This window comes from Asterias amurensis, chromosome 20, assembly GCF_032118995.1.
Source record: "Asterias amurensis chromosome 20, ASM3211899v1".
NCBI lineage: Eukaryota > Metazoa > Echinodermata > Asteroidea > Forcipulatida > Asteriidae > Asterias > Asterias amurensis.
This window is the reverse complement of record NC_092667.1, coordinates 1,817,140-2,794,456: the sequence shown is the minus strand read 5'-3', so window position 1 is coordinate 2,794,456 and position 977,317 is coordinate 1,817,140. Positions and strand designations below refer to the sequence as shown.

Sequence of the window (977,317 nt, the reverse complement as noted above, 5' to 3'; positions counted from 1 at the left end):
GTATAGGCTCAGTTAACACTGTGCATTGATCATCCTTAATTAGGTTGAAATTTTGAAGATGATTTTCTGGAAGGAAACACTACCCATCAGAGACTCTGTCCCCTCCTATGGAGAACTGTGTACAAACTTCTTCTGATAGCGCCCTCTTCTGATTCATCCTCCTTAGAGGCAGTGGACACTATTGAAAATTGTCAAAGATCAGTCTTCTCACTTGGTGTACATTTATCTCAACATTATGCATAAAATGTCAAACCTGTGAAAATTTGAGCTCAATCGGTTGTCGAAGTTGCGTGATAATAATGAAAGAAAAAACCACCCTTGTCACACAAAGTTGTGCGTTCAGATGCTTGATTTCGAGACCTCGAGTTCTAAATCTGAGGTCTCGAAATCAACTTCGTGGAAAATTACTTCTTTCTCGAAAACTATGGCACTTCAGAGGGAGCCAGTACTCGTTAACAAGTAAGATTTTATGCTAATAATTATTTTGGGTAATTACCAATAGTGTCCACTGCTTTTAAAGACAGTGGACACTATTGGTAATTACTCAAAATAATTATTAGCATAAAACCTTATTTTCCACGAATTTCATTTCGAGATCTTGAGGTTTAGAATTTGAGGTCTCGAAATCAAGCATCTGAAAGCACACAACTTCGTGTGACAAGGGTGTTTTTTTCTTTCATTATTATCTCGCAAATTCGACAACCAATTGAGCTAAAATTTTCACAGGTTTGTTATTTTATGCATATGTTGAGATACACCAAGTGAGAAGACTTGTCTTTGACATTTACCAATAGTGTCCAGCATCTTTAAGCCCATGTAAATCTCACATAAGGGGACAGAATCTCTATATGGCACCTGCATCTCGTGATGATGTGCGGCACAAAAAAATAATAAAGGCTGAAGTTTTGTGTTCAGCCTGAAATCAATAGTTAAAGATGCTATGTCAGATTTTTGGCCGATTTGACCCCAAAATTTTGATTTAAAATTCAATAGGTAATTTGATGGGGGTCGAGAAAGTTACAAGCTTTCATTTGAGCCATTGCTCGAAAAAGTCCGCCAATTATTAGTAGCAGTGAAATAAAGTGCTCAAAATCGGGACCCCGACAATATATCACGAGACCAATTCTTATGTGTTTATAAGAAATGTTTTAAAATTTTGCCATGGTTCCTGACCATTAAAAGTAAAAGTTAAACTATTTTTCGTTAGAGCGGGTGATACTCTTTGAAATACCATTCACTCAAAAAAAATATATTTTTTAATGTTTGGGGCCAAAAATCTGTCATAGCATCTTTAAGTTTCGATTGTTGAATGGTGATTTTGTTTTTTGACAAATGTTTGTTTTTGTAGACTGCGTTTTTTAGTTTATCTTTTGATCTCAAAACCCAACAGCGCCATCATGTGTCAATATTCTGGAACGTGACTTCACTTGTGCATAATAGGGCCTCCTGCAAGTCCCTGTCACAAAATATTCCAACGCGGCCGTGTGTGCAATGACGGTCGTAATAACTATATTTATTTTGTCTATAATAATGAGCAACATTACACATCATTATTTCGGGTATCATTTATTAATTTGTATGCAAAGCAGTTTAAATATAATCGTCTTGTTGTAATTTGACAAGCCTTTAGTACATATGGTTAACAATAATATCAAAATGGTTTCTGACGATGATCTAAAGTCTGCGGATCGTCCATTATGCCCGCGGTGTCGGCATTCAATGCACGCTTCTCGGATATTCAACAACAACGAAATCATTCATTCTTTCGGAAAAGTAAAAGAGCCACTTTATAATGGGCTCTTAATGTTGTTGCTGCCATTTTCAAATTAAGATCAACTGCTGAGAGTGGACGGATTTGACAAACCGTTGCTTCGTGAAACTTCAATAGTCTGGCAGTTTAAAATGCACCGTGCATGACGCCATTTTGGGTATAGCATTGCAAAATGGCTGACGGTTTTGCAGTAATTGGAAATGTTTAATTCAAATGCAGCATTCACTTTCTTTTTAATGACGATTAACAAACAATTCTCAACATAGAGACATTAAAAAACTCGACACCCGAACAGTCATAAATAATTTCCGTACGTTCGGACTCGATGCACCAAAGGTGCTCTGCGATGTTATACTAGTTAACAAATTTGCATATACTGCAGTCAGGGTACCACTCAAAGCCACATTTCATGCATTTTGCTTCATACTAGGTTGAGTGACTATTCTCATCCTATTTTTGTTCACCCCGAGAAAAGGTCGGCATTGAAAGTGTGAAACCCAACCCTTGATACTCCTACACCTCAAAACACAATGTCTATTTTCAGACCCGCCTCTGAACGGGGTTATGAACGGGGTTATGGTGTTAAACTTTCCGCGTGGCTGACAAATTATTCGAATTTTGCGACGTGACATTGACGGTTCATTTGTGATTCGCTAACCGTGTCCCAAGGGGTTAGGATTTGCGTCTATTATGTTTTATCCTTGAACGAGTACGTGAAACTTCGTGAAAAGGATTAGCACAATGCTTCAAACAAAATGGGCGGAAAATGTTAAGCGATACATTCACCCATTAATATGTGCAAATTGCTTACACAGATTGCGTATAGGCCTATCAGACTGGTACATTATGTAGCATGCGCATGCCTGTAGGCCTATGCTTCGATTTTGAAAGGGCAAGGGCACCAAGGCATTTGCTCTTTGGTAAATAAGGGCAACCTTATGAGGAAATTGGAAATTTATACAGTAGCTTTTCAAGGGAACAAAGGCAATGACCAGGGGCATGGAGGCAATCGCCTTCGTTGCCTCCGTGAAGTATCACTGCCTGCATGCGTTTTACGTACGTCATGATTATGCAAATCTGGTCATTTGCATAAGGTAAGAAGACATTCCCCTTCAACATTAGACAACAATACTTAAACTTATCTACTCACCTAATTTATGTGAATTCCAGCATAGCACGTTGACTCTATATTTACATCCGTGGTACAAATTGTTACAATAATTTACCCGGCTAAGCATTGCCGGTGTGTTTTTGCACGCATGATTTTACGTACACAATGGGTGTTAGCACCTACTGTAGTCGTCTGCCAAATGAAGAAACCGTCTCGTAGAGTCAGATTAGTCTTAGACTATGTTGTCTGTAATCGGTTGGTGAATGTGTTATTCCATGTGCGACAGGACACCCCTACTGTTATTCAGTTGCTCTTTACTTCAAGATGACTCAGATCGTCCAACCATACATAATCTATAAGCATAGGTTGTCCCACATGTCTGCCGCACTAGACTTGAACACGCGGGTTTAAAATAGCCTTTGGCACTCTCATTTCCATTCACTGGCTGTGGATGCGGGGGCGGATCCAAGCTAGGTCAGGATGCGTTCATTACAATCTCTACTGCGGGCGGAAACTTTCATCACACGATGCGTCTTCTGTTTTTTCCTTAGACCCATTAGTTGTTTACTTCATCATAGAGCTTCGAGAATTAAGTACAGCAAAAAAAAATCAACGTCATAGCTCTACGGTCATAATGTCTTAGTTTCAACACCACCAATTGCAATTAAAGGCACAAGACACTATGGTTATTACCCAAAATAATTGTTAGTATAACAACGTACTTGAAACGAGCAATGGAGAGCTGTTGATAGATATAAAACATTGTCGGAAACGGCTCTGAAGTAACGTAGTTTTTGAGGTAATTTTTCATTCAAATATTAAAAGACCCCATCAGGCCTGAAGCCGAAAGCACACTCTTGTGCAACAATGGTGTTTTTCTTTCATTATTCTCTTGCAACTTCGATGACCAAGTGAGTCCAAATTTTCACAGATTTGTTATTTTACGCATGTGGATACTTCAAGTGAGAGCACAAGTCTCTGACAATACCAAAGGTGTCCAGCGTCTTTAAGTTTCAACGATCCGTGAGAATATATAAGCGAATGTTTCCCCACACACCTCAAGCGAAACAATTCCACAAAAGGACCCCTGAATGGTGTAAGCATATAGGACTATAAGTATGTATTATCCCTTTCTTGTTATGTTTCCTTTTGAAGACAAAAAAAACACACAAACAAAAACGTCCTTCGGGTGTGTCAGACCAATCCATTCTTTGACGTAAATGACGTAAATTTTAAAGGAATTTTCTGACACCTAGTAACTACCAAAATCTTGTTACAAATCTAGGAATTTGAGTTGAGATCTGCTAAACACAACAATTTGCCTAGCATGAAATTTCTTCCTTGATAAAAACAGGATTACCAACCAAATTTCCATTTGTTGCGTATTGCTTGTTACTGGTATTCAGCTGTTGTTTGCTTATCCTGAAAATCACGTGGAAATTTGGTTGGTATTCCTGTTTTTATCAAGAAAGGAATTTCATGCTAAGCAAATTGTGCTTAGCAGCTCTATGAAGTTGGGCCCTGGTTTCAGGCTTTACAAGTGGTTTTTCTTGCAAAGATTTCAAGATACTTTTTGTTTGTCAACTTAAGGCTCCCTTGAAATTTGTTTTCAAATTAAAGACCCTGGACACTAGTGGTAATTGTCAAAGACAAGTCTTCTCACTTGATGTATCTCAACATTATGCATAAAATAACAAACCTGTGAAAATTTGAGCTCAATTGGTCGTCGAAGTTGCGAGATATGAGTGAAATAAAAAACGTCCTTGTCACACGAAGTTGTGTGATTTCAGATGCTTGATTTCGAGACCTCAAATCTAATTCTGAGGTCTCAAAATCAAATTTGTGGAAAATTACTTCTTTCTCGAAAACTACGTTACTTTAGAGGGAGCCGGTTCTCACAATGTTTTATACTATCAACAGCTCTCCATTACTCGTTTCCAAGTAAGTCTTTATGCTAAAAATTATTTTGAGTAATTACCAATAGTGTCCACTGCCTTAAAAAAGAAAATTGTCTGTATGCGAAAGACCTGATCAATCAACCAAATGTAAACCAAGTTCAAATGTAGCTTGAATCATTGCTTGTTCACCAACCTCCCACGCACCAAAAAAATAGCAATAAAAACTCCCACACACAAAAATAATAACAATACAAATAAACAAATTACTTAAAATGTGGTGAATACCATTAAAAGTGTAGTGATACTTATGAGTGTTATTGTGAAAAGAAGAGTGCTAGGGGAAAAAGTCGGTTACCGGTATTAGGGTTTTGAAAGAGAAGGAATAATGTGATGCAACTTTCACTTTAAATCTAATAAGTGGAGCAAGGAGACAGGTGCATTGACACAGCATTACTAATAAAGGAATGGTACATTACAAGACTATTTCACATTCTGATCATGTAGGTTTTTGATACACATGACATTATATATTTATGTTTCTAATTTTATTTCTGGAGGATTTAATCCGACTTGTTTTCAACCATACTTTTAAAGGCAGTGGACACTATTGGTAATTACTAAAAATAATTATTAGCCTTAAACCTTTCTTGGTGACGAGTAATGGGGAGAGGTTGGTGGTATAAAACATTGTGAGAAACAGCTCCCTCTGAAGTGCCATAGTTTTGGAGAAAGAAGTAATTTTCCACGAATTTGATTTCGAGACCTCAAGTTTAGAACTTGAGGTCTCGAAATCAACCATCTAAACGCACACAACTTCGTGTGACAAGGGTGTTTTCTTCTTTCATTATTATCTCGCAACTTTGATGACCGATTGAGCTCAAATTTTCACAGGTTTGTTATTTTATGCATATGTTGAGATACACCAACTGTGAAGGCTAGTCTTTGACAATTACCAATAATGTCCACTGCCTTTAAGGGATGCCGTACAATTTGCTTTGGTCAGCAATTTTCAAGAAACATGTCTTTCAAGATTATAAACTGATTTTGCAAGAGTTTGTTGTGGTTGGGTAAATGTCTTTCAAGAAAACTATCGTAAAGGAAAAGTGCATAATTTTAAACTGATTTTTGCAAGAGTTTGTTGTGGTTGGGTAAAGGCTTGCGTTTCAACAACTATATTTAAAAACAACAATCAGATTATGTCGCTTTCCAATTTGACACTGTATCAGGGATAATATTCAGTCCTTGGAGAAAAAGTAGGAATATTTTATTATTATTATTTTTTTTACCGATGTGTGTTAGCACTGTATACTCAGTACTTTAGGAATATTTAGGAATATAGTACCATAGGAATATTTTATCGCGTACAAGGGCTGACCTTCGAGTTCACATGGTGTAGGCTTTATAGACTTTTCAGACTGTTTAATTACAATTTCTGATTAATTCAGGAACAAAAAAATCTCACAATCAGACTGAAGTAGGAAGAATAGCAGGCCTGCCTGCCTGCACATACATTTTCAATTTTTAAAAAAATTTTTTTTACCAATGTATTTTTGCCAATGTATATAATAATAATTTCTTATATGATGTCCTTTTCTTTGTTAACTTCTACTGGATGTAATTTTTTTAACATATTATGATGTTGACATGTGCAATTCAGTTTTTTAACTGCGAGTCATTTTTTAATAAACCATTTTTGAATTGAATTGAATTGAAATATTTCATTCATGTCCTATCTATGCATGTTTATATCTTACCACACAACACTATGCATAAAATGACAGTTCCACACAATTTATACCATTCTACAACCTTTTTGTCAAAGTTGTTTTATTCAGATATTCAACTTAGCTAAAGTTAACTTTTAAAACATGAAACAGCAGTAGAGTAAAAACCATTTCCTAAACCATTATCATTTTGGTTTTATCCATACAACATTGTGTATAAAGGACTGTATACTCAGAACATTCTCGAATCCTGTGAAGAAAAAAAATCCATTCTTGAACAATAAAAAGAAAGAATGAATCAAATAGCATGTAGCCACAAGCAGGTAACTATGACAAATCAGCCACAGGGAAGTGGAAAAAAACCTTTCCTACACAAAGGCCGAGACTAACACTTCACAATACAAGGTCTAGTCGACATGCTGCGACTCAAAATAGATTGATTGAGGAACAATCACAAAAACATACCGATGTTTTTTACTTGAAAAAGAATAGTTGCATGGTTGAGTAAACATGTACAATGACTTTGCACTTTTCAATTGATGATTTTGGATGTCATTGGCATTAGCATTGCTTAATCAGCCAAATCTTGACTCTCGTTAGCAAAAATCCATGTAAAATATGATGTTAAAAATGTGTACATATTTTGTTGGGCTGCCCAAAACATGGCAGTTTTAGAGGCAACTTCTCTAATGGCATTTTCAAATGGAGGTGGACATGAAATACTTCTGCACATGGATTATAATCAGGATTATCATTAATTTTCGCTTTAAAGGTGTTTGATTATTACGCCAAAGTTTCACTACAAACCTTCCAATATTAAGTCTACAATAGGGGTACATTTTTGCATTTCTCAACACAATGCATGTTGGTGAATGCATGTTATCTATGGTATGGTGAATGTGTGTTATATATGGTGTGTAAATCTATGACCCACATATCCAGTATAGAAACACAAACTAAAGCCTGTTTCTGCGAATGGGAAGCAAATTTTACATCACATGGCTGTTTCACTGGAGTTGAACACAGCTCAACTGTTGCGAATCATTTCTGAACCAAGCTTTACTCGAATAACCTTCAAACACAGCAAGCATACCATATGAACCTCTGCGGGTTTTGCCGTCGATGTCACCAAACTCTTCCTAACTTAGGATTAATCTTAGGACTTAGGACGAGTTCAGTTCCGTATTCGAAGAAGTTAGGTCGCATTGAACCCATCCTTAGTTAGGACGGGTTACTCATCCTAACTCGATTAATCCTAGCGTTTTGTGAAATCGGCTAAAGTTTCTATATAAAGTAGATTATCATTGTAAACAAGAATGAAACAAGATTAACCCTCCTACTATATGACCATTTAACACCATCCACTATAGTTTTTAATAATAATCTACACCAGTCTGCAGCATATGTGGTGAACACATTTTACAAGGCCTGGAAGTTCATATTTGAGAGGGCGAGGCTATTTTTATTTTGCAAAGGGAACTTTGAAACTTTGACTCAAACATTTTCAACATTTACCAAGGCAGTACTCAAGAGTGCTTCTTTAATAAATGCCAAAAGAAAAGAAAACAAATTGCCTGTATGATGATATCAAGTCTTCAGCCGTTTCATGTTTGAAAAAGGATTTCACATCTTGGAGCAGTAGGGAACAGTCGTTGACGATAATTCTTGGTGGATCCATACTACACTTGCTGATTGGAGAGTAAGTTGTTAAAAATCCACTCCCCACATCGAATTTGACTGAGTTTGCTGCTGTTGCTGTAAATAAAATAACATAACATTTAATTATTTCAAGAAAAGAAATACATTATTTTTAAATTTTAAATGCACACTACCCATCGAAAATAAATAAATCGGAAAACGGACTTAAAGCCATTGGACACTTTTGGAACAGAAAAGACAAAAAAAGTTCACAGATATACAAATAACTTACAGGGTTTACAGAAGGTTATGGTGAAGACTTTACTTTTTGAGAAAACATTAAAAAAATTATCAATTCTCGATATCGAGAATTATGGATTTATTTTAAACACATGTCATGACATGGCGAAAATGCAGAAACAAGGGTGGGTTTTTCCCGTAATTTTTTTCCGACTCCGATGACCGATTGAGCCTAAATTTTCACAGGTTTGTTATTTTATATATTAGTTGTGATACACGAAGTGTGGGCCTTTGGACAATACTGTTTACCGAAAGTGTCCAATGGCTTTAAGTAGGAAGAATATCATGCCTGTAGGTGTCAACTTGCCCCTAGTGGCGGTTGATTTGGGTTGATAGCCCAAATCAGTAAAATGGATAGCCCTCACCTTGAAGCAGCCATCATGCCTTGTGGTGTAAGGCAATCTCATAATCTTAAAAAACCAAAAACGCTGCTGCATTGTATTAGACCCGTAAGCCAGGTTCATACTTCCTGCGAAGGTGAATCGTTTTTTTGACATCCGTGGCTGCCTTGGCAGCGAATGTTTCGCAGGAGTTGAGCACATTTCAACTGATGCGAATTATTCATTGCAAATTTGTGACGTCAAAATTCATATCGCAATTGCCTACGCAGGAAGTATGAGCCAGGCTTTACCCGACATTTGCAAACACCTAATCAAGTATATATACTAAGCATGATACAGTTTCCAAGTATCAGCCATAGAGTAGTAAGAACTCACCCCTTGGCCTTTAGAGGAAGACGTATTCTTCGACTGTTCCCTCTTATCGATGTTACCAGCCAGAGCCTGGCTCCTGTAGATCAAGTTCTTAGTCTTCTCAATCACCTGCTGATAGGGAGACACGTTCTGGGAGCCCATCACCACATGACCCTGTAAGATATCAAAATGACAGATTAGTAAATAAGGGAACAAAAGAGTGAGGATGAGTTCTTAAACGGCCGTTATAAACCGGCAGGGTCAATGCTGTGAAATAAAGGCCCGAGCCATAAAATTCTGTTTTGTACGCATGGGGTTGTGTACATGCGCGTGACAAAAAAGAATATGTGTGAATTGGTGCAGTGAAGATGAGCTTGAGCGCCAAACACGCTAAAAGATAAAGATAGAAAGCTTCCCTTAAAATATTACTTGCTGACGTGCGTTGTGTGGGTTCGAATCCCGGTCGTGACACTCGTGTCCCTGAGCAAGACACTTAACTATACTTGCTTCTCTCCACCCAGGGGTAAATGGGTACCTGTGAGGGCAGAGATGGTTCTTGTGATTGGTTTAGCCGAGTAGCGCATATATTGCGCACAGGCTGTATACTCCCCGGGGAGCTGAGATGGTTTAAGGAATGATTTAAGACCCAGTGACCAGGGGTACTAATGTTGGAAGCGCTTCGAGACAACCCTCGGGCGTGAAAAGCGTTATATAAAAACAGGTTGTTATTATTATCACCATTATTGCAATGGTTTTTAAGAAATGAGTAAAACAATTTCACACACAAAAAATTGGTGTCATTAAGGCAAACATTATTTTAAGCACCTACATTGGATTTACGCGACTTTCCTGATAACATTGCTCTGAATTATTTTACACACATCTTCATTCACAGTGAGCAGGGATTCATGTCATGGCCAAAAACTTGACCTACAAAAGGCATCAAGACCCTTTAAAGAATCTGAGTGCTGGATCAGCCTCATGAATGACTGACAAGCTCCCAATGTAATGTCACGAATCATGCCATGTTTATCTTGTATATTTGTCTTACCAATTTGGAATCAATCTTGGCGTCTAGTTTAGCATTCCTAATGAGGTTGACAATCCAGCGCTCAGCATCTTCTGGATTCATATTCAGCTTGTCTGCAAGCATGCTGGTGATACAAAACAAAAACAAGTTTAAAATAACAATACATCTCCCAAATTATCCCAAAGTTTGCAATTCCTAAAAGAGTTTGTTCATTATCTAATAATAAATGAATTAAAAATCACTCCAAGTCTAATTCTTATCTTGATATATATAAAACTGCCATCATTAAATTCTCTATTGTTACTTCCATTTGTAAAATATATTCAATTTCAAATAAATGGATTATTTAAGAATGGATGGGAGTCTGACTGTACATGACTGCACACTGCTCAAGAATCACAAATGTCGTGGGTGAGAATCCCACCCGAGTAATGTGACTGTGATTTTTTTTTTCAAAGAGCTCAGGAAAGTACCGAGTTCACAGTACTAACACACTGAGGGTAAAACCAAAATTAATATTCGTTATCCCTGATGGAAATTTAAGATCTATTAAAGCCATTGGACACTTTCGAAACAGAAAAAAATTTAAAAGTTCACAGATTTACAATTACTTTACAGGGTTTACAGAAGGTAATGGTGAAAGACTTCTCTTGAAATATTATTCCATGAAATGCTTTACTTTTTGAGAAAACATTGAAACAACATAAATTCTCGATATCGAGACACATGTCATGACACGGCGAAACGCGCGGAAACAAGGGTGGGTTTACCCGTTATTTTCTCCCGACTCCGATGACCAATTGAGCCTAAATTTCCACAGATTTGTTATTTTATATAATTAGAAGTTGTGATACCAGGGGTCGAAATTGCCACTAGCCCGCTAGCCCAGGACTACCAGATTTACATCCGGGCTACTGATTTTTCCAGTTTGATAGCCCGACGGGCTAGTGGAAAAACAATGCAAAAATCATCATTACAAACAACAAAGAACTGTGCTATGGTGTATTGTAAAGTTTGAGCCGTGACGCGAGACATAATGTGTCTTTCGGGCTACCAAAATCTCATCAGGGCTACTAAAAATTATTGGTTACTAGCCCTGCTGACTACCATGAAAATACACTTAATTTCGACCCCTGGATACACGAAGTGTGGGCCTTGGACAATACTGTTTACCTAAAGTGTCCAGTGGCTTTAAATGTCAAGTATTCACAATGGTTTCTTGGGACAGTTGATGTTAGAACTCACTTGATGCTGATGCAGTTGTGGATGCGGCAGAAAGTCTCAAATATAAACATTCTTGCATTTTCTATAAAGTCTTCTAAACAAGCAACCAAGAAGAAGTCGTTGATCAAGACCTGAATAAATAAACAAAATTAAATTAGCAAATCATCAAATTCATTCCTTTAGTTAAAAATATGACCTGGAATTGTTTTCTTAAAAATTCCATTCTCTAGTTTTCAAAATAAGGGATGGGACATAGTTGTTTATTGGAAGAGTACATTCACTGTAATTGAGCTTATCAAACAGGGGATGAGAGAACAATCAAATGGTCCTCATTGGGATTTGGACCTAAGACCCCCGACACTCTGGGCAGATGCTCTAGGGGTAACTGGGCAAAGTAACAAAGACAATATTTGGTGCCTAATCGAGCTTGAAATAAAGTCAACTCACTGTTTCACACTCCCTCAACTTCTTTTGCGCTCCATCAAAGTTGAAGTTGACATAGAGGCATTCCACAAACTCTGTAATGGGGTCTCTGTAGGTGTAAGACTCCTGCAACCAATAATACAAGCATTGTTACAACATGAGGTAAAACGAAACTTCATCTTTCATGCTCCTTCGCTGCGCTCATACGCATGAAAAACAGTTTCACCCTAATGACTGACAATAACACAAAGTACAATACAATTCATTGTTTTGTTTCATCAGGTTTATAAAAAGCATGGGAATGTGCCGGTGGTAGGCCGATTATTGCTGCTCGTCTGTCTTCTCGATCTTAGCGATGTCGTTGAAATAGTCTTTGAATTTATCAGTTAATAGTGTTTCAGTGTTGAAATTCTGTTGGTCATCCTTGGATGACATTTTGATAAAACAAACATAATTACAACATGAGGTAAAAAGAAACTTCATCTTTTCGTAATAACAACAATAGTGGCTTCTTATATAGCGTTCTTGTACATTATTGCCCATGGGCCATTTATTTAATTCCTGCAACCATCTCAGCTCCATTGGGAGTATGCTGTCAAAGATGCAAGCTAAATCAATCACAAGAACCATAACTGCCCTCACAGGTAACCATTTATACCCATGGGAGAAGAGAAGCAATTACAGTAAAGCATCTTGCTCAAGGACAAAAGTGTCACAACGGAGACCCCAACCCATACTCAAATGACTTAACCATCAGAACTTGAATTCTATGCTCTAAACCACTCGGCCATGACACTCCAGGAAACTGGAATGCCAGACCACGACCCAATTTCATAACTGCTTAAGCAGAAAAAGTAGCTAATCGCAACAAAATTTTGCTTACCGGGATAAGGTTACCAGCCAAACTACCATGTCACATGCACAATATGTGACTGGTATCCTGCTCATTTCTGCTTAGCAGAAACCTGTTAAGCAATTTTTTTTCTGCTTTGAAAAAGTAGCTAATCGCAACAAACATTTTGCTTACCGGGATAAGGTTACCAGCCAAACTACCATGTCACATGCACAATATGTCAATGGTATCCTGCTCATTTCTGCTTAGCAGAAACCTGTTAAGCAATTTTTTCTGCTTGAAAGCAGCTCCCTGACATTGGGCCCAGTTCACACTGAACGAAGGTATTGATGGCTTTACCTGTTGTATGACCTTAACTAGGTCTTTCAGTACTTGTCTTCTACGATTCTTATTGGTGATGACAGCTGTTGTGAGATAGCGTAATATATGCGGACATGTTGTCTGAATTGCATTCAAGTACCTGTAGGGGAAAGAACCACACAATTAATGACTCAAGATTTAAGCTTTTAAAAACAATATGCTAATCTGCAGGAAACAGTTATATTACAGTTTTTAAAATCTCTTTTAAAGGCAGTGGACACTATTGGCAGTTACTCAAAAAATTGTAAGCATAAAAATTTACTTTTTAAAAAGCAACAGAGAGCTGTTAATAGTATAAACACTAAGAGAAACAGCTCCCTCTGAAGTAACGTAGATTTTGAGACCTCTGGATTAGATTTTGAGGTCCTGAAATCAAGCATCTGAAATCACACAAATTTGTGTGACAAGGGTGTTTTTTTCTTCCATTATTATCTCGCAATATTGACAACCAATTGAGTTCAAATTTGGACAGGTTTATTATTTTATGCATATGTTGAGATACACCAAGTGAGAAGACTGGTCTTTGACAATAGTGTCCAGTGTCTTTAAGGAGAAGTACAGAACCTAGGCCCAATTTGATAGAGCTGCTTAACCACAAAAAGGCATGGAGGCCATTGCAACTAAAATGTGTAATTTCTTTTTCATTTGTGAGACATATCTACGTCTCTGCGGTATGTAAACAAATGTTACCCCAACTTCTCCATAGTTTTAAGGTGAAAAAAAAAACAGTAAGTGAAAACCCTTCACGGAACTTATCCGCTGGTTTTCCTGGACAAACTTTGAAAAGGTCCTTAAGAACTGAATGTGAGAAAATAATCTCCTTACGCTGGCTGGTAGAGGAATTTATCAATGATGAAATCCCGGCCTTGAGGGTGGTTGAAGTACACAAATAAACTCCAGTGAATTAACCACGTCCTCTGTTGCAACGACTGCAGCGGGGTGACAAATGTCTGCAAAAAAATATATATGTATGTATATATACATTTGTCTATTAATCAAAAGTCCATAGAATGATTGTAAAGGCCTGATACTTCACAGAGGCAACAAAGGCAATTGCCTTGGTGCCCTTGAAATGCTCCAGTAGAAATTTACAATTTCCTCATAGGGTGCCCTTTACCAAAGAGAAAATGCCTTGGTGCCCTTGCCCTTTCAAAAACAAAGCATACAGGCCTGGTGGTATATAAAAGTAAGACATTTTACTGTAAATGTAAATCCTTCTCATTTACTTTTGAATGAAGTAGTTGAAAAAGTTTTTGTGACTTATGAGCCAACTTTCTGCTCATAATTTTCGCCTCAGAGTGCGGCGAAACTTATGTTAGCAACGGTTTTACGATACTTTCCAGAAAACATTGCTGTGTGATTTTCACTTTATTTCTTAAAAACTTGATGACTAATGAAGCTGAAACTTGTACAGGTAAATTATATTGCAGACATCTTCATGCACATTGAGTAGGGGATTCAAACAAACACTCAAACAAACAAACGTCATGGCCAAAAAACTTGATCGACAAAAGGTATCAATACTTACATTGGAATCGATAACCTCCTGTAGTTGGTTAAGATCCTCCAGTGCTTGATCCCAGTCTTGCTTTAAGATCTCCGAGGCAAGCTTTCCCCACAGCGCTGGCATTGCATTCTTGTCATTCTGGGGAATCTATACACAAAATATAGTTCACAAAATCAGGCATGGTACTTGGTCATTGGAAAAAAAGAAAGTAGAAATACTTTGTTGGGTTCAAGGGCTGATTTACAAGTTCACATGGCTAGGCTTTAATCAGGCAAGATATTTGGTCCTTGTCAAGTAATAGACTTTTTAGGCCTTATCAAAAGGAATTCCAAGGGCAAACAAAACCGGATAATAGACTTAGGCATGAAGAATATCAGGCCTGTTTAATAGACATTTTGGGATATTTAATCACAAATTTTCTAGATTTGTTCACGCGCAACTAAATTGGATATCAGACCAAAGTAGGAGGAATATTATGCTTGCAAACTGTTGACAGTGATCACAGCTTGAATTGAACTGTTCAGTATCATAATTGTAACATTTGAAGAAACATTTATGAAAAAAAAACCTGAAATAAACTTGTAATGATATTTTATGTCACATTAATTTATGTTGATCATGACAACTGAATTTAAGTGAGGCAGGTACTCTCACATGTATACCATCACCTTTGTCTTGTTTCCTGTCTGCAGGAGTAATAATGAATACTAGTGGTCATTACACCAAAACGAGGTCAGACTACTTTGTGTTCCATCCTCGATCTAGGGTGTGTTTTGGCGGCCGGTAACCAACTGTTTCAATTGAACTTGCCATTGGTTGATCACTGGCCATTGACTGAAACAGTTATTGGTTACAACCGCCTAAACGCACACCTTGATATATTAATAATAATAATTTGGGGGCTAATCATCCTTACTCGCAGCTAGGAGCTGAATTGCGAAGGACGCTGCTACAACGTGTTCGAGAAGCAGGCATGCAAGGGCGCATTCAACTGCCAGCCACATCAACCCATTATGACCACGGAGCACAGCCAAGATCGAAAGCGTTTGATTTTTTTCCTGAGGGAGGAAAACCGAATAGTCTGGAAAACCCTCGTGGCACAGCAGAGAACCAATGCACAACTCAACTCACATACGGCCCCGACCGGGAATCAAACCGGGGTCACCTTGGTGAGAGGCGAGCGCCTTACGCACAAGCCAACCGTGCCACTAGGAAAACAGTTTGCTAGGAAAAAGCATAAAAGCATGACATGGCCGCCCTGCAATACAGTGTAGGGAGCTAGGCTACAGGGAAGGGCTGGGGTCCTGACTGGAGACTCACCAACACTCTGAAGAAGTACAGGTACTGCGCAGCTGTACTGTAGTCCCCACATTCATACTTGAACTTGGCGAATGTGTACAATATATCCAACATCTCATGACGAAACTGAGGAGAAAATTAACAAAACATATGTCACTCAAAAGCTCATATGATGGCTACTTTTGTTTAAAAAGGTATAGTTTATTGTTGATTTATTGTGATAGGTGTATTTATGGAAAGTAGGAGAAGTTAATAGAGTAGAGCTGAGCTGGAATAAACATATGAACTGACAAACATCCCACATCAGGTTAGGTTTGCGCCAGCAGCCTAATCTCTTTCAAGAAGTATTGGTTCTCAAAAGAACCGGTTGTTGACAGCTCAACGTTTCAAACAGTATGCTCTGATAATTCTTCCTCCCGAGGACGATCAGAGCATACTGATAGAAATGTTGAGTTGTCAACAACTGGTTCGGAAACTTCCAATTACAAGCGTGGAATTTCACCTTTGAAAGGGCAAGCCCATTTTCATTTGGCTAAAAACACTTCCATTGGAAAATCTAACAGTCAATAGGGAACTTTTCAAGGGGCACCAAGGCCAATACCAGGGGTAACGGAGCCATGGCCTCCTTGGCTTGCCTGTATTTCCAGACCTGCAAAAATCCAAAGTTTCAAATCCTACAAACATACCCCATGATTTGTCTCCATGTATTCGAAGAGAACTCGTCCGTCTCGTGTACTCTGGATTTGTTCGTTGACCTCATCCAATGAGAAGATCTCTAAGATTGGTTTAGTCTGAGCCATCAGCTTCTTCATCTCCTCAACGACCACCCCACGCTTTTCATACATTTCTGAAGAAAAGATGAAAAAGATGACAGTTAACTTAGCTTATATTGGAAAGTTAATTTATACCTCAACCCCAACCCCTTCAAAATCCAAATACATTGTTTGAATCTTGGGACTGCAGTATCAGGCATACCACCATAAATCAGAGTCCCAAAGTTTGGGTGTTGATGGTGTTGGACTGAGGGCTGTACTAGTGGACGCATTTTCCTTTACATGGGACCAGCCGTCAATTTCACCAAACTCTTCCTAACTTCAGATCGATTTTAGGACTAAGGACAAGTTCAGTTCCGTATTAACGATTTCTTTGGTCCACACCACACCACACCGAGCAAACAAATTTCTATGTCTTTCAGTGTAGTTAGGCCAATGATTCAGAACAATTTGACCTACTGTCTGTAGGGAATCCGTTACCTCATTACAGTTACACCTTCTTTCATGTTTTTTGCTTTCGAGTGCGCTATGATCTTGATGGAATAGCGCCTTATAAGTTTAAATGGTTCTGTTTATGTTATGATATAACTCACCTGGAGGAACCTCTTTATCGGGATGGAGTCCTCTAAACACATCCATAATGTAGTCCACCTGTTTGCGAATAATTAAGTAATCAATCAATTATAAGATCAATTTACACAGTCAGGGTTGTAGCTATGCACCAATTTTAGTGGTGGGCTCTAAATCCCAAATTGTTTAAGTCAATCAACAAAATTATTCATGTTTAAATATGGGGTCATCTTGCTGAAATGCAAGCTTCAAGTACGCACAAAGCTATGTATCCAAACTGTTTATGTTATGGGGTCATGTAGTAAGTCAAATGGCCTTTTGACTGTGTTCTTTCCCTGTGATATTTGAATATATCATCAGCAGTGTCTGAGATCAATGCACAGTGGACAATGTTTTGACTTGATCTGGGGGATATCTGTGCAGGGTGGCTCAGTGTATGGCTTAGAGTGCTGGGCAAAATGTTTAAGTTCACTACAGGCAGCCTGCCACCACTCATTGTGGCTACAACACTGTTCACAGTCAAATCAAGGAGTCCAGCAATTCATTCAAACAAACCAAATAAAACGAAAAAGAACCTTTCAATTGACCATGAAATCAGTCCTTTAAAAGCATTTTTCTTAAATTAAAAACCAAATCCACAACAAAATACTTTACATGTTTTGATTTCTATTTTAAGAAGCAGCAATGCCAAAACCTTTGCAATGGGGAAAAAACAAAATATGTAATTGCAAAGGGGTCTGCCATTGGAAAATCTTAGTCAATTTGACACTTTTGAAGGAGCACCTTTTGACAGGCAACTGATGCCATGTACAAGTAACCAAGTGTAAAACCCTACAAGTTTACCATTTTTGTGTTGCTTAGCAACTGAAGTTTTCCATCCAACATATCCCTTTCATTGTAGATCTGTAAAGAAAAAAGATAATATCAAAGGTTTAAACTTAAAGCCATTGGACACTTTCGGTAAACAGTATTGTACAAGGCCCACACTTTGTGTATCACAACTTATATATAAAATAACAAACCTGTGAAAATTTAGTCTCAATCGGTCATCGGAAGAAGAGTCAGGAGAAAATAGCGGGACAAACCCACCCTTGTTTCCGCCCGTGTCATGACATGTGTTTAAAATAAATCCGTAATTCTCGATATCGAGAATTGATATTGTTTTAATGTTTTCTCAAGAAGTAAAGCATTTCATGGAATAATATTTCAAGAGAAGTCTTTCACCATTACCTTCTGTAAACCCTGTAAATTATTTGTAAATCTGTGAACTTTTCTGTACCGAAAGTGTGCATTCTTGGTTTCATTTTCTCTATGGAAATTCAAATGTGAAAATAAGAGGTGTTCTATGTGTAGAATCGAGGGGATAAACAACTTTATGATTATGTTTTTAGAGAGTGGGTTACACTACACTCGTCACTAGGGTTGCTTCTCAAGGCAACTTGTTCCGTCTTTTCAAAGTAATGACATTTTGCCAGTTAAGCAGCAAGTGCAGTAGAGCTATTTTTTATTTATTTTTAATTTAATGACCTCCCAACACTATAGAGATATCTTTTACTCCCAACTATAGTCAGTGTTACACAGTTGATTTATACTATTTTGATGTATGGTTCATGAATTAAATAATATAAATAAGGATCAGCCTACTGACTTAACTATAGTAAACAAAGTCAATAATACCAATGTTTATGTTGGGCAAGATTGGTCGATCTTGCTGTGATACTGGAATATCTATTGTTCGCCCAGCTGTCGACCGATCGCGCAATAAATATGTCTGAGCAATCGATAGACAGCTCCTGCAGGAATGCTTTTGTGCGATCGCCTGATTGCCCAGGAATGGTTTTGCGCGATCAACCGGTCATGCAGGAAAAGTTTTGCGCGATGGAACGCTAACGCAATAATTTTAATTGGGCAATCAGATAACTTTCCGTATGGCGCCACCACTTTTTCACTCATTTTTACAAAAAGGGATATCTCATTGAGGTAAATTAGATACTATATTATTTCGTATCGAATGAAAAAGTGGTGGCACCATACGGAAACTTTTCCGGGCAATCCATCGATCAGGGGAAAAACCATTCCAGCTTGCGACTGACCGCGCAATATCATTTCTGCGCAATTGGTCGATCGCACAAAACCATTCCAGCATGATCAATCAATCGTGCAAATTGCCCAATATACTCTTTGCGTGATCGGTCGACAGCTAGCTGCAGGATATCTAGACCGATCGCGCCCAACTTTTACAAAGAAACAGAGAAACATTATTTCAGTTAGGCCTTGGGGGTAGGGCTTATCGCTTGATTACAGAAAACAAACCAAACTGAAACTGTCAAGTAAAAATTGTCACTTTCCCGGGCATTGATTTGTCGGGTCAAATTCTTGTCATGCTTTTTCAAAAACAGCTGAAAACAATGAAAACACAGTCGATCATGTTTTGACAGGGATTCTTTTGCCCATTTATAATCTGAGTCTGTCTGACTTAACATCAGATTATAAAATATGAACTGGATTCCGCTCAATCTACATTGCTGAAAAATTGCATTTGCAATGGCCAATGCAACATGACTGTCCGGAAAATGGGCAAACTCCCTTTCAATTTGTAGTCAACTTTAAAACACACTTTGACAGAAATCTATCTTGTCAAAAATTTCACATTATCAAAAGTACATTATAAGGATCATTACCTCTTTCACTGACAGGAACTCCAGCAGTGGAAAGACCAGATGTCGGTCTAAATATTGTCCAATTCTCGTTGTAAGGTCGAATTCCGCCATGATTATTTCCCGCATGTACCTTTTTCCCTCACCGGAAGTTCAAAGTCCCAGAATGCATTGCAAACTTGTTGGCGTATTAACTTATTTATTTATGTTATTTTCTAAGTATCTTGAATTGTTACATTTATATATTTAAAGTGTGAATGAAGTTTTAATTGAAATGTGTAACTTTTCTGAGGTTTTCTTTGTGTTATTCTCCATTTTAACCAAATAGTTTTGGGTCTATCAAACGAAAATATTCGATTCTGAACAAAGTATCGATTCCTTTATTAACCGACAACATTTTCTTCTGCGAGCCTAATGGGATTTTGTTTCTTCCCAAAAATAACGTGGAGCATTAACGGGAATTTTAAAAATAGGCGTTCTTGAAACCAAGAATCGATTATTTGGTTTATGTACCTAAGTAATCGGATAGTCGTCGGAGAATATGTGGTCCTATAAACCAATTCGCCCCATTTAGTCATTGAAGAAAGTAATAGGGGAAATTACTTTGGGGCGTTTTTCAACTATTTTAGAGAGCGCTCTGTGTGACACTGTGACGATTGTACTGCTGCCTAGCCTGTGATCGACTTCACTTGGGATTTTGGTGTTTGTGTGTGCAGTGTGGTTGACATCGTACCAAAGATGTGTTCATAAATTCCCCTTTATTCGACAAAAGCTTTCTGGTATTTTAGGGGGAAAATGGCTGACAATTTAGTAAAAAGAAGTTCGTCTGTCCCAGCAACAAAGAAGGAAACTCTACCGGACGGTAAGTGTTCAATATTTATTGTCATAATTGTTGTTTTGTTGTTGAAAAAGAAATCTACTTTTGCTCTTTTCTGTTGTTGCATGATAAAGGCGAGATAAAAGTTCATTTGCTGGTGAAATTCTTTTTGTTTTTTACTACTGCTGTGTTTCGATCAAATTGATAAATGTAATAAAGTAAACAATGAATGAATGACTGAGTTGAAATGAATTGAATATTAATTTAAATTTAAATTAAACAAATATAATAAAACTTCAAAGTCATGAAAGTTCATTGTCACATTTGAAATTGTGCTTCTCAAAAAATAAAAACAAGCGTGTAAAGTTTTTGTTAATAATTGTGATACTGATTTGATTAATATTAATCAATCAGCATGATAAATTAAAAATGTGTTCCTTTGTCTTTGATTCTCAGATTCATAATAAACCCAAGTTTAACTCCATTTAAAAAGTAAACTATTATTAAACAATGTAACACTTAAACTACATAAAACAACGAAATTTAATGTTTGAATTTGTTTGTTCCCCAGATACTAAGATGTCAGACCATTCACCAGACGTCCCAGAGTGTGCAGTCTGCCTCCAGACATGTATCCATCCAGTCAAACTTCCATGCACCCACATCTTCTGTTTCCTCTGCGTCAAAGGAGCTGCGAACCAGAGTCGACGGTGCGCCCTCTGTAGGCAGGCTATCCCTGTTGAATACTTCAACAATCCGACACTTGTTGGTAAGGACGTCAAGGAGACAAAAGAAGTGGACTTGGAAACGGAAACCGATCATTACGCATGGTTTTACGAAGGGAGGAATGGCTGGTGGCAGTATGATGAACGGACAAATGTTGAACTAGAGGAAAGCTACAACGCCAAGAAAAGATCCTTTGAGCTGTTGATCGCTGGGTATATGTATATTGTTGATTTGGACAATATGCTTCAGATGAGAAGACATGACCAGTCGCGTCGTCGACGCATCAAAAGGGATTTGATCAGTGCCCCAAAGAAAGGAATAGCAGGATTGAAAATCGCTGCACATCAAGACAGTTCAGCAACAACGGAGGATCAGACATCAGAGCCTGAGAAAAGTGAGACAGCAGCTGCTGGTGGTTGTGTCCCCTCACAGGAAAGTGTCCCCTCACAGGAGAATGGTATTGACCATAACAGTGTGAGTGAGCATAGCCTGGATGAGACCAAGAGGAGAACAGCAGGGGTGGGGAGGGATGCATTTGCAGCTGTTGATCAGTATGATGCAGATGATGATGGTAGTGATGATGATGACGACGATGATGTCCAGCGGCCGGAATCACAATGTGATGACCAAAGGTCACGACCTCTGCAGCGAGGTCACTCAAACCATCCGGTTGGGACTACACAGCACCCAACAGCAACGTCGCAAAACATAAACTCAAACAGCAGAAGAAATCCACAAGGACTACCCACACTTATGAGACCTCAACGAGTCAGCTCAGCACCCGAGACAAACCCAGGAAGACGCAATCAACAGACATCAATTGGTCATCCACAACAAGATAGTGTGGATGCAACCAGTGTGGATGACTCCATGCATTCACTTCAGATCTCCACACCAGACGACGTTGTGTATGAGCTGACAACAGTGCCAGTTCAGCCTACTGAAAGAGCGGTACGCCAGCGTCGAACACGCCAACGACAGAACGATGATGTTGCATTATAATGCCTTAGCAAATGCCACGAGAAAAAATGTTTCTTTGAGTCATATTGAACGCTGAACTAATATTTTATCACTTCCTATAAATAAAGGTTGACTCTGTACCAAAATTGCAAACTAATGATTATCCCTAACCATATTGGATCGGTCATACCACCATATAACAGAGTCCAACAGTTTCCATTTTGGGTGTTGAGTTACTGAATGGTGTTGGATTGAGGACTGCACTAGTAAACTGATTATGCTTTAGGCCCCCATCACTACGAACTCGTTCTCACTACGCTCTGAAAATAAGTAGCTTAACAGGCTTAAACTGTGTGCAAACATAGTGGACGTACATTGTAGTAGCAACTTGTTACGGTCTGTTGTGATGCTCCAGAACTTTAAGCCTGTTCAAAAATTTTGGGCACCCATCCAGTCCTGCACATTAAGGACATTTCAGGCCAAAGCTACACGTTCTAACTAGACCAAACCTGTTACACTACATTTTCAGGATGAGTTCGGACGTTTTGAGAAATAGTTTGGTGCGACACGGCCTTTACATGGGTGGGATCAGGTGAGGCACACATGTACCACCTTAGTCAGATCAGAGTCCAACAAAACAGTTTCGGTGTTGAGTCGCCATGTTTAGTGTTTGATTTCGTCAATGTGGAGAATGATCTTAGTAAATGATAAAAATATGATATATTCCCCGCTCCTCCAAGCAAAATGCTTCTGCCAACATGTAATAACAATATGATTATGTACTGTGATTTGTTAGTGTAATTAATTTGGTAATGGGATATTCAAACACGATTTGAATATCAAAAACCTGCTGATTAAGATTTAGGGCTTCAGGCCTGGAATTTCATCTTTGAGAGGGCAAGGCCATTTTCATTTTGCAAAATCAGTGAAAAATCTTGGTCTATGGGAACATTAATTTTAAAGGCAGTGGACACTATTGGTAATTACTCAAAATAATTATTGGCATAAAACCTTTCTAGGTGACGAGTAATGGGGAGAGGTTAATGGTATAAAACATTGCGAGAAACGGCTCCCTCTGAAGTGTGATAGTTTTCGAGAAAGAAGTAAGACAAGGGTTATTTTTCTGTCATTATTATCTCGCAAATTCGATGACCGATTGAGCTCAAATTTTCACAGGTTTGTTATTTTATGCACATGTTGAGATACACCAACTGAGTGTGAATGCTAGTATTTGACAATTACCAATAGTGTCCACTGCCTTTAAGGTACAATGGTTCTGAATGATATTAAGGCCAAAGAATTGACAAGCTAAGTTTTCTTAAATTTCAGCACAACAGTGTCACATACTGCTACAGCATAGTGGCTGACAACCCTTTTTTCTGGTAAACAAAATTGTTTTGTGATTAACTTATCCATAAAATTGGCCTTTGGTCTTTGTGAAATTTTAAACACATACTGCAAATAATAAGTAAACTCGACTGTGCTTTTCAACAATAGAATTCAAATGAAGTTTTATTATAAAGGAATATAATACCAAAACATACACATGTGATTTAGTGATAAATGCAAGAAACTCCCTGAGTTGAAAAAAGCTATTATACATGAAAATTTGTCATTTAACACGTTGATGCATGTTGTGAGTTGGCTGCAAACAGGGCCCAATTTGCATTTAGCGCTGCTCAACGGTAAGAAAACAAATCTGCTTACTGTAATAGAAAAATTTGCTAAGGTGTAAAGGTATTTCACAAGTGAGCAAGAAAATTAGGCAGCTGTCTTGTGCGTTCACAATGGATTTACATTGTGACGTCATTCATTTTCTTGCAGTAAGCACCGGAAGGTTAGCATGCACTTTCATGTGCTTATGATTTAGCAGCGCTTCGGTCGTTACTCAGCTCTATGAAAATGGGTCTAGGTGACCTTCTGATTGGATGCTTTGGGCTTTAAAAAGCCTTTGTTATGAAACTAAGATGGTTGGAAAGATGTTTAAAAGTAGAATATAATGATTGAAACAAATACCCCTTGAAATTGTGTGGTTTTCCTCTTAACTTTGTGAACTAAACAGTCCGCTAACAGTGTCATGAATGATACACTGCTATACTGTAAGCAAACATGTTTTGTGATTAGCTACTCTATAAAATTGGGCTATGGGTCCAATCTGAAGCCAACGTGTACCAAAAGTAACAAGACATATTGAATCATCTTTATATGGGTGATTGGTTCAATTATTCACCAAGATGCATCAAGCATTTCTGACAATTAAAGTGTTCATTTTACACATTTCTTTACAATTTTAAATCTTTGTGTTGTTGACTTTGGAAGATAAATAAATTCTTTTGAAAATCAAGTAAATATATATACATTTTATCGTTAAATATTTATAAAGTCTTTGTGAAAGTTGGTGATATTTAATAGTGAGTTATTGTTAAACCATGAAATGAGTGAAAAAACAATAAGAAATTAAAACAAATTGGTGATATTTGCATTACAAAATTAACAGCAATGACACTACTTTATAACCCTCTCTGCAGTGCAGGATAAGTTCGTGAAGTGTAATAGTGAGTTATCGTTAAACCATGAAATGAGTGAAAGACAAATAATAAATTAAAACGAATTGGTGATATTGGTATAACAAAATTACTAACAATAATACATCTCTTCGAAGTACATAAAAACAAATTGCAAATGCATGCAAGATAAACCCAGTAGAGATCCTGCTTTCCTGTGTGAAGCCTGGGTCATCCTTCCATCACAAATTATCAGTGAATAATTTGAAACAGTTGAACTGTGTTCAACTCCTGTGAAACATTTGCTGCAAAAACAGCCCTGCGACGTTAAAATTTGCTTCGCAATTGCATTCGCAGGAATTTTGAACAGGGCTTTATCCCGCTCTACATTTGTTTTGTTTTTAAGGAAATAATCTGAAGTACACTAAAATATTAAATGATCAAGTCCAGACATGATCAATTTTGTGACTTTTGGTTGATTGGAAATAGAAAAAAAAAAACTCACTGCCTTTTGCTGCTGATTTGGGCATTGCTGCTAAACTGTTCACACAGGCGAATGTTCTCTATCAAAGGATAACTGTGTTAAAGGAACACGTTGCCTTGGATCGGACGAGTTGGTCAAAACAAAAGCGTTTGTAACCGTTTTTTATAAAATGCATATGGTTGGAAAGATGTTTTAAAAGTAGAATACAATGATCCACACAAGTTTGCCTCGAAATTGCGTGGTTTTCCTTCTACTGTGCGAACTAACATGGTCGGCCATTTATGGGAGTCAAAATTTTGACCCCCATAAATGGCCGACGTGTTAGTCGACGAGGTAAAAGGAAAACCACGCAATTTCGAGGCGTGTTTGTGTGAATCATTGTATTCTACTTTTACAACATCTTTCTACCCATATGCATTTTATAAAAAACGGTTACAAACGCTTTTCAAAGACCAACTCGACCGATCCAAGGCAACGTGTTCCTTTAAATGTCTGAACGTAAAAACAAATGTAAGTAACATTGTTGACGCTAAATAAAGTTTTCATCTCCAACTTAAATACTGTGTTAAAATGAGTGAATGTTCTTGTGGACTGATTACTTGATAGAAAAGTCAATAAATAAAACAATTGTGCCAATGTCGTTAATCTTAAAACAACTTGTTATTGTTCAGTTCAAAATGAGCTGATATGTGAAGTATTGCATATTGGCCACATTGGTCTTATTCCCTACATGCAATAATACTAATGCACACTTTATCAATATTGTATGAAAAGGGGGCCAGACTATTTGCCCTCACAGCTTCAATGTGATTGCTATAATATCATTGGAAGAAAAACCAAGATGGTCGAACCAAGATAAACATCCCAGGCCTGGAATTCCGTTCAAAGGGCAAGACCATTTTCATTTTACAAAGGGCACTTCCATTGGAAAATCTTAAAGTCAATGGGAACATTTGAAGGGGCACCAAGGCCAATACCAGGGGCACTGGTGGCCATGGCTTGCGTTTAATTCTAGGCCTGACATTGAGTATCCTCAATAGATATTTTTGAAAGACAAAACGAGAAACATGAATGAATTTCTGCTCTTAGCTTTTGACCGATTTCGGTGTCTTTGACCGTGACGACTTAGCTGATCCTTTCGACAGCTCACTCCCGAGTGACTTCTTCTTCCCATCTGCAACGCCACTTTTGATGCTGGCAGTTTTATTCTTCGGAGGTACACGAGGCGGGGACTTGGTTCGTGGAGGTGGGCCGAGGGCTGCAGGACGTGGTAGGGCGGTTTTCTCAAAGTAATAATCCAGATCTTCCTGAACCTCTTCCACCTGGGCTTGAAGAAGCCGCTCTGTGTAGTTTCCTTGAAGGTTCACTGCCTCCTTAATCACTTGGGAAAGATTCTGGGAAAGAAATGTACAAGTTTTGTAATATTAAAGTTGGAATTTACTAGTATGATAAACCATAAGGGAAACTGACTGGGTAAATTTTAAATGATTTGGGGTTGAACAAAGAAATATTGACTAGAGTGGGACTTGACTTACAGATTAATGTGCCAGCGCTCTACCAACTGAGCTACCTATCTTCTATGTTACTGCGCCTTGAACACCCAGCAGGGTGGATATGTGTGCATTACAAGTCTTTCTTTCTTCTTCTTATTATTAGAGCACGATTTGAACTTACAACCTCCAGATTAACGTGCCAGCGCTCTCCCAACTCAGCAATCTAGATCAAGTTGGAGCAAGGGACTAAAGTTGACTATTGTCAACCATTTAGCGATTTTGCCTGGTACCCATAGGTAACCATGGAACACTGACAAGTGGTTGACAAATGGTCGATGCTCAAACTTGGCCCTTGCACTAGCCCTTTATTGTCAATATCTAAATTAAATGATATTTTTTTCCCCAATGCAAATTTAACCTCTTGTTAAACAATGCAATACCTGCTGCAAAGAACAGGTTTAATACTGACTCTAGCTACCAGGCAAGCTCATCAGTTTAGTGATAACACATCTGCTCTGGACTGGGAAAGGTCTTGGGTTCAAATCCCACCAAGTTATATAAAGGCATCAAAAGAACCCACAGCAATTGCAGTGGTGCTCTGTGCTTTTGCTGTGGTACCCTTTGTAAAGGGTTTACATTTTCCACATAGAAGTGCCCCTTTACCAGAGGGAAATTGCTGTGCCCCTTTTAAGAGCAAAGTTCAAAGCCTGAATATACCTGTGGAATTTTTTTCAAAAGGACTCGGGCAAGTACCGAACATCAGATTAAGGGAGATAATGCTTTGGATCGATCGAGTTGAATGAAAAGTGTTTGTAACCACGCAATTTTGAGGCACATTTGTGTGGATCATTATACTTTAAAAACAGCTTTCTATAAAACCATATGCAATTTATTACAAATGGTTATGCTGTTCATAGACCAACTTGCCCGATCCAAGGCAACGTGTCCCTTTTGGGGTAGAAAATAGATAAAAACACTTACCTCTCGTTCAATTGGTACCTCAGAGTTATTTAGAAGAGAGAGAGGTTTTTCTGAGCCAGGTTCTTGTTGGAGTAAGTTTTCTTTCTCAGTCTGAAGGACCTCCATCCTTGCCTGCTCTTCAGTCTCTATAGAAGCCAGCTTCTGGTTGTACTCCCAGATGTGGTTAGGCTTACTGTCCTGTCAATGCCAAAATGAAAGTTATTAATACACATGAAAATTTGAACCAAATTTGGTTTAAGAGCTAAGGTGACTAATATCAGTGGGAAGCTACGGCAGTGAAAGTTGTTAATACATTACAGGTGAACATTTTTTCTGAATCTGGTTTAAGAACTAATGTTACTAACATCAGTGGAATGCTACTGCAATATAATACAGACTTCGATCCTTTACTGCTAATTGGGGTGTCATGGCCGAGTGGAATAAGAGCATCGATTCACAGTTCTGGTGGTTGAGTCATCAGAGTGAGGATACAAATCCCAGTCGTGACACTTGTGTCCTTAAAGGCAGTGGACACTATTGGTAGTTACTCAAAATAATTATTAGCATAAAACCTTTCTTGGTGACAAGTAATGGGGAGAGGTTGGTGGTATAAAACATTGTGAGAAACAGCTCCCTCCGAAGTGCCATAGTTTTTGAGAAAGAAGTAATTTTCCACGAATTTGATTTCGAGACCTCAGGTTTAGAACTTGAGGTCTCGAAATCAACCATCTAAACGCACACAACTTCGTGTGAAAGGGTGTTTTCATCTTTCATTATTATCTCGTAACTTTAATGACTGATTGAGCTCAAATTTTCACAGGTTAGTTATTTTGTGCATATGTTGAGATGCACCAACTGTGAAGGCTAGTCTTTGACAATAACCAATAGTGTCCACTGCCTTTAAGCAAGATGCTTTACTATAATTACTTCTCTTCACCCAGTGGTATAAATGGGTAGAGGTTGATATTGTGTATGAAAAGCCACAAGCGCATTACAGGCAGCTCAGGGCTGTAAACTCCCAAGGGAGCTGAGAAAGATTAAAAAGGATTGTTATTGCCTTGTTGGTTATTGGCCCAATGACCAGGGCACTAATTTAAAACGCATTGATACGGTTATTGTAAAATGCGCTATATAAGAACTAGTAATTAATATTATTTGCCCTGATATTAAGAACCCTTACCTTGAGCGAAAATACATCTGGTGGAGTTTCCACACACAGCTCATGTTGAGTTACCATTGGTAAACGTGGCTTAGTAAAGACAAACTGATACAGTTTGTAGTGCCTCATGAATGTTGCAAAGAAATGACTAGTGAAGATCTTTAGATTCTTATCTGAGATACGACCTTCGTGGGCATACTCTAGTGATTTCTGTCGGTATAGCTGGATGGCAAAACTAAGCGGTTGACCTGAAGAGAAAAAATAATAAGGAAATTACAAATTCAGCAAAATAGAAAACTTCAGACTTTGAAAACGGTCCCAGGGTCCTACAGAGATGCCAAGTCCAGAGGCCATCTATGCGGAGATTTTTCAAAGCTCACCACCACCCCCAACCTATGGAAAAGCCTATCGACAAGTTTTTGAGCTATTAAAGCAATCCCTCAGGCCCGCATCATTTTTTCAGTGGTGTGTCTGCGTTCGTCTTTTTGTTCATCTGTCTTATTTCCAGGTTCTCATGTTGTCTGTTGTCTTGTCGGTCTTGTTGATGTAGTTTGTTTGTTTGTTCGTTTATTTGTAGGGGTAAAGAACTTTTTGGGGGATAAACAAACAGCCTTAGTTGGCATGGACGGCCGAATGTTAGTAAACACTCAATCGTAATAACAGTTTTTTTAAAAACCAAATTCAATATTTTGGGCAAACTTTTAATCAAATAAAATGCCACTCATAATTAGTTGTTTTGTTTTAAACAAAATCAACACAATCTTTGAATATTTGTGTAAATTGTTACGAACAGTATTGATCTGTTTTTGATTTGAATTTATTGCTTTCCATAGTTTTCCAACCTGGGTTGGCAAAAACTTGGGCTGTGACGTTGCAAAAGAAAGGTCTATTGGGGTGTTTTGTTTGTTTGTTGTTGTTGTTGTTGTTGTTGTTGTTGTTGTTGTTGTTGTTGTTGTTGTTGTTGTTGTTGTGGTTTTGGGTGGTTTTTTTTAGTAGGCATTATGTTATGTATTTTTATATAAACTGTATTGCCTAGTGTATTTTATAAATTTTTATAAATAAAACATACTCACCGATAGTTTGTTGCTGTATCTCCCTAGCCAAGTCCACAATGCTGCAAACCTGTAGCCATGGGAATCCATGGTCCACAGCAAACATGAGTGTGTCATGAAGGTAATCTAATAGAATAGATTCTCTCATATTGGCGTCATCATTCAGATCAATGTCCCAGTGGAGATATTGAGCTAGCATTAAACATCCTTGCTGTTTCTATGGATTGAGACGGAGGACAGGCAGGGGGGTGGATATGAAGTTAATGTGGGTGGCATGAATAACAGAAGTCTATTTGATACAAAATATGTGTTTTCTAGATCAACCATACCTAGCTGTGGTAAACTGCAACCTGCAACTACTTTTTACTTTTTTAAAACATTCTGTCAGACAGTTTGGTTGGTTAAACAGTATGGACGTTTGGGTATCTGCGCAGAATAAGAACAATGATTTATACAATTCAAAGAGGAAACTGCCAAGCACTCTCAATACTTTGTGTTCATATGTACTTTTCGTTTTTTAAATTTATTATATTATTATTATTAAATAAAAATTATTATGGCTATTTCTTGGCACTGTAATTAACACCAACAAAATTTAACAAACAGTCGAAATTCAAAAGAAGTTTATTGCTTCAAAATCGACTGTCTGTTTGCTTGTTTGTTTGTTCATGGAGGTAGAAACCTCCATCATCATGGCTTGTTTGAATGAATGATCTTCCAAATCCAATCCATCATTCAAAGAAACTCTTGTTTAGCCACACGTTCCTTGCTCTATCCCCTATGGCCACACATTGTGTGGCCACGCTTGACCACATATGCGGCTATGTGATGTGTGCCGTGTGTCCACACTAGTACAGTATGGTACTGCACTGGCACAACCACTGCCTGTGTCAGTCAGTTGTTGACATCACAGTCACCCGTCAGCAGAAAAGTTCAGTTCAGTTGCATCCTTAAAAAATCCTCTCGTAATTAGTGTTTGAGTAATAATTTCCTGCCAAGTCACATGTGAAATTAATCTGCTATATCTACATTTACAATAAATTTATCAAAGTACTTTCAAACAAGTTCACAAGTGTATTAAATTTACCGGTAAAGAGGCCACTCGTTGTGCTTCTGTTTGTGTCATGGACGTCGCCATCTTGAATTTGTTGCTAAGGTCATGAAGGTCATGTAGCAACTGTGCGGCCACCTCGGTCTCACGGGTAGTGCGCTGTTCAGAGAACGTAGTTTGAACAGCGTGACGGAAAGTCGAACAGTCACCAATGGGAACGAGGTGGTGCATGTCGGCACTTCTCTGTATATGGATTTGTGTGTTCATGCGACAGCCGAAAAATAGTAGGTGCGCCCCCGTGTAAACTTCCACCTCATGGCTATAATGTGATTTGTTTTCTCAAATCAAATTTGCAAGAAAATGTCAACCCTTTCAAATGATAACTAAGAACAAATTTTCTTCAAAGTTTTATTTGTTATACTTTGAAAATAATAGCATATAGTCCAACTCTTGGGTTTAAAACTTTTTACAACTTTTGCATTTTTAGACATAGGCCTGCTCTGGGTGTGGGATTGAAGCCCACCCAAGTAATATGCTTGTGATTTTTTCACAGAACTTTGGAAAGGTGCTAGCACACATCGGTGTGAGGGTATAACAAAAATTAACATTTTTAAACAGTGAAACCACGTCAAAACAACAGTAAAATGAAACACAGTGCACACATAAATTACAATCAGTAAGAATCTAGTCTGTATTTTATTAATTTTCTTTATCAAAAATGTAATAAGGACAACAAATTAAGACACTCAAGAGTTATAACTAGACATTATGATTTTAAAGTTACATGCAACAACATCATTAGAAGATTTTTCAGAGAATATAAGTAGAAAGATTTCTCTCCATTTCAGTCTTTGTTTTCCTTTCTCTCTGTCATGTTTCCAGTGTGCATACAGTAGACACGACTACTGACATTTATTTTACCATCCAGCCTCAATTTGGCTATAATGATTTGAATAATTTGAATCAAATGACTGCACCATGGCACACCTGTTTCTTACTTCCATTCTCATTTATGACCCTTAACACACCAAGGTGTATACTTAACACATGGTCAATCATGTCAATCACTGCCCTTTAACTGAAACCTTCAACAAAAACAAAATATACATCCAACAGTTTCAACATTTTTTTGTTTCAAACTTACTTTGATTGTTTAGACAGAAATCAAACTGCAGATTATAAATCAAGCCCCAAACGTCGTACCTGATCTTTGCAAGTCTCATATGAACTTTAATTTCCATGAACATTTAGGAATCAAGTGTTTGTATTATAGTTAAAATAGTTACAAAAAAACAAGATAATGGCCTGCCATTTCGACCCTAGCAGAGTCTTTCTGGAAGGTTTAATGGCAACCGACAAAAAAACTGTCGTAATTTAGCTTTTGAGCAAATCTCTCCTAAGGTTGAACCATCAGGCAATTGACTATCTTCTTTTTCCATTTATACCATTAGTCCTTGAGGTTGGTAAGCAGTTTTGAAACAACTAATTATATTTTTCTCAGTATTTTTTTTTTTGGGGGGTGCGGCTAATCATCCTCACTCGCAGCTGTACAGCTGAATCCAAAAGGACCGTCAGGTCTATTTAGAAGAGAATTGAGGTTCATAAAAACATTTACTTACCGAGCAATGAGAAAACAATGCATAACAGTTTTACAGACTAAAGTTCAAAGTTAACCAGGAAAAGAAAAATATACATTAACTATAAATTGGTTTCCCAAACAAACATTTAACAACCAAATTGTTTCATAGATGCCGACAGCTTTCAGATAATGGTTATTTCCCAATTGATTCTGTGCCACTTAACATAAATTCCTAAAATGCGTTATTTCCTCGTTGCACTATCAAAATTCTCTAAAATGTATAAAAAACTAGTTACTGCAAACTATTCCGAGTACCGTATTTAAAGACACTGGACACTGTTGGTCATTGTCAAAGACCAGTCTTCTTACTTGGTGTATCTCAACATATGCATAAAATAACAAACCTGTGAACATTTGAGCCCAAATTACGATACAACCTGGGAAGCGGCAGCCAGGGGATCACCTTAAGGGGGTGCGACTTTTTGTTTCAGATATCAATATAAACCACAAGGGAAACTTACTGGGTAAATTTTGAAATGATTTTTGGGGTTGAACAAAGAACTGACTAGAGTGGGATTCGAACCAACGACCTCCGGATTAACGTGCCGGCGCTTTAAAAAAAGGTGTACTATAAAAGTAGTTTACAAAAGAGGTTAACATTTTCTTTTTGCTATGTGCTACTTTGATCTCTTTCTGTCTTGGGAGTTTACTGGACGTACTTGAGAAGGTTTTGTTCAAACCATTCCTGGGTGAACTGCAGATGATCAAAAGGAGCCTTCAAGAACACAAGTTTTCCAGCCTGGTCCATCGCTTTCAGACCCAGTTTATCCTGTGTATATAAAACAAAACCAGATATACATCACTTCAGTTCAGTTCAGTTTATTTCTACTCAATCAGTTAGCTTACAAAATGAGACATAATGGTACTTTATACACAATGTAATGATTAAGTGGTGGGAGTCTCCTATAAAAGCAAGCTTGTTTGGTGGAGACCCCAACGATCGAAAGAAGACAAATTGTCTTACCTCTGTGTAAAGTGGACTCTCCTGTAGTGTGTACAACTCCTTAGTTTGTCCAGGTTTGTAGAAGCCAAACCACTGTTATATGGGGGGGGAATAAAGAAGAATTGGTGTTGAACAAGGAGAGAGTGCCAACTGTAGGCCTGAGTGACAATTGAAATTTACTTCTCGACTATTCGAGTCTCAAATAGTCAAGACTGATTTTTAATTCCCAAGATGCACTGAGGCATATTGTTTGCCGCAGGCGCAATATAGTAAATATCACACTGAAAGGATCAAAGTATTGTGTCATTGATGTCTGATTGTGTCTCGTAAGTAACTATGTTGTCATGTGTAGTTATAAGTGACATAGTTGGTTCACTAAACAGGTAGTCGCGACTATTTTTGTAGTAGTCATGGTGGCACGAATAACCAAGTTGTTGAAAAACGGTAGTCACGACTCGACTAGGCAATCAATAGTCGCCACTACAATACTAGTCGCACAGGCTTAGCTAACTGCATGAGAATTTATGACACAATCACACACCATGACTCACTCTGCTGAAACAAGACAAAATGGCACAAAGAGATCCTACCTCGCTTTCCTTGGGTTGTACCATGGTGTCTTCTGTGAACATCACCATCACAAACTTCTTCAACTTCTGAAGATTTACCTTGTAGGTCGTGTTGACTTTCTAAAGGAAAATTAGGATGTAATTCATCCATTTCATTTTCATTTCAAGACATTTACTTCCATTCCAACCGAAATCAAAATAACAATGACATAGAACAGTAAGAGGAGAATTGGAAATGGGGGCATTACCAGAAAAACATTTTTTTCTGCTTTAAGAAGCTCTATGAAATTTGGGCCAAGCCATTTGCATTTGAACCACAGGTTCTTTTGGTCGGTAAGCAGTTTGCATAATCAGCTAGTTCTATTTTCTGAATGACTGGTCAATGGATGCCGAATAAATTACTACAGCCACAGTAATAACTACCTCTTCTTGATTTGTCACAGCGAGATAAACGCTTTTGTTTCTATACTCAGCCTCATTCAAGGGGTCATGCCAATACTCAGCCTGGACAAGCCTGTAAACCAATCAAAAGAGTCAACAAATTAACATCTCATACATATTCATGTATAAGTAAAACAGGTTTTACGATTGGTCATTTATAGCAACGCAAGAAGCTTGCTTCTTTGTGTTGATCTTCAAGGTGATTGATAAAAATGGCTTTGGTGTAAATCTCACACTATAAATATTTCACTACCACAAGTATAGTTCAGGCCTGGTCCTTCGCTGAGGTCTTGGCCTTGCTGCCCTTTCAAAATTTTCCCGTATACTTCAAGATTTTCCAATGGAAGTGTCCTTTTCATCTTAAAATTGAAGTGCCCTTTTCAAAAATGAAAATAGCCTTCCTCTCTCAAAGATGAAATTTCATGACTGGTAGTTTAGTGTTATATTCTGTTACACAATCACTATGTATTATTTTAGTAACTAATTGCAATGAAAATTTGAAAACTTACATGTCCTGGACAAACCTGAGACGATTGACGATCATGAAAGAAAAGAAGAAAGATACATTAAGACAAATTCTTTTATGGTTTATTCTATACAGAGAATACAAAATTTAAAAGAAGATAAAATTACACATACAAAATTGAGACATCAAAGTTGGTTTAAGGAGGGAAAAGATTTATTCAAAAAATATAACAAATTGAAAAAAAAAAAGGTAAAGTAGCCTGGATAAAAATGCTGTAGAACAGCCCGGTGAAACCTTGAGGCCATCTTAAGAAAGTAAGAAATCAAACTTAACAATCGCATGAAGACACGGCCCCTTTAACCCCCAAACTCTTGCTCATATCTTCTGGCCCCATGGTCTGAACAGTACCTCTGCTTCTGTAGCCTTTTATCCATCTAACTTAAGCTCAGATATATTTCTCAGGAACTTGCTTTTGGGTGTCAGAAAGTTTTTAAAGAATCATTTCTACTCACTCGACATATGCTCCAAGATTCAGAAGTTTCCTGACCATATCACAGATGGAACTGGAGTTCCCAGGACAGTGGGGGAGACCAAAAACACCTAGAAAGACAAACATCATAGATTTCTGTTTCTTTGTTTTAAACAAATTGTTTTATCATTCTGTCTGAATAATCTGCCCATCAAGGCAACTCGGCAAACTCCCACAAGGGGAAATAAACGCCAAGCTGGCAACATGCATAAAATAACAAATCTGTGAAAACTTTGACTCAATTGGTCGTCGAAGTTGCGAGATAACAATGGAAGAAAAAACACCCTTGTCATACGAAGTTGTGTGCTTTGTTCATATGCTTGTTTTCGAGACCTCAAAATCAAATTCTGAGGTCTCAAAATCTCATATTTTAGTGGATAATTTCTTAATCGAAAACTAAGTTACTTCAGAGGGAGCCGTTTCTCACAATGTTTTATACTAACAATATCTCCATTGCTCGTAACCAAGTAAGTTTTCATGCTAACCGTGGTTACCAATACAGTGTCCAGTGCCTTTAACACGGTACATACCTTGATGCTGTCCACCTACTGAGATGAGATTCAGCATCGGTGGGTACGGGCATTCTTGAGCAACAGATCTCCTAAAATAAAAGATAAATAGAGTAAAGGGCGAGTCATACTGCAGCGATAATGAAAACGATAACGAAAACGATAACGAATAGATGCATTCTATTGGTTGAATGAGTGTGTACGTATTCTGCTTGGAGCAATTCAACCAATGGAAGAATGCATTCTATTTGCGTCGTGATCGTTATCATTTTCATTAACGCTGCAGTGTGACTCGGCCTTTAGTCAAGATTATCCATCATTCAATATCTAATAATAATAACAATAATAGTGGCTTATAGCGCCCATGTCTGTCACTCAGTGACGCTCATGGCACTGAAACATTATTACCCCCTGGTCACTGGGCTAATTTATTTCATTCCTTGAACCATCTCAGCTTCTTTGGGGGTATAGCATGTGCTGCCAAATATGTAGCACACCAAGCTAAATCAACCAGAAGAACCATCTCTGCCCTCATTGATACCCATTTATACCCATGGGTGAAGAGAAACAGTTATAGTAAAGCATCTTGCTCAAGGACCCACAACATGCGACATTCACAAGCATGAATTACTTACAGGAATTGACCACCTTGAGAGAAACCAATAGAGTTGTATCCTTTAGCCAGTTTGGGATCAGCTTTTATCTTTTGACACGCCATGGCAATCTGGTCATTCACATTCATAAAGAATCCATTGGTAGTGTCCTGTTAATAAAAACATTCAAGAAACTTGTGAAATCATCAATGTGAAGTTCAGTCATATTAGGCTAAAAATATTACGTTTTAAAGGCAGTGGACACTATTGGTAATTACTCAAAATAATTACTAGCATAAAACCTTACTTGGTGGCGAGTAATAGGGAGAGGTTCATGGTATGAAACATTGTGAGAAACGGCTCCCTCTGAAGTGCCACGGCTTTCGAGAAAGAAGTAATTTTCCACGAATTTGATTTCGAGACCTCAGATTTAGAACTTGAGGTCTCGAAATCAACCATCTAAACGCACATACCTTCGTGTGACAAGGGTGTTTTTTTCTTTCATTATTATCTCGCAAGTTCGATGACCGATTGAGGTCAAATTTTCACAGGTTCATTATTTTATGCATATGTTGGGATACACCAACTGTGGAGGCTAGTCTTTGACAATTACCAATAGTGTCCACGGCCTTTAAAGACACTGGACACTATTGGTAATTGTCAAAGACCAGTCTTCTCACCACTTGGTGTATCTCAACGTATGCATAAAATAACAAACCTGTGAAAATTTGAGCTCATTTGGTCATTAAAGTTGCGAGAAAATAATGAAAGAAAAAAACACCCTTGTAACACGAAGTTGTGTGCTTTCAGATGCTTGATTTCAAGACCTCATATTCTAAATTTGAGGTCTCAAAATCAAATTCGTGGAAGATTACTTCTTTCTCGACAACTACACCACTTCAGAGGAGCCGTTTCTCACAATGTTTTATCATATCATGATCAACCTCTCCCCATTGCTTGTTACCAAGTAAGGTTTTATGCTTATAATTATTTTGAGTAATTACCGATAGTGTCCACTGCCTTTAACAGACAGAAGCACATTACAGTAGGTTGTTACTTCACCATGGCAAAATCATCTTTACTGTTCAAAACATTGCGAGTTGTGGATAGGGTTGTTGCTAGACCAATGTTAGTGGTGGGCAATAAATCAATTGTTTTCAAATCCCACAAAGGGCGTTCAAATCAACAAAATTATTCACGTTTAACTATGGGTCCATTGGTGGGCTTTAAAAGCAGTGGACACAAGCCAGTGGACACTATTGGTAATTGTCAAAGACTAGTCTTCACAGTTGGTGTATCTCAACATATGCACAAAATAACAAACCTGTGAAAATTTGAGCTCAATCGGGCGTCGACTTTGCGAGATAATAATGAAAGAAAAAAAAACCCTTGTGTCACAAAATTGTGTGCTTTCTGATGGTTGATTTCGAGACCTCAAATTCTAAATTTGAGGTCTCAAAATCAAATTCGTGGAAAATTACTCCTTTCTCGAAAACTACGTCACTTCAGAAGGAGCTGTTTCTCACAATGCTTTATACCATCAACCTCTCCCCATTACTCGCAATCAAGTAAGGTTTTATGATGATAATTATTTTGAGTAATTACCAACAGTGTCCACTGCCTTTAAAAACAACATTAACTGAGGCAATTTAGGATTGATCGACACAAACTCTGAAAAGATTCCCGTATCCTGCCACCACTTCTTCACTAAGTTTTACCAAAAGGAATATCTCATTTGAGTACATTAGATAGATACTAATTTATTTCATAACGAATGAAAAAGTGGTGGCAGGATCATAGAGCTATATATATTGACTAGAGCGCTAACTTGCTCCGCGTTTTGAAGCCACCCTGAGCGCAGACATGTTTGACGTGTTGCGTTACAACGAAACGATTTTAATTTTAAGAGAACACACATTGCCGCGATTTTTTTAATTCGGCATGTGCGCTTACGTACGCGACTGCCTATTTGCATACGTTCGCGCAACGAAAACCGTAAGTTCGACTTGATTGACGTACTAAAAAAAGTATACGTGCCTTTTAAACATGACGCACATGACGCTCGCAGTTTTGTACGCTCATCAGCAGATTGTGCGTTCACATTTGCTGCATTTTTTGGTTCGATGACACATAGAAAAGAACAAACGCACTATCATGCAAATAGCCGTACAATTGCCGTACAAAATTTCAAGCTTTTGTATTGGTTTGTACATAAACATGGATGCGCCCACACGGCTTCAAAACCTTAGTGCGTGTAGAACGGGGTGTTAGCGCTCTAGTCAATATAGCTCTATGGGCAGGATACAGACATTGTTTCCATAACTCTTTGCACATACCTCAACGATTCCACTTCCGATCTCAAGAGAGTGAACATAAATGCCAGGTACAAGTTTCTCAATCATTTTTTGGATTGACCCAAGACTTAGGGGGTTGCAACAACTGTCACCTGAAACAGACAGATAAATTCGTAAAAACTTTATGTAAATAAAACAAAGCAAGTTGGTTCAGAATATTCAATAGGGGAAGGCATAAATTTTAAGGTTGTAGTAAGAGAATGTATAATAACATATAAAATAGGGTTTGTGTTGTGGGTTTGCATTATTGGGTCGCTGGATTTAGACTTATCAGAGTTTTGGATGGTTATTATTATTAAATATTATTCCTAGAACTAAGAGGTTCGTGGAGACGAAAGCGGTTTTGAAAAAAGGAGTACAGCGCCCCAGTCACTGGGTCTAACTTTATACTAACTTGTGTGGAGTAACTTCAAACTTGAATTTTGACTTCTGAACCTTAGTTTGTTTGTTTGTTTTTATTTCCATTCATACAACAAATATTTTCAATTAATAATAATAGAAGACGATAGGCTAAACAAAATAGACAAAACAAAGTTATACCCATGTTGAGTCCAAAATTGAACAAATAGCTATGAATGGGGGTTTCAGCCTAGAGAAGGACAAGGTATTATGTCTGTATAGTGGAGCACCCGTAAAAAAAAGCGTAAGTAAGAAAAGACTCACAACACAGATGAGATAGGTAAATTAAACTCGTCGTCACTTTCTACACTCAATCACTTAATGAGCCAGTTGTTTTCTTACCCATTCCATGCCACATTACTAAGGGTGTGGTTGCCAAAACTGGCGAAATTGCGGCCAGAAGAACCAGAAAATACGTGAAATCCATCTTGATTTTTGTGTAAACCCCTACAGCAACGACGACGACACTACACAAGTGACTTTCTTTTTTACACAACACCAAACTACACAACAACACCCGAGCAAGATCCCTTTATTTGTAAAGCATATGACACTACGGGAAGAAGTCTATGTTCCAGATCAGTTTTATTTATAGTCATGTGATTTAAATCACGTGGTTCGTGGATAAAGTTTAAATGGCTCACGCGGAGCCAGAGGTGAGAAAAGTCAGAACTTGGGGACTTCGGCCGCAAATTTTCCCAAATAAGGGCAACTTGTTGTCAAAGTCCATTGTATGGGTTTTTGTTTGGAAATGCTGTTTGTCGGTCTGCAATTTTGCGTAACAGCAAAATTTGACTGCTGATGAGGGTTGAAATTTAGTGGTTTGTTTCGATTCTGGGTGAATTACTGCACAATCTCCACATATCAGGATGTACACGTGCAGAGGTGGATTTCACAAAGGTAGTCCTAACTTAAGACTAGTCCTAGGCAATGCTAAGAGATAGGACCAGTCCTAAGTTAGGACGAGTTACTGGTCGTAACTTAGGACTAGTCCTATCTCTTAGCATTGCCTAGGACTAGTCCTAAGTTAGGACTACATTTGTGAAATCCACGGTGGTTTATATAAACACTTATATGGGATAAGGGTTGATGGACGGGCTTGATGGATGGGACATGAAGGAAGGAAATGGACGGGGTAAGGGTTGCTGGGGTAATGGTTGTTGGGGCAAGGGTTGATGGGGTCAGGGGGGGGGGAAGGATTAATTTCAGAATTGATACCATTGAACTGTTCGGTAATTAAAAAATATTATCTCATGGCACATAACTCATTTCAATGAAATCATTTATTTGAAATTAATCACAAATTCTTAGAACATCCATTTTAAACTCCCAAGTCTAATGACAATATCTCTGTTATATTATTTTTTATGAAAATATGATAACATATTGCTCTTCATAAATTTGTATGTACCCTTTATCAGCATTGTATGCAAATACTCAGACAGAAAAACCTGCATTTAATGCAACTTTAAGCATTATAAATACTTTGATTCAACATTTTGCGTGTTATTTTATTAAATATTGAAAATATTATTCTCAAGTTTGAACTTTCTTTAAAGTATCAAATACTTAAAGTACCAAATACTTAAATGTGAAAAACAAAGTCCATAAGTGACTTCAGTGGGAATCGAACCCACAACCTTTCTTTCTGTCAAGACCCAGTTTGTTTAATTAGCCCTGTGATAAATGGCTAGTTATAAAGCTTGACTATTACAATAAAAGGTTATGGGTTCAGTTCCGACCCGAGTCACTGTGGATTTTGTTCTCCAAATACTTATGTGAAAAACAAAATTCATATGTAACTTCAGTGGGAATCAAACCCATAGCCTTTCTGTCAAGACAGATTTGTTTATAAGCCCTGCAATAGATGACTAGTTATAAAGCTGAACTATTACAATAAAAGGTTATGGGTTCAGTTCCGACCCGAGTCACTGTGGATTTTGTTCTCCAAATACTTATGTGAAAAACAAAATCCATAAGTGACTTCAGTGGGAATAGAACCCACAACCTTTCTGTCAAGACAGATTTGTTTTATAGCACAGTCATACATGGGTCGTTATAAAGTCTGACTATTGCAACAGAAGGTTATGGGTTCAGCTCCGACCTAAGTCGCTGTGGATTTTGTTTTCTTTAAAGGAGTTGGCGATGGGTATGGAGTGCATTTAAACTAAATAGACGAATATTAACATTGAACTAATCGTTACATATTCAAGAAAACATAAAATTATTTGAATTCAAAAGACGATTAAACAAAAACATAAAATTGACAAAAGTTGGTGACTACTCACACAAAACACTCATTTAACTATAACCGCCAAAAATCCATCAAATTCAAAGGAATATTTTTCTTGATTTACGCCCAACCAAACCAAGCATGCTTGATAAGTGACCAGAGGTCGATTTCACAAAGATAGTCCTAACGTAGGAGTCCTAGGAGTTATAAAAACTTCAGGCTATAGTCCTAAGTTAGGACTGGTAACTCGTCCTAACTCGAGATAAGACTAGTCTTAACTCTTTGTAAAATCCACCTCTGGTAAAATTAGCCGATCAGAGTACGAAAAAACAAAATGTTTTTCTACCAAGTGTGATGGATTCAGTACTGCAGAACAAAACCAATCATGAGTGGTACAGCGGCCAAAAAAATCAATCTTATCTGGCAAAATTAGGTCCACATATTGCCCGAGTTTGATGGATTCATTGCTGCATAGCTAACCCAAGCGTTAACTATCCATGTCACAGGTTAGAAGGTAGAGTACAACAGATATGATATTTGGTCCTTGGACAAAAATTAGGGAAATATTTTGGAGCACAAGGGCTGACCTGTTTGTTCATATATGGTGTAGACTTTAATAGAAGTTTCAGGTAATTTAATAACAGTTATTCTGTTTTCCCCCAGAAAATCAGACAAAAGAAGGAAGAATATCTTGTCTGGTACAACTGGGTTTTGACATTTGTGTAAGAGCAATGATAACATTTTGTGAATATAAATATAAAGAAAAAGAAAAAGATTCCCACACCAAAACAAAAAGGGGTCAGAGAAGGAAAAAAAAAAGCCAAATATTGCATGATGAATAAAAACAAAGCAATCATTTGTTGGTGATGCTTCATTCTACTTTGTTCTTTGGCCACTACATATAATTACTGTTTTCTATAGACGATAATGTGACCTATGTTTACATTCAAACCGCCGGGCAAAAAGAGATTGCATACACTTTCTAGCTGGCTGCAAAAACACAAAGGTTTTGCCCGGCGGTATGAGCGTGAATCATGTTATGGTTTTCGAGTGACGTCAGAGGTCACATCGTCTATACAATCTCATGTTTTTCCAGCAATAATTGGAAATTACTAGTAATAATATTGGTACAACCCTTGAGAGAACTTGGCAGCCGCAAGTGGCTTGTAACCAAATGCCCGTAGCGGCCCAAACAGCCATAAAATTGACCTACTATTCACAGAAAGAGGTCATACTAAAATGTCCAATCTTAACATTACTATGGGGGTGCGTTCGTTTAGCTTCCCTGGGTCGACCCCGGTCTGCCCCGGTACGTTCGAATAGCTTTGACGGGGCCCCCAGTGCCCTGCTTGTGGAGTGGGTCACTTGGGGGTGACCTGAGGTGCATGCTGTCACCATAAGAGGGCAAGTGTAATCGTTCGATTAGCTCTTGTAAGGGGCTCGCCCGAGTGAGCACTGCGGGGTTTAAAGATTTTTTTACTGAAAAAATAAGTAAAGATCAAAAATAGAAGCATTGTGATGATTTTTACAGAAATGAATGCTCTTTAAAGGGTTAATGAAAGCCGATAGGATAAGAGGGTACGTTTGACATCTCAACTAGTTTTTAGTCCGACAACTTCATTTCTATAGCGTTGGAATTTGTTCCAATCATCTAGAAAGAAGAGAGTTTTAATCCAGATTTATTTAAATTAGTTATGAACCAATGCTCAAAGACTTGACAAAACCATCCTGTCATGTTTTTTTCTTTTGGGCTTCCGTTTCACAGGGCAGTGTTAATTACATTTCTTGATGAAGACAAGATAAATTGATGTACCCATACACAAAAATAACGCGTAACTATTCCCTTATGTTTCATGGAAACTAGAGGGTTAGAACTGCTATATGCCTTTAAGCAAAATGCCGATATATAAGTTTTTGGTTTTTTTTACATTATTTGGCTAGAACAAAATATTAAAGCAAAACAAAAAGATGAAAAACAGCTGAGAAATTGCCTCAAAATGATGTGATGAAAATTTCACTAAGCAGAAGTGGGTTACCGGCAAAAGCAGTATGTACATGTGTACATCATTCATGACTGGTTCTCTGCTAATCTTTGCTCAGCAAATAAATTTGTCCAGTAATATATTTTCTGCTAAACAGCTTCATGAATCTGCTTACGAAACATGGATACATGTATAGCTTTAGAACAAAACAAAAACAATAATTAAGAGCTTAAGTTGAACAGAGCTTTTTAATAGTGGTACAACATTTGAAAATGAATCATCAAAGTATGTACAAAAGCAAAAGCAAAATAGAAACAATAAACATGTATCGCAAGTTGATAAGAAGTAAATATTTTGCATTGATATGTAAACAACGATAATCAAAAAGGGGCAAGCATGAGTACATGAAGTACATCGTGCACTCCTATCCTCCCACAAAAAAAACAGCAACAGCAACCCCTCCCCCCCCCCCGCAAAAAACAAAACAAAAAAAATACCAAGCAGTGAATGCGTTTTTGTAGCATTCCTTTCGATGTGAATTTGTAACGTTCCATACATCAAGGAACTTCCAATCAAAATAGTTGTACAATAAGTTTTCTTTTCAGCCCAAATTTTGTTTTACCTTAAAAACCTAGGTCCAATTTCATTGAGCTGCTTAAGCACAAAAAAAGTAGCTAAGCACAACAAAATTGTACTTAACAGATTATGGTTACCAGCCATAATGCCATTTCTCATGTACAATCTTTGAGTGGTATCCTGCTCATTTTTGCTCAGCAGAAAATGAACAAGCAAAATTTCCTGCTTTTAAACAGCTTTATGAAATTGGGCCCTGTTCCTATAGACTTTTATCACGGTGCGGCCATCTTGAATTTCTCCCATTGAAATCAATGTTACCAAACCGAGGCTGGAAGAACAAACTAGTCTGGTTCCTAATCGCAAGATGATTATTAGCATGCATTATTGTTATTCGATACGAGGAACATGACCAAGATTGAGGCAGCATGGTCAAGGTCTATATTTACGCAAGAAAATCATTTATATCTTGTACCGGGTGCTACGAACAATAACTTTATTAATTGTGACCTCAACTTAAGGAATGTCTTCTTCTCATTCGATTGATCTTTCATTTACTACGATGTGCTGTAAAAAAGAAAAGAAAGAAAAATACAAATTTAAACATGGTGTACTTCAACAAAGGTGAAAACGAATTTAAAACAGTTATTAATGTGTTTTTTTTTCCCTTTATCAAGATTTGTTTTCCAAAACCTACACAATTGTAAAAATATTACCATGTGTTTTCCAACACTGTTTAGAGACTTGTCTTGCTATCAATTATACTACCGTGGAGTAGATGTTACGAAATTTAGGAGACTTCTCTACTACGGCAGAGCAGGTTTTCAGAATTCGGGCGACTTTTCAGTTCTGAAAAGAACTGTCCTGCTTGTTTACTACCATCTGGGCAGAAGGTAGGAAATCGGCCCGGACTGCCACTTTAGCTTTTGTGGATCGATGGGACTTCTTTTTATTAAGGTCCTTCGCACATACTGGACCTTTTTGGAATCAGTTGCCCTCACACATTCGGGGTAGTAGCACCGTGGACACATTTAAAGACAGATTGAAATTTCATTTGTTTCAAACAGCTTTTCAGTAGTCTTTTCTCTCTGTTATTTCCCATCATCTTACTGTTCCCTCTGTCTTCTTGTCTGTTTCTCCGTTCCATATTGACACTTTTTTTGTTCTTTTTATGCGCTTTGAGTACCTTATCAGGTAAATATTGTCCAGTATAAATATTTATTATTATTATTTTTGTGGACACTTACTTAACCAGCTGTTGTAGCCATTTGTAGACTGCTCTGAGGTATGGCAGGGCAGCAGTCCAGATTAAGACGGAATAGTGAAGGATCCCATCCCATAGCTGCTCCAGGTATGGAGAGATGGTCGTCCAAAAGGCAATGAGGTGTGGTGAAACGAAGTCCCACGCTGCTACCAGGTAACTCCAGATTACATCCAGTATGATAGGAATTTGGGCTTTGATCTGTGAACATGAGGGAAGTAAGCGTTTATAAATCAATAATGGTTGTCCAAAAGGCAATGAGGTGTGGTGAAACGAAGTCCCACGCTGCTACCAGGTAACTCCAGATTACATCCAGTATGATATCCAGTATGATTGGGATTTGGGCTTTGATCTCTTTACACAAAATCAGTAGTAGTTGATTCGCAATTTTTTGCCCAGCACTCTGAGCAAAATACTTTGTGCTGTCCAGCACAGATTTCAAAATAGTGTCCACTGTGCAAAGATCTGAGACACAGCTAATGATGAGGAGTATCAAATGCAGAGAGAAAGAACACGGTCAAAAGGCCATTCAACTTATTGCATGGCCCCCTTAACACAAACAGTTTAGAAACCTAGCCCCACTTCAGCAATAATGTGCCAATAATTAAACATGAATAATTTTGTTGATCAGCTTGCCCTTGGTGGACTTTGATTTTTTAAATTTATTGCCCATCACTTGACTTGGTCTAGCTTCCATCTTCATGTATATCTATTAAGTTTAAAATAAAATACAAAAACAAAACAGTCTATAAGTTTAAAAACCAAAAGAAACCGTTCAGAGTTAGACAAAAACTAATCCATTCATTACCCATTCAATAGCAATAGGGATGTTCTGTCCGAGCCACACCCAAACGGGCGCGGTCACTTCTCCAAGGAAGATACACAAAGTGTAAAGTTTCTCCTTCAGTAGAATGAGGTAGGGCCCACAGAACTCTGCTGCCTGTACGTAGTAGATCGGTATATTTATAGATGCCCATCTGAATTGAAAACAAAACAAAATCGTAAAGCACAAGGAGAGGTTGCTTGGAAAATATTCAAAAGCAAAATAATTTACTTTATTTTATAGACGATGTGACCTATGTTTACATTCAAACCGCCCTCTGTTGAAAAAACACTGTATACGTCATGTTTCGCCGGGCAAAAAGACACGTAGTCATGGTAAGATTGCATACACTTTCTAGCTGGCTGCCAAAACACAAAGGTTTTGCCCGGCGGTATGCGCGCGAATCATGTTATGGTTTTCGTGTGACGTCAGAGGTCACATCGTCTATACAGCAGGGCAATTATTTGTAACACTGCAGCAAGTTTGTGGCTCAAATTTGGAAATGCATTCACAGTACACATGTTAACAGTAAGTTCTGTGCAGTTGTGCTGCCATACAAAACCCATGCAGTTGAATGGCTTAGGTACTGGACACCTTTGGTAGTTGTCAAAGACCAGTCTTTTCACTTGATGTATCTCAACATATATAAAATAAATGTAACAAACCAGCAAAAATTTAAACTGATTGGTCGTCGAAGTTGCGAGAGAATGAATTAAATTAAATAGAAATACTTACTCATAGGCAAGACCAAGGTAAAAGCTAATTTTAGTGTAAGCTTGCTTGCAAACTGCTGCGATTCCTGATCGCTCAAAAAATGTCTGAGTCAGGGAACCTGTACACAACGGAGTAAACAAAAGACATTCACTAAATAACTTCCCCATGAAAGTGTATACTTTGTTCTAATTTACCAGCATAACTTGTGTTTCGAGCTGGTGAATTTCTTTTTTGAAAACCAGACTAAAGTAGAAAGAATACCACGCCTGTGTTTGTAGAGCGAAGGCGTCAGGAAGTGGATCACACTGGGGGCCTGATGTGGATTGGGTTTTCAGTCCTTAACTGACTGCGTTGGTTTTCCTTGGAATATTTATATGGGGTTTTCCTCCCACATCTAATAACTGAATTCTCTCCAATGGGTTCTTGACAAGTACAGTGATTAAGTTCACTTTTATGAGAGTCCATGGCTTCACAACCAGAATAAATCAATGGAATGAAATTGGATAACTTACCATTGAAACCTTTATGACTATAAATATCGAAGGCAATAAGGGTGATGATAGCCAGAGCTACTGTTGTGAGTACACCCCTCCAGGGGAACTCAAAGCCACTCATTCGCTCCAGCAACTCCTGACAACAGCAAAATAAAAAGACACAAATCAATCAGTGATAGAGATAAAGCCACTTGAATTCCAGAAAAAACAAACCCCAAAACATGTTTAACACTCATATGGTTTGTTTGTTCTCTCTTTAATTGTGTGTTCATTTCAAGACAAAGAAGTAAAAAACCAAAAAAAAAAACCAACAAAAATAAAAAAAGGAAATCAAGACAAATCCTGAGATTTTTCTTAGTCAATCCCACTGACTACTAGTAAGATGGTCTACCAAGTAAACAAAATCACAGCACTAACAGTTAACACCAAGTAAAGAAAATAAATAACACCCCTTACAAATATTCTGCCTTTTCATTGGTTTAGAGAGCGTCACATGATATGTCTTAGTTTTACTAGAAACGGCGCCCGTGTGATAGTGCATCGTTTGCTGTGTCCGTGTGATAGTCCGCTACTATCACACAGCGTGCAGTACCCAGACGTCTTTTTACCCACCTCGAACCCAATCAGTTGTGCATCTGTGTATCTGAAACGCGCGTACGAACGTTATGTGTACGAGGATGATAAATAGTCTGTTAGGGTGTTGCAAAACAAATATTGACTGCTTTGAGTGCTATGGTTAAAACTACGACTCCCGAGGTGATCCCCGGAGCGTTCTATTTTCGGGAGTCGTAGTTTTAACCATAGCACTCGAAGCAGTCAATATTTGTATAATAATTGATAGTCACATCTACTACAATTAGTGGATTAAAAGTTGATAGAAATATATTTCAATTATCTTCTTGAATTGGTCGGTTCATTTCAAATTTGAGATGAAAAATGGTAGACTGTTCCACTCTCTTGCTTCAGTGACTGTGAAGGTTCTGTGACCAGCTCTGCGGGTGCGTATGGAAGGTCGGATGCAAAGGGTTAGAACTAGACTGGTTTGGTCTTGGAGAAATGTAACACGTAACGCAGGATTGCATATAATCTGTGATCTAGAACCATACCTTGCATGCTACTTTACACTGTTCATGCTCTGTTTTGCCGTTCCTTGTGCTCGCCATGTCCTCATTGGTCAGATGGAATGCACGGATGGTCTCTTTCAACAGTTGCCATGGTAACTACAAGGAGAAAACATAACAGACTCATTATTGGCAAAGTTATAAAACAAAATGACAAACAAACAAACCAGTGTCTTTAAATTGAATTTTCAATTGATACACGTACATTTTATTCATAAAAATCAAGATAATAGGCAAGAGTAGATTTTAGGTTAAGGTTTTTTGAGGGGGTGTTATTGGCTAGTACAGTGATTCAGTTTTCTATTCTGAGAGTCCTTGGCTTCACATTAGACTATAAATATTGTACCTTTTTCTGTACTTTATCCCACGATGACAACATGTGATTCATAAGCACACTAGACTGTGATAGGTGACCATCGTACATCTGACGCCATTTACTGAAGCAGTGATGATCAGTACTCAAACACATCACTAAGGTAGTCAACAGCTGAAAACAAATAAAACAAGAATTAAATGATGTAAATATAATGTTTGTTTGTTTGTTAATTTCCACTCAAGTATTAAAGGGAAGGTACACGTTTGGTAATTACTCAAAACAAATATTAACTTAAAAACCGACTTGGTAGCGAGCATTGGAGAGCTGGATATATATTCTCAATGCTCTTATAAGAACCAAACGAGAAGAGAACAGACAATGAAGACATTTCAGTTCAAGATGTGGGAAGAAAAACCTCAGAGAATTATTCAAGGGAAAACCAACGCAGTCAGGTAGGGATTTGAAACCCAACCCACATAGTGCCCCCGGTGGGATTTGAACCAGCAGCTGATTTCACTAATTAGGACGAGTAACCCATCCTAACTTAGGATGGGTTCAATGCGTCCTAACATCTTCGGATACGGAATTTAACTTGTCCCAAGTCCTAAGATTAATCCTCACTTAGGAAGAGTTTGGTGAAATCGACGGCAGGGTCCCAGAGGTGGAAAGCGAGGCAACCTGACCGCCTGTTTTATCAACTTACCTCTGTTTTCATTGGTTCCGGACAGTTTGTAGTGGCCCTCGCTAATAACGATGGAAAGAAATGGCGTAGGCTTGTCTCAGGGTGAGACCCGAAGGCCATGCTCTAAAAATAAACACAGGATAAAACGATAATTAATTGAATTTTTTTTTAATGAAAATAAGAGTAAGTACAAACATAAATGTATTTGAGTATCCAAAAAATAACTTCCCCCCTAAAAGGTAAAGCCTCCACATAATTTGTCACAAACAAATTGCTTAAGCACGAAAATAGCTCGCTTATTTTACACACATTACTGGACAAAATTTCATGCCATATACATTGCTTGTGACTGGTATTTAGCTGTTGTTTACTTAGCATAACAATTGAGTGGAGTCTTGGCCTGTAATCTGATTTTACTAAGCAAGGATTTTTTGCTTAAAGGCAGTGGACACTATTGGTAACTACTCAAAATAATTATTAGCACAAAACCTCACTTGGTAACGAGTAATGGGGAGAGGTTGGTAGTATAAAACATTGTGACAAACGGCTCCCTCTGAAGTGACGTACTTTTCGAGAAAGAAGTAATTTTCCACGAATTTGATTTCGAGACCTCAAGTTTAGAATTTGAGGTCTCGAGATCAAGCATCTGAAAGCACACAACTTCGCGTAACAAGGGTGTTTTTTCTTTCATTATTATCTCGCAACTTCGATGACCGATTTAGCTCAAATTTTCACAGGTTAGTTATTTTATGCATATGTTGAGATACACCAACTGTGAAGGCTAGTCTTTGACAATTACCAATAGTGTCCACTGCCTTTTAAGCAGCTCTATAAAATTGGGCCCAGAGCTTTAAGAAATTATATATACAAATATGAAATCAATTACCTTTAACTTAGAGTAGTGCCTCATGAGTTGCTTTTGTAGTCTGCAGAAAAAAATCATAAGTGGAAAGTTAAAAACTGCACTGATCAATAATAATAACGAAGTTTTATAGAGCGCACATATCCACAAAAGTGCTCATGGCGCTATTACAAAGAAACTTGAACAAAAATGAAAAAGAACAGATTAAACACAAAAGAACGGATCAGTCGCCATGAGGTGTGTTTTGAGAGATGTTTTGAAAGAGTGAATAGCAGTAGATGTTTTGATGTGAAGAGGTAGTTGATTCCAGAGATGTGGTGCTGCAACAGATAAAGATCTGTCCCCCCAAGTGCGATTAGACTTGGTTTCTTGAAGAAGATATCTAGCAGAGTGTAACATCTAGAGCGTTTGCAACCAACTAAGATTTACAAAACACTACGGTTTTATTTTTTCTTCATTTGATGGAGAATTTATCGTTTAGAGATCTGCACAAAAATTACTTACTGAGCTGACAACGAGATTCCAGGTGTGAAGACGAAGTCCAGGATGGGAAAGAACTGATTGGGTCCAAGGACTGCATGAGCCTTTTCTTTATCCAACTTCTGTCTGCATAGGTAGAGGAGAAAAATAATGAATACTACTTTAATAACAAATTCTTATATAGCGCATTTCACAATAACCGTATCAATGCTCTTTACATTAGTCCCCTGGTCATGGGGCCAATAACATCCCTGTAATGTTTCTCAGCTCCTGTGGGAGTATACAACCCTGAGCTGCCTGTAAGGCGCTTGTGGCTTTTTCATACACAATATCAACCTCTACCCTCGCAGGTACCCATTTATACCCCTGGGTGAAGAGAAGCAATTATGGTAAAGTATCTTGCTCAAGGACACAAGTGTCACGACCGGGATTCAAACCCACATTCCGGTGAATCAGCACCAGAACTTGAATTCGATGCTCTTAAAGGAACACGTTGCCTTGGATCGGACGAGTTGGTCAAAACAAAAGCGTTTGTAACCGTTTTTTATAAAATGCATATGGTTGGAAAGATGTTTTAAAAGTAGAATACAATGATCCACACAAGTTTGCCTCGAAATTGCGTGGTTTTCCTTCTACTGTGCGAACTAACATGGTCGGCCATTTATGGGAGTCAAAATTTTGACCCCCATAAATGGCCGACGTGTTAGTCGACGAGGTAAAAGGAAAACCACGCAATTTCGAGGCATGTTTGTGTGGATCATTGTATTCTACTTTTACAACATCTTTCTACCCATATGCATTTTATAAAAAACGGTTACAAACGCTTTTCAAAGACCAACTCGACCGATCCAAGGCAACATGTTCCTTTAACCACTCGGCCATGACACTCTATACTATTACTACTTAGAACACTACTTATTTTGTTTTTTGAATCCCAGAAGAAGAAAAAAAAAGAACGGTCATACTGAAGTACTTAATTGCACAAAATTATTGCAAGGGAGTCAGAATAAGGAAAGCATTCTCTGTAGGCTGGTGGCTTTCAAAATGTGTAGATAAAATCAGACTGGGAAGTTGTTTTTGATTGGTTCTGGGCTTAATAAATATTTTTCTTACTTGAGGATTCTGTCCAGGTTTGCCATTGCGTAGGAAGATGCAGGTTTGACTCCCAATAGAGGCAACATCAATCCACACCACACTGTAAGGAAAATACAAGAGATATTTCACACAATACAAGAACCCCTACACCAACCCTATATGTGGCGTGTCGTGGCCACGTGTGGCGTGTCGTGGCCGAGCAGATAAGAGCATCCACTTGAAGCTCTGGTGCTTATGATCAGCAGAGTGTGGGTTCGAGTCCTAGTTGTGACAATTGTGTCCTTAAGCAAAACACTTAACCACAGCTTCACTATTCGGATGGGACGTAAAGCCACATATCCCGTGTGTTGTGATTGCACATAAACGAACCCAGTGCACTGATCATTATTAAGAGAAGAGGTTCGCCCAAGTGTTCCTGGTATGTTTGGCTGCATTTTGTGCCACAGCACCTTGTAAATTTCTCACATAGTAAAAGACTTCAGGCCTTAAGAATTTTTGTAGGCATCTGAGAGCACACAATGTTGTGCGACACAGGCGTTTTTTCTTTCACTATTCTCTTGCAACTTTGATGACCAATTGGGCCCAAATTTTAACAGATTTGTTATTTTATGCATATGTTCGGATACACTTAGTGAAAATACTGGTAACGTGTCCTTAAGCAAGACACCATGATTGTCGTAAAGTTGGGAGGTAGTGCTTTTCGGCTCTACCAGCCAGGCTTCTGATGGATGATACCCAAGCCAACATCTCTATGGACTATAAAGGGTGTAACCCTGTTTCAGCCCCAGGAGTAGGCGGCAACAGCCCCTAGAAAAAAAAAAAGATTCTAGCCCACACCTTGAAGTGGCCTTCAGGTTTTGTGTGTCTGGTGACTTGCATAACAAACAACATTGTTTTGCAGTAACTTTGGCTACATACCTTTCAGTCCGACTACAGGGTTACTGTACCCTGCCTGAGCACATGACCAAAGTACGGACAAGCAGTGAGCTTTGTCATTCTGTTTCCGTTTCACCATGTTGAGGTACTATGGACAAACAAAAATAGGAGAACAACATTGTTTCAAAAATGAATTGGAAGGTACGTTGACCATATGATTTTCTGAGAACTGGATGCGGTGTGAGAAGATCTTTGTTGCTGGAGCGAAGAGTCATTGATGGATGAAATTTGCTGATTTATACTTGGAGTTGAATCGGGGACAATTCATGCGTGCATGTTTAGATCAAAACCGATTATTTGGGATTAAAAGTACAACTAAAACTCACAAGTTCCATGGAGTCTGTGACAAAATCTGGATTTTTGGAAGCGATGAGCTGGATGAAGACACGGTAACCGTTAACAGACGATGGATCTAATCAATGTGAAATACAACAAACATTTAGGTATTATCAAGGGTAACAAATGACTTTAATAATAACTAGGTATTGGCCCAATGAACAGGGCACAAATGTAAAGCGCATTGATACGGTTGTTGTAAAATGCGCTATAAGAACATTTCTTTAATGAATCTTTCTCAGCTCCCTGGGGTGAATATACAGCCCGAGCTGCTGTGCACTCAGAAGGCTTTTTAAAAAATAATATCAACCTCTACCCTCACAGGTACCCACTTACACCCCTGGTTGGAGAGAAGTAACTTAGGGAGAAGCAATTATAGTAAAGCCTGGGCAACTAGTGAAATTCACTACCTGACTAGTCGCGCTTTAATAAGTCGTGACTTCGAAACTAGTCACAACAATCATTTCAGTAGTCATTGCGTCGCAGTAAGGCAGGGGCCGATTTCACAAAGAGCCAAGTTTGATCGTAACGGCAAATCAATCAGAGTAGCTAAATAAAGTTTTATGTCACAACACAAATCTCTATTGTAGTACTTAAAGGCAGTGGACACTATTGGTAATTACTCAAAATAATTGTTACCATAAACAAGTAACGGGAAGCTGTTGATAGTATAAAACATTGTGAGAAAAAGGAAATTTTCCACGAATTTGATTTTGAGACCTCAGATTTAGATTTTGAGGCCTTGAAATCAAGCATCTGAAAGCACAAAACTTTGTGTGACAAGGGTGTTTTTTCTTTCATTAATATCTCGCAACTTCGACGACCAATTGAGTTCAAATTTTCACAGGTTTGTTATTTTGTGCATATTTTGAGATCCACCAAGTGAGAAGACTGGTCTTTGACAATTACAATTGTGTCCAGTTTCTTTAATAGTAGTACTTACAATTTGTTTTGTGAAATCCACCCAGGTAGTTGAAAAGTGGAAGTCTCAACTGGACATAACAATCAATAGTTGCAAATTCAAAATTACTTTCAGCGGTCGCCCAGGTCCAGTGTAAAACACTAAATACTATACCTTTGCCAGCTTCATTAGCCAGTTCCCTGATGCAGTAATCAAAGAAAGCCTTGAGCATATCTTTATTGTAGCTCTTTAAGGTAGCATTGAGACAATCCGACAGGTGTTTACTCATCTTTCCCAGTGGATAATCTATCAAAATAATAATAATAATCAATCTTATAAAGCGCTGGTATCTAAAAAAACTATACACTGCTATATAAAAAAATCAAGTCGAAGTTAAGTGTACTTTGATGGTAGCCAGCAGGGCTCGTAACCCAGATTTTTTGGTAGCCCGAAAAACACATTACGACTTGAGTCAAAGCACGAATTGATCACCAAAAGTATTGTATTCTACATTTCATTTTGCAATAACATAAGCACAGTTCATTGTTGTTTGTGATATTGATTTTTGCAGTGTTTTTCCACTAACCCACTAGGCTATCAAACTGGAAAAATGAGTAGCCCGGCTGTAAATCTGGTAGTCCCGGGCTACCGGGCTAGTGGCACTTTCGACCCCTGAAATGGTGATATTTGAGTAGCAACTGATAAACTGATTTGCACTACAAATTAAAAGAGAATGAGAAGTTTTGAAAAAAAAAACTTACTTGGTGCTTGATCACTAAAAACCAGATCAGATTCCTTTGTTAGTAACTTTCTATTCATGAAGCTTACGATGTCACCGAGCCACAACTACAAAAAGGGGAAAACAGTCAGTTTGAATTAGTTGCGATAATAATCTGGTAAAAATTTTGTAAAGTCATTGTCAAATTTGATATTTTAACCATGGCCACTTCAAGGTGTGGGCTACAATTTATTTTTGCCAGGGGCCGTTGCCACCTACTCCTTGGGCTGAAACAGGGTTACCCCCTTTACTGTCAACATACGGATGTAGGCTTGGGTATCATCCATCAGAAGTTAGCCTGGCTGGTAGAGCAACCTCCCCAACTTTACGAAACAATCATGGTTAAGTATCTTGCCTAAGGACACAAGTGTCACGACTGGGTTTCGAACCCACACTCTGCTGATCAAACACCAGAGCTTGAATCCGGTGCTCTTAACAGCAAGGCCACGACACGCCACAAAACATTTACATAACCAGGGTTTCTAACCAGGAATTTTCAAAACTCTGGGGCATTCTGAGTTGGCCCTGAACTGAATTGAAACCAGCTCTATGAAAAGAAATCTCCCCACCCTCTTCTGTCTCTCTTTCAAAGACCCTCTACACATGCAGTTCCTTTTATTTGGGTCACGTCAACAGTTAACTAAGGTTTCAGTGCCATACATCTCCATCGGTGATGCTCGGATAGCTCCCTCGCTGAAAGCTCGGAACTTAGGGGTTATTTTTGCTTCATCGATGACACTTCAGCCACACATCAACAACATTGTTCGTTTATCATCATATCACATCAGGAATATAGGTAAGATTCGCAAGTACTTGGACAAAAGTGCCACTGAAAAGGTCATTCACGCATTTGTTACTTCTCGTCTTGACAACGGCAATGCTCTTCTCTACAGTCTTCCTAACAACCAGATTTCCCGACTTCAACGGCTCCAAAATACTGCTGCCCGCATTGTGACACTGTCTAGAAAATCCTGTGCCATCACCCCCATTCTGAAACAACTACACTGGCTCCCTATCTCTCAACGAATCATCTTCAAGCTGATGCTCATTGTCCACAAAGCTCTTAATGGCAAGGCTCCCCACTATATTTCTGAACTGCTTCAAGTTTACACTCCATCAAGGAATCTTCGATCAAGTTCCATGCTTCTCCTCATTGAACCCAAGTCTCGACACTCATGGGGTGACAGGTCTTTTTCTTCAGCCGCGCCACGCATCTGGAACTCTCTACCACTTAATCTTCGATCTTGTGTTTGTACCGCAAAATTCAAGTCTCTTCTCAAAACTTATCTTATGTCACAGGTTTTCAATTTTGTTGTTTCTGTTTTTTTCTTTGTGTTGTGTTTTGTTTTTGGTTTTACTGCGCCTTGAACACCCAGCAGGGTGGATATGTGCGCATTGTAAGTCTTATTATTATTATTATTATTTATTATTATAAGCCACCTACCGAGGGAGCATCTGGACACCTGTTCTGGACATCACTGAGCTCCGCTTTAACCTCCTTAGGATCAAGCGCCTTCAACGCGTCCACCAAGCTCTCAAATCCCTTCTCATTCTTCTTAGCTGTCTCCTTCTTCTTCTTCTGTTGCCCGCTGACCTTCTTAGGGGCGTCTCCACCTGCTTTCTTCTTTGGAGGGCTGTCCGTTGGTGAGGAGTTTGATGGCTGTGCATTATTATGCTTGCCGCTACTAAAGGCATCGAAGACGGTCTCCGATTCCTTCACAGGGCCTTAGGGGAAAGATGGTCAACGAGAAATTAATAGTCAGTAATGAAGGAAAAAATTGTTAACAAAGCAATTCTTCCTATAAGAAAAATCATAAAGTACACCAAAAGTCACAAGCTGTCCATTTAGAAAATTGGACCAGTTTAATAAGTAGGAAATTGTCTCCCTTAAGCTTTTCTGAGACAATCAAGCCACCATTTTACCTGGCATTATCTCCTGCATACCTCAGGTGAGTCTTAAGTATTCAATTGCCTTTGATGGATTTTGGAGCAGTTGTTTTGTCACTCACTGTTTTTTAAATATTTATTTATAATTGTTTACAGTTGTGGTACCTACAATTAAACACACAAGCGCTCTTCTTTGTCGAATCGTTAAAAAGCATAGATGGGAACATTAACTCTGACTTTTGAAACTCGATGAGTAAACGATTGTTAAAGAATGATCAATAATGGATAAATGATGAAATGAAGTTTTGTGTCTTCACTCTTCTTGTTTTTGTGTTGTCCTCTACTTCATTCAATATCAAGTTCAGAATAGCTGGCATGTATGTAAAACAAACAAACGGCGGAAAAGTTTCCATATGGCGCCACCACTTTTTCATTCGAAATAAAATAATATAGTATCTAATTTACCTGATTGACATATCCCTTTTTGTAAAAATGAGTGAAAAAGTGGTGGCGCCATACGGAAAGTTATCCCAAACGGCAAAATAAGTCATAGAGGCTTATCCATATTTTACTATTTTAAATGATACAAAACATACATGTGGACAAATCAGAAACTTTCCGTATACATCCTGCCACAACTTTTTACTCAATTTACAACAAACACTGACTGAAGGTTTATTGAAAGTTATGAAACAGGAATATATCTCACTTGAGTTTGACTGACTGCTCGACAGATTGAGTAAATTATATACGATTGATAGAAAACGTGTCGGTTGGGGATACGGACAATTTCCCGAAAAACCATAAAGATTACACCGCCAAAATAATCACATCAGAACATATGAGTAAAAATTAACACGCCTGACCGGCACCGGTAATTAAATGGGCCACTCAACAGAAACATATGGCTGGAAAAATTCGGTGCCGTCAGCAGTTTGAAAGAAAGTTGAAATATCTCCTAAACGGTCCTGAATTAATTCACGCAAACTTACTCGCTATATCCACAGTTTGAGCTACATTTGCGAAGTTTTTTCTTGCCGCTTTTTTGTCAGAGGAAGTCGCTTTCTTCTTCTTTGAAACTGTCTCCCATTTATTGTTCACGTTGTCAGTGGTCATGGACGCCATGTTGAATTGAAGTCAGAGACGTGACGGAAATGAAACTGGTACCCAGCGACAAAGATTAGCTGTGCAATGTGATAGAGTGTCGGTCGGTTACCGAGTCGTGGACAAAAAGTATTCAACACTAGACTAGCCAAAAGAGTCAAACGCCGACCAATTGGGCTTCACAATTTTGTTCAGCAGCCTATCTGCAGCTGCTACTGCTGTTACCTAATGCCCCACAAACCCACAAACAAAGTTTGTTTTTCTTTTTTGAAACTTGCAGCACATTTCCAAAATGAAGTACACATACTGTTCCTTCTGCTGTGCATTATAAAGTGAAAGGGAAGAACACACCGAGGGGAAGGGGGGGGGACACGCCCGGAATGGGCCGTCCATAATGGGCGGTGCCCTACTTACTTCACCACCGTACAACTAACAATTGCCAATGCAGACTTGAGTAAATGGAACCCGAGAAGAACCCGAGAATGACGAGAATCGTCGTCTATAGTTACTGAATCACAGTTGGTTGATTTGTGCAACCAATGCTGTGAGCCAATGTTTGTTCAGATTAACTGTTGCCCGCTTGGCGTTTTGCCCTCTTGAAGCTTTGCCGAGTTTCCTTGATGGGATGGGAAGACCATCTTAACAAACATAGAAACAAACACCCCAAGAAACAAATTAAGAAAAAACACCCCAAGAAAAAAACAAAGAAACGAACCAAGAAAAGACACCCAAAGAAACGAACAAACAAGCAACCCAAGAAGCAAACAAAATAAACAAACCAACAAACAAACAGACAAGAAAAAACACACACAAAAAAAACCGGCATACAAACAACCCAACATCACCCCCAAAACAAACAAACGTTATGAGTTTGTTTAGATCCCTTATTGACGTCAGCATGCATTGCTATGTAGGGCAAAATGCTTCATAATGATCCAATAAGGCTTGATAGACTTCCCCTCATCTGATAGACTTCCCCTCATCATTAAATCTTATATAGTGCCCAGAACAATAATTATTTGTGTTTGTAAAATACATTTTTCTAGATTCGGGTTTCCATTGTGATCAGCAGTGAGCACTGTTCTATTTTAGGGACGTTGTTTTGTTCGTTATTTTTACGAACACCGTGGAAGAAGCGCTAGTATAACTGAAGTCATTTCCAGGTATGCTTTTATTACCTGTAAGCCCCTATATGTTATTCTTGTCATGTGTTGTCTGTTTGTGCAAGTTGTTCGAAGACGATTTAAAAGTGGAAAATGTATAAGCATGACACTGTTGGTTTACTGTTTCCATCCGAATATCAAAATTTGCAAAAATAGAAGATGGCGTATCGACCCCGCAGCTACTTGTTAAAAGAATTTTTAAAAAAGTGAAAGTGGTACCAATCTCCCTAGACGCATTTTTTCACCAAAGATTATTTCAACAATTCGTAGTACAAACATACATCATAAAAGTATGGAACTTTAATCTACACATGAGAAGAAAATGTATGCTTTTGTACAATTCGTTTTTTACGACAATACATAGCAGTACAACATTGTCCATGTCCAACTTGTATAATCTAGAAGAAATTGCACATTATTTTAATATATAAAGGTTCATGTAAATGATACTACGGAAACTGCTTTAAAAACAACCAAGCTTCTTTAACTGTTCCCTTTTTCCACAAATAGAAATCATAATACCACACAAAATTGTCTTGAGCCATTAATGAAAGCTGCACTTTGACGCGTTGGAAGGATGAAATCATCTGCTCTGCAACTTGGCCTTCTATCTTGAACACCCATCTGTTTGTATCCAATGGAACAGGCTAATGAAAGAATACAAAAAGGAAATACATACTTAGTTGAAATTAATAAAATCATGTAGAAATTATGAGATGAGTGGCTGTGGCAAATTTGTTTTGTTTCAAGGCAGGGTAACACACAAGTACATGTCAGAAGACTACACATTCATTTCTCATGTGTTTATTTTGAATAAAGACAAAAACAACTGTTAGAAAATGATTGTTGGTGTATGCAAAAGCTTTCCTTCGGCTTTACATTGTCTGTAAACTTGCCTCAAAGTTTATAGTTGTAATTCTCTTGTTAAGCTATTTTATGATACAAACCTACTTTTTTATGAATGTATATATACAGGTTTTTAATTGAATTGTGTAGAATTCCCATTGCATTGTATATGGTTGTGTAGTTTCCCGTTGACTGGTGGTTGTGTAGTTTCCCGTTGACTTGTGTATGGTTGTGTAGTTTCCCATTGACTTGTGTATGGTTGTGTAGTTTCCCATTGACTCGTGTATGGTTGTGTAGTTTCCCATTGACTTGTGTATGGTTGTGTAGTTTCCCATTGACTTGTGTATGGTTGTGTAGTTTCCTTTTGACTTGTGTATGGTTGTGCAGTTTCCCATTGACATGTGTATGGTTGTGAAGTGTCCCATTGACTTGTGTATGGTTGTGTAGTTTCCTGTTGACTTGTGTATGGTTGTGTAGTTTCCCATTGACTTGTGTATGGTTGCGTAGTTTCCCATTGACTTGTGTATGGTTGTGTAGTTTCCCATTGACTTGTGAATGGTTGTGTAGTTTCCCATTAACTTGTGTATGGTTGTGTAGTTTCCCATTGACTTGTGTATGGTTGTGTAATTTCCCGTTGACTTGTGTATGTTTGTGTAATTTCCCATTGACTTGTGTATGATTGTGTAGTTTCCCGTTGACTTGTGTATGGTTGTGTAGTTTCCCATTGACTTGTGTATGGTTATGTAGTTTCCCATTGACTTGTGTATGGTTGTGTAGTTCCCCATTGACATGTGTATGGTTGCGTAGTTTCCTATTAACTTGTGTATGGTTGTGTAGTTTCCCTTTGACTTGTGTATGGTTGTGTAATTTCCCATTGACTTGTGTATGGTTGTGTAGTTTCCCAATGACTTGTGTATGGTTGTGTAGTTTCCCATTGACATGTGTATGGTTGTGTAGTTTCCCATTGACTTGTGTATGGTTGTGTAGTTTCCCGTTGACTTGTGTATGGTTGTGTAGTTTCCCATTGACTTGTGTATGGTTGTGTAGTTTCCCATTGACTTGTGTATGGTTGTGTAGTTCCCCATTGACTTGTGTATGGTTGTGTAGTTTCCCATTGACTTGTGTATGGTTGTGTAGTTCCCCATTTACATGTGTATGGTTGTGAAGTGTCCCATTGACTTGTGTATGGTTGTGTAGTTTCCCATTGCATTGTGTATGGTTGTGTAGTTTACCATTGACTTGTGTATGGTTGTGTAGTTTCTCATTGATTTGTGTATGGTTGTGTAGTTTCCCATTGACTTGTGTATGGTTGTGTAGTTCCCCATTTACATGACACACCCACCAGTCAACGGGAAACTACACAACCATATACAATGCAATGGGAATTCTACACAATTCAATTAAAAACCTGTATACATACATTCATAAAAAAGTAGGTTTGTATCATAAAATAGCTTAACAAGAGAATTACAACTATAAACTTTGAGGCAAGTTTACAGACAATGTAAAGCCGAAGGAAAGCTTTGGCATACACCAACAATCATTTTCTAACAGTTGTTTTTGTCTTTATTCAAAATAAACACATGAGAAATGAATGTGTAGTCTTCTGACATGTACTTGTGTGTTGGTTGTGAAGTGTCCCATTGACTTGTGTATGGTTGTGTAGTTTCCCATTGCATTGTGTATGGTTGTGTAGTTTACCATTGACTTGTGTATGGTTGTGTAGTTTCCCATTGATTTGTGTATGGTTGTGTAGTTTCCCATTGACTTGTGTATGGTTGTGTAGTTCCCCATTTACATGACACACCCACCAGTCAACGGGAAACTACACAACCATATACGATGCAATGGGAATTCTACACAATTCAATTAAAAACCTGTATACATACATTCATAAAAAAGTAGGTTTGTATCATAAAATAGCTTAACAAGAGAATTACAACTATAAACTTTGAGGCAAGTTTACAGACAATGTAAAGCCGAAGGAAAGCTTTGGCATACACCAACAATCATTTTCTAACAGCTGTTTTTGTCTTTATTCAAAATAAACACATGAGAAATGAATGTGTAGTCTTCTGACATGTACTTGTGTGTTGGTTGTGAAGTGTCCCATTGACTTGTGTATGGTTGTGTAGTTTCCCATTGCATTGTGTATGGTTGGGTAGTTTACTATTGACTTGTGTATGGTTGTGTAGTTTCCCATTGACTTGTGTATGGTTGTGTAGTTTCCCATTGACTTGTGTATGGTTGTGTAGTTCCCCATTGACATGTGTATGGTTGTGAAGTGTCCCATTGACTTGTGTATGGTTGTGTAGTTTCCCATTGCATTGTGTATGGTTGTGTAGTTTACCATTGACTTGTGTGTGGTTGTGTAGTGTCCTTTTGACTTGTGTATGGTTGTGTAGTTTCCCATTGACATGTGTATGGTTGTGAAGTGTCCCATTGACTTGTGTATGGTTGTGTAGTTTCCCGTTGACTTGTGTATGGTTGTGTAGTTTCCCATTGACTTGTGTATGGTTGTGTAGTTTCCCATTGACTTGTGTATGGTTGTGTAGTTTCCCATTGACTTGTTTATGGTTGTGTTGTTTCCCATTGACTTATAAATTGGTTTATTGGTTTATTTATTTAAAAATGCCATCGCAGCATACCGCTGAATTGCGGCATAATTTACAATAATTAAAAAAATATTACATTATTTATTAAAAAGCTTTACAATAGAAAATACATAGTGAACATTTGATAAAAAAAAAAAAAAATCACAAAAGCAATGGCCTGCCAGATAATTATGTACAAACAGGTTCACTACATTTGTATACATTTAAGACCAGAAAATTAAGCAATTATATTAACATGGTTCTAGGAGTTCAGGAGCTTGGTGAGGTAGGGCAAGGGGCTGTTTTGGAATCTTTTGGTGTTGCAGTGAAACATACCAAACCGTGCTCGTTGGCGGAGTTGCATAGATGAGTTGTTTACAGAAGCAGGGAACCACCTCGAAAATCTCACAGAAGCGCTTGCCTTCTCTGCAAATTGGTGGCAGAGTTTGTTTCTTCGAGACTGGAGGGAGTCCAATTGAAGAATAGACAAAGCATCGTGGTATGTCGTGTAGTCCTTAGAGAGGATGTAGTGACATACACGCTTCTGGATCTTCTCGAGGTGGTTCACCTGCTTCTGGGTAAGGCCAGCATTCCAAACAGGGGCTGCGTATTCAAGGACTGGGCGAATACAGCCTTTGTATACTGTGAGGAGTTCTTCGGCGTCTAGTCCAGCATCCTTCAACTTCCTTAGCATGAACAGCTTTCTGTTGGCCTTACTATACATCGAGTCTACTTGGCCCTCCCATTTTAGATTTTGTTCAATGATTACCCACAGTAGTTTGACCTTGTCCACGATGGCGAGTTTCTGGTCAGAGATACGGACATCCACGTCGGGGATGGGTTTTCGTCAGAAGTACACCTGCATGACCTGACATTTTGATGGGTTGAGTTTCAGTTTGGTATCAATGGTCCATTGATACAAGGAGTCCAAACTATCTTGGATGGTACCTGGACTGCCGTAACTTCTACTCTCACTCAATGTCAGGTCATCGACATACTTCTATGCATGGACGTCCGTATCCCTGACTTCCTCCTGGGCACTGTTGATGATACAAAGAAAAATAATTGGAGCTAAAATTGTTCCCTGTGGGACACCACCCATTAAAGTAATGCAATCGGAGAGGGTTTGTTTATATTTGACTCTTTGTTGTTTACCAGAAATGAAGTCAACCACCCACTGCACAATATTGGGCGCCACACCCATGCTCAAAAGACTAGAAAAAGCAATGTTGTGATCAATAACATCGAAAGCTTTGGAGAAATCAGTTAGTACAAGAGTACTGATGTTGCCAGGTTTCTCAGCTTTTGACACCAATTGGTGGTAGACATCAATTAGGCAATGTGTGGTTGACATACCCTTACGGTTACCATACTGTCTGTCATCAACATGAGGTTGGATTGACTTTAGCACATGTTGGGCTACACGACCTTCAGCAATTTTTGCTAGAGTTGATGTCAATGAAATTGGCCTAAGTTTTTCGATTGAAGGGGGTGTCTGTTTGGGTACAGGGATGACATTTGCAATTTTCCATTGATTAGGAACACTGCCCTGTACGAGAGAGGTGTTAATGATGTCACTCACAGGGGAACTGAGCTCGTATGCGAATTCCTTTAACAAAATGGATGCAAACATCGATATCAAAAAAGGCGTAAAACAGCTAAAACTGTACAAGTTCACTGAGCACAAAATGCCATGTTGCTGCCTCTCGAAGGGCGCCCTCACTCACTTGTGTATGGTTGTGTAGTTCCCCATTTACATGTGTATGGTTGTGAAGTGTCCCATTGACTTGTGTATGGTTGTGTAGTTTCCCATTGCATTGTGTATGGTTGTGTAGTTTACCATTGACTTGTGTATGGTTGTGTAGTTTCCTATTGACTTGTGTATGGTTGTGTAGTTTCCCATTGACATGTGTATGGTTGTGAAGTGTCCCATTGACTTGTGTATGGTTGTGTAGTTTCCCATTGACTTGTGTATGGTTGTGTAATTTCCCTTTGACTTGTGTATGGTTGTGTAGTTTCCCATTGACTTGTGTATGGTTGTGTAGTTTCCCATTGACTTGTGTATGGTTGTGTAGTTTCCCATTGACTTGTGTATGGTTGTGTAGTTTCCCATTGACTTGTGTATGGTTGTGTAGTTTCCCATTGACTTGTGTATGGTTGTGTAGTTTCCCATTGACTTGTGTATGGTTGTGTAGTTTCCCATTGACTTGTGTATGGTTGTGTAGTTTCCCATTGACTTGTGTATGGTTGTGTAATTTCCCATTGACTTGTGTATGGTTGTGTAATTTCCCATTGACTTGTGTATGGTTGTCTAGTCTCCCATTGACTTGTGTATGGTTGTGTAGTTTACCATTAACTTGTGTATGGTTGTGAGGTTTCCCATTGAGTTGCGTACGGTTGTGTAGTTAATTTGAGTTGGAAACTTAGTATAATTGTATAGTAACGTCTGTTCCGTTATATATCTCCAATTTTCCCAGTCAGACGCGTTTAGCCAACTTTCAGAAGTTAGCCGTGTGGTTCAAAAAAAGGTGGACACTTTCGAAGTATGGTGGTATGCGGCTGCTGATGAAGATATCATGGAAAGACAAGAAAACAAACGAATGGGTTTCGCCAAAAGATGTGCAAAGAGATGGAATTAGTCAGAAAGGGAATTGCATATGAGGAAGATGAGATTTTTTGGACATTAGCAAAGATTGTTTGGAGAACACGAAAGTAAAAGAATGGCAACTCCGCCGCATGAGGGGTGCCCATACACAAATCATTCATTGTGTATTGCGCACGCAACCTACTGTGTGGAGATGGTTGTAATATTTGACAGACACGGATAAAAACGGATACAAAGTTTACTATCACTACCGCGAACTTTCTTCGCAGACGACCTTTGTAGTCGGTGTTTTGTTGATTAGAAGAATCTTATTCGATATATTAAAGAAGCTTCGCTTCGGGCTTAGTCATGGTTTTGACATCACCTTGGGCATATAATTTTACTGTGCCCCTCATATAGCAGTCAATGTATCCATAATATATGAAGCGTATTGCCGCCACATGAATAAAAAACATCCCTATCTTATCGTGTACGGTAACTTATACTGTACGTAGGTACGTACAAGTATAAATGTATCGTGTACGTACACGGTAAGTTATCGTGTATGGACCTACATAATAATACATGTTTTTTTTTTATTCATGTGGCGGCAATTTGCTTCAGTATTTTAATAACTAACATAATTGAATCTCACATCAAGATGTGTGCAAAAGCCTGCACAGTCAGCGCTTTTATTTTTTGTCGACCGTACGAACATACAACATGTACACCTTAAAAAGATCACCCCCGTTTATGAGGCAGATATGCACAAAAATGGCTACTCGCTAAGAATCCAAGTTTAATATAATAATATTTTTTTCTTCACAGATTGTGTTCTGAACAATAATTATGTATATCTACGTACCTCGGTGATTTTGGTGGAAAAAGGGTTATATAATACAAAGTTTTTGTTGACATGTCATACAAGCGTTCACGTATAATTATAAAACATGTTGTTATAGAAAAATCTCACTTAACGCCACATTGAATGGACTGTTATTGGTAAAATAATTAATATTATTTGTTGTTGTTCTTTAAACTTTACACATCATTCTCCAAATGAACAAAGAGTCCAAATTCAAATCGTAAAATCATAAAAACAAAAAACAGCGGCGTATCCGATTTCTATACAAAATAATTTTGAGCGGATTTGATATAACAATAACAACAATATCATAAGCCATTTTACAAATATATTTTATGTAGGCTTATATACCTTGGTGTAGATTGGGATTGGAGTGGGTGGGGTTAGAGATTTTTTAAAAATTCATATTGAACTACAACATCCATATCATTGGTTTTCAACATTTCTCCATTAGAAACAGTTTGACATTAAGTAAACAATATTGAGTTATCCAATGAAAAGACGGTTTGTCATATTAAGAGTTCAGACTATTTTCTGTCCTGCTTCAACCTATATGGTACATCAGCTTTATGACTGTAACCAAGATGGCTTATAATCACAAACACTAGCTAAGCACAACGAAATTATGCTTACCAGCCAAACTACAATGTCACATGTACAACTTGTGTGTGTTATCCTGCTCATATCTGCAATATTTTCTGCTTAAAGCAACTCTATGAAATTGGGCCCAGCTAATCTGACCACGTTTGGGGGCGTGGCAGATCAAATAGGGGGTGCCAAAATTAAATGACGGAGCTTGACGGTTAGTAAATGCCAAATTTACAAGACACACCATGTAGGAAATAAAACTGAACCACAATGTGTAACGCTAAACATGATAATGGATGCCTTTAGGACTTCGAAATGGTTTCTTCCTCTTATACCGATAATGTGTAACTTGATATGAGATTTAAAACTGGCGGGAAAATTTCTTGTGAAATTTTTGATCTGTAAATTATGTTTACTTTTAAATAAAATTATATACCTATGAAAATTTTCTTAAACACAAATTGTTAACATTGTATTAAATTATGTTCTCTCTGTATATTATATATTATATAATAAATTATATATCAATTTGACATAACAAATAAAATGTCAACTAAAAGTTTAGCTAAATGTATCTACAATTATTACGCTATTTCTTCAATACACTATGTACACACTTTGCAGTGCTAAAATTTGCAGCAAGTTAGTAAACATATTACTTTGATCAAATTTCTGAAGAAAAATAATATTTTATATGCTAACACAGTTTCCTGTAAGAATTAAAGATGTTACTTGGTCCCTTTGTTTAGCATATAGTTTGGTTACGTAACACAAGTACATGGAACATGGTATCACTCACATTCACAAAAAGTGTGTTCAAAAGAGATGGAAAAAGCTGATGTAGTTCTATGGCTAAAAGACCAAGTGATTCGGAAAAAAAAAATACATCTTTGGTTCTGGAAAACTCCAAGGCCAAACCTTATTGGATCTTGATCAAGAACTGTTTGTGCGTAGCTTTTAATAGTGCTAAAATAAACCAAACCATAGATGTTTGCAACCAAGCTCAAAACGTATATAGCCTCATACACATACGCACCTCCCATGCACACGGGTTGGAGGAAGCATAAAGCAAGGAACAGATTGGACCACGTTTTTTGTTGGACCCAGAATTCCCACATTCTGCGCGTGGTCTGCTGTTAAAGGCACTGGACACTATCGGTAATTACTCAAAATAATTGTTAGCATAAAAAGTTACTTGGAAACGAGCAATGGAGAGCTGTTCTGAGTATAAAACATTGTGAGAAACGACTCCCTCTGAAGTAATGCAGTTTTCAAGAAAGAAGTAATTTTCCACTAAATTATTTGAATTAGGTTTCGAGACCTCAAATTTAGATTTTGAGGTCCCGAAATCAAGCATCTGAAAGCACACAGCTTCGTTTGACAAGGATGTTTTTTTCTTCCATTATTATCTTGCAACTTCGACGACCAATTGAGTTCAAATGTTCACAGGTTTGTTATTTTGTGCATATGTTGAGATACACCAAGTGAGAAGACTGGTCTTTGACAATTACCTAAGGTGTCCAGTGTCTTTAAGTTGAAGTATTTATAGCAAAATTAGCACATTAAGAAGTCAAAAGCAGTGAATACAGTACAAAAAGACAAAGAGAAACAACAAACATCACATCATACAAAAGTGCCAATGAATTATTAACATCTGCACATTCATTTTGGTTTTTCTTTCAGTACATGTCAAAAAAAAAAAAACATTTGTCAGACAAAACCCATGTACGACAATAATTTGACCACTGGAGCACTGTGTTGAGGAATCTGTGCCAGAACAAAACATGTGGTGTGGGTGCACTCATATTAATAGTGCAACCAATTCTTGTCATTGGATATTGTATACAAAAACTATAACTGAACATTATTAATGCCCATAAGATACGCAACACCATCAAATAAATGTTTATTTACGGTGGCCATGTTAGTTTTCCAAATGAACGCATTTTGTCGGCAACATTATGAAAGTCTTCCATTTCAAATTCAATAGAGAAGTTGAAAACTCTTCCGAGTGCAAAGGTTGATGACTTCTCTTAATAAACTTGCCTTTTGGTATGGATACAGATTACATGTATTGTGTTAATAAGTTTAACAAACCCATCAATACCCCTTACATTGGCCGCCATCTTTGAAATCAACACGCACGCGCCACGCACAACTCTTAGCCAATGACGTCATTTGCAAAGGTACATTAAGCCATGAACACTACCCAAGTGTGAAATGTTGTGGATGGTGTTTGACATCACAGAAGAATGGATACACCGTACATTTTGTAATTGGGTTGCCAAAAAGTGTGCAAGGGCCACCATACACCAGGTAAGATCTTTGACGTACATTAGTGTCAGAGTGTTGGATTGAATCTTCTAACAACACATTCATCAGTATATTGCTCCCCTCCACCCAGGAGTGCTTATATAGGGTATGTGAGGATTGACAGTGAAATCTGCGTAGATGAATAAGACATAGCTGTACGGAAGATTTTATAGTGCTTCTACATAGAATACTGTGGTGCTGTCAGCATGCAGTGATGAACATCGATGCAAATGACTTATTGTTGTGTACATCATCGGGAACTATTTCAACATTTCCAAACGTATAGCCAGAAGCCTTTGCCAAGCCTCGGCTAAGGCTTCGGACTGTTGGAAACACAATTCAAAATGTACACCGCAGTAAAGATGCAACGGTAACACTGTTGATATGATTACGATGAATATTATTTTGTCTTTGGTTTAAAATGTGTTCTCCGCTGCGTCTTATTGTGCAGCAATGTTACTCTGTTTTACATAGTTCTTTTTGGAGCTTGTTCTTCTCAGACGAACATTGTGTTTGGATTACTGAAGTTGTTTTAGTCATGTTCGGCCAGCTGTTAAAGGCACCGGACACTATTGGTAATTACTCAAAAAAATTGTTGCCACACAAACTTCTTTGGTAACAAGCAATGTAGAGCTGTTGATAGTATAAAACTTTGTGAGATACGGTCTCTTCTGAAGTAACATAGTTCTCGAGAAATAAATACTTTTCCACTAAAATATCTGAATTTGATTTCGAGACCTCAGAATTAGATTTTGAGGTCCCGAAATCAAACATCTGAAACCACACAACTTCGTGCGACAAGGGTGTTTTTTCTTCCATTATTATCTCGCAACTTCGATGACCAATTGAGTTCAAATTTTCACACAGGTTTGTTATTCTGTGCATTATGTTGAGATACACCAAGTGAGAAGACTTGTATTTAACAATTATCAATAGTGTCCAGTGTCTTTAAGGTGTTAAATGAATTTGGCTGATATCTATTCGTAGTAAGTTTGCAAATCAGCCATCTTATTCACTGACAAACTGCAATGCCCGTTATAAAAAGCAGCAGAATATGTTTGCAGAAGCAAGCTCGCGTTTAAATAGTGGAGTAAAGTAACATAGCTGCACCTGATTACTAATGTTTGTGAACCAACGATAATCAACGATATCACGTTACCAAACACCATTATAATCACTGACATAGAGTGGATACTTTCACAAAATTAGTTGATATCAACCAATACATGTGGACAATTTTCATAAGGATAAGGCGAATAAAGTCAGCCTGCATCACATACAGTGTTGAATGTGTTTTACATTGCATCTACATCACACTAACAATATTGCATTATCAAAACACCATTATAATCATTGGCATGAGTGGATACTTTCACAAAATCAGTTGATACCAACCAATAGATGTGGACAATAATTATCAAAGTTAGGCACAAAGCACGATAAATGGGTTGTTCACAAACAAATCTTGCTGAAAACGAGAGATTGCCCAGAAAATTGCACTGCAATGGAATCATTTATAAAAAAATAATAATAAAGAAAGCATATTTGAAAAACGGTTTGGGTCAAGCTTAACACTCATTCTATTTCTTTTGTATTCAACTAATATTGATACTCCCTATATACATAATATCTGTTGAATAAACCAGGAAATATAAGTGTATTAAAATTAGAAGGGTTGATCAACACGACAATGTGTGGATCCACAAACTAACACCAGAATGAGGTAAACAACTTGCTCTGAAGATTTTCACACTGTGATAGCTCCACCAATATGAATAAAAAATTGCACTGCTAATTTATACTTACAAATTAAAAATGTACTCGCTTTTCAAAAAAGCACCTATAATGTAGAACGATACACGTGTATACACAATGTTGTGTGTGACAGTAAAAATGTACGAATACAAATCACGGTTCTGACAAAAAGCAATATAACAACTTCCAAAATTTAAAATCTAAATACTCACTAAATAGTCACCCATCACATACTTTCACATTTCAGACAATATTTTTTTTTTCAATATTACGTTACTGTCACCGAAAAAACAGTACAAATCAATACAAATTAGACCGTCCGTTGGTTAAAATCGTTAAGCAATAAACATCAAAATTTGTGAGTAGAAAACAAAAACAAAAAGACATCAATATGTTTTGTTACGAATATTAGTTCTTTGGCAGAGGCGCGTTTTTCGATCATTAGGTGTTTATTGTATCACAAGAAATCAAAAGTCACTCATCATTTTACTTGTATTTTAGTTATTTGTTTTACAAAAGCTCACTACTTGAGCCAATGGCGAGGAAACATTGTAGGCTGTGACGTCATTATGACGAAACTACTTTGGTCAAGGGTGTAGAAAAGTCGCTTGCACCGGCACGCAGTCTCAACCTCGCGCGTACACACGTTGATAAAAAGGCCACAAATTATAACTTTATTAATAACATTTTTTTTCCAAACCTCTTGTTTTTATGCCTTTCTGCTCCTTCGACGTCATTAATAAAAATGGCGATGCCGTCTGGATGTGTTTGCTTCAAAGTCTCTTCACAGCAATAGCTTGGATTAGGTAATCCACAATGGTTTAATTCCACATGATCGGATTAAGGTATCCCTCATCAATTACCGTTGACGTCATCAATCTATAAATAGGCTCTTCAGAGTCGCTCGTGGGGATGATGAGAAAACAGTTAACCATCAGACAAAAATACACTACACAGCAAGGTTATGTAACTTGTAATCCCGATTTGGCTTTGCATGATTGCCACAAAATAATTTACAACGAATGACCTTTGTTTTTAAGACCCTTTGCGTAGACAAGTAATTGCAAATTTGGATGAAAATGAAAACTAACGTTTTTGGAAACAAGTCTTGTTTTGGGCGAGACATACATGCTTTGGAATTGGTTTCTCATCGACCCCAGCGAACCTACAGCTAGCCTTGCAAGATTGTATCTCGATCACCCGAAGCCAAAACCGGTGGAGAAACTTTGAAGTTCTTTCACTAATTGCATCCATAACGGGGCAAGCGACATGTCACCCTTGGTATCACACACGTTCTCGATCTGCCATAATACAGGTAAACACCAACTTGTGGATATCGAGTATTACAGCATGCAGCCCTTGTATAATGAAAAGCTCTGGGTTTCAATTTAAGATTCCCTTCCTGTTCTTTATCATTCCATCATTTTCTTGTATAACTTCATCACGCCGATGATGTGTAAATTTGTGAATAATCCCTGAGGAAAATGTTGGCCACATTGCCATCTTTTTCACGTTTAATCTTCTTCATATACAGCAGAATGATCCTTCATCGTTAACGATGTACAGCCGGTCGGCAACTCTGTGGTTCTCTGAACTTCTTAAATGGACCCCATTATTATTAGAGCCCTTTCCAGCATGACCGCCATTTTGTTTAAACACCTTTCCTGAAGGGGAGAAGAGGTCACGCCAAACCTCTGCAAGTGGTACGCCCTCTAACGGTTAGATGCCGCCCATTTTATTGCAGCCAATTTTCAACGGTGCACGTCATCACGGCGCGGTACCGCTTCGCTGTCGTCATCTCGTTCGTCTAGTGGTCACGTGGTCTGATCAGTGACGTCATGTTTTCTAACACGGTGGAGTCAACGAGCCCCATGGTGTATTTTTAAAATCGTCCACAGCGATGCTCGTCTGCATGCGTGATGTTGTCACTTTAGCAGGGCACCAGTCTTTTGAAGACCCACGCTGGACAATCGCTGAAGCCCGTCTTGTCGTCCATTTTAAAAAGTCTACACAATGTTAACCAGTATCACTGCTCCGTTCAACGTCCATAAGGTCATCATTAGTGTTTCGAATTTTTGTTTTCACACCAAAAGTCATGAGGAGAAGGTTGGACCTGAGGTACCCCAGGCCTACCCGGTTAGTTGGGGCCCCTCACTTCTTCTCCCGGCTCGCATTCTCCACCATTCTCCGGAACATTTTGGAGTTGAGAAAGCGTGGAAAGGAGTCTCGGTGCATGAGGATGTAGATTTGTTGCTGGGCTTCGTCGAACGTGTGAATGGTCGGGTCGGCCATGTTCCGATTGACGGTCTCTCGAACGCGAGAATCCAGACTTACCTGGGGAGGCAATCGCATAAAAAACATGGTTTAACACCAAATTTATTTCTGCCAGACTAACCGGGTAGGCCTGGGGTACCTGTAAAATATTGTTTAAACTGGAGGCATTTTTCCCTTTAAAGGCAGTGGACACTATTGGTAATTACTTAAAATAATTATTAGCATAAAACCTTACTTGGTAACGAGTAATGGGGAGAGGTTGGTTGTATAAAACATTGTGAGAAACGGCTCTCTCGGAAGTGGAGTAGTTTCGAGAAAGAAGTAATTTTCCACGAATTTGATTTCGAGACCTCAGATTTAGAAATTAAGGTCTCGAAATCAAGCATCTGAAAGCACACAACTTCACAAGGGTTTTTTTTTCTTTCATTATTATCTCGCAACTTCGATAACCGATTGAACTCAAATTTTCACAGGTTTGTTATTTAATGAATATGTTGAGATACACTAAGTGAGAAGACTGGTCTTTGACAATTACCAATAGTGTCCAGTGTCTTTACAGACTCTTGTGGACACTAGGTGACAGCAGGCAGAATCCAAAGTTCTCAAAATTGTGGGAATGATCAGAACTACACAAACAATTGAAATTTACCTGTTATGTCCTGTTAACCAAATGTCCTTTGACAAAAAGAGGACTACACTAACAGTTTCTTTGACACAGAGGGCAAGACCAACTTTTTTGAAAAAGAGGAGTAGACAAAGGTTTCTTCCACAAAGAGGGCTAGACTAAACACACTTTCTTCGAGAAAGAGGGCTGAACTATACCTTCGTCCTTTTAATTTATGCTCGGTAACTGTCATTGGCTATAACTTAAAAACACGAAGTCATACCAAGACTAGAGTCCAAGTGTCTTAAAATATTGCAAAAAGTTTTAATATTGAGCAAAATTTTCTTACCTCTTTTGGTGAAAGAATCGATATATAGTCCTCATAAATTAGCCTGGCCTTTTCCTCTACAGCAGCTGAGTTGGATTCCTTCGCCAGCTCTTCACAGGCTAGCCAGAATAGTAAATTCTCTTCGCTATATTCTGACCGTAAATAGTCTCGAAATCTCCTGCGACCTCCTAAACAAAATTTAAAAATGAAGATTTGTATGAATTTGTTTTAAGACAGGATAATTTGTTTTCTTCCTCACAGCTTCCGAAAATTGCTATCGAAACAGGATTTTAAAGCAACACATTTTCTATTACCATTTTATCCTCCACATTGTGAAAAGCATGCTCTAGATTTAACGAATCAATGTATATTTTCTAGGCTAACATTTTCAAAAATGGATAAACTTCCTATTTTGTCAGCAACATATCCTACAATTTGTCATGTTTGAGTTTCAAGGAATAAAACAAATCTATCCTCTCCACATCATCCTTCTGAGTTGGTTCAATTTTTTCGACCATGTTTTTTTTCTTCTTTTTCCAAACCAGTTTAAGGGGACCAACCATAGGATTCTCACTACATTTTCACTTGACATAAAATGAATATTACTACATGTATAGTTGAATCTACTTACTTGCACTTTTCATCATTGCATCGAATGAATGTGACCAGACTCGTATCTCTTCAACTGTTGGACTATTAAGGAAAAACACACAAAACAGTCAACATTTGATGTAATTTGGTTTCTACACTGTAAAAATTGTTGTCTGTTCCTCTTATCGCTGCGGTGTTTTGTTGTGGGTGCAGTTTTTGTTTTCAATAGTCTGGTTTTGCTTGTGTTTTAATGTTTTCTTTTGCGTGATTTTAAATGTTCCAGTGCAATCACCTTTTTATATTGTATGATTATATTTTTATCGTTGGCAGGGGTCTGGTTTTACACATCTGACAGTTTTTATACCTTTTTTTAAAAACCTTGACAGCCCCTGTACAACTTGTAACTATTGTGCATGTCTAAAGATTTAAAATAAATAAATAAATAAAAATAAAATAGTGTTAGAATGTCAACACTTGTCTAAACATATATAGGTTTTGTGCCCGATTCTTTTTCACCTGTGTAACCTAAAACATGCTAAGATTATTGTGTGTGTCTGAATGCTCCAAACACTTTGACCAGCTGTCAAAATTATAAGCATGTTTATCATTTAAACGTGTTTAAAAAATGGGTACAGCATTTGTGTTTGTACTCTTAACACTTTTGTTAGAGTGTAAAAGTTGGGCTTTCTAACTCTGGGATAGTAAATATCACTATACGATAAGTTCACCCATTCCATTTGTCTACTCCGTTGCAGTTGCAGGACAATGTCTTTCAGAATTAAGGATGATAAGGGCCAAATTTCATAAAGCTACAAATCACAAAACGTAGCTAAGCACAACAAAATTATGATAACCAGACTGAGGTTACCAACCAAACTATGTTAGCATCTCAGTGACTGGTATCATGCTCAATTCTGGTAAGCAGAAATTTGTTAAGCAATATTTCCTGCTCAAGCAGTTCTATTCAACCTGGCGAAAGTATAGATAATGCATGGTGTGACGGCAAATTGAAAACCATAAGATTTGATTATGCGCTTAATAACGCTGTGTTTCTGAAAATGTCAGGTATTATTTTGATAAGGTTTTGTTCCACAATCCAATACTGATGTATACAACCCGACATCTTGAATAAGTTCTTACGAATCTCCACTTTTTGATTGACATGACACAAATCTTGCCAAGGTGTCAAAAAGATAAGCATGTTTATCATTTAAACAAATCATAGACACAAATCTTGTTAAACAAAACACCTCATCATTAATTTGCTATAAATAAAGGCTTGAGTAGTGTGACGTCAAGTTTACAGTAATGAATTATTCATTTATTTAAATTTGAAATCCCCATTGCATATATGCTTCATGAATACTTACTTGTCATTTGTATCCCCATTTGCCAACTCCATGGAGCCGCCTCCTGATTCCTCTTTGCCGGTGTTCTTCATACTTAGACTGTCCAAGAAAAAACAAAGAACACGGAAATGAAGAATGATTACTTCGTCTCAAAAACCTATAGCCTCGCCCCTCAAATGGGCAAGATCTGATATTGGTCCACGTCTAAAAATGATAACAGCTGTGGAAGTTTTATGCTTATACCACAAAGTTCAGTTTTTCCACTGGACCTAAAGGCCCTGGACACTATTGGTAATTATTAAAAAAAACAATTGTAAGCATAAAACTTACTTGGTAACGAGCAACGGAGAGCTATTGATAGTATAAAACATTGTGAGAAACAGCTCCCTCTGAAGTAACGTAGTTTTTTAGAAAGAAGTATTTTGTCACTCTATTATTTAAATCTGTTAAAAGACTTTAGGCATCTGAATGCACACCAATTTGTGCAACAATGGTGTTTTTCTTTCATTATTCTCTCGCAACTTGCGATGACCGATTGAGTCAAAATGTTCACAGATTTCTTATTGTATGCATATGTTGGGATACACCAAGTGAGAATACTGGTCTCTGACAATTACCAAACTTGTCCAGTGCCCTTAACAGCTGGCCTAACATGACGAAAACAACTTCAGTAATCCAAACAGAATGTTCGTCTGAGAAGAACAAGCTCCCAAAAGATCCTTGTAAAACAGGGGTAACATTGCTGCACAATAAGACGCAGTGGAGAAAATAGTTTCTTGTAAAACCGACGACAAAATAGTATTCCTCATGTAATCCTATCATCAATGTTACCGTTGTATCTTTACTGCATTCGTGAGACCATTACGAAGCACGATGAATTTGTCATTTGTATTATACTTAATACTTGATGGTTAACTTCTGAATTTAATGTGGCTGTTTTTGGATTTGTGTGTACTTTGAGCTCTGAAGATAAGACAAGGTTTATAAACTTTTTTTTAAAGACACTACTGTGGACACTATTGTTAATTGTCAAAGACCAGTCTTCTCACTTGGTGTATCTCAACACATGCATTATATAACAAACCTGTGAAAATTTGAGCTCAATCGGTCATCGAAGTTGCGCGATAATAATGAAAGAAAAAACACTCCTGTTACAAGAAGTTGTGTGCTTTCAGATGCTTGCCTTCTTGACCTCAAATTCTTAACTTGAGGTCTCGAAATAAAATTCGTGGAAAATTACTTCTTTCTCGAAAACTACATTACTTCAGAGGGAGCCGTTTCTCACAGGGTTTATTCTATCAGCCTCTCCCCATTACTCGTGACCAAGTAAGTTTTTATGTTAATAATTATTTTGAGTAATTACCAATAGTGTCCACTGCCTTTAAACGAGACAATTGTTGTTCTACAATTACGATAAGAGAACAGTTTATCAAATCAAGTAAGGTAAGCTATACGAATAGGTCCAATTTGTCAGGAAGGTTATAATATTATGAACTTGAACCCTTGAGCCTTGGCGCAGGTTTTTTTGTGAAACATACATAGTATTGAAGGCAAGTAGAAAACTAAGTTTATAGCTGATACCCATGTAATAATCTCTATTAGAAAAAGTGCTTCTGAAAAGAACTATTGGCGACGGCCCGAACAGTGTGTTCAGTCCGTCTACATAACACGAGGGACAGGGAAAAATTTCAGAAAGCCTGTAGGAACTTTCTAAGCACAAACAAATCTTGCTTAAAGGATTTGGGTACTTTTTAAAAATGTCCACAGATTTACATTAAACTTACAGGGTTTGAAGATAATGATAGTGGAAAGCTTCCCTTAGAATATTACTAACTATGGTTGTGTAGTTTTTGAGAAATGAGTAAAACAAGTCACAAAATCATTTTGGTCTCATGAGACCAAAATGATTTTAGCATGTAAAATCCCCTTAACCAGTTATGATAATATACCAAAACCATATCATAACTGGTTAATACGTTTTTACATGCTAAAACTGAGACGAAAATTATTACTTTTACTCATTTCTCAAAAACTACAACACCTCAATAAGTAAAATTTCAAGAGAAGATAACATTTGTTTCAAAGAAGAGACCCAAAGATGGGTTCATCATGATAAAGGTTAAAATCGAAGTGATCCTACCACGAGCAACTGCAACAGCAGCACCAGCAGAAGCAGCAGGCCCTGGAGCCCTTCGCACCACCCCCTCCCCTCTCCTGTGCCTCGGGCACCTGGTGTGTGGAGGATACGGACGGGGGGTCCCTCGTCGTCGGTTGGTGGGCCGACTCTCTCATGATCTGATCCGGTGCCTTAACAAGCATGGAACGAAATTCGGGTGCTGTGGAAAGAAACACAAAAGAGATTTAGTATGGTTGAAAACAGATTACCAAAAGTAATATACAATCTGCATCATTTTAATAGATGGAAATTTGCATCGGGTCCCTCATGTACCTGTCTACCCGTAATACTTTACCATACCATCCTCAATTAATAGCATATTCACCATAATCATGAGATTCACTCACACTTTACTCGTCAAGCCTCCAACCTCCATTTACCACCTCGTTTTTCTCTTGCCTATAAAACAGTCAACTTGAGAGACCCAAGCTCTGGAACTCGCTCAACTCTCAACTTAAACCCCCTAAAAGTCTTTCTGTATTTAAGCGTAAATTTAAGGGTACTTTGTTGAATTCATATTGTTGATAGATGTTTTCTTTCCTACAAGGCTGCCCTGTCTCTGTTTTGTCTTTGTTCGTTTTTTCTTCCATTGTTCGTGTGTCCAGTTAACTATTTTCATTGTTAGCAGCTTGTGCATTGAGCCTTCTTGAATACATCTGTCCTTTCAGGAACATTTTCTTCAACAAAACATCAAAATAATTATCGGCTCAATGCACAAGCTTGCTCAGGGAACCAAACCTTACAAGCTTTGCTTCTTTATGGGTCCCTCCACAGCTTCATGAATGTCCATGCTTATTATTCATTTAATTAATCTTATCCAAAAAGTATTTATTTCTTCCAATTTACATTGCCTTTGATTTCATTTTGATTGTGATTTTGATACTGTGGAAATAAACTGATTGAAGCAGTTTGCAAAGCTAATAATATTTGTCTTAAATATTTAGATGATATATTGTGTGTAAATGCTTTTGAGTTTTACATCGTAGTTCACAATTCTCTTATATAAAATGTAACTATTTGATTAATCTGATGGTTGATGAAGAATTGACAAAGGTAAAGATCATTATCACCACTGATGGTTTCAATGACCTCCTGATGCTGTGCATTGATACATCGTACAAGTTAAGGTAGTGAACCACGCTGGTGATTATGGGCTTGCGTAACCAAGGGTTCGGTGTCTTAAAGAAGATGAAGAGAAAACAAGAGATGGAGTGAGGGACCTACGCTTGAGATCAAGTACATGATGTACTTTTGCTAGTCACGAATTACTTACGTGCGATGGTTTGTTACTACACGCTTACGCTTCACCCAACATTGCTTTATTATGAAAGGAATTTTGATAAGAAAACAGAAAAAAGGCCTGGAATTACACGCAGGCCATGGCCTCCGTTGCCCCTTGTCTTGGTGTTGGCCTTGGTGCCCCTTCAAAAGTGGTCCATTGACCCTCAGAAAATAATGGATGATTTGTAGATATTACAAGCCTCACAAAGAAAAACGCTTCAAGAATGTGCTATGTTCGTCGTCTACAATAGCAATCGCTTCTAATTTTCATTTTACCAATAGAGAACAGACTATTTAACCTATTTTAGCACCGGTTTTGTTACAATGGGTGCGTTCGTTTAGCTTCCCTGGGGTCGACCCCGGTGTGTGGCGGTTTTTACTTCCAGGACGAATGTGGGTAATTATCTGCACACGTTAGACCTGGGGAAAAAAAACCGCCACACACCGGGGTCGACCCACGGAAGCTAAACGAACGCACCCATTGATTCGAATGGGAGATACCGCAACATGGCTGCACCATGGTAATCTGTGCGTCTATAGGGGAACCAGTTATCTCAGTGTAAAGAACACTTCACTGCCGGAGACCATTGAAAACGAAGCGCGCATGTGATTGGCATACGTCAGCAGCGAGAACGATCTATTGCCTTTGTAATAAGAAGACCAACGACACGATGAGATTACGTTTACTTTGGCGGTCATTTTAGTCAGGTGTCCCTTGAGTATTAACGAGGACAATACATTTGATGCACAGAGGAACAAGACTGTACTCCTTTCAAGGCATCCGTTGTGAACACATTTTTTGTATAGAACACAAAGATAGTCGTATAATTTCATTCGCGAAACTTGACGTCGTGTTTCAATTTTCAAGTACATTTACAGCACATTTTCTGTATGCTCCCTTGCAGTGTGAAACGCAATCTAAATATGAATGTTTTACTATGTGACACGTTGCCGTGGATCGGGCGAGAGTTGGCGAAAAGCGTTTGAAACAGTTTGTTATAAAATATATATGGTTAGAAAGATCTGTTAGAAGAAAATTATAATGATCCACACGGATTACTTTGCGAACCAGCACAGTCGGCCATTTTGTGCAGTCAATGTGAGACTTTTGGGATGCCTGGTGGCAGCAGACTTACCAGGCAAAATCCATTGTTCTCGGTGTAATGTGCGCATGCTCAGAACTACGTAAACATTGGAAATTTACCTGGTAAGTCTGCTGCCACCTAGCGTACCAAAGTCTCTCATTGGCGTGCGTGTTAGTTCACGACGTGTAAGGGAAATCGTGCACTTTCGAGGCATATCTGTGTGGATCGTTGTTATCTACTTTTAAAACATCTCTCTAACCATTCGTTTTTTATATTTAACAAACGGTTACGCTTTTCATAGACCAACTCGCCCAATCCAAGGGAACGTGTCGGCGAAACAGACATTTTAAAGGGCGGGTGAACTTAACTCCACACGTAATTTCCGTTCCTTCGAAAGTAACATTTTCTACTGTACAGTCATTCCGCATCCTACCACTTCACTCCCAGTTCATACTCCTTCTGGCAATTTTAAAGACACTGGACACTATTGGTTATTGTCAAAGACCAGTCTTCTCACTTGGTGTATATGTCAACATATGCATAAAATAACAAACCTGTGAAAATTTAAGCTCAAATTGGTCATCGAAGTTGCGAGATAATAATGAAAAGAAAAAAAAAACCCTTGTCACACGAAGTTGTGTGCTTTCCGATGCTTGGTTTCGAGACCTCAAATTCTCATTCTGAGGTCTCGAAATCAAATTCGTGGAAAACTACTTCTTTCTCGAAAACTACATAACTTCAGAGGGAGCCGTTTCTCACAATGTTTTATACTATCAACAGCTATCCGTTACTCGTTACCAAGTAAGGTTTTATGCTAACAAATATTTTGAGTAATTACCAATAGTGTCCACTTCCTTTAAAGACACCTTGTCATTCTGAAATTCTGACTGCGCCCAAAGTATTTTCCGTTAACATGTTCACATTGTGCATGGTCGACACACCATCACGAAGCTATACATGCGGACGGATCGACCGGCCGAGCAGAAACATTATAAGCCTCTGGAAATATTCGTAAAATTGTACTTTTTGTACACTGCACCATGGAGTACTACAAAACAAACAGTAAACCATGGAAACTTGCATGGGGGATAAAGCATATTAATTTTGGTTACATCATACGATTTGTGTTAGCACTCTATACTCAGTACTTTTCCGAGCTCTGTGCAAAAAATAAAATAATCCAATGTCATCGTTGTATAAATAGCTGTTCACCTCTGACGAAGGTTCGAGTTGGATCAACAGCTAAGGCCATCTCCCCTACTAATGTTATATAGGCCCCTAAGCTGTAATTTTATACAAGCATATAAACGAACCGAGGTTATGATGTGTCTGAAACAAGGGGAAAAATGACGACCAGGGAAATAACAAGTTTATAGAGCTACAACAGAAAACAAAATGGTGAGGAAAACGGGGAAAAAGTGACCGACAGCAGAGTAAAGAATAGTGGGAAGCAACTTGAAATATTGAGCAACATCGGAAAATACTTTTCATATACACAGAGGAACCAGACTGTATCAGAAGAAAAATGAACCGTGGTTGTTGGTGTTTTTGAAACCATATAGGGGCAATAGTGACGACCAGGGAAATAAAATGTTTAGTGATAGGCTTCAAAAGAAAAAAATGAGTAGAGAGCAAAACGGGAAAAAGTGACAGACAACATGTAAAGAATAGTGAGCAAAAACCGAAACTTGAAATAGTGAAAACAGACAAGTGGGTGACAATGAATCGTTTTAGGAACACAACAAGGAAATCTAAAAGTCATATATAGAGGCAAAGGGAATATCAAAAGGAGCATCGGAGTATTAAACAATAGTGAGCAACAATCGAAACTTGAAATATTGAGCAACAACGGAAAATGACAACGGAAAACAGACAACTTAGTGACAATGAAGCGTTTATAAAACACGAAAAAAGGGAATATAAAAGTCAGACCTGTATGCTTCGTTTTTGAAAGGGCAAGGGCACCAAGGCATTTTCTCCTTGGTAAAGGGCACCCTATGAGGAAATTGTAAATATCTACTGTAGCATTTTAAGGGCACCAAGGCAATCAGGGGTCAGGGAGGCAATCGCCTCCGTGAAGTATAAGGTCTCATAAAGTTATAAGGTCAAAGGGAATATCAGAAGGAGCATTAGAGGGGCGGTGTGAGATAGAAGGACGTCATCAGCGGAAATGAATTCTAGATGTCTTGTCATGGTGAACCATTGACATTCCAATCAAGTTCACAGTGCTTATTATATTTCCAATGTGCTTGGCAAGTCACACGACGAGCTTATCACGCAGTGCAGCCATCAGCCACTTGGTTTCTCACAATGTGTTATTATCAACAGCTCCCCATTGCTCGTTACCAAGTTAGTTTTTATGCTAACAATTATTTTGAATGCACTGGACACCTTTGGTAATTGTAAAAGACCAGTATTCTCACTTAGTGTATCCCAACATATGCATACATTAACCAATCTGTGAAAATTTTGACTCAGTTGGTCATCGAAGTTGCAAGATAATAATGAAAGAATAAACACCCTTGTTGCAAAAATGTGTGTGCTTTCAGATGCCAAAAAGGCTTTCAGGCTCCCAAGTCTTTTAATAATTGATTTCAAATTACCTCATCTCAAAAATTACTTCAGAGGGAGCCGTTCCACACAATGTTTAATACTATCAACAGCTCTCCATTGCTTGATTGCTTGTCATCAAGTAAGTTTTTATTTACAATCATTTTCAGTTATACCAATAGTGTTAAGTGCCGTTAATCGCTTGCAAACGCGGTTACATAAAGTTTACAAAACTCAACCCCCAAAACGTCCAAAAGCCCACGGCTTTCCCAGTCTTCGTTTTGTGTGTGACGAAATCAAAGCGATCTAGAAAAGGACCTGTGTGGCGAAGATAATGGACTTTAGATGGAGCCGTTTCTCAAAGGGTGCGATCGTTTAGCTTCCCTGGGTCGACCCCGGTGTGTGGCGTTTTTTTTCCAGGACGAACGTGGGTAATTATCCGCACACGTTCGTCCTGGAAAAAAAAAAAGTTTTATACTATCAACAGCTCTCCATTGCTCGTTACCAAATACAATTATTACGGGTATTTACCAATAGTGTCCAGGCCTTTAATCGCTTGCAAACAAACGCGGTTACATACAAAGTGTACAACTCATTCAACCCCCAAAAGGTTCAAAAGCCCATGGCTTTCCCAGTCTAGTTTTGTGTGTGACGACATCAAAGAGATCTGTAGAGAAAAGGTCAAGGGAGAAAGGCAACCTCTGTGGCGAATTTAACGCAGATAGCAGTTCAAGCGACGGACGAAACAACGGGGGCGCATTACGGCCAAGCGCCTTCAGGTTTTGCGCTGCTCGATTCCTGCAAACAAATCGCTAGCTGACCTTGGGCATGAAAAGAAGAGGATCAGGCAGATTAGAGCACAATTTGAAATAAGAACTTGAAGAAAAACATCCCTCTCTCAGGAGTTACAAGAATACATTAAAGCGTCGGCCCTTTTCAGCTTTAAAGGCACTGGACACTATTGGTAAATGCTCAAAATAATTGTTGATAGCATAAATAATGTGATGAGCTAAGCAAGGAAACCATTAAAAAGGAACAATAATTTTAAAGGAAGAATCTGTATTCATATACCCCACCGTGTCTCTTGAGGCACTGGACACTTTTTTTTAGTAATACTCAAAATAATGGTTAGCACACAAAAACTTACTTTGTAACGAGCAATGTAGAGCTGTGGATAGTTTAGGATTAAACATTGTGAGAAACGGCTCCCTCTTAAAGCCATTGGACACTTTCGGTACAGGAAAAAAAAAAGTTCACAGATTTACAAATAATTTACCGGGTTTACAGAAGGTAATGGTGAAAGACTTCTCTTGAAATGTTATTCCATGAAATGCTTTACTTTTTGAGAAAACATTAAAACAATATCAATTCTCGATAGCGAGAATTACGGATTTATTTTAAACACATGTCATGACACGGCGACACGTGCGGAAACCAAGGGTGGGTTTTCTCGTTATTTTCTCCCGACTCCGATGACCGATTGAGCCTAATTTTTCACAGGTTTGTTATTTTATATATAAGTTGTGATACGCGAAGTGTGGGACTTGGACAATACTGTTTACCGAAAGTGTCCAATGGCTTTAAGTAATGTAATAAGTTGAGAACGAGGTATTTCCATTCAAATATTTAAAGAAGTCTTTTTGAGGCATCTGAAAGCACACAAATTTTCACAACAAGGGTGTTTTTTCTTTCATTATTCTCTTGCAATTTCGATGACTGGAAAAATGAGTACAAATGTTCAGAGCTTTGTTATTTTATGCATGTTTGGATACACGAAGTGAGAATACCCGTCTTCAACAATTACCAAATGCATCCAGTACATTCAAAGCATCGGCTTCTTCGCTTTAAGGCCTATCTATTTGAGTTGTTCATCAATCAGCCTGTGTGTTCAATTTGAAGTCAGCAACAATGCCGTTATTTAATTCCCATATCGAATTATATTTGAAAGTATACAGTGTCATTCCCCTAAAGGGCAAAAAGTTGCCTCATGAAAGGTCCATGGCTACAACGACTAGCAAGTGAAAACTTACACTCATGCACATGTAATTTGTTACTACATTTTTATTTAAAGACAGTGGACACTATTGGTAACTGTCAAAGACTAGCCTTCACAGTTGGTGTGTCTCAACATATGCATAAAATAACAAACCTGTGAAAATTTGAGCTTAATCGGTCATCAAAATTGCGAGATAATAATGAAAGAAGAAAACACCCTTGTCGCACGAAGTTGTGTGCGTTTAGATGGTTGATTTCGAGACCTCAAGTTCTAAATCTGAGGTCTCAAAATCAAATTCGTGGAAAATTACTTCTTTCTCGAAAACTATGTTACTTCAGAGGGAGCTGTTTCTCACAATGTTTTATACCATCCACTCTCCCCATTACTCGTCACCAAGAAAGGTTTTATGCTAATAATTATTTTGAGTAATTACCAATAGTGTTCACTGCCTTTAATTGTTAAGCCTACCCTTAACACAAAAGCATCACTATTTAGTGTCTTGCCCTGGTTGTCCGTTTTTACATTGTACACAAACTTTGCTTAGCCCTTTTCCTACATGTTGAAATCATATAAATGTAAGCATCTTTATTGATAACTTTGCATCAACACTGTACACTTGATGTTAAAGGATTCGGGTACTTTTTCAAAATGTCCACAGATTTACATTAAACTTACAGGGTTTGAAGATAATGATAGTGGAAAGCTTCCCTTCAAAAATTACTAACTGAGGGTTGTGTAGTTTTTGAGAAATGAGTAAAACAAGTCACAAAATAATGTTCGTCTCGAAAAATATGTTAGCATGTAAAATTCTATTTATGATATTATACCAAAACCATAGCATAACTGGTTAATACTTTTTTACATGCTAAAACTGAGACGAAATTATTTGTTTTACTCATTTCTCAAAATCTACAGCACCTCTTGAGTCAAAATGTTCACAGATGTGTTATTTTATTTATATGTTTGGATACAACACGTGAAAACACTGGTCTTTGACAATAATTATTACCAAAGGTGTCCATGCCTTTAACGAACATTCGGTGGGAATGTTAAGACGCAACATCAACCAAATAATAAACTAATAGCGGGCAAAATCAGCATATTATGTGGACAATTAACAAATACGTCATTTAAATCAACCATCCCATATACTTTAAGACAGTGGACACTATTGGTAATTGTCAAAGACCAGTCTTCTCACTTGGTGTATCTAAACATATGCATAAAATAACAAACCTGTGAAAATTTGAGCTCAATTGGTCGTCGAAGTTGCGAGATATGAATGAAATAAAAAACACCCTTGTCACACCAAGTTGTGTGCATTCAGATGCTTGATTTCGAGACCTCAAATTCTAAACTTGAGGTCTCGAAATCAAATTCATGGGAAAATTACTTCTTTCTCGAACACTACGTCACTTCAGAGGGAGCCGTTTCTCACAATGTTTTATACTATCAACCTCTCCCCATTACTCGTATACCAAGTGAGGTTTTATGCTGATTATTATTTTGAGTAATTACCAATAGTGTCCACTGCCTTTAAAGACCTTGTTCTTGATATTATGTTCAGCAACCCACAATTGAAGGCTTATATATTTCAGTGGAGTACATTATTTAAGCCAATGATCACTTTACCAATTCCAGAGGTACCACTATATCCTCCCGATACAATTTACTTCTCAGAAAACGGCATCTCTAAGACATGTTTGACATTTACAAAACATCTTCCTTTCAAACACGGGACCTTGAGATCATTTATAACCTACATTTTATCATCTCCCTCTTTCTCTTCTCCCTTTCTAGATTTATGAACAAGGTCGGGTATTTCTTATAATGAATTAACTCTTCTTGCGCAGCCTTTAATATTTGGAAGGACACTTTGCCTATACAAAATATATCCATTTGAATCCCTATAATGCCGCGCGCTTATAAATTGTTTCATAATTGGAGTAGAATGTAAAAGACAACTAGAAAATAGGCCTAAATATTATAACTTCTTTTTACACGAATTTAATATTTAAAACAAGAATTTGTAAGATAAATAGTTTTTAAAACTGCCCTTTTCTAAGGCATGTTTCATGAGTTGAACACATAACATGACAATTTAGCAAAACATAAGGTGATCTGTATTGAACGTTCAGACATTTTGTTCAGCTATGACTAGATTTGACAGTGATCAAATCATAATGTTATTCACGGAAGAAGTAAGAGCATTCACAAGATGAAAGGTACGTATTCCTGCATTAAAAGCTCAACTCATGATGAGGATACTTGTGTGAAAGTGCGATTGCTTTTAAATTATTCAAATTCTTACAATTGGCATTGTTGGATAGGTTAACATTTCGTTGGGATTAACAATGTTTCTGATTCGAATTGTTCTTATTTATTTTAGAAACGAAATAATTATAAGCATTTCATCTCGTCAAGGTTGGACCTTTATAATTAAGGGATAGTAACGAGATCTTGAATTGTGATGCAATGCGGTGTTATAAAGACTTTCACAAGTTTGTACAAATCAAGTACGCAGTATTAACATCTCCTTGATGATATTTTCTAAAAAAATTCCTTGAGGAAAAAACAAGTTATCAAAGAAATTTATGTTGAGTATACACTAAATTAACAAATACATTCTCATATTCAACTAGATTTGTCAACTTTTTTGAGGAGGACGCAAGCTGCAGACCCACAGCCACTTCTTTGGCAGCCTCATCCCCGAACTGGACAGTGTTCAATATGCAGCGACTGCAATGAACAATCCAAAGGTGGAAGGCCACCAAAGTCAAATCATCCAGGTCGTCCCAAGAGTCAACCCATCACTATTGACAGCCACTTTGAGCAACTTCATTCATCTATAAGCAATGCCTCAATTCTGAATACTGCCAATTTGAGCAATTTTGCAGCTATACCTGCTGTACATTTCTGTGTCAACTTTGTAAAAAGTTACTACGCTTCCCTGTTGCTACAGCATGTGAACATGTCTTCTGCACAGCTTGTATAAGGGCCAAAGGAGAACAAAGTCAAGTGTCCTTGTCCCATTTGTGACTCACTCACCCACTACAAACAGATAAACAATGTAAAAAGAGCTTACTTTTGGGACCACCCCGACTCATTAGAGAAAGTCATTACATGGTGTTACCGCAAACCTTTCCATGCTTCTTATAAATAGCGCACATATCCGTCCCTCAGTGAGACTCAAGGTTTCGACATTTATTATTTTTCTGCGAGGTATAAGTGTGACTACTCTTTTACATAACAGCATGAAATGGTTTACAAGGTGCTGTGGCGAAATATGCTGCCAATCAAAACAAAAACACTGGGCGAGCCCCTTCTCTTTTCGATAAGTGCATTGGGTTCTTTTACAAAACACACGGGACCAACGGATTGACGTCCAATCCCACAATTCTTAATTTTGTTTGTGTACATTATGTAACATTTCATAATGTACTTAAACCACTGACATTATGTCTGTGATTTAAACCCCAAAGTGACAATTCTATTGCGCCCTCTTTCGTCCGTGAAAAGGAGGTATATTCGCAAGTGACATTTTCTCCAAGGTAGACGCGTGGGGCATGCGTGGGAGGGGTGGATGATGACTAGAGACAAGTATGAACAATGCATTATAACCGCTCATCATCAAAGGGCAATGACGAAAAGCACTGAAGATAACCTTTCTATTAGAATGACCGTTTGTTCCATTTTCATTTGAAAATCATGCGGTATGTATTATAGTTAAAGGCAGTGGACACTTTTGGTAATTACTCAAAATAATTATTAGCATTAAACCCCACTTGGTAACGAATAATGGGGAGAGGTTGATAGTATAAAACATTGTGAGAAACAGCTCTCTCTGAAGTGATGCAGTTTTCGAGACAGAAGTAATTTTTCACGAGTTTGATTTCGAGACCTCAAGTTTAGAATTTGAGGTCTCGAAATCAAGCATCAGAAAGCACACAACTTCGTGTGACAAGGGTGTTTTTTCTTTCATTATTATCTCGCAACTTCGATGACCGATTGAGCACAAATTTTCACAGGTTTGTTATTTTATGCGTATGTTGAGATACACTTACTGTGAAAACTAGTCTTTGTCAATTACCAACAGTGTCCACTGTCTTTAATGTGCATGAAACTGAACGACCAACCAAACTGTCCTACATGCTAATGTTGAAAGCTTTAACTTAGGCCTAAGGGGTGGAATAAATATCAAATAAAAATCATGATAGTTCTTTTAAACTCCTTAAAATCCAAACCTATTTTCCCCCACAAAGCCACCTCTGAGAATATTTATTATCGAATTGCATTACCCTTCAAGGGTCTGGGTACTTTTTACACAATCTTCATTATCTTCAAACCGAGTACGTATATCTCTGGACATTATGTTTTGTGTAAAAGAAAAAGTACCAAAATCCTTTAAAATGGTTGCAATCTGATTGTGCAAACATCACAACTTTGACGAGCCAAACTTTGACCCACTTATTTCATTTAAAATAGTTGATTCGGACACTGCGTAACTTCGATTACAGAGAGTAAGTCTTTTTCAAAATCTGCCATAGCCTTTCTCATAATTATAAATGTCTATATTTAAATAGAATAACATGGCTGCTGACGAGGTCAAGCGATTAATGTGTGAGCGTCTTTTCCAAAAAGTGTGTTTGTTTCTACAAATAACGATTTTAAATTATCTCCTAATGAGAACCATAAGGGAAGAAGGTAGATTCATATATTGGATCATCGTTTTAATCAATTATTATTCAACACCATTCTTAGTAGGGGAGTTGGCCTAAGCTTTCGGTCCAAACCGGAACTTCCACAGAAGGTTTAAATGCACTGTACACGTTTGGTAATTGTCAAAGACCAGTGTTCTCACTTGGTGTATCCCATCATAAGCATAAAATAACCAGCCTGTGACAATTTGGGCACAATTGGTAATCAAAGTTGCGAGGAAATTTATGAAAGAAAAAGCACCCTTGTTGGACGAATTTGTGTGCTCTCACATCAGATAGGAACAAAAGACTTCTAGCTAGAAGTCTTATAATATTTTAGTGAGAAATTACCTCGTTCTCAAAAACTATTTTACTTCATAGGGAGTCGTTTCCCACAATGTTTTATACTATCAACAGCTCTCCAATGCTCATTACCAAGTGAGTTTTTAAGTTAATATTTGTTTTGAGTAACTGCCAAACATGTACCTTCGCTTTAAATAAGAACAAAAATAAACATATCCATTTATAGCAAAACAGGAGCACCATTCTAAAAGATACAAAACGGTATAACATCAGTTACGTTCAAACTATTTTGTTTACAAAAAATATTTAAAAAAAATCAAACGAATTCATCAGCACTAATTATTGATGAATGACGAGACACAACACGAATCGTCACTAGACTAGTCTTTGTACGTTTATATTAATGAGTGTACACAAAAATACCTTTCTTGTATTGTTTATTTTGTGCACTTTCATGCAAAAAATTGACTCCCATAAATGGCCGACCGTGTTAGTCGACGAGGTAAAAGGAAAACCACGCAATTTCGAGTGATACTTGTGTGGATCATTATATTCTACTTTTAAAATATCTTTCTAATCATATGCATTTCATAACAAACGGTTTCAAATACTTTTCAAATATCACCTCGTCCGATCCAAGGCAACGTGTTCCTTTAAGATATTGCCGAAAATACGGAGCGGTTATTTCCACGCAGGAAGAATAACCCACAACAGGAAAACCCAATCAGAGAAGCATTACCCCCAGTTACAAATCTTGCGGCATAAAAACTTATATCTTTTACATAACCACATTCTCAAAGTGCTTTGGGGCTAAACTATCATAAGCTGCTAAGGGCTTCCAACCAAAAGTTTGCATTGCCACTAATTCTTAGAGTGATTACATTCCCTTTAAGATGCCGTTTGGTTAATTACAACCCAACTATCTATAATCCCTTACATGGTCGGCATGTTTATTCTACATGTCTTTCATAATTACCCATAATTACAACACATTATTTACATAAATGACAAGGTCAGGCCCTCTACCGACAAGATGAAGTGAAGGGGGGGGGGGTCGCTTGGTCCCTGCGCCTAATCCAAAGGCGACGGGATGTGGGATGGGCTGACGTAAAACACATGCGCATTAGACCTTAAAATAACCCCGGGTTACCTCTCCCTGCTAACGGAATATTAGATTTTTAATAATAATGTGGCTTTATTGTATGAGTCCGTTGCAAATAATTATTTTCATTTGTTTTTTACTTGCACTAAAAATAGGGCTCGATCGCAACATACTACTTGCAACTTTGGTTCATCTGTACGTTATGTACACCACGCACATCATGTATGGGGGAAAATGTACATGTACATGAAGGCCCTACATAGACCTTTCATTTCAAACTTCACAGCCCAAGTTCTTGCCAACCTGGGCTGAAAAACTATGGAATGCTATAAATGCAAAGCAAGACAGGTATAGCTATAGTTCGCAACAATGACTATTACAAAATTGTGTTGCATTTGTTGGAGACAAAGCGACCTTTAATGTGAGGTATTAAATTTAATGGACAGATTGCAGAAAATGTCGATCGCAAAGTACTCAACCGAAAGGGTTGACAGAACTAACAACAGATTATGAAAAATGCAATTTAAAAGCAACTTGTAATGTCACATAGTTCAGCTATGTGCTGTCAGCTGGTTTTTTTTAATAACAATTAATGAATTAATTAATGAATGTCAACAAAACTGAATGTTTGCCGTCTATGCCAACAAGGGCGGTTTGTTTATCAACATGTTGTGATTGTGCGAATTGCGCTGATCAGCTGTATAAACCGTTTCCCATCCAATCATGCAGAACAAGACAAATCAGCCCTTTCCATTGGTATTGGATGAGACCAGTGGGCCGATTGATGTAACTATACAGACTGGTCCCCTGCCTTCATCCCAAACCTAAAAACAGGCACTGGTCTAAGGTATCAGTGTTTAGGCCGTGTCCGAATTGGTGGCTACGGCTGCGGCTACGACCGTTGCCAGGGGTGTTGCTAAGGGCGTCCTATACTTCAATGCATGATGACGCGGCGATCCGGCCGTAGCCGTGGCCGTAGCCGCCAATTCGGATCCGGCCTTACATTGGATGTAACTCATAGTGATACCCATTGAAGACTAGTTAGGCCGTGTCCGATGGCAGCTACGGCTACGGCTACGGCTCGATTTCCGCGTCATCGTGCGTTGTAGTATAGGACGTCCTTAGCAACACCTTAGCGACAGTCGTAGCCGCCAATTCGGATACGGCCCTAGTAAATATACATGGTTTGGAAGGTCGGTATAACGTCACGATCTTCAAACTGATGACGTAAGATGGACAAGCTCTGGGGGTAAATGACCACCAATTAGATGCCTCATTCACGACGGATAATAATTATGACAGAGTTGTTGCCGTTTCCTCAATTAACATGAGACCATTGGTCAGAGAGTATAAATAGCGTCATTTAATTCCTGGAAAATTAAATAAATATGTGCCATTTCGTTTGGAACAACAACGGGCAGTGATATTTTGAAAGCGAGGTGGTACATGCAAACTAACAAATTAGTCTGGTTAGCTTCATGAGAATTCATGGTGACAAAATCGTAGTAGTCAGGGAATCTCACATGTGCTGAGTCTATGGCGTTTACCATCATGTTGTGATGTGGTTTATTTTGTTTGTGGTTTCATTCCCTGCATGCATGGGCCCGGCCGGTCCCATCTCGGGCTAGGATTATGGTATTAAGTCCCCGGTTGCTTGGGTTTCCCCACTGTGGTTTTCCTCCCACATCTACAACTGAAAATGTCTTCTCGTTTCCTATTCTAATTTGGACATCAGGTTGGCTCAGTGGTTTCTTTCCCTGAATAAATTCCAGTTCCACCACAGGCTTAAGACTATACATGGATTGTAGGCTGTGGTTTCAGACCCCAATTGCGTGGGTTTTCCCCATGGTGGTTTTCCCTCCCACTTCTTAAACTTACAGTTTCTTCTCATTTCCTACCCTATCAGCGCTAATTGTACTGTTGGATGGTAACAAAATAAATAAATGAACTAAAGGAACACGTTGTCTTGGATCGGTCGAATAGGTCTTTTGAAACCGTTTGTAACCGTTTGTTATAAAATGCATATGATTAGAAAGATGTTTCAAAAGTAGAGTATAACGCTCCACACAAGTATCACTCGAAATTGCGTGGTTTTCATTTTACCTCGTCTATCACGGTCGGCCATTTATGGGAGTCAAATTTTTGACTCCCATAAATGGCCGACCGTGTTAGTTCGCAAAGTAAAAGGAAAACCACGCAATTTCGAGGCAAATTTGTGTGGATCATTGTATTCTACTTTTAAAATATCTTTCTAACCATATGCATTTTAAAACAAACGGTTTCAAACACTTTTCAAAGACCAACTCGACCGATCCAAGGCAACGTGTTCCTTTAAGTAATTGAATCACATACTCGGTAAACAAAACTATTTGATGACGATAGACATGGTTAGCATACCATGTTTTGTTCTGGTTCACAACTGATGGTGCCATACAAAATTGCATACAACAGATCCAGAAAAAAAGAATTCCTTCCACTACTTAATACTCACTACTATTATAAAACTCTATGCTCCTGAAACACCAAATCCCTCTAGTAAAGAGAAAGACTAACCATTGAGTAATGATTTGTTGAGACAACAAAATCCATGCATTATTATTACTAATAAAAAAGAGCGTGTGTCCATATTATGTTAACATGCATTCAAAAAACCCTCAATGGAAGTGCAGTGACGTAGCGGTGGTTTGACCCTCGATAAATATGCGGGAATTTATCGCATAAATTATACAAATATTTTGCTCCATCGAAAATTGTCAGCTTAAATAAAAATGACCTGTAGGAAAAATATCGACTAGTAGGTCATGACCCATGGTTCAGCCAGTACTATATGAGATTCATATTTTCGCCCAGATATCGCGAGAACTGAGAGCTGAAAGCGAGAGAAAGTGAGAATTTCACGCATGTTCACAGAATATCACTGGTGTGGAGTTGCCGGTGTATTTATTAACAGCCAAACATATCAATGCACAGGCATGGGATTATATTAAATAGTTAACCGACCAGTATATTCATTTACATATTGTCATTTTAATAGCAGTGTTGTAGACTCGTGTTAAAGGTAAATATTGGGACACGAGAAATAAGTTTATCGCGTACTATACTATATATACTTCATTGCGTTAGGTCTGGTATTAGTTTATGATGAACATTTTACATAGTGTAATTTTTTTGAAATATATACATCCACGCCTTTGGTTTTTTAAGTACAGGTGTGGTTTTAGTTCCCGTGTTAATTATATGATATGAAATGTGTGATATAAACAGTTCGTTTGGTTAATTAAATATCTACAATATGAAATACATTATTTAGAGTGGAAATAATTTGTTTAGATAGTGTTTATATTGGTATGTCCTAGTATTATGTAGTATTTTAACATGGATTTCATTAACTTGTATACATGGATTTCAATAACTTGTATGTTATTATCTATACATTTTTCTAATATTGTAATTAAAAAACACTCCCGGCATTTGGAATTCAAAGAAAATATGACAATGTCAAACAATTAACACCGTCTTATTGATAAACAACCATTAAAATAACGACCGCATATTATAATTAGATTTTTCTTCTTTTATACTGGATTGTATGTAATGAGTACAAACGTACCACGCTGCTTTTAATTATACATGTCAACAACCCATCAATTATTTTCTATGCTTGATGTTGATGATACTATAATACACACCTTGCGAATTGAACAAAATTTGAAAATTAAACGATTTGGTTTGGTGTGTAAACACACAGACAGATCGAAATCTTTAGTTGTCATTGCGCTTCAATGACAATATAAGTTCAGCTTATTCGTTTGTATTTAATTACAGTGGCTTATATAATAATAAGTAGATGTTTATCTATGCATTCAAAACAAACACGATCCGTATAACAACATATACATCTGAACTCGTACAGTGTGCTTCAAATAAATGTGTTGTTTTAATCCCAGGTATTCGTTCCAAATGAATATGCAAATTACGATTGCATTTATTTGTGTAGCCCTATATTTGGGTTTTAGAAATCAGTATTTTATGTTTATTTTATTTTAATAACCTCTGCTTGTGTTTTAAAATTATCTTTATCATCATGGTTTTGACAAAAACACGATGTTTGTCTTGGTTAGCAAAAAACGGGGACTAAATATACGTTCTAACGTTCCCGAGAACGAATGATACGTGCTCGGATAATAAACTAAAGCATCTGAAAACGCAGAAATATGAAGGTATATTTTGTATGCACAATGTACAGGAATACATGTAGAATGTAAAAACTTAAGTATGTATTATCATAGCTTGTTGATAAATATTCCCACAAGGAATTTGATTAATGATACACTTATAACAATCACCATTTTGATAACAAACCATGCACAAATATTGATTGTTGTTCTATGCAGTCCTATATTTTGTTAACAAAATTTATTATGTCATTTCTCAATTTGTTAGGCCTACATCTTAAAGGAGCTGTTAATTCACAGAAGTGGTTCAATAGACGAAATGTTCGGTTACGTTTTGTAAACTAACATCTCATTGAAGTATGGATATTAAAGCATCTGTAGAGTTTTTTTTTTTTGTAAGTTACAACTATTGTTTAAAAAAATACATAGTAGTAAGTAAATACAAAAAGTATGTTGACAGCAGTTGCGTTTCTCCAATAACGGTGTAATCTCTACTGCCTTATGGCTATGGTATCCATTTTGTAAATTTTATGACTTGTTTGTGAATATTGATGTAAATATAAAGAAATATATCTTTTAAAATTGTATATATATTGATGTATATTCCTCTCTGAAGAAAGTCCGGTTTGGATCGAAAGCTAAGGCCATCTATACGGCCGTTATTTATTATCAATAAAGAAGATATCCATAGAGAACATGAAAATTTGTAAAATTGGTTATTCATGTTATTTAGCATTATGAAGCTAATTAAGACCAGACTTTTAGTAAAAATTACATAATTACATAATTAGCATAGAAGTACTGAAATACGGTATGAGAGCATGCCACAATATAGCCACCATAGTAACAAATAATGGTCAGAACAAAACAATACTCACTGAACAATACACACAAAATGCGTAGGAGAGACGGCAGACATTATCAAGTAGGTACTGTAGGATTTCAATGTACATTACACAGTGTAAAAATACATGCATATCTCATTTGGAGAGAATCCTGTGACAGCGGGTCTATTTTCCCACGGCTGATTTGCCGAATGAAGGACGACGCGCTAACAGCCTCACAACACGAAACAATTAATAAAGCAGGTGCTTAAATTAGACTGAAACAAATGTATTTAGAATAAACGTTGATTTAAAAGGCGAGTGGGGCGATAGTGTGGTTAATAGATGATGCTGTTGTCGTGACAGTGCGAGATGGTTTTAATAGGAGAGATAGCATGCAATGACAACTGAGGGATCCCTGTTGTATTGAAAAAAGACTGAGTCGACCTGATGTCAGGGCCGGCAAACGACCGGCGAAGCGGAGAGACAAACTACACACCATAAAATGACATCAATCTACGGGTTATCAAGAACAATTCGCGGTACGTACCCAATGGCAAACGAACTGAAGTCCTTCGGTAAGGCCCTGTTACCTTCATGCGATCATTTTATCCCTGTAAAAACGCCCGCCCGAGAAAAGCGTTGGCCGACTGCCTACACAATGCACCTTCTTCCTAGCTCAAATGGCCGCCAGATTAAGCCAACATCTCGTGCGAAAGGACGGCAAGTATAGACTTAACGTAGCGAGATATATAAATTATAATAGCGATTGTGTGGTACGAGAAGCTTTTGCTGTGATGTACGTGTACTGATGCAGGGAGGTTTCTACGTTCACGGAGAAGCGCTAACGCTGAGCTAGCGACCGCGATGGAGAACCCATCGCAATTATGATAATTGCGTGCCGGGAATTCTGGGTAAATGTACGGGAGCTAAATCTCCCGGCAACGTCGCCAGCTGATTTGTACAATGTCGTAGCTCCGTCTCATCCCTACGTAGTATAGAGTGTGGGCAATACGCAGGGGTTCAGACTGCTGAAATTTCCTCAATGTATTTTTTTTTTTAGACGAACAGAACTCGGTGTACATATATAGGATGTATGGGCTTGGTAATACCACCGTATGTGTGCTGCTTGCGTGCTAGCGACGACGACGAAAGGTCGTGTGCGTTCACCACACGTATATAATGCAAACGTTCTTGGACAGTGGGATTCGCAAAGAGTGGAACACATAGATAATTATGCATGCATGCTTTAGAAACATCTACCCTTTCTTCCTCATGATCATAAACCGTTTGTTAACCTAGTAATAAAACCCAAGATGTCGCGTTCTTAGAAAAATGGCACAAGCCAGAAAAGTGCGTCTGAAAACTGCATAATCGTTAATTGTTTGCACGCAGGGAACGTAAGGACAGATGAAGACCAAACCCTACATCAATACATGCTGATGTTCATCAGACGAATTTCATTCTTAATTGTTCCTAATCATTCAATACATATCTGCCTTTTACAGTTAACATTTGGATTCCAGAGCAACAACACCATTCAAATCGATCGTGACCGTAATTACATTTCTTTATCACTATAAACACATTTATTACTGACATCATTAAATTCAATGTCTCCATCATCGTCATTAAGCTAAACATATAATCATCACTCGTCTCAAATTCGTTTTCATTTCCATTATTTTGTATGAACGTTGTTTCCATTGCCGTCACAAATCCGTCATCATCGTCATTCCCATACTTGGTAATTGGTTAGTTTCCTTCTGAAAACATCCTCTTGGGATCTTGGCTATATGAGGGAAGGTGAAGACATCCTATTTCCTTCCCTAATCATCATCCAAACATCCCCCATCTTGCAAATCATCCTGCTCACCATCCCCATCTTAGAAATCATCATCCTTACCATCCCCATCTTACAAATCATCCTCCTCACCATCACATCTTAAAAATCATCATCCCCATCTTCCCATCTATCATCGTCCTCACCATCACCATCTTACAAATCATCCTGCTCACCATCACATCTTAAAAATCATCATCCCCATCTTCCCATCTATCATCGTCCTCACCATCCCCATCTTACAAATCATCCTCCTCACCATCACATCTTAAAAATCATCATCCCCATCTTCCCATCTATCATCGTCCTCACCATCACCATCTTACAAATCATCCTGCTCACCATCACCATCTTACAAATCATCCCTCACCACCTTCACCATCTTACAAATCAACATCCTCGCCATCACCATCTTACAAATCACCATCCCCACCTTCACCATCTTAGAAATCAACATCCTCGCCATCACCATCTTACAAATCATCATCCTCACCGTCACCATCTTACAAATCATCACCTTGACCATCACAACTTTATAAATCATCATCCTCACCATCACCATCTTACAAATCATCACCCTGACCATCACAACTTTATAAATCATCATCCTCACCATCACCATCTCATAAACCATCATCCTCACATCCCATCTTAAAAATCATCACCCACACCATCACCATCTTATAAATCATCATCTTCACCATCCCATCTTACAAATTATCCCCTCACCATCACCATCTAACAAATCATCATCCTCACCATCACCATCTTACAAATCATCACCCTCACCATCACCATCTTATAAATCATCATCCTCACCATCACCATCTTAAAAAATCCTCCTCCTCACCATCACAATCTTACAAATCCTCCTCCTCACCATCACGATCTTAAAAATCATCCTTCTCACCACCCCACCTTAAAAATCATCATCTTTACCATTTCCATCTATCAAATCATCACCATCGCACCATTCCCATTTATTGTTGTGCTTATAACTGGAAAATAATGAATTTGTTCGCAAAATTACGGAGTTCAGGTCTGGATGCAAACTTGAGCTAAAAATACTCTCTGGTTGCCAAACTCCCATGCTAACAAAACTTCTTTAAATCTAGAACTTAAATTCATGAAAAAAAAAATCCCAAGTTAAAATAGCCAACAAACGACCCAAATATAGCCGTGTCTTGCATAAACCAACCTATTAGAACCGCAGACGCCTTCCAATACACACGCCCAGTTATTTATACAGTTTGTTTGTTTGCCCATATAAATGTTGCAACCGTTCTCCCCAAGTTCCTATATTGCTGGTCGGGCTGTGCCTTTTCCCGGATTTTATATTCCTTATCAATACCGGAAAGCATAATCTTTTAAGACGTTGTGAATGATACAAAAGAGCTTACAAATATGACTTATAGAATTATGATAATGACACTCGTAGAAACATTAGGTGAGAGTTTCACAGCTGCGCTGGTTATTAAATAGGATTACAATTAATGAAAGATGAACTATTTCACAATCCAGTCATTTAACGTGAAATAATTACATGAAACATTTAAAAACACGAGTAGGCCTATCAATATACATATTTCCCACAGATTATTATTGTTATTTATAAGCCAGGGAATTGCAACACAAATTCAAAGGTTTCAAAAGCTTGATTCTTCAAGTCTTCAAAATATTATTTGGTTATTTTTAGTCATTATCTACAGAATGACATGTTTCCCGAAGCCAAATAGTTCCTCATACAAAGTCTTGCGAAGGGACAGACTATTTTTGCCACCCAGCCTCGGTATGAGTACACTGTGAAACGGACAGTTATCCAATTTAGAATTCACTGCTCATTTTATGAGGCTCAGGACACCTTTGGTAATTTGTCACAGATCAGTATTCTCACTTGGAGCGATCCAACATAGGCCTATATGCATAACATAAAATGGAGAATCTGTTGGACACAATTGTTTCTTCGAAGTTGCAAGAAAAGAATAAAAGAAGAAACACACCCCTTTTTAACAATTTTGTATGCCTTCCTGCCTGAAGTCTCCTAATATGTGCTTGAAAGTGAAAGCATATTCTCAGACTGAAGAAAAGTAGCTGTAAGTGTGTTTTCATCTATCTTTAGCTTCTTTAGGGAGCCACTTTGTGCATCATGGCCCCCGGGGATGGGTGGTTGTTATATTGCTTAGAGAATGCTTAACATGGTTGAAATTTGGCAAAGTGGTATTTTAGATACGTACTTGAAGTCATGGTGTGCAAGTTGTTTGCAGAAATCGGTCGTGAAGCAAACGTTTTACAATAATTATTCACTTTATGCAGATCTTAGTCTCACGTGACTTTACTAAAGATTTGCATAAAGTGAATAATTATTCTAAAACGTTTACTTCACATCCGATTTCTGCAAACTACTTGCACACCATGACTTCAACTACGTCCCCAAAATACCACCATGCCAAATTTCAAGATAGGTTAAATATAATTAACAAAATAGGGATAAGCACCACCCATCCCGGGGGCCATGAAACACAAAGTGGTTCCCTAAAGAAGCTAAAGACAGATGAAAACACACTAACGGCAACTAATACTAATTTCTATTATAAAATTAAAATATTTCATTATAAGTAAAACTTATACAACTAAAGTCTATAAAGAAAAGCGGTATATAACTTTACCGATTTTTGAAGTAGAGATTTACAAAATATTCATGAAAATAATTTAGCCTGTAAAACTTTACCAAACTATAAGGAGGTTCGTGCAATTTTACTCAACCAGTGTTATTTTTTTCCAGTGTGTACATCAACGGAATTTATCGCCTCACGTATGAACTAAGACCATGTTTGGTTTGTTATTTTACAAGCCAGCAGTGAAATTTGTCTCTCATATTAATTTTTGGGTTCGACTTGGTCGCATTAAACACTTCAACTTTAATTATTTATTGTACAATAATGCCGTTATAATGAGTTATAATCGCTGGCTACATTCCATAAATTTCAGTACACACAACATTATTACTCCATTTTACAACTTTGGTGTTAACATTAATGAGTTATATGTCTTTCAAAAAATGGAATTTAACCTAATTTATGCAAGGCCCAATATTTCACGAAGGCGATTGCCTACATGCCCCTTGGTCGCCGCCTTGGTGCCCTTGAAATGCTCCGGTGTAAATTTACATTGGAGAAAATGCCTTGGTGCCCTTGCCCTTTCAAAACCGGAGCACACAGGCCTGTAATATGCAGATGCTTGAAAGATGTATATACATTAAAGCAATCGCCCAATCGGTCATCGGAGTGGGGAGAAAATAACGGGAAAACCCACCCTTGTTTCCGCACGTTTCGCCGTGTCATAAATAAATCCGTTATTCTCGATATCGAGAATTGATAATTGTTTTAATGTTTTCTCAAAAAGTAAAGCATTTCATGGAATAAAATTTCAAGGGAATCTTTTACCATAACCTTCTGTAAACCCTGTAAGTTATTTGTAAATCTGTGAACTTTTAATTTGTGCTCTGTTCAGAAAGTGTTCAATGGCTTTAAGACTTTAACAAATATCGGGAACAACAAACCAGATAAGACATTTGATGATGTCATAGAGTGGGTGACGTCAATAAATTATTTTAGAGAAAGGTTGATTTATTGACTGATAACGTATTCCATATAAAAAAAGGTTTCTGACTGTACTTCTACCATTTAAGCACTTATCGATAAAAGGTCTCATTAATAGGGACTTAGTGTTGTAAAAGAAATCATCATCGCTTTCCAGTTCCGGCTGTTAAGTAACCTATCCACATAAATATTTCATTCTAAGATGGTTAGAGTTTTAGCGCTGATTCGACACAAGAGAGAATCATGCCATTAAAAATGTCTTAAGATCAAGAAGAACCACTGCACTACCAGGAACCACGATTTCATGGACCTGCTAAGCGCAACAACTTGCTTAGCATTGATAAAGACATGATTAACACACACATTTCGACGTGATTTTCGGGATAAACAATCAACAGCTGAATACCAGTGACAAGCAGTATGCAACGAATGGAAATTTGGTTGGTAATATCCTGAAGGAAGAAATTCACGCTAAGCAAATTGTTGTGCTTAGCAGCTCTACGAAATTGGGCCAAGGAGGATTGGAGTGTATGAAGCAATTAGCAAGATGCTTTTATAATCATTACATTACAGAGTCGGCTAATTATAAACAGCCGCATTCTACGTTTGTATCTGTACATTGTTAAAACTTCCTCTATATGTGTCGTTTTGACACAGACTCCGGGTTTCCAGGAGGCCAGACCCCTTTCTGGGTTAGGCTACTGACCCGTCAGTTTGACCCATTTCTGGGTCATTTTGACACAGATTCCGTGTCATAATGGATCACAGGATCAACTTTGTCTAAAGTAATAAAGAATAGGGAAATGACAACAAAACGATGCTTAAAGGCTTAGTATCTGGACAACGATGTCGTCCCTTAACAATTTTCGAGTTATTTTTGCAGCAATTATTCTTGACATTATTCTCAAAACGTTAAAATCTTGCTGTTTTGCTTCTTCTGAAACATTGCTGCAGGATAACAAGCAAGAAATCGGTGCACTTTAAAAAATATGATAACAATCGTTTAATTTAACCCCTTTTTAGCAAAACAATTTGTTATACTCCAAGATATTGTTGCATCAATAAAATACGTACACATAAATAAGCTGACAAAAATAGTATGTTTGTGGATCGAGTGGTAATTAATAATTGAGTAAGGGGATGATCGATTTTGCTTTATCCTTTGTTCCTCAAAACCAGGCGGCGATGGGGGGGGGGGGGGGGGATAGACTGCGTTATCCAACCCGGTAGCAAATCTCGAAAAACTGACGACGACGACTAATTATCCTACGGAACAATAGAGGACCGGGGGGGGGGGGTCACGTAAGTTTGAACAAAAAGTCCACCACATATCGGACCAAACTTCGCTCTTGACGAGGCACAGCAATGTACCCCCTATAAGGGCGCTTCTATGAGGAAAATGTCAGTTTGTATTGGAACTTTGCAAAGGGCACCACATCAAAAGCAAAGAGCACCGGCAATTGCTGACGTTGGGAGCTTGAAGACATTGAACACTATTGGTAATTGTCAAAGACCAGTCTTCTCACTTAGTGTATCTGAAAATTTGCGCAAAATAACAAACCTGTGAAAAATTGAGCTCAATTGGTCGTCGAAGTTGCGAGATAGTAATGAAAGAAAAAACACTTTTGTCACACGAAGATGTGTGCTTTCAGATGCTTGATTTCAAGACCTCAATTTCTAAATCTGAGGTCTCGAAATCAAATTCGTGGAAAATTACTTTTTTATCGACAACTATACGTCACTTCAGAGGGAGCCGTTTCTCACAATGCTTTATACCACCAACCTCTCCCCATTACTCGTCACCAAGAAAGGTTTTATGCTAATAATTATTTTGAGTAACTACCAATAGTGTCCACTGGCTTTAAGGCCTAATTATACCAACTTCTATAAATGGGAACTCAAATCAGGTTAAAAACAAACCACTCATATATTTGAGTTTCAATTATCCGCCATTTCAACTAAATAACAATCACTTCTGACTGTTGTTAGCGAATTTTCTGACTTTGATTTTAAAGTTACACCGCACAATTTGTTCAACGTTCAATAGGCTTTTGGACTTTGTACTCAGTACGGTGGCAGCTGGCCACTGTACGTATGTGTCCATACAGTCACATGGGACTCGGTTTACAATTATACCTCTATGATAATACCAATACTATTGTATGTTCTGCCCTATAAACGTATTCTACAAAATTCCAGAAAACTCTGAATATTATTATTTATGAAAGAAATGCTTAAGTTGTTCAGGAATTCCAAAAAAGGAATTCCATAACTTTTAAAAAGGATTACATATGTTACGTTGTTACTGAAATGTTTCGTTATTGTTTTAATTAGGCGCTGACATTCCCAACAACCGCCTACCAACCAACATTATGGTGGTATAAATGCAAAAGTTAGTTATGGCCCCATGTTCCGGTGTCAGATGCAGTTGTGTCCGCCATGCAATACGGTCCGCTCCAGACTCCCCTGTATATGCAATCGTGTCCGGGGCTATGCAAAAACTGTCCGGCGGACATGTACATGACTGTACAATGTATGTGTACGCGTAAGAGCGAGCGTGCATGCACTGAACCTACGTATATATGCAGCATGAATATTCACGTATTGTCATTCATGACATGCACTTAGCTTGTGAAAAAGGCGAATGTGTTCCGTCGACCAAGGGCGTTTAATTTACTGCAAGGACGGTTTTGCACGGGGGCGGACACAACTGCATAATGCAAATGTGTCCGGGCGGACAAAATTGCATTATGCAGCAGCGTCCGGGCGGACACGTTGCATATGCAAAACCGTCCGGCGGACACTATTGCATATGCAATAATGTCCTCCGGATAGTATTTCATAGAGGACATAATTGCATCTGATACCGGTCCTTTCACTAAACCTTTCACACAAACTGACAACTTTGGTTACCGTTGTTCCTTCTGAAGTCCTTACTCTGTAGGCCTATTCTAATCTAGCATTTTTTTAGACTGACTCTGGGATAGACACGTCAGTCAATTAAACATTGTTCAATCCAATTGAGATTTTAATTAACACAATGATCAGGGTCTTGTACCTATGCTACCGACCGTAAACAAATGGGATATCTACGTTGATATATGAGAGAAGTGTCTACTTACCAAAATAATGTGACTGTTGGTGCAGAAATTGAAAACTACAGAGGGGTCCACTATTAGTAAAGACACATCATGCGAATTTGTAGGCATACACGCTGTGAAATACACTGTTTACTATAAACCATAGCGGTAGCAATCTCCCATATAAAACGTTGAGGTTGACGATATGTAACGTGTTGACAATCAAAACCAAAACAACTTTGATTCTATAGTCTTTCCACTGTGTCCATCACTACAGGCGATTGTCCCACCATCCCATCATAGAGGAAGGACAGATCCCATATAGGCCCAGCCACTTCACCAGCTTGGCATTGAGTACACAATAGAGATCAACCATGCACTTGATACCAACGTTCAAAATGATAAAGTTTATCGCATTTCTGAGTGTTATCTAAGCACTATATCGTGTAAATAAACAAAGACCTCCAGCTAAAGAGACTAACGCCATTTAGATATCACAGTAAAGGTGTTGAATTCAATTGCAAAGCTCTTCTTCAAAGCTAGCTTACGCATGGGTGAGCTTTATCAATTGAATTAGGATCGTGATTTGGAAGAAGAGGATTGGGCTCAAAATTGAAGCGGAACTTCCTGGTTTTACGAAAGAACAAACGAATATCGAAATACAGTTGTCCTCAAAAGGGTTATTACAGGTCAATATTGAAGTATTCAAATTTGTTTTCTAATGCTAGCTCGGCTTCTTTACAATTGCAGGCCTTTGCATGTTGAATATTTTCATCATTTGCAAAGGGCACTTCTATTTGAAAATCTTAAAGTCAATGGGAAACTTTTGAAGGGTACAGGCCAAGACCAGGGGCAACGGAGGTCCTGGCCACCATGGCCTGCGTGTTATTCAAGCCTGTAGTTGACAGTGAATTAAAATCATAAATGTGGCCGGACTTGTTGACACGGTTCATACCAGTTACTCATCGAGTAGACCTACAGGACTAATCAAACTTGAGAAAACATTTATTTTTCATTACATTGCCCTTCTATTTTATCAGTCAATATACAAAGTTGTGTTTGTGTATTCATTTATTCCAGTTAAAATAGTTCCAAGTGCCGTGACTGTCGCGCGAAACAGCACCGTTAAAGTTGCAGGGCGCCGCCAACGTCGCCGTGAAAAACTGCATCGTAGTTACATGTACACGTTTGTATTTTACACAATTTGACAACCAGATTTAATCCTGGAGCTATATGATATAAATAAGATTAAACTAGCAACGAATTCGCCCAGGTTAATAGATGAGATTGACGGGTGGATAATTATACGGACCCCTAATCACGGTTAGAAGTTTTTTTAAGAATTGTGTGTGTGTTTCTTCATGCAGTGTGGTTGGGAAAATAGAACTTAGAAATTCAACCTAACATAGCCCATAATTTGGTCCAATCCACTCCGTATCCTAGTTCAGTTTTGAATAGCATTCATTATGAAATATGGACTTCTGAAAAAGCCGAGACGAACACAGTGAAACAACAAACTATGGACAAGCCCTCATTGCAACCCCGACAATCAAAATTATTCAATTTGGAAACATAACTCAATTAGTGATACGGATTGGACCAATTAATCGGGCTATACACACTGTTACTGTACATTCTTATCCCGATTCGATTCACAACACTCAAACACTCATAAGAAAGACATTCATAAAATCTTAACAGCAAAATGTTCACTTACCAATCTAAATCCACATCAATTCCCACCAATTGATAAAGTCATGGGTTCCCAGAAAAGAGTAATTCCAAAAGCAATTCCTCGCAGTTCAAGCACAGTTTCTTCACTGTTTTCACCATGTGCGTTCTCTTCGCTGACCAAAACATACATTGACCTTTTACAGCCAGTTTACTTTCAGTCGAAGGTAAAAATCTGGAGGGGCAGATTTACAACAGCACTCACTAAAATCCTGAAATTATTGTTTGTTTGTAACATTCTTGAATAAACCGTTAGAGAGTAAAGTCTATAACTATTTATTTGATGCAAAGAGTTTGTTTTAAAAGACATACAAAGATAGTTATGAAATATTACTTACCAGTTTGGTAAGTGCCATACCCACTAATGATAATGGTTTAGTCCAGCGCGCAAGGCCAGTGTGATTTGCATAACAAAAGAAAACCAGGCGTTGCACGCCCAGCAGCAAAAGTGAAAAGTAAATGTCGTCTGCTCACAGATATGAAGGGATGCATGGGGCGTTTTCCAAACTTCGGTTTGTGAATGCTCCGGACTCTGTTTGATTTTTAAATACCGTGTAATATGTATATACTGCTGATGACTGACGACAGAACCACAGCTGTAGTTTGAAAAAGGCCCAGGGGTTTCAATGCACATTCATTGGAGATCAATCGGCAGCCTGAGTTGGGGCTGCTTTTAACACCCAAGCAGATCCTTGTCATTTGATTGGAGGATATTTTTGTCATGTGATAGCTAGGAGGTTATATAAAACAAACAATAAATGATTTTCATTCATGAAAGCTGGAATGTTCCATTCGACTCGGCTCTTTGAAAAGAACATTTCACCTTTCAACTCATGATAATATTCGCACCATTGCACTCATAAACATTCATTATATGTATAATATTTCCATGTTCTTTGAAACAAAATAAGAAAACATTTTCAGTGACATTGTTTTAAATCTATTTTTTATTTGTTTAATGTTACATCATCTGTAGTATAATCTTGTTAAATTTTAAATTTCACAATTAGTTTATCAGTACAAGTTCCAGCATAGTCCTGTTTCCTTCGTGTGTTATAGTCTAGTAGGGTTAGTGGTACATGGCAGGACTTTATACGAGCTGTTTTAACTCTCAAAAGGGGGGCCCAATTCATACAATCGCTTTAAGACATCGGACATGCGTAATTGTCAAAGAACAGTCTTCTCACTTGGTGTATTTCAACATGCATAAAATAACAAACCTGTGGAAATTTGAGCTCAATTGGTCGTCAAAGTCGTGAGATAATAATGAAAGAAAAAAAAACACCCTTGTCACCAAGATGTACGCTTTCAGATACTTGATTTCGAGACCTCAAAATCTAATTTTGGGGTCTCGAAATCAAATTCGTGGAAAATTACTTCTTTCTCAAAAACTTTGTAACTTCAGAGGGAGCTGTTTCTCACAATAATTGCTTGTTACCAAGTAAAGTTTTGTGCTAATAATTATTTTGAGTAATTACCAACAGTGTCCACTGCCTTTAAGCTGAAAACATTGCTTAACAATTGTCTGCTAAGCAAAAATGAGCAGGTTACCAGTCACAAACTGTACAAATGGTATGATAGTCGGGCTGGTAACCTTTGTCTGGTAAGCACATTTTTGTTGTACTCGGCTACTTTTAGCGCTTAAGCAGTTCTATGAAACTGAGCCCAGTTGTGTAGCATCTCTCTAGACTATTAGATAAAATCTACATTATCAAAAAATTAAAAATCTATTTTGTTATATTGATTAATGTGACATGACATCCTTCATTGATATCTATAACCTTTGAGGAATACATTACAATGGTCAAAACGTGTAACCATTACAACATATTTGTGTACACTGGAACCCATTTAATGGCACTGTTTACAGCAAAAGTTTTACTCGTAGTCAATATAACCAATCAGTGCTATGGTCCTGTTCTTAACACTACAGCTGTGAAACTACTTATTCTATTTAAAAACAGACTCCCTTTTTTATACTTAATGGCAAATAATTTCAAAAAGGCAATTTATGGCCTAAAGAACACTGGTTATACCTTGGCCCATATAGAAAAATGGTGCCTAGTTCCTGTGGAATACTACTACTACTAATAATAATAATAATAACCCATTTTTATATAGCGCTTTTCACACCCGGAGGGCATCCCAAAGCGCTTCACATTATTACCCCAGCCGTCGATTTCACCAAACTCTTCCTAACTTAGGATTAATCTTAGGACTTAGGACGAGTAAAGTTCCGTATACAAATACGTAGGACGCATTGAACCCATCCTAAGTTAGGACGGGTTACTCATCCTAACTCGAGTTAGGATTCATCCTAGCGTTTCATGAAATCCGCTGCTGGTCACTGGGCCTTAAATCACTCCTTAAACCATCTCAGCTCCCTGGTGGGGAGTATGCAGCCTGTGCAACATTAATATGCGCTACTCGGCTAAATCAATCACAAGAACCACCTCTGCCCTCACAGGTACCCATTTACCCCTGGGTGGAGAGAAGCAATTATAGTTAAGTGTCTTGCTCAGGGACACAAGTGTCACGACCGGGATTCGAACCCACACTCTACTGAACCGAAGCACCAGAGCTTGAGTTCGGTGCTCTTATCCACTCGGCCACGACACCCTAGTGCCAAGGATAGGGGCTGCTACGTAACACTGGTTCTTAGGGGCTATGGAACACTTGTGCCTAGGTGCTACGGAACACTTGTGCCTGGCCCTGTGGAACCTATGCAACCTGCCTGGCCCTGGGAGCTATGGAACACTAGTGCTTAGGGGCTATATGGAGCACTGGTTGTCAAAGGGCTACAAAACACTTAATCGGGAACTGGATCTACTCCCGATATGATTTAAATTGTCATTTTAACAGAATAACCATGATAGATAATTGCTGACTGATCATGCGCAACATAAGTCTGATCAATGTAAGAAAACTACCACCTCTCAAAAGAGATTTGCAGCAATATCGATCATTGATTTCTTTCTCTGTTTCAGTAAAACAAGAATTACACTATTATTATTATTGACAGCCAAAAGCATAAAACCTAACAACAAATAAAGCAGCAATCTTCAGGATGCAAAAGTCCCTAAAAGTTGAAAATTAATGTTCCAAAAATCAATGCATATAAATAAAAATCCTGTTAATGCTTTAACTTTTTAAGATTATTAGTAATCACTACTCAGCAGCAACTTCTATGAAAAACATTCAACATGAAACATAGCAGCTACAATCATTGTGATAATTTCAGAGTGTTGTAGGCCCAAAGTAGCATACAGTTTAATAGGCAACCTGTTTACAAACGACCATGTAAAGTTTGCAGCAACACCATGTGTGTATCTACTTGCCAGGTAGATTATGTTCTTTTAAGAACCCTTTCTTGCTTTATATTCTACTACCCGCAGAGGAGATTTTTTGAATTCTTTGCAACAGCTTCATAAAATGTTCATAAAATCTTGGTATCTTCAATACCTCTGCACAGCATTGTCACCTCAAAAATAAATCATCATTGAGCGAAGAACAAGGCCTGCTTTATACAAAAGCACAGTATGCTTTATGTGTACACTCAGAACAGTCACGATGCTTTGTCCTTCAAATGGGACGTAAAGCCGTTGGTCCAATGTGTTGTGTAATGCACATAAAATAACCCAGAGCACTTATCAAAAAAGAGAAGGGATTGGCTTTGGTGTTCCTGGTTTAATTGGCCGCATATTGCATACAGCACCTTGTAAACCATAATTACATAACGCTATGTAAAAGGAGTAGATCTCATAATTCAAACGTAGTCCCACATACCTTGCAGGGGAATATTGAACTTAAAGCGCCTTGAGCGTCACTTAGTGACGGATATATGCGCTACGTAATAAGCCATAAACACCTGAATAAAATCTTCAATACCTCAACACGGCATCGTCACCTCGCTTTCATAACATCTTTAAGCAGTCTTTATTGAAACCATCTCCTTTGATTTGATTGACCATTCCTAGTAATGCCTGTTTCTTTTGCGTACTACGAGACGAGTCCAGTTCATAGAGTGTGCACAGATTGAAGAGAAGACCTTCATCTAGGTATTTACTGGGGTTACCGTGAACCAACTTCTCCAAAAGAGATAGAGCTTCTTTTAGTTTTCCCATGTACAGCAGACAGACGGACTGGTTGTTTATTGCCTGTCCAAACAAAAGTCCAAACAAAACTTTATCAATAAGCAAATTGTTGTGTTAGATTTAGATATTGACATGCTTGATCCAAAGTTCCCACATGAATTTCTCAGACTATTAAGACAATGGGTGCATTCGATTAGCTTCCCTGTGTCGACCCCGCAGTGCTCACTTGAGTGAGCCCCTGACAAGAGCTAATTGAATGATCACTCATTCTCGTGGTGATGTCATGAACCTGGGACCAGCCCCAAGTCACCCACTCCACAAGCAGGGCACTCGGAGGCCGACCCGGGTGAGCCCCTGGAATGCGTCACAGCATTTGGAATGTACCGGGGGCAAACAGAGGTCACATGATTAGGGGGCAAGCTTTTGCGTAGTTATGTAAGAGACGGTGAACGCCCATACACAATTCTGAAAGGATGTGTATGGCACAATGGTACCAGTGTTTGGCTCATCTGGAAGTTGATATGCAAAGGCTTGCCCTGAAACTGTCTCTGTAGTCTGAGGACTTCCAATGTAAGCAGTACATTGTGACTAAGCAAGTCATTGTACCAGACATTATTCAAATGGAGAGTATTTTTTTTTAGTATTGGTACAATTCAGGGTTTGTCCTTAACTTTTTCAAATACTAGCCAGCATGAACAGCTAGCTTGTCACTTTACTAGTCCATCGGTTCTGTCCTAGTCCATATTTCAACACTGAACTTGCCAGGCGGACCACTCGGAGAGAATACTGACTGGTCCTCAGATCAGGGCCCAATTTCATAGTGCTGCTAAGCACAAAAATGTGCTTAGCATGAAATTTCTCCCTCGATAAAAACAGGAAGGCCAACCAAATTTCCATGTGATTTCCAGGACAAGCAAACAACAGCTGAATACCATGTAAGAAAGCAACATGCAACAAATGGAAATTTAGTTGGTAATCCTGTTTCCATCAAGGAAACATTTTGATGCTAAGCAAACTTTTGTGCTTAGCAGCTCTAGGAACTAGGGCCCTGGTGTTTTAACTGGCATTTGGCCAGTAGACCACTGTTAAGGGAGTGTGGCTGCACCATGTTTATGACTTTACTCACCTTAAAGTTTTCAGGATCAATCTTCAATACTTCATCAAAATACTTTCTTGCTTCAGGGTACTGGTTCTGTGCCATTTGCATGAAGGCTCTGTGAAAAAGTAAAGGAAATATTGCTTATTGTCAATAATCAGTGCACTTTTAAATCCACTAGTACCTTAGATAATATTCGAACCCAAGAACTACCAAGGAATGTAGTTATCTATACAATGCTTCTTTATCAAACTTGATATAGTCATAAATCTACCAGCACCTTCGATGGAATTTGAACCAAAGAATCTTTAAGGTAGATATCTTGACACAAGACATTAACCTTCCACTCAACCAATCAAAGCATTGATTGACTTACACTGGATCCTGTGAACCCCTATAAATAAGCCCACTTATCTCTTACCTCTTCAGTCTCCTGACGATGACTAGAGCAAGCTAGTCGAAACATTGAGACCAACCCAAGAACTGACTCCGCGGTAGTACAGTTAACTACGATCCTATAAGCTAAAGTAGTAGTCCCAGCCTATATCTATACCATCTGCCCAGGTAATAGTTATAAGCAGGACAGTTCTTTTCAGAACTGAGAAGTCTCCTGAACACCCGAAAAATCTACTCCGCGGTAGTAGAATTAAGCAAGACAGTTCTCTAAGAACAAACTCTACCTGGCAAGTAGATACACACATGGTGTTTACCGCAAACCAAATATATATTGATACCTCACCATGCAATGCCTCAAATCCTAAATAAGAACTCAGTGGTTATAAATTCAAAGGGTCTACAGGGATTCGTGAAATATACCAGTGATTTCATCACTAAACTATCAAGCTTGTGAAATTAAATAGGATTTACAGACTCTCATCAGCAACCCCCCCCCCACACCCCCCCCCCCCCCCCACGCCCACAAAAACAGGCACCATATGATAACATGGATCAGTGTCTTTCTTGCCTTTGATGGTCAATTCATTCATGAAAGTATAAAAGCAAACGGGGTCTATGACAAAATCTTGAAGCACGGACAAAATACAGTAGGATGATCGTAAGGCAAAATGCCACTTACTTATTCATGAGGATGATTGCTTTTGATGAGATGCTATCATTTCCGTGGTAGCTTTTCTCTGCCCTTGTGAATGCTTCCTGTGCAGATTTCAGATCACCCAGCTATGTCAAAAAAAATGATAACGGAATCCAAATTCAAAAGTCAGGAACAATGTAGTAATGGAAAACCACATGCAATCTATATCATAATTCTATAAGGCACTGGACCCTATTGGTAACTATTCAATTGTTAGCAAAAAAACTTAAAGACCTTGACACTATTGGTAAAAGTCAAAGACTAGTCATCTCACACGTGCGCGCCATTCTGTACACGCGTTGAATATGAAACACACCTTAGAGTTTGTGTTTATTGAACGCTACGCAATGCTGTCTTGTCAACTTACGAAATGGTCGCACAAACACACGCTGAGCGATGCCAGTTTTGTCAACATAGAAAATGGCCGCCTGCGCGCATGCCGGGTCGCGTATATAGGCCAGTGCGCCCTCTAGTTCTTATATATAACTCTATGGGGCTGTGTCCTCATGATCAAAGCAGGCCTGTGTCTGTGCATAAAACTATGAACTCTCACTATAAGCCTTCACGGTACCACGGTATTCAACAATCCATTACCTCCCGCCTTCTCACTTTAGTGTCACTGGTTCCCTTCTGCGCACTACATATGTTAACATGGAACAGGCTATTGGGACCATAGGCTGGTTCCAAATGGTCGAATACAGTGGTCAACCATTGGTCGACCAGCCTGGGTTCCAGTTAAAAGAGTCAACATTTAGTTAACCATGGTGCACACTCGAACTTTGCTGTAGAAATGTGACATCAGTGAGAAGACACTCACCTGTAGAAATATTCGTCCGATACCAGACAATAAACTGCTCTCATTCTTAGCATCTTTGATCAAAAGCTTCTCATACACAGCGACTGACTGTTTGAAGTCCTGGACGCGAAAGTAAGAAAAGACAAACTCATTAAATATAAATGGAAATGCTTAGTTTTTTTTTAAAGCAACAAATGCATATAGATGGGTTGGACTAAGCGTCATCGACCACCATATTTGATGAAATGTGCACGCGGCAAGACTATCATTGGTTGAAAGTTGTGCGCAGCGGGTAAACGCATGCACTTTTTCCACATGGCGGTCGATGACGCTTAGTGCAATCCATTTGTACGGCATCTCCGTTTTGATGGTAGAACATTTCTTAAGCCGCATCTGTGATACACGAAGTGTGGGCCTTGGACAATACTGTTTACCGAAAGGGTCCAATGGCTTTAATGTCAGAGCAATTCTTACCTTCATTGAAAGCAGGCAGTTTCCGATTGAATACATCACCCGGACTTCTCTAGACTTCCACAAGTCAACAGATGCTGAAAATAAAAGTCAAATCATAAATGTTTTTTATTTCTTTTTCCAGAGAAAGAAAGACATTCTTGGTTCCGCTTTGATCAGAATTCTGCGCTTACAAATATCGTTTACAGAATAAGGTCAAAATCTCTATCCTAGTTGTGCAAGTGAAGAGTGCTAAGCAACAAATCCTTGCTAACCTGTGAAAAAAACCTATGTTAAGTGCAATGCAGGGGCCAATTTCATAGACCTGCTTAAGCAAAAAATTTGTTGAGCACGAAAATAGCTTGCTTATTTTACACGTTACTGGCAAAAAATTCATGCCATATTCATTGCTTGTGACTGGTATTTAGTAGCTGTTTACTTAGCATAACAATTGAGTGGAGTCTTGGCCAGTAATCTGATTTTACTAAGCATGGATTATTTTGCTTACGCAGAAGTTTGTGCTTAAGCAACTCTATGAAATTGGCCCCTGGTCTGAGCCAAATTCCCAAAAGCCTGTAAGCACAGACAAATCTTGCTTCATAAAATGAGAACTTAGTTATTCTTGTGCTTTTCAAGCAGTCTCACCTTGTCTGTTTTCTTCTGTGAGTTCAATCTCCGTTCCATACTCACTCAAACCACACTCCAAATGGTACAGGATCTGAACGGAAATCAAAATGGAACAAGTTTAAACTCAAGCTATCATTTTACTCTGGTTGTGAAGCCAATGGTTCTCTGGCAAAGCAAACTTAATCCTTTCACTAAACCAAGAACTCAATGGAGAGAAAACATGGAAGAAAGTTTCAGTTTTAGATGTGGGAGGAAAACCAATACAATTATTCCAGAGAAAACCCACACAATCAAGTAGAGATTGAAAACCCAATCCCAAAAGTGTCCCTGGCAGGTTTTGAACAGGGGTCCTACAGGTGGAAGGTGAGGAAAAAAACACTATGCCAACACGGTATAAGATCTGAAAGTAAACCAATATGTCATCATGTATTCAGTGGTTGGGTTTCTTGTCTCTAGGCGGTAGTGGGTTTTTTTCAGCCTCTATATCTCTACTGATCACGTCGAAGTAGTTGAGTGGTCGAGGTCCTCTATTAGGGCACGGCAGTCTCCAATATAACACGTCAGGAATGACCTGGTCTTTGGCACCAAAGCAGTGACCTGCAAAGTGGACTCTGCTTTGAGCAACAGTAGCAGAGATTGGTGGAATGTCTCTGTAGATCTGTTCTTTGGTCTCGTGCTCACGCCATGTTTTTTTTTTCCGTCTACTTAAACTCAGAAGCAATGAGTAGGAACGGGAATCATCAAAGCTTAATCATCCCTTCATCATCCAACAAGTTGCCGATTAAATTTGATGAAGAGAGACAAAAGTTTGGAGTGCTGTCTCTAATGTCACTCACAGCTACTGTTTATGCAAAAAAAATATGTTACTTCAGAGAGTGTCGTTTCTCACAATTTTTGTTTTACTATGTTGTCTCAAGTTCTGGTCACACCACTTGTGTCCTTAATTAAGAAAATCAAATTAAAATTGCTTTTCAATGGGATCAAAAAGGTACCTCTGTGGGTATTGACCCCATTTTTTGTAGATGCCACAGTAAAGCCTGGTTCATACTTCCTGCGAATCGATACAAATTTTGACTTTAGAAATTCGCAATGAATTATTCGCATTAGTTCTAATGTGCTAAACTCCTGCGAAACTTTCGCAGCTAAAACAGGGCTGTGACGTCAAAATTTGTATCGCATTCGCAGGAAGTATGGACCGGGCTTTAGCTTCAATGTGACAAAGGAATCTTCCATTACCTTGGAGGTGATATCCAGTACGTGATACAGTCTATTGAGTGAATCCTGGTGCTTTCCAAGGTACAGCGGCAGCTCAGCGTGAAGCACACGTAACGAAAAGGGTACCATACTACCTGAAGTGGATAACAGTACAAATATTTATATTTGGTTTGCGGAAACACCATTCAATAACATCTACTTTACATTGTTTAAGTGTTTTTATAGACCCCTTGCACTGATGTCACTCACAGCTACTGCTTATGCAAAAAGGTACGTTACTTCAGAGGGAGCCGTTTCTCACAAAGTTTTACTCTATCAACAGCTCTCCATTGCTCGTTATCAAGTACGTTTTATGCCAATAATTATTTCTAGTAACTACCAACAGTGCCTAGTGCATAGAGTTATACACAAGAACTAGAGGGCGCACTGGCCTATCTACTCGATCCGGCATGCGCGCAGGCGGCCATTTTCTAAGTTGACAAGACAGGCATCCCACAGCGTGTGTTTGTGCGGCCATTTTGTTAGTTGTCAAAACAGCACCGCATAGCGTTCAGTAAACACAAACTCCAACATGTGTTTCATATTCAATGCGCGAACATAATGGCGCGCGCGTGTCTCCTTGCGGTCATGTCGCGCTCATGCAAGAAGCATCACCAGTGCGCCCTCTAGTTCTTATATATAACTCTATGGTCTAGTGCCTCTATGAAATTTAGCCCAGTTCTTAGGAAGGCTAGCAACCTTACCTTTGCGGCCAGGAAAAAGGTCCGGATAATACTCAAAATAAATATCTGGCCTGTCGAGATTGCCGAATGCCTCACACTCTACTTCTGCCATGCTGTACTGCTGTAACTTGATCAATAAAGCTATACGAGTCAGCCATATCTACAAGGAGAAAGATCAGTTAGACAAGTTGTTAAACTTCATAGATAAATGGGATTTGAGGCATTGCATGGTCAGGTATATTTGGTTTGCGGTAACACCATGTGTGTATCGTACTAGCTGGGTAAATTATGTTCTTTTTAGAACTTGTCTTGCTTTATATTCTACTACCGCGGAGTAGATTTTTGGAATTCGGGAGACTTCTCAGTTGTGAAAAGAACTGTCCTGATTATTAACTACTACCTGGAAGGTAGAAAATCGGCCAGGACCACTACTTTAGCTTTATAGGATTGAGGGGAGTTGTCGTTTTAATTGGTCTCAACGTTTCAACTAGCTTGTTCTAGTCATCGTAAGGAGATGGACTTCATGATGTTACGCTTTCTTAAAGGCAGTGGACACTATTGGTAATTACTCAAACTTTAGTAGTCTCAACAAAAATCACGCATCAAACAAAATAAGTTTATGGTCTCTACAAACTACACATTTAAAAAAATGTTCTCCACAAAGATACCTAACTATTTCAAAAATACAATTTTAATGATCTTGAAAAAGTTACCTAACTATTTCAAAAACACAATTTTCATAGTCTCCACAAAAAAAAACTAATTATTCAAAAAGTACAATTTTAGAGGTCCCAACAAAATAAACTAACTAAAAATCATTTTATGGTCTCTACTACGTTGCAGATGAACATTTAGTGGTCTCCACAAAGTTACCAAATGAATATTTAACGGTTTCCAAAAAGTCACCAAATGAACATTTATTGGTCTCCAAAAAGTTGTCAAATGAAAAATTAAAGGTCTCCACAAAGTTGCAAAATGAACATTTAGTGGTCTCCACAAAGTTGCAAATGAACATTTAATGGTCTAAAAGAAACTGCAAAAAAAGTTGAAAATGAATATTTAATGGTCTCCAAAAAGTTGCCAAATGAACATTTAATGGTCTCCAAAAAGTTGCAAATGAACATTTAATGGTCTCCAAAAAGTTGCAAATGAACATTTAATGGTCTCCAAAAAGTTGCAAATGAACATTTAATGGTCTCCAAAAAGTTGCAAATGAACATTTAATGGTCTCCAAAAAGTTGCAGATGGACATTTAATGGTCTCCAAAAAGTTGTCAAATGAATATTTAATGGTCTCCAAAAAGTTGTCAAATGAATATTTAATGGTCTCCACTAAGTTGCAAATGAACATTTAATGGTCTCCAAAAAGTTGCAAATGAACATTTAATGGTCTCCAAAAAGTTGCAAATGAACATTTAATGGTCTCCAAAAAGTTGTCAAATGAACATTTAATGGTCTCCAAAAAGTTGCCAAACGAACATTTAATGGTCTCCAAAAAGTTGCAAATGAACATTTAATGGTCTCCCAAAAGTTGCAGATGGACATTTAATGGTCTCCAAAAAGTTGTCAAATGAATATTTAATGGTCTCGAATAAGTTGCAAATGAACATTTAATGGTCTCCAAAAAGTTGCAAATGAACATTTAATGGTCTCCAAAAAGTTGCAAATGAACATTTAATGGTCTCCAAAAAGTTGCAAATGAACATTTAATGGTCTCCAAAAAGTTGCCAAACGAACATTTAATGGTCTCCAAAAAGTTGCAGATGAACATTTAATGGTCTCCAAAAAGTTGCAGATGGACATTTAATGGTCTCCAAAAAGTTGTCAAATGAATATTTAATGGTCTCCAAAAAGTTGTCAAATGAATATTTAATGGTCTCAAATAAGTTGCAAATGAACATTTAATGGTCTCCAAAAAGTTGCAAATGAACATTTAATGGTCTCCAAAAAGTTGCAAAAAGAACATTTAATGGTCTCCAAAAAGTTGCAAATGAACATTTAATGGTCTCCAAAAAGTTGCAATTGAAAATTTAATGGTCTCCAAAAAGTTGCAGATGGACATTTAATGGTCTCCAAAAAGTTGTCAAATGAACATTTAATGGTCTCCAAAAAGTTGCCAAACGAACATTTAATGGTCTCCAAAAAGTTGCAAATGAACATTTAATGGTCTCCCAAAAGTTGCAGATGGACATTTAATGGTCTCCAAAAAGTTGTCAAATGAATATTTAATGGTCTCGAATAAGTTGCAAATGAACATTTAATGGTCTCCAAAAAGTTGCAAATGAACATTTAATGGTCTCCAAAAAGTTGCAAATGAACATTTAATGGTCTCCAAAAAGTTGCAAATGAACATTTAATGGTCTCCAAAAAGTTGCCAAACGAACATTTAATGGTCTCCAAAAAGTTGCAGATGAACATTTAATGGTCTCCAAAAAGTTGCAGATGGACATTTAATGGTCTCCAAAAAGTTGTCAAATGAATATTTAATGGTCTCCAAAAAGTTGTCAAATGAATATTTAATGGTCTCAAATAAGTTGCAAATGAACATTTAATGGTCTCCAAAAAGTTGCAAATGAACATTTAATGGTCTCCAAAAAGTTGCAAAAAGAACATTTAATGGTCTCCAAAAAGTTGCAGATGGACATTTAATGGTCTCCAAAAAGTTGTCGAATGAACATTTAATGGTCTCCAATAAGTTGCAAATGAACATTTAATGGTCTCCAAAAGGTTGTCAAATGAACATTTAATGGTCTCCAAAAAGTTGTCAAATGAACATTTAATAGTCTCCAAAAAGTTGCAATTGAAAATTTAATGGTCTCTAAAAAGTTGGAAATGAACATTTAATGGTCTCCAAAAAGTTGTCAAATGAAAAATTAATGGTCTCAAATAAGTTGCAATTGAAAATTTAATGGTCTCCAAAAAGTTGCAATTGAAAATTTAATGGTCTCCAAAAAGTTGCAAATGAACATTTAATGGTCTCCAATAAGTTGCCAAATGAAAAATTAATGGTCTCCATTTGGAAATCTTTTGAAGACCATTAAATGTTAATTTGGCATGTTTATGGAGACCATTAAATAATCATTTCCAACTTATTGGAGACCATTAAATAATCATTTCCAACTTATTGGAGACCATTAAATGTCCATTTAAAAACTTTGTGGAGACCATTAAATCTTCACTTTAAACTTTTTGGAGACCATTAAAAGTTCATTTGCAACTTTTTGGAGACCATTAAATGTTCATTTGCAACTTTTTGGAGACCATTAAATGTTCATTTGGCAACTTTTTGGAGACCATTAAATGTTCATTTGCAACTTTTTGGAGACTATTAAAATGTTCTTTTGAGAACTTTTTGGAGACCATTAAATGTTCATTTCCAACTTTTTGGAGACCATTAAATGTTCATTTACAACTTTTTGGAGACCATTACATGTTCATTTGGCAACTTTTTGGAGACCATTAAATGTTCATTTGCAACTTTTTTGAGACCATCAAATTTTCGTTTGGCAACTTATTGGGGACCATTAAATGTTCATTTTGGCAAATTTTTGAGACCATTAAATGTTCATTTGGCAACTTTTTGGAGACCATTAAATGTTCGTTTGGCAACTTAGTGGAGACCATTAAATATTTATTTGAAACTTTTTGGAGACCATTAAATGTTCATTTGGCAACTTAGTGGAGACCATTAAATGTTCATTTCCAACTTTTTGGAGACCATTAAATGTTCATTTGGCAACTTTTTGGAGACCATTAAATGTTCATTTGACAACTTAGTGGAGACCATTAAATGTTCATTTGCAACTTTTTTTGAGACCATTAAATGTTCATTTGCAACTTAGTGGAGACCATTAAATGTTCATTTGCAACTTTTTGGAGACCATTAAATGTTCATTTGCCACTTTTTTGGAGACCATTAATGTTCATTTGGCAACTTAGTGGAGACCATTAAATGTTCATTTGCAACTTTTTGGAGACCATTAAATGTTCATTTGCCACTTTTTTGGAGACCATTAAATGTTCATTTGGCAACTTAGTGGAGACCATTAAATGTTCATTTGCAACTTTTTGGAGACCATTAAATGTCCATTTAGCAACTTTGTGGAGACCATTAAATGTTCATTTGGCAACTTATTGGAGACAATTAAATGTTCATTTGCAACTTTTTGGAGACCATTAAATGTTCATTTGCAACTTTTTGGAGACCATTAAATGTTCATTTGGCAACTTAGTGGAGACCATTAAATGTTCATTTGACAACTTTTTGGAGACCATTAAATGTTCATTTGCAACTTTTTGGAGACCATTAAATGTTCTTTTTGCAACTTTTTGGAGACCATTAAATGTTCATTTGCAACTTAGTGGACACCATTAAATGTTCATTTGCAACTTAGTGGACACCATTAAATGTTCATTTGCAACTTTTTGGAGACCATTAAATGTTTATTTGGAACTTTTTGGAGACCATTAAATGTTCATTTGGCAACTTTTTGGAGACCATTAAATGTTCATTTGCAACTTTTTGGAGACCATTAAATGTTCATTTGGCAACTTAGTGGAGACCATTAAATGTTCATTTGGCAACTTATTGGAGACCATTAAATGTTCATTTGCAACTTTTTGGAGTCCATTAAATGTTCATTTTCGTCAAGTTTTAAACTAATTGGATACCAAAGATTAAACGAACCAATCCAAAATAAACCAAAATTTATTCTTGGGATTGGGGTGGGGGGAGGGGATGGACAAACCCTTTCTCTCGTTCGATGACCAACCTGAAATGAGCGAGGGGTATGCTTAGATGGCAATCCAGCTTGACCTTTGCCCTGGTTAAGAGAAGTCAACAACATTCCCGTCAACTCCAGGGCTGCTCTTAAACAACCTGTATCCTGTTGATCAGTAGCAATATTAAAAACAAGATGTAAATAAAAAAACAAAATTATTTTGTCTCTAAATTAAATTGTCGAAAATAGAATTAGCTGTTGCAAACTGTTTACCAATCAAAAGGGCCTATGGTATAAATGCAAAAAACAGTTAACAGTCTGGTGTCTCGACCCTAGCACTCGATGTCTTGGAGGCTAAATGACAACACAACAAACATGAACAGGTAACTCAGTTAGTTACACTTAGTTACCTGTTCATGTTTGTTAGAAATTAGACTTGCCAGTAATTTCTTGAGTCCCTCGTCATCACGAGTAACTTGGTTGACAGTCAGAGCTACTCGTTTACTGGCCTCGGCATCACCCATGTATCGATAGACTAGCTCCTTCACTGGGTCACCCTGGTTTAGAATAAATGAATAATGTATGACTAGTTTATGAATTATTCACTTACGATACATTAGCTCCTTCACTGGGTCACCCTGATAATAAATAATGTATATAGTTAATTAATTATTCATGAGATAAAATGCAATATGTCTGTTAGGGTTTGATTGGTCTCGCAGTATAGTGAATCATGATTTTAATTGTTTTGCAATGGTTTCTGGAATATCGTTAAAATAATCAGTACTTTGCAACGTAACAAAAAGTGTTAAGTCTCAGTTTTATTAATATAAACTGCATATCTTGCACAAAATATAGGCCCAGTAGCTGTGTACACAAATGTATCTGTGTGTCATTGGTTTTGGTGTACCACAGGAGATCAATTTTTAGTTCTCCTCGCAATGACACCACCAGGTTGTTTTCAGTGTGAACGTTTCGCAGCTGTTGCAAATTGTTCGTTGCGAATTTGTGATGTCAAAATTCACTTCGCTTCGCATTCGCAGGAAGAAAGAACCGGGCTTAAGGGAAATATTTAGCACTGACATTGCGTTATACAAACTCATCCCAAGTTTTAGAGCGAAATTTTCATCTTACTTGCTGCTCCTCCAGAATAATTCCAGGCATTGTGAGTTGAGCTCTGTCGACATACTCGGTCCCCTGGAGAGCGGACATTCTATTGTTGAGGATGTTCTGCGTCGCAATGGATGGAAGCCAAGCATCGTGTCTGCGATCACTCTGACTTGTTGTTAACGCTGTCGTGAAGCTATCATCGATGGAATGACTTGGAGAAAAGAGCCGTGGCAGTTGGGATGGAGGGGGGTATGGTTGAGCTGGTGGCTGCTTGGGAGCTCCTACAGGAGCTTGGGGTACGGGTTGTGGGGTTTCTGATACAGGAGGGGCTTCCGGGGTTTTTGGTGAAGAAGATGTGGAGTGATTCTTGGCGAATGCCACCTCGAAGGAGTTTCCTTCACCTTGGTTCTGGACACTGCAAACATGTGGACTTGTTACCTCTGGAAGAGGGGAATGTGGGGATAGAGTTTGTTCTTGGGTATCGGAGTTGGCTGCTGGACCCTCTTGAGACAGTTCTAGAAGGGTCTGCTTAGTTGACGTGACATCTTGGGATGATGCCTTATTCTCAAATGATAACTCTTCTGTAAAACCCGCACTGGGTGACTTTGACAAGTCTATGGAGGGGTCAGAGGGCAAATCCTGACCCAGAAGGTTCTCTTCTGGAACTGTTTTATTGTCTTCGTCCAATCGTGGGGATTCCATCGAGCCTTGGAATCCATCTCCACCGCTTGTGAAAGAATCAAAGAAGTTTTTGTCTTCAGTACCAGAGTCTGACGCAACCTCCTCCTCCTTGAAGAAACTACTGATGGCAGGCTGATCACCGGCTGTGGTTGTCTCTGTTCCCAAGCTCTGTTTGAAACTTTCTTCCCCAAATATCTCTGAATCCGTAAATTGAAACTGGGCTCCAGGGCTTCCAATCGGCTGTGACTCAAATCCATCCACGGATGATTGTCTCTTAACTTCCACCTTTAGACTTTCCAAGTTGGTGACATCTTCTTTGAGCGATTCGTCGACTGCCGGGTGAACAGATTCCGTGGTTGCAGCTTGGGTTTTAATTGGAAATCCATCTGAAGAAGCTGTCGAGACAATATCAGTCGCTTCCCCGAAGAGGCTGGCATCAAATGGTTTGGGAGAACCGACCTTAGTCTCTTGCGCCTCACCCGTCGTTTCTGTCTGCCCAGTCTCCTCCTCTCGGCCAAGCCCAGTTGCCTCCTGGCTCGTGTCCGTTCCTTGGCTTATGGTGTCGTCAAGAGGAACTGAATCTTGGGAGACACTGTCTAGGTTGATCACATCTCCAACGGTGGCAGAGACTGGTTTATCTGGTGCGTCTAAGAACAATTCATTCTCAGAATCAGGATCCATCTTGGATGGCTCGACCTACTACACAAACACAAATATCTGAAAATAAAATTGTGTCTTCAAGAAATTTATGTTTGGTTTTGTGGAAAAATTGTGATACTCTACTTGAATGTTATTCCTAGAACACAGCAGGCCTTGGGAATTAATCCCCAGCACCCACAGCAATTACCGTGGTGCCCTGTGCTTTTGCTGTGGTTCCCTGTGCAGAGTCTCTTACAAATCATTGTTGTACGTTTACCTCAAAGTAGTGCCCTCATTACCAGGAAAAATCATGTGCCCCTTCAAGAGCGAAGTTTGAGGCCTGACACAGAACGATACAGTGTCCAACTCCAATGACAGTTTTATATGGTTTTATACGGAAGTCGTGAATAGAATTTGGACTTGGTTATACTTATGGTACTTGAAACCATAGTCTTACATTGGACAGTTGAAACTGTGTATGATCACCACACACAAGTGATAAGAAATAAGTCTATATAAAATAAGCTGTGTTGGACACCTCCATTGCACTGACCCTAGAGCAAGGAACTGACAACGTTCTACACCAACCCAGGGGGCAGATTCACAGTCCGCACATCGTGTCTCGTCAGTACATGACCTATGCATTGAAGGAATCGGCTGCCTAAATTAGTGCTAAATTGCAATGCCTTGCAGTGGTGCACTGCAAAAGCGCCGCCTCTACATTCATACAGTAACACAGTACACAGAACGGCGGCCAAAATGCGAGTATTACTTTTGCATTTTATGAGCGTTTTTAATTAGGGGATCGCCAAAAATGAGTATCAATATTATGAATTGACTCTACTGATAGTACATTTAAGTTAAGAGATATTAAAATTGTGGGCGTTTTACCTGTTTTTATGCAGCTACTTTGAACCGTGAGTTACGCCTATTCCGACGTATGTTTTGTTGATAAGTGATCGTGTCAAGTTTTGGCAAGAGAGGGCGCACTACAGGTTGACCGCTAGCAGCAGATGAGTAGCCCAACCATTGATCTTTATTTCATCGCATCACCCGACTAAATAAACTCCCATAGCATTTAGTGCTTAATATTAAAAAATACACGAAAAATACTTAAAAGTCTCGCAGCTTTATATAGCAAAAAGACAATGATTAATTGACCATTGAACTTTAATCCTGTGCCCAATGCCCTTGAGTTATTCCCCCTCAAAATAAAAAATACCAGTGTATTTTTGCCAAAGGTCCAAGCATCAATCTTGAAAAATGTTCCACATCTCCCAGCAAAATATGCTCATTTTATTTCAGGGCCTATGTCATCCAAAACACCTCAAGTTGGAAGTCAACAACCCCATGTCATAATTGGGCAAAATCTGTACACTGCACCCCATTTTCTTGGGGTCTCAAAATCAGTCTAGAAAAAAAGATCTAAACTGTTCTCTGACAATATTACCACTCACGTTTTTATCTGTTTTAGAAAATTTTGCCAATGTCTTTTGGCTGGGTTTTTACTTTTCATATTTAATATTTCATATTTAATTCACAAACAGTCAACCAACAATAATATTTCAACTTCCATTCAAGTCTTTGATTTATTTTTAATCTATCTTTGTACAAACAAGCATGAATTACAATATTGGCCATCCAATTTCTATAAAAGGTTGCAATGATAAATTATATTAATTTTCTATAACAATTGGGACAAAAACAGTTCGCCACATTTTACAAAGCAATACTCCAATGTGTGTAAGCACTGTATACTCAGTACTTTCCCGAGTCCTCTGAAAAAATATCACAGGCATGTTACTCGGGTGGGATTCAAACCCACAACCCTTGCAATTCTAGAGCAGTGTCTTACCAACTAGACTACTGAGGTTGCCCGATGGCTAAAGGAAGTTTGAATCCTATATGTTTTAGCTTCCTCTAGCCATCGGGCAACCTCAGTAGTCTAGTTGGTAAGACACTGCTCTAGAATTGCAAGGGTCTTGGGTTCGAATCCCACCCAAGTAACATGCCTGTGATATTTTTTCACAGGACTCGGGGGAAGTACTGAGTATACAGTGCTAACACACATAGATGTATGGGTAAAAACCAATTAATATTCTTTATCCCCGATGCAAATTTAACATCTCTTATAAAGCAATACTCATTATAAACTGTGTACCTCAGAATATTTGGCTTGGAAGAATCCAACTCTATTCATTTGGGATTCCAGATTTTAATTCTGATTTGCCCTTTATAATTCTTATTATTAAGAACTTTTATTGTATGACACAAAATACAAAATAACCCTCGTCTCAGTGAGACAAAAATTATTGTATCATGCACAAAACGTATTTACTTGTACTGGATAATACGTTTGTACATGCTAAAATAATTTTCGTCTCACTGAGACAAAACAAATTTTGTGACATTATTTTACTAATTTCTCAAGTAAAATATACAGAGAAACTTTCTACTACCATTATCTTAAAACCGTGTAAGTTTAATGTAAATAATGTGGACATTGTGCTACCAAAAAAAACAAAAATTTTTTTTTTTTTAAAAGGACAAAAAAGTCAATACACATAGCTTTGTGATGATTTAGCCAATTCTTTTCAAGAAGTTTATGAAAACTTTATAGTTTTTCAGAAATAAATTACAAAATAACAATAGGGCTAGATGATTCAGTCTGTAGAGCGCTGACACATTATTCCGGAGGTTACAATTATTTTAAAGATTATCAGTTTTACTTATAAATCTCTTCACTCGTTGGCTTCATTCTCACTCATTGCCTGGCTGTCCATGGTTCCAATCCCGTTAGGTGCACTCTCCTTCTCCCATGCCGACCACTCATTCTCCATACTGGCTTGCATACCGCCCTCCACTGTCTGATGTACGCCAGGTGAATCCTCAAACGCAGAATCAAAAGCTTCAAGATTGACTTGACTGCTTGATGTAGGAACTGCCGGGCCACCAGACTGGCTCATTGTTTCCGTGGCAAGAACCTCCTTGGAAGTTTCATGGATTGTTTCTAATTTGGATCTCTGGTCTTTCGGCTGTGGGGTCTCCGTTAGTAGTGTGGTGCTTTTCTTTCCACGTCGCTTACCCAGGATCTTGATGTAGTTTGCAGGAACCAGACCTGTGCTTTGACCGTTGACACTTGCTAGAACCCATCCTCGTACTTTAGGTTGGAGTTCTGGTGGGCAAAAGCAATTGTTTATCTTTAACTAGCGCCACAGTATATTAAAAGAGCTTGAATATTTTGCCTTATATGGGGCAGAGGGTCCCCCCTAATGTTCCCATTTTTCTTACTTTAAAACACGATATTCCATTCGTACATAAGTAGGCCGACCCCCCTTCCCCCAACAAAAATCCTATAAAGAATTCATGACATTCCCAGAACGCAATGAAGTCACACTGGAGTGGACAATATTTGCAGGTAGTCAGTAAGTTCATGAGAACACTCGAGTCAGTGAGTTATGTGAACAATTGGTAGTCTGTGAGTTTTTTTGTGAACAATTGAACAAAAAATCCAGGGTTTTTAAACAGGACCAACATTATCACAAATGTACACAATTTGAGTCAAAGAAGAGAATACCATTTCAGCAGGCCTGGAATTACCCTGAAGACATGGCCTCCGTTGCCCCTGGGCCCAATTTCATAGAGCTGCTAAGCACACAAATTTGCTTAGCATGAAATTTTTGCCTCAATAAAAACATGATTACCAACCAAATTTCCCAGGATTTTCAGGATAAGCAAACAACAGCTGAATACCAGTAACAAGCAATATGTAGCAAATGGAAATTTGGTTGGTAAACCTGTTTTTATCAAGGCAGAGACTTCATGCTGAGCAAATTTGTGTGCTTAGCAGCTCTATGAAATTGGGCCCTGGTCTTGGCCTTGTGTTGAGTGGGAGGATGTCATCAGCCCACGCCTTCTGGCGCCCGTTTAAAAGTATCCCATTGACTTTACGAGTTGGTTGACGAGTTGGTGTACAAAAAGCGTTTGTAACCGTTTGTTATAAAATGCATATGATTGGAAAGATGTTTTAAAAGTAGAACACAATGATCCACTCAAATTTGCCTCGAAATTGCGTGGTTTTCCTTTTACTTTGCTAACATGGTCGGCCATTTATGGGGGTCAAACATTTGACTCCCATAAATGGCCGACCGTGCTTGTGGACGAGGTAAAAGGAAAACCGTGCACTTTCAAGGCATGTTTTTGTGGATCATTGTACTCTACTTTTACAACATCTTTCTAACCATATGCATTTTATAACAAACGGTTTCAAACGCTTTTTATAGACCAACTCGACCGATCCAAGGCAACGTGTTTCTTTAAGATCTTCCAATGGAAGTGCCCTTTGCAAAATGAAAATGGCCTTGCCCTTTCAAAGATAAAATTTCAGGCCTGGCATTTCCAATAAGTAGACACTAGACTTTTAAGTACCTTTGGGCGCCAGGTTGAGCATAGCACCAGCCTTGAATGATAACTCATTGTTTCCTTCTGCTTCAAGATCAAACTCTGTTCTAGCTACGACATGATCCTCCTCGCCACTGGCCCATCCTGCTTGCTCTGAAAAGTAGATTACACAAACAAAAACATATTTGTTTTAAGTTGTCAGTAGATTTATTCACCCTAACCATGCTAAATGCAACAAAATGCACCAAATGGTAATAGTTGTTGTAACCTGTTGCATTTGGCAATCAACTCATATGTCATTCTTTGACTGAATTTGTTGCATTTAAAGGGAAGGTACACGATTGATAAATACTCAAAACAAATATAAACTTAAAAACTGACTTGAATGAGCATTGGAGAGCTGTTGATAGTATAAAACATTGTGGGAAACGGCTCCCTCTGAAGTAGCATAGATTTTGAGAAAGAGGTAATTTCTCACTAAAATAATAAAAGACTTCTAGCCAGAAGTCTTTTATTCCTATCTGAAAGCACACCAATTTGTCCCATAAGGGTGTTTTTCTCTCATAATTTTCTCGCAAATTCGATGACCAATTTAGCTCAAATTTTTACAGGCTTGTTATTTTATGCTTATGTTGGAATACACCAAGCGAGAAGACTGGTCTTTGACAATTACCAAATGTGTACCTTCCCTTCAAAGTTGTCAGGGAGTATAGCTTGTCAAGGCGTAGCGGTTGAGAGCAACGACTCAAGCTGTGGTGTTTCTAATCAGCACAGTGTGGGTTCGAGTCCCAGTCGTGACACCTGTGTCCTTAAGCAAGACACTTAAACAATGCTTAATACAACAATATGCACCAAATGGTAATAGTTGTTGTAATTTGCTGCATCTTTGACTGAATTTGTTGCAGTTAGGTCAAGTGGCTTCATACTGGTGTTGCATTTGGTTGTATTTGCTGGTAGTCAACTTATTTGTTCCACATAAATAGTCAAATCACCACTACACTTATGTGCATACTGTTGCATTTAGCAGGGCAAATACCCTTGATCAGTCCTTAACACAAACAACATGCCTGCACAAATGCAACAAAATCCCTTGTTGCTTTTTGTCGCATTTAAGCTTGGGCGATATCGATTTATTTTATTCACGATATATCGCCGACAATATATCGCGATATTCGATATAAATTTGACATCGTCAGTCTTCAAACTCCCAGTGAAAGTTGTAGAAGAGACAGTCATAGCATAAGAGAGGTGTTCTAATGACCTATTCTTCTGGTTTTACTCCAAACCTATGGGGTGCAAGATGTCTCAGCTAGGAACTACATCGCGGTATTGTGATACTTAATCGATATCGCGATATATCGTGATATATCGATATTCCGATTAAAACCAAATCAATCCGATATCGAAATCGTTTCCAAATTAGTATCGCGATTTTCGATAATATTGTGGTATCGCCCAAGCTTAGTTGCATTTGGTATGGTTCTCATTTCAACTGTGTTGTACATGTATTCTGTTGTATTTGGAAGGGTATGTAGATGGGATCCTAATGGGGGGTTAGGGTTTTAAGCTCCACTCTTTTGTGTATTGACAACTGCTAAAGATGATGACCTTACAAAATAAAGATAAGATGCAATTAATTTGATTGCTTGAAGTAACTTATGATTATTGTATACCGTCTTAGGTTCTTATTCAGGGGACTTATTTCCTTCGGATTGGTCGCTTTATGCTATCCCCAGACATGACACGTGTGTTCTTAAGCAAGACACTTCAGCATTGCTTCGTCCTTCGGATGGGATGTAAAGCTGATGGTCCCATGTGTTGTGTAACGCATGTAAAATAACCAAGTGCACTTATTGAAAAGAGAAGGGGTTCGCCCCGGTGTTCCTGGCTGTGACTGCTTACAGTTAATGTCAAGGCCTGTATACTTCGTTTTTGAAGAGAAAGGGCACCAAGGCATTTTCTCCTTGGTAAAGGGTAGAAGAAATTGTAAATGTCTACTTGAGGATTTCAAGGGCACCAAGGCAATGACCGAGGGGCAGGGAGGCAATGCTTTGTTGCCTCTGTGAAGTGTCAAGCCTGAATGTCTCGTGGCCCTTTAAATCCATTTAGTCCATAACTTTGATTTTTCTTTTACAATTGTAACCTAATCAAAAAACTAATTTATGTTTTTTTTCTCGTACCTTGTTCAGACTCTTCTGTAGAACAAAGTAGCTTCCAGATAATGTACGGTCCTCCAACGACAACAGCAAAGAACATGAAGATCGGCCAAGACGGTGCATCTCGTTTCTTCTTTCCTCCCAACGCCTCAATCTCGCCTCCTCCGCTCTGAGCCTCCTTCCAGAGTTCCTCCGCGTACTCCTTACTCCTCAATCCAAGGAAGGCTAAGATGCGACGATACGCATAGCGGATCGTTCTAAACAGCGCCAACGCCGTGAAGATGTGCGCAAGATGGACCTTAAGGCGGGAGAAGTGATCGGCGACACCAATAACAGCGCGGAAGCTGTTGTACACAGTTTGAAATGTCGACTCCATCATCATGCTGATTGAGCCAAACGCCTGGACAATACTCTCAATTGACTGAAATGCCGGTCTGCTGTTTTCCTCAGCTTGTCGGAGAAAACGGTTGTAGCTGCCGTCTGCATTTGGGCCAAACTGCCCCTGTCCAAAAGCACTCCCTCCATACATTCCGCCACCATACATACTCCCTCCTCCTCCGTACATACCCCCATATGATCCAGTTCCGTAACCCCCCATGCTACTTCCGAAGCCCCCGTACCCACCACCCCCATACCCACTCCCATACCCGCCACCATAGCCACCGTAACGATTGACTGGAGATCCGAATGTCGACCCCTGCTGTGATGGGCGTGTAGGGAGAGGGGGCGGGGCTCGAGACAAGGAGGGTCCACTGGATGAACCAGGTATGGGATTTGTTGTTGTGTGCTGATTGACTGGAAACCTGAAAAAGTAAATTGTGTGAATGATGAAAATATTACTTTGAATTGAAGTTTGTGAAAAGACTATCAGCTTCCAATTCCAACATCAGATAAAATTAAGGGAAAATGAAGAAACCTCATATAAACTGATATCTAGGCCAGCCCCCAGTAAGTGACTGACAGTACATTACAACGATTTCCGACTTCCTAACAACAGGGTTCGATTTCAGTCACTATATGGAAGTAAGAATTTGAAGAGAAGATTAGTTAATCTTATTTCTTGTTTAAATGTGAAGCTATCATAGTTTGCTATTAGGCAAAATCACAGTCTAAATTACCCCACTTGTGTGGCCAAGGCTAGCTGAATCCTTAAAGATTCAGCTGCCTTGGCCACACAAGTGGGGCTAAGTGAAGTCTGAATCAAAATATCATATAATGGCAATACTGCACTTCTCCCTCATCTTATTTTAAGAGATTTGAAAACGGCCCTGGCCTGGGCTCTACCTACCAGCCAGTGTTTAGTGATCCAGAAGGGTATGTTCTTTGCTTGGACACCCTGTTTTTTTAAATTGGGACACCCTGTTTTTACATTTATCTCTCTGCATTTTTTAGTACTTTTTGTATTGTAAATGTATCATTTAAAAGTAAACAAACCTTTGCTGAAACCTTGGGTACGATAGCGTTACTGGGCTATACTAGTCTGCAAGTGTTATCGAAATAAGATTAAAACATTGTGTGATCAAACTCTACGTCATAGTGTTGTATTGGTATAGATTAAAAGTTATGCAACATTGCAAGTTGCAACTCGACCTCGCTCGATCATTCTGTTTTTTCGTAACACAATTTTGTATAGATTGTCTATGGTCTGATCGCTAAAATGTCAAAGTTTTTGGTATTTTTATACAGTATTTTTCAGACAACCCAATCTACATACATCTAGAGAAGAAATAACAGTCTTACCCAGTGTCATTGTACGGTGAAATGTTGCCAAATCCGCGATTGTTTTGGCCTACCCCCCGCTCCCACGGCTTTAATGGGGCGGCCATTTTGATACGGTATGGTCAATTTTTCGCAAGAGGGCGCTCAATAATCATTACGATACTGTATGACAAATTATGACACAAGAGGGCGCTCAATACAAAAATTAGCTAAGCACAAAGCAGTTTTGCTAACCAGAATTAGGTTACCAGCTAAATTACCATACTATGTATCACCTTTGACTTTAAAAAACCATGGTATTTTGAAGTGATTGAAATCTAAGTTATAATATCAATTATTTCAAGAAATTTATTCAAGTTGGAAAACAACAATTGAAAGACAGCAACATTAAATTTACTTGTAAAATTGTTTTATTTTATAACATCTGTTGGTTTGAATGCAAGTTAACAACCATTTGATTAATAGTAATAGTTTCACTACAACAAAGACCTCAAAGATCAACCAAGTTCATAATTCAGCGAAAACAAAAAAGACTTTTTTTACATCATATTTTGTAGAAAATTATCACATAGCTTCACTTTGCTTCTCTATGAACCATTGTGCTCAACTTCATAACATTGAAAAGATGGTACATTAATGGGACACAAAATATATGAATGATCAACTAAGCGGGCAAATTGCTTTTAAAGTTTGGTTGATACATGACCAATATTTGTATGTGCTTGGAAATGTTTTCAACTGATTATGCCAAATTTGAAACAAACTATAACCCATCTCTGTAAGATTTCCCATAGAACGCACACACACGCTTAACTACATGGAAACCCTTATGTGACCAAGAAATGAGTGTCTTTCTTTATACTCTCATAACTTGTGTTATGAGAGGGGAAATTGTGAACCATCTCTTCAATACATTTAAGTGAAATCATTGCAGGTATTTGTTATTGAAACATACTGAGATACAATTAAACAGGAAACCATGGTAAGGGAATGCATTTGTTTGATTAGTTTTTGGGTTGTCAAATGTTTTTTTTTCTGAAAGAATTTAAAGTCAGAGTGTTGGATTTTTGAAGATGAAAGAAACTTTGGCAGCTTGGAGACCGATTGCGAATGCTGATTCTTTATGAGACTGGGAATAGAGCACTTAGTGATGTCTCTTGAGCTGGTTGACAGGCATGGAATTTCATCATTGAGAGGGCAAGGCCATTTTCAATTTGCGAAGGGCACCTCCATTGGAAACCCATTAAGTTTATTGGAAACTTTTAAAGGGGCACCAAGGCCAAGACCAGAGGGGCAACAGAGGCCATGGGCTCTTTGAAATTCCAGGCCTGGGTCGAGTTTGAAGAATTCAATCCAAGGGTTGATCTAGCACATCATCTGATGATTGTTGGGGATTGGATGATCTATTGATTGTTGGAGATTTGATGATCCGATGATCGTGGTTATAAGGTGATACTATCCATGTGGATTAGTTTTTCTTTGTTGAGGGGGCAATCTTCCGTAGTATGTACAAGCCACTGTGAATCTCTGTTGATTTGAGAAAATCCATCTGCAAGAAAAAGAGCAAACCTTTATTACTACATAATAAATTTATTAAGACATTTACAGAAAGTTACCGATATACACAACTTTTCAATAAAATTATTATAGATAATTGGGTAAAAATAATTGTTGTTGTCTCAGATGCAAATTATATATGCAAAATATAGGATTCAAACTGCTTTTAGCTATTGATCCAATTCACCTGACGTCATCGTCAGAATAATCTTGAATGCACCATTTTGGTGGGTAATGTCACTGTGCGTTATTCAGTGAAGGCGTAAACCTATTGACCACAAAAATGGTGAGTGTGGCACAGTTGCCGCGTGTGACCTGTGTGCAAGGGGTCAATCTCTGTTGTCTAGTGGTAAGACATCAGCACTAGAACGAAAAAGGTTGTGGGTTCGAATCCCACCGTATTATGTAATATGCCTAGGAATTTTTGTCATAATTTAGACTCAGAAAAGGATACAGCGCTTTACTACACACACTATATGAGTAAAACCAAACAATTAATAAGTAGTCAATGAAAAATCACCATTCAATTTAAGTTCTAGTTCCACATGATCAAATTAACTCACCTTCTTTCAGTTGGAACTCAGGATAAAATGAAGTGTCTTTCTCATTCTGATTTTGACTTTGGGTTGTTGACTGTCACAAAATGGAAAAGAACAACGAGCAGGAAAAGCGATACTCCAAGAATGTTGGAGAATATCGCAAGCTGAACGTCAGTAATCATCCTGTAAGAAGAAAAGAACAACAAATTATCAAAGAGTTGGACTACATACTTTGCAGTCTGTAATCTGCAAGCTTAAATACTAATACTAATTCAGGCCTTAAATTACACGTATACCACAAAGTTCATGGCATCTGTAGCCCCTGGTCTTGGTTTCCATTAAAAAAATTCCCATTCATGGATTATTTGACTTTATTTTCCATTGGAAGTTCTTTATGCATGGCCTGGCCTTCTCACAAATGAAACTCCACGCCTGTTGTAAATGTAATGTAAGTGTAATTGACGGGTCCTACTAAAAGCCGACAACGCCGACAACAAGTCCAGAGCGCCGCCAACACGCCGCCAACAAGTTTTAAATACCTCAAAAATGGCAAATAAACCATAGATATATTAGAACTTTGTGTGTTCTGTAATATAAACATAAATTTAATGGAAAAAATTCATGGAAAGTGTGAATTTTTAACCAGAAAAAAAACTTAACTTTCACGGAAAACGGTCGGACGCCATCTTGGCTTAAAATCATGTTTGGACCAGTCCATTATGATGCGGGTAAGTCAGATTTAGCAATAGAGGGCGGGCGTCATGCACTGTGCACACTGCAGTGAAGGTCTTCACATGAAGCCCCCCCTCTGTTGTTGATAAGTGCTAAATCTACCCGTATCATAATGGTCTGGTCCGAACACGGTTTTTAAGCCAAGATGGCGTCCGACCGCTTTCCGTGCAAGTGAAGTTTTTTTCTGGGTAAAAAATACACACTTTTCGTGCAGTTTTTCCATTCAATTTATGTTTATATTACAGAACACATATAGTTCTAATTTGTCTATGGTTTATTGGCCATTATTGAGGTATTTAAAACTTGTTGGCGGTGTGTTGGCGGCGCTCTGGACTTGTTGTCGGCTTGTTGTCGGCTTCTAGTAGGACCGTAATTGACTAATCTGCATATCAGTCTACTATTGTCTTAAGCTAGCCCTTAGTTAGCTTAGCTCAACTTTGGTATCTATGGCCCTTTTCGAAACCTCTGGCTTCGGCTTTGGACCCGGCGTCAGGCTCCGTCCTCTCGTCTGAAGTCCTGCCCTGATTGTGTAGCTGAAGGCAAAATGTATGCGCAGTTGTCAAAACAACAACAGCGGGGCTAAGCTAGGGTTGATCTTGATATTAAATTAGATATATTGAACAGCTCCTTAATTATACTACTTACTAGGAACAAAGCTGAAGGCGTGTTTTCAAAAATGGCCTTTATAAGCGGAGGGAGTTCAGCGTATTGACACTAATTATGGGGTTAATTCTGTTCCTTGACGGGGTTGGGCATGTTGGGGGCGTTGTTGTTGCTCATTTTATTTTGAAAATGAAATTAATTATTAATTAATAATATTAAATTATGTTAATAAATAAGAAATAACTACAGCTGCGTCGATGAAATATTACTGGACGTTTCAAAGTGGTTAAGTTTGTCAGGTTTGTGCTTTTTTCACCTCTGCCACCGACCGATTGAAAATGAAGTGATTCTGAATAACGTCCGGAAACTAGGCAACATATCAGAGGGTGACACGTTGCATGCAAAACATGAATAATGAACGTGCGTGAAAAAAATGACCACAGACTAGTGCCGTTTGTACTCATTATCCGTCATTATTCATTGAACAAATTCATGTGTTCAAACAATTGTCTCTTTAGGAGTGCATCTATATGATTCGGAGGTTCATACTTACTTGAGAATGTGAGATTTTGCAGCTTGTTTTGGTTGCAGTTTGTAAGTCTCGCTTGGTTTTCGGAAAAACGTACGTCAACTGCGTTTGTGTGTTTGATGATCCACACTCACACTCCACTCAGTATTCTATAACTCGTTCTAACTAAACTAACCCTGGTTATTGGTTTAGACTTTCGCTGGAATTCTCAATTATATTGATTCAAAAACAATTTCAAGCACAAAAAATAGTTCATTTAGGTATCAATTCAAAATTGAGATGCACTTTCATTCATTGTTTATTCCATATAACTCATAATTTGTCAAAATAAACATAATTCTAGTTAACTTCTCATCTTCAACCCAGTTTACTGGGGTTTATACACAACCAACGCTGAATATTCATGAATTTAAAGAACAACGGAATATGTTGACCAATCAGATCACACACTCGAAATGTTAATCAAGAATGGACGAATCACAGCTCGTTCTGTCTCGGGAAACTCAAGACAAAGGGAAAGCTCGATGGTGGCGGGAGATTGGGAGAATTTCTTTGTGGGTAGAAACAGAGAAAACCCCGTGGCGCTACATGGGCTATTTTTACAACGTAAATACAATTACCGATATACACAAAACAGCACGTGGTTTGGTAAGATGTACACACACCGCGTGCACTCGTACCAAGGTTGGATGGTTCTGTGGGGGGCTAAACCACACGTGGAGGGAATCCCCTTAATTTCGTTGTTTTGATGCAGAAAATGGAGAGATTTTTCCACTTGCGGACTGAATATTGGATATACTCTTGCCGTGCATGAAGGATTTAACTCAAAATTATGTTTCGTTCCGGAGATATGAGGGGTATTCCGTGAAGAAATACTCTCTTGAACTACACCATGTTTGGAACTTGTTGTGTTTGCATACAATCACTGTTGGTAAACATGGTACGTGGATTTAACCTGGTAATACAACTAGAATATTTTCTATTTGGAGTATTTTTGTCTGCAAGTATTTGCCTTTTATCACTGGATAGGGATACTACTCTGGATTATAACTCCCAGCAATTTCGTCATTGCTAATTACCCAGTGGAATACATAAGAAGGAGCAACAATGAAACAATGGATGAGCAAACACGCCTTGGAATTATATAAGCTGCAATTTCTTCGCTAAAATCAACCTTTGGGAGATGTTTCGACTGGAACATAACAATGGATTTATTTATCTACAATAATGTGACGAAATAAAACAACTCGCAGTCCACTGGAGGAAGGAACAGGCCAAAGAAGAAGGCCACCATTACTGCATACAAAAGATAAGTTGCTATATACAAAACAAAAACACTGCAAAATAAATTTTACATCGTTGTTGAATTATACTACTGGTTTGTACAACTGATATTGTTTTGTCAACTTCTCTTGAAAGGTCGTCGCGACGACCTTCGAATATTTTCCAAGATTTTCGGGGGGATTTATTGTACATTTGAAGATGTACCTCTGTTAATATTGCTGGTATAACCAGCGAGAGACAGACAGTGCACCGAACATTAACACCACGACACAGAGGAAGGAAAATACCCTGGAAAAAGTCTACGACGATCCTGAAAAAAAAGCCCTGTAGCCTATCTATCCTGCAGAAAACTGCAAAAATTGGACAAACCATGAATTAAAATCTGTGGAAATTAAAGTAACCTTTTTGTGCGTACACCCACGTGCTTTTGTGTGCAACGCAAACGGAGTGTGCCCAGGGCAACGGGGTTGAAATCGAAAGGGACTGGCATTGTGTTTACGCACTCTTTGTTCACTTCCGGGTACCGTCACAATAAAAGACGCTGAGGTTTACAACAACGAAAACCACCAAGATGCACTCGTTCTACGACCACAAGAAATTACGTGAGTTATACCTTTTAAATTTGTATCTTCACAAGCAATTTTGTTCGTCTTAGTTTGTGAATTTAGTTTAAAATAAATCATGATGGGTAAGTATTCAGCACAATGGTTTCGTCACGCGTGCGCCGATCTATTGTTATCCACTTTAGGCGCCAATTTTTGCACTTACCGAATAAAAACATAATCATATAAATAATCCCCAATAAATTGCTGTTTAAAATTCATCTCTTAGACATTGAAGTTGAAATACTCTTCTTTAGGGGACATGTTCGGCTTATTCAACAATCAAATGGTTTGTTTTTAAGAATACTGGTTTTTTCCCCAGAATTATTATTATTATTTGTGGAGGAGGCGTATCCTTTGTCCCTCGCGTGTTTTTGTGTCGTCTGCTTCAGTACTTTTGTTTTCTATAAATCCAGTAAAGCACAATTGTTTAGCATTTGTGATTTACTTATAGTCTCTCATTGATTGATAATAATATAATTAAGGTAATGGTATACAAGGAGTCTTAATTTCGATTTAGATACATTTAAAGGACTTATGTTGGGGTTGTGTTTTGAAAGCAAAGCACTGTCGAGAACCAGGGATGTCCCCCATTGTTTGGGCAGTCCGGAGCAGATGCTAGTGGCTCCCGCATGCAGGGGCTCCATGCTTGCTTTTGTTTTTATAAAAGCTATTAAAACACAATTTTCAAACGCTTTTGATTTGCTTTAGTCTCGCAACGATTGGTAAAAATATATTTGAGGCTATGGTATAGAAGTGGTCTTAATTATTTTGGTAGACACTTAAAGGACTTATAATAAATAATAATAACAATACTTTATTTAGGCATATCACTGTTATCACAATACATACGGATAGAATACATACAAAAAATACATTTAGTATAAAAATACATAAGCCTTAGTTTAAAAAAAATAAATAAATATGAAAACCGAAAATTGGACAACAAACAATGTTGGGGTTGTGTTTTAATGAATGCGAAGCATTGTGTCGAGTATTGGGGATCTCCCCCATTGTTTAGACGGGGGTCTGGAGCAGATGCTCGTGTTGCATCGAGGGGCTCCAACCTTGCTCCTAGCACGATAAACAAAAGACTAGACTGTGAATTGAGCGGGAAACACTTTGTTCCTCATTGTTCCTTTGTGCTAAATCTTTAAAATTTATCATCGATTTTGAGACAAAAAGAAAATCGTTTGATTTGTTTAAAAAGTGTTTATGTCTTTGATGGAAAGAACAAAAGAGGGCCCTTGGGATGTCTCACAAAGGAAACAGTTTTTTGGTAAAAGATTGTCGTTGATAAAATGAAATATTTGAATAAATCAAAATTATAATGCAATTGTATTTCTATGTTTTCTTCGGTTGTTTGCCTTTAGTTGTGCTTGTCCCTTGTCCCTTGTCTTTCGGTTTTTTGCTTGTCCCTTGTCTTTCGGTTTTGATGTGTGAACAATGGGTCCCCATTTAGTTGGCCTGTGTGCCTGTTCGAGGTTTCCCTTTTGCACCGATGTCATTTTTTATGTACTGTGCAATGAAGGTAATAAAGTAAGATAAAATAAAATGATAGTAACAAAACAACAATAAGAATTAATTTATCCCAATGAATTTAGTGTTCTTTGTAATATGAATAAGCTTTTGTTTATGTTTATATAGGACATTGGATATGCTTTGAAAAAAATCTTCAAACTTAAAGGAACACGTTGCCTTGGATCGGACGAGTTGGTCTATAAAAAGCATTTGAAACAATTTTTATTAAATGCATATGGTTGGAAAGATGTTTTAAAAGTAGAATACAATGATCCATACAAACTTGCCTCGAAATTGCGTGGTTTTCCTTTTACTGTGCGAACTAACACGGTCGGCCATTTATGGGAGTCAAAAATTTGACTCCCATAAATGGCCGACCGTGTTAGTCGACGAGGTATAAGGAAAACCGTGTAATTTCGAGGCATGTTTGTGTGGATCAATGTATTCTACTTTTACAACATCTTTCCACCCAATATGCAATTTATAACAAACGGTTACACACGCTTTTTATAGACCAACTCGACCGATCCAAGGCAACTTGTTCCTTTTAAGTGCAGGACTTCTTGCTGAGATCTGACTTTAAAGTGCATAATTATTAAAGAAAAATCTCGATATGTTGCTTTATTGTTGTTTTGATCGGATAGCTCCATGGGCGTAAATATTTATTGCGATGTTATCACATTATCCATTTCATTTCCCCTTTAGAGTGTTTAATTTTGTTATGGTTAATAACACTTAATGTATAACTCACAACACGAAATTGATCTTATTAGGATGTCATTATGGTCATTCAATTCATTTGAATTCTTCTAAAGACACTGGACACTGTTGGTAATTGTCAAAGACCAGTCTTTTCACTTGTATCTCAACATATTTATACATAAAATAACAAACATGTGAAAATTTGAGCTCAATCGGTCGTCGAAAGTTGCAAGATAATAATGAAAGAAAAAACACCCTTGTCACACGAAGTTGTGTGCTTTCAGATGCTTGATTTCGAGACCTCTATTTCTAAATCTGAGGTCATGAAATCAAATTCGTTGAAAATTACTTCTCTCTCGAAAACTATGTTACTTCAGTGGGAGCCATTTCTCACGTTTTATACTATCAACAGCTCCCCATTACTCGTTACCAAGTAAGGTTTTATGCTAACAATTATTTTGAGTAATTACCAATAGTGTCAACTTCCTTTAAACATTTTGTTTGGTCATAGATTAGGCAAGTACAGAAGATAAGACAGCTACACAAAGCAGTTAAAAATCCAAACATATATAAGGCTTTATCTATAGTCACAATAAAACGAAACAATAGACACAAATAATTACATACAATGAAATAAAGGAGCTTTCAAAAGTGCACGGCACTATTACCCATAGGTTATCACGCAGAGGAGTGAGGACGAAATATCAGTTTGATGGTGGGGAGTAAATTTCCAAATTTACGGGGGAAAACCCACAACCACAGGGACTGAACTCCAAAATCAAGCTGGGTTCAAACCGGTCAAAAGAGGGCGCACGGGAAGAGCCCATATCGCAAATACTCGGTACGCGCACAATAGACGTGGAATGAGGAGTAGCTGGTCTAGCTAACTATCAAATTTGGGTACTAGCTAGACCAGCATGCACCTCATTCGACAGTTTGCGCTTGCGCAATGGTATTTGCGAAAAGGTCTTTGCACATAGTTATTAAATTAAACTAACCATTATATATTTAAAATGTTTATCATCGATAGACAAAGTTGCCATTTTTCTACGACCTGAAGTTATTTTCGTATTCATTATGCGAAAATAATTTAGAACGTTGAGGACCGATTTATATGACTTTAAAAATATCAAATTTCCACGTGATGTGCAGGATTTAGCAAACAACAGCTGAATACACCAGTATCAAGCAATATGCAACAAATGAAAATGTGGTCGGTAATCCTGTGTTGGTAATCCTGTGTTTACCAATGAAGAAATTTCATGCTAAGCAAAAGTTTGTGCTTACAGGCTTTTTTGAAATTGGGCCCAGGCCTAGTAGACCCATTGTTTCATTTCACTTTCCATGCGTAGAGCATCCCTTCCCACCATAACCATACTTTTCAAATTATACTTCAATGCGCTAGTGTTATTTTTACAAAACGAGAAATTAGCTGTTGCAAACTGCTTAGGCCTTGGCCCTTTCTCTATGGGCCTATCAACCAAAAGGACCTCAGGTATAAATGCAATAAATAGTTAATGGCCTGACGTCTCGACCCTAGCAGAGTCTTTCTTGTGAGGCACTTATTTTCACAAGTATTGCCCAAGCGACCCGAACGAGCGACCAACCAACCGAACAACCTACCAAACAACAAACAATTCAAACACAATTGTACCGTGACAAACAGAACGGCCGTAGGCTTTTAGACACCATCCTTTTTCAAGTTTGTACTGATAATAACTCGTTTTCGAAACCATGGCTTCGGCTTTGGGTTTGGCTTGAGGCTCCGTTCTCTCGTCTGAAGCCCGAGCGCATATTGGCATAGCACGCTCAAATTATCAAAACAATCGGTGGGGCCAAGCTAGCCTGAGCTGAATCCAAAGCAGAAGCCGTCGTTTCGAAAAGGCCATTGAATAGGATGATCGAGTAGTTGAGTCTGATCATCGTTAAAGCGAGATACCGCCCTCAATTTTGGGAATACATGTACACAAAATCTACACAGAGAGGTAGGTCCACACGGTATGCATTGTTGGAAAGGCAAGCGTTTTGGTAATGTTCTTTATGTTTTTGTATTTAATTATCAAAAAACTGCAAAAATATAGGGTAATAGCAACGCTTGGACTTGTTTATAATCTTTTTGAAAAAGTATCCTAGAGTTCCATTGTTTTGTATCAGATGTCAGCAGTGTCCGTACAATAATGACCGTGAGTATGCGTTCACCCACTGTATATGTACTACTACAAATAGAGGGCGTCATTTTGGACACCGTTAAAAAAATTGATTTGACATCGCTACACGAGGGCGCTATATATAGCACCGTGAATGGTCGATTTTAATTGGTCTAGAATTCTGACGTCACACCTACTGCGGAAGTACCTGTTGTACAGGTGTCTATTTAGCAGACGATAAGTAAATAACGAAAAATAAGGTAGGTACTTTTGTTTTCTTTCTTAAATAACTTCAAATGTATTGCCTGCAAGTTACAATAAAAAGACAGTTTATCCGTTCCACAAATTGTAAAGGCTGAATGGATGGTGTTTTAAATGCAATTTGTCATGCTCAACATGTGAAGAAAATGACGAGTTACAAAGAAAGGTAAAGTCAAGTTGAAACACAAACATGAACTCTTTTTTACAAGTTTAGAGTCGTCGTTGACAGTTGCACATGTCATGTGTGCATTATGTAAACTGTCGCAACCAGTTCTCCTCTGAAAGAAAAAATGAAAAAAAGAGATCTCTTGCCATTTTGCGTTGAGGTTTATTTGAGTAAAAAAAAAACCTCTAGGAGTTGTGGAAAATTGTTCAAAATAAATGAATTATTTATGCTTTTGTTTTTAAATTGACCTTAAAAAAGTAATAAATAAAGGGAAACTGCCTAAATAAAAAAAACCTTACTACCATGGGTTTGGCTGACACATGCAGTCGATTTAATCCTAACTAGAGTTAGGATGAGTAACCCGTCCTAACTTAGGATGGGTTCAATGCGTCCTACGCATTTGGATACGGAACTGAACCCCTCTTAAGTCCTAAGATTAATCCTAAGTTCGGAAGAGTTTGGTGAAATCGACGCCTGAACCCTTAGGGCTTTTTCCACACCTCAGCTAAGGCTCTCGCTCTGGGCTCCATTGAATACGGTCATGTCAGTGCACAATGCACACTACTCAGATAGGTGGAGCCCAACCAAGCACCAAGCCGGAGTCTTAGCCCAATGCCCTGACCTTAGTTAGCCCAAGCTCATGGCGTCTTAACCCAAGCTGGAGCCTGAAGCGCGGTTCATACTTCCTTTCGAATGAGAAAGCGAAGCAAATTTTGACGTCACAAATTTGCAATGAATAATTTACAACAGTTGAACTATTTTCAACTCCTGCGAAAGATTGGCTGCGAAAACAGCCACGTGACACCAAAAATCGTTCGGCTTTGTCCTAAGCTGGAGCCTTAGCCCAGGCCCAGTTTTGGAAAGGGCTGTGACCCAGACCAGTATCTAGTATGACCAGTCACTTAAAGTAAAGGAAAACTAAAACAAACATGTTTGTAGGTATAATTTTGTGCCACCTTGAGCAAGTTTGATCGATTTGACACTAGGTGGTTTTAGGACCATACTAACATTTTTGCAATTTACGCCCAAGATAAAAAACTGTTAATAACAACTTTCCGATACAGTTCTAATGGTCTTGGTTTGAATTACAATTCTGCAACAAAGTTGTTTCTCTTGTAAACATGCTCCGCGCAAAAATATATCTCGGTGTCCATTGAATTTATGTGTACAAGCAAGATGGGACCGTGAAAGGACTTGGTCTTGTATTTTATTCACTAGTAATTTACCAGCAACATTGGTGCCAATGAAGTTGAGCCTAATCAAACTCAAAGATATAGAGCACTATTTATTGTTGGAAAGTACTCTTGTATATATGTAGCCATTTTAGCAAGCATATGTAGCCATTTTAGCAAGCAAATGCTTTGTTTTTCATTGCTGGCAATGGTCATTGTCTGCACTGATCTGTTGTTGCATCAAAAGAGTTGCTTGCACATTTCACATTTCATATTTTCAGCCTATTCCCCTCTAGTGCTTTGCACTTTTTAGTAATCTTTGAGCCTGACACAATGCAGTGTAAAGGACACACATGGCAATGCATGGAAGGTTGGTCCAAGTCTAACAGTAGAGGGCGGTATACCATGTCACCATTAATAATTCTCTATCAATACAATTAACTTGGTTTCTTTGCTTCTTTCAAGCATAATGCTTAACAAGTTGGGGGTTTTTGCCCGAAGCTAAATTTTTTAAATAATTGTTCCAGATCTGGCTAAAATAGTTTTAAAGTTGTGTACAATATTTATTTTCAAACTAATTACATTACAAGCAATTCAACTTCAGAGTTATTAAAAAAAAATTAAAGAAGAATCCTGAAATTTGCAAGCAAATCCCAGGGCAACCAGACTTTGTGAAATCTTGTCTTGTTCCTTTAAGTTACTGAAGCAGTTATTGTTACTGGGTAGAGGGAATCCCAACAAATATGGTCGCACTATTATAAAAAAGTAAGACGTATGTTAAAAAGATAATTATTCGACTGGGAAACATTCAATTTAAGACATAACCCAGCTGTGTATCAATCATCATGCTGTGGTACATGATTATGTCATTGAAAGTAGATAGCAATATGGTTTTACATTATTTACCGATGTGAAACTATAAAGTACTTTCACCGGAAAACCAAGTGAATAATCGTTTTACTCAGTAAGGACAGATGTTGCTCAAATGTTATTTGAAACAACATTTTTGTTATTAGGGCAATTGCACACATAACAACAGAGAGTCCAGAGTGTTTATTTATCCCCCTGAATGATAATGTTGTTAAACACTGTACAGCAATGGCTGTAGCTTTGGCTTGCAATGTTTTGAACTTTTTTTACTTCATATAAAATTCACAAAAATGTTCAGGATAAAACTAGAATGCCCTAGGTTGCACAGTAGATCTTTTAAAACGAAGATTGAACACCAAGTAGACAACATCTTGAAGACCTTTTTTTTAGTCAGAATGCTTAGGCCAAATATCCACAATTTGGGTCCAGAATGCTCCACAGTTGTGAACAAACTTGGATAAGGAAAACAAAACTCCTACTCCATGTATAACGAATAGTACTGATCGTTTTTATAAGGTTCATTGTAGCACTTTTTTGCAAGAATGTCTCATATTTTTTTAATGTTTAATTCAAATTTAGAATTTGCTGTCCTTGCTCATCTGTATTGCATGACTCTTGTCGGTGTAGCTTTCAGTCTCGACTCGACTAGGATAAAGGTATGTTGTTTACATCCATTTGATCTGCCTTTAAAATGTTCATATCTGCATATATTTCAAGTAAACCACAATGGAAACAGTTTCCATTGTGGTTGATTATTGGATATTTGAAACAAAAAAGTTGCATCCCCTTAAGGTGATTGGTCAATACTAAATGATTAGTTACCATTACATAGGTAAAAACAAAACTTTGTTATTTTCCCTGTTTTGTTGAAAATGTGGTTTCGATAGTACTTTTAAAGAGATAGATTTGAAAGATTTTCAAACCGAATATTACATTTTTTGAGAGTCACATTATTTTTCATAAGGTTGAACTTCTTACTGAAACAAGAATCTTGAAGAGAAATGCCAACATAGTTGTTTTAACAAATAAAGAAGTAATAATACAACAGAAGACAAAATAAAGAAATACTAAAATCGATAAGAGCCCATGAATTTTGATTTGAAAATGAAAGCAAAAAACAAAAACCCACCAAAATCATCTCAAGGTTAAAATACAATAATAAAGTGATATACGCAGAGATAATTTCCATCGCCGCTTATTGTCAAAAAAGCACCGCATTAATTAGTGCTTTTATGGTTCTTCAAAGCAAATTCACAAGGACTTGGGGTTTGACCATCCATATCCTTTCATAATTTTTCATAATCCGGGTGAAATTCTAATTGCGGAAAGAAATTAGATTCTCATTTATAGGTAATGCGCCTATTACATATATGTTGTACAAAACTAACAATTTATGTGAAACTGTTACAAGGTGAATGATGTATTTTTTATGAGTACAGAAATTCAACATATTCAATTATTCAACAATTCATTACCTGAGTGTGTACCATCAGAGTGGAGAATGTCATATACACCATTCAAGGGCGAAACTATACGCATTCTCAATTCTAAAACCTCAAAAAGCACCTAGGCATACTCCATATTTATGAAACTTTACGCCCAAGTCTATGGAATCACTAAGGTGTTCACCTCGAGGGTCTGTGAGTGTTCTTGTGAGGTTTGTCGGCATCCAGTGTTGGAAGTAGAGGGAGCGTACTGCTACGGTTCAATAGGGGGCGGTGTTGCTGCTAACTGAGTAAGCATCATGCTGCGAATGAGTGAAAACATAATCATCGTTTGTCATGGGTGAATCCATTGTGGCTAGAGGGATGATAAGAGGATTTAGTGGTTGTCGCAGAGTGACCAATTTCTTTTGGAATGATATCTGGGGAAAATATTAGGCCTACAGTTCAGTCTATGATTGGTGTGCTCACAGGTTAGTTGAACGGCACTAGGAACCGAGTAGAGGTGAAGTAGCAGAAACATATGCTCTGAGCATCTCTTATATTCAGGCGTCGATGAGACGAGTGTATGACTGAGTGTAGTTTCAATACTGTACCAAGTATCGTTGTGATTATGTGAACATGCATCATGAGTGTTTGACACACTCTCGCAACCTGTCAGTCTCCTAAAGGTGTATGATCGCCAACTTTGAAAACATCAGTCATTGAGCAGCAAACAGCGTTGATGCCTTAAATTCTCAGGTTCCTCAAAACATTTTCTGTACTGTACCAATCCCCCCTCCCAACCCCGCACCATAGCCCCCCCCCCCCAGCCAACGACTACCAACTCTACCACTTACCATACTTTATGTGATGCTTTACGACCAAGCTTTTAAACACTCGTTTTTTTTAAGGGAAACATTCTGTCCCAGCCCTGGCCCCCACATCTAGCCCCCCTAGCCCCCAGGCCCTACTATTCTAAAGAAATTGTAAAAATTGCTCTCATTTAAAATGTTGACAAAATTGTTTGTACATAATTATACACCTGTCATGATTTATTACAGTTAGAGTAGACTTCAGCTTTTGTATTGAATGTGTGGAAAGTGTGCGGACAATGCTTGTATAGGATCAAGAGAATTTTAAACAGCATTCAAAATGAGTGTCTGGCTGTTCCAATTAGTCCCAACTAGAATACTGAAGTGACCTTGCAGAATCTGAGTCTTCATTCTAAGTCTGCCTCCTGACCTCCTCTTAAAAAACATCTTAGGCCCTTTTCGAAACCACGGCTTCGGCTTTGGTTTCGGCTTCAGGCTCCGTCCTCTTGGCTGAAGCCCTGAGCGCGTACGCAAAGCACGTGCAATATTGTCAAAACAACCGCTAGCCTGAGCCAAATCCTAAGCCGAAGCCGTGGTTTCAAAAAGAACCTTAGAAAAACAACAGGAAGGAACTTCCAATGTGTGACAGTTAACACCCATTATTGTAACATCCTTATCCTTCGAACAGACCCCCATTCTCCCCCAATGCACTGCAAAGATTACCTACAAAGTCAACTGTCAAATTACTCTTCATTATCCGAGTGTTCCAACTTGCCCTGTTTGCTTTCCCATAATTTCTTGTCAGTTGAGACAGGAGACAGTAGTATAGACAGTAGAACCTTAGAAGAAATCAAATGCTTCCTGGGTGAGACACTGGTCGTAGATTTCACTCAAAAGACCTGGTTAATTTTCGAGAGTGGTGCTTAGAACCGATTGAGTAGAGCTTTCTCAGATAAAATCGCGTGTTTTAAGTTTTGCTGAAAAAAGTTGTTTAATGTCTTGTGCATGTGCATGTGCAATGTATCTTTAGTGGTTTCAAAAGAAGTGGCAGAGGACCAACTAGTTGCAGTATGTTCTAATAAATAGATACTGTATTTTGAAATGGAATTTCTGGATGGACAATCTGCAAATTTTACTGGAAGATTTGAAAACGGCCTTCAACCAATCTCAACACAGCATGTCCTTGTTTAAGTTGAGCTCTTGATTGAAATACCATTCTTTTAAAGTTTTTGCACATTATGTTGTGAATTGTTTTCTTTAAAAAGTGTCATAGAAAGCCAGCCTCCCTGAAAGTATATTGCTTAAACTCTCCTCTTTTTGTGTGTGTGTGTGTGTGGGGGGGGGGGGGGGAGACCTTACTTTGCACTTGAAGCTGTAAACTTTGCATAGACCTTTGGTACAGAAGGACAGTTGATCATGTAGAAGCACATTTTGTTTTAATGAATGTGTCCATCAACGGAAAAGTAATACACAAAATCTGCCACTTCCTTGTTGTGTACTTCTTGAACCCTGCCCCTAGTTATTTTCCGGAACTTCCTCTTATTAACTCTTGTTAACCTATTCAAACTTTAGGCTTGTAAAGAAACACCAGTTTGTTTTGGCTTGTTGTGTCTGAGTTAACTGTGAGTTTCACAAGCAGTTGCACATTGCACTTGACATTGACATTGACATCGTATGTTGCGGAGAGCAATTCTATGTCACTATTGTTTTTATAACAAGTGCTTTAAAAAATATTTTGTAATAGCTCTCTACCTTCACCTTTGATAAAACAATTGCAGTATGCCTGGAGAAAATAAAAATAAATAACTGTTTTTACGTGTTAGGAAAGTTCTATGTTTCTTTGTTTATTATGCGCAGTGAACTCCAGATTCCAGAACAAACCTGCAGTGGTGAAGAAAAAGTTCAGAAGTTTATTTCAAAATCCTATATTAAAAGATAAACTGTATAAAATGAGGCAACGCCTGTGAATTAATGAAAAAGCTCGGCGTTTGAAAAGTGTACTATTCCCATGTTAGTAATTAACAGAAAACCTCCATAAAAATTGAAACTTCCATTGTCCCCCCAAAGCACCAGGGGAAGATGGGAGGATATTATCCTACACAACTGTTAATGATTTTCCAGTGGTGGAGCAGAATGATTAACTAGTGGTGGCAAATAGACTCACTGATACACACCGAGGATGCTTCCAGAATTCCCTTAGGGCTGGAGGAGAATTGTCCCAGCTTAAGCTGTCTGCATCTACGATAAATAAATGATGAAGCAGGCTTTTAAGTTTAGTGATTGGGTCGTGTGCTCGCATCTCTCTCGCTCTCTCTGTCGTTACTGGCGACTACACGCAGGTGCCTTTTTGCCCTGATGATCGCCAATTATTAGGAAGGGCGACTAGGGTAGCTTGTCTGGTGGATTTCCCCTGTCTTCCAATTCCTTCTTCCCCACCAGGGCTGAGCTAAATCCACCCCCTGCTGGGATTAAATATAATTTATTTATTATTTTTGATTTTCGGGTTCTGGTAGCTGTCTGCCTACTCAGTACTTTTCTGAGGTAGAATTGATGAAGTTTAATGACAGTGGCAGTAATCTTTATGGTTTGAGCACTCAAGCAGTTAATATTAACATGGGTTGGAACATTTGGATGTTGAATGAAATGTTTTTTCTCTCTTCTTATATCAGAGATGTTCATTTTCATATTTTTTCTGGTATCAGAGGTCTGAATCTAAACTGAAAGTTTCCAAGCCTTGCTTTAAAGTTTCAAAGTCTTGCTTATTTCTCTCCAAACATTATAAAGACAAGATTAATCTTTGAAGTAAAGTATAACTAATAAAAAGTTGAAGTTTTAATTTTATTTATTTTTCCCAGATTGCTGGTTTTTGTGGTGGAAAGTAGAAACAGAAACTTATAGTAAAAAAACTACAGAAAATTATAGTAGACAAACTACTCATCATTGGCTCATTAAGGCTCATTAATTGTTGCATTAATTGGTGCATTAATAAACAATTATTTACATTTTAGGTTTTTCAGAAATTATTCAGAAATTAAAAACGGGTACTTATTATTTGAGGGTAAAGCTAATCAAAGAAAGTAATCCGAACCATCTCCCACTCCTAAATTGCCAACTACATAGGTGCTAACATTTTCTCACTCAACGGTCTATTTGTACAATGTTCCCAGCAGAATAAAAAAAGTGAGAGAAAAAAATGGCTATTTAGTGATATAGAAGTTTGCTCAGTATTCAAATTGGCACGACAGATGGTCGAGTGTCGGCTAGGCCTAATCTCTCTAGGTCTATTTTGTATGTAGTGTGTGTGTGTAAGAGACTTCATTTGCATGAGAATAGGTGAGCGCTTGATGCGGGCAGATGGAGCGCTTGTGAATGGCTGGCTCGCTATGGTTGGCTAACATTGACATCAATGGACTTTGGTTCTTAGTGATTGATGGGCTCACGGAACCCTCAGTTTTGGCATATTGGGTTTGTGGACTCTTTACTGCCGCTATCGTAGATTGGACGACGCTGTGTGGCTAGCCACTCAGACTTGCCTCTACTTTTTCTTTTATAGCTTTTTTTAATTTGGGCGGTGAGGCTGCTGTATTGACTTAATCTATAAAAAAAACCAAACGAACAAAAAAACAACGTTTGGGTTAATATTTTTGTGAATGAATTTATATGAATGAATAGAATATTTTGGGAGCTTAAGTAATAATGGTATGAGGATTTAAGTTGGCGGAAAGGTTGAAGGTTGTCTGCTAGTAGGGGGGGGGGAGGGGGGTTAGTAAAGTGTTAGAGAATTTAAATATCTGGGCTAAAATGTCTGAGTTTACACAAAAGGAAAGAATTGTTTGGATTTTGAGACCTAATTTTGGTGTCTGCTTTCTTTAGCCCTATTAATTTTGAGATGAAATCAAAATCTCCATAAAATCTGATACATGTCAAGTTTGAAAAACTCCTTGAACACAAATTGTGTTTATTGAAAAATACATAACCAGATGTACATATGTTATTTTTGGTTAATTTGTTGATGTTACACTTTCTGCAAAGTAGGCATGTACAGGCCTACCACCTGCCAAACTGTGCAACATATACCCTTGTTTTGTGCCACTCTTTAAAATTTTGTTATGAAAAAGAACCCTTGTAATAACAATCCTATAACTTTTTAGTTGAGTGGTGGTAGCTGGCTGGTAGCTTCCATACACAGTATACACAGTGTGTGCACATGATTACAGCGTTGAAATCTTAGGATTGACTTATTGTTGCACATGTTGTGGACATCTGTTTTGTGGAAGCACTTGCTAGTACTTGCTGTCTCCTATAACCATAAATGTTTAATGCTGCCCAAATTGCCGAATGCCTGAGCCTAATAATGATTGGCCCAATATATTAAGTGATGAAAAGTGAGCCACCACCACTGGCTTGACCACACATGGCATAATTTGTTTGTTCACCAAGAAGAAAACAAGAAAAGAAGAAGAAAAAACCTCACCGTGGATTTGAAATATCTTTGTCTTGGTTTGATGGATTTATTTGTTGTGGAATAGAATCTTACGCTTGACCAGTTGTGGCTGATTTTGTTTTGATGTGTACTTTCCTTGTGTGTAATTGATTGAACCCAGGAGACAGGTGTACTGATCTGAATATGTTTGCTCATTGCATTATTTATTGGTTTAAATAATAGTCAAGCTTAAGAAGAGAATTTAATTAAATGTGTACTGCAATTACTGCATGTAAAACAATTTCTTCATGGAAATGAAAAAAATTGATTTTTAAAAACCCACAATACATCATAAAATGAAAAATAAAACTTGATAAATTTCATGATGGAGTGAGCTAGAGCTCTTTATCAAAGCCAATTGTCATGATAGTTGGTGATGTACAAACTTAATTTCTTTATTGAGGAAATGCTTTAAGTAGTTACTTCATTTTTTTGCAATGGAGTCCAGTGTTTGAACCCGATTGCAGTCCAATAGCCAGTGATTTTAGCCCAGGCAAATAAACTCATAACCGAACAGGACCAGCAGTCGTGTGTTTTTCAAATGAATAGTCTTGTCTTGCTTGTTTAACATGTTTTTGTTAATAATATTAATAACGTCAAGAAATGGTGTTCAAATGTTGACTTTGAAACTGGTAACAGTAAACATCTTTAAATTCTGTCTAAAACAATCAAGATAAATCGTTTAAATTCTAGTCTTGTAAAGTAAACTCTGGTCTGACAAGAGTTTTGAGCTGCAAGCCCAGTATAATTTTACTCCAAATTGGAGTCCTGGTGTCACTGTCAGTATTGTTGATGCATACATGTATGTAAATGATTACGATTGGATATAAGATTGAAATGGCTTGGATAGTTTACAATTTATACATCTAAGGAGAAAAGTCTGAAATTTAGGGAGACCCTTTGTACTTCACTTTTGTGTCAATAGAGGGCAGTATAATTTCATGTAGGTTGACCTGAGGACCATGACAAGTTGAACCAAGCTCTTGAAAAGGATTCCATAGCAAAGTTTTGCGGTTTATCCAAGATAAGACTTTGTTAAGAAGATGTTTCCAAGTGTGTACATGATACTTTCCCCAATTAATCAACAAGAAAGCATTCTATTTGTGCTATGTCCAACTTATACCATGTCTGTGTGTAATCTGATGTGCTGAAGTACAAGTGTTTTATTCCTATATAGCAGAGATTACCTCAGATAAAAGATATGCATTTCAAACATTCAATTTCAGTCTCAATGTCAAAAGGCCTGTGTATCAAGCTAACAATCTTCATTGAATTCGGTTACATCGCATGTACAATTATACATATTATCACAAACACACACATCCCCACACCTGACACCAACTGCCCTCCAATATTCCAGCTAGCACCCCTTATTTTTGCTTTCATATATCCTTGTCCCCACCACTGCAGTCTTGACGTGTCACTTTTCATGATAATCCCCGGCGCTTGGGCCCTGATGAAACCCAACGCCAGCCAAGCGATACCAAATTTCAGAAACTCATCTCGCTAATGGAACGGACGGAATTCCCAGGCGACCATCGACGGCAGGCGGGCCGGTTCCGCGGCACACGACCGTCCTTTCAAATGCAAATCAGGCTCAAGCGGCAAAAAAACCCAGGCCTGGCATGATGTCCAAAGAATGGGTCTGTGTTGACAGAATTAAGAGAAGCATCAGAGGGATGTTAAAATACGTGACTATGCAGAAGGGATGAAGTTTGCTAACAATAGGCCCACAGAGGCATGTATAATGCCAGCATGCGGGCTGTTTTTTTATGAATGGAAGGGTTTTTTCTGGCTATATTTTTACAGTGGTATAGAACTCCTCGCGTGTATGGAAATATTGAATCAACGGATCTTTCGCTTGGTAGGACATTTGAATATTGCTCAACGCTCACAGGCTGCTGGGCAGCATAATTGATGGTTTCCCATTATACAAATTTGTGTGTAGGGGGCTTGTAGTTTTAGTTTGAACATTGTATGTTTATTCGGTGAAAAAAATATGAAGGAATGGGTTTGTTTTTTCTTGTTTGACTAAATTGTTCCTGAGTATTTTCAGTATTGATTCAGCTACAAACTAAGTGTTCATTGTTAAAATGTTGCACTTTATATATTAAATATAGGTCTATTGTAATCTTTGATGACCGAGTAGTTTGGTGCCATTGAAATTCTACCTAATCAAATTTAAAATCCCCATTAAAATTTGTTTGATAAAAAAAGGTACACAAGAATATTAAAAACAGTGGAAATAGCAGAAACTTGTATTTTTGCAGGCAGTAATAATTCAAACAAATATATAAAAAGTTAATTAAAAAAGGCTTCATAAGAATGCCAGCATATTTGCCAAAATAATGGTTGATGGATGTTGTGAAATCAATTTTAGATTAGACACAGGTGTTCTGCGCTGAAAATAACCTTTTGATAGCCCAGTCACCAATTAAAAAACAGTAATAAAAGTTCTGTAAATGAAAATGTTTAATTGATGTTCCATTGGCAAGCTTCTAAATAATATCCGGTGGTTTTAAAAAAACTTATTGAAACCAAGACAGTTAAAAGAGCAACTTTTAAGAGACAGTTAAAAGAGCAACTATAATAAGCTTCAAACACCATTTAACACAGTTAAAGCCTAACTTTCCTTTTGAAGTTGTCTCGCGGTCTTGTTTCAAATTTGTAAACAATTTGGTACCTTTGTCTTTTGTATTTAAATGCAAAATGATTGTAGGTGGACAGCTTGGATGCACAAAATTGAGAAAATGTTGAGATTTTACCACTTACATGTGAACTAGCAGAATCCTTAACGTTGCTTAAAGATAGGGTCATACTTAGTAATGACACTGCGTAACTACCCGAAAACCTCCTTGTTATAAAGATGGTAATGGTTGTAAACATCCTGCAAAACTATTGCGTTTGAAATGTTGAGACATGTTGTGTCACAACCTGGGTTCTTGTCAGAACTTCTCTCCAAGATGAGATTTAATTAATACATAGTTATTCCAAGTAAACATACTTAGTTATCCACTTCACACTACGGTATTTTTGCTTATTGTATTCCTTTCTCAGTTTTAAGCTTTAAGCTTCTAAACAAAATTTACAGAAACTGAAATTGGACTTTCAATTTTAATCCTCCTTTAATTATGAAAAACGTTCACTGAGCAAAATTATCAGCAAAATCATAATCCCAAACCGGCCAATTAAAAATTCTCCAGCCATAAACGATATCACCTTAAAATGAGGGCATTATGCAGACTGTATACCCCCTCCGGGGAATATGCCAGGCCTGCCCCCACAAAATAAAAGAACCATATTTTCAATATGTGGTTGCTAGGTGATATAGTAAAGCTAACAAGTTGGTTGCAAGCTCCTTCCATTCATGGTCAGTTTTTGCACCTGGTGTCCGTATTTGGCAGTTAGGACCTGAGGGCACGCCAACAATGTAATTCCCCATTCATATCATAAGCACTCTATGGGTCCCCCCCTGTCGCTATTTTTCTTCTTGGGGACACAGGGCTGGTTTAATGAAGGAGCAAAGTCGTCAAGTCTGTTATTTTTTGGAGTGGGGCAGACTGGTGGAGTGTGCCGCTGAGATGGTTGCAGCGCTGTGATTGGACGGCTCTAAGGATGTATTTCAACCCGGGAGTTCATTTATGCGAGAATTAACGGGCGTCGGTTCTTTTCAAAATTGTTGTACAAGTGTGTGTAGTATGCCCCATATTTGTTTGTTAGGCCGTGGGACAATTATTATTTTGTGCTGTTTGATTTAAAAATGTTCCCGAGACAGTATGAATGTCAGTCCTGGAAAAAAAAAAATCAAACTAACCACAGGGATAGAAAAAAAGGACTTTATCAAAACCACTTTCCTCTTGATGTTGATGTATTTCTTCTGGATTTGTCAGCAGTCCAACGCCAGAGGCAAACAACATGTTTTGCAATTTAATTTAAAAACTCCACATAAATCATTCCCAATAGTTGAATAATTTCCAATCCAGCTGCTTGCAGGTGTTAGCATGTGTACCAAGGGAAAGTAAATAATAATCCTCAATTTTTAAAAATCCAATTTTGTTGGATGATAAATGTTGCTTCTTTTTTCTTCAACATTAGTAACCTGCAAATGAAAACAACTTCTCTGACTTTTGAATCTTCAAACTTCAATTCAATGAGCTAAACAGTAGAAACTGTTGTTTGAAAAAATTCCATGTTACTTTTATAACCTGCATTTATTGTTCTTTTGCCATGTTGTTGTCTTCGTAGCTTCGAATCAAACAAATCTATCAGCAACTAATGTGAATAATCTATGTGTGTAAAAATGGAAATGATGGGAAAAGTCAACTTCTTTTTTTGGTCACTTTTTGAATGCAGTAAAGATGAGTGCAATGTGTTTATGTACAAGTTGATCACATGCAAATTGAGAAAAAAACGTTTGATCCCTCATTCTATCGGATGATTTTAAATGGTATTAATCTTAATTTAGTTTTCGCGATTTTGATCTCTATCATTGTTATTATTATTATTTTTTTTTTAAGATTTTGTGTGGAGTTTCATTCTTCAACAAAATGTGTCTATGAAATCGGAAGCTTTCATTGTCGACATGTTTTCAGGAGCAGATAGTAGTTCTTAGGAGGGATGGATCACTGAGATTAAATTTGTCGTTTTATCTTGTTAATTGCACATTTAATGAGCAATTTTGTGGATTTCTTGCTTTTAACAGTCAAAATTAGTCTCGGTTAATTATACAGAAATGTAAAAATGATCTTAATAGTCCCATCAGTTCTCTTAATGCTTGATTTATCTGGCGACTCTACCTGATGCATTGTCTATCACTGACACTTGTCTGCACACCTCCGCAAACCGCTCACTAGTCAATCTTTGACGTGACAGCGTGTGAAGCTGAAACAAAAACCTATCCAATCAATTGATGAGATGATTAACCCAGCCAACAATTCAATTATCTCTCAACGTAGCTGACACAGACAATGTCGGTATCCGTCAAAGGCAAAGGCGATGTTATCTTGGGCTACCATGATATGACACCTGGATCCTCAGGCATACGCCAAGCGCGGCTAGATCCAGCCAATTTTTGCTTCGTTTGATTGACTTCAGAATATTAGAGAATCCAACAGGACGATTCAGACGGTAAAAGCACCAGGATATGGAGTAAGAGAAGCACATTATACGCTCCACTGGACAGAGGAAAAATTAGTGTGAGTAATTAGTGCATTTTTCAGATCTACGTGAACTTTTCCTTCGCCTGTGGTGGGAATTAGTTGACTTAATCGTGCACACGTACGGTACAGTCCAGCGGGCAGTCCAGTACTGTGAAAAGTATGGAGGAAGATTGGCAGAAAATTTGCTGAATTGGATTAAAAATTTTGGAAAAGCAATTTTCACTTGGTTTACACCTCACTTGGCTTTTCACAAACTGTATTGAATTACTGAGAGGATTGTGTAGTCTTCTTGTTTCGTTCTTTCGAGGGATTACGCGTCTTGTGCTGCCGATCTTTCTGGTAGATTGTCATACATTTTAATCTTTCGTCTAGCATCTCTAATCCCATGAACTTTCCAAAGGCTTAATTTTTGTTCGGAATTATTGCTTTTCTGTCAATTAATGGTCGCCAAGTGGTTGTAGTCCTCATTTCATTCTACATGGTTGAGTTTGTTTTGAGAGGTTGAAAGTTTTTAAAGTGCATTTTTTGTTGACATTGTTTGGAAAGAGTAAACCCAAAAAGTTAGAGCTGGTATTTTAGTCAATGATCTTCAAGAAAGTTATGTTTGGATTTGATCTTATACGTTTTGTGTCTTGCGAGGTTAGACAAATGAGTGTAACTGAAAAAAGGGTGTGCACTGTTACACATTTTTTCTATGGAATAAGCCTATGTGCCTTAAAATATCAATATCAAAATAAAAATCAAATGTCAGTGCATGACTGCTGTATTTCCTGAAATGGCACTTACATGAATTGTCAAAATATTAGGCCTGTCACCTTAAAGGCAGTGGACACTATTGGTAATTGTCAAAGACTAGCCTTCACAGTTGGTGTATCTCAACATATGCATAAAATAACAAACCCGTGAAAATTTGAGCTCAATCGGTCATCGAACTTGTGAGATAATAATGAAAGAAAAAACACCCCTGTAACACAAAGTTGTGTGCGTTTGGAAGGTTGATTTCGAGACTTCAAGTTTTAAATCTGAGGTCTCGAAATCAAATTTGTGGAAAATTACTTCGTTCTCGAAAACTATGTCACATCAGAGGGAGCCGTTTCTCACAACGTTTTATACCATCAACCTCTCCCCATTACTCGTCACCAAGAAAAGTTTTATGCTAATAATTATTTTGAGTAACTACCAATAGTGTCCACTGCCTTTAATAACAGCCTGGATATACTCAAAAACCAATTGCGCTCCGAGATACAACGTATTTGTAAAATCGAGTTGCATTGTTTTTGCACTGATGTGCAGATGTATAAGTTGTTATTTCTGATTTGATTCAAACTGATTTTGCAAAAGTATCAAACAAACATTTTCTGAATGACCATTTCTGTGAGTAGGACTTATTATAAATTCAAAACCCATTGCCGGCTGTGAACTTAGTGTTAGTCCTTCAGGAATCAGATTATAGTTCAGTCTTGTGGTTGAAATGGTGACAGTCTTAGGCAATGAGCTGGTCTTCAATATGTGGTAATGACCTTGATTTGTGGCTGGCTGCTGCTAATGAACCCAGTCTTAAATACCTTTAACGATAGAAAAAAACGGAAAAAAACCCTGCAAAAATCATCTAAATGTGTGACTTTTCATTTATCCAATATAAAAAAAAAGAAGTTTATACATGTTCAAGGGCAATTCTTGGCTGTTCAATTTCTGTTAAGAACCTAACTTTGTTGCACGTGACAAACAAATTCATCTTGACATTTGACAACATAAGAATAACTATAAATAGTAGACTTGCAGGTAAAACCATGTGTAATGATCTCTTTTGAGGGAGTGTTGGCTCTGAAAAGAGCCGGTGTGGTCTCGACGTTTCGAACAGTATACTCTGCTGTCGTCTTCTCATACATGGTTGAAGCGGCAAGTCTACTATTTATAGTTATTTTTCACACCATGCAAAGCTTCAAAGACCATTTATTTGACAACATACTCGAGTATAAGTCTTGATGACAGTAGACTAGTATCCTTCAAAACATAAATTGGTTTCATGGCATAGTAAGTTGCATTTGATTATTAGGGAACTAAGCAATTATTGACTCTGCTGATGATATTGATTGCTTGATCAGTGTTAAAACAAAGCTAACAAGTGGTGCAAACACAAAGAATGCATACATACTCACCTCTGCTTAGGCAGCCTAACCAATTACATTTAGTGCCTTAGTATATACATTAACGTCTCCGCAGGAACTCGGCACTTTAACTCCACGAGAAGGCCATTGATTGTTCTCTTTGATTATAACATTATCTTTCAAATCACAAGAAAATTAAGACATGAACGAGGCATCTCACTGTGCCGAGGATGGTTTGATGACTTGCTTTGGGAGATGTGAAAGGTCTTGGTCCAATTAAATAGAGCTATTAGGAGATGATAATGCAGACAGGATAAAGATTCGGTGTAGCTGTGGTGGTTATCTGCAGATTTTCATCTCATATTTCTTCTGAATTTTTTTTAATTATAGAAATATAATATGACTTTCCATCACAAAGGAGTACATGTGATCTAAATTGAGATATATTGGATCTGTTTCAAATTTTCAAAATTTCCCAAATGTTATCATCCTAAAGTCTTGCAAGTTATTTAAATCTATTCAGTCAGTTTTTTTGTAGTGTCGATTGATATTTTTAAAAGAGAGAAAAGAAAAATTGAAAAGCTGATGCAAACTCAATTCCTTAAAGCGGCAATGACCTTACGTTTTGACCCTAATATTGTTTACCCTTGATTGATAAAGAAACATTGCCCATTGGCAGTGCTACTTGTAAGTTTTTTTTATCTACCATACCAGTAAAATGCACTGGTAGTTTTTTATCTGAACTCCTAGTCCAACTCTGTGTTCAGCTGGTTTCATTACTACTGATGTCATCTCTGTTCGGTGCCCACATTTTTCATTTTAAAAGTTACTCTTACATAACATACCAAACAGGTTATCAAAAAAATGTTTGCATTCAAAGATAATTCTGATCAAAACATGGTTTGAGTGGAAGAAAGGGTACCCTTCCAAAACGTTAACTTTGTAAACAACCATTGATGCAACCATTTTATGACACGCCTCTTTGTCTTTTGTTTTCTCTTAACATTTAGGCCTAAGCCCTTTGGCCTAGAATAATTTTCAAAACTTTCATCATACATTATGTTAGTTGTTTTTTAAGTACTGATTAAATCAATGTTGAGTCCAGGTTTTACCAAATAATGAACCATCCTCATAACATTGACTACTCAACATTGCTCTTTATAACATTCAATAAAAAAGTTCATACAGCTGAGCAATGTTGAGTAGTCAACATTGCTCATTATAACATCCTCAAAATTTCTCTCAAAACACCTCTAAAACAAACAGGATAAATGAATGCACAAATTATAATTGTTCAATGATTTCTTTCAATACAACACTCTTCCAGCTATGAAATGGTAAGGCCCTTGGTAAACAACTCCTTACAAGGAGATTGCTGTGCGCGTCGCGCTTATCGCTTGATGTGGCACAACTGTTACAGTCGTTGCTCTCGACCAATAGGAATGAAGAAACTGTCTTATAAGCACAGGTGAATGCTCGCGTGTCGCGCCCATGTTTCAACACTTTTACTGGTGTTATATCATCCGTTCAAACAACCCCACATGATGCCCTCTCGACCAATCAGAGAGGATAAACTGTCTTCGGTATTCATGAATAATGTATCAAATACTTGTGTAAGCCCATTCAACCAAAAAATGTATTCTCAACCACAAAATGTATTAATGTTGAATCCAGGTTGAATCCAGGTTTTACCAAATAATGAACCATCCTCATAACTTGACTACTCAATATTGCACATTATAACATTCAAGAAAAAAGTTCATACAGCTGTATGTTTTGTTACATATACAGCTCAATCAATATTGGCACTTTCCAGGCACACAAATTTGTACCCACTAGAATTTTATGTTTGTTCCAATCAGTAAGTAGTTCATTCCATTATTCACACAGTATCATACTTCAGCCTGTTCTACTTACAGAATCTAAAACCCCATTCATATACAAATATGGTACAAATGTAAACAATACCAGCAGAAACCAGAAGTACAACTGGAACCCTCAGATAATGATCACAAATGCTTACAAATATCCTGGATAATACCCATCTGAGAACTAGGGTAAAGGGAATTCAATTTTGAAGAACAAGGGCCAAGGGACTATAAAATTTTATTGTGCCATGGATGTGGGAAAATTAGCCAGATATGCCCAGCTTGGGGCCAATGACAGAGAGTGTTGTTTCCATAAAAAATGCACTTATTTGTTGACTGCGGCAATAAATCTATGGACATTTGCTTCGTTCTGTTTTGTTGTGTGTTGGAGGTCAGCTTGGCAAGGATTGAAGATTGCTTGTGCTCTCCCACCTGTTTCTAGTGGTTCCAAGATTCAACCACAATGTGGAAGCTTGAGAAAGATGCAGAGTGAAAATAAGTCTTGGTTTTAAAACTTTTTGGAAGCATAGTTATTACTGCACTAGTATTTATTGGGGATGCCTGCTCATGTTTATTAAAGGATTTCAAAAGTAGGATTTAATGTAGGTAGTAAGTTAGAAGGTAGTACATCTGCCTTTTACAAAACATAATAGAACATGACAACCATGGTTTTAAATGGTTCTTATTTGGTGCTTTGAATGAACATAACACAGTGAATTTTCAAAGTACAAAAACGATGCCTTTTATTTATCAATTTGCAACCTGCAACAATTATTTTGTAACAATGATCCTTTTCCCCCAAAAAAGAATTCAGGAAAATTACGCAGACCGATGTGTATTGCAGGGATGTAATCATTTCGTTAAAATACCACTGACATGAAAATTCATCAAATTCAAACTCTATAAAAAGGTAAAAAAAACTTCCGATTTGACAATAAACTTTCCTAAAGGTCAAAAACACCACAAGCTGTCAGCGATTAACTAAGAGTTTAGTTTTTTTTAAGGTCCAATGCAGATACAAATGCCAAACAAAATACTCTTTTGAATAATAAAAGTTCTTTCACAGAGATAATTTAGTACTTTTCAATGCCTTGGTTTTAATTTAGTTAAATACTTATGAGTATGTAATCCATTTGAAACCTCAGTAAGTGTGAAAACCTGAAAAGGAGTCTTAAAGAAGAGCAGTGTTACTTCCACCTGGAAGGAGAGAAAATTGAGTGCCCAAACCCTAAAAGCTGTCTTTTGGATGGGATATCAATACCCTGTTCATTATGTACGATAATGGAACATCCACAATATTACTCCATGTTTGGCTGTGTGAGAACACATCGTCATCTCCTTGCAAAGTCAATCTGTAGCCCTCCCCGGGGCCTCCATTTGAGATGACATTACCACATTTTAGGAGCAGAACAAGAGAATGAGAAAAAGAGATGGCGGAGAGGAGACGAGAGCGGGAGAGGAGAGGAAAAAAAATATTGCCGCTAATACCGCATCTGTGCTTCATCCGGTTGTGAGATATTTTCCCCGCTGGCAACTGACAGAGTGTGAGTGCTGTGTGACAGTTTAGATCAATATCAACAGAATTTACAGATAGCGTCTTGCTGAGCGCTGACGATCGGGGGCTCCGCACAGCCCGAACAGAGAAAAAAAATACTGACAAAATTGAAATTTTTCGGTTGCAATGCTGCTTTTAGCCAAGGCGCTGTTCTTCTGACACCCCTAGGGGACTGTGATTGTGTGTTCAGGTTTAGACATGGTGAGAACCTAAACTGGAAAAGAGCCTCGGGTGTGATAAAATATGGATGAATCTTGGGTATTGTTGGTAGGGGGTTTTATTCATGAATAATGCATGACTCTATGGCTAGTATTATTTTGTCACCCTGCGCAAAAGGGGGTGAGGAAAATGCGGACCCCCCTCCAGGGTCGCGGTGGAGGTTTCCTCAGCCGGATATTAACAACTGATTTTGTGTGTGTTGGTTTGTGCGCTGGGGTTGGATGATATGCACTGGCACGATCTGAAGGGAAGTATGATTTCTTAGATGCAGTGTCTGGAGATGTGTTGACACCACTCAGTACACGTTTGTACCGGCATTGGAAGAAGTACAGGTCTCACTTGGGACTGGTAGTGTCCAATGGAACTTCTTTGTTACTAATTGAACACTTAACTCTCATGTATAATTTAACTTTTTAGTAGGGAATATTTAAATTGTTGCATCTCAGTTCCTATTGAAGGTATGGCTACATGATAAAGCCGTAAGAAGCTAAAAAACCTTCCCTCATGTTTGTAAAGCTGTACGATAAATGGAAAGGGATGTAACTATGGTTTTATTCCAGGTTGTTAGCATTTAAAACAAATAAATAAAAATTTGGTTGGTGCATCTCAGATCATGTTCACAAGCAAACCTGAGCTTTAGCACTTTCCTTTGCCTTGGAAACAAGGATTATGGACCGAAATCCAAACACACTGATATGAAAAACAGTTTGTGGTTACTTTTCAGTTTAAAGAACAGTTTGAATTTTTTTGACCAAGGTGGTTTCTTTTATTTAACCGATTTTTTTCACAAATCAATAAACTATCAATTATTATAATGTTGGGATATGCAAGGTTCATAAGTAAACTGTTGCCTGCAAAAGTTATGCAGAAAATTAATTGGTAGTCAGGATATCAGACCAATATGCGATAAGGGGCATAAGAGTGGAATGTACTTCGCGGACATTAGTTCAGATGTCTCTAGTGATTGTTTAAGATTCCATCAATAACTTACCATTTCCTTTCATCTTTTCTTGGCAAAGCTGAGCTTCTTCTGCACCGGTGTACATGAAAATTACATGTATTTAAAATTAATAACACCGCTGCTCTGCTAAAAAAATAAAGTCCGTCATCCTGATGGTACATTTGCTCAAGGAGCAGTAATCAGCTATCTCCGAAGAAGATAAATAGATCCTGTGCACTTAAATCCCCGGGAGATTCACCGGCTTCTTCCTCCCTGCGGGCAAACTTTGACTCAACTCTCAGTCGGAAAATCCTGAGAGTCTAAACACCCTACCGTTTCTATCAGCTCCGTGCCTGTTCGGCTAGAAGAACCCAATCTGGTTACCAGAACTGGATTTACGATAACCCAGTTTTCGGGCTTGATTTCGGGACATTTAACTGCCTCTCCAGGGTGCTAAACTAAGCAGGGAAGGACCGCTGACTTGCGGGGGTTTGTATGGACAGAGGAGGGGGGAAATTGGCAAGGATATGAAATGAAATTTGTGGTCCCGGTGGACCGGTAGATGTGGAGGTGCAAACGAGTTTGGCTATAAAGTGCACTCAGAGTTAGTGGTTTCTTTCCGTGACTATTCGGGTGAAGGGTGGAAAGTACTTACCTTCATGGGTTGATTGAACAATTGTTTTCACTTGATAGGAAATTGTATCAATTTGTAATCAATGTAATCAATGGTAACTCAATCATTAATGCGAAATGAGGAAGCGCTATGATCTGTCTCCAGTTCCATAGAGCTGCAGAACAATATTGCTTTACAGGTTTCAGTTAAGCAATACATAACAGGACACCAGCCACAAATAGTATGTGTGACATGGTATTTTGGCTTGAATCCTTATTCTGGTAAGCATAGTGTTATTTCGCTTAGCTTCTTTTTGTATGGGTCTTACGCTTGTGAGCAAGTGTGTAATCAATGGAGTAAATTATTGGATAAATTTGAAAGAAAATGGATTTATTTATAACAAAACATTTCCAGCATAAGAATCATTTATTTGTTATCAATCAAGAAGCATTCATTTGGTTTCAGTTCAGTCCAATGTCACCATCGACTTGGCACAGTGTACCATTATTCTTAAGACTTTAAGGGTCTTCACATATAGATGGTGGAAGCTGCTGTTTGCTCATTATGCCCTGCTCCTCTTTTCAAATAAAGTGTGGTATACTTTGAGTAATAAGAAACATTTGATATAGGCCTACACAACAGTTTGTTTTTAAAACTACTCTCCTCTTCTTTGTGTTGTCCATAAAAAAAAGAAAATCCATTTTTAAAAACAGATGTTCAATGATTGTACAACTAATTAGTCAGATAATTTAAGATATAAACCTCATTTTATCTCACAACTGAAGCAGATCATAATTTAACTAATAGTGAAGTCATCATTGTCCCTACGCTGCAGTGATTACATATTTCAGAAATCTGTGTGGGGGCCTGGGCAGTATTCAATCTTTCCCTGCATGTAATTTCCACTGGTTGGCTGAAGCTTAAGCTTCTCTAAGTCCCCTGATATCTCTGGCATTAAATCACTGATTAGTACCGATTGCCTTAGAGATTAATCAAAATTTAATCCACTACATAAACAAGTATCCACTACCCTGTGCAACACCACTAATGACCTTAATCCTGCCCCCATGTCTTGAAAATTGGCTTTTGTGATTTCTCACAATTTCCAGATATGATTGTCTGAGAGGATCAGTGGCTATAATTCGGTTGAATCTTGTTACACTGGGCTTATTGCTTGAGATGGTAGTCTGGCTTAGAACCATTTTAATTACGTCTGTGCTTTGTTACTTTGTGGTGAGACTGGACAGAATGGAATGAGCAAAGTAGGCTGCCCTCAGCAGTGGATGAATACTCTCTAGTGTACATTAGTACTGAAGACTGAACATTTATTGAGCCATCTTATTTCCAAGTTGTTTTATCAAAAAAAAAAAAAAAAAAAAAGATTGGTTAATAAAACAAAATATCACTTTTGGGTAAAAAAAAATTCTTGCAGAATTTTCCTTACTTTGGTACAATAGAAGTAGGTAATGGTTATCTGTCGTGGTAATTTTGGTTTACCCTTACACCGATGTGTGTTAGCACTGTATACTCAGTACTTTCCCGAGTCCTGTGAAAAAAAATCACAGGTATGTTACTCGGGTGGGATTCAAACCCACAACCCTTGCAGTTCTAGAGCAGTGGTCTTACCAACTAGACCACCGAGATTGCCCGATGGCTAGAGGAAGTTTGAATCATATATGTTTTAGCAGCACCGAACGATTTTTATCTGTTGTGTCGTTAAATTAACTTTTGTCTCCAAACATACTTTAAACCTCGATTCTGATTGGTCAATCTATAGCAACAACAGGTGTGATATAAACCTATAATTGCACGGCCCAAATTACACCCTCCGATGGTGCAGTTTTCTAACTCTGAGTTTTGCGCTATTTTTAAGCTATGCGCCAAGATTTCTTGAAGATACCGCTTGAGCCCATGGAATATGGAAAAATAATATAGCAGGAAAGATTTATCTGGAGGATGGTACAACTTTGTAATCAGCAAGCTTTCATGTTGAATCTAATCAATTAAACAGGCAAAATACAAATACTGAACTTATCTTAAAAGTAGATTCCTCTTAAGAAATGCAACACTCAAGATGTACCTGCAAAGTGAACTCTAGCTATCCTAATATCTTGAAAAGCCTTTACTTTAGTCCTTGAAATGTTCCTTTATTATAATAATAACTCTTTCCTCATGATTTTGCTCAAGGCATATTCCACCAAAATTGAGAAAATGTGCGGTCAAAGATTCTTCCTCACTATCTTCAACAAAATGCAAATTTTTCCGGAGTGCGCTTGTCAGTTCATATTTACCGCTGTGTCTAAATGCAGCTTGCGGACACAAAAGCAAATGTAATTAGTACTGGATTGCTCCCGGGGTTCTAACAGTTGATGAAATATTCTTGATTTTTTCGCCCCTATTTATGACTTCACCTGATCGGACAGAAAAAACGCATTTTCTGTTTTTTTGTGTGATTAGAAAGGTGAGGGGGAAAAGAGGGGGGGGGGGGGTTGGGATGTTTGTTGATAGATCCATGAAGCTTCTTTATTACTCCAAGAGTTGTCTTCTTTGCTTTACCCCTGTGGTGAAATACAGTATCAGCCAATAGATTTTTGTTTCATCAGTGGAAATATTATTTTGAATATTCATGGCTGGACTAGTGCGTAATTGGCAATTTGGATGTTTGGGACCTTGCCAGATGAACTGAGGGGGACACTAGTTTATTGGCCTGGAGCAGATTCAGTCGGCGCTTAATGATGTTCCATTACGGAAAATTAAAAAACGGGGGAAGATAATCCCTTCAAAAAGTTGTGCAGTCGTGATGTTATTAGTTTTGGACCCTTGTGGATCTAATACTCATTGATGAAAAGTGACTTACAATCGGACGAAAAATGGATTGGGAGAACGGGTGGTGTAAGGTTGCAGTCCCAGAGAGATACATAAGATTGAACTCTGAAAGATTTGGCCCGGATCTATATCCAGCCCAGATTACTCTCTGAAAAAAAGTCTCATCAGTTATTTTCTCTTGTTGAAGAATTGAGTTAAATGCTGCTAAGCAAAAGAAAACAATATAAACTTTCCAAATAAAATTTAGAAAGAGGAAAACAAATTACAGGAATAATTTTAGTCACATTGCTATCAGAAAGAAAACAATTTCTGACCTTGTGTGAGCAAAATAATTAGCCATCCAGTTTTCCAAATTAACAGGGTAACCATTTAATTTTCTGACAATAAAACAAGCTGGTAATAAAATAGGCCCTAATAAAACTTTTTTTCAAGGACATAGTGTTCATAACAATTGATGGATTGAAAGAAATGCTTGAAATTAAAAAAGTGTTTTTTTGAAACCCCATTACAGAATCAACAGAGAACAGTTCACTTGTGACTCAAGTTGGAACCAAGCTGTAAACCTGTCATAGAGCTCTTTCAGTTTAAAAGGAGCCAAGCCACCACAAAACTGAGCTTACCAGAATAAGGTTCCAGCCAAAATACCATCTCTGACTGGTATTCTGCTTAGTTTAGCTAAGCAAGAAAACAGTTTTTAGCAATATTTTCTGCTTAAGCAGCTCTATGAAATTGGTCTCTGGTGACAGGAAACCAACTTGAGTCTAGTAATTGTTAACTCGTTCGTCTGTTTACTTGGTTTATATGCAAGGCATATAATAAGGGAATCAATGTGTGGTGAAGAGGTTTTCAACTAGTGGTTTAAACCCGCCAAGGCCTGGTTCTTAATAATTTTATCGAGACGAAGTTGAGGTAAATTATCAAGAACCAGGCCTCGGCGGGTTTAAACCACTTGAAAACCGATTCAACACACTTTGATTCCCATTCATAAACACCTTTTCGGTCAAAAAACATCAACACTTTTTGGTCAAAAAGTAAAATAAATGCAAAAATTATAATCGTTCAATGATTTCTTTCAACACAACACCCCTCCAGCTATGAAATGGTAAGGCCCTCGGGTAAACAACTTCGTGTAAGGAGATTTGCTGTGCGCGTCGCGCATCGCGCGTGATGTGGCACAACTGTTCCAGCCGTTGCTCTCACCCAACAGGAATGAAGAAACTGTTTTATAAGCACAGGTGCAAGCTCGCGTGTCACGCCCATGTTTCAACACTTTTTACTGGTGTTATATCATCCGTTCAAACACCCCCACGTGATGCCCTCTCGACCAATCAGAATGGATAAACTGTCTTAGGTATTTATGAATAGCAAATAATAAGAAATAATAAGGTAATTGGTATGAAACTTGGCCTTTCCAACTGATTCTGCGTATTATTAGGCCTGCATTTGTATTTTTCAGAAGTTCTTTGCAGTTAGGCTGGAGGGGAATGGGAGTAGATGTTAGAGAGTATTACTTGTTTTCACTGGGTTGGGTTCAGCATGAGCTATTCCTGGTTCTCTTTAGGGAGTTGAGCAAAGTCTTGCCCTGCCTCTCTCTACTGGCTTTTCATCACCAGGCTCGCTGCGGTGGTCTAGTGGTTGAGACATCTTCTTGAGAATGCAGGGGTTATTGGTTCAAATCCCATATGGCTTTTGTTTTTCCTCAGGACTCCTTCACTGTTGAGTGTTATTTATCAATCATTGGTGTAAATGTAAGGGCGTCAACCAAAAGGATACACTTGCAATGATTTTTAGGCTGTCATTAAAATTGTATTGGTCTTCATTTTGGTTTAGTTGCACATCCTTTTTCTGTATACTTTAACCATTGAGGTAGAAATAGAACCTTGTTCAACTGGGTCATATTATTATACAAGAATGGAAACTGAAACCATTACAGTTTCATTTCTGTTAGAAAATCTTGTTTGAAAATAGAAATGTTTATGATTATTCGGCATGATTAAAGGCAGTGGACACTATTGGTAATTGTCAAAGACTAGCCTTCACAGTTGGTGTTTCGCAACATATGCACAAAATAACAAACCTGTGAAAATTTGAGCTCAATCGGTCATCGAACTAATAATGAAAGAAAAACACCCTTGTCACGCGAAGTTGTGTACGTTTAGATGGTTGATTTCGAGACCTCAAGTTCTAAATCTGAGATCTCGAAATCAAATTCGTGGAAAGTTACTTCTTTCTCAAAAACTATTGCACTACAGAGGGAGCCGTTTCTCACAATGTTTTATACCATCAACCTCTCCTAATTGCTCGTCACCAAGAAAGGTTTTACATGTATGCTAATAATTATTTTGAGTAATTACCAATAGTGTCCACTGCCTTTAAAAGAAATGTTATCTTGTGATTTGTGATTTTGCTGAATACATGTTTATCATAGTTTAGCCATCTTGTGTTTTTTGTTTAACTCCATGGAATTGAAGTGAGGCTATATCCGATATGGTGGCAACAGCTACGGCTACGGCTGTTGCTATAAGGGTGTTATTAAAGGCTAACCAATACTTGATGACGTGGAAATCTAGCAGTTGCCAAAGTTGTAGCAGCCATTTTGGACACTGCCTAAGTCTTGGAGTAGAAGTAATCAGACCCCTTTATTTTATTACATCTAATGATGGTGGGCACAGCGTGGTAAATGTTTCTACACTGACATTCACTGTCACATTGTCTCAGTTTGATTACATGGGTGACCACCAAGGCCAGATGATATAACCCAATCTAGGAAGCAAATTTGTCATTTAAGTGATAACACCTTTGCTGCTGCGGTTATTTATCCCGAATACATGTACCATCCCCTTCCTCCAACTTCCCTCCTGTCTTCTGTTCAACTCAGATTTTCTGCGGAAGAGCGTGTAATTACTATCTTCCACTTGTTGTAAACCAATACCCCCCTTGTATGACAGCCACGCCGGGGTCTTTCATAACTGAATTGATTTTTTTTGTTGAAGATAGTAAGCGTGTAGTGTTGCTGAGAGAGAAAATGCCCCATAGGAGCGTAGTGTACATGTCCCTGCATTAATTGTCCGAGGAGCTAAAATGCTGGCAGCATTCATAGTGTCATTGGACTACCCTTCCGTGTTTTACCCCCCTGCACTGCTGTGCTAATAGGCTTTGCACAGTGAGCAGATTGGAGGTTACCAACCTATCCCCCTCTTCCCCGCTCCAATCTGTAGATCACAAGTATAGGGTATAATGTTGAGCTGTTTTCAGCTGATTATACAACTGCTGATACAAGTAACCGACCTTTGATAGGTCGGTCTCGAGTGCGAGAGATAATTTTCCAAGCGCTGCAACTCGCTGTCAAAATATTCTACTACCAGACTTATTGTTCATAAGAACACAAATGCTGTAATGGCGATCAATAAGTGGCGAACACTGAAACCCCTCACAATTTTCTGCTCTGCTATCAACTACTGACATAACTACACAAGTAGACTCAGCTAGACAAGCTTTTTAAAAATTTTGCAGGGGAGGAGGTGGGATTTTTCTATCATTTAGGGTTGCCTGGGTAACCGGGCAGATCCATTGTATGCAGAGGACTCCAGTGCAGTTCAATAATGATTAATAGCAGAGAGAGTTGAGTAATTACGCGCTTTTGTCCCCCATCTGAGAGACAGCGCTGGGGTAATAATTGTGACTGCAGGGATGAGTGCAGGACTGTAGTTCAATTTCCTAAACGGATTATCAACGCGGAGGAAAAGTCCTTGATTACAAGGCGAAGATCGTGCCGGCAATGTTTGATTGGCTGGAGGCAGCGGGCTGGAGCCGTCCAAGCGTGCACACACAGTGTCATTTTAGGTCCCGATGTGTATTTGCAGGAATCATATAATAGAGAGGTTCGCTAGAAATGATAAGCATCAATATTGCAATTACCGGGGCGAGGGACGCAGAAGATGGTGAGAGAGTATGTGGGTACAGAGCTAGCCTTGCTAGAGCAAGTGTTATGATTGAGTCAAGCAGAAATGCATACATGATTTCTCAAATGGAGAAAATTGAACAGGGTGTTTTCTTGTGCGCTGGCATTGATTGGCTTAGATTGATAACCAACAAACTTCAGATTTTCTTGTTGAAAACTTTGACACAACTAAAATACCTTACTAATCAATTGTGAACATGGCAGTGTTTAATTGGACAAAGTTGTTTCTTTAAAGAACCAAGATCTTGGATGCTTTTCAGGATAGGTTTATAGCAAAAAGTCAAAGTGAAACATTGATTTTGAGGCCAACATTTGGAACTTATTTAAGTTTTTGTTAAATTGTTGGTAGATGCAGTCATGGTTATCTATGATACTGTCTCTATAGATGGTGGTTTGTACAAAACAGGAAAAGAAATGTCATCGTTTTACTGATGATTTGTAAAAAAAAACACACACATGCAACCTTATTTTTAAACAGTGTTTATATTTACCGACATCTTATCATGGTGAGTGATTGCCTGGTCGGTTAACATGGCTGAGTTGAATTGCTCTTAAAGTCTTTGAGGTACTGAGAGGTTGAACAAGAAAAAAAAGGGAAGACCAGAGGAGGAAAGGGGCAAATTGGATAAAAAACACGTCAAGGGAAAACTTTCAATCATGTGAAGCATCAGACTACATGTACAAAACACACATTGTCTTGTTTGTAATGCGATCGGTACGACCGTAGTGAACGTCTCGGTCTCCCGAAGTATCAATATTAGCATTGACGAGAAATGGGCCAGCGATGATGATGAAGCCTCATTTGTTTTCATTTGGGAAGACCGCATTGTGACAGGTTCTACAATTTCAATAAAGTGTGATTTACATACCCTCACTACATTATTATTGCCCAGTTGTGTACTGAATTTGGGCATTATTTCCCACCTTGTGTATTTCTTTTTTATCCTCAGTTAGCACTGACCATCTTCAAAACACCTTTAGGTCTCACAGTGTCATACTTATAAGGCAGGATGAGAAACTTTAACTTGCCAAGTAAAACTTCTGTATAGTGGTGTGAACTCAAGCTCTGGTGTTTCTAATCAATATAGTGTGGGTTTGAGTCCTAGTCGTTACACTTGTGTCCTTAAGCAAGACACTTAACCATTATTGCTGCATCCTTCGGGTCCGACGAAAAGCTGTGTTGTGTAATGTATGTAAAAGAACCTAGTGCACTTATTGTAAAGACAAGCAGTTTGCCCCTGTTCCTGGTCTGATTATAGACAATGTGACGCTGTTTCTTTTGAGAATTTTTCAAAGTTTGCGAATTTTCATAAATTTTTGTGCGCGTCAGTCGGTGTGTATACGCGTGTTTACACACATATTACGCGCTGTTACTAATAGCTATGAATTGCGTTCCGCGTAATTTAAATTGGCGTACAATAGCTTTCGCGCCCAACACGCGAAGCCAGCCGGTGCTGTGTCTTTATCAACCATTTAAACACCCCCATGTGACACGCTCTCCACTAATAGGATTAGCGTAACTGTCCAGGGTATTTATGAATAGTTTTTAAAACTTCAGTGTTCTAAAGTTATGGTTCAGTTTCACCACAGCATATTATTAAGTAAACATCTCCAGTCACTTTTTTTTCTCAGGCCACTGTTGTTGCTTTTTGTATTATTCTTATTTAAGAGAAGAAAGTTACCATTATGCTTCTCTTATGCTACCCTCTTAGACGCAGTTGCAAGTAATGCTTCGAAGGACACCTTTTAGTGGAAAATTTGATTTGATCTTTTCCCTCGCAAATTTGTTTGCATAGAGGCAAACATCCTTATAGCGAGAGTGTGCTCCCCGTTATGTCCTCGCTTAGGACCATCCAATGGGTTGCTTCTGACATTTTGCTTGGATAAATTAAGTAATTAGATTTGCCTTTGGGAAATGAGTGAATTAAGAGATGCCTCGATATTGCCTGAGATGACGGAGACTACAGAATCACGAAGGAGAAAGGGGAAGGTTAAGAATTGGTATGGAATAAGAGTGGGGTGGGAGAAAAGTCTTGGGTCAATATGATGTGCTTCTTTAGTTTGGTGTCTGAGGCTCTTGAGGACTGTTCATATCTTCGACATGCATTGCCAATTTTGAAGTCTGAGGTAGATTTTTTCAAACATGCTATAGTTTGCAGAAACTGAATTTCAAACACTTTGGGTGAAACTCGTTGGCGTTGTATTTCACTGTAAACACAAACCATTGTGGTTTTGTTGCAGACCGGTGCTCTATTACATACAGCTATTCAGCAGAATATGTCAAGAATATTTGCAGAATCTAAGCGGAATATTTGGTTTGAAACCCATCTTTGCTAATCAATATTTTTAAATGCAAACTTCTTAAGCGATGTGGATTGTGCAAGAGGGTTTGTGTTGTAGAAAATTTGCAAAAATGAAACTTACCGAACTCTTTTTATTATTTTTATATTATTATTATTTTTTATCAGTTCTTTATTTCATTAATTAATTAAATATTTTATTTTTATTCATTTACTTTTTTTGTGATAGTTTATTTACTTATTTATTTATTTTGATTGGAGGAGGGGGGATATATAATGAAGAGATCAGCCATGACACTTGTGTCCTTAAGCAAGACACTTAAATCATTGCTTCGTCCTTCGAATGGGACGAAGCAATGTAAAAGAACCCAGTGCACTTAATCGAAAAGAGAAGGGGTTAACCCCGGTGTTCCTGGCTGTGGCTGGTGTGTGCCCCGTAGCACCCTGTAAACCCTTATAAGGTGCTACCTAATTGGGTCTCAGAATTCATCTCTGCAATATTTTTTATTATTATTTAAATATTTATACTAAGGCTTTACACAATTAATATGTATCTCCCCCAAATTGTTGTCAGAAATTTCCTATCTCTAACCGATGCCATTCTCCTATGAAAGTCAAACTCGACGATTGGTGTCTTTGGATGTTACTGATTGTTTCTTTTAGTTTAAGTGCATCTTCTTCTGTGTGTGTAAATAACAAGAGTCCCAATGGACACATCCCAATAACAAATTTCTGTGGGAAGTAGGTCAATTACAAGTTTGCTTTTGTAGCGAGGTGAATTTCCCTCCTTTTCAGAGACTTTCATGGAAGTAGGACAAAATATTAAAGAATTGATTTTTCATTTTGACGATCTAAGCGAGGGCTGAGAAACAAGGTGTATGTTCCTCATAGAACTCTATTGATTTTTCCTGCGTCTTGTTTCGTTGAGGCTGAATTGGAAGCATAAGGCTCATACAAATTCCTGATTTGATAACCTTGGCCAGTTCCGTTCATGCTTTATTGCACATTTAGCTCGCATTTTAGGGTCGACCATCAGCATTGTTTTCTGTTTCCACTAGTTTGGAGAGTGACTCCAGGCTAAATTGCTATGGCTGTCTAGTTTTTATATTGCTTTTTGACTACTTTGACACACACACACACACACAGATCTATACAGATACTTGTAGTGGATGTTAACCACAGACTCCCTTTTGTTTTTGTTTATTTCTGATGACAACTCAGGACAAATTATTCTCTATTGTGGTATAAAATTAAAATGTTATTGTATTTGGTTCGTATGAGGGAAAACTCGGATACACACTTGTTTTGGATGGCAACCCAGGACTGGTTTGATCTAGTGTGATGTCCGTTGTGGACATGTTGCTCTATAATTATTTTCAATTTTTTTTCCAGATATCAATATAAACCACAAGGAAAACTGACTGGACAAATTTACCCAGTCAGTTTCCCTTGTGGTTTATATTGATATCTGAAACAAAAAGTCGCATCCCCTTAAGGTGATCCCCTAGCTGCCGCTTCCCAGGTTGTATCGTAATTTGGGTGTGATCCCTGGCTACACGGCAGTTAACGGTTGTATGGCTTCTGACTGGCACCTCCGAACAAAGATAATTGACAAAATAGGGACACCGCCAATATAGGGCTAGATAGCTCAGTTGGTAAAGCGCCGGCACGTTAATCCGGAGGTCGTTGGTTCGAATCCCGCTCTAGTCAATTCTTTGTTCAACCCCAAAAATAAAATAAAAATTCAATACAAGACTCAACAATATTCTTGGTAAGGGGGCTTCTAGAAAAAAGTACTTAAGATAATTAAGGGGAGCTGAGGGTAGGATACTCCACTTAAAAAAGAGGATGGAGGGAAACATGCACCTGACGAGGAGTTCACAAATTAAGATATACAGTCCATATTGTTTCAGGACCTCTGCGGGGTACCAAGGTCTGTCTAAACTTCATAATGTAAAGGTCTTAATGTCCTTAATTCTTTATTTCTACTATTATAGCAGCACTGGTAATGCTTGCTGTAATCCTATGTATCATGTTTTTTAGTGCTTATGTCAAAAGATTTGAAGTTGTCAACTTTCCTTCTTATTTTGTAAACTATCTTTCTCTATACATAAAGTTACCATTTTGCAGTGTTTTTATTTACTGGTGAATTACTTTTGGTAAACAGACATATTTTTTAAAGTTTATTATTCCTGGAAGAGAAAGTAACAACTAAAATGAATTGACACCAGATTTCTGTTGATGGTTGATTTTGGTTAACCACCAAATACCATTTACAGGATTTTAATGACATGTTTCTGTTTCTGTGTTTGGGAAATTTCAAGAGTACTATTTAAAAGATAGCTTTTTGTTTAATTTCATAAAGGAAGACATGCAACAAGATTGATTGTGATTCCATCTTTTGTTATCAACAGGATACAGACTGCTGGGCCATGAACCTTGAGATGAGAAACAACAAGGAGGAAACAGAAGAAGGAGATGCTGTGAAGATCTCAACAGAAAGCGATGCTAAAATGAGAAGTTGACCAAATAAAAACAGGTATAATGTATTTTCAAGTCTTACCAGTGCCCAATTTCAAGCAAAGAACCGGCGCTTAAGGAAGCAGGGAATTCTGTTCTTACAGCAAGCGTATGTCACAGGTAAGCGGCGAATTTTGGCTTCTGCGCGTGCGTACTCTATGTTACTAGGCATTCTACGCTTACAAGGCTAGCACAAAAATTTCTGCGCAAGCACATAAGCGGGAGTTGTGATCGTAAGCGCAGAATTTGGTGGTTAGCAGAGCCATGAAAATGGGCCCTGTACTCATTAATGTAAAAGCAACAAACTGTTTTAGCAACTCAGTTTGCTTACGGGGGTAAATTGATTTCTGGTGAGCAAATTGACAGAATTTTATTCAGGATGCCCAATGTTTTACTTGCGTTAGCATTTTGTTTTTCTTGGAAAAAAACAATCATACTATGAATCTTCGCAGGATTTTTGTCTAAGATGGGCTAGGTTTAACAGACCTTTACAGAATCCCAAGCCCATAACTATCGAAAAATGCTGGATAAGAAATTGCTTTACAATTTATACATCTGGTGTTGATGATTTTTCAAAAACCGTAACAGTTTGTGATACCCCATCCCATCTTGCAAAGAGTAAAGTTGCATTGAAAGTAAAGTATTTTAACACATTGTGAAATAAAACAGAGACATACTGCTCTCAAAATATCCAATAAAAGAGAATTTTATTCCAAAATACACAAATTCAGTTTTCCCAGAGTGTAATGAACCTAAATACTTAATGCTATTTTTCATAATTTCACAAGAATCGCTTGCAAATAAGTTATCTTTTAATAATGAAGAGGTAGTCCCCATGGACTATGGATTCTCGTTGACTCATATTCCTTGTACTCTTGGTCCATTCATCTTCACAATACATACATTACTCTTGTCATCTCTATCGGCTTTGCTTAATAATAACTCTTTGACCAGTCCAGCTGAAATACTACGTCGAATCCATACATTAACACGTCGTTCCCCTCGCCAAGCACATCCAAGTGTTACACGCTGTGAGCTTGTTAAAGCGTGGAGTCGTTTCTTTGAGTGTTGCTCCATGGTTTGCGATACAGCGTTCTCTCCGTGTTTCGCACACACTGACGAGAGCCAGGCAGCAATCATGATAGAATGGATGAATATCTCACCTACCTCAGTGATTAATCTAACAGGATTGTCAGCTCTTTGGGCTGTGCCACGCTGCACACAGGGGTGGAGGGATTTGTTATAATACGCCGTCCTCTCTGCAAGCTTAATGACAGAAAAAATAATTACAATTTGTTAAAACGTTACCAAAGCTTTTTACAAGTAAAATATGAGGTCTTCCTTTTTATTATAAGTGTTAACTCACAGAATAATATTTGTTGTTGATGACAAGCATCCCTCGTGCTCTGAATCGGGTCAATAATTTATGAATTAATTTACACCTATTGTCTCATTCCAATCATCAGGGCAATGATTACGGACGGCAACTGACCAAAATAGGCCAGGCGAGGGCGCCATCAAGGTTCTTGAGTCATTGGATCGGAATGTAGTCGGCATTATTGGATGATGTCCGTACAGGTGAATTCTCTCATCATTAATTAACTGGAGAGAGGTAAGTGTTGGATCATAATACATCATTGAGATTGCTTGGTGCAATAAGGGTCACGAATACAGCATTTTATTGCAGAGGGCGTTCCAGGTGTCAGCCTGTAGATTAGAACAATGTAACTGTTGCATCAATGGGTAATGAGGAATTCAGAATGTTGGTGCTAAACCATTCTGTATGAACAAAAAAACCGTAGACATAAATTAAAAAAAATTATTACAGTAATGCAACTTAGGAAATTGTGTTTCCTTAACCTCTTGAAAAAAACCTATGGGATAAGATTAACCATTTAAAAGAGAGGGAGCGAAAATAAAACAAAACTCTATGATGTATTTTGGTTAAATTGGCAGCTACAGCTATGGCTATGACTGTTGCTAAAGGTGTTGCTATAAGGACATGCTATACTTTAACGCATGATGGAAGTCTAGCCAAAGCCGCTGCTGTAGCCACCAATTTGGACTCGGCTTTAAAGACTACTATCATGGAAGTAGAGGTGTGGTAACACTAAGTATAAGATGCCAAATTGGCCCTTAAATTGAACATGGAGTAATATACAAATCACAGGTTTCAGGGGAAACTAAACAAAATTGAACATTTGAGTAACACAAACAACAGGTTTCAGGGAAAACTAAAAGAAAAAAAGAAACTGAACATTAGAGTAACACAACTCGCAGGTTTCAGTAAACTCAAATAAAAAGAATAAATAATGGTGTTTATCCTCATCAAAGATACTGCTAACTTTCAAAAATTGAACAATAACATCCATATAAACTGTTTGCAGAGAATAGTAAATTATATCACTTATTAGGCGGTCAAATCCAATTTCATACCTCAGTGATTCTAGCTGGCTACCAGCTCATTTGATATGGACACAACAGACACACATCTTGTATATATTAGGTAGATTAATTGCCTGTGCATTAAAACAAAGACTGGCACACTAGGGACTAGCACGGTCCTCTATCCTCTGCCGGTCATTTTAATGAAGCTGATTGTGCTGTTGGTAATATTAATAGAGAGTGCGCCACCTTGCGTTATACACATAACACTGAGGATTTCAGAATCCGTATCTGATGCATCAACCAGGCACTTCCTGCCTGAAGTCACAACTGGGTTTATTTGCTTGTCAAATAGATGAGAGTAAGAGCTTCCAATTATTAAGAGCTTCCAATATTACTTAAATTAGGTTTATAAAGTCTTGTTCAACATGTGGTATGTTTTGAGATATATCATCATGATGGCTGATGTTTGGATTGTCTTCAGTTTTAATGCCGTTTCACACTTTTGCTGTGTCCAAAATGGCGACTTCGGGTATGGCTAGATCAGCGCGTATGCCAGTGTTGAAGAATAGGCAGACGCGCGCGATCTAGCCGTAGCTGTAGCCGAGTCGCCGGTTGGGATACGTCCTTAAGCAGTGCCTGTTTTTTGGGGTCATCACATAATAAAACCATTGAATAATAATGGGGATGTTTGTTACTAAAAAAGTCCAATTACTTGGAAATCGAAGACAATTCCTCAGTTTTCTTGGTCGGAAAACATGTTTGGGTGAGTGTGTCATTGAAACCAAGGACTTAAACAGAAGAGATACAGGTGTGTTGATGCTCCGAGGGCGTCCTTGCTTCACTTTCATGAGCAAACTAATGGGGATATCATTAAATAACTAATCATAAGAAACTCGAACTTCTCTATGAACTAGTGCAGGATTTGCCCTTAACTTGTTCAGGGTTTACAGTCAGTAGGACAAATAGCTCGTAATGTTTTTAGTCCGTCAACCTTTTCACTAGTCCATTAACCCTTTCACTAGTCCGGCAACCTTTTTACTAGTCCATCAACATTTTCACTAGTCCATCAGCTTTTTCACTAGTCCGTCAGACTTTTCACTAACCCATTTTCGTATTAAATAGGGATGCTTTTCAACACCCGGCTTGCCAGCCGGACGACAGAGAGTTCTGACTAATCCCCAGTGGTTTTTACTTGCAGACCAATGTTTTGGGGAAAATACCCTGTCAATGCTGGTACAGTTATTAGCTTTGTATTGAGGAAGCTTTCAACAACAAAATCTTTGAGATTTTTCTCTGATAATTTGTTCTGTTGATGGTGATGATATACATAAGTGATCTGCAAACCACAAGATCAATTAAACCTTAAACCAATAAAACTTCCTGCCATTTTCACCAATGATAATTAACAATAACTTCAGATAACAAATATTTCCCCCTTACATAGAAAAAGTGCAAAACAAGTTTTATAATGTACAGAATTAAGGTAAAAGATAAAGAAACAAGACATGGTCCCATATAGATACGCCCCTCCAGCCAGTAGAGTACTAACAGTTACATATTTCACCAATCTTAGCATATAGTATACTTGAGACGTTTCTAATTGATGCCAAAATGTGTTATTTGGTTACTACATCTTCATCTCAAGAGTGTATATAAAAATATGCAAATGGTCCATTCGGCCACTCATGGCTTGTGAATAGATATAAATTGTTAGGGTTAGTGCGCTAAAAACAACTCCACCCTCCACACACACTCCAACCTCTAAGACCATCTTCAAAATATCTGCACTTCCAAGCCTTCAGACTCGTCTGATCGTGAGAAGCAGACTAAAAAATCATTAATATTAATATTTCTCATGGCTAAAAGAACTGGCTAGAAAAACAAGTGTTCAAAGACGCTCACTTGTACAGCTGTGGGAAGTCAGGCACATAATGTCAACCATATTTTCTGTTGTAGTAGCCGCTATAAAACAACAGAGTGTCGAGCCCATTTAGAAATATCTGGGCATGCCAGGGACTTCAAATATTGATTAGAGAGCCAGGGCAAGATGAAACCTTGGGATTTTTTATTGTTCAGATGAGGAAGTTACAATGCCCATCAGAGAGAAAGAGAGGGACTCAGAGAGAGAGAGAGAGAGAGCCCACAGATAATTAATTTTGAATTCATTCCCCTCTGAGTCGTAATTCTTAGTCTATTGTGAACATCATAAACATGTCAGGATCAGTATGGAGTTGTTTGATAGAAACTAGGTGCTTCAGTTGGCTGTATAATTGCCTGTACTCACTGGAGCGTAAGAGGGATTTATCTCAAAATACATGCAGTACGCCAAGCGGAACTGTGCTATTATTTGTCCAATTTGGGCAGGGGTTGGCTGCCATCTGGTTATTGCCATGGTAACTGGTAGGAACTGCCATGCTTCCAGCCCCATTTCCCCTCTGGCCACACCCATAAAGCATCGTGAGAATCTCACTCCAAACACGATGCCAGGAAAAATAATCAGGATATTTTGTTGTGGCTGAATGGGTCCAATAAGCCCTTCAATGGTCTCCCGTTGTTGGTTTTTTGATGGTACCCATCAGAATTTGTGGCGGTGTAATTTCATTCCCAGATCAATTATTCAAAAGTAAAAGTGTGGTTTCCCCCCTTTGCACATCATTTCCATAACAAAAGACCGTGAACAATAACTTTGCGGGAGAGCCCTCGATTGGGAAATTGCTTATTTATGTTGTCTTATCTTCCCACATTGAAGCTACAAAGGACACGCTCATTAAATTGGCGTAATGAGTTGGAGAATTTGTGAATATCATTAGCATTTGGACTCCTGGTTTTAGTAATGATATGTTTATAGCTCATTACTGTAGTGGTAGAGTTAATTTAATGCACAGCAGTTTTCTTTTAAAAGGACATGAAACAAATAATGATGTTGTCCATATTCACAGTTTGAGATGCTTATTGTGTGTGAGCCAAACAGGTGTAAAATATGTATGAACATTGTCATCATATTTTAAATGTTTTCTTGTTTTTAACCAAGCTTAAAACAGGAGCAAATTGAAGTATTAATTTTGCATATTTTTATTGACTTGTATTCTCAGTTATACTCTCTAAGTATTAATTCCATCAAATACACCATTCGTAAAACCAATTAAACAATGGTTTAATACATCAAAGTTTTTATTTTGTATTTATAAAAAAAAAAAGTCAGATATTTTGACCATGATTGTATGCTAATCCGGGATTTAGCAAACCATTACAGCAAAAAAAAACCACCAAAAAACGAAGATCATTCAAAGTCTGGCCCATAATAGGATGTAAAAAGATTGAGAAGATTAAGGGTCACTTTCTTAATGAAAAAGAGCACATAAGGTTGACTTCACCAATCAACTTAAATCTCATAAAAGAAGTAGAACAAGTAAAGTGGTTTGAATTTTGCCTGCAGTGCATGGCCGCTGGTTACATTGATGTTCAGATATACCCTCCCTGAGTAATCGTATCGTAATATCGTATGCGTTACAGCATGCAGGATAGTGTACAATGATAATCAGCGTGTATCACTTGGGGCGGAAGGGAAGTGCGACACCTAGCGTCCGGCGCGTAGTCTGCTAATGAGCCTGGCACGAAGTCGTTCCCAACCATCAATAAATCATTACCGCAGTTTGATTGTCAACGGCCGTGCGCTGTCGCCAGTTTGCGGGATCATTCACGCGTGCAGATGACAAACTCGATTCGTTGTGTCCCTGATTGCCCTCCGTGTCATTAAAGTGCTAAGTGATTCGCATACAGATTGCTTTGGCAAATGCTCCATTTTGGGTAATTTGGTTTTTCCCCCCTCCGTTTTTAATCTTTTGGTCACTTAAAAACCTTTCTTGTTGATTAATAATATATTACCTAGAGGTTTAAAGTGATCACAGCATACGATTCATATAACAAAATTTGATTTATACACGGATTCGTGGCAGCTTTGGGGTAATTTTTGTTATGCCAGCAGTGTTTTAGGCATTCATCAGTCAGATAAACTCAGTGGTATCGCAAGAACAGCAATTAACTTCTCGGCTCCAATATTTCATCCAAATATGTTCTTGCATGCTACTCTCGCGGGAACTCTTTGTGTTATTAATGCCAATTTTAAAATTGTTAAACTATGGGTAAAGTTAACCAGAAACATCTTTGATTAAGGTCAAGGACTAATTTATTTGTGTCTGTTTTTGGTTTACTGCGCCTTGAACACCTAGTCGGGTGGATATGTGCACATTACACAAGTCTTTGTTATTATTATTTGTTAAATACAGGATCTGTAGCCTATTTAAAATTGTTAAATTTGAGAGCCCAATGATAGTGATGAAACTCATCCATTGCCAATCATCCTGAAAAAAATATTTCTGTCTAAAATATCACAATCAGGATATGGATATGGTACTGCTGCCCCAAAATAACAATTGCTGATTAATCTTTAAGTTGGATTTGAGGCATTGCATGGTGAGATGTCAGTGTATATTTGGTTTGAGGTAACACCATGTGTACAGTATAGCTACTTGATGATAAGTAAATTATGTTCTTTTGAGAACCTTTCTTGCTATATATTCTACTTCCGCTGAGTAGACTTTTTGAAAATTGGGGAGACTTATCAGTTCTAAGTCCAAACATTTAGGTCTTCGATTTCAATAGAGTGGAGTATCTGGAAGAGATGAAGGGCCCTAACCAAAGAGGAAATGGCTTAAAGAATAATTTGAATGGAAATGAAAAGTGATCAGCAATGTTTATGCTTACTTCAGAAAACCTGGGGTCTCTCGGAGTCCATTTTCTTTTTTCAGACGATGACATCATTGACAAAAAACAGATGTGTATTCCCTAACATCCCATAAATGAGTAATACAAGACAGTCGCAAAAAGAAAACGCATCTAGAATTTCACCGCAACTGTTTCAATAAATTGCAGTTATCGCCAAGTCGGTTAATTCACAGGTCATTTTCAAATCACGGCTCTGATTAATATCTTAGTCATTTTCTTACAGCTACGCACGGTTGGGAAAACTGGCTCTCATCCTACCCCTTCCTCTTGCCGCAACATTCCTTATTGATTACTAAGCTGATTAAATATTTACTCCAGGGTCTTTATCATTATAATTCATCAGAAATCGCCATGACGATCAAGGAGCACCCTGGATGAGAGATCATATGACCCCCCCATTCATCCACCCTGAATCAGATACTACACTCATCGCTCTTTTTTTGTATTACCTGGATCAGCAACGAGTCAGAGACTAAGGAGGAGGGGAGTTAAGAAGGAGAAGAGAACAAAAAGTAGGTCACCATTGTCTTATTTATCTGAGTGAAGATGTTGTCATTTGTTGCCATGACGCATCACATAAGTGAAAATTACTCGTAAAGTGTGTCATCATTGTGCTTGATAAAGATAGTGTGTGGCCAAGCTGTCAGTGAAGGAAGATGTCTTGAGATCCTGAGCGAGAGAGGGAGGTAGACTGTGATAGATGAAGAGGGGGTTACGTTTTGTGACTAATTCCATCTGGGCATCTCTTACTCTACACTTCCTGAATCCATGTGTATGAATAGGATTTCACATGGGCCAATCTTTCAGCAAATATTTGCCCATAATAGCTCTGTACCGTGCGGAAGAGGCACGTGCAGCAAAATCGTTATTGCGGCGGGAAGAACAATGATACGGGCGGCGGGGTAAGGGGCCTATTAAATGCGACGGCCACTCAATTCGACGGAGCATTGAACTATATACAAACGAAGGACGCATAGTCGGTGGTTTTTACTTTAGCAGGGCATTGCATACTGCAAACTGTGTTTATGTAGATAGGAGAGATATACAGAGGCTGAGGATGGGTAGGGTGCATTAATGGGGTTGTATTGATGGATCGGGACACAGTTATGAACCCTTAGATTCTCAGATGACATGGTAAAATCGGCTCGTCTCTACTCGGTTGATATTTATGATGAATGGGTAGCTCTGGCTGTGTATGTCTGTACCATTTTGCTCTCTTGGTGTACAGGTGTCTTTAATTGGACAATGTGGGATTGATATGATTGGTTTGTGATTCTCCATTTATCAGGGATGTGATTTGTCCATTTTTAACCAGGAATTCTTTTTTAACCCCCCCCCCAAAAAAAACAAAAAAAAAAAAAAAAGCAAAAAAAAAATGTAAATAAATAATAATAAAACAATACAATTAAAATAAATCACTTTTTCTTAAATTATTGTTTATTATTTTTTATAATTTAGATAAAATTCATAAGAAAAATAAAAAATAGGATAAAACTATTTGGAACACCCCAGATTGCAGAGAAGGGTTCTCAAAACCAAAGACTAATGTATGTAACCAGGCTTTGCACTCGGAAGCTTTCGTGTTGCAAGCTTTCACACTTTGCGCTCCGAAGCTTTCTTGCTTTGCAATCATAGTTCAGGTGTTTTTTTCAACAGCCTATCACATCCTGGTATATAGATATTATCTTTATATTTCTTACATGGCAAAACAAAATTACCTCAATGGTACTAAATTGAAGCAAGATTATCTAGCATAGAGTCTAGCTTTCTGTTTGGTCTTTAGCTAAATTAAAATATTCACTAAAGGTCTGTGATTTCTTGGAAATCAGGAATTCGTCAATGGTAGTGCAGGAAATAATCTGAATCTGGGGAATGGAGGTTATTTCATTCTCTCGCATATAGATCAGCAAGAAATCATTGATAAATATTGAGCCTACATACTGTACCTATTGGGAAATAAATTGTTTAATTTATGGTAAATTCAAAGCTTTTGCTTGAAATGTGAGTTGGTGAACATTGGAAAAGTGTTTAACCCACAATAAACAGGACATTTATGAAGCACCTTTTACCAGAAGATAGAAGAGAAAAACAAGAGGCAGACAGGAGATCCCTAGATTATATGCGAACAGATAAAAGAGAGCCTTTCTTGTATGAGGAGTGCGACCAGTTGAATTTCTTACAGGAGAAGGAATTTATTCAATTCTGTTAATGCCTTTTTTCATTCAATTCAAGATGGAAGCATTTTGAACAAAAGGTTATTTTTGTGTGGTGATTTTTACCAACTTAACACCAACATGGGTTTCAAGGCTAATTTAATAACTGTGAAATTATATTGGTGGCTCACCATTAAACAACCTGGTCATTTTGCAAGATATAAATAGGGGTACCACAAAAGCAAAGAGTACCTTTATACCTGGCCACCAGAAGTCACCTACTTTCTCTGAACTATTGAATTATAGCTGAGATCACACAATGAAGGAGCACTAGTTTGCCTTTGTACGTGTATACATGTAGCATTGCCAATTATGATTTAGTCAAATCAATACCTGCCGAGGGCCACTTTGAGTTGATCAATAATACATGCAGTCAATTTAGTTGCCTGCGTTTCCAAAAGATAAAAATGCGTAAATCGTTCAGCAGGACACCTGTTCGAGGAGGGGGAACATTCTTTGGAAGCGTCAGAAATTTGCATTGCGTATTTTTGCAAAACAGTCAGATAATGTTTATTTCTAATCATCGATCTTTTCAGGCCCTTGTATAACTCTTGAATATGAATTATGGAACGCCAATCTGTCTTGAAACTGTCTTAAGATCTTGAACACATCCTTGATCTTCGGTATAAATTTCTCAAGTATTTAAGTATTGACTTCTCCTTACATAATTGCCAAACCTGAATCCCGTGTGCTTGTGAGGAGGGAGGAGATATCAAAACTACTTACCTGTTCCCTCAAGCCCCCTTCCTAATATAAACAATAAATACATCGTTTAGGATACAACCATTTGGTGAGGATGGGGAGGGGGGGGGGGGGGGTGACATCCTGTTACCCCTGACCTAATGCCAGTTCAGTTCTAGTCCCCACCCTTAAGACCCCATTGAACCCCCCTCACCCACACATTCCAATTCTATAGTAAATCTTTGCTGCCGCAATTGAAACAAACACCACTTTCTAATCCCACTTATCTCTAATCTCAACCTATATGGTTGGTCAATCCCATCTTATCCCTAATCCCCAATCTTTCCTCCATGTTCTCTATTATAAGACAACCTGGGCCCTATTTCTGCGCTTACATCAAGTTTTCAGGTGTTAGCAGGGAATTGTTGCTTGTGTGCATTTGTATTCCCTGCTATAAACATTCTTTATTTACAAAGTTGTGCAAAGATTTGACGCTTGCACAGTAAGCGAAGAATCATTAGTGCAGAATTCGGGGGTAAGCAGAGCCATGAAATTGGGCCCTGTACTGCTATCCTTCCCTCTAGCTTTGCCCTTTACCATTTTCATCAACCACCATCCTTAGTTCCACATTCCCAAATATTCCCAATAGGCGTTGCAAGTCTCACACATATTCAAATATTTTTGGTCCCACTTTGGGCCAACGCACATTGCTTTTACACATAGGAAATACAGGCCCGTTTCGAAACCATTGCTTCGGCTTTGGATTCAGTCTCAGGCGCCGTCCTCTGGTCTGAAGCCCTGAGCGCGTACGCAAAGCTTGCGCAATTGTCAAAACAACCGCGGGGCCAAGCTACAATCCCGGCCAAAATGCTTGGGACACCCTTTCCTAACATTGTATACAACAATTCCCTGTGCACTTCCCATTCACATTCAAAACTTTTGCCCCGCCGCCCCCCGCCCCCTGCTCAATGTTGACTGTAACTCAGAACACAACTCAGAACACAATCAGCAATTGGAATCAACATTGAAAGGGGGCAGGGGGGGGGCCCAACGAGATATGGCCGGGATTTTAGCCTGAGCAGAATCCAAAGCTGAAGCCGTGGTTTCAAAAACTTTAACAGGCACTTTAACAGGTCCCAATGTTTGAAATGAATACACGCGAGACTGACACAGTCTATTCCGGCAATTCCATTTTCAACCACCTCTAGATTCTCCTGACTCCATTTATATCTTACTCTATTCATTACCTGTTTTTTTTTGTCCATTTCTATCTCCTAATCACCAATTCCACATCCTTATTCCCCTCTTGCAATATAAATCTACATACACCTGTTAACCTGTACAGGTCAATTACATAATCAATTCATTACCGCACTTGTATATGGAAAAAACGAGAGCTGCCATGTTTCCCCATTTTTAATCAATGGAACGTAGACCGTTGTGGGTCTTTGCACCCAAGCCACACTGGATTTTACCAATGAGTGCTTTTTGTGCAGATGCATTCCAGTTTCATGGTCAGATTTAATTAGTTCGGGAATCTGTGCTAGGATGGATCTGAGGAAGGTTTACTGTTTAGCAAATAACTGAACGCTGGTTGGGGAATGAGAGGGTGAGGAGCACAGTCTATAATTAGAGGTTTACACGTCTCTTACAGCACTCGGTCAATCTTGATTAATTCCTCAAATTTAATCAGCCATTAGCCTACCCCTTAAATCAATTGCCCTATTAAGCAATTTGCATAGCATAACGAGACTAATGCCCAGTCACTTGAAACAAAAGGATGAGGTGTTTAGTGATCGATTGTGAGTCACGAGCACGCTGTGTGATTGTGGCGGCGGCGACTTTACAAGCTGCTCCTGTTCCATGTTGAATCAGACGTGCGTATACAATCAGGACACGATGCTGAGGACACTACACTGCGTAATATTGTGGTGGTATATTGCGCTGGTTATTGTAATGACTACACTACACTCATTAAGTTCATGTGACCTCATGTCTGCAGGCACTCCAGTGTCTTGTCCTGCAATTTGGTTTTTGGGAAACCGTTCCCAAATGACGCATGGTGAATTGCACGACTCCGTGGCGTAGCTTACAGCCGGTATACAAACGGATGAGCACAGTACACTCAAGTTCAAATGATCTTGTGGCGACAACAATGTTGTGTGTACCTCATTTCTCAATTTGGTTTGGGAAACCCTTCCCACTATGACGCATAGTGAGTTGTGAAGCCTTGTTCAGCTATGCTGGAACCTCAGCCGCTGGATCACATTAGCCATAGATACAATGGGAACTGTGCGAGGAAGTTTATTTATTGTATGGAATTCAGGTTTCATGATATGAGATATCATTTTCACAGACATTATATGCAGCACTTCTCTGAAAACAATTCTATAAATAGATAGCCGGATTTCATGAAATTTAATTTGAGTTTCAATGGACACGAGCTCATTTTGTCCAGGTTGCTCTATCCTAAAAAATCCATTTAATGGATTCTCTAAATTTGATGGCAAATTAAATGTTTTTGGCTCAATCCCCCTCTCCCATAATTTTATTCTGTTTCTATAATTATGGCTGTCATTAAATTCATGTTATGGAGATTGCTTAGAATCCTTCTGCTAGTTAGCCTCATTGTTTGTGATGCCTGCTTGTGTATGCATTGTCTTTATCCTTGAACGTTCAAGAGAAATTGTGACTTACGCTCATAATTTGTTGCTATTTTATCATTACGATTTAATCTGTATTGTAAGCCATCTTAGCTGCAGATTGTCATTTTCTTTTGAGAATTATCCACGAGATTACTTTTGCAGGCTTATTAGGTTTGAAGCCTGAGCTGATAAAAATACTTCTTGCTATTGTAAGTGTATAGTTGCTATAAATATTATATGAAGCGTATTGCACTTTGCTACTTTTTGATACTTTTGAATTCAAGGTACTTTTGATACATTCGTGGAATTTTTGCGTATTGATTTGAACATATCTCATGTCAAAGTACAGTTTGACCCATATCTACAGGCACGCAAGAATTTCATCTAATTTAAACCGTTTCTTATTACCAACGTGTGATGCCTCCACTGCTCCATTTAACCGAGTGAAAGGGAAGCTAAGCTAAGATGCCATTTTATAATTTCCAGCAGATTTTTTTCAATTTCCCCTATTTAATGCTCCACTGTGAAGGAGTGAAACACTACACAATACGCACTCTATACTGTAAAAGCAATTTGGAGGTATAGGATGTAGGTGCAACTAACTGTAAACAATATAACCTTGCGTCCTCTAGAGAGCCGAGTCGATTGAGTCACTAGCAGTGGTGCGTGCTTAACCCTCATTTCAAAGAAAAAGCATTTCTCCATTGGTTCATCCCAATAGCTAATTGACCCACTAGACCCAGAGGCTAACTCTGATGCCTCAAATTTACTTCTAAATTACTCGGCAGAAATTTGCACTACATGTTCGTCAACACGTTCATTCCGAGAAAACATTGAGAAGCATGAATGCACTTGATTCTTGTGAGGGTTTTCTTGTGGAAATTCAAAATAACAAGTTACATTGTCTCAAGTCGTGTTCATGCCTGATACTTCATTCTTGTAAGGGCAAGGTACGTAAAGTTGAGCGCACCATGAGGGAAACGAGTGTGTTTTGGAACACATCAAAAGGCAACAAGGCAAAGACTTGGGCAATGAGGCAATTGCAGCTCCATTGCCTCCATTAAGTATCAGGCCTGCACGTTTTCTTGCAAGCAAAAATTCTCAGTAGATAAAATGAGGTAAAGACCCCTTGCACAACGCGAAATGCTACAAGTACGCTGAGGTCATGCGCACATTTTATGCACAAAGAACAGCGATCAGTCAATGATTTGCCTCCTCTGGCCCCTAGTGAGGCCACATTTTTGCCTCAGTGAGGGCGCTTTTTAAGCATGTGACAACACATGTAAGGGTCTATAATGCTTCTTAAAAATATTGTCATGTCGTCTGTTAAAGTTCAGAATATCCTAGTGTGACTGGAGCTTGCACTTTGCCTGCCCCTCGCTCATCATTGGCCTCACCTCTTTCTCCCCACCCATTATTAAGTTACCGTCTGTGGTAGCTCAGTCTGCCACATGATGAGTCTCATTTCTTCTTGGATGACACAGAACCTTTTGAAAAGCCACAGCTTTTGGTTGGCTCTGGCTACGGCTGGAGTGGTGTGTGATGTGGTATTTGATGAAGAATGGCTTGTGTTGCTGATGTAGCCAAAGCCTTGTAAAGGGTCAAGGTGTCTTATTGGCTGTCTTTAAAAAAACTTTATTGCTTTGGAACTTGGTAGATGTTAAAAGGATGTCAGAACATTGATTGTAATAGGGGAGTATAAATACAGAGTTTTTTTCTCTAAATATGTGGGAGCCATTATCAACATAGGCCCTGTACTAATTAATGAGTATTTTTCGCACCAAAAATGGCACCAGGCAATCTTCCTTCAAGCCACTGTTTGATACATAACAACAAATAGAAATCAATCTCACAGGTAAAATGTGAATAACTTACACCCATAATTCTAGGTGATGATCATAATCCGTCTTTCAAGGATTGACTGAGTTATGGGTTGATAGAGTCAAGGGGATCCCAAGACTCAAAGAGAAGGTCATGTCTTGATGATGAGAAAGGGTAAAGAGAGCGGGAAGGCGGTCTGCTATAAGACATGGATCTTGAGATAAGAAATGAAGTAGCTACATCCTCTCTGATGGTTTCTATTTGGCGTTCATTTTTAAACTTCATGGTCAGTAGAGCAAATGTTACCGAATGTACGATAAGCTGATACTTAGTCTACTAAGACAAAATTTCATTTAAAGGTAAGACATAATTGCCTTTTGGTGAAGTATAAACAGTCAATCCTGCTGTAAACACAATCACAGCTCATAATTAGGCGTACATCTTTTGAGGCAATACAGAGCAATGTTTTTTTGTTTTTTTAAGCCACTTGGTGCTTGTCAAATGGGCATGAAAAAATAAAAATATGAAATAGAAATGAATTAACAGACCAGCTAAAAAAAGGAAAACAGAAAAACAAGATCTATGCCACAACAGGCAACGCTTATTATACAAGATTAAAACCTGGCTCATACCTCCTGCGTCACTATTGGAAGAACAGTGTGCACCGATTATTGCATCACTAAAAATCGCTTTGCATTCGCATAAATTATAAACCGGGTTTAACTGATGCATACAGAAATCATTTTTGGGAAATAATGAGCTATTTTTTGGAATCAAGTTACTTTGACAAATTTATACACTTTAAAATATCAAATAAATTGTATGTATTAGTTTACAAGTATAATATTGTCACAAATAAAACAGGTGGCCAATCTTAAATATCTAACTAAACATTCAACAACTTAATCTATAAAATGGCCCACATTTATTTTCAGAAGACAGATTCCTAGGTCAGTTTTAGAATTCAATTGACACTGTTTAATGTATATATTGATGAATCTTTACCCCTTCATCAATCATGTCAGTACAGATTCTATTAATATGCAAATTAAAATGCATACTTGATTAGTTAGAGTATGACGGATGTCCAATCAAGTTCCTTGATGAGTTTTGGGTCTGGGATTCTTCCATTGAAATAGTTGTACAATACAGGCTTCAACCAGATGGTAATCCTCAGGTGTTTTGTGTTATTTAATATATCTAATCATAAATGAAATTGTGGTATTCTCTAAAGTACCCTCAGCGCTGTTCTCCAAAGGTCCCAAAGGAGAACATGAATAGAAAACGGGAAGAAATTATTCAGTTTAAGATTCAGGAGGAGGAACGGAGATGTCTTGAAACCCAGAAACATTGACAGGAATTGGTTTGAAGTGTGTCTTTGAATTTGTAGTTGGAGTATTTCTTGGTTATTTCAGGCCTGGAAATTTCTTTTTGTTAAGGGCATTTCCATTGGAAAATCTTAAAGTCTAAGTGGGAACTTTTGAAAGGGCACCAAGGCCAAGACAAGGGCAACAGATGCCATGGCCGCTGTGGCCCCTGGGTAATTCCAGGCCTGCTATTTCTTGTATTTCTAATATACAAATTAATGTGTTTTAATGACGAGAGCCATCCCACCCCACTATGAAAAACACAAATAAAGGAGAATCATTTTCTATTTTGTAGCAATAGCAATCCCTAAAACTGTAGCCAGTATGGGGAGGGCTCATGCCATCCTTTATCTCTTTCATGCATTTCTTGTCATCTATATCTGATGTGCGTCTTGACTACAACTCTTTACCATTGGCAAACTGAGATTTCTAACATACGTAAGTCTATGAGGTGTTTCTGTTTGTCTCTGTCTTGCAAACCACTTTACTGACCAACAGGCCACTTAACTGACTAATAATTGATCAGAGTTTATTCTTGTCTATTTATTTAAGTATCAAGCATTAGCCATCGTTGGTCCTTTGAGTCGGTCTTTCCCTGTATGGATGGCATGACAGAAATTGCGGGGATACAGTAAGCGCAGCAAAGGATGGCACACGGTTGGGCCAAGTCTTTCCTTGGGCTTCCTTGGGCCTCCCCTTGAGGGGGAGAGGGTGGGCGTTATGTAGTACTTTGTGTAATATAATGAACGCGTTATGAGTTTAGGAGTAGTAGTGAAAAGGCATACTGCATTTGATCTTGACATTTAATTACTCATATGGCGTCATGATGCAAATGAATCATGATGCGTAAACGTATACACATCTTAAAGGTGTGTCATACTGTGTAATCTATCCCATTTTAAATATTAAGAAAATGATTTCACGATTCCTTGATGTAGACCACGTTGGCATTACACGCAGAAGCTCCGATTTACTGCAATTGAGTAAGGAATGGTGTACTCATATTCTGAGTGATGTCATCATCGGGAAGAATGACAAATGAGTTGACATCATGTTTAGATTTGGACAGCACGTCACTGCGGCTAGTGCGTCATATACCTGTGGCTGCTGTCTTTAAGTGTGGCATGAAACTAGTCTGATGAGTAAACGTACCGAATAATTACTCTGGAAAATGTTTCAATGTTCTTGAGGTTTAGCGCTATGTGTCACGCTTGGCCAATGAACTCAAGGAGATGGTCAAGCTAAAACTGGTGATAGAAAAAGTAGCTAAGTGCAACAAAATTGTGCTTACCAGAATGCGGTTACCAGCCAAACTACCATGTGAATTGTACAATTTGTGACTGATACCCCACTCATTTCTGCTTAGCAGAAAATTGTTCAGCAATATTTTCTGCTTAACAGTTTTATGAAATTGGCCCCTGGACTCGAACCAACACTCTGCTGGTCAGAAACAGATAGCTTGAGTCCAGTGTGCTTGTCCACTCAGCCACACCACACCACAAATAGGAACACTTGCATGAGGAGAATATTTGTGTTTGGTTCATTCACCCAGCCCCAGCACCCTCATCATGAAAACAAACCAGTAAAACTTAATTCATAAACAAAAATAAGCAAACTTCATTTATAAGTATAGGAAAAAAAGAAAGAAAATTGTCAAAAAAGTGCATGAAGGGTTCAGTCTACAGTTTGCTTGTTTAAGTTGTACATTTACTTTTGAAGGATGTACCTTCCTGTGTCATAGACAGATAAATTCTTTCATATTGCATTGGTTATGCATTATTCCTCTAGTTCTGAATACTTCCTTCCTGGGAACCATGCTGGGAACCGTGTCATTCGGGGAAATTTATGTAGGGCTTGGAAAGTCCCTGATGTTATATGAACTGACAGTAAAGATTTTGTTTTAATTTCATTCATTTTTTAAGTATGATTTCATGCATTTCTGGAAACTTTCCCAGAATGTGTCTGTTTTGTGAGAATCCCAGAGTACGTTGCTGTTTGGTTAGAATTTCCATCATAGATACATTGATATTCAACGAAATTGAGTATCTATTGGAAAGTCCCTGGTGTTTTAGGCCTGTCTGAACAATTCTAAAGATGGGTTTTGTTCTCATTGTCTTTTTCTACATTCCATTAATACTCCCACTGTTGTGTACATTTCTTGCAGTCCCCTTTTCCTGTGAAACCTTGGAATTCAAAGAAGTAGTACTCCATTCTGCAAAGTTTAATCTATAGCGTTTATATATTTGTTTGGTTTAAATATTATCACTCTTAATGAAGAAACCCGATCCTTGCTGTCAGCGTCTTTTTGTGTTTAACAGTTGTTTTGACAATTTATTTTTCTGTGAAATTCCCTTCAAAGCCTTTAAACTTATAGATCAAATTCTAAAAGGTCCATTAAGAATGATTGTTATTTAAGTGTTTGTAGGCAGATAAGTGTTTGCCAAAAATGTTTTAATAGTAGAGATGAACGATATATTTGGTTACATCATGTAGAAGAGGGGTACATTTACATGTAGTTAGCATGCATTGTGGTAGAGAATGAACATGCTGCTGCAGGGCAAATGTACCATCCAGATCAACTGATCAAATTCCCCCATTCTAAATGGAACTCATCAGTACACATTATGAACTAAATGACTATATTATGGACTTCAAAGCACTTTCATTGATGGATCCGTTTATGGCTTTAATGCCTATATATAAGTAGAAATTATTGCTCTTGTTAAAAAAAACTCAACTCAAAACAGATTGGTGTTCTTCAATAGTATGGTTTGGAATCATCCTTTTTAACTGTCACTGTCATTTGTGAGATCTATAAGTTTTCATCAACCTACCTGTATTGATTAAAGACCCTCTATCGTAAAGGTGTGACACGTTGATGAGCTAATGCATCCTTTCAAATATTGAGAACAATTTATCATGATAAACGTACGTTCCCAACTTGCATAATTGATACATTTCCAGTAGCTACTTTTCTTGAGAGCCCTTTAGCTCATGGTGAAAACAGGTGCTAGTGATCGCCAAGATTATTCAATTTCAAAAACGGCACATCTAAAGTTGTACCCCCACAGCAAACATCAACAAGAACTGGACACAAATGAGACATTTTTTCCCAGGTATGTTTCCCGGCTTGCGGGCACTGACAACAAACCACCTAGGGTAGGAAAGCCAATGAGTTACACACTATTCAGGGGCTGTCCTTATAATATTGATAGCAGTGAAGGTGTGCTAGTGAATTTTTTTTGAAGAGGTCCATTCTCGAACCTGGGGGAAAAAGGATACAAACACTCAGTGAAGCAATTATTGAGTTTTTCAGTTTTTTTCTTTTTTTTTGCTTGCCGGTGCTTGTTGTGAGTTGCACAAGGCCCGGATCTGAATCCTAGGCCGATAGAAACAAGAGACAGTTGTAATTATGTTATGGAATGTTTCATGGTGTACGGCAGGTCGTGTATCACATGACATCTTGACCGAAGCGGCTGCGCTTGCTAATGCCCCTAAGCACCCGGGCGGTAAATACTGTATGACGAGTCATTAAGCGTTGCAAAAGAGAGGTGTAATGTATTGCCGGCGACCGGCGGTATCATCCCGTCAGTGTGGAGTGGCGTATTGCATACGTAATTGCCCAGTTTTTGTTTCAGAAGAAAACAGCACCCTCTCCAGAGTGGTGGGGAAAAAAACTATGAAGTGTTTTATTGGATGGGTCAGTAGCGTCCAATGTTCCTGACTGCTCCATCTAGATTTACACTTGTTTAAGCAGGTTCCTCAAAGCCTGACTCCGAGGGTGCCTTTTGTCTGTTATTTTACGTCAAGGGTAATCATGTCAGTGTATTTAATCAACATACAAGTCGTCATGTCAATGAACTCCATCTTTTAGTGTATTTATTTTCAGTGATTGGCTAAGTACGAGTATAGAGCGCTCCGTTACAGTATTCATTCCATTCAAGGAGGCATCTCCATCCGGATGCAAGTTGTTGCAGCAATTCTTGGTCATTATCGTATGCATTAATAACACTACATGCGTATTGGTTTCCAGCGGTGAAAACTTATCCCGTAACAGGGGTGTGGTCAAAAAAATGAGAGACAGCAGTAACTGAGAATGCAAACGTTCCTCTACAAGAAACTTAAGCCCTATTCACATGACAGCGAGTCAACTGGGGTCCCTTGCCTAATTTTAGCATGGTTGTAAATTGAAGCAATATTTGACAAGATTTTACAAGGGACAATACACAAAATTTTTTCCTTTCATACGAGGTACTTTTTCTCAAATTTTACAACCGTGCTACAATTTAGCAAGGGAACCTTGCTTAAATTGCTAGTGTGTGAAAGAGGCTTTGGGATGTGGCTGCTTCTTCACTTTTCGAGTCCATCATCCACTCTTCAATGTTTGGGCAGGATTGGGCACATCTCACTTCTCGTTTGCTGCCATGGCGGCCCAATTGCATGGCTCTGCTTACTGTAAGCAGGGAATTCCACGCTGACCTCAAGCGTATTTCACTGGTTAGCAGGGAGTTTTTTGCTTGCAGCTACTTTTTTTTTTCTTCACACAAATTATTTGAGCAAATTTGGCAATTTGTTGAAGGAAACCTGCTCTTGGTAAAATCTCCATGAAAGTTTGTTGATTTTGTCTTTGATGGGAAATGCGCAAAAGTTTGTAATTGAAAAGTGTCACTGGCACAACTGCTCAAATGTGTGTCGTTCAAATCAGTTTCTTTCAGCAGTAATGGTCTATAATGTATATTGTCATGAGAGTGTTTAAAAATACCCAAGCCTGACCATCTTGTCAATTAAGGGTGGACTCCTAGACTCCTAGACTCGAGGTGCAAGATGGGGGACTGGATTATACTGTGCTAGCAAACATTCTGGTAGAGCTGAGGTTATTTACTTTAAGAGAAGAGCCAAGCTCAAGTTTCTGCTAGCCGAGCGATGAATCATACTCAGGGAGGTTTTTACTGGCAGTTGAGGGATTGTGCTGGGTTATCAAGGGGGGTTTAGTGGTGAAACAACAACCAGAGGAAGAGAGAGAGAAAGAGGGGGTTGGGGGGGGGACTCGGTTTAAGATTAATTGTCAATCCAGGCTGGGATGCCCACATCAGGGGCAGCTGAAAGCTAATAAAAAATGGTTGTGTAGGCTTAGACATCTTTTTCCAGGAATCAGTCAAGTGAAGGAGACCATTTGTGGTTATCCATATTAAATAAATTGAATTTTATTAGTTTTTGATGTCCGTACGACCAAATGTAGTCTCAATTGTAATGCATATAATGCTACATTACTGCGAGTGAAAATGTAACAGGTTTTGCTGTATGATTGGAGAAAAGGATACCTTTTTGGCATAAATGTGCAGCATACTGACACATGCCTATCCTGTTCGCCATTTTGAGAGTGAAAATGTACCAAAAGGAATTGACTCCCAAAATGGAGGAAATGGTAATGCACATTGTGAGGGGTGCTTAACGTGTTGTGCGAGGGTTTAATAGGCTATATCTGTTGGGTTTGTACTGTGCTTTTTTCTTTAACTTATCCTTGTGGATAAAGACAGTGGACTAGGCTATCAATGGTCGGGGTGGTGGACCCTGGTTCGAATAACACCGGGGGGCACTACGTGGATTGGGTTTCCAGTCTTTACCTGACTGCATGGGTTTGGCATAGTTCCACCTCTAGGACCCAAGTTCGAATCACGCCAGGGCACTGTCTGGGTTTTCAGTCCTTACCTGACTGCGTGGGTTTCCCTTGGAATAATTCTCTGAGGTTTTCCTCCCACATCTTAAACTAAAACGTCTTCTCCCCACTGGGTTCTTGGCTAGTAGGCCCTACAGGTTTGCTTTTCTGAGAGTCCTTCACAACCAGAATAAATGAAGTGATATTCGACCAAATTGAGGCAAAATCCTTTCAGAATGAAACTCAGAACCCAGGTGTAGAAACTTTGTGCGCCTGTTGATAGCTTAATTGGAATCAATAGTTAAAATAGTAATTGGCTGATTAGTGCAACTAATGGCCTAATTGACAATGTGAAGTGCACATTCGTGCTGTATGTATTAGTGGTAATGATCAATTTTTGAGTACTAATGGTCTTAACGGAAAGTGCCAACGGCTTGATGACTGGCAGGTGGTGCTCGTTGAACACAATTCTATTAAAATTGTGACAAATAGTGCCAAGTGGATGAGCAATTTAATCATGTTAATATTGTTTAATTGCAAAACAGCAATTGATTGTTTTTGTTATTATTTTTTGTTCTCTCTTATGCAGGAACTTTGGTGGTATAAATGATGGGCCTTTGATGTGAGTGGAGGAAGGGAACTCTTCTGTGAACTTCAAATGACATTCGGTAAAATTCAACAAAATTCCCCCCCCCCCAGATTTTTGATAAAGAATAATTGAGTTTTATTTTCATCAACAAGAATTTGTTTTAGAGAAGTACATTTAATTGATTTCAAGGCAGTGGACACTATCGGTAGTAACTCAAAATATTTATTAGCATAAAACCTTTCTTGGTGACGAGTAATGGGGAGAGTTTGATGGTATAAAACATTGTGAGAATCGGCTCCCTCTGAAGTGCCATAGTTTTCGAGAAAGAAGTCATTTTCAACTAATTTGATTTTTAGACCTCAGATTTAGAACTTGAGGTCTCGAAATCAACCATCTAAACGCACACAACTTCCTGTGACTAGGGTGTTTTCTTCTTTCATTATTATCTCGCAACTTTGATGACCGATTAATCTCAAATTTTCACAGGTTAGTTATTTTATGCATATGTTGAGATACACCAACTGTGAAGGCTAGTCTTTGACAATTACCAATAGTGTCCACTGCCTTTAATACATAAACCTTCATCATGTGTCTTTATCTTTGTCTGGTTCTATGTACTCAATACATTTTTCTTTTAATCTTACCAAAAAGGGATCTGTTTATTCCCCAATGTTAGCTTCAGTTTGGCTTAATTTAAGTTGAAATAAAAGTCATTTGAGACATTTACCCGAAGATAATGGTGTATGATGCATGTTGTTGTACTTTTCTTAATTCTGTTTAAAGCAAAGTTTTAAGGGAAGGTACAGCAAGGATGCATTTCTGAATGATTCAGTCATGTGTCAATATCAGAAATCCATAATTTATTCTTCACTTTTTATTTATTTTATATTCAATGGCTGTTTTACATTTGAGTATAAAACAACATAACAAAAAATGTAATTTTTAAAAATAAATCTGTCTTGTATTTGATTCAATGGCAACATTTACAAATTAACAAACCACACCAGAATTGGAAGTTTGCACAAAATATGCTCACAATGTTAAATTTATTCACTATGTAAGCACATGCCCTACCTTCCCTTTAAATGTTATTAATTGTTGTTGTTCTTATTATAACACTAATTATGTTAACTAACTGTTACAATTTTCCATTTGTTAGTTTTACTTTTTTGAGTTTTACATATTCATTATTGTTAATATTGTTTATGTAGGACATGAAAGGCTGAGAAAGAATGGCTTGTGTTTGTGAATCTTTCACCCTGACATATTTAAACTAAAACACATTTCATTACAGTTAACCACTTTTGTTTTAATGCATTTGCCAGACTAGTGTTGCATTTTTGTTTTGTTTCATATGTTAATATTTATGGTCTTGGTTTGTCATTTCACTTTCCTTCTTTGTGGGAATTCCCACGTTAAAATGGAAGGTAAATCTTTGATATTATTGGTGATCGCCCATCATCAAAAATAAACCTTGGAAGTTTAATGTCAATATTTCCTCACATTACTGGGGCACTGATGGAAAGTTTTAACTGAGGAAGAATTTGCTTAAATAAACTTTTGGTTACTTTTAATCAAAGGAATGAATTCATCCAAAAGCAGTGATTTTCTTCTGAAATCAAACACCTCAAATCACTTTGGGTTTACAAGTTCACAACAGACAATTAGGACACAATTCCATTCTCCGAGAACTGTCTCTGCAATGTTAACAATTCAGAGTTGCTTCCAGCTTTTGGGCTCTGACGTAGTGAAACAGGAACCTAAACTCAATATTTCTTTTGACAGCCTATTGTACTTTTTTTTAAAAACAATAAGAGTTTGGAGTCTGGTCATATATGGAAAGTGAAAATGACAAACCTTGGCTTGCAATGTTATACCTCCTTGTTTGTTTTACACCCCTTGGTGCATTTGCTTTTTAAAACAATGATTATTGCAGCATTTAGTTTTGCTAAAAAATATATTTGGTTTGCAGTCATGATAATTCTGCCATTAGTTTAGATCTTGTTTGGGGGAGGGGGTGTAAGACACCAAATGAAATATACACGTATAATGTAGAAACTGAAAGTAGAAGGATTTGGGGTGCACCAAACTCAACCTCCCTTAAAATGCTTTAAACGCCCCCTTTTTGGAGTTGGTCTTACATACTTGCTTAGCACAGAATACAACTAAGTCGCCCATGCCTAACTTGTCAACAGCTAAAATGTCATGCTGTATGCTAGATCACTAACCTTTGTTTACCCAAATTAATTTTTTCAGGGTGATTTCATGATTAGTCATGTTAATATTGAACACACAAGCAATCTGGATTTTTAAATGACGCTTACAACATCTCAGAATTATTTCAAAATATCCAGTCTTTCAGAAGAAGATTTGTTATAAAAGTTTGAACTGTGACACCCCACTTTGATTAGCAATTAAGAATTTGATTAGCAATACAGATCAATCTTAGCTTTTTTCTGGGGCCTCAAAATTAGCTAAGCACAACAATATTTTGCTTATCAGATTCAAGGTACCAGCCAAAACAGCATTCATCACATGCGATCAGTGTGGCTGGTACCCTGCTCATTTATGCTTAGCAGAAAGTTGTTAAGCAATATTTTCTGCTGAAGCAGCTCCATTAATTAAGCCCAGATTGTTGATACCTGTGTTCAATGTAGTATGATTAACCAAAGAGCTACCCTTTATTTCTGCCTAGCAGCTTCATGAAATTGACCCCTGTTTATAAATCATTGCCATTTTTCCACATGGCCATAAACATCGTTCAAATTGTTATTTATTATACTAATATTAAACTGTGGTTTATTACTTAATATTAAACTGTGCGAGTCAATTTAATGTTAACTGCACGAATTCATAAGCTAACGCTAATAAAAGCTATAAAGTTTTAAACTGTTATGATCTCTGTCTGTGAATTATTATGTCTACTAATAGTCTCGTACTTGATGTAGAAAATGTGTTGATGTAATTTTGTCTTGTGTAGATAATGTATGTGAGGTACAAGAGAAACCACTGGAATGGTCCAACCTAAGGAAATCCTTAAAGTGGTCACAAAATATTAAAAGGTAAGAGCTGAATATTAGGGAGAAACATTTTTACCATGCCCTAAAATAATTTTCCTTTTCTGGATCCATTTAAATTTAACAATACATGAAAAATTATGCTTTGGAATCAGATAAAAGTGATGTTTAGCAAAGGGGTGGAGTCCGAATTTCAATTTAGCTTTCACTTTAAAAATGGACATTCAAAAGGAACACATCCAGCTAAAACTGTTGCACTCACTTGAACATTTGCAAGAAAATCCATGCAGGTTAAAGCCGTGTCCAATTTGGTGTCTTAGGCTACGGCTGGATTGTTGCATCATCATGCGATGAAGTAACACCCTTAGCAACAGTCAGAGCTGTAGCCATAGCCACTAGTTTGAGTACGTCCTCACTCCCATAAAGCCTTTTAGAGCTGCTTACTAACTACAAAAGTTTCTTAGCACAACAAAGTGAATTATCTGTTGCTATATTTCTCGTTTATTTGCGTGTCTTGCAAATTGCATCTGAAAATCTGTTTTGAAAATAGCTACATTTTTCATGCCTGTTTGCCATGTGTATGCAGTAAACCCTAGCTACATGTACATTCAAACTTAGCATTTTCCTAGCCATTCAACCATGGCAGACAAAACAAAATCAAGCTCTAGTGACTCAAGCTAAATGACTGTAACAGATTTACCACAGGATGACTTGAGAATTTCCCTACTCAATCACTGACACGGTGTAATCAAGCGATTTCTTGACTTGTGCTCGCCTCCCTCCTCGGACAAATTGAGTCCGAGTTTAACGGACCTATGGCTGGACTGACAACATGTGCAGTTAATTACAGACGGGACGTAATTCCCACTTTGAGTAAAATCATTATAGTCTTGTTGAATAGCTGTCAATGGTGGAAGGGGGGGGGGGCATGGCAGCCCCCAATCAGAATCCTTGCCCTCCCCCTAGAAATAGCCCCCCTCCCCTAGACTTGTGGACAAGTCGTTAATGGTCCTACACGGTGAGATAGTCAAGTTGTCACTGCTCTCGTGCAAACTGCTGGAGTAGAAGTCGGGCAGCGCGCAGTAGTCGCGCAACCAGCAGTTTGCGCGGAGAGCACCGCTGCAACTCGACTATCTCACCGCATGGGACCATAAACGACTTGTCCACAAGTCTACCGCTCCCCCCTAACGTTTAAAAAGAGTAAATAATAGTGATTGTTAAATTTAGCAGTTTACTTCAAACAAACCTGAAATACATTTCCTAAATGTTTCATAGTTTTGAGGCCTCTTTTCTACAATATGAATGTAAAAATGTTTTTTTTTTGCAAATACCCTTTCGTTCTATACAACAAAATTCAGGCTAATTTTAAAGAGTTTTTTTCTATAAAAAAAAAAGAAACAGTATCTTTGAATCATTTGATGATACAGTGCCCAAATCGCCGAATAGGACATTTTCAGAAAATTGTCTGTACTCTTGAAAAGCTGCGCACCACAACAACAATATTTTGATTGCGGCTCATTTGATTTGTAATGCAAATGGAAAATTTTAATGCACCGGAATTGTGATCTATTTCAACTTCAATGTTTGTTTTGCAAAAAAAAAGGAAGAAGTAAATTCCTGGCAGGGCAAATCTATTAGATTCTATTAGAGTCGCCCCTTCTGGAATGTTTTTCAAATGTTAAACCTGGAACTGATGTTGGTTAAGTTTTTAATGATTAACTGGATTTAACCTCAAATTCACCCGCTGAGGAGGAGGGCTTCTTTGCCTTAGTGGAAGAAATTGATTTCAGCTCTGAAAATTATACTGGAAATATATAAACAGTTGAATTGATTAAGATATAGTGTTTCATAATCCATTATTGGGTGATCAAACATGACACAAATAGTCAGAACACTTGCATAATGATGAGTCCCAAACTGGTCAAATTCCACGTGGAAAACTAAATATTTATTCTAGAGACAAGATCTATGAAAACTGGTTTAAATGGGTTGATGGATTGGCTGGGAGAACTGTTGTTAGGGGAACAGATAGAAAGTGCATCTCTAAGGGGGAAAAACATACCATAAAACAACACAATCGCGCTGATGTTAAGATGCAAAATCCAGACGAGTGATTTTTTTGACGATTCAAGCATCTGATGGTTTTGTATCTGTAATATTTAAACCATAAGAAAATATAATTAACTATGCAAACTGCTTTTCAACCAAAAAGACATATGGTTTAAATGCAACCATAGTTAATGGCATGCAGTTCGACCTATCAGAGTCTTTCCTCGTTGGCTAAAATTTAAAAACTTTGGTTGTTTTTCTGTGAACAACCTGTTTTACTAGTGAGGGAAAAACACCCCCAAAATGATGAACTGAACACATTTTATTTCATTCATCTAATCAGCCAATTAACATAACAGGTCAATAGACTTACTAACATACAAATATTTATCAAAACCTACCCTCCCAAAAAATAAGTTGGGAACAAAAATAAAATGCATTTCAACATGTAGCATCTATTCACCAGCAGACCTCTGACACGAGACTGTACATGAACTTGTTCAGTTGACTCTCTGCGACAGGTGTACAGTGCACAAGACACCAAACCAATTGAACTTTTCACCATGACCCCTGGCACATATTTCCTCAGCTGTGTATAACTCCCGAAAATAACGTTTTATACTTGCACTCGACAGGTGTTTTCCTCTTGTAACTGTACAGTAGTCTGGATTTCACCTTTATGGGACAACTGGTTTTAAATCTCATCCCCCCTCTCTTCCACAAAGAGAAACTGGGTTGTGAAAGCTGACACAGTTCCAGGAACTTTTTATCAAAAGCCCAGGTATGTACCTTGATTTTTGTTTTGACTGGCTGGTATCCTGACTGCTGGAGTGTGAAACTATTATGGATAACATTGAAGAACAAAAGATACTGATAAGGACGCAAGCCCAGTATGTTCACTGCTCAAAATTATGTATTTGGAAATGATACCCTCAATGTAAGTTATGGACTTGGAAACGACGTGGAATCTTCTTATTTGTTAGATTGATAGACATTGTCGGGACTAAATACATGGTGGGAGGAATGAATGTCTCATATGTAGCATTTGTTAAGATTCCCCATAGAGCATTGATGGCCAGCGCATGCTAAGTTCACACCACTGTAAGTGTAAGAAATTTTTCCTAGGAAAAGACTTGTAAATGGCTTGTTTATTGGGACTGAGTGGGACTGGGACTGAGTGAGGATGGTAAACATAGTAGGAGGGATGTGGTCACAAGATGATAAAGGAGGGTTTTGTTTTTGTAAAAAGAGCAGTGCGCAGAAGACTTACTGTTATTATTTGTTTGTATACAGATAAATGTGCAGCAGACCATGCCTTACCCGAGGAAGGTAAGCCTTTAGTAAATAGTATGGATAATTAATAACCCTGGAAACTCAATGAGCCCCAGTTTACACTCACAAAACCTTGGTATTTAGGAAATAAGAAATCAGATGGCTCAATCATGAATGAGGGTAATATGACTAAGGCTGTGTCTGCATTGGTAGCTTTGACTACATCTGTTGCTAAGGAAATTGCTAGCTATTGACATTCTATGCTTCACTGCATGTTCTCATGGTGATCAAGCCATAGTCGCAGCAGCCGCTAATTTGGACAAGGCCTTACTCATTGTTTGAGATGGGTACAACCAGGGGCCAATTTCATAGAGCTGCTTAAGCAAAAAATTTGCTTAAGCACGAAAATAGCTCGCTTATTTTACATATGTTACTGGCCAAAATTTCATGCCATATACATTGCTTGTGACTGGTATTTAGCTGTTGCTTACTTAGCATAACAATGTAGTGGAGTCTTGGCCGGTAATCTGATTTTACTAAGCAAGGTTTTTTTTGCTTACGCAAAATTTTGTGCTTAAAGCAGCTCTATGAAATTGGCCCCAGTGCAGCCCAAGGTAATATGAGCCTTAGATCAGTAGATTGACGTCATCTACAAGGTCTTAATGCATTTATACTCCTACTATTTAGCGATATTGATACCTAGCCGTCCAATCCGCATCAATGATTGTTCCAGGCAATTTTTGTACTGAATGTCTAATTTATTACCATTTCTGCTTAATTGATTAACAGAATTTCTGGAGAAAGTTGATGAGGTAATACGTCACTGTCACAGTGCCTAATAAAGTGCATCGAGGCCAGACGGATGAATTTTCGGGGATGGACTTCAAATCAAGTAAGTCTGAAGTGTAATTTTTAGGCTAAGTGCCCAACCAGACCCCACTGTCCACTGTCCTTGGATATATAGAAAGAAAGAAAATTCTCATAGTGAGAAGTGGGCATTAGGAAACACCTAGTTAATTAAACCAACTGTGGCGTGTGCCAACTGGCCATGTGCATTACACACAACCTCTGGTGGTTTTGAACCGAAGAGTGTGGGTTCGAGCCCTGGTCTTGGCACCTGTGTCCTGAAACAAGACACTGCTTCGTCAGTTCGGACTGGTCGTAAAGCTGTAGGTCCTGTGTCTTGTGCAATACAGGTAAAAAAAACACAGTTCACATACCGTTTAAGAGAAGTTTGCCTTGGTGTCGGCTGGTATTGCGCCACAGCACCTTGTAAACCGCTACATGGTGCTATGTAATTTTAATATAACTCCACATACCGTATAGAACAAATAATAAGTGTTTTGAGACGCCATCGGGCAGGCGCTATATATTGTAAGAGCTGGGTAATTTGATTGTTATTATAAAAGCAAAAACCTTTTTAATAGCACTGATAGAACAGGTCAAAGGTCAAATGAGTAAAAAATTGTTGCAATTCAGACAAATTTTTTAGTGAGACATTGTAAATGCAAACCAGTGTAGTGATTGGAAACAGTGTGCTATAAAGCTCATAAAATTTCATTCACTCTAAACAGCTGTTTAATGTACAAGATACCATTGTACCATTAGTTTGTTGGTGCCTAATAATGCAACATGGAACATTTTATGGAAAAAAAGTACCCCTTTAGTATGTGGGGAAGAAAAACATAATTGGTTCTATGCCATTATTAATCTAAGTACTTCAGCAGTGTTGGACAACTGAAATCACAACCGCCATCGATTCAAAATCCTTCTACACTCTTTTACCTTTCACACCTTGGTGTATCGCCCCCAAGCCAAAACAAACAATTCCAGAACTTTTTATTGTCCAAAATGCATTTCCTTTTTTTCTTGAGGGGGAAATAAGGGGGGGGGGTATGGGTTGAAAAGCCACAGAATGAGGACGCTGCCTGCCTAACTACATGGTTGGACACCCCGCACCATTCAGGTGAGGTGCACTTCCGAACAATGAGTCCAATCATAGAAGCTCAATAAGAAAAAAAAAAGGAGCGAGGGCTGAGGAGCTGCTTTCGGGCTGAGTGCAGGCCGTAACACAATCCCAGCACGCGAGTCTTCAATACACAGCCCTCAGGATATGAAAACCGAGCCAACGATTATTGCTAGTGGAGTTTCTTCTGCTATTGACCCAATTTGGGGCTAGTGTTACCCCAAAACGGATCAGGAGGGGAACTTTCGCCAGGCAAAAATTGCAGCAGCTTAGTTGTTTTTCCCGTTAGGGGAGAAGCACCCCCTTATTACTCTGTTAAGGGGAGCCCAAGCCAGAGTGGGGAAACATTAATACAAGGTTTCATTTCTCCAACGGTTTGATTTGCGTTGGGTGTCATTATGCTGGTGCGCCTTTTAGGAATCCCCCGAGACCCTCATGAATATTCAGGAGAGTGGTTGTGGGGGGCTCGTGGGATTACTTGAGTCGTATCTTATGAGATGCTGTCAATTTTGAGATGTTATAGCGCAGGTTTTTTTCCCCTTATTTTGCCTGGGAGTAAAGCGGCAGCTGCAGTGGGGAGTTAATTTGCTGCGCCATGAAAATCATCTTGCTTACCACATTATAACCCAACAAAATTGCACCTTTTTTACTTTGATTTTTCTTTTTAAATCAATTACATTAAGGCCAACTGATTATTTGGTAAACAAAGATACAACTAAAATCTTTCAATATGAAATTGGTTGTTGCACACTTTAAGGGAAGTGTACTCTAAATTAAACATTATTTGTTGTAAACTCCAAAACATCATAAGCCTGTTGGTTATTTTGACTTCAATGCGGTCAATTAATTAGCCCTCAGATTAAACGTACTTAAAAGCCTCCTACTTTATGTTCAGTCAGTTTTGATCGTTAAAGGCAGTGGACACTATTGTAATTGTCAAAGACTAGCCTTCACAGTTAGTGTATCTCAACATATTCATAAAATAACAAACATGTGAAAATTTGAGTTCAGTCGGTCATCGAAGTTGCGAGATAATAATGAAAGAAAAATAACTCTTGTCACACGAAGTTGTGTGCGTTTAGATAGTTGATTTCGAGACCTCAAGTTCTAAACTTGAGGTCTCGAAATCAAATTCGTTGAAAATTACTTCTTTCTCGAAAACTATGACACTTCAGAGGGAGCCGTTTCTCACAATGTTCTATACCATCAACCTCTCCCCATTACTCGTCACCAAGAAAAGTTTTATGCCAATAATTATTTTGAGTAATTACCAATAGTGTCCACTGCCTTTAATAAAATGAAAGCAATAACTAGTTTCGCATTTATACCATAAGTCCTTTTAACTAGCAACTGGTAGCAGTTGGCAACTGCTAATTCTTTTATCTCAAGAGAGAAAAAAATCAGAGTAATTTTTCTCAAGCAGTTTATGTATTTCTTAGAAAACAAGACATACAGATTGATTTCAAAGCATCCACCTGCAGCAAGCATTATTTTATTACAAGGCCCAATTTAATAAAGCCTGTATAACAGAATATTATTGCTTAGCAGAAATAGATTACCAGCCCAATTTACTTTAAGTTTGCATTGTTGTGGCTGGTGCTCGACTCAATTTTTACTTAGCAAAAGACATTTTGAGAAAATAGAATTGTCTGTTTTGCAAAGTTCTTACCAACCAAAAGGACCTATCGTATAAATACAAAAACATTAGTTAATGGCCTGCAGTTTCTACCCTATAGTATCAGAGTCTTTCTCGAAGGCTAAACAAATTTTGTCAAGCATTATTTTCTGCTTAACAGCGTTATAAAATTGGGCCCTGCACTACTCTGCTTTTTTTAAAGCAAGACATAAACCATGGTTTCAAATCAGCCACCTACACTGCACAGCAAGCGGAGAGGGTTCAACCCCTTCCTAGGGAGCCCATACCTGTCCCCCTCAGTGCCCCAAAGACCAACCCCCCTCCCGAGGAACTCCTACCTGTCCCCCTCAGTACCTGAGAGACCAACCCCCTCCCGAGGAACCCGTACCTGTCCCCCATAGTGCCCCAGAGACATGTCTGGGCACGTGCCTCAAACAGGTGGCTGACCCCACAAGTCGATACTGACAGTCAATGAAAATCAAGTACAAACACGCTGCCATCGAACAAGGACCCCTTTACTCCTAAACAAGGTCAAAAAGCTTGCCACAAGATTCTTGAACTTCCAAGTTTATTGAAACTTTTGTTGAAGCCCGGCCACGTTTCTGCGGGTTCAAGCCCTCCGGATAGTTATGCCGGTGCCTTTTCATTGAACTTTTTTTGAATATTATTGCAGCGTCCAAAGTTCGTTGGCAGCCGCTTTTAAAGAAACTTCCGAGCGAGCCCGACGAGGCCAAGTGAATAATGGGTCGTATGCCGGGGGTAAAGACCCGAACCTGAGTGTCTAACCACACCGGGTACCCTACGCGATAGTCTTATCACCATACTTCATCTCACTTCAATTTTATTTTCCCCCTTTTTAAAAAGTTCATATGAAACGTGAATTAATTCTAATTTAGATGTCCAAGCGTTTAAGCCTAACCTTAAGGGTAATTATACCTTTATAATCCCAGTGATATGCCAAGCTTTCTACTAAATTATTCAAGTAGGAAACGTTCTAGTCCGCTTAATTCATTTCGGTAAAAGTGTGTTTATTGGATCTACGTTTTTTCTTCATTTTGTAAGAAATGCCCAAGGGGGGCCAAGCCATTCTTGGGCAGAAATCGCACTTCGGGAGTTTGTGTTCTTTCGCCTTGATCTATTTTGTTGCTGATTTCCAAAGGTTCAATTGTATATCTTTTTTTTTCTCTCCCACCTTTTTTTTTTTTTATATTCCCGCGGTGTTTGAGGTCCGCTTACAATTCTCGATCATAATAAATCTACCACCGGCTTTTTTGTATATATATCTTCAGGACTTGGGTATTGTGACCGTCACATTAGAGTGTTGTGGCGTGGAAAATTTGGGCGGTTTTGAGCATTACTCGACATGAGCAATTATTATGCCCCGTGGTTGTGACGCGCTGTTTGCTAAAAAAAAGTACCGATGATTTTGTTCCCTACTTTGCACTGCAATAACACTAAAAATAATCTACACGCAGCAGCTATGCATTTTTTAACTTGTTTTCAAGCCACGTTCGAGCTGTGTGCAGTGGTTGTGTTTTTGAAAGATTGTGTAAATGTACATTTGGAAGCCGATGGAAAATGAGAGTTTTCTGAAACTTCGTGTAATTGCGAGTTGGTTCCCTACCACGAAGCTATGTATTTTTTCGTGATGCCATGTTAGGAATGTTGCATCCAAACTTGAAATGAAAATGTTTGTTTTCTCTCTACCAAATCTCTTCCAAATGCAACAAGTTATCGCCACATTTCACCGTACAACCTCGGTTTGATGAACACTATAGTTTATGTTGAACAGAAGCAAGTGGGAATACCTTGCAATTAATGTATAACTTTAAGTCCCTTAATTATTTGTATGCAGTTTTCTGATGGGAACAACGGCAAGGTAGCGAGATGTTTGTTGACAATGCTACTATTTTTGTCGTAGTCCATTTTCGCGTGCGCGATCATCAGATTTAAATCTCAAACGGGACCATGCTATTTCCCGTACAGCCTCGTTTTGGTTGCATTGATTTGAAAATCTGAAATACAATATGGTGCCATTATGATCATGTCTGTTCTAACACAGCCCCAAAGATGGTCTTAGAAACACCTTGGACGTAAACCTTAAAGAAGATACCCAAAGGCCACAATAAAGACAGACCAGGCCAATTAATGGAACACGTTGCCTTGGATCGGTCGAGTTGGTCTTTGAAAAGCGTTTGTTACCGTTTGTTATAAAATGCATATGATTAGAAATATATTTTAAAAGTAGAATATAACGATCCACACAAGTATCACTCGAAATTGCGTGGTTTTCCTTTTACCTAGTCGACAAACATGGTCGGCTCGGCAATGGCCGACCGTGTTAGTTCGCAAAATAAAAGGAAAACCACACAATTGTGTGTGGATCATTGCATTCTACTTTTAAAACATCTTTCTAACCATATGCATTTTATAACAAACAGTTACAAACGCTTTTCAAAGACCAACTCGACCGATCTAAGGCATAGTGGTAAAGGTTAAACCCAAATTCAGTTTTATACCGAGGTCCAGTTAAATAGTAAGCAGGTGTGATCAACTTTGATAATTTCACAATGTCTGTACCTCGCCATCTATCTTTCTCGGCCCCGTCCAAAGTTCAAAATCGACCCAACAGTAGTGCGTTTTATGACCGCTTTAAGAAAATATATGACAGGAATTGGAGAATAAAGACAGGAATAATTTAGAAACCACCAGTTCCATTCCCGAAGTGGAAGGGTTGCACGACCGCTGGCAGATTCGGTGATCATGTTTGCATTATACTTTTAACAGAAATATGCGATTATGCCGCACGCGTGCGACAGAGATGAAATTGCTGATAAGCGAAGCGAGACTGTTCCATTTTGTGGACTGTACCAACTCGAAATTTCGGAGGGGCTAAATAATATTATGTTTAGACCGCTGCAGTGTACCATCCAAACAGTATTGTACTGGGAAATACATTAACAGATAAATGCTTATTAGAGCATGTTTCTGTTGCTATGCATGTTCTTACAATATTGTACAATCAATAATGAACCGGATGTGTGTTTCCATGGACTTTGATTGGTTGATATTATTGATACATATTCGCATATGGTGTGTAGAGGTGTTGACAATGCAAGGAGTAATATAGTAACATACTGGTTATCTGAACATGATATAATAATGTCCATATTCACTGATAACATTTCTGAGAAGTATCAATGTTTGAAGGAAATGCCTGTTATTTATTTACAGTATTAACAGTTATTGAGCGGTGGGCGAAACTCTGTAATTTCTGTTTGACTAATAATACTGACACTTATCGCCTCAGCTTTTCTCCTTAGAATTTTTGTACGTTTGGTGAAACATTTATAATGGAAAATCATTAACTAGGCCTACATTTAAAGTTTTTACTTCTTCACATTCTTAATACATAAGGTGCATTATCAAAATGCAGCCAACGTTCGCCTTTTTTTCATATTCACTCACAGGATGTCTTCGATTTAATTTATTCGTGAATAATGTCAAACAAAACCGTTAGTTTTCAAAACAGTTTAAACATTTTACAATTTGAAATGGTAAAGGTATCATTGAAACATGCATGGATGAACAAATTTGAACGCAGTTTGACCAGTTTGGATAATAGTATACCAAAAGTGAAAATCTCTACATTTATTTGCGAATATTTACAAACCAAACCGTTTCTTTAAACAAAAATTACAATGGCATCCGTTGTCACTGAAAGGGAAAACGCAGTTTGACAACTTGGATCATTACCAAAAGTGACAAATCTGATATTATTTTATTTGACAAATTATTACCAACCGTAATTTAATTGTTTGACCATTTAGATCAATACCTAAAGTGCAAATCTGTATTTATTTGCAAATGTTATCAAACCAAACCATTTATTTCAAACAAAATTACCACTACATGCGTGTTTGCTGAAATTGATCATTACCAAAAGTGAAAATCTCTAATTTGCAAATATCAAACCAGCCGTTTATTTAAAAAAAAATGACCACTACATGCGTTGCTGCTAACAAGTGCAGTAGAGTACCCACTTTGATATCTAAAACCATGGAGGAAGGGAATTTTCCCTCCATGCTCAAATACAAAGTACTGTTTTGCATGCATGTTTCCACCCGTAGTTCACATGTTGACAAGGCTGATCGTTTATTGAACAAGAAGTCATTTCGATTTGTTGGAGCTAGGTTCGCCGTCTCCAGTGCATCACGCCGTATTAACGATGCACAATTCCGAAGTTGTCGGGACCACAACATGCGACACACGAAGCGAAACCAAACGAAAATATTGTGAAGGGGTCCAACCGATCCACTGTCGGATCCTTTATGTCAATAACCACCGGGCCGTAAGATACAAACAAGTCACCGAACAAAGCCCAACTATAGCTTCGCTAGACCCAAATGAATGACATTTTATATTATAAACGCACACACAATATACACTGAATGAATGCAGACCTGGTTTTTGTTTTGCTTTATATTAAAAAACGGGTATTTCGCAATTCTATATTTTGACCTTGAGTGAATCTGCACAAAATTATTCTTAAGAGGTTGGTGGATATTATTTCTGATCTAGACAATGTCTGGAGGTTACACGACTAAGTGGAAAGAGAGGTCATGAGTTTTTACAGCATTTTGCAATCTGCACAGCTTTTAGTTTTTTGTTTGAATCTCACAGAAACACCTGAAACAGTTCTACACAATAATATCAGGCAATCTAGTAAGTCAACATTTGTAATTAACCCTCTGTAATGACACACGTCTTGTGCAAATATGTCCAATTTATTGTTCACGGGTTGTACCCGTTTCACAGTTTGGAGACCACTTCAACAGGGTGGTCCCAGCGAGTCCGAAGCCCCTTTCAGTCATCGCGGGGCACCGTTTTCCAAACCGGAGCAAACATTCATTGTTAGCCGCACGCGACCCACTATTGACCCGCCCAGAGTTCTGTTGTTTCACGCTTTATGGGAGCCTCCAGTCAGGACTGGGTTTTGTCTTCTTTCAAAAGGCCAATATTGATTGGTTGCTATGGTGATGTTATGAAAACATCCCCGTAACAATTAGCGGAGAGAGATTAGACGCGCGTGGACGTAATCTTTGCGGCAAACACCCCATGCATGGGTTACATCACAAATACTACATCCATACAATCTTACCCCAGCTAACAACCAGCCTCATTTTGTTTGCCTCTTATCTCCCTTAGCCATAATAATCTTAATGATGCCTTCTTTTGTTCTCTTCTTTACAACCCTTTTAACATTCTCCCGAATGTTGTTTCGACCCGCACCTTTGTGGGGTTCCCGTTCGCGTGCCACGGCTTAACAAAAAAGTCCGAACATTATTATTTATACGGTCTGATCCCTACAGACTTATTATTGCCGGGTAGAATCGACCCCGATGCGAACATCTGCCACGCATGGAGACTGGCGCCGTGGGATTCTAGGCGAGCACTGATTGGCTAGCGGCACGCGTTCAACTTGGCGGATGCATTGTGGGAACTGAAGAGTGATGGGGGTAAATGGAGGTGGCTGGTTCCATAGCTGCGGTAGCAGTTACAGTGGAACGGCGATATTAAGCTATGACATTGATTAGTATGGGAAACATATGAAAGTTTGCTTGATAACTTATTGCCACATTCTTGTAATGAACATACATTATGATATAACCAGATTTTTTTTGCCCTTCGTGTAATAACAAGAATGTTATGATATTATAGTAATGATGGTAAGGTTTGTGGTAACAACATGAAATGATAATCTCTAAATTAGTTGATGTGGTACTAGAATAGATCCGTTGGTTTCAACTCTCCTTACTATATGGTGTTTCCACCATGCAAAGTGGTAAATTCCACTTATTATGGTAATGGTTCTCCTGTTGAAGATTATGCTTAAGTGGATCGAGGGGAAGCAAGACAGTTCTCAAATCAAAAGAACAAAATCTACCTGGCAAGTATAGATAGGGCCTACACACATGGCGTTACCGCAAACCTAATATATATTGATACCTCACCATGCGATGCCTCAAATCCCAGATGTAGCAAACTTGACCAGATTTCTTTTAGCCCTTATCATTAATTACATAAAGGTTTATGACAATTATAGTAACTCCTGGTTGAAGATAACAATACTTCATAATTGATAATGATGAAGTATACGCACTGCTTTTTGGTTGCTCTTTGGCTTTGTTTTCACCTTTACCACCCCCAGAACCCCCCCCCCCCCAAAAAAAAAAAAAAAAAAAAAAAAACCAAACAAACCCACAAAAGACGAACCAAAAAACCCAAAAAACACAACAACAATTAATTAAAACTAAAAATAAAATAAATAAAAAATAAAAAATAAAACAAAGATTAACACCTCATTGAGCAAGCCATTATCAAAATGTCCAGCTAGCTTTTGATACATTTATGCAAACTTAGGTACACAGTACGTTCAAAATTAACAACGTCATCGAAATTAATATTGTGTTCATAGATCCCGTTACATGATGTGATGTGTTTATAAGAATGTTGCTACCATTTCCAACCTTTCAATTTTCCTAAATATTGAAATCTTTCAACCATTTTATACTAAAATAGAGAGGATGACAAAAAATGCGAGCTTCTAAATATAACTAAATCTAGTTTTTACTTCATAAAGTTCTTTTAAAACATTGTTTTGATTTCATCAAGAGAGGGCAGTACACTTCGATACAACTGTATGGAGAGAGGCAATTCAAACGACTCTGCTGTTAGCATCCCAATATTAAGACGCATCTCTCACGCAGTTTATTTTTTGTTAATGGAGTTAAAATGGAAATTTTTCACGGCAAGCATTAAGTTACAAACTTTTACAAAATGTATTTTCTTTGTAAAAAGGCTTGACATTAGGGCCCAATTTCATAGCGATGCTAAGCAAAAAAATTCGATTAGCATAACATTTCTCCCTCGATAAAAACAGGATTACCAACCAATTTTCCACATGTTTTTTTAGGATAAGCAAACAACAGCTGAATACCAGTAACAAGCAACATGAAACAACTGGAAATTATGTTGGTTATCCCGTTTTTATCAAGGAATAAATTTCATGCTAAGCAAATTTTTGTACTTAGCAGCTCTATAAAATTGGGCCTAGGTGGGTACCGGTATAGGTGTATATACGGTGATTTGATAATTGACAACTATAACTAACATTGTACCGATATCTTGGTGAATATAAAGTTGAGGTAAAGATGTGACTGCCAACACCACTTTTATCTAGAGTTACCTAGAAGGAGAACCACAGAGACTCCCATTCTGTTACAAATGATGTTGCCAACGATTTGCGAAAGGGACATTATTGTGCTTACCAAAGTAGCCCAGTTATCATGTAGCGACTTAATGTTGCTTTCGCTTTACTCCATAATTACATGTACTTCACATTGTTTTCCATATGGAAAGTAAATGTAGATCTGAACTGTACTGAACCTGTTTGCGTATGTAACGGGTTTCATGAATGGACACACCTCTAAATCACGTGTGATTTAGCCATGTTCAGCCAACCTCTGACGAGATTTGATGATTGTTGAGTGTTATCCATTCACAGAACATGCAATGGAATCATGTTCAGTTGTGAACTTTGAGTAGTATGTTTTGGTAAAAACCCAACATTATTAGTGATAATGGTATACTCCTTTGCCGTATAGCCGGAGATCAGTACAAGCCCCAAACCCGAAAGATTGCAATTAATTACCCACAAGTTGAAAAGGGGGGAACTCTTAGATTGTTTGCTTTTCTTCCAACCGCCTTCCTGCATGATTGCAATTACTGAAGAAAACTAACTCAAGAATAGTGTAGAAAAACACAGCCAGAGGCCCTTGGGTTTTATAATGAAACCCAAAGCTCGGGCGATTTTCCTGCATGATCTGAGCCAAAAGCCCGGCTTTTCCGATGTATTGTTAACTCTTCCCCCTTTTACGGTGCCTTGTTGTTGGGGGTTTGCGGGGTTTGAGAGCCGGAGGGGATTTGCCAAGCCCTGATTTGAATAAGAATAAACACCATCCATAGACGTTCGCGTGCCGGCCACGTGCCCATTCGAGTAGGCTCGGTTGGAATGTATTGATTTTTTTTCGCACCTCCGGGCCAAAATTCAAAATCTTAAGATACAACCTTTGACAGAAAGCTTTTTTTCATTTTTAGGCATGTTCATTCGTCGTGAGATATTTGATTCAACCGTGGTGCGATTGTATTATTAACAAGAAGTATAATACCACATATTTGTAGGGCTAAAATACTTGGATGAATGGAACCATTAACTAAAACACAACCCTCCCTCCACAACCCCCCCCCCCCCAAAAAAAAAAAACAAAAAAAAAAACAAAAAAAAAAAACACACACAAACAAACCCAAAACACAAAAAAAACCACTAATACAAGAGACTAAATTTTGTAAGGCTGAGGCCTAATGGCTGTCTCCGTCCTCATAAACCACAGCTGATAAAATACTGGTGTCAGAAAGATTTTAAAATATACAAAGTTCGAAGACTAAAGACAAATATTTCCCCAATCTTACAATCTTAGAGCTGACTTGGTTATAGAAAGAGGTACATCTTCTGATGCTCAGATAATTAAACTTTCTCAATGAAACAATGTGGTGAATGGTCCGATCGAGCCAGTTTAGGTCAGCCATATAGTTTCAAATGAGTTCTGATGTAAGAAACATAATTACCCAAAACGCGAAAAAAGAGATTTTTTTATGTCAGGCAATAAATTACAACGGAAACTGACTGGTAAATTTGAATGTATTTTCCTCCTTATATCCCCTTAACATATTGGTAATACACAATCTAACAATAAAGCATTTTGGACTATTTGGAAGTACTTGGTTCCCTTTTCCCGTTAATGCTTTTCTTTTAATATCAACATTGATTCTGGTTAACGAGGTCTGGAATGTACTTTTTTTATCCCCAATGGTGTACCAATAATGTTTCATGATAATGTCGATCTAACAATAAAGCGTTTTTACCGAATCGGAAAGTAGCCATTGACATATATTTTAAATTACTCTTCAGATGCTGATAGTCAAATAAATAACTGCAAATTATTTTACTGTAAACCTTGCTCCAGCGGTGACGTGAATGGTACAATTTTAGCTTACAAAAACACAATTTCCGGATGTAAAACCTTTTACGGAGACCTGGATTCTATGAAACCACTTTCCCGTTCTATTATTTTTGTTTCATTGTTCGTAATGCACAATTTATGCTGACCTTGCACCGGAATCTCTCTATGCATTATCAGCATTGCAGTCTGAGATCCAACTGATCGCAATTAGTACATCACGAATAAGCTTGAATGCATTTTCCTGTGAATGAAATGGTCGCTTAAACCCACACTGAACGATTGGATGATTTCTTGTAGAAGGTGTTTATGGTTTTGTAACATCTGAAAGTTTCCACTCATTACAGCACAGGGTAATCAAGTAAAAAAAACTAAAAGGTACTAAAATGTACTAAAAGTATCGCTCATCAATTAATCACATGTGTACATTACGAAATTGCGACTGATGGACTCAAATCAATAAACCCTCATTGAACATCAGGGACCAATTTTATAGAACTGCTAAACCAGAGGATTATGCTTAGCAATTTCCTGCTTAGCAAATAAGCAGGATACCAGTTACTTGTTGTACACGTGAAATTGTATTTGAGCAGGAATTTTTTCTTCTGCTAAGCATAGTTTTGTTGTGCTTGGCTAGTTTTTGTGTTTAAGCAGCTCTATGAAATTGGCCCTGGTTTTATGGTTTCATAACTGTAGCCTTTAGAGTCCAATTATGTCTAATCGTAAGGTTCTCATTAAGATTTATAACCGAAATAATGGCAAAATCCAATAATAAGGCCTATGTGGTTGGTTCTTTTAACTGACCTCGTTAAACTAAAAGTGGATGGCATCAACAAGCAAAATAAAAACACGAGTAAATAAACAGAGTTTGTTTATACAAGCAATGATCCAACTGTTTGTATAGATGGGTGATGAAGACGCAAGTCTGTTGTGCAATAAACAACCCACCAGATGCTTAGTGTTGAATAAATTTACAACTTTCCTTTATATTTATTATCGTAAACTAATGTTGTAAATATTCAGTTTAAATACTGCCATGTGGATTAATTAACAGTCGGGAACATGGTTGACTAGTTACAGCTGTTATATGAAAAACAAAGATGCGACGTAAGAAAACAGAAAAATAAGAGGACTTATCTACATTTGAAAATAATTTATCCCTGATTTAATGCAGTTTTTTTCCTGGCAATATAATCAGCCGAATGTAACATGTACCGTAAATGGTTGAAAAGTCTGTTTCCTCCATGGTTTAATTAAAGTTATCATTCTCACTGCCTTTCTTGTCAAAATGGCAGTGTGCTGAAATTAATTACATACTGGGCCTAATGATCAGCTACTTCTGTAGTGGTCTTTTAGGTAAATATTTGTGGTGATATCATATCTGAAAACATTGAGAAGATTTTTTTATATATATTATAGTTTGAATAGAACTGGTATTGAACAGGGGCTTTTAACGGCTACGGCTGCATCGCTGCGTTACGTCGAAGATAGGACGCCCTGAGCAATGCCCTTAGAAACAGTTCATAAAGCCGTAGCCACAACCACCAATTCGACTATGGCTTTAATTCGGTTGTAGTTCGTCCCCATGCAAGAATTTTTTTTCAAAAGGAAATATGCAGAGAATTTGAGGAAGATGCTTTTGATAAACTCCTAGGGTTGAGTTGCATGTACTTTTATTTTTGTAATTTTTTTTTGACACCTATATAGTTGTTTCGATTAGGAAAAGAGCATGGTCATTTTGCACCGAGTAAACTATCCTGTACTGCTTATGATATAGATCTTTGTACGCGCAAAAACTATAAATGTCTAACATTTGAAAATTTAAGGCCTATTGTCAATGCAGTCTCTCTGGCGAAGGAAGCTAAGCATGGAATGGCACTTGTGAAAGTATAAAGTAAATGACATTTATGTAGTCCTATTTCCTTTACCTTTGACATTTTTATGCAGGTACCCATAAAAAGTTTCCTGATAATAGTAACATTGCACAGGGCAACTGCTGCGCTACAGGCTAACCAATTACTACAATAGTAAGCCCCCCCCCTTCCAAATAAGTTTCTTGTGTCAGACAGCTGTGTGTCACGTGACGGCTAGCCCCCATTGTTAAGGCACCAGGGGAGCACCTGTTGCCGATTCTGTGCCGATCTTTGTTTACCTTTATGCATGAGGTTTTACCGATTGAACTTTTCCTCAAAGGACTTTGGAAAGTATTGTTTGTGGCCAGTGTATTCAAGGTAAGCTGTCCTGCACGCTCTGGTGGGTACGCGTGGCAGGAGCACGGGTATTTTATGTTTTTTTGACAATATCTGACCGGTCACACTTCATTGGGCAGCCGGATTTACCGGCTTTAAACGGAACTAATAAGGGATTGTTAACTTTTTTCTTTTCACAACAACAATCATACAATCAAGAAATTTTTTTGATTGATATACATGTTGTTTTTTAGTTAGAAGCAGACCGTATAAAACTATACAATGTTTTGATTCCCCCTATAAAAAACGTTCATGCATGGACGAATCATCCATGAGTTCTATATTTTTAACATTGCTGTATTAATACGAAACGGAAACGATCAAGGACTTTATCAATTAAATATAGTAAGGTTAGCGGTAACACAATGTAATGATAATCTTTAATTGGGTTGGATTGGTTCTGAAAAGAACCGTTGGTTTCAACTCTACGTTTCGATCAATATCATTTTTTAATTTTTTTTAATCGTGTTATGCCAGCAAACCGTAACCAAAACACTTTGAAGCCGCGTTTTACAATTGGCAGTTTTAAAGAAAAAAATGGTTTAAGAAAGACCAGGAACTTCAATGCAAAGACATGACAGTTGAAGCTATTTGTGAGCAGTTAGTATTGGGGAAATAGCTCTGTTTGGAGTAACTTGATTTCGGGAAAAAATAGAGAAAAAAGATAAATATTTAAAAACTGTCTTTGCCTGTCTTGTGATACCCAACCCTTCCCATATCGTTCAACTGCCGTTGGTGCATGGTACTGATGCGACGGAGTGCGTTTTGAAGCCAGCCTTGCATCCTCTAGCGTAGAGCTACAGTATCCATCAAAATCGTTCATTATGGTAAACTTTCCTAGTCATATTAGCAGTGGTGGATATAAAAAGGTGGTGACAGCGAGATCTTATTCTGTCACAATGTGTTAAGTTCAATCAAAGGTTAACCCAACCAGTGGTTTAGAATGTGGCCATTTTACTCTTCATTATAATCGCTAATGAGAATCTCTCCAATTAAGAATTTTTGAGACTCGCGTGCCTCATTATGCACTTTAGTGGCGCCAGGGTGCCACTTGTTGACCCCTCCTTTTAGAACAATTCACCCACTTCCCCCTTACAACCTAATCTCAATGTTATAACCCTACCGCTGAGACCAAACTCACTTGCGCGTGATGACAAATGTGTTGATTACAGACGGATTAAAACTAACGCCAATAGAACCCCCTTAAACAATTTGGTTCATCATTAATTAGGATAATGCATGACGTGGTCTCCGAGAGCAACAAATGACAGCAAAATCAAGCTTATGTGTTCTCGTATAGGATATCAGAGATTTTTTTAACTTGACACCTTAATACAAGTTTGCACCCAGACATTGAACCAAGATCAAAATATAGGCCTATTTAACCATATAGTTTGTGTAACCACAATCAAAAAGTTCAATTGTTGAAACATTGGTATTGGTTCACATGTGGTCATTGAAAAAACTGACGGAACATGGAACTCGAACGCTTATGGGTTCAACTTCTGTTTGAGAGGGTCAACAATTATAAAAATTATAAAAATCTATCATTTAGCTATCTCAGAGCATGTTGTATGAAGACTTGATGTACATTTGCCTTTTGTGGGGATGAAAATAACAATTATTATCAATGGAAAGTGAGCAAGTCAAAACACTTTCCCGACTCGTCACCTGTCGCTGTATCTGCAAACAAGCGTGCGTCCCAAACTTCCGTCTTTATAAGACATTGATTAGGGTCGATATCGGGTCTTTCATTAGTTGTTCCAGTTTGATAAACACCGCACGATAACCTTTAAGATTACCTAGAACGTGTACTGGATATAGCTGTTTAAACATGTGCGAATAGTGACGTGGGTAACCTTTAAACACAATAGGGTTTAACAGTGAAAAGGATGGCCTATAAAATAAGGAGCCCTACGGCGTATTTTTAAATAACATTTTTTAAAAGGCAATGCCTGAAAATAACACAATGATCCATAATTAATTTGTGTTGGATCACATGTTTGCTATTCAGTTTTTACACAGAAAGTGGACTTATAAGAATAGTTCTAGCTTTTCCCTTGTAGCCTCGCCGTTTTTATATTTATTATTTTATTAATTTATTATTTTATTTCAAGATCCTTATACAGGATTATCAGCACAACGGCTGTTTTACATGTGTCTTAAAAATGAGAATAAGGAAATATAACCTACAAACATACGCACAGTCGGGGTAAACATATTTTACACATTTTTAAAAAGAAAAACAAGAAGATGATTAAAAATAACTTTAAAATTTATATATTTTTTATTCATATTTTTATTCCATGTATTTGTATGGATAGAGTTATTATATGAGGCTATGAAGTGGAACATTTCTATGCAAAAGCCAACCTAAAAGTGAAGAGGTATGACTTGGGTTCAAGTTACTTATCTGTATGGATTCTGTTTTTACATTATGTATTGAACACATTGTAACATTACAGTTTTCTGATTGAGAAGCAGTGTATCCAATTTCATTACAAATATACATAATAAGACGTACTTAACCTGATTATTGTCATTGCTCATTACAAAAATAGTGTCACGAGATGCATTTTAAAGGTTTTGATGGTTTCGTTATAATTAGCTGTTGCATTCTGCTTACCAACAAAAATGACCTATGGTATAAATGTAAGACAATAGTTAATGGCCTGACGTTTCGACCCTAGCAGAATCTTTCTCGCAATATTATATTAATGTGGTCTTTAAACAAAATTAAGTAAATTCTTAACCTCTAGTCCAGAACTCCTCTAACTCTAAACTATACAGTTTGCTCTAATGTAGATTCGATTTTTCGGTCAGGCTCAGTATAGTTTGGGATCGATCATGATTGTGAACGTCCCCTTTTTCATTTCCTGTGTACAAAAAGTAGCGTTAATCCTCAAGCCTGCCGTCCTAGGCAGAGCATCTTAAGTTGAGTCTTCAAACATAGAGTTTTCTTCTGGGGTGAAAGATGTGCCGTAGTATGACTCTTGACTTGACTTGAACGTGTATTAAGCCTGCTTTTTAGTGATCTATGTATGCTAATAAATGTTGATGATTTGTAGATAAGGTTCGTCTGATCATAAGGTTTTCCCCCAAATAATTAACAATATCTTATTTTGGCAAAACTGAAAACCAAAATTGTTTAAAAAAAAAATGCACTGTAATTTGTTCTTGCGTAGGTCTATGCTCAATTTTGTTGGGAATACATTTGGGGATTTGAAATTAACTTCGTCTAATCATAAGATTTTGTCCTGAAAGTCACCCATTGAATTAACAAGATCCTGTTTTCAGGAATCTGAAAACCAAATTTGTTTTAAAATAATTCGGCTGTGTTAAAAATGTTGATTAGCATGATGAACGTATTAATACTGTGATATCTGAGCACATAATTTAATACCAATCGTTGGAAACATTTAATTTCCCCAAACCGGCGATCGTTCTACGATTTGATTTCTTTTAAGTTTTATCACCAGCTTCGCGTTCTTTTCATATTCAGAGTGTGTTTAATGTATTAAATGAAAACCATTCTTCGCTCTGACCTCGACGTCACACAACAAACTATTGACTGCAACGCGGCTGAACGTGAACATGACCCGACACTCACCTCCAACTCCCCCGGGCGAGAAGGCCCACAGACCGGCAGGCCCTTGACCAGTACACGCCTCAAAATAATCATTTACCTCACGGTTGGTCTGCCTAACAGTGTAGTTACTTCGAATGCTCGACCTTCAAGACTGTCACATGTTATTTTGTCATAATCGCTTGCACTATTACGGGTTTATAAAATAATAACTGCCACTGTGCTTTGAATAATGTATCAGTGTCGAGTCGTCTTGCAAAGGAGCAAGGTTACAGAACCATTGTTAATGCGAAAAACATGTAAAATAACATATAGTAGGTTCAACTGCAGGTGAGCAGCTGTCACTAAAGACGCAGATCGGAATTAATTAAGACTTAGGGTAGAATTTCACTTGCTTAAAGACAACGTATGATTTGGTATTATCGGGCCAAACACTGCTAAGTTTCAAGCTGACAAATTCCTGATTATGAAGTTATATACAAGTTATAATCCTGTAGAGAAATATTATGTCAGGAACAGTTTTAAAAGTTCTGAAACACTGTTAAAAGTCGAGAAGCCGGCATTGGAGATCCAAAATGTCGCTGTTTTTTAACGATTAATTCAGTCATATTTCACACGTGCTTATAAAATCCCTGTCAGACAAAACTGACCGATTTTTATGTTTTCACCAGGACCAACAATTTGGTGAAGTTTGATCTTAATTTAGGATAAACTTAATTTTACTCTTCGCGAAACGTGTGGTTTACCACACCTTTAACACTGCTGTTTCTTGAATATAGATTAAAGACCATTATGGCATAGTTAGATGCCAGTAAAATAACAGTAGTAAGCTTTACAAGTTACAACAGGCGATTTATTATCAAGTAAAGTTCCGCACAACATTTCCATGTTTAATTAATCAGCTATCTCAATGGCTGCCAAACAATTTCACTTCGATGAAAAACCCATCAGTGAAAGATTAAGATTTCAAATTAATTTCCAAGGGAAACGAATCCCAGATCACATACAGTTTTAAGACTGTGTTTAATTAGTTGTCAATGTGTTGTCTCAACCACAGTCAAGACACAGTATCGTCCAGTTCAACGTGTATGGAATGCAATAGTCGGGTTTTTACGACAGAAGTATTTATTATTATTTCCTCAGGTGTTGTCTATGATCCCATTTCTTTAATCTTTCCAGTTAAAAACATTGTGAGGTGCACCCCACAATGTAAAAATATCACACAAGTGCAGTTCATACCTACAAAAATCACCCCACAATGTATATCTTGTAAGCACAGATATTTGGATGTGAGGGTTGAGCTGTTGCCAAACACGGTGTATGTCTTTTTAAACTGCAATATAGCTCGCTCGTGACATATTATGTTTTACTTATCAGTATATGGAACATTTCAAGTTCCATATAGTTTTCCTTCCGGCTCGAATTGTCATACAGAAAAGCTTTTGGGAATATCTAAAAGAAATTAACAAACAACTCTTAAAACGATTTTCGATGGCATTCAATAAAAAACAGACTTTTGAAATATCTGCAGTCCCTTTGCAACAATTTTTATACCGACCTTTGAGAGTCGTTAAGTTGTCCATGACTCTAAAGATCGTGTATTTCCAGAATAGTATTGTCAAGATTGGATGATAAACATTGACAATGACACAGAACTTCATATCTGTGTTTGTCAGCGTTTCCGTGAGAAAATACTGTGTCAATATGAATCCAAGTTTCGGTTTTTATAGCAGAGGAATTCTACACGCGTATCATCTATAATATGAGATCTAAAACATAGAATCAATGCAATAATAACAAACAAAGACAAACAATATGTTAAAACCAAGCAACGTTCAAAAGATTGACGAACACACATAAATGTCCTGCACTATATGTAATTATACTGTAAAGTCTTCTAAAAGTGATGACGGATGGTGGGGTAATTTTTCTGATAGTGGCATACAGAGAAGCTATTATACGGTATTTTTGTGATGGTATCCCAAACATTTGAACTGTTTAGGCGGGCACACTGTACCGGGGTGTGGGAGCATTATGCAGTGTGTGAACAATAGAAACTTAGGGGTGTGGGAACAATTATGAAGGACACTGTGCACCAGGGATGTGGGATTACAGGGGGTGTGGGAAATGGGAACATTGTACAACAGGGGTATGGGAACAGGGGTGTGGGAACATGGGTGGGGTGTTGGAACATGGTGTGGCACATTATGCAACAGGGGTGTGGGAGCATATATATGGGTGTTGAACATAGTGCAACAGAGGTGTTTGAACACAGTGGTGAGGTAACATTATGCAAAAGGGGGTGGGAACATATGGGTGTGTGATCCTGTAAACTACTGTAATGTATGAAAACATAAAGTTTTTGTTTGCAACACTGTCTACGACATGCTCTCCAAATCATGATAAGGCACGTACAGTTATGAAACCATGACATTATACTTGAGTCTAGAGGTTCGAGGGCTAGAAGTCCCCAACGATGTTTCCTATCGATAAGATAATGTAATCCTGCTGGCCAGGTGTAATTATCTTGTTTAATTGTACTGGATTTCACATCTGAGAGTAGCCCCCATATCGAGTTTCGCTGAGAACATATGCGAAATTGATTGGAATCAAACCCAGTACCTTCCGAGTTAAGGACCAGGTTTCCCAGTAACTTTACAACTGATCTTGTTTATTTATTTGATTGCTTGATTAATTTCCAATTGGATTGATAACATGTTTTTGTGGTTATTTTGCGAATGTATCATAGTTTTTGCACACTATTACCGACAGGTGTTGTGATGGCGCTATTTACTTGAATACCATGACTACTACAAATCTAAACTTGAAAGAGGAACTTTTCCGGGTATTTTGTTGTCCCATTTTCTGTCAATGAACTTTAACATTATTGTTCCTCAATAAACACACATTGAGAGACTTTCCGAAAACGAACAGGGCGTATTGTTGCCACGTGGGTGCCATTATATCTCTTTCCATACAGCGCCCAGGGACCCCCAAGTACAAGATAATGTCAAGTATAAGATTAATCTGATAGGGTTTTAATAAACCTTTGTTTGTAATGTGATAATCTTATTTTTTTAGTGTGATGTGGCACGCGAAAAGAAAACACGTTTAGAATGGCTTCGGCGTCGGGCGGAATAGGGGAACCACCAGAATTTTACCTATTTTTAAATCTGGGACTGTCCCAAGTTTCTGTCGGTAAAAGTTTCTGTCTCTTGCAAAAATACACTTCTGCAGTAGTTACGTACAAGAACCTTGAATGGCTGTACCGAATGTATCGACCGTTATCATGGTGCCACCATCTTGGTCATGTTCCCTGTATCCAGTAACATTAGTTGATGCTAATATTCATTGTACAAAAGGCACCAGACTATTTTCCCTTGCAGCCTTGGTTTGATTACATAGAGTTGCAAGGGAGAAAACAAAGTACCCCATGTTTTGCAAGGACAATGAATGTAGTTTTGCTAACTCTGCAGATTTCTTACCTCAACATAAAGGCCAATGAATAAATATAAAGACTATGTGGCAAACTGCATTCCAGTTTCAGTCATTACCATGTAGGCCTATTTTTTCTAAGCTTTCCCGTCATCCCATTTCCCACACTCATTAGCAATAATAATTACTTGTAGAGGCTCTTACAACTATCAAAGTTTGATAAATCCTTCACTGTTCACCCTTCATGGTTCACACATATTCTGCAGATTTATGCCATGTATATCTACCAAGCATTATCCTTGCCAGCACTAGTGACGAGTCACCCAGTGACGAGTTCTATTTTTGGGTGCGTCATTAAAATTCTCCGTGGCCAATCAGCGCACTGAGCTCCATGGGTTGCCGGGGACAGAATGGCCCGGCGCGTGGCGGTTTATCTCGCCACACGTGCCACGCGTACGACGGTCTTTTAAAAACTGCAACTGGGATACGTAATCATTGAACTGTTTGTCTCCCTTTACCAAATAAAAGCAGGATTAGAGAAGCCCAAGTCGTATTTTCCAAAGAGTGCCCAACTAATACCGTACCGCTCAAACAATCCTGCGAAGCCCCTTACCTCTTGTTCAAAGGGAACAATGTTTAATAAGGCTTGTTTTCTCACCACACAAACCCTAAAACGAAATCGTCTCGTTCCTCTGATTATGACCGGGGCAGCTGGCGGGGTGCGGAGTTGACGGCACCACCATAAATCCCTTCCCCAAATTTAGACAAGATTTCCGGTCTTTCATCAAGCTTTGCTTTTTTTAACAACAGACCCTTTACTCTTTACGAGTGTATTGATAATAAAGATCGAGAAAACAAGAACGCTGAAAGTTGAAGACAATAACACAATTTGGTAAGACCTGTTAGTAGATATGAATAAGAGTGGGTGGTGGTCGAGGGGGGGGGGGGGGGTCATGATGATTTGAGTTCCGGAACTTATCATCGATTTTCCATAGATGATCGAATTGCCAAGTGGCCTTGGGGGTTCATGCCCCCATGATTCGAAACCCAGCAGAAAATCGATCTGACCAACAATGTTGCATTTAAAAAAGAAAACGAAAGCCACATTGTCATTATTGTAAATATCTAAGCTATTTTATTTGTCTGTTTTATTTAGAAGATTCTAAGGAGGTCAATGATTTGGCGAAGGTGGTTTGATGGGGGTGGGTTCGAAAAGGTGAGGGGGCGTTTGGGGATAAGAACAGGTGCCAACATGCTAGGGATTAATATTACCAATTGGCCGATTGCATCCTGTTTCAACCTTATCAATAATATTGATCTGCTCTGTAGACGTCCTATAAACCACTGATAACAAAGTAGAATGGTTTAAAAGAGAATTATTAATAGCCGCATAATCGACTCCTATTTATAGCTGAACTTTATAGTCCAGCACAAGCGCCAGGTTCTAAAACTATCTCCGCGGAAAATAAATAGAAACAGCGTGCTTACTATTGTGTACAAACAACAACTGGAGTGGAGAATAATAGAAATGCACATTTGGTGAATTAATTTCTGTTAATTGGGCGATAACATTTTGCTTGGGGTTTCTTTTTTGGTTTCTGTGTGCAAATTACACACGCACAGATGTTCACTGCACACTTACGTAGTGGCCTTTATACACGAAAACTTATCAAGGTAAACATGCTGTTCAAGTTACTGTACGACACCCCTCTGGATCACACAGCTCCCTGTGCACCAGGTAGCTGACCAAAGTATACCCTTTCACCACGCGCCACCTGTGACTAGTATTCATGCTAACTTTTGCTAAGCAGAAAATTGTTGAGCATTCTTTGTTGTTCTATGGCATTTGCAGCTCTATGACATTGGGATGAGGGGTGGATTTCACAAAGGTAGTCCTAACTTATGACTAGTCCTAGGCAATGCTAAGAGATAGGACTGGTCCTAAGTTAGGACCAGTAACTCATCCTAACTTAGGACCAGTCCTATCTCTTAGCATTGCCTAGTAGGACCAGTCCTATATCTTAGCATTGCCTAGGACTAGCCTTAAGTTAGGACTACCTTTGTGAAATCAACCCAAGGATACATAGAAGTAAGCTACTTCTAGTAAGCAAGACTGTATGTAAAGTATGACTTGTATTAAATCACTGTCCACCAGCGTATTGTTGTCACGGCTAGGCGATCCCATAGGCTCCAAGGAGATATTCACATCTAATGTTATTGTGAAAAACAAGTTCTCACAATTAAATAAAAATTGTTTTGATGACAACATAAAACTTTATTTGAAAAATCGTGATGGTGGAATGCTCCCTCAATAACAAACAAAAATGTGCATAATTGGTTCCCGAGTTGAAAGCACTTCATTCTATCCCACTAAAAAAATAAATTGAAGGATTTAGCCGCTGTAATCCACTCTATATGAACACAGTGTGAGCCTCAAAGCTCAAAGCCTTGCCAATATTTCATGATTAGTCTTGTTTTAAAATTATACGAGCCGTGCCAGATGTGATATGGTACCCGTAATTGTCTTAACCTTCACCCTATGGGTTGCCCGTGGAGGAGTACCCGTAGATGTGACACCTGCCCACACGAGTGGCCAATGGGTATCATGACCTGTTTTACTGTTGGTGAAAATGAAGTGGTTGGTTTCCATGTCAACAGAGAAACACGAAGCTTTAAAAAAGAACCAAGCCTAGATATTCAAGGACCTTATTCTCACCAATTTATGAAAATAAGAATCGTCGGATTGCAACCCATTTTGGTAATTTTGTAAAGCACGACTATATTTGAAACGATCAATATAGTGGTTTTAAATTTCACTGAAATTTTAGGCAATTTTGATAATTGACATAACTTTGGGTTTATTGTTGTCTCGGGGTGCTTTTTTTTTCGCAGAAGAAATAACTTTAGACTCAAAAGCTTTAAGAAACAAACAATGCCGCTGACGTTGGTAACACGTTCAGAAGGATTTGACTACAAAACATCATCACTGATTGCAACTTCATTCTGAGGTTGTCTTTAATGTTATTTATCATGCAGTAGGCTTAATCACGTATTATGACTTAACTGTATTTACAGTTATGTAACAGAGCAGTGTAATTATGTTAGTCTGAGAGCAGTGGGGCCTACGCATAATCAGTAATGTTTGCAATGTGAAAATAACATTGATAGCGTCACTTTTGTCTGACATCAGGGTATATCTCAATATTAGCCACTTGAATACGTGTACACAAGTAACACGTCGACAGAAAAATAAATCCATATTATATCAAAATGCATCACAGAAAGGATGAAATTGTGGCAGTTAAAAAAACAGCAACAACTTAAGGTGTCCAATTGGTGGTTTTATGCAACCGTTTTAATTTGAAAATGAAGCACGTGTTCATGTCCATTTCCACTGTTCACTTTTTCTGGAATGATCTTCTTAATTTTTATACAAGCATGAGTTCAAAAAAGTGGGAAGCCTTTTTGCTCTAAAATAATGACTGCGGGTATTAAGTCGTCTACTTTGCAAGAATAGAGTGGCAAGCATGCATTAACAACCAAACGTTGACGTCCAGGCCTTGCCACGCTGATGGCCAGTGGATGTCAAAATTCTATGTTTTTAACACAGACAATAAATTACTGAATTGAATTGTAGAGAATTGAATTATGAAACAAATGTTGTGAAGAGAGCAACGAATCTAACATTATATGATTTTATTATTATTTTCTTTTAACGGGTAACCAAATAAATATGTACAATTATTCTTTATCCCTCATGCAAAAAATGCAATCTATTGAATCTTAAATTGCTTTAAGAAACCTCGCTTGTTCAATACACAATTATGATTTCTCATCCCGGAGAGCTCTGCATTTTATTATCACGATGATGCACAGCAGTTTCTTGCTGTCAACGAGATTCAACTGAAATCTTTGAGCTTTGTGGATTGAGGCTTTGCATGGTGATATGACCGTATTCTGCATAATGGTACCAAGAGTCACTGAAAAATAGTTGGCTGTAGTCCTGTAGATACCTGTGTATAGCAGATGATGAAGAATGTACGCCACGTAAAAAAACATTTTGTTCGCACTTTTGTCCTCTTAGATGCGTGCACTTGCAATAAGTGTAAATCACTTTTATGGAGGTGCGGGCTCCAAAAAAGAGCCATTAATTTGCTCTCACTTTTTTGGTTTTCTATATTTGTCACCAACATATGCCTACTTTTAGAGTTATCAGTTTATCTTGATGTGGAAAACCTACAGTCTAATATCTTGACGCATGCATTTAGCAACGAAAGCTATAAAGTGTAAATCAGTACAGGATTTATACAAACTTACTTATAGTGAGTTTTACTTGCAATGACTTAGTTTTGATTTCGAGGGGGAAAAATGGTTCCATTCATATGAAAATTAATAGTGAAACCAATAATAAAAGGTTGCAGACTGTGTCCCAATTTCAATACCAGTGCAATTGTGAAGGTAGGGTCACTTGACCTTAAAATAAATTAAATGGGTAAGTGTTACCTACTCGCGCCCAAACCCTATCCCAAGCCAGGCGCACGTTCCATACCGGCACAGCTTTCAAGGTTAGGGGCTTGTTTGCTATTGTCACCTCTGCCAGATTTATGCTATCCACTGTCTATACACAGTATTGTTCAACAGACCCATCTTCATTTTTGAAGCAATTATTTGCCCCCCAAAACAAGGTTAAATCTATAAATGTTTGATTGGCACACGTTGTTCTGACAAGACTTATTTTTGTTGGCATTCGTGCACACGCAAACAGGTGTATGGGGGTCACCATTGGCTCTCCTGAGTGTTAAAACATAACAATATGCGTGTGTCATCACCATTGTGAGATGAAACATTTTCATTTCAATTTCACAATGGTTTAATTTCTTTTCATTTTGTTTATATATATAAACCTGGACAAGATTTAGATTGAATTCAAGGTTGAATTTAAGTTGTTGGAGTGTTTTGTATGCAAAGTAACTCTTGTTTTGGTAACATCTGAATCGAATCGAATGGAACCGAACAGGTGTCCATATTGATTGACATTATTATTAAAAAAACTGTTTTTTTTTCTCTTGAAACAAATAACAAAATATCAAACTGGAGATCGCAGCCTAAATTCACTTAAGATAATACCGAGTTCGGTGCCCAATTTCAAAGAGATGCTTAAGTAGGAAATGTTGCTTAACATGTTTTTGCTTAGTAGAAACGAGCAAGATACCAGTCACACTTTGTACATGTGACTTGGCAGTTTGGCTGGTATCCATATCTGTTAAGCATGATTTTGTTGTTGTGCTAAGCAACTATTTATGCTTAAGCAGTTTTATGAAATTGGGTCCTGCTCAATTCTGCCACAGGTTATTTTCTCCATAAAGTGGGGTTTCTTTTTAGGGCACATTTTCATTAGAACAAGGAAGGCACTACACTTCAGTGATTTCAGTCTGAAAACTTACACTTTTGATAGAAGTGTTCTGAGAATTGTTTACATCGACAATAAAAGTTCAGGATGTTGTCCCGAAACGCCCAGTTTATTCAGTAGGCATTTGTCAAATAAAAATGGGTGATAGCGTCACAAAATTCTAATCATGAATATATACCACATTATTGGTGTAAGTGAGTGTGTTTAGAACAAAGATGGAAATGAGTTTGCTGGTTGAAAAAGGAATGGTATCATTGAATCAGAGTAAGAAATGATTGTCTCCAGTTATAGGAAACTATCATGTAGGTTTCCTGGACCGAGCGAACAGTTCGTCAGTTGAATACTGTTTATTAAATTGAAATATACATACCCGAAACTGGCTCTTCATACATACCCGAAACTGGCTCTTCCTAAAATTACAATATTAGTGTAGTACGGTACGTGCTACCTGCCTGTTTCATACACATTATCTGAAAAATCAATCAGTTGTGTATTTTGACCTCTTACGCCCCAGGGGTATAACATATAATGATCATGATGAAATCGTCTTGTCTAATATTCATGAAGGCCTACAGGTTATTCGAAAGAAACGTTTGATGATTTTTAAAGCTACGCCTGAGATGTAGTAGTATCCAAAAGGGGCGATTTGCAGTGAGCCCTGATTTTATGAGAATACTTTATTCCAGAATAGGTATAAATAAATGTTTCAGGGTATGATGAGCTGTGGTCACCCATCCGTTTTTTAACAAAAAAACACAAGTATGGTGCTGATGTTGAATGGCGAGCGTGAATCGTGCATCCACAGCGACAATGTTCTATTTATTGGGTCAGTTATGTGAATGTTGGGTTTTGATCGCGTGTGCTTTATCAAGATTAACAATACAGATTTGTCCTGTGTCATTTGAGCTTTTCCTGCCAGTGTTTTCATTACTTAGTTTTGATTCTAATATCTCTTTATAGTTAATATTATAATATTTGGTAATATTTATACTCTACTCTTGTGGAGTCTTGTCACCACAAGGCCGAATGAGCTTATATTTACTGAACCCTTGGAATAAGTTAGCAGTGATTTGCTAAAATCTGAAATGCTACGTAATGTCAATTACTTTGATATATGGCCGTGAAAAAATGCTACCTTGAGTGTCTCTATCTTATTTCTTGAAGTTAATGGAAATATTCCCTAAGATCCTCTCCTTGATAAATGTATTTATATCCACCGTTAAAGTATTTTGAAGGATATCCATAAAACTTACAGATTTGACCGGAAACGTTTTACAAGTCTAGTTTTTAATCCTATTTGGATGAAAATGAATCCATTTTGAATGAAAATGAACGTATGTTTTTCCAAACGTTTAACTATTAATTGATTGGTATTTACAGGTTGGTTTGGGGTTCCTTGCATGTTCAGAAAGTAACTTGTTCAGTTCGCAAACGGTATTTATATTTAAATTTGTTTAAAAACTATTAATTGATTGATTTTACAGGTTGATTTGGGGATCCTTGCATGTTGAGAAAGTAAAGAACTTGATCGGTTAGCAAACGTCAGACGGACATAAATTCAAGGAATGGGTAAGTGGGCTTTTATTAAATTCAAACTCACATTTATGTCAATACTTTATAATACCAATACACAAAGCTCTTTTACAATGCAGAGAATTATGAAACTTTGCTTTTGAAACTTTGAAGGTAAACCGGGTGAGGGTGTATGGCGTACCAATGGAACAGCCCTCTACCACTGCTCTATGGTTTCTCCATGGATACCAAAACCTGGCACTGTGACCCCGCCATTAAACCCAAAATGTCAACCCACATGCCAATCACGCACCCCATTCAGGCCCGCCACGTGCCGCCTGGACCAAGCCACGCCTACGTACGCGACCGGTTCAGCTGTTAAATAATTCATGAGGTACTCGCGAAGGGGTCTATTGAACCTAACCGTGGCACGCGACCTTAGATAGGAAGAAGGAAACAGGGGGAAAAACACCGAAAATGAAATGGTGCATGTGCTGCTTTTTAAAGGGTGTTTTTCACTTTCTGTGCTCGTTTTTTTCTTCTGGAATAAGTTTTCCTGGTTGAGTTTAATAGAGTAACTGCTGTGATAGAAGATAACAGGTTTAAACATAAAACAAATCACGTATTTTTAATTAGGACGGGAATAAACTATGTAATAGTAAACTTGCGGGTAAAACCATGTAATCGTTCTCTTTTGAGGGATTGTTGGCTCTGAATAGAACCGGTTTGGTCGGTCTTGACGTTTCGAACAGTATACTCTGCTCGTCTTTAAGAGAAAGCGTATTAGGACTGGTTTGATTTTAACGTGGCTGTGCCCAACCGTTAAATATACATGTAGTGTGTTTATATGCATCGGTGTGATATGAGGGAAGTTGTAGAGAGCATGTTTATCCCTCCACGTTGATAGATCGCAAAGGGCCAGACTTCATCAGTTTATGTGACATGTTTGATGTGGTGAGAACCACCCATGAGATAGACCGGTTAAATGAAGGATGGAGCCCACTATACGTTAGAAAGCATCATTTGGATGTGATTCCTGTCCGCTACTCATAAGCAGAGATCTCTGGGTCGTAATCATCCCCTGGAATTCGAGCCTGCGGCCCGTCAGGGCGTGATGGAAATTCGAAATGAAATAACCCCAACCGTAACTTCATAAATATTAATACTAGGGCCTACAACGTCTTAAGTTTAACTTCCAAAGGCTGTTTGATTTCCACTCCCAAATCAGGGGGAAAATTGAAAAGTTTTGTCTGAGTAAATTACAATCTTAAGCATAACTGACATGTTAATCGTGCAATAATGTTCAGCTTGGAACACCCGTTGGGAAAACGTGTGGGGAATTATCCGCATATACATAGACTGTACTGGTGGTGAAAATATTGGTGTGTATATCAGAGAAGTGGATATAATGAAAGATTTTGATTCTACGACCACTGGTTTCACCTCTTTGTTAATATTAAGTCTTTGAATGTTTAATACTGTGAACTTGGTTCGTGATCCTATACCTTTGCCATCGTTTTATATTAAAAAGGAACCATCTTTCCACGCGTTGTGTATGCTTCAAAGGTGTTTCTAGTTTTGTGAAGCGAAGATTTTCTAAAAGTCGATGTAAATTTCCAGCAGACTGCCCTGTGAGTTGTTTTATTTTGTTGCTGTGTGAAATCATTGAATGTACAATGTACGTTATGGATAACCTGGCCTACAGAATGTTCTTCTTTATCCGAGTCGTGACTTAAACGTACATGGAATTTTGTGAGTTGCCGAAACTGAACTGAGCTGAGCCGAGCCGAACAGCAGTTCTAATGCTAGGATGCTCCAATGGCTATTTTGATGATTTTTCAAGCCATGTGTTTTTCACTAGACTGATATCTTATAAGGTAACAAACTACCTTGATAGAGTTGTTTGTGTGCAAGCATTTCAGGCCCTGACCCTTTAGCCCTGACCCCAAGCAAAGGGGGACCATGGAATGCCCTGGCCCACCCGTCAGTGTGCTATTGCGCCGCCTGGCGTCGGGCCCTCACCACGCCACCTGCGCCAGACACTCTAACGTTTTATGGCCCCTCAAATTTTAGAGCTCTGCTGGTGGAATAAAAGTTTATACCCGCAAGGGGGCAGTGAAGTTCGATGGGTTCCTCTAAAGGTAGTGGGTTTTCTTGTAGGTGAGGGAAAGGGGTGTGGTAATGAGAGTTTTCTTTAGAAATGCTTGGTCAACGAGAATTCCAAACGTAACTTGTTGGTTCGTTGATAGATTTGGAATAAATAAAGTTTTTTTTTCATAACTTGATTTAAACAGGTTTCGTTTTGAGTAAAGTGATTAGAAGTGAATGTTGAAAGACAGTTGGACTGGTCAAAATACATTGGAATGGTTATTGGAAGTGTAAAATAGAACATAAAGTATAGCAGTATTGTAAAAGGCATACTGTACAAAATGTACATGTGCACGTATACATGCATATACATGCATGTACTGTGCATATACTGTACATGTCAGCACACATGTACAACAATAACGTGAAGCGTCTGCTCGAACACAACACATGTACGTACATTCCATGACCCAGCGTGAGTCACCGATATTGCTTCTATATTATAATAATGATCCCTTAGGCTCCGCCCACTGACCTTTTGCAGTGGCGGAAAGCATAGCATGTGTTTGTGCACAGATTGCCTTTTCTCAATGGTGATTGGTGGTGACCACTGCACGTCGGTGTTTCAGATAAATTCAACAGCCAATTTGGTATATACTCACTTTGACTCAAGACAAAATATCAGTAACTTCTGTGATGCATAGCTCCGTAAACCACGCTCCATGCGGAGCAACTATTTGAAATCAGTGAACGCATATTACATGAACTGATAACTTCTTCTCACCTGTGGTCGCAGAATTGGGAATTTGTTACCTTCATTCCTGTACCGTTATTACCTCTCAGTCAACCTTAGTCTCGTTTAATACCGAAGACGGATACAACAACCATGGTACCTCAGACACAGAGTCTTAGCCTGAGTAGCGGGCAGTCCAGCGGACCGAGTTCGCCGGAGAGTGCATCGGGGAGCAACATGAGTATGGCAGGCATCGAGATCGGTGTCGAACTCCAGCAGTCAACGCTCGACATAGCCGAGGACATTTGCCAGACAAACTGGAAGGCAAACAACGGACATATCAAACGACCCATGAATGCTTTCATGGTGTGGTCGCAGATAGAGAGAAGAAAAATCATGGAAACTTCACCGGAGATGCACAACGCCGAGATTTCCAAGCGGTTAGGTCGCCGGTGGAAAACACTCAACGAAACCCAGAAGCATCCGTTCGTCGAAGAAGCTGAGCGGCTACGACTCCTCCATATGCAAGAGTACCCCGACTACAAGTACCGTCCCAGAAAGAAAGCTAAGCCAACTACCAAACAGGAGAACCCAACCCGCAACGGTGGAATCTCAAAACACAAGCACAGCTCCAAGAATAAGAACAAATCCTCCTCACGCCATCATCACAACAAGGCTGACCGAGTCCCTAAACTTAAACTCACCATCGATAAGAAATTCCGGGAGAGTATCAAAGCAAGTAAAGCCATTGATCTGGGCTCAACGCAACTTACTCCGCCAGCTAAAGTTCCTTCCAGCCCTACCGGTTCAACGCCGGACTCGCCGGTTGATGGCAGGAGTATGTACGAGGACTATGTTGATGTTTGCAGCAAACCGCAACAAGCTGAAGTTCAACATCAACAACAGCAGATCACGTCAGTTATGATCAAACAACATCACCATCATCATCTTCAGCAGCAGCAACAACTGCAACAACAGCAGCAATCGCAGCAGCAAGCGTCCACTGTGCCCGTCATTAATAACAACAGTACTCAATCCACAGACTTGAATATCGCACAGACCAACAGCCAACTCGCCGGGTTGACGGAGGAATTTTTCACCTCAACATGGCCCAATTTTGACTTTGGTTCACTTCAGGACCTGGGGTCCTTAGCGGATGATTTGAGCCCGTTGGACTCTTGCAGCAGTAACGGGTCACATTTCGAGTTTCCAGACTACATGACACCAGAGGTGAGTGAGATGATTCAAGGAGATTGGTTGGACACAAGTTTTGCTTCCCTCATCTCAGCGTGTACGAACTAAAAAAACATCTGAACAAAACTTTTAACCCCAGCCTTGAATAACCAGCTGCCTCACCGTTAAAGCTAGCCAAACTTTGGTACGTGCCCAGTCGTTTCTGTTTTCATTTATTCCACGAAAGTAGAAAAGCTGGTGGGATATTGACCCAGTCGTGTTCTGTAGACTCTTTTTCTTATCACCTTAGCCCAGACACGTATAGCACTGTACTGAGCCAAACTAAACTGACCGGTAACCCTCTCGCTAGGGGACCCGACCCCCAAGTCACATCGCTGAGACAACGCGAGGACTTTGGCACCGTATAACCGTTGTGTGTGCCGATTGTAGTTGTCATTTATCCTTGAACTCAATCAAAACGGAGTATTTTTGTGTTCCATTTTTTTGTATACCATTTTTAAAAACAAAAAACCACAGGCGTGTTAACGTTTTTTTTTAGATGATACTTTGACTAGTATTATTTTAACTGCCTTTTTGATTTTACACTGCAGTATTGTGTGTTTTGTTCTACTGCTAATTCATAACATTTTGTGAATCACTACCCATAGTCAAACTCAGTACCAGTAATGACCATTGCCAGACGACGTCTGCCTTTTTTTCACAATTTGGACACTTTTCATTGTGTCATATTATTATTTGTTAAAAGCTGTACATTTTTATCTTAATTTTATTGAAATTATTATTTATGCAACATTTTGTATAATACGTTCAAAATAGTTAATATACCTCTTTATGTTCAAATTGTGTACAGTTAGAAGCCAGAGTTTTATTTACTTATTTTGCTCCTGATGAATTTTTGTCGGCCATGGTTCGAAATGTTGAAAAAAGATCTTTCTGCACTTTTTAACAAATTATTTACGGATGCAAATACCTTGAAATTCGAAGATTGAAACAAAAATGAATTATACAGATATTTTCAATATTGTGTCAAAAGCTTTTTGAAGAAAAAAAACACACACAACAGGACAACTGCGTTTTTACGACATCGATGACAAATACATACAAAATATGTGACAAGAAAAAAATATGACTGAGAACGAAACTTGAAAATAAAAAATGAAAAGTAACTGTAGAGGAGCAATTATGTATATTTGTACTATTGTAGATTTTCCTCGCTAATTTTAATATACTATTTTGTGTCTATTTTGTACATTCAAATTATCTTCCGTAGACTCTATCTATTGTTTATAAATGTTTAAAGAAAATGTATGTCTTCTAATGGCCGCATGTATTTATGTACATTGGAATATTGTTTTTCCATGCTGCAATCACATACAGTCAAAAACCGCTCAGTGTTTGAAATCGTGAACGCTCAAAATTTAAATGCGACAGTGTTAGCACTTGTGGTCTTACTTGTTTTCTCTCCTTTTTCGCATAAAAGCTAGTAAGGCAGCCATTTTGGTGTAACATTTCTTAATTTTCATACGAAAAGAACCAACAATTTTTGTGACAATTTAAAAAAAAAAACATTCGAGAACATTTTTATATTTCCAGACATTGTAATGATATTTTGTAAATATATTTTGAGTAGATTTGTTTGATTTGATACTACTTTGGTACGCATAACTTATACTTAATGAACGAGTGGGTGAAGTAACTTAATAATATTTGAAAACCTGTGAAAAGGTTGAACAAGAAATAATGTGTGTTCTGAATTTCTGATTGTCTTTCCCCCTCACGATTCGATCCTTTTTCTTCTGAATATGATGAAAGTCCTTTTTGCTCATTCAATGGTTCTTAACAGTCTGGTTTTTTTTCTTCATTTGAAAATCTTCTTCGTGTTTGAAATTTTATAGCTCAATTTCAATCAAGGTTGGCATGTACATAGCTTAAGAACAACATAAGGTTCCCTTCTGTTATACGATGCATTGTTGAGTATATAGCTATAGTACATTCAATAACGTGTGTGTTGACTTCAAAACCAGACTGTAAGTTCCATTGAACGCACGTGGTAACGACTTGTCCCAACACAACCCAAACATGTTCAAATGGGTACAGTCTTCACACCCATGACCCGGCGACCTCCCGCAAGGCGTTCTTTGCCTTTGTGAATGAGGCCCCTAATAGGGTAAGAAGAGGTCAGAAGCTTTTACCCACTTTGTCACCCATGTAAGCATCTTGTGTAGATAACAATGTGCCTGTTGAATCTATACGACTATTGTCGACTGTTCAACACTAGTTGGCGTTGGTCCAAGCCGTTGAAAATGAAATGCCCCTGGGAAAAAAAAAATCTTTTTGCGTTTTATGTTGCTTTTGCTGCCGGGGAAGGTTACGAAAGTATTTACCCGTCCTTATTCTGTCAAGGAGGGCCTTGAAGAATTAAGCCGCGACCCTCGACACTTCTTCTCTTGATGCGACTAGCAATGGGATTGCGTCAAAACTTACTGCAATTTTTAGCCGCTGAAACATTTTCATCGAACCAACACAGCGGTATTTAAAACACGTAGAGCACCGTGCAGGTTATGTATTTTTTCTTACTGGGTGAACTGGAGTGGGAGACTGAGAGCCAATTTGAAAGTCAGTGTGACGCTAGTTAGGGAACGGTTAAGTTTGAAAAGTGGTTACATGTGCTGGGGCTTAATGGGCATTAGAGTTTTATTTTTAGCTGGCATTCATGGGGGTTTTGACGCTCATATCTTCCTGTAGACCAACTATGAGACTTATGCAACCAGTCGCTACTCTCTTTTATATAACCGTGTCGTCTTACAAGCCGATTTTTTTTAGATTCCAAGAAGATCGCTCTTCAAAACTTTTTCATATTCCCCTCATTGACCTTACCCCAACAATGTAGTATTGTTCACCAAACACATTCTATATCTACCCACGCCTTTTTGCAATCCAGATGTGTGATTTTGGGTATTTATAGCTGACTAAATGTGGAGTTCCGATTTGATTATAGCTGGACACAATTCCTCACTTCCTGTGCCGATGTGAGCGCCCACCATCAAAAAACTAAACATGATGCCGTAACAAATACAGAATGTGAGGGTCAGGGTACCCCCTTTGGGGGGGGGGGGGGTGGTGTTACCCCTCTCACGCACAACAAACATTGAATAGTCCCTCTGGCTCCTTGCTTACTTAAGATTTGTGGACAAATCCATGTCTCGAGAAAACTTTCTTCAATTGTATCATAAGCCGCGAGAACTCGGGAGTGGATTTTTTGGGGGGTATTATTTGACTCTTTTACCCTAAATTTTTATTTTATTTTTAACCTCGGGGAAAGGATTGATTTAGGATGGTGATAGTAACAACGGCATACAAGTTTTGGGATGGGGAAAGCAATTTTACAACTGGAAAATATTTTGCGTGAGTGTTCCGAAAATATTATGTTTGGTTTGCATTATCACGGTGTAATATTTAGACAGGATAGGATGTGATGCGTTTCGATTCTCCCTGTGGTGGAAAGATACCTGTCTGTCTGGACGTTTGTCTTGATTTACAGCCCGAACATCCTCAAGTCTGACCTCAAACAAATTCTTGGTATTAAAGGCACTGAGCACTACTGGTAATTATTCAAAATAATTGATAGCTTAAAAACTTACAATGGAGAATTGTTAATAGTAAACAAAAAAAAAAAACAATGTGAGAAACGGCTCCCTCTGAAGTAACGCAGTTTTTGAGAAAGAGATAATTTCTCATTCAAGATATCAAGAGACTTCAGCTGAAGCCTCTTATTATGCATCTGAAAGCTACAAGAGTGTTTTTCTGGCATTAGTCTCTTGATAACTTAAATTGAGCCCAAATTTTCACAGGTTTGTTATTTTATGCATATGTTGAGACTTGTGTTGAGATACACCTAGTGAGAATACCGGTCTTACCAAAGGTTTCAAGTGACTTTAAACCACGGTGATGTAGCCGTGCATCAGCGATCCATCCTAGGGTCTTATAGCTCCATCTGTCCGCCAAGGCCAGCCGTTAGATCAGCCCCTCTCTGTCTCGCCGATGTCGTTAAGGTCACCACCGTCTCCCTACTTTCCCGTCAACCTTGCCATATTGTAATGGGGTTTTAACTGAGAAAGCGGGGTTCGTGTTTTACACATGTTTTTCTTAAATCTTTAAAGGCACTGGACACGTTTGGTAATTGTCAACAGTATTATCAATCTCACTTGGTGTATCCCAACATATGCATCAAAAATAAAAAAATCTGTGAAAACTTTTGCTCACTTTGGTCATCGAATTTACAAGAAAATAATGAAAGAAAAAACACCCTTGTTACTCATGGCGTGCTTTCAGATGCAGAATGAAAGGCTTCAGTTAAAGGCTAACGACAATTTTTAGTAATTCCAAATACATGTAGTGTCCAGTACCTTTAAGGCATAGAGCGGTTTATGAAACGCTTAAAACAAATCAAATAAAAACACTAAGTTTGCGCTGGAGCATGGACTCCTTGGTTTTTCATCCTTGAGGAAGGGGGAGGGGGCGTTGTGGATTCACGGATCTTGGAGTTTATGCATGTAGGGATTTCAAGATGAGTGCCGATGTTTTCAGTGCCCGATCTGTCCTTAATTACTTACCATAAATCTAATCCTACTATTTGGAGATGCTGCACGATTTAATTATAAAGAATGTTGGTGCCTCTACGCTGTAATGACTTGGCGCAGCTGGTCTTCGGACGGGTCTCTGGCTAATGAAGGGGTGGGTTCGGTGTGGCTAAAAGGGGGGAGGGGTCATTGGGTCAGGATGCTGGAAAAAGGACCAGAGCAAATACTTCATTAACCCTGTAAGCACAGAAATTTGCTAAACGCGTATCAGCCGACATTCCATAAAGTAATAGCATTGTTGCGACTGGTACCCGACTCATTTTCCGTTTAGCACATAAATTTTACATGATTTGTCTGTCTATTTCTACCGCCTAGGGTTTACTTAGTATTTTCTGCTAAATAGGTCTTATGAAATTGGGCCCTTCTGAGAGATGTGGATTTTGAATGAACACGAACCAAAGGGGGCTCGGCACATTCTAATTGATCTAGTAATAAGTATAGTGGTAGTGGGGGACCCATGCCCCACTGAGTTGCTAACCCCTTGTTAGGCTCAATTAAGCATCTTTGCACCCCTTTAATTTACCGGACAATATGTTAAAACGGCAATTCAGACACTGTCTGGTCGGGAAATTGTCTTCTCTGTATGGATACTACATGTATTCGTATAATGAACCGGAGCCAGACGAACTGTTCGTAATGCGTTGGTTTACTCTCTGTAGTTACTTCAGTTAATTGCGTACTCATGAATGGACAGTGTTTAAATATACACGTTTATTATGTACACTTAATTATAAAAGGACTGTCAATAAAAACGCATCCACTTGAGGGCGATGTTCGGGATAACAATCTATGTTTTTTTTAAATGGAGCTTTTTTAAAGGTTTTCAAATAATTACATCCTTAAATTAATATATAAATAGGCTTCCCAGTTTTACCTTTGGACTGTTTTACGGCTGATTGTTAAGAGTCTTGAAGCTATTTTTTTTTATTGAGCTTTTTCAAGAGTAACATTACAAATAATTATTACATCTTTTAAATAATATACTCAGTTTAACCTTTGGTTTGTTTTACGGCTGATTTTTAAGTGTATATTTTGAACAGAAGAATCTAAAGATATTAAGTTTGACTCACCGGAACTTTTCTTACCAGTCAATACTATTACCCAAATAACACCAAAGTTCACAACGGTACGGACATGCATGCTGTACGGTGTAACAACCTCGACCCCCTGGCTCGACCTGTGGAACACAAACTCTATGATCAACAACCGCGGGCCACTCATCACATTCCCCTGGCACTAGTCACGCATAGGTTCAAAAGACAAAGATTATTTCAAATACTTTCAGTCCTAAAGTTCACCCGATACTAAAGTTCATACCACCAGTCTTACGTGTCAAGTCAAGAAAATAACAAATGAGGGCCTCCGAAATTAGCGTTGCTTTATTACCCGTTTTGATTTTACCAATCGACCCCGAGGCGACTTGAGCGAGTTTGCTGTCGTGTACATTTAGGCCTTATGGTGTGCAAACCGTAGGATGAAAATTAATTTACTCTTACAAAAGTTGATGTAAATCTCCTTTAACACTCACATTAGCTCTAACATCAGTTTGTTTGACATCACATAATAACCATACAGGCCTGGTATTTCATTTTTGAGAGGGCAATGCCATTTTCATTTTGCAAAGGGCACTTCCATCGGAAAATCTTTAAAGCCCATATAGGAAACTTTGAAGGGGCACTAAACTCAGGACCAGGGCAACAGGGCTTTTGCGGCCTCGATTATTTCAGGCCTGACTTTTGCCCCGACTCTTTGCAGCGAGCGGGGAGGGGGGGGGGGCTGACTTAAGCAAACTTATTGATTGTAGGTCCGGTAAACAACCAAGTTTTCAGGTAAATCAACTGAATCTGTCAAATCTGTCAACATCTTATACCCATTATGATGTGTACTGTTGCAAAGACCCATTTGTACTCGTGATAATTACCCAAATCAGTATATAAAATGATAACCTGATTGACTTAGATGGCTGATGTGAGAAAAAGAAAAATGGTAAACCAAACATTTGTGTTGTCACCTAATAATTAGATCATACTTTCCACGCAGTTAATTTCAGCCCCGATGTATGTTTATTAACAACGATGTCTCCAAAGATGCTCACAGTGCGTTCAAAGGTTGGAATACACAATGTGTACACATACATTGGAAATATTATTTATATAATAAGCCTTATATGTTTTAATCTCCTTTCATAGTGCAATTAATATTTACATTCTTCCGTAAATAAATGACTGAGAAGTTTGTTTCATAAATAGGCCTATCTCTGTTTATGATTAATTCCATCCACTGCGGAAAATTTAGAAACGCAACTGTTATTAAAACTGTATGTAATGTATGGCGTATATCCTCCTCACATATCCTCTTCAAGGTTAGATCTTGACTATTTTGAATTCCTTGAGTTCGTGAGATGTGGCCTCGTGAGAGGTCTAATATTTCCCACACATAAATTACTACAGTCTGAAAAGTGATATGGGCAGGTACCAGACTTTACAGCATTACCGAAGGACGGTTTTGGTTCACTGTTATGTGAATGGACCAACAGTGATACAAACCATCGAGCTAGGACTAGCTCTTTGTAGAAACTATTTAGATCCTGCCAGTAATTCTTAAAGGCAGTGGACACTGTTGGGTAACTAGTCAAAATAATTATTAGCATAAAACCTTACTTGGTAACGAGTAATGGGGAGAGTAATGGTGAGAGGTTGGTAGTATAAAATGGTGTGAGAATTGGCTCCCTCTGAAATGACATAGTTTTAGAGAAAGAAGAAATTTTTCACGAATTTGATTTCGAGACCTCAGATGTAGAATTTGAGGTCACGAAATCAAGCATTTGAATGCACACAACTTTGTGTGACAAGGGTGTTTTTTCTTTCATTACGACCAATTGAGCTCAAACGTTCACAGGTTTGTTATTTTATGTAGATGTTGAGATACACCAAGTGAGAAGACTGGTCTTTGACAATTACCAAAGGTGAACAGTGTCTTTAGTCAATACACGCCACTACCTGTTGTAAATGTAACTTTCCCTTGCTGTCCATGCATCCATTGCCCCCCCCCCCAATACCCCTACAGAATCGGTACTGCGAATTACCCAACGAGTCTCCCAGGGCAGTTATCGATATTTCCCCCGTAGTGTATTCCTTATAATCACGGTCAGTTGGATGATAATGGGACAGTTTGTAACTCTAGCCGATATGAAAGCTGTTACTGGTAAATCATATTGGATCGATGATAGTAAACCCTTTCCCTCAAACCGTGACTTCGCGTGACTTGCTTTCTGATAGTACCTTTAAGATACCTTTAAGATAACCCATTAACCTCTGAACCAAAGACAAGATCTAGGAAAGAGATTATTTGAGAATATGTGACAGCTCTCCCCATCACGTATACCAAAAACCAAGAAAACAAACTTGCTGACTTTTATTGAGATGGTGAATTTGCATCGTGATAAGGAATATTAATTTGCTTTTTTACCCATACACAGTGTGTTACCACTTTATAATCGGTACTTTCCCCGAGTTCTGCGGGAAAAAAATCATAGGCATATTACTCGGGTGGGATTTGAACCCAGCAAAAGGTCGTGGGTTCGAATCCCACCCGAGTATATGCCAGGTGATTTGTTTTCACAGAACTCTCTTGAAAGTACAGAGTATACAGCGCTAATACACGTCGGTGGAAGGGTAAAACCAAAATTAATATAGCTCACCGACGTTTGCAGGTTATCGAGGGTTTGAGAAAATGTTTTTATTTTGGGAAAATTTGTCTGAAATGCCATGGTTTTTATGGGGGGCGGGGGGGGGGGGGGTTAAGTACATTCACATGTAGGCCTGCATGGTAAATGCTGTACGACGTTTGAAATTAACAGTATCACATGTTCTTTCATGCAGTTATGTTGACTGGCTCGTTCCAGTTGATAGAAATTAATTTTGCAAGAAAGTACCCGCTTGTTTGCAATAATTGTTCTCTATTTAACACACTGACTCACTGTTCCACCTAACAATTACCTCATACAAAGTGAAATCATTGGTCACCAAGTGCATGCGGTTGCGCGTAAAGCATGGAATCGGTGGTCTTTTGAACTTTTCACCTTCAGTGTGGTCTGCGCAAGGTGATAATCCCAGTCAGTGGACCCGAGCTGTCAGTAAAACCATGGAGATATGGTGGTGGTTTTTATACACACCTCCCTCACAAATTTGGCAATACATTTTTGCGAAATCAAATCTTTGAGTAGACTTGTTGCCCTCCGGTATACCATGACTGAGTATTGGGCCGATACAGGCCATCTGAGCAGTCATCACGCGTAATCCCGTGTGGTATGCGAGAGTTCAATATCTTAGAGGTCAAACACGGTTTACAGTGTCAACACATTGATGATGGGGTTAAAATGAAACAAACAAGCTAATCAACGGAACAACATGCCACACAGCTCTAGAGAAAACACGGCTGTAAAAACTACATAAGATGTAGACACTAGAACCATCTAGAACCAAGAAGCAAACAGTGTTATCAAATAATTACTATAGTGTTGCATAACTGTTCTTGAGAGAATTTGACAACTTGTTTCAGTTTCAGTCAGCTTTTGAAAATGATTTAGACAATCAGTGCAGTAGACTTTTTGAAAAACTGTTGCTCATATCACCTGCATGTAGCTTTACTTTTCTTAACTACTTCGCCAGCAGTTTGTTTATGCCTGCAATGAAACCAAATTCATCTTAGCGTTTTAAATCTGCTCTAAAAAGTATCACCAGACAGGGAATAGATTTGGTACCCGCTTACGCCCCTTTCCTGTAAGCGGCTACGCCCCTTCCCTGTAACCGCTTATGCCCCTTCCCTGTAAGCGGTTATGCCCCCCTTCCCTGTAAGCAGTTACGCCCCCTTCCCTGTAAACGGTTACGCCCCTTCCCTGTAACCGCTTACGCCCCTTCCCTGTAAGTGGTTACGCCCCTTCCCTGTAAGTGGTTACGCCCCTTCCCTGTAACCGCTTACGCCCCTTCCCTGTAACCGCTTACGCCCCTTCCCTGTAAGCGGTTACGCCCCCTTCCCTGTAAGTGGTTACGCCCCTTCCATGTAAGCGTATACACAATTACATGACTCCGGTACTATTCGTACCTACGTTAGAAGACAAAAAGTTATTTGTAACAGTGTGTTAAGAGTTTGAAAAACGATATCCCAACTAAATTGTAGCTTGTTTCTTTGAAGTACTTTTTGGAAGTGTATACTGTGTACAAGCGAGTTTGAAAAACGATATCCCAACCTGTTCAACCCAAGCTTGAATGTTTCTTTCTGCACTTTTTTTTATAGAAGTGAGCAACTGTGAACAAGTGAGTTTGAAAAACGATATCTCAACTGTGTAACTTGTAGCTTGTTTCTTTGGGCACTTTTTAGAAGTCTAGTAGACTTGTGTACAAGTGGATTCTATTTTGAAAGTGAGAGGGGCTTTTCTCGTTTCCGCCCCCTCCCTGTAAAACCTTTTAACCCGATGAGTCAGCTGGATATCATTGAGATCAGTGGGGATATCTAGTCCTCAATCAGTTGTCATTTTGTTGCTTCGAGCCATGTGTAGTAGAACCCGTGAGGATATTAAATGTTATCCAAAGAGGGGTTGGGTTGGCACCCTTGTGGAAACATGAGTGCTTGTCTAGTGCCCATGTCTGTATGAGGGGTTGGGTTGGTACGTAACCCTTGTGGAAACGTGAGTTGGGGTACTTGTCTAGTGCCGATGACGGACGGTTGGGTTGGCACCCTTGTGGAAACATGAGTTGGGTGCTTGCTGATTGGGTTGGCACCCTTGTGGAAAAGTGAGCTGGGTGCAATTGTCTAGTGGCGATGTCTGTCTGAGGGGTTGGGTTGGTACGTAACCCTTCTGGAAACATGAGTTGGGGTACTTGTCTAGTGCCGATTAGGGGTTGGGTTGGCACCATTGTGGAAACACGAGTTGGGCTGCTTGTCTAGTGCCGATGACGAGGGGTGACGAGGGGTTGGGTTTGCACCCTTGTGGAAACATGGGGCGCTTGTATTGTGCCGATGAGGGGTTGGGTTGGTACCTTTTGAAAAAAATTAGTGTGTGCTTGTCTTATCGGGTTGGCGCCCTTTTGGAAACATGAGTTGGGTGCTTGTCTGATTGGGCTGGCACCCTTGTCCAGTACGTGCCGATGACGAGGGGTTGGGTTGGCACCCTTGTGGAAACATGGGGTGCTTGTCTAGTGCCGACGAGGGGTTGGGTTCAGTACCCTTTTGGAAACATGAGTTGGGTGCTTGCCTAACTCGACGTTTCGAGTATATGCTCTAATCGTCTTCACAAGTATAAAATAAGGTGTCCTTTCAGTACCAGTCAGTTGTTGGTTTTAAAACTGTTGGACTTTTTATTTTGATAGATATGATTTCATACAGCATTTGTATATTATTGTGCTTGATAAATTGACGTTGGTTCTCTGTGGACGACGTTGGTTTAACTCCACGTTTCGACTCTTACTCCACATGATGGTTGTATACAACTAAGGCCATATAGTGGACACCACTTCACCCCTTTAAACGCTGTTGATTATTCAACCGTACTTCGTATTATGATGTATGCCTATATCTCAACAAATACGTAGCGTTATAACTTCAATCAATGTGACTATTTAACGTAAATATGATTGTCGGCCGCAGACAACATTTCATGGAAGAATCATGTGTGGTCAACCATGGGTCAACTAACAAGCAGCTAGCGGGGTAGCATCTTCCCGCTCTGTGCTCATTTGCCCCGCGTGCTGTCTTTCATGGTCGAGGAACTATCAATCTGTTAAGGGCATCATTTTCTTGGAATGTCCATAAAGATGTTTTTATTACAACACAAGGATTAGAGGGACAGTTTCCGAGGACTCTTTCCGCTGTCCTTGCTCTATACATGCTCTATATATACTCGATGGTTCCAGATGCAGAGAGGTCCTCGCGGTCACGCAACAAATACACCAACAAACCCGCAAAGTTGGGCCTATTTTTAGTTGACCAGAATGGGTCGAAGTGTTTCCGGTGTTATTTTGCCCCGATGTAATCGCTGGTAGATGAGTTGTCATGATGGATAACTGTTTACCTGTGTTTATGGTTTAACCTCACCGGTTTAACCTCCCGGCCGACGACCACGGGTTATGTTTTTGTTCTTCACTCTCAAACAACACATTTCCACGAGAGAACAGCTTTCTAACACCCATATTGTCATGTTCGAAAGTGCCATCTAAATAGTACCAAGGAGGAAGACAATTATAGTACCAACATATTTTATTTTAAAGGCACTGGACACTACTGGTAATTACTCAAGATAGTTGTTAGCATAAACACTTCCTTGGTAACAAGCAATGGAGAGCTGTTGATAGTTATATAAAAACATTTTGAGAAATATTGAGCCCATAGGTTGGGGATACACCAAGTGAGATTACTTGTCCTTGGCAATTACCAAAGATGTCCAGTGCCTTTAAATGAAATTCAGGGTTAACTTAAACCCTCTTGTAAAGAGTGGAAGCGAAACTATACACCTCCCTGACAATAAATAAAAAAGTGAAATGCAATTTCCGCATTTAGATTTCATACTGAACATCCGTTTCGAGTTTCTAAAAAAAAGGTAATGGAATGCAGTGGTAAAGAGCTCTGGTTGAGCACAGCCGGTTCGAAGTGATAAGGCTTGGTTTTTTTGTCGGACATTTTGAATTAGTTCAGGGTCTTCTTAACAACCTGGGGGTATTGGTGACTTCCTCAATATCATATCATTTGGAAGGTACGGGTGCAGGGTGAGTGAGTGGCAGGGTCATTCGACTCGGTAACGGTTTAGAGAGAGAGACAAATGATGGGAACGTACTTTGAATTTCACGTAGCTGGGGCATGCCTAGACTTGACTCAAGTCCGAATCCCGTGCCATCCCCGAAAACTACTGTGGTGTGATGCTCTGCATTCCAAAACCTGTTCCGCATGCGGACCACATTTTGACGGCGAGCGCGCACTGCACTGTATGCTATACGGGTTGTTTCATAGTAAGTTGAGGGAGCTTAGGGACCTCTCACACGAGAATGGGACTTGAATCAAGTCTAGGTTAGATAGAGAGGGGAAAATGGTGGAAGCGTATTTTGAATTTCACTTGGCACTTGCTAAAGTTCCGGTCCCAATACAGTCCTGACTAGTTTACAGTGTGACATTAAGAAACGACTCAATTTAAACTCCCTGTCCTTTTTTAATGTTCCATATATCTTTTGTGACGGTTTAGTAAAAATAAAAATGGTGGAAACGTATTTTGAATTCCACATGGCCGCCGTGCTAAAGTTCCGGTTCCAATACAGTCTAACCACGGAGGAAGGAAAAACAGCCGCCATATAGTGTGGCATTAAAAACGACTCAATTTAAACTCCCTGCCCTTTTTGAATAGTCTATGGATCTTCTGATGATCCATGAATAGTAGACTGAAAGGTTATGAAAGGGGCCTTGAAGTTTCCTCCATGGGACGTGGCCGGGATTCTGCACTGTCCAACCCCTGCCAATCACCGATTAAGTGGTCTAGCTCCCAAACTGTCGGCTATACAAAACCTTTAGAACCCTCACAACACAAGAACGTGTGTAGTTAATTCCACGGTGTGGTCGAAAACAATAGCAGGTGGATTGCCGTAACTCCATGTTTTACTTTCCTTCAAAGGACCCCCACAAAAGCACTACCTGTAAACATCCACACGTTGGACTTCTATGTTTGAGAGGGTCTTCTTTCATAGACAGTCCCCACCCCCAGGCCAGGACAGAGGGGGCATTCAAAACTGACCTCCCAAGTTAGACTTTAATGCAAGGGTGCTAAAATCCCTGGTCCGGTTTTAGGGCATCAGAATGCCCTTAATCACGAGTTGTTTTGGATTTACAATCAGTGATGTCACTGGGTGTCAACATTGGTTTAGAACCATTTACCTTCCAATCGAGGTTGCCTTACCCTGTGCTCTTATAATACCCATTATCGTATCTTTCATAATATCTAGTCTATGAACACAATTCCTAAGGGAAGTTGAACCTCACTTGGTTTGTGTTTGTGTATGGATAATTGGAAATGAGACCTTTCAAGGATGGCTCAAATGAATATCCAACGAGAATTTGGTGCTGAGCCAAGTACTTATCCTTGGATGACAGGGGACAATTTTGATCGAGAAGGAGTTGTTCTCATTTGCGCTTGTTAATATATTGAGTTGAAGAGCTTTTATAAGAGCATGGCTTTAAATAAAGCAAGCAAGTATTGGTTAAAAATAACCTGCAGTAGCATCATGGATGTTGGTGCTCTTTTGACAATTCCCCTGATTGGATGCAAATCCAGGTTTTGTTTTATTGAATAATTTTTCATCTGGTAAAATTTTCCTGAAAGATCTTGAACCCAGAGCCAAGTATAATTTATGCAAAGTTAACATGCGTTTTGTTGATTTCTAAAACCAATCTCAAAATTGGTCAAGTTTATTTGAACCCTCTGGTCGCCAAAGCCGAAAGTGACCTCGCTGGCAACAAACTTTATGTTTGACAACGATTTAGTGATAAGAAAGGTGTTTATTGGCTTGCCATGTGTGATAACCGGATTACGCTTTCATGGTCTTTTCGCTAAGCAAAGTGAAATGCCCTTTTCTAAAGTTCAAAACATGTTGCAATTAGCATGGTTTTTAGTCTTGCTTGCTTATGACACAGTTTTAATTAGTTGTAACAACAACAACCTCTTTTCGATTGTATCTACTCTCGCAGAGTTGACTTCCTTCTTGTTATAGGTGCTGTCATACCACTGACTTTATTTGAATATGATTTGCTACAATAAAAGCCCCCAACTGCAAAGTCCACATTGGTGGATTTGATTGGGCCATGGAGCAAGGGCAAAGGAGGTCACCACAGCTCTGAACTTTTGATGCTTAAAGTTAACACTTCCACACTTCTGAAGAGCGGTAGAAAAACCGAGATCGAGATCAACTATTTCGTTACAACTGTCTAGTGTACACAAAATGACACCAGACTAATTGCCATTACGGCCGTCCAAGTTGCTGGCTACAGCTACGGCTAAATGGACATACCTCAATGTATGAAGATGCATAAATCTAGCCATAGCCGAAGTTGCGAAGTCGGACACGGCTTATCTAGCTTAGGCTTAAACACTTGTGTGACCAACCAGGCCTTTTTTTATATTGACAATATCATAATCTTAATCACAATTTTGACAGCGAAAGCACACATCACGATTGGATTTTTGCAGCCCACCCTCTCTAGGCCAGCCACTGCTTTTTAGAGAGTAACAACCATTCAAGATTCAAGATTCAATATATAGGCCTCAATGCACCTCAAATATAGTTCAAATTTTATGTCTGCACCATAACCATAACTATAAGTTAGAATACTTGTCAATTAATCAACAGGATGTAAACCAAACGATGAGCCATCTCTCATCAAGCAGATAATACTTGTATACTGAGTCCCTATCATTCAGATCCAATGCGACCCGCCCCCATCACCCCACGTTTCCCTCGCGTCTTGTTTCTTCCATCCATTCTTGTGTCATTGACTAAACGTGAAGTTTATCTGACGGTTCCCTCCAACAACTTCCGTAATGTGATCATATAGGGAAATCAGAAGGGAAACTATTACCACGCGCTCCCCGATGTAGTCTGGTCTGGTATAGGGAGAGTCAAGTACAATTACAGTACACCACAATATTTGATGTGAAAGTTATTATGACAACTTTTAAACATTGCTTTATATCATACGTTTTAATTAAAGGTATTCTACATGATTAAGAATACAAACAATATAGTTCTTATTTTTAAGTTCATACTATAGAACTTATTTTTCTGTGAAATATTTCCCACTGAAATGAAGTCAAATTCGAGAAAATTGTGTCTGAACATTCTGTATTATTTCTATTAAAAATGGATGTGAGTAAAATGTAATAATGCAATTGCAAAGTTGAAGGTCGGTTGAGATGTTTGAATAAAAATTCCGCACATTTGATCGAGCAAGGTCAAAGTTAACACAAATGTAATGTTTTTTGTGGCATGTCACAATGACATCTAATCCCAAACAAATACGGAATAATTTTGTTATGAAAATGGAATTCGTGCACCTGCAAAACATGGCTTCATTAAAACCAGCTTCAAAGGGCTGCAGGAATTGGACACACAACATCAAACTTACTGTCTGTCCTTCAAGGTTGGATTCTTTTGTGCCGATGAAGCAATTTGTAAAATGAGATATGGACGGTAAATCGCAGGTTTTTTTTTTTATGTTCCATTGAAATTGAAGTGCCTTTTGCCATTGCCGATGTTCATAAAACTCCCTGAAAGGGATCCATTTAGTGAACTTGTGCTGTGCGGCTCATACAATCTGCACTATTGTGCCTTTTAGCTGTCAAAGTGTAAAGTGCAATATAGGCCCTTTTTGAAACGACTGGATTTGGCTTTTGATTCGGCTTTGGCTAGCTTGGCCCCGCGGTTGTTTTGACAATTGCGCGTGCTTTGCGAATACGCGCCCAGGGTTTCAGACGAGAGAACGAAGCCTCAAGCCTAATCCAAAGCCGAAGCCGTGGTTATATTATCGTTGATGTGCCAAGTCTTCGCATACAGTGATAGTTTACTATAGCACGATTATATCTCAAAGTTTAAGACACCAATCCCTATGATTTTTATGATTTTCAGTTTCATATTAAGAATCGGCAAGTGAAGATCGGCAAATGCATCATGTAACAACAAATAAGACTCAACAATGCATTATTTAACGCGAACACACAACTTATAGAAGTTTGTTTTATATTTACTCACTTTAACGACTCAGTGAAATAAACAGGAAACCCTTAACTGACCCTTTATTCCATAATTGAATACCAGCTTTGTAAATAAACACAAACTTTAATTCATAGTTCTTCATCCGAAAATGTGAGCTTTCCTTTGCGTTGAGGCGCCGTCTTTCACAGGTAGATTTGTGAAAAATCCCTCATCCATGCAAGCGCACGGCACACATAAAGAACTTAAAAGTGAAGTTAAGGTTAAATTGCCGACTGTAAACTGAAATATGCATCAGCTGGCATGCAATACAATTAAATAAAAGGAGTGTGTTTACATGGCCACCATAACACACTTTTATCACAGGTATTCTTGTTTTTGAAATAACTTAATTGTACAAACGGTTTCCTGTCCAGTCAGTGAGTCACCAGTGGTTTTGGATGTTTTCCTGGCCCCACGTGGTCCGGGGTGGCTGACTGTCAGAATGCCGGACGGGTTGGGTTCACCGTCTCGCCGTCTTGCTGGCTGTCTGTGTCCGGCAGTAGTAGTAGCTTCATGGGTCCAGCTCTAGGTGAAAAATCACAGCATAATTGAAATTAATGTACCCTCAATAGTGTTGGAAGTGTTATTGCAATAGCGTAACTATAGAACACCAAACAAACCTTGTAATGTAGGTCTAAACTCAATATCGTCGTCTCGTCGTCTTGCTGCTGTCTGTGTCCGGCAGTAATAGTAGCTTCATGGGTCCAGCTCTAGGTGAAAAATCACAGCATAGTATCAACTAATGTACCCTGAATTAGAAGTGTTTTTGCAATGGTGTAATTATAGAACACTGATGTACACATGGTAAGATACATTTGTGACTTCATGTATGCAGAAACTATACACTCTAAAAATTCCCGGGTCAGAATTGACCCGGATTTGGGTCCCAGGGGCCAGACCCATTTGTGGGTCAATTTGACCCGGACTCCGTGTCAATTTATCCCGGAATCCAGTCAAAACCAAATTGCTGGTCACAATGACACGGATTCCGGGTCACATTGACACAGATTCCGGGTTAAACTGACGCAGAAATGGGTCTGGCCCCCTGGGACCCAAATCCGGGTCAATTCTGACCCGGGAATTTTTAGAGTGTATAGTTTCTGCAGGTTTCTTTAGGGTGTAGACAGACCTTTTGTTGTCAATAGAGCAATGAACTGTCCCTTGCTCTACTATGGTGTGTCTAAAGTGTATATGAATGGTTCCTCTCACCGCAAGGGGAAAAGTTGACGAAACACATTTCTCCTCCACAGTTTAATGAAATTTGGCCCAAACAGGCATGATATTCTTCCTACTTTGGGCCTGATTCGTTTTGCCCTTTAAAAATCAGGAAAATGTTGTTAAAAACCATGAACAGTTTACCAGAGCTTATAGCCATGTGTACATGTTGGCCAGTCAGCCTCTATAATTATACTCAATATAATGTCCCTACTTTTTTTTTTCCTCGGACCAACATCATGCCTGACCGTATAGTGGATTTCATCACTGTAAATGTTAATGAAGTGAATATGCGGTTCGTACCGAACTTGGTAGCTGTTATTTACCAAACGGTAACCGTAAACCTCATGTCTTCACTCTATACCAATAATCGCAAATGTTATGTCATGACCGTCAAGCTACTATGGCTTTAGAGAAATTACTCTTGAGAGAGCCGTTCAAATACAATCCTGTTATACACACATAACCAGGGCAAGAATGTGATCTTAATACAAACGATTCGGATGGTAGAGCACATTTAAAACAGGTGTAAAATGTTCATACCACTTAGGAAAGTTAAGTGCAATTCTCTACCTATAGACAGGTGTTTGGAGGATCTAGTCATCACAGGTATTCAGCACCCATCAATTATATTCATTCATAAATTTCGTTCCAACACACCTGCTTTTTTGTTTGCATGTTCAACTCTTATCGGTGCAAAAAAATGTGTGTCAACATGTATTGACTTTGGTTTGGAGCGTGATAGGAGCGTACATCCGGTTCTGCGTAACGATGGATCGTGCACTCCGTGTGTTGGCATGGTATGTGGTGTGCAGCAACACCACGTGTAGAACAGTGCCACACCCACTCACGAAACACGTGCGTAGTGTGGGACCACGTTTTTACTGTAGTTACGCGTCTGGTGCATTGCAATTTAGGTCAAGCATGGAGGAAGATTCTCCCACCCCCATCTCCATGCTACATCGGTGAATGTTTGGTGAAGCTCCAGTGGTTTAAACAACTGAAGTTCAGGGCCCAATTTCATAAAGCTGTTAAGCAGAAAGCTGTTAGGCAGAAAATACTGCTTGTCAATTTGTTTGCTAAGCAAAAATGTTGTGGGCCACCAGCCACAATAATGCAAACTTTATGTAATTATGGCTGGTTACCTGTTCCTGCTTAGCTAGAAATATTATTCTGTGCTTAGCGAGTTTATGTGCTTACTTACAGTCTTATGACATTGGGCTCTGGTGTGTTTTCAGAGGGATTCTGTGTTGCTGTGTTAAATGTTATCATGAATCATGGTTGAATGTTATCATGAACATAAATTGAGTGTTGATTATTAATCATAAAAGCAAGTACGTGAGGATTGGTAGTGATCCATCTGAACTGGCAATCATTTCCACCTTGCGACCTTCGGGGTCCATCCATTGTGCACCCGTCTGGCCGTCTACAGATAGCTGTTTGATTTTCCCCCCATCCAAGGACAGCGTACCAGTTTGCCCTTTTTTGAATTAGAGAAAAAACGTTTTCCAAATGAAGGGATATCCCGATTACACAATGCGAAGTGCCAATTAATGTCCAAACGAGGTATCTGCTGAGTAGTTATAGGGCTTACGGGTTCACCAAGTTCTATCTAATTATAATCTTCAAACACCTGTTTTTTGTTGCTAACTGTATTAGGGATGTGCATGTTCAGACAGGTTCGGGGAGGGAGAACTTTCATCAATCCAAGGTTGGGGATATGCCACATCGCACCCCCTTTGGTTTATTATGTTGTGCCTTGCACGTGCGGTTGTACAGGACTATCCGTAGAGACCCTTTCTTCCCCAAGTGATATACGAGATGAGCTGTCGGAAATGCTGTCTGGCTTCGCGTCAGTTTAATTCGTCTCAAGAATCGAACCAGCATCTTTACTTTCGATCACCCTCTTTCTTCCTGCAAGTCGTTTGTTTTCCATGTACTGTGTGAGACAATAGATGAATTATCGTCTTCAAAGGAGCGTCTTGGATAGCCAAGTCTTTTAAAGGCACTATACAGTGTTGGTATCACTCCTTACTCTATGGTATTACTCAAAGTTATTGTTAGCTTAAATAACCTACTTGGTAACGATCAATATTATGGAATGCTGTTGATTATAAAACATTATGGGAAACGGCTCCCTCTGAAGTAACGTAGTTTTTGAGAAAGAAGTAACTTCTCACTCAGATATGAGACTTCAGGCCTGAAGCCTTTTTCAGGCATATGAAAGCACACACTATTGTGCAACAAGGGTGTTTTTCTTTCAATTTCATTATTCTTTTGCAACTTCGGTGAGGATACTGGTCTTTGACAACTACAAAAGGTGTCCAGTGCCTTTAAGGACACAGACACACAGTTCTCATTTTTTATGACTGACTTTGAAAGCAAAACCACTTGTACACATTTGTAATGATGTGGCCACTATTGGTGGGGGTCATTAGCAGTGATACAGAAGTATGGTATGGTGTAATCATAGTTTTTTTTTCTTTATGGCGTAATTATAGTCAGAAATCTGACCTTTTTGTCATACAATCGCAATATAATTGGTCACGTATGCTTCACCCCATGCAAAGGGGAGTTGCATAAAGCCTGAAGGTTTATACAATTTGAAAATCTCTTTCAGTAACGCCTTAAAGGCAGTGGACACTATTGGTAATTTCTCAAAATAATTATTATTATAAAACCTTAATTGGTGACAAGTAATTAGGAGCTGTTGATAGTATAAAACATTGTGAGAAACGGCTTTCTCTGAAGTAACGTAGTTTTCGAGAAAGAAGTAATTTTCCACGAATTTGATTTCGAGACCTCAGATTTAGAATTGAGGTCTCGATATTGTTTGAAAGTATACAATTTGGAAATTTTAATCAGTAACGCCTTAATTAGTACAATTGGTCTTGTAATAGTGTATGAACAAAAGTGTGTGAAGCATTATAGAAGGATCTATCTCATCTATCTTAATTGAATCTGAATATAACTTATATAAGTAAAAAAAGAAAAAAGAAATACCATCTTTTACCATACTTCAGTTTTACAGCTAGCATGGGAATATTCTTCCAAAGTAGGCTTTGTTCCCTTCTTTCAAGAGACTGTTTGGAAGAATAATATTCAAAATTCCCCAATCGCTACCAACTAAGGATTTTAACCCTCTTGCTAACAAATACACATTTTCTTAGGAGCCACAACTAACAAGTGCACCTCAGGTGGCGTCAGTAAGAGCAAAATAAGGAAGGTGAAAGTTTGACCTTTTGGTTAATTCCATATGTACACCTAATATTTAAGACCACAGCCATAGGCGAAACCTTTTGATATCTGTATTGTTTTTCATTTTAATCACGACTCCTGCAGCCGAGGGGACCACTTCGACGATGCCCCGGGGCAGGAGCACCGAGGAGCCAACCACGGGAGTTCGAGCTAAGCCCGTGAACTATTCAGGGTGCTGTATATACATACAGGCAGGCATACAGGCAAGTTGTTTTTGTATCTTAGAAAGTCATTTTTTTCCCTTTCGACTTGTGTTGTTTTTCATCATACCGGTGAACTTCATCTCATTTTTAGTACAGTCGTGTATGTTCCCCCTCATGCGACTTCACTGGTGTAGTGACGTACGTACGTGTGACCCTTTCGACGATCACGCCCGAACGTGCGTTCCTCGAACACTATGTGCATTCTTTTGCAGAGTTGTTAAATTGTTGCTAAAAATATGTGTATCAGACATGTAATTTAATCCAACAATACAATGATAGGATTATGCAATAGGTATATATGACTTCAAACGCGTAGGTTGGTTTCAGTATTTTGACCTTTACCTGTCCTTGGAGCAACAACCAAGCTTTGACGTAAATGACAGAATACTAAATGAGATAGGGTCGGGTGGTTTGTTCCTCTTACATAAGCCACCAATTATGGCAAGAGTCTTAAGACACTGGACACTATTGGTAATTACTCAAAATAAATTATTAGCATAAAACCTTTCTTGGTAACGAGTAATGGGGAGAGGTTGGTGGTATAAAACATTGTGAGAAACAGCTCCCTCTGAAGTGTCATAGTTTTCGAGAAAGAAGTAATTTTCCACGAATTTGATTTCGAGACCTCAAGTTTAGAACTTGAGGTCTCGAAATCAACCATCTAAACGCACACAACTTCGTGTGACAAGGGTGTTCTCTTCTTTCATTATTATCTCGCAACTTTGATGACCGATTGAGCTAAAATTTTCACAGGTTTGTTATTTTATGCATAGGTTGAGATACACCAACTGTGAAGGCTAGTCTTTGACAATTACCAATAGTGTACACTGCCTTTAAGTCAGACTGGTGCGTATCTATATTCAGTTGTCCTATGGATGATACGGAAGAGGCATGTTGAATAAAGGTTCTCCAGGACGTTGCCTCATAATTGGCACTCCAGCTAATGCTGGCCACTAGAGGGCGCTTTTATCAATGGGTTGCGTTATAGGCTACGTAGATTTCCGTCATTTTGTGATTCTTAAAGTCTTGCTATCAATCACTGGATTCGCTTTCTGCACTCCATTATCAAAGCAAGCAACCCTGATCACACTACTCCATATACTCCTCCCTTGTAAAGATGACTTCGAAGCATCTTAATTCAACTTTAGAAATTTGAAAACAGACAACCTTCAGGATTCTTTTTAAGTACATCCTTGGCTGCATTGCAGCATTGTCGTCTGACATATTTACTGATAAATGTGGACTATTTGCGCAAATAATTGAACTAAAAATAAAAAGAAAGCCTTGGGTTGTCCGGCATTGCCAAGGCAACAGAAACCGCAGCAGGTGATGATGTGAAATTTGACTGATGTGACGTCCATGATAAGTTGTAAATTTGGTCAACTGAGAACGCTTATAGTATTTAGGCCAGGCTAGTTGATAGTAATGTCAGATTTAAATAAGATTGAGTTCTGGGCCAATATATTCTCCCTCACAACCAGCCACAGTTGAAAAATAAAACTCATTTTAAGTAGAATTTGAAACTTTGCATATACGATATAGATAAGGTTTGCGGTAACACCATGTAATGATAATCTATGAGTTGGGTGGTTTTGAAAAGAACCGTTGGTTTCAACTCACGTTTCGATTTGATTCAAGACACACTGAAGGGGTATTTTTGCGAGTCAAGACATAATGTAGGGGTGGTAAGTTAGATAGCTGGGAAGTAAGAAAAATATCTTTTAGAGTAAACTGGTCAATGTATAGGAAATGCACGTCTGGCAAGCATATTCTGGTGGGTGTGGTCGGGGGGGGGGCATGAGCACTCCCAAAAAATTGAGCTAGATTAGCTTGCAAAACAAGGTGAAACCATGGAGCTGAAACCTAGTGGGCAATTCATCATAGTCCCTGGTATCCCGAATGGCCATTGCCGGTATTCAGACCCCCGAATCTTTTTCTTTCGAGTAACCAGGAACAGTTCTGCAGGCTAGTCATTGATCAGTTGAACATGCTGCTTTCCAATGCTGAAATGGATCGAGAGTACCTCCCGTACATGTAACCACAAACTAAAGACCTTGTTGCCGATTAAAGGAATATAACCTCATTTGTTTCAATAAGTATCTTCATCGTCTGTAGTTTTCACTAAATACACCATCTAACCAACCTTTGAAAATTACTTTGCCTTACCGATAGGTAGTTAAAGTTAAAGTCAGTGGACACTATTGGTAATTACTCAAAATGTTATTATTATCATAAAACCTTTCTTGATATACGAATAATGGGAAGAGGTTGATAGTATACAACATTGTGAGAAACATCTCCCTCTGAAATGACGTAGTTTTCGAGAAAGAAGTAATTTTCTACGAATTTGATTTCGAGACCTCGGGTTTAGAATTTGAGATCTCGAAGTCAAGCATCTAAAAGCACACAACTTTGTTTGACAAGGATGTTTTTTCTTTCATTATTATCTCCTAACTTCAACGATCAATTGAACTCAAAATTTCACAGGTTTGTTATTTTATGCGTATATGGTGAGATACACCAAGTGAGAAGACTGGTCTTTGACTTGTCAAGGTATACCAATGGTGTCCAGTGTCTTTAAAGTTCATGATGTTTAAATCTGGCTGTAAACTTATCCTTCTATACACATGGTTTCTTTTGGATCTCTTTACCACACCATGTGGCACTTCTCATGAACTCTAGGAAAGTAAATGGTGTAAACCAAAAAGAGATGTGGAAGTTTACATCATTCTTTCTTATGCATGTTGTGTAATGTAGATGTTCAATAGTGTAGGGTTAACCATGTGAACTAAACAGAGCTCAAAACATTCTCTAGTCTCAATACGAAAATGATCCGTAGTTTAAACTAGGCGACCAGGGCCCGGTTTCACCATTATCAGAGCAACAAAATGGCTAAGCACTGAAAATTGCTTGCTTAATAGAAACAAGTTACCAGCGAAACTTGCTTGTGTTGGAAACTGTATCAAGTTGACCATTTTGTTTCCTTAGCTCAATTTCAAAGAGCTGCTTAAGCACACAAAGTATAGCTAAGCACAGCAAAATTATGCTTACCAGAATAAGGTTAGCAGCCAAACACTATGTCACATGAACAACTTGCGACTGACATCCCGCTCATTTCTGCTTAGCACATTAGCACATCACAACTGTTAAGCAATATTTTCTGCTTAAGCAGCAGCTGGATGAAATTGGGTCCTGCTTATAGACGATGTGACCTGTGACATCACATGTTTACAAAAGAGCCACAGAGCCTGGACTTCCTGCAGGCACGATTTGTACACAGCCTAAAGGAAGAAAACATAAAATCTTAAATTTTATGCATGGAGATTGCACTGTCTAGTTCTTATCAACGTTTGATATGATAAAAGGGGCACATCTCAAAACTTGTCCAGCTTTTACTTTTATAACTGTTGGATTTATGTGGAAGTTATGACACAAAATGTCAACTTTCACATATGACCAGTATCTTGCCTGCCAGAAAGGCCAAAGAATGTACAAGGACGCACTTGTTGTAAACAAAGTTCACATGGTCTATAGGAAGTTAACTTTAGTAAGTAATTTTTTCCGTTGAGTGAAATTAAGGCAGTGTCAGAAGTTGAGAGGTATCTGTGTACTGGCATCCCGCTCATATCTGCTTAGCACATCACAATGTTTTCTGCTTATCAGCTCTATGAAATTGGGCCCTGCTTGGAAAGTAAACTTTATAGAAAGTAATATTTCCGTTGAGTGACGTTGATGAAGGGTCAGAAGTTGAGAAGTATTAGAATGTTACTGTGTATACCTGGTATCAATCTCAGCCTGTGTCTATACAATGTTAGCTCTCTATGTCAGCGTCTGACCTAAATCCCATGACACCGTCACCCCGGAGTCATGATGTGGGTGAACCATAGTGGGTGAATATGGGGGCAAATGGGCAATGGACTCGCACCGTGAATTCTCCGAATCAAACTGAGAACCCGCAGTCACGAAAAGTTGATCTTGGCTGGAAATACATTTCCTTGAAACTCAACTTGAGGCATAAAGTCTCCCTGTGAGTGGATGGAATGTCGAATTATAGAGTTGGAGTAAAACTAATAATAGGCGTACTTCAGAAGTTGACGTTTGCCTGAGAAACTCCCTTATGGTTTACGAAATAAAGTTTTGTTTATTCGCCAACAGAATTCTACCTCCATGCTTACAGCATATTAGTTTAGGATACCAGGATACCATCATACTTATAGTTACACTGTCATTTATTATGAGTGGAATGTCAAACTATATAGTTGATACTTTCAGAAGTTGAAACCTGTCTAAGAAGTTGAAACTTGTCTAACAAGTTGAAACTTGTCTAAGAAAATGAAACTTGTCTAAGAAGATATACCTTTATGATTCACGAAATGAGGTGTTGTTCATTCACCAAACAGCATAATGGATTATTTGGGATACATACTACCATCATAGCTACACTATCTTGTGAGTGGAATGTCAATCTATAGAGTTGGAATGATACTTTCAGAAGTTGAAACTTGTCTGAGAAATCCCCTCGTGATTTACGATATAAAGTTTATGCATTTGTTAACAGCATTGGATTATTTTGATACCATTTATAACTACACTATCAAGTGTTATTGCCCTAGCTTAATTTTGATACTGAATTGCCCATAAATAATTAAGAGCAAACACCTTGTGAAGTGAGCTGAGCTATGTCCTTGGTCGGTCTGGGGATATAAGCTGCGACACGTCTCTTTCAGCACCTTATCTTGCCATGACCGCCACATGTATCCATCGGGAATGCACACGCGTTAACAATGACAGGTTTTGTATTCACTCAAGTTCAAAGCTTGACCCCGTGTAATAATGTCGAGGTCAAGTCCTAATCCTGGTTCCCCGGTTTCCGTATAGAATGAGAAGGAGGTGATGTGAACCAGTTTTTCTGCAGTCATATTTGTACAGGACAATCTTAATCGACCGATGCACATGGGCTGTCAATCACTTACCTATAATCGTCCCAAATAGTACAGTTGTTTGCTTTTTACGGTATGTTTTTATTATTATCTTGTCTATCATTTTGTCTAATAAACCTTTATGGAGGACAGCCAACCAGCAAAATATAAAGCTATTGTCAGTTTCGTCAAGTTAAAGAAAACAACACTTGAAAACAATGCAGAAGGTATAGAGATAACCACGTGGATAAGGATACTTTAGGTTAAGTTTGTATTTAAGCCTGTGTCCAAATCAAGTTTCAGTTATACGGCTGTGGTTTTGGTACGAGTTTTTATAATCATATTACTCTCAATGCTCTTGTTAGAGCGAAACGAGAAGAGAGAAAACAACTAAGATGTTTCTGTTTTAGATGTGGGAGGAAAACCCAAGATAATTTTTTTAGGGGAAACCCACGCAGTCAAATGGGGACTGAAAACCCAATCCACATTGTGCACCCGGTGGGATTCAAACCGGGGTCCCAGAGGTGGAAGGCAAGACGCCACTACGCCAACCTGACCGAGTTTGGCTGTGGCTGTTGGCTTGAGTGATGGCTGTCCTCTGTTGGCTTGAGTTTGGCTGTGGCTGTTGGCTTGAGTTACGGCTGTCCCCTGTTGGCTTGAGTTTGGCTGTCCCCTGTTGGCTTGAGTTTGGCTGTGGCTGTTGGCTTGAGTTACGGCTGTCCCCTGTTGGCTTGAGTTTGGCTGTGGCTGTTGGCTTGAGTTACGGCTGTCCCCTGTTGGCTTGAGTTTGGCTGTGGCTGTTGGCTTGAGTTACGGCTGTGCTGTTGGCTTGAGTTACGGCTGTCCCCTGTTGGCTTGAGTTTGGCTGTGGCTGTTGGCTTGAGTTACGGCTGTCCCCTGTTGGCTTGAGTTTGGCTGTGGCTGTTGGCTTGAGTTACGGCTGTGCTGTTGGCTTGGCCTTGAGTTACGGCTGTGACTGATGACAGCAGTGACATCGTTTTAGTGTTCGAGACATGTTCACTGGCAAATCTGTCAATTCGGTTGCGGAATCTTTCCTGATGATGCAGTAATCGCCATGCAATTGGTAGATCTCGTAGGTCAATAACTAGTGAATGTAAATGGGTTATAAATGGGAAAAACGTACATTCCAATAGCATTTCGATGTTTTCACATGCTGCTGTAAGTGATCTTTGAAAATAACCTAGAAAATGTTGACACGCAAAGCTAAATGTATAAGAATTAGCGCTTCTTGTTGAACCCTTTGATAAGTAATTCTCATGTAGTATCACAAATCTCAAGATTATAACATCCTTTATTACAAATCTAAGATTATAACATCCTTTATTACAAATCTAAGATAATAACATCCTTTATTACAAATCTCAAGATTATAACATCCTTTATTACAAATCTCAAGATTATAACATCCTTTATTACAAATCTCAAGATTATAACATCCTTTATTATAAATCTCAAGATTTTAACATCCTTTATTACAAATCTCAAGATTATAACATCCTTTATTACAAATCTCAAGATTATAACATCCTTTATTACAAATCTCAAGATTTTAACGTTCTTTAATACAAATCTTAAGATTATAACATTCTTTAATACAAATCTCAAGATTATAACATTTTTCATTTTTGTCAATCACCACTTATGTATCATTACTTAAAACTGTATGAATTGCAATACGTGGGCAGTGAGTGATGAAATTTATTATTAGATAACGCTAATACATGGTGTGATAAACCTGTTGTTATTATGTGTCAATGAATGATATGCGGATGAATAGTTAACAATCTTTATCAATCAAGCAAATAATGTAAGACTCATTGTAGAGGCCACATCCTGCAAGGGGCAGTTGTGTGGTTTGTTATCCATAGATATCAGTTAATCTATATTTATACATATTGAGTTACGTCTGTGGCTGGTGTGGAGGTCTCGAAATCAGGCATCTGAAAGCACACAACTTCGTGTGACAAGGGTGTTTTTTCTTTCATTATTGTCTCGCAACTTCGACGACCAGTTGAGCTCAAATTTTCACAGGTTTGTTATTTTATGCATATGTTGAGATAATGAGTGAGAAGACTGGTCTGTGACAAATACCATTAGTGTCAAGTGTCTCTAAAGCCATTGAACTTGTTATAAAATAACAAACCTTTGAAAATTTAGGCTCAATCGGTCATCGGAGTCGGGAGAAAATAACGGGAAAGCCCAATCTTGTTTCCGCACGTTTCGCCGTGTCATGACATGTTTTAAATAAATCCGTAATTCTCGATAACGAGAACTGATAATTGTTTTAATGTTTTCTCAAAAAGTAAAGCATTTCAAGGAATAATATTTCAAGAGAAGTCTTTCACCATTACCTTCTGTGAACCCTGAAAGTTATTTGTAAATCAGTGAACTTTTTTTTTGGTTTTCTGTTCCGAAAGTGTATAATGGCTTTAAGACCATGTGAGGAAATGTCGATGAGATGGCGTGACAAGAGGAAAATACGTCATACTTTTCGGTGCATTGGAACTTTCTTGTGAATCTCAGATTTCAAGTATAGTACCTCGTACGTCAGTGCTGCTCCTCTCAATATATCTTGCCTCCCGGCGCGCCAAACCATGGGTTTATCCCGTGATCTTCTCGTACTCCTCCCATGTTCTTACCATAAGTATACCTTTCTCTGTAAACCAACTCTTTGGGGATTGCATAAGTTCTTGTACAACTCTAAATACACATCCTGACCATAAGAACGTCATCATATAGGTTCAGTCGTTATCAGAGTTATCAATACACGAAGTTGAACGCTTTAGATCTTAATCTAGTGTGTAATACTTCCGAATGCAATAGATTTGGATCTCTTATGATGATATCGATGCTCGTTGATTTCCGACGTTCCTTTTGGGCTCGATCAACGTAAGCACAGTGGAAAGATTATTGATTGAAAAACATGTTATCAGTTTTTGTTTCTTTTCTAATGATTTGTAAGGTAATTTGTTGATTGAAATCAGCATTTACGATTCAGTCAAACAGACAGAGGCTATATCGACACAGATTACATTCCAATAGTTTTGAATGTCAGAAAGATTGTGACGATGCTTACATGTATACGATACCCCGTATGACAGTTTTTGGGGAAAGGTATCAGTTCCTTTATTGTAACTCCATGTGGGATCACTTTTTGGAAACTGGCTCTTTAAAGTAGGAACGAATTCCAGTTGAAAGCCACTTCAGTCGCCCCGTTCCCCAGCCGAAGCTCGTCTCCCCATCCATGTTGCTTCTGCTGCTTCTGGCATATATGGCGTTTACTTTTATTGGCACATAACACCTTGATATGCTGGTTTGTTGTGCTGACTGCTGGCAATAAGTGGTAAATAATACTAATGGTACTGTAACAGTTATATGTCATGTTTTAGAACGTGGTGGTTCGAGTCCCACAGAGGCGCCGATTTTGCTTTATAGATGCGAGATTTCAAATTCACTTAAAACGTGCATGTGTGTCCCCCCCCCCTGCATGTACATATTGTACTTCCCCACCCATTTCAAAGAATCAAATACCTTAATAAAGCCATACTCAAAATTAAAAGTGTACTTTGGAATTATGTCAGTCAGCGTATAGAAACCCCGCTATATTGGATGTGTATAAACAGATAGCGGTCTTTGAACCACGTGTGCAAACATTGGCGTTGTTATTGTAAATAGACGTACATTTTACAACGGGAAAGCTCATTTCCAGCGATTCCACGAAACCGCATCGAGCGGTTAAATTAATTACTCATCAAAACGGGGTCATGAACGCAAAACTATGTGAATGATAAGATTATTTATGTAAGTGGGCATAACTTATTAAGTATAACCTACTTTCTTAGTGATGAGTAAGATTTTAAAGGTCAGCTGGAAGCAACTCAATGAAGACAGATGATTCCATAAATCCTTCTTAATTAAATTTTCTCTATGAATTTCAAGCTGCTGTGGAGACATTGATGATTATATTTATTTGTCGGATAGATAAAAGATTTGATTTTAAATCTTAAGATGGATTGGTCCCTATAACTACAATCCGTCTAGAAGTCACTGCTCTAGAATTTCAAAACTTGCGGGTATCCGGTTCGAATCCCACCCGAGTCATATATGATTGTGATGTGTTTCACAGAGCTCGGGAAAGTACTGAGTATAGCAGTGCTAACACACATCGGTGTACTGTATATGGGTAAGCAAAAAATAATAAAAAAATAATACAATCCTCTTTTTAAAGGCAGTGAACACTATTGGTAATTGTTAAAGACTAGCCTTCACAGTTGGTGTATCTCAACATATGCATCAAATAACAAACCTGTGAAAATTTGAGCTCAATCGGTCATCGAACTTGCGAGATAATAATGAAAGAAAAAAAACACCCTTGTCACACGAAGTTGTGTGCGTTTAGGTGGTTGATTTCGAGACCTCAAATTCTAAACTTGAGGTCTCGAAATCAAATTCGTGGAAAATTACTTCTTACTCAAAAACTATGGCACTTCAGAGGGAGCCGTTTCTCACAATGTTGTATACCATCAACCTCTCCCCATTACTCGTAATCAAGAAAGGTTTTATGATGATAATTATTTTGAGTAATTACCAATAGTGTCCACTGCCTTTAAGAGTGTAGTTTAGTAGTTGATTGAAATTAATGTTCTCTAAAGAAAACCAATGATGTAATTTCCATTTTACGTTGGCTCATCACCCACTGTATAAAAGTCTACGAAATTTAGCCTCTACACAATTTGAGAAGGTTCGTCGTGCAATAACCTTGCTACTTGATTTATCGTAAGATGATGGATTAGGTAGTTGGGTGTTGAGGTCAAACTGGACTTCTGGATATTGCCTTTTAAATGACTTTTAAAAATTGCCTTTTAAAAAAGCAAATAATAAATATTAGCTAGTGTTAATGACAAAATATTCCCCGTCGTTGAAATACAAACAGTTTCCTAAATAGTTTATATTTACAGGTTATAAATGTATGTCGCGATATGACAGAAACCCAAGATTGTAATGTACAAACTTTGAATGTTGAAGGCAAACTTAATGTTCGAAACAGTTATTTTTGTCGTTGAGAAATGTATGAAAGAGAAAACGATCTTGTCAAGGACTGTACTAAAAACAATCGACTATAGATTAGATTAGATTAGATTAGATTAGATAAGATAAGAATAAGTTTGGTTTATTGATATTTATATACAAGTGTATACAACTGAAATTACTTCGGCTCGTGCTTAAAAATACAACATTGAAGGAAATAAATAAAAAATGTAAAATGACACTCGAATACAAATCAATGATAAAGATAAGCGTTAAAAGCTTTCAAAAGGGTGAAGTCTTCACTATATAGAACTTGAAAGTTATGTTTCTGTGGCAATTGTTACAAACTCGGAAAGCTTTTCACTCTTTGCAAATATTGTTGGAATTGAAGATTAAACTGCAAGCAACCCTTACAAAAAAATTGTTTGTTTTAATATAAAAGCCAACAATAGGCTATACACACAGTCTTTTAGATGTTATTTCTTCTCTAAATGTTTTGTCAACTATTTTCTACTTCACTTGAATCAGGAGCTGTATGAAAACATCCTTGGCAGAATACAACTTAATTATACTGTTGAAAATTGAGGAAACAACTTAACAAGCAAAGTATCCGAGTTAATTTGTCCGTGTTCAGTTGAAATTAATCATCAGCTGGTACATTTCAAAGCAGATATTTCAGATGGGAATAAACTAGGATACTTGGTGCCTTTATTATTTGTCATTAAACTAAAGGACGACAACCCACCCCAACAATAATTCACTTAATTATCAAATGGTGAACACACCCTATGAAGGAAGTATTATGCTTTGCCATGTCGGACAATTCATTAGACAAATTAACGGAAGATAATTATTGTCTGTGTGAAAGATAACTTCATTTTGCCGTGCACTCTCAGTTGAGGAAATAGTGATCACACATTCGGAAACTGCAACTTCCCCTTTAAAGGTACATACTCATTAAGACTCAATCAACGAGCACGTACTGCCAATTAAAGGTGTAGGGATACCTGTCGCTTTCAACATTTCGAACCACGGGCGGGTCACTGGCCAGGAAATTAAACTGACAGGTTTTATAGAAAGCATGAACCGATAGTAAATGTACCTTGTATCGTTATTCATTTCTAGATATCAGTTTCTGAATGATTGTAAACATCTTCCATTTGGTTGTACCTGAGTCACTTTCCAATCTAGACAAGTTCAATTTTGTATCTGGAATCCCACACCACTAAGTGTTTACTTCAAACAGCCTCTCCAATTCAACTCAATATTACATTTCTTTCATTTGATAAAAATAATGAGGATTTGAAGCTTCATGTATAAGAACCGATTACTCTAGAAACAGGCAAGTATTCTGTTGGAGTTTTTGTTCTAAGAAAACAGAGGTGAGATGCTCTCAAGTGTCTAGATTCTGCTCGTCTTCAAAACCTTTTTACTATTTAGAGAAACTGCCAACACTTTCCCCTGTTCTTCGGTGCGTCCCAGAGGATTGTATGGAACACAATCTTTGGTTTTTTAGTTCCTATACTTCGTTATACCACGGAAAGCTTGAAATCTTACTGAAAGTTGGGTCTGTCGCTAACATGACAATAACAACCTATTGTCTGTTTACGCCCGAACGAATACCAACCAATGCCATTGAACTTTGAAGTAAAATGAACCTAGACAACACCTTTGTATTAGACAAACGGGTCGGTTAAAGGGGTTGTTACCGAGCACCGTATCCAACCTGTATTCATTATTGATGATGACCCTATTCAATGAACAATTTAAAAACCATTTGTTGTGTGGTGATGTACAAGTATGGTGAAACTGTTTTTCAGTGGGACTTTATTTGTGTGGACTTACTTTCAGTTTGGGTTTATTGGAGCGTGTGTTCAGGTCCTTGAACTGCTGTTTTGTTGCCACTGGCAGGGCTGGAAATGGGTTGTACACGAATATCCAAAATCCTCTTGGTAAAAGAGAGATAGTTTGCAATATGCTCTTTTTTTATATACTTCTGAACGTGTTTTTATTTTCTTCAACCCACCCTCTTCAGTTTCTTATCTTAGGGAATACTGCAGTAGACTTTTGAACGCTAAAAACAATGACCAAGAATATGTATCAGCCGTCGATTTCACAAAGAGTTAGGACTCGTCTTATGGCGAGTTAGGACGAGTAACTCGTCCTAACTTGGGATTGATCTTAAGGTCTGCATGCTACAGTGCAGGAATGAGACTCGTGCTAATTCTTAAGATTAATCTTAAGTTAGGAATTGTGAAATCGACGGCAGTAGTAATTTTCTCTCAACGGTTTAAGATCCTTCATCTCACCACCACACCTCTTCTCCCTGGCACCCATCAACCAACCCCAAGCCACACACAAAGTACCCGCACAGCAATATCGATCCCTAATCAGGGAACATCTTAAATCCCTTGCTTTGATGTTAGAGAATAATCAATGACTCTTGTTCACAAAGATACATCTTTATAATCAATGTGCTTGTATTCTCCAGAGGAGGTTTCTGCACAGTATAGGAAGATGATGATGATCATAGAGAAATCCTTTCTCTATGATTGTAATAAGCACTTTTACTTGATAAACGAAGAACCGCTTTTAGCACCCATTCAAATCATTTCTTCCTCCATGGTGATACATAGGCCTATATAGTATTTCACTGTCATTTGCATATCTCTCATTGAGCTGTTACACTTTGGAATTCTAGAGGGTGCTTTCTTGTAAACATTATGAGTCACTTCGTTCGTACAACGGTTGTTTGTTGTTGTTGCGCTAAGCATACTAATGTTATGACGTAATGCAAAACAACATATGACTGGAGTGAGCGGGTGAGTATACAAAGAATTCCAAATATCCGATTGCTATAAAATATTTGGTTCACTAATGAAAGGTGTAATCGAATACAAGAAGACAGTCAATTAAAGTCAATAATGACCCATGGCCGCAATATGACCTGGTGTGACACAGTGGAGTTCGTGTATATAGGTCAGAGCTATTGACTGACAGTCAAGTGTTTGAAGAGGGTTTCAATCCACTCATTTAAAGGCACTGGACACCTTTTGTATTGGCAATGACGAGTATTCTCACTTGGTGTACACTGGACACCTTTGGTATTGGCAATGACGAGTATTCTCACTTGGTGTATCCCAACATGCATACAATACCAATGTGATTGTACTTCATGGATCATCGAAGTTGCAATCGAATAATGAAAGAAAAAACACCCTTGTTGCACAAATTGTGTGCTTTCAGATGCCTAAAAAAAGACTTAATTTGAGTGAGAAATTTACCTCTTTCTTAAAAACTACGTTACTTCAGAGAGAGATGTTTCTTCCAACGCTTACACTATCAACAGCTCCCCGTTGCTCGTTACCAAATAAGTTTTATGCTAACAATTATTTTGAGTAACCAATAGTGTCTGTGTCTTTTATGCAACCTTGCTGCAACAACCAAGATGACTCAAGACGGCATTTCACTCAGTGGGATGTATTCTCATTTCATAAAACCCGGAAGTGGATTGACAATATTCTTTAATCTGTAATGTGATTCATTGACACATACTTAGTCTTGGATTACTCAAAACGAAGGCACGATTGAAGATAAAACCACTGTTATGCAGGTATCCGTATACCTTGAAGATAAGCTGGATTTGTCTGCGTTTCACCTCGGCAAAAGGTCCGTACTACTTCTTGATGTGTACCGGTGCCTAAATCCTTCATCGATTTACATTTGTATGGTGGATACAAAGTATCAACTTGACCCTAAAGTCCCTTTTCGCACGAGATCAATTTAACAAGGGCCCATTGCTTAATTTTAGCGTTGTTGTGAAAATTTATCATAAGCACCTTACAGTGAAAGGACAAATACTGATCATAAATGATGGCAGACTTGAGAAGATTTCACTAAAAGGGACTCTAAAAGGACAGTCCAAACATTGCTGTTTCACACGAAGTACAATTTCACAATCGTGCTCAAATTAAGCAAGGAATACCTGCTATACTTAGAACAAAGCGGAATAAACAGTTGTTGGTGAGATCATGTTTATGAAGCATTTTGAAATTACACTGTGTACAATCGAAGCGCGTGGAAATACCAAGTGTTTTATTGATTTTGTGAAGCCGACCCATGATTGGTATCGAATATCTAACATGGCTGATCATCAAACACTACAAAATCGATTCCCTTTTTCTTGATTCAATCTGTGTGTATAGTCGACCATGATTGGTGTCAAATATCCACTGAGGCTGATCCTCAAATCCTTTACAATCGATTCCATGGTTTTTGGTTGATTTTGTCCATTCAAACATTCAATAGCTAATTGTCAAATCCTCCAAAACCAATTCCCTGAATTCATTTGATTTGTTTGGAGTGGAGCCGTCATCAATGTATTAAAATCCTCAATCTATTTTCTTGATCATGCCACACCTTTAAAGGGACAACAACCTCTGGTTTAAGAGTCTCCTTGTCACACCTGACCGTGTCCTGTAAATGAGGTCATGTTAATGGACGAGCAATTGACACACTGACATCTCTGACCCTATGTCAAATTAGAATCTTTAATACAATCAAACACATTGACCCAACACAGAATATGAACAAGATAAAATTGCTTCTTCTGAATACATCTGGAGCTTCTTCATATATTAAAGGCACTGTAGCCGATTTCACGAAACGCTATATTAATCCTATCTTGAGTTAGGAGGAGTCCTAACCCGTACCAACTTAAGGCCCAGTCACACCATGGCGTATCGCCTGAACGTAAGCCAGCCAACGTATGCGAAATATCGAAAATACGTTGGTGTACGATGATATAAGTTTGGGGTAAGTTGGGGATACGTCGTTTACGTTAAGAGCACGCTGTGATACGCTGTTAAAATTTTGAACACGTCGAGCCCGCGAATTTTTTTTGAGCATGTGTATAAACTCCCCGTAACGTATATGGATACGAAACTTAACTCCTCCAAAGTCCTAAGATTAATCCTAAGGTAGGAATAGTTTGGTGAAATCGACGGATGGACAACTTTGGTAATTTTCAAAGACAAGTATTCTCACTAGGTGTATCCCAACACAATATATATAAAATAACACACCTGTGAATGCTTTCTCAATTGGTCAATGAAGTTGCAAGAGAATAGTTAAGATGCCTTCAAGTGAGAAATTACCACTTTCTCTAAACTACGTTACTTCAGAGGGAGCCGTTTCCCACAATGTTTGAGCCTAGAAAAGTTTTTATGCTCACAATTATTTGGAGTAAATGCCAATAGTGTCCAGTGCCTTTAACAAGCGGTGCTACTGTTGACTAACAAAACAGTTTTAACCTACATTTTTGTTGTGTACGCGACTGAATACAGGTCACGGTGACATATCACATTCCTACAGGATGATACGTCTATTATAAACAGTCCTTGGAGATCACTCATAGCATTTAGTTCAAATACACCTTGATCAATGAGTCGAATTGTGTATGTGGCATTCCCCATGTGACGGACATGGCATAAACCAGCTGTGTAAAAAGGCACCGGACACCACTGGTATTTACCCCAAATAATTGTTGGTAACGAGCAATAGAGAGAGCTGTTGATAGTATAAAACATTTCGAGAACTGGCTCCCTCTGTAGTAACGTAGTTTTTGAGAAAGGGGTACTAATTTCGTACTCAAATATGAATAAAAGACTTCAGCCCAAGTATTTTATAATGCACATGAAAGCACACAAAGTATATGCAATTAAGGGTGTGTTTTCCGTTCATTATTCTCTTGCATGATTCGATGACCAATTGAGCCAAAATTTTCACATATTCATTTTGTGATGCATATATTGGGATACAGGGATACACCAAGTGAGAATACTGGTCTTTGACAGTTATCAAAGGTGTCCAGCTGGGGTGGATTTCACAAAGGTAGTCCTAACTTAGGACTAGTCCTAGGCAATGCTAAGAGATAGGACCAGTCCTAAGTTAGGATGAGTTACTGGTCCTAACTTAGGACCAGTCCTATCTCTTAGCATTGCTTAGGACTAGTCCTAAGTTAGGACTACCTTGTGAAATGTGCCTTTAACTAATGAACTTCTGAACTGTTGAGAGACTATGACGCGTGTTAGCAAACTTGATGGGTGCAGTTCTCGTGCTATAAACAGTCTGTTGGTAACTTATACCATTCTCTCGTATTACAATTGGATCACTCTCGTTAGTAAACTGAATATGATCGATTCTAGTTGTGGACAAAAATGGATTGTGTATTTGCCATATGGCCTTTTTGAGTGGAATTGGAACACACAGAGTCATGCAAATAGAAGAGATTGAAGTAATAGCCAACTCCCTATTAGGTGTGTTTCTTGGGGACCAAGACGTTGAAATAGCTAGGCGATGACGTAGCTAGTCTCGGTGTAACTACCCCGAAGGAAAAACAAGCAGATATACATCATTAATTTTACCCACTTTACTTTCCCGAGTTCTGTAAACAAATCACAGGCATTATTACTCGGGTGTGATTCGAACCCACCACAACCTTTGCAATTCTAGAGAAGTGGCGTACCAGCTATAACGGATATACACGTACAATGTTTAATAATTGATGTTGGTCAAAATGAAATCAAGCAGTTTCTTAATTTCATGAAAACCCCGTAAGCCTCCTGCAGTGTCCTTGTTGACACGTACCTCGGGCCAACATCGAAACGTCGTTGATATAAAGCAAAATAAGTAGCTGATGAAAATGCCTTTTGACTACCGCTGATTTCTGCTAATCAAGTAAATTGTAGCAATATTTCCCCCAGGTGAGGTCTGAAATTTTGCCCTGTATTGGTTGGGAAAGGTTTGAAAGTATTACAGCGTATATGATTTTGATATACTTCGATCTGTATCCGCTATGCCTTTTAGTAGCAGTAGGAAATGGATAAGTTTGTAAACCGATTTTGATTTTCTAAAAAACGCAGACTTCTCAGTCTTCCCTTGAAGTGTCCAGGGATATTACTTTTAAAATGATGTATGTTTCAATCATCGAATCAGTCTGTGAATAAAAACCCATATACCTAACGGGCTGAATAATTGTCCAGATTGTATATGTAGGCCGACGTCCTGCTAGAGTATGTTTAAAATTGTTTGATGATATTGACAGGCGTTTTATATAAATAAATAATTGTAATTCATGGCTGTGTTGCCTTATCGTACCTGTCATAAATCAGGTACATTTGCCTTACTGTACACTTGACATGGAATTGACTGAGGAAAAAGTGCATGAGCCGGCCATTAAAGTGGCAATTTGTTGACTTTATTGGCCCCGTTTTATTGCAATTTATGTTCAATGTATTTATGGACAATTTGGCACTTTGGCACATTCCTTGTTCGTGCTTTGGGCCATTCTCCATGTTGTTTAATGCTACGAATGGCTGTAAATGTCGCCTCTTCAGGATTTATTAAGCGATAACTGATGTAGATTTATATTTTGCTTGCCATGAATTCAGGGCGTGTAACTTAACGGTCTTTTTCATAACAACATAACAGAACATCGAGCAGAGTGTCACACCCTTTACACTCGAGGGTCAGTGATGGCAGATTGTCTTCGATTTTTCCAAAAGGTTCCCGTGGCCACAATAAGGTCGAGTTTGATTTGTACTTCAATAATGGTCAAACAGTTATTATTATACTCAAAAGATGGACCCACTTTGATCTTGCAAATCTTTTCAGGACTGTGAAGGGGGATAACCTTGTTTCAGACCCAGGAGTTAGCTGGGCAACGTGCCCCTTGTGGCAGTTGATTTGGGTCGACAGCCCTAGTCGTAAGTGAAGCCCTCACATTGAAGTCGCCGTCCGACCTTGTAATAGGCGATCTCGCATAAAAAAAAAAAGTCCTTTCCCACGTTCCTTCAGTTTTATCTTCAATTTTTCAAGTTGACTTCCCTTAACATTTTCCTACATTTCCCACGTGGCTCTGTGGTATATTGATGATCAATATTTCACGTCCCCCAAAACTGCCTCAATTTTTCACGGTAGTGTCTCAAATGAAACCTAAGTAAACTGCATACGTCTTGAAGAAGTTGTCCATAGAAAGATACGTCATTGGTTTCTGATAGAAGTAAAATAATATTTCATTTTCGCCCCCGTATTTATGATATTCTAATGGCGGTACAGAATCAACGAATGTTGGTATAATGTGATTTGAGAAATTAATTGCAAATTGGAATTTGTTTGCCAATTTGTACACAAGAAAATAAAAAAATAAAACTTGTGAACAACTTTATAAATTAAAACAAAATTACAAATCTGAATGGCCTTTAAACACATCGTATACAACGTATAGTGATGTTAATATCATACACACCCGTTTTGATAAGTTTACCAGTAACGTTTTGATAAGTTTACCAGTACCAAATAACTGTCTGTCAAATTCTTTCATGTGACAGTAAAGACGGAAGGTATGCCTCAAGTTTGGTATAAGTTAACCTTGGCGTTGAAAATATTTCCTTCATTTTTAGATCATTATAACTAAGCTTTCTACATAAGCTACACACATTCTAGTGTATGCTTTTCGTTATTGACGTCAAATCCAATTGCTCACTCGGTTACAGAAGCCAACCTCTCCCCACGGACGATAGGTAGCAATTTATTTAGTTTTGTTCACCTCGGGTTGTAAACTTATCTTTTCCGGTGCTGTAAGAAATGGACATACGGGACCCACATGGTTTCACCATATAGCAATGAATCTATATATGGTTTCATAGGGGAGATTGATTTCAAGTCATTGTCGTGGTTGACGACTTCACAGAGGCGTTAGTATTGAACGACTATTTGTCGTGTTTCAAAGTTACTCTGTTTTTGTCACTTTGTCACCAGTCTACCCAAAAAGCTATAGTTTACATTGTGAAGATCAATTTGGTAAGAACAGGAAGAAGATCGTTACTTTGATCAAAGCATTTCAAATTAATTTGGTGAAAACAAATACCAGTGGCTGGCAGTGCCAGAATTAACGGAAGGGTGGTAATCATAGATGTCAATTTGCCAATGTGCACAGTGTGCTAATCTTAGTAGTGTGTGCCCATGTGTCACTGTGCCACTGGTGTCAAAGCGCCACTGTGCAAATGTGTGTCACTGTCAAAGTGCCAATGTATGCCAATGAGTTTGCCGATGTACCACTGTGCCACTGTGTCACTGTCAAAGTGCCACCGTGCCAATATGTGTCACTGTGCCAATGCTTATCAAAGTGCCAATGCTTATCAAAGTGCCACTGTGCCAATGTGTGCCAATGTGCCACTGCATGTGTGCAGACTTGCCACTGTGCCAATATGTCACTGTAAAGTGCCACTGTGCCAATATGTGTCACTGTCAAAGTGCCACTGTGCCAATATGTGTCACTGTCAAAGTGCCACTGTGCCAATATGTGTCACTGTCAAAGTGCCACTGTGCCAATATGTGTCACTGTCAAAGTGCCACTGTGCCAATGTGTGTCACTGTGGCAATGTGTGCCCTTTGTGCCACAGTGCATGTGTGCCAATGTGTGTGAATGTGCGTCAATGTGGCCCTTACCCTGTGAGGTGAGTTCGATACAGTCGGCAGTTTGAACTAGAAAACAGAAATTGGAGAGGATAATTGAACTTTTTCAACGAAATAAATCAGCCTTCATATGTCACTTTGTATTGTAGTCTCCTTCAATACACGTGTCGACAATTCAATCATTATGCGGATGAAAAGTTATTAGCCTAAAGTAAAAAACCGTATGCATAAAAAGAGGTGGGCGGGGTCATTGTACGCCGGTTTCTTTCACTCAGTAACAACATGGTCTAACAAACAACGCAGCGACAGGAAGTGCCATCGGAAGTTCGATTTTGCAACTTCCCTTTTAACCGTACATGCCCCTTCGAACATGAAGAATAGAAAGTTGAAAAGTGAAATGCATGTGATTCAAAGTCAGTGTCACTACACGGCAGGGGGCTATGACAAACAACAAAATACTTAGGTATTCTTTATACGCGATTAGTGTGCGTTTAGTCAGGCAAGACTTTCATATTTCATAATGTACAGTAATCCGTTTCATTAGAATGCGTGGAGAGAAAGTTCACCATAACATCCCACGTAGATCAAATGAGCCATACCCCCTTCCTGGCTGTGCTATAATACGCATTGGATTCCCATTGACCCACATATACTACCCACATAAAGCCTGCTTTCTTGGATTCACAAGTTATGATCACAATTGTATTGGAGAAATGAGGGTTTTCCCTTTATAATTGAGGGTATGACACTAAACTTGGAGATCAAACTTTCTTAGAATAATGTCTATAGAATAAAGATATTGTGAAATAAGAGCTTGTTTTTTTAACTGTCCGTTTTAGTTTTCATATTAGTCACTCCAATAACGTCCATTCCAGTTCAATAACTTAGTTCTGAAACACAGTTCACTTCAAATACACTTTATTGTATCTTGATTATATTATTGATAAAGAATCGGTAAATCAGTGTTATCTGATCGATGTGATTCTGATTGATAATTGATCCGACCAATACTTCCATTCTTTGTCTGATTGTAATCAATTGGTTATGAAAACAAGATGAGTGCAAAATGAGAGCAGTCATAGTTGAACTAAACTCCAAATTAAAAACAATATTTTCATAACTAGTTTTAAGTGTTTTATTTTGAATTGCCATTACTACAGTGATATCATGTAAAGGTTCAATTAGTGGGGGTAAACGAGTCATTGCGAATGATGATCCCTTCCTGTCCGATTGCCTACTTTTTTTATGAAACCCAGAGCGTTGATATGAAACTCATGGCCACATTAGAGTAGAAATCGTGTTTATCATTAAGTGAAACAATGACTGGAGGAGAAGATGCAGCGAGTCTATAAGTGAAAGCATGATCGTTTTACCATCAGAAGAAGAGTGGACTAGAATGGTTCTCCATCATCGTAGACAAGTTCCCATTTGAATACGTTTATCCTTCTAAGAAAGTCTTTGTTAGCCCAGTAACACGACGTATACATATTGTAATTGCCCAATAAGCCAAACGTGTAAAATGTTAAGAGAGATGATACAAGAGTTTTGAAACTACTCCAAACGAAAGCAAGCCCAGGCAGGACACCCCCATGGTGACGTCCCGAAGGGGCTGAGGGTAGGGAATGCCGAATCGTAATATATGATTCAGTCTACCCTCTCGCAACCTTCCTCACGATACGCCCCCCTTCCAAGAAAACATCGAACAAACGAACAAACACTTACCCCCTCCCCCATCTCCACTCCACCCCTCCTCAAAAAATAAAAATAAAAAGGATTATTAGAAGAGAAGGGGTGGCTTGTATTATAAAGTGGAAGCCTCTCTCCCTCCCCCTGCAAAGTAACTTTTTAGTCAATCATACAATTGGGTTTTCTTCCCCAGTATAAGCTATGGTATAACTGATGTTTGTCAATGGTTTGTGCTCTAAAAGCCTCGTTAATAATAATATGAATTCTCCACACACAGCCTGAGAGCATCTGGGTGTTTCAGTGAAGATGCTACAATTGATCTATATTACCGCGGCCTTCTTATTAATCAAGACGACGTGCATTAAGGAAAAGAGGTCATTCATCAAGACCCCGAAACCCTCAAAGATCACAAGAGGAAAACATCTCATTGGGTCATCAGATTTTTAAAAGGGGTTTGCTATACTATAAGTTACCTCAACAAATGTTGAGGTGAGTATTTATCATCTTAAAGCTTTTCTTAAATGGACCCTAATTGGCTAAATGGAATAGGCTGCCCGATTTGTTATCGTTTTCGTGACATGTACTCTTCGATTTGAAATTTTAAATGAATCACATGTTTCTTAATCATGGACAAACAGTTATCTTTAATTTCGTAAGGTACTTTTCTTGAATATTGTAATTTTAAGGCTGTTTTGATACAAACATAGATGCCCCACAAAAAAAGTGCGCTTTGTAAAAAGAACTTCTTGCTGGCACAATTGTTCCTATAAACGAGGGTTCGGAGAAGGTGAAATCTTAAATTGTATGAGGTTCTTGTCTGAATATTGTCAGCTTTATCGGTTATTTTGAGACCAAAATAGATGCCCCTTGTTTTTAATACGAGCTTCGTAAAACAAATTCTTTTTTGTCCAGCGGTTATTGGTCTCCTTGTCAAAAGAGGGCTCGAAAAAGGTGAAGAACCACGGACTGCGATTAATATTATGCTATATGCAAGAGAAAACAATTCTTACCAGCAAATATGTAGTGTCATTTATAACATTAGTGGTTTCCCAGTTGCATTGTTGTTTTTGTTTTGCCTGTAAATTAAACAAGCTATGTGTTTTTTTTGTAACAACTTTGCCCTTGGATGCATTCTCACTTATGTACAAAGGTCTACTCCGTAATAACTAGGCGACAACTCTATCTGTCCCCACTAGACTTCATGTGAACCCTATTCTGACCTAGCGATTAAGTTGACCCATCTTAATAGACAAGACCTTGATAAGATAGATGCGGGTCATCTTTCACTGTATCTTAATTGAAATGATTAAGATGTGTTGAGTTCAATGGGGAATGTTGACAGTGCTATCTTCACATAACGCAGTATTGATATCTCTGATTATTGGTATCGACCTCCGTGTAAAATTTCAACCGAGATAAACCTGGTGTAAACACAGTCTTTGCATATTTTTTTCTTAAAAGTACATGAATGCCAATTATAAAGAATTGAATAGTTGAATTCTGGATCTGACTTTAAAGTTTAAACCGGATCCAGTACTTATCCTGCAACTCAACCGTGTAGTCTAGAGAGTTTGTTAACGGTAGCCCTATACATAATAATATTATTATTATTACTACAAGGTACGAACGAGAGCAAAACCCATGACGAAATCTATGTTTGTTGTTGTGTGTGCACTGCTTTAACATCACCACCTAATTTTGATAACTTTTTACAACAGTGGTTTTATGAAAATTAAACCTAGATTATTGGAAGGATTTACATAATATGATTCCTTTAAAAGGTATTGCCTTTATATTGAACAGCAGTTCACAATGCATTGAATTTAATGTACCTGTAAACTTTGTCAAGCACAGAGGTCCTGTAAAGTGACGGCTTCCAACCTGTTATAAGAACCACCCCAGACTTGTTGATACATGTTCGCCTGGTTGTTGTCTGAGCCGTTCAGACGTTAAATTCCTCTCGGTTGTGAATGTTTTCATACAATCTCAAATGGCAAATCCGGTCTTTTCTGTAGCTTTTTAGGCTTTCTACTGATCTGTAGTCTGACCCTAAGCCATCAGTCGCCGGATCTTCCCCATACAACAATCCCCGCTAATCGGGGCGTGAAAACAGATCTTGGGGGCAATAGAGGGTCCCCCTTCTTGTGTCGGAAAGGGGCGTGTCTGCCAATGTTGGGGTCTTGGTGTTACAAAGGATTATCTAGGGGCAATAGCTAAAAATGGTCCCCCCTCTATAGTGGGGGCTTTTACCTGGAAGGAGGTGTACTGTCTGGTTGTGTAGGGGTCTCTCAGACCGGTGTGTTAAACGGGTGGATTATCTCAGACAGGCTGTTATTGCTTGAGTGAAACAGATCCCCTAAGGTGTGCCTTTCTGGTGAATTGAAGCACATTGAGATATAATTATGAATAATGGCGAGTCTGCTTTGTGCAGGGCTTTTATAGATATCCATAATTCACCATATCCACTCCTGGTCAATAACTCCAAATATTTTGATTTTTTAGCTTTATGCATCTTTTGAGATGATTCCTGTACTGCTCTGTATGTATTTTTCGAGTTAGAAAAATTGTTATGAGAACATCAAAAGTTTTTCATGCACGATTTGTTCCTTGCTATGCGATCCAATTCATCCACTATCGACTCGTGTACCTGAAAGTAAACATTTGCCCAAAGTCAGTTTCCCATTTTCCCTTTACGATAAATAGATCACGAATAAAAATTAAACATATGGAGTTCCCACATGTACATAATGCTTCGGTTAACACATTGAGTGAGATACCAAGGTTGAAATTATACTGCGAATATTAAACGTGAACTGTTTCTTAAAGGAACACGTTGCCTTGGATCGGACGAGTTGGTCAAAACAAAAGCGTTTGTAACCGTTTTTTATAAAATGCATATGGTTGGAAAGATGTTTTAAAAGTAGAATACAATGATCCACACAAGTTTGCCTCCAAATTGCGTGGTTTTCCTTCTACTGTGCGAACTAACATGGTCGGCCATTTATGGGAGTCAAAATTTTGACCCCCATAAATGGCCGACGTATTAGTCGACGAGGTAAAAGGAAAACCACGCAATTTCGAGGTATGTTTGTGTGGATCATTGTATTCTACTTTTACAACATCTTTCTACCCATATGCATTTTATAAAAAACGGTTACAAACGCTTTTCAAAGACCAACTCGACCGATCCAAGGCAACGTGTTCCTTTAAAGCTATGGTTGTTGTAGAAAGCGCCACCGACGAACAAAAATGAACATCACGGTCACCTCTTGTTTGCAGTTCATCATATCCACCAACAAAACTAGAAAACAAGAATGTTTGCCTTGAAAGGTAGTGATATAACCATGCTCCAGGCGTCAGAAACGCCGCATGACATCGTCAGGTTCTTTTTGATACCCCGTCTTGCGTCAACAATTTGCTCAAAACCACCCCGCCCCTGGCCCTTGAGTGAACCCACCTATAATAATACCCTATATGAATGTCTAGCAAGGCGAAGGATACATCACCCCTCAACAGGTATACAGGTGTAACAGTACCTCAATCCGGAGACTATAACTTGCATTATTATGACCTCCTTCGACGCTGTCATAAACACGCTCATACAAAATAACATTTTAAAAGAGTGCAAAGGATGACCCACTTTACTTTCAAAGACCTATAGCTTGCCATTGTTTTGCCATTGAAAGTTACAATATAGGGTTTAACAGACTTTTGATTAGTGTAAGTTTGTCTTGACTTATTGCGATGTTTCTCTGTGACTTAATTTACATAAACGGCCCACTTAACTTCAGGTCCTAACTTCCCAATGTTTAGAATGTTTTTTCATGATTTTACAGGCTTTCAACTTCTAAGTTGTCTTGACTAACTGCGACGTTCTTCTGTGACTTGATTTAAAAAAAGTGTTCTTAGGGAGAGACAATGATAATTGGTATGCTGAATCTCATTTTAGGGAGTTTGAGAGGGAGTCGTTTCTCACAATGTTTTATACCATTAACAGCTCCCCATCACTCGTTACCAAGTAAGGTTTTATGCTAACACTTATTTTGAGTAAGTATAGTGTCCACTGCCTTCAACTTCAAATGTAATCGCAATTTCCAGTTTGCATTTATCACCAGATGTGTGAACAGTCCTATTCAAAGTAAAGCTAGTTGTTTTAATGTATGATATAGTTTTGGAACCAACAGTATGATACTGTGGCGACGTAGTTGGTACATTGCAAAGTTTATAATTCGAACTTGAAATGAGGATTGTTCCCTTGAACCACATTCATCAACGACCCTGACATTAGCACAACACTAATCCGCTTTTAGAACACAGCGTGTGTTTGTGTGACCTCGTCAACATCGGGTCCACGCCCGGAGAAGTTTGTCAAATAACCTTAACCTTATTCCAACCCAATTATTATTATTTAAATTAAGGGAATATGCAAATGAGCTTCGCGGTTATAAATCAATAGAGATGAGACGCCACCTTTGATAGATTGAAAGGTGTTGAAAAAAAAGAGGTCAACGCTCAGAAGTTATGTTTAGCCCTTTTTAAATTGCACACCCCCTACACAATTATGGAACTTATGTAGGCTACTTTTCCTATTAATACAACAGCAATAGTAGTGCAACTGATGTTCCTTAAAAAATGAATGTACCGGTACACCTCTAGTAACACCATCCCTTTATGTTGTGTCTTAAAAACCAGAACATTTGAATATTTCAATGAATGTTTTCCCATAACCTTACGTTGAGCCATCTATAAATCGTAAGCGATCACAGATAATCAAATTGGTTTAGTTTGTTGTAGCGCAGTACCGTGTTTTGATTGATATAGAAATATTGACTTCCGTGACATTTACGGTTCTCGCACCACGACCTCTCTGATTAATTGATAAACCGTCGGATACTGTTTATAAAACCATAGAGCTTTCTCTATGATAAAACATACACCACTCTAAGAATGCGCAGCCATGTTAAATTATTGTTAAAATGTCAACTCGGCATGACATTTATCCGACTCTCCACCAAACCGTGAAATTTCATGAATAAAACAGGCAATAAAAAAATCTCCCCGTATTGTTCAGGAATCGATTGTTCTACGTCAATTGTTCAGTTTGAGGTTAAGCGAAGCAGGTGGACCACATTTCCACACTGCAGGTGCACGCAATCGCTAAGTGTGACGGGAGGGGGGCAATACTGGGCCCTGTGAGTCTAAAAACCACAAGTTCAAAACTGGCTAAAAGTTCGGATAAAAGACTTTGCGGTTTGTACTTGGAAAGTATTTGAACTCGGCCAATTAGAATAGACTTTTCAACTTTTATCATTTTCAGGAATTTATGAAATATGGAATTTGTAAATAATAATTCAAAAACAGTTATTTTATTATCTGATTTAGTAAAAATAAGTTTTTGTTTTAAAATGTTCACTTACACCTTAGTCCAGTTTAAAATGTTCACCTACACTACTTACTCCAGCTTTTTGTTCACTTGAGTAGAAACAAAATAGTACATTATAACAAAACATGAACAAAACCCTTTTTCAATACATGTATCTTGAAAATGTGCACATATTCCACTTTATGCGCTCATTGTGCTGCAGGGAAGAGTGTTAGAGTGTGAATAATCCAATTAAAGAATCTACTTTGAAAAATGTCACCTCTGTCAATTTCTTAATCAACAAGAAGCGATTAACATCAGATTGGCATGACAGAACCATTGCATAAATTGCTAAGACTTTCTCTATAACTTAAAATTTACCTAGAGCAACTGTACAGACTTTTTGATACTACATTTGGGACACCGTCCTTCCTCTATGATTGTACCATCGATCAAGGGTTTTGGGATGTTTTTAAACCGTGTTTCTTAAACTATCCCATTCTATTGATACCAGTACATTGTTTCGTGTTTTTATGTGAAGTCATCAAGTCATGGTTCAAAGGTTACGAGAGACTTATGAGAGACCACCATGCTAACTGTTTATTCCTACGGACAATCGATCCATTTTTACGGGTAACCGCAACACCCTGAGTCGGTGTTTTCCCTCCTTAAAAAATCGGCCCCGCACTTCATCTCTAAAGTGTACAAGTTAATCTCCTTATCACTTTATTATAATGCTGACTGAGATTGTAAGTAAATGCCACCCCGTAAATGGTGCTCCCCTGACGGGTAAAATGTGCGGAAAACAGCCAAACAACCGCTCTCGCCTGACTGGCATGTCAACTCTCCCGGGGTGTCAAAAGTCCCCAACCCGTTGAACCTAGCCGCCGCCGTAGCCATAGCCCAGACACCCCGCGTAAAGACGGCACCGGTGGGTGGTCGACGAGTTGCGATCTTCCACTAATCATTTTCATAATTTGAGTTTTGACTTTTTTTTAAAGTCGACCTGGGGACCCTTCGCTGTCGCCCAAGACGTATTTGTTTTGCTGTCTGATTGAGCCATGCGTACATTTCGGTCTTTCATCAAGAACTATTGCATGTATTGGATCAGAATCTTTTAAAAGTTCATTTTTTAAAGGCACTGGACACTAGTTAACTCATTCTGGATCTGATTGATTATAAATTCAAACTGGATCCAGTACTTAAAGGCACTGGATGCCTTTTGTAATTGTCAACGACCAGTAATATTCTCACTTGGTGTATCCCAACATGCAAAACTAACAAATCTGTGAACATTTGAGCTCAATATTGGTCATCGAAGTTGCAAGATAATAATGATAGAAAAACACCCTCGTTTCACAACTTTGTATGCTTTCAGATGCAAAATTAAAGGCTTTAGGCCTGAAGTCTTTTAAAATTTGAGTGAGAAATTACCTCTTTCTCAAAAAACTACGTTACTTCAGAGGAAGTTGTTTCTCACAATAATTTATAATTATATTAACTGATCTGCATTGCTCGTTACCCAGTTAGTTTATTTAAGCTAGTGTAATTACCAATAGGGTTCAATGCCTTTAAACGTGACATAGAAAGCAACTTGTACTCCAACATATTTCTACCCCATCCTACCATTGGTAAAGAAGGGCAAGGCTAGGTTAAACATTTATAATGCTACACGTAGAGTCTTATTATGCATATTAATGACCAAGACCCAGTGAAAAGATGAATAGCAGTGACGTCGTGAGGTCGTTGTAGTAATGGATACCGTTAGGGTTTAACTGAAGGTTAACTTATAATCTGACAATCAGTCCACCAGCGTGGGTCACTTTAATTTAAGGAAGGGCCCTTTATATTCCATCCGCGTCAAGGACTTTCTTGTATACGTCCTTTTCTTTTATAGATTTCTTTCACACAATCCCTGAAAAAGTTGAGGCTAATCTCCCCCTATAAATGTATTTATTGATTTAAACAATATTTATAATATTATATGTAAAACCATGGGGGTAGATGTGAAAAAACGTAAGAGATTATTTGTTGAATTATGTTGGCTATGGCAGTTTTCCCCAACCATATTGGCTAGTGTGATGGCTTAGACTCCGCCAGCCACTTTAAAAACCCTTACCGAAATTGCACATTATTTTCAAAATAAACCAATGGAGCCTGAGCATGAGCCAAAATTAAAACCGTAGTTTCGATAATGGCCTATACTGCCCTGTACCAAACTGAGTAAATGTAATATAATTGTTGTTTAGATCCTGTCAGCCATTCTGAAACCCTTCTTTAGAAAGTGCACATTTTCAAACTAACTGACGGTAGTAAGCCCTGAGCCCAAATCCAAACGTGGTTTCGATAAGGGCATATCATACCACGTATAAAACTGATTCAAGTATATGTTAAATTATTTCTGTATACAGTTTGTCACTTGAACGAGTGTCTTTAAACGGCACCTTGAAGTATACAACCGTGGGATGTCAACAATACATACAAGAACAGAGCAGGGACCTTGTTGTGTCTAATCTAAGGACATGGAATGGAACCGATCCACTGACGTCTTATACAAGTGAAAACACTATTGTGTGAATAGCTTCAATTTGTGTGGCTTCTTCGTATAGACGTTCTTCACAGTCTCACAGGTAAGCTATAACGATCATCATTGAAACATTGAAGGTTGAAGTTAACGTAATGCCATTGATATACTGTTAATAATGAGTAGAGTAGTCTCCTCTACAAGGCGGTACTGGTTTTTTGGCGGACGTGTTGCGCTTGTTTACACTGCGAAGAACATTGACGTGTGTGGGGTCAATAACACAAGCGATGTCATCAGAGACTCGGGCAATCTGCAAGAGCAAAGTGAAAACTGAGTACCGTAATTGAAGACTTGACTAATCTTTATCACAGAAACCTGGCTACTCATGTTATCAGTACTTCAACCATAAGTAGCTGACTTCAAAACCATAAGTAGCTGATTTCAACCATATAGCTTCAACCAAAGTATAGCCGAGTTCTACCATGGTTCTACCATGGTTCTACCATGGTTCGACCAACTGACTTTAACCAATATAGCTGACTTAAACCAATAAGTGGCCGACTTTAACCATAAGTAGCTGATTCAGCCATAAGTGACCTCAACCAAAGTAGCCGAGTTGGCAACCAATAAGTAGCTGAGTTCAACCAATAAGTAGCTCATCAACCAATAAGTAGCTGACTTCAACCACTGACTTCAACCCATTATAGCTGACATGTTTTGAACAAACAACAGGAAATGGCACCGAAATTGTTAAAAGCGAAATACTTTGTTGTGGTTTCAAAATTTTAGCATTGAGTTCAGAACTATTTCGACGTTGTCACTATTAGCATGAATTATTCACATGATACACGAGATTTGTACACTGATTCATTCATAAGTTTGTAACTCAAACACTAGTGTTGAAGCTAATCACATGCGATAGGGTTGTAGCCAATCACATGCGATTTGAGGTTGCATAAGATGAATATTCATAAAAAAGAAATTAACGTCTTTTTAAAAACTGTCTTTAGAGCTTTAATGCTGCAACACGTGTTTCATTATTCGGTTCTGAACTATGCCCTTCCCCTTAATCAGACCTGGCTACTTTCCCCAGACCTTGGAAAAGTACGCACGTGAGACCCTTACAGCTGCCGTTTGAAATAAAATCATTCGAAATCGAATATATTTGGAGACACATTCCGGTCCAAAATGCATTTGTGTTTCACCGGCGTAGACGCGTAGGAAACCACAAGCGTCACTAGAAATTGAACAAGTCGGTTTTGCCGACCGACGAAGCACGCCAATTAAATGGTATGATATAAAAAGGGGTCATTTGTAACGCTCCCGCGCTTTTTAGATGGCATCAAGGCCGCACGTGCCTGATCGGACTTGTGTACAAGTCGACCTGCAGTCGAACTCCGTATAGTCGCCAACGATGCCGGTCTGAGGTTGTATTAGTTTCGCCTCTACAGTTTCAACCTTGGTTGTGTTTTTTAAACATCTATATAGACAGGCACACAATGGATGTTAAATGTTTTCCTTTCATTTTGGTATTTCTTATGGTGTGTTGTTGTTGATTGCGGTATGGTTTAGAAATCGTGCTTGGGCGGTTTTAATTATCAATCGGGCGACAAACAATATTAATAATACAGATAACAAACATATATTACATTGGGAGTTACACACATCATTGGGTAAATGACGCTTCCGGTATTAATAATGTAAGGACTTTTTGGTTCCTCTGTCGGCTCAATGGCGCTCATTGGAGTAGTGGTCGCCTCAAATTTAACCCAGTTTAAAAGTTTAGAAAACGAAACTGAGGCGATGGTATAGCTGGAGCCTGGAGTTAACCCGTTACCTTTTTAATGACTACTGGCAAGCAGGACCAGTTAGCTTGTCATTTTACTAATTAGTTGGATTTTTCACTAGTCAATCTTTCAAAGAAATCATAGGGAAGCTTTTTAACACTGAACTAGCCAGACCACTTGGAGAGAATTCTGACTGGTCCTCAGGGGTTTTAACTGGCATTTGGCTAGCGGACCACTGTTAAGGGAGAACGCTGGGAGTCCCTTGACCATTTTAACAACGGTGAAAGGTTCAAACAAAAGTAACCTTACTGGTAGCACTAGTAAACATTGCAAGTATACGAGCCTATTGGACATGAAAGAAGACAACTCCCTTCATTGGTCGCAGTAGACCATAGGGACTCTTAATGAGATGTGGCAAAACGATATGGCATTACTATAATGAGAATTAACAACATATTGGACACGAAAGAGAACTATATTGATTGGTCGCACACTAAAGCGACTTTTTTAATACAATACTATAATGATAAATAAGAACATATTGGACACGAAAGAGAACTATATTGATTAGTCGCACACCAAAGCGACTTTTAATACAGTACTATAATTATAAATAAGAACATATTGGACACGAAAGAGAACTATCTTGATTGGTCGCAGACCAAAGCGACTTTTTAATGAGATGCGGAAGTCGCGAGTCACTGTGACCAATCGCTGCAGCGCGCTCAAATCAGTCGCGTGGCATGTGCGATCGGTCGAGACAATCACAACTCCGTCTCGTGCATGACAAGCGCATTTCAATATCTGCCTGAACTTGCATTGTCGGTTCATGCAATCGCATTTTGGCGCTCGTTTTCCTCACCTGGTTTAGCTGGCCTTTTTTCTGGCATGTGGTTAATGGATAGTCCTTGGTAGCCTGGGTGTAAAAAACTACTTCAGTTCTATGCTAATTGTTTTGTGAAGATGCGGTTTGATGGGCATTACCAGCATTGAAATGCGTCTAGTATGAACAGTTGCTCATAAAAATGAATTGTTAAAATTTTAGATTAAACTTTGTTGCTCGATCGCTTTTTAAAAACAAATTGGTGGGAGAAATTTTGAGTATTGTAACATTTTAAATTAATTTTAATTTTAAATCGTTAGAGAGATGAAAGATTATTTGCCCTTTTCTTTGTCTATAGGAATTATTTTACACATATATGTATATAAATATATTTGTGTAATTTTTTAATCACCTAACGATCAAATCTAGCCTGAAGACGAGCAGAGTATACTGTTTGAAACGTCGAGACCACACCGGCTCTTGTCAGAGCCAACACTCAAACAAAAGAGATTTACACATGCAAGTTTACTATTTATTCAGAGTTTCTTACAACTCTATCATGCTAGTTCTTTGGCATCTCACTCTTGACGGTAGTACTAGTGGAGCAATAGAGAAACCCCGAGATCATCTCAACTGGAAAATTGATGTGATGTCAAGGTACTTTTGTAATTCAATTAGATTACAATAGAATCAAAGTGGTGGTACAAACTGACTGCTTGTTCACACCCCCTCAAGGTTGTGTTCTGCTGATCAGAAAGGCGACTCAGATCGCTGGTCATCTCGGGTTATTGGATTGTGTGGACATGCACTTATTGATCAATGATCGATACATAATGTGAATCATCTCTCGGGAGGTACCTGTGCGCATTTTTAATTTTGTGTGAGTCGTTGGTTGAAACTGCGCAAATAAAGTACGTCGCATGTGTGAATCCTGTAGGGAGATACCTGTGCGCATTTTTCACTTTGTGCGATACATAGGTTGAAAATAGAGAAACTGCGCAAAATAATGTAGATTGATTTAAATAAATGTGTTTTTAGAGCGGTTTTAAATGATTCCAGTGTATATGAGGCACGGATGTGAACGGGAAGATTGTTCCAAAGAGTGGGAGTGGCGATTGAGAAGGAGCGGTTTCCATAGCGAGTGCGGGGGATAGGAACAGAGTTGAATTCCAGGTGGGCGGTAGATGATGATCGGAGAATGATAAAAGTACATTGCACGTGTGAATCCTCTCGGGAGGTACCTGTGCGCTTTTTCAATTTTGTGTGAGACGTTGGTTTAAACTGCGCAAATAAAGTATGATAAAAGTACATTGCAATGTGTGAATCCCCTCGGGAGATACCTGTGCGCAATTGGATAGAGAAACTGCGCAAATAAATTATGATAAAAGTACATTGGAATAAATTACAGGCTCAAATGCACACTCATGCACTTTTGCACTCTTTTGGGTTGAGATGCCAGCACGCGTACTTCTTCTAAATGTGTTGAGGGAATTCTGTTCCAGCTGAATGAGGTTTTGATTGATTGGTTTTATATGAAGAGACAGTTGTCTCTTTTTCTATTGCAAGATTCAAAAACGGTTATAAATCCAGTTTATAATTGTATGTACCGAAACTCTTGTTGCCTGATAGATGAAATCTTCCTCCTGTCATTAGGGAATCTTTTTGAGTATCTCTGTTTCTTAAAGAGAGCTCTATCCATGAGCCACCTCTATCTATGTTTTAACATAGTTAAAACTTCTATTGCACGTTAAACTTAATGGTTATACATTATTGTGTTACGGTAGTTATATAAATACATGTGATGAGTTTAACCGTTGTCGAAATGACTGTAAGTTTAGACTTTTTAAGTCTCGATAAGAAATTTCTCTTGCTCAGCGAATCTCGATTCTGTGTAATTGTTTTATGACCGTAGAACAGCAGGACACCATTCTGTGCAATACTACCAACCACTTAGACACTACGTCCAATTGTACTCAAAAGTATTGAAATCTGACAGTGGTCATAAATTACAATATGATTTTCCATGAGATTATTGTATGCGTTAAGTCTCAAGGGGGAAACTGTGTTTTGTTCTGCGGTTCTTACTATTGGCGGGGGTCTGCTTCTTAAAGTTAAATAATCTGGAAATTCTATTTGACGAACAATTGCCCACATATGTATTATAAGTTGACCATTTCCACCATGTTGCGACCAACAATGCCCCAATTATACACACCTGGAGGGCACTGGAGTTCTCACTTTGCACTTTTCTTTATCTAAACTCTCCACACTTCTGTTTTAATCGTTAACAATTTGCCGCCGATAATTTCACATGGGAAATCTTTATATGGAACCACCCCATGTGGTTCTTGCAGTTAAAACCATGGATCAAATTGGCCCGTTTCCGGTGTGGGCAAGGAAAGGTCGAAGGTCATTATAAATCTTACCTGTATATAATAACCGAGTTATTAAACCATATGTGATCAACTTAACTTGTCATCGGATGTGGTTTCAAACAAATTGTTTGCCTCACCCGTTTTTCCCAATCTTTTTAGCGAGAATGTACTTTAGGCCTAAATCTAAACTTTACACATCAGGTTAACTTGATCACTATTTGATTTGTTTTACGGCATCAAATTGCAAAAGAAAGACACGCCAACTGAAGGGACTTTCAAAAAAATAAAAAATGACATCTCAAATTGGAACTGGGTTGGGATACAAATACAGGTTTGGATACAAATGGGATGTCACCCAAACCAGATTTACTCTATCTCGTTAGTTAGTACACCGTATTACACTGAACTACAACCATGTGTAGTAAAGACTACACAGTTGGTGTATCTCAACATATGCATAAAATAACTAACCTGTGAAAATTTGAGCTCAATCAGTCATCGAAGTTGCGAGATAATAATGAAAGAAAAAACACCCTTGTCACATGAAGTTGTGTGCGTTTTAGATGCTTGATTTCGAGACCTCAAGTTCTAAATCTGAGGTCTCGAAATCAAATTCGTGGAAAATTACTTCTTTCTCAAAAACTATGGCACTTCAGAGGGAGCCGTTTCTCACAATGTTTTATACCATCAACCTCTCCCCATTACTCGTCACCAAGAAAGGTTTTATGCTAATAATTATTTTGAGTAATTACCAAAAGTGTCCACTGCCTTTAACTCCGATTGAACTAATGAAAGTACCGACCCATAAACCAAACAGCAGTCAGTGTAATTTAAGCTGATGTTATTATCCGGTGTAGTTATCTCAAATGTCCGATTCTTAGTTATCCTGTCTGGCGCTCTAATCGCCAACTTTAATAATGAGGGTATGCTGAAGGGAGATGATGTCATGCCTATATTTAGTCAATCTCTATCATAACTGTTTAGGCACATTTTTACATACAATAGTGGCTCATTGCCCCGTTACTGCGAGGAAATTTGAAGTCGTGTCATTTGTAAATTCCAGTAGTATTTGCTCCTTCATGAAATTTATTTAAATGAAGGAGATAGGCCTAAACATGGAGGTGGCCTAAATGTGTCGTATTGAACATGATGCAGTTACTAGCAAATATTGTATGCAAACATAGTATTCTTGATTAGCAACGAGTATTGGCACGCACTAATTATTGTACATAACCAAGGCAGTGTCTGGCATGTATGCTTGGTTTTTGAAAGGGCAAGGGCACCGAGGCATTTTCTCCTTTGTGAAGGGCACACTATGTGGAAATTGTACATCTCTACTGGAGCATTTCAATGGCACCAAGGCAAGGCACCAGGGGGCATATAGGCATTCGTTGTCTCCGTGAAGTATATCGGGAGCCCATTTTTGAAAGGGCAAGGACACCAAGGCATGTTCTCTTTGGTATTAAGGACACCCTAAGAGGAAATGTTAAATTTCTATTGGAGCATTTCAAGGGCACCTAGGAAATGATCAAGGCCCAATTTCATGGAGCTGCTTAAGCAAAAAATGTGCTTAAGCACGAAAGTAGCTTGCTTATTTTACACATGTTACTGGCCAAAACTTCATGCCATATACATTGCTTGTAACTGGTATTTAGCTGTTTACTTAGCATACCAATTGAGTGGAGTCTTTGCCGGTAATCTGGTTTTACTAAGCAAGGAATTTTTTTTGCTTAAGCAAAATGTTGTGCTTAAGCAGCTCCATGAAATCGGGTCCAGGGGGCATGGAGGCAATCGCCTTCGTTGCCTCCGTGAAGTACATCAGGCCTGCAGTGTGATATAGGCGCTGTGCACCCAAGGTGTTCTTCTTAAAGTTGAGACTCTAAACATGGTTGTGATTCCAGTTTCATCATTTATTAGAAAATCAGCGGCTTCCTCTCGAGTATTGTACGCCGCCAACCCGTCGTGTCAGCCCGGCACACCACTTGACTCCTTCCAGCGTGGCTGAAACATCCAATCAATATCACCTATCTGATTTCTCCATGTTTAGAGTTGGCTTCTTCACCGTGGCGTTTATGTGTTTTTATTAAAATCTAAATAGAGTCAATAACCTTTCAAGTGTTGAACCTTGAGTGAGTGACTCGTGATTTGCCGCTGTGTTTTAGTCACTTAGAATACATTGGACGTATCTCCTGTTACCTGTGGACTGGAACAATCTTTCAAATTCGTATTAGATTTAGGCGTCCGTGTTTAAAGGGGGGATAATAAAAAAAAATAGTTTTTGGAGAATGAAATGCAATCTCCTTCTCTTGGTTTCGATGCAAACACAACACAACCCATCTGTGAGTATGTTCACGTTACTAGCCTATGGTGTCCATGTTTGCAATGTGGCGACTGTAAGGAGTGATAAGCTCAGCAAGGTACGGGGGAGCAGTTTCATTCCAACATTTATTGCACGGTTTTCCCGATACATCGTGATGCAACACGGCACGCCATTTTGTGGAGTCAAAAATGTTGACCCACAAAATGGCCGACCGCGTTCGTTCGCAGAGTAAAAGGAAAACCATGCATTTCAAAACAAACGGCAACCATTATTGTTTGTAATAGACCAACTTGCCTTGTCCAGGGCAACGTGTCCAGGGCAACGTGTCCCTTTAAGCATGAGGGAGTTCATTTGATTCAAGACGCTGCCTATTGAATGAAACGTAATTACCCTAACCCTTCCAACGTCAATGTCCACCATTTACGTCACCGGGATAGAACATCTCATTTACAAAGCTTAAAGTGAATGCATTTTCCTACAATTCCTAATACTTGTTCACTTCACTACCATCTTAAAGTTGTAAAACCCCTATAATAAAAATAAAACCCTGCTACAATTAGACCCTCTGTGAATAGAATTCAGCATCTACATGTACCCCTTTGATGCTGTGACCCCTACTTCAATACTCCCCGAAGTAACAGTAGAATTATGGTGTCTTCCTGTTTTCTAAACATAGCCATTTAACAAGGGGGGCAATTTGCTTCTTATCGGCTCAGTAACGTTAATACTTACCTGAGATCCTCCCCCTCAGGGCTGGCAACACAAAAAGAGCATTAAAAGTTTGTTAACAGTAACACGACACAATGAGATCGTTGTACAATACTACATGTCCTCTTAAAGGTGGGTTTATGAAAGGTGCTTTGAGTCCAACTACACACATGAGGTTGGTAATTACAGGTGGAAGGAACTAACCGGTACATCCTTATGTTTGCATCTTCAAGAACATTGATGAAGGGACAAAACTCAGGGAGCAAGAGGGTGATGGGAGTGTCAGTCGAGAAGTAGAAATCCCGCAGGATGAGTTTGAAAAACGAATACTTCGATGTGCTGGGTATAACCATGGAGGGTATACCGTAGGCCTACCAGCTGAGATTACTCTAAGTTATTGTATAGTAGGGGTCGACCCCGGTGTGTGACGGGTTTTTTTTCCCAGGACGAACGTGTGCAGATAATTACCCACGTCCGTCCTGGAAGAAAAAACCGTCACACACCGGGGTCGACCCAGGGAAGCTAAACGAACGCACCCTTAATGTGCCAGTGATGCATTTTTTTGCCCCCAAACAAATTGTGTTTTACATCTAACACGGAATAAGAGATGAAACCCGATGAGCAAGAGGGTGATGGGATATTTTAGTATCGTGCTACGGTCGAGTAGTAAACATCCCATTGTATTGTAGGATGAGTTTAATAACTGATTTTTAACTTGATGTTAGTGATTGATGTAATGTGCCAGCTTAGAATTCTGTATCTTGTATTGTGTCATACTGATGCAATTATTTTGTGATTTGTCCAAACTGTACAAACGTCGGTTCTAAAACTTTGACTTGTAACGACTTAGGCCTATACATAAAATAGTGGCCTCTTATATATCGCTCATATCCGTAACTCAGTGACGCTCATGGCGCTTAAAACATTCAAGATATACCTGTAAGTGACCTACTCCTTTTTGAAATAGCACCTTGTAATGGTTTACAAGGTGCTCTGGCGCAACGTGCAGCCAATCAAACCAGTAACATTGGGGCGAACCCCCTTCTCTTTTCGATAAAGTGCACCCCTTCTCTTTTCGATGAAGGGCACTGTTTTATTTTTTACACAACACACGGGACCAACGGCTATACGTCCCATCCGAAGGAAACTCTTTCACAGATATTATTTTGGAGCGATTCGTGATAATTCTGACATCTTCTTCTTGCGTTTCCAAGGTGGACATTGAATATAATTAAATTGGTGACTTACATACGGTACAGAATCTGTGTGTTTTGATATACTTTGAGTCAAACACAGACTTAAAAATGTGGCAATGTTTCGTAAACCTCATTGTGTTTATGCGTGACCTAAAAACATGTAGGAAAGAACGTTCCTTCCTCCCTGATCTAATAAGATACGATCTACGCCACATGGGTCTCTCTTTATACGACAAATCATGCTGTGACTGTCTGATCTTAAACCGCGGTGTGTTTTGAAACATATAATTATGAATGCCACAAAACCCTAACAATTAATGAAGATCTTTTAATCCCTAATCCAAAGCATTGCTTAATCAGCCGCCTTTTGACATGTAATCTCGGATTACCGGGGATTAGTGACGTGTTACCTGGTCCCTGGATTTAACGAATTAGCACCCCAATACTGCACCCCTTCGCACCCTCTATATTCCATGTGACAAAATCACCTCTTGAAACATGCAAACCCTTAATGCTCTTAGCATCTTCATCCCGTAACACTTGTAAGTTTAGCTTTCAAATTTAAATCTCTCGGAGGGAATTTTAGACTATAGGAATGTGAAGGGAGAGAACGAGGGGGTTAGAAAATCGGGGCGTATTAAGTCAAGAGTTTATCTCCCTTTAGGAGAATGCATCACAGGTGGTAGGATTCTCAGAGTAACTTCAGTCTTGTCCAGAATGAAACAAACAGCTGTGTGAATTACCACGCATCCTGTCTCATAAGGTCAGATAAAGAATACGTTGGACTGATAGGGCCACATGTTGATTGAAAAACCACAATAGGTTTTATCCATGTTATGAACCTTGTGAAGTGATAACAGTACAACGTCCCTGGATTGACGTTATGTTCATTTTGTTGATTGATGTATTTAATGAGTAGTGTGGATAAGATATCGAGATTTTTGAAAGATAGCAAGATTTTTGAAAGTAACGGTTTTTTCTCAATCATGCAAGCTAGGAGTATTTTTTAAAACTGTGCTAAAAGTGAATCTCTCTCTCTCTAGTCGACCGAGGTCGGAATCATGTTGAGATAGGCCCAACCTTGTCTATCTCTCATTATGGAGGGCACTGGATACTTTGGGTAATTACTCAAAATAATTGTTAGCATAACAATACTTGGTAACAAGCAAATGGATAGCTGCTGATAGTTCAAAACATTGTGAGAAACGGCTCCCTCTGAAGTAGTTTTCGAGAAAGCAGTAATTTTCCACGAATTTGATTTCAAGACCTCAAGTTTAGAACTTGAGGTCTCGAAATCAACCATCTAAACGCACACAACTGCGTTTGACAATGGTGTTTTTTCCTTCATTATTATCTCGCAACTTCGACGACCAATTGAGCTCAAATTTTCACAGGTTTGTTATTTTACGCATATGTTGAGATGCACCAAGTGAGAAGACTGGTTTTTGACAATTACCAATAGTGTCCAGTGTATTTAAGTCAGGAAGAACAGTTGGAAGCACCCGATGTCCCTAGCAACTAATTTGTACAGCTGAGCTTCTGTCTTCCCATAAAAGTGAATATACAATTATAAATGTTTCGACTTTGTACCAGTGGCGGTTAAGCGCAGTGGTGTGTCTTGCCTCGGCTTCCACCTGTGGGAGCCGGTTCGAGTTCCACGGGGGGCACTATGTGAAGACTTCCTCATTGTCTTCTCTCCTCGTCCAGTTGCTGGACAGGCTTTGTTGAGAATGATCATAGATGTAGATGTATGTTATTCTCCCTCAATTAAAACCTTAAAAAACCCAAGTCCTCCAACATTAATTGTTGAACTCATGGTTAGGGAAATGTATTCCAGCACAACTGACTCTGTCTTAGCATGGATGAAGTGTCTTAGCTTGAGTCTTGGTATACTAAACGCATCCTAGAGTCTCCAGACATTTGGTAAGTGTGTGTGTGGGGGGGGGGTAAACCATTGAGTGAAGAACTGAGATGGATTCCAGAAAGAATGAGGCATATCACACTTAAATAGTTTTTTATTTTTTACTTTCATGGTTTTAGAGGGAGGAAATTAAGTTTACTTTTGGGGGAAGCGAACGCACGTCTCACCCAACTCTCTTCTTGATGCATCTGGAATATCTTAATCTGTTTTAAGAACTTCGACCATAACAGAGAAACGTGGGTCAATATTGGACCTTTTGCACTTGTCGGTGAACTTTGTAAAACCTTTTCCCCAGATGTCATAACAACGAAGTCCGTCTGATGTTCTAAATTGGGCGTTACACGTAAATCTAATTATGTGTGTCGAGATGCGGTTAGCATTGTTTTCTGCTGTGTAACTTCATTATTGGGTAAATCAAAATGGAGTTGTTGTTGTTGTTGTTGTTGTTGTTGTTGTTGTTGTTTAAGTTGACGTTGTTGCTGTCGTCGCCCCTGCCGTTGCTGCTGTTTTTGTTCTTGTTGTTATTGTGGTTGTTGTTGCTGTTGCTGCTGCTGTTGCTGTTGCTGTTGTCGTTGTCGTTAACGTCGTCGTCGTCGTCGTCGTTGTTGTTGTTGTTGTTGTTGTTGTTGTTGTTGTTGTTGTTGTTGTTTTGTCGTTTTTGTTGTTGTTGGTGTTGTTAGTGTCGTCGTCGCCATTGCTGTTGTTGTTATAAGCACTATTCAAATGCATGTCATCAACTTGGGCCATGGAGCAATAATCTAGTTTATTGCTCCATGCTTGAGCATAACTATAGTGGTGAGGGCAACTCAACAAATAAAGCAATGGTTAGGTTCCATTTACATTTCCTTGATTGACATAATGGGGAGTAAGTATGAAGGGTGCATTGAGTGTGTGAAACAGAGACGGCAGACTTTGTTTACTGATAGGAAACAGATCAACACTATCATATTCAGGGTTTAGAGAAAGGATTTAATGTTTGTATCTACACATTGCACCGTTCCCACCAAAGAACTAGACCTTCCGTTAGAAAACTTCCAGTGAACCCCTCCGGCCCTCTGTGGCCACCAACTCTGTTGACCAGAACAGTCTGTGCATACATGCAGCTTTGTTCGTGACTTTTGAACAAGAAACATTCGTCTCCTTTGGCAAAGAAAGAACCCATGGTCAGACAAGGTTTTCTTTGAATCGGGGATAATCTTCCAATGGGGAAACGCTGTTGAAAATGCCAGACTGGCTCTTGTTGATAAACATTAAACAGAAGAGCAAGGATGTTCATCTGTGTCTGAGGAGAGTCCATTGAGAAGCAATTTTCCTCATCTATAAGTTTTCAAGGTTGCATCACTAGACTAGGATCAGAGGTGGCGGTGTGGTGTGGCCTTTTGGGTGGCCTCTTGAAGAAAGTCGGCCTTTATATTCTTAAAGGTACTGGACACTATTGGTAATTACTCGAAAAGCATAGAAACTTACTTGGTAACGAGCAATGGAGAGCTGTTGATGATATACAAAATTGTGAGAAACGGCTCCCTCTGAAGTAACGTAGTTTTTGAGATAGAGGTAAATTATCACGCTACAGCCTTTTGTAAGGCACCTGAAAGCACACAAATTTCTGCGACAAGGGTGTTTTTTGTTTATTCTCTTGCAACTTCGATGACCAATTGAGCCAAAATTTTCACAGTTTTTTTTGTTGTGCTTATGTTGTTGATACACCAAGTGAGAATACTGGTCTTTCACAATTACCAAAGGTGTCCAGGGCCTTTGTATGAGCATGGAGGTAGGGTATGGGTAAATAAGAGTTCCATGTACTACAGTGGCTGGTTCAATCAAGTGTTGACTACACAACGTGACCCATCACAGCAATGGTCATCTGAGCATGGGGGCGCACTATAGTCTATAGCAGTGACTGAAGAAAATGTTAAGGCCTTGGTTCGTTTTATTTATGTTTATGAGTAAAACGATTTTCATTCCATAATCATTGTCTGCCTTAAAACACGTTTTCTAAAGAATGGACAGAAGATCTCACACTCCAGCATTTTAGTTCTGTATTCGTGAGCTGACTCACATGAAAAAGTTGTCATATATATAACTATATAGTTGTCCTGGTAATTTGAATACTAAATTATTGAAAAATCTAAATCTCAGAACAATCGAGACTCAGGTTTGGGGTTTAATTTGAGGGAACGTTTAGATTTGATTTCATCGTGGAGCAACGTATATGATTACATGCTTCGCAGTAAAGTAGCTTCAGAGTTTGGCTGATTATGGTCCCTTTTGTAGAAATTATCATTTGTGTCAATTTACAAGGCGTATAGGATTAGTGAACTTGAAATACCCAAATCAGCCATTTTGTGTATAGAAGACAAAGGATATATTCCAGAGACCCATTTTGATAAAGTGAAGGTATGTATCGGCATGCCTTCTTACACCACGGTCCTGGAAATGCTGGCAGGTGTTCCCATTCCTTAAAATTATTGACATTTATCAAATTTGTTTCATGTCAACAAAAAAGAGTTTCCGAGTGAATATTATCAAGCCGGTGGTTTGCAACACTGGAGGATGTTGGGATGGGGGCAACTTGGACAGTGTTTTCAGGAGCTTCTTCAAGATTATCGAGAGATCTTGGGGGATTTGGATACAAATTATTCTCAACGCGCTTTATTAGAGCCAAACGAGAAGAGAGAAGAGTCGAAGACAATTAAGAAATTTCAGTTTTAGATGTGGGAAGAAAATCTCAGAGAATTATTCCAGGGAAAACCCACGCAGTCAAGTGGGGGCTGAAAACCCAATCCACATTGTGCACCCGGTGGGATTCGAACCGGGGTCCCAGAGGTGGAAGGCTAGGCAAGACACCACTACACCAAGATGAAGTCACTGTCTCAGCTTAGTATGGTATGATCGCCTTGTGACATTCCGCTTTGTTTCTTACACCTCTGGATGATGGGGGGGGGGGGGGGGTATACATGAAGTGGTAGGCCTAGTTATTACCCACCGAGGGCTACCATAGATTCTCACATATTTAAAAATACACCATGGAGAGGAAAGTGCCATCAGATACAATTTTAAACGTGAACTCCAGATATAATATAAGTATTATAGTATTAGGCCTATGCAATGTGAAATTCCCCAATCGCTGCCACTAATAAATAGTGCTATCTTGACTTTGAACAAAATGTTTGCTTGGGTTCTTATCAGACAAGGTTATCAGGGAATTTTAATCTATTATATCAACACAAACGTCACCTTGAAGTTGTTTGTTGTTTTCCTTGTGTAATAGAATACCAACAATGCGTTGATATAATATGGTTTGAAGACAATGGACACCTTTGGTAATTGTCAAAGACCAGTCTTCTGACTTGGTGTATCTCAACATATGCATAAAATAACAAACCTGTGAAAATTTGAACTCAATTGGTCGCCGAAGTGTGCTTTCAGATGCTTGATTTTTGAGACCTCAAAATCTAATTCTGAGTTTTCGAAATCAAGAAGTGTTTCATACTATCAACAACTCTCCATTGATCGCTAACAAGTAAGTTTTTATTATGCTGACAATTATTTTTAGCAATTACCACGTGCCTTTAAGAACCAAGTACCTTAATTCCTAAGATTTAATCTGTTTCAAGATGCTTTAGATTTTTTTGGAGAGCAGGATGGGAGTGAGGGCAGGAATCATAAACTCATATTTTCCATCCACTTTATTATTTGTTTTCCATGAGATGAACACCAAACTCAGGAGCTCACACATCGCGACCATTACAATGCCATTGCTACATCGCCACTCTAGAAAAAAAAACCTTCAAAACTGAGATTTTTTTGATGAATTGACAGTTAGCCTACACGATTTCCCTCGTCCATATTGTATTTAAAGCCCCTTTTTGAGAGTAGTTTAATATTTTGAAAGATAGCATGAAACTTACAGAAAACTTATGTTATTTCTCTTTAGTTTGATGTGGTGTATTTTGTTATGTAATTTACTGTAATTGCACCCCACTAATGTGATTTTAAACGACTTGGATGTGGTCAAAACATACCATGGACAAATGGTGAAAACAAATTGCCCATTTATCTGTGTAGTCATGTCAAGAATGCTTCAAGTAAAGAACTTTGGAATTTAGGTGAAAGTGGAAACATTTTAGCGAATTCCAATACCCGAAAGAGATAAATAAACTTCCTGGTGCGTTCAGAGCTCAATTCTTCAAATGGTGCATAACAAGTTGCACTTTCCAACATGCAGTGTTTCCTAACACAATCTAATACCAGATCCAGAATCCCCACTTTATGCCCAAATATGGACGAAGACGTGCGGACACCAGGCGTGTGCCCAGCGGTGTGCCTTCGCCAAATTTGGCCGTCTAAATTAGAACGGGTCGGTGGGGTCACATATTTGGTTCCCCATGTACACCCCCTACGCGGCCCTCACAGTGTACTCAGGGCTCACTATTGGAGTAAATCAACTGTCGCGTGTTCGCATATCTCTGATCATTATCATATTATTATCTCCTTTTTTCTTATTTTAACAAACTCACATTTACGGGGTGACCTTCGGTCACTAACTTGCTTAGGCTTTAATCTATCATACTTTAATAACAACATTGGTATCCTGGGCGGCAGGACGGGTCAGAACGAGTGATTCTCCGTAAACAAACTTTTCAGCTACGGTAGCGTGGGTGGGCAGGCGGCACGTGCCATGGTGTTAAAGACACTGGACACTATTGGTAATTGTCACAGACTAGTCTTCTCACTTGGTGTATCTCAACAATGCAGAAAATAACAAACCTGTGGAAATTTGAACTCAATTGGTCGTCGAAGTTACGATAGAATAATAGGAGAAAAAAAAACGCCATTGTCGCACAATTGTGTACTTTCAGATGCTTGATTTCGAGACCTTAAAATCTAATTCTGAGGTCTCGAAACCAAATACAAATATTTCAGTGAGGAATTACTTGTTTCTCAATAACTACGTTACTTCAGAGGGAGCCGTTTCTCAAAATGTTGTATACGATCAACAGCTATCCATTGCTTGTTACCTAGTATAGTAAGGTTTTATGCGAATAATTTTTTTTGAGTAATTACCAAAAGTGTCCAGTGCCTTTAAGTCACCCCCTCCGTATTCCATCCCCCGCCCCCCGTATTCCATCCCCCCGCACCCTTATCTAAGGTCTTACTAGGATCAATAAGTTTTATAATGATATATTTTGTGTTTGCACGTGCGTTTTGGTAATTTATTATTTCGACGTAACATATGTGGAGAGGTGTGAATGAAATCCGAGTTTTTGTTGTCTTTTATTTTTTACTGGTTTCCGATGATTAATGGCTCTGTATGCTTGCTTCTTCCGTGGTGTTGCGGATGTGCTGGTAATTGTCAAATGGATGTTCAGTTTAGTAATTCCTACCCAAATAAAGAGTTAAACAAAAAAAGATTAAACCCGCTGCCAAAACATAGGATTCGAACTGCCTCTAGCCGCCGGGCAACCTTGGTAGTCTAGTTGGTAAGACACTGCTCTAGATTTGCAAGGGTCGCGGGTTCGAATCCCACCCGAGTAACATGCCTGTGATATTTTCTCACAGGACTCGGGAAAGTACTGAGTATACAGTGCTAACATACACCGATGTGTGTGGTAAAAAAAAGAAAGAAGAAAAGTAATAATAAATATAGACTTAGTCTTGAAAGACATAATGTCCCAATACAGTAGCATCAGTCCCGATGAGTTACAATCGAGTAATCTATAAAGTAAGGACATTAGTCCCTAAAATATAACAGCCTATAAATGGTAAGCTATGCTTAGACAGGCTTATTCATAGTACAGTCCCCCCCAAAAAATGTTTTCAATCTGTATTTTGTACTTGACGCAAATTGCCTCAAGTAAGTCTTACATGTCCAATCTCAACTCTTACAGGTCAGGTCTCAAGTAGTTATTAAAGGTCAAGTCTCTACGTGACAAGTAAACTCTGTAGTCCCCGAGACGAGTATTAAGTCATTACTAGGAACAAGATTGTCTGGACATAAAATCATAATATCAATGATTTCAAAATCATCGTTCTCATTTTGTGAGAGTTTGTCCCACATTACTCTCGAGTCCTCTTTGGTGAGATGGAGGAACCGGCTGAACTATTTCTGTATCCTTTACTGTCACTCAAACAGTTGCTGAGAATAGCACCATCAGCGTCTGACAAGCTTTAGGCATGCACAGACGGTGTTGTGTCAGAGTTAGGCAAGCCGTCTTGTCACTGAGCTTGTTTCGCCAGCAGTCATGTTGATGCGAGTCTACAATGTATACTTAACTGTCAATCAACGCATTCCAACATTTGGCAAAGAGCGATAATTTTACAGAGCAGCCTAAGCAGAACATATTGCTTAAAAGTTTCATGCTCAGCAAATAATGATCAGGGGACCAGTCACAAATGGTACATGTGCCATAGTATTAGTAGTACCTTGGCTGGTAACCTTATTCTGGTAAGCATCATTTGGTTGTGCTGAGCACACAAAATAGTGATTTGATGTTTATCAAGCAGGTGTAATACCAATCATCTGATGTAGCTTATCGTAGCTTTGTATGGAAAACCTACTTTCACCATTCTAGTCTTTTAGAGTCTCTCAAAATGTTTCTTCATAATGCAGCAGGGGTGGATTTCACAAAGGTAGTCCTAACTTAGGACTAGTCCTAGGCAATGCTAAGAGATAGGACTGGTCCTAAGTTAGGACCAGTAACTCATCCTAACTTAGGACTGGTCCTATCTCTTAGCATTGCCTAGGACTAGTCGTAAGTTAGGACTGCCTTTGTGAAATCCACCCCAGAGATCATTGTCCATAGAAGGGGGATAAAACAATGAATTCGTAGTGTAGTGATGAGCCAAAATGTAATCAAAGCTTTTGTCCCGATACCTTCTTATATCTGTCATGAAGTGTTTCTTTACAGACGATCATCCATCACAATAAATCCCCTTGGAGCGTGTTGTTTGACACCAGGGTCTTTTTGGCGCTCTGAAGAAGAACATTATGACTTTATTTGGGGTTCCTTGGAGGAAAAATAACACTGTGTAGATTTATGAGGTCCACGTCACACTTTGAATTGACAAGTTTCAATCAAAGTAAGAGATCGTAAAGGATGGATGGGGAGAGAGTCTTAAAGGAGGCGTCACTACGATGAAAAATGTATCCGGAATGGCATAATGTATTAAGGTTGATATGTGTAGTTATAGATGATACAGTTTGTAAAGTTAAACTTTTGCCTCTGGTTTGAATGACACCAAACTATAATTGTTTGATACAAACTAGAATCAGTAACCGTAATGTCTCAAGATGTCTCGAAAACTATCTCAAAGATGAGAGTCTTAAAGGAGATGGATATGTGTAGTTACAGATGATATACAGTTTGTAAAGTTAAACTTTTGCCTCTGGTTTGAATTACACCAAACTATAATTGTTTGATGAAAACTAGAATCAGTAACCGTAATATCTCAAGATGTCTTGAAAACTATCTCAAAGATGAGAGTCTTAAAGGATCTATCATTGCCTTCAAAAGTGTCCATAATGACAGACTTCTGGTCGTAGGCCTATGGTGTTTTATAATAGAGGATGCCGTTTGTAACGTTAACGTTGGCTTCTGTTTTTAAGAACACCTAACTCGGTACCAATCGTTTGATGACATAACCAAATCAGTAACTATTATCTCAAGATGTCTTGCATTGAAAACTATCGAAGTCTTAAAAATGAGGATAGTCCTCTCCCATATACCAAATAATTTTTTGCAGTTACAGGAAATGTCAACATTTTTGTTCAACTACTTTACATCTTTTCACTCGTACCAAGCACACTTTATACAGGCAGTCGCCACTATCTTAAAAGAAAATGCGCAGCACTTGAACATGGGACATGATTGGTTTGTGATTTCACATAGTGAAACTAATTAGAATGTTGTTTGTATTTCCCCTTTAGTGAAGAGTATGTTGGTTTTCTGTTAGGCCTACGGAAGTCAAATCAATTATACCTAGTACGGATATCTAAAAACGTAAAATAAGTTTGTCTCAAATCTCACGTCTACATTCTGAGATTAGTTTGAGCTCGAACAGTTGCCTCGGCCGTCGAATGTGTTTAAGGCAGAGGACACTATTAGTAGTTGTCAAAGACTAGCCTTCACGGTTGGTGTATCTCAACATATGATAAAATAACTAACCTGTGAAAATTTGAGCTCAATCGGTCATCGAACTTGCGAGATAATAATGAAAGAAAAAAAAATACCCTTGTCCCACGAAGTTGTGTGCGTTTAGATGGTTGATTTCGAGACCTCAAGTTCTAAATATGAGGTCTCGAAATCAAATTCGTGAACAATTACTTCTTTCTCGAAAACTATGGCACTTCAGAGGGAGCCGTTTCTCACAATGTTTTATACCATCAACCTCTCCCCATTACTTGTCACCAAGAAAGGTTTTATGCTAATAATTATTTTGAGTAATTACCAATAGTGTCCACTGCCTTTAATATGTTTTGAATAATGTGGAGGCAAGTTAACCGCGCACTTCTTCGAATAAATAATTCTTTGCTTCTGATACAGACGTTGCCGCCTTCGAAGGTAGCCATAACATGTCAAAAGGATCTGGAAATTTACATTTAAAAGAGTTTCTTTCTGAGGTAAATTTGCTTTAAATTAATAAAGGTTTTTACCTTAACACCACAAGTCCACAACAAACACGAGAAGGCGCGTTACGAGGTCCCTTGCGGGTCTTACACGACGTCGCCAGACCTAGGGGTTGGCGTGAATTGAAGATGACTGCCGCCCGGTCGTCACGGCAGCCATTCAGGCCCTAGTCTCCCCTCCTCTTTCCCCCCTCGTGTCTTAATTTAACGTGAAATGTATCCTGGTGGGATGGTTGAATTTGATTAATGGCACTGAACGTTGTCAACATACCGTATAGTCTAGACCATGAACTTTGCATAGTAAACTAGTATAGTAATCATAATGCAACCTGTTGTTACATCCACCAATTGGAATTTGGCTGGACCAATACCTCAAGCTATTCAAGAAATAACCTCCTGTCAAATCGATGATGAGAGTTCAAATATGTTAACTCAACTTCAGATCGGTTTCATTTTGGGAGGAAATCTGTCAAAAAAAATTCCTGGAATGATGTTAAGTAATATAAGAGTTTTCATTTACATTTTGACATAATTAAACGGTCTCTCTGTACAAAGCAAGCCTACTTTGCCAATGCACATTCTGTCAACTCCAATAGCACCGAACTCAACAGTCTCTGGTGTTTCTGATCAGCAGAGTGTGGGTTCGAGTCCCAGTCGTGACTCCTGTGTCCTTAGAAAGCATGACACTTAACCATGGTGCATCGTCCTCCGGATGGGACGTAATGCCGTAGGTCCAGTGTGCTTCGTAACGCACGCAGAAGAACCAATTGCACTTATGCCCCGGCGTTCCTGGTTTGATTGGCTGCATGTTGCGCCACACAGCGCCTTGTAAAGCTTTATTTAAATTGGGGCAATGTAATCACATAATTCAAACATAATAGTCCCATAAACCTTGCAGGAAAATACTGCATGTTGAAGCGCCTTGAGAGTCACTGGCTGCGTCTATATAGTTATATATAGTCTATATAATTCGGGCACTGTCTTTACTAACGTCTGCAATAAGTTTCCTATAATGTCGATCATTTCGAGAGGGTGTTCGGCATCCTCACTGGTTGACGCCACTTGTAGTTCTGGGCGCCGTTGACTATGACTTCGTCCTGGCCCCTCATTTCCTCCTCATCTCCGCTCCCTGTCGCCGTCGTTTCTGCGATCAGTACCGTAGTCTACAGGTATAACCTCATGGGTCAGTGTATAGTCAGTCATCTCAGAGAAAATCGACTTGTTTTTCTTTCGGGCTTTGCATTTTCCATTTTCCTTTTAGAGAGGGCTATGTGTACTAAAAATGCAGTACAAGATAACATCATCTGCTTTAAAGAGTGAAACCATGGCCTCTTGGAAATCCAAGAATGATATCATTTCACATGAATGTGTGCGGATCCAGGATGTAATGTGCTTTTAGTTTCTATGCTCTCTCTGTATAGCAGAGTTCCCTTCTCCTATATCATGAGGGGTTACTGTGTGTCGTTACCATGTACTCACATCAATAAGTTGTTGCATAGATCCATATTGACAAGTGTTTATACCTCTTGGGCCCATCGGTAATAAAATTACGCTCATCCTGTGTGCGAGATGCATGTTACTTGAGAATGGTGTAGACATCTTTATTTTACCAAATTCCAACTCATTGTAACCAAACTTAGGCTGGACGATATAATAGTCTGGTGCCATGTTTGCGCACTGAATGTTAGCATTCATTACTGTTATTGGAAACAGCCTAGGGAACATGACCAACTTGGGGGGGGGTACTCATATAGTTACTGTCCAACAGGGTTGACCCCTTTTGCAGCCCATCTGTAGGTGTGTAGCCCTAACGTGGTGGGCGCCTCCGTGTGTGCGAATTTGACATTTTGGAGTAACCCCCTCTCCGCCCCGCCCCGCCCTGCCCCTTCTATACCCGGGTTAACTTGCCCAACCTATTATCAAACGTGCTTCAAAGTTCATGAGCATTTTCTTGTGAACACAAAATGCCCTGTTTCTCCATCCTTTATACCCAAATGTAGAACTTGGCCAAAACGTGGATTATTTTGATGTGAAAGTGACGGTGAGTGTCAAAGTAGCCTCTTTTTATCACATGATTAGGGCATGATTAGGGTGACATTCAACCCGTGTTAGCCCTAATCTGACTCGTATGTAAGATGCTTGTGAAAGTTTACCCGGGTTTAACCCCGTTCTCATGGCGATATCCATTCAGGTTAACTCTGTCGTCGGCCCTAGGGTAACACGAATGTTGATGAAAGTCTACCTGTGTGACCCCGTTCTTAACCCTAATATACGGACATACCCGGGTTAACTCGCCGCGGGTAACACGAAGTTTTGGTGAAAGTCTTCGTGGGTTTACCCCGTCCTTAGTCCAAGTACGGACTCTGGGTGAAGGTCTTTACGCGCGGGTTAATCCATCCAACCTATTGTGATACACCTACGAAAGGACAACTTCAATCATTGAGGAAGTTAGTGTTTAAAAAAAAAAAATCAAAAACTTTCGCAACAGTGGTTAGGTTGTGATACCAATTGACATTCCCTTAGGTGTTTGTGAGGGATACATCAACAGTTGCCGGTATGTAGTGTTCCTGACAGGATACGATAAGCCGACAGGAAGGCAGGGAGAGGAAAGGTTGCATTTACGATTTACGCGGGAAAACCGTGACCCTTGACCCTGTACAGTTTCACACCGGAAATCAAGTGACGTGTTTAAAGGGGTGAATCGCAGTTCATTCATGTGGCAATAACGGACTGCATGGGCAGGGCTGGGTCCCCCACCTCATGCACCCCCCCCCCTTCAAGATTGTGAAAGACACTTGACACGTTTGGTAATTGTCAAAGACAAGTATTCTCACTTGGTGTAGTCCACATTATGCATAGGCCTACAATAACAAATCTGTGAAAATTTTGACTCAATTGGTCATCGAATTTGCAAGAGATAATAATGATAGAAAAAACACCCTTGTCACACGAACTTGTGTGCTTTCAGATTTCGAGACCTCAACTTCTATCAACCTCTCCCCATTACTCGTTACCAAGTAAGGTTTTAGGCTAATAATTATTTTAAATATTTACCAATAGTGTCCAGTGCCTTTAAATTTATCAGACTGAGGGTTCATGCAGGAAGGAGCAGCATTTTCATTTAAAAAACTACATTAAACCCCTAGGGCTGGAGTGTATGTTCAACAATCATAAAGTGTATGGCAGGCTGCCATATTGGACTTTATTAGGCCTCAGGCAAGGGTTTCACTCTGACGCTCCACGTTGGAGGAAATACAATATTTTACACACGGCCAATAATCAACCACGATCAGCCTGAGTTTAATCGCAAGAGGAAATGAACCGCGAGCGCTCATATTTTGAAATACCCTTGCGACTTGAAAAGAAGTCTAATTGGGAAGGGACCGGGCCTGGTGCTTGAACTTGTGTGGCCTACTTACAAGTTCATCGCCGGGTGAACTCCGGCTTGAAATAATGCGGTACCCATCTATTATACGTTATATTTCTCAATTAGTCGTGCCTGAATCAAGTGTCTTTGGCTATGACTACGGGTATGGCTTTGGCTATCACCATTGGCTAAAACGAAAACGTTGGAGGATAGGACTCATTGCGGTGATGCGGCCACACCTGAGGTATCAAATTCAAGGCATCTGAAAGCACACAACTTGTGCGATAAGGGTGTTTTTTTTTCTTCCATTATTCTTTTGCAACTTCGACGACCAATTGAGTTCAAATTTTCACAGATTTGTCATTTTATGCATATGTTGAGATACACCAAGGCAGGGGTCGAAATTGCCACTAGCCCGCTAGCCCGGGACTACCAGATTTACAGCCGGGCTACTCATTTTTCCAGTTTGATAGCCCGACGGGCTAGTGGAAAAATAATGCAGAAATCATCATCACAAACAATAAAGAACTATGTTATTGGTGTATTGTAAAGTTTGAGCCGTGACGCGAGACATAATGTGTCTTTCGGGCTACCAAAATCTAATCAGGGCTACTAAAAATTATTGGTCACTAGCCCTGCTGACTACCATGGAAATACACTTAATTTCGACCCCTGCTGTGAAGACTGGTCTTTGACAATTTACCACAGGTGTCCAGTGCCTTTAAACGCTCACGATACCTGTAACACGATGTGTTTAGACTGTATGGCACAAACTCTTGCTCTCGTCTGTCAGCTAGCCGACCTATGCAGGTGTCGATAACGTGCATGATGGCCTGCAATCTGACAGCTTCAATTATTAGTGCAAGGGTAGGTTGGGGGATCGGCAACCGAGGTCAGGCGTAGTACACTGGACCCTGTTGTGATGTGCACTCTACTTGCACACTACCCAAATCCAGTCGATGGGTTCGCCACCTTGCTTGAGATTGGGAGGGGCATCTCATAAGGATTTTGAGTTGGGAATGTCTCTCCATAAACAAAACATGTGTGTCCTTTTGATATGGTCTGTCTTTAGTGCTGTTGACAGTACATTCGTGACAGGTGTATCAATTTTTTTGCAGGGTGCACGCCAATTGATGACAAACAAAAGTTGTATGAGGAGGTGCGCTAGGGCACTGTCGAGCCGGGGGGGGGGGGGGGGGGGGGCTCCTCAAGACCGTTCCCCACATACACTATTGGGTTGGAGTAACGGTTGGTAACATTCAAGAATACCAAATGGATATATATACTTCCCCCTATAAGGTATCTGGATTGTGAACAGATTTGGACACTGATGTGTAAATATATGTTGCTTTTATTTGAGTACACTTATTAATTTTGGGTTTACCCATACACCGATGTGTGTTAGCACTGAATCCTCAGTACTTTCCCGAGTCCCGTGAAAAAATATCACAGGCATGTTACTCGGGTGGGATCGACCCTTGCAATTCTAGAGCAGTGTCTTACCAACTTGAGTACACTTGATTGAAGTACGTCCATGTGTGTGCATACACCTGTAGCGGTTGTGATGATTAGCTATATTTTAATTAAGTCTTAGCTATTTGCTGTCTCTTTAGTTGATCCTTCCACTGCATACATGTCTTGAGTCACCGCTTATGAGTCTACTGCGCATTGTATTGCGTTGTTCATACATCAACCCTACAGTATCATGTTTCATCACAGACCCTTTATTTCAACTCATGACTTTAAGGTACTCAAGGCCCTTCTAAAGTAGCAGATATTGCTTTATTGACTCGTAGCACGAGGTGATGCTGACCTGATGGAGGTCGTAGATTATTGTCTCAGCGAGTGGTTAATCAGGTTAGGGTTTCAAGTGGTCCAAGCCGTCGATTTCATCAAACTATAGATTCATTTTAGGACTTGGGACACTAAGTTCGATATACATAGACGTGAACGCATTGAACCCATCCTAAGTTAGGCCGAGTTACTCGTCCTAACTCGAGATAGGATTAATCTAGCGTTTCGTGAAATCGGCAACATGGCTGCGTACAGGACAAACCAGTTTTTAATATCAATTATTAGTACATTACGCTTGATATCGTCTGGTTTCCGCCTCACCCCCTCCCCGCGCTGACTGGAATCCTCTTTTACAGATGGGCCGTTGATAGAGCCTTGAGGGACACTTAATTACCTCGAATATTGCCCAAGTGGATAACATTCCAGAGAGTGGCATTGGTCTCTCTTTATTTTGATTCGAGGGAAAAACCTTGGTGTACATCACTGTAGCATAGAGAAAGGACTTTCTGTATGACTATATAGGGGAATCACGACGGTGATTTTCTGGGTAATTAAAGGCAGTGGACACTATTGGTAATTGTCAAAGACCAGTACTCTCACTTGGTGTGACATAGTTTTCGAGAAAGAAGTAATTTTCCATGAATTTGATTTCGAGACGTCAGATTTATAATTTAATGTTTCGAAATCAACCATCTAAACGCACACAACTTCGTGTGCTTCGTTTCACAGGTTTGTTATTTTATGCATATGATGAGATAGGCCTACACCAAGTGAGAAGACTGGTCTTTGACAATTACCAATAGTGTCCACTGTCTTTAACTTTCCAGCTAAGTTCACCCCCCCCCCACACCCCTCCCCCACCCAACCCCACCCCAACCCGGCTCCTGCTATACATTGTGTGATTGTCATTGTACAATTCAATGTACATCGAATCAGTGCTTATTGCCAATAACTGGTAACCATCAATCCGCATAAGGTTTGTGTCATCAACTTTGTTGTGCATGATATTTGTGACACACTTATGTCATTATGAAGGGTCCATCTATAAAGCGGCACCAATTAAGTAACCGTTGTCAAATATTACTTAAAACAGCTGAAATTCGTCAGTCACAATCAACCATTCTGTTTTTATTAAAACATACCTAAAGATGAGGCTTACTATTTTTGGTAATTGGGTAAACATCACTATATTGGATTATATATTAATTGCTCAGTTGGATCATAAAGCATGCAAGGTCCTTATCCGATATGCTAGGATTTAAAATAAATTGGCTGTCGCTGATCTTAATATTGAGACTGTTATTATCTCATTTTAATCATTCAAAGTCCTTGAAGACGAACTAAGGAATTTCCTAATTGTTAAATTGGATTTTAAGTAATAAACACAGATTAATAATTAATTAGAAAAATGCTACTAGGACTTTTGTAAGGTAAGTCGAGTACAGTCATTAGCGCTATGTACAAACACACAAGTAAACTATGCTTTATTTCGACGGTGCCGTTTAAGGTCTGTCTTCTTTTTTTTGTAATGAATCCGAAAAATATGTGGAATTTCTATGAAAAAAACAAAATGGTTAAAATACTATTCCTATCATAACAAAAATCACCATCGCTTCAACATTTTAAAGAGCACATTTCACATTTAACCGTGTCTCTCTTCTCCCTTTTGGGGGTGGGGTGGGTGGGGGAAGGTCCCTAATCGGTATTTTTGGAATACTAATAATAATTCTATGCGCGATCCTGAGTGAGATTGTCAAAAGAAGGCTTATTATTTTTGAATGAGATAGTTATTACTTTATTATTCAAGAAAACCTAATATTTCTCCACAGGAGTTTTCTCCTATGCATTTTAACTTGAAATGGTTAGTTGTTTTTTAATCTGTGTCAATGAAAATTATTATTCAAAAATTGTAATGACATTTTAAAAAGGCAGAGTTTAACTCTCGCACTCATTATTAAGACAATTATTGTTGGCATTAGTTTAAGGTAAATATGATTTAAAATTCCCAAATCACAGACATAAATTAAGGTTTTCTTAAAATAATAAACAACAAAACAATAATGTGTCATAAGACAATCATGTTCAAGTCGAGAGCATAATTTCTCACAAATCACGTTTGAAATCGACCATAAAATGCTCTCAAATCAGATCGTATCCATCTTGCAGATCAAGATCCAAGTTAGACAAAAGTTAGACAAATAAAAACACGTGATAAGCCAATCAACAAACGCGAAATTACTCTGACGTCACGACGTGTCTGGAAGACAGCCCCCATCCCCGCACATGCGTTATGAGCTTTCCCACGCCCTGTGTCGCAATTTGTTGGACCGTCTTTGTCCGTTGCTATTGTGTTTTCCAGACCCGTCACTGTTGCGTTTTTTACCGGGAAGAATTTCGTCAAGACATGCCGGTACGTTCTCCCCACCACAAATGGAGTATATGGAGCTGCTTTTCGGAAGGATTTGACGAACATTTACGAAACAGTGTGGAGTGTAGATATGATTTGCATGGAGGATAATTTACCAGCGCCTGTATTGGATCACATAACATAACGCAATGCCACACACGCGTATTTGCCCTCTCGAAACAAAGGAACTGTCGACTGTTTTAATTTTTATCTTGGGCTGACTTGACTTGGCCACGACGACGCAACGTTCTCTTTCTGCAACCGAAATATAGCCACAATGTACACCTTGGAATTATTAAAGCACTGGAATCCACCAAGAGAACTGCTGTCTTCGTTGGTTACCTGTATAAACTGTTCTGGATGGATACTTTGGAAGGAAATACAGGCTGAAAACCGAGGAAATATTAATGTCCAGTTAGCTGTGCATGATGTACGAGAGCTTTGAGACGGGTCCATTGCAGGCAGACGCGGGCGGGATGGCCGTGTGTGTCGGCCGCTCTGAGAACAAAGGAATATGGAACAGTGTGTGTAAAGGCATGCATTGCGATACATGGTGAGTTTGTTGGCATACTTAGCGATTTTTATGCAGAAACTACGCACAATTCCAGCGCGGAAAAATCTTGATTCTGGCAACAAATTTCTGTTGGGAAAGGACGGTAATCTACTTTAGGATTGAAAGCAAAATCGTTAAAATTATATTCTGTTTCTCGTGGGTATTTGGATTGTAGACAGAGATATAAATGAGTTGCCTGATATTTGTGCGAATATTTGCTGCATTTAATACTCAATAAAAATTAGCTTTACTAAAACATTTTTAAGGCAAATTTAATTTATTACGATATTCCTGTCCGGAAACTTAAGGTTATAATTGAATTGACAAAACTGTTTTACTATGTAATATTTGTACTGATTTAAAACACCTTTTTTGCACTGCAAATTGTGTAGACAATTAAAGGTATATTAACTAACAATTTCATAACTTAAATCTTGTACGTAGAAAAAACGAAGATATATTTTATTACAATTAAGACTTATCAAACTGTCTGAAATATAATTGTGTTTTTTTTTCCTTCAAGCGTAGATTCCTCAAACCATGGAGGTAGAAATACCTCAATGTTCAAATGTTCAAACCATAATATTGCTCTCAAATAACATCACATATATAATAAAATGTAAAAGCTTAAATGCTTTTAAATATGACGCCTTTTATGGTTGTAAATATGTCTGGGAAATTTCAGCATTTCAGAGAAAATTATTTATCAGACTGCAGGTACAACATCAATTTTTATACCGAGTTATCTCTTTGATTACTAATTAATAATTAGTTTCTGATAAACAATATAACTCACTGTTTAAGAAGACAGAAACACAACGGTCGAAACCCTTCAGCTAATGTCACTAAAACTCATTTTATAATTTAAAAAACTTGAATCCAAGGCGAATACATTATTGTAAAAATGTAATCCAATGTTATTTAGCCAATAAAATATTTTATTGCAAATTGTGGGAAGGGTGAACCTTTCCCCTTTCCCCACAATGGCTTACAAATATTGAACTTGACTTGTGAAATGAAATAATTACATATGGGCACATTGTTTTTGGTTTACTTATGAAGTTTTATCCCTGCCATATTAATAAAATATAAATGCAATGCCCAAAATTGAAACAAGTAAGGACATACACTGGTTAAAGAAATAGAAAAAATAATTAAACAAATGAAAACGTAAATGAAATGTGAAATAATATATCTTGGTTTTTAAAAGTATAAGAATAAACACAAAAACAATCAACTGATACGAATTCAAAAAACAAAACAATCAAAACAAGATTCCTGAGAAAAGTGCAATGTATATTTTTTGGCCAAGTACAATACAAACTCAAAGACTGGAATCAAAGATGGGACAACGATCAAAAAGAGCGAACTATAAACTACATCAGGAAAGTGGCACTCATTAGTGTCAAAGAAACTCTCTCCAAAGTCAAATAATTTCAAACCAACAGAACGAACAATCGCCTTAAAGGGAAGATACACCTCTGGTAATTGTCAAAGACAATTCTTCTCACTTGGTGTATCCCAACATAAGCATAAAATAACAAGCCTGTGAAATTTGAGCTCAATTCGTCATCAAAGTTGCGAGAAAATGATGAGTGAAAAAAAAAAAACCCTTGTTGGACGAATTTGTGTGCTTTCAGATAGGAACAAAAGACTTCTAGCTAGAAGTCTTTTATTATTTTAGTGAGAAATTACCTCTTTCTCAAAATCTATGCTACTTCAGGAGCCGTTTCTCACAATGTTGTTTACTATGTACAGTTCTCCAATTCTCGTTACCAAGTAAGTTTTGGGGTTAATTTTTGTTTTGAGTAATTACAAAACTTATACCTTCCCTTTAAGAGTTAATTTAAAAAATATGTAGGCCTCAGCCTATCTGTTCAATTCGTCAATCATAAAGTTAACAAGGTTTTTGTTTGGGTTTATAGTTTACGTAATAGTCAATTTAGGAAGTATATTTCGGAACTTTGCATGCCGTTTAGTGATCATCTACATTATGTTTTGGTTGTTCACTGGTTACTTGAACATAATGTTGAATAATACATGCTCTTGTCGAAAACATTCAAATTTATATATGAATATGCATGACTAACTATAGCTTTATATCATTCGTAAAATGTGTAACAGTTAAAATATGGACTTAGAAGAATACAAAAAGTGTGGGTTTGTTTCACTTCTTGTTCGTTTTACAGGCGATCATATCATTAATTTCCACGCAAACATTATTCATTAAGATAAGGCTAGCATTTATTTGTATATTCTGACCTTTTATTGAGGATTACTGCACCAGACGAACCGAATTCCCACACACCCAGTAAGGCGCCTGGTTTTTAGATATTTTCTATTTTCAGACGTAATATTGTAATTAGTTTTTATCCCTCTTTATTTATAATCATCCACTGCATATGATACGTACCTTATGGTACAATAAACACACAAGAGATTTGTTCTGAAACCAAATTTAAACCACAAGCTCAAAACTGTTTTCATATCTGAGCGCCATCTTGGAACCCAGTGCATGGCGGGATTTCAACATGGTGTGTCTATTTTTATACGTCCCAAATAAGAATTTTCTTCTAAACTGATCTTTTAAAGATATAGACGAGCTGCGATCAGTTAATAAGAGCAGTAAAGGCTTGGACTATCGTAAAGTGCAAGAGTGTTATATCCCTTCGTGAGCAATGCAGTATTAGTCATTTATAAGGGTATAGCATTGGTTTAAGAACATAGGGTCTGCTTCAATAATTTATTCTTCAATTAATTCGTCAAAAAGACCTTTATCGTGCAGCAGCCATCTTGAATTTCTCCCATTGATATCAATGTTACCAAACCGAGGCTGGAAGAACAAAATAGCCTGGTTCCTATTTGCAAAATGAATATTAACATTCATTATTGTTATTCGATACGAGGAACATTACAAAGATGGAGTCAGCATGATAAAGGTCTATTGGATTTGAAGTATATTCCAATCTACCAATGACACTAGTGTTTATAGTGGGTGCGTTCGTTTAGCTTCCCTGGGTCGACCCCGGTGTGTGGCGGTTTTTTTTTCCAGGACGAACGTGGGTAATTTTCGGCACACGTTCGTCCTGGAAAAAGAAAACGCCACACACCGGGGTCGACCCGGGGAAGCTAAACGAACGCACCCAGTGTGTGACTTGGAAACGTCTTCCACGAGTCGTCTAGGGGTAGGCTACAATCTATTATCTTAATCAAAATGAAGAAACATTAAAGAATCTGGAATAATAAAAAAAAAATTTGTCATTGTCGAATTACATGGCAGACATCTGAACTAGTACGTACATTGTAAACTACAGGATTAGAATGAATGTACTCGTTCAAAAACCCATGATTCACCATCCCTTTATGAATATGTTTCTTGATAACTAGATGATTGGAATGAATGCACTCTTCCAATAACCAATGATGTACCATCCCTTTGTTTCTTGAAAAACTAGAGGATTGGAATGAATGCACTCTTCCAATAACCAATGGTGTACCATCCCTTTGTTTCTTGATAACTAGATGATTGGAATGAATGCACTCTTCCAATAACCAATGGTGTACCATCCCTTTGTTTCTTGAAAAACTAGAGGATTGGAATGAATGCACTCTTCCAATAACCAATGGTGTACCATCCCTTTGTTTCTTGGAAAACTAGAGGATTGGAACGAATGCACTCTTCCAATAACCAATGATGTACCATCCCTTTGTTTCTTGAAAAACTAGAGGATTGGAATGAATGCACTCTTCCAATAACCAATGGTGTACCATTCCTTTGTTTCTTGAAAAACTAGAGGATTGGAACGAATGCACTCTTCCAATAACCAATGATGTACCACCCCTTAATAAAATAATATATGTCTTGAAATCTAGAGAGTTGTAATGAATGTACTTGATCTTCCAAAGTTCCAATAACCAATGATGTATCCATCCCTTTCAGTGACCATCACAATATATTTCTTAAAAACATGATTATTGTATACTCTTCCATTAGGCTTATTCCAGTACATCCCTTTATGAGTTTTCTTGAAAATTATAGGTGATTGGACTGAATGCTCTACCAAAAATGGACCATCCCTTTATGATGTGTTTCTTGAACACTAGAGCACTCTTCCAATAACCAATTGTGCAGGCCCTATTATCTCGTTATGATATGTTTTTGGAAAACTAGAGGATTGGAGTGAATGTACTCTTTCAATAACCAATGATCCCTTTATGATGTGCAAACTAGTTGATTGGAATGGATGTATTATTTCAAATGGACCATCCCTTTATGATGTGCTTCTTGCAAACTAGAGGGTTGGGTGGAATGAATGTACTCTTTCAAATGGACGATCCCTTCATGATGTGATTCTTGAAACTATAAAGGATTGGAATGAATGTCCTCTTTGAATAATTAAAGATGTGCCATCCCTTAATAGGGTATTCTTAAAAACTACATGAATTGGAATGATTTAACCCGTCCAGAAATCAATGATGTATCAAAACCATCCCTTTATGTGATTGTATTAAACTTTTGGGTGGATCTAATGAAGATTAATTGAACTGAATTGATTGCTCTCTCCGGAAACCAATGTACGACCCCTTTATGTTTCTCAAAAACAAATGAATGCACTCTTCAAAATAACCAATGATATGCCATCCCTTTATGACCACCACTTCATTGTCAAGAACGTACTCTTCCATTAGGCCTAAGCAATGATGCACCATCCCTTTGATCTTTCTTGAAAACTAGAGGATTGGAATGAATATTTTTCCAATAATGGACCATCCCTTAATGATATGTTTCTTGAAAACTATAGATGATTGAAATGAATGCCCTTTCAATAATGGACCATCCCGTTATGATATGTTTCTTGAAAACTATAGAGGATTGAAATTAATGCCCTGTTTCAATAACCATAAATGTACCATCCCTTAATATGATATATTAAAAAACTGAAGAAATTTGAATGAATTTGCCGTTCCAGAATTCAATGATGTACATACTTCCCCGTTATGTGTTTCTTGAAACTATAGTGTTAGTGGATTGAAATGTACTTTCCCGGAAGCCAAAGATCTACGATCCATTTAAGCATATGTTTCTTCAAAAATGAATGTACACATTCTAATTCTGAAGTCTCGAAATCAAATTCGTGAAAAATACTTCTTTCTCGAAACCTACATCACTTCAGATGGAGAGGAGACATTTCTCACAATGTTTTATACTATCAACTAGTTCTCTCCCCATTATCTCGTTACCAAGTAAGTTTTTATGCTAACAAAATGTTTGAGTAATTATTACCAAAAGTGTCCACTGCCTTTAAAATATCTTCTCGACGTAAATAAATGTCAGCAAACTGCTTGATTTTATTTCAGCTCACTGAAAAAGTCGAGATGCACTAGAACTGCGTATACGCAGATACAGAACATGGTAGTTATAAACGTTTTTACCCAATGTATCCACATTGTACAGCTTAAAGTGTAAACGAGTAATGCAAATCATAAACCACTTTTATTATGGTGTGGTCATCTACTCCATTCAAACTCATTGTAACCAAACTGAGGCTGGACGAAATAATAGTCTGGTGCCATGCGCAAGGAATGTTAGCATTCATTACTGTGATTGGAAATAGGGAACATGACCAAGATGGTTACAGCGTGATAACGATCTATAGGCAAGATACCGTACTTTATTATATTGATATATTGACCTCCCAGTGAAGATTATTGCGATCCCACGAACCAAAACCTTGCTTCTGGTTCGGCGCCTGATTTTGAAGACCTGGACTATATTTAGGTTGATATTTAAGTACTCGTCATTTCCAGAAGATTCATACCTGACCTGAATAACTATCTCGTTACTCCGTCTTAATTTGCTGCAGGATGTTGATTGATAGAGCTTGGGTTAAATGCATCAAGGGTCGACGTGTGTGTTGCATTTGAAATGTGATATTAGACTTGCTAATCCCATGAGTAATAATGTCCAATTGGCCTCACACGCGCCTATCCTGTCCACCATATGGGAGTCAAAATGTACATAACAATAATTGTGGAAATGGTACGCGCATTGTGCGGAGTGCGTTTCGAGTCTTGAATGGGTCGATTAGTGGTCACACTCATAGGCTAAAGCTTTGAAAAATATTACATGTTTTGTGCCATACAAAGAGAGAGTGTCTTAATCGAGAGTTTTTGTTTAAAGACCTGGACCCTATTGGTAAATGTCAAAGACCAGTCTTCTCACTTGGTGTATCTCAACATATGCATAAAATAACAAACCTGTGAAAATTTGAACTCAATTGGTTGTCGAAGTCGCGAGATAATAATGGAAGAAAAAACACCCTTGTCACACAAAGTTGTGTGCGTTTAGATGCTTGATTTCGAGACCTCAAATTCTAAATCTGAGGTCTTATAATCAAATTCGTGGACACTACTTTCTCGAAAACTATGTCACTTCAATGTTTCTTTTAATGTTTTATACCATCAACCTCTCCCCATTACTCGTTACCATGTAAGTTTTTATGCTAATAATTATTTTGAGTAATTACCAATAGTGTCCACTGCCTTTAAGGTTTAAGGCACATGAAACTGATCAGTGTAACGTTTAGCCATTCAGGAACCAGTCTCAAACTACAGCCCTTAATAATCCTTCATCAATCATCTCAATCAAAGATTCAACCTCTAGAAAGGCACTAGACACCTGTGGTAAATGTCGAATACCAGTATGCTCACTTGGTGTATCTCAATATATGCATAAAGTAACAAATCTGTGTAAATTTAGGCTCAGTATTGTTCATCGAAGTTGCAAGAAAACAATGAAGTAGTTGAGAGAGTCATTTCCTACGATGTTTTATACTATCAGTAATTTTTTATGCTAATGTTTTGAGTCATTACTAAAAGTGTCAATTGCCTATAAAAGTAACCATTTCCACTGCATTGAAAGTCTTACTACTTTGTAGCATGGAGGTAGAGTGGTACAAACCTAGTTTTTTGTTGTGGGTTGTCCCGAGAACAGCCCCCCCCCCCCCTCTCCCCCACCAATCCCGTAACAAGAGTGACAGCAAATTGGATCAATTAGTTGTTCCGTCCCAGACAGTGAGGGTGACCAACACCCTGGACATTCAGGTGTCAATCACTGGTGCTAGCCCATCAGCCACCTTGGATCAGCACAGAACCCTCGATGACCTGTCAGTGTCACAGCACACGGGGACAGTGAGTGTTGTTCACGGCAGACTGTAGGTAGGACCATGATAGGGCATTGGCCCGTAGTTACTTTACTGCCTTTGGCAAAACAAACTTGTAGTGGTCCACTTTCAACTTGAGTCTGAGGTCAAACATGTTTTAGAGGCTCTATTGATGGAGGGCTTATTACTCACTTTATGTGCACTGAAAGTGCACGCCTTGGGTGGTTTGAGATCAAGCATGTACATACATTGTATCATGGAGGAAGGGAAATTGTATGTACGTTGCTCGTTCTCTTTAACGATAATAGCAAGTCAATAAAAACCTATGGTCTTTTCTTTTCACTGTGTGTGCTCAATCAACATCCGGCTTAGCGTGTGGTTTGTTTTTTAGTGACCTGACATTTTGTAGAGAAATGACCGGTGTTTACAGCCATTGAAACCTTTAAATGAATTAATTGATGTGTGTACACGTATGAAGGAGGTGTTGACAAGTTGTTGGTGAGTTTTGTCACTGTGTGCCAATGACAGTGGGCCGAGTTCAGATGGGTACGAGTTGGTTCGTTTGCGTAACCTGCGTCTGTGTGACAATGACAGTGGGTCGAGTTGGTCAGTTGATATGGGTACGAGTTGGTTCGGTTGCGTAACATGCGTCTGTGTGTCGATGACAGTGGGCCGAGTTGGTCGGTTGATATGAGGACGAGTTGGTTCGGCTGCGTAACCTGCGTCTGTGACAATAACAGTGGTCGAGCTGGTCAGTTGATATGGGGGAGTGGTTCGGTTGCTCAACCTGCATCTTCACGTGCAAAATAATTGTTATGATTTAAGCATGTTTTGATGAACGTCTGACACAGACACCATAGTCGTAAGGATTGTATGGGGAAGAGTAATGGCTGGCAGAAATCATACACAAAAGGCATGGATATACTTTTAGAAAGGCAAAGACCATTATTCTCACATGGGCTCAATTGGTCATAGAAGTTGCAAGACAATTTCGAAAAAGGAAACACCCTTGTTTCATAGAATTGTGTATTTCCAGATGCTTGAAGCATACATTATTTCAAAGAGTGTCGTTTAACAATGTTTTTTATATAAACAGCTCTCCAATGCCCATCATCAAGTAAGTTTGTTTGGTCATTTAACTTGTTGAGTAATCACCAAAGGTATACCCTCCCTTTAAAGCTTGGAGTACGAACCCTTTGGAATGGATGGCCACCCCTCCCAAGGTCACCCCAAGACCTGGGAGAGGAGGGGTGAGGCCAATGATTATTGATCGATGCGTAATGAGTTGACCACGAGAGAAGGTTGACAACCTGACCTCACTAACGTCACTCTACATTCTGATCGATTCCTCTTTGGGTTTTCTTAAAACCACAGAGCTCTGCTGGAGCAATCAGGGTGGTCTCGTGGCGTGTCCATGGCCTAGCGGTTTAAGGGTACATGAGTCAAGCTAGTGGTGTTCCTAATCAGCAGGGGGTGGGTTCAAGTCCCAGTCGTGTCACCTGTGTCCAAAGCAAGACACTTAAACCATGAAGTGTCGTGGCCGAGCGGTTAAGAGCACTGGATTCAAGCTGGTGTTTCTGATCAGCAGAGTGTGGGTTCGAATCCCAGTCGTGACACCTATGTCCTTAAGCAAGAACACTTAACCATGAGGTGTCGTGGCCTAGCGGTTAAGAGCGCTGGACCCAAGCTCTGGTGTTTCTGATCAGCAGAGTGTGGGTTCGAATCCCAGTCGTGACACCTGTGTCCAAAGCAAGACACTTCAACCATGAAGTGTCGTGACCGAGCGGTTAAGAGCACCGGACTCGAACTCTGGTGTTTCTGATCAGCAGAGTGTGGGTTCGAGTCCCAGTCGTGAAACCTATGTCCTTAAGCAAGACACCTAACCATGAGGTGTCGTGACCTAGCGGTTAAGAGCACTGGACTCAAGCTCTAATGTTTCTCAGCAGAGTGTGGGTTCGAATCCCAGTCGTGGAACTAACCATGATGCTTTGACCTTCGATGGGACGTAAAGCCGTTGGTCCCGTGTGTTGTTTAACGCATGTAAAAGAACCCAGCGCTCTTATCGTTAAGAGAAGGGTTCCTGGTTTGATCGGCAGCATCATGAGCAACTTGTAAACCATTAAGAAGGAACAAGTCTCACATACTTCAAAAAAGTAGATCAAAATACCTTGCGCTTTGATGCGCCCACCATATGGGTGTGATGAAGCGCTTTATAAGACCCTAATATTGATATAATAAGATTTCAAGAACTTAAACATCTCAAGCCTTATTTGGACATGAAAACTCCTTCATGACTCAGAATAATCACTTTATAGTATAATTCCAAAGTTTATTTTGAACAGAGTTCTCCCTATGCATAGGAATGGATGGTTAGTTGATCGTTTAGACACCCGTTGGTTTAGTTGTTGGGAAGTTGGGTAAAGTATACTTTGGGATATTATGACATTACTTGAAACGCACCATGTGGAATTAAGGCATGCTATAAAAATCACGAATCCAACAGAGTTATTAAAAGTTGACATTCCGTACATATTTTTACGTCGCAAACTCGTGCTGAATTGAGGTCAAAGTAAAATTGTTACTTGCCGTGAATCAAGAGCAGTATACGAAGAGGTTGTTTTTACCGATCATCATTATAAATCGATAAAGGAATCGAAGCATAGATAACTTAATATATAAATACATATATTTTTTCAAAATCTTTAGTAGAGGTGGCTAATGAGGAAATGCCGTCCGCAGGGGGTGGGGTGTGTAGTTATGAAAGAAATCCACATTAAACTACAGCATATTTTAAAGGCACTGTTCACGTTTGGTAATTGTCAAAGACCAGTGTTCTCACTTGATGTATCCCATCATAAGCATAAAATAACAAGCATGTGAAAATTTGGGCTCAATTGGTCATCGAGGTTGCGAGAAAATGATTAAGAAAAAACTCCCTTGTTGGACGAATTTGTGTGCTTTCAGATAGGAATAAAAGACTGACGTTGAGAAATTACCTCGCTCTCAAAAACTATGTTACTTCAGAGGGAGTCGTTTCCCATAATGTTTCATACTATCAACAGCTCTCCAATGCTTGTTACCAAGTCAGTTTTTAAGTTAATATTTGTATTTAATCATTACCAAACGTGTATCCTCTGAACTACAATGCGCTCCTTTTTGTAACGATATTGTGCACCCCCTTCTCGACAAAGTACGTTCATGAAGGGCGACAGTCTACATTGTATGCGACATCCCAAATGTATGCACAGATATTAAATTATTTTGTAGTGTTCCTTTATCTCTGTGTGTCAACATTGAGGAATACATTTATGGTGACCAACCGGGGTCTAATCTTTCATTCCTGTTTGTTGACTGTCTCGAAATCTTCCTTAGCCCAAGCATAAACCAATTGTATACCCACAATCTCGCTATGGTTTGATCAACAAAATTCCACAGAGCCGTATGTTGACTGGTATGTTTTAAATTACCACCAAAGTATACATTCTCACGCTGTTGCTTTTTTCCTGGGTATATAAATGGGGGATAAGGTGTCTTGTATATGCGACCTCGATTACACTGGGAGCCTAAAAATGCATGGGAACAGACGACAGTGGGAAAATAAATGTTGAACTATTTCCCACAATATATCTCAAAAGCTTGTCCTGGATTTTACAGTCCTTAAGAACGCTTCTGTTAGATGAAATAACAGAAGTGTAGGTGAGTTTTCTCATCGTTTGTTTACCAGTGACCAGTGACCTTCCCAGTGACAAAAGACCACTTGTGCCCGAACCCCCCAGTGGGCCCCCACCCCATCGCCCCCATCTCCACAATCGATAAAGATCGTCCACGCACCATGCTTGTCTCTTTTTCAAGTCGTGAATTTGTAAACCACCGGTAAACCGATTTGACATTTACTCATTGTCCCATTGCCATCCCACGATATATCCAAAAGGAGGGTGGGCGATTTAGGGGTTTAGTATTTCAAGGCTTTCCCAAATGTTGTTTATTTTTTCGGTGTCATTTAACCCCAAAGTGGTTTTATCGCAACCTTCAGAAATAACGAATGGAGGAATAAAGCAATGATGAAGTAAATAGGCCCACTTAGTTACTGGGTTTTGCAAGAGTTCATTCCAGTCCTCTAACTTTCAATAAACAAACATTATAACTGCCTTTAAAAAATTATTTTCAAAAATCACGTTAAAATCAAAATACCTGAACGATAATGTACCGAGTTAAACACTGTAAAACACCTGAACATGTTTAAGGTAATTGAAAATCTAATCAACCCCTGTTTAACTAAACTTCTGCAGACCAGACATTTTTACAACTTTGGCGATGTTTTATTTATCGTACTTTATCAGCCAGGTTATCTTCTACAAACACACTAAACACGGATCTATTGTTAAAAATTAAACCCATTTTCAATTTAAAAGCGGCTTGCTTTAATTACACTATGAATTCTACCCGGAAAGTGTTATTGGTTTTCGGCATGCCTTTGAAGAGTACGTCGGCCCCTTTAGTCTATGATCTAAAGGGTGATATCTTCAGTGTTTCTGTACTGCCGCAAAAACATTCATTTACACGGTATACCTTTGGAGTGTACGTCGGCCCCTTTAAACCATTATCTAAGGATACCTGTTCGATGGTTTGGTAGTGCCGAAAACATTCATTTACACGGTAAACCTTTGATTGAGTAGTACGTCGGCCCCTTTAAACCATTATCTAAAGGGTGATACCTGTTCAGCGATAGTGCCGCAAAAAAACACCGGGACGGGCCGTTCACCTGTGCCGTCTATTGTCGTTTGTCTCCTCATGGGAGGTTTGATGCAATACGGAGAAATGTTTCCAAACCGCATTGGTTTGAAAAAGCTCACCAGATTAGTATAGTATGACTGGTGGTAAGGTGATCACTGATCACGATGGATCAATCACACGAAGTAAGTCCTTCAATACTTGCATTCCTTTCTGGTTTCGTGTGTTGCTAATTTTAGAAGTGGAAAATAGACTTGTGGTAGTCATGATGACGACAAACAAAATTGGCCCACTACAAAATGACACACAAGCAGAACCTTGGCCCAATGTCATCTGCCTAAAGCTAACAAAATAGCATAAGCACAACAACATTAAGCTTACCAGAGTAAGGTTACCAGCCAAATTCCCATGTCACATGTACGATTTGTGGCTGGTATCCTGCTTATTGTGGCTTAGCAGAAAGGTGTTAAGCATAACTCCCTGCAATAAGCAGCTGTATGAAATTGGGCCCTGGACGGTGATCGATCTATTTTATCATCACTCATAAAATGAGACTAAGTTGGCACAATCGTTACATTGAGTTGTTTTTATTTAAAGGCAGTGGACACTATTGATAATTACTCAAAATAATTATTAGCATAAAACCCTACTTGGTAACGAGTAATGGGGAGAGGTTGATTAATATACTATCATAAAACGTTGTGAGAAACGGCTCCCTCTGAAGTGGAGTACTTTTCGAGAAAGAAGTAATTTTCAACGAATTTGATTTCGAGACCTCAGGTTTAGAATTTGAGGTCTTGAAATCAAGCATCTGAAAGCACACAACTTCGAGTGACAATAGTATTTTTTCTTTCATTATTATCTCGCAACTTCGATGATCGATTGAGCTCAAATTTTCACAGGTTTGTTATTTCATGCATATGTTGAGATACTCCAAGTGATAAGACTGGTCTTTGACAATTACCAATAGTGTCCACATTTCAAGTTTTCAGGCAAGTTGAATGCAACACTTAGACTCTGTTCATGGTATACAAATGAAAAGGTTGAATGGATGTAAGGTCACAATAATCCAACTAACAATTTTTATTTATCAGTTTATTTTTTTATTCGCAATACTTTCCTATCAATTAACTTTTATTTCAAAGTACAGTGGTTAAAAAGGTATATAGAGGAAAACCTGTAGACAGGCTGACAATTGTACCCAGTCAAGTGTAGGTCAACCGTGTTTTCATGATGCCTGCGGTCCCCTCAAAGAGTTCATTTATCGGTCAATCCACAGCCTGAAAGAGGGTCAAAATGGTACATTAGACGGCGTATGCTCCCCGGCTCCACACGACCTCCCCTCCTCTTGAACAATTCCTATGAGTGTATTATGAAGGGGTTTAATTAAGCGGCTACAATCCCATTGGGGGTAATACTTTTCTTAGTAAATAGATACAGGTAAACAGAAGTTCAATCATGCAGGAAGTAATGTCGCCAGTAGACTGGCCAAACTGTCTGTTGGACTGTTTAACGCTAACATTGTTGTTGCGTGTTAATTTTGGTTTTGCCCTTAGCACTGTAGACTCGGTACTGTTCTGTGATCATAGGCATATTACTCGGGTGGGATTCGAACCCACGACCTTTGCAATACCAGAGCAGTGTCTGGTCTTACCAAGTATACTTCTCCTGAAGACGATCAGAGTTTACTTTTCAAAACGTCGAGACCAAACTGGCTTTTTTAAGAGCCGTGACTCTCTCAAAAGAGATTTATTGCATGATTGTACCCGCAAGTGTAATATTTAGTGTATTTATGTTCTTTGATCTAAGCTTTCTAAGCTATGTGTTTTACGACAACAACGAAAATTGCATGTTACAATATCCAGTCTTGTTATATTTTCTTGTGTTGGTTTTGTTTTACCATGGTTTTACCTATAAACCCCTAAGCCCTAACTTAGTAATTTTCTGTCAAATTACACAGGTGTTTTGATCCCGATGTTACGAGCACTCCGGACCAAGGGAGAGCTCTGATGCCTGGGTCTGACCCCCAAAGCACGCCACAAACAAGCCAATAATTGCCCCATAAGAACCAATCACACTTGAGACTCCTAGTGTCGGAATGCCAGCCATGTCATTCCGGTAGTCCCAGGCAACGGACAGTCAAGGGAGATTTACTAACCACTTCAGAAAAAGTACAGGTAAGGGTAGCCCCTCAACTAACGAGACTATAACAATATTTGCAGGTGTGTTTGGAACAGTTGTTGAATGTTATTTACTTCACGCGATCGGCACGTTTTGATGCGGTTGGATTATTAGATACCGCTTCGTTGTAAAATCTTATAGCGGGACTTTAGGCTTTAATTGGCGGCGTGCTTGATACCGATGCGTTAAGGTCATGAGTTTGAATACAAAGGTTCTTTGGATTCTTAAATGGGGGCGTGGCTGCTAGCTTCACCCCTAAACTTAAAATCTTCAAAACCTAATGCCTACTTTTACAAGGAAAGTTGAATTGTGAAAACCAAAATATTAACATCTCGAGAGGAAAAAAGGAAAATTTTAATACGTTGAACCGAACTCTTTTCTTCCAGGTGTTTATGCCAAGAAGTAATTTAACACTGTGTTTCTTATACTGGATTTGGCATCCCTGCCAAAAATGTTCATTTTTCAGATAAGCTTGTTATTGCGTAAAAAGAAAAACCTTACATATATTTTGGCTGGCATTTTTTTTTTTTTTTTACGAAACATGCTTTTGATTCAACCTAACAGGAGTAATAACAGGTGACTGGCGCAGTACAGACGTCACAACTGATGATTTCTAGCATTTTTAAGACGAGTATAAATGTAGCGAAGGAAACCTTACTTTGAAGACCCGTCCCCAAAATTAATACATTCTGAAGATCGGCGACGCGCCCCAAGCGTTATCTTTGTATAGACGATGTGACCTGTGACACTCATCTCATGTTTACAAAAGAGCCACAGAGCCTGGACTTGTACAATTTGTACACAGCCAAATGGAAGAAAACATAAAATCTTATATTTTATGAAGATTGCACTGTCTAATTCTTATCAACTTTTGATATGATGAAATGGGGCACATCTCAAAACTTGTCCAGCTTTTACTTTCATAACTCTTGGATTTATGTGAAAATTATGACAGATAATGTAAACTTTCCCATAGGACCAGTGCGGTATCTTGCCTGCGAGAATACCCAAATAATGTACAAGGTCACACTTGTAAACAAAGTTCACATGGTCAGATATGCCTCTGCTTTAAAGGCGTAAACATCAACCTCGTAACTTTCTCCATGGTCCTGTACTTTCTGAACTTCTTAAAGTAATTACTAATGTGATGAATGAGCAATCAATAAAGTTTTTGGAACTTTCAATTCAATTCAATTCAATTCAATTCAAATACTCATTTTTTTATCTTATGCTTCCATGAAAAATATCGGCAAGTTATTTGTTTTATTTATTTATTTTTATTTTAAATCTTCGGACATAATTCTTTGTTGGCAGGGGCCGTCCAGGGTTAGGCAAAAGTTTTAAAAACTGTAATCAAAGCGATGTGCCCTCCCAGGATACATTGTAACACATTATAGTATGGGGCTGTTTTGATAACCAGAAGCTTGTAAAAAAAAATAGCCTGTCAGACAAAGAAACAAAGCAAACAGACAGACACGCAAACTAAAGGACGGACGAACATGAGACATGACAAAAAATACTCACTGACACAATATAGATCAGAGGAAATATAACGGCAGAACAGAACAAGCAGAAGCGTTACAAAATAAATAGGTAACCAGGATTTAGAAGTGGATGTGACAGATTTTTTTGGAGCTATACGGAAGATAGCAATAATATGCAGACTTGTGGTGTTTGTTTGTTGTTTATTTTGGTAAGAAATCAGCAGCGGAATATCTACTTGCCGTGAAAACAAAAATTAGTTCCTCAACAAGAAATCCGGGTTCTCGACCCACCCACAGCTTGGCAATGATTTCCCTGATAATAAATACAGATTGTTGTTCCTCCTTTATTATTTTTATAGGCTGATGTGATGAATGTCAAAGCAAAGGGGAATTAGGATGGATTTCAAACCGGCAACAACCAAGTATTACAATTGATGTGAAGTTGCTTTGGGGTGCCATTATCTACACTCCAAACTGTCATGTTTTGTAAAAGGGAAATTGTGTTCGTTCACTTATTTTTTTATAGAAAAGAACTGTACTCCTTCCATTTGTCTGATGTGATGAATGCCAAAACAAAAGAGTCGCAATTTCACTTTGGGTGGCTTTAAAAATGGCAGGGTCAACAAAAAGTTGTAAAACTTCTTACGTGAAGTTATTTTGGGTATCAATATCAACATTCCGTAATGTTTTGTTGCACAGAGGGAAGTAGTGTACGTTCGCTTGTAAACGTGTTGTGGTTCAATCCGGTTTAGTGTCTGCCTATACATTGGTTTGGCTAGAAATATCAAGACTTAGAACTCCTTCTTCCCCATTGTCTTATTTGCACCATTTGGTAGGCGGGCTGATGGCCTGATACTTCACGGAGGCAACTAAGGCGATTGTCTCCATGTCTCATGGTCATTGCCTTGGTGCCCTTGAAATGCTCAAGTAAAAACCTACAATTTCCTCATACAGGGTGCGCTTAAAGGAACACGTTGCCCTGGATCAGCACATGATTAGAAAGATATTTTAAAAGTAGAATATAATGATCCACACAAGTATCACTCGACGTTGCGTGGTTTTCCTTTTACCTCGTGTGTGTGGATCATTGTATTCTACTTTTAAAACATCTTTTTAACCATTTATGAATTTTTTAACAAACGGTTACAAACGCTTTCAAAGACCAACTTGACCGATCCAAGGCAACGTGTTCCTTTAACCAAGAGAAATTGCCTTGGTGCCATTGCCCATTCAAAAACGAAGTATCAGGTACGTGCTGGTGGTGTAGCCCACACCCTCAAGCAGGCACATGTTGTACATGAAGGGAGGCACGTAGACCTATCATTCGAGATGCAGCGTAAGAATTTTATCAATTTTTGTCGATATCCGAAGATATGGATCACTGTTATTTTCACAGTAATCAAAATCTTGATAGGACTTTCTAGAACATCTCCTAGCACGTATATCAGTAAATGTTGACCTGGAATGTTTGGGACACTCTGTTTGTAAACAACTTGCACCTTCGTGCCCATGGGTGGCTAATAAGCAGAGACATTCAAGTTGCCAAATTCAGGAGTACTATTGGGAATGGAATTTGGAAAGGACTCTTCTAAAGAACACCGCCCTCTAGTGGTGATGCACACGATCTTTGCTTAGACTGGTCCCCTGTCCTTATTCGCAATGATAGTGAAATGTATTTGTTTTACGTACGTCGGATTTAACTGCGAATCTCAAGACCCATGATGAAGGGAAGGTCATGTGAAATGATGCGTGGTCAAAGGCGATTATGTACGATTTCTGGCGCAATACACGAGCCTCAAGTGTGGCGCCATGTTCAGGCTAGTTCTTTCTCTGATCTTGAGGTAGTTGGTTTGCGAGAATTAGTGATTTTCTACGAAATTATCTTATGACATGAATGTATTGCACACATTTATCTCTGTCTGTTGTTTATGTGGTGTATTAATCAGAAACTCATCACGTATCATGCGTGCATGAATTGTGGGTTTTATTTGTCTGCAGAGTTGAGACCGACCGTGCCAAGTCTCGTGCACAATCGAAAGCAGAGTTGTGAATTCGGTTTTCAAGCACGTTGCTTCAAAGGCACTTGACACTATTGGTAATTACTCAAAATAACTGTTAGCATAAAGAACTTACTTCATAACGAGCAATGGAGAGTTGTTGATAGTATAGTTTATAAAACCTTTTGAGAAACAGCTCCCTCTGGAGTAACGTTTTGTACGTGGTTTGATTGTGCTTAGCTACTTGTGCCTATGGAATAGGGCACAACGCATATAGCTATAGGCTATCACTTTAAACTTAGACAAATTTGGTATTGGGAATAGAAGAAGTTGATTCAACTTCGATGATATGATTTGTTGGTTTCGTTTCGTTTCGTGATGATGGCATGGGGGGCCACTGGGTCCCGGCACGTGGCAGACATGCGTTTGGCTAGCAGAGCACACGACGGCTGTTTTATGATCGAGACGAGCTTGAACACGATCGCGTCAAATTGTTAGATCAACTATTGTGATAAGATTATACCCATTATTTTATAATTGTATACATTGATTGGCAGTCGGTTTATCAACCACCAGCATCTTTGTTGATCTTAAGATTTGGAACATGTTGTTTAAAGGAACACGTTGCCTTGGATCGGACGAGTTGGTCTATGAAAAGCGTTTGAAACCGTTTGTTATGAAATGCATATGGGTAGAAAGATAATGTAAAAGTAGAATACAATGATATTTGTGTGGATCATTGTATTCTACTTTTACAACATCTTTCTTACCATATCAATTTTATAACAAACAGTTACAGAACGCTTTTCAAAGGCCAAGTCGACCGATCCAAGGCAACGTGTTCCTTTAATAAAACCTGAAAATATGAAGCCTTAAAGGCAGTGGACACTATTGGTTATTTCTCAAAATAATTATTAGCATAAAACTTTTCTTGGTAACAAGTAATGGGGAGCTGTTGATAGTACAAAACATTGTGAGAAACAGCTCCATCTGAAGTAACGTAGGTTGCGAGAACTTAGAAGTAATTTTCCACGAACTTGATTTCGAGACCTCAGAATTAGATTTTGAGGTGCCGAAATCAAGCATCTGAAAGCACACAACTTTGTGTGAAAATGGTGTTTTTTCTTCCATTAATTTCTCACTTCACAGGTTTGTTATTTTGTGCATATGTTCAGATACACGGTAACACCAAGTGAGAAGACTAGTCTTTGACAATTACCAAAGGTGTCCAGTGTCTTTAAGTAAGTTTTTACGCGAAAAATTATTTTGAGTATTATTACAGTGTCCAATAACTTTAACTTTGTAATAGCATAGAGAAAGGGTTATGGAGTAGGAATGGTTTTGATTGGCCTATTGTGTGTGGTAACTTTGAGGATTCTTGCTAGTACTCCTTGATTGATGACCGACAGTTTGACAATCACTGGCTTTAACAACCAATCAATTAAACTAACCCTAGATAAGACTATACGTGTCAATGCACTTATTATGAGGCTTATAACATCCTACCAATCAGTTAATACATAATGCAGGAGGAAGGCTGTCCAAACACTGCAGAGGAGTTAGAACTTGCTTATGATTTCCCATATTATCACTCATCATTACCACAGACTATTTGTTTAGTGTTGAAGTCGTGATGACTCAACCTGTTCTAAGAAACTTGAAAAGCAACTCGTAAAGTGTTGGTACAGGCTGGTGACCTGTACCATTGGTCAGGCGCTTTGTATACACACAGTGGAAATTACAGTTGATTAAGTTTCATTTCAGATGAGGGACCTGACTATATTTTCCCTTCTAGCCTCGTCTACCTCTTTTCTTTTCCCCGTCCTTGATTGCTAATCCATTATCCTTGGTCCATCTAATTGTCATTTCTTCGGGCAGGGAAAAATGTAAAATACTATTACATCATCATAAACATCAAAATGAACACATAAATAAATGATCACAAGATAAATTGGTTTAGAAAGTAGAGAATGAAATAGCAGCCTTAGTTGAAATCGGCACGACTGCCTGTCTGCATGGTTGACAAGTTTAGATGTGTGTCAGTGGAAAGGTTCAATGGGAATCGATTCAGAGTGTGGATGTGTGATCTCCTTAAGTGGAACTTGGGCATCCTTTGGCTCCATCCTGGACATCTCGACTACCGGCTTAAAGGTACTAGACACTTGGAAATTATTCGCAATAATTGTTAGCATAAACACTGACTTGGTATTCGAGCAATGGGGAGCTATTGATAGTTTAAAACATTGTGAGAAACGGCTCCCTCTGAAGTAACGTAGTTTTGAGAAAGAAGTAATTTCTCACCAAAATATTTATAGACTTCAGGCCTGAAGCTCTTTTTAGGCATCTGAAAGCACACACATTTTGTCCAACAAGGGTGTTTTTTCTTTCATTATTCTCTTGCAACTTCGATGATCAACTGAGTAAAAGAAAATCACAGGTTGGTCCTAATGCATATGTTGGGGTACACCAAGTGAGAACACTGGTCTTTGAGAATTACCAAATGTGTCCAGGGTCTTTAAGTGGCTCCGTCTTGGACATCTCGACTACCGGCTGGTATTAAGTGTAGACGGCTTGGGTAGACTCCCCGTTCAGAGAGTAATTGCTCACACTGTGTGAGGAACTGGAGTTATTAAGTCAGTACGAGTGACATCCATAATGAAGGCACCTTCTCTAGATGATGCAGCAGCTAGCATCATCCTCTAAGCAACCATGAAGCAACTATACTATCTACGTCTTCTCGCTCACCCTGCGGAGGACTTTCGCTTTCGTGATTTTTTTTAAAATCGATCCCAGCCCCAGACGACGTTGGTGTAACTTTTTCTGGCTTATAAATCAAACTCCTTCTCAGTCAATGTTTGTCACTCTATAGAAAACTTTGAAACTTGTTTTATTCCATTTGTCACGGACCTATGGGTCTGGGTCCGCTTAAGGGCCCGAAAAGTTGTGCATCCTAGATGCACTGTGGTGCAATCTAATGCCAAAGGCATGTCCCTGTTGGTCCACACTTGATCCGCCCTTGGTAGTGACCTAGCAATATTAGAAGGTGAGTCGTGATGTTGAGACTTGGGGCCTTCTTGATGGATGCTTTCATTTCTCTTAAACTTCTCTCCTATACTCTGCAGTTTCTATATCCCCTTTTCTTTCAATGGTTGCATTTGCGATTCCTCGGAATCAGGAAAAAGGGTGAAGCCCTCTCACTACCCAACAGGATTGTACAAAAATAAGACTCAGACCGACCCCAAGTCCTCACCATTCAAACATATGCTTCCAATGACCTACCATCCCTTTAACACGTGGCAGCTATTTGGCTTTGACCTGTGTAGATACCACCAATCAATTAGCCCAGGCCTTAAAATTCGCTGTAATTTGCGGAAGTTTCTTAACAGTTTATGACAGGTTTAAGCTGTGATTGTCACGTCATCTTAATTACTTGTGTCTTGATATAAACACGACGTGCCTGGGTTTGACAGGTCGATCTGTTGCTGCTGTTGTATTGATTACTAGCTGGCGAGAGATGGGCGTATCGTCTTGACCTTCAATGTCGGTCGTTTTACGCGTTGAAACCGTGTATTGGTGCTGTATCTGATGAAGTCAATAGACCTTTATCATGCTGCCTCCATCTTGGTCATGTTCCTCTTATCGAATAAGAGATTTCAAGAGATTCATATAATTTTGCTCAAGAAGTAAAGGATTTTAAAAGATTCATAACCATATAATTTGTCTTGAAGTAAAGGATTCTAAAAGATTCATATCGGTTATCTTAGAAGCATTTAGAGGTAAGTTACCACCGTTATGACGAATGGAAATTCCAAGAGACTCAGCGATGTTTTCCTTCAGCAATTAATCTCTCACCATCACTTCTCTCTCCTCAACAATGGAGAGGAAATTCTAGTCTAAACTTTCTTCTGAGACAATAAACATTGTCTCGTGCCACCCGAGGTAGGTCGCAAGAGCACCCACGACGGGTCGTGACAACGGCGCGTGCTGCACTCGTCAATTAAAAAAAGTCCGGGAAAAACCCCAAATACTCATCAATATTATTGGGTTCGAGCTTAAATGGCGTCACACTGAAGAACTGCCCTCAGATATGTGGAATTGTGGGAGCCATTTATCACCCAAGACGTGGGACTTATTGGCGAATGGCCAAACATAAGTAGGCCTATATACATCTTGACTCCTTAGATGGTTCGAGCCTGTCCAAGATATCATGTTCACACTTACTGTTTAGAAGATTGATGGAAAGCAAGGAATGATGGATTAACTTTACTGTTTGCATTTATGTGAGTGCATTTCTATTGCAAAATTTTTGTTGATCGAATCTCTGTTCAAAATGTACGATATTATAACAGTAAGAGTGATTGTGCGACGAGAACTGGTGGCCTGGTTGATGGCTAGATTCGTATAGGAGCCTGGGCGATTGCTGTTAAATTGTTTTGTCTTTTCTTATGAAATTGAATTCGACTTGTGCATAGGCCTAAGTAGCAATGTTCTTTGCACTTGATAAAGTAGGTCTAGGCCTATACAATTTTGTATAACACAGTATTTCTTTTAAAAACAAGGTATTATTGTTTTATTACATCTTCACCCAATGAACTTGTTGTTCTGATTTTGAGGTTATAGTTTGAGTGTTCCTAAGACAGCGTTTACACTTGATTCAGAACAGAATTAAGATGGATGAAAACATTTAAGAAAATCGCCCTCCATGGATCAAAAATACTCATCTATTTTTTAATGTAACCCAACCATCTACAAACAACTGTGCGTATTAACGCTCGCAAACGCGGACGCATTGGCCATGCGTTGTGTTTCCCAGTGAAAAACACACAATATTCTACCGTGTGGTTCTTAGTGAGCCGATCGCGCGTACAACTTACGCTATGTATCCTATGTGTAGTAACTCCCTTTCCTTTGATAACTAAAATCCTTCCGTTTTGCAATTTGAAATCCTACTTATCGTCGGTTTCAGTTTGCTCATGTAATCTTCTTTACTCGCTGCTTATGAATAGACCATACCAACCAACTGTGGTGTGAAATAGGTATGCACACCCCATATAAACAGGTATCTTAATACCGGCTTAAAATCTTGGAGTACGTGTCGTTGGGTAGTTACGGAGGGGAAACAAGTAGGCAGCCATCGACCGCTGAAGAACCCCAACAGACTACTACGAGAAGGGGGAGTTGTGGACCGTCGAGGAGGGGGGAGTGAGATGGGGAAACTCCGGAGCGTTGGACGGTATGTCATAGAGGAGAGGACGCTAGGAAAGGGCAACTTTGCCGTGGTGGAACTCGCAACACACAGCATTACCAAAACTAAGGTCGGTAACGGAGGACTCCTCTTGTCTTGTAAAATAATCGCACAGGTCCTAATCCCTCCAAGAGGTTTTAGCCTAGCTTTGTATTTCACACCCTTGTGAAGGAGGTCCTCGAAAAGACTGCGTTTTATAGCCTTATAGTGAGGCCCACAGAAGGTGGTGGTGTTCGCTGTTTTTGTCGAGTATTTTCTCGTTTGATAAAAGTTTAAATCCACGAAAAAAGTAGGTCATTCTCAGCTCGTTGTTGTAAAATGTTCAGTTTCGTAGGAAGTTTGTCTTTCTTTTTCCTTTTTTTGCTCGATTTATTTCCTGAATTGTCGAGTACTTTTAAGTTCTAGAAGTTTTAATCCACGAAAAGCTAATTGCAAATCAGCCCTTAAAAAACCTTCAACAAAAATGTAGGTCATTCGAAGCTCGGTGTTGGACTGGACATTTGTCTTTCCTTGTGCTCGATTTATTTCCTGCGTTTTCATGACCGTCCAAAAGAGAACGCCACATGAAACAGCAGTTGTGGATCCACTCGGTCGCGTGTTGGGCAAACACTGAACAGAGGGACATGACCCTGGGGTTAAAACCTTAATTTTTCTCCCACATGGCAAGATGTGTATACTTGCATAAGAATGTCTCCACACTGCGTGGTGGACTACTTTTTCATGACCATTTAAGGAAGTCGGGGGGACACCACTTAAACCGAACGGTGGTATCAATCATTTCAACTGATGCTTTTGCCTCAACTGTGGGCGAACTTGGAAATGGAAGACGCTGGTGGTGTAGGACCGTATGCTTCGTAAAGGGCACCCTATGACTAAATTGTTAATTTATGTTGCAGAGCATTTCAAGGGCACCAAAGCAATGACCAGTGGGCACGGAGGCAATCGTCTTCGTTACCTCCGTAACGAATCAGGCCTTGTAGGTGTAGAGTCTACAGTAAAATGTGGAACCAACTCTTGGTTTTATCATAACTTCAAGAAGTAACACTTGAAGTTATGAAGTCAAATGTGTCTTTCGATATTGCTCTGTCCATAGCTCTGTCATAGATGTATTAACCTTGGGGGTGTGCACAGCGAATAATAATTTCTACCTCAATCATGGAATAGTCTAAAGTTTTATTTTCTTTAACAAGGTTGTTGGGACATTATCTTTCTGGTTTGCATTACCAAGACGCCATAGTGCCTCGAGCTACAATTCCCTTCCTAGTACCACTCTTCCCTAAATGAGTGACGGCACTTGCCCCCATAGTGTGCACATATTGCTGACATACTGTATAAGAGTGATTAGTGCAATTGGGAAATAGTGGGGTGCCAACCACAGCTTGTCCATGACACGGACCCCTAGTACATCACCGCCATCTTGAAATAGTCTTAAATTAACCTGGTAAATATTTATATATGGGGCATAGGCACTACAGGGTACGCGATCTGGACCCAATTTCAATAAAGCTGTTAGCCTGTTTGCTCAGCAAAAGGGGACCAGGTACCAGTTAGAATTTGCACAACGCCTCATTTGGGCTGGTTACCAGTTTCTCTTAAGCAATGTATTTCTACATAATGAGCAACTTTTGGAAGCAGGTTTGGCAATATTTCATTTCAGAAACCCCAATGATTCCCAGCGTGCATCACTTTTTAAAAATAAAGTAAATATTAAGTGTTATCCTTTCAACGATGTGAACTAGCGCTGTGTACTTTCAAGAGGTCTGTGAAAAAAAAATCACAAACATTACTCGGTTGGGATTCGAACCCACTACCTTTGCAATTCTAGAGTAGTGTCTTACCAACTAGACCATCGAGATTGCCCGGTAGCTGTAGAGGCAGTTCGAATAATCCACTGTAAATGTTGAAATGCAATTATAGGTTACAATCTAGGCCCAATTTCATAGAGCTGCTAAGCACGCAAATTTGCTTAGCATGAAATATCTTCCTTGATAAAAACAGGATTATCAACCAAATTTTAAATTGTTGCATATTGCTTGTTACTGGTATCCAGCTGTTGTTTGCTTATCCTGAAAATCACGTGGAAATTGGGTTGGTAATCCTGTTTTTATCAAGGAAAAAATGACATGCTTAGCAAAATGTGTGTGCTTAGCAGCTCTATGAAATTGGGCCCTGGTCTGCTTGATAGATATCTATGGAGGGTATAATCTATGGTCTTGTTTGATGTACAAATGTTATGAAACTGTTTATGGGTTGACCTGCCAACTCTCCCTGATTCTGCAGAAAGTTCCCTGTAACAGAGCCAATCTTTTCATGTTCTGATGAACACATTTGAAAATCTCCCTGATGATGGAAACTTCTTCCCTATTTATGGTGAATGTAATTGTTAACATCTCCCTGATTGCTGTACACAATCTCAACGATTGCAAGATGCAAATGTTGGCAGCTCTGGATTGGAGGCTTAGGTTGAATTACAGAGTGGGTTTTAGTCAGAATCTTGTCCTGCTGCAGTCCGACCTTCAACGTCGGTTCCTTATAAGTAGAACTTGATGGGATTTCATTTCCTCATTCCGACTGTCTTCTGGTTTTGGCATACATATCAGGATATCCCTCCATGCCTTTTAAATCGAAAGTAAACGACAGTATTTTGCCACATCTCAGTCCTTGGGTTTTGAGTTGACCATGTATGGAGTTGTATGTCACTTTGTTTATATCGGAAGTTTACAAGGACGAGTGCATTGGAATTTTTTTTTTAAAGGAAGGTGCTTCATGTTGACCCCTTGGAAGACCTGAAAGTTATGCGGGAGGGCATTGGGGGTAACGGATGTAGAATGAGATAAGAGATCTGAAGGTTGTGTTTGGGGTACGGGTAGGCCTACTGGGGTGTCTGTTTAGTCCGAAGTTGGGGTAAGGGACAAGTTATTTGGAAGATGGAAATACCAAAGGGGATAAACTGGTTAAAAGGATGTGGTTTTAGATTAGGATTTTTGATTAGGATGGAAAACAACGTCTTTGGGCAGAATTTGTATTTAAAGATGCAGTGGTCGATTTTGTGCTTACTGTGCGATTCCATTTCATGGCGTTGCTAATGTTATCACGCTTACCTTCAATTTCAATGCTGACTGTTTTATAAGCTATACTGTCACCATAGAGCTATGCTGTCACGTAGTAATGAAAATCCACCATTGTAACACAAAAGTGTGTGCTTTCAGATGCCTAATAATATGTAAGGCTTCAGGCATGACGTCTTTAAGTATTTGGCTGAGAAATTACCTCCTTCTCAAAAACCACGTTACTTCAGATGGAGCCGTTTCTCTCAATGTTTACACTATCAACAGCTCTCTATTGCTCGTTACTAAGTAAGTTTTTATGCTAACAATAAATTTAAAATTATTTTAAGTAATTGCCACACTAGGGCCCAGTGGCTCATAAGCAATATCCACTGACTGTTGCAGTTTTCCCTTTTTATGCAGTGATGGATGAATCCAAGTTACCTATTTATAATAATCATTTTGTGACAAGATTCTTGGCTTGAAGTTAAAGTGAGATAATAGACTACATGAGATTGTGTTGTAGATTGATCATACTGTAGCTGTGTCAGAGCATAGAGAAAGGACAACTGTTGTCCTTTCTCTATGGTCAGAGGGAGACAACTTGGACCAATTTCTTTGACATGCGAAAACAAGAAGATTGGGGGGAGGCCACAGGGGGCCCGTGTCTCCTTCGACCTCCAGAAAAGATAGCAACTCATTTATCAGCCGGTTTATCAGAAACAGTTTGGGATTTCTTGATGACACGCGAGCCATAGTGACATCTTAATAGAGCATATTCAGCGTATTTTTGGGGTGGCACGTGGCAGACGTGCAGCAGGCCTTGAGGCACGCCCATATTACAGACCGGTGACCATCAGCTAGCTCACTGCTGCTTGTCAGACATTTCGCGTGGTTCACGATTCTTACAAAAAGATTTCACATACATCAGTTTGACTAGCGACTCTCCTTGTTTGTATAACTTATAATAAGAACGGTGCCAAGCTGTTTTTGTATGAACGATTTGCCCTAAATTTGTATTAGTTTTCAGACACCAAAAACTTACAAAGTATGTTATGGTTATATCCATTGACATTGTTTTAAGCAGAAGGCTTGGAAAAAAATGAAAGAATATAGGCCTACTCTTCCAAATATAATAGCCAATGATGTACCATACCCTTTAACCACACCCTTTCTTAAAAGTGGAGGATAGGAATAAATGTACTCACCAACCCATTGTTTCTTGAAAATCAGAGGAATGAATGTACCCTTCCAATAACCAATGATGTACCGTCCCTTTATGATGTGTTTCTTGAAAACTAGAGGATTGGATAAATGTACTCTTCCAATAACCAATGGTGTACCATCCCTTTATGATATGATGTGTTTCTTGAAAACTAGAGGATTTGAATGAATGTACTCTTCCAATAACCAACGATGTACCGTCCCTTTAAGATGTGTTTCTTGAAAACTAGAGGATTAGAATGAATGTACTCTTCCAATAACCAATGATGTACCGTCCCTTTATGATGTGTTTCTTGAAAACTAGAGGATTAGAATGAATGTACTCTTCCAATAACCAATGATGTACCGTCCCTTTATGATGTGTTTCTTGAAAACTAGAGGATTAGAATGAATGTACTCTTCCAATAACCAATGATGTACCGTCCCTTTATGATGTGTTTCTTGAAAACTAGAGGATTAGAATGAATGTACTCTTCCAATAACCAATGATGTACCGTCCCTTTATGATAAGTGTCTTGAAACTAGAGGATTGGAATGAATGTACTCTTCCAATAAACAACGATGTACCGTCCATTTATGATGTGTTTCTTGAAAACTAGAGGATTTGAATGAATGTACTCTTTAGAATTAATGATGAATGTGTTTACATACACTCTTTCCATTAAAAACTCACAAGGGTTTACTCCTCAACTGAATTTTAATGGAACTAAGCTTTTTGTGTTTTGGCTCCAAAGTGTGATGCACTTTTAAGTAATTTCTCGGCTTTTGATATATAAATAGATACGTGAACTGTGTCCCTTTGATTGGCATACAATGACCCGGACAGACACGTGCTAAATAAATCACGTCTTGTCACTAAGGGAAGAAAAGAAGAGTGACGAAACCGCAAGACGTTACTGCACTTATGTGGCAAAAATATTAAGACAGATGCACTTTTTGTTATTATAAGAGTCTGTTACTCGGAAGAATGTGGGCCTTTCATTGGAAAAGTGGGTGCACTTGTGCCAAAATGTTATAGTAAAAGTGTGAAATGCTTCTGCACTGTGTTTGACGTGTGTGAGGAAAAATCATATGATTTTATGCGTGATTTGGATACGGTTTGAAGGCTGTAACCAGGGCCCAATTTCATAGAGCTGCTAAGCACAAACATTTGCTTAGCATGAAATTTCTTCCTTGTGAAAAAAAACATGATACTCAACAAAATTTCCATTTGATGCGTAAAAAATTATTGCGGAAAAAATTATTGCCTGTACTGATATTCAGACGTGGAAATTTTGTTAGAAATCCTGTTTTTATGAAGGCCAACATTCCATTCTAAGCAAATTTTTGTGCTTAGCAGCTCTATGAAATTGGGCCCTGATCATGGAGAGACAAACAAATTAAAAGACAAACATATAGGCCTACCATAGGGCCTTCAAAAACAGTATTGACTTATACTAATATGAAAATCCTTACTTTAAGGCACTGGACCCAATTTCATAGAGCTGCTTAAGCACAAAATTTTGCTTAAGCACAAAAATCCTTGCCTAGTAAAATTAATTTACCGGCCAAAACTCCACTCAATTGTTATACTAAGTTAACAACAGCTAAATACCAGTCACAAGCAATGTATATGGCATGAAATTCTGGCCAGTAACATGTGTACAATAAGCAAGCTTTTTTCGTGCTTAAGCGAATTTTTTGCTTAAGCAGCTCTATGAAATTGGTCCCTGAATTATACGGAAAATCCGTTGACTGTGCTAAGAATCGCCAACACCTACAACATACCTAGTGAATGTTTATAATACGTTTGGAATGCTTTCTTATCCGTTCAAACATCAACAAAATCATCTCTGTTTATAATCATTCACACAGTCAATATCAACATCTTCTTGTAATATCCACTCGTTGAAAGTTTAAAATAAAATTGTATAAAGAGACCGTCACTTATCAACACATAAACATTCAGTAATGGGCTCTAACATCGGAATTTAAAGAACTTGGAGACTTTGGAACGCTAGGTGGCAGTAGATAATTTTCGTTTTGTTTACGTAGTTCAAACTTCCAGAAACCACTACTAAACTTGTAAGTCTTCTGATTGCAATATAATTTTGACTAAAATAATGTGCTCCAACATCGCAAATTAAAGAACTTGAAGACTTTGAAACGCTAGGTGGCAGCAGATAAATCTCAAATTTTTACGTTCAAATTTCCAAGAGCTTCTGCTAAACTTGTATTATGATTGCAGTATACCTTAACAGTTTTTGGGCTAAAGTAATTGCAGTTTAAAGATCGAACTTGGATAGTTTGGAACGCTTCCCAGTAGTGGCAGCAGATCAATCTCAATTACTTATATAGTTCAAATTTCCAAGAACCACTATAAACCTTTTAAGTCTGCTGATTTCAACATAACTTTACATTTTTTTTAGAAGGGTTATGAACATCATTGTTCATTTTAATGCTTAAAGCACATTCTTTACTCTAAATGAATGACACATTTGTCACATTATTTTCAAACTAAATTGGAGAGGTTAGCCGTAATCACCGTGTTAATATCTCTACATATAGACCATGTGAACTTTGTTTACAATAAGTGTGACCTTGTACATTCTTTGGCTAGTCTGGCAGGCAAGTTACTGCACTGGTCATATGGGAAATTTTACATTTTGTGTCATAATTTCCACATAAATCCAAGAGTTATGAAAGTTAAAGCTGGACGAGTTTTGAGATGTGCCCCCTTTCATCATATCAAAAGTTGATAACAATTGGACAGTGCATTCTCCATAAAATATAAGATTTTATGTTTTCTTCCATTAGGCTGTGTACAAATCGTGCCTGCAGGAAGTCCAGGCTTGGTGGCTCTTTTGTAAACATGTTATGTCCAGGTCACATCGTCTATACGGGGTGCCACCGCAAACCCCACTTAGTTGTACTTCCACCATGCAAAGTTTGAAATCGTTGTTTTCTGCTGGCAAAATAATGACATTTAAGAATCCCCCACCCTCCCGTCGATTGGAATGTGACTCCTTCCTCCTCAAAAACAGACACACTTATTCAGAACACATCCTCAATTGCAATTACATTATAATGAGCTTATGTTTTTCGTTTGTTTGGTTGCAGGTAGCAATTAAAGTGATCGACAGGGATAAGATAAAGGAGGAGTATGTACGGGCGAATCTGTACCGTGAGGCACGCATCTTGGCCCAGCTCAGACACCCTAATGTGGTGCGGCTCTACGAGACCATCTCGGTAAGATCACTTCTCCATCTTGAGTTTGTTTCTCTCTCTAGACTGGTTATTTCAAGGGCACCAAGGCAATGATCAGGGGGCACGGAGGCAATTGCCTTTATTGCCTCCGTGAAGGACCAGCTGTCGATTTCACCAAACTCTTCCTAACTTAGGATTAATCTTAGGACTTAGGACGAGTCCCAGCCCTGCACTGTAACATGCAAATCTTAAGATTAATCCTAAGTTAGGACTACTTACTCGTTCCTAACTCGAGATAGGATTAATCCTAACGTTTCGTGAAATCGGCTGCAGGCATTGGGTATTTGCTTTTCAGAACCAGTGAGTTCATTGGAAACAATGATTTCATTGGATAAACGTGCAGTGACGTATAAGCTTTCTACTGTTTTGATTGGTCCGAGGTGACGTCTTGCAGCTGCACTTTTCGGTTGTCTGCATTATGAATGTAGGTGAAAGGTGATTATGGAGGGGATTGACCTAGGCCTGAGGCCACTCTCTGACGTAATTCACGAGTCTCAAAGTTCTGTTCAGGCTTGTTTCTCTCTCACTCAATAGCAATGTGAGACTTTGGAACGCTAGGTGGCAGCAGACGTATACCAGGTGCATTTCCATAGACCTTTTCGCAAATACTGGGGCGCGCGCGTAAAGCTTGGAATTAGATACATTGTGGTCTAGCTGGTAGCAAAATTTGATTCATGTCTATCCCACAATGCACCTCATTCAACAGTCTGCGCTTGCCCATTGGTATTTGCGATAAGGTCTATAGACCTTTTCGCAAATACCGGGGCGCGCGCGTAAAGCTTGGAATTAGGTGCATTGTGGTCTTGCTGGTATCCAAATTTGATCCATATCTATCCCACAATGCAGCTCATTCAACAGTCTGCGCTTGCGCATTGGTATTTGCGATAAGGTCTATTGTTTATAGTATTACCGAGAACGCTGGATTTACCTGGTAAGTCTGCTGCCATGTATAGCTTCCAAAAGTCCCACATATCTGGCATGGAAAGGGAGTGTATATATAGGGTCATGACACATGAGACAATTTACATGCATTCAGTTCCAAGTAATCTTCAAAAAAAAAAAAGAATCCATTCACATTTGACTGTCACATTTTTTTCTGAGGGATCGTATTAAGACATTGTTTAAAAAATTACTCATGTGCTACCAAATAAAGTGCTCCTGTAGCATGCACTGCAGTTGGTTGGCTCCAAAAGTTGCCTATAAAAGTTGCCTCGTGTGACAAGGCAATCTCCAAGATGAGTTTCGCTACATTTCATTCTTACCACCATGTGTACAATATCCATAGAAACCAGTCATCTTTATTCCTATGTCAAAAATAACAGCCCCTGGAGCGCGGGGTATGTGACCTTTGCTCGCCTACATTTTCAACGAGCCATTCCTTTTTATTTTGCATGATACCTGCCAAACGATTCTGATTTAACTCCCCCGGCATGGAGAGGTCAACAAAGGTCACTTGATTGACACGATCATGACGCTAGATGGCGTCCGACAGTTAAGTTTTATAGTTTATACCTGGTGACAACTTTTAAAGTGCAGGGTATAAACATTTAATAGAGTGGAATCCAGAATTGAAACCCCCCTACTCGGGAATGTTTTGTTAAATCTGTTTAAATTTGGCAAATCTGCTGTCATGCACTGTTATTTTGTCAGTTTTTACTGTTGGATGTTAAATATATACAGTAAATTTAAATAAACACGTGTGTTTTTTTTTTTGAGAACGGACTTTGGCTGATTGAAAAGTTTCTATATTCAATGGTTATACCATATAAGTATATAAGTAGGCCTCTAACCCGTATTTTGTGAAACTGCTATTAGTATAATTTTAGAATTAAAAGTTTTTAAAACAGTACAACCTTTCCTTTACTTTTTCCAAAGTTGTACTTTTATATATTTTTGCACAAAATAGTTAATGGCCTGACGTTTCGACCCTAACAGAGTCTTTATCGAAGGGTCTGCTTGGATCGAAGCGTCAGGTCATTAACTATTTTTTTTGCATTTATACCATTATTATAGTTCCTTTTAGTCGGTAAGCAGTTTGCGACAGCTACTTCTGTGTTATTCAGATTTATATATTTTGAGTAAAAATACAAACAGAAGTCACATATAATGTTGATATCGGTTTATCAGTTGTACGCAGAGACGAAAAACTGCCCTCCTGCCAAGAAGTTTGAATTGTTTTCGAATGAAAAAGATCCGTTTCCTTGAAAGAGAATTCCTATTATTTCAAAACCCTGCTGGTATATGTTTTATTTCTGCCCAACTCATCTATATGGCTATTACTTCCTCAAGTCTCCCACAACGGATTTCCTTGATTCTTCCCCTGATTACAAATTGACATCCTGTTGATTATAGAGAAAACACTGCGAGAGAAAAATCCCTGAAAAAAAAACCCCATTTATTAAAGGCACTGGACACTATTTGTCTTTACTTTAAATAAGTGTTAGCACACCAACTTTACTTGATAACGAGCAACGGCTCCCTATGAGGTAACATAGTTTTTGAGAAAGAGGTAATGTCTCACTCAAAGTTTTAAAAGACTTCAGGCTTTTTATTATACATTCTTTCATTATTCTCTTGCAACTTCGATGACCAATTAAGTCCAAATTTCCACATGTTTGTTATTTTATGCATGTTGAGATACACCAAGTGAGAAGACTGGTCTTTGATCATTACCAAAGGTGTCCCGTCTATTTCACTAAACTCCCCTTACGTATGATTAATCTTAGGATGTAGGACGAGTTAAGTTCCGTGACCATGGGTCACCATGGGTCGATTTCACAAAGAGTTAGGACTAGTCCTAACTTAGGAATAGTCCTAAGAGATAACAAAAAACGTACAGCTAGTCCTAAGTTAGGACGAGCAACTCTTCCTAACTCGAGATTAGACTCGTCCTAACTCTTTGTGAAATCCACCCCATAGACGTTAGGACGCATTGAACCCATCCTAAGTTAGGACGAGTTACTCGCTCCAACTCGAGATAGAATTAATCATAGCGTTTCGTGAAATCGGCTACAGTGCCGTTAAAGGAAAATTATTTCAAGTATCTATAAAAAATTGAACCGGAAATTGTATGTGTTGCTTTGTGGCGATATTGATAAGCCTGCAATTATTAAGCCCGTGGTCTGACCTCTGAACCAGGAGTAGAGTGACACCGTGTGTGACTGGGGGTGACCTCGGGAGATTATATGGAGTTGATAAGTATGGGGTCACCCCCATGCCAATCAATGGCAACCATTCATATCATAGAATGCAAGTCAATTCAAAACATATTTTATTTTCAGGGAATACAACTCACCGGCTGTATGTGTTTTGACAATTTTTGTGTGATCTTGTCCAGATCACTGTGTAATTCGATAGCGATATCATGTTGTTGACCTTATTGTATGGGTGGGTAGGGTGTGGCTGTATGTGACTTTAAAGGAACATGTTGCCTTGGATCGGTCGAGTTGGTCTTTGAAAAGCGTTTGTTATAAAATGTATATAGGTAGAAAGATGCTGTAAAAGTAGAATTCAATGATCCACACAAACATGCCTCGAAATTGTACGGTTTTCCTTTTACCTCGTCGACTACACAGTCGGCCATTTATGGGAGTCAAATTTTTGACTCCCATAAATGGCCGACCGTGTTAGTTCGCACAGTAAAAGGAAAACCACGCAATTTCGAGGCAAACTTGTGTGGATCATTGTATTCTACTTTTAAAACATCTTTCCAACCATATGCTTTTTATAACAAACGGTTAAAAACGCTTTTTTTATAGACCAACTCGTCCGATCCAAGGCAACGTGTTCCTTTAAGAGAGAGGGATAAGCCTAGACGTGACTTCAAGTCTTTAATCTTATAAGTTACTGCTTAGCGTATGACTTGTATAACTTCTTGAAAGTGGGGGTAAGCGTATAGACTTGACTTCAAGTCTAGTTGAGAGCAACTACTAAAGCTTGTGACTTGTAAAACGTCTCACCTTTGATCGTGGTGGTGACTTGAAGAGTTGCCCCTGTTGCCCTTGGTCTTGGTGTCCCTTTCGAGTTTCTTAAAATGGACTTTAAGATTTTCCAATGGAAATGCCCTTTCCAGAGGAATTGTGATGTGGGTTATGAAATTTGCCAGCGTTTCGTTATAACATACATGAAATTCTGCCTACTTTAGTCTGTTTTCCGATTTTTTTTTTCTTTGAATAAAATCTTTAAAATTGTACTATTTTTTTTTCGAGCCCAAATATAATGTCTGCTATAGCTTGATTAAGTCATTAAAGGTACGTTTCGGACACCACTCAAACAAGAAAACTTTCAGCCATTCACGACAGGTGTATTTAAATGACAGCCAATCAAAACGGTTGAAAGTGCGCTCAGATACTCACCCCAACAAACCGATTGACATCTTTTGAAACTAACAGTTTGTTGTGTTTATACTTCAGTCCAGTTCTTCGTAGTCAAAATGGCTGAAAGTGCGCCCACATATTCTTCCCAAACCGATTTGAAATCCTTTGTAACTCAACATTTTCTTGTGTTTATATTTCAGTCCAGTTCTTTATACTGTTTGGTCACCGAGTTTGCAGCAGGAGGGGATCTGCTCTCCTTCGTGCGGGGCCAACGCGACGGACGACTAGGTGAAGTCTCTGCTCGTCGGTTTGTTCGTCAGCTTGTCTCCGCACTTCACCATATGCATGACAGAGGAGTGGTTCACAGGTATGTACCCCCCCTCTCCACCCCCCCCCCCCCCCACACACACACACCCAATCATCGTTGTAAGAGGACGTCCTCCTACCTCAGGCCTGATACTTCACGGATGCATCGAAGGCGATCGCTCCATGCCCTCTTGCCATTGCCTTGGTGCCCTTGAAATGCCCCAGTAGAAATGTACACAATTTCCTCATAGGGTGCCCTTTACCGATGAGAACATGGTCTTGGTGCCCTTGCCCTTTCAAAACGAATTCAGGCCTATTCTCACAAATCATACTGAAATGAACAGCAGTGCAATTATTTATTGGTCTAGGACGAGTATCAAGTTGACATGACGTCAGAACTCGACAATTTTGTCTCCTTCTGTACCAAAGTTTACACAGTGGACAATGTAGAACAGATAAACGCATTGTCTGAAAACAAGTGGTTGTCCATCAGAAGTTTATACTGGAACCTTCATGTTGTGTAAACGTACAAAAGTTCTGTTTGAAAGAAAATGTTTAGGGAGTTTAGGTGTATTGTTTCAATTGGCGTTGACGTCCAGCTATCACTGGCCTCGTTGTTTCCCACGAGGTTCAATTTTCGTTTCCCTTGAGGAAGTTTCGATGACCGCCCCCACACGATTGACTGACCGTAAACCTTCAAGGAACAACACTAAAGTCTTGTTGAAAATGATATTGAGAAAAACGCCCTTGATTGAAGGCAATGGACACTATTTGTAATAACTCAAAATAGTTGCTAGCAAACAACTTTACTTGGTACGAGCAATGCTGTTGATAGCATTTACCATTGTGAGAAACGGCTCCCTCTGAAGTAAAGTAGTTTTTAAGAGAGAGGTTATTTCTCACTCAAAATATTAAAAGACTTTAGATCCCTGGTGAAACCTTTCAAACATTTCTTAATGTTGTAGCAAGGGACATTGGTTATTTTGTCGTCGTGTGAAGGAGGTTTTCAAACTCAAGGTTTTGTACAGACTGATCGGTGATCCTTATGTGCGCTTTACCCTTCATTTGTGCAACCAGGGTGCCAGGGCATAGACAAGGGTCCAATTTCATAGAGCTGCTAAGCACAAAGATTTGCTTAGCATGAAATGTTTGCCTTGATAAAAACAGGATTTCCCAACCAAATTTCTACGTGATTTTCTAGATAAGCATACAAGAGCTGAATACCAGTAACTAGGAAATGCAACAAAATGGAAATTCGGTTGGTAATCCTGTTTTTACCAAGGAAGAAATTTCATGCTAAGCAAATTTTCGTGCTTAGCAGCTCTATGAAATTGGGCCAAGATGACAAGGTTTGTTTACATCCGAATACCCGGTACGCAAAAATGCAGTTAGGCTACTTTGTATGCGGCGTCCTAACTATGCTGCACATCTGATAATTTATTGATAATAATTAATTTGGTGAAAGGGTCATAGACTTGGTTCAAGACGTTACTATGGCACCATCAGGTTCCTTCAATCATGGTGTTGCGTTGTCATAATAACGTGCAGCTCAACTTGAAGGGATACTGTCACATCCTATCATGTCATCCAGGCACGAGTAGCGGCTAGTCCTCTAGCCTCTAGGTCATTTACCTTTCATATCCAGCAACCATAAGAAATAGATGAGATACTGTCAAAATACACTAAGCCTTACATCTGTATAAACACGGAACTCGGAAAGTTTACCCGCGAACAAGGTCAAACGTTGACCAGGTCATCGTAGCGGGCGCTCGGTTAAAAGTCTGTATAACTTCAAAATTAATTCATATAAAAAAGCTGGCTGTTAAGATAATTGTCTTCTATTTGTAAGTTGCAATTGAACAGTATTTTTGACTCCCATAAATGGCCGACCGTGTTAGTTCGCAAAGTAAAAGGAAAACCACGCAATTTCGAGGCAAATTTGTGTGGATCATTGTATTCAACATCTTTCTAATCATATGCATTATATAACAAACGGTTACAAACTTTTCAAAGACTAACTCGACCGATCCAAGGCAACGTGTTCCTTTAAGAAAACTAAAATATAAAAATAATACATTTAAGAAAGACTCTGCTAGGGTCGAAACGTCAGGCCAACTATTGTTTGCATTTATAATACCACATGCCATTTTGGTTAGAAAGCAGTTGGGAACAGCTTATTCTATTTCCTGCATATAAAATGTGAAAATGGAAACCATAACGCCACCTGGTTTAGATTTTCAAAGGATATCAAAATATGGAGGATGATTAATGATTGTCATATCATTCTATTACAACCGAGTGTTATGAAACCACCAGTGTCATATGATATTGTTAGCCTATCGCTCTTTAATGTATACAAGTCATTTCTGAATGATGATTCACCGAGTGTGGATCCCCCTTTTGTCCCTGGAGGGCTCACCGGCGGGATCACCAGGGATCCCCGGTGGGATCCCCGGGAGCAAGACACCGGTGCACCCCGAGGTCTTCTCACCGACTCCCGTTGCACCCACACTCATCCCGCGAGACGCAATTATAAAGAGCTGAGTCTATACCTTACCCCTAAAGGTGGGCAGGTTCGCTGTTTATTCCTGTTGGTATGTCAACCTGTCATCATCGGGGGGGGGGGGGGATGCCGCCTCGATGACTCATCGCATCAGAGTGGTTCCCCATATTCCATAGTAGACTCGCTCTAGTGCTTGCACTAGAAGTGCTTGGGATGCCATAAGACTTGCTACCAGTCGTTATAACATGCTGCTTATTATATTGATTTGTTGGATTTGTTGGAACTTGAAAGTGCATTAGTAGAGCATGGAGGTAGAATTAGGGCATGGAGGTAGTGAAACATATACATGTACATACCCTCCATTTAAAACTAGACTTGCTACCAGTCGGAACTGCATAATCTACAGATGTGAAACTAATTTGGTTACGCCTTGTTTGTTGGAACGATTAGGTGATCATTTTAAGTATGATTCATCGGACTGTCGTCGTCATATGAAGGAACTTATTTCTATGAAGGACAATAGGTCAACGTTGCAGATCAAAGATTACCTTATAATAAGCCTTAGTCTAGAGTTTGATAAACAACCTCGTGATGAAAAAAATTCTCGTTCTACACCCGTCATACCTCAAAAAAATGCTCCTAAACTGTGCTATATTACACAAATTAAATTTCTGTTGAATCGTTGCAACGGGAGACACATCAATGCCTGGTGAGGAAGTTGATTTTTGAAGCAAGCTCACATCTTTAATTTGACCATAGAGAAAGTACCACAAGGAAAGTGACCAACAGGCTTTAACTGAAAGGGATATTCTTGTAAAGAATGAGTCTCCTAAACCGAATTGAAGAAGTGCCACAACCACATCCGGAAAATGACTTTGACTTAACTGTAACAATGAAGGGTGTACACACAGTCCAGTCAATTTCAAAGAAGAAAACAATATTTGAACACCTTTGATGTGTTGACATTTTGACCTGGTAAACCTGACCGGTAATCACCCCTTGTGTATAAGAGGTTGTTTTCACACAACGATGACCTCAGTTTATTGCCTTTTTTATACCCCCGATAGTGGTACCCACTAAAAAGTAACGGTTGGGGTCAATTTTTATCATGCCTCACCGATAAAACTAAACCATGGTAGGTTTCTTTAGCACGGCACCCACTCCCAAACCTCATTACCTAGCCAAACAAACTGGCTTCTTGTCTGCCTTTCAGTCCGAGTTGTCCCGCCGTGGATGACCGGATTACTCAGGTATGCCAGGTGGGGGAGAGGCCTAAAGTATCGGCCGCTATAGCCCGGACAATTACCTCTCCATTGTACAACCATGCCCGTAATTTGCTGGCTTAAGTCCTCCGAAACGTGATCTGCCACTTTTCTTTACAATTAATCATCATCAACTCACACAACCCCATCCGTCTGTTTGCTACAGCCCCTTGTCAAGTTATACAGTGGTTGGCAAATAGTTATAATGATACGAAGGGTGATTGATTGCAATACAAAAGTAGTGATAATAATTACAGGTTAAAGGAAAATACACATACCATTGTTTATTTTTGAATATGATTCTTTAGGCCTGTATGCTTAGTTTTTGAAAGGGCAAAGGCACCAAGGCATTTTCTTGTTGGTAAGGGCACACTATATGTTTGAGGAAATTTTAATGTCTACTGGGGCATTTAAAGGGCACCAAGGCAATGACCAGTGGGCATGGAGGCAATCGCCTTCGTTGCCTGATCCTCGTTCTCAGAATGTTAGACGGCAATATTTCTCTTGAAAATTTGTACTTGCTTAAGTTCATAAAGGGTACGTTCGTTTAGCTTCCCTGTGTCGACCCCGGTGTGTGGCGGGTTTTTTTTTTCCAGGACGAACGTGGGTAATTAATTATCTGCACACGTTCGTCCTGGAAAAAAACCCGTCACACACCGGGGTCGACCCAGGGAAGCTAAACGAACGCACCCAAAGTTGTCATGATGAGCTTTCTGAAACACAACCCAGATACCAAAGAAATGTCAAATCGGTTTGTTTGAGTTTTGAGTGGTGTTTGGATTCTGTTTATTTGTTTGTTTGTTTGTTCTTTCTTTCTTTCTTTCTTTCTTCCTTTCTGTTAAGTTTTTCACGACATGAAGTGTATACCAATCATACAGGTTATTAATATTGAGAGCATGGTCATGAAGAAACAACTTCCCGGCCGTTCATCCACAAGATGTTTCATGAACAGGTTGGACTTCGTTGCAAATGTGTGTCTTAACTGTAAAGCTAGCGATTTTGTCGTCTTTGGATGATGATGATGATGGGTTGAGCTCAAGCGATTACAAAGCGTGAAACATCACAGCAAATTACAGCAAAATAAAGAGGCACCAATGACATTTGTAGGTCGTCGTGGGTTAATCTAAGCATGGAGGAAAAATTAGTCTTTCCTCCATGATCTAAGGTCTTTGCAAGAAACGTGGAGGTAGGCATACCTCATGGATGAAAAGGTCCATGCTCCGAGTCTTTGCCACAGAGCGGATATTTCAATTCCGCAGGTGTTACTTTTCTAAATCGTCCCAGACTACAGGATAAACACTAATCCACTACGAATCTTTCATGCAAAAGTTCACTCTACCTCTGTGGCGGGGCTCCACAAACACCAAATTCCTGACCTCTCCCGAAGGTGACCTCTCCGATCTCCTCAAGAGCGTGTCAAAATCAACACCCCCATCTCCACCTTAGAGCTATTTTGTCAGGCGTCACCGTCGTCCTGGCAACGGCTGTTATAAAATGGCCGCCGAACGAGAAGCGAGTGATGCTTGTGAAATGGATCCGGAGTAAGTACACACGGGGGCCGTTAGACCCCGTGGGGAGGTGCATCATTATACCATAGTCTGGAGGGCGGCATGTCCTTACCACTTACCCCGCACCCCTGCCGTTTTGAAATGCAACAGACCAATTATAAACGCCTGGAAAGCAAATACACAACTGCAAGACTTGTGACGAAGTCAGCGTATTGTTATCATTAGTTTGGCTCACTTTGGAAAGATGTGCAAACATTTTTAAGGATTGAAAGTTGGCGTGAAGCAATTAGTTTCATTGTTTTGTCATTGGTTTATATCTGAAATGCAACAGACTAATTATAAATGCCTGGAAAGCAAATACACAACTGCAAGACTTGTGACGAAGAAGTCCACATAATGGTATCATTAGTTTGGTATTATTCGTCACTTTGGAAAGATGTGCAAACATTTTTAAGGATTGAATATTGGCGTGAAGCAATCAATTGTTTCATTAGTTTTGTCATTGGTTTATATCCGAAATGCATCAGACCAATTAGAAATGCCTAGAAAGCAAATACCCCAACTGCAAGACTGTGACGAAGTCAGCGTGTAGTTTGGCTCACTTTGGAAAGATGTGCAAACTTTGGAAGAATTTAATGTTGGTGTGAAGCAATTATTGTTAAACCGTACACATCAGTGCATTTCCATCGGTTTATATATAAGATGGCGACTGCATGACGTCACGAAGTCAGCGTATTGTTATCGTATTTTTGCTCACAGTTTGGAAAGATGTGCAAACTTTTTAAGAACTGAATGTTGGCGTGAAGCAATCAATGGTAAGCCGTACACATCAATGTGTTTCCATTGGTTTATATCTAAGATGGCGGCTGTATGACGTCATACGGTCTATTGGCATTGCCATGGCTTGGGGTTGGGAAAGGGCGGATACTGGGAAACTGAGTTTGTATGAGCAAATAAATGTAAGGTGCTCTCATGAACTCCAATCCACCCAGCCGATATTAAACAGCCCCAAGACCCCAGTTAAGCTGATATTAGGTGTGCTGTAGATAGACATATGCCATGAAAAAAAACTCCATTACAAAGGATCCGTCAACCCAAATAGTTATGCAATTGTATGGTTAACCTCGTGTTTATTACCAACTCGATATGAAAGCCATAAACTACTTCAGTATTTCTGTCACTAGTTTCAGAGGCTCTGGTTGTGGTCGATTTGGGATTGTGATTTTGTTTAAGTCGGCCATTTTTCACCTCTGTTATTCATCAAAAAGTTTAAACTTCAAGTATTGTCATCGCTGTGGTGAACCCTGGAATTGATGAAATCCACACACCCCCTTGGTAGCCCTTTTAGTTTGACATGCAGTGACCGCTTTTTACAGCAAAATTTGTTCCGAGGTCAATATGATTTGATTGGCGTTTTTGATTGACGTGTAGGGATTTGTAGAATGGCCGCCAGCTATGACGCATAACATAGAAAATCTAACTTAGGGGGCCAATCGGTTTAGTTAAGAATGTGATCGCTGTATTATATGCAAAACCACAACTGGTTTAATTAATACTTTGTTGCAGTTTCATGACCTCTCTTGGGTGGATTCGAGAAATATATCACTCCATATCTGTCAAAATCTGAATTGTACTTTTTGGGAGAGTGTCGTAAGACTGGCATTTGTTTTGCATTGGTAGATTTTTCTTAGTGCATGTCTGTTTGCTACGTTTTTGAAGGGCACCAAGGCATTTTCTCCGTCTTAAAGGCACTCCATGGAAGGGCACCCTCATGGAGAAATTGTAAATTTCTACTGGGGCATTTCAAGGGTACCAATGGGAGACTTTGGAACGCTAGGTGGCAGCAGACCTACCAGGTAAATTTCCATTGTTTACGTAGCTCTGAGCATGCGCACATTACCAAGAACAATGGAATTTATACCTGGTAGGTCTACTGCCACCAAGCGTCCCAAAAGTCTCCTATTGCCTCCATGTCCCTGGGCATTGATTGCAATGCAATGCCTAGGGGCATGGAGGCAATCGCCTTCGTTGCACCCGTGGAGTACCAGGCCTGGCATGCAGGTACTCCAAGCGGTATTACTACTTACAGTAAGCCCTTGATTTTAAACGCTGTAATATGATTGTTTGATTTTGTAAATTATTTGGAACCTCTATTGCATGACTTGGGCGGTTGTTTGAGTTCAGTTTGTGATTGGTCAGACGGTTTCTGATGCGTTCTTCGGTCAAGCTTTGATTGGTCAGATGGTATTAGACTTGCTCCAGATCACGATATGATTGGTTCTTAGAGCGGACAAAGTCATTGGTGCCATAGTTTTAGATTGTGATTGACCAGTTGTTATAATTTCAAGTTGTTTACCATTGTGATGTCTTCAGATTCTAGTTTTATCGAAGTTCCCGATGGTGAAAATCATATGGCTTTAGAACCACCCTGTAGCGCCTTCTTGCGTTCAGCTTCATATCTCGTGATTGGCTAAATTATTGATGTTATCTTTAGTTTTGAAATGTCCCTGATCATCGTTCAGAGTAATACCAACCTACCGATTTTTTTTGTTTAATCCAGAAATCAAATGTCCACGTAATATTGCATTGTTTATTTACCTTTGATTATTTCGTTGGAAGCTCATCAAGAAGTTTATTTATCAAGGTCTGTGGGTGACTGTAGATAACAACCCTTTGAAAATGTGTTTAAAAAAAAACCCGAAATCAAATTTCCACATATGATATTGCATTGTTTATTTACTTTTGGTATTTCGTCGGAGGCTGACTGTAGTTGACGGGTCTTATCTTGCCATGCAATCTGCTCGTTTTGCCTCTTGCCAATATTTGGTGTTTATAAACACGTGTCTAGCTCCGAGGCTCCTCGTGCTAAAGCGAAACAGGACACGGTAAGAAAAAAACTGATTGATTTGGCTGAAAAAAATCAAAAGCGAAAATTGGACTGTAAAATGTGAACAGGGAATGTGAACACGGAAAATGTGTTGTTTTAAAGGCAGTGGACACTATTGGTCATTACTCAAAATAATTATTGGCATAAAACCTTTTTTGGTGACGAGTAATGGGGAGAGGTTGATGGTATAAAAACATTGTGAGAAACGGCTCCCTCTGAAGTGCCATAGTTTTCGAGAAAGAAGTAATTTTCCACGAATTTGATTTCGAGACCTCAGATTTAGAACTTGAGGTCTCGAAATCAACTATCTAAACGCACACAACTTCGTGTGACAAGGGTGTTTTTTTCTTTCATTATTATCTCGCAACTTCGATGACCGATTGAGCTCAAATTTTTACAGGTTTGTTATTTTATGCATATGTTGAGATACACCAAGTGAGAAGACTGGTCTTTGACAATTACCAATAGTGTCCAGTGTCTTTAAAGGCACTGGTGTCACCAATTGTAATTACCATAGCTCTATGGTAATTACTTAAAAGAAATTGTTAGCATAAAAACTTACTTGGTATTAACAAGCAATGAAGACCTGGTGATAGTACAAAACATTGTGAGAAACGGCTCCCTTTGAGTGTTTGTTGGGAAAGAGGTAATTTCTCACTCAAATACTAAAAGACTCCAGGCTTGAAGCCCTTTTTGGGCACATCTGAAAGCACACAAATTTGTGCAACAATAGTGGGTTTTTTTTATTCTCTTGCAACTTTGATGACCAATTGAGTCAAAATTTACACATATTTGTTATTTTAAGCTTAGTTTGTGATACACCAAGTAAGAATACTGGTCTTGGCAATAACCGAAGTGTTGAGCGTTTAAATCAGCGCCAGGAAATGTTGGCCCGAAGCAGCTTATTCATGATCGACAGGCACACAGTTGTACTATAAAAGGGCTAGAGGTGCCCCTCCCCTCTCATCCCAAGCTCACGATGACAATGTTGAGATTGTACCAGTCTATAATAAGATGACTTAAACCCTTACACTATGCTTAATAAAAAACCTTGCACTATGCTTAAACCGTCTACTTTGATTTGTTTCTCGTGTCATCATGGGGGATTAGCGTGGTATCCGTCCACGCCTGTCGTGTGTTTATCAGTGTCAGACCACTGGGTTCGAAACACACTGCACGTACAAGGATTTCTATTTGCTCGCAAAGAGCCCACCATGTTGATCAAATAATCAGGTCTGGTATCGAAGACGATTGCCTCCATGCCTCCTGGCCATTGCCTTGGTGCCCTTGAAATGCTCCAGTTGAAATTTGCAGTTTCCTCAAGTACGGTGCCTTTTTAAACCAAGGAGAAAATGCCTTGGTGCCCTTGCCCTTTAAAAACGAAGCATACCTGTCTGAAACAATGCCACTTTTAACTCTAAAAAGTGCATGGCAACCTTCATGATTGAGTCGCGGGACCTACAGCTTTACGTCCCACCCGAAGGACGAAGCAATGGTTATAAGTGTCTTGCGCTTGGCCACAAGTGTCACGACCGGGACTAGAACCCACACCGTTTCGAAGACGGTGCTCTCTTTGTCGTCATAAATGGTTGCTTTAAATGTTTGTGCGCTGCTACAACTAAATTCCAGAAAACGATGACCGTCTGGGCAAAGGTTTTCTAAGCCCGGCGATGGTCTAAACTTCAAATGATTAGCAAAGATGGCTTCTTGGAATTACCAATAGTGTTCGTCCCCTTGGCGCATGATGAATTAGTTGTAGACTCGTGCTGTAATGAAGACAGGAAAGAGGGGGTTGGGGTTTGGGTACAACTGTATTTCCTCTTCTATTGGCGACTTGACCTAAGACTACATCCATCAATGACTAAATGCATCAGATCTGATGTCCACCCATTTGTCAATAGCATCTATACACGCTGAGATTGCCTCGTAGAAGTTCAATCCAGACCTACGAGCCTCGCCAACCACACTAACTTACCACCGCCCACCCCAACCCAAACCTCAACCCACCACGAGGCGACTTGTCACAAGACTACATCAATCAATGACAACATGCACCAGATCTGATCTACTATAGTTTGTACACAATGTGATTGTGAAGTCTGATTACAGAACCTCACCCTTTCCACTTCCCAAAATTATCATCTTTTGCACCACCACATACATTCATCATAATCACACAGTACACACCCCTATACCCACTACAGAAACTCACACTGCGTTACTTCAGAGGGAGGCGTTTTTCACAATGTTTTTATATTATCACCAGCTCTCCATTGCTCATTATCAAGTAAGTTTTTATGCTAACATAAATTTTGAGTAATTACCAAAAGTGTCCAGTTCCTTTTAAGCAAAAAAAAAGCAACACGCACGAGCAAATTATGCTTACCAGAACAATTAGGTCAATAACCAAAATACCATGTCTCATGAACAATATGTGACAGATTTCCTGCTAGTTAATTGCTTAGCAGAAAAAAAGTATAGCATACTTGTAATAAGTAGCTCCATGTAACTGTGCTCTCCTCTATTAAATCGAACATACTGTGATGAAGAGCCAATTGCGTCAAAAGTCAACCAGTTTCTTATGGGCGACTTTTGGGACGCTTGGTGGCAGCAGACTTACCAGGTAAAATCCATTGTATTCGGTCATGTGCGCACGCTCAGAACTACGTAAACAATGGAAATTTACCTGGTAAGTCTGCTGCCCCCTAGCGTCCAAAAGTCTCCCATTCGTGCAACAAACATCAAGCCGTTCATTTTCAAAATAAAACCCATAAACTGCGCGGGAAAAATAATGTCGAGTCCAATGGAAATTCCCAAACGGTTTTTTATTTTCACTCAAGGAATTGGAAGGAAGTAACACGGGACCAAGGTCATGCACCCGTAACTCGCAATTATTTCCGGGGTGAATACGCGGCGGCTTGGTTGTACAATTACGGCCCGGTGTTTTTTATTTTATCGAATATGGCCGTGGTGATAAAATAATGAGGCCGGATATCGTGTTTATTGTAGTAACTGTAGTACGTCACTGTTGGTTAAATGGTGGGAGATGTGATATCACCTGATTGAATAACGTCTGGTTCTCGTTGAATATTCCCCACCCAACCAGATTTTGAAGATAACACTTTGCCATAATTTCTTCTTAGATGTGAGAACAGGTAGTTTGTGTCTTAATTAATACCCCTCTTATTTGGTTCCTAGAACTACAAGTGCCAAGAACTAAAAGTACTAAGGTATAAAACCCTTTAATAGGACCAGCGAAACCCTGTTGTTATAGGAATTCGTCACACCTTAGGGCTCGTGTGACCATTCTAACAGGAGACTTTTGGGACGCTTGGTGGCAGCAGACTTACCAGGTTAAATCCATTGTTCGTGGTAATGTGTGCATGCTCAAAATTACTTAAACAATGGAAATTTATCTGGTAAGTCTGCTGCCACCTAGCGTTCCAAAGTCTCCCTTTAGTTCCACTCAGTGTTCTAGAGACATTTCTTAACTTTCTTTACTCAAACTTCCGAAGTACGGCTTATGATTCTTGTGATGCCAGTTCTGCACTCATTATTTTTATTCCATACCTTTAGAGACGAGAAATGTCTTGAATTTGTTCAATACTGTTAGATGCTCGTGGTTTATCGCTGTGGTTCATGTTAGTTCCCACTCTGCACCACCGTAGGGCAAACTTGTGCCTCACTGATCCGTGCAAACTCATGGATTACCGTATGTCTCACCAATTAACCCCCTTTTCACATGGCTGAAGAAACATCCACCGAGAAGCATGTTTATAAAATGACCGCTTGTAATATTGTGCCAATACTTATTTCCCTCTGAGATACTGTTCAAGTCAATAAACTAGCATTTGAAACCACGTCACAGAAGTACCAAGAAACGAAATACTATCGTGTTTAGACAGGCCTGTATATGCTTCGTTTGTGGTGAAGGAGGAAATTGTAAATATCTACTGGAGTATTGTAGGGCACCAAGGCAATAACCAGGGGGCACGGGGGCAATCGCTTTCGTTGCCTCCTGGACTTATCAGGTCTGCAGGGTTACATACACAAATTTACCTACAAAACTGCAACTTAAATGTCCAAATTTGCAAACATTAGCACATGTATGTTCATGATAAGCCGTGAAGGTAGTCTATTTCAAACCATTAATGTAATATCCCTTTTATTTTTTTATTTTTAGCAAAAGGCCTAATTATATTGCAATGCGTTGTGGTTAGCCGTCCCGTATAGCGTCACCTTTGTCAATTTAATAAGGGATCTGAGATGCGATTATAAGATTGATAAATGTATTAGAATAGCACAAATCTTGTTTACTCCGAAAGTTTTTTCTTCTTCTGCAAAACAGGAAGCAGACAGACAACATGGGGGGGGGTGATGTAGTTAATTTTGCATAATATACATCAAGGCACGAAACAGGTGCGATTTCTAGATTAGTCCAGCTTGTGGGTTAGAGCATGGTTAGAGTGACGTGTGTCGCGTGCTGTGGGGTCGTCATGTCAACTGACGTGAAGCGATCCGACGGCTGTTTTGTGCTACATAGTTTTTTTGCGAGACGAGCTCGATGACAAGATGTCATGAATTGAAACTTCGAAACAAACTATTGCATAATAATGAAAACTTATAAAGCGCACAAATCCACCGAAGTGCTCATGGCGCTAAACACAGACAATAACACAGGCATATAATGAACAACATGAATCCAGATGTGGTAGAGAAATACAACTTATACGTGTCATGGCCGAGCAGATTAAGAGCACCGGATTCAAGCTCAGGTGTTTGATCAGCAGAGTGTGGGTTCGAATCCCGGTTGTAGTGCTTTCTGCTCTACCGGCCAGGCTTCGGACTGATGATACCCAAGCCTACATCCGTATGGACTGTAAAAGGGGTAACCCTGTTTCAGCCCTAGGAGTAAGCGGCAACGGCCTCTGGACAAAAATAATTGTAGCCCACACCTTGAAGTGGCCTTCAGGCCTTGTGTGTCTGGCGAATTGCATAAAAAAAAATACAAAAAAATACAAAAAAAAAAAATACACAATATCTATTAGAAAACATCGAAGGGTAAAAGCAAACCATTTTACTAAGAGTTTGTTTTACTTTTTACATGTAGGGTGGCCTACATGTACATTACATGTAACATGTAGACATGGGTATCATCCACTAGGAGCCTTGCTGGTAGAGCAGAATGCACTACCTTCCCAACTTGTTTTCGAAGCATTTATGGTTAAGTGCCTTGCTCAAAAGGTACTTAAAGGTGTCATGATCGGGATTCGAACCCAAACTCTGCTGCTGACAACACCATAGCTTGGGTCCGATGAACTGTATACCTAGCCCGGCCACAAACACCGTATAATATCAATGTCTTCGTGCGAAACATTCTCGTATTAAATCTGGCAACACTACCTGAAAACAGCCGTCTGTTTCTATACAGCCCATCCTTGAAAAGGATGGGCTTAAGCCTTTGGATTGGAAACAGAAATACAAGTACCCAGGAGAAGCGAAAGTTGCACATTGTAAAGATTGAATTGATCCTTATGTGATTATAGCCATTTGTTACTTGAGCCGGAAGCGTCTGCGACAGCCACCTATACCCTTTACCTACAGCTTAATCCAGAGGGACACAGTTTGCGACACTTGGGTGTGTTTAAGAGGCCATTTAGGGAGATTGCTAGTTCTTATTATAGCCAAGACATGTAAAGATTCGAGCTTATAACGCCTTCTTGTTGAGCATGCAATTGTTGGCTAAGCATTTTCCTTGCACTCTAAGAGGCATCAACAACTTCTGTCCTCCCCTAACCTCCTTCATCCCAACCCCAACATCCCCCAGAAAAAAACCCTTAAAAACAAACAAGCTTAAACCTAAAAACAGCTTTCTGATGCTTGCTACTTCTAAATATTATTGTCATTATGGCAATATTTATGAAATATATTTTTGGATGATAGCTACTTCATAGATTTTGTTTTGTTTGTTATGTGCTTTGTGAACTGACGGAACTTTTACTGGTCCCTCATAGAGATGCTTAAGCAAATTGCTTAACAACTTTTTGCTAAAGCAGAAATGAGCAGGAGACCAGTCACAATTGTACTTGTGACACAGTAGTTTGGCTGGTGTACACCCTTATTCTTGTAACTTTGTTATGCTAAGCTACTTTTTGTGCTTTAAGCAGCTCTATGAATCTGGACCCTGGTCATCACTGTCAGAGCAGTGTTTTGAAACAAACTTGAAAACATCACAAGAGGGCGCTAGTCCAGTTAGGAAGACTAAGGAGTAGGGTTGTCGTCAAGCAGAAGGTGTGAACCCCCTTTAGATATTTAATTTACATCGACGTCATCTGTAGACATAGATTATTGTTGAATGCAGGTCACTGCATTATTATGAAAACTTCCTGCCGTCCAGCGGCTCACAAAGACGGTATGGCCCATGATGACAGTTCGGACACAAGTCCCGTGATTAACTGTTGCTGAAATCAAACCCCTGCCTAGATAAATAAGATCGACTGATTGAACGAAATACTGCCCGACTGATGACATATTAATTGTCTTTGTGTGAAGGTGATAAGTGATGACATTAAAGGAACACGTTGCCTGGGATTGGACGAGTTGGTCTATAAAAAGCGTTTGTAACCGTTTTTTTTATAAAATGCATATGGTTGGAAAGATGTTTTAAAAGTAGAATACAATGATTCACACAAGTTTGCCTCGAAATTGTGTGGTTTTCCTTTTACTGTGCGAACTAACACGGTCGGCCATTTATGGGAGTCAAAAATTGACTCCCATAAATGGCCGACCGTGTTAGTCGACGAGGTAAAAGGAAAACCGTGCACATTCGAGGCATGTTTGTGTGGATCATTGTATTCTACTTTTACAACATCTTTCTACTCATATGCATTTTATAAAAAACGGTTACATGACCAACTCGACCGATCCAAGGCAACGTGTTCCTTTAACAATCGTATGGGTTGAGGTCGAGTCAAAATATTGTTTGTCATTAGATGCAGTCTTTATGTTTTCGAATATCAGAAGTTTATATAGAATACCACAAGTTGATATAGCCACGGAGGAAGTTTTCCTCCATGATATAGCAGAACATTGATTATTATTATCGAAACAACTTTGTCAAATCCTGTTAGTCTTGGTTCAAGGCGTTAACTGTCTGTTTTGTAGCTCAAGGGACAAAAGATAAACTTGTGGTGCATGATGTAGAGAGTCTGTAGATCATTTAAAAAATAACATTTATGGTACTTCGGTATTTTCGATTGTGTGTAACTCACCCAGCCAGGGTATACAACAAGATTTTATTTCAGTGTATTGGGGAGGGATACAACTTTGTGCATCCTTTATAATAATCATACAAGGAACTCTTGATACAATGTTCACGTTAATGTGTTGTCATTTCGCCTTCGAGAAAGACTCTGCTAGGTTCGAAACGTCAGGCCATTTTAAAACTCTTTTTTGCATTTATACGGTAGATCATTTGGTTGGTAAATTTTTTTTTATAAAAGGACTTTCCTACAACTAAGAAATGTTAAAGTCACACTTAACCAACATGCTTCTGCCCACATCTCTTATTCATGTATTCCAACGAGCTTTCCCCGTTTCAACTCCTTGTTTTCTTTTCGTAGGCGGAATAACAATCCTTTTTGGCAGTTACATGTAACACCCTTGTATATTTTTCCTAGTCACCGGAGACAGGACCGACTTTTACCTTAAGAGGCCGCGGGGAGCTCTCGAGTTTACACGGGCCGTGACTTACCTTGTCCTGCCCGGTGCATCTCACCTGACGATTTTTTTTTTATGGCACCGTGTTGTGAGACACTCACTTTTTATTACACTGACCCGGTCAATCTGAGTCAACTTTGACAGCTTTGAGGGTTGTATTTTTTTTTTCAACAGCTTTTTGATAATTGAAGGTCCCCCAATGTATTGCTTTGTGATATCGAGTTTGTTTAAAGGGGAGAGCTGCAGCAAGGATCCTTTGTTTATAATTGATTGCATATTAGGCATATTACGTAAAATGGAGCTTTAAAGTAAATAAACTTGAAACACTTTTGAAACCAAACCTGGTTTATCCACTGGTAACATAAATATCATAGAGTGTTGAAAAAAAAGATAGCCTTAATTTTCCACACTATCATAATAAAAAATTTGAACGTCAAATGAATAAAAAATACATTGTAGGAAAGATTAATCGGGATTTCACAAAAAAACAAAAAAACATTAGGCCTCCGTCGACACAAATTACTTACAATTAATAATATTAAAACAAACAAAAACTTCAACATGAATAGTTTCAATCTGAAAGATCATTTTTACCCTACCTTGTTTTTCAAAGCGAAATGCTCCTAAGGTCAAAAATAGCCTTCGCTTATACGATTGTAACAATCGAAACAAACACCTCGCGTCAACACAAAAATCACAGTTATCTAAAGTATGGCAATAAATCTAGCAAACCAATAATAAGTTATCCCTTTAAAAATGGTATCGATAAAACTTGATGATATTTTCTTAATGCAATGTTGATCGACAGACTTCAGACCTCGTCAAAAAACACCAGTCTGTAACGAGCGGGCAAGTACGGGTCAATGCCATAGACTCTATTCATTGGGTCGGTCAGCATTCTACATCATACATTCCTTACCATTGAGTCTGATATGGGCTATAGTTGGACTAAACCTTGTCTTCACAATAGGTTCTTTAATCCGATGAAGACTTACAACTTCAAGGTTTGCTTTAGTGGTGAAATCTAAACGACGAAAAGGCAAGCTCGGCTTGCGGAAGTCAAGATCCCTCATGGCTTGACACTTTGGTTTTAAATAGACCCGCTAGTAATTCCGACGGTCGAGTTTTGTTTTTTAGATATTGATAAAACTAAGGCCGTGTTCGAAACGGCAACTTCGGCTACAGCTACGGCTAGATAAGCGCTTCTACCAGTGTTGAAGAATAGGCAGAGGTGCGCGATCTAGCCATAGCTGTAGCTGAAATCGCCGTTTGGGACACGGCCTAATACATGGATTGCACATGACGTCAATGGCCGCCATCTTTGATGAAACGTGCACGCGTGAAAGGCTATCATTGGCTGAAAGTTGTGCACAGCGCGTGTACGCGTGCACTTTTCCATTTTTTTAAATCAGATATGGCGGTCGATGACGCTCTGTGCGATTAATTAATCGAAGTTTATTTTTTCTTTTAGATCACAAATTTTGCAATAAAAAGAAGTGGAGATTCGTTCTTTTTTTGATGACTTATGACGGACACTTTGCAATGTGTCTTATCCTTAAATCTGTTTACGTATGAGGTATAATTTTTAAAGAGGCCATGGAACGTTGTTGTTGACACGCTGAGTGTACGTTACACAAATATTCCAGTCACGTACAAGGACAAGATGTTTTAAAGGCACTGGACACTCAAAATAATTGTTAGCATAAAAACTTACTTGGTAACGAGCAATGGAGAGCTGTTGATAGTATAAAACATTGTGTGAAACGGCTCCCTCTGAAGTAACGTAGTTTTTATGAAAATGTTATTTTTTACTCAACTATTAAAATACTTCAGGCCGGAAGCCTTTTATTACGCATCTAAAAGCACACAAACTAATAGTGCAATAAGGGTTGTTTTTTCTTTCTTTATTCTCTTGCAACTTCGATGACCAATTGAGTCCAAATTTTCACAGATCTGTTATTATTTTTATGCATGTTGGGATAGACTAAGTGAGAATACCCATTCTTTGATAATTACCAAACGTGTCGTTGTCCAGTGCCTTTAAAACACACCGAGGTCAATGTTAGTGTAACTCGTACTGTTACCTTTAACTCATCGTACACTTAAGGTGCTCGTATAAATCGCTTTGTAAAAAGCGAAATGGTCCTATTGGGGAAACAATGTAGGCCATTGAGGATACCTTGTAAACAGTATGATGTGAAACAACACATAGAGAAACATGGCATTGACATCGTCTGTCTTTATTATTGGTTAGGGGATAATACTGATACGAGACGCAGCTCTCGTTCTGGTATTGATTCATCTTACGGACGCAAGAGGGCGCAAGCATATGGGGTAAACTTCTTGGTTTTTTTTCCTCATTCAAGTAAATGTAACCAGAGCGAGGCTGGAAGGTCAAAGTAGTCTAAGGGGCAAGTTTTTTCTCTCGGTCTCGGCTTTTGTGACATTGACTTGAAATCAAATAAAAATGGCTACAACGTGTCTTAACCTTCACAACCCCAAGTAATTAATGACAGTTAGATGTTTAACAATAAACAAATACCATTTAATAATATAAACATACAAATAACAAACAAACAAACAAACAAACAAACAAACAAACAAACAAACAAACAAACAAACATCAAACTCCTCAACAGACAAACAAAAACACTTAGAATTTATTAACACCAGCAAGAATTTAAAATAAGGACAAACATCAAGGCATATTCTTTATAACACACAGTGACCGTGTAATTTTAGAATCAACAGACGGGTACAAATTTGTCAGAAATAGTGAAAATTCCAATGCCAACATGAGAAACCTCTTAAAACAAACTTTCACTCTGCGATTCTGCAATCACTACAAACGGAACCATTGTATGGTAAATCCATGAGGCTTGGTCTGACGTCACTGGTCAACATTTGAGAAGGTATAACACTGGCACCCCACAGCGAATATCAGGGGTCCTGGAAATAGTTTGCCGCCCGACTTGCAATCCTGTGGTTTCCTGACGAGGCATTCAAGGACCTGTAATAACTCACAGTTTTGTGGACAGAATCAAGATTTCTTGCCTTGGTCCTTTTTCTAAGATGATGGTGTAGGTCTATCTCACCAAGATGATGACACACATAATGTGTTTAGGAAAGTATTGGAGCACGTAAATGTTTCGTTTAAAATAGGGGGGTTTAGCTGCACGTTACGCGAGTAAAAACGTGAACGTGAACGTCAGAAAATTGTGTCGTTTCTAGGTGACGTCACCACTTTGGGCTTATTGCATGCTCACGTATGAAGTCTGCATAGGTACGTAAAAAGGCGTTCACGTTCACGTGTTTGCTCGAGTAACGTGCAGCTAAAACCTCCCTATTTTAAACGAAACATTTTCGTGCTCCAATACTTTCCTTTTAACACATTATGTGTGTCATCATCTTGGTGAGATAATAAACTTATTTGTTGCAGACATTTTGGAGGAGCAACTGCGAGTTTCTTCAAGAAAGTTGTGACTGAAGTGGAATTTAATAAACAAAACGTGCGGTCCTATAGTAGCACATTGACAATTGGCCTACGTGTAGTTTTTCTTGAACATGTTGTAAATTATGGTGCCAAACGTTTCAGGTGGTTTTTACCATGGATGACAGATTGTATTGTAATGATTGAACAAGTGATTTATTTAAATCGGGTGATTGAATAACACTTTATTTAATTAAGCCGCAGTCTAGTTTTCAATGTACAGTTTACCACTAAAATTATTTCGCACTCAAACTCTAGTATATAGATGACTGATTTCGTACATTATTTTTGTCTTATGCCCGTAAAAGTTTTTGTTCTAATGGGATTTGATGCATTGTATAGTGAGATCAAATGGTTTGCAGTAACACCATGTGTGTATCTACCTGCCAGGTAGATTTTGTTCTTTAGAGAACTGTCTGGCTTCATATTCTACTACCGCGTATAGTTCGAGAGACTTCTCAGTTCTGAAAAATAACTGTCCTGCTTTTTTACTGGGCGGAAGGTAGAAAATCGGTCGGGGGACTACTAAGCTTAGTGTATCGTTGTTTTCTAGTATACTTTTAAAGTTGTTGAAGGACTTTGTCCTGCTAATCTTAGCTGAGAGTCTGGGTCTTGAGTTACTCTTGGCGCTGCGGTTGAACCAGAGTTGGCTCCCAGTGGCTGAGCTGCTCAAGGAATAACAGTTTTTCTAAGATAAGATTTCGTGGCCTGCGGGTTCACCTTGGAGTCCGTTTTTCTATTTCGGTTTCCATGTTTTTCTGTGCTTTCTCTCCTCTGTGATTCATAATATATAAAGCCACAAGGTTGTATTTGTTTTAAACGTTGTGTGGTCGTGGACTGGGGGAAGGGACCACAGGGATATTTCTTGGGGTGTGTTGTTGGCGACTGTATGTTTTGTTTTTGTTGTCAGTTGTTATTTTGAGTGTTTTGCGAGAGTACTTCTTTCGCTTTCTGTCCCAATGGATTGGCAGAATGTGTGCAAACTTTGGCAGAATTCTGTCGCAAAAAGTTTGAAAGTTGCAAATGCTACTTATTTTGCAATAACATTTTAACCACAGCCTTCGGTTGCATGCATTTAGCTTGCTGCTTTTTGGTTGATGTTTACCTAAAAAATGATCTTTGAAAGAACAATAGGCCCTATTATTATTCTTTGACGTCAGTATGATGTGAATCAGGCTTTTTTTTTTTTGGGGGGGGGGGTCTGAGGAAAACGACTATGTCCAAATTAGTTGCTACAGCTACGGCTACGACTGTTGCTGCGGGTTTTGCTATAAGCCCTAGCCGCAAATTTTGGACACGCGCCTGCTGCCCAAGAGTCCCCATTATTTATTGCCAGTCTAGTTTTGTTTTACAGCGCCACCAAGCGACCGAATGTATTACTTATTATTAGTCTGGTACCAATTCTCTTCCAGGCTTGTGTGTATACTCTGTTATGCTTACCTCTGGGATCCAGACATCTCCTGAAACCAAAACAAAATTTTTTTTTTTGACTTTTTTTTGACGGTGTTTACAACTAATTGACACCAATTAATTTCAATGCGTTTTATATTCAATACTGTGGGACAGCTTGTTATGATGAAATCCTTTATGTTTGCTTGTTTATTTCTAGGGACCTCAAAATGGAGAACATCATGCTGGACGAGAAAAAGAAAAACCTGAAGATTGTTGGTGAGTAAAAAAAAACAAAAAGTAAACTGGACTGGATCTTGTATTGTTAGTAATAATAGTGTACGCATGTTGGTATTGTTACGTAGGGGGTATTTATATACAAAATTAATATTATTGTTTCGTTTTTTTTAAACATGGGATATGAAATTTCATGGTTTTATTTCATGATGAAGAATAATTAATTAATGTATGAACAGATCCCACTTCATTCACACAGATAAGTCATAAATAGACCAAGTAACTCGGGAGGGGCGATGCACGAAAAAAAAATTTTGTTGACATCTGCAGTTTGTAATTTTGATGTTTTTGATGTGACCTAAAAAGACGATTGACTTTGTATATGAATTTATTAATGAATTATTATTATATTATATTAAAGTTGTGCCAAACAAAATGTAATTGTAATTCCTAATAAAATTAAATGTTATGATTTTGGGGGTTGAACAAAGAATTGACTAGAGTGGGATTCGAACCAACGACCTCCGGATTAACATGCCTCCGGATTAAATTCGGGGGTCGTTGGTTCGAATCCCACTCTAGTTAATTCTTTGCAAATCATTTCAAAATTTACCTAGTCAGTTTCCCTTGTGGTTTATATTGATATCTAAAATTAAAAATATTCTGTCAAACTTCAATCCATTTGCCTATAACCCTTCTTATGCTATCTTATTATTTTATTAACAAAATCCTAACAATTTAATTGCTTTTGATTTTCTGGTGATAGACTTTGGGTTGAGCAACACGTTTTCACCTGACAACCTACTGAAGACTCACTGTGGCTCCCCAGAATATGCAGCTCCAGAACTCTTCATATCGACACAAGATTATGGACCAGAAGTTGACCTGTGGAGCCTGTAAGCAAAAATTTGACAATTTTTTTTATCCTAAAATAACAGCAGAAACTTGTCATAGTGGGATATATAGTGGTTGTTAAAGGCAGTGGACACTATTGGTAATTACTCAAAATATTTATTAGCATGAAACCTTACTTGGTAACGAGTAATGGGGAGAGGTTGATAGTATAAAACACTGTGAGAAACGGCTCCCTCTGAAGTGGAGTAGTTTTAGAGAAAGAAGTAATTTTCCACAAATTTGATTTCGAGACCTCAGAATTAGATGAGGTCTCGAAATCAACTTGCATCTGAAAGCACACAACTACGTGTGACAATGTTGTTTTTTTCTTTCATTATATCTCGCAACTTTGACGACCGATTGAGCTCAAATTTTCACAGGTTTGTTATTTTATGTATATTGAGATACAGCAAGTGAGAAGACTGGTCTTTGACAATTACCAATTGTGTCCACTGTCTTTAAGTCATCACAGTTCAAGATGCTTTACTATAATTGCTTCTCTTCGCCCAGGGGTATAAATGGGTATCTGCGAGGGTAGAGGTTAATATTGTGTATGGAAAAGCCACTAGTGCATTCGGCAGCTCAGGGCTGTATACTCCCCAGGGAGCTGAGAAAGATTAAAGGGATGTTATTGGCCCATTGACCAGGGCACTAATGTAGAGCGCATTGATACGGTTATTGTAAAATGCACTATAGACCATATTGATTATGACGTCACCGTTCAAATATTTGCCCTACAAGATGGCGTCTGCGTGTGTGTGTGCGTGCTTGTGCCGTAGAAATCAAACCGGGAACGCTGCTTGCTGCGTGTTTCTTTGATGTGCGTGTGTAGACGCGCATACGGTTTGACCTACAAGATGGCGACTTTCATAGCAAAAAAGGGCTTATTCAATACAGTCTATAGGCCCTATAAGAGTTTGTTATTATAAGAAAATAACAGAAGTACTGCACTTTTATACTTGAGGATAACCCAAGAAGGCTTAATTCAATTATCAGGACAGAGAGAACTTTAATGTTACCTTTTGTTCTTTAATGACAAGCAGTAAGTTACACAAAGTTAAGTTACAATGAACTGAATGTTTCTATTTTTTGTATTGTCCATTTCTATCTGATGAATACAGTGGCATCAACATGTTTGCCATGGTAACAGGGCGATTACCGTTCTCTACACCCTACACTGAAAACAGACGACAGAGACTTCTACAACAGATTCAGAATGGTCTTGGAGTCATCCATGGCAAGGAGATGGCTCATCTATCAGAAGGTTAGTCTTCATCCTCTCATGCCGTGGCGTGTCATCTCCTGCAGATCTACTCCTTTTACGTAGCACCATGTATAATGGATTACAGGGTGCTGGGGCCCGAATTGGCCAATCCAGCCAGAAACACAGGGGCGAACCTCTTCTCTTTTCTATAAGTGCGCTGGGTTCTTTTAGGTGCAATACACAGCACACGGGACCAACGGCTTAACGTTCCATATGAAGGACGTAGCAATGGTTGAGTGTCTTGCTTAAGGACACAAGTGTTGCAGCTAGGGATTTGAACCCACACTCTGCTGATCAGAAACACCACAGTTTGAATTTGGCGCTCTTAACCGCTCGGCGACGACACTTCCACGTTATAAAACTGTTGTATTTTTTATTTTTTATTTTTTAAGTCACTAAAGTGGAATTCAAACCCTGCTCACCTCACAAGACACTGTGTAAATATATTTGCAATTGTTTCATCCAAAAATTACTCCCCTGAACAAAGATATTGACAAAATAGGGACACCACCAACATAGGGCTAGATAGCTCAGTTGGTAGAGCGCTGGCACGTTAATCCAGAGGGCATTGGTTCGAATCTCACTCTAGTCAATTCTTTGTTCAACCCTAAAAACAAAAAATTACTTCATCTTCTTTTTTTTTAGAGTGCCAAGAACTACTGAGTCAGTTAATAGAGCCCAGTCCCGAACTTCGTCTACCATTACTAGATGTTGAGGTACATCCATGGATTACTGACTCTGGAGAGACTGCATTTTATCCCTACCAACAACCACCGAAAGATATGGATACCAGGAGAATGGTGAGTAATATTAAGAATTAACTATTCTTGTATAGCGCATTACACATAGTAACTAAACATGTCCAATAAATTCATGCTGAAAGGATTGAAGGATTGTGCAACTGATGACTGATTATGTTTCATAAGAAAATTTTGTTGAATACTCAGGAGGGACGCCATTGGTTCACCAAGCAGGAAACCGCAAATACTTTTGTTGTATTTTTTGAGGCACATTTAAGTAGTTGAAAAACAGTAGTGGTGACTCAACTAGACTCAACTTTTGAAATAAAACGTACAATCAGATTTGTTTTTCACTGTCATCTAATTAGATAATGGAGAAAACCGCTCACTTGTTGAAAGTAAACTTGGCGAAGATAGAGGGCAGCGTTCATGAGTATCGTCTAGACGAGGTTAGCGCGATTTACAACCTGATGCTGGATCAGTATCTAGTGAACAAAGGTTACAGGGATACCGACCATACCATTAGGAAAGAGGTGAAGCGACCAAAGACGATTGAGGTGATGGTGAGGCCTAAAACACCACCAGCGACGCCAGCAGAAAACACAGTTGAAGGTAAGTTAAGTGGGCCTAGACTGGTACCCTCTCATTATCTGCAACAGGCCAGGGGCTTTTCTCAAACCTCGGCTTAGGCTCCCACTCAGGCTCCGCGTGCTGATGTCTGTGCAATACGCGCTGAAAATGCAGGTTAAAGGCCAAGCTGCAGACACAGCGCGCGGAGCCTAAGCCTGAGGGGCAGCCCAAGCTCTGGTTTGAGAAAGGCCCCAAGGGTCGATTTCACAAAGAGCTTAGATTGATCTTAACTTCAAGTCAATCGTAGTTGCTAAATATGTGATGTCACAATACAAATCAAGATGGTAAAACTGCCCAATTTGTCTACGATGGATTTTATTGCCTTGTGAAACCGGCCCCTTGGAATTTCATCTTTCTTAGGGCAATAAGGCCTTTTTTTATTTTGAATAGGGCACTTCCATTGGAAAATCTTAAAGGTCTATGAGAATTGTATGAAGGGGCACCAAGGCAGCAAGACCAGGCCTCCATTAAATTCAAGGCCTGTCACAAGGAACAAAAATCTGCAAAGATAAAAGACAGCCAAATTGCTATGTCACATGTACAGTTTGTGACTAGTATCCTGCTACATTTCTGCTTAGCTGAAAATTCTTAAGTAATGTTTTCTGCTTAAGCAGTTCAGTGAAAGTGGGCCCTGATTTAGTTCACCTGAAAGCTGTCTTGACATAAGTCTTTGTTCAAGACCCTCCTGTTATTTATTCCCCTCACCGCTATCAACCACAAAATGCTCTCACTCTTCTTTTTTTCTCTCTTTTTTTCAGACATGGAGAGCGTTGAACTAAGGACACCCACTATCATTGGAATGGTACGACCCAGTCAGCATAATCACGAGAGGTGCTAACTACATTCATTGTCTATTTACCCACCAGGAGATTAAAACAAAACAACAAAAAATCATTAGAAAAGCAAATGGTGCAGTGAAAAGATTAAAACGTTGACGGTTTCTAGCATTAGGAAACATTTTGAATCTCATTTGGGTCTCTTCTTGTTTATTCGTTTAGGCCAACTTGTTTGTCGGCTGATTTTGAACTGTCTGCTGTTTCGTATGCAACAAAATCAAAGCAAAGGTTAGTTCAATTCATAATAATTGAGTCCGTATACCATTATTTATAATATCAAAGTCTTGTATAGTGCACGTATCTACCATCAAGGTACTCAAGGCGCTTCGGACAGAAAGAGAGGTTACTGAAAGTTATGAATTCTGAGACCCAATTATGTACCACGTTTTATCATTTATCTTTTTTTATTTTTATTTACAGACGAGCCAAGACAGCTACTTTCCCAGGAGCAGGAGTCAAGGTAGGGAAGAAAGTCGTGTTCCCATTCAACTTTTTTTATTTTTTTTTTCAAGTACTGCGACATTTCTGTATAATGACAAAATTAAATTTAATTCAATTTCATCCATCATCCTTCGCCCTTGGACGAAGCAACTGTGATGAAATGGTGCCAGGTTGCTTTATCCCTCATGAGTTGTTGGGTTTCGTTTGGATTGAGATTTGTTTCTAATTACCGTGATTTATGTAAAACTTAAAGGTCGAAAAAGGTCGCGGAAGACTTCCATGCAGCCATGGTAACTTTGAATCGCTTGAAAGTCCAATGGAAAATAAGATGGAAACAGCTCCGCGCTGTAAATCTACCACGACCATGCTGTAAAACACTATACAAACGTCACAGACTATAAGTCCTGGTGGGAACGCATGATCGAAATACACCAAAGCCAGTCACAGTAATTTGCCACATGGCAGCGGAAGAAAAAGTCCAGTCGGAACTTGACCTAACCCCCAGCAGAACCTAAAGTATCTCAAGTGGTTTTCTATCTTACTTAAAGGCAGTGGACACTATTGGTAATTGTCAAAGACTAGCCTTCACAGTTGGTGTATCTCAACATATGCATAAAATAACAAACCTGTGAAAATTTGAGCTCAATCTGTCATTGAACTTGCGAGATAATAATGAAAGAAAAAAACACCCTAGTCACACGAAGTTGTGTGCGTTTTATATATAGTTGATTTCGAGACCTCAAGTTCTAAATCTGAGGTCTCGAAATCAAATTCGTGGAAAATTACGTCTTTCTCTAAAACTATGGCACATCAGAGGGAGCCGTTTCTCACAATGTTTTATACCATCAACCTCTCCCCATTACTTGTCACCAAGTAAGGTTTTATGCCAATAATTATTTTGAGTAATTACCAATAGTGTCCACTGCCTTTAAACACTGTGCCATTCTTCAATTCTTATAGTTCTAATAATCTTCTTTTACAGACTCGTCCATTCGGTAATGCAACAACAGCGAACAGTGTAATTGCACGGAACCACAACTTTGGTCCACCTTCAACAACTCCCACCCAGACACCTAGGGTGTTCTCTAGCCCGCCTGCCCGCAAAACAAGTGCAGCTCATGTGCCTAAGATGCATACACGCTCTAAATCTGTCCAATCAGGGGACAGGCTAAAGGACACGTCAGAGTGCAACCAATCACAATCCAAAGGAGATGGACCAATGACAGATGCTGTCATGTCGCAACAACGCAAAAAGAAGCCAATCAAAAAGATGCCTGTCGCTAGGGCAACAGAATTTCTCCAATCAAAGGAAAGCGGCATATCTGGAATCAAAACCAATGCAGAGAGTGCCCACGATGTTAAGGTTGTTGATATGGCTAAATACTTTACCTTTAAACATGGCTACATCGTCAAGGAAACCTCACTATCGACCTGCAAGCCTCAAGAGATATCCACAAAGGACGACGCCAACCCTGTGAATGTACACACTTCTCACCGAGATCAGCTCCTCACTGAAACTGAGTCCCAGCATGATGTTCACTCCTGTGTGTCTAGCAGAGTAGGCAGTCCGACAAAGACCTCAACTCAACGGAGTGAGCTTGCAAGAGAGAGGATGAAACTAACAACGAGTCCCGTCAATGCTCTCTTCCGACCGCACCACGCCGACCCTGCCTTACAGAAGTCTCTACTTCTCACTAAGAGAGCCTTGCAAACTCGCTTCTCACAGGCTGGTAAAGCTGGTACCAAACCTAGGAGCAAGTCATCACCTCAACGTTCAACGTCATCTCAATCAAGAGCAAACCCACGTAGCAATCAATGTGTCTTCTCGGTATCAAGATCGGCATGCGACTCCCCTCGTGCCAGACTCCCAACTCCTGTTGCGTTTCTCCAGTCGTCTGAAGACACCCACAGAGCTTATGAAGACACTAAAAGAGCCAATGAAGACACCCAAAGAGCCAATGAAATAAAGGCATGGAAGGAACTGTTGGCAACCAAGGATAGCTCTAGGAGGAGAGGTATGCCTCCAAGACTTGAATGGAAGAGGTCTGGTGTAGGGAAGGGAAGTTGCTGGGTGGATGAGAGGGATGATATTAGGACGAACCTTGAGGATGAGAGAGAAGTAAATGCCAAGAAGCTACAAGAGATGATGAGTAGAGATAGCATTCATCAGAAGCTATCAACTGGAAATATCAGGTCGGTACCGAGATAAGCAGAGTTGTTTTTAAAGGCAGTGGTCACTATTGGTAATTACTCAAATAACTATTAGCATAAAACCTTACTTGGTAACGAGTAATGGAGAGCAGTTGGTAGTATAAAACATTGTGAGAAACGACTCACTCTAAAGAAACACAGGTTTTTGAGAAAGAAGTAATTTTCCACGAATTTGATTTCGAGACCTCAGAAAATAGATTTCGAGGTCTCGAGGTCTTCAAAAACTGCAGAACCTCAAAAAGTAATATTTTAGAGAAAACTTTTGTTTATTGTGTTGTACAAAAAGTACCCAATACCCTTAAATATCACCCATTTTTAACAGTTTTTCCCCATCCTTTGTCTGAAATGAAAGTAAATAGCTTCCCCAACTCCAGAAAAATAGCCATCAACATTCGATACTAACCAAGTTGGACAAAAATCTGTTGATGTATTATAATAAGTTTTGTGGTTTCAACTTTTTCAGAGTGAATTCTGCCAAAATAGTGGCCCCACCAAAAGATGAGCAGAGTTTACAGAGAAAGAGTTTGCTAGCTGGATCAAACCATGGAAGAGCACCAGGCAAGACGCAACCTTATAGGGGTCATTATAAGATGGAAAAATACGGTGAGAGCTCCTTATAGGCTTGGCTAACATGACCGGACAAACCTGCGACTAACCGTAGTGCGACTGACCGTGGTTTTGCCATGTATACCTAAAAGTTCAAGTTGCTGACTATGTATAAGTATCCTGTTGGATACTCACGTCAAAGAGTTGTATGTTAAATGTAGTAAAATTTGTGCAGGTTTTTTAGTTTGAGGAAACTTTGGAATTGTATTTGTTACCATGTCCTTTTTGTGTAATGCGACTGACCGCTTTTTACAACGTTATAACATCCAAAGCCCACAACATTTCTAACATCATCACTTCAAAGCCTTCGGTGTCTAGTAAAAATCAGTCCATAAACTTAGTGGAAAGAATATCTCACATAGAACGACTAGCACCAAGATCAAGAAATTACACAGAAAAGTGTAATGTGACTGACCATGGAATCGTCCTTAAGGGGACGCAACTTTTTATTTCAGATGTCAAATATTAGAGACCACAAGTGGAACTGAGTGTAGGAAACCTTTTTTTTTTCTGAAGGTGTTTTTTACTGTTCTTCTAGGTCACAAGAGGTCTCAAACATACCCAAGGAGCAATCAAGAAGGAGTTATTAATCTTGGGGAGCAGCATATGATGAGTCTACTTCAAGAAGCATCTAAGAAGTTTGAAGATTCTGTCAAGAAGGAAGAGAAAAGAAATGTAAGCTGGATTGTGGAACTTTAAATGTTTTTGATACAAATAAACTAAAGGGTTCGTTCGATTAGCTTCCCTGGGTGGACCCGGTCTGCCCCAGGTACATTCAAATAGCTTTGAGGAGTCAGTCCAGGGGCTTACCCGGGTCGGCCCCCAAGTGCCCTGCTTGTGGAGTGGGTTACTTGGGGCTGGCCCCAGGTTCATGACATCACCACGAGAGGGTGAGTTATCATTCGATTTGCTCTTGTCAGGGGCTCACCCGAGTAAGCACTGCAGGGTCGACACGGGGAAGCTAAACGAAAGCAGCCTTGGTAAAATTGGAGGCACAACCATGAAATAATTCTCTTTTGAGGGAGTGTTGACTCTGAAAAGAGCCGGTTTGGTCTCAGCGTTTTGAACGGTATACTCTGCTCGTCATGAATACCTACTCACTTTGAATGATAGATGTATGTTTGATAAAAGCCGGTTTTGTCTCAACGTTTGGAACAGTGTACTCTACTCGTCATCAGGAGATTTTGTAGATCAAATATTTGGCAATGACGTGAATCCTTACTCACTGTTAATGAAGATATCATAATTATAATTTACCTGTAGAAGTTTCAGCTTTTATTAGTCTTCGCTTTTATTAGTCGTCGTTTTATTACACAAACTCTGTGAAAATATCTCCTCATTGTTACTTTATAAACTGAATTATCTTTGTATCCACTAATAGAATCTTCAAAGTATCAAAAAGGGGAAGCACCACAATGACATCATGGTTAAATCTAGCCAGAGTTTGACATCAAATCAACAGCCAAATATACATAGTCAGGGGCCAACTGTGGATGAACAGCAGAATACCAGTGAGTTCAGATAGTGCAGGGTAAATAATTACAATTATTAAGAAAACTAGAATGAGCATGAAATTGTCTTGTGTGTACTTCAAAACATTTTTGGGACAGCTTGGTCCCAAGTACATTGCTTCAACACGTGAAGGAAACAAATTTGCACACTTTAAATGGTTTTGATACCTTTTGTAGATCAAGTTTTTGGGCCATGACATAAATCTCTACTTACTGTGAATGAAGATGTTTGTGATATAATTTACCTGTAAAAGTTTAGCTTCATTTAAGTCAACAAGTTTTTGAGAACAAAAAAGTGAAAAATTCACAGGGCAATGTTTTCTGGAGAGTCGCGTAAAATAGTTTTCGTGTCACTGAGACACAAATTGTTTTTTGTTAATTTTTTTTACTCATTTCTCAAAAACTACAGCACCTCAGCAGGTATTATTTCAAGGGAAGCTTTCTACCATCATTATCTTATAAAATGTTTTTTATTTTTTATTTGTGTAATACAAAAAGTACCCAAACCCTTTAGATTTTATTTAAGGCCTAATTGAACATTGTATTTTCTAGGTTCCCTGAGGATCAGTACCAAACCTCCTCCAATACTGCCTAGTAATGTGACCCCTCAGCAAGTATTTAACGTACAAAAGAGCAGGGAGTTCCTACCTGTAACGTCACCGATGACGGGAAAGCTGGGTGGACAGAGAAGCTACGGCAGGAAGTATAGAGGCAAGGTGAGATCTTAGGGTGGGCAAGATTGTGGTAGTGGGGTCTTTCCTCATATTCCACCTCGAGGACTTCGGTTCGAACCCTGTCGGGGGGGGGGGGGGCAGTATGTCGATAAGATTTTCAGTCCCTATACCTGGGGCCAATATCATGGCTCTGCTTACCGTAAGCAAAGAATCGGCGCTTAGGGGAACAGGAAAATTTGTGCTTACGTCAAGCGTAGTAAAATTTTGGAAAATTTGGCTTATATTTTGGCCAGTATCTGCTTTAAGCGGCGCTCATGGCACTGCTGTACAACAAAAAAACATCAAATGAAAGTAGCGTCACATAATAGACCCTTCCCATGAAATATGTAAATTAGACATAGCGCGTGCACACTAACGTTTTGGTTGGCAGAATGAGGGAACATCGCGCTGTTTTGTACACGGCTAATGGGAGCGTGATGCAGACGCAGTTGCGCGTCTGCTTAGTGCACAACTCTATGGTGTTTGCCAACCAACAGGGTCTGTACGCATGCGTGAATGTAATTAGCATATTTCATGGGAAGGGTCCATTAGGAAGAGACTTAACAAAATGCTTCTTTATGCAGATGAGTTTTGCAACTGTTCTTGAAAACGCCAAGTGAGTTTGATTCTGGTAGGGAGTTCCAAAGCCTTGGTGCTACGATTTAACAACTTCTCTCCCCCTTTCGATGATTTGTTGTGTTTTCCTGATATGATTCTAGGCCTGGAATTCCGTCTTCGAAAGGGCAAGGCCATTCTCATTTTGCAAAGGACACTTCCATTGAAAAACCATGAAGTCTATGGGAAACTTTTGAAGGGGCACCAAGGCCAAGACAAGGGGCAACGTAAGCCATGGTCTCCGTGACCTGCATGAAATTACAGGCCTGTTATTCTATCTATGTTTTTTTTCTGGATTCTTTGCTGCAGGATTGGGATGCTGGTTACCGGTTAGAGAGAAAAGTGAGCGATACCATCAAACGAGCTGGATCAGCTATCAGGAGGACACCTGATCTCTTACAGAATTGCACCTAGACTCACTTTACATCATCTGTTGCATGAAGGCTATGGGGATTGGTATGGGATGGAGATGGTTGCCAGTCTACATGATGGGAAATGGTTGATGATGTTCATGATGGTTGGTGGGGGGAGGGGAACTAGTAAATTTGGTTGGGAAAAGTAAACAGCTCAGAGTGTTTTTCTTGCAAAAATATGGTTTACTTTCCCAATTAACCATAGCCAGGACTACAAGAGTGGATCAAAGAGCTACTTCTTCCTTGGATCCCTCCTTTAAAAAGTAAACAGTGTACTAGAAAGACCTTACTATACTAATATCCATCTCCACCTTGCTAAAGCCTCAAATTCTACAATTTCAGTAAGGTGCTAAGCACATACATTTTGCCCAACTCAAGCACATGTCAATTTTTAAGTAATCAGCTTAGATGTTATGTGATGTTTAATGTCTGGGAAATACTCTGGCTAAGTGTTTGTACTTTCTATAAAAGGTGTTCTACGATCATGTTGGGCTGAATAAAAGGAAAAATTTGGTTTATATGGCCTCACGATGCAACCCTAGCAGAGTCTTTTCTCTTTAGCCTTCCAGAAAGACTCAGCTAGGGTCAAAACATCAGGCCATTAAAAATTGTTTGCATATATACCATACAGTAGGTTCTTTTGATTGGTAAGCAGTTTGCAACAGTGAATTCTATTTTCTAAATGAATAAAAAGGGGCAGATATTTATAGAAAATGTCTTCTACATGTAATGGTGTTTTTCTTTCAGCCAGATATCAGTCATTCATCCCAAAGCCTGGTTCATACTTCCTGCGAATGCGAATGGGGTACGAACTTTTGAGGTCACAAATTCACAACAACTAATTCGCAACAGCTGAACTGTGCTCAACTCTTGTGAAACATTCGTTGCGAAAACAGCCCTGTGACGTCAAAATTTGCTTCGCTTAAGGGCGGTGTCACACCTAGCAATTAACAGCCAACCATTTTTTGGCACACTCCAAGAAGAAAAGGCATTCACATTTGAATGTTCAAACATTTTTCTTGGAGATCGTTAGACATTGTTAGAAAAAATAACTCCTGTGCTGCCAAAGTGGTCCTAAATCCTGCACTGTAGTTGGTTGCCTGCAAAAGTTGCCCCATGTGACAAGGCCCTTGTACATATAAACCTTTTTAGTGACCATTCCAGTGGTCCATATCTAGTTTCCTATCAACATTTGTAATTCCTATGGGACCTGAAAGTTACCTGAATCTGTTCTGTATTGACCCAATTCACCTGACGTCATCATCAGAATAATCTTAGTTCCGCCATACTGGTGGGCAATTAGTTATTCAGTGAAGTGCGCATTTAAGGCGGTGCAGCGTTTACACGTAAACCTTTTTGCCCACCAATATAGTGAGCTTGGCACAGTCGCCGCAAGTGCGTGCAAGGGGTCGTGCGTGCAAGGGGTCAATAGACACCTGGGGTGGATTTCACAAAGAGTTAAGACTAGGTCTTATCTCCAGTACACGATAAGTTTTCAATACATGTAACTAGTACTAAGTTAGGACTATGTTTGTGAAATTGACCCCTGTTTACATAACTTTGGGAATCAATGACCTAGCCACTGCAACTCTTGGACAGAATTTAAACTGGTTTTCAGATGTTTAAACTGGCATTGGGCTATTGAATACTGTTAAAGAAGAACACTGCTCTTTATTCTATCTGAAGACACAAAACCAGGGCTCGATTTCACTAACCAATAAAATTCATCGTAAGACAAATTGTCAGTATTACCATAGTGATTTGTATTGTGACATCTCACTTAACTATGAAGCACTTTGTGAAATCGGCCCCTGAAACTAGGTGAAACTGTTGAAGAATCTATTGGCCCTGTGCAAGAATATTGGGTTTTTAAAACTGAACACTGGAGCCGGGAGAATGACAAAGAAAGGAATGTGTGAATTAAAGGCAGTGGACACTATTGGTAATTACTCAAAATAATTATTAGCATAAAACCTCACTTGGTAACGAGTAATGGGGAGAGGTTGGTAGTATAAAACACTGTGAGAAACGGCTCCCTCTGAAGTGCCATAGTTTTCGAGAAAGAAGTAATTTTCCACGAATTTGATTTCGAGACCTCAGATTTAGAACTTGAGCTCTCGAAATCAACCATCTGAAAGCACACAACTTCATATGACAAGGTGTTTTTTCTTTCATTATTATCTCCCAAGTTAGATGACCGATTGAGCTCAAACTTTCACAGGTTTGTTATTTTATGCATATGATGAGATACAACAAATGAGAAGACTGGTCTTTGACAATTACCAATAGTGTCCACTGTCTTTAAATCTACTCTAAGTTTATTTCCTCCGATTGGCACAGATTTCAAACGGCAGAGGGGATAAACTGATGCCTCCAACACCCTGGAATGAGATGGGCGGGGCCCCTTCAGGCTTACTGAGGTTGAATCCATGAAGAAAATGAGTAAAGAAAAGGAAGAGCTCCATCTTGGCGAGTTGTTCTCCTAGGCATGCACGTCTTCCTGTATAATCATATAGAAATAAAGGAGAATTCAGAAAAGTCGTTTGGGAAAAATGCACAAAATGAATAAAAACAAATTCTCTCAAAACGTGGCCCTTATTAATTTGTTAAACTGTGTCGATTACATGTGAGTACACGGGCACACCTCTAAAACAAACACGTTATATTTTTATTTATTTTCAAAACATGACCTCTGTAAGCCTGGTTTATACCTTCTGCGGATGTGAATACGATACAAATTTTGTCGCCACAAATTAGCAACGAATTGTTTGCATCAGTTGACTTAAAACTCTTGCGAAACTTTCACCACAAAAACAGGGCGTTGATGTATTGCACTCGCATTCGCATTAAGTATGAACCAGGCTTAATTTACTGATTTGTCCACTGGTTAGTTGTACGGTGAGTTTATTTAGTACTAAAGGAATTGAAGGGATGTACTTTTCCAAAAACAATAAAAGAATCAATGTGTGGTGAAGAGGTTTGCAACTAGTGGTTTAAACCCGCTGAGGCCTGGTTCTTGATAATTTTATCGAGACGAAGTGGAGGTAAATTATGATTTCTTTCAACACAACACCCCTCCAGCTGTGAAATGGTAAGGCCCTCGGGTAAACAACTCCTTATAAGGAGATTGCTGTGCGCATCGCGTGATGTGGCACAACTGTTCCAGCCGTTGCTCTCGACCAATATTTTACTGGTGTTATATCGTCCGTTCAAACAACCCCACATGATGCTCTCCCGACCAATCAGAATGGATAAACTGTCTTCGGTATTTATGAATAATGTATCAGATACTTCTGTAAGCCCATTCAACCACAAAATGTATTCTCACCTGTCCCATAAGGTATTAACTTTTCAGACTTCTTCACGCTCTGATCAGTTTCATCAAAGAATCTTTCAGGGATAAACTTGTCGGGTTCTGGCCACAACTCTTGATCCATCCCAAGCGCCCATAAGTTTGGCAAAATGATGGTTCCTTTTGGGATATTATACCCTCTAAAAGTCACGTCGCTTGACGCCTCATGCGGCACACCTAATGGGATGATATTGCTGATGCGTTGAATCTCATGCAGCGATGCTTCCGTGTAAGGAAGCTTCGCTCGGTCGGATAAACGAGGAAGGCAATCACGACCAACTTCTCTATCAATCTCGCCCTGTATCTTCCTTTGAATCTCTGGAAATTCTATCATGTATAGAAGAGCCCATCGTAGCGTGGTAGAAGAAGTCTCCGAACCAGCGGAGAATAAATCCGCCGTGGTGCCAAGGAGATCATTGACGGTCACTGTAGAATCCTCGGCTCTCCTCTCCTCCTCCAAGATCACATCCATAAAGTCCCGAATAATCTCAGGGTTGAAGGTCTTGCGATGTTCTTCCAGAACACTCCTGCTGAAATCATTGACGTGTCGAGTGTTGTCCAGACATTCTTTAACCATAGGGAGGAATGAAGCTAATAGGTGTGAGTAAGGCATGAAGAGTATCGCACCCGTTGCTCCTCCCATCAGTTCAGTGTTCCTGTAGATAGCTCTTTGAAGCTCAATGAATATGGAATCTGTGTAGTCATAGCGTGATCCAAACACTACAGAGCAAATCACGTTAGAAATTCCACTGGATAAGATTTGAGATGGATTGAAAGGTCTGCCGTTGTATGTTCTTATTTCATCTAACATGAAACCTGCCTCTGTGGTAATCCGGTCTTCAAAGACTGGTTTACCAACTCCAAAGTCTCTCATGAAGTTGAGAGTTAATTTCCTCTGGGCTCTCCATAGCTCCCCAGAGGCACCTACAACTCCTGTAAAAAATATCAACATTTATTAGATCATTATCATACATTTGTTTGATAAATACAAGGACACAATGTAATAGTTTGAGAAAAACCTTTGCATGCTCCATCAAGTACATGAAAAGTTTGACCTGTGAAACAGTTAGGAGCGACTGGAGCGCTAGAATTCAGAATTCAGTAATTTGGAACGACTCTGGAGTGCCTTGGTTTCAGACGTCGATCTTGTCATGAGCCAAACCTAATGTAAATGCTTTTATAAGTTCGCCTGTCTAAAACCAACATTTATTTGGGTCGACCTTGAGTCGCTCCTAATCAATTTGGTTCGCTACGACTCTGGCGCGTCTCTGAAACGGGTGTAAGTTCTTTACCTATGCCTCCTTGCAGCACCTGTTCAAATACTGACAGTGATGGGCGACCATTTAAGTCTGGATGATTGAGTGCATCTCGAATCACATCATATCCATGTAGGACAACAACCCTATTGCCAGCAACTAAGTTGACCATTAATACTGGTCCATGTTTCTCCGATAACCTGTCAAAACAAAATTTTCAGATTGTTCATCAATCATTGAAAGACACTATTCAAGTTAAAGACAATGGCCACTATTGGTAATTGCCAAAATCCAGTCTTCTCACTTGGTGTATCTCAACATATGCATAAAATAACAAACCTGTAAAAGTTTTAGCTCAATTGGTCGTCTCAGTTGCAAGATAACTATGAAAGAAAAAAACACCCTTGTCAAACGAAGTTGTGTGCTTTCAGATGCTTGATTTCAAAGACCTCGAATTCTAAACTTGAGGTCTCGAAATCAAATTCGTTGAAAATAACTTCTTTCTCGAAAACTACGTCACTTCAGAGGGAGCCATTTCTCACGATGTTTTATCCTATCAACCTCTCCCCATTACAAGTTAGGTTTTATGCCAATAGTTATTTTGAGTAATCACCAATAGTGTCCACTGCCTTTAAGCTTGGCCAGGGGCAGTTCTCAAACCTGGGCATGGGCTCCATCTCCATGCACCGTCTGATGTTCGAACCACCACCACAGCGTGCACAATACATGCTGCTCCAAAAAGTTCAGGCCTTGGGGCCGTGCTGGGTTTCAACTGCGTATGCAGCGCAAAGAGCCCTTTTAATACGGAGTGAAAAATAACCTCTCTCTTAAGAGGGAGCAGTTGCCCACAATGTTTTATACTATCAACAGCTCTCCATTGCTCGTTACCAGGTAAGTTTTTATGCTTAAAATTGTTTTCAGTAATTACCAAACGGATAACCAATAGTGTCCAGTTCCTTTAAAGACTGCAGCAGGCAATTCTAATGTCAGGTACCTTTGAAATATTTGATGTGGCGCTCCTGTGTTTCTGAGAGAGAGTAGAGTAGGAAGACTACCGACGACTGGCAATGAGCGCGGTCCAGGAGGCAAGGCAATGTGGCGTCGCATATACCACCTCAGGATTAAAAATACAGTTATGCTTATCAAGATGGTGGACGGCACATCTACAGGAATACTCCAACACAGACCCATCATTTATCTAAGCAGTGCAGAAATACAAAAATTAATAATATTAATATTCAGAATTATTTATAGGCAGGAAATATAAAATAAATATAAAATTCTATCTCAAAAACTACCTTCTTAAAGTTCTACATACAATACAAAGCCAACACTGCCCTAACTAACTGCCTATCCTTGCTCTACCATTGTCTATGTTGGTGAGATAGAACTTTGGGTTGACACAGCACACAGTAGTGAGTTACTCCTAGCATGCCTAGAACCTAGCCTAGAACTATGCGGTTTCGTTTCTCTATCGTCTTACAGTACGGGAGACGATAGCGGAACGAAACCGCATAGTTATACGAGTAACAGTGAGTTAGCCCCATCAAAAGTGCCAATACGCTGGACTCCCTCCGCTTCCTTCTTGCAGAGGGAGCCCAAGGTAGGAATAGGGGCGGTACTTCAGTTCACCGGAAGTATTATACCCCAAGTCTAAAAACTGATGCCCGATGCGATGGCAGAAAGTTACGTCACGTTTAGCCAAAATAAACTCACCGTCTTTGGATTATTTATCAACCAGTCAATGCAGATTATTTTAATTGATGATGACTGTCCACTGGATTCAAGAAGTATAGGATTTGCTTTGGTGCATGCATGGAGGTAGATACATGAGTTAGAGTTAACCATCTGCTGAAAACAACAACACCACCGGTCTTTGTTTACAATACCGTGTGAATTTGACAACACGTGTCGAAGGGGCGCCCTCAAGTGTCAATTTCCCCCAAATAAAAACGCACCACACCCACACGCTGGTCCCCTGTTTATATCCGACATGTATTGTACCGGTAATAGCTTTTTAGAACCAGCGATTTCATTAGACACAATGATTTCATTGGATAAACCTGCAGTGACGTAAGCTTTGCATGTCTGTATTTTGATTGGTCCGAGGTGATGTGGGTCAGCTGACCAACACCACATTGGGCCAATCAAAACACTTCATTTCGGTCGTCTGCTTCTTCTTTGTGCGCTGTGTATCATAATTATGTGCAGTACTTGTAATTGTACTTACATGTGTTTGTTGGTTATTCAATATTCACACGTATGTAGGATTTATAGGATGTCACGTGCCCTTTCACTCTCTTGAGGGCGCTTTGAAATGTTTTTGACAAAAGCACATGTGGGGCGCCCGATATGGCACAAATTTCTGCAAATTCTGACGGACATCCCGTTCTTTGCACAACACAGCCTAAACCATGGAGGAGAAACATGTAAGTAGGCCCTAACTCTGTTTATTTTATCTGGCAGCAATTCTTGTTTTCCGATTGGAAAAGTGAAACACAGTGCCTGGACTCGTGTACTGTATCCTGTAGTTTAGGTCTCTGATTTTGTAAACAGTATACTCTGCTCGTCTTCGAAGGCGTTGACGTTTTATTTTCACTTACAATTAGTTGTTTTTCCTTCACATAAAATTGCGCCACCCGCGCCCGAGCTATTCTCTATTCTCGTAGTCTCTTTGTTGGGTGCTGTCACTGTATGTGTGCACACTCTCTGCATCGGACCTACGTACAGTCAGGTTACGACGGTGCAGGAGATTCTGAACCCCCCCCCCCCCCGGAGATTGTTTTGTAAGGACAAGCCGCTACAAGCTACCTGTAGCTTTGGGCGTTGCCTCCAGTCCCTCCACGAGCTTTGGTCGGCTAGTTTTTTCTTTTCCTGTCTTGTACATATACATGTATGCATTACATTGTAGTTCTGTAATTTAAATGTTTTTGTGGAAAAATAATAATGTGAATAAAATTGACAAAATCCTGTGCCCCCCCCCCCCCCCCCCCGTTGCGAACTGTGTACAAACTTCTTCTGATAGCGCCCTCTTTTGAATCATCCTCAGAATTACAGCCTTCAGTTCAGCAAGACATCTGCCCTTACTCTATGAGCAAGGCTACTGAACTGTATGACTTTTAAGAAGTGTGGTGTGTGTGGTGTGTGGTTACGCAGGACGGTCGAAGTGGGATAACTTTGATGTCAAACCAATACCATACCACACCCTCATGCGTTTCAGATCAATAATGCACTGTTCACAGAAAATCGTTTTCTGGACTGATGAAGTTCTAGGGTGATTTTCTTTCCGTCCGGTTTCTACCTCCATTGTATGGTGGCCCTGAAGGGACATCGCATATCGCAAACGTGTGCGCATACGTATGCAATGTCGTGAAACAATTCGCAAATATGTGCGCACACGAATGCAATGTCGTGAAACAATTCGCGAATATGTGCGCATACGTATGCAATGTCATGAAACAATTCGCAAATATGTGCGCACACGTATGCAATGTCGTGAAACAATTCGCGAATATGTGCGCACACGTATGCAATGTCGTGAAACAATTCGCGAATATGTGCGCACACGTCTGCGAATATTATTTGCGATGTCGTGAATTTTATTGCATACCATGTTGCATACCTTTGAATAAAATGTCTAATGATCTGGGGGGTTTCTTTCCAACAGTGAGATAAGCGGTAGTCATTGCAGCAGTAATCTTTGTTGTGAGGCGTGTGGTCGTCCTTGGCCTGGTGCCAAGTTCCTGGGTATACACATGCTTTACAGAGGGAGCCCGCTGTAGCGCCACAGTACTCCCTAGATCGGTAACAAATTATCTACAACTATGACATCATCCTAATGGTATGCAACATGGTATGCAATAAAATTCACGACATTGCAAAACAAATCGCACTCGTGTGCGCACATATTCACGATTTGGTTCACGAAATTGCATACGTGTGCGCACATATTCACGATTTGGTTCACGAGATTGCATACGTGTGCGCACATATTCGCGATTTGTTTCACGACATTGCATACGTGTGCGCACATATTCGCGAATTGTTTCACGACATTGCATACGTGTGCGCACATATTCGCGAATTGTTTCACGATATTGTATACGTGTGCGCATATATTCGCGATTTGTTTCACGACATTGCATACGTGTGCGCACACGTTTGCGTTATGCGATGTCCCTTCGGGGCCACCATAACTAATGGACTCCGTTGTCGATGGTTTGTGTCAGTGACAAAAGGTTTCCATAGGGGGATGGGTGTTTTGGGTGCAGATAGGCCATGCTGTTATCTATCCATGTATATACTGGAAGGGGGACTAAAGGTAGCAGCAGACTTCCATTGTACTTCCATTGTTTTCGGAAATAGTATCTGAATGCTAAAAACTACAAGGCAATGAATTGTACAATGGTGGTAGAAATTGTACCATAAAGCATTCCTAATAAATCTCATATTATTAGTAGGATTTGAAACTTTGCATGGTGGAGATAAGATATAGAAGAGTTTGCGGTAACACCATGTAATAACAATCTCTAAATGAGTTGGGGTGGTTCTGAAAAGAACCGTTGGGTTAACTCGACGTTTCGATCAGTATGCTCTGATCGTCTTCTGGAGAATGCTGGACTCTGATGCTGCATGCTGCTTAAGTACTAGGCGGTGGATCAGCGGTGATGCACGAAGGCGGGAAATGTAGGCGGGAAGTGAACTCGATGATGCGTGGTGAAACCTGTTGTGGAGCCTTGGGGGTTGTGTGGGGGGTGTGTGCTCACTGAACCGTGTCAGTAGGAACAAGCACAGGGGACAGTGAGGGTGTGGGGCCTAGGTGACTGAGGGTAGAGATGACCCAAAGCAGTCTAATAGTTGGGGCCTAGGGTGTGACCGTGGATATAGAAGATCCATTGGTCTCATCTCATATTATTGTTTGTTTGTTTTCATACGATCCAGTCCTTTCATGTCTTTATTGTAATCCGTTAATCTCTGGATTATCCCTTCTTGAATTCTTGAATTAATATCAACTACGAGAACGGACTTGAATAACTCTACAGAATAATATTAGTAACGCGAAAATTTTCGAATAAATTTGTTGGCCTCGACAACGAGTAATGTCTTACTCAACTCACTTTGGCCATTGGTTCAGCAGGCAGACTATTGTATAGTTACTGCACCCGAACGTATTAACAATAGGGTGTTATGCAACAACCAGACCTATTCAGTTTAGGAACACTACGCATATTTACCGCCCCTATTATGTTAAATTTGCATCGGAGATAAAGAATATTCATTTTGGTTATTACCCGTGTGCACCGATGTGTGCTTAGCACTGTATACTCGGTACTTCGGAGCAGCTAATTTCTGAAGCTATTATTTTTCAGTCTGAGTGTCAGACTATTTCTACCACCACCACACAACAGGAGTACAATGATATTGTTAGGAGCTGTGTTCAGTTCTGGCCAAAGATTGGTTCTGGCTGAAACACGTGTGGACACGATAGCCCCAGGCTGAGTCGCAGCCAATCGCGCGCATCTTTGGTATCACCGACGATGATAACTTCGTACCTAGGCCTTTTTCGCGCCTCTCACAACCAATCAAGGCCATACTTACCGTGGAATTCTGCGTAAGCTTACATTGTACATCCTATAGAATAGTGTAATTCACTCGGCTCGGTGGTAAGCACAGTATTCAGCGGTAAGCAGAGCCATGAAATTGGACCCTGGTTAGCTGAGGATTATAACCCCCTCACACACACATCAGTCGATCTCTATGAATGAGTGGACGATAAATATAATATTGACTTGATTGTTGAGTGAACCATTTTAACGTGTCTGTTGATGTGGTAAGCAACTATTGGACTAGGAAGCATGGATCTAGCTTTCGTTATTTGTTGTGCTGCTGCAGTGCTCGCGTTCATCTTTTTTGTCAAGAAATCTCTCCAAGGCGCCCCGCCGAACTATCCGCCTATTCCAAATCTTCTGCCTGTTTTATGGGATCGCTGGTATCATGGAGTTGACATCGGAGACAAACCTCACGAAATCTTCCACTGGTAAGACAATTAATTGGTTATACTTATTCCTCTTAAATTATTTATTTATTATTTATTTCAAAATCTTTATTATACAGGATACAAATATCAGCCACAACGACTGTTTTACATAAAGGTCCTGTGTCATCAAATTGAGAATAAGGAAAGACATTTCTTAAAAATTAATATGCTTTCATTCAGAGTAAAAATATTTAACAGGTTTTAAAGATAAACAAAAAGAGGATTAAAATTAACGTAACGATTGATCTGTTTGTATGTATTTTTTTTAAACCACCAATAGACGATGCATTCTGGGTTTTAATAGCAGATAGCTTGTTCCATAAATAGCAGCATTAGAATAAATAAAATATTGCTTATATACATTGTAAATGATTTTGTAGAATATACTATCAATGTAATGTAGCAATAGTTGAGTGGGTATATCATTATTGGTTTATAACAAAAACATTCAGTCTTGGCAGCCAGAGGCTGAACTGCGTTTGAAATTACAGAATATAAGAAAATATATATACTATTTTTAAAATTACAGAACAAAAATAAGAAATATAAAAATACTTATTTATATAATAAATATAGTGATGGGAGAGGGTTTAGTGCCTTTCAGGCTGGATACTCCACGGAGGCAACGAAGGCAATTGCCTCCATGCCCCCTGGGCTTGGCCTTGGTGCCCTTAAACTGTTGCAGAATTTTACAATTTCTTCATAAGGGAGCTCTTTATCAAATATAAAGAGTTTGGTTTGCCCTTTCAGAAACGACGCCTACAGTTCTTGCCTAGAGTGTCATGGCCGAGTGGTTAAGAGCATCGAATTCAAGTTCTGGTGCGTTTTCACCGGAGTGTGGGTTCGAATCCCGGTCGTGACACTTGTGTCGTTGAGCAAGATACTTTACTATAATTGCTTCTCTTCACCCAGGGGAATAAATGGGTACCTGCGAGGGTAGAGGTTGATATTGTGAATGAAAAAGCCTTTGGAGCGATATAAACTGTTGCCCAGGGAGCTGAGAAACATTAAAAAGGGATGTTATTGGCCCTATGACCGGGGCACTGATGTAAAGCGCTTAGAGAATTAAGTGTTAGTTATTAGGCGCTATATAAATCGAAAGTTATTATTATTATTTTTTCGATTTAATGATAATCACGTTTTCGTGCAAGCATGACTTGTCTTGTCATCATCAGATTAAAAGTATGAATATTAATTTCTTCTATAATTAACGTATGGCACTACTTTTGCAATTTAAACAATATTATCAATTGATACATCAATCTGCTGAACAACTTGTAAGCTTTTTTATTTATAATCTTCTGTGTCCCCCAAATGTAAAATGGTTGTCGCATGATTATCTGACCATGGTCAGTGTAGCCCTTATCAGGATCAGCTCACGCCCTTATCAGGGTCAGCTCACGCAATGGTGTGAGGGATTGCCAAAATACACATCAAGGATAAAGATCTCAATAAGCCTTTTTGAGACACACTGCTACAACACTATGAAGTTTTTGTAATGTTGTGTGTTTACACCGAAACATAAACAGTGCACTCTTATTGCCTCAACCATACCTCAAAAGGCTTATTTTATCAATTATTAACTGGCACAACATTGCTGTCATCCAAGTTCGCATTTGATGTGTACCACCAGAACTAAAGCATTTTAGGCAGGGAGGAAAAAACAAACAAACAAAAATCAAACAAACAAACCGGAGACTAAAATGTACTCTACAGAATGCACATCGAAGAGGCATTGTTGATGGGGCAATTACTTAGCTAAACACTTTTAGTCTGAATCAAGTTTCTCATACAATTTGCTCTCATTTTCTATTTTTTCATTGATGGTGGATATATTCTATGTTATTAATTTATTTTCTATTTTATTGTTCAATATTATCAATTGATTGATCGATAATTTTATTTATTTATTTAACTATTTCTTTCTTTTCTGATTTATTTATTTACTTTTTTTTATATTTTTGTTAAACCTATTTATTAACTTATTTGAAATATGTAAGCATCAGTGGCCAATGTAGACAAATTATAAAATCATTTAGTTATTTTATTTTTGCACATTTGTAGGTTTTACCCCAAGCTTGGTCCAATATACATGATAAACGGCATTGTGTTGAAAATCTTTGTCATTCACGGTGCTGAACTTATAAGGGAAGCCTTCCACAACAGGCTGCTTTGTGACCGGCCTTCGGTGAAGATCGTACGGCATACAGTGGATGGAGAAGGTAAGGTTTTAAAGGCTGTGGACACTATTGGTAATTGCCAAAGACCAGTCTTCTTACTTGGTATATCTCAACATATGCATAACATAACAAACCTGTGAAAATTTGAGCTCAATTGGTCATCGGAGTTGCGAGATAATAATGAAAGAAAAAACACCCTTGTCACACAAAGTTGTGTGCGTTTAGATGGTTGATTTCGAGACCTCAAGTTCTCAATCTGAGGTCTCGAAATCAAATTCGTGGAAATTACTTCTTTCTCGAAAACTATGGCACTTCAGAGGGAGCCGTTTCTCACAATGTTTTATACCATCAACCTCTCCCCATTACTCGTCACCAAGAAAGGTTTTATGCTAATAATTATTTTGAGTAATTACCAATAGTGTCCACTGTCTTTAAATCAAATACCCATCATTTTAAAGGCTTACTTGGTAACGAGTAATGGAGAGCTGTTAATTAAGTATAAAACATTGTGAGAAACGGCTCCCTCTGAAGTGACGTTTATAGTTTTCGAGAAAGAAGTAATTTTGTCACGAATTTGATTTCATCTGAAAGCACACAACTTCGTGATAAGGGTGTTTTTCTTCCATTATTAGGCCTATCTCGCAACTTTGACGACAACATTTTCACAGGTTTGTTATTTTGTGCGTATGATGAGATACACCAAGTTAGAAGACTGGTCTTTGACAATTACCGAAGGTGGTCTTTAAACGTATGTTTTAGAGGGCCTACACAGCTCTTGATTTCGCGTTATCAAGCATTCCCAAGTTTTTATGCTGACATTATTTTTTTTGAGTAATTACCAAAATGTGTCCTGTGCATTTAAAACGATCGGTTCTAGGCGCTCGTATTTACCCGTCCAAACTCGAGACTTGAATTAATCCTGGCATTTCGTGAAATCGGCTGGACTACTTGGAAAGAACTTTAATTTACTGGGGATTCTCTTATTGTGACATGTTTCAGGAGTAGCTTTCTCATCCGGCGATGCGTGGAAAGCCCAGAGAAGGATCGCAATTACCTTCATGAAGGATTTCGGCTTGAATAGGACAGACTACGGGGACGTGATTGGGATCGAGGCCGAGTGCCTTGTGGCTGAGATGAAGAAACAAGAAGGAGAAGCCTTCGACCCGTACATCCTTCTGGCCAACGCCGTGTCAAATATCATCTGCAAGGCGGTGTACGGCAAGAGGTACGACTATGACGACCCGAACTTTAAGCGACTACTCCGGTCCATCTCCCGTAACATCCAACTGATCGGGGGGATGACGGGGTTCCTGCAGATCCTCCCCGGGGCACATTGGTTCGCACGGTTCCTCCCGCCTGTGCGAGAACTTGGAAAGAATCTTCAACTTATCGGTGAATTTACCGCGGAGATTGTGAAAGAGCACCAGAAGGATTTCGATGGGGAGCACCCGCGGGATTTCATCGATGTGTACCTTAAAGAAATGGCGGCTGCGACGGGTGATGAGAGGTCTAACATCAGGTTGAATGACATGTACGCAACGGTGGGGGATCTGTTTATTGCTGGGACTGAAGCAACGTCTACGACAGTTCGTTGGGGGATGCTGTACATGATGGCAAACCCAGAGATACAGCAAAAGGTAAGACGCAGTTTCACGGAAACAGTTGCTTATAGCGCGCTTTTCCTGCAAGGTATGTGGGACTACATTTGAGTTATGAGACCTACTCCTTCAGCACCATGGAATGGTCTACAAGTTGTGCAATATAAAGACAATCAAACCAGAAGCACCGGGGAGAACCCCTTCTCTTTTTGATAAGTATACTGGGTTCTTTTACGTGCGTGTGTCAATCAATCTTGATTGAACAAAATCAATACATACATAATATCAATAGGCAAAGGATAAACACACGGAACCAACAGCTTTACGTCTCATCCGAAGCATCATGGTTAAGTGTCTTGCTTAAGGACACAGGTATCACTACTGGAACTCGAACCCACACTCTGCTGATCAGAAACACAAGGGCTTGATTCCGGTGCTCTAAGACACGCACACGGTAACAATTAAAGGGATATTGTCAGCTTGTTAAAAAGTCTCTAATGCTTTAGAGATGAAGCATAAATAATGTCAGAATTGATTACACTTATTTATTCAATTCAAAAATGGGCTCCAAGGTCAAAATGAGTTCTGTGATACACTTCATTTTCCAATAGATAGAGTCCACTGTGAAAGTGGGTAAGCTACAAGTTACTACCTCGCGTTAAAATGATGTAAAACATAATCATTAGGGTCTGTTTGATACTCTTTCGGAGCGAAACAAGTGAAAAGCTCAATTGTCTTTTAACAAAAAATTAATTTGACGGGTATAAACAGTGGCATTTTAACCACTATAATGTGACTCGGGTAACCTTTTCAACCCATTTCATAAGGACTCTATTGGAAAATGAGTGGATCACTATCAACAAATATGAATTGAATGCAAAAAGTGTCACGGTACCACTATTCAGATGTTTCAGTTGCCTTTGGTTTGGTCATTCTAACCTTGGTGATGTTTGTCTTACTATGTAGATACAGCATGAGATGGATAGAGTAGTTGGCAGAGACCGTGAGCCCCGCATGTCCGATTCCGTCAACTTACCCTACACCCAGGCCTGCATCAGCGAAATCTTCCGCCTTGGCAATGTTGTACCACTTGGAGCACCACACAGGGCGTCACAAGACACCGTGCTCGGGGGATACCATGTCCCTAAAGGTAGCATCGTGTTTGCTAACATCGGGGCCATAGGTCTCGACCCTGAGAAATTTTCGGAGCCAGAAAGATTCAACCCGGAAAGATTCTTGGACGAGGGTGGGAAGGTCATTAAAGGGGAGGGCTTGATACCGTTCTCTACAGGTAAGAATAACATTTCAATATTGACCCAACCGTATTTTAATTGGGAAAAAATGACTTTAAAGGCACTGTACACGTTTGGAAATTACTCAAAATACATATTAGCATAAAAACCTACTTGGTTGAGCAACGGAGAGATGTTGATAGTATAAGACATTGTGAAAAACGACTCCCTCTGAAGTAACGTAGTTTTTGAGAAAGATGTAATTTCTCATCAAAATAATAAAAGTCTTCTGGCCAGAAGACTTTTATTCCGATCTGAAAGCACACTAACTTGTACAACAAGGGTGTTTTTTTCTTTCATCATTTTCTTGCAACTTCAACTACCAAATAAGCCCAAATTTTCACAGGCTTACAAGTTTGTTTTTTTTCTTTCATCATTTTCTTGCAACTTCAACTACCAAATAAGCCCAAATGTTCACACAGGCTTACAAGGGTGTTTTTTCTTTCATCATTTTCTTGCAACTTCAACTACCAATTGAGCCCAAATTTTCACAGGCTTACAAGTTTTTTTTCTTTCATCATTTTCTTGCAACTTCAACTACCAATTGAGCCCAAATTTTCACAGGCTTACAAGTTTTTTTTTCTTTCATCAGTTTCTTGCAACTTCAACTACCAATTGAGCCCAAATTTTCACAGGCTTACTAGGGTGTTTTTTTCTTTCATCATTTTCTTGCAACTTCAACTACCAATCGAGCCCAAATTTTCACAGGCTTGTATCCATATGTTGGGATACACCATATAGTATGGTATAGTTGTTAGTATAATACGTCATGTATTTTGACCCCAAAAGGCATTGGATATTAGGCCTATTGGTTGTAAGTATATAAAAAACTTACTTGGTAACGAGCAATGGAGAGCTGTTGATAGTATACAACATTGAGAGAAACGGCTCCCTCTGGAGTAACCTATAGTTTGGGAAAAGAGGTTAATTTAAAATACTTAATGCCTTTTCATCTGAAAGCCAAATTTGTGCAAGAAAGGATTTTACGTTCATTATTCTCTTGCAACTTCGATGACCAATTTAGTACAAATTTTCACTGATTTGTTACTATGCATATACTATTCACAAACTCTTGATTTTGGCGCTCTACAAATGACCTTTGATTGATTGATTGATTGATTGATTGATTGATTGATTGATATAAAATGTTGGGATACACCAACAAGTTCGAATGTTCTTGACAATAATGACGTACATAGGCTTGTTACTTTACGGAGGCGATTGCCTTCATGCCACCCCCGGTCACTGCCTTGATGCAAATGAAATGCCCCAGTATAAATTTACAATTTCCCCATTAGGGTGCCCTTTACCAAGGAGAAAATGCCTTGTACCCCTGCCCTTTAAAACACTGGACCCTATTGGTAATTGTCTAAGACCAGCCTTCTCAACATATGCATCAAATAAAAAAAACTGTGAAAATTTGAGCTCAATATTGGTCGTCGAAGTTGCGAGATAATACTGAAAGAAAAACACCCTTGTCACACGAATGGGTTTGCTTTCAGATGCTTGATTTCGAGACCTCATTTGAAATCCAATTCTGAGGTCTCAAAATCAAATTCGTGAACACCTACTTCTTTCTCGAAAACCACGTCACTTCAGAGGGAGCCGTTTCTCACAAACATTTTATACTATCAACCACTCCCCATTACCCATCTTTGATGTTGTAAAACAATGGGAAGTGCACGCGCTGCGCACGACTCTCAACCAATGAAAGACATTCACGCGTGCACGTTTCATCAAAGATGGCGGACAATGCAAGGGGTCTATTGTGATTTAGCCTGACAAAATGATGAATATTAATATTTAGATTCACGTTATTGTGCACCCTTTCAGGTCACCGGATGTGCATTGGGGAGCAAATGTCCAAGACAGAAATGTTTGTCTTCTTCACTCGCCTCATCCATCGATTCACCTTCAAGAAACCAGAGGATTCGCCACCAATCTCCTTCAAGGCAGTGGCTGGGGTCACACTCTCGCCTCTCCCATTTAAAATATGTGCCATTCCTCGTGACAACTGAACTGCCAGTACACCACAGAGAAATGGCAACAACAACCGGAGTCAGTGACGAGCGACTGTGCATTGGTTTCTAAGAAACTCTATCATATTATTTACAAATTTATTACTTCCAATTCTTGCATTTTGTTGGAATTGTGGATAATTTTGGAGAGGGTTACTTATTTTAAGTTTTCTATTTTACATAAACCAACAGTGTCAGTACAACCGTGGAGGAAGGACAACAACCAGAAATGGTGATACAAATACACTGCACATTACTTTCCAAGAAACATTAACTTAATTTATTTACAAATCGAGTTCACTACTTCTTCCAGTTCTTGCATTATGTTGGAACTTTAGGAAGGGTAACTTATTTTCAATTTTCTATTGTACATAAACCAACAGTGTGTAAAGTAAGTTTGAAATGTCAGTGCAACCATGGAGGAAGGACATTATCAATAGCCGGAGTCAGTGCTACAAATACGAGAGACTGTTCTTTGGTTTCGATTATCACAATTTATTTACCAAATTATCGAGTTTATTACTTACAGCCTTGAGAAGGGTAACTTATTTTCAAATTTCTATACACCAACTAATAGTGTTCTTACTTGGTGTGTCTCAACATTATGCATAAAAATAACAAACCTGTGAAAATTTGAGCTCAATTGGTCGTCGAAGTTGCGAGATAATAATGAAAGAAAAAACACCCTTGCCACACGAAGTTGTGTGCTTTCAGATGCTTGATTTCGAGATCTCGAAATCAAATTCGTGGAGAATTACTTCTTTCTTGAAAACTACGTTACTTCAGAAGGAGCCATTTCTCACAATGTTTTATACTATCAACACATCTCCATTGCTTGTTACCAAGTAAGGTTTTAATTTTTATGCTAATATTTATTTTGAGTAATTCCCAATAGTGTCCACTGCATGAATGGATACTTAAACAATTACTATTCTGAACAATCATGTGGGTATTGCGTTAAAGCCCGTGTACCCTTTCGGTACAGAAAAAAACAAAAAAGTTCACAGATTTACATATAACTTACAGGGTTTACAGAAGGTAATGGTGAAAGACTTCTCTTGAAATATTAGTCCATGAAATGCTTTATTTTTTGAGAAAACGGTAAAACAATATAAATTCTCGTTGACGAGAATTACGGATTTGTTATAAACACATGTCATGACACGGCGAAACGCGCGAAAACAGGAGTGGGTTTTCCCGTTATTTTCTCCCGACTCCGATGTCCGATTGAGCCTAAATTTCCACAGGATTGTTATTTTATATATAAGTTGTGATACACGAAGTGTGGGACTTGGACAATACTGTTTACCGAAAGTGTATAATGGCTTTAACTCGCCAGGAACCGTAGATACTGGCATTCTATTGGCAGACTTACAGCCAATCAGATGAATAAGCAATGTATTGAATATTCATAACTCTTTCCGCAATCACATTCCTCCATCCGGTAATTGCTTATGTGGTCATGATTAGAATGATATGGGGCGAGGGTGGCGTGATGTTGAATGATAAAAGTCAGGGCATGGTCATTGGGCGCCATAGTACTGTCAGCCTGGCTTTGGTGGTTCACATCACGTCTATGACTATATCTACATTTTGGAAGTTTAATTTGTTATTTTAATTTTAACCAGTTTATATGTACTAAGAAGGAGTTACACCGCCCGCCCTGTGTATGATGTGTGTTTCCCACTTTCCACATGTCTATTTATAAGAGCCATCTGGAGAATGTCGAGGGTTTGAATCCCACCCAACCAACCAAATAAACATTAAACAAGTGCTATTCACAAGGCATCAATTTAACTGGGGTCCCTTGCTTAATTTTACCATGGTTGTAAATTGAAGCAATGTTTGACAAGATTTTTGCAAGAAAACTTGGACAATAGAAAAAAATTGTTGTCCTTTCACAGGTGGTACATTTTGTAAAATTTGACAACCTTAGCAAGGTACCCTTGTTTACGTGTGAAAAGGGCTTAACAAACAAGAAGTGCTGTTGAGGATAGTCAGAGGTTAACTTTGGGCCAGGACATGAACCCCTACTCGTTTTGAATGAAGATGTATTTATGCTGTGTTATTTACCTGTAAAAGTTTCAGCTTAAAGGAACACGTTGCCTTGGATCGGTCGAGTTGGTCTTTGAAAAGCGTTTGTAACCGTTTTTTATAAAATGCATATGGGTAGAAAGATGTTGTAAAAGTAGAATACAATGATCCACACAAACATGCCTCGAAATTGCATGGTTTTTCTTTTACCTCGTCGACTAACACGTCGGCCATTTATGGGGGTCAAAATTTTGACTCCCATAAATGGCCGACCATGTTAGTTCGCACAGTAGAAGGAAAACCACGCAATTTCGAGGCAAACTTGTGTGGATCATTGTATTCTACTTTTAAAACATCTTTCCAACCATATGCATTTTATAAAAAACGGTTACAAACTCTTTTGTTTTGACCAACTCGTCCGATCCAAGGCAACGTGTTCCTTTAATTAGTCATCAAGTTGTTGAGAAAAAGTGAAAATCACACAGAGCAACGTTTTCAGGAGAGTCGCGTAAATCCATTGTACATGCTGATACAAAATGTTCGTGAAATTATTAAATGTTCTTTATCCCCGATGCAAATTTAACATTTATTATATCGTTGCGGTACCCGCTGCCAAAAACATAGGATTCGAACTGCCTCTAGCTACCGGGCAATCTCGGTAGTCTAGTTGGTAGGACACTGCTCTAGATTGCAAGGGTCGTGGGTTCGAATCCCACCCGAGTAATAAGCCTGTGAATTTGTTCACAGGACTCTTATGGGGAAAACCAAAATTAATATTCTTTATCCCCGATGCAAATTTAACATCTATTAATTAGTTCGTGAAATTGTTTAACTCATTTCTCAAAAACAGCACATCAGCAAGTAATGTTTTAAGGGAAGCTTTCTAACATCATTATCTTCAAACCGTGCAAGTTGAATGAAGTTTAAGTTTAATGTAAATTGGACGTATAAGTTGTGTTCATTGTGTCTGAACTAACGAGACAGCCTGACCCGCAAGTTGCCTGTTGTATCCGTTAGTGATCGTCCCCGAGGACATGGGACCTTGGGCTGTCAGTAAACACATTATAAGATCTTCTTATTTAAACATAACCAACGAAAGTTGCGGGTTAGAAGTTTAAACAATGTGCAAGTGTTAGCCCGCAGGTGCAAGGGCATGTTACACCTCGGGTTCAAACCAAACGAGCTCACATGACGACTGGTATAGAAGAGAGTGAAAAAACAGCTACACATCATGAAAATATATCTAGTCACTTTATGTACAACTTGTGCGCGTCTGATTTATACATCAAAGTGAATTTGCAAAAACAGTCATCAGCACATAAAATTTAACTCAAAGCAAGCTGGGGTTGAAATGGAAGTGGCGGTTCACAACCAAACGAGCTCACATGACGACTGGTATAGAAGAGGGTGAAAAAACAGCTACACATCATGAAAATATATCTAGTCACTTTATGTAACTTGTGCGCGTCTGATTTATACATCAAAGTGAATTTGCAAAAACAGTCATCAGCACATAAAATTTAACCCAAGCTGGGGTTGAAATAGAAGTCACTCGAATTCATTGTACATTTGTATTGGTTTCTCGCAACCGAACCTCAATGTATAAAAACAGCCTTGTTCAGCGTGGGGTTGCATACTGAAATAATTTGGATGGTGCTGTTAAATCTGCAACCACTCTACCTGTATTTTTAAAGAAATCTAAAACAATTACTACTCAGTGCATATTCATTATAACTATTTAGTTAATGACTTTAATAGCACGAGTCAATTTAATGATGGCTAGCTTTTGTGTATATTATTATTGTTGGTACACCTACATGTGTTCTTCTGTCCATTGTCCCTTGTCTTTGTTTGTCCTATGTTCATGTTACCGTACCTTGGCAGTACCAAATGTTTGTCTGTCCAGAGGTTAGGGAACAAAAGTATCTCGCTTAACCTTATACCTTAATGTTGTTTTTAAATTGCTGCTTATTAACCATTGTGTATCTAATATATCATACCCCATATATTGCTTTTGAAATTTCGACATAAATGTGCGTTATTGTATTATTGTATTGTGACAGCATTGACAAATAAAAAACTGAATGAATTGAACATGACCAATAGTATGATGGTACATGCATGTTATCAAAACATTAGTTGATTTTGTCTCGACTTGGTGACCCTGTTCTTTTGTATTAGAAACCGGTAGAGGGCGCTATACATGGACTGTTTTGGAGGCCGCGCAAGGACTAGGCAAGTCTACACATCTGGATCGTTGATCCATACATCTGGATCGTTGATCCAGATGTTTGCTGAGATACAGATATCTCTTCTTCAATAATTCGTGTTGCGGACAGTAATTCGTGTAAAAGGCGACAGCTCAACAAAACCGAAATAATATCACTTACGGATATTTAACCAAAATCCATAAAAAGTTAAATGAAAACAACAAGAACAGTTGGTCGGAATGCTGTGTTTCAAATGATAATTATTCCCCTTTATTCAGTTTAATATCAATTTCAGAAATGAACTAACTACATCAGAGATAGAGGCTTATGTTTTATCATCCAAACATATTTTAATAAACGTTTTTTTTTATGCTACAATTGCTTTTATTTTAATTATAAAAAACACTATAAATTATGAAATAATTCTTGTAATCAACATTTATTTTAGGCAGTATTTTACATTTGCATCCTCTGACAAATGAAGCAGCTAGTCTGTTGCCGCCACTTGAGAACAACAATGAAAAGAAAAAGCAAGTAGCCAAAAATAGTAATCTGGAGGCAACCATCTGAAAGAGTAAACCTATACAAAATCTGATATGATAAATGTTGATATCTGAAACAAAAAGTCGCGAAAACAAAAAGTCGCATCCCCTTAAGGTGATCCCCTGGCTGCCGCTTCCCAGGTTGTATCTTAATTTGGGTGTGATCCCTGGCTACACGGCAGTTAACGGTTGTATGGCTTCTGACTAGCACCCCCGAACAAAGATATTGACAAAATAGGGACACGGCCAATATAGGGCTAGATAGCTCAGTTGGTAGAGCGCTGGCACGTTAATCCGGAGGTCGTTGGTTCGAATCCCACTCTAGTCAATTCTTTGTTCAACCCCAAAAATCATTCCTATAAAAAATCATCAAAAATTACAATGAGATTATACTTAAGCAGCACCTCTTAGTAATAAATTGATAAAATTTAATTTGAGTTAACCTCCACCTGTGACGTCATGCAATTCTTCCAGCGCTCCATTATTTTGATTAAATGGCGGGATGGCCAACTTTATCAGGCCATGTGTGCAAAATAATGGAGCACTGGAACAATATAGCATGACGTCACATTTGGAGGTTAAGTCACATAATGCCCTTGGTGTACGCGCCATTCGTGGGATGGGAATATTGACCCCAGGCTTGGCCCTCGGCCATTCCTACCCACGAATGGCGCGCACCTCTAGCATTATCTCAAAGGTACTTTGTCAAAACATAATAATTAAGGTTCTACATATCAGCAACTGTAAACGAAATGTTCAGTTTATCTGTCGTAGACGAGTTCTCTCTGAGACCACACGTGATTACGTCACCACTGGACACCGGTCCGACGCCAGAGGGTGTCCCAGTCAGTATAAGGTCCCCTTCTTGAAGTGTGATGTACTTGCTGATGTAACTCAGCAAAATGGGGATAGTAAAGATCATGTCTTTGGTGTTACCGTCCTGTCGCGTCTCACCATTGACTTTCAGCCAAAGCTGGAGATTTTGAGGGTCAGGGATTTTCTCCTTGGCGAGAAAACCACTCACGGGGCAAGAGGTGTCGAACATCTTCGCTAATGTCCACGGTGCTCCTTTTTTCTTGATGGCGTCCTGAAAGTCCCTGGCCGTCATGTCAAGGGCGAGGGCGTAACCGCCCACATGGTCCATTGCCGAGGACTCGGGGATGTTGCTACCAGGTTGCGATATGACCACACCCAGTTCAACTTCATGGTGAAGATTTTTACATCCAGGCGGGGCCTGTTGATAGACAGTGATGCAACATTTAGAAAAAGATAAATATCTCATCTTTGCTTGATTGAACAAAAACACACTCCCAAGACTGATCCTGTGATCTATAGAATATGATTTCTGTTTAATGCTTTGTTTGGTTCAATATCACCATGTATTTAAGTGTTGCATCCGTTTGATGCTTTAACTGTCTACTTGTTCTTACTTTAATAGGAGTGCCTTCTGTGATGAAAGCTGTCGTTGGCTTCAGGAAGATGAGCGGTTCTGCGGGCAGAGGGTTTCCTAGCTCTGAGGCATGGGCCCTGTAAGAGAATACAAGACAACAACTTAAATTGGACCCTGTCATCAAGATATAATGGTACGTGATTAAATTGGTAATTACTCCCCTTACTCAAAATAACTGTTGGCAAAAAAGTGCTGGTTGATAGTATAAAGCATTGTGAGAAACGGCTCCCTCTGAAGTAATGTAGTTTTTGAGAAAGAGGTTATTTCTTATACTGACATTAAGACTTCAGACCTGCAAAGCCTTTTATAAGGCATCTGAAAGCACACAAATGTGTGCAACAAGCAAGGGTGTTTTTTTAATTTTATTACTCTCTTGCAACTGTGATGACCAATTGAGTCCAAATTAATCTTTACAATCACTGGAGTTGAAAGTAAACTCTTACTGTGTTTTTTAGATAACCAAGTATCTACTTCTAGAAACTATAATAAGGCTCCTCACGGGGAAGCCTTATAGTTTCTAAAAGTAACCAAGTATCCATCCAGCACTGAGGAGTATTAAAGGCAGTGGACACTATTGGTAATTACTCAAAATAATTATAGCATAAAAACTTTCTTGGTGACGGGGAGAGGTTGATGGTATAAAACATTGTGAGAAATGGCTCCCTCTGAAGTGCCATAGTTTTCGAGAAAGAAGTAATTTTCCATGAATTTGATTTCGAGACCTCAAACTTCAGGTCTCAAAATCAACTATCTAAACGCACACATCTTCGTGTGACAAGGGTGTGTTTTTCTTTCATTATTATCTCGCAAGTTCGATGACCAATTGAGCTCAAATTTTCACAGGTTTGTTATTTTATGCATATGATGAGATACACCAACTGTGAAGGCTAGTCTTTGACAATTTCCAATAGTGTCCACTGCCTTTAAGTACTACTTAAAGTACATGCAATTAAATAAGTAACTTACTACTAAAGTACTATATACTATTGTAAATAAAAAAATGGGTGGGGCACCAGTCAATGTTAACAAAAACTTTATTATGATGAATTTTGGCTGGCATTGGCAACCAGTTTCTGCCAAGTAATATTTTGTGTTGCTTAGCAAGTTTTTGTGCTTACAATTTGGTTGACTTGTGCTCACGCGACGTGTGATCATGGGACATGCACGCAGGAAGGAAATGGTGTCATGCAACAGAGACTGGCGCCCCTGTGTGTACTGTGTAAGAAAAAGGTCATGTGAATCGAATGATCATCATGGACTCTCAACAACGTATTAAAATGAACGTAGTCTGGACTGGTTTGCATGCATGAGGGAAAAAAGCGGTGGTAAATGCATTTGATCAGATAATGGAAGCAACATCCAATCTTTAAAGTAATAGATAGTAACGAATAAATCTGTTTCTTACGCGTAATTTCGACCAACGCAGACAATCTTGCGACCAGTTTCCACGAAACGAGATAAATTGGAAGTCGCCATGTTGATCAAAACAACGCCCCCTTTTGTTGCCATCCTGTACAGGTTCGTCAGAGGGCGCCCTACGGAAAACTGTCTGTATGCCGCCACTTTTTTAAGGAATATCTCTTTAATTATTAAATTGGCTAGGCCTACTATATTTCATAATGAATGGAAAAGTGGTCGCAGGGTGCGCCAGAGCCTTATAAAAATCCGACTTTGGTTGGGGCGCGCCAAGCATGCAGTAGATGCCCGCGCACACGTAGAAGCCAGTGCTAATTTGCTAAAATATTCAAAAATTAATCTCAACAAGTGCTGATGTAAGTCTTTAATCTCTTAAAAATAAATAATATATATATTTTTTTATTCAGACAAAGTACAACTAACTTCAGATTTCTTTACATTTTTTTGGGCAGGTCAGCCGTTTGGCATCTTGTCTTGTCTTGTCTTGTCTTGTCTTGACGGCACAAACCGCCACCACTGGGCTAACCGTGCAGACCCCCTCATGCATGCATGCTTCTACTCAAATTTTATATTTACAAGGAGCATCAATAGCAGTGCATGATTTCAATTGTGGTCCCGATTGTGTTCCGAACTTCTAAATTTCGTGTTCCTGACGGGCCGGTATTAACTTTACAACCAGTGGGCTTTGATAATGAAACTAAATTACAGTAATGTGTACTTTGATTTGACCTGTGGATTAACAGTGACGTCATTGTAATTTTCCATGAACGCAGTTCATGGTTTGTTCTCACGTGTGACGGTTTTATTTATAGGTATTATTAATGTTGTCTGTGTGGCCCTTTTTTATCGTAAATTTCATACCAGCACATTTGCTTCTAAAGAAATAGTCCCGTCTGAAACAGTGTTGGCTGGTACAGAAAATAAAATGTAGCAATAGCAAAACAAGGAAACGAACCACTAAGGCCTATAGCTCGTTTCGGTCGTTGCTGCAGCAAAAGCTCGATAAGAACGTGTGCACAAACATTATTGTCGTTCATGTGTAAAACGTGAACAGTAGTTAACTGTCACAGTTTAACGGCATTGGTGTGTTTATAGAAACTATAATTTCAGTGGAATGAATTTCCTCGTCAAAAGAAAACGAATAATAATACCAAGTATTTAATTAATGAAACAAACACAATGTAAATAGTCCCTTTCTGCGTCATCAAATCAAAGTCCAACGACGAATCATAACAAAGATTACAGTGACAAGGTCCAACCGTTTTAGCACGCGATCGTTTGTTGTTTTTTTTTAAACCAAAGCCAACCAGTTTTATCCAGTCGTTTCTGAAGTGGGCATAAAAGCTTATTGACAAATATAGCGCATCTACCCACTAAACTGATTTCGAGAGTTGCTGACTGTTGCATTGTTGAGTTTCGGAACGTTGCTGAGTTGCGTTGTTGAGGAATTCGAAGCGAGTGAAAAATGAACCATCGTCACCACGGCCACCATGGATTCGGTCATCATGTGAGTTGAATATCCATTATTTCTCTCCTTTTTCTAGGCTACCACAATCCCTCCTGACGACGAGCAGAGCATACTGTTCGAAACGTCGATACCACACCGGCTCTTTTCGGAGCCAACACTCACACAAAAGAGATTTACACAGTCATTGTTGTACCAGCAAGTTTAATATTTATTTATGTGTCCATGTCTGCTGTACTAGTTTTGGTTTTACCCGTACACCGCTTTGTCGGTGTTATAGCGCTGATATTCAGTAATCAATACTCATGTTCATTGTGTAGCACTTTTTAGTTGATTCTCGTTGTGGTCGAGTTGGACATACGTTAATTGAACGGAGAAAACATGATGTCTAAACCCTTGTAAACTCTAGAAGGTTTTCGGCCTCAATTAACAATTTGTAAGTTGGCCTACTACCGATGTGTCTCAGATAAAACTTGCACACTGTGTGCGGGCAACTAACTACAGTTTATTTAATCGTTGTTAATAACAAGATGGATATCGTAATGTTTTTCATGAACAGCTAGGCCTATTTTAATTTAAGTTGACATTTACTGAGCAAGATTCAACGACAGACAGACAGGCCAGACCGACATGCCCTATGACCTATGACCCTTCAGTATGACAAATTGACTCCAGTTAGAATACTCTTACTAGGCTTGTGTACAAAATACTGCAGTTTGTATATGTTTTGGGTCAAACTGTCTCTTCACATGAAAAGTTGTTATCTTTGCGGATTGTTCTGTAAGGTCCTTGTATTTTCATTTGTTTGGATTGCTGTATATTTTATTTTCCTGTTGTAAATTTTTTTAATTGTATAATTATTTTGTTATGCGCTTGGTGTACATTTTATGGAATGGGCGCAATATAAATGAATAAATTATTATGATTATTAAGTGTGAAATCAACTTTACAAAACACTTTCTACATAGGCTTGTGCACATAAGTACTGCAGTTTGTATTTGTTTGCTGCAGGAACCATACCAGTCGTGTAAATCTGAAAGGGGGAGGGGCATCGCAAGGTTTACAAAAGACGTAATTAATTTTGACTTGCGCGCTCTAATAATATTGTACTCTGCTCTAATAATATTGTACTCTTCTATATTATAGCACCATCATGGCCATCACCACCATCACCACGGTGGTCTCTTCACAGGTCTTGCCGTGGGAGCTGCCCTTGGTGCAGCAAGTACTAACCATCACACTGAACCCACCAAGGTAGTTCATGTACATGTAAGTAACTCCAAACATGCCCTCCCTTTAATGGCAAGGGGGTAGAAGTAGGCAGGGTTATAAAATTAGCCTTTTTGAGGCATGGCGGACAATTAAAGGAGTGCACTGTTTCGTTTGGGCGTACGCAGACACATTTACCTAAATCAAATAGAAAGTGTCGTATGTGTTCACCACATCTCAAAATGGCTTATGGCAGATATTCAAGACTCTAGGTGGCAGCAGACTTACTTTCTTAACAACCAAAATAGACTATTGCAAGTCCTAACATCGAAACCAATATATTATTATATCCCTTCTTTGTCAATTCTTCAGGTCCCACCTCCCGTGCAGCAGCCATACCCAGCAGGACAAGTCCCACCTCCAAATCAAGCTCATTACCCAGGTTACCCACCCCAGACCGGGTACCCACAACAGACTGGGTACCCACAACATGCAGGGTACCCACAACAGGCAGGATATCCACAGGCGCCGTATCCACCGCAGCCTGGGTACCAGACGCAGCCTGGATACCCTTCTGCACCTCCACCTCCTGGCTACCCATCTGCACCCACGTACCCAAACACTGGAGGTTATCCGTACCCTAAATAATATGACAGACCCCCACCCCCACCTCAAAGGAGCTCAAGTGCAAACCGATGACGTCATTAAAGCTGGTCCATAAGATATCTAAGGACCTTAAAATAGATCAATTGCCCATGACGTCATTGACCGCCATCTTTGATGAAACGAGCAAGTGTGAAAGGTTATCAGAGGCTGAGAGTTGTACACGCGTGTACTTTTCCATAGTAGTTTATCATCAAATATGGCAGTCGATGGCGGTTTGTGCATTCCGTATACTAAGACCGACTACTAAAGCAATAATGTGTACATGTTGTGATAGCAGACATGTTTGTGACGTCATGAACCGGGAATACCAGACGGAGTCTAATACCGTCTGTTTCAAAGTATGGAAAACCAGTGTTATGATGGAGAAACAAGTTACCAACCAAACTGTTGTAATAAACATGGCTGTAGCTGGTGTCCTGCAATTTTTTTTCGCATTGTAAAATATATATATATACATTACCGTTTTATAAACCATGCTCAGTGCAAACTTTTCTGAAAAAAACCCAATCGACTATAAAAACAAATTCGCCATCCTAAATGGTCTTATTATGTTTAAACTACGCCTTGGTGAGGTGTTGATTTAAATCTGCCCAAAAAAGATCAAAGTTAAAAAAAAAAAAACAGATTACACTAAATCAACTAAAAATCGACACATGGAAGCAACAAGTTTTAGGAATGTAAATGTATTAGAAAACATATTATATAATTTAGTAAATTATAATAAAAATATCTTTATATTTCTATACTCGAAACAATAGATTGTGGAATATCAATTTAGATAAAACGTAATTGTGAAACATTTCATTTAACTAGGACAAGTAATGTTTACTGAGAACGTTACTTTGGGTTGCAAGTTTTTCAACCGAATTTGTTTCGTTTGTTTTCTTTTACCTGTTGTACCCTCACCCTTATGTCATGTTTCGCAATAAATAAGTTTTATAATCCAACTTAAGATGATGCGTTTTTTTTTCTTATTTCTCCCTTTGTATTCAGCGTTTCAGAAGTCACGACGCTAATTTGATGGAATTCCACAATGGTTCTGAATATTTTTTTCTGAATATTTTGTATAAAGGGTTAATGGTGTTCAAATGTAACTCACATGATATTAGATTATATTTTTAAAGTTGTTTATGCAAAAGTATTCTAATCAAATAATAAAGCAGTTAAAAGATATTACAATTTAAAAGGGAATGGGATGGACGAAATACAAAAATGTAGTTATTCATTCAGGCAAAACACAGTACATTAGGTTCAAAATGTGTACGTGTTAGAAAAATAGATAACAAATAGAATATTTTAAACATAATATAAAAATAAATACCGCCTTATTAAATATAATAAATTGTGAAAATTAATGATAAAACTTGCGATAAACAATTAACAACGCACTAGAGAAAAACAAGGCCACCAAATAAAACAAGGACAACAATAAAATTGACATGAAATTTGACAACATTAGACCAGGAGCCAATTTCATAGAGCTGCTTAAGCACAAAATTTTACTCAAGCAAACAAATCCTTGCTTAAAAAAATCAGATTACCGGCCAAATTCCACTCAATTTTTACCAGTCACAAGCAATCATATGGTATGAAGTTTTGGCCAGTAACATGTGTAAAATAAGCGAGCTATGTTCGTGCTGGAGAAAATTTGTTGCTGAAGCAGCTCTATGAAATTGGCCCCAGGGAGCGATAGACAAATAAAAAATACATTACTTTAGATGGAGCCAATTCTCACCAAGTGTTATATCTCTCAACAGCTCTCCATTGCTCGTTATCAAGTAGGTTTTTATGCTAACAGTTATTTTGAGTAATTACCGATAGTGCCCAGTGCGTATTGTTTGAAGCTTTGCGTGGTGTGGAGAAAAAAACTATAAATCAATAGTAAACTGGCGGGTACAACCATGTATAAATCTTTTAGGGTGAGTGTTGGCTCTGAAAGAGCCGGTATGGTATCGACGTTTCGAACAGTATACTCTGCTCGTCTTCAGGAAAAACACTCACCCTAAGAGATTTACACAAGTTTACTATTTATGTATAGTGTCTTTTTAGTGTCCAATGCCTTTAAGACTTTATTGTACTTTCTGGTAATCCACATGATCTTATCCTTCTCCTGATTGGTATGAGCAACATTAAACCACCAGACAGAGTGAACATCCCCAAGAGAACTAGCAAACTCAACGTGTAGTCTCCCGTCAAATCGTAAAGTCCACCTACATGAAACAAAATGTCATTAATATTAAACAAGATAATAATGCCTATTATTTACCAACTTGAACAATCCAATTATGGTATTCCTGAAGGGACCTCCTACATTGACGGTGTGGCAGGGAGATTCTGTCCCCCTTACGGAAAACTGTGTACAAACTTTACTTCTGACAGCGCCCTCTTGTGAATCCTCCTTCAATCCATGTAACTTTCCATAACATATTGGGAGACAACATCTCAGGTGGATAGATTTCCCTTGCGAATTTCGAATGTTGACGCCAATAATATTCCAATACATGAATTCTCAATCAATAGTCTGAGAAACCATTTACTGGTCAATAACGTCTGGGGGTAAGACTAACCTGATAAGGGTGCACCAATCAGAACGCCAACCCCAAACGGAAAAATTGCCAGTACGGTAGCAATGTCTGATCCGCAGTCTCCAAACAACTCAACTGCAGCAGGAAACGGCATCACAAAACATATAGCACGAGACAAGCCTAAACCTAAAACATGAAGTTGTAAAACATTAGTGGCTATATCTTTGTTTAAGATTACATATCCAGACTAGAAATGTACGCGAACCTTTCTTGAAAAAGGGTGTCGTGCAGGGGCAGTTGACATGGAGCGGTTTAAAGAGCGGTTTAAAGGAACGCGTTGCCTTGGATCGGACGAGTTGGTATTTGAAAAGTGTTTGAAACCATTTGTTATAAAATGCATTATGGTTAGAAAGGTATTTAAAAGTATAGTATAATGATCCACACAAGTATCACTCGAAATTACGTGGTTTTCCTTTTACCTTGTCGACTAACACGGTCGGCCACTATGGGAGTCAAATTTGTGACTCCCATAAATAGCCGACCGTGTTAGTTCATAAAGTTGAAGGAAAACCACGCAATTTCGAGGCAAATTTGTGTGGATCATTGTATTCTACTTGTACAACATATTTCTAACCATATGCATTTTACAACAAACGGTTACAAACGCTTTTTAAAGACCAACTCGACCGATCCCAGGCAACTGGACTCTATTGGTAATTACTTAAAATAATTGTTAGCATAAAAACTTACTTGGTAACGAGTAATGGGGAGCTGTTGATAGTATAAAACATTGAGAAAAAGGGAAGTTTCTCACTCAAATTAAAATGACTTCAGGCCTGAAGCCTTTAGGCTTCTGAAAGCACATAAATTTTGTGTTTTTTCTTTCAATATTCTCTTGCAATTTCGATGACCAATTGAGTCCAAATCTCCACAGATTAGTTATTTGATGCATATTTTTTTATTGAGATACACCATCAATGCTGTCTTTAACAACTTCCAAATGTCAACACGGCCTTTTACAGGGGTTGGGGGGGGGGGGGGCAAATCAACTTACAAAATGTGAGGGTATAAATGAGTGGAAGCGTCCGTAAAACAGTCATCAGTCCAGACACAGCTCCACCCAGGAAGATACCAGCCGAAAGAACATAAAGCTTCGGGAATGGAAAGAGGTCGCCAATAACCGAGAGCAGTATCTTTCCACTGATTTCACCGACAGCAAACAGCACAAAAGTAATGGAGATTTGGTCAGATGTAAAGTGTAGGTCGTATTCCATGAAGCTGGCCTATGGTAGATCGGAGAAATAATGATTAAAATAAAGTGGCATTCCGAAAGTAAAAAGTTAGTTGCAATTTTGTTGTTTACCAAAATAATGGCATTAATCATGGACTGTTTTTCAAGAAAAAAAATTTGATCCATTATGCATGGCATGTTCTGGAAAGGTTTTTTTTCGTAGCAGAGAAGTAGCATCTAGAACAACGAAACCACCTTTGATTGACTATTGCAGAAAACAAACAACCAAACAAACACACAAATACCCCACAACAACCCAACAAAACAAACTTGAACGCACAATTGGATGTGCACGAAACTACTGAAATGTATTTGTGATAATTCTCACTAAAAATACAAAAACCATGATCCTCTGATAAAAACACTTTGCCCAAAAGAGTAGCTTAAGCAAAAACATTTAGCAAAACATAACAGGGTAACCAGCCAAAATGACATGTGTCACGATGCATCTTGTATGACTGGTATCAAACTTATTTCTGCTTAGCAGAACATTGTCAAGCAGTATTTTCTGCTCGAGTCTCTGAAACTTGACCCAGCTGCAGGTTATACGAAATGTTGAAATGTTGGCCATTATTATGACCCTTTTCGAAACCACGGCTTCGGCTCCAGATTCGGCTCAGACTAGTTTAGCCCCGCGGTTGTTTTGACAAATAGCGCATGCTTTGCGTACGTGTTATTCATGGCCTCAGACGAGAGGACGGAGCCTGAAGTCAAATCCGAAACCGATGCCGTGGTTTCCAAAAAGGGCCTAGTATGTGTGTTTTATTAACACTGAGCTCTCTTACGAAATTAATGATGACAAATGACAGTCCAATGAAGAACAAAACTGAAGAAACAAACCACAACCAGGCGTCAATTTGACGGACGAGTCGGGCATATTTCTGCGTAAGTGTCTGGGCGTCTTGTTCCGACTGAAGTGTCTTCTGGGCTTCTTGTTCCGACTGAACTGTCTTCAGGGCTTCTTGTTCCGACTGGAACGTCATCTGGGCTTCTTGTTCCGACTGGAACGTCTTATGGGCTTCTTGTTCCGACTGAATCGTCTTCAGGGCTTCTTGTTCCGACTGGAACGTCGTCTGGGCTTCTTGTTCCAACTGAACCGTCTTCTGTCCACCATCAGGTTTCTCCTCTATGCCTTGCTCCATCGTCTTACATTGTATATCATCAATTGTAACGTCTTGTGGTGTTTGGTCAGATTTCGGTTCGGTAATGAAAGCTCCGTGGGCCAGAGCTAAAACCAAACTCCCACCACTCACGATCCGCAGAGTGTTTCGCCAGCCGTAGGCCGGTATGAGTGCGTTGAGAAGAGGTGCACCGCCCAGTACACCTAAATCAGAAGAATAAAATATATTAACCTTTGCTGTGCTGCTGAAATATAGGATTCGAACTGCCTCTCCGTAGTCTAGTTGGTAAGACACTGCTCTAGAATTGAAAAAGTCGTGGGTTCGAATCCCACCCGAGTAATGTGTGTGGTGTTTTTTTACAGAACTCGGGAAAGTACTGAGTATACAGTGCTATCAAGTAATATACCACAATAATATGTGCACAAGGGAAACTAACTGGATACATGTTTTAATTTATTTTTGGATATACAAAATAAAATTGACTAGAGGGAGAGTTGAACCTGCGACTTCAGAATTAAGTTGCCTGGCGCTCTATAAAAGGTGTCCAATGCGATTACAACATGTCATTATGAATGAGATCATCGTTCAGACAGGGAAGATTTGTGTAATATGACAATGAAGTATTTTTCCCAAAATACTAAACTTAAGTTTTGACTCACTAAATGATGATCCAAGTAAAGCCAGCGAAGTCCCCGTTGAGCTTGTCCCAGTGAACCAAGCCACGAGGAGAATGATCCCAGCTTGGAATATAAAGTTTGCTCCAAGCCCAGCAATAACTCCAAATGTCAAATACGCATAGGCAAGATCTGGTACAAATGATGTAGCTAAAACTCCTGCTGAATACATAACTGCGCCTAGTAGAACTACCATTCGGGAACCATAGCGGGTAATTATTGAGGCAGAGATAGGACTGCCACACCCTATTAGCGAACTGGCAAGGGACCCCACCCAACCTGTAAATAACAATTCAAAAATTCAAATTACTATTAGAGAAACGAGTATAGACATATTAAGGTGAGGCCATCTTGAATTTCTCACATTTATATCAATGTTACCAAACCGAGGCTGGTAGAACAGCATTCTTTGTTGTTATTAGAACATGACCAAGAGGAACATGACCAAGATGGAGGCAGCTTGATGGGAACAAACAAACAAACAAACAAGTAAACAAACAAACAAACAAACAAACAAGCAAGCGGGCGGGCGGGCGAGCGAGCGAGCGAGCGAGCGAGCAAGCAAGCAAGCAAGCAAACAAACAAACAAACAAACACACAACCAAACAACATAAAACATCATTACTATAATATATTTTGAGATGACACATTACCTGTTAAAACGGCACTTGAGTGAAACTCATTTTGTAAACTCACAAACAGAATACTGTAGTTGAACAGCAGTCCAGTCGAAATAAAGAACTCCACCATTACGATGAACACAATGCAATAAGGACGATAGTTCTTTAAAACTGACGGGCGATTCCGTACTTCTACTCCGTCCATTTTGAGTCAGTCAAACCATGGAGGTAGAAATAGAGGTCAAACTCACTCTGCTCCTCGGTTACGCAAAGGGCTAGTGTAGAAATTGGAACAATTAAGAACTCACTCCGCTGCATGTGCAATTAATAACGATCATAGTTGTCCCATGTAGCAGATTTTCTACCTTCCGCCCAGGTAGTAGTAAAAAAGCAGGACAGCTCTTTCCGAACTGTAAAGTGTCATCTGAAGAAAAAAAACTACTCTGCGGCAAGACGGTTCTCTATAGAAAAAAACTCTACCTGGCAAGAAGATGTACACATGTTGTTACCGCATTGTAACCTCACCACTGCAATGCATTAACACGCAATGCATTAAAGTAGGCCAGCCTTTGCAAAGTGTTTTGAAAAAAAAACGTTAAATCAAGTGCAATCAACCGTCATAATGACAATAATAGCTATCTGTGGTAGAAAATGCTGAGGGGGAAAACAAGGCTAGTGAATAACGCCAGAGTCAAATTCTCTGGCATAGCTCATGTCACTACAGGTAAATTATATATATATATACATTGATATCATTGTATCCTTCGAATGAAGGATAAAAACACGGGCCCAGTCTACCTGTGAGCTGGCCTATCAAGGCCGCGGGGCACCATAATTGAATTAGCCTATAACCCGGTACAAATGACTTCTGAAGCGTGGTTTACGAAACGACTTGTACCCATCTACAACAGAAAAGGCATTCACAGTTGACTCTGAGTGTACCCATTACACCACATCCCGTACAATACATAGTAGCAATGTAAAATAGTGAAAAAATCACTCTCTTGTCCGAGTCGTGGTGGCATTTTCACTCTTTTTGAGAACGAAAGGGGAACTTAACCCTAAATCGAGTTGAAAATACCCGTCTTTTCATAGAGTCTTTCAATAGTTGTCCGACATATAAATATGAGTTATATGGCGGGGACAAAAGAGAGTGTTTTTTTAGTTTCACTCTTTGTTTACCCCCAAAAAGTGACATTTTAAAAAACATTGAAATTGCAGGGCCCTTTTTTCTAGCACTTTCACGTCTGGAATGCTACATTTGCTGTCATTATTTCCATACAAATATAAGTCTGACATAACTGAAGTTTGGTATTTTGCATCCCCTTTTCATCACATAAAAAAATGATGAAATTCTCCCAATAATCGCCATGAATAAAAAACGCAATACTTAGCAATGTCATGAAACACCCAGGGAGCGTTACCTAAATCTTTATGCAAAACACACTTTATTGCTTGTTACTGGTATTCAGCTGATCTGCGGCTTATCCTGAAAATCACGGAAATTTTTTTGGGTTGGTGATCCTATTTTTATCAAGGCAAAAATTTCAGGCTTAGCAATTTTTTGTGCTTAGCAGCTCTATGAATTTGGCCCAGGTCTAGTGCTGTCTGTATATGTGTGTCAAAGTAAGAGACAAGTAGAGGTCGCACTCACCAGGTAGCCTATACCTCCATGAACCAGATATAGTTCCCTATCAATAGCACTGGGCATTTCTGGTAGCAGTATTCCAACATTGTGCATGAAACAGAAAACCTGTGAACATTTTTACTGAATTGGTCATCGAAGTTGCAAGAGAATAATTTAGAAAAAAAAAAAACACAATTTTTGCACAAATTGGATGCCTAATGGTAACAAAAGACTTTGGCCCTGAAGTCTTTTTAGACCTCTTTTTTAAAAAACTATGTTCAGGGAGCCGTTTCTCATCGTTTTATGTAACAAGTAAGTTTTATGTTAACAATATTATTTTGAGCAATTATTTTATGCTAACAAGTATATTGAGCAATTACCAAGTTTGTTTACTTGTTGTTAATGTTTACATGTGATACTGGTCCACACACGCCCTCACTCGGTCAAACATACGGTGAATATAGCTCTATGGGTGAATATATGGTGACGGTCGTTTGCGGGATTGTTGCATTAAAAACACCAATGTAGCGACTAATTATTCGAGCCAACCTTGAATTCAGTCCCTTCTCATTGCCAGGCAGAAATAGAAAAATGATGGCGTCCGCACGAGTTTTTGGAGCTTTAAAAGCTGTTTCCCGTGCTTCGCTGACTTCTACATCGGGTATGTAATATAAGGAAAGAAAAGGGACGTACAACTAGATCAAGTTTATTCACTAATACTTAAGATGTTGTGGTTCAATATGTGAATATTTCGTAGTTTACAAATGCCGGTAGGTGTGTGGGAAAAGGCATGTGATTCATTCCTACGAACGATCCCCCATCGAAAGACGTCTGCTAATTTCTTATGTAAATGATTGTTCAGAAATGCGACGGTGGCTATCTCTGGTCAACCTTGGAGGAAGAAAATCAACTCGTTCTCTACTCATTTCGGTCTCTAGTCATCATTTAGTTAGAATAAATTAATAATAATAACTAGACATAATTGCATTTGTGCACAAATGCATAGCTGTTTCGTTAATAACATTTTAAATTTTTTCAACTGAATTTGAAATTTATTCATTTTTTTCACAGCAGTTATGACCAATCCAGGCTAGGAAAAGTTTCCGTATGGCGCCACCACTTTTTCATTCGATATGAAATAATATAGTATCTAATTTACCTCAATGAGATATCCCTTTTTGTAAAAATGAGTGAAAAGGTGGTGGCGCCATACGGAAAGTTATCCCCAGGCTATTTAAAAAAATAATTTGGATTAATTTATACCATGTTCGGATAGCAATTTATGTGTTAAAGGTGCAAAAATAGAAAAAATCATAACAAATCGTGTGATGACATTTCACAATTCACGAGAACTTGCCAATATCTAACAATCTACAAAGTTTCAATAAAATCGCGTTTTTACTTCGAGAGTTATATGACTTCAAAATATGCACCTTTAATGCCGCTTCACGTGACCCCTGATGACGTCATTGATCTGAAACTTCACACACATGATGCCTGCCTGACCGTTAGCGTGTGTGTAAAATTTAAAGTGATTACAAAAAACTTCACCACAGACATCTTCAAAAAGTCCATTTTGATGAGTTTTCAACCCTCCGCTAGAGGGCGCTGTTGCAATCTGTGACGTCATCAATATTTTTTTTGAACAGCCCGCCCTTGCTAGACACTTACGTCTTTGGAAAGCAACTTCATAACTTTTACCACTTTTGAGTTACAGGGCACTTCCGTTTTTGGCCTGTTACGACCGGAAGTAGAGGTCATGTGAGGTCACGCACACGAAATAAAATGAAGACCTAATTTATCCCTACCCAATCCCGCAAACAGAAACCTACGGTATCTTTTGGCTGATTTGATATAGATTTTCAAACATTTAACATAAAACACCTTTAAGATGACGTCACGTGACCGGTGATGACGTCATCATGACATCATTGCTTTAGGATCATCATTGTATCATTACAAAAAATTGCGAGTACTGAAACAGACAAATAAAATAAAAAATAAAAATTAAAAAAACTTTAACAAAAACAAGAGCTGATTCGCTGCGCTTCGCTATGAAACAGCTAATAAGATTAATTGTTAACTTTAAGAACTTATCATCCTAATGGGATAACTTTCCGTATGGGGCGCCACCACCTTTTTTAACTCATTTTTACAAAAAGGGATCTCATTTAAAGGTAAATTAGATACCGTACTATATTTTTATATCGAATGAAAAAGTGGTGGCGCCATACAGACATTTCTCCATCTGATGACTGACAGAAAAAGTCCAAGTCAAACATGTCAAGAAATTCGCTCAGCCCCAGTAGCCAGTGAGTCTATCCAGGACCGCTGGGATGGGCTAATCGCTTGCACAGATTCTTGTTCAGGAAGTACGTCATGCGTACCCAGTGCATAGAAATATGGTTGGTGGTGCAGTGTGAGTGTGATGCATGATGGGACTGCGCATTATTAAAGCAATGACAGTGCGTGATACGTTTGCCAATCCCAGCGCCTTTTAGTGAAAGCAAGACGCTGGGGACGAGTGAAGTCAAGAAAGACTTACAGACTGACATGACTGAGGAGAGTACAGTGCACCAGCCGTTGATTAAATGTTGGATGATCATGATCTGATCAGCCCTTGCTTTTTCTAACCATAGCTGTTTCTTACTAGATTATTATTTGTTATTTTGTTTTGTAATTCAGGTTGTCGTTGTGGAGCAACGCAAAGATATTTCTCCATGTCTTCAGCCGTAGCAGGTAAGTGTTTGCTTCAGAAACTTGGATGAACTATTTGGTTGGCAAGAATTCTTTAGCAGTCACCTTTCAAATTGTAAATGTCTTCAAAACTCTATCTTGCATTTTTGGTGGTATTTGTTTCAGCCCCCCCCCCCCCCCCCCCACTTCATGTACTTGGTACTTGGTACTTGGTAGGTTTTTCCTCCTGAAACTTCCGCTGGGAAATTGACAAGGAGGTTAGGAGAGCCTCATTTTTTTATATTTTTTTTTCATTTTTAGGCCTAGATTGTGAATCAAGGTTTGGTGGGATTTGGAATCTATAAGGGATTGTTGAAGATTGGCTCTTCATGTCAGGGGTCGAAATTGCCACTAGCCCGCTAGCCCGGGACTACCAGATTTACAGCCAGGCTATTCATTTTTCCAGTTTGATAGCCCGACAGGCTAGTGGAAAAATAATGCAAAAATCATCATCACAAACAATAAAGAACTATGTTATTGGTGTATTGTAAAGTTTGAGCCGTGACGCGAGACATAATGTGTCTTTCGGGCTACCAAAATCTAATCAGGACTACTAAAAATTATTGGTCACTAGCCCTGCTGACTACCATGGAAATACACTTAATTTCGACCCCTGCATGCCAACACCAAAATAACAATGACAAAACAAGTCAGAATCCAAATATGTTTAATTTTTAAAATGTTGATGTTTGTTTGTAGCTGCTGTGCATCTCTTAAAAAGCAGTGTTTTACTGAGAGGTCTTCCCAGACGAAATAAATAAATATTAAACAAGTTTCTGAGAATCCTTGTCCTTACAACCAGAAACAATAAATTAAATTATTTGTTGCATTGATTGTTTGTGTCTAACGAGTACAGTTTGATCTATGCCTATGATATTTTTTCACAGGGCTCGGGAAAATACTCATAAAGCCCGGTTCATAATTCCTGCGAATGCGATACTAATGTTGACAGCACAAATTCGCAACGAAATTCGCACTGAGTTGAGTTGCCCGCAACTCACTTGCGAATATCGCTGCGATAGGAGGGTTGTGACGTCAAATTCATGTCAAATTTGCTTCTCATTCGCAGGAAGTATGACCCGGGCTTTATACAGTGCTAACACACATCAGTTTATTGGTAAAAAAAACCAAAACTAATATTCTTTATCCCTGATGAAAATTTAACATTAATTATATAGAGTTTGATCTGTTTTTCAATTCTGCAGCAAATAAACACATCAACTGTGATGTTCAAGATGGAATTGCTGTATTACGAATGAACTCTCCAGACTCAAAGGTAAAATGAAGTTGTGTAATCTTGTACATATTCACAATTGTTTAAATGCAGTTTATTTTAAAAGTATTGTTTGTTGTTTGTTTAGATGATTTGCAGAGTCAAGAGTACTTGCTAAACTCCAACAAGTGGATTAAACATAAAGCTGGTAACAGCCAAAGCTATGATTACGAATTGCACGAATCAAGAAATTGTGATTCAGTAACTAGACAACAATTCTTCTTATAATCATTGTGAAATCAGTGATTAGCTTGATTTGATAATGATAAATAGAGGCTTCTTATATATATAGCGCTCAAATTCATCACTCAGTGATGTTCATGTTGCTCCTACATTATTATCCTTGGTTAGTGGGCCATTTATTTAATTCCATAAACCATCTCAGCTCCCTGGGGGGTATGCAGCTTGTGCAACAAATATGCGCCATATGGGATTTGGGGCTATCAGCTAAACCAATCACATGAACCATCTCTGCCCTCACAGGTACCCATTTACCCCTGTTTGAAGAGAAGCATTTACAGTTTGACTGGGATTCAAACCCACACCCTGATGATTTGGCCACCAGAACTTGAAATTGTATGCTCTTAACCATTCGGCCATGACAACCCATAAATGAAATTATTCAAACAATATCACAATCTTATATAGCGCATGTATCTACCAAACAAGGTACTCAAGGCGCTGAGTATATATACAAACTTTCAGAAAGATAGGTTATTGCAGTGATGAATTCTTAGACCCAATTATTTAGCACCTCATGAAAGTTTACAAGGTGCTATGGCGCATACAGCAGCCACAACCAGGAACACCGGGGCAAACCCTTCTCTTTTCGATAAATGCACTGGGTTCTTTTAACTGTGTTACACAACACATGGAACCAACGGCTTTACGTCCCATCCGAAGGACGAAGCATTGGTTAAGTGTCTAGCTTAAGGACACAAGTGTAACGGCTGGGGATTCGAACCCACACTCTGCTGATCTGAAACACCAGAGTTTGAATTCTGTGCTGTTAACCGCTTCGCAACGACACTTCCGAATGCACAACCTTGCAATTTGCAAGTGCTGCAGTCTAACCAGTGTTTTTCTAAGCAGTGGTTATCTTTGTGGGTTTTTTTTTTGCAGGTGAACACCTTGTCTCGAGAGTTCAATGCAGAGGTAGAGCAAGTAATGAGTGATGTCTTAGTCAACGATGGCGTCAAAGGAATCGTTGTTATCTCATCCAAACCGGATTGCTTCATTGCGGGAGCAGACATTAAGTAAGCTAGTTTGTTTTTTATACAGATAGGGACCCATTTTCACTAAGCGTGTAGACATTCAAATTGCTAAGTTTGGAAATAATGCTAACCTGAATCCAAACCAAATTGCTTCATTGCTGGAGCAGAAATTAAGCTAAGTTTTGTTTTTTATGCATCAAAGCCTATTTTTATGAAGCCTGTAAGTAGGCATTGAAATTGCTAAGCTTAGAAAAATTATGATATTAGCGAAAATGCCATATTGATTGTTAATATTCAATTCAATTCAATGCAATTCACCGTATTTCCAAATCCAAACAATGAATCCAGTGAATAAAGAATTAAGTAATACAAGCAAATGGAATAATGATAATACATGAAGTAATGCCATACTACAACATTCACAAGCAAAGGCAAAATATAAATTACGGAAAACAAAGCAAAAACCAAAACTTAATAGTAAGAACTCTTGATGTGTACATATCTAGCCAGATGTGTGTACAAGGCGCAGTAAAACCAAAAGCAAATGAAAGAAAACAGACACAACGAAAATAGTCCTTGAAAACCTTTGACATAAGGTTATTTTGGGAAGTGATTTAAATTTTGTGGTACAAAGACAAAATCACAAAGATTAAGTGGTAGAGAGTTCCAGATGCGTGGCGCAGCTGAAGCAAAAGAACTGTCACCCCAGGAGTGTCGAGACTTGGGTTCAATGAGAAGAAGCATGGAACTTGATCGAAGATTCCTTGACTGAGTGTAAACTTGAAGTAGTTCTGAGATATAGTGGGGAGCCTTGCCATTAAGTGCTTTGTGGACAATGAGCATCAGCTTGAAGATGATTCGTTTAGAGATAGGGAGCCAGTGATGTTGTTTCAAAATGGGGGTGATGGAACAGGATTTTCTAGACAGTGTCACGATGCGTGCTGCAGTGTTTATTAGCTCATTGGCTTTTATGGGGAATGGGGATTTAATTTTAAAAAGTACAACTATGCTCTGAGATAAAAGATTTTGATGAAGATTTTGATGAAGTTTAGATTTTATAGTAATGTATAACTCTACGTACATTGATTGTTATTTTCACAGTATGCTGGCATCATGCAAGTCCGCTGAAGAGGTAAACAGAAAAAAAACTTTCATTTTAACTTTGGATTGATATAAACAAATATCTATAGAATGGTCTATTAAAAAAAAATTGACATTAAAATGTCCACCAGGTTTAACAGATATTAAAACAACTATAAATGATGTGATGTTGATTTTCAGATAGTTGAGTTGTCCACGAATGGTCAGAAGCTACTAGCACGAGTGGAAAGCAGCCCTAAACCAGTCGTAGCAGCAATCATGGGGACATGTCTAGGTGGAGGTCTTGAGGTATGTACACCTGCCTTGAGTGTACGTCAGGATCCTTACAGATGTACCTGTGACCTTACATTAATTTCACATGGAGATTCACAGTCAAAACGCTACATACATGTATTCATATAAAACCACATTACATATATGCCCATGTCCAAGTACATTATGTCAGTGCATGCCAACAAACGAAAGTGCAGCTGACGAACATCACCCCGGACCAATCAAAACACACATGGGTCAGATCCAAAACCTGTCAACCAAAACTGGAAAAAAAAGAAGTTTTTTGTTGTACATTGATTTGATTTTTTTTTCTGTGTGTGAGCCAAATAGATATGTGAGTTTGTAGGGGGACATTTGATTTTTCGCTGAATCTTGTCACATTTCTAAGATACACGCCGTGAAAGACAAAATGGCGCAATCTGAGTGTGATGGGACAGAGTTTTAACCTGACTGATTCTTGTATAAACAAAGCTAGTCAAATCAAACTTTTTGTGATCAGTCCGTTTAACTTGTTCCTAGGAAGTGTTATAAGTATTAACTTAGTGCATGGAAAGTTTACGCCATAAAATTATCTCTGGGCAATTTGGTACATCTCAAAACTTGTTCGGCTGTTACTTTATAACTCTTGTAATTATGTGCAAATTATGAAACAGAATGTTAACCAGTGCAGTATCTTGCCGTGTAGAAAGGTCCAAGCATGTACAAGTTCACACTTGTAAAACAAAAAAGGTCAATTGGTCGATAGTACACTTATTATGTGTTTCTGTTTGATGCAGGTTGCTTTGAGTTGTCACTATAGAATAGCTGTTAATAACAGTAAAACAATGCTGGCTGTACCAGAGGTCATGCTCGGTCTACTCCCTGGTGCTGGAGGTACTCAACGACTGCCCAAACTGGTGAGTTGTCTTAAAAAGTAAGGTTTACGTGAGGCCTGGAATTACACGCAGGCCACGGAGCCCATGACCTTCATTGCCCCTGGTCTTGGTCTTGATGCCCCTTAAAGGCAGTGGACACTATTGGTAATTGTCAAAGAGTAGGCTTCACAGTTGGTGTATCTCAATAAAAGAACAAATCTGTGAAAATTTGAGCTCAATCGGTCATCAAACTTGCGAGATAAAAATGAAAGAAAAAAACACCCTTGTAACACAAAGTTGTGTGTGTTTAGATGGTCGATTTTGAGACCTCAAGTTCTAAATCTGAGGTCTCGGAATCAAATTCGTGGAAAATTACTTCTTTCTCGAAAACTATGGCCCTTCAGAGGGAGCTGTTTCTCACAATGTTTTATACCATCAATCTCTCCCCATTGCTCGTCACCAAGAAAGGTATTATGCTAATAATTACTGAGTAATTACCAATAGTGTCCACTGCCTTTAAAAAGTCGACTTTAAGATTGTCAAAATAGAAGTGCCCTTTGCAAAATGAAAAAAATGGCCTTGCCCTTTCAAAGGTAATCACTCTTAAAATTAATGGAGATAAAAACTATTGGTTAGATATAAAACACAGTCAACAAACTCTGTATAATACCTTCTTTATTTCAGATTGGTGTACCTAATGCATTTGATATGATGCTGACGGGTAAGAACATACCCGCTAAGAAATCAAAGTCCATGGGCCTGGTTGATCGACTTGTTGAACCACTTGGTAAGTTAATCAAATGTTCCACCAGTCTATCCAACCTTGTTCCTCCTGTCAGGGTGTTTGAGCGTGAGACCAGCCGTCGATTTCACCAAACTCTTCCTAACTGAGGACTTAGGACGAGTAAAGTTCCGTATTCAAATACGTAGGACGCATTGAACCCATCCTTAAATAGGACGGGTTACTCATCCTAACTCAAGTTAGGATTCATCCTAGCGTTTCGTGGAATCGGCTGCAGGCTTTCTGCTTGTTCTCATCCTTACACTGTGGTTGTGCCGAGATGTAGAACAAAGAGCTACCCCAGTAACTTTTTCCCTCATACTGCATCTCTTTGGAACTCCTTGCCTGGTGCATGTTTCCCTTCATCCTATGATCTGCCATCTTTTAAGAGGAATATCAACTCCTACCTTCAGCTCTACTGAGTTTCTGCATGTCTATTTTTTCTTCTTTGTAGCCATTTTTTTAAATTTTATGTTAAATAACTTTGAAATAGATTATGATTTTAAAATAAGTACAACCTGGGGTGTGTTTGGGCGACCATGACCGGAAACACGTTTCTGACGTAAAGTTCACTGATCGAAACAATTTCAAAGAGCTATGTGAACCATAAACAGTTCATGATGTAGGTACTTCTCTAGATAATTCATGTTCTTAAAAAAATGCAGAGTTTAACCCAAACAATATACTCTTTGGTGTCACCCTTACACTTTATTGCTTAAAGCACTGTATATACTCAGTACTTTCCTGAGTTCCGTGAACAAAATCACAGGCAAATTAAAAACCCATGACCTTTGCCAATCTTGAGCGGTTGTCTTACCAACTAGACCACCGAGTGGGGCAGTTCGAGACAGTTCTTACACCAGCAGTGTCAAGCCCGGTTCATACTTCATGCGAATGCGAAGCGAATTTGACGTGAATTTTACATCACAACCCTCCTTTTGCAGCGATATTTGCAAGTGAGTTGCCCAGAGTTGAGCTGCTGCGAATTATTTGTTGCGAATTTGTGACGTCAACATTCGTATCGCATTCGCATTCGCAGGAAGTATGAACTGGGCTTAAGGGTAAAACCAAATAATATTTTTTATCCCTGATGCAAATTTAAATATCATATTTCTGAGTTGTTCACTGTGTATTATATTATATATCTCAGGTCCAGGGCTGATGTCACCACAGGACAGGACATTGCAGTATCTTGAACAAGTAGCTGTAGAAGCAGCCAAGTAAGTTGAACTAATAAAACATGGAGGCATGCCCAGGCTAAGCGGTCAAGCGGAGTGAGATTTCAATCCTAGGCCCTATTTCATAGAGTTGCTTAAACAGAAAATACTGCTTAGAAAGTTTTGATGCTTAGCCAAAAATGGGTAGGGCATTAGTCCCAATAATGTGAACTATATGGACTTTTGGCTGGTAACAATTTTCTGCTTAGCAATATTTTTCTGTGCTTAGCAAGTCTTTGTGCTTACAGACTTTATAAAAATTGGGCCTTGGTCTTGACACTTAACTGTTATAAGACACTTTAAAACCATTGCTAGTTTGTCCTTAAGATGGGATAAAAAACCATATATCTTGTGTGTTCTGTAATGCGTGTTACAGAACACATTTTTAAGAGAAGGGGTTCACCCTGTAGTTTCTGACGTGGTTGGCATTTCCATGTGCACACTCGATCCAACTGACTTTTTTTTTTCAGAGCAGCTGTCATTTCTCTGCATTGGTTCTTGTTTGTTTGTTTGTTCGTTTGTTTGAATGATTTTCCCATCAAGGGAACTTGGCAGACTCCCACAAAGGGATATAAACGCCAAGCTGGCAACAGCTACTCTCTCTCATACAAACATTGGTGCAACGTCTATGATTATGAATTACACAGTAACTAGACAATACTTATTCTAGTCATTGTGAAATCAGCGGTTCTGGGGTTCAAACCCACAACCTTGTGATTGCAAGTCCTGCAGTCTGACCAGTTGTCCACGGTGACTGCTACTTGTGGACAAGCTGATACATTTTAAGAATGACTAACTACCATGATCTTTATTGTTCTTTGTGTACAGGGACATTGCCTCAGGAAAATTGAAGACAGAGAAAGTGAAAGGTTTTATGCAGAGTGAGTACAAAACACTAACTTGATGATTCAGGGATAGAATCTCATCTAAGCGCCACTCATAAATACCCAATACAATTTGCTATTTCTATTCCTAGGGATGTTTAAACAGTTGATAAAGACATAGCTGGAGCTGTTTGAGATTGGCTGGCTTTGGGTGTTGGGCGCATAAGCTTAATTACACCAATTTACTTATGCAGAGCTCAATCTATTGGTACCTGCATATAATGATTTGTACACATGCGGGTACACAACCCAATGGCCACAAAACAGGATTTTCCAAAAGTTTTTGACAAACTTCGAAAATTCCCTTAACAAACAGATTATCTCAAGGCCTACTTGTAACATTTTTTGGGGCTTTTTAACTAAAGGGCATTTAAAATACAAACGGGTATTAAAGAGTAGGGACTCGTTCTTAAACAGCCGTTTAAAACCTTGCAGGGTCGTGGCCATGCAATAAAGGCCTTCGGGCCTTTATCGCTCAACCCTGCCTGTTTTAAACAGCCGTTTAAGAACTTGCGCCACTCTTTTATTACAAAACACTGGTATGATTGCCAGAGCTTACTATATTGACTATTGATCTGTTATCATTTTGTTGTTGTTATTAACAGAGGCCCAAGACTACGTAATGGGATTAGGATTTGTAAAGAACCAAATCTACAAGAAGGTTCACGGTATGGTGATGAAGAATACTAAAGGGTTGTATCCAGCTCCTCTTAAGATCATTGATGTAAGTCACTCACTGATTACCATTAGTTTAAAGACACTGGACACCTTTGGTAATTGTCAAAGACCCGTCTTCAAACTTGGTGTATCCCAACATACATGCATGCATAAAATAACCAACCTGTGAAAATTTGAACTCAATTGGTCGTCGAAGTTGCGAAATAATAATGGAAGAGAAAAACACCCTTGTCGCACAAGTTATGTGCTTTCAGATGCTCGATTTGGAGACCTCATGCAGTTAACAGAAAAATTAGTCTCGCTGTGCGATGTGGCAGTTTTTCTAAGTCTATTTCACCTTGAGTTATACCAAATTAGAAGAGAGTTGCATTAATCTAACCGGGATGAAAAGGAACGGACAACATAATGTTATTTTTGTGATCAATGAATTTACAAATACACCATATATTAGGAAGATCAGAATTAACAGACTTCTAGATGGAAGAGACATGATTGGACATAGAAAATGAAAATGAGTTGAACTAGAATAGATAAACTGTCTGAGGTTAATTTTCATTATGATTACTTGTTGACTTGATTCTTTAGGTTGTGAAGACCGGTTTGGAGCAAGGCACAGAGGCGGGTTATCTTGCTGAAGCTCAGACGTTCGGAGAGTTAGGAATGACACCCCATGCTAAAGGACTCATGGGTCTATACACTGGACAGGTCAGTCTTTATCAAAACAGCGGAGAAAACTACACTTCTACAAGTTACATCGAAAATCTTGGTATATCACACAGGCCTTGGCCTTGAAGTGTGTCGTGGCCAAGTGGTTTAGAGCATCGAATTCAAGTTCTGTTGGTTAAGTCATCGAAGTGGGTCTAATCCCTTCATGACATGTGTGTCCTTTAGCAAGACGCTTTTCTATAATTGCTTCTCTCCACCCAGGGTTATAAATGGGTACCTGCGAGGGTAGAGGTTGATATTGTGTATGAGAAAGCCACTGGGGTGACACGGCAGGTCGGGCTGTATACTCCCCATGCAGCTGAGAAAGATTAAAGGGATGTTATTGGCCCAATGACCAGAGCACTAGTGTATGGGCATTTACACGTTATTGTGAATTGTGCTGTATGAGAACTAGTAATGATTATTATTATTTTGTTCTTGAAGGGCCACAGCAATTTTCCTCTAGTAAGAAGCACTTCCACAAGGAATTTTTTTATTTGTATCGGAACTTCGCTAGGGCACCACATCAAAAGTAAAGTGCACCATGCCAATTGGTGTGGGTGCCGTGGGTTATTTTGAGGTCTGATATCCTATTACAAGATTATAACACATAAGGTTGAAACTAGTCAAGTATCTTAAAGATCTAGCATCATGTCCAAGTTTTGGATTCTAACATGTTCTCATATTGCATTTCTACTTTTTTTTTTTTTAACACTTTCGCTTTTTCATCATGGCCCAGTTTCATAAAGTCTGTAAGCACAAACACTTGATAAGCACAGAAAAGTATTGCTTAACAGAAACAGGTTCCCAGCCAAAATCACATTAAGCATGTAAAGTTTACATTGTTGTGACTGGTGTCCCACTCGATTTTTGCTTAGCAAAGGAATTTGTCAAGCGGTATTTTTTGCTTATCAAACCTAATGAAATTGGGCCCCGATGTTAAAAGATGTTCTCATTATGTATTTCTATTTTGTTTGTTAACCCAGGTCATTTGTAAGAAGAACCGTTTCGGTACCCCACAACGCCCAGTGAAGACCCTCAGTATTCTAGGTGCAGGGCTAATGGGTGCTGGTGTAGGACAAGTCAGCATAGATAAAGGAATGCATGTTATTCTTAAAGATATGACACTAGACGGTCTAGCTAGGGGAGAGGACCAAATCTACAAAGGGTAAGTCTAAGTCGTAAGGCCCGGTCCCACTGCAGCGATAACGAGAACGATAACGATCACGATGCAAAAAGAAGCATTATATTGGTTGAATTGCTCCATGCAGAATACACACACGCTCATTCAACCATAGAATGCATTCTCTTGGCGTCGTTATTGTTATCGTTCTCGTTATCACTGCTGTGGGACCGGGCCTTAAGTCTATTTGTTCATCTACTCTCATGGTATTGTGTCGTACAAATTTTATATTTATGATTATTAAATATATTTAGGCAGGAAGAGATAATGTTCGGATGCCTTAGTTTTATTTAAAGGGAAGGTACACTACTGGCAATTGGCAAAGACCAGTGTTCTCACTTGGTGTATCTCAACATGTGCATAAAATATCAAACCTGTGAAAATTTGAGCTCAATTGGTCATCAGAAATGGGAGAAAATGATAAAAGAAAAAACACCCTCGTTGGACGAGTATGTGTGCTTTCAGATAACAATAAAAGAATTCTAGCTAGAAGTCTTTTATTATTTTAGTGAGAAATAACCTCTATTTCAAAATCTATGCTACTTCAAAGGGAGCCGTTTCTCACAATGTTTTATACTATCAACAGCTCTCCAATGCTCGTTACTAAGTCAGTTCTTAATTTAATATTTGTTTTGAGTAATTACCAAACGTGTACCTTGCCTTTAAGTTACAAATTTATGAGCATTTCATGACAAATGTAAACTATTTGATGGTTTCATGTTGGAGTATTAGATTAAACTTTAGATGCATTTTTGTCACTTTTACAGGTTGAATAAGAAGGCCAAAAGAAGGAAGATTACAACGTGAGTATCCACCCTTTAAATCCTTATAAAATGATAATGATTGCCGTTCCCCCGCCCCCTTCCAACAGACGTACCATACTGCGTGCCCCTTCCTTCTCCCTGTCCCACAACGTGCTCTAATAACCCCCACCAGCCTTCGTCTTGTTGTCGTGCCTAACTCCCCCCCCCCCCCATGCATTGTTCTTTACTGTATGTACGTGCGAAGTTACTGGACGGTCGTGCTGTGACTGTGACATCACAAAGGACGCCTGCACTCAATCACAAAGTTATACACGCTCGCGCTTTGACTGTGACGTCACAAACAACACATATCCCCAACCCAAGGGTACTCCGAAAGTGACCCCAGGACGCATCATTTTAGCAGGGTGCGGGCACCACTTAACGTGAAAACAACATGGCGGCGCCCATGCGATTTAAGCGCTTTTATAATATAGATACCATTGTTTATACCATTGCGGCATGCTGTGGCCTAGCGGCTTAGAGCACCGAACTCAAGCTCTGCTGTTTCTGACCAGCAGAGTGTGGGTTTGTTTCCCAGTCATGACACTTGTGTCCTGAAGCAAGACACTTTAAACCATGATGCTTTGTCCTTCTGATGGGATAAAAGAACCCCAGTGCACCGCTAAAGGAATATTGTTTGCCCAATGACCCTAACCCGAACCTATGGTGGATTTCAAGAAGAGTTAAAACTAGTCATATCTCGAGTAACTCGGCCTACGTTAGGACTAGTCCTAAACTCTTTGTGAAATCGACCCAAGGGCACTAATGCGAAGCTCGAAAACACAAATGGCATTCTGAGTTAACTCGGCTTTTTATTTTAAGCAAACATTTCAATTTTTTCAAGGAGTAATGGTTTAATAATTGATATGATTTTGTTGTAGATTTGAGAGAGATAGTCTGATGTCCAACCTGAGTGGTCAGATCGACTACAAGAACTTTGGCCAATGTGACATGGTGATCGAAGCTGTGTTTGAAGATATCAATATTAAACACAAAGTCATCAAAGAAGTAGAAGCAGTAAGTTGTGACTATTAGTCCATTATTGTCCTGGGTTTAGAGTGCCCTCTTTGTCAACAATTGTCACAGGTTTAGAACGCCCTCTTTGTTAACAATTGTCACAGGTTTAGAATGCCCTCTTTGTCAACAACTGTTCAGGGTTTAGAATAGCCTGAACATCTGTCGTCACACTTTGAGGCTTGTGAATAACGCCAGAGACCTACCTCGAGACCAGCGTGTATATTCACCTTTGACCTACCCTCATGTCATATAGAGATATGCAGTCAAATTCTATTGCGGACGTGACAGCAGCGACTGTTTGGGCATCTATATGTCACTGCACGCTTATCAAATAATAGCATTGTATCCAATGGAATCAATGGACCTAGCGGCATGTTGCGGATAACGACTGGAGCCAAGTCTAGGTTTAGAATGCCCCATTGTTTATCCAATAATCTGGCCATGTTGTCTAGTGCACTGGACATAATAGGGAGCTGATGTGGTTTATAAGGGATAAAATAATCGTCCCAGTGACCAGAGTATGAATGTTCCTGTGCCATGAGCGTCACAATTGATGGATACTGGTGCTAAAAAAATGTTCATTATTATTTCATTTGATCACATCATGCAACAGAGAGATCTTTTTCCTGTTTGCCGGTAACTCCTCGAGTCTGACCACGTCCCGTAGCCTTAGTTATCAAGGGTTTTTCACAGTATCTTGGCTGTTTCCAAAAGCTCCGCCTTCTGCCACAGATCTATTCTGTAGACCCATCCAGGCGCGCAAGTGCTGGGCGCCACCATGCGCTGTGCCCCATTGCTGGGGTGTCATTGTGCCTAGAAAGTAAAATACTGAAATTCTGACAAAATACCTTGCCGATGTACCGCATTTTAGCTACTTTTATGCAGTTTCCCCGTCTTTGACCCCTAACTCGCCTAAGACAAGCACCTTTTTCAAGATGATTCGGCTGATATTTTGTTGCAAATATTTGTGGTCAGTGATCTAAATTGGTATATCATGATGTCCTGTTAAGGAAATTGTGTTATTCGTTGAGGAAAACATTTAATTTCCATAAATAGTAAAAAGAAACATGATTTCCTTATGTCTTTGTGCACAAAACTTGGCACATGCGCACCCCAACAATGGCCGCGGTGCTAAACACTTGCGCGCCCGGTGCGTGTCGGATCGGTCTATAGATGTTTCCCTAGTACTTTCGGAATGATGTAATTCAACATAAACATTTTACGTTAACCAAGTTTCTTTGATCCCTTTAGGTGATTCCAGAGACGTGTATATTTGCATCTAACACATCTGCTCTACCCATCACTAAGATTGCAGAAGCCAGCAAAAGACCAGATAAGGTAAACGCAGCATTCATAGTGATTGTACAACCATGGCCGAATTTAATTTGATTTCGAGACCTCAGAATTAGATTTTGAGGTCTCGAAATCAAGCATCTGAAAGCACACAACTTCGTGTGACAAGGTTTTGTCTTTTTTCATTATTATCTCGCAACTTTGACGACCAATTGCATATGTTGAGATACACCAAGTGAGAAGACTGGTCTTTGACAATTACCAATAGTGTCCAGTGTCTTTGATAGATTTCCAACGTATTTACGCTTTTTAACAAAAGGGCATTTATGAATGGGAATTAAAGAGAAGTGACTCGATCTTAAACGGTCGTTTAAAACCTTGCAATACTTATGTTCCTTGGACCATGACAGGTTGGCTATTACAGGATTAGTTAATGCAGGATCATGGCTGAGCAATAAAGGACCTCGCCTTCGGCTTTTCATGGATTAAAACAAAAAATCAGTCAATCATTTATTTTTATATTTACAGGTTATCGGCATGCATTACTTCTCACCCGTGGATAAGATGCAGTTATTGGAGATCATTACCACAGATAAGACGTCTAAAGACACGGCAGCATCAGCCGTAGCTGTAGGTCTTAGACAAGGCAAAGTGGTTATTGTCGTCAAGGATGGGCCTGGATTCTATACTACCAGGATATTGGGGCCAATGCTGTCAGAGGCTGTCAGAGTATTGCAGGTAAGGATTCATTTATCCCTTCATGGGGGGAGGGGGGGGGCAAGGGTTCTGAGCTCCTGTCACCCTCTGATTATGCCACTGCCACACAGCAGCATCGGCCGTAGCTGTAGGTCTTAGACAAGGCAAAGTGGTTATTGTCAACAAGGATGGGCCTGGATTCTATACTACCAGGATATTGGGACCAATGCTGTCAGAGGCTGTCAGAGAACTGCAGGTAAGGATTCATTTATCCCTTCATGGGGGGGGGCATACCTCTGAGTTCCTGGCACTCTCTGATGCTGCCACTGCCACCTTCCACTTTATGTGATCAAAACTATGTTGTAAAACTTAGCTTTTTTTTGGTTTATTTTCTATCTTAAAATTTTGTTTGAAATTTTTGTCTACATAAGACCCTTGTATTATTACCACTACTATTATTATAATTGTTAAATTCAAAATGCAGTTCTGTGATGTGACTGCAAACGCTTGACTGTTTTTTTAAATGAGATGTATTTGATTCTTGTAGGAGGGAGTGAGCCCTAAGGATCTTGATAAGATGAGTACATCCTTTGGTTGGCCAGTAGGCACAGCAACCTTAGCTGATGAGGTCGGTATTGATGTAGCGGCTCATGTGGCTGAATTCTTAGGAGGCTCATTCGGTGAGCGTTTTGGTGGCGGTAACATTGATGTGCTGAAAGATATGGTCAAGGCTGGATATCTTGGTAAGTGAAATATAATGCCATATGTTTTGCAAGCAAAAAAAATAATACTAATATAATAAAGAACACTTAGTAGAGCGCCAGTATGACACTTAGCATTTGGGTAACGTTCAATCTTAGTGATTTTATCTTGTAATACTTACAGGTCGCAAGACTGGCAAGGGATGCTTCATGTATGGAGGGAACTCCAAATCTAGAGAGGTGAATCCAGGAGCAGAAGAGATAATGAAGAAGTATTTGATCCCAATGAAAGGAGCGGACTCGGTAGAAGATGTCCAACTCCGTCTTGCCTCCCGTTTCGTCAATGAAGCTATCATGTGTCTTCAAGAAGGAATTCTTATCTCCCCGGTAAGTCGAGGAAGAAATATGTGGCCTAGCGGTTAAGAGCACCGCATTCAAACTCTGGTGTTTCTGTCCAGCTTAGTGTGGGTTCGACACGTTTGACCCTTGTACTGACCTCTGACACCTTCTGACATGAAAACACATCCTTTGACTTTGCACTGACATCTGACACAAACTGACCTGAAAACAAACCCCTTTCTTGACCTATAACATTATAGTGGCCTAGCAGTTAAGAGCACCAGGCTCAAGCTCTGGTGTTTCTGATCCCCAGAATGTGGGGTTCTAGTCCCAGTCGTGACACCTGTGTCCTTAAGCAAGAAAACCTGACCATGATACTTTGTCCTTTCGGATGGGACGTAAAGCTGCAGGTCCCATGTGTTGTGTTATTGCACGTAAAAGAACCCAGTGCACTTGAAATGCTTTTTTTTTTTTTTTAATTATATTTGTTTATTTATTTCCAGGTTGAGGGAGACATTGGGGCAGTATTTGGGCTTGGCTTCCCACCATTCCATGGAGGTAAGTTCAAGAAATACGAATGTTCGGAAATTACATTTAGTTCAGTCTGTGCTAATATAGTTATAAAGCACTGTATGCAGGTACAAAGCAAGACTGTTGTCCAAGCAATAAATCAAGAAGGACTTGGCGTATCAACTCTAAATTTGATGTGTGGATTGGCCTAGGGATCCCCTGAAGCCTATTGTTTTTGAACTTCCAAGTTACCGAGAGTTAGCACTTAGATTAGGACAAGCAGGCAGAGATTAGCAGGTCACTGTCTCAGACATGCTGAGCTGGCAGTGAACAGGCTGGTGCTATGGGCCCCTACTTAAGGTCACTGTTCCCGAGGCAGACCACAAACCAACTATGTGGACACATTGTGCCAGGACTCTGGCCTGCGATGGGAAGAGCTGCGTACAGCAATGGAGGACCAACGTGTTTGGAGGGCCTTCATCCGATGCTCCGTATCGACTGAATGAATGAAAATTAAGTTAAATGTAAAGGTCATTATTGCTAAAACAATAGTTGTCCAAGTGATATCTCAAAAAGGACTTGGCATATTACCTCAAAACTTGATGTGTGGATTCGTCTTGGGATCCCAAGAAGCAGAAAGCAAGCCTTTTCTTTTTGGAACCCTTGTCAAATGTCAAGGTCATTAGGGCTAAAACAAGAGGTTGTCCAAGCAATAACTAAAGAATAACATTAAGCTTAGCGGGGCATTTGTGTTTGTCAATACACCATTCTTGTTTGCTTTTAAACTTGTAGATTAAAACTTATGATTGTGATGTCATCCATCCGTTTCTTTGATAGGTCCATTCCGCTTTGTTGACCACTTCGGAGCGGCCAAGTTGGTAGCTACAATGGAGAGATATGAAGGCTTGTATGGAGTCGAGTTTGCTCCCTGTCAGCTACTGAAGGACCACGCTAAGGATACAACAAAGAAGTTCTATCCGGGGTAATCCTAGTAAGACGTGTAATTAGCGGAAGATTGAAACTTATTGTCCAAAGAGAGATTGTTATATTTGACCATCATAGATTGGGTTTAAACAAACTCGTTGGAGAAGGCAACAAGAACAACGGGAAACTTACAAAAAATTTAGAATGGTAACATCAGTGCAAATATGATGTATTGAAACCATAATAACAAAGTTTTAAACTTTAAACAATTTTGCATCCTGCTCTAAATGGGCCCAATTTCATAGAACTGCTTAAGCAGCAAATATTGCTTAACAATTTTCTGCTAATAGCATAAATGAGCAGGATACAAGTCAGAAATCGTACATGTGGACTGATAATTTGGCTGGTTTCCTGGTAAGCATAATTTTGTTGTGCTTAGCTACTTTTTGTGCTTAAGTGGCTCTTGGAAATTGGACCCATATCTTGAAAAAGAATTTTGTTCTTGAAGGAGCACAGCAATTTTCTTCTGGTAAAGGACACTTCTCTATGAGTAAAATTTTAAATTTGTATAAGAACTGTGCAAAGGTCACCACAGCAGCAAACACACAGGGCACCGCGGCAATGTCTGTGGGTGCCGTGGGGTTATTTGAAAGCCTGTCATACCCAATTCAATACCCCGCCTGGGGGGACTCCCAAGAATGGGTGTTGGGCACCAGTACCCATCACAACAAAACAAGACAATAGACTGATCCATTAGGCTTGGCTTACGGCGCACGTGTGGGCAAGAACCCAGGCGAATCTCCAATGCCACTCTGCACAACTCTACTGCCTCGCCGAGCATACGCGCTCACATGTCGGACTTTTCTAGTGTCAGACTTTTGGTTGTGCAATGAGTTGTGATTGTTCAATACGCAATGGGGCAGAGCTTAATGGATCGGTGTACTGCTTCTACATTGAGCTTCTCTTGTGTGATGTCTATACCAATCCCACTCGTCAGTAACTCAACATAATATTTCTTAGGGACTCCTTGTTTTAATTCTTCCCTTACGGCAGGGTTACTCTCCATGTCAAGCAATGCAATTATTTTATTTTTTACTTGTGGTGAAAAAGTTGTTTTTGGTTTTTTAATTTAAAATCTGATGTTTACGTAAGATTAAAAAAAAAGCATGAATTCCAAGACCGAATAATTTACAAGATTATCTTGAAACTGCAATGGAAGGAAGCTGAAATAATAATATACGCTTTGTGTTTATTTTCACGTTCCAGTTTAAGGTAAAATGCATTTGTTACAATTTTAGTCATCACAACTATAAAAAACAGAACACTATATTTCAGTCCGAAATTTACAAAACTATGTGAATAACTACAGCTATGTGTGCGACATTTAAAATCTGTTTGAGTAAAATTGCAAGTTCTTTTATAAAACTCAAAGACTGATTGAAATGTAATGGGGGAAAAACAAGACCAAATGTTTTATAACCCAAATCGTTATGGATCTAAAGTATGTTAAACATTTTATTTACAAATAGTTTCATAGTGAGATCTAGTTGCAGTTTTTGCTGATAATTTGGTTGATCAAATTAATGACATTTGACCCTATTACCTACAGAAGTTGAAGCTGTAAATAGATAGACTCTTAGGCCTGGAATTTCATCTTGGAAAGGGCAAGGCCATTCTGATTTTGAAAAGGGCACTTCCATTGGAAATCCTTAAAGTCCATGGACAAGATTTAAAGGGGCATGGCCAAAATCAGGGGCATCAAATGCCATGGTTTGTAAGTCTCTCTTTAGAACTTTTCAGGCCTGCAAATTCATTTTGAAATAGCAAATTCCATTGAAAATCATAAAGTGTATTGGGGCACCAAGGCCAAGATCAGGGCAATGAAGGTCAAGACCAGGGCAATGAAGGTCAAGACCAGGGCAATGAAGGTCATGTCATTTTATGGCCTCTGTGAAATTCTAGGCCTGGGTTGTAGGTAGGCTAAATGCAAGAGTTTGTTTTATCAGATAGCTCTGAGAAAGTGCAATGTGGTTTGCACGTCAACTTAAACGTATCTGTTGGTCTCAAATACCATTTCCTTTCAGGTACTGACCTAGACATTGCTGTGATTCAACCACATCATTCAGTGGTTCATTTTATTGAAGGAAACAGAAATTGACCTTGTTAATAAAATATTGAGTCTTTACAATATGTTTAAGGTGACTCAAGGTTTTTTGTGTGTAGAGTTTAGAAGAATAGTAGTCACTAAACTCCTGGGCCCAATTTCATACAGCCTGTAAGCACAAAAATTTGCTTAGCATGAAATTTCTTCCTTGATAAAAACAGGATTACCAACCGAATTGCCACATGATTTTCAGAATAAGCAAACAACAGCTGAATACCAGTATCAAGCAAGATGCAACAAATGGAAATTTGGTTGGCAATCCAGTTTAAGGAAGAAATTTCATGCTAAGCAAATTGTTGTGCTTACAGGCTTTATGAAATTGGGCCCTGGTGACAAATCAGCTGCAAGTATTCAAAGTTTTGCTTGCATCCATATTGAAATGTTTCAAGCTGAAAAAATCATCTGTTTATCATTCTGTAACGACTTGAAGACATTTGTACCTGCTATTAAGAAAAGACCTGCGTTAAAGAACTGTTATCAACATAAACTTATTTGGTAAGTCATGTTTTAATTTATGAAAATGTGTTTAAAGCTCACAACTAAATGAGAGATACAACTATGTCAGTCAGGTGTTTGAATACAACATCTCGAATCAATCTCGCTGTATCGAGTCTTTACAAAATCTATGCTTTGTTTATTTGTTTATATACATGTACAATCATATTTTATATTTTTCCTGCCTAAGTCGGATTTCCGATTTTTTAGCCCTCAGAAAAATAAGCAAAATTTTTTTTTAAACAGCTCAAAAGGGCTTTGAAAGCCTTAACCACGGTTCATGAAGGTCAACCCTTGTACTCAAAAAAGGTTTTCCTACTTTTTACTTAAAGACACTGGACACTATTGGTAATTGTCCAAAACCTAGCCTTCACAATTGGTGTATCTCAACATATGCATAAAATAACAAACCTATGAAAGTTTGAGCTCAATCGGTCATCGAACTTGCAAGATAATAATGAAAGAAAAAAACACCCTTGTAACACGAAGTTGTGTGCATTTAGATGCTTGATTTCGAGACCTCAAGTTCTAAATCTGAGGTTTCGAAATCAAATTCATGGAAAATTACTTCTTTCTCGAAAACTATGTCACTTCAGAGGGAGCTGTTTCTCATAATGTTTTATACTATCAACCTCTCCCCGTTACTCGTCACCAAGAAAAGTTTTATGCTAATAATTATTTTGAGTAATTACCAATAGTGTCCACTGCCTTTAAGGGCCAGATATCATGCTTGGTTTATATACAATTCACAAATGCAGGTTTTACCGGCTACTTTATTTTCTCGTTGTTAATTTCATCCATGTGATTCCAGCTAGAGAGCCAAACAGCCACATCTTCCAGTATGCTTGACGTCCACAACTCGTCGCAAACACTGGCACGGCCAACGCAATTGAGAAGACCACTGCAGGCAGTGTAGATGAAAGGCCCAGTCGTGACCTGTGACCTTCGCCCTCTAAATGACCTCGCTTATCAGTGTCGTCGGAGTAGAAGTCAGTCAGCATGCTGCAGGGAAGAACAGAACAATGAATGTTAAAACACTTTTGGTAATGATTCAAAATACTGATTTAAATTTTTTTAAACTAGGTAACGAGCTGTTGATAGTATAAAACATTGCGAGAAACAGCTCCCTCTGAAGTAATGTGATTTTTGAGAATGAGGTAATTTAAAAGACTCATGGCCTGAAGCCTATAGTAAGCTTCTGAAAGCACACCAATTTTTTCTCGTATTATTCTCTTGCAACTTCGATGCCATATGGAGTCAGAACTTCCACAGGTTTGTTATTTTATGCATGTGTTGGGATACATCAATTTAGAATACTGGTCTCTGACAATTACCAAAGGTGTCCAGCGCCTTTAACCACTTTGAAACACTAGGTGGCAGCAGACAGGCTATTACGACAAAGTCCCCTTTTGCTTTTGGCAAAACCCTTACTGAAGTCTCCCTGTATGTACCAGTACTCACTTATCTTTCTCTTCAAAGAGTTCATGTAACCATCTATGGCAAGATTCCTCATCTTCAGGAATGGTTTCCATGGCAATACGACGAAGATGAATATGCAGCCTAGGACACTTGCCTTGCAGAAAGTCTAAAAAAATACACAAAAAAGTCATTAATTTTCAAAATCAGCAACACTCTTCCTCAAATGCCAATGGCGTCAGATTGTTTTCATTCCAGCAAGCCTCTATAGGTGACTAAGCACATGTTGGTTGCCTGCGCAGTATTGAATCCATCCAATAATGCAACACCTGGGCCCAATTTTATACATCTGCTTAAGCAAAAAATCTTACATACTTTTTTTTTGCTAAGCAGAATACAGTCACAAAATGTATATGTTAGATGGTAGTTTGCCTGGTAAGCTCATTCTGGTAAGCATCATTTTGTTGTGCTTAGCTACTTCTCGGGCCCAGTAAGGTAGAAAACGGAGGGTTTGTTTACCTGGCATTCCTGGGGCAGGTCTCCTCTCAACATATTCCTCCATAGTAGCCTCCTCCCCAGTGTTGGAATATGCAATAGTAACATCATACACAGCGTCTGCAAGACCTCGTAGTCCCTGAATACACATATTCACTGCCTTGATTCTGGGTGAAAGTACATGGTTGGTGACCGCTAAACCTGAAACCACAAAACAATAGCCACTATTACAGGTTATTCAGAAACAAATGACAGGATTTGGGATACATTTCCATCTCATTGCACAATTGATTGCGAAAGTCAAACAATTTTTATGTTACTGACACAGTGTCCATGTTGGGGGAGGGGGGGGGCGCTTTATATCAGAGCCTTGGTCATTGGGCCAATAACATTCCTTTTTAATCTTTCTCAGCTCCCTGTCGAGTATACAACCTCCCGGGCAACCGTAGTGCTATGTGGCTTTCTCATACACAATATCCACCTCTGCCCTCACAGGTACCCATGTATACCCCTGGGTGTAGAGAAGCAACTATAGTAAAGTATAATTGATGTTAAATTTGCATCGGGGATAAAGAATAATAATTTTTGTTTTTTTGTACCCATACACCGATGTCTGTTAGCACTGTATACTCAGTACTTTCACCAAGTCCTGTGAAAAAAAATATCACAGGCATGTTACTCAGGTTGGACTTAGATTCGAGCCCACGACCCTTGCAATTCTAGAGCAGTGTCTTACCAACTAGGCTACCGAAGTTGCCCAGTAGCTAGAGGCAGTTTGACTCCTATAGTAAAGTATCTTGCTCAAGTGTCTTGACTGGGATTCGAACCCACACTCCGATGACATGACCCCCAGAACCCCTACAGTACCCAACTTACCATTCTTTAAGGCAAATGACCGACTTGCCTTGATGAGTTCCACATTACTTGGGTCGTAGCGAGTTCCTTCAGGGAAAATTGCCATCCAAGTCTGCGACAAAAATTAAAAACAAGTTTCCCCTTAACGCTAAATACTTTTGTTTGCTTGTTTGTTTGTTTGTTTGTTTGAATGCTCTTCCCGTCAAGGGAACTCAGCAAACTCCCACAGGGGGTATAAACACCAAGCTGCCTCATACAAACATTGGTGTTACGTTTATGATAATGAATTGCACAAATCAATAGAACTTGTGATTCAGTAACTAGTCAACAATACTTATTCTAGTCAGTGTGAAGTCAGCGGTTAGCTTGGGGGGTTCGAACCCGCAACATTGTGATTGCAAGTCCTGCAGTCTAACCACTGGACTATGCAGTCTAACCAGTGGACTATGGTGACCCTTTCCTTTAACTCTCAAAAAGTTGTAGAGCCGTATGACGATTTAAGGCAGTGGACACTATTGGTAATTACTCAAAATAATTATAAGCATAAAACCTTACTTGGTAACGAGTAATGGGATGAGGTTGATGGTATAAAACATTGTGAGAAACGGCTCCCTCTGAAGTGACTTAGTTTTCGAGAAAGAAGTCATTTTCCACGAATTTGATTTCGAGACCTCAAGTTTAGAATTTGAGGTCTCGAAATCAAGCATCTGAAAGCACACAACTTTGTGTGACAAGGGTGTTTTTTCTTTCATTATTATCTCGCAACTTCGACGACTGATTGAGCTCAAATTTTCACAGGCTGGTTATTTTATGTATATGTTGAGATACACCAAGTGAGAAGACTGGTCTTTGACAATTACCAATAGTGTCCAGTGTCTTTAAAATACAGTCCTGCATTAGAAAAAAACAAAATGAGCAATGGCATCCATGCTTAAAATGAGAAAATAACCTACTGGAATTTGGTTTTTGCGTAAGTATTCCAGCTTGCGTTTGAAGTATTTTTCATTGTTGTCGTCAAACTGCTTGGCACGTTTCACATACACTCCCCCATGCTGAAAAAAAGAATTTTGAAAGTCGATTAAATGTTATATAGTATTATATTTGTCTTCATTTGAGTCGATTAGAAAATTCTAAATAAGCCAATCAAAGGGCCTATATACTATTTCTTTCTAAAATGTTTTATAGGTAAATAATCTTGATTTGTGAATTAAAAGAAACCGCTTCTTACCGTTCCCAAGACATAGCCAAAGAGTGGCAAGTATTTCAGGCCATCCTTCAAGATGAATCTAAGATTTCCTAATCGACCTCCTCTGATTGCCATCATGTCCGCAATGACCCAATCCATGGTCGACTGATGGTTACAGATGTAAATAACATTCTCTGGATGGTCCAAGGTCTCTATGTCACCATACAGAATCACCTTCAAATGAAATAACTCATGTTAATTACTCAAAGTAAACAAGCAATGGATAGTTTAAAACACTGTGAGAAACAGCTCCCTCTGAAGTAACGTAGTTTTCGAGAAAGAAGTAATTTTCCACTTGGACTTTAGTTAAATATTTGAATTTGATTTCAAGACCTCAGAATTAAGCATCTCAAAGCACACAACTTTGTGTGGCAAGGGTATTTTTTCTTCCATGGTTATCTCGCAACTTTGACGACCAATTTTGTTATTTAATTTTGTGCATATGTTGAGATACACCAAGTGAGAAGACGCATATGTTGAGATACACCAACCAAGTGAGAAGATTTGGTCTTTGACAGTTACAAATGTGTCCAGTGCTTTATTAAGTGTGTAGCCCCACCACCCTTTCCAATGAAATGTCTGGTTCAACCAGATATTTCATTGGAAAGGGGGGGGGGGGGCTAATTCACCATTCAATCTCATACGAATGAGCTGAGGTGAGGGGGAGGGGCATGAGATGGGTGAAATGTTATATGAATCACATTCACAGAAAACAAACAGAAAATAAGTGAATATATTATATATATTATAACTTATAATTAATATATTATAACTTATAATTATTATATTATAACTTATAATTATATATATTTTTTATAATAAGTAATTGATAAATGTATGAACAAAAAAGGGACCCAAAAAAGTTATTTTATAATTACCTCTACGCCCGAATAGTTTTCAAAGAAGAACTCGACGAGTCTCTGATAAACCCCCATTAACCCATCCTCCACTGCCTGCGACCATCGGTAAGGTAACAGCGATGCCATACATCGCCAACCCGCATACAATGCGGTATACTGCGGTGTAGAACCCATCATTGCTAACGCTGGAACCACGTACTTCAACGAGTCCAGGTGTGTTATAACACTCAGCATGTTGACGGATTAATGTATAAAAATCAAACAGTTAGGAGGTACTTTTCTGTCCAGTAACCTGTATAAATGAAGTTAGATTTGGGGGACAAAACATCAATCAAAACACTGTAGATAACCTCAGTAAATCTCAAAGTCCACCCAAAAACACATGTATTGAAGCGCGCCCTCAAGTGTCGTCTTTTTATGATGTACGGCGAAACAGTGCACCGTGAAATTTAATATACTGCCCTAAGCGTTGTTGAGGCTGTAAAGAGCATTTTCACCACACTTGACTTCGACTTTGAAAATGAATTACATAACATAGGTGGGAATTATTCTATCACGTATATATAGATAGCAATTCTCCTAAAGAAGAAAGCAACAATAATTGTAACTTTGTAATTAATTGATCTGTACACAATTGCAATGCCCTAAAAGGTCCTGACACTGACGGTGATTGTCGGTCTAAAACATCATTTTAATGTTGGCGCTAAGCCTGATGTTCGATTAACAAAATTTCATAGACTTGCAGTATCAGTCGGTTGAGCGTACATTAGAGTTATAACTTCGTTCTCATGTTGTGTTCGGACGCGCCCTTGGAAATGCTGGTACACATGCACAGCATGTTGTTTCGAAATTCTGATCGAACATAAAAAGGAAATTTCTTATTTTCTCGTTCATAAAAATAAAATAAATAACATGTTGTTTGTAAATGTGCTTATTCTTCAATAATTTCTTGTTTATTTTTTAACTGAGCTATGTTTTTTTGTTATTATGTAAAAATTGTTAAACTTCAACTTCTATAACTAGACTGGCACAAGTCCACCTCTAGCTCTATGTGAGCAGCAGTTTATGAGTAAGCCAGCACAGCGTTACGCGTAGTGCAACTGCAGTTTTCTTTCCTGTTTTTCCGCAATTTAAAGAAAATGGCTACACATTTAATCAAGAATTGCCGGACATCTGCTTTATCACATTTTCTGGGATTATCAAGTGGAGCCCGTAAGTAAACGGTGGATTAATACTGACTGTTTGAAATAAATTAATTTAAGCAAAATCGTCGGGGGCGATTTGATGGTTTTTAAATCGCTGCATGGTATTGTACCATGGACAATTCGCCCCATTCAGATACCTTGGTCAATCTCCATGGACAATTGTTGTAAACGTAACAATAAATAGCAACAATGCAACTGCAGAAACTGATATTTTTTAATTGAAAGGTTAATATAGACAAAAATAACAATGTCATTTAAATGAATGTAATGAAATTAATTAATTATATTGGTGGCTTAATCTTACGGCCTAGGCGTAGGCCTATATATATATAAAATGAAAACAAAAATTATTATACATTTTTTTGTTTACAAAAATGACATCGGGTTTAAAATAAATCCGTAATTCTTGCTATCGAGAACTTCTATTGTTTTAATGTTTTCTTGAAAAGTAAATCATTTCATGGAATAATATTTTAAGGAAAGTTATTCATTATTACCTTCTGTAAACCCTGTAAGTTATTTGTAAATCTGTGAACTTTTTTGTTTGTTTCTGTGCCGAAAGTGTATAATGGCTTTAAAGCCATTGGACACTTTCGGTAAACAGTATTGTCCAAGTCCCACACTTCGTGTATCACAACTTATATATAAAATAACAATCCTGTGGAAATTTAGGCTCAATCGGACATCGGAGTCGGGAGAAAATAACGGGAAAACCCACTCCTGTTTTCGCGCGTTTCGCCGTGTTCTGACATATGTTTATAACAAATCCGTAATTCTCGCTAACGAGAATTTATATTGTTTTACCGTTTTCTCAAAAAGTAAAGCATTTCATGGACTAATATTTCAAGAGAAGTCTTTCACCATTACCTTCTGTAAACCCTGTAAATTATTTGTAAATCTGTGAACTTTTTTTTTTTTTTCTGTACCGAAAGGGTCCAATGGCTTTAACCTGTAATTGTAAATGCTTATCTTCACACCAAGGCAAGGGTAAATGGGTACCTCCCTGTGATGGCAGAGAGGATTCTTCGGATTGATTTTTAAGTTAGTAAGTGCGCTTCATATTTGGCAGCGCATGCTGTATACTCCCTAGGAAGCTGAGATGGTTTTAGGAATGAAATAAACAGCTCAGCTGGGTTGATTTCACAATGGACTAGTCCTAGGCAATGTTAAGAGACAGGACTGGTCCTTAAGTTAGGACCAGTAACTCATTCTAACTTAAGGACTGGTCCTATCTCTTAGCATTGCCTAGGACTAGTTCTAAGTTAGGACTACCTTTGTGAAATCAACCCAACCAGGGGACAGATTTAAGAGCTATTTTAGAAGAATCTTGCTTGCTTAGCAGAATTAGGTTACTAGCCAGAATTCTATGTAGTACTGAGCTCTTGTTATTGCCATTTTCTTAATGATCTCAATAAGTTAAATTTTGTTTACTTGTAGATGGAGTCCGAGCTTTGAGTACGTCAGTCGTTAGAGATGTTAATGTGACGACGAAGAGTAAGAAAACACTGTCTAAGAATGGACGTAAGAACATTGTTCTCGTTGAAGGAGTCAGGACTCCATTCCTCATGTCAGGAACAGAGTAAGTTGAAACTTAAAAGACTTTTCAATTTTAAGAACAGATTTTTGTACACATTATTAGCCTATAAAAGAACTTAATTGGGGAAGTGAACAATGTTTAAATCTATCTAGAGGGCTCATCCTAAGTACAGGCCTAGACATGGACTGTGATGCCCCTGGTCTTGACCTGGGTGCCCCTTTAAAAGTGCCCCATAGACTTTCATATTTTACAATGGAAGTGCCCTTTGCAAAATGAAAATGGCCTTGCCCTCTAAAAGATTAAATTCAAGACCTGTACGATACAGTAAGCAAATTAGCTGATAAGAAATCAACATACTAAACTGTTGATGTTTTTAAAAAAGCTTATTGTTTAAAAAAAAAAAAAACAGAGGAGGTAATATCATGAAAGAAGTTCATCAGTCTGGTAAAATATCAAACTTAATAAATTAATTTTTCATGAATTTTCTATGAAAAAGACGTGTGTTTCATAGAAAATTTTGTATTTATTACGAGGAGGTAATGTTAGTAAGCAATATAAGCCATTTTATGTGAAATACAGAATGCAAGAATAAATTTTATTCTAAAACAGTAATATGTTACCAAGATTTTTTTTCTTATCAACAGTTACAAAGATCTGATGCCTCATGACTTGGCGAGAGCAGCCATGCAGTAAGTTCTTGTAATAATTACTGAACATTCTACATGTTTTGGCGCTGGACACCTCTATGATAATTGTCAAAGATCAGTGTTCTCACTTGTTTTTTCCCAACATACATATAACTGCATACAATTACAAATCTGTGAAAATCTGGACTCAATTGGTCATCGAAGTTGCAAGAGAGTAATGAAAGAAAAAACACCATTGTTGCACAAACATTTGTGCTTTTTAGATGCCTAAGAAGTCTTTTATCAGATTCCAATATTGAGAGAGAAAGAGTGAGAAATAACCTCTTTCTCCAAAACTGCGTTACTTCAGAGGGAGTTGTTTCTCACAATGTGTTATACTATCCACAGCTCTCCATTGCTTGTTACCAAGTAAGTTTTTATGCCAATATTTGCTTTGAGTCATTACCAAAAGTGTCCAGCCGTCGATTTCACCAAACTCTTCCTAACTTAGGATTAATCTTAGGACTTAGGACGAGTCCCAACCCTGCACTGTAGCATGCAGACCTTAAGATTAATCCTAAGTTAGGACGAGTTACTCGTCCTAACTCGAGATAGGACTTAGTCTACTCTAGCGCTTTGTGAAATCAACGGCTGTTTCTTTAAATATTGCCACTGATGTAAATGCCTAGAGTGAAAATCTGTTTCCTTCAATCCTTGAATGGATGACTCGAACAAATTACTTTTATATTTTCAATATCTCATGCCATTTGTTTATTTGTTTGTTACTTGCCTTGCCAGGGGGTTGATTGACAAGACGAATCTTCCCAGAGGTATGTAAAACATGTTGTGGTACTCCTAGACCTTATGCACATGACGTCATTTCAGTAGGGCGCCCTCACTTAGAGATCAAAAGGAGGTTGTTCATTGGATAAAACTGCACTGCGCGTACAAATCTGTGCGTTTTGATTGTTTCGTCACCGTTTTTCCTCTAAGATGGCGGCTGGTTGACGACAATGCATCAGGTCCATTGTTTGTATTAGTGTTGTTATCCCCTTCCACTTAATGCCCACCTAACACTTCTGTTTTAAAAGCACTGAACACGTTTGGTAATTGTCAAAGACCAGTATTCTCACTTGGTGTATCCCAACATATGCACAAAATAACAAGCCTGTGAAAAATTTGCATCAATTGGTCTTGAAGTTGAAAATGATGAAAGAAAAACACCCTTGTTGTACAAAAAAGTGTGCTTTCAGATTGGAATAAAAGGCTTCTGGCCTGAAGTCTGATATTTTTTTTTAAAGAGAAATTACTTCTTTCTCGAAAACTATTTTACTTCAGAGGGAGTCGTTTCTCACAATGTTTTATACTATCAACAGCTCTCCATTACTTGTTAACAAGTAAGGTTTTACGCTAATAATTATTTTGAGAATAACCAATAGTGTCCATGCCTTTAATGTTATTTCCTTCTAGATGCTGTTGATCATATCATCTATGGTAACGTCATTCAAGAAGTAAAGACGAGTAATATTGCAAGAGAAGCTGCCTTAGGCGCTGGATTTTCCAATAAGATTCCCTGCCACACCGTCACGCTAGCATGTATCTCATCTAATGTGGCTATAACTAGCGGTAAGTAAGGCCGTGTCCGAATTGGCGACTTTGGCTACAGCTACGGCTAGATCAGCGCGTCTGTCAGTGTTGAAGAGTGGCAGACGCGCACAACCTAGCCGTAGCTGTAGCCGAAGTCGCCAATTCGGACACGGCCTAAGACTGCTACAATGGATGCAGTCGATTAGCTTCCTGGGTCCAATTTCATGGAGCTGCTTAAAGTATTGCAATGATGTTCCATTATAAACAGGGTGCTTAAGCAGAAACTTGGGGCTTTAAGGACCCTTTTTGCTTGCTTACCGCTTTAAGCAAAAACCCTGCTTCAGCAAGGCCATGAAATGAAAAGTTTGCTAGGCGTGCCTGTTTAGCACAAAATCGACTGTTAAGCAGCTCCATGAAATCGGCCGGAGCAACTACTTTAGCTTTAAGTAGATGGTTATTAACTTCACTACCGCGAAGTGAGTTCTTAACATTTCAACTAGCTTGCTCTAGTCATCATCGTCAGGAGACTGAAGAAATGTGAGAGAAGTGGGGCTTATTTATAGGGGTTCGGGGGTTTCAGTGTAGAGTCAGTCATTATTCATAAATACCTCAGACAGTTTCGCTATTCCTATTGGTGGAGCACGCATCATCTTGAGCTGTTTATAACTGGATACGTTAAGCCCACAACCTCGTTCTCAGTGGTGATCGATCTCGCCATGCCACTTTGGCCCATGAATACGAGGATGCATACTACTGGTACGGCACTACTACTACGCGCACGAATGCATATCCGAGAACTGTCTGAGTCATAAAAATGCAACACAAACAGAGCTCAAGGAAAGGACATCGGATAAGTTTTACAGAGTTTCTTACTTTACTACGCCTTTTAACCAAAAAGGCATTTATCGCACGGCTACGACCTTGCCGGTCACGACCCTGCCGGTGTTAAACGGCAGTTTAAGAACTCGGTGCTACACTTTTATTCCCTTGTTTATTTATTTATGATTGATTGCTTTCTTTGTTGTAGGTATGGGTATGATCATGACAGATCAGGGAGATTCCTTCATTGCAGGAGGGGTGGAGTTCATGTCCGACGTCCCCATACGCCACAGCCGACAAATGCGCAAATTTATGCTCACCCAGAACAGGGTAAAGTTTAGATTTTATATTTATGTTTCAGGTCTGGAATTTCATCTTTGAGAGGGCAAGGCCATTTTCATTTTCAAAAGGGCACAATTCCAGTGTAGAACATATTTTATGTCACAGGTTTCCGGGACTAATTTAGTTGTGTCTCCTTCTTTTCTTTTTTCCCTTTTTTTTTGGGGTGGGGGGGGGGTTACTGCGCCTTGAACACCCAGTATGGTGGATATGTGTGCTTACAAGTCTAATATTTTTATGAATATTATTATTTATTATTAAATGCGCTTGCATTATCATTAAGCATTGATTGTTTATTCCTCATTGTAGGCCAAGACCACTGGAGCTAAGCTGTCACTTGCTGCTAAGCATCTTAGCTTAAAAGCTTTGGCACCTGAGGTAACTATAATTTATATCCAAAACTTTTTGTTTGTAAACTCTGTTGTGTGCCATGGCTGTGTGGTTGAGAGCATGGAATTTAAGTTCTGGTGGTTAAGTCATCGGAGTGTGGGTTCGAATCCTGGTCATGACACTTGAGCAAGATGCTTTTCTGTAATTGCCTCTCCACCCAGGGGTATAAATGGGTACCTGGTGGAGGTTGATATTGGTAGAGGAGGAAGAGTCGTGGCCGAGCGGTTAAGAGCACCGAATTCAAACTCTGGTGTTTCTGATCAGCAGAATGTGGGTTCGAAGCCCGAGCCGTGACACTTGTGTCCTTCGGATGGGACATAAAGCCGTTGGTCCCATGTGTTTTGTAACGCATGTAAAAGAACCCAGTGCACTTATCGATAAGAGAAGGGGTTCGCCCTGGTGTTCCTGGCTGTGGCTGCTGTATGCGCCATAGCACCTTTTAAACCCTTATAAGGTGCTAAAAAAATAATTGGGTCTCAGAATTCATCACCTTGTTTGGTAGATACATGCGCTATATAAAAAAGCGTCACGGCAGCTCAGGCTGTATACTCCCCAGGGAGCTGAGAAAGATTAAAGGAATGTTATTGCCCTGATGACCAGGGCACAAATGTTAAGCGCATTGATACGTTATCGTGAAATGCCCCCATACATAAAGCAGGTATTATTATTGATTAATATTTCCTTCTTACCACAGTTGAAACGCTATCAATGTGCTTTTCTGGCTGATCAATACAAAAGTCAAACGAATCCTTTCCTTTTTATGTCTGTTTTCAGCTACCTGCAGTAGCAGAGTTTTCTACGAATGAGACCATGGGTCATTCTGGGGACAGACTTGCCGCAGCATTCAACATATCTAGGATAGAACAGGTAAGAAGGGCACAAACTCTTGGCACGTCTTATCATTTTGTTACATACTCAGCTTACGGCGCCCGGTTGTCTCAAAATTGGCATCAGTACAGAATGCACTGTTATATCCAAACAAGCCGAACCAAAAGAAATGTGCTGTAATGTCAAAATTAAATATTGTCTGCTTTTCTTTTGTTTTGAAAGTTGAATCCTCCAATCAAAATGACAAAGGTCTACTTGTAAATTATCTCAAACGAATAATGAATGTTTTTCATTCGTGCAATCGAGAGAATATTTTCATGAGTTGAAAGATGGACTGTTTCATTCAACTCGGCTTTGCCTCGTTATTCCATCTTTCAATTCAGGAAAATATTTGCACTATTGCAGTCGTAAACATTTGTTATTTGTATATTATTTCTATATAAAAGAGCTGACCCCTGTGAAAATAAACCGTTGAATTTTGTGACCCTTATTTTTTTGCAGGATGAGTTCAGTATGCGTTCACACAGCTTGGCAGACAAGGCATCTAAAGCCGGTTACCTGGACGATAGATTGACCTACCAGGTACCAGGGACAACTAAGATAGTAGACAACGATAACGGCATCAGAGTGTCTTCAATGGAGCAGATGGCCAAGCTTAGACCAGCGTTTATTAGACCTCATGGTACAGTCACTGCGGCTAATGCTTCATTTCTGGTGAGTACACAACCCAGTTTTATCGGCCTAGTGAACGGCCTCTTTTATCATTTCATTCTTTTGGTACAAAGTTTTTCTTTCTTCACACACCCTTTTTCACTTAAAATAAACTGCTTAACCTGGGCCCAATTTCATAAAGCTGTTAAGCAGAACACAGTGCTTTAGCAAATTTCTTGCTTAGCAAGAAATGACCAAGGCACCAGTTGCAGCATTGGAAACTGTATAGTATTCTGGCTGGTAAACCTGTTTTTGCTAAGCAACAATTTTTGTGCTAGGCTTTATGAAATTGGGCCCTGATCAGGTCTTTTTCTTCAGCTGCGCCATGCATCTGGAATTAATCTTAGATCTTGTCTTTGTACCACAACGTTCATCTTATGTCACAAGTTTTCAAGGACTAATTTTGTTGTGTCTGTTTTTCTCTGTTTTGTTTGTTTTTGGTTTTTACTGCGCCTTGAACACCCAGCAGGGTGGATATGTGCGCATAACAGTCTTATTATTATTATTATTATTATTATTGAATAAATCAAACGTTTATCGGTTTTATAAATAAATTCAGAGCAATCATTGAATGAACTTTGATGTGTATTTGTTTTTGTAGACTGACGGAGCATCTGCCTGTTTGGTGATGACGGAAAACAAAGCTAAAGAGATGGGATACAAACCCAAGGCCTATCTGAGAGACTTTGTGTATGTAGCACAAGACCCTAAGGATCAGCTACTACTTGGGTCAGTAATCCAATCCAATCTTAATCCTTAATTCTATAATCTTCTTAAAGACACTGGACACTAATGGTAATTGTCAAAGACCAGTCTTCTCACTTGGTGTATCTCAACATATATACATAAAATAAGAAACCTGTTAAAATTTGAGTTAAATTGGTCGTCGAAGTTGCGAGATAATAATGAAAGAAAAAAACATCTTTGTCACACGAAGCTGTGTGTGTTTAGATGGTTGATTTCGAGACCTCAAATTCTAAATCTGAGGTCTCAAAATCAAATTCGTGGAAAATTACTTCTTTCTCGAAAACTATTTCACTTCAGAGGGAGCTGTTTCTCACAATGTTTTTTACCATCAACCTCTCCCCATTACTCGTCACTAAGTAAGGTTGTATGCTAATAATTATTTTGAGTAATCACCAATAGTGTCCACTACCTTTAAGCCAGGTTCATACTTCCTGTGCGACTCTCTTGCGAATTCGCAGCGAAAACAAAGTTGTGAAGTAAAGTTCAAGTTAATTTTGCATCACATTCGCTGGATGTATGAACCAGGCTTAAATCTGTGCCCTGGTTATGTTTGGATTTACTGGATTTTATATGGTTCTAGCCGAGGCAAATATGCTTGGCATTAGGGTCAGACACACAAGTGACTTGACCAATGGGATAAACAGTGGGTTGAGCAGTTTGTTGACCAGTGGGTCGACCAATGGGTTCACCAATGGGTTGACACATGGGTTAAACAGTGGGTTGAGCAGTGGGTTGAGCAGTGGGTTGACCAATGGATTAAACAGTGGGTTGACCAATGGGTTGACCAGTGGGTTGACCAGTGGGTTGACCAGTGGGTTGACCAATGAGTTAAACAGTGGGTTGACCAGTGGGTTAACCAATGGGTTAAACAGTGGGTTGAGCAGTGGGTTGACCAATGGGCAATGGGTTAAACAGTGGGTTGACCAATGGGTTAAATAATGGGTTGACCAATGGGTTGTCCAGTGGGTTGACCAATGGGTTAAACAGTGGGTTGAGCAGTGGGTTGACCAATGGGTTGACCAGTGGGTTGACCAATGGGTTGACCAGTGGGTAATAAAATAACGCACATTTGATTGTTTCCTCCCTAGACCCGCTTATGGAACTCCTAAAGTCTTAGAGAAGGCTGGACTATCATTAAGCGATATCGATGTGTTTGAATATCATGAAGCATTCGCTGGTCAGATCTTGGCTAATATGAAGGCATTAGACTCAGATTGGTTTACACAGACCTACATGGGACGTCAGAAGAAGGTTAGTGTGTTTCTCATCAACAGAGTGCGGGTTGGAGTCCCTGACGTGAAACCTGTAACCTTAAGCAAGACACTAACACCCGGTTCAGACTGGTACCCAGAGGGTTGCGCATAACCAAATAGATTAGGAGCAACTCTGGGTCGACCAAATTAAATTTTGGTTTTATACCGTCGAACTTAACATTTATATCGGGTTCGCCTCATGACAAGATCTCTAAAACCAAGGCACTCCAGAGTCGTTCCGACTGACTGCAACAGTCGATCTTTCGACTTCTAGCACGTCTAGTCGATCTTTCGACTTCTAACGCGTTTCAGATGCCGTACTTATCACTAACCAAAATGGTATTAACCGTGATGTTTCGTCCTTTGGATGGGACGTGAAGCCGTTGGTACTGTGTGTTTAGTAATGCCATAAAAGAATCCAGTGCACTTATCATAAAGAGAAGGGTTCCCTGGCTTAATCAACAGCATATTGCACCACCGCACTTTGAAAACCATTACATGGCGCTATAAAGGAATAGGTCTCATACTTCAAAACGTAGCTCCATATACCTTGCAGGAAATAATACTGAGCACTTTAAAACACCCCTTGGGGTGTGATAAAGCGCTATAGACCTTTATCACGCTGTCGCCATCTTGGTCGTGTTCCCTGTTTCCAATAACAGTAATGAATGCTAACATTCATTGTGCATGGGACCAGACTATTATTTCGTCCAGCCTCTCAGTTTGGTTAAAATGAGTTGGAATGGAGTAAAATCAAGATGACCACACCGTGATGTAGGTCTATATAAGAACCTAGTTTTATAGTTTACAAAGGCATCATGCATTATAAACCAAAGCGTAAATGTGGAAGTGATTGTCTATAATAATATGAGAATGCAAATTAAGATTCCTTCTTTCCTTTGCCTACTTTCTTGTAGACTGGTGCTCCGTCTATGGACAAGCTGAACTTGTGGGGTGGCTCCTTATCGATTGGACATCCCTTTGCTGCTACCGGTGTGCGTCTAGCAATGACAGCGGCTAACAGACTAGAGAGAGAGGGCGGACAATATGCACTCCTTGCTGCATGTGCTGCTGGTGGACATGTAAGTATAGATCCCCAACTTCATAGAGCCTGTAAGCACAAAAACCTGCTTAGCACAAAAAACTTGTCCTTAGCTAGCAAAAAAAGATTACCACAGAACGACATAGAGTTACCATTAATGCAACTGGTACCTCTGTCATTTCTTACTGAGCAAGAAATTTGCCACAGAACGCCATACAGTTACCATTAATGCAACTGGTACCTCTGTCATTTCTTACTGAGCAAGAAATTTGCTAAGCATTGTTTTCTGCTAAACAGCTTTATGAAATTGGGCCCAGGTTCCAAATTCATGGCTTTGCTTACTGTAAGCAAAGAATCGGGGCTTGCCGAAAGCAGGGAATTCAGTGCTTACGTTAAGGGATTGTCACAGGTTAGCAGGGAATTTTCGCGTATGTGGGTGGGTACTCCCCTTTTGTTACTAGGCATTCTTTGCATACACAAAGAAATTTGGCGCTTGCACAGTAAGCGAAAAATTGTGATTGAAGTGTGTAATTCAGCGGTAAGCAGAGCCATGAAATTTGGCTGAGGAATGTTTGAGACATGTTTCACACAAGCGCTCTACAGGCGTGCCAAACCAAATTGTGAATTAAGTATATGAAAAGTTCAATGTCTGAAACAGTTGGGAGAAACTAGAAGTCAAAAGATTGACTGTTGCAGTCATTCGGAACGAATAGAGTCCCTCCCAATGGACCGTTCCGGCTTTCCACTAAGCTCCGCCCACAGCGCACGCGAGCAAGACACGTGTACGAGCACTCCCAATGACATTCTGCACGATTCTGCTGCGCGTGCCAAATTCACGCGCATGCATGACCGAGTTTGTCCGACCACAATCATTGCTGTGATTGGTCAAATGGGTGAACAGGCACAGTTTGATTGACAGGCCGGATCGGTCCATTCTCTTTGGCCCAGGGCGACTCTGACGCGCCTGTCTGAAACGGATGTTATTTCATTCCTAACTTGTTCCAACAGCCTTTGGAAATAGTGCCTCTTGTCCATTTACTTTTTACGTCACATTCACAACTTCACATACTATTTTATTTTAATTCTTCTCCTGTAGATAAATGCAACTTCAAAGAATTATAAAAGTTAACTTTGCATGATTTTATTTTTCACAGGAAAAAGTGCTGGAGCCTTAAATTACAAATCCATTTATTTGTCATATTTAATACATCGGTTGAAGTTTAAATAACATATTTCTTTGTTTGTTTGTATTCCATAGGGGCATGCCATGGTTCTCGAGAAGTACCCATCATAACTGTCATTCTAGAAACTTCATCGAAATGCAGTGAGTTCATATAAACTTTGAAAGAACACAGTGAGTTCAATTCAAACTTCAAGCTTTCAATACATTCGAGTGATAGGCTATTAGACTGTTCTCCTAAAATTGCAAACTGATTTAAAGACACTGGGCAATATTGGTAATGACTCAAAATAATTTTTAACATCTTATTTGGTAACGAGTAAGAGAGAGCTGTTGATAGTAACAGCTTCTTTTGAAGTAACTTAATTTTTAGAGAGGGGTTGCTTCTCACTCAAACACTAAAAACTTCAGGCCTGAAGCCTTTTTTAGGCATCTGAAAGCACACTTGTGCAACAAGGGTGGTTTTTCTTTCATTATTTTCTTGCAACTTCCATGACCAGTTGAGTCAAAATTTTCAAAGATTTTTTGTTTTATGCATATGTTAGGATACACCAAGTGAGAAAACTGGTCTCTGACAACTACCAAAGGTGTCGGGTGCCTTTGAAGACAGGTCACACTACTGGTAATTGTCAAAAACCAGTATTCTCACTTGGTGTATCTTGACTTATGCATAAAATAACAAACCTGCGAAAATTTGAGCTCAATTGGTCGTCGAAGTTGCAAGACAGTAATGAAAGAAAAAACACCCTTGTCACATGAAATAGTGGCTTTAAGCTGGTTAATTTTGAGACCTCAAATTCTAAATGTGAGGTCTCAAAATCAAATTCGTTGAAAATTACTTCTTTTTCGAAAACTATGTCACTTCAATTTTTTATACCATCAACCTCTCCCCATTACTCGTCACCAAGAAAGGTTTTGTGCTATTAATTATTTTGAGTAATTACCAATAGTGTCCACTGCCTTAAAGGTTTTACACCAGAGATATCTAAGCATGTTGTTTATAATCACAACATAATTTTACTGTCCTGTGAAGTCAGGCATAAGTGATTTGGAAAAGTGTTGTGTAATAAAACAAATGCTGAATTATTGAGATGATTTCACGTTTACTTATTTTACACATTCCGCTTTGACCATGTCATGTTTTCCCGTGAATTTGATAAGGTAAAATTTGATGATGTCAGTGGCATAACCAGAGGGGGAAATGGCCCCCACCCCAAATTATTTCAGTCAGTGTTATCGGCCAGACGGTGTTTGCTTCAGATGTAGATAATATTTTGCTTTGTTTGCAATTTCAATGCAATGTTGACATTTATATATTGTGTGTACACATTTCATGAATGTGCTTTAAACTTCAAATTGTCCTGAATCATTCGTTAAAAAGAAAGAAAATTGCAGTGTACAAAACTTGGTAAATGAGGAATGCATCTACAAAGTTTTTAGTAGAAATTTTTTCTTTTTTTGTGAGAATGTTTGTGATATTATTACAAATTAATTTTACCCTATCGCTCATCCTTACAGCCAGGGCCAAATTTTATAAAACCTGTAAGCACAAAAACTTGCTAAGCCCAGAAAACTCTTGCTTAGCAAAAATAGGTTACGAGCCAAAATACTGTACATTTACCATCGGTGTGACTGGTACCCTACTCATTTCTTGGTTAGCAACGGATCAGAAGTTTCTGCTAAACAGCATTATGAAATTGGGCCCAGCAAGTTAACAATGAGTTTCACATACTATTTATACGTGACCAATACAAATTCCTCAATGCATCTTTTTTTGAATAATAATTGACCCCGTGCATTGGCCGCCATCTTTGCTATAGACATGATAATCTTCATACTTTAGACCGTGTCCAAAATGGCCGCCTCGGCTACAGCTAGGGCTAGATCACACGCGTCTGTTTATAGACCATACCGTATTGAATATGACATCACTGTTCAAATATTTGCCGTACAAGATGGCGTCTGCGAGCATGTGCCTGTGTGTGTGCGTGCTTGTGCCGTAGAAATCAAACCGGTAGTGGTGCGCGTTTCTTTGATGTACACGTTTAGACCTGCATACGGTTTGACCTACAAGATGGCAACTTTCATAGCAGCAAAGGGGTTATTCAATCCGGTTTATTCTTTAACACTTGCAGACGCCCTGATCTAGCCATAGCTGTAGCCAAAGTCGCCATTTTGGACACAGCCTCAGTCTGATTTCCTATTGTTTTGCCCGTGCTGGGAAAAGTTTTACAAACTGTACCTAAATTGCCTGAAAAAGTCCATTAAAAGACCATGTGTTCATCTCAGCCCTTGCACTCCAAAAAAGATTCCTACTGTTTTCAAAGACCAAATATCATGCCTGTTAACCCAGGTCAAATTCCAGTTGAACCCAGTCAACTGGTTCAACTTGACAGTGACCAAACTCGTCCATTTTCCATATTAACCAACTGGTTTGGACTAGTGTTCAACTAGGTTTCTGTCCATTTTCCATATTAAACCGACTGGTTTTAACTGTGTTTACAGAGTTTATCAACTGGTTTTCATCTAGTTCCATTTAAACCCAGTTTAACTACTGTAGGTTCAACCAAGTTTAACTAGGTTCAACTGGAATTTTGATCTGGGGATAACAAAACAATAGAAACGTGTACGCTTTGCGCATATTTCGTCAGCGATGGAGACCAATGGAAGGCAGTTACATTGCGTGCAGCTAGCAATTAACTTTTGCCTATACCTATACTAACGGAGAATCATCCATAAAATATATGGTAATTTCAATGCATTAGGCAAATTGATTGTGTTTCTGTAATACTATAGAAACATTAAACATGAGGTACATTGTAGACATTTGTTGTTCAAGGCCTGAGCTAAATTGACTTGTTAATAATAAAGTGTTCATGGTAAAATATAATTGTGTTTGTTTTGCATCATTGCTTCATGACCTTAGTGTGTTGACCTTGATGATACTTAAAGATAATTACTTCTTGTTTAAACAACCATTGTTTTGTGGTAACAACCATTGTTTTGTCCTAACAACCATTGTTGTTTCCTAACAACCATTGTTGCTGGATCCCCTTGACTACTTATAGACCTCATGCACATGACATCATTTCAGTAGGGCGCCCTCGCCCTGAGGTCAAAAGGCGGTTGTTCATTGGCCAATCCTGTGCGCTGCGCATACAAATCTGTGCGTCTCGAGTGTTTCGTCACCGTTTTACTTCTAAGATGGCTGCTGGATGACGTCAATGCATAAGGTCAATAATAATACGAGACCAGGCCTGGTATTTCAACTTTGAGATCGCAAGGCTATTTTCATTTTGGAAATGGCACTTTCATTGGAAAATCTTAAGTCTATGGTAAACCTTTGAAGGGGCACCAAGGCCAAGACCAGGGCAATGGAGGCCTACAAGATAATAGGCCTACAAGACTATAGCGACACAAAACCTAACACAATGAAATGAAATAATATAAAGCAATTTGTTACTAAAATATACATTGAAAGGAATTAGTCTTAACACAGCATTACAATTTAAATGTCATTTTCATCAGAAGGAACCAGACTATTCTGTTGACCATGATCGCTATAATCATTATACATGTTTATACTGTACAACAGGTCCAATGATAAAATCTACATCATTAGATATTAGTTTGGTTTACCAAGTATACACCGATGTGTGTGAGAACTGTGTACTCTGTACTTTCACGAGCTCTGTGACAAAAACTACAAGCAAATATCTCAAGTGGGATTCAAACCCAAGACCTTTACAGTTCGAATCCCACCTGAAAAATATGCCTGGGTTTTTTTCCTCAGAGAACTTGTGTAAGTACTGAGTTTACATTGCGAACACAAAACCAAAATTAATATTTCCATCTATATCATACAAGTTACTTATGTTTCACTAGTTATTTTTTATTCTAACATCCATGCCTCTATATTATAGTCTTTACAATATTATGTCATAATTCTGATGAATAATGTATAACTTGAGGTGCTTAAAATGCACAAAATGGCACAATTACTAATCAGATTGTGTAGGTTTTTCAAAAATAATATGTTGTTTTTCACTTACTTAAAGGAAACAGTTGTTGAATGAATGATTTTCTCATGTTGCTTTTGTATTTTCGCATAATGGGGACATTTTTATCTCGTTACCAAAATAGTTTTTATGCTAAAAGTTATTTTGACTGGCTACAAATAATCCAGTGCCTTTAAACCACAAATGCTAAGAAACTGTTGTGACTCGTTGGTTGTTGTTAAGAAAACCACTTTTAAAAGTGCAACATTGGTGATTTTTGCTTACATATTGCTGGGCATTTGTTGGTGCATGACAAATCATTCCATCCCTCGTAATATGCTACTGCACAATTTTCAACACCAAAGTTATCGGGTTCGTTCTGGCGCCATTCTCTGTATTGAACCATTGCTCCATCCTCCTGGCACACCCATTGACCTAAAATAACAATATATATTTACTTAATCATTTATAATGTGAAAAGGTACCCCCAAATGCCACCGCTAAGTTTCGGAACATTAGACAACATGGAGTTTCCTGTGACAAGTATATTTATTTATTTTTTTGTATTTTGAAAAATCCTTGGAAACGTTTTAGAGATGGTTTGCTTAAAACTAAACTAATACTCTTTGACTGAAACTTTTTAGTAAACAACCATTATTTGATGAGATGATTCAATATTATGAGAAAGGTTGTTTATATCGCAATAATGACGCATTTCGGCACTGGACACCTTTGGTAATAATTGAGAAAGACCAGTATTCTCATTTTGTGTATCCCTTGCATGCATAAAATAACCAATCTGTGAAACTTTGACTCAACTGGTCTTCGAAGTTGCACGAGAATAATGAAGAAAAAACACCCTCTTTGCACAAATTAGTTTGTGTGCTTTGATATGCGTAAATTTAAAGCTCAGGCCTGAAGTCTTTTAATTATTCCAGTGAGAAATTACCTCTTTCTCAAAAACTACGCCACTTTAGAAGGAGCCGTTTCTCACACAATGTTTTGTACATCAAGCTCTCCATTGCTCAGTACCAAGTAAGTTTTTATGCTTTCAGATTTTTTTTCTCGAGTAAGCCCTAAGCCTAATTACTAATAGCGTCCAGTGCCTTAAAGGGAAGGTTTACGTTTGTTAATTACTCAAAACAATATTAATTTAAAAACTGACTTGGTAACGAGCAACGAGTTTTTGAGTAGAGGTAATTTCTCACTAAAATATTAAAAACTTCGAGCTAGAAGTATTTTATTCCTATCTGAAAGCTCACATATTTGTCCAACAAGGGTGTTTTTTTTTCCTTCATTTTCTCGCAACTTCGATGACCGATTGAGCCCAAATTTTCACAGGTTTTATTTTATGCTTATGATGGGATACAGCAGGTGAGAACTAACTCTGGTCTTTGACAATTACAAAGTGTGCACAGTGCCTCATGAAGTCAATTTTCGAAAGCGCGGTCATTGCATGGGGCTTTGGGACTATCAAAGATGCAAATTACCAACCTTCAGTTTCGATGTCATTGCAGTTAATCCAAAACTTGGGTTTTCGGAAAAGTGTCAGCAGAAACTTTGTTTCATCTTTTGACAACGGCACGACCAATAAAGCATCCATCTTGATACACTGCTCCTTGGCCTCTCTCCACGTTAATAAATCGCTGATGATTTTATAGCATTGGCTCCTCCATGTTATCCAATCTAATGGGCATTCTTCACCAAACCTACCATTGGTAGATGAAACAAGGCATCGTGTACAGTCTACGTGGTGGTAGACCAGTAATAGTAACATCAAACTGATCAAAACAGATGCCATTAGTAGTTAAAAGTTTGATTAATGTTCAAAAACTGTCAATGCTTCAGTTTCCCGCAGTAAAATAACTTATTTGCTGCTCAATGATAACACTAAAATAGCCCTATGCTAATCAAGCCAGGATCAAGTTGAGGGGGAAAATACACCAGAGCTGACAACATGAAGAGTCGACGCACACAAATAAAGTGCCTGTCAGTATCGGAACAACACGCAAGGGGTAAGACCGATCCATTAAGCTCCGCCCATTGCGTATTGACCAATCACAACGCAACAAAGGTCCGACATGCGTGCGCGTATCTTGGCGCGCGTGGCAGAGTTGTGCAGAAAGCTGGCGTTGGAGAGCCCCACGTGTTCTTGCTCACACGTGCGTCGTGGGCGGAGCCTACTGGATCGGTGTATTGTGGACGATAGCTCTGCTCGATTGTGGGCTATTTCCAGTTAGCTGTTACGTTTCTAATTTGGAAGGCCCCGCCCTGCCTTCTTCTGCAATATTATTTTTGATTGTATTATAAAAGCTGGAGGCAAACCTTGAAGAGCAAATAGGAGTGACTAACTTGTTGCATGCACCATTAACCAATATGCCAGCTACCGTACCTTATTGTCCAAAGGCGTGTTATTTCTAAGTAATATAATAAAGATAAGGAATATTCTTCATAGTCTTGTCATCAGGCCGGATTAAAATATCAGTGGGAAGTTTCTCCCAAAGTACTCAATTGATGTGTTAATGCATTCACAGAAAGGTAAGTTTGTTTTCAGATCGTGCTAAAATAAGAAGTATTATCTCGTTTGCTATTCCACAAAACAATAAAATAAATTGTTCTCGTTCATAACAATAAAAAATTAATGGTCAGCAACTGTCATCAATAACAATATTCATGAGGTCAACCCTGGTCAACAATGACCGCGAGAGGGCGACATTTCTGGAACAAATTTTGTAAACTGCTAGATCTTTTTCAAATTTTCAATGTTTCCTTTGCTTTCTTTTTGTTTAGGGGTCTTTTAATTTTATGCTAACATTTTCGTGGCTAATTTAGGACATTTTTTTTCCAATGAAAACGCCTTTTCGTTTCATGCAGCAGACTATTTTAGTAAAAACTTGCAGGATCACGTGACACAAAAACTGCACGGACGTGCCGCCATTTTTAAAGACACATGGACTGTACTGAGACAACACGTCGTGCGTTTCTTCAACAATTTCAAGATTTTACTTCGTTCTAAAGAAACAACTACCACACAGATGTGAATGTAAGTGACTATCATATGTTTGTGATTTTGATGATTGTGTTCTTAAGGATTTTCACTAAAAGAATTTAACGAAACTTGGGGATTTTTTCGGCACAACTCGGTGTGGCAGGAGATTTTTTCTCTCGGAGATTCTGTTGATAGTGATAGCGCCCTCTTTTGAAACATCCTGCTTCAGCCCATGTTAATTTCCAATGGGGGTGTTTTTAGGACCTCAAATTATGCAATGGGACATTGTTTTGTGGTGGTAAACAAATCGTTGGATGATGATTTGGCCTCAGTAAATTTATGGATTCCTTAGATTATTGTGGAATTATTTAATGAAATTCCCCCCCCCCGGAAAAGTTTCCGTTTCATTCGATATGAAATAATATATTTTCTAATTTACATCAGTGAGATATCCCTGTTTTATTTTGTTCAAGGCAGTGGACACTATTGGTAATTACTCAAAACAATTATAAGCATAAAACCTTTCTTGGTGACAAGTAATGGGGGGAGGTTAATGGTATAAAACATTGTGAGAAACGGCTCCCTCTGAAGTGCCATAGTTTTCGAGAAAGAAGTAATTTTCCACGAATTTGATTTCGAGACCTCAGATTTAGAATTTGAGGTCTCGAAATCAAGCATCAGAAAGCACACAACTTTGTGTGACAACAAGGGTGTTTTTTTCTTTCATTATTATCTCGCAACTTCGATGACCGATTTTTGGACTTACCCCCCTTGTGATTCATTTTTCCAATTTCAGGCCCAAATGGGTTAAAATTGCAGGACTTACCCCTTGTGTTGGTTTGTCTATTTAGGCCCAATTTTGCTAAAACTACTGGACTTCCCTAATTTTGTGATTTTTCCAATTTTGGGCCCAAATTGGCCCAATTTCCTGGACTTAACCCTTGTGATTCTTTCAATTTTAGGCAAAATTTTGCTAAAAACTATTGGACTTACCCTATGTGATTTTTCAAATTTTTTGCAAAAATTTGCTTAAACTGTTGGACTTACCCATTGTGATTTTTCCAATTTTAGGTCCAATTGATTAAGACTGCTGGACTTACTTGCCCTTTGTGATTTTTCCATTTTTAGGCCCAAATTTGCTAAAACTGGTGGACCAATTTTGGGGCAAAATTAGCTAACATTGCTGGACATAACCCCTGTAATTTTTTTCCAATTTTAGGTCAAATTTGCAAAAACTGCTGGACTTACCTCTTGTAGTTTTTTCAATTTTAAGCCATTTTGCCAAAACTGCTTGACAGTGGTCTTACCCCTTGTGATTTTTCCATTTTTCGGTCCAAGTTGGATAAAACTGCTGGACTAACCCCTAGTGATTTTTCCAATTATGGGCCCAAATTTGTCTTAAACTGCTGGACCTACCCCTTGTGATTCTTTCAATTTTAGGCCCAAATTTGATAAAACTGCTGAACTTACCCCGTGTGATTCTTTCAATTTTAGGCCCAAGTTGGCTAAATCTGCTGGACTTACCCCTTGTGATTTTTCTTAATCAACTAATCAGTATTTTGTTGTTAATATCAGTACAGATTCAAACCAATATAAAATATTGGACCAACCCTGACGTGCACTACTCTCTTCTGCAGCTAGCTGGACAAGTACAACAGCTCGTTGCAGCCTTGGAACTACCAACATGTGATTGAACAACAGGTAATGAAAGACGGTATAAAACTTATTTAACTTGTTCAAGTGCATTTTTCAGACAACATGTCATCATTACTTCTCATTACTTCTCAAACTTAAGGCCCAAATTTACTTTTCAACTGGTGGACTTACCCCTTGTGAATTTTTCAATTAATTAGGCCAAAATTGACTCAAACTGCTGGACTTACCCCCTTGTGATTTCTTTAAATTTTAGGCCAAAATTTGACAAAACTCAGCTGGACTTACTTACCCCTTGTGATGATTTTTTCAATTTTAGACCCCAATTGATTAAAACTGCTGGACTTTACCCCTGTGGTTTTTTTTCATAGGTCAAAATGTTCACTTAAACTGCGGGACTTACCCCTTGTAATTTTTTCAATTTTAAGCCCAAATTTGACAAAAATAATGGACTTACCCTATGTGAGTCTTTCTCAATCAAATAATCAGTTTCTTGTTGTTTATTATCGATACAGATTCAAACCAAAGTCTGTTATAAATTGGACCATTAGATAAACCCTGATGACGTGGTTTACTGTGCACTTCTCTAGTCGACAGGGAGACAAGTAAAACACCTGTTGCAGTCTTGGAACAATCAACATGTGATACACACAAGCAGATCACATCAACACTTAAAGCGTTCGTTCTAAGCAGAATCGGTTGAGAAAACGTGCTGACGTGGTCTACTACTGTGCACTTCTTTAATCGACAGGGAGACAAGTAAAACACCTGTTGCAGCCTTGGAACCATCAACATGTGATGTGAACAAGCAGATCACATCAACACTTAAAGCGTTTGTAGCAGAATCGTCAAAAATTCTTTAATTAGTGTCCATTACCAGAAATATTTCGCTAAAGATTGCTAGAATTTGATTGAAAGATTCTTCATAACAAGAATAACTTCAGAGACGTCAAACAACGGAGCTTGAATATGTGACTTAATACTTTATTTTAAGTTTTCATTAAAGACAGTGAACACTATTGGTAATTGTCAAAGACCAGTCTTGTCAATTAGTGTATCTCAACATATGCATAAAATAACAAACCTGTGAAAATTTCAGTTGAAAATTTCTGTGAAAATGGTTGGTTGTTGCCTGAAAATGTAGGCAAGGCTATAGCCTTATGGTTTTATCAAATTTTGCTTGAAAATGGTTGCAAGGCCTTATGGTTTTTGCCTGAAAATGTAGGCCTTATGGTTTTATCAAATTTTGCTTGAAAATGGTTGCAAGGCTATAATAGCCTTATGGTTTTATCAAATTTTGCTTGAAAATGGTTGCAAGACTGTAGCCTTATGGTTTTTGCCTGAAAATGTAGGCAAGGCTATAGCCTTATGGTTTTATCAAATTTTGCCTGAAAATGTAGGCAAGGCTTTAGCCTTATGGTTTTATCAAATTTTGCTTGAAAATGGTTGCAAGACTGTAGCCTTATGGTTTTTGCCTGAAAATGTAGGCAAGGCTATAGCCTTATGGTTTTATAAAATTTTGCTTGAAAATGGTTGCAAGACTGTAGCCTTATGGTTTTTGCCTGAAAATGTAGGCAAGGCTATAGCCTTATGGTTTTATCAAATTTTGCTTGAAAATGGTTGCAAGACTGTTGCCTTATGGTTTTTGCCTGAAAATGTAGGCAAGGCTTTAGCCTTATGGTTTTATCAAATTTTGCTTGAAAATGGTTGCAAGGCTATAGCCTTATGGTTTTATCAAATTTTGCTTGAAAATGGTTGCAAGACTGTAGCCTTATGGTTTTTGCCTGAAAATGTAGGCAAGGCTATAGCCTTATGGTTTTATCAAATTTTGCTTGAAAATGGTTGCAAGACTGTTGCCTTATGGTTTTTGCCTGAAAATGTAGGCAAGGCTATAGCCTTATGGTTTTATCAAATTTTGCTTGAAAATGGTTGCAAGACTGTTGCCTTATGGTTTTTGCCTGAAAATGTAGGCAAGGCTATAGCCTTATGGTTTTATCATATTTTGCTTGAAAATGGTTGCAAGGCTTTAGCCTTATGGTTTTATCAAATTTTGCTTGAAAATGGTTGCAAGACTGTAGCCTTATGGTTTTTGCCTGAAAATGTAGGCAAGGCTATAGCCTTATGGTTTTATCAAATTTTGCTTTAAAATGGTTGCAGGACTGTAGCCTTATGGTTTTTGCCTGAAAATGTAGGCAAGGCTTTATCAAATTTTGCTTGAAAATGGTTTTTGCCTGAAAATGTAGGCAAGGCTATAGCCTTATGGTTTTATCAAATTTTACTTTAAAATGGTTGCATGACTGTAGCCTTATGGTTTTTGCCTTAAAATGTAGGCAAGGCTATAGCCTTATGGAGTATCAAATTTTGCTTGAAAATGGTTGCAAGACTATAGCCTTATGGTTTTATCAAATTTTGCTTGAAAATGGTTGCAAGACTATAGCCTTATGGTTTTATCAAATTTTGCTTGAAAATGTTTGCAAGACTATAGCCTTAGGGTTTTATCAAATTATGCTTGAAAATGTAGGCAAGGCTATAGCCTTATGGTTTTATCAAAATTTGCTCGAAAATGTAGGCAAGGCTACAGCCTTATGGTTTTATCAAATTTTGCTTGAAAATGTGTGCAAGACTATAGCCTTATGGTTTTATCAAATTTTGCTTGAAAATGTTTGCAAGACTATAGCCTTATGGTTTTATCAAATTATGCTTGAAAATGTAGGCAAGGCTATAGCCTTATGGTTTTATTAAAATTTGCTCGAAAATGTAGGCAAGGCTACAGCCTTATGGTTTTATCAAATTTTGCTTGAAAATGTGTGCAAGACTATAGCCTTATGGTTTTATCAAATTTTGCTTGAAAATGTTTGCAAGACTATAGCCTTATGGTTTTTGCTCGAAAATGTTTGCAAGGCTATAGCCTTATGGTTTTATCAAATTTTGCTCGAAAATGTAGGCAAGGCTATAGCCTTATGGTTTTATCAAATTTTGCTTGAAAATGTGTGCAAGGCTATGGTTTTTGCCTGAAAATGTAGGCAAGGCTATAGCCTTATGGTTTTATCAAATTTTGCTTTAAAATGGTTGCAAGGCTTTAGCCTTATGGTTTTATCAAATTTTGCTTGAAAATGGTTGTAAGACTGTTGCCTTATGGTTTTTGCCTGAAAATGTAGGCAAGGCTATAGCCTTATGGTTTTATCAAATTTTGCTTGAAAATGGTTGCAAGGCTATAGCCTTATGGTTTTATCAAATTTTGCTTGAAAATGGTTGCAAGACTGTAGCCTTATGGTTTTTGCCTGAAAATGTAGGCAAGGCTATAGCCTTATGGTTTTATCAAATTTTGCTTGAAAATGGTTGCAAGACTGTTGCCTTATGGTTTTTGCCTGAAAATGTAGGCAAGGCTATAGCCTTATGGAGTATCAAATTTTGCTTGAAAATGGTTGCAAGACTGTAGCCTTATGGTTTTTGCCTGAAAATGTAGGCAAGGCTATAGCCTTATGGTTTTATCAAATTTTGCTTGAAAATGGTTGCAAGACTATAGCCTTATGGTTTTATCAAATTTTGCTTGAAAATGTGTGCAAGGCTATAGCCATATGGTTTTTGCCTGAAAATGTAGGCAAGGCTATAGCCTTATGGTTTTATCAAATTTTGCTTGAAAATGGTTTTTGCTTGAAAATGTTTGCAAGGCTATAGCCTTAGGGTTTTATCAAATTATGCTTGAAAATGTGTGCAAGGCTATAGCCATATGGTTTTTGCCTGAAAATGTAGGCAAGGCTATAGCCTTATGGTTTTATCAAATTTTGCTTGAAAATGGTTTTTGCTTGAAAATGTTTGCAAGGCTATAGCCTTAGGGTTTTATCAAATTATGCTTGAAAATGTAGGCAAGGCTATAGCCTTATGGTTTTATCAAATTTTGCTTGAAAATGTTTGCAAGACTATAGCCTTAGGGTTTTATCAAATTATGCTTGAAAATGTAGGCAAGGCTATAGCCTTATGGTTTTATCAAATTTTGCTTGGAAATGTGTGCAAGGCTATAGCCTTGTGGGTTTAAATATTTTAAGTTTGGTTTTGTGTGTACGAAAATAAAGGCTAATTTGTAGGGGTGATTCAATTTAAGTTTTGGTTGCCCCAAAGTTGAAGACTAATATCTCATTATTACTTGAGTCGTCTACTTGGCCGCCATATTTGAACGCAGTGCAGCAACGGGTGTGTATTTTTTTCACCTAATTACATATGCGCAAAAATAACTTAGCTAAAAGCGACTTTATACATACCCAACTGCATTGTAGTTAAACATGGTGGCCTGAGGGTCCATCTTAACACGATGGAACCCACCCCCACACTGTAGGGGGCTATATAATAGGTCCTTATAGTGTGGGGGTCGGTTCCATCGGGATAAGATGGGCCTTCCATATTTGAATTGGGGGGGGGGGATGATAGGGTTGATGCAAATAAAACACAAGTTACAAGGAGAGTTCTGTTCAATTTTTTATTGAAAATTTTGGCCAAAAAAAAAGCAGAGTCGTGCAAACACCTGTGCCTGTCGGTGGACCCCCTCGGCCACCTGGAACTCGTGATGACCTAAAAGGCCCAAGTGCAATGGTTGATATGTGCTCTGTTCAGTGAAGTTCAATTAGATGTACTCCTAGTGTCTACTTCAATGTTGTAATGTCTCACAAAATATAAACAAGCTAGACGCAATTTTGCACTGTGTTTTAAATGCAAGCGTTGAGCAGAAGGTAGTTGTTGCTTGCTTAAATGAACTGGTGCCCTCAAGGGCCAAAGATTTCACCGATTGTTGTCTTGCAACCAAGCCGAACTGGTGGTGCTAAGAGTTGTCGACGCTTGTTCGAATGGGATCCTAACTCGACAGATGATAACGACTTCTATCCAGATGATGATGTGCTGGTCGGAGAAACAAGTTCTGCAATGGCCACTAATTTCCCCCTTGCTTTTCATGGGGCTGCTGTTTGGACGTTCAGATGTAATCAACTCACAAAATGACTACAGGTGAACTTGTTTTCAGCTAACTTTGATTTAAAACAAAGTTGGCGAGTGTTAAACACATGACTTGTACCAAAAGCTTTGAGTAAAATGCTTGTCGTGTTGACGCTAACATCGTACTATTTTTGAACAGTTTTGAGTAAGCTGAATAGTGACATTTTCTCACTATTTGTTTGCCAATAAATGAAAACAAAGATGACATTGGATTTATAGAACTTCTACAAAGACTGACTTTGACCATAACAACTAAAATAAACTATGTTTTTTAAATTTAATCAACAAGCAAGAAGTATGGGTACTTCACTACATGTGAAAGTGTAGAGAACGCACCACACCAGGGGAATTGTGGGTAAATTCAGACACGTGAAAGTGTAGAGAATATACGCCACACGGCTGCATTCAAAACAAGTGTAGAGAATATACGCCACACGGCTGCATTCAAAACACAGGTGAAAGTGTCGAGAAAAAACGCCACACGGGTAAATTAAAAACATATGGGTGAAAGTGCAGAAAATACGCAACACCAGGGGAATTGTGGGTAAATTCAGACACATGTGAAAGTGTATAGTATATACGCCACATGGGTAAATTAAAAACACAGGTGAAAGTATAGAAAATACGCAACACCAGGGGAATTGTGGGTAAATTCAAACACGTGTGAAAGTGTAGAGTATATCACGCGGGTAAATTCAAAACACAGGTGAAAGTGTGAAGAATACGCAACATCAGGGGAAGTATTGGTAATTCAAAACACATGTGAAAGTGAAGAGAATACGCAACACCAGGGGAAGTATGGGTAATTCAAAACACATGTGAAAGTGTAGAGAATACGCAACATCAGGGGAAGTATTGGTAATTCAAAACACATGTGAAAGTGAAGAGAATACGCAACACCAGGGGAAGTATGGGTAATTCAAAACACATGTGAAAGTGTAGAGAATACGCAACATCAGGGGAAGTATTGGTAATTCAAAACACATGTGAAAGTGAAGAGAATACGCAACACCAGGGGAAGTATGGGTAATTCAAAACACACGTGAAAGTGTAGAGAATACGCAACATCAGGGGAAGTATTGGTAATTCAAACACGGATAAAAGTGGAGAGAATACGCAACACCAGGGGAAGCATGGGTAATTCAAAACACGGGTAAAAGTGGAGAGAATACGCAACACCAGGGGAAGTATGGGTAATTCAAAACACGGGTAAAAGTGGAGAGAATACGCAACACCAGGGGAACTGTGGGTAAATTCAAACACATGTGAAAGTGTAGAGTATATACGCCACGCGGGTAAATTCAAAACACAGGTGAAAGTGTGAAGAATACGCAACACCAGAGGAAGTGCCATGGGTACTACAAAACAGAGAATACGCAACACCAGGGGAATTGAGGGTAAATTCAAACACACGTGAAAGTGTAGAGAATATAAGCCACACAGGTGCATTCAAAACACAGGTGAAAGTGTGGAGAATACGCAACATCAGGGGAAGTATGGGTAATTCAAAACACAGGTGAAAGTGTGGAGAATTCGCAACCACAGGGGAAGTATGGGTAATTCAAAACACATGTGAAAGTGTAGAGAGTAAACCACACCAGGGGAATTATGGGTAATAGGCAACATAGGTGCAGTCCAAACACAGGTGATAGTGTGGAGAATACGCAACACCAGGGGAAGTATGGGTAATTCAAAACACAAGTGAAAGTGTAGAGAATATACGCAACACCAGGGGAAGTATGGGTAATTTACCATGCATGTGAAAGTGCAGAGAATAAACCACAAGGCGAAGTATGCGTAGTTCAAAACACATGTGAATGTGTAGAGAACATGCAACATCGGGGAAGTATGGGTAGTTCAAAACACATGTGAAAGTGTAGAGAATAAACATAACCAGGGGAATTATGGGTATTTCACCACTATGAACGTGTAGTGGATAAACCACACGAGGGAAAGTACGGGTAATTCACACCACATGTCACTTTTGGTGAAGACTGTGAACTTTTTTGACCATTGTTGTGACTGAAATTTATTGCTATTCTTATAATTGTAAGGGTTAATCAACAAACAAGTATGTGAAAGTGTAGAGAATACACAATACCAGGGGAAGTATGGGTAATTCAAAACACATGTGAAAGTGAAAATACACCAAACGAACTACCCATAATATCCATGGTATTATGGGTAATTTGTCACACATGTGGAAGTGTGGAAAAATAAACCACTCCAGGGAATTTTGGGTAATTCGTCACACAACTGAAAGTGTGGAGAACAAATCACTCCAGGGAATTATGGGTAATTCGTCACACATGTGAAAGTGTGGAAAAATAAACCACTCCAGGGAATTATGGGTAATTCGTCACACATGTGAAAGTGTGTAGAATAAACCACCCCAGGGTATTATGGGTAATTCGTCACACATGTGAAAGTGTGGAAAAATAAACCACACATGTGAAAGTGTTCAGAATACGCAACACGTGTAGAGATTATACACAACACCAGGGGAAGTATGGGTAATTCAAAACACAGTTGAATGTGTAGAGAATGAACCACACAGGGAATTATGGGTAATTCGCCACACATAAGAAAGTGTACAGAATACACAACCCCACAGAATTTATGGGCAATTCCAAACACATTTGAAAGTGTAGAGAATACGCAACACAAGGGGAAGTATGGGTAATTCAAAACACATGAGCAAGTGGAGAGAATACGCAAGACGAGGGGGATTGTGGGTAAATTCAAACACACGTGAAAGTGTAGAGAATAGGCCACACCAGGGGAAGTATGGGTAATTCAAAACACATGTGAAAGTGTAGAGAATAAACCACACCAGGGGAAGTATGGGTAATTCAAAACACATGTGAAAGTGTAGAGAATAAACCACACCAGTGGAAGTATGGGTAATTCAAAACACATGTGAAAGTGTAGAGAATAAACCACACCAGTGGAAGTATGGGTAATTCAAGACACAGGTGAAAGTGTAGAGAATAAGCAATACCAGGGGAAGTATGGGTAATTCAAAACACATGTGAAAGTGTAGAAAAAAACCCACACCAGTATGGGTAATTCAAAACACATGCGAAAGTGTAGAGAATAAACCACACCAGGGAAGTATATGGGTAAATCAAAACACATTTGAAAGTGGAGCGCAACACGATCAGACCCTGACAACCTTGACTTAGAACTGAACCTTGACCTCTTCTAAAACCAACCAATTCAAAGCAACTACAAGTAATAGGAATCCAATGTCATCTTTGGTATCAAAAGGCAATAAAATGGGTGTTCTTACTAGATATTTTTCGTGTGAAGTGGCATGACCAAGCAGAAGATGTTTCTCCAGCCCTCATATCATCAACTGAATAGAAGTCCTCAACATCCACCAAGTCCAGATTCCGTTAGCTCAAGCAAAGACATCTCAAGGCACCTTTGATGATCGCGAAGGATCCCCAGTACAAACCTGTTTACTCAAAAACAAAAGAATGACGTGACCAACAAAAGGCTAAATTATAAGGGGCCCTCATCCCGACGTCTTGAGAGATCTTGCCGACCAGAACGTTTTAGGGACCAACCACTACCTTCCAGCTCAGGCCCTAGTAAGAATGCATGCTTCCAGAAATGCTCGCTCTAGCTCGTCAAATTTTGTAAGGCATTACAACATTGAAGGAGAACACTAGTTGTGCATCAAATTGAACTTCAGTGAACAGAGAACATACCCTCCATTGCACCCGGGCCCGCAGGACCAACACTTGTTCCAGGCAGCCGAGGGGGTCCACCAACAGGCACAGGTGTTTGCACAACTCTGCGAGTTTTTCAGAGGGTTTGGATGAGGCCCTAACATACATTAATTAATCAAAATGAGTTGCTCCTACACAATGAGTCCATGTTTTAAATCTTAAAAATTTCATTTATAAAAACCCAACCGTCAAACAGAAAAATAAGGAAATTGTATGAACAAGTTGTTCTATTTTTTTAAGCTCTGAAATATATTCCAAATGTCTTTCAAAAAAAAAAAAAAAATAAACATAAAACTTTTTTTTTTAAAAGTAATGAATTTGCAATTCTTTTTGATAGAAATTTCCATATCTGTGCAAGATACTGAGATTTCCAGTTGTGTTTTATTGTTTGGTAAATGAAACAAAGTTAATGGCTTCGCTGGCAAGAAAAGTCATTACTTTTTGTAAATTTTACTGAAATTTCCATAGTTTTGTTTTTATGTTTGGTCAATGAAACAAAGTCAATGGCTTCGCTTGCAAGAAAAGTCACTACTTTTTGTAAATTTTACTCTTTTGAATGGTCTCATATTTTGGTAGGAGCAACTCGTACAATCAACTTAAATAATTCAAAGACATAAGATTCAGAACTTTTAAAGTCTAAATGATTATTTAAGCTGTCAAAATAAACAATTTTTTTTTTTTTTAAATCTAGGTCCAAAAGTTCTGCAAGGTTTAGTTAAATATTTCAAGCATCAGCTTGAGTGCCTTCTCACTAGTAAAAACTGTCTCCCAAAAAGACAATCAGAGTGCCCTGATTATCCGCAAGGGAAACTAGGGATCAATTATATTTATCCAAAATCTCTGCAAGGGTTTTGTTTAAAATTTCTTTTAACAGTTTCAATCAGAGTGCTCTCTGACTGGTAAAACTGTTTCCCAAGAAGACAATCAGAGTGCCCTGATTATCTGCAAGGGAAGCTTTTCTTTGGTGAATTTGGCGTACGTTTCTGAATCATATATCTTTGAGTGTGAAAAGGATGGATCTTAATAAACTAAAGTGGAAAACTAAGTAATTTTGCACACAGGGGGAAGTGTGCATAAACCTAAATACAAATCAGAGTAGGTAAAAGTGAGCAACAACACAAGAGAAAGTGTTACTCACTGCCGGAGAAAGTGTGAGCAACTCAGAGTACTACACAAGGGAAAGTGTCAGATACTCACTACACAAAGGAAATGTGAGCAACTCAGAGTATAACACAAGGGAAAGTGTCAGATACTCAATACACAAAGGAAGTGTGAGCAACTCAGAGCAACTCAGAGTAACACAAGGGTAAGTGTCAGCTACTCATTACACAAATGAAGTGTGAGCAACTCAGAGTAACATCAAGTACTCATTACACAAAGAAAGTGTGAGCAACTCAGAGTAACACAAGGGAGAGTGTCAGTTACTCCTTACACAAAGGAAGTGTGAGCAACTCAGAGAACACAAGGGGATGTTTCTGTAACTTACTCAACATACAAAGGAAGTGTGAGCAACTCAGAGTAACACAAGGGAGAGTGTCCGATACTCACTACACAAAGGAAGTGTGAGCAACTCAGAGTAACACAAGGGAAAGTGTCAGTTACTCATTACACAAAGGAAGTGTGAGCAACTCAGAGTAACACAAGGGAAAGTGTCTATTACTCATTACACAAAGGAAGTGTGAGCAACTCAGAGTAACACAGGGGAAAGTGTCAGTTACTCACTACACAAACGAAGTGTGACACACACTAAAATGTCGACTAATCTACAAAAATATTCAATGACATAATCAAAAAACAGGAAATATTTAGTCAAATTTTGTTTGACTTCTAAAAATTAGACACTAAAATGTCTCCTATTTCAGGCATGCAACTCTGTGTTTTGATATAACAAAATTACATTTCCAGAAATCAGGCACAGCAAGATTTTGTACTGTGGTTTTTATATTCTTTTCAATGGTGTAGAAAACCAAAACCATAAAAATGAGGTGTTGCATGGCTGCTAACCGCTGATGTATGAGATGGGCGAAAACCCCGCCTATCTAATACCCTCTGGGGAAAAAAGTCCCATCCGGCTCCACTATATGGCAACCAAGTGTGTCAAACTCCATACATCAGCACACGCCTAACTGGAATGACCTAATGAATGCGCTAGAATAGTGAGAGCAACATTTCTCATTTAGCCTTCGACAACGTTTCAGTTTGTGAGTTTGATGATTCACCACACAAGGGAAGTATGGTTAATTCATCAGCGACATAAAGGGAAGTGTGAGTGATTCACTACACAACGGAAAGTGTGAGCAATTCACCAGACAGGGCAAAATGTGAGCAATTCACCACACAACAATAAGTGTGAGCAATTCACCACATATCGGAAAGTGTGAGTAACTCGTCACACAAGGGAAAGTGTGAGCAATTCACCAGACAGGGCAAAATGTGAGCAATTCACCACACAACAATAAGTGTGAGCAATTCACCACACATCGGAAAGTGTGAGTAACTCGTCACACAACGGAAAGTGTGAGCAATTCACCAGACAGGGCAAAATGTGAGCAATTCACCACACAACAATAAGTGTGAGCAATTCACCACACATCGGAAAGTGTGAGCAATTCACCACACAAGGGAAAATGTGAGCGATTCACCACACATCGGAAAGTGTGAGCAATTCACCACACAACAAAAAGGGGGAGCAATTCACCACACAACAGAAAGTGTGAGCAACTTACCACACAATTAATTCTAACTATCCCTATAATATACAAATAAATACAAAATACTTAAAAAGGTGGTGCATCTCTTCCGGTGATCGGGCAACTCCTTGTTAAGGTTCGTCGACACTCTCTTTCCAGATCCTGATCTGCAGAAGAAAACATAAAAAGAACAAGATCAAGTTTTAACAGCTTTGTTGAGATAGCAATCACCACTCGATCGGCAATGCAAAATATGCCCCCAATTTGTGATCATGTTTCATAAGAAACTGTCCTCAGGTCGACCTACGATTTTTTTGCGCTCGCAACAAACCAGTGGCAACGGGCAGACAAAATATGCTCAAGGTCACAACAAGTGAGAAATCGTGGCCTGCGATTGGTTCCCGACCATCAGGATCACGTCGTACAAATTGCAATTGTTCTACTCTTGTTGACTTTTTCGAGCTGCGACTGTTTCAGATTGTCATAAAATCATCACAGTTACGCTCAGGTCGAGATAATCGCCGACCAAAAAGATCGCGATGGTCTTAGCGCAGGCGCAGTGTGATCAAGAAAAGTCAGTCGCCAACTTTTGGTTGACCCGAGGCCAGCTTTAGACTGCAAAGGATTATTGCTAGCCAATAAGGGACCAGGGGTCGTTTTCACAAAGAGTTAGGACTAGTCTTATCTGAAGTTAGGACTAGTATTGGGTCTTAATTAAAATTAGTCCTCTCTCTTAGCATTGCCTAGGACTAGTCCTAAGTTAGGAAGAGTTTTGTAAAATCGACTCCACTTAAAGTAGTTAAAATTTTTCCTTAGAAATATATAGCTTTAATATCACTATCAAAAAGGGTCCAACCTGACCTATGAGGACATAGGCAATTGCATGCTGGACAGGAACATTCAAAAAGCCATCACAAACGTCTGGTGGAAGCCGTTGGAGTGATTGAATCAATGTATAATTATGTAGTAGGCGTACCTGCGATAAGGTTGATTGAGAGTCTTCTTCTTCTGCTTGTTAGCACTGCTCTTCAAGGGCTGGACATCGTAGACGGTGTGGCGTAGATTGGGGTGATGTGTGCTCAAATCCGACACTCTCTGTCGTTAGTTGATCTGAATAAATGAAAAGAAGGGAAGACAAAAGTTGAACATACAAACAATACAGCCATTCAGAGATTTTAAAGAGTAAAGTCGATTTAACTGCTGTATAGCCAGTGAAGGGATAACAACCAACTTTACGATAAGACTTGGGAAGCGGCAGCAGAGGGATCACCTCATAGGCTGGTCAATCTGGAGGTACCAGCTAGAGTTCAAAGCAGAAAAATTTGCTCGTAAAAATGGAGTAGGGCACCAGTCACGTCAATGTAAACATAATGTTGATTGGTAACCTGTTTCTGTTAAGCAGTATTTTTCTGTGCTTATAGCAAGGTCTCGTGCTACAGGCTTTTTTGAAACTGGACCTTGATTCAAGTCCTGCTTGTGTCAGTTTTTCTTTATTTAATCAAAAATTGTTTTAAATTTACCCAGTCATTAGTTTCCCTTATTCCTTGATTTTTAAAGATGCTGCATCCCCTTAAGGTGATCCCTCTTCTGCCACTTCCCACTTTGAATTTTAAATTCGCGTGTGATCTCTGGCTACACAGCAGTTGTAGGTTGGATGGCTTCTAACTGGGACCCCCAAAAGTTTGAACAAAGTTATTGACAAAATAGGAAAACCACCAACATTGAAGCTAGATAGTTCAGATGATAGATTGATGGCTTGTTAATCCGGAGGTCGCAAAAGGCAAGGGCACCAAGGCATTTGGGCACCCTATAAGGAAACTGTAAATTTAAACTTTAGCATTCCAAGGGCACTAAGGCAGAGACCAGGGGCATGTCGTACCTGTACACATGAAATTGACAGAGTTGTCAAAGCTTGCTGGACGGTCTCCAGGGCTTCAATAACGACATCTTGGAAACAGTTCCTCTGCTCAGTTTGACAAACAGAGACTCAGCTCACTATGATCTGTAGATGGAAAACAGGAATAAGAATGAAACTCAACGTCTTCTTTGTGCACTATAAAGTCCAGGGCCCAATTTCATAGAGCTGCTTAAGCACAAAAAGTAGCTATGCACAACAAAATTAAGATTTTCAGAATATGGTACCATGTTTGTGACTGGTATCCTGCTCATTTATGCTAAGCAGAAAACGGTTCAGCAACATTGTCTACTTAAGCAGCTCTATGAAATTGGGCCCAGAACTCCAACATGAAACACAATTGACTCATCATCAACTTGACAATAATAACTAGTTTGTGCATAGCGGGCGTCTCAAAACGCTTATCATTGTTTCTAGACAATCTGTTCTGAAGTCTGTTCATTGAGGCATGCAAATTTTTCAAATACATGCTGGTTCAATATGGAAATAGTATTGTGTATCGTACCTGGTAGTCATGACGTTGATTGAGTAGTCAAAGCAGATTGCTGGAGAGCCTTCGATACTTCAACTTTGATAGATTGAGACATCTCTGCTCAGTGTGATGGAAAGACACCGTGATTGAAGATCGGACAATCTCTGTCTGGATTACTTCTGGAGAAGAAAAGGAAAAGTTTTTGTATGTCGCCACCACTTTTGTATTTGATATAAAATATTATAGTATCTACATGTAGTTTACCTCAATGAGATATTCCTTTTTGTAAAAAGGTTATCCCATTGTTGTAAGACGATTTCACAAGCACCAAGATTCATCTAAAGACGAGTTGTCAAAATGATTTGTATCAACACTTTTCTTAGCAATTAACATTGTACTGTAAGGATAAATTAAGCAAGGCAACCACTTTCAAATGTAGGCCTTAAATTGAAAAAATCACAAGGGGTAGGCCTTAGTCCAGCAGGTTTATCAAATTTGAGCCTAAAATCGGGAAAAAATCACAAGGGGGTAAGTCCAGCATTTTAATCAAATTTTGATTCCATGTTTTGCACCCTTGAATTGCCACAATTCTGTCTGTATGAATACGTGAATTCAGTCTGCCCATGAAGTCATGCTGGGATAATAACAATGGCAAGTATTTTATAAAATGCAAGATGAATGTCACCATCAATGATGCAACCAAATATTTAATTAAAAAAAAAATCAAAAAAGAGGGAAAAAAAGATAACATAATGTAGGGATAACTTTCCGTATGGCGCCACCACTTTTTCACTCATTTTTACAAAAGGGATATATCAATCAGGTAAATTAGATACTATATTATTTTTTTTCGAATGAAAAAGTGGTGGCGCCATACGGAAACTTTTCCTAATGTAGGCCCTATTGTAACCCAGTATAAATACAATTTTAAAAATGAGAAAAACACAACTAAGCCCATTTGGATTTACCCATTGCAATGGTATCGTCCAGGTACAGTTCAATTCAACCCAAAAAAATCATGGATGGCACTCTAAATTCTAACAAATTAATAGTAGTAGCGACAACAAGTTCCGGGTAAAAAAAAACTCAGATTTCATTTTTTTTATTTTATTAATTTACATTTAAAAATACACCTTTTTCCAACAGATCAAGTTGAAGGTGATAAAATATAGAAACATGTGACTCTTCCACATACATAGTTAATGGTTTGTTTATGTTTTTAAGCGCATTTAAAATTGTTGTCGGCAGTTTTCGTCAGTCTTCGTTGGTTGTCGTTTTTTTTTTGTGCGACCGGCCGCGGCGCGGGGGCTGGACTCAATTTCACACCACGTGTGTGCTTCAAAAACACCGCCTCGACTTGTAAACAGCAGAGCATAAATTTTGCTTAAATTTTTACTGCTTTTTAAAACACATATTCACTCTGTGATGTCTTCTTGAGATGCTATAAGTAATAGTTTACTCACCCATATCATCTTTCGGTGGTTTCGTCGACTGAATTCGCTCCAAAAAGTGGAATACGACACCGATAATTAAGGATGTGTTGTGAGAAAACATGAGGTCCATCGTTGAAAGCTAGACTGGTGCCCTGACGTCTCTAATTCACGAATCTCAAATGTGACGTCAGAAGTTAAGGCTATTGAACACTAGCCTGTTTACTGACGTCACACCTCAAGGCTTGCTGGTAAACATAAGGGACCAGTCTATTTGAAAGCATGCAAATTTCTGATGAGAGAAAAGGGAGCTTATCTGAAGGGCGGATCTAGACCAATTTGTAGGGGGGGGGAAGCAATTTCCAAAGGATCAAGCGAGCGCGTGCAAACTTTGAGCTGTAGAATTGTGGGCCTTTGGCAACTTTAATTTTACAAGACAGTGCAGTAGGCCTATCAGTTCTGGTTACAGCCCCAAATCAATGAAGGGTTGGTATTATCAAAAAAATGTGAGATTTTGTTGTAGTTGCAAACATAACATTTTCTCTGAGTAATAATTGAGGAGGGGAAAAGGGTTGTAATTGAAAAGTTTGTTTCTTTACAAGAGGGACTTGATACTTATGACAAATATTTGTATACATTTACATTAGTATAGTCTTTTGCTTTATAATCATATTTCAAAATTTTCATAAAATGTTAAGTATGTAGTTGATCCCTAAGCCTATACGGGGTGGGGGATCGGGACAAAGAATGTGTACACTTCAATCAGTTCATTTATGTGTTTGTTTCATCATCAATGACACACTTTAATTTCACTGAAGTCTGTCATGGGATGCATGTACACTGTGCATTTATACAATTATAACCTTTTATAATAATAGGTCTGCTTTTAAAAATGAATGTTTAAGTTCAAAACACCTTTAACAACTCAGCAGAGAGTAATTTGATTAAAATGGCAATCGTACATATAGGGGGGGGGGGAATGGTGAACACCCCCTCTCGCTAAGACCAATTGCCTGAAAAGATAAAACTTTTAATGTAATTAACTAATGTCAATAATAAAGCTATAGTACTACTCTAAGATTAAGACAAAACAACTTCTAGAGACCTTGGCCCAATTTCATAGAGCTCCCTAAAGCAGTAAGCATTGTTTAACAATTTTATACTTGATTTCATTGTTATGTAAACAAACTTGGTAAACATGATAGATGTGCATTATAATCACAATATGTAAATATACAACCAAACTTCCTCACTAATAATGTTATTTACAAATAATCTCTCTTGCACAAAAAAATCTGTGTTCTCTCTTTGTACATTCAAACCATTTACATTTAAAAATATCCACTGAATATTTACAAAATCAGAATCTGTTAAAAATTAAACATGATGCATGTGACAAACACACTTGTTAAATTCTAGGGTGAAAAATATATAATTTTTTTTTTTAAATAACAGTATTTCTTTGAAAGAATGATTTCGTCAGAAGTTTTCCAAACCTCTCCAAACAGCCACCGAGTTTAGCAAAATGAAAGTTTTGGGTACTGGTACACTCCTTTGAGTACACCCCTTTGGGTATACCCAAATGGGTACACTCATCTGGGTACACCCCTTTGGATACACCCCTTTGGCTAAACACCCTTAGGAGATACACCCCTTTGGCTAAACCCCTTTGGGTACACCCATTTGGGTACAATCATGGGTACACTCATTTGAATACACTCATTTGAATACACCCCTTTGGGTACACCCCTTTGGGTACACCCCTTTGGGTACACCCCTTTGGGTACACCCCTTTGGGTACACCCCTTTGGGTACACCCCTTTGGGTACACCCCTTTGGGTACACCCCTTTGGGTACACCCCTTTGGGTACACCCCTTTGGGTACACCCCTTTGGGTACACCCCTTTGGGTACACCCCTTTGGGTACACCCCTTTGGGTACGCCCATTTGGGTACAATCATGGGTACACTCATTTGGGTGCACTCATTTGAATACACCCCTTTGGGTACACCCCTTTGGGTACACCCCTTTGGGTACACCCCTTTGGGTACACCCCTTTGGGTACACCCCTTTGGGTACACCCCTTTGGGTACACCCCTTTGGGTACACCCCTTTGGGTACGCCCATTTGGGTTCAATCATGGGTACACTCATTTGGGTGCACCCAAAGGCCTTTGGGAACAATCATTTAGGGACACTCCTTTACTTACACCTTGGGTACACTCATTTTGGTACAATCTTTTAGGTACTCTAATATCAACCAAATGAATATCGAAAGACGCAAGTATCAGCAATTCATTAAACTGAAGAGAAAAATTTCAAAAGATTAAAAACTGTCACATAAAAATTTCAGAACAAACATTTAAAATTGTACATTTATCTGTTTTACGACAACACATTGAATTCATTGCATCGAACCCTTAGTGAAGTAATATCTAACAAATCAAGTTTTAGCAGTTTTAAATTAAAATTTTAAATTTATATTGCACAGAAAGCAAGCTAAAACATGGACGGCACAGTTGAGTTCAATAGAAACTGTATAAGAAAGATTATTTGTAACAGAATTTCCATGAAACTCACAGCAATATCACAGGAATTCATATGATACATTATTAATTTTCTATTCAAACATTCAGACGAAAGCAATCAAGTAATACATTAATTATTCAAGACAGAATTGTGATGTACTATAGCTAGAGGTTCTTGAATACACATCAATCTGGGCGCGCTCTGGGCACGCACCAGGCGCGCAAGTGTTGAGCACCGCGCGCCATTTGCTGCGGTGTCTTCAGTGCCTAGATGATGCTCAAAAGACACCGCAGTTGTTAATTCTTTTTCAATAGAGAGCGCTCACAATTTTGTTTCGTCTGATTGGTCTGTACAAGTCTACTAAAAATATACAACTTGTAAATGTTTTAGAGTCATAAGAAGTCTTCTTGAAAAACAGTTTATACTTCCAAAAATCAACATGACTATTTTGGATCAATATCACTACTCCCAACTGAGAAAATAAAAAAAATAATCTTTAAACTTCACTCAAATAAAAAATAATAATAACTTGATCATATATTACATTTTACAATAACCGTATCAACACGCTTTACATTAGTGTCCTGTTCATTGGGCAAAAACATTTTTTTAATCTTTCTCAGCTCCCTGGGGAGTATCAGTATACAGCCCAAGCTGTCGTGCGCTCAGAAGGCTTTTTCAAACACAATATCAATAAAACCAATGATTTTTCTCTCCTCACATGTTTGGTTGTATCTGTTTATGTATGGTTTGCAGTAACACCATGTGTGAATCTACTTGCCAGGTAGAGTTTGTTCTTTGCGAACTGTCTTTCTTTATTCTACTACCGCGGAGTAGATTTATCGGATGTTCGGGAAACTTCTCAGTTCTGTCTTGCTTTTTAACGACTACCCAGACCGAAGGTTTAGAAAATTGGCTGGGACTGGGCGTACCCAGGGTAGTAGTGCTCGGGTGGAAGTTAAAAAGCAGGACAGTTCTTTTCAGAACAGAGAAGTCTCCTTAACATCCAATAAATCTACTCTGCAGTAGTAGAATAAAGAAAGTTGGTTCTCTGTTGTGCCACGAGGGTTTTCCAGACCATCTGGTTTTCCTCCCTTTGAAAAATCAAACACTTTCCATCTTGGCTGTGCTCCGTGGTCATAATGGGTTGATGTGGCTGGCTGCCAAAAGCGCCCTTGCATGCCTGGTTCACGAACACAATGTAGCCGCGTCCTTCGCAATTCAGCTCTTAGCTCCGAGTAAGGATGATTAGCCCCCCAAAAAACTTTTATAAAGACAGTTCTCTAAGAACAAACTCTACCTGGCAAGTAGATACACACATGGTGTTACCGCAAACCAAACATAATATATTGATACCTCACCATGCAATGCCTCAAATCCTATATGGTTGTATCTAATTGAAGGTCCTAATTCTTGCTCTACTGGGGGGAATTATCTCCTGCATCATCTTTGTCTTTATCCTCTTCTTGGGGTGCTGCTTCTTCCTTCTCATCGTCAGGCTTCTTATCATCAGCTTCTTGAGGAGCATCAACATCGCCCTCGCTTGGTGGTAAGACATCCAGTTCGACCTCAGTTTGTTTGTCTCCCTTGTCCACTGCTAGCCACCTGAAAATACACAAGAGTTAAAAACAAGAAACTTAAACTCATATCAAAACAGATTTGTTTATGCAGAAAGCCCGGTTCGAAGCAAATTTTGGCATCACAAGAGGGCTGTTTTCCCATTTCACTACTGCGGAGTGAGTTCTTAATTGGTCTCAACATTTCGACTAGCTTGCTCTAGTCATCGCCAAGAGACAATAGTGTCCCTGAATGCAGGTGTGTACACCCGTGTGGGCTTAAGGGAGTGGCATTGAGGGGTCTTTTACACATTGGAACAATGGACCCCAACAAGGGACTTCTTTGTTCAACCTGGACCAGAGAAGAGAATTAATAAAAGTGGGGAGAGAGTTCCAAACAAGGTTGTCTAAACATATTAACTCACTTGTTACAAGAAAAGATGACTTCATTCTCATCCTGGCCAGATTCCCTCACAGTGATCTTATCCAACAACCATCCAGAATCTAAAGAAACAACAAAAATTTAATGAATACAATCAGGGTTAGGAAAATGATAATCATTACCGATTCAGATCCCAAACAGAATCAGGTAATTTGATGAGGTCAGTTGTATTGTACACGGATTGACCTGACTTGGATCATGACCTTGTTAACCTTTGAACCAAGCAACTGAAAAAGTCATTCATGCATTTGTAACTTCTTGTCTTGACAATGACAATGCTCTTCTTCAATGCCTCCAAAACACAGCAGCCCACATCGTGTTTTGTCTAGAAAATAGCGTTCTATCACCCCCATTCTGAAACAACTTCACTTGCTCCCTATCTCTCAACAAATCATCTTTAAGCTGATGCTCATTGTCCACAAAGCACTTTAGCGGCAAGGCTCCCCACTATATCTCAGAATTACTTCAAGTTTACACCCTGTCAAGGAATCTTCAATCAAGTTCCATGCTTCTCCTCATTGAACCCAAGTCTCGACACTCCTGGGGTGACAGGTCTTTCTCTTCAGCTGCGCCACATATCTGAAACTTTCCACCACTTAGTTTTAAATCTTGTCTTTGTACACAAAAATTCAAATCTCTTCTCAAAACTTATCTTATGTCACAGGTTTTCATGGACTATGTAGTTGTTTCCATTTTCTTTGTTTGTTTTTGGTTTAAATGCGGCTTGAATGCAGAGCACTTGTGCATTACAAGTCTTTATTATTATTAACTTACCTGGCTCACTCCCATCATGTCCAACAATACATTTCTCTAGTTGACCCAGGGAGACTGCTTCTATCGTGAGTTTATCGGTTTGACCTTTGCCGAATAGTGTCGTATCCCCAGGGAGTCTGACTATGTTTCTCCTTCCTGTATCACCGTTTTTGCCTCTCAGGGTCATGTATACGTTGGATTGTGTACCGGCGTCATCTTCATCGCCAGTCACGACTTCAATATCGTAGGTAATCACTGTAATCAGATTATCAAATCATTTTATATCATCAGTGATTATTCACTAGGGGTGTGATGGCAGAGCGGTCAAAGATAAAAACTCTGGTGTGTCTGATCAGCATAGTGTGGGTTCGAGTCCCGGTCATGACACTTATGTCCTTAAACAAGACACTTTAACCAATGCTTTGCATGGGAAGTAAAGCTGTGTTGTTATCAAATCTATCAACACACTTAAAAGATCCCAGTGCACACTGGGGAGGTCTTTCCAACATATATGTATAACATAACAAACATGTGAGAATCTGGACTCAAAACCACCCTTGTTGCACAACTTTGTGTGCTTTAAGATGCTTAATAAAATGCTTCAGGCCAGAAATCTTTTGATACTTGAATGAGTTCTCTTTCTCAAAAACTACGCTACTTCAGAGGGGGCAGTTTCTCAAAATGTTTTATACTATCGACAGCTCTCCAATGCTTGTTACAGAGTAAGTCTTTATGCTAATCCACTGCCTTTAAAAGTGAGAAATGATTTTTAACTGCATTCTTAATTGTGTATAGTTTTGGGGATGGGTTTTGGTTTGAACGCTGTACCTTGTGGTAGTGGTTTCTCTGGCCATATTGCAGGAATCTCAACAACGCTATCACATCCCTCCATGTCTCTGCTCAACCAGCGAGAAAATGTGTAGCTAAACTCCGCCTTGGTATCAGCATCCTTCATCTTTATCTGGAGAGAAATAATGTGTGCAAATGTCAGTATTTGATGTGGTGCTAACATGCTGCTTCAAAACTTATGGCGTGTTACGCAACATGTCCTCCTGGGTCACCTGTCAATTGTGAGGACTTACCACCGGATGTGGTGGTTTTATTCTGTCTACACACCCTGCTAAAAAATAAAAACCAAAGTGGTTTAGCGCTAAACCACCCTCGCCGACCGATTAAAGTTAAAATTAAAGATAAAAGTTTTAAGAGCGTTCTGACACACAAATTTCTTCAATTTCAGTCCCATCTAAATAACTGTACTGTGAGCAAAATTGTGTTCTGATTGTGAATGTAATAGTTCTTTGTACCTTTTCTACAAACCACGATGACTGATCATCCTTCCCATCATGCTCCAGTCGTACTTTGTAGATTTCTCCGACCTCGCCAACATTGATCTAAAGATTTCAACAAATTAATAACAAAGAAAAAGACGGATTACAAACTCTGATTGTCTTTAATCATTTTCTTCAGCTGCACCACGCATCTGGAACTCTCTACAACTTAATCTTAGATCTTGTCTTTGTACCACAACATTCAAATCTCTGCTCAAAAGTTATCGTATGTCACAGGTTTTAAAGAAATAATTTTGTTGTGTCGTGTTCTTTGTTTGTTTTTAGTCTACTGCATTTTGAACACCCAGCAGGATGAAAGGTCATAAAGCAGGACAGTTCTGATCAGAACTGAGAAGTCTCATGAATTCTTATTAGTCTACTCTACTGCGGTAGAGAAGGGGTTCGCCCCGGTGTTCCTGGTTGTGGCTGCTTAATGTGCTGTAGCACCTTGTAAACCCTTATAAGTGCTACATAATTGGGTCTCAGAATTCATCACTGCAATAACCTATCTTTCTGAAAGTTTGTATATACTCAGCGCCTTGAGTACCTTGTTTGGTAGATACAGGCACTATTTAAAACTTCGATATTATTTCGAAATCATTAGTAGAATATAAAGCAAGACAAGTTCTCAAAAGAACATAATCTACATAGCAAGTAGATACACTCATGGTGTTACCACAAACTAAAATATATAGATTTAAACAGATTTGATTCCTACCTTGAATTCTTGAGTTTGTCCTTGTTCCATCTTGGTTGGCTGATCTTGTTCTCCCAGTGGTAGAGCTTGACTAACCTCCTTTTCTCCATACACAGTGACAGACACATTGGCTTCTACACCAGCATTGTCTTGATCTCCTGTTGTAATGTACACTGTCCAATCGCCCTCTGTGGAAATAAAAAAAACAAGAAATAAAAAATCACAACCGAGACTGCTTCATGACCATTCAACTACATTTATTTTAATAGTCTAATGCTTCATCAGTTGGCTGCTCAGCAGGTGGACACAAGTTTCCCCATTCTTCTTTGTCTCGTGCTAGTGTCCGAGTTGTCAGCGGTGCAATTACAATGTACGTGTTAATAGCGGAATAAAATAGTACAAGGTCTTGAACATTATAAAAACCGACCCTGCAAGGTTTTAAACGAATGTTAAAGACCGAATGATCACCACTATTTTACTCCTATTCATAAACAGCTTTTTAGTTATGTACAACTTGTTAAAAATTTGTTGTGAATTTTGAGATGCTCCATTTTGTGAAGCATGAATATGCATGCGACGTTCAACAGCTGTATGACGCGCACAAGTTGTACATTGATAACCGGGGTGTTTTTTGCATAACGCGTAAATTAGTATCAACACTTACACCCAGTGTTATATCACACGTTTAAACACCCCAACGTGGCGTGCTCTCCACCAATAGGAAGCGCAAAACTGTCTGGGGTATTTATGAATAGTAAATGAAATACCAAAGTTTGTGACTGCTTACTCACATTCTATCTATTCAAAATCACAATTGATTGAACTTACTTGTCTGGTCTGGTTCCTGACCTTCAGGGAGATCCGCTACAGTCTGACTTGGTGCTTCATTGGTAGGTAGTAGGTCAATACAGACGGGCTCCTCAAGTTGGTCCTTGTCACCTAGCCAACTATACAATAACATCAAACACAAAATATGGCTAAATGAAAGGAATATCTATGGGCTATGTCAGGGCTTAATGTCATCAAAAAAAGATCGAGTTGAAGTCATAAACTTATAGAACTAGAGGGCGCATGAGTGATGCTTGGGCACAAACGCCACATGACCGCAAGATGACAAGCGCGTCATTCTGTGTTGAATATGAAATACACATTTGAGTTTTTTGTTATTGAACGCTCACGCGATGCTGTTTGTTCAACTTACAAAATGGCCGCACAAACACACACTGTGAGATGCTAGTTTTGTCAACTTAGAAAATGGCCGCCTGCGCGTATGCCGGAGCGCATATATAGACCAGTTCGCCCTCTAGTTCTTACATATACCTCTGTGGTTGAAGTCAACAACCCTCACGTCACAATTGACAAATTTGTTTACATTGAAACCCTTATGGGGGCTTTCAAATCTGTCTAATAAAGATAGGGCTCACAAAAAGTAATGAGCTTGACGCTCAGTTTTCTCCTAATTACCAATTTTACCTGTTATGACTGAATTCTGTTTCCATTGCAGCGAATTCCCCTTCTTTCAGGATGAGTTTATCGAGATACCATGGAGTACCAGCGGCTTTTTCAAGCACTATTCTAGTTACACTTCCGATGGACACCGCTTCAAAGTCAAATACATCCTTCTGAAATGCAATGGAATATAATATCATAATATCAAACTTCAATTAGTGGCTAGATTCAAATCTAAGTGGCTATACTTTCCAGTAGTCAAATTTCAGTTGGTACGTTCTGTACGACACACAACACAAAACTTCCACAGACTTTACATTTAACTAACATGGTTTAAAGATAATGATGGTAGAAAGCTTCCCTTAAAATAGTCCAATACTGAGCATGTGCGCACACGCCCAGAGTCACAAAAAAAAACTATTATGTTTGCTGCTGCCAACGTATCAAAAGTCTCCAAGTTGGAATAAAATGGTGGTACCTTCAAAGCACTATCAAAGGCTTTTTCTCCATCCCTAGGCTTTATGAGAAGTCTCCTGCCAGTGTCACCATTCTCGCCATAAACTGTCACTGAAACTTCCGAGTCGGTCCCTGCATCGTCAGCCTCACCAGTGAAGACTTGCATATAGTATCGGACAACTTGAGGAAAAACAGACAAAGTGTGTCAGTTAAAACTTTGTATTTATTTGTGTAAATGCATTAAGGAATCTTTAACAAATATATAAACTTATTTTGACTTTATTTATAAATAGTTCTTATATAGCGCATTTCACAATAACGTCTCAATGCGCTTTTCATTAGTTATGTTAGTGCCCTGGTCATTGGGCAAATAAAATTCCTTTTTTTTCTTCTTCCTCAGCTCCCGTAGTTTACATCCCTGAGCTGCAATGGCGCTCCAGTGCCTTTTCATATACAATATCAACCTCTTGGTAAGAAGCAATGGAGAGCTGTTGATAGTATATAACATTGTGAAAAGCGACTCCCTCTGAAGTAATATAGTTTTTGAGAAAGAGGTGATTTATAACTCAATAACGAAAGACTTCAGTTGAAGCCTTTTATTAGGCAGTTGAAAGCACAACAAACAACATTTTGTGAAACAGTGATGTTTTTCTTTTCCTTATTCTCTTGCAACTTCCATGACCAAAATGTTCACAGAGTTGTTATTTGATGCATATGTTGAGATACACCAAGTGAGAAGACTGGTCTTCAACAATTACCAATAGTGTTCAGTGTCCTTAAGCCAGTAAGCAGCTCTATGAAATTGAACCCTGGGCCAAATTTCAAAGAGCTTGCTTAAGCCAAAAAAGATGATGCTAAGCACAACAAAATTATGCTTACAAGAATAAGGTTACCAGCCAAACTTCCATGCAACATGTACAATTTGTGACTGGTGTCCTGCTCATTTCTGCTTAGCATACAGACATATTTACCTTGGAGTGGTTCTTGGTCTGGTCTCAATGCAGGAATCTCAGCAACAATGTCTTCCTTGCCGTCATTCTCCGTCAGTGATAACCAACGGTTAAACTCAAACCTCAAACATTCCTCAGAGAAGCAATCTCGCACATCAATCTAAGACAAATTTGAACAAGTATATATTTTATATGCTTGAACCCAAATCATCGTCACCATTGGAAACAAACCATTCCTCAGTTGGCTCAAAATCATGTTTGCTGGTGTGTCTTAATAATAAAAATAATAAAAATAATAACCGTATTTATAACGCGCCTTTTGCCAAAGGATACAAAGTGTCAGGTATTATTACTGCAAGGAGTGGGGTGAATTATGAGATATAAGACCTAATCCTTAAGCACCATGTAATGGTTTACAAGGTGCTGTGGCGCAATATGCTGCCAATCCAGCCAGGAACACCGGGGCGAACCCCTTCTCTTTTCGATAAGTGCACTGGGTTCTTTTACATGCGTTTACACAACACATGGACCAACGGCTTTACGTCCCATCCGAAGGACGAAGCAATGGTTATGTGTCTTGCTTAAGGACACAAGTGTCACGGCTGGGGAATCCAACCCACACTCTTGGCCAAGGGTTGAGAGCCCCGGACTCAAGCTCTGGTGTTTCTGAGTGTGGGTTCGAGTCCCAGTCATGACACCTGCAGCCGATTTCACGAAACGCTAGGATTAACCCTATATCGAGTTAGGACGAGTAACTCATCCTAACTTAGGATTAATCTTAAGGTCTGCATGCTACAGTGCAGGGTTGGGACTCGTCCCAAGTCCAAAGATTAATCTTAATCGAAGGCTGTGTCCTTAAACAAGACACTTACGCTTTGTCCTTTGGATGGGAGGTAAAGCCACTGATCCCATGTGTTGTGTAAAAGAACCCGCCATGTAAAAGAACCCAGTGCACTTATCAAAAAGAGAAGGTGTCCCTGTGTTGACTGGCTGCATATTGCGCCACACACCTTGTAAAATATTACTTGTACGTGATGCTATGTAAAAGGAGTAGGTCTCATAATTCAAACCTAGTCCCAAATACCTTGCAGGAAAATAGTGAATAATGAAGCGAGCATCACTGAGTGACGGATATGAGCGCTATATAAGAAGCCACTATTATAAACGCTCATTACTATTATTATTAAGTAAAAAACATCAGGGAAACAAACTGGATTTGATGCTTTTGTTTGTTGTTGCCAATATTGAAATAAAATGTCCAACTTTTCTTACCTGTTTTAAGTGCCATGATTTGTCCTTTCCGTCTTGTAGCTGTAATCGTACCTTGTAGATATCTCCTATGTAGGCACCAGGCTCAAGCTGCAATCAAAGAATTAATAATAATAATAATAATAATAATAATAATAATAATAATAATAATACCAAAGTCTTACATATATAGTGCACGTACATGTATCTACCAAACAAGGTACTCAAGGCGCTGAGTTCAACAAACTTTCAGAAAGATAGGTGATTGCAGTGATGAACTCTGAGAACCAATTATTTAGCACCTTATAAGGGTTTACAAGGTGCTATTGCGCATACAGCAGCCACAGCCAGGAACACCGCGGTGAACCCCTTTTCTTTTCGATAAGTGCACTGGGTTCTTTTACATGCGCAACAATATAACACATGGGAGCAACGGCTTTAAGTACATGTACCATCTGAAGGGCGAAGCATAAGTGTCTTGCTTTAGAATTTTAACAAAACTGGGTGTCAAAATAATTGTTCAACTATAAACTCTGCGTCAAAAAGTCAGTCTTTCCTTGCACACACAACAAACTGTAGTGTAATTTATAAGTTACACTAGAAAAGACTTAAAGGCACTGTACCCAATTGGTAATTACTCAAAATAGTCGTTAGCATAAAAACTTACTTGGTTATGAGTAAAGGAGAGCTATTGATAGCATAAAACATTGTGAGCAACGGCTCCCTCTGAAGTAACATAGCTTTTGAGAAAGAGGTAATTTCTCACCCAAATATTAAAAGACTTTAGGCCTGAAGCCTTTTAGGCATTCGAAAGCACAAAAATTTGTGCAACAAGGGTGTTTTTTCTTTCATTATTCTCTTGCAACTTCGATGACCAATTGAACGTGTCCAGTGCCTTTAAATATTGACACTTTACATGTATATCGTTTATAATGGGCAGTATCACATCAAACAAAAAGTAGCTGTATCATTTCATGACTTTACCTCAAACTCAGCGGTCTTGCCAGGTGCAAAGTTTCCTTCCTGCCCATTGGTCAACACCATGACCTTTGACATTCCTTTGTCACCATAAGCAACCAATGAGACATCGGCGTCTGTGCCACAGTCGGGTAAATCGCTAGTGTGTACAGTGCACTTCCATTTTTCTGAAATTAAATACAAAAAACACGTTAAGAAGTCTGTTTAAAGGAAATCTTACATTTAGCAATACCGTACTCACGTCTACTCATTAAGTAAACCTCGTAGAAGACATGTCTGCAAAACTTGCACAGAAAGGCCTTAAGCCAACATCTTAGTGCCGTCCATCTGTGATCCTCAAATCGGCAGCAGGTTGAATCGCAAGCACTTTGCCTCAGAAGCACTACAGGGCCCAATTTCATAGAGCTGCTAAGCACAAAAATTTGCTTAGCATGAAATTTTTGCCTTGATAAAAACCGGATTACCAACCAGATTTCCACGTGAATTTCAGGATAAGCAAACAACAGCTGAATACCAGTAACAAGCAATATGCAACAAATGGCAATTTGGTTGGTAATCCTGTTTTCATCAAGGAAGAAATTTCATGCTAAGCAAATTTTCGTGCTTAGCAGCTCCATGACATTGGGCCCAGATCATCACCACTCACCCTCTTTCCACATCATGGACCTTGAATCAATTGGAGGTAGCCAGGGAAACATCCTCAACAGGTATCCATGACTTCATCCCAACTACATCCTTCAGACCTACGGGCTGGGATCTTCCTTCCTGGGTCCAACTCAATTGCCTTAGGGCTAGGGCCGTAATGCCCTCGTTCATACATAGCATCTGAGCTACCAGGGGTCGATTGGAGGTAGCCTGGGCAACACCCTCAACAGGACTCCATGACTTCATCCCACTACATCCTTCAGACCTAAGGGCTGGGATCTTCCTTCCTGGGTCCAACTCAATTGCCTTAGAGAACTGGCTAGGGCCGTAATGCCCTCATTCCTCCATAGCATCTGAGCTACCAGGGGTCGATTGGAGGTAGCCTGGGCAACATCCTCAACAGGACTCCATGACTTCATCCCAACTACATCCTTCAGACCTACGGGCTGGGATCTTCCTTGTAGGGCCTGGGTCCAACTCAATTGCCTTAGAACTGGATGGGGCCGTAATGCCCTCGTTCCTCCATAGCATCTGAGCTACCAGGGGTCGATTGGAGGTAGCCTGGGCAACACCCTCAACAGGAATTAGTGACTTCATCCCAACTCCATCGTTCAGACCTAGGGGCTGGGATCTTCCTTCCTGGGTCCAACTCAATTGCCTTAGAACTGGATGGGGCCGTAATGCCCTCATTCCTCCATAGCATCGGGGCTACCAGGGGTCGATTTCACAAAGAGTTAGGACTAGTCCTAACTTGGGACTAGTCCTAAGAGATATTCAAAACTTAAGGCTAGTTCTAGACGAGTAACTCATACTAACTCAAAATAAGACTAGTGTTAACTCTTTGTGAAATCCACCCCGCTCAAAACTGTGTCTGTGTGGCAGCCCACAAACTATCAGCCACATCGTTTATGACTGCCCTGACTTCAGACAACTAAAAGGCGACCAGGAATTCATGAAGATACCATCAAGTGGCTTGAAGTAACCAACCTACCAATTAAATTACATTCAATATTCACTTTGGTCCAGAGATCAAACGAAAAGAAGTAAAGCTCACCTTGTAGAAGTAATTCCACATCATTCTCTGCCATCTTCAACTCTTCCTTCTCCTCATCCTTTGCTCCGATCCATTGTGAAGACATGAAGAGGAGTTCCTGCTCAGCCTTAGGATACGTCTTAACGGTCATCTTTTCTAGATACCATGAGTGGGCGGAGTCAGGGGAGGGGTTACTCACTGACACAGTGTGGACCTTCCCTAGATCAACAGCGTTGACAGTAAATGTATCGATCTACATAGAAATAGAATAATAAAATGTTAATATCAGTTAGTGCTAAAGAGGAGATCTCATTTCGAAAGAGTACATTCATTCAAATCCGCTGTGTGTATCTTCTAGCAGGGTAGATGATGTTCTTTTAAAAAATTGTCTTGCTTTACATTCTACTACCGCGGAGTAAATTTTGCGGGATTCGGGAGACTTCTCAGTTCTGAAAAGAACTGTCCTGCTTTTAAACTACTACCTGGGCGGAAGATAGAAAACCTTTGCTTAAAGACACTGGACGCTATTGGTAATTGTTAAAGACTAGCCTTCACAGTTGGTGTATCTCAACATATGCACAAAATAACGAACCTGTGAAAATTTGAGCTCAGTTGGTCGTCGTAGTTGCGAGATGATAATGAAAGAAAAAAACACCCTTGTTACACGAAGTTGTGTGCTTTCAGATGCTTGATTTCGAGACCTCAAATTCTAAACATGAGGTTTCGAAATCAAATTCATGGACAATTACTTCTTTCTCGAAAACTATGTCACTTCAGAGGGAGCTCTAGTCATTGTCAGGAGACTTGTTAGAGTGTGGCCTATTTTGAAGGGGTTAATCCACTACAGCTTTATTTAAAATACAAAGGCTCAGTACAATATCTGCTATTGGAAGAGTACATCGGCTGATATTTCAAGAAATATATAAATCACTGCCAGTCCAACTTTATGCAAAATGTATTTTTTTCTCACCTGTCCTTTTGCAAACTTTGTTTCATTGTTTGACTTCGCTAGAAGACGTTGTCCACTGTCTCCTTTGCTTCCATGAAGCGTCACATAAATGTCGCCCTCTGTGGTGGCATTCTCTACATCACCAGTGTGAACTTTGACCTGGTAGTTGTAAACTTGAAGAAAAAAAAATAAAGAAAACTTAAATATTTAGTATCAGTGTGATCTTGAATGGATTCTGGGCCAAATTTCATGAAGCTGTTCTGCAGAAAATACTGCTGAGCAAATTTATTTGCTGAGCAAAAGATGAGTGGTGCACCAGTCACAACAATGTAAACTTAATTGAATGTTGGCTGGTAACCTGTTTTTTGCTAAGCAATATTTTCCTGTGCTCAGCAGGTTTGTTGCGCTTAGAGGCTTTATGAAATCGGGCCCCAGATCTGTCTATGTAATAACTCTTAAAGGAGAACCTACCTTGATGTAATTCTTGCATATCTTTAACTGCAGGTAACTCCTGACATATCTGCTGTGTATCTTTATCTCGACTAAACCAACGATCGAATACAAACTGCATCTCCTCATTGGTATCTACATCCTTCATGGTTACCTGACAGACACAAATATAAACAAATAATTTAGGGATGAACAAAGAAAAATGTACTAGGTGGTTTAGCATCAAACCACCGCCGCCGACCGATTAAAGGGTACATGCACTTTTTCCTAACAAAAAACACAGTGTCCACAGATTTACATTAAACTTGCACAGTTTGAAGATTATGATAGTAGAAAGCTTCCCTTGAAATTTTACTTACTGAGGTGCTGTAGTTTTTGAGAAATGAGTAAAAGTAATAATTTTTTGTCTCAGTTTTAGCATGTAAAAGCGTATTAACCAGTTATGCTATGGTTTTGGTATAATATCATAACTGGTTAAGGGAATTTTACATGTAATGCTAAAATAATTTTGGTCTCATGAGACCAAAATTTTTGTGTGACTTGTTTTACTCATTTCTCAAAAACTACACAACCTTAGTTAGTATTATTTGAAGGGAAGCTTTCCACTATCATTATCTTCAAACCCTGTAAGTTTAATGTAAATCTGTGGCATTTTGAAAAAGTACTCAAATCCTTTAAACTAACATTCAGATCCACATAGTTAAAACCTACATGTAAGAATAATAATAGTGGCTTCTTTATAGCGGTCATATCCGTCACTCAGTGACACTTGAGGCGCTTCAAAAGTCAGTATTTCCTGCAAGGAATGTGGAACTACGTTTGAATTATGGGACCTACTCCTTTTACAAGGTGCTGTGGCGCAATATGCTGCCAATCAAACCAGGAACTAGGGGGTGAACCCCTTCTCTTTTCGAGAAGTGCAGTGTCTTTTTACGTGTGTTACACAACACAGGGGACCATCAACCTTATGTCCCATCCGAAGAACGAAGCATCATGGCTAAGTGTCTTGCTTAAGGGCACAGGTGTCACGACTGAGACTCGAACCCACACTCTGCTGATCAGAAACTCCAGAGCTTGAGTTCGGTGTTCTCGACCACAGCACGCCACCAAAATCTGGGAAAGTACCGATGAGTATACTTACTGAATTGACATGCCAAGCTGGATTATCTCCCGTGTTATCATGCTGCAGTCGAATCTTGCTAATGGCTCCTATCTCACCAACAGAGATCTGTAACGTATCAAAAACATTAATTTAATCGACTCTGTTCCCAAGATGCTCAACCTCATAATAATAGTAATAACAAATGCATTAATATAGCACCTAACACGTTAAAAAAGAAAGTCTCTAAGCGCTCTTTTGAATAAAAGAAAATTACAGAAATGATTTGAGAAGACTCATGAAATGTGAGATAGTGACAGCTTGGAGAGGGAGATTGTTCCATAAGTGATAACTACGTTGACCATATGCTTTGGTGGTAACTTTAGGGATAACGAGGGTGTCTTTGTTAGCAGAACGGAGGTTTCTAGTAGGAGTGTATGGAGGGAGTAGATCTTTCAGGTAAAATGGTCCACTTCCACGACTATATTGAAATGTTTAGTGGAGGAGAATTTTTTTTTTTCCTGGAGGGGGAAATTTATTAAAGTTTCTTCAATGTACATAGCTATACAAACTACTGGTAAAACCAACTACATGTACTTATAGAACGATACTAAGAGAGAAATGGCAAATTGCAAAAACAGGAAGTTTGATGATTATGCAAGGCATTTAGTTGGTACATAGCAATACAAAAAGCTCCAGTTTGGTATTGAACTTATCTAAGTTGTTATTCGTAACAAAGATCATTTTTTCCATTACAAAATAATGATTAGAGTAGAGGAGAATTTTTGAGAAGAACCCAAAGGTCTCTACACCCACCTCGAATGTCTCCTCAGAGCCAGGCAAGAACGCTTCTCTCTCCAACGGATGTAAAGATTTCTGTCCCTTCTCGCCGTAAACAGTCATTAAGACCTTCGCTGAAGTCCCTGCATCTTCTTGCTTACTAGTCTCGACCTTGACCTCCCAGTGACCTTTAGTGTCAGAGGTCATGGGTATGGGACACTCCACTTCACCCAGGAGGGGAAGGTTATGTTCAAGTTTACGATTGTCCACGCCGGTATCTAACCATCTGGAATAAAATATATTTGGTTTAACTTTGGTTTAGTTATGTTTCCGTTTGATATAATTTCTTTGGTACTTTTTGAAGACCTTTAAAGGCAGTGGACACTATTGGTAACTACTCAAAATAATTATCAGCATAAAACCTCACTTGGTAACGAGTAATGGGGAGAGGTTGATAGTATAAAACCTTGTGAGAAACGGCTCCCGCTGAAGTGACGTAGTTTTCAAGAAAGCAGTAATTTTCCACAAATTTGATTTCCAAGACCTCAGATTTAGAACTTGAGGTCTCGAAATCAACCATCTAAACGCACACAACTTCATGTGACAATTGGGTGTTTTTTCTTTCATTATTATCTCGCAACTTCGACGACCAATTGAGCTCAAATTTTTGTTATTTCATGCATATGTTGAGATACACCAAGTGAGAAGACTGGTCTTTGACAATTACCAATAGTGTCCACTGTCTTTAACAGCTTTATAAAGTTGGGCCCTGGATGTCCGACTTACCGTTTACAAGGGAAGACATACTGTATAGTCGCTGTTGATGATTCCTTAACGGTCACTTTATCTAGAAACCAGCCAGCACCCAATCCTTCTGACCCATGACCTAGAGTGATGCTAGACGGCCGTAGGATATCAACAGCCTCAATAGTAAACAAATCAACCTGTAAATAACAACAACATTGCAATGTTTCACACGTGGGTACATCAATGACTTAATTCATCTCCAAGACACCTTCGTTCCACAAACAACCTGCTCCTGAACGTTCCACAATCATGGCACTCCTGGGGTGATCGCTGCTTTTCACGAGCCGGGCCATCTCTTTGGAACAGCCTCCAACCCAGACAAGCAGATTCTTGTTCTCAATTCAAGACACATCTTAAAACACATCTTTTTCAGAAACCATAGTTTTCAAACTTGTCTTTGTGTTTTTACTAACAGAGCTTTTGGTTTTGTGCCAGGAGTATACTAGAAATGTTCACTATTATTATTCATATTATTATAGTGCCCACCATATCTCAAAAATTTTCTAACTTATCCTTAGATTGTGCAAATCTGCAAGTATCCAACTTTTGGAAAACTCTTTCTGAAGTTGTACGGGAGGTTTTGAGTGAACAACTTTAACCATAGAACCCAAAAGGTTTTTTTCTTCAGCTGCGTCACGCATCTGGAACTCTCTACCACTTAATCTTAGATCTTGTCTTTATACCACAACATTCAAATCTCTTCTCAAAACTTATCTTATGTCACAGGTTTTCAAGGACTAGTTTTGTTGTGTATGTTTTCTTTGTTTTGTTTTGTTTTGTTTGTTGGTTTTTACTGCGCCTTGAACACCCAGCAGGGTGGACACGTGCGCATTATAAATCTTATTATTATTATAATTATTATTAATATGTTACAGATGTATCTTACCTGTGTATTATTGAACATGGTTTTGTTGTTCGATTTGCGTAATACTCTCTTGCCCGTATCCCCTCGCTGTCCATGCAGAGTGGCATAGATGATACCATCGTAAGAAGCTGCCCCCTTATCACCAGTGTGTACTGACAACTCATACTGATAAACTGTATAAAAAAAAATAATGACAATCAATGGGTGGTTCGTTTAGCTTCTCTGGGTCGACCCCGGTCTGCCCCGGTACGTTCGAATAGCTTTGACGGGGCTCACCCGGGTCAGCCCCCAGTGCCCTGCTTGTGGAGTAGGTCACTTGGGGGTGACCTGAGGTGCATGGCGTCACCACCAGAGGGCGAGTGTGATCGTTCGCTTAGCTCTTGTCAGGGGCTCACCCGAGTGAGCACTGCGGGGTCGATCCTTGCGGTCCCGTCGCGTTTGTGCAAGCAGCATCACCAGTGCGCCCTCTAGTTCTTTTATAACTCTATGATGGAGACTCATAGTGGTTGACTAGCCATCTCCTAGACTTGCCTCGTCGGGAGGACAGCTATGATGAATGAATGAATGATAAATGAATGAACTACCATATCATACCTTGTAAAGGTGGGATGTCCGGCCTGATGGCTGGTAACTCAATATAACCAGCTACATTCTCATCGCTCGTTTCTTTCTTAACGTCTTCCTTCTGCTCTCCAGTCTCCTTCTCATCCTTCACGTCTTCCTTCTCGTCAGTCTTCTCCTGGTTTTTGACTTTCTCCTGCTTTCCAGCCTTCTCCTTCTCATTCTTGTCTTTCTTCTTTGTCTTTTCGTCCGCTTTACTTTTCTTATCGTCGTCCTTTGTTTTCTTGGATTTTTTCGACTTGTCCTCCTTCTTCTTCTTCTTATTCTTAGCGTCTGATTTGTCCTCAACTTCAGGCTCAGCTTCCTCTTGTTTGTTTTGCGATTCTGACTTCGGTGATGACTCTGCGTCGGTCGATGAGGCAGAAATGTCCTCAGAATGACGAAGCCAACGGTTGATGAAAAAGTGAAACTCTTGGTTGGTGTCTTGGTCTTTCATTTTAACCTATTAATTAATAACAGTAATTATTAATAATAATGGCTACTTATATATAGCGCTCATATCTGCAATCAGTGACACTCAAAGCGATTCAACATACAATATTTTCATGCAAGGTATGTGGGACTACTTTTGACTTTATGAGACCTTCTCCTTTCACATAGCACCTTGGTAATGAATGATTCACAAAATTCTGTAGCACAATATGTGTGTACTGGTTCTTTTTAAGTGCATTACACAACACACTGGACCAACAGCTTTATGTCCCATCCGAAAGACCAAGCAACATGCCTTGAAATTGCACGGTTTTCCTTTTACCTCGTTGACTAACACGGTCGGCCATTTATGGGAGTCAAATTCTTGACTCCCATAAATGGCCCACCGTAATAGTTTGCAAAATAGAAAGGAAAACCACGCAATTTTGGGGCAAACTTGTGTGGATCATTGTTTTCTACTTTTAAAACATCTTTCTAACCATTATACGCATTTTAAAACAAACGGTTACAAACGCTTTTTATAGAACAACTCGTCCGGTGCAAGGCAACGTGTTCCTTGAAGGACACAAGTTTCACGACTGGGACTCGTAACCCACAATCTGCTGATTGGAACACTAGAGCTTTAGTTTGGTGCTCTTAACCGCTAGGTCACGACATGCAACCACTGAAGGATTTAATTAGCTTTGGCGTATTTATCAAGTGTTGATTAGCATATTGTTGTTGTTGACATTCATAGATCAATTAATGAAATAATTGATATCTCACCTTCTCCAAAAAGATGCTCTGTTTTTCATCTTTGTCGTCATCTTCATCTAGAATAAGACGGACCTTATAAATAGGACCAATCTCACCGACCTCAATCTGTGAAACAAATACACCAAAGTTAGACAGACTAGTAAATATTCATCTGGATTTCCTTTCATCATTACTCATTTAATTCTATTTATTTGAGTTGTGAAGCCAAGGACTCTCGGAAAAGTGAAACAAAAAAAACCTTGTAAGAGAATAATGAAAGGGAAAAAACACCCTTGTTGCACAAACTCCTGTGCTTTCAGATGCCTAAAAAAAGGCTTCAGGCGTGAAGTCTTTTAATATTTGAGTGAGAAATTTACCTCTCTCAAAAACTACATTACTTCAGAGGGAGCCGTTTCTCACAATGTTTTATACCAGCAACAGCTCTCCATTGCTTAATACCAAGTAAGTTTTTATGCCAACAATTATTTTGAGTAATTACCAAAAGTATAATGTCCGGTGCCTTTAAAACTTACCTTGAAGTCTTTGACACATCCTGCTGGGAATGCGATATCTTCCTTGTTGCCATCAGTCTTTCCATTCTCTTCAATCGTAGCATCTTTCTCCTCAGGAGGACTGTCTTTCTCAGCATCTCCGTCAGATTTCTCCTCATTTACCTTAACCTCACCCTCCTTAGCTTTATCCTCCTCCTGTGGCTTCAATGGTATAACCTCACTGCTTCCCTTTTCTCCATATACTTGAACAAAGAGGTTCGAGTTTGTGCCCATTCCATTTTCCTTTCCAGGGGTGATCCAGATGGTCCAGTTCCCTTTGGATGCAGACTCTCCATCGTCTTCCTCTGAATCCTTGTCTTTAGGAACATCCTCTTCACCTACAAATAGTTTAGAATTCCAACTTTAAAAGAGTATAACTCAAGATTTTATAAATATGTCTGATTCCTTAGTTTTACCATGGATGGTTTCACATGTGCTCATTTGTGATGGTACGACACTTGTGGCATAGTGTGGTGTGGTGTGATTGAGCGTGGCAAATTGTGGTTTATTACGGCAGTGATTAACAGGGTCAATATGGAACATTGGTGCGTGGCAGGTTGTAGTTATATAAGACTGGGCAATATGGAACAATGGAGTGTGGCAAGTTGTGATTATTTAAGAGAGTGATGAACGTGGTCAATATGGAACATTGGAGCATGGCAGGTTGTGGTTATTTAAGACAGTGACGAACATGTTCAAATGGAACATTGGAGCGTGGCATTTTGTGGTTATTTAAAACAGTGATGAACGTGGTCAATATGGAACATTGGAGCGTGGCAGGTTGTGGTTATTTAAGACAGTGACGAACATGTTCAAATGGAACATTGGAGCGTGGCATTTTGTGGTTATTTAAAACAGTGATGAACGTGGTCAATATGGAACAATGGAGTGTGGCAGGTTGTGGTTATTTAAAACAGTGATGAACGTGGTCAATACAGAACATTGGAGCATGGCAGGTTGTGGTTATTTAAGACAGTGATGAACGTGGTCAATATGGAACATTGGAGCATGGCAAGTTGTGGTTATTTAAGACAGTGATGAACGTGGTCAATATGGAACAATGGAGTGTGGCAGGTTGTGGTTATTTAAAACAGTGATGAACGTGGTCAATATGGAACATTGGAGCATGGCAGGTTGTGGTTATTTAAGACAGTGATGAACGTGGTCAATATGGAACATTGGAGCATGGCAAGTTGTGGTTATTTAAGACAGTGATGAACGTGGTCAATATGGAACAATGGAGTGTGGCGGGGTGTGGTTATTTAAGACAGTGATGAACGTGGTCAATATGGAACAATGGAGCGTGACAGGTTGTGGTTATTTAAGACAGTTATGAACATGGTCAATATGGAACAATGGATTGTGGCTGGTTGTGGTTATTTTGTTTTCTGTCTTAATACACCCATTTATGTCCTGTCTTTTTATGTATGTCTGTCATTTGTCTGTCCGTCCATAGACTGAGAAACAAAAGCTGTTGCTTCACCCCCGACCTAGATGTACCATTTTAAAGCTCACTTTCATATCACTGCTGTAAAACGTTCATGTACTGTCAATTTGATTAAACAACATTTTGTATTATTCATTTTTAATTATTGTGATATTATGCAACATTGAATAAACACACATATCTTGGAAGATTGACAAGCGCCCTCTGTAAATGTATGCGTCACACTTACAAGGTTTTTGGTTAGGCGTCTACAATACGGAGTGTGCATGTGCTCGTGGTCTTGGTTAGTGGAAACGCATTTTGTGATGTGTAGTGCAACCCGAAATACAGGGAAGTGTTTATTATAGATTACAGGGCTGATACTTCACAGAGACTTCGAAGGTGATTGCCTCCATGCCCCTGGTCATTGCCTTGGTGCCCCACAATACGGACTGTGCATGTGCTATTTATTTGGTTATAGTGAAAGCGCATTTTGTGTGTCATGTAGTGCAATACGTAATGCGTAAGTGTTTATTATCAATAACAAGCCTGATACTTCATAGAGGCAACGAAGGCAATTGCCTCCATGCCCCCTGGTCTTTCATTGCCGTGGTGCCCTGGAAATGCTCCAGTAGAAATGTACAATTTCCTCATAGGGAGCTCTTTATTACCCAAAGAGAAAATGCCTTGGTGCCCTTGCCCTTTCAAAAACGAAGCATAGAGGCCTGCAATTAGTTTGCCCGGTGCAAAACTTTGACCATTAAATAGTCATAATAGTGAGAGTGCAGTGAGTGAGTGAGAGGTGGTCGAGCTGATGGTGTTTTGAAGAAACTTGCCTTCAAGGAACAATTCTCTCTCCGGTAAACCTTTGCCTTTACGTCAAAAACCATCAGAAGTCCGACAAAATTAACAAGCAAACCAAATAAAAAAAACTAAAATGGAATCACAAATCAAACAATTGGAACAAATCAACAAATGAAAGTGGCTACTACATATACATCTACCAAATTCAGAAGTTGACCTGCTGTAATAAAACCATAAAAGCCTAGTTGAATGGGCTATTTCAAACAGATTTGTATTGTATGATTTGTAAGTCAAGAAAATGGATCAACTTTTGAAGTACAGCCCGGTTCATACTAGTGCTGGGCGAATAGTGAAATTTTGTTATTCGGATACCGCTGGCCAACTATCCGAAATTAACCGGATATTCGAATAGTTTTTTTGCTGCTAGAGGGCGCTGTTCGTTTGTGAATGAGTTATGGGCGGATTGATATTAGTTTTAGACAGTGTCACTCGGTTCATTCATAAAAATGACCGGATCTAATTTAAAGATGGCGATTTGCTTTTTCTTTTGATCGTGATTGACTCTACGTGATGGAAAACTTTTGTAATCTTTGAACAAATTACGTCAGAAATGTCATTGTTTTAACTCTTCACGGAGGTGAGCATAGTTAAGTACTTAATATATGCTGTTTTATGCTGTCTTAATAGAAGTTTCATAAGGATTCAGACAAAACAATTCATATCAGTTGTTGCCCGACGTCCGCGGATATTCGGATATTAAAGAATATCCGGTTACTCGGTTGTAATAACAGAATTATCCGGTTTGTAAATAGGTATTCGCGCCCTATACGGATATCCGGTTAAGAAAAAAAAGGCATTCGCGGTTACGGATAGGAAAACCTATTCGCCATTAACCGGATATTCGAATAATTCGCCCAGGCCTAGTTCATACTTACTGCGAATGCGAATACGATACAAATTTTGACGTCACCAATTCACAACAAACAATTCACATCAGTTGACTTGTGCTCAACTCATGCCAAACATTCGCTGTTAAAACAACCATGTGACGTCAAAGTTCACTTCGCACTCGGAGGAGTATGAACGGGCTTAAGTAGCAGACTCTACTGGAGTATGTGTTTTATGTAGTAATGAACTACTTAATAAACTCTGAATTAACCAAATGAAGAAGCCAATACGTGCAATGATGATATCACACATGGGTTTGGAATGAGCGGGAGTGAAGTTAGTATATGAAACGGATTTAGTTAGTATAGTGTAAATAATACTGTAATAAAACAAAGGAAAGTAACACAGGTATTATGCATAGTTATAATAATAATAATACTAATAGTGGCTTCTAATATAGCGCTCATATCTATCACTCAGTCTGTCAGTGGCGCTCAAGGTGATTCAACATTCAGTATTTTCAAGCAAGTTATGTGGGACTACGTTTTGAATTATGAGGCCTTTTCCTTTATAGCACCATGTAATGCTTTACAAGATGCTGTGGTGAAATCTGCAGTCCATCAAGCCAGGAACACAAGGGCGTACCCCTTTCTCTTTACGATTAGTGCACTGCGTTCTTATACGTGCATTACACAACACACAGGACCTACGGCATTACGTCCCATCTGAAGGATGCAGCAATAATGGTAAAGTGTCTCGCTTAAGAACACAAGTGTCACGCCTGGGACTCAAACCCACACTCTACTGATCAGAAACACCAGAGCTTGAATCCGGTGCTCGGCCAGGACGCATACAGTTTTATGCTGGCCTGACTGTTACTATTAGTGCAGTTTTGCTTGTCAACGATGCTTCCAAATCACATCAGGGACACAACATCCTTCAGCACATCCCAGACACTTCTGAAAGCCCACTTGTTTCAGGAGGCCTACCATCAATGACTTAGATTAAAGGGTGTCGTGGCCGAGTGGATAAGAGCACCGAACTCAAGCTCTGGTGCTTCTGTTCAGCAGAGTGTGGGTTCGAATCCCGGTCGTGACACTTGTGTCCCTGAGCAAGACACTTAACTATAATTGCTTCTCTCCACCCAGGGGTAAATGGGTACCTGTGAGGGCAGAGATGGTTCTTGTGATTGATTTTAGCCGAGTAGCGCATATTAATGTTGCACAGGCTGCATACTCCCCACCAGGGTGCTGAGATGGTTTAAGGAGTGATTTAAGGCCCAGTGACCAGGGGTAATAATGTCAAGCGCTTTGGGACGCCCTCCGGGTGTGAAAAGCGCTTTATAAAAACTGGTTTTTATTATTATTATTATAATTAACTTCACCTTTGATGTAGGCCCTTTATAAATTGTTATTGATTAACTGATTGATGCGGTAATTGCACAAGTGGTGGTGTGTTTGTCGGACAGCTGGGTATTCCTAACGAAAGGGACTTCTTTAGTACCGATCAATAAAACATGAGAATAATTTACCTTCTAGTTGTAGATCGGCTTCAAGCACTGTATTACCATCTTCTCCGATGATAGCGTTACCAAACCACATCTTAGATGCAAAGACAGATCTCGTCTTGGCAAAGCGACCTTCTTGCACAGTGAGTTTCTCTACAAACCATGTATCTTGTTTCTCATCGGAGCTAATGGTCAGAATGGCCTTGTGGAGTTGACCGACTGACACTGCGTCAAAGTGGAATGTGTCGACCTGAGCAAAATTTGATGACAAATAAATCTGTCTTAAAGGCACTGCTGTCTTAGGATTAATCTTAGGACTTAGGACGAGTTAAAGACACTGGACACTATTGGTAATTGTCAAAAACCAGTCTTCTCACTTGGTGTAACTCAACATATGCATAAAATAACAAACCCTTGAAAATTTGAACTCAATTGGTCGTCGAAGTTGGGAGATAATAATGAAAGAAAAAACACCCTTGTCACACTCAGATCTCGAAATCAAATATGTGGAAATCTCAAAAACTGCTCCACTTCAGAGGGAGCCATTTCTCACAATGTTTTATACTAACAACCTCTCGCCATCCTTGTTACCAAGTAAGGTTTTGTGCTAATAATTATTTTGAGTAATTACCAATAGTGTCCACTGCCTCTAAAGGCACTGGAGTGGATTTCACAAAGAGTTTAAAATAGTCTTATCTCGAGTTAGGAGCACGAGTTACTTTAAGTATATCCGAGGACTCGTCCTCTAGTCCTAAGTTAGGACATAGTCCTACATTGTAACTCTCTGTGAAATCGACCCCAGGACATCTTTGGTAGTTTTTTTTAAGTGAATGTGGCAAAAGTTAGTCTTTGGCAATGATGCTTTCCAATGTTTTCAAGCACATGCTCTTGCACCTTGTCTTTATAAGGCCAAACGATAAATCTGCATGGATATGAAGACATGTGGGTGCACCATTCTACGTGAAATGCATAGTGTATTGACCCCTTGCACGCGTGTCACACGCGGCGACTGGTGCCATGCTCACCATGTTGGTGGGCAAGTTAGGTTTACGCGTATTAACGCCGCGTCGTCTAAAATGCGCACTTCACTGCATAATGCACAGCATACTCTATGCATAGAGTTATATATGAAAACGCACAGTGAAATTGCCCACCAGTATGGCGCATTCAAGATTTTTATGATGATGACGTCAGGTGAAATGGGTCAATACATGTACTTATTTGCGCATAGAAACAGTGTATTCTTCCATACGATCCTTCACACCTTTGTGAAGGAGTGTATCATTACGCTGTGCAGAAGTAGTCAAATATAGGATGCGTTCGATTAGCTTCCACAGGTCGACCCCAATCTGCCCCCGGTACACTCGAATAGCTTTGACGACATTCCAGGGGCTCACCCGGGTCAGCCCCCAATGCCCTGCTTGTGGAACGGGTCACTTGGGGCTGCCCCGACTGGTGCATGATGTCACCACGAGAGGGCAAGTGTGATCGTTCGTTTAGCTCTTGTCAGGGACTCACCCGAATGAGCACACTAGGGTCGACACAGGGAAGCGAATCGAACGCACCCACTGAAGGCTGGAAAAGAGGCTGTGAACGTGTTTCAAGCGTTGTGTTGTTGTATCGAGTGGGGACTTGACTGGACTTGGACAAAAGTGACTTGCGACTTGACTTGACTTGAGAAAAAATGACTCGGTTACAACACTGAAAGTCTGTAACTAATGCTGGCGGCAAACTGACTACCTTGACTCATTCTAACATCTCAAACACCTACCATTACTTTTCCTTCTTGTGAGACTGGTTGAGATGTTCTAGTCAGTTCATGTTTCATCATTTCACCACATGTTCCCGTTAATGCGACATGTAGATTAGGGTTGGTGGAGGCACTCTCGGCGTCTTCCTTAATGTACACTTGTACTGTGTATTGCACCACTACATCAAGACAAGACAAACAAGTGTAATAAAAGGGAGTTAAGAATGGACCCTTCCCATAAAATATGTTAATTTCATTCACGTATGCGTACAGACCCTGTTGGTTGGCAAACGCCATAGAGTTGTGCACTAAGCAGACGCGCAATCGCATCTGCGTCACGCACCCATTAGCCGTGTACAAAACAGCGCGATGTGCCCTCATTTTTATTATGTTATTATTTTGCTAACCAATAGTTAGTGCGCACGCGCTACGTGCAATTTACATATTTCATGGGAAGGTCTATTCACACTGCAGTAGTGAAGTTAATAACGATCCACTAAAGCACTAGTCCGCCCAGGTAGGACTTGAAAAAGTATCGACACTCCTGGGTTGACAGGTCTTTTCCTTCAGCTGCGCCATGCATCTGGAACTCTACCACTTAATCTTAGATCTTGTCTTTGTACCACAAAGTTAAATATCTCCTGAAAACTTATTTTGTGTCATACGTTTTCTAGGACTGATTTAGACGTGTCTGTTTTCTTTCGATTGTTTTTGGTTTGCTGCGCCTTGAACACCCATCAGGATGGATATGTGCGCATTACTCTATAATTATTATTATTGCTAATTATGACCATTGCATACCTGGGAGAGGTTCTACTCCTGGTCTGATGGCAGCTACCTCTCTCATCGTAGCTGGGTTGGAACCCTCCTCAGACGATAGCCAAGCATTCACTCTGAACAGTAACTCAGGTCGGTTTGGATTCGTCAGCCTCACCTAGATTGCAGGAAAAACAATCGGTCAAATACACCTTTTGATACTGCCACCACGTTTGACGTTTTCCTGGCATGTGATATCTTAGTACATGTATAGCACCATAGTAGGCACTGGACACTATTGGTAGTTACTTAAAATAATCGTTAGCATAAAAACTTACTTGGTAATGAGCAATGGAGAGTTGTTGATAGTATAAAACATTGTGAGAATCGGCTCCCTCGGCAGTAACCAGGTAACATAGTTTTTGAGAAAGAGGTAATTTCTCACTTACATATTTGAATCTGATAAAAGACTTCAGGCCTGAAGCCTTTTTTAGGCATCTGAAAGCACACAAAATTGTGGAACAAGGGTGTCTTTTCTTTCATTATTCTCTTGCAACTTTGATTACCGATTGAGTCCAAATTTTCACAGATTTGTTATTTCATGCATATGTTTGGATAAACCGAGAGAGAATACTGGTCTCTGAAAATTCCACTTTGAGTAAACAACTTACATGTTGGACGTGCCAAGCTGGACTGTCACCAGAGTTATCATGTTCAAGTCGAATCTTAGTAATCTCACCGATGTCATCAATCTCCACCTGATAATAATCATAACCACATCCATTAATAAATATATTCAGGTCAGCAGTTTTTAAAATGCAATCTTGTTATTTGGGAACACTATATAGAAATTGGGAACCAAGTTCATAAACCTGTAGCAGATATCTTATGCTTACAGAGTGCCAGTTAGCAGCATTTTTTAAATTTTTTATTTAAATAATGACTTACATGTATTACCGTAAGCGAAGTACAAGGTATGCTAACTTGTCACAACTGCAGGGCCCATTTTTATGGCTCTGCTTACCAAAAGCAAAGAATAGGTGCTTGCGTAAGCAGGGAATTCTGTGGTTACATCAAGCGTATTTCACAGGTTAGCAGGGAATTTTGGCTTGTGCGCATGCGTACTCCATTTTACTAGGCATTCTCTGCTGACACAGTTAGCGCAGAAATTTGGAAGTAAGCAGAGAATGATGAGTGTAAGCAAAGAGATCAACGGTAAGCAGAGCCATGAAATTGGGCCGAGATCTCTTGAACATACGGTGAAACCTTCTCAGATATGTATAAAATACAAGCTTTATAAGCGAATTTTCCAGAGTAAGCACAACTACTTGCTTACAAATTAAAGAAAATAGCCCTGGGGAATGAATTATCACCAAAACCAATTTAGAACTTTACCTCAAATTCTTGCTCTGTGTCTGTTTCCAAAGCCTTGCCTTCCAGTGGATGACGTGATTTGTCCGATTCACCAAATACTGTAAGATGGACTAAGGCTGTGGTACCAGCATTCTCTTCTACACTGGTCTTGATCGCCACTGTCCACTTCCTATCTGGTTTTTCTATAATGAAATATTAACAATGACAGTATTTAACAATGATGATTGTTATACCTTGATAACAAACTGTAAAGTTTGATTTCCAAGAGTAGCCAGCATTTTGTCCTTTGGATATTCCAAAAAGACTTCACCTGTTGAACTGAGGTTGTGACAACTGTAAAATACATACATGTAGGTTAATAACACATACTTTAAGGATTGACTTACCTTCTGAAGGCTCATCCTTTGCTTCTGACTTCACTGGACGAACTCCTATAATGAAAGACATCACAGACATACAAACAAGTTCATTTTTTTTGTCTCTTTCTGTGTGCACAAGGATTTCAAAATATATGGTTGCTCAATATTATCTGATTTTTCCGAAAGTATGATAAGCACTATTTATATATATTTGGTTTGCGGTAACACCATGTGTGTATCTAATGTACTTGCCAGGTAGAGTGTGTTCTTAGAGAACTGTCTTGCTTAATTCTACTACTGCAGAGTAGATTATTCGGGAGACTTCTTATTTCTGAAAAGAACTGTCCTGCTTATAAACTATTACCTGAACGATTGTTATAGAAATAGGCTGGGACTACTACTTTGGCTTGTAGGATCGTAATTAACTGTACTACCGCAGAGTCAGTTCCTAAAAGACCAAACCCAACAACTGACTCCAGGAGGGGATATAAACGAACCATTGGTTTAACGTCTACGATTATGAGTTGCACAAATCATGATTCAGTAACTATAGATAACAATACTTATTCTAGTCATTGTGAAATCAGAGGTTAGCTTGGTGGGATTCGAACCCATAACCTTGTGATTGCAAGTCCTGCAGTCTGACCACTGGGCAGGAAACTAAATGTCAATACACAACTAGAGTAGTGAAGTGCTATTCACACGACAGAAATTTAACTGGGGTCCCTTGCTTTATTTTAGCATGGTTGTAAAATGTAGCAATGCTTGACCAGATATTGCAAGAGAACTTGGACAGTAGAAACAATGTCCTTTCACACGAGGAAAATTTTGTACAATTTTACAACCAGGCTACAATGTAGCAAGGGACCCTTGCTAAAGTGATCTCGTGTGTAAGGGGCTTTACTCACCGAGTAGTTGTAACTGTCTCTGTGTTTGTCGGTCTTCCATATGATCATCCAGCCAACTATTACAGGCAAAGAGATATTCCTGGTCGGCTCCCTCATTCTCTCGTACAGTCACTGAGTTGATGAATATACCAGCACCTAAATAAAGAAAAAGAAAAAAAATGTCATGCAATCCTTCTGGGCCCAATTTCATGGCTCTGCTTACCGCCGAATTCTGCGCTTACGATCGCGATTCCCCGCTTACGTGCAAGGGCCAAATTTCTGAGCTAGCCTTGTAAGCGTAGAATGCCTAGTAACGTGGAGTATGCACGCGCAGAAGCCAAAATTCGCCGCTAACCCGTGAAATACACTTGCCGTAAGCACAGAATTCCCTGCTTCCGTAAGCGCCGATTCTGTGCTTACGGTAAGCAGAGCCATGAAATTGGGCCCTGGTCACTAACAGGCCCGAGCACTATTGGCCGAATTATGCCAGTCCATTGTTTTATAACACACCTTGGTCTAAAATAGGAAGTAAGAAAAGAAACTTTTGAGGGGTTACTCAACTGTTTTAATTCAACATTAATCCATGGGCAATTAAGTCAGAAGCGATTTGACCAATTAGAGGACTGCATTTAGTTTCCCCGGATTTAACCAGTCAACAATTGTAAGTCTATTGCCTGCTCCAGGAAACCACTTCCCGCAAAACATGCACGGGGATGTCTTGACGTGCGCCTAGTTCACGGTGGTGCAAATCTCATGCACTAGACTATATTATTAGTTCACCCCATGTGACAGTGTTTCAGCCAACCAAGGGTGCGTTCCACTCGCGCAAACATTACCAACATTAAAGCACGTTCGCCAACAATTTTCAGTGAAGCGAGTTTTCTTCCGCCACCGTTGGCAACTTTACGCGTGTAATTACAGTGTATTTTTAGTGGTTGATAATGCAGATTTAAAAAAACGAAGTTAATTAGTTGATGTACTACATACATGACATACTACATCAAAAACAAAGATATTGTAAAAAAAAAAAATAGGGATGGTGTCGCCATCTTCATTTCAGGGCGCCGCCATATTGGCACTAGTAGTGCACACAATCATTCCAAAGATAAACGACGTTTGCGCGAACAGTTGCGATACATTTGCACAAGTGGAACACACCCCAGAACTAGCAAGAGGTGTGTTATAAAGCAGAATATTGAGTCATAACTCACCATAGCCTATTTCATCATGCCCAATCTCCACCCTCGACACATCGCCAAGGCACACCGCTTCTACTTTGAACTCATCCACCTGCCCCTTTATGAATTTACACGGCTGGTGGAGTGAGTGGTAGAGTCTCCTCTTGCCTGTATCACCTCTCTCTCCGTGGACGATAACCCACATCTTGGCGTCGGTGTAGGCTGCCCAATGATCACCAGTAGACACAGATACGTGATAAACATTGACTGTCGATAAAATAAATAACATAAATAATAAAATAGAGAAAAAAGAATGAGGTTTTGGGGGTCGAACAAAGAATTGACTAGAGTGGGATTCGAACCAACGACCTCCGGATTCACGTGCCGGCGCTCTACCAACTCAGCTATCTAGCCCTATATTGGCGGTGTCCCTATTTTGTCAATATCTTTGTTCGGTGGTTAGCAGTTGCAAACTGCTTACCAACCAAAAGGACCTACATGTATGATAAAAAAGCATACTAATACTTTATTGCCTGGCTGTTGTACATGTATACTGACCCTACGAGAAGTTTGACCCATGACTCAAATATAGAACAAATTCATCTTCAATGTCTAATGGTTAAACCTACTAGACACCATTGATAATTACTCAAAATAATTGTTAGCATAAAAACTTAGTTGGTAACAAGCAATAAGCCTTTTTGAGGTATGGCGGACGTGGTATTAGGTTTACGTGTAAACGCCGCGTCGCCTAAAATGCGCACTTCTTTGAATAACATACGTTCTATTTCTATATGCACAAATTTACCACAACTTTACAGTGTTGTAGCATTGTGTCCGCCATACCTCAAAAAGGCTTAAAACATTGTGAGAAACGGCTCCCTTTGAAGTAACATAGTTTTTGAGAAAGAGGTAATTTCTCACTCAAAGATTAAAATATTTCAGGCTTGAAGCCTTTTTTTTCTTATCTGAAAGCACACAAATATTGCAACTTAAGTTTTTTTTCATTTCATTATTCTCTTGCAACTTCGATGACCGATTGAGTCCAAAATTCTCACAGATTTATTATTGTACGCATATGTTGGGGTACACAAAGTTAGAATACTGGCCTTTGGCAATTACCAACGGTGTTCAGTGCCTTAAATCACAAAAATAAACATTACTGTGTTCATGTTTTACCTGGCAGTATTTCTTTGTCTTTTCTAACTGCAGGCAGCTCACGTACGATATCAAAATCATCGTCAAGTCTCGACATCCAACGATCAAAATCAAAGACGAGTTCTTCCTCTGTATGCTGATCCACCATCTTGACCTGTTTGTATTTAAAAACATCTCATCATGAATAACATGGTACAACCCATAGAGTTATATATAAGACCTAGAGGGCGCACTGGCCTATATACGCGACCCGGCATGCGCGCAGGCGGCCATTTCCTAAGTTGACAAAACAGGCATTGCTTAGTGTGTGATTGTGCGGCCATTTTGTAAGTTGAAAAAACAGCATCGCGTAGTGTTCATTAAGCACAAACTCAAACATGTGTTTCACCATTCAACGCGCGTACAGAATGGCGAGAGCGTGTCTCTGTGCGGTCCGGTAGCGTTTGTGCAAGAAGCATCACCAGTGCGCCCTCTAGTTCTTATACATAACACTATGGTACAACGACTCTTAGGCCATGTCCGAAACGGGAACTTCGGCTACAGCTACGGCTGGATCAGCACATGGTCTAGCCATAGCGATAGCCGCCGTTTCCAACACTGCTTTTTTGCGAATGAGAAGCAATGAAGTGGCAGGTCTGTTTTAGCTGCGAATGTTTCGCAAAAGTTGAGCACATCTCTTCTCTTCTGAATTATTTGTTGCGAATTTGTGACAAAAATTCATCATTGATTGTCAGGACTACCGACCTGTTTGAGATGCCAGCCTTCCCATTGGTTGGTTTGGTTGTCGTCTTCATCATCCTGACCAATCCGAATCTTGTAGATCTCTCCAATCTCACCAACAGAAACCTAAATCACCAACAACAATTAAATACAGATCATTTACATTTAGAGTTCATGTCTTCAGTCTCACCAACAGGGTCCGTCAGTCGTTACATTACAAGAAGCAACTTACCAGTACAACAGCAGCAGATTACCAGAAGTGCAACAAAACATAGCCGAAAATATATCATTCAATTTACAATAACATTTTCCAGCTAAGAACAATCACTTTAGTAACACAATTTATTGTTAGCTGAGCAAACTGGCGTTGAACTTGATTATGTTGCAAGCACTAAAATATGCCTATATATTTTGTAAAATAATCATAAAATTTGACCAACCGTCGTTTGACAACGTATACGAAATTAGATAGACTAACTAGTGTTGTTACTATTGAGAAATCCAATCCATTGAAACTGTGATAACCAATGGGGGAAATAGTTTAAGTCAGAGAATAGACTCTAAAGTGTAGATTCGTGAATACAATGTACTCGCCTTCAGCTCGTACATTCTATTCACGAATCTACACTTTCTCGTCCATTCTCCTTAACTTTATAATCTTTCTCATCTCCCTGGGGAGTAAACAGCCCTGAGCTGCCGAATGGCGCTAGTGGCTTTTTTAATACACAAAATCAACCTCTACCCTCGCAGGTACCCATTTATACCCCTGGGTGAAGAGAAGCAATTATGGTAAAGTATCTTGCTCAAGGACACAAGTGTCACGACCGGGATTCGAACCCACACTCCGATGATTTAACCACCAGAACTTGAATTCGATGCTCTTATAACCACTCAGCCATGACACCCTATACCTTTATGTTATACAAACAACACCGTCATGGCCGAGTGTGTCATGGCCGGGCGGTTAAGAGCACCGGATTCAAGCTCTGGTGTTTGATCAGCAGAGTGTGGGTTCAAATCCCGATCGTGACACTTGCTACGTAAAATTGGGGAGGTAGTGCTTTCTGCTCTACCGGCCAGGCTTTGGACTGATGATACCCAAGCCTACATCATGGACTGTAGGCTCTAGGAGTAGGTGGCAACGGCCTCTGGACAAACAATTGTAGCCCACACCTTGAAGTGGCCTTCAGGCCTTGTGTGTCTGGCGACTTGCATAAAAAAATTTAAAAAAATTAAAGTTCAATACAGCACCACGACTTACATCAAATTGGTCAGTGTTACCAGGTTGATAGAAGTTATCTTGGTCCTCCTTGTCAAGAACAATAGAATCTGTTTTTCCTTTGTCTCCATACACAACGAGATGAACTTTGCTATTGTTTGCTGGTTTAGAATCCTCATCAGTTGTGATCCAAACTCTCCATTCACCTTCTGCAATGTTAACCAATCATTCATTTTTTAGTTTGTTTTTATCTGTAATTCATAAATACTCTAGACAGTTCCGCTATTCCTATTGGTAGAGAGCATGTTACATGGGGGCGTTAAACAGCTGATAAAGACATAGCCGGCTTTGCATGTTATGTATGCAAGCTCATTTACGCCAAATTACTTACGTGGAACGCAATATATAGCTATTAGTACCAGGGCATAATCCGTTTGTATGCGCTTAATAAACAAAACAACGTGCACTAAACAGAATTCTTTACAAACAAGTTGAAAATTCGCTAAAGAAACATAGTCTTTACATTGTTTCATTTTTGTTGGGCTTTTGAACAAAAGGGCATTTGCATATGGAAAAAATAAAAGAGTAGTGACTCGTTCTTGAACGGCTGTTTAAAACCTTGCAAGGTCGCCACTTTTTCTAATCCCTTAATAATCACTTACAACAGTGCATATTGATATATCAGTCTCTTTAAAGGCAGTGGACACTATTGGTAATTGTCAAAGACCAGTCTTCTCACTTGGTGTATCTCAACATATGCATGAAATAACAAACCTGTGAAAATTTGAGCTCAATTGGTCGTCGAAGTTGCAAGATAATAATGACAGAAAAAACACCCTTGTCACACGAAATTGTGTGCGTTTAGATGGTTGATTTCGAGACCTCAAGTTCTAAACTTGAGGTCTCAAGATCAAATTCATAAAAAATTACTTCGTTCTCGAAAACTACTCCACTTAGAGGGAGCCGTTTCTCACAATGTTTTATACTACCAACTTCTCCCCATTACTCGTTACCAAGTATAAGGTTTTGTACTAATAATTATTTTGAGTAATTACCAATAGTGTCCACTGCCTTTAAAAAACCCTAAAAATATATTATATTATCCTAATTGGACATTTGATGTTGAAGGTAAAAATTTAACAAATACTTACGAGTTGGTAACACATCTTTTTCTGAAATTAAAATAAGATTAACAAGTTATGAGCATAGACGGAAAAATAGAAATTTAAAAAATGGAAAGACATTTACTACTTATGTTTTGATCTTTTCTTTTCAATATTTTGTTTTGTTGTGTGTAAAGAAACTTCATAGGAGAACTAACCTCATTAAAAACTTGTGCAAAAAGTAAAGGGAAGGTACACGTTTGGTATTTGTCAAAGACCAGTCTTCTCACTTGGTGTATCCCAACATAAGCATAAAATAACAAGCCTGTGAAAATTTGAGCTAAATTGGTCATCGAAGTTGCAAGAAAATGATCAGAGGGAGCCGTTTCTCACAATGTTTTATACTATTGACAGCACTCCAATGCTCGTTACCAAGTCAGTTTTAAAGTTAATATTTGTTTTGAGTAATACAAAACTTGTACTTTCCTTAAAGGCGAATATATTTATCTTCATCAGGTGTGAGAGGTACTGCTGACTAAATAAAAAAATTAATTTAGGATGGAAGTTTCTTGAGTGGATACTTGAAATGATGGAATTTACTTCTTTTACATGTAGTTATCCCTAGTGTTAATATTTAATATTTACTAAGAAATTTCTGAACGCATTTCTGTAAGGCCTGAAACTAGTGGACTTTCCCAACCACTTTTAAAAATCTTTTTGATTCATGAGTCCAGGATACATACTTGTTGTTTCTTCGACTGTAGCAACTTCACTCTCCATTTCACCACATGTAGTGTAAATCTCAAAGCAGTACGTGGTCTTTTGTAGTAGCCCTGTAAACTCCACTTCACTCACGGCGACTTTCTTCTCTTCAATGATGTGTTTGCTGCCCTCTTGGGGTGCATCTTTTTGCTCATCAGTAGGTGACTGTTTGTTAGTTTCTGCTGTCTCATCGCCATGGTTACCAGGATCTGATTTCTTGTTGTTACTTTCTCCCTGGTCTTGATTGTTATTGGTTGAGTTTTCATCCTTAGTCAGGTTTTCATCCTTAGTCGGGTTTTCATCCTTAGTTGGGTTTTCACCCTTAGTTGGGTTTTCATCCTTAGTTGAGTTTTCATCCTTAGTCGGGTTTTCATCCTTAGTTGGGTTTTCATCCTTAGTTGGGTTTTCATCCTTAGTTGGGTTTTCATCCTCGGCCGGCTTAGCTGCTTCTGATACAGATTCTTCCTCTTTCTGTATGCATACAACGCGGAAGCCTGTATACTGACCATCTGGGAATGTCCAATGGACGGTGACCGTGTCCGTTGTACTCTCTGTCTTTGGGTCAACCACTGACAGCGGCTCTGAAAAGAATTGGTTTACTCTGATGAATTAACTGTTTCCAAATAAGATGTTAAATCCAAAAAAGTTTAAAGGCACTGGACACCTTTGGTAATTGTCAAAGACCAGTATTCTCACTTGGTGTATCCCAACGTATGCATAAACAAAACAAAATCTGAGTAAACTTGGACTCAATTGGTCATCTCACTCGAATAATAAAAGACCCGTCCTGAAGCCTTTTTTAGGCACCTGAAAGCACACATATTTGTGCAACAAGGGTGTTTTTTTCTTTCATTATTCTATTGCGACTTTGTTGACCAATTGAAACCCAATTTTCACAGATTTGTTATTTTGTGCATAGGTTGGGATACATGTACATCAAGTGAGAAAACTGGTCTTTGACAATTACCAATAGTGTCCAGTGACTTTAATAGCCATGCAATAATGAAATTCAAGTGTTAATAAAAAGATAAAACATTGACGTGAATAAAGCAATAACAAGACGTGTGGATGCTAAACTGTGAATAAGCTGTGAATAAACAAATACAAGTATTAAAACAAAACCACTTCATTTTCACTTTTTAAAAAACAAATAAAAAAAAACTCCGCTGGGAAAAAACTTACAATCGCATTTAAGATATATTAATGGTCACATTTTGAATAGTATCAACATAAAACATGGGTGAACACACACTTCTAATTTTAAACTCTGCTGAAAAAAGGACAAAAGTGCAAATTAGTAGTAAAACTTACAATCGCATTTAAGATATATAAATGGTCACATATTGCTTAGTATCAAAATAAAACATGGGTTAACACACACTTCTATTTTTAAACTCTGCTGAAAAAAGGACAAAAGTGCAAATTAGTAGCAAAACTTACAATCGCATTTAAGATATATAAATGGTCACATATTGCTTAGTATCAAAATAAAACATGGGTTAACACACACTTCTATTTTTAAACTCTGCTGAAAAAAGGACAAAAGTGCAAATTAGTAGTAAAACTTACAATCGCATTTAAGATATATTAATGGTCACATATTGCTTAGTATCAAAATAAAACATGGGATATTACCCACTTTAAACTCTGCTGAAAAAATGGGACAAAAGTGCAAATTAGTAGTCAAACTTACAATCACATTTAAGACATATAAATGTTCACATATTTTTGCTTAGTATCAAAATAAAACATGGGTTAATACACACTTCTAATCAATCTAAAACTCTGCTGATAAAAAGTGCAAATTAGTACAGTAAAACTTACAATCACATTTAAGATATATAAATGTTCACATATTTGTTGCTTAATATCAAAACAAGACATAGGTTAGAACACACTTCTAATCAATCTAAAAACAATGTTTTGTTTAACAGCAGTCTGAAATTAGGCTTAGTCACTCAGCTCACAGCACCGTCTCTCCAACCACTCACTCTGTACATCTGTTGTCTCTCCCTCAATCTGCACTACTTGACTCTCAGTTTGCGAGTCTAGGGTTAGAATCTTGGCTATGTACATAGTCCCCGCTCTCAACGAGCCAAACTCTACCGACATCTTATCAGCGTCCAGGATTCGGATTTCTACGTCTTCGTCGTGATCTTGTGGAGATAACGTGACCTTATAACCGGTCACTGGTCCTTCGGGTTTCGTCCATGTCACTTTCATCGTGTCTGAAGATGGCTGACAGCTAGCATCAACCGCCGGCTGTGGTTGTGGTTCTAGAATTGTAATCAAAACTACTGCTCAGTGTACAGTACGTCAATAGACAAGTTGCAATAGACGCCATCTTTACGGGCAAATTGCATTTAAGCTTGCATGCGCGTGAAGCGCTCAGTTTATTAACGCAACCACGCTGTTTACTAACCAATCAGGCAACAAGTTTTGTGAGGTCTGCGCATGCTGCACGCCGTTCCCACGCAAAACACATGGCTACACAATGTATGTGTTCCAAATTGCCCGTGAAGATGGCGGATTTACGTCATGTGGGAACTATCTATATAATAATAGTAATAGTGGCTTCTTTTTAAGCACCCATATCCGTCACTCAGTGACGCTCAAGGTGCTTCAACAGTCAGTATTTCCTGCAAGGTATGTGGGACTGCGTTTGAAATATGAGACCTACTTCCTTTTACATAGCATGGTTTACAAGGTGCTGTGTATGGCAAGATGCTGCTAAACAATTATATGTATGAGACCTACACCTTTTAATACATAGAACCATGTACTGGTTTACAAGGTGCTGTGGCGCAATATGCAGCCAATCACACCAGGAACACCGGGGCGAACCCCATCTCTTCACAATAAGCGCACTGAGTTCTTTTACATGCGTAACACAACACACTGGACCAAGCGCTTTACGTCCCATCTGAAGGACGAAGCAGTTGGTTAAGTGTCTTAAGAAATAATGACAAAATTAGGACCAGCTAGAAGCATAAACAAAAAGAGAGCCGAGGACGAGCAGTGGAGTCAAGAGAGACAGCCAAGTTACATAATGAGCATTAATAAAAGATATTTAGCTCCTACAACAGTTGGTCCAGTCAAAGACATAATAATAATAACAATAGTAATAGTATCAAATTCTTATATAGCGCACGTGTCTACCAAACAAGGTACTCAAGGCGCTGAGTATATACAAACTTTCAGAAAGATAGGCAATTGCAGTGATAAATTTTGAGACCCAACTATTTAGCACCTTACAAGGTGCCACGGCGCATTTAGCAGCCACAGCCAGGAACACCGGGCGAACCCCTTCTCTTTTCAAAAAGTGCACTGGGTTATTTTACATGCGTTACACAACACATGGGACCAACGGCTTTCATCCCATCCGAAGGACGAAGCAATGGTTAAGTTTCTTGCTCAAGGAAACAAGTGTCAAGGCTGGGGATTCGAACCCCCACTCTGCTGATCAGAAACACCAGAGTTTGAGTTCGATGCTTTTAACCACTCGGCCACGGCACTTCCACATAATAAGACAGAGTTGTTTCACATATCTGTACAATTGGTGAAAATAACCGTGTGTAATATAAAAAACACGAGTGACTTGTTACGAGAGAGTTGGGCTGGTTTTGTTGGCATTGCCAGCAGACTTTGACTCACTTTCTTGCTGCAATGCTTGAAGCGTTCTTCCCTCCACGACAACTTCTTCACTTTCCTCATTTCCACTGAGAGTAAGAATCTTGGCGACGTAGACAGAATCATCCTCCAGATTACTGAAAGTGACGCTAATCTTATCATGGCTTAAGATTCTAATCTCTGGATTGGATTGGAGGGGATTGTCTAGGGAGATTGAGTAGCCAGTCACGGGACCATCCTTGGGCTTCTCCCATGATAACGTTAACGCTTTCTCTAAGGGTTCAATCTTGCTATTTATCACACATTGTGGCTCTGAAAATGAAGATTGATATGTTGAAGGCCCTGCAGCCGATTTCACGAAACGCTAGGATTAATCCTATCTCGAGTTAGGACGAGTAACTCGTCCTAACTTAGGATCAATCTTAAGGTCTGCATGCTACAACTCAGGGCTGGGACTCATCCAAAGTCCTAAGATTAATCCTAAGTTAGGAAGAGTTTGGTGAAATCGACGGCTGGACACTATTGGTAATTACTCAAAAACAGCCGTTGGCATAAAGACTTACTTGGTAACGAGCAATGGAGAGATGTTGAGAGTCTAAAAACATTGCGAGAAACGACTCCCTCTGAAGTATCGTAGTTTTTGAAAAAGAGGTAATTTCTCACTCAAATATTAAAAGAGTTCAGGTCTGAAGCCATTTTAGGCATATATCAATGACCAATTGAGTCAAAATTTCCACAGACTTGTTATTTTATGCATAATGTTGGGATACACCAAGTGAGAAAACTGGTCTTTGAGAAAAAGCAAAGGTGCCCTGTGCCTTTAAAGGGTGTATGTACTTTTTGTAGGACAAAAAAACACAATGTCCACAGATTTACACTAAACTTACACCGTTTGAAGATAATGATTTTTGGGGTTGAACAAAGAATTGACTAGTATGGGATTCGAACCAACGACCTCCGGATTAACGTGCCGGCGCTCTACCAACTGAGCTATCTAGCCCTATATTGGCGGTGTCCCTATTTTGTCAATATCTTGGTAGAGCGCCGGCACGTTAATCCGGAGGTCGTTGGTTCGAATCCCACTCTAGTCAATTCTTTGTTCAACCCCAAAAATCATTTACAAATTTACCCAGTCAGTTTCCCTTGTGGTTTATATTGAAGATAATGATGGTAGACAGCTTCCCTAAAAATTTTAGTTGCTGAGGTGCTGTAATAATTTTCGTCTCAGTGATCATGAGACAAAAATTATTTCAGCATTTAAAAATGTATTTTCATGACATTGTTTTTACTCATTTCTCAAAAACTACAGCACCTCAGCAACTAATATTTTAAGGTACGCTTTCTACTATCATTATCTTCAAATGGTGTAAGTTTGATGCAAATTTGTGGACATTGTGTTTTGTGCTACAAAAAGTACCCAAATCCTTTAACAATTGAGTGTGTATGAGTAGAAGGATTAAGACAAGGTGTGATTTAACAATCATGGTATAGGCAGTGGTTAGGAGTTAGATAAAGATATTCACTGTGGAAAGCCACTCAGTACAAAAAGTGCATAATTTGTCGTACTTATATGTTCCTGTCAAAATCACAAATAAAATCATGAACAAAATCAACAATCGTTTTCAAATATCAACAATAATTTTCAACTATATTTTTACACAATTCATCATGAAAAGAAACCTTTTTGTGTGTGAATAGAATCCGTGCACAACAAAACTCACTGCATCCTTTACAAAAATATCATAAATAATTGCAGTGGCTGAAAATAAAACAAACTGATTAGTCACGACATCATATTCTTTATCCTTATTCTTGACGTTGTTAAATAAATAGTAGATGTTTGCGTTTTCCAATTTCTATACTGTCATTCAGACAATAAGCTACGAAAAGTATTGTATTACGTTATAAGAGTTAGTATGAAAGATTAGATTCTTATAAGAGTACTATTTTGTAACTCAACATTTCAATCAGTATGCTTTGAATGTCTTCAAGAGAAATTTTGTAAGGCGTCCTTTCCTGCAAACCATTCAAAGGTAACGATCTAGTAGAAGTTAAGTTAAAGTATTGTCAAACTTTAGGGAAAGCAAGCATGAACAAGTGTGTTTTAAGTTTCTGCTGAAAGAGGGTGATGTTGTGCATAAAGCCTGGTTCATACTTCCTACATTGAAATGCGAATGCCATACAAATTTTGACGACACAAATTCGCACCAAATAATTTGCAGTTAAACTGAGTTCAAACATTTGCAGCAAAAAAAAAACCTGTGAAGTCAAAAATTGCTTCACATTCGCAAGAAGTATGAACCAGGCTTTATTTTGTCCGAGGCCTTCAGGAAGTGAATTCCAGAGTCCTGGTGCTATGTTGGAAAAGCTGTTAATATAAATGAATGAATGGTATTTGATCACAGCAAACAGTGCAGTGTAGTTTTCCACGACTCACTATCATCCGGTATCGGTAGAGACGCAGAGAGTGTGGTTGCAGACAACGCTACAACGTCACTTTCTACGCTCTTATTCACAGCAACAATCTCAATGATGTAGTCGGTTCCCTCCAGTAAGCCAGACACTCTGATGTTTGTTTTATCGTGATGTAGTATTCTAGATTCTACGTAGTCAGACTGCGTCTTCTTGCAGTGTACACAGAAGCCTGTTAGTGGACCGTCAGGCTTCGACCATGAGACCCTAATACTAGAGTCTGTCGTCTCGTTGACAGCGGCTTCTAACACTGGATTGGGCTCTATCCAAACGTAGGCAATAGTTTCAAAAGCAAATCAAGAAAAGAAAGTCAGAGAAAAACTCATAGGAAATGTAGTTTTCATTCTGCTTTTGAATAACAAATTGATTAGTTTTTTAGTTTTTCAAACAATGCACTATGGGCAAATATGGCAGCTCTGAGGGTTAACCAGCTGATGTAACTACACCCATGTTTTTGTTTTTGTTTCTTCCCTTTCCTTTTTCATTTCACTGTAAATGAATGCCTTCATGTGTCGTCATTTGTGAGCCAACGCATGCACGCTTACTCAGTACATTTTTTTGCTCATATCATCGAGTCAGTATTTATATGGAAGAAGAAGAATTGATTTCATAAAATAGAGAGATAGAACAATGAATTGAATTGTCATTAATGAAATGATTAATTTGTTTTTGAAAGTAAGATGGTTTGATTTGTCATGGTTTAAGGTTATAAAAATAAAAGACATTATCACTAAAGAGCGATCGGTTTAAAGAATACAATCCGTAAAGTTATATCGAGATAAAAATAAATATGACAGTGCAGAGGGATCCACTTTGGCAGCAGAGCTTGTAGGCAATGGTCCATAAAGACATGCATTTGCTCTCAGACAAAGTTGTGATTGACTGACTTGTTAAGTGTCTTTCTTTTATTCTGATTAGTGTTTAGATTTAAATATCTCATCCGATCTCGACCATTGTTTCTACTCCTCAGTCTACGACGACATCTCCTCCTTGCACAAACTCACTTGTGATTTCTTCCGTTTTGTCGTTCTTCTCTTCAGTTTTCAAGGTCCTGGAAACTAAGACGACAGCTTCGCTTTCCACAGTGCCGTTGACTGCACACACCTCTAGTGCGTACTCCGTGTCTTCATTCAACCCTGTGAACGTCGCCTTAGTCTTAGTCGCGTCCAGTATCTTCATAAGGGTTAGGTCTGTCTCTGAATGCTTGCAGACGACCTTAAAGCCAGTCACAGACCCTTCCGGAATCTTCCAAGATATGAGGATGGAGTCCTGTGAACTTTCAGCTGAAGCGTCAATGACTGGGCTGGGAGCTAAAGGGTAAATTAGTAACCACATTGTATCATCATGTTCCATCAAGTATCGTCAGTAGGTTAGCAAGAAGTTTAAGGGATTAGTACAGCTGAAAAAATTAGAAATCATGCTCTACCACAAGAGGTCAACAATCCTCCTTCTGATTAATTTAATTGTGAAAGTATGAGAGGAATCTGATATAATTCAAATTATGAGAGATGAATTAGTCCAAGTCAAAACTATATCAGCAATATTTGAAGCATGATGTGAAGAATAAGAATAAACTATAAATAAATAGTAAACTTGCGAGTATAACCATGTAATAAATCTCATTTGAGGGAGGGTTGGCTCTGAAAAGAGCCAGTTTGGTCGGTCTCGACATTTCGAACAGTATACTCTGCTCGTTTTCAGGAGAAAATGGAGAAAAATAGTATCAGTAATATTTAGGTTGTGTTGTGTAGCATTCTCACACCACTCACATTCCGGTTCTACTGGTTCAGGCTTCAAAACCTCCTCCCCATCAGTCACCTCGGTCACTGCAGTAGTGGATACAGATTTCATCAACCCTGTACTCTCTGCTTGACCATTCACTGCATAAATCTCTATTTCATATTCAGTTTCCGGGGTCAAACCAGAAAACGTTACCATGGTCTTTTGACTGTTTACAAATCTAAGTTCTGCTTCTTCCTCGGACGTCTCTTTCTGCCTGCATGTAATCTTGTATGCAGTGTGTATAGCGCCCTCTGGTGTTGACCAGTTGATAGTCAGTGAGCTATCTTTAGCTTCTACTGTCGCCTCCTGTACTGGGATTGGTTCTGAGAAAAACGGTTTGTAGATAAGTTCAGAAAAGCAACTACAGAAAAAGAAATAGTAAGAAGTGTTGAACACGGCAAGAAGATGTGCTGCAAGGTGCATTGCTATTTGAATACTTAATGTTTTTACAAAGTTCATCAAGAAACAAAACCTTTTTTACACTTTTCTGGAGTCAATGTGTAAGTCACAGCATGAAAATATACTGTTTTTTGCACAAATATAGTGTGGTTTACAATTTGGTGACATTCACATACATTGATACATCAATAATATCAGACGATTGCAAGTGAGTTAAAACAGAAGAGTACGTGACTTGAAACCAAAGAGTTCACTTGTTGTGCGGGAAATGAAGACGAACCGCTGGACATCTTAAATACAGACTCCAGTGACTCTGACACAACAACAAGACTGCCAATTGTTCCACAGCGTAACGTCACTAGTACACCTGAGTGCAGCTTGACTTTGAGTGCAGCTTGACTTTGAGCGCAGCTTGACTTTACAATGTAAGTGCTACCATTTTCTTATCCATTCTGATGATTTACTCTTTTAAGACCGGCTCATGTACAGGGTCTATGTACTTTTTTGTACGAAAAAAAACACACTGTCCACAGATTGACATTAAACTTACACAGTTTGAAGATAATGATAGTAGAAGGCTTCTCTGAAAATATTACTTGCTGAGGTGCTGTAGTTTTTGAGAAATGAGTAAACCAATGTCATGAAAATAATTTTCGTCTCAGTGATTATGAGGCAAAAATTACTTTAGCATGTAAAAATGTATTTTCATGACATTTTTTCACTCATTTCTCAAAAAACTACAGCACCTCAGCAGCTAATGTTTTGAAGTAAGCTTTCTACTATTATTATCTTCAAATGGTGTAAGTTTAAGGTCAATCTGTGGACATTGTGTTTTGTGTTACAAAAGGGAAAGAAAAAACATGTGAAGCACTTTGTTGAAACAAAGTCACTTCACAATGAGCGTAGAGTATGTATGCATTTCAAGCAACACATAAAATCACAAAAACTTTCAATCAACAAGACAAGGGACAAGTGCGGATCACTGCAGTTGTGTTAAATGGCGCCAATTTAACTCACTATCTGTAGTCATTGTTTTAGCCATCTCTGTTAACTTCTCCCCTTCCATATCGCCGTTTAGAGCCCAAATCTCAATCTTATATTCAGTATCGGGTTCCAGCCCCTCCGCCATGACCTCCCTACAGCTTGAATCCGTCGTCTTAATAAAACCACTGCTTGTATCTACAGAGGGCTCTTCCATCTCTGCTGAGAGGGGTGTACAAGCCACCTTGTAACCAGTTTGTGTCCCCTCTGGTGGGGACCATGTGATGGTTATGGAGTCAGGTGCTGTCATGATTTGTGGGTCGATGACCTTTCCTGGGACTAACCGAGTTGAAGGGAAATCAAAATAATTGAGCGTTATACTAGTAGAGCAAATAAGAAATGTCTTCACCATCCTCGTGTACAACCTGCCGATATCCACTAGTGTGGGGTGATGACCATGCAGAGCGGTCAGACCAGAGTATGAAGTTTTCAAATTTGTGACAGTACAATACAAAAAGCTCCAAAAGTTTTGTTTATATTAAAGGCAGTGGACACTAATGGTAATTGTCAAAGACTAGCCTTTACAGTTGGTGTATCTCAACATGTGCATAAAATAACGAACATGTGAAAATTTGAGCTCAATTGGTCATCCAACTTGCTTGAAATCTGTTAAAATACTTCAGGCCTTAAGCCTTTTATTAGGCATCTGAAAGCACACAAATTAATGCAACAAGTGTTTTTTTCTTTCATTATTCTCTTGCAAACTTGATGACCAATTGAGTAAATATTTTAACAGATTTGTTATGCTGTGCATATGTTGGGATCATCACAAAGTGAGAATTCTGGTCTTTGACAATTATCAAAGTTGTCCAGTGCCTTAAAACCATTAAAGTCACCTGGAAATAGAATTGTTTTCTTCTTTCAAACATAAGAGTATATGCTTACGAACAATAAAACAATTTTTTTAGTAATTGTTTGTCACGATTTATATGTTTAAAAAATATATAAAGTTGTTTGGGGGGCTGACTCCGCCTACCCCTTTTGTGACGTCAATCGAGGCAGACTTTGCCTGCAATGCGTATAGTAAACACACGTGCAAAGTACATGTACGTCCAAATCGTGAGTTGGTACATTTCAAAATGTGTTTTTCTGCATTCAGCAGCAATACACCTGGTCGGCATTGCCGGAAAAACAAAAACATTTTTTTTTTAAACATACAAACTCACGACTTGGTCTGTACATTTACTTTGCAATTGTGTTTACTCTACCCATTACAGGCAAAGTCTGCCTCGATTTACGTCACGAACAGCGCCCTCTCGGGTCAGGGTCTACTGTTAAATTTGTAAATAACATAAGAACTGATTTTTTAAAACCTTAGTTAACTGTTTATTCACATTCCACTCATCAAAACACATATATTAGTGACAAAAGCTTTATTTTGAAAAAATACCACTTCCAGGTGACTTTAATTACTATACGTATATAGTATCATATAATGTCAAAGTCAACAACCTTCAAGATATCGGCTTAGCTAGAATCTGTACTTACTTGTTGTGCCTCTGATGGTTACGGGTTCACTTCCTTCTTCCCCACTAATCGTAACAATGTTGAATTCATAACACTGCCCTGGTACTAAGCCTGTAATCTCTGCTTTAGTCGTCTCACCACCATCGATAGATGCACTCTTCAATTCAGCGTTATTATCACTCCCTTGTTTGTCACCGTCTGTTAAATATAATGAAACGGGTAGATGGCCTTAGCTTTCGATCCAATCCGGACCTTCTTCAGAGGCATAAAACAAGTACAAACAAATGCATATCCATTAATAGAAAAAGAGAGGGGGAAACGGATTAAGGAAAGGATCCAGAAAGAAGCGGGAAAATAACAGCCAATCAAAGTTTCTATTTCAGAGACAATATTGGTGGCTATGAACCAATATGAGTGAAGTGGCGAGGACAAAGGATGTTTAGAATGAAAGGATGGGTAACTGGACCATTAAAGTGGTAAATGTATTGTTCGACAAAAATGCAGGGAGACATGAAAGGGTAGGATTAGAGAGCAAGTTGCATCATGATACAACTAACAACTAACCGTCTGTTAAATATTATACAATATTTTTGTACTTTAGATCGAATTGCATTACAAATTTTTTAGTTACTCACTTTATCTTGTTACATATTTTACTAACAGGTTGAATGTTTAAATAGATTGAAATTCGCATAGGGGACAAAGAATACTATATTTTGGTTTTACTCATCACCAATACTTTTCCGAGCTCTGTGAAAAACTCACAGGCATACATTGTATAACTCGGGTAGGATTCGAACCCACGACTTGGCATGTAGAGCAGTGTCTTACCAACTAGACCACTGATATAGGATTTGAGGCATTGCATGGTGAGGTATCAATGTATATTTGGTTTGCGGTAACACCATGAGTGTATCTACTTGCCAGGTAGAGTTTGCGGTAACACCATGTGTGTATCTACTTGCCAGGTAGAGTTGCAACTCTACCTGGCAAGTAGATACACACATGGTGTTACCGCAAACCAAATATACATAGACCACTGATATTGCCCAGTAGCTAGAGGCAGTTTCAATCCTATTTTTTGGCAGCAACAATTTAATTGATTGAAATTTGCATCATAAACTTTCAAAATCTCACCATCATCTAATTTGTCCTGGTTCTTTGTATCCTTGTCTACACTCCTCTGCTTGGCGTTGTCTTCGCTTGGTTCATTCAAAACATCAGCCTTCTCCTCCTCATTTCTTGGTTTGTCTTTCTCATCAGCAACGTCATCTTGTCCACCATCTTCAGGTTTGTCTTGGTCATCACCTGATGCATCTTTGCTGTCTTTAATTGGTTGGTAGTCAACACGATAACCAGTCATTTCCCCTTCTGGTTTAGTCCACGTCAAATTGATGACATCTGTCGTGCTAGACTCAATGTTAGGATCGACTACTGCATTGGGTTCTGTCAGAAATGAAATGCAAACCACAACAAATCAATTATTATAAATGGTTGTGGAAAAATTGGGACACTAGGGCAGGTCTATCCCCTCTTCGTCCTGTGAGTGACCAGAAGAGGGGCCTTTTTACCTCGGCCTTCGGACTCAGAAAAAAGGGTCCCTCTTTTGGTCACTCAAAGTCCCTTAGGTGCATAGACGTGCACTAGTGACCTTATTGCCAGTCTGTGTATATTATGTGGGGCGTCGTGGTTGAGCGGATAAGAGCACCGAATTCATGCTCTGGTGTTTCTGTTCAGCAGAGTGTGGGTTCACAAGTATCGCTCATGACAGACACTTAACTATAATTGCTTCACTGCACCAAGGGGTAAATGGGTACCTGTGAGGGCAGAGTTGGTTCTTGTGATTGATTTAGCTTAGTGTGCTACAGATTTGGCAGTACAGGCTGTGTACTCCCCAGGGAGCTGAGATGGTTATAAGGAATTAATTAAATGGTCCAGTGACCAGGGGTAATAATGCTGGTAGCACTTTGAGACTGCCTTCGGGTGTGCAAAGCGCTACATAAAAACTATTAATATTATTAGTACGTACTTGTTGATTGCGTGAGCGTTGTCTTCTCACTCTCAGTGTCTCCATTGAATGCATAGATCTCAAAGCCATACTGACGACCCGGGGTGAGTCCTTCAAACTTCGCTGTTGTCGTATCTCCGTCCTCAATCTTAACTTCTGTGGCGTCTTCAGGAAGGCAGACGACACGGTAAGCAGTTACTGTACCTTCTGGCTTAGTCCAAGTTACATCAATGGTGTCTGTTGTACTAGTGGCTGCAGGGTCTCGAGGCTGGTTGCTCTCAGATTCTGCAAACGTTAATAGTAATAGTTATTGCTGGGACTAGAAATCAATTAGTTCACAATGACAATAAGCCATTTGCGAGTTAGATTTGAATAATGTCTGGTACAATGATTTGCTTAGTCACAATGTACCGCTTACATTTAAATTCCTCAGACTATAGATCGAGACAGTTGCTAGGTCAAATGGTTCGGGGCAAGCCTTTGTATAGCAACCTCCAGATGAGCAAACCCTGGTACCATTGTGCAATACACATCCATTCAGAATTGTGTATGGGTGTTCACCGTCTCTTACATAACTACGCAAAAGCTTGATCCTAAACGTATGACATGGCAACTGTTTCGATAGTCTGAGGAATTCAATTTTAAAGCCATTAGACCCTTTCGGTAAAAAAAAAAAAAAAAAAGTTCACAGATTTACAAATAACTTACAGGGTTTACAGAAGGTAGTGGTGAAAGACTTCTCTTGAAATATTATTCCTTGAAATGCTTTACTTTTTGACAAAACAGTAAAACAATATCAATTCTCGATAGCGAGAATTATGGATTTATTTTAAACACATGTCATGACACGGCGAAAGGTGCGGATACAAGGGTCGGTTTTCCCCGTTATTTTCTCCCGACTCCGATGACCGCTTGAGCCTAAATTTTCACAGTTTTGTTATTTGATATAGAAGTTGTGATACACGAAGTGTGGGCCTTGGACAATACTGTTTACCGAAAGGGTCCAATGGCTTTAACTGGTAACTTGTGATCAAGCACGTCAGTACACCAGACAATATTCAAATTTAACTCGCAAATGGCTTATTGCTTTGTATCTAATGACCTGAGATAACTTGTTATGAGAAGACGATTGTGACATGCCTCAATTGGAGAAACAGTGAATATTTCACACAGATGCAAAAATTATAGCTACAATCTACAATACAAAAAGTGCAAAGTTAATTCATTAACATTCTTTTATATTTTGATTAAGTTGTGGGAAGAAAACCCAAATGGAAACAAACATTATTATTATAATTATTATAAGTGGAGTAAAATTTAAAATTTCATTAACATTTGCAAAAGTGACATCAACAATCTAAAACAAAAGTGCAAAGTTAATTCATTAACATTCTTTAATATTTTGATTTCAGTTGTGGGAGAAAAACCCCAAGTAAAGACAAACAAGTGTTGTCAAACTAAATATTTCATAAACAGATGCAAAATTTACGTCAACAATCTAGAAAAAAACAGTGCAAAGTTAATACAATAACATTCTATAATACTTTGATTAAATTGTGGGAGGAAAACCCCAAATGGAGACAAATGAGTGGGGTAAAAATTAATATTTCAAACAAAGCAAAAATGACGTCAGCAATCTATGAAAAAAGTGCACAAATTAATTCAATTATATTCTTTAATATTTTGATTAAGTTGTGGGAGGAAAACCCCAAGTGGAGACAAACAAATGAGAGTACAAGATAACTTTTCATTAACAGACGCAAACATTTATTCAAAAATCTATAAAAAAAAGTGCAAAGCTATTTCAAAAACATTCTTTATCATTTTGATTAAGTTCTGCGGGAGGAAAACCCAAAATTGAGACAAACAAGTTCAGTAAAACTTAATGTTTCAAACAGATGCAAAAATGACACTAACAATCAGAAATTAATAAATGTTATTCAAAAACATTCTTTAGTATTTCGATTTAGGTGTGGGAGAAACAAAAGTGGATTAGAAAAGTTATATTTCAAACAAAAGTAAAACATACATCAACAGTCTGAAAAGGGAAAAACAATGTAAATATGTGTTAGTACAATTCGTTGGAGTAAATTAGATTAAAAATTACACAAACATGTCAAACAAGTCAATTCAAACAACACATTAACACCGCGAAAAAGAACACTTCTTTTTATTTATATTTCCAATAAGGTGGAGGGAAGATTAATTAAAATATAATTTTGTAAGTCATGACAACTTTCAGTGCAATAAATCAAACTCAAAACCACTCAAAATATAATTTTGTAAGTTATATAATTCTAGAGCAGTGTCTTACCAACTAGACCACCGAGACTGCCCCGTAGTTAGAGGCAGTTCAAATCCTATATTTTAGCAGTGGGTATTGCAACAATAATAGATGGAAATTTGCATAGGGGACAAAGAATATTTATTTAGTTTTACCTATCTTTAACTACCAGGCAATCTCACTGGTCTAGTTGGTAAGACACTGCTCTAAAATCGCAAAAGTCATGGATTTGAATTCCACCCGAGTAATATGCCTGTAATTTTTTTTCACAGGACTCGGGAAAGTACTGAGTATACAGTGCTAACATACATCGGTGTACTGTACATTTCCTATGAGCTTTCTCCAACTCTCTTTTCTTGATTTCCTTTGAAACACTGGTGTATATGGGTAAAACCAAAATTAGTATTCTTTATCCCGGATGCAAATTTTCATCTATTATATAATTTTGTAAGTTATGACAACTTTCAGTGCAATAAAATCCACTCTCAGTGCGGTTCTACTGTGCAACATCAATCTCGGATGGAAACAATCCTCTTACTTGTACATGCTGTCAACTCAACGGCTTCACTTTCTCTGTCACCACATACAGTAAAGATCTGTATGGTGTACTCCAGTCCTGCTTCTAAGCCTTCAAACGTTCCAGACGTCTTATCAGCTCCATCTACACTCAACGTCTTCATTTGAGTTTCTTGAGCGTCTCCAGCCTCCGCCTCCTTCGGCCCTTCCTCCATCGTTTTATCGGAGGTAGATACATCTTTAGGTGGTTCTTCTGATGTTGCCGCTGTATCTTCAGTCTGTGTTTTCTCAGCATCCTTTGATGCATCCTCAGAAGACAAGGCATCATTGACTGGCTCTTCCTTCTGTGTATCCATGTCTGTCATATCTTGAGATGATTTCTCATCGATGGTCGCTTCCTCCTCCTTAGTCTGACTGGATGCTCCTTCTTCTTTAGTCTGACTCTCTGAGACATCCATCTTCTCCTCCTCCAATGATAATTTCTCTGCCTCATCTTGAGATTTCTCATCGTTGGTCACTCCTTCTTTAGTCTGACTCTCTGAGACATCCATATTCTCCTCTAAAGACGGTGATTTTTCTGCCTCATCTTGAGATGATTTCTCACCCTTAGTCGCTCCTTCTTTAGTCTGACTCTCTGATACATCCATCTTCTCCTCCTCATCTTTTCTTAGTTGGCAGGTGAGGCGATATCCACTCACCTCCTTAGCGTCAGGTTTCTTCCAAGACACACTTAGTGAAGATTTGGTTGAGTTATCAATGAGATGTTCTTGAACAGTTGGAACGACTGACGCTGCTATTGGGATATTCAATGCAAAATTAGAGAAAGAAAAAGATAAACTTGTAGTTAAGTATGTTGATGGTTAATTATCGTCATGCTTTATGAAGGAATGATAAACCAAAGTTTTAAACAAATTATCAAAATCAGATGTGTTGGTGTGGCAGGATATTCTGTGCCCCCCCCCCCCCCTATATGGTGAACTGTGTACAAACTTCATCTGAACGCGCCCTCTTTTGAAACAAACTCCTTCAGCCCCAATAATTTCCTGTATGGGGGACAGAACTCACTTCGGCAGACAGATTGCTCTGGGACACGAATTTGTTATCTTAAAATGAGTTTGTACCAAGTGGATATTCTGTGCAAATAGTGCTTTTTCACCAGTAAGAGTGCATTGCTCGAACTCACTTGTCTTTGCAGTTAGCTTGACTCGATCACTCTTCCTATCACCATTCAATGTATAAATCTTGATGACATATTCAACATCGGACTTAAGATCTTCTAGGTTGGCTTGAGTTGTATCTGCTTCAGAGATTTCCAACTCCTTCATGTCACCATTGACCTTCTTTTCAGAGGAATCGTTCTTGTCTTCGGAGACATTTTTATCTTTGACGTCGTCCGTCTCTGGAATCTCATCCAGCTTGGTTTCATCTTCTTCCTTCTTGATGGATTTCTTTCTCTTGGATTTCTTCTTCTCTTTGTCCTCAGCATCTGACGTCTTCTCAGAGGAATCTTTCTTGTCTTCGGAGAAATTTTTATCTTCGATGTCGTCCATCTGTGGAATCTCCTCCTTCTTGATGGATTTCTTTCTCTTGGATTTCTTCTTCTCTTTGTTCTCAGCGTCTGATGTCTTCTCAGAGTATTGGATGAGATAGCCCGTGAGTTTTCCTTCAGGTTTCTTCCATGATATGGAGATGTTGGATGAGCCAGTTTCATCGACAACAGCTTTGCGGACTTTGCCGACTTTAGCTTCTACAAAAAGTATTGTTAAAGTCAAGTTTTTAAATCGATCTTCCGTCAAATTAGTACACACAAATAAGCTCAGTTTTACTTTTAGCTTAATGTGACGCATACAATGAAATATGTTTGTGAAAACCTGAGAATTTTCTAAGTGTATATTTTTTGGTGAAAAACTTTGCAAATACAAGTATTCATATAAATAATCCAAAGTACAATTTGAAACTTTCTACAGTGTACTGGTGTAAATGATCGAGAAAGAAATGTCAATATCTAGTTGAATGTATATAACATGATGTGATTGTACAAACAAACTTAGTGTTAATAAATATTAGATTTCTGGTAGCACCATGTGCGTTACTACTTGCTGGGTAAATTATGTTCTTTTACGAACTTATCTTGCTTTATATTCTACTACAGCGAAGTAGATTTTTCAGACTCCGGGAGACTTTTCAGTTTTGAAATGAGCTGTTCTACTTTTTAACTACTACCTAGGCAGAAGGTAGAAAATCGGCCGAGACTACTACTTTTGCTTCAGTCGTTCAAGGAGACTTCACTACTGCGAAGTGAGTTCTTAATTGGTCTCAACGTTTTGATAAAAAATTAAAGATGCTACATGTATGTCAGATTTTTGGCCCCAACCATTAAAAAATAGATATTTTTTGAGTGAATGATAATTCAAAGAGTATCACCCGCTCTAACGGAGAAAAAAAATAACTTTTACTTTTAATGGTCAGGAACCATGAAAAAATTTTAAAACGTTTCTTATAAAACACATTAGAATTGGTCACGTGATATATTGTTGAGATCCCGACAAAAACTAATTTTGAGCACTTTATTTCACTGCTACTAATAATTGGCGGACTTTTTCGAGCAATGGCTCAAATGAAAGCTTGTAACTTTCTCGACCCCCATCAAAATTCCTATTGAATTTTAAATCAAAATTTTGGGGTCATATCGGCCAAAAATCTGACATAGCATCTTTAACTAAAGACACTACGCAAACTGTTCCCTTACTTGTTGCAATTTCCACAGCGACACTGTCCCCCTTGACGTCTCCATATAATAAAGACAAGTTCACAACATAGGTGACGTCTGATTTTAACCCTTCAAACTTTGCTTCACATGTATCAGAATTATCCAGAAGTAGCTCCTGTTGCGTCGTGTCGTCCAGCTCTGCGTTTTTAGCAGAGCATTGTAGATGGTACCCACTCATGCCGTCACCCTGGGGTTTAGTCCAGGTGATTGTCACAGTGTCTGCTGTGCTGTCTGCTCTGGGGTCTGTCACGACTGGAAGCTCCAAGGGTTCTGTGAAGGTTGGGATATTCATATAGCTATCATGATAAAGAGAGTTGTTCGGTGCTTGGTGCAATCACAGCATACACAAATACACACAGACATGTTCGTGAATCCTACTAATCGAGGACTTCTCTTTGTTCTCCCGCTGTTTGGACTTAGTTTTTTTTAGCGACGTCCCCATTGGTTTTGTTCATGAAAGCGAAGCGAGGACATCCTCGCTCTGTCAAACACCCGGATCCCTTTTGTTAAAGTTCGCGGTTTCAACGGGTAGATACACTTACAAAAAAAAGGAGTGTAATTAAGTGTGTATACCTGAACGTCCAAAACAAGACAAAACCTTTCAAAACTAGACGCTTCAAATCTTCTTATTGAGCAATAACAACAGACAAACAAACACAGGAGTCTAAATAAGAGCGTAAATAATAGTTTTTTCCCAGTGACTTGCAGTTGATCTGAAAATGTGAGATAAAACCAACTGAAACTAAGACAGAAATTTTAGAAACTCCATGACAATGGCCTAATAGTTGAAACCAAGGCCACGACTTAAACCAAGTTTCTTAGGCCGAGCCCTAAGCCTGAAGATCAGAGACAAAACCCGATTCTTTCATCACAAAATCTCTTACAGTGTGCCTTAGTTATTTACTGGCAACAGTAATCAAACTTTCAACATGTATAATGTGCAAGTGCTGGGTCATACAGTGCTGTCGTGTCACTAGTAAATTAGACTCACTTGTCTTTGCAGTTAGCTTGACTCGATCACTCTTCCTATCACCATCCAATGTATAAATCTTGATGACATATTCAACATCGGACTTAAGATCTTCCAAGTTGGCTTGAGTTGTATCTGCTTCAGAGATTTCCAACTCCTTCATGTCACCTTTGACCTTCTCAGAGGAATCGTTCTTGTCTTTGGAGACATTTTTATCTTTGATGTCGTCCGTCTCTGGAACCTCTTCCAGCTTGGTTTCATCGTCTTCCTTCTTGATGGATTTCTTTCTCTTGGATTTCTTCTTTTCTTTGTCCTCAGCGTCTGGAGTCTTCTCAGAGGAATCTTTATTGTCATCGGAGACATTTTTATCTTCGACGTCTTCCGTCTCTGGAATCTCTTCCAGCTTGGTTTCATCTTCTTCCTTCTTGATAGATTTCTTTCTCTTGGATTTCTTCTTCTCTTTGTTCTCAACGTCTGACGTATTCTCAGAGTATTGGATGAGATAGCCCATGATATCTCCTTCAGGTTTCTTCCAGGAGATGGAGATGTTAGATGAGCCGGTTTCAACGACGACGGCTTTGCGTACTTTGCCGACATTAGCTTCTACAAAAAGTATTGTTTAAGTCAAGTTTTTAAATCAATCTGCTGTTAGATTAGTAAGCACAAATAGGCTCTGTTTTACTTTTAGTTTAACGTGACGCAAACAATTTGTGAATAACTTAGAATTGGTGAGTGTATTTTTTCAGTGAAAACTTTGCATGTTCAAGTATTCATATAAACAATCCAAAGTACGATTTGAAATCTTTCTACAGTGTAAATGATAGAAAAAAACGCAGGCATGATATTTGGTTCTTGAAAAAGAGTAGGAATATTGTACAGAACACAAGGGGTGACCTACATGTACACATGGTGTAGGCTCTAATATACATTTCAGGCTATTTAATCACAATTTTTCAGACTTTTCCAAGAGCAAAAGAATCGGAAGTCAGACTAAAGTAGGAAGAATATCATGCCTGGAAATGTCAAAATTGAGTAGAATGTTAGAAAAATGATGTGATTGTACAAACAAACTTAGTGTCCAATAAGAAATTAACTCAAGACAATACGCAAACTGTTCCCTTACTTGTTGCAATTTCCACAGTGACACTATCCCCCTTGACGTCTCCACATAATATAGACAAGTTCACAACATAGGTGACGTCTGATTTTAACCCTTCAAACTTTGCTTCACATGAATCAGGATTATCCAAAAGTAGCTCCTGTTGCGTCGTGTCGTCCGGCTCTGCGTTTTTAGCAGAGCATTGTAGATGGTACCCACTCATGCCATCACCCTGGGGTTTAGTCCAGGTGATTGTCACAGTGTCTGCTGTGCTGTCTGCTCTGGGGTCTGTCACGACTGGAAGCTCCAAGGGTTCTGTGAAGGTTGGGATATTCATATAGCTATCATGATAAAGAGAGTTGTTCGGTGCTTGGTGCAATCACAGCATACACAAATACACACAGACATGTTCGTGAATCCTACTAATCGAGGACTTCTCTTTGTTCTCCCGCTGTTTGGACTTAGTTTTTTTTAGCGACGTCCCCATTGGTTTTGTTCATGAAAGCGAAGCGAGGACGTCCTCGCTCTGTCAAACACCTGGATCCTTTTTGTTAAAGTTCGCGGTTTCAACGGGTAGATACACTTACAAAAAAAGGAGTGTAATTAAGTGTGTATACCTGAACGCCCAAAACAAGACAAAAATTTTCAATACTAGATGCTTCAAAACTTCTTATCGTGCAATAACAACAGACAAATAAACAGAGAAGGAGTCTAAATAAGTGCGTTCATACAGTTTTTCCTGTGACTTGTAGTGGACCTAAAAATGTGAGATAAAACAACTGAAACTAAGACAGAAATTTCTTAAAATCGGACATTGGACCGTGAAATTAAAACCACAGCCACAACTTAAACCAAGACAGAGACAAACAGTTCTAAACCAGAAGGTCCGAGACAAAACAAAACCTGAGTCTTTCAACACTAGATGCCGCAAAACTTCTCACAGTGTGCATTAGATACATGTAACTTCCAACAGTATTCAAACTTTTCAACAGGTGACAGTGCTGGGTCACACAGTGCTGTCGTGTCACTAGTAAATAAGACTCACTTGTCTTTGCAGTTAGCTTGACTCGATCACTCTTCCTATCACCATTCAATGTATAAATCTTGATGACATATTCAACATCGGACTTAAGATCTTCTAGGTTGGCTTGAGTTGTATCTGCTTCAGTGATTTCCAACTCCTTCATGTCACCTTTGACCTTCTTCTCAGAGGAATCGTTCTTGTCTTCGGAGACATTTTTATCTTTGACGTCGTCCGTCTCTGGAATCTCTTCCAGCTTGGTTTCATCTTCTTCCTTCTTGATGGATTTCTTTCTCTTGGATTTCTTCTTCTCTTTATCCTCAGCGTCTGACGTCTTCTCAGAGTATTGGATGAGATAGCCCGTGATATCTCCTTCAGGTTTCTTCCAGGAGATGGAGATGTTGGATGAGCCCGTTTCAATGACGGCGGCTTTGCGGACTTTACTAATCTTATCAATCTCTGTATATGTATTAAATATCGTTTAAAATAGGGAAGTGTGTCAAGACTCACGTGAATGAAATCTTCATCATTTCAAAAATTTGTATCACATTGTGTTTTTTCTCTTTAAGGGATGTTTGGAGCAATTGCCAATGGATCTAACTCTATTAATTATTTTAAATAATAAGCCTGGGCGATGTGTGCGACTAGTGTCAAAGACACAACTATTGATTGCTTAGTCGAGTCAAGGGAACTTCTGTTTTTCAACTACTCTGTTAATCGTGCCGACCTGACTACAAAAACAGTTACCTGCTTGGTGAACCAATTGAGTAGCTCACGGCTACGAAAACATAATTTACTTCTGAAACACAATCAGACAATCAGTGACACAATCCTTCAATCCTTTCAGCGTGAATTTTACAATATTGCGCCGGCGGCAAATGATATGCCGCAATTCATCTTGGGAATTAAAACTAAGTCGCGACTGGTGTCAAAGTCGAAACTATTTGAGGAGCTACTAGTCGAGTAGTAAAATTTACCAGTCGCCCAGGCCTAGTCAATATTTGGATGATCATGGTTTAGTAGGATTTATTAAAGTCGTTAGTCATTGATGTTATTTCATACAAGACTCACTCGTCTGGATTTTCATGGCTTCACTTTTCCTCTCTCCGTACAAAGCAACAATCTGCACCTCATACTCCTTGCCTTCTTCAAGCTTCTCAAACTTTGCTTCTGTCGCCTCCCCTGTATCTAGGGTTATGTCGTGGGGTGTGGCACCCTCCCCTGCTCCTTTTAGAGTGCATGTTACATAATACCCAGTGACCTCCGACTCCGGTTTGACCCAGGTCACATGGATAGTGTCACCGGTCGCCTTTGCCTGTGGCTCAGACACTGATGGTATAGACGCTGATTCTGTGTAATATAACAAGTCATTGAAACTATTGGCTATCCAAGATGGCGGTTGACTATGGCTGCTGGCTGAAACAGATCTAGCCATATAGCTATAGCCTTTGAAAATTCATAAACATTAGTCAGGTTTTGGCTAATCCAAGATGGCGGTTGACTATGGCTGCTGGCTTAGACAGATCTAGCCATATAGAGCAAGTTCGAGTGCGCACTGTGGTTAACTAAAAGTTGACTATTTTCACTCGAACCAAGGCTGGTCGACCATTGGTTGACTACTATGGTCGACCATATGGAACCTTCCTCATGACCATGGTTTCTTCCATGGTCCCAATAGCCTGTTCCATGCTAACATGTGTAAAGGGCAGAGGGGAACCAGTGACACTATAGCAAAAAGACAGAAGATTGTTGAATACAGTGGTACCGATAATTGACTAGGCTTCCAAACGAGTTGTTCAAGTAAGTGTGTCACTGCGAATGAATGTTGCTGGTCAGTAGTCGACTAAAATGTGCGCACTCGAACTTGCTCATAGCTATAGCCATTGAAAATTCATAGACATCAGTGGGGTTAAAGACACACAAAGCGTGCATAGAAGACAACCACATGTGCAGTTTAGTATAAAGAGGTGCTCTAAACTATCCTGTCAAATCCAAAAGTCTCCAATCTTCTAAAATCTAGACAGGTATTGCTCATTATCGCCCTCCACTGGAGGGCCACATGACAGGTGGCCAAAAGGACACTAAAAAGTTGTGCTGTAGTCGCAATTTCTTGTACATTGCTTTGCAAGCTTTCTTTTGGTGCAAGGAGCCCATATCCATTCCAATCTTGGCAGCACTTGCACCAACAATCCTTCTCAGTCTGCCTTTCTTAAAAGTACATCAATATGCGTACACGTATATGCATACACGTACATGTACATGTATGTACATGTACATGTACATGTATATCAATATGCATACATATAGAAGAGTTTCTGAAAAGAACCGTTGGTTTCAACTCGAAGTTTCGATCAGTATGCTCTGATCATCTTCTGGAGAATGCTGGACTCTGATGTTGCATGCTGCTTAAGTACTGGGCGGCGGATTAGCTTGGTGATGCACGAAGGCGGGAAATACAGGCGGGAAGTGCATACACACTTATGGTAAAATTATTTATCAGATAAAAGAAAAAACCTCTGCAATGTCATACTTGTTTTCATCTAGTTCTTGATATCTCTATACTATAAAGTTGTATTCTTTAAATTAATCGCTCTTGAAAATGCTTGAGACGCGACACAAAAATCAGGGACATTTTGTACACCAATCAGGGAGATATTTGAGAACTACATTCAACTTATATTTGGTTTGCGGTAACACCAAGTGTGTATCTACTTGCCAGGTAGAGTTGTTCTTAGAGAACTGTCTTGCTTTATTCTACTGCCGCGGAGTAGATAATCGGAGATTCGGGAGACTTCTCAGTTCTGAAAAGAACTGTCCTGCTTTTTAACTATTACCAGGATGGATGGTATAGAAAATAGACTGGACTACTACTCTAGCTTATAGGATCGTAATTAACTGTACTGCCGCGGAGTCAGTTCTGAATTGGTCTCAACGTTTTGACTAGCTTGCTCTAGTCATCGTCAGTAGAATAAAGCAAGACAGTTTTCTAAGAACAAACTCTACCTGGCAAGTACATGTAGATACACACATGGTGTTACCGCAAACCAAATATACATTGATACCTTACCATGCAATGCCTCAAATCCTATATACATTCAACTTAACAGGTAAAAAGTTTCCATAATCAGGGAGATTGTCAAATTGTTCATCAGAGAACATGGAAAGATTGGTTTATTTTCAGGGCACTTTGTGTAGAATCAGAGAGATTTGGCAGCACTACATTTCTGAAATCAAGAACATATATTAATGTAAACGATTACAATGGTGCACTACTGTGAAGACTAACAAAACAGCATACATCATCATCATGGTGAAGACAATCAGACTATAGTCTGGTGCATGTTCACTCCGTGCTCACTCGTCACCCTGACTCACTGGTTGTAGCGTTGACCTTAACCCTCTCACTTTCCCTATCGCCATCTACTGTATAAATCTTGATGAGGTATTCCGTGTTCTCCGAGAGTTTCTCAAAGGTCGTCGAGGTCACCGTAGGGTCGTCTAGCTTCACTTCACCGCCCGATGAGTCTTTAGTTTCTTTAGACGCGCATGTCAAACGATAACCGCTAACAGCGCCCTCTGGTGTCTGCCAAGACACCATGATGCTATTTACGGTACCTTCTGCTGTTGCCTTGCGAACCTTGCTAACCTTGGCTAATTCTGAGAATGTTATTTATATGAGAAGGAAGATCTCGTTAGAAAGGCTTAGAAACTTTTTTTTTCAAAGTTGTCATTGTAGATATTATGCTTTTCACCAAATTTTAAGTCTTCCAAGACACCAGGATGCTTCCTACAGTAACTTCTGATGTTGCCCTGTGTACATTGTTAACCGTAGCTAATTCTGATTTTGGAGAGAATATTATTATTATTTTTTTTTTTAAAGGAAGATCTTGATAGAAAGGCTTGGAAACCAAAACACAAAGTTGCATTTATGCTTTTTGAAACAGGTCATGGATTATGATTTAGCTTTTGTTGTAAACTGTTATTGAATTTGCTCTTCCAAAACCTAACATGAGATCCAGACATCGACAAAATTCCGTACAATAATTGGTCAAATACCTTTAAACTATCTCAAGCATGTCTCAATGTCATCTTTGTCTTTTAAAATACACACACTTCACTGATTCACATCCGTATCATGTCGTGAAATTATGATTCGCTATGTTGGTTATAGGCCTAGAGGCTTGCTTATGAAATATCAAATTCGATGGGAAGCACATGTCAAATGATAAACGCTGACACTTCCCGCTGGTGTCTTCCGTGGGTTTTCCCTGGAATAATTCTCTGGCGTTTTCCTCCAAGATCTAAAAATGAAACTTTCTCACTAGCATCACAATCAGAATGATTAAAGAAAAGAAAAAAGGAAACAGTAGCACCACTCACCCGTTCTAGCAGTAACAGTCATCTTGTCGCTTTCTTGGTCGTCGTACACTGTATATACCTCCACAGTGTATTCCTGGCCCGATGATAACCCCTTGAACTCGGCCGTTGTCTTATCGGCTCCGCTCATCTTGATCTCTGGTGTAGCGCCCTCTGCTGGTAGGATTAGGAGACGGTAACCATTCACGTCCCCTTCTGGCTTGGGCCAGGACACGGCCAGCGAGTTGTTGGTGGATTTAGTAGACTGTACTTCTGATACAGTCAACACATGAATCTCTGGCATTTCTTAAAAGGGAAAGAATCATAGAAGAAACAAAGCATTAATCAAATAAAATAAAGATAATGATACTACTAGGTTCTTATACTACGCTTTATCACACCCATAGCGCTCAGGATTTTTTTCCTACAAGGTATGTGGAGCTACGTTTTGTAGTATACGACCTTTTTTCCTCGATAGCACAGTGTAGAGGGTTACAAGATGCTGTGGTGCAATATACTGCCAATCAAACCAGAACCCCTTCTCTTTTCGATGTGCACTGGTTTTTTTTTGTGCGTTACACAATACACAGGACCAACCGCCTTATCTGAGAAGATGTTTAGAAATAATAATCTCTCTCTCTCTCTAGTCGACCGTGGTCGGAATCATGTTGAGGCTCGCCCATCCCTGTCGATCCCTCATTAGGTTGGGAAGATCAACTGGAAGCACCCCAATGTCCCTGGGAAACACATCTGTGTTTGTTTTCAGTAAACCTTCTGCAGAATCAAAGAGAGTTGGCATCTCTGCCATCTAATCTACATGTAATTTAATCTGAAATACTGTAAAAAATCTTACTTGTTGATTCATGTAGTGTGACTTTCTCGCTGTCTGATTCCCCGCTCAGAGCAATGATATCCACTTTGTATTTCTTACTAGGTGCCAGACCGTTAAATTCCGCTCGAGTTGTACTCGTATCTTTGATCTTCAAGACGGATTTCTTAGCGTCCGAGGGCGTGATACGGAGCTTGTAGCCTGTCAGTTCACCCTCGGGGTGTGTCCAGGTGGCTATGATGGTTTCTTGGGTACTCTCTAAGGAGGCGTCTAAGACTGGGTGAGGCTCTATGGGTCAAACAAAATGTACACGATATATTAATCCGGCTAAATCCTTAAATATTATGAATGCCGAACTTCTTAAAGTCTCTTCCTGGTTTAAAGCCAACAAACTTTCCCTCAATGAACACAAAACTAAGTTCATGCTCTTCAGTAAATCCTCTCATCTCTCAGAAGATATTCCTATTCTTCGTATCGACAATAATCCTATCCTTCAAGTTCACTCCACTAATTTTCTAGGTGTCATTATTGATGATCAACTCTCCTGGTCTGAACACATCTCTTCCATTACTAAAACCATTTCCCGCAACACTGGTGTTATGTCTAGACTTCGTGCTTTTCTTCCTCCCAAATCTTTGGTATTACTTTATAATACCCTCATTCTTCCATATCTTAACTATTGTAATATCATCTGGGCACAAGTTTCTAAAAACAAACTCCATTCATTATTAACCACTCAAAAAAGGGCCATCAGGATATGCACCTTATCGCATCCCCGAGAGCACACCGCACCTCTTTTCGCACAGTTACACTCACTAGCACTTGCAGACATAAATAAACTTCATACGGGTATCTTCATGTACAAATTCACCCACAACCTTTTACCCACCTCCTTTCGTTCATTCTTTACCTTTGTCCGTGACACTCATGGGTACTCTACCAGATCACATAACAAATCACACCTTTATGTGCCATTCACCCGCTCATCATTCCACTTAAAAACACTTCGTTTCTTTGGGCCGCGTCTTTGGAATGGTTTAAGCCAGTCGATTAGATCACAATCATCTGTGGGTCGATTTAAACGCGCCTATAAAAGAGCTCTCCTCTCCCAGTATTTGACATAGTTTGCCTTCTCGCTCTCATTTTACTTTTGCCTAAGTCGTCAGCAAACGCTTTTTTATTATTTCTCGATTTCTTATTCTTATTGTTATTATTGGTAGTATTATTATTATTATTATTATCATTGTTATTATTATTGTGCAATTAGTGTTCTCATCATTGTTGTCTTCATCATGTCTGTCTTTGTTCGTTTTGTCAGTCCGTTCGTTCTTGTCCCCGTTTATTGTCTGTCCCCAGGCATCCCTACATAAGCCTCGGCTTCCAGATGATGCCCCCATACTCTATGTATTTATTTTTTCTCACCCTCATTAAATAGCTTTGTTTATTGGTTAGTCCTTAAAAACATTGTTTGTACTCTGTTTTCATGAAGTATGGAAATAAATATCAGTTTGAATGAATGAATGAATTAAAATTACATAAAATAATAATAACAACTAGTTCTTATATAGCGCATTTTACAATAACCGTATCAATGCGCTTTACATTAGTGCCCTGCAGCCGATTTCACGAAACGCTAGGATTAATCCTATCTCGAGTTAGGACGAGTAACCCGTCCTAACTTGATCTTAAGGTCCGCATGCTACAGTGCGGTTTTGGGACTCGTCCTAAGTCCTTAGATTAATCTTAAGTTAGGAAGAGTTTGGTGAAATCGACGGCTGGTCACTGGTCACATTCCTTTAATCTTTCTCAACTCCCCAGGGAACTGAGAGAGAATGTTACTAGCCCAGTGACCATTGCCCATCTTCATTAAGATGTTAAGCAGAAAATACTGCTTGGCGAACTTTCCATGCTAAGCAAAAATGAGTTGGGCACCAGCCACAGCAATGCAAACTTAATCTAACTTGGGCTGGACATAACATTATGTTTCTGCTTAAAGCAATACTAGTCTGTGATGAGTGAGATTTTGTGCTTACAGGCTTTATGAAATTGGACCAAGGGCACTAATGTAAGCATAAAAATTTGCTAAGCAGTATTTTCTGAAATCGGGCCCAGATTTTAAGTCTTGCTACTTACTTGCATTTGCCTTCAAGGTGACTTTCTCACTATCAACATCTCCATTGGTTGCGATGATATCAAACTGGTACGCTTTTCCAGCCGTCAACCCGCTGAACTCGGCCTTCGTAGTCTTGACGTCCGTTATGATGACCTCGGCAGCGGGGCAATCTGGAGGGTCGCAGGTCACACGATAACCTTTGACCGTACCCATGGATGGTTGTTTCCAGGTGACAGTGATACTGTTGGTTTGGCAAGTTGCTGATTCAGATGTCACGGGATTTGGAGCTAGAACCATGACAGATAAGTTACACTCAAATTACACAAAATATTGAACAAATGTACATGTATGACCATAGTCGTTGGCTGTGTTGAAAAGCCTACTCAAGACACTTCTGGTCCCACAACCCTCCTAAACTTGCTCTGCTTTTTATTTTGTTTTCTTGGCAAGTCGTCAGTTTGTTTGTTTGTTTGTTTGTTTTTGTATTAGTTTTTGTTTCCTTCCCTTTATTAGGCTCTCTTTTCTCTGTATAACACCTAATAAATGCTTGGTATTCTTAGTATTATTATTAGAAATAGGTTTAGCACCTTTAAAGGCAGTGGACACTATTGGTAATTGTCAAAGATTTAGTCTTCACAGTTGGTGTATCTCAACATAGGCATAAAATAACAAACCTGTGAAAATTTTAGCTCAATCAGTCGTTGAAGATGCGAGATAACAATAAAAGAAAAAACACCCTTGTCACACAAAGTTGTGTGCTTTCAGATGCTTGATTTCAAGACCTCAACTTCTAAATCTGAGGTCTCAAAATCAAGTTCATGGAAAATTACTTCTTTCTCAAAAACTACACTACTTCAGAGGGAGTCGTTTCTCCAAATGTTTTATACTATCAACCTCTTCCCATTACTCATTACCAAGAAAGGTTTTATGCTAATAATTATTCTGAGAAGTTACCAATAGTGTTCACTGCCTTTAAGGAACTACATTGACCCCTACCTGATGATGGTTTGGAGGGAACTAATTCTCTCTCAATCTTCTGGTCACCTTCTCCTGCATCCAACCATCTGTGAATTGAAATGTGTATCATAACATCAGTATGTAATCTTTACATTCCCTGAGCCCAATTTTATGGAGCTGCTTTGCAGAAAATACTTGCTTAGCAGGTTTCTTTGCTAAGCAAAAATGTGTTGCGCACCAGTTACAACAAAGTACACGTAAACTTTGAGTATGATTTGTGTTTTTGTTGCATTGTTTATTATGTGACATTCATTATTCACACCTACATAATAATGTAATTGTAATTGACCTATACTTGTCTTTGTAATTGACATCATGAAATTATTGAATTGACTGGAACTACATGTAAGCTTGCTTTTCTGAGAGGCCTTTATTTCACAAACAGGATACAAAAGGGAATAAAGGGGTAGCGACGAGTTCTTCAACGGCCGTTTAAAGCCGGCAGGGTCGGCGGCCGTGTGATTAAGGCCGAGCCGAAGGCGAGGGCCTTTACCGCACGGCAACGACCCTGCAAGGTTTTAAACGGAAATTTAAGAACGAGTCACTACTCTTTTATTCCCATTCATAAATGTCCTATTGTAAAAAAACATTTAAAAATACAATTATAGACACTTTAACAACTGAAAATACGAGGTTTGAAATATTTTTTTCCAAAACTTTGTGAAGAATCTGTTCGATGCGCATGGGTTGTGTGTACGCGCACGCGCTTAGATTACGTGCGTGCGCTTAGATTACGCGCTGTTACTATAGCTATGAATTGCGTTCCGCGTGATAATATTGCGCGCCCGACACGCTGAAGCCAACTTGTTATAAACTGCTCCAGCTGGTCATTATCAAAGGTTTAAACACCCCCACGTGACGCACTCTCCGCCAATAGGAGTAGAGAAACTGTCTGGGGTATTTGTGAATTAAATATATTGTATACTACCCAGGGAGCTGAGATGACCAAAGGAATGATTTAAGGCCCAGGGTCCAGGGGGTAATAATGTGCACAATTATTATTAGTAGTAGTATTAACATTTGTCAAAATTAAATTCTTACTTTTTACAAGGGAAGAGCAGTTCATTCTTCGCGTTCCTAGAGTCCTTGACGACCACCTTCTCCAAGAACCATCCCTGCCCGGCTTCCTTCCCATCATGCCCCACGATGACCTTCTGCAGACGACCCAAATAAACGGCCTCAATCTCAAACACGTCCATCTGACCGACTTTGAATTTGTTCTCTTTGTTGTTCTTTGATCTGATGAGATGACGTTTGCCAGAGTCTCCGTTCTTTCCGGAGAGCTGCATGTAGACGTTGGCGTCAGTGTTGGAGTTGTCTTCTTTGCCAGTGTACACTTGGATGTAGTATCTGGTCACTGTTGGGTTAAAGAGACAACCTCCATTGGTTTTAGACGATAATTCCTACTATAATGGTTAACATCACCCCGCACTAATGACGTCACTTTTGATTAAAATACCCGGCTGTCAGACAAACATGCCACACCACCTACGAAATCACTGCGATCACATCGACGGGCCAAACTGCACTCGTAGTGTTGTTACGCCCGGTTCATACTTACTGCGAATGCTTTGTGCGAAGCGAATTTCACTGCGTCATAAAGGGAAAGGGAGCGCGGACCGATTGTTGCATCACCAAAATTCGCTTCGCGATCGCATTCGCAGGAAGTAAAACCGGGCTTATGTGGCGGGTAAACATACAATTTGGATGTACGCGCACGTTAGCGATCCGGAATTAGCTTCTATTTTAAGCATAAGTGTTGAATGCGATTCTCTAAGCTTTACCTGGTAGTGGTTTCTTTCCGTTCAGCACAGCGGGTAATTCCCTCCAAACATCCAGATCATCGTGCTTCTCAGATAACCAACGATCAAAATCAAACTGCACTTCAACGTTGTCATTCAAGTCCACCAGACGCACTGTCTTCAGGTACCAACTGGCGTTGGTGGCGCTGTTGTCGTGACCAATACGAATCTTAAAGAGTTGACCAATATCACCCAGATATACCTATTAAAGTCAAGATAAAAACAAATTAAGAAATATGTAATTATTATAATAAAAAGAACTGTAATTTATGTTGCAAGAAACTTCTTTCATCATGTGCGTTACACAACACACAGGAAAAACGGCTTTACATCCCATCCGAAGGATGAAGCAATGGTTAAGTGTCTTGCTAAAGGACACAGGTGTCACGACTGGGACTCGGACCCACACTCTGCTGATCAGAAACACCAGAGTTTGAATCCGAAGCTCTTAACCGCTCGACCACAACACTTCCACTTTAGTATGCTGTGTGAACAAGGCCAATGTTTATATATTTGGTTAGAGGTAACACCATGTGTGTGTATCTACTTGCCAGGTAGAGTTTGTTCTTAGAGAACTGTCTTGCTTAATTCTACTACCGCGAAGTAGATTGTTCGGGTGTTTGGGAGACTTCTCATAGTTCTGAAAAAGAACTGTCCTGCTTATTAACTATTACCTGGGTGTATGGTATAGAAATAGGCTGGTACTACTACTTTAGCTTACAGGATCGTAATTAACTGTACTACCGCGGAGTCAGTTCTTGGGTTGGTCTCAACGTTTCGACTAGCTTGCTCTAGTCATCGCCAGGAGATGTACTTACCCTAACATCTTGGGTCTTGCCAGGTAGGAATCCCTCCTCACCCTGTGGTATCAATGCAACCTCAGTCTTATCTTGATCACCATACGCCACTAATGTCACCATTGCTGTAGTCCCTGCTGAGGCGTCACCACCTGTAGTTACATACACCTGCCACTCATGGGCTAAGGATGCAAAATACAACATGGTCAGTACCTTAATAGACCTAGGCCCAAACTTATGGCTCTGCTTACAGCCGAATTCTGCACTTTAGATCACCATTCTCCCTTGCTGCTTGGCAAGCGCCAAATTTCTGCACTAGCTGTGAAAGCATAGATTGCCTAGCACACGCACAAGCCAAAATTCCCCGCATGAAATACATTAACACGTGAATTCCCTGCTACCACAAGAGCCGCTTCTTTGCTTACGGTCAGCAAAGCAATGAAATTCGGCCCAGTCTATTCAACCTTTTCACACGATCCCCCCCCCCAAAAAAAAATTCATTGTGCCAAATTTTACCAGCGGAGATTGTTTACTTAAAAACTCACGCTTCAGCGATTTCATAAGCTTTCACACGAGACCAGGTAACGAATTGACCAATGTTCCATGCAACGAGTACAAATATAGCTGGTTACCACTGAACTATTGACTTTTCGTTCTTAATCATGACTAGTACCAGTGAAATGATGACGCTTCCTGTGCCATGCCAGCCATAGTCTCGAATATTACGTAAACGTTGACATTCGCAAGACCCGCTTTCGCAAGGAAAGCCTACCAGTAAACAGTGGATCATTTCACAGGAGGCTCATTTTGTAATATTTTACAAACATACAGCAAATTTTGTGAGGAATATCGTTTTTTGAGCAAAATCAATAAATTTGTAAGTTTGTTTATCCATTTATTTGTTGATTATAATTACCGGATAGGTGAGTCGCACCGCTCTGATGCCTGGGGGTTTAAAGGAGCTCTAAGAGGCACACAAGCAGACGGGTTGGTTTCAGGAATACGACTGGCGTGGCCAGAGCTTGCGTGGTGCTTGGTGCACGCCCCGGTCACGCCTGACTGGTTTATTATATAACCTCAGTGGTGCAATCGCACATCACAACATTACTTTGTTTTACTTACGCTTAATTTCTCTGACGTCTCCTAATGCCAGTTCTCTTTCGATTAACTTATCATCTTGACCGTCGTCGAGCCATCTGAACAAAACAACAAAATAAAGACAATAAGAGTAAATACCAACAAACTAAATACATCATTAATAACAATGAGTACATAGCACCGCTATGAGTTGTCACATAAAGATAGCAGGGACACATCTTTTCTTACTTATTTCATTTGAATATGTAAAACAGTGCTTTTAAAGGCAGTGGACACTATTGGTATTGTCAAAGACTAGCCTTCACAGTTGGTGTAACTCAACATATGCATAAAATAACAAACCTGTGAAAATTTGAGCTCAATCGGTCATCGAACTTGCGAGATAACAATGAAAGAAAAAAACACCCTTGTCACACGAAGTTGTGTGCGATTAGATAGTTGATTTCGAGACCTCAAGTTCTAAATCTGAGGTCTCTAAATCAAATTCATGGAAAATTACTTCTTACTCGAAAACTATGGCACTTCAGAGGGAGCTGTTTCGCACAATGTTTTATACCATCAACCTCTCCTCATTACCCGTCACCAAGAAAGGTTTTATGCTTATAATTATTTTGAGTAATTACCAATAGTGTCCACTGCCTTTAAAACAAAGCACTTAAGAACAAGGCTCCCCACTATATCTCAGAACTACATGTACTTCAAGTCTACACTCAGTCAAGGAATCTACGATCCAGTTCTATGCTTTTCCACAATGTCTAAACACATCTGGGGTGACAGGTCTTTTTCTTCAGCTGTGCCAATTATCTGGAACTCTCTACCACTTAATCTTAGATCTTGTCTTGTACCACAAATTGAAATCTCTTCTCAAAACTTATCTTATGTCACAGGCTTTCAATGGATAATAAGCATCAGCTTGAAGATGATTCATTGAGAGAGAGGGAGCCAGTGAAGTTGTTTCAGAATGGGGGTGATAGAACAGGATTTTCTATAGCATTGCAGTTGTGTCTGTGTTGTGTCCATTTTCTTACCATTGTTTTTGATCTACTTACTGTGCCTTGAAAATCAAGCAGGGTTGATATGTGCAGATTTTCAGTATTTATTATTATTATTATTATTATTATTATTATTATTATTATTATTATTATTAGGGTTATTAGGGTTATTATTACTCCTATTATAAGTTATCACACAAGTGCGAGTGGAATACAGAAAAATATAGCGCTTCTGCGTCCCATATCCAACGAGGACGAATTTATCTTCCAGTCTCACTTGCAACGTGCAAAATTTAAGACTTAAGAGCGTTAGTTCACGCGCACAAAGTTTAGAATGTAATTTTTGCACTGTCCGTATCTGGAGCGTGACAAAATGACATTTCACAATACGCACTGTGTAATAAAAACAGAGGAAGAAGGATATAAAACAGAGGTCGTAGCATATATGTTTTTATCCCCCTAGTAGTTCTAGCTTCTGACTGATGGATTAGCGCGTACTGGAAGATAATGGTTCATAGCCACCAATTGTTTCTGAAATAGAAACTTTGATTGGCTGTTATTTTCCCAATTCTTTCTGGATCCTTCCCTTAATCCCTTTCCCCTCTCTTTTTCTATAAATGGATATGTATTTGTTTGTACTTGTTTTATGTCTCTGAAGAAGGTCCGGTTTGGATCGAAAGCTAAGGCCATCTACCCTATTTATTATTATTAGGGTTATATATTTCTTACCTATTACATGGGAAGATGTATTCTGTCTTGGCTGTTTTATTCTCCTTGATGATGACATCATTCAGGAACCATCCTGCTCCTGACCCTGTCCCTCGATGTCCGATAATCACCTTAGTAGGAGTCATGACACTTACAGCCTCCAACTCAAATATATCACTCTGGAATTATCAAGTTATAATTACATCAAAGTCGTCATCAGATATAATAATAAAAATAATATCGTAGACTTATATAGCGCACGTATCTACCAAACAAAGTACTCAATGCGCTGAGTACATACAAACTTTCAGAAAGATAGGTAATTGCAGTGATGAATGTTGAGACCCAATTGTTTAGCACCTTATAAGGGTTTACAAGGTGCTACGGCGCATACAGCAGCCACAGCCAGGAACACCGGGGCGAACCCCTTCTCTTTTCGAAAAGTGCACTGGGTTCTTTAACATGCGTTACACAACACATGGGACCAACGGCTTTACGTCCCATCCGAACGGCTTTACGCCCCATCCGAAGGACGAAGCAATGATTAAGTGTCTTGCTTAAGGACACAAGTGACACGGCTGGGACTCCAACCCACACTCTGCTGAACAGAAACACCAGAGCTTGAGTTCAGAGCTCTTATCCGCTCAGCCACTACACACTCATAACATCAGCATCTATTATGAACTGCTCTGGGTCCAATTTCATGGCTCTGCTTACCGCCGAATTCTGCGCTTACGATCATGATTCCCCACTTGCGTGCAAGCGCCGAATTTCTGCGCTAGCCTTGTAAGCGTAGAATGCCTAGTCAAGTGGAGGACGCATGCGCAGAAGCCAAAATTCGCCGCTAACCCGTGAAATACGCTTGCCTTAAGCACATAATTCCCTGCTTCCGTAAGCGTCGATTCTGTGCTTACGGTAAGCAAAGCCATGAAATTGGGCCCAGGTAAAGTAAATAAATAAAATGTTTACCTGAGATTGTTTGAACTTGTCCTGCTGGTTTGATTTGTTGAGTATTCTTTGACCAGTGTCTCCTTTCTCACCATAGAGGCAGATATAAACCTCAGCGTCGGTAGATGAACCTTCCTCACTGCCTGTCTGAACGGCAATGCAGTATTTCATCACTGCAAATACACAAAAAATATACAGCTGTAATCATCAATCTTTTTCTATATATTTTCTGGATACCTTCCTTTAAAGGATTCGGGTACTTTTCAAAAATGTCCAAATATTTACATTAAACTTACAGGGTTTGAAGATAATGATAGTGGAAAGCTTCCCTTCAAATATTACTAACTGAGGTTGTGTAGTTTTTGAGAAATGAGTAAAACAAGTCACAAAATAATTTTCGTCTCAGGAAGACGAAAATTATTTTAGCATGTAAAATCCCATTAACCAGTTATGATATTATACCAAAACCATAGCATAACTGGTTGATACGTTTTTACATGCTAAAACTGAGACGAAGGTTATTTGTTTTACTCATTTCTCAAAAACTACATGTACAGCACCTCAGTAAGTAAAATTTCAAGGGAAGTTTTCTACTATCATAATCTTCAAACTGTGTAAGTTTAATGTAAATCTGTGGACATTGTGTTTTGTATTAGGAAAAAGTACATAGACCCTCTAATCCTTTGCTCCTCTTTTTGCTATAAATGAATATGTTTAGGTTTGTTCTTGTTTTAGCCTCTGACGAAGGTCCTGCTTGGATCGGAAGCTGAAGGTCATCTACCCTTCTTATTTTGTATACGGTTGCTTCTAACATGTATATAGCACTCATATCCCTCACTTAGTGATGGTCAAAATGCTTCAACATTCAGTATTTTCTTGCAAAGTATATGGGACTACGTTTGAAGTATGACACCTACTCTTTTACATAGCACCAAGTAATGGGTGCGTTCGTTAAGCTTCCCTGGTCGACCCCGCAGTGCTCACTCGGGTGAGCCCCTGACAAGAGCTAATCGAACAATCACACTGGCCCTCTCGTGGTGACGGCATGCACCTCAGGTCACCCCCAAGTGACCAACTCCACAAGCAGGGCACTGGGGGCTGATCGAACGATCACACTCGCCCTCTCGTGGTGACGGCATGCACCTCAGGTCACACCCAAGTGACCCACTCCACAAGCAGGGCACTGGGGGCTGACCCGGGTGAGCCCCGTCAAAGCTATTCGAACGTACCGGGGCAGACCGGGGTCGACCCAGGGAAGCTAAACGAACGCACCCAATGTTTTACAAGGTGCTGTGGCCCAATATGCAGCCAAATAAAGCAGGATCACCCACAGGAACAATGGCTTTATGTCTCATCCAAATTTGCCTTGGGTGCCATTTGCCCCTACAGGATGACAGGTGGACAAAACACCTAAACCCCACCAAAGGGTGCAACAATTGAATAATGGTTTATTCTTACCGGGTAGAGGTTTAACTCCGGGTCTAATGGCAGGTGACTCTCTCCACACATCACCGTCATCCTCATGAAATGAAAACCAGCGATTCTTGAACTTAAAGATCATCTGTTCATCTGTGATCATGTCTTTCATCTTGATCTGTGATTAGATTAGATTAGATTAGATTAGATTAGATTTCTTTATTATGTCTGCATTTTAAAAATACAGATAATTGTATTCCATTGTGTATGGGGTTTGAGGCATTGCATGGTGAGGTATCAATAAATATTAGGCTTGCGATAACACAATGTGTGTATCTACTTCCTAGGTAGAGTATGTTCTGTTGAGAACTTGTCTTGGTTTTTATTCTTCTACCGCGGAGTAGATTTCTCAAAGTCGGGAGACTTCCCAGTTCTGAAAAGAACTGTCCTGCTTTTTAACTACTACCTGGGCAGAGGGTAGAAAATCAGCCTGGGCCCAATTTCATAGAGCTGCTTAAGCACAAAATTTTGAACAAAAATCAAAAATTGAAATTAATGAGGTTCAAATCACTGGGAATTAGGAGACCTAGTGATTAGAATCTTCCAGATTAAAATCAGTGATTATGATCTGACCTGATCCAGTCTCCATGAAACCTTCTTGCTTGTTGTGTCTAGACCAACACGAATCTTATAGATGTCACCAACGCTAAGTACATTCACCTGCAATATAACAAAATACCAACATTTTAAAATTACATGTACAATCATCTACGATCTCTGTGACAATTATCCGACAATGGGAAACTTTTGGCAATCCTTTTTGACAGTTCTCGCCAGTAAGGCGCGTGCTCCGACCTACGTGCGAACTTGCGGCTTGCGGAGGTAGTGCTTTCTGCTCTACCGGCCAGGCTTCGGACTGATGATACCCAAGCTTACATCCGTATGGACTGTAAAAGGGGTAACCCTGTTTCAGCCCTAGGAGTATGTGGCAACGGCCTCTGGACAAAAATAATTGTAGCCCACAACTTGAAGTGGCCTTCAGGCCTTGTGTGTCTGGCAACTTGCATAAAAAAAAAAAAATTAACACTCGAGTCACAAAAAAGGACCATTGTGTCTGCTGCCGCCAGCGTCTCAAAAAGCTCCCACTTATTAGAATGAAAGTCTATCTGAAAACACCGTGGACAATTGGTTGGACTGAAGGACTTACAATTAGAGGGTTGTAGGTTCGAATCTCAATTTCTTGATTTGTGCGATTCATAATCACAGAAAGAGAGATAGGCTGTTGCCATCTTGGTGTTTGTACATGTATATACCCCTGTGGGAGTTTGCCGACTTCCTTTAAAGGGAAGATACACGTTTGGTAATTGTCAAAAAAACATCTTCTCACTTGGTGTATCCCATCATATGCATAAAATAACAAACCTGTGAAAATTTGGGCTCAATCAGTCATAAAAGTTGCAAGAAAATTATGAAAGAAAAAACACCCTTGTGTGTTTTCAGATAGGAATAAAAGACTTCTAGCTAGAAGTCTTTTATTATTTTAGTGAGAAATTACCTCTTTCTCAAAAACTACATTACTTCAGAGGGAGTCGTTTCTCACAATGTTTTATACTATCAACAGCTCTCCAATGCTCATTACCAAGTAAGTTTTTAAGTTAATATTTGTTTTGAGTAATTACCAAACATGTACCTTCCCTTTAAGCGATAAGATCATCTAAAAATTAAATATATCAAAAAATAATTAAAAACATAAAAAACAAACAAACAAACAAACAGACAAAACTGCTGACCTTGAATTCATTTTCCTCTCCTGCTTTGAAGAGTTCCTTGCCTCCTTTGCCCAGGGTAAAAGGTTGTGAGACGCCATCGTCACCATAGACGACCAGAACCACTGATGCCTTTGTAGCGACCTTCCCAGTTTTCACCCAAACTTTCCAATCTCCATCTAAAATTAAGATAAATAACACTAGTCAATCAAATAAATTGTCCAAATTAGGCTTAAAGGCACTGGACACCTTTGGTAATCAAAGACCAGTATTAACACTTGGTGTATCCCAATATAAAGTATGCATAAAATAACAAATCTGTGAAAATTTGGTCATCAAAGTTGCAAGAGAATAATGACGGAAAAAAACACCATTGTTGCATAAATGTGTGTGCTTTCAGGTGCATAAAAAAAAGAGTGAGAAATTACCTCTTTCTCAAAAACTACATGTATGTAACTTCAACAAGGGGGCCGAACAATGTTTTATTCTATCAAAAATTATTAGAACGAAGGAAATAAGGACAATGTATAAATGTGAACTGAGAAGATTGTTGAAATGAAGTCAAAGTGTGAAATGGAAAATGAATGCAACAATTGTATATTATTTGTCTGGTTTAATGACAGTTAAATATAACAAAACCCATCACTGACATCATAAAATACACATACAAATCACTTACATAGACAGTCCAAAACATGTACCAATAAACAACAAACAACAATATCTATAAACAACAAACAACAATATCTAAATATTTTCTAAATATTTTCTAAATATCGGTGTTGTGTTATATATTCTATTTTGATTTTAGAACTACATGTACATACATGAACCTGCACCAATGACCAAGTGAACTAGAATTGAGTAAAACATAACCCGAGACTAAAACCTGGCTCATACTTCGTGCAGATGCGAATGCAAAGAGAATATTGACGTCACATGGCTGTTTTCCAGCGAATGTTCCGCAGGAGTTCAACTGTTGCGAAACCTTCGCTGAGAATTTATGACTTCAAAATTTGTATTGCATTCGCAGGAAGTATGAACCGGACTTAACAACCTAATGCTTTTAAAGACAGTGGACACTATTGGTAATTGTCAAAGACTAGTGTTCACAGTTGGTGTACCTTAACATATGCATAAAATAACAAACCTGTGAAAATTTTTGCTCAATCGGTCGTCAAAGTTGCGAGATAATAATGAAAGAAAAAACACCCTCATCATACGAATTTGTGTGCTTTCTGATGCTTGATTTCGAGACCTCAAATTCTAAACTTGAGGTCTCGAAATCAAATTTGTGGAAAATTACTTCTTTCTCGAAAACTACGTCACTTCAGAGGGAGCTGTTTCTCACAATGTTTTATACTATCAACTTCTCCCCATTACTGGTAATCAAGAAATATTTTATGATGATAATTATTTTGAGTAATTTATACCAATAGTGTCCACTGCCTTTAAATAATTATAGTAGTTCAAAGGAAAAAAGTTGATGTATCAAATTGATTATAGGTTAAAAAAAAGTAGATCCAAACAATTGACCAAGAAAATTTTCACAATAAAATGCCAATCAGGAATACTACAAGGCCATGCCATGCTAATTGTGTTAAAGAATTAAAAATAAAAGTCATCTCTTTCCCATTCATACAGATTTCAAGAAAAGTTGCAGAAAGTAAGTAAAATCAAAATATTGGAAAGCGTGAAAGATTTTTTATTTCAAAAAGGAGAAAAAGAAGGAAAAAACTACAGCAAGATATAAAAACCTAAGCTTGTCACTAAATAAAAAAGAACGAAACACAATTTAAAGATACAACAACCTTTAAAACCAACATGCAACAAGCTCATAAATGTATTTGTGTTTAAGGAGGATAAAAAATACACTATTTTCATGCAGTTTGTTCTATCAAATCCTGTGAACATTCTATTTTGATTAAAGTGATTGCATATAAATTCTATGGCATTGCTCTGTAAAATAACATATTGTGCCAATGTATTAAAGAAGAATATTTGTACCCCATTCACACATAGACGGCGCTTCTACTACGATGGAAAAGAGGCCAAAAGCGTGGTCAATCACAGGCCAAACGTGGGCCAAACGTGGAAGAATCTCCATGGGCGTGGTTTGGTCAGGGTGGGATCTCCTATTGTACATGTAGGTTGGGAAGCTGCATTCTCTCCCCATGCTTATTTTGAACGTGCTCAAATTAAGCGTAGCCGGGTCGTAGCCAACAATAAGCGGGGCAAAGTCTTATTAAAGGATTTGGGTACTTTTTACAACACAAAACACATTGTCCACAGAATTACATTAAATTTACACAGTTTGAAGATAATGATAGTAGAAAGCTTACCTTAAAATATTAGTTGCTGAGGTGCTGCAGTTTTTGAGAATTGAGTAAAACAATGTCATGAAAATACGTTTTTACATGCTAAAATAATTTTCGTCTCATACATGTACATTGTAATCACCGAGACGAACATTATTTTCATGACATTCTTTTACTCATTTCTCAAAAACTACATCACCTCAGCAACTAATATTTTTAGGGAAGCTTTCTACTATCATTATCTTCAAACGGTGTAAGTTTAATGTAAATCTGTGGACATTGTGTTTTGTGTCCTACAAAACTTACATAGACCCTTAAAGAGTGTAGTGGGAACGCCATTATTGTACAAGCAACGTGGTAGCACTTTGGTGAGATCTCAGTGGTCATAATAAAAAACGCAACACTGTCTGCAACTATTTTTGAAGTAGAACCCTTTTGGCGTCATTGGTCTAGGTGTAATCGTATTGGCAGCGAGTCAGCAACGCTTTTGACGTGCGTGCAAGGGGTCAATAGTGCCCTTTTTGAGATTGGGGTGATGGGCATGGTCGCAGAGCTGTGTGACCAGGGTATAAACCATTGAAAATTGTGCCAAAGTGTAAGATGTGTGTCTTTAAAAAAAAATAAAATAGCCATGAACGTACCTGCATCATAATCATCAAAGCTCCCACTCACCGGGGTGGGGGTGGGGGTTGGGGCAACTGGGGTAGGGGTACGGGATGGTGACGTCAGGAACTCTAACGATTTTTTAGTTTGGATTTTGACCAGTGTTTCATAAGTACCCAAAGAAATGTTATTGGTATTCAAGTGATATTTTGTATGGAAAGAAAGTTTGGAAAAGTAATAGAAAAAAAGGAGAAAACAGAAAAGGGAAATTTGAATTATAAACACTAACAAAACTATTTCAACTATTAAACCCTTACTGACCATGAGTGGCACAAACCAAAGATCACAAAAGTCAAGCAAAGACTGCAAATGATAGCTTGATTTGTAATAGACTTGATTGAGCCATATGCTGTCGGCTAGAAACATCAAATGAACTTATGTGTGTGTTGTACCCATAGAGCTATATATATTGACTAGAGCGCTAACACCCCGTTATACACGCACTAAGGTTTTGAAGCCGTGAGGGTGCATCCATGTTTATGTACAAATCAATACAAAAGCTTGAGTTTTTGTACGGCAATTGTACGGCTATTTGCATGATAGTGCGTTTGTTCTCTTCTATGTGTCATCGAACCAAAAAAATGCAGCAAATGTGAACCACAATCTGCTGATGAGCGTAAAAACTGCGAGCCTCATGTGCGTTATGTTTAAAAGGCGTGTATACTTTTTGTAGTATGTCAATCAAGTTGAACTTACGGTTTTTGTAGGGCGGACATACGCGAATGGGTAGTCGCGTACATAAGCGCACACGCCAAATGTAAACAAATCGTGGCAATGTGTGTTCTCTTAAATTTAAAATTGAGTAACTCGTCCTAACTCGAGAGTCCTATAACTCTTTGTGAAATCGAACCCTGTTAAAGGAACACGTTGCCTTGGATCGGACGAGTTGGTCAAAACAAAAGCGTTTGTAACCGTTTTTTTATAAAATGCATATGGTTGAAAAGATGTTTTAAAAGTAGAATACAATGATTCACACAAGTTTGCCTCGAAATTGCGTGATTTTCCTTCTACTGTGCGAACTAACATGGTCGGCCATTTATGGGAGTCAAAATTTTGACCCCCATAAATGGCCGACGTGTTAGTCGACGAGGTAAAAGGAAAACCACGCAATTTCGAGGCATGTTTGTGTGGATCATTGTATTCTACTTTTACAACATCTTTCTACCCATATGCATTTTATAAAAAACGGTTACAAACGCTTTTCAAAGACCAACTCGACCGATCCAAGGCAACGTGTTCCTTTAACTTAACTTTGCTCCGCGGATGTCTTCTGCGACCTTCATACTTCCTGCAAACGCGAAGCGAATGTTTACGTCACAAATTCACAACAAATAATTCGCAGCAGTTCAACTATGTTCAACTCACTTATGAATATCGCTGCGAGGGAAGGGTTGTGACGTCAAATTCACGTCAAATTAGCACCGTATTTGGATTCACAGGAAGTATCAACCGGGCTTCAGTCACAGTAAGTTGACAGGGAGGTCAGTTTACCATGCGTCCCCATTGGGTTTAATTTGTCATGCTACAGAAAAGTTGCGGTACTTTCACCCCCTAAAAGTTCCAATGTAAACTTGGCAAAAAGACTGCAACCTTATTGAGATCGACCCCTGTGCTTGACAAGATTTCTGAACTCACCTGCATCGTACTCGTCGTAGTCCCCGTTCTCTGGGGTTGGGGTGGGGGTTGGGGTATTAGGATACTCTAAGCATTTGTTAGCTGTGTGTTAAAGCCAGGGAGGCGTATCATGTGAGATGACATGGGGTTATGGGGATGATTGTTAGACAAAAACAGAAAAGAAAAAATGGGAGAAAAGAAAAGTAGAATTATAAGAACAGACATAAAGCGTGGGGTTGAAGAACATTTGTGTGAAATTTCTCAGGGGAAGGTTTTGAGTTGAAATAAAACAGCAAACATTCAGGCCTGATATACTTCACAGAGGCAACAAAGGTGATTTGCCTCCATGCCTCCTGTTTATTGCCTTGGCGCCCTTGAAATACTCCAGTAGAAATTTATGCTTTCCCAAGGATAACACGAATTTGTGCCCTTGCCCTTTCAAAAACGAATCATGACAGGCCTGAACATTACAAAGGAAGGATTTGTCTTTTGTTACAAGAGATGGTTTTGTAAAGAAACGAGTCACTAATGCACCTAGATTATAAGAAGTCCAAACTGTAATCAAAAGAGTTTTGAATCAGTTTGTTTTTGAAAAAAAATTCCCGCAGGCAGCTTTAATTTCTAACAAAGTTTCTGGCATTTTAGTTTAACAAAGCATTTCAGACAGGACAGTTTTGTGAATAAGATGTTTACTTATCACTGCCATGTGCATTTATTATAATATCACTCGTCACAAAAGAATTAACTTTTGCTAAGAATACCCGGCTGTCAAACAGACACACTGCCACTTGCGCAATTACCGCATCGTCGACAAGCCAAACTGCACTAATAGTACAGGGGTGAGAGTCATTACTAACGAAAGAGTCTGAAACTTGGATACAAATTCAAAGGTATGTTGAAATGATGCCATTTCTACTGTTTGGTAATCCTTGGGGTTATAGATTACAAGAAGCTTTTGGAAACAGTATCCAAAGCACTAGAGAAGCAGACTAATGAGCAGGATTTCTTTATTTGTGGGCACAAATATTGTCTGATTTTTCTTCACCAGGCCAACATATAAAGTCTGAATTCAGCCGAAAGTTTGAACAATCTCATCCCTGGGTGATAGTCAGTCCAGCATAAAACGTTGACATGTATCCGTAGTGGCATATCACAAGGGTCTGGGTCGGTGTTAATAGGAACTGGTGGGTTAGCAGTTAAAGGAACACGTTGCCTTGGATCGGACGAGTTGGTCAAAACAAAAGCGTTTGTAACCGTTTTTTATATAATGCATATGGTTGGAAAGATGTTTTAAAAGTAGAATACAATGATCTACACAAGTTTGCCTCGAAATTGCGTGGTTTTCCTTCTACTGTGCGAACTAACACGTTCGGCCATTTATGGGAGTCAAAATTTTGACCCCCATAAATGGCCGACGTGTTAGTCGACGAGGTAAAGGGAAAACCACGCAATTTTGAGGCATGTTTGTGTGGATCATTGTATTCTACTTTTACAAGATCTTTCCAGCCATATGCATTTTATAAAAAACGGTTGCAAACGCTTTCCAAAGACCAACTCGACCGATCCAAGGCAATGTGTTCCTTTAATGGTTGGTCAACTACATGAACATGAAAACAATTGTGTTAGGTAGAGTTAATTTGTTTGCATTACTCACCATCGTAAAATGACCTCTCTTTGACTGGTGGTGATGGAGTAGGCGTAGGGGTGAGCGGTATAGGCACTGGTACCTTCTTGGCGTTATTACCGGGTGGCTTGGCTATAACACCTGGAAGTCAAGGTACCAAACGGCGTGATTAAGTTACATCAGAAGTAAACTATTTGGGGTTGAACAAAGCAAAGTTTACTAAAGTGTGACTTAAACCAAAGACCTCCGGTTAACGTGCCGCCCAGGTCGAAATTCCAGTTGAACCTAGTTAAACTGGGTTTAACTGGAACTAGTGGAAACCAGTTGATAAAGTAGTTAAACACAGTTAAAACCAATTGGCTTAATATGGAAAATGGACAGAAACCAACTGGTTTATAATTTCAACCTAGTTGAACACAGCTAAACCTAGTCCAAACCAGTTGGTTAAAATGGAAAATGGACGAGTTTGGTCACTTTCCAGTTGAACCAGTTGACCCCAGTTAACTAGGTTCAACTGGAATTTTGACCTGGGCGCCGTTCTACTTAACCAACTAAGCCATCCAGCTCTATGTTGGCGGTTCTCTTATTGTGTCAGTATCTTTGTTTGGGGGTGCCAGAAGTAATCTAAACACAACAACCGTATTAAATCTTATCATTCGTAACCCATAGAATGGCAATGTCATTGGTAACTGTAGATTGCAAAGGTAGTAAAGAATAGAGACACTTTACATATTTGTATGACAGTTCTTATCTACTCATAAAGCAGTTAGTGCATCAGTTATCTTCCAAATAATGTAAAGCTATAGATCCAGTGCGATGTTATAAAAACTATCGGCGCACGTAAAAGAACCCAGTACACACTTATCGCAAAGAGAAGAAGTGCGCCCTGGTGTGTCTGGCAGTGCAACTATCTTCAATCATGAAGGCTGAAGGAAGAAGTTGACAAACTTACGTTTCTTCCTGTTTACAGCAGGTTTGGCTGATACTGGTGGGGTAGGTGTAGTCAAATGTTTCTTGGTCCCAACTGCAAAATACAATGTAAAACAAGAGTGAAGAATTCAATCCAGATGCTTCTAAGAAGATAACACTCGTTAAAAATAATGTCTTACTTTAGGTTGTATGGTAAAGCTTGAATAGATCTACAAATTCTACAATTAGTAGTGGTTACTCTAATTAATTTAACATTAACATTTAGGTTGGCAAAATAAAGGAACAGCGCGCTGTTTTGTATGTTGTTTAAAGGAACATGTTGCCTTGGATCAGTCGAGTTGGTCTTTTTATAAAATGCATATGGGTAGAAAGATGTTGTAAAAGTAGAATACAATGATCCACACAAACATGCCTTGAAATTGCGTGGTTTTCCTCTTACCTCGTTGACTAACACGTCGGCCATTTATGGGGGTCAACATTTTTACTCCCATAAATGGCCGACCATGTTAGTTCGCACAGTAGAAGGAAAACCACGCAATTTAGGGGCAAACTTGTGTGGATCATTGTATTCTACTTTTAAAACATCTTTCCAACCATATGCATTTTATAAAAAACGGTTACAAACGCTGACCAACTCATCCGATCCAAGGCAACGTGTTCCTTTAATAGCAGTGTGACGCAGACACGTTTGTGCATCTGCAGCGTGCACATGTCTATGGCGTTTGCCAACCAATAGAAGCTGTATGCATACATGAATATAATTAGCATACTTCATAGTAAGGGTCTATCGGTACTTGGCTATACTTACATTGGATGACCTCTGGGTACAGACGTACGTTATCTTCCCCGGTATCCACTGTTGGTTTGACGCTACCATCAGACACAAACCCTATGCATACATCGGGACTACTAACGGACTGCAATGTTATATAACCTTTGTCTTTCACTCGGTCTACTTTGAAATGACAGTCAGTGTCACCGTTTCCCTGCATTAAAACAAAGATATATTCATATATATTTGTATGTTAAAGGCAGTGGACACTGTTGGTAATTACCCAAAATAAATTATTAGCATAACAACTTACTTGGTAACGTGCATTGGAGAGCTGTTGATAGTATAAAACATTGTGTAAAACGGCTCCCTCTGAAGTAAGGTAGTTTTTGAGAAAGACGCCATTTTTCACTCACTCAAATATTAAGAGACTGTCACTAGATGGCGCTTTTGTATACTATGAAGTCATTGGTATTTCTTTTTTTAAAGTAGACCCTAGCCTTACATTAACATCGTTAAAAGCAACTTCATAACATTTGCCACTTTTGAATTACCAGAGCACTGGCAGTTTTGACCAGAAGTAGAGGTCACATGAGGTCAGGCACACTGAATAAGGTACTGTAAAGCCCTAATTCATCACTACCCAATCCTGCAAACAGAAGCCCATGGTCTCTTTTGACTGATTTGATACATATTTTCAAATATTTAAAATAAATCTTTAAGATGACGTCATGTGACAGGTGATGATGTCATCATGACGTCCCTCTTTTCGGACCCATATTGCACCATAATTTTGATCACTGAAAGTTTCATTGCAATTATGTTTATCTGGAACTATAAAAAAAACGGCGCTTAGAACACTAACATGTAGAACACAACGTGTGATATTTGAATGACTTCCAGAGTCTGAAACAGACAAACATTTTTTTTTTTAATTAACTTTACCGAAAATAACAGCTGTTCCGTAATATTACCTGAACATCACAGTGGCCATCTTTGATTCTGAGATAGCTATCTGGCTTAGAGAGACTCTCAAACATGCGTACAGATCCACTTTCTCCGATCTTACGTACTCTCCAATAAGCATCTTCTGATCTAGCTCCCGTAGCCAGACAGATCTTGTCTGATGTTACCGTCAATGTCTGAATGCGAGATGTGTTGAACATCACAATTCCTTCATCTCTAAACATACCCTGTTAAAGAATATAAAAGAATATCTTTTAAAAAGATCTGTAAAAGAATATCTTGTCCGATGTTACATGGCTTGTTAAAGGAACACGTTGCCTTGGATCGGTTAAGTTGGTCTTTGAAAAGCGTTTGTAACCGTTTGTTATAAAATGCATATGGTTAGAATGATGTTTTAAAAGTAGAATACAATGATCCACACAAATTTGCCTCGAAATTGCGTGGTTTTCCTTTTACTTTGCGAACTAACACGGTCGGCCATTTATGGGAGTAAAAAATTTGACTCCCATAAATGGCCGACCGTGTTAGTCGGTGAGTGACAGGTCAAAGGTCTCCCATTGTTTGTAATATGAATGTCCTACATTACCTTGGTATAGCAGTAGAACTGTCTTGTGGGTCCCAATGATGGACCTCGACAATCTCCAGCTTTCCCTGTCCCGCCAAACGTCACCAGTAAAGGAGAACTCTTAGCCGTTTCCATCACAATAGTCCGATCTGGTTGCACTCGTAACTTCAGCTCATTCACCTTTCCCTAAAGAATCAAAAATCATTCAAGCCAATATTTGAAAAAGGGAAAAAGAGACGGCAAGACTTTAAGGCACTGGACACTATTGGTAATTACTCAAAATAATTGTTAGCATACAAATTTACTTGGCAATGAGCAATGGAGAGTTGTTGATAGTATAAAACAGTGTGAGAAACGGCTCCCTCTGAATTCACGTAGATTTTGAGAAAGAGGTAATATACTCACTCAAATATTAAAAGACTTCTGGCCTTTCTGAAGCCTTTCATTATTCTCTTGCAACTTCGATAACCAATTCCCATAAATTTTCACAGGTTTGTTATTTTATGCATAAGTTGGAATACACCCAAGTGCGAATACTGGTCTTTGACAATTACCAAAGGTGTCCTGCCGTCGATTTCACAAAAACTCTTCCTAACTAAGATTAATCTTAGGACTTAGGACGAGTCCCAAACCTGCACTGTAGCATGCAGACCTTCAGATTAATCCTAAGAGTTACTCGTCCTAACTCGGAAAAGACGAGTCCTAACTCTTTGTGAAATCAACGGCAGTGCCTTTAAAAACGGTTGCCACGAATTGTAAACGAAAAAAACAGTAGTTCCTTGGAGGACGGTATGGTATTTACCTTGGCAGAGATCTTGTTACCATCAAAGGCAATGAAGGACTCCGGAATAGCCACACTACTGATTGTGTAAATGTTATCCTTTATCTTCTGCACTTCAAACTTGGCTAAAAAGTACAAAGTTTACAAAAATGAAAAGGACGACGAGCATTAAAAAGCATTGCACTGTAAGAAAGCTACTTGAAATAAACCCAGAACTTTGAAACACATTAAACTTTAACCGCTGTTTTCTCTGATTACTTTTTACTGGTATCCATGTTTGTGTCAATGGACCGATCCGGCCTATCAATCAAACTGTGCGCGTTCACCCATTTGACCAATCACAGCAATGATTGTGGTCGGACAAACTCGGTCATGCGTGCACGTATATTTGGCACGCGCGGCAGAATCGTGCAGAATGTCATTGGGAGTGTTCGTACACGTGTCTTGCTCACGTGCGGGGTGGGCGGAGCTTAGTGGAAAGCCGGAACGGTCCATTGGTGGTGTCAGCGTCGAATTGAAAGTTCAGATGATAAACATAATGCTGTAATCCCAGGCCTGATACTTCACAGACATGACAGAGGCAACAAAGGTGATTACCTCCATGCCCCATGGGCATTGCCTTGGTGCCCTTGAAATGCTCCAGTAAAAATTTACACTTTCCTCATAGGGTGCCCTTTACCAAACCAAAGAGAAAATGTCATGGTGCCCTTGCCTTTTCGAAACGAATTCACGGAGGCAACAAAGGTGATAGCCTTCATGCCCCCTGGGCATTGCCTTGGTGCCTTTAAAATGCTCCAGTAGAAATTTACAATTTCCTCATAGGTTGCCCCAAAGAGAAAATGTCATGGTGCCCTTGCCTTTTCACGGAGGCGATTGTCTCAATGCCCCTGGTTATTGCCTTAGTGCCCTCAAAATGCTCCAGTAGAAATTTACAATTTCCTCATAGGGTACCCTTTACCAAGGGGGAAATTCCTTGGTGCCCTTGCCCTTTCAAAAACGAAGCATACCTGCCTGTTATCCTAGTACCTCATTATGCTGATGATATCCATAATTATATAATAGTAATAATAATAGTAATTTGGGGGGGCTAATCATCCTTACTCGCAGCTCAGAGCTGAATTCCGAAGGCATGGCTACAACGTGTTCGAGAAGCAGGCATGCAAGGGCACATTTGGCTGCCAGCCACATCAACCCATTATGACCATGGAGCACAGCCAATTAGCCTTTAGATTCTCTGAAGTATTGCTAATCAATACGTACCTGATTTCTTGTTAGTATAGGGGTCGACGGTTGCCTCAATAGACCCATCCGGTTTGATCTGGATCGCTTTACCCAAGCCTTTGTTGATGAAGACCATTTGATTGCCCGGTAGAAACTTCCATTTCTCTTGGTCCCACTGAACCAGAAAATATTGTCAAATTCAGTATGAAATACTGATATAAATGTATTATACATGTACCTGAGCCCAATTTCACGACTCTGCTTACTGCCGAATTCTGCGCTTACGATCACCATTCTCCACTTACTTGCAAGCTCTGAACTTCTGCGCTAGCTGTGTAAGCGGAGAATGCCTAGTCAAGTGCCCAAATTTCTCTCTAACCTGTGAAATACGCATGACGCAAGGGCTGATTCTTTGCTTACGGTAGGCAGAGCCATGAAACTGGGCCTGATGGTATTAATTGCAAATTTGTGCATATCAAAATTAAAGATTGCAAAATTAAAATACAGAGTTGTCATAGAGAACACAGTAGCGAGCCAAGTTTCATAAAGCCGTAAGCACAAAAACTTACTTACATGTAGCACTAAAAACGTTTGCTTGGCAACAATTAGTTACCAGCCACAACACGAAATTTGCTAAGCAGAATTTTATAAAACTGGGCCATGTTCATTTAACATTTTCTCCCGCTAACTATAAATTTTTCTGTTTTACCTTACAAGGCATGTATCACTGTTGTCTTCTTGGCAATTAAATGTTTGAGTGTTTTTATATTAGTTTTTGTTCATTTGTTTACCTCCCTTTGTTATTATAATATTTAATATTAATATTATTATTATTCTTATTATTGTTATTGCAGTGATGCATAACCCATATCCAATATTAGGCTTTCGCCAAACTTTCCTAGTAACGTTGATTTCTTACCATTTCTCTTTCCACTGTTTAAGTATTATCACCCGATGCATGCAAATCAAGATAAAAGGAAAGAAAAGCAAAAAGGACATACAGAAACAATGTTAAATCATGAACATTAAAATAAAGTTGTGCCATGGACCTTATTGCAAATACTTGGTACATGCGTGTTAGGTGTGGAATGAGGTGCACGCTGGTCTAGCTAGCAATCAAATTTGATCATTGATCACTAGCTAGACCAGCATGCACCACATTCAACAGTAAGCGCTTGCGCAATGGGTATTTGCGAAAAGGTCAATGGTGGAGTGGTTTAGAGCGCTGCATTCAAGTTCTGGTGGTTAAGGCATCGGAGTGTGAATCCCGATCATGACTCTTGAGCAAGATGCTCAATGCAAGATGCTCACTATAATTGCTTCTCTTCCTCCGCACAGCAGCTCGGGCTGTGTACTCCGCAGGGAGCTGAGAAAGATTATAGAGCCAAATTTGATCGTTGATCACTAGCTAGACCAGCATGCACCACATTCAACAGTAAGCGCTTGCGCAATGGGTATTTGCGAAAAGGTCAATGGTGGAGTGGTTTAGAGCGCTGCATTCAAGTTCTGGTGGTTAAGGCATCGGAGTGTGAATCCCGATCATGACTCTTGAGCAAGATGCTCAATGCAAGATGCTCACTATAATTGCTTCTCTTCCTCCGCACAGCAGCTCGGGCTGTGTACTCCGCAGGGAGCTGAGAAAGATTATAGGATTGTTAGTGGCCCAGAGAACAGGGCACTAGTGTAACGCGCATTGATACGATAAGAGTTAATTGCACTATATTAAAAGAACTAGTTATTAACAATATTATTATTATATGTTACAACATGAAACAGCAGTGGAGTTACGCAGGAGTTATGCATGAGTTACATGTATGCAACATCCTCGAGTCAGAGAACAGGTGAGTTGGCGCCGTGTCCCTTCAAGCCATTCTTTTACCTATTGTCTTGAAGACAACATTGTGGGCGAAGTGCTGAATAAGCAATCATGTATTAGCGAATCAGCGTAAAGAGCAAACACACTAGTTGTACACAATGTATGCTGGTTTTTATGTATTCTCGAATTTTCAGAGCCAGTCTTTTATCACTCGTTAACATTGGACTGCATTGGACTGTAACGTATGGACTGTGAAAGGGGTAACCCTGTTTCAGCCCTAGGAGTAGGTGGCAACGGCCTCTGGAAAAAAATAACTGTAGCCCACACCTTGAAGTGGCCTTCAGGCCTTGTGTGTCAGGCGACTTGCATAAAAAAATAAAATAAAAAAATAAATAAAAAAAACACATCCCCACGTGATTGAGTTTTTACCAATCAAGAGTATGTAAACTTTCCAAGGTACTTGTTAATAAGACATAATAAAGATACTCATTGAATGCTTACAGTTTTTGGATTTGTTGTTGACGAAGAGTTCACAGCTTGTTTTACTGTCCTCATCTTCAGTAGCGTCCAGCCAGCAGTTAGAAGGAAATACAGACTCTTGACTCGATCCCTTGTGTTCCTTCACTAAGACCTTCTCTAAATACCAACCATCACCTACGAACAAGAAAGAAAAAAAAAGGACAATTCAAACATTACATTTTATAATAATGATAAAGACATTTATAATGCGCACAAACATATCCACCCGTGGGGTGCTCAAGTCTTGAAATTATCAGCAGTCCCACATGTCTTCACCGAGTTGGGAAGTTTGTAGCCTGAACATCCGACGTCACACTTCGAGGCTCGTGAATAACGCCAGAGACCCGCCTCCAAACCAGCGTGTACTTTCACCTTTGACCTCATCCATTTCACATAGAGATACACAGCCAAATTCTGTGGCAGACGTGACAGGAGTGTACTGTTTGGGCATCTATGGAAAGCTCATGTCACTGTGCACGCATATCCAACATCATTGTATCCAATGGATCTAAATAGCAGGTACCCGTCTTTATCCTTGCAGATAAAGACAGGGGCCCAGTCTAGGAAGTTAGTTCCTTAAAGTGACAAGCGAGGGGCAGCGAAAGTAAATGCTCAATCACCCCCATGATCTTTTTGATTTCGGGAGAGCTAGAGAAAGATCACTGGAAGAATAGAGGCCTAAGCGAGGAAGGCTTGATGAATGTTGATGAGAGAAGCGATAAATTTAGGTGAGGAGAACTTTGGGTGCGTTCGTTTAGCTTCCCTGGGTTGACCCCGGTGTGTGGCGGGTTTTTTTCCCAGGACAAGTGTGTGCAGATAATTACCCACGTTCGTCCTGGTAAAAAAAAACGCCACGCACCGGGGTCGACCCAGGGGAGCTAAACGAACGCACCCTTTAATGCTGGGAAGGTGATGAGAAGGACTTTGTATGCAAGTCGCTGTTCAACTGGTAACCCGTGAAGGCTTCTTAGATCCTTAGGCTTATTAGGTGAGAGAAGCACCATACTACAGCATTAAACATTCGGTGCGTTCGATTAGCTTCCTTGTGTTGACCCCCCGGTGCTCATTCGGGTGAGCCCCTGACAAGAGCTAATTGAACGATCACACTGGCCCCCTCATGGTGACGTCATGCACCTCGGGCCAGCCCCAAGTGACCCGTTCCACAAGCAGGGAACTGGGGGGCTGACACGGGTGAGCCCCTTGAATGACGTCAAAGCTATTCCAATCTACCGGGGGCAGACTGGGGTCTACCCGGGTAAGATAATCGAATGCACCCATTGTTAGAATGATACAATACCTGGTTGGGTTGAGTTATGACCGATGAGAACTTTCTGTAGTAGTCCAAGAGACACAGCTTCGATATTAAACACATCCGTCTATCAAGAAAAGAAAAAAATTTAAGAGATTCTCAAGGTGATAAAGAATACTGAGGGGCCATCAGTTTGCCTTTATTTACATAATTAATTGTCATTTTTAAATTTTATATATAGTAGGCCTGGGCGAATAATTCGAATATCCGGTTAGTGGCGAATAGGTTTTCCTATCCGTAACCGCGAATGCCTTTTTTTTCTTAACCGGATATCCGCATAGGGCGCGAATACCTATTTACAAACCGGATAATTCTGTGATTACAACCGAGAAACCGGATAATCTTTAATATCCGAATATCCGCGGACGTCGGTCGACAACTGACATGAATTGTTTTGTCGGAATCCGTATGAAACTTCTATTAAAACAGCATAAAAAAGCATATATTAAGTATTTAACTATGCTCACCTCCTTGAAGAGTTAAAACGATGACATTTCTGACGTAATTTGTTCAAAGATTACAAAAGTTTTCCTTCACGTAGAGTCAATCACGATCAAAAGAAAAAGCAAGTCGCCATCTTAAAATTAGATCCGGTCATTTTTATGAATGAACCGAGTGACACTGGTCTAAAACTAATATCAATCCGCCCATAACATCCCATTCACAAACGAACAGCGCCCTCTAGCGGCAAAAAAATATTTTTTAATTTTTTTTTTTTAAATAGCGCCCTCTAGCGGCGAAAAAACATTCAAATATCCGGTTAATTTCGGATAGTTGGCCAGCGGTATCCGAATAACAAAATTTCACTATTCGCCCAGCACTATTTTCTATTTGTTTTAAATGGTACCTGTAAATGGGGAGCACCTCGTGAATCATAGTTTTAATCATACATGTAACCCTCGAAGCAGTCAATATTTGTATACTATGCTCACCTTTCCTTTGTCAAACTTCTTTGCCCTCTTGGTTTTGAAGAGCAATCTCGGCCCAGTGTCACCTCTCTCACCGTACAACGTGATGTACACATCCGCCGATGTACCGGCATTCCAGTAGTTCCCAGTTACCACGGCAACGTAGTAATTCAATACTGCATGAAATTAAATCAATATAAAATGCATGACTGTGCATGAATGTGTAGCCATTGACAGAATGTACTGACCATGTCAAAAACAAGTCTATTAATGTGAAAAGTACATACAAGTGGATTTTAAAGGGTTTGGGTAAACACAATGTCCACAGATTTACATTAAACTTACACCGTTTGAAGATACTGATAGCAGAAATCGAACCTTAAAATAGTAGGTGCTGAGGTGTTTTGAGAAATGAGTTTATAAAAAAATATCATGAACATAAGTAATTACATGCTAAAATAGTTTTCGTCTCATGATCACTGAGACCAAATTCATGACATTGTTTTACTCATTTCTCAAAAACTACAGCAACTCAGCAAGTATTTTCAAGGGAAGCTTTCTACTATCATTATCTTCAAACTGTGAAAGTTGAATGTAAACCTGTGGACATTGTGGGGTTTTTTTTCCTACAAAAGTACCTAGACCCTTTAAAGGCAGTGGACACTATTGGTAATTGTCAAAGACCAGTCTTCTCACTTGTTGTATCTCAACATATGCATAAAATAACAAACCTGTGAAAATTTGAGCTCAATCGGCCTTGTCACACGAAGTTGTGTGCGTTTAGATAGTTGATTTCAAGACCTCAAGTTCTAAACTTGAGATCTCGAAATCAAATTCGTGGAAAACTACTTCTCTCTCGAAAACTATGGCGCTTCAGAGGGAGCCATTTCTCACAATGTTTTATACTATCAACCTCTCCCCATTACTGGTCACCAAGAAAGGTTTTATGCTAATAATTATTTTGAGTGATTGCCAATAGTGTCCACTGCCTTTAATAGTTGGTTTGTTGGGGTATACAAAGAAAGTTGTTTATATATAGTAGGAGCACAGAATAGTATCACTTAGCAGAAACAGGTTACCAGCCAAAATAACATAACATTTGCATTGTCAAGCAGTGATTTTCTGTTTAACGACTTTATGAAAACTTGCGCATAAAAAACAAATGAATAAATTAAAATGAATAATAAATGAATATATTATTGTTATTATTATTGTTGTTATTAAATATTATTCATTATTATTAGAAGTTGGACCCTGCTGTCAACAATGTAACACTTGTACAGGTTTTTTCAACATGAAAAAGTACATATTAGTCCATTGGGAATAATCTAAGAGCACAATCAAATTAATAGTAACAAGAACATATGTTTCTGCGACAAATTTAATCAAATTACTGCCTCGCTGATTGTAGACAGGAATAATGATTAAGTTTTGTACACTGTATACAAAATCCGTACACAAAAAATAGTGGTATTCAAGATTACATTGTACATGTAAGATGTAATGCCACATAATTCAGCTTTGCGCAGCGAGTTGGTTTTGTAATAAAAAAAATTTGAATTAATGAATAATTGAATGGTACGACTAGTAAATTGTAGTTTGAACTCATGAGAATCTAAATAATTTCGTTTAAAGCCATCGGTACAGGAAAAAAATAAATAAAAGTTCACAGATTTACAAATAACTTACAGGGTTAACAGAAGGTAGTGGTGAAAGACTTCTCTTGAAATATTATTCCATTAAATGCTTTACTTTTTGAGAAAACAGTAAAACAATATAAATTCTCGTTAGCGAGAATAACGGATTTTTTTTAAACACATGTCATGACACGGCGAAACGCGCGGATACAAGGGTGTGTTTTCCCTGTTATTTTCTCCTGACTCCGATGACCGATTGAGCCTAAATTTTCACAGGTTTGTTATTTTGATATAGAAGTTGTGATACACGAAGTGTGGGCCTGGACAACACTGTTTACCGAAAGGGTCCAATGGCTTTAAAGATTTGGGTACTTTTTGTATTACAAAACATAATGTCCACAGATTGACATTAAACTTAATAATTTTGAAGATAATGTTAGAAGAAAGCTTCTCTTAAAATATTACCTGCTGAGGAGCTGTGGTTTTGAGAAATGAGTAAAACAAGTCACAAAAATCATTTTTGTCTCACTCCCAGTGAGACGAAAATTATTTTGCATGTAAAAACGTATTAACCAGTTATTGAACTCAATTGGTCGTCGAAATCAAAGTTGCGAGAGAATAATGAAAAAACAAACACCCTTGTCGCATAAGTTGTGTGCTTATGCTTGAAGTCGAGACCTCAGCTGAGGTCTCAAATTCAAATCAAATATTTTAGTGAGAAGTTACTTCTTTCTCAAAAACTATGTTACTTCAGAGGGAGCTGTTTCTCACAATGTTTTACACTATCAACAGCTCTCCATTGCTCGTTGCAAGTAAGTTTTTATGCTAGCAATTATTTCGGGTAACTACCAGCAGTGTCCAGTACCTTTAAAGAAGTTACGTTTACCTACCTGGGTATACAGGATTGCCATCTACAATTGCAGGTAGCTCACGGCATATCTCACCATCGTCCTCACCACGTGACATCCATCGACCACAAGGAAATACCATCTCATCTCCCGTATGAATGTCTTGCAAACGAACCTGGTCAAAGAAGAAAAAAGTAGAATGAGAGGTCAAAGGTTAGGAACCAGGGCCCAATTTCATGGAGCTGCTCAAGCAAAACAAGTAGCTAAGCACAAGAAAAATCATGCTAAGTACAATAAGGTTATACATGTATATTTGGTTTGCGGTAACACCGTGTGTGTATCTACATTTGTGCATTTGCAAGGGAGAGTTTGTTCTTTAGAGAACTGTCTTTCTATATTCTACTACTGCGGAGTGGATTTATTGGAATGTTCGGTAGACTTCTCAGTTCTGAAAAGAACTGTCCTGCTTTTTAACTACTACCTGGGTGGAGGGTATAGACAAATCGGTATATTTGTACTCAATGGTACAATAGTCAAAAGGTACAACAGTCTGGTCCAGTTTGCCAAATTTTCACAGATTTGTTATTTTATGCACATGTTCGGCTACACCAAGTGTAGTCTTTGACAATTAAAAAAGGTGTCCAGTGCCTTTAACACAATGAGAATTATTAATGAGAGACAATACAAGATGAACATTTTTAGATCTGGGTAACGGAGAAATCATCAACTTTTTATAGCTCTTTATATTCCAAGTCCTTAACAGGGTTAAGATCCAGCTTAACATCCAGATAGATGGTAAATCCTTGGACCAAGTCGAAAACTTCATCTACTTGGGGGGGGGGATGATTTCAGAAATCCCCACCAGTGAAAATGACATCAAGCGAAGAGTTGGACTTGCAATGGGAGCCATGCAAAAGCTGAACTCTATATGGACATCCAAAGACATGAAGAATTCAACCAAGCTTAATCTTTACAGAGTCAATATTTCCAGGGTATTTGTTTTTGCTAATAATTATTTTGAGAATTTACCAATAGTGCATCCAGTTAAGCCTGGTTCATACTTCCTGCGAATGCGAATGCGATGCCAATTTGACTTGCATTTGACGTCACAACTCGCTGTGATATTCGCAACAGACTGCGAATTATTCATTGCGAATTTGTGACGTCAACATTCGTGTCGCATTTCGCAGGAAGTATGAACCGGGCTTTAATACTGTAATTACGCAGATGTCTTACCAACTAGACCACCGAGATTGCCCAGTAGCTAGAGGCGGTTCAAATCCTTTATTTAAGCAGCGGGTACCGCACAAATTTAATGGATATTAAATTTGCATTTCTTCACAGAACTTGGGGAAAGTTCGATGAGTATACAGTGCTTACACAAATCATGTAAGGGTAAAACCAAATGATATTCTTCATCCCGATGCAAATTTAACATCCATTAAAAAAGACTCTCAGATGATTAAACTGCCTTCTCTTCATCTGATGTACCGAGATCCCTTCAAATTCTAACCAATTTAGTCCAAGGCAAGACTTTCATGATATGTGTAGATCATTTATGACCAAGACGCTAAGAACTCCAAGGTGTATTCATTCTTCACTAAAGGCCTCGCTGTACATTTGTTCTTTTTTTATTTCTACCCGATTGATCGTGGCTTTGCTGCGATTCTCTTATTGTTTACAGCAAGGTTATTTGATTGTAAGCATGACTAAGAATTGATGTCAATGCCGTGAGTGAACCTTACTGCTGGCGATGATTCAATCAAGGCAGCCGCTAATCCGTTGAGTAGATCGTGACATAGATTGAAAAGGCCTTTCAGGGTGACTTTTAATTTCTCTCTTTATTTACTCCGAATAAAAATAGTCTCTGCGAGTATGGCCTTGTCACAAAGTATCCTTTCTCAATTTTTCTGACTGTTTTGGGATTTACTTGGCTTTAAAGGGTTTGGGTTCTTTCTGTACGACACAAAACACAAACGTTCACAGATTTACATTACACCTGCATGGTTTAAAGATAAAAATGGTAGAAAGCTTCATAAGAATTAATACTTGCTGAGGTTTGGTATTTTTTTGAGAAATGAGTAAACAATTTCACAAAAATTAGTTTAGCATTTACAACGGATTTATCATTTTTCATAAAAACATTGCTCTGTGATTTTCACCTTTTTTCTTCTTGAAGACTTGAAGACTAATGAAGCTGAAACTTCAACAGGTAAAACATATGACATTCAAGGACCAATTTATATGGCTGTTAAAGGGAAGGTACACGTTTGGTAATTGTCAAAGACCAGTATTCTCACTTGGTGTATCTCAACATAACCATAAAATAACAAGCCTGTGAAAATTTGGGCTCAATCGGTCATCGAAGTTGCGAGAAAATGATGAAAGAAAATACACCCTTGTTGGACGAATTTGTGTGCTTTCAGATAAGAATAAAAGACTTCTAGCTAGAAGTCTTTTATTATTTTAGTGAGAAATTACCTCTTTCTTAAAAACTACGTTATTTCAGAGGGAGTCGTTTCCCACAATGTTTGATACCATCAACAGCTCTCCAATGCTCATTACCAAGTCAGTTTTTAAGCTAATAGTTAATTTGAGTAATAACCAAACGTGTACCTTCCCTTTAACCAGAAAAATACTCTGCATACCAAATTTCTTTACCATGCAACGTGTGGGGAGCAATTTTTTACGCAAGAGATGCAGTACGTGGAATAAAGGTGTTGGATTGGCTCTTTGTTCTATCTAAGAAAATCAAGAGAGTATGGGTGAGAAGAAGCAGAAAGTCTGGTTTTGTTGCAACATTGTAAACTTTTTGTAATTTTGGCTGGTAACCAGTGTCTGCTAAGCAGGATTTGTCTATGCTTAGCAACTTTTTGTGCTGACAAGCTTTATGAAACTGGGCCAAGGTCACAGCTCTTCAGCCCTTCTGTTTCTCATAAGTTTCAAGCTACGTGACAAGTTTTTGTGATATGAAAAATTGCAATTTAGTTCATGGAAAGTTAAATGTTTACCGATGCATCAAATCGGTTGCATCATTTGCTGCTGTGTGTGTGCGTAAACGTTGGATAAAAGTGTGGGGCAAAAGGAAATTACCAACTAGGACGTAATGAAGGGTTGATAACAAGCAGGACCAAAATAACCGCTCAATCAATGAGACGATACATGTTTGGTAGCTGGCTGTATTAACGGCATGGTGGCCATTGATTAGTGCCGGTATATCAAGGTTGCCTATCAGAGTCTCATATGCCTCATTGGTCATTACCATCAAGGTAGCAGTTTCATTTAACGCCACTCAACCATTCTCTTAAAATAACTTTTTTCTCATTTCAAAAAAGAAAGAAAACAAAGCAAATTCTTGATGAAATGATATGTCTCGTTTTTGAAAGGGCAAGGGCACCAAGGCATTTTCTCCTTGGGAAACAGCACCCTATGAGGAAATTCTAAATTTCTACTGGAGCATCTCAAGGGCACCAAGGCAATGACCAGGGGGCACGGAGGCAATCACCATCATTGCCCCATACATGAAGTATCCGGCCTGGTGTTCTTCAAAAATGTTTCCACCAAAAAAATATTCTAGTTATAACAATAAAATGAAGCACAGCCAAATCTCTTCTAGTCATTACATGGTGTTACCGCAAACCTTTCTATATCGTATTTCCACCATGCAAAGTTTCAAATCCTACAACTCTCTTCTTGGTTTAAAGACACTGGACACCTTTGGTAGTTGTCAAACCAGTTTTCTCAATATTAAAAAAAAAAAAACATTGGCCTGAAGTCTTTTTAAAATCTTGGTAATTACTCAAAATAATTGTTACCATAAAAACTCATTCGGTAACGAGCAATGGAGAGCTGTTGATATTGTGAGAAAACGACTCCCTCTGAAGTAACGTTGTGTTTAAGAAAGAGGTCATTTCTCACTCAAATATTAAAAGACTTCAAGCCTGAATCCTTGCATTAAGCATCTTAAAGACAGTGGACACTATAGGTAATTGTCAAAGACCAGTCTTCTCACTTGGTGTATCTCAACATATGCATAAAATAACAAACCTGTGAAAATTTGAGCTCGATCGTTCGTCCGAGTTGCGAGATAACTATGAAAAGAAAAACACCCTTGTCATACGAAGTTGTGTGCTTTCAGATGCTTGATTTCGAGACCTCAAATTCTAAACTTGAGGTCTCGAAATCAAATTCGTGGAAAATTACTTCTTTCTCGAAAATTACGTCACTTCAGAAAGAGCCATTTCTCACAATGTTTATACTATCAACCACTCCCCATTACTCGTTACCAAGTGAAGTTTCATGCTGATAATTATTTTGAGTAATTACCAATAGTGTCCACTGCCTTTAAAGCATATAAATTTGTGCAACAAGGGTGTTTTTTCTTTCATTATTCTTGTGCAACTTCGATGACCAATTGAGTCCAAATTTTCACAGATTTGTTATTTTATGCATACGTTGGGATACACCAAGTGAGAATACTGGTCTTTGACAATTACCAAAGGTGTCCAGGGGTCAATTTCACAAAGAGTTAGGACTAGTCCTAACTTAGGACTAGTCCTACGAGATATACAAATTGCATGGATAGACCTAAGTTAGGACGAGTAACTAGTCCTAACTCGAGATAAGACTAGTCCTAACTCTTTGTGAAATCCACCCCAGGGCCCAGGGGTCGATTTCACAAAGAGTTAGGACTCGTCTTATCTCGAGTTAGGACGAGTAACCTAACTAAGGATTAATCTTAAGGTCTGCATGCTACAGTACAGGGTTGGGACTCGTCCAAAGTCCTAAGATTAGTCTTAAGTTTAGGAAGAGTTTTGTGAAATCGAAGGCAGTGCCTTTAATCAATCCTCTTTGTTCTATTGTTTGTTTCTTTCTTGTTTCTTAACATACTATTTCCTTTACAAGGAAACGTCTCCACTTTCCATGTCATCTTAGATGCCTTTCCCATCTACCTTTTATCTACAGCCTACTCTGTTTTATCTATTTAGTTCCTGTTGTGTTCATTGTATATTTGGGGTTATGCCAATAGATGTAAGTTAAATTAAAAACGGGAAAGCTTTTTCCCTTTTTTACACCGAGTGTTCCGTTAAGTCAACCGTCCTAATTGATAATTTTCTTTGAGAGCATACAGTGCAATTAATATGTTTTTTTGGTTTCTTTTCACCTATGTACAACTCCCCATTGAAATAAGAAAATAAAATAAAAAGCAAACAAATAAAGTCTACTATCATAATAAAATAAATAGACACCAAAAAAAAGGAAAAAAAGTATAAATTAATGAATTTAATGAAATACATATTATATATAATTAAACAAAATTAAAAAAGATAAATATATAAATATTGGAAAAAAATATGTATACATACAAATCATGATAATAATTTTTAAATATTTTAAAAATATCTTGTTATGTATTTTACAAATATTTGAGAGCATACAGGCTGTCCATTTATGTAGTAATGTTCATAAAATATCTAAAATCAGTACCTAATTGTTAAAATCTTAACTTGTTAAAATCTTACACTTCTCCGTTTGCCAATTATGTTGGTCAAAAATATTACAACAGTCAAATTATACCCCACCCATACTTTTAGGACAAAAGAAAAAAATTGTGTTTTGTGTCGAACAGGTTAAGAAAATCTTGTAAATCTAATAAAGATGGATGCTGAATAGAATACTAAATGGATTTCAATTCTAGCACGGTGGACTCACACAAAGTTGTTACGTCAAATCTAATAATAAATCACTTTGCTTGCGTATACTGAGTACTAAGTGCTAACACACACTGGTGTATGGGTAAACAAAAGTTAATCATCAGGGGTTGAAATTAAGTGTATTTCCATGGTAGTCAGCAGGGCTAGTGACCAATAATTTTTAGTAGCCCTGATTAGATTTTGGTAGCCCGAAAGACACATTATGTCTCGCATCACGGCTCAAACTTTACAATACACCAATAACATAGTTCTTTATTGTTTGTGATAATGATTTTTGCAATATTTTTCCACTAGCCCGTCGGGCTATCAAACTGGAAATATCAGTAGCCCGGCTGTATATCTGGTAGTCCCGGGCTAGCGGGCTAGTGGCAATTTCGACCCCTGATCATCTTTATCCCCGATGCAAATTTAAAGTCAGTGGACACTTTTGGTAATTACTCATAATAATTATTAGCAAAAATACTTACTTGGTAATGAGTAATGGGGAGAGGTTGATAGTATAAAACATTGTGAGAAACGGCTCCCTCTAAAGTCACGCAGTTTTCGAGAAAGAAGTATTTTTCCTTGAATTTGATTTTGAGACCTCAGAATTAGATTTTGAGGTCTCTAAATCAAGCATGCGTGAGAAAATGGTTGCTGTGCGTGTGAGCGTGTGAGCGAGTCTCACGCCTAATGCGTGAGACTTGGTAGGTCTGAATTGAGTCAAATTTTGGGATACAACAAGTGAAAAAGCTGGTCTTTGACAATTACCAAAGGTGTCCAGTCCAGTGCCTTTAACCTTTAGTTACATTTGGTCAATAGAATGTTTAGGTCAATGAAATATCAATAACCATAACCATGAAGTTGCCACTTTAACTTCGACGCGTATGCCACCACATTGCAGGCCTGTGAGTGTACCATTAAAAAACAGGCATGCAACTGCCCGTTGAAAAAAAAAGAGGGAAATTTTCAAAGGCACAATGCAAGTGGGGAGCGAGGCAGCCGAAACGCCATGGGACATGATACCCACAATGGTACCCTAGAAAATGTTGAGGTTTATTATGCTCTAAGGTGCATTGTTAGCATGTACTAGGCTTATTTTACATGATTGTAGTTGTACACTGTTGTTGCCAGGCATATATTAGGCTAACAACAACAAAAATCCGGGGGGAAAAAAAGAAAGAAAAAAAAAGAAGAAAAAAAAGAGTTGCATGCCTGAAAAAAGGAGCTGAAACACTACATGATGTAAGAATGATCGTGAAACAAGTGGGCGCGCGTCACGCATTTACGCTGGTCGAATTTGGGCACCCCATTAATCCAGGAACTAGGCTTATCTCACATAATTGTCGATGTACAGTATAGTTGCCAAGCTTATATAAGGCATGCCAAGTTTATATAACGGAAAGAGACAAAGAAATATCGATTAAAAAGTGGATATTCGCTTTAAAGCAGAGACTTCACAGGCCGCCACATCGACAATCTCTGCCTCCTAGCTACATTTATTAATCCCTGGGGGATTGAGAAATAATTACAGTCAATTGTCTCGCTCAAGGACTTTGTCACCTCAAGCAAGGCCTGAATTCAAATCATCGACATCGCTCCTTCAGAATGATGTGCTATAGATTGCTAAAATGATAGTACAAATCAAATTTGATTTCAATTTCACTTTTTCAATACTGATTGTGAAGCCAAGGACTCTCAGATATAAGCGAATTCAATCACTTTACTAGCCAATACTCAATAGGGGAGAAGACAAGGAAGAAAGGTTAATTTTTTAGATGTGGGAGGGAAACCTCAGATAATTGTTTCTACAGGAAAACCCACGCAGTCAAGTAGGGACTCAAAACCCAATCCTCATAGTGCCCACGGTGGGATTCGAACTGGGGTCCATGAGGTGGAAGGCGATGAAAAAAAAACACTATGCGGCCAGCTTGATAATATTAAAGGGAGAGGACACTATTGGTAACTACTCAAAATGATTATTTGCATTAAACCTTACTTGGTGACGAGTACCATGGAGAGTTGTTGGAAGTATAAGACAGTGTGTGAAACGGCTCCCTCTGAAGTGACGTAGTTTTCGAGAAAGAAGTAATTTTCCACGAGTTTGATTTCGAGACCTCAGATTTAGAATTTGAGGTCTCAAAATCAACCATCTAAACGCACACAACTTCGTGTGATAAGGGTGTTTTTTCTTTCATTATTATCTCGCAGCTTCGACGTCCAGTTGAGCTCAAATTTTCACAGGTTTGTTATTTTATGCATATGTTGAGATACACCAAGTGAGAAGACTGGTCTTTGAAAAATTAACAATAGTGTCCACTGTCTTTAATTTAATAATTAGTTTTTATATCAAGCTTTTTAACACCTGAAAGGTGTCCAACTTCATAACCCTTGGTCACTGGGCCTTATTTCGCTCTTGAAACCATCTCAGCTCCCTTGGGAGTATACAGCTACATACTAAGCTACATTAAATCAATCACAAGAACCGTCCCTGCCCTTGCAGGTACCCATTTACCCCTAGGTGGATAAAAGCAGTTATAGTTCAGTGTCTTGCTCAGGGTCACAAGTGTCACGATCGGGATTCGAACCAACACTCCTCTGAACAGAAGCACCAGAGCTTGAGTTCGGTGCTCTTATCCGCTCGGCCACGACACACCACAATAATGAGCTAGTTTTAGTCATTCTGATTGGTCAATGTCAACCACCATGTGATTATATCCTGACCAATCATATCATCTTCATGCTGATTTCTAATTGGCTAAACTTACCTCTTCACACAGCCAACCAGCAAACTCAGTGCTTTCATCATGACCAATTCGAATCTTGAAGATGTCACCGACGTTCCCCACACTCACCTAAGAAGAAGAAAATCAGGAAAAATGTCAATTTACCATCAAACAACCTCACTGGGGTGTTTGTTGGTTTGGGTGTTTGTTTGTTTGTTTGTTTGTTTGTTTGTTTGTTGGTTTGTTTGTTTGTTTGTAGTAAACTATGCTTTGAATTGAAAGCTTAAAAATTAATTCCTAAACATCCCTACATGATTCTCATCTTGGATGGTTAGATAACTTGGATGGTTCTGTTTATTCGTCTTTTGTAAAGCTGTCGTTTTGCTTCATTTTGTAGACTGTTCCTTGACAACATGGAACGTGCCTCCACATTCATACATTATTCAATGTTCTTTTTTATTACGGTATTTTGCAATAAACAGTGCTTTGAATTGAATAGTTTAAAGACACGGGACACCTTCGGTAATAATTGTCAGATCAGTTGCTCACTTGGTGTATCTCAACATATGCACAAAATAACAAACCTGTGAAAATCTTAACACAATTGGTCGTCAAAGTTTTGAGATAATAATGGAAGTAAAAAACCCTTGTCACACGAAGTTCTGTGCTTTCAGATGCTTGAATTCAAGACCTCAAAATCTTATTCTGAGGCCTCGAAATCAAATTCAAATATTTAAGTGAGAAATAACTTCTTTCTCGAAATCTACGCGTCTTCAGAGGGAGTTGTTCTCATAATGTTTTATACTAACAACAACTCTCCATTGCTCGTTAATACCAAATAAACTTGTATGCTAACAATTTTTTTGAGCAATTCCCAATAGTATCCAGTGCCCTTTAAAAATGAATTCCTATAATTCCTTCATCTTGGATGAGTAGATAATTCACTTTGCGTTTGCGATGTCACGCTTCACGAATGAATGGATTTGGTTACATACCGTGAATTCATCTTCGTTACCGGATTCAAACTTCCCGTCTCCGCATCCTAAGATGATATCATCAGACTTTCCTTTATCTCCGTACACGACGAGAGATACTACAGCATCGGTGCCTGCCGCTGGATTCTCACTAGTAGCTACCCACGCACGGAATTTCCCTCCTAAGAAAAATACAAAATTTAGAAAGCATTTAGAATAAACTATAAATAATAGAAACCACGTATTAAATCTCGTTTGAGGCAGTGTTCGCTCTGAAAATACAATTACAGGCACTTTAACAGTTGAAAAATCGAGGTTTGAAATATTTTTTTCAAAAACTTTGTGAAGAGTCTGTTGCGCATGGGTTGTGTGTACGCTCGCGTGCTTAGAAATAGATTACGCATGCGCGCTTAGAAGTAGATTACGCGCCGTTACTAATAGCTATGAATTGCGCTCCGCGAGATAATCTTGCGCGCCTGACATGCAGAAGCCAGCCGGTTATAAACACTGGGCATTATCAACCGTATAAACACCCCCACGTGAAGAAGCGCTCTCCACCAATAGGAGTAGAGAAACTGTCTGGGGTATTTATTAATACGTGTTTACAAATGAAGGTGTGGGTGAGTAATAGGTTGTAAGATGCGTTAATAATGTCAAGGATGTCACAATCAGTAATTAGGAAGTCAACCATGTGTGTCTTAGTATACAAATATTGACTGACTCGAGTGCTATGGTTAAAACTATGACTCCCGAGGTGATCCCCGGAGCGTTCTATTTTCCCGAGGCGAAGCCGAGGGAAAATAGAACGCTCCGGGGATCACCGAGGGAGTCATAGTTTTTAACCATTGCACGAGTAAAAGCAGTCAATATTTGTTTTATAACACCCCAAACATTTCTAAATACTGTACTGTTATTATTAAGTTACAGACCTGAATGCTACAATCCACGGACGACGCGAATACAGATTGCAAACACTTTTACTTACTGTGTTGCATGTAGTGTCGCGCAATCCGAAGTGGTTACAGACTATTCATTTATCATCCCAGTATACGCAACGGTCGTCTGGGTACTGCACGCCATGTGCTAGTCTGTTGGACTAGCGCATGGCAAACCGACGCTCTATCACACGGCCGTCGTCTGGCAAAACTAAGACATGTCATGTGACGCGCTCTAAACCAATGAGCAGGCAGAATACTTGCAAGGGGTGTTATAACATGCAATAATGGATCCCAGCCATGCACAACTCAATAAATGGAACAGCACTCTGACTCAACCTAGACTGGGATTAACTATTCATAAGGTTGCATACATGTAGTACACTATGTAGTCTTCACTCTACATGCTCTATGGCAAAAACAGCTTTTAAGACACTGGACACTAATGGTATTTACTCAAAGTGTTCATTAGCAAAAAAACTTACTTGGTAACGAGCAATGGGGAGCTACATGTAAATGTAGTATAAATCATTGTGAGAAATGGATCCCTCTAAAGTCAGGCATGCAACTGGAAAGAGGAAAATTTTCAAAGGCACAACGCAAGTGCAGAGCGAGGCAGCCGAAACGCCACGGGACATGATACCCACAATGGTACCCTAGAAAATGTTGAGGTTTATTATGCTCTTAGGTGCATTTTTAGCATGTACTAGGCTTATTTTACATGATTGTAGCTGTACACTGTTAATGCCAGGCATATATTAAGCTAAAAAGAAAATCCGAAAAAAGTTTTTTTTTTTTTTTTTTTTTTTTTTTTCTCGTTGTTTTTGGGGTTTTTTTGACGTAAAACAAAAAACAAAAAACGCGGAATTCCGCGGAAACGCGGAAGAGTTGCATGCCCGTAAAGTACCATTGTTTTTGAGAAAGAGATAATTTCTCACTCAAGTATTAAAAGACTTTAGACCTGGAGCCCTTCATTAGGCATCTGAAAGCGCTAACTGTACATTTGTGCAATAAGGGTGTTTTTTCTTGCAACTTTGATGACCAATCGATTCCAAATACTCACAGAGTTGTTACTTTCTGCATAAGTTGGGACTGGTTTTTTAATGTTACCAAAGGTGACCAGCCATCTACTTCACCAAACTCTTCCTAACTTACAATGTAGGATTAATCTTAGGACTTAGGACGAGTTCAGTTCCGTATCCAAATACGAAGGACGAATTGAACCCATCCTACCCGTCCTAACTCGAGTTAGGATTAATTCTAGCGTTTCGTGAAATCGGCCGCAGGGTCTTTAAAGGGTTTTTCAGACCTTTTCAGTTTTTTTTGCCATAATTTTTGTTTTAAATAGTGTCCAAATTGTGTAGATTAAAGCAACCAATCAGGAAAAGGTTTTTATTTGTTCGCAACATGTTAGCATAACTGATTATTTTGGTAACATTTGGCGGCTGGTGTCAACCAGCTCCAATTGTTTATCAACAAAGACAAATTTACACAGTCAGTTTTCCTTGTGGTTTATAATGTTTGATATCTGAAATAAAAAGTCACATCCCCCTTGAGGTGATCCTTTGGCTGCCGCTTCCCATGTTGTATTGTTATTTACAATGTAGGTGTGATATTGACAACATAGGGGGACCGCCAACCTAGGGGTCTAGATAGCTCAGTTGGAAGTGCACTGGCACATAAGACTGGCTGTTTGTTTGAGTCCCAGTCTATTCAATTTTCTTTGTTCACACTATTGGTAATACGTTGTGAGAAACAGCTCCCTCTGAAGTACTGCATTTTTTGAGACAGAAGTAGTTTTCCACGAATTTGATTTTGAGACCTCAGATTTAGAATTTGAGGTCTCGAAATCAAGCATCTGAATGCACACAACTTCGTGTGACAAGGGTGTTTTTCTTTCTTTATTATCTCGCAACCTCGACGACCGATTGAGCACATATTTTCACAGGTTTGTTATTTTATGCATATGTTGAGATACACCAAGTGAGAAGACTGGTCTTAGACAACTACCAATAGTGTCCAATGTCTTTAAAAGGAAATTAGATCTAGATATTATTTGGGGTGATAGAGAGTGATTTTTTTTTATGGGGTGCTTTTTTGTTCCTCACTTGATTTTTTGATGATCTTCTGAGGTGGTTGGTCCGTCTCGTCCATTGACTTTCTGCGTAGTGATTCTCGCTGCCGAGAAGACGTCTTTAAGGGCGAGTACTCCTTGTAGCTTCCTGGCCGGAACTTCTCCACTCCAGTCCCGACGATAAAAAGATCTTCAATGCCATTGAAAATTGCTGAGAGGCTTTCAACCTACAATACACAAACGAGCAACAAAAGGAAGATGTCACTCAAAGGAATGGAAAACTATTTATTTAATAATAATAATAATAATAATAGCGGCTTCTTATATAGCACGCATACACATCACTCAGTGACGCTGAAGCGCTTTAACACACAGAATTTTCCTGCAAGTTCTTCGGATCTGGATAATACTGTCAATCGCCTTAAAAAGGCTATCACGTATAGGTGCAAGTACATGTAAATTTTACTGGATCTGATTATGTGGGACTACGTTTGAATTATGAGACCTACTCCTTTTTACATAGCACCACGTAATGGTTTACAAGGTGCTGTGGCTGTGGGGCACTATACATGCTACATGCAGCCAATCTAACCAGGAACATCAGGGCGAGCCCCTTCTATTTTTCGATAATTGCAATTGGTTCTTTTAAGAAACAGATCATAAAAGGGAATGTACGTCATTGGTTATTGAAAGAGTACATTCACTCCAATCGTCTTGTTTTCCAAAAACATATCATACAGAGATGAGAGGGCCTACACAATTGGTTATTGGAAGAGTACATTCATTCAAATACTCTAGTTTTCAAGAATCATATCATAAAAGGGATTATTGGTTATTGGAATCATTCATTTATTGGAGTGCATTCATTCCAATCCTCTAGTTTTTCAAGAAACAAAGGGATTACCCCCATTGGTTATTGGAAGAGTGCATTCATTCCAATCCTCTAGTTTTTCAAGAAACAAAGGGATGGTACACCATTGGTTATTGGAAGAGTACATTCATTCCAATACTCTAGTTTTCAAGAATCATATCATAAAGGGATCATTGGTTATTGGAAGAGTGCATTCATTCTAATCCTATAGTTTTTCAAGAAACAAAGGGATGGTACATCATTGGTTATTGGAAAAGTGCATTCATTCCAATCCTCTAGTTTTTCAAGAAATAAAGGGATGGTACATCATTGGTTATTGGAAGAGTGCATTCATTCCAATCCTCTAGCTTTTCAAGAAACAAAGGGATGGTACATGTACACCATTGGTTATTGGAAGAGTGCATTCATTCCAATCCTATAGTTTTTCAAGAAACAAAGGGCTGGTACACCATTGGTTAATATTGGAACAGTGCATTCATTCTAATCCTCTAGTTTTTCAAGAAACAAAGGGATGGTACACCATTGGTTATTGCTCGCGGAAGAGTACGTTCATTCCTCTAGTTTTCCAGAAAATATCATAAAGGGATGGTACATCTTTGTTTATTGGAAGAGTACATCGATCTAATGTACCAGTTTTCAAGAAGTATATCATACAGGGATGATACACCACATTCATTCCAATCCTCTAGTTTTTAAGAAACAAAAGGATGGTACACCATTGATTATTGGAAAAGTACATTCATACCAATCCTTTAGTTTTCCAGAAACATATCATAAAGGAATGGTACATCATTGTTTATTTGAAAAGTACATTGGTCGAATCCTCTAGTTTTAAGAAACATTTCATTAAGGGATGGTATGTACATCATTGGTTATTAGAAGAGTACATTCATTCCAATCCTCTGTAGTTACATGTACCAAGAAATGATTGAACGTCATTTAAGAACACCAATCCTTCTTTTTTCGCATCTATTCCTCTTTTCGAAGCTACACAAGCATGACAAGAAGCATTTAGAATTAGATGATTGTGGAACTTAATGAGCATCTACCTGCCCAATTAGGCATATACCTACATGTAAGTACCAAATTAGGCGACTACCTGCACAATTAGGCATCTATATTACATTGTACCTGCCCAATTAGGCAAATACCTGCCTGCACATTATTAGACATCTCCCTGCCCAATTAGGCATTTACCTGCCCAATTAGGCATTTACCTGCCCAATTAGGCATCTACCTGTCCAATTGGGCATCTACCCGCCCAATTGGGCACTTACCCGCCCAATTGGGCATTTACCTGTCTAATTGGGCATTTACCTGTCCAATTGGGCATTTACCTGCCCAATTGGGCATTTACCTGCCCAATTGGGCATTTACCTGCCCAATTGGGCATTTACCTACCCAATAGGCATCTACATTCCCAATATACTCTTCATACATGTACCTGCCCAATTAGGCATCTACCTGCCCAACTATGCATCTACCTTCCCAATTAGTCTATTGTGTAATTAATAAATCCAAAGAACAAGGACGCCTGTCAGTCACTGCCCATTGTGTACAGGATGGATCACTATTTTCATGTCGAACTAATTAGTAATAATAATGATTGTTTTTTATAATAATATGAAGCGAATGGCGTCTCAATGCGCTTCCAACATTATAACCCCGTACATGTATTACACTTATTATTGAACCCTTAACATTATTCAATTCTTTCCTTAAACCATCTCAACTCCCCGGGGAGAGAACAGCATGTGCAACAAATATGCGCTACTACGCTAAATTAATCATTAGAACCATCTCTGCCCTTGAGACTAAGCAATTACGTGTTTTGCTACAGGGACACAAGTGTCACGACTGGGACTTGAATCTACACTCTGGTGAACAGAACAGAAACACCAGAGCTTTCGGTGCTCATATCCGCTTGTTGCAGAGCGGATTTTCATTGGTTTTCAGAGCACAATATTACAACAAGTGGTGCTAGTTTTTAAATAAAACTGTTAATATCTTATGCTTTCCTTTTTAGTATCCAGCTCTAGCAATTATCATAAACAAACATTTCAAAACCGGGATTGATACACTGTACAACAAACAAGTTCAACATATCATGGAGTTAGATTGCCTTAGAATGGTTATTTAGAAAATTACAATCATTCCAATCGTCTAGATTTCAAGAAACACATCATAAAGGGATGGTACATTATTGGTTATTGGAAGAGTACATTCATTCTAATCCTCTGGTTTTCAAGAAACATATCATAAAGGGATAGTACATCATCGGTTATTAGAAAATTACATTCATTCCAATTGTCTAGATTTCAAGAAACATATCGTAAAGGGAATGTACATCGTTGGTTATTGGAAAATTACATTCATTCCAATCCTCCAGATTTCAAGAAAGAAGAGTACTCCATACACTCATACAATAAGATTGTTTTCAGACATATCCATTCATTCAAAAATAGTTCACAGACTATAATAATAATAATAATAATATCGAAGTCTTATATAGCGCATGTATCTACCAAACAAGGTACTCAAGGCGCTGAGTATATACAAACTTTCAGAAAGATAGGTTATTCCAGTGATGAATTATGAGACCCAATTAGTTAGCACCTTATAAGGGTTTACAAGGTGCTACAACGCACTAATGCATGGGACCAACGGCTTTACGCCCCATCCGAAGGACGTAGCAAAGGTTAAGTGTCTTGCTTAAGGACAAAAGTGTCACAACTTGGGATTCGAACCCACACTCTGCTGATCAGAAACACCAGAGTTTGAATTTGGTGCTCTTAACCGCTCGGCCACAACACTTCCACAGACTACAGGTATACATCATTCACACGTAAAAGCCACTTGGTAATTTTGTCAAAGACCATGACTTTCAGAAGCTTACATAACATAAAATCTCAATTATAATTTATAAGGCGCTATTCCATCAAGATCGTAACACACTAGAAAAAAATTAACAAAGAAAAAGGAGAGTCTTTAGATTTTACAAAATGTAAATAAAGTTACATATTCCCTAATGCCAGTAGAAATCATTGGCCACTTACACTGAAAGCTTTTGTCAAGTGTTTGTCAAGTGTGAACCAAAGAAATTGTGACATTTAAACGCAGTTGAACATTATTGGTAATTACTCAAAACAATTATTAGCATAAAACGTCACTTGATAACGAGTAATTGGGAGCTGTTGAAAGTATAAAACAATGTGAGAAACGGCTCCCTCTGAAGTAATGTAGCTTTCCAGGAAAGACAAATTTTTCCACAAATTTTATTTTGAGACCTCAGGATTAGATTTTGAGGTCTTGATATCAAGCATCCAAGAGCACACAACTTCGTGTGACAAGGGTGTTTTTTCTTACCTCGACGACCAAGTGAGCTCAAATTTTCGCAGATTTTTTAATTTTATACCAATAGTGTCCAGTGTCTTTAAGTGGAATCATATTGAGGAGTTAGTTTTGCTCAAGCATTTAAAAACAAGAAGAGCTAAGACACTAACCTTGCAACCTTTCTCTGTATACAATCGCTTGGCTCTAAGTTGAAAACATTCTCCGATATCTTGAAGCAATAATTCAAACGACTGCAGTTTGTTTTTATTGATGAGCATGACACGTTTAGTGAACGGATCTCCGTTCCTCATGATAACCATCTTAGTGATGGTTTTACCTCCTTTGGCAGATCTCTCGCTCGGCGAGAGGGATTTCTCCTGTTTCTCGGATGCTGCCGAAGGATGTTTCCCGCATCGTTGATTCTTCCTCGCCCCTTTGTCCTCCTCAACATCTCCAAGTTGCTCCTGGGATGTTTTCACTCTTCCATTGCTCTTCTTGACGACGGCTTTACCCGCTTTCCCGTCCTGGTATTTTCTCTTCTTTGGGTTTGTAGTTTCACTCTTCCCAGTTTGTTTAGTCGCATTCTGTCTTTTGGGGTAGACGGAGGGGAGCGAAGTCGACATGCTGTCTGCGGTTTGACTTAAGTCGTTGATTCTACTTGGCATTCCTCCTCACACACTAAACCGCATTAAAACGTGGCTTAAGATATATATACCACTGTGCCGGGTAAAGCGCCAGTATGTTCTCACTCATCAAGCAAATATGGATTGTGATAGCTCATATACGACACAATGGCTATTAATGCATTTGGCAGGATGCATTAAGCCGTGCCTGTTACCATGGTGACAAAACAATAGCGTCACAATGCCATGTTACAATTATTCGATTGAAAACATACAGAGACTGAGAGTGTACGCTGGGGATGTAAGTTACCGTGTATTTACAATTTCTATTTCCTTTACATTGCAAGAGTCACATGAGGGGGGTATTTTTCTGAAAGGTTTCTTAAAGGCAGTGGCAAACACTATTGGTAATTACAAAGATAATTATCATAAAACCTTTCTTGATTACGAGTAATAAGGAGAGGTTGATAATACAAAACATTGTGAGAAACGGCTCCCTCTGAAGTGACATAGTTTTTGAGAAAGAGATAATTTTCCACGAATTTGATATAGAGACCTCAGACTTAGAGTTTGATGTCTCGAAATCAAGCATCTGAAAGCACACAACTTCTCGTATGACCAGGGTGTTTTTCTTTCATTATTATCTCGCATTTTCGACGACTGACTGAGCTCAAAATTTCACAGGTTGTTATTTTATGCATATATGTTGAGATACACCAAGTGAGAAGACTGGTCTTTGACAATTACCAATAGTGTCCTCTGTCTTTAAAGGGTCTATGATGTAAAATTGATAATACATTTGTGTAACTCTGAATGTTGAATGGCAATAAAAAATTGCGTAATAAGAAACTTGTACTGCAGCTTTGGATGGTAAAATGAATTTTGAGAAACATCTCACTTCAAAGTACTACGGTTATTGGAAAAAGATATCAATTTTCATACCCAAAAATTCAAACATAATTCAAACGGTAACGCTTCTCACATTGTGTACTCCTATGGGATTATTTATTTCATGAAATCTAGAGGATTGGAACAAATGTACTATTCCAATAACCAATGTTGTCCATCCCTTTATGATAAGTTTCTTGAAACTAGAGGATTGCAATGATGTACTCTTTCAATAACCAATGTTGTACCATCCCTTTATGATAAGTTTCTTGAAACTAGAGGATTGGAATTAATGTACTCTTCCAATAACCAATGTTGTACCATCCCTTTATGATAAGTGTCTTGAAACTAGAGGATTGGAATTAATGTACTCTTCCAATAACCAATGTTGTACCATCCCTTTATGATAAGTTTCTTGAAACTAGAGGATTGCAATGATGCACTCTTCCAATAACCAATGATGTACCATCCCTTTATGATGGCAATGATAATTCTGTGTCTGATTAAATACTTTGCTTGAAACAGGTCATCTGTGCTATAGCCTTCACTGGGCACATTTGGTAACTCTCAAAGACCTGCCCTCGATTTCACAAAGAGTTAGGACTCGTCTTATCTCGAGTTAGGACGAGTAACTCGTCCTAACTAAGGATTAATCTTAGGGTCTGCATGCTACAGTGCAGGGTTGGGACTCGTCCTAAGTCCTAAGATTAGTCTTAAGTTAGGAAGAGTTTTGTGAAATCGACGGCAGTATTCTCAGTTGGTGATGCATAAAATAACAACCTGTGAAAATGTGGACTCATTTGGTCATCGAAGTTGCAGGAGAGTATGAAAAAAAAAAAAAAACAGGTGGCTAAAAAGGCTTCAGGCCTGAAGTCATTTATCATATTCAAATATTTGAGTGAGAAACTACCTAACTACTATGTTACATCAGAGAGAGCCGTCTCTCACAATTGTTTATACTATCAACAGCTCTCTGTTGCTTGTTGCCAAGTTCTTTTGCATAAAATTTTGAGTAATTACCAAAAGTGTCAGGTGCTTTTAATTATTCATTCTCACATAGACCAGACTCGTATCGCCAAGGGCAAGGACCATAAGGCTATGGTATGACACCAAATCTATACACCAAGGTAATGCAAATGTCTCGTGTAATCAATTCAACCGTGCCCAATTTGAAACTGCAGCTGATGCGGTCTCTTTTCACTGAGCGCGATCCTCAACAGTTTTTTTGTTATTGTAGATTTGAGTGCCATGACTACGAGTGTAAGCTATTGTAAACATATTGTATGTTAAAGCGCCTTGAGCGTCACAGTGATGTGTTGCGCGCTATATGAACACAGGCCTGGAACTTCAATTTTGAACATGTTGAAGGGGCAAGGCAAGTTTCATTTTGCGAAGGGCACTCACTTCCATTGGAAAATCTAAAAGTCAATTGGAAACTTTTGAAGAGCACCAAGGCCAACAAGGGGCAACGAAGGCCATGTCCTGCGTGTTATTCAAGGCCTGTAAGAAGCCACTATTACTCGGCCACGCCCATGGCAATTACCAATAGTGTCCAGTTCCTTTTTTGAAAACTAAAAGGATTGGTATAAACTTGTTTTTCAATTTCAAGTACTAATCTACCTGTAGATAACACTGGACAGGTTGGTTAGGCCTATGGTTTACAAATCTAGAGGATTGGAATATGACTCTTCTAAACTTGTTTTTCCAACTCCACTTACATGTATTAGGTTTTTTTGATTATAGATGTTAAACTTGCGTCAGGAATAAAGAATATTAATTTTGGTTTTAACCCATACACGGATGTGTGTTAGCACTGGATACTCGGTATTCCCCCCCCCCCCCCCCGATTAAATTTTTGTTCTTTCTTGAAAACTAGAGGATTGGAATTACTAAACTTTTTTTACCCCCAAGCACAAAACTATAACAGGGAATACTTTAGGTTATTCTTGGTTTACTTTCTTTCTTGAAAAACTAGAGGATTGGAAATCGGTCTCTAGTTGGTAAGACACTGCTCTAGAATTAAAACGATTGTGGGTTCGAATACCACCCGAGAAATTAATACGTAAAAAAACCTAAAGGGAAACTGACTGGGTAAATTTAAATAAAATTACAAACACAATCAAGACAAAAATTCATGAAAAAGTGAATTACTGTTTGTAATTTCTACAAGTTCATGAAGATTTTTCCAGTCTCCCCTGTGCTGTACCTGTTGTTAAAACTTTCATCTTTAATTCAAGATTTTCAACAAGGATCTAACAGTAGAAGAAAAAGAGAGTCTTGCAAAAAAAATTGAGAGAAAAAATAATAATAGTTGCGTTATTTAAAGGCAGTGGACACTATTGGTAAGTTACTCAAAAAAATTATTTAATAGCATAAAACCTTACTTGGTTAAGAGTTATGGGGAGAGGTTGATAGTATAAAACATTGTGAGAAACGGCTCCCTCTGAAGTGACGAAGTTTTTGAGAAAGAAGTAATTTTCCAGGAATTTGATTTTGAGACCTCAAGTTTAAAATTTGAAGTCTCGAAATCAAGCATCTGAAAGCACACAACTACATGTGACAGGGGTGTTTTTTTCTTTCATAGTTATCTCGCAACTTCAACAACCAATCGAGCTCAAATTTTCACAGGTTTGTTATTTTATGCGTATGTTGAGATACACCAAATGAGAGGACTGGTCTTTGACAATTACCAATAGTGTCCACTGTCTTTAAAGCAGATTCTGTAAATAACAGGAAATCCATTTGCAGTATGAGAGTTAGGGAACAGACATTTTAAAAACAAACGCCTGTGATATTTTTTCACAGAGCTTGAGAAAAGTACCAAGTAGGCCTATACAGTGCTAACACATCGGTGTTTAGTGTTAAAACCAAAACTAATAGGACACTTCTACAAGCAATTTTTGTTCTTTTCTTTACGAAGCTTCTCTTACCTTTTGACCGTCTGAAGAATAGAGCTTTTGCGCCGGTAACTTGAAGCTTTCCCCGATATCCGTTAAGAAGGCCTCAAATGATGGAATCTTGTTCCGATTTAACAGCATCATATGTTTAGTTTGTGGATCGCCATTTCTCATGACCATGACCTTCTTCACTGTGCGCAATCTGGAATCAGATTCTCGCGACGCACCGTCTGAAAAGTTGGCGCGTGTTTTGCGCGGTGAGGGCAGGTCTGACTCAGTACTGTCCGTCCTGTTTTTAGGTAACGACCATGGAGGCTTACTCTGAATGCTCGACAGATCCAACGGTTGAAGTTTCTTCTTCGACGGCGCCATAACGTACATTTTACCGTCCTCGAAATCATTGAGTTGAGTAACATCGTGCGTAGCGGAGGGTGTGACGATTCGGCGAACGCCAAACGGAAAGTTACTGACTCTGTCTAAGTCGCATAAGAGCGTTTCAAACCTGTGCGATTTGCGGATGGGCATCCGAATGCCTTTGAAGTTTTTATCGCCACTCTTGTAGAAGGTGACGACTTTAGTCTTGCCGTTGACCCGGTCGGCCAGGCTTGGATAGTCTCTTTTAGAGCCTGGCTCCATCTTCTTCGGCATTCTGCTCGCTGAATGGTCTCACTACCTCCAGCCAAAAGCAGGAGCCAGCTCAACTATAAAAAAAAATGGTTTACTAAATAAAACTGAATATTCATGGTCCATTCCGACCAATCACATCGCAGCACTTATCACGGCAGATCACAACGCCAGCAGAAATCCAGTAGTTACGTTCTGGGTCATTAAACTTGCATTAGATGCCTGACTACCAGTTGCATGGTCTCTTTCTATCCCAATGCACACCGCATCGATGATCTTTTGTACACTGTCTGGGTGAGCAAGCTGCTTGGGTTTATGACAGTGACTCTCTTCAACACCGACTCGTGCTTTGCTTGGAGACTGCTACCATGGAAACGGGTAAACACATCCTCTCTGGTAGATAAGACTCACAGCTCAGACAGCAAGAGAGAGTCTGCAGGGAAAAAAAACAGGAAAATTGGAGAAAACAAATTTACTTAAGTATCAAAGAAAGTACATCTAATACCTAAAGATGAGAGGTTAAATAAACAAATCCCACGATAGCCCATCGACTGAATAAACGTGATCATCATGGTACAGTAGACCTGTTCCATGGTCACATTATCGATGGCTACTCACACACTAGCTAACATCTTACAACTCAACTACATGTAAGCCAATGATCAATGGGTGTGATACCATACAGTTGGCATCATAGAGACGCATGATAGCGCTTCTCTATGGCCTTACATAGCTTTAAAGGCACTGGACACTGTTGGAAATTACTCAACGTAATTGTTAGCATAACAATTTACTTAGTAACAAGCAATGGAGAGCTGTTGATAGTGTAACGCTGTGAGAAACTGCTCCCTTTAAAGTGTCGTAGTTTTTGAGGAAAAAAAGTAACTACTCAGTAAAAATATTTTAATTGAATTTTGCGACCTCAGCTGAGGTCTCAAATTCGAGGCATCTTAAGCACACAACTTGTGCAAAATGTCGTTTTTTCCTTCCATTATTCTCTCCAACTTCAATGACCAATTTTCAATTTGCATTTTTTTTATGAGATACACAAAGTGAAAAGACTGGTGTTTGACAATTACCAAAGATGTCCTGGGGTGGATTTCACAAAGAGTTTAGGACTAGTCTTATCTCGAGTTAGGACCAGTTTTACTCGTCCTAACTTAGGACTATCCATGCAATTTGTATATCTCCTAGGTTAGGACTAGTCCTAACTCTTTGTGAAATCGACCCCAGATGCCTAATAAAAGGCTGAAGTCTTTTAATGTTTGAGTGAGAATTTACCTCTTTTTCAAAAACTACATTATTGCAGAGGAAATCTTTCACACTGTTTTGTACTACCAACAGCTCTCCATTGATCGTTACCAAGGATGCTAACAATTATTTTGAGTAATTACAAACAGTGTCCAGTGCCTTTTATGGCAAACAGATGAATGGTGACTTCTAATTTAACACATGATCATTTATCACCATGGTAACAGGGTATAGTTTTTATAGCCTTCATAAAACTTTCACAAAAGCTATTCCGGATTACCCATTTATTATTTACGTCTTTAAACACATTATACAAATTACACATTGTATAGGTCGGAAGCCATTAACAACAGCGCCTATGGTGGTCATTATAATGTATGGGAGATACAAAAAATTTGCATGAGTTGAGTGCATTAACTACATGGTAGCCTAAAGTACTTTATTCTAATTATCAGGTACTTTATGTAACTGTAAACAAAATGAGTGATTAAAGACAGTGGACACTATTGGTAATTGTCAAAGACTAGCCTTCATATTTGGTGTATCTCAACATATGCATAAAATAACAAACCTGTAAAAATTTGAGCTCAATCGGTCATCGAAGTTGCGAGATGATAATGAAAGAAAAAAACACCCTTGTCACACGAAGTTGTGTGCGTTTAGATGGTTGATTTCGAGACCTCAAGTTCTAAACTTGAGGTCTCGAAATCAAATTCGTGGAAAATTACTTCTTTCTCCAAAACTATGGCACTTCAGAGGGAGCGGTTTCTCACAATGTTTTATACCATCAACCTCTCCCCATTACTCGTTACCAAGAAAGGTTTTATGCTAATAATTATTCTGAGTAATTACCAATAGTGTCCACTGCCTTTAAGAGTTTAGGTAGTTTGTGTCAGACACAAAACACATTGTCCATAGATATTTTTACATTAAACTCACACAGGTTGAAGATAATGATGGAAGAAAGCTTCCCTTAAAATACTACTTGCTGAGGTGCTGTAGTTTTTGAGAAATGAGGAAAACAATGTCATGAAAATATGTTTATATGCTAAAATAATTTTCGTCTCATGATCAGTGAGACAAAAATTATTTTCATGACATTGTTTTACTCATTCCTTAGAAACTCACAGCACCTCAGCAAATAATATTTTCAGGGAAGCCCTCTACTATCATTATCTTCAAACTGTTTAAGTTTAATGTAAATTTGTGGACATTGTGTTTTTTGTCCCCCAAAAAGTACATAGACCCTTTACAGGCAGTGGACACTATTGGTAATGTAATTACTCAAAATAATTATTATCATAAAACCTTTCTTGATTATGAGTAATGGGAAGAGGTTGATAGTATAAAACATTGTGAGAAACAGCTCCCTCTGAAGTAATGTAGTTTTTGTGAAAGAAGTAATTTTCCACGAATTTGATTGCGAGACCTCAGATTTAGAATTTGATGTCTCGAAATCAAGCATCTGAAAGCACACAACTTCATGTGACAAGGGTGTTTTTTTCTTTCTTTAGTATCTAGCAACTTTGACGACCAATTGAACTCAAATTTTCACAGGTTTGTTATTTTATGCATATGTTGAGATACACCAAGTGAGAAGACTGGTCTTTGACACTTACCAATAGTGTCCAGTATCTTTAAACAAGTGTCAGACTTAACAAAGTAACATGTCCTTAGAAAGACACCTTACATTAGTATTTACAAAATATATTGGAATGAATGGAGTTTCCCTTTAAAATTATAAAATTATAAAATACGTCACAGGTTTTACCTTTCTGCCTTTGGTACATATGTATACAGGGGTGGATTTCACAAAGGTAGTCCTAACTTAGGACTAGTCCTAGGCAATGCTAAGAGAAAGGACCAGCCTAATTTAGGATGTGTTACTGGTCCTAACTTAGGACCGGTCCTATCTCTTAGTATTGCATAGGACTAGTCCTAAGTTAGGACTACCTTTGTGAAATCCACCCCAGTACATGTATGCTTAGTTTTTGAAAGGGCAAGGGCACCAAGGCATTTTCTCCTTGATAAAGGGCACCCTATGACTCCCTATGAGGATTCCAATAGTGTCCAGTGTCTTTAAACAAGTGTCAGACTGAACAAAGTAACATGTCCTTAGAGAGACACCTTATAATTAGTATTTACAAAATATATTTGAATGAATGGAGTTTCCCTTTAAAATTATAAAATACATCACATGTATGCTTAGTTTTTGAAAGGGCAAGGGCACCAAGGCTCCTAGGTAAGAGGGAATTGTAAATTTCTACTGTACAGCCTTTCAAGGGCACCAAGGAATTGACCTGGGGGCATGGAGGCAATCACCTTTTGATGCCTCCATGAAGTAGAAGGCCCAATTTCATGGAGCTGCTTAAGCCAAAATATTGCTTTAAAAAGCACGAAAATAGCTTGCTTATTTCACACATTTGTATGTTACTGGCAAAAATGACATGCCATATAAAATTCATGGAAAATTACTTCTTTCTCAAAAACTATGTCACTTCAGAGGGAGCCCTTTCTCACAATGTTTAATACCATCAACCTATTACTTGTTACAAAGTAAGTTTTTATGCTAAAAAATATTTTGAGTAATTACCAATAGTGTCCAGTGCCTTTAAAGACAGAGTACAAACCAGCAAGTACTCTACACATGGGTAAAAAACAGATATTGTAATTACTGGTAATAAATGGTAAGCTTAATTGCTAGTCTGCTCCACTGGGGTTAGACATTAGGTTTATAGTAGTCTTGTTAATCTGAAAATAATATATAATAAAAATAATAATGTTGTATTGTATCCTGAAGAAGTAAGCCTGGGCGACTAATGCAACTAGTGTCAAAGTCGCGACAATTGACTGCTCAGTTGAGGCGCGACTGAATTTTTCAACTACTCGGTTTATTGTGCCGCCAGGACTACCACAAAAATAGTCGCCCAAAAAATAGACTTCCTTCATGATGAACCAATTGTGTCGCTCACAATTATTCACTACAATATAATTTACTTACACAATCAGAAACCAGTGACACAATCCTTTGCAATCCTTTAAGCTAGAATTTAACTATATCGCTTCTGCAGCAAACAATATGCCACAATGCATCTTGAGAATTAAAAATTAGTCGCGACCAGTGTCGAAGCATACAAGTTCCAAGCCTAATGTAGTACGTATGCTACATGTACTGGTCTTATGATAATTCACAGAGGCACAGGGCTGTATGCTTCGTTTTTAAAAGGGCAAGAGCACCAAGGCATTTTCTCTTTGGCAAAGGGCACCCTATGAGGAAATTGTAAATTTCTACTGGAGCATTTCAAGGGCACCAAGGCAATGACAAGGGGCAACGGAGGCAATCGCCTCCGTTGCCTCCGTGAAGTATCAGGCCTGGAGGCAACAAAGGTAATTGCTTCGACGCCCTTAGGGAATTGCCTTGGTGCCCTTGAAATGCTCCAATAGAAATTTACAATATCCTCATAGGGTGCCCTTTAAAGGAACACGTTGCCTTGGATCGGACGAGTTGATCAAAACAAAAGCGTTTGTAACTGTTTTTTATAAAATGCATATTGTTGGAAAGATGTTTTAAAAGTAGAATACAATGATCCACACAAGTTTGCCTTGAAATTGCGTGGTTTTCCTGTTACTGTGCGAACTAACATGGTCGGCCATTTATGGGAGTCAAAATTTTGACCCCCATAAATGGCCGACGTGTTAGTCGACGAGGTAAAAGGAAAACCACGCAATTTCGAGGCATGTTTGTGTGGATCATTGTATTCTACTTTTACAACATCTTTCTAACCATATGCATTTTATAAAAAACGGTTACAAACGCTTTTCAAAGACCAACTCGACCGATCCAAGGCAGCGTGTGCCTTTAACAAGAAGAAAATACCTTGGAGACCTTGCCCTTTCAATCGAAGCATACCAGACTGAACATTAAAGTGCACGCTAGAAAGCACCAACAAATGCCATGATTATTCAAGATCAAATATGAGATTTATATTTTTATGAACAGGCATGGCATTAGTCCTTGGAAAAGCGTTGGTCTCCGTTGTAATAACTATCTCAGGCTGTTTAATCAACAACAAAAATCAAATTTGTTTCCAAGGGCAAACCAAAATCGGAAATCAGACTTAAAGACACTGGACACTATTTGTAACTCAGTTGGTGTTTCTCAACGTATGCATAAAATAACAAACCTGTGAAAATTTGAGCTCAATTGGTCGTCAAAGATACGAGATAATAATGGAAAAAAAAAAACCTTGTCACACTTTCAGATGCTTGATTTTGAGACCTCCAAATCTAATTCTGAGGTTTCGAAATAAAATTTGTGGATAATTACTTCTTCTCGAAAAATACATTACTTCAGAGTAAAGTTTTATACCAACAATTATTTTGAGTAGTTACATGTACCAATAGTGTCCAATGCCTTAAAGTGGGAAGAAATATCGTATGCCTGTAGTGTATGTTAAAAGCAACAAGTTTTGACTTCTGATTTCTGATTAACTCACCATACCATAGAGCTACCTGAAGCAGTCAAAAACACCTTGAGTATTCCAAAACACCATTCAATGTCACTGCTGCGACGAAGCGCTACAATACACAACTACAGCAATAACACACACACACACTGTTCAAATATTTCGGGACATTCAAAGGTTGCTGTAGCAACAGGATCCCCTTTCAACAATGTTTCTATGAAATAATCGGCGCCAAATTGTCATAATGCATCCAGCTGGAGTAGATAGCACTAAAGTATGTTATTGTTATCGTTCTCAAATGAGCGATTGAAATTGTTATCACAGAAATAAACAGATACAATTGTTCAGAAGCTAGTACACTGCAGCCATATGGACATAATAACCAAAATAAACATGAAAGCATTTAACATATTTTTGCTTGGTATTGACTGAATTGAGTACAAAGTCCTTAAAACCTCTTAAGAAATAATGGGGGGGGGGAGGTTGGTTGACATTGCTGGGTTCGAAATTAGCGGTCGCCCGGTCGCCAAATCAAGTGAAAATAGCGGCGGGCGAGTGAAAACCCTTTCTCACTAGCCCGGCTTTCTCACTAGCCCGGCTTTCTCACTAGCCCGGCTTTCTCACTAGCCTTGCCGGCGAGTCAAATAATTGTTCCTTTTCATATATATGATGGTACAGGGGCAAAATCCCAAAGAATACTCTAACTATAAAGCTTTTTTAAATAGTAAGTTTGTCAAGACTTGATATTTGCTAGATTTAATTTGGCTGCGACCGAAGCTGAATTGCTGGCGTTCGGAATACACGTACAGTCATTGAAAACACATGGTGCCCAGTACATGTATGGGAGTCGCCCACTGGTGGAACGTCCATGCATGGTCCATGCATCCATGCAGTGAAAAAAAAGTTAAGGGAAACCCCTGCATTTCCAATTTGCCGCCATCAACCCAGGAATGGAATTACAGAGGTCTCCTTTGCCCCTAGTCTTGACCTGGGTGGCCCTTTAAAAGTTTCTCGTAGAATTAAAGATTTCCCAATGGAAGCACTGCCCTTCAGAGAATAAAAATGGCCTTGCCCTCTCAAAGATGAAATTCCAGGCCCATCAGCCCGGGCCTTGAATAACACGGAGGTCACAGCCTCCATTGCCCCTGGTCTTGGTCTCGGTGCCCCTTCAAAAGTTTCCCTTTAAGATCGCCCTTTGTCAAATTAAAACGGCCTTGTCCTTTCCAAAATGAAATTCCAGGCCAGCCCTTCAAAAGAAGTCTATAGATTTATAAGCTTTTCCGATGAGCGACGGATATGCGCACTATACAATTATATAAAGCCACTATTAAGTGTGAAAGGGCCAGCCATTGTTCCTTTTTTGGATATCCCCAGGGAATTAGCCAGTGTGAATGGGGCTGAGTTTCATTCATGGTCAAATAAATTTAGAGCAACTCTCACACCCAGCAAACCAACGGTTACGTCAAGTTTAATTTTAAGTATAGGGACAACTGCCCTTCAAATCACTTTGTCTTAATTCAGGTTACCAAGTAACTGGAATTACTGCAAAGCAGAACGATTTTAGGAATAATTTAGAGTTAATTGAACATCTCGATATTGCCTTTTCGGTCCTAAATATTGCCATGGGTACCAAGAGAATTTGAGGCCAAACAAAATAAAAGTTTTGTTTTCGGTTACCTTACTGACCTTAACTTTACACCTTGACCTCAAACTTTTTATTTGGATTAAGAAACCAAAAAAAAAAAAAAAAAAAAAATTTGGGGGGGGGGGGCGGAAGAAATTGTTTTTCTTAAATAACTGCATATTTGTACCTAAGTATACATGTAGGCCTACTGAAGAGGTCTTTGATTCAATTTTAGAACACTTTTTTTTATGAATTTATTTTAAAAATGAGTTTAAACAGTCTGAATTCACATATATTATGAAATTTCTCATAGCTCTGAATAAATCATTAAAATTGTATAATCTTACAAAACAGCACAAGTCTTGCTGCTTTCTTTGCATCACCATCAGTCTGCCTTGCGTTTCAGCCTTGACAGTTTTCTTGTTGTGTCAACACAACTCACATTACTAATTTAAAAAGACAGTTTGGGTTATTAGTTGCAAAAACCCAAGTTCTCTAGATCGCAGACTATTGTTCTGCAACCCCTAGCAACTAATCCGGTCTCACTGTTTATGGGCGTCATGGTGATGCATGGCCAATCAAGCCCAACTATAAAACTATTTCCCAACTTCACTAGTACCTGGTCGCTAATGAATGGTCTATAACGAGCTATAATTAGAACCACTCCAACCTTCTAAAAATACTGTTTGTTTGACTGTTGCCATGTCAACTGGAGTTACCAGCATTTATGCTCGATTTGTTTCATTCCCAAGGCTGCAACTTCCTCATGAACAGGCCTGTAATGCTTCGTTTTTTAAAGGGCAAGGGCGCCAAGGCATTTTCTCCTTGGTGAAGGGGAAATTGCAGATTTCTACTGGAACATTTTGAGGGCACCAAGGCAATGACCAAGGGGCAAAGGGGCAATCGGCTCTTTTGCCTCCATGAAGTATCAGGCTCGCTTTTTCTCCTTGGTAAGGGCACCCTATGAGGAAATTACAAATTTCTATTGGAACCTTTCGAGGGCACCAAGGCAATGACCAGGGGGCCAGGGGGCAATCGCCTCTGTTGCCCCCATGAAGTATCAGGCCCTGCATGAATATTGCAAACACAAAGATGGAATTCCAATGGCTTGATTGCAACACAACCAGCTTTGTAATATATTAATAAAAGTCCTTTTGTGTTTAGTATGCTGTTGTGTTCATGAAAACTGTTACAGTGCCCTCATCGGCAACTGGGATACTGGACGCCATGTTGAGATGGTTGAAGAATGTAAACAAATACGAAAGGCTGATGAATAAAGAAGTGTTATTTTATGAGTTCAAGAAAGTACTTTCCTCAATTTATTTAGTGTATACGGTACAGTGTTCTGCTGTGCCCATGTAGCTCCCAGGGTTGCATACTCGTATAGATGTTCGTTGAGTGCATTCAACAGGTTTGCAAAGTCAATAAATTGTGCTGTCCATTCTTTGGAATTCTAGTTTTGATTTCAGTATTCCAAGAAATCAAAATGTGGGCTAGTAATAAATGTATTAATAAATCTACTGCAATTATTTCTCCACAAACCCTGCAAAACTTTAAGGTAGGTACTAGCCCCACCTCTGTGGCCGAAAAAGATTCGGAGAGAGTTTGGCCACACAGGAGGGGCTAGAATTACCGGCCATTTCGACAGCCACATCTACGGCGATTTGTGCAGTAAAAATATCAAGATCAAGATCAAGACCACTTTAACAGCAAAAACTGGATCACAGTTGACGACTGACTGAAGCCATCAAGTCAAGTTTTCTGCGATTGTATGGAGGAGGTCCTGTAACTTGGTCTTACAATGACCGCATTGCATGGTATGATTAAATTTGAAAAATCAGCAAAAATCATTACAACATTTTTTTTTGTGATGACTGGTGCATCTCTTCTTCCTAAAGTTCTTTTTCTTATTCCGGTGACTTAAAACTTTAAAAACCTGAAGGATGAGGCACGCTCATTTGACTTGAAACAAATATTGGCAATTAACCCAACCTGACCTTAAAGCCATTGGACCCTTTCGGTACAGAAAGGAAAAAAAAGTTCACAGATTTACAAATAACTTACAAGGTTTACAGAAGGTAGTGGTGAAAGACTTCTCTTGAAATATCATTCCATGAAATGCATTACTTTTTGAGAAAACAGTAAAACAATATCAATTCTCGATATCGAGAATTACAGATTTGTTTTAAACACATGTCATGACACGGTGAAACGTTCGGATACAAGGGTGGGTTTTCCGATGACCGATTGAGCCTAAATTTTGACAGATTTGTTATTTTATATATATAAGTTGTGATACACGAAGTGTGTGACTTGGACAATACTGTTTACCGAAAGTGTATAATGGCTTTAACCGCGCACTTCTTCAAATGAATAATTCTCATGAAATATCATTCCATGAAATGCATTACTTTTTGAGAAAACAGTAAAACAATATCAATTCTCGATATCGAGAATTACAGATTTGTTTTAAACACATGTCATGACACGGTGAAACGTTCGGATACAAGGGTGGGTTTTCCGATGACCGATTGAGCCTAAATTTTGACAGATTTGTTATTTTATATATAAGTTGTGATACACGAAGTGTGTGACTTGGACAATACTGTTTACCGAAAGGGTCCAATGGCTTTAAAGGCAGTGGACACTATTGGTAATTACTCAAAATAATTATTAGCATAAAACCTTACTTGGTGATGAGTAATGTGGAGAGGTTGATGGTATTAAAACATTGTGAGAAACGGCTCTCTCTGAAGTGACGTAGTTTTCGAGAAAGAAGTGATTTTCCACGTATTTGATTTTGAGACCTCAGATTTAGAATTTGAGGTCTCAAAATCAAGCGTCTGAAAGCACACAACTTCGTGTGACAAGGGTGTTGTTTCTTTCATTATTATTTCGCAACTTTGGTGACCGATTGAGTTCAAATTTTCACAGGTTTGTTATTTTTTGCATTTGTTAAGATACACCAAGTGAGAAGACTGGTCTAAAGTTGACAATCACCATTAATGTTAAGTGTCTTTAATAAGCTCATAATGACAGAAAAGTTTCTGTAGTGTATGCTGCTGCCACTTCTTAATTAAGTTTAAAAAATTGCATTAGAAACTAAAATAATATTATTATTAGTAATACATGGTATTTAATACAAATAACCTATTATAATTTATATTATTATAGTTTTATACAATATTATTTACAAATGAGATATTCCTTTTTGAATGAAAAAGTGGTAGCAAAAAGACATTCAAAGTAAAGGGGTATTCTCTACTCACCAGTCACCATACATTGACTTGACATGTCTTTTCTCTTCAGTCTTCCTTCTTTCTTGGTTCAAATCCTTGTGTCAATATTCTTCAGAACTTTCCTTTTCATTCAGTACGACGAAGTTTACTTTGTTTTTGACTGAATTAATGCATTTCTACACCTGAAATACAGACAATGCTGTTAGTTTTTAGTTCCTCAGCTGAGCAGTATGTTTTAAACTTGTCTACCAACAGAACCGAAGATTCGTTCGCGGAATTGAATATGTTTTTGCGCAAGCTGGGTCAAGTACGTTGGACTTACAGTGCACTAAACTAACCCGGTCAGCTGACTTGCCCCGCAGCTCGGGAGGGCAGAGTCGAGCAAGAGAGGGGGGGAGGTTGTCACACCATAGCAAACCCACACAGCCCCCAAGTCATGGGCCGCTTCAAAGAAACAATCAATATCAGCATAATACACTTCTCAGAACAATATCATCTCGTAATAATACCTAGACTGCTTTGCTTTTGTGCAGCGATGTTGACATTTATTGAGCGTGTCTTGGTAACACTAAACAAGCATGTTGCATCGAGGGCACCCATCCACAAAATTGACAGATCAATTAAAGTCTGGTTCGCTTTGGTGGAGAAAGAATCACAGGCTCATAATACTAGCATTGTGTACTTTGTACGTCAGGGTGTTATGCTAAATGAAAACTGTTTGCTGTATTTGTACAACCTCGTTTTCAAGGCTGACCGACCTCATCGCGCTATTTCATGCCTCGATCGTTTCCTTCCTCCATGGGTTGTCATATTTTTTTTTTGGGGGGGGGGGTTTGTTTGGCAAATAAATGTTTTTATAGGGTTTTATCAATGCCACTTCCCCGTTTTTTCATGGAATACCTATGATATAAATTATATTTCAGTATTTCCAGATTAAAAAAGAAAATGGGTCGGTGTTTAAATTATAAAGAAATGCCCTTTTCGGGTTTTCGAAAAGGGCCAAAAATAGCGGCGACATTAGTCGCCAACAGAGGGCGCACTGCAATGTTAACGGTGTGTCAAGAATTTTTATCGTCCGTTTTAACTTTGTAGACTTGAGAAATCTATGTTTTCACCACTTTGGTTTTTACACAACTGGGCAGGGCTCACTCTGCGCTGACAACATTGCTGGTAAGTTCAAAAAAGAAAGTCACCTCAAAGCCAGACACAGCCCACACAAAATGATTACAACTGTTTTTTAATGAATTATTCTAAGTTTTTCTTGATAATGATTTAAATAAATATCATTTTCTTACACAACATCAGACATGACATTGCTGACATTGACAAATTACGCAGCAGCCAGCTGCTCACATCCATTTCCTTGATCTGGGATCTGTTGCTTTATTCGCCATTCTGTCTTGACTTAACACTTTTTTGATTACACTGTTTGTGTGTTCTCTTTATGCACTTATATTAATAGAGGCTTTTGGCCCCCCCTGTGCATTGATTAGGCGCTTTACGGATAACTTTCCGTATGGCGCCACCACTTTTTCTTTCGATATGAAATAATATAGGAACTTATTTACCTGATTGATATATCCCTTTTTGTAAAAATGAGTGAAAAGTGGTGGCGCCATACAGAAAGTTATCCTTATTTTTATTAATAAATAATAAGGCCATTTGTAAAGCGCCTAATCAATGCACAGGGGGGCCAAAAGCCTCTATTAATATAAGTGCATAAAGAGAACACACAAACAGTGTAATCAAAAAGTGTTAAGTCAAGACAGAATGGCGAGTAAAGCACAGATCCCAGAGCAAGGAAATGGATGTGAGCAGCTGGCGGATAACTTTCCGTATGGCGCCACCACTTTTTCACTCATTTTTACAAAAAGGGATACATCAATCAGGTAAATAAGTTCCTTTTTTATTTCATATCGAATGAAAAAGTGGTGGCGCCATAAGGAAACTTTTCCAAAAAGAATAACAAAGTCAAAGATTTCCGAAGTAACAATATTATTCAATAAATAATGAATACGTTCACCGTCAATGTTCACAGGCAGTGACTGAATTTCCTTTTGAAAAGTTTCCGTATACTGTCACTAGCAGTCATGCAGCAGAGAGCAGTGCCACCACTTTTTTGTTCATTGTAACATAAAATAGTGTTTAATTTTCTCAAGAAAGTCAAATGAGTGAAAAGGTGATAGCAGGATATATGGAAACTTTTCCTAATAAAATAATAGTGTATATGTGACATTCACATTTAAATATAAATAGCATCCTCTATTGTCAACTAACTTACTTCACCAACTAGGCTGTCTAGTAGAAATAAAAGCTAAGTTTCACAGCGCATAAAAGTTAAGTCTGTCAATGTCTGTCTCAACCTCCACCTTATTTAAGGCAATAGTGAAGACTCTACAGTATACCTACTACACACACGCATCCTCATGGGCAGACCTAATCCTAATGTAGAACATGATGTTTGGTGAGGTTCGTTCGCTACCCCTCCCACCTTTTATGATCTGCGGTCGTATTTGGCTAAAATGGCTACAGTCCAGATTGTCAATTTATTTTACGGAGTACAGGTTCCAGTTACTTGTTCTTATCAACAAGGGTTAGGTATTCTCATACTCATACTCACACTAGGTAGACTAGAGTTAGAGGCTTGAGACGATTTATACACCTGTGTAAAGAGAAGCAATTATGGCTATAAAGGTTAAGTGCCTTTCTTAAGGACTTATGGTTGTGTGTCCTGACCAGGAACTAAACCCACACTCCGATAAGTATCAGAACTTGAACATGATACATGTGCATACATGATTGGTTATAAAATTTGTTTTGAATAGATTTTCACTGTTATTGTTGATAAATGTTTTTTATCTAATTTTTCACAGGCAATCAGTCGCTGTAGTCTCCACTTCAAGCGTCATTTGGGTGATTTTGTATGAACAACAGTGATGCTCATCCGTTACATTGAGCACTTGCTCCAGTGGCTTGCAGTCAACCTTGGGCTACAGCTACCAGAGTGGCTTGAGCAGAGTCTAGATAGCCTGGACTACCACCTCTTATCATGGCTACTATGGTTGTTTATGCCACTCGTCATGGCATTTGTGCTACCTATTGGGATTGTGATAGTTATGTATGCGTCCATTTTATTCCTACATATTTACAAGGCGCGCCACCGCTTAGCTGATGCATATTATAGCAGTGGTATGTGGGACTGGGCACGCATGATGATTGCTACATTCTGGGAAGTACAAGGCAATATATGGCATGGTAAGTAAGCTTCATGGTACATGTATACACATATGGACTGGCAATGAGGTCATTAATAATAATAATAATAATAATAACAACCCGTTTTTATATCGCTCTTTTCACACCCGGAGGGCATCCCAAAGCGCTTCACATTATTACCCCTGGTCATTGGGCCTTACTCAGCTCCCTGGCGGGGAGTATGCAGCCTGTGTACATTAATATGCGCTACTCGGCTAAACCAATCACAAGAACCACTCTCTGCCCTCATAGGTACCCATTTACCTGCCCTGGGTGGAGAGAAGCAATTATAGTTAAGTGTCTTGCTCAGGGACACAAGTGTCACGACCGGGATTCGAACCCACACTCTGCTGAACAGAGCTTGAGTTCGGTGATCTTATCCGCTCGGCCACGACACCCTAGAGCAAGTCTATTCCCCTGATAGGGACTGGAAGAGGGACCTATTTCAAGAGGACAATTGTCAAGGAATAGGTCCCTCTTCTGGTCACTCGCAGGCCCCAAGGTGGGATAGACGTGCTCTAATGACCAATCATTCCATTCCATGTGTTTTATGAAGAACCTCGGCCCAAAAGACGACATAAGGAAAGAAGAAAAATTCTTTAGGGCGCTGTAACCAGTCCAAAATTATAAGTCTATTCTCCGCTCCGGAAACTATTTCCATTTGTGTTGAGAAGAAATAATATGAATTTGGTTTTACCCTTCACCGATATGTGTTAGCACTGTATACTCAGTACTTTCCTGAGTTCTGTGAAAAAAACAAATTTATATTCTTTATACCCGATGCAAATTCAACATCTATTAAACTGTTGCGATACCTGTTGCTAACATTATGGGATTCGAACTGCCTCTAGCCAACGGGCAATCTCAGTGGTTTAGTTGGTAAGACACTGATATAGAATTGCAAAGGTTGTGGGTTCTAATCCCACATGAGTAATATGCCTGTTGTCATTTTTTTCACAGAACTCGGGTAAGCACTGAGTATACATTGCTTAACCAAATTGAATATTCTGACTGTCATGTATATGATTTTACAGGATATGAAATCAAGGGATTGGAGAATAGTCCGAGCGAAGGAGCCGCAGTGCTTATTTATTACCACGGAGCAATTCCTCTAGATTTATAAGAACCTATAAATGTTTAGAGTTCATTGTTCTTTCTCCCCTCAGTTGTTTTATCGAAAGTTCTTGGTAATTACAATTGTCTTTCTGTGTTTTTACAGGTTATGAAATTGAGGGATTGGAGAATATACCGAGCGAAGGAGCTGCAGTTCTTATTTATTACCACGGAGCCATTCCTTTAGATTTCTACTACATTATGGCTAAAGTGCTGATTTATAAGAACCGTGTCATGCAATTAGTGGTGGATAAATTCCTATTCGGAGTTCCAGGTATGTTAGCTCATTGTTCATTCACTTCTCATGTATTTTGTCGAAAAAAACATTAGATTCTAGATGGTCAGTGGTGCGATACATGTATGAGCAATTTCTGGCTCAATCTGTTGACTCCCCGTACTACAAGACCAGCCGTCGATTTCACCAAACTCTTCCTAACTTTTTAGGATTAATCTTAATACTTAGGACGAGTCCCAACCCTGTACTGTAGCATGCAGACCTTAAGATTGTTCCTAAGTTAGGACGAGTTACTTGTCCCAACTCGAGATAGGATTAATCCTAGCGTTTCGTGAAATCGGCTGCAGGTCTAAGATTCACCAGCAACATGCTCCTTGTTCCACCATCGCGCGATCGACTATAAACTGGCCTTCATGCACGCATGTATAAAGTACAGCAGGGCGCAAGATTGGAAACCGAGTTCTATGGTAGAAAAGTTTTTATGTTAAAAGATTTCCAGTTTGACAGTACTGGGGGGGGGGGGGGGGGGGCGAGAAACAAGAAAAAAAAGAAAAAAAAAGTAGCCAGCAGCAAAGGACTGAGAAGCTGACAAAATTGCTGGCGAAATCGCTGACACAGCCGGCACTTCTGGACAACACTGTGACTCACCATAGAGGCTCACTGAACTGATGATTTTGTTTTATTGTCAGGTTTCAAGATTCTATTGAAGGTATTCCAGGCAACTGTTGGGTCAGTACCAGAATGTGTTAAACTTCTCGACGAGGGGCATATTCTAGCAATAGCCCCAGGCGGTGTCCGTGAAGCGCTGTTTGGAGATGAACATTATCAACTTATATGGGGGAAACGCTGCGGCTTCGCTAAATGTGCTCTAGAAGCTAAAGTGGTCAGTATAAATTTGCATCAGTGATAAAGACTATTTTTTTTTTTTTATTACTTTCCTTGAGTCTTGTGAACAAATTTCACAGGCATATTACTCGGGTGGGATTTGAACCCACGATCTTTGCAATTCTAGAGCAGTTGTATCGTTGCGGTACCCGCTGCCAAAACATAGGATTCAAACTGCAATAATTAAACATTGAATAATTTTGTTGATTTGCTCCCCCTTGGTGGACTTCATTGTAATTTGATGGTACAATTTTTCTTTGTTTTTCAGCCAATTATTCCAGTATTTACCAAGAATTGCAGAGAGGCTTTTCGGACACCATCTTGGGGAAGGAATAACCTTCTTCAGCTTTATGAAAAGACGCGTCTTCCTCTAGTGCCTATATATGGAGGATTTCCAGTCAAATTAAAGTAAGTTTACCCAGTCAGTTTCCCTTGTGGTTTATATTGATATCTCAAACAAAAAGTCGCATCCCCGTTAGTTGATCCCCTCGCTGCCGCTTCCCAGGTTGTATTGTAATTTGGGTGTGATTCCTGGCTACACGGCAGTTAACGGTTGTATGGCTTCTGAGTGGCACCCCCGAACAAAGATATTGACAAAACAGGGACACTGCCAACATAGGGCTAGATAGCTCAGTTGGTAGAGCACCGGCACGGTAATCTGGAGGTCAAATTGGTTCAAATCCCACTCTTGTTAATTCTTTGTTCAACCTCAAAAGAAATTAAAATAAGTCAACAAAGACTGGGGCTGATTGCAACCAGCTAATTCTTTTTTCTTTCGTAACCATTGACTGAGTAATACTAAAATATAGCATTTGTGTCATTTCATGGAGGGCTTGGAGGGCACGGCGTCTGTTGCCCTTTTCTGGGCCTTGGTGCCCCATCAAAAGTTTCCCTAAGACTTTCCAGGCCTGGAATTACAAGCAGGCCAAGGAGGCCATGACCTTTGTTGCCCCTGGTCTTGGCCTTTATGCCCCTATAGAAGTTTCCCATATAGACTTTATGATTTTTCAACGAAAGTGCCCTTCGGAAAATGAAAATAGCCTTGCCCTTTGAAAGATGAAACTCCATTCCTTTCTTTTGTTTTGCAGGACTTTTATTGGAAAGCCTATACCGTATGACTCGACTTTAACAGCACCCCAGCTTGCAATTAAGGTATGTCTTACATTGTTTAGCCAGTAGTATAAACACGCATTGTATTTCATAGATCATGACAGCTCTATCTACATTTCGTATAGGGTTTCATGGCTTAGTGGTTAAAGGAACACGTTGCCTTGGATCGGTCAAGTTTGTCCTTGAAAAGTGTTTGTAACAGTTTGTTATAAAAAGCATATGTTAGAAAGATTATTTAAAAGTAGAATACAATGATCCACACAAATTTGCCTCGAAATTGCGTGGTTTTCCTTTTACTTTGCAAACTAACACGGTCGGCCATTTATGGGAGTCAACAATTTTACTCCCAAAAATGGCTGACAGTGTTAGTCGACAAGGTAAAAGGAAAACCACGCAATTTCGAGTGATACTTGTGTGGATCATTATATTCTACTTTTAAGATATCTTTCTAATCATTTATGCATTCTATAACAAACGGTTACAAATGCTTTTCAAAGACAAACTCGACCGATCCAAGGCAACGTGTTCCTTTTAAGAGCATTGAATTCAAGTTCTGGTGTATAAGTCATAGGAGTGTTGGTTCGAAACCCGGTCGTTTTCTTGAGCAAGATACTTAACTACAATTGCTTCTCAACACCCAGGGGTATAAAGGGTACCTGTGAGGGTAGAGGTTGGTACTGTGTATGAAAAAGCTTTTGGAGCGCTACGGTTGCCCATAATTGGTTGTATACTCCCCAGGGAGCTGAGAAAGATAAAAGGGATGTTATTGGCCCAATGACCAGCCGTCGATCTCACCAAACTCTTAGGATGGGTTCAGTTCCTTATCCAAATACGTAGGACGCAGTGAACCCATCCTAAGTTAGGACGGGTTACTCGTCCTAACTCGAGTTAGGATTAATCCTAGCATTTCGTGAAATCGGCTGCTGGGCACTAATGTAAGCGCATTGAGATGGTATTGTGAAACGCGCTATTTAAGAATTTGTTGCTATTTTTCGTAAAGTTCTAAAGATTCACCTTTTTCCATGTTAATTGCTTTCACGTGCGCTATGATCTTGATGGAATAGCGCCTTCTTAATTTTAATTGTCATGTTATGTAATAGATTTTGCTTTTCTCTTTTTATGATTATCAGACTCAAAATGCGATTGAAGAGCTGATCCACCAACACCAGCGTATCCCTGGCAACGTGTTTAAAGCCCTACTTGACCGCATCAGGTGATGCTAAGTTGCCACTCTTGCACCATTTGAAAGATATCTTTTAAAGGCAGTGGACACTATTGGTAACTGTCAAAGCCTAGCCTTCACAGTTGGTGTATCTCAACATATATGCATAACATAACAAACCTGTGAAAATTTGAGCTCAATTGCGTCAGAGTTGCGAGATAACTGTGAATGAAAAAACACCCTTGTCACACGAAGTTGTGTGCTTTCAGATGCATGATTTCGAGACCTCAGATTGTAAACTTGGGGTCTCGAAATCAAATTCATGGAAAATTACTTCTTTCTCGAAAACTACGTCACTCAGAGGGGGCCGTTTCCCACAATGTTTTATACTATCAACCTCTCCCCATTACACATTACCAAGTGAGGTTTTTTGAGTAATTACCAATAGTGTCCACTGCCGTTAAAACCTTATTTCAAATTCTGTGTATTTGTTTTTATTTTCTATGAATACGGCAACTCTTTTTTTGTATATTATCCTCTCATAATTTATCTCATAATGCTATCCTGCACAATTTTTTAATCAAGCAAGTTTGCTGTGTAAAACTTGGCTTATTGTGCAGAGTTTTTTTAAATGGCCATGCGCCCAACAGTGCAATGTTTGTTTGCTAGTTCCTCAAATGTGGTTGTTATACCTCGGAAACAAACTGTGAAGTTTAATTGGTCGAAAACCAATCATGTGACGTGCAACAAAAACGCATGTTACATGGCTCGATGGGCTGGGTAACATGAAAAGTGATGTACACCGGTGTACATCACCTTGATCGTTCCTGGCGTCGGTCGATTTCTAGCGCTGTGTACGAAACAACTGCGGGTTTGAGGGAATTGTTTCTTGTTCGTCTTCATATTAAACAATGAATAGTCCGTCGTAATAATGTTTGAAGATGACAACAGAACTTCGAGAAGAGGAATAACAATTATACAAAGGTATAACAAAACAATTGTTGCATGTTGTGACTGGGGTCCATGGGTTTTGTACACCCTCGAGGGTAAATGGCACCCTCGGCTTCGCCTCGAGTTCCATTTTCCCCCTCGAGTGTACAAAACGCCAATGCCCTTGTCAAAGCGTGCAACAATTGTTTACTGGCGTTTGGTTAAGAGTTTCGTAAGAGTAATCTCTAGCAATGACCCTGTTTAAATCCAAAAAGTACTCTTAGAATTAAGTGGGTCGGAACAGGATCAGAAGATTCATTTGAGCCTGTAGGCCTATGGCCCTTAAAGGCAGTGGACACTTTTGGTTATTGTCAAAGACTAGCCTTCACAGTTGGTGTAACGCAAAGTTGTGTGCGTTTAGATGGTTGATTTCGAGACCTCAAGTTCTATATCTGAGGTCTCGAAATCAAATTGGTGGAAAATTACTTCTTTCTCAAAAACTATGGCTTTTCAGAGGGAGCCGTTTCTCACAAAGTTTTATACCATCAACCTCTCCCCATTACTCGCCACCAAGAAAGGTGTTATTCTAATAATTATTTTGAGTAATTACCAATAGTGTCCACTGCCTTTAAAGGGGGCTGAGATGTTTTATGGAATGAAATAATTGGCTCAGGGATCAGGGGTAATGATATTGAAGTGCAGTGAACTTCACTGAGGATGTAGTTGAGTGATTTATGAGAAGCTACTTTTGATATCTTATATTTAAGCGTTGTTAGTAATTAACGTATCATTCTTATGTTCCATGATCATTTTTATTTTCAATTGTTTGATTTATGTTTTATCTATTTAGTTCAACTAAATACTATTATTTTTATATAAAACTATGCAGTACTATTTGTGTAACCATCTCAATTGTTAATCAGTTTAAGTATTGTGTGGGAACAGGGTAAATGATTTGCTCAAGTAACATTAATATTTTACATTCTTTCGATATAATTTGAGGGAAATGTTGTAAAGTTTTTTTTTCCATAAAATATCAAATCTTGTTTGCACAAAAGCAGATGACAAATGGTGCTACCACAAACCTCACCTCACACACATCGGAGTAAGGGTAAAACAAAAATAAAGGTACCTTTTTAAATTATACTCACAATGTGTGCTAAGTAAAGTTAAAAGGTTTTGGGTTTAGTATGATTAAGTGATTGTAAAAGCATGGTCAAAAGTGATCAGTTGGTGAATTTTGGGTAGACCCAGTGACTGGGGCGCTTGATTCCTTTTTTCGAAACTTGACATTATCGGTCATAATGTCAAAATTCCGAAAAAGGAATCTAGCGCCCACCCCCCCCCCCCCCCCCTCAGGAGGATCAGTTTAAAAAGTTGTTCCTAGTTCTTTGCTAAGCAGCCACAGTCACAACAGTGTATATCTAATGTTATTTTGGCAACCTGTGTCTGTTTTTTTCTGATGTGCTAAGTAAGTTTTGTGCTTACAGCCTTTATAAAAATTGGGTCCAGGCAGTAGGGTCTATGAAGGTATTGTTTCTTTGTGGTTATCTGATGAATCAAATAAACATATTCATATACGATATGAAGACCCTGCAAATCATGTAACAAACAATGTTGATTATTATTTTGGTTGACTGCTAATTTTTAATAAATATTTTTTTGCTTGAAAGGAAGTATAATAAACGTTTAATCTTAAAATTTAACTGGCAATAAAAACCTTGGGTAAAAAAGAAGCCAACAGCATTTTGAGAAACATACTACAAAGTATTTTTTAATGGTATAAGTGATTTTGAGAAACATTTTACTTAGGGAATCAATGTGTGGTGAAGAGGTTTTCAACTAGTGGTTTAATCCCAACGAGGCCTGGTTCTTGATAATTTTAGTGAGACGAAGTCGAGGTAAATTATAAAGAACCAGGCCTCGGCGGGTTAAAACCACTAGTTGAAAACTGATTCAACACACTTTGATTCCCATTCATAAAATACCTTTTCGGTCAAAAACACCATCACTTTTTGGTCAAAAAGTAAAATAAATGCAAAATAATTGTGAAACGATTTCTTTCAACACAACACCTCTCCAGCTATGAAATGGTAAAGCCTTCAGCCGCCCTCGGGTAAACAACTCCTTATAAGGGAATGCTGTGCGCGTCGCGCGTATCGCGTGATGTGGCACAACTGTTTAAGCCGTTGCTCTCGACCAATAGGAATGAAGAAACTGTCTTATAAGAACAGGTGCAAGGTCGCGTGTCACGCCCATGAATTAACACTTTTACCGGTCATAAACAAAGGTTTATACACACCCACGTGACGCGCTCTCCACCAATAGGAATAGCGGAACTGTCTGAGGTATTTATGAATTCTAAGTAATGTGGTTATGTGAAAAGATTGGCCGCAAAGTTTAACTTGAAAGCATGCTCAACTTATTGTGTAGGCCTACTCTTGGGGATTATTCTTACTGCATATTATTCGGGTTTTAGTTCAGCGATATTTCGAGAACACGACCACATTTTGAAGTGGAATGTTCACATGTTAGTTTGTTGTGAACATCTACATTCATATAGGATTAAAACAATCAAACGGTCTTAAAAACCATAGGTATACTTTTTCTTTAAAGTTTGGAACTTAAAAAGAGAAGAAAAATCTTTCAAAAGAGGGCGCTATGTTCTTTATACTTGTGTGTGTACTTTACACAATGACATATGCATGTACTGTGCGTTATAATGTAAAAAATGCGAACACATTTTGAAATCACATGTTCACATTTTATTTTATTGTACACAGTTTAATTAATGGTTTCAAAAACTTAAGGTATACAAAAAAAGGAAATGCAAAAAAAAAAAAGTTCACATGAGGGCGCTATACTCTTTTCGCATACCGAGTTTACACAATGACACGCATGTACTGTGTGTTGTACAAAGTACATATGCATAGAAAAACGCATGTTCAATACGAAGGTTTGGGCATGGGAGATCCGATCAAAACACACGCGAAGATAACACTAACAGACAGTAACACAGCGACGTCGTACACTGGACCGGAGAAAACATTTACAATCAACATGGCACCCAGCAAGAGTAAACACGCTGGAGGAGGAAAGAATAATGTATATCTGACCGAGAAACATCTGCTAGGATTTGACAAATACAAGGTAAATTGCGTAGTTCTTTCGATGCATAAATTATGTTGATCGGTCATTTGATATGGCGCGGGCCGGGGGATGTTGGTGGACATTCCCGTCATGCCTACCCGTAACGTGGGCATGATGTCTGACAGTGACAGTGACACTAGTCGGGCTGGCCCAGTGCTTGGTTCTGTTCCTGCCCTTCACTTAATTCTGTGGACCCCGGTTATTCGGTGCCCGGACCGGGCCCTTCCATGTGTAGTTCCTACAGTACCTGGGGACTATGTGGGTTTTCCTTAAAAGTTACTAAATAAATAGCCGGCTCAGTTATCTTTTTAATTTTATTTATATTATATATAAGTTAAAAAAAAAAAGTATTTCCTCCTTCTCCTAGGCCTAGTACGGTAGACCTACATGACATAGGCCCTATATACTTCTAGAAACTATAAGGCTCCCCTCTGTGAGCCTATAGGGGTCTAAAATTGTGGACCTCCTTGACGCTATACGTTTTTAAAATCGGCGTTGATATGTGAAAGTTTTACGACCGTTCGCCTTCAATTACTAAAGTTTCCTTTGTACTACACACCCAAAACTTTCCCAACACACTCAATATATATTCATGATGCTTGTATTCTTCAAAAAATGAAATTTTCTGCTTGGTACTCACTGTTGTTTTTCTGCCGCATCGCACGGTTTTTGACTTCTCGATATGCTCAACGCTTTATTTTTATGGAGGTCCAAAATATTAGACCCCTATAAAAGGCTCATGGGGAGCCTTATAATAGTTTCTAGAAGTAGGCCCTGTATATATGGCCTAGTTTTCCTCTCCTTAAAAAAGAAGGAAAATTCTTCATTTGTCTTCGAGTAAACTAACTAAAGACTTGAATTGAATAAAGAAGACTTTGTGTTTGGTTGGTGCTAGAGCAAGGGTACTCTTTATGAAGGTTCTTCCTCCATAGAACTATGATCAGATAATGAGGTTCGTTCCGCTGTTCGTGGAAAGGTGGGGACGATAGGTAGCACGGAATGAACCTCAAGTCATACATGTAGTTCTATGAGTAGGGTTGTTGCACAGTTGGAGTGCTTTCTCGCATGTTCTCAGAATCCCAGATGCCCAATAAAGCTCCAGGCCTGAGCTGAAGTAATTTTCAAATTCAAATATAGTAGGAAATTACCTCCCAGCCTACTCTTACTCAAAATCTATGTTGCCTGGTTACTTCAGAGAGTGCAGTTTCTCACATTGTTTATAGTGGGTGCGTTCGTTTAGCTTCCCTGGTTCGACCCCGGTTTGCCCCCGGTGTGTTCGAATAGCTTTGACGTCATTCCAGGGGCTCATTCAGGTCAGCCCCCAGTGCTCTGCTTGTGGAGTGGGTCACTTGGGGGCTGGCCCCAGGCGCTTGACGCCACTACGAGAGCGGTGAGTGATCGTTCGATTAGCTCTTGTCAGGGGCTCACCCGAGTGAGCACCGCGGGGTAGACCCAGGGCCAGGGAAGCTAATCGAACGCACCCAGTATCAACAGGTCTCCTTTGCTCTTTTACCAAGTTAGTTTGTATGCTTATATATAATATATTTTGAGTAAGTACCACAGGCCCATTTAATTCACAGTGGCAACAAGGGCAGTTGCCTCCATGCCCCCGGTCATTGCCTTGGTGAGCCCTTAAATGTTAAAATAATCCAGTAGAAATTTACAGTTTCCTCATAGGGTGCCCATTTCAAAGGAGAAAATGCCTTGGTGCCCTTGTCCTTTCAAAAATAAAGCATACAGGCCTTCTACCATAGTGTCCAGGGGTGGATTTCACAAAGGTAGTCCTAACTTAGGACTAGTCCTAGGCAATGCTAAGAGATAGGGCTGGTCCTAAGTTAGGACCAGTAACTCATTCTAACTTAGGACTGGTCCTATCTCTTAGCATTGCCTAGGACTAGTCCTAAGTTAGGACTACCTTTGTGAAATCCACCCCAGTGCCTTTAGTTTAATTTTAAGTGAAGTTTATTATTTTGTATAATAAGGCCAGTCTTCATAATGATTTTTAACAAACAATGAATTGCTTTGTTGTCGTTACAGTATAGTGCGGTTGATACCTCACCAGTATCTATCTACATTATGCATCCGTTTTGGAACACTGTTGTTAAGGTAAATATAGGAATCGAACCTGGTCCAAGATTAAATAGTTTTGCAGGGATCTATAACCAAAGACATTCAGTTTCATATTCATAATCAGCCCAACAAGGTGGGTCAGGCCAGAATAATGATAACTGGAATAGTTTATTTTTGCCTCAGTAATATATCTCAAAGACCTTGTTGCCCTTCTTTCATCTTCACTTTTTTTCAGCTACCCGATGCCTTCGCTCTTCAATCTTCAATCGCTCCTTTCCAGCTTTCCCAGGGACCCTGTACCATGTCACACTATGGCGATCATGCTTTTTCAGTCATAGCTCCAACACTTTAGAACAAGCTACCCTCCCACATTCAAGCAGCTCCTTCTTTGGACACTTTTAAATCTCAACTTAAAACCCATCTGTTTTGTCAATCTGGTTATAGCGCTTAGAAACATGTATTTAGCGCTCTCTAAATAGTGTAATCATTATTATTTATCTTATTTTGTAAATATTTATTTGTTTTGATTAACACAGATGTTTCCTGAGTGGGTAGCACCGAACCTGTTGACCTTTGCGGGTTTTCTCATCTTAGTCACGAGCTTCATCATATTGTCCATTGTCGACTGGTCATACAAAGCCTCCAGTCGCCTCCATCCTCAGTATGAAACCATCCCCAATGTTTTATTCCTACTGCTAGGTATCGGACAATTCGTGGCACACACTCTAGGTAGGTAAACAGGCATTGAATATCTTTGGTGATTACTCAAAATAATTGTTAGCATAAACACCTACTTGTTGATAGTCAAAAACATTGTGAGAAACGGCTCCCTCTGAAGTATCATAGTTTTTGAGAAAGAGGGAATTTCTGACTCAAATATTTGAATCTGATAAATCTGATTTGAATCTGACTCAAGCCTGAAGCCTTTTGTGCAAAGATTATAAAGCACCGAAGCCGCAAGATGCAGAACTCAGGCTGAAATGTGAAATCCCACTTTCGGACGCCATATCGGCAAGTAACTCTTTTGATACAACAATAGATCATTGCAAATCATTGCAGACAATGACCATTCCTATCAATGGGAAACAAAACATTTACTTGCTGAAATGGCGCCCATGCAGATTTCACGTTCCAACAATTGATAAAGCTTCAATTCCGCATCTTGCACCTTCGGCGCTCTATAATCTTTGCTTTTGTGCAACAAGGGTGTTTTTACTTTCATCTCATGATTCACGATTTGCTCATCGGATGTTGAAAGTATCAGTAGCAAGGCTTCAAGTCTCCTGTTTACCTTGGCCTGTGTAGCTTGAAATCCAATCTTGACATTGTGCAGCCCTGGAATAGCACCAAGGCCACAGGGGCCAATTGCCTCTGTTGCCCCTGAACTTGGCCCTGGTGCCCTTACACAAGTTTCCCATAGACTTCAAGGTTTTCCAATTGAAGTGCCCTTTGCAAAATGAAAAATGGCCTTGCCCTCTCAAAGATAAACTTCCAGGCCTCAATATTACCTATGAGAGGGCAAGGCCATTTTCATTTTGAGAAGGGCATTGCCCTTGGCCCTTGGAAAACCTTGAAGTCTATGGGGAAATTTTAAAGGGGCACCAAGGCCGAGTAGTTTCTCCTTTTAGTCATACCATGGGGGTGTCCTGGCTGAGCGGATAAGAGCACCGAACTCAAGCTCTGGTGTTTCTGTTCAGCAGAGTGTGGGTTGGAGTCCTGGCCGTGACACTTTGCGTCCCTGAGCAAGACACAAAACTATAGTTGCTTCTCTCCACCCAGGGGTGTACATGGGCAGAGATGGTTCTTGTGATTGATTGTCTTAGTCTGCTACATATCTAGCGGCACAGGCTGTATACTCCCCAGGGAGTTGAGATGGTTTAAGGAATGATTTAAGGCCCAGTGACCAGGGGTAATAATGTTGAAGCGCGGTGAGCGTCACTGTGTGATGGACCTGAGCTATTATTGTTATTATTACCTTCCTCCCATCTTAAGTATGTTGACATGATTTTTTTATTTGTATAATCCAGATGGCATAGACGGCAAGCAAGCAAGACGTACTAATTCTAGCACCCCACTAGGCGAGCTCTTCGACCATGGGAGTGACAGCATTATCGCATGCCTCCTACCTATGGGTGTCTTCTCTATATTCGGACGAAGCGGAGATGACTTTGGTGCCAACGTGTGGGTGTTGTATTTGATTGTTTGTGTCGTCATGGCCACTTTCTATATATCACATTGGGAGAAGTATCTGACCGGAGTCATGTTTCTACCGTGGGTCTACGATGTCAGCCAGTTGGTAGGTACACGTATAATCAGTCTTAAAGGCAGTGGACACTATTGGTAATTACTCAAAATAATTATCAGCATAAAACCTTACTTGGTAACGAGTAATGGGGAGAGGTTGATAGTATAAAACATTGTGAGAAACGGCTCCCTCTGAAGTGACATAGTTTTCGAGAAAGAAGTAATTTTCCACGAATTAGATTTCGAGACCTCAGATTTAGAACTTGAGGTCTCAAAATCAAGGCTCAGAAAGCACACAACTTTGCGTGACAAGGGTGTTTTTTCTCTCACTAATATCTCGCAACTTCGATGACCGATTGAGCTGAAATTTTCACAGGTTTGTTATTTTATGCATATGTTGAGATTCACCAAGTGAGAAGACTGGTCTTTGACAATTACAAATAGTGTCCAGTGTCTTTAATAATAATAAAAATAAAAGTGGCTCATATTCATCACTCAGTGACGCTCAAGGGGCTTTAACATAGAGTATTTCCTGCAAGGAATGTGGACTACATTTGAATTATAAGACCTACTCCTTTTACATAAAACCATGTAATGATCTATAAGGTGCTGTGGCACAAACATCAGGAACATCAGTGCGAACCCCTTCTCTGTACGATATGTGCACTTGGTGATTCACATGCATTACACAACACACAGGACCAACGGATTTATGTCCCATCTGAAGGAACTGTATCTGTGTTTTGACTTTATATCTCATTGTTGTTTTTGTCTTCCATTACAGACGTTGGCTCTGCTGTATGTAGTTACATCTATCTTTGGATATGAGATCTGGAAAGGAAGTCATATCTTTGGTTTTGAGTTCAGGTATCTCTTCACATTAACAGTAATAGGTGAGGTTTACATTTTTTTTACCTGAGGGGTCGTTCACAGTAATCAACATTTTCTTAAAGTAGTACCCATAAGATTGTCTTCAACTAAAAATGAGTTAATCTAGTTTCTTGTTGATCTTTCTTTCCAGGTGGCTCTATACTAAGTTCTATACCAACCACAGTCTGGAATGTCTACCTGTAAGTAATATAATAATATAATTGTTGGGAATGACTAGAGTGGGATTCAAACCAACGACCTCCGGTTTAACGTGCCGGCGCTCTACCAACTGAGCTATCTAGCCCTATGTTGGCGGTGTCCCTATTTTGTCACAATCTTTGTTCAGGGTGCCAGTCGGCAGCCGTTAACTGCCGTGTAGCCAGGGATCACACCCAAATTAAGATACAACCTGGGAAGGGGCAGCCAGGGGATAACCAAAAGGAGGTCGTTGGTTCGAATCCCACTCTTGTCAATTCTTCGTTTAATCCAAAAAATCATTTTAAGATTAACCCATTTTCCCTTGTGACTTATATTGATAACACAAGTGTCATATGTTTACACTAAATACAAGCTGCATAGTGATGATTGACGTTCGTGGAAATTTCCCCCAATTGGGTTTGTACACAGTTCTCCAGCTTTGGCCAATTGAGGGCGCTATATTCCACATCAAATAGCGCCGATGACATTACGATTCCTTTGTCACGCGGGTTTGTTTGGCCTCACGTTTTTGAAAATTTTGGCTCGGAGTGTTTCGGGGAAAAAAACATTTTTACCATGTTTTAACGTGAGGTTTTTTCTGCTTCCTACGGACTGCATCTATTACAAAAATGTAGCAACTATATATTTCTGAGCATTCTGTAGCCACTGTTTAAACTGAAAATTGTTGCTGCTTTGTTTATGTTCAGATCCTACAGAGATGGAACTGGGAAGAATCGATCTTTGTACGCCGCCCTCGAGCCAGCAATCTCTCCAACCATTCTATTAGGGACATTAACTCTGTGGGCGGCACTGTCACCAATAGCTATTTTACAAAGAGAACCAAGATTGTTTTGCTTGACTGTTGGCATCACAATGTCCAATATATGCGTAAGTAAAACTCTTTGTGTTGTGCAATAATATTCACATACATCAACAGTATTGTAACCAAGTAATTTTTTCTCAAGTCAACTCAAGTCACAAGTCAAATTTTCCAAAAGTCAAGCCAATTCACATAATGTCCCAAAATAAGCCCAATCTCATGATGAAGCATGGGCCTATTTAAGTCAAAAGTATTCATTTTTCACTAAAATTTGAGACAATTTATGTAAATATTATACAAATTCTTGAAACAGTAGACAAACCCGTACAGACTCTTTTTCCAGCCGTCTAACAATAATAAAATAATATGGCACTACTTCTACACCCAGCTGTTCTAAACGGATTGTAGGGAAGAATACACTGTTTCTTTGCGCAAACAAGTACATACACTGTGCATTTCACGTCCATAGGTTGGTCCACCTACTGACATTGCCAATTGTAAGGTCTCAAGTCATTTTCTCCCAAGTCAAGTCATGTCCCATGTCAGTGAAATTTGCGACTTGAGTCTGACCCGAGTCCAAGTCACCGACTCGAGTTCACAACAATTTGCATCAACCCAGCCGCCCCCCCCCCCAGCCTACTTGAGTTACAAGGTGTTTTTATGTGTCCTTATAGTGTCGGCTGATCATCAGTCAAATGACGGACACCAAAGCAGAAACTTTGAACTGGTTGTTATCACCCGTGGTTGGCGTGGCGGTAGTGAGTCTCGGCTTTGGCATCGGTGAAACGGAAGTTTATCTTTTATATGGTCTCACTGCTCTTGTTGTCTTGGCACATGTTCACTTCGGAGTTAATGTGGTAAGTTAAACTTTTATTTATTTAATCCCCTCTTCTTTTAAAATGTTGGAGAATAAGTTTTTAGCGAAGCAAAGCCCAGGGCTGGAAATTCATCTTTAAAGGGTCTATGTACTTTTTGTAGGACAAAAAACACAGTGTCTACAGATTTGCACTAAACTTACACAGTTTGAAGATAATGAGTTTTTAGCGGAGCAAAGCCCAGGGCTGGAATTTCATCTTTAAAGGGTCTATGTACTTTTTGTAGGACAAAAAAACAGTGTTTACAGATTTACACTAAACTTACACAGTTTGAAGATAATGATAGTAGAAAGCTTCCCTGAAAATATTACTTGCTGAGGTGCTGTAGTTTTTGAGAAATGAGTAAAACAAAGTCATGAAAATAATTTTCGTCTCAGTGATCATAAGACGGCAGTTTAAAACAGGCAGGGTCGTGGCCGTGTGATAAAGCCCGAGCCAAAGGCGAGGGCCTTTATCACATGGCCAGTGAGTCACTACTCTTTCATTCCCCTTCATAAATGCCTTTATGTTAAAAAGCGAAATAATCTAACAATGTGACACTGTTTCTTTTGCGAATTAAAAAAAACTTGTGTAAAAATCTTTTGTGCCAACAGTTGGTGTGTATTTGCGTGTGTACACACATATTACGTGCTGTTACTAATAGCTTTGAATTGCGTTTTGCGTAATTTAAATTGGCGTACATAAGCTTGCGCACCCAACACGCAAAGCCAGCCGGTCTTAAACAGCTTCAGCTTCGCTTTATCAACCGTTTAAACACCCCCACGTGACACGCTCTCCACCAATTTGATTATCGAACCCGTCCAGGGTATTAATGAATACCTGTTAACTGCCTTTGATGATCTCTTATGCTATAACATTTTCTTTTCACAGGTGTCGGAGTTGGCAGATCATTTTAACATTCATGTATTCTCGCTGGTGAAGCGTGCTCCAAAGTCTTCAAGAATGACCAATGGTGTCAAAAAATAAGGGTGTGTGGAGCTCATGAGAAAACTTCAGACAATACAACAACAGTTTGAACATCAAGGGTTGGTACTTGCCTAATGGATTTTGTTAACTTTTAACAGAGTAAGCCTGGGTGACTAGTGTCATAGTCGCGACTATTGATTGCTCAGTCGAGTTGCGACTACCGTTTTTCAACTAATCTATTAATCATGCTGCCACGGCTACTGCAAAAGTAGTCGCAATTTTCTGACAAATTGTGACGCTCATACAACTATTCACGACAATATAATTTTATAACAACACAATCAGACATCAATGACGCAATCCTTTAATCCTTTCAGTAGGAATTTTACTATAATATCGTGCCTGCTGCAAACGATATGCCGCAATGCATCTTGGAAATTAAAAATTAGTCAAAACTATGCGCGGCTCGAGTAGTAAATTTCACTAGTCACCTACGCTTATTTATAACAGAGGAGGTTTTTAGTGAAGAGTGAAGATATTTCTCAAGGGACAATCCAATGTGCACAAGGCCCTTCATGTTCTTTAAAGGAACACGTTGCCTTGGATCGGACGAGTTGGTCAAAACAAAAGCGTTTGTAACCGTTTTGTATATAATGCATATGGTTGGAAAGATGTTTTAAAAGTAGAATACAATGATCCACACAAGTTTGCCTCGAAATTGCGTGGTTTTCCTTCTACAGTGCGAACTAACACGGTCGGTCATTTATGGGAGTCAAAATTTTGACCCCCATAAATGGCCGACGTGTTAGTCGACGAGGTAAAAGGAAAACCACGCAATTTCGAGGCATGTTTGTGTGGATCATTGTATTCTACTTTTACAACATCTTTCTACCCATATGCATTTTATAAAAAACGGTTACAAACGCTTTTCAAAGACCAACTCGACCGATCAAAGGCAACGTGTTCCTTTAATGCATGAATATCATTTTTTTGTTTCTTAGAACAATGAAGAACAGCTATGCTTTGACGACGATGATGTTACACACTAGCTTTCTGTTTAACCTTGTTTGGCAGAGGTATTGTGAAACTGAGGTTGAACAACTGATACCAAAAAAACGAATGTGATTTACATGTAAACAATGAATAAAGCCCGGTTCTTATTGAAGGCGCATGCGATATGAATTTTGACTTAACATAGCTGTTTTGGCAGCGAATGTTTTGCAGGAGTTGAGCGCAAGTCAACCGATTAATTTTCAACCAAAAATTATTTGTTGCCAATCAGTGTCGGCAAAGTTATTAAAAGGATGCTGCAGTGTTTTGTTTTTTCCCCGACACATCTCACTTGCGTAATTAGCGAATAAGTCATCCCCCCCCCTTTTTGTGGATTGTTACCGCCCCCCTACCATCGATGTCATGTCGGGAATTCAAACATATCGTCGGCAAAAAGAGTCTGGTCCCTAACTACACTCGCCTAGGTACTAGGCCACACAGTGCACATGTCTCTATATGCACACAGCCAGGGGGCCCAACGGCTCGGGTTCCTGACATGACGTCACGTTTATGCAAATGAAGGCTCCCTTTTAGGGGCGGGGTGGGTTCCCATAATCTCTTGAAAACCATTTTTAAAATACTTGCTCATTTAATAAAAAATAATAACAAGTATTTCAAAATTAAAAAGTCATGTTTAATCGTTTAAATTATTTTTAAAAACACTGCAGCCATCCTTTAAGGGCTTAAATTGTCGTTACGCTACAACCAAATATACATGTAAGCTCTTTTGAATTTATTTTTTTAAACAACTTTATTTTGAGTTGGTTTGTTTTTATATCAAATGTACAGACTTGGAGACAGGGATATTGTTAATGTGGTTGTATCAATCACTATAAATTAAGCTCAGTTGATTAAGCTATGGATTATTAATAATTAAAGGCAGTGGACACTATTGGTAATTACTCAAAATAATTATTGCCATCAAACCTTTCTTGGTGACGAGTAATGGGGAGAGGTTGATGGTATAAAACATTGTGAAAAACGGCTCCCACTGAAGTGCCAGAGTTTTCGAGAAAGAAGTAATTTTCCACGAATTTGATTTCGAGACCTCAAGTTTAGAACTTGAGGTCTCGAAATCAACCATCTAAACGCACACAACTTCGTGTTGCATGGGTTATTTTTCTTTCATTATTATCTCGCAACTTCGATGACCTATTGAGCTCAAATTTTTACAGGTTTGTTATTTTATGCATATGTTGAGATACACCAACTGTGAAGGCTAGTCTTTGACAATTACCAATAGTGTCCTCTGCCTTTAAAGGCACTGGCTACTATTGGTAATTACTCAAAATAACTGTTAGCATAAAAACTTACTTGGTAAAAGAGCCAAGAAGAGCTATTGATAGTATGAAACATTTTCTTTGACAATTACCAAAGGTGTCCAGTGCCTTTGACATGCTACAAGAACATCAGGCAATGTTTCTGATAAATATATTGATCTTAAAGGATTACGTTGCCTTGGATCGGTCAAGTTGGTCTTTGAAAAGCGTTTGTAACCGTTTGTTGTAAATTGATATGGTTAGAAAGATATTGTAAAAGTAGAATATAATGATCTACACAAATATTCCTCGAAATTGCGTGTTTTTTTTTTAACCCTGTCAACTTACAAGGTCGGCCGACCGTGATAGTTCGCAACGTAAAAGGAAAACCGTGCAATTTCGAGTGATACTTGTGTGGATCATTATATTCTACTTTTAAAACATCTCTCTAACCATATGCATTTCATAACAAACTGTTTCAAACGCTTTTAATAGACCAACTCGTCCGATCCAAGGCAACGTGTTCCTTTAATGTAAAATAGGGTTGCAAAAAAGTGAAATTGTAAACAACTTGGTTTTATATCTTGCTGCATGGTTCACTTTTTTAAAATTTATTTTGTGTCCTTCTGGATTGTTCCATTTCACTAAGCTACTCTCTTGGGAAATGGTAGAGTCCATATTATGACAATTCTATTCCGCCCATTGCATGAAAACTAGTTGATATTTGTAAAGCTTCATTTAAAAAAAAGTTGCCAAATGTCAATTAAGATTTCAGTTGTGCATTTTAGTAAAAAGTAAAATTTGTAAAAGTAAATTATTGATAAATATTGTTTAAATGTCTGAAGACTTAGTTCAACCCTCCATGCTTCAAGTTATCAGTCCCATAGTGGCTATAGCTGTGTAAGCATAGAATGATTTGTAGGTGGTCAGAGTACGCATGCCCACAAGCCAAAATTTCAGCTAATCTGTGTTACGCTTTACGTAAGTGCAGAATGCACTGCTTCTGTAAGCGCCGATAGACCTTTATCATGCTGCCACCATCTTGGTCATGTTCCCTGGTCATGTTTCCAACGATAGTCATGGATGTTAATATTCTTCTTCCAGCCTCAGTTTAGTTACATTGATTTGAATGGGAGAAAATCAAGATGGCCGAACTGTGATAGAGGTCTATTCTTTGACTACAGTAAGAACGAGACATAAGATTGGACCCAGTACATAAGCAAACTATCACCAAATTGATACATGTTATATAGAATTTGAGTTTTAGATGAACAGTTTATTTCAAACAGAGTTTGTGAGTTATACTTGTTACAGTTGGGTTATTTTTTTATTTAAAGGCAGTGGACACTATTGGTAATTACTCAAAAAGTTTAAAAGCATAAAACCTTACTTGGTAATAAGTAATGGGGGGAGATTGACGGTATAAAACATTGTGAGAAACGGCTCCCTCTGAAGTGTCGTAGTTTTCGAGAAAGAAGTATTTTCCACGAAATTGATTTTGAGACCACAAATTTAGAATTTGAGGTCTCGAAATCAACCATCCAAAAGCACACAACTTTGTGTGACAAGGGTGTTTTTTCTTTCACTTGGGTGTTTTTTCTTTCACTTGGACGACCGATTGACCTCAAACTTTCACAGGTATGTTATTTTATGTATATGTTGAGATACACCAAGTGAGAAGACTGGTCTTTGACAATTACTAATAGTGTCCAGTGTCTTTAAGCAAGTTGTTGGTTTCAACTAAACATTAATATATATATTAAAATAGAGTGCAATGATCATACCGTACTGTACACTTTGTAGTGCCTATTTTAATTTGTGCATCAACTCAAACTTCCCGCTACACAATGATGGCTAAGTTTTCTTCAATATTTTAATTGATCAAATATTTAAAATGAATTATAATAATTCATACATTGCTTGAGTGTTGATGGGTGATTATAGTTACTTGCATAAAAAAATAATAGATTTGATAAGAATGTATCATTACTGTTTTTAAAGAATGTATTAAACCATGGAGCTATAGCTCCACGATTAAACAAAAATGTTATATAAATGAGCATATGACATCGTTGTTGGGTGTTACTGATGCCAGACACTAGGGCTGACTGCTGTAGCCAAAGTTGTGGCTACAGCTATGACTGTTGTTATGGACACTTGAAGGGAAGGGACAAGTTTGGTAATTATTCAAAACAAATATTAACCTAAAAACTGAGTTGGTAACGAGCATTGGAGAGCTGTTGATAGTATAAACATTGTGAGAAACGGCTCCCTCTGAAGTAGCATAGATTTTGAGAAAGAGGTAATTTCTCACTAAAATAATAAAAGACTTCTAGCTAGAAGTCTTTTATACCTATCTGAAAGCACACAAATTCGTCCAACAAAGGTGTTTTTTCTCTCATCGTTTTCTCGCAACTTCGATGACCAATTTTGCACACATTTTCACACGCTCGTTATTTTATGCTTATGTTGAGATACACCCTTGTCACACGAAGTTGTGTGCGCTTAGATGGGTGATTTTGAGACTTCAAGTTCTATAAATCTGAGTTCTCAAAATCAAATTCGTGGAAAATTACTTCTTTCTCGAAAACTATGGCATTACAGAGGGAGCCGTTTCTCACAATGTTTTATACCATCAACCTCTCCCTGTTACTCGTCACCAAGAAATGTTTTATGCTGATAATTATTTTGAGTAATTACCAATAGTGTCCACTGCCTTTAAACCTCAATTTTCTTGAGATTCTTGACTGCAATGGTTTTTTTAAGCTGCATGGTTTTGTTATTATTTTCACTACAATAACATTTGCTGCCAAAGTTTTACAAAGCTTATTGGGCCATTTTAAATTATATTCTGCTTTTGTTTTCCCTTCTAAAAACATTGTTTTATTCTGCATGAATTTGTTTTAAAACTATGAAAAATGAATTAAACTGCGGTTTGCAGATTTTATTATATCGCTCTTTCTCGTCGTAGAGATCGCCCTATTAACATTTTTTAAAGATCAATTTATTCAAGTTCATATCCGAAGAGAACATCAACTCTGATTTAAAATTCAAACCTAAAGTCGTATTGATATTGAAGTTCGAATCTGTAACAATAGCTCCATGGATAGCCTAAAGCACAGTCGTCAAAAGTTGAGAAAATTCAGGAAATTACACAATATCAAGACCCCCCCCCCCCCTCTTGATACGGAGAGTGGTGGCCACACTCAGGTGGGGGCTTTTACTCAAGTTTTACACCGCTTTTGAGGCCATTTTAAATTGCCCCCCACCCACCCTCAAACAATATTTGTGGGTGCAGTCCGGGGACGAAATTCGTGGAAAATTACTTCTTTCTCAAAAACTACATGACTTTAGAGAGAGCCGTTTCTCACAATGTTTTATACTATCAACCTCTCCCAATTACTCGTCACCAAGTGAGGTTTTATGGTAATAATTATTTTGAGTAATTACCAATGGTGTCCACTGCCTTTAAGGAAAACCCCAATAAGCCCAATATACCCCCGCACCCTTCAAGAATGCCCGGGGTTTACCGCTCCCCTACTCGGGACCCCCTATCTTCAGAAGCATTGGCTATTCTCCGGCTATTGCCTAGTTTTTCGGAGCAGACAGTGGGGCAGGCCGGCCGGCCGTTATACCCCGGGGCAACCCGGGGTTATAGAGTAGTGTGAAAAGGGCTATAATACCATGAGTTCCTTGAGAGATGATCAAATCAGTCAGTTCAACCACATAACAATGGTTCAACGTTGGCCCGCGCAAGACCTTGGTTCGAATCCCTTTGTGTGGGAGTGCTTTTTACAAATTTGTCTTATTCTTAATAATACTCACACTTCTAAAAAATGAGATTCTTGAAATAAACAAACATCTTAGTTTGAGAAAATATTTCTTGTGTCACTCACTCGAAAGAAATATATTTATTTTTTATTCTCAAAAGTAGGGAGTGACACAAGAAATATTTTCTCAAAATAAGATGTTTTTCTTATTTCATGAATACCATTTTTAGCAGTGCACGCATGCAACTTATCAGCTGATCAGCTGATTTCAGCTTTTTCTTTTCAAAACAGTGCTATTTTATAAAGTGTGATTGGCCATTTCCTCTTTTCCCCCCAATGTTGCATGTCTGTTAAACTCAGCCTCTGCCAACAATGTAATGCTGAAGTACCTCAATTCAAAACTCCCTCTTACACCAACTGCGACCGTAGCGCAATGCTGCGGTTCACTGGTTTGGTCACTCTGTGCATTCCAGAGTTGGTACCCGGTTCGAATCCCGTCGAGGGTGTTTTTATTATTCTTTTGCAATTTTAACCTCTGCCCAACTATGTGATGTTGAAGTACCTCAATTTGAAACTCTCTTTCACCAACGGCGACCGTAGCGCCATGCTGCGGTCGACTGGTTTGTTCAATTCTTGTGCATTCCAGAGTTGGTACGACCGGTTCGAATCCTCTCCGTAGTGGGACATGGTGGCTGTTGGCAACAGGCGATGGTATGGGGTACCGTGTGCCATGTCTCGACCCCTACTCGGAGTTTGGTTACGGTCGGGAAAGGACAAAGAGGGGCCGGGGTTGCCAACCCCTGAAGGGAGCTAATGGGTTCTTTCTGAAAGTACCCTGAATGCCTGGCCTTCACTCCGACTAACTTTCTGCTCAAATTTACTGTATTTTTTTCTCCTTTTTCTTCTTTCTCGCCTCCTTATTTTTTTATGCTACCTAAAGGCAGTGGCGCAATGTTGGTAATTACTCAAAACAATTATTAGCATAAAACCTTACTTGGTGACGAGTAATGGGGAGAGGTTGATGGTATAAAACATTGTGAGAAAAGGTTCCCTCTGAAGTGCCATAGTTTTCGTGCAAGAATTTTTCCACGAATTTGATTTCGAGACGTCAGATTTAGAACTTGAGGTATCGAATATGCATAGGTTGAGAGGGCACGAACTGTGAAGGCTAGTCTTTGACAATTACCAAAACTGTCCACTGCCTTTAACAAGAGTCGAATAACTTCAGATATATTGCGAGAAAAGAAAAGGGAATTTCTTGTTTTCGGGGTTTTCTTATTAAAAGTGATGAAAATGTCGTTGCAATCATCTCAGTTAAAAACACTGGGGTGGTTTCACAAAGGTAGTCTTAACTTAGGACTAGTCCCATCTCTTAGCATTGCCTAGGACTAGTCCTAAGTTAGGACTACCTTTGCGAAATCCACCCCAGGACACTATTTGTAATGTCAAAGACTATATGAGTCTTCTCACTTGATATCTCACCATACACACAAAATAACAAATCTGTGAAAATTTGAACTCAATTGGTCGTAAAGCTGAAAGACTGTTCAGCAAATTTCTATGCTAAGCAAGAAATGGGTGGGGCACTATGCACACAGCCATGTAACCTCACCTTTTGCTGGCTAAGCAATAGTGTCTGTGCTTGTTAGCAATGTTTGCGCTTACTACGGGCTTTATGAAATTCGGCCCGGCGAATACGGATGGCCTTTCTACTGACTGGCTGCTCATCATGTTAGTTGTTTGTTTTGTTTGCTTAGATGATCTTCCCGTCAAGGGAACTCTGCAAACTCCCACACAAGGGCCCATAAACACAACAGCCAATCTCTCTCATAATTGAATAAAAAACGAGTAGAGGAAATTATGATTCAATCAGTTAATAATAATAATAAAGACTCAATGCGCACATATCCACCCAGACGACAATACTTATATTATTCTAGTCATTGTGAAACCAGCTTGTGAGGGATTCGAACCCACTTAACCTTGTATTGCAAGCAATGCAGTCCAAATCCATTGCAGGATATAGAGGGCGGACGGGGGGGGGGGGGTTGTGGGCAGACGGGGGTGGGGGCGGAGGGCAGACGGGGGGGGCCGGACGCGATCGCTAGACGAAAGAGGGCGAGTTTGACACGGGCAGAACACTGACGTGGTTTCGTGTAATATAATAATAAGTGTATGTTGTTTTTCATTGTTGTTTTTGAATAAAACTGTTTATCATGCACTCCGTCGTCTGCAGGCCTAAAATAGCTACGGGCGTCCTCGCAACCATGGTTCTCTTTTTAAAACCAATTTGTTGTGCAATATGAGATCGACCAATCCGTCTACATACTAGAAAACGAGGTTGTGAAAATTACCGATTATCACCAACTACATGTGGAAAATACATAGCGCAATCAATCGCGCCAAATTTTAGCTGAGGTGGCGCGAGCTTCGATGACATGTTAAACCACGTAAAGACACGAGTGTTAAAATAAGGGGAGTTTGTTGATGTTATGTTTCCCCTGAATGTGATCGTCATTCTTAATCTTAAAGCAACATTTGTGTGTGTTTTGCTTCAGTGTGGTGTTTCTTTGTAGATTCAGCAGCTGAGGGGTACATATCTTTACGGTAGGTAGCAAAAAGAACCTGGCTGGTCCCTAAATCAATAAAATGTCAAGAATGTGGAACTAACCTAAAAAAGTTAAAGTTTGTTTTTTGAGGATGTCGATTATACACGACTTACAGTGTACATGTACGTGTTGACGTTGATACCTTTTTAGGTTACGATTAGTGTACGTATAGTACTCGGAATGATTATAGCTAGTGCGGAGGGACATAAATATATATTAACTTTCACTTTTATTTTAAGGATATTATAAGTTTTAATTGATCAACATGGATGGCACTTACGCACTGTTACTGTAGGCCTATGTATTGTGCATTTTTGATCGGATCTGTTGATGAAATGTTGATAAACTAAAACTTATATTTTCATATAAACAATTAAAAATAACTAGTAACAGTATTAAATCATTAAATCATTAAATTATAATAAATAATATTATATAACGCCCAAGCAGATCCTTGCCATATGATTGGAGGATTGTCCGTCACGTGATAGCAAATAAAAGTACCATTGCACGCTGAGTCACTCACCGTGCTTTTTTGCTCCATCTGAAAAGTACTTTGGTATTGCACGCTGCAGCGTGCAATAGTACTTTTCGTACAGTTTTCAAATGTATGCTTGTAAGTTGGTGCTTTTTTTGACAGCAGCAGCATGTTCATTGGGATCATCATCGTCAACATCATCATGGATTCACGGCTGAAGTTTAAAGCCATTGGAGTTTGGACCCTTTCGGTAAACAGTATTGTCCAAGGCCCACACTTTTATATCAAATAACAAACCAGTGAAAATTTAGGCTTAATCGGTCATCGGAGTCGGGAGAAAATAATGGGAAAACCCACCCTCATATCCACGCTTTTCGCCGATAGACATGTGTTTAAAATATATCCGTAATTCTCGATATCGAGAATTTATATTGTTTTATTGTTTTCTCAAAAAGTCGAGCATTTCATGGAGTAATATTTCAAGAGAAGAATTTCACCACTACCTTCTGTAAACCATTTAAGTTATATTTGTAAATCTGTGAATTTTTTTTTTTCTGTACCGAAAGGGTCAAATGGCTTTTAGGCAGATGGTCATTAATCATGTTATTTTTTGCATCTTCATCGACTTTCTCTTCAAGCTGAAGAAACTGTGTATACTCCACTGCGACACTCGAAACTTTAACCAAATAACAATAGCCTATAAGTACACAGTACATTACTGATTGATGCCCATGTCATGTTCTTTTCATAACAAATAGATGCTAGGTATCAGGACCCGGTCAAATCTGAAGCGTAAAGTGACGTCACCGACGAAAGGATCATCTCAGAAGAGACGATTGACTTCTCCATACTCATTTGAAAACTCGGCGTCAGACCAATCCCCTTCTCCAAGGTAACATAATTGTATTGTTGTTTCTTTCTGGCTCTGTTTATCACAGAACTTTGTGTTCATGATCACCACTCTCCACCGACGTTCTGCGTTAGCTGTGTAAGCCAAGACTGCAAAGTAACAGGAATTATGCACGCGCACTAGCCAAATTTCCCCTGCTAATCCACGAAATACGCTTGAGCGCAGAGTTCCTTGCTTCTGCAAGTGCGATTCTTTGCTTACGGTAAACAGAGCCATGAAATTTGGCCATGATCTTTTCGTGAAATGCCAGTTCCAGAAAGACATGTACATCACTTTTGTGTAACTCAAATGTCCTAATGGCTCTAAAGAACTTATAATAATGCCTTTGAATTGAAGACTTGATGCATTGTTACCACTAGGATGTGTGTCATCAACAGACCTGGAATTTCATCTCTGAGAGGGCAAGGCCAATTTGATTTTAATAAAGGCACTTTCATTGAAAAATCATACAGTCTATGGGAAACTTTTGATAGGGCACTAAGGCCAGGACCAGGGCAACGAAGACCGCGACCTCTGTGGCCTCTGTATTAGTCCAGGCCTGCATCAAGATAATTTCACTCCTAGAGCCTACCCTCGGAAGTTGAACCATGGCCAGTTATAGCCATGGTGGGCAGTGCTGGTTGTGCCTGCCCAGGACTCGCAATTTGTGCCCAGCACTCTGAGCAAACAAACACTTTGCCGCTCAGCACCGATTTTCACTAAAATAAATACAAATTTTGTCCCCACTGCATTGATCTCAGACACAGCTGATGATAAGGAGTATCAAATGTCACTGAGGAAGAACCTGGTCAAACTTTTTGCATGGTCCCATAATATGAACAGTTTGGGAACCTGGCATCATACAAATAATTTTGTTGATCCGTTCGCCCCCATGTGGACTAAAGGCCCGGTCCCACTGCAACGAGAACGAGGACGATAACGATAAAAAGATAACGCATTCCATTGGTTGAATGAGCGTGTGCATATTCTGCGTGGAGCAATTCGACCAATAGAATGCGTTCTCTTTGCGTCGTTGTCGTTATCGTTATCGCTGAAGTGGGACCAGGCCTTTAGAAAAACATTCGCTTTATTGCCCATCACTAAAATTGATCTTACTGACAATTTATAACTTTGTATTACTTTTTAGGAAAATAGTCAGATCAGATGAAGAATGCTCTCCAACATTTTCTGCAACCTCCTTCTACAGTCCTAAGGCCAAAGGAGGTTACCAAACGCCAGCAGAGAGACAACAAAGGCGTGCAGAGCTGGGAGAGGTTCTGCCAACTAAACCGCCTGTAGAAACAAAGACAACACAACCCAAGACCAAAAAGCGACAAGGACCGCTAAAGGCGGGTCATGCAACACAACGCACTGGGCGCTCCACCGGAAAGAAGCCTACCCTGAAATCAAAGACTCAAACCAAGAAAGAAATCAAAACACAACCAAAGAGGGTGGAAACAACTCCAAACAAGAAGTCATCGCCAAGCAAGAAAACCATCAACAAGTCTCCAAAAAAGAAGTCTCCCAAGAAACGTTCCCCGAGCAAGAGGACACCAAGAAAAAGCCCACGAAAAGGAGTGAAAAAAGCTGTAAAACTTTACCTGCAGGGGCTTAAGAAAACCACTAAGCCAAGCAAAGGCGTCAGTGGAAGGAAAACTAGCAAAAAAAATGCATCTGTAAAGCCAGCAGTAGAGATGACAGAGAAACGATCACCAAGACCGGTTTCTAAGAAACTTGACTTACAAGACGAAAGCCAATCCGATGGAGGAGCAGCACAAAGACTAGACGCACAGGATGAGTTATTGATAAATGCACCGTCACCACAATCTGCAAAGAAACGGGCGATGAGATCAAAAGAGGAATGTCTAGATGACGTTAGACGCTCTCCGAGGAAAGCTGTCAAGTTATCTCAGAAGATGGCGGAAGATGACGAGGAGGTTCCAGAGGATCGGGATCAAGATGGTGAACTTAACTTCCTTCAAGGGTTTGACCCAGATACACCGGACTCTTTGACTCCTCCCGTCCCACAAGCAGGTATAACAGTCAATTGAAGTTACTTTTTATATTTGGTCGTTCAAAGATCTAATCAATATTCGTAACCAGGGGACGATTTATCAAGACTGATAATCGAGAGGAAATCTGGTTGCCATGCTTAATCGTTTGTTATAAACAGAGTAAAAAGTGTTTAAACATAGGCGTGGCGCCAAAGCCTACATGTACTGGTGGCAGTAATTTAAGCGTAACGCAATCAATACACACCATTAGTACGCAATGTGAAATTTATTACCACACGCGCGTACGCACAACCGTTCAGTGTCAAAGCCATATATAGCCGCATTTGTTTAAAGACACTGGACACTATTGGTAATTGTCAAAGACCAGTCTTCTCACTTTGTGTACCTCAACATATGCATAAAATAACGAACCGTCGTCGAAGTCACAAGATAATAATGAAAGAAAAAACACCCCTGCACATGAAGTTGTGTGCTTTCAGATGCTTGATTCGAGATCTCAAAATCTAATTCTGAGGTCTCGACATCAAATTCTTGGAAAAATACTTCATTCTTGAAAACTGCGTTACTTCTGAGGGAGCCGGTTCTCACAATGTTTTATACTATCAAAAGCTCTCCAAGCTACCAAGTAAGTTTTTATGCTAATAATTATTTTGAGTAATTACCAATAGTGTCCACTGCCTTTTACACAAACAATTTCCCAAATATTTTGATAATTTACAGCACTTCCCAAGAAAGCACAAGTTACTACCCTAGCAGCTGCCATAACACCTCCTTTGAGCCCATCCAACGTGAAGCTGATTAGTTCAAGTCGAAAGAGCCCTGCTTCCTCAACTCCGATCCAACAGAAGAAAGCAGCAACTAAGATGAAGAAGCTGATCGATAAAGATGGATTAGAACAACTGACTTTGGTGAGTAATCTTAAGATCTTGAGGTAATCCTTAAGGTAAGTCGGCCTGCCAGGGTAATCTTACCAAGGTAACCTTATCAAAAGAAAGCAACCAAGATGAAGAAGCTGATTGATAAAGATGGATTAGAACAACTGACTTTGGTGAGTAATCTTAAGATCTTGAGGTAATTCTAAAGGTAATTCTACCTGCCAGGGTAATCTTACCAAGGTAACCTTATCAAAAGAAAGCAACTAAGATGAAGAAGCTGATCGATAAAGATGGATTAGAACAACTGACTTTGGTGAGTAATCTTAAGATCTTGAGGTAATCCTAAAGGTAATCCTACCTGCCAGGGTAATCTTACCAAGGTAACCTTATCAGAAGAAAGCAACCAAGATGAAGAAGCTGATTGATAAAGATGGATTAGAACAACTGACTTTGGTGAGTAATCTTAAGATCTCGAGGTGTCCCTAAGGTAATCCTATCTGCCAGGGTAATCTTACCAAGGTAATCTTCCTCCAGAAGTAGAGTCCTTCGTCCGCCAGTCATGACATAATAATAATAGTGGCTTCTTATATAGTGCGCTGTCACATCCTGCAAGGTATGTGGGACTATGTTTGATTGAATTATGAGACCTTATCATCAGCACCATGTGCTGTTTTGGGTGTGGTGGCGCAATAAGACACTTCGGATTGTCAGCGGCGCATGTCCGTTACTGCTGACAACGGGTTTTGTCTATCTCCCGGAACCTTTTGACAATACCCGGGTAATATCAAAAGGTTATGGGAGATAGACAAAATCCGTTGTCAGCAGTAACAGACATGCGCAGCTGACATTCTGAAGTGGCTTATATGCTGCCAATCAAACCGGGAACACCTGGGCGAACCCCTTCTGTTTTCGATAAGTTCACTGGGTTCTTTTATGTGCGTTACACAACACACGGGACCACCAACTTTAGGTATAATCCAAAGGACAAAGCATCATGGTTAAAGCCATTGGACACTTTCGGTAAACAGTATTGTCCAAGGCCCACACTTCGTGTATCACAACTTCTGTATAAAATAACAAACCTGTGAAAATTTAGACTCAATCGGTCATCGGAGTCGGGAGAAAATAATGGGAAAACCCCACCTTGTTTCCCCACGTTTCCTCATGTCATGACATGTGTTCAAAATAAATTTGTAGTTCTCGCTATCGAGAATTGATATTGTTTTAATGTTTTCTCAAAAAGTAAAGCATTTCATGGAATAATATTTCAAGAGAAGTCTTTCACCATTACCTTCTGTAAACCCTGTAAGTTATTTGTAAATCTGTGAAATTTTTTATCTTTTCTGTACCGAAAGTGTATAATGGCTTTAAGGACACAAGTGTCACCACTGGGGATTCGAAACCCACACTCTGCTGATCAGAAACACCGGAGTTTGAGTCCGGTGCTCTTAACTGCTAGGCCTCGACACGCCACATGATGTTCATGATTGTCAATTATTTTTTCCTCATTCTGTATAGGACCTGGGCCAGAAGCATTTTGGAGCAGTAACATGTGGTATGTGTGGCATGGTGTACACGGCAGCTCATCCTGAAGATGAAGCTGTTCACGATAGATTTCATCGGAAATATCTCAACTGTATCAAGTTCCAGGTAAGTCTTGAATACCAACCAGCCCAAATCCCTCAAAGGCAGTGGACACTATTGGTGATTACTCAAAATAATTATTGGCATACAACCTTACTTGGTTATGAGTAATGGGGAGAGGTTGATAGTATAGAACATTGTGAGAAATGGCTCCCTCTGAAGTAACATAGTTTTTGAAAAAAGAGGTATTTTCTCACTCAAATAATAAAAGACTTCAGGACTGAAGGCTTTTATCAGGCACCTTAAAGCAAACAAATTTGTGCAACAAGGGTATTTTCAAAGATTTGTTTTTGTATGCATATATGTTGGGATACACCAAGTGAGAATACTGGTCTTTGACAATTAACAAGGTGTCCAGTACCTTAAATTCAATGAAAAGTGTTGTCTCCAGCTTTTGCTTCACTTTTGCTTAGCATCAATGCTTACACGCAACTTTTTTTCAGCTTATCAGCCCGTTCCCTCTAAAAACTGAAATCAATGTACAAAGATTTGTGTACAAGACAATCGAATAAGTAATCTTGATTGCTTTGTTTCAGGGCTGGAAAAACGAGCGAATGCTACGAGAGTTTTACGACGGTCGGATCATTATGGTGCTTTATGACGACCCAAAGTATCACATCAAGAAGGTTAGTATTCTCGTAAAAGAAATATAGCGTTATACAACTTTAACGGAAGACTGGATGTAACATTAGTTGCTTTAAATAATAATAATAGTGGCTTCTTATATAGTGCTCAGGTCCGTCACTTAGTGATACTCATTGGGCTTGTACATTATTACCCCTGCTCACTCTTTAGTATGTAGCGCACTAAGCTAATCAATCGCAAGAACCATTTGTGTCCTCACAGGTACTCTTCAACGTGACTCTTCAACATTATTACCCTTGGTCACTGGGCCATTTTATTTCAGTTCCTTTTATTTCAGCTCCCTTTTTTGGAGTGTACAGACTGTGCTGCCAGATATGTAGTGCACCAAGTCAAATCAATCATAAGAACCACCTCTTTAAAGCTTCTTGCTCAGGGACACAAGTGTCATGGCCAGGATTCGAACCTACACTCCGATGAGTTAAACCAACAGTACTTGAATTCGATGCTCTAAACCAAAGATTATAGAGCGCTGAAGGCGCAAGATGTAGAACTGAACCTTTATCTATTGTTTGAATGTGAAATAAGCATGGGTGCCATTTCAGCAAGTGACTTTTGTTTCCCATTGATAGGAATGGTCATTGTCTGCACTTATCTATTGCTGTATCAAAAGAGAATCTTGCCAAAATGGCGTGCAGTGAGATTTCACATTTCAGCCGAGTTCCGCATCTTGCGCCTTCGGCACTCTATAATCTTTGCTCTAACCAGTTGGCCTTTGTATTCTGAAAATTTGTTGGTGCCCACCTGTGTTTTTTTTTCTTGGGGGGGGGGGGGGGGGTTGAACTCTTCTGATTTTTTGTTATACGTAGTCTTGACATGTTCCTTGCCAATCATATGACTTTTTGTTTTAGTAAATAAGAATTTGTCCCTCTTATTTGATGTCAGGTAGAAGAGATTCGACAACTCGTGGATCAAGAACTTGGTTTCCTTGAAGGAGACGAAGTAGCCTGCAAGTCGTCATGTAAGGTAGGGACTTCTTTTGTATCTTTAGTAGATTCAATTAGTTCTTTAAAAAACACCATTAAATCCATGTTGTTTGTCCAAAGCCAGTTCATACTTCCTGCAAATGCTAAGCAAATTTTTACATCACAGGGCTGTTATTGCAGCGAATGTTTTGCAGCGAACGTTTCCCAGGAGTTGAAATTCACAACAGTTGAACAGTCAATGTGAATTTTTTGTTCGTCGTGGAATATAGAGTACAGTCAGTCTTTACTGGTTAGTTGAATGTAAATAACATCAAAATATCTACACATTCATACATTTTCTGTTTATGTAAAATTTAAAAATTTTGAAATGTTTTTAAGGTTTTGTTACCATCCAAAGTAATCTATTAACTTCTTCAGAAGACGATCAGAGCATACTGATCGAAACGTCGAGTTAACTAACGGTTCTTTTCAGAACCACCCCAACTCATTTAGAGATAGTCATTACAGTCTGTATCTTATTTCCACCATGCAAAGTTTCAAATCCTACTTATGTTATTTCCACCTATGTCCACAGGTTCTTCTATTTATTACAAGAGAAAAGAAAGTGGCAGGTTGTTTGATTGCCCAGGAGATTAGCAAGGTAAGGTTAGACTTGTTAGACCCCCACCATTGTCTGTAGGGTGTAATAATAATAATAATACGGATCATAATAGCGCTATTCACACCCGGAGGGCGTCTTAAATCGCTTCCAACATTATTACCCCTGGTCACTGGGCCTTAATTCATTCCTTAAACCATCTCAGCTACCTGTGGAACATTAATATGCGCTACTCGGCTAAATCAATCACAAGAACCATCTCTGCCCTCACAGGTACCCATTTACCCCGGGGTGGAGAGAAGCAATTATAGTTAAGTGTCTTGCTCAGGGACACAAGTGTCACAACCGGGATTTGAATCTGCTGAACAGAAGCACCAGAGCTTGAGTTCGGTGATTTTATCCGCTCGGCCACGACACCCTGGTCGAGTGGTTAAGAGCATCATATTCTAGTTCTGGGGTTTGAATCATCCGAGTGTGGGTTTGAATCCTGGCCATGACACTTGTGCTCTTGAGCAAGATACTTTGCTATAATGCTTTTCTTCACCCAGGGGTATAAATGGGTACCTGTGAGGGTAGAGGTTGAAATTTGTTTGAAATAAGCTATTTTTGGTACTCTAAACTATTTAAGGTTCTCTAGTCTAAGCTATTTTCAGTTCTCTGAACTTTTTTCAGTTCTCCTAGCTATTTTCAGTTCTCTAAGCTGTGTTCAGTTCTCTAAGCTGTTTTCAGTTCTCTAAGCTGTTTTCAGCTTTGAGCTATTTTCACTGATGTACACCGATGTGTGTATATAGGTAAAACCAAAACAAATGTTTCACTTCTCTAAGCTATTAGCAGTTGTTTTAGCTATTTTTATTGGGATAATTTCTTTTATAGGGGTATCGTGTGATAGCGGACAAGCCTAAAGACACTGCAGCCGTTTCTGAAGAGGAAAAACAGCAGTTTGAGCAGCAGAGAGCGTGGTGTTGTCAGACAGATCCAGAGCCAGCTGTATGTGGAATAAGTCGTATCTGGGTCGCTAGTCAGGAGCGGAGGAAACAGATTGCGACAAGGATGCTGGATTGCGTGAGGTACTACTACGTTGTCTTTGTTTGAAAATAACATGTTACTAGCGCCAAAAAAATCTATGGATAATCTACATTGCCCCTGGTCTATGCCTTGGTTCCCCTTCAATAGTCTCCCATAGATTTTCAGTGTTTCTTTCCAGTGTGGGTTCGAGTCCCGTTCATGACAATAGGGATTTTTTCGTTTTGGACGACGGATGGTTCTGCGACGGTTAGTAAGTTTTCAGCCAACCGTTGTAAGCTTGGGCGATATCGATTTATTTTATTCACAATATATCGTTTGCAATATATCGCGATATTCGATATAATCGTGATTAATTAAATTTGACATCATCAGTCCATCAAACTCCCAGTGAAAGTTGTAGAAGAGACAGACATAGCATACACGTAAGAGATGTGTTCTGATGACTTATTCTTCTGGTTTTACTCTAAACCTATGGGGTGCAAGATGTCTCGGCTAGGAAATACATCTCGATACTTAATCGATATTGCGATACTTAATCGATATCGAGATATATCGATATTTTGATTAAAACCAAATCGATCCGATGTCAAAATCATTTCCAAAATAGTATCGCGATATCCGATAATATTGTGGTAGCGCCCAAGCTTAAACCGTTGTCTTTTTCAGCACAACGCAAATTCATACCAAGTACTGTCGTAGAAATTAAAGGACGACCATCCTAAAAGCTGTAGCATGCGCAGATTGCGGCAAATAACATCAGTTATCGTCGCAGAACTATCCTTCGTCCAAAACAAAAACTCCCTATTTGTGTCCTTGAGCAAGACACTTAAATGTAACACTTCCCTTCCCCAAGGGTACCTGTGAGGGCAGAGATGGTTCTTGTGATTTATTTAGTTTAGTGCGCTACACACTTGGCAGCACAGGCTGTATACTCCCAAGGGAGCTGAGATGGTTATAAGGAACGAAATAAATGGCCCAGTGACCAGGGGTAATAATGTACGAGCGCCATGAGTGTCACTGAGTGACGGATTTGAATGCTTTATAAGAAGCCACTATTGTTATTATTAAAATAAGGATCTACTTGAGTGTTATATGAATAATTTTGTTCGACTATCTTGTCTTGTCAAGACATATGCAAGTCGATTGTTAATTATACTTACTTTTTGTTTTGAATTAATTCAGGAATTCCTTCACATTTGGAACGACCCTACCAAAGTCAACCCTAGCGTTTTCAGACCCAACACCTGATGGCAAGATGCTCGCTACATCTTACGTTGGAAGTCCTGAATTCCTGGTTTACAAGTATCATTAAATGTCGGCCAATTCTTCCATCTTGACTCGGGTTTATGTAGCTTCAGACCAGTAAGTCAATCTATAGGCCTTAAAGGCAGTGGACACTATTGGTAATTACTCAAAATAATTATTAGCATAAACTCTACTTGGTAACGAGTAATGGGGAGAGGTTGATAGTATAAAACATTGTGAGAAACGGCTCCCTCTGAAGTGCCATAGTTTTCGAGAAAGAAGTAATTTTCCACGAATTTGATTTTGTGACCTCATGTTTAGAATTTGAGGTCTCGAAATCAACCATCCAAAAGCACACAACTTCGTGTGACAAGGGTGTTTTTTTGTTTCATTATTATCTTGCAACTTCGACGACCAGTTTTATTATGCATATGTTGAGATACACCAAGTGAACAGACTGGTCTTAGACAATTACCAATAGTGTCCAATGTCTTTAAGCCTGGTTCATACTTCCTGCGAATGTGAAAGTGATACGAAATTTGACATCACAAATTCGCAACAAATAATTTGCATCAGTTGAGATGTGCTCGACTCCTGCGAAACATATGCAGCGCAAAAACAGCCATGTCATATTAAAATTTGCCTAGCATTGGCAATAACCAGATGCCAAAACACAATATAATAATAACAATAATAAATAATACCTATAAAGCGCCTTTTACAAAAGTTACAAAGCGCTGTGCTGTAACTACAAACATTATTGTTGACTTTTGACAGAGTTAAAATGTCAACAACAACAAAATCACAACAGAGCTCTGTTGGTTGTTTTAGAATTTAAAATCATGTTTAGATGGGGAAATGGTAAATTGGTGGCTTTGAAAAAAAGGGCAAATCAAACAGGTACATGTATAGGTACTACAGACATTTTTAGTAAAATCTTGCAGTTAAAGAATAGGGTTTTATGTAAAGGTGTGTACAGGGCGTCAAAAAAAAAATACACTTTTGAAATGGCTGCCAAATAAAAAATATGTGAATCTGGGGGAAAGGTTAATGTGTATGGATAGCTTATGGACTTGACTTTCATATGACATCAAAAAGTCTGAAAATAATTCATGATTGGGTGAGCTCTGCTCACTTTTGTAGAGAGTATGAAAATCAGGCTGCGCAGGAATTAGCCTTCCAATTTGTGAGAGGTAAGTCCTTTGTAGCGTACAAAATTCAATCCAAGATGTCTGCTACTTATTCTTCAGTGAGCAGTGCTCACCTAATCATGAAATATTTTCGGACTTTTTGGGTGTCATATGAAAGTTGGGTCCATAAGCTATCCATACATCTAAACCTTTTCCCCCAGAATCATATATTTTTTTATTCGGCAGCCATTTCAAAAGTGTATATATATTTTTTTAGACACGGTACAGACATTTTGGTAAAATCTTTGCAGTTAAAGAATCTTTGTTATGTAAGGGTACATATTTCGGGCTTTTCGGGAAGGGTGTTTCAGCTTTTGCTAAATTCAAAGTTATTTGTTTTGTTCAAAGTTACCATAATGTTATGTATTCCCTTTTAACCATTTTCAAAAGAGTTATGATTAATTCAGGAATGGGACTGAAATGTAGATGTTGAAAACTTAACTTGAATCAAGAACCCATGTATGTCTCAATGCGCTTGATCGGAACGCAAATGGTTCTGGGTGAAACTCGAGTCCAAGCAGCACCGGCAACCATAACAGTGCACTGATTTTGAAGCAATGTGATCAAAGCTTGATTTATATTTGTAACTGTACTCAGTTTCTCTCTTTAAAGGCAGTGGACACTATTGGTAATAACTCAAAATAATTATTAGCATAAAACCTTTCTTGGTGACAAGTAATGAGGAGAGGTTGAAAGTATAAAACATTGTGAGAAACAGCTCTCTCTGAAGTGACGTAGTTTTCAAGAAAGAAGTTATTTTCAACGAATTTGATTTAGAGACCTCAGATTTAGAACTTGAGGTCTCGAAATCAACCATCTAAACGCACACAACTTCGTGTGACAAGGGCGTTTTCTTTTTTCATTGTTATTTCACAACTTTGATGACCGATTGAGCTCAAATTTTCAGAGGTTAGTTATTTTATGCATATGTTGAGATACACCAACTGTGAAGGCTAGTCAGTGACAATTACCAATAGTGTCCACTGCCTTTAAGGTGATGATTGCAGGCATGGAATTTCATCTGAAAGGGCAAGGCCATTTTAATGTTGCAAAGGGCACTTTCTTCAGATAAAATTCTTAGTCAAATTTTTCTTAGGAAACTTTTGAAGGGGCACCATGTGTAACTCCAGGCCTGTGATTGTGTGTGCTATTGACATAGACAGATAATACTGGGTCCAACTTCATAGAGCTGCTAAGCACACAAATTTGCTTAGCATGAAAGTTTGGCCTTCATAAAAACAGGATTTCCAACCTAATTTCCACGTGATTTTCAGGGTAAGCAAAGAACAGCTGAATACCAGTAATGGGCAATATGCATCGAATGGAAATTTTGTTGGTAATCATGTTTTTATCAAGGAAGAAATTTCATGCTAAGCAAGTTTTTGTGCTTAGCAGCACTATGAAAGTGGGCCCTGTTCATTTGATCGAACTGAGTATATTGGCCATATTCTTGTTCATTGTATTCTTGTAACATTGTTTTATTGTATATGCATACATTCTACAGATTTGACTTTCTACTTTTATGTGGCATAAAAAAAAACTATGGTTGCGATTATTCCTTACAATGTAAATAAAAATGTACAAAACTGTTGATTTTTTGTAGTAACAGCAAAAATCTTGAGATACATAAGTCTTTACAAACAATGGTTGGGATTATTCCTTAAATAATGAAAAACTAAAATGTACAAAACTGGTGATTATTTTTAGTTTATATAGAGAAAATCTTGAGATAAGTTAGTTTTCTAAAATTCTAAAATTGTTGGCTTTTTAAAACATTCCACGGTGTAAAATGCACCAATTTATTGGCTAAAGCTTATAATATGCACCAGTTGTATTAAATAAGTAATGCAAGGTTAAGTTTTAAGAAGAGGGGTTGGAGAGGGGGGGTGGGTATTTCAACCATTTTATAATTGTTAAAAGCAACTTAGCTTTATATGGGAAAGTCATAAGTGAAGCATAAAATCATTCAAGATAAAGCAAGTTCGACTGTGCACCATGGACAGGTCTCAACTTTTTAAAAAGTATACTCCGCTTGTCTTTTTTTGTCTTTAGAGTTTACTTTTTGAAACGTCAAGACCAAACTAGTGTTGGTGCAAGACGTTTCTCGTTCCCTTTTCACACACACCGCGGCCAATTCACCGACAGCCCGCGCAACGACTCACCTGACTTATCAGAGTGGACTTATAAGTCAGGTGAGTCGTTGCGCGCGCTCAGAGTGGACTTATAAGTCAAGTGAGTCGTTGCGCGCGCTGTCGGTGAATTGGCCGCGGTGTGCGTGATAAGGAAACAAGAAACGTCATTTAAGACCAAACCAGCTCTTTTGAGAGCCAATCCCTCACAAGAGATTTACACATGGTTCTATTCGCAAGTTTACTATTATTAATAGTTTGTTTTTATTATTCACACCATTCAAAGCTTCAAACATCAGCTATTTTTGAGATATGACGTGTCAATACAAAACTTTTTTAACTAATCTTTTTCAGCCATTTTAAAAATTGCTGTGACATATTTACTAGTTAATGACATTATTATAAAAACAATCAAGGCTCGTTTCAACATGTTGATGTAAAATAAATAACTTTTTATTGATAACTTTAACTAAAACTTTGTGGTTTTAAACTTTGTGTCCTTAAAGCCAGTGGACACTTTCGGTAAACAATATTGTCCAAGGCCCACACTTTGTGTATCACAACTTATATATGAAATAACAAACCTGTAAAAATGTAGGCTCAATTGGTCATCGGAGTCGGGAGAAAATAACAGGAAAACCCACCCTTGTTTGCGCACGTTTTGCCGTGTCATGACATGTGTTTAAAGTAAATCCGTAAATTGATATTGTTTTAATGTTTACTCAAAAGGTAAAGCATTTCATGGAATAATATTTCAAGAGAAGTCTTTCACCATGACCTTCTGTACACCCTCTAAATTATTTGTAAATCTGTGAACTTTTTTTGTCTGTACCGAAAGTGTATAATGGCTTTACGGTTCGTATTGAAATGGCGGCATGATGCATAACAAAAAGTTTCTGCACTATCCTATTAAAGTCACAACGTGTAAAGCTGACCTCGGAATAATTTTTTCTCCCTTTTCATGTGAAATTAGAAAAATTAGAAATACAATAGTTTTGACTTGCCTTCAGGCTCCACTCAAAGTTGCCCTACTTGCCTATTCCTATGCAAAGTACATGTACATATACATACCTGTTCATACGCATGTATATCAAGCAAGGCTATTGGTCCCCAAGCAAAATCATGACATACATACGTATGGACATGTATCAAATGTACATGTACTTTGCACAGGAAAAGTGAAGTAGGACAACTTTGAGTGGAGCTTGAAAGCAAGCCAAAAATATTATATCTCTAAATTTTTGATATTGTGGAGAAAACATATTTAAGGGTAAATTTTCACCGAAGTTCGTTGCCGGGTCACATGATCCACAAGGTCAAATTCAAGGTCAAAGTAGAGGTCAAAAGGTTATCATACCTAAACATGTTCCTACAAAAGAAATAAAGACATATTTGGAAAGCTTACACAATTTCCTTTCCAAAGAAACTAATTTGACCCAAAGGTTACCGATTTATGGTCAGTTGAATGTTAGAGGTCAGGCGCATTTTGACCGAAATCAACAAGAAAGAGCATGCCGTAGCGCGAAAACCGTTTATCGGATGGAGCTGAAATTTAAAATTTGAGCTTGTTGAGCCACGATTACCCATAAACCAAAAATGACCAAATTTGAAGAGGGTAGGGTTTAAAATTGCCTTTTTTTTTGGTGATTTGACACGGAATGACCCTTTTGTGAACATCCTTTTACGGGAAAACGAAAGTTACTCGGAACTGTCTCCACTACCCTATTTAGTGATCACAAGCAGACAAACTGGGAAATGACGAAGTATTATCTAGGCTTGGTTTGTTTTATTTGTTCAGTAACAGGCAACTAGAGGTACGGCCCATTTTAATGTTATTAAAGGCTCAGGACACATTTGGTAATTGTCAAAGACCAGTTTTCTCACTGGTTGTATCCCAACATAATATACATGTATGCATAGAATAACAAATCTGTGAAAATAAATATGGACTTATAATTGGTCATTGAAGTTGCAAGAGAATGATGAAAGAAAAGACTTCATTGTTGCCCAAATGTGTGCTTTCGGATGTCTAATAAAAGGCTCCAGGCCTGAAGTCTTAGCCACTGGACCGCCCAGCCGCCTATCGATATACTGTAGTAGTAGGAGGAAACCTTGCTAGCTTGTGTTTGTAGAAAAAAAGGAACATCAAAAGAATCCTCGATAGTCATTATTAAGCTAATGAAGCTAATGATGGTGAAATAATTTAGCTCTTACCCCAACAAGACGCTCATTAGTAAACACAAAGGAAACTGTATTATTCATCATTCATGATAATATTGTCGAAAACTCACGCCTTTGCATTTAATCAGTATAATCATTGAGCCAGATAAAAGCCTTGAAAAGCTATTGTGTCCATTTTATCCTTACAAACAAATATTCGCTATACAAATTACCGTAGCCGTTTAACGAGAGACATGTATTGTTCTCATGCGAAATTGTACTTTTATACAAATATCAAGGTTCAAATTGTGCATAAAAATTAAGCTGTGGCTATCTTTTAAAATTTGAACTACGATTCCAGTAATTAACTGCAAGAATCTTGAAGTATTAGTTTTCAGCAAACTCGGGCGGTGCAGGGACTAGAGGGTTAATATTTGAGTGAGCCGGGGGGGGGGGGGGAATTACCTTTTCTCAAAAACTATGTTACATCACAGGGAGTCGTTTCTCACGATGTGCTTCACTATCAGGAGCTCTCCATTGCTCGTTACAAGGAAGTTTTTATGCCAACAATTATTTTGAGTAATTACCAATAGTGTCCAGTCCCTTTAAACAATGGGAAATTCGGAAAGGATTGTCTTTTCTTGTAACAGGAAAAGAAACAAACCACAGGAAACAACAGGAAAACTTTTGTTTTTATAGCTTGGCTCAGTTCCAACAAAATCCGCTGTAACAGAAACAAAATATTGAAACATGGTTTGTGCTTATCAGAGCATTTTCCAACCTGTAAACAAATACACAACACTCAAAATACTTTCTGTATCTACTTAAAGTGCTTCATCACTCAACAAGATCACAAGATCATTCCAGGTTTAAACAAAAACTTTTTCCATTTATAAATCTACTCTGGGGTTTTGTAGTCCGTTATTGGAAAATGTTTGTTTTAAAGGCAACAGTTTGGTTGGTTTTGTCGACAGTGATATCTGCAGGGACTTCTACAGCTTATAAAAGTAAGTACTACATGTAAACTCTGTCAAAATTAGAACAAACTTTTATCATTTGAAACTTGTATATATGTTTGGTTTTTGTAACACCATGTATCTACTTGCCAGGTAGAGTTTGTTCTTTAGAGAACTGTCTTGCTATACATTCTACTGCTGCTGCCAGCTGCGGAGTATATTTATCAGGTTTTTCAGGAGACTTATCAGTTCTGAAAAGTCCTGCTTATTAAAGGCAGTGGACACTGGTAATTGTCAAAGACTAGCCTTCACAGTTGGTCTATCTCAACTTATGCATACAATAACAAACCTGTGAAAATTTGAGCTCAGTTGGTCGTCGAAATTGCGAGATAATAAATAAATGAAAGAAAAACACCCTTGTCAGAAGTTGTGCGCTTTCGTTTTCATTACTTGTCACCATGAAAGGTTTTACGCTAATAGTTATTTTGAGTAATTACCAATAGTGTCCACTGCCTCTAAGTACTACCTTGGCAGAAGGTATAGAAACTCAGCTGGGACTTCTACTTTAGCTTAAAGGATCGTTATTAACTGCACTAGCGCGGAGTGAGTTCTTAAATTGGTCACAACGTTTCAACTAGCTTTCTCTATTAATTTTGTTTTTTTTACCCATCCACCATGTTTGTTACCACTGAATACTAAGTACTCCCCGAGTCATGTGAGAAAATATCACAGGCGTGTTACTCGGGTGGGTAAAAAACTAAAATTAATATTCTTTATCCCCGATGCAAATTAACATCTCTTATAGCTTTCTCTAGTCATCGTCAGGAGACTGAACTGGTTATAATTTTGCTCGATAACTTTTTTCTTTATATTCTCATAATAATTATTGTTATTTTTGTGTTTTTACTTTGGGGGGGGGGGGGGTGTAGGGGAAAGAATTAATTTAGGGTCTTTAAACTTCACCAAGAAAAACCATTTCAGCAGTTGCAAAAGAGGCACACATGAACTGAATACAAATTTATTAGTTGATAAACTTTATGGAACGTCTTAAAGGCAGTGGACACTATTGGTAATTACTCAAACTAATTATTAGCATAAAACCTTTCTTGGTGACGAGTAATGGGGAGAGGTTGATAGTATAAAACATTGTGAGAAACGGCTCCCTCTGAAGTCCCATAGTTTTCGAGAAAGAAGTAACTTTCCACGAATTTGATTTCAAGACCTTAGATTTAGAACTTGAGGTCTCGAAATCAAGCATCTAAACGCACACAACTTCCGTCGCGTGAGAAGGGTAATTTTTCATTCATTATTATCTCGCAACTTCGATGACCGATTGAGAGCTCAAGTTTTCACAGGTTAGTTATTTTATGCATATGTTGAGATACACCAAGTGAGAAGGCTAGTCTTTGACAATTACCAATAGTGCCCAGTGTCTTCAAAGGCACTGGACACCTTTGACATTAACTCAAAGTATAGCAAAGTAAATAAAGCATTGTGGTTTTTTCTGTCATTATTAAAAAAAGTAGTGCAAAGAGATTACTGACCCTCCTTACTGAATTGTCCTTAATTTACTGTATTGTTTACTCACAAATTGTACGCGTGACATGGCAGTTTGGATGTTAACCTTAGTCTGGTAAGCATATTTTGTTGTGCTTAGCTATTTTCTGAGTTCTATGTAGCCTTGCTCAAGGCAGTCGAATTATTCACTCCGAAAAAAGACCGCCTCTGTTTAAAAACCCACCCGTATTCACTGTGCATAACATCGCACGACACGATGCCCCCGTACACTATCCGCATGCGGAGGCCGTCAGGCCGACAGCCTTGTAGGGTCTGTGTTGAAGCTCATTACCATAATGCCCGCGAAAGACGAGACATGTATCACACACCACCACTACGGACGCATGATAGGGTCCATAGGTCGTCCACTAGTGGAATTTTTTCAATACAACACATTAAACCCGGAAGATACAGACCCGACAAGGCTGTCGGCCTGACGGCCTCCGCATGCGGTTAGTGGTGTACGAGTGCGATGACTTGTGTGAACAGTATTCGTACGATCTGACAGTGTGTATACGGGTGGGTCATGCGGTGTGATCGCACGCACCACGAACAGGGTATACGGGTGGGTTTACAGCGGCGTCTTTTCAGAGCGAGTAATGCGACTGCCTTGAGCAAGGCTAAGTTCTATGAAATTGGGCCCTGGTCATAAAGTGATGAACGGTGGCGCCTTTCATGTCCGCCGTTATAAAAAAGAGAGCAAGTTTTGCCATCAATTCAAACTGTTGTGGTGGTGATGAAATGAAGACAATAGTATAAAATCACTCATTGTGAGAAACTACTCCATAGTAGTTTTTGAGAAAGAGGTTATTTTCTCACTTACATAATTTGAATATGAGAAAGACTTCAAGCCGTTTTTTTAGGCATCTGAAAGCACACAATTTGTGTGAAATATTTTTTTTCTCATCTTTCATATGAAAAAGTATAATGCAAAGAGATGTTTTAACTGCAACAAATTACCGATTTGCCCTCATTGTCCTTAGTTTAACTTATTGTCCGCTCACAAAGTTTACACATGACATGGCAGTTTGGCTGTTAACCTTATTCTGGTAAGCACATTAATTTGTTGTGCTTAGCTATTTTCTGTGCGATTTTCAGCTCTTTGAAATTAGCCCCCTGGTCACAAAGTGATGAATAGTGGCGCCCTTCATGATCACCGTTAAATAAAAGAAAAGAAAAGTTTTGCAAAATGCATAGTGTGGCGTGAATGGTGGCGCCCTTCATGTTCACCGTTAAATAAAATTAATGCAAGTTTTGTGCACGGACGGCAACTCGACAAGTAATGTTTACTTTTTACAAAGTTAAGGTAAGTATAGTGCACAGTGGGCTGTTATGACTCTTTTTTAACTTAAATTGTATTCGGTCTTGTCAATGTCATAATAGTCGTCGGTACACTGCAGCAAATCTGACCATAGTAAGACAAGAGCAAGTTTCTTGCTTGCTTTATTTCTAATGAAGTATATTATTTTATGACTCATAAAATTTTGAGCGAGTCTCATTTTGTCAAAAAAGCGCCAAGTTTGGAAACAGACTGGCACTGTGTGAGAGTGAAAATGGTGTGACAGTGACAGTGTGCAACGGTGACATGACAGTGTGACACACACACAGTGCGTGACAGATAATTTATTCGTCACATGTTTTGCTAATGTTTTGCATGCTTTCAATTCAAGAAATACCGCCCCCATTAATAGCGATGAACCGGAAGTATGTGGTGTGTGTGAATTTTCTCATTTACACTACAGTTTAAATTGTGTAAACTGTTATTGGTTTATCATATCATCATTATCATAATTTCATAATCATGTAATAAGTTTTCTAACAAATTTGAATTCTACTCATCTAAGAGACACTGGACACTCACACTATTGGTAATTGCCAAAGACCAGTCTTCTCACTTGTTGTATCTCAACATATGCATAAAATAACAAACCTGTGAAAATTTGAGCTCAATTGGTCGTCGAAGTTGCGAGATAATAATGAAAGAAAAACACCCTTGTCAGAAGTTGTGTGCTTTCGCTTTCAGATGCTTGATATTTGAGACCTCTAATTCTGAGGTTTCGAAAATAAATTTGTGGAAAATTACTTCTTTCTCAAAAACTATGTTATTTCAGAGGGAGCGGTTTCTCACAATGTTTTATACAACCAACAGCTCTCCTTTAATACTGGTTGATACCTAGTATAGTAAACCCTTCAAGGTTTTTTTATGCTAATAATTATTTTGGATAACTTTCCGTATGGCGCCACCACTTTTTCACTCATTTTTACAAAAAGGGATATATCAATCAGGTAAATTAGATACTATATTATTTTATTTCGAATGAAAAAGTGGTGGTGCCATACGGAAACTTTTTCCATTATTTTGAGTAATAACCAATAGTTTCCACTGCCTTTTTACCAAATTATGGTCTTTGTTATTGTAATTGTAGACTATTTGGACTGCAGTTTTGAGTCTGATTGTCCGTTGCTGATCCAAGATGACCAGGATGAATTTGACTGGAAGGAAGGTCACTCTAGGGTCAGGGAACTGGGTAATTTTGCACCGTCTGCTGATGCAACATTCGGCAACGAGTCCGGTAGGTCAACTTTTAGTCGTAAATTCTTTTATTGCCAACTTTTGTCAATTAGAAATCAGCTTGTGAACATAAACTGAAAGCTTATAGACTACACCATTAAGCGCAAGTAATGCACGCTGCATGGGCTACGCCGCTATTGCTGGGTTGTGTCGCGGCAGCACAATGTTTTGTATGTCTTTCTTACTATCCATGCATATTAAGTGTCTTCATCATTAATTTACATACTTTCCCAGACAGGACGGCCAGTATGACAACATTATGTTGAATACGTTTGAAATAATTTGAAACTAAACAGTTAAATAATTTTGTCGAAAAAACCTTGCCTATCGTGCAGTTTCCGCGTCTATCACACTTAACTCACTTTTTGTCTGCTCAGTTTTTTTAATTAAATTTCCATTTTGAAGTATTTAATATTTATGTGTTTTCAACATACATACATTACATGCAATGCCGTCTTGTAGGAAATTGTGTAAATCGTTGAGAAAGACACCTTATTCACATGAAGAGTTAAACAAAAAAGATTTGTCCATATATTTCATGTACAAAACGCAAGCCAGCAATGGCCCGCAGCCACTGGGCAGCATACAGCACATGCGTGTGAGAGCTAATATAGAACGGTCTATATGAACCATCTGTGCAATATGTTTGTATCTCATAACATATCTCATCATATCACTGATTACTAAATAGTGTTAAATGTTGATTTTTTTTTTTTTTTTAACACAGGTTGGTATTTATATACACCGTCTGATACTGGACGAACGAGGTCATCAGCTAGACTTGCGTCAGTCTCTTTATCTGTACCCGTAAACACAACGGTTCATGTTGATTTTGCCTATCACATGTACGATGAGCAGGAAGTGGACCGGCTTGGTTCCTTGCGAGTCTATGTCTGTAAAGAGTTAGAATGGTCTAGGTCTGGTAACCAGGGACCTTCCTGGATCAGAGAGCAACTCAACAAGACATGTCCACAGACTTCATTTCAGGTACGTGTCAGTAAATTAAAACACTACTTTTTGTGCAACCTTTTTCTGCAATCCTCAAAGAGAATTACTGCTGTTGGGTTATTTATTGTAAATTGCCCCAAAACAATTGCACAAAAACCTTTGAACTTAAAGTTGTTCTACTATTAATTATTCATCTATAAGTTACTAACTGATAAACAATAGTGTAAAACCTAATGCGGGTCATGGCTGTGCGATAAAGGCCCTCCATGGCCTGGACCCTGCCAGTTTTAAACCGCCGTTTAAGAACTTGTCGCCACTCTTTTATTACCTTTTATTAACTTTACGGAGGCAATGAAGGTGATTGCCCCCATGCCCCCATACCCCCTTGGTGCCTTTAAAATGTTCCAGTAGAAATTTACAATTCCCTAATAGGGTGCTCTTTACCAAGGAGGAAATGCCTTGGTGCCCCTGCCCTTTCAAAAACGAAGCATACAGGCTAGCCTTGACCGGCATAATCCTAGTCCCCACCAAATTCCGCCAGCGCACACCCCAACTTAACACAAAGCGTGCATGATAGTACATGTACAGTGTATGTGTACATGTACATCTGTACGGTGTACATGGTATGTACTGTGCCACGCATACGAGGTTGAAAGACACGACCGTACTCACGATTTGCTATACTCGTGTATGCACTGCATGCAGTTGCCGAATCGTGCCGCACCGGGCCGGGGCACACTATGCCAACAGCCTTGAATCAAGGCTACATATAGGCCTGTAAGGTGATATTATTGATGTTTGGTTAATCACAGGTTGAATTTGTAGGTGTACTTGGTGGCGTTCACAGTGACATTGGTATTGATGATATATCAATTGGATTTTACCAGGAAGTCATGGAAGTGCAAGAAGGTATAATAGACTAATTTGTTCTTTTTGTGCAGTTTGCCACCATCTTTCTTTAATTCCCTTTTTGTATCATTATTAAAGCCATTGCAGACTTTCAGTAAACAGTATTGTCCAATGCCCACACTTTGTGTATCACAACTTCTATATAAAATAACATTGCTGTGAAAATTTAGGGCTCAATTAGTCATCGGAGTCGGGAGAAAATAACAGGAAAACCCACCCTTGTTTCGCCGTGTCATGACATGTGTTTAAAATAAATCCGTAATTCTCGATATCGAGAATTGATATTGTTTTAAAGTTTTCTCAAAAAGTAAAGTATTTCATGGAATAATATTTCAAGAAAAGCCTTTCACCATTACCTTCTGTAAACCCTGTAATTTATTTGTAAATCTGTGAACTTTTAATTGTTTTCTGTTCCGAAAGCGTATAATGGCTTTAAACTATTTCTAAATCTTTTTAGATTAGAAAGGGATCTGATTTGTTCTCCTTCCAACATTGCTATGGAATCCTAATTGTACAATCAATTAAGTAAATTATCAAAATAATATTGTGGTGATATAAAGTCGCATCCAGTTCGCCTGGCTGTCGCTTCATAGGTTGTAGCGCAATTTGGGTGTGATCCCTGGCTAGGGGACAGCTAATTGTTGTGGCTTCTGATTGGCACCCCCGAACAAAGATATTGACAAGTTGGGAGACTGCGACCATAGCTCATTTGGTAATGCCCCGGCGTTAACCCGGAGGTCGTTGGTAAATTTTTTCTTTTGTCAATCCCAAATTATTTAAAAGTTACCCATGCAGTTGCTGTTTTGGTTTATAAAATTTGATAGATAATATTTCGTTTCCGAGTATAGTCCCGGTTTGGAAGAAGATTTGGGTGTGTCCCCCCCCCCCCCCCATTTGGTAAACTGTGTACAAACTTTTTTTTATCGCGCCCTCTTTTAAAAACACTGGACACTATTGGTGATTGTCAAAGACCAGTCTTCTCACTTGGTGTATCTAAACATATGCACAAAATGCAAAGGCATATGCATACAAACCTTTGAAAATTTGAGCTCAATTGGTCGTCGAAGTTGCGCGATATTAGTCTTGTGTGCTTTCAGATGCTTGATTTCTAGACCTCAAAATCTAATTCTGAGGTCTCGAAATCGAATCCTGGAAAACTATGTCACTTCAGAGGGAGCCGTTTCTCACAATGTTTTATACTATCAACCTCTCCCCACTACTCGTTACCAAGTAAGGTTGTATGCTACTAATTATTTTGAGTAATTACCAATAGTGTCCACTGCCTTTAAATCATCCTCCTCAAGCCCACGCTTGGGACTGAATCATCTCCGACGGACAGAATTCCCCGGGGACACCGGCACCGTGCTAATATTTCTTTTTCTCATTGTGATGTCATTCATACAGCTATACCTACATCAACATTGGCACCGACATCTATAAACAAATCTGCCGTGGAGAGACCTACGTGTACAATAATTGAACCTAAAGGTAATAATAACAATAATAATATCGAAGTCTTATATAGCGCATGTATCTACCAAACAAGGTACTCAAGGCACTGAGTATATACAAACTTTCAGAAAGATAGGTATATGCAGTGATGAATTTTGAGACCCAATTATGTAGCACCTTTTAAGGGTTTACAAGGTGCTACGGCGCATACAGCAGCCACAGCCAGGAACACCGGGGCAAACCCAGCTTCTCTTTTCGAAAAGTGCACTGGGTTCTTTTACATGCGTTACACAGCACATCGGACCAACGGCTTTATGTCCCATCCGGGACACGAGGTAAAAAAAAAACATGCAATTTTGAGGCATATTTGTGTAGATCATTGTGTTCTACTTTTACAACATCTTTCCAACCATACATGCATTTTATAACAAACAGTTACAGAATGCTTTTCAAAGACCAACTCGACCGATCCAAGGCAACGTGTTCCTTTAAAATGAGTGACTGGAACATATCCCTTATAATTTGTACAAGTGACTTTGTATTCACAGTGTGGATGATGGTTGCAGTTGTTTCAATCGCAGTGGCTGGTTGCTTAGCACTGTTTCTGATACTAGCTGGTGTCCACATTTGTAAGCTGAGGTAGGTAGAATTAATTTAAGAGCTTTATATTCGCCTGGTATGCTAATAATCAACTGTCAAATACACCACTAACATTTGTCACCCTTTCAGGTAAAGACAGTGGACACCATTGGTAACTGTCAAAGACCAGTCTTCTCACTTGGTGTATATCAACATGTGCATAAAATAACAAACCTGTGAAAATTTGAGCTTGATTGGTCGTCGGAGTTGCAAGATAACTTTGAAAGAAAAAAACACCCTTGTCACACGAAGTTGTGTGCTTTCAGATGCTTGATTTCGAGACCTCAAGTTCTTAACTTGAGGTCTCGAAATCAAATTCGTGGAAAATTACTTCTTTCTCAAAAAGTATGGCACTTCAGAGGCAGCTATTTCTCACAATGTTTTATACTATCAACCTCTCCCCATTACTCGTCACCAAGACAGGTTTTATGCTAAAATTTTCATGTCCATTTTGTAGGTTTTCTAACTACTATCACGTTTATTTATCCTCTATAGGAAACAATCTCCTAAAGTCCTGAAACGCCATCCACCATCCGACCAGACAACCTCTAAACACACCCCCAGTACGCCCTCTGACTCTGTCACAGAATTAGACGAACAAAAGGTAAACCATCTTGAGTATTGTGGAATGAATGCAGCAGATGGAGCATCAAAGCCCAAGATTCCAGTAAGATATAGTGATATGTATCTACAACCGAAGGCAACATTACTTAAAGAAAGACCGGGGCAGTGCATGAGAACGCACAAACTGTCTTGGAGTAATGATGCTGAGGATGAAGATGTTTATGAAGCTATCGGTTGTTAAAAATGAGGCAGCCAATAGGAGACTTTTGAGACGCTGACGGCAGCAGACAAACCAGTCCTTTTTTTGCGGCTCACAGCGTGCGTGCGCATAGGTCTGAGCACACAATATACTGTGAAAAAGATCGCCTAAAAGTCTCCCATTGCATGCTGTCTTTAAAGGCAGTGGACACTTGGTAATTACTCAAAATAATTATTAGCATAAAACCTTACTTTGTAACGAGTCATGGGGAGCTGTTGATAGTATAAAACATTGTGAGAAACAGCTCCCTCTGAAGTAATGTAGTTTTTGAGAAAGAAGTGATTTTCCACGAATTTGATTTCGAGGCGTCAGATTTAGAATTTAAGGGTCTCAAAATTAAGCATCTTAAAGCACACAACTTTGTGTGGCAAGGGTGTTTTTCTTTCATTATTATCTCGCAACTTCGACAACCAATTGAGCCCAAATGTTCACAGGTTTGTTATTTTATGCATATGTTGAAATACACCAAGTGAGAAGACTGGTCTTTGACAATTACCAATAGTGTCCAGTGTCTTTAAAACCATTTACGCCAACGTACTGCACCGTCGTGCTGAACTGTTGTGTTTCATCCGTTTTTCTGCCCCATCCTGCTGTGCATTGTGCTGCGCTGTCGTGCGACGCCATCCTACTGCATTGTCGTGCTGCGCCGTCGTGCTGCACCATTGTGGTCTGCTGTCGTGTAGTGCTGTCGTGCTGCACTGTTGTGCTCTGCTGTTGTGTAGTGCTGTCAGGCTGCACTTTTGTGCTCTGCTGTCGTGTAGCAGTGTCGTGCTGCACTGTTGTGCTCTGCTGTTGTGTAGCGCTGTTGTGCTGCACTGTTGTGCACTGCTGTCGTGTAGCGCTGTCGTGCTGCACCGTTGTGCTCTGCTGTCATGTAGCGCTGTCCCGCTGCACCGTTGTGCTGTGCCGTCATGCTGTGATGTCATGCTGCGCCATCATAGTGCACTGTTGTGCTGCGCCGTCGTGCTGTGCGTAGTGCTGCCCAGTCATGCTGTGCCGTCATGCTGCACCGTTGTGCGGGGCGGTTGTGCTGCGCCGTCAAGCTCTGCTGTAATGGTATACAAAGTGTTGTGGTGCATTATGCAGCCAATCCAACAAGAAACACCTGGGCGAACCCTTTCTCTTTCCAATAAGTGCCCTGGGTTCTTTTATGAGAACTACACAACACACATGACCAACAGTTTGATATTCCATGCGAAGGATAAAACAAACATGGTAGAGTGTCTAGCTTAAGGACACAAGTGTCACGACTGGGGCTTGCTGATCAGGAACACAAGAGCTTGAGTCTGGTGCTCTTATCAAGCTGGGTTTAGACGAGTTTTAATTTTCCTTAAATGTACATGCTTGATCAATACATACACATAGTATAAGAGTAGTAGTATAAGAGTGTTACATAAGAGTCTTTATATAAAAAATATAAACAAATTGTTATTTCAGATTATTTTAAGAGATAAGTCTATGATTTGTTAAAAGAATGATCTTTACTGAAAACCAATGATACCATCTCCTACAATACTGAAGGTGAAGCCTGCCCTCAATAGGCCATGATAAAGTAGTTAAGTTGGTATATTATTGTTAGCCTGACCATCTGATGTCACCGTTCCAGGCTCGTGAATAACGCCAGAGACCGGCCTCCCAGCCGGCTAGTACATTCGCCTTTGTTCGTTTAGCTTCCCTTGGTCGACCCCGGTCTGCCCCCGGTGCGTTTGAATAGCTTTGACGTCATTCCGGGGGCTCACCCGGGTCAGCCGTCCTCAAGTGCCCTGCTTGTGGAGTGGGTTACTTGGGGGCTGGCCCCAGGCGCATGACGTGCATGATTGTTCGTTTAGCTCTTGTCGGGGGCTCACCCGAGTGAGCACTGCGGGGTAGACCCTGGGGTGGATTTCACAAAGAGTTAGGACTAGTCTTATCTCGAGTTAGGACCAGTTACTCGTCCAAACTTAGGACTATCCATGCAATTTGTTTATCTCCTAGGACTAGTCCTAAGTTAGGACTAGACCTAACTCTTTGTGAAATCGACCCCAGGGAAGCTAATCGAACGCACCCTATATTATTTAAGTCATCCAAACCGACGACGCTGATAACCTGCTGTTATAATGTACCAATGTAGATGGATGCACCTCAATCCCAGTTTGTAACTGTTTACAGCTACTGAAGTTTCTTTGTGCTTTTAATGATTCGGTCAGGTTGGCGTAGTGGTGTCTACTGTCTATGCATTCAACCTCTGGGACTCTGGTTCGAATCCCACCGTGGCACTTAGTGGATTAGGTTTTCCGTCCCTACTTGACTGCGTGGGTTTTCCCTGGATTAAGTCTCTGTGGTTTTCCTCCCACATCTAACTCTGAAATTTCTTCATCATCTTCTCTTCTCGCTTGGCTCTATTTAGAGCGTTGAGAATATTTATCCAAATCTAGATTCTTTTGCCAGAACTGTTGCCTTTTCTTGGACCAGATAGTTGATAAGTTTTGCTTTGTCTTTCCCTTTGCATTGGCCAATTCATATTTCTAAGAAAATGTTTGTTTATTTGTCTGTTGGGGTATTGATACCGTTTTTGTCTCGTCTTGTTTATTTTCTTTTAAGCTTTTTAGGCAATACCTCAGGTCTGCATCTCTGTTTTAGTTGTGTGTCTGTGTCTTGTCTTTTTGCTCATGTATATCTTGTTTCCAGGTTGTCCTGTTGTTGTCTGTGTTGGTTTTATACTTGTTGTTTGTTTGTCTATTTGTTTGTTGGGGTGTTTGAAAAAAACAAATTAGGGGCTTTTTGTAGTCGTTTTTCCGAATGTAAACTGTTTTGCTTTATATATTTGTTATTAAACACTAAATAAATAAAAAAAAATTATGTATTTAGTGCAAAATTATTTCTCCATGGTGCAACCATATTTTTTCTTGCCAAGTAGGTAATGCCACTTTCATGTGCACCCCCCAACTCCTGCCCTTCCTCATCCATCATCGATAACCCCATGCTCCACCCCATCCACCCCACTAAACCTCTTCCCTACCCCCATCCCCACCTGGAACCGTCGACCCCGTTCCCTTAACCTACCCGTCCACCCCCCTCCCCACCAGTCCACTCCCCCTCCCCGCCCGCCTACCCCCACCCCCTCCCCGCCCGCCCACCCCCACCCCCATCCCATCCCACCCCATCCATCCCTCCCCCGTCTTCACCCATTCACCCCCTTCAACACCTCTGAAGTGCGTTCGCACGGTTGCTAACACTCGCACACGGTGATGGCACACAACTAGTGAACTAGTTCCACTCGAAATGTTTAGCAAAGTGCGCAAGTGGAGTAGACCACACCCCTCATCCTCGTGCAACATGTTTAAATTGAGTATTGTGTATGGTGTCTGGTTTCTTCTTTCTAAAAAAGACAATTTTATCTGACAAGTATAATCAACGCTGAGTGATAGTCTATCGAAAATTCACAGTGAGGTGCACGCAAGTTTACCAGCCATTTGAATCTAATTCGCTTATGGCTGATTAGAATAACATATTCCGTCACAGCAGAATCATCAACTGATCTTGAACTTGTCAATAATAATGTCGGTTAATTGTTGAAATTATCATCTAAAGTTAAAGGCGCTCGTGTTTCTGGAAGCCTATAATGCGGGGTGTTTTTGGCCGCGAATTTCCTTTTTGTTTCCAAATCAAAATGAATGTAAAAATTTAGCAATACGGTAAGGTACTAATTAATACATGATGTGTTAAATGAAGAAGGAAGGTGGTGGTGGGGGGGGGGGGGGGGGGCATGTTGTTTGGTCTTTAAATGTGCTGTGATTATATCGCTATCAATCAGTGCTATCACTTTGGGAGTATCTTTAACAAGGTGATCGTTCAATCACCAACATAACTGACATGTCCATCATTCTAAGTGACCAAAAGTTTGGTACAGTAAACCGCAAGAAAGTGCAACTCTTTTCCCGTTGAATGATAAGTGAGGCCCAAGCCTCACAGAGAGCAACTTGCTTTGAAAATCTGCTGTCAGCACTTGCTGACATATTTTAATAATTGCATTGTCTAAACCACATCGTACCATTAGTCAGCTCATATGTCACGATACCCTAAGCTGGACCAAGCCACATGTCCAAGAGGGGTTGTCAATTAACAAGAGGGGGCAGTGGTTTATTTTAATAATTGCGTTGTCTAAACCACATCGTACACATTGGTCAGCTCATATGTCACGATACCCTAAGCTGGACCAAGCCACATGTCCAAGAGGGGTTGTCAATCAACAAGAGGGGGCAGTGGTTTGGTTAGAATACGTATAATTGTATACTGTTTGTTTGTTTGTTTGTTTGTTTAGATGATCTTCCCATCAAGGGAACTCGGCAAACTCCCACAAGGGGATATAAACACCAAGTTGGCAACAACCAATCTCTCTCATACAAACATTGGTTTAACGTCTATGATTATGAATTGCACAAGTCAAGAAATTGTGATTCAGTAACTAGACGACACTAATTATTCTAGTCATTGTGAAATCAGTGGTTAGCTGGGGATTCGAACCCACAACTTGTGCAGTCATGCAGTCTAACCACTCGACCACGGCTTAGAAAGGTAGACTAGCGACCACACCAAAAGTTTACCAAAACCAAATGTTTGAAGTTGTGATTATTGTTTTTTTTTCTTTTAATTTTGTCCACTTGAGGAAGAAATAGAGTAGAAATAATCTTCCCGAGTTAAGATTGGAGGAAAAAAAGGAATATTATTGGCCCAACGACCTGGGTGATGGATTTCACAAAGTTAAGACTAGTCTGTATCGCCAGTTAGTCGTCCCAACTTAGGACTAGCCTTAAAAGCAGTGGACACTATTGGTAATTACTCAAAATAATTATTAGCATAAGTTTACTTGGTGACGAGTAACGGGGAGAGGTTGGTGGTGTAAAACATTGTGAGAAACGGCTCCCTCTGAGGTGACATAGTATTCGAGAAAGGAGTAATTTTCCACGAATTTGATTTCGAGACCCCAAGTTTAGAATTTGAGGTTTCGAAATGCACACTTTGTGTGACAAGGGTGTTTTTTCTTTCATTCTTATCTCGCAACTTCAACGACCAATTGAGCTCAAATGTTCACAGGTTTGTTATTTTGTGCATATATTTAGATAAACCAAGTGAGATGACTGGTCTTTGACAATTACCAATAGTGTCCACAGCCTTTAAGTTTCTAATAACCCCTAAAGCGTCCTATGACATAGTCTTAAAGACAGTGAACACTTGGTAATTGTCAAAGACCAGTCTTCTCACTTGGTGTATCTCAACATATGCATAACATAAACTTCAGAGGGAGCTGTTTCCCACAATGTTTTATACCATCAACCTCTCCCCATTACTCGTTACCAAGTAAGGTTTTATGCTAATAATTATTTTGAGTAATTACCAATAGTGTCCATTGCATTCTTAAAGGATAGTGAAATCGGCCCAGGGCACTAGTGTAAAGCGTATTGATATTTAATACTGTAAAATGCGTTGTACAAGAGCTATTATTAGTTGAAGGGGGCAAGACAAAACGCTGTCAGTATCATTTTCAAACCAAATTGCAAAGTCAATTGATCAATGGTAGAAATCAATTCTGCAAATTTGTGCAAAAATTGTGTTTTTTTCTTTCATTATTCTCTTGCAGCTTCGACGACCAATTGTACCAAAATTTTCACAGACTTGTTATTTTATGAATATGTTGGGATACATCAAATGAGAATGCTGGTCTTTTGCAATTACCGAAGGTGTCCAGTGCCTTTAATCGACTGGCCAGTTGAGTTAAAAAAAGACGAGCAAAAACAGGGTTGGTTGTGACGTTAATATTTGTTAAATTGAAAACTGTTCTCTCTGTTAATCATCGCAGAATCTGAACTTCCACGCACAAAAGAAATTGCGTAGGAATTTGTTGTTACCACATTTTTGACAACTTCTTTGTCTTCATTGTTAGATAGTGAATGCACAGTTCGGTGTATTTCTGTTGCGTCATTCTGTTTCACAACTAATAATTCTTTCGTTGGAGGTGTCCTACTGAGATTTGTCGGTTTGTAGCTTGGGTTTTGTTCGTTGTCTACAGTCCCTCGCCATGTCACTGCACTGTTCCCCCAAAATCACCCATATATACTGCTTGCACTTTTTTTTCTATACGGCCAGTTCATGTCGATAAAAAAACATCATACAAAATTGAAGTGCTCACAGTGACAGATCTTACTGGCGCATCTTGGGCTGGTCAACTTGTACAGTGAACTTAGGGGAGACTAAATTTCCTGTTGCCTGTTCAGTTCCGCTGTTAGCTTTGATCAGAATCTGGAGCCTGAATAAGGTTCAAGTTTGACTTTAAGCTTAAAAGGGCTTGATTTTTTGTCAATATGAGTTTAGTTTGGGGACAGTTGAAAACATTAAGTTGTTAACATACAGCCGTTACATTCTGGTTTACATTAACTGAGGACTTTAACTGTCTGGATTTATTCAAATATGTCACTTTATATAACTTATATTGTTCTTGGACTGTCATAACATCCATCTTTAAGTACTTTTATTTTATTAATATGATAAATTAATGTCAATTGGTATTTCTTCGTACCGTTAGACTAAGATAAGCTTCTTAAAGCTTCAAACTTGAATGTGTTCTTAAGTCTAGCGTATTTCGATTTATACTGTCCTGCTTACGCATTCATTTTGTAGGAATCTTTTAAGTTCTGGAGAATTCAGTTAATGTCAATCATAAAACAGCCGTGGGTTATTTCGTGTCTCTGAATACCGTAAAAATACCTCCCTATTGAGACGTATGTCAACATTGGTTTTTCGTTGAAAAGACGTAAGGCGCCACCAGGCAGACGACTGTTTAGTTCCAGATCAATTGTTCAGCCCAGATTTCGTTTCGTCAATTGAACCAGTGATTTGTTTTCATCACCATAGTGGACTAAGTTAGACTCTTTAGAACAATAACAATAATAGTTTTAACAATAAGAACAATTGTTTAATTTGTTTATTGTAATTCAAGCTTATTCAAATTAGTACAGGAATGGCGTCACCTTCATTTGACTTTTTACCTCCATGATTGACGAGCCCATTCATTCACATCCATTTTATTATTTTACACTTCCGGTCATGAAACAAAGGTGCCTCAAAAGTTAACACGAATTCCGACAGTTGACAGGAAGTCCGAGTGAGCCAATGAACAAACACAAAAAGTACCTTACTTAAAGGCAGCGGACACTATTGGTAATTACTCAAAATAGTTGTTAGCATAAACGACTTCGGTAACGAGCAATGGAGAGCTGTATAAATAATGTGAGAAACGGCTTCCTCTGAAGTAACCTAGTTTTTGAGAAAGGGTTATTTCTCATATTCAAATCAAAAGTTGTACAACAAGAGTGTTCTTTCTTTCTTTATTCTCTACATCTTCGAGAACAAACTGAGTCAAAATTTTCACCGATTTGTTACTTCAGAGGGAGCCGTTTCTCACATTTCTTTATACTATCAACAGCTCTTCATTGCTCGTTACCAAGTAAGTTTTTACGTTAAAAATTATTTTCAGTAATTTTATACCAATAGCATACAGTACCTTTAAGATACTTGTGGTAATTCCGTTGCAACTTGGATAATGATTAACTGTTAAAACACAAGTACTTGTAAGACGGCGCTCTGCCAAAGTGTCCATTGCAGACCGAAACCTTCTGTTTTTATTTAAAGTGACATTTTCAAGGAAACGGTGGGCTACTCATAGGTTTGCCAAAGGAAACACCCTTCAGTTTGCAACCCACAAAGTGTGATGACAGCAACTTTTTTTTTTTTTTTTTTTTTTTTTTTGAGGGGGGGGGGATGGTTCGTGTTCTGTTTTTTGTTTTTATTTACTCTTTTTGGCTGTAGACATATTTTGTAAATATAAATTTAATCCGACAATGAAACGGGTTGGTCTCTGTTGACAGATGATACCAATTTACATGATCAGAAAAACACTTCAAAATGTCGTAAGAATTCGGGTTTGTTTTTCAGTGCTAGAAAAAGTACACATGATAATATGTATGACCCCAAGGTTGTACTTTTTGGGGGTGCCCCCGCCGTGAGTTCTCAACGTGTGGCGGGCTGAACTATCAGTACAACACACGGCGCCGATCAACACAGGTGAGGCGGTGTAGAACTAATAGGGCACTGCGAATCAAAAAGACTGTAATACTGTCTCTTGTGTAACTTAAAGGCAGTGAACACTATTAGTAATTGTCAAAGACTGGCCTTCACAGTTAGTGTATCTCAACATATGCATAAAATAACTAACCTGTGAAAATTTTAGCTCAATCAGTCATCAAAGTTGCGGGATAATAATGAAAGAAGAAACACCCTTGTCACACGAAGGTGTGTGCTTTCTGATGCTTGATTTCGAGACCTCATATTCTAAACTTGAGGTCTCGGAATCAAATTCGTGGGAAATTACTTCTTTCTCAAAAACTACGCCACTTCAGAGGGAGCTGTTCCTCACAATGTTTTATACCATCAACCTCTCCCCATTACTCTTCACCAAGAAAGGTTTTGTGCTAATAATTATTTTGGGTAATTACCAATAGTGTCCACTGCCTTTAAATGCTGCCGGACAATGGTGTTACCTTCCCATTCACAAAGGTAATTTATGGCGCACACACCGGTAAACTTTTGGGTTGGTTTTGGAGGTTTCTTTTTGTTTTGTTTCTTTCTTTCTTGGTAAGGGAAAAAATGAATATTGATGGGACACGTTAACTTGGATGGGGCGAGTTATATGCATTTAACAAACGGTTTCAAATGTTTAATAACCAACTCGCCCGATCCATGGCAACGTGTCCCTTTAAGACCTCACACTTATTATTCAATGGACTATTTTTTTTGTCAATGCTGAAGTTATATTGAACTAAATTTCTTACCTTATGTTACGTGTTGATGACAAATTTAATTTAGAAGTGTGTGAAGTTATTTTGTTTTGTTTTTAAAATTAGTTTCCATATACAGAGAGACTTTAAAGTAACGCTTTCATGTATGAGGAAATACAGAAAATAACTGTCAAAGTTAACAATTGTTATACACAAGGAGCATCAGAATTTGATAGTAGTTTTGTTAACGGTGCATACAACAAAACTGTTTGAAGAAGAATTATATTTAATTTTGGTTTAAATCTCCCATATAAACCGATGTGCTAGCACTGTTTACCGAGTACTGTCCCAACCTTTGTCGGGGAAAACAAATCACAATCATATTACTTCAAAAATTATTATTCTTTATCCCCGATGCAAATTTCCATCAAGAATAATTCTTTTTGCACAAACAACATCAGAATGCGATAGTATAATTTTGTTTAGAATATGAAAACAAAATGTTGTCAAGAATGCACTTTGAATGTTGAATCTGTGTCAATCAATGTACTTATATGTGAAACTAAAATAAACACAGCTTGGGACATCCCCCCAAAACAATTCTAAGTATTGTTCAAAGCTGTTAAAGTACACTGACCCTGTACTGTAGCGTGACGAACTAAAGAAGAAAAAACTGAAGCACTATCGGGAATACGACAGAAAACAAACTGTACTATCGCAACCAGGCTGTTTTGCTTCATGTTGGCGTACAGATAACCGCCCGCTTAAAAAGGTGCTTTCATGGTCCCCTAAAAGTGCAACTTGAGTTCACTGTACTTTTGAAGCTGACGCTATAGGCCTGCACTGCGCTGTCAGGTACATGTAAGTGCAGACGAGCCAGGCACAGGGTTTGGTGGGCACGTGGTAGGATAAACTTGAAGGAAATTAACTGAGACATGCCCGGCAATTTACACTTATTAGCCATCATAAACCACGGCATGATACCGTGACATTGTGCCCTTTTCTTCAATCAATTGGTCCTATACAATAACATCATGAGAAATGTTTACTTATATCAGTTGAACTCTAGTCCTGTACCAATAAAACAGTTTAGGAAACAACACAAGGTATTGGATGGGGTTGGAGATCTGGAATATGTCTCAGTTTTGACAGTGTCATTACATGAAAAAGCTATAGGGCCTACTTTAAGAACTTTGCCCAAGTTCAGAGAGCTGATTAAAGGCAAGGTACACGTTTGGTAATAACTCACAACGAATATTAACTTAAAAACTTACTTTGTAATAAGCATTGGAGAGCTGTTGATAGTATAAAACGTTGTAGGAAACGACTCCCTCTGAAGTAACGTAGTTTTTGAGAAAGAGGTAATTTCTCACTCAAATAATAAAAGACTTCTAGCTAGAAGTCTTTTATTCCTATCTGAAAGCACACACGGTCCAACAAGGGTGTTGTTTTTTTCATCATTTTCTCGCAACTTCGATGACCAATTGAGCCAAAATTTTCACAAGCTTGTTATTTATGCTTATGTTGGGATACACCAAGTGAGAAAACAGGTCATTGACAATTACCAAACGTGTACATTCCCTTAAAGCACCGCACAAGTGACGCAGTTTGTTTATTTATTTATTTATTTTAAATCTTTAGACATACACAATAGTTACAAGTTGTACAGGGGCTGTCAAGGTTAAAACAAAAGTATAAAACTGTCATCAAAAGATGTGTTAAACCAGACCCCTGCCAACGATACAAATATAATTATACAATATAAAAAGGTAATTGCACTGAAACATTTAAAAATCACACAAAAGAAAACATTAAAACACAAGCAAAACCAGACTATTGAAAACAAAAAACTACACCCACAACAAAACACCGCAGCGGTAAGAGGAAGGGACAACAATTAAAAACAAAAAACCATTTAGCTTACAGACTGAGGTTTAAGTAACCCAAGCATAGTACCGTGTCACGTGTATTTGTGACTGGTATTCTACTAATTTCTGCTTAGCAGAAATTGTTAAGAAATATTTTCTGCTTAAGCAGCTCTATGAAATTGAGCCATGGTATAAAAATACACAGGACTCACACACCGGAATGTCAGGTCAAAGGTGACGTACATTTGACCCGATTCAAATAAAGAACCCATGATTAACACTAGAGTTTTGTAAAAAATAACTACTAAACATTTTGTTACGTTTATACGATAGGCCCATAGGGCGATGTAGCTATATTTCTGTTGCCACTTTCAGAATAGGGATTTCTCCTCCCATGTTTGAAAACTCGTCATCCATAATGACCTGGTCCGTAACAAGGCCTCCCCCCCTCTCAGAACAAAGTCCGCCCCCCAAAAAACCCAAAACAAACAAACAAACAAACAAACAAACAAACAAACAAACAAGACAAGAGGGGGCAAGGGGGGGGGGTGGGGTTACCAATAGTATCACTAGTATTCTCAAAATAATTTTTAGCATAACACATTAATTGGTAACGAGTAAATTGATAGTATAAAACGTTGTGATAAAACGGCTTCCTCTGAAGTGACATAGTTTTCGAGAATTTTTTCCACGAATTTGATTTCGAGACCTTAGAACTAGATTTTGAGGTCTCGAAATCGAGCATCTGAAAGCATATAACTTTGAGTGACAAGGTTTTTTTTTCTTCCATTATTGTCTCGCAACTTCGACGACCAGCTGAGCTCCAATTTTCACAGATTTGTTATTTTGTGGATATGTTGAGATACACCAAGTGAGAAGACTGCTCTTTGAAAATTACAAATAGTGTCCAGTGTCTTTAAGCAGCTTGATCAACACCGTCACTTTGTCATCTGCTGTAAACTACATCTCGCTATTCTCTTCTGAAAGGCTTTCCCTCACCCCATTGGCTCTCTGCTTCTCATTGAACATGGTTCCCTGAGCGCAACGCTCCACCACATACCTCTATTCAGCTGCTCGCTTCATACAATTCCTGTCAGCACTCCCCATTGGAAAACGCGTCAACGGCCCCACCCCAAAACGCGTCAACGGCCCACCCCACTGCCGGAGACTCTGCCCCACCTTACCTAAATATGGGTTGTAATTCATGTTACAGACCTGTGCGCTTTAAAAGTTCTCCTCTACCAGCACAGAATCACAGACAAAGCCCTGTCCTGCAAACTATTTTTTACCTCGCAGAACTTCATGCCTCTGCTGAAGGCTTCCCCTCATAATGCCCTTGGCCCTCTGCTTTGAACCTCGTACCTAGATCTATGAGCCCTCTTGGAGACTTCAACCCAGATGCCCCAAGGTCTCTCAGTCAAACCCTACAACACATGTACTCAAAGCATGACTGCAAAAACTTCGTCACTACTCTGTCTGTACCTCGCCTTTATGTGCCTCTTTGCACTATTGCCTCTCATCACAGTTCCTCAGCACACTGCTGTAGACCTCACCTCTTTATGCCTCTTTGCACTTTTGCCTCTAATCACAGTTCCTCAGCACACTGCTGTAGACCTCACCTCGCTATGCCTCTTTGCACTGTTGCCTCTCATCACAGTTCCTCAGCACACTGTTGTAGACCTCACCTCTCTATGCCTCTTTGCACTGTTGCCTCTCATCACAGTTCCTCAGCACACTGCTGTAGACCTCACCTCTCTATGCCTCTTTGCACTGTTGCCTCTCATCACAGTTCCTCAGCACACTGCTGTAGACCTCACCTATCTATGCCTCTTTGCACTGTTGCCTCTCATCACAGTTCATTATCACACTGCTGTAGACCTCACCTACCTATGCCTCTTTGCACTGTTGCCTCTCATCACAGTTCATTATCACACTGCTGTAGACCTCACCTATCTATGCCTCTTTGCACTGTTGCCTCTCATCACAGTTCATTATCACACTGCTGTAGACCTCACCTATCTATGCCTCTTTGCACTGTTGCCTCTCATCACAGTTCCTCAGCACACTGATGTAGACCTCATCTCTCTTTGCCTCTATGCACTATTTCCTCTCACCTAAGGCCCTCCAAACGAACCCCAACGAACATCACACACATTATGCAACAAGGGTGTTATTTCGTTTATTATTCTCGATGATCAATTAAGTCCAAGTTTTCATAGGTTAATTATTGTATGCTAATATGTTGGGATACACCGAGTAAGAATACTGGGCTCAATTTCGTAGAGCTGCTAAGCACAACAAGCATGACATTTCTTCCTTGATAAAAACAAGATTACCATCAAAATTTCCACGTGATTTTCAGGATAAGCAAATAACAGCTAAATACCAGTAACAAGCCATATGCAACAAGTGAAAATTTGGTTGGTAATCCTGTTTTTATCAAGGAAGAAGTTTCATGCTTAGCAAATTTTTGTACTTTAAAATTGGGCCCTGCCCCCGATTTCACCAAGCGCTGCGACGCGTCGCAAGGGCGAGTTGCGACCGGTTACACGTCGTAAGTTGCGAACTCGTCGCAGCCGCGTAGTGTCTTATAGGTCTGCGACGCATCGCAAACCCTACGATGCGTCGCAACTTGCGATGAGTTTCGTGAAATCGGGGGCTGGACTTTGACAGTTAGCAAAGTTGTCCAGCCCCCGATTTCACGAAGCGTTGCGACGCGTCGCAAGTGCAAGTTGCGACCGGTTACACGTCGTAAGTTGCGAACTCGTCGCAGCCGCGACGTGTCTTATAGGTCTGCGACGCATCGCAAACCCTACGATGCGTCGCTACTTGCGATGAGTTTCGTGAAATCGGGGGCTGCGCCTTTAAGTCAACCTGTTTATGTTATGTTGTTTTATAGGGTAGGGCACCCAATGTATTATAATTGATTGTTCTATGAAATTCACATATCTGGAACACACAAGGTCATCACGAAAACTATCATCACATACAGAACAACAATATCAATATTATCAACATTGCATTGATGTTGATAAAAGAAATGTTTGACACCTTTGGCAATTGTCGAAGACAAGTTTTTCCTCACTTGGTGTATCTCAACATATGCATCAAAAACAAACCTGTGAAAGTTTGTGCTCAATTGGTCATCGAAGTTACAAAGAGAATGATGAAGGAAAAACACAATTTTATGCAAAACTTTGTGTGCTTTCAGATGCGCAATAAATGGCTGCAGCTTATTTGAGTTTCTAAAAAGCTACGTTACTTCAGATGGAACTGTTTTCCACAATGTTTTTTACTATCAAGAGCTCTCTATTGCTCGTAACCAAGTAAGTTTTTATGCTAACAATTGTTTTAAGTAATTACCAATACTGTACAGTTTCTTTGAATTTGGCTGATAAACGGGGGAATTCCAAACAAATCCACATCAATTCCAATTAATAGCAACGTACTTTATAAATTGCGAACGATCACAAACATTGGTGTTGGGTAAAGTTTTGATTTGTGTCATTAAAGACAGTGGACACTATTGGTAACTGTCAAAGACCAGTCTTCTCAGTTGGTGTATCTCAACATATGCATAAAATAACAAACCTGGGAAAAATTGAGCTCAATCGGTCGTCGAACTTGCGAGATTAATAATGAAGGAAAAACACACTTGTCACACAAAGTTGCGTGCGTTTGGATGGTTGATTTCGAGACCTCAAGTTCTTAATCTGAGGTCTCGAAATCAAATTCGTGGAAAATTACTTCTTTCTCGAAAACTATGGCACTTCAGAGGGAGCCGTTTCTCACAATGTTCTATACTATCAACCTCTCCCCATTACTCGTCACCAAGTAAGGTTTTATGCTTATAATTATTTTGAGTAATTACCAATAGTGTCCACTGCCTTTAACAAGGCATTAGAACTATGATGCAAACATGTTATTCTGATGATGTTACTATTTCAAAATAGACTAACTTTCTCTGTGCAATCGGAGATACCAAAGAAAAGTTGAAGAATCAGATTTGAACGGGTAAGGTGTCCTAGGTGAAATTTACTGTTCACAAAGTTGTATTAAAGTTTGGTGGTTTGTTTCTGAGTTATTGTCTTCCGTTTGTTTTGTTGCTTGTTGTTTGTTTATTTCTTTGAGTTTGGCAAGTTGAAATTCACGATCAGGCAAAGGTTTTGAAGTGATTAAAGTTTTGATCTGTAGTGAAAAGAGATGTTTTTGGTAAAGAAGCCTTTGTTATGCTGTTTTCCCCTAAGAGTGCATTTGACACTCAGATGTCCATATTTCAAGTTTTTAAAAAGTACAAACGGTCGAGCAACGCAGGAGGTAGTTTTGGTTCGCCCGTACTATACTGGTCTTGTTTATTGGAGTTTAACAAAATCGTTTACATCTGCCGTAATAACAAAAAAAATGACAAAAGCACAAGCTGTTTTAGGAGTGTTTAGCGTAACCTTCGATTACAAGTGGTTTGTTAAACATGGCTCATCCATCCAGAAACAATGACGATATAATACAACGTTGTCTACTGCCAAAGCTTCATAACAATGGAACAATAGTCAACAAAGTTCTTGCTAAAAAAATCCATAATTAAGCGTGCCGTACAAAGTTCAGTTTCACAGATCATTTGATGATAATTTTGAGTGTGATTCTGTTATTGGGGATACTGCTGGTTTTGGGATGTGGCTGTGTACTATATTAGAGGCGTTTGTAACCGGGGTGGCGAGGCTGTATTGTTAAGCACGGCGCGTCCCAGCCGCATTGGCGCCCTGCTATTGACTTTCCTATTGCTAAACTGAGGTCCATCGTACTCTCGTCTAGAAATATTCCAAAAGAACTTTCTAAGCGACCATGAACTTCAAAAGAACCAGTGATAGAAAAACCTGTCTGACTCGAGCCTTAAGATATGTCCCTTCTTCTGTTCACATCCGGACGTGGATTCAGTTTTGATGTGCACACCAAAATGCATATTACTGTTTGATTTAGCCCGACAAATATTTAACTGTCGCACAAAAAACGGTTGTCAACAAAATATTAAGAAAACAAAGTTTCTTTGAAAATATAATTTTAGCGTGCACGGTGTATTGTTGCGTGGTGAACACAGCTGTTCAGAACTGGGATATCGATTGTGTGTTTAAATTGTTTACAATCAACTTATAAGCACTGGGTGTAAATACACGACAACCCATTCAAGTACTGATCTAAAGGCCAACTAACAAAAAATACCAGTTGATCGTCCGGATTTTTCAAAAAAGAGGAGGATGAGGGCCTTACTATTTACTACTTACTTTTTGTTTTATTATTATTCATGGTTTATTTATTAAAACACTGCAATACAGCGGCTAAAAAGCCGAAATGCACAGTTTAAAAAATAGTCATTAAAAACATTACTAAATAAAAAAATATATATATATTGATGTATTAACACACAGGCAACAAATTTGTGACAGAAACACATTAAAGAGACATGTTGCCCCAGATCGGTCGAGTTGATCACCAAAAAAAATCTTTTCAAGATGGCTGCTAAGTATTTCTAATCAAACATGCCACCAATTCTTCAGTTTGAATCAACCGCAAACTTATTTATACCTGTTAGTTGCATGAGGACCTGTGTTAACACCAACACTAACAGGGTCGGATAACACTATTAATAGAATCGCTGGTAGGCATTCACTAATATTGTTTTATGAAACAGACGGTTACAAGTGTTCGAGAGCATCAAGTTAGATTCGGGAAAAGCTCCTAGGCCAGTCCTTTTGAAAAGATGGATACAAAAAAAAAAAAAAAAAAAAAAAAAAAATAGTAAATAGTAAAAAAAAAAAGATGCGGCCCCAAAAAAGGATGCGGGTGGGGACGATCAACTGTTTTTTTTTTGTATTAGGCCTAAAGGCTGGAGTAAGGAATCAACACACCGCAGAGGTTCTAACGTGGATGAGGCATCAAGTATTTGCTAAACGTTATTAACAACTTGTTTTGAAAATAGTGTGGTGTTCAATATCATACTGGGGCCAACAAAAGATCATCACGATCGGTTTTATGTGTGTCACGCCAAAATGGGGACAAACGCTTCAAAGCACGTGCTTTTTAAAGTTACTTGGACAACGACATCAACAGTTTGTAAAAAATAATTGCTGAACAACAAGAGGAATTCGTATAACTATATCGTTATGTTTACCTGCATCAGAACATTATACACAAATAAACTATTTCTGTGACGTCATTCTATTGATGAAAGCGTAAATTACGAAACTATTCAACTGTAGATTCGTTCGTTTCAATTAAAGTGATAGTTCAACTTTAAAATGGCTGTCTTTCCTAAATTGAGTGATACCATGATGTGCAACGTAACACAGCTGAAAACATTCAGGAGTAATCTTACGAATCAACTACACTCCAAAGTGTAGATTCGTAACAATGTACTCGACATTCTATACACGAATCTGCACTTTCTTATCCATTCTCCATAATTTAACTCCTACCAAAGGCTGACACAAACCCGTTATTCTATGTTATAAAAAGTGGAATTGGAAAGTCAATACGCCTTTCTTAATATTTATGCATGAGGTACGTCACAATGCTAATCCAAAACGAGGCGATGGGCGCAGCCACTGCAAGTGATGGGGGACGTGCGCCCATAGACTCATTTTGGGTAAGAATTATGACGTCATGCATACATATTAAGAGAGGCGTATGGGAGGAGTATATCTATGTATCAGATGGGAAGTTCCTTACTGAACATCATTTGATCTCACCACTTCACTCCTATTGGTTCATAGTCACCAATTGTTTCTCAAATAGAAACTTTGATTGTTTTTTATTTCTGTTTCTGGATCCTTCCCTTAATCCCTTCCCCTTTTTTTCTATAAATGGATATGTATTTGTTTGTACTTGTTTATATACCTCTGAAGAAGGTCCGGTTTGGATCGAACGCTAATGCATTGTAGGATGGGACGTTAATATAATGTAATGGGATGAGTTTGGTGGACACTCAATGGTATGTTGCAGGATTCGTGGGATGGGAAGTCAATCTGACGGGATGCCAATAGGATGTGATAGGATGTCAATAGGATGTAAATGGGATGTAATGGGGTGTCACTTAGGTGTCGGTGGGATGTCAATGAGGTGACGGTGGGATGTGATGGGGATGAGTGGGATGGAAAGTGTGATGTTATGGGATGGTGTAAGGATAAAATGGGATCAGTGGGATGTAATTGGGATGGTGTTGGGATATAATGGGATGTGAGGGGATATCATGGGAAGTTATAGGATGAAATGGGATCATGTCAATGGGATGTTATGGGTCGTAGTGGGATGAGTGGGATGGGAAATGGGATGTAATTGGATGCAGTGGGATGTCATTGGATGTTATGGGACGAGTGGGATGTCAATGGAATTCCCTGCTTCCTTCATCGCCGATTTTTTGCTTACGGTGCAGAGTAATGACATTGGTCCTGATCCTAAATCAAGTGTACGCAAGTTCTCGGCCCAATTTCATAGAGCTGCTTAAGCAGAAAATGCTGCCTGAAAACTTCGTGCTTAGCAGAAATGAGCTGGATATCAGTCACAAACTGCACACGCGTGGCATGGATAGTTTGGCTGGTAACAATATGTTGTTGCGCTTAGCTGCTTGTTCTGCTTATCAAAGCAGCTGTGTAAAACTTGGCCCTGTTTTGTACTCATTGCTGGTTATCCGTTAAAGGCAGTGGACACTATTGGTAATTACTAAAAATAATTATTAGCATAAAACCTTAATTGTGAGAAACGGCTCCCTCTGAAGTGAAGCAGTTTCGAGAAAGAAGTAATTTTCATCGAATTTGATTTCGAGACCTCAGATTTAGAATTTGAGGTCTCGAAATCAAGCATCCGAAAACGCACAACTTGGTGTGACAATGGTGTGTTTTCTGTCATTATTATCTCGCAACTTTGACGACCGACTGAGCTCAAATGTTCACAGGTTTGTTATTTTATGCATATGTTGAGATACACCAAGTGAGAAGACAGGGCCCAATTTCATAGAGCTGCTTAAACACAAAATTTTGCTTAAGCAAAAAAATCCTTGCTTTGTAAAATCAGATTACCGGCCAAGACTCAACTCAATTGTTATGCTAAGTAAACAACAGCTAAATACCAGTCACAATCAATGTATATGGCATGAAATTTTGGCCAGTAACATGTGTAAAACAAGCGAGCTATTTTCGTGCTTAAGCAAATTTTTTGCTTAAGCAGCTCTATGAAATTGGCCCCTGGTCTTTGACAATTACCAACAGTGGCCAGTGTCTTTAACGATATAAATTTTCGGTCTCGCCTGAGTCGCGTCTCTCAAATTGACTGAGGGTCCTTGAAGGGGCAAGAACCCCCTCTTATTTCTGCCAGCTATTGGTTTCATGTGACCACTGTTCAGTGAACCAATGTTATGGATATGTACTTGAGTTAATCGATCGTGTTACCCGTGTATAGTTCAATAACAAAGAGATTTATAGTGGATGGGTTTTGGACCGTTTGAATGCCTGCAGCGTTCGACCTCGTTCATTTGTTGACGTTGTTTATTTATGTATTTTGTACCATGTTTGTTTCTGTTTTGTAAGTGAAGCTGTAAGCTCCACCCATCCGCAGTCCCAAGGACCGGGTTATTTTTCTTCTTTTAATAACACCCATGGTGGTTGCTTGTACTATTTTCGGGAAGGGGTTCGGAACAGTTGTGTAATTTAGGTTCATGCCTACTTGTGCACGCCCATGAACTTGTTTCCTTCTGGACCCCCCGTGAGGGTTGAAGCGTCTGTTAGCCCAGTGCACCAGTCAGTGTGTCATGTCCGTTCACTTTCACCTTCTTGTACTTTTACAGATGTTATTGGCCCCTTTCTAACAAAAGACAAGGTGTTCTTGGATTAACTGCTACTCATATACCTTAGGATGTATGAGAAAACCAGTATTCAAGAAGTAAAGAGAACAAAATAATGATCAAATGGGGTATAATGATGGGTATATGGGTATAATAAGGGTTGTTCTAAAACCCCCTCGACCCCCTCGACCCCCACGACCCACGACCCCTCGACGTCCGGGGGGTCGTGGGTCGTGGGTCGAGGGTTTTTTAGAACAACCCGTATAATACTGGGTACAATATGGGGATATAATAATGGGTATGATATGGAAGTATAATATAATATGAGAAAAATGACACAAAAACACTCTTGTTGCACATATTTGTGTGCGGCTTTCCGAAGCCTATAAAAAGGGCTTCAGGCCGGAAGTCTTGTAATATTTGACTGAGCAATAACATCTTTCTCAAATTGCGTTACTTCAAAGGAAACAGTTTCTCACAATGTTTTATATTATCAACCGCTCTCCATTGCTCGTTAAGTAAGTTTGTTATGTTAACTATTTTGAGTAATTACCAATAGTGTCCAGTACCTTTAACCAAGCTAAGATTTGACCTGTATGAACCGGTACAGACTTTGATTTAATCTAGGCCCCGACCTGTCAAAATATTGCAACCCTTTGCGTCATACCGCCCCCTTGTGTACAACTCCGTCCTTCCCCAAGTTGTCGTTTTTAGGCGCAGTTTAAGCCCGCCTATAATATGCACGTACGGTTTCCGTTGTTTAAATGATTTCCAGTATTTGAGTCTAGAATATACGCCTAAATGTCAAATACATTTGGCTTCCACCCTGGTGTACTTCCTGTGCCCAATTCGTGTAAGCACCAAAAACTTGCTAAGCGCAGAATATGCATTATTTAGCAGATACAGGTTGCCAGCCCAAAGCATGCATTGTTACGCCTTAGTGTTAAATGCATTGGCTTCCACCCTTTTCTACATGTATTTCCTGTGCCCAATATTGTATAAAGCCTGTAAAAAGCAAAAAAATTTGCTGATTACAGAATTGTACGCAATTGCATAATGCCTGTAAGCACAAAAAACAAAAAACTTGCTCAGCACAGAATAGTAATGCTTAGCAGAAACAGGTTACCAGTCCAAATTACATTAAGTGTGCATTGTTGTGGCTGGTGCCGCGTCAAGTTTTGCTAAGAAAAGAAATTTATCAAGTAGTTTTTTTTTGCTTCTAAAACAGCTTTATGGAATTTGGGCTCTTCCGTCGATTTCACAACAGAGAGTTCCTCACAAAACTCTTCTTAACTAAGGATGAATGTTATGACTTGAGACGAGTTAAAGTCCGTATACCAGGCGTTTTTAGCCGCATTGAACCCATCCTAAATAAGTTAGGACGAGCTTGAGATAAGGATTAATCCTAGCGTTTCGTGGCATCGGATGCTGGTCTCAATCATTCAAGTTGTCTAAAATTCATTGGACATCTTGCTTTCTTGCATCAATGACAAATTTGTTTTTGTTCTACAATTATTGCTCGTACGTGTTCGCCGGTTTGGGTTACACTTTGAAGAACAACACTTCATGTGAGTGTTGTTAAAGGCAGTGGACACTATTGGTAATTACTCAAAATATTTATTAGCATAAAGCCTTTCTTGGTGACGAGTAATGGGGAGAGGTTGATGGTATAAAACATTGTGAGAAACGGCTCCCTCTGAAGTGCCATAGTTTTCGAAAGAAGTAATTTTCCACGAATTTGATTTCGAGACCTCAGATTTAGAACTTGAGGTCTCGAAATCAACCATCTAAACGCACATAACTTCGTGTGACAAGGGTGTTTTTTTCTTTCATTATTATCTCGCAAGTTTGATGACCAGTTGAGCTCAAATTTTCACAGGTTTGTTATTTTATGCATATTTTGAGATACACCAACTGTGAAGGCTAGTCTTTGACAATTACCAATAGTATCCACTGCCTTTAAAGTTTTCTTTTTTCTCTCGTTGAGTGTCTATCAAAAGAGATGACTGACACAAACAATTTGGTTCGATGTTAACCAGATGCCAACCTCAAGGACTTGGGGACACATTCAACTTTCTCGAAGACCTTCAGTTTGATTTGTTACATCTGATAGATTTGTGGCCTTGTTTGGTTTTAAATTCAAGTCTTTTGACTGTATAGGATATTCAAACAGTAGAGTCTGTTATCTAAATCAGACGTAAAGTAACCGAACCAATGGAGTAAAAGCAACCTTGAAAGCTGAAGTGTCTTATTATTTGAGTGAGAAATTACCTCTTTCTAAAAAGATATGTTACTTCTGAGGGAGCCGTTTCACAATGTTTTATACCATCAACAGCTCTTCATTACTCGTTACCAAGTAAGTTTTTATGCTAACAATAGTTTCCAGTGCCTTTAAAGGCAGTGGACACTATTGGTAACTACTCAAAATAATTATTATCATAAAACCTTACTTGGTAACGAGTAATGGGGAGAGGTTGATAATATAAAACATTGTGAGAAATAGCTCCCTCTGAAGTGACGTAGTTTTCGAGAAAGAAGTAACTTTCTACAAATTTGATTTCGAGACCTCAAGTTTAGAATTTGAGGTCTCGAAATCAAGCATCTGAATGCACACAACTTTGTGTGACACGGGTGTTTTTTTCTTTCATAGTTTATCTCGCAACTTCGACGACCAATCGAGCTCAAATTTTCACAGGTTTGTTATTTTATGCATATGTTGAGATACACCAAGTGAGAAGACTGGATTTTGACAATTACCAATAGTGTCCAGTGTCTTTAACTATCTTAGGCCTGTACTCAACATATCTAATCCTGAGGCATATTTTTGAAGAGTGTGAGGAGGTTCCAAAAGTACGAGTCAGTTTTGAACTTCCTTCTCGTTGTAGGTCAAGTGATTAGTAAAAAGTAAGAGTACTTTGAAGTCATTGGACTGGGGGTCTGGTTGTGATTGTAATTGGCGGGCAATAGCCCCTTGACGCGTGGTTGCCAGGAACCTTCGAGATTTCCTGTTTCGAACTGTAGATATTTACAAGGCTCTACTTTCAAGGGAGTAATTCTCAAATCGAAAAATAGGAAACACCTTAATAAGTGAACTTTGTTGTAGTCACAGAGTGGGCGAGAAGCAAAATCTAGGAAATCACCTTAACTTATAGGCATTTGGGCACTGAATTGTACCATTGTCACATACCACAACTGAGTGCGCAGTGATGTTTCAAATTTTTAAAAGGACTACCTCAACGGCTCCCCCCCCCCACTAACCCGGCCCCACCGCCCGCCAATACTTTTCAGTTGATTAACGCTTACAAATACATTGCACGATAATTGTTTTTCACTCATCTCTTAAATTACTGAAGACTATCGTATTTGTTAGTTTGTTTATTCTCTTCTCGATATTGGTGTTTTACCGTTGTTTTGTTGATCATATACAGAAATACATTTAGAGACATTACGAAAACATTATAATATCCAAGTGTCATCCTTTGTTCTTAGATCGAATTGTTTCGTTTGAACTTACCTCTTTACTCCCTTTGAATGATTTGTGTAATTTAACTAGAAATTAAGCTTCATTAGTCGTCAAGTTTTTTGAGAGAAAAAAAGGGAAAATCCCACAGAGCAATGTTTTTAAAGGAGAGTTGTGTAAAGCCGTCTCACTGAGACGAAAATTATGTTTGTGATTTTGTTTCAATTTGTCGAAAGCGACAGCACCTCTGCAAATAGTATTTTGAGGGAAGCTTTCTACCATTATTATCTATAAACCGAAGTCCAATGTAAATCTGTTGACGTTTGTGCTTTGTGTGTCGTACAAAAAATACCCATCTTGAAATCAGTGTGCACCACACTCTTAGTCCATCACAAGTTTTTTACGATGACTTAAATCCTTTGGCAGCAAAAACCTCCATGTAACAAGTACTGTTAAAGTAGACAATGAGCTCGACAAGTGGTCGTTTGGAGTTTCAGGTCGGTGCTTGAAACGACGAACCGAAGAAAGACTGTGGAAAGAAAGGTAAAAAAAGTACGAACACTCCTTTGGCCTGACGGGGTGCCACTGGTACTTTCATGGCGTTATCTCAATGACCGAACAGCTATATGGTGCCCGAATGGTGCCTAATAGTACAGTTAGGGGTGAGTGTACTTTATTTGGTGTTTGCACGGTTTATGGTTTATGAAAGGATGAAGGCCACGTACCATGTACATATACCTGCTATCAGTGCCGTAATTATAGTACACATGCCTGGGATGTGTACACACACGACCGACCTGATGTACTCAATCAGCATTACAACACAGAATGGTCTGGCGCACTGACCCACCTCAGGTGCGCAACACTGCGATATGATTGGCCGTCTCTCAGCATAGTTTGCATAAGCAATTGTTCCAATACCTTACTCATGAGCCAATCAGGAGCGAGGACAGTGAAGATAGTCGATGATGATAACAGTATAGAGGCTGGATTCCAATGTTTTACATCACCTACATTTTGGGAGGAACGCGTTCCATATAAAAACCGAGGGATCAATTTGGAATAAGCAGAAAGGACGTCTTGTAGACCGATAAACAAACCGAGCTGAAATGCTGTGCAGACTTAACTTTTGCAAGTGACTAAGTTTTAATTCATCTCATAAATTGTCGAACCGGCTGAACTGTGTGATACCTTAAAAAACACACGCTCTATTTGTTGAAGTGTTCGCAGTAGAACTGAAACTAGCTTGTCAAACATGGTATTAGTAGATCTAGTGGTGTTTCTGGTTGCTCTCGTTTCCATCCTAAAATTTCTAGGGTGGAGGGCTACGAGGCACCTCCGACTACCCCCTGGTCCACGCGCCATTCCCCTACTCGGTAACTTCAATGTTTTCATGACCAACCGACCAATTTACAAGGTTCTGAAAGATCTTGCTGACAAGTATGGGAGCGTCTTCTCGCTCAGCTTGCCTATGGGTCGGTTTGTCATCCTCTCAGATGTAGATGTTATAAAAGAAGCATTTCAGAACCAGTCGGAAGATTTCTCCGGACGCCCGTACGTGTATTCAATCAACCTGATGACTCGTAATAACTGTGGCATTGCGTTCAGTGACTACAGTCCGGCATGGCGTGTACATCGCCGCACAGCGGCCCTAGCCATCCGGCATAACATCAAAGGACACAACTGCAAACCTACCTCGGCTAAGATCGTGCAAGAAGTAGAGAGACTGACCTGTATGCTGTCTAAGAAAGATGGCATGTACTGCGATATCAGTGATGAGCTGAACTTGGCAGTCATGAATGTAATTTGTGATATGACTTTTGGACAGCGCTACGAAATCACAGACACAGAGTATAAAGAAATCTTGGAGAGTAACAGAAAGTTCACTGCTGTTCTAGAACCTGGAGACCCGATAGACATCATACCAGCACTCAAGGTAAATATCAAACTCAATATTTTCAATTGATTTATTAATGAAATTAACGAACTTTTCCGTAGAGTGGAGGCTTTATCGTTAAAGACACTGGACACTATTGGTAATTACTCAAAACATTTGCTAGCATACAAACTTACTTGTAATGAGCAACGGAGAACTGTTGATAGTTTAAAACATTGTGAGAAACGGCTCCCTCTGAAGTAACGTAATTTTCGAGAAGGAAGTAAATTTCCCTGAACTCGATTTCGAGACCTCAGAATTAGATTTTGAGGTCCCGAAATCAAGCATCTGAAAGCACACAACTTCGTGTGACAAGGGTATTTTTTTCTTTCGTTATTATCTTGCAACTTCGACGACCAATTGAGCTAAGATTTTCACAGGTTTGTTATTTTATGCATATGTTGAGATGCACCAAATGAGAAGACTGGTCTTTGACAATTGCCGATGGTGTCTTTTATTTACCAACGTTCCAACTCGCGGAATAACCACACATTTGCATACTGCAATATATTGCTACAAGCAAAACTTCTTTGTACACATTAATATTGCATAGCTGTCCAACATGCCATAAATATTAAGCTCAGGAATTCATTTGAAAACTCGGATAAAAGCTTTTTCATCTGGAGGATTTTAAAGAACAATATTCATAAAAGACCCTGGGTGTATTATACACTGTAATATGTCACAGGCACGTTGCATGCATGACAGCTGGCGATTGTTGAGCAGTGTGTGAAAACGATGTATTGAATGACAAAAATATCAATACTAACAATGGAATTGATACAATAGCAAACGTACCTTAACTCTGTACTGTTTTGTATGGGACAATATATCATACACGAGAGTTATGACATTATCAAAAGTGCATTGGTACCAAATACTTTCGCACCTTTGCAATAGGCCTAGTTTTCAAAGACTGACTCACTTTTTTTTAAAGGGAAGGTACACGTTTGGGAATTGTCAAAGACCAGTCTTTTCACTCGGTGTATCCCAACATAAGCATAAAATAACAATCCTTGCAAATTTGGGCTCAATCAGTCATCGAAGTTGCGAGAAAATGATGAAAGAAAAACACCCTTGTTGGGCGAATTTGTGTGCTTTCAGATAGGAATAAAAGACTTCTAGCGATAAGTCTTGAATTATTTTAGTGAGAAGTTACCTCTTTCTCAAAAACTACGTTACTTCAGAGGGAGTTGTTTCCCACAATGTTTTATACTATCAACAGCTCTCCATTGCTCGTTACCAAGTCAGTGTTTAAGTTAAAGTCACCTGGGAAATATATATTTTTTTCTTTCAAACATAAGAGTATATGCTTACGAACAATAAAACAATTTTTTTAGTAATTGTTTGTCACGATTTATATGTTTAAAACATATATAAAGTTGTTTGGGGGCTGACTCCGCCTACCCCTTTTGTGACGTCAATCGAGGCAGACTTTGCCTGCAATGCGTATAGTAAACACACGTGCAAAGTACATGTACGTCCAAGTCGTGAGTTGGTACATTTCAAAAAGTGTTTTTCTGCATTCAGCAGCAATACACCTGGTCGGCATTGCCGGAATTTATTTTTGAAACGTACAAACTCTCGACTTGGTCCGTATATGTACTTTGCAATTGTGTTTACTCTACGCATTACAGGCAAAGTCTGCCTCGATTGACGTCACGAACAGCGCCCTCTCGGGTTGGGGTCTACTCTTAAATTTGTAAATAACATAAGAACTGATTTTTTTAAACCTTAGTTAACTGTTTATTCACATTCCACTCATCAAAACACATATATTAGTGACAAAAGCTTGATTTTGAAAAAATACCACTTCCAGGTGACTTTAATGTTTGTTTCGAGTAATTACCAAAAGTGTACCTTCCCTTTAAGGGAAGGTTTGGAATTTACAAGGAAAATATTGAGAGAAACTTAAAGTGTAGAGTTGTCACGTTCTGAAAGAAATATTACTCAATTGCAAATTAAATTCCACATTATAAATGTTGTTACAGTAACTAAGTAACCAGCTAATTTCAATGTTTTATAATAAGTTGAAAAAATATGTGATGTTCATTATTTTTCTGTATGAAATTTATAAAATATATTATGATATGGAGAGAAAGATCAGACAAAAAGTAATAATAATAGAGCTCACTCAAACAACAAGTTGACCGTGATTTGATTGTAAATTGAGGTGGTTTTTCTTCGCAATGCGTTTTTATTAGTACAAACGGCTTTAAGGGCACTATTTGTAATTATTCAAAATAGTTGTTGGCAGAAACGATTGAGAGTTGTTGACATTTTAACACATCATGAGAAACAGATCCCTCTGAAGTAACGTAGTTTTTGAGAAAGAGGTAACTTCTCACTAACATATTAAAAGACTTCAAGCCTGTAGTCTTTCGTTATATGCATCCTGAAAGCTCACAAATTTGTGCAACAAGGGGGGTTTTCCTTTCATTAATCTCTTGCAACTTCGATGACCAATTGAGTCCAAATTTTCACAGATTTATTATTTAATGCATGCATATGTTGGGATACACCGAGTTAGAATACTGGTGATTGGTTTAAATGTTTACAGCCTAAGATTTTAACTATTTCACCTGTGTACTGTTTTCTGCTGATTCTTACGATATGAACACTAATTGATAAGGGGGGGGGGAACTTCCGCCCCTTTATTGCTGACTGACTTGGTGGCATGTTGGTCCAAGCCCCAACGTCATAAAAGACCACTTTATGATAATATGCTTTAAGTTATGAAAAGTACATAATCGCTTAAAGTACAAGGCACTCGATGGGTTCTGTACAACTATAATACACTGCGTAGCCCTCTTGAACTTCAGCCACGACTTTGGGTGTACAATATTGACAGTTAACACTAAAAATCTCTTCAAAATCCGGTCGCACACTTGACGTATGAAAAGCCAGTTTGCAGATGATTGTGTAGGTCAACTTGTACACCAGTGATAGCTAACTACTCTGATAGCTTTGTAAATGCAGTTTTACCGGCCAAGTACGTAATGACTGGTTCGAGACCTTTTTTTATAGTGTAAGACGTCATTCACAAGTTGAAGAATTGAGGTTTCTATGGGGGCTTGAGTATTGTACAAACGGTGGCACGAATTGAATTAGGTTTGTTCAAGTGGTGGAGGGTATAGAGATGTTATCAAGGACATTGGGTGTCACTCAAATACCGTGGGAAATGAAGCTTGTGACAACACTTCCAGTACATCAATATTATACTGTACCAACTTAACACTTAACAACGGAATACTGATTTCAATCGTGCACGGATTTCCCGTCCAGCCTAGTTTTGGTTCAACTGATTGGAAATTATTTTGACTGCGAACGCGCCGATAATATTTCATATTTCTAGAAACAATAGACAATAGGGCAATAGACAATTGCTAACAAATAAGTGGAATTTATCAATTGTAAAATATAAGCCTAGACAAATTAGAATGGATTCGTAAAATTTAGAGCTTGTTTTCCCAATTTGGAAGAGAAAATGGCAAACGAAAATGTTGTTGCTTTAAAATCCTACTGTTTCGGACTATAATAATGACAATTTTAATCTAACAAAAAATGGAAAAAATATGATTGAAAATGACCTGTTCAAAGCCTTTTTGAACTTATTCGGATAAAATAAGTTAATTACAAAGAACTTTGGAAGGTTGTTTGAGACAGTTAGCAGCACGAAGATAGCCCCTGGTCACATCGCAACAATGACTTTAATATTGTTGAAATTGTGCGTACAAAATTGCTTGAGGGGAAATCATATTGATTTAAATGAATGCGTTTATTTAGAACTTTTCTTGATCAAGTTCACTGACACACTGTCCATTCAGCCGACATTGTGATTTGCAACAGTAAAGAAATGAACAAGGGCTATTTAGGATAAACCCCGCCCTATTTACGTCTCGGAGATTTAGTACATGCTGGCAAGTAAGAAGGGAAAACACAGGCTGTAGTTTGTAGGTGATATTGGGGGGGGGGGGGGGGTGGGGGGTGTAGGGCTTCAAAGTGCAAGTGGGGCTAAGCTTTTAACATGGCTGTGGTTTAGGGGGAGGGTGTTAGTGATTATTGATAGTTCCGGGCGTGTTGAATTATTCCAGCCAGGGCCCAATTTCATAAAGCTGTTTAGCAGAAAATACTGTTTTGAAATTTTGTTTTGCTTAGCTAAAACTGAGTGGGCACCAGTCACAAATATGTAAACTTAGTGTAAATTTGGCTAGTAACCTGTTTCTATTAAGCAATATTTTGTTTTTGCTAAGCAAGTGTTTGTGCTTACTGGCTTTATGAAATTGGGCACAGGACACTTTTTTCATTAAAACTGCTTAACGGCTGATTTTGTGCTTACAGTTCATTTTCCATTTTGTATAGCGCTGGTAACCGTATTCAAGCACACGAAAATGCATGCTTGCATTCCGGTGCCCGAAAAAACACGACGTCACAACGCAAATCCATGGTAAACGCCTAAGATGGCCGCCTAATTGTTTTGCCAACTCTTTTTCAAAATCAAAATCAAAATTAAATCTTTTTAAAAAACTACGTTACTTCAAGGGAACCGTTTCTCACAATGTGTTATACTACCAACAGCTCTCCGTTGTTAATTACCAAGTCAGTTTTTATGCTAACAATTGATTATTCGGGGGTAATTACCAATAGTGTCCAATGCCAGTGTTCAATGCCTTTAAAGCCATTGGACACTTTCGGAACAGAAACAAAAATAAAAGTTTACAGATTTACAAATAACTTACAGGGTTTACAGAAGGAATGGTGAAAGACTTGTCTTGAAATATTATTCCGTGAAATGCTTTACTTTTTGAGAAAACATTAGAACAATATTAATTCTCGATATCGGAAAAAAGGGTGGGTTTTCCCGTTATTTTCTCCCGACTCTGATGACCGATTGAGCCTAAATTTTCACAGGTTTGTTATTTTATATATAAGTTGTGATACATGTGGACCTTGGATAATACTGTTTACCGAAAGTGTCCAATGGCTTTAAACTATTTGAAGTTTGTTTCATCTTCTTCAGATATTCCCAAGCAAGAAGCTTCGTATGGTGCAGGAAATCGTTGACATGCGAGATTCCATCCTTCAGAAGAAATACGAAGATCACCTCAGCACCTTCGACCCCGACAACATCCGGGACCTTACTGACGCATTTGTGGCGGCCATGTTGGAAAGCAAGAATGCGGGTAGTGACATCATCTTGACAGATGACCACGTTGTCATGGCAATGTGGGAGCTTTTCACTGGTGGTTATGAGTCCACGTATAAGACGCTAAAGTGGGCGCTGATCTTCCTACTGAATAACCCACAGGTAAAAAACAACAAAATAAATCAATAACCCAAACTCATAAATCAAAATATTTGATTATAAAAACAGTGCTGTCAAAATACCTGGGGGAATTTTTGCTTCCTTTTCGGTCACTGAATGCAATTAAGGTATTTAGACGATGTAAGCGATGATAAATTGAAACCATACTTAAAACTATCCTGTGGTATTCCATTGGCCATTACCACACCATTTCCCTCCTCAACGACCACACTAATGGTCTCTGCTGGCCCTCGCTCCCAGACCTACATTCCAAAATGATTTCAATTGACAGACAAACTGTTTGAAAAGCTTCCAGCCTCTGCAAATACTAAGTTGACACGTCAAGGTGAACAACTAGTATTAATTTGTGACTTACTATTTGGATGTAAAGAGATCACCCTTGCGGGTAAATCAAGAGACCTTGCTTTAAACTACAATACCGAGTAAAATTCATTTGGTGAAAAGGAGACCACCCGGATTCTATTCAATGTTTTCTCAATCTTTAAAAGACACTGGACAATATTGGTAATTGTCAAAGACTAGCCTTCGCAGTTGGTTTATCTCAACATATGCATAAAATGACAAACTTGTGAAAATTTGAGCTCAATCGGTCGTCGAAGTTGCGAGCTGTCCCTTATATGGATCTTCAAAAAGAGTGGTGGTTATTTCACTCTTTTAGAGAGGTTTCACTCCAGGACAGAGTGAAAAACCACTCAAAAAGATGCAAACTTCAATCTAAAAGAGTGGAAGACCACTCGAAAAAGAGTTGTCCTTCATATGGCTCTTCAAAGAGTGCTTTTTCACTCTTTTACATTAAGAGAGTGTAATCCCTAACAGAAACCTTAGAAAGATCTGTAATAACATGTTTAAAATATATATCAAAACTTTTAAATTACAGGTGCAAACGAAAATTCAAGAAGAGTTAAGTGCAGCGATTGGAAATCGACTACCACTATGGAGCGATCGGCAAAGCCTCCCTTATCTTGAAGCTACAGTTATGGAAACATTAAGACGTAGCTCATTCTCATCACTCAATGGGCCAAGAAGGGCTATATGCGACACCAAGTAAGTTATATAAAATAAAATCAATTTATTTACGAAATAGTTTTTACAATTGCAACATTTGAAGGATGTTTAATTTCCCGAAGAGATATATATAGGTTTTCTCGGTCAATTTCGGAAAATGAGCAGCCAATTTAACCACCAGCTTATTCTATTTGGTACGAAATTGAATGCTACTATAAAAAGGGTCATTCGATTTCGTTTTAAGACTAGTCAAAATGTACTTTTACGTTATTCGATTTAACAAAATAATCATTCAATTTAACAATTCATCAAAGCAGCATTCAAATTCACAGACGCTTCTTGAGGCGTGTGTGTCACGAAAAAGAATGACGATACGCTAAATTGAACAGAGTGCTAAAGGAATTTGACTCGACTCAAAACGAAATTGAACTGCCGAATTCTGATTTGAAACGCAGTAACAACTGGAGAGGCAAAACAGTTTTAATTCGAACGCATGAAAATGAAATTGACTGCTCATTTGCCGAATTTGACCGAGAAAACCTATATTAACGGGTTTTGATACCCTTTGTAGACGATGTCTTTGACCATGACATGAATCCCTACTCACTGTGAATGAAGATGTATGTAATAATATGATCTACCTGTTGAAGTTTCAGCTTCATTAGTTGTCAAGTTTTAAGAGGACAAGAGTGAAAATCACTTAGCGATATTTTCAAAATAGTCGTTAATCCGTTAGTTCATGGTAAAGTAATTTTCGTCGAAAATCATTTTTGTGAAATTGTTTAACTCGTATCTCAAAAACTACATTATCTCAGCAAGTAATATTTCAAGGGAAGTTTTCTACTATCATTGTGTTTAATCGTGTAATGTAAGTGGAAGTTTTTGTTTTGTCTCGTACAAAAAGTACCCAATCTTAACCGACTATTTATTTTTCTTTCAGAGTGCAAGGCCTTGATATCCCCAAGGACACAACAGTCTTCTGTAACCTATGGTGGGTTCATCACGATCCGAAGCACTGGAAAAACCCCTACAGTTTCCAACCAGGTTGGTATTCTAATCAAAATGATAATACGTCAACAAACTCAAGTTTTCTCTGTCCATTACGGATCAGGCGGCCTGACTTGAGAAAAGCAATACTTAAAGACACTGGTCATTATTGGTAATTGTCGAAGACCAGTCTTCTCACTTGGTGTATCTCAACATATGCATAAAATAACAAACCTGTGAAAATTTGAGCTCAATCGGTCGTCGAAGTTGCGAGATATTAATGAAAGAAAAAACACCCTTGTCACACGTAGACCTCAAATTCTAAATCTGAGGTCTCGAAATATAATTCGTGAAAAATTACTTCTTTCTCGAAAACTATGTCACTTCAATAGTGTCCACTGCCTTTTAGCTTGAAACTTGGCGGAAAACAACCTTCCTTTAAGTGATATTGTTGTTTAAAACAAAACTTTAAAAAGTTTCAACGGAAAAGGAGTTAACATCCTTTCTTGTAGCTTTATCTTCGCGTTAGATTGGGGGAAGAGGGACGATGAAAACTTGAAAAAGAATTCGAGAGTTTTGAACCGATTTTCGTCAGCGACTTTGTGGTCAAATCCCATTCCCAAATCGACACCCATGTTTTACATGATATACATTAATATGATTTACTGTTTACAAACACAATTGTTAAATGACATCTTCTGTTTCTATATTTTATAGATCGCTTCTTAGACAATGACGGCAAGGTCTTCACACCCAAGAGTTTCATGCCATTCTCAGTTGGGCGTCGGGTTTGCCTGGGTGAGAATCTAGCTAAAATGGAGCTGTTCATGTTCCTTGGGGGCATCGTACAGCGATTTCATCTAAAGACCCCCTCTGGGGAGAGCCCGCCCGATTTCGAACCTTTGCCGGACATGATGCGATCTCCACGATTCTTTCGCCTCCAGGTTGTTAAGCGATGAGATAAATTGGTCTTAAAGGGACACGCTACCATGGACCGGGCGAGTTGGTCTATGAAAAGCGTTTGAAACCGTTTGTCATGAAATGCATTTTGGCACAATTTCATAGAGCTGCTTAAGCACACACAAAACATGCTAAGCACAACAAATTTCTGCTTATCAGAATAAGGTTACCAGCCAGAACTACCATGTGATATGTACCATTTGTGATTGGTATCCTGCCCATTTCTGCTTAGCAGAGAGTTGTTAATCAATATGTTCTTGAGCAGCTTTATAAAATTTGGCCCAGGTTAGAAAGATGTTGAAGTGAAATATAGTTATCCACACAAATATGCTCGGTTTTTATTTGACTTTGCGAACTAACACGGTCGGCCATTTTGTGTTGAGTCAAACAATCTTCACAAATTGGAGTGTTGTGTTAGTTCACGACGTAGGCCCTATACGGAAAACACTTTTCATAGACCAACTCGCCAGGTCCAAGGCAACATGTCCCTTTAATACAAAGCAAGAATGCTGCAAACTATATGGCACTCTTTATAACTCAAGGGGAATGATTTGATTGCCGATAACAATTTAATTAGTTTGGGAATACTGAATGTACTGAATTTAAAAAGAATATCTGTGTACAAATGGATGAGACGAGTTACCATGTACAGGAATACTGCTTTATTTTAGAGATGTTAATAAATTTAATTTAAACATAAATCTTTATGAATAACTTTGTACAAAATAATGAAAATGATAATAATGATATATTTGGAGATTGGACATTAAAGACACTAGACACTATTGGTTATTGCCAAACATCAGTCTTCTCACTTGGTGTATCTCAACATATGCATAAAATAACAAACCTTTTGAAAATTTGAGCTCGATTGGTCAATTATTGGTCGTCGAACTTGCGAGATAACAATGAAAGAAAAAACACCCTTGTCACACGAAGTAGTTGTGTGCTTTCAGATGCTTGATTTCGAGACCTCAAAATCTAATTCTGAGGTCTCGAAATCAAATTCGTTGAAAATTACTTCTTTCTCGAAAACTAAGTCACTTCAGAGGGAGCCGTTTCTCACAATGTTTTATACTAACAACCTCTCCCCATTACTCGTTACCAAGTAAGGTTTTATGCTAAAAATTATTTTGAGTAATTACCGACAGTGTCCACTGCCTTTAAATAATACTTAACTAGAATAAATATTTTATAGAGTATAAAATGATTCAAGGGTTCATTAGCAGGGCTGATGCAACTCGACTTTGTTTATTTATGCGAGGCATGGCTATTCGTGCCGTATGCATGTATGGATATTTTTTCGTATTTGCTGAAGGAACAACCCACGTCTTTCCTGAAAACATGAGCCCAAATAATGTATATTCGATTGATAGTGGGAGCCTTTCGCCGAGGCGTTCGTGGCTTTGGTAGCTTTCACCTTACAGAGCTGCTATCCCAAATTAGAAACTGATGGAACGGGAGACCACCGAGTGGGGCAGCTTTGCCACTCGACTCGCGTGCGTAGTCTCCCGTTCCAGTCGCTTGGGATGACGGCTCTATACGAAGCTGTCCAAAGCTATGAAGGCATTGACTAAAGAATAGATAGAGAGACTGAAGAGGGGTGAGCATTAATGTAGTCAGTCCTTGATTGGTTTTACACTCGTCTATGGCTTTTTAGTTTTTCAATTATTTGTTAGACCAATGTGGTTAGTATATACCTCGCCCCAAAATTGCAGAGCAGCGAAACATACATATTTGCTGAGAATAAACAGGTCTGCGTTAAGCGGAAAGTCTCTTCGCGAGGTTGGAAGTTGTGAGTTAAAAAACAAACATTTACTAGTAGTCAGGAGACCATACAAAAACAGCACCGGTATAACAACATTACATTTACTTGGAGTCTGGAGTCCAGACACAAGCAGGGTTTCCTGTGGTGTAGAATTCACATCCTCCAACAAATTTCCTGGTTTTTAAAGATTCCCTTTTTGGAATCGACTTTGAGAACAGTTTCCCACTAAAAGCACTACGACAGTGGACTTGTTGGTGTATCAAACAAAAATTGCGGGAAGGTGTAAACCACAATTGGTCTTTTACTCAGAATGCTATGCTAAGTTTTTCTATGCTAAGCAAATCTGTTTGTTTCAAACTTTACATGCAACAAATTTGGGAAACTCGTCATTTTACTTGGAGGGCGCTCATTCCATAGCAATACTCACAAAAGTAAAACATATCTGCAGTATTCAAATGTTCATATAAATAGTTTCTTTAACTTTTACATTATTAAACCGCATATGCAAGATTACTGTTAAACATAATCAATGTCTTCTGGTTTGTAGATATTTTTGCGCATAAAAATGATCCAATTGTACATGACAACAGATAGGCTTTCCAATCTTCCCTAATATGGCCACATGGAAGTGAGATTGAAACTTTAGAATTTGAAGGTCACTTAACCATAAGAGGAGTATTTTAAAATGATCCTTAAAGTTATAAGAATTTGATAGCGAAGTGGTGCTTTTAAGGCATTGGACACCTTTGGTAATTGTCAAAGACCAGTATTCTCACTTGGTATCCCAACATATTCATATACCATAACAACATTTTAACTCGTCATCTAAGTTGCCACAAAATAATGAAAGAAAAAACACCATTGTTGCACAATGTGTGTGCTTTCAGATGGCTGCAAATGCTTCAGGTCTGAAGGCTTTTATCAGATTCAAATACATGTACCTCTTTCTCAAAAACTATTACCAATAGTGTCCAGTGTGTTTAAAGGCTATACCAGCAGATTATGACCAAAGTATCAGATATTCTGATATCTTCGACCCCATCTAGTCTCCATCTATTATATTTTTACAATCAGTAAGACTGCAACCTACTTTTTCCCAATGATTTGATAAAATAATGTTAAACTGTATGTTCATATAACAAAACGTATTCAGCAAAATGTTTTTATTGTAAAAACAAAAGGATGATTTTAATTCGTGAAAATAATGTAGTTGGAATGAATAATGTCCATTGTTTTTTCTCAATTATATTCATTCGACACACCAGCGACTGCATTCAAGCCAACATGCTTTCTTTGCTGCTGTTGTATATTTACAAATTTACAAGATTTGTCAAAAGGAATTGTTAAAAAAAGAATTAATTTCAATCTTGGCAGATTGTATTCAGCCTTAATTTTCAACCCAAATTAATCATGTAAATATAAAAAAAAGTGTCAATAAAGATTTGTATTTTATGAATGAATATCTCTGATATGATTGTTGTCATCTGTCCTGTAATTACACCGATGCCACGGCGGTCATGGACAACCGTTGCCCCTAGTCTTGGCCTCGGTGCCCTTTCAACACTCTCCCATAGACTTTAAAAATATTTTTACAATGGCAGCGCCCTTCGCAAAATGAAAGAATAATGGCCTTACCCTTTCAAAGATTAAATTCCTGGCCTGCACTAAATGCAATAATTTCAACGCCAAATTGTAGCAATTGTAAAAATAAAAATAAAAAACCTCATGTGAAAAGACTTGTGACCATATTTTCCTTTATTGTTTATGTTCTCTTGCAAAATCTTGTCAAACATTGCTACATTTTATAACCATGCTAAAATTACGCAAGAGGCATCAGTTAAATTGCTGTCGTATGAATAGCATTATAACATGTATCTTTTTAAACGAAGTTAAAGACACTGGACACTATTGGTAATTGTCAAAGACTAGTCTTCACAGTTGGTGTATCTCAACATATGCATTTAATAACAAACCTGTGGAAATTTGAGCTCAATCGGTCGTCGAAGTTGTGAGATAATAATGAAAGAAAAAAACACCCTTGTCGCACGGAGTTGTGTTCTTCCAGATGCTTGATTTCGAGACCTCAAATTCTAAATCTGAGGTGTCGAAATCAAATTCGTGGAAAATTACTTTTTTCTCGAAAACTACGTCACTTCAGAGGGAGCTGTTTCTCACAATGTTTTATACTATCAACCTCTCCCCATTACTCTTAACCAAGAAAGGTTTTATGATAATAATAATTTTGAGTAATTACCAATAGTGTCCACTGCCTTTAACGATATCAATGTTCAAGTTTCAAAGCTCGTTTATTTCCACAGCATGAAAAAGTAAAAGACATTATCACTCAAGATCAATCAGTTGAAAGAATACAGCCTTATACAGTAAAGATATATCAAGATGAAAATAAATAATGACACTGCAGAGGGATCCATTTTAGAAGCAGAGCTTGTAGGCAATGGTCATAAAATACATGCATTTGAATTTGAAAAAAAAAAAATTTTTCTGACATTCGAAAGGACCTGTCCTAAGCAAATCAAACCATGCATCTAATGTTGATATTCGAACTTTGATGCTAGGAAGGTGGTAGAGATAGCATACTCTACTGGTAACTTCAAGATGTGGATATATATACCCTTGGGATTTTGTTTAAAAAGGTGCAAGAATTGAGACGCAAACGACAAATGCAAACCGAGTCCGGGAAAAACTATCGCATCAGATATTGGTAACTTTAAGATGTGCATATACGCTTGAGATTTTGTTAAAGGCAGCGGACACTATTGGTAATTGTCAAAGACTAGCCTTCACAGTTGGTGTATCTCAACATATGCATAAAGTAACAAACCTGTACAAATTTAAGCTCAATTGGTTGTCGAAGTTGCGAGATAATAATGAAAGAAGAAACACCCTTGTTACACGAAGTTGTTGTGCTTTTAGATGGTTGATTTCGAGACCTCAAATTCTAAACTTGATGTCACTTCAGAGGGAGCCGTTTCTCACAATGTTTTATACTATCAACCTCTCCCCATTACGATACCAAGTAAGGTTTTATGCTAATAATTATTTTGAGTATTATTACCAAAGGTGTCCACTGCCTTTAAGATGTGGATATATATACCCTTGAGATTTTGTTTAAAAAGGTGCAAGAATTGAAAGGCAAACGACAAATGCAAACCAATTCCACGAAAAACTATCGCAACAGATATTGGTAGTAACTTTAAGATGTAGATATGCGCCTGAGATCTTGTTTTAAAAGGTGCAAGAATTAGGTTAGACACAAACGACAAATGCAAACTTAGTTCAGAAAAAAACTATCGCATCAGATTCTTATAACTTAATTTAAAGATGTGGATATAAGCTTGAGTTTTTGTTTTAAAATGTGCAAGAATTAGGTTAGACACAAACGAAAAATGCAAACCGAGTCCGGAAAAAACTATCGCATCAGATATTGGTAACTTGTGCATAAACGCTTGAGATTTTGTTAAAAAAGGTGCAAGAATAAAGTTAGACGCAAACAACACGTATGCAAAGCTATCGCATCAGATACTGGTTACTTTAAGATGTCGATATATGCTTTAGATTTGTCAACAAGAAAAAAGTTAGACGCAAACAACACAAATGCAGACCTGAGTTCAGGAAAAGCTGTCGCATCCAGATGCCCGCACGTAACCCTTCGCTACTTCGCCTAAGACGGTAGCCGACCTATTCAGAATTGTCGTTGACCTATCGGTATAGATATTCAAGTAGGCTCCTGTAGGTAAAAGATTCGCTTGACTACCAAATCTACCTTCGGGTTTACTCTCTCTTTTATCTTATGCCCCAATTCCTTATTCAGATTTTGTTTTCATGGTTGCGCACGGTACTATCGGAGGAGTATTTTTTGCTCTGGTTAAGCTTCCTTTGGTTTATATTTCTTGAAGTTATTGAAGGGACTCGTGTGGTAGCGGCCCTTGGACCCTAGGGCGGCTGTAAGCGGTGAGTGACCCCATATAATCATGCTGTACTATGTAGATCACTCTCAAATACTATATTGGGGTGAACGTGCTATAGGAACACAGTGTTCATATGATTGATATCACTGCTAGTAGGGCGTCATTGACCAGGCACTACTTTATTGTGCAATAAACAGAATAAGAGGTTTCTGTGATATGAAGTCTTGTAGACATATTTCAACCATTTCAAAAAAACACACACACCATTATTAAATTATTTATCTTTTTACTTTTTCGCAACTGCCTTATGTGTATACTAAAACCCGTCGTCTTGTAAATTAAAAACAAGAATTAAAAAAAAAATATGAAATAGGGAACAGTTCAACTTCACTGTTCACAGCCATTAGAGTTGTTGTACTGCGTTTTGATGTAGTCTCAATTAATGGTAGAAAGCTGTGCATACCGTTCATACTCGTCTATTCTCTTGATGACAAAACCTGGTATACATCAATCACTTCACATCATTTCCCTTCATTTTGTCGCAAACAGTACTCCAAGGCCTACCACTGGCATCCTTCAAAACAATCTATGGCATTTGGAGAGTTTTACCTTGGAATCTCATTTACGTGCGCCATATTATCTGGACAATTCTAACATGCCTAGTTTACGAGCTTTTTAGTATAAATAAAGGGGTGCACTATTTCTAAGAATGTTTAGGGGTTAACGGACAACAGGCTTGATTTGTGTGGATGTTTAGTAAAAGTTTGCCGACAAAAACAGAGTTTGGGCTAGCTTGAACATCTGACGTCACACTTTGAGGCTCGTGAATTTACGCCAGAGATCAGGGCCCAATTTCATGGCTCTGCTTACCGCCGAATTCTGCGCTTATGATCGCGATTCTCCGCTTACGTGCAAGCGTCGAATTTCTGCGCTAGCCTTATAAGCGTAGAATGCCTAGTAACGTGAAGTACGCACGCGCAGAAGCCCAAATTCGCCGCTAACCCGTGAAATACGCTTGCCGTAAGCACATAATTCCCTGCTTCCGTAAGCGCCGATTATGTGCTTACGGTAAGCAGAGCCATGAAATTTGGCCCTGCTGTGAGCCCACGTACATAATCACCTTTGACCTCGCATCATTTCACATGGCTTTCATGGTTCTGGAGATTCGCAGTTAAATTCGACGTACATGTGTCTACATGTAAAGCCAATACCTGTCCACAGGGGACCAGGGACAGGTATTCGTAAGTTGCACATACCTCGCCAACAGAGGGCCGATTGTGTCCACAGTGTTTAATATGATTTTGATTGAGGATTATGAATAAGCCGATTGGGTGTTGGGGAACAGTTTATCATCAAGAGCTGTAAAAGTTGGCCTTTAACTAAAGGAAACAAGGTAAACACGTAACATGAATCACGTACACACTGATGACGTCATCGTGTATCTGTACAGTCACCATGGTCGACTGTAGTACGTGAGATCTGTCAGATTTGTGTTTCTCAGTTTTCGGTGATGTAGTTTTTAAGTTTTGCGATTCTTGAGAATGCATTTGAGTTTGAGGTTTGATGGAGCATACCAAAATGAGCGAGTCTAACACAAACAAAATCTGATCCGAGAAAACATGATATGTATAGGTAAGACGTTTGTGTACTTTTTGTACGACACAAAACACAAACGTCCACAGGTTTACAATAAACGTATACACGGTTTAATATAGGCGGTAGAAAACTTACATTGCAACATTACTTGCTGAGGTGATGTGGTTTTTAAGAAATGGGTAAAACAACTTCTCGAAAAATAATGTTCGTCTCGTAGTGAGTTCCTTGCTCTATATACGGTGAGACGGAAGATATTTTAACACGTATAACGGATTGACATGACTCTCCTGAAAATATTGCTCTGTGATTTTTTTCAAAAACTTGTAATATAAAGCTGAAATTTCTACAGGTGAAATGACAATCTTCATTCACAGTGAGTATGGATTCATGTCATGGTCAAAATAACTTGATCTATACAAAAGGTCTCAAAGCCTGAGTGAAACTGGGGCCAGCAACCGCTCGATAACTGCATCCATTTGCCCCGACACAGCCTGTGGCAGACCAGCACTGCTGCGATACTGATAGAATAATAGTCCATTAGCCCAAATAGCTCCGAGTTCAGTAAACTGCTGCGCGCCAATCCAAAGCCGTCTATACGGGTGACTGTACTTTTTGTCGGGTACAGACTAGCCCCAGATTATCTACACGGGCCTTAGTTCAATTGTCCATATCTTACAAAACCAACTGCTTTTTTTTTGTTTATCGCCACCTTTGACCCCTCATTAGAATTTTTTATAAACATGCGGCTGATCTCGATGAAATCTTAATCTGATTTTTAAGGTTTCATATTTTTTGGGTGTGTGCCACTCTACGGCTGTTTGACGTGCATATTATTCTTGGAACTCGAACAGCGATAATAGGCTAATTACAGGGTCATTTTGTAAAGAAACGAAATGACCAAAACAAAATAACGAGCTTCAAAAGAGTGCGTTATCTTTACATTACAGGAAATATCTGCTTAAAAAATAATTTAAACATGACAGGTAAACAGCAATTCCTGCTTATGGGTTAGCGCTCATTGTTTTATTACTGGGCTAAATGTTTGTGGGAAAATAGAATTAGGAGTTGTAAACTGCTTGTCAACCAAAATAACCTATGGTATAAAAGTGCAAAATATAGTTAATAGCCTGGCGTTTCGACCAATGGATAGTCTTTCTTCTGCTAGGTTCGAAACGTCAGGCCATTATTTGTTTTTTTAATTAATGGTTGTATGTGCATTGTCTGGATTGTTTAAAGGCAGTGGACACTATTGGTAATTACTCAAAATAATTATTAGCATAAAACCGTTATTGGTGACGAGTAATGGGGAGAGGTTGATGGTATAAAACATTGTGAGAAGCGGCTCCCTCTGATGTGACATAGTTTTCGAGAAAGAAGTAATTTTCCACGAAGTTGATTTCGAGACCTCATATTTAGAACTTGAGGTCTCGAAATCAACCATCTAAACGCACACAACTTTGTGTGACACGGGTGTTTTTTTCTTTCATTCATATCTCGAAAGTTCGATGACCGATTGAGCTCAAATTTTCACAGGTTTGTTATTTTATGCATATGTTGAGATACACCAACTGTGAAGGCTAGTCTTTGATAATTACCAATAGTGTCCACTGCCTTTAACTGTATTTGCACTCGCTTGGTTGATTATTTGTACAAAAAAGACATGCTATAGGCATATGCATTTTATTTCTTAATTTACCTTGTTGTCATAATATTAGTGAAGAACCAAACAGAGACATCAGTGCCCAATTTCATGGCTCTGCTAACCGTAAGCACAGAATCGGCGCTTACGGAAGCAGGGAATTCTGTACTTATATTACGGCAAGCGTATTTCACGGGTTAGCGGCTAACTTTGGCTTCTGCGCGTCGTTACTATAGTCATTCTACGCTTACAAGACTAGCGTATAAATTCGGCGCTTGCACGGACGTAAGCAGGGAATCGTGAGCGCAGAACTCGGCGGTAAGCAGAGCCATGAAATTGAGACGTGTGCCCAATTTCATAGAGCTGCTAAGCACACAAATTTGCTAAGCATAAAATTTCTTCCTTGATAAAAACAGGATAACCAGCCAAATTTTCACGTGATTTTCAGGATAAGCAAACAACAGCTGAATACCAGTAACAAGCAATATGCAAAAAATAGAAATTTAGTCGATAATCCTGTTTTTATGAAGGAAGAAATTTCATGCTAAGCAAATTTTGGTGCTTAGCAGCTCAATGAAATTGGGCCCTGCATGACGGAGGTAGACTACAAATAAAACGGTTCCCCCAATTCTTCTTGACATCAAATAGCCACCATAATGTCTGTATGTAGCAATGGACCCTTGTGGCTTCGTTAAAAGAGCGGGCCAGAGGTCTCAGAAATGACAGATATGTTATTAATCGCAGTTATCTCAAATATTTTCTGGCAAATAATGCGGTCGTAAAAGTCAGGAAAGCCCATGGGTTTTGCATGGTATGGTAGCTCTTTTTTAGTACAGATCAACTGTCATATTATGTTTAATCCAAGTTAAAGACACTGGACACTAATGGTAATTATCCAAGACCAGTCTTCTCACTATAGGTGTTTCTCAACATATGCATAAAATTACAAATCTGTGAAAAGTTTAGCGCAATTGGTTGTTGAAGTTGTGAGATGACTATGAAAGAAAAAAACACCCTTGTCACACGAAGTTGTGTACTTTCAGATGCTTGATTTCAGCACCTCAAGTTCTAAATCTGAGGTCTCGAAATCAAATTCGTGGAAAATTACTTCTTTCTCGAAAACTATGTTACTTCAGAGGGAGCCGTTTCTCACAATGTTTCATACCATCAACCTCTCCCCATTACTCGTAATCAAAGGTTTTACGGTAATAATTCTTCTGAGTAATTACCAATAGTGTCCACTGCCTTTAAGGTGTTCATACAGGAACAGATAAAAATCGCAACGAATTTACTTTTGACTTTTACTTATTGTAAACTAAGTTGATTTATTTGAACAAGGCACTTCTAAACCACATTTTGGCTGGTCATTTTGTGGACCTTGAAATGTGTTTTTCGAAGATTGAGCATGACCCAAGGGCTATACGGTCAAACACAACACAATTCAAAACCCTGAGTCATAAAGATATAGCATAAGTTTGTTTATTTCTTTGTTTGTATGGTCGTTGGGGTGCTTGTTTTTTGTTTTTCGTTGAGGGTGTTTGTTCGTTTGATGGATGTGTTTGTTTGTTTGTTGTTGTTTGCTGGGATATTTGTTGATTGTTTGCTTGTTTAATGCTTGATTGTTTGCTGGAGTGATTTATTGTGTTTTGTCTCTTTTGCTGTTGTCATTGTCGTGTGGCGTTGTCGTTGTCCCTGTCGCAGCCGCTACCACTGAGGGTTTGTTGGGGCAGTGTAGCAGACTTCTTTAATAACTGTTGACTACATTTTGGCGGATGTATAGTGCCTGAGCCAAATGAGAACCCTCATAAAATGATGTGTTCTTAAACACTAATATTGTCACTTTTTAAAGGCAGTGGACACTATTGGTAATTACTCAAAATAATTATTAGCATAAAATCTTTCTTGGTGACGAGTAATAGGGAGAGGTTGATGGTATAAAACATTGTGAGAAACGGCTCCCTCTGAAGTGCCATAGTTTTCGAGAAAGAAGTAATTTTCCACGAACTTGATTTCGAGACCTCAGATTTAGAACTTGAGGTCTCGAAATCAACGATCCAAACGCACACAACTTCGTGTGACAAGGGTGTTTTTTCTTTCATTATTATCTCGCAAGTTTGATGACCGATTGAGCTCAAATTTTCACAGGTTTGTTATTTTATGCATATGATGAGATACACCAGCTGTGAAGGCTAGGCTTTGACAATTATCAATAGTATCAACTGCCTTTAATGATAAAGTTACAACAATTCAAATTAAATTTGGAATTTGTTTCTAACTGCATAAAAAACAAAGAGTCACCTATTCTCTGAATGTATCAAACAGTAGCTAAGAGGCAACTACCACACGGACATTTCGGGGTAACCTCATTTTATGAAATCTTACACTTTTTAAGAAGGCGACACCGCTTGCTAAATCACGAATTCAACCTTCAAGATCACCTAGTAAGGGGACTATGATGTTAAAGGCAGTGGACACTATTGGTAATTGTCAAAGACTAGCCTTCACAGTTGGTGTATCTCAACACATGCATGAAATAACTAACCTGTGAAAATTTGAGATCAATCGGTCATCAAAGTTGCGTGCTTTCAGATACTTGATTTCGAGACCTAAATCTGAGGTCTCGAAACCAAATTCGTGGAAAATTACTTCTGTCTCGAAAACTATGGAACTTCAGAGGGAGCTGTTTCTCACAATGTTTTATACCCTCAACCCCTCCCTATTACTCGTCACCAAGAAAGGTTTTATGCTAATAATTATTTTGAGTATTTACCAATAGTGTCCACTGCCTTTAAGAGGAAAAGATCTGTTACTGGATCCGGCCCTGCATGTCTTTCAAAGATACACTTCACAAGGGAAAGACATTTCGAACAAACCATACAAATAGGCCAGGTTGTTGTTTTGAAGTGGCGCCTGTAGAGAAAGTACAGTCACCTTTTGGGTGTATACAGATATCTAAACGTCCTGTATGGGTCGGTCGTTCCCCCGTTGTGTCCCTCGTCCCCTCCCCAGGGTGTTCAGTTGAACCAACACTGTGTCTATTGCTGGCATTTCTAATCGTTTATCAATGCCAACATGCTAAGCTGCAAGAGAAAGAACTCTCTCCAATGCCGAAGTTGTGTCCTCTTGTTATAAACCTGGAATTGGTTTGATGAGGGACACTTTGGAAGTACAGTCACCCACCGCCTAACTGGACAGGCCCCTCTGGCTGCACATTAGTCTTTTTACTTAAATTGTCAGAACAGTATAACAAAGGCTCGCCATAAACAATAAGCACGGCACTATATACCTTTTGGGTTGACATCAAATCAAGGGTCTACTTCTACCTCCATGGTTGTTGAAAAGAGCTTGAAACTATATATGTGTCGTCAAGTATTAGGTCGCATTGCTCATACGTTAAGGACCGTTTGTGTTAATACTAAATTCATATTTAAATTGTGAAGCGAAATCGCAACTTTTTCACAAAGGATTTGTGGTTGTTGCAAATATCTTGAAGCTCACATACTGGGTCGTCAAGGGTTGGGTTGCATTGCCTGTAAGTCTACAGGTGATGCTAAAGTAGTTATTTAAAGGCAGTTGACACTATTGGTAATTACTCAAAATAACTATTAGCATAAAACCTCACTTGGTAACGAGTAATGGGGAGAGGTTGATAGTATAAAACATTATGAGAAACGGTTCCCTCTGAAGTGACGTAGTTTTCGAGAAAGAAGTAATTTTCCACGAATTTGATTTCGAGACCTCAGTTTTAGAATTTGAGGTCTCGAAATCAAGCATCTGAAAGCACACAACTTCGTCTGCCAAGGGTGTCTTTTTCTTTCATAGTTAACTCGCAACTCCGACGACCAATCGAGCTCAAATTTTCACAGGTTTGTTATTTTATGCATATGTTGAGATACACCAAGTGAGAAGACTTGTCTTTGACTATTACCAATAGTGTCCAGTGTCTTTAAAAAGTGAAATCAGTTTGCAACTATTTCACATGGAATTTCTTTGCATTCAACTTCACAAGTTGTTACAATGAGTTCCAGGCCACACTACAAATATTGAAATGGAAGAAAAAATGACTAACTCTCAACTTCACAAGTTGTTACAATGAGTTCCAGGCTCAACTACAAATAATGAAATGGGAGAAGAAATGACAAACTGTTTGTATAAACAAGAGATGTTGAACACAGAGCAGCACTGGTTTACATCATCAATTTAAAATCTCAAAACGCAGGGAGGGTTTTTGGCAGTTAGTTTCGCACGTAGGTCATCGACCAATGTACTTTCTGAGAGTTCAAATCACCCCCATACGTCGTCGTCATTCTATGGTGAAGGGTAGTCTAGCAATCTGGGATTGTACGTGCCGCGGGGGCTGGTCCCTACACACTCAAGCACACAGACGACCGGGTACCACTGCCAGCTCACTACTAATCATTCAGATATTACAGCCCTTTGTGGCTGACATAGAAAAGTTAGCTTGTTGCTTCAGGGTTGCATCCTATTGTCTCACTTTTGTTGGCCTTTGCAAGGCTAAACCCTGGGTATTGTGACTTGCCCTTTTGCTGTGATTTATTTGATCAGGTAACCTGTGGCTGATTGTTAAGGAACTATTGTAGCACTCTATTTTATGGGGTTGAATCTGGAACAGCGAGATAAGACTTTTTTGGTAAGAATGATTGATTGAAAGGTGCGGATGGACAATACAAGGTATACATTCCCAACACAATTTTTTTAGTAATAGTTCTTGGTAAAGGCCAATGCCCGATAATCAGGCAGGATTCCCAGGTACGTGTGGTGACGTCACCAATCCCAAATTATGGTTAACTTTGTAATGTGTCCATATCAAATGCATACAATTAAACGTAGAATAGTTTATTGGCCAATGATTAAAAAACAATCACAGGAATTTGAAGTATAAGTCTGACATATAGAGCTATATATATATATAGCTCTGTGGTCTGACATTAAAAACTATAGTTATCCTAAATTACTACTATACAATAAATATACCGACCAGACTGCGTTTAACTGTTGCATATTCATAAGCTGTTGTCTGTACACGATGAGGGCGCTTTTGGTGTTTTCAGGTATTTTTTCATCGTAAAAGTAAAATGGTTTCATGAGTTGTGAATGTTCTTCCAAAATATTGAGTTGTTTTGTATTTTATTTTTTATTTTTGGTTGTTTAAGTTTACTTACTACTGTTCTCAGCTTATCACAACTTACAAAAGAAACATTGCGCCGGTAACTCCTAGTGTCGGGCTACGCCCCCTAGCTTTAGATCTCGAGAGTTTTTTTTTCAGGATCCTCGCTGTTCCCAAAAGTGCCACCTTCTGCAACAGAACTATCCTCACATTTGTCCCTGTTTCGTCTAGATGTTTCCCTATTAATATTTTGTATTTACAATTAATTGTAAACTAAAAGTACTGAGAAAGTTAAAACTATTTTCATTTCGTTAAAACATCATAAATTCTACATAGAATTGATATTCAATTGAGTGTTGGTCTACGCGATACCTCAACTCGCTAGTTTTTAGAGTAGAACAATTTGTTTAAAAAAAAAAGACGAACACGTTTTTTAGTCTAAAAAGTTTTACTTCGAGTTCTTTTTGTCCTTGCAAACATAATAAATAAATCATTCAAGAAGAAAAAAAGTAAGACTATTTTCAAAGATATTTCTTTAGATATTTTGATATAAAGGTATTTGATTTCGATCGATGTATCAACTTGTAGCGTTGAGACCCTGGGCCATACAGCCCAGCAATAGTGCAAGCTTTATGTGGCACAAAGAGTTCAACTCTGATAAAGCATGACCCTATGTACACGCGCAATATTTCAAGGCAAACCCCGCTCTAAGCCCAACCATGAAAGAAAAAGTGCAAGTGCATCTATCAAAAAAACCAACTTACAATCGCTCGCGTGATGGCTTTGTTTCAAACCAGCAAAACTGTTTCATCGTTTAACAAAGAAAGCAAACACTTTTGAAGTAAAATTTTCAGAATCCAGCCGGGGAATAAAAGATCAATTCTGCCATATATTTCAGAGAACAATGCTCATGTTTGGAAGGTTTTGACGGCGTTGCTCGCATGATTGGCTGCCGGTGAATACGAGCCGAATGCCCCAGGGCGGTTACGGGCAGTTTTCCTTTTACCTGTCGCCAACTACTTTTGAGCCGTCAAACTTTGTGGGCTACACCGCTACATTGTCAGAGCTAGTTCACAGTTGGACTACAACTAAGTTGGCGATCGTGAACGTGTTCATTCAGTCTTTTTGTACAGGCTGACAACACACCGGTAACTGAAGAGGGATTTGCGGCCACGATTGACAGCAGGAAAACGACGCCTCGCGGAGTTGAGGGGTGAATTTGAGCGCAATATTCAGGCGTAGATTTCAGCACAAAGCGTGATCATCCAATTTCTATCGTGGACGCGTTAATTTGGGGGTGCAAATACTGGACGTTAGATGACCATTCCCTTTGGCTTAAAGATGCTATGTCAGATTTTTGGCCCCCAAAATTAAAAAATAATTGTATGTTTATGAGTGAATGATTTTCAAAGAGTATCACCCGCTCTAACGAATTTTGTTTTAACTTTTACTTTTATTGGTCAGGAACCATGACAAAAGTTTAAAAAGTGTCTTTTAAAACACATAAGAATTGGTCACGTGATATATTGTCGGGATCCCGACAAAAACTAATTTTGAGCACTTTATTTCACTGCTACTAATAATTGGCGGACTTTTTCGAGCAATGGCTCAAATGAAAGCTTGTAACTTTCTCGACCCCCGTCATAATTGAAGTTTAAATCAAAATTGTTGGGTCAAATCGGCCAAAAATCTGACATAGCATCTTTAAAGGCACTGGATGGTTGTGGTAAAACGTCAAAGACCAGTATTCTGGCGAGACTACCGCGGAAATCGCGGGGAGATTCGGAACACTATCACCGCGACAGACCTTTCACGACTTGTCCACAAGTCTACGATTCGGGCTGTTCAGTTGAAAACCAATTTCAAACAATATAAGTTTCCATTTATGACATATAATTGCATTGATTCCTAATGGAAATAAGAAATAGTTTAATATAGCCCCCCTCCCCCCTAAGACCTGTATGGATTTGTATTTTCTAGATTTGTCCATTCTCGACAGATTTTACACTTTGTCGACAAAGAATGCACTTTGAATTCCTGAAGTCATGATCACTGCTTTGTACACTTAATAATCTGTCTGGTTATAAAGCACATTTTTGCAATCTATGATTCCTATACTGTTGAAAATAAAGTAACGCAGTTATCAATGGAGACACTTCCTGGACTAAAAAAAAAAAAAACACAAAAAAACCACTGAACCTAGATATAGAAAAGTACAAGTGACCCCAACCACAGCCCGCTGTTCAAACCCTTGAGTTACACACTAATAAGAGATAAGAAATGTATTTACAGATCGATGCATGACACGCAATTGTTGTATTTACTCTTGGCAACAGTTAAAACCTGTCCAATCATTCTTATCTATTGTCAAGAGCCTCGTACTTTGTGACCCAACATCTCCGCCTCTTCCGCCATGCTTAAAGGTACTGGACACCTTTGGTAATTGTCAAAGAGTAGTAGGCCTACTCTCACTTGGTGTATCCCAACATATGCATAACAAATCTGTAAAAACTTGGACTCAATTGGTCATCGAAGTAGCGAGAGATATTGGAAGAAAAAACACCCCGCGCTTTCAAGTGCATAAAGGCTTCAGGCCTGAAGTCTCATTTGAGTGAGAAGCTACCTCTTTCTCAAAAACTACCTTACTTCAGAGGAGGCCGTTTCTCACAATGTTTTATACTATCAACAGTTCTCCATTGCTTAATACCAAGTTAGTCTTAATACCAAGTTTTTCTTTATGCTAACAAATATTTTGGGTAAATACCGACAGTGCCTAGTGCGTTTACTGGATCGATGGTAAATGAGAAAAAAATGCACGTCCGCCTCAATTATTGAGGACCTCCCACTATCACTTGCCTTACGTCATCATGTAGAACTTTGTAAAGTGAACAGTATTTTGTAGCAACTATAAACATCGGCCAAGAACGTTGAAGAACGATTGCATATGCCACAATGAAAAATAAAAATAAACAACAATTTTAATAACTTATAAACAACAATTTTGATAACTTATCATTTTAAACTTTGTTCTTTCTTTTATACATGGCAGATAATTGATTTGCTGGTGGCGGCCCAACGTCTAGTCACTTCTGTGTTTATCAAACGTAATTTTAAAGGGCGCTGGACACTAACGGGAAATACTCAAGTTAAAGACACTGGACACTATTGGTAATTGACAAAGACCAGTCTTCTCACTTTGTGTATCTCAACATATGCATAAAATATCAAACCTGTGAATATTTGAGCTCAATTGGTCGTCGAAGTTGCGAGATAATAATGAAAGAAAAATGACCCTTGTCACTCAAAGTTGTGTGCTTTCAGATGCTTGATTTCGAGACCTCATAATCTAAATCTGAGGTCTCGAAATCAAATTCGTGGAAAATAAATTCTTTCTCGACAACTATGTTACTTCAGAGGGAGCCGTTTCTCACAATGTTTTATACTATCAACAGCTCTCCATTACTTGTTACCAAGAAAGTTTTTATGCGAAAAATTAATGTGAGTAATCACCAATAGTGTCCACTGCCTTCAAGACTAGTCTTAACTCTTTGTGAAATCCACTTCATTTGCACTATAAGAACATTAATATTGTGATGGAAGTTCTTATCATAGATAAGTGTTTTCTCCGTATTCGTCGATGACCGTTGGAGGGGGTCAAGTTCAGTGTTCTAGACCTTCTGAACTTACAGCGACGGACTGAGTTCAGTCAATCAATAAAAGCCAAGTACGAAGCTTTTAAAATAACTTTGTATCACTCATAAATCTTCGAGTGTGTAATGTTGAAAGTGCACTGTCAGTTGCCAGACACGTTGATAAACTTGATTCAACTTTGAGAAAATGTACTCCTGCACTGCAACTAGCACATAGTTAAATGCAGTGGACACTATTGGTAGTTACTCAAAATAATTGTTAGCATACAAACTTATTTGGTGACGAGCAATGGAGAGCTGTTGATAGCATAACATATTGTGAGAAATGGCTCCCTCTGAAATGATGTAGTTTTCAACAACGGGGTAAGGCATCTGAAACTCACACAAATTAATTTGTGCAATAAGGATGTTTTTTCTTTCATTATTTTTATGCAACTTCGATGACCAATTGAGTAAAAAATTTTATAGATTTTGTTTTATGTTGGGATACACCAAGTGAGAATACTGGTCTTTGACAATGTTCAATGCCATTAAAATTGGCGACTATAACACATGCAGAAACTCACTTCGTGTCAAAGAGAAAAAAAACCGTAAGGACTGTCCAAGGTCCCTAGTGGAAATTTTCTCAAATTTCGCTGTCCTTTCACACGAAACGCATCCTTGTAAAAAATACTGGTCTTTGACAATGTTCAATGCCATTAAAATTGGCGACTATAACACATGCAGAAACTCACTTCGTGTCAAAGAGAAAAAACCGTAAGGACTGTCCAAGGTCCCTAGTGAAATTTTCTCAAATTCGCTGTCCTTTCACACGAAACGCATCCTTGTAAAAAACTTCGCAACCATGCTAAAATTAAACAATGGACCCATGCTAAGTATGTGTAGTGTGAAAGGGTCTTCACATTGCATCCTAAAGTGTTATTCACACAACACCAATTTAACTAGGGCCCCTTGTTAAATTTTTGCATGGTTGTAAAACGTAGCAATGTTTGACAAGATTTCGCAAGAGAACTTGTCAACAGTGTTGTCCTTTCACACGAGGTACATTTTGTAAAATTGTACAACCATGCTATAATTTAGCAAGGGATCCTTGCTAAGTTGCTCTCCTCGTTTGGAAAGGGGCTTAAAGACAGTGGACACTATTGGTAATTAGTCAAAATAATTATTAGCATAAAACCTTACTTGGTGACGAGTAATGGGGAGAGGTTGATGGTATAAAACATTGTGAGAAACGGCTCCCTCTGAAGTGACGTAATTTTCGAGAAAGAAGTAATTTTCCACGGATTTGATTTCGAGACCTCAGATGTAGAACTTGAGGTCTCGAAATCAACCATCTAAACACACACAACTTCGTGTGACAAGGGTGTTTTTTCCTTTCATTATTATCTCGCAAGTTCGATGACCAATTGAGCTCAAATTTTCACATGTTAGTTATTTTATGCATATGTTAAGATACACCAACTGTGAAGGCTAGTTTTTGACAATTACCAATAGTGTCCACTGCCTTTAAGACAGACTTATCCTTGCAACCCCCCCCCCCCCCCCCCCACCCCTCATCCGCTAGATTGACTGCACAGGATGTACCAAGTAACCTGTGGTTTATATCTTGTCCTATTACTACACTCAGTAAATCTGACATTGTTTTTAATCTGACGCATATTTTGCAGTGAACCCTGAGGTGTTCCAAACCCGCCTCTTCCTAACGCGTCGAAATAAATCAAGTGATTTTGTGGGTTCCGTTTCTACAAAGTCATCACTGTCCGAAAAGATAAGGCGAGGTGATGTACTGTCATCCAGTATGTTTTTTCCGCAAACTTTAAAGGAACTGCCGTCGATTTCACCAAACTCTTCCTAACTTAGGAATAATCTTATATGACTTAAGACGATTCCAACCCTGCGCTGTAGCATGCAGACACTAAGATTAATCCTAAGTTAGGACAAGTCACTCGTCCTAACTCGAGATAAGACGAGTCCTAACTCTTTGAGAAATCGACGGCTGGTCCAGAACACCTTTGGTAATAATTTTTCAAAGACCAGTATATACCTTTATTATGGTGCAGCCATCTTGAATTTCTCACTTTAAAATCATTGTTACCAAACCGAGGCTGGAAGAACAAAAAAGACTGGTTCCTAATTGCAAGATGATTATTAGCATGCATTATTGTTATTCGATTCGAGGGGACATGACTGCGATGGAGGCAGCATTCTCACTTGACGTATCCCAATAGTAAAATAGAAAAATGTTTTATAAACCGCCATTTCATCAGGATTTCAGCGGTTTGTGGTGATACAATAAATATGGAAACGATGATTTGCAAATTAAAGGCAGTGGACACTATTGGTAATTGTCAAAGACTAGCCTTCGCAGTTGGTGTATCTCAACATAAGCATAAAATAACAAACCTGTGAAAATTTGAGCTAAATCAGTCATCGAACTTGCGAGATAATAGTGAAAGAAAAAAACACCCTTGTCACACAAAGTTGTGTGCGTGTTTAGATGGTTGATTTGAGACCTCAAGTTCTAAACCTGAGGTCTCGAAATCAAATTCGTGGAAAATTACGTCTTTCTCTAAAACTATGGCACTTCAGAGGGAGCCGTTTCTCACAATGTTTTATACCATCAACCTCTCCCCATTACTCGTCACCAAGAAAGGTTTTATGCGAACAATTATTTTGAGTAATTACCAATAGTTTCCACTGCCTTTAAAATCATAAACTAAACAACCATTCAATGACTGTGTGAACAGGTGTGGTTTTAGATGCTTCTCGAAAATAATATGCATAAACTAACAAATCTTTGACAATTTTGACTCAATAGATTCAAGAGAATAATAAAAAAACAAAACAAAAACACCCTTTTTTGCAAAAACTTGTGTGCTTAATAACAAGCTGCAGACCTGAAGTCTATTACTTGAGTGAGAAATTACCTCTTTTTCAAAATCATGCTATAAAGTCCTTACTCTATGTTCAGAGGGAGCCGTTACTCACAATGTTTTATACTACCAACCTCTCCCCATTACTCGTTATCCAAGGAGGTTTTTATGCTAACAATTATTTTGAGTAATTACTAATTGTATCCAGTGCCTTTAATGATTAATCTGGCGGTTATTTATATATCTGTGTTTAATAGGCCATATTTAATTACGTTTTAAGTTCAGTTTGCATTCATGTGGAGGCAAATGTCGCGTTGAAGACTGAAGTTCATTGAAAAGTACATACCCGTTACCCCCTTCCCACATCCGCTCACACCTCACAAAACAACAACACTAGAGGGCGATATTCGATCAGTTTGTCTTTGGCCCTTTTCGAGTTAAACCACGGCTTCGGCTTTGGATTCGTCTTCAATGAAGTCGCGCGGGTGTGCTTATAGTTTTAATAGTTTACACGAACATGTTAAGTTTAAGAGGGTTTTGATATTTTTTTTTTAGATCAAGTTGATATCATGACATGAATCCCTTCTCACTGTGAATGAAGATGTATGTAACATTAATATCTGTGAAAGATTCAGCTTCGATAGCAGCCGTCAAGTTTTGGAGAAAAAAGGTAAAAATCACAGAGCAAGGTTTTCAGGAGAGTCGCGTAATTTGTTGTACATGCTAACATAATTTTCGTCTTATCAAGACAAAAATTATTTTTGTGAAATTGTTTTACCCATTTCTCAAAAACGAAGCACCTCAGCAAGTAATGTTTTAAGAGAATCTTTCTACCATTACCGTTTAAGTTGAATGTCAATTGTGGACGTTTGTGTTTTGTGTCATACAAAAAGTACCCAGTAAACAAAACCCTTTATTTCGTAGCTCTTTCAAAACATCCAAGATAAGTTGTATATTTGCAATCAATCGTTTAATGTCAATGACCTTAACCACTTACTGGCTACCACCTCATATCAATTCAAGATGCCCCCTAGAGAATAATACTTACTGGTTGTTACAAAACTAATATTTGGTTTTACTGACAAGAATTGTGGAGTGAAGGTGAATGGCCGACAGGTTATTGCCCCCAATGACGTCACGATCGGGTTAAAGAGGACAGAAAAGCAACAGTTAAACATTGTTTGCCAAATCACGGTTCCAGTTCGCTGAAAACGCCTAAAGCTCCTACAAAATGTCATCTTTACATTCTTTTGGTTGGTTGGTGTCTTTATTTGAATTGATTTGAATTTGTTATGGTTTTTGTTTGTGCTTCGATGTGTTCTCTATACTTTATGGGTTTGTATTTATAAGGGTTGAGGCCTAGTCAATCAAGACCCAATACACCAGCGATCGAACAGCTTATTTCCATTTTAGATTGTGCCAACCCAGCTTATTAATCATCAAATGTTCATCATCACTTGCTAAGCACAGACACGTAATGCTTACCAGCCAAAATTACATTGTTGTGACTCGTGCCACGATAAATGTTCGCTAAGCAAAGAAATGTTGTCAAGCAGTAGTATCTGCTTAACAGCTTTATGAGATTGGCCCCAGCAGCTGGCATGACTGTACGTCACTCCGGAGTAGACCAATCATAACGCAGAAGAAAGCCCACGTCACTGCAAGTTTATTCATTGATATCATTGTACCTGTCTGTTTCGGTCAATGGCTAGTGCTCAACCAACGCCACTCTTAGACAGGTCAAATGATATAAATGGATAAACTTGCAGTGACGTGGGCTTTCGTCTGCGTTATGATTGGTCTGCTCCGAAGTGACGTTTATAGTAATGTCATGTTGGTTAGAGTCAATATTGAGGGGCTGGGTTGGTTAGAGTTAATTTGGAGGGGCTGGGTAATATTTATGAGGTTTGTGTTTTAAAATAGTTTCTCAGCACTGCAAGCTAAAAATAAATTACATTATGCACAAAAACTGTATTTTACTCAAGCTCTACTTGTGCGAGGTTACCCCAAACACTTAAAGAATAACACTAGGCAACCCAGATTCTTAAAAATACCATACCAACCCTGACCCCTCTACCCCAGGCAACCCAGCCCCTCCAAATTAACTCTAACCAACCCAGCCCCTCAATATTGACTCTAACCAACATGACATTACTATAAACGTCACTTCGGAGCAGACCAATCATAACGCAGAAGAAAGCCCACGTCACTGCAAGTTTATCCATTTATATCATTGTACCTGTCTGTTTCGGTCAATGGCTAGTGCTCAACCAACGCCACTCTTAGACTGTATGGGATGTGATGTTGTTTTGGTGTATATTTGTACGTACTGTGATTTGACTGCGAATCTCAAAGTGAAATGAATGCGAGGTCAAAGGTGCATTTGGAAGGATCCTGACGTAAGGTCGGCAAGGAAGGTTTCTGGTGTAAATGATAAGCCTCGAAGTGTGACGTCAGATGTTTCAGCTCAGCTTGAACCCATTTTGGTAGGATGTGCTAACAGATTTGAAAGTGTTTTTAACATGCGGTATATAGCCATATTTCTCAAGTTGTTTTAATTAATAACTTTATTAAGAATCTCCTTTGTTGATAGAGGGCGGTATACAAATGTTGAAGCGCCGAAAGTGTTCCAACTAGAGGGCGCTATAAACCGGATAATTATTTATGAGTTGGAAGAGGAGGTTGAGGGTTAGGGGGCGGTTTGTGTTTTATCACAGGAGGTATAGGGAACACAAAATACAAAGAGAGATCGACCCCAACTTACTGTTACAAATGATAATTTGTATTTGTATATTAATAGTGTTCAGTCGTTCACTGACCAGAAACACAACCAGTTGGCGTAAACCAACACAATTTTACAAAACATTTACAAAACAAAGAAGAAATCAGTAATTAAGCGGCATACATGCACTAAGTATGCACTTAAATTCTGGGCATATCTTCCACAGTCGCTGAAATAAGTTTTAAGTCGTTAGAAAACAATTTGCAGGTAAATTTCACTGTAATTTTGTAGTTTTCGTCTCATCCAAATTTATGACTACGCGGCCACAGCTTATTATGCACAACTCAAAATTATAATAAGTCTATTTTAATAATTTGATTGATTTATCGCTGACAAAGGAGAACTCCCTGTTGCGCTGTTTCTTTGTGACTCAATGAGCCGAGTTTTTATTGGCGTTAGTTCCGTTCTGTGAAGGTTGCACCTTCTTGGTTATAACACCCGGCAGCATTTCAGTTTGTCAAGAGATGGTCTGCAAAATGTTGGCGAGCAAACTGCTGGGTGTTGTTGGTATATTTATGATGGCAAACTACGCTGCGGTAAACGGGCGGTGTTGGAAGTCATGCCTCCCAACTTGGAGGCAGTGGCAAGACAAATGCTACAAGATGCATGATGCCGACGTTACATGGGCAGAGGGCGAGCAGATTTGTGTTGAGTTGGGTGGGGTGATGGTTGTACCTCAATCCGAAGAAGAGTTACAACACCTCCTCAACATGTGCAACTGCGACACATTCTGGATTGGTTGCAACGACAATGCTGTTGAAGGTTTGTACACAATTCTAGAAACACAGTGGTTAGCTTTACTTTATGACATAATACTTCGTTGTATTTCCGGGGTCGAGAGACACAACGTAACTTTTACAATTCTAGCCTTGATTTAAGAGAAATGAAGGATCGGTTGAACTGCCTGCCTAATTAGTAATTGTTTTAAACAATGATGTAATCAATCAATCACACCAATCAAACGTAATTTGTACAGTGCCTAATTTAAAAGTTTGCTCAAAGGCGCTGAGGCACAGAAGAAATAAAAAGTCATTGATGGTAGGCATGAAACAAGTGGGCTTTCAGAAGTGCTTTGAATGTGTTGAATGATGTTGTGTCCCTGGTGTGATTGGGAAGTTTATGCCAAAGCTTGGGTGCATATACCGAGAAGGCTCTATCAGCAAAAGTGATGTGACTTGTTCTTAGACTTTTTTTGTGATTGACTCGCTTCAGGTACCTGGGTGTGTCTGGATGAAGGTACTATTGGCATGCAAGACAAGAGATGGAAGGATGGTGAGCCAAATGATAGGCACAACCAAGATTGCGCCCGATGGTGGTCTTCAGGCTGGGATGATATGGGTTGTGAAAGCACACACAAGTTAATCTGCCAGCGTCCAGTACGAGCACCAGTACTGTGAAAGGTTGCTCAATATTCTGGGCGAGTTACTCTTTATGAAGATTATTCAGGCACATTGCCGTAAAATCTCTTGAAATTTTGCTGTTTGGAATTGCTCCTTATCCTTGTTTAAGAATGGTTAACATTCAATAGAGTGCGTTCTAATTAGTGAGTAGTGATTGAACAAAAACAAATATTTTTCTTCTGGAAATACAACCAGCGAAGTATGCAGTTTTTGTGGAGTCAAAAATTTGGTTCTACAAAATAGAGTGCCGTGTTTTGTCATGAAATAACACAAAAACATACAAAGAGATATATAAGAGAATCAGTATACTGCTTTTAAAATAACTTTCCAATCATATTAATTTCTTAACGCTGTTAATGGTCAGCGCCCGATCCAAAGGAAACTTGCCCCTTTCAGTGGTTAATTCATTCGCTTTGTGTTCATCTTTTGTTAAACACCAAGCTATTGTACTTAGTAAACTTTGCTAATACACAAAAAGACAGATGTTGTATGGGGTAATCCATCTTAAATATCTTAACCAAACTGTTTTAAAAAAAAGAAGATTAGTTTAGTTTCTCTTCGAAATATCTTTTAATACACATGAAGGCATACATTAGTTAAATCTTACGGGTACACAAGTTTAACAAAATGACGGCCCTGGCAAAGTTGTCACTGTCACTGTCGTTGTCACTGTCTCCTATAACGACTACATTGAATAAACCAACCGGCTCTCACAAAGACATCACCTCAAGTTTTTAAGAAGAGACAGTTACATGGTGTTTCCATCAGACTAAATTGATATGTAATAAATTATTGTTGTAAAAATATAAGTACTATGTAATACCGATGATGTTTATGTTTTAAAATCATTTCTCAGCACTGCAAGCTAAAAAATAAATTACATTATGCACACAAAACTGTATTTTACTCAACTTCTCTAATGACTTGTGCGAGGTTACCCCCAACACTCCAAGATTAACCCAAGGCAACCCAGATCCTTAAAAAACCTTACCAACCCTGACCCCTCTAACCCCAAGAAACCATGCCCCTCAAAATTAACTACAACTAACCCCAACCCCTCAACCTGACATCACTATACGTCACTTCGGACTAGACCAATCATAACGCAGAAGAAAGTCAACGTCACTGCATGTTTATCCATTGATATCATTGGACCTATCTGTTTCGGTCAATGGCTACAATGATCAACCAACGCCAAGTTGAGACTGTATGGGATGTGATGTTGTTTTGGTGTATATTTGTACGTACTGTGATTTGACTGCGAATCTCAATGTGAAATGAATGCGAGGTCAAAGGTGCATTTGGAAGGATTCTGACGTAGGCTCAAGGGAGGTTTCTGAAGTAAATGATAAGCCTCGAAGTGTGACGTCAGATGTTTCAGCTCAGCATGAACCCCTTTTGGTAGGATGTTCTATCAGATTTTGAATCGCCGAAAGTGTTTTTGATATATGCATATTTGTTGTTTTATTCACAATTTTATTAAGAATGTCTTTTGTTGATAGAGGGCGGTATCAAATGTTTGAGCGCCTAAAGTGTTTAAACTAGAGGGCGCTATAAACCGGATAATTATTTATGAGTTTTTCCTAAAAATGCTATCCCTATAATTCTATTATTAAATTTTATAACTTGTTATTAATTGAATTATTGCTGTAATTGGAGAACTCCCATCAGTTGCGCTGTTCTTTGTTGGCGTGTTTTGATTGGCGATGGAAGGATCTTGGCACGGTTCCGTTCTGTGAAGTTTACACCTTTTTAATTATAAAACCTGGCAGCAATTTCAATTTGTCAAGAGACGGTCTGCAAAATGTTGGCGAGCAAACTGCTGGGTGTTGTTGAAAAAAAAGACTAAACCATCAGCTTTTCTGTGATCATCAATGTTCGAATCACGTGTAGCCTATAGTATACCCGTAGGTTAAAGGCAATGGACACGCTTGTACAAATTAAAACAGCATAAAACAAGAGGAACAACTAATCATTTCAAAAAGAGAAGTACAAAAATTACTTTAACTGCTCTTTAAAACCTTGCAGGGTCGTGACCGAGTGATAAAGGCCCTCGTCTTCGACCGGGCCTTTATCGCACGTCCACGACCCTGCCCCTTTTATTCCCTTATTACAAAACTAATACAATATTGCAAGAACATTGCACCAAGAAAGTACGATATTGATATTATGATATTTGTATGAGGAAAACACAAAATCAGGCGGTCATAAAAGTGTAGTGCGCCCTCTTTGGACCGCTTTGCTTCCTCTTCGCTGATTGGCTTAGAGTTTTACTGCAGCAATTACCAGCGAAACAACGGTCGCTGGTTCCGGTTTCTACGTGGTTGCACAATTTCCGAAAAGCTAAACGCCAGCAGAATCATGGAGGTAGAATTTTTTTTTTTTCCACGTGTTTTGAGTATATGAATGCCGGATAATTAACCTGTTGAAAAGCTTGAATTCCTTGAATTCTCCACTCCAAAAGAGGTAAGAAAGGAAGAACAAAAATTGAGAGGTAAAGATGACAAATTGGGTCGCAATTTTTTCACACAATTTGACATGTGGTGTCAACTGGTACGTGTGTATTGAAGTTGATTGACGTACAAGACAACACGTCCGTCGGACAACTCTATACGGTTTGGACAACTCGACAGGTGAGGCAATTACAACTCGACGGTCAGTGAGTCAACTCGACGGACGGATTTCTAAGACAAGTCAACAGTTGAGTGGCTGGTCTCTGTTATTTTAATGCTGACAAGCTGTATTATAAATACTGTATTTTTTTTCAGTAGTTCTTTCTTTAATTTTAGAGTGGGAGGGGATACTGGAGCTGGAGCATCCAGTGGAGGGACAGAGCAGAGGTATAATTTTGTACTTGTTGTAGAATTGGTTTGATACTGTCATGTTTGGGAGCGCCGTGGGAGTCCGTCACTTTTGCATTTTTTTCACAAACAAAACCCCAACAAGTTGTATACCATTGGAAAGAGGATAGCAAAAGCAATTCAATTCAATGGAGTTCATTTCAATAGATAGTTTGGGCATGTTTGGGGAAGTTAATATGCTCATTTTATTTTTTAACGTGACAGAGCAGAGGAGAGCATGGAGAGGGACGTTTTGAGTTTGTCAATTTCTTACTGATTAAAATAGTGAAACTGCTCCTGATTAATTAATAAGTGTAAGACATAATTAAGACATAATAAAGTTGACATAATTGATTTCAGTATTCATTTCCAATGGGAAACTAGGTAAAAATTGTGTCATGTTTACATATTTTATTTTTAATTAAAGCCTAATTTATTCACAAAAAGGTAAACAAATTAAAATACATTACATGCAGCATGAGTATAATGTTTTTTAATTCACAGGTACCTCAAGTCTTTAAGATTCAAGCAAGTCAGTTTTCAAAGACATGTTAGCTGCATAGGCTAATTAACCGTTAACATGGCAACTGAAAACATGCATTTTATGTCAATAAACAAATGCTAATCAAGAAATATAGGAATTTGTTTGGCAAAAGGTTTTTAAGTATTCTAACAAATATCAGTTCACTGAGTAGGGCTTATTATGTTTACTTCTCTGTTTAAAATGACTCAAATTTTAAGCCATTTTTTTTCTTTTTGGAAAGTTTAAATAAACATTGCCAAATATCTTAAAAGGTAGCCTGACCATTTTACGTCACACTTCGAGGCTCGTGAATGAGTCAGTGGCCTCGAGCCTGCGTTAATATTCTGACATTCACCTGGTACCTATTCATTTTGCAAAACAGATTTACATATAAATCAGTATATCATATAAGTCGGTATCCAATCACTGGTTCTGAACCAAAACCTGTCCGACAGGGGACCAGGCTACTATCAAAGCAGCTGAGGTGATAGGGGTAACATGAATGATAGCGCCCTCTGGTGGTGAGTGGTTCTAGGGGTGATGGCGGTTTAGATAGCGGTTAGGTTTTCGTGACTATTTGCGTTCGTGACTACACATCTGGAATGTCTGAGAACCAAAATAGGACACAGAAGTCAGGTGGCGTAGTGGTATCTTCTTGCCTTCCACCTCAAGGATCTCGGTTCGAATCCTGCCAGGGGTACTATGTAAAGTGGATTGGGTTTTCAGGGGACCAGTCTACTGTGGTATCGGTTACAGTCCTGCCGTCGATTTCACAAAGAGTTAGGACTCGTCTTATCTCGAGTTAAGACGAGTAACCCGTCCTAACTTAGGATTAATCTTAAGGTCTGCATGCTACAGTGCAGGGTTGGAACTCGTCCTAAGTCCTAAGATTAGTCTTAAGTTAGGAAGAGTTTTGTGAAATCGACGGCTGACTGATAGCGCAGTTCGTGAAATGAGCAGTTTAGATAGTGGTTGGGCTTACGTGACTGCTTGCAATACTTGTTTAGGGGCCATTTATTTACTAGCACAGAATCGGTCTTTATATATTTTTAGACACGCAAAACCAAAACGAATTTCACTGTACTAATATTTGTTTGGTACAAGTGACAATAAAACATTATTCTATATACACAAACATGTTCGACCAATCATAGATTGCGTAAACTCTCTGTGGTATTTATTATTTAGGCAATAACATTGTGAGAAGCCAGTCGGTTGGTGGCCGCTGTTAATGGACTGAACCAAAGTGTTCATTTTGAGGGTCTGCAGGGTTTGTTAGGATTAGTTTTCATGGGTCTTGGTTGGGATTAACTCTGAGGGGTTGGGGTTGGTTTGGGGTTGGGGTTGGTTTGGGGTCGGGTTGGTGAGGGGTCAGCGGGGTTGGTTTGGATGAAGTTTGAAGAACCAGGGTCGCTTTGGGGATAAATCGCGATATATCGATATTTCGATTAAAACCAATTCCATCCGATATCGAAATCGTGTCCAACTTAATATCGCGATATTCGATAATATCGTGATATCGCCCAAGCTTAGTTCTATGACAGAAAATACATCACCTCCGATATGTAACTACATTTGGGCAATTCCATGGTCAGTCGCATTACACTTTTCAGTGTCATGTCTCGATCTTGGTGCTAGAAGTTCTATGTGAGATATTATTTCCACTAAGTTTATAGACTGATTTGTACTTGACACCCAAGGCTTTGAATTGATAATATTAGAAATGTTGTGGGACATGGTAAAAAACACACTCACATAATTCAAAAATGTCCTCTATCAAAAAGCTTGCGAAAGTGTTACTATATGTAACACACAACTCTTATACATGAGTATCCAACAGGATACTTATAAATGGTCAGCAACTTGAACTTTAAAGGTACATGTATACATGGCAACACCATGGTCAGTCGCATTACGGTCAGTCGCATTACAGTTTTCCAGACAATGTAGCCACGCCTACATGGAGCCCAAGCTGAGGTCTTATTTGGCAAAATTGGGTTCATTCCTTGTCAACAACTAAAAATAAATTGGTTTCATATGTTAGCTATAACTTCTAAGTGGTAGGAAAGTTGTGACAAAAAATTGATTTTTTGGTGTCATGTCCATGTTTGCTTGGAATTGCCCATGCATTTCTATGCACATGCGGAAGCAATCCGCTGACGAAGATAAACTTTGGTGCCCTGTTATAGCATACTTGAATTTTACACACCTACCAAGGAGCTACATGAAAACACTGTTCACAACTCTTTATCACATCGATCCAACCGCTCAAACCAACCTCAACTGGTACTCTTTCTCGTTGGATTGTCAAAGTTATACTACCAGCTACAACCTCTACTGCCCAGCCGCGGGGGCATCTGCAGTTCAACCATATTTTCTAGGCGAACTGTTGACGGGAGCACAATTAATAGCCCCACGGTTTACACTCGGCCATACCACAGGTGCGCCTAGTACCTGTACGCTGGCCGTATCACACCCCCCTCTACCAGTTACTGCTTCGGTCAAAAACAAGGAGTATGAACGGGGTCTGCCTGGTCCTGCAGTTCAACCAGATTTACGTTGACGGGAGCACTAAATAGCCCCCCAGGTTCACACTCAGCCATACCACAGGTGCACCTAGTACCTACGCTGGCCGTATCACACCCCCCACTACCAAATGCTGCATTGGCCAAAGCTCAAAAAACGAGCAGAATGACCTCTTTTTCAGGTGTTCCCTTTACAGATACTATGCAGGCAGCTTGTTGGAAAACTCCTCAACTCTCACTCTTAGTTAAGGCTTCCTTTCTAGGGCTCCACACTTCACTTACGCCCCCCCTTCAGTTTGGGACTCGGTGCTTCTCTGCATATATGTAGGTATCGGAGGTGAAGTGTTTTCTGTTATATAATCTCCCTAAATCTGTAGGGATTTCCTATTCTAATTAATAAAATACCCGCCTCCGAAACCATCCCGCTCAGATCAGTATCCTAAAAATAAACCAGAAGGTGAAATAAGAAGGACGATTCGTATGGGCTACTTGGTAGGTGCAGTGTGTTTGGATGACCTCATAGCCTTTGTTTTTGTGTCAGCGGATTGCTTGCTCATGCGCATAGAAATGCATATGTATCGGAGGTGAGTATTATCTTAAATAAAATAGGAAATCCTTACAGATTTACGGAGAATTTCTTTGAAATGCAATTTCCTTGACTTTGTTATTAGAAAGGTCACAATTGAATGTAATTTTCCTTATTTCCCTGGGCATGCTGGGTGGCATAACTATTCTAAGAACATCAATTCTAGAATTGTGTACAAACCTTCAGTTTGAATGTCGTTGCAACCAATCCAGAACCCTGGCCATTGGCAGCTGCAAATGTTGATGAGGTGTTGTAACTCTTCTTCGGATTGAGGGACAACCATCACCCCACCCAACTCAACACAAATCTGCTTGCCCTCTCCCCATGTAACTTTGACATCGTGTACCTTGTAGCATTTGTCTTGCCACTCGCTCCAAGTAGAGGGGCATTGCGGTGTCCCTCCAGTGCTTGGGGCTTTCTTCCAACACCGCCCGTTTACAGCAGCGTAGTTTGTTATCATAATTATACCAACAACACCCAGCAGTTTGCTCGCCAACATTTTGCGGACCATCTCTTGACAAATTTAAATTGCTGGCCTATATAAAGCAAGGAGGTGCACACTTCATTTAACAGATCCTTAATTACTTTTAAAACACGACTCATCGAGTCACACAAAGAAACAGCATAGTTGCCATAAAAAATATACCAACATGAACAACACCCATCAGTTTGCTTGCCAACTTTTTGCCGATCATCTCTTGACAAATTTAAATTGCTGCCCGGTATAAAGCAAGGAGGTGCACATTACATTCACTTCACAGATTCTTAATTACCTTTAAAACACGACTCATCGAGTCGCATAAAGGAACAGCGCAACAGCAAAAAATGCCTCTATGGAATCAACTCCAGGATCAAAGCACTCCATTAAAGCTTGTATTTCCCAAAATCAAATAGTGTTTTTCCCACACTTCACTTTACAGGTCCTTAATTACCGTTTTAAACACGACTCGTGAAAAAGTGCAACAGCAGCAAACTAATCAAAATAGCCTAATTATAGAATTTTGAAAAAAAAAAAATACCTATTATAATTTTGAGTTGTTCATAACCAACTGTAGAACAGTGAGCATTTTAGATGAGTTAAAATTTAAACCATTGCTAGAGAAAATGACTTGCAAAATGTTTTTTCTTAGACTAGAAATTTATTTCAGTGACAGAAGATAGTAGACTAGAAATTTATTTGAATGACAGAAGATAGGCCCAAAATCCGAGTGCACACTTTAGAAGGTATACAGTTCATGAGAGAAACTCTGCCCCTTAAAAATACGCACACCATTGTTGAGACCTGACCTCCCCCCCCTTGGTTATATGGATTGGCCCAGCTTAGGATATCAATGAATATGACTCCCAGGTCATAACATTAAATGAAGCAATGGCTTTTAAGGCCCGGTCACACAGGCCCCGATAACGAGAACGAAAACGAGAATGAAAACGAGAACGATAAAAATGCACGCTCGCGATTGGTTGAATTGCTCCCCGCGGAATAAGCCCACGCTCATTCAACCAATCAAGGGCGTGCATTTTTATCGTTATCGATTTCGTTCTCGTTATCGGGGCCTGTGTGACTGGGCCTTAATTGTCATTAGTGGATTAATTAATTGAAACTCAATTGCCAATAACAACAAGACTCATGCAGTCAACACAAAGAACAGTGCAACGAGGAGTTCTTCAATTTACAGTGATAAATCAATAAATAAGGGAATAAAAGGGTAGCTTCTAGTTATTTCACGGCCGTTTAAAACAGGCAGGGTCGAATTGCTGTATGATAAAGGCCCGAGCAGACGGCGAGGGCCTTTATCACAGCCCTAATAATAACAACTAGATAGACATGATGGCAATGGGGCACAAATGCCAAGCTGTTTCGACAACATTTCTTTTCTTAAAAAATCACTGAACTAAATATGAAAATCTTTTTGTTTTCCCAGCAATTATGTTGTTTTTAGCCCTTTAAAAAAAAAGAATTTGAATTATGCCATTTCCCAACTTTAAGATGCAAAAATGGAAAAAAAAATTTTTTTCATGACAACATGACGTTATTTCACAAATACAAGCACTTTGCAAATCAAACGACCTACCAAGTTTCAACAAGAATTCACTAATACTTTGGGAGAATATACAACAAAATTTGCACCTTTGATTGAGTACCAACCGCTTCTCTATTTGTTATTTTCCTCTAGATATCAAAATGCAATTGGAGAATAAGAAGTCTAATCAGTTTCATTCTGAGCCAGGACGCATCAAAAGCCTCGCTGGGCAGCTTCAGAACACTCTTAAAAATCATCAAGACGTCAAAGAGTATCAGGCAAAGGTAAGACAACATTTTGTTATTCTAAGCGTGAGTGGAATACAATCTAGTTTTCAGTGTCATGTTAGTCATTAGTGTTGGTTCCCATGCAGGCTCTCCAGTTGTGTAGTCACAAACAGATAGTTAAGAAAATTTAATTGATGTAACACGTCGAACCACTCACCACCAGAGAGCGCTATCATTCTTGTAACAGCTATGTTGCTGTTAAAGCCATTATACACTTTCCGTACAGAAAAGAAAAAAAAAGTTCACAGACTTACAAATAACTTACAGGGTTTACAGAAGGTAATGGTGAAAGACTTCTCTTGAAATATTATTCCATGAAATGCTTTACTTTTTGAGAAAACATTAAAACAATATCAATTCTCGATAGCGAGAATTACGGATTAATTTAAAACACATGTCATGACACGGCGAAACGTGCGGAAACAAGAGTGGGTTTTCCCGTTATTTTCTCCCGACTCCGATGACCGATTCAGCCTAAATTTTCACAGGTTTGTTATTTTATAAGTTGTGATACACGAAGTGTTGGACTTGGACAACACTGTTTACCGAAAGTGTATAATGGCTTTAATGGTTGGTTAGGGGTAATTTCACACAGTAATTTTGAGAAGTTGAGTAAACATGACTTTTTGTGCAATGTATTTATTTTGAGCTTGCAGTGCAGAGAGAATAAAACACGAACATCATCAATATATTCTTACATTGTACATCAGTTGTTTATAACTAGTATCAATTAATAGTCTGACGGATACACCATTTAATCGTCTCTTCTTGAAAATTTGAGGAGATGGCTCTGTGAGAGCCTTTTTTTTTCCCAGTGTTGTGTGCTCTAAAGTAAAACAATGACAATGACAATGGCGACAATGACAATGGCGACAATTTATGTGCTAGCTGTGTAAGCGAAGAATGCCCAGTAACATGGACAAGCGAAAACTCCCTACTAACCTGTGAATTACGCTTGAGAGTCTCGTAATTCCCTGCTCTGTAAGCGCCGATTCTTTGCTTTAGGTAAGGCCAAACAAAATAATATGTGTGTTTCCTATTACACTGGCCAAAAAATTAGGGTCGGTAGGGACGAAAACACATTTTATTTTGTTGAATTATTTTATTGCTTCAAAACTTGGGGTAGGAACGAATGTTAAAAATATTTTTGCCCTTGCATGTAAATTTCCTGTAAATTCAACGATGTCCAAGTTCGACTCGAAAATCTCTTAAAATGACACATAAAATAAGCCCCAAAAATCAACCGTTCCGAGGTCTGTAAATTTCACGTAACACAAAAGCAGATTCTACGCCTGTAGTCGTTGTTACTTTGCGAGCGACAATAAAATACAAGAAACATTGAATGCTAGAGGTCGTTTTGGAACGATGCAATAGCGTGAGATAAAACGCCCTCTATTGGTAAAATCTACGCGAACCGGCAATAAACGCATTGAGACAAGACTCGACGTGTCACGTTGGAACTTTAGCGCGTTTCCAGGCGGCGCAAATGAGAGGGCGTAGCGCAGCCCGTCGGCGTACATCGCTCAATCAACATCTGTTGTGCAATCTCAAGATTGAGCAGCGCAATTAACAGATTGCTAGCATTACAAACTCGCATGCAGCGACCTCCCAACACACGCTACACGCCGTCCGTCCGACTTGCAATAGTAGTATTGATGATCAACCATGGATCAACGACATATTTTCTCGTAAGATAATGCGTATTTTCTAATGCTTTATTTTAAATGTGAAAATATTTTAGAAAAAAGGAAACATTAAATATAAAAATGTTAAAATCGTGCGGTATTTTGTCATATGGGGAGTGGGATCGATCATCAGGGTTGTTTTATTTTATTTTGTCTGTAAATGTATAAAATTCCATAGGGTCGGCATGTTTTTCTAGGGTCGGTCGGGTAACGGGAAACACACACATTATTTTGTTTGGCCTAAACAGAGCCATGAAATTGGGCCCAGTTGTTGAGATGTTGAGACTAAACCAACCGGCTTTTCCAGGCCCATCGTTTGTTCAACACTGTTCATTTAAAGTATACAATACATCTAAAATGTCTCAACTTAAATTTGGAAAATATTCAGATCATTGAATTTCAAAACTTAATTACAATAATATGAAATCGCAAAAACTTCACATCAATATAGACCTTTATCATGGTGCAGCCATTCTTGATGTAACCAAACTGAGACTGGAATGAGAAATAGTCTGGCTCCATTTTGTACAATAAATATTAGTATTCATTACTGTTATTGGATACAGGGCACATGGCCGAGATGTTGACATTTTGATATTAGTCTACAGTTGTATGATGGTGTGATTTTATTATGATTTTTGAATTCTATAATATGGGTATTTGCAAGAAGAATATCCATAATGCCATATAGTCTTTGGGATGATGTAATTTTAAACACAACAAATGGCGTGTTGTTTGATTAGAAGGGGGACCTTTTCTGAAGTTTCTTCACTAATTTTTGGTGAAGTAGATTTTGTCCAATGAAACAATGCTAGCATAGGTTTCTGACTTTATTAATGTTCAAATTCCTGAACATCCATACAGTTATTAATTAGTTACACTGAAATTTGCAAATCCTTCATACAAATAGCTGCTGCCTAACTACAAGATCTTTTTTATTTGACCGATTATTGGATTAGAATATCATTTCTCCCATCACACTCCCTACTCCCTCATACGTTGCCTTGAATCGGTCGAGATGGTCTTTGAAAAATGTTTGTAACCGTCTGTTATAAAATGCATACATGGGTAGAAAGATGTTGTAAAAGTAGAATACAATGATCCACACAAACACGCCTCGAAATTGCACCGTTTTCCTCTTACCTCTTTGACGAACACGGTCGGCCATTTATGGGAGTAAAATATCCGACTCCCATAAATGGTTGACCGTGTTAGTTCACAAAGTAAAAGGAAAACCATATGCAATTTCGAGGAAAATTTGTGTGGACCATTGTATTCCACTTCTAAAACATCTTTCCAACCATAATGCATTTTATAACAAATGGTTATAAACGCTTTTCAAAGACCAACTCAACCGATCCAAGGCAACGTGTTCCTTTAACATGAAATTAAAGAACAAACCAAAGAAATCACCTTTTGTCAAATTAGCAGCTCCTTTTTGAACCAACATTACTTCATTATTTCAAACAGTTATGAAAACAATGACAACATTTAATTATATCAATGGTACTCAGTAATTGAACTATTAAAAAAGTATAAATTTATCTCAATTTGATAGCTCTTACTTACTGACCAGGAAACATTATAGCAAGATGTAGAAGTAATATAAACCAAAATTGCCCAATTAACTGCTCCACTTTGAAAAAATGTTTTGGAAAACAAATTTCAAATAGTTTTATAAGAATATCAAGATTGATAACTCTATACAACTTTTTAAAAGTTTTTTAATAATTACCAAAATCTTCCAAGTGCTTGCTTAGTGTTTTGCACAAGATTACCACAAAGCGAGTGTGCAGTTAATCATTTAAAGAGGCACGTGCCGTCGGATTTGATGCCTTGGGCTATAAAAGCATTTGTTATGAAATGAATATGGCCAGAATAATATTTTAAAAGTAAATGTAGTATACTGATTGACATAAATATTCCTTGAATTTGCATTTTTTATTTTTTTTTTGTTATTTCATGACATAACACGGCCTGCTTTCTTGTAGAACAAAATTTTACAAAATCATTCGTTTCCCTGGTTGTATTTTTTCAAGATGCAATATTTTGTTTGTTCAGTCATCACTACTCACATATTACGACACACTATGTGTGTTTAACTGCATGGACAACTCTTGTTTTTTTTATTAGGGTAAGAGGCAATTCTAAACAGCAGAGTTTCAAGAGATTTTTAAAGACACTGGACACTATTGGTAATTGTCAAAGACTAGTCTTCACAGCTGGTGTATCTCAACTATGCAAAGTTGCGAGATAATTATGAAAGAAAAAACACCCTTGCCACACGAAGTTGTGTGCTTTCTGATGCTTGATTTCGAGACCTCAAATTCTAAACTTGAGGTCTCGAAATCAAAGTCGTGGAAAATTACTTCTTTCTCGAAATCTACGTCACTTTAGAGGGAGCTGTTTCTCACAATTTTTTATAATATCAACCTCTCCCCATTACTCTTAATCAAGAAAGGTTTTATGATGATAATTATTTTGAGTAATTACCAATAGTGTCCACTGCCTTTAAGGCAACATGTCCCTGTTTTCTTCATAAACAGCAGTTTGCCCAGAATATTGAGCAACCTTTCACAGGAGCTACAGTGCTCTTAGTGGACGCTGACAGATGAACTTGTTGTTTCCGTCACACTCCCCATCTTGCCAACCTGACACAAGGCCTTGGGCGCAATCTTCCTTGCTGTTGTAACTATTTGGCTCACCAGCAGCCCATCTCTTGTCCTGGCATGGTTACACTGAAATTTGCAAATATCTCACTACATGAGCTGTTGACCCAACTACAAGATCTTTTCTGATTTGACAGTTCATGTCGAGTGGCAATGCCATTCCGCCTTTCACACTCCCTCTGTTAAAGGGTCTATGTAACTTTTGTAGGACAAAATCACAATGTCCACAGATTTACACTAAACTGACACAGTTTGAAGATAATGATAGTAGAAAGCTTCCCTGAAAATACTACGAGCTGAGGTGCTGTAGTTTTTGGGAAATGAGCAAAACAATGTAATGAAAATAATTTTCGTCTCATGAGACGAAAATTATTTTAATCATTTACAAACGTATTTTCATGACATTGTTTTACTCTTTTCTCAAAAATTACAGCACCTCAGTAAGTAATATTTGAAGGGAAGCTTTCCACTATCATTATTTTCAAACCCTGTTAGTTTAATTTAAACCTATGGACATTTTGAAAAAGTACCCAAATCCTTTAAACCAGAGATTGATAAAGGAACATTACAGAGTTGGTTTTGGGCAAGCAAAAAAAAGTTGCTGGCAGTGTAAGCACTTTATGTAATCCACCATATACATAAACTGACAAACCTGTAGAAGTTTGAGATCGATCGGCCATCTGGGTCACGAGAAAATAGTGAAAAACTGATGACACATTTTGCATGACATCGATGCCCCCAAAAAAATGTATAAAACGCTCCCTGAGCGATAAACTCCAAACGCAAAATTATATTACTTATTGTTCATCAAATTAATGTGAAATTTCAGACAGAAATATTTGAAAGGATGTTTTCTACTATAAATTATCAATAGACCGTGTAAGTTTTATATGTCAATTTGTGATCTTCACGATCGTTGTTTGTTACCAATTCTATAACGTTCCAAAATGAAAGAATCGTATTTTGTACTTAAAACTTGGAACTACGGTTGGAAATTTTTTAACAATGGAGTCATATCATTCTATCATTTTAATGATTCACATAGTCCTTGATAACTGCGTTTATGTGTGTGTCAGATTCATGACAGAACAAAGTCCGCTATTTTGAAGAACCAAATTTTTGACTCCACAAAAATGTATGTACCACTTTTTTGTATTTCCAGAGGCAAATTTACATTTTATTACATCATGGGTGAACAACTTTTCAAAATGGAAAAGGAGCAAATTCCAAACTGCAACATTTTGAGAGATTTAAAGCAATCGCACAACATCAGTAAACAGGATTTTCCAGACGCCCACACTCCGTGTATCACAACTTAACAAACCTGTGAAAATTTAGGCTCAATCGGTCATCAGAGACGGGAGAAAAAAAGGGAAAACCCACCCTTGTTTCCTCACCTTTTGCCATGTAATGACATGCGTTTAAATAAATCCGTAATTCTCGCTATCGGGAATTGATAATTGTTTTAATGTTTTCTCAAAAAGTAAAGCATTTCATGGAATAATATTTCAAGGGAAGTCTTTCACCATTACCTTCTGTAAACCCTGTAAGTTATTTGTAAATCTGTGAACTTTTAATTTTTGTTCTGTTCAGAAAGTGTTCAATGGCTTTAATAACTTTTATAAAAAGTAGTTTGGCCAGAATTTTGAGCAACCTTTCACAGAAGCAACAGTGCTGGTGTAATGGGGCGCTGACAGATTAACTTGCTTGTGTATCCACATTGCGCATCGTCCCAGCCTGCATTGTCAGCCCAGCCTGTGGCACAATCTTGGTTGCCTCCAGCATTATTTGGCTCACCATCCTGCCATCTCTTGTCCTGCTGGTCAATAGTACCTTCACCACCCAAACACACCCAAGTACCTGAACAAAGTCAATCCCAAATAAAAACTTTGTCTCATTACATCAAATATTGAGAGCAGGATCGTTTGTATGGAAGTACACATTGTCTATGTTCAGGAATAGATTCAATTTTCCAGACTGTAGTTTTCAAACAATTTTTATTTTTGGAGAAATTTGTATCAATGCTATAGAAAATTTAAAAAGAAGATTTGGTTTCATAGCAAAATAATATAAAGCTGTTTTTTCGTTTGCGATTCGCGCAAGACTTGCGCAGTTTATTGCACTATTCTCTGTTGCTGATTGCCACATTCTAACACCATTCGCGGGTTTTGAACACAAATTCACGACTCTTGTTAAAGGAACACGTTGCCCTGGATCGAACGAGTTGGTCTATACAAAGCGTTGGAAAGAATTTTTTTATAAAATGCACACGGTTGGAAAGATGTTTTAAAAGTGGAATACAATAATCCACACAAATTTGCCTCGAAATATAAGTGGCCGACCGTGTTTGTTGACGAGGTAAAAGGAAAACCACGCAATTTTGAGTGATACTTGTGTGGGTCATTATATTATACTTTTAAAATATCTTTCTAATCATATGCATTTTATAACAAACGGTTACAAATGTTTTTCAAAGACTAACTCGACCGATCCAAGGCAACGTGTTCCTTTAATGCACACCACTGTGCTTTGGAACTCCCTAACCTTCCCCCCCCCACCAACTCTGTTGCAATTCAAGAGGAAAAACAATAGATATTTCCTCTTACTTTGAATGTTTTTCTTATTTTCCTTCTAGTCCTCATGCCCTACATGTACATGTATCTATGGCAAGTTGGCATTGTGGTGGCAATTTGTCATAAAAGTAAACTAATTTTCAGAAGTATATCTTGAACATCAATTCTAAGACTTGTGTACAAACCTTCGGCGTCAATGTCGTTGCAACCAATCCAGAACCCTGGCCATTGGCAGCTGCACATGTTGAGGATGTGTTGTAACTCTTCTTTGGATTGAGGGACAACCATCACCCCACCCATCTCAACACAAATCTGCTTGCCATCTTCCCATGTAACGTCGGCATCATGCATCTTGTAGCATTTGTCTTGCCACTGGCTCCAAGTAGGAGGACATTCCCCCTTTCCAACGAAGACCTTACAGTACTGCCCAGTACCGACAGCGTAGTCTGCCATCATAAATATACCAACAACACCCAGCAGTTTGCTTGCCAACATTTTGCAGACAATCTCTTGACAAATTGAGTTGCTGCCTGGTAATAATAACCAAGAAGGTGCAACCTTCACAGAATGGAACCTGCCAAGATCATTAAATTGCCAATAAAACACGGCTCATTGGGTCACAAAGAAATAGCGCAACAGGGAGTTTCCAAATAACAGCAACAATTCAATCAAATATATTATAATATATGGTTTGAAGAAAAAAACCTACAATTATTATAATTTCGAGTTGTGCATAATAAGCTGTTGCATGTAAGTTATTTAGATGAGGCGAAAAACAACATTTTCATGGAAATTTTTCTTGCAAAGTGTTTTCTCAAAGATTTGAAATTGATTTCACTGACTGAAGACATTGGCCTTGAGTCTGAGTGCACACTTAGTACTTATGCCTCTTAAAAAACTTTTACTACTATTTCTTCATTAGGTAGTTCTCTAAGAACAAACTCTACCTGGCAAGTTGATACATACATGGTGTTACCACAAACCAAATATATATTTCTGCTTTGTTTTGTAATTTGTTTGTAAAATTATGTTGATGTACCCAACAGTGTAAGACTCCTCTGTTTAATAAATACAAATACAAATCATTGTCTGACTTAAAGGCTGAGTTTATATAATGGTAGGAATTGTATACACACTTGTGTATACTTTTCCCCCCATCAGGCAGACTCCTCAATGAACTGACTCCCACCAATGATTTCTATAATAAATGTTTAAAAAGGCCGCAACTTTTCTCGCAAATAAGTGTTGTGGCTGAGCGGTTAACCTGGTTAAGAGCACTGAATTCAAACTCTGGTGTTTCTGATCAGCAGAGTGTGGGTTCGAAAGCCCAGCTGTGATGCTTGTGTCCTTAAACAGCTACCTGAGCGAAACGTTTTTCACAGAAATGGTATTTTAACTTGTTTATAATGCACTTGTTCACCAGTTTAATGTAATTTTGGTAGTTTACACTTCTGAATTTTTTTTATTTATCGATTAAAAAATTAGACCCGAACCTAAAGGTTTTTCAAAAACTAAAAACACTTCTGCCGTTGACGTCGTGAGTCAAAGGACAATGCCGCTGACGTCATTTGTGGGAGTTTGCTTTGTTATACCTCCACGCTGCAACAAAGCGGCTTTACAAATTGGAGCTCCCAACTACATGTATGACGTTTTGAGAGTGATTGTGTAACAGAGCTTTTCGGAAATCTCTCAAAAAAGCGTTTGATATGGGTATTCGAAGTTAGTGTTTTTTGTACACAATTAAAATCTATTTATAATCATATGACTCGATTTCCTTATTCATTGAAAATATTTTAAATGAAATTCAGCAAAGTTCACGACTTGACATTTTCGTTCAAGCAGGTCTTTAACCCTCTAGTCCCTGCACCGCCCGAGTTTGCTGAAAACCAATTTTTCAAGATTATTGCAGTAAATTACTGGAATCGTAGTTCAAACGGCCTCTCGTTAAACGGCTATGGTAATTTTTATGGCGAATATTTTTTTGTAAGGATAAAATGGACACAATAGCTTTTCAAGGCTTTTAATATCTGGCTCAATGCTTAATACTGATCAAATGCGAAGGCGTTAGTTTTCGACAATATCATCATGAATGATTAATAAATACAGTTTCCTTTGTGTTTACTAAATAATGAGCATGTTGTTGGGTAAGAGCTATTATTTCATCATCATCAGCTTCGACAAGTCAACTATGAAGGGAGAATTAATAATGATCTGTAAAAACTAGATGGGTTAACAATAATGTGTAGACCTACTATTGACTATCAAGTTTTCTGTTGATGTTCCTTTTTTTCTACAAACACAAGCTAGCGAGGTTTCCTCCTACCGCATACAGTGTATCGCTAGGCGGCTGGGCGGTCCAGTGGCTAAATGGTTAAGCAAGACGCTTAACCATGCATTGCTTCGTCCTTCAGATGGGACATTATACACAGCCATTGGTCCCATGTGTTGTGTAAGAACCCAGTGCACTTATCGAAAATAGAATGGGTTTGCCTCGGTGTTCCTGGCTGTGGCTGCTGAATGCGCCGTTGCACCTTGTCAAACCCTTTAATTGGGTCTCAGAATTCATTACTTCAAACCTATCTTTCTGAAAGTTAATATACTCAGCGCCTTGAGTACTGTAGATACGTGCGCTATATGACTTCATTATTGTTGTTATTATCATTTGTTTTATATCCGCCATTCAGTATGTATGCCAAGCCATACACAGGAGACTGGCATTTTGCCTGACAGATCACAAGTCAAATTATGCTATAAAAAAATTGTTTGGAGGGAGTGTTTTTTTGTACTTGAATTGTTAAACTTGGTTTGGCAAAATGCGCCTGGTGGAAGAAATTTAGTTATTCACTTTTGTTTGTATGTTTTATTGTGTTTTGCTAAACACTCAAGTGTTGTTTTACAAACAATTGACAATTGGGTGGTCAGGTTGGTGTAGTGGTATATTTCCTCGCCTACCTCCTCTAGGACCCCGGTTCGAATCCCACTGGGGGCACTATGTGCACTGGGTTTTAGTCCATACCAGTAACAATTTCAATTTGTCAAGAGATGGTCTGCAAAATGGCGGCCAGCAAACTATTGACTGTTGTTTGTATATTTATGAGGTGTAACCTTCACAGAACGGAACCGTGCCAAGATCCTTCAATTGCCAATAGAAACACGGCTCATTGAGTCACAAAAAAAAAAGAAACGGCGCAGTGTGGAGTTCTCCAGTAGTGGTAGTAAATCAGTCAATAAAAACTATAGGACATTCAAGCATCTATAATAAAATATGTAGATTTTGAAGAAGGAAATCTACATGTAGACTTGTTATGATGTTGAGTTTGCATGATAAGCTGTGGCGAAGTACGAAATTGAGATGAGATAGAAATTAGGAATTGCAGGGAAATTACTTATTTGTTTTCTCAAAGACTTGAAATTTATTTCAGCGACGAACACAGAAAATAAGTTGTTTTTAACCACAAATGAATTCACACAACAAATAGTCATGATCATACACATTTATATACATCAATATACTTAATCAAACCTTAAATTGTCTCAAAGCGCTCAATATTTGTCTACAAGGTGTGCAGAGCTTTCTTTGAATAAATAAGACCCATTTAGCACAGTTTCACAAGTACCAAGGTGCTGTGACGCAATCTGCATTCAGATTACCTTTAAACACTGGGGGTTAAACCCTTTCTCTTCTGGACACCATTGGTAATTGTCAAAGACCAGTCTTCTCACTTAGTGTACATATATTAACAAACCTGTGAAAATTTGAACTCAATTCGTTGTCGAAGTTGCGAGAGAATAGCGGAAGAAAAAGCTCTTGTCGCACAAGTTGTGTGCTTTCAGATGCCTTAAACTTGAGACCTCAGCTGAGGTCTCAAATTCAATTCAAATATTTGAGTGAGAAATGACTTCTTTCTCAAAAAGTGTGTTCAGAGGGAACCGTTTCTTACAATGTTTTAAACTAACAGCAGCAGAGCTCTTTATCACTCTTTACCAATTAATTTTTTATGCTATTAGTAATTGCCAATAGTGTCCCGCGCCTTTAAAGAGCAAATTCATTTAAGGCTATAGACCATGTTACCTGTTACATGTACATCACATATGTTTTTGAGAAAGAAGTAATTTCTCACTAAAATATACCTCAGCTCAGGTCTTGAATTAACCATCTAAAAGCACACAACTTATTGCGACAAGCATGTTTTTTCTTTCATTATTATCAACTTCAACAACATTGAGTTCAAATTTCCAAAGATTTGTTATGTTATACATATATGTTGGATGCAAAAAATAGTTAATGGTCTGACGTTAACTATTTTTTTGCATTTATACTCTCGGTCCATTTGGTTGGTAAGTTGTTTGCAACAGCTAATTCTATTTTCTCACATTATATGTTGGGATACACCGAGTGAGAATACTGGCCGTTGATAATTGCCAAAGGTGTTCAGTGTCTTTAATATCTGTATATGGCTTTATTGTTGGTATATATTCAAGATTTGTTCTCAAGATTTGTAATAAATGATTCAAATTGCAAAAACTGTCAAAACAACATGATTACTCTAGTAAAAGTGTATGTTTGGTGACGTCATCGGTAATATTTGTTTTTAACTAGACCTTTGCCATACTTGTATGCTGTGATGGTAAAGCATCAAAGAATGTATATTTCAACCTAAAAGGCAATAAACAACGCCCTTTCAAATCATTTCACAGTCACTTCCGGTTTAAACAGTCACTTCCGTCATGTAGATCAAAAGTTATGTTTTTTTGAATTAATAAACTTTGAATATTCATAACTCAAGAATTGATGACGTCATCATGACGTAACACACACGGTTTCTTCTCCCAATGAATATCTAACTACATGTATGTGTGAAGTTTCAAGTTCATACGATGTTTGGAAAGATGTTTCTGTTAGGGGACAAGGGACGTACAGAAGAAGAAGAAGAAGAAGAAGAAGAAGAAGTATCAATAAAAAATAAAAAAACGAACAAAAATAAGAGGTGTTCCGGGCTGTTGGCCCGAACACCTAATTAATTTATTTTGTTTGTTGATAAGGAATGAACCCAGATTTGCCAAACAAGAACTCAGTTTGGGCTCCATTGGGCTTGGCTTAAGTGGCCGGACAAACTGTAATGCGACTAACCGTAATGCGACTAACCATGGTTTTGCCACGTAAACCTAAAAGTTCAAGTTGCTGACTATTTATAAGTATCCTGTTGGATACTAATGTATAAGAGATGTGTGCTAAATGTAGTAAAACCTTTGCAAGTTTTTTAGTTTGAGGAAACTTTTGAATTGAGACAGCGTCGCGTACGTGGGTCCACCCAAATCTAAGGTCAAGAGCACCGGCAAGTCCAAGAAAACTAGCGCTGGGGCAGCAACCAAGAGAGGAAGGGTTAAAGGTAACTCCATTCCGGAGCACACCGCGCCCTCTCTCGACATAGCCTCGGGGTCACTGCAGCCGGAGGGATTCCCCCTCCACCAGCTTAGCGTACCCGGCCCTCGTCAACCAAGTGGGTTCCCCCACGATGGTCGGTGATGGGCTTTTGCGAGGCCACCATACCTGATCGACATCCGCCCACGCGATTGGTTGAAGGATTGGTGACATTTATAGACACTTTGACAATTGAAAATTCGAAGTTTGAAGTATTTTTTTCAAAAACTTTGTGAAGAATCTGTTTCATGCGCGTGGGTTGTGTGCACATGCATGCTCTTAGACATAGATTACACGCGCGATCAACACGCGGAAGCCAGCAGGTTATAAACAGCTCTAGTTGGTCATTATCAACCGTTTAAACACCCAAACGTGACGCGCTCTCCACCAATAGGAGTAGCGAAACTGTCAGGGGTATTTATGAATGTCTTTTTATAACTGTTCCAATTTGATAATGTTATACTTTGGGAGAAAACGGCAACAACTTTCACTGTATTTTCTTTAAGAGGTGAATCCATGCATCCATGTTTAGTGAGGTGACATTGAGTACCAACCGCTTCTCAATTTGTTATTTTCCTCTAGATATCACATTGCAATTTGGAGAAAGTCTAATCAGTTTCATTCTGAGCTAGAAGGCAGATCAAACGCCTCGCCGGGCAGCTTCAGAACAGTCTTAAAGATCATCAAGATGCAAAGGAGTATCATGCAAAAGGTAAGAAAAAAATATGTTATATATGCTAAGCGTGAGTGGAATACACTCTAGTTTTTCAGTGCCCTGTTGTGTTGGTTCCCAGGCTCTCCAGGCTCTCCAGGCTCTCCAGTTGTGTAGTCACAAACAGATATATAGTGAAGAAAGTCTAGCCGCTATAACACCTCGGACCACTCGCCACCAAAAGGCGCTATCATTCTTGTAACCGATATTATCACACCATGGGCCTTTCTCAAACCTCGGCTTGGGCTCTGGCTCTGGCTCCAGGCTTCGTCTGCTGATGTTGGAACCACCGCGTGCAAAATACACTGCTCTTAAAATGTATACACCTAAAGGTTTATACACCCCCTCATTCAACCAACTTTAACTCATAAACTCTCTGAGGTATTATGAATTAGGGATTGACAGTGTGAGGAGCCGGTCTTCACTGTGTGGTAATGACCAGTTGGTTTTTTGTTGCTGTTAATGGTTGGTTAGGGGTAGTTTCACACAGTCACTTTGAGAAGTTGAGTAAAACATGGCTTTTTGTGCATTATGTATTTATTTTAAGCTTGCAGTGCTGAGAGAATAAAACATAAACATCATCAATATATTCTTACATTGTACATTTGAACATTTGATTAATTGTTCACTACTAAGGGAATTAAAGGGTAGCGGCGAGTTCTTAAACGGCTGTTTAAAAACCGGCAGGGTCATTGCCGTGCGATAATGGCCCGAGCTCAAGGGCCTTTATTGCATGGCCATGACCCTGCAAGGTTTTAAATGGCCGTTTAAGAACGAGTCACTACTCTTATAATCCCATTCATAAATGCCATTTTGTTAAAAAACGTAAACAAGTAAAACTTTAGAAAAATCGATAATTTGAGGTTTGTACATATTTTTTTGGTTTACTTTGTAAAAAATCTGTTTGGTGTGCGTGGGTTTTGCGTACGCGTGCTTAGAAATTAATTACCCGCTGTTTTTAAAAGCTGTGAATTGCGATCCGCGTAATAAATTGGTGTATATGAGCTTGCGCACTCGACACCCGGAAGCCAGCCGTTTATAAACAGCTCCAGCTGGTCTTTATCAACTGTTTAAACACCCCCACGTGACGCGCTCTCCACCGTTAGGAATAGGGAAAATGCCTGGGATATTTATGAATGTCCATTTAAAGTATACAATACATCTTGAATGTCTCAACTTAAATTTGAAACATATTCAGATCTTGAATTTCAAAAGATAATTACAATAATATACAGTATCGCAAAACTGCACATCAATAAAGACTTTTATCATATCTTTTTACACGTTGAAAGATTCAAATCCCACATCAACCCTGTTCACATAGTTATACACAATGCATCTACATGTAGATTGTCTCAACTTACATTTGAAACATTTTCTAAACATTGAAAACAAGTTACAATAGTATGCGATAACTCAAAACCATCGTTATAGACCTTTATCGTGGTACGACCATCTTGATTTTCTCCCATTTAAATCAATGTAACCAAATTGAGGCTGGAAGGAGAAATAGTCTGGCTCCAATAAATATTAGCACTCAGTACTGTTATTGGACAAAGAATGACCAATATGGTCGAAACATGATAATGGTAACCATAGGTCAAGTCCAAGAATTTGGACATTACTTTACATAACATGGGACAAAGCAGCTATAATTATATAAAATGCATCTAGATTGTTTCAAGTTTCAAAAATGTTATTGATGTTTCAAAAAGTTCCTGAACATACTAACAGTTGACTGGTTACACTGAAATTTGCAAATATCTCACTACATGAGCTGTTGACCCAACTACAAGATCTTTTCTGATTTGACAGTTCATGTCAAGTGGCAGCCCTGCAAGTGGCAATACCATTCCACCTTTCACACTCCCTCTGTTAAACCGGAGATTGATAAAGGAACATTACAGAGTTAGTTTTAGCTAGCAAAAAGTTGCTGGCAGTGTAAGCACTTGATGTAATCCACCATATACATAAACTGACAAACCTGTAGAAGTTTGAGATCGATCGGCCATCTGGGTCACGAGAGAATAGTGACAAACTGATGACACATTTTGCATGACAACGATGCCAAAACAAAATTGAATAAAACGCTCCCTGAGCGATAAACTCCAAACGCGAAATTATATTATTTATTGTTCATCAAATTAATGTGAAATTTCAGACAGAAATATTTCAAAGGATGTTTTCTACTATAAATCATCATTAGACCGTGTAAGTTTTATGTCAATTTGTGATCTTCACCATCGTTGTTTGTTACCAATTCTGTAACGTTCCAAAATGAAAGAATCGTATGTTGTACTGAAAACTTGGAGCTACGATTGGAAACTTTTTAACAATGGAGTCATATCATTCTATCATTCTTATGATTCACATTATAAATAGTCCTTGATACACGTAACTGTGTCTTTGTGTGTGTCAGATTCATGACAGAATACAGACCGCTATTTTGAAGAACCAAATTTTTGACTCCACAAAAATGTATGTACCGCTTTTTAAATTTCCAAAGGCAAATTTACATTTTACTCATTACATCATAGGTGTTTTTTGTGGGTGAAAAACTCTTCAAAATGGATTAAGAGCAAATTCCAAACAGCAACATTTTGAGAGATTTAAAGGCAATGTGTCGCTTTAAAGCCGTTATACACTTTCGGTAAACAGTATTGTCCAAGTCCCACACTTTGTGTATCACAATTTCTATATAAAATAACAAACCTGTGAAAATTTAGGCTCAATTGGTCATCGGAGTTGGGAGAAAATAACTGGAAAACCCACTCTTGTCTCCGCACGTTTCGCCATGTCATGACATGTGTTTAAAATAAATCCGTAATTCTCGCTATCGAGAATTGATATTGTTTTAATGTTTTCTCAAAAAGTAAAGCATTTCATGGAATAATATTTCAAGGGAAGTCTTTCACCATTACCTTCTGTAAACCCTGTAAGTTATTTGTAAATCTGTGAACTTTTAATTTTGTTCTGTTCAGAAAGTGTTTAATGGCTTTAAAGGCAATGTGCCACTATAATTTTCATAACAAGTAGCTTGCCCAGAATTTTGAGCAACCTTTCACAGAAGCAACAGTGCTGGTGCAATGGGGCGCTGACAGATTAACTTGCGTGTGTTTCCACAATCCGCATCGTCCCAGCCTGCATAGTCAGCCCTGCCTACAGCGCAGTCTTGGTTGCCTCCAGAATTATTTGGCTCACCATCCGTCCATCTCTTGTCCTGCAGGTCAATAGTACCTTCACCATCCAAACACACCCAAGTACCTGAACAAAGTCAATCCCAAATAAAAACTTTGTCTCATTGCATCAAATATTGAGAGCTGGATCGTTTGTATGGAAGTACACATTGTCTATGTTCAGGAATAAATTCAATTTTTTAGCCTGTAGTTTTCAAACAATTTTTATTTTTGGAGAAATTTGTATCAATACTATAGAAAATTTAAAAAGAAGATTTGGTTTCATAGCAAAATAATATAAAGCTGTTTCTTCGTTTGCGATTCGCGCAAGACTTGCGCAGTTTATTGCACTATTCTTTGTTGCTGATTGCCACATTCTAACACCATTCGCGGGTTTTGAACACAAATTCACGACTCTTGTTAAAGGAACACGTTGCCCTGGATCGAACAAGTTGGTCTATACAAAGCGTTGGAAAGAATTTTTTATAAAATGCACATGGTTGGAAAGATGTTTTAAAAGTAGAATACAATAATCCACACAAATTTGCTTCGAAATATAAATGGCCGACCGTGTTAGTCGACGAGGTAAAAGGAAAACCACGCAATTTTGAGTGATACTTGTGTGGGTCATTATATTCTACTTTAAAAATATCTTTCTAATCATATGCATTTTATAACAAACGGTTACAAATGCTTTTCAAAGACCAACTCGACCGATCCAAGGCAACGTGTTCCTTTAATGCACACCACTGTGCTTTGGAACTCTCTAACCTTCCCCCCCCCCACCAACTCTGTTGCAATTCAAGAGGAATAACAATAGATAATTCCTCTTACTTTGAATGTTTTTCTTATTTTCCTTCTAGTCCTCATGCCCTACATGTAGATGGCATGTTGGCATTGTGGTGGCAATTTTTCATAAAATTAAACTAATTTTCAGAAGTATATCTTGAACATCAATTCTAAGACTTGTTTACAAACCTTCGGCGTCAATGTCGTTGCAACCAATCCAGAACCATGGCCTTTGGCAGCTGCACATGTTGATGAGGTGTTGTAACTCTTCTTTGGATTGAGGGACAACCATCACCCCACCCAACTCAACACAAATCTGCTTTCCCTCTTCCCATGTAACGTCGGCATCATGCATCTTGTAGCATTTGTCTTGCCACTGGCTCCAAGTAGGAGGGCATGGCTTCCAACACCGCCCGTTTACAGCAGCGTAGTTTGCCATCATAAATATACCAACAACACCCAGCAGTTTGCTTGCCAACATTTTGCAAACCATCTCTTAACAAATTGAATTGCTGCCAGCTATTATAACCAAGAAGGTGCAACCTTCACAGAATGGAACCGTGCCAAGATCATTAAATTGCCAATAAAACACAGCTCATTGGGTCACAAAGAAATAGCGCAACAGGGAGTTCTTCAATAACATCGATAATTCAATCAAATATATTATAATATATGGTTTGAAGAGAAAAAAAAAACCCAATTATTATAATTTTGAGTTGTGCATAATAAGCTGTTGCGTATAAGTAATTTAGATGAGGCGAAACAAACAATTTTCATGGAAATTTTTCTTGCAAAATGTTTTCTCAAAGATTTGAAATGCATTTCACTGACTGAAGACATCGGCCTTGAGTCTGAGTGCACACTTTAAGTACTTTATGCCTCTTAAAAAACTTTTACTACTAAATTCTTCATAGGTAGTTCTCTAAGAACAAACTCTACCTGGCAAGTAGATACATATGGTGTTACCGCAAACCAAATATATATTTCTTTGTGGTTTTGTAATTTGTCTGTAAAATTGTGTTGCTGTACCCAACAGTGTAAGACTCCTCTGAACACTCAAGTGTTGTTTTACAAACAATTGACAATTGGGTGGTCAGGTTGGTGTAGTGGTATATTTCCTCGCCTACCTCCTCTAGGACCCCGGTTCGAATCCCACTGGGGGCACTATGTGGATTGGGTTTTAGTCCATACCAGTAACAATTTCAATTTGTCAAGAGATGGTCTGCAAAATGGCGGCCAGCAAACTATTGACTTTTGTTTGTATATTTATGAGGTGTAACCTTCACTGAACGGAACCGTGCCAAGATCCTTCAATTGCCAATAAAAACACGGCTCATTGAGTCGCAAAAAAAAGATGGAGTTCTCCAGTAGTGGTAGTAAATCAATCAATAAAAACTATAGGACATTCAAGCATCTATAATAAAATATGTAGAATTTGAAGAAAGAAATCTACATGTAGACTTGTTACGATGTTGAGTTTGCATAATAAGCTGTGGCGTAGTACGTAATTGAGATGAGATGGAAATTAGGAATTGCACGGAAATCACTTATTTGTTTTCTCAAAGACTTGAAATTTATTTCAGCGACGAACACAGAAAATAAGTTGTTTTTAACCACCAATGAACTAACACACAAAATAGTCATGATCATACACACTTATATACATCTACAGCACTTAATCAAACCTAAAATTGTCTCAAAGCGCTCAATATTTGTCTACAAGGTGTGCAGAGCTTTCTTTGAATAAATAAGACCCATTTAGCACAGTTTAACAAGTACCAAGGTGCTGTGACGCAATCTGCATTCAGATTACCTTTAAACACTGGGGGTTAAACCCTTTCTTTTCTGGACACCTTTGGTAAATATTAGCATTCAGTACTGTTATTGGACAAAGAAACATGACCAATATGGTTGAAACATGATAATGGTAACCACAGGTCAAGTCCAAGAATTTGGACATTACTTAACATAACATGGGACAAAGCAGCTATAATTATATAAAATGCATCTAGATTGTTTCAAGTTTCAAAAATGTTATTGATGTTTCAAAAAGTTCCTGAACATACAAACAGTTGACTGGCATGGTTACACTGAAATTTGCAAATATCTCACTACATGAGCTGTTGACCCAACTACAAGATCTTTTCTGATTTGACAGTTCATGTTGAGTGGCAATACCATTCCACCTTTCACACTCCCTCTGTTAAACCAGAGATTGATAAAGGAACATTACAGAGTTAGTTTGGCTAGCAAAAAGTTGCTGGCAGTGTAAGCACTTTACAAATGTATGTAATCCACCATATGCATAAACTGACAAACCTGTAGAAGTTTGAGATCGATCGGCCATCTGGGTCACGAGAGAATAGTGAAAAACTGATGACACATTTTGCATGACATCGATGCCAAAACAATTGAATAAAACGCTCTCTGAGCGATTAACTCCAAACGCCAAATTATATTATTTATTGTTCATCAAATTAATGTGAAATTTCAGACAGAAATATTTCAAAGGATGTTTTCTACTATAAATCATCATTAGACCGTGTAAGTTTTATGTCAATTTGTGATCTTCACGATTGTTGTTTGTTGACAATTCTGTAACGTTCCTAAATGAAAGAATCGTATGTTGTACTGAAAACTTGGAACTACGGTTGACATTTTTTTAACTATGGAGTCATATCATTCTATCATTCTAATGATTCACATAGTCCTTGATAACTGTGTTTATGTGTGTGTCAGATTCATGACAGAACACAGTCCGCTATTTTGAAGAACCAAATTTTTGACTCCACAAAAATGTATGTACCACTTTTTGTATTTCCAGAGGCAAATTTAAATTTTATTACATCATAGGTGTTTATTTGTGGGTGAACCACTCTTCAAAATGGAAAAGGAGCAAATTCCAAACTGCAATATTTTGAGAGATTTAAAGCAATCGCACAACATCGGTATACAGGATTTTCCAAAGGCCCACACTTCGTGTATCACAACTTAACAAACCTGTGAAAATTTAGGCTCAATCGATCATCGGAGTCCCTGAGAAAATAACGGGAAAACCCACCCTTGTTTCCTCACATTTCGCCATGTCATGACATGTGTTTAAAATAAATCTTTTATTCTCGATATCGGGAATTGATAATTGTTTTAATGTTTTCTCAAAAAGTAAAGCATTTCATGGAATAATATTTCAAGGGAAGTCTTTCACCATTCCTTCTGTAAACCCTGTAAGTTATTTGTAAATCTGTGAACTTTTAATTTTTGTTCTGTTCAGAAAGTGTCCAATGGCTTTAAAGCCATTATACACTTTCGGTAAACAGTATTGTCCAAGTCCCACACTTCGTGTATCACAACTTATATATAAAATAACAATCCTGTGGAAATTTAGGCTCAATCGGACATCGGAGCCGGGAGAAAATAACGGGAAAACTCACTCCTGTTTTCGCGCGTTTCGCCGTGTCATGTTATGTGTTTATAACAAATCCGTAATTCTCGTTAACGAGAATTTATATTGTTTTACCGTTTTCTCAAAAAGTAAAGCATTTCATGGACTAATATTTCAAGAGAAGTCTTTCACCATTACCTTTTGTAAACCCTGTAAATTATTTGTAAATCTGCGAACTTTTTTTTTTTTTCTGTACCGAAAGGGTCCAATGTCTTTAAAAGCAATGTGCCACTATAACTTTCATAAAAAGTAGTTTGCCCAGAATTTTGAGCAACCTTTCACAGAAGCAACAGTGCTGGTGTAACGGGACGCTGACAGATTAACTTGCATGGGTATCCACAATGCGTATCGTCCCAGCCTGCAGCACCGTTAGCCCAGCCTGTGGCACAATCTTGGTTGCCTCCGTAATTATTTGGCTCACCATCCATCCATCTCTTGTCCTGCAGGTCAATAGTACCTTCACCACCCAAACACACCCAAGTACCTGAACAAAGTCAATCCCAAATAAAAACTTTGTCTCATTACATCAAATAATGAGAGCGGGATCGTTTGTATGGAAGTACACATTGTCTATGTTCAGGAATATATTCAATTTTCCAGCCCAGGTAGTTTTCAAACAATTTTTTTTTGGAGAAATTTGTATCAATACTATAGAAAATTTAAAAAGAAGATTTGGTTTCATAGCAAAATAATATAAAGTTGTTTTTGTCGTTTTCGCTACGCGCAAGACTTGCCAGTTTATTGAACTATTCTCTGTTGCTGATTGCCACATTCTAACACCATTCCCAGGTTTTGAACACAAATTCACGACTCTTGTTAATCCACACCACTGCGCTTTGGAACTCCTTAACTTTTTTTTTCCCCCCACCAACTCTGTTGCAATTCAAGAGGAACGAAAATAGATAGTTTCTCTTACTTTGAATTTTTTCCTTATTTTCCTTGTAGTCCTCGTGTAGTCCTCATGCCCTACATGTAGATGGCATGTTGGCATTGTGGTGGCAATTTGTCATAAAATTAAACTAATTTTCAGAAGTATATCTTGAACATCAATTCTAAGACTTGTGTACAAACCTTCGGCGTCAATGTCGTTGCAACCAATCCAGAACCATGGCTGTTGGCAGCTGCACATGTTGATGAGGTGTTGTAACTCTTTTTCGGATTGAGGGACAACAATCACCCCACCCAACTCAACACAAATCTGCCTGCCCTCTTCCCATGGAACGTCGGCATCATGCATCTTGTAGCATTTGTCTTGCCACTGGCTCCAAGTAGGAGGGCATGGCTTCCAACACCGCCCGTTTACAGCAGCGTAGTTTGCCATCATAAATATACCAACAACACCCAGCAGTTCGCTTGCCAACATTTTACAAACCATCTCTTAACAAATTGAATTGCTGCCAGGTATTATAACCAAGAAGGTGCAACCTTCACAGAATGGAACCGTGCCAAGATCTGTAAATTGCCAATAAAACGTGGCTAATTGGGTCTCACAAAGAAATAGCGCAACAGGGAGTTCTTCAATAACAGCGATAATTCAATCAAATATATTATAATATTTGGTTTGAAGAAAAAAAAAACTACAATTATTATAATTTTGAGTTGTGCATAATAAGCTTTTGTGTGTAAGTTATTTAGATGAGGCGAAAAATAAATTTTTCATGGAAATTGTTCTTGCAAAGTGTTTTCTCAAAGATTTGAAATTGATTTCACTGACTGAAGACATTGGCCTTGAGTCTGAGTGCACACTTAGTACTTATGCCTCTTAAAAAACTTTTACTACTATTTCTTCGTAGGTAGTTCTCTAAGAACAAACTCTACCTGGCAAGTAGATACATACATGGTGTTACCACAAACCAAATATATATTTCTTCTTTGTTTTGTAATTTGTTTGTAAAATTATCTTGATGTACCCAACAGTGTAAGACTCCTCTGTTTAATAAATACAAATACAAATCATTGTCTGACTTAAAGGCTGAGTTTATATAATGGTAGGAATTGTATACGCACTTGTGTATACTTTTTCCCCCATCAGGCAGACTCCTCAATGAACTGACTCCCACCAATGATTTCTATAATAAATGTTTAAAAAGGCCGCAACTTTTCCCGCAAATAAGTGTTGTGGCTGAGCGGTTAACCTGGTTAAGAGCACTGAATTCAAACTCTGGTGTTTCTGATCAGCAGAGTGTGGGTTCGAAAGCCAAGCTGTGATGCGTGTGTCCTTAAACAGCTACCTGAGCGGAATGTTTTTCACGGAAATGGTATTTTAACTTGTTTATAATGCACTTGATCACAATTTTAATGTAATTTTGGTATGTTTACACTTCTGAATTTTTCATATTTATTGATTAAAAAATCAGACCCCAACCTAAAGGTTTTTCAAAAACTAAAAACACTTCTGCCGTTGACGTCGTGAGTCAAAGGACAATGTTGCTGACGTCATTTGTGGGAGTTTGCTTTGTTATACCTCCACGCTGCAACAAAGCGGCTTTACAAATTGGAGCTCCCAACTATGACGTTTTGAGAGTGATTGCGTAACAGAGCTTTTCGGAAATCTCTCAAAAAAGCGTTTGATATGGGTATTCGAAGTTAGTGTTTTTTGTACACAATTTAAATCTATTTATAATCATATGACTCGATTTCCTTATTCATTGAAAATATTTTAAATGAAATTCAGCAAAGTTCACGACTTGACATTTTCGTTCAAGCAGTCCCTGCACCGCCCGAGTTTGCTGAAAACCAATTTTTCAAGATTCTTGCAGTAAATTACTGGAATCGTAGTTCAAACGGCCTCTCATTAAACGGCTATGGTAATTTTTATGGCGAATATTTTTTTGTAAGGATAAAATGGACACAATAGCTTTTCAAGGCTTTTATCTGGCTCAATGCTTAATACTGATCAAATGCGAAGGCGTTAGTTTTCGACAATATCATCATGAATGATTAATAAATACAGTTTCCTTTGTGTTTACTAAATAATGAGCATGTTGTTGGGTAAGAGCTATTATTTCATCATCATTAGCTTCGACAAGTCAACTATGAAGGGAGAATTAATAATGATCTGTAAAAACTAGATGGGTTAACAATAATGTGTAGACCTACTATTGACTATCAAGTTTTCTGTTGATGTTCCTTTTTTTCTACAAACACAAGCTAGCGAGGTTTCCTCCTACCGCATACAGTGTATCGCTAGGCGGCTGGGCGGTCCAGTGGCTAAATGGTTAAGCAAGACGCTTAACCATGCATTGCTTCGTCCTTCAGATGGGACATTATACACAGCCGTTGGTCCCATGTGTTGTGTAAGAACCCAGTGCACTTATCGAAAATAGAATGGGTTCGCCTCGGTGTTCCTGGCTGTGGCTGCTGAATGCGCCGTTGCACCTTGTCAAACCCTTTAAGGTGCTACATAATTGGGTCTCAGAATTCATTACTTCAAACCTATCTTTCTGAAAGTTAATAATACTCAGCGCCTTGAGTAGCGTAGATACGTGCGCTATATGACTTCATTATTGTTGTTATTATCATTTGTTTTATATCCGCCATTCAGTATGTATGCCAAGCCATACACAGGAGACTGGCATTTTGCCTGACAGATCCAAGTCAAATTTTGCTATAAAAAAATTTGTTTGCGGGAGTGTTTTTTTGTACTTGAATTGTTAAACTTGGTTTGGCAAAATGCGCCTGGTGGAAGAAATTTAGTTATTCACTTTTGTTTGTATGTTTTATTGTGTTTTGCTAAACACTCGAGTGTTGTTTTACAAACAATTGACAATTGGGTGGTCAGGTTGGTGTAGTGGTATATTTCCTCGCCTACCTCCTCTAGGACCCCGGTTCGAATCCCACTGGGGGCACTATGTGCATTGGGTTTTAGTCCATACCAGTAACAATTTCAATTTGTCAAGAGATGGTTTGCAAAATGGCGGCCAGCAAACTATTGACTGTTGTTTGTATATTTATGAGGTGTAACCTTCACAGAACGGAACCGTGCCAAGATCCTTCAATTGCCAATAGAAACACGGCTCATTGAGTCACAAAAAAAAAGAAACGGCGCAGTGTGGAGTTCTCCAGTAGTGGTAGTAAATCAATCAATAAAAACTATAGGACATTCAAGCATCTATAATAAAATATATAGAAAGAAATCTACATGTAGACTTGTTACGATGTTGAGTTTGCATGATAAGCTGTGGCGTAGTACGTAATTGAGATGAGATGGGAATAAGGAATTGCAGGGAAATTACTCATTTGTTTTCTCAAAGACTTAAAATTTATTTCAGCGACGAACACAGAAAATAAGTTGTTTTTAACCACAAATGAATTCACACAACAAATAGTCATGATCATACACATTTATATACATCTACAGCACTTAATCAAACCTAAAATTGTCTCAAAGCACTCAATATTTGTCTACAAGGTGTGCAGAGCTTTCTTTGAATAAATAAGACCCATTTAGCACAGTTTAACAAGTACCAAGGTGCTGTGACGCAATCTGCATTCAGATTACCTTTAAACACTGGGGGTTAAATTCTTTCTCTTCTGGACACCTGTGGTAATTGTCAAAGACCAGTCTTCTCACTTAGTGTACACATCTCAACATGCATGAAATTTTAACCTGTGAATATTTGAACTCAATTCAGTGTCGAAGTTGCGAGAGAATAGCGGAAGAAAAAGCTCTTGTCGCACAAGTTGTGTGCTTTCAGATGCCTTAAACTTGAGACCTCAGCTGAGGTCTCAAATTCAATTCAAATATTTGAGTGAGAAATTACTTCTTTCTCAAAAAGTGTGTTCAGAGGGAACCGTTTCTTACAATGTTTTAAACTAACAGCAGCAGAGCTCTTTATCACTCTTTACCAATTAATTTTTTATGCTATTAGTAATTGCCAATAGTGTCCCGCGCCTTTAAAGAGCAAATTCATTTAAGGCTATAGACCATGTTACCTGTTACATGTACATCACATATGTTTTTGAGAAAGAAGTAATTTCTCACTAAAATATACCTCAGCTCAGGTCTTGAATTAACCATCTAAAAGCACACAACTTATTGCGACAAGCATGTTTTTTCTTTCATTATTATCAACTTCAACAACATTGAGTTCAAATTTCCAAAGATTTGTTATGTTATACATATATGTTGGATGCAAAAAATAGTTAATGGTCTGACGTTAACTATTTTTTTGCATTTATACTCTCGGTCCATTTGGTTGGTAAGTTGTTTGCAACAGCTAATTCTATTTTCTCACATTATATGTTGGGATACACCGAGTGAGAATACTGGCCGTTGATAATTGCCAAAGGTGTTCAGTGTCTTTAATATCTGTATATGGCTTTATTGTTGGTATATATTCAAGATTTGTTCTCAAGATTTGTAATAAATGATTCAAATTGCAAAAACTGTCAAAACAACATGATTACTCTAGTAAAAGTGTATGTTTGGTGACGTCATCGGTAATATTTGTTTTTAACTAGACCTTTGCCATACTTGTATGCTGTGATGGTAAAGCATCAAAGAATGTATATTTCAACCTAAAAGGCAATAAACAACGCCCTTTCAAATCATTTCACAGTCACTTCCGGTTTAAATAGTCACTTCCGTCATGTAGATCAAAAGTTATGATTTTTTGAATTAATAAACTTTGAACATTCATAACTCAAGAATTGATGACGTCATCATGACGTGACACACACGGTTTCTTCTCCTAATGAATATCTAACTACATGTATGTGTGAAGTTTCAAGTTCATACGATGTTTGGAAAGATGTTTCTGTTAGGGGACAAGGGACGTACAGAAGAAGAAGAAGAAGAAGAAGAAGAAGAAGTATCAATAAAAAATAAAAAAATGAACAAAAATAAGAGGTGTTCCGGGCTGTTGGCCCGAACACCTAATTAATTTATTTTGTTTGTTGATAAGGAATGAACCCAGATTTGCCAAAGAAGAACTCAGTTTGGGCTCCATTGGGCTTGGCTTAAGTGGCCGGACAAACTGTAATGCGACTAACCGTAATGCGACTAACCATGGTTTTGCCACGTAAACCTAAAAGTTCAAGTTGCTGACTATTTATAAGTATCCTGTTGGATACTAATGTATAAGAGATGTGTGCTAAATGTAGTAAAACCTTTGCAAGTTTTTTAGTTTGAGGAAACTTTTGAATTGAGACAGCGTCGCGTACGTGGGTCCACCCAAATCTAAGGTCAAGAGCACCGGCAAGTCCAAGAAAACTAGCGCTGGGGCAGCAACCAAGAGAGGAAGGGTTAAAGGTAACTCCATTCCGGAGCACACCGCGCCCTCTCTCGACATAGCCTCGGGGTCACTGCAGCCGGAGGGATCCCCCCTCCACCAGCTCAGCGTACCCGGCCCTCGTCAACCAAGTGGGTTCCCCCACGATGGTCGGTGATGGGCTTTTGCGAGGCCACCATACCTGATCGACATCCGCCCACGCGATTGGTTGAAGGATTGGTGACATTTATAGACACTTTGACAATTGAAAATTCGAAGTTTGAAGTATTTTTTTCAAAAACTTTGTGAAGAATCTGTTTCATGCGCGTGGGTTGTGTGCACATGCATGCTCTTAGACATAGATTACGCGCGCGATCAACACGCGGAAGCCAGCAGGTTATAAACAGCTCTAGTTGGTCATTATCAACCGTTTAAACACCCAAACGTGACGCGCTCTCCACCAATAGGAGTAGCGAAACTGTCAGGGGTATTTATGAATGTCTTTTTATAACTGTTCCAATTTGATAATGTTATACTTTGGGAGAAAACGGCAACAACTTTCACTGTATTTTCTTTAAGAGGTGAATCCATGCATCCATGTTTAGTGAGGTGACATTGAGTACCAACCGCTTCTCAATTTGTTATTTTCCTCTAGATATCACATTGCAATTTGGAGAAGGAGAAGTCTAATCAGTTTCATTCTGAGCTAGAAGGTAGATCAAAAGCCTTGCTGAGCAGCTTCAGAAAGCTCTTAAAGATCATCAAGATGCAAAGGAGTATCATGCAAAAGGTAAGAAAACAATATGTTATATATGCTAAGCGTGAGTGGAATACACTCTAGTTTTTCAGTGCCCTGTTGTGTTGGTTCCCAGGCTCTCCAGGCTCTCCAGGCTCTCCAGTTGTGTAGTCACAAACAGATATATAGTGAAGAAAATCTAGCCGCTATAACACCTCGGACCACTCACCACCAAAAGGCGCTATCATTCTTGTAACCGCTATTATCACACCATGGGCCTTTCTCAAACCTCGGCTTGGGCTCTGGCTCTGGCTCCAGGCTTCGCCTGCTGATGTTGGAACCACCGCGTGCAAAATACACTGCTCTTAAAATGTATACACCTAAAGGTTTATACACCCCCTCGTTCAACCAACTTTAACTCATAAACTCTCTGAGGTACATGTATTATGAATTAGGGATTGACAGTGTGAGGGGCCGGTCTTCACTGTGTGGTAATGACCAGTTTGGTTTTGTTGTTGCTGTTAATGGTTGGTTAGGGGTAGTTTCACACAGTCATTTTGAGAAGTTGAGTAAAACATGGCTTTTTGTGCAATCTATTTATTTTGAGCTTGCAGTGCTGAGAGAATAAAACATAAACATCATCAATATATTCTTACATTGTACATTTGAACATTTGATCAATTGTTCACTACTAAGAGAATAAAAGGGTAGCGGCGAGTTCTTAAACGGCTGCTTAAAAACCGGCAGGGTCATTGCCGTGCGATAATGGCCCGAGCTCAAGGGCCTTTATTGCACGGCCATGACCCTGCAAGGTTTTAAATGGCCGTTTAAGAACGAGTCACTACTCTTATAATCCCATTCATAAATGCCATTTTGTTAAAAAACGTAAACAAGTAAAACTTTAGAAAAATCGATAGTTTGAGGTTTGTACATATTTTTTTGTTTTACTTTGTAAAAAATCTGTTTGGTGTGCGTGGGTTTTGCGTACGCGTGCTTAGAAATTAATTACCCGCTGTTTTTAAAAGCTCTGAATTGCGATCCACGTAATAAATTGGTGTATATGAGCTTGCGCACTCGTCACCCGGAAGCCAGCGTTTATAAACGGCTCCACCTGGTCTTTATCAACTGTTTAAACACCCCCACGTGACGCGCTCTCCACCGTTAGGAATAGGGAAAATGCCTGGGATATTTATGAATGTCCATTTAAAGTATACAATACATCTTGAATGTCTCAACTTAAATTTGAAACATATTCAGATCTTGAATTTCAAAAGATAATTACAATAATATACAGTATCGCAAAACTGCACATCAATATAGACTTTTATCATATCTTTTTACATGTTGAAAGATTCAAATCCCACATAATCAACCCTGTTCACATAGTTATACACAATGCATCTACATGTAGATTGTCTCAACTTACATTTGAAACATTTTCTAAACATTGAAAACAAGTTACAATAGTATGCGATAACTCAAAACCATCGTTATAGACCTTTATCGTGGTACGACCATCTTGATTTTCTCCCATTTAAATCAATGTAACCAAACTGAGACTAGAAGGAGAAATAGTCTGGCTCCAATAAATATTAGCATTCAGTACTGTTATTGGACAAAGAAACATGACCAATATGGTCGAAACATGATAATGGTAACCATAGGTCAAGTCCAAGAATTTGGACATTACTTTACATATAACATGGGACAAAGCAGCTATAATTATATAAAATGCATCTAGATTGTTTCAAGTTTCAAAAATGTTATTGATGTTTCAAAAAGTTCCTGAACATACAAACAGTTGACTGGCATGGTTACACTGAAATTTGCAAATATCTCACTACATGAGCTGTTGACCCAACTACAAGATCTTTTCTGATTTGACAGTTCATGTTGAGTGGCAATACCATTCCACCTTTCACACTCCCTCTGTTAAAGGGTCTATGTAACTTTTGTAGGACAAAAAACACAATGTCCACAGATTTACACTAAACTTACACAGTTTGAAGATAATGATAGTAGAAAGCTTCCCTGAAAATACTACGTGCTGAGGAAAGTGGTAGTGGAAAGCTTCCCTTCAAATATTACTTACTGAGGTGCTGTAATTTTTGAGAAATGAGCAAAACAATGTAATGAAAATAATTTTCGTCTCATGAGACGAAAATTATTTTAATAATTTTACAAACTTATTTTCATGACATTGTTTTACTCTTTTCTCAAAAATTACAGCACCTCAGTAAGTAATATTTGAAGGGAAGCTTTCCACTATCATTATCTTCAAACCCTGTAAGTTTAATTTAAATCTATGGACATTTTGAAAAAGTACCCAAATCCTTTAAACCAGAGATTGATAAAGGAACATTACAGAGTTAGTTTGGCTAGCAAAAAGTTGCTGGCAGTGTGAGCACTTTATGTAATCCACCATATACATAAACTGACAAACCTGTAGAAGTTTGAGATCGATCGGCCATCTGGGTCACGAAAGAATAGTGAAAAACTGATGACACATTTTGCATGACATCGATGCCAAAACAAAATTGAATAAAACGCTCCCTGAGCGATAAACTCCAAACGCAAAATTATATTATTTATTGTTCATCAAATTAATGTGAAATTTCAGACAGAAATATTTCAAAGGATGTTTTCTACTATAAATCATCATTAGACCGTGTAAGTTTTATGTCAATTTGTGATCTTCACGATTGTTGTTTGTTGACAATTCTGTAACGTTCCAAAATGAAAGAATCGTATTTTGTACTGAAAACTTGGAACTACGGTTGGAATTTTTTTAACTATGGAGTCATATCATTCTATCATTCTAATGATTCACATAGTCCTTGTGATAACTGTGTTTATGTGTGTGTCAGATTCATGACAGAACACAGTCCGCTATTTTGAAGAACCAAATTTTTGACTCCACAAAAATGTATGTACCACTTTTTGAATTTCCAGAGGCAAATTGACATTTTATTACATCATAGGTGTTTGTTTGTGGGTGAATTACTCTTCAAAATGGATAAAGAGCAAACTCCAAACTGCAACATTTTGAGAGATTTAAAGCAATCGCACAACATCAGTAAACAGGATTTTCCAGAGGCCCACACTTCGTGTATCACAACTTGACAAACATGTGAAAATTTAGGCTCGATCGGTCATTGGAGTCGGGAGAAAATAATGGGAAAACCCACCCTTGTTTCCTCACCTTTCGCCATGTCATGACATGTGTTTAAAATAAATCTGTTATTCTCGATATCGAGTATTGATAATTGTTTTAATGTTTTCTCAAAAAGTAAAGCATTTCATGGAATAATATTTCAAGGGAAGTCTTTCACCATTACCTTCTATAAACCCTGTAAGTTATTTGTAAATCTGTGAACTTTTTTTTGTGTCTGTACCGAAAGTGTATAATGGCTTTAAGGTTCGTATTGAAATGGCGGCATGATGCATAACAAAAAGTTTCTGCACTATCCTATTAAAGTCACAACGTGTAAAGCTGACCTCGGAATAATTTTTTCTCCCTTTTCATGTGAAATTTGTGCATTGCAACACTATTTTGTGAACCTCCTTTTACGGGAAAACGAAAGTGCCCAATGGCTTTGAAGGCAATGTGCCACTATAACTTTCATAAAAAGTAGTTTAGCCAGAATTTTGAGCAACCTTTTACAGAAGCAACAGTGCTGGTGTAACAGGGCGCTGACAGATTAACTTGCGTGTGTTTCCACAATGCCCATCATTCCAGCCTGCATCCCTGCCTACAGCGCAGTCTTGGTTGCCTTTGTAATTATCTGGCTGACCGCTCATCCATCTCTTGTCCTGCACGTCAATAGTACCTTCACCCAAACACACCCAGGTACCTGAACAGAGGCAATCCCAAATAAAAACTTTGTCTCATTACATCAAATATTGAGAGCGGGATCGTTTGTATGGAAGTACGCATTGTCTATGTTCAGGAATAGATTCAATTTTCCAGCTTGTAGTTTTCAAACAATTTTTATTTTTTTGAGAAATTTGTATCAATACTATAGAATATTTAAAAAGAAGATTTGGTTTCATAGCAAAATAATATAAAGCTGTTTCTTCGTTTGCGATTCGCGCAAGACTTGCGCAGTTTATTGCACTATTCTCTGTTGCTGATTGCCACATTCTAACAACATTCGCGGGTTTTGAACACAAATTCACGACTCTTGTTAAAGGAACACGTTGCCCTGGATCGAACAAGTTGGTCTATATAAAGCGTTGGTAAGCATTTTTTATAAAATGCACATGGTTGGAAAGATGTTTTAAAAGTGGAATAAAATAATCCACACAAATTTGCCTCGAAATATAAATGGCCGACCGTGTTAGTCGACGAGGTAAAATGAAAACCACGCAATTTTGAGTGATACTTGTGTGGGTCATTATATTCTACTTTAAAAATATCTTTCTAATCATATGCATTTTATAACAAACGGTTACAAATGTTTTTCAAAGACTAACTCGACCGATCTAAGGCAACGTGTTCGTTTAACGCACACGACTGTGCTTTGGAACTCCCTAACCTCCCCCCCACCAACTCTGTTGCAATTCAAGAGGAATAACAATAGTAATTTCCTCTTACTTTGAATGTTTTCCTTATTTTCCTTCTAGTCCTCATGCCCTACATGTAGATGGCATGTTGGCATTGTGGTGGCAATTTGTCATAAAATTAAACAACTTTTCAGAAGTATATCTTGATTATCAATTCTAAGACTTGTGTACAAACCTTCGGCGTCAATGTCGTTGCAACCAATCCAGAACCATGGCCATTGGCAGCTGCACATGTTGATGAGGTGTTGTAACTCTTTTTCGGATTGAGGGACAACAATCACCCCACCCAACTCAACACAAATCTGCCTGCCCTCTTCCCATGTAACGTCGGCATCATGCATCTTGTAGCACTTGTCTTGCCACTGGTTCCAAGTAGGGGGACATTCCCCCTGTCCAACGAAGACCTTACAGTACTGCCCAGTACCGACAGCGTAGTCTGCCATCATAAATATACCAACAACACCCAGCAGTTTGCTTGCCAACATTTTGCAGACCATCTCTTAACAAATTGAGTTGCTGCCAGGTATTGTAACTAAGAAGGTGCAACCTTCACAGAACGGAACCACGTTAAGATCATTAAATTGCCAATAAAACACAGCTCATTGGGTCACAAAGAAATAGCGCAACAGGGAGTTCTTCAATAACAGCGAGAATTCAATCAAATATATTATAATATATGGTTTGAAGAAAAAAAACCTACAATTATTATAATTTTGAGTTGTGCATAATAAGCTGTTGCATGTAAGTTATTTAGATGAGGCGAAAAAAAAAATGTTCATGGAAATTTTTCTTGCAAAGTGTTTTCTCAAAGATTTGAAATTCATTTCACTGACTGAAGACATTGGCCTTGAGTCTGAGTGCACACTTAGTACTTATGCCTCTTAGAAAACTTGTACTACTATTTCTTCGTAGGTAGTTCTCTAAGAACAAACTCTACCTGGCAAGTAGATACATACATGGTGTTACCACAAACCAAATATATATTTCTTCTTTGTTTTGTAATTTGTTTGTAAAATTATGTTGATGTACCCAACAGTGTAAGACTCCTCTGAAAGTTTAATAAATACAAATACAAATCATTGTCTGACTTAAAGGCTGAGTATATATAATGGTAGGAATTGTATACACACTTGTGTATACTTTTTCCTCCATCAGGCAGACTCCTCAATGAACTGACTCCCACCAATGATTTCTATAATAAATGTTTAAAAAGGCCGCAACTTTTCCCGCAAATAAGTGTTGTGGCTGAGCGGTTAACCTGGTTATAGAGCACTGAATTCAAACTCTGGTGTTTCTGATCAGCAGAGTGTGGGTTCGAAAGCCCAGCTGTGATGCTTGTGTCCTTAAACAGCTACCTGAGCGAAATTTTTTTCACGGAAATGGTATTTTAACTTGTTTATAATACACTTGTTCACCAGTTTAATGTAATTTTGGTATGTTTACACTTCTGAATTTTTCTTATTTATCGATTAAAAAATCAGACCCCAACCTAAAGGTTTTTCAAAAACTAAAAACACTTCTGCCGTTGAAGTCGTGAGTCAAAGGACAATGCCGCTGACGTCATTTGTTGGAGTTTGCTTTGTTATACCTCCACGCTGCAACAAAATGGCTTTACAAATTGGAGCTCCCAACTATGACGTTTTGAGAGTGATTGCGTAACAGAGCTTTTCGGAAATCTCTCAAAAAAGCGCTTGATATGGGTATTCGAAATTAATGTTTTTTTTATACAATTTAAATCTATTTATAATCATATGACTCGATTTGCTTATTCATTGAAAACATTTTAAATGAAATTCAGCAAAGTTCACGAATTGACATTTTCGTTCAAGCAGGTCTTTAACCCTCTAGTCCCTGCACCGCCCGAGTTTGCTGAAAACCAATTTTTCAAGATTCTTGCAGTAAATTACTGGAATCGTAGTTCAAATTTTAAAAGATAGCCATGGCTTAATATTTATGCACAATTTTTTACCCTTTCGGTAATATTTGTATAAAAGTACAAGTTCTCATGAAAACAATAAATGCCTCTCGTTAAACGGCTATGGTAATTTTTATGGCGTATATTTGTTTGTAAGGATAAAATGGACACAATTGCTTTTCAAGGCTTTTATCTGGCTCAATGCTTAATACTGATCAAATGCGAAGGCGTTAGTTTTCGACAATATCATCACGAATGATTAATAAATACAGTTTCCTTTGTGTTTACTAATGAGCATGTTGTTGGGTAAGAGCTATTATTTCATCATCATTAGCTTCGACAAGTCAACTATGAAGGGAGAATTAATAATGATCTGTAAAAACTAGTGGGTTAACAATAATGCGTAGACCTACTATTGACTATCAAGTTTTCTGTTGATGTTCCTTTTTTTCTACAAACACAAGCTAGCGAGGTTTCCTCCTACCGCATACAAGTGTATCGCTAGGCGGCTGGGCGGTCCAGTGGCTAAATGGTTAAGCAAGACGCTTAACCATGCATTGCTTCGTCCTTCAGATGGGACATTATACACAGCCGTTGGTCCCATGTGCTGTGTAAGAACCCAGTGCACTTATCGAAAATAGAATGGGTTTGCCTCGGTGTTCCTGGCTGTGGCTGTTGCACCTTGTCAAACCCTTTAAGGTGCTACATAATTGGGTCTCAGAATTCATTACTTCAAACCTATCTTTCTAAAAGTTAATATACTCAGCGCCTTGAGTACCGTAGATACGTGCGCTATATGACTTCATTATTATTGTTATTATCATTTGTTTTATATCCCCCATTCAGTATGTATGCCAAGCCATACACAGGAGACTGGCATTTTGCCTGACATATCACAAGTCAAATTATGCAAATAAAAAAAAATTGTTTGGAGGGAGTGTTTTTTTGTACTTGAATTGTTAAACTTGGTTTTCCAAAATGCGCCTGGTGGAAGAAATTTAGTTATTCACTTTTGTTTGTATGTTTTATTGTGTTTTGCTAAACACTCAAGTGTTGTTTTACAAACAATTGACAATTGGGTGGTCAGGTTGGTGTAGTGGTATATTTCCTCGCCTACCTCCTCTAGGACCCCGGTTCGAATCCCACTGGGGCACTATGTGCATTTAGTTTTAGTCCATACCAGTAACAATTTCAATTTGTCAAGAGATGGTCTGCAAAATGGCGGCCAGCAAACTATTGACTGTTGTTTGTATATTTATGAGGTGTAACCTTCACAGAACGGAACCGTGCCAAGATCCATAAATTGCCAATAGAAACACGGCTCATTGAGTCGCAAAAAAAAGAAACGGCGCAGTGTGGAGTTCTCCAGTAGTGGTAGTAAATCAATCAATAAAAACTATAGGACATTCAAGCATCTATAATAAAATATATAGATTTTGAAGAAAGAAATCTACATGTACCCCCATGTAGACTTGTTACGATGTTGAGTTTGCATAATAAGCTGTGGCGTAGTACGTAATTGAGATGAGATGGAAATTAGGAATTGCAGGGAAATCACTTATTTGTTTTCTCAATGACTTGAAATTTATTTCAGCGACGAACACAGAAAATAAGTTGTTTTTAACCACCAATGAACTAACACACAAAATAGTCATGATCCTACACATTTATATACATCTATGGCACTTAATCAAACCTGACATTGTCTCAAAGCGCTCAATATTTGTCTACAAGGTGTGCAGAGCTTTCTTTGAATAAATAAGACCCATTTAGCACAGTTTAACAAGTACCAAGGTGCTGTGACGCAATCTGCATTCAGATTACCTTTAAACACTGGGGGTTAAACCCTTTCTCTTCTGGACACCTTTGGTAATTGTCAAAGACCAGTCTTCTCACTTAGTGTTCATATCTCAACATGCATAAAATTTTAACCTGTGAATATTTGAACTCAATTCAGTGTCGAAGTTGCGAGAGAATAGCGGAAGAAAAAGCTCTTGTCGCACAAGTTGTGTGCTTTCAGATGCCTTAAACTTGAGACCTCAGCTTAGGTCTCAAATTCAATTCATATATTTGAGTGAGAAATTACTTCTTTCTCAAAAAGTGTGTTCAGAGGGAACCGTTTCTCACAATGTTTTAAACTAACAGCAGCAGAGCTCTCTATTTCCTTTACCAATTAATTTTTAAAGCTATTAGTAATTGCTAATAGTGTCCCGCGCCTTTAAAGAGCAAATTCATTTAAATCTATAGACCATGTAACCTGTGACATGTACATCACATATGTTTTTGAGAAAGAAGTAATTTCTCACTAAAATATACCTCAGCTCAGGTCTTGAATTAACCATCTAAAAGCACACAACTTATTGCGACAAGCATGTTTTTTCTTTCATTATTATCAACTTCAACAACATTGAGTTCAAATTTCCAAAGATTTGTTATGTTATACATATATGTTGGATGCAAAAAATAGTTAATGGTCTGACGTTAACTATGTTTTTTTGCATTTATACTCTCGGTCCATTTGGTTGGTAAGTTGTTTGCAACAGCTAATTCTATTTTCTCACATTATATGTTGGGATACACCGAGTGAGAATACTGGCCGTTGATAATTGCCAAAGGTGTTCAGTGTCTTTAATATCTGTATATGGCTTTATTGTTGGTATATATTCAAGATTTGTTCTCAAGATTTGTAATAAATGATTCAAATTGCAAAAACTGTCAAAACAACATGATTACTCTAGTAAAAGTGTATGTTTGGTGACGTCATCAGTAATGTTTGTTTTAAACAAGACCTTTTTCCAGACTTGTATGCTGTGATGGTAAAGCATCAAAGGATGTATATTTCAACCTAAAAGGCAATAAACAACGCCCTTTCAAATCATTTCACAGTCACTTCCGGTTTAAACAGGTCAAAAGGTCAACGAAAGTTCACCAACATATCCATTTCTGTAAAGTACGTAAAGCCCTTTCATATGATGTATAGATTGTCAAAATAGCTTATGTACATGTAGTTTAGGAAATATGAACTTAGGAAATATTGACGACTGTAGAAAAGATTGTAAGGGGCATGTATGTTTTAACCGCCTTGAACGAAGACTATTCTTCATGAAGCTTTTTCGCGCTCTATGGATGATCACTGGAGCGTAACTCTGCTGCACCGCTAATACACTACACGTTGTGTGTATCATGCCTACGTGCAATGTTTATGCACATACCAATGGGGATTTACGTTGTTCTTTAGACGTGAATTTTGAAATTTTTAACCTCTTTTTTTTTGAGCCGGAAGACAACATCGAAATGGGGTTATGTCTGTGGGGCATTTACGGAGTTTTCAATGACGATTCCGATGATGTTCCGATTGTAAGAATCCCTCATGTAGATCAAAAGTTATGATTTTTTGAATTAATAAACTTTGAATATTCATAACTCAAGAATTGATGACGTCATCATGACATAACTCACACGGTTTCTTCTCCTAATGATATCTAACTATGTGTGAAGTTTCAAGTTCATACGATGTTTGGAAAGATGTTTCTGTTAGGGGACAAGGGACGTACAGAAGAAGAAGAAGAAGAAGAAGAAGTATCAATAAAAAAAATAAAAAAACGAACAAAAATAAGAGGTGTTCCTCCGGGCTGTTGGCCCGAACACCTAATTAATTTATTTTGTTTGTTGATAAAGAATGAACCCAATTTTGCCAAACAAGAACTCAGTTTGGGCTCCATTGGGCTTGGCGTAAGTGGCCGGACAAACTGTAATGCGACTAACCGTAATGCGACTAACCATGGTTTTGCCACGTAAACCTAAAAGTTCAAGTTGCTGACTATTTATAAGTATCCTGTTGGATACTAATGTATAAGAGATGTGTGCTAAATGTAGTAAAACCTTTGCAAGTTTTTTAGTTTGAGGAAACTTTTGAATTGAGACAGTGTCGCGTACGTGGGTCCACCCAAGTCTAAGGTCAAGAGCCCCGGCAAGTCCAACTATAGCGCTGGGGCAGCAACCAAGAGAGGTAGGGCTAAAGGTAACTCCATTCTGGAGCACACCGCGCCCGCTCTCGACATAGCCTCGGGGTCACTGCAGCCGGAGGGATTCCCCCCTCCACCAGCTTAGCGTACCCGGCCCTCGCCAACCAAGTGGGTTCCCCCACGATGGTCGGTGACGGGCTTTTGCGAGGCCACCATACCTGATCGACATCCGCCCACGCGATTGGTTGAAGGATTGGTGACAATTATAGACACTTTGACAATTGAAAATTTGAGGTTTGAAGTATTTTTTCCAAAAACTTTGTGAAGAATCTGTTTTATGCGCGTGGGTTGTGTGCACATGCATGCTCTTAGACATAGATTAAGCGCGCGACCGACACGCGGAAGCCAGCAGGTTACAAACAGCTCTAGCTGGTCATTATCAACCGTTTAAACACCCAAACGTGACGCGCTCTCCACCAATAGGAATAGCAAAACTGTATGGGGTATTTATGAATGTCTTTTTATAACTGTTCCAATTTGATAATGTTATACTTTGGGAGAAAACGGCAACAACTTTCACTGTATTTTCTTTAAGAGGTGAATCCATGCATCCATGTTTAGTGAGGTGACATTGAGTACCAACCGCTTCTCAATTTGTTATTTTCCTCTAGATATCACATTGCAATGTGGAGAAGGAGAAGTCTAATCAGTTTCATTCTGAGCTAGAAGGTAGATCAAAAGCCTTGCTGAGCAGCTTCAGAAAGCTCTTAAAGATTATCAAGATGCAAAGGAGTATCATGCAAAAGGTAAGAAAACAATATGTTATGCTAAGCGTGAGTGGAATACACTCTAGTTTTTCAGTGCCCTGTTGTGTTGGTTCCCAGGCTCTCCAGTTGTGTGTAGTCACAAACAGATATATAGTGAAGAAAGTCTAGCCGCTATAACACCTCGGACCACTCACCACCAAAAGGCGCTATCATTCTTGTAACCGCTATTATCACACCATGGGCCTTTCTCAAACCTCGGCTTGGGCTCTGGCTCTGGCTCCAGGCTTCGTCTGCTGATGTTGGAACCACCGCGTGCAAAATACACTGCTCTTAAAATGTATACACCTAAAGGTTTGTACACCCCCTCGTTCAACCAACTTTAACTCATAAACTCTCTGAGGTACATGTATTATGAATTAGGGATTAACAGTGTGAGGGGCCGGTCTTCACTGTGTGGTAATGACCAGTTGGTTTTTTGTTGCTGTTAATGGTTGGTTAGGGGTAGTTTCACACAGTCATTTTGAGAAGTTGAGTAAAACATGGCTTTTTGTGCATAATGTATTTATTTTGAGCTTGCAGTGCTGAGAGAATAAAACATAAACATCAATATATTCTTACATTGTACATTTGAACATTTGATCAATTGTTCACTACTAAGGGAATAAAGGTAGCGGCGAGTTCTTAAACGGCTGTTTAAAAACCGGCAGTGTCATTGCCGTGCGATAATGGCCCGAGCTCAAGGGCCTTTATTGCATGGCCATGACCCTGCAAGGTTTTAAATGGCCGTTTAAGAACGAGTCACTACTCTTATAATCCCATTCATGAATGCCATTTTGTTAAAAAACGTAAACAAGTAAAACTTTAGAAAAATCGATAGTTTGAGGTTTGTACATATTTTTTTGTTTTACTTTGTAAAAAATCTGTTTGGTGTGCGTGGGTTTTGCGTACGCGTGCTTAGAAATTAATTACCCGCTGTTTTTAAAAGCTCTGAATTGCAATCCGCGTAATAAATTGGTGTATATGAGCTTGCGCACTCGACACCCGGAAGCCAGCCATTTATAAACAGCTCCAGCTAGTCTTTATCAACTGTTTAAACGTGATGCGCTCTCCATCGTTAGGAATAGGGAAAATGCCTGGGATATTTATGAATGTCCATTTAAAGTATACAATACATCTTGAATGTCTCAACTTAAATTTGAAACATATTCAGATCTTGAATTTCAAAAGATAATTACAATAATATACAGTATCGCAAAACTGCACATCAATATAGACTTTTATCATATCTTTTTACACGTTGAAAGATTCAAATCCCACATCAACCCTGTTCACATAGTTATACACAATGCATATACATGTAGATTGTCTCAACTTACATTTGAAACATTTTCTAAACATTGAAAACAAGTTACAATAGTATGCGATAACTCAAAACCATCGTTATAGACCTTTATCGTGGTACGACCATCTTGATTTTCTCCCATTTGAATCAATGTAACCAAATTGAGGCTGGAAAGAGAAATAGTCTGGCTCCAATAAATATTAGCATTCAGTACTGTTATTGGACAAAGAAACATGACCAATATGGTCGAAACATGATAATGGTAACCATAGGTCAAGTCCAAGAATTTGGACATTACTTAACATAACATGGGACAAAGCAGCTATAATTATATAAAATGCATCTAGATTGTTTCAAGTTTCAAAAATGTTATTGATGTTTCAAAAAGTTCCTGAACATACAAACAGTTGACTGGCATGGTTACACTGAAATTTGCAAATATCTCACTACATGAGCTGTTGACCCAACTACAAGATCTTTTCTGATTTGACAGTTCATGTTGAGTGGCAATACCATTCCACCTTTCACACTCCCTCTGTTAAAGGGTCTATGTAACTTTTGTAGGACAAAAAACACAATGTCCACAGATTTACACTAAACTTACACAGTTTGAAGATAATGATAGTAGAAAGCTTCCCTGAAAATACTACGTGCTGAGGAAAGTGGTAGTGGAAAGCTTCCCTTCAAATATTACTTACTGAGGTGCTGTAATTTTTGAGAAATGAGCAAAACAATGTAATGAAAATAATTTTCGTCTCATGAGACGAAAATTATTTTAATCATTTTACAAACTTATTTTCATGACATTGTTTTACTCTTTTCTCAAAAATTACAGCACCTCAGTAAGTAATATTTGAAGGGAAGCTTTCCACTATCATTATCTTCAAACCCTGTAAGTTTAATTTAAATCTATGGACATTTTGAAAAAGTACCCAAATCCTTTAAACCAGAGATTGATAAAGGAACATTACAGAGTTAGTTTGGCTAGCAAAAAGTTGCTGGCAGTGTGAGCACTTTATGTTATCCACCATATACATAAACTGACAAACCTGTAGAAGTTTGAGATCGATCGGCCATCTGGGTCACGAGAGAATAGTGAAAAACTGATGACACATTTTGCATGACATCGATGCCAAAACAAAAGTGTATAAAACGCTCCCTGAGCGATAAACTCCAAACGCAAATTTATATTATTTATTGTTCATCAAATTAATGTGAAATTTCAGACAGAAATATTTCAAAGGATGTTTTCTACTATAAATCATCATTAGACCGTGTAAGTTTTATGTAAATTTGTGATCTTCACGATTGTTGTTTGTTGACAATTCTGTAACGTTCCTAAATGAAAGAATCGTATTTTGTACTGAAAACTTGGAACTACGGTTGGAATTTTTTTAACTATGGAGTCATATCATTCTATCATTCTAATGATTCACATAGTCCTTGTGATAACTGTGTTCATGTGTGTGTCAGATTCATGACAGAACACAGTCCGCTATTTTGAAGAACCAAATTTTTGACTCCACAAAAATGTATGTACCACTTTTTGTATTTCCAGAGGCAAATTTAAATTTTATTACATCATAGGTGTTTATTTGTGGGTGAACCACTCTTCAAAATGGAAAAGGAGCAAATTCCAAACTGCAATATTTTGAGAGATTTAAAGCAATCGCACAACATCGGTATACAGGATTTTCCAAAGGCCCACACTTCGTGTATCACAACTTAACAAACCTGTGAAAATTTAGGCTCAATCGGTCATCGGAGTCGGGAGAAAATAATGGGAAAACCCACCCTTGTTTCCTCACATTTCACCATGTCATGACATGTGTTTAAAATAAATCTGTTATTCTCGATATCGAGTATTGATAATTGTTTTAATGTTTTCTCAAAAAGTAAAGCATTTCATGGAATAATATTTCAAGGGAAGTCTTTCACCATTACCTTCTGTAAACCCTGTAAGTTATTTGTAAATCTGTGAACTTTTAATTTTTGTTCTGTTCAGAAAGTGTTCAATGGCTTTAAAAGCAATGTGCCACTATAACTTTTATAAAAAGTAGTTTGGCCAGAATTTTGAGCAACCTTTCACAGAAGCAACAGTGCTGGTGTAATGGGGCGCTGACAGATTAACTTGCGTGGGTATCCACAATGCGCATCGTCCCAGCCTGCATGGTCAGCCCAGCCTGTGGCACAATCTTGGTTGCCTCCAGCATTATTTGGCTCACCATCCATCCATCTCTGGTCCTGCAGGTCAATAGTACCTTCACCACCCAAACACACCCAAGTACCTGAACAAAGTCAATCCCAAATAAAAACTTTGTCTCATTACATCAAATATTGAGAGCGGGATCGTTTGTATGGAAGTACACATTGTCTATGTTCAGGAATAGATTCAATTTTTTAGCCTGTAGTTTTCAAACAATTTCTTTTTGGAGAAATTTGTATCAATACTATAGAAAATTTAAAAAGAAGATTTGGTTTCATAGCAAAATAATATAAAGCTGTTTTTTCGTTTGCGATTCGCGCAAGACTTGCGCAGTTTATTGCACTATTCTCTGTTGCTGATTGCCACATTCTAACACCATTCGCGGGTTTTGAACACAAATTCACGACTCTTGTTAAAGAAACACGTTGCCCTGGATCGAACGAGTTGGTCTATACAAAGCGTTGGAAAGAATTTTTTATAAAATGCACATATGGTTGGAAAGATGTTTTAAAAGTAGAATACAATAATCCACACATATTTGCCTCGAAATATAAATGGCCGACCGTGTTAGTCGACGAGGTAAAATGAAAACCACGCAATTTTGAGTGATACTTGTGTGGGTCATTATATTCTACTTTAAAAATATCTTTCTAATCATATGCATTTTATAACAAACGGTTACAAATGCTTTTCAAAGACCAACTCGACCGATCCAAGGCAATGTGTTCCTTTAATGCACACCACTGTGCTTTGGAACTCCCTAACCTTCCCCCCCACCAACTCTGTTGCAATTCAAGAGGAATAACAATAGATACTTCCTCTTACTTTGAATTTTTTCCTTATTTTCCTTCTAGTCCTCATGCCCTACACGTAGATGGCATGTTGGCATTGTGGTGGCAATTTGTCATAAAATTAAACAAATTTTCAGAAGTATATCTTGATTATCAATTCTAAGACTTGTGTACAAACCTTCGGCGTCAATGTCGTTGCAACCAATCGAGAACCATTGGCCACTGCACATGTTGATGAGGTGTTGTAACTCTTCTTCGGATTGAGGGACAACCATCACCCCACCCAACTCAACACAAATCTGCTTGCCCTCTTCCCATGTAACGTCGGCATCATGCATCTTGTAGCATTTGTCTTGCCACTGGCTCCAAGTAGGGGGGCATGGCTTCCAACACCGCCCGTTTACAGCAGCGTAGTTTGCCATCATAAATATACCAACAACACCCAGCAGTTTGCTCGCCAACATTTTGCAGACCATCTCTTAACAAATTGAGTTGCTGCCAGGTATTGTAACTAAGAAGGTGCAACCTTCACAGAACGGAACCGCGTTAAGATCATTAAATTGCCAATAAAACACAGCTCATTGGGTCACAAAGAAATAGCGCAACAGGGAGTTCTTCAATAATTCAATCAAATATATTATAATATATGGTTTGAAGAGAAAAAAAAATACAATTATTATAATTTTGAGTTGTGCATAATAAGCTGTTGCGACTAAGTAATTTAGATGAGGCGCAAAAAAAAAAGTTCTTGCAAAATGTTTTCTCAAAGATTTGAAATTCATTTCACTGACTGAAGACATCGGCCTTAAGTCTGAGTGCACACTTAGTACTTATGCCTCTTAAAAACTTTTTACTACTATTTCTTCGTAGGTAGTTCTCTAAGAACAAACTCTACCTGGCAAGTAGATACATACATGGTGTTACCACAAACCAAATATATATTTCTTCTTTGTTTTGTAATTTGTTTGTAAAATTATGTTGATGTATCCAACAGTGTAAGACTCCTCTGAAAGTTTAATAAATACAAATACAAATCATTCTCTGACTTAAAGGCTGAGTATATATAATGGTAGGAATTGTATACACACTTGTGTATACTTTTTCCTCCATCAGGCAGACTCCTCAATGAACTGACTCCCACCAATGATTTCTATAATAAATGTTTAAAAAGGCCGCAACTTTTCCCGCAAATAAGTGTTGTGGCTGAGCGGTTAACCTGGTTAAGAGCACTGAATTTTGTAAGGATAAAATGGACACAATAGCTTTTCAAGGCTTTTATCTGGCTCAATGCTTAATACTGATCAAATGCGAAGGCGTTAGTTTTCGACAATATCATCATGAATGATTAATAAATACAGTTTCCTTTGTGATGACTAATGAGCATGTTGTTGGGTAAGAGCTATTATTTCATCATCATTAGCTTCGACAAGTCAAGTATGAAGGGAGAATTAATAATGATCTGTAAAAACTAGATGGGTTAACAATAATGTGTAGACCTACTATTGACTATCAAGTTTTCTGTTGATGTTCCTTTTTTTCTACAAACACAAGCTAGCGAGGTTTCCTCCTACCGCATACAGTGTATCGCTAGGCGACTGGGCTAAATGGTTAAGCAAGACACTTAACCATGCATTGCTTCATCCTTCAGATGGGACATTATATACAGCCGTTGGTCCCATGTGTTGTGTAAGAACCCAGTGCACTTATCGAAAATAGAATGGGTTTGCCTCGGTGTTCCTGGCTGTGGCTGCTGAATGCGCCGTTGCACCTTGTCAAACCCTTTAAGGTGCTACATAATTGGGTCTCAGAATTCATTACTTCAAACCTATCTTTCTGAAAGTTAATATACTCAGCGCCTTGAGTACCGTAGATACGTGCGCTATATGACTTCATTATTATTGTTATTATCATTTGTTTTATATCCGCCATTCAGTATATGTATGCCAAGCCATACACAGGAGACTGGCATTTTGCCTGACAGATCACAAGTCAAATTATGCTATAAAAAAAATTGTTTGGAGGGAGTGTTTTTTTGTACTTGAATTGTTAAACTTGGTTTGGCAAAATGCACCTGGTGGAAGAAGTTTAGTTATTCACTTTTGTTTGTATGTTTTATTGTGTTTTGCTAAACACTCAAGTGTTGTTTTACAAACAATTGACAATTGGGTGGTCAGGTTGGTGTAGTGGTATATTTCCTCGCCTACCTCCTCTAGGACCCCGGTTCGAATCCCACTGAGGGCACTATGTGCATTGAGTTTTAGTCCATACCAGTAACAATTTCAATTTGTCAAGAGATGGTCTGCAAAATGGCGGCCAGCAAACTATTGACTGTTGTTTGTATATTTATGAGGTGTAACCTTCACAGAACGGAACCGTGCCAAGATCCTTCAATTGCCAATAAAAACACGGCTCATTGAGTCGCAAAAAAAAGAAGCGGCGCAGTGTGGAGTTTTCCAGTAGTGGTAGTAAATCAATCAATAAAAACTATAGGACATTCAAGCATCTATAATAAAATATATAGATTTTGAAGAAAGAAATCTACATGTAGACTTGTTACGATGTTGAGTTTGCATAATAAGCTGTGGCGTAGTCATAATTGAGATGAGATAGCAATTAGGAATTGCAGGGAAATTACTTATTTGTTTTCTCAAAGACTTAAAATTTATTTCAGCGACGAACACAGAAAATAAGTTGTTTTTAACCACCAATAAATTCACACAACAAAATAGTCATGATCATACACATTTATATACATCTACAGCACTTAATCAAACCTAAAATTGTCTCAAAGCGCTCAATATTTGTCTACAAGGTGTGCAGAGCTTTCTTTGAATAAATAAGACCCATTTAGCACAGTTTAACAAGTACCAAGGTGCTGTGACGCAATCTGCATTCAGATTACCTTTAAACACTGGGGGTTAAACCCTTTCTCTTCTGGACACCTTTGGTAATTGTCAAAGACCAGTCTTCTCACTTAGTGTACATATCTCAACATGCATACAATTTGAATATTTGAACTCAATTTGTTGTCGAAGTTGCGAGAGAATAGCGGAAGAAAAAGCTCTTGTCGCACAAGTTGTGTGCTTTCAGATGCCTTAAACTTGAGACCTCAGCTGAGGTCTCAAATTCAATTCAAATATTTGAGTGAGAAATTACTTCTTTCTCAAAAAGTGTGTTCAGAGGGAACCGTTTCTCACAATGTTTTAAACTAACAATAGCAGAGCTCTCTATTTCCTTTACCAATTAATTTTTTAAGCTATTAGTAATTGCTAATAGTGTCCTGGCCTTTAAAGAGCAAATTCATTTAAATCTATAGACCATGTAACCTGTTACATGTACATCACACATGTTTTTGAGAAAGAAGTAATTTCTCACTAAAATATACCTCAGCTCAGGTCTTGAATTAACCATCTAAAAGCACACAAATTATTGCGACAAGCATGTTTTTTCTTTCATTATTATCAACTTCAACAACATTGAGTTCAAATTTCCAAAGATTTGTTATGTTATACATATGTTGGATGCAAAAAATTGTTAATGGTCTGACGTTAACTATTTTTTTGCATTTATACTCTCGGTCCATTTGGTTGGTAAGTTGTTTGCAACAGCTAATTCTATTTTCTCACATATATGTTGGGATACACCGAATGAGAATACTGGCCGTTGATAATTGCCAAAGGTGTTCAGTGTCTTTAATATCTGTATATGGCTTTATTGTTGGTATATATTCAACTTTTTTCTAACCTTCTTTCATTTACTCAGATCAAGCCAGGCAGTCAAGAGCGTCGTCTGATCTTCATTCTGAGTGGGAGGACCTCTGCCTTGTGCAATCAATCAACTTGACAGGTATATGCCAACTCATAAGGAGAATGGACGAGAAAGTGTAGATTCGTGGATAGAATGTACGAGCTGAAAGCAAGTACATTGTAGTCACAAATATACACTTTGGAGTCTTTTCTCTGACCTTTCACTGTTTCCCCCATTTAACGTTTCAATGAATTAGTTTTCTCAATAATAACAATACTTGTTATCACACACTTCTTGCTTGTTCTGTATTCTGGTTGGCTGAAACAAGATCACGTGGGATGAACTAATATAGGCTAGTCGCGCGCTCGTGTTTTGAGGGAATAGTACCAGAGCAGGCAGTCGCTTTGAAAATAGTGCCCTCGGTAACAGCGCCCTCTCTTGACTTGAACCGTGAACAACAACTACAAAACTCCTTTTTCTGTTCTTATTTGACATTTAAGATCGAGTTGTCTTATAAAACATATACTGACTGGCATAATTCGGAACTAGTGTACGTCTATTCCCCCTCGGGCCTGTGAGTGACCAGAAAAGGGGCCTATTTCCCTCGGCCGAACTTCTGGTCACTCAAAGTCCCTCGTAGGAATAGACGTATACTAGTTACCTCGTTGCCAGTCAATATGTGTATAATAATCAAATTTAGTGTATTTTTTCAAACGATGGTTGGTCACATTTTACGACTATATTTGCAAAATAAACTGGCATACTTTATAGAGCCTGTAACATTATCGAGCACAAACTCAGTTTGCTCAGTAACAATAAGTTGGGTTACTCAAAGCGATTTTTTTGTCACTGGATAATGTTTTTGTAAATTGAAAGATAACAAAGGCAACATGATCATGCATAAGTCTCGATAAAGTTGGTACTTTATTGACAACCTGCATGACCACTCTGCAGTTGGCAGACATCGGTCTAAGACAATTATGACCAGCCAATGCGTTGTAGAGCCTTTAAAGACACTGGACACTACTGGTAATTGTCAAAGACCCTTTTTTTACACTTGGTGTATCTCAACATATGCATCAAATAACAAACCTGTGAAAATTTGAGCTCAATTTGTCGTCGAAGTGTTGAGAGAATAATGGAAGAAAAACTCCCTTGTTGCACAAGTTATGTGCTTTCTTTCTGATGCTTGATTTCGAAGACATCAAAATCAAATTCTGAGGTCTCGAAATCAATTTTAAATCTTTTAGTGAGAAATTACTCAATTGTCTCAAAAACTATGTAACTTCAGAGGGAGCTGTATCTCACAATGTTTTATACTATCAATGGCTCTCCATTGCTCGTTACCAAGAAAGGTTTTATGCAAATAATTATTTACTACTTAGTGTACTACAGTGCCTTAGAGGATGAGAGAGTAATTCTTTTATGAATCATGTATTTTGCATTATCTTACAATGGTGATTGCTATCAACGAAGGTGTTAAATCTTTTTCTTGTTCCTTTGTGTCCATCTTTTGCAGATCAACCAATTCAGGAGAGTCAGATATTCACAAGGAGTTTACAGCCCATCATACAACCATCAAAACCGAGCCCTCATCACCGATGCCTCATCAACTGATGCCCCATCACCGATGTCCCAGTTGTATGTTTATAGTTGTAGATTATAGGTTTAGATTGTAGGTTATTTATCTTGTGGTGAATTGCTCACACTTTCCCTTGTGTGTAGATTTTCTCACACTTTCCCTTGTGTGTAGATTGCTGACACTTTCCCTTGTGTGTAGATTTTTTCACACTTTCCCCTTGTGTGTAGATTTTCTCACACTTTCCCTTGTGTGTAGATTGCTGACACTTTCCCTTGTGTGTAGATTTGCTCACACTTTCCCTTGTGTGTAGATTGCTCACACTTTCCCTTGTGTGTAGATTTGCTGACACTTTTCCCTTGTGTGTAGATTGCTCACACTTTCCCTTGTGTGTAGATTGCTGACACTTTCCCTTGTGTGTAGATTGCTGACACTTTCCCTTGTGTGTAGATTTGCTCACACTTTCCCTTGTGTGTAGATTGCTCACACTTTCCCTTGTGTGTAGATTTGCTGACACTTTCCCTTGTGTGTAGATTGCTGACACTTTCCCTTGTGTTTAGATTGTTCACACTTTCCCCTGTGTGTAGATTTGCTCACACTTTCCCTTGTGTGTAGATTGTCACACTATCCCCTGTGTGTAGATTGCTCACACTTTCCCTTGTGTGTAGATTGCTCACACTTTCCCTTGTGTGTAGATTTGCTGACACTCCCCTGTGTGTAGATTTTCTCACACTTTCCCTTGTGTGTAGATTTGCTCACACTCTCCCCTGTGTTGTGAATTTCTCGCACTTCCTTTGTGTAGTGATTTTCTAGCGCTTCCAACTTGTGTTGTGAATTATCAAGTTTATAAACTGAAACGTTGTCTCAGGCTTAGTTGGGAGAATACTTCTTTATCTATTCTAGCACATTCATTTAGGTCATTCAATTTAGATGTGCTGATGTATGGAGTTGACAAACTTGGTTGCCATATAGTGGAGCCGGATGGGAATTTTTCCCCAGAGGGTATTAGATAGGCGGGGTTTTGCCCATCTCATACATCAGCAACAGGCATGCAACATCTGATTTTTATGGTTTTGGTTTTCTCAGCCATTGAAAAGTTTAAAAAACACAGCACAAAATCTTGCTGTGCCTGGATTTCTGGAAAGGTAAAATCTTTTAATCAAAATACAGAGTTGCATGACTGAAATAGGAGACACTCTGTGTCTAAATTCTTAGGGGTCAAACAAAATTTGACATAGTATTTCCCGTTTATTTAATAGTTGAATATTTTTGTATATTACATGTAGTCAACGTTTCAGGGTGTGCCAGGGTGTGTCACACTTCCTTTGTGTGGTAAGATGCAAACACTTTCCCTTGTGTTACTCTAAGTGGCTCACACTTCCTTAATTAGTTAGTCGGACACTCTCTCTCAAGTTACTCTGAGTTGCTCACACTTCCTTTGTGTAGCGAGTATCTGACACTTTTCGTAGTGTTACTCTGAGTTGCTCACACTTCCTTTGTGTAGCGAGTATCTGACACTTTACATTGTGTACTCTGAGTTGCTCACACTTCCTTTGTGTAGCGAGTATCTGACACTTTTCGTTGTCTTACTCTGAGTTGCTCACACTTCCTTTGTGTAATGAGTAACTGACACTTTCCCTTTTGTTACTCTGTGAGTTGCTCACACTTCCTTTGTGTACCGAGTATCTGACACTTTCTCTTGTGTTACTCTGAGTTGCTCACACTTCCTTTGAGTTGTGAGTATCTGACACTTTCCCTTGTGTTACTCTGAGTTGCTCACACTTCCTTTGTGTAATGAGTAACTGACACTGTCCCTTATGTTACTTAATTTAGCACTTTATTTTAAATACAAGATACACCCTTTTCACTCTCAATGATATATGATTCAGAATCGTACATGCCAAATTCACCAAACAAAATCTTTGAAAAACAAAGAAAACCTTCCCTTGCGGATAATCAGGGCACTCTGATTGTCTTCTTGGGAAACAGTTTTACCAGTCTGAGAGCACTCTGACTTAAACTGCTTGAAGGCATTTAAACAAAAATTGTTTGCAGAACTTTTGGATGAAAATAATTTATACCTTCCCTTGCGGATAATCAGGGCACTCTGATTGTCTTCTTGGGAAACAGTTTTACCGGTCAGAGAGCACTCTGATTGAAACTGTTAAAAGAATTGTTACAAAATTACTTGCAACACTTTCAGATGAATATAATTGAAAAATTCATTTCCAGATAATCAGGCCACTCTGATTGTCATCTTCGGAAACAGTTTTACCAGTCAGAGAGCACTCTGATTGAAACTGTTTAAAGACATTTCAAATAAAACTTTGCAGACACTTTGGACCTTGATTCGAAAAAAACAAAACCAAAAACTATTTCTTATTTATTTCGAATAACAATCAAATCTGAATCATATGTCTTTGTATTATTTAAGTTAAATGTGCGAGTTGCTCCTACCAAAAAGTGAGACCATTCAATAGAGTCAAACTGAAAAAAGATAATGACTTTTCTTGCAAGTGAAGCCATTAACTTTGTTTTATTGACCAAACATAGAAGCAAAACTTCAGAAAAATCAGTAACGTTTTCCAAAAGTAATGACTTTCCTTGCAAGCAAAGCCATTAACTTTGTTTCATTTACCAAACAAAAAACAAAACTATTGAAAAATTTTCAAAAAGTAAATAATTTTTTTGCAAGCAAAACAATTAACTTGGTTTCATTCACCAAACATTTAACACACTGACGAAATCTCAGTATCTTGCAGAGGTATGGACATTTCTATCAAAAAGAATTGCATTTTGTCAGGTAACAAGAGAAAACAATTATTTTTTGCTTTTCTTGTTTGAATTTTTTTGTTTGAGGGTCAAGGTTTTTTTCATTGAAAATTTCAAGATTTAAAACATGGACTCATTGTGTAGGAGTAACTCATTTTGATTAATTAATGTATGTTAGGGCCTCATCCAAACCCTCTGAAAAACTCGCAGAGTTGTGCAAACACCTGTGCCGGTTGGTGGACCCCCTCGGCTGCCTGGAACAAGTGTTGGTCTTGCTGGTCCGGGTGCAATGGAAGGTATGTTCTCTGTTCACTGAAGTTCAATTAGATGCACCACTAGTGTTTTGTTTCACTGGTGTAATGCCTTACAAATTTGATGAGCTAGAGCGAAGCAATTTTTGGATGCATACATACTAGCACATTCCGAGCTGGAAAGTAGTCGTTGGTCCCTAAAACGTTTGGTTCGGCAAGATCTCTCAAGACGTCGGGATGAGGGCCCCTTATCATTTAGCCTTTTGTTGGTCACGTCACTCTTTTGTTCTCTAGTAAACAGGTTTGTGCTGGGGATCGTTTTAGATCAACAAAGGTGCCAAAAGATGTCTTTGCTTGAGCCAATGGAATTCGGACTTGGTGGATGATGAGGACTTCTATTCAGTTGATGATACGATGGCTGGTGAAACATGTTCTGCTTGGTCATGCCACTTTACATCAAAATATCTAGTAAGAACACCCTTTTTATTGCCTTTTGATACCAAAGATGACATTGGATTCCTATCATTCGAATTGGTTGGTTTTTAGAAGAGTTCAACTTTCACCTGTGTTTTGAATTACCCATACTTCCTCTGGTGTTGCGTATTCCCTACACTTTCAACTGTGTTGTGAACTACCCACACTTTCACTGGTGTTGCGTATTCTCTACACTTCACGTGTGTTTTGAATTACCCAAACTTCCCCTGGTGTTGCGTATTTTATACACTTTCACATGTGTTTTGAATTACCCATACTTCCCATGGTATTGCGTATTCTCTACACTTTCACATGTAATTTGAATTACCCATACTTCCCCTGGTATTGCGTATTCTCTACACTTTCACCTGTGTTTTGAATTACTGCCCATACTTCCCCTGGTGTTGCGTATTTTCGACACTTTCACATGTGTTTTGAATTACCCATACTTCCCCTGATATTGCGTATTCTCTACACTTTCACCTGTGTTTTGAATTACCCATACTTCCCCTGATACTGCGTATTCTCTACACTTTCACTTGTAGTGTTTGAATTACCCATACTTCCCCTGGTATTGCGACTATTCACTACACTTTCACACATGTGTTTTGAATTACCCATACTTCCCCTGGTGTTGCGTATTCAATACACTTTCACATGTGTTTTGAATTTATACCCATACTTCCCCTGGTATTGCGTATTCTTTACACTTTCATCTGTGTTTTGAATTACCCATACTTCCCTTGGTCTTGCGTATTCTCTACACTTTCACATGTGTTTTGAATTACCCATAATTCCCCTGGTTTAAATTGCGTATTCTCTACGCTTTCACACATGTTTTGAATTTATACCCATACTTCCCCCTGGTCTAGGTTATTCTCTACACTTTCAACTGTGTTGTGAATTATGCCCATACTTCCCCTGGTATTGCGTATTCTCTACACTTTCATCTGTGTTTTGAATTACCCATACTTCCCTTGGTCTTGCGTATTCTCTACACTTTCACATGTGTTTCAAATTACCCATACCTCCCCTGGTGTTGCGTATTCTTTACACTTTCAACTGTGTTTTGAATTACCCATACTTCCCTTGGTCTTGCGTATTCTCTACACTTTCACATGTGTTTTGAATTACCCATAATTCCCCTGGTTTAAATTGCGTATTCTCTACGCTTTCACACGTGTTTTGAATTTATACCCATACTTCCCCCTGGTCTAGGTTATTCTCTACACTTTCAACTGTGTTGTGAATTATGCCCATACTTCCCTTGGTCTTGCGTATTCTTTACACTTTCATCTGTGTTTTGAATTACCCATACTTCCCCTGGTGAAACGTATTCTCTGCACTTTCAACTGTGTTTTGAATTACCCATACATCCCCTGGTGTTGTGAATTCTCTACATTTTCACATGTGTTTGAGTTACCAATAATTCCCCTTGGGTTGCGTATTCTCTTCACTTTCACATGTGTTTTGAATTACCCATACTTCCCCTGGTGTTGCGTATTCTCTGCACTTTCAACTGTGTTTTGAATACCCATACATCCCCTGGTATTGCATATTCTTTACACTTTCATCTGTGTTTTGAATTACCCATACTTCCCTTGGTCTTGCGTATTCTCTACACTTTCACATGTCTTTCAAATTACCCATACCTAGTGTTGCGTATTCTTTACACTTTCAACGTGTTTTGAATTACCCATACTTCCCTTGGTCTTGCGTATTCTCTGAAATTACCCATAATTCCCCTGGTTTCAATTGCGTATTCTCTACGCTTTCACATGTGTTTTGAATTTATACCCATACTTCCCCTGGTGAAGCGTATTCACTACACGTTCACTTGTGTTTTGAATTACCCATACTTCCCGTGGTGAAACGTATTCTCTGCACTTTCAACTGTTTTGAATTACCCATACATCCCCTGGTGTTGTGAATTCTCTACATTTTCACATGTGTTTGAGTTACCAATAATTCCCCTTGGGTTGCGTATTCTCTTCACTTTCACATGTGTTTTGAGTTACCCATAATTCCCCTTGTGTTGCGTATTCTCTACACTTCACATGTGTTTTGAATTACCCATACTTCCCCTGGTCTTGCGTATTCTGTACACTTTCAACTGTGTTTTGAATTACCCATACATCCCCTGGTGTTGCGTATTCTCTACACTTCACATGTGTTTTGAATTACCCATACTTCCCCTTGTGTTGCGTATTCACTACACTTTCAACTGTGTTTTGAATTACCCATACTTCCCCCGGTATTGCATATTCTTTACACGTTCACATGTGTTGTGAATTATGCCCATACTTCCCCTGGTCTTGCTTATTCTTTACACTTTCAACTGTGTTGTGAATTACCCATACTCCCCTTCGTCTTGCGTATTCTCTACACTTTCACATTTGTATTGAATTACCCATACTACCCCTGGTATTGTGTATTCTCGACAATTTGACATGTGTTTTAAATTACCCATACTTCCCCTGGTGTTGCGTATTCTCTTCACTTTCACATGTGTTTTGAATTACCCATACTACCCCTGGTATTGTGTATTCTCGACAATTTGACATGTGTTTTAAATTACCCATACTTCCCCTGGTGTTGCGTATTCTCTTCACTTTCACATGTGTTTTGAATTTATACCCATACTTCCCCTGGTCTTGCTTATTCTTTACACTTTCAACTGTGTTGTGAATTATGCCCATACTTCCCCTGGTATTGCGTATTCTTTACACTTTCATCTGTGTTTTGAATCACCCATACTCTGCTTGGTCTTGCGTATTCTCTACATTTTCACATGTGTTTTGAATTACCCATACTACCTCTGGTGTTGCGTATTCCCTACACTTTCAACTGTGTTGTGAACTACCCATACTTCCCCTGGTGTTGCGTATTCTCTACACTTTCACTTGTGTTTTGAAGCAGCCTCGCCTGGTGTGACGACCCATTCTGTCTTGGAGTGGTTAATTTATCACCATTAACCTTAGCCCTGTTGAAATATTTGGTCAATGTCACTTTTCTTTAAGGATGGTAGACTTAATATTGATCCAATGTCATCTCCAGTATCATTTATTGGCAAACATTAAGTGAGAAAACATCACTACTTATCATGCGCAAACTGTTGAACAAATTTGTGACGTTTGTGATAATACGTCAGCACTTTTCCGAAGAATTTTGGCGACTTGCTTTACACACAATTGGTAACAAAATTACTGCCCTTTAAAGAACTTGTTTCTCCAACCAGCTCATCATCATCTGGATAGAAGTCGTCATCATCTATCGAGTTAGGATCCCATTGGAACAAGCATCGACACCTCTTGGCACCACCAGTGCAGCTTGGTTGCGAAACCACAATCGGTGAAATCCTAAGCACTCTTGAGGGCACCATTTCATTTAAGCAAGCAACAACTACTTTCTGCTTAGCACTTCTGCGTTTAAAGCAAAGCGCTAAATTGCGTCTAGCTTGTTAGATTTGTAAGACAGTACATCGTTGTTACAAACCACTAGTAGCGCATCTAATTGAACTTCACTGAACAGAGTACATATCAACCATTGCACTTTGGACCTTTAGATCATCACGAGTTCCAGGGGGCCGAGGGGGTCCACCGACAGGCACAGGTGTTTGCACGACTCTGCTTTTTTTTTTGGCCAAAATTTTCAATAAAAAATTGAACAGAACTCTCCTTGTAAATAACCTTACTTGTAACTTGTGTTTTATTTGCATCAACCCTACCACCCCCCGCCCCAATTCAAATATTGAAGGCCCATCTTATCCCGATGGAACCCACCCCCACACTGTAAGGACCAATGTTAGCCCCCCCCCCCCCTACAGTGTGGGGGTGGGTTCCATCGGGTTAAGATGGACCCTCAGGCCACCATGTTTAACTACAATGCAACTGGGCATGTATAAAGACGCTTTTAGCTAAGTATTTTTGCGCATATGAAATTAGGTGTAAAAATAATACACACCCATTGCACTGTGTTCAAATATGGTGGCCAAGTAGACGACTCAAGTAATAATAAGATATTAGACTTCGACTTTAGGGCAACCAAAACTTAAATTGATTCACCCCTAAAAATTGGCCTTTATTTTCGTACACACCAAACCAAACTTAAAATATTTAAACCCACAAGGCTATAGCCTTGCAAACATTTTCAGGCAAAATTTGATAAAACCATAAGGCTATAGCCTTGCAAACATTTTCAGGCAAAATTTGATAAAACCATAAGGCTATAGTCTTGCCCACATTTTCAGGCAAAATTTGATAAAACCATAAGGCTATAGTCTTGCCCACTTTTTCAGGCCAAAATCATAAGGCTATAGCCTTGCAAACATTTTCAAGCAAAATTTGATAAAACCATAAGGCTATAGTCTTGCCCACATTTTCAGGCAAAATTTGATAAAACCATAAGGCTATAGTCTTGCAAACATTTTCGAGCAAAATTTGATAAAACCATAAGGCTATAGCCTTGCAAACATTTTCAAGCAAAATTTGATAAAACCATAAGGCTATAGTCTTGCCCACATTTTCAGGCAAAATTTGATAAAACCATAAGGCTATAGTCTTGCCCACTTTTTCAGGCAAAAAACATAAGGCTATAGCCTTGCAAACATTTTCAAGCAAAATTTGATAAAACCATAAGGCTATAGTCTTGCCCACATTTTCAGGCAAAATTTGATAAAACCATAAGGCTATAGTCTTGCAACCATTTTCAAGCAAAATTTGATAAAACCATAAGACTATAGTCTTGCAAACATTTTCAAGCAAAAACCATCAGGCTAGCCTTGCAAACATTTTCAAGCAAAATTTGATAAAACCATAAGGCTTTAGTCTTGCAACATTTTCAGGCAAAATTTGATAAAACCATAAGGCTATAACCTTGCAACCATTTTCAAGCAAAAACCATAACCATTTTCAAGCAAAATTTGATAAAACCATAAGGCTTTAGTCTTGCCCACATTTTCAGGCAAAATTTGATAAAACCATAAGGCTATAGTCTTGCCCACTTTTTCAGGCAAAAACCATAAGGCTATAGCCTTGCCCACATTTTCAGGCAAAATTTGATAAACCATAAGGCTATAGTCTTGCAAACATTTTCGAGCAAAATTTGATAAAACCATAAGGCTATAGCCTTGCAAACATTTTCAAGCAAAAACCATAAGGCTAGCCTTGCCCACATTTTCAAGCAAAATTTGATAAAACCATAAGGCTTTAGTCTTGCCCACATTTTCAGGCAAAATTTGATAAAACCATAAGGCTATAGTCTTGCAAACATTTTCGAGCAAAATTTGATAAAACCATAAGGCCTTGCAAACCATTAGGCTTTAGTCTTGCAAACTCTTTCAAGCAAAATTTGATAAAACCATAAGGCTATAGCCTTGCCCACATTTTCAGGCAAAATTTGATAAAACCATAAGGCTATAGTCTTGCCCACTTTTTCAGGCAAAATTTGATAAAACCATAAGGCTATAAATCTTGCAAACATTTTCGAGCAAAATTTGATAAAACCATAAGGCTATAGCCTTGCAAACATTTTCAAGCAAAATTTGATAAAACCATAAGGCTATAGTCTTGCAACCATTTTCAAGCAAAATTTGATAAAACCACAAGGCCTTGCAAACATTTTCGAGCAAAATTTGATAAAACCATTAGGCTATAACCTTGCAACCATTTTCAAGCAAAAACCATAAGGCTATAGTCTTGCAAACATTTTCAAGCAAAATTTGATAAAACCATAAGGCTTTAGTCTTGCCCACATTTTCAGGCAAAATTTGCCCACTTTTTCAGGCAAAAACCATAAGGCTATAGCCTTGCCCACATTTTCAGGCAAAATTTGATAAAACCATAAGGCTATAGTCTTGCAAACATTTTCGAGCAAAATTTGATAAAACCATAAGGCTATATATAGCCTTGCAAACATTTTCAAGCAAAATTTGATAAAACCATAAGGCTATAGTCTTGCAAACATTTTCAAGCAAAAACCATAAGGCTAGCCTTGCAAACATTTTCGAGCAAAATTTGATAAAACCATAAGGCTATATATAGCCTTGCAAACATTTTCAAGCAAAATTTGATAAAACCATAAGGCTATAGTCTTGCAAACATTTTCAAGCAAAAACCATAAGGCTAGCCTTGCAAACATTTTCGAGCAAAATTTGATAAAACCATAAGGCTATATATAGCCTTGCAAACATTTTCAAGCAAAATTTGATAAAACCATAAGGCTATATAGTCTTGCAAACATTTTCAAGCAAAAACCATAAGGCTAGCCTTGCAAACATTTTCAAGCAAAATTTGATAAAACCATAAGGCTTTAGTCTTGCCCACAATTTCAGGCCAAATTTGATAAAACCATAAGGCTATAGTCTTGCCCACTTTTTCAGGCAAAAACCATAAGGCTAAAGCCTTGCAAACATTTTCAAGCAAAATTTGATAAAACCTACTGCACTCATTTTTAGATTTTTTTGATAAAGCCACATTTTCAGCCAAAATTTGATAAAGCCATATTTTCAGACCAAATTTGATAAAACCATAAGGCTTGTACACATTTTCAAGCAAAATTTGACGAAACCACATTTTCTGGCAAAATTTGATAAAATATGCAGCAAAATTTTAGCAAAAATCTAGCAATGTTTAATGAAAACTTAAGTTAAAGTATTAAGTCACATATTCAAGCTCCATTGTTTGACGTCTCTGAAGTCGTTCTTGTTATGAAGAGTCTTTCAATCTAATTCTACCAATCTTTAGTGAAAGATTTCTGGTAGTGGACACTGATTAAAAAGTTTTTGACGATTCTGCTATGAACACTTCGTGTTGACGCCATCTGCTTGTTTGCCTCATTATGTTGATTGTTCCAAGACTGCAACAGGTGTTTTACTTGTCTCCCTGTCGACTAGAGAAGTGCACAGTAGTAGACCACGTCACCACGCTTTCTCAACTGATTCTGCTAAGAACGAACGCTTTAAGTGTTGATGTGATCTGCGTGTTTGCATCATTATGTTGATTGTTCCAAGACTGCAACAGGTGTTTTACTTGTCTCCCTGTCAACTAGAGAAGTGCAAGCAGTAGTAGACCACGTCACCACGCTTTCTCAACTGATTCTGCTAAGAACGAACGCTTTAAGTGTTGATGTGATCTGCGTGTTTGCATCATTATGTTGATTGTTCCAAGACTGCAACAGGTGTTTTACTTGTCTCCCTGTCGACTAGAGAAGTGCAAGCAGTAGTAGACCAGGTCATCAGGGTTTATCCAACATGTATGGTCCAATTTATAACAGACTTTGGTTTGAATCTGTATCGATAATAAACAGCAAGAAACTGATTAGTTGATTGAGAAAAAATCACAAGGGTTAAGTCCAGCAGTTTAAATCAATTTGGGCCTAAAACTAAAAGAAATCACAAGGGGGTAAGTCCAGCAGTTTTAGCCAATTTGGGCCTAAAATTGAAAAAAATATAAGGGGTAAGTCCAGCCCTTTTAGCCAATTTGGACCTTTTATTTGAAAAGAAATCACAAGTGGTAAGTCCAGCAGTTTTAGCAAATTTGGGCCTAAAATTAAAAAAAAGGGGTAAGTCCAGCCCCTTTAGCCAATTTGGACCTTTAATTTGAAAAAAGAATCACAAGGGTTAAGTCTAGCAGTTTAAGTCAATTTGGGCCTTAAATTGAAAAAAATCACGAGGGGTAATTGTCCACAAGTTGAAATGTAAATTTCAACTTGTGTTAAAGAAGAAATGATGTGTTGACATGTGCATAAAAATGCACTTAACCGAGCTATTTTTATTGTTTACTGTCTTTCATTACCTGTTGTTCAGTCACATGTTGGTAGTTCCAAGGCTGCAACGAGCTGTTGTACTTGTCCCTGTAGACTATAGAGTAGTGCGTGATACTAGACCAGGTCATCATGGTAGGTCCAACTTATAGAAGACTGTTTTGAATCTGTAATGATAGTAAACAACAACACTGATTAGTTGAATGACAAAGAGAAACAAGGGGTAAGTCCAGCAGTTTTAGCCAATTTAGGCCTTAAAATTAAAAACCACAAGGGGTAATTCCAGCAGTTTAAACCAATTTGGACCTTAAATTGAAAGAATCACAAGGGTTAATGGCCAGCAGTTTTAGTAAATTTTAGCCTAAACTTGAAAGAATCAGAAGGGGCAAGTCCAGCAGTTTTAGCCAATCTGGGCCTAAAATTGAAATAATCACAAGGGGTATGTCCAGCAGTTTAAGCCAATTTGGTCCAAATTGAAAAAATCACAAGGGGTATAAAGTTAGCCAAATTAGGCCTTAAATTGAAAGACTCACCAGGGGTAAGTCCATCAGTTTTAGCCAATTGGTCCTTATATTGAAAAAATCACAAGGGGTAAGTAAGTCGAGCAGTTTTAGACAATTTGGGCCTTAAAGACAGTGGACACTTTTGGTAATTGTCAAAGACCAGCCTTCACAGTTGGTGTATCTCAACATACGCATAAAATAACAAACCTGTGAAAATTTGAGCTCAATCGGTCATCGAAGTTGTGAGATAATAATGAAAGAAAAAACACCCTTGTCACACGAAGTTGTGTGCGTTTGGATGGTTGATTTCGAGACCTCAAATTCTAAATCTGAGGTCTCAAAATCAAATTAGTGGAAAATTAATTCTTTCTCGAAAACTATGGCTCTTCAGAGGGAGCCGTTTCTCACAATGTTTTACAACATAACCTCTCCCCATTACTCGTCACCAAGAAAGGTTTTATGCTAATAATTATTTTGAGTATTACCAATAGTGTCCACTGCCTTTAAATTTAAAGAATCACAAGGGCCAAGTCCAGCAGTTTTAGCCAATTTGGTCCTTAAATTGAAAAAATCACAAGGGGGTAAGCCCAACAGTTTTAGACAATTTTGGCCTAAAAAAAGAAAAGAATCACAAGGGGTAAGTCCAGCAGTTTTAGATAGACAAGTTGGGCCTAAAACTGAAAGAATCACAAGGGGGTAAAACCCAGCAATTGTAGCCAATTTGGTCCTTTACATTAATAAATCACAAGGGGTAGGTCCAGCAGTTTTAGACAATTTGTGCCTTAAATTGAAAAAATCACAAGGGGGTAAGCCCAACAGTTTTAGACAATTTTGGCCTAAAAAAAGAAAAGAATCACAAGTCCAGCAGTTTTAGCCAAGTTGGGCCTAAAATTGAAAGAATCACAAGGGGGTAAAACCCAGCAATTGTAGCCAATTTGGTCCTTTACATTAAGAAATCACAAGGGGTTAGTCCAGCAGTTTCAACTTATAGGCCTAAAATTGAAAGAATCACAAGGGGTAAGCTCAGCAGTTTTAGACAATTTGGGCCTATAATTTAAAGAATCACAAAAGGGGGTAAGCCTTACAGCTTCAGGACCTAAAAAAGAAAAGAATCACAAGGGGTAAGTCCAGCAGTTTTAGCCAATTTGGGCCTAAATTTGAAAGAATCACAAGGGGGTAAAACCCAGCAATTGTAGCCAATTTGGTCCTTTATATTAAGAAATCACAAGGGGGTAAGCTCGGCAGTTTTAGACAATTTGGGCCTAAAATTTAAAGAATCACAAAAGGGGGTAAGCCTTACAGCTCGAGGACCTAAAATCGAAAAAAATCACAAGGGGTAAGTCCAGCAGTTTGAGACATTCTTGGGCCTAAAAGTTAAAAAAAGGAAACACAAAGAATAAGTCCAGCAGTTTTAGCAAATTTAGGCCGTAAATTTAAAGAATCACAAGGGGTAGGCCCAACAGCTTCAGCAAATTTGGACTTAAAATTAAAAGAATCACAAGGGGTAAGTCCTGCAGTTTTAGGCAATTTCGACCTTAACTTGGAAAAATCACAAGGGATAAGCTTCAGCAGTTATAGACAATTTGGTCCTTAAAATTGAAAAAATCACAAGGGGTAAGTCCAGCAGTTTTAGCCAATTTAGGTCTAAAATTGAAAGAATCACAAGGGGGTAAGCCCAACAGTTTTAGAAAACTTTTGCCTAAAATTGAAAGAAATATCAAATTTGGGCCTGAAATTGAAAAAGAAGTTGCAAGGGGTAAGTCCAGCAGTTTTAGACAATTTGGGCCTAAAATTGAAAGAATCGCAAGGGGTAGGCCTAAGTCACGCAGTTTTAAACAATTTGGTGCTAGAATTTGTAAGAATCAAGGGGCAAGTCCAGCAGTTTTAGCAATTTGTGCCTAAAATTGAAACAAATCACAAGGGGTAGGCCTAGTAAGTAGTTTCCGTATCACGCCCCCACTTTTTCATTCGATATGAAATAATATAGTATCTAATTTACCTCAATGAAATATTCCTTTTTGTAAAAATGAGTGAAAATGTGGTGGCGCCATACGGGAAGTTATACAACCCTTTGTAATAATAAAATTGAGTGAAAAAGTGGTGGCGAGGTTCAGAAAATTTTCCATTGAAGTAGTCCAGTAGTTTTATCAAATTTGGCCCTAAAATTGAAAACAAAATCACAGGGGGCAAGTGCAAAGGATAGCCTTAACTTTCCATATCCTGCCATCACTTTTTTACTCGTTTTTACAAAGAGGGATATTATCTCATTGAGGTTAATTAGATACCATATTATTTTATATCGAATGAAAAAGTGGCGGTGTGGGTAAATTCAGTATTAATCAAATTGACATTTGTATTATTATAGGCCTATCAGTACAGTATACACATACAACATATAAGTATCACATGTTTTCAAACCTGCCGCCGGCCCAACAATAAATCCTATAATTTGCTTCATTTCGAACCTCATAACCACCGAAGGATATTTTCAAGTTATACTATAAGTAATTTTCAACTCACCTCTATGACTTTCAAGTTTTTCCATCCGCTGAATTGACGACAAAACGTGGAAAGTTGAAGAGAAAACATGGAGTCTCGTCGTACCAGCAAGAGTCCGCCATTTTGTATGCGCGCGCACACGGCGCGGTATCGTGCATAACAACATAGCCGCGGCAATTTCTGTGGATGAAACTTTCAAAAAGGGGTATTGCAAAAATAAAAAAACTCAGTGTTCAATGAGCTGTTCAATTAAATAAGTACTTCGATTACAACGGGTATAGTTATTTCTACATTTGTTGCACACTAATTTGACAATTGGAGGGGGGATATTTAATTTGTTGTCCCTAAAAATGTAGTGATCACCCCTCCCAAAATAATGGAACTTGAACCATAAGGATAACACGTACGTTTGATTCATGTAGAAACAAATAAATAACTTTTAAATTCTCCATTATACCATCTAAATATATTTCGGTAAACTTGCGTTTATTTTTAAAGCCTCATTCACAAAACTGCTTATGCATCAAAAGTTGTTAAGCACATGCAGCATAATGTTTGCCAGAGTGTGGTAAGCTGAAATAACATTATAATGTCCAAAATGTTACTCATTATCCTGCTTATAGCTGTGCTTAGCAGAAATAAGGATAGGCTTCACCTTTGGTAATTACTCTAAAAAATAAATGACCATCAACACTAACAGAAACTAGAGAGCTTTTAATATGTTAAAAACGGCACCTGGTGAAGAGTGTAGTTTTAGAGAAATAGGTAACCAAGTTTTCACACACAAAAATTACTATTTAAATCCGAGAAAGGCTTCATGCCCAGCCTGAAACCGTAACTATCTCATGCATCTGAAAGCTATGTCACGAGTTATTTTTTCCCTTTTTTCCCCAAAAATACTGAGCAACAATATCTGAAAGTTTGGACACACCAAGTGAAAATAATTTGACAATCACCTACTACACCCGCCTTGAATTTGAATGTAAAATTGGACCCTGGACAGCGACTAAGTGTAGGATAGCTTTTACGAGGATAGGTACAGTTTCCCTCTTCATAGAACTCAGCAATACTTGCTAAACTGTTCTGCCTATAAACTTTGAGCAGTGTCACAAATTGTACACATAACATGGCCCTCACTGGTAAACTTATTCTGGTAAGAGGCTATGGAATGAGACTTCGAAGCCCCTAATAAATATGTTTTTCAAAAGTTCTTCGGTGGATTTCACAAAGGTAGTCCTAACTTAGGACTAGTCCATAGGCAATGCTAAGAGATAGGACCAGTCCTAAATAGGATGGGTTACTAGTCCTAACTTAGGACCAGTCCTATCTCTCAGCATTGCCTAGGACTAGTCCTAAGTTGGGACTGCCTTTGTGAAATCCACCCCAGGAACTGACTTTCAACAGGCTGGGTAGTGGGGTTGCAGATACATGGGTAGGCGCGGTATGGCCTACGCGAGCTACGTGCGTGGTCAGGATCGAGCGCTCTGCATTCAAGATCTTCGGCGCGCTTTATGTACTGATGGTGGTCAATAGAGGGCGGCATAACAATCAAACATGGCGCTTTGTTATGATTGATGTTCTATCAATAATGTAATTCAAGACAACCGATGAACCGATCCCACCTTTTGCTTTAAATCAGCCAGTTAATGCATGGTGGAAGGAAAATGGTTAATGTAGCCACTGTATCATAACGTACAGTCAGAAGACGTGTATTACTTCAACGGTGACAGTTTTTTCCTAAGAATGAATTCAGTAAAATATGTCAACAAATTAAACTCGTTAACGTTAACATTGGCAATAATAAAACCGGATGTAGTCGCCCATCCTCGGAGATGCCAGGTAGGATGAACCATTTCTACCTCTATGGATAATAAACCGTTTACAACATTTTACTGTGTTACCATTATCTATTCTACCGAACAAGGAAGGGGCCTTTTCGTGCCCAAACTTTGTCCACAGTTGACATTGTTCACTAATCTGCAGAAATTTCCCCGACCTCGGCGACATGCCTGACATTTGGAGACCTGTATCGTAGGAGGTCCTGTTTTCGAGGTGTCCCTAATATCGTGGCAAATCTTTTACCTCTCTGTGCGCGATGTAAACAGTCCCTAGATAAAAATTGTGTGGTTTTATTTGCCAAGCAAAGAGTCTCCTCTTCTTTGACCAAAACTTAGAAACACGTAATGCTCCACTGGTCATTTGCACTTGTAAATGCAAAAAAGTTGGTATTTTAGGTATTTCTACAAGGTACAAAAATATGTCATAATGTTGAGGCCATAAAAAAATATTTGCCCACCGAAAAAGTTTCATCAAACACTATTTCAATTCACAATTCATGATGATCAAAATCATGTGACTGAATGTTTTGCTGAGCATTCTTAAAGAAAAATACAGAGGCTTAAAGAAGCCATGTGCCTTATATCATTTTCTAATATTTTTTGAGATTTTTATTTTGTAACCCTCGTATCAATACTATTATTTATATTAAAATTTAAACATCAGCTTGTTGATTCAATTATCACTGTTTATTAATACGCTTTATTATAAATATTAAGAAAAAAAGTAGAAAAAAAATAAATAGAAATCAGATTTTGAAGTCAGTAATTATTCACACTTTTTTTTTTTTTTTTTTTTTAAATTTTTTGCAAGTTACCATGGTAATTTTAAAAATTTAATAAAAAAATATTTTGAATAAAATGAAGGCAACTGCTGGCTATACAGTCATACACAGAGTCTCAAAGAACACTTGTAGTCACTGCAGATGTTTCTTCCATGTATGGCTTCACCGGGAAACCATACTTTCTTGTTTGCCGTGAAAATAGGAAAAACTCAAAACAAATGGGGCCAGTTGAAGTCATCCAAGATCGGTGTGTGGTGTGAACATTTAAATGTCCATCAAGTTTTAATATATGTTTGCATACTTCGTATTAACAAATGAAGATAATTAGGGCATCGGTTGATATATTGCATCATTATTTTTTTCCCAATTCAAAGAAAAAGGCATAATAGCGTGATAACTGGTAAGCAGAGGATATGCTTCGTTCTTAAAAAGGGCAAGGGCATCAAGGCAATTTCGTCTTGGTAAAGGGCACCCTATGAGGAAATTGTGAGTTTAAATTGTGCATTTCAAGGGCACCAAGGCAATGACCAGGGGGCATGGAGCGATCGCCCTTTGTGCCCCGCCCCTGTGAACAGGTGAAGTATCAAGCCTGCATTTTGTGGCAATACTTTTGGAACAAACTTAAATTGGAAAATCTTCTACGTACATGAAACTTTTTCATCATAAAGCCTGAAGGATGAATTCTAAATATCTCCCTGATTTTATGTAGTGATTTTGTTCTTTAAATGTTCCACAAGTCTCACTGGCTCAAGATTGCAAATGCTTGCAATAACCTAAGCCTCCTCCCGGGAAAGTTCATTAACGCAACTACCAATTGCAATTTTTTTTTTGCAATGTTCATTCAAATCTTGGCAGCTATGTTTAATTAAGGCGATTCATAAATATTTAAAGTCGATTTGGTATTATAATTCTTGTTATATTTTAGGCAATCAAGCAAGTGATGCTGGACAACAAGTTCTATTTTGTCCGCTCACAAGAAAAGCAATTACTACGAAGTGAGGCTGAAGTATTCTATGCAATTCATAAAGGTGAGCATGATGATCTATACACAAAAACAAGTAGCAGTTTACCCTTAAGTAAACTTCTTCTACGTCTATCTACAGTGGCCGTGTCTGAAACAGCAACTTTGGTTACAGCTGGGGAGGTCGCGCGTGTCTGCCTATTCTTTAACACTGGCAGACGCGCTGATCTAGCCACAGCTGTAGCCAAAGTCTCCTTGTCGGACACGGCCTAAGTTCTTGGCAAAGTCCATTATAGTCGGGATATAATGCAAGTCAATTGTCCCAAACAAACATCAATTTTTTAAAGAATGGTCAAAGTAAACAAACTACATGTAGTAGAGTTCATGCCAAATGTCAAGTCAACTGTTAGTCACTCTGGATGTCACTGTAGAAGGCTGAGGGCAAGCCCTGCAGACTTGCATTGTGAAGGGGCACCAAGGCTATGACACGGGAGAGGGGCAACAACGTTAAGACCAGAGCACAAATGGGGACCAAGGCCAAGACATGGGGCAAAACAAGCACCAAGGCCAAGACCCAGGCAAAAGGGGGCACCAAGGCAAAGCCGAGAGCAATTCGGGGCAATTAGTGGGTCAGGAAAACAATAGCACCAGAGGGCCAAGACTAGGGCAAGAATGGAGAATGATCTCAAAGGCAACTGGGACATTATTGATCTGATGGGGTTATTTGTAAAACTTGTTGTTTAACAAACATTTAATTTCAATGTTTGTATATTTTTCCCCCTTTAACTTTCACAGAGAAGTTTTTCTTCAACCGTCTGGCTAGCTTCATGTCTAGTGGGCCATTAAGTGCTCACATCCTTGCCAGGCACGATGCCATAGCTCATTGGAGACATCTAATGGGACCGACAAAGACATTCAGGTCTGTCTGATCCATCAATCATCTACTCAGTGAATTTCATTCTCGTCACAGGCCTGTTTGCTTTGTTTTTTGAAAGGGCAAGGGCACCAAGGCATTTCTGCCTTGGTAAATTGTAAATTTCTACTGTATCATTTCAAGGGCACCAAGGCAATGACCAGGGGGCACCAAGGCAATGACCAGGGGGCATGGAGGCAATCATCTTTGTTGCCTCCAGGAAGTATCAGGCCTGTCTTTGAATTTCCCTTTTTTAAAATCTTTTATAAAATATCCGAAGCAACAGTCATAAGGACTTGAAACTTTGCATGATGGAAATAGGTCGCAATGATATACATTGGTTTTTATTTTTGTTTTCCAATCACCCACAGAGCTAAGCACGATGCTCCCGACTCCTTGAGAGCTAGGTTTGGATTGACAGACACAAGAAATGCAACCCATGGTTCAGGTATTATGATTATTATGATATAACTCTGGTAATGAAACCAAAGATGCCTCATAAGTGAGCTTAAAGGGGAGGTACACTATTGGTAATTGTCAAAGACCAGTCTTCACACTTGTTGTATCTCAACATACGCATAAAATAACAAACCTGTGAAAATTTGAGCTCAATTGGTCATCGGAGTTGGGAGAAAATGATGCAAGAAAAAACGTCCATGTTGGACGACTTTGTGTGCTTTCAGATAGGAGTAAAAGACTTCTAGCTAGAAGTCTTTTATTATTTTAGTGAGAAAGTACCACTTTCTCAAAATCTATAATTTTCACAGGTTTGTTAGTTTAAACATAAGTTGTGATACACAAAGTGTGTGCCTTTGGACAATACTGTTTACCGAAAGTGTCCAATGGCTTTAAGTGAACCTTTCGAACTTTGAGAATTGACGTAAATGTTTTTGTTTGTTTCCTCCACATCTAGATTCACCAGAGACTGCCAAGAGTGAAATGGAGTTCTTTTTTCCCGACTTCAGCGTCGATGATTGGTACAGGGACCAAGAGCCATACTTCAGATCTGGAAATGTAAAATATTGCAATGAGAAAAATGAGCATTATATCATTAAGGATGACTTCGACGATAAAGATGTCCCAGATAGTTGACATCACCATATTGTAATAAACCAAACAACTCAGAATATTTTGAGGTTTTTTTTCTCGAAATCTCTGCTCCGACTCTGGGCTCCTTTATTATTTTGATGGATCATGCGAAATCTTCGCTGCTCCAAATGTGACATGTCATTTAATTACACCTGATCAACTTTTTTTTGTTTTAGGGGTTGTATTACTTGTATTTCCTATTTATTTTTTACTCTATTTAAATATAGAAAACAATTTTTTTTTTCATTTACTATACACTTATTATTTCTATGATTATGAGATGGGTCTCATTTATTTAAATACATTGTATGTTGCTGTCTCAAGTTTGGATTGAGAGACTTTCGGATCACAGGGTTCAAGTACACTTTTGTTTTAGCCAGCCTGAACTATTCCTAATTCCCTGCCGTTTCAACTGCCACCCATTTCCTGTCCTGACACAATCTACCTGAATGTTCCTTTGAAGGTTATGCCTTGAATTAAATTTTAGCAGTAATAAGATTAAATTCTTAATGAATTATTTGTGTGACAGTGGTGTGAATATTTAATTGGCCGATCTTATTTGCACTATATCTCACTAATAATAATAATAATAATAATAACCGCATTTATAACGCGCCTTTTGCCAAAGGATACAAAGCGCCAGGTATTATTACTGCAAGGAGTGGGGCGAAGTTTGAGATATAAGACCTAATCCTTAAGCACCATGTAATGGTTTACAAGGTGCTGTGGCGCAATATGCTGCCAATAAGAAGTATACATTTGACCCTCAAACTTTTTTCGGTCATGGACTTGTCTTGAATTGTTGATGTGAATTTCGGCCAAACATGGCAGATGGATTCAACCCAAATTATACGCAACCACCTATTTTTAGATTTAAATTTAATTCTTCCAAGTGATCAGTTTAAAGCTTTAACCTTGACTGCAAAGGTTACAACACTCTTTAATTAGGTGGTGGATAGAGAATATTAGTGTATTGTGCCAAATTTGTGTGAAGTATAATCGGTTTATAGGATTTGAGGCATTTCCTAGTTAGTAGAATGAATCTAGATACACAGATGGTGTTACCGCAAACCAAATATATATAATCGGTTTGTTTATCATTGCGATTTCTGGATTAATCTTTAAACAGTGTGACACATTAGAATCCCACCACAGAGTGTCCAATTAGAAAACAAGTTGATGTCTTTAAGAATGCTGTGTTGTGCATTTTGCATGTTAACATTTCACATTATAAGTGTTAAAGGAACACGTTGCCTTGGATCGGACGAGTTGGTCTATAAAAAACGTTTGAAACCGTTTGTTATGAAATGCATATGGTTAGCAAGATGTTTTAAAAGTAGATTATAATGATCCACACAAGTTCACTCAAAATTGAACGGTTTTCATTTTACGTCGCGAACTAACACGGTTGGCCATTTATGGGTGTCCATAAATGGCCGACCGTGTTAATCGACGAGGTAAAAAGAAAACCGTGCAATTTCGAGGCATATTTGTTTAGATAATTGTATTCTACTTTTTTAACATCTTTCTAACCATATCGATTTTATAACAAACGGTTAAAGAACGCTTTAAGACCAACTCGACTGATCCAAGGCAACGTGTTCCTGTAAAGTTTAACAAAAAAGGTGTGCATAACATAGGTAAGATTAAAAATAAAACATAACTTACATGATTTAAAGATGGTCATGGTGGAAAACTTCCCTTGAAATATTTTTGCCTGAAATGCTGTAGTTTTTGAGAAATGAGTCAAACATGACAGCATCACAGTTGCTGCAGTCGAATAGAAAACTGTGTTCTTAGCTCAACTGTCGAAAATACACTGCCCAGTTATTAATTTCAAAACGCGATGAGTGGAAATAATGAAAACATGTAATGGGGTTTCTCACTTTTTCTTGTGACTTATGAGTGTTTGAGCTTTAGCCTCAAATCAAGGCGTTAAAGACAATGGACACTATTGGTAATTGTTAAAGACTAGTCTTCACAGTTGGTGTATCTCAACATATGCATAAAATAACAAACCTGTGAAAATTTGATCTCAATCGGTCGTCGAAGTTGCGAGATAATAATGAAAGAAAAAACACCCTCCGTCACACGAGGTTGTGTGCTTTCTGATGCTTGATTTCGAGACCTCAAGTTCTAAACTTGAGGTCTCAAAATCAAATTCGTGGAAAATTACTGATTTCTCGAAAACTACGTCACTTCAGAGGGAGCTGTTTCTCACAATGTTTTATACTATCAACCTCTCCCCATTACTTATTACCAAGAAAGGTTTTATGATGATAATTATTTTGAGTAATTACCAATAGTGTCCACTGCCTTTAAGGACACAAGTGGTGACACTTTTCATGATGATGTTAACAGTTTAACAAGTGGTCTTTAAAGGCACTGGACACTATTGGTAATTACTCAAAATATTGTTTAGCATAAAAACTTACTTGGTAATGAGCAATGGAGAAGCTGTTGATAATAATTAACATTGTGAAAAACAGCTCCCTCTGAAGTACTGAGAAAGAGGTAAATTCTCACTCGAATTTGTGGAACAATGGTGTTTTTTCTTTCGTTATTCACTTGCAACTTCGCAATGATGGGATACACCAAGTGAGAATACTGGTTTTTGACAATTACCAAAGGTGTCCATTGCCTTTAACAATTACCAATGTCTTCCTGGTGCTTTAAAGACTGGCCCCTGAAGCGAAATATGTGGAAAGTAAAACTGAATTATTATTTACAGGACAAGTCGTGACAAGTATAATAATAAGCAATCTTTATTCTGATCCAGAAATGGATACGTACTGCAACAATACAGCATCGCATCCTATAAAAAGAAAACCAAACAAAAATACATAAAAAATTGTTTTAAACGTACTACTGTCACTAAACATGCAGTCTTAAGTCAAATTCGTTGAACCAAGAACATAATTATTTACAAACACACACGATGATATTCAAAAATTGACATTAAAAGGGCTGAAGGTCAAAGTTCATAATTTTCTGACTTTGATTGGTGTTGAATGTTTTCAAAATAACTTTGCAAAGCCATAACTTGTTTACCATCAATTTAAAATGTTAAATAGTGACGCATGAAATATTTGGCTCTTCCCCAAATGCCATAAAATTCTTTCTGCTGTGTCAGCAGTAAACTGCATGGTTTTCCGCAATCAAACGCGTCAGTATCATTACATGATGAACATTTGATGTAAAAAACCATGATTATATATTGGAATGTTTAATGTGTGGAAGAATTTTGAATGCTCATTAGAAAATAAATATGATACGATAGTTTAAAATGATCAAGAGTGACGTTTCCATGCTTTGTGTATCTTCTTGTACCACTGGCCGCTAATTAATCATACTTTCTACATGGGCAGTCTGTGCTTTAAAGTGGGGTCATAGATTGGTTTTTGTCAACAAAATGCTGGTTTATAGGCAAAATTTTCAAAAAAGATACAATGGACCTTTATCACCATCTTGGTCATGTTCAATGTTTCCATAAGAGTAATGAATACTAACATTCGTTGCGTAAACATGGCACCAGCCTCAGTTTGGTTACAATGAGTTGGAGTGGAGTAAAATCAAGATGCCACACCGTCAGCAGTTACAGCTGAATACAGTGTCTACTTGTTTAGAAAACGGTAACAAAATGTCACACAGTATTTTCACAAGAACATCAAATCCATCCACGTTTAGCGGGGAGACGACGGGTACCAACCACATCTCTGGCCGCAGCATTTGCGAATGGACACCAACCCTCAGATTCAAATGATTTTGGGTGAAAACTATCCACACCATATAACTTCGAAGGGAATACTTTCTCAAAATACTCTTATACTAACAATATCTGCTGTGCCTCTCGCTAAGTTTTTATGATCGTTAATATTTGGAGTATTTACCTATCTTCGGCCTCTACCTTCAAAATTAAATTAAAGGAATTATTAAATTATTAAAAGCGCATAGGGACCTCACGGTGATATGCGCTATATAACAATGGTTTTATTATTATTATTTTATTATTCATCTCTGCTACTTGATTATCAATCATTCACAGGTTTAGATATTAATAAAAACAAAAAGAAAAACAGGTAAAGTTTTCATGGATAAGGAATATAACGGGTAATTATTTTGTCAGCTGTCATGCTAAGCATATTGCATAATCGTAAACCACTGGACAGAAAAGCCCAGCGATCGCACAAAGGAATTCATTATGTTAACAATACTGTGGTCGTCAGTCTGGGCCACCCCAATTTCATGGTGCGGTAACCAGCATGAAGTTTGTGCCGTAAACGTAGAAGCCCGCAGAGAGCAGAGCCATGACAATGGGCACTGGGTCTTCATTGCCTCACCTGGACTTGCAATCACAAGGTTGTGGGTTCGACCCCTACCAAGCTCACCCCTGATTTCACAAGGACTAGAAAAAATATAGTCGTCTACTTTATGAACCACAATTTCTTGATTTGGGAAACTCATAATCGAAGACGTTAAACCAATGTTGGGGGAGAGAAATTGGCCATTGCCAGATTGGTGTATATCCCCTTTTGGAAGTTTGCCGGGGTTCTCTTGACGGGACGATCATCTAAACAAACAAACCAACTATTAATTTTGGTTTTACCGTACACCGATGGGTGTTAGCACTGTATACTCAGTACTTTCCCAAATTTTTTGAAAAAAAATCACAGACATTACTTGGCTGGGATTCAACACCACGACCTTTGCGATTCTAGAGCAGTGTCTTACCAACTAGACCATCGATTTTGCCCGGTAGCTAGAGGCACTTCAAATCCTATTTCAACAAACGAGAGAAATAGAGGCAAACTTGTTGAGGGGAATTTTAACATAAGACTTAGGCCTACTTGTTTGTTGCGTTTTCTACTGATAAGGGTCGTCACTCTGTCTTGCATCTTGCTTTGGTTCTTATCAGAACGGTTGCTGGCCACCACGACCTCTAGTAAACCTGGCACCTCTTCCTCGATCTGAAAAGGGGGAGGAGTAGATTGGGGTTGGGGATAAAGCAGTGGTTAATTCCTCTAAATAAAAATTGAATGCTATTAATTTAGGGGTGAGAGTCATTACGAACAAAAAAGTCTGAAACTTAGACACAATTTCAAAGGTATGTTGAAATGATGCCATTTCTACCTTTTGGTAACCCCTGTGGTTATAGATTCCAAGGAGCTTTTGGAAACAGTATCCAAAGCACTAGAGAAGTAGACCAATGAGCAGGATTTATCTATTTGTGAAAAAAAAGTATGGTCTGATTTTCTTCACCAGGCCGACATAAATAGTCTGAATTCAGCCAAAAGTCTGAACGATCTCATTCCTGTAACTTCATGGCAGAGTGGTTAAGAGCAATTGAAATTCAGGGGCCAATTTCATAGAGCTGCTTAAGCAAAACATTCGCTTAAGCACGAAAATACCTTGCTTATTTTACACATGTTACTGGCAAAAATGTCATGCCACAAACATTGTTTGTGACTGGTATTTAGATGTTGTTTACTTAGCATAACAATTGAGTGGAGTCTTAACTGGTAATCTGATTTTACTAAGCAAAGATTTTTTTGCTTAAGCACAATTTTGTGCTTAATAAGCTCTATGTGGCCCTGGTGGTTTCAGTCATCGAGTGTAGGTTCAAGTCCCGATGGTGACACTTGTGTCCTTGAGCAAAGACTTAACTATAATTGCTTCTCTTTACCCCAATTTGTTTTTTTGAGGAGAGTCCAGGTATAAAATCCCCCACAAATTTCTAGTTAAAAACGGAGAAATCACATCCCCGAAATGTTGATCATCAATCCCTTCAGTCAAGTGGAGTTTTGTTCTCAAAAATTTGAGCCCTGTTGGCTTTGTGTCTTTACTTACTTCCAGCAGGTCCACTTGCTCCTCCACGTGGGAACGACCGCTGTATCAAGCGCCCTCGACTACGCACAGCCGTGTTACCACGCTGTGGGGGGCGCTGTTGCTGCTGTTGAGGGCGCTGTTCATGGCTGGAGCCTGAAGAGTCCTGCCATACGATGCGCTTCGGCTTCGGTCGTTCACCTTGACCTAGTTATAAACAAATTCCATCAAATATTAAATCGGGAAAATGTCCGTGGTTTTTAATAAGTGATTATCTCAAAACCATTTAAGACGCTTCTCACGAAGGAGCTGAAGGTGTCTACTATCTTGCTTGTTTCTTGCTTAGCATAAAATTGTTCAGCAAAATGTTCTGCTTAGGCAGCTGCCAACAATCAGGCAATCAGGGAAATTTTGTAAAACAATCTGGGAGATATTTAGAACTACTTTCAACGCAATAGACCTTATGTAACGACGTCATCCAGCTGCCACCTTAGAGGTAAAACAGTGACGAAACAATCCAAACGCACAGATTTGTACGCGCGACACACCGAATTGGCTTAGGAACAACATCCTTTTGACCTCAGGGTGAGGGCGCCCTACTGAAATGACGTCATGTGCATAAGTTCTATTGGAACCAGTTCCAATGATCAGAGAGATTATCAAATTTGTTCATCAGAACATGGAAAGTTTGTTATTATTTTTTTTTTTTACCCATACACCGATGTGTGTTAGCACTGTATACTCAGTACTTCCCCGAGTCCTGTGAACAAATATCACAGGCATGTTACTCGGGTGGGATTCGAACCCACGACCCTTGCAATTCTAGAGCAGTGTCTTACCAACTAGACTACCGAGGTTGCCCGGTAGCTAGAGGCAGTTGTTTTGGCAGCGGGTACTGCCATGATAAAAGAGATGTTAAATTTGTATCGGGGATAAAGAATTTTAATTTTGGTTTTTACCCATACACCGATGTGTGTTAGTACTGTATACTCAGTACTTCCCCCGAGTCCTGTGAAAAAATATCACAGGCATGTTACTCGAGTGGGATTCGAACCCACGACCCATGTGATATTTTTTTCACAGGACTCGGGGGAAGAACCGAGTATACAGTGCTAACACACATCGGTGTATGGGTAAAAAACCAAAATTAAAATTCTTTATCCCCGATGCAAATTTAACATCTATTATATTGAAAAATTGGTTTGGTTTTCAGGGAGCTTTCTGTGTAATCAGAGAGAGTCGGCAGCTGTACTGACCTGTTTCAGTGCTGGAGCTTGGCTCCTGATTCTCCCTCGACTCTTGGGTCTCTGAGCTGGAAGCTGCTTCAGCTGAATCCTCACCTTGTTGCCCAAAGGAACTGTTCATGGAGAAATTGAGAAAATAGTTAAAGGTGGACACTATTGGTAATTAATCAAAATAAGTGTCACAGGTGCGATTCGAACCCCCCATGTAAAGGGTATGAGAACAAGTTTGCCAAAGACTGATACTGACATCTTTGGCCCAAAACAGAATGATCTTAACCGAGAAGCAGCCCGCAGAGGGCCCTAGCCATGCAAGTTAAGCAGATAATTACGTTAAAACAAAAATAAACGTGGGGGGTACGCATCGCACCCGTGACATAAGTATTAGCATAAAACCTTACTTGGCAACGAGTAATAGAGAGCTGCTGATAGTAACATTGTGAGAATCGGCTCCCTTTGAAGTAACGTAGTTTTCAAAAAAGAAGTTATTTTCCACAAACTTGATTTTGAGACCACAGAATTAGACTTAGAGGTCTCGAAATCAAGCATCTGAAAGCACACAACTAAGGTGACAAGGGTGTTTTTTCTTCCATTATTATCTCGCAACTTTGACGACTAATTGAGCTCAAATTTACACAGGTTTGTTAATTTGTGCATATGTTGAGATACACCAAGTGAGACTACTGGTCTTTGACTATTACCAAAGGTGTCCAGGGCCTTCACATGTATTTCGTCATTGCTGCAAGAAAACTGCATGCAGGCAATCAAACAAGATGAATCTGTAATTGTGATGCGAGACATTCCATGATGACAGCGCCCTCATGCGGTCAAACACATGGTAAAATCTTCCTCTGAATCTATTGTGCTTACCTCTGTGATTCCAGAGCTGATTTATCGTCCCCAGTAGCCTCCGTAGCTGCAGGTGAGGCGGACTGCGGTACCTCACTAGGTAGAGTATCAACCTCATCCTCCTGACTAGAAGGTACCTGTAACTGCTGCTGCTGTAACTGGCTAGCCTCGGTCGTTGCTGGCACAGAGCGAGACGTGTCTTGACTGCTCGATGATGGAGATTCATGGGCGTGGCTTATTGGACTGGCTGTCAATGCCGTAGCTTTGGGCAAAAAAGATATGCAATCAAGAAAAATCAACATTGAATGACGAAAATCACAATGTTTACTAGGTAAAGGGCACCCTGTGCTAGCTTCGGTCGCTGCCGGCACAGAGCGAGACGTGTCTGCTCGATGATGGAGATTCACAGAGCGAGACGTGTCTGCTCGATGATGGAGATTCACAGAGCGAGACGTGTCTGCTCGATGATGGAGATTCATGGGCGTGGCTTATTGGACTGGCTGTCAATGCCGTAGCTTTGGGCAAAAAAGATATGCAATCAAAAAAAATGCAGAATTAGGGACTGTCTCTATTTCTGCATTGGATTTCTCCAAAATAGGGGGGGGGGGCCCTAGAAAAACAGGGACAGCTGGAAGGTATGCAACCATACAAGAAAACACCGGGGCCAACCCCTTCTATGAACAATAAGGTGGTAGAGTTTAGTCCCTACCTGGTGCATGAGTCTGAAGGGGTGTGGTTGGAACACTGCGTCCACCATCGTCGTCTCCTCCCAGTAGATTGATGCGAGTGTCGTCCATTCCCAAGTCTTGAATAAAACAAACAGTAAACAAGTGACACTTCTGCCTTTAGCAAGAATCTTAACCATTGCTTCGTCCTTCGGATGGGACGTAAAGCCGTTGGTCCCATGTGTTGTGTAGTGATATAAAAGAACCCAGTGCACTTCTCTAAAAAGGTGTTCCTGGCTGTGGCTGCTAAATGCGCCGTAGCACCTTGTAAACCCTTAAAAGATGCTACATAGTTGGGTCTCAGAATTCTCAACTTCAATTACGTATGTTTCTATAAAAATGTATAATAAGCGCCTTGAGTACCTGTTAGATATCTGCGCTATATAAGACTTCAATATTATTATATTATACTATATTATTACCTCCCTGTGTAGCGAGCTGAGCTAATCCTGGTGCTGCGGACCGCATTGGCTCAGAATCTGAACCACCAAAGTGAAATCTGCCTTGAAGGAGAGGAGAACTGCAACAACAACAAAGAAAGGAAAGAAGAAAAAAAGTCTGTTATTAAAAGACAATGTGAATGATGGGGATTTGCTTTCGCAAATGGCAGGATTAAAGTGACATAAGACTTTCTCAAACCATCAATGTCAGACCCGTGTCCAAATCCACAAAGTTACAATTCATGTTGACTTTGTAAGGTTTCAACTTGGCCCCGGCCTGCAGTCACAAATGCAACTTCCACCAGGGGCAACTTGCCACCTACTCCTAGGCTGAAACAGGGTAAAGGCCCAGTCCCACTGCAGCGATAATGATAACGATAAAGATAACGACACAAAGAGAGCGCATTCCATTGGTTGAATGAGCGTGTGCGTATTCTGCATGGAGCAATTCGACCAATAGAATGCTTTTTCTTTGCGTCGTGATCAGTATCGTTTTGTTTTCGTTATCGCTGCAGTGGAACCGGGCCTTAAGACCGCTTCAGTCTGTCCGGATGTAGGAATGGGGGTCAATCCGTGTCAAATCATCACGCCATCCAGGGTCAATCTCACAGATTTCCTTCAAATTTACTGAATTAGTTTGGTCCTACTAGAAACTCTGAAACCCAAACTTGAGCGTTTTGTGTCACGTGGTTTTTGACTTTTCATTTGTTCACCATAACAAGAAATGATTGTACCTCCATGGGTATCATCCACTAGGAGCTTGGCTGGTAGAGCTGGAAGAGCAGAATGCACTACCTTCCCAACTAGTTATTGTTCAGTGCCTTGCTCTAGGGCATAAGTGTCATGACCAGGGCCCAATTTCATAGAGCTGCTTAAGCACAAAATTTTGCTTAAGCAAAAAAATCCTTGCTTAGTAAAATCAGATGACCGGCCAAGACTCCACTTAATTGTTATGCTAAGTAAGCAACAGCTAAATACCAGTCACAAGCAATGTATATGGCATGAAATTTTGGCCAGTAACATGTGTAAAATAAGCAAGCTATTTTCGTGCTTAAGCAAAGCAGCTCTATGAAATTGGCCCTTGGATTCAAAGACTGTTGCTGACAACGCAAAAAAGCTTGGGCTTGGTGAACTATGCTGCTCGGCCATAAAAACATTGGATAAAACTTACTTAATTGCCTCAGCAAATCCATCAGTCCTCCTTGGTACAAAGAGGGTCGGGGTACTGGGTACCTGACGATCGTCACCAAAGTCTTCAAACGGTGCCCCTGCTCCAAGGAGCATTGGTGCCCTCCCTAGGGAGGCAAGGCGCTGTCTGGGCATGGCTACTTGCTGTAAAGGAGATAAGAAACAAATCACAATCAAGCTGTAAGATTTGCTGGATGTGAAAATTCCCAACAAAGGAATAAAACTGAAAATCTTTTTTTTCCGGGGCAGTTGCCACTTACTCCTGGGGCCTTTACAGTCCATACGGATGTAGGCTTGGGTATCATCCATCAGAAGCCTGGCTGGTAGAACAGAAAGCACTACCTCCCAATTTTTTACGAAGCAATCATGGTGAAGTGTGTTGCCTATGTGTCACAACCGGGACTCGAACCCACTCTCTGCTGATCAAACACCAGAGCTTGAATCCGGTGCTCTATACCACTAGGCCATGACACGCTAGACCTTTACAAACACCTTTTCATTTCTGACATCAATTAAAATTCTATTTACAGAAATGGAACCTACAAGGTACCCGCTCAATGGGCGTCTCCTGGCCCTGTGATGTGGGTACTTGATCCCCAGGGGGCTCCACCCGGAACCTTGGCATGGGAATGCGTGTGAACAACGAAACAACTAGAGTAGATTTAGAGTGGATTTAGAAATGGAACCTACAAGGTACCCGCTCAATGGGCGTCTCCTGACCCTGTGATGTGGGTACTTGATCCCCAGGGGGCTCCACCCCGAACCTTGGCATGGGAATGCGTGTGAACAACGAAACAACTCGGGTAGATTTAGAGTGGATCTAGAAATGGAACCTACATGGTATGGTACCCGTTCAATGGGCGTCTCCTGACCCTGTGATGTGGGTACTTGATCCCCAGGGGGCTCCACCCGGAACTCTGGCATAGGTACCCTGAGGGATTGATGTTCCTCCATGGGCTGGGTTTGGTCCTGCTGCTGCTGCTGCTGCTGTTGGTGGTCTGTCTCCATCTCGTGACTGTCTAAACCTTCCGCTTCATCGTCCTCTGTTAACATAAAGAGACAGTAACATAATGGTATGTATTTATTTTTATAAGTATTTTTTGTAATGGGTCCATTGACCCCTTGCACGGACGTCACACGCGGCGACTGTGCCACGCTCTCCATTTTGGTTGGTCAATAGGTTGACGTGTAAACGCTGCTACGCCTAAAATGCGCTCTTCACTGAATAACACAGTTACGTTGCCCAACAACATGGCGATTCCAGGATTATTCTGATGATGACGTCAGGTGAATGGGTCAAGTGCATGCGCCAAGCTATCTACCACAACCTGGGGGCCTGTGTTAAATTAATTTTTTGAGGAGATTGGTTAAATTTCATTCTATTTTGCTTTGCTGGAATTAGAGGAGTGCCTTATGAAATTAGGCCGCAAGTTGTTTTGAGAATTGTTTTTAGGGGGGGTGTTTTTTTTTCTGGGGTACAGTGGTTGTAGCAAAAATTCCATCATTGAAGCCTAATCTCTATTTGGGGGTGCCAGTCAGAAACTCTACAAGCTTTAAAGACCTGCTTGAATGAAAATGTCAAGTCGTGAACTTTGCTGAATTTTATATAAAATGTCAGTCATATGACTATAAAGAGATTTCAATTCTGTAAAAAAACACACAATCATTTTAAGTACTTTTATCAGCACTCTTCTGAAAGATTCACGATTAGCTCTGTTCTGTAATTACTCATGTTACGTCATAGTTGGGAGCTCCAATTTGTTTAGCCGCTTTTTTCGCAGCATGGACATATAACAAAGCAATCTCCCAAGCACGACATCAAAGCATTGTCATTTTGACGCGTGCAAAGGTGTTTTTTAGTTTTTCAAAACCTTGAGGTTGGGGCCTGATTTTTTAATCGATAACTACGAAAAATTCAGACGTGTACAAATATCAAAATTTTAAAGGTGAACAAATGCATTATAAACAAGTTATAATAGCATTTCTGTTAAAAACATTATGCTCTATTAGCTGTTTAACAAACAAAAAACAGATTTCTGGTTAAAGGAACGTTACAGAATTGGTAAGAAACACAAATCGTGAAGATCACAGATTTACATAAAACTTACACGGTTTAATGATAGTTGAAAATATTTCTGTCTGAAATGTCCTATTTGATGAGAAATAACTAATCTGACTTCGCGTTTGGAGTTTATCGCTCAGTGAGCGTTTTATTCATTTGTATTTGCCATCGATACAACGCAAAATTTGTAACCGGTTTTTCACTTTTCTCTCATGACCCAGATGGACGGTCGATCTCAAACTTCTACAGGTTTGTCAGTTTATATATATGGTGGATTACATAAAGTGCTTACACTGTCAGCCACTGTTTTGTTAGCACAAACCAATTCTGTAATGTTCCTGTAAAATCGGAGAAGTCACTTCCCCTGGTCTTATCTTGCTCCTTCTTACCACTTATCTCCACTACATCATCATCATCTTCATCATCCATGGTTTGATCATCTCCATTGTCTTCATTCTCATCTCCTTGTTCCTCCATGGAGATTGCCTCTTCCCCTTCCTCATCATCTTCCATCTCATCAACTTCTTCTTCATCACCCTCCTGGAATATCATTAAGAAACAAGGGAGCAAAAGAGTAGGCAATGAGGTCTTAAAGGTTCTGGGTATCTTTTGTACCACAAAACACAATGTCCACAGACAGATTAACACCAAACTTACACAGTTTGACGATAATGATAGAAGAAAGCTAACCTTTAAAAATTACTAGCTGAGGTGCTGTAGTTTTTGAGAAACGAGTAAAACAATGTTACGAAAATAGGTATACAACCATACTACCGTGTAGCCAGGGATCACACCCAAAGATTTCCATTGCCCGACCATCGCGCGTCAAGATTTCCATTGCCCGACCATCGCTATGTACTGGCCATCAGGGGATGTTACTTTTTACCAGTAGTGTCTACGGCCTTTAAGTATACTGTATCTCTATACTAACCGCATATTCTAGATCTCCTTCTACTGGATACTCTGCATATTCATCTTCCTCCTCATAATCTTCAGCTTCTTCTTCTTCATCTTCCTCATCGTCGTCATCATCTCCTACATCATCATCTTCTCCTTGAGTCGGTTCATCCTCATCACCTATCTCCTCCTCCTGTCAAAGAAGACAAGATAATTAATAATAGTAATACAAGGGTGTTGTGGCCGTGTGGTTTAGATGACCGGACTCAAGCTCTCGTGTTTCTGATCAGAACAGTGTGGGTTCGGGAGTCGTGACACTAAAGGCGGTTTATAGTCGGTCGTGCGATGGGCGCGCGAAGGAAATCTTGACGTCCAATCATAAAAACACAGTTTATAGGTCTAAGCGATGATTATAAACTGTGTTTTTTAGGGATCTGGTCAAGATTTCTATCGCAGGACCGACTATTGTTTCCCGTTTGGATGGGATGTAAAGCCGTTGGTTGTTGTGTAATGCACGTTACAGATCCCAGTTGCACTTATCGTTGATTTGGAGCATATTGCGCCACAGCACCTTGTAAACAATTACATGGTGCTATATCATAATTCAAAACGTAGTCCACATACATTGCAGGAAAACACTGCATAAAGCGCCTTGAGCACTTTATAAGAAGCCACTATTCTTATTTTTTATGAAGAGCTTACGTCATCATCGCTGTCCACAACGATGACAACATCGTCATCATCATCATCATCATCTGCTTCTGTGTCTCCCTGCTCCAGCCCTTCTACATTCCTCTCGATCTCTTCTGCAATCTCCCCACCCGGGGACGCTTCGTCCGAGAATCCCTCGCCAGTAGAGGGCGCTTCAGCTACATGCGCTTCGGTGTCATCCTGGGTTGTCTCGGTTTCGCCAGTAGAGGTCGCTGCGAGTCCAGTGCCTGCATCATCTTCACCAGCAGAGGGCGACATTGTAGATTGGTGGGGTGCGGCGGCAGTGCTGCTTGAGTCTAATGCTGTTTGGTCTTTGGAGTCAAAGGAAGGGGACCCCAACTGATCCGATTCTTCAAGCAGTTGCTGTGAGAAGAAAACAAAATCAAAACAAAGGAAAGTATTAAAGTAAACTGTAAAAAATCTTAAAGGCAGTGGACACTATTGGTAATTTCTCAAAATAATTAGCACAAAACCTTTCTTGGTGACGAGTAATGGGGAGAGGTTGATGGTATAAAACATTGTGAGAAACGGCTCCCTCTGAACTAACGTAGTTTTTGAGAAAGAAGTAATTTTCCACAAATTTGATTTCAAGACCTCAAGTGTAGAACTTGAGGTCTCGAAATCAAGCATCTAAACGCACACAACTTCATGTGACAAGGGTGTTTTTTTCTTTCACTATTATCCCGCAAGTTCGATGACCGACTGAACTCAAATTTTCACAGGTTTGTTATTTTATGCATATGTTGAGATACACCAACTGTGAAGGCTAGTCTTTAACAATTACCAATAGTGTCCAATGCCTTTAATAGATATTAAGTTTGCATCGGGATATGAATATTCATTTTTAGTTTTACCCATACAGTGTCACTGGTTCCCCTCTGCATTTTGCACATGTTAGCATGGAACTGGCTTTTGGGACCTGAGAAGAAACTATGATCATGAGGCTGGTTCCAAATGGTCGACCACAGTAGTCGACCAATGGTCGACCAGCCTGGGTTCGAGTCAAAATAATTAACCTTTAGTTAACCATGGTGCAGACTCAAGCTTGCTCTTTACTGCTTACCGGTTGTGGAGTAACGCGCTGTCGTTTTTCCTGGGGGACAATCTCATCAGCCTGTTCAGGATCTTCCTCTCCGTCTGACTCCTCCCTCTGGCGTTTGTTTCCCAGCTCCAGACGGCCAGATCTACTTGATGGCCTCGGTGCCTCGACTGGCTCTGGAGATAAACAGACACAAGAAGTCAGATCTCAAAGTTTTAGGCACTTTTGGTAATTACTCAAAATAATTGTCTGTATACAAACTTACTTGGTAACGAACAAAAGAGAGTTGTTGGTACTATAAAACATTGTGAGAAACGGCTCCCTCTGAAGTAACGTACTTTTTGAGAAAGAGGTAAATTGTGAAGTCCGAACCAGGCTTTATACGAAGCGGCAAAAGAGCATGCAAGTCCTGGGCGTACATGTATTCAAACACTTTGGTACTTAAATCAGACATAATATTTAGTCCTTGGGAAAAAAGTAGGAATATGTTATCAATTACAAGGGCTGACCTACTTGAACAAATGGTGTAGGCTCTTATAGACTTACAATCCTTTTTTTTCCATTGGCAAAAAAAATCCCAAAAACATACTTACGTAGGAAAAATGTTAAGTCGTTAAAAGCTTGAAGGAAACGAACTCGCACACTTTAACGGGTCTCAATGTTTGAATACCCTCAAGACCTGCACGGTCTTCAACAACATGAATACAATTCTTACCCTCAAAGTCCTCTTCTTGTGTTCCAGCAGGAGCATTCTCGATGAGCTCCATCGACGGTTCCGGGGTCGGCTCATCCTCAGGTTCCGCAGCGATCAGTTCTTCCATAACAGGTTCAACTGCCGCAGGAGTGATCCTCGGCTCCGCCCGCACCTCCTGTACGTTATCTGCCCTGACGACGACCTCCTGTTGTTGGATGGGCTCAACCCTGTCATCCTGCATTGCATCTGGTCTGGTTTCGGGCGCTTGATGCTGGTAGTGAGAGACGGCAGACGAGGGATTCTGTTGGGTAGGGGTGACGGCCTGAATGGGCGTGGTGATACCCATGGAGAGGATGATGGGCGTCTCTACCGACAATGGCTCTTGAATTGCTGGATATTAAATATGTAAAATGCAGTTTAACATCAAAAGAGGTTAAATCAGAGATTACTAGCAATGTTTTTTATTTTTATTTTTTGTTGTTGCCAACTTATACCTAGACCCTCTGAAAAGTGTTGGGCTTGGAAAAATATTGGAAATAGCTTTATTTACCCAGGCTAATAAAGATTTCCCTAAACGCAGTAAACTACAGTGGGTCTCATGCAGGGAGACAAAGTTTTTTGTCAAACGCATGGAAGGGTTAATTGTGAAGTGAAATTTTCTGAGATTGTGTATATCTGCACTTATATAGCGTTAAAACAAACTAACGGGAAAAAAACTAAAGGCATGCATTGCCTTTAAACTAACCTTGCTGCCTCTCCTGCTCCATGACGACCGTACTTGCCTCGCTCTGCGTCTGGGGCATCACCGTTGCCATGGGCGTGGCTGACACACTCGCGGACGCACTGGTTACCGGGGTAACAGCAATGGGGCGCACGCTGGCCGTCATCCTCTGACCAGGGGGTACGGAGAGCTTGGCGACAGTCGGTGCTGGCGAGGAGATGGGTTTGATGTTGGCTGTGGGTGGCGGCTCCTCACTTCTTGTGCTGTGGCATGACCACGACACAAGATGGAAGAGAGGAACAATAATAATATGTAAGGTTAGATTTTATTGTGCCCCATGGAACATTTTAAAGGCAGTGGACACTATTGGTAAATGTCAAAGACTAGCCTTCACAGTTGGTGTATCTCAACATGTGCATAAAATAACAAACCTGTGAAAATTTGAGCTCAATCGGTCATCGAACTGTAGCACAAGACCCTAAGGATCAGCTACTACTTGGGTTAGTAAATCCAATCCATCTTTATTTAATCTTTATCCTTAATTCTATAAACTTCTTAAAGACACTGGACACTATTGGTAATTGTCAAAGACCAGTCTTCTCACTTGGTGTATCTCAACATATATACATAAAATAACAAATCTGTTAAAATTTGAGCTCAGTTGGTCGTCGAAGTTGCGAGATAATAATAAAAGAAAAAAACATCCTTGTCACACGAAGTTGTGTGCGTTTAGATGGTTGATTTCGAGACCTCAAGTTCTAAACCTGAGGTCTCGAAATCAAATTCGTGGAAAATTACTTCTTTCTCGAAAACTATGGCACTTCAGAGGGAGCCGTTTCAACGATGTTTTGTAACTATCAACCCCTCCCCATTACACGTTAACAAGTAAGGTTTTATGGTAATAAATATTTTGAGTAATTACCAATAGTGTCCACTGCCTTTAATTGGCCACTATTATTACTATTACTACTTCCCTTGCCTGGTCTCTCTTTCCTAACTTGTTCATCTCGACACTTTTTGGATATCTTCGTACAGCGTCAGCAATATACAGTTACAAATAAAACCTTGTTGTAATAAGCCCAAAGATCACAGTTTATCAGAGTTTTATTTGTATGTCTGCCATTCTGTTTATGTAATCAAGTGACACGCATTTTATAAGGGTTGACAAGGTGCTAAGGCGCGCATTCAGCCATTGCCAGGAACACCGGGGCAAACCCTTCCTCTTAAAGCCATTGGACACTTTCGGTAAACAGTATTGTCCAAGTCCCACACTTCGTGTATCACAACTTATATATATAAAATAACGAACTTGTGAAAATTTAGGCTCAATCGGTCATCTGAGTCGGGAGAAAATAACGGGAAAACCCACCCTTGGTTTCCGCACGTTTCGCCGTGTCATAACATGTGTTTAAAATAAATCCGTAATTCTCGCTATCGAGAATTGATATTGTTTTAATGTTTTCTCAAAAAGTAAAGCATTTCATGGAATAATATCTCAAGAGAAGTCTTTCACCATTACCTTCTGTAAACCCTGTAAATTATTTGTGAATCTGTGAACTTTTTTTTTTTTTTCTGTACCGAAGTGTCCAATGGCTTTAAGTACTGTACCATTGTTAGCCAACTGATTGAGTGGAGAATAAATTTAACTGAAAAGTTGATTTGCATACCTCGGTCTTTCAGTACCCATCGGTTGCTGAGGAGCCAGATGTTTGACTTGTAGCTGCTTCTGCTGGTCCTCAACTTGCTTCTCAAGCTCTTGAACCTGTCAACAGCAAACGCAAATATTACACTTAAAGCAATCACACAATATCGGTAAACAGTATTGTCCAAAGGCCCACACTTCGTGTATCACAACTTACATATAAAATAACAAACCTGTGAAAATTTAGGCTCAATCGGTTTCGCCGTGTCATGACATGTGTTTAAAATAAATCCGTTATTCTTGATATCGAGAATTGATAATTGTCGAGAATTGATAATTGTTTTAATGTTTTCTCAAAAAGTAAAGCATGGAATAATATTTCAAGGGAAATTTCACCATTACCTTCTGTAAACCCTTTTAGTTATTAGTAAATCTGTGAACTTTTAATTTTTGTTTCGCTCAGAAAGAGTCCAATGGCTTTATAAACATAATCACCTTTATAAAATTACTAACACCCAGTTTAGACAGGTGAAAAGTTGTATACCTCAGTTTTATTGCCAAATGGGCCCAACTTCACAAACCTGCTTAGATTCTGCTTAGTCACTGTTAGTAGAAATAAGCAGGGAACCATTATCAATCTGTGCACATAACATGGTAAGTTGGCTGATAACCCTTTTTATGTATGCCAAATTATCTCTATAAAAAATCACCCATAAAGACTCGAGCAGGGAACCGGTCATAATATGTGAACATATCGTGGTATGTTGGCAGGAAACCCTTTTAGTACTCAGGGGTGAGAGTCATTACTAACGAAAAAGTCTGAAACTTGGATACAAATTCAAAGGTATGTTGAAATGATGCCATTTCTACTGTTTGGTAACCCCTGGGGTTATACATTCCAAGGAGTTTTTGGAAACAGTATCCAAAGCACTAGAGAAGCAGACCAATGAGCAGGATTTCTTTATTTTGTGGAAAAAAATATTGACTGATTTTCTTCACCAGGCCGACATAAAAAGTCTGAATTCAACCAAAAGTCTGAACAATCTCATCCCTGAGTGCTGCAAGTAACCCTTTTAGCTTGCCTGTGGGCGACCGAGTGAGTGTGACATAAAAACTAAGCCCACGTCAACAAAACTTTACCCTTGACTGAAGTTCCACTTTTTGCTGTTGTTGTTTCTGCTGTTCCTCTTTCTGGATAGTTTGAAGCTTCTCCTAAAATAAACATATGGGGGGACAGACATTTGAATTGTTGTCATTGTTCTAGATCAATATACTTTACACTTTTGTTGATCCTAGCATTCATATGACGGTTGTTTTGTAATTTCCTGTGCCCTTACAGTTTGTCTTTCTTTGTACTTACTTTTGTTTTCAAAATATTTATTATAAAAACAGCAAAAAAAGTAACGCGGCTGTTGTAAAAGCACTTATAATTTAAAAACTGTTACCAGGAGACGGAAAATTTAATAACTATGATTTTGACACCTCGTTGTTACAATCGGTCGAGTATTGTAGTCGCGGTAAGGGATTACATGTGAAAAGTGCCCATTTCCATTGTTGCAGTAACTCCTATTGACAAAAGCAGCTTTTCAAAATTCCTGCTATAAGCTTCACGCTGAAATCAGAGGAGAGATCAATCATGTCACAGGTTTTTGTAAATCTGTGACCTTAAGACGATTTTCTAATGTCCCTTCAAGTATAGCCCTCACATGCCCTAACATGCCTGTGATATTTTTTTCACAGGACTCGGGGAAAGTACCGAGTATACAGTGCTAACACACATCGGTGTATGGGTAAAAACCAGAAATAATATTCTTTATCCCCGATGCAAATTTAACATCTCTTATATCACTGCGGTACCCGCTGCCAAAACAACTGCCTCTAGCTACCGGGCAACCTCGGTAGTCTAGTTGGTAAGACACTGCTCTAGAATTGCAAGGGGTGTGGGTTCGAATCCCACCCGAGTAACATGCCTGTGAATTTTTTTTTCATAGGACTCAGGAAAGTACCGAGTATTCAGTGCTAACACACATCGCTGTATGGGTAAAAACCAAAAATAATATTCTTTATCCCCGATGCAAATGTAACATTCTCTTATATTGTTGCGGTACCCCCTGCCAAAACATAGGATTCTAGCTACCGGGCAACCTCCGTAGTCTATCTAGAATTGCAAGGGTCGTGGGTTCCAATCCCACCAGTAACATGCCTGTGATAGTTTTTCACAGGACTCGTGAAAGTACTGAGTATACAGTGCTAACACACATCGGTGTACAGGTGTATGGGTAAAAAACAAAAATAATATTCTTTATCCCCGATGCAAATGTAACATCTCTTATATCCATGCGGTACCCCCTGCCAAAACATAGGATTCGAACTGCCTCTAGCAACCGGGCAACCTCGGTAGTCTATCTAGAATTGCAAGGGTCGTGGGTTCGAATCCCACCCGAGTAACATGCCTGTGATATTTTTTCACAGGACTCGGGAAAGTACTGAGTATACAGTGCTAACACACATCGGTGTACAGGTGTATGGGTAAAAAACAAAAATAATATTCTTTATCCCCGATGCAAATGTAACATCTCTTATATCGATGCGGTACCCCCTGCCAAAACATAGGATTCGAACTGCCTCTAGCAACCGGACAACCTCGGTAGTCTATCTAGACTTGCAAGGGTCGTGGGTTCGAATCCCACCCGAGTAACATGCCTGTGATAGTTTTTCACAGGACTCGGGAAAGTACTGAGTATACAGTGCTAACACACATCGGTGTACAGGTGTATGGGTAAAAAACAAAAATAATATTCTTTATCCCCGATGCAAATGTAACATCTCTTATATCGATGCGGTACCCCCTGCCAAAACATAGGATTCGAACTGCCTCTAGCAACCGGGCAACCTCGGTAGTCTATCTAGAATTGCAAGGGTCAAGGGTTCGAATCCCACCCGAGTAACATGCCTGTGATAGTTTTTCACAGGACTCGTGAAAGTACTGAGTATACAGTGCTAACACACATCGGTGTACAGGTGTATGGGTAAAAAACAAAAATAATATTCTTTATCCCCGATGCAAATGTAACATCTCTTATATCCATGCGGTACCCCCTGCCAAAACATAGGATTCGAACTGCCTCTAGCAACCGGGCAACCTCGGTAGTCTATCTAGAATTGCAAGGGTCGTGGGTTCGAATCCCACCCGAGTAACATGCCTGTGATATTTTTTCACAGGACTCGGGAAAGTACTGAGTATACAGTGCTAACACACATCGGTGTACAGGTGTATGGGTAAAAAACAAAAATAATATTCTTTATCCCCGATGCAAATGTAACATCTCTTATATCGATGCGGTACCCCCTGCCAAAACATAGGATTCGAACTGCCTCTAGCAACCGGACAACCTCGGTAGTCTATCTAGACTTGCAAGGGTCGTGGGTTCGAATCCCACCCGAGTAACATGCCTGTGATAGTTTTTCACAGGACTCGGGAAAGTACTGAGTATACAGTGCTAACACACATCGGTGTACAGGTGTATGGGTAAAAAACAAAAATAATATTCTTTATCCCCGATGCAAATGTAACATCTCTTATATCGATGCGGTACCCCCTGCCAAAACATAGGATTCGAACTGCCTCTAGCAACCGGGCAACCTCGGTAGTCTATCTAGAATTGCAAGGGTCAAGGGTTCGAATCCCACCCGAGTAACATGCCTGTGATAGTTTTTCACAGGACTCGTGAAAGTACTGAGTATACAGTGCTAACACACATCGGTGTTTGGGTAAAAACCAAAACCAATATAGCCCTCACGTTGAATTGGCCAATATCACGTAAAAAGAAATAGAGTTCTTCCTGACCTGTTTGTCCTTTGCTTGTTTGAGATCCTTCTCCAGCTGCTGCACTCTCTCCTGTAGAGTCTTCTTATCTGCCTCTAGCTGTCCTTCACTCTCTGATTGAATGGACTCCATTGCAGTCATCTCTCCCTTCATCTCATCCACCGACGTCTGAAGTTTCGTCTTCTCTTCTTTCATCTTGCTAAGCTCATCTGGGCGGGACACAAAGTTCATACAAACATTGAAAATAATAAAAATGGTTGGTTTTTATATAGCGCTTTATACACCTGGAGGGCGTCACAAAGTACTTCTCATTAGTATTACTCTTGGCCACTGGGCCTTAAATCATTCCTTAAACCATCTCAGCTCCCTGGTAAAGCCTGTACTGCCAAATATGTAGCCCACTCAGCTAATAACAATAACAATAATTGTGGCTTCTGATATGGCGCACATGTCCGTCACCCAGTGACGCTCCTGGCGCTGTAGCATATAGTATTTTCTGCATTGGACTATGTTTGAATTATGTACTAGGAACACCGGGGCGAACCCCTTCTCTTTTCGATAAGTGCACCCATAAGACTGGGTTCTTTTACATGCGTAACATAACACATGGGACCAACGGCTTAACGTCCCATCCGAAGGAAGAAGCAATGGTTAAGTGTCTTGCTTAAGAACACAAGTGTCACGGCTGGGGATTCGAACCCACACTCTGCTAATCAGAAACACCAGAGTTTTAATCGGTGCTCTTAACCGCTCTGCCATGACACTAACTAACCACAAGAACCATCTCTGCCCTAGCAGGTACTCATTTACCCCTGGGTGGAGAGAAGATTATGGTGAAGTGTCCTGCTCAAGGACCGTGTGTCACGACCGGGATTCAAACTCTGCTGAACAGAAACACCAGAGCTTGAGTTTGGTCCTCATACCTGCTCAGCCACTACACCCCAAATATTTACTGCTTCGAGTGCTTTAGTTACAGGCAATGAGTCACAGCTTACGCAGCAAGGCAGCCATGACTGCAAGATGTCAACGCAAACTCAAATAATCACAGACAAGTGACACCATAATTTACAATAAACTCTTTCTAACTTAGGATTAATCTAAGGACTTAGGACGAGTTAAGTTCCGTAACCTTAGACGTTAGGACGTATTGAACTCATCCTAAGTTGAGGACGAGTTACTCGTCCTAACTCAAGATAGGATTAAAGCTAGCGTTCTGTGAAAATTGGCTGCAGGACACCTGTGGTAAGCATAATTTAATTGTGCTTAGCTAGTTTTAGTGCTTTAGTTAAAGATACTGGACACGTTTGATAATTGTCAAAGACCAGTATAGACCTTTATCATGGTGCGGCCATCTTGAATTTTTTCCCATTCAAATCAACAAACCAAACTGAGGCTGGAAGGAAAATTAGTCTGGTTCCTTTTTTTTTGTAAAATGAATATTAGCATCCATTACTGTTGTTGGATATAGGGAACATGGCCAAGATGGTAGCAGCGTGATAAAGGTCTATTGGGTCTGCTGTCCAGTGCAAGTTGGAGCGCTTTACTTACTGGCAAGCTGAGCACATTTACGTCGGATTCCTTCAATGAGTTTCTTGTTCTTCTCTTCCCGTTCATCCTTCTCGGCAAGTTTGGTCTGAAGATGACAAAATAATTCACACATTAGTCTTATATTCACACTTGTGTTTTTTTAAGTTTTACCATACACTGACATGTGTAAGCACTGTATACTCAGTACTTTCCAGAGTTCTGTGAAACAAATCACGGGCATATTAAACAAGTTGGATTCATACAGGATCGCGGCCGTTGCAGGAACGTGGCCATTTGATAAAGGCCCTTGCCTTCGGCTCGGGCATTTATCGCACAACCACGACCACAACCCTGCCGGTTTTAAATGGACCTTTAAGACCAAGTCACTACTCTTTTCCTTTATTAGAACTAAACACCCAATACACAGAAAATACAGTAAATGTCAATTACTTACCATTACATACAATTACAAACTTAAAAGTTATATATATCTTATAAATTGGTTTGCGGTAACACCGTGTGTATCTACTTGCCAGGTAGAGTTTGTTCTTAGAGAACTGTCTTGCTATATGTATGTATATTCTTCAGAGTAGATTTTTCAGATTTTTCAGATGTCTTTCGGGAAACTTTTGAAAAGAACTGTCCTGCCTTTTATTACTACCTGGGTGGAAGGTTGAAAATCGGCTGGGATTACTTCTTTAGCTTTAGCTTATAGGATCTTTATTAACTGCACTACTAAAAGTTTAATGTATACATGTCAATTTCCATTTGAGGTTTTAATATTGAGAACTAAACAATTTCTTAATCCATTTAGATGCAAGAAAAGTGTTACACATATTTATCACTTGATTACAGAATTATACAGATGATTAGGTTAGGAACAAACGATATTAACGGAAAAACCCCCACAAGTGTTGCAAAAGATTAAGCCAGGAATTGAATCCACACTCTGTAAATACAGAACTTAAAGGAACACGTTGCCTTGGATCAGACGAGTTGGTCTATAAAAAGCGTTTGTAATCGTTTTTTAAAATAAAATGCATATGGTTGGAAAGATGTCTTAAAAGTAGAACACAATGATCCACACAAGTTTGCCTCGAAAGTGCGTGGTTTTCCTTATATTGTGCGAACTAACACGGTCGACGAGGTTAGTCGATGAGGTTAAAGGCATGTTTGTGTGGATCATTGTATTCTACATTTACAACATCTTTCTACCCATATGCATTTTTTAACAAACGGTTACAAACGCTTTTCAAAGACCAACTCGACCGATCCAAGGCAACATGTTCCTTTAAGTCCACCGCCCTAAACCACTCGACCACGTCAACCCACAGATGACTTGGTGTGAACTTAAACCAAGACCATTAGCAGTATATCATAGAGACCAAGGTGTATCAATTAGCGACAGTTAAAGGCAGTGGACACTATTGGTAATTGTCAAAGACTAGCCTTCACAGTTGGTGTATCTCAACATATGCATAAAATAACAAACCTGTGAAAATTTGAGCTCAATCGGTCATCGAACTTGAGAGATAATAATGAAAGAAAAAAAGACCCCTGTCATAAGAAGTTGTGTGTGTTTAGATGGTTGATTTCAAGACCTCAAATTCTAAAACTGAGGTCTCGAAATCAAATTTGTGGAAAATGACATCACTTCAGAGGGAGCCGTTTCTCACAATGTTTTATACTATAAACAGCTCCCCATTACTTGTTACCAAGTAAGGTTTTGTGCTAATAACTATTTTGAGTAATTACCAATACATAGTGTCCACTGCCTTTAAGCTAAGATCATCACAGTTCATTATATAGATCATAGAGGAGGTCTCTGTGGTTCTACAGGGATTAATTGTCGCATTAACCTCAACAATTTTAAAATCAATATTTCCTTCTTAAGCAGCTCAATGATATTGGGTCCTGTTTGAGCGATACTTCAGTCACGGATAAAATCTACCCTTTCTTCTCAGAGGGAGTGGGGAAATGTCCTCCAGTTTCTCAGTTGTAATTTAGAGTCAAGGATGCATCGACCAATAAAGCAAAAATAAGACCTTATGTCGACCATGCAGAAGTAAGACGGTGATAAGTGGTAAGGTAGGAATAATTACAAAATCGATTGCCAACGTGACCTCATCTATAAGGGTGATAGCTGTTTAATTTGCTTCCACTTAAATTATGCCCCAAGGAAAGACTCCGGCCCTATATAGTTTCTTGTCATTTTGATATCGCGCCCATAGTTACATCGCTTGTTAGAACAAAGCTATAAGAGAACATTGTTCATTTGATGAATGGTTACACATTTTGTTTGTGGTTCACACCATGTGTGTTTTTTTGCCAGGTAGATTTTGTCTTCAGGAGAACTATCTTGAACTATCTTGAACTATCTATCTTGTATATACACTACTACCAAGGAATAGATTTTCAGATTTTCGAGAGACTTCTCAGCTCTAAATGTCTTGCTTTTTTTAAAACTACTACCTGGGTGGAAGGTATAGAAAATCAGCTAGGACTACTACTTTAGCTTATTGGATCATTTTGAACTGCACCACCACTGAGCGAGTTCTTAATTGGCCTCAACGTTTCAACATAGTTTGCTCTTGTCGTCTTCAGGAACAGTTAGTTGTCTAAGTGAGAGTCTTGAGGATGAAATAGGCGGGATGACGAGACAAATTTACTGAAGGGCGGCGAAAGGACTCCCAAGTCCAAGACTGGTCATCTATTCCATCAAACATTCTCTTCTGGGTGAAGTGTTTGGATCAACCTCTTTCCCACCATAGGTCTGTAGCCAGCCGCTGTCTTTTCTACAGCTATTTTCATGGTAGATGTGCCACCAATAAGTCCGACCAAGTTCCACCTGTCAGAATATTTGAGCGTGAAACCAGACTTTTCGGCTTCTTCTCATCCATACACTCTTGATTTGCTGAGATGTAGAACAAGGAGCCATTTCTTGAAAGAACTGTATCTCTTTGGAACTCCTTGCCTGGCAGCCTGGTGCATGTTTCCCTCAATCTTGGACCCCCCCCCCGCCGGAGTTTTTTTTACTCCCAGTAATTTATCTTTTTGTGGCCCCATACCAAGGGTGACTTCTAACCCTCTTTGGGGCGAACTTGCTTAAAATTAAAAAAATTAAAACACTCGCTGTACATGTCTTGAAGAAAAACAACTACCATCCATTACCTTCGACATTCTCTGTGCCTTGGGACTAAAATTACTGGACATCTGTTTTGCCAAGTTATAGACTTGCAATGGCTTCAGTGGCTGGATTGGTCTTTCTGATGGTCAGCCAGACCATAGCCAATGCCGAGTTGCTGGGATGTCCCCATGACTGGTGGCAATTTGGTCAGTCATGTTACAAGTTTATCCCGGACCCTCTCAACTGGTCCGAGGCCAGACAAGCCTGTTTGGAGATCGGAAGTGACCTCATTGTATCAAACAGCAAAGAAGAGAACAACTTCATAAATGATTTAATGCAGAAAAATATTGTTACTCAGGAAGATCCCCGTAATGCTTGGCTTGGATGTACACATAGAGATGGGGACGGCGGACAATGGAAGTGCAACGGTCAGCAGATCGAGTTCAGCAAATTGAGAAATGATGCAAATATTACCGGTAACGGATGCTTTACTCTGGGCTATACCTTCAAGAAATGGAACCTTGTTCCTTGTGATGAAACAAAACGCGTCTTTTGTGAGCGGAAAAGTTGCATGAATCCACTGCGATGCTCTGCAGTCAGCATAGACCAAGCCCAGCCCAAATGTCTGCTTGGACACACCTTCAAGGAAACCATCATCCAACACCCTTTGCAGTGCTGCTTGGCATGCGCCAGGGATCCCAACTGCAGCTCCTTCAATTTATCGGGGAAGGCATGCCAACTTAACAATGCCACCATCTCACAGATTGAAGGGGAAAAGACGTACAAGGATAACTGTGTTTACTACGAATATGAATAACTCATCCCATCTAAGACTGAAAACTTATTGAGGTTGTTCACCTCTTCAAGGAAACCATCATCCAACACCCTTTGCAGTGCTGCTTTGCATGCGCCAGGGATCCCAACTGCAGCTCCTTCAACTTATCAGGGAAGGCATGCCAACTCAACAATGCCACCATCTCACAGGTTGAAGGGGAAAAGACGTACAAGGATAACTGTGTTTATTACGAATACAAATAACTCATCCCATCTAAGACTGAAACTTAGTAAGGCGAGGCCGTTTACACCTTCAAGGAAACCATCATCCAACACCCTTTACAGTGCTGCTTTGCATGCGCCAGGGATCTCAACTGCAGCTCCCTTAACCTTGCGGGGAAGGCATGCCAACTCAACAATGCCACCATCTCACAGGTTGAAGGGGAAAAGACGTACAAGGATAACTGTGTTTATTACGAATACGAGTAACACACCTCATCTAAGACTGAAAACTAAATGGACATGAGGTCGTTTACGTTCTCAGTACAGTTTGAATGTGTTTGTTTGTAAGAATGATCAGGGAACAATGACACAATTGGTACGTATGTACATGTGAGATGGTATTGGCTGGTTAACTTCTTCTGGGCAAGCTAATAATGTTGATGCTTAGCTAAATCGGATGGGTATACACACCAAGTTTCCCGGAGTATGTTTTTTAATGCATGGAACAATTTCAGAGCACCCTCTTTATTTTTGAATTGTAATATTCAGCAGATTCCAGTCTATTGTATATAGCATGTACATGTACAGGTATGCACCTATCGTGCTACACTTGGTTTTTCCCATTATGTAGAGGGACATCAACAATTTGTAAAGCAGCATTTTCTGGATAAAGGAACGTTACAGAATTGGAAAGAAACAAAATTGTGAAGATCACAGATTTACATAAAACTTACACAGTCTAATGATGATGATAGTAGAAAACATCCCTTGAAATATTTCTGTCTGAAATTTCATATTTGATCAGAAATAAATATTCTAATTTTGAGTTTATCGCTCAGGGAGCGTTTTATTCATTTTGTTTTGGCATCGATGCAATGCAAAATTTGTAATCGGTCTTTCACTATTCTCTCGTGATCCAGATGGCCGATCGTTCTCAAACTTCTACAGGTTTGTCAGTTTATGTATATGGTGGATTACATAAAGTGCTTACACTGCTAGCAAACCAATTCTGTAATGTTCCTTAAACAGCTTTATGAAATCGGCCAAGGTGACTTGTCAATGGCCGATGGGTTGTGCAAAGCGCAGACACTTTGTGCAATTCCAATGTTTGAACCAAAGTAGAGGCCTTCTTGGTATATAATGTTTACTGCACCAACCTTGCTTAGACCACGTCTGATCATATCACCAACTCAATAACACAGAGTTCTTTTTAATAATACAGAGTTCTTATAGAAAGTGGTCGTATTCTAGATATGTGATATTGCACTTGCGATATTGCCAATCAAAAGTGCTGAATCAAACACAGAATCTTTAAAGGCACTGGACACTACTGGTAACTTCTCAAAATATTTTTTAGCATAAAAACTTACTTGGTAACAAGCAATAGAGAGCTGTTGATACATGTAGTACAAAACATTATGAGAAAGGGCTCCTTCTGAAGTAACATAGTTTTTGAGAAAGAGGTAATTTCCTTCTCAAATAATAAAATACTCCAGCTGAAGCCTTTTATTAAGCATCTGAAGCACAAAAAGTAACGCAATAAGGTTTTTATTCTGTCATTTATATTCTCTTTCAAATGTGATGACCAATTGGGTCCAAATTGTCACAGATTTGTTATTTTATGCATATGTCATGTATGTTGGGATACACCTAGTGAGAAAAGTGGTCCTTGACCATTACCAAACGTGTCCAGCGTCTTTAACTTTGATTAACATAAAATTGTTTATTGAACCATGGTTTGAGAAAGTACAGAGCTCTGTGGATGTTCATGAAGTCATCTCTTTCCTCTCCAGGCGATTGGAGAATTGTCCTCCAGTTTCTTTAGCTTTAATTAAGAGTTCAGGATGCGCCGATCAATAACGAGAAAAGACCTTGTACCGACCATGCAGAAAATGACAGTGATTAGTGGTAAGGTACGAGTAACTACAATATCCATTGTCAACGTGACCGCAACCATATTGTCCATCCACTCATATGATGCTTCAACGTAAGACTCCAACCATATGTAAGATCTTGTCAATATGATATCAACCCATACAGGTAGATACATCGGTTGTTGGAGAGACGATCACAAAGCATTGTTAGTGTGAAGATTGCTTTGATAAAGAAGAAGTTATACACTTGGTTTGCGGTCACACCATATGTCTGCTACTTGCCAGGTAAATTTGGTTCTTTAGAGAACTGTCATGCTAGTTATTCTACTACTTGCTATAATCTACTAATAGATTTTTCAGATTTTCGGGAGACTTCTCAGTTCCGACGAGAACTTTCCTGCTTTTTTAACTACTATACCTGGGTGGCGCATAGAAAATCGACTGGGACTACTACTTTTAGCTTATTGGACTGTGTTTCACTGCACTACCGTGGAGTGAGTTCTTAATTGGTCTCAAAGTTTTGCCTATCTAGCTTTAGTCATCGTCAAGAACAGTTAACTGTATAAGTAAGAGTCTTGTGGATGAAGTTAGAGGGAGGACGGAATAAATTTATCAAAAAGGCAGTGAAAGGATCCACAAGTACAAGACTACCAATCTATTTCATCAAACACTCGCTGTGTACTCGAAAGAAAACGGTTACCATCCATCAGCTTTGACATTCTCTGTGCCTTTAGGACTAATATTACTGACGTCGATTTCAGCAAACTCTTCCTAATTTAGGATTTTAAGACTTTAGGGGAGAAGTTCAGTCCCGTAACTGATAACAATAGGACAAATTTAACCCATCCTAAGTTAAGACAGGTTACTCATCCTTACTCGAGACATCTTACATCTTTTCTGCCGATTTATGGATATGAGACATGCAATGGCTTCGGTGGCTGGATTGGTCTTTCTGATGGTCAGCCAGACCATAGCCAATGCCGAGTTGCTGGGATGTCCCCATGACTGGTGGCAATTTGGTCAGTCATGTTACAAGTTTATCCCGAACCCTCTCAACTGGACCGGGGCCAGAAACGCCTGTCTAGAGATTGGAAGTGACCTCATTGTATCAAACAGCGAAGAAGAGAATAACTTCATATGTGATTTGATGCATATTGTTAATCCCACTGAAGAGAAGCCTCGTAATGCTTGGCTTGACTGCACACCGAATGGGAACGATGGAGAATGGAAGTGCAATGGTCGACAGATTGAGTACAGCAACATGAGGGGGGCGATAAATATTACCGGTGACGGATGCTTTGCTTTGGGCAACGGCAACAAGAGATGGAACCTTGCTCCTTGCGATGAAACAAAACGTGTCTTTTGTGAAAGGAAAAATAGCATGAATCCACTGCGATGCTCTGCAGTCATCATAGACCACGCCCAGCCCAAATGTCTCCTTGGACACACCTTCAAAGAAACCATCATCCAACACCCTTTGCAGTGCTGCTTGGCATGCGCCAGGGATCCCAACTGCAGCTCCTTCAACTTATCGGGGAAGGCATGCCAACTTAACAATGCCACCATCTCACAGATTGAAGGGGAAAAGACGTACAAGGATAACTGTGTTTATTACAAATACGAATAACTCATCCCATCTAAGACTGAAAACTTATTGAGGCCGTTCACCTCTTCAAGGAAACCATTATCCAACACCCTTTGCAGTGCTGATTGGCATCCGCCAGGGATCCCAACTGCAACTCCTTCAACTTATTGGGGAAGGCATACCAACTTAACAATGCCACCATCTCACAGATTGAAGGGGAAAAGACGTACAAGGATAACTGTGTTTATTACAAATACGAATAACTCATCCCATCTAAGACTGAAAACTTATTGAGGCCGTTCACCTCTTCAAGGAAACCATTATCCAACACCCTTTGCAGTGCTGATTGGCATCCGCCAGGGATCCAAACTGCAACTCCTTCAACTTATTGGGGAAGGCATGCCAACTTAACAATGCCACCATCTCACAGATTGAAGGGGAAAAGACGTACAAGGATAACTGTGTTTATTACAAATACGAATAACTCATCCCATCTATGACTGAAACTAAGTGAGGCCGTTTACACCTTCAAAGAAACCATCATTCAATACCCTTTACAAAGCTGCTTGGCATGCGCCAGAGATCCCAACTGCAGCTCCCTTAACCTCACGGGGAAGGCATGCCAACTCAACAATGCCACCATCTCACAGGTTGAAGGTGAAAAGACGTACAAGGATAACCGTGTTTATAACATAAATGAATAACACATCTCATCTGAGACTGTTTTACTCATTTCTCAAAAACTACAGCACCTCAGCAACTAATATTTTAAGGTATGGTTTCTACTACAAACGGTGTAAGTTTACTGAAAATCTGTGGACATTTTGTTTTGTGTTCCAAAAAGTACACAAATCCTTAAAAGCGCTTGAACGATATCAAATACAATGGCAATTTAAACCATTTTAACACGAGTTTAGAGATTTGGCATTTTTTCCCTACTCAAATAAAGACTATAGATATATGCACATGACGTCATTTCAGTAGAGCGCCCTCACCCAGAGGTCAAAAGGAGGTTGCTCATTGGCCAATACTGTGCGCCGCGCGTACAAATCTATGTATCTCGCTTGTTTCGTCGTCGTTTTTCCTCTAAGACGGCGGCTGGATGAGGTCAATGCATAGGGTCTATACTACATTTGGACAAGTAATACATGTAGTTTGTGGACTAGTATAAGCACAAAAACTTAACTTGCTAAGCACAAAAACGAACTAAGCAGAAACTGGTAACCAATCCAAAGTCCATGGAGTTGACATTGTCGTGGCTGGTGCCCCATCCATTTTTCGCTTAGCATATTTTGCAAGTATTTTTCGCTTAGCAAGTGTATTCTGGTTAACAGCATTATGAAATTGGGCAAAGGTGACTTGTCATTGGCTGAGTGTTGTGCAAAGCGCAGACACTTTGCGCGTTACCATTGTTTGAACCCAAGCCATACTGGCCTTCTTGGCAAATAATGTTTATTGTACCAACCTTGCTTTAGACCACGTTTGAATCATATCACCAACTTAATAACACAGAGTTCTTATAAAGTGGTCAGATCCTACATGTAGATCTGTGATATTGCACTTGCAATATTGCCAATCAAAAGTGCTGAATCAAACACAGTCCTACTGGACACTATTGGTAATTACTCAAAATAATTTTTTACCATAAAAATTTACTTGGTACAAGCAATGAAGAACAGTTGATAGTATAAACCATTGTGAGAAACGGCTCCCTCTGAATTAACATGAGGTAATTTCTCAATCAAATATTGAGAGACCTCAGGCCTGAAGCCTTTTATTATGCATCTGAAGGCACACAAATTTGAGCAACAAGGGTGTTTTTTACTTTAATTATTCCCTTGCAACTTTGATGACCAATTGGGTCTTAATTTTCACAGATTTGTTATTTTATGCATACGTTGAGATGTACACACCAAGTGAGAATATTGGCCTTTGACAATAGACCGATCCATTAGGCTCCGCCCAGGACGCACGTGTGAGCATGAACAAGTGAGCCTCTCCAATGCCTTTCTGCACAACTCTGCTGCGCACGCCAAGCATACGCGCGCACACAGACCTTAGTTGTGGGACCTTCGTTGCGTTGTGATTGGTCAATACGCAATGGGGCGGAGCTTAATGGATCGGTCTATTACCAATGGTGCCCAGTGCCTTTTACTACCTCTTCTTAACCTTGAAGTATTTCTTAATAAGAATTTGATGAGGACATCTCCTGCATCAATTTTGCTCACAACTCTGCTCAGTAAATACCAAATAACGCAAGTAGTAATTGCGCTATTCAAGTAATACACAACAAGTAATATTTGGAACATATTTGTAATCATCATCATTTAGCGGTCGCGACAGAGATTCCGTGCACATCGTCACGCCAGAGGTGTTTATCCCTCATCATGTTTGGAAGGTCCACGATTTCAGCCTCTGTATCTCTACCGATCACGTCGATGTAGTTGAGTGGTAATAATATTTGTAATATTGTATTTTAAGATCGTATGTTATGACAACAAGTAAAAATATTTATAATATGTTTGTAATATTTGTAATATGGTGTTATAAGATTGTAAGTTTTTACAGCTGTATGCCAAGCTGATTACAGCCAGTATAAACGGCAGCATATTGCATCACAGCACTTTGTATACCATCAGATGGTGCTATAAAAACAATCCGTCTCATCCGTCTCATACTTCAAAATATAAAGATTTGCAGACTCTACACATTTATATATTGCCATGGGTAGACTCTGTACAAATCGGCGTTGACAATGTTTTAAGAAAAATGTCATATCATTTGGTGCACCCCCTGTTGAACGTCACACCAAACGAAAGCTCAACAATCGCTCTAAACAATAGAATGATAGCTATATTTGGGGGTCGTAGTTAAAGCCATTGGACACTTTCAAAACTGAGAAGAAAACAGATTTACAAATAACTTACAGGGTTTACAGAAGGTAATGGTGAAAGACTTCTCTTGAAATATTATTCCATGAAATGCTTTACTTTTTGAGAAAACATTAAAACAATATCAATTCTCGATATCGAGTGACGGATTTATTTTAAACACATGTCATGACACAGCGAAACGTGCGGAAACAAGGGTGGGTTTTCCCCGTTATTTTCTCCCGACTCCGATGACCGATTGAGCCTAAATGTTCACAGGTTTGTTATTTTATATATAAGTTGCGATACACAAAGTGTGGGCCTTGGACAATACTGTTTACCGAAAGTGTCCAATGGCTTAGTTTTGACTGTTTATAAAAGTAAAATTTGATGTGTTTTTAGTTGTCGCTAGCAACAGTCTTGTGCACCAAAGGGTTGAATTATAAAAAAAAATTAAAAATAACTATATATATTGCACATATATTGCTGGTATTAAAAGGTATTCTAGTGTTTGTTGTGGAAATATCTTTTAACCAAGTTATTTGCACATCAATTTAAAGGCAGTGGACACTACTCAAAATAATTATTAGCATAAAACCTTACTTGGTAACGAGTAGTGTGGAGAGGTTGATAATATAAAATATTGTGAGAAACGGCGCCATCTGAAGTAACATAGTTTTTGAGAAAGAAGTTTTTTTCCACAAACTTGATTTTGAGACCTCAGATTTAGAATTTGAGGTCGCAAAATCAAGCACCCGAAAGCACACAACTTTGTGTGGCAAGGGTGTTTTTTCTTTCATTATTATCTTGCAACTTCGATGACCGATTGAGCTCAAATTTTCACAGGTTAGTTATTTTATGCATATGTTGAGATACACCAAGTGAAAAGACAAGTCTTTGACAATTACCAATAGTGTCCATTGTCTTCAAGCACCTTACAAAATTGTTGATTTAAAATGTTTAACAATACTTTCAATTATTTTAGTAATAACTCTTCATTTACTTAGAATAAAATTGATAAAATTATAGAGACTTACCTTATTTTCCTCCAAAGCCTCTTTGGATGCCTTGTTCTCCTAGAGATGGAAACAATTTAATATAAAATTAAATAAATAAAGTTTATTTTGGGTTTAGGAAGAGTCTTAAGAGTTTGGCATGTTGGGCATGTTCTTGGCACAAAAAGAAAAGAACGTTAACAAGATCATTAAAGTAACATTACAGAATTGGTAAAAAAACAAAAATCGTGAAGATCACAGATTTACATAAAACTTACACGGTCTAATGATGATGATAGCAGAACTCATCCTTTGAAATATTTCTGTCTAAAATATCATATTTGATGAGAAATAAATAATCTAATTTCGTGTTTGGGAGTTTATCGCTCAGTGAGCGTTTTATTCATTTTTGTTTTGGCATCGATGCAATGCAAAATGTGTAATCGGTTTTTCACTATTTTCTCGTGACCCAGATGGCCGATCGATCTTGAACTTCTACAGGTTTGTCAGTTTATGTATACGGTATTTATATGTATAACTGTTTTGTTAGCAAAACCAATTCTGTAATGTTCCTTTAACAAAAACGGGTTAAGAATGTATTAAATTTGATGTGTAGTTTAAAACTATTACTTAATGATTTAAAAAGTGAATTGGTAGTCAACACACTTAAATAAAAATATTGCACTCAATAACAAAAGTGGCAGTGTAATTGTTGTTGAAATCATAAGTCATGTTATCCTTTTTCATGTTGATAGCCAGCCTCATTAAAGGCAGAAGACACTATTGGTAATTACTCAAAATAATTATGAGCATAAAACCTTTCTTGATTGAAACGAGTAATGGGGAGAGGTTGATAGTATAAAACATTGTGAGTAACGGCTCCCTCTGAAGTGATGTAGTTTTCGAGGAAGAAGTAATTTTCAATGAATTTGATTTCGAGACGTCAGATTTAGAATTTGAGGTTTCGAAATCAAGCATCTGAAAGCACACGTGTGTCAAGGGTATTTTTTCTTTTCTTATTATCTCACAACTAAGGACCGATTGAGCTCAAATTCTCACAGGTTTGTTATTTTATGCATATGTTGAGATACACCAAGTAAGAAGACTGGTCTTTGACAATTACCAATAGTGTCCACTGTCTTTAAAAGAAAGTTTCTCAGCAGATTTTTCTGCCAACAGGGTTTTGATACCTTTTTGTAGGCGAAGTCTTTGGCCATGACACGAATCCCAACTCACTGTGAATGGAGATGTTTGTAATATAATTTACCTGTACAAAGTTTTCAACTTCATTAGTCATCAAGATGAAAATCTGAGGGAAACGTTTCCAGGAGTCGCGTAAATCCGCTGTACATTGTTTTATTCATTTGACAAAAATTACAGCCCCTCAGTAAGATAATGTAAATCTGTGGACATTGTGTTTTGTGTCCAACACAAAGTACCCAGACCCTTATACAGTTATCTTCTTACCTCATTAGCTTTAGTCAATGTTTCTTCAAGCTCCTTAATCTTAGCGTCTGTCTCGGCGTTGGGCTGGCCAAGCTGCTCCTTCTCGGCATCCACCTTTGCTTGCAACTCCTCAAATTGTGATTTGTAACGACGACCAATCTTCTTCACCTGATAGGGGAAAGGATGGGGGAAAAGTCAATAGACTTTTATCATAGAGCGGCCATCTTGATTTACTCCCATTCAAATCAATGTAACCAAAACGAGGCTGAGAGGAGAAACAGTTTGTAGGACTTGAAACTTTGCATGGTGGAAGTATAATTAGGCGATGTATAATTACGGTAGAACCAAAGCTACATGTGGAAGTGTCGTGGCCGAGCTGTTAAGAGCACCAAATTCAAACTCTGGTGTTTCTGATCAGCAGAGTGTGGGTTCGAATCCCCAGCCGTGACACTTGTGTCCTTAAGCAAGCAATTAACCGATGCTTTGTCCTTCAGATGGGACGTAAAACCGTTTGCCCCATGTGTTGCGTAACGCATGTAAAAGAACCCAGTGCACTTATCGAAAAGAGAAGGGGTCTGCCCCGGTGTTCCTTGCTGTGGCTGCTGTATGCGCCATAGCACCTTGTAAACCCTTATAAGGTGCTAAATAATTGGGTCTCAGAATTCATCACTTCAATAACCTATCTTTCTGAAAGTTTGTATATACTCAGCGCCTTGAGTACCTTGTTTGGTAGATACATGCGCTATATAAGACTTCGATATTACTATTACTATTACTGTTACTGTTACTGTTACTGTTACTGTTACTGTTACTGTTACTGTTACTGTTACTGTTACTGTTACTGTTACTGTTACTGTTATTATTATTATTATTATTATTATTATTATTATTATTATTATTATTATTATTATTATTATTATTATTATTATTATTATTATTATTATTATTATTATTATTATTATTATTATTACATTAATAGTTGTGAATTGTTACCCACCTGTTGTATTGTACTCTTCTTCTCATTGATTTCATTGGTCTTTGTTGTGTTCTCCATTTTCAATTGGTTAATCTCCTCACTGAAAACAATGAACATGAAACGCCAAACCAATCAACACTTGTTTATTAGTTGATATAAAAACCACCATAAGAGCCAGACGTCCATTCCGCTGCGACTTGCGCTACCACAAAACAATTGGAGTCTCCAAATATTAAAAACAATAATTATAATGAAAACTTATAAAGCGCTCAAATTCATCAAAGTGCTCATGGCACTAAATACAAAATAATAACATACACATCTGCAGAACCAAACTTGAAATGTAAGCCTAAGCTAAGAAGAAATCCAGAATTTGTGGCAGAGAAATACAATACAAATGCAATATCAAATCTTTCCAATATCAGACTTGCCGAAAATCAAAACTTTTTCACCAAATGGTTCATGGACAAATCTAATCATGGTAGATAGTGAAGTTACCCGACTCTCTTCTTTTGTAAAAATATGTGTGTTCAAAAGAATTACAATTACGATTTTATATAAATCCACAAATTTTGGTTCTCACTCACCTTAGTTTACTCAGCTCAAGCCTCAGCTCTGCCCTGAAACACAGAAACATGACATTAGTTCAAAAGTTTTGTCAAAAGAAACTAAGGGGGCACTGTAGACGATGTGACCTAATACATCACATGTTTACAAAAGAGCCACAGAGCCTACACTTCCTGCAGGCACGATTTGTTCACAGCTCAATGGAAGAAATCATAAAATCATATATTTTATAGAGATTGCACTGCCTAATTCTTATCAACTTTTGATATGATGAAAGGGGGCACATCTCAAAACTTGTCGAGTTTATACTTTCATAATTCTTGGATTTATTTGGAAGTTATGACTCAAAATGTCAACTTTCCCATATGACCTGTGCAGTATTATGCCTGCCAGAATACTCAAAGAATGTACAAGGTCACACTTATTGTAAACAAAGTTCACATGGTCTATATTATTTGGTTTTTACCGATCCACTGACGTGTGTCCATGAGTACTGTGACAAAAACCCACAAGCAAATCACTCGGGTAGGATTCGAACCCCCAACCTTTGCCATTCTTAAGTACATGTCTTACCACCAGTCTACCGAGATTGCCTTGTAGCTAGAGGCAGTACGAATCCTAACAACACTCTTAGAATTAAAATAAAAGACAGCCCCCCCGTCTACACATTCTAGAGCAGATGTCTTGACCCAAAAAGCTTGCCTGAAATTGAGGGGCAAAAAAAACCCACTTAATTTGTGGTGTTATTGAATTAACCAACCATGGACAAAAAATAAAGTTTAACTTACTGCATATTGGCATGGTCAGTATTGAGCTTGGTGTTCTCCGTCCTGACATGGATATCAAAGGAAATAAACACACAAAGAACAGTTAAATATTTTACATTGGGAATATCATTCTAAAGGAAGTGTATTCTTTTAAAGTTTTTAATCCATGCCAGTTGAAATTCCCCATTTGTGTTGTATGTCATTAAAGGAACATGTTGCCTTGGATCGGACGAGTTAGTCTATTAAAAACTGTGAAACCGTTTGTTATGAAATGCATATAGTTAGAAAGATGTTTTAAAAGTAGAATATAATGATCCACACAAGTATCACTCGAAATTGCACGGTTTTCCTTTACGTCGCGAACTAACACGGTCGGCCATTTATGGGAGTCAAAATTTTGACTCTCATAAATGGACGACCGTGTTAGTCGACAGGGTAAAAAGAAAACCACGCAATTTCGAGGCATATATGTGTAGATCATTGTATTCTACTTTTACAATATCTTTCTAACCATATACATTTTACAACAAACGATTACAGAACGCTTTTCAAAGACCAACTCGACCGATCCAAGGCAACGTGTTCCTTTAAAGCAACATTACAAAATTTGTAAGAAAAACAATTGCTTAAAGATCAGTCACAGTTTACATAAAATTTAAACGGTCTAATGATGACAGCAGAAAACATCCCCTGAAATATCTTAGCCGGAAATGTAATTTTTTATGAAAAATAAATAAAAATAATTTCCCATGAGCGTTTTATTAATTTTTTTTTTAAAAGATGTCATGCAAAAAGTGCAATCTGTTTTTCACTATTTTCTCGTGACCCAGTAGACCAATCGATCTCAAACTTCTACAGGTTTGTCAATTTAAGTGTATGGTGGATCACTGACAGCAACTGTTTTGTTAGCAACATTAAATTCTGCAATGTTTCTTCCAGCTGGAATGATCTGAAGCAATTACCTTGTTGCTGTAAGCTGTGCATTCAGTCTTGACATCTCTGCTCTGTTTGAAAAAAAAGTATACAAAATTATTTTTCCAGTTTTGGGAGACAATTTAGTTTTCTAAAATGAACAAAAACAATCAAACATCATGACAGTGAAGAAACATTGTATCTTTTAAAACAGCACTAAGCACGAGTTATAATTATCAAAGTGTTGTATCATGCTTAAAATAGCCCAGATGTTCACACAAAACAAGTATACGCCAAGATTTTTCGCCCGGAGTATTTTCAAGCGAGATATGTTTTCCCAAATTTACACTGCTTTATTTTTCTTAACTATGCTCTGTAATTTAAAGGCAGTGGACACTATTGGTAAATACTCAAAATAATTATCATCATAAAACCTTTCTTGATTACAAGTAATGGGGAGAGGTTGACAGTATAAAACATTGTGAGAAACAGCTCCCTCTGACGTGACGTAGTTTTCGAGAAAGAAGTAATTTTCCACGAATTTGATTTCGAGAAGAACTTGAGGTCTTAAAATCAAGCATCAGAAAGGACACAACTTCGTTTGACAAGGGTGTTTTTTCTTTCATTATTATCTCGCAACTTCAACGACCGATTGAGCTCAAATTTTCACAGGTTTGTTATTTTTTGCATATGTTGAGATAAGTAGGATTTGAAACTTTGCATGGTGGAGATAAGATATAGAAGAGTTTGCGGTAACACCATGTAATAACAATCTCTAAATGAGTTGGGGTGGTTCTGAAAAGAACCGTTGGGTTAACTCGACGTTTCGATCAGTATGCTCTGATCGTCTTCTGGAGAATGCTGGACTCTGATGCTGCATGCTGCTTAAGTACTAGGCGGTGGATCAGCGGTGATGCATGAAGGCGGGAAATGTAGGCGGGAAGTGAACTCGATGATGCGTGGTGAAACCTGTTGTGGAGCCTTGGGGGTTGTGTGGGGGGTGTGTGCTCACTGAACCGTGTCAGTAGGAACAAGCACAGGGGACAGTGAGGGTGTGGGGCCTAGGTGACTGAGGGTATAGATGACCCAAAGCAGTCTAATAGTTGGGGCCTAGGGGGTGACCGTGGATATAGAAGATCCATTGGTCGGGAGTAGAGGGAGCCAGATGTCACTGATGTGGAAGCCGATGTCTTGGGGTACGGTGTCATGCTTGTGGATCTCGATGGCCTCTCTAATGCGTCTAGGGTGCCACGCCTGGATGGGAGCGATGATCTCAGCAGCATCCCAGTTCACTCGGTGGTCAGCGATGTGGGAATGCTTGACGATGGCGGATTTATCGAAGTCCCCCCTCCTTCCGTGTGCTCGGTGTTCCTTAAGTCTAGTGGGAAGGTTACGCCCGGTTTCCCCGACATAAACCTTACCACATTCGCATGGAATGCGATAGACTCCGGCACGGGCGGAGGGGTCCTTCTTGTCCTTGTGCGATTGGAGAGAGCCATGGAGTTTCTTCGGGGCGGAGTGATACACCTTGATACCTGCTTCCTTGAAGATGCGTTGGAGGCGATGAGAGGGGGGACCTAGGTATGGTAAACTAACTGTGGGTGTGTGTGTTTGACCTTGGGTATAGGAGACCCTTTGGTCGGGGGGGACGGGCTTGCTAGTCTTGACTTGCTTGGCGTTGTATCCATTCCGCTGTAGAGAAGTGGTGATGTGCTGCAACTCATGCTGGAGGCTATCCGGATCACAAATGGTATAAGCCCGTTGAACCAGCGCACGGTTGACTGACGACTTGATGGCTGGATGATGGAAAGACCGCTGATGCAGGTAGCGGTCGGTGTGGGTGGGTTTCCGGTAAATGCTGTGATGTAGGGTGCCGTCTTGGTTTCTTGTAATGAGAACATCCAGAAAGGGTAACTTTCCGGAATGTTCTTGCTCCATGGTGAACTTGATACTGGAGTGTTGTTGGTTGAGGTACTGCAGAAATTCATGGAGAGAGTCCTGACCGTGGGGCCACACGACAAAGGTGTCGTCAACGTAGCGGAGCCACAGGCTGGGTCGGAGGTCAGCGGTGAGGAGTGATGAGGACTCGAACTCCTCCATGAATATGTCAGCTAGAACCGGGGATATAGGGGATCCCATGGAGGTCCCAGCTGTCTGCTCGTAGTACTTGCCCTGGAATTGAAAACAACTGGAGGAAACGCATGTGTAAAGCAAATCATGAATTTGGTCAGGTGAAAGACCAGTACGATCAGGGAGGGATGGGTCATGTGATAATCTCTCCTTGGCCAAGAAGCAAGCTTCATCAGTGGGCACATTGGTGAAGAGAGATTCCACATCAAAACTTACCAAGATATCAGTGGGTTGTAGGGTTAGGTTGCGGGTAATGTCAACAAACTGGGTGGAATTGGAAACATGGTGTTCAGTGAGACCCACCAGGGGTCGAAGTACTTTGGCTAGGTACTTGGCAGTGTACCTAGTGTCCCCCACCTACGACACTGCCAAGTACCTAGCCAAAGTACTTCGACCCCTGGTGGGTCTCACTGAACACCATGTTTCCAATTCCACCCAGTTTGTTGACATTACCCGCAACCTAACCCTACAACCCACTGATATCTTGGTAAGTTTTGATGTGGAATCTCTCTTCACCAATGTGCCCACTGATGAAGCTTGCTTCTTGGCCAAGGAGAGATTATCACATGACCCATCCCTCCCTGATCGTACTGGTCTTTCACCTGACCAAATTCATGATTTGCTTTACACATGCGTTTCCTCCAGTTGTTTTCAATTCCAGGGCAAGTACTACGAGCAGACAGCTGGGACCTCCATGGGATCCCCTATATCCCCGGTTCTAGCTGACATATTCATGGAGGAGTTCGAGTCCTCATCACTCCTCACCGCTGACCTCCGACCCAGCCTGTGGCTCCGCTACGTTGACGACACCTTTGTCGTGTGGCCCCACGGTCAGGACTCTCTCCATGAATTTCTGCAGTACCTCAACCAACAACACTCCAGTATCAAGTTCACCATGGAGCAAGAACATTCCGGAAAGTTACCCTTTCTGGATGTTCTCATTACAAGAAACCAAGACGGCACCCTACATCACAGCATTTACCGGAAACCCACCCACACCGACCGCTACCTGCATCAGCGGTCTTTCCATCATCCAGCCATCAAGTCGTCAGTCAACCGTGCGCTGGTTCAACGGGCTTATACCATTTGTGATCCGGATAGCCTCCAGCATGAGTTGCAGCACATCACCACTTCTCTACAGCGGAATGGATACAACGCCAAGCAAGTCAAGACTAGCAAGCCCGTCCCCCCCGACCAAAGGGTCTCCTATACCCAAGGTCAAACACACACACCCACAGTTAGTTTACCATACCTAGGTCCCCCCTCTCATCGCCTCCAACGCATCTTCAAGGAAGCAGGTATCAAGGTGTATCACTCCGCCCCGAAGAAACTCCATGGCTCTCTCCAATCGCACAAGGACAAGAAGGACCCCTCCGCCCGTGCCGGAGTCTATCGCATTCCATGCGAATGTGGTAAGGTTTATGTCGGGGAAACCGGGCGTAACCTTCCCACTAGACTTAAGGAACACCGAGCACACGGAAGGAGGGGGGACTTCGATAAATCCGCCATCGTCAAGCATTCCCACATCGCTGACCACCGAGTGAACTGGGATGCTGCTGAGATCATCGCTCCCATCCAGGCGTGGCACCCTAGACGCATTAGAGAGGCCATCGAGATCCACAAGCATGACACCGTACCCCAAGACATCGGCTTCCACATCAGTGACATCTGGCTCCCTCTACTCCCGACCAATGGATCTTCTATATCCACGGTCACCCCCTAGGCCCCAACTATTAGACTGCTTTGGGTCATCTATACCCTCAGTCACCTAGGCCCCACACCCTCACTGTCCCCTGTGCTTGTTCCTACTGACACGGTTCAGTGAGCACACACCCCCCACACAACCCCCAAGGCTCCACAACAGGTTTCACCACGCATCATCGAGTTCACTTCCCGCCTACATTTCCCGCCTTCATGCATCACCGCTGATCCACCGCCTAGTACTTAAGCAGCATGCAGCATCAGAGTCCAGCATTCTCCAGAAGACGATCAGAGCATACTGATCGAAACGTCGAGTTAACCCAACGGTTCTTTTCAGAACCACCCCAACTCATTTAGAGATTGTTATTACATGGTGTTACCGCAAACTCTTCTATATGTTGAGATACACCAACTATGAAGACTAGTCTTTGACAATTACCAAAAGTGTCCACTGTCTTCAAACAAAAATCAGCCTTTGGCTGCGAAGTTTGAATGTTTTTAATAAACCAATCATAATAATTCATTATTGAATACAGAAAAATAAAGCTAGTTTGTGTGCACTCAATTTCTTTCATTCCAGTCTTGCGTTTAATTCAAGTAGTATCAATATCTTACTTGTGTCTGAGGTTTTCTTCTCGCAGATTACCAATGGTCTTCTTGTTAGCATCCTTCTCAGCACTGCGACATTCAGAAGAAAAAAAACCGTAAAAATAAATGACAATAAATAATGACAAACATGATTGAATTTTTTTTATATAGGGTGCGTTCGATTAGCTTCCCTGGGTCGCCCCGATCTGCCCCCGGTATGTTCGAATAGCTTTTACGTCAGTCCAGGGGCTCACCCGGGTCAGCCCCCAATGCTCTGCTTGTGGAACGGGTCACTTGGGGCTGGCCTCAGGTGCATGACGTCACTACGAAAGGGCAAGTGATCGTTTGATTAGCTCCTGTCAGGGGCTCACCCGAATAAGCACACATGGTCGACACGGGAAAGGCTAATCGATCGCACTCATATTTTGTTATGAGACATCGCCTAACATCACAAGGCCAGGGGCCAATTTCATAGAGCTGCTAAGCTCACATAATTTTCAGGATAAGCAAGCACCAGCTAAAAACGAGTAACAAGCAGTATGCAACATATAACAACTTGGTTGGTAATCCTGTTTTTATCAAGGAAGAAATTTCATACTAAGCAAGTTTTTGTGCTTAGCAGCTCTATGAAATTGGGCCCAGATGGCCACTTCAAGGTGAGGGCTAAACTTAAAAGATCGACCCATTACATGGTGCTGTGTAAAAGGGATAGGCCACATACTTCAAATACCTTACAGAAAAAATACTGAATTTTGAAGCTCATTGAGTGTCACTGACTGACTGAATAAGAGGCCACTAATATTACTATTTAAGATTTATGATTTATGATTTGAATGAGATGAAATTACATGAGTCGTTTCTGCTCCTCTGGGTCTGCCCTGTTGCACTGTTCTATCAGATGATTGGTCCTCTGCTTCCATCGAGTGACCTCAATGGTCAGACTGATCTTATCTGTACTCAGTGCATCTCTCTCTGCGGTCAGTGAGCGATTCTGCTCTTGAAGTGGTTCGATGTCCGCCTCTAGCTTACACACCTGTACAAGAAGAAATACAACCCAGTCAACATTATTATGACTCCCTTGGTGTTATAGCCCAGAGTCAGTTTCAGAGACTTAAAGGCACTCAGACACTATTGGTAATTACTCAAAATAATTGTTAGCAATAACAGCAATGGAGAGCTGTTCATAGTAACATTGTTATAACCTTTTTTTAAGCCTTAATTAAGATGATGGTGATGATGATAAGCTTACCTTAGCCTCTAGCTGATGCACCTGTTGATACAACCTGTCCTTCTCTTCTCTTAGCATTATATTACTATACATTAAGCTTACCTTCGAGAAACTAAGCTTACCTTAGACCTACAGGCTTGTTTAAGCTAATCACATACCTACAGGCTTGTTTAAGCTTACCTTAGCCTCCAGCTGATGCACCTGTTGATCCAACCTGTCCTTCTCTTCTCTGACCATCCTATTACTATCCATTAAGCTTACCTTAGACCTACAGGCTTGTTTAAGCTAACCATAGACCTACAGACTAGTCCAAGCTTACCTTAGCATCCAGCTGATGCACCTGTTGATCTAACCTGTCCTTCTCTTCTCTTAGCATCCTATTACTGTCCATCAAGCTTACCTTAGACCTACATGCTTGTTTAAGCTTACCATAGACCTACAGACTAGTCCAAGCTTACCTTAGCCTCCAGCTGATGCACCTGTTGATCCAACCTGACCTTCTCTTCTCTCAGCATCCTATACTATCCATTAAGCTTACCTTAGACCTACAGGCTTGTTTAAGCTTACCATAGACCTATAGACTAGTCCAAGCTTACCTTAGCCTCCAGCTGATGCACCTGTTGATCCAACCTGTCCTTCTCTTCTCTTAGCATCCTATTACTGTCCATCAAGCTTACCTTAGACCTACATGCTTGTTTAAGCTTACCATAGACCTACAGACTAGTCCAAGCTTACCTTAGCCTCCAGCTGATGCACCTGTTGATCCAACCTGTCCTTCTCTTCTCTTAGCATCCTATTACTGTCCATTAAGGCATTCAGCGTCTCCACCTTCTTTAATAACTCTTGGTGCTTGGCCGTAGTTTGCACCATCACCTGAAACGGCAAGTTTGATAAAAAATAACAGATTTGTAGGATTTGAAACTTTGCATGTTGGAATTAAGATCAAAGGGTTGCCTTGCCTTGTATAAAAAAAAAGTAAGTTTGCTTAGATTTTATTAAAAAAATGTTTACTTTATTTGCAAAACAAAGGATTAAGATTTGATATTATGAATGATGAGTGTAATTGCACTCCAAATAGTGACTAAACAAATTTTTAAAACAAATTTTGACTTTTTAGTAAAATGCAACTTGTGAAACCTGCAATGATTTATGTACAGAGCGTAAGGAAAGCGAACTTAATCACTGTCCGAGCCAAGAACTCAATGGAAAGAAACGTTGTGAAACCTGCGATGATTTATGTACAGAGCATAGAAACAGAACCCCCGAGAACACTGAGCTCAACAGCCCCACGTGTCATCTACGGTGCAGCTAATCGCACCACATGACAAGCGTGTATGGCAAAATGATCATCATGTGAAACGCACATAGAACGTTTACACAAGTTTTTATTGGTCAATGTTCATGACGTCTACTGTATGGCATAAAAAAATGGCATACCCGCATCAATAAAAGTTGTCTCACAACAAGCATAATGTCGCACTCAGCGTTCTCCGTGTTCTATTTCTATGGTACAGAGTGTTCTTATGGTGAAAAATGCCCATCTTGGATCATTGGATTCTCGTCTTACCTGTGTGCGTTCTCTCTCCCCAGTCAGATTACGATGAGCCTCCTCATACTGACGCTCAAGATGCTCACACTTCTGCTTCAGGCGGAGATTCTCCGACTGGGCGAGTTCTGATCGGGTCTCGGCAATGTCCTTCTCGCGTCTTATAAACCTTCAAGAAACAAACGCAAACTCAGTTTCATTTCAATTAATTTATTCAGGTTCTGAAGCCAACAACTCTCAGAAAAGTGAACTTAATCACTGTACTAGCCAAGAACTCAACGGAGAGTAGACAAGAGAAGAAACCATTTTGGAAAACAGGAATTCAAAAATAAATTCTCTCAATTACTTTTGGAAGTATTCCATTTTATTGTTCACTCTTAGGGTCATGTCACACAAGGCCATTAACAGGCAACCAGTTCCAGGCACTCTCCAAGAAGAGAATCCTACATTTGTATGTTCACATATCATCTTAGGGATCGTGAGACACTGCCTGAAAGAATTACTTATGCTCTACTTAAGTGGTCCTGTCGCCAGACACCCAAGGCCCGAAGGCCACTTCAAGTTGAGGGCTACAATCAACTATGGGCTACAATCAACTATTTTTCCAGGGGCTGTTGCCACCTACTCTTGGGGCTGAAACAGGGTTACCCCCTTTACAGTCCATATACGAAATAAAGCTTGGGTATTATCCACCAGAAGCCTGACTGGTAGACAAGAAAGCACTACCTCCCCAATTTTACGAAGCAATCATGGTTAAGTGTCTTACTTAACGACACAAGTATTGCGACCTGTAAAAGTTGCCTCTTGTGACGAGGCCCTTAGAGGAAGTCTTACTTGATAACTTCTAGAAGTTGTTCAGCTGACTTGTCTTCATCAGGTACTCGTACACAACCATCAGTAGAGTCCCTTATTTTCTGTGGACTTCGCATCATACGACCACTCAACTACAGAGAAATAAAATTACCAACGTCAAATTTTAAAAAGCATTTAAAGGCACTGGACACTATTATCAAAATAATTTTTAGCATAAAAACTGAATTGGTAATTGAGTAATGGAGAGCTGTTGATAGTATAAAACATTAAGAGAAACGGCTCCCTCTAAAGTAACGTAGTTTTTCAGAGAGAAGTAATTTCTCAAATAAAAGACTTCAGCTGTTATTAAGCCTTGCCAGATTCTAACTTTCAAATTGCTCATTGACATATCAGTTACATGGGTAGATAAATAGAATTACATGTGTACTGTAGTAAGTAAAAAATTACAGCTTATGAGCACTTTTGCCGAAAACTTTTGCAAAGCATGCATGCATGATGTCACTAAGGACAGGGCCCAAATTCATAGAGCTGCTAAGCACAAAAACTTGCTAAGTATGAAATTTCTTCCTTGATAAAAACAGGATTACCATCCAAATTTCAAAGTAATTTTCTGAAAATAAAAGCCGAGTATCAGTAACAAGCAATATGTAATAAATGGAAATTTAGTTGGTAACCCTGTTTTTATCAGGGAAGAAATTTCATGCTAAGCAACGATTCATGCTTAGCAGCTCTATGAAATTGGGCCCAGGTCCGTTATCAGTAACTGACTAACCTCTTGTAGTTGATCATGAAGGAGTATATTCTGCTCATTGATTGCATGAGACTGTGAAACACGCTCCTCCAACTCTCTACTCTGCAGATGAGATTGCTCCTCCCATGCTACCTACGGGTCAAAGGTTACATGTCAAAGGTCATGACCTATTCCAAATACAAGCGACTCTCATAAGTACAAATTGATTATTAATACGAAACCTTGAGGGGATGCAAACTTTTTGTTTTAGATATCATTATAAACCACAAGGGAGACTGACTGGGTAAATTTCCTAAATGATTATTGGGGTTGAATAAAGAATTTACTAGAGTGGGATTCGAACCAACAACCTCCGGATTAACATGGTTTCCCTATTCTCAATTATTATTATTACCTTGGAAGAGTTGAGAGTCTCCTGGGCCACCTTAGCAGCTTCTTCTGCCTCCGTCAATCTCGTCATCTGACTCTCCAACTAGCAAGAGAGAGGAAGAAAAACCTCCTAAATTAGTAACAATATTATGGGTTGAGCTGGCATAATGATATCTTTCCTCGCCTTCCACCTTTTTGTGCACAAAATTCTATAATGTTCCTTTAAAAGCAGTGGACACTATTGGTAATTACTCAAAATAGTTATTAGCATAAAACTTCACTTGTTAACCAGTAATGGGGAGAAGTTGATAGTATAACACACTGTAAGAAACGGTTCCCTCTGAAGAAACGTAGTTTTCGAGAAAAAAAGTAATTTTCCACGAATTTGATTTCGAGACCTCAAGTTTAGAATTTGAGGTCTTGAAATCAACCATCTAAATGCACACGACTTCGTGCGACAATGGTGTTTTTTTCTTTCATAATTATCTCGCAACTTCGACGAACAATTTAGTTTGCGCCAAGCGTCACTATCTTGTGTTGGCACTGCATGCGATTCATCGCGCCTCGATTGACGTCACGAACAGCGCCCTCTCGGGTCTGGCTTTTTTCATACTTGTAAATAACATGATAACTTATTTTTTTAAACCTTAGTTAAAGGAACACGTTGCCTTGGATCGGTCGAGTTGGTCTTTGAAAAGCGTTTGTAACCGTTTTTTATAAAATGCATATGGGTAGAAAGATGTTGTAAAAGTAGAATACAATGATCCACACAAACATGCCTCGAAATTGCGTGGTTTTCCTTATACCTCGTCGACTAACACGGTCGGCCATTTATGATGGCCGACCGTGTTAGTTCGCACAGTAAAAGGAAAACCACGCAATTTTGAGGCAAACTTGTGTGGATCATTGTATTCTACTTTTAAAACATCTTTCCAACCATATGCATTTTATAAAAAACGGTTACAAACGCTTTTGTTTTGACCAACTCGTCCGATCAAAGGCAACGTATTCCTTTAATTGTTTATTCCTATTCCACTCATCAAAACACATATTTTAGTGACAAAAGCTTTATTTTGACAAAATAACACTTCCAGGTGACTTTAAACTCTCACCTGTTCTTTGACAGTAACCAACTGCTGGACATCGGCAGCATGCAACAGGAACTCACGCTCGTACTTGTCTTGAGCCTAAAAAAAAGAAACAAAAACAGTAACCCTCTTATATCTACGGCAAGGGATGGTTCCAGCTACTTCTGGGTTGAGTTGCTGACTCAGTTTTGTTCATAATTTTGACAAATTTCACCCCATTTCGTCATTCAATGGCATTTAATGTCGCTTATATGTAAACTGTTCTTGGTCTTATTTTCTTTGCTGTGTGTGGTTTCCCCTCTTGTGCGGATTTGCACCTCATTTTAGTCGATTTTAGCGCCCTATAAATATTCTTTATTATTATTATTGTTTTGGTGAAAGAAACATATAAATCTTAAGCGTGAAAGCTTGCGAGTGCAAAAAACAAAAACAAAATTGACAGCCCGAAGCTTTCGGGTTTAAAACCTGGGCCCAATTTCATGGCTCTGCTTACAGTAAGCACAGAATCGGCGCTTACGGAAGCAGGGAATTCTGTGCTTACGGCAAGCGTATTTCACGGGTTAGCAGCGAATTTTGGCTTCTGCGCATGCGTACTCCACGTTACCTAGGCATTCTACGCTTACAAGACTAGCGCAGAAATTCGGCACGTGCACGTAAGCGGAGAATCGTGATCGTAAGCGCAGAATTCGGCGGTAAGCAGAGCCACGAAATTGGGCCCTGCTTACATTCATCTTTGGTTTTGAAAGTCCTATGGTCATATCTTCATTTTTTTTTTGGGGGGGGGGTAAGACAAAAAAAGAATTTTTTGGGGGTTGGGGGTTTAAAAACAAACAGATTCCAGTTAAAAACGGATAAATCACATCCCTGAATACACTACCAAGCAAAATTTATCATTAGACATTGAAATATTTGCACCTCTTTGGTAAGCTTGGCCTGTGCCTGGTTCTTGCCTTGCATTTTTTTTTGGGGGAGGGGGGGGGGAACAGATTTTTGGGGGGTTGGAGGTTTTAAAAAACGGATTCAAGTTGAAAATGGAGAAATCACATCCCTGAATACACTACCAAGCAAACTTTCTGATTAAATATTGAAATATTTGCACCTCTTTGGCAAGCTTGGCCTGTTCCTGGTAGTCTTGCCTCGCAGTGGCCTCATTTATCTCTGCGTCAGCCTTTCTCTGTACTGCCAAAGTCAGTTCTTCTTGGACTCGCACCAGATTACGACGCAGTTCAGTTGTCTGTCAGGGAAATAGGAATACAACTGTGTTAAAGGCACTGCAGGCGATTTCACAAAGCGCTAGGACTAATCCAATTTCCAGTTTGTATGAGTAACCTCTCCTAACTTAGGATGGGTTCAATGTGTCCCATGTCTTCGGATACGGAAATAACTAGTCCTAAAGTCCTAAGATTAATCCTAAGTTAGGAAGAGTTTGGTGAAATCGCTGCTGGACACGTTTGGTAATTGTCAAAGACCAGTATTCTCATTTGGTTATCCCAGCATATGCATGAAATATCAAATCTGTGACAATTTGGACTCAATTGGTCATGAAATTTGCAAGAGAATAATGAAAGAACAAACACCAATGTTGCTTTACTCTGTGTGTCGTCAGATGCATAACTAAAAGGATTCAGCTGCGGTCTTTTATTATTTGAGTGAGAAATTACCTCTTTCTCAAAAACTATGTTACTTCAAGCATGTATTTCTCTTGTGTAGGGAGGAATGAAGAAATAATCAGTTTTAGAATAGGCAGGAGTTAAAACGTCAGGCCAATAACAACTTTTTTGCATGAAATTTGAAATTTACCTGTGAGGCAACGGCTTCGGTGAGTTCTTCTTTCTCACTGCGCATCGTGTCTCGCTCCTTCTCGAGCTCAATTACTTGAGTCTCCAGTTTCTCACGAGCTGTGAGACAGAAAAAAAATCAAATAAGAAGCAATTTATTTCAAATCGGGGGGTGATAATCACTGCCGACAAAAAGGTCTGAAAATAGGATCCACATTTTATTATTAGAATTATTGTGGGTGCGTTCGATTAGCTTCCCCGGGTCGGTCCCAATCTGCCCCGGTAGGTTCGGATAGCTTTGACGTCATTTCAGGGGCCCACCCGGGTCTGCCCCAAGTGCCCTCCTGGTGGAACAGGTCATGTGGGGCTCGCCCGAGGTGCTAGGCGTCACCACGAGTGTGAGTGATCGTTCGATTAGCTCTTGTCAGGGGCTCACCTGAATGAGCACAGCGAGGTCGACCCGGGGATGCTAATCAAACGCACCCTGTTTTTATGAATTGAGGCATTGCATGGTGAGGTATCAATATTTATTTGGTTTGAGGTAACACCATGTGTGTATCTACTTGCCAGGTAGAGTTTTTTTAGAGAACTGTCTTTCTTTATTCTACTACCACAGAGTACATTTATCAAATTGTTCGGGAGACTTCTCAGTTCTGAAAAGAACTGTCCTGCTTTTTAACTACTACCCAGGCGGAAGTTATAGAAAATTTGCTGGGACTACTACCTTAGCTTATATGATCGTTATTAACTGCACTACCGCGGAGTGAGTTCTTAAATTGGTCTTAACGTTTCGACTAGCTTGCTCTAATCACCCTTTTTTTCCCCTTAATTAAAATCATGGCAAGGTAGCTTTTGTCCATACCTTGAGTGGTTTCCTCCAGGCGTTTCTCCATATTCTCCTTGTATATCTGACTGGCCTGACTCTGTTCATTCAGGCTAGTCTCCACAGCGGCACTGATCGATTTGTAATGATCCAGATGCACCTGAAGCTTCTCAAGCTGATCTTTGTGAACTGGAAACAGGACGAATAGAAAATCATCCGTTACCGCGGATATTCATTAATTTTGTTAATTTTCAAGAACAGATCGCAAGAATTAAAACAGAAATAAAAAAATCATATACAGCAGAGTCAGAAAAAGTCTTGGCATTTCAGATAAAATCCTGAGGAATCATGAAATTATTTAATAATAAAAAAAAACATTAGCACTTCAAGACAAATTTTACAAAATTTCTGACAAATCAAGAACAACCTTGACAAGTCAGAAAAAACCTTCACAAGTGGATCGAAATCCTGACAACCAAGAAAATCTTGACAAGAATCAGACTAAATCCTGACAAATCAAAAAAATTATTTTGTCAAATCAGAGTAAAATCTTGACAAGAAAAGAAAAATTTCAACAAATCAGAGAAAATCCCAACAAGCTAGGAAAGAACTTAACAAATTAATCTCAAAAAATCTTGACAAAATCTGACAAAATCTGATGAATCTTGATTTCTTTTTTGACAAATCAGGCAAAATCCTGTAAAATCTTGACCAAATCTAAACGAATCAGGAAAGGTTTTGACAAATCAGACAAAATCTTGACAAAATGCAAGCTTACCTTTGACCTGGAAATCAGCCATCCTGAGATTAGTCTTAAGCTCACGTACTTCTTCATCGTTGCTTGACACGACAGTCTGCTGAGACCGGGCTGCTTGGGCTGCAATCAAACACATTAATCAAGCATGTTACTGCAGTACAACAACAATCTAAGCTTAATTAAAGGAACACGTTGCCTTGGATCGGACGCATTGGTCTATAAAAAGCATTTGTAACCGTTTGTTATAAAATGCATACGGTTGGAAAGGTGTTTCAAAAGTAGATACAATGATCCACACAAATTTGCCGCGAAATTGCGTGGTTTCCCTTTTACTTTTCAAACTACATGTAACAGGGTCGGCCATTTTATAGCTGGAAGGGTGTTGTGTTGAAAGAAATCATTGAACAATTATAAATTTTTTACTTTTTTTTTTACTTTTTAACCAGTGATAATGTTTTTTGACCGAAAAGGTGTTTATGAATGGGAATCAAAGTGTGTTGAATCGGTTTTAAACTATGTAGTGGTCTCGACATCATCTCGGTAAAATTATCAAGAACCAGGCCTCGGCAGGTTTAAACCACTAGTTTAAAACCTCTTCACCACACATTGATTCCCTTAAACAAATCGACGTTGGTTTTTATAAGTAGAAGGATCATGGATGAATCAGTTTACCTTCATTTCTTTCCCGGACGACACTCTCATATTTGATCTGAGATGCTACAAGCTGAGCTTCCACAGAGGAACACTGAAAAGCAAAAGACAAGAATTATTTACAAGTGTCGCAATAAACAAGGGTCTACCTTGCTTGAAGACACTGGACACTATTAGAAATTGTCAAAGACCAGTCTTCTCACTTGGTGTATCTCAACATACATGTATGCATAAAATAACAAACCTGTGCAAATTTGAGCTCAGTTGGTTGTCGAAGTTGCGAGATAATACTGAAAGAAAAAACACTCTTGTCACTCGAAGTTGTGTGCTTTCAGATGCTTGATTTCGAGACCTCAAATTCTAAATCTGAGGTCTCGAAATCAAATTCGTTGAAAATTACTTCTTCTCGAAAACTACGTTACTTTAGAGGGAGCTGTATGTCACAATGTTTTATAGTATCAACCTCTCCCCATTACTCGTTACCAAATGAGGTTTTATGCTGATCAATATTTTGAGTAATTACCAATAGTGTCCACTGTCTTTTATACTCCAGAGGTTTTTTTTTACAAGGGAAGGTCTATTGACCCTCTACATAAAATGGGGAACGCACCTCTGCCCAATGCGACAAAATGGCAGACAGGAAAAGTGTGTGTAAGTGCTCTGCGCAATGTGCATCGGGTCTATTCAATTCAATTCAATTCATTAAGGTTTATTAAAAACATCACAAAATACACGACAGAAGTTACAAAGACTTAAATTGGCGTGTTTACATTCATTATTGTTAATAATAACAAAACAAAAAAACACTGACTTAAAAGAAAAGAAGACAAGCTCCAGGCATGAATGCACAAAAAAAGATAAAAATTTGATTAAATAAGATTGTCTATTTGTGATTGTCACTGAAAATGAAGCATTCAAGTCACTCTATTTTATTTTACCTGTTCCTTCATGTGCTGTAGATCAGACTTGCTCTTATTTAGACTTTCCCTAGTCCTCTGGTGATTATCCAATTCATGGTTTAACTGTCTCTGTAAACTTTGCACTCGACCCTGCGATGGAAAAACAAACTCTTTATGTTTACTCTTGGCTAAAAGCCATCGTATGTGTAGGATTATATAGACCATGTGAACTTTATTTACAATAAGTGTGACCTTTATTCGCAGGTCACTGTCTCAGCTGGCAGTGAGCAGGCTGGGGCTATGGAACCCTACTCATAGGGTCACTGTTCCCGTGGCAGACCGCGAACCAACTAATTGGACACCTTGTGCCGGGACTCTGGATTGTGTCTGGAAGAGCTGCGTACAGCAATGGAGGACCAACGTGTTTGGAGGGCCATCATCCGATGCTCCGCATCAACTGAATGTGACCATGTACATTCTTTGGCTAGTCTGGCAGGCAACATATTGCACTGGTCATATGGGAAAGTTGACATTTTGTGTCACAATTTCCACATAAATCCAAGAGTTATGAAAATAAAAGCTGGACAAGTTTTGAGATGTGCCGGCTTTCATCATATCAAAAGTTGATAAGAATTAGAGAGTGCAATCTCCATAAAAAATAAGTTTTTTTGTTTTTTTTTCCATTAGGCTGTGTACAAATCATGCCTGCAGGAAGTTCAGGCTTGGTGGCCCTATAGGATTAAAACAATCGAACGGTTCCAGAAATCAAAGGTTGTCTTTGATCATTTACAAATGGCACCTCGTCAACAAAAAGAACTTGGAGCTTACCTCCCATGTTTTGAGAACCACCCGATGCTGATCGTTATCTCCTTCTAGTCTCCGCCTCAAGATGTTTAATTCTCTCTCCATAGCCTCCATCTGATTAGATAGTCTAGCCTTGCTCTCAAACTCAGACCTCTCCAAGTTGTTCTGAATCGTCAAAAATAGATAGAAAACCGTCAACATGATTTTACTCCGTTGTTGTTGGTTTTTTGTGCATTCACTTACACTATGCTGCTCTCACACTGTGGCGAACATGAATATATTTGAATTTTGCGGTGAATTCTCCCAAAAATTGCGGTTGGATAGTGAATATTTTTTTCCAATGTCCTTGGTCGTTCTTCGACCTCTTCTTACCATGATTCTACTCCGTTGTTATTTTTTTGCATTGACCAACACCTTTATGCTGCTCTCACACTGTGGTGAATATTCTTGCAAATATGAATTCTCCCCAAAAATCGATTGGATAGTGAATTTTTTTTAAGTTGTCCTTGGTCGTTCCTCGACCTCTCCTTACCAATATCTTACAAACATATTACGATCGTTACCAACGCTAGCATATTCACCAGTGTGAGAGCAGATAAGAAAGTTCTCTTTTTGCTTGTGTCCTAAGTATACATGAAGTTCAAAAAATAGCCTGATGTTTCGACCGTAGCAGAGTCTGACCAAAGGATGTTTTCCTCTTCCTTTTTTCTTCTTCTTTTGCTTCATTTTTGTTTAACATTTAAGAAAGACTCCGTCAGGGTTGAAACGTCAGGCCACTAAATAAAAAAGGATCTTTTGGTTGGTAAGCAATTTGTTATAGCTTACTCTATTTTCTCAAGTACACCAAATGTTTTCTTGTCGTGAATTTTACCTTGATGCAAGAACCTGCAGTGTCAGAGTGCAATGTCAAAGTTCATACCTGTATAGTCTGGAGGTTTGTTAGTAGGAGGGTCTGGATTTGATTGCCTCTCTGCAGTGTCTAGGTTCATACCTGTATAGTCTGGAGGTTTGTTAGTAGGAGGGTCTGGATTTGATTGCCTCTCTGCAGTGTCTAGGTTCATACCTGTATAGTCTGGAGGTTTGTTAGTAGGAGGGTCTGGCTTTGATTGCCTCTCTGCAGTGTCAAGGTTCATACCTGTATAGTCTGGAGGTTTGTTAGTAGGAGGGTCTGGCTTTGATTGCCTCTCTGTAGTGTTAAGGTTCATACCTGTATAGTCTTGAGGTTCGTTAGTAGAAGGGTCTGGTTTTGATTGCCTCTCTGCAGTGTCTAGGTTCATACCTGTATAGTCTGGAGGTTTGTTAGTAGGAGGGTCTGGCTTTGATTGCCTCTCTGCAGTGTCTAGGTTCATACCTGTATAGTCTGGAGGTTTGTTAGTAGGAGGGTCTGGCTTTGATTGCCTCTCTGCAGTGTCTAGGTTCATACCTGTATAGTCTGGAGGTTTGTTAGTAGGAGGGTCTGGCTTTGATTGCCTCTCTGCAGTGTCAAGGTTCATACCTGTATAGTCTGGAGGTTTGTTAGTAGGAGGGTCTGGTTTTGATTGCCTCTCTGCAGTGTCTAGGTTCATACCTGTATAGTCTGGAGGTTTGTTAGTAGGAGGGTCTGGTTTTGATTGCCTCTCTGCAGTGTCTAGGTTCATACCTGTATAGTCTGGAGGTTTGTTAGTAGGAGGGTCTGGCTTTGGTTGCCTCTCTGCAGTGTCTAGGTTCATACCTGTATAGTCTGGAGGGTTGTTAGTAGGAGGGTCTGGTTTTGATTCCCTCTCTGCAGTGTCTAGGTTCATACCTGTATAGTCTGGAGGTTTGTTAGTAGGAGGGTCTGGCTTTGATTGCCTCTCTGCATGGTCTCTTTCTCCTGTACGAGTCTTGCTTCAACACCCTTCAGGAGGTCTCTCTCTGTCCGTAGATTATCGCAGGCCACCTCAGCTCGAGTCAACTTCTCAGTTGCTGCCATCAAATCCTTTGAGAAATATATGGAATCAAAATAATATTGGTTTGAATCCCACCACAGTTTTTGTGCATGCCTTAATCACCATAACTGCTTCTCTTCAACTAGATATACAAATGAGGACATGCACATTGTTGTTACATTACTTTGTCTTAGTCCTTCATGTCTGCCTCACTTTGAAGGCTAGCTGAGTTCAGTTCAAGGAGTGAATAGCACATGCATATCGAGCAGCAATAAGCATGGCTTCCATTAACCATTACTTCTTCTCTTCATCCAGGTATACAAATTGGGACAGTTACTATGTTCGTCTGCCCCCACAAAAGAGTGTGTCTTGTGTGCATTGGCGGCAGTTAGATATCTTCATCTAGATAAAAGTCTAAGACCAGCGCCCAATTTCATGGCTATGCTTACCACGGAATTCTGCGTCTGGGTGCTGTAAGCGCAGAAAAATGTGGTAAGTAGTGTCATAAAACTGCGCCCTGATTACATTTGGGCTGTGGGCACAACTTCCATTAGCACAACAAATTGCTTAATAGCAAATTCATCATACAAGCACAAATGAGCAGATGACTAGTGGCACACAACATACTGCACATAGCAAAATTGCTTGTAACCCATTTCTGTTTAGTGCATCTTTCACCAACAAGGTGGACAGCTCTATCAAATGGGGCGGAATTTTTGGATGAGCTTGAGTGATTTCTCACTTAGACTGGTCCCTTAAGGACAGGTATTGGTTTTACAGAACTAGTGATATCATTGGATACAACGTGCATGTTTTACAGTAGATGTAAGTCAGTATCTTGACGTGGGCCCAAGGCCAATCTCTGGCACGCCATGGCCTAGAGGTTAAGAGCACCGGACTCAAACTGTGGTGTTTCTGATCAGCAGAGTGTGGGTTCGAGTCCCAGTCGTGACACCTGTGTTCTCAAGCAAGACACTTAACCATGATGCTTCGTCCTTCGGATGGAACGTAAAGCCGTTGGTCCCTTGTGTTGTTTAACGCACCCGGTGCACCTATCATAAAGAGAAGGTGTTCGTCCTGGTGTTCCTGGTTTGATTGATTGGCAGCATATTGCACCCAGCACCTTGAAAACCATCACATGGTGCTATAAAGGAATAGCCTCATACTTCAAAACTTAGCTCCAGAAACCTCGCAGGACAAAATACTGAGCGCTTTGAAAAGCCCCTAGAGGGTGTGATAAAGCGCTATATAACAACTTTGTACTATGATTAATAATAATAATACACGGTTTTTGTATAGCACTTTTTCATGGAGTGTCTCAAAGCATTTCCGACATTATTACCCCTGGTCACTGGGCCTTAAATCATTCCTTAAAACCATCTCAGCTCCCTGGGGACTATACAGCCTGTGCAACATTTATATGCGCTACATGGCTAAACCAATCACAAGAACCATCTCTGCCCTCACAGGTACCCATTTACCCCTGGGTGGAGAGAAGCAATTATAGTTAAGTGTCTTGCTCAGGGACACAAGTGTCACAACCTGGATTCGATTCCACACTCTGCTGAACAGAAGCACCAGAGCTTGAGTTCGGTGCTCTTATCCACTCGGCCAGGACACCCCATGATATCATTGGATACAACGTACATGTTATTCTTGTAGACCTTACCCAGGGTATGGGGTTTGTTCCGTTTTTTTTAAAATAAAATTTGATCAGTACAATCATTAATTCACAAGCTTCGAAGTGTGACGTCAGATATTCAGGCTATTTCTCACTGGTCCTTACCTGAGTCAACGAGTTGATTTTCTGTTGGTTTCTTGTTAGCTCAGCTGTGTACTTCTGACTCTTGTCTCTGTGGGAAGCGATTTCCTTCTTGTAACCATCTACATTGGACTGTAGTATCCTGTATCGCTCACCGGCAAAATCCAGCTGTAGCAAATAATACAACAACAAGCTCTTAAAGGCAGGGATGTGATAGGCTGAAAAACCCTGAACTGCCAGTGCAAAGCGTCATGTCTTTATGAATTTGATCTTATTTACAGAAAACTTGATATTACATTTTTTTTTTTTTTTCAGAGGAAGTCTCTGTGAAAAACTCATTTGTTTGAAGCTGCTTATTTGTAATCTGCTTATTTGTAATTGTTTCTTTCACTCATGGTATAATTTTATTGTTCTCTTTATGCGCTTAGAGGCTTTTAGCATCAGGCGCTTTAAACTGTCTTTATTGTTGTTATTATTATTGATTGGTAAGGTCAAATACCAACAGTCAAGTTGTGACCTCTGACATTGGTCATTACCTGCGAGGTCAGCTGGGCATTCTGCACCCTGAAGTCTGACACATCTTTGCGCATTTTCTCCAGCTGCACATTGAGCATTCGCTCGTTCTCAGCTTTCTCCTTCTTGTAAGTCACCAACTCTCCCTGAAGCGTCTTGAGGGCTTCCCTAGCCGTATCCTCAGAATCTGCCTTAGGGGTCTGGGACTGACTTGGGGTTTGTTGTCCTGGGGTTCCTGCCGCTGCTGCAGGTGCTCTTATTGGAGATTGCAACGGGCTGGCCGACATCATCAGGGACGCCTTAAATATAGAGGAAGTGGATTCAACTCAATGATAAATACAAATTTTTCCTGCTTCACGACAGTGGACACTATTTGTAATTTCTCAAAATAATTATTAGCATAAAACCTTAATTGGTAACAAGTAATGGGGAGCTGTTGATGGTATAAAAAATTGCGAGAAACGGCTCCCTCTGAACATGCTGACGTAAAGTAGTTTGCGAGAAAGAAGTAATTTTCCACCAATTTGATTTCGAGACCTCAGATTTTGAATTTGAGGTCTCAAAATCAAGCATCTGAAAGCACTTTCATTATTATCTCGCAACTTCGACGAACGATTGATTGAGCTCAAATTTTCACATGTTTGTTATTTTATGCATATGTTGAGATACACCAACTGAGAAGACTGGTCTTAGACAATTACCAATAGTGTCTAATGGCTTTAAATCATGTTCATCATAAGTCCACAAGACGAAATTGTGGAAGATGGAACAATACGAAGATGAAAACAATTTAATATCAAATCAGCAATTAAATAAAATGTCTAGAGGAATATGACAAAAAATGGCAGTTTAGTGCCAATCCACTGAAGCACTTTGTACAATCCCTCTTTTGGACAATGGCCATGTCTGTTTGACAACTGACTGTGTCTGGGTTATACCACTTACCGGTGGGGGTGTCGTGCCACTCTGCTGTAGTAGCACTTTGTACAATCCCTCTGTCGGACAATGGCCTCTACCATGTCCATTTGTCAATTGACTGTGTATGGATTATACCACTTACCGATAGGGGTGTTGTGCCACTCTGCTGTAGTAGCACCTTGTACATATCCCTCTGTCAGACAATGGCCTCTACCATACAGGTTTGTCAAATGACTGTGTCAGGGTTATACCACTTACCGGTGGGGGTGTTGTGCCACTCTGCTGTAATAGCACCTTGTACATATCCCTCTGTCGGACAATGGCCTCTACCATATCAGTTTGTCTGGCCCTGGCATATCTCATCTCCTCAATGTCTTTAAGTGCGCTATCCAGTTGCTGTTTCAACTCTGTCGTTCTAGTTATGAAGGGAAGCAGAAAAAAGAAAAATTTTCTCCGTCAACCAAAATTGAACTACATTGTGAAGAAAACGACATAACAAACCAATCACAAGAACCATCTCTGCCCTCACAGGTACCCATTTAACCCTGGGTGGAGAGAAGCAATTATAGTTAAGTGTCTTGCTCTGGGACAAAAGTTACACAACTGGGATTCGAAACCCACACTCTGCTGAACAGAAGCTCCAGAGCTTAAGTTCGATGCTCTTGTGAGCAGAGTGAGGGCTCGAGTCCTGGTTGTGTCCCTGAGTAAGACACTTCACTGAGTACAGCATAATTTCTTGCACAGGCTGTATACTCCCCAGGGAGCTGAGATGGTTAAAAGAATAAAATGTATGGCCCAGTGACCAGCAGCTGATTTCAAGAAACGCTAGGATTAGTTCTATCTCGAGTTAGGACAAGTCACCCGTCCTAACTTTGGATGGGTCCAATGCATTCTACGGAACTTATTTTGTGTTAAAGGCAGTGGACACTTTTGGTAATTGTCAAAGACTAGCCTTCACAACTGGTGTATCTCAACATATGCATAAAATAACAATAATGAAAGAAAAATAACCCTTGCAACACGAAGTTGTGTGCGTTTAGATGGTTGATTTCAAGACCTCAAATTCTAAATTCGAGGTCTCAAAATCAAATTCGTGGTAAATTACTTCTTTCTCGAAAACTATGGCACTTCAGAGGGAGCCGTTTCTCACAATGTTTTATACCATCAACCGTTCCCCTTTACTCGTCACCAAGAAAGGTTTTATGCCAATAATTATTTTGAGTAATTACCAATAGTGTCCACTGCCTTTAAGCCCTAAGATTAATCCGAAGTTGAAAGAGTTTGGTGAAATCCACGGCTGGCATGGCTGGGGTAATAATGTTGGAAGCGCTGTGAGACGCCCTTCAGATGTGAAAAGCACTTTATAAAAAATGGTTATAATTATTATTATTTTTTTTATTAGATTCTGTTTCTTAAGAAGTATGGTAGTGACTTACTTGCTCTCGACGGTGAGACTCTCTTCCCGTTCTGTCTTCTCACTCAGCTCACGCAACGAGGCAATCAGCTTCTCATTCTGCATCTGCAGTTCCTCAATACTCCTAGAAGTCACAACAATACTATTATTATTATTAATAATATTATTTATTATTGCAAGGACAAAAAGCCAATAGCACATGCCTGGAACAAAACTTTTTAACTAAATAACTGTGACTCGGAAGCCTTTAAAGGCACCGGACACCTTTGGTAATTGTCAAAGACCAGTCTTCTCACTTGGTTGTATCTCAAAATATGCACAAAATAAAATAAAAACTATGAAAAATTAAACTCAATTGGTCGTCAAAGTTGCGAGATAGTAATGGAAGAAGAAACACCCTCGTCACACGAAGTTGTGTGCTTTCAGATGCTTGATTCCGGGACCTCAAATATAATTCTGAGGTCTTGAAATCAAATTCAAATATTTTAGTGGAAAACCAATTCTTTCTTGAAAACTATGTTATCTCAGATGGAGCCGTTTTTCACAATGTTTCTTTTTACTATCAACAATTATTGCTCGTTACCAAGAACAGTTTTTATGCTAACAATGCTTTTGAGTAATTACCAATAGTGTCCAATGCCACTGGCTACCTTAAAATACTGACTTGGGGCCAATTCGTAACGTCTTACTGACCTGAACGAGACAAGATGTTCACTGATGACATTAGATGAGCTAGACACATCGGGTGATGACACGTTAGCATCGGCGCTGATAGGACCTCCTCTTGCTTCATGTACTTCCTTCAACAACACACGTACCTATGTCAAAGATCCACAAAAAATTAATAGTAATAATTACAATACTAGGCTCTTACATGTATATAGCGCTTTATCACATGTGGAGCTATGTTTTTGAAGTTTGAGACCTTCATTCCTTTAAAGGTGCTGTGGTTTGCCCATCAAACCAGGAACACAGAGGTGAACACATTCTCTTTTGGAAAAATTGACTGGGTTCTTTTATGTGCGTTACACAACACAAGGGACCACTGGCTGTATGTCCCATCAGAAGGCAAAGCATCATGGTTAAGTGTCTTGCTTTAAGGACACAGACATCACGACTGGGACTCAACCTCACACTCTGCTGATCAGAAACACCAGAGCTTGGGTCCCACTCACCTTGCAGTAAAAACACCTGGCACTTTGTATCCTTTGGCAAAAGGCACGTTATCAATACGGTTATTATTATTATTTTTATTATTTACCTGTTGTCCTAGATCAGTGCACTGCTGTTTCAGTCGGATGATTTCCCTAACGGACATGTTGGCTCGACGGTCTGCTTCGTCAGCAGCAATACGTAACTGCTCGCATTCCTGTGTAGACAAAAAAGTATTGAGAGGTTATGACGCTTTGCGTGGCGTTGAAGATAATTGGAAGGGAAACGATTGGTAATCACTCTGAAAGTTAATAGACCGATCCAGTAGGCTCTGCCCACGACGCACGTGTGAGCAAACACACCTGGGGCTCTCCATTGCCTTTCTACACAACTCTGCCGCGCGCGCCAAGATACGCGCACGCATGTCGGACCTTAGTGTCTGACCTTCGTTGCGTTGTGATTGGTTAATACGCAATGGGGTGGAGCTTAATGGATCGGTCTATTGGCAATAACAGCTATTGCTTAGAAGCCCACAGACGTCACCATTTAGGACTGATATATTTTCATGCTCACGTATGAAGTGTGCACGTACGTACCTGATGTGAAAAATGGGAACTTCACATATGCTAAAAACTGGAGATTTTACAAACACACTGTTGTTCACGTTCAGGTTGCTGGTGTAACGTCGTGTAGCTAAACGTCCAGATTTGAGAAGCATCTTGCTTCCAAGTAATGTGGTTATGTAATAACAGTGCCCAGTGCTTTCAACATATACTTACAATGAGGTTGGCATCCATACGTGAAGATAGTTGATGTGTGGTCTGCAATGCTTTTTCATAATCGTCTCTCTGTTTCTGCATTATCGGAGCCTTCTCTTCTACTTCCTGTATACACACACAGATAACCAAGAAATCGTCAGCAGAGCTCAACATTTTACATGGAGATGGTGTGGGGTGCAAGGTTTGTGCATAAAGTTATATATAAGAACTAGAGGGCGCACTGGTGATACTTCTTGCACTAACGCGAGGAGACACGCGCACGCCATTCTGTACGCGCGTTGAATATGAAACACATATGTGTTTATTGAACGCTACACGATGCTGTTTTGTCAACTTGCAAAATGGCCGCACAAACACACGCTGTGCGCTGCCAGTTTTGTCAACTTAGAAAATGGCCAGTGTAAGATGTAAGCCCTGTTATTTCTGCACTTACCTCTAGGATCTGATCCAGGTAATCGTTGAGTCTCTGATTCTCAGCCTTCCCTACTTCTAACTCGTCTGAACATTTCACATACTCGCTGTACATCTGTGTGTAAGGTCAGGAAAAATACGGTCAAGAGCAAAAACAAAACAATTTCATTACAGGGATCAGAGAGCTGAGACTCTACAAGATGAAAATGATGGATATTATACAAATATAACATGGTTTAAGGGTGACTAGGCGATATTGGCTCCCCGAGGTATTGGAAGTTGACAAACTAGTTCCCGAGGCGAAACCGAGGGGAGCTCATATCGACTAGTCACCTGAAACATGATTTGGAGAAAGGGAAAATGACGACTGTGAAATAAAGTGCATGTGATAAGTTTGTTCATGTGTTGAATGTCACTAGATAGATCAATGTTCGCGCATGTATACAAAACAGTACCACGATCGTAAAGCGCATGACAAGTAGAATAGCACCCGGGCTGGCCGGTCACACACTGGTAAATGCGCATGACAAGTAGAATAGCACATTTAGCAAGGATGCTTTCTATGTAAACCAGAAACACCAGGCCAGGGTTAACCCCTTCTCTTCTAAGAAAAGTGTTCTGGGTTCTGTTACGTGCACTACCAATCCTAATACATGAAACTGAACTAAGAGATTGGGCTGTCAACCCAAATCAACAGGGGCAACCAGGGGCACATTTGCCACCTACTCCCGGGGCTAAGACAGGGTTACCCCCATCACAGTTCGTCAGGATGTAGGCATGGGTATCATCCACTTAGCTTTTATGAGATGTGCTGGCCACTATAGGAGTGCACTGTGCGGTTTGGGTGTATACGGACAGATTTACCCAAACCTTACAGTGTTATAGTAGTGTGTCCACCATATCTCAAAATGGCTTCCAGGAGCCTGGCTGGTAGAGCAGGACATGCTACCTACCCAACTTACTACTAAGCAATTATGGTTCAGTGCCTTGCTCAAAGGCAGAAGTGTCATGACCGGGATTCGAACCCACACTCTGCTGCTGACAACATTAAAGCTTAAGTTCAGTTAAAGCCATTATACACTTTCGGTACAGACAAAAAAATAACAGTTCACAAATTTACAAATAATTTACAGGGTTTACAGAAGGTAATGGTGAAAGAATTATCTTGAAATATTATTCCATGAAATGCTTTACTTTTTGAGAAAACATTAAAACAATATCAATTCTCGAAAGCGAGAATTACGGATTTATTTAAAACACATGTCATGACACGGCAAACCGTGGGGAAACAAGGGTGGGTTTTCCCGTTATTTTCTCCCAACTCCGATGACCGATTGAGTCTAAATTTTCACAGGTTTGTTATTTTATATATCGGTTGTGGTACACGAAGTGTGAGCCTTGGACAATATTGTTTTCGAAAGTGTCCAATGGCTTTAACTACTAGACTGCTCGGCCAACATTTGCTGACAGTGTATTGCCATGTCCCAATGATTCGTGATTCAAAGTTGTATTACACCACAGTGAAGCCCGGTTCATACGGCTGGTAGAGCAGGACATGCTACCTACCCAACTTTCTACTAAGCAACTATGGTTCAGTGCCTTCCTCACGAAAGTGTCACGACTGGGATTCGAACCCACACTCACCTGCTGACAAAATTAGAGCTTAAGTCCGGTTAAGCTCTATATTAATTTTATTGTGTACCCCAGATGTGGGGCAACAGATCTACGGAACATAGTATGTATTTGCTTTTGTTGTCCCTTGCCCATCTCGGGGTATATTGTCAATGTATTTTGTTTTGTACTGTTATGGCAAAAAAAAACAATAATAATAATAACTTCAGGTGAATGCCAATGCAAAACGGATGTTTAAGTCACAGGGGCGGTTTTCGCAGCGAATTGACACAAATTACTAGTTGCGAATTTGTGGTGTCCAGAATCATTCGCATTCACAGGAAGTATGAACCGGGCTTCAGGCTTGGTAACAAAATAGTCTGTTGCCACTTTACTTGATGTAATCAGATACCAGATCATGGTTCAGGGTGCAAGACTATACATACCTGAGTCAGAGTCAGTCCAGACTTAAGGAAGCTACTTGCAGCAGCTGCTGTTGGTGAGAGACTGTTCAGCTCGTCATCAGAGAGCTTCAGGGCGATGCCTTTCTTCCTGGCAGCATTCAGAAGGTCGTTGGCATCGGCAAGCTCCCTCTCCAACCTGGCTATCTTGTCATCTGAGAATGACAGGCAAAGTACATGTATATCTTTTATTTTTTGGAACCGTTTGAATGTTTAAAGAGTGGTGACGAGTTCTTAAATTGCCCGTACGATTTAGGCCCTAGCTAAAGGCAAAGTTCTTTATCAAATGGCCACCACCCTTCGCGGTTTAACAGCTGTATTAAGAACTAGTCACAATTCTTTTATTCCCACGCTTAAATGCCCTTTTTATTAAAAAGCAAAATAGTTCCACATATATAGACAGTCTGTGACAAACTTTCTTTCTTTCGCCAATTTTCGACGTTTGCAAATTTTCAAGAACTTTTGTAAAAATACATTTAAGCAGTGGGTACCTCAACAATTTAACAGATATTGAATTTGTATCGGGATATATGAGAAGAAACAGGCTGAGGTGGTTTGGTCATGTGGAGAGAAAGGAGGATACTAACTGGGTAAAGATAAGACGATGTGACCTATGTTTACATTAAAACCGCCCTCTGTTGACAAAACACTGTATATGGTATACGCCATGTTTCGCCGGGCAAAAAGACCATAGTCATGGTAAGATTGCATACACTTCTAGCTGGCTGCCGAAACACAAAGGTTTTGCCCGGCGGTATGCACGCGAATCATGCTATGGTTTCCGAGTGACGTCAGAGGTCACATCGTCTATACTGTACCAATGTAATTGTGGGTGGGCCCACACGTATTGGCCGACCACGCAAGACGTGGCAGAGCTCTGTGTCAAATGACATGCAACTGCTTAGAGTCGATGCAAGGGACGCGACAGACAGGGCCAAGTGGAGGAGAGCCATACAATTACACATACCATAGGGAGAAAACAGGCCAACCCAGAACAGACTGGACAACGGCCCTTAAAACCGCCATGATGATATGTGGTGCGATCAAGCAAAATGAGTTGTTTGTCGACCCTTGTCATTTTGTATTTTTCTAAACATCTGAAAAGACCAAAAGCTATGCTGAACTACTTTGAAAACTCCATGTTTATACAACCTTTTGTGCATAAGTTTTGAAAAGAGAAACACCAAGGGATATGAGTAACTGAAACAAAGAGAAAGAGGTTGATAACCCTTTTTTTAGCGCGCACATACATCCCACAGGCGCCCCGCGTATTACTTCGAATACTGCGCCAACGCCTTTGAAGTTTGATATGTCGTCATTTTAGTTCCAAACATGCAATTAACAAGCAGCAAATATTGCTGGCATACGACTCATCTAGCTTGATTGCATCACATATATAAATGTAGAAGCAGACTAATCACTTACTCATCTCCGTTTCTTTGGCGGCGTATTCAGCGTCCATCTGTTGGAGTTGTGTCTTTTGTTGTTCTTGCGACTCTGAGGCTTGACCAAGTAGTTTCTGGAGTTCCTCAACGGCTGTGATCAACTCACGTACCTTCTCTTGAGCTTCTAATGCCGCTTTCTACACATACACGAATTTGGGGAAAGGATTTGAAACTTGGCATGGTGGAAATACGATATAGTAAGCTTGGGCGATACCACGATATTATTGAATATCGCGATACTAATTTGGAAACGATTTCAATACCGGATCGATTTGGTTTTAATCGAAATATTGATATATTGCGATATATCGCGATATCGATTAAGTATCGCAATATCGCGATGTATTTCATAGCCAAGACATCTTGCACCCCATTGGTTTGGAGTAAAAGCAGAAGAATAGGTCATTAGAACACCTCTCTTATGCTATGACTGTCTCTTCTACAACTTTCACTGGGAGTTTGAAGACTGACGATGTCAAATTTAATTAATCGCGATTATATCGAATATCGCGATATATTGTAAACGATATATCGTGAATAAAATAAATCGATATCGCCCAAGCTTACGATATAGAAAAGTTTGCAGTAACACCATGTAATGATAATCTCTAAATGAGTTGCGGGGGGTCGGTTTATACTCAACGTTTCGATCAGTATGGTCTGGCTACATAATGAGCCCCATGTGACACATTGTCATGAGCCCCACTGTGGCATCCACGTAACATAAATAGCAACCTCTGTCATCATACCTCGTCACTTTTGACACATGTTTTTAGTGCATGTTTTATGTTTTTATCTTAATGTTTTACACATGCAAAACGCAAGTGCATTTAACTGTCAGGAGAGTGTTAGTCAGCCAACTTCTGGTTATCTTTGCAGGGGTATTTTGATGGGACACTCTAGAGGCCATTCATAAATAGTCAATGTTAAAAAAAATGAATATATTGATTTACTTTACAATATAATCTATGCACTGAAGAACAAAGTAATACTTTAAATGATGCAGATATTTTAGGTCAAAGGTCTCCAACCACTAGTTTTCAACAGTTGTTCCTGGCTTAAAAACAAACAACTTTGTTGGTTGATCAGAGATGAAACATAAAACTTTGTAGAAAAGTTTTTAGTTTGATATTATAGGGTTTGTGTCATAAAATGTTGATGAAAAAAGCTTTATCAAGGGCAGAAATTAGGAGACAAGATCATCCAAAAGTGTTTTTTCCCCTATGTTTTGCAAAACAAATTTTTTAATTGAATTTCAATTTTCAGTTATTTCTTTTGACCCACCCAACAACAATTTCGAAAAAAATATATATATGTTTTTTTAACATTGACTATTACGAGTGGCCCCCTATGCAGATCTTGACTCCATAACCTACCTCATACAGGCCAGCCAGCTTATTCTGGGCATGAAGCTCGCCACCAAACTGTTCTTCACTCTTAGCATACGCGTCATTACTCTATAACCAAGATCAAGAATCCAAAATTACTTATACATTTCGTAACTTAGAGGGCTAGGATACTTTTTGTATGACACAAAGCACAAACGTCCACAGATTTAATTTACAAGGTCTTAAGATATTGATGGTAGATAGCTTCTCTTAAAATATTACATGAACATGCCGAGGTGCTGTAGTTTTTGAAAAATAGGTAAAACAATTTCACAAAATATTTTTCATCTCAGAGAGGCGAAAATTATTTTCACATGTACAATGGATATAAGTGGCTCCCCTGAAAACATTACTCTGTGATTTTCACTTTTCACAAAAACTTATGACAACTAAGGAAACTGAAACTTCGACAGGTAAGTTATACTACATACATCTTCATTCACAGTGAGTAGGGATTCATGTCATGGTCAAAACAAAAGGTTTCAAAACCCTTTTAAAGAAAGGTTGAGTTTTACAAATGAAAAAACCTCAACCATGTTCCCCCCCCCCCCCAAAAAAAAGGTACACTTTGCCTTAAAGGCAGTGGACACTATTGGTTATTACTCAAAATAATAATTATCATTAAACCTTACTTGGTAACGAGTAATGGAGAGCTGTTGATAGTATCTAAAACATTGTGAGAAACGACTCCCTCTGAAGCAACATAGTTTTTGAAAAAGAAGTAACTTTCCACGAATTTGATTTTGAGACTCAAGGAGCCTAGCATTTGAGACTTACCGTTGTCATTTTTCCGATGAGTTCCTCAATGCGGATTTCCTGGTCTTTGTTGGTCGTCTTGTAGGTGTCCACTGTCTCTTGGAGGTGTTTAATCTCATCTGCTCGCTCGTTAAGCTCACCTTGGAGCTCCAAGATCTGGTTGGACTATAATGAGGACAAGAAGTAAACGATAATAATAAACAACAACAAAACATTATAATAATAATAATAATTTGGGGGGCTAATCGTCCTTACTCGCAGCTAAGAGCTGAATTGCCAAAGACGCAGCTACAACGTGTTCGAGAAGCAGGCATGCAAGGGCGCCTTTGGCTGCCAGCCACATCAACCCATTATGACCACGGAGCACAGCCAAGATCGAAAGTGTTTGATTTTTCCCGAGGGAGGAAAAGCGGATGGTCTGGAAAACCCTCGTGGCACAGCAGAGAACCAACGTACAACTCAACTCACATATGGCCCTGGTCGGGAATCGAACCGGGGTCACCTTGGTGAGAGGCGAGCGCTTTACGCACAAGACAACCATGCCACCAACACATTATGAACTCAAACAAAACAACAGGGCTTGAAATCTGACACTGGACCACAGACCCGCTGCCAGTGATTTTAGCCTCGGGACAGGAAACTCCATGACCTGACAAGTCCGGCGACCTTTTGTTTTTCAATTGAGTAATTTTATTTGTATTTTATTTATTTTATTATCTTCATTGCACAAATACAACAAAAAAATGACATTGGTGCAAGAGGGGAAACCCGAACTGGGGCCAGTTTCATAGAGCTGCTTAAGCAAAAAATTTGCTTAAGCACAAAAATAGCTCGCTTATTTTACACATGTTACTGGCCAAAATTTCCTGCCATTAACATTGCTTATGACTAGTATTAAGCTGTTGTTTACTTAGCACCACAATTGAGTGGAGTCTTGGCCGGTAATCTGATTTTACTAAGCAATGAATTTTTTGCTTTTAAAAGCAAATTTTTTGCTTAAGCAGCTCTATGAAATTGGGCCCAGGCACACAGGCCCAAATGGGGACCCAAATAGTTACCTGATACGTGTAGTAACCTAACCAAATAGTATTATAACACACCTCTTGCTTTTTCTGTATTTTGGTTGGCTGAAACACGGTAACGTGGGATGAACTAATATATAGAATCAACTAGAATAGTACCAGAGCGGGCACTAGTCTTTGCAAATAGTGCCCGAGGTAACAGCGCTCTCTCTAGACTTGAACCTTGAACAAACTGCAAAATTACTTTTTCTGTTCTTATTTGACATTTTAAGACCGAGCTGTGCTATAAAACGCATATTGACTGGCATAATTCGGTAACTAGTGTACGTCTATTCCCCTCGGGCCTGTGAGTGACCAGAAGAGGGGCCTATTTCCCTCGGCCTTCAACCTCGGGAAATAGGTCGCTCTTCTGGTCACTAAAAGTCCCTCGTGGGAATAGACGTATACTAGTTACCTCATTGCCAGTCAATATGTGTAAAATAGTAACCTTATCAGTATCTGCCTAAAGGGAAGAACCATGCGTACTAGTGTTTGTTTTTACCTTTTCCTTACGTAGAACAAGGAGTTCATCCGTGCTAGATTTCAGCTGCTGACTTAGCCACTCATTCTGGGAGGTCAGGTGGGTCTTCTCCTGCTCCAGACGCTTCTCTCGGTACTAGAAAAGAAAACAAAAAATTCCTTTAAATAATGTTCATGTTATACTAATAGTACAAAGTATTTAAAGGCACTGGACACGTTTGAAAATTGCCAAAGACCAGTATTCTCACTTGGTGTATCCCAACATATGCATAAAATAAACCTGTGCAAATTTGTGCGAGCTCAAAAAGTGTGCATCTACTTTTAGGGTCATGTCACATGAGGCAATTTACAGGCAACCAGTTCCAGGCAATCTCACAGAAAAAAAAGGCACTCACATTTGAATGTTCACATAGTTTAAGACATCGTTAAGACATTGTCTGCAAAATTAACCATGTGCTACGCCAAGTGGTCCTGTAGCATGCACTGCAGTTGGCTGCCGCCAAGAGCAAGTTCAAGTGTGGACTATGATTAACTTTAAGTTGACTATTTTGACTCGACCCCAGGCTGGTTGACCAATGGTTTACTACTGTGGTCGACAATTTGGAACCAGCCTCGAGCCCATACCCTGTTCCATTCTAACATTTGTAAAGCGCAGAGGGGAACAAGTGACACCATAACGGAAATGCGGAAGGCAATGGAGTGTTGAATACTATTATCATGGTACCGATGGTTGACTAGGCTTCCAAACAAGACATTCGAGTGATTGCGTCACTGCGCATGTACATTACCGGTCAGTAGTCGACTAAATGCGCACACACAAACTTGCTCCTAGTTGCCAGCAAAAATTGCCTCTTGTTTTTTTCAGTAGACTTTCAAAAGTCTCCACACGTGTTATCTTTGCTGCAGCAGCAAGCGCATTACACGCAAACATTATTGAACCGTACCACTATAAACGAAGCAAGGAATGAGGCAAGTTTATACATCGGTCCCTGCTGCTCCATTATGCATGCGCGATGCCAGGAAGACCACAAGCCGTAAACTGAGCCAGTTGCTGGACGGCAATTTATTGTTTAGGTGCCGTTTTTTCATGAACGCCGTACGTGTGGATCCGCGATAAGAACAATTACAAAGGTAAACTGGACATTATCTGACTAGAGAAGAGGGATTAGAGAAATCCAAATGTATACCCCCCAAAACCTACCCCCCGAATTTTATAGCAAATTCACATTGAACTCGGAGACCACATATTTTGAAGTGAAAAATCCGGAATTCCGGAAAAATCCGGAAGATTCTCATGCCTGTAGTTGCCAGCAAAAGTTGCCTATTGTGAGGCAGCAGTGTGACATGTCAAAGGTTATAATGTACATACCTTGACGGACATATCCTGGTTCTGGAGTTCATCGACCTTGACCTGCAGACTGGACTTGGCAGCGTTGGCTTCAGCCAGTTTACTGGACATCGTCTTCCAGTCATCTACATAACAATAATAACATCAATTAGAATATTAAAGGCACTGGACATGTTTAGTAATGGACCCTTCCCATGAAATATGCTAATTACATTCACGCATGCGTACAGACCCTGTTGGTTGGCAAACACCATAGAGTTGTGCACTAAGCAGACGCGCAATCGCGTCTGCGTCATGCACCCATTAGCCGTGTACAAAACAGCGCGATGTTCCCTCATTTTGCCAACCAAAACGTTAGTGCGCACGCGCTAGGCGCAATTTACATATTTCATGGGAAGGGTCTATTGTCAAAGACCAGTTTTCTCAATTGGTTAACATGCATCAAATTAACAAACCTATGAAAATTTGTGCTCAATTCGTCATCGAATTTGCAAGAGAATAGTGGCAGTAAAAAAAAACCTGAGTGATACTTGGCAGGATTGAAAGATGCTTGCGAGACCCAAACTCCTTATTTGAACATCATTCTTTTGAGACAAAGATGTTAAAACTGTTAAGACTTGTCCTGTCTTAAAGGCAGTGGACACTATTGGTAATTACTCAAAATAATTATTAGCATAAAAACCTTACTTGGTAACAAGTAATGGGGAGAGCTGCATAGTATAAAACAATGTGAGAAATGGCTCCCTCTGAAGTGACGTAGTTTTTGAGAAAGTAATTTTCCACGAATTTCATTTCGAAACCTCAGATTTAGAATTTGAGATCTCAAAATCAAGCATCTGAAAGCACACAATTTCGTGTGACAAGGGTGTTTTTTTTTCTTCATTATTATCTCGCAATTGAGCTCAAATTTTCACAGGTTTGTTATTTTATGCATCTGTTGAGATGAGAAGACTGGTCTTTGACAATTACCAATAGCGTCCAGTGTCTTTAAGTTTACTGGCCAATCACTGAAACCACTGGCCTTGGGCCGGTGTAAAAGTCAAGCCCTGCTGAATGCAAGTTGGACAAGGTTCCTTATAGATATTTAGAATGGAAAGCACTTTACCATTGAGTCTGGTGATCTCCTGGTTAAAGAAAACAGAATTTCTTTTTATAGGGCAAAACGAAAAACGGAATTTCGTTTTAAAGCGGAGAAATCCCATGCCTGTTGTCCAGTCTTAAGTTTACGGGCCCAACACTTAAACCGTTGGGCCGGTTGTCCAGTGTAACATTAAAGCCCTGCTGAGTGAAAGTTGTACAAGATTCCTTATAGACAATGTAACCTGTGACATCACATGTTTACAAAACAGCCACCAAGCCTGGACTTCCTGCAGGCATGATTTGTACACAGCCAAATAGAAGAAAACATAAATTCTTATATTTTATGAATATTGCACTGTCCAATTTTTATCAACTTTTGATATAATGAAGGGGGGCACATCTTAAAACTTGTCCAGCTTTTACTTTCATAACTCTTGGATTTATGTGGAAATTATGACACAAAATGTACACTTTCCCATATGACCAGTGCAGTTTCTTGCCTGCCAGACTAGCCAAAGAATGTACAAGGTCACACTTATTGTAAACAAAGTTCACATGGTCTATAGACATTAAGAATGAAAAAGTACTTTACCATTCAATCTGGTGATCTCCTGGTTCTTCCTCTCCAAGACCTTCAGCAGTTCTCCCTTCTCATACTCCAGGAGTTCAACGCTGCGACTCAGCTGCTTGTAACTGAGATTACTGCCCTCGCTTGAGTCGCGCACACTAGCGAGGTCATCTTTGCTCTGTCGTAGCTGTTCTTCTACTCAACCAAAAAGAGCAAAGATTTGTCAACGACTACCAACAGTTATTAAACGATAGATATTTATATTTGCTTTGTGGTGACACCATGCAGTAAATCGTATCTCGACTTAGGATGAGTAACTCGTCCTAACTTAGGATGGGTTCAATGCGTCCTAACGTCTTCGGATACGGAAATCAACTCTTCCCAAGTCTTAAGATTAATTCTAAGTTATTACTTCTGAGTTTGGTGAATCGACAGCAGGCCTTGCTGTTGCTCTTAAAGCTTTTTGATAAGTAGCCAACCGGGCAACTATGGGGTTAACTTGCTCCAATGGAGTTTAAGTAGCCCTGATTTTAAACATGATTGTCATAAATGTATCGTTCTGATGCAGTAGCAATCACAACCAGTATAAAAGGCAAACAAAGTTCCACTCAAACACTCATAAATAAATAAACACATTTAAAAAAATGTATTATTCACATCTGAAAGAAAAAAATATGAGCATTTTAAACAGAAAAGTAGCCTTAGACAGTTTTTTAAGTAGCCTGTAGCAGTTTTTACTAGACAATGTACACCGGGCTAGTGTTAAGGGCGAGCCATGCAGCTCTGATAACAATTTGGTAAAGCAGCTTTCAGTACTGTCTTACTACATGTACTTACCAAGTTTAGCAGTCTGTTCCTTGAGCTCCGAATTGGCAGTAAGAGATGACTCTAGCTTGGTGCTTGAGGCAATTAACTGTTTCTCCAACTCAAAATAGCGTTGCTCTGAAATGTAAAGTTAAGTTCTTTATAAGTAATCATAGACTCTGTGTAAAATTCTGAGTAAAGCCCAGTTCGTACTTCTTGTGACTGCGAATGCAATACAAATTTTGACGTCACAAACTCGCAACGAACAATTCAGAAGAGTTGTGTCCAACTCCTGCGAAACATTCGTAGTAGAGAAAACAGAGTTGTGACGTCATAGTTCTTATAGCATTCGCAGGAAGTATGAACTACATGTACATGTAGGCTTTATTGGGTAGTATTATTTGTACAACAAGTTTTTAAAAAGTCATGCAGGAATAGGATTTTTTTTTTTTTTACCTTAACATGAAATCAAGTCTAAGTGCATTTTTGGTTGAATACCAAGCACTGAATTCAAGTAAAACTTTTTTCTTTGAGATTTAGTACTGAGTTCAGACTTTGAGGGGTATTTAATACACCAACCCGGGCATGCACCGGGAGCGCAAGTGTTGAGCACCACGCACCATTTGCTATGGTGTCTCCTTTGCCCCTGTTCACTACCTGCAGTGTCTTCAGTGCCTAGATTATGCACAAAGACACCACAGTAATTTTTTTTACGATAGAGGGCGCTACCAATTTTGTTTCGTCAGATTGGTCTATAATCATAACCCTCTATCATCATCCTCGACAAGTCAGTTCATGTGTAGTTGGGCAGGACCGAGTTGGGCAGGCCTGGGAGAATAATTCTAATATCTGGTTAAAGGAGAATAGGCTTTCCTATCCGTAACCGCGAACGCCTTTTTTTTCTGCAACCGGATATCCACAATGGGCGCGAATACCTATTTATAAACCGGATAGTCTTGTAATTACAACCAAATAACCGGATATTCTTTAATATCCGAATATTCGCGGACGTCGGGCGACAATTGATACGAATGTTTTGTCTGAATCCTTACAAAACTTCTATTAGGACAGCATAAAACAGCATAAATCAAGTATTTAACTATGCTCACCTCCGTGAAGAGTTAAAACAATGACATATCTGACGTACATTTGTAATTTGTTCAAAGAACTGTATTTTATTTTTTAAACATTTGCTTTTCAAAAGTTCTAGGAGTAGGCCTAGGAGACTTTGTAGTGTGTGACTTTGCTGGGGGCGAGTTGACTGGCATTCCAATTTAAAACAGGATATTTAACATCACTTAATTCAAAAGTTAAATGATTTTGCTTCTAAAATTAAACAATGGGAAAAGTTTCCGTATGGCGCCACCACTTTTTCACTCGATATGAAATAATATCTAATTTACCTCAATGAGATATCCCTTTTTGTAAAAATTAGTGAAAAAGTGGTGGCGCCATACGGAAAGTTATCCAAACAATGTTTTGAATTAACCCGTATCAATAATTTTATGTGTTTTATCATAGTTTTCTGGTAATTTGGGTTGCAAAAATATGAAGTTCTTTATCCCTTTTTTTTCTTGAATTTTATTTGTGTTAAATTTTTCTAAATTAAAATTAAACTGTTTTTATTTTATATTCCTCGACAGGTGCCAATTTGTATTATTGTGCATGTGCCAAGGTACGGTACGTAGCCCCACTTGACTTGGCGGCACTTGTCACTTGTGTGGTTGTTGTGTGACCAAGGCAAGGAAGGATTCAGCTAGCCTTGGCCACACAAGTGGGGCTAGTGAGGTGCCGAATTTGCAGGGTGCCGAAGTGACCGGCCCCCACTGACAGTGACAGTGACACAGTCCAAGTCTTTTACTGCTAGTGGTAGTGCGTGGTAAAGATGCCTGAATATGTCCGAAAACTGGACAACATGCCTAGTGTAGTGTGCGCACAAAGCCGGTCTAAAAACTTCACGTTACTTTTGAAAATCGTACACCACTCACCAGAATTCACTCGTAACTTTTCCAGTTTAGTCTTCAACCCATCTTGAATCGTCTCCCTCGAGTTTAGCAAAGCTTCCAACTTCTCACGAACATCAACGGCAACGGAATCAATCTCAGTTGGGCTCAAAACCGTGGACAAAAATTTGAGTTCAACATGCTCGCCCGCCATGTTGAAGTTTAAGTTATAACTACGGTACCTCGGAAGTGCCATCTACGCATTATGTGGTGCGTGCACGATAGATCGCCTCCATCCAAAAAATGTCTGATTCCAAAGAGTAATGGTTGTTGAAAACAATTTCACACCGACTTGTTTACTTTATTTCAAAGTTTTTGTTTGAAAACATTCTACCTGAATTGTTATTGTAGTTTTTGTATTCTTTTGAAACATGAAACGGCCGTCTGCATCAAGAGTTTCAAAATAATAATGAAACGAGAACCAGACGGCTATTTTGTTTTATATTATTATCATAAAATAACGGTGGCGCCCTGTCTTTTATCAAGGAGTCCCATTTTAACCATTTCTTTGGTGTGATGCAAGGCAATTACTAAGATTGTGTGTTTTTCTACCAAAACCCAAGGAACTTTTGCTCAACTCTTTTGGGCATTTAAATCACGTGGAAATTTGAAGTTGGGTTGAAGTCGAAAGCTACATTATTTCATTAATTGAGTAGGCCGAGATGACCAGGGCCAAACAAAAATTTGCTTAGCATGAAATTGTCTTGATAAAAACAGGATTACCAAATAAATTCCCACATGATTTTCTGGAAAAACAAACAACAGCTGAATACCAGTAATAAGCATTATGCAGCAAAGGGAAATTCGGTTGGTAGGCCTACTCTGTTTTTAACAAGGAATTTCATGCTGAGCAAATTAATTTTCGTGCTTAGTAGCTCTGTGAAATTTGGCCCAGTTTTCACTGGTGGATGATTATAGTAATTCTACAACACAACGAACGAATGCATTCATTGTAATGGGAGACTTTGAGGCGCTAGGTGGCAGCAGACTTACCAGTAAATTTCCATTGGGTGTGTTCGTTTAGCTTCCCTGGGTCGACCCCGGTGTGTGGCGGTTTTTTTTCTCAGGACGAACGTGTGCAGATAATTACCCACGTTCGTTCTGGAAAGAAAAAACGCCGCACACCGGGGTCGACCCAGGGAAGCTAAACGAACGCACCCATTGTGTACGTAGCTAGTTTTGAGCGTGCGCGCATGACCGAGAACAATGGATTTTACCTGGTAAGTCTGCTGCGACCAAGCGTCCCAAAAGTCTCCAAAAGCTTTTAACGCACACAAAGATCATTGTATTTTTTAACAATAAACACAAACTTTTGCGACAAGGGTGTTTTTCTTCCATTATTCGGCGCAAATTTGAAGACCAATATTGGAAGCGTTCGTTTAGCTTCCCTGTGTCGACCCCGGTCTGCCCCGTTTCGTTCGAAAAGCTTTAAAGGAACACGTTGCCTTTGATCGGTCGAGTTGGTCATTGAAAAGCGTTCTGTAACAGTTTGTTATAAAATCGATATGGTTAGAAAGATGTTGTAAAAGTAGAATACAATGATCTACACAAATATGCCACGAAATTGCGTGGTTTTCGTTTTACCTCGTCGACTAACACGGTCGGCCATTTATGGGAGTCAGAAATTTGACTCCCATAAATGGCCGATCGTGTTAGTTCGCGACGTAAAATGAAACCCGTGCAATTTTTAGTGATACTTGTGTGTTAATTGTATTCTACTTTTACAACATCTTTCTCATCATATGCATTTTATAACACACGGTTACAAACGCTTTTCATAGACCAACTCGTCCGATCCAAGGCAACGTGTTCCTTTAACGTCATTCCGGGGGTCACCCGGGTCAGCCCCCGTCCCCTGCTTGTGGAGTGGGTCACAATTATTAGGGGCAGGCCCCAGGTGCACGACGTCGCTACGAGAACGGTGGGTAATCCTTCGTTTAGCTCTTGTCAGGGGCTCACCCGCCGACCGAGTGAGCACGCGGGAGAGACCCAGGAACGCTAATCGAACGCACCCATTGAGTTCAAATTTTGGGGTTTGTTAGTTAAAGCATATTGCGATACACCAAGTGAGAAGACTGGCCTTTCTTCCACCATGATAATAATAATTACCATAATATAGTGTACAGTGCATGTAAAGTGATGTGAGAACAACTGCCATAATCAATGTGTGTGCAGGGAACCCAACACAGACGGCTACACAATGAAAGTTAAGGCCGATCTTTTTTTGATATTCTAAAAAAAAACACACACAAAAAGCTGAAGTATGTTGTTTGTTCGGTATTGTGGCACGACTGCTGTGGGGAAAAACATGTATTTAAAGGCAATGGACAACTTTGGTTAAACAAAAATATTGTGAAAGACCAGTCTTCTCACTTGGTGTATCTCAACATTATGCATAAAATAACAAACCTGTAAAAATTTGAACTCAATTGGTCGTCGAAGTTGCGAGAGGATAATGGCAGAAAAAACACTAAGTTGTATGCTTTCAGATGCCTTGAATTCAAGGTCTCGAATTCAATTCCAATTATTTAAGTGAGAAACTCAAAAACTACGTTTCTTCAGAGGGAGCCGAAGAACTGTCAACAGCTCCCCATTACTCGTTACCAAGTAAGGTTTTATGCTATCAATTATTTTGAGTAATTACCATTAGTTTCCAGTGCCTTTAACCTTGCATGTTGTGAGAGTTTGACGTCATGTGCTTTAAATAGACTTTGGCCCAGAGATATAAATTCACAAAGCAGTGACGCAGTGACTTTATGTCCCATTTCCTCATTCTTTATCGGCATCTTTGGAGTTGTACTTTCTCTTCGGACGCAGATTGACGATGTGTTAGTTGGATTACTCCCCGTCATAAATCAAGTAAGTTGATATAATTAAGTCATGATCATGATAATTAAACCAAAAACCACAAAACCTTACTTTGTAAGGAGTCATGGAGAGCTGTTTTTGACAAAAGTTTATATACAAAAGTTTTTAACAATATCATCATTGGGCTAATTCTGTTTCATTCAATTTACATTTATTTCCACAAAACATTTCCACAATATTAAATAACTACATTGAAATACATACATGTAATGAGCAGGGTAGATGGCCTTAGCTTTCGATCCAAACCGGACCTTCTTCAGAGGCATAAAACAAACAAACAAATACCTATCCATTTATAGAAAAAGAGAGGGGAAATGGATTAAAGGCAGTGGACACTATTGGTAATTACTCAAAATACTTAGCATAAAACCTTTCTTGGTGACGAGTAATGGGGAGAGGTTGATGGTAAAAACATTGTGCGAAACGGCTCCCTTTGAAGTGCCATAGTTTTTGAGAAAGAAGTAATTTTCCACGAATTTGATTTCGAGACCTCAGATTTAGAACTTGAGGTCTCGAAATCAACCATATAAACGCACACAACTTCGTGTGACAAGGGTGTTTTTTCTTTCATTATTATCTCGCAATGTTCGACGACCGATTGAGCTCAAATTTTCACAGGTTTGTTATTTTATACATAATGTTGAGATACACCAACTGTGAAGGCTCGTCTTTGACAATTACCAATAGTGTCCACGCCCTTAAGAGAAGGATCCAGAAAGAAGCGGAATAGTGCATACAAGAATAAGACAGAAAAAAGAATAAACTGGCGGGAAGCGCGTGGAGGCAAGGCCCAAAAATAAGCCAGGTAGCTTGTAGCAGCTTGCCTTTACATAACAAAATACATAAACTAAAGGTACATGCTTTGGACAATACAAAGACGAAACTGACAGACAGACAAAAAGACATACGAACAAACTACTGGAGAAAATGACAATGACAAAGTAAAAGCAAAAACTTCAATGGGAATAATATTGGTATAAAAACTACGTTACACTACTGGGAAATAAGGAAGTTTTTATAAGATATTTTGAACCTAGCCACAGAGGATGAGGCTTTGATAGTCTGGTCAACCAATTTCCAAAGACGAGGACCATAGTGACGGAAAGATGATTAATTTTGATGTGTATGATGTGCGTGCGAATGGGACATGCATATTATTGTTACTATATCTAGTAATGTGGTTATGAACGTCTTTATTAAAGACAGTGGACACTATTGGTAAATGTCAAAGACCAGTCTTCTCACTTGGTGTTTCTCAACATATGCATACAATAACCAAACTGTGAGAATTTGAGCTCAATCGGTACTCGAAGATGCGAGATAATAATGGAATAAAAACACCCTTGTCATCACACGAAGTTGTGTGCTTTCAAATGCTTGATTTCGAGACCTCAAATTCTAAACTTGAGGTCTTGAAATAAAATTCGTTGAAAATTACTTCTTTCTGGAAAACTACGTCACTTCAGAGGGAGCCGTTTCTCACAATGTTTTATATACCATGCATCAACCTCTACCCATAACTCGTAACCAAGTTAGTAAGGTTTTATGCTATTAATTGTTTTGAGTAATTACCAACCAGTGTCCAGTGTCCACTGCCTTTAAAGGTGAAGTAGGACGTGAAAAGGTGAGGAAATAGGTTATGAGTGTATTTGTACATGGAGGTGCCTGTTTGAGATTTATTAATATCAGAGGTAATGTGTGATCACACGATGATGATGCTAATCATCATGATGAAAGAAAATTGTATGTTTATCGGTTACAAAATCAATTCACACATTTTATTTCCATACTTCCATGAAAAGTATCGACTTTTACATGTGTTAACGGAGTAAAACAAAATATCATTAACCTCAGTGGACACTATTGGTAATTGTCAAAGACCAGTCTTCTCCCCTTGCTGTGTCTCAACATGTGCATAACAAAACAAACCTGTGAAAATTTAAGCTCAATCGGTCATCGAAGTTGCAAGATAATAATGAAAGAAAACACACCCTTGTCACACGAAGTTGTGTGCTTTCCGATGCTTGATTTCGAGACCTCAAGTTCTAAACCTGAGGTCTCGAAATCAAAAAAAAATCTGCAAACTTACAGCGATTTGTTTTGACAATACCACACAGTCAGTAATTATGTTAGCGGAAGTTCTGTTAAAATAACACGGTTGTACTGAAACAGAAAAACAGCTTTTTGACAGATACGAAATTAGCAAACAAAACAGTCCAACAAATAGAGCCTACCTGAAACATCAAATTTAAAAAATAAGTACATAAATCAAATTTTAATACATAATATTTTGTTTCTTCATATATTGAGCATTAATTATAAAGCGTATTAGCATCGGCATCAATATGCTGTTAACAAACATAACATATGAAGCTACACAAAAAGACAATCTAAAACTACCTTATTAAAAAAGCTACACACATTAAAATGTTTAAACAAAAATGGAGGAACAATAACAGTTGAAAAGAAAGGTTTATGTCATAAACTTAAAAACACTTAATAAGTTTATATGAAAGATGAACTTCAAAATGATTATTGGTAAACAAATTCAAATAACTTGTTTGATAACGGTACTTCGAGGGAAAAACCTGCTGCATAAATTATATCTAATACTGTTCAGGGCCTTTTCATGAGTTTAAATGCCACTACAATAACAATATCAGGTCACCCGTGCCTCAGTACAAAATAAATGTCATGCCATATAATATTACTATTAAAGGAACATTGCCGAATTGGAAAGAAGAAAAAACTCACCCAAGAAACGGATTTACATAAAACTTACATGGTCTATTGATAATGATAGTAGAAAAAAAAATCCCTTCAAATATTTTTGTCTGAAATGTCACATTTGAAGAAAAAAACAAAAAAAACCCACTTAATTCCCGTTTGGAGTTTATCGCCCAGTGAGTGCTTTGTTAATTTGTTAAGCAAAAATGAAAAAATAAATATGTACTCGGTTTTTCACCTTTTTCTCGTGACCAAGATGGCCGATCGATCTTAAACTTCTAAAGATTTGTCAATGTAGGTATATGGTGGATTACATAAAATGCTTACACTGCCAGCAACTGTTTTGTTAGCAAAAACCAATTCTGTAATGTTCCTTTATCATGCTTTATGACCCCTTTGTGTAGGCGGGGGTTCATTTTTTTGTGTTATTTTTTTTTTATGGGTACACCATAGAGCTAACACCCAAACACGTAGGCCCTATGTGGTGGAATTTTATTTCCTTATAATCAGCGGTGTTACACAACGGCTCTGGGAAAACCCTAACAGAACAAAACTGACGCAAGTTATGACGACCTTGACTGTAGGCCTATAGTAATATCATAAAGCTACTTAAAAGCACTGGACACTATTGCAATACTCAAAACATTGTTAGCCTAAAAAAAACGTACTTGGTAACGGGCAATGTAGAGCCGTTGTTAGCATTGTGAAAAACGGCTCCCTCTGAAGTAACGTAGTTTTTGAGAAAGAAGTAATTTCTTACTAAATTAAAGGAACACGTTGCCTTGGATCGGTCGAGTTGGTCTTTGAAAAGCGTTTGAAACGTTATAAAAGGCATATGGTTAGAAAGATATTTTAAAAGTAGAATACAATGATTCACACACATTGCCACGAAATTGCGTGGTTTTCTTTTTACTTTGCGAACTGACACGGTCGGCCGTTTATGAGTCAAAAATTTGACTTCCATGAATGGCCGACCGTGTTTGACAACGAGGTAAAAGGAAAACCACGCAATTTCGAGTGATACTTGTGTGGATCATTATATTCTACTTTTAAAATATCTCTCTAATCCTATATGATTTTTGTAACGAACGGTTACAAATTCTTTTCCAAGACCAACTCGGATCGCCTTGGATCGGTGCGGTCGAGTTGGTCGTTGACAAGCGTTTAAAACCGTTTTGTTATAAAATGCAAAAATAAATAATGGTAGATAGATAATTTAAAAGTAGAATATAATGATCCACTCAAACATGTCTCAAATGGCCGGCCGTGTTTCTTTGCGAAGTAAAAGGAAAACCGTACAATTTTAAGGCATGTTTGTGTGGAAACTTATATTCTATTCTAAATTATCTATCTAACCATTTGCACTTCATAACAAACGGTTTCAAACGCTTTTCAAAGACCAACTCGTCCGATCCAAGGCAACGTGTTCCTTTAACTTAAAAAACAACACTGAGGCCTACTCCTAATTGTTCATGACAAAAATAGACAAAATGCAAACTTACACAGAACGGATCTATGAAACCGAACACAAAAGAAATTGTCAAGCGAGATCTTAAAGTCACATGGAAGTGGTATTTTTTCAAAATAAAGCTTTTGTCACTAATATATGTGTTTTGATGAGTGGAATGTGAATAAACAGTTAACTAAGGTTTAAAAAATCAGTTCTTATGTTATTTACACATTTAAGAGTAGACCCCGACCCGAGAGGGCGCTGTTTGTGACGTCAACCGAGGCAGACTTTGCCTGTAATGCGTATAGTGTAAACTCAATTGCAAAGTACATGTACGGACCAAGTCGTGAGTTTGTACGTTTCAAAAAAAAGATTTTATATACTCTTATGTTTGAAAAAAAAAAAAAAAAAAAAAAAAATTCCAGGTGACTTTAACAATACAGACGATAAAAACTCAAGACAAATATAAATATGCAATTTATGCAATGACGTGATAATGATTTGAGGTTTCCTTGGATTTAATTATCTTTTATCGTAGTGTTTAATATGTCTATTGTTCACGCTAGAAAATAAAACTGGTTTCGAATGAGTTTTGTTTTATTGGCAGATGATTTTACCTATAACTTGAAGGTCGCTTGTAACGTACATTAATTACTTGATAAATCGAACGGACGAGCTGTCTTCTTCCCTGGGTCGACATCGCGGTGCTCACTCGGGTGAGCCCCTGACAAGAGCTAATCGAAAGATCACCCACCCTCTCGTGGTGACGTCATGTACCTGGGCCAGCCCCAAGTGACCCGTTCCACAAGCAGGGCACTGGGGGCTGACCCGGGTGAGCCCCTGAAATGACGCCAAAGCTATTCGAATGTACCGGGGGTAGACCGGGGTCGACCCAGGGAAGCAAATCGAACGCACCCAGATGATTGGGGGGGGGGGTACGGGTGGTTGGTTGGGCATGGAAGATGGGTTGGGATGGGGTGGCTTGGAGGGAGGGGGGGGTGATGGGGTTCGGGAACGGTTGTTTGGTGGGTGGTTGGGACTTGGGGAGGGGTGGTTGGGGAGGGGGTTGGGTTGATGGGCGTTGATGGATTCGACGCTCAGGTGAAAATATGTGTCAGAATTCATCTGAATCTTTTAGGTGACTTTTAGTTCTTATAATTATTTGTGTTAACATTATGCATATGAATCAGCATTGTTGACAAAAACAAAAACGGGGAATCTAACTTTTTCGATACCGGTAATAGTATCATCCTTTTTAGGCACTCTTAAAAAAAGATCAACTCCACTTTTGTAAATGGGCGTTGATATCTGGTTATAATGGTAAGCCTGCAGCCGATTTAACGAAACGCTAAGATTAATCCTAACTCGAGTTAGGACGAGTAACTCGTCCTAACTTAGGATGGGTTCAATGCGTCCTACGTATTTGGATACGAGACTGAACCCGTCCTAAGTCCTAAGATTAATCCTAAGTTAGAAGGAGTTTGGTGAAATCGACGGCTGGTCTCATAACCAGTTCATTAGTACGATTTACAGTCCAACATAATACAGTTAGGGCTTTAGTGTTTTTTGTTAATTTTGAGGAGTCAGGGTTGGTTAGGGTTGATTTTAGAAGTTGAGTGAAAACATGTCTTATTTTGTGCATAGTATAATTTATTTTGAGCTTGCAGTGCTGAGAAAGTGTCATATATAAACATGAAAATCATAAATATGGTACTATACTCATATTATAACATCAGTTAGTTATTACTTCATAATAATTTATTCTGGCGGATACACCATGTATAAATTGTCTCTTTTTGAAAACTTGAGGTGATGGCTCTGTGAGAGCCGATTGGTTTATTCAATGTAGTGTGCTCTAAAGTAGTCGTTATAGGAGACAGTGACAACGACGAGAGTACAGTTGCGAAATGTTGAGACTAAACCAACTGGCTTCTCCAGGCAGGCATCCTTAATATTTTCAAACAGCAAAACTTAAGGCAATGTCATATTCGTGGTTTTCCCCAAAAGTTTAAAAAGGCACGGGTTGGTAATTACTCAAAATATTTGTTCGCATAAAAACTTACTTGGTAACGAGCAATGGAGAGCCAATGATAGTATAACACATTGTGAGAAACGGCTCACTCTGACGTAATGTAGTTTTTGGGAAAGAGGTAACTTAATAAGCAAAATAATAAAAGACTTCAGATGAAGCCTTTTGTAATGCATCTGAAAGCACACAAAGTAATGAAAGAAGTTTTTTTTCTGTCTCTATTCTCTTGCAAATTCGTGCAACTTTGTGGACCAATTGAACAAAACTTGTTATTTGATGATGTTGGGAAACACAAAGCGAGGATGCTGGTCTTTGACAACTAGGTTTCCAATGCCTTTAATATTCGTTTCCGGTTATCTGCAAACTGAAGAATGCAATGCCTGCCTTGAAGTCAAGAAACCTTCCTCCTTCACATATTCCACTAAAAAAAGGAAACACCCGATCCTGTCTCACATAACCATACCACCACAAACATAATCTATCTGATTACATGCAAGAAATGCGACTTTCAATATGTTGCTCATGCAAAGCAACCCCTGGGGAAACAAATCGCTGCCCACAGAAACGCAGTCGCCAATGAGAAAACATATTGCTTTGTCCAACACTACAGACAGTACTGTTCGGCTTCTTTAAAAGTAATTTTTAACATTTTTGTTTTTGACAGTTACTTGAGGTGTCCAGTGCCTTGAAGCCAACTTTGAAGGGATTTAGAGTGGTGCGACAGGACGCTGACAAATTAACCTCTGGCTTACACCACAATTATAATCATTCCAGCGTGCAGCCAAGCCTTCGGCGCAATCGTCTCCGCCGTCTGGCTGACCATCCTCCAATCTCTTGTCCTGCAAGCCAATAGAACCTCCACCATAACACACACCCAGGTACCTGAACAAAAAAAATCAGAAATAAAAAGTCCCAATACATCAAACTGTCTCTTGAGGGTATTGAAAACTTAAAGGTAAATAAAAACATGTGGAATATATTTCGTTTCTTCAAGATGATATTTTGAGGGAACGGAAGATTTCGAGAGAAGAAAACAAGATTTCGACAGGGCAAAACAATTTCAGTATTTGTTTACCTTTTCGATATCTTTGTTTACTAGATTCCACCCACTAGTTTTCATTAAATACAGTGGACACTATTGGTAATTGTCAAAGACTAGTCTTCACAGTTGGTGTATCTCAACATTTGAATAAAATAACAAACCTGTAAAAATTTGAGCTCAATTGGTCGCCGAAAATGAAAGAAAAAACACCATTGTCGCACCACATAGTCACACGAAGTTGCGTGCTTTCAGATGCTTGATTTCGAGACCTCAAATTCTAAATCTAAGGTCTCGAAATCAAATTCGTGGAAAATTACTTCTTTCTCGAAAACTACGTCACTTCAGAGGGAGCTGTTTCTCAAAACGTTTTTCTCCCAATTACTCGTAATCAAGAAAGGTTTTATGCTTATAATTATTTTGAGTAATTACCAATAGTGTCCACTGCCTTTAAGAACATTTAATTGTTTTCTTCTTTTCTTCACAGGTCAGCATTCAGCAGAGAGACAATGACCTTTAAAGGAGCCGTTTTAATCCACCTCTAAATCAACTTAAAGCTCCCCCTAGCGATTGACTACGGCGTAACAAAAGTGATAGAACACCTACTAAAACTGTGCAGGACGAATCACGTATACCCCTGGAAGTGATCAATACTACAGAGCCGTACTCTGCAATACGGCTCTGTAATACTATTGAGAAGAGCGCCCTCACGTGGTCAGCAATACGAAGGGTACACGGACTGCGAACGACAAAGACTGCAATCCAACATCGCTTGATGAACGAATGAGGAACTGCTTGAAGACACGACACTGAGAACAAGGTTTCGGCTTTTGCCATCTGATTTATTGGTTAAATTTACTAGTGAGATTTAAAAAAACAAAAAACAAAACATGTTTTTTTCAGAGAAATTTGGTGCAGGCCTAGGTGAGAAACAAATTATGTCATACCCTTATTAGGGCCATTAATAACGATCCTATAAGCTAAAGTAGTCCCAGCCAATTTTTATACCTTCCGCCACAATAATAGTTAAAAAGCAGGACAGTTCTTTTTCAGAATTGAGAAGTCTCCCGAACAATCCGATAAAATCTACTTCACGGTAGTAAAATATAGCAAGACAAAGAACATAGGCCTAACGTCCTCTACTTGGCAAGTAGATACACACATAGTGTTACCGGATAGTTTGTAAGGCTTACGTGAACTCTTCTCTGTGTTAACACAAAGAAGATCGCTACGATGGCATCCGACATGCAACCTGTCTACGCATACATCAAATCACTGTTGTCTAAGCCTCCACCCGACAAAAACCTAAAATTTGACTTCAGCTATTTTGAGCGGCAAACCAAACGTGCGTGTGTGTATGCGTATAATGACGTTACTGCATTCCCAGACAGTAGCTACATAGCTGTGTTACATACTGACACTGAATTGATATTTTATGTAGAATTTGGCAAAGAAGGCTTCAAAGCCCTTAGACAAAATGATGAGGGTAATAATTACGGTCTTATGATAGTTTTTCTAGACGGGAACACGGTCAAGGGCATCTCCAATAATATTAGAGATGATTTTGAGTTCACAATACCTGAAGAATCAGGCAAACCATCCTGTATTGCAGTCCAGGATTCCAATTCGATCGCAATAAGTTTTCCTGCCAAAAATAAAATTTTGTTTTACAATAAGGAAGGACATGCTGAGCAAATACCGCCGGTTGACCTCGATTTGATCGATGGGCTTTTCCTTATTAGCAAAAATTGCTATATTTATACAACACCTGAAGGAATAGAATTAATCAGTGACACAAGCAAAACATATAAATTTAAAACGAGCAGCACGCCACGTGCCATATGCTGTGACAATTATGGTAACATCTATGTTACTGTAGTAAAGACAGATGAAGCTTCATGTAAAGTTGACTGTTTCACACGATATGGAACATACATGGGATGTGTTGTTAAAAATTGTGGTGATCCGCATGATATCACACTCACACCATCCCGTGATCTCATAGTGGCTGCGAAGAAATCTGTTAAGATCTATGAAGTTCCTCTTCCAAGGGGAATGTTTAAGTGCTCTGATGGAAAATGCAATGCCTGCAAGAAGTATGTCAAGGAATCACACTCCTTCACACTTTACGAAACCAAAGAGCAATACCCGATCAAGTCTCACATTAGCTGCACCAGCACAAACATAATCTATCTGATTACATGCAAGAAATGCGACTTTCATTCTGTTGATCATACAGAGCGACCCCTGAAGAAACAAATCGATAAATTAAGAGACTCCTCAACTCGCTTTATCCAACATTACAAACAAAAAGACCACACCGTATATGATATGATGGTACAGGGTATTGAGTCACTCTACGACAAGGTGGGTTTGAGGAGCAGAGAGAGATATTGGATCGAAACACTCAAAACAATTGATCATGGTCTCAATAAGGAATTACCCAAGGCAACAATCGAACCCACGCCTAGAAACACACCAGACGCGGGGATGTTTAAGTGCGATATACGAAGATGCAAAAATTGCGAGTTTGTAGAGGAATCACCCTCCTTCACATGTTCCCATACTAAAAAGAAATACCCGATCCTGTCTCACATTACCTGCAACACCACAAACGTAATCTATCTGATTACATGCAAGAAATGCAATATCCAGTATATTGGTCAGACAAAGCAAAAACTTAAAGAACGATTTGGAGAGCACAGATCAGACGTCAAGACGGGTGTCATCAATACACACTTTATTGGCGAACATTCCATAAAGAACATGGTTGTGCAGGGTATTGAGTCACTTGGTGAAAATCCAGGACCAACTCTTATTGAAGAAAAAATAGAATACTGGAATAACGAACTTGAAACAGTAATGGCTGCAAAAAAATGACTGTTGCGTTATTTAATACACTAGTATGTGACGCAACTCTATTGATAGAAGAGTAGATTACTTTTATTTTACGAATCTCGGTTACAAACGTGATTTTTCAACTTGAAATGACTGTCTTTTCCAATTTGAAAGATAACATGATGTTTATACGATCAGCTGAGGAACATCAAACAAAAGCCAAACAATTTATTTTTTAAAGTAAAAACATAATAGAACTGTATAATGTTAATCCCACCCGAGTAACATGCCTGTGATTTTTTTTCACAGGACTCGGGAAAGTACCGAATATACAGTGCTAACACACATCGGTGTATGGGTAAAAAAAATAATAGCAATAGAGCTGATCAAAACATTGTACTCGATAATGTTGCAAGTGCCGTAATAATATGCTTGTAAATTTTGCAAAATAGTTACGAATACCAAAAACGTCATTTGGGCAAAGTAAAATTTGAGGGAAATAGTTAAAGTCATCGGATAATACGACGCTAAAGTGTAGATTCTATCAACGAATCTACACTTTCTCATTAAAACCCATACCCGCCGACCTACGTCAAAATCCGTACGTGAAAAAAAAAACCCGCTACGAACGCCGACATACGGATTTTTCCGTACAAGATTCGTTGCCTTTTTATTTCTTCATAGTTTAACCCCTTTGGCCGTCTATAGACCAGAAATGTATCACACAATCCTTTGCTTCAATACACAGTATAGGCACACACACGTTTCGTTGAGTTTTATGACAATTTTGATCAATGTCTTCTTGCTGGAAAATCACGAATGCCGAGCGTCCGCAGCACACAGCTTTGAACTGTTTTTATGGGAATTTATGCCGGTTAGACAGAGAAAATCGTGCAGATGAAAATGCTACGTTGTTGACAGTTGTACGTTAAAATGATACATGTAAACAAGTTATGTACTATTTTTAAAGCTTAGGAAACACTCTTTCCAGCCATGTTACTTTGTAAAATTTGGTTTATGTTCAGTATTTTTTATTGTCCAAGAAACAACTTCTTGTTTTTTCAGTAGTTCAAGTAACTCATTTTCATAATTTTTCCTGTAACTGTAAATCGTTATGACAGCTGTCAACAAAGACAAATTTGACATCATAACGAAGAGACTTTCGTCCTCTTTCCAACGGTATAATACAAACTGATTCTGTAAATGATTAAACTATTTTTTTGATAAATGTTTCCCGATGTCCGAATATACAGTGTAGGTGCAGGCGCTTAGGCAAATAATTATAGCCTTTTTTGTAAATAAACGCTTATTATTAGGCGGATATGGGTTTACTTTTCGTACCAACATGCTTTGTCTTGTTTCTATTGACTCTGTTCTGTGCCTCAATTTTTAGCTCATGTTTCGTAGAGTCACCATAATTCAAAGTTTTCAGTTCAAACGTAAAGGGTTACACAACCACGTCCTTGCGTGTCAGTCTACCTGCAGTACACTAATCCCCATTGTTATTTATCTGCAGGGATATGGGGCGGCGTTTTTTCATGCGTGAACCTCGGTTTAAATACTAATTAGTCAAAAGGGCTTCTGGAATTCGGTCATTTTCAGCCTTTTCTGAAAAGTCTCAACCAAACTAATGTACCAGTAAATTGAAACGAAGAGCATATCTGTCGTTATGTATAAAAACAATCGGTGCAACTCATATTTTAAAAAGAGAAATTTGTACGTAAAAAATGGCTTCAAAACAGAGAAAACAAGTCACAAAAACACGGAAAATTTTCATGTTATGAATGTCGGCAACAGTCCCCAATTAGTATGTATGGATAGATTATTTCATATTCTACCTGGAAATGTTAAAAGCGAGACCGGATCGTTCCTAGTCCAGTCAGGATACAGGCGATTTCCACCGTTAATCCAAATCTCACATTACGAAAAAGTCAACTATTAGACAAAATGGTTTTCTTGCACGGGTGATTGGCTGACGATGACATCATCGACTGATAGGGCAGCATGCTGGTTTCGTTGGCATGGTACCCCGACCCCCAAGCCTAAGTTAGTCAATAACAAGAGCGCCCGTCTATACCATGGGCTGAATGAGGAATCAGCTCATTCAGCCCAAGGTATAGACAGGCGCTTTTGTTATTGACTCGTTCCCCCTGGTGTTTTTGTGGGTGTTGTTTTTTGCAATAATCTGGATTTGCTTTAAAATTTGTTTTAATGTTTTCTAATGTGTGATTTTTAAGCGTTTGAGTACAATCTCCTTTGTATATTATATAATTATCTAGGGGGTCTGGTTTTACACATAGATGACAGTTTTTTTAATACTTTTTTATAACCTTGACAGCCCCTGTCTTATTTGTAATCATTGTGTAGGGCCTATGTCTAAAGATTTAAAATAAATAAATAAATAAATAAATAAATAAAGCAGTAAATCAAAAGGGTAATAGAGCATTGGATCTGATCAAGGAAACTTAGCACATGCATGCCTATGGTTTAATTTTTGTAAATTTGTTTTTTACCTTTAGGATGTTTTCTTAAATATTGCGTTTGTGTTACTACTGTATTCTATACCACATGTTCTAGATTTCTCTAAACTTAGGTTTATGTTTTAATTTGTGTTATTGTATACAACTTTAATGCTATTGTTTTTTTGAGCACCTTCATGGATTTGTGCGCTTTATAAGTTTTCATTATTATTACTATTATTATTACTATTATTATTTACGCCATGTCAAAGGACCAAAGAGGAAGCACTTAAACTCTCAATTCAACCAACATTGCTTTCTTACAAGTTTTTCTACTTATCAAAATGGCCCCATACTAAAATAGACCTTTATCACTGTGTGGCCATCTTGATTTTACTCCATTCCAACTCATTGTAACCAAACTGAGGCTGGACGAAATAAAAGTCTGGTGCCATGTTTGCGCAATGAATGTTAGCATTCATTACTGTTATGGAAACGGGGAACACGACCAAGATGGTGACAGCGTGATAAAGGTCTAATGATTACATTTATGTTTACTGTTAGTGTTATTTTTGCTTTACTCCGTAATAATTGTCGATATTTTTCATGGAAGCATTGAAATAAATGTATATTTGAATGAAAACATATTTACTCAACAAAATGGCAGACCGTGTTTGAAAATAAAAAACTTGCCTTTGAAATCTAAACAAATGCAGTAACACATAAATAAATGCATTGACAAAGAAATGCAATGGCTTGAGAGAAGTGGAAGAGTGCTTCGTGAAAACTGGCAAGTCGGTTTAAAAAAGAAAAAAGAAAAAGAAAAAAACAGATGTTTTTGCTATTTCTTGTCAGCCAAAATTCCAAACGGCTAACCCTGCCGAAAATTGAAATGAAATCAGTAAATAAGATGTCTTAAAATATAGTATTTGATTTGTTTTCAAGGGGCTCGGGGCTTAATACACTGGACACTATTGGTAATTGTCACAGACCAGTTTTCTCACTTGGTGTATCTCAACATAAAACAAACCTGTAAAAATTGAGCTCATTTGGTCGTCGAAGTTGCGAGAGAATAGTGGAAGAAAAACGCACTGTGGTTGTAATAGACGTTAAATTTGCATCGGGGATAAAGAATATAAGTTTTTGGTTTTTTACCCATACACCGATGTGTGTTAGCACTGTATACTCAGTACTTTCCCGAGTCCTGTGAAAAAATATCACAGGCATGTTACTCGGGTGGGATTCGAACCCACGACCCTTGCGATTCTAGAGCAGTGTCTTACCAACTATACGAGGTTGCACTGTGGTTGCACAAGTTGTGTGCTTTGCTTGTTTCTAGACCTCAAAATCAAATTATGAGGTCTCGAAATAAAAATTCAAATATTAGTGAGAAATTACTTCTTTCTCAAAAACTTCATTTGTTATACTATCAACAGCTCTCCATTACTCGTTACCAGACAAGGTTTTATGCTAATAATTATTATTCTGAGTAATTACCAATAGTGTCAAGGGGTCGATTTCACAAAGAGTTAGGACTCGTCTTTACTCGAGTTAGGGCGAGTAACTCGTCCTAACTTAGGATAAATCTTGACGTCTGCATGCTACAGTACAGGGTTGGGACTCGTCCTATAAGTCCTAAGATTAGTCTTAAGTTAGGAAGAGTTTTGTGAAATCGACGGCTGTGCCTTATGATGGTGATTTTGCATATTCTTGTATTTAGCATTGTTTATACTAATTTAGAGGTGCACCCACTGTAGGCTCCCAATGAGTTTGGGCGCCATCATCGGTTGAATACATCAAGGAATGGTCTATTATTAAAGCGCGGTTATGATTTAACTATATTGAGGTAGGTTTTGTTTACATAATAAGTTTATCTCTAAAAAATTCGGCCTCTGGCTGAAATGACGTGCAAAAAAAAAAAAAAAAAAAAAAAAAAAAAAAAGGGAATCGTGTTGCGAGGTCTGCCACTAAAGGTTAACAAATGAACTTCGCTAGAACTGACCGGTTTAATAATATCCCCATTCATTCATTATCTAATGCGTATGTTAATTCTACATAATGTCATTGTTTTTGACCGCTTTTTAGATAGGGTGCCGCCCTTAAGTTTGTTTTGTTAATATTCAGAATTGCTCTTGTACATTAAGTCCAGTGTTTTTCTTGATCAATTCCATTTTTCTGTAGTCTATATTAATTTTTTCTTAACTTCTTGGTGTGTTGGTGATTTAATTTTCTTTTCACTTTTGATGATAGTTGTTTTAACGTATGTTAATGTTTTAAATTGGTACAAATTTAATTCAGCCTAAAGGCTATAAGAATGAGTTTTATTTTAATAAAGCATTTCTTGTTTCTAGTCTAGTCAAATCAAGTCAAACGTTGTTAATCACTACGTGACAGACTTTTGGAGTCCAGAGAACCTAAAACAAACTTCAATATGACGCCTGCAGATAACAACATCCAAAATTGTTTTTTAAAGGCAGTGGACACTATTGGTAATTGTCAAAGACTAGCCTTCACAGTTGGTGTATCTCAACATATGCATAAAATAACAAACCTGTGAAAATTTGAGCTCAATCGGTCATCGAAGTTGCGAAAAAATAATGAAAGAAAAATAACTCTTGTCACACGAAGTTGTGTGCGTTTAGATGGTTGATTTCGAGACCTCAAGTTCTAAATCTGAGGTCTCGAAATCAAATTCGTTGAAAATTACTTCTTTCTCGAAAACTATGGCACTTCAGATGGAGCCGTTTCTCACAATGATTTATACTATCAACCTCTCCCCATTACTCGTCACCACGAAAGGTTTTATGCTAATAATTAGTTTGAGTAATTACCGATAGTGTCCACTGCCTTTAAGTGAATATTTTTAAAAGGCACTGTGGAAACTGTTTGCAGTTACTCAAACTAATTATTTTAGCATCACAAACTTACATGGTATTGAGCAGTGGAGAGTTGTTGATATCAAACATTGTGAGAAACGGCTCCCTCTGAAGTAACGTAGTTTTTGAGAGAGAGGTTATTCGCCCTCAAAAAGACTTCAGGCGTGACGCCTTTTATCAACGCATCTGAAAGAAAGCACACAAATTATTATGTGCATCAATGGTGTTTTTTCCTTCATTGTTCTCTTGTAACTTCGATGATCAATTTGGTTCAAATTGTCATAGATTCTTTTTAAAGACATACTTTGGGATACACCAAGTGAGAATACTGGTCTTTGACAAACCAAATTGGTTCAAATCACAGTTTTTTACGCATATTATGTTGGTATACACCAAGTTAATGAGAATACTGGTCTTTGACAAACCATTGGTTCAAATTGTCACAGATTTTTGTAATGTTGCGATACAATTGAGAACACTGGTCTTTGACAAATTACCAAAATGTTCTTTAAGAAATGTCATAGACGAAATAAATTGGACCATAGAGCGTGTTTTATGGTTTATGTAGGCCTACTACAGACCCCAGACTGCAGTCTTCTAATCTATGTTCATTGATTATTCCTCCATGCTTGTTGTCTAGTATAGACCTCTAGAATTGCAAAGGTCGTGGGTTCGAATCCCACCCGAGTAATATGCCTATGATATTTTTTTCACAGGGTTCGGGAAAGTACTGAGTATACAGTGCTAACACACATCGGTGTATGGGTAAAACCCAAAATTAATATTCTTTATCCCCGATGCAAATATAACATCTATAGTATAGACCTTGTTACGGTAATTAGCTAAGCAAGTTTGCACAAACACGTTTTGGGTCATCACCGAAATGGACTCACCTTTGGCACGTGATGTTACTGTCACTTCCATCATGGACGAAGGTTCTTCATACATGCTTTCATGGTCTATCATTGCAGCACGTTATCTCTGGGTGCGTTCGTTTAGCTTCCTGAGTCGACCCCGGTCTGCCCCGGTACGTTCGAATAGCTTTGACGGGGCTCACCCGGGTCAGCCCCCAGTGCCCTGCTTGTGGAGTGGGTCACTTAGGGGTGACCTGAGGTGCATGCCGTCACCACCAGAGGGCGAGTGTGATCGTTCGATTAGCTCTTGTCAGGGGCTCACCCGAGTGAGCACTGCGGGGTCGACCCAGTGAAGCTTATCGAACGCACCCACTGGGGTATCAAACTTTACAAATGCTTTACATGTAAACTCATCATGGAGGGTCAGCCCAGGCCAGGTGAACAATACAAAAGCAAAGAGTAGTTACATAATAATGCATTATTCATAGGAGTTGTCGCTCTTCTTGGACTCTCAAACTGTGCTTGGGATAGGGAAATACAATCTAGTTTAAGTTTGCTGTATCACAATGTTGATTACATACACACATGAATATTATGTACATGAAACTTTGCTTCGGGAGATACCATCTCGAGTGTTTGCTGTATCATAGTAAGGGAATACAAGGGTAGCGACGAGTTCTTCAACGGCCGTTTAAAGCCGGCAGGGTCGGCGGTCGTGTGATAAAGTTGGGATATACCAAGTGAGAGGACTGACCTTATATTACCAAAGGTGTCCAGTGCCTTTAAAGACAGTGGACACTACAGCTACTGGTAATTTTTCAAAATGATTAATAGCATAAAACCTTACTTGGTAACGAGTAATGGGGAGAGATTTATGGAATAAAACATTGGGAGAATTTTCCACGAATTTGATTTCGAGACCTCAGCTTTAGAATTTGAGGTCTCAAAATCAAGCATCTGACAGCACACAACTTCGTGTGACAAGGGTGTTTTTTCTTTCATTATTATCTCGCAACTTCGTCGACCGAGTGAGCTCACAAATGTTCACAGGTTAATGTTGAGATACACGAGAAGTCTGGTCTTTGACAATTACCAATAGTGTCCACTAGTGCTGGGCGAATAGTGAAATTTTGTTATTCGGATACCGCTGGCCAACTATCCGAAATTAACCGGATATTCGAATAATTTTTTTCGCCGCTAGAGGGCGCTATTTAATAAAAAATAAAAAAATAAAAAATAAATTTTTTTTTTTTTGCCGCTAGAGGGCGCTGTTCGTTTGTGAATGAGATCATATGGGCGGATTGATATAAGTTTTAGACAGTGTCACTCGGTTCATTCATAAAAATGACCGGATCTAATTTAAAGATGGCGATTTGCTTTTTCTTTTGATCGTGATTGACTCTACGTGAAGGAAAACTTGTGTAATCTTTGAACAAATTACGTCAGAAATGTCATTGTTTTAAATCTTCACGGAGGTGAGCATAGTTAAATACTTAATATATGCTGTTTTATGCTGTTTTAATAGAAGTTTCATAAGGATTCAGAGAAAACATTCATGTCAGTTGTCGCCCAACGTCCGCGGATATTCGGATATTAAAGAATATCCGGTTACTCGGTTGTAATTACAGAAATATCCGGTTTGTAAATAGGTATTCGCGCCCTATGCGGATATCCGGTTAAGAAAAAAAAGGCATTCGCGCTTACGGATAAGAAAACCTATTCGCCATTAACCGGATATTCGAATAATTCGCCCAGGCCTAGTGTCCACTGTCTTTAAGTGATATGAGAAGAACTGCCCTGCCATTGTGTGTGCGGGGAACCCAACAAAGATCACACACAATCAATGATAAACTAGACATGATTTTTTTGCACAAAATTCTATAATGTTCCTTTAAAAGCAGTGGACACTATTGGTAATTACTCAAAATAATTATTAGCACAAAGCTTTTGGTAACGAGTAATGGGGAGAGGTTGATAGTAAAACAAATTGAATGTGGGAAAAACGGCTCTCTGAAGTGACGCAGTTTTCGAGAAAGAAGTAATTTTCCGCGAATTTGATTCGCGACCTCAGATTTAGAATTTGAGGTCTTAAAATCAAGCATCTGAAAGCACACAACTTCGCGACCAATAGTGAGCTAAAGTTTTCACAGGTTTGTTACTTTATGCATATGTTGAGATACACCAAGTGAGAAATACTGTTCTTTGACAATTACCAATAGTGTCCAGGGTCTTTAATAACATTCTCAAGTTGTACTCGACTCAATTTGAAATTATTTTAAGTTCAAATCAGTTATGACCTTCAAAAAAAAAAAAACCGTATGTTGTTTGTTCAGTATTGTGTCACGACTGCTTTGGGGAAAACGTGTATTTAAAGGCACATGGACACCTTTCGTAAATTGTAAAAGACCAGTCTTCTCACTTGGTGTATCTCAACATGCACAAAATAAAACTAAACCTGTGAAAATTTGAACTCAATTGGTCGTCGCAGTTGGGGGAGGATAATGGAAGAAAAAAATACCCTTGTAGTTAGGTTGTGTACTTTCAAATGCCTTGAATTCGAGACCTCAGATGAGGTTTCGAATTCAATTCAAATAAATTAAGTAAATAACTCACAAACTACGTTACTTCAGAGGGAGCCGTTTCTCACAATGTTTTATACTATAAATGTTTTTATACTACTCGTTACCAAGTAAGGTTTTGATGCTAACAATTATTTTGAGTAATTTCCAGTGTCTTTAACATTGTATATTGTGAGAGTTTGACGTCACAATTGAGTTGAAATGTCTCATTAGAGCTCCACCTATCGGCAACAGTAGGAAAGGCATGTACAATGATATGGGCGCAATCATCATCACAGCGTTGTGCACAAGTTGTTCACTTGGTATAGGATTCTACATGTATTCAATTATTGTCTCTTCCAAAAATTGCGCAAATTGGCGATAACTCCATACAGGTACATATATCGGTGAAGTTCACGATACAAGTTTTTTGCGATCCCCACGCTTTACCAATGGCCTTGAAAGAGCCCGTAAACAACTCGTTTTTGAATCGCCCTTTGTGGCCAAATGATTGCATGTTTGCAAGTTGTTCACTTGGTTTATGAATATTAAGGCATTACTAACTCTAGTTCCTTGATCGGTTTCAATAATTATTAAAATTTTGTGCAGGTACACCCATGGAGGACAATTTATTCCTTCATGGTACACCCTACCTCCGAAGTTGGTCATCACACGCTGGTCTCACAGGAATCGCGGAGCGCAATCTCTATTATCTATACTATTAAAAGCGTAACCTGCGCCATCTTGGATTGAAAATTAGAAGGTCCGGTGGTATGGCATCCTTGTGGAATCCAACACGGTTGTGTGTGTGGAATTCAATACGTTTGTGTGGTTTCAGACGTCGGGTTGCAAGTCTGCAAAACCCGGACCCAAACTCGCACTTACAAGTCATGTGATTGGAGGAAGTTTGGGCGGCGACCGTGCGTCAACCACTGGTCGATGTTGTTACCAGCCTTCCTAGAATTTTTTCTGACAGACGACTCATTGGACAGTGTTTCGCAGATGGTGCTCCGGATTGGTTCATTCATTGCCCCTTGTGCCCGCCCACCCGCCATTCGATCCGTCCTTTTTGGTCAGGTTACTTTCGTGTTGTACTAAGCATGGTTCTCCGGATTGGTTCATTCATTGCCGCGCAGGGTCGAAAGGGTCGAAGAGGCTGGGTGCCAGGACAAATCCGAAACCAATCTCACGAATTTGACCGAATTTGCATTGAATGGATTAAGTACCGTAGATTGATGTTTCGCAGGTGACCATGTGTCAACCACTGGTCGACGTTGTTATCAGACTTCCTAGAAATCCTTCTGCGGGTGACTCATTTGTTGAAAAGATTAAATGGAGAATATTTATAAAAAAGCATTCACTTCCAAACGGCATGAGAATTATCATGATGAACAAGGATGGGATCAAACGGAAGCTTAATAATTTGGAAACATTGGGTAGGGCCGGCTATAGGTTGGAAGGTGTCTAAGGGAACTATACAATTAAAAACATTTTGGGGTGGGGGGGGGGGCCTTACACAAAGAGCCATTCTGGTCAGTGTATTGTGAGTGGTGTGTTGTCTGGTTTGAGACAGGCCACCTGTTGCTTGGTGAAGAAGGTCGCCGTGGGACCACTTTAGGTTGACAGTGGGTGGCGACCTTGGACCTTTTGCCAGTAAACTCAAATGGGTACATGAATACCGTTTTAGAATACGGTCTGTTCATGGAGGTATAATGTTGCAGTTTCAGAGTTTAACCATGGCGGTAGAATTGTGAAACCATTCCTTACTCTATGGTGAAACTTATACACACACGTCAAAGGCTGTTTTGAAGCTGTAAAAAAAAAAGAACTTTGCTTTGCATTTGGTCAAAGTTGTTAAGCAAAACGACATTAAGTTTCCTGTTGAATAAGTCCATTCACAAAATTGGTTAGAGCAGTGTGTCGGTCAGGTCTCAGAATGTACATTTTGCCAAATCCATTATGAAGATTAATTTAGCCATCGGCCCGTCGGGTTGGTTACTGATGGAGATTAACAAAAGAGACCTCGTGCGGCTGAATGGGGTACATTTTTAGGAGTTTGTCTATTGACCCAAACTGGACGTAACAAACCCTAAACATGACTTGACATGCTTTCTGAAAGTGAAATAAGTTAGAGAAAATTAAGGAGTGGGGACGAGTTTATCGTTTTTATTTAGTTTGTACGATATAGAGTTCCAGAGATATGGGATGTATGGAGGTTTGTTCCTAGAGCAGCGTGAACATGAACGCGGTCAGAAATTGTGTCGTTTGTCGTTCAAATTTCGCGAGATGCAATAAGCCCAAAGTGACAATAAAACAAAACCAGACCTGCCAAGTCTCACGCATTAGGTGTGAGACTCACGCATTTGGGCTCTGTCTCACGCTCACACGCACATCAACCATTATTGGGGCGAGATCGGGAAAAAAAATTAACGACATTTTTTGTACAAAATTTGTACAAACAGAGCGCAAATTTGCAGATTGCGCACGCTTTTGCTCATCCAGTAGGTTCAGCTCAAATTCGGCAGAGCGCAAAACGCTTATTGCGCAGAAGTTTGTTACGATTCTTTTAGCAAATTCGTTGAAATGCGCTCCACTAGCGAAGACACAACAGGCAGAAGAAGTGAGCGATTGATTTTGGACATCATTTTTAGTCTATTTTTTTCAAGTTTGGAAGGATATAATCTGACACAATCGAACCTCGACATTAACCATCAACATCTCCTGTGTACCTCAAGTGAGTTTTAATTATTCTGAGGAGGCTTTTGATGCATTTTGAAACACTTTTTGTCCACAATTAAATTTCACATTGTTTTATTTATTTATAAAAAAAAAAAAAAAAAAAAAAGGTTGGGCGGCGATTTAAAAAGGCCTTCTTAAACTGGCAATTTTTTTTTCCGGGGGGATGAGGGTTGAGCTTTGAAAAATCTCACACATAGCTAGCCTCTGGACTTGGCATCTCTGCCTGCAAAACACTTTTTTGACGTTCACGTTAAGTGCTCCCGTTATACATGCAGCCTATTGGCCAGAACGTTTACAAGACCAATTCAGATGAGAATAAACTAAAAAGAGGCCTACGCTCTTACCACCCCGCCCCCCCCCCGAAAAAAAAACAGTAGATAAATTAGATTTGTGGCACACAGCATGTTCCAAAAACTCGCTTTACTTATAGTGCTGTAGCAACGCTATGTATCGTGGGACGTAAAAATGTCATTTTTGACGATGTTTTTTAAAAAGGAAATGCAAGCATTATGAATGTATGTTGAGTGTGTGGAGAAAGTTTTGGTAGTGTAGTACAAAAGAAACTTTAGTTATTGCTGGCTAACGGTCAGTTTCACCTATCAACGCTGATTTGAAAAACGTGTAACGTTAGGGAGGCCCAACATATTAGAACCCTATAAGGATCACGGGGGAGCCTTATAGTTTCTAGATGCATAAGGTACGTTGTCTAACCCAAAACGAGGTGGGTACAGCCACTGCAAGTAGTGGTGGACGTGCGGAATAGCTTCATTTTGGGTTAGAATTATGACGCCATGCATAAATATTGAGAGAGGCGTATAACACCCTCACCCACATTTCGAAATATTTGTGTAAAGGATTTTAATATCCTAGCGGGGTGCCGCGCGAAGCGCGGCATCCCGCTAGTCTCTATTATGTGATTTAATGGATTTAATGCACACGCACACCTTTGCGCAACAGTCAAATTGCGCAAAAGTGATGGCGCCCTCTGTTGCCCAATCACGTCAAGGGTGCTTCAAAATAGACTTTGACCAAGGCGCGCCTATACATTCACAAAGCAGTGACGCAGTAAATTATGTCCCATTTCCTCATTCTTTATCGGCATCTTTGGAGTTGTACTTTCTCTTCGGACAAGCTAGCAGATTGACGATGTTTTAGTTGGATTATTCCCCGTCATAAATCAAGTAAGTTGATATCATTAAGTTATGATCATGATAATTAAACCAAAAACCACAAAACCTTACTTGGTAACGAGTCATGGATGGAGAGCTTTTTTTGACAACAGTTTTTAAAGTTTTTGACAATATCATCATAGGGCTAATGGTATTTCATTTAAATTTACATTTATTTCCACAAAACATTTCCAATATTAAAGAACTGCGTTGTAATACATACATGTATATGTGACCAGGGTATAGATAGCCTTAGCTTAATTTCGATCCAAACTGGACCTTCAGAGGCATAAAACAAGTACAAACGAATACATACCCATTTATATAAAAAAAGAGAGGGGAAAGGGATTAAGGGAAGGATCCAGAAAAAAGCGAGAAAAATAATACATAAGATGTATAGATAAAAGACAGAAAAATAATAAGACAGAAAAAGAATAAACTGAATCCATACTTCCATGAAAAATATCGATTTTTAGATTTTTATACAGTGGACACTGTTGGTAATTGTCAAAGACCAGTCTTCTCACTTGCTGTGTCTCATCAACATGTGCATAAAATAACAAACCTGTGAAAATTTAAGCTCAATCGGTCATCGAAGTTGCGAGATAATAATGAAAGAAAAAACACCCTTGTCACACAGAGTTCTGTGCTTTCAGCAGATGCTTGATTTCGAAACCTCAAGTTCTAAATCTGAGGTCTCGAAATCAAATGCGTGGAAAATTACTCACTTCAGAGGGAGCCGTTTCTCACAATTTTTTATATTACCAACCTCTCCCCATTACTCGTTATTACCGATAGTGTCCACTGCCTAACAGTAAACATAAAACGCAGTTAGTTGAGTATGGGCCGTTTTATAAGCAGAAGCTCACAGTGTAAAACACAGCCAGACAGACAAAGAAACAAACCAAACAGACAGACAAACATGCAGTTAAGGACAGACGAACATAAGACATGACACAACGAGTTCATATTAGCGACAAGATGGCAGAACGTGGTGTTGGTAATGGAGGGCTACAGTTTCATTGTCATTATGAGTTAATATTTTACAGTACCATACATTAATTATTTTAAACGGAAGTTTTGCTGTTAAAACAACACGGTTGTACAAAAAGAAAAAACACTTTATGACATTATTCAAAATTAGCAAACAAAACAGTTCAACAAATAGAGCCTACCTGAAACATCAAATTTAAAAAATAAGCACATAAATCAAATTCGATTAGTAATTAGCATAAAAAGCGTACTCAGGTAACGGGCAATGTAGAGCTGTTGATAGAATTGTGAGAAACGGCTCCCTCTGAAGTAACGTAGTTTTTGAGAAAGAAGTAATTTTCTTGCTAAATTAATATAGGTTTACTCAGTCAATTTCGGAAAATGAGCAGCCAATTTAAACCACCAGCCTATTATATTTCGCACGAAATCGAATGCTACTAAAAAAGGGTCAGTCGATTTCATTTTAAGACTAGTCAAATCTACTTTTACGTGATTCGATTTAACAAAATAATCATTAAATTTTAAAACTCATCGAAGCTGCATTCAAATTAGCAGGAGTATTTTTGAGGCGTGTGTTTAGTCATTCAATTTCATTTTGAGGCAGTCAATTCTGATAGTTGTGCAGTCTTTAAAACGCTTGGTTAACTTGTTGTTTCCTTATACGAATGTTAAAGGCATGCGGTTAATGTTTTGGCACTCTTGAACATAATATGCCAAGATGTCTGGCACGCCAACAGATGGTTGGTGAATATTTACAAAAAACAACAACTGGAATAACACTTTATAAAAAAAAAACCAAAACATTCAAACACATTCAAATGTCAGGTCTTGGTCAGTTAACCATTGAAGGTCTCCACCTAAAATAAAGAAGAAAACAACCCTTATGGGGCCAAAGGTAAAGTCTACTGGAAACATAAACTAAAAAAAGTGTTTAATAGGCCTATTGTTCACGTAAGAAAATAAATCTGGTTTCGAACAATTTTTTATATATATACTGGCTTTAGAGGATTTTAGCCATAACTTGAAGGTCGCTTTTAGCGTACATTCATTACTTGATAAATCGAAATCTTATTAACAGTAAATTTGTATGAGTTCGTTCGATAAGCTTCCCTGTATCGACCCCGCGGTGCTCACTCGGGTGAGCCCCTGACAAGAACTAATCGAAAGATCACCCACCCTCTCGTGGTGACGTCATGCCCAAAGTGACCCGTTCCACAAGCAGGGAACTGGGGCTGACACGGGTGAGCCCCTGAAATGACGCCAAAGCTATTCGAATGTACCGGGGGTAGACCGGGGTCGACCAAGGGAGCTAATCGAACGCACCCATGATATTGGGGGGGGGGGGGTGATGGGTAGGTGGTTGGGTGGGCATGGAAGGTGGGTTGGGATGGGGTGGCTTGGAGGGGGGTGATGGGGTTCGGGAAGGGTTGTTTGGTGGGTGGTTGGGAATTGGGGAGGGGGTGGTTGGGGAGGGGGTTGGTTGGTGTTAGGGTTAGGGTTAGGGTTAGGGTTTATAGGGTTAGGGTTGATGGATTCGACGTTCAGGTGAAAATAAGTGTCAGTTTTTGTTTTGTTTTCTCGACATGAATTTATCTGAATCTTTAGGTGACTTTTAGTTGTTATATTTTTGTTAACATTATGCATATGAATCAGCATTGTTGACAAAAACAAAAACGCGGAATATAACTTTTAAGATACCGGTAGTTGTAGTATCCTTTTTAGGCACTCTTAAAAAAGATCAACTCCACTTTTGTAAATGGACGTTGATATCTGGTTATAATGGTAGGCCTGGGGTGGATTTCACAAAGAGTAGGACTAGTCCTATCTCGAGTTAGGACGAGTTACTTGTCCTAATTTAGGACTAGCTGTACGTTTTTTATATGTCTTAGGACTAGTCCTAAGTAAGGACTAGTCCTAACTCTTTTGTGAAATCGACCCCTGGCCTCACAACCAGTTCATTTGTGCGGTATACAGTCCAACATAAATGCAGTTAGGGCTTGGGTGGTTTTTGTTAAGTTTGAGGAGTCAGGGTTGGTTAGGGTTGATTTTAGAAGTTGAGTGAAAACATGTCTTGTTTTGTGCATAGCATAATTTATTTTGAGCTTGCAGTGCTGAGAAAGTGTCATATATAAACATGAAAATCATAAATATGGTACTATACTGATATTATAATATCAGTTAATTATTACTTTATAATAAATTTAGTCTGACGGAAACACCATGTAATTGTCTCTTTTTGAAAACTTGAGGTGGTGTCTCTGTGAGAGCCGGTTGGTTTATTCCATGTAGTGTGCTCTAAAGCACAGTTATATGAGACAGTGACAACGACGAGAGTACAGTTGTCAAAATAGCAATGTTGAGATGAAACCAAATGGCTTTTCCAGGCAGGCATCCTTTGTTTTGCAAAAATAAATTTGGTTCGATGGCAAGTGGGGAAAGGACTTTCCTAAAAATATTTGTTACAAATATTTGCAAAACCTTCTGACTTTTATATAATTTGGAAATTCTAAGGTGCTTTTCCAAGAAAGACGAGAAAAAAAAATTGTACTAGAAACTCGATCTGAAAAATACCTATCGTTTCACAACTCGGTGCCATCTTGTTAAACAAATTTCTAACGACCACCTTCCTTCTACAAAAGATTAATGGTATGTCATTATATAACAACCTTTTTTTTACACAAAATTTATTAATCTAAAAAATTTAGTTCTTACTGCACATGGCTCTTACTGTGTATACACAGTGGACATAAAAGGAATTATAATGTTAAATAACAATGAGAAATAGTGAGTGTGCCACTTGCTCCGCTTTCAGGTTTTTAAATATTTTGAGAGAAGCTCAACTTCGAATAGTTTGGTTTAGATATCTTTTTACTAATCAGCAAAGTTTTCCAAAGACATTTTTTAGTTTGATGTTTTATAAAAGGTTACCACAAAAAGAATGAGCAGTTAACATCTTAAAGGGACAAATTACCATTGGGCGCTTTGGGCATTCAACAACATTTTTTTGTGAAGTTAATATGGTTGAAAAGATATTTCAAAAGTTTGATATCATTGCTGAATCACACAACTATCCCTTGAAATTGTGTGTTTTTGTGAAGTTTCATAACAGAATGGTCTGCTATTTTGAGGAACCAAATGCTTGAATTCACACAAAATGTTCCGCTGGTTGAATTGTCAAATATTTATGTTGTTTAAACAGCTACCTGGGCGGAATGTTTTTAACGGAAACAATGGTACTTTACATGTTTATAATGCACTTGTTCACCATTTTAATGTAATTTTGATATGTGTACACTTCTGAATTTTTCGTAATTATCGACTATAAAATCAGGCCCCAACCTAAAGTTTTTGAAAAACTAAAAATACTTCTGCCGTTGACGGCGCGCGTCAGAGGATATTGCCGCTGACGTCATTTGTGGGAGTTTGCTTTGTTATACCTCCACGCTGCAACAAAACGGTTTTACAAATTGGAGCTCCCACTTACGACGTTTTGAGAGTGATTACGTAACGGAGCTTTTCGCAAATCTCTCAGAAGAGCGCTGATACGAGTATTCGAAATGATTGTGTATTAATTACACAATTAAAATTGATTTATAATCATATGACTCGATTTCCTTGAAAACACTTTAAATGAAATTCAGCAAAATTCACGACTTGACACTTTCGTTCAAGCAGGTCTTGAAAGCCATTGGACCCTTTCGGTACAGAAAAAAACCAAAAAGTTCACAGATTTACAAATAACTTACAGGGTTTACAGAAGGTAGTGGTGAAAGACTTCCCTTGAAATATTATTCCATGAAATGCTTTACTTTTTGAGAAAACAGTAAAACAATATCAATTCTCGTTAGCGAGAATTACGGATTTATTTTAAACACATGTCATGACACGGCGAAACGCGCGGATACACGGGTGGGTTTTCCCGTTGAAACCGAAATTGAGCCTAAATTTTTACAGGTTTGTTATTTGATATAGAAGTTGTAATACACGAAGTGTGGGTCTTGGACAATAGTGTTTACCGAAAGGGTCCAATGACTTTAATTAGTACTCACTAGTTACAAAACACCATAATATATGTGTTTTAGTGCATGAACAATTCTTACAAAAGAAAAATAATATTTTCAAACAGTAAAACTTAAGGCAATGTTATCTTCGTGGTTTTCCCCAAAAGTTTAAAAAGGCACGGGGTGGTAATTTCTCAAAATATTTTTTCGCATAAAAACTTACTTGGTAACGAGCAATGGAGATTGCGAGAAATTGTGAGAAACGGCTCCCTCTGAAGTAATGTAGTTTTTGAGAAAGCGGTAATTTCTCATGCAAAATAATAAAAGCTGAAGCCTTTAATGATGCACCTGAAAGCGCACAAAGTAATGAAACACGTTTGTTTTTTGTCTTTCCCTATTCTCTTGCAAATGCGTGCAAACTTGTTTACCAATTGAGCCAACATTTTGTTATTTGTCTTTGACAGTTACTTTAAGGTGTCCAGTGCCTTGAAGCCAACTTTGAAGGGATTTAGAGTGGTGTGACAGGACGCTGACAGATTAACCTTTGGCTTGTACCACAATTCCAATCCTTCCAGCCTGCAGCCAAGCCTTTGGCGCAATCTTCGTTGCCGTTACTATTTGGCTGACCATCCATCCATCTCTTGTCCTGCACTTCAATAGCACCTTCATCTAGACACACCCAGGTACCTGAACAAAAAAAATCAGAAATAATAAGTCTCAAATACATCAAACGTTTAGAGCATGTATACGGAGCACCTAAAGGTCTGGAATAGGGTATTAGGAAATTATTTCGTTCCTTTGAAATAATATTTTGTTCTTACGAAATATACTTTTTAGTTACCTCGAATTAATATTTTGACGGAACGGAAGATTTCGAGGGAAGAATACAAGATGTTGAGGGGACGAAATAATTTCAGTATGTTGTTACCTTTTCGATGTTTACTCGCCCTTTAGGGGGGGGGGGTGGTCCGTAAGAGCGGGATCGTACTGAAAGTACACCATTGTTTTGTTTTGTTTTTGTGTTTTATTTAAGTTGCTCTCTGTACCGGTTTTATTTTATTTTTTGAGGGTTTTTAGTCCATTCTATGGTTTTTGTTTTTAAATTGTTGTCCCTTTCTCCTATTGCTACGATGTTTTGTTGTGTGTGCAGTTTATTATTATTATTATTCTTCAATATTTCTGGATTTGCTTGTGTTTTAATGTCTTCTTGTGTGATTTTAAAAAGGTTTCAGTGCAATCTCCTTTTTGTATAATTATATTTTTATCGTTGGCAGGGGTCTGGTTTTACACATCTTTTGATGACAGTTTTTATACTTTTGCTTTAACCTTGACAGCCCCTGTGTAACCTGTAACTATTGCGTATGTCTCAAGTTTAAAAATAAAAATAAAATAAAATAAATAAATAGCTTCAAGTTCCCACCCTCTAATTTTCATTCAATAATAATAACAAACATAACAACGAAAACTTATATAGCGCCAAAGTCCGCCTAAAAGATGCTCAAGGCGCTTCACAGAGAAACAATTTAAAAAGCAAATGCCAAAAAAACACACTAATCTAAGTAATTAAACAACACATCTAAGAAATTCAAAAACAGCAATACATTGATAAAAAGACACTTAAAAGTCTAAAAATTAACCATCCCCAAAACCTGGACCAGCCAGTAGAAGTTCTAAGCAAACAAGTTACAATCGAGTAAACTTCAACTTAAACCAAACAGAAACCAAAACCTGGAGGTAGTACAATCATTTAACAAACAAGTGGGTCTTCAAAGGGGTTATGAAGGAAGCCAGTAGCAGTTGTTAGCAAACAAATTACAATTGAGTCAACTTAAATTTTAACCAAACAGAAACCAAAACCTGGGTACAATCATTTAAAAAACAAGTGGGTCTTTAAAAGCCAGTATAACAGTTCTAAGCAAACAAATTACAATCGAGTGAACTTAAACTTTGGCCAAACAGTAACCAAAACATGGAGGCAGTACAATCATTTAAAAAACAAATGGGTCTTCAAAAGGATTTTGAAGGAAGCAATGGATGTGGACGAGGAAATTTCAGTTGGCAGGCAGTTCCAAAGTGAAGTGACAGAATGGTGTATTGAACGGCCTAACCATGAACGATGGACACGTGGAACAACGAGCGAAACAAATTGAGATGATATGATCTACGATTACACCGTACAAACATTCAGTGAACATTTTATCAAATTAAATGATCATGTTTCAGTTAAAAACAAACAAAACCACTGTCACAGCCTTTATGCGAATGTTTGGAGCGGGATTTCATGGAAAGAAGTACAGCACGTTTTTGTTCAGGAATAGATTCCAAGTTTCCACCCTCTATAGTTTTCAATACACCATACAATAATTGTACTGAACGTTTTGTAGAAGACACAGAACAATGATATACAATTTTGCTGTGTAGGTACAGTTTGTGCAAAATTTGAGAAATATTGGGTAAAGCGACAATTTATACCCTGTACTGTAATACAGTACCAAATGTGCAGAAAATCATAGGCCTGTATTACCACACCAAAGTTAAAGGAACACGTTGCCTTGGATCGGTCGAGTTGGTCTTTGAAAAGCGTTCTGTAACCGTTTATTATAAAATGCATTTTGGTGAGGATACCTGCGACACCAATAACGGGTTCAAACTTTGAACACAGATTTATGCCTCTATAATAATTGTATAAAATTTATACAATTATGGAGGCGTAAATTTATACTATAAATACAAGGATATTAAAGATGCTATGTCAGATTTTTGGCCGATTTGACCCAAATAGGTATTTTGATGGGGGTCGAGAAAGATACAAGCTTTCATTTGAGCCATTGCTCGAAAAAGTCCGCCAATAATTAGTAGCAGTGAAATTAAGTGCTCAAAATTAGTTTTTGTCGGGATCCCGACTATATATCACGTGACCAATTCTTATGTGTTTTATAAGAAACGTTTTAAATTTTTGCCATGGTTCCTGACCATTAAAAGTAAAAGTTAAACTTTTTTCGTTTTTCGTTAGAGCGGGTGATACTCTTTGAAATACCATTCACTAAAAAAAATAAATTGTAATGTTTGAGGCTCAAAATCTGACATAGCATCTTTAAACTAGTTTTCTACGTTTGTGTACAAACCTTCAGTTTCGATGTCGCTGCAACCAATCCAGAACGAATAGCAGCTGCACAGGTTGATGAGGTGTTGTAACTCTTCATCTGTTTGAGGGACAACCATCATCCCGTCAAAACCGACACACATATCATTGCACTCGTCCCATGGATAGGAGTATTCGGACACCATGTAGCATTTGTCTTGCCACTGGCTCCAATTAGGAGGGCATCGCGGCGTCCCTCCGGTAGGTGTCCCTCCGGTAGGTGTCCCTCCGGTAGGTGTCCCTCCGGTAGGTGTCCCTCCGGTAGGCGTCCCTCCGGTAGGTGTCCCTCCGGTAGGTGTCCCTCCAGTTGGTGTCCCTCCAGTAGGTGTCACTCCGGTGGGTGTTCCTCCGGTAGGTGCCCCTCCGGTGCTTGGTGTCGTTTTCCAACACCGCCCGTTTACGGCAGCGTAGTCTGCCATCATTATTATACCAACAACACCCAGCAGTTTGCTCGCCAACATTTTGCAGACCATCTCTTAACAACTGAAATTGCTGCCAGATTTAACCAAGAAGGTGCAACCTTCACAGATCGGAACTGCGCCAATACAAAAACGTCTCATTGAGTCACACACAAGGACAAAGCGCAGCGCGGTTTTATCAAATAACATCGACCAATCAGTCAATGAAGAGCAAGAAATCGAATAAATATAAAAGCTGAGTTTGCATAATAAGCCTTACCCGAAGTTAAGATGAGATGCAAAGATAGAATTCCAAGGAAAAAGGAAATATGCCTCAACTCCGAGTGCATAACATGTCGGTTTTCATTCCCCTAAATTTGTGTTTTTTATAGGATGACTATTGGACGTCCATATTCATTTGATGTGGTCAGTATACGCCTCTCTTAATATTTATGCATGACGTCATAATTCTTACCCAAAATGAGGCTATGGGCGCACGCCCCCCATCACTTGCAGTGGCTGCGCCCATCGCCTCGTTTTGAGTTAGCATTGTGACGTACCTCATGCATAAATATTAAGAGAGGCGTATATCGACTAATAATGTGCGCCCTCGAACTTGCTCATAGATGGCTCGGCGCACAGAATGGTCCAATCAGCAACCTTCTTTTGACCTACTTAAATGACGTCATGTGTATAATTGATTGATTGAAAAAGAACAAGCCGACATTTACATTACACAACAACAGCAGAAAATACAATGACAAAGGATAAACCAAAATAGAACACAAGATAGAAATCTGCGTACTGCACAAAACTAACCAAGGATAGCCATAAAAGCCAACAACTTCGACTTACTTCCATTGGGGTTCTTACAACAACAACAAAACCTGGCAAAAAAAAAAAACATCCAGAAAATTTAAGTAAAAAAAAACAAAACAAACAAAAACAGACGAGTCTCGTCAAGAGATAAAAACGCGAATCATGGAAAACAAAGCAAGAGAACACTATGCTTTGCTTCCTTAGAGATGGTTTTTGTGGCAAAGTGGCGTTTTCTTTTTAAATTGTTCCATTCTCTTAAAGGTTATTGTAATAAAATACTTTTTGAAAGGGCAGGGGCACCAAGGCATTTTCTCCTATGGTAAAGCACCCTATGAGGAAATTGTAAATTTCTACTGTGGCATTTCAAGGGCACAAAAGCAATGACAAGTGGGCATGGAGGCAATCGCCTTCGTTGACTCCATGAAGTATCAGGCCTGTGTGTAGATGCATAACCTTCACTAAACGGAAATATAAAACGACGGAAACGAACACAAAAGAAACTGCCAAGCGAGCTCTCTCATCTTAACAATACAATCGATACAAACTCAAGAAAAATATGAACATGCAAATTAAGCAGTGACGTGATAAAGGTGTCAGGTTTCCAATGTTTTAATTGTCGTTTCTCGCAGTGTTTAATAGACCTATTGTTCATAATTGCGTGGGAAGAAAAATTGTAAGGAATGAATGGCGCGGTAGTAACTTTTTTGTACTGCAAATTGTTTTAATTCTATATCTATGGTCACGCCATCCACCGCACACACATAACACGTACACACACGTGTGCGCTGCATGGTCGCTATTGAATAATTTATTACTTTTTAAGCTGTTGTGTGCTGTAATTGGTTCATGTAAATGACAGGATGACAGAGTGTAGCTCATTATACAATTGTTGCACGCTGTGACGGGGTCCATGGCGTGTTGTACACCCGAGGGGGGAATGGAACCCGAGGCGAAGCCGAGGGTGCATTTTCCCCTCGAGGGTGTACAAAACCCATGGACCCCAGTCACAGCGTGCAACAATTGTTTTGTTATACCTTTGAATTTTTTTTTTATTCCTCTTCTCGAAGTTCTGTTGTCATCTTCAAACATTATTACGGCGGACTTTTCATTGTTTAATAAGCAGACGAACAAGAAACAATTTCCTCGTCGAACCCGCGCTTGTTTCGCACACAGCGCTGGAAATCGACCAAGGTGATGTACACCGGTGTACATCACTTTTCATGTTACACCCGGCCCGTTGAGCCATGTAACATGCGTTTTTGTTGCGCGTCACATGATTTGTTCTCGACCAATCAAACTTCACAATTGTACAAAACCTTAGTTAATTGTTTATTCATGCTCCACTCATCAAAACACATATTAGTGACAAAAGCTTTATTTCGACTAAATACCACTTCCTCGCTTTGTGGTATCTCTTGTAAAACACCAAGCTAACATTATTATACTTTGACAAATTGTTCATTGGTTGAATAATAAAAATTAGTTTCCATGTTATTTACAAATTTGAAAAAAAGCCCGACCCGAGAGGGCGCTGTTCGTGACGTCAATCGAGGCGCGATGAATCGCTTGCAGTGCCAACACAAGATAGTGACGCTTGGCGCAAGCTAAAAACATGCCCTCAAAATTGAAACCTGATTTTTTTCACGTTTAACGGCAAATAGGCAAATCTTTCGGGTACCTTCTTCGACTTCCCCACTAGCTGGAAAAATTGTTGGGAAAGCGTCATGTTTTAGAAAAGAACTTTTCTCTTCATGTCAAAATGTGTAGTGTAATCCGGATTCTCGAAGCACAGCGCTGGAAAAGACGTCGGACCGGACCACTTTGCAAACTGACCCCATCTTTAGTTGTTTTGCTGCATCCAGCAGCAATACACGTGGTCGACATTGCCGGAAAATGCAAGAAAAAACCTTTTTCGAAACGTACAAACTCACGACTAGGACTTGAATGTACTTGCACGTACATGTGTTCGATGTTCGATCGAGGCAAAGTCTGCCTCGATTGACGTCACAAAAGGGGTAGGCGGAGTCACCCCCACACAACTTTATAAAAAAAATTAAACTTATAAATCGTTAAAAACAATTACTCAAAAAATTATGTTATTGTTCAGAAACATATACTCTAATGTTTGAAAAAATATATATATTCCCAGGCGACTTTAAGGTTGCCATCAGATTTGGCCTTTGGGCGCGCCTACAAGGCATTTGTTGTGAAATTAGTATATCAACAAATGAGATTTATTGTTGTGTAATTCATTACAGAAAACAGTCCGCTAATTTGTTGAACCAAAATATTGTCACTCTACTAAGCCATGTTGAGCTGGTTGTATTTCCAGAGGCAATTATGGGTTTTTAACCACTCTACCACACACTATATATAGTGTGTGCTTTTATATGGAACATTTCTAATAAGCAGCAAAACTTGATTTAATAAAAGTAATAAGGTCGCCTTATATAACGCCGGTAATTAGTCATATGAAACACGATTTTGACTAACTTACATCAAAATCATGTATCATAATAAATGACTAATTTAGTGTAGTTTTGACTGTCTAATACATTTTTACAGTGATCCAAAAAAGGTGTTCCCATTAGGCTTGCTTCAATTATTTCTCGTGACCCATCAGATGGCCGATCACTCTCAAACTTCCACAGATTTGTCAGCTTATGTATATGGAGGATTACATAAAGTGCTTACCCTGCCAGCAGCTATTTATTCACTCATCAGTTATTCTATTATATGGCTCTAGAGCAAAACTAATTGTGAAAACCAGTTTACAAAACAAACCATTTTGTGTGTGTTATGTTTGCTGTAAACATTATACATTTCTCTGAACTTTCATTTCATCAGTTAATATTGTTATTGTTAAAAACTAAAACCAATTAATTTATAAACTTAAGGGATCGGGCCCTGTATAAGCCTAGGCTTTTTCCTGGTGCCCTCCACTTATCACCCATTGTACCTAATGCCTGTATGTGTTAAAATTATACATTGTGTTTGCTCGCCGCCATTTTGCAGACCATCTCTTGACATTTAAAATTGCTACCAGATATACAAACAACCAAGAAGTTGCAACCTTCACAGACTGTATCAAGATCCTTCATTTACCAATAAAAACACCACTCATCGAGTCACAAAAAAGAACAGCGCAGCTTGGAGTTCTACAGTAATATCAATCAATGATCAATCAATAAAAACAATATGACATTAAATAATTTGAAGAAAAAAACTAGCCTTATTATAATTTTGAGTACGCGAAGATGTGGCGTAGTACGAAATTTCAACGAAACCTGAAATTTCATGAAGCCCAATTTCATAAAGAATCTAAGCAGAAAATTCTGCTTTGCAAATTTCTTGGTTTGGCACAAAGCTGAATTGTGTAGCAGGAAAAACCCCCATAAAAGAGCAACACTTCAGTACAACAATACATTTTTACAAAGATGAGACTATAAATAGGTTGATACATCATTAAAAAGACATAACAATAATGCACAGGGTGTCGCGGGAACGCTCGAATACATTTAGAAACATGAATCATTGCAGTTAAATTAAAAAATGTACATCCCTATCACACATAGATTACATTAGCCTCGATTCAAGGCTGTTGGCGCAGTGTGCTCAGGCCCGGTGCGGCACGATTCGGCAGCAACTGCAGTACAGTGTACACGCACAATTAATTGACCCTTCCCATGAAATATGCTAATTACATTCACGCATGCGTACAGACCCTGTTGGTTGGCAAACGCCATAGAGTTGTGCACTAAGCAGACGCGCAATCGCGTCTGCGTCACGCACCCATTAGCCGTGTACAAAACAGCGCGATGTTCCCTCATTTTGCCAACCAAAACGTTAGTGCGCACGCGCTATGTGCAATTTACATAATTTCATGGGAAGGATCTATTGTACAGCGATATCAGTATAGCAGGTCGTGAGTACGGTCGTTCTTTCAACCTCGTACGCAAACAGTACTCAGTCACACAGTGAAATAATTATTAGGTACATGTACATGTTCATGTGTACATACACTGTACACATGTACAATATGCACACAATTATGATCCATGTATATGCCGGTCGAGGCCGGCTGGAGCGCCTTGATCAAGCCTAAGATTACATCAACAAATCTCCAGCCTCAGACTATTGGTTCAAAAAACAGTTTCGGAGGAATGGGATTGAGCTATTCATAATGATAATTCATATAGGCAACACTATACACTTATGAAATAGCTGCCGAAAAAAGAGTATATAATTCTGGGGGAAAAGGTTAAGGTGTATGGATAGCTTATGGTCTCACCTTTCTTATGACACCAAAAAGTCCGAAAATAATTCATGATTGGGTGAGCACTGCCCACTTTTGTGAAGGGTTGAAATTAAAGCAATTATACACTTTCGGAACAGAAAAAAAAAGTTCACAAATTTACAAATAACTTACAGGGTTTACAGAAGGTAAAGGTAAAAGACTTCTCATGAAATATTATTCCATGAAATGCTTTACTTTTTGAGAAAACATTGAAACAATTATCAATTCTCGATATCGAGAATTACGGATTTAAAGTAAACACATGTCATGGCACGGCGAAACGTGCGGAAACAAGGGTGGGTTTTCCCGTTATTTTCTCCCGACTCCGATGACCGATTGAGCAGGTTTGTTATTTGATATAGAAGTTGTGATACACGAAGTGTGGGCCTTTGGACAATACTGTTTACCGAAAGTGTCCAATGGCTTTAAGGCTGCGCAGGAATTAGGTAAGGCCTTTGTAGCTCACAAAATTCAATCCAAGATGTCGGTTACTTCAGGTCAATGGGCAAGGGCGTCGATGGGTGGGGGACGGGGGGACATGTCCCCCCCACACTTTTCAGACTGGGGGGGGGGGGGGGCAGCATATCAGATGTCCCCCCCCCCCCCCCACACACTTTTTGATTGACTGTCATTAGAAAATTTGCAACAAAGTATAAAAGATACATAATTATTTTTGATATTATTACAATGTTTGTTCAAATAAAAGAGTTGCGGACAAACGGTGAAATGTCTTCTTCAATTTCATCTTTATTCTGATCATGGTTCTGATGGACCACGCTCAGAATGGTAAAATCATTTTTTGAGTAATTGTTTGTAACGGTTTATATGTACGTGCAAGTACATTCAAGTCCTAGTCGTGAGTTTGTACGTTTCGAAAAAAAAAAAATGCTTGCATTTTTCCGGCAATGTCGACCAGGTGCTGGATGCAGCAAAGCAACTAAATATGGGATCAGTTTGTAAAGTGGTCTGGTCCGACGCCTTTTCCAGCGCCGTGCAGCAAACACGTCAAGCCGTCGTGGTTCGAGAACCCGGAATACACCACACATTTTGACAAGAAGAGAAAAAGGTCTTTTCTAAAACATGACGCCATCCCAACAATTTTTCCAGCTAGTGGGAAGTCGAAGAAGGTACATGAAAGAAGTGACGAACCTAAAGGAGCATTTGCCTATCGTGAAAAAAATCGGGTATTGTTTAACATTTGAGGGCATGTTTTTAGCTTGCGACAAGCGTCACTATCTTGTGATGGCACTGCATGCGATTCACCGTGCTGGGTAACACATTTTTCTCTTCAAATATCGCGCCTCGATTGAAGTCACGAACAGCGCCCTCTCGGGTCGGGCCTACTTTTAAATTTGTAAATAAAATGGAAACTAAATTTTTAGAACCTTAGTTTACTGTTTATTCATATTCCATCCATCAAAACACATTATTTTAGTGCCAAAAGCTTTATTTTGAAAAAAATACCACTTCCAGGTGACTTTAAATAATGGTAAAGAATCTGTATCACAAAAACATCTGGATCAAAACTAACCAGATGTGTACACTTGCCACAGTCCTTCCTAGTCAGGTTCTAAAACTGTTGATGTAGCGCACTCTACCGGTGACTTACACAAAAACAGGTTCGTCACTCAAGACTAGGTACGTGGTCATAAGGCAAGCAGAAAATTCTGCTTAGAAAAATTTCTTGGCTAAGCAAGAAATGGCTGGGGTACCAAAAACAACCAGTAGTTTGCTTACTACCATTTGCAGACCATCTCTTTACACCTAAAAGTGCTACCAGATATAAACAGCTAAAAAGGTGCAACCTTCACAAAAAATAACTGCGGCGCAAGACCCTTCACTTGCCAATAAAAACACGACTCATCGATTCACATAAAGAAACAACACAGCGTGGACGACAATAAATTAATTAATAAAAACTATATGATATTTTCGAAGAAAAAAAACTAGACTTATTATAATTTTGTTTATGCATACAAATATGTGGCGTAGTACGAATTCGAAACGTAGAGACGAAAACTAAAATTTCCAATGAAATTTAGTTGCAAAATGTTTTTAAAAAGACTTACAATTTATTTCAGAGACACAAGAAAGGCCCACTCCAAGTGCAAACTTAGTGAATATAAGAATGTATCCCCTGACTAGGCCTATTATTTCTTCTATGTTTTGTGATTAGTTCGTAAAATTATTTTGTCTTAGGCCTAAACAACCGGCTGGATTTAAAATCACAATGCAAGCCCCTCCCCTTCCCGACCAATTAATATATAAATACAAACAACAAATTTTAGCAGCCTGTTTTTGTTTAACGCAGAAAGAATAATCCATATTATTATAGGAAAACACAATCTGAGAAGCGTTACTGCAGTAACGCTTCTAAGATTCAAATTTGGGGCATAAAGGAAGTTAATTCCCAAATTCCCAAATTGTGTTGTGAAATATCGACCTGAAATGAAATAGGATATGGGCACTATTTTTATGAGAAAATAGAATTAGCTGTTGCAAACAACTTACCAATCAAAAGGACCAAGGTTATAAATGCAAAAAAATAGTTAATGGTCCGACTATGCTTACAATGATCGATTAATTTGGAACAAAAGTTTTCTTTTTTTCTTCACAGGTCAACATTCAGCGGAAGGATAATTAGACCTTTAAAGGAGCCGTTTTAATCCACCTCTAAATCAACTTAAAGCTACGGCTAGCGACTGACTACCTTGTAAACAAAAGTGACAGAACGCCTCAAACTGTGCAGGACGAATCACGCACACCCCCGGAAGTGATAACAATACCGCAGAGCTGTCTATACCACTCTGGTAGCTGTGTACGGCTCTGCAATACTATTGAGAAGAGCGCCCTCACGTGGTCTGCAATACAAAGGGTACACGGACTGCGAACGACAAAGTCTGCAATCCAACATCGCTTCGATGAACGAATGAGGAACTGCTTGAAGACACGATACTGAGAACAAGGGTTCGGCTTTTGCCATCTTTACTATTGAGATAACTGCAGGCCTACAGGGTTTATTTAGAAACAAATTTTACTATTGAGATTACTGCAGGCCTACAGGGTTTATTAAGAAACAAATCATAAGTTGCCATACCCTTTGCTAATTAGGGCCGTTAATAACGATCCTATAAGCTAAAGTAGTCCCAGCCAATTTTTATACCTTCCGCCATAGTAGTAGTTAAAAAGAAGGACAGTTCTTTTTCAGAACTGAGAAGTCTCCCGAACAATCAGATAAATCTACTTCACGGAAGTAAAATATAGCAAGACAAAGATCGAACGTCCTCTCCTTGGCAAGATACACACATAGTGTACCGGATAGTTTCTAAGGCTTACGTGAACTCTTCCCTGTGTTTACACAAAGAAGATCGCTACGATGGCATGCGACATGCAACATGTCTACAAATACATCAACTCACTGTTGTCTAAGCCTCCAACCGACAAAAAAGGCAAACAAAAATCCGAAGTCAGGCATTTTGAGCGGAAAACCAAATGTGCGTATGCGTATGCGTATGACGTTACTGCATTCCCAGAGAGTAGCTTTATAGCTGTGTTACATACTGACACTGAATACTTAGTTAGTGTGGAATTTGGCAAAGAAGGCTTCAAAGCCCTTAGACAAAATGATGAGGGTAGTAATTACGGTCTCATGATAGTTGTTCTAGACGGGAACACGGTCAAGATTATTGGAGATGCTATAGAGTTCACAATACCCGAAGAATCAGGCAAACCATGCTGTATTGCAGTCAAGGATTCCGAGTTGATCGCAATTAGTTTTCCTGACAATGGCACAATTTCACTTTACGATAAGCAAGGACAATTCAAGCATGAGCTGAATGCACATTTGATGTGCGGTGTTTTTACTACCAGCAAAGATCGCTTTATCTATACAACACCTAAAACATTAGTATCAATCAGTGACACAGGCGAAAATATATTCAGTGAGGAAACCAGCAGCACGCCACGAAGCATATGCTGTGACAATTATGGTAACATCTATGTTACTGTAGTAAAGACAGATGAAACTTCATGTGGTGTTGACTGTTTCACACGATATGGAACATACATGGGATGTGTTGTTGAGAATTATGGTGACCCGTATGATGATATCACACTCATGCTCACACCATCCCGTGATCTCTTAGTGGCTGCTAAGAAATCGATTAGGACCTATGAAGTTCCTCTCCCCTGTGGAATGTTCAAGTGCTCTGATGGAAAATGCATTACCTGCAAGGAGCATGTCAAGGAATCACCCACCTTCACAATATGTTACGTAACCAAAGAGCAACGCCCGATCCTGTCTCACATTAGCTGCACCACCAGAAACATTATCTATCTGATTACATGCAAGAAATGCGACTTTCATTTTGTTGGTCATACAAAAAAGCACCCACTGGAGAAACAAATCGCTAATCACAGAACATCAGTCGCAAATGCTAAAAAATATAAAACTCGCCGCTTAATCATACATTACAAACAAGAAGGCCACGAGATGATGTTACAGGGTATTGAGTCATTAGACGGACGGGTGGGTTTGCGGAGAAGAGAGAAATTTTGGATCGAAACACTCCAAACAATTGATCATGGTCTCAATATGATATTACCCAATGCAACAGAAAGAGGCATGCGTAAAATCACACCAGACGCGGGAATGTTTAAATGCAATGAAAACAGATGCATTACCTGCGAGTTTGTAACGAACTCAACCACCTTCACAAGATCCCTGCCAATTAATGATGACGCCCCATACGAGATCAAGTCTCGCATTACCTGCACCACTAAAAACATAATCTATCTGATTACATGCAAGGAATGCAATATCCAGTATGTTGGTCAGACACAGCGAAAACTTAAAGAACGATTTGGAGAGCACAGATCATCAGTCAACACGGCTGCCACTGTTACACACCACTTCAGTGGTGATCATTCCGTACATGACATGGTTGTGCAGGGTATTGAGTCACTTGATGAAAATCCAAAACCAACTCTTATTAAAGAAAAAAAAGAATACTGGAATAACGAACTTGAAACAAAAAGGACTGTGGCATTATTTAATACACTAATATGTGACGCCACTCTATTGATATAAGAGTAGATTACTTTCATTTTACGAATCTCGGTTACAAACGTGATTTTTCAACTTGAAATGACTGTCTTTTCCAATTTGAAAGATAACATGATGTTCATACGATGAGCTGAGGAACATCAAACAAAAGCCAAACAATTTATTTTTAAAGTAAAAACATAATAGAACTGTATAATGTTAATCCCACCCGAGTAACATGCCTGTGATATGTTTTCACAGGACTCGGGAAAGTACCGAGTATACAGTGCTAACACACATCGGTGTATATGGGGGTAAAAAATAAAAATAATAATAATTATAACAGAGCTGATCAAAACATTGTACTCGATAATGTTGCAAGTGCCGTAATAATATGCTTGTAAATTTTGCAAAATAGTTACGAATACCAAAAGCGTCATTTGGGCAAAGTAAAATTGGAGGGAAATAGTTAAAGTCATCAGAGAATAGACTCTAAAGTGTAGATTCGTGGATACAATGTACTTGCCTTCGGCTCGTACATTGTACGAATCTATCGCCGAATCTACACTTTCTCATTAAAACCCATATCCGCCGACCTACGTCAAAATCCGTACGTGAAAAAAACCCCGCTACAAACGCCGACATACGGATTTTTTGCTTTTTTTGTTCTTCATAGTTTAACCCCTTTGGCCGTCTATACACCATAAATGTATCCCACATCTCTGTGCTTCATACACACTACAGTCACACACACGTTTCGTTGAGTTTCATGACGATTTTTATCAATATTTTGGCTGGAAAATCACGTTTTTGTCAGTCCAACAAAGACAAATTTGACATCATAATAAAGAGAATTTCGTCCTCTCCAACGGTACAATACAAACCGATTCCGTTAATGATTAAATTATTTTTTGGGATAAATGTTTCCCGATGTACGAATATACAATATTCTCGATATCGAGAATTGATATTGTTTTAATCATTTCTCAAAAAGTAAAGCATTTTATGGAATAATATTTCAAGAGAAGTCTTTCAACACTACCATCTGTAAACCCTGTAAGTAATTTGTAAATCTGTGATTTTTTTATTTTTTTTTGTCTGTACCGAAAGTGGTGACTGTGTATACGACCAACGCCTTTGTGAACACCCGCTATAATATTTGTTTTAAGCGAGGGGTTTTGTACTGTAAACTACCAATTCCTGTCTTGAGTAAGAGACTACGTTGCAACGCTTTGTGAAAAAATACTCTGGGAGGTTTAAACGTCAGTATAATAGTTATAATGGAATTCGTGCTTTCTTTCCCTTTTTGAACCAATCATCCAATAGGGAACATTGTGCATAACGGCGTTATAAAGGAACACGTTGCCTTGGATCGGTCGAGTTGGTCTTCGAAAAGCGTTTGTAACCGTTTGTTATAAAATGCATATGGGTAGAAAGAAACTGTAAAAGTAGAATACAATGATCCACACAAACATGCCTCTAAATTGCCCGGTTTTCCTTTTACCTCGCCGATTAACACGGTCAGCCATTTATGGGAGTCAAATTTACATAAATGGCCGACCGTGTTTGTACGCAAAGTAAAAGGAAAACCTCGCATTTCGAGGCAAATTTAATACAAACGTAGTCTCGTGTCGAGACAGGGACTGGCAGCGTGACAGTACGAAACTCCTCGCCATGGGATTAACAACATATATGCCATCCGCTCTTAAGCACCTGCTTCACTGTTTTGAAAATAATGTTCTTGGTACCAGTTTTATTTTAAGTCCAACCGTGTTTAGCTATGTTTTTTTATTAATTGTTGTCCCTTCCCCCTATTGTTATTTTGTTTAAGTGGGTGCTGTTTTTGTAATAATCTGGATTTGCTTTTGTTTTAACGTTTTCTAATGTGTGATTTTTAAGCGTTTGAGTACAATCTCCTTTGTATATTATATAATTATCTGGTTTTACACATCTCTGGATGTTTTTATACCTTTGTATAACCTTGACAGCCCTGTCTAATTTGTAATCATTGTGTAGGGCCTATGTCTAAAGATTTAGAATAAATAAATAAATAAATAAATAAATAAAGCAGCACATCAAAAGGGTAACAGAGCATTGGATCTGATCAAGGAAAATTAGCATATGCATGCCTATGGTTTAATTTTTGTAAATTTGTTTTTTTGCCTTTTAGGATGTTTTCTTAAATATTGCGTTTGTATTACTATATTGTATTCTATACCACATGTTCTAGATTTCTCTCAACTAAGTTTTAATTTTTGTTATTGTATATTACTTTAATGATATTGTTTGTATTTTAGCGCCATTAGCACCTTTATGGATTTGTGCGCTGTATAAGTTTCATTCTTCTTCTTCTTATTATTATTGTGATATAATTATTTACGACATGTCAGAGGACCAAAGAGGAAGCACTTAAACTCCCAATTCAACCAACATTGCTTTTTTTTTACAAGCTTCTTCTGCTTATCAAAATGGCCCCATACTAAAATAGACCTTTATCACTGTGTGGCCCTCTTGATTTTACTCCATTCCAACTCATTGTAACCAAACTGAGGCTGGTAGTCTGGTGCCATGTTTGCGCAATAAATGTTAGCTTTCATTACTGTTATGGAAACAGGGAACGTGACCAAGATGGCGACAGCGTGATAAAGGTCTATTGATTACAATTATGCTTACTGTTACTTGGTGCTATTTTTGCTTTACTCCGTAATAGACCTTTCTTTTGTTGATAAACAAACCGCCTTGGTTGGCATGGTCGGCCGAATGATAGTAAAACACTCAATCGTAAAAACAGATGTTTACACAAAGTTCAACATTTTCTGCAAACTTTCAAATAATTAGTTGTTTTGTTTTAAACAAAATCAACAAATCTGGTTACATTGTAACCAAAAATAGCGATCTTTTCTTGATTTGCACTTATGGCTTTCCATAGTTTTCCAATCTGGGTTGGCAAAAACTCGGGCTATGACGTTGCAAGAGAAAGGTCTATACATGTAATTGTCGATATTTTTAATGGAAGTATTGTAATAAATGTATATTGGAATCGAAAACATAATTACTCAACAACATGGCAGACCGTGTTTGAAAAAAAAAAAAGAACTGCCTTTGAAATCTAAACAAATGCAGTAATACATAAATAAATGCAGTGAAACAAAATACAATGGCTTTTCGTGAAAACTGGCAAGTCGGTTTTAAAAAGAAAAGAAAACAAAGCGATGTTTTTGCAAGGGTAATTTCTTATAAGCCAAAATTCGAAACGGCTAACCCTGCCGAAAATTGAAATGAAATATGTAGATAGACGTCTTAAAATATTTTATTTGATTGGTTTTCAAGGAGCTCAGAGGCTCAATAGTTTCTTCAAAGACACTGGACACTATTTGTAATATTGTCAAAGACCAGTTTTCTCACTTGGTGTATCGCAACATAAAATAACCTGTACAAATTGAGCTCTTGGTCGTCGAAGTTGCGAGAGAATAGTGGAAGAAAACACGCCCTGGCTGCACAGGTTGTGTGCTTTCATTAAGCTTGGTTTATAAACCTCAAAATCAAATTCTGAGGTCTCGAAATAAAATTAAAATTTTAGCGAGGAATTACTGCTTTCTCAAAAACTACGTTATTTCAGAGAGAGTCGTTTCTCACAATGTGTTATACAAACAACAGCTCTCCATTACTCGTTACCAAATAAAGTTTTATGCTAATATTATTATTCTGAGTAATTACCAATAGTGCCCAATGCCTTTAACACTTATTGGTAATTTTGAATATTCTTGTATTTAGCATTACTTTAGAGGTGCGCCCACTGTAGGCTCCTAAATGAGCTAGGGCGCCACCATCCGTTGAATACATCATTTTACTGTATTGAGGTAGGTTTTGTTTGAATAAAAAATTCGGGCTCTGGCTGAAATGACGTGCATAAAAAAAAACAAATATATATATATTAAATTCATTAAAAAAAGGGAATCGTGTTGCGAGGTCTGCCACTATAGGTTAATAAATGAACTTCGCTAGAACTGACCGGTTTAAAAATATTCCCATTCATTATCTAACACATAATTTCATTGTTTTTGACCGCTTTTTAGATAGGGTGCCGCCCTAAAGTTTGTTTTGTTAATATTCAGAATTGCTCTTCTATATTATATCCAGTGTTTTTCTTGATCAATTCCATTTTTCTGTAGTCTATATTATTTTTTTCTTAACTTCTTGGTGTGTTGGTGATTTTATTTTATTTTTTACTTTTGATGATAAATTGTTTTAACGTATTTTAATGTTTTAAATTGGTACAAATGTAATTCAGCCTAAAGGCTGTAAGAATGAGTTTTATTTTAATAAACCATTTCTTGTTTCTAGTCTAGTCAAATCAAGTCAAACGTTGTTAATCACTATGTGACAGACTTTTGGAGTCCAGAGAACCTAAAACAAACTTCAAATGACGCCTGCAGATAACAACATCCAAAATTGCTTTTTAAGTGAATACTTAACCTAGTTTTTGAGAGAGAGGTTTTTCGCCCTCAAAAAGACTTCAGGCGTGACGCCTTTTATCAACGCATCTGAAAGAAAGCACACAAATTTGTGCATCAAGAGTGTTTTTTTCCTTCATTGTTCTCTTGCAACTTCGACATACTTTGGGATACACCAAGTGAGAGTACTGGTCTTTGACAAAACAAATTGGTTCAAATCACAGTTTTTTTAGGCATATTATGTTGGGATACACCAAGTTAGTGAGAATACTGGTCTTTGACAAACCATTGGTTCAAATTGTCACAGATTTTTGTAATGTTGCGATACAATTGAGAACACTGGTCTTTGACAATTACCAAAATGTCCTTTAAGAAATGTCATAGACGAAATAAATTGGATCATAGAGCGTGTTTTATGGTTTATGTAGGCCTACTACATACCTCAGACCGCAGTCTTCTGGACTACAGAACTATGTGCATTGATTATTCCTCCATGTTTTTTGTCTAGTATAGACCTCTAGAATTGCAAAGGTCGTGGGTTCGAATCTCACCAGATGCCTATGATATTTTTTCACAGGACTCGGGAAAGTACTGCGTATACAGTGCTAACACACATCGGTGTATGTGGGTAAAACCCAAAATTAATATTCTTTATCCCCGATGCAAATTTAACATCTATAGTATAGACCTTGTTACAGTAATTAGCTAAGCAAGTTTGCACAATCATGTTTTGGGTCATCACCGAAATGGACTCACCTTTGGCACATGATGATACTGTCACTTCTATCATGGACGAAGGTTCTTCAATACATGCTTTCATGGTCTAGCATTGCAGCACGTTATCTCTGGGTGTGTTCGTTTAGCTTCCTGGGTCGCCCCGGTCTGCCCCGGTACGTTCGAATAGCTTTGACGGGGCTCACCCGGGTCAGCCCCAGTGCCCTGCTTGTGGAGTGGGTCACTTGGGGGTGACCTGAGGTGCATGCCGTCACCACGAGAGGGCGAGTGTGATCGTTCGATTAGCTCTTGTCAGGGGCTCACCCAAGTGATAACTGCGGGGTCGACCCAGTGAAGCTGATCGAACACACCCAATGTTTGCCCGGGGTATCAAACTTTACGACGTCCCTGGTTCTATTCTGACTTCACAAATGCTTTACACACTCATCATGGAGGGTCAGCCCAGACCACGGGAACAATACAAAAGCAAAGAGTAGTTACATAATAATGCATTATTCATAAGAGTTCTCGCTCTTCTTGGAATGTGAAGCTGTGCGTGTTATATGGGGGGGGGGGGGGGGGGGGGAGATGCAAACTAGTTTACGTTTGCTGTGCCACAATGTTGATTACACACACATGAATACATACATGTATGTACATGAGGAATTCGGGTTGATCTCGTACCCAAGCTACGAGTTGACTTGGGTACGAGTTGACCCGTTTTATACATGAGTAGGATTTGAAACTTTGCTTCGGGGAGATACCATCTAGAGTGTTTGCTGTACATGGGTTAGACCATCGTTGGACTATCTCTAATTTGCGGTGGCCCTGAATTGAACCATGTTGGCGTAACAACTCTATTGTCTTCAGGAGAGATTGCTCTGTACTTATCAGAGATTTAGCCAACCCAATTGACTCTTCATCTGTGCTGAATACAAAAGTGAAATCATCGCAGTGCTAAACTATCCGTTCCGCTGGTGACGTTTCGGCCTTCAACTAAAGACCGCAAGGCCGAGATTGATTCACAAATCATAGTATCTTATCAATGTGGAGGTAATTGCCGAATTAACGGCCAATAATCTTTCAAAGAAACATAGTAATATTTTACCTGTCCCAGAAAGCACACATACACACAGTCGTGCATTGCTTGTTGGGGACTACAGCCTCGCAAACGGACGCCCTCGTAAACATGAATCTTAGTTTGATGTTTTGGGGTTTGGTCGAGGCCCGCGCTGTCCTGATAGCGCTTGTTATTTTTCTCGGTGTTTCCTGGTTCAGGAGGAGCAGCCGATACAAGAATCTGCCCCCTGGACCATTCACGGGGTCCTGGTCATCGTTTATGGAAGACACCTTCACCGTGTACGACCTATTAAAGAGTGACGTCACCAGGCAGCCACACCAGATTTTCAAAAGGTAGGAGGGGGAGCCTCTCGCAGGTGTAATATACAAAACGTGTTCACTCGAGTAGGCCTACTAGCTAACTTTGCTGTTAACTTTGCCGTTAACTTTGCTGCTAGCTTTGCTGCTAGCTTAAAGTGATCGACGATGGTTAAGTCTAGACCAGGTTCTGGTAAAACTCTGATAACGTGCCCCTTTTTTATTCTCATACGAAAGACACGGGGAACATTTTGAAAGCCTTTGTAGTCTGTGTGGAAATGATTTTTATTAAAACCGCCTGATGAGCATTGCACTTAGGCCTACACCAAACTAATGACAAGATCGAAAAATGTATGCATAACATGCAGTCAGTAGAATGATTTCAGAGACCTCCCAGTGCGTGGTATCATGTTGATGAAGTGATTTAAAGGCACTGGTGTGGAGTTCACAAAGGTAGTCCTAACTTAGGACTAGTCCTAGGCAATGCTAAGAGATAGGACCAGTCCTAAGTTAGGATGAGTTACTGGTCCTAACTTAGGACCAGTCCTATCTCTTAGCATTGCCTAGGACTAGTCCTAAGTTAGGACTACCTTTGTGAAATCGACCCCGACACTATTGGTACTCAAAATAGTTGTCAGCATGAAAACTTACTTGGAACTAAGCAATATAGAATTATTGATAGTATAAAATATTGTGAGAAACGGCTCCTTCTGAAGTAACATAGTTTTTGAGAAAGAAGTAATTTCTCACTATTAAAAATAACTGAACTAAGTTCGAGACCTCGGCCGAGGTCTCGAGTTCAAGCATCTGAAAGCACACATATTGTGGAACAAAGGTATTTTTCTTCCAATATTCTGTCGCAACTTCGAAGACCAATCGAGTCCAAATTTTTAAAAGGTTTGTTATTGTATGAATGTTTTTTATACACCAAGTGAGAAGACTGGTCTTTGACAATTACCAATACACTAGCTCATGCTGTGGTTCAAGTCAAGTTTGATGTACAATCAAATTACGAAGCAGGGACAAAAGGTGACTGGTGGCTATGAACCACTTTGCATGTGGTTGGCAAGCAGTTTGCAACGGTTAACATTTCATTTTCTCACTAACCACATTCAACAAAATAATTCTAAGTCCTCTTGAACTAATCTGAAATTCAAAAATCAAATTCGATAATGGAATTTCAAGACCCCGCAGCACCAACCAGCAGTATTTGTTGTACAAAACATAATGCACAAAACCTCATGACAATATCATAACCGGTTTGCGTTGTTTTCACTAAAATGAGACCACCACTTCATTTGACAATCCATGGTTTGAGTGTACATTCATTGAAAACTGGATTTCGCTCCTTAAAGACAATGGACACTATTGGTAATTGTCAAAGACTAGTCTTCTCGCTTGCTGTATCTCAACATATGCATAAAATAACAAACCTGTGAAAATTTGAGCTCAATCGGTCATCGAAGTTGTGAGATAATAATGAAAGAAAAAACACCCTTGTCACGCGAAGTTGTGTGCTTTCAGATGCTTGATTTCGAGACCTCAAATTCTAAATCTGAGGTCTCGAAATCAAATTCGTGGAAAATTACTTCTTTCTCGAAAACTACGTCACTTCACAGGGAGCCGTTTCTCACAATGTTTTATACTATCAACCTCTCCCTATTACTTGTTACCAAGTAAGGTTTTATGCTGATAATTACCAAAAGTGTCCACTGCCTTTAAAACATACCACCCAAACAAACACACAGGGCAGACAAACATGACACAAAGTATTAGCTTATTGGGAAGATAACAACCATACAACACTGATAATATGAAACAATAGATTGTTTACCACAGGGATGACAACTGAATATAAGTATGACAAATTATATGCCGATACAAAAATTATGATAAAGGGTTGGAGTCTATAAACTACGAAGTACATTCGGCTCTCGAGAGCACTCGTTAAAGGGACACGTTGCCTTGGATCGGTCGAGTTGGTCCATGAAAAGCATTTGAAACCGTTTGTTATAAAACAAAGACAGATAGAGAGGGTGATGTTTAAAGATATTCTGCCGTGAAGAGAAAGAAAGAAATGGAGAAAGACTGACAGAAAGAAAGAAATGTTGTTTAATGTATTATTGTTTATTAATTCTTGCTTGTCTTTTATTTCTGAGTTTCCTTGCTTGGCTGGTGGTTAATACGTAGTCCTCATGGGGAGAGTGTGTCTTGTTAATACTCGTTATTGTCTCGAACCAAAAGGTCAGCCACTTTGAAAGTGACTTTTTTGTCGCTATTGGCTTTCCCTGCCAGGGTTCTTGTCTTTTGTTTTTTGTTTCGTCTGTAGTGTTTTGTGTTCCACCCCCACTGGAGGTGTTTCCTACACAATCCTTGTATCCGCCCGCGGCCAGGGCAGGTTTCTCAGTAATTTACTAGTGTTTTTTCATATTTTTTTTGTACACTTTTTATAACCATTGTATTGCTTTTTGTTGCAAATCTTTGATGTGCAGTTTTTTAATACATGTATGTGTTTTGTCGTGTTTGGCGGCAAATAAAATGAAAAAGGGCCTTTATTATCAATACCAATATTTACCCCCACAGGTTTTCCGTGAAGTATGGAGATCTTCTTTACATCAATACGGTGGCCTTACGGATCGTTGTGCTCAACAGTTGTGAATCGATTAGACAAGCTTTTCAGAACCAGCACATCAGTGACCGACCGGCTATTCAAGTTTTGAAACACACAATCGAAGGAGATGGTAAATTTATCAGTTATCGTGCCCTTAAAATCCTATTTTGTTCCAGCAAAGAGTGGATTTCTGTTTTTTTTTCTCGAGTAGTTAGTTCCCCAAAAATGTTTCCCCTTTTTGTGATCAATATTAACTTTGTTCATCATTCCAAATATAATTTTGAGGGAACGGAATATTATTTCGAGGGAACGTAATACTATTTAGAGGGAACGTAAGAGTTTTTCAAGAATTGTTTTCGCGCAAAACATTAATTTGTGTTTTTTTCCATCAGGAGTTGCCTTCGCCTCGGGAGAAACTTGGAAACGTCAAAGGAAGTTGGTCTTGAATTTCCTCCGAGCCTTCGGGGTAAATCGGACTAGCTTCGAGGACAAGATAGCTCTGGAGGCCCAACATCTAAACGCAGAGTTCCGGAAGCACGGCGGCCTTCAATTCAACCCCTCGCATCTCCTCGCCAATGCCGTGTCTAACGTCATCTGCTCGGTACTGTTCGGCCGGAGATACGAGTACACCGACCCGAAGTTTAAGCGCCTTTTACATGCGATTTACCGTAACGTTGCGATCATAGGCGGTTCTACTGGACCTTTACAGATGTTGCCGTATATTTACCTTCTCAAGGTAATTGTGTTTATAGCACATCTCTTGTAGCTGACCCTAACCCTTACATTAAAGACATTGGACACCTTTGGTAACTGTCAAAGACCAGTCTTCTCACTTGCTGTATCTCAACATATGCATAAAATATCAAACCTGTGACAATTTGAGCTCAATCGGTCGTCGCAGTTGCGAGATAATAATGAAAGAAAAAACAACCTTGTCACACAAAGTTGTGTGCTTTCAAGTGCTTGATTTCGAGAACTCATAATCTAATTCTGAGGTCTCGAAATCAAATTCGTGGAAAATTACTTCTTTCTCGAAAACTACGTTACTTCAGAGGGAGCCGTTTCTCATAAGGTTTAATACTATCAACAGCTCCCCATTACTCGTTACCAAGTAAGATTTATGCTAATAATTATTTTGAGTAATTACCAATAGTGTCCACTGCCTTTAACCTAACCAATCAGAATCAATGATTCAAGTTTGCTTGACGATTACAAAATCATTGACACTCAATGAAAACAAATTGACCAACAATCACCAAGTTTTAAAGGGGCACTGTCTGTGGACAGAAAATACATTCCGAACACTAGTTAGTAATGCACACACGGGCGGGATAATAATGCTGGCGCCCTTTATAAGCTTTTGTTTTGTTTTGATATGAATATAGCCCCTTCTCATTAACAGAATGCCAATAATGTTCTCCACGGCGGATGAAAACAGGTGCACAATGTGGTTTGATTCCCAGCACTGTGTGGTACATCATTACTCATGGTAACTTTTGTTTTTCTGTCTTGGTCTTCTGCCATGTACAGTGGTTCATACCAGTGATCAGGGAGACGGCGAACAACGGCAGACTTATCGTAGAGTTTGCCCGGGAGGTCTTGGCGGAGCATCAGGTAGACTTCGACCCAGACAACCTTAGAGACTTTACAGATGTGTATCTCAAAGAGATGTGCAATAACAACAACAATAACATCACCGAGAACAAAACTTGTTTAACTATAAATGACATGTGTGCCACTGCGTCCGATCTTTTCATCGCCGGGACCGAGACGACGTCGACTGCACTTCGTTGGGGGCTGCTGCACCTGATGTCACGGCCTGATATACAGCAACGAGTCCAGCAAGAACTTGACTCAGTGGTAGGTCGAGACCGTCTGCCTAGCGTATCCGACAAGCCAAATCTACCCTACACCATGGCGACCCTTATGGAGCTCCAACGGATCGGCAATATTCTCCCATTGGGTATTCCCCATCAGGCTTCGCAAGACACTACTGTAATGGGCTATGATATCCCCAAAGGTACCGTTGTCATGCCCAACATGTGGTGCCTAACAAGTGACTCTAAGTTGTGGGACGAGCCCGATGTGTTGAAGCCAGAAAGATTCCTTGATGAGACAGGACGCAATGTGATCAAGTACGAAGAGATGATGCCATTCAGCACAGGTAAGACAAGCTTCATTGTTAAACATTTATGTGTCTCCTTCACCATAGACATATAACAGATTGGAGATGTCAAAAATGAATCTGCATATCCCCATGGACAAGTGGGCAGTTCACTGGGATAAGGGCCCTTTGTACTTCTAGCCCATGTTGGGATAAGGGACCCTTCATACCACCTGATGGGATAAAGAGGGACCTGTTGGAATAAAGAGGGACCTGATGGGATAAACAGGGACCTGTTGGGATAAAGAGGGACCTGAGGGGATAAAGAGGGCCTGTTGGGGGTTAGAGGGACCTGTTGGGGTAAGAGGGAGCTGGGTCGCTCATACCACCTGATGGGATAAGAGGGACCTATAGTCATAAAGAGGGACCTGTTGGGATAAAGAGGGACCTGTTGGGATAAAGAGGGACCTGTTGGGATAAAGAGGGCCTGTTGGGGTAAGAGGGACCTGTTGGGATAAGAGGGAGCTGGGACCTTCATACCACCTCTTGTGATTAGAGGAACCCTTCATACCCATGTTGGGATAAGAGGAAACCTTCGTACCACCTGTTGAGGGACCCAGACCCTTCATGCCACCTGTTGGGGTGAGGTGACCCTTCATGCCACATGTTGGGATAAAAGTGACCCTTCAGACCACCTGTTGGGATAAGAGAGACCCTTCATATTACGTTTTGGAATCCCTATCGGATAAGAGAAACCATTTAATATACTAGCCTCCCTCTTTTCGACATATTTCACAGTGAATGTGCCACCAGTGTGTCTGATCTGGTTCTTCCTGGATGTTGAGCGTGAAATTAGACTTTCTGCTTCTTCTAACCCATATAGTCTTGCTTTGCTGAGATGTAGAGCAAAGAGCCATTCCAACAGCTTTATTCCACGTACTGCATCTCCTAGGAACTCCTTGCCTGGTGCATGTTTTTCTCCTAGTCTAGCATGTTTAGAATGTTCAAGAGGAATAGCCATTTCTACCTCCAGCTCCCCCGAGTTACTTATATCTTAAACAGTTTCTTCTTGTAGCTGGCCTCATACCAAAAGTGGCTTCAAGCCTCGTTTGGGACGAACTTGCTTAAACAAACTTCTTTTTCCGCTCGCTCTGCCCTGCTGCTTTACACTACTCTCTGGTTTGTTTCTTACAGGTCGTCGAATGTGCATTGGGGAGCAGCTTGCCAAGACAGAGCTTTTCATATTCCTGACGCATACCCTCCATCAGTTCAACATTGAGAAGCCAGCCGACTCCCCTCCCATCTCCTTCAAGGGGATCATGGGGGTTACACTGTCTCCTCTTCCCTACGAAATCTGTGCCACGCCCCGTAATTTCTAAAGTTAGTAATTACTGGACATTATCCTGTATTGATCTCTAGTGAGGTCACTCACAGCTACTGACTGGCTATGATAAATTACGGGTGTGTTCGAATAGCCACCCCGGGGTCAAACAAGGTCTGCGCAAAGCGTGTTCGGATAGCTTTGACGTAATTCTCGGGGCTCACCTGGGTCAGCCCCTAGTTACCTGCTTGATACTTGAGGAAACTCGCAGAGTATGAAAATCACCACCAATTAAAGTTATCAGTGGTGACTCGGTCTCAAGCAGACGCTTTAAAGGCAGTGGACACTATTGGTAATTCCTCAAAATAATTATTAGCATAAAACCTTTCTTGATTACGAGTAATTGGGAGAGGTTGATGGTGTAAAACATTGTGAGAAACGGCTCCCTCTGAAGTGCCATAGTTTTCGAGAAAGAAGTAGTTTTCCACGAATTTGATTTCGAGACCTCAGATTTAGAACTTGAGGTCTCGAAACCAACCATCTAAACGCAATTCGTGTGACAAGGGTGTTTTTTCCTTTTGTTATTATCTCGCAACTTCGATGACGGATTGAGCTCAAATTTTCACAGGTTATTATTTTATGTATATGTTGAGATACACAAACTGTGAAGACTAGCCCTTGACAATTACCATTAGTGTCCACTGCCTTTAATCGGCTGGGTCGAGGCCTGTGCTGGGTCGAGGCCTGTTCTGGGTGGTTCTTTATCGGCCCCCCACTGCAAGGTTTGAAACAGCCCCTTGAGACAGAGTCGCCACTCTTTTATTCTCATACTTGCGCATGAAGGTTTAAAACTATCACACGCAAGTTCCAATCTTGCGCGAGACAATTATATGACTAACATTACTCCTCACCATATTTAAACAAGGTCACATGATCTCCTCTCCTCCAATCAGAGTGGTCAAACTGTCCCAGGTATTTATGAATGGCACATCAAACATTGGCTTGTCCGTAAAGACTGAATTGTTATTTTTCTACTTCGCAATAAGAATACAGTTTAATTTCTACACTTTTGTTTCACAACTCGAGTTTAGATACACAAAAAATACTTATTACATTACACTTTGCACATAGTGTGAATCTATAGTATCATAATAATCTACATGTACATGGTTTAACGGATTATTATCAATTTTTATCCAATTTGTTTCCCAACTTATAAATAGTTATATCTTAAATTGATAAACATCTCCATATTTTTTCAAAGGCCATACTCTTGAACTGAAGATTATCAATCAATGAATGGCCAGAGACAAAAGATCAGGACAGAAAACTTAAACTACCAATAAAATTAACTTCCGCATTTCATTTCTGTCATTGCTGTGTATTGAAATTAGTTACTGCATCGTTAAATAAAGGAATGTAAGATTTTGTTTAAAACCTCCTCCATGGTTAAATGTATGCGAGTGCATCGACACTTCGTTAGAATCATACATATACACCCACATTTCGATCATCCGTTCAAAGGGTCTATGTAACTTTTGTAGGACAAAAAACACAGTGTCCACAGATTTACACTAAACTTACACAGTTTGAAGATAATGATAGTAGAAAGCTTCTGGAAATATTTTGTGCTGAGGTGCTGTAGTTTTTGGGAAATGAGTAAAACAATGTCATGAAAATAATTTTCGTCTAATGAGACGAAAATTATTTTAATCATTTACAAACGTATTTTCATGATGTTGTTTTACTCATTTCTCAAAAACTACAGCACCTCAGTAAGGGAAGCTTTCCACTATCATTATCTTCAAACCCTGTAAGTTTAATGTAAATCTATGGACATTTTGAAAAGGTACCCAAATCCTTTAAGAGTTATAGATTCCAAAGAGCTTTTGTGAACAGTATCCTCAGTGCTTGAGCTAGGTAGATTAAAGGCAGTGTAACTTATTGTATTTACATGTAGAGAACAATACAGCACTTTTTTGTTGACCAAGCAGACTTTAAAGCCATTGAACACTTTCGGTAAACAGTAATGTCCAAGGCCAACACTTTGTGTATCACAACTTCTATATCAAATAACAAACCTGTGAAAATTAAGGCTCAATCGGTCATGGGAGTCGGGAGAAAATAACGGGAAAACCCACCCTTGTTTCTGCATGTTTTGCCGTGTCATGACATGTGTTGAATTGATATTGTTTTAATGTTTTCTCAAAAAGTAAAGCATTTCATGGAATAATACTTCAAGAGAAGTCTTTCACCATTACCTTCTGTAAACCCTGTAAGTTATTTGTAAATCTGTGAACTTTTAATTTTTTCTCTGTACCGAAAGTGTCCAATGGCTTTAAAAAGTCCGGCTTCAGATCAAAGTCTGAAATTTCTCACACCTGTAAAACACATAATCACTTTACTCTTTTCAGCGAAAACACAAGAAGGGTACTTTGGGTACAGTGAACATAATAGCCAGCTGGGATAACCATAGCTCTTGGTCACATCACTAAAACCTGGAAGAGGCCATTCTTCATCGTCAATGTTTAAATTTGTTTGAACTTTTATCAAAATTGTTTGAACTTCGACTAACCATCATTGACCATGTGTCCGAGTTCAGTAAATTTAGAGTTTGTTTTTCCCAGACAACCTTTTACATGTTCTCAATTGGGTACATTTAAACAGATTTTGATGTTTTTTGTGTGTAAGATTTGAAAAGATTTGAGGTATTACGGTTATAGCAACTGTACATCGAGCATGCTTGCTATTGCTAGTGATTATGTTTTGAGTATTATTACATGTATTACAAGATGTTTACAAAGGCAATATCTTAATAAATTAAGCCAATTTTTTTTTTCATTTTTTTTTTTTAGGCTTTCATTTAACGCTCAATAAATGTTTTACAATTAACGGTTACTCTTTGAAATTTGTCAATTCAAACGATATCTTATTAAACCTTTTTTGATCATTAACATAACATTTGCCTTTATATACCAGTTTTAAGTAAATATTTATGAAATCTTGAGCTGTCATTATCAACAATAACAAAGTTATAATCATAATAGTACAGTTTAAAAAAAAACTGTTCTTGGATTTTTTAATCAGTTGCAAACAACCTTTAAGTTTCTGACGTAGAGCAATGTATTGATTTTACAAAGATAGTGCAAAGTTTTGAATAAAAGCAATTACTAACAAATTTGACAGGAATATGTGGATTGAAATGTTTATGAGCTTAAAGGTACTGAACACGTTTGGTAAAAGACCAGAATTCATTTGGTGTATCCACTGTGGCCCTGGTTCAATCCCTGGCTAAGGCTGTATGGGGGAAGAGTTGTCCGTTGGTTTTTTCCTGTGCAACAAAAAGCAAGTGCGAGTGTGCGCAGTGACGCACTGACTGGAACGCCTCATTTTGAGCCTAGTCAATCAATGATACCATGGTATTCAACACTCCATAGTGTCACTGGTTCCCCTCTGCACTTTACACATGTTAGCATGGAACAGGCTATCGGGACCACAGAAGAGACCATTGTCCTGAGGCTGGTTCCAACGACCATGGTAGTCAACCAATGGTCGGCCAGTCTGGGTTCGAGTCAAAATACATTAGTCCACCTATTGACCCCTTGCACGCGTATCACACGCGGCGACTGTGCCACGCTCACCATGTTGGTGGGCAGTTAGGTTTACGTGTATTAACGCCGCGTCGCCTAAAATGCTCACTTTACTGCATAACGCACAGCATAGAGTTATATATGAAAACGCACAGTGAAATTGCCCACCAGTATGGCGCATTCAAGATTTTTCTGCTGATGACGTCAGGTGAAATGGGTCAATAGTTAACCTTGAACTTGCTCAACGAGGGGGGGGGGGGCAAGGGTTTTGTGGCACTACACCACTGCAAGCCAGACTGCAATACAAAACCCAAACACAACTACTCCTGCCGTCGATTTTACCAAACTCTTTCTAACTTAGGACTTAGGACGAGATGAGTTCCGTATCCAAATACGTAGGAGGCATTGAACCCATCCTAAGTTAGGACAGGTTTCTCGTCCTAACTCGAGTTAGGATTAATCCTAGAGTTTCGTGAAATCGGCTGCAGGTGTTTAAAGCTTCTTTATATAATCTAGATTTTTGGTGCGCAGTTGTAATTGTTCACTGCATTAAAGACCAGAACATAGACTAGAGTAAGGACAATAGGCTTAACCCAGAAGCATTTTATCAGTCAACATTCTGGCCCAAATTACTGGGGCTTTCTAATATCTTTTCTAATATCTTGATAAGGCAATTAAGCTCCACTGTCCTTGAAAACGATTAAGTCCATTGCACCGATCTGATAAACAGCAAGAGGGTTAAAGAGCGGTTTTGGATACTCTCAGTATTTCCATGATTACTTTTTAATGGCCAAGTCAAATTTGGCTGTACTGATTGCAATGTTTTTGTGTTAGCTCTGTACATTCACATAGGCAGGTCGAAACTACCTAGCCACCAATGACATCCCGAGTCCTTTGGCGCATGGTTGGTTTGACCTTGTGTTTTTTTTCCAAATTTTGGGCTGGGAGTGTTTTGAAGAAAAGCCATGTTTAACCTGTTTAAGCGAGAGGTAGAAAAGGGTCGCATAACAGTTTGTCATTTTTCTTCAGAACTTCATGTTTTAGAAAAATTATTTTTTTATTTTTTATTTTATGCATTACGCTGGGCTACACCAAGTGAGAACACTGGTCTTTGACAGTTACCAAAGGTGTCCTGTGCCTTTAAAACACCCTAATGTATGGAGCAAAAAGAAACAATGCCAGATACGACTTCAATGTATAGAGAAGAATTGCACTTATCGAAGTGTGCAACATATATCCTTTTCCCTGAACTGAATCCGACCACAAAAAGATTTGAAACAAATTAAAGTACGACAAAAGTTTGCTACTCACGACACCTCACCACGGATTATTTGAAGTAATTTAGAGCTGAGACCATCATGAACTTCTCGATGAAGAGCTCCGAGTCAAGGAATGCAATGTGAGCCGCTCGGCCGATTAGAGTATTAGCGGAGGTGCTGAGAGTGTGGTTGACGTCGTAGCGGATGAGCGTCGAGTCAGGATTCTGGATGACTGGTTGAAGGAGGTTGCTGATCATCTCGTTGTATACCAATCCTGTCAAGAAATTACAGACGTCAACAATTGTATCACAAATTCACAAAAAGGTTCAAAGGTATTAAACTATTTCTGTGACTTCTCTCTACTGATGAAAGTGTAGATTATTTTTTACGAATCTACAGTTAAAGACAGTGGACACTATTGGCAAATGTCAAAGACCAGTCTTCTCACTTGCTGTATCTCAACATATGCATAAAATAACAAACCTGTGAAAATTTGAGCTTGATTGGTCATCGGAGTTGCGAGATAACTATGAAAGAAAAAAACACCCTTGACACATGAAGTTGTGTGCTTTCAGATGCTTGATTTCGAGACCTCAAATTCTAAACTTGAGGTCTCGAAATCAAATTTGTGGAAAATTACTTCTTTCTCGAAAACTACTCCACTTCAGAGGGAGCCGTTTCTCACAATGTTTTATACCATCAACCTCTCCCCATTACTCGTTACCTAGTAAGGTTTTATGCTAATAATTATTTAGAGTAATTACCAATAGTGTCCACTGCCTTTAACTGTAGATTTGTTTCGAATCTACACTTAACTGTAGATTCGTTACATACTTAAGTGATAGTTCAACTAGAAAAAATTGTCTTCCCAAATTGAAAGATAACAAGGATGTGTAACACACAGCTGAAAACACTTTATACATGTATTTCGATGTCTTTTTTTTCCCCAGAGGGAGGAAAACCGGATGCGCACAAGCCAACCATGTATGGGGCGTAAAATAAATTGTAATTATTGTTCTTTTACCTATAAGTGACTTGTCCTTTACAGCTTGTCTGCAAAGCTCAATCCTGGCTGAATGGATGGGAACATAGCGGTCCTGTAACGACCCGACCAGTACAACGTTCTTGAAGAAACTTAGTCCTTATGGGTGGGAGAAAGCAAACAATAAATCAAGCAAATCAGATATACCAAATCACACACACATACAGGGCTTGAATTTGGCACTTAATTCCACAAGACCACAAGGCTTGTAATAATAAAAGTTATCACACAAGCGCGATTGGAATATTGAGAAATATAGCGCTTCTGCATGGGACGCAGACGCGCTATATTTTTTTGTATTCTCATGTGCGCGTGTTATGACGAATTTATCTTCCAGTTTCACGTCACCGCGCAAGTTGAAAATTTCAGAACTTTATTTTGCGTCGAAGCGCACAAAGCTTAGAATGTAATTTTTGCACTGACCGAATGCGGAGCGTGACGCATTGACATTCACAATACGCACTGTCCAGTAAAAACCGAGGAAGTAGTACATAGGTGTTTATACCACCTCCAGTTTAAGCATCTGATTGGTGGATTAGCGCGTGCTGAGAGATAATAGTTCTTATAATAGCAACAAGGGTGTTTTTCCTTCATTATTCTCTTGCAACTTCTCAAGAAATACCCCAAGTGAGAACACTGGTCTTTGATAAGTACAAAAGGTGTCCAGCAGCCTATTTCACGAACCGCTTGGATTAACCCTAACTCGAAATAGGACAAGCAACCCGTCCTAACTTAGGATGGGTTCAATGCGTCCTACGAATTTGGAAATGAACTGAACCCGTCCTATGTAGGTCCTCAGATTAATCCTAAGTTAGGAAAAAATTGGTGAAACCGACGGCTGTGCCTTTAAAGCCATTGGACACTTTCGGTAAACAGTATTGTCCAAGGCCCACACTTTGTGTATCACAACTTATATATAAAATAACAAACCTGTGAAAATTCAGGCTCAATCGGTCTTCAGAGTCGGGAGAAAATAACGGGAAAACCCACCCTTGTTTCCGCACGTTTCGCCGTGTCATGACATGTGGTTAAAGTAAATCCGTAATTCTCGATATTGACAATAATTGTTTTGATGTTTTCTCAAAAAGTAAAGCATTTCATGGAATAATATTTCAAGAGAAGTCTTTACCTTCTGTAAACCCTGTAAGTTATTTGTAAATCTGTGAACTTTTATATTTTTTTCTCTTCCGAAAGTGTCCAATGGCTTTAAGAGACAGCCTGGGTTTTGGAAAAGAGTGGATATCTTACCTGGAGATATGCTGAGTTTGTAGAGGAATGTCTGACGCATGTCCGAGTGGTCCTTGAAGGCGAGTTGTAACAAAGAACTGGACTTCTTCCATTTCTGCATTAGCCACATGCCTGGGAGAGCAAAGACAGAATCAAACATTTAAAAGCACTGTACACGTTTGATAATTTTCAAAGACCTTTGTTCTCACTTGGTGTGTCCCATCATAAGCATAAAATAACACCCTTGTTGGACGAATTTTGTGTGCTTTCAGATAGGAATAAAAGACTCCTACATTGTAGCTAGAAGTCTTTTATTATTTTAGCGAGAAATTACCCCTTTCTCAAAAACTACGTTACTTCAGAGGGAGCCGTTTCTCACAATGTTTTATTCTATTCTCCAATGCTGGTTACCAAGTCAGTTTTTAAGTTAATATTTGTTTTGAGTAATTACCAAACAGGTACCTTCCCTTTAATAAGAGAAAGCCAGTTTGAAATAAAATGCTTGGAGGCCACCTTTGAAAGAAACAAAAAAATTACAAGTAAAAAGGCCCTAATCCTCCTCTTTTTGGGAAAACCTGGACGATCAACTAACAGTTTTTTTGTGATTAGCCTTGAAAGAAAGCATGCTATACTTTTGAAATGGCTGCCAAATACCAAATATATCATTCTTGGGGGAAAGGTTTAAAGACACTGGCACTATTGGTAATTGTCAAAGACTAGTCTTCACAGTTGGTATATCTCAACATAAGCATAAAATAACAAAACTGTGAAAAGATGAGCTCAATCGGTCGTCGAAGTTGTGAGATAATAATGAAAGGAAAAAACACTCTTGTCACATGAAGTTGTGTGCTTTTAGATGATTGATTTCGAGACCTCAAATTCTAAACTTGAGGTCGGCGAATTTGGCTTCTGCTATAATAACACAATACCCCTACAGCTATGAAATGGTAAAGCTCTCGCGTAAACAACTCCTTATAAGGAGACTGCTGTGTGTGTCGCGTGTATCGCGTGATGTTGCACAACTGTTCCAGCCGGTGCTCTCGACCAATAGGAATGAAGAAACTGTCTTATAAGCACAGGTGCAAGCTCGCGTGTCATGCCCATGTTTCACCACTTTTTACTGGTGTTGTATCATCCTTTCAAACACCCCCTCGCGATGCCCTCTCGACCAATCAGAAAGGATAAACTGTCTTAGGTATTTATGAATATATGTTCATAGCACCTTACCTGTGTTGACAATAGTACTACTGTTATAGAGTTGACCCAGGTGGGGACCAGATAGTGATAGGAAGGTGTACATTCTACCGATATAAGGCTCAAGCTGAGGTCTCGTCAACGCTGATCGGATGATGATTGTCCCAAGTGAGTGACCAATAAAACTGCAGAATTAAAAATAGCAAACGGTATCATCCGTTTCAGACAGGCGCTCTAGAGTTGCGCCGAACCAAAATCTGAATTAAGTACATGCAACGATCTACCCCCTGAAACATTTAGGACTCGTTAGAATTTGAAAGATCGACTATTGCAGTCGTTCAAAACGACTCTGGAGTGCCTTGGTTTCAGACGTCGAACTTGTCATGAGCCGAGCCAATGTAAATGTTATGTTATGTTGTAGAGTGTCATGGCCGCGTGGTTATGAGCATAAAATTCAAGTTCTGGTGCTACATTCACCAGAGTGTGGGTTCGAATCCCGGTCGTGACACTTGTGTCCTTGAGCAAGATACTTTACTATAATTGCTTCTCTTCACCCAGGGGTATAAATGGGTACCGGCGAGGGTAGAGGTTGATATTTTGAATGAAAAAGCCTTTGGAACGATATAAACTGTTGCCCAGGTTGTATACTCCCAAGGGAGCTGAGAAACATTAAAAAAGGGATGTTATTGGCCCTATGACCAGGGCACTATGTAAAGCGCATTGATACGGTTATTGTGAAATGCGCTAAGAATTATTATTATTTACTATTTATTTATTAAGTTCACCTGTCTAAAACAAAATGCTATTTGGGTTGACCTAGTGTCGCTCCCTACACGTATCTAATTTTTATGGTCATGGGGGAAAGTGGACAGGGAATATTTAGTGTTACGTTGCGTTGCAAGAATTTTTGCCGAAATTGTAGCTGCCTAAAGCTTTACCAATTCTCACCTTAGTTTCTTGGGTCTTATCCTGAAGACCTCGATGTACATGATGATCTCTTTAACAAGACGGTCTGTCATCGTCTCAAAATCAGCAAAGGTGTCTCCCTAGATAAAATAGATAAATTACAATAGGTTTGACAAGGCTCCCGAGTATAGACAGCTTGCATTAAGTGAAATGCAACAGGGGCGCTATCTGCCAATGATTTGCCTCCTTTGGCCCCAGTGAAGGTGATTGAGCCAAGACGCTTTAACTTGCTTCTCTTCACCCAGGGGTATAAATGGGTACCTACGAGGGTAGAGGTTGATATTGTGTATGAAAAAGCCTTTAGAACGCTTTGATTGCCCAGGTTGTACATGTATACTCCCTAGGAAGCTGAGAAAGATTAGATGAATGATATTGATCCAGTGACCAGAGATCTACATTGATACGGTTATTGTAAACTGTGATATATAAGAGCTAACTATTATTATTATTTAGAAAGCTAGAAACAACAGAGGAACAAAAGAATTGAAGACAAACATAATTAAAAAACTACATGTAGCAGCCACTCTCCATATTTTGTCACAAAGTATACTTTTGGGAGATAGACAGCAGGGTGTGTGAACTCACTACTTTCATATTATCATCAATGACCCCAGCTACGTTGGTTTGTTTTGTTGTTGTTGTTGTTTACCTGGTTACTCTCAGACATCAAGAAATCAAATCTCTCTCCGGGAAGACCCAGCTCAAGATACGTTCTTAGTAGTCTCAGGTCAGCACGGTTACCGTCTAGTCCGTGAACGCATACCACCAAATGAACCTGGGCAAAAGCCACCATCAATAGCAGGTCAATATAATGTACATGGTTAGGTTGTTATGTCATTGCAAAAATATTGCATCTATATTAACAGTATCCTTTATACTGCATGCCTCACCTGTAAGATACCATATAGCGACAACAAGCTAAATATTGCATCTATATTAACAGTATCCTTTATACTGCATGCCTCACCTGTAAGATACCATATACTGATATAGCGACAACAAGCTAAATATTGCATCTATATTAACAGTATCCTTTATACTGCATGCCTCACCTGTAAGATACCATATACCGATATAGCGACAACAAGCTAAATATTGCATCTATATTAACAGTATCCTTTATACTGCATGCCTCACCTGTAAGATACCATATACCGATATAGCGACAACAAGCTAAATATTGCATCTATATTAACAGTATCCTTTATACTGCATGCTTCACCTGTAAGATACCATATAGCGACAACAAGCTAAATATTGCAGTGAGGATAACATACTGTTAATGCAACCATTCCTAGAGAAAATATTTGTTATTATATCCATGCTGACATAGTTTTGTTTCCAACGTCGACGAATTGTCATAAAATATCTTTTACCAACTTTCTTTCACCCCAATTCTCTTGAGAGATTTACTTTTAAACTGTTGGAGTGGTTATGGGGTGGGTTTTTGAAGGTTATGGGGACAGACTGGTGGGAGTTAGTGGACGGGTTGGGGTGGTTAGGGAACGGGTTGGGGTGGTTAGGGGACGGGTTAGGGGATGGTTGGGGTTGTTAGGGGACGGGTTAGGGGATGGTTGGGGGTGGTTAGGGGACGAGTGCGAGATGGGTGGGGATGGTTAAGCATTAGGGGACGGGTTGGGGTGGTTAGGGGACGGGCTAGGGGATGGTTGGGGTGGTTAGGGCACGAGTGTGAAATGGGTGGGGATGGTTAAGCATTAGGGGACGGGTTGGGGTGGTTAGGGGACGGGTTGGGGTGGTTAGGGGACGGGTTGGGGTGGTTAGGGGACGGGTTGGGGTGGTTAGGGGACGGGTTGGGGTGGTTAGGGGACGGGTTGGGGTGGTTAGGGGACGGGTTGGGGTGGTTAGGGGACGGGTTGGGGTGGTTAGGGGACGGGTTGGGGTGGTTAGGGGACGGGTTGGGGTGGTTAGGGGACGGGTTGGGGTGGTTAGGGGGCGGGTTGGGGTGGTTAGGGGACGGGTTGGGGTGGTTAGGGGATGGGTTGGGGTGGTTAGGGGACGAGTTGGGGTGGTTAGGGGATGGGTTGGGGTGGTTAGGGGACGAGTTGGGGTGGTTAGGGGATGGGTTGGGGTGGTTAGGGGACGAGTTGGGGACAGGTTGGGGTTGGGGATCATTACACATTAGGGGATGGCTTGGGGTGGTTAGGGGATGGGTTGGGGTGGTTTGTTAGGGGACAGTTTGGGGATGGGTTGGGGTGGATAGGGAACAGGTTCGGGATGGGTTGGGAAATGGTTTGGGAATGGGTTGGTGGACAGCTGAGGATGGTTAGGGACAAATGAGTTTCAATTACCTCTAATCCTAATTCTTCTTCCTCAGGTTCCATTGGAGCTTCAGGTACACTGAAGTAAGGCTTAGTGGAGGCCTTCAGCGGTAAATCACTGTAAAGTTTGCCGGTAAATCTCAGTTTACTCTTGAAGTCTTTCTTGGCCATGGCAAAACTACAGTGGTAAAAAGCAGTCTTCTATTAGGTCAATTCGGTCACTGACTACAAATTATTATGAAGTTCTTTTCTTAGCATTGCTAAACAACACCAAGAACAAAAAGTATTCAGTTACGTGCCAAAAATAGTCTGAGTTTTGGACCCTAGCAGATTCTCTCTCGAGCCTCCATTACCCTGGTCTTGGTCTTGGTGCCCCTTCGAAAAATGCCCCCCCCCCCCCCAGATTTTAAGATTTTCCAAAAGAAAGAGACCCTTAGCAAATGGCCTTGCCCTCTCCAAGATGGAATTCCAGACCTTCAAGTGCCACGTGCCGGGTCTCAGTCTCATGAAACGACTCTCGTTGAGGCCTTGAACTTGGCTCTTGAAGGAGCATAGCATTTTCCTCTAGAAAGGGGCACTTCCATCGGGAAAAGGTTAATTGAACATGTACAGGAACCTAGCACAAGGCACCACGGCAAAAGCACAGGGCACCACAACAATAGACTGATCCATTAGGCTCCGCCAACAGCGCACCTGTGAGAAATAACACGTGAGCCTCTCCAATGCCATTCTGCACAACTCTGCCGCCCACGCCAAGCATACGCACACGCTTATCAGACTTTTTGTCGGACTTTTAGTTGCGCAATGGGTTGTGATTGTGATTGGTCGCAATGGGTTGTGACTGGTCAATACGCAATGGGGCAGAGCTTAAAGGGTCTGTGTACTTTTTGTAAGACAAAAAACACAATGTCCACAGATTTACACTAAACTTTTACACAGTTTGAAGATAATAATAGTAGAGAGCTTCCCTAAAAATATTACTTGCTGAGATGCTGTTGTTTTTAAGAAATGAGTAAAACAATGTCATGGAAATATTTTTTGCTAAGTGATCATGAGACGAAAATTATTTTAGCAAGTAAAAACGTATTTTCATTACATTGTTTTACTCATTTCTCAAAAACTACAGCATCTCAGCAACTAATACTTTAAGGTACGCTTTCTACTATCATTATCTTTTCGCCGTTTTAAAGTTTAATGTAAATCTGTGGACATTGTGTTCTGTGTTACAAAAAGTACCCAAATCCTTTAATGGATTGATCTATTGCTGTGGATGCTGTGGGGTATTTGGAGGCCTGGATCGGTCTATTGCTGTGGGTGGGGGTATTTGGAGGCCTCGTACATGTAGTTCCTTCTTGAATCTCTTACCTTGCTTGTGATAACTGGTACAATGACCTGACTAGATCAGTCTGCCGGCTAGACGATGCAACACCGTCACCATTGTGGCTCTGCCCAACAGCTACGGCATCTGAAACGGTGGCACTGGCTGTCGGCTGGTGTGTGAGGGCAGGCTTGACAATACACGCCTCCGCCATTCCATTCCCAGAGGACCCTGAGCTACTATGATGGATAAACGAGAAGCACCCAATGCATGTGTTCATCTTAGAAGGCACGAGATGAACAGAGTTACAGTCACACAAGGCGTGGCCCTGCTTGGAATCCTCCAAGCTGTTATTCGATGAAAACGTGCTGTTGCCACTTGGGCTAGTTCTACCAACAGAGGGCGCTCCTACTGCACTACTAGGAGCGCTCGTTAGTGGACTCACCACAGGCGTTGAGCTGAGTTGGAGTTGTGCTGGTTCACTCTCTTGTGGTGTTGATTGTTTCTCTACTGTCTGTACATCCACTGGTAAATCCATTACTTTTCCATCCTCGGAGGTTATTGCAGTTGTTGATAACTTAGCGTTTTCCGCAGGGAGATTCATCTGTCCCGTAGTTTGAGGAGTGTCAGAGTTTTTCCTCGACGATGCAGAATCTGATTCCATGCCGGAGTCAGTGTCCAGGAACCGTAGCTGCGAGTTCTCTAACGATATCGGTTCCTCGTTTGCAGCGACACACAATTGGATGCTCGGTAAGTCATCCAGGTCAGCGGTGTCTTCCCTGTTGTCGTTTCCATTCAACTGGTCTATGCTTTCCACAAACGAGAAGTCGATCTCCGCTGCTCGAACGGCCGCTTCTCTACTCGCTGAATCATCCTCTGAGCTGATTCTGGCGTCTGGGTCCTCATCAGACTCTTCATATCCGTTTGCGTACACCTCCCCGTTCGTCTCGGTGAAGCTCGTCCGCTCCAAGACATCGGAGCTGCCAACAATCCCTGAGCTCTCACTGCCTTCTATGAATGGATCCTGGTTCTGGAAGTAAGGACCTTGCATCGGTTGAGAGGCTAGTGAGGAGTAGGCATACTCCGGGGTGGACAAGGCCCGAGTCTTGACGTAACCCTCTCTCTTATTGCTATGTGTGAGCTCTGCGGTAGCTCCCCCTGTCGGATTATTCAAAGAGGAAGTCCTACTTAAGCTTGGTAATGAGGAATACGAAGACACAATTCTTCTTTCCTTGGGTGCATTAGGGTCCTCCGAGGCTGCCAGTAACTCACTAACCGAAGGCTGAGTATCCGTTATTTCATATTTGCTGAAGTCTCGCAGCACTGCCGTCCCTCTACTAGTCTGGGCGCCAAGGCCGTGGCGTAGACTGCTGGACTTGCTGCTCTTTGAAGAGCGTAGACTATTCTTGGTTTTTGACTTTTGCTTGGAGTGTTTCTTATGTCGTGGTGAGTTTGGATTGCTGCTTGACTTTACTATGGGGCTCTTTTCTCTGGGCGATGAGGGTTCGTTTAAGTGAGGATCCCTGGGAGAGGGTGCTCTTGACAGGGTTCGAATAGATTGGGCAATTTCATCAATACTCAGATTCAGAACTGCAAAAGGAAGCATAAATTAAGTTATTTGATGTCACTGATGTCAAATTGTGTTTCCTATATAAATCATGTTATCGTGAATAGTCGTGAGCGACACAATTGGTTCACTAAGCAGGAAGTCACAACTATTTTTGTGCTAGTCGTGGCGGCACGATAAACAGAGTAGTTGAAAAATTGTAGTCAGGATTCGACTAAGCTGTGACTTTGACACTAGTCGCCAAGACTCAGGCCCTTTTCGAAAGCACGGCTTTGGCTTTGGATTCGGCTCAGGCCCAGCGGTTGCGTACACGCTCAGGGCTTCAGATGAGAGGACGGCACCTGAAGCCGAATCCAAAGCAGAAGCCGTGGTTTTGCAAAGGGCCTTAGTACTGATTACCTTCTTCCGTAGCTACCGAGTCCAGGTACCGATCCTCAAAGATGATAGGTATCGTCTGGGGGTCTCCGTCCGTGTCCGTACACTCTAGTGGCAGCCTGGGTAGGGACGCATAGTAGAGGGAATTACGGATGGCTTGGCCGATGTACGAGTATCCCTGGCAGCTGATCTCATGAAATGCGGCTGCTGATCGTTTAGGGTTGTCGATGGTGAAGAATCCCTCAGCAAAACGTTGCACCTGTAATGGAAAGGAAAGGGCATCAGGTATCAATATGACACGGCCCAATTTCATAGAGCTGCTTACCACAAAAATTTGCTAAGCATGCAATTTCTACATTGATAAAAACAGGATTACCAACCAAATTTCCACGTGATTTTCAGGATGAGCAAACAACAGCTGAATACCAGTAACAAGCAATATGCAACAAATGGAAATTTGGTTGGTAATCCTGTTTTTGTCAAGGAAGAAATTGCATGCTAAGCAAATTTTTGTGCTTAGCAGCTCTATGAAATTGGGCCCAGGTCTTTTTCAAAATGTTAGTAATGGAAGTATTGGGCTATCATGATCAACATTCTACCCCTTGCCTGAACCTTACTGTGGCTACTGTTTGCTCACCATTAGTTTTTTTTTTCAATTCTTTTTTTCCCTCTAAAATTTACTGTGTGCTCTGGTAAAAGGTTGTAGCGACCTTGCCTGAGGATTCAAAGCTCGTAGATTATTTGCGAGGTAATCATTCTTGACCTCCAATACTGACAAATTATATTTTACAACCACAACCTCTAAATTTAGTTAAAGGAATAAGTTTTTTATTATTATTCCTTTTTGTTTTTGCAATACAGAAAATAAACAAAAGCAACAACTCCAAAAGCACAAGACGGGCAAACATGGACAAAAGACAAACAAAACGAAAGAACAATTGAAGAACAAGTTAACACCTCCTGACGGTACAAAGCATGTAGATGATTTGCGAATAACCCTTCATGACCATGCCCAAGTACAAATTATATTATACAACCACAACTTCAAAGTGCATGCAAAGAATAAGTTAACACCTCCTTACCCTTGCCTGATGGTAAAAAGCTCGTAGATGATTTGCGAAATAACCCTTTTTGACCATGCCCAAGTACAAATTATATTATGTAACCACAACTTCAAAGTGCATGCAACGAATAAGTTAACACCTCCATACCCTTGCCTGATGGTAAAAAGCTCGTAGATGATTTGCGAAATAACCCTTCTTGACCATGCCTAAATGCAAATTATATTATACAACCACAACTTCATAGTGCATGCAAAGAATAAGTTAACACCTCCATACCCTTGCCTGATGGTATAACGCTCGTAGATGATTTGCGAAATAACCCTTCTTGACCATGCCTAAATACAAATTATATTATGTAACCACAACTTCATAGTGCATGTAAAGAATAAGTTAACACCTCCATACCCTTGCCTGATGGTAAAAAGCTCGTAGATGGTTTGCGAAATAACCCTTCCTGACCATGCCCAAGTACAAATTATATTATGTAACCACAACTTCAAAGTGCATGCAAAGAATAAGTTAACACCTCCATACCCTTGCCTGATGGTAAAAAGCTCGTAGATGGTTTGCGAAATAACCCTTCCTGACCATGCCCAAGTACAAATTATATTATGTAACCACAACTTCAAAGTGCATGCAAAGAATAAGTTAACACCTCCATACCCTTGCCTGATGGTATAACGCTCGTAGATGATTTGCGAAATAACCCTTCTTGACCATGCCTAAATACAAATTATATTATGTAACCACAACTTCAAAGTGCATGCAAAGAATAAGTTAACATCTCCATACCCTTGCCTGATGGTATAACGCTCGTAGATGATTTGCGAAATAACCCTTCTTGACCATGCCTAAATACAAATTATATTATACAACCACAACTTCAAAGTGCATGCAAAGAATAAGTTAACATCTCCTTACCCTTGCCTGATGGTATAACGCTCGTAGATGATTTGCGATGTAACCATTTTTAACCATGACTTCAATGAACTGAGCCCAGATTAAACACAACTCTCCAGATAGCTGTGATATATTAGTATTCACAGATTCCATCATCTCCTCCTGATTGGTCAATCTCTGTCAAAACAAATATGAATATTCATAAATTTGGGCAGAAAAAAAAAAGACAAATTAACAAGTCAGTTTTTCTTTATTGGCAATTACTCAAAATATTTGCTAGCATAAAAACTTACTTGGTATCAAGCAATGGAGAGCTGTTAATCGTATAAAACATTATGAGAAAGGGCTACCTCTGAAGTAACATAGTTTTCGAGAACTAATTTTCCACTAAAATATTTGGAATTGATTTCGAGACCTCAGAATTAGATTTTGAGGTCTCGAAATCAAGCATCTGAAAGCACACCACTTTGTGTGACAAGGGTGTTTTTCTTCCATTATTATCTCGCAACTTCGACGACCAATTGAATTCAAATCTACATGTTCTATGTAGTAAGCTTTAATTACCTGGGGTTGTCACCACACCGTTTCCATAAAATACATCAGTGCCCAATTTCATAAAAACAGTAAGCAGAAAATACTGCTTAGCTTGGGACACCAGTCGCAACAATGTTAACTTATGGGAAAATCAGCTGTTAATCTGTTTCTGCTAAGCAAGATATTTATGTGCTTAGCATGCTTTCATGCTTATAGGCTTTGGGCTGTGTACCATTCTCACCTGAAACGATTCACACATGATCTGAAGTTTCTCATCTAGGTCAGAGCATTCTGAATAATCAAATAAACAAACAATTATGCGCTTAGTACACAGATCTTATTATAATCACAGTGTGAGGGTAAATTAATAATATATTTAAAATATATAAATATAAACTGTGCCTCATTATTTTCAAGATCTAACAAGGTGAAGCCCCAGCATATTTAAGTGATCTTGTGCAGATATACACCCCAGGACATCGTGGCTTACGGTCTACAAAACACAAACTCCTCCAGGAAAAAACAACTAAACATGTATGGGGGGAGCGAAGTTTTCAGAGCGCAGCACCAAAGCTGTGGAACTCCCTCCCGGACACTGTGAAACTCTCCAAATCACTCAACACATTCAAGAACAGTTTAAAAACTCATGTTCATAGAGAAGCTTTTTGTTAAGTTTATTTTCTTATTTTGTTGTTTGCTACTTTCATTGCTTCTTGTTCCTTTGTAGAGTAGCGCCATGAGCACCGCTTGCGGCGGATACCAGCGCTTTATTAAGTGTCCATTATTATTAATATTAAAAAAAACGTATACACTTAGACAAATGTATCCAAAACGGTTTTGTTATAAGTTTACAAAAATCTGGCACTAAGCATCGGTGTACCCAAGGTCCTAGCTTTTTAATTTCTACCAAATCAGTCCTCAGCTGTTCCACATGAGTGAGCACTGGCTCATTGCTTTTGTCAGATTTTAATTGGCTTTAATTAAAATGAAACTGCTTTTTAAAGCCATTGGATCCTTTCGGTACAGAAAAAAAAAAAAGTTCACAGATTTACAAATAATTTACAGGGTTTACAGAAGGTAATGGTGAAAGACTTCTCTTGAAATATTAGTCCATGAAATGCTTTACTTTTTGAGAAAACGGTAAAACAATATAAATTCTCGTTAGCGAGAATTACGGATTTATTTTAAACACATGTCATGACACGGCGAAACGCGCGGAAACAAGAGTGGGTTTTCCCGTTATTTTCTCCCGACTCCAATGACCGATTGAGCCTAACTTTTCACAGGTTTGTTGTTTTATATATAAGTTGTGATACACGAAGTGTGGGACTTGGACAATACTGTTTACTGAAAGTGTCCGATGGCTTTAACTACCCCCTAGGCGGAATGTAGAAAATTGTCCAACAAAGCTAAATAGTAGATCGAGAAGACTTCTCATTTTTAATACAAACTTAACTACATTTATAGGCAGTGGACACTATTGGTAATTACTCAAAATAGTTATAATCATAAAACCTTTCTTGAAAACGAGTAATGGGGAGAGGTTGATAGTATAAAACATTGTGAGAAACGGCTCCCTCTGAAGTAGAGTAGTTTTTGAGAAAGAAGTAATTTTCCAGGATTTTGATTTTGAGACCTCAGATTAAGAATTTGAGGTCTCAAAATCAAGCATCTAAAAGCACACAACTTCGTGTGACACAGGGTGTTTTTTCCTTTCATTATTATCTCGCAACTTCGACGACCGATTGAGCTCAAATTATCACAAGTTCGTTATTTTAAGCATATGATGAGATACACCAAATGTGAAGACTGGTCTTTGACAATTACCAATAGTGTCCATTGTCTTAAAAAAAACTAATTTGGTATACATTCCCTTTAAAAATGTCATCTTACCTAATGTAAACTGCTGTTCTTTTGGCAGCTGTTTGCCGAGTTCATTAAACGCTTGACATAAGGCAAATCTCGTCTGTAGGAGCGCAGCGCACATGCTGCGGTACACTTGATATGCATGGCCGATCCTCTCTGGTGCAACAGTGTATTTATCATTCTAAAAAAAAAAAAAATGGTACAATTTAAACATTTACAAATGAAAACATATCAAACCTTCAAGTTGCATTGCCTGATACTTTTAACCGTTACTGATATTAAAAACACCCCTACCCCCATTTTAAAGGCAGTGGACACTATTGGTAAATACTCAAAATAATTATTAGCATAAAACCTTTCTTGGTGACGAGTAATGGGGAGAGGTTGGTGGTATAAAACATTGTGAGAAACGGCTCCCTCTAAATTAAGGTAGTTTTCGAGAAAGAAGTAATTTTCCACGAATTTGATTTCGAGACTTCAGATTTAGAACTTGAGGTCTCGAAATCAACCATCTAAACGCACACATCTTCCAGTGACGAGGGTGTTTTTTCTTTCATTATTACCTCGCAAGTTCGATGACCGATTGAGGTCAAATTTTCACAGGTTTGTTATTTTATGCATATGTTGAGATACACCAACTGTGAAGACTAGTCTTTGACAACTACCAATAATGTCCACTGCCTTTACATTTGTTTTATTATAAATAATAGAAATATTTGTGCATATAACACCAGTCACAATTCAACAACACATTTAACTTGTGTTAAAGGCAGGGTTCTCCCTCTAGGATTTGTCTATGACTGACAAAAATCCTATCCAATACCTTCCACCAGGTAGTAGATAAAAAGCAGGACAGTTCTCTTTTGAAAGAACAAACTCTACCTGGCAAGTAGATACACACATAGTGTTACCGCAAACCAAATATATATTGACATTAAAAAAGGCATGAATAACTTCGTTAGCATTTGTTCCCACCAAAAGGATACTGGATTATCAAATTAACTATTCTCTGCGTACGCACGCATGCCCTCAATAATCACGAATGATCAACCCTTTTATAGGGCGTCTGTGTGGATGTCATCAGCAAATTGACACCGCCTCACTGTTGTCTACATGACCATCTAGTTAAAGGCAGTGGACACTATTGGTAATTACTCAAAATAATAATTAGCATAAAACCTTACTTGGTAGCGAGTAATGGGGAGAGGTTGATGGTATAAAACATTGTTAGAAACGGCTCCCTCTGAAGTGCCATAGTTTTTGAGAAAGAAGTAATTTTCCACAAATTTGATTTTGAGACCTCAGATTTAGAACTTGAGGTCTCGAAATCAACCATCTAAACGCACACAACTTCGTGTGACAAGGGTGTTTTTGTCTCTCATTATTATCTCGCAAATTCGATGACCGATTGAGCTCAAATTTTCACAGGTTTGTTTTTTTATGCATATGTTGAGATACAACAACTGTGAAGGCTAGTCTTTGACAATTACCAATTGTGTCCACTGCCTTTAAAAAAAGGCATAAATAACTTCGTTAGCATTTGTTCCCACCAAAAGGATACTGGATTATCAAATTAACTATTCTCTGCGTACGCATGCATGCCCTCTATAAAAACCTACGATAAACCCTTTTGTAGGGCGTCTGTGTGGATATCATTACAGCAAATTGACACCGCCTCACTGTTGTCTACCATGTCTACATGACCATCTAGTTAACTAAATGGAGTGCATAAATTTCGCCTTGAGATAAATACTGATACATGTACAAGTACACTGACACTAAATGGCCTTGGGCAAGTCTATTTAAAAGCACTGGACACTGGTTCTAATCTCACATAGGTTCTAATCTCACATAGGTTCTAATCTCACATAGGTTCTAATCTCACATAGGTTCTAATCTCACATAGGTTCTAATCTCACATAGGTTCTAATCTCACATAGGTTCTAATCTCACATAGGTTCTAATCTCACATAGGTTCTAATCTCACATAGGTTCTAATCTCACATAGGTTCTAATCTCACATAGTCCATATTATTTTGTGTTTTAGTTGCCAACTTTTGGTGTACATACTGTAGACATGTTTTATTTATAATTAACTTTCCTATCTTTTTGTACATAAATTGTTTTATACATATTTTATTACTTGTTTAATTAGTTGTATTAATTACATCCAGATGTGGAGAGGCAGCTCTATGGACCACAGTAATTATTTTGCTTTTGTTTCTCCTCGCCCATCTGGAAGTATTTTTTGTATTGTCATGTATCATTGTATTGTCGAAATGGCTGAATAAACAATAATAATAACAATAATAACACCTTTGGTTATTGTCAAAGACCAGTATTCTCACTTGGCGTATCCCAACGTATGCATAAAATAACAAACCTGTGAAAATTTTGACTCAATTGGTCATCGAATTTGCAAGAGCATACCGAAAGAATTTGTTTTTGCAGAATATAGTGTGCTTTCAGATGCATAATAACAGGCTTCAGCTGAAGTCTTTTATTACTCGGGTGAGAAATAACCTCTTTTGCAAATATTTTAGTGAGAAAACTAAAAAACTACGTTACTTCAGAGAGAACCATTTCTCCTAATGTTTAACACTATCAACAGCTCTCCATCGCTCGTTACCAAGTAAGTGTTTATGCTTACAACTATTTTGACGCAATTACCAATAGTGTCCAGTGCCTTTAATAGAGTTGCTCCATAATGTTCATGACAAGGGAATAAATCAAAGTTCTCCCAATCGTACATGTAGCTTTATTTTTTAGTCGGACCAAAGAAAAGTGGCACTCTAATGGCAACCTCATTCCCAAGGGTGATCAATCTCGCCGCGCCATCTTTTCCCAGCATGCCTTGCTCGATCATAACCCCTGGAAGTACAACTACAAAATATCCAAACATAAGGGATGTTACAATTAGTCCTGTGGTTGATCCGTTCTGTGTTGGGCGTTAGTCGCGCACACGCTGGATGCGCTGTGTGTAATAAAGTCATAAACTTGCCTTGGCGTTCAGTGTTGCGTGACAAAAAAAAGTGAATGCGTACATCTTTTATGCACGCGTTTCGGCATAATAATAGAGCTTTTTGGCAATGTTTGGAGACGCACAGCGTTTCCAATTTTGCGCGTATATGACAGCCAATCAAAGACACGGATCGGAGTTTCCCTCCATGGGGTTAAAGACGTAAGCAAAGCTAGCGTGATACGGCGCGCTGCCCATGGTAGCGAGGTTGCTCTAATGGGTCCCTAAGTTGAACTACCCATGAGACTTGCACAAGGCTATGTTAGTCCAATTACAACCTCTATCAGGCTTGATATTTTGTCCTTGAAAAAAGGAGGAAAAATTTAGTACAATGGATGTTCTACATGAACACATGGTGAAGGCTTTAATAGAATTTTCAGGCTTTTTAGTCAATTTTTCAGATTTTTCCTAAAGTACATCGGGAAGAACATCATGACTGCTTAATTAAAGCCATTATACACTTTCGGAACAGAAAAAAAAAATAAAAGTTCACAGATTTAGAAATAACTTACAGGGTTACAGAATATAATGGTAAAAGACATCTCTTGAAATATTATTCCATGAAATGCTTTACTTTTTGAGAAAACATTAAAACAATTATCGATTCTCAACAACGAGAATTACGGATTTTAGTAAACACATGTCATGACAACGTGCGGAAACAAAGGTGGGTTTTCCCGTTATTTTCTCCCGACACCGATGACCGATTGAGCCTAAATTTTCACAGGTTATTTTAGTTATTTTATATATTAGTTGTGATACACGAAGTGTGGGCCTTTGGACAATACTGTTTACCGAGAGTGTCCAATGGCTTTAAGCAAATATTGGGTTTTCTTGTGACAATGGTATTCAAGATAAGTTGTTAAAGATAAATTATTATTTCGGCCGAAAATTTCTGGGGAAAAGATCATCAAAACCCAATTTGTAAGGCGGGCCATGGACAAACCAGCTACATGTTATATTGTTTCACCTGCTACCAGGGCTTCTCCAAAAACTGTGAGAAACTCAAGACGTATGTAGTTTACAACCAAATACTAAAACAGCATCTATTTTACGGCCATTACCAAAAGAGAACTGACAGTCGTCATACTTACCGATGAGCCTGATAGAGGGGGTTTTCCTGATGGACCAAAGAGGACAGCTTCTAGGGTAGGTATCGGAGGCTGCTTAGTCGGTGACCCTGAGATTCTATGCAGCCATCCAGTCTTGACGGGCTTGGGTACACTACAGGGGGACATCAACCAATCAGTGTTAAAGGTAATGAAAACAGAGAATACATTAAGTAGGATTTGAAACTTTGCATGGTGGAAATACAACATAGGAAGGTTCCCAGTAACACCATGTAATGATAATCTAATGATAATCTAATCTAATTAATCTCGTACCAGAAAAACAAGTAGGAAAATAACATTTGAGCACAAAGGTTGACCAAGTGTTTTTTTTTTTTTTATATATTATTATTTTTTGTTTATGCAAGTCGGCAGACACACAAGACCTGAAGGCCACTTCAAGGGGTTGGCTACAATCAACTATTTTTCCAGGGGCCGTTATACCCCCTTTACAGTACCAGATGTAGGCTTAGGTATCATCCACCAGATGCCTAGTTGGTAGAGCAGAAAGCACTACACCCCCCCCCACCCAACTGTACTTGTTCATACAGTGTATGATTTAATATATGGTTTCATTTTCAAAAAATTCCAAATTGGGAAAAACAATCAGAAATCAGATTGAAATAGGAAGAATATCATGCCTGGTGACTGAGTAAAAAATAAAATTTGCTTAAAACATGTGCAAATTCACATATTTGGCGAGTTTTTCTGGCATTTGTGTAGAAACTCATACATCACGCAACATTTACTGATTGTGTGCATAACTTATCAGTAATTAAAGATTGTAAAACCAAAAGAACAGAACAAAACCTCTAATGACCAATTAGCCTTAAAAAATCCATGGAAGATATCCAGCTTTCAAATAGGTTTGTCAAATGTACAAAAACATCAACATAGATGTGCCCATTCGGCTTCTAATTGCAGAGCAAGTAGACACCCCAGTCAATTTATAGCTTTAAAGTTCACAGATTTACAAATAACTTTCAGGGTTTACAGACATGACAGAAGGCAATGGTGAAAGACTTCTCTTGAAATATTATTCCATGAAATGCGTTACTTTTTGAGAAAACAGCTAAACAATATAAATTCTCGTTAATGAGAATTACAGATTTATTTTAAACACATGTCATGACATGGCGAAACGCGCGGAAACTAGGGTGGGTTTTTCCGTTGTTTTCTCCCGACTCCGATGACCGATTGAGCCTAAATTTTCACAGGTTTGTTATTTGATATAGAAGTTGTGGTACACAAAGTGTGGGCCTTGGACAACACAGTTTGTCGAAAGGGAGGCCTTGTCACACGCGGCAAATTTTTCAGGCAACTTAGAAGCCAACAACTGTAGTGCATGTTATACTCCACAAAATTTCTTACGATCCCCAAGAAAAATATGTGAGTATTTTAATATGAACGGATTCTCTTCTTACTGGTTTCCTGTGACACGACAACCGGCAGCATAAGAGACACTATTTTTAGCAGTCACTTACTATCCCAGGAAGAAATTGAGAAAATTGAAATATGAATGGGTTTTCTCAGTGGAAATTGCCTGGAACAGGTTGCCTGTAAATTACCTCTTGTGACTTGGTCTTTATGGCTGCACCCAACTAAATAAACTCCACAAAGCAGTACATGATGCTAAACCTTCAAATTTTAGGATTCACAGGGGGAAAAAACGGCACAAAGCTATTTTCGTCTTATTTTCAGCACGTTGCTATTTTTTTAAGTCTTTAAAGTCACCTGGAAATATAATTTTTTTTCTTTCAAACATAAGAGTATATGCTTACGAACAATAAAACAATTTTTTTAGTAATTGTTTGTCACGATTTATATGTTTAAAAAATATATAAAGTTGTTTGGGGGGCTGACTCCGCCTACCCCTTTTGTGACGTCAATCGAGGCAGACTTTGCCTGCAATGCATATAGTAAACACACGTGCAAAGTACATGTACGTCCAAGTCGTGAGTTGGTACATTTCAAAAAGTGTTTTTCTGCATTCAGCAGCAATACACCTGGTCAGCATTGCCGGGAAAAAAAAAAATCAATTTTTTTTAAACGTACAAACTCACGACTTGGTCCGTACATGTACTTTGCAATTGTGTTTACTCTACGCATTACAGGCAAAGTCTGCCTCGATTGACGTCACGAACAGCGCCCTCTCGGGTCGGGGTCTACTCTTAAATTTGTAAATAACATAAGAACTGATTTTTTAAAACCTTAGTTAACTGTTTATTCACATTCCACTCATCAAAACACATATATTAGTGACAAAAGCTTTATTTTGAAAAAAATACCACTTCCAGGTGACTTTAAACAAATGGTCATGAGATGGGGCGGAAAAGTGACCGGACACAAATTTGTGGACTTATTGGAATGTCTTTTTGTCCAAAAGAGCTTTCCATCAATAAATATTCAACAAAAGTGTCATACACAGAGGAATTTTTTCCAATAAATGTAGTTGATTATTTCCAAATTTGAGTAACAGGTTTTGGATCTGACCCGACAACACATGTACATGTAAACAGGTGAATGTGTTAGTCTAACTAAAAAAAAGGACTGTTGCTGAAGGCTTTGGATAAACTTACAAAGTTTGCAAACCTCCAACCTAAACATGTTTTTTTACAACACAAGACACTGGACAATATTGTTAATTGTCAAAGACTAGTCTTCTCACCTGGTTGTATACCACCGTATATGCAGAAAATAACAAACCTCTGAAAATTTAAGCTCAATCGGTCGTCCAAGTTGCGAGATAATAATGAAATAATAAAGATTACACTTGTCACACGAAGTTGTGTGCTTTCAGATGCTTGATTTCGAGACCTCAAAACCTAATTGAAGTTCTCACTATGTTTTATACTATCAACAGCTCATCTGTACTCGTTACCAAGATAGGTTTTATGCCCCGACTCACCCAAAGGTTGCTTGATGGAGTCCAAGTAAGGATCCATGTATCGTCATGGAAACCGCCGAGAGATGAAAGTAATCAAAGAGTAGAGGAACGTGACTATGGAGGCCATCGGATCCGTTTAGATTTAACTTCAAGGTCCGGCTGCTGATCATTTCCATTGCTTCTGGTGTTCCCGGCCTATCGGTATTAATCATCGAGTCAATTGAACAGAATTACAAGTCAACAATCAACTTTAAAGGGTACTTTTTGTGAGACACAAAACACAATCGACCACAGATTTACATTGAACCACCGTTCAACAGGCCTGTCTGCTTCGTTTTCGAAAGGGCAAGGGCACCAAGGCATTTTCTCCCTAAAGGGCACATGGTGAGGAAATGCTTACCGCCAAATTCTGCGCTTACGATCACCATTCTCCGCATACATGCAAGCGCCAAATTGCTGTGCTAGCTTTGTAAGTGCAGAATGCCTGGTAACTTGGAGTACGCATGCGAACATGCCAAAACTCCCCACTAACTCGTGAAATACGCTTGGCGTAAGCGCGGAATTCCCTGAGCGCGGAATTCCCTGCTTCCGCAAGCGCAGATTCTTTGCTTACGGTAAGCAGACCCATAAAATTACGCCCTGATGTAGACTGAACAAGAGAACATTAGGTACCAGACCGGCAATACTTACACTTCTTCACTGCCAGAGAAGTGAAGGTCCACACTTAGCTGAATACAGGCATCATGTAACGATTCTTCAATCTGTGGTGGGGGGGGGAGGGCAATGGTAGAAGATTACTTAAAGGCACTGGACACTTTCGAAAAAGAAAAAAAAAGTTCACAGATTTACATATAACTTACATGTACAGTTTTACAGAATGTAATTCTCGATATAGAGAATCACGGAATTATTTTAAACAAGGGTGGGTTTTCCCGTTATTTTCTCCAGACTCCGATGACTGATTGAGCCTAAATTTTCCCAGGTTTGTTATTTTGTATATAAGTTGTGATACACAGAGTGTGGGCCTTGGACAATACTGTTTACTGAAAGTGTCCAATGGCTTTAAAGGCACTGGACACTATTGGTAATTGTCAAAGACTAACTAGTATTCTCACACAGTGTATCCCAACATATGCATAAAACAACATATCTGTGAAAATTTACACTCAATTGGTCATCGAATTTGTAAGAGAATAATGAAAGAGAAAACTCCCTTGTTGCACAAATGTGTGTGCTTTTGAGATGCCTAAAAAGGCTTCAGGCCTGAATTTGTTAAATGTTTGAGTGAGAAATTACCTCTTTCTTGATTTTCTGTTTAGTTTGATTTGGCGCATGACAAATACCTATTATTATTTTTACTGTTACTAATTGTTCTTGCATGGACTACAATGTATAGCCCTCTAGATTTTCGAACATAAATTATTTAAAAAACATGACCACCATTTAAATTTTTTTTTTAGTTTTATTGTATACATGCATCTACATAGAGTTAAAACAATCGATAGGTTCCAAAAACCAAATAGACTTTGCCTTTAAGTATGGTTTGCAGGCTATCTAGCCACCACAACTTGAGTCACTAAATTAGGTTACTGGTTGTGGCTAGTTGAAATCTAGCATGAAACCCAGACTTGAATAAATCAGATTATTAAAGGAGGTACAATTCGTAAAACCTGATGGAGCACTGCATTTCAGAATCACACAAGGAAATTTTAGGAAGATTGTATGTATAGATGCAAATGCACCAGGAATAGATTTCAGAAAAAAAGATAGGATTGATCTTAAAGGGTATTTAAAAAATAATATGTACTTTTTCCTAACAAAAAACACAATGTCCACAGATTTACACTAAACTTACACAGTTTGAAGATAATGATAGTAGAAAGCTTCCCTTGAAATTGTACTTACTGAGGTGCTGTAGTTTTTGAGAAATGAGTAAAAGTAATAATTTTCGTCTCAGTTTTAGCATGTAAAAACGTATGCTAAAATCATTTTGGTCTCATGAGACGAAAATGATTTTGTGATTTGTTTTACTCATTTCTTAAAAACTACACAACCTTAGTTAGTAATATTTGAAGGGAAGCTTTCCACTATCATTCTCTCCAAACCCTGTAAGTTTTATGTAAATCTGTGTACATTTTGAAAAACATTTTTTCATGACATTGTTTTACGCATTTCTCAAAAAAATACAGCACCTCAGCAACTAAAATTTTGAGGGACACTTTCTACTATCATTATCTTCAAACTGTGTCAAGTTTAATGTAAATCTGTGGACATTGTATTTTGAGTTACAAAAAGTACCCAAATCCTTTAAGTTCAGCACCTTAAAGTCAACTACAACAATGCACCAATGTATCATACTGCCTATGATCACCTCACATGTGTATCTCCCCATGGGAAACATCACATGGAGGTGTCACGCCTTCAGCAACATCATTTCTTTCTAAATGTCTATTTTTGGAAGGCTGACTGGGGAGAGAGCGGAAGTAAATTGCCAATCGGGAGGCAATTTGTGCGAAGATGGAGTTTTTTTTTGCGTGGGAGATGAAGATTATAATTTGGTTCTACCCATGCATGGTTATCCATTGAGCATTGTATACTCAGTACTTTACCGGGTGCCTTGAAATCAAAATCCGCAGGCAAATCACTCTGTGGCACATCAGTATTACAAAAGGTCGCAAGTAATGCTTCAAACCAGATGTGTATAGACCATGTGACCTTTGTTTACAATAAGTGTGACCTTGTACATTCTTTGAATATTCTGGCAGGCACAATACTGCACAGGTCATATGGGAAAGTTGGCATTTTGTGTCATAATTTCCTCATAAATCCAAGAATTATGAAAGTAAAAGCTGGACGAGTTTTGAGATGTGCCCCCCTTTCATCATATCAAAAGTTGGTAAGATTCAGACTGTGCAATCTCCATAAAATAAAAGATTTTATGTTTTCTTCACAAATCATGCCTGCCGGAAGTCCAGGCTCTGTAGCTCTTTTGTAAACATGTGATGTCACAGGTCACATTGTCTATAATGAGAGAGTTGCCGCAACTTGCATCTAGAAGCCAACTTGTGTCAAGCAAAAATATGCATGGGCGGACACAGGGTGCCAGACTAGACTGCGCAATGGGTTAAGTACTCCATGGTGGACAGAAAATGGCGTCCAACAATCAGGTGAACTAATGTAACCCCTCTACATGATGTCGCAACTCTCTTTTAAATACACAGCTCCGCTTCAAAACCCTTCCTTGGTAAAATTTCATAGAGCTGCTTAAAGGGGTTAGGTACTTTTTGTAACACAAAACACAATGTCCACAGATATACATTAAACTTGCACCGTGGAAGATAATGATAGTAGTAAGCTTCCCTGAAAATATTAGTTGCTGAGGTGCTGTAGTTTTTGAGAAACGAGTAAAACAATGTCATGAAAATACGTTTTTACATGCTAAAATAATTTTCGTCTTACTATCATTATCTTCAAACTGTGTAATGTAAATCTGTAGACATTGTGTTTTTCGTCCTACAAAAAGTACATAGACCCTTTAAAGCACAAAAAGTAGCTTAGCAAAAAAACAATGGGAGACTTTCAAGGCGCTTGGTGGCAGCAGACTTACCAGGTAAAATCCATTGTTTTTGGTAATGTGCGAGTGCTCAGAAGTACGTAAACAATGGAAATTTACCTGGTAAGTCTGCTGCCACCTAGCGCCTCACTGTCTCCCATTGTACATACCCGATTACAAGCAAAAAGACCATGGCCCAATTTCATGGCTCTGCTTACTGTAAGCACAGAATCGGCACTAATGGAAGCAGGGAATTCCATGCTTACAGCAAGCGTATTTCACTGGTAAGCGGCGAATTTTGGCTTCTGCACGTACGTACTCAGCGCTACTAGGGATTCTACGCTTACAAGGCTAGCGCAGAAATTTGGCGCTTGCACGTAAGCGGAGAATCGTTATCGTAAGCGCAGAATTCCGCGGTAAGCAGAGCCATGAAATTGGGCCCATGTCATGTGTCACTTGGTATCCTGTTCATTTGTGCTTAGCAGAAATTTGTTGATAAATATTTTCCGCTCAAGCAGCTCTATGAAATTGAGCCCCGTTCCTAACTCTGGATACATACCCTGTGGCTGTCCACAAGAAGGTAGACTTTAAACAGTTTGACGTCATGGAGCTCCACCTCCTCCCTCTTATACATGATCGGAAACGTTCTGGACACGCCCACATTCTTACAGGTGTAGGCTGACAAATTGTTAGAGCCCTCTGCCGGTAGATAAAAACAAGAAATTGTTTGAAGTGCAGTATAAGAGACATGGACAAAGTGAATGGTAGCCTGAACATCAGACGTCACCGTTTAAGGCTCGCGAGTTACGCCAGAGAGTGGCCTCAAGCCTAGGTCAAACCACGCCCATAATCACCTTCATTATGCACATGTTAGAAAGTGCAGCTGCCAAACGTAACCTCGGACCAATCAAAACGCATATCCAATGAAATTATTGTTTCCAATGAAATCTCTGGGGCGGGTTGCAATAAAACGGTCTTAGTCAGCGGTCTAAGACCAGTCAGTTATAGCCGGCTATCTGCCTTAGACGGTCTTAGCTTAGTCAGTCATTAAGCCTGTTGCAATAAGCCGGTCTGAGATAAGTCGGTGAAAAATAATGAAATACGAACAAATGTCCCATAATACTTAGCACTCTGCAGGCACTGGTGGTACGGTATTGTTCTTATTGCTTTGGTTTAAAACATCGGATATCAAATCTGTGAGTTGTGTCATTTTTTACTTTTGGTAACAAACGTTTACGATACAATCACCTTGATCATCATCATAATGCCTCCCATGGGTGTAATCTATTTCTAAAATAAAATCTAATCCTAGAGCTCTTCGTATCAAATCATCTACAACTAACAAATGTAGCACCATCTTTAAAAACAAAAAACAAAGACCGATTATAGCCAGCTCAGAGCAGGCTTCAGATTTAAGACTGGCTATAATTATAGACCGCGCTATTGCAATCGGTCTATAATTAAAGACTGTCTAAGCGCGTCTCAAGTTAGCCGGCTATAGCGCATAGACCAGTTTAAGACCGCTGGGTGCAATCCCCCCTGGTTCTGAAAGCAAGTACCCGTCTTTATCCTTTAAGTCTTTAAGTGGCAGTGGACAGTGTTGGATAAACAGTATTTGGATTACGGTATAAACACCATAGTGCGTATCTTGCCAGGTAGGCTTTGTTCTTCAGCGAAATGTCTTGCTTTATACTCTACTATAGCGGAGTAGATTTCAGTTCTGAAAAGAACTGTCCCGCTTTTTAACTACATGTACTAACCTGGGCCGAAGGTAGAATAATGGCCTGGACTACTACTTTAGCACAAATTATTATTATTTTTAGTATTATATTTTGTGTCTTCACTACTACGGATTGAGTTCTTATTAATGGTCTCAAAGTTTCAACTAGCTTGCTCTAGTCATCGCCAGGCTAACACCTTGTTGTACGTTCAAAACCACTCACCTGAAGGTTTGACGATGATGGCCTCCGATATAAGAGTTGTTTTAGGACCTCCTTTGATTGAGCATCTAACATGGTAGTACCTGGGTGGAAATATCATCCAGAAAAGCTGATTACAGATTAACTTCAAAAAGATCAGTTTTGCACACTGCCAAAACATCACAATAGGTCATCAGGCCTGATACTTCACAGTGGCAACAACAAAAGGCGATTGCCTCCGTGCCCCCTGGTCATTGCCTTGGTTCCCTTGAAATGCACCCATAGACTTACAGCTAGAACTTGGGCGCTTCACGTGTTGATTTTCAATAACTTATTTTTTCATGTACATTTGAAGAGAAACAACAATGATATTGTACATCATACTCTTCAACTTTTACACCAATCGTTTTCGGGAAAGCTATCATAAGAGACAAAATTTGTGAAAAAGAAACTGGGGTTATCGTTCAGATCGAAGCAAGAATAGTTTTCAACTACAATGGAACACTTAAATACTCACCCTCTTTGAAACAAATCGATATTGTGAAACTTTGTAAGTTCAACGGCGAACTCCAACGCTGCCTGTAAGTCAGCCATCTTGAAATGTTCAGACTACATTGACAAAGAGAATAGGAAAGAATGATTTACTCCTCCATATTGCATGCACATGTTTGTAGACGTACAGTATGGGCTTTGTTTTATTATGCTGTCATCTTCTACTGTTCAAAAGTTACGTGATGTGGACTTATTTGAGGGCTAATCATCCTTACTTGCAGCCAAGAGCTGAATTGTGAAGGAGGCAGCTACAACGTGTTTGAAAAGCAGGTACATGTATGCATGGGCACCATTGGCTGCCATTATGACCACCCAACCCATTATGACCACGGAGCACAGCCAAGATCGAAAGTGTTTGATTTTTCCCGAGGGAGGAAAACCGGATGGGCGGGAAAACCCTCGTGGCACAGCAGAGAACGAACGCACAACTCATCTCACACGGCCCTGGCCGGCAATCAAACCCGGGTCACCTTGGTAAGAGGCAAGTGCTTTACGCATGCCACCCAATTCTTGTAGAATTGTCATAGTCTTTTGTCCTGTTATGTCTGGGGCAAAATTTCATGGCTCTGCTTACCGCCGACTTCTGCACTTAAATGTACCAACACCATTCTTGCTTCTGTAGTTCTTCCTCCATGCAATAAAGACTATTGTGATACATGTAAATCTATAAGAGATGTTAAGTTTGCATCTGGGATAAAGAATATTAATTTTGGTTTTTACCCTTACATCGATGTGTGTTACCACTGTGATAAATCTAATTGCATATTTGTCGAGTGTGATTTGCTCTGGTGTCAATGTGTGCACAGTTGACACAGTTTATGTGAAATATCTGCATTGTCAATGAACAACATCCAACACTATGCAGTAAGATCCATAACAACTCAACGATTCCAGTCTTTCAATCTCAAATTACCCATCACCATTTACGCAGGCCTTTATTTAAAAGGACCATGATCGCGCTCGTGCTCCTCCGCACTCCATAATGTTTTCCGAGGAGAGCAAAAAAAAAAACGCTCCTTTTAAATTAACAAGAGCATTTTTAAAAACTCAAATGAGCTGCTTGAATCTCGGAGTTGGCAGTTTTGCCCTCCAAAACCCGGGTTAAATACTGAGAGTTGGCATGCAGCGGCAGCACAGCGCACGAGTCATATCAAATTCTTCAAAAAGCATGCACACATCTCCAGGGCGTGCGTGTACTAAATCAGCACATACCATTCTCAGCTTCCCCTTCAAATTAAAATCCATAAGAATGTAATCTCAATGTTCACTTTTTCAAAAAGTTTCTCAAAATACACCTCAAGTCAAAGGTATTTTTTGTTTTTTCTTCTGATGTTTCTTTTCTTCTTTTGTGTTGTCTCTTTCCGTTTTGTTTTATTGTTACAGTGCTTTGAGCACCTTTGGTATGTGCACATTATACATGCACATGTGTTATTCTTCTTTTCATTATAATTATGAATTTTAACTATTTTAATGAGAAACATATTTTTGCTAAAAAAACAGGCCAAGAAATCTTTAACATTCATTGACTACAGCCCATGTATGCATATTTAGTACTACAATTTTACACTACAGTAAGAAGTTTCCTCCAACATAATAACCTCCCCTCCCCCCAATGTAATTAGTTTTAAATTTAAAATGAAAGCTGTGACAAGAACGAGAATTCTGAAGCTAATCTGGCATGTCTGGGGACTGGAAACAGCCAATCACTCATCCTTGATATTCCACGAAAATCTTTTGAATGAATGGTGAACCTAATCTAGAAAATGCTCACTTCATTTCGGTCAATTGTCAATTTCATCTTTATTCTAAACTAGGTGTCCTTAAAGGTCCACGTTGCCTTGGATTGGTCGAGTTGATCTTTGAAAAGCTTTCTGTAACCGTTTGTTATAAAATGGATATGGGTAGAAAGATGTTGTTTAAGTAGAATACAATGATCCACACAAATATGCCTCGAAATTGCGTGGTTTTGTTTTAACCTCGTCGACTAGCACGGTCGGCCATTTATAAACGACCGACCGTGTTTTTTTTTTTATGTAAAAGGAATACCGTGCAATTTTGAGAAATACTTGTGTGGATCATTATATTCTACTTTTAAAATATCTTTCTAACCATATATATGCATTTCATACATGTCATAACAAGAAATTGCTAAGGGGGTGTTGCTAAGGTTACCTACACCCTAACGCGTGATGCGGAAATCTTTCCATATATAGGCAAAGCCGTAGCCGCCAATTTAAACACTGCCTCAGCTGCAGGACTGTTTTCTAATGCATGCATGAACACAGAGATGAACATTACATATTTAGTAAATTTGGGTTTTTTCCTTCACTGACCAGTAGGCCTACAACAAACAACTGTATACTTAGTGGTTTCCACAGTGCTGAGGACAAAACCCATGTAGACACGTACAATAAGTAAACTACTCAAGTGGCATTTGAACCCGTGACCCCTGCATTCATGAACAAACCATACACTGTAAGTTAGTGTTAACCACCAAGCTTGCCCCGTTATGGAAACCAGTTATATCAGTATGAATAGCAGCTGTTCGCATTACATATAAAAATAGATAAATCAAATAGTTCAGTATGTAAAACTCTGCAAATGTAAAAATTTGCATTCAATGATAGCTAACACTATTTTTAGTTTTATCATTTGATTTGTGATAAGCACTGCATTATACTCAATGCAGTGACAATTTCCATTGTACAGCAAAGCAAAAATGCTACACACCCAGTTGCTGCTCAAAAACCAGCACGATTTTGCGACTTAGTTTTTAGCAAGCTTACAGCAGGCTAAATATTTTCCTATGCAAAATTGTTGGACCCAAGTGAAAACAACAACAACACCCCCAACAGGAAAAAACATAGACAACAGATCTACGGATCATTTGCTTATGTTGTCCCTTGCCCATCTCGGGGTATATTGTCAATGTATTTTGTTTTGTACTGTTATGGCAAATAAAACAAAAATAATAATAATAACAACAATAGACCCATTTTAAAGCCATTGGACCCTTTCGGTAAACAGTGTTGTCCAAGGCCCACACTTTGTGTACCACAACTTCTATATAAAATAACAAACCTGTGAAAATTTAGGCTCAATCGGTCATCGGAGTCGGGAGATAACAACGGAAAAACCCACCCTTGTTTCCGCGCGTTTCGCCGTGTCATGACATGTGTTTCAAATAAATCCGTAATTCTCGTTAACGAGAATTTATATTGTTTTGCTGTTTTCTCAAAAAGGAAAGCATTTCATGGAATAATATTTCAAGAGAAGTCTTTCACCATTGCCTTCTGTAAACCCTGTAAGTTATTTGTAAATCTGTGACCTTTTTTTTTTTTTTTTTCTGAACCGAAAGGGTCCAATGGCTTTAAGGACTTTTTCCTGCAGGACTTAGAAATGTATGGTAAAACTAACGATATTATTCTTTATCCCCGATACAAATTGTTGCATTTATATGCAAACAAAATGGCTTAAATGCATGGACACAAGTGTCAAGGCATGTAGACAGATACTACCACCACCAGGTTCATGTACACTGTAATTCAAGGGCTACAATTTACGGAGGTGAATGCACAGTATACTATTACTGCTAATTATGTTGCTATCAGTAGTTTTTTATCATTAACCCATAGTATCAAATTAGAAGAGTACATGTACAAACATTTATCATCCTTACATGTACATGCAGTCAGCCTCCTTTGACAGTTCAGCTTAATTTCCAATGGCTCAATTACTTTGTACTGTGTATTATCAGATGGCAAGTAACAGGCCTTGAACTTGGCTCTAATGAAGGGCAAAGCAATTTTCCTCTAGAAAAGGGGCACCTCTATGAGGAAAATGTAAATTTGTATTGGGACATTGCAAAGGGCACCACAGCAGAAACACAGGGCACCAAATCAATGTGCCATTGACCCCATGAGGGGGCTCTGAATTTTTATCATTTCCGGGGGTATACATATACCCACAACTGTTTTTAAAGTGACAGAATCCACACTAAAACTGTGCAAGACAAATCAGGTTTTATGGTCCGTATGTTTGTGGTGGTGTGTTCCAGTCTTTCGTGTTTCGTATGAATTTGTACCTCCGGAAGTTATACAAGTATGTTTGAGAGTGCTCTCATGCGGTAAAAGAAACAGCGCATTGCTGTGGGTGCTGTGGGTGCCGTGGGTTACACGTATTTCAAGGCCAGACATGTACATATAAAACTTTGTTTAATTAAATGTACACGCTGCCTTCTGATTGGGCGCTTTGGGCTACAAAATGCGTTTGTCATGAATTAACTGAGAAAAAAGATTTTTTTTTCTTTGCACGTAAAATATATTAATAATAATCAGCACAAGTTTTAACCACGGTGGAAAATCCAGCTCCGACTAAGCCGACCTGAGCTGTTCATCTCCACTCCATGTTCACTGTTCACCCAGCTGCACTGATTAGACATTCACACCCTCGCGTGCACACAACAACAACAGATGGTGTACTGTGCACTCACCATGAGGGAAGAAGTAGAAATATTCCTCATCGAAAGTGTGTGGTTTTCCTTTTACTTTGTGAACCTCAACAGTCCGCAATTTTGTGGAACCAAAGTTGTGACGTGTCCCTTTAAAACTATGGTCATGTTCACACTGTACTTTTTACTTTACATAATTTGTACATGTACATGTATATGTACAAGGTGTATAGGTTTACCTCGAAAGTGTGTGATTTTTATTTTACTTCATGAACTAAAACAGCCCGCAATTTTGTGGAACAAATGTTAGGACGTGTACCTTTAATACTACAGGTCATATTCACACTGTACTTTTTACTGTACATTTGTACATGGTACACGTATAGGTCTACCTCGAAAGTGTGTGATTTTCCTTTTATTTCATGAACTAACACTGTCCGCAATTTTGTGGAACCAAAGTTGTGACGTGTCTCTTTAATACTGTAATCACTGCCTTTAAAGCCATTGGACATGTTCGGTAAACAGTATTGTCCAAAGGCCCACACTTTGTGTATCATAACTGATATAAAAAATAACAAACCTGTGAAAATTTAGGCTCAATCGGTCATCGGAGTCGGGAGAAAATAACGGGGAAAACCCACCCTTGTTTCCGCACGTTTCGCCGTGTCATGACATGTGCTTAAAATAAATCCGTAATTCTCAACAACGAGAATTGATAATTGTTTTAATGTTTTCTCGAAAAGTAAAGCATTTCATGGAATAATATTTCAAGAGAAGTCTTACACCATTACCTTCTGTAAACCCTGTAAATTATTTGTAAATCTGTGAACTTTTTTTTTTTTTTTTCTGTTCCGAAGTGTAAAAAAAATGGCTTTAATGTCCACACTGTGTATTATTGTGTACAATGAAGTACTCGATACAGTAATGTATGCAGTGCACATTTGTCAGTTGCATTATAACATTTCAATTTGGTAGGGCTATAGTAGGCCTAATTATACCGCCAAGTGTGGTGTAGGAGGAATCGTACATATGCAACTAACATACATTGTACACACATACATGTACAATGCAGAGCCTTTCGCATGCAATGCTATACAGTGTAATTGGACACGTATGTAAACTATGCAGTTGCGAATTGTATGTGCGTACGTATACATTTGTTTGTAATTAATTTAAAGATGCAATAAATAATCAATTAACTTTGCTATGTGTACAGTTATTAACTATTAAGCACTTGACGCGAGTAAAGCAGGATCAATGGCCTCTACATGTAAGTTTCATTAATGAATTGAAACTTAAGTACATTGTAGAATGTACTGCGATACAAATGTGCACATTGCAATTTAAAGGGTGGCTGCAGTGTGTTTTTATTCATTTAAACGATTAAACATGACTTTTTAAACCTGAAATCTTTTTTTTTATTGTTTCATTAAATACGCAAGTATTTTAAAATGGTTTTCAAGAGATTAGGGGAACCCACCCCACCCCTAAAAGGGAGCCTTCATTTGCATAAACGTGGCGTCATGTCGGTAACCCAAGCCGTCAGGCCCCCTGGCTGTGTGCATATATAGAGACATGTGCACTGTGTGGCCTGGTACCTAGGCGTGTGTAGTAAGGGACCAGACTCTTTTTGCCGACGATATGTTTGAATTCCCGACGTGACGTCGATGGTAGGGGGGCGGTAACAATCCATAAAAGGGGGGGGGGGCATGACTTATTCGCTAATTACGCAAGTCATAAATGTCGGGAATAAACAAACACATTTTATTGATGTTCAATATATCAGAAATAAATTACAGCAAAATTTTAACTGTTTTATTTGAATTCACTGCAGCCTCCCTTTAAAAGCACTGGGGTCGATTTTACAAAGAGTTAACTGACTAGTCCTAACGAGAGATAAGACTAGTCCTAACTCTTTGTGAAATCCACCCCTGGACACTTGGTACTGTCTGTACATAACAAAAATAAAGATGGCACGACCACACAGTTTCAGAATGGGAAAAAGTACCAGTGAGGGTGCTAATATTGTTACATTTTGTTTGCTCCGCAATTTGACTGGTAGAAGGCATTAACTGTATCTCTGCTGCTTTCCTTCTAAGAATCGTGGGAGTTTTTTGTCTGTGTCTTTTGGTGTCAAGAGACCATGATGAAAGCTAGCGCATATTACAATTAAATCACAAAAATCAGCTGCAGTGTGCATGTGGGAAAAACAACACAAGAAGCCCAGGTGTTTACGAGCGCTTTAATTTAATTAATTAATTTATGTTTGATTCCAAAAGCAATCAGTTTCTTTTCAGCACAGCACTGGTGCAGCTCAGAGTCCTAAGGAGTACATGTTTCACAGACTGCCTCTCAGGCAAATTAATCATCTCCACAGTGAGATTGTGTTAATAATAATAATAATATCGAAGTCTTACAATGTATAGCGCACGTATCTACCAAACAAGGTATACTCAAGGCTCTTATAGGCTATACATAATATACAGAAAGAAGGGTAATTGAAGTTACAAGTTATGAGACCCAATTATCTAGCACCTTAATGGTTTACAAGTTGCTATGTACGGCGCATTCAGCAGCCACAGCCAGGAAGACCGGGCAAACCCCCTTCTTTTCGATAAGTGCACTGGGTTCTTTTACACAACACAATGGACCAATGGTTTTACGTCCCATTCGAAGGACGAAGCAATGGTTAAGTGTCTTGCTTAAGGACGCAAGTGTCACGGCTGGTGATTCGAACCAACACTCTGCTGATCAGAAACACCAAAGTTTGAATACGGTGCTCTTTAACCGCTCGGCCACGACTCTTCTTATTGATCGTTCCACATTGTACATTCAGTGCAATTGGATGATTCTGGGTGTTTTACACCAATTCCTGCGATTCCGTCTGTGTTCACCACAATGTTGAACATTTCTAAAGTCTGATTGCATATTTCTTAATTTTTTGGCCTTTAACAAAAACAATCTTCATACATACTGTACACGTTCAATAATAAGACCCAACCTTTAATTTAAGATTGAACCATGTACACTATGTATAATACAATACATGTAGTGTCAGCTTTACGTGTAGACAGTAGAGGCTAGAGTTCCACTCAAAAAAAGTGTTTCAGCCCTAGGAGTAGGTGGCAACGGCCTCTGGATAAAAAAAAATTGTAGCCCACACCTTGTAGTGGTCTTCAGGCCTTGTGTGTCTGGCGACTTGCATAAAAAAATATATAATTTTTTTTTAACTTGTTTACAATGAGCTCACCATTGGAATGGAGCCATATAAATGTTACGATTGAATGTGGATTGCTATTAAAAAAAAAACATTCATAAATACCTAAGACAGTTTATCCATTCTGATTGGTCGAGAGGGCATAACGAGGGGTTGTTTAAACGGATGATATAACACCAGTAAAAAGTGTTGAATAATGGGTGTGACACGCGACCTTGCACCTGTGCTTATAAGACAGTTTCTTCATTCCTATTGGTCGAGAGCAACGGCTGAAACAGTTGTGCCACATCACGCGATACGCGCGACGCGCACAGCATTCCCTTATAAGGAGTTGTTTACCCGAGGGCAGCGGAGGGCTTTACCATTTCATAGCTGGAGGGGTGTTGTGTTGAAAGAAATCATTGAACAATTATAATTAGTGCATTTATTTTACCTTTTGACCAAAAAGTTTTTGACCGAAAAGGTATTTATGATTGGGAATCAAACAGTGTTGAATCAGTTTTCAACTAGTGGTTTAAACCCGCAGAGGCCTGGTTATAATGACAATTTACCTCGACTTCGTCATTGATTCCCTTATTGCAAAATTGCATTGTTATATTTTAATATTTGTTCGGATTGATTTATAAATATAAAGGGCGTATCAACATCAAAACAGTGCTTGAGTACGTCATGTACTCGAGTACATGATGTACTCGAGTACTGGTACCAGTAACCACTCATAGTCATATTGCACCATGTCAACAGGTGCTAAGTTCTAAAGTACTACAAACAACGACCCTGGCTCTTTATACATGTATGGTAATAATGAAATAGTAGACCACAACTTGACATGTATACGTGATTTCAACTCCAGTTGTGACCTTGTGGTTCTAATTCTACCTCAATCATCACTGTACAAAGTACAACAACCTTTATCTCTTTTGTTTTACAATACAAATAGATAGGCCTACTATTAAAACAGTGTATTATTTTTTTAATTTACAAATCAGCCATTACCTGACATGCCTGATTACCAAACCCCCCAAAAGGCAATACTTAGATTATAAATGTGTTTTTGTTTCAGGCCTGGAATTTCATCTGTATGAGACTGATGAGAGGGAAATTTTAATTTTTAAAACATAACCAAGAGAAGACTCAAGAACTTAGTCCCTTAGACTTTAGAAGACATGGTGACCATGGACCTTTTACATGTACTTCACTTTGATACTCGGTAGAGTCCATATAAGTAAAGTAATAAGACAGGACGGTCGTATGGAACAGAGAATTTGAAGGAGGGTCTGATTGAAACAATGAGCAGGCCCACGAGAGCACATTTTTTCCAAGGGGGTGTTGTATTTTCCAAAGAATCGGCGAGCACGGTATGCAAAGCCGCTCTAGGGCCCAGGAATTTTTTTAGGACGTAGTCTGTGGGGTGATGAGCCCCCCTCTCAGCTGTTGGAATTTAATGCTTATTTCAAGGTATGATGCACCTATTTTTGCTATCATGTTTATTGTACCTAAAAACAATTATAGCTTCGTAATATCCATACCATTTGCATTATATGCTCAGACGGCGTTTCATCCCTAATCATCACCAGCATCGTCAAGGGTGGATCAAGACAAGAAAGTTTAGGGGAGGGGGTGGGGGCTGATGAGTGTTACTCCAGAGGAGGTTTCTGCACAGTATAGGAAGATGATGATGATCTATTAAAGATAGAGCCTGCTATAAAGGGGAACGCGAAGCCTTTTACAGCCTGGGGTCTGGACCCGCTGAAGGGCCTGGGAAAATTTTGCATTCTAGATGCTCTGTGGTGCAATCTTAGGCCAATAAGTTGTCTCAAAGTCAAGTTGTCTGAACCGTCAAGTTGTCCGAACGTTCGAGCTGTCTGAACCGTTGAGTTGTCCGAACAGATGAGTTGTCTGACATTCATACTGAGAACTGGCTGCAGTGCATGGACTTCACAACATTGTGATCGACATACACACAGCTAGCCGTCTCCCTCCCTCCTCACGCCGCATGGCATTGTACATGTATAGTGTGTTTTTAAAAACAGTTCTATACGATATGCAGCATGACTTAAGCGTAGCGGCCCCGGCTTAATAATAGTGGGAGTTAAAAATTTATTTGTTATAAAGTGTTACAAATTTTTCACTCAGAGATTTTAGGGGCGAGTTGAAAATAACGTTCGAAATGTATGGGGGACTATAGCATATTCCAGCACCCCCTTCAGTAGCCCATCTTGTTGAGCTGTTAATGGCTCCACTTTTAACATCGGTCTCATCACTGTCACCATATTACACTGTCACCATGTAATGGTGACAGTGATGAGACCGATGTTAAAAGCGGAGCCATTAACAGCTCAACAAGGGGTTGTTTTAAAACCCCATCGACCCACGACCCCCTCGACCATCGACTTTTGTGCGATCTTTTTTTCTGTACACCGAAATTGCCACAGTTCACAACCTCAGCCAGTCACGCACACAATTTTGTATGCTGACATGCCTCGCACATCACAACAACACAGCGAAAGAGACATACCATACACACGTAGTATGCACGAAGCAAACTGCGCGTGATTGGCTGCTGAGATCGGGCCTGTGGCAATTGTGATGTACAGATAAAAAAAACGCGGCATTTCCACTAGTGCTAGGCGAATAGTGAAGTTTTGATATTCGGATACCGCTGGCCAACTATCCAAATTAACCGGATATTCAAATAGTTTTTTTCGCCGCTATTAAAAAAAAAAAAAAAAAAGCTAGAGGGTGCTGTTCGTTTGTGAATGAGATCGTATGGGCGGATTGATATTAGTTTTAGACAGTGTCACTCGGTTCATTCATAAAAATAACCGGATCTAATTTAAAGATGGCGATTTGCTTTTTCTTTTGATCGTGATTGACTCTACGTGAAGGAAAACTTTCGTAATCTTTGAACAACTTACATCAGAAATGTCATTGTTTTAACTCTTCACGGAGGTGAGCATTAGTTAAATACTTTATTTATGCTGTTTTAATAGAAGTTTCATAAGGATTCAGACAAAACATTCCTATCAGTTGTTGCCCGACGTCCGCGGATATTCGGATATTAAAAGAATATCCGGTTACTTGGTTTTAATTACAGAACTATCCGGTTTATAAATAGCTATTCGCGCCCTATGCGGATATCCGGTTAAGAAAAAAAAGGCATTCGCGGTTACGGATAGGAAAACCTATTCGCCATTAACCGGATATTCAAATAATTCGCCCAGGCCTAATTTCCACGTGTATCTCTTGGCCGATCCGAGATTATTATCCCAACAGGAAACCTGCGTGTACCGCCCGAATACGGTTACGGCCAACTCATTATGTGATGATCAGGCAAACCCATTTCCGGCCGATCGCTCCCGTCCTGTGTACTATTCCTCCATGGTACTACTAGTTGCTCTAAGCGGAGCTCAAGGTTGTACTTGTAGACCCCACCGACCAAAATGGCCACACGGACGTGTTTGGGGTCCCCAATCGGTGTGCACGTGACCTGCGGAAGCGGAGAGTAAATACTCCCAATTCTGTGTAGCTGATGCAGATAAATATAACCGCAGTCTCAGACTTGAAATCAAGTCTTGTCGTGGAAGGAAGTTGCGTCGCGGATCACACACTGTGAATTCTAAATCGGGGACTTAATTCTTACTCAGCCATAAAGCGAAATTTTATAAATTCGGAATTGGGACATTCTTCGAACACGGGGCAGACGTCGAGGGGTCGTGAGGGTCGAGGGGTTTTAGTACAACCCCTCAACAAAGTGGGCTACCCCTCAGCCCCCTCAGCACCCCCCCCCCCCCCCCCCCCCCCCCCCCGCTCTCGCAGGCCTGACAATGAGTGTGACTGGGCAAGGACAGGGAGCTAAGAAGATGAATGGACTTTGTCAGTCTTTCACAAGTGCCCCTGTCAATGTCAATGCGTGGATTTTGAAATTAGAAAATGGTTAGTCGTGTTCGTGTGTGACAGCTAGCTAGCAACTGACACTTACTGTCTATGCTCAGAGTCCAGAGTCAGACAGGCACCGCCGTCTTCTCTTCGAAATTTCATTTTCCCCCCTCTCACAAAGGCAAAAACACAAAATGTGTAATTTTACAATTGATATATTTACCTGTTGAGGCGCTCAAGCTGTAGCACTAGGAAAATGACAGTCGCAATAGTCTCATTTACATACTGAACAGTATATAATACACGTTGTTATTTATTTGTTGATCGTGAAATTACAAAATCTGTTTTTACACTCGGCAATTCAGCGAACTGTCACTGGGGTAATGTAAGGTGTCTACAGCACGTAGCTTTACACACGGACGAGGCTGAAATCAGACTTCATTGATCCAAGGAAGATAGAGGGCGCCCTGTATAAATTGCAGTGCCTGCCTGATGCACTTGCACTATACTACCAAAAGAAGTGTACATGTTTCATACCCAAAGCCTCTCAGACCGAGTCATAATGTTCCGAGAAGTAAATCATTTTTCCGTTTAAATTGCTGTGGCTTATCTTTTGAGCCAGGCTTTTCGAAAGTAAAAACACCCCTGTACGACTAAACTGGCCAAATTAATTCCACCTTAGCTTGAAAATACCTCAGTCATTATAATTGCAATATAAGGCAGTTTTTAGAGGGCTAAAATGTAACACTTGCAAAATGTTCCAGGTTGAAAGTGAGGAACTCAATGGTACATTAATACTGGACCACTTTTTAACAAGGTAAATCATGACCGTCAATCTTTGATTAACAGAAAAGGCCCGAGGGTAGTGTGTGATTTTGAGTGCTAGATGATTCTCAGAAAAGTTAGATGTTCCAAAAATGAGTAATAAGTAATTTGTAATTTGGTTTAAAGGCACTGGACACGTTTGTTAATGTCACAGACCGGTCTTCCCACTTGGTGTATCCGAACATTATGCAGTAAACAACGACCTGAGAAAATTTGGGCTCAATAGTAATTGGTCGCCACAGTGCACGAGAATAATGGGATGAAAATACCGATTGCACAACTTTGTGGGCTTTCAGCAGGGCTCAGCATAATTGAAAGGCTTCAGGCTAGGACTAAAGTGGTTTATTATTTGAGTGAAAAATAACCTCTTTCTCAAAAACTATACGTTACCTCGAAGTGACCCATTTCTCATAATTCCACATGGGACACAGGGACAACAATATGAACCCTTACGGGTGTACCTCAAGAAATAAAGATCGTATATTCAACCAACGCTAACTTCAGCCCGAGTTTTTATTATGGGGGTAGTCCGGGTGCTAATTTATTTTCCCCAAACGGCATTGCAATGATTTGGTAAAAGAGCAGGCCCATTTATGACGTAATCTGACGGAAAGAGCCAATCACAGCGGCAGGGGAACATATTGCAATGTCGTTTGGGGAAAAAATAATTCGCGTCCGGGGTCCCCCCGCCGAGCTACGACCGTCGCAATGAAAAAGAAGAAGAAAAAAAAAAAAACATCACAGATGTGATAACTTCGAAACATAGAAGCAGCCATCTTGGGAAAGGGGTCATATAACGCTTGTGAACAAAATATAACCATTAATTTATCGGGGCCTGGCTCACCCAACCAATTGTGGGTCAGTTACTTCAACAATCCCTGAAAGTTTGGGGCCCTCAAATCTGTCTTGTCAGTCACTATTTACTGGGGTGCACCCGGCCCCTATACTACCATGTTTACCAACACTTTTAACGGTGATTCACTGTCATAATTTTTTGTTGTAATCAAGAGGCAGCTGCTACCGAGGAAACTTTTTGTTTTAACTCGAGTCAAAAGTTTTTTAACGTTTTTAGGGTGATTCTGTCTTTCACCGTCTTTTTCCTTAAAATAAATATTCACTTGTTTTCAGATTTGTTTTCACCGAAAAATATGGTAGTGGTGCCACGTTTGTCTCCATTTTTTGGCGTCCATTTCGGATTTTCACCCAGGGTCTCAAACTGTTTTTTTTTTATCATGAATTATCACTTGTCTTGGGCAAACTCTTGGTGGCGCACTATATACTACTAATTAGTTTACATGAAAACAAATTGATGA

At 39.0% G+C, this 977,317-nt stretch overlaps 39 protein-coding genes and 4 long non-coding RNA genes across 48 annotated transcripts; 20 read left to right on the top strand and 23 right to left on the bottom strand.

Annotated features, from left to right (window-relative positions):
• Window positions 1-6,571: 6,571 nt before the first annotated feature.
• LOC139952736 (eukaryotic translation initiation factor 3 subunit E-A-like) lies at window positions 6,572-20,000 on the bottom strand. The gene is made up of 13 exons (XM_071951937.1): window positions 19,855-20,000; window positions 18,017-18,076; window positions 17,197-17,254; window positions 16,517-16,677; window positions 15,852-15,956; window positions 14,553-14,678; window positions 13,850-13,974; window positions 13,004-13,124; window positions 11,836-11,937; window positions 11,410-11,519; window positions 10,186-10,288; window positions 9,159-9,308; window positions 6,572-8,259 (listed from the first exon to the last, which is right to left on the bottom strand). The coding sequence occupies exons 1-13, from the start codon at window positions 19,957-19,959 to the stop codon at window positions 8,212-8,214; spliced, it is 1,374 nt and encodes a 457-aa protein (XP_071808038.1). The 5' UTR covers window positions 19,960-20,000; the 3' UTR covers window positions 6,572-8,211.
• A 445-nt stretch (window positions 20,001-20,445) lies between these two features.
• LOC139952353 (uncharacterized) lies at window positions 20,446-25,503 on the top strand. The gene is made up of 2 exons (XM_071951465.1): window positions 20,446-20,692; window positions 21,219-25,503. The coding sequence occupies exons 1-2, from the start codon at window positions 20,626-20,628 to the stop codon at window positions 22,373-22,375; spliced, it is 1,224 nt and encodes a 407-aa protein (XP_071807566.1). The 5' UTR covers window positions 20,446-20,625; the 3' UTR covers window positions 22,376-25,503.
• Window positions 25,504-25,713: 210 nt separating this feature from the next.
• On the bottom strand, window positions 25,714-31,144 carry LOC139952354 (uncharacterized protein C8orf74 homolog). Its single transcript, XM_071951467.1, has 5 exons — window positions 31,073-31,144; window positions 30,007-30,202; window positions 28,955-29,181; window positions 27,796-27,972; window positions 25,714-26,715 (listed from the first exon to the last, which is right to left on the bottom strand). Exons 1-5 carry the CDS (start codon window positions 31,121-31,123, stop codon window positions 26,407-26,409), a joined length of 960 nt encoding a protein of 319 aa, XP_071807568.1. The 5' UTR covers window positions 31,124-31,144; the 3' UTR covers window positions 25,714-26,406.
• A 1,554-nt stretch (window positions 31,145-32,698) lies between these two features.
• On the bottom strand, window positions 32,699-39,982 carry LOC139952584 (palmitoyl-protein thioesterase 1-like). The gene is made up of 10 exons (XM_071951767.1): window positions 39,821-39,982; window positions 39,062-39,171; window positions 36,768-36,895; window positions 36,154-36,224; window positions 35,607-35,694; window positions 35,138-35,152; window positions 34,611-34,701; window positions 34,209-34,307; window positions 33,640-33,711; window positions 32,699-33,444 (listed from the first exon to the last, which is right to left on the bottom strand). The coding sequence occupies exons 1-10, from the start codon at window positions 39,903-39,905 to the stop codon at window positions 33,322-33,324; spliced, it is 882 nt and encodes a 293-aa protein (XP_071807868.1). The 5' UTR covers window positions 39,906-39,982; the 3' UTR covers window positions 32,699-33,321.
• Window positions 39,983-44,173: 4,191 nt separating this feature from the next.
• LOC139952242 (transmembrane protein 214-A-like) lies at window positions 44,174-58,081 on the bottom strand. The gene is made up of 17 exons (XM_071951314.1): window positions 57,945-58,081; window positions 56,510-56,790; window positions 55,049-55,133; window positions 54,462-54,593; window positions 53,377-53,462; window positions 53,033-53,138; window positions 52,133-52,214; window positions 51,044-51,145; window positions 50,564-50,603; window positions 49,699-49,800; window positions 49,026-49,166; window positions 48,665-48,778; window positions 47,577-47,694; window positions 47,086-47,182; window positions 46,336-46,504; window positions 45,514-45,728; window positions 44,174-44,833 (listed from the first exon to the last, which is right to left on the bottom strand). Exons 1-17 carry the CDS (start codon window positions 58,075-58,077, stop codon window positions 44,824-44,826), a joined length of 2,013 nt encoding a protein of 670 aa, XP_071807415.1. The 5' UTR covers window positions 58,078-58,081; the 3' UTR covers window positions 44,174-44,823.
• Window positions 58,082-65,924: 7,843 nt separating this feature from the next.
• LOC139952244 (regulator of G-protein signaling 17-like) lies at window positions 65,925-104,970 on the bottom strand. Of its 3 annotated transcripts, none has more exons than XM_071951319.1 (6): window positions 104,664-104,970; window positions 78,051-78,246; window positions 75,932-76,009; window positions 74,602-74,663; window positions 73,992-74,158; window positions 65,925-73,098 (listed from the first exon to the last, which is right to left on the bottom strand). In XM_071951319.1, the coding sequence occupies exons 2-6, from the start codon at window positions 78,227-78,229 to the stop codon at window positions 72,916-72,918; spliced, it is 669 nt and encodes a 222-aa protein (XP_071807420.1). In that variant the 5' UTR covers window positions 78,230-78,246; window positions 104,664-104,970; the 3' UTR covers window positions 65,925-72,915. The 3 variants fall into 3 exon arrangements, with proteins under 3 accessions (XP_071807420.1, XP_071807418.1, XP_071807419.1); XM_071951317.1 differs by lacking the exon at window positions 104,664-104,970 and adding an exon at window positions 96,650-96,861; XM_071951318.1 differs by lacking the exon at window positions 104,664-104,970 and adding an exon at window positions 96,650-96,861 and having other exon boundaries at window positions 78,054-78,246.
• Window positions 104,971-107,311: 2,341 nt separating this feature from the next.
• LOC139952476 (trafficking protein particle complex subunit 12-like) lies at window positions 107,312-124,550 on the bottom strand. 2 transcript variants are annotated; one of them, XM_071951613.1, is made up of 12 exons: window positions 124,484-124,550; window positions 122,297-123,649; window positions 121,603-121,719; window positions 121,214-121,327; window positions 116,464-116,602; window positions 115,742-115,854; window positions 114,524-114,596; window positions 113,903-113,976; window positions 113,450-113,548; window positions 112,618-112,718; window positions 111,573-111,660; window positions 107,312-110,509 (listed from the first exon to the last, which is right to left on the bottom strand). In XM_071951613.1, exons 2-12 carry the CDS (start codon window positions 123,632-123,634, stop codon window positions 110,267-110,269), a joined length of 2,499 nt encoding a protein of 832 aa, XP_071807714.1. In that variant the 5' UTR covers window positions 123,635-123,649; window positions 124,484-124,550; the 3' UTR covers window positions 107,312-110,266. The 2 variants fall into 2 exon arrangements, with proteins under 2 accessions (XP_071807714.1, XP_071807713.1); XM_071951612.1 differs by having other exon boundaries at window positions 122,297-123,652; window positions 124,484-124,548.
• A 929-nt stretch (window positions 124,551-125,479) lies between these two features.
• Window positions 125,480-131,975, bottom strand: LOC139952601 (peroxisomal membrane protein PEX13-like). The gene is made up of 4 exons (XM_071951788.1): window positions 131,890-131,975; window positions 130,174-130,952; window positions 128,021-128,146; window positions 125,480-126,767 (listed from the first exon to the last, which is right to left on the bottom strand). The coding sequence occupies exons 1-4, from the start codon at window positions 131,973-131,975 to the stop codon at window positions 126,334-126,336; spliced, it is 1,425 nt and encodes a 474-aa protein (XP_071807889.1). The 3' UTR covers window positions 125,480-126,333.
• Window positions 131,976-142,281: 10,306 nt separating this feature from the next.
• Window positions 142,282-328,777, top strand: LOC139952245 (uncharacterized). The gene is made up of 14 exons (XR_011787877.1): window positions 142,282-142,344; window positions 145,133-145,209; window positions 175,236-175,360; window positions 176,808-176,953; window positions 182,858-183,026; window positions 197,487-197,565; window positions 200,467-200,548; window positions 203,188-203,333; window positions 203,846-203,881; window positions 204,614-204,716; window positions 232,671-232,755; window positions 257,694-257,812; window positions 286,717-286,935; window positions 328,564-328,777. It is a non-coding gene; the product is annotated as an uncharacterized lncRNA (long non-coding RNA).
• Window positions 235,417-238,425, top strand: LOC139952598 (transcription factor Sox-11-B-like). Its single transcript, XM_071951784.1, has one exon. The coding sequence runs from the start codon at window positions 235,673-235,675 to the stop codon at window positions 236,819-236,821; it is 1,149 nt and encodes a 382-aa protein (XP_071807885.1). The 5' UTR covers window positions 235,417-235,672; the 3' UTR covers window positions 236,822-238,425.
• An 8,338-nt stretch (window positions 328,778-337,115) lies between the features above and the next one.
• Window positions 337,116-382,214, top strand: LOC139952241 (uncharacterized). Of its 2 annotated transcripts, XM_071951312.1 has the most exons (17): window positions 337,117-337,580; window positions 344,881-345,009; window positions 349,544-349,710; window positions 370,628-370,686; window positions 371,411-371,540; window positions 372,660-372,802; window positions 373,448-373,602; window positions 373,911-374,154; window positions 374,931-375,003; window positions 375,171-375,236; window positions 375,429-375,468; window positions 376,432-377,642; window positions 378,124-378,263; window positions 378,805-378,941; window positions 379,648-379,777; window positions 380,330-380,493; window positions 381,415-382,214. In XM_071951312.1, exons 1-17 carry the CDS (start codon window positions 337,473-337,475, stop codon window positions 381,517-381,519), a joined length of 3,201 nt encoding a protein of 1,066 aa, XP_071807413.1. In that variant the 5' UTR covers window positions 337,117-337,472; the 3' UTR covers window positions 381,520-382,214. The 2 variants fall into 2 exon arrangements, with proteins under 2 accessions (XP_071807414.1, XP_071807413.1); XM_071951313.1 differs by lacking the exon at window positions 381,415-382,214 and having other exon boundaries at window positions 337,116-337,580; window positions 379,648-379,797; window positions 380,330-380,468.
• A 1,608-nt stretch (window positions 382,215-383,822) lies between these two features.
• LOC139952243 (cytochrome P450 2J6-like) lies at window positions 383,823-388,002 on the bottom strand. Its single transcript, XM_071951315.1, has 5 exons — window positions 387,843-388,002; window positions 387,121-387,324; window positions 386,163-386,326; window positions 384,847-385,803; window positions 383,823-384,018 (listed from the first exon to the last, which is right to left on the bottom strand). The coding sequence occupies exons 2-5, from the start codon at window positions 387,318-387,320 to the stop codon at window positions 383,837-383,839; spliced, it is 1,503 nt and encodes a 500-aa protein (XP_071807416.1). The 5' UTR covers window positions 387,321-387,324; window positions 387,843-388,002; the 3' UTR covers window positions 383,823-383,836.
• Window positions 388,003-391,480: 3,478 nt separating this feature from the next.
• On the top strand, window positions 391,481-401,415 carry LOC139952240 (cytochrome P450 2J2-like). Of its 2 annotated transcripts, none has more exons than XM_071951311.1 (5): window positions 391,481-392,163; window positions 394,228-394,385; window positions 395,343-395,980; window positions 396,914-397,232; window positions 399,067-401,415. In XM_071951311.1, the coding sequence occupies exons 1-5, from the start codon at window positions 391,982-391,984 to the stop codon at window positions 399,249-399,251; spliced, it is 1,482 nt and encodes a 493-aa protein (XP_071807412.1). In that variant the 5' UTR covers window positions 391,481-391,981; the 3' UTR covers window positions 399,252-401,415. The 2 variants fall into 2 exon arrangements, with proteins under 2 accessions (XP_071807412.1, XP_071807411.1); XM_071951310.1 differs by having other exon boundaries at window positions 396,908-397,232.
• A 2,349-nt stretch (window positions 401,416-403,764) lies between these two features.
• Window positions 403,765-406,979, bottom strand: LOC139952302 (oxaloacetate tautomerase FAHD1, mitochondrial-like). Its single transcript, XM_071951390.1, has 3 exons — window positions 406,893-406,979; window positions 405,468-405,564; window positions 403,765-405,271 (listed from the first exon to the last, which is right to left on the bottom strand). Exons 1-3 carry the CDS (start codon window positions 406,961-406,963, stop codon window positions 404,765-404,767), a joined length of 675 nt encoding a protein of 224 aa, XP_071807491.1. The 5' UTR covers window positions 406,964-406,979; the 3' UTR covers window positions 403,765-404,764.
• A 915-nt stretch (window positions 406,980-407,894) lies between these two features.
• Window positions 407,895-411,195, top strand: LOC139952613 (uncharacterized). The gene is made up of 3 exons (XM_071951804.1): window positions 407,895-408,410; window positions 409,515-409,637; window positions 409,950-411,195. The coding sequence occupies exons 1-3, from the start codon at window positions 408,369-408,371 to the stop codon at window positions 410,223-410,225; spliced, it is 441 nt and encodes a 146-aa protein (XP_071807905.1). The 5' UTR covers window positions 407,895-408,368; the 3' UTR covers window positions 410,226-411,195.
• A 130-nt stretch (window positions 411,196-411,325) lies between these two features.
• On the bottom strand, window positions 411,326-416,988 carry LOC139952612 (uncharacterized). The gene is made up of 6 exons (XM_071951803.1): window positions 416,508-416,988; window positions 415,840-416,133; window positions 414,845-415,383; window positions 413,823-414,051; window positions 412,811-412,954; window positions 411,326-412,453 (listed from the first exon to the last, which is right to left on the bottom strand). The coding sequence occupies exons 1-6, from the start codon at window positions 416,677-416,679 to the stop codon at window positions 412,305-412,307; spliced, it is 1,527 nt and encodes a 508-aa protein (XP_071807904.1). The 5' UTR covers window positions 416,680-416,988; the 3' UTR covers window positions 411,326-412,304.
• A 1,673-nt stretch (window positions 416,989-418,661) lies between these two features.
• On the top strand, window positions 418,662-439,580 carry LOC139952214 (trifunctional enzyme subunit alpha, mitochondrial-like). The gene is made up of 21 exons (XM_071951271.1): window positions 418,662-418,762; window positions 420,787-420,840; window positions 422,043-422,113; window positions 423,233-423,366; window positions 424,426-424,456; window positions 424,606-424,713; window positions 425,475-425,594; window positions 426,237-426,339; window positions 427,484-427,553; window positions 428,379-428,431; window positions 429,040-429,158; window positions 429,698-429,817; window positions 430,804-430,985; window positions 431,768-431,803; window positions 432,685-432,820; window positions 434,072-434,158; window positions 434,642-434,851; window positions 435,357-435,552; window positions 435,695-435,897; window positions 436,353-436,407; window positions 437,197-439,580. The coding sequence occupies exons 1-21, from the start codon at window positions 418,693-418,695 to the stop codon at window positions 437,343-437,345; spliced, it is 2,307 nt and encodes a 768-aa protein (XP_071807372.1). The 5' UTR covers window positions 418,662-418,692; the 3' UTR covers window positions 437,346-439,580.
• Window positions 439,581-439,829: 249 nt separating this feature from the next.
• Window positions 439,830-445,186, bottom strand: LOC139952215 (1-acyl-sn-glycerol-3-phosphate acyltransferase epsilon-like). The gene is made up of 7 exons (XM_071951272.1): window positions 444,833-445,186; window positions 443,937-444,128; window positions 443,662-443,760; window positions 442,730-442,820; window positions 441,878-442,054; window positions 441,404-441,527; window positions 439,830-440,944 (listed from the first exon to the last, which is right to left on the bottom strand). The coding sequence occupies exons 1-7, from the start codon at window positions 445,046-445,048 to the stop codon at window positions 440,716-440,718; spliced, it is 1,128 nt and encodes a 375-aa protein (XP_071807373.1). The 5' UTR covers window positions 445,049-445,186; the 3' UTR covers window positions 439,830-440,715.
• Window positions 445,187-445,724: 538 nt separating this feature from the next.
• On the top strand, window positions 445,725-458,168 carry LOC139952309 (trifunctional enzyme subunit beta, mitochondrial-like). Its single transcript, XM_071951400.1, has 13 exons — window positions 445,725-446,026; window positions 447,457-447,598; window positions 448,201-448,245; window positions 448,981-449,012; window positions 449,653-449,808; window positions 450,797-450,918; window positions 451,237-451,305; window positions 452,092-452,184; window positions 452,647-452,859; window positions 453,458-453,585; window positions 454,692-454,854; window positions 455,774-455,938; window positions 457,157-458,168. Exons 1-13 carry the CDS (start codon window positions 445,954-445,956, stop codon window positions 457,190-457,192), a joined length of 1,437 nt encoding a protein of 478 aa, XP_071807501.1. The 5' UTR covers window positions 445,725-445,953; the 3' UTR covers window positions 457,193-458,168.
• A 2,943-nt stretch (window positions 458,169-461,111) lies between these two features.
• Window positions 461,112-463,040, bottom strand: LOC139952310 (CD209 antigen-like protein C). The gene is made up of 2 exons (XM_071951401.1): window positions 462,571-463,040; window positions 461,112-461,511 (listed from the first exon to the last, which is right to left on the bottom strand). Exons 1-2 carry the CDS (start codon window positions 462,875-462,877, stop codon window positions 461,330-461,332), a joined length of 489 nt encoding a protein of 162 aa, XP_071807502.1. The 5' UTR covers window positions 462,878-463,040; the 3' UTR covers window positions 461,112-461,329.
• Window positions 463,041-471,401: 8,361 nt separating this feature from the next.
• Window positions 471,402-481,078, bottom strand: LOC139952537 (uncharacterized). The gene is made up of 5 exons (XR_011787900.1): window positions 480,979-481,078; window positions 479,549-479,694; window positions 479,008-479,130; window positions 478,105-478,238; window positions 471,402-477,295 (listed from the first exon to the last, which is right to left on the bottom strand). It is a non-coding gene; the product is annotated as an uncharacterized lncRNA (long non-coding RNA).
• Window positions 481,079-481,728: 650 nt separating this feature from the next.
• LOC139952681 (uncharacterized) lies at window positions 481,729-608,786 on the bottom strand. The gene is made up of 82 exons (XM_071951883.1): window positions 608,229-608,786; window positions 597,028-598,051; window positions 588,417-588,609; window positions 585,395-585,555; window positions 584,442-584,528; window positions 576,023-576,155; window positions 573,520-573,671; window positions 572,576-572,654; window positions 571,261-571,413; window positions 569,863-569,876; window positions 568,983-569,118; window positions 567,744-567,847; window positions 566,963-567,127; window positions 566,385-566,603; window positions 565,447-565,624; window positions 564,661-564,732; window positions 563,739-563,849; window positions 557,514-557,668; window positions 556,357-556,443; window positions 555,766-555,901; window positions 554,329-554,480; window positions 553,381-553,538; window positions 551,684-551,757; window positions 550,583-550,743; window positions 549,747-549,966; window positions 549,004-549,319; window positions 547,942-548,009; window positions 546,966-547,232; window positions 544,857-545,120; window positions 544,028-544,309; window positions 543,023-543,304; window positions 540,719-540,997; window positions 539,561-540,106; window positions 538,651-538,941; window positions 537,549-538,130; window positions 536,537-536,827; window positions 534,971-535,534; window positions 533,810-534,580; window positions 531,009-531,272; window positions 530,117-530,425; window positions 529,001-529,177; window positions 527,489-527,791; window positions 526,060-526,395; window positions 525,295-525,600; window positions 524,256-524,552; window positions 521,843-522,130; window positions 520,180-520,464; window positions 518,170-518,769; window positions 517,475-517,495; window positions 516,366-516,532; window positions 515,129-515,230; window positions 514,406-514,538; window positions 513,260-513,493; window positions 512,070-512,204; window positions 511,189-511,233; window positions 510,824-510,984; window positions 510,100-510,186; window positions 509,474-509,606; window positions 508,694-508,851; window positions 506,947-507,172; window positions 502,280-502,635; window positions 501,777-501,872; window positions 500,553-501,021; window positions 499,980-500,131; window positions 499,073-499,230; window positions 498,323-498,572; window positions 497,549-497,635; window positions 496,429-496,561; window positions 495,979-496,130; window positions 495,030-495,261; window positions 493,337-493,497; window positions 492,377-492,463; window positions 491,126-491,264; window positions 490,177-490,334; window positions 489,723-489,871; window positions 489,078-489,196; window positions 488,271-488,437; window positions 487,529-487,615; window positions 487,053-487,185; window positions 486,246-486,479; window positions 485,455-485,533; window positions 481,729-485,078 (listed from the first exon to the last, which is right to left on the bottom strand). Exons 2-82 carry the CDS (start codon window positions 597,640-597,642, stop codon window positions 484,892-484,894), a joined length of 17,070 nt encoding a protein of 5,689 aa, XP_071807984.1. The 5' UTR covers window positions 597,643-598,051; window positions 608,229-608,786; the 3' UTR covers window positions 481,729-484,891.
• A 469-nt stretch (window positions 608,787-609,255) lies between these two features.
• On the top strand, window positions 609,256-618,336 carry LOC139952208 (DGAT1/2-independent enzyme synthesizing storage lipids-like). Its single transcript, XM_071951261.1, has 7 exons — window positions 609,256-609,368; window positions 611,072-611,453; window positions 612,673-612,840; window positions 613,491-613,684; window positions 613,955-614,094; window positions 614,775-614,838; window positions 615,927-618,336. The coding sequence occupies exons 2-7, from the start codon at window positions 611,135-611,137 to the stop codon at window positions 616,011-616,013; spliced, it is 972 nt and encodes a 323-aa protein (XP_071807362.1). The 5' UTR covers window positions 609,256-609,368; window positions 611,072-611,134; the 3' UTR covers window positions 616,014-618,336.
• A 1,455-nt stretch (window positions 618,337-619,791) lies between these two features.
• LOC139952207 (ethanolaminephosphotransferase 1-like) lies at window positions 619,792-633,201 on the top strand. Its single transcript, XM_071951260.1, has 9 exons — window positions 619,792-620,038; window positions 622,076-622,144; window positions 622,645-622,837; window positions 624,136-624,404; window positions 625,137-625,245; window positions 625,374-625,422; window positions 626,128-626,308; window positions 626,915-627,097; window positions 627,986-633,201. The coding sequence occupies exons 1-9, from the start codon at window positions 619,814-619,816 to the stop codon at window positions 628,079-628,081; spliced, it is 1,374 nt and encodes a 457-aa protein (XP_071807361.1). The 5' UTR covers window positions 619,792-619,813; the 3' UTR covers window positions 628,082-633,201.
• Window positions 633,202-636,490: 3,289 nt separating this feature from the next.
• On the top strand, window positions 636,491-651,141 carry LOC139952365 (uncharacterized). Its single transcript, XM_071951478.1, has 10 exons — window positions 636,491-636,707; window positions 637,946-638,079; window positions 639,224-640,110; window positions 640,812-640,999; window positions 642,485-642,616; window positions 643,147-643,236; window positions 644,138-644,218; window positions 644,753-644,818; window positions 645,650-645,843; window positions 646,985-651,141. Exons 2-10 carry the CDS (start codon window positions 637,946-637,948, stop codon window positions 647,112-647,114), a joined length of 1,902 nt encoding a protein of 633 aa, XP_071807579.1. The 5' UTR covers window positions 636,491-636,707; the 3' UTR covers window positions 647,115-651,141.
• A 2,135-nt stretch (window positions 651,142-653,276) lies between these two features.
• LOC139952609 (uncharacterized) lies at window positions 653,277-665,152 on the top strand. The gene is made up of 7 exons (XM_071951799.1): window positions 653,277-653,533; window positions 657,466-657,612; window positions 658,339-658,598; window positions 659,372-659,468; window positions 660,873-660,956; window positions 661,469-661,559; window positions 662,055-665,152. The coding sequence occupies exons 1-7, from the start codon at window positions 653,458-653,460 to the stop codon at window positions 662,362-662,364; spliced, it is 1,065 nt and encodes a 354-aa protein (XP_071807900.1). The 5' UTR covers window positions 653,277-653,457; the 3' UTR covers window positions 662,365-665,152.
• Window positions 665,153-686,300: 21,148 nt separating this feature from the next.
• On the top strand, window positions 686,301-698,783 carry LOC139952611 (steroid 17-alpha-hydroxylase/17,20 lyase-like). The gene is made up of 5 exons (XM_071951802.1): window positions 686,301-687,283; window positions 692,304-692,591; window positions 693,487-693,653; window positions 694,555-694,658; window positions 695,319-698,783. Exons 1-5 carry the CDS (start codon window positions 686,603-686,605, stop codon window positions 695,558-695,560), a joined length of 1,482 nt encoding a protein of 493 aa, XP_071807903.1. The 5' UTR covers window positions 686,301-686,602; the 3' UTR covers window positions 695,561-698,783.
• Window positions 698,784-719,402: 20,619 nt separating this feature from the next.
• Window positions 719,403-720,323, top strand: LOC139952680 (C-type lectin domain family 4 member M-like). Its single transcript, XM_071951882.1, has 2 exons — window positions 719,403-719,688; window positions 720,139-720,323. The coding sequence occupies exons 1-2, from the start codon at window positions 719,403-719,405 to the stop codon at window positions 720,321-720,323; spliced, it is 471 nt and encodes a 156-aa protein (XP_071807983.1).
• Window positions 720,324-727,450: 7,127 nt separating this feature from the next.
• LOC139952679 (uncharacterized) lies at window positions 727,451-784,566 on the top strand. The gene is made up of 7 exons (XM_071951881.1): window positions 727,451-727,522; window positions 728,975-729,105; window positions 742,040-742,169; window positions 756,444-756,578; window positions 767,642-767,776; window positions 775,839-775,922; window positions 777,343-784,566. Exons 1-6 carry the CDS (start codon window positions 727,451-727,453, stop codon window positions 775,917-775,919), a joined length of 684 nt encoding a protein of 227 aa, XP_071807982.1. The 3' UTR covers window positions 775,920-775,922; window positions 777,343-784,566.
• Window positions 742,953-746,615, bottom strand: LOC139952471 (C-type lectin domain family 4 member M-like). Its single transcript, XM_071951608.1, has 2 exons — window positions 746,324-746,615; window positions 742,953-745,433 (listed from the first exon to the last, which is right to left on the bottom strand). Exons 1-2 carry the CDS (start codon window positions 746,613-746,615, stop codon window positions 745,231-745,233), a joined length of 495 nt encoding a protein of 164 aa, XP_071807709.1. The 3' UTR covers window positions 742,953-745,230.
• LOC139952616 (CD209 antigen-like protein A) lies at window positions 759,745-761,431 on the bottom strand. Its single transcript, XM_071951815.1, has 2 exons — window positions 761,266-761,431; window positions 759,745-760,378 (listed from the first exon to the last, which is right to left on the bottom strand). Exons 1-2 carry the CDS (start codon window positions 761,429-761,431, stop codon window positions 760,185-760,187), a joined length of 360 nt encoding a protein of 119 aa, XP_071807916.1. The 3' UTR covers window positions 759,745-760,184.
• On the bottom strand, window positions 771,165-772,607 carry LOC139952647 (C-type lectin domain family 4 member M-like). Its single transcript, XM_071951853.1, has 2 exons — window positions 772,255-772,607; window positions 771,165-771,367 (listed from the first exon to the last, which is right to left on the bottom strand). Exons 1-2 carry the CDS (start codon window positions 772,550-772,552, stop codon window positions 771,165-771,167), a joined length of 501 nt encoding a protein of 166 aa, XP_071807954.1. The 5' UTR covers window positions 772,553-772,607.
• A 383-nt stretch (window positions 784,567-784,949) lies between the features above and the next one.
• On the bottom strand, window positions 784,950-791,783 carry LOC139952257 (uncharacterized). Its single transcript, XR_011787878.1, has 3 exons — window positions 791,684-791,783; window positions 788,693-788,827; window positions 784,950-788,185 (listed from the first exon to the last, which is right to left on the bottom strand). It is a non-coding gene; the product is annotated as an uncharacterized lncRNA (long non-coding RNA).
• A 1,426-nt stretch (window positions 791,784-793,209) lies between these two features.
• LOC139952256 (nucleoside diphosphate kinase 6-like) lies at window positions 793,210-800,535 on the top strand. Its single transcript, XM_071951331.1, has 5 exons — window positions 793,210-793,501; window positions 795,208-795,310; window positions 796,039-796,162; window positions 796,528-796,604; window positions 797,070-800,535. The coding sequence occupies exons 1-5, from the start codon at window positions 793,406-793,408 to the stop codon at window positions 797,246-797,248; spliced, it is 579 nt and encodes a 192-aa protein (XP_071807432.1). The 5' UTR covers window positions 793,210-793,405; the 3' UTR covers window positions 797,249-800,535.
• On the bottom strand, window positions 799,988-874,731 carry LOC139952254 (nucleoprotein TPR-like). Its single transcript, XM_071951329.1, has 57 exons — window positions 874,518-874,731; window positions 872,563-872,667; window positions 871,750-871,920; window positions 870,099-870,202; window positions 868,752-868,865; window positions 867,210-867,353; window positions 866,421-866,501; window positions 865,025-865,181; window positions 863,585-863,754; window positions 861,550-861,642; window positions 861,117-861,221; window positions 860,447-860,554; window positions 859,879-860,003; window positions 859,208-859,309; window positions 858,030-858,186; window positions 856,877-857,152; window positions 856,365-856,508; window positions 854,455-854,628; window positions 852,696-852,836; window positions 851,907-852,017; window positions 850,990-851,062; window positions 850,339-850,437; window positions 849,600-849,749; window positions 848,760-848,857; window positions 848,059-848,193; window positions 846,984-847,058; window positions 845,897-845,974; window positions 845,524-845,634; window positions 844,773-844,882; window positions 843,960-844,107; window positions 843,128-843,265; window positions 842,013-842,197; window positions 841,192-841,254; window positions 836,796-836,837; window positions 835,855-835,896; window positions 835,087-835,119; window positions 834,521-834,599; window positions 833,545-833,691; window positions 832,120-832,158; window positions 820,652-820,736; window positions 819,125-819,312; window positions 816,418-816,489; window positions 815,303-815,397; window positions 813,660-813,898; window positions 812,936-813,304; window positions 812,245-812,396; window positions 811,173-811,544; window positions 810,505-810,663; window positions 809,963-810,113; window positions 808,349-808,554; window positions 807,495-807,655; window positions 806,306-806,403; window positions 805,868-805,963; window positions 805,180-805,420; window positions 804,325-804,425; window positions 803,093-803,275; window positions 799,988-802,212 (listed from the first exon to the last, which is right to left on the bottom strand). Exons 1-57 carry the CDS (start codon window positions 874,726-874,728, stop codon window positions 802,157-802,159), a joined length of 7,662 nt encoding a protein of 2,553 aa, XP_071807430.1. The 5' UTR covers window positions 874,729-874,731; the 3' UTR covers window positions 799,988-802,156.
• On the bottom strand, window positions 837,856-839,177 carry LOC139952646 (uncharacterized). Its single transcript, XM_071951852.1, has one exon. The coding sequence runs from the start codon at window positions 838,882-838,884 to the stop codon at window positions 837,856-837,858; it is 1,029 nt and encodes a 342-aa protein (XP_071807953.1). The 5' UTR covers window positions 838,885-839,177.
• On the top strand, window positions 839,277-840,966 carry LOC139952255 (uncharacterized). The gene has a single exon (XM_071951330.1). The coding sequence runs from the start codon at window positions 839,570-839,572 to the stop codon at window positions 840,596-840,598; it is 1,029 nt and encodes a 342-aa protein (XP_071807431.1). The 5' UTR covers window positions 839,277-839,569; the 3' UTR covers window positions 840,599-840,966.
• Window positions 874,732-877,284: 2,553 nt separating the features above from the next.
• LOC139952546 (uncharacterized) lies at window positions 877,285-886,128 on the top strand. The gene is made up of 3 exons (XR_011787901.1): window positions 877,285-877,391; window positions 884,271-884,484; window positions 885,133-886,128. It is a non-coding gene; the product is annotated as an uncharacterized lncRNA (long non-coding RNA).
• LOC139952544 (uncharacterized) lies at window positions 884,314-894,020 on the bottom strand. The gene is made up of 2 exons (XM_071951712.1): window positions 893,708-894,020; window positions 884,314-884,488 (listed from the first exon to the last, which is right to left on the bottom strand). The coding sequence occupies exons 1-2, from the start codon at window positions 893,782-893,784 to the stop codon at window positions 884,314-884,316; spliced, it is 252 nt and encodes an 83-aa protein (XP_071807813.1). The 5' UTR covers window positions 893,785-894,020.
• A 9,054-nt stretch (window positions 894,021-903,074) lies between these two features.
• LOC139952078 (CD209 antigen-like protein C) lies at window positions 903,075-908,810 on the bottom strand. Its single transcript, XM_071951028.1, has 2 exons — window positions 908,258-908,810; window positions 903,075-905,819 (listed from the first exon to the last, which is right to left on the bottom strand). The coding sequence occupies exons 1-2, from the start codon at window positions 908,745-908,747 to the stop codon at window positions 905,641-905,643; spliced, it is 669 nt and encodes a 222-aa protein (XP_071807129.1). The 5' UTR covers window positions 908,748-908,810; the 3' UTR covers window positions 903,075-905,640.
• On the top strand, window positions 905,706-923,102 carry LOC139952076 (uncharacterized). The gene is made up of 2 exons (XM_071951026.1): window positions 905,706-905,815; window positions 916,406-923,102. The coding sequence occupies exon 2, from the start codon at window positions 917,165-917,167 to the stop codon at window positions 918,875-918,877; it is 1,713 nt and encodes a 570-aa protein (XP_071807127.1). The 5' UTR covers window positions 905,706-905,815; window positions 916,406-917,164; the 3' UTR covers window positions 918,878-923,102.
• Window positions 923,103-924,716: 1,614 nt separating this feature from the next.
• LOC139952077 (cytochrome P450 2J2-like) lies at window positions 924,717-934,602 on the top strand. The gene is made up of 5 exons (XM_071951027.1): window positions 924,717-925,413; window positions 927,961-928,118; window positions 928,381-928,724; window positions 929,519-930,152; window positions 931,287-934,602. Exons 1-5 carry the CDS (start codon window positions 925,190-925,192, stop codon window positions 931,469-931,471), a joined length of 1,545 nt encoding a protein of 514 aa, XP_071807128.1. The 5' UTR covers window positions 924,717-925,189; the 3' UTR covers window positions 931,472-934,602.
• On the bottom strand, window positions 934,291-975,572 carry LOC139952075 (protein FAM135A-like). The gene is made up of 19 exons (XM_071951024.1): window positions 975,403-975,572; window positions 963,599-963,690; window positions 963,106-963,185; window positions 961,722-961,861; window positions 958,300-958,370; window positions 957,631-957,804; window positions 954,708-954,837; window positions 950,622-950,775; window positions 948,970-949,019; window positions 948,216-948,371; window positions 946,255-946,489; window positions 944,336-945,878; window positions 943,001-943,148; window positions 941,341-941,466; window positions 940,674-940,771; window positions 939,759-939,910; window positions 938,553-938,663; window positions 937,287-937,403; window positions 934,291-936,536 (listed from the first exon to the last, which is right to left on the bottom strand). Exons 2-19 carry the CDS (start codon window positions 963,673-963,675, stop codon window positions 936,331-936,333), a joined length of 3,768 nt encoding a protein of 1,255 aa, XP_071807125.1. The 5' UTR covers window positions 963,676-963,690; window positions 975,403-975,572; the 3' UTR covers window positions 934,291-936,330.
• Window positions 975,573-977,317: the final 1,745 nt, after the last annotated feature.

Bases quoted from the DNA above. Each gene is read 5' to 3' on its own strand.
- LOC139952736 (XM_071951937.1), bottom strand. From the start codon at position 19,959: ATGCGGGAAATAATCATGGCGGAATTCGACCTTACAACGAGAATTGGA. The intron at 16,678-17,196 runs GTGAGTTATATC...TCTTTTCTTCAG, and splicing joins CGATAAAGAGGTTCCTCCAG to AAATGTATGAAAAGCGTGGG. The intron at 11,520-11,835 runs GTGAGTTGACTT...TTATTTATTCAG, and splicing joins AGTTGAGGGAGTGTGAAACA to GTCTTGATCAACGACTTCTT.
- LOC139952353 (XM_071951465.1), top strand. From the start codon at position 20,626: ATGGCTGACAATTTAGTAAAAAGAAGTTCGTCTGTCCCAGCAACAAAG. The intron at 20,693-21,218 runs GTAAGTGTTCAA...TTTGTTCCCCAG, and splicing joins GAAGGAAACTCTACCGGACG to ATACTAAGATGTCAGACCAT.
- LOC139952354 (XM_071951467.1), bottom strand. From the start codon at position 31,123: ATGGCGACGTCCATGACACAAACAGAAGCACAACGAGTGGCCTCTTTA. The intron at 30,203-31,072 runs GTAAATTTAATA...CTCAATCCATAG, and splicing joins AACGAGTGGCCTCTTTACCG to AAACAGCAAGGATGTTTAAT. The intron at 27,973-28,954 runs GTAAGGGTTCTT...TGGCATTGACAG, and splicing joins CAGATGTATTTTCGCTCAAG to GACAGTAAGCCTAACCACAT.
- LOC139952584 (XM_071951767.1), bottom strand. From the start codon at position 39,905: ATGGATTTCACGTATTTTCTGGTTCTTCTGGCCGCAATTTCGCCAGTT. The intron at 36,896-39,061 runs GTATGTGCAAAG...TTTTATTAACAG, and splicing joins TCGGAAGTGGAATCGTTGAG to GACACTACCAATGGATTCTT. The intron at 34,308-34,610 runs GTAGTTATTACT...ATTTTCCTTTAG, and splicing joins CTGTGACAAATCAAGAAGAG to AAAGTCAACACGACCTACAA.
- LOC139952242 (XM_071951314.1), bottom strand. From the start codon at position 58,077: ATGGCGTCCATGACCACTGACAACGTGAACAATAAATGGGAGACAGTT. The intron at 50,604-51,043 runs GTAAGTAATTTT...TTTTTTCTGCAG, and splicing joins GGAATCTCGTTGTCAGCTCA to ACTACAAAAGCAACTCATGA. The intron at 47,183-47,576 runs GTAAGTTATCCA...CGTTGTGTACAG, and splicing joins TAGTCATAAAGGTTTCAATG to GTTCCCTGACTCAGACATTT.
- LOC139952244 (XM_071951317.1), bottom strand. From the start codon at position 96,698: ATGAAGGTAACAGGGCCTTACCGAAGGACTTCAGTTCGTTTGCCATTG. The intron at 76,010-78,050 runs GTAGGATCACTT...TTTCTTGGACAG, and splicing joins TGCTGTTGCAGTTGCTCGTG to TCTAAGTATGAAGAACACCG. The intron at 73,099-73,991 runs GTAAGAAAATTT...TTGCCTCCCCAG, and splicing joins CGATTCTTTCACCAAAAGAG to GTAAGTCTGGATTCTCGCGT.
- LOC139952476 (XM_071951613.1), bottom strand. From the start codon at position 123,634: ATGGATCCTGATTCTGAGAATGAATTGTTCTTAGACGCACCAGATAAA. The intron at 114,597-115,741 runs GTAATGGAAGAT...ATTTCCGTTCAG, and splicing joins TACTGGATATCACCTCCAAG to ATCCTGTACCATTTGGAGTG. The intron at 112,719-113,449 runs GTGAGTGTCTTC...TTTTTGACATAG, and splicing joins TCGGACGAATATTTCTACAG to CTGGGTGATCTGAAATCTGC.
- LOC139952601 (XM_071951788.1), bottom strand. From the start codon at position 131,975: ATGGCCGCCCCATTAAAGCCGTGGGAGCGGGGGGTAGGCCAAAACAAT. The intron at 130,953-131,889 runs GTAAGACTGTTA...TTACTTTTTCAG, and splicing joins TCACCGTACAATGACACTGG to GTTTCCAGTCAATCAGCACA. The intron at 126,768-128,020 runs GTACTTAAAAGT...TTTGCCCACCAG, and splicing joins GCTCAACCTGGCGCCCAAAG to AACTCCAACCTAAAGTACGA.
- LOC139952598 (XM_071951784.1), top strand. From the start codon at position 235,673: ATGGTACCTCAGACACAGAGTCTTAGCCTGAGTAGCGGGCAGTCCAGC.
- LOC139952241 (XM_071951312.1), top strand. From the start codon at position 337,473: ATGGGGAAACTCCGGAGCGTTGGACGGTATGTCATAGAGGAGAGGACG. The intron at 337,581-344,880 runs GTCGGTAACGGA...GTTTGGTTGCAG, and splicing joins ACAGCATTACCAAAACTAAG to GTAGCAATTAAAGTGATCGA. The intron at 375,237-375,428 runs GTTAGTTCAATT...TTTTATTTACAG, and splicing joins GCAACAAAATCAAAGCAAAG to ACGAGCCAAGACAGCTACTT.
- LOC139952243 (XM_071951315.1), bottom strand. From the start codon at position 387,320: ATGATGGGTCTGTGTTGGAGTATTCCTGTAGATGTGCCGTCCACCATC. The intron at 386,327-387,120 runs GTACCTGACATT...TTGTTTTGACAG, and splicing joins CCACATCAAATATTTCAAAG to GTTATCGGAGAAACATGGAC. The intron at 384,019-384,846 runs GTGAGAATACAT...ATGATTATACAG, and splicing joins GTTAATACCTTATGGGACAG to GAAGACGTGCATGCCTAGGA.
- LOC139952240 (XM_071951310.1), top strand. From the start codon at position 391,982: ATGGATCTAGCTTTCGTTATTTGTTGTGCTGCTGCAGTGCTCGCGTTC. The intron at 394,386-395,342 runs GTAAGGTTTTAA...GACATGTTTCAG, and splicing joins GCATACAGTGGATGGAGAAG to GAGTAGCTTTCTCATCCGGC. The intron at 395,981-396,907 runs GTAAGACGCAGT...CTTACTATGTAG, and splicing joins ACCCAGAGATACAGCAAAAG to ATACAGCATGAGATGGATAG.
- LOC139952302 (XM_071951390.1), bottom strand. From the start codon at position 406,963: ATGGCGACTTCCAATTTATCTCGTTTCGTGGAAACTGGTCGCAAGATT. The intron at 405,565-406,892 runs GTAAGAAACAGA...ATTCTCTTACAG, and splicing joins TGCGTTGGTCGAAATTACGC to GGCCCATGCCTCAGAGCTAG. The intron at 405,272-405,467 runs GTAAGAACAAGT...GTCTATCAACAG, and splicing joins CAGAAGGCACTCCTATTAAA to GCCCCGCCTGGATGTAAAAA.
- LOC139952613 (XM_071951804.1), top strand. From the start codon at position 408,369: ATGAACCATCGTCACCACGGCCACCATGGATTCGGTCATCAT. The intron at 408,411-409,514 runs GTGAGTTGAATA...TCTATATTATAG, and splicing joins ACCATGGATTCGGTCATCAT to CACCATCATGGCCATCACCA. The intron at 409,638-409,949 runs GTAAGTAACTCC...TCAATTCTTCAG, and splicing joins CCAAGGTAGTTCATGTACAT to GTCCCACCTCCCGTGCAGCA.
- LOC139952612 (XM_071951803.1), bottom strand. From the start codon at position 416,679: ATGGACGGAGTAGAAGTACGGAATCGCCCGTCAGTTTTAAAGAACTAT. The intron at 416,134-416,507 runs GTAATGTGTCAT...TGTTATTTACAG, and splicing joins CTCAAGTGCCGTTTTAACAG to GTTGGGTGGGGTCCCTTGCC. The intron at 414,052-414,844 runs GTAAGAGAGCTC...GATCTACCATAG, and splicing joins CATTTGTCATCATTAATTTC to GCCAGCTTCATGGAATACGA.
- LOC139952214 (XM_071951271.1), top strand. From the start codon at position 418,693: ATGATGGCGTCCGCACGAGTTTTTGGAGCTTTAAAAGCTGTTTCCCGT. The intron at 434,159-434,641 runs GTAAACGCAGCA...TTATATTTACAG, and splicing joins CCAGCAAAAGACCAGATAAG to GTTATCGGCATGCATTACTT. The intron at 436,408-437,196 runs GTAAGTTCAAGA...TTTCTTTGATAG, and splicing joins CTTCCCACCATTCCATGGAG to GTCCATTCCGCTTTGTTGAC.
- LOC139952215 (XM_071951272.1), bottom strand. From the start codon at position 445,048: ATGCTGAGTGTTATAACACACCTGGACTCGTTGAAGTACGTGGTTCCA. The intron at 442,055-442,729 runs GTAAGTTGGGTA...TTGTGGTTTCAG, and splicing joins GTCATTTGCCTTAAAGAATG to GTTTAGCGGTCACCAACCAT. The intron at 440,945-441,403 runs GTGAGTACTGGT...TCTTCCCTGCAG, and splicing joins CTCTTTGAAGAGAAAGATAA to CATGCTGACTGACTTCTACT.
- LOC139952309 (XM_071951400.1), top strand. From the start codon at position 445,954: ATGGCTACACATTTAATCAAGAATTGCCGGACATCTGCTTTATCACAT. The intron at 448,246-448,980 runs GTAAGTTCTTGT...TTGCCTTGCCAG, and splicing joins TTGGCGAGAGCAGCCATGCA to GGGGTTGATTGACAAGACGA. The intron at 452,185-452,646 runs GTAAGAAGGGCA...ATTTTTTTGCAG, and splicing joins ACATATCTAGGATAGAACAG to GATGAGTTCAGTATGCGTTC.
- LOC139952310 (XM_071951401.1), bottom strand. From the start codon at position 462,877: ATGGCATCTGTTTTGATCAGTTTGATGTTACTATTACTGGTCTACCAC. The intron at 461,512-462,570 runs GTTGGTAATTTG...TTGTTATTTTAG, and splicing joins CAATGACATCGAAACTGAAG to GTCAATGGGTGTGCCAGGAG.
- LOC139952681 (XM_071951883.1), bottom strand. From the start codon at position 597,642: ATGCCGAAGAAGATGGAGCCAGGCTCTAAAAGAGACTATCCAAGCCTG. The intron at 540,107-540,718 runs GTGAGTCTTGTA...ATACATATACAG, and splicing joins AGCCATGAAAATCCAGACGA to AGATTGATAAGATTAGTAAA. The intron at 502,636-506,946 runs GTAAATTATTCT...AACTATTTGTAG, and splicing joins AGCCGATCTACAACTAGAAG to GTGAAGAGGATGTTCCTAAA.
- LOC139952208 (XM_071951261.1), top strand. From the start codon at position 611,135: ATGCTCATCCGTTACATTGAGCACTTGCTCCAGTGGCTTGCAGTCAAC. The intron at 612,841-613,490 runs GTATGTTAGCTC...TTTTATTGTCAG, and splicing joins ATTCCTATTCGGAGTTCCAG to GTTTCAAGATTCTATTGAAG. The intron at 613,685-613,954 runs GTCAGTATAAAT...TTTGTTTTTCAG, and splicing joins GTGCTCTAGAAGCTAAAGTG to CCAATTATTCCAGTATTTAC.
- LOC139952207 (XM_071951260.1), top strand. From the start codon at position 619,814: ATGCATAGAAAAACGCATGTTCAATACGAAGGTTTGGGCATGGGAGAT. The intron at 620,039-622,075 runs GTAAATTGCGTA...TTGTCGTTACAG, and splicing joins TAGGATTTGACAAATACAAG to TATAGTGCGGTTGATACCTC. The intron at 625,246-625,373 runs GTGAGGTTTACA...CTTTCTTTCCAG, and splicing joins CTTCACATTAACAGTAATAG to GTGGCTCTATACTAAGTTCT.
- LOC139952365 (XM_071951478.1), top strand. From the start codon at position 637,946: ATGCTAGGTATCAGGACCCGGTCAAATCTGAAGCGTAAAGTGACGTCA. The intron at 641,000-642,484 runs GTGAGTAATCTT...CATTCTGTATAG, and splicing joins GATTAGAACAACTGACTTTG to GACCTGGGCCAGAAGCATTT. The intron at 644,219-644,752 runs GTAGGGACTTCT...CTATGTCCACAG, and splicing joins CCTGCAAGTCGTCATGTAAG to GTTCTTCTATTTATTACAAG.
- LOC139952609 (XM_071951799.1), top strand. From the start codon at position 653,458: ATGTTTGTTTTAAAGGCAACAGTTTGGTTGGTTTTGTCGACAGTGATA. The intron at 653,534-657,465 runs GTAAGTACTACA...TTGTAATTGTAG, and splicing joins GACTTCTACAGCTTATAAAA to ACTATTTGGACTGCAGTTTT. The intron at 659,469-660,872 runs GTATAATAGACT...TCATTCATACAG, and splicing joins AGTCATGGAAGTGCAAGAAG to CTATACCTACATCAACATTG.
- LOC139952611 (XM_071951802.1), top strand. From the start codon at position 686,603: ATGGTATTAGTAGATCTAGTGGTGTTTCTGGTTGCTCTCGTTTCCATC. The intron at 693,654-694,554 runs GTAAGTTATATA...TTTTTCTTTCAG, and splicing joins AGGGCTATATGCGACACCAA to AGTGCAAGGCCTTGATATCC. The intron at 694,659-695,318 runs GTTGGTATTCTA...TATATTTTATAG, and splicing joins CCCCTACAGTTTCCAACCAG to ATCGCTTCTTAGACAATGAC.
- LOC139952680 (XM_071951882.1), top strand. From the start codon at position 719,403: ATGTTGGCGAGCAAACTGCTGGGTGTTGTTGGTATATTTATGATGGCA. The intron at 719,689-720,138 runs GTTTGTACACAA...GACTCGCTTCAG, and splicing joins CAACGACAATGCTGTTGAAG to GTACCTGGGTGTGTCTGGAT.
- LOC139952679 (XM_071951881.1), top strand. From the start codon at position 727,451: ATGAACAACACCCATCAGTTTGCTTGCCAACTTTTTGCCGATCATCTC. The intron at 727,523-728,974 runs GTATAAAGCAAG...ATTTTCCTCTAG, and splicing joins CAAATTTAAATTGCTGCCCG to ATATCAAAATGCAATTGGAG. The intron at 767,777-775,838 runs GTAAGAAAACAA...TCATTTACTCAG, and splicing joins AAAGGAGTATCATGCAAAAG to ATCAAGCCAGGCAGTCAAGA.
- LOC139952471 (XM_071951608.1), bottom strand. From the start codon at position 746,615: ATGTTGGCAAGCAAACTGCTGGGTGTTGTTGGTATATTTATGATGGCA. The intron at 745,434-746,323 runs GTTTGTAAACAA...GACTTTGTTCAG, and splicing joins CAACGACATTGACGCCGAAG to GTACTTGGGTGTGTTTGGAT.
- LOC139952616 (XM_071951815.1), bottom strand. From the start codon at position 761,431: ATGCATGATGCCGACGTTACATGGGAAGAGGGCAGGCAGATTTGTGTT. The intron at 760,379-761,265 runs GTTTGTACACAA...GCCTCTGTTCAG, and splicing joins CAACGACATTGACGCCGAAG to GTACCTGGGTGTGTTTGGGT.
- LOC139952647 (XM_071951853.1), bottom strand. From the start codon at position 772,552: ATGGTCTGCAAAATGTTGGCGAGCAAACTGCTGGGTGTTGTTGGTATA. The intron at 771,368-772,254 runs GTTTGTACACAA...GACTTTGTTCAG, and splicing joins CAACGACATTGACGCCGAAG to GTACTTGGGTGTGTTTGGGT.
- LOC139952256 (XM_071951331.1), top strand. From the start codon at position 793,406: ATGAATTCAGTAAAATATGTCAACAAATTAAACTCGTTAACGTTAACA. The intron at 793,502-795,207 runs GTAGGATGAACC...GTTATATTTTAG, and splicing joins CCCATCCTCGGAGATGCCAG to GCAATCAAGCAAGTGATGCT. The intron at 795,311-796,038 runs GTGAGCATGATG...TAACTTTCACAG, and splicing joins ATTCTATGCAATTCATAAAG to AGAAGTTTTTCTTCAACCGT.
- LOC139952646 (XM_071951852.1), bottom strand. From the start codon at position 838,884: ATGGGATCCCCTATATCCCCGGTTCTAGCTGACATATTCATGGAGGAG.
- LOC139952255 (XM_071951330.1), top strand. From the start codon at position 839,570: ATGGGATCCCCTATATCCCCGGTTCTAGCTGACATATTCATGGAGGAG.
- LOC139952254 (XM_071951329.1), bottom strand. From the start codon at position 874,728: ATGGCACTTCCGAGGTACCGTAGTTATAACTTAAACTTCAACATGGCG. The intron at 851,063-851,906 runs GTAAAATAAAAT...TTTGCTTTTCAG, and splicing joins TACAGCACATGAAGGAACAG to TGTTCCTCTGTGGAAGCTCA. The intron at 832,159-833,544 runs GTAAGAAGATAA...TTCCATCTCTAG, and splicing joins CATTGACTAAAGCTAATGAG to GAGAACAAGGCATCCAAAGA.
- LOC139952544 (XM_071951712.1), bottom strand. From the start codon at position 893,784: ATGATAGACCATGAAAGCATGTATGAAGAACCTTCGTCCATGATGGAA. The intron at 884,489-893,707 runs GTCCATTTCGGT...TTTTTTGTTCAG, and splicing joins ACATCACGTGCCAAAGGTGA to GTACCTGGGTGTGTGTTATG.
- LOC139952078 (XM_071951028.1), bottom strand. From the start codon at position 908,747: ATGGTCTGCAAAATGTTGGCGAGCAAACTGCTGGGTGTTGTTGGTATA. The intron at 905,820-908,257 runs GTTTGTACACAA...TTTTTTGTTCAG, and splicing joins CAGCGACATCGAAACTGAAG to GTACCTGGGTGTGTCTAGAT.
- LOC139952076 (XM_071951026.1), top strand. From the start codon at position 917,165: ATGGCATGCGACATGCAACATGTCTACAAATACATCAACTCACTGTTG.
- LOC139952077 (XM_071951027.1), top strand. From the start codon at position 925,190: ATGAATCTTAGTTTGATGTTTTGGGGTTTGGTCGAGGCCCGCGCTGTC. The intron at 928,725-929,518 runs GTAATTGTGTTT...TGCCATGTACAG, and splicing joins CGTATATTTACCTTCTCAAG to TGGTTCATACCAGTGATCAG. The intron at 930,153-931,286 runs GTAAGACAAGCT...TGTTTCTTACAG, and splicing joins GATGATGCCATTCAGCACAG to GTCGTCGAATGTGCATTGGG.
- LOC139952075 (XM_071951024.1), bottom strand. From the start codon at position 963,675: ATGGCTGACTTACAGGCAGCGTTGGAGTTCGCCGTTGAACTTACAAAG. The intron at 958,371-961,721 runs GTATGTATCCAG...CCCCCACCACAG, and splicing joins TTCTTGTGGACAGCCACAGG to ATTGAAGAATCGTTACATGA. The intron at 950,776-954,707 runs GTAAGTATGACG...TTTTTTTTTTAG, and splicing joins CCCCTCTATCAGGCTCATCG to AATGATAAATACACTGTTGC.